This window comes from Neopsephotus bourkii, unplaced genomic scaffold (assembly GCF_033783945.1).
Source record: "Neopsephotus bourkii isolate Nb327-2 ecotype Australia unplaced genomic scaffold, CSIRO-AGI_Nbou_v1 NB_780, whole genome shotgun sequence".
NCBI lineage: Eukaryota > Metazoa > Chordata > Aves > Psittaciformes > Psittacidae > Neopsephotus > Neopsephotus bourkii.
The window spans coordinates 458103-1611535 of NW_026901276.1; the positions used below are offsets into that span (position 1 = coordinate 458103).

The 1153433-nt window shown below is 36.9% G+C and overlaps 1 protein-coding gene and 2 long non-coding RNA genes across 5 annotated transcripts; 2 read left to right on the plus strand and 1 right to left on the minus strand.

Annotated features, from left to right (window-relative positions):
• Positions 1 to 6019: 6019 nt before the first annotated feature.
• IL1RAPL1 (interleukin 1 receptor accessory protein like 1) lies at positions 6020 to 727437 on the minus strand. 3 transcript variants are annotated; one of them, XM_061355105.1, is made up of 12 exons: positions 726511 to 727437; positions 641881 to 641986; positions 427920 to 427961; positions 328923 to 329202; positions 274566 to 274752; positions 272406 to 272559; positions 159346 to 159420; positions 36484 to 36616; positions 34429 to 34574; positions 23560 to 23703; positions 8796 to 8966; positions 6020 to 7541 (listed from the first exon to the last, which is right to left on the minus strand). In XM_061355105.1, exons 4-12 carry the CDS (start codon positions 329060 to 329062, stop codon positions 6823 to 6825), a joined length of 1869 nt encoding a protein of 622 aa, XP_061211089.1. In that variant the 5' UTR covers positions 329063 to 329202; positions 427920 to 427961; positions 641881 to 641986; positions 726511 to 727437; the 3' UTR covers positions 6020 to 6822. The 3 variants fall into 3 exon arrangements, with proteins under 3 accessions (XP_061211089.1, XP_061211087.1, XP_061211088.1); XM_061355103.1 differs by lacking the exon at positions 427920 to 427961; XM_061355104.1 differs by lacking the exons at positions 427920 to 427961; positions 726511 to 727437 and adding an exon at positions 726356 to 726504.
• On the plus strand, positions 726868 to 786217 carry LOC133213121 (uncharacterized). The gene is made up of 3 exons (XR_009725697.1): positions 726868 to 726924; positions 736039 to 736184; positions 785807 to 786217. It is a non-coding gene; the product is annotated as an uncharacterized LOC133213121 (long non-coding RNA).
• A 48055-nt stretch (positions 786218 to 834272) lies between these two features.
• LOC133213122 (uncharacterized) lies at positions 834273 to 972495 on the plus strand. Its single transcript, XR_009725698.1, has 2 exons — positions 834273 to 835352; positions 972360 to 972495. It is a non-coding gene; the product is annotated as an uncharacterized LOC133213122 (long non-coding RNA).
• The last annotated feature ends 180938 nt before the right edge of the window (positions 972496 to 1153433 follow it).

A 1153433-nucleotide genomic window follows, 5' to 3' on the forward strand; every position in this document is an offset into this window, starting at 1 on the left:
AATATTTATAAAATGCTTTTTGTGATATGATTTGAGAGTGTTTACTGCAACAATTTTCCACCAGATTATCTTCCCATTTTGTAGATTCATATGTTTTCCTGTGGTAGGCATAGGTTAATGATCTCAAAGCAGGAGCCTGGTGTCACAGAACGATTTTGCTAAAATAGATGGAAACCGTTGTCTTTTCCTCTCTGCTTTGTATTTGCATAATTGTCCCATTTGAAGTTGCCAGGGTTTTAAGAAGACAAATGTACAATGATCTAATATGATGCTTAAGGTACATGTATAATACTAATTGTTTAAATTTTCTACTAAGAACTTATTTAGGGCTGTAGTGGGCTGCTCACCAGAGAATATTAACTCTGGCAAACAATTTCTTCTAAGTCTGTAAATTCACTGCAGCTTGTGTTTTAAACCTACAATTAAGTATTGAACTTTCTCAAGAAGTAAAATCTCCCTGTGATTTACCTGTCATGCAAGGAATGAAAATTGAAAACAATCTCTCACATAACTCTACAAAACAGCAGAAGCAAACAACTTTCCCTGACAAAAAAAAAAAAAAAAGCTCTCAAAGCCATGTTTAAATAGGATTTAATAATTGCATTGCTATTTTGCTTTTCTTTGTTTATTTTGAGGGTTTTTTTGACTGTGTGTGCAGACACTGCAGCTTAATGGCAGATGCACGGGTGAAAATATTTTGAACCATGACAGACATTTTTAAGACTGACTTTATTCTTCACAGAAGGTTCAGGATAATATCAGGGTGTTCTTTCAGATGAGCAATCTACAGGGATGTGAAAAATGGTGTGAAAACTGAGAGCAAAAATAAAAACATTTTACAAGTCAATGCTTTGTTGCTGCTAAGTCTCTTCTTAGGAAAGAAGACATCTACTTGCCCTAAACATCTCTGCAAAGAGTTTTCACATGTACCTCAGCCTGAGGGCTCACAGCAAGCTTTGTGTGCATGTACTTTTAATACAGTCTGCAAGGTAAATGGAGAAGACAGAATGGGATGGGGTGGGATGCTTGGGACGGCACAGCATGGGATGGGATGGAATGGGTTAGGGAGTTGCTGCAAGAGAGTAGTACTAACTGACTGAGATGGCAATTTCCTGTAACTGTCATTTAGTGGGTAAGAAACTTTTTCTATGCTTAGTGCTGGCTTTTATTTTGCACACTGAACAAATGGAAAACAATGTCAGCTATTTCTACTCTTGGCTGCTTTGAAATAGGGTATCTGTGCTTAGCCAGATGATGGCATTTGTGTTTATTGCCCCCAACATCAAGGTTTACTGCCCACCTTCTTTGTGTGTTGCCTATAGCAGGTAGAAGAATGGTAATATATGGAGTCTATAGTTCCTTCGGCACCCACCTGACACAGGAGTAACTAAACACAATGGACAGGGCCCTGTGCCTCTCCCTGCACAGGCACACAGAGCGTTCCCACTGTAGAGCTTCCCAGTTGCAGCCATGTGGTGCAGCACCTCACTCTGGCTTGCTCTTCTTTGTCTGCCACCAAATGGGCTTCCAAGTATGGGCTCAGTAGATATTCATTTTTCCTGAATGATTTTGTATTTTAGAGAGGGGCACAGAATGAGATAATATTTGATAAACAGAGAAAGAGAAGGTTAAAAAGCACATCTATTTTATTTTTTGAGTAATTTGTGTGTTCTTTATGTCATACCTTGATGGTTAAGAGAAATATCTTTATAAAAAATAACAAAAATATCTCTAGCAAATTCATAGCTCTTAAATTTTGCTTCAAATTGTTTTCCTAGTGCTAGTGAACCAGCAAAGAGATGTTGTGCTTCCTGTAAGCTCAGTACTAGATAAAGATTATCTATTTTATTTTACGTTTAGATCCTAGAGAATTATGTTGCTCTTAAGTCATCAAACCAAAAAAATTTTAATTGGCTATTGAATGTTTCTGAAATTACATTACCTAGGATATTAGCTATTTAATGTAAGAATGCTGATAAGCTTTTGCAATGAGGTTGGTTATACAAACAAACCAAACACTTTCCTTCAACAACTGTCGATCTCAATGCACCATTTTATAGTAGTATGGGAAGCTTAAGAATTTCAAATTTTCCAAATATGGTATCAGACTTGCCTTTGTAATTTCTGTTCTGACTACTTCTTGGCTGTGTGGACGCTAGACCTCACACCCACTGAGCTTATTAGTGCAGAGAGAAGGTCAAAATTTGCCTTAAACAGAATAAAAAAAAAAAAAAAAGCATAGAAAAACTCTTACTAGATGAAATAGTTCTATTAGTTTCACTCCCCAGGGCAACAACTCTGAGTTCAGGAACATCAACCCAAGGTCAGCTGGAGAAGTGCAGTGCTGGCAATATGTCGTCTTGGAGGATAGAGCCAGAGTCGATGGGAAATAGCCCAGTGAAATTATAACACAAATGATAGCTTAGTATCCATACGAAGTTCAGTAAATCTCAAATGAAAGACATAGTGGTGTTCTCCAGCTTCCACTCAGCAGGCTATTTAGGAGGTGAAGACTTGTGATTATGCAGAAAAAATGCAAGGAAACTTGTACCAATACAAGTAAACTAATTGTTATGGTATTGCTTGCATTTTTTCTGATGCCAGTCACATTAATCACTTGCTGAGCTGAGAAATGGGTTAAAAAAGCATTCTAATACTAGTAAATCAGATAAGGGGTGGGTGTGAAGGAATATAGATACTCTGAATAATAAACTAAGCTTGTTATTGAGATTATTTTAATGCAGACAGATTTCTTCAATCCTGTGTATCACAACAATAAAAGACACACCAGAAACCTCTCTGTGCTAGACTATCAGCAAGCACAAAATCATTAGGAAGTGTATTAGACATACAGGTACCTATTTGTGTTGCTGATCTGTATGGTGGGCCCCAAAAAGCCAGTTGCTTGACATAGGTGAGCTAGAGTACAGAGCTTTCATGACAAAAACAGCCACAGAAACAGAAAACAGGTGGGCATTTTGGTCTTTCTTCTCCATTGACCTTTATCCTATTTTTAAGCTTACTTTACTGCTGTGATTTGTTTTTCTTCCTTGGATTAGTTAAATGCTCCTTAGGCTTGCTAACTTGACATTTTCTTTTTTTTTCTACAATTTAAGAATGAAGGAAGCCTGTTTACCCAGCCAGTTTTCCCCAAATCTCACTGCTTTATCTATAATTTAAACATGTCATTAATGCACAATATCAAGTAAAACTTTGTGATTTTTAATCAGGCAGGTATAACAAGCTCTCCAATTATTCTAAAGATGATTATCACCCATTATGTAACATACACATGTTTTTTGCAGCTGTGTAGTAATAGAAAAATCTTAGTTTGCATCTAAGCCTAACAGTATCTAGCTCTGCACCAGATCATTTTGAAAGTGTTTGAAATTGGCTGCCAGGTGAGAACTGGGCCTCTACTAAAATTCAGAAGACATTTTGCTGCTGCTTCCCTTGCAGCCAGGATTTCAGCTTGTCACAGACTCCAAATATGGTTTATTTTTCTCTTTGCTTTTCCAATTTTCTTCTCCCGCACAGATCAATCTTAAACTCATTCAGCTTTATTAGTTTTACTCTCAAATCATACTGCTGCAACTGAGAACAGAATCAGACCCAGCAATGCACTTTACCCTCAAAATAATTAGCTGAATATTGTACAGTTCCCCCATTGCTGTTCAGCTACATGTGCTGTCTGGAGAAACTATATACTGAATTTCCACAGGTTGTAGAATAGAGTCCTTTAGTTTTATAGCAAAGACTACCCTGATTATAGAGAGCCTTATAAAGACAAAGCACCACACTTGGATAATTCATGTGCATAGAATACACATACAAACCTGAAGCTCTTGACCAGGCAGAGTAAATTTTTCCGATCATCACACTGTGCAGCTTTTAAAATAAAGTGCTATTTGCTTATGGCTAAACCTTATATGTGGGTATTGCATGCACACTGCAGGCTGTATTGTCAAAAGCTGAAACACCTTCACCAAAAAAGGATGGAGCCTAAGCACTAGGGCAATGACAGATGTGGTTGGTTTTTGTTGTTTCGTTGTGGTTTTTTTTTTTCCATTCTGCATTCAAGCAACTTTTGGCAAACACAGAGCATGTGAACACAAAAGAGTTCTCTTCACTGTTCCCTGCACAAAGCTGTTCATAGAGGAGGAATGCTAAGGAGGAATGTTTCTAAAGCCATAGACAGCTTCTCCATTTGTTTTAGGTTTTGTTTTGTAGTTGATTTTTTTTTTTTGCTTTGCTTTTGTTAAATAATTATAACAAAACATTATAAGAAAAAAGTTTTACGTAGTGTGAATATCAAATAGTATCTGTCAGTCCCTGAATCATGCTATTCAAAGTGCTTAAATCTACACTAAAAATAGAACAACAGAAAAGTACTCCCCATGAGGGATTTCCTACCAATTGTCTAAATGTGACTGGGGTCAGATAGTTGCATCCTACATTTATTTCACATCCCAGTCTTTACACCAAGGTAAAGAGGAAGGAAAGGGGAAAAAATAATGCATTGCTTTCACAGGATACTGGGGTATTTGGCATACAGATGAATGAAGGAAAATGCCATTGGTGCGTGACAGGTGTCTGTAGAAGCAAATAAATACTAGCTTGCTTTCTTACGCTATGAAAATAATCAAATGTGCAAAGCTCTCTTAAAATTTTATGTGGCCTGGCAGCTTCATTTCCATTTTGTGGTTGTTTGGCACATGTCCAGAGGGAGACACCATAATAAAGAACAGATTGTAGAAAAGCAAATTGCCAGAGAAATAAACATTTTTAAGCAACTAAAAACCAGTGCACATCCCAAAGCTGTATTAGGTTGTTATGCAGATACTGAGATTTCTTGACTTCCACAACAGGAGCATAGTAATTTCCTCCCACATTGTCAGTTCTGGATTACTCCCACAGACATCCCCCACACTGCAATTTACCCACTCTCTGCCCATCACTTTTCATTAGGAAGACCAAAATATTATAAGCTATGCTTTTCTCATTGTGACAATAAGGACGAGAAAGCCCCACACATCCATTATACTGGTCAATATTATTTAGCGACCATAAAAATACATAAAGAAAATTAATCACATAAATAGACTATCAGGTCTGTTTGTCAGGATACCAGTTACATTTCTGCCAGGGCAAATCAAACCCATGACTATATGACAGTGTGCTGCAACGAGTAACCCCAGCTCCTCTGCTTCTGCTATGAGAGACTAGCAGAGAGCTTGGCCTGGATATGTTATAGAGCTACAACACTGCTCCTGTCTCTTTCTAAAACCAGAAAAGCCTTTTCTGTTGTTTAAAATGCAAGTATGAGTAAGATGCTTATTGTCTTAAAGATGTCCAGATATAAACCTAGTGGGTTTTTTTTCCTCCCTGGCAGCCATGGTACATGCATTATTTACAACTCCTCAAAGATAGAATCATACATAAAAAATAAAATTAATTTATTTATTCATTAAAGTGGATATCTTTTTTAATACTTCCAGGTCTGATTTAAATATTAATTTTGTATAAATAAAGTTTATTTTGAAAACAGTTATATTTGTTGGTATTCATTTCATTGTTTTTCTGCCTGAGTTCTTACTGAAATTATTTTGAAATTAAGAAAGTTTTAATTTTCGTTACAAGCTAAAACCAAATGAAAGAAGATTCCTTAATCCTGAATATATAATTTTAAAGCAAATAATACAGGGGTTTTTGAACATTAAAATACAAGGGGACTCTGTAATCCACAGCAAAATAATGTTTTGCTCTTACTTTTTTAGAAAATAACACTTTCTATAATACAAAGTGACAAACCATCTACAACACTGCCTTTTATTCCCCTTTGGTTTGGAAGTCATCACTATAAATATCAGCAAGATACTGCACTTCTGTGCCTATTGCCTCACTTTTCTTATTTGCCTTACAATCGTAAATGGTCTTATTTGCAGGTTTTTGAAAGGGGGGGAAAGAAAAAGTTAAATGCTTAAAAATAAAATCCACAGCCACATTAATACTTTTCCAGGAAATGTTAAAAATAGGGTTTGCTTTTATATTTATGAAAGGGATACAATCAACTCATTCTGAAAATAATAATTAAAATAACCAAAAAACCAAACAAACCCAAGAAAGCAAAAACCAAACCATCTCTAGTTTCTACAGACTCTGTAGTGACTACTGTGAAGAAACCGATACAGATTGGGTATATTCTGTTGTTCGACAGGTATCTACCAAGTTACATGTTAGATGATCAGACTGCAATGTTACCCCAAATGAGGGTCATTGTAAGGGCAGGGAAGGAGCAGTGCACATTACAGGAGTAGAAATGAAGTTGGAGCTCTCAGTGAAGGATAGGGTCCTTCTAAGAACAAATATTCTCTGAAAGAGGTGAACTGCAGCAGGCATGGCCTTCAGAAATCAGGCTAGGTAGGCCAACAAAATGGGTGGTGCTTCTGATATCAACATAGCTTTGTCCAAGCATTCCCAAGAGAGGTTAAAAACAAACAAACAGGAAGTCTAAAACTATACTAATGAAGCAAAAAAGTTTCCTATCTATACATCAGTCTCTTCATTTAAAAAAATGTAAATATACAAATTCCAATGACATATAAAACAAAGTTGAAAATGTGAATGGAAAGAGACATGGGTAAAACAGGAAGACTGATGCTACAAAGAAATTGCAAAAACCATATGTACAAGACCCTGTTTTTCCTCGTATGTTATTGATTGTAATGCATGTTTAACAGCAGCAGTTGAGGATGTAGTTCCAGGCACCGGACTGCAGACTCAGCTCCTACTCAAGGTGGTGGACAGCCCCTTGCATTTCGGTCACCAAATGACACTTGATATACTGGTCTCCCGTGGCAAGAGGGGCAGTATCGCACTGTTTGTGTGAGCCTCTTCTGGATTCTGCTCCCTGTTAGTTTTTGTCTGCGGCCGCTGCCCGTTTATAAGTGTCATAGGGATGTTGCAGTAGGTATGCTGGTTACCTATTGAGGTAAGTGGCAGGGTGCCGGTAGGAGGTACATCGTATTCGTAGCTTCGATAATAGTGTTTCTGACGCATCTGTGAATGATATGTGTTATGAAAGGTGGAGCGCAGGTCTGGATGGGCAGTGGCAAGAGCAGTGGAGGTGGCAGCAGCCATGGAAATTGCAGAGACTGTCTGCAGTTCCCCAAAGGGCCCCTGCTCACTGACATCTAAAACCTGCTCGTGTGTGATGGGTTCAATCCTCTTAAAAGGCATTTCGTACTGTAAACGTTTCCAGAACTTGGAATTCAACTTGTTGCATTTTGGTCCATGCCACTTAATGACAGTGAGGAGCTTGATGGTATGTTTTAGGGCCTCAACCTCCTGGTAGTTCATAACTCCTCGCAGTTCACTGCATTCAATCAGTATCACTTTGATTTCGCCTGTGACTAACATATTTCGAAGCCTCGTTTCCAGTTCAAAGATGCTCCAGCCTCTTCTTACCACATAATTTGGAGTCATAACGATGATCAGTCGCTTGCTTTGGTCTACACATCTTGCCACGTCTTCAATGTAGGCTACAAAATAAGACAATTGCTGAAAAAAAACAGTCTAGAAAACTCTGCTCCCATAGGCTTGGGAGAAACAACAGAGGTAAATCCCTGCTCCTAGAAGAGCTTAAATGCTCAAATTTACCAGGTTGGCTTGCAGGACATGGTCCTGGGCAACCTGCTCTGGAGGCTCAGCTTGAGTACAGGGCTAGACAAGATGACCTTGATAGGTCCCTTCCTACCTCAACTATTCCACGATCCTGTGAAACATCTATTCCTGCATGCACTATGTGTTAGGAGTGCTTGCTCATGAGCCATGCTTTCATATCAGTAACTATGTCTTTATTAGAACAAATGTGTCCACCATCATCGTTCCCTTAAAAAGGGCAAAGTCACCCAGGTAGCCAACAGAGCAGCAACTGTGTGCTTAAGGAGCTCAGTCTCAAACCAAAATTATACTCTAAAATATACTGTAGGCTTACATTCTTTTTTTTTCATGCTTACACTACACACATTCACAAAAACAGTGTGGTCTCCTGCAAATGTTCAGTTTGCTATAGATATAAAAAATACTCATGCAGTTGTTTTCTGTTGTGCTTTGCCTATACCAAGCATCCTTTCTTGTCGTTAGTTAAAGATACTGACCTCAGTAGCTGTCTATGTGGTTAAACTGAAGTTAAATGAATATACAAAAAAAAAATGTATATTCTAACATGTGACAGGAACATATAAAAAAAAAAAAAAAAAGATTTACTTGAACCAGCTGGAATGAATTCTGGTTTTCAGTCTCTGAGAATGTTCCAGTACCTCAACTACACATTTATCTGCATTGGACACTCACAGAATTCAGTGCTTTGCTCTGCTGCAGATGTAATACTTAACCCTTATTTTAGTCCAAACATAACTTTTTCCTTCCTGTCTGAATATCCATAACAAATACTTTGAACCATGGAAATTTTTCCAGGTAAGACATCTGTATTTATTCCTAGATATGCAAGGTCTCAAAAAATTTGTGAAAAAATGTTAATTGAATTCATTTCTTTTAATTATGCATGGCCTTTCTGCACTATCTCACCTTCAATCAACATAATACAAAACCACAATCTTCTTATCTGGGAAATACACATTAAGTATGCTTGGTAGCTTATTTTCACCATTCTGTAAGGTAAGTGAGGAAAGATGACATTCTGAAGCAGTAGGTATAGAAATGATACTAAACCAACCACTGCAATCACTGCATTTGCTGTTTAGGGAACACACAAGAATAAAGACATTACTTACTTCCTGTGGGAATCAAATCTCTGTCTGGTATGAACAACTTATATCCATAATGCTTTTCAAGCATATCTGGTAGGATCTCAAGAGCAAATCTTTCTTCTTCTCCAGTTTCTTGATTCCACTGGTCAGGATCCACTTTGGTATAAGATAGATATGCATCATAGTCTTTGTTGTCTAAGGAAAGAGTGGAAGAAAGTAAGTTGGCTTATTCGTTATTCTTGCAGATTTCCTAGGCAATTCCCCAGGAATTACTTCTAGAATTTCCCAGGAATAGTAAACTGTTTAGATAAAATGGCAAGCTTTCACCCAGTATGAATCCATTCACCTTTCCTGTTCCACGTGGTAGAGGTAATCCTTATTTACACAGATGCATGGGAGAAGGCATCCATATCCATAGACTGAAGCCAGTTTATGTATAAACATTTGTGTAAGGCTCTGTATGGAGGAAATCCATTCTACTGTGAGTGACACCTTGTGAGCATAAAGGAAAAAAGTCACTGAAAATAATTTCAGTTCTTCTCTAGTTTTGAAAGGGAAAAGCATGGCGATACCTAAGCTAATGTGCAGTTGTCTCTGTTGCATTCAGTCTTGCCAGATTTTTACTATAGATTTAGGGGCTGAGGCTGAAATGTTCTAAGAGTATGTGTAGGTTTAGTTGTAAAACTCATTGGCTTTCCCAGTCTGAAATTATTGCCAAGCATAAACCTTTGCCGCATCAGCTCCTGATAATTCAGTTTTAATCTCTTGAATTATGTGTGCTTAAATTTGCCAATTTAATGTTGCATTAATGTACATTTTGTTACTTAACAGTGTGCTATTTCATTTCAATATGAGAAATATGAGAAATAAATGTGTTTGGTGTGCCTACTTGAAAGACTGAATCAAAAGAGCCATCATTAATTTTCATTAGGGGGTCAATAATGCCAAGTGCTCTGGAACTAATTCAGTGGAATAAGAGGTCATGTTTTGACGTGTTGTGAAGAAAGCAGAAAAAAATCAATGGCAAGAGTAATGAAACGTTAACATCCTTCTAACTCTCTTGACAACATTATGCACAAGCTATCGAGAATAGCAATTGCTTGTAAAAGAGACCTGACTGAGTGCTTTGCATACTGTGTGTCATAAGTAACATTATATTCAGTCAGTGTTGACTTTATTTACTGAGCCACTCCTTTCCTCATTTTATGCCTGTTTCTATTTTGTATTATTTAGAAAAGCCTGCCAAGTGTGTGGTGGGTGAAAGAGTATAAATGAAATCAATGGCAATAATCTTGGTGAGTCCACTCTTCTTTCTAAGGAACCATGCATACTGTGCTCATTAACGTTTGAAGATGATAAAATTAGAATTGGTTATACTGTTACTATTTTCAAACTTTCCAAACCCATGAAATGACAGTGGGCTCATTCGCTCCCCTGCATGCTTTTTGTGTGATACTATTTATTGGATTGTTGTATCCACAGAAAATCAAACACAAACCAACAACAACAAAAAAAGAAAAATAAGAAAAAGAGAAGCATCGCCTTCTATGTCTCACTCTTTTCACTGTTTTTCTTCAGAGTGTATGTGAAACAATCCTTAACAACAGACAAGCATCTACTGCCTTTGACAATGCCTTTAAATAGCACTGAATGGATCAAGTATGAGATTACCATGTGCTTGAAAGCAGTGCTGCACTGTTGAAAATCTTTGAGTAAAGATGAGAATATATCACTTCTTGAAGGGATAAATAATAAGAAAGAATGCAGTATTCAAACTGTTTTAAAGGCTCAGGGTATTGTCTGCTAAGATGGTTTACAAATCCTTACTTAGAGGGGAAATTATTAATGCTATGCCATTGTTTTCTTGCTTATGTAAATATCACACTAAGCCATTTATTTGATATGTACATTTTTCATACCATGGAGGCAGACAATGCATTATTCCGTATTGTAGGGAACGTTTATTTCTCCTCTAGTTCCCTAGTTTTAATAGCATTTGAAGGGAAAGAATGACCAGGATTTAGGCTACATCTGCACAGATGGGTTCAGGCAATCATGAATTTATTCAAACAGCAAGATGGGTAGTCTGATTTGGGAAACTGCTGGATGCATTAGCACAGTGGTTTCCCTGAGTTATTATACTCCCTATCTGTCAGGGTCATTTTAACTTTTTTTCATGAAAAGTAAATGGATCAGTTTAAAGCAGAATCACCTTATATGGTAATTTTGTAATCTGATGGCCTGGTGTACTGGCATAAGCAGACAATTTGGAAACTGTGAAATGCCTGGGATACACAGGGGATGATCACATATGCCTTTACTTCTATGATATTTATATATTACTCTGCTTTTAGTTAATTAAAATTATTTGAGTTACATAGCCAGCTCTGTGAAACATTTTAAGAACTACCTCAGGCTCTTCTAAGTTAAATGGTCCCACCTACTCCTGCATGTAATGGGTGGGACTTATACCTACCTTCTAAAGAACTTTTCTCTTCATAATTCATTTTTTTTAATGTGCTGTCCCAATGGACTGAGGGGGAGACATAGGAGCCTGCAGACATCCAGATCTTATGGATGAGTCAAACTCTGGGAACTGGGCCTCACATCTTACCAGTCTTTTAGCCATGTCACATGAAAGCAGAAGGCTCTCGGCTTTCCTCACAACCCCTTTGTTCTTGGGGTATTTTCCATGTAAGTATTCTTTTAAGCAATGCATCCAGGAGTTCCCAGACTCCCAGCAAGCATGCAGCAAGTCCATCACAGCTTTGTGTTTTCTTGACCATTTCCTGGTGCATGGAGTTTACCCACAAAAATACTTGGTGTCAGCACATCTGCCTTTTCCAAGAAAAAAAAAAAAGACATCACCAGAAAATTTCTGATCTGGTCCTAATCATAAACCAAGTCATAAAGGATTTAATATTACTAATTATATAATTATGTAGTACGATAACTACAGATTTGGCTGCTTGGTAAGTTCAGATCCTGGACAGATCTAATATTCAGTGCCAGGAAAAAAGGCAAAACTCCAAACTCAAAGCAAAGCTTTTCTTTAAAATGATAATTTCCTTATTTCCCTTCATCAGCAAACAATTATGTCATCTATCCAAGAATTATCAGAATGAAACTGTGACTGATTGTTGCTTGCACTCTGGCTTTATGTATAGATTATGACATTTCAAGGATTTGGTTTTTTCAAGCTCCTGTGCCTTAGCAATAAACTGGAATATAGTTACTCACTGTTTCCTCCCACACTGAGGAAGAAAAATACCTGCTAATAACTAGACACAGGGCTGTTGATCATATCTTCTGAAACCTTTTCTTCTTTCCCAAGGAGACTGAAAGTATTTATCTATGTATACTTTTGTACCTGAAAGTATTCTTATTTCCTTAACCATTTCAGAATTCTTTATTTAGAAACAGAACAAGTTGATCTTGCTTTGACTCCAGGTATGCTGCAGAGCTGCATTATGTAATGGCTGCCCTTTAATGAACAGAGATGAATGTGACATAGAATGTCATGAAACAGCAATACTTTGACACATTTTGGTGTAATAATTTTCCTTTTCCCATTCTTTGCAAATGGACAAATAATCATCTTCTGTTATGCGGGTTGTTTTCTGCTGCCCACAGGTACTATACAGGTACTATACTATACTAGGATGGAGCTCTTCAACTCAATAGTCTCCATTTATGTGAAGGTTTTTTGTATCCATTAATTGAAAATATGGAAACAAAACCTAAAGGAGACCTTGCATGGCCAAATTCAACCAGACTTAATGCAAAAAAATTGTTATTGTACTGCAGAAAACCATGAGAGTGTATGGAAACTCTGGATTAGCTTATCATAATGGGGTCAAATACAGCCCATGCTCAAGTTATGGATTCATTCAGTCCAAAAATGTTTCACAGACCCAAAAACCACTGTTACAGCAAGACTTTGGTCAAAACAGAGTGTGAGGTACAAACTTTGCTGTATCATTTTAACCATTTAATGGAGATGAAAGTGAGGACACTGAGTAATATCAGCCACAGGTCTGACAAAATTATTAGGATCAATCTTAGGGGTAAACATTGAGGGTGAAATCCCAGGTTCACTAGTAACACACAGAAACTTTACTTCATTTAGTGGCCCAGTGTTTTAACCAAAACACCTGCTGCATCACTTCAACATGCATTCTTCAATGCTGTCCATTCAATTTGGAAGAACTCATCCAAATATAGAATATGCTATCATACACCCTGTAAATTTCCACAGTGTTAATCCAGAAGAAGAAATGCAAACTTCTAGGAGATGAAGTTGCAAATGCTGCTTGTTATTCAAAGGATGTGCTCAGCAGCAGTCACTTAAGGGTTTATTGTATCAAAAAATGAAACCCAAACTCTATATATGCATCCATTTTGTTATGAGCAAATGGAATCTTTGGGTAAGTAAATTGCTATCAGACATCTAAGAACTTATCTGTGTGCACGCTCTTTTAGCAGTTACACATGAAGAAATGGTAAGCTGGTGCCTATAGAAATACAGATAAAACTTCCTCTTCTACTGGGACCACCAAATATATTCAACTTTGAATTTGTATTAAAGATGCACGTTTTCTAATAGTTTGCAAGTTGCACCCCAAAAAGCCTGCAGTTTGGGCCTTTGGAGATTTATTAAACCTTAAACATTGCAAATATTTTTGCTAATGGGGGACAGAAGAATTATAAGAATGAAAAAATTAAAATATTTTAAAAAAGCTTCATAGAGTCTACTATGTTAAACAGATGAAAAACTGAATTTCAGCTGGCATATGTTTTAGCACCATACAGATTAATATATTGAAGCAAAGAGAAATCCTACAAAGTCATATTTCATAGTGAATCTTATTTTAATGAAACTGTAAGGCCTAGAAACCACAGTGAATCCATGCTTCTGTGCATTCTGAAATCCTCCAGAGTAATTAGCAGTGCCTTCAGAAATGTTCAGTGACCACATACAGGCTGCTCTGCAGCTAGGTGTAAGCCGGCAACAGGTCTGGCTTTGGCAGATCTTCCATTTCTAGATCAATAGGAAACTGGACAGCTGATTCCCCTCCTTTGCCAGAGCTCATGCCAGCCTAGTAAAGATTCAGATACTCATTACTGGAGTCTAGGAGCAATGTGCTGATTTAACTCAGTTTCAGAATTTCAAGTGGCGTTCTAAGAAATGACAGCCCAGATCCTCCCAGTGCTGCAGGGAGCTGGAGTTGAGCCAGTGGAGGAGGCTTTCCCATTTAAAAAAACATGCTGTGTTCAGGAAAGGTTGCAAAGGACTGGGCTTTCAGTATCTCCAAGAGACTGTAGTGGCTTCAAAATTATGACTATGGCATTTCATAATCTGTATTTTTTTTATTATTTGTGGAGCCACATTTAGTGTACACATTGCAATAGTGTTCATCATCCTTAATGTAATGAAAAATGTGATTTAAATACTTAGTTGAGTAAAATGGCCAAATCCCAAGTCTTCCAAAGTGCTTACACTTTACCTGCCAATAATAGCTATTTCTAAGGCAAAGCACTTAAGTATCACATTCCTAATGACAATTCATATCCATGTGAAGAGTGGGTAATGGTGGATTGGTGGGAAGTTTTGTAAATGCAACACTGAAGAAGAGATAAAAAGAATGCAATCAGTTCTAAAGGGGATCTAGAATATTCTCAGTACACCATAGACCAGAAAAAAACAACAAAAACAATGCTGTTTTGTCCTTACTAGCACATTTATAAAGACATTAAAGCAATCAACATGTATTTCTTTTTTCTCCTTTTTTCCGTCCACATCAAGCCATACTGAATAAAGAAATACCATTTTGAAAGCTGATTTTATAAAGACATTTATGAAAAATCCAAAATACCAGTATTGTTTTCGACATTCCTTGAAAATAATGAGTGAAACCCAGCAGATAAAAACTTAGCCAAAAAAAAAACCAAAAACAGTGTGATGATTTCAAGTGTAAAAATTTTCCATAAGCCATATTTTCCCTGGTTTTCTATAAGTAGAGCTAAAATTTGTCATTGACAGATAGATAAAATATTACTTATTTAAAATGAATAACCGATTTTAAGGTTAATTTTTCCTCTATTTAGTCTAATTTTGTATTCTTAACTAAATGAAAAGTCTAATTTTGTATTCTTAACTAAATGAAAAGTGTATCTCAAACATTCTCAGTCAATCTTATTAACGTGGAGGTTTAAATGTATTACTACTACTGAAGACATTCTACATTTAATATAAGGGACTGATAAATCATTAATCTTCTTTGTTGCTATTGATAGATATGAAAACTGAGAAGTCTTTATAAGAGTTTGTCCTGGGTTCAGTAGTAGCAGTTATTTTTCTGCTTAGAATCATAGAATAGTTAGGGTTGGAAAGGACCTTAAGATCATCAAGTTCCAACCCCCCTGCCACGGGCAGGGACACCTTGATCTAAAACCATCTCACCCAAGGCCTCGTCCAGCCTGGCCTTGAACACTGCCAGGGATGGAGCATTCACAGCCTCCCTGGGCAACCTATTCCAGTGCCTCACTACCCTAACAGGAAAGAATTTCCTCCTTATATCCAATCTAAACTTCCCCTGTTTAAGTTTGAACCCTTTACCCCTTGTCCTATCACTACAGTCCCTAATGAAGAGTCCCTCCACAGCATCCCTATAGGCCCCCTTCAGATACTGGAAGGCTGCTATGAGGTCTCCATGCAGCTTTCTCTTCTCCAGGCTGAACAGCCCCAACTTTCTCAGCCTATCTTCATACAGGAGGTGCTCCAGTCTCCTGATCATTCTCGTGGCCCTCCTCTGGACTTGTTCCAAAAGTTCCATGTCCTTTTGATGTTGAGGACACCAGAACTGTACACAATACTCCAGGTGAGGTCTCACAAGAGCAGAATAAAGGGGCAGGATCACCTCCTTTGACCTGCTGGTCACGCTCCTTTTGATGTAGCCCAGGATACGGTTGGCTCTCTGGGCTGCAAGCGCACACTGCCGGCTCATGTTCATTTTCTCATCTACCAGCACCCCCAAGTCCTTCTCTGCAGGGCTGCTCTGAATCTCTTCTCTGCCCAGCCTGTAGCTGTGCCTGGGATTGCCCCTGCCCAGGTGTGGGATCTTGCACTTGGCATGGTTAAACTTCATGAGGTTGGCGTCAGCCCACCTTACAAGCATGTCAAGGTCCCTCTGGATGGCATTCCTTCTCTCCAGCATAGCAACCAAACCACACAGCTTGGTGTCATTGGCAAACTTGCTGAGGGCGCACTCAATCCCACTGTCCATGTCACCGACGAATATGTTGAACAAGACCGGTCCCAACACTGATCCCCGAGGGACACCACTTGTTACTGGTCTACAGCTCTACATTGAGCCATTGACCAGAACTCTTTGTGTGCAGCCATCCAGCCAGTTCTTTATCCATTGAGTGGTCCACTCATCAAATTGATGTCTCGCCAATTTAGAGACAAGGATGTTGTGTGGGACAGTGTTGAACGCTTTACGCAAGTCCAGGTAGATGACATCAAGTGCTCTACCGCTGTCCATCAGTTCTGTAGCCTCATCATAAAAGGCCACCAAATTGGTCAGACAGGATTTCCTCTTAGTGAAGCCATGCTGGCTGTCACCAGCCACCTTGTTGTTTTTCATGTGCCTTAGCATGCCTTCCAGGAGAATCTCCTCCAAGATTTTGCCAGGCACAGAGGTGAGACTGACTGGTCTGTAATTGCCCGGGTCATCCATTTTCCCCTTCTTGAAAATGGGGGTTATATTTCCCTTTTTCCAGTTGTCGGGAACTTCACCTGACTGCCATGATTTTTCAAATATAATGGACCGCGGCTTAGCAACTTCATTCGCCAGCCCCTTCAGGACCTGCGGATGGATTTTATCAATACCCATGGACTTAGTATCTGGTGCAGTGCTGTGTTTTTTACTTTAAGAATGGGAACAACGCTGATAACACCGATGTTTTTAGTTGCTGCTTAGTAATGTTTAGTCTGACCAAGGACTTTCTGAGCCTCATGCTCTCCCAGGGAGGAGGGAAGCCAGGAGGAAGCAGAGACAGGACACCTGATCCAAATTAACCAAAGGGGTATTCCATACTACAGCACATCATGCCCACTATATAAGCTGGCGGCAGTTACCCAGAAGGGCTAGGTCACTGCTCGGTCAGGCTGGGTATCAGTCGGTGGGTGGTGAGAAGTTGTATTCTCTTCCCTTGTTATTTCCCTTATCATTATTATTATTGGTGGTAGCGGCAGTGATTTGTGTTATACCTTAGTTACTGGACTGTTCTTATCTCAACCCATGGGAGTTACATGCTTTCGATTCTCCTCCCTGTCCCTCTGGGAGTGGGGGGAGGAAGTGGGAGGAGGATCGAACAGCCGCGTGGTTTCTGAGTAAGAGGCTGGGCTTAAACCATGATGGACTACTAAAAAACCTTACTAAAAGTTGAAAGATGGCAATAGAAGTTATTCTCTTGGTTACTATAAATTATTTACAGGTCAAACACCAAACTAAGAAAAAATGTTTAGATACCGAAGGACTGAATGTTAACTACCTAGCAGAAACTTAGCATAACAGTTATCTATGAAAGATGAGAAGAAACTAGGTACTATTTAAAAAAGGAGAAACTAGGAAGTGGTGCTGATGGAAAGTGTTACGTAAACTCTGAAAAATGGAAGAAACATCAAGAACTGATGCTCTTACTATGGTCTTAATTCAGCAAAGCAACTAGTTATCTGTATAAAATACATGCTCAATTTTATGTGCATTCCTTAGTTCTCTTGATACCAGTGACAGTGCCTGCATCTTAGCACTGGGTTAAGTATTTTGAAAACTGGAGCTGAGACAGCCTTGATCTAGGCAAAATCAGTGAAAAGTTAAGTATATCATTATAAAAATATATATAATATAAAACCCCTCAAGGGACAAATGGCTTGGAACAGACTTTCAAACCAAGATCTTTGAAATCGGATGCCAATATGCTGTGTTCATCTCACTTACCTTGGAAATATACAGGTGCTTTGGACTTCAGTAAAAAAAATATTCCAAATTTAGAACCATTTGACAGACCTTCTGGTTAAGTAACAGGAAATACCTCAGTTTTCATTGATTTATATATGGTAGTCTTTTATTTTTTTTTTTTTCTATTTTACATCTGGACTTTATAGCTATCTTTCAGTTTGAAATCTAAAGATGTTCTTGTGTTATTGTTGGGGGGGTTTCATATATATACATATATATATGCTACACATGTACTTTAGATGCTAGAAAATAGGACATGAGAAAAATATAGAAGTTTTTATTTGAATTAGTAAGTTTCATGGACAGAATCTAGAAAAACCCATATTCACTTGAGACATAAATTGAGGTTTTATGGTTTAAATTGTATTTCAGATGTAAATAAATAGCATGAACAAGAAATAAGAGAAGTATTTCTTCAACAATAAAACTGTAATAAAATAAGAGGAAACACCCTTTTTTGTAACCAGTAATATTTAGAAAGATGAAAGCTGCATTTTTCTAAAGGTGATTTTAATAGAATTTGAAATTGATATTCATAGAGTAGGATTTCTTGTTGCCACAATTTGCCAATAGCCAGTAAAACTACATAGACCGTGGTGAAGCTGTTATTAAAAACTTGCTCTATGGGTCCCCAGGGAAGATTCTGTAATTGCAAAGTCAGTAACTTGAGCAGTAATTTCAGTTTAGCTATACCTGCATAGCATAATCATTAACACAAGTGCTTTGGTGGCGTCTAAACCATTGGTTAAAGTTATATTTGCAAGTTAGCAACTAAGTCACACTGAAGCATTAAGAATCTCAAAATGTTGCCTTTCCTTGCTTTATAAGAGGTTTACTGGGATGAAACCCAGGAAACCACTAACAAGTATATCCTACCTGCTCTTGTTTTGTACAGTTAATAAGACTGTACATATCCCATAGATCTGTTCATGAACCATGCTAGTATTTGCAGATAAATAATAAGGGCAAAAATATGATTACTTAAGGTTTCACAGGTGCAACAGAGACTTCAAGGCAGAAACTGTTTCATCAGTCTCCTAATCTGAGCAGATTTTTCTTCTCAGCAAGCAGCAGAAATTCCTCTCAAGAAAGTGCAACCAGCCCAGCCACGAAACAGCCACTATGTACCAAATCCAAACAGAATTTCCTCTTAAGATAGAGAGCTCACCAGTGACACATTTTAATCATGGTAGCAGCAGGAACCTGCAGGTCTGAAAGTGAAACACAGAGGAACGCCCCAGCCCTGTCTCCCAGGTGCATTTTCTGGCAGCACACCAGCTATGCAGAGGCTGTCTTCCTTCAGTTCACCAAGGAAAGCTGAGAATAAGATTGAGGACACCATGTAGAGCTCTGGCCCAACATTGTAGAAACAGCTGATGGGACCTAAAGGCACCAAGGGTCATTGTGAAGGTCATCATATCAGCTGCTAAGCAAAGCTCTCCCTTCTTTCGTTCTTGAACCTAAAGCTTGGCTTCTTGTCAGCCTAGTTGTGAGAAAGGGTATTTATGTAAATTTAATTAAAAAACTATTTACAGCATATTTGTTCAGACTTTAATTGCTACTTTTTTATTCTTATGAATTATAATGCCAGCCTCTTAATGTTTTTTGGTTTTGTTTTTTGTTTTTTTAGTCATAGTGTTCTTGCTTACTAATTCATTCATACAAACACTTCCACCCGTTTAAATGGTTACTAATGTACCCCAATAATGGTAGCAGCTGGTGCCTGCAGATTGTTTCTACTGTCAACTGTATCATATGCTCTTTCCTCTGAAACTGGACTTGGGAATGTAAACACATATGTAAGTTCATAATTTTGAGTAATCTTGCCTATCTGACCATGTCCAGAGGTTTTCAGTCTGTCATCTGTAGACTTGTGGATTTATCCTTAGTATACCTTACATCTGGCATACAGACATCTGCACATCTACTGGAAACTCACAGGTCTTGAAATAGCAAAAAAAAAAAAAAAAAAAAAAAAAAGTTTGAAAAAAGCTGTTTTGGTGACTTTCAGCTTCCTGTCCACTATAAGGCAGCATCATAAATGGTGCTGCTTAGAGAAGTGGTCTGACTCCCTTCACCCTCACTGCATCTGCTGTGGCTGTCATGCCTGGGGACTGATCCTTGCTCAATTTAATAAAGCAGCAGCAGTCTTCAGGTAAAATCCTGGGAAGATTTCCATAGATTTTAGGTGGCCTGGAAGTCAATTTGTATGTAGGCAAAGAGTAGATTTCTGTACAGTGGTAATATCACAGAGTGCAAGGTAGAAAGAAGTCAGAGCATGTGTTGACACAGTTGCTTGTAAATGTTTACTTGCATTTTTAATCTTCTCAGTTAAAGTATGTTTACTTGTTCATGAAGTCATTTAAAAACTGGAAAAAGCAGCCAAAGAAGATCCTTGGAAAGTAAAAATACATAAACTAAGACACTAAAACTAAAGGCTAAAACACTCCTCAAAGGATGAACGTCACATAAAATCCTTGTCCTGGAGCTGAGTGTACAGCAAAATAGAAGAAAATATAAATTCTAAAAGTAGTTTTCACTAATAGTCATTACGGTGCACTTTATGGACAAGGTGTTTTAAAATAACCTTTTAAGTTTAGAGCTGCAAAGCTAAAAAGGTTGCCTGATGTCTAGCAATGACCAGAAGTTCCTATTTAAGTATCTAACTGAAAATTTTACTGTTTTTCAGAATAATACTGGATGTTTCTTTGGTTGCATACTACTTCAAAGTAACATCTTCATTGTGTCTATGGAGAGATTTTGAACTAAGGTTCTCCACTTAAACAGATTTGGGAATTTCATCCTATCAAACTGGTAGGCGTGAATTACATCTCTGAGATGCAAGGCCATAGCAAACACCTGCAGGTGAGAAAGCTACAGCTTTGCCAAGGGTTGGAGTGTTCCTCTTGCTCTTGTGCTCCAGCTCTCAGGGAATCTGTCAGACATTCACAGTGAGGTCCCCTGATTAAACATCAGCATGTCATTTTGCATTCTTCCACACTGAAGGTCATGACAGGGTGTCTGTCACACAGTCCCTCAGTATGGAGTAAGCTCCCAGGAGGCTGGAAAGCATGGGCACAGAGTGGGAGGAGAAGCAATAAAATTTGAGCTGGATTTGATAATATTCTAATTTAGTAGGAAAGGCAGGAAATTTGCCATGAAAAGAAAAAAGGGGGCTGCAATGCCCATTCCCAGAAGACAATAAAGGCAAAACTGAGCTATAGTGTCTGCAGGAGTGAGAAAAAAGCAGAAGGAAAGTCTAGTCCCCGAGATGAGAAAGAAGATGGGGAATTCAAAGCTGCAAGCTAGAGAAATGAGCAGTAAGCAGGGATGATCATTTGCTTAATTTACAATACCCTTACAGAAAATTATGTTAGCTGTAACAGTTAAATACTTTGTTTTAAAATTTTTCTCTCAATTTACCCATGCCTCCCACAGAAATGTGTATGTTAGCCTGAGAAAAACTGATGTATCTAAGGCTTGGAAAGGAAAGAGGAACTGTGATGAGATTTGATATCCTGAAGGGATTGTTCTCTGATCAGGGAATAAATGAATTTTAAAAGAGATTTTCAACTGAGAATCTTAATTGCACCTCACTTTTAGAGTGTTTCAAATCTTCTCTAAGTACAACATAGCACACACACACAAAAAGAACCTGTGATATTTTGATGTTTGCTTTTCCACATGTTCTCCTGTATGACAGAACATGGTGAAAATTATTAATAATATGTGGGCACTCTGCTGCTGCACTGCAAGAGGTACAGCTAGAAGAGTTCAGCATTTTCTATCTCTCAGCAACAAACTAAGCCAAAGGAAAGGATGTCACTGTATGTCTGCAATTTATTTCTGCAGAAGCTGTGGCTTGGTCTTCTGTGGGGCATTTTCTCTCTGCCTTCTTGCTTTTTCAAGAGTGCAAGTGAAAGAGACAGAATAAGAAAGTTCAGCTGCAGTAACTTTATTTGCACAATGGGTTATAACCACGTTGCTAGCACGCTGAATACAAGTAGAAGCATTAAGAATCTGAAAATAGTATTTGTATTGCTATATTATTGTGATCAAGCACCAAAGCTATCAGTCTTTTCATTGATCATCTAAGGAGAATCCATGCTTTACCTTTTTTAACAATGACCTTTGTTCAGAAGGATAAACTGAATGGATATTGGTCTTTCTCCTTCTGAATCCCAGAACAGTATCCTTTAGAGGTCATTTTTTTGTTGTTTAAAATGTGCAATTAAAGTATTGATGTTTCTAGAGGGGCAATGTTTGAGATGGGAAAAGAGAGAGAAACAAGCGTGTAACACCTGGCAGAGCAATATTGCAAAGGGACTGGAATGACTTGAAATAACAATAAATGACAGCAGTGAAGTTAAGATACCTTCCTGATACTGAGAGAGAAAGCATTCAATTGCATTTATTTAAACAATTATAATCAAACTATTTCTGCATCGTATTATATGACCATTATAAAATCAGCACAATTCATGCAAGTAAGCATGCTCATTTAAGCAGGGAACTGCTTGTGGAAAAGAGAGGATCTCAGCTCCTGAAAAAAAAGGTGTCTGCCAAAATCATCCTGAGTCACAAGCCCTCTGGGCCTCAGTTTCCTCCTCTGTAAAACAAGTAGAATAACCTGATTTTTTCCTCCGCTGAGTTGCTATATTAATGAATCCTTTTTGTAAATCCAGTACAAGGATACAAAATGTTCTAATGCTCTTTAGCTTGTTGTTTTGAGCATTTTCTATTTTGAATGCTTGTGCATTTTTAGATGGGAGGCAGAAATGGGTTATTCCCTACTGATTTTATTATGGAAATCTTTCCCTTATATAAGGACCTCTAATTCTGCTGCTGATCTTCTCCCTTATCAGTGACAGATTTTGCAAGTGCTTGCTTATTTTAATTTATTTTACTATGTTACAGTGGCTTCTCCCCACAGATTATTGCCTTGAACTGTAAAATAACTTTTATTAGTATTTCAGTAAAAAAGAAGGTCCTGTCACCAAAGATGTAGTAGTAGCATAAAACATCAGGAACTCTGACCCAAGAAACCAAACCTAATTAATCAGAGCCTGCAGGTCAAACCAGTTCACTGTTTGACAGCAGTATTGATTAGTAAGGCTGGAGGCAAAGACCACCTTTCTCTTGAGTGCTTAAAAAGAGAAGAAAATAGGTGCATACATTTGACACAAACTGGTGCATACACTGTGGATTACTTTTGTTTAGGCTGGGTGCCTCTGAAACACAGAACAACTTTAATGACCATTAACAGCTCTTTCAGTGACTAAGTAAGTGAACTCAACAAAATAAACTGCTGGGTAGATTCCCAAACACTTGGTACAGTGTATTGAAACTGATCAATTTAAACAAGTAGTAAATTGAGATTCACTTCAACCTCTACCTATTTGGTGAATACAATTAGGGAAGACTCCCTAGCTTCTGGAGAAGTGAAGCTGGCTTGCAGTACTGACAGAAAGTGAAAATCTTTAATGCATCAATGTTGGTAATTTGCATACAGTGTAAGGAATAAAAATCTGAAAGACTTGGGTGCCTACTGGAGCTCCAGAGGGCAGCAAGTACATCAGCTCAACAATCACTGCTGCTAATGTGCTGTATGAGGAATGCATATTCAAGTCAGTGCCTAATGCAGTGAGAAATAAAAACTGCAGTTGTTAACACATCTTGAACTGAAATGAAATTTGGGCCTTGGTGGAAAGAACTAAAAAAGCATACTTAGAAAGTAGGAAGCATACTAAGAAGCTGCTTACCTCCATCTAGCTCTTCAGCTCCAAAATGATTCCTGTAGAAGAGCATAATCTCTATCTTGTAACACTTGTAGACAGTCACTAAACAAACGAGCAGCAGCAGAATAGCACCAAGTCCACCAGCAAGCTCAACTGTGTACATCAGCTCTGCAAAGAATTACAAAATGCAGTAACCACCACATTCCAAAGCAGAGAAATATTAGCAGCAGATCTCACACATTAAACATTAAAATAAAATAATGAATGATGGGGTAATCATGTATCTATTGTGTTATAGAGCCCTTGAAGAATTACATAATTATGAGGTTTGGTTTTGTTTTTTTTCCTGGAATAAACTATTTTTTCCTCTGGTAAGCCATTCGAATTGCTCATTTTAAAAATAACAATTGCTGGGATTGTGTGTGTATATGTACGAGTGTGAGAATATATACAAGATATTTGATAACTCCGTTCTCTCTGTAGATAGATCATGGTTTGCTTTACACAGATAATGTTGAGATTCTACTTACAATGAAAGCAGAGATTAATGGCTTTTTTTTTGGGAGGACTATAATGCAAATACAGCTTCCCTTTTTTTCACACAAAAAATAAGTTTCAGTGTTCTGGATAAGTTTACACTAAGGATTTGATTATTTATTTTTTTTATAAAAATAAATTAAAAAAATTCAAATTGAGAGATGTGAAGGTAAATTATCGAAAAGACCCCACATCCCCGCATCTCAGTTATGTTTTAATATCTATAACAGTTTCCCAACATTCTGCAGTTCATCTTTAATTTCCCTTTCCCTCAGCTGGGGTTACTTTATATGTAATCACAGCAAATCACCACAATTTGTCCTTCTGGCATTCTCATTCATATTGTGACTCCCTGATGTCTTTGCTGCACTCTACCACTGGCATCTCATATGACGTTGCCATGTAGCTCCATTCCATCTGGTCAGATATGGCCAAAACCAGCCACCACCAGCAGTATTCTTAGTGAGGCCACTTATCATTACATAAGTAATATGCTATCACGGACTTTCACCTCTCCCAGTCTTAACTGTTGCATGTTCCAGGAAGCCTACACAGCTATGCAGCATCCATTTTGATGTTACTTTTAATTTACTTATTGACTGAAAACTGCAATGTTAAAAAAAGGAGGGTGGAAGGAGAGGAGCATTACTAGCAATTTAGTAATTTGAAATGAGTAGTAGATGGCAAATCTTAAGACCACCAACCAATACTTTTCCAATATCACTCAGTTTTGAGGAATGCCAAGAAAATGAATCTTGGAAATCTAAGACATGCAATTTGCGTCATAAAAATCTGTGACAGAGAAAGCTCAGTTCCATATTATTTTCACAGTATCCTCTACCAGTGGGCAGCTTCTGTCCAAGTGAAGCAGGGTAACCCTAAAATAACCTTTTATGTGTGTGTGTGGTTGTGCAGATATGATACTCTAGCACAATACAATTCAATTAGAGAAATAAAAGGTTAGAGGAAAATAACAATTCCATTTATTTTGACTACAGCTACTGAGAATCACACACTTTTATTATTTTGAGGCAAATGTAAGAAAATGTCATTGCTCTCTGGAAGACATTAAAAATGCAATAAAATAAAAAGACACTTATATTCCATGTCATTCCCTCCAAAAATGTGCTGGAAATTCCGTTGTGTTATTTTTCAGGCCAACATGCTTATTTCAGACTTTTAATACTTCTCTGGTCCTGAGAAGGGAATGTTACTAAAAACACCCTACAAAAAATTGTTTGTATAGACAAGTAAGTATTTTAGAATACAAATGGAAGGTGAAATTACTCTGTGCTGGCCTAGTATACCCTGTTTATCATTTTGTACTACAGGTGATGTAGCTGTTCAATGGTAACTAGAAGAAAGGCTTTAGCATTTCAAGTTGCTAGGCACAAAATACTCTTATTTATGTGCCCACTGTTATGACTCATTAAAGGCAAGGAAAAACTTTAAAACTGGAACACAAAAGTTTCTCCTAAATTAATGATTTTGAGATTATATGACCAAAATAACTGCAGGTAGTCAACTGTTCTCTGTCACTGTGCATGAAATTAGGCTATTGCACTTCATCATTTTTGCCATCAAAGAGTCCCTCTTAGTTATCTTTTTCCACATAAAATAATTCAAGATTATGCATATATTTTTACTGTAGTAAAGTCTATCAGAACATACAAGAAAATGTCCTAATTTTGGCAACCAAAGCCAACAACAAAGTTCTCTAAGTCACTCTGTACTTGACATCACCTGCTTCTAGGCCATCATTATCACTTGCAATCAAAAAGATACGGTGTTTTTTTCCTTAAACAGATTTGTTTGCAAAATGAGTTTCATGATCTACCCATCTAGTATAGCAACGTTGTATTTTCCTCTGTGCTGGACAATGTCTATCAGCACGTTTGCACTTTGCCTTGGGTGTTATTTGTCAGGGTTCAGAGGCAGACAGGAGCTGTGATTAGCCCAGCATCCTCACACCCAGCCCTGCAAATGCCTAAGGTAATCCCCAAAGTGCTGAAAGGAAGACAACCACATCTGTGTAGTGCTGTGGGAGGAGGGACAGATTGGCCTGGGCACAGTGCCACAGAGTTGACTGGTTTCAGGCCCTGAGTTAGTGTTTCTGCAGGATGATAAACCCTAAACCCTGCCCTAAGGGGACACTGGCTGAATTGTAGGGATTTTATGAGCAATATTAACTTGTGTTGCACTGAACTGAAGAAGGTGTGAGGACAAAAAGGCTTGGTCTTGCCTCTGGTGATGGAAGCCATTTCACATTTCTGTGCCTTAGTTTTCCCAATGTGAATTGGGGAGGGTGTTTCTGCGTCCTTCATAGGAGAACACCAAAGGTATTGGTGATGCGTATGCTAGCAATGTCAACAATGACGCAGTGACTGTTAAAGCCCAGTTAAAGTGTAACAGCAAGGTTAGAGTGTAAGGTTACATTCACAATAACATTTTTTTCTGCTGCTGCAAATTGTGATTTGAGCAGGGATGCTCTAGCAGGTATTACACTCTTTTTGAAGTGTGATTTATTTTTTTCTTGCAGAAATTCAAGTTTCCTATAGTAGCTACATGCTAAAAAGATTCAGTTTTAGCACAATTCCACATCAGAGGGGAGAGACAAAAAGTGCAAACCTTTTAAAATCTATTTAGCCTCTGTGTTACATTGCTCAAATTACAGACTTGGCCCTTCTTAAGGAGGAAAATTAAGTAAAGGAAAAATTAAGTAAAGGAAAATTACTCAGCTAACCCTTAGGGGGATAGGCATTCTGTTAAGCACAACAAATGAGTCAGTGCCAGGGAGTTACATCCAGAAGCACAGCAATCATTTAGTTACAGGCAATTAATACTCCTTCAGTAGCACAGAAACTGTTCTACTCCAAGGGAAAACACATTGATTACTGCAGCAGTAGTAGATTGGTTTCTGAATAAAATTCAGATTTAAACCAAGATTTGTTACAAGCATTTTGAACAATAGCTACAATTTTTTTTTCCTTATCAGGAGGCTTTGGCCAACCAACCCATTGAAAGAGATGTTAATTAAAGCAAAGTATGTGTTTTCTCCAAATATCCAGCATGATATTTCTGGTAATAAAGCTACTCGGTTTATACTGATTCTATCCTAATTATTAAGCATACTTTTAGAATATAATTTTTATCTTCACCTGGCTTTAATATCTGATGAACTTCCTTTCACTGTGTCATGAAGGTAATTCACTTATCGTAGCTGGAGTTGTAACAAGAAAGTAAATAAAAGGGTGCCTTCAAAGCTTCATATCTTTTGACTTATACAACATGCTTCAAGGACTTCACATGTAATGTATCTGTGATAATTCAAAATTAATCTTATTCTATTCATTAGTCCACATACAGCTGAGCTACAAAGAAAAATAATTATATTTCATTCTTTTTTTTGTGATTTATAACTCTTCAAGGAAGTGATTTATAGTTGTGTATTCAATTTCTGAGCCTTTTTCAAAATCCAATTACAGTCTATCTAAGGTTTCAAATTTTCAACCACTTACGCAGATTGCTTAACTTTATGGACTATAAGTAATCCCTCTGAAGTCAACAGGACTATTCACAGAGCTTCAGGTTAATGCATACATAAATCTTTGCATCTTTGTGGCCTAAATTCATTTCCATTCTCTGCCTGTCTTGGATAATTTAATTCACAAAGCTACAAGGTTTGGTTAGAGACAGTCTGTTTGTCTAGATATGCTTTCATGAACCGAAATTATTAAATGAAACATTAAGTTAACGAATATAAAGGGGGGGGGATATGTTAGGGAGCAGTTGAAGAATACTAAAGCTCCTGTGATGACACCTGAGAGAAGGTAAAGAAAGCAGATCCCAACAAAGAGAGTAAGACTGGTATGTAATAACATACAGCTTTGGTTATAAATGGATGTGTTTTTCCTAAAGGAAGGAGGCTGGCTAACATGCAATTCCTTGTCTGAGTCTTATTTCAGACAAATATTGCATTATATAGGATTTTTTTGTTTGTTTCAACAAGCCAAACAAAATGTGTTTGTATTTAAAGCACCTAGATGGCTTTGTGGATTCTGTTGTGGATGGTTACTGTAGGATAATAATACTTCTTATATTAATAGAAATAGATTTGGAATGTTCATTAGCTTGACTATGAAATAATTTCTTAGCACAAAGTATATGCTTTCTTCCAGCATAGCCCATACAAGCTTGAATATGTCTGTTGAATTGACTTAAGGTGGCTACATTTACTTGCAGTTTTTAATGTGGTTTTCAATGCAGTAATTTCATTTTATTTTTACAACTATTGAGAACTGGGTTCTCACTTTATTTTTTTAGATAAATACCTAATATATATTCCCAATTCATCTATGAAAAAGACAGTCAGGTTTGGGAATATATATGAATATGTACATGTGTGTTCAAATGCAAGGCAGGGAGCTTGTTAACCTGTTCATTAGTATGGCAGGCAGCATATCTGAGTCTTGGTGCTGCTGGATTTCCAGTATTATTAGAATAGAAATAGTAAATTATTATAATGAAAGTATATTCTTACCGATGACATTTTTATTTCTTCTGAAAAGTGCAGGATACCTGTTCCCAGCAGGAGACTAATTACAATGACTAGCTCCAACAGTATGTTAGCTCAAAAGAGGATAAGGCGGAAAACATGCTGGAATGTTACTGAAGTTTGTTACATTTAAATACAGAACACTGAATTTTAAAGGCAATTTATACATTAGGTTGAAGGAAAAAAGTGTCATGGTGCAGAATTGCATTAATCTTTGGTTAGCTTCCCCAGATAAATGAATTGTATATGACTTGAAACCTTACTGACTAGGAGAGCTTCTATTTGCTTATTGCACTACAGAAATCAGACAGCCCACACAACTACTTCTTTTAGATCTTCTGAAAGAAATGAATGTATGAAGCACTGGGAGGTGTTAAATTTCCAGTGATTTAAGATCATAAAACATACTGTTTACATTTTTTCTGAGGATAGCATTAATGAATAATTTAGCTCTGCATGGTTATGGGAACAATTTGTGACATTTTATTTTAAAATATTTTCATCCTTGCCAATCAAGATTAGAATTGCACTTAGATGTTATATAAAGAAATCTATGACAAAAGTGGTACAAAACCTGTTTTTAAAATGAACCTGTTAAACAAACCACCTTGTTTGACGGTATCAGAGGAAAATTAGATTTGTCAGAGGAAAGTCAGATTTAAGCAGATGCTATGTAGTCTGATAATCTGTGTAATCTTTTTACTGGAGATGTTTTACTCCAGATTTCTGAAAGATGAAGACAATAGTCTTATGAAGAGTTTTGATCAGGTAGTAGTCTTTAGTATTTTACTAATTTACTGATTTTAGATGAGACTGAGTGTAAACAGAACAGTCACTTTCAGTTAGATTTGGGACAAGAAAGGAGGAGATATTAAATTTTTGACCTTGCATCATGAACCTTTTTGGTGACTAAACCTTTGCAGTGCCCAGCACAGTGACAATCTGAAGGCTTCTTCAGTGGCCACAAGGGCCACTGAAAAATCAATTCCCATCAAACCAAATTTTAATTCTGATTCTAAAACTTGGTGAAGAACTCAGAAAAGCTTTTCCTGCTGTGCAGAATAAAACCCAAATGTTTTATACACTGGATGATAAGTATCTGTAAGGTCTTAAATGATCAAGTGGGTCAGAGTTTTACAACAGTTTTGCTTCTACTGAGTCTCCGAGATTTCCTGGAATGCTGAGGTAATTAGAACCAATTCAACAGAAGCTGAAATATAAAATGCATTGCACTCACATCTTAAACTGTGATCTCCCATTCAGAAATTTCAGAAACATGAAGGTTTATGACAAATGAAGTTATGACAAATGTGGTTTCTCTGCAGAGATTAGAAAAGGACTAGTTTCTTTTCTCTTTTAACTGTCACTCATCACTACCACTGTGTGAAATTGTGTCCCAGTGACTGAAAATGCTCATGAGATCAAAGCCTTAACATATTCAAGTACGTAAGTAATACAACATATCTACACTATTATATGAATGACACAGTAATTTAAGGTGCTCATCAGCAATTCTGGCATGGTTAATAATAACCATATGAAGAAAATTCACAATTACTGTTAAGAATTTGCTATTAAATTGTACAGGAAATGGTATTAAACTGTACAGGAAATATAAATTTGATATTTATGCACTAATAAGTCATGAGTTTAAAGAAGGCCTGCCTATTCATAGGTTTCCTCAAGATGCCTTTCCTATAAGAAATATTAACCTGTTTCTTTTTCAAACATGTATTCTTATGGGCTATTTCAAACAGAATAAATCTGTTCCTCTAAACAATTTATTTCAGTGAAGGTCTTTTTTGTTTCTTTTCAACAGAAAAAGAGTTGGTTTAACCATCCCTCATTATCTTATAGTCAACAAAACCCATATATGCCCACTCAGAACATCTATAAGAGGAAAGCAAGACCAGAGCATAAAAGAGGCCCAGGGTAGGAAATTAGACAACACTGAGAAAATGGGAAGAAAGTACAGGTGACACTTCTAAAAAAAAAAAAAAAAAGCATAAAGTATGTTAACTGTTCTCAGTTCTTGAGTCTGTCTCGTGGAAAGTAGAGGTAGTATATTATTAAACTTTTAAAATAATAGCAGCAACATTAAAGAATAATGCCAAGATAGAATTTGAGATTATTTTTGCTTTAGAGTTTTAACTGCAGACATGTAGATAAGAATTTTCAGAAAAATAATCACAAAATTAGATACTAATTGAATAAGACTTTGAAGACTACTCTGGAATGAAGGTCATACTTTCCAATATATAACATTGTGGAAGAGCATTCTTCCTCTTCATGCATTACATTTCTATCTACTATATTGATAGACTATAGGTTTGTCTTCTTGAATTAAAAACCCATGAAAAAAACTATAGTGTGCAATCCACTCCTTTTATCATCTGCAATATGTGGTCTGTTGTTAATAAATTTGTGCTTAGCTGCTGTCAATACCACTCTAAAAATTAATTGCTAGAAGACTGCTCTACATGGCTGAAGATTAACCTGTAGCTGCTACAAATGATCAATGATAGCTATCATGAATAAGTAACAAAATCATCCTAAGATTATAACAAGTAGGTGTGTTTTATTTCTCACACAAAAGAGAAAATTATTATTGTAAAGGTAATAGAGACTTGGCCAACAGCTACAGGAAGGGTTCTGATCCCTCTTTTTTTTTAATTATTATTATTTTTTGACAATTTTTGTATGGCTGAACCAGAAAAGAAAATAGCATGGCATTTTCATGCTTAAAATGCTCTACTGTCTTTAGCTCTGAGTTAAATTCTCCCTCTACACAGGATCTTAGGAAAGTTAGGAGTCTAAAAATGGTTATCTATCTGCACAAAACCACGGATCATAGGTTTTCTCCACTGGCAGTATGAAAGTAGAAGAAGCTCAGAAGAAAATGAGGGTTCAGCTCCTCAAGATGCAGAGCGCTGGCACCTGGGCTAGACAGAGATACCAAGGGCCTCAGGTTTGTCCCAGTGCTGGATGACCAAACCAGGTTTGCTTTTCCTGCACAGGTGGTGCTGGAGCCCAGAGGAGTTGCGTCCTGCTCCCCTCCTCAAATTCCTCTTGGGAGGCTCTGGGTTCCTGTTCCAGTGCAATGTGGGGGGCAGAGCAGAAGCTCCCTGTCTCTGACTGAATGTGCCAGGCACTGGTTTGTGGTGGGGACCACCATCAGGTGGACCCTCCTTGTGTTTTTTGTGAGGTGAATGTGCGTGCCTGCTGGGCTGACCAGCAGGAAGAGTAAGGAAGATGCATCCATGTTTTTGCTGGTTATTTACTCTGAAATTTTTGCCCTTTCAGGGTCTGTGTAATTGCAGGCATATCCGAAACTCCCTCTGGAAGTTTAAGTTTACAGGGAATATACTGACAAGGACGAAGGAGCAGTTGCAAGGATGTTTGAAAGGCTTAAATTTTATACCTGAATCCTCACTGCAATTTAGCCCAAAATAAATTTATTCCCAGGATCATGAAGGATTATAATTTCTTTTTCAGGTATCCAGTGAACATTCCAGATTCAGCATTTCTGTTGGCTTATACTGCTGGAAAAAAAGACCACCAACTGGAAAACCAGTCACAACTAATACCTCTACAAATGCCTTAGTGTTCAGGAAGCAAATTTACCTAATTCTTAGGTCCCAATTGTTCTAAGTGAGCCAATAATCAGAAACTAATAAATAGCTAACTCATTCTTAGAAGCAACTAAATGTGGATCTAAACAAGGAAACCTAAACCAAAATGTTGTCATGGTGATATACAGGAGACTAAGCAAGCAGTGCAAAGCTCCTATTCCTAGGAGACCTTAGAGACTAGCTCAACTTTTTATCTATCATGGTTAATTTATCATTTCACCGAAAGAGTTGTCAACATGGAAAGTAAGTAGAAGGCTTCTATCAGGTACCGTTTGTTTTCTGAGGGCACAACAGACTTTGTTTCCAAATCAAAATTTCAGATTCAGCCTTACTTAAGGAAAAAATATTGGGGGGGTTTTTTTGCTAGTTTTAACTTTTTGCTATTTATAAGGGCAATTAAATATTGAGATTGCTTCCTCTTAAGCATGCCATCATAGAATCATAGAATCATAGAATAGTTAGGGTTGGAAAGGACCTTAAGATCATCAAGCTCCAACCCCCCTGCCACGGGCAGGGACACCTCGCTCTAAACCATATTACCCAAGGCCTCGTCCAACCTGGCCTTGAACGCTGCCAGGGATGAAGCATTCACAACCTCCCTGGACAACCTATTCCAGTGCCTCACTACCCTAACAGGAAAGAATTTCCTCCTTATATCCAATCTAAACTTCCCCTGTTTAAGTTTGAACCTGTTACCCCTTGTCCTATCACTACAGTCCCTAATGAAGAGTCCCTCCCCAGCATCCCTATAGGCCCCCTTCAGATACTGGAAGGCTGCTATGAGGTCTCCATGCAGCCTTCTCTTCTCCAGGCTGAACAGCCCCAACTTTCTCAGCCTATCTTCATGAGGCCACATGCTGTGGTGTGTTTGACGTACTGATTTCTCCCAGAAAGGAAGCAAGGAGAGTAGACCCTTGCAAAATTTATGCATGGATATTGTTAGATTAAAAAGCTGGTAGGCATAGAACAGAAGAGATTTATGTGCTGTCAGTCTTGGAGTTACTGCTTCTATGGAAGGGAAAATAAGGACTTACCGTCAGCATGTGGCTCAATACATGTCAATTAAGTACTGGTTTCAAAGTAATTTGAACCTTAAAAATTATTTTCAATGTTCCATTCACTAATTTCATTATTAAAGACAATCACTGGATTTCAGTTTTGGGTTAAGCTCTTTCTCTGGGTTCAAACCTCTCTGAATTATAAGTATATGACTATTAGCTGGTAAATTGTTGAGGTTCAATTACTTAATAAGTTAATTTCGCATATCAGTAAATTCAGGAAAATATACCAGAGTAAGTAGAACACCTGATTATTTACATCTGCTTCCCTTAGGAAGCAATGGCAAGAGTTCAGAAAAATAGCTACAAATTAGTTCTATTAATTGGAGGTACGCAGCATAAGAAAACAAGCATAGTAATGACAGCAAAATACAGACACTGCTCCTTATTTTCACTGCTGTCATAAACCAGCAGAATAGTGCATGAGGATGGGGACTGACAAGCCCAAGCATGTGGAGCACCCTTTGGGAAGTAAAGTGAACAAAGTGTATCTGAGGACCTTGCTTTGCAAGAGATTCTCCACCTCTCCATAATTATCTCCATGGGAGATGGCAATGGCCATTAAGCAGGCTGGAATCATGGGATGTAAGTGGTGACTAGAAACATGAAGGTCCTTAGCAGTTTCTGTCATAATGCTTCACTTCAGAAACATTGGTGTTAAACAAATGTGTTAGAAGGAAAATGTCCATAGATAGGCTATGCAAGAACTGCCCTGGCATGGGGTTTAGGTGGCATTTCTGGTAGAATTTATTTATTGTCGGCTTTTCTAATATTTGATTTTATTTCTTTCAGAAAATTATTACAGTTTTATCACCTGTGGATTCTTACCACTTCTTTTTCACCATTGAGCCTCTATTAGTTTTGAAGTTGATGAATTATTAAATGCATCTTTCATATAAATACAATTAAAAGATGTGACTGTATTCTTCCCAGTGACATCCATAATTAGCAACCACCTTTCTGTTTTATTTTGGAACAAATGCCCGGAGAAAAATAATTGTTGTTTATTAATATCTCATGAGGCCAAAATTCATGCTTTCATCAGAAAGAAGCTCTATAAACAGACCACCCCTATATTATACCATTTCATGATGAAAAGCTGCATATTTACCCCTTTTATGTAGAAGAATACTGGCATGCCGGCGTCCATTTCCATTCTCAACATAGCATGAGTAATTCCCCAGGTCTGCCTCTTCCACAGAGTCAAGAATCAATGAGATGGAAACCTCCTGTTCCCCGAGATGTTCCTTGAGAACCCTGAGAAAAAAGGAACCATCTGCTATTCTGCTTGTGCCATAGCAGAGCACGACATCATCATGACATAGTAATGCTATTTCCAATTCACAATTCTCTGGCTTCAAATTTGGCTATGGTTTGATGTAATCTTAATTTAATTCTATCATGCCCTTTTCTTCCTCACTTCTAATGAGGAGATTTGGCTTTGTAAATGTTAATGAGAGCTTCAGTTAATTGTCTTCTTTAAGAGGAATGATGCACACACTGATAATATATCATTGCACACTTTGATGGAGACCCTGATCAGTAGTATGTGAAGTCTTGTAATGTTATAAATATTAAAACAATTATTTTGAGGTTTAGGGTCACATTAGGAGTCTGCACCAAACATATATTTGTGCACTTTCTGAGGTTCTTCAATGTGCCACTCTGAAACAATGTGTTCATGCTATGGTCTGAAAAATTATTTATAGACTATGTTATGAAATTTGACTAGGTATTATAAATCAATAGAAAGAACGTGTATACCAGATGCTGCTTATTCATCCAGATGATAAATAAAAGACCTCCTGCATAAGACTACACCTGTCTTCACATTGCTTTCTTTCCCTATTAGCAAGCCCATCAGTGGTTTTAGAAACCCAGGAAAGCAAATGACAAAACTTTCCAGGCTGCTCTCTCACCTCACACCTGGCAAAAGAAGTGGAAACTAGCTTTCCTGCTCCTCCCTCCACAAAACAGAGAATTGTAATGAGGTTCTTGCCACCTTTTTGTCAGCCTTCAAAATAGCAAGTCTTTGGTTGAAGGGCTTAGGAAGAGCTTTAGATGTGAAATACAGCTGATCTGGTTGTCATGTGCCATTTTAGTGTATTTATACAATAAACATAAAGTGTGTTAGGGTGAAATACACTTTCATTTTGCCTGCACCTGGGATAATGAACTTGATTGATGGCCTTCTTGATTTTGTTAAAAGAATTGTCTGTTATTTTGATTACACTCAGTCCCAAGATTTAGGTGAAAATGAGTGCAACTTCATGTCTTCTGATGATATAGTAAACCCTTATGTAAAAGGTGAAGCATAAATAAGCTTATTTTGTTCTATTAGAAACAGTCATGCAGATAACATATCCTCGATTATTTAGCGTCTTTTTTAATGCACATTTTGATTTGCCTTAATTTCTGGGTTTATCCATGATATATAAACACAGTGATATACACACATGCAGAATTATAAATGAAAAAGAACTCTCTTCAGATCCAAGTAGATACTTTATACTGAATAGAAGTTGGTATGCTATGTCAAGCATGTAATTCCCAATACAAAACCACTTTTTTCTTATTTTCCAAATGAGGCAGTACTTTTAGGAACTATAGAAGTACATGGTGCGAATTGCCAGATCCTCTCTAAAACATGCATTTCAGCAGATAAAGGCAGCTCACATAACAGGATGCTTGGCTCTCACAGGCCAGATAACATCTCAGGAAACTCCGTTTTTGCCTTGAAGAAAAGAAAGCAAAATATTTCAAAAAGAAGCCAGACATCAGTATTTATGTAAGGCTCCATGCTTTAAAAGACTTCTTTTGAGCTGTTCTTCTTGCTGTGTTTATTTTTCTGTATTTCATCTTAGTAACTGTCTTAGTGGTTATTATTGTAGATTGCCACCATTTTTAAAAGTCACTGTGCAAGTTCCAGTCCTTTAACACCACAATACTCATCGGAAAGCTATTCTGCTTTTGCATACCTCTAAGATCAGACCTGGCCAAGGCATGAATTTTTCTGTTTTGTACGGGTGGAGTTGAAAAGGTAAAGAATGGATGTCGTGAAACCAGGGATCAGAAACAAAGTGTTCCTGAGTTAGTCTGTGATAACAAGTATTACAGTACCAAGAAAATATATTAACTGGAAAAAAATAATAAATTTTTCTTTTACCTGATGTCACTTTCCCAGACTCGACTATCATCCAAATCTTCAATAAACTTTTCCCCCTTCATCCAGTAGATTAAAGGACTGACATCTCCACTATACCCAAAGAAAGCTCGGCAGGTTAGATTAGCAGAACTGCCTGTTACAAAGAATGTAAGAAAAAATATTATTTAAAAATCTATTAAAAAAAAAAAGTTTTGAATCAGTTTCATTTGTTGATGTAAAAAAAAAATATTGTAGAGACCCTCAATTTCTAGCTGCTGTTGAAAACGTCCAGAAGTAGCTATTTATTGAACTAGTGTTCAATATATTTTCTGAAAATGAATAAAACAAAATAAAAATGAAATTAAATGTTACATGAGAACAGGATTGAATTTTGTATTCTTTCACCAAGCTTTCTATGTTTGGTAAGGAAATGAAAGCCTTTTTTTTCAGAAAGAGCTAATTTAACTCAATTTTCCATGTTTTCTCTGAAAACAGATAAAGATTAGGTAAAACAGACATGCAATCGCATCTGTGTGAGTTCAGCTTTGCAATGACTTCTGCAAAGAGGCTGGTAGATTCCCGTAGGGTGCCATTTCCAGGGGAAAGCCAGTAGAAAGATGAGTGCTCAGTGCTGAATTAACTTAGCAAAGTATTGAACACTGAAACTTGAAAAAGGAATACATGTGATCTCATTCTGTACATTATAGGACATGGCTTGCTGTATGAATAGGAATAGCCATTAAGTGTATGCAGGAAAAAGCAGATATTCAATATGTATGCAGCATAATTAATTGTTTGAGTGAAATTTAAAAATGTAATACACCTTCACTTTGGTTTATTTTCATTATTTAGTTTTACATTGTGTTAGCAGCTCTTGGTTTGGGGGTTTCAACTAGAGCACATACAGGGATTGAAACAGTACTTTGCACGCATTTTGTGTATTGCTAAAGTGGGATAAAACTAGAGGACAGCCACAGTTAAAGATCTCCCATTCGCTCCTGTAAAGATATTTGTGGATACATACACCAACTCTTCTAAACCATTATTCGAATTTCTTTAGCAGATAATTGCATGGTGATTTAGAGAAGTTTTGTGATTTAAGGAGTGGTTTTTTCCCCCCTGAGGAGAGTATTTTCATGGAATTTATATTCCTGCTGAGATGAAACTCATATTTTATTTACACTTTCAGTTTTTGATCTAATGATTGTAAAGCTGACTGACCACAGCTCCTGGAAATTAAAACAAACAAACAAACAAACAAACAAAAACTGTACTGTTAACACTACTTCACTTTGTATCGAGATGCCATGAGAAGTCCATCTGGGTTCAATGAATTTTCTTAAAAACATACTGCTTTGGGTCAGGACCTGGTCCTTCTGAAACCTTCTTCAAACATTTATTTTGAACATCTTATTTACTTTTCAGTATGGAAACAAATACAGGGTTATGTATAAAAAGAAGATGAGTAATAATTAAATAAACGCCTTATTTATCTGGAACTATTTCTGGTTTTCTGTAACAGCATCTGACTCTTCTATCTGGTTTGAACTCTCACATCCACACTGTAAAAGGTGCAGAATCAAATGTTTGTAATCAAAATGTGCAACACCAAGCCAAGTGCCATCTATGTTGCTTTCACAAGCTACTTAGGAGTTAAATTGCTTTTAGACATCTCATGAACTTTTGGTTAGTGCCATATTCTTTGTCAGGAACGCTTGCTAAGGAGACAGGGGTATCCCAGTTCTTGAAAGTAAGATGGAGAGTCTCATTCATAATCAAAAAGTATGAAAACGAATTTTTGACTAATGTGTGAGATAAGCCTTGGGGACCACTTAACATGGGTCAAGTGCATGAAACCCTGTAACAGAACATGACAAACTTCCTGGTTGTTGCCTGGACATTTTAACAGATGCAAACCCAGTTTATTATAGCAGTTGCATAGCAGATACAAACTGGATTTTTGTCATGCTGTGCATTACAATTATCATACCTGAACATGTGAATATGAAAATACAAAACCTTAAAGGATTATGAATATCTTGCCACAGTCATCCAATCTAGCACAAATTCAGGGCTGTGAAATGCTTCATAACCACAGCACTGGTGGATTCTGATCACTCTTAAAGCAGAAGGCACCTACACATCAAAATCAAAAGCAGGTCCCTACGATAATTGTGATGCATCACTGCCACTTCTTGTGCTTTTTTTTTTTCTGGAGCTTTCCCACCAAGTCAAGGCCCTGTTGAAACTTTTCATCTTTTAAGAGCTGTCAAGATCATAGCTAAAGGGACTGTAGCTTCTGGCAAACTTATCCATGATTCACAGAAATTAGGCGCCACAGGTGCTGAAGCACCAAAGTTCTCCGGGCTCCTACAGCTAACAGATATCCACTGAGAGCTGATTTTTGCACTGTACAGAACTCAAAGCCTTTTATAGTTGAAGATTAATGGACATAGGTTTGTTTTTTAAAAATAAACTTCTTTTGTAAAGAGCAAAAAATGTAAGAAAAAAAAGAATTTGTAACATGCTTTTTGCCTTATAAAATTCTTGAAGAAAATTCTCCCTTGAAAAAAATAAGTAAACGTATTTTTAAACACGGAATTCAAAGGTTCTAGTCATCATGAAATATTTATACCTGAGAAATACAATAGGAAGGATGTAACATCTCTTAGTAGTTCTGTGTCAATTGCAGCCACTGGGCAAAGGCCATTAGTGTGGAGGGTGTTCAGCTATAAATTACCCATACCATCTACCTTGAGCAGTCTTCACAATAAGCCAGTGGGAAGCTCATTAGCAGGTCATCAAGAAAGATTCAGTGACCAGCTAAAGACCAACTGTGACAATTAATGAAGAGGTCTGTTACTGCAAAGCTCACAGCTCATTGCAGAGGGCAGTGGAGCTCACTTGGTGGAGCAGAGATGCTTACAACTGTAGGCACATGTAAGTAATGGACGAAGGCTGGCTGAAGGGCTTTATTAGGAGTGGACAGAGTATTTTGGGACTGCATCTTGACCTCTGCTCCAGACCTGCCCTCATGTGAGTAAGTGTATGCTGTAGGATGGGCTGCATTTTTCCCTAGAAGTACACCTTTGCAGTGAGAAGACAGACGATGCTTCATTTGGCAGCTGCAGCTGCTCTGCATGGGCAGTCTGGCTTTAAGAAGCCTGCAGATTTTTAGAAAACACTAAAAATTTAAGTAAACAAATACAAGAGCTGCATAGTTTCATGTTTAAGTTAATGTATAAATCAACCTGTCACCCAATCAATAGGAATCAGTTAACCCTACACAGCTATTCCTCTCCATGTATTGCATGTGCTGGGAGAAACTACAGAAGTGATTCAAGAAATGCAAAAGTTTGATGAATGGATATGTAATGCTTTTTATGACAATATTTTCAAATTTCCTGTAAATGATGGATTATTGAAGTTTTACAGTCTATTTTTGATGGAATATAAATACAGATTATAAATTAACTACATGTTTTAAATTAAATTAATAGGGAAATCTATCTCTCTCTCTGTGTCCCCTTTTCTGTGAGATGCTGTAAATTCTTGAGAATGTTCTGTCTCAAGTTGTGTCTTGTGTAAACTGATTATTTTATGGACTCTGGAAAAGTACAAAGGCATGAGATTAGAATTAGTAAGTGAAACTGATAGTATTTTTATTAACAGCCGCCCCTCCCCCCAAAAAAACAAACAAAAAAAAAAAACCCCAACAAATCAAAACACAGCATCCTCAGGGATAAAAAAAAATGAGGCTTTTGACTTCTCAGTATGATTATCATATTTTACTGTGAAATAATGTAATAAATACATGTAAAAGAACACCCAAAAAGTAAGCTTCAACTGAGTATTTCTCCATCAGTCTTATTTCTGACAATGAATACGCTTTTACTGAGCTGATGTTTGTAAAAAATGGAATATATGGTACTACATATTCCTGCTGCTCACTGTGATAAACTTTCACTATCAATTCCAGCCAACTCGGTTCAAGCTAAATTAATCAAAAGCTCTTTGCCGTCTAAGTGGAGAGCAATTTTTGTTACATAGTATGCTTCCAAGTAAAGCAGAATGCAGGGAGGGACCACAACAAAGTGTACTTCCCTGAAACCAGCAAATCCGTTCACCAGAGCAACACACTAGTTTTCTCTTAACTGGAAACATTTGGGGCGCCTTGAAAACTACTGCTATGGGACCCTATGTGCAGGAGAGGGCACTGTTTACCTTCTAAACATTAAAAAAAAAAAAAAAATCTAAGTAAATTCCTAGTGCATAAGCTATAATTAAAAACATCACCCTGCTAAGAACCTGTTAGTTGTAATTAGCAAATAGTAAATGTTTTGTGGTTAGTGAAATGTCATTTTGTATGGGCAGTCTAAATTACACTTGCACCATTAGTCATATAAGTTAGCATACACCGTAATGAACTCATTCTAGTCTTAGATTTGACAGATTCTTCAGTGAAGGGCAACGATTTTTGTTGGAAGCAATGACAATTATCAGAGTTCTGCTATCGTTATTTAGAAGGATCCTCAAAGATATATTATGGAAGTAAAGGGCTTGAGAGCCATGCTCAGCATCTAGTAGTACTGAGGGCTGCAAGAGTGGAAATGTTAAGTGTACTGAAATACAGGACTTTCTTTTACTGTACAACATAAAACATTTATAAAACTAACACACAGGCAATACTTACACACTTATAAGTATCCCATTTATAATGTAAGTATGCCATTTGCTTGTAATGTTAATGTTTCAAAATGAAATTATAAAAGGGCAAGGCAGATGCAGTCAAAATCTCTCACAAATGAATTAAAATAATTCTTTCTACTCATATAAGAGAAAAAGTACTGACAAATTTCAGTCTTCCAAGTGGAGGGATGTTAAAGCTGTTCTTAGGTGGCAATTCCTCACAAAGTTAATAACCCACTTCTTTTACCAGTGTCATCTGCCAAGCCCAGCTGGCAGGTAGGTAGAAGCTGCTCATGTATTCAGAGAAGTCGCATATCCTAAACCAGTTCAACCGTTCTTGAAAGTCTTGTAAACATGATTAAGAAAAAACCCAAACAACAAAACCCGAAAGAAAATAAAGTACAATATATTTTTGAGCCATGAGCCTTGACTGTATTGTTGGGATCTTTAAGTCTTCCCTTAGAGCAGGGTGAACTGCAGAGGTGCCTCTTGATTCCTTTCTTGCCTAAACAAAGCATCACCTATGCTGGCCTCCAGTTTACATACATATTTTCATATGTTGGTATCTTGTACTCTCTCACCAGATCGTAACTGTCTTGCTGCATGTTTCATATAGCAGGTTGGGCGAAATTAAAATGTAAATAATTTAAAAAAATGTTTTCTGAAATGTAACTGTAAGCTTGGAACTGCTAAGCTGTAGACCACTGAGTGGTGTGTTGTGAAGTCTGGCAAGCCATCGCCTTGCATTCATACAATTGTGAAGATACAATGTACAAATTCCCTCTTCTCTGAATTCACTGAATGTAGATTTGAAAGGGATGGGTATTATCATTCCACTAAATACTATCATGCATGAATAATACAAAGTGGCTGAGTGTGATTATGCAGGTATATCTCCTCATTAATAAACCTGTCCATATTTTGCTATGCTGCAGAGCAGTATGTTGGTTCCACAGGACTGTGAACTACATACTGAATAAGTTCTTCAGGCTATAAATGTGTAAATTTAGAGTACACACTACCATTCCTCCACCAAAGAAAAAAAAAATCAGCTAAAGGTTTGCAACAAGATCAGAGGGAAACTGTAGCTTTTGAACTTTCACTGAATTTGTAGATATGACCGTTTATTTGAGACATTAAAAAAATCACTTCCCTGAATTTCCCTTTTTTTTTTTTTTAATTGGAAAAAGTTCTCATTCATAAGGATTTTCTTTGTTGTTTTAGTTTTGGTTGGTTGGGGCTTTTTACTTAAAAGCTAGCCCTCATTTACCATAGGGCTAAACTCATTTGACCACTGACAGTCATCCATTGCCATATGAAGAGCCCTTTACGCTGCAAGCCTTCCAGCTGCTGAAATACAGTTCAATGCAGAAAACTTAATGAAGGTCTCTATGTGTCTATGTGTTACTGTTCACATCTCCCTTGCTGTCAGCTGTGAGATACTCAAGTCTACAACACTTAATAGGTGCTGTACTGAAACATATATGGTAAGATCTAAGATTAACCTAAGAATATTAAGATTTTTTTGCGGACTGCTTCATAGCTTCATAGCTTGTGAAGGAAAAGAAACCCTTTCTGCTTTGAATGGGCTCTTTAGCAGCAGGACTGTCAGAGAGAAAGTCAATGAAGAAAGCAACCACCACAGCAGACTGCAGAAAAAGAAATGATGTATGGGACTTTGGCCTCAAGATGTCCAGAACATCTCTCAAGTACATACATTGTTGAACTAACCTTCATTTCACAAGAGGTAACAAAACCCCTGAACCAATAATCTTGATTTTCCTAACAGCAGGTCTCTCCTCTTGATAGATGGTAATGTCAGGCTGGTAAATTAGTTATTCAGCAAGTATTTTTCATTCCTTCCTCTTCAGAAGTTGAAGCTGGAGTGGGAAACAACTATCACAAGCATAAAGCAAGAGTTGCTAAAGAAAAGAAAGTCACTGCAATTGTTCTACAAGCTTGACTTAACTTTTACTCTAGGAGCTCATATTTTTCTCATGATTTGTTTTAGACAAATGCATTTCTCAAACGCTTTTGTCCTGTGCCCTCTCTGTCAAATCAAACAATAGGTTTTGTTTTAAAAGCATAGCTATTTTTAGATACAAGTCACAAGAAAATATCCTAGATAACAAAACAGCTCCAAAGAAAAATAAAATAAAATAAAAAAAAACCACCAAAAAACAGAGGTGGCTTTAAATGTAAAACTTCACGTTTTTTAGCCATTACAAACTTATGACTTGGGAACTTTACACCTGGCAACACTGTGCGTAGCTCAATATTGTTCAGTGTGTTGATTCTGGATTCTTTTTCAACCATACTGCTGTTGACTATGGTGCTGTGGCTTTTGCTTTTAATGATGCTGCATCGTAAGAAAACAAGCTTAGCTAGCAGCCGGAAGTTCCTTTTTCATAAAGGAGTCCCATAAGGAAACACTTTACTCCTTATGGTCTCTGTGCCTCAAAATTGAGGCAGTTAGGTCAGGCACCCAGGGATATGACTGCCCCTCAGCAGTCTCTGACCACCAGAATGGCCTCTTGGAAGTTCAGGCTTGTGAAGTTCTGGTCTGGGTAACGTCTTGGGAAACACCTAGAAAAGCAGAAGGGCTTTACTGTTGATCTTTTCACATTTCAAAGAGGTTTGATTAGGAGAAAAAAAAAAGTATATATCCCTCTGGTAAAGAGTATTTATTGATTATAAATATATTAAGGACTGTAGCCTCCTGGATGTTACTCTGGGCCCCAAGAAATTACAAATCTGTAATAATTTCTCTATTAGGTAAGGAAGTATCAAGTCATTACAGCTCTGACAACATTTTCCTCCTTCCCATACCAAATCTGGAGGCAAAGCAACAGCAGACTGGAAGTGGGACTTCAGAAGCTCTCAGGATGCAGCTGTTTGTAGACTTGTTATGCTAAGGAGCTACTTGAATATAATGATAAATCCAGTCCACCCATGACTACAGTGACAATAATTTTCTAATAAAGAACACTTGCAATAGCACAGCTTTCTTTTCACTTTACTTTCTTTTAACTGTGAAAACTGTAGAAATAATTAACCTTTTTCCTTTCTTTCTTTCTTCTTTTTTTTTTTTTTTAACCTGAAGAATGTTGACTTAGACGATAAAAACATTCAGATGTCTTGCTGTGGAGGTTTTGTTATAAATCCTGTTTTCTTGCTCTTTCTGAACAGAATAGAGTTGGTTTGCTTCGGTCTCTAGTGAGTGCTACTCCATGTCAAAAAACCCCTGCACATAAATCATGACAACCAGCAGCAGCCTCAGAACCTTCTCACAGTATTTGTCTCAGGTGCACTGCACAACGCTTTCTGTACAAGGTGAACGCAGGCTATGTTCTGGATTCTAGATAATGATAAATAACACAGTTATTTTCCAAAAGAGGTTACCTCTGGGGAGCTGTAGCAAACAAATTATTGTGTCAGATCACACTTAGATGAAAATATCAATAATCTTAAGGAACAGATCTGTCAATTCAGTTTTCATACAAATTACCAGTTATTAATAACTCTTGTGGTTATTTCAGCCCATAACCAGTTGATTTCTTCAGACACAGCACTTAATGAAGAGTGTTAGAAACTGTGTTTTACTGTAATGTCTCATAGTACCCGCTCTTTTATTGCTTTGGAAAGAGGGATTGTAGGGTTCATGCAATCATTAGGTAATTCAAGTACATATAGCAAATCCTCAGCTTTGGACTCATACATATATGTTAAATAGTAAGTTATGGCTTTATTTTTCATTTGTCAGCCTCTCTAAAGTTTTCCTCTCCCTTTTTTCTTTCCTCATAAGGAAGCAAGACATGGAGGTTGCAGGGGATTGTTCAGCAAGGGAAGTATGCTGAGAAATATGACAGAAACAGGCTGCATTTAGAAGACTTATTAAAGTGGAACTTTTGGAAAGTAGCAGGCAGAGTCATCTATACCTGCTAGGTGAGTATTAAGGAAACTGAGATTCCAAATAACAAGCAACAAATAGTTGAACACTATCTCTTCCTCTGACAATCTTTACTCTTCAGCACATACTGAAAACAGCAGCAGTTCTAAGATTTTCGTGAACTAATCAGTTCTGTCAGATCACACCACATGTTGGAAAATGTCATTTGAAAAAGACTGAGGCTAGTTTAGCAAGCATTTGGATGGGGAAAATTACCATTCCCATGAAGCAGTGTGGCACAACAGGATAAACACAACTGAAATAAACCACATCTATTAGGTGAATCAAAATATTTCAATTTGGTACAAAATGATGTCAAACCACTGTTCAAATTTTCACCAAGAAAGCCGTTAAACACCACTGAAAATATAAGCTCTGGTTAACTGATCCTGTCAATTACTAATAAACAGATAAATGAATACCAAATTTCCCTTTTACTGCAATAAAGCTTCTGAGGGTGGGAAGTTGTTTCATGCTTATTCATACTGTGTTTTTCTCTGTAAATAAAAGAATGATATATGTATAGTTTAGACGTACCTCTGCTTTAAATCCTGATGTCATGAAGATAGTGCAATGGAGAGAGAAAATACTAATTCTTAGCATAACCTCAGAAATAGCTGGTTTACCATTTAATTATCACATGGACTATTATTTTTTTTCAGATAATTCAAAAGTCCCAACACATCAGATATTTCAGTTGCATAAAAATGTGACTGCATGCTGTTTCTAACTGCACTAGGTTTTCTGGTTTTATACCATGGTCATTACACCATGTAATCTTTCTATTTCTCTTGCAGGTGTGAGTTAGTCACCTATTTTCCAAAGAAGCCCCTGAAACAAAATCCATGAAAACAAAACCCTCTCATTCACAAAAATGCAAATAGACCAACTCAGTTGCTTCTCCATGACAAATATGCACCATATATATATGGACCATAAACATGCTGGCATTTACTGCTATTAATCATCTTCCTTTCCACACGAAAGGCAGACAGGCTTTTTCAGTATTTACTTCTATGTAATTGCACATTTATAGATATCACTTAGTGAGGGAAGCTGCATAAATGTCACCAATGGAATAAATAAAAAGACTCCACTGAGCACTACATATGTGCTACCTGAACTTAAAGGAAAGAAGGATAGAAATGGGGGACAAACTTGAATTTTCAATGCCATACTCTTCTTTCTGATCTATAGGAGTGGAGGAGAGGATCTGTGTTATAACCATAATTCCCACAGGAAAAAAGATGGGTCTGGTGGAATGCAGGATTCCTGCCTCATGTGCCTGGGCCACACAGCAGATTCTCTGTCTGGGTCCTCGATCTACATGAGAGCTTCTGCTCCACCATGGGGCCTGCCCACTTCTCCAAGCCATGTCATCACTCTGATTTTGGGATAGGTGAAGACCTGTGATCTCTCTCCTCCTCCACAGATAGCTGTTCTTGTGCCATACAGTCAAGAAGGGGAGAGTTGTTCTTGTACTCCTAAATAACACCTGCTCGAGGTCTGGCTTTACATTGGTTATCACTCTTTAACAGGAAAATCGCCTGAGCAGGTACAATGGAAAGAAGCAGTGCCTGATGTCCCAATGTGTGTTTGAAGTAGATGTGGTGCCAGGCATCATAAAATGTGATTCATCCAAAACAACTTCCTTCTCAAGAAAAATTAGTCATAAAATTATTTTGCTTTCTGGCACGTTTTTGCCAAGAGATGTTCTTCAGAACTGGAATGTCTGGACAACAGTAAGGCTTAAATTATTTATCTTCTTGCAGCAGCCGCGTGAGCCTTGTTTGTCTAGTCCGTCTTCATTCTCCTTTAGCTGTAATTTCCACTGTTGCACTGTATGGGGTCCTGCCAGCCAAACTTCTGAGAGCCAAACTTCTGCCCATTCCAGGGCAGCCTTGGATGCAGCGATCACGAGATGGTCGAATTTGAGGTCCTCAGGACAGTGAGAAGAGCATGCAGCAATCTCACTGCCCTAGACTTCAAGACACATGAAAAACAGCAAGGTGTTTGGTGACAGCCATCATGGCTTCACTAAGAGGAAATCCTGTCTGACCAATTTGGTGGCCTTCTATGATGGGGCTACAGAACTGATGGACAGCGGTAGAGCAGTTGATGTCACCTACCTGGACTTGTGCAAAGCGTTCAACACTGTTCCACACGACATCCTTGTCTCTAAATTGGAGAGACATCAATTTGATGAATGGACCACTCGGTGGATAAAGAACTGGATGGATGGCTGCATGCAGAGTTGTGGTCAATGGCTTAATGTTCAGCTGGAGACCAGTAATGAGTGGTGTCCCTCAGGGATCGGTGTTGGGACCGGTCTTGTTTAAAATCTTCGTCGCTGACATGGACAGTGGGATTGAGTGCGCCCTCAGCAAGTTTGCCAATGACACCAAGCTGTGTGGTTTGGTTGCTATGCTGGAGGGAAGGAATGCCATCCAGAGGGACCTTGACATGCTTGTGAGGTGGGCTGATGCCAACCTCATGAAGTTTAACCAAGCCAAGTGCAAGGTCCTACACCTTGGTCGGAGCAATCCCAGGCAGAGCTACAGGTTGGGCAGAGAAGAGATTCAGAGCAGCCCTGTGGAGAAGGACTTGGGGGTGTTGGTTTGATGAGCAAACGAACCTGAGCCGGCTTCAGTGTGTGCTCGCAGCCCAGAAAGCCAACCGTATGCTGGGCTGCATCAAAAGGAGTGTGACCAGTAGGTTGAAAAAGGTGATCCTGCCCCTTTATTCTGCTTTCGTGAGACCTCACTTGGAGTATTATGTGCAGTTCTGGTGTCCTCAACATAAAAAGGACATGGAACTGTTGGAACAAGTCCAGAGGGGGGCCACGAGAACGATCAGGAGACTGGAGCACCTCCCGTATGAAGATAGGCTGAGAAAGTTGAGGCTGTTTAGCCTGGAGAAGAGAAGGCTGCATGGAGACCTCGTAGCAGCCTTCCAGTATCTGAAGGGGGCCTATAGAGATGCTGGGGATGGACTCTTCATTAGGGGCTGTGGTGATAGGACAAGGGGTAAAGGGTTAAAACTTAAACAGGGGAAGTTTAGGTTGGATATAAGGAGGAAATTCTTTCCTGTTAGGGTGGTGAGGCACTGGAATAGGTTGCCCAGGGTGGTTGTGAATGCTCAATCCCTGGCAGTATTCAAGGCCAGGTTGGATGAGGCCTTGGGTGGCATAGTTTAGGGTGAGGTGTCCCTGCCTATGGCAGGGGGGTTGGAACTTGATGATCTTAAGGTCCTTTCCAACCCTAACTATTCTATGATTTTATGAATCTATGACTTAGGGCTCCCATATCTGTAGCCAAATATCTGAGTTCAGCAAGCATAGTATCAATCCTTATTACTAGCATAATTGTGAATTTCCTGTTCAATTTACACAACCTACCCTCCTCCTGCTGCACGCTCACCAGTACTGTATTTTTGTTTTAATTTTCTAAGTTCTTTGAGAAGCATGTGAGTTGTGACATATCTCAAAAGTAGGTGAAAGTAAAGGAAACTTTCACCCAAGCCCCAGGAATGCAGAATGCTGTCTATAATGCTGTTTCTGTTTTCTAACTTTTTTTGCAGTCTCAAAGAAAGGACTAAAAGCAGACTTTGTAAGGTACAACAGCTGCTGGTTACAGGAACAGAGACAAATATTCATTATGCAATATTTACAATACAAACTGTGCAAGCAGGGAAGTGACAGGCTGGTGTCTCTGACAGAGCATCTCTCTTCAGAGGTGCAGAATGCCATTCTGAGCAGCTGCTCTACTATTCACTCAGTCCTCTGCCCCTCCAGATTTGAGGTTGCCAGTCATTCCAAGCTGCATGATGGCTTTTAGCACTGAAACACTAAAAACCCAAGAGGGACCAGGGTAAACTGGAAAAACCCTTTTCACTTGTGACCTGGAGCTAGAATTTTAATCCAGATCTGGGGAAGAAGAATGTCAACCTTTGCATTGCGTAGCCCATCATGAGGTCTAAAGAATACCACTGCAGCTATAGGCTTTGAGTTTTATTGGTGTAATAATTTGTAAGTGCTGTTACAAACTACTGGCTAATAAAACGACGGATTTTTAGAAAGTCCTTAGTACAGTGTTTACTTTCAGTCCTTTCGCATCTATATGGCATTAATCCATTTAAAAATATGTAATAAATGGAGTCATAGAAGAATTAGTATTATTTACGAAACACTCCCAAAAGAATGGGCTAAGGAATTAAGTATTGCATGATTGCATATTCAGCCAGTTTCCTAAATGTATAGTGTACACTGTCAATGGAGTTTAAATCCATACTTACCTTAAATTAAGTAATACAGATTATCTGAAGTGAGAATTGTGTGGTGGGGGAAACACTTTAAAATCATATTTCCTTCACAATTTTTTTTTATGTTAATTTGGGATCATTAATCTTCAAAAACAAAAAGTGGGAAAGGGTAAAGCAGCCACTCATACTAACTCAGAACAAAGATGCATTATTGCAGCATCCTGTACCTAACAGTATTCAATAGCAGGAGTGAATGTCTAGATATGAGAGTCACAGTCCCTGAAAACAGCCTTAATTTTATGATGAAAATGTTGATAGACTTTAAACTACAGCAACGCCAATAAAAAGAAGCAAGATCTTATGGCTGTCCTCTGTAAGCAATTAATCTGTTTTAATAGGATACACATATAAAAACTGGACCTGTAATCAGCTTCATTAGCAGTAGGAGACAACAAAACATGGCTGTCTGATGGAAGTTGAGCAATGTGCTTTTTAACATAATCATGTGCATTTATCTGAGAAGTTAAAAGATGGGAATTGGTATGATAAAAAGCAGCTAGGTGAGCTTACCCAGTTGAATGCTTTGCCCTAAGTTGCTATTTTTTATTTTCTCCGTGTTCCAGGATAATCAGAGGAAATTATGACCAAAGTTTGGGAAGAGCTATTTGTTGGTTTTGTTGGGGTTTTCTAAATGCATTAGATTTTGGATAGCAAGTATATGAAATTTCATTTTACATAAATTATGCTTCTAAAACACTTTGTAGTGTGAGATTATGAAGTTTAAGTGTTAAATAATAAGATAACTTAAGAAGCATGAAAAAACAGGGGAAAATAATAAAAGGCAGAGGGAAAAAGGCAAAGTTTTTTCTACTGTGGGTGGTCATTTAGAGACAAAGTGAGGATTTTTTCAAGACTGTGATGGCAGGTAGTGTTTCCTTGGTGTCCAAGGCAAATAATAGGATGACATGGGGTGGTTGGTCCTGTAGCTTTTCTATGAATCAGTCTCTAAAACTAATACCTGTTCCAATGAGCGTGAAAGAAAAGCTAACTCATTGGGAACAGCAGTAACTTTTAACTGTCCTGCTGAACAGGGACTTCTTGTAAAAGCTATTTCTGCTTTCAGTGTTTAGGTAAGTATTGTGTGGAAGGAGTAACTGGGAAGCAGAAAAAGACTGTTGCTGTTGAGATCGGGATGACCTCTTCATGGGTGTGTCTATGGGTAGTTGAATGATGGTAGTGATAGCCTCTTCGAGATGGGTTTCTGGCAGATTCCAGTAAAAGGCTTAGATGAAAGAGAAAGATATTGCTTTTTCTCCTTAAAACAAAACCCCACAACACTCCTGTTGCCTCATGTTTCCACAGTCACTCTTTCTCATCCCATCCCCTCCTCCCCATCCTGAAAGGTCTTCTGCAATTGCCAGCACCTCTCTGCCTAGAGACAACTCCAAGACTAGACTTCCAGCACCCAGATCAGGTGAGAGGCAGCCTGAACCCTGTTAACATGGAAATACATCTTACATTTTGGTCTTCACACATAAAGTTATGAAGACTGGAATCTGCCAGGAATATGCCTAACATAAGCGATCGTCAAATGTTATGAAAACAATCTGTTGGAGGAGTAATAAGGAATCAAAAAAACCCCAACAAAATAAAGCAACACTGCAAAAGATGTATGGGAAAACTGTCTGACAGCAGGTTTACAAGTGGCATTACAAATAAGAACTAGCTAAGAGAAGCAGTTTGCAATCCCGAATAAAATGAATCATTCCTAATATGATTAGCACATGTTACATATTAGAATGAAATGTAAGTTTGAAAAGAGCATTTGTCGAAAAGGCAGAAGAAAAAGGTTGACATGACATTTTCTGCATAAATGAAGACTTTGAAGGAAAAAAATCTTTTTCTGTTCATTTTAGAGATATTACTGTTAAGCTATTACTTACTTAAATGTCACTTTTATGAATAAAAGCTTATCTTGGTGACATGGGAGATATTGCAGATGAGCTGTTGTTTGTGTAGAGCTGCAAAACCCCAGATTTTCATAAAGACAGACAAAAAATACAAAGGTACTAGCTCATCCTTTCACTAAGTGGAAACATTAAAAGCTCCAACAGATTATTTAAAATTACGAAGGTAAACTGTTAGACTGGTTAGACAGGAACAAAACCATATCTCATATAAAATTTTTACATTTTTATTTATAAACTGACCATAAATGAATGATACATATTCTGGACACACTGGGTTCAATAGAATTAAGTTTCCATAATTTAGACAATGGGATGGAAAAACAGAGATTACCAGGGACAGGATTTCTGGTAAAATAGACTTGCAATTCTGTTTCCTTGGAGTTTTTTTTTTTTTTCTGATTAGTTTATTTAATTTGAATAGACAGCACCTCAGATCTTTTAGCCCAGGGCAGTCCCAGGATCAAGACTGACCTGTTAATCCAAGATGCTGGGATCTCTCCCAGGATTTGCAGGTTTTGACTTCAACTGCTGCAGAAGAGGCTTGGAAACACTTTTGGACCTTTGGCCCATCTTTGTTTCAAGGGTTGTTCTGTTAAGGACAGTAACTTAATTGAGGCTGGTGTTTAATTAAAATGCAAGGGCAGCAAGTCAATGAGACTCCACAATCAAGACTGTCCAGCATCAGCTGAATGAATGGGTAAGCCTGGGTATATTACATAGTAAAGTGATATGCAGATATAATGGCTAAAGTCCTGAAAGACATATAGCTGTAAATGCTGTGTTAGATCACCCGTACCGCTTCTGTATCAGAGGTCACTCAGTCTGAACCACATTGGCAATGTAACTGTAGGATGCACTGCATACTGTAGATCTATCATTACTGCTTCTTCTGTACAAACCAGAATAAAATTGCAATGGATCCTCCTTCTGGCGGACACCAGTAAATGTTGCTGTGCTAACAAGTATTGTTAGATACATCTGTGACTGTTCATTTCTTCAATCACTATTTCTTCATCTGTTCCTCAAAGAAGTTACTTGTTTTGGCAGGCTACATAAAGAAGTGTGAAGAAAGGGGAAGACTTATTAATGCATTTATACAAAAGGTGTCAAGTTTAATTCTATAATCTGTAGGGCAGTATTATTTTCAGCTTATTAGAAAAAGAATAAATAAAACTTGAATAGCTAGACACTGGAAAGGGCTCTAAGCAAATTGCTACTGAAACCTTGACAAAAAGCACCCTTGTTATCACTCTGATCTAGGCTTCACTTCTGCAATGAGGAAACTGCTTAACACTCTGTAATCTACGAGATGACTCATATGCTTCAAATTAAGCATTTACATAACTGTTTACAGGTGGGGGTGTTGGATCATAAGCTTCACGGGGGAAGAGAATAATTTATCTCATGCTCATCACATACATAAAACTTCATTCTTTTTTCTAGAAATCTTTCTGCTTCTAGTAGAAATAATTTTGCAATAACTGTTATAGAATCATAGAATAGTTAGGGTTGGAAAGGACCTTAATTTCATCAAGTTCCAACCCCCCTGCCATGGGCAGGGACACCTCGCCCTAAACCATATTACCCAAGGCCTCGTCCAACCTAGCCTTGCACACTGCCAGGGATTGAGCATTCACAACCACCCTGGGCAACCTATTCCAGTGCCTCACTACCCTAACAGGAAAGAATTTCCTCCTTATATCCAACTAAACTTCCCCTGTTTAAGTTTTAACCCATTACCCCTTGTCCTACCACTACAGTCCCTAATGAAGAGTCCATCCCCAGAATCCCTATGTGCCCCCTTCAGATACTGGAAGGCTGATATGAGGTCTCCACACAGCCTTCTCTTCTTCAGGCTGAACAGCCCCAACTTTCTCAGCCTATCTTCTTATAACATCCCAGATATATTTTTGCTGCATTTACTTTTTACTATTGACTTGGAACAAACATACTGCTTTCTAGATGATTTTTTTATTAGAAAGAAGGTCACAGGAAAAATTAAAAACGACAAAGTAGCAAAGATAAAGATCAGGGAAAACAGATTGTAATTTAATTCATTGTATTACAGAAGGAGTTGTATGAGGAAGGAAAATGTGCACTGGTAACTATTCTGTTAATCTTAAATTGATGCCCCATGTCATCAGTCTTCAATCAAGATGAAAAACCTAGCTGCATATGATATAGAAATAGGTATATAATCTTACGTGGGTGTACATGTGCCATTTAAGTGTTCTAGTACTGATACCAGATTCTAAGTTTTTCACCCAGTATGTATATAGGTCTTTTAAAATACACCCTGAAAGCATAATTAGTGTTGTGAGTGGTATTACAATAGGGGATGAATTTGGACCCTAAAAATATTATCTGATGGGGTTTTACTGGTTACAAACAATATTTGCTAGAAGATGCAAATGTGAGGAAATTGAAACATTCATCAAAAAGTTAGAATAAACACTTGTCCTGTCCACCTCTAATTAAAAACATTCTCACTTCTACGTTATATTGCCAGTGTGTGCCTCATATATAAATTCATAGAAGCAAAAGAGCATAGAATAGTAGGGTTGGAAGGGACCTCCCAAGACATTTAGTCCAACCCTCCTACAATGAGCTGAGGGGGTCCTATTTTTTCACGTTTTTCCTTTTTTTGTATTTATGCTACCCAGAGGGAAAACATAGGCCTCCAAGTTACATAAACTTTGACCTGCTTCTTTTCACAAATTATGTATTTCACCTCTTCTTTTATGGATAGCATTTTGTATTCCTATACTGCCTTCATAGTGAGTAGTTGTGCTATCTAAGGTATTCTACAGTGCTCTTAAAATAGCATAACATTTTTTATACAAATGGCTGTCTTTATGTTTTCTGAAGGGTAGAACATAAATAATACACTTTTATGACTGCTAGAATGATGAGAAACTAATTGCTAAAGTACTACCCAGGCTGACAGCAAACTCTCGTCCTAGTCTGGGATTCCACCCACTGTCTTCGCAGTACTGCAGCAATTTGCAAAGTAATACGCCATCTGTTGATGGTTGGCAAAGTAACTCTCATCATTACCACTGCCCAGCTCAACAGCTGTAGCAGTATAATGAAATATAAAACCACTTAAGGCTTCTATTGCTATAAGATAAATGCATGAGGACAGTCCATATTGCTCTATCGATGAAAAGTTGTATCACCTTGGAGTCTTTTATTATGGGTGAACAGTAGGAAAATGGAATTTGAGTATTTATGTGGACTAAAAAATGGGAGGTTAATCAACCTTTCATCCATGGGTCACTGAATAATTTTCACTGCTCACAATTAGTGATGTGCTTCTTGTATTTCTGGCTTATGTTATCAACTAGAGCCAGACTAGTTAAACTACAGCCAGACTAGTCAAACACTGCCTGACTTCTATGACTTCTACCCCAAATGCATTTGCGATTACCACCAAAAAAAAAGAGCATGGTGAACAGGAAACTGGAATATGAGACTAGCTCTTTTGAGAGCCAAGATGAAAGGTTAATTCTTAGTCAGCTGGAGAAGTCACTAATTGTGAAGAAAGAAAACCAAAATCAACCCCTACCTTGCAAGAAAGAATTTTACTTCTGGTCTTAGGGGATGAACACTTACTGTTAATACAAAAGGCAGTCATGGAAACACGGTGGCTGCAGCAGAGAACTTTCAGACCATTGAGTCCACTTCCTTAGGACAGGATGTAGTTTTCACACTTCTAACCTACTTAGTAAATATTAAACTGATGCTTTACTGGAGCTTAGCGAAAAGACCAGTGAGAAAGTTGCATAACTGTGTGAGAGAGTTGGACAGAAGCCAAGACAAATGCTTTTGGATTAAATGCTATATAATTAGCAATTATTCACTATAATGCTTTAAAATTCTCTGAATGTATCCCCTTTATTGGTAGATTAAAATATATTCCCTTTGGAAGAATAATGGAGGAAATATTTGCCCTCATGAAGTAAATGCTTATTCTCTTCTCAGCTTCCTAATAAAACAGTTCTGGTAATGGTTTCTTCACCAGTTTTGCCAGTAATCTCCATTGCTTGCTTGGATTCAAGTTATACATTGGGGGGGGGAGGATGTGTATGGGTAATAATTCAGTTTAAATATTAATTCTTTCTTCCTCTTCTTCTGAATTCACAGGGAACATTAGTGTTCTACATGTTAAAGATGAGATAAGAAAAATCTTTTGGTTTTTCTGATGCATAAAAAGGATGACTATCCAGAGACTAAAACATCATGGAAATTGACCTACTTAGTAATGCTTCCTAACTAATTCTTATTCTCTTGAGAAAGGCATCTTAAGTTAATTAAAAGGTTCATGTATACAAATTGCTTGGAACTATTCAAGGATGATAATAAAAATAAGATGCAATATGTAATTCTGTTGATAGAAAGGGGAATTTCTTTACAGATAGGAGAGACTGGATTTGGTAGAAGGAAGAAATATGTACTAGTCATGTAATGCTCATTTGCAAACAGAGACAGGCAAGGTCTGTCCAGATGCTAAGCAGGGTGCACTAGCTCTCTTTCAGAACTGTAACTATTTGAGTTACTCAAGACTGTAAAGAACAAAATTCCCAGTAAAAGACGATATGACTGTGCCTGCTTCCTCAGAGGTACACAAAGCTTGCATACAGTTCACTTTGTCTTGACCAAGGCAATGTGTTTTTTTTCAGTGAATGTCGGATTAAAAAAAAAAAAAAATGCAAAAGAAAGGTAGAAAATATCAGTAGAGTTCTTTTGACATTTTCAAATAAAGTTTGTCAATATTTCTAATTTATTTTATTTTGAGAAATTGCCTACCCTGACAAAGGATATTTTTTTTTCAAAGGGGAATGAAAAAAAACAAAAGGAAATTAAACTTATTGTTTTGTGTTGCATGAAAGAGCTGGCTATTCCAAAACTATATACTGCATCATTGTGGTGCTAAATATTACAGAAAGAATTATTTAATTTCACCCCTAAAAATTGCACTCTAATTCTTATCCAAATATTGACGCTTGGCAAGTTTGAAACACAGGGGTTGAATTGCGATTACTAATGTGAGAACAGACTTCTTTAAGTTATTAAGCTCCTATATCTAAATTGTCCTTTCACCATATCCTAGCTTTTCAGGCAAATGGTATTTGGCAGAGCAAGAGGAAAGGGAGAGGTATCTAATCTCCAGATATTTGAGTTCTGTGAAGGAGTGAGATATGTAAACACAATATAACACTCTACATGCCCTCAAGTCCCTTGGACTTGTACAGAAGCATGCAGACAAAATAGAGAATTCCAATAAAAAACTGTGTAGGAATTTATTCTGCCAGCCTTCATGTCTCTAGATGTGACAGAATGGCAGTGGTATATAATGTAATCTTGCTCAGAATACACTTACTGGAAGGCCCCAATCTAACAGTCATTGATAAATCTGCAGAGGATTTGTCCTAGCTAAACTAACTTCTGTAAGTTCAAATTTCCTTTAAAATATGTCATGTGAGTGACTCATAACAGATTACATTTTTGTATGGTTACTGTTTTCCTGCTGGATGTGCACATGAAATTACAGAGCCTTAATGGATTTTCCTTGACTGCTCAGTATTCTGAAAACAACAGATTTAACCAAAGGACATGGAAAAACCATATGGAAACAGATTTTCTGCAGGTTCTGATTTTGTCTGGGCCACATATCTCCAGATCAACAACAGATTTTAGAGTATTCTGGCCAAGAGAATTGGATCTGTGGCTATCCATAACACACACACACACACACACACACACACACACACACAGACACGAAAAAAAGAGAGAAAAAAACATTTTAGTGGTGTACCAAATTTAAATTGGGCTATGAATTCTTACACCTGGAATGAAGTGTGCCATTACTGAACATTTTCTGTACAGGTTACCATGCTTTCACCATCTCAAACTGAGGTTATTTTTTGGTTTAGAACTTTCATTCTAATGTAAAGCTAGGAGAATTAAGAATATCATAGAATAGACAAAAGCTGTTAAAATTTGCTGAACCATCAAGACAATGGTTTGCATTTGGAGTTTGGAGTTTGACTTGCATTTCAAGTAAAAAATGATTTTCTGCCCTATTTCATCCACCTCTGTCATTCGGATTTAATAATCTCTAACAGGATATTACCTGGCATAAATTACCATGCTCACTATGTGGGTCATTCTTTCTGTTTATGCCCTATGTAGCCCATACCCATATAGGCTACATAGAATAATATTTTTAAAAAGTTTTTGCATATAGATTTTTATTTTTTTTTAAATGTTCAGGCTTCCAAATTCATATTACATAAGCTGGTTGAAGAATTGTCCCAGGCACTTGGAGGGCAGTGCTAGGATTTCTGCTTTGTCATTCATCAGAAAAGCCTCCACTGCAAAATAAGGTTACAAAGAAGTTATTAGTTCAACTGTAGAATTAAACAAGGACTTATCTGAACTCTCACATAAGGACATAAAGAAAGAGATATTTAACTAAACCAAACTTGGAGATGGTTTCCAATAGAAAATTATGCTTAGCAAAAATAATTACAAGCTATTTCCAGCAACATGAGAAGAAAACAGCATTTTTAGATCAAACTTAACAGTTTGTGTTCATGAGCATTTCAAAATTTTTCATTGTATTTTAATTCATATAGTAAGAGCATAGCCATGGAAAACCAATTTTAAGCATAATTTACTATGTTAAACGTATATATCTGAGTATAGCAAAGTAGCACAATCTTTCAAAAAGAGTGTATGTTGAATATTTCATAAAAGTTACCTTTTTATTGATATCACAAAGTCCCTCCAAATCTACAGTTTAATAATGTCATTTTTTCTTGAACGAAGAATAATTATAAATAAAAACGTACATGACGTAACATAGTAAGACTTCTATTTTAAAGATCTTAAGGACAGGAACTTAAAAATATTAGGCTCAGCTGTGCCCACATGTTTTCAAAAGTAATTGAAATTGTAAGCGAAAAGGGAAAGATAGTGTCTGCCTCCATGTAAGTTACTCTCAAATTTTTAATTTGTACAGTTCTGGTTTTCAATGACTAAAGGCTAAAACTTCAGGTTTTAGTATGCCTGTATATAATGTATCATTTATTAAAGTGTGAATAATTTCAAATGACTGACAAAAATGTTATAAAAAGCAATCTAATCCTTCTCTATCTTTCCATCACATCCTGGAAGACATGCATCTATTGAAATACTATTAACATATGACTTATGTTAAAAACATATTAATACTATTAACATATGACACCATCCCTGAAAACAGACAACATTTGACTTAATTTGATTTGACTTAGTAATTTTCATTATTAAAATTCAATTACTGTATTACAATTTCATTACCAAAATGTATCCTATCAAAAAGGGATTTCAGGCAAATAGATCTGAAAAAAAAAGAAATCTATCTTTGTTGTCGCTCTCCTAAATAAAAACAATAGTTGATTTCTTCATGAACACAATCTGGGTATGCCATTGGGTTTATATTGTTATAACAGGGTGCTTGAAATAGATTGACATACAATGGTAAATGATACTACAATCTTCCTGGGACCAAACACTTGCAGAAATGGTTCTGTTGCTAATGCATACCATAATTTCATCTGAATGCCAGGTACAGTTTAAGCAGACACCCTGCTATGTGGGCACTGCAGCTTTTGACTCCTTGCCTTCTGTTTCTGAGCAACTTTGTGAGAATTTTCCAGGGACTAAAGACTAGAGGCAGCAGCCAAGAAAAAGAGGTGAGAAAAATGCGACTACTGCCTTTCATCAGGATCTAGCGTGTGAAATGGTAGTAATTGACTACTGTGGTCAGATATTGCACAGTTCATGGAAAGAAATAAAAAAGAAATCTATTAGTAAGGAAATTCTGCAGTCACAGCTTCAACAGTCGTCACAGAAAAACATGATACTTAAACCCAAACACATGGATTTAAAAAACATGGACTTAGAGCACACTGGCACTTTTAAATGGATATCTGTGGAATCATGGTCAACTAAAGAGAAAGTCCATAATAATTTGAAATCAATTTACATTACAAGAGCCATTGGACACCACTGTTTGTTTGTCACTAAATGAGAGGATCTAATATTTTCCTTATCAGGTGTTCTCTTCCACTTATTGAACATAAATTGCAAATCCTTTCCTAGTCCTAGACTTCCTTTGAAGTATGATTCAGGAAGAACAGTGATTTCTTGTACCCTGTGATCTGATCTCTTTGAATTTAAATGCTGTAAACACACTGCCCATAAAAATGAAAAAAAAAGAGGACTTCACAGAAGCTAGAGAGTGGGGGTGGGAGTGGGAGTGGGGGATGAGGGATGAGGGAGAAATAAAAGAGGAAATGATATTAAAGAGGTTAAAAGGAAATGGATTAACACCTTCAAAGATTTGGCTGTTTAGACATTTCTGAGAATGGGGAAGAATTGGGTAAAAATACTACTTTTTTCTGCACCCAAGGGAAAGGGAGCATATGTGCTTGGACTGGTGCTTGCTTGTGTGTGACAGATGGAAAGCAGTTGTGAAGAGATACACCTCTTGCTCTTTCTCATGCCATCGGTGTATAATGTTGTCTAACTCTTGTTATTTTCTTCCATGGCTTTTGTGATATCTGTCCTTTCCTAACATCCCTAACCTCTGAAGATCCACATCTCATCTAATTTCTACAGCCTTCCCTCTGGCAGTCATTTAAAATGTTCTTACCCATTCTCATAAAAACCTGGTTACTAAGATCAGCTTCTCTGAAAGCAGCTTTGAATATCAAAATCCTTCATGTCCCCACCTGCAAGGCCATTCAAAAAATACTTTCATTTATTCCTTATTCAGTGTTCTTACTATTATTAATTTTTTTAATTATCTAAACAGTTTGTCACTCTTAAATTACTCCAAATAATTAAGTACAGCACAATCTTTTAATAAGGTCAACCTTTTGCTGGAAAAAGAAATGGAGTTTTGTTTAAAAATGGAAACAAAATTTTAAAAGGATAAGGTCAAAAACTATGTTGAAAAGTTTTGACTGATCTGACTTATCTTGAGGTTTCAGTTCTTAAAAGCTTTTGTGATTTTGAATTTTTTTATAATTTGGGGGGGTTGGGGAAATCATTGTAGGACATGAAAACTGCCTCTTAGTTATGGCTCCTTGTACAGATACTAGATTTTAAGTGGGTATCTATACTGCCACTTGACAGCAAGTTCTTTTACTTGGACTTCCTTTTCATCTTCTTTCTATTAACAAAGTTAGGAGGGGTTACATGGGCAGAACAGAAATGACTGATATATTACCATGGTTTCAACAGATTCAGATATAAAAGTATAAATATCTAGTTCATAGCTTTAACTCCCTCCCTCAATCCTCATGTTGCTGGTCTAAGGTTTTGTAGTATCAAGTAACTTATATTTCTGGTTAGAAACTTTCTCAGACAGAGCTTAGCTGTGATAAATAAAGTTTAGAAAAGTTCAAGTTTTCAGTAATAGAAAGACTCCACTAAGGTCTTAAAAGAAAAAAATAAATTAGAAGCATCATTTCTTCATTGCCTACTATTGAGTTTTAATCTCCATTAGCAAATGCACGAATGGATACAATTTTAATCTATTCATTTATCTGTCTAGAAGAAGTATTTCAGGACATCTTTATTACCTTTGGAATCTGGGGTATTTACAACAGCTATTTTATGACTAAAATAATCCTTTCTGCAAAGGTACACACATGTATGGTGGGCACCATGGAGTCATGGGAGCAGAGGAGAGGGCAATGTATTGCACAGAGCAGAGATGCAAATGATGTGGCATATATAGGGGAGTGCATAGTCGACCAAACCAAATCTTGGATTATCGGTAACCTGTTGCTCAGATACTGATGGCATAGGAGAAAACAGATACCTGATATTTTCTAGCTAAGGGAGGATTTGCAGCCATTAGCTCATCACCTGGCTGTTGCAAAACTCACCTATCTACATCAACACATTTTTCAGAGAGGAGGAGATAACTAAAGAATTAAGCAACATGACCATGTTGGAAAACTGGCAAAACCTGATCAGCTTTGCTGAGTGGAAATGCCACTTTTCTCAGAATGTGATGTTGTAAGGTTCATTGTGCCTTCCAGTCTCTAGGTCATACAGGGCATTTTGAAAATCAAAAGATGCCTTATACCTCTGTCTCTAGTCCTCCAAACACACAGTGGGATCTACTACATGATTTTCATATGCTCACTGTTCAAAATGGTATGTTTTAAAGGTTGCATTGTGAACTGAAAATTTTACATACCAACAAAACTTCAGCAAATGTTCCCAGCTGGATGGTGTTTCTCTCTGTCACACCAAATATTTGATGTCTCATTACTCAGCTTCATGCCAGCATCCCTCCACCCACCATGGCCCCATAAATTAAAATTAATATTTGAACTACTTAGCTGTTATAGTACTTGGGTAGAAATAGATGACATTTTCATTTTTTCCTTCAAAGGATAACTGTATTGACTCACTATGGAGTTAATCTACCCAAGTTTATCATATGCAAGATAAAATTTGAATCACTTAATTTTAAAACTGAGCTGGTTTAGTTATCCTGAAATAACTTCTTTTTCCTTCATAATAAAACTCACTCAAGAGATATTAATATTGCCAACTTTTTCAACATGTACTTGCAGTTTGAGTAAGATTCAAATAGTTATACTCTGAGAAATGAAGAAAACTAGACTGCTTTTATATTTTACAACACAAGGCTGAAATTAAATGTGCCATTTTTCACCAAAATATTGTTTCCTATTACTGAAGAGAAGTGATGGGCCTGAGGGCCTCATGCATTACAAATCTCATGTGCTTTAAATTGCTAGTAAATCACTTGTGGTTTTGCCTTTAGTAGTTTCTGCCAAGCTCAGCATTTATTGCTTACAGCTGAATACAGCCACCTAAATCATCCATTACACTTTTATAACCTACTGTAGCTTTCCATTTCATACACCAAGGAACTGGCACATCTTCAGAATAGGAACGGGTGAGCATACTCTATATAACTGAATAGTACTGTACATGCAGTTCACTGCAGCATTTTTAATAGCACAGGGAGAAAGCCTTGGGAGTTTCAGCCAGCGGCAGCCACAGGTGTCTGAGCTCATCTGCAAGGACAGAGATCCAGCACAGAGCCTTCCCCACAGGTTGAAGTTCACACCTCTAATGTCAGCAATCAGTATTAATTACCTAAGAGCAATAACCTCTTCCTTCACAAAGGGACACTTTTCACCTTTCTCAGAATTTCTTTCATATTTATTCATTGTATTTTTAAGGGGGAGCCCCTGCTCCCACTGATCCTTTTGGTGCACAGTCTGTGTTTGGGTCAGTATCAGCCTGTCACAAAAGACATACAAAAGACTATATCTTTAATTTGTCCTGGTGAACAAAATACAAAACCAAACACAAAAGAACTAAATTTCCTCAGAAAAAAAGAAAATCTTGTTTTTAATTGGTTTTCTACAAATAAAATGAAGGTTTAAATGATCCTTAGCTGAATGCACCTGCTTATACAGCAGATGGTTATAATGTGAGGAAGATCTCTGAATCTCCAATTAATTGACTTCTAGTTGTAGTCTAGGCCTTATCTTTTTTATTCAAGTAATTGAAATGCTATAGCCATGCTGGATCTGTTTCAAATTATGCTTATTCATCTGCTTTTTAGCCCATAGTAGCTTTTCTGGCTATACCTTCATTCAAATATTAAAAAAAAATAAAATAGAAGGAATAAACATGCCTGGTCCACAGATGGTAAACACCAATGCATCTTCTCTCTCTTCAGTGGAATTGCACCAATTTATAGCAGCTGAGGATCTGGCTCTTGGAGCCAAATTATGAGCCAGATGAGCACAATACGATGAAAAAAAAAGGCATAATGTGGCCATAAATTTGTTCAAAGGCTCTTCACAATTCAATGATAGTCTCTTTGTAGAATTCAATTAGCACTGCTGTTTCTACTCATAAAATACATGCAATTCCTGCATAATTTTTTCTTGTTCTTTTACACTATGTGGAGGCCAAATATTACAGCTGCTACTGAGGCTAAATTCTGTTGATTTCATAAGATGCCTTCAGTATGTAAGCTGGACTATTTGAATATCTATCTTAAACAATAGGAACCTTGAAAGCAGTTTCAGAAGATTCTTTGTAGTGCAGAATCTAACATTTGTTGGATGCCCAAGCCCTTCACAAGTTCAACTGACAGTGCTGCCTTATTGAAGTAATTTTATTTTTGCAATTTATCAGTTATATTTTATGTTGTGTTAGACTTTATGTGCTGTTTTCCTGATGTAGTACAAAAAGGGTATTTGTGTGTTTGAAGCATATGCAATAAAATAATAACATAAAAAAGAGTCAGAACCAAGTATCTTATTTACTGACTGGTAATATCGTAAAAAGATAAGAGCAAGTTATAGGAACAGGTTTTTAAATCTTGTTTGTTGTACAGCAAGTAAGAAAGTCATTAAAAACAAGAAGTTTATGTTCATATGTCATTTGCGAACACCACTGCCTTTAAGGGTTTATTAGAATTTTCAACATAGGTAATGTTAAAAGCTAAGGAAAACAGAAGCAATACATACTACTATTTTCATGTATTTTCCTGACTATTTAGTCTTAATAGCTAGTTTGAGCCTTTTGACGAGTCAACAGCCCAGGAGGAGCAATAATTCTGACCAAATTACAGTCCCCACCCTTTTCTTTCAGGGCTGAAGAGTCATGGATCTTGCAAAGGTCAGGTTGTCATCCTCCTTATGTGCTGCCATTAGCTGCATTGCTTAGGCGGTATATCAAGAGTCCTTTTCCTGACTGCCAGCAAGTGATATTTGCATCCAAAGAGTGGCTGGCTTTCTCTAGCCCCTTCTATGTACTATCCAGGAAGTTTTGTAAAATCATACTGCGGGAAGGACAGAAAGCCACTGTTCCTTGTGCCACCCTACTATTAATTTTAGAATATATTGTATGTTTGGCCTTTTCCCAATTATATATCAAATTTAATCTTTTCACTTCGCCTGTCAAACTTTCTTCTTCGGTTAATTTTTTTTCACACAGCTGCTAATGTAGCATATGCCCAGTCTCACCCCTCTCCTTTTCAATTCCTTTTCAATATCCCTTCTCAGAGATCATCCACAAATTCTAGCCAGATATTTTAATGGTATTACTAACGAACTGACATGAATGATAAAAGTAATAGTCTAGCATAGATATCTGGTTATGGACCTTTCTAAGAGCATTAAGAAAGAAGATTTATCAGTATTTTTGTGTCTAATTTGTATGTCCAGTCATTGTCCATCTACTCTGTAAACTTGTAGGGCAAGAGCTATGTCTTCTATTATGTTCTGCAGAATGTGGATCTGGTTGTGAGTGCTTTCTGAAGACAGATAATCACAATAACAACTTAGAGTGCTCAGACTCATGTTGAGACCTTGAGCTGGGAACATATAAACCTTAAGAACATTCCAAAAGAAACTACTAGAGCTGGAGGATGTGGCTACACCCCTACAACACAGGCCATTGAATGTTGAAGACAGAATAGATCACAGGGTGCAGCATTAAGGAAAAATATATCCTTTGAAATAAAAATTTATAATATGTTGGAAATACTTGCCCAACACAGAAAACTTCAGAAAGATAATTTTATAACCAAATCTCTGAAGTATGAAAAAAATCATGGAAACAAACCCAAGTATTAAACCATGATAGAAGAAACAATATTCTAACAGTAAAAAAAAAGAAAATAAAATCAGTAGTGAAATAATTCTTTATCAAAGTCTTAGTGAGTTTTATGATCAGCTCTACAAGATTTTCTGTTCCATTCTATCTGAGCAACAAAACCATCTCAGAAGTATTTTAACCAATGAATATAAACTTCCCTTTAAAAAAAATCCTTTGAATTAAGGAGTAAGGTTGTCATTTGCTTTTGTGGTTTGTAATTTTTCATTATGTCTGATTTTTATTTTTCACATTCATTCTTGTAATTCTGAAAACACAGAAAAAAACTTGTAGATTTTGCACGTAAATTTATGCTAAACCAATGTTGAAAGTGAACCACTGTTTTTATTTGGTGCTATTGACTTTGGAAGTGGTCAGGCAGCTCAAAATGAATTGTAGCAAGTTTTCGATTATTTTATCTGCTCAGATAAATTTCAATCTGCTTCTTTATCCATATATCAAAAATAGTGTTTTTGTTCTGTACTTGGACAATAGTTGTTACTTACATGAGCAAAGAGCTATTTTAGCAAGCAAAATTGATTATGTATATGTGATCTTACTTCAGCCTCCATTCTTCATTGCCTGTTGTCATTTAAGTCTATACAAAATTAATCTGTTTCCTTTGGGTAGTATTTTATTCCCGTACTGCCCTGAAAGCAGTCTTTAAAGAACAAAGATTTGAGCACATTCTTTCCTTACACCTCCTTTGTGCACCTAGGGTGCTAGCCTAAGGATTTTTCCTCTTCAGTAAACACAAAGATAATCCTTAAAAAAAAATCTCTATGAGAATAGGGTCTAAGTTTTAGTTTTCATTTCTTTTAAATTTCAGTGATACCTGTTAGGCTTAGAAAATCCAAAAAAAAAAGTGTTTTTTTTCTGTTTCCCATACTTAAAGCTTTAGTCCTGTGCTAGATTCTAAATGGACACTGCATACATGCATGAAAAGAAATCACAGGAGAACCTAAGTATATTCTCTTCATCAGGCAGAAGAATAATCTCTTTTCCTCTCATTGTAAATTGTACTCCCTAAAGTGCAATGTTTGCCAAAAGAATGCACTGCAATCCCATTTAATTTTTAGTTAGATATTACAGATTAACTAAACTAACTAATAGTTTGAAGATACTAAAAGTGAAAATAAATTGTTCTCCAAAAAGATCAAAGTCAGGTCAAGATTTGTTAACCATATTTCACTGGGGGGTAACAAAGACTGTAAATAACATAGTTCAAAAAGAATTCAAATGAGTATAGTAAATAATTTGGATTCACTATGATGGTTTTCTATGGGTCTGAATTTTGAGTACATTTAAAGCAATAATTTCATGTAAATATAGATATTAATTAGGCAATAGTTGGCTAAACTACAAATTCAATGAATTTACTTGGTCAGTAATTGCTTTTCTTAATTTTTTATTTTATTTTCCCATGCTCTTGCAATTTTTTTATCTAGTTCCACCAAACATTACAGCCAAAGCCAGTGAAATCTCTTATATGTTTAAGGCAAGGTATACGCTTAAGTGCTTTCCTTCGTCAAAGCACTTCATGTACAGTCACACATTTCTGTACCTCTTGCACTTCTATTGTGCTTTCTTTTCCCTGTTTTTACTCATAGATCTGTGGTGTATTCTGAGATCTGCAGGTGCAAAGAAACAGCTTAGTGACCAAGATCCCTTTATCTGTTGTCTTATTTTACACTCCAAGATATCCTGGGGAACGGTAATCGATCTGCAATGTACTTGCCTCTTGTCTAGTACAATTGCCCCTGGGTAATAAGAAATGCAAAAATACAAATAAATACATAAATATACAAACAACAAATACAATATTGCAAGAGAGTTCAGACTTTTTGGTAGGCCTCAGTTTTTTGAAATCTTGCATACAATTGAGATTAAGAATCTGTTGCTAAAGTTTTGCTTTAGAAACTCAAAGAAATACATATGATATAATTTCTTATTCTCAGTTTTGACTCTTGTTGCTTATGTCATCCTATCTTTGCTTTTTAGACAGGTCACAAGCTTCATGCATGATTACTTTTAGTCACTGAGTCCATCATAAACTGTGTCATCTTGGTGCTTTGGTTGGTTTTAGGACCCCTGTGTTGAAACTCTGTCTCAGAACAGCTGGATTCTATCCACAGGCCACTGATTTCAAACAGGTTGCAGATAAATTTTATGCTTTTTCATCTTTGTCATAATATGACCCTTAGGTGCATAAAACACTAGGGACTCTTCCTTACAAGCTATCTATCTCATAACTACTTTGACTACTTTAAATATGAATGATGCTCTAGCAATGTGTTTTAACTATAAAAGTGAGGAAATTAAAAGACATATGAGAATTTTCTTTGATCGACTAAACTTTCAAGATGTAAGGTGAAAGGATATATTTCAGATGCTTAGGAAGAGTCTTGAAACCACCTTAGTTTCTTTAACTATGTTGTTAAAATTTTAAGTTTCAATTTTTTAATTTGAAACCATGCCATTCTGGATGTGGAAATGCTGGGTAAATTTTTGTCCATAATAAGCAAAGATGTTTTCAAGTGAGGTATAGACTGGTAATGCAGATTTTATTTCTCTAATATTTATTATGCTCCTAAATAAAGCTATTGATAGCTCCTCAAGTGATGCAAGTTTCTGATCTTTACAGGAGGGATCACATGTTGAAGATACAAGACTGAGCAACTGGAAACACACGCTCTTGACATATTCTAATTTATAATACCTCCAATGGCAAGGGTAGAAAAAAAACCCTGTTCATAGGGTAGAAAATGCTGATGTTCAGTGAATAATTCCTAAGAATCTCTAACTTTTATCATGGTTTTTGTGTTATTGATAGTTCAACTAATCTAATCTCTCCCGCAACCTCATTTACTGCTTGATCAGGGTACTGCGAATGCTGTCACATGTGGTCCTTATTCTGAAAGATTCTGCATGCTGGCAATGCTTGTTTGAAAATAGCAAAAATGCTACTTAAAGACTGGCATAGTAGGCTGTGAAGAAGGATGATACTGTACTGCTCCTGCCTAAGCAGCAAACTTCTGCCTGACTTTTCGTGGACAGCTGAGTAGCTGTGGTATCTCACTTGCTATAGGTAGATAAAACTACATGCTGCTACAAGTAAGAAACAAACTCATGCCCCAAAATTGATTCATCCAAATTATTGTGGAGCTTGTCTGAGCTAAAAATCTGCAATTCTCAGCATGACTACTTCTGCTGCCTGTCCTGGGAGGTGTTGTGACAGCATGCTCGTTTATCTTTCATATTGGCTGTGAAACATCTCTTGTCTGCTTTTCAGCTGTCATGAAAAGCTTCATCTTGAGTTCCTCTTTTAAGGTCATTTTAATAACAAGCAAACAACATGAAATAGCCATTAAGGACACAGTTTTACACCTTTTCTGCAGGTGGGAAGGAAAAAAAGAGGTTGGTGTTTTACCTCAACAATTTCAGGATTGCTATTTCTCTTTCAGAAGATATCTTTACCTTGTTCTGTAAAATCTCTGGTTTCAGTAACAGAGGTTTTAAATTCAGCTTTCACTGTGGGTGACTGGAAACTAGAACAAGTATGTAGAACAGGAGGATTATGGAGAAAAATACTGAAATGTGCAAGAGGTCTGAAGGGATTGACATACAAGAATAAATTAAAATTTTAATATGTGTAGAGTAGCTAAACAAAAACAAAGAAGGGATTGATAGCCATGCAGGGAGTAAACACAATAACTTGAGGCAACTGAAGGAAATTAATCAGAAGAAAAATTAGTCAGAAAAAAAAATAGGAAAAGTAGAATTGATTAATTTCGCAGAACAAAAGGGGAATTCCCAATACTTCAAGTCTTAAATCCAATATAGAGGAAAACCATAATAGGATGCTCTCCTGGGAGAATTCTTGCATTGCAAAGAGATGTTACTTTCTGACCTACTCTGTTGCTTTTATCACTAATGCCTCTGTATGTGTAACTAACTTTTGGAAGAATGGCAGAGGAAATACTGCAGCAAATCCTGTGAAATACTGTTGCCTTATTTTCATATCAGCAAAGGTGATAGACATTAAATTTGACATATTATGGGAAACACATTGATCCTGTGATTTTTAAGAAAATGATGGTAGACTGTAAGCCAGACTGGAAACTTCATGAATAGTCAAATTAAATTATCTTTTCTTATCCTGCCTACTTTGCCACCTGTATATTGTAATGTCTGTTGCTCAAGAGGTTACCCAGAAACAATCTTTGGGAATATATTGTCCCTTGAGTAATGTAATTAATTACTATTGTTTCCCCAAAGGATTTCATTTTCAGATCATTTATTTTCTAGAGTCACTGATGAGCTGACTGGGAAAATGAAACACTTGAATTTAATTACTGGTTAAAATTACAGCTTTCTAAGCAGGTACTTCATCTCATACCCTTTTTATAATTGTCTCTTCTTATGATATAATATGCAGTTATATCTGCTGCCTTTCACACTGTTAACAATGTCTTACTACAGCTTTCAAGACAAAATGAATATAAGATGATTATAAGATGACTTAAGTGTGGCTTTAGTATGCACTAAACATAGCACAGTTTAATCTCCCACAGACGCTTACATACTTTCCCAAAACTGGTGCCAAAATGAAGAAAGGAAAGGAACAAGCAAATTACTTGAAATGACATATTGACATTAAAACTTTCAGGTGTTTTCAAATTTTACTTTCTAAAATCTAATGCAAATGAGATAATGGATATAAATATAAACTGCATTTTTAATTTCAGTGATACACTTCAGTGATCACTGAATGCAACACTGAAAGCAAATTCCCAGTGGAAAGATCATACCCTCAGGATCAGAGCTTTTCTTTGAAAAAGAGGTAGGGTCACTTGTATCAAAGTACATATCAACACTGTTAGCTACAAAAAGACTAAAAGTGTCAAGAAGAAATATTTTATTCGCCACTAGGTTTATAAGATCGGATTTTTTCCTACAAAAAGAACAGTTTTCTCTTTCCTTTCTAGCTTGCTCACGTATTTACAGACATGGTATTCTTTACATTGCTTATGCTGGATGATTAAATGCAGTTTTAGCTGATTATTTAGCTAAGTTAATAGTTCTGCAGTCTTTTGACTTCCATCTTCTCATGTTGCCACTCCCATATTCTCTAGTATGGCCTTTGCAGCATTATTCTTTTTTTCTAGGAGGTGAGAGAGATGAATTCAGTATAGATGAAACTGCGAAAATCAGATTTAGGAATGGACCCCACCACAAGTCCTGCTCAACATGCAACTTCTGGTATTTTCCAAGCAGGAAAATGTTTATTGCCGTGATTTATACCTTATAAATCATCATTAGTTCTGGTATGTATCTAAACATACTTCAGGAATCTTAGCCAGCAATTTTATATTATTTTATGTTTGTATTTATGAATTAGAAATACTGGAGCTAAATGAGCTGCTAATGGGATGGAGTTATCATAAAGCTAGTAACTGCTTATCTTTAAAGATGATCAAGATTTTCTTTTTCAGGCATGGGTAAAATTTATTCTTATTCATTGCAGATGTTAATTAATTTGACAAATATAACCATTTGAAACCATGTTTTGTTGTCATTTGTGTTATGTGTTGCCTAGGGAGAGTGACATATAAGAGAAAGAAGTAAGATTATACAAGTTAGGATGTTGACAAACCATATGATAACATGCAGTTTACTGAGCTCTAACACATACACACATAAATTAGAACTGAAGATGTCCAATGCCATTCTGTTCATCTAACTAGCTTCAAACAAGACTCATTTCAAATTATCGTAATTATTCCACAAATAAGAAAAATCCTAGATGCTCAGTTGTTTGCTTACATGTCACTGACTTTACTTCTGTCTCAAACGAGCAATTTACATGTGCTTAGACTCTTCTAGAATTCTCTGTCTCCTCCACCGAGGAAGAGCCTAACACAAATCCTCTGAACTGTCTATAAATTGCTGCACATTTCTTACTATCCACTTCTGGCTAATACACATGATCATAAGCCTGTCTTAGTTACCTCTTGGGTTTTGCTATTGTTGGTTTGGGGCTAATAGATTAAAAAAAAAAAAAAACACAAAAAAACCCAACAACCCCGAAAGATAAAGTACTGAAATCAGCTGTAGAGACCACCCAGAGAAAAAAAGCAACACACACACATCCCCTATCTCTTCTCTCCTCCATTCTGTTTATTCCTTCTGTACTGATGGTGTTTCTTAAAGCTTTTCACATATAAACTTTTTGTTTCTTACAGTTGTTGATTTGCTGGATTTGAGATAGGCTATGGGTGTTTCAAGTCAGCAAATGCTCAGAATAGAGAATTTCTCATGGGAAGTAAGGGATGTTCTGGGTAGTTTTGTTTGTCAACCCCTCCTGCCTCCCCAGTCTCCCCTTTGGTCTTTATTATATTATGTTTTCAAATTTCCAAATTTTTTATATGACTTGACTATTAATATTTTTGAAGGCAAAAGTAACTTTTTCATAAGCATTAATTTCAGAAGACAGAGGAGATAGCATTATCCTAGCTAGCAGGATGGATAATAAAATCTTAAAAAATGTGAGAAACCAAATTAAGATGACAAAAAGAAGCACATTATATGTGAATTTATTAAATTAAATAGAAATCCCTGAAACATAAGTTCACAACATATCATAGAATACCCTATTGGAAGAAACCTGAAAGATCATCTGGTCCAACCTTTCTTGGCTAAAGCATGGTTTAGACAAGATGTCCAGCTGAATCTTTAAAATGTCTGTCTTATGGGAATCCACCACTTCCCTGAAGAGATAAATGATTCTTCTCATTGTGAAAAAATTTCCTCTGTATCAAATCAGAATCTTCCTGAGAGTAACTTGCACCCACTAACCATCATCTTTTCCATGTGACTCCTTGTAGAAAATGGATTCTGTCTTCTTTGTAGCCACCCTTTAGATACCAGAACATGGTTTTGAGGTCTCCCTAAGTCTTCTTTTTCTCAAGGCTGAACAAACCCAGTTCTCTTAGCCTTTCCTCATACAGCTGGCTTCCCGATACTTTGATCATCTTTGTGACCTAGACAATGACTGCTCCTCACCTCACATTAACTGAGCATGTTATTTTCTTGTAGAAGGCAGGTTCATCAAGCATGATTTGCCCTTGGTGAATCTGTGCTGGCTTTTCCCAATCACATGCTTCATTAGACTTGTGATAGCCCCCAGGAGGATTTATTCTATAACTTTCCTGGGGACTGAAGTAAGACTAATAGGCCTGTAATTTCCTGGATCTCCCTTGGAGCCCTTCTTGTAGATGGAGGTGATGTTAGCCTTCTTCCAGTCTTTTGGGATGTCCCCCAACCTCCATGACTTCTCAAAGGTTATGGAAAGTAGCTTTGCAATGATGTCAGCCAACTCTCTTAACACCCTTGGGTGGATATTGTCAGGACCCATTGATTTGTAAATATCAAAGTCCTCTAATAATTCACATATCAGCTCTTTCCTTCACTGATGATGGGTCTGTGTTGAATCAGCCCTTGAGGTTTGCTCCCAGGGCCTGGGGCCCAAAAGTGCTGGTAAAGACAGAGGTGAATAAAATGCTAGGAATCTGCCTTTTCAGTGCCATTGGTGACTAATTCCTCTCTCCTGGTTAACAGCATGCCAGTATTTTCCTTCTGTTTCTGCTTGTTCTTGGCTAAAGAACGCTTACAGTTTTTGACATCTCTGGCTAATTTCAGTCTAAGCTGAGCTTTTCCTTTAGTAACTGCATCTCTGCATACCTTATCAATGCCTTTGTATGCTTTTCTGGTACACTTTTGATTTTGAGCAGACACAGAAGCTCACAGATACGCCAAGTTCCACCTACTTCCATTACCTTTAAAGGGGATGAACTGGCTTTGTGTTTCCAGGAGAGTGTTCCTCAAAAATTCCCAGGACTTGCTAGCTCTTTTTTACTCCATGAAAGCTTCCCATTGAATCCTTCCAAGCTGAGATCTAAGTAAGCTGAAGTTTGCTCTTCTAAAATATAAGAATTTTATCTTATTAATAAACTTCAGCATACTCAGACAGATCCCAAATTCCACAATCTTGTGAGCATATGATCTATCTTATAGGGTATTTTCACAAACAATGGATTACATGTATATTATTCAAGTTCTTTGTAGACTCCAGCTATATCAGTAAGGACTTTAGGAGTGACATTTTTCAAGAGAAAAATCTGCTTAAGATGTTGATCAGGACTAATTTGTGAACAGAAAAGAAGAAATATCTTAGGTCACCAAATACAGTTCTCTCATCTTGTCAGCAAATAAACCCAATAGCCAAAATGCAGCACTGCTTCATTTTCCTATACTTTCAGATGAAAAATGCTTCAGAAGAAGCTTTTGGATTAAAAGCTTCACTAAACAATGGAGATTCAAGAATTCACTTTTAAGTTTTTGCCTGTTTCCAGGTATAATAAAAAAGTGGTTTTGCCTCAATAGATCATTACGGACCACTGCAAAATGGAATATCCCTCCTTCAGAAAGCAAGATTTCTATAAGACCTTTAGAAAGCCTAATTTATGAAGCAACTTTTCACCTTTTCCTACTTCCATTACACCTGCACTGGGTGAGTACTAACCTTAAGAATAGTTTAAATGTTTTTGAAAACTAGTTCGAGTCACTGCAGACACAGGAAGCTGGGAAATTTTGTCATACATTTTTATATGAAGACTCGACAATGTCATCTGTTAGGCCAAGCTAGAATTGGGCAGCTCACATTAACCAAATGAGGAATACCTAACTGTGAGGATTTTGATTTTCCTCAGGCATTTTCCAAAGTTTGCTCAAACCCCTAATTCTGGTGGTGTTTTTTTTTCATTCTTAGTCATAAAATGTGCCAGACAGGAATGCAGTTGTTTATATATATGTATAAAAAATGTTTTTATTTTCCTGTGGTAGCAACGGAAAACAGGGTAAGATCAATTTTAACATCATTATTTTTACTGTGGTAGCTAGGCAGGAATGACTGCCACACTTCTGTTGGTAGTGCATAAGCAAAGGGACATGTATTTCCTACCTTGGAATGTGTTAAATCATAAGCCATCAAGCAACAATCAGATCCATCAGCATTCCATTTTGAAATTACAGGAATTGCAAAACTTAGGGTAAGGGATTCTTGACAAAGCTTAGACCTAAAAAAGCTTTCCTTTGCTTGCTGCAATGTATTTCTGAACTAACTCAGTTTCTGAATGGCTCACAGAGTACTGCATTTTCCTTATCTCTACCTTAATTGAATATGCTGTTGGCATGATAATATACCATGGTCATTAATTATTAATCAAAGTGGAGTGAGTCAGTGACTTTTCTGTATTATATTTTCTGCTCAGGTCTTGCCCTGCAGAGGCAGCTAGTGAGCCATCAAAGGCAGGAAGATGTTATTAGACCTGTAATGCCCCTTAGCTTTGATATGCAACTTTCCCCAACACTTCATTCAGGCAATAAATATTTCAGAAGGGAAGAAGACAGATAAGTAAATAAATGAATAAGTGAATTACTTCATAAATTCATATTTATGAAATGCTCACTTTGATTCTGTTAAAAAATTACTTCCAAGAGAAATAGAAATTTGCTTTTCTGAAATGACCATCAGGCTCTCCCCACTGTAGAACCAGTGCTGCAAATGGCAAAAAGGCTAGAGCACAACCTCCTTTTGAAGGGAGAAAGCTTGCCCTGCTTTAGAGATGAAAAGCCTTGACAAAATTGTTCCAGTGTCATCACAGATATGCCAATAACTTAAGAATAATAAAAAAAAAAGTAATTTGTTTTATTTATGGCTCATTCTCTTTGGACTTTAATTAACTTGTAGACTGTCATAAACCTTGTTAGTGCTTCAAACAAAGCTGCTTTACCCCTTTGAGATAGTTGGTCTCTTTCAACTTGTTCCCTGAGAAACACATGGCTGTGTTGAGGCCACCCTTACGTGAAATACTCTTTCTTCTTTTTCTCTCTGAGATTTCTCTCACTTGGAAAATCTTTTTTCTGCAAAATGTTTATCTATCACTTCATTAATGTTTTTGATCTGTCATGGAAACTGAATATATTTCCATTTGTCAAAAAATTTATCAGTGAGACCTAATAAAGGATTCTTATTAAAAGCCAAGATTAACATACATTAGACCATTCTGTTACCTGAACTGAGTAGGACAGACTGTCTGAGGTAAGTCTTCCTCTGCCCCCAGAGCAAGGTAATGCCTGCACCACTCAATGCAGGAATACTTTACTTCCAAGCAAGAGTATTTATCTGTATGAGACAGTTATGCAGGCATGTCAGCTCTTGTCCTACATATGTTACAGGCATGCTAGCAGTTTGCATGTGAAGCCTTCTACCCTGAATGAAGCTGCTAATGCTACTGCCAGTTTTTGGGCTAGTCTGCTCATGTAGATGTTGCAAAACATGGTGCAGATTTGACATATGCCTTTTTTTCCAGCCAAGGCTATTTGCCTGATAAATGGCAGCAGCACAAGCAACATGACTGAATTTTTTGACTGATTGCGGTGGGTTGGCTCTGGCTAGACACCAGGTGCCCACCTAAAGCTGCTCAATCACTTCCACGGGATGCAACCCTTCAGGAACAGACTGCTCCAGTATGGATTCCTCGCGGGGTCATAGCAAACCTGCTCCAGCGTGGGCTCCTCTCTCCATGGGGACACAGGTTCTGACAGGAGCCTGCTCCAGAGTGGGCTTTCTGTGAGGTCACAGCCTCCTTTGGGTATCCACCTGCTCTGGTATGGTATCCTCACTTGTCTGCCCATAGATATCATATGGTATGGAGTATCCTTTTGGTCAGTATGGGTCTGCTGTCCTGGCTAAGTTCCCTTCAGGATGTTTCCCACCCCCCCCAGCCTACTGATGATGGAGGGTGGGACACCGGAGAGACAGCCTCTATGCTCATAGCCCTAATGTTTCCACTGACTGGTGCCACTGAAAAATCTCTCCAATCAAGCTGCACCTTATTTTTCAAGTCAGAATATGCATCACTGTAATCAGTGATTAATACAAATAATTAGCCAAAAGAAATATCCATAGAGCTCTCAGAACATCTAGCCCTACAACATAGAGGATACATACTTCCCTGTGAACATAAGTCCCATGACAAATCTTCTATCCCTGATTTTCCATGACACATCTTTTGCAGCAAAGCTTCAAAATAGAAACAACTGTGAACAGACATCCTGGACTTGAAAAAACTTTAATTCTGAGAAAATTAGTATTTGAGGATGGGCCTTCAGAAAGTATAACTTACATTCTCCAAGTAGGTACTTCAACTTTGCTTTCAGTAAAGGAATCAAAGAACTTCATAACTGTCCTTTCTTTTCAGTCCTTATTATTTCCTTTTTAGCAAGCCAGTAACACTAAGAAATGCTAGTTCATTGTAGCCATCACTCCCTGATCAGTCAAAAATATTTCATACTTTGCCTGTAATCTTTTTTCTTATATTCCCTTCAGTTTGCAGCATGGGCAACAAACATATCATTTTATGTGAACTCTCTAGTTGAAGCTTTTGTTTTCTGAACTCATCCATGTATCCAGGAACTGTTAGAATGATACAGTGAAGGTTTTTGATATTTCATTCATCATGTTCAAGGTCTTTCTTTCACATCCCATTGGGTATAAACCAACATTACAATTTAAAAAGGAAATAATAGCTGGGTTTAAAATCTAGCAGCAGAATGAAGTAGAAAGCACTGCATCTTTGTAAAATTTAGGTGGGAAAGGAGTCTTTGTTTCAGTGAAAGAACTCAGATGGACTGATACTTTAAGAGAGATGACACAATTCCTAGCCAGCTGAAATTATTTGATTTTATTTGAGAAGCAGGACCATGGACTCATAGCTACTATGACCATAAGAGAAGAACATTCAAATTTTTAAGATAAATTCTCATTCCTTTCAGTAATACATTGTTATGTAAGTGCATGTCAGTCAAATTGGATAGGCACTACCCTAAACTGCCTGAATATGGGGAGACAGTTCTGCTATGTCAAGAATAGAACTATAGCCCATTTATCTTTCCTTTTTCTCCATCTTTCTAAGGCTCCACTTGAAACAGTAATGATATTATCACGTATTTTGCTTAAAATTTAAATAAAAAAATTCTGCAGATTCTGAGTATATAATGCATAGGTAGTCAAAAAACCTGCACATCAGCTGAATTTGTAGTTCAAACTCTCCATACTTTTAAAATAAATGTTTGGGAAAAGCTCTGCTTCCTTTTTTTCTGTAATACTACAAAGCAAAATAAGAAGTAGGATGCCAAAATGGAAAATAGCACCTAAAAGCATATTAAAGGCAACAAATATATCATTGTCAATTCACAGCAATATTTCATTTCAAATAATCTCCCATTCTTGAGTGCTAGAAATGTCCCATTTTTAAAAACCTATGTGATTTGTGATAATGGTGGTGTGAGAGTTCAATGTAGGAATCTGTAAACACGTTTCAGTTCTGCTTCAGTAATTGTGGAAATGAGCACAAAAGATGATTTTTTAAGATTTAGTTGTTTGGGGTCTTTTTCCTGTTTTCTAAATCCACATTTAAGCAGGCCACAAAAATCATTACTTTTCGTCCTCACATAGCACTCTTCACAAATGACACCACTCTTCAGGATACCATTAAATTGACAAGTTGCAATTAAAGCTCTCCAAGAAAAAAAAAAAAAAACAAAACATTACCATTTATTCAGGGATACAAACATAGAATAGTTAGAATCATAGAACAGCTAGGGTTGCAAAGAACCTTAAGATCATCTGCTTCCAACCCCCCTGCCATAGGCAGGGACACCTTACACTAAACCATGTCACCCAAGGCTCTGTCTAGCCCAGCCTTGAACACCCTCAGAGATAGAGCATTCACAACCTCCCTGGGCAACCCATTCCAGTGCCTCATCACCCTTACAGTAAAGAATTTCCTCCTTATATCCAAACTTCCCCTGTTTAAGTTTGAACCCATTACCCCTTGTCCTATCCCTACAGTCCCTAATGAGTCCCTCCCCAAGAGGGACAGTCCCAAGAGTCCCTCCCCAACATCCTTATAGGCCCCCTCCAGATACTGGAAGGCTGCTATGAGGTCTCCATGCAGCCTTCTCTTCTCCAGGCTGAACAGCCCCAACTTTCTCAGCCTATCTATCTTCATACGGGAGGAGCTCCAGTCCCCTGATCATCCTCATGGCCCTCCTCTGGACTTGTTCCAACAGTTCCATGTCCTTTTTATGTTGAGGACACCAGAACTGCACACAATACTCCAAGTGGGGTCTCATGAGAGCAGAGCAGAGGGGCAGGATCACCTCCTTTGACCTGCTGGTCACGCTCCTTTTGATGCAATCCAGGATACAGTCGTATTTCTGGGCTCTGAGCACACACTGAAGCCCTCTTATGTTAAGTTTCTCACCAACCAAAACCCCCTAAGTCCTTCTCTGCAGGGCTGTTCTGAATCTGCCTGGGATTGCTCCTACCCAGTATGTCCCACCTTGTCAGCTTTCAGACTGCTGAGCTGAGAAAAACAGGTGCAACTTTCCATTAAACTTCTGCTTTAAGCCTGGTAGTTAAGAACATAAAAATGGTACCTTAAAGATGGTTTCTAAATCCTTACTATGAACTTCTCATAGCATTGATTTTCTGAAGTGCTGAGCACTCTACAGTTCCCTTTAAAGTCATAGGTTGGTCAGGAAAGATAAATGCCTAGTGATTTCTGTGTGTCCAACTTCAGATGCCAAATACATGAGTGCTTTTGGTAGTCGACTACATGTATAGGTGCTTAAAGAAAGACATTCCTTGCTTTTTAATAAAGTTGTTCTACAGGGATTTGGAGGTTACAACCTGGTTTTGCCCAGTTTTCAAGGTATCAGATGGTGTGGTCAGCTAAAAAGCCCTATTAAAAATCTTCACCTGTGGATTCCGGCAGTGTAATCAAGATGAAAACATGCAATAGGGGCTTAATGGAGAATGACTGAAATTTGTTTCTCTTGTTTACCTGATGAGCCTTGAGCCTGCTGATATTCACAGTGGACCTAGCTTTTTTACATGTACCTTTTCTTCATAAGCTATAAAAGCAGTGTAGAGTGTTTGGTGTTTACACAACAATTTGCAAATATATTGAAAGGCATTTTCTTAATGAGCTTGCAGTGATAGTCAGCTCCAGACACTAGGCAATATTAGAGAAAACAAGGAACGACTGGCTAAAGGAAGGTCAGGAATGGTCTCTGAATGCTGGAAAAGAACAGGTGGGAGAAGAGGACTGAGTTAGCTGGGGATGATAGGAAGTTAAGGCAAGAGAAGAAACCAAGGTATAAGAAAGGTATTCTGTATACAGAATGTGGAGATGAAAACAAACTAGAAATAGGGATATTGGTGAGACTGCAAAGGGTTTTGTCACCAAGAATTAATAGCTTTATCATGTTAAAAAGGAGAAAAACAGTCAATAAGGGGATTCAGAAAGAAAAGTGACGTAAGCAGAGCAAGAGGTAAGAAAGGAAGATTCCTTTGGCAACGGCTCTTATATTAAAATGGAAGACAGTGCCAGGCAGTAGGGGTGGCTAATTTCAGAAAATCAAATCCAGCCATGCTCAGCTCATAAACATACATGGATTTTAGTAATGCAGTATGGTGGAACCAGTGGCTCCCAGAGGTGTTAAAAGGGAAGGAGCCACATATTCAAAGTGTCTATCTGTATTTTAAAAACACATTAAAAAACATACTACCGGTGGGTCTGTACTTCACTGGAAGACACATTTATATTGTAATATTAAATTTCTTCCCAGAACCCTGAAACAAGGACATACTGAAGTCTTTCATCTTGAACTCTAGCCCTCATTACCTTAATGGATTTAACTTAAACCCTTAATCATGTATAATACTGTTCATTACTGCAAAAATACTCCATGGTCATAGAAGGAAAATAATATGGTTGGCAGCCTGCTAACAGTACTGCTAGCCATAGAAGGCTGTTTTTTCTGGTGCTGAGTTCCTTCACCATGGGGTCCAGGGGCACACAGCCACTCCCCTCACAAGTCTTGCTGTTCAGCAAGGATGATCACAGGGAGGCTACACTCTGTCTGGTGGCCTGGTATGTCATTTTTCAATTTGCTAATTCTCTAAAACTAAGTTAGGGAATTTCTGGGAGAGCTGTAGCTCTTATCTTCAGGAGGTGCTGCTGCTGCTGCTTTGTGCTCCTGTTTGCCAAATGAGTCCCAGGTAACTGCCATCCATCTTTATCCCCTAGATACCTGAAGCTTTGTATTGTTACTGTGGTGGGGTTTTCCACAGAGGGAAAAGGCATTAGGGGAGAGAGGTTAATTAGACAGATAAAACTTCTGTCCCTAAATGGTGAAGCAAGTGCCATAATGAAAGTCAATTTAATGACGCAAGTAGGATGGACTTTGACACAGAGATCGTGGGTAAAATGACTCTGCTTTCCTTGATAAATAATAAAATCTATTTTTAACTAACAAAACTCTTAGCTCAATGTAAATCTTCACAAATATAGATTAAAAGTTGCTTCTTTCCCTTTTTATTTATTCTTAAAACGTTATTTTCTGTGCTCTGAGGATATGGTCCACAGGTGAAAGGAAGATTGTCTTTTATACATTTCATCTGGTAAAAGACTTGGCTGTTAGTACTGGTGTACCGTCTTTCCTGTTAATGGTGTAGATAGTTATATTCCAGCTAACAGTTTATGTTTGGTAAACCTTAGATAATTGAAATTATTTTTCCCAGGTGAGTTGGTGCTTTTAGCTCTGCTAATGTCTACAGAAGACACCTTTGTGAAAGTGTTACATATAACTTAACTATACGGTTTAAATTCAGAGGATATTTTCCATCTCAGAAATATCTCAGTTATCACAGCTGTGAATTTTACTGATTACTCCAGTCTGTCAAAACAGACTGGTTTTTGAGAGTAAAATCAGCAAAGCACAACAGCAAGGTAAAAAGCAACCAAATTCCATTCTCTTTTAAAAATAAATGAGTCATTTTCATGTATGAGTAAATACGGGGTTAAAAAAAAAGTATTTGAAACATCTGTGGTAACTGGCATTAAAACCAGCTACAAAAAAAAGCATAAAACCAAATCTCAGAAAATTCTGGCCTTCAGGTGTCATCTCAATCAGTTCAAGAAATCAGAGAACTTGCCATGACAAAGCACTGGTATGACAAGACAACTTCTGCTGTATCTGAAGCCCAGTCAGGTTTCAAGGTTAAAAATACATTCATGTTTTCAGAGTTTTTCTTCATAATTTGTAAGGTTATATCTATGAATATTATAATATCTAATCTGAAAATTTCTAATAGGTTAAAAGTTGATCTATCATCATCTTTAAAATGTGAGGTTAACAGCTTTATAGTTAAATTATGCCATGAAAAGTGACTAAAGGTTGTCTATGAAAAGATCTTTTTTATGACAAAGATAATTGGATCCATAGAGAGGAAAGTATAAGCTGCAAATGATTTATAAAATTCCTCATGAAAGTGTGTCATTATATTAATGTAGAGAGAAAATAACTTATACTATTTACCTATCTCTAATGAATTCATATTTCTTCATACAGATAGGCTAAGAGAATGTCAAATGTTAATGATGCACATGTCAGAAGTTAGAATTTAACCTTGTCTTATTCTACATAAGGCTGGCAGTTAAAACCAGTATTTCTGATACGCGTGTAATGCAACATGAGATGAATCACTGTGAGTTTTTTTTTTTTTTTTTTAAGGATAAGAGAAAGATATTTTGGAACAACTGAATTCAACCAATTTCTTAGCTTTTTTTTTTTTAATCAATATATTACGCAATGAAAGACTGTTCTAACAGCATTGAAAAATTCACTTCAGCCTTCATTAAAATGACTTACATTATTCTCAGAATGTGGTTCTTTATTGCTACAGGATCATGAAGATGACAGAACAGAACATGAAGAAGGGTATTTCAAGTTCTGTTACTGTTTTTTATCTCTGAATATTAGTTGCAGTGCACACAGACTCAAAATTTTGTTTGTCAAGTAATTTATAGTCAGCATTAACTGCCCCAGTAATTAAATCAATGACCCTACCTCTAGAGTGAACAGTAATGAGGCAGAACTTAGAATCATAGAATAGTTAGGGTTGGAAAGAACCTTAAGGTCATCTATTTCCAACCCCCCTGCCATGGGCAGGGACAACTCACACTAAACCATGTCACCCAGGGCTCTGTCCAGCCCAGCCTTGAACACCCCCAGAGATGGAGCATTCACAACCTCCCTGGGCAACCCATTCCAGTGCCTCATCACCCTCACAGTAAAGAACTTCCTCCTTATATCCAGTCTAAACTTCCCCTGTTTAAGTTTGAACCCTTTACCCCTTGTCCTATCCCTACAGTCCCTAATGAAAAGTCCCTCCCCGGCATCCTTATAGGCCCCCTTCAGATACTGGAAGGCTGCTATGAGGTCTCCACACAGCCTTCTCTTCTTCAGGCAGAACAGCCCCAACTTTCTTATCCTGTCTTCATATGAGAGGTGCTCCAGTCCCCTGATCATCCTTGTGGCCCTCCTCTGGACTTGTTCCAACAGATCCATGTCCTTTTTATGTTGAGGACACCAGAACTGCACACAATACTCCAAGTGAGGTCTCATCAGTGGAGAGTAGAGGGGCAGGAGCACCTCCCTTGACCTGCTGGCCATGCTGCTTTTGATGCAGTCTAGGCTACAGTCGGATTTCTGGGCTGTGGGTGCACACTGCTGGCTCATGTTACATCTCTCATCCAAAGTACTGGATGATTACTCAGCTGTGTCAGACCCTGCAACATATAACTTCTCTTTAAAATGAGTGTTCAAATGTCATTTAACTGTTTCCTTATATGTTTTTCATAATGTATCTTCATTTTAGTTTTTAATTTTCTTAGCATTTAAAGATAAACATTTTGAGCATCTCTATCTAGTGTTAGGAATCCACAAAATTCTGTGAATTCTCAGAAGAAAAAGGCATTTTATTTTCATGACAAATGAGGGGTTCTAAAAAATGAGTATAGGTAACATCTTATTTTTTTAAAGAAAGAAAAGAAGCTATTTTTTTTTAACTCACTCAATACTTTAGCCATGTTCACCACTCATTATATAAATATTTCTCTATTATTTCTAGTTTCCTGAAGTACTGCATCAGCCAGGAAAGAAATTCGCCTCTGAATCTGTAGCTGAAAGATCTTACCTTTGGTCAGGTTTTGTAAGAGAAGAAAGGCACGCATCTTGGGAGTTTTAAATTTGAACTTGTATATCCCCAAAATTCCATAAACATTCCAATGTATTAAGGTGAACTACTGACACTTAACAGCAGAAAATTTGGGCTGTTTCTGCTCTAATTTACATTAGCTTCATATGGGTATGTGCTGTTTACTTCTGTTAAATCCATTTTAATATAAGTGTATATGAATGTAAAAAGGGGTCCATTTGGGTTATTTTTCCCCATCATGTAAATATTTCTATACATTTCATTATAACCAAATCATAACTGAGGAACTGTTGCAATGCATTTGTTCGAAGTGCAGGGCTGTTATGTGTCTGTCCCCTTCTCCAGTTTGCTAAATAGAACAGAGCAAATAGTACCCTTTGAGAAAAAAACAGGAAAACATGTTGTTCTGCCTGTGATTCTGTGGCAGTAACTGAATACAATATAAAGGAATATGTGTGATGATCCTGTAACATCTTAGTGTTCCTCCAAAGAGACAAAACCAATAGTTTGATCAAACCAGTGATTAGGAAAGCAGAGAAAGAAGATCCCAAAATATCAGGAATCCATGTTTTACAACAAGGGTGGTGAAACAATGGAACGGGTTGCCCAGAGAGGTGGTAGATTCCCTATCCCTGGAAACATTCAAGGTCAGTCTGAACCAATAGAACGCCACTTTATGAAGCTGAATTGTAAGTTTATGCACTCAGACATGTATTTTGAAATCTCTAAATAAAAAAGAGAAAACACATTTCAAAATAGTAGCTGTGGTGTTTATCATTGTCAGATAGAAAAAAGACTGTTGAAAACAAACTACATGTGAAGGGCTATAGAGAACAAAAGGGGCCCATCCCCCTGGATTTAAATCCGCAACGAATTATATAATGCAAGGGAAAGGAGAATCTAGTAATTTACAGTAATTCTATTGAATGTGTATTTTTCCAGAGATATAGGATGTTAAACCTGGGTATAATTATTTTTATTTTAATTAAGAAGTAAATACCTGCACTAGAATGAGATTACTCAAGTATTCAAACTAATTTTCTCTAAGAAACACAATTACTAAAGTCTCTGCATAAGTTACAAAGACAATTCCACTGATCAAGAAGCAAAGGAAAGGTCATCTTATGTTTTGTATTAGGCACAATTCGTCAAAGCTGTTAAATTACTTTTCTGTGGATTAAATTCCTTTTAAGTGGTTGATTTTTGCATTTCATTAACAGATTATTAATATCATGATAAGGGCTAATGAAATACAACTTCTTTCACTAATAGACTGTCATAGTGATGCTCAGATAGATCTTTTCCTTGATAATCTTTCCCTCAAATAAACCTGAGATTAGGAATAGCCAAATCAAAACATGAACATGCTAAAATCATTGGAATGTATCCCTTACATCTACACCTTCTTTCATAATGATCAATACACAGAAGAACATGAAAGCTGTAACTTCATCTGTCCATGAGAAAGAGAAAATAGCACACAACCTCTCCTCCCTGAGTACAATTTTGCTGCTAACAGGAATAACTTGCTCTACTTCAATCTTTTAACACCAACTGATTTTGTCAAAATCAATTTTGTCACAAAAAGCAGGGAAATACAATATATGTGTGTCCTCCTGGTCTCATGGCTTTTACCTAAACAGACAGAATGTGGAATAGTTTAATTTTTCCTAGAAGACAAAATGAGTTCATGCCCAGGATAGTCCCAAGAAACTTATGGAAGTGACCACAATCTGTAGAATTTAAAATAAGTTATTTATAAGCATGGCATGTTTATTGTGACTCAGTTAATGGCAGAAAAAAATAATAGCAATAGCTAATTCATGTTCAGTATGCTAAATGCACATATTCTGTGCCCTTGTAAAACTAACCCCAAACCTGCTTTTCAGAGGAAGTATGTGGGAATTTTCCTCATGAAGGTACCTAGAAACTCCCAGATTCTTAAAAGAGGTAGTTTCAACATATTTTCAAAACCAATATCAAAGAAGCTTTCTTTCCTTTATTCTCTCGCTCTCCCCTTCTTTTTCTTCCCCCCATTCCCCTCAGTTCTTCAATACCCAGAAAAAATGCAGGAAAGTTGATTATGTTAACTGCCATTACTAAGTTTTCTCAATGCACTTGTTATTTGAACTCTTTCAATTACATGTAAAATGATTGTAATCACAGTTCTCCCAAAGTGCCTTGGTTTTTGTTTGTCTTCTTTTACTCAGATCTCATTGTGACAGTCTAGACAGAAGCAGCATTTTGTGGCATTTATTCAAGCTTTTCCTTCTGTTCTTTTCTCCTGCTGCTCCAAGGGCAGCTTTACTAGTCCTCCCCAGCAATACAAGTGAGAACGTTTCTTCCGGATTTAGCTCAGTCTTTCTATTTGCTTCAGATTCCTCTTTCCCAATCTTACTAAGTCTTCAGATGATCCATTTTATTGTCTGCATTTCAGATTTAATACCCTTGGGTCTGTTGTTGCAATCCAAGACCAGTCAGAAAGGTTTCTATGCAAATAAATCCTAAAATGCAAATCCTGTTTTTAATTGGGATAAATTAAGAGGAATTAGAGTGAAGTGCTATGGATCTAGGCCAAAGTGGCTTTTGTTTTCCACTTGAGATTTCAAGAACCCAGTTCTCCATTTCAGTTCTCCATGGCTTTATCAGCAAATACCAGGGTAATGTTACCATGAGACAAAAATCTGTTCTCCAGAAATGGGGATTGAGCACAAAAAGCACTGTAAATCACATATTTCCTGCATCCTGCTTACAGCCATGTATACATTGGGGTGATTTAATTCTTGATGTAGCTACATTTAACCATATATGACATGACAGACTAATGTTATTCTACCTTCTACATTTTTTTGCACATGGATCACTCCAAAGCTTTTGTAACGGTGCTATCCTTATGAAGCTCGTCAGACAAAGGGATGTGTTCACATGGTTCAGGCTTAGAAAGAACTGAGAACCTTAAGCACAACCTAATGCATGCTTAAATGCAGTGATCTTTCTTGAATCACTAGATAAACCACTTCCATGGCTAAAATGACAGATTTGCCTTTTGCACATTAACGTTTTACTCATTTTTCTACTCCATGATCAGCAATTGACCTTAGTGCATTTGCTGTCTGACTGCAGACCAGTGTTGAATAGAGAAGGATCTGGGTATCACGTTCCTGAAAAGTATCACAGAATCACAGAATTGTTAGAGTTTCAAACCGAGTTTCAAACCCCCCTGCCACTGCAGGGATACCTCACACTAGGATCAGGTTGTTCAAAATCCCATCCAGCCTGGTCTTGACCACTTCCAGGTACAGGACAGCCATGACTTCTCTGTGAAAACTGTTCCAGTGCCTCACTACTCACACAGTAAAGAACTCCTTCCTTATATCTAACATAAATCTACCCTCTTTTAGTTTAAAGCCATTATCCTTATCCCTACATGCCCTTGTAAGAAGTCCCTCTCCAGCTTACTTGTAGGCCTCCTTAATGTACTGGAAGCCTTCTCCTTCCCAGGTTTCTTCCCAGAACAAATCCTGTTCTGTACACAACAATTAGTACTTTGTTCTTTTCAGCATTTGATCATTCCGCCATGGCAGGAGATGTTGCCTGTGGCTCAGTTCAGGTAATAACGAACATGCACCCAGTGCTACTTCAGTTGTGCTTATACCAATGCTTTGTGGGATGGGCTTGAGAGAACTATGTCCTTGCAGTTGCAGGATGGATGGGATGTCCTAGGCTGTCTCAAACTACGTAAAGGTGGCTGAATCTTTCCCTATCTATCTTATAGATCCATTTACCATCCATTTACCTTTACTCAAGTTAGAATGGGTCTTCTGTTCATATTGCAGTGATGCTATACGAGTTTCAAAAATATGTCTAGATCTTTTTTTAATAGAGACTAAATCTTCTTTTCTTTCAATAAAAGGAATGAATCTTCTTTTAATAGAGACTTTAAATCTCACCACCACCTATCTCTTCAAGTTAAAGGTTCTGAACAAAAAAATAGATCAGTGGTTTGGAGGGGGGGGGTTATTGTTTGTTTTATTTCTGAGCTCCATGAACTAGTATATGCTGGAAAACATCAGTCATTTCTGGAACTTTAGTCACAATGTAAGCACTGTGGAAATAGTACCAATATGTTCACTGTAAAGTACTAGATAGCCAGTACAGATCTCAGGACACAAATTATATGCAGCCCACACTCTGGCAAACACTGGCATTTCTGATGAAGTTCTGGATTTATAAAAATACAATACAGGTGGGTCTTTCAGCCATAACTTGCATTCTTCACAAACAATTTTTGAAACATCTGTTTTAAAGGTTACCATGGTTGACTAGGGCTAAGGCTGCTCATACTAGGTGAGGTCAAAGTTCCCTCTACCCCAGTACCAGGCTCCACTGAGGGTAAATACAGATTACAAAGATCAAAACTTAAGCAGAAGCTAAGCTTGTTCTGAGGTTAAGAAAATAGCTCAGTGAGAGCCACAGAGATGATTAAGGGAGTGGAACATCTCCCTTATGAGGAGAGGCTGAGGGAACTGGGTCTCTATAGTTTGGAGGAGACTGAGGGGTGACCTCATCAGTGTTTACAAATATGTAAAGGGTGAGTGTCAGGATGATGGAGCTAGGTTTTTTTCAGTGATGTCCAGTGATAGGACAAGGGGCAATGGGTGTAAACTGGAGCATAGAAGGTTCCATGTGAACATCAGGAGAAACTTCTTTACTGTGAGAGTGACAGAGCACTGGAACAGGTTGCCCAGGGGGGTTGTGGAGTCTCCTACGTTGGAGATATTCAAGGCCCTCCTGGACAAGTTCCTGTGTGATGTACTCTAGGTTACCCTGCTCTTGCAGGGGGGTTGGACTAGATGATCTTTTGAGGTCCCTTCCAACCCTTGGGATTTTGGGATTCTGTGATTCTGTCACATGTAGGTGCTTGCTTGACTGTGCATTTTGTTTAAGCTTGGGAAAGTCTCCCCTTAGCATTTAAATCTGAGATACTCTGTTTTAGCTCTTTCTCTGCTATTTTCTGTACAATGAATTAATGCAAGGAGGACTGTATTAATAAACCATTAATTTATAGCCCATTAAAGAAATTCCTCCTACAGATTTTGTGAAGCTGTTCAGAGCTGCAGTGCAGTTCCTCAGGTAGTCCTCTGCTCTTTTTACCATGTGTAGACAAAATTTGCAGGGAAGGCTTGGTGTGTACTGAATGCCTTTTAAGGAGAGCCCCACACGTGCACCAAACCCTCTAGCCTTTGGGCAGCTTTGAGCCACCTACACAGTGGGGTGTGTGCAATCATAGGGACCAAGCTAAATCTATTCTGAAGTAAAAATAAAAAATGTTAACATTGTCAAAATTCAGGCCTCAACACAAACCAGCTCGGCCCATTGCACTGCTGATAGTTCATCAAATCGTTTGTCAAAATAGAGATAGTTGCTGCCTCCAAACTTCTTATTTCAGTTTATAAGCTCCAGTATGAGAGCGATTTTCAGCTTCTTAGCTCAGAATTCCTCACACTGGAAGGAGCACATTAGGACTGCCTGTGTTGTATATGTCTTTCAATTGTCATGATTAAACCATTCAGGGGCACATATATAGGTTTATATTTGAGACAAAAAAAACCAAAGCAGATAAATGGGACTCTTGATGGCAAGCTGTATGCTAATAAGAAACCAAAAGATGATTTATGAGTTGAAGTCCTTCCCAATCACCTTTCAGATTACTGGATTTACCCTCCATTCTTCAGCTTCAATTTGAGCACAAAACACAGTATAATTGCATGGAGGCTAGTAAAGTTGTACTGAAATAGAACATTAGCTACTGATACAAAATCTTTTATGGAAACTGGATAAAGGTAAAAATCAATACATAAGAAAAATGAGGATAATTGAGAAAAGCAAGAAAGCCGGCATTTTAAAACAGTACTTGTCAATGGCACTTGTTCCATTTTAAAATGGAACTGATCTATGAAGTTTTGGGATAAAAAATAAATTAGTATTTCTTATGGAGTGTGTAATATTCTTCCATGGGAAAGGATGGAAAAATGTATTAACTTAAGAGTATACCAGATGTCAGATCTTTGGAGAAGATAATTTTTATCTGTAGGAAAAAAGATTTGGGAAGAATGGTGGATTACAGGAGATAATTGCTCTTTTTTTTAAATTCTCTAATTCCTATAATTATATTATGACTAGGAAGTTATGGAAACACTGGTTATCAGATTGCTGAGTGGCGTGGTGTATTCCAATAATAGTTATAACGTATTCTTCTTTATAAAATTAATTTAGCTTCCTTAAACCTAAAGTAATTTATTTCAGGAAAAAGCATATGGTATCTTGTGAAAGGAACACATATAAGATGCTGGAGGAACTGCAGTTGTGAACAATTATATCCCGATTAAAATAGAATATCAATATCCTGAGGGCACTCTCAGACAGCATGAAGAAGCTTTCATTCCCATTCCTTTGACTGGTGCTACTTCACAGGGGAATAGTGCAAGAGAGATTGCAAGAGGATCTTCATATGCCAGGAGAAAATAGTTATAAAAGTGACAGAGCAAAAAGTCACTAAGTAGTGGCAGTTATACAATGGCTTCTGAATCTTACATAGCAGCATGAAGAATAAAAATCCCCAGGCTATTGCAGCCCTCAGTCACAGATTCCATCAGTAATGGAGAAACTGTGAAGGGAAGGATAGTAAAACTGAAAAAATCAACAGCAGTTTTCTTGGCACCTTTCTAGTGAACTTAAATGGTATCAACACAAAGCTGTTTGCTTGTTTATTTTGTTTGTGCTTTGGAGAAAATGTTCAGAAGCAATTCATCCTCATGTTAAGAATTTGCAATTTAAGATTTACTGTGTGATGCAGCCAGTGATAAATTGCTTTACAACCTGGACACCTTAAAGCTTAGAAACTTTTTTCTAACTTTTTTCTCAGAACTCTCCATTTATTTCTGTTCCTTCTTTCACTTTTTATTTTAGACCAGTTCTTCTTCTGAGCTTGGAAGAAAAATAGCATTATAAGGTCCCCTAAAAACAAAAGCTGTAGTCAGTTATAAATGTGGCTATTGCTTCAGAGACACTAATCTGCAATCACATCTGGTTGTAGCTATAAGCCCATAAATTAAATGAAGTATTAATCCCCTTTATTTATATAAGTTAAGTTTTCAAAAATAATAGCTGTTGTTTTATATCTTTCTGTGAGATATAAAGTTCAACAAATGGATATAATTTCTAATTAAAATATCTGTATTGTTGTACTAGGTAAGAAAGAAAATTTTACTCGTAATTACTTTCTCACTGTTTAAGGAAGAGAGATATGTGTGCACCAATCCTGTCTAAAGGGCATTAGCATTTATAGAGAAATGAGAGCAACTGCCAGTCCAAAGAGGAAACTTTTTCCTGGTAAATTGTCAATAATTTCAAGGACAAGATGTGATTTTGAACGTAAATAAAAACATAAACAATGGTGTAAGTATGCAAGTTAGCATTTTTTCGTGTCCACAAGAAGTTTCTCATGAATGTTGTCTGAACATGTATGGTTGGAAGGAGGAACAAGCTCCTGACCATGCAGAACAAGTGTGTGTCTGCAATTCGGTACCACTCCTAAGGGACACTCCATCTAGCTTTACTGAGAATTGATTCTCAAGTAATCTGAATACTTTATTCTCTGTTATTTCTGTCTTTATGACATTTGCTGCTCATTTTTTCTGTTTTGTCAATTTGTTTTGCTAATGGCATGGCCTTTATTTAGAATGATTACAAGATAAATGGGTAACATACCTCTGGGATACTGTATACTTCTAAGACATTCCTATTGCATGCCAAATTTCTGCACAGAATCCACAGCATACATCTGCACAGATGAGTTTGAGAGTCAGTACCACAATGTCTAAATGGATCAAACATGAACTGGCAACTATTCTCAGCTAAGATATTTCTCTGTTCTGAAGGAAGTTACACTTAAGGAGTGCACTTAATTCTTGATAGGCCTAATGCAGTATGCAAAATGAAAATGAAGATGAAGGACTCTTATAAGGATTAGATGTTTCAAAACTGTTGGATATTCTCCAACAAAGTCAGAGGACAAGGAGGTCATTTGATACTTCTGGAATTACATATTTTTAGGGAGCAATAACAGCTACTTTTCAGCTATATGAAATAATGAATCAGCAATACTAATACTAATACTAATGTTTTATTCTGCAAAGCTTTTGCTTTCTTTTGGATTGCATTATTGTTAAGAATGACACAGAAAGCCCTACAGTTATGGGGTATAAAAAATTGAGAAAAAGTTCTGTTTCTACGAAGACATACCAGATACATGACTGCAAGATATTTCAGAAAGAATTAATAGAGAAAACTCTGGGGTTTATTATTATTATTTTTTATTATTATTATTAATAGGAACCAAATAATAATTATAAGCAAATTGGGAGGGGAATTTCTGTAATTAATGTTAGATGTATCAAAGTTAAGTGTACATAAATGAATTCTTTATTGTTATATTTTTTAATTATTATTATTATTATTATTCATTTCATAAGGAAAACAAGTAGTGTGACATGCAAGGAAACAAATACTTGTATTAGGCTATCGAAAGGTAGAAGAAGTGTCCTAGAGAAAGGAAAGGAAAGGGCAGTGATATTACTGTCTGTACTGACTGCAAAATTGTGGAAGGAGATATTCAAGGCCCGCCTGGACAAGTTCCTGTGTGATGTACTCTAGGTTACCCTGCTCTTGCAGGGGGGTTGGACCAGATGATCTCTTGAGGTCCCTTCCAACCCTTGGGATTCTGTGATTCTGTGTGATTCTGTGAAGGTTGTATGATACACACTGCTTTGAGACACAATGAAATTATCTCTGCAGAGTCACTGGTCAAAGTGGAGCCAGCTGGGCTGCTTTGCACATGCAACACAGCTAAACCACAATGAAGATCATCCTCCCATGAATAATTTAGTTAACTGCTTTGTGCATCCTTGTTATCACTACAGTTATCTCACTTTCTTTTATATCAGTATGAGCTAAATATGGGCAAAGAACAGTTTAGCATTCAGAAAGTTTAAATTAGCTGTATTGTTGATTTGTCTATGACTGTCTAACACATGGGTGAGAGTGGGTTTATAACAATTGCTTCCAGAAAATGACTAAGGATTGAGTCACTTTCAGTTGGGAAACCCTGTGCATTGTCTTCCTAGGTATTTTTAGGCTTCTGCTGTTTGATTCAAAGGGAAGTACTGAATGTATATGGGATGAGTCAGATCTATAATCATAAAAATTGATGTTTAAAAGCACTAGATAGTTTGAGTGACTACACATTTACATAATTAAGTTGCTATCATTTTCTCTAAAGGACACCCTGTCATAGAATTGTAGAATCATAGAATCAATTAGGTTGGAAAAGACCTTTAAGATCATCAAGTTCAACTGTTACCCAAGGACTGCCAAGATCACCACTAAATGATGTCACTGAGGGCCTCACCTACATGGTTTTTGAACACTTCTAGGGATGGTGATCAAGACTCCGTAAGCAGCTCTACCCTTCCCTTAAGATACCTTAGCAGCAATTCAGTGTAATCAAAGAGCACACAGGTAGCTGCTTTTGAGCATTCAGTCCACAACCTTGTATGAACTCTGAAGCAGGAGAATCAGTAGGGATGATGGTTCTAAACTCACTGAATGAATTCTATGAAACCAAATGTACTTTCTTTTTATCCTTCCCAAAGAGCTCCCAGTCTCCTAAGGGGGAAGACACCATAAAACTAATAGATCATTTTTAATCCCAGTAAACAGGGAAAAACATAATCAAAATTTTAAATAAGAATTGAAAAAAAGTGTGGGGTTGGTTTGTTTTTTTTTTTGTCTGTTTTTTTGTTTCTATTCTTGTTTGTGGTGTTTTGTTTTTTTTTAAGATTAAAATAACAGTGGCATCTCATTGCTTTGGAATGCTTCAGTCTCAGTAAAAGTACCACTGGCAGGAGATACCACAAAAGAACAAGAAAATAGGAGAACAAGAAGAGATAGGTACAAATCCTAGAGCAAAACACACTGTGTGTAAGAATCAAGGGCTCAGATGACAGAAATAGTCATTATTATTAGCAGAAGGTTTCCCAGCAGCATTAGGCTCTAAGAGATGAATTTGGAAAATTGGCAGTAGTTAATGGCCTGCAAAAATGCTAGTGACAGGAGGTCTTCCAGGCTGCTGTCCAAATACTGGGTGATGCCACATCAATATAAACCTTACCTATCAAGAATTTATATTTCAGAGATTTTCAGCTTTTAAATTGTAACATAAACCTTCTGGATATATATAAATCTTGCCCCAAATCATGTACCAGTATGAGCTCACAATTTCTTGAACCTCCATCAGCTCTTGCCCTTTTGTAGCTCTTGTGTAATAAGAGATGTGAGCAAATTTCCCTTTCACATCCTCATAGCAGAGATTTCAGCCAAGCTCTGCAGTGGATCCCAGTCATCATTGCTTCTTGATCCAAAAAACTCTCAAAGGATCTTTAAAAAACAGTCTAAACCCATGTGTATATGAGAAATGCTGCTTTGGATCAGACCCAGCCTTGAGTAAGTAATGTTTAGAGCATTATTCCCCACCTATAATTCCAGTTTCCAAGGCTCACTGGTTTAGAAACTGCATGACATAGCTGTTGCACCTGTTGAGGAGCTCTTTCATGAATTTTCATCTCCTTTCTTCAAATTATTTGTATTCTGCTCTCAGTAGTCACATTCCAACACACTAATCTTACAGCTGTTGAAAACTGGTTAACAGAAATTACTGGGGACAGAAGTATATTATAGTATCCAGCAGCATCAAGGTATTTACTATGTCCTGTGATTTGTTCTCTCCCGGTACCCAAAAAGTCAGTTATCTCTGATTTTAAAAAAACCCAACCAAACAAAACCAAACTTAAAACCAAACACAACCCCCAGCTCCCCATTTCTTTCCTATTTAAAAATGACACTATAAAATATTTAGAAGTTAAATGAGAACATATCTCAGTCCACTCACTTCCAAATCACATTATCTCTCTTTTCGTCTCCTTAATATGTAGGCTAAACTACTAATGGTTTGCTGTCTTGAAAAATGCTTCAGGTACAGGGGGAAAATAATTCCTCAGACATTCACTTGAAAATTTTACCTGTTGGGGAGAGGAGAGAGGGACTCCTCATTTAAGTTAACCATGCTTGTGATTCCTTAATAAAAACACTGTCAAGAGCCATCGAATCTCAATTCTTTTCATATCAAAGGAATAATTACGACAGGATCTTGCTTTTTTTAACATTTGCAATGTCTACTTGAAACTATCTGACCCTTGGTCCGTGGAATTAAATAATCGCTTGTAAGATGCAATTCATCTGACCTATTTTTGGACACCACTTGTGTTTACCCCAAAGGGCCAGATCCATAGATCAGAAAAAAAATACCTACATTGCACATTTCTTAATTTCTTCAGATGACTTTCACCTCTTCTTTGGATTCTGAAGGACTTCACTGTATGGCAGAGACAGTTCTGGGCATGTGTGGAGCCACAGATGTCTCTGGTAACTAATACAACTGCTCCCATATAAAGCAGAGGCATTCCTGCTTGAGGTAGCAATGAATTGCCATTCAAAAATTACAATCGTCTGTATAGAAGGCACAAAGTTCTCCTACATCTCTCAGTGCCTAAATTCTTGCACCTCTCTTTTGTAGGAGGTAGAACTACGTTTTAAGAGGCTTTTTGTTGTTGTTGTTGTTGTTTCCTACACCTTGTTTTCAATCTCAGTGTCAGAAATGGCTGCTACTGGAGAGAATCATCTTTGGCAATGTATCAATATGTTGCAGGTGAAACACTCAAAGGTTAATGATTTGACCCTTTTTCCATCCTAAATTATCTTCTAAAGGCAGTTCTACAAGCATGCATTTTGTTAGTTCATCTACTTCTAAAAACTATATTGCTTAGCTTTAAGAGCAAAGCTGAAGAACTATAAAAATCCTTCAGCCATCTGTGTCTTTCCTGCTATTGGGTAAAATTCATTTTTTTAAATTATTTTAATATGTAATAAAGATTAGAAAAACATATTCCCACAGAGATAAGCACACTAAAATTGGCACAGCTAGGGTTTTCCATACATTCTAAAGAAGACAGAGCTGACTCATTTGGGTTAAAAATGGATACATTGAATATAGCACATGTAGGGAAGAATTAACTAACTGTAGCAAAATGTTTTTCTCAACTGCTTCTCTCTGCTGGAAATCTCACTATCATACTTAAAATCTAAGATAATGAGAAAGCCCTAAATTGAAAAAGCACTACCTCTAATCATTTCAATCCCAGTTTAATATATAATTCTATAAAACCAACCAGCTTTCCTTATCCAAATTCAGATTTAAATATTTTCTTTTCAAATTTTAAACTATTATTTTTGTTGTAGATTCTTTCAATGCACTGCTATATAGACTGGCAACTAAACAACAGCAAACAGACTCTTGCTACACCTGGGAGATGAAAGTGAACATACAACAGCCCAGTGAAAAAAGCTGGAGGGAAAATGTGGAGTGCATACTGAGGTAGGACAACAAGCAATACAGTGTGCGAGAAACAGGCAATGAAAGGATCACATGGATATATATACATTAGCAGGACTTAATCTGAAATAGCTGGGGTAGTGAGAAACACTGCCAACTCCAATAAGAGTTCTACTTATTTGAGAGGAATTATGTTTAGCTGCAGGCATGAAATACTCCAGGATTGAAGAGGTGGTGCCTTTTCCTTTCTGCTTATGGGACACTAGGGACAAGTACAGAGAGTATAGGAGTATAGGATTTTTCAAGTGTGCTATTTATGGTGTCTAATGATATCCATTCAAGTTTGAATGTCCAGTTAAAACAAAAAAATAAAAAAAATTAGATTCCTTCTGTTATCATAAGTAAACATCTGCTCCTTGGGGGAAACTTAGCCTTTCCATGTTCATGTCTAAGATGGGGTAATCCTCCTTTGGGAGATGTTCCTCTCTTGCCGTTTCAGTTCCAGATGCTTAATTTTCGCATAGTCAAATCTAGGAAACTGAATCCTGCCAACTGTGGGGAGAGTGAGCAGGGAAGCATAAGAAGGGAGGCAAGAGAGATGGAAGTTCCTCATTAAGTTTTATGTTCTTTTTCTCTACTATCTAATGCTCAACTGGTAAAGATTAATATTAATTCCTGCTAATAGCACATACAACACAGGAAATAAATAGTATCTTCTTTGCAAAACCCTCCAAACATACTGAGAAATGTTAATATTTCAGAGTAATGAAAAAATGAAAATTTCTGCATGTCTGGAAAGCCTGGAAGCCACTTCACTTGCAAGTATTGACTGTTAAGTAAAAATAACTTTTCAAAACCTGTTTCTGTTCGACATGTTATGTCCTATAAAATAGCATAATGGAAAAAGGATTGTATCTCAATAATGCAGATGGAGTTTCTGTCTAAACCTAAGGCTTTCTGTGCTTTCCTGATGCCCCCTTCCCACTGCCAGTATTTTGGCTGCTATATTGAGATATTTATTGGAAATCAATTTATACACAAAGTAGATCATCCTGAATTTCTGACAGGTATGAAATTATATCGAAACTGCTTTCAAAGTATGTTAAAAGGGGAGCGGATGAAAGATGTGTTGGTTTTCATTGATGGGCCTGAAGGATATAGCTTTAATTGCTTGATCGTATAAAAATTTTTACTTTTTTAAAACTTTTCTTTTTGTCACCAAAGAGCCAGTGGTTATAAAAGTTTGATTTCACACAGTATTTGCAGAAACTGAAAAAAATATTATTGAACTTAATTATTTAAATATTGTAAAGTTAAGCAAAACTATGTTTTCTCATTGTTTGGTTGGGACAGAGTTAATTTTCTTCTTAGAAAGTTGTTGTATTTTGGACTTGTGACCAAAACACTGTTGATAACACAGGAATTTTTTAGTTACTGCTGAGCAGGGCTTACACAGTGTCATGACCTCCTCTGTTTCTCACACTGCCACACCAGCTAGGAGCCTAAGGGTGCACCTGGTGAATGAGTTCCATGTTTTTTGTTTGTATGTGTACCTTTTGCTTTACCTATTAAACTGTCCTTATCTGTACCCATGAGTCCTCTCACTTTTATCCTGCCATTCCAGCGCAGGAAAAGCAAGTGAGCAGCTGTGTGGTGTTTATCTGCCTACTGGGGTTTAACCACAACTGTACGTGCTGTCTTATTGCCTTTACAGAGGCAGAAGTTTTACATCCAAACATACTTTATGGATTGCAATTTCTAGTGTGAATGTAGCTAAGTTTTTAATGGATAGCTTCCTGTAGTCACTAGTTTACAGAATATTTCAATCTGAGTTCATACAATTTTATATAATTACATAAGCTCAAAATATAGGGATATTATTAAATTGCATAACAAGTATTTGATATGGTTAGATATTTATGTAATAATTTGACTCTTCAGATTCAGAAAATAAGGAAATATTAAGCAAACATGTTTAGATGAGAAAGGAAAACTGTATATAGACCTTGGAAGTTTCACAGGTTTTTATCGAGAGGGAAACATGATCATCCAAATCTGATTTCCAGCAAAACTACCTCAAAAGCTTCAACCACTAATTCCTTCACTGAGCCCACAGCTGTTGCAGAGTTTGAGCATATCTTTTAAAAAGACAGCTAATCTTAAATTAAGGACTTTAAATGATGGAAAGTCCACCACAACCCTCAGCAAATTGTTACACAGTTTAACTACATTTTACTGCTGAAGAAGTCTACCTCATTTAGACTCTGAATTTATTAAGCTTCTAATTCCAGCCACCAGGTCTCATTCTCCGTTCATCTGTAAGATCAGAGACTTCTACTACCAGAAAACTTTCCTCATGGTGGCAGTGGCAGACTACAAACAATTCACCTCTTAACCGTCTTTTTGTTTACTTAAATAGATTAACTTTTTTACAGCTAAATAGATTAACTTTTTTTTTTTTTTACAGTTGAGACAGGTTTTTCAACCTTACATTGCTCTTTGAGTTCTTTTCTAAATTATTTCCAAACTGCTAATGTCACTTTGAGAAATGTACAAAGAATTTCAATGAGCTCTTGCTGATATCATAGGTAGAGCTAGCCACCTTGCACCTACCTGTTACTCTCACCTTTATAAAACTGAAATCTCTGTTTGGCTTCAGAGCCACAAAAAACACTCTGTGACCTGAGGTTCAGATGCCTCAGCAGGAATTGTTAAAGGTCCTTTTGAAATTCTTTCACTTTGGATAGTGATCTTATTAAGGTATACTTCTAAAAAACTTTGAGATAGAACCATATGAAGAAATGTTTATATATATAAAACTGTCACTTTTGTAAAAAGCCATCTCCTCTTATGAATGTATAAAACCATTCAGTAGTTGAATAGGCAATAATACAGTCATAGAAATAATATTTTTATTAATGATAAAATTAATTATAAAAAACCCACAACTGGTTACAAATCATTGCTTGCTAGAAACAGTTTCCAACTGGGCAATGTTAAATCTAAAATCAGGATGGTTAGCTGAAGCTCTTATCCATTAAACACATAAAGAACTCTATGTTTACTAAGGCAGACATTGAAGTATATTCTGAATAGTTCTAACTAACAGAAGTTTTAAACTACAAATGCCAGTCCAAGAAATCAGTTTATGGTTTTAAATATCTTCTCTATATCTAGAAATTTTCCACTTAGACTCAAACTGAAATGAAAGCATTACTCCTCCTCCAAGTGAGTAAGCAAGGCAAAAGGAAAGCAGATATTTTCAGAATTTCTCTTGTAACATTTTTACCACCCAAGCATGTATTACAGAGATACTGGTTACAGCAGTTACTCAGAGCAGGTTTATTTACAGCAGAGTTTCTACCTTGACAGAATTTTGATGATTTACATTACAAGACAACTTCTTAAATATGAATTAAAGTTTGAGTCAGTAGCTGAATTGGTTTTGTTCCAAAGCAAACAATTTTAAACATGATTTTACAGTTCCTAGTTCTAGGGATAAAGAAATCTTGCTCTTGGCTTCTGGTGCAATGATTGTCCATTTCAATAAGGCTAACTGATCCTCTAATCAGAATAATTTGGGTGTTTCCTTCTTGTAAATGAGCATATAGGAAAGACATTTTCCTCTGTATTTCTCCCTAATGCTTTCTCACTCTGCTGCACTGTGCCTTTGAAGAATGGACAAAGGCTAGTAGTTGCTGCTACTGATTTGTAGCCTACAAATTCTCCTTCTGTAGGACTTCAACTAAGTTTGTCAAGAACTTGGAAAGCGAGCCATCTCCCTTATCTTTCTTCAGATTACTTATGGACACAGATCCACACAAACTTCAGTACAAGAGCCACTAGAAATGAATATTATTACTCTCCGATTCTTACTTTCTGTTTTGTTATAGCTGTCCAAGGAGAACCTACAAGTTCGCAAAACCAGGCTCATACTGTTCCATCATCCACATATGATTCTTAGCAAGCAATACTATGGTTGATCAGCAGCTTGTGTTTCTTCAATATAATTGCTGACATTTTGATATTCTGAAATAATGGCTTATTTTCACATGTAAGAGAAACTACTGCACATCTAGGAATAGTGGCATTTGGTAGATGAGCTGTGCACATTACTGTGGTGGGGTTTTATTTATTGTTATAACTTTTGGCAAGTATTTAGAAAAAGTATTAGCTGCTTTCTCAATCATTTGTAGAGCTGTGTGAAACTAAATTCCCCACTTGCTGGAAGCAGTATATTCAGTTATTGTTTGATTTTTTTCAACAGTGTTCTGTTTGTGCATGTTGGGACCTGTGAAAACCAGATTAAACAGAAACTAAACCTCAAACAGGATTGACAAATTTCAGTTGCCTTTGCATATTAAACTATATAAAGCTCTTATCTCTTCACAGAATTGCAAACAGCATCTTAGTAGATGGTTTATAGGCTTTGCAAAGCAGAGCCAAATCAGGATGAATATCCATAACTTTGTGAAATTACACTTGTTGGCTTGAAGTTCTGCATGGTGCTAATGGGTAACCCTTTTCATAGACCGATATGAGATTTGCAATCCTGTAGAATTTTAAGGTACTTCCTTTGAGGCCTATTTTGCAAATATCAATTGCAGTCAATGAAATCTCATAACTATGAGCAATGCTGTAGTTAGAAATGTATCTTGATTTGGGGTCATATATTATTAATAGAAAATAAAACATTTCTGTTAAGAAAAATTCAAAACATTCAATTCAATGAGTTCCAAGTACAAATATTTGCTGCTATTCCTAAGGTTTACTTATCAAAACATCACAAGATGCTCACCTCTGCTGTCCATGAGCAGTACCCTAGTCTCAATGTAAATTCTGCACTGCTTTGTGCTCAGATATATGTATAATGCCTGTTAGGCTCAGAATAAAGTTTAGTTAGCCTTCTGAGCTAACAAAACATGTATTACATGGTAAATTGACTTCATCCATTGTCCACCATTAACGTCACTGGAATAAATTTTAGAATATCGCTAGATTTTACTTCATATCTTTAACAGGTGAAATGTTATTTTGCTGGAAGTGCATTTGTTCACTTTTTTGCAAGTTAATATTTTTAGGCTAAATTTCTAATCTCCACACAAATGTTAAATCTCAACATAAATTTTATTACTTCTTTGTAGTAATGTTACTAACATTAATTCTCCCTCCTGTTTTATGTACCATCAGTAAAGACCACTCATGTGAGAATCAATCCAGCTTCCACATCAAAAATTAAGATATTAATCAAGATGGATAATAAAATCTATTCCTGTAAAAAGTCACTAGACACATCCAGTCAACAAATGTTATTTATCCTAACGATTAGCTTAGCTGCCTTCTGAACAACATAAAGCATTTTGTTGACATTTCCTGCACAGAATCTTGCCCTCCATGAAACAATCAGCATCTGTTGTCAGGAAAGAAGAAAGAAAAGAACAATTGTGAGAGTACTACAATTAGTTATTTATAGTTAGTATGTAAATGAAGGAGAATTAAATAAGCACCAGAGCTTGTGTGATTATACTTTTGTTAATTAGTCAGTGTATTGAACCATAGGCCTGCTTTTAACAGCATTTTTTTCAAATATTAATGATTTGATGGTACTAAGTAGAGAGATACTAAGGTTTAAATTTTGCTAACTTATAAACTTTAGCAGCATGCAATATAGGAAGTTTTGCATGTCTAAAAAACCAATTCCCAAAGTAGGATGTAGAACAGAAAAATGTCACTGTCCTTTGTCTAACTTTTTTTGCTATTAAAAAAAATATCTTTTGAATTCATGAAGATGACCTTACCATCATAAAGAAAAGTATTTAGGTAGACCTTATTGAGATGCATGGGTTAACTATAGAATCACAGAATAGTTAGGGTTGGAAAGGACCTTAGGATCATCTACTTCCAACCCCCCTGCCATGGGCAGGGACACCTCGCCCTAAACCATGACACCCAAGGCTTTGTCCAACCCAGCCTTGAACACCCCCAGAGATGGAGCATTCAAAACTTCCCTGGGCAACCCATTCCAGTGACTCGCCACCCTCACAGTAAAGAACTTCCTCCTTATATCCAATCTAAACTTTCCCTGTTTAAGTTTGAACCTGTTACCCCTTGTCCTGTCATTACAGTCCCTAATGAAGAGTCCTTCCCCAGCATCTTTATAGGCCTCCTTCAGATACTGGAAGGCTGCTATGAGCCACGCAGCCTTCTCTTCTCCAGGCTGAACAGCCCCAGCTTTCTCAGCCTATCTTCATACAGGAGGTGCTCCAGTCCCCTGATCATTCTTGTGGCCCTACTCTGGACTTGTTCCAACAGTTCCATGTGCTTTTGATGTTGAGGACACCAGAACTGCACATAATACTCCAGGTGAGGTCTCACAGGAGCAGAGTAGAGGGGCAGGATCACCTCCTTTGACCTGCTGGTCATGCTCCTTTTGATGCAGCTTAGGATAAGGTTGGCTTTCTGGTCTGTGAGCGCACCTCAACACCCCTAAGTCCTTCTCCACAGGGCCGCTCTGAATCTTTTCTTTGCCCAACCTGTAGCTGTGCCTGGGATTGCTTCTACCTAAGTGTAGGAGAACATCATATCACAGGTAAGAAGTTCTAAGCTTCTCAATTGCTTTCTTCTTCATATCTATCTTTTCAGACAAAATATATATACATGTACAAATAAAAATTTCATATATAACAGAAAATTAGCTTTGTTTTCAAATAATTCTTGCTTTCTCAGTATATACTCTTTGCTCGTGCTATATTTATGTATTTATTATATTACATTATATTACATTAAATTGTTGTATTACATTATGTCACATCACATCACATTACGTTACATTGTATTATGTTATATTTATCTTATCTATTCTATTGCTATTCTATTTTTTATACATTTAACCTCTGTGCAATAATAATGTGTGTAGAGGTAACCAAAGGAATATTTATCCAATTGATCCATCACTTTCACCACTAACATCACTATTTGTCTCTGATCCCTCTGGCCTCTTAATTATTTGACAGGGAGAGTTATTTTATGACATATTTTTGAACAAGAGTACTTCTTAAATAGTGAAGGATACTAATGACATTCGTATGCAAGACTCTTTCCTGCAAACTGAAGAAATTGTTACTTAGCAAGGAAATTAAGGATAATAGGTTTTGGATTTTTTGCATGCAGTAAGTTCACTGTCAGAATTTAGGACTATCTTTGCACATCACACACAATCTTTATTTATGAAGAAGTTAGACTGCATCATTGCTGGTTTGATTCTTGAAAGATTTCAAACATTACTGATGTAAGGCCACAAACAGTACCTAAATATTTTTACCAAATGGAAATATTTTGTGATATAATGTTTTCACCAATTCTTTAGGAAGAAAATTTGCAATCTAATAACTTTACAAACAATTATTTAATATTCTGGTAGCCACTACAATCTTAATTTCATCCAACTATGTTAAATGTAGTCATGAATATGACAATAGCTTAATTTCTGGTTTAATTACTTTTCCCCAACTGCACATTGTCTCAAGAATGCATTAATATTTTATTTAGATACAACAAAAGATTTTGGGTTCATTTCCACAATAATCAATAGCTGGAGAGGTGTTTTTTTTAATTCAACCCCCTTATACACCTCTTGGTCAAGGTAACCTCACAAAAACCAGGAAGACTGGAACTGTTCAAAAAACTTGACATCAGTCATAAGAAGCTGCTACCTATCGTTAATATTAGCCCAAGCCCTGGAATATGGCATTAACTTGAAAGGGAACTTAAAGTTATATATAAATAGAACATCTTAACATCAATGTAGAAAAAGTTTTCTTAAATGTGGGAAAAGGGCTCAAAATATCATACTTTCTGGCACCTAATACATTTGCTTCTCTACACTCAGCAATTAATTTGTAGTTTAAATTATGCATTTAAAAACTTTCTAAAATCTTACATTGTGCCTTTGCTCATATTTTTCTAAGATCAAGATAGGAAAAGAACGTGCATGGATTATTATATTGGGAGGGGGACAGGCCTGTCCATGTCCTGGGTTCAGCTGTAATAGTTACTTTTCTCCTTCCTAGTAGCTGGTACAGTGCCGTGCTTTGGCTGATCACATACCAATCTTTTAGCTGTTGCTAAGTAATGCTTACCCTGATAAAGGACTTTTCAGTCTCTCATGCTCTGCCACTGAAGAGTGGCACAAGAAGCCGGGAGGAAGCAGAGACAGGACACCTGACTCAAACTAGCCAAAGGGGTATTCCACAGCACAGCATGTCATGCCCAGTACATAAATTGGTGGGAGTTATCTAGAGAGGTAGATGGCTGCTCAGGTCAGGCTGGGTATTAGTCAGCAGGTGGTAAGCAATTGTATTGTGCATCACTTGTGTTTATTGAATTTTTTTCCTTTCCCTTTTTAGTTCTATATTCCTTCCCCTTGTTATTTGCCTTATAATCATTATTAGTAGTAATAGTTTTATATTATACTTTAGTTATTGGACTATTCTTATCTCAACTTGTGAGGTTTACATTCTTTCATTTCTCCTCCCCATCCTGCCTGGAGCAGGGGGAATAAGGAGGGGAGATGAATGAGCAGCTGCGTGGTTCTGAGTTACCAGCTGGGCTTAAACCATGAGAGTCCTTTTTGGTGCCCAATGTGGGGTACGAAGGATTGAGATAACGACAGATCTGACCAGAGCGTGTCAAAATGAATTTATAATAAGCATCCATTGTTTTGGATTAAGTCACTTGTCATAATGTTGATTTATTTGTTCTTGGAGTTGTAGTGCTTGGTCTGAAGAGTTTCGTTATGCCACAAGTATAGTATGTTATACTTAATTGCAGCATTTGTTGTTTGAGCTTATTGGCTTTGAGGCCTAGGCTAAGGTTCTTGTTTTGTTGTACTTCATGATAACGGGTTGTGATGCAATAGAAATATTGATCATGAAACTGATCTGGTATGTGTTCTTAGCATTGCCATCATCTCTATACTTTGGGAGCCATGCAATGGGAATTATTAACAATTACAGCTCTTTCCCCCCCCCCTCAGAGGGCCAATCTGTGGAGGAGACATCCTTCTGCACCTTCACCTCCCCCATCAGGCTACTTACAGTAGCACTTGAGAATTCTAAATTTTTTTAATATCCTTTGAGTACCCTTGAATCCAATCTGCTCCTTTTGCTGGGAACCATCCTTTTGTTGAGTATGGTTCAAATCTTGTTTAAGGTTAGACCACTATGTAAGAATACATTGGTAAGAGATCTTCCCCAAGGTTGGATAGTCATGAGTGGCAGGGTGTGTGGGATTGTATGGACAAGTACCTAGGCCAGTGGGCCCCTCCAGTGTTTTGGAAACTTCACCCTAAACAAGTGCAAAATCTGGAAAAACTAGTAAAACTTTTAAAAAAAGGTATGTGCCATCCCGGCAACACTAGAGAGGTACAAATCACCATAACATGCTGGGGCTTGGACTATGCCTACAGAGCCCTGCTCAACACTATCCAGTACCCTCAAGAGGAAAAAGATGTTTCTGGATCCGGTGGCAAAGTAACAGAAAATGTGGCTACTCCATCCCTGACAACGAACACAGCAGCTAGTCCAACTCTGACAACGGACACTGCAGCCACTCCAACCCCAGTGAAAGACACTGCAGCCACTCCAACCTCAGATAGCATTTGCAGCAACTGAACCAAAGGACTAGTCTGTGCTGCCATCAGTTCTCCCTATATGCAAGAGGAGATGGAAATGAAAAGCAACTCCTGTAGGAAAGAAAGATGAAGACTCAATACCAGAACTAGAGGGGGAAACACCGGAATGACAGAAATCAGTATAAGGAACAGAGGAAGAGGCAGAACAAAAGGTAAGTTCTTGATCCATGTCTTTGACTGAGGTGCAGAATATGCAGGAAGATTTCAGCCATCTTCCAGGTGAGCACATCATCACCTGGATGCTCTGATGCTGGGACAATGGGGCCAATGGTCTCAAACTAGAGGGCAAGGAAGCCAAGCAGCTCAGATCACTTGCTAGGGAAGGGGGAATTGACAAAGCAATTGTGAAAAAGAAACAAGTCCTCAGCCTCTGGAGGCGGCTCTTGTTAGCTGTGAAAGAGATATCCCCACAAGGAAGATGTTATATGTCCCCAAGGAAAGTGGATGATAGAGAAAGGCTTCCAGTACCTGAGGGAATTAGCTGTTCTGCAGACGAACTATTGTAAGTCGGAAGCCAGGGATACACCCGTAGATCCAGGTGAAGTCGAATGTATGTGACCCACATGATGGAAATTTACACGGAGTCAACTCATTGGCAACAATGAGCTGGAGGGGTACAACAGCAGAAACAGTGCATGAAGTGAGTTGCCAACTCCAAGCGTTTGAAGACAATCTCACCCCTTCCATCATTTTGGCTGTGGAAAAACTCCGGTCCCAGGAGTTAAAACAATTGAGAGACAATATATCCAGCTCCCAACAAGTACAGACCTACATCTCAACTATTAACAGTAAGTGCCCTGTTTGAGAGGGAAGATACAGGAGGTACATGCCACAGGGCACCTGAAGCCATAAGTTGTAATTGGAATGGTATAACCTTCTTATGGCAAGAAGAAACAGCAGCTCTTGGTTACTAGCATCCCACTTGCTCTCACACCCAGAAAGATTCTAACTACAACCTACTTTATATTTCAACTAATCGCCAGCTCAAACATTCATTTCAGTCATGTTAAGAGAATGACAGTGATGGCAGCACCTAACTTTTCTAATTATAAGGGACTTGTAGCTACTAAGATTGTAATCAAAGTTTTTAAAAAATATTTTGACAGTATATAGAGTGCACATGTTACTGTGGTGAGCTTTTATTGTTATGGCTTTGGAAACCGTCCTGGCTCCCTTCCCTCCTTTCATGGTGATAAATACATCACAACTCTGATTTCTTTTTCTCTACCACAGATCTTGATTCTAGTTGCTCAACTGGGCTTGTGATAAGTCTGTATTTAAATCAGTTTCTCTGTTAAGAAGGAAATTACTTTATGGATGACATCCTGGTTCAATTTACATCAATAGCAATATTCTTCTCCCTTCATTGGAGCCAGGATTTCAGAATACAAGCTCAAATTAATTTTAAAATTATTACTGTAAGTAAAGGAGTTTCCAGAGGCAGAATTTGTCTTGTTTCCAAATGCTTTTAATAACATCATGATACACAACTTTTTACAGTTTCACATAAGTACATCCTTGTCCAGGGAAAAAAAAAAAAAAAAAAAAAAGGAGACAATTAAAGAAATAAAACCACCTCAATTTCCTATAGTGATACAAAAACAAGGGGAAAACCAATAATTTAAAGAATTACTTTAGTATAATCATGTACCACTATAACACACTAATCAGTCTGATGGTTTTTGTAATAATATTTCAGAAGAATGCTATTGTTTTATCTACAATATCTTTTGATATGTCCTCCTTTTCCATATTTTAATACATTGTTTCCGTTTTCAGTATGATTAGAACTCCTGAATTTTCTAACCTCAGAAGTATCATAAAAATCCTTCTGATGTACCTAGATAAGTTTCCAAAGAATAACAACTTCTTGAATACCTACTTAAATTATTTTTATTGTTGATTGAAAATTATATATGTTATTATGCTATTAAGTGTTGACATCAGTCAAATCCATGCTTGAAAAAATATTTCTAGCATTTTGACGATGAACTTGCTTTGGAAGTGTTGCTATACCTTAATAAATAAATCTCTTAATATCAAATTTTTTTTCCTTTTTCCAAACTAGAGCTGACATGCACGTAAGGGTCTTTGAAGACCTGAAATAACTGTATTTCTTAGCCTCCCTTTCAGGGCTTTTTCACATCTTGATTCTCATTTTTCTTCCATCTTTGTCCTCTAATTTCTGACAACATCATGTTTGAAGTAATTGAGTGAGTCAGGGAGAAAGAATGTGCTGCAGACTTCTGTTTATAACCCAACATCTGACTAATTTATAATATTAGAACATCTTGTCAGCTACACAAGACAGTATAATGTGGTTTCTAGCTGGATTCATTACTTAGAATATTTCTGGTTTTGTTAATAAAAATTAATATTTTTCCAAATACCGTATCATCAGGGAAAGGAAAGATAAATGTTTCCTCATCCTATTAAAATGTAAAAAGGGCTTTTGTTGCCAACAAATGTACACGTGTTTGCTTCTAAAGACACAGTCCTTATGAAAAAATTACAATAAATGCATTTTGGTTGGTTTAAACAACAGATGGCTAGCATCTTTTACACTTTGATTTTTCCAGTGGTATTTTGCCACCATCTGAAAAGCTTGAATTGTAGCACTTCTTGCATTTTTGTTGATTTTGTGATAGGAATCAATTTGGGAAGGAGTAATGACATCTCTGTGAAGGGTAAATGTTTTGCAACAGTCCTCTGCACACAAAGTCTGAGGCAGTGGAAAAGAATAGGTAATCTGAAGGGTTTAGCTTTAGTTGCAAAGCTCAGCTGGTGAGAAATTGGGCTGAAGAAAAACTAAGATGGCAAGAAATTCATAGAAATGGCAGTGTGCCTCCTTTCTCTTCATTGAAAAAAATTAAGAAACTGTCGGAAACATCCAGTTCTTATTGATATATCAAGACTTTTGACTTTGGAAATAATTGACATTGTAAAAGGTCCTTTTTTCCTCTTTCAGCAATTTAAAAATTGGAATATGTGATGGAGGTGGAATAGGGATGGAAAAAATAAAAGGTTCCTAGATGAAACAGAAACATTTGGTCTGAACTCGGGAACTCCTTAGGCATGGATTCCCCAGTGAAAGCATTTGAGTCAGCAGAAGTTAAAATCCAAAATTCTTCCTTGTAAACGAATGCTAGTATGACTGACCTTCCTGTGAGAGGGACAGTCGTGCTACACCTAGCTACTTTCATCTCATGCTTCGAGCCAAGCAGTGTTGTTCTCAAGTTTAGCTCCTCAGCAAGCCTAGCTCGCATGTCATCGTGAGACACAGGCAGCAGAGACATGCTGGTCCAGGCTGCCAGTGCAAGCAGGAGAAGGCACCCCACTGTCTCTATATCCTCCCAGCCCTTACCGTTTTCTTCATCTCCACCACACTCAAAATACCTTTTGCACTTCTGTGAGCTTTAATCTGTCAAAGGTTATTTAAATAGATCCTGGTAAGGCTTACACAGAGCAGATCATTGGTATAAGACAAGGAAGTTGCCTTACACCGGAGTTAGTCAAATATTTTTGGCAAGTCAAATTTCATCAAAATGTTGTTTTTATAAAGCTGAAAAGCTGCCCAGAGATGTGTCAGTTTAGACAAAGATGATTTTTTTTCATAAGAAGTGTGTGGAAAGAGAAACAATTCAAGGTACAGGCACAAAGGTACCCACATTCTCACTCAAAATGCTCAGCCAGCATAATTCTGTTCTTTGAAAATGTTCAGGGGTTTTGTTTACCTTCCAACAAGCAATTTCAAACGAAAGAAAAAAAAACACAAAAACCCTTAACACCTTAGAATTTGACATAAAATATAACTGAGCCTGCTCAATTTCGGACACCTCTAGCTTACATTGAGGCAACTGAAAGAAAAAAAGATTTTTTTGGGCAGCTTTCAAAAAATGCTGCAGTAGTCTACCTGTAGCAGTATTAAAATAGACCTTTTAAAGGTCAATTATAGCAGCCTTTAAGACTGCAGTTGAGAGAAATCTTAATTGTGTTATTTTTTTACAATAAGCAATGCAGGGGAAAATATCCAAGTATTATTTCCCTGTAAGAAAATAACTGATGTAAAACTGCTACTTTGAAATACCATGTGAAGGGGAGGGATGAAATATTATTGCATTTAAAACAGTGACATGTAGCTGCTTTCTTTTCTGTTCTTTTTTTGTGCCTGTTTCTTCAGCAGTGTTCCTTGTCAAAAGTATATAGCCTTATCTGAGCTAAAGGAAAGATGGAAAAGAGCTACATATATATCAAACTCTGTATAAGTTATCATCTTTGTGGAAGGAAAACAAGAAAATTGAAGCACTGCAAAATGCTTCAGTATTCAAAATATCCATATTGATTCAATGTAAATATATGCTAGGAAGTGATATGAATTTACAATTCGGTCAGCAAAGGAAGAATCTCAGAGCTGAACATTTCCACTGCTCATTTTCCGCTGCTCTGTGATGCATAGTGACATTTTTAAATTAAAACCATTTGGCTTCAAGGACACTGGATAAAGAAGAGCACAAGCTAATCTCTGTGACAGACAACGTTTTGCAGAAAGTTTTGGGAAAAAGTCAGCCATCTTGATTTGGAAGGCAAAGAAAGTAACTTCCCAATAGAAGAAAAAGATAAAGAACTTGTATATGGCTCTTAGAGACCACGGTAGGGTCTGGGCTGCCCTATATGTATGCATAGTCATGCATATATACAGCTGAAAAGTGAGAATTCAATTCAGCTCTTAATGTTTAGTTAAAAAAGACATTTTCTACAACCATAACAGTGGTTGTAGAAGCTCACCAGAGGTACACCTTGAGTGAGACTTGCTGGAGTGGGAATTAAGACACCTATAAGGAGATAATGAAGAAAAGTCTGTCTGGTACAGATGAGCTGTACCAATATGAACAGGCCATCACAGTGATGGAGAAATAAAATGGAATGGGATAAAACCTCTCTCTTTGCATGGTATGCAGAACAGATGCCACATTGGGAGGTCCTACATGGAGCCCCAAAGTACTCCCCTTCTCTCTTCTTTTTTGGCAAACAGATACTATTCCAGGTGTAGACTCACAAATGCCGGTGGTGGGGAAGGATCACTCCCACAGACACGCTATCTCCATCACTGCCAATACAGCCCAGAGTGCTGAGGCTGCCTCTGCTGCAGGGCTCACTGCTGGCTCAACTTAAACTTGATGAACGTGTGGGCTCCCTGGACCTTTTCTGCAGAATGGATTCCGAGTAGTTGGCCCCACCTCATGTTGCTCCATGCTCTTATTCCATTCTAGCTGCAAGGTTTTTGGTTTGTTGAAGTTAATGAGGTTTTCACCTGTTCATTTCCCCAGCCTGACAAGTGCCACCTCCCAGCCCTGACCTCCAGCAGATCAACCCCAAAAAAGAGATGGAGTTAACAAGTCTTCAAGCCTGATAACGTTGTGTTTTCCAGACTAGGGCCTGAGTTTGATGGCTATGTGCTGGTGCTGTAGTAACCACTGAAGATATAAGTTCTCTCCTCATTAGGTGTTAAAACTAATTCTGCCTTTCCAAAGCAAACCATAAAAAAAAAAGAAAAAAAAAAGAATTGATCCTTTTTCTATACAGAGCATTTCCAGTGCAACACCTTCAGCTTTTCCTTCTCATTTTGAGAAGGTTCCACAGGTCACATGAAAGGAGGACCTATGGGACAGGAGGCAGTGGCAGCCTATTCTGAAGACAGCATCTGTGACACATTTTGTAAATTAAAGCTAGCAGTATATTATTTGTATAGCCTCATTAATACACAGAGCACAGAGTGGATTCTGCAGTTAAATGAAAGGCTCTTACCTGATATCTTTCTAAATAAGTCTGTAAAATACATTTTGTGCTGCAAAAGGTAGCCTTACAGGTACAGTACTGTGTCAGTGAGCAGTAAACAATGGTTTGAAATCATTGCAGTGCTAGCTGTACATGAACTGTGAGTACATAAGAGAATGGGCATATGCAAAGCATTTTGATTTCTTCTTGTTTAAACTCAGAACTGTCTCTATTTCTGTCTCATAAAAAGACACTGGACAGAAATTCATAATGCAAATTATCTCAGCAGCTAGAATAAATGAATCATTAAGATATACCTGTTCTTTATTCACTTTTTCATACTAAGTATTCTTATAGAATCATAGAACAGTTAAGATTGCAAAGGACCTTAAGATCATGTAGTTGCAACCCCACTGCCATGGACAGTGACACCTCACACTAAACCAGGTCACCCAAGGTTCTGTCCAGACCAGCCTTGCACACCACCAGGGATGGAGCGTTCAAAACTTCCTTGAGCAGCCGATTCCAGTGCCTCGCTACCCTCACAGTAAAGAACTTCCTCCTTATACCTAATCTAAACATCCCCTGTTTAAGTTTGAACCTGGTATCCCTTGTCCTGTAACTGTTTCTTTTAAAGTTTGGGAAATGTTAGAAAACTTTTCAAATTAAATGGCAGGAGCTGTTCAACAAAACTATGCAAATTAAAACAAGAAACAATACAAAGTCTTGCTGAACATCATGCAAAGGAGTATTCTGATTCAGGACTTTAAAAATGAACTAAATAGTACACAGAAGTTATTAAAATTCTTATTAATGACATGCAACTACTATTGTAATTGCTTTACTAATCATAGGGGCATTATGCAAAGTTCTTTAACATGAGCAACATCATTTGCATGCAGGCTACTGCTAATTAGTTTGATGCTTTGTACTATCAGAATGATCACACACTAGGAATATATATTCAGAGCATTTGTAACAATGAATTTATTGAAGTATAGTTTTCTGCATTTGGTTGTGATGGAAGACTTGGCAACTTTGTTGAACACTGAATGCTGTCATTGTCTTTTCATGACTATTAGAAAGGAGAGCGATGTATTCTCTATAGTGAATAGTGCAAAGTGGTGACAAGAGCCATTTATGTAATTTGGAGGAAATAACCCACAGCACTTTGTGAAAACGATATTAAGCAAACAAATTTTAAAAACAATGACAGCTATAAGCTGTTGTAGTTGGTATCAATAATATCCTTGTTTTCCTCTTAGCAACTAAGAAAAAACCAAGAAAGACAGTAAGTTGGATTACACAAAAGGTCCTCCTAAACTTTTGGTTTTAGGGAAGGACGCCATCACCAGCAGGGTGAAGTTGGGTTTGTATTTTCATGACATTCCTCCAGATGTAGACAACATCCAGAGATCTATTTTAAAATCTTAAGAAGATATACAAAATCATCATGCTATCACTACGGAGTTTTCAATCTACTTTCAGTTTGGCAGAAAGCAGCCTCACATTAAATTAAATATATATGATTATCACATTAATGAGGAATTCTGTGTTGTTGCATTGAATATTTTAATAACTTTCTTGCAGTAAATACTGCAATGAACATTATACCAAACTCATCCATTTTAATTAGTCATGCTACAAATTATGCGAGTGAAAATACACAGCTGCTTAGCAGTAAGTAAAATGCTGCTTTTGTATTCACATGTAAATAACTGGGGGTGACAATTAAGAAAATGTCAATAAAAGAGAATATAATTACTGCTATTAAGATTACACCTTAAAACCAATTGAGGACTGAGTTACACCTGTTAAAATAGAAAGCTCCTTTGAAGACAAAACCCAAAAGATTCTTTTCATACCGTTGTTTTAATCTAGTTTATTGAATTTTTAATGAATGCACAGTACAAACAAGCGTGGAAGACAAAGCAAAAGAGAAGAAAGAAAAATATTTTAATTTTTCTGATGATTCCATGGAATGAAGTCTAGCTTACTCTAATACAGATTTTAATTAGTCTGTGTTTGACACGAGATGAGGATGAGAAGCAACAGCCTTTTATTTAAGTTTTCCTTTTTTGTTGACATATTTGATTTGTTAATTGTGTAATATTGTGAATCAATAATGGACCAAACTTCCACAACCTGGAAATATTTTGTTAATTAATTTTGCAGTGAAAAATATGCTTAGATTAAAAAGTGTACATATTCATAAAGCCAAAATATTAAAACATATTTTGTAAATAGTTTATTCTTTTTGGGGGGGTCTGTTTTGTTAAATCTTATTTGAATACATTTAAACAGAATATCATAAAATGATCCAATTTTCATGCAGTTATCTTGTTTTATGCTTAATTTGATAAAAAAAAAAATTAGTTCAAAGTTGTCAGCAATTTCAAGGATTTTGTACCACCCTGTTTATATATTAACATCCCCAAGCTTTTACTGATGCTTAGGTAAAAACATGCGATTGCCTGCATCAATGTCACATCAGTGAGATTCATTAAAAAGAGTCATCATATTTGTGTGTGAGATATTGACAAATGGTATGAAATGTTAAATAATTGTTTTCTTCATGCATTGGCTGGAAAAAAATACTGTTAACAATGTCAATGAGTTTGTTGGGTTGCTTTTTAAATTGTAATATAAGTTAATTTCCATTGACTACATAATTCACATGGTAATTAATTGTAAGTCATGGGATGAAATAATCCTATGTGCTCAGAAGAATAAAAAAAATATATATACGTTGGTAGCATGTCCTATTTACAGTGTCCTTTTCTGGTTCTTTCTGTAGTGCATCCGTATGAGAGACACATGTAATCTACAAATTTTCTCCTCCTTTCCCTTCTTCAGAAAATGAAATTAGGATGAAGCCATGGTTCGTTCCAAAGCATGATAACCTCATCTACATCTGGGAAGTCCTAATTGCTCCTCACCATACCAACAATGCTGTCATGACTCACATGCTATTTATACTCCAGCACCTCTGCCCCTAACCCGCCAGGTTTTCTCCATCCCATCAAGTCACAAATGTATGTTCAGATATTTCTCTTGATGTGTATGTAGCAAGGATAGATTCAGCTCTGTTGCACATAGTGCACTGTGTGCCACTAATGCATTTCACTCATCTCTTAGCATATATGCTGAATCAGACTTATTAGTATGGGTCCACTCTCAGTTATGGGTCATAAGATTCTGCCCAGTCACTAAATTAAACCTGATCTGTAACTACTGCTGAGTACTTAAGGTGTTCTCTCTGAAATATTTTTTTTAACACAGTAATTCAGTTGGTTTTCAATTGCCCTGTGCTTATTTAGAGGTTCTCAAAAATCTGACAGCAAATTGTCATTACTGATTAAGTGTAGAAGAAGAAAATCTATGCATAGCAGTTCCAAATGGAAGCACTTCAAGTAGAAAGATATGAGAGCTTCTGGGAGTGCTTGCAGCAGTGACTGATCTGGTTAAGATTGATCTCCTTTGTGCACACCAAGCTGTCAGCAATAGCTTGTCTCTTTTTTGGCTGATTTCAAAAGCATCATCAAAAGAAAATTAGGTAAAATGAAAGCTGATGCTTTTCCTTTTTGAATTCCACACCATACATGATACAGAACTTTGAGTGGTCTGGCAAATGAATGCACAGCAATGAACTTGCAGGTAAAATTCAAGCGAGCATAATGACTTCTAGCTGGGGAGCAGTGTTAGCATTTACAATATCTACAGAGACAAAACACGGTTGCCTATGGCCCATGGAAATGGAAGAGTGAGTAGTTCAGGTAGGGCTACAGCAGTCCCTGGAGAAGTGAATGATGACCAAGTAAAAAGAAATGCAGGAAAGATAGTCGAATATTTGCTTTTGAGGACAGTGGCAATGACAATGTCCTGGTGGATCAGCAAACTCCCGATCCAAGTATCAGTGGCAGTGGCAGAAGGCCTTATCTTAGGTTTTGGCATATAAAAGCTAAGTATGTTGAAGAGTTTGTCTGAAAATTATTTATCTTAGCTGTTCCTTCAGGTTCCTTCATTTTGGTAGAATTGAAAAGCTATGGGAATCAGCATGAAAAACAAAGTAAATAATTTGGTCCATAATGCTTATTTGATGCCGTCTTTCTTTGCTAAGAAATGGTATAAACAGAAACACCAAGATGTGTATTGCAGCAGTATACTATCAAACTTCATTGTTAATTCAAATTAAATGGAAAAGAAAATCAGAATAAATTCTACTTGCAAACTTCCTGTAAAAAACAGATGAGATGTCATCCTGAAAAGTATTATTTCCGTATTCTTTCTTTTCTACAGAAATGGAAAGGTATCATTAGTAATATATATAACCCAGCAAGCGAGTGACTGCTAGACACTTCTACAAATAGCACATAATAAATCAGTGAACAAACCCCCTGAAGACTCCACTGTTTATACTTTTTTTAAATATCTACCTCTGCTATGACAGATATAGCTGGGTGGCTGGGTGGTCTAGCTTAAAAAAATACCGAAAACAAATGAAAAAGGCTCTTCCTAGCAGTAGAGTCCTCTCATTATTTCAGAACTCAGATTTGAGGCTTGAAGAAGCAGCAGAAGGGTTATTACTCTCTGTAAGATTCAGTCTCCTGTGACAATTTTTTTGACAAACTGTAACAGGATAACAAGGTATGCAGGGCTGACAAAGGAGGATGATAATGCACTTGAGATTGCCTTTTGAGTAATTATGTGATCCCAATTAAATTATTCTAGTTTAGAATGTCTTAAAAGGCAGGTCAAAATTTGGTATTCATTGTCCATCTTTCTCTAGGAGCTGAAGTCTTCCTCAGCACACTACATAGTTGCCATGAAAGTAATGATTAGAGCCTCATTGTCAGGATTCATTACTGAACTTCCTTTGCAGCACTCACAGCTTAGGTTGCTCCCCAGTTTTTCTTGCATTTAAATGCATGAGGTTCTGATAATAAATGTCATTTAGGATATATATAAAGGTACTGTCATCCCAGAGATAACTTCAATCCTAATTAAGCATTTGCAGCATTTCTAGGAAAAAAGGTTTATTCTTGTTCTTTTAATAACTTATAAGTCTGGATTCTATACAGTCAAATATACCTTCTGACCATGATAAGAATGTAGATGCACTTTGTGAAAAGATATCCTTTGGTTAAAAGTGAATTGCTTTGCCAATTTTGTCTCAGAAGAGTTTTTCCACTAGCATTCTGAAGTAATCTTTCAAAGAAGCACATTTCATCATGCAGGCATTTTTGATTACTTTTCTGCACAAAGTACATAGATTATTTGTCCTAAAGGACTGCAACTGACAGTAAAAAGAGTGTTTAATTTACTTTAAAAGAAAGGATTGGCTTTCAAAGTATTGTGGCATCGTAAATGCTCTCTTTTTAGTGAGACAGCAAATTACTTGCTTTTGAATATATGCATAAATGCTAGGTAATTATTTTGATCAGTGACAAATAATTAATTCAGGTCTGCAAGAAATGTAGGCCAGAAATGGTCTGTCAATTTGTTTTTGTAATTAACTGTACCCTCCTATGGCTCTCTCTTCTTGCTTCTGCAGCCTCAAAATATCCTTGTATTTAGTATCTGTTATATAGTTTGCCATTCTAGTAGAACAAATCTGTCCACCTAACAGAGTGCATTTTCAGCTCAGATGTCAGAGAATGAGATGGCGGCCAGCTATTCAATCGCAGATTGGAGGCAGCTCCCACTAGGCATGCATTGTCAAATTGGTCAAGACTCACAGTTATTGCTTCACTTAAACAATATCTTTCTATGATCTGAATTCAAAATAACAAAAGCTTAATCAGACTGCTTGTAAACATGATGGTGAACAATGTTTACCTCTCAGAAAACCCTCAAATCACACCCACGCTAACAAGAGAAAAGTGTGAAAAGGTCACTGACAGAAAAGCTGCAAGGGGCAATCAAAGGGTATGATTCTATGAGTCTATTCTAGTATTTGTTAAAATTTGCATTAAATAATAACTTCATAAGGTTTTATACAGATTCTTTCTCAAATACAATTTGTTGCAAAACTATTTGTTCCCTGTAGAGAAAACTACTGGGAAACAATATCTGACTTATTGGCTGACATGGCTAATGCCTGCTTCTGGAAGGAAGGGCTGCTGGCACATTTTGTGAATAACATTGTAAAACTGACTATTTAAAATACTAGCTTCTAGTAAAATAGATTTCAGCAATTTCTTTTGTGTATGTATACTCTTACATTACAAACATAATTTGGCAATGTGCTATATTGTATAAACAATAGCTATGTACAGTGGTTCACACCTCCTAAAAAAGTTTTCATAATTCCAAGTATCCCATTAAACAAAATAATCACAAAAGTGTTTAACCAAAGTCTTTCTTGACTATACATATTTGGGTTGCACAACTGGAAGCTTATATTAAAGACAGTGAGGAGAAAAGGCTCCAGGGGCTCAAGATATGGCTTGCTACAAGCCTTGATAATGAATTACGATTATTAATTTTGTCACTCCTGAGTTAAAATCCACGGGTGAAGCCAAGGGCATCTTCTAACTCTAAAGATGGCAAGAGTTGGAAAGCCAAGTTTGGTAAACTGTTGTTGTTTCCTTAAATAAATTTTTAATTCTATTACAGATAAATACAATCCATCTTTTTAGTAGCACATCCAGTGTGTGCAGCTGGAATTTTGTGATGGAAGGAATATGGTATAACATTTGAGTTGATACAGATTGGCTTTTCCCCAAGAGAAAATTATAGATTTTTTCTACCAATCGCAATGTAACACACAGTTTGCCAGGCTTAAAGTGCTTAGCAATACTCCTGGCAAAGGCTGATATATAATCATATGTCAATTACACTACTGCTGGGTGTGGGAAGAAGAATTCATTTTGACTACATTAAAATCTGAGCTCCTTAATCCAGGCCTTGATATCTTTGTTCTAGAAGAACACTTTTCTTTTTTTTTTTTTTTTTTTTTTGCAACATAAGACAGTGATTTCAAGCTTTTCAGATTATTCCCACCATGTTTTACCTGAAGTAGAAATTAAAAGTGAGGGGAATAATTTGCCATTCAAGTTACATTAAAGCAAACCACTAGAGGTATAATTTGAATTTTCTTTCAAGGGAAAATGCATCAGTTTTAGGCCTAGCCTGGCCCAAAAAAGGAAATCTAAGATCATCCAAAGCTTAAGGAAAAAAGGCTGTTGTGCAAAGTATCACTTCACTGTTAAGAGTTGTCTGTTGCAAGAACAAAACATATTTGTGCCATAAACAGAGCTTTGGTCGTCTTAGAATTAAATAATACTGCCTTAATGTAATTTATGTCCTGTGGTAGCTGTGGAAAACTTTTTTTTCTGATTTTGTGCCTACATATGTGACCACCACCCTATATTTATCTCTAATAAGCTAAACTTGTTTCTACTTTATGTGTGAGTTTTATGGAGTTGAAGAGCTTGTGATTCAGCCATGATGGTTGCTTGTTAAACTTCTGATCCAACTTTCTGCATTGAAAAATGTTACCGTGTACTCAATATATAATGTCATTAAGGAATTCTGAGCTCTCCTGAACCTCCTTTTTTTTTAATTTTTTTTTTTTTTTAGATTTGCTACATATAATCTAATACACCAATCCTTTGAGTTTTAATTTTGCTTTCTTTAAGTTAATGTTTCTGTTCTGATGTCCTTTCTCCTTTATTTTTTGAAGAATCATGAGGTCTTACGCTGCTGACATCCTTTTGTTTATGTAGTTAAATTCCTTTCTGAAACTTCCTTCAAATGTGTATGTCAGCTACCTTCCAAGAATAAGTTAAATGTATAATAATAGACAACAAACAACATTCAAGTACCAATAAAAGGAATAGGAAAAATCATATTAAGTAATCCCTCCCTTCACACACATGAGCAAAAACACACACAGTATACACTAAAATACTTGGGTTTTCCTTACAAGTTAATCCCCTTGAACTCTTCAGGACACTTTCTCCAATGAATGTTTATATATATATTTTCCCTAACCACATTGTTAAAATTTAATAAAAATAATTATTTGGATTTAAGTAGCTCACAAAAGCTGTTTATTGTTTAATATTCTGTCATTAATTTTAGCCTTCATTTAATTTTCTACCATGCGGTTATATTAGAAAAATATTTGAATTAAGTCATCTTTTAAAAATTCATTTCATTTTCCTAGCTGGAACAAACCATCTGCATAAACATGCTGAGAAAATGCAAGGAAAAATTCACATACTTAATTTTATAAATCAAAATTATTCAAATGATTAAGCTTTGTTGAGTTTAAATAAAAAGTTTATTTGACATGCCCTTAACCAATTTGTAGAACTGTTATCTCAGGAAAACTAAGATTCAGACTGCTCTACTCTACATGGAAGCAAGCATAGGAAGCCTCACTGGAGGGAAAGGGAGGAAGGGAGAGAAAGAAAGCCCTCCACTCATTCTCATTTCACAGGATTTAATTTTTCCAAGGTGGTGGTTGCCAGGGAACAGTAAATACAGCTAAAGAAATGGATTCATTTGGCATGAATCCAATGAGCGGGGTGAGGAAACAGAACTGTGCAATGGCTAAGCTGAGGATCAGTTCAAGAAATCCACATCTGTTCAGGTGATTACCAAGCAAGCTACACCCAATATTTTTGCACCCTTTCCTATCCTGTGTCCATTCCTTGAAGAAAGAGATGAGTGTAGTGCTGGCAGCCCTATGAGCTTTGGGCGCAGCTTTACTGGGCTGAAGCCTGGCTCCCAGGGAGAGCTTCTATTACCCTCGCACTGGTCAGGTACCAAGGTGATCCCCACAGCCCTGGCTCCACTCCCACGTCCTGAAGTCCTCTCCTTCCTATCCTGCTCTTACCTCTTCCCTCATCTCTTCCTCCTGTCCTGCTTAAAACCATGGAGTTAATATCACATTTGTTTCCAGCTCTGCTTACACAACATTCATTTCCCATGCATGTATTTCATCCAGACTGAAATCCACTGGATGCAAACCCCATATCCTTCTTGGCATTTGTTTGTCTAGTGTTTCCGTGCATCATCACTGCAATAAATGTAAATAGTAATAGTATGTACAAATTATCCATGATTAACTGTTTTGGGGGTGAGATTATCAGTTCTCTGGGATACACCCCTCTCATAAGAAGTCTGTAATCTTATCGGAATATTAAATCTTCGAAATGATTCAGAAATGTTGAAGCAGGGGAAGCAGAAACCTGTGACTCTTTAGTAACTGCTCTGACATTTTTATGCAAAGATATATTTCAAAATACATTTTAATTGAAAAATTTTATTACAAATCTTGCAGCTATCCTACCCTGGTAATTACATGTACAATTAATTTGGAAGTGTGCTGGAGTACAGAAGTAGTGCACTTAATTTCACTGTAAAAACAGATATCTTTGTAAAGACATAATTTAAGATCACATTCAAAAATATCCCACTTTTGTTATTATCTCTTCATTTTTTAAGATGATAACTGGTGAGAAATTTTTGTCTCATGGCTCATATTTCAGATCTGTCTTTGTTGTAATGCTGCAGAAACATAATATTCTGGAAGGATGCTTTGAGCTGGATAAAAGGGTATGTCTATCAGAGCAGCTAAAGTTATAAGTCCTGTTGCTCCTAGAGTTACCATATTTTATTCAAAGATGGTCAAAAGTTTAGCTAGTAACTAAGCAGGGGCAATATGCCTCATCTATTCAACATGCAATTCATACAGATTTGAGGACAGTAGGATATTCTTGACCTTAAATTATTTAATCTCAGATATATCAGGTTTAAGGACTAGTAAAAGATAAAATTTTTCTCCAGTAAAAAAAGAAAAGCTATATTACTCCTGTAAGAAACCAAGTTTTTCAGAGAAATTGGAAATTCAAAAGTATATATTTTGCACCGTGGAAACAACTTCTACATCAATTTTAACGTTAATGCATACCCTCTTTTACTGTGTACATATTGCAGAGTCTAAGACTTGGAATGGAAAATCAAATCATAAAATCTAGTCAGTATTTATGCAACCCAGCCCCGTGAGAAACGGAGGAAAAAAGCTTAACCTCTCATGAACTCTGGACAAGAACTGGCAGGATGTCCTTGGTGGCGTATGGAGCTGAAAAAGACACCATTTCCTTGAAGTGGTTCCCACCTTGCTGCCACAAGAGAATGTTCTATGGAAATCCAGCATATGCTTACCCTGAGTACTGTGAATGTCCACCAAAATGAAGAGATGTCATGCATGTACAACTTATACCAAGTGACTTTCCTCATGTCGGCACATAACAATATCAAAAGCACAATGACCAGAAATCAAAATTTCCTGAATTGCAACTGTGTATTACTTTTCTCAAATCCCATTTCCATAACTGTTTACTGTCTTTACAGTAAGGTTTACCATAGGGAACTACTATCAAGGTAGATCACACTTCAAACCTAACAATTTTGACAGTATCCTTAGAGTACATTTTTTTTCAAAGGATCAGTGTGAGTGACTGCCACTTTTTATCATGTAGGAATGCTTGCTGATCTTACTACAACCAACTTCATTACATTACTTACTAAAAATGTGGTGACAAGGCATAGCTGCAGGAAACCATGCCCTCTACAAATATCTGACTTTAGCAGGGTACTTGTTCATACTATTTCCATACTACATTTATATTAAATAAATATGTATATTCCCATGCATACTCAGTAGACAAAACTATTATTTATACAATACAAGAAACCATGGAAAAGTTGTTAAAGTTTCATGATGTGTACACACAGTTTCACAAAATAAATCTTTGCTTGCTTTTTTGTTATTTTTGTTGTTAGTTTTGTTGATTCTGTTCTTATTGTTATGAAATATTACTTTGAATAAAATAAAGCCAGGAAGAAAATTGTCTTTTAACTGTATATACAAAAATGCCTGAAGAAGGAAAAAACTTAATGCTTTCACTGTTCCAGGGACAGGAACTTTAAATAGTTCAATTATTTTAGATATCTATGGAAAATTTAGAAGTAAGATTTGTTACCTTTAAATGATCACTTGACACAAAATTACAGAAGAAAATAACAGGTCTCTGGACTAAATACCCAGACAAACATATTTGCACCTATTCCAAAACATCTGTAAAAGCAGCAGCAAATGTGTAATCTTAAGCTTACAGAAACATAACTAGTAAGGAAATAGGGGTCCATTTATGACCAACTTTTCTCTTTATTATAGGGTTAGCAGCTTATGATACTGTAATGTAGTGAAATCAGAGAAATTACAAAATAACCAGACTGTTGGAAAAAATTTGGGGGACAGAGTGGGAAAAGAGAAAGCCCTGATGCTCTGCAAGCACAGATTAGTGAGAAACAAAATATTTGTTACCAACCTTGTTTTAGTCACAAATCCAAAACACAGCACCATACAGATTGATATGAAGGAAGTTAATTCCATCCCAGAAACAGCAAGTACAACTTGCGACAAATGATACTTCATCACTTATATTGCAATATTAGCAAAAAGATTAGCAATTAGCAAAAGGGATTGTTACATATGTCCACCAATGCAACAGAGGTTGTAAGAAAGGAAGGCCAAAGCAAGACTCTCCTAGTCCCTGAACATGTGCAAGGAAGTTCTTGGGCAAGCCCTGAAGGACCCATCACCTGCAAAGGAGGACGTCATTTGAAAGAAGTACTTCCACACATGGCAGCTGATTGGATAAGAGAATTACACTAGTCTGTTTAAATGGGAAACGTAGTGCTAACATCACCAGATTTTAATTGCAATCTTTAAGTCAGGCTGTCAAGGACTCTCTCTAGTCACTGAAGAACATATTTCCTTCGGGAATTCAGCCAACTATTTTACAGAGTTGTCTTAGAACGGGATGAATCATCCACTTTAGGTACTTACTGCTCTCAGGTATTGATGTAGCGGTCTAAATACAGTATCAGACAGAGAAACTGCAACTACCACTTACCGAAGAACTATCTTGAAATGAGGGTGCAGCTCCAAAATACAACATTTTCTGATCTGCCCAATTTAGTCAGAGTTCATAACTGATTAGGGTTTATTTCCAGTTTCTGGCTAACTGATGTTTGTTCTCCTAAGGAGAAATAAAACCCAAACAACAAAAACCCCAAACTGAAACTATGACTAAGAAAGATATATAAATGACACACCAGAAGACAATTGGACTTTTCCAACTGTAATATAAATTTTGTCTGCCATTTCCTGTCACTTGAAAGTGGTTTTGCAGCACTAACAAACTCTAGCCCAGACCTTCATGTAAAGTGTATTTGCTTCAAAAAAGCTGAATTAAGAAACTGTACACAATGAACTGTTATCAAACCTAGCAGAAAAATAATTCTTTTAGGCTTATTATACAAGACTTAACATATCTTAATATCGAGTTAAGATTACTAAAAATGAATTAACTCATTTTGCTTTGGTTGCATAAAGAAATAGATGACAAAAAGTACTTTGGTGTTTCTTATGAGATTCCTTTATTCCAAATTCTCCAGGGAATTTATTGCCACTGATTAGTATGCTGCAATACTGACAGAAAAATAATTAGTCCATATAAAATACAAGCAATTCCTGATAAATACAATCACTGGCTATAAAAAAATATATGCTACAATCATAGAAGGTGAGCTGGCAAGTAAAGTTTCATCCACTTAAGTAACATACACACATGGGCCTGGTGAAGACAGCTATTTGAGCATATAACTGAGTCACACTGTTCTTTCCTGAGGCTTAGATTTTTTGTTTTCACTACATTAAATCCTTGTTCTGCTTGGAGTTGTATTAAAGACCATAAGAGTATCACATGGTTATAAAAAATAATTTTAATTATTCTAAAGGAACTAGTACACAGCTAGGATTGAAAGAGGATGGGGAACAATTACTAAAAATTTATTAATGTTACATCAGTGAACACTCCTTAAAATTATGGGCAATTTTAACCCAGCTCCAGCCTCTTTTCTTAATTTGAGATGGTATGGAAATGCTCATAGGAGTATACACTGAAAGAATTTTGGCCCTGGCACCAAGGCTAAATGGACATATAACTTTTGCAGTCACCCTTTACAACAAGGGAGAGTACCCATTTGTAAGCTGTGAGGCAGGAACCATGCAGGCTTCCATTCTAGATCCTCCCTTGCTCTTCCTTTTTGAACTAGGTGTGCGAGTAGAAATGACAGGTTACGGGCAAAGTTTGTTCCACCAGTTCTGTTTCTTATGTCAACATTATTAATGACATACTTCTTGATAACTATCTTGGACTGTTTTTCTGGTAATTTCTTGATTTGGAAGAAAATTAACAAATCATCTACACAATAACAGCTAATAAAATAGCATTAAAGAAGGGATAGCATCATTTTTATAAATCAGAGCTGTTTTTTTCAGATTATAGTGGCAACACAGAAATGCTTTACTGCTTTCAAAACATAAAAATAAATCACATAATAGAACTGTTATTTTTTCTCAAGTGAGAGATTGTTCATTTTATTATGTTTTCATTATTATGTACTACTGTAAATACTTAACTGTGAAAATAGTCTGTAGTTATTAAAGTAAGAGACAATGAGGAAAATATAAAAAATATAATATATAATATTCCTGCAATATTTTCCACTGTTGTTCCAAAAGTGTTACATGGTCTGTGAGAACCTGCAAAAATTGCAGACAATGTGTAAATGATCTAGTAAATCCCAAAACTTCCATTTCACAATCAATTGTCAAATGTGTGGGGTGAAATATAAGCTGTGCAAGGCAATAATTCCATTGTAGAGGTTTTTGGGAATTGTGACATTATCCCTGTCTCCTTTCTTTGCTTTGGGTACTTGTATAGGAACTCAAAGCCTTTTTGATAATGCAGCTGTTATGAAAACAATTTTCCAGAAAGTGGTTAGTATTATACCTAAAATTAATGTTTCTTTTCTATGCAAATACCCAAGCAATGGTTTTATAATGAGTGTAGAAGATAAAACACTTAAAAATTATGTGAGTGAGAAAATACACAGGCTCATCAGACTCCCAGAGAAGCTGTTCAGCAACTACTAAAATAAAAACCAGTCCTTTCCGTCTTGAAATTTATAGTCCACTGCTTCTGCTGTCTTTGAAGATAGCATCCTCAAGGATCAACATATTTCCATGCAGTGCTGGCACTTGGCTGAGAATGGCTATACTTCAATTCTCAAGACAAGGATCCATCCAATGTGAGCTCAAATGTTTCGTATCTTCATCACTTCTCACTGCCTGAAAGCCTGAACAGAATTTAGGATTTTAATGGCTTTCAGGTGACAGTGACAGGTTGGGCAGAAAAGACATTCAGAGCAGCCCTGCAGAGAAGGACTTGGGGTGCTGGTTGATTAGAAATGTAAAATGAGCTGGCTTCAGTGTGCACTCAAGCATAGAAAGCGTGACCAGCAGGACAGGAGCAAGTACATGAGGATGATCAGGGGGCTGGAGCACCTTCCGTATGAATACAGGCTAAGAAAGTTGGGGCTGCTCAGCCTGGAGAAGAGAAGGCTGCGCGAAGAGCTCATAGCAGCCTTCCAGTATCTGAAGGGAGCTGTCCTGGGTTTGGCAGTAATAGTCATTTTTCTCCTTCTTGGTAGCTGGTGCAGTGCTGTGTTTTGACTTTCAGCCTGGGAACAGAGCTGATAACACCGATGTTTTGGTTTGGCCAAGGACTTTGTGAGCCTCATGCTCTGCCAGGGAGGAGGGGAAGGTAGGAGGAAGCAGAGACAGGACACCTGACCCAAACTGACCAAAGAGGTATTCCATACCACAGCACGTCATGCCCTGGATGTAACTGAGAGTTACCTGGAAGGGCTAGCGCACTGCAGGGTTGGAGGAGGTATCGGTCAGTGCTTGGTTGGGCTGGGGGGGGCGAGTTATTGGTCAGCAGGTGGTGAGGAATTCTTGTATTCTCTTCCCTGTTATTTCCTTTATCATTGTTATTATTGGTGGTAGCAGTAGTGATTTGTGTTATACCTTAATTACTAAACTGTTCTTACCTCAACCCATGGGAATTGCATTCTTTTTGATTCTCCTCTCCGTCCCTCCGGGAATAGGGGGAGGGCAAGAGGGGGGGAGTGAGTGAATGAGCTGTCTGGCTGGGTTTGAACCATGACAGGAGTCTGTAAGGATGCTGGAGAATGTAGCAACAAGATAAAGGGGAATGGGTTTGAACTTAAACAGGGGAAGTTTAGGTTAGATATAAGGAAGAAATTATTTACTGTGGGGGTGGTGAGGCACTGGAGCAGGTTGCCCAAAGAAGTTGTGAATGCTCCACCCCTGGCAGTGTTCAAGGCCAGGTAAAACGGAGTCTTGGATGACATGGTTTAGTGCGTGGTGTCCCTGCCCATGGCAGAGGGGTTGGAACTACATGATCTTAAGGTCCTTTCCAACTCTAACTATTCTATGATTCTATGTTTATAAAGTTTGCAATAAAGCAATGTTATATATCTTAGATACATGAAACAGAAGTCATAGATTTGGATACAAAAATGTATTAAGGAGATAAAGGTATGGAATGTTTTGATTTGTTGAGTGATTTCCATGAAATGTCATTTCAGTTGTTAAAAATGAGACTCCATTTTGAAAGCTGATCAGAAGGATGATAACTTCTTTGTTTTACAAATTACTTCTCTGCAGAATACATATATTAACCCTTCTTTACTTCCTGTGAGCTCTAGGAGTCTTCAGTGCTTAGAATCCATTAAGATTCCTGGGTAAGTAGTAAGACAGCAGTGTAAAGCATTTTTCTTAACCAGAATAATGTGACAAATGAGCTACTCTTCAGAGTATTTTAACAGTTCCAGTGAACTGCAACAGGAGGTGAAGAGACACCCCATTGTCCAACCTGTATATCTCAAGGATAGACGTCAGCATGATTTATTACAAGAGCTTGAACTGAGCCTGCAGCAAAGAAGCAGCAGTTTCAGATCACTAGGGACGGCTGGGCTGGGCTGACTAACAACTTTGCTAAAGTTGATCACTTTTACACAAAGCATCTGTCAGGACTCTGATACGAGACATTTACAAATCGCAGATCATGACAAGTACAGAACATTCTGTGCTTCTACTTCTGTTTTTCGCCTGGTTGAAGTTATCAGTAAGATGATTTGTATTCAGTACTCTTGTTTTTCACTATGTTACACTATTTTGCTTGAAGTACAGTTCAAAATTTCTTAGAACAGCATAGCTAAATTAATTCAAGTTCTTTCCTGATTTTGCTAATATAAAGGTACTATAGGAGGGACCACTGAGAGCAAACACACTGCACTTGCTTAACGGTGCAGGTACAAGTTTTTGTCTCTGTCACCTTTGCCCCACAAAGTAGTATCCAAGTATCTCCTGAAGCCAAATTCTGCAATGGAACTGACTTCATAGATTGTGGTGGGGAAAAGCATACTGTAGTGTACCAGTTATTTAGCTTCTCACTAAAAAATACCACTCTTTTGACATCTATATTTGCCAAATTTTCTGTCTTCTTTTAGCAACTTCTGAATGTGATAAAATATAATTACATGTAACAAGATGAAATGTATAGGATGGTTCTCACAACTGCATTTAGAAAACTGTATGGGCTGCCTATATGAATGCACTTCCACTGCTGCCCCAGTGACATTGGCACTAAATTTTGCTAGCAATGCTTCAATGGAAAATCAGCAGATTAGGTATCAAAATATAAGGAACTTATATGACCCCAAAGTGTTTTTAAATGAAAGATGGTGAGCAGGCCAGGACTTTCATGATCGAAGCTAAAAAAAGTGTCACAACTAAAACACTTAAACTGTGCTCTACTTTTAGTATTTTGCCAATAGCAAGTAAAATTTTATTTTTGTTTCCGTTTATTTGAATGAAAAAAACAGTAGGAAGAAACCTGGTAGGATACATGTTATTCAAAATGTTGGTACATATTCTATAATGCAATGTACCATACATCTGGTATGACAAATGAGAGATAAATAACTATAATAACATAGACTGACTCACGCTGAGTATCATATTCTTGATGCAAGGAATCAGAATGTTTTAACAATTATTAAAGCCACAAAACCAGATTATGTTTCATAAAAGCATAAATTTACCCTAGAATGAGTATGAAAATGACAGATAATTTTTACTCTTTTCATACTGGCCGGTAAGAAAGACTCAGAAAACTAGGTACTAGAGAGTTTTAAATTACTGATGGATTCATAAATAGGTGTAAAAAAGTAAACAAGTCTGAACCTGGTTGAATTACAGAATACAGAACATAGCTCAGTGTGGAAGATAGAACCTTTATCTATTCAGACTTTGTAAAGACTGGGAAGAGGTGACAATTGTCAGTACTTATGCAGCACTTTTTTGAACATGAAATATGCTCATTGCCTGGAAGTGTCTTTTCAGTTTAACCTCAAAATGTCAAAATCTCTCTGTTTCTCAAGTCTCCTGATCACCTCTTTTCCCAGTGAAGCCTGTTTATAACAGAAGAAAGGAGAGTTTTACTCTACAGCAGAATGTGTCTAAGAATAAATAACACTGATTGCAAAAGCTTAGGTACTGGCTCCCTTACACTGATTTTATAGCTCCATATTATGTTCAGCAGTGATCTTTGGGCCACTAAGTGCAAGAATATTGAAACTTAAAATAGATATAGTTGCCAAAATTAAGCTTATGGGTGGAATACAGTACATGCCTTGCCCAAGAGCTGACAAAGAAAAGCTAAAGGTTTTGGTGGGTTTGTCCTTTAACTGGCAAAGGCACAAAGTGCGCACTCCAAATTTCAAGAACCGCTTCCTGATTTCGACTAAGACATCCTGTTAGCTCAGCACAATTATCTAACTAAACTTCTTCCAGTGTAGCCAAAAGATGAAGTATTTATGTCAAACTTAGACACAGGGAAAACAAGGCTGACAGCCAACGGTGCTGTTTAAGGGGTTTGGGTTTGTCCTTAGTAATGAGACTAGTGTTCCTTCTGTTCCATCTTTAATACACAAGTTACATTACAGTTAGTCTTTTGGAATGATGGATTAAAAGCATAAGAACTACAAGACCTGTGTTCTCCAGGGTTATCCCAGAAGTCATTCTGCATAAGTTCTTAATTAGAAATAAATAAAAATGATGGACATTTAAACAGTTGAAACAGTTTTTCTAAGTAATTTGGCTTTGCCTATATTAAATAAAAACATATTATGATATTCTTTGTGAAAAAGGAGCATGTTGAAAGAATTTACCTTCGTTCATCTCTCATGTACAAGCTTTGAAATGAACATAGCAAAAAAAAGGCAGTTTCAGAAAGGAGGTTTGGATTTTTCTATTGTCAAACCCAATGCTGATAGGGACACAGTAAAATCTGACCAGGATATCAATAATCAGTTTTGCACAATTCAGCCAAACATTTTTGCTCTATACTAGAAAACATGCTGCAGCTAAAACCCACTGTAGGTACTGCAGTTGCATAGATTTATTCCAGCTGGGAATATCTACCAGGTTCTCTTAGGCTGGTAATATTAGAGCTTTCAGTATGTTCCTTTGAGGCTCAAATACTGGACTTCTTACAAAGAAATCTGCTTCTGAACCGGTCTTTTCTGATGGCATTTTTAAAAGATTTTTGAATTGGGAAAATATCATATATTTGCATACATATATATATATATGCATGTCTGTGTATATATATGTATTTATATTTATGTATCTAGGAAAGTATAACGTATAACCATATATATAAACAAATCCCAGGACCCTCAAAGTCTTTCATCTGAGAAAGTGTGTACAAGAAGGGAAAAAATTCCTGTGGCAGCCTAAATTATAGACTATGAATGATATGAGAGCCAGTATTGCATACATCGGTGACGTGATAAATTAGAGCTTCCTGGGACTCTGAAAGAAAACCCCAAGCCTTTCTTATTTTGTTTGTTCACTGTACTTAAGAGTAGGGCAGTAGTATTTCTCAAAAACATATGAACATTGGAAATTAAAAGAACTTGCTGACTTTTATGGAAGAAAGTTATTTCTAATAATAAAAAATTTCATTTTCTTCCAATTTCATTTTTAAATGATTAATACAATAAAACAGTAGTAACTTTCTACATAATCATAATACTGACATGCAGTATAATCCCTGATGGAAAAATACTTATTACACACAAATTTTTCCCATAAGGGTGACTTTAAATATTATATAAATTAGTATTTTTGCATTTTGTGATTTATGAAAATTATTTTTCTTACAGAAATAAAGAAAAATTAACTGAAATTTAATTGATGTTAATAAACTGGTTTGAGTAAATGTTCTATTATTTGTACATGTGTTTATTTGAGAATTTACTTTCAAATTACTTTCTTCACTATTCATTGAAATATTGTACTAACAGATAAAAAGCCATAATTAAAAAAAAACCTGAAAATATTACATAATTTTTTATCTAAAATGTTCCTGAAAGAATAAGAATATACTGGATACCTTATGCTATTTCCTTATAGGTTGGATTTTCTGTCTAAAGAGATAAAAACTATACCACATTAAAAAAAAAAAAAAAGCATGCATCTTCAAACATAATTTCCTTTAACTTAATTCTGAAAGTTATCTCTTTTTACACAACTTGATAAACTCTAGTAAAAACATAAACCTGCCATTTAATAGCAGTAATGATATTGCCATTTAATACCACTAATGATAATGCCATTTAATACCAGTTAATTAGTCTTATGAATAGTTTACATTGTATCAGGACTTCTGTGGCTCTAACCACACCATCAACAGCACTGTCTGCTTTTCTGTAGATGACAAAAGGCCTAGAGCAAATCCATAACACTTAAATTTTGCAGAATGAGGAGAGGTCTGTGATCATCAGGGGATGGAAAGAAAGCTTGTTGCTGGTCTGGTTATTCCACATCATGCTCTACATAAAGCATTCTTAAATTTTCCTCAGAGATAAGAGTCAGAAGGACTCCTTCATAGCCAAGAAACTCTCTACTTAAATCCTACACAGAGGAATGCATACTTTAGCTAGCATCTTGCTCAATGGACAGCCTGAAAGATGGTAGAACATCTTCTTGGAGAAGGTAGCAAAACTGTCAGACCGCAAATGCAGACCAGCCCACGCTTCATGGCTTGTTTGTGATCATACTGTCCAAGCTATTTGTTCCAGCTCCCACACTATTACATGTCGTTATATGATGTAACCACTGTAGGTACTGATACAGACATAGTTTCTGTGACAACAAGCAGAGCTGACCGGTTCTGAGAACTACATGGGTTTACTTATCATCTTTTCCCTTAGATGTTTGCTCCTGAAATTCATGGGTGTCAGTTTCTAGTTGCAATTTCTTCCCCGCCAGCTATAGGTGCCCATGGATCTTGTTTTTGCTCAGTTGCCACACTACACAGTGAGTAGAAGCACTCAGGGCATTTATTGTGCTGCTTTACTGTGTCCACCAGTCTGTCACACTGACCTTGTTCTGTACAAACTTTGCAGAGTCTCACAGATTTACTTCCACAAGATCATCCTCCAAAGCCCTTAATCTGCCATTGACACCAGGAAAGGCTCCTCATTCTATTGGAAAGTCCTCCTGGCCATTCTTCCTGTTGAAAATAATGTTACTGATAAAAATACCTCTCTTGCACACACCATAGGGCTTGAACTTTCATCAACTAATGCAATCAATTTTTATTCCTTTCATTTTTATTTTTTTTTGTAACCTTTCTTTGGTGGAACATGGAGTTTCTCAGAATGATTAAGTGGGCCTGAAAGTGTCCTATGTAAGCACTTCAGGAGACAATGTTACCTAAAAGCAACTAAATATGCCTCAATTTAAAACTAATAGTCTTCAGGTACTGGGGTATCTATAGGCTACTGCAATAGTCAAGGCCTGTCCAGACAAGGTCGAGGTGAATGTATGCAACCTTAAAATATTCAATTCCATTTAGCATAAAGACACAAAAAGTATGATTAAGTATTAGCTGCCTACACCATGGAACTTCCCCTGCCTGCAGGCTAGATTTGCTTTTTACCCTCAAGCAGAAATAGAGACTGCTGAAAGAAAAATCTAGTACCTCAGAAGCTGCTCCATGACAAAGATGAAGAGAAACTTTCTTATTCTTCTAGAAGGAAATAGTAGGGAGACTAGAGGAATTTATGACTCAGAGGAGATGTAATGTGTTTCCTTGCCTAATCCTGAGCCTAACTCTTTTTCTTCAGAATATGTTATAGTGCTGTGATGTACCCCTAATAATTTTTGTTATGCAGCTGCAATGCAATTACAATTGTTCTGGATGATGGTTGTAACAGGAATGTAAACACAGATACTATGGCTATTATAAGACTGACCTATATTAAAAAAAAAAAAAAAAAAAGAAAAAGTTGGAGGTGCTTTGTTTAAGCTTTTTGACATGTTTCATAAATGCACAGTTGGTTCTTTGAAACAAAAATATAGAAATTTCATGGTTCTTTGAAACAAAAATATATAAATTTCATTACTGATTGCTAAACACACACCTGTTTCAAATGCTTCAGGGCAAGACTATCAAATATGTTAGTTATATGAGAGATAAGCTGCCTTCTATCTGTTTCGTATTTGTTTTTTGAATGAGTGGTTTGATACCTGAAGCATAAGATTAATATCTTTTCTAACATTCAACTACTATAAAATCCAAACTATCATTTAACTACAGCAACTCTGGGTATTTTATTTCATAAGCATTTCCCCTTGCTTTTTAGTTACACAGTATTATTTTTTACAGATGTTCCATTATTCTAACCCACACGTTTTGATGAAACTAGGTTTGTGAGTTGTCTCAAATGTTTGTTTGTCCTCTTACTGTTTATTTCACTGGCTTTGGATCTTGCTAATTACTTGAATCAATATGTTCATGTTCATTTCCCTGATCAGAGCAGCTAATTGATACAATATTTTTCAACTACAAGTTCCACAAAAACCAAATGTTTAAGCAATAAATAGGTGATTGTATTTACCTGAAAGTGAAGGCTTCTTCACTGTGGAAAATGTGGTAAGCACCCTTTGTAATGAATGTGCGTGAATGCAAGAGGTATCCTGAAGCGGGAGACAGCACATCCAACGGTGCCCTTCAGGAAACTTGTAGATCCCAGCCTTTGCTTCTTGGAGGGGCAAGCACCTCCCAAGTGCAGGGAAAGGAAGCCAAAATTCCTGATTTGATTACAGACTTTTCATAAACATGCCAAGTGCAAGGTCCTACACGTGGGTCGGAGCAATCCCAGGCACAGCTACAGGTTGGGTAGAGAAGAGTTTCAGAGCAGCCTTGGGGAGAAGGACTTAGGGGTGTTGGTCGATGAGAAACTTAACATGAGCTGGACTCAGTGCGCTCTCATGGCCAGAAAGCCAACCGTATCCTGGGCTGCATCAAAAGGAGTGTGACCAGCAGGTCAAAGGAGGTGACCCTGCCCCTCTAGTCTGTTCTTGTGAGACCTCACGTGGAGTATTGTGTGCAGTTCGGGTGTCCTCAACATAAAAAGGGCATGGAACTGTTGGAACAAGTCCAGAGGAGGGCCACGAGGATGATCAGGGGGCTGGAGCACCTCCCATATGAAGATAGGCTGAGAGAGTTGGGTCTGTTCAGCCTGGAGAAGAGAAGGCTGCATGGAGACCTCGTAGCAGCCTTCCAGTATCTGAAGGGGGGATATAGGGATGCTGTGGAGGGATTCTTCATTAGGGACTGTAATGATAGGGAGTGTAGTGATAGGGTTCAAAGTTAAACAAGGGATGTTTAGATTGGATATAAGGAAGAAGCTCTTTACTGTGTGGGTGGTGAGGCACTGGAATGGGTTGCCTAGGGAAGCTGTGAATGTTCCATCCTTGGTGGTGTTCAAGGCCAGGTTGGACAGAGCCTTAGGTGACCTGGTTTAGTGTGAGGTGTCCCTGCCCATTGCAGGGGGGTTGGAACTAAATGATCTTAAGGTCCTTTCCAACCCTGATTATTCTATGATTCTATGAGCTCATGCTAAAATATAGAAAATTAAACAGATTTTATTAATATTTTAACCTGAACATTCATATTAGTTATTTGTGCATAGAGGAGACCTTATAACAGCCTTGCAGTAGCTAAAGAGGGTTTACAAGAAATCTGGAGAGGGACTTTTGCAAGGGAATTTAGTGACAAGATGAAGGGGAATGGATTTAAACTGAAGAGGGGGGATTAAAATTACGCATTAGGAAAACATTCTTCACTATGAAGGTGGTGAGGTACTGGAACAAACTGACCAGATAAGCTGTGGCTGCCCCATCCGTGTAAGTGTGGAAGATGAGGCTGGATGGGTCTTTGAGCAACCTGGTATAGTGGAAGGTGTCCCAGCCCATGGCCGTGGGGCTGGAACTGGATGATCTTTATGGTCCCTTCCAACCCAAACCATTCTATGATTCTGTGAAAACCAACAAATTGTACATAAGAAAGTTTTGCAGATAACAAGAAAAATACAAATGTTTTTAATTTAATACGTGGTCATGTCTTTATTTTTCTCGATATTCATTGAAATTTGCTGGCAAGGTTTAGAAAATATTGCAGAAACATGAACAAAAGCAAAACCAATTCTTCTGTGTAATTCATTCCTCCCCTGATTTTGTATACATTGCTCAGATTTCTGTATGCTGTGTAAAAGCATGTTGGTGGTGGGGGTCCTGTAGCTTATTCTAAATTAAGAACCTTTCAAAATACACTGAAACTTTTCCTGCGCTGCTGGGTTGCAGAATTTTTTTGATTGTGGAACATATTATATATGCTTACAGTGATCTTATATAGCCATGAAAACCATAATAAAATAATGAAGAAAATGCTTATTTTGCAGCTATTAAAATAATTTGATATTAAGTGCATATATTTTATACAGGTTGGGTGCATGTGATTTTGGTACATTCTGCCTGAGGCTCTTTAAATGCTTTTCAGACAGTAATGATTACTCACAACACTGCAACAGAGACTGTATCTTATTTTCCTCATTGTTTCACATTACATTAGAAAAACCCTTTTATCTTTTATTAGATAGCAGAACCATTGTACAAATTTGTGCTGAAAGCTTTCTTCATCAGAAACTTTTTATCTAAATTATTAATTTTTTTTTTATATTTTTTAATTTTTATCGGGGTGTTTTTTTTTTTTTTCCCCATCACCTGGAAGGCTGGGATTCTTGACAAATAATTTTCTGGTACTCTAAGTCTGCATGTAGAAAAAATCTAGGTAGCTAACTTCATGCTTCTGTTTGATTCAGTTTCTCTCCTCATGTCTCTTTTAAAGACATTTTATAGTGTGTGAATAAAAATAACAGAAACTTACTTCCCACATCACACAAGGCTTTTCAGAATGATGCAACTGTGATGAGGCATCTTTCCTCATTGCTGTCTTTTCCACAATGTTATAAATAGTTTTCGTTCCCAACTGATGAAACCTTAAAGCATTTCATGAAACAGAATTCAAATTTTATATTTTCTGGCTTTCAGTTGTAGGTGCAGAAGGGGGCAAAAAAAAAAATCTTTTTCTCTGAGCTCTGTGAAATTATGATAATTGACATTACCATAACGTCTAAGAATTCCAGCCACATAGCAGAGTATTACCATGGCAGAAACTCTACAATGTTAGTAGATGTTCTTAAGCTTGATGCTCCTAAATCTATAATCTACATCTAAGATGAGAAGCAACAGATTGATATAGGCAGATGGAAAAATGCAAGGGAAAATCAGATGATGGCATTAAAACCAGCAGGTTTTGCACACTAGTATTCTGTTTTCCAAATTTCATCATGGCACCGTATTAAAGGAGAGTTTTGAGGAATTTGAAGGAGAATAATAATACAGCTCCATGGAGATACTTCATAGCAGCAGGGACACCACAAAAGAAAGCAGAAACTATTTTCCTGATAATTTCCACAAGGAAAGTGAAACATACAGCTGAGGGAAGAAGAAAATGTCTGAAGTCAGGGCAAAGTGCAGACCAGCTTCAACCATGGTTATCGCCAGCCAGATGAAAGTCCACTTTGAACTGAAAGGCAAGACATTATTGGTTTACTCACTATGCTGAGTGCAGCTGCATTTCTGGTTAAGCTGACATTCAAATAGGTAATGTTGGCATTTCAAAGCTGACATCAAGCCTGCTTGGTAAAAGATGCTCTACTGGATTCTTAAATGTGCCTCATTTTCTACTCCTTTCCACCCTTTTCCACCCTGTGCTCCTTACATCCCCTTCACAGTATGGGACTGGTGCTTCTAAGAGAAGTGAATTTTACCTTGAGTTAGACCCTTCCAGTATAAAGGGATGTAAACCTTGGTTTAAGGCTTAGCCATGGGCAGCTACACTCCACTGTGATAATGTGCTAATCTTTTTACATGGACTGCTACATTGCTTTGTTCAAATGCATGCTTCCAGACTCTTTCATCCAGGGCCAAATTTCAGTCCACATTTTCCTAGTACAAGGTTTACTTTCTCATTGGCACCTTGATTAATCTTTAATTCACAGGAGCATCTGAACAAGGAGGCATGATGTCTGCACAGCATTTCTTGTGAGTCTAGCCCCTATCTGTGAGCCCCATGAAAAGTGTTAAACTCTCCAGTGGGTTACAATCCTTCATTCCATAGTCACCATGTGGTTTGTTCAGGGTGGTTAGGTAACGTGGAAAGGAGTAGGTCTTCAGATCATTAACATGAGACAGATAAATAGCTGTGCAATTTACAGACCTACTCTTCCAGTTAACCTAAATAAGCAGTGGAGAAAAACAAGCATTTCCTGGGAGGAATGGAGAGTAAGAAATTACTCAAAATAATCTGTGCTGCCTTTTGAAAGATATTGGCTCTCAAGGGAGATAAGGCACCTAAAGAGCTGCACAAAGGAGGGAAGAACAGATACCCAAGATCTTTTCTGAACTTTGAAGATACAGCTCACAGCACATCCATGGGTGAAAGAAATGCGTGAAAAGGTCATATACAAAGTAGTGAGTAAAAGATCTTCAGGATTTCCTTATAAAAATGTAGTTCATTGCTGACTGAGAATAAACTGTGCTCTGTCACATTCCCTAAGGACCAGACACTAATGTGTGATATGAAGCTTTATATTTCGAAAAGAAGGTAGATAGGCAGCCGGGGCTTGTGAGCTGTTTCGTTTGCTGTGCTGATGCTTCTGGCTTCTATTCTGAACTGTGAAAGAAGATATGATCCCGCTTGCAGTGTCAGCACATCCCAGAAAACTCACTATAGAAAGCTTAGGTTCTTGAACATTAAGCATGAAAAATCATTAAAATGCTAAACTATACTGGAGTTCAACTTCTGTATTAAAAAGTCACTTCAAAGTACAGTGTTTAACAGATATCAAAATATTGAGTGTACTCAGTGGTAAAACTATGTTATTCTCTAATTGTGTAAGTTAAGAACAAATATTTATTGATGACTGAAATTTATAAAGCAAAATCCTATGAAAGCAAATTTCAGACCCTAAATAACAGATAAAAAAATCTCTGAAACTTGATTATGTTATCCCAGTAGGAAGCAGGGATTTTTCTCTTATTTTCTGCTGTGTTGCAGGGCAACACCACTTAGACACACACATCTATGGGAACAGATGGGATCCACCCAAAGGTACTGAAGGAGCTGGCAGAAGTTCTTATCAAACCACTCTCCATCATTTAACAGCAGTCCTGACACCAATGGGAAAAGGCCAACGTATAAGGTTAAATAAGGCTAAGTGCCAGGTTAAGAAAAGGTAGAACAGCAGCAAAGTGAGAAACTGTGTTTTGTTGTAAACTCTAGTTGTTTGTATGTCTCTTCCAGTTTCATTGTTGGTTTTCAGGGTACACTGCATTCTTACTCTTCCTTCCTGAGAGATAACAATATAATTTCTTGATAGCATATCAAATATGGCCTCATAAAATATATTTTAGTTTTGCTGGACTTCTTGCCAGATTTGAAGGCGATGGGTTTGTCGACTCTTTCAAATTCCCCTGCAGGAAACAGAGAAAGGGTGAAGGAAACATTTCTACTGCCCTTTATGTTCTGTCAAGTGAAAAAAACTGACTAGCATCCCGAGATGTCCATGTAGAACTAGTCGCTGATCTAATGGTCTCTGAAATGCAGCAGCAGCTCAGTACAAAGGTTCAAGCACACACTGATCTTTTTTCATTACTCTCCAGCTCTGATAACTCTGAATCAGAATAAATTCCAAAATGATTTGAACATACACTTTCATTTATATCTTCCAGCTCCATAACTTCTGCGACAAGAGTATTAATGTAGGGCCAGAATCTATTCATTCAAATCAACAGCATTGTATGAAGAACAGTGTAATTGCCTATAAATGTCTTCTGCATTTCAGATTTGCTGGTTAAGGAGACTGTCATCCACTGAGTGACTCCTGTGGCCTACAGTTCTAATACTGAAGTGGGATTTATAAAGGCTCTTGCAATACTTGGTGGTGTACATGGTGAAAGACTTCTATCAGTGGAGGTACAGTCATTAATACTATGGCGACTACAGCCTACAATGAGAATGCATGTACAAAACGCTTCTGTGATTCAAAGAATATTCTGTTTCTTACTGATTGTGCTGAATGACTTAGATGCAGTTAATAGATCCCACAATCTGCTCAGGTTTTGGCATTTCTGCCTACACTAGAATAATTTGTTGTCTACAAGATTCATGTGTAATGGCTTTCAACTGAAAGAGGGTAGATTTAGATTAGATATTAGGAAAAAACACCTTCATTATGAGGGTGGCGAGACACTGAGATTGACACTGCCCAGAAAGATTGTGGATGCCCCATCCATGGACATGTTCAAGACCAAGCTTCAAGCAACCTGGTGTAGTGGAAGGTGTCCCTGCCCACGGCAGGGGAGGTTGGAGATGGATGATTTTAAGGTCCCTTCCAATCCAGACCATTCTTTGATTCTATGATAAACGTATTGTATTAATACTAAAATAACTGTATAACGGTTTGTTCAACAAGGGCACACCTGAACTTTGAAAATCCCATTTCTACTAGCCAATAGATTGTACTTCATTATCAAAAACGAGGCAAAAAAAAAAAAAAAAAAAAACAACACCCTGTGAAAGCAGATTGTGAAAGCATCTGGCCACAAAAAAATGGTTCCACAAAAGTGGTTAGATAATTTGCCTATGTCCAAAAATAGGAAAACTGAAAATTTTCTTCAATCTATTATTACTAGTCAGATAATATAACTGTGCCTAGTTCGTGGTTACATGTCTAAGTAACTAATAATAAATCAAGGTAATATGATCTTAAAAAGAATGCAGAGAAACTACTTCCAATTACTCTGCAAAAATAATTAGGTATTGCTGACTTAGTTTTCAAATCTACTGTCTTAAGCAGGGAAAGATTCATTAATATTGCATTCTAACTTCATAGATTTTAATTTGACTTTTTAATTATCTTCAAACATTAAAAGCATGGGAAGAGCTTACAGAAAAAGGAGACCCCCTTAGGAAAATAAACCTTACATACTTAGGAAATGTATCTGAGAGCTATATTTATTTTTTTAAGTTCATGCTTGTGACATGTGTTATTACATCTTCTTAGGCAGAATTAAAGTATAATTAATCTGTCATTGTCAATATACAGAAAAAATCAGAAAATTTAACCTGTTTGGTCAGTGGTGGCTTTCTGTCTACTTTAGGTATGTGTCTGTTTTTAATGGGTTTGTTGTTTTTTTAATCTGTTTTTTCTACTTTTTCCCTTGAAAAATTATCTCACCAACCTGTGAATAAATTCCATAGCCCTCTTTCCCCCCCCTCCCCTGACTATTAGCTACATTGGTGCTGCTAGCAAATACATACAGACTGTATGCAGGTAGAAGCCTTCTCTGCTGTTGTAAAGGACTCGGCATACAGAACACAGGAAATCAGCAGTTACCCAGAAGAGTCTTCATTTTTTTGCTATCCATAGAGACAGCGTGTCTGATTTTCAGGACATCTTTGGTTTGAGGTAAAACCTGTTATACCCTGAACCATTTGTCATTTTTTTCTCCCATGTTTAAATTCAAATGTATCTTGGAAAGGACACAGTAACTGATATTGGTTAATTTTTTGTTGTTATTTAAAGGAAAAAATATTTTATAGAATGTAATGAAATGTGGCATAATCCTTATATAAAGTGATGATATGTAGCTGTAATGTATTGGGTATCTATTTCATCAATCTTCAAACCCTGTTCTGATACTATAGTGAATTCCTAAAAATGTAAATACAATGAAAGAAAGTGGAACATAGTTGTTGGTAATTTAAAGTCAATATTTCAATAGCTCTTTTAAATGTTCTATGGGATTTTCTTCTAGCCACTACTTTCTTACTTGTAAATGCAATAATTTTATCTCTGTGCATGCTCCCAATAACAACTTGCTAGCACCTGGGGCAACATCTGTTAGTACTGCAAATGTAAGTCCAGTGAATTGTAAGCTAACACATATGCACATATGCACAAAAAAGCCATGAAAGTACTGCTGTTTGATGACAAGCCACTATAGCACAGGCAAGAGATACACAACAAAGTTATGCAAATAGGAACTCAGAGAATGAGTTTTGAAAAAAACACTTCTTTGTTTCAACCAGTCTGAATAGCAATTGCAAAAAAATGAAATATCTGTGAAACATCATGCATAACAATAAGCAGCAATATAAAAATATCATTTAAATGTTTGCCTCTTTTTAAGAAATGTGTTAGGTCAAAAAAAAAAAATTAAAAAAATTAAGAGGTATCTCCTAGTCTAAAAATAACCTGCAAACAGAATGCTTCATTAGACAGACAAGCCAACAAAGCAAAATATCAAGGGAACAGCTAACCATGTCCTCACAAATGGGACTGCTTTTACAGTAAAGATCAGTACTGTTTTCAAGGATTGACAGAGCTTCGGAAAATTAAAATCCCATCTAAGTTAAATTTGAAGCCATTGGAAGTCAGTCTGGAAGCAGGAGAAAAAGAGCTTTACCATTTCTGTAAGTAAACCAAAGTTTATTTATCTTATTTAATGGGGTGGGATGGGATTTTACCTCATCACAAGAGAATGCATAGAAAAAAGAGCTCAAATGATCAATAATCCAGTAAGATTCTCCTGGAAGGCATGCTAAGGCACATGAAAAACAACAAGGTGGTTGGTGACAGCCAGCATGGCTTCACTAAGGGGAAATCCTGCCTGACCAATTTGGTGGCCTGCTATGATGGGGTATGAAACTGACAGACAGCGGTAGAGCAGCTGATGTCATCTACCTGGACTTCTGCAAAGCGTTTGACACTGTCCCACACAACATCCTTGTCTCTAAATTGGTGAAACATCAATTTGATAGGTGGACCATTCAGTGGATAAAGAACTGGCTGGATGCCCGCATGGAAAGAGTTGTTTTCAATGGCTCAATGTCCGGCTGGAGACCAGTAACGAGTGGTGCCCCTCAGGGATCTGTGTTGGGACTGGTCTTGTTCATCCAGAGGGACCTTGACACACTTGTGAGGTGGGCTGATGCCAAACGCATGAAGTTTAACCATGACAAGTGCAAGGTCCTACACCTGGGTCTGAGCAATCCCAGGCACAGCTATGGGTTGGGCAGAGAAGAGATTCAGAGCAGCCCTGCAGAGAAGGACTTGGGGGTGTTGGTCAACGAGAAACTTAACATGAGCTGGTAGTGTGCGCTCACAGCCCAGAAAGCCAACCGTATCCTGGGCTGCATCAAAAGGAGCATGACCAGCAGGTCAAAGGAGGTGATCCTGTGCCTCTACTCTGCTCTTGTGAGACCTCACTTGGAGTATTGTGCACAGTTCTGGTGTTCTCAACATCAAAAGGACATGGAACTGTAGGAACAAGTCCAGAGGAGGCCCACGAGAATGATCAGGGGACTGGAGCACCTCTCGTATGAAGATAGGCTGCGAAAGTTGGGGCTGTTCAGCCTGGAGAAGAGAAGGCTGCGTGGAGACCTCATAGCAGCCTTCCAGTATCTGAAGGGGGCCTATAGGGATGCTGGGGAGGGACTCTTCATTAGGGACTGTAGTGATAGGACAAGGGGTAACGGGTTAAAACTTAAACAGGGGAAGTTTAGATTTGATATAAGGAAGAAGCTCTTTACTGTGTGGGTGGTGAGGCACCGGAATGGGCTGCCCAGGGAAGTTGTAAATGCTCCATCCTTGGCGGTGTTCAAGGCCAAGTTGGACAAAGCCTTGGGTGGCATGGTTTAGTGGGAGGTGCTGGAACTATATCATCTTAAGGTCATTTCCAACCCTAACTATTCTATGATTCTAAGAAACCTGACTGTGCCTTTATGGGAATGCACTTTTAAGTGTGTACTTATATTTTTAAATTCATGCACTAGTATGTACAAATATAAACACTTTTGCCAACATGCTAGTGGTGTTGATCCAGTTTTTGTTTTCTTTGAGTTATCCATAACAGGGAAAGCTCATCACAGGTAGAGATGTTCCTACCTGTGCTTGATGACCCTCAGCTCATTTAGCCTTCAACAGCATCACAGTGGTGTCACTTGGCATCTTCTATTGCCTACTCACCCCATGATTGCATAGGCCAGTAATCACAATGTCTTTACAGTGACCAGACTATGGATTAGTGAAGATACAGTCCTCAGAAGCACCTTGTGCTTCTTATACCACAAGATAAGGCCACGTACCATGCCTCTCCATTGATCTAGCTGAGGAGGTTTGTTTTTGCCTTCTGACCCTGAAAAATTCATGGGTTTTAGACAGATTTCCCAAGAGGGACACCTTAAAAGCAGCTTTTCCTAAGCTGAAAATCAGGACTCTGAGAAAAAAAAAAAAAATTGCAATGTATATGCTAGAAATGTGAGATCTGTTTTTGGGGATTTCAATGAGTTGGTTGTAAATCACAAAGCTCCAGCTTCCTGACAGGGCTGTTCAGTGCCGTGTGCAAGAGTCTCCAAAGCTGGGCCTTAGTACAGGCTGTCCAGTACTGAGTGGAGCCTGATGTATGCAATGACCAAAAAAGCCTCAGCAGCCACTCACTCATTTTTAAGTCCTTTTTTGCTTGCTTATGGACAGTTTGAGGGTACACACACAGAGTCACTAGGGTATAAGCACATGTCTATAGTTTAGGTGTGCTCAGGGTAGTGATAGCATGTTACTACTCAGATGTTTCATGACTTTCATATCCTCCCAAACACCCACCACCATTGCTTCTATTAACATTATCACTTATTAAATTTCGTGCCCAAAGTACTAAAGCAGATCAGGGAACGAAGGTGTACTGTTGCCAATGCCACCTCTGTCTCTTCCCTGATGTCCTTAAGAGTAGATGTTACAGGGGTAAATTTCTCCAATAACTCATGATGGCACTGGTGGTCCCTCCTTCCCTACTCTTGTCCAAATTGTTGCACTCTACCCAAAATACTCTCAGGACCCAGAATCTCCCTCTTTGTCTCCCAGATTTTGCTGAGGAGATGCATTATTGCAGCAAAGGGCAAACAGCAAATCTAGCTTCTGCATCCCCAACTCCTCATATGGGGTGGGAGTGAGAGGGTTATTGCTCTAGATCTAGGGAAAGGGAAGAGATAAAGGAAGAGGATAGCCTATGAGGTAGAGCATGGGACACAAGCTGAGCAGGACACAAACTTGCCTTAGCAATGAGCAAGTCTCATGTCTTTCAGCTAACGCAAGTTTAAAATCACCATACTACCCCCTTGTTGATAGATTGCTTGTCACTAGTTTAACAGCTCTTTGAGACAAATCATAAAACAAATAATAAAAGAACAGCTCCAGAAGCATATATAAACCCAAAGTAATAGGACAGGAAATAAGAAAAGAAATCTCTCAGGATGGTGACAAAACACAGTGTGAACAATAGGGTGGAAGAATCCACCCCCTCACTGCTACTGAGCAGCTTGTATAAATACAGCATGGCTACAGCACACTACTCAAGGAAGTCAGTACCTATTCATCTGACATAAAGACTCTGAGTTGCAAATGGGGGCAGGCAGAAATATTAAATCTGTTAAAAGAAAAAATGGACTACAACACAATTGTGATGCTATTAATTTACAATAGGAAATTATTCAATACTTTGAACACCTGTCTTCTCTATGAAGATAGAAAGACTTTGAACACCTGTCTTCTCTATAAAAATAGAAAGACTACTGAATTATGATTTGTTGAGCCATTTAGAGTGACAGACAGTTCCTATACCCATTATTCATGAATGGCCACATTGGACAGCTCTTCCTCAGGCCACTCTGACAGATAGCACTGCAGACAGATGCTCTGGTCCTTCATAGAGCAGGTGGATGTGATGGAACAGATGGAAGCTATTTTCTAGTATAAGAAACACTGACACCAGGTTCAATGAGAGTATCAGCAGGTAGGCTTGCATGGATAGAGCTGGAGTGGTTTAACAAAATACTGCAACATGCACAAATGTAGGCATTAGCATGCCCCATGCGGTGACTGAAAATAAGGAGACATTGCATTAAAGAGGGTTAGCCATGTTTACCCATGTGGATGGCAATCTGAGCAAGCAATAGAAACAATCAGATTAAAGTAGATCTAAAAGGATTTTTTTCCACCATGTTTCTTTCACTCCTTCATCTGGAATTAGGCACAGATCTCAAGAAAATATTTCTATTACAAAGTCAAAAAATATCTGTGGGGTTTAAGAAAATCCTTGTGCACACAGCACGTGCAACTACTTTATTTAGGTTCTGTAAGGAAGATTTTCCTAAAAAATTTAAGACTTTAAGGTGTTATTTAACTTTAAAAACAGATAATATAAAAGAGTTATCTTTGATATGCTAGTAGATGCAAAAAGTAATTTATAACCCTGTAACATAGGACATAGGATTAGGAAATCCCAAAACTTTCTTCTATAAGGAAAGGAATTTTGTCAGTGCATTGTGTCAGTGAACTGTTTCAACTGCTGAGGGCAGAAGTGAATACTGATTTATTTTTTCCATGGGGAGGCAGCATGCCCACAGCTTCACTAACGTCTTTCCATGCTGCATACCCAATAGAGCTTCATGTCACAAGTTTTCCCAGCATCAGCACAAGTGAGCTTTCTGTTTCCTTTTGACTCAGACTTTTACTCTAAAAGAGTGTAAAGAAGAACACATCTTTCACATGTGAATCAATAAAGAGAATGCCATTGCTTCCTTTTTTCATTGTCCTTAGATAATTGAAGAATTCATTCCTCATCCTCTGAAAATCATGAAAGATCACAGAAAATGCAGCATAGACAAACAAACTGATAGCTTTTCTACCTACAGACAGGCACAGCAAACCCTAAAATCCATGTGTTAAAAAGGAAAAGAACATAAATATTTAATTAAATCTTACTTTTCTAACTGCATTTTTAAAAGAACTTTTTGCTGTGTGAGGACCTCCTACAAATAAGTAGCCACGCAGAAATAACTGAAGCAACCCACCGTGCTTCCCTACTGTACTCCTTTGATGTTAGCCCTTTTTTTACTGTAAAGGTGTTTTCCAGGCAACATAATGATTAATGGAAAAGAGGTGAGTTGTTAAATATTTAGCTTTCATATGTCATATTCTCTTGACAGAGATCTGTTAAGAGCCGCATAGACTACAAAACCCTTTAAATGTTGCACAAATAGAATCATTTTCTAAACCTTTTCAACAATTAAAGATGGGGGGGAGGGAAGGGAAACCCAGTAGTTTTAAATACTGTGATAAAGTCAGTAAAGGCTAGGAATTTATTTATTCATTTATGTTTAAAGCAGGGTGATAGACTGCTGCCAGTAAATATAATATGACAATAATTTCCCAGCTGTTAAACCCTGCAGGCATAAGAGGAAATGACTACTTAACCATTATTTTCTGGTATTTTCTTCTTTCGTCCTCTTTTAAAATGTGTTTTTTATTTTAAAGGTATTTCTAGTGCACACACAACCGGATAATTATAACCCAGCATGGTCTAATATAATTAAAAAAATAATATATTTCCTGTCATAGAATTTATTTACATTCCTTTCTTTCAGTTTTCATTTAATAAACAGAAGGAATCTGTTTTAGCCTTGGAGGCTGACATTAACTTAATTGGAAGATTATTAAGGAATCTTTCACTTGATATCTACTGTAATCCTGGCAGCATTAACAAGACAGATTCTTTCTGTTATGCCCTTGTGTCCTTCCATTACAGTCATAACACAGGCACCCGATAGATATCCTCCTTCCCTCTGGTATTTAACTGCTTCTTGCAGCACACTACACTACCCCAATGAAGGAGGTTGTAGATTTCTCTTTCCTCTGTTACACAATGGGGTCCAATTGTTTTCCTAATGATAGTCTCCATAAGGGGCTGTGGCTATGCTGTACTCCATGATTCCCTCCTCGTATTCTGCTGATTCCAGTCTTTGCTTGTTTTAACTCAACTCCTCCAAGGACCTTTTTCCTTGTTAGCTGAGGTTTTGCATGCTTCCTGTACTTCAGCCTGATGCATGAACTTCTGGTTTTAAATGGCCTTGATTTTTTATTCTGCTAGAGGCTCTGTTTATGCCCATTATACCTAGTCTTCCGGTCTACTTCTTATTTCTTACATTAATTACAATACGCACCTTTTCTTCTTTTTCCGACCCAGCTGTTTGGTTAGAGGTTTTTGAAGGATACCTCAAATGCCTTTGCAATTATTTAGAAAGTTTAGTCTGTTTATTGAAATTTGACCAGAAGACCAGGCATGACATAATAGAAGATTTAAATTCTAAATATCACACATATCACTAAAAATCAACATCTGATAACAGAAATAAGGAAAACAAGAAACACCCAGGGAAAAATCTGCCATTAATATGGAACAAGCAGAAGATACTGTGAGCATGTAAAAAATTCTTTCATGTTTCATTAAGCATTTCTACACAACAGTTCTTTCTGTAACTACATAAACTGCTAATGAGGAAGTTTGTGTGTGATGTCTCACACAAGCTCATGCATGCATAGTTCATTAAGTCACAGAAACTGTATTGCTGATATAAAATCATCTAACAAAAGACAAGCAGGTGCACTGACTTCAGTAGTATGCGTTTTAGCATTCTTCATCAGTTTAGTCCCTACCAGAAGTAAGGTAGTGACAGAGATGAGCACGTGTTTTCTGTGTTGATGAAACATCACTAGGCTTCTGCCTGAAAATAATGATTGTTTGGGATTAATGAGAAGAGTAATAATAAATACTGCCTTGAAGTCTGTGTTCTCTACACATTGTTTCTACTGCAAAAGATTTTCTTTACATTTTATTTCCCATTAAAATGGCAGTGTGGATAGATGGTGGATGGACACACACAGTCCGATTCCTTGCAAAGCTGCTGAAAGAGCAAATGAAAGCTCTGCTGCTGCTTTGGTTCCTAGTGCAAATACTTCTTCTGAAATTATGCCATGACCTAACAGAGTTTTCATTAGCCGGAAACATGAAATGAACACTACAAAGGATCAGTGATGGCTTCCGTCTTCATAGAGTCCCATGGGGTGCCTGGCAGCTCTGAAATGTCTTCTAATAATAAGGGTATTGATAGACTGCATAGATTTTTATTTATTTATGAAGCTTCATTTTGAGATACCTGTACTACATGGAAGAAGTTTTGCTCTTCCTTTGTCCTCTGCCTTTCTTTCTGTTCTTATCTGGGAAGGTAATGGTAAAGGAAGAACAAAGAAGACAGTGTCCTTTACAGGGTTGAGACGTTGACAGGGTTCATGGAGAGGGCAGCACACTGGAGAAGGATGTACTGAGAAGCAATAGCTGTAATCTAAATCTCTTTCCAGTGAAAGAACAAAACAGATATTGCTGTTATGGTTACAGCTACCATGACTAGTTATCACTAGTTGGGCACGACTCTAGATGGTCCATCCATAGTAGAGGAGAAGTATTTCCTGCAAAAGCTTTCAGTCTTTGTTTATGACAAAACAAACATATGGAAAAAAAAGTGGAGACTGCAAACCAAGCAAGTTTTAATAATATCAGTCAGTTTTCTCTGTCTGGTCACCACTGGTGTGTTTCAGCAAGTATTCGAAAAAGGTATGATACCTACCTAAGCTATTTCTGCAATCTATGAAATATACTGGCACCTGAGTGTTATAGGATTTTTAATGCTTCTCTGGGGAGTTTAGGTAAAGATGTGGGAAGATGAAGAGGTTTCTGAGATAATTACTTCCTCTTGCTCAACGACTTAACTGTCACTTTTATGAAGGATCCTAGGGAAGGAGAAACTCTCTTTTATTCTCAAGGTATTTGGGTGAAAATTAAGCAGGAGTGGAATATCTTTCATTACAGGAACATTACACTCACAAAGCTTTTGCTGTTCAGAAAAAAAAAGCATTCTTTCAAGTAAATCTTTCTTAATTTACTGCTATAAGATGTGTCTGTCCCACCTCTGCTGGCCAAAGACTAATTGGAAACTGAATACTTGTCTTTTAAAGGTCCCTCATATAGACAAGTGAAGAACAGCCCACCACTGGCAGGTATTTTAGCTTTGTGAAAGGCACAGTGTTTAAATCTTAGATAGACCTTTCCAGTTACATTAAAATAACTCTTGGGAAATAGTAAAAGAAGGCAGAACCCAGACTAGAAAACCATCACGATTCTTCACAAGATAAAAATATTTTTATAAGGGTGTGTAGCAACTGTCTAAATAAAGCCAATTATTTTTTTAAGAGAAATGAAGAAACAAAACTGGAACTGAAGGAAAATTTTATGGCTTTGGCCTTTATGTGAAAGATAAATATGGCAGTAGTATTGCATGTAAAAGTCTCTATCTCCATCAGACAGGAAGATTACTAAAGACAAAAGTGTACAAACCTGTAGAGAGTGAACCTGGTAAGGAGAAAAGGTGCATTTTACATGTAGATAGAATAAAATGCTGAGGGTGTTTTTAAGTCTTTTTGAAGAAACAATTATATTGCTTTTCCAACACAGAATTGATTCAATTGTCTTCAGGCTTTGAATCATTTACATCCACAGAAAGATGTAAAATCTTGAATCTGTATTTATCTTATGTAACTGGAAAAGCTTTAAATTGAAAAGATGTCTGAACAAGATTGGCTAAAGAGAATCACAAAAAGTTTGGGACTGGAGAAACTTAGAAATCCTTTCAATGTCATTCTCTGAGATTAGTTTTATCAGTTTTATCATTACTTATGCATGCCAGACTTCTACCTCATTAGCTTTTTAAACTTACTTCTCTAAGCGGTATGTTTTTAAAAAGTGAACTTTTAAGGGAAACATATGTCATTTAGATATCCTTAATAATATTATCTACTTTAATAAAATTCATGTAATGATTCTGCCAGAGACACTTTTTTTTCCAGCATTAGTCACTATTAGAAAAAATCCTGACATTAATGCAACACAAATTATTTCCTTAGTTACGTGATTCTCCCTAAAGCCACCTACTTCCAGTTTATTTCTACAATTATCTTATGTTTTTAAAGAGGCAGCACAAACCTTTACAAGTCTTGACCTCTACTAACAATTAAAGGATTCTTTCTTCCTTTCTTCCTTTCTTCCTTTCTTCCTTTCTTCCTTTCTTCCTTTTTTCCTTTCTTCCTTTCTTTCTTTCTTTCTTCCTTCCTTCCTTCCTCCCTTCCTCCCTTCCTCCCTTCCTCCCTTCCTTTCTCTCTCCCTTCCTTTCTCTCTCCCTCTCTCTTTTTCTTTCTTTCCCCTTCCTTCCCTTTCTCCAATCTTTACTTGGAGCAAAATAAGTATTATTTGGATAAATGTTTTAAGTTGGCAGCATTCAGCAGTACAGGTGCATAAGAGAGAATGAACCCTATTGATTTTTTTTTTTCCATTTATTGTCTTTCCCCGGTTTAAATTCTCATATTATACTCCAAATTCAACAGTGATTTTTTTTTTTTAATTTATTAGAAAACAGTCAATAGATAAAACCCAACTTCCCCTTGTCTCTTAAAATATTTTTATGGCTTACTACCATAAGGACAACGATGCAGGATGTGATTTTTCATCCAAGATAACAGGGGTTTTATGGATTTACTGTTATTGTACACAGCCAGCAAAATGTATAATTACTGTAATCTGGTTCTACTTGTGCCTACACAGGCAACATGTGGGTACCATAACCCAACATTTTCTATTTAAAAAGCTACACTCATAAGTAGACTGCTGGTTTTAAAACAATATATCCTTCTATACCCTTCATAAAAAGAATTTAAAATATTCTTTTTCTGGACAGAATATACTAGAGAATAAAATTGATGATACATATCATGTTGGCTTTTCATTATTTCAACTGTATAGTTTTACATTTCATCTAGTTTGAACTGTAAAATTATTACCAAAAAAAAATCAGTTTACTTCTGTTCAGATTTAGTTACTTTTGTCTTTTGACCTAGCTGAATATACTTCTGTGCTGCAAAATATGAGCTGCAAAACAAACTGGTAATAATTTTTAGATGATAATACCTGGTGGTTTTGATAATTAATTTGAAAATAAACCCAGAAGATTAGTTCAAATACAATATCTTGTTATATTATTATAAACAAAGTAAATTTATGTACACATATTTACCTGTGTGATATATAATGTGTTTGGGGGCAAGTAAATGACAAATGTTTAATGTATGGAAATACACCCTGCAAATCTGACATATATATTACCATTCTGTATGCAAAGGTCATAGAAAATACATATAAATAGCCTCCTTTACTGAATTCATTTATAAGATAGACTTAATGGTACATCTCTGCTGGAAGAAGAGCAAAGAAAAAAAAACGGAACTTCCTAGAAATGGCACTCATGTATGATAAATTGCTGCACTGCTAGCATATAACAGAAGCAACTATGAAAAGGATTTTAAGGTTTCAAAGTAGAATATAACTCTTCATGTGCTGTACACAGAACTGTGCATGAACTAAAAATTCGGTGCTTTCCAATCCAAGTTAAAATAGTCCAGACTGTCATTTTAACTAATTTATCATTACTAACTGTGAAGGAACTGTTATATTCTGAGTAGGCAAAAAAAATATTAGATAATTTAGTAAGGAATCAGTATTGTCATTTAACTCACAAATGTTATCACAGTTTAAGGTATTGCATAATATCTTCTATACCACAGTAAGTGGTAATGTTGCGCCTTTGAAAAGTAAAGAAAACCCTGCCATCTTAAACTTCAGCAATTCTTGATCTTGCGTTTATAATGTACTTAATATGTATCTCAAGAAATGCTGTGAGCCGTCAGTTACTGAGGCTCCGCTGATCTACAGCTCAGTCATTCTTGAGACCCCAACTTACTGATTTGGAAATAACCAGCAATTGTAAATGCACAATAGTTACCAACTTCAGTCATCTCTAAGTAGTGAAGTCCTCCTTTTCATCTGTGAACTGCTTGTAAACTGCTACTGGCAGTCCATTGCTTTTCCATGTGTGTTGTGGAGTTGTAGCACCTAATATACCAGGCACTTGTACTGATATGGAATCAGCTCCACTCCTAAATCTCTCTGGCATATCCCTTACCTACATCTACCTGGGATCAAGATTATCAAGGAACTATCAACAATAGTCACTAACCTATATGGATTGGGCCTATAAGGATGCTGTGGGCCTATAAGAATGCTGGGAAGGGACTCTTCATTAGGGACTGTAGTGATAGAACAAGGGGTAACAGGTTCAAATTTAAACAGGGGAAGTTGGGATTGGATATAAGGAGGAAGTTCTTATACTGTAAGGATGGTGAGGCACTGGAATGGCTTGCCCAAGGAAGTTGTGAATGTTCCATCCCTGGCGGTGTTCAAGGCCAGGTTGGACAGAGCCTTGGGTGATCTGGTTTAGTGTGGCGTGTCCCTGACCATGGCAGGGGGTTTGGAACTTTATGATCTTAAGGTCCTTTCCAACTCTAACTATTTTATGATTCTAACCGCCAGTGTCAGCAGTCTGTAAATTGAGGCCTTTCCTACAGCCCATTAGATTGTTCTGCAGTCTCTCTCAGCTTTGTCTTTCTACTCTCTTCTACACCTGCCCGAAATCTCTACTGCTTCAAGGATTTAGACAACTCCTTGAAAAGCTTGAACATGTTAAATACAGACCTAGAAATAAGCTGCTTTAAATTATCTTTCTTCCAAGAAGTTACATATATTTCAACCCTAAAGCATGGATTGCTAGCTGGAGGGTAATCCAGCCTTCAGAGTAATGTGAACTTTATATAAACCATGCTTAGCTCCTCCCCTGTGGCAGTTCAGAGCTGCCACTATGCACAGCTTCAGCAGTGAAATATTTTCTCCCCACCCCCAGGGCAACTGCTAAATGCCTGCCCATGTGGATCTCCTTATCCAATAGGCTAATTTTGAATTAAACATACTGAATTTAGGACAAAAAACCTCAGGAACTACGTTTCATGCCCTGGGGTATTATGACAGCTCACAGGAGTTGGTCCACACCCACACTTGTTAACAGATTGCCACAAAAGCAAAACAGGAGATAAGGGAAGGGATACTGTGGAGTAGTAGGTGATAGATCCATCAGTGACACCATCTTACCATAATAAAGATAACACTTCTAAATGACAAGCACAGCTCAAAGGAGGAGATGCTTAAGCTCTCTGACGTACTGACTCCTCTCAGTAGTCTTCTCTTTGATCTACTTCAGGCTAGAACTCTACGTCTAATTACATAAAAAGCTTAAGCAAAATGGAGTTCAGAAACAGAATGTGTGCAGACAGTAGCTGCATGCAGTGAGAGTGCAGGTTTGGAAAAAAAAAAAAGGAAGAATTTCAAAAGCCAAGTGATTTGCTTTTATAATGATTAATTTGAACTATTTTCACTGATGATTGCCTATAACATAAAGTGAGACCAAAGTAAAAAATAAGATATCCCACAGTCCTAAGATTAGACATAAGATACCTTTTCAGTGCACTGTACAGATAAAGTAGGGCCAATAACCTTACTTCACAGGTTGTGTTAAAGTCAGTATGGTTTGGTTTTTTTACCCGTAACAAAGCAATATTTAAAAGGCAGGAACAATCTTGCAATTATTTTTTAATGCCACCAAATGGAGAAACTAAAAAAATTCTGAGAAATAAATCTTCTGACATGACAATACTAAAAGACTGAAAATTTACCAATGAAAATAACATCTGCTAAAATTAAAATTGTCTTTGAAATTTGATAAGCTGTATAATCGTGACTAAAACCAGTCCTTAAAAATATTTGTTATGTTGTTCTCAGTATCACTAATTTAGCACATATGCTTCTGTTGAAAAACAAGAAACATCCACCAGTGTGCTTTTTATATATAAATGAGTACCAAGGAGATGAAGCAAGAGCAATGGATAAACAAAATTAACTGAATGTTTTACTAGAGAGTTGACATGACTAATATACTTTTTTATTTTATCATTAGAAAATGTATTCCTTGCTCTCAAGTTTCTGTAACTGGATACCAGATACCTTGTTAAGTAGCAGTGTGATTCATGTATAGCTTTAAATAACATTAAGATAACGACAGAACTGTTTGGTCATGGTAAACCATTAACACATCTCAGTTTATGGAGCTATGTTTCAATAATTTTAACAGTAAAAAATACAAACACGTCAGAAGACCTGGGCCATAAACTTCTATGATATACTATCCCTATGCCATTTCCTGTTATGAAATTCAGTGTTAAATGGTTCAGTGTAAAATGTTTATGAAAGATCTATTCACCTGCCATGCATAAGTGTCATGAAAGAAGTGATTCATACACTCCTAACTTCAGGTGTGTCATCCCACATGTCTAAAACAAAGTATAAAATCCCATACAGTGAATGGAGTAAGCTGTCACTGTGCCAAAGTCCTGACAAAATACATCCTCATGGGAAGATATGGGTAGCTTCAGAGCAGTTCCACTGTGTTACGATATGATTTATGCTACTCCAGTGCTTCTCAATCTACATGAACCTTCTGGGGAGCCTACTGTGACCAAGTATTGACTTAGAGTGATGTTTCATAATCATTTTGAGCCAAAACACCTTTATGCTGTCTTCTCCACATTTTTTCTCACTGGCTATGCACTCCCACTCTCACCACATCTCATCACTAGGGTTTGTTGCATTCATATCATCATCAGCATAGCAAGCCATCTAGTTTAATGTATGGATTTATTTCCTTTTGAATTACTTTTGATAGCATTTTACTCCTAATTTAAATTTTGGACTTAAACTAGGTTGTACTGCTATTGTTGGTTACATTAACATATGTATCTACTACAGTAAATAAATTGTTCTGAATACCACCCTGGAAAAACTAATTATCTTTCATTCCCTAATAGTAATTCCAACTAATTTCATTCTTGGATTTTGCCCTTGTACATTCAATTTCTGTTTGCTCATTTGATTGGGGTGTTTTTATAAAGAAGAATAATCTCACTGATTTGAGTACTCACATGGCAGAAGGTATTCATGTTTATAAGCTTTTTAATGCTTAGAAATGCTTGACCTTTCCAAAGTGCTGGAAAACTAAACAAAGCACCTTGCATACTGTATCTATGATAAAATATCTGTTTTGATATTAATTACCACTTGAAAAAGGAAAAAAAAATGTATAATATTGGCTGCTTTATTTTTAAGTCATCTTTCTTTATGTGGGAATTGAATCAACAGCTTAAAAAGTCTCCCAAAAAGAAATCCTCTGATTTTAACTTAAGTGGAATGAATGTGCTGTTTCAAAGAAAATAGCCAGATTAAAAAGACACAACAAACCCACAGAAACTATCTACTAATATTTAAACTATAACAAACGCATAGGTATCTTTGGTATCAGTCTCTAAAAGTACTACAAAATCAGCACCAAGAAGCTAGTCCTCCTATAATTTTTAATGAGCAGAAATGTACTACACATGCTTTTAGAAATCCCAAGAAAAAATCTGACCCTCAATGAATTACTAAAAACTACAAGCATATCTTACTTCAAATTAATTGCCTGGAAAACCGTGAAAGAAACAAAACATATGACCCTACAGCCTCACATCTCCAGGCCTTCCATCGCATTAGTGTAGATAGAGGTAATTTTGCAATGCTTGTTCTAATTTTTTCTTAATAACACAACTTATTTAACTGAGGCTATGTGCTTCTTTTGTTTCTGTAGTGAATATAGGTAGTCACTTAATATGTTTTATTTCTTCGTAAGTACAACATTTTTTCTAATATTTCCTTTCCTGCAAATATTTTCAGTCATTATATACTCGTTACTGGAAAAAGACCAGTATATTTGTAATATAGCAGATATAGATTTAAAGGATACTTTCAGCATTTGAAATTACTGATGCACTAGAGGGTGACATTAACTGGTTCAAGGTAGATGGCAAGACAGGCCTCACAAATAACTAGATCTTGGGGTGTAAATTTAACTTCTGGTTTTACTGAACTGGATGCGTTCTCCATCTTTTAACTTCCCAGCTCCATGGTTTTCAGGTTACCTCTGAGTTCAGTGAAACAAGTGTTCACCACAATTTTCTTTGGTTTGGACTTTTTTTTTTTTTTTTTAGTGTACACTTTCAGATTAGCATGAAAACTAGAGTGCTGAAAAAATATGGGTTTTTTTTCAGATTATTTTTGTGTGTGGAAACAAGAAAAATAACAAACTAGTCCACTGTCAGAATTTTACCTTAGGCAGAAGTATAAGAAATTGAAAAGACAGATTGTGGAAAATACTATTGTATTATCTTTTGCCTTATAGATGTCTAGAGCATTCTGAGAGGGATATAAGTCACAAATTATGAGTGGTATGTGAATGTTGAATACATTGCCAGTAATTTGTTGTCAGATATGAAGTTTGGACTAATAGCTATGTTTATCCTAATATCCTCAAGCCTAACCCAAAGCAAAGGAGTTCACTGACCTATAGTTCTTGAGCATGCATCCATCACTAATAAAGTGTAGCATGAAGGTTTACAATACATGACATAAGTAAACTATTCTTGGAATTTGTTTTTTTTTTTTCTATTAAGTAACTATGCTACATAACATCAAACTGAATTTTCATAAGTCTTGTTTTATTTGAAAATTCCTTAGGTATTAAATATAATAGCAAATTAAATAGCCAGTGAATTGGGCATTTATAACAAATTTTTATTTATTATATCTAGGGATTCTATATGTTATTTCATCCTCACTCAATAAGCTATGTAAATGGACAAGCATAGCACCTCAGTATGCACAGCTTGAACTTCAGTGTTATACGTCTGTTAACAAATACAAAAAAATATCCTATTAAACTGATTGTTTCAAAATATTCATACTGTTATGATGTTCTAAAGCTTAAGAGCTTATCACAAGCATTTAAGCCCTTCAACCTCTCAGTGTTCCTCCAAATAACTTTCAATTTTCTATTGACGTGACAAACTGACAAATCCACAATAATTATTGCTAGTAAGAATGCATGTAGATTTAGATGGATCTTTCAAAATGAAACCTGTGTACAGCACTAAATCTTCATATAATCTACAAATCCACAATACACCTAAGACAAAAACAAATGTTCAATGCAGCTTCTTGTAAGACCACTCCTCATTTGGGCTGCATGAGTATATCTTGACTTCACCAGTAATGCTGGAAAACATTTATTCTAGAACTGGAAAGCAGACTAATTCTTGGGAGGAAAAAAAAATCCCCAAAACAAAACAACAAAACTGTAATAGTGTTTGCTATTGCACCAATAGCCCAGAGACATCCTTATTGAGATCAGCTTGACATGAGGAACATTGTAGCTCACAAGACAACTGTAGCTCTAAAGCAGAATATTCTGGAGGAGTTCATTAATTTAAAATACTTTTCAATGATAAGTACTTACACTGTATTAAATTCTGATTTTGACATTTATTGGTTATTTTTCTAATGCTTTTGCATGGTACCATTAAGTGACATTTTTTACTTTGTATGCAAGGAAATGTTTGTATTTCTTTTAACATCAGACACAATGAAGTGTCTAGATATAATTTAGAAACATAAAGTATAGCCTGAAGCCAAAAATCTGGGAAAAATGATCACAGAATGAAGTGATTCTTGATGTTTCAGATTTACACAATTAGTGCCTTTTGAAGAACTGTGAACTGAGAAACACACAAACACTGGGGGAGAGCAGGGACTGCCCCAGCTCCCTGCCGCACCGGCCAGTGACCTGTTAACGAAATCACAGCCTACCTCAAGCTCCAGGTTCAATGCTTTCCCTTTTCTGTGACACACATTCCACTTCTCTGCCTTCCACCAACACATTTGTTTTCCATCTGAAACACACTCTGGAAGCCTAACAGGTTTTGTGGCAGTGTCTAGACCAGTCTGCAAAATGTGGTCACCTCAAGCCTCAGGTGCTTAGAAGGATGTTGGCTTAGGTGACTATCTAAAGTTTGACTTAAGTCAATCTTGGCATTATTCCAACAGTAAACTATTTTGCAAATTTTGCTGAGTATGCACTGGCTCCCTGAAATGAATGCTAACTACCCTCAGGGAAAGTGAAACAGCTTTCAAAGCACGACCACAACATTAGATCTAGAAGTGGAACAACATAATTTTCATGTCAGGGAACTATCCAGTTCTCATTTTTTTAACATGCTTTTAAACAGCAAATTGATATATTTTTCTAACTTCCTGATATAAGTCTAAGTAGTGTAGCTTCACATTCATTTGCAGTTAGACTTTCCCATCTGTGCCTAAAAGTGACATTTTCAAATTAACTCTTTCATAGTCATCAATAGCTATTTAGTTTTCTAGAAAGTGTCTTTTCCAAATGCAGCCCTTCTCAAATTATTTAATTTCTTAGAATTACAAGAAAACAAATGTGATTAATTCTAAAAATCATAGTAAAAAGCCAGCCATGAATAATTACACCTTTTATTGAAATAGTCTCACCCATGCAGTATATTTAGTAAGATGGCATCAAAGCCCCAAAAGGTTCTGCCTTCTGCTTTTTTCATCAAAAATATCTCAGTAAGCAACATTAGTTAGGATAAAAATGTGTGGAATCACTTTGTTTTCTGTTCTCTATGCTCGTTCAAGCAGAAAGATAAAATCATCTAGGATTGTCATTCAGAAGTTTTCTGAGTTGGTACATCAGAAACAATACCTTTAGAACAACAGAAAGTAGCTCTAGAGGGAAATATGTTACATCTTCCTTTTTCTAGAATTGTTTCTGAAAACATATATATAAGCATCTCAGAATATTACCTGAATAGCATGAATAATTTTAAGCAACATTTCATTAATATTAAACCAAAAATGAATTCTTCTCTGTCCACTATTAGCCATATGCTGGCAAGGACCATAAAATGTTCTGCCAGTGACTGTCAGAATTAATTTACAAGCCTTCTGCTTTTTCTGGTGCTGCAGAATGTACTGAGTTTTGCTTGCCCTTTTTTTTTTTTTTTTTTCTCTTTTTTCTATGAGATTTAGAAAACCACCAGATTTGTTTCCATTTGTTTCTGTAGCTAACATGCTAGAGGATCTACCAATAGGCTACTGTTCTGACCCCAAACCATAATTCCAGCATAGCTTACTGAGGACTATTTGTTTCTTACAAGTTGCCCTCTGTGTCCATCTACAAATAAGATGGATTGTCAAATCCTGCAAACTCTAGTAACTCATGCACTTAGCTTTGGAGCCTTAATTACCTGTACAGCAGTAGGAGACCAAAGGGAAAAAAATATACCCACCATCCACTAGGCTAGAAAACAATAAGCGAAATGTTTTCTTTATGCATTAATTTCTCTCAATTTATCTTTACATATATATGTTCATACATTCAGAATAATCAAGTCCTATTATATTAACTTCTCACTGTTTTCTGGGTGGTTTTAGACCAGTACAACATTTACAATTACAGAACATCTTTGAAATTTTTCAAATAATTGCCAAAGCAAAGAAGTCTTTGAAGCAGAATTTACACCATTATATCTGTACCTATAAATATATAGAAAAGGGGAAGTTTGGAAAGAAAAGCTCAGGTAAACGTAACTGTAGACTTTCAGCAAAGGTAAAAAAACCAGCATCTGGTTTAATATTCCAATATCTGAAACATTAAAGAGTTTAATATTCAGTATCAATTGCTGCCAATTTTTTTGTGAACAACATTTTAGATGGTATATGACACATCTCTCCATGGGAACAATGTTTAAAGTCTTTTCCATGAAATTATAGTCAACATACCATCACATTGTCTTCATACATTAACACATCAAATACCTTCATAAAATCTGAATATAAACTATGTGTTTGCTACTTACCTAACTGGGTCTCCTGAACTGTTAGCTTACTCTCCAAGGGATGCAAAAGCTTCGGTGGTTTATCTGTTAGCGGTGCTAGAAAAGAAAGACATTCACATATATAGTTTTCTGATTACTATTGGGTAGCATAAGACTTGATTTTATACTTATCCTTTCAGATATGTTTCAAGGTTTTTGCTTTTTTTTTGTTTAAATAATGCTCATGTGTTCAGTAGCTGTAAATACTTCTACTTAGAGAGTAAATATAGCACTGATATTTAGAATCTTTCACATGCTAAGATATTGAATTCACTTCCATTAATAAAACTCATATCTTTAAACCCTCACAAAAACATTCACTGATATAATTTTGTATTTTCATAAATATTATCCAGCATTTCATTGTTATAATATTTAAGTACTTTTCTATCAAATGTCATTATTAAAAAAGAAATAATATGATCAAAGTTACTGTAAAACAATTTTGAAATTTTGATTAAGATTGTATTTAAAAAGATATGCCACTGCTGAAACATTTGACAATAGAGTACTAAAAAAAGGCTCAGTTTTCAAAATCTAAGGGACAGATACGGGGAAATAATGTCAAGATTAGTAAGATTACTTTCTAATAAGATTATTTTCATCCTCCTTTTTGATCTACCCTGAAATAATACTAGGATAATTATGCAAATTTTGGAATAGGAAGAGTTTTGTAGTGGTCAAAAAGCTTTTGAAGGTTGTTGAAGCATGTGCACACCATGCATCTAAATAGTACAGTCATTCCACTAGATTTATGTAACATCTTCATACTTTATTCACAGAAGTGATATTGATTAGTACTACATTTGTTGATAGCAAGTGTAATGCTTACTGATCTCTGACAGATAAGTGCATACAATACGAGAAAAAAGGACATTCATTTATTTTTTTCTTTAAAATTGATAGTGAACGTTCAGGGTAAAGCTCCAACTTTTGTAGTCACCTGGAACACTTTGATGTTTTTCTTTTCAACATTAATTTATACTTCAGTCTTTAACACAGATTATGGGCTGTCAGAGATTTAAAGTACATTTGACATTTTGATGTAACTCTATAATATTTCTTCCCTCCAACTTGTCAAAATCACTGTTCCCTTTCTTACTGACACATGCATCCACATGTGTATGGGTTTAATCTACTAACACACTCATCTTCTGTCAGTTGAACTGTGGGAGAGGTTTATGTATTCCCTTTACTGTTACCTCTCCTCTTTGATTAAGGTATGATGCCTTTTAAAATCTACAATACAAATTTCAACTTTGCAACACTGACAGAATGGATCTATTATCTACTCATATGTTTTGGCATTACAGAGGTATTCCTTTATCTGACCAGAGCACAAACCCACCCAGTTGGTGTCTGGGATGTTGACCCTATCAAATCTAGGACTGAATCAAAATATTTCTTCAAGGATAGGAAAAGAACAGGATTTGGTCCACAGACTTTTCTTCCATTATTTTTTCCAACAACAGGTTCTACTTTTTTATACTTTTCTAGGAAATAATTCTAGTCTATAGACTCTGGAGAGAGCCACAACTGCGAAAGACTTTTCTTTACACTGTTTTCTGATTTGAATTATTTTTAGCTCCTTTTGTTTGGGTTTTTTTTGGTCCTTTTTTTTTTTTTTGGTGGTGGGGGAGATAACATGGATAGAAGGCAAAAGAATTCGAAATACATTTTTTCTTAAACTGAAAAATTAGTCATTTCCATTTCTTTACTCCTCTGTAAAGGCTCATAATTTATCAGCACATTGCAATTTTTTAACCATCATCCACTATGAATTTAAATTTAGTTTTGCAGTTCTGTCATTTTCAAGTCAATTACTATTCATCAGATAATGTCTTCTGAGTCACTGTTGTTCTAAATCTGTTTTGAAACTCTTCCAGCAAACAAAGTTTTCTCATTCTAAGTAAAGATATAGTAACTGGTGGAGTTAATCTGAATGCAACAAATAAGTAGATTAGAAAACAGTATTTTTCTCAGTTAAGGAAAGACTGACATGTGATAGTCACCAATATCTGTGGCCAGGAAAAATTAATGCTTAATAAGACAGTGCAACTCTAAGCTCTTTAAACTGGGGCAAATATCAGTATGTTAGTGTTGCATTCCCTACTGATGCCTGCCAACCTAACACTGCTGTGGGTATGTCTGTACTACAAGCAATCACATCTTCCAGGGCAAACTCATTCACCCATCTTGAAAATGCAAAAAAAAAAAAAATAAAAAAATAAAAATACCCTGGGTATTCTGCATTGCAGAGATTTAGGCTGTAGGGAAATATTGTGAATGGGAGTAATACAGGCAAGGAAAATAATTTCTGTAACTTGGTATAATTAGAATCTCAGATTTTCAAAGGTGATTTGAAATGTGCCCTCAGCCAATCAACACCTTTAGTGTCTGTTATTTCATCTATTTATTAACCTGCAAATATATGTAGGTTTTCATTGCAATTAATCATATGGACTGAGGCAGAGGTGGAAATATCTCTAGCTGCCTCTCTCTCTCTTTCAAGTTTACATTCTCCACAGAGAGCAACATTAATGGACAGCACAGAGTATCTGCAACCCTTGTTTGATTTAGAAACTCTGAAGTAGACGTATGCATCTCCTATAAACCATTTTATGTCCTTCAAACCGTGGGATTTGGCTTCTTAACTGGGTCAACTCACCATGCAACAGGCTATTCAAAATTAATATAATTTTCAGATGGGTCTATTGAGGCACAGTCATCTACTAAATCAAACAGCAAACCCAGAAATTCATCCTTGCCTCCTAAACTTTTACTAACAGCAAGAATCAAACAAAAATTACAAAACTCACAACTACATCTGGTCTCTTAAAAAGTTAAACAACTTTTTTCTTTTTTATTAATAGATGCTGGAAGGCAGTAATTTTCATGTCCTACAAAAATATTCATGATTTCAAAGCACTTGCTGTTCTTCCTGTTCTGTACTGTATACAAAGAACCAGAATTCTTTTGAATGTGTTTAAAAAACACAAAGACAGGGTCCTCTGCCCACCACGCAGTAGTTATCAACACGGTTGTCGTACAGTAGGAACACAGTATTCGGATTCTTGCATAAGTGAGTTCTTGCCTGTCGGCAAGAATCTTAGTTCCTGGATATTATTGCCTACTGATGCATGGGTGTACTTCTCCTTCCCTCTCTCTCTCCCCCGCCCCACTTTTTTTTTTTTCTTTCTTTCTCTATTGATAGTTTAGTTTGTTGTTTTTTTTTCCTTTCCCACTTAAGAGTTAAGAAAACTGGTATAATCCTCTCAAAAAATGAGGTTTGACAGGTCAGATTCTTTAAAAAGAAAAAAACAAACAACAAACAAACAAACAAAGATGCTGGTTGACTGGATCATAAATCAAGTTTATGGCCAATCTTATATTTGATTTCCAAACCACCAGTGATGAAATGTGTCACAAATATGTCAAACTTGATTTTGATTAGAAAAAACCTAAAGTTAAAAAAAATAATCATGAGTAACCAATTCTGAAGCTTTATTAAAAATTAATATTTAACTCCAGAGATACCATCCAGTTGCAGATACATTGATCCTGCTCAAAGTGCCTAAATTCATATTCAAAGTCTATCAGATTGGTTTTACATTTAAAACATATTGAACAATTTTTCTTGTGGTAATGAAAGTGAGAGCCATCACAATCTGTCACCCTCCTAGTAACTAGCCAGAAGATAATATTTTTACATCAGCTGCCTACTTCCATACTGCTCTTTCTAAGCTGCCCTTTTAAGTTTAGAAGCTTATGGTCACATGGTATATACATTTCCCTATGCAAAATTCTGTTATATGAAGAGACCACCCACCTGTTACAATTTAGCAGAGCTAATGAAGAAAAGCCTAATTCAAACTGTACATAAAAAAAAAAATCACAAATCTGGATATCAAAAATAGAACTGCCTTAAACCCCACAAGCTTTATAATAGAAAAATAAATAAATCCAAAGTTCTATGTTTATGTCTGTTTTACAAAGTGCTCTCAGATTCTTCCTTGCAAATTGCAATGATTACAGTTAGTTTCAGTTTCTTAGAGGCAGGAAGGGCTGTGGAGTTGCCTGCAACTCAGAAAGCCAGTTTATTGGGTAGACACTTCCTGCAGGGAAAAAAAATAAATCGCAGGAATGGCTGCCTTACCTGGCCAGTCTGAGTTATGTATATTTCAGAGTATTTCTTGTTCAACTTTTTTATTGAAGTAAAACTTCCTTTCTGAGGATGAAAACCCTTCTGATCCTTCTGAGATTTGAGAAAATACAATGAGATTAAACCTCTTATGTTTATGAATTTAAACCATTTTTAGAAAAAAATCACTGACATAGCCCTGTAACGCATTGCAACTAAGGCAAAGAATTAAATCGGGCAAGGAATTCATTGCTATGCTAAGGCAAAATATGCGCACACTTTGAAACCAAAGGAAGCCAGAGGGATGGAGTTCTTTTCTTGAAGTCCACACTGTTTCTCTGACTTCACCCTGCAGTTAAGAAAGATCCCCCATCTCAACTTGCCTCTAGAAATTAAGGAATTCCTCATTACTATTATCTTCCTTGCTGATTTTCTGTGCCTGGATTTCTTTTTGTGCTCCCTTCATTCTGCTAATTTTGCCACAGGCAAATGACTCTGGGGACAAGACACCTCTGTCAGAGAAGGGATATCAGGTCTGACTGACTAAAAGCTGAACCTTCAGGCACTTCTGAGCATGGTGCCTGGCACTACTCCCTACTCCTCATGCCCTCAGAGTTGGATGGTGTCTGGTTATTAAGAGCATGTGGTGTGTTTACCTCTCTACCTACTACATCTCAACATTTAACCAAGCATTTTCAAGCATGATAAACTTATACCAATGGCAGCAGAGAAGATCTGAAATGAGATTAAAACAATATATTTGATTTTTATACTGCTGTGATAGGGTCCGTATCATGATGGGGCTCTTGAAATAAAGCACTGTCATTAGAAAACCACCATTTATGAAAAGCTGGTATAGATGGCAATATTTAGGAATCACAAGTAATTATAAGAATAGAAGGAAAAACGACAGCATTTCAGTTGATAAGTGCTATACCTTGGAAAACAGTTGTGTATGCTTTTGGTTCCTTTTTTTTTCCAATAGTCATGTCTGTAAAAGAAATAATACAGTAACAGTAGTGTACCGTAGGCTGCAATAAGATTAATTATGTGCAGCCTGAACCTGCAGCCTTGAAACATTGGTATGCACAGTTACTGACCAGATGAATACTAATTTGAAGAACTCTCAGGTTCCTTAGAGCAACTGTGAGCAGAGCAAAACTTAGGTAATGCAATACAAGGATGTTGTTTTTTTTTTCCTTATTTCTCCTAATATATGTATAGCTCTACGTATTCAGATATATCACTAGAGAAATCATTGCCTTTTTAAAAAAAAATATATATGGCAAGGACTTCCATAGAAAGGGAATTCTTTATAACTTCTTCATACTTCTAACAACCTTAAATCTCATTTCTCAGCTACAATCAGATTAGTTTTCATTCACAAGGGCATCATTTAAAAAATGTATGCCATGAATTGCATAGTAGCCTTGTAAAACTGTCTCACTGTGTAAACAAAGCTGGTTATACACTGAATCAAGCAGTTCAAACTGAGGGCAGATACATATACAGATACTAAAGTTACATGTGTGAAGACATAGGCATGTGACCATAAATGAGTAACCTAATGTGACTTAATTATTACTTCAACTGATTAAGGATCAGCTCTTATCTTCTGAAAAGTTCACATAAATCTTGCATTGAGGAAGAAAAAAAAAATCTGCCTCTTTTTTCAGTTTATGTCTTTCTGTCCTAGGTTCAGTAGTAGCAGTCATTTTTCTCCTGGTAGCTGGTGCAGTGCTGTGTTTTGACTTTCGGCCTGGGAACAGAGCTGATAATACCGAAATTTTTAATTGTTGCTAAGTCATGTTTACTCTGATCAAGGACTTTCTGAGTCTCATGCTCTGACAGGGAGAAGAGGAAGCCAGGAGGAAGCAGAGACAGGACACCTGATCCAAACTGACCAAAGAAGTATTCCATACCACAACATGTCATGCCCAGAATGCAAAACTGTGGGCAGTTACCTGGAAAGGCAAGATCACTGCTCAGCTGGGCTGGGTATCAGTCAGCGGGTGGTGAGCAGTTGTATTCTCTTCCCTTGTTATTTCCCGTATCATTATTATTATTGGTGGCAGCAGCAGTGGTTTGTGTTATACCTTAGTTACTAGACTGTTCTTATCGCAACCCATGGGAGTTACATTCTTTCAGTTCTCCTCCCCATCCCTCCAGGAGCAGGGGGAGGAAGGGGGGTGGGGGTGGTGTGGTGAGCGAGCGGGCTGTGTGGCAGCTGGGCTTAAACCACGACACTTTCTCATTGTCTTACTGCACATTTAAAATGCCCCAAACCTCTTGTTCTGGGCATAAAAATGAATACAGTCTTTAATTCTCATACCTAATCCTTTCTTCAAATGTTTTTCCAAAACTGAAGTTTAAATCCTCAAATTTTTTACATCAGAAAACTCTCCTAGAAGAACTATGTAGAGCATTAAAGACAATATTAGCAGTTTCTGCGAGAAAGTGCAGAAGCAGATAAAATGGCAACGACAGACCATTATTATGTGAAAGTTACAGTGATGCATACTGAGAAAAGAAGTGACATTGCTAAAATGAAATCTTAAAAGACAGGAAAAGTATTTCTAGGAAGCCTATTTAAGATGCTTTAAACTTGCAAGTCACTTGTGTTTAACAACAGTTACAATATGGGAGAACAGCAAATGAAGCCAGATGTTGAGGTTTTACATTATCTGTTCATCTCTAACTATAGAGTCATAGAATAGTTAGGGGTAGAAAAGACCTAAAGATCATCAAGTTCCAACCCCCCTGCCATGGGCAGGGACACCTCACACTAAACCATGTCACGCAAGGCTCTGTCCAACCAGCCTTGAACATCGCCAGGGATGGAGCATTCACAACTTCCCTGGGCAACCCATTCCAGTGCCTCACCACCCTAACAGGAAAGAATTTCTTCCTTATACCCAATCTAAACTTCCCCTGTTTAAGTCTGAACCAGTTACTCCTTCTCCTATCACTACAGTCCCTCATGAAGAGTCTCTTCCCAACATCCTTATAGACCCCTTTCAGACACCTGAAAGCCTATCTTCATACGGGAGGTGCTCCAACCCCCTGACCATCCTCATGGCCCTCCTCTGGACTTGTTCCAACAGTTCCATGCCCTTTTTATGTTGAGGACACCAGAACTGCACACAGTACTCCAAGTGAGCTCTCATGGGAGCAGACCAGAGGGGCAGGATCACCTCCTTCGACCTGCTGGTCACACTCCTTTTGATGCAGCCTAGGATATGGTTGGCTTTCTGGGCTGTGAGCGCACACTGCCAGCTCATGCTCATTTTCTCATGGACCAGCACCCCCAGGTCCTTCTTCATAGGGTTGCTCTAAATCTCTTCTCTATCCAACCTGTAGCTGTGCCTGGGATTGCTTCGATGTAGGTGTAGGGCCTTGCACTTGGCATGGTTAAACTTCATAAGGTTGGAATCGGCCCACCTCACAAGTGTGTCAATGTCCCTTTGGATGGCATTCCTTCCCTCCAGCGTATCAACCAAACCACAGAGCTTGAGTGTCATTGGCAAATTGATGAGGGCACATTCAATCCCACTGTCCATGTTGCCAGCAAAGATGTTGAACAAGATCAGTAGCGACACCAATCCCTGAGGGACACCACACATTACTGGTCTCCAGCTGAACACTGAGCCATTGACCACAAGTCTTTGCTTGCGGCCATAATTGAATCTGATGTGACACTTATGCTACCCCTATGACTTCAGAGAAGATGTATATATTGGGGGTTTTTTTAATTGTTAGTTTTCTTGAACACAGAGTGACATTTCCCAGTGGTCTCCAAGGAAAAAGTACAAATAATTAAAATGCTGTCATCACAGATGCTAATGCATTCTTGGAACACTAAAGGACCAAAGAGTATATCTAGTTAAAACTATTTAGTGAAATATTAGCCTAACATCTTGACATGATTGGTCTCTTTGTATGGCAGATTTAAAAGTTATATTTTAAACTTAGAAAGAGGAAAGAAAGGAATAAAGAAAGGTTTTAATCCTAAAAGATTTTTTATTCCTCCTTCTTATCCCAAGAAAACAAAAAAGAAAAAGAGACCGTAAACGCACAAAGACAAAAAAAAAATTAAAGGTTCTAAAATACCCAAAATATTTTTTCCTCTCTTGCATAATATTTCTCTGCATTACACCACCGTTTTTGCATGAAATTAATCCCTAAAGCAAGAAAACGGATAGGAGATTTTCTATGTAAGTCTATGAAAATGATGCCATGCTAAAGCCGAGCCTGTCTGTATGGTCTATTAAGTTTGACTGTCCACTAGGAGGCATCAGCTCGCCTGAAGAAAACCTGACTATGAACAAGATGATTGCTGTTGTTGTTGCTATAAAGAAGTGTGATATATTGTCCATGCTTTTAATTAAAATAGAAGTTCTTCTTAGCAAAAGAATGAAACAATGAAACCAGGCATCTGGGAACACTCCCTCCAGGAGGTTTTATGATATTTCATCTTAATGGAGAAGCTCACCAACATTTAGAAATGTTGTCTGGTTTTCCATGTTTATATTACTGGCTCATATGAGTCCTCTAGGCCAAAATAACTATCCTTCTTCCTTCCAGAGTACCAAAAGCGGGTGCTTTGCATATCCATTTTTATACTTCTGGAGGAGGACACCCAGACCAGTTGCTGCTCACATGTAACAGGTCATTCTTGTAAAACATGTCAATAAGATCTGGCATTTTGCGTGGTCTGTAACTGTTCCTTCTGCCTTTATTATGACAGCAACTAGAAGTCAAACTGAGGGCAGAGAAGGCCACTACAATTTGCACGTTTTTGTATTCATGCACTATGCTACTGGTTTCAGTTTGTCTTATTCTCCAGTTTTACCTACACAGAGCTTTCCCCAAAACATCCTTGTCTTTACCAATGGGTGAAACCATGATTAAGCAAATCCAGTTCACCTCAGTTAAACTGTATATGCTGCAGCTTCTTCTGTTGTTTCTATTCAAGACTAATGAAAAATTTTAGGAGGTTGTCTCCTAGCACTTCTTAAGCGTGGCATCACAGACTAATGATTTTTTTAAGTATCTATATGGAACATAATCCTTACCATAACTATTTATAGACATATTTATTTGCTTTTAAAACTCAGAAAAGTATTCTGTTGCTCCTACATCTACGTGTTATATTATGCCTTTGTTTATAAGAGTCTTCAGGGGTATGTTGTATAGATCTTGTATAAAGCTTGTGAAACAAATCGAAACATACGCGGTATTCTTCACAATTGGACTGCCTGAATAGATTACATATTCATGTAGCAAAACAGAGTTATATAAATCATGAAGTTCTGACAAACAAGAAAAGCCAGACTCACACATTTCACATCAAGGAACCATTATGCAACACACACTGTTAAAATTTCTCTGCATATTGTAACAGGTTCTCTTATATTGTTCCCTTCGTCTATTCTCTTTTCTTTTTTCTCTAGGTTAAAATATAGAAAATATAGGGGGAAAGTATCATAAAGTTGTGTTCGCTGTGGCAAGACCAAACACATGTTTTCTTAAAAATTACTGTATTATCCTTACTGCATGACTCCCAGAAAATCTTGTTTATTGTCCAATTAATTAGAAATAACTACATTTTCTCATTCAGCTTCAATTTTATGATTGCCAGTTGAATTTTAGCATTCATTATTATTTCTTTTCCTCAACCTTGTCACAATCATTAAAGTTTTCCCCTGAAATTTATAGTTAATTTTTATTTTTTGCCTATTATTTTATATACCTGTCTCAGATTTAGATATCAAACCCAAGGAACTGAAGTATATTTTCCCTCATTTAAAGTAATTTACTGTAAATTTTAGAAACTTAATTTTAGAATTTTAGAAACTTAATAATAATATATGTGGATCTCCTTATGCCTTGTTTTTGTTATTTTCTCCTGTTCTGAGATTTAGGGCAAATAGTTCTTGGAAATACTGTAGCTCACGACCTTTGAACACAAATTCTAGATACTCTATGCTTCTCTTTTTTTTTCATAATTAAATCTTTCTGCTGATAATGCTGACATTTCAGAATGAGATTTCTCAGCCTCTGAGGAGGCCTTGTAAAGGGAGTAAGACCCTATGCACCCTGACCACTTCAACTCTTCCAAAGAGCTGACATTTAAAGGCCTTGCAAGTTTTTACCTATCACACAGAGTTTCCTCTTTCAGGATTTGTAGTCAACCTTTTAATTCTGTTGCTTTATTTCAAAATAATCTGATTTAAAAAGCAACCTGCTCTTGTTCATTCTGTTCAGTTCTGTCTTAGACCTCTGTACTTCTCTCATTTGATCTTTGAGTCATTTCAGTGATTTAGTTTTCTGAATCTGTCTTAGCTCTGCTATTTGGACATACTGTAATTTCTAGCGACCCGAAAAAAGCGAGGAAAATCCATAATTTCCTCCTTCGTGAACAATATGAGAGCTTTTGTTGCTTTTGTTTGTTTTTTTTTCTGTTTTTTTTTTTTTTCTTTCTGTATTTCTCTTTCAGTGCACATTAAATTTCCTGCCCTGTCAGGCAGCTATTTTTTATCTGCTCCATTCAAGTGGGCTTATTTTCTTTTAAGCTGAGACACTTTGGGCTATAACATAGCAAATGTCACTCTCATCTTCAAGAAAGGCAAGAAGGAGAATCTTGGGGACACAGACCAGCCAGCCTCATTTTGACCCCTATGAAGGTGATAGAACAAATAGTCCTGGAAACGATTTGAAAACATATGAAAGAGAAGAAAACAGTTGGAAATAGTCAGTATGGATTTATAAAGCAGAAAATGTGCTTAATCAACCTAGTAACCTTCAGTGATGAGCTGACTGCGTCAGGGATGTGAGGACAGTAGCTGATGTTGCTCATCTCGACTTTTGCAAGAACTGACAGTGTCTCACAAAACATCCTCACTGACAAACTAACCATGGACTAAATATGAGCTAAAAACTGGATGAACTGCTGGACTCAGAGTATTGCAAACAGCAGCACTAAGTCCAGCTGCAGGCCTGTACTAGCAGTGTATGCCAAGGATCAGTGCTGGGACCAATGCTGTTTAACTTTCTCATTAGTGACCTGGATGATGGAACACAAAACTGGGAAAAGTGGTTGTTAAACCAGATGGGTATGATCCCACTCAGAGGGAATTTGACAGGCTGGAGAAATGGTCTTACAGGAACCTCAGGAAGTTCAACAATGGGAAATGACAAGTACTGAACCTCTGGAAGAATAACCTCACACTCCACCACAGGCTGGGAGTCAACTAATCAGATTAGCTGAGAAGGACCTTGCGATAGTAAAGAACAAGTTAGACATAAGTTGGCAATGTGCTCTTGCATCAGTGAAGACCAGTAGCACCCTGGGCTGCATTAGGCAGAGCATGGCCAGCAGGTTGAAGGACGTGATCCTTCCCCTTTACTCAGCTGTAATGAAACACATTTGGACTGTCAAGTCTAGTACTGAGCTCTCCAACATGAGATGTAGACATACTGGAATAAGGACAGTAAAGGACCAAAATGATGATTAAGGGACTGGAGCATTTCATACATGGAGATGCTGAGAGAGCTGGGACTGCTTATCATGGAGGAAAGAAGGTAAAGGGGGATCTTGTCCATACTTAAACTTTATGGGGGAGGTGAAAATAGAAACAGACTCTTCTCATCAGTGCTAAAGGACAGAAAAAAAGCAATGGCATAAATTGAAATACAGGAAATTCCACTTAAACATAAAGAAAAAATTATTCACTATGAAGATGTTCACATATAGGAACAGGTTGCCCAGAGACGTTGAGTCTCCATTCTTGTATATATTCCAAACCCAATTAGATATGACCCTCAGCAACCTACCTTTGCTGAAGGTCAAATCTCCTGCTCTGAGCAGGGGGATTTGACAAGAAAATTTCTAGCAGGTCTCCATCTTCTTTTTATTTTTAGCAAACATTTGTTCTTACAATCAGGTTTAGAAAGTCTGGAGAATTCACAGGGTGTCCTTAAGGGTTACTGTCTATGCCGCAGATGGGATAGGGATGAATTTAGGGGACATGCCATGCAAATTGCACTGTACAACTCTACAGTTTATCATACAGTTGTTCTGCCCGGTTCTATACTGTGTGTACAGACCCTCTCATAACAGCATGAACCCTGACACAGGGGACTTCAGATTTCCATTATCTCTACACAAAACTTGTCTGAAGCCTAAGCCTGAAGTTTTAGTTTCCATAGATTTTCTGTTTCGTAACATGGTAGGAAGTCAAGGTCTACCACAGGACGTTAAAATCAAGTTATGCAGTCTGTGTAAGGGGAGGGAGGGGAGCATGCCTGAGAACAATAATATCTGGCACTTACTGCCCATTTGATGTACCAAGCTTTAACTAAAGCTCCCTATACAAACCTAGTATGGCAGATGTTACACAGTATCACAGTATCACAGTATGTTAGAGATTGGAAGGGACCTCAAAAGATCATCTAGTCCAATCCCCCTGCCGGAGCAGGAACACCTAGATAAGGTTACACAGGAACGTGTCCAGGCGGGTTTTGAATGTCTCCAAAGAAGGAGATTCCACAACCTCCCTGGGCAGCCTGTTCCAGTGTTCCATCACCCTCACTGAGAAGAAGTTTCTTCTCAGGTTTAAGTGGAACCTCTTGTGCTCCAATTTGTACCCATTACCCCTTGTCCTTTCATTGTTTGCCACTGAGAAGAGCCTGGCTCCATCCTCGTGACACTCCCCCTTTATATATTTATATACACTAATAAGGTCACCCCTCAATCTCCTCTTCTCCAAACTATAGAGACCCAGCTCCCTCAGTCTTTCCTCATAAGGGAGATGCTCCACTCCCTTAATCATCTTAGTTGCCCTGCGCTGGACTCTCTCCAGCAGGTCCCTGTCCTTCTTAAACTGAGGGGCCCAGAACTGCACACAATATTCCAGATGAGGTCTCACCAGGGCAGAGTAGAGGGGAAGGAGGACCTCTCTCGACCTACTAACCACGCCCCTTCTAATACAACCCAGGATGCCATTGGCCTTCTTGGCCACAAGGGCACAGTGTTGGCTCATGGTCACCCTGTCGTCCACCAGGACCCCCAGGTCCCTCTCCCCTACACTGCTCTCTAACAGGTCGTTCCCCAATCTATACTGGAACCTGGGGTTGTTCCTGCCCAGATGCAGGACTCTACACTTTCCCTTGTTATATTTCATCAAGTTATTCCCCGCCCAGCTCTCCAGCCTGTCCAGGTCTCTCTGGATGGCAGCACAGCCTTCTGGCGTGTCGGCCACCCCTCCCAGCTTAGTGTCATCAGCAAACTTGCTGATAGTACACTCAATTCCCTCATCTAAATTGTTGATGAATATATTAAATAATACTGGTCCCAGTACCGACCCTTGAGGCACTCCACTAGATACAGGCCTCCAACTAGACTCCACCCCATAGACTACAACTCTCTGGCTTCTCTCCTTCAGCACACATCACAACATACCCTTAACTTGGCAACAAACAGAGATTAGATATCATAAATATTTGGTCTGCAGAAATGTTATGAAATGTTATGTTATGCTGCTTACACGACCATTATTTAGTACTTGATACATTAAAAAAAATGTAGTTGCAAAAAGTATGTATATATTTATATACTACAATATTTCTAAAGCAAGCTCTTAAACCAGAAAATCATGTTAAAAATAGTACTATTATATATTAAAAAATACCCAAGCAAACAGAAAAACCCAACAAACAAACAAAACACAACACAAAACACCATTTCTTAATTACAAACAAGTTAATAAAAAGCACTAGTGCTGCCAAACAACGTAGATCACGTTAGATTATTTATTTTTCAGATACTGTAATAGGAAAATGATGACAGACTTCCCTCTCTATAGTTGACCTTTTTAAAAAGAAATCTTCTCATACTTTCATTTGGAAACAGAAAATGGTGATTGGACAAAGTTAATTTTATAAATTAAGGAGATTAATGATTACTAAATCATTGTTTTCTTTGTACATTGTTTTCTTTGGTCAGAAAGAGATGTTTTCTTTGGCTAGAAATCTAAGACATCCTATTTCTCTTCAGAATATCTACCATCATGAATTCACAATAACTCTCTTGATTGCTATTATTCAGGTCTCTTCATAATCAAATACCTTCACCTAGAGGAACTGCAAAGCTTTTGCTTAGTTTTCACCACACTTGTTATTTCTTCTGAAAGTAAGGAGGAATTCATAATGCTGTATATATATTGTTTACAGAGAACACAAATCGTTATTCAGGAATTTTCTAATTCTGAAATTTTCAGTAGAAATGCCTACTTTTCTTGACTGGAAAAAAAAAACCACAAAAAAAAACCCACAAAAAAAAAACAACCAACCAAACAACAAAACCCCATGACACATTGTTTTGTGGTTTCTGGCGTTGAAATAGAAGTGTTAATTTTGAATACAACATTTAGAGTAAGATCTCTTTAATATTACTCTTTGTCTGCCTACATTTCTCCTTATTGGTTTTTGTGGCAGAAGCAGTTTATATTTCACAATATTTTGGTTTGAATCAAGGCTGAAGTTAAGAGAGCAGAAATTAACACAAACTCATATTTCAACTGAAGTGCCAGCTATCTATGTTAGAATTTCCTAATTTATCTTGGAGTCTGTCTACAAGGCACTACTCAGTGTTGTCCAGAGTTGTATGAGCCCCATTAGAAAGAATGTATTAGGCACTATTGTGTCTGAGCTAAAATACTCTATTTCAGAAATTCAATAATCTGTGTCGGTGAGCAAGGGAAGAGTGCCCTCCTAAAAAATCTGTGCTGCTCCTAGCATTTGAGCTAACTAAGTGCTACTGTACAATACTTCACTATAATATATCATTAGTTATTATTAGCCTTATTCTGGTTTTCAAAAATGGTATAGCTACTTAGGAGCCCAAGTGCCATGCCAGTTCTCAAAAACTCATGACTTGATATGAATCCCATTTTTTAAATTCCTGTGCTTTTGTAAATCCCACTTGGTATCAGCAGGAATTTAAATTCCTGGAAAGCAAGTGACTTGCCTGAAAATTTTCTTTGGCTGAAAACTTAATTTTCCAGCAAATCAGACTTTTATTTCCCAATGGATAAGAACCTGTAATGTAGAGTCTGTGTAGAAAGTATAAGCATAACTGGTTTTGTATACAAATACTCTTTGAGCTAAGTTCATATAGCTGACTTCCTTTGCATGTTCAAAGAAGTGCATAACCTGTCATGCTAGAGAAAGGATAAAAATAGTTGTCACTTCGGCCACCTAGGTTTCAGAACCTAAAAAGGTAAAGCTATAGCAAACACTTTAAGTTGGTTTTACTGGGAAATGGAGAAAGAAAATCATTGAAGCAGAAATACTGCAACTTTTACAGATGCCAAACAAAATCATAGAGATAATATGAAAAATTGATAATGAGAAAAATCCTCATTCTTGTACTGATTGGAAGATTGTTCCTTGGTACTATTTCATCCTTGTGGCTTCTGTGTTTAGTTTTGATAGCAAGGAACAAATTTTGTCCCATAAACAGGCGTAGGAAATTACTATTGCTTTACATGGCTCCATCTCCTTTAAGCAGAGAAAGAAGGCAAATAGAAATTATCCTGTAGTAGCAGCCATCTTTGCTAGGTAGCGCACTGGCTAGGAGCAGTCTGCCCAGAAGACTGGCAGCTTTTTAATGTTCTTAAATTCTTAGTAATCAAACAGGCTTTAGGCAGTAAACATAAGGACACAGTGCCTCCCCAGGCTGGACAACAAGCTAGTATACTGGAGGAAGAAAAAGAGGATCTTCTGAGTCAAATGAAAAATAGATGATACCTTCTGTATTCCAAGAGAAGATAAACTCAGAAAGAAGCAATGCTACCAACAAAACCTAAAAGAAGACCAAACCCAAACAAACCTCCCAACTTTTTCTTATACTTTAAGCAGGTATACACCAAGCTAAGCATGATTTTATGGATATTCATACTAATTATATTAGTATATTAGTAACTTCCACATATTAACAAGGGTGAGGGATGAGAAACATTTTAAAAGGTGTGTATTTTAATTACTAAAATATGCTGACAGATGCTTAGGTAGATTTTCAAAGTCTTTGGGTATCACATTCCCATTGTACCCTGCAGTTACTGGGTATTTTGGAAAACCAGGCACTGTACATTATGTACAAAGGTCAGAGTACATGTCAAAAGCATAAAGTCTATTCCAAGATTTTCTTTCTGACTCAGTTATATCAATTATGTATAGTCACAATATTTGTCATTCTTTTTCATGTAACATCTCCCAAAGATGATCCAGAAATTATTGCCTCCCTCAGAAGTATGTTTCACCTGTACCATGTGTTGGTGGTACATATAGAAGTTTTCTCCTGTATTGTGTTATACTACCATCCATGGCATAGTTTTCATTGTTACCAGTGGTTTTCACTTGAACCTCAAAAGCTATCACAGGCCCTTCTAATGACTGAATCATGATATATATATACATATATATCCCTATATATAACCCTATCTAGAAACACTGAAAGTACCAGTATATATACACACACCAGTATATGTGTATATATATATATATACATATATATATATATATATATATATATAAAACCCTATCTAGAAACACTGAAAGTACCAGATCAGGGACAAAGGTAAATAATGAAACTATTATTCAAATCAAGTAGAAAGAAAAAAAGTAATTACTATATTTTTTAGCAGTTTGAGAAATGCCATGCTTACGGTGTTACACTTTGCTTCCTATCCCGATGCTCGGCTTCCCTATTTGTTTAATACAAACCCAGTTAAAGCCTCATTATAGTTGTTTAGAGCTGATCACTGGGGAATACACACTAAACAGTGATGTTACAAGAAATGGTACCTCAACTAGTGTGGTGGCAAGCTTAACAGGCTGTAATGGAATAACTTAAATTAGTCATCAACTTGACTAATCACAAATTGCAAATGTAGACACCACCACTATAGAAGCTAAAAAAACACTCCTGGAAAAAAAAAAAAAACAAACACAACAGCTTGTGGGTATTTTTTGTGTTAGGAATAAATATCATTTTCAAGCATGCTCAGTGACAGAGAGGAAGAGAATGAGAAGCAAAAGCAAATCACTCCCAAATTCACTTTGCATAAGGAACAATGGAAGAAAGTATGGCAACATCACACATTTCTATTGAAATCAGCTGCTTCATGTATAAATGCAAAGCTTCAGACTCTTGCAGCACTTGAAGATTTTCCCCCATCATTATTTTGATAGAACTGAATTTATCAAGTGTTTGTGGGTTCTCAAACCAATTTCATATGTATATATTTATCCTTCATGCATATTTCAAAAATATTCATCAACATGCTACAAGTTAAGCATTGTTCAGCCAGACTCACTTCCAATAAATGTGAAATGGATATATTTCATTTATGACAACAATAGAAAAACAAGAAAATAAATAAATAATAAGAATTGTCAAAGCTAGGTATATTATTACAGTATCACAGTATCACAGTATGTTAGAGATTGGAAGGGACCTCAAAAGATCATCTAGTCCAATCCCCCTGCCGGAGCAGGAACACCTAGATAAGGTTACACAGGAACGTGTCCAGGCGGGTTTTGAATGTCTCCAAAGAAGGAGATTCCACAACCTCCCTGGGCAGCCTGTTCCAGTGTTCCGTCACCCTCACTGAGAAGAAGTTTCTTCTCAGGTTTAAGTGGAACCTCTTGTGCTCCAATTTGTACCCATTACCCCTCGTCCTTTCATTGTTTGCCACTGAGAAGAGCCTGGCTCCATCCTCGTGACACTCCCCCTTTATATATTTATATACACTAATAAGGTCACCCCTCAATCTCCTCTTCTCCAAACTATAGAGACCCAGCTCCCTCAGTCTTTCCTCATAAGGGAGATGCTCCACTCCCTTAATCATCTTAGTTGCCCTGCGCTGGACTCTCTCCAGCAGGTCCCTGTCCTTCTTAAACTGAGGGGCCCAGAACTGCACACAATATTCCAGATGAGGTCTCACCAGGGCAGAGTAGAGGGGAAGGAGGACCTCTCTCGACCTACTAACCACGCCCCTTCTAATACAACCCAGGATGCCATTGGCCTTCTTGGCCACAAGGGCACAGTGTTGGCTCATGGTCACCTTGTCGTCCACCAGGACCCCCAGGTCCCTCTCCCCTACACTGCTCTCTAACAGGTCGTTCCCCAATCTATACTGCAACCTGGGGTTGTTCCTGCCCAGATGCAGGACTCTACACTTTCCCTTGTTATATTTCATCAAGTTATTCCCCGCCCAGCTCTCCAGCCTGTCCAGGTCCCTCTGGATGGCAGCACAGCCTTCTGGCGTGTCGGCCACCCCTCCCAGCTTAGTGTCATCAGCAAACTTGCTGATAGTACACTCAATTCCCTCATCTAAATTGTTGATGAATATATTAAATAATACTGGTCCCAGTACCGACCCTTGAGGCACTCCACTAGATACAGGCCTCTAGCTAGACTCCGCCCCATAGACTACAATACCGTGTTTCTCTTCTGGGAATACAACTAGCTTTAAAGTACAAGGTGGATTCAAGCTATCAGAAATCAGCAAGCAAGAAGTTGGAAACATTTGTGGTGTAACAGAACCCTGGAGCTATGCTGTAGCTATTTTCCTGAGGAAAACCTCATGCTAGGATGCAATATGGAAGGTAAAAGATGTTATGGGGAATGTGTACCCCTTAATGTATGCACATCTTTTCTACAACTTCCTCCTTCTTTTTTAAAGGGAAAGATGAGAAAGGAGGAGATTTAGCTTTAATACATACTTCAGTTCAAACCAAACCATATGCACCAGAGAACAGAAAATGCAGAAATGCTGTGCTAATTAAAAAAAGTATATAGCAAATCATACTATAAAATTATCATGTGAAATGTTGAATTGATTAAAAAAAAACCACATTCACAAACAAATATTGTAAAGCTATTAAAAGCAGGCAGCAATAAATCTACTGAACAGAAAGTATTGCTGAAAGATGCACAATTTTGCAGGCAATTTGTGCCTTATTCACATATTAATCAGAATGTCTCATCAATATGTGGATATTTCAAAAAGAGTTTCTAAGAGTGTACTCAATTGTGTGAAACATCAGAATCATGAAGTGGTTGAGGTTGGAAAGGTCCTCAACCTGGAGGTAATCTAGCCCAAAACCGCTGCCCAAAGCAGGGTAAAATAACCAACACATGTTCAAGGGACCTTAAAGAAATAATCTTTGTTGTATTAGTAATTTTGTATTCTTCCTAATCATCTTACCTTATTTTCTATAAGGTATTTCAGATAAAGAAGGGAGGCCATTTCATTCCCATCCACCTCTGCTTTACCCATGACAGAACACCCTTGCACCAGAGTTCTGACACAAGAACCCACACAAGAACAAGACTTTAGAACTTTCTTAAAACAGGTTTTCATCTGCTAAACTTTTTATATAAGGGCCAATTTCTCTGACAAGTGTTGTCATTTTTTGAAAAAAGAAAGACTTACTAAAAGCTGCTTGTAAGTGATAGCCAAGTTATTAATAGCTGAGCATTGGAAGCAGACTCAGGAACATCTGAAATATGCTTTTTCATCACAAGAATTACTTCATACAATAGAATTTCTAATTTTATGAATCAACATCACAAAAAAGTACTTTGAAGTTCAGAACAATCAGATATTCTGAGATCATTTGTGCTTGTTAGTATTTTTACTAACATGTAAATGCATTTTAGTTAGTTAGTTAGTTTAGTTAGTTAGTTTAGTTAGTATTTTTACTAACATGTAAATGCATCTTAAAATGCACTTATTAAAACGGACTTACCTCATTAACAGGCATTTTCACTTTTTTACTCTTCCATATGAACTGTTGTGTTTACACTCTGCAGGCAGAGTATTTTAGCTTCTAAATTCCCTATTTTCTTCAGATATTTAAGTACCTATAACGTACATGTTTTCAGGTGTTTTTGGAAATACACAAATGGAAAAAAAACAGGAGTTGAACACAGAAAAGACAGAAAGATGATAGAGGATAGATAGATGATAGATAGATAGATAGATAGATAGATAGATAGATATGTACTACTTCTAAAATAACAAGGGATTAACAAGTACAATGCCAAATTTCTGTAATCTTAGGATGGCTAAAAGTTTAAACAGCAAGTAGACAGATCCTACTGACCTCCAATGAAAGCAGGAGATTCAAGGAAATAAAATAGACTAATATCTTCTGACTATTAGAAGAAAGAATAGTTGGTTTTGAGAAGTGAAAATTAAAAGGAGCAAAATCCCCTTCATTCTATCTGCTGAGAATTATTTGCTTACAGAAGTATGAAACTACTCTGTCATAAGTTAACTACTTAAATATATTCATTTTTCTTAAAGATTTTCCTGCTGCTCAGCACTTTTATCTGTAGTTTATATTCAACCTTACAAATATTCATAGCAGTCCACATTAAACTCCTTAACAGAAATCATCACACAGTTTTTTAAAGTGGATCTGTACTGCGTCCAGCTCTGGAGTCTTCAGAATGGGAAAGATATGCATCTGTTGAAGAGTATCATGAAGAGGGCCACAAAAATGACTAGAGGGACAGAACACCTTTCCTGTGAGGAAAGAGTTGTGGTTGTTCAGCCTGAAGAAGAGAATGATACAGGAAGACCTTATTGCATCCTTTCAGTTCTTAAAAGGGGCCTATGACAAAAAATGGGGAGAGACATTTTAGCAGGGCCTGTTGTGATAGGATGAGGGGTGATGGTTTTAAAATAAAAGAAGTGAGATTCAGGTTAGGTGTGAGGAAGAAATTTTTTTTACAATGAGTGTGGTAAAATAACAGAACAGGTTGCCCAAAGAGGTGATGGATGCACTATCCCTCAAGACATTCAAGGCCAGGCTGGATGCTGTTCTGGGCAACCTAATCTAGTTGAAGATGTCCCTGCTCATTGCAAGGGGATTGGACTAGATGAGCTTTGAAGATTCCTTACAATCCAAACTATTCTGTAATTCCATGCAAAACCCACAGGCCCACTTGTGGTTCTTTAGACAGATTTGTACTAAAATCATGAGCAGAGCCTGCAACTTTCTTTACTTATTTACAGAGAACAAGCTCTTCCTCTAGGCCAGTTGGTCCAGTCTGAGACCATTCTTATAATGTGTCAGTTGGTGCAAACTCAATGGTCTGGTCTTCTGTATAATGTGCCGGTAACAAGTACACTGAACAAGTAACTTGCCAGCAGGAAGCTCCTCTTAATTAAGTTGGTTATTTCACTAGAAATGAAATTCCAAGGTCCCAGAACAAAACAAAAAGGGAAATAGATGTTAACAGATAAAGATGCAGACTCAAAAATTATTTTCCCAGCTACACTGCAGGGGTGACAGTTGAGGGGATGGATGGAGGGAGAGAAATAAAAGCCATTTTAGTGACAACAGAAGCGATTGACTGAAGTTAGCCTTCATGTTACGTGAAAATCAAATGCTTACTTGAAATTTGGAGTGAAGAAGGATCATAAAGAGATCCATATTTCCAAAAACTGCCAACAATACTGGGTGAATAACTTAACTTAAAAAAAGTTCCAAGTTTGGATTCATGGCAAGAAAGCAGGGAATACTTTACAGGTCTTATCTACAAATTTCTGTATCTTTTTATTCAAGCAATTAACATGATTAAGTACAGTTTCCCTATCTGATTTAATTAGCTGCAATCATACCAAACTACTGTAAGTTGGGCATAAAAAATGTATGATATCTTTTCAAATATGCATACAATTATTGTGAAAATGAACGTAATTGTAGCGTTCACTAGCCCAAGGCAATTACAATTATGAGAAGTGCATGTTTGGTAAAAGGTCACAATCTGGTGTCATGCATTTGCCTGAAATAGTCTTGTCACTACACAGGCTCTAACAGTGGAAGCATATTTTTAACAACCATGATTTAGCAATTTAACTTTAGAACTAATTCCATGTGCTCCTGAATATGTTAACAATGAAAATTTAAAATATATTACCTTGACAGAAATGATGGATTAAACATTTAAACTGATTCTTATTTTTGTACTCAATCAGTTTATACCTCTACGTATAGGCATACTGCTTGAATAAAGTGTGCCAGTTTTATGCAACAGCAATGTTATGATGATGACAATTCGTTAACATTATGTGAATTGTCAAGAAATTTTTTAGTGACCCTTCCAAAACTAGATTAGTTTTCAAGTTTCTCCCCACTGTCTCCTGATTAATTCACTTGCATTTTCTTGGAGGTTACTCACATAAAGCCTTTGCCTTCAACTGAAAGTCTGGGGAGCCTGCTTTCAGTACAGTCCACATCACATCAATCAAGCACCAGCGCTCTTCCTCCATACAGCCACTGTGTATTAATGACCTGGCTCCTGAAGCCAGAACTCTTTGCCAGAAACCAGTTTTCTAGCTTGCATTGTAACACACTACAGCTGTAGAGGATGTAACATAATTAGTCACTTTAACATTTGCTGCCAGCAAGTTGTCAAACAGCATTTGGGAAGAGAGAGAGGGGAATAGTATAGAAATTGAGAACAATCTTAAAGTAGATTATTATGAAAGTAATTACTTTTTAAGCATCATGTGCCTCAAGAAGGAAATGGAATGAAAATAGAAACTAAGCTGGCTGCTGTCTGAAAAACATGCAGAAAATGACTGCATAAATTTCCTGGTTCACACCATGAATTAACCACAGTAAACATACTAAATGAATTCAATATGAAAAATCTATTGGGGGTGGAAGATAAAATTATATCAAATCGATGAAGCATCCCTACTAGAGTAAGTTACAGCTGTTTGCAATAGGTTTTGCTATCTCTAGGAAACTGCAAACTTCTTAGCAGATAGTTTCAATGCTTAAGCTTTTTCCCTTTTGACTTCTGAATAAAAAGCCAGATAATACGTGTAATTTAAAGATGTCATTACAAGCTGCTAGCAAAAGGTTCTGTAGTATAAATGCATACTGAAAAAGTACGGTTTCTCTCTTGTTGGCTACACATACAGGTGAAATATAACAGTGTGTTGTGTTTAAACACAGCATAAGATACCAAGGCACACTATAGATATTTGGAAAAATAAGCAGAAGAGAAGAAAGAGAATAGAGAAACTTATAAATTAAATAAAAAGGAATAAACAATTTACTGAATTAGGAGTACAATACTTGAATAGCCTGTTATGCATGGTGACGTGTCATTGTTTTAAAGACATTGTTTCATGTGTTTAATCTCCTCCTTCATCTTTCTTTCCAGACATGTGACAAGTGTATTGGACACCATCTATCTTTCTATGAAATCCCGTACCCTTTCAAACTTCTATTTCAATGAAAACCCATACGCTTATTTTTATTTTTATTTTTAAAACAATTCATCGCAATCTGAAACACCTCCGTAAAATGCTGGATACCTAAATGTATCCGACATTTAATATACAAAATGTTTTATCTTCTGTACCAGAACAAAGAGCAAAAGAAGTTAAACCTCCCCACCCCCCATATTTTAAAGCTTCCCAGCTATTGCCCACATATGTCCCAGAGAATTTTCACACGAAGGAAGCGGCTTTTTAAGCAACAAAACCAAACTGGGGATTTTGGTTATGTCTACGTTTTCTGAAATAGAACAAAACCGCCATTAAACTAATATAAGTGTCTAATTTTCTCTATGATTAACCTATTAAATAATTCAGAGACAGACACTCTAACCTGAAATAGCCTTCTTTTTCCCTCTGTACTTTCCTTTAAGTAAAAGTAAAATCAGGAAAAGTATTCCATTTCCTTACATCTGAATGCTTTATTACCCCAAAAAACTCTTTTTCCACAGGATATATTCTTCTGCATAGGAACCTATAATCCCTGTTTTCTTTAAAAACAGACTCAGTTCATTCATGACTTATTTCGTTTAGCCACCCAGGACAAATAGTGATTAATGTCATTGCACTTCTTATAAATATATATGGCAAGTATGATAGGGCCACATAAGTGAGAGCAAGTTTGCGAGCAATACAGGAACATCTGAACAAAGCTACATCAAATAAGTTACTTGTTCAACTTCCTTATGTGATATCTAAATATCTGATCTCATCTGGAACTGCATCTGTTCAAAAGTTTGTTTATTTGGATTAAAAGGAGTTCTAGTCTATTTATATTTGCAACCTTTCCTTAGTCATATTTTTTTTTATTAAGCTCAGTATTCACAAGAATAGACCTTAAGCTTACAAGTTTGTTTACTAATTCAAGTTAAGCCATAGTTGGAGATGTGATTCTCTCATCTCCATCAGGTAATTAATCTAAGCACAAATGAATCCTCTCCGAATGAATTTTAGATACAACAAATATTATCAGATTGGCCTCTCTTTCTAAGTAGCCCAGTTACAATCTTGAATTCAAGGTTGACTTTCTTCTATTTCTGACAGAGAAGGACTAAATTGCCACTCAAAAATTTTGTCATTTTTTCTTGGAAAAATAAAAAAAAAGTCAAAAACATCTGGATTAATAATGTTGTTGCTAACACTGAAATCTCAAAGCTTATCAGTGTGCTTCTTATCAGTGTGCTTCTTATCAGTATTAAACCTTTGAACTTATTTTCATAGGTATAACTGATAGAAATGTTAAACATAAGTGTAAAAAGTATGCCAATGAAAGTTAGCAACAGAAGAGCAAAAAAAGCAGAAAATCCTAATACACTTCTTGTTCCATACAATATCTAAGCTCCATATTAATATTGAAATTTACAGCAATGGCAGTGCTGGAAAACATCAGCACATGCACAGATATGTGTTCTTAGGGCACATGACAAACTTGGTACAAAAGCTGTAGATGCTACATCTGCTTAGTAATAACCATTTGATTATTTCACAGAACAGACTCATGAATCCTTCTGCAGACAACTACCCTTACCTGATGTGCAGTGATGATTTTGTAGAGTTGTGTTTATAGTACTTAACTTTTTTTACTTGCAGATAATTGAGAAACAGACAAACTTCTATTTCAAAACAAAAATACATGATCCAAATTTCAGGTGCTCTGCTGCCTGTAAGCCCTGGGAGTATGTATGTAATGGAGGGGAGAGCATTAAAAATATTTTAGAAAAAAAAACCCCAAACACTATACTTTTAGTACCAATGCTCGGAGCAACCTTTCCCTAGAGTGGTAGGCAGGCAAACGACAAAACTGTAGTAAGGAAATATGTAGGCACAGAAGCCAGCTACTAAATCAGACATTTTAAGGGAGTGATGTAACAAATGGGTTCTGAAAGATGGTTCTAAAACTTATGTGGCTTTTGATCATCAGCCAAGATTTTGAAATGTAGCCATTACATGTGTATATGTAGATATATGTACGTATGTTCAAAGCCACATTTGCAAAGGAAGTTTGCAGCAACTCAGATAACTAATTCTCCAAACAGTCAATGATAAGAGAGATTTCTGAGCACTGGAACTGCACTGAATTAAGTCCCAAGCAAGGAATACTCCAGACTTCTGACTTTGTTCAAAACACAAAGCTTGTTTTTAAAATATGATTTTTCTTTCCAGAGAAGATTATAGTATTAAGGTTGGGAGACCTGGCACAAGGCTCCTTCAGCACCTATCTTTTTTACAAATTTTTCTCTGTGTATCACCATCCCTTCAAATAAACATGTTCCTAAAGCGTAAGATTTCTTTTAGAAGAAAAGAAAGAACATTCTTTCTTGCAATTCTGAAATCATGTATGATATGAATCAGATGAAAACAGAGCAACAAAAGCAGTCACACCTCTAACAGCTTGAAATCATAAATGCTGAAAGTATTATGTGTCCTGATTCATCACAATGAATTTCACAAGGTATCTGATAAAGGTCATTCAAATATTAAACATGCTACTACTTCACTGATGACAGCCCCCACTAAAAACATGCTGTACCTCTATAGTAAAATTCTAAAATGGCGTCTCTGCTGCCAAATGCCCCTGATGACCACAGTTGCAGTTTAGATAATGCTAAGCCAGTGAAACTTCTCTACTGTCTAAACTACAGCTAAATATTATAAGAATGTCAGTGGTTAATAAACCTGACAGGAACAACTTGGGCATTTAAATCTGGGAAGTTATTCATAACTGAGAACTAGAAACTCAGAATGAGGTGTAACTTGCTCCCCCTTCAGGGACAGGAAGGTAATTCTCTAGACCAACAATCTCTGAAAGGATTGTGGCCCAAGTCTACACTGAAGAAGGTACACCTCAAAGCATCAGTGGCTGTGGATAAGCCCATGCTTCAGCAAGTACACCTTCAACATCAGTGGCTGTGCATTAGGTCATGCTGAAACACCTCAAAGAGAATGGCCATGGATAAGATAAAGGCCTATGACAAAGCAGTAATGCCTAGAGGACTGTAGTCTGCAGACAAACCCAAGCCAGAGCAGGAGACAAGGGGAGGAGTTCACTGCAATGTTTAAACCCTATACTTTCATCCAAAGGGATGAATGACCTTGTGCTAAGCATATAAAGCTGAGGAAAGAAGAAGGAAGGGGGACACATTTGGAGAGATGGCATTTGTCTTCCCAAGTCACCATGACGAGTGATGGAGCCCTGCTTTCCTGGAGATGACTGAACACCTGCCTGCCAAATGGAAGTAGTAAATGAATTCCTTGTATGCTTTGCTTGCATGCACACCTTTTGCTTTACCTATTAAACTGTTTTTATCTCAATCCATGAGTTTCCTTTCTTTTACTCTTCTGATTCTCTTCCCCATCGCAGTGCGGGGGGATTGAGTGATCAGCTGTGTGGTTGCCAGCTGTAGTTAAACCATGACAGGTTCACTCCTCACAAACTGACCAGCAGTCACCCTATATAAACAGAAATTAAATATCCTCTGGACAAAGGAAGCTTCCAAGTTTCATGGGATTACATATCAAAACTGTACATGGTGAGATAGATGTCTGGTGGCAGGAGTTGTACCCATCGGATCTGGCTGGAGTCCCACAGCCCCGGGACTGCAGACTGTACACATGAATGTGAAAAGGTCAGCCACCTTTCTAGCTTTGAGCAAGTCTGCCTGAAGGTTCTGGCCACTCAGACCTGAAGTGTCCTGTTGACCGGGTTGAACTGCTAGTTCCTGCCTTAGACAAAAAAAAAAACTGATTTCCAATCACAGTCACACTGTATAAGACTTTTAAAAGGTTAAACAGATGAGCTTAAGCAGTTTTAACTCGATGAGACATTCTTTGTATCATTATGGCCTCATCAAAAATCCAGGGAGCATTATACTGTCATTCATTCATCAACTGGTTGAGATGGAAACAACAGAAAATGTCTTGAATACAACTTCCTTGATTGCTTTCAAATTTCAAATTTTGACAGGCTACACGCACAGATCACATCCATTTAATCTGATAATTAGATGCCAGTAACCTTTGATCTTTGCTACAGATTATAAATTATTAAAAATGTATTTGTTATATAGGTCTCTGGCATGATTCAGAATATCTAAATGAAGAGCATAAAGTTTTTATGAAGTTAACCATGGAGACTAAATTTCTACAGTTGTAACTCTACTATGTCGTATACTAAAGCCTGACTGATAAAAATTGGCATGGTAATCAAAAAGTTTCAGAGAGCTTATGACTTTCCATATGAGAATTGCATAACAAGTTTATACTTTTGGTGGTTTTCTTTCCAAAAAGTCAATCAGTTTGTGCAAACAGTTGTTTTATATATGCATTTGTATTTATAAAGACATTAAAACATGAAAGTATTTTGAAAAAAGAATTACTTCCATGTATTTATTGGTAAGGTAGGTAGCTAGGTAAATTCTTCTTCGTAAGAAATTAAGATTTTGCAATGAAGTTAGAAAATTGATTCTCTTATTTAGTCCAGTAGGAAGGTACTTGTAATTAGCTCAAGGCTATCTTCCACCCTTGGTCACAGCAGTTGGTAATAAATATATTACATACTTGGCTTACATTGTTGTACTGTTTGTCAGCAATTATATCAGCAGACTTTTTTTTTAGGTTACCAAAAATTGTTTAGGCATGAAGTACCAAACGAAAGGGGGTGAAGGTGTATGTCTCTATTTGCTGCAAGTACTTGATTCCCATCAGTTTGCTGCTTAATGTGACTGCAGTTGAGAACAAAATTTCAATAATTTGATGTAAAATTTACTAGCTCCATAAATCATGAAATCCATTATTTAGCATTTCCTCTTGGAGCAATTTAAGACTCTCAGCTATGATAAACAAATAGACTGGTTTCAGCTTTTATTTAACTTCAGAAAATAACTCATTTATATATATATGCTCAAAAATTCTTTGCATCTCCATGAGTTGTTCTAATGTATATTCTAAAATTTACAAAGCTAATACTCTTTTTTAAAAAAACAGCAAAATAACATCTAGGTAATACGTATAAATCCACAGTTTATATTTTCTGCTAAAACCAAACTTGATTTGTAACCTTTCATGCTTACGCTGTAATAATACACCTCCTGCAAAGCATGTGGAATACATTGTATGCATTATATTTGTATTTAATGCAGTATCTATTCTTACACTATATATTCCTAAACGTGATATATTCAATTTCAAAATTGTAAGCATTAATGCACAATAATTTATATTTAAGCTTAATGAATACAATAAAAAATTCAGTGTCATACAGTGGTTACAGATTATCTTATCAAATACCCATAAAATGCACTGTTACGATGTACAGGTAAATAAACTGAATGTAACAAAAGATGAAATTCCCCTTGAATGAGCAACCGAGTTCAAAATGCTCGAACATAATTAAAAAAAAAATTAATTCCTCTCATATTTTAATTTCTTTCTCCCTCCACTTCTCCTTTCAGTCTAATGAGAAGTGAAGGGAAAATTATTCTTCAAGGATTTCCATAACCACGATGCAAAAGCGGGGGTCTAGAATATACATAGGACATCCAATAAACATTTACTACTTTACATATGTATTGAATCAGAAAGATATCTGAACCCTGTGAAAATACTAGAAATAACATACTCTAGAAATAATTTCTAGGTATGTAATAACTTATAGCAATGCAGATGAATGCAGACACTTCCTTTTTTCTAAAGTCAATCCTGTCAGTCAACAGTGTTAAAAGAGTTGATACAAGGAAAAATAATTTAACTGCTCTGTTCCTGCAGTTCAAGTTCTTCATTTAGGTTAAAAATAAGAGCTGTTTCAATTACATGGTTTCCATGACTTTTTAGACAAACAGTTGAACACTCATAATCTAAAATGATATGGTAAAAAGCATAACAAAATGCTATAGTATTACAAAATTATGATTCGTTTAAAGAGTAATAAGGTGAAATCACACCATCATGCATGGCAATCATATAAAAAGATTTCCTGTATTTTGCTCCTAAAAAACTATCACTGTGGAACATTAGGAATCTAATATAAATGGGCTCCTTGCATAGTTGTTAGCTATCATATGTGCAAGTGGAAATTAAAAGAATTTGAAAATATGGCCATCTACCATTTTCTATTAGAAACCCACAGATATTTTCCACCAAAGTAGACATGAAGTATTAACTGGCTCATTGCCTCATGACTCTGCAGTAAATACCTCCAACTTACCAAATCATGATTGCCAATAAAACTTTGGCCAACTTCACAATACAGTTTTCCAGGGACTGTCTTCACATTGTCAAGACAAGAACAATTTCCTTCTAAACTTCCATTCATCTTGTGTGCATCTTACTGTGCAAGAAGGCTCAGTGCTCAATATGGGCACTCAACCACAATCTCAGTGCCTACAGCCTATTTTAGGTGCAGGAACACCTGAATTAGCTGCTCAAATAGTCTATTGTCTGATAAAACTGTCAGTGCAAAGCCCAAACTTGGTAAGGTGCCTTCTTCTCAACTCTTCTGCTAAACAGAAATGAAACACAGCCCCAAGATTTCTGCTTTCTCAAGTAATTCAAATGATAGGTCCACAAACAGACTAACTCAGAATGGCAGACAAATAAAAGATGAGAAATCACAAAACCAAATAGAAATCCAGCTTTGTGTAATTTGGGGACATGTTGCAAATACATAATCAATCAATCAAACAAGCAAACAAACAAAAGATAACATTTTTGTCAGAAATAGCTGCACCCTAATAGAGCATCATAAGCTGTATTTAAAACACAATAGGATTTACCAGAGTATATGTTCTTAAGTCAATATGTTTATCTTGTGCAGAAAAGAATCCCTGATTCTCACTATGTTTGTGTAGTGCTGCTCTTTGTAAATATTTTGCTGATTAGCTAATGATTCTGAAGTATTTATAAGTGTTATGAAAGAGCCATTTACCAATATAATTATATTGTTATATTATGGATCATTTAAAATACACTTATTTACACATTTTCTTTGTTTCCAGTTATATGGCAGCTTAATTTTCAGGTTCTGATTTGCAACAGGAGAATCACAATAGGCTAAAATCCCTCCGAAAACCAGTGAACCTAGTTCTGTTCCAACAACAACTAAGGATGCTTTTTCTAGCATACTGGTTCAGTCAGTTTGCCGTAACAGACTTATTTGAAAGGGCATTATATCCTTTTCTACCATGTTCTGTACAAGACTGAAATCACTACTTTTTTCAAAATATTATATGATAATAATGCTTATGAAGAGTAATATGCTCAATAACTAATACCATGTGTAATAATGGATTATAAACTACAGTTAAAAAGAGGGCATTCTATTTCTAAATGCTGTCCTGCTAGGAGCAGATTTCTTGGTTATACCTGCAGTCATCATGGAAGCATGAATTACTTATTACTCTTCACCATAATTAACAAAATAATTGACTTCAACATATGGGTATCTTTATTCTTAGCTGAATATCACTGCTATTAGACTCTTGAAAGTGTGAAACCATCTTTGACCACATGATTCAATATATCTGAAATCACATAACTTACTTGTACTGAAATATTTTGAAAATCAGATGTTTTATGCTTATTAGGATGCTACTGTCAGAGTTGCTGAACATGGATCAGGGTGCAAGACTGTATATGGCTAGGCACAATGTCCAAAGATATATCACCATGCAAGCCGGTGTCCAATCCAAAGAAAACAAGAACTTTCACGACTTGCACCTAACACTTATAATCAATGAAGTCCCTGCCACCATGGGGCTAACTCTGTAGACTCGAGGGTACATAAATCATTCCTAATTCTCCAAACCAAATTACATCAAGAGTTATTATCAGAATGAAATGAGATAGAATGCTATTATTAGTTTGGGTTTTTTTTTTAATTCATTCTAATTTTAGTTCTAAACAGAGTAAATGACTAAACTTTTTTTGGTCTAAAGCTTTTCAATTTTCTGCCTTTTTTTTTTTTAATTGGTTCTGCTCATGAGCATTGCATATCAGAGTTCAAATGAACAACACTGGTAGTAGAAACATGAATCCTATTTTTAGAATTTCAAAACTAAGCATTTAATTTAGAAGCCATTATGAAATATTTGGCATAATGATATGTGAGCTGAGACTAACTATTTTGAGGTCAAAGGTAAAGAATTTTATACATCAGCATTGCTGGATTTTCTCTGTGCAAAAGCAATACTGGAAATGGGATAGTTAGCTAGTAAATATCTCAAACCTCCTATGAGAAATTCATATTTTGTTCTTTACAGCTTTCAGTGACAGAAGCTTGTGTCATGATCACATATTCTGTTTGCTAAAAACCTATATAACTTGCCATTTGATGTCTCTCAGATGCAACCGTCTACCCTGTCAAATACTCAGTAAATCATATGTATTGTCAGAGTGCAGAATTCATCCTGTGGAAGCTTTGTAGAAAATAAAAAGTAATTTCTGAACTGTATTTCTAGCTGTCTGATGCAAAGGAGCTCTAAATAGATTTTGTACAGCTTTTTCTCTTCACTTGGATTGGAGCTATTGATATCAACAGTGAACTAATAGCTCCAGGAGGCACAGAATAGTTGCTTGTAAAGTTCATCACAAGGCAGATACGGCAACTGCATTGGTGTCCCATTGGTTGTTTGTCAGTGGCAGCTGTTCTTCAGTAAACGTGGCTCTGCAAGACCAGTAGAAAAGTAGCAGAAGAAATTCTACACCACAGTTATAAAAGGAATAACAGTTGCCTACATGACAGATACAATGGCATTTATTATTATCTGTCATTTGTCTGAATTAATGATTTTTTATTTTTTATTTTTTTATTCAGGAACTTGCTGAATGCTGCTTGTAGTTTTGATTACGTGCCTTAAGGAAGTATTAGTTAATGCCTTTGAGCAGCTGAAGATAAGTATTAAAACTGCCTCAACTTTACAATGGATAAGCTTACAAATTAAAGTCTCACCAGGACTGTGCTGGACAAGATTATGTTGTCAATCTTACTATTTTTACATACTGTGAATCAGTGAAAAGAGAAACGATAAATCAGAAACGTAAGAGACTGTCCCCAACATCACAAAACCTAATGCTGCATAAGATGCGTCACTCTGAAATGATCTGTGGAAAGATTAAACATGAACAATAAGCAAACAGCCAAACAGAGTGAGATAGCAGAATAATGTGTACAATAGAAAATTGCTTAAAAATGCTAGCTGGAAATAGAAGAACAAAATCTGAACATTTCTAGCTGAGCTTTTAAACAACCTCAGACTTTTCTGATCCATGCATTTCACTGAGCAATATGTAATGTGAATATACCAGGCCTGAGATCTCATTCTTTCATGGAACAATCGAAAAAAATGTAGATATTTTTAAAGAATGAACAATCATTGTAAAAGTAAGTATCTGACATTCCAGACTGGGAATGTATCTGTGCGTGTCTCAGCTTTCTTCAAGGAGGTCAGTTTTCACAGGATAATCAGCACAGAGGAGTCACATTTTAAAAGCTTTCTGAAAGCTAAATCCTGCCTTATTGCCTGCATTGACTTTTCAGTATATTTGCTTTGTAAAAAAAACATGCAAATGAAATTAGAGTGCACATTTTTTGAAGGAGATAATATAAACCCACAAACATACATGAACAAACTTGTCTTGAGACCTTCCTTAAAGAATGTATTTCAGATTCTTAGGTTTCTGAAGCACTCCTTGCTGACACTCATGTAAAGCACATGCATGTAGGCCATAATTTCATATTCTCAAATACACCTTACATATGTGGTCTGAGTTTAGGCATCCAGTTTTAATTTATGTGTGACTCTATCATACTCGGATTTTGTTACAGTCCATATTTACACCTGCAGCATGTCTGATCTACAAGAGATGAACCAGGGAAGGTGCATGTCATTATTTTATTCAGTTATGTAACACATTTTTCAAAACTTTGTTTGTACCTCAATTATCATGGAACTACAGCAGAAAGCAATCATTGTGTGTGGACATATCTGTATACATTTATGTATCTGTTACTCTGCTCAATGGACTTAACACTTATTTTGCTTTTGATAAAAACCAAAACATAATTGTACTTTAATTTTCATTTGTAAATTCACTACACTATAAGAAATTTTTAGAGAAAGTACGTAATAGAATTTTGTAAATACTACCAGTTCTCCCTAGCCTTTTTTCCATCTTTAGCCTGTTCCTACAATCCTTTCCAGATGAAGTCTTGCCAGGGAATTGAAAGGAACAGATTAATCAATTTCAAAAGCATTAAGTGATGAACAAAGGACATCACACTTACAGCTCTCTGCATCTGTTACATCTAGACAATAAAATTTTATGCTAGCTATTGATGCTGCTAGTATGGCAAAAGTTTACCATATAATATGATTATTATGATAGTAATTTTTTTAATTGTATTTTACCTAGATAAAACTATGCTGTAAGGTTCCCTAGCTCCTGCACTATAAAACAACCTTCAGCAAGTGCTGCAGAACAGACTCTTTGGATAATCCATTCTGAAGTATGCATACAAAATACATTGTTTTCAAGTTGTATTATTGTGTCTCTAATAAAAAGCCTACAGCCGTGTTACACTGTAATAACTGCTATGATGTGCTGCTATTAAATAAAGTTGTTATGCCTGCTTTCTTTGTTTCATCACTGAAGTTAATTATACCATCAGGATACTGAAGTGCAGCTCACAGTTCGTCACAGCTTTCCATTCAGATTAAAGTAATTGCAAGACCCGGATGTGACCAGAATGGAAATATGAGAAAAAAATAATTAACTTAATCAGGTTTCTCTGTTAACGAAGTTGTCATCAAGAAGTGTCATGTTACACATCTGACGGGTATTTTTCTGGTTATTGTTTCCTGTGTTGTTTCAAAATCATTTTACTTGGAATATGAAGTGCTACTACAACACAGAGAGGTGCAGGAGAAACTGAAAAGAACTGTGGAGAGATAAAATCAAAGATGGAGAAGTCTTCTCCTGAGTCTGTAAAACCTGTTAAGCCCTATTGAAGTACATCTGGGAAAAAAGGAAAATTGCCAGTCAGGGAGAGTCAGCGAAGCTGTCCTACTCTATGAAGAGGATGTACTTAATTTCTAGCCAGTGTAATATTTAGGCAGTATTAACTCTGACAGAGGAATAACATGTATGAAGTCCTGGGGATGCATGGAGTATATGAAAATGTTTTAAAAAGGGTTTCTTTTCACAGTAAATTATTTTGCAAGGTAAAATCTGCTGCTGCCAGATGATGACATTCATCTTGTGGATTGGCACCTCACCACAGTTTGCTAAACTATGGAGAAAGAAAGTGCAATGGGAACATTCTGTCGCAATGGGCTGTCTGAAATCATAGGAGCTCTGTTTTTGAAGAAAATCTCCATCTGTCCATTTCCAAAAGAATCGAGCTTAAACTACATTTTCAGAATGTAGGCATACACTGTGGTACTGTCAGCACCAGATACGTGGTTCTGCACTATGTATTATTTCCTGAAAATAGGCAAAAATAGAAATATTCGTTATTCAATATTACATGTTAACATCTAGGTCCAAAGTGCTGCTTTGATTATGCTTTGTGTTGCAGTTTGAAACTAGAAAAAATCAGAGTGCATGCTAAAAACAGCAGTCTGATGTGTCCAATAAGGGTGCTTCATTAAGGTATTGATGGAAACATAATGAGATAATGAGCATGCAACCTCCATAACAGGATCAATGACTGTCCACATGCTAGCTTGTGTGCTGATCACCAATGAAGAAAGATGAGTACAGACACAGTGCTGCAGCTCCTCTTTTTAATGACAACAAGCTATTAATTCAGTTTTAGGTAAGAATAAATTGTACAAGCTATCTAAGAAAATGAAAATAATCAAAATATAGTATCAAGATTTATATAATCTTCAGTGAAATGAAAAAGCAAACAAAATGCTATGACTTTTTTTCCTCTTAGAGGAATCAGAGGAGACAAAATATGGTTTGCAATGTTGGGGATTTTATTTTTTTCCCCAAATATTAAAAGAACCTGGGATGCCCTGGATTCTGCATTTTGGAAGTATTTCAGTAGACAAATAAAATGTCACCTCAATAGAACTACTCAAGTATATTTGGAAACCATATGAAATTAAGGAGAAAAGTAATGACTTCTGCTTTCCATTCATACAATAAGTCATTCTATGTATGGTTAAAACTCTCTGATGACATAAATAAGCATACATGTTTTAAAAGCATAGACAGCATATCCTAAAACATAACATATAAGTTTGCTGTCCGGCCCCAATATTTATAGCAGTCATAAAGAAAGTGGGAGGATGAGTGGAACTCATCCACACTGAGTGGAAGATCTAGTGTGTGCTGGAGTGTATAAAGATGTCAGACTCTTTCATGTTAATAACTGGACACTACCTGCAACAGAAATTCTGCATGTGCATTAAAGTTTTAATTGAAAGGAGTTTTGCCCCTCAGTACTGGGGAAATTGTTACTGACAATTACTTTAATGTGCATTGTAGATCTAAATTGATAACTAGGATACATTTTTATGCTTTAGGAATTTTCAAAAGGACATTTAGTAGTTCAAAAACAATTGATACTACTGCAGTCATTGCTATTATATTGAACAGTATGATTGTTTTTTCAGTAACCAGTCCATGAATAAGCAGTTAAGGAAAGATTCTACTAGGCAGCATTTTTGAAGAGTTTTTTGTACACACATATATTGCTTTTAAATGTTTCATTTAAGTAGAACTGAAACTACTGATACATAAATTAAACTGTATATTAATAGCATGTCTGTCTTGAAATATAATGTAAAACTATTGAATTTTCAATTCATATAAAGTAGAAACAGATGCTAAACCTTCCCTCAGAAGACATGCACTCAAGTGAATAAATAGCCTTTTATGAACCGTTTGAAGATTACTCAGTCATTTGAAAAATACGTAAATGCATCTTCAAAATTTCCTAATCACTTTAAAGACCTGTTTCGTGCTGTCAGAACTGTTGAATTTATATCTTCTGTCCAAATATAGATAGACACTTTATAATTCTACAAGATACCAAATTTACTGCTGAATGGGAAGTAAACTGCCATATGCAAGAATAATGTACTAGTGCAAGATGGAAGTAATGAGCAACATCAGTTGTTTTACTCTGTCTATAATCATCTTCCAGGCTTCATATAATTCATACTGGTACTTCACCATTCTCACCTGTTTTCTAATTAAAACGTTCATTGAAACAGATACATCAGGACATGCATGTCTGGATTAATAGAATTATGAAAATGGAAATAAATGCCTGTGTTTTGAAAAACAATAAATCCTTTCAGGGGACTTAATCAGCATTAAGAATGATATGCAAATCAAAATACCTTGTTTGAGAGTAATGGATTGGTGGCTACAGCAGAATAAAAAGAAAATTTCTCTTTCAGTCTTAGCTGCAGGAATTGAATACACCCAGGTGTAGCAAATAAGATGATTTACAGTTGCTTGGATGAAGTAATGGAAATTCTGATCAAGGCACTGATATTGCTATCTTCTATTTGACAATACAACTTTACATGTTTCAAGAAGGCCCGTAAAAAGGCAAATATAAATGATTGCATGTTCAGAGACAGAGATAAACTGTAAAATCTTTATAACTACATAATTAAATGAGAAAGTTCCCTTTTGTTAGACTAATTGCTGAAAAACCCCACTGTTTTTTTACCATCTTCTAAAGGCTCAGATTACCATGTACATTATAACCTCTAGCGGATAGGTGTAAAATTTTTACAAGAAACTGACAAAATCCTCTGTTCCTAGTATTCATAGCACATCAATCCTATAGCAATTGGGAAGAACACTTACCCTTCAGTTTCTCTGAGACAAGGAAATACAATATCAAGTACAGGCTTAAGAAAGAAAAAATAAAATAAACCACAGAGGTTTTGAAGATGATTATGGCTAAAAGACTGAAGCTAGAAAATTCATACATTGGTGCAGTTAGTTTATAACATATTATCTTTATTTCACCAAAATGTTGTAGTTCATTTAACAGGATTTAGAAAAGTGAATGCAAAGACTGGCAAGACAATCTAACAAGAAAGCTGATGAACAAAGCTGGCATACTACATGTCTTCAGTTATTAGGTCCTTTCAACTTTTTGTGTGTGAAAAATGTCTTGATGCAGACTAGAAAGAACTAAATTAGGAAGAACAGAAAAAAATCTGTATGAAATTTCATACAATCAATTAAACCAAATCAAGATTGTCTGCTTTAATCACGGATCCCTTTTGTTGGACCTTACCAAAATAAAGGTAGCAAAACAGATAAAAAAGAGAAAGCTACACAAAGTCAAGCTAAAAGAAAAAAAAAAAAAAAGATGTACAATTGAATTTTTGCATTTAATAAAATAAATTTTAATCCTAACATAGATTTTACTGCCAAAAACTTCACTCACTCATTACACATTTGCAATGCAAGTGTTCCTTTGTTTCATTTCTTGTCATGATGAAGGTGCTTGGAGCAACCTGCACACAAAAATTCCCTCAAATTCAAAATCACAGTCTAACAGGCTAGTTTGCACTGCACATTTAAATAAATATTATACTGTTACACAAATACACAAATACTCGCTGCACATATGTTGCAATTTTATATTGTGTAAGAGGACAGAGACATCATTTGCATGTATTTCAGGTTTGTTCAGTACAATCAAATATTTTCTGTTGCATAACTCTGTCCTACACTGCAACACACTGAAGTAGCATGAAAATAACTAGCAACAAGAAAACATCACCACTTGTATGATTTCCAGCCTATAGTTTTGAACACATTTCACTCAGTGATATATTGAACTCAATACATATATACTGTTCTCTGTCCTGTCTTGTGTACAATATATGGATTTTCTATCACAATCTCATAACCTGGAAAAAACATATGTTGTCACACACACACACACAAAAGGGATAGCAGCAAACATTCCTGCATGAAAAAGACATGAAGCCAACCTAAAAGAAGTAAGGAATAATTGAGAGACCTAGCAATGTGAAACTATAATAAAATTAAAATTCTGAAAACAATCTTTCCTCTGCTTTCTCAGGTTGAAAAGTAATTGCAAGAAAATAGCTAGGATCAACCAAATTATTTTGTCTAGAGCACAAATTGTATAAGAAAGTTTTCTAAAAAACAGCACAAAAATCAAGCTTAATAAAAAAATCAAAAATATTGTCTTCACACTTACAGATTTAAGTAGGCAGTAATTTCATAGCATCAATTAAGATATATATGCAATTTGATACTGAATATTTTTTACAAGAAATATATATATATGTAAAAGGAGTATGAGAATGCTGAGATTTAAGTAATTAGATTTTTACCAAAATAAAAAGATTTTGTCTTTTTGCATATTGCAGTATTTTTATTTAATTCTCTTAATTAAATATTCTCCCTGAAGCTATAGGAATAATAGTCCAGAGCATATGTTTTAGATTTCTCACTTTAAAATAATTTTAATACACACACACACATCTTTATGATATATTAGAAATACGATCCATGGTTTCCTTAGATTGGTACAGTGATTAGAATAATATGGATACCATCAGATACAACTGTTTATGGAGTCTGTACATAATCATAGAAACAGATAACAGTTTGGGCTGGAAGGTACATTAAAGGTCACCTAGTTCTAACTCCCCTAACAATGGGCAGGGACAGCCTTCACTAGACAAGGGAGCTCAAAGCCCCATCCAACCTGGCCTTGAACACTACGAGGCGTGGGGCATAATATCAGATCATTCTGAGATACTTCCATGAGCGTACTTATAACACAAAAATAGAGTCTCACGTGAACAGTGTGAGGTGTCCATGCTACCTCAGAGCTGGTCTAGTAAGATCAGATTTCTGCCTCGGCAAGATACTGGGATCAGTATGTGGTACCATTTAATCTCTTTTGCTGATTCATGTAGAGGAAGAGATTTTGAATTTGTTTAGAACTTTAAACCTTTTTTATTTTTTCTTTGCAGCTGTTCTGTTTGGGAAATTGCATTACAAGTCAATCTGTCAATGAGATGAAAAAATAAAAATATAAATTAAAAGCAAAGAACAGGCAATACATTGTAAGTGGAATAACCAGAGCACTCATAAATTCAGTTTGTCCAAATAACTGTCCTTTAAGAAAGGTTTTAGTTGCTTGTTGCTTGGTTTGGGTTTCTTCCCCCTCTTTAATTTGATAAGTATTGATAAACGAATAGTCTCACACCTTATTTATAATGAGGCTGACTTCTCCAGTTCAACAGCTGGATTTGTGAGTCATCTCTTGGAGGTAACTTTATATATTTATATTTTTATAATCAATCTCTTTTTTTTTTTGCAGATGGAGAAAAACAGTTCAAATAAGTCACAAGGATTCTCCTGAGCATTCTCTCAGCCCACTTCTTCATGGGTGGAACTCTTAGTCAAGTCTAAAGTGGCATTAAAACCAGATTGCTGCTCAGTAATATCTGGAATGTGTCTGCTTCTCATCCTCTGGCAATGAAACAAACATTAGCCCAGGACATCAAATTTGAAGATGCTCACCCCTAAATGATCAGGACAAAATAAAAAGCAGCAGAATATTTTTTCCAATGTCATGTTCTAATTTTTGAAAACTGTTTGTATATAATACAAAAGTCACAGAAAACCAAAACAAAGTATTTGTCTGCTCAGAATTATAAAAGAAAGGCATAAATGAATGACAGGAAGAGCATGAGTACAGGAAGGACATCATATAATTATATGGATTTAAGTTCTTCACTTTTTTATACTTATGAACAGATACTAAAATTAATCTTTTTCAAGGCAACTGCAGGATGACTCTCTCTAAAATAATTATTTATTTTGAAACATATAAAAGGGAAGTAGGATTAAAGGGAGTATATACAAAATGTTCTAAATAAAGATTTCTGGATGATTCAAGAGATCAGAAATGTCACTGAAGGATTTTTGCACCATGAACAGGTGACATTTTTCAAGACATAAATCTCACAGTTCTTTGACATGAACTGTGATTTTTCAAGTTCTAGTCTGATTTATCTTGTGATAATTATACATTCCTCTGGTAAATAACAACCATTAAATTCTCCTACACTATGGTGACATTGCTATACCCTCAGTGGAAGCACACAATGCCTTCAAACACTTAGAATTGATGGATCTCGTTGAAAAGTTAGTTACATGCCCATATATAACCATGGTAACAACAAACATATTAATTTAGCTAATAAGTTCAAAATTAGAAAAATATCTTCAGGAAAAATTTTACCCTTAACTCCCTACTTTTATATTTTATAGGAATAAGCTAATTAAGAAAATGTTGATATTCAAATTAGAACACTATTTGCATGTGTGTTCCATAGATAAAAATATATATAAGAAAAATAAATATAAGTTATTAAGAGATAAGTGCAAACTGTTTCAAACATCTGATGTTGTTCTTGTAGGAATTAATGATGAAACACAAAACAGAAGAAAATCTACAATGTTATATTTATAGCTTGGAGCTTTCCGAATTAACTTTAAAAGATTGTCAGTGTTTCCCCTGTTCAATCTCCCAGGTTCATCCATCCTTTACATTTCTTATTGATTTATTAGCATTAAACATGAATGGCTGTGACACAGTAGCAGTTAAAGACTATTTTACCAGGACACAGTCATTTTATGTAGTAGAAAGGTATTAATAGAATAGATGCTGGTTTGCTCAAGTCATTTCTCTATTACTGTACTTACAAAAACATGAAAATCCTGTGCAAGATTTACATAACTACTACAGTGGGTTTATTGGTTCAGAAAATATTTTCATATGTCATTTGCCTGCAGAATATAGATTTCAAATTGGTTTTGGCTTGCCTTGTGGAAATCAACTTCCTTTTTGTTGTTTTTTTTTTTTTTTTCTAAAGGCAAAAACCCCACCCCAAACCCAAAGAAATCTCAGACTGTACAAGATTTAAAAACCGAAAAAGAATTTCCACCCTGTAAAATTACAGGGATAAATTATTTCAGCTATGCAAATGTCACTGAAATTCATCTAAAACTGGGAGCGTCTTAATTAAATTTATGTAGACATCAAAGTATTTTTCTAAGGAGCAAATCAGGCTCTGAGCTTTATGACTGTACCAAAAAAAAAAAAAAACTGAAATCCAAAATTGTTTTATTAATAGGAGAACATACAGTTCATCTGTGCCATAATAAATAACACTTACTGGTCAGAGTAATCAGAAATTTGAGAAAGGTTCAAAATAATGACATATTCACGTCTATAAGTACAATTAAAAAAAAAAAGTTTTTTCGCTAAAAATAGTTTACACTATAGTAGAATTTTGCAGTATAACAGTACTTCAAATTATAAAAATACTTCAAAAAAGTATTTTCATGTAATAAATTAAATAAACCTAAATCCTAAAACCTATAAACCTAATACTAAAGTATTGGAAAAAGTACCATTCAAGGTGACATCTCTCTCCCTTATATTATTAAGCCCAAAGGCATTTCAGTGCTCTAAACTTACAACTTTCTTTTACTATTGAGTTATGTAGAAAGCTGTGGTGAAATAACTTGGGTGCTACAATTACTCCTTAGATTTTCCTCAGTCCTTTCAATGGAAATTATGGAGGTGAAACTGGTCTGAGTAGTTTATAACCCCTCTGAATAAAATGTTAGACAACTGTGATTTCGCATATGTCATATTGAAGAAATAGCATCAATATTCTGGGTCTTCCAGATTTATACGGTATTTCCCTATTCTGTTCTTCAGTAAGATCTTGGGTGATAATAATGATCACTCACTCAGAAGTAATGATATCTCCCCAAGTCTAGGAACTGTACAGATTGTTTTAGCTTCCTGTTCATTTCCTATGTGAGGCTCCTATGTTTTTCCAGTGCTGCTGTGTGTTGGCTAAATTTGGGCCTTAAGTGTTTGACTTGGATTGAATCTGAATAAGACTAAATGGAATGATAAACAAGTAAATTATGATGAAAATATGGAGTAAGATTATTTTGGCCAATTTGTTAAAAAGGCCCATCCTCCTTTTGAACACGTCAAAAATAGTGTTAGACTTTGGGATGAATCTTTTGGCATCAGTGGATTTTACGTCTTTTATCACTTTTGCTTGCTCAAATCACTTGAAGAATTTGCTCATGTTGAAGGCTTTTTACCAAAGCTTACTAAAGCAAGCATGACAAAGAGTCATGATCATACAACTGAGCGTCATGGCTGTGCCTACCAATAACCAGGGAATCACTGCGAGAAGGGCTGATCCAATCCAGATTTGAAATACAAGGGATTAACTCCAGCTACTGCAAATCTGTGAGAAGTTACAAAAGCAGCTAGCCTGGCTGCAGTCCTTGAGCCCAGTGTGCAAAGCACATGCTGAGGAGATGAGATCAAGCAAATCTCAAAAAAAAACCTTATTGTCATAGTACACTGGAGGAACTATCTTTGCTTAAAAGGCTTTGCTTCAGAGCTGTTAAGATTCATGATGGATGATGCAATCTTCCACTTATTCCTCAATTTTAACTACATTGGTTGCATCTAATTACTAATTCTCATATACTAAAACTCCTGTTAGATCCTCGCAAAATGTTATCACCATTACCTCCTGTATCCTAATACACAAGAACTACTGGCAAAGAAGCAAAGGATGACCTCTTTTCATATATTACTGCACAACACTCCAGATCGTCAAGATCTGAAACACTGACCAGCTAGGTTATCACTGACACAGGCAAAAGAAGCCACTGGAACATATTTCCATCCCTGTATATCTTTGAAGGAACTGGGAAGAGGATGAGAAAAAGGTAGCAATTTCATACAGATATGCTGCAGGCTTTTGAAAGAAGGAAGGATGCTGGGGCAGAGCTGCAGTAGTACTGGCTCATTTTTTCCTTCCTCAAGTGTCCCTCTCTCACATATTACTCATTTAAAAGAGAGGAGAGGCTATCACAGACTTACAAAGGATAAACATCAATTACAGTTTTGGCAAGACCCAAACACTTCTGATAATTCCAGTCATCTCCTAAGTATAGATTATCTACAACCCTGATTAAAAAAAAAAAAAAAAAAAAAAAAAAAACCAACATAGTAAATCTGAAAATGACTCATTTTCAATAGACTGAAAGAACCTGGAGTTGTCCAGCCATTCAAAGAACCGTGATGCTTCCCTTTGTTTAGCAGAGAGATGTATACTTAGGTTGAACCTAGGAGAATGATCTTTCCTAGGTAACTGCAACATGAGAATAATGACAGGTGGATAAAGAGGCAAATTGAATTTCCTATCAGTCCCAAGTCATAAAAAGCATAAGTTGCTCTCTTATGGTGCTGCACACGGACAGGAGAGGCTGACATGGTCCACTCTCCAAGCACAGAGCAGGGAAAAGTCTACATTTGTTCATGTTCCCTGATAGTCAAGATTATCAAAAGAAGGGCATGAGGCATCTGTGAAAGCATAAGGAGTTGGCAGGAGGGCAGCAGCAAATCACCACATATGTCTGCAAGACTGAAGGGAAAGAAATGTATGATCATTTGTGTGGCAAAACATACACCACTGACAGCTGGGAACAGGTGGGACTGGGAAGACAGTGGTGGACAGTGAGACACCCTCAGGTGGTCAGACACACTGTGAGAAGCTGCAATAGAGAAGTTCAGGAGATAAGGAGAGATGAAGGGAAGGGAATGGGCAACCTAAGAAATGGAAAAAAAGGAGGAAGAGGTAAGTTTTCTAGAAATGACGGTTCCAGCACATAAACAGGTTTAATGCAGCCTGCAGTTTGTACAACACCCAGCTACAGACAATTAAACAGTGTGACAGCACCAGGGAATTGCCAGTATTTTCTCCATATTTGATTTCAGGGCAGAGCTATCACTATAATATTTTTTTTAGTCCACCAAACTGAAAATTGATGAATAGTTCATATTCAAAACAGAATCAGATACTAATGTTACCTTATGACGAGGGAAATTCACAAAGCAATATTCCCATATCTCATGCATGGGGTAAAGCCTGGGGTTCAGAGACTTTAATTTATGTACCCAAGGTGCTACAGGAAGTCATTGGAAATACTAGAAAGCAAGATATGCCACACTCCTAGGCTAGTATTCTAACTACTACCCAAGCATTCAGAACAAACATGATGAAAATCCAATTAGGCTCTCACTAACCTGCTTGTTTTTTCCTCCATGCTGTAAAGACACATATACTACCTTCTTCATTTACATCATAATGTAATGTAATGCATGCGTAAACACAAATCTTAAATGAAAGTTTGTAAACTAAATATAAATAATAACGTATCATATCGTATATATAAGGGAAAAAAAATAAAGACGTACTCTCATGCAATGACTTGCACTTAAGAATGCTTTATTGTTCACGTCAGAAAAAAAGTTGGTTAACTAGGAATTTTCTGACAACACATTTAGTGATTAAGCCCTTGTTGGAAAACACTTTTCCTGTCAAATGCCTGGTAATAAGTTCTGTGGCCAGAACCAAGTGCAAATTTGGCTCTAATCAAATGTATCAGAGATGATGATGTTTGAACTGCCAGTAGATTTTATCTGAAAATCAGTAATTAAAAAAACTTCCACATCATTACAAACTAATTGTAAAATTCAGGGGGGATGGTCTCCATAATTCATTCTCACATTTTTCTGTCACAGACATGGCCAGGAAAGGCGGGTAGGAGACAAGGTTACACAGCTTCCTCCAGTGGCAAGGACATATGCATATAGCACTACATACCTATGCAGCTAGTGGAGCTGCTGCAAAGGAAAGGTGGACTGGGGATAAAAAGGGACATCAGCAGGGAGAATAAAATGACAGAAGGAAAAGGATCTTACTGTCACATTGAATCAGGATTAAACTGTGGCATATGCTGACTGCACATGAGATGTTATACCCTCTTGGCATGGGCCCTGGGTACAGAAGTGGAAAGGGGGAATCTGTCTTTAATTATTAGGCCCTACTGTGTATCAGGGAAAGAGAGCTGGGTTGGAAAATAATAACTAGCAGAGTAGTAGTACTGAAATATAATTTTAAAATCACCTGCCAGAAAAACCTAAAGAACTCTTGTAAAAAAAAATCCCTCTCTATTTCCCTTTTATTTCAACTGCTAAAATTTTACTATTGGATTCTTCCAGCCATCCCACCTCATTAGAGCTTGAAAGGGAGAGGAAAAAAAGTCAACTTTTGCTCTGCTTCCCGAGGGGAGTGTCCATACCAATATGGTTTTGGAGGACTAGTATCACTGCACTTGAGACTCCTGAAATTAGGCACAGTTGGGTGATTGAAGTCAGCTTTCAAGAAGTGGCTGATAGAGTGAGTCTTTTTAGACCAAGGAGGGAAAGTGAGATAAGAAGTGAACTAAGCCAAAGTTTCACTGGAAATCTTATCTTTTCCATTTGTCTTTCGCTTAGATACAGCTATACTTTCATGTTCACTTCAGTAGTTATGGACAAAAATATACATTAATTTGAGAAATAACTCCAGTGCCTTTAGTAGTACTAAGTTTCTAGCAAGCATATTTTATTTTCAGTGGCCTGCCTGTTAACTCTCTTTTGGTGTGTTTAACATAGGAAATTGAAGATTCATATTAACAAAGTCATTTATAAAAAAAAATGTAAAAAATAGTAATAATGAAAAAACCCTGGAAAATTAGCAAAAAACACCTCAATAATGTAAAATGTCTGAAGATAAAAGAAATTAAAAAAAAACTTACACAGTAACAATACAATTAGCACTATGCAACATGTGTGAGATTTCTGGTTTTGATCATCAGTATTCCTACTGCTTTGTCAGCCCAGGAATAATGAGGATAATGAGGTGTTTTTCTTCTAACTGCAGTCACAAGGTATGGAAATTAAAGAAATCTCTACAAAGCCTGAAATCTGAAGTTATAAATAATAATGAAAGTCCTTCTGGACCCTGGAATTAACTAATGACACATGCATTTTTTTTCTGAGAGGAAAAATAGCACTGCCAAACACTACACCAAGTTTCTTGCTACTGTCTAACATGCCTTCCAGCTCCCAGTCTCGTTTTGACTATGGAACAAGCAAAAGACTTTGGTGCACAAGGGTCTAAGATTTTACAGAGCAAGACCATTTTGTTCATGTTTTCTTCCCCACATTTATTTTTTTCATGTAGATTTTCATGTATAGCTTGTTTGAACTAAGGGTCCCTGCTTTACAGGAAGAAAGAACAAAAGCATGGATCCCAAAGCTAAACATCCTGCAAATGTGAGAAGAAGGTGTTTCTGAACCCTCTTCTCACTTCTCTGAGGTGGAATGACTCATTAAAGAATCATTTCAGGATTAGGCTGAGAGCAGAGAAGAGGTAACTGTGGCTCAGTGGCCGCAAGAGCGAAGAGATTCTAATAGGACCTTGGGTTGGAGACCTTGAAAAGAACAACCTTTCTGATGTACAGTGTAATTTTTCTATTTCTTTTCCAGGAAATCAAACAGCTGTCTTCCCAGACCTGTTATATACCATTTACTTTAAAACATCTTTTGATTTCTGAAGTGAATTATTTACTATAGAAGACTTTGTAATGAATTTTTGTATCCCTCTGTATGAAATAAGGCAAACACATTATTGCATGCATGACATATAAAATGTAATTCTCACTGGACTTCCACAGTAACTTCATCTGCGTGTTAATAATTTCCTATGAACAGCAGCAGAAATTTAACATTTTCTCACCAAGATTCTTATGCAACCAATTCTTAAAAATACTATATTAGCAAATAAACTGCAGTTTAACAGTCTAGTTTTGAAAAAAAAGGCAAAGCTAAAACAAAGCTTAAAAACATGTTTAGATAAAACCAGTAACTTCCTCTTTCTCAGAAAAAAAAAAAAAATAAAAAAAAAATAAGGGGATTCTAAAACAATGAATGACATAAACAACTTTCTGTTTCTATATTTTTTTCCTTATCAAAGACACAGAATCAAAAAAGTTCTCTTCAGTCAACACTAAGATTCCTAAGGTGGTTTTTGTGGATTGTTTTTTGGGAAAACTCCTACTTGCAGAGATGGGAAAAGCATAAGGATGAGAAACAGGCACCTCACCAAGTGCAATTTTTGTTCTTTAACTTATGAGGCAATTCTCAGAATTCAGATGAACATCATACTTGGTCATCTTACATTGTTTCTTATTATCTGAATTTTTAATATTGCCTTAATTCATATATATTTCACAAGAGCAAACTCACTTTTACCAAGCTAGGCCATCATTTGAAAAGCTTCTAGACCGTAATCGGAAATAAAGAGTAAAATTAGCTTAAATAAACAATTCCCAAAGCTTTGAGGTTGGAGAGCATGAGAAGGGATTCCCACATTACCCTTAGGAGTCTCAAACTTCTTGTTGAAGGACCATCTTTAAGTATAAAAATATATAAGTGCTCAGAAAAAACCCTAGTTCAATAGGACAGAATACGAGGTAAAAACTGTACTGGGAGTAGTAACCCATGTGGCAACTTGCTCACTGGGAACCCTAGGGAAACCATTCACTTCATTCCATATGTGACTAAATGAATCTTTGCAAAGGTTCCTCAAACTAATTGGTGTGTGTGTGTTTTGATTGCAAATACAGTTGCCACCAAACCTGCATTTTTACAGAGCTTCTGTTTAAGTAGCTTTCAAAATAAAACCTATAATTTGTCCTTTTTTGTAATCTTGATTAAAAAAGTTCATCTCATCAGTGGAGTGAAAAGAATCAGTAAAATGAGATAGTCCGGAAAAAACCTTGTAAGAATTTCAAGACAAGAAAATCTCTTAAATATTTCTAACAAATGCCATTCCAGAACAAGATCTATTTTAGATCAATATATGATTTCAAAGCTGCAAAATAAAAAATAAAGAGCAAACATTGCTGTATATTTTTATGTGTAACAGATACATAAGATACCTTACTATATATGCACATAAGTATACAGATACATAAATATGAGCTCAGCTCTGACATCCAGAGTCAGCTTGATTTTTTTATTATTTTATTTTAATCTCATCATAAATTAACTTACACTAGTGGAATCTGACATATTAAGCATATACCAGAAATGAAATTAATCAAATACTTTCCATTTTAGGTGTACATTGCTTTAGTTTGTATTTGTATGCTTACGTCTTTAAAAAAGTTAAATGTGTCACAATATTAAGATCTTTGGAAAACAGTAGCAATAGTGGAATTTTAGTTTAGAAAATAGAGAATGACAGCGTTGAGTTAACTGGACATCTTTTATGTGGAAATTGCACAAGGTGTTGATGAAATTGAGCAGCTTTCATTATTATCTTTTTAATTAGCAGTTACTATTACTTGTTCCTTCCCCTAGTTTTCCCCACTTAAATTGTGGAGTGTCTGAACAATATATTACAAATTTAATTCAGATGTCTGGACACTGGTAACATTTAGGTTGTATCCTCTAACTTCACTGATGGAAAAAAATAAAAAATCAGGATATTCTGAAAATACATATTTCATCTAAAATATTTTAAATTCATAAACTAGTACAAATTATTAGAAAATACTATTTGTCAGTGAAGAACTGGGAATGGAAAACAGAGTTGCCTGAGCATTTATAACAGTGCTAACTGGAGGAAGGCTTCCCTCGTAATTTCTGGTTTGGTATGGAATGGAAATAAATATGGTGGCTTTAACTATACTGTAGCAGAAACAAACGTAACAGATACTAAAAGGTGTTGAAATTTTGTCTTAGTTTGACCTTTTGTTTGTCTTTATGATATTATCTTTCTTGAAAAAAAAAATCATAGAAGTTCAAGAAGATTACTTTTGTGCAACAAGGATTTAATCATGCAGTTTCACTGAACTGGAACTAAATTGGTTATGAAAGATATACAGCATAAAGAAACAGAAGGAGGGCAGAATGAAAAAGTCTTTTTATTTATTTTTTTTCCTGTGTAGGCCATGTATAACATTATAACAAATACAAAAAGCAATGTTTTGCTGCAATAATAATTCCTACTACTGGCCTGATAAGCATTTAGAAAGATCAGAATATTTCTATGTACCATGCAAGTTATCCTCTGCTGGTACAAAACATGAAAATATTATTTGGCACGTTGTTTACTCAAAAGTTAACATTTACAACCATTTTGAACCATTTTGAATAACATATCTTCTTGCCTGAAGCATCCCTAGATATCTTCACTGAGCCTACTACTTTTGAAGTTAAGTGTAAAAGCACTCAAAAAAAAAAAGGATACTGAATGACAAATACATAACTATTGCTAAAATTTGAATATCAAGAATAAAGTCATAGTAGGCAGACTGTGTAATGAAACCTACTGGATTCAGTTAAAATAAAAACCTTGTCATCCAGAGAAGAGACCTAATTCAGTACCATTCAAAGTAATCTCATGACTTTATTACGTAGATAAAATTATCTGGAAAATTGATTGATATGTACCACAGCAATATAAACCTGAAATTCATAACAAAATCCTTGTGCTCATTCTGAGGATAATTTGTATTAAATGTACAAAACCCATAATTACAAAGCAATGAACACCTGCTCAATAGACAAAACAAAAATCTTTTGTCAGGAGAACTGTGTAGTTCTGCCATAGGTTCTTTGCTGCATGTCCTGAGGAGTGTATTGGAGACATTTAAACTTTAAAAAGAAGTTTAAAAATTGTATAAAATATCGTTTTCAGTAATTCAGCTCAACTGTTCACCCCATGTGTGGTTTATTGTTTGTTTGTGGGGTTTTTTTTAATATCTTCCAGTCAGTTGATTTTGTTATGTTTATGGGTTTGATTGGGTTTATTTTTTTTATTTTGTTGACAGTTTTTAGTATGAAAAAGCATGCACCTGCTCTGTGTGGGTTTTCCTACAGCATGGAAGCCACTGAAGTGTATTTCAGAAAGCAGCGGAACTTCCTGAAGCATGAGTAGGAGGCTTTGGTGCTACAGCTGTCTAAAAATGTCTGTGTAGAACTCACTACAGGTAGCAAAATTTGCTTTCTGAAGTTAGTGAGGAGACATAAAGATGTTTAACTGAGCTGGGAACAATTTTCCTCTGAACACAGGAAGGGAAATTCCTGAATGTCCATTGCTTTTTCTTTACATGACAAAATGTGTTAAAAACTCAATTCTAGCAGACTATTCGAGGACATCTGACAGAAAGCTTGTGGCAGACAATGGCATTGTGCCCAAACCCCTCATACAACTTTGACTTATCTGTCCAGCTGACTGAAATTCTTCTTGAAGTGATGAGATTTGTACATTTTATCAAAACTATTTCATAACGTAGCACAATGATCTAGATGTCTTTATGCTGCTTTACAGCCATGTAAATATAGTTGTCTATGAGCAAATATAGAATATTATTTACATTCAGACTCTTGACTGACTACATGAATCAGTGCTAAAAATACAGTTAATCACTTTCTGCTCTTCTGCTACTGACAGGCCAAAGTGACAAAAATTAGCTGTCACAATGTATTAAACATGCTCTAAAGTTCCCACTGAAATGCATGATTCAGCTGCTTTAATAAGCACATATTGCTGAAACAGCACAATTATTTATCTTCAAAAAAAATTATAATTGAAAGACCAAAGTCTGCTTTTGATCATCACTTTCAAATCTTCATTAGCACAATTTTATTTAGAGCTGCAGCTGCTTCTCTTTGGTGGTGGAAACTAATCAATCAAACTGCAATCTTATACTTCTAAAAGACTACAAAGCAGCATCCAAGTATCAGTATATTTTTGGTGTGCCTTTAAAACAGACTAATAAGGAACAGAATATGTAATTCTCTTTATTCTAAATACACTATTCACAGCAATGACAGTTAATTAGCAAGTAAAACACAAAAGTAAACATTTGGCAAGATTACAACTTTTAAGAAAAGGAGTATAAATGAACTACTGGGCCAAGTAACAGATGTTTCCATATTGTATACCTGACAGGAGGGCTTTTTAAATGAGGTCAGTGGCAAATTCTTTAAATTATGGGTTTTGTTTTAATTCAAATTAGAAAGGATTAATAACTTGTCCCCTGTAACAGTCTGTAATTTATTAACTGGAAACTGCTCTATAGTTGCTGGGTTTTATCTCTTGACTGTCTCAAGCTACAGGAGTAATTAAGACTGCCAGAAACCAGAATTAACTGGAAGTGATGAAGAAATTTGTCTGTTTTTTTCCATCAGGAAATATCTATGTACTAGCATGACCAAAAATTCTAGTCCAACCTTCAGCTGGACAAAATCTATCACTTACAAGGAAGATGATAACCCTTTATAAAAATTTATGAGGATTTATGAATAGCATAAAAAGCAGGCAGAAAATTCTATTCTGGGTACTTCTTTGCATGAAAATGTTATAAAATCTTAGTTCAGTGGAGCAGACATCAACTCTAGCTTTGTACTAATTAGTTATCATATGGACATGAGACAGGTACAGGTGTCTATATGGCCATGTGGTGCACAGTGGAAACATTCTTAGATAGACAGAATAGGGCTGGAAATAGAGACACATTTTGCACGACACAGATTCCTCAGAAAAGGTAATTATGAATTATTAAGGGGGGAAAGTATTCTCATTTTGGAATAATTAAGAAGGGAAAAATTAGCTGGACCAAGCAGGGTTCAGCTAACTCTTCTGCAGCACCCAATAAACCCTATTTTACTAGTAGAAAAATAAACATGGCCAAAAAGGCTATTTGGTTTGATATAGATCCCACACTACACCTGGTTATGCACAGAACAGTGTTATGTGGGCCTGCAGAGTGTCCTGCAATGAAGGGTTTACCATCATCATCCAAGTCCCTGCAGTATAAAAGGCCAATGGAATCTAGGCTGATTCCATGCTGACTTGCTTGGGTACCACTGCACTGCACCTACCCATTTCATTAGGACATCTCAGCCTCTCAGACTTTATACAGCGAATTTGAAGGAACAAAAAACAGCAACAGTAAAGAAATTCTGCAGTGCTCACGCAGTATGAAACACTGTAGACAATCAGTGCAAAACCCTTATTTCACGGAAATTTAAGATAATGTAGATGTTTCCTTGTTTTCATCACATGCATTCAAAATAGGTACACTAAAATTGAAGACAGCTGAGACTGCAGACGTCTTATTTCTTGCTCTAAAGCATCCTTAAAGATGCAAAAGAAGCGTGCATGTGAATTCATCTTTTTTTGGCTGGTGGCTGAGAAGTTGCAGTGATTTTAGCAAAATGCTTAACATTCTGCAATCATTGAGTTGATAGTGTCAATGGACTATGAAACAACATAACATGACAATAAATTATTTCAAAGATCTGCAGGTCAAAATCATTGTGCATCCTTGCCTCTGTTCTCTATAAACAAACTGTCTGCTGATGAGATTTTCTTTATGATAATCCATTTTATGGTACCAAACTCACAAACTGATGATGATTTGTGGTATTCTTTTCTCAACTTCAGCAAAGAAGTCATAATGAATCACCTGAAACTAAAAACTGTGGCCAGGACATATGTGCAGGTTACAAGCCACAGAAAAAATGCTTTCAAAATGGAAACAGTCGACATAAAATCCAATAATACCTTCTTGGAAGAACTCATGCGAGTGAATAATCCTTATTCTAACATGTAGTTCAGCTACATAGCTACATAGATTATTCCAAGCTAGCCTCTGGGTTACATGAATGTGAACAAAAAAAAAATCTTTAGTTTCTCAAATACTGATTTTTATTAATATAACAGAATATGAATAATGAGGTAAAATCTTCCCTTCTATTTCCCTCTCCAAGACTGTTTTCAAACAGTTATTTGGTCTGTTGCAGACAATCTAATAAAAGAAGATGTATTTTTCTTCAGATACTATTGAAGTAGCCTGTATAATTTTTAAAAACAATTTGCAACAGACTTTTTTTGTCTCAGAATTTTCATAAATGCCAGCTACTGTAAAATAATGAGCAGTTACTCAAAAACACAGGCTGCAGACAAATAGTTTTCCCAGTTTTCCCAGAAATCCTGATCCCAGCCATTCAGAAAGAACTCCCATTTTTCTAATATGTAGAAATCTTCACATTTAGCACAACATGTACACCTATGATCAGAAGATGTATTAATTTAAATGAACAGCAAGAGGTTCAGCAGACTTTGACCCTTTTCAATTATATTCCTTTGATGATAACATAAGTAACGAATGGGGGGCAATTTAATTAAAAAAATGAACTCTTCTTGGTTATGCATGATTAAATTCATAGACCAATAAAGATTAACACTTAACATTTGCTTGTTTTAACAATGCTCCATGGGCTCTAGAACTCTGTGAGGACATCATTTTCTCCTGTATAAACAGTATTACAGTGGTGGATTCAGGCAGACTCTGAGACTGGCTGGTATGTAGAGATTTTTAGGTGAAAAGTTATCATAGGCATTACAAATCATTCTAAGAGTTTAGAAAACTTGTTTTTAGACTTCACAGTTGTTGATCTGGAGAAAATAAAAGCAAAAAACAGTTGTTTGAGGTCATCCTTCCCATAACAATTCTCACCACCAAAGTTACAGCATATATAACTGTGTCAACAAGGTAGGGTTCCTTAATCTTTATGTGTGATTTCTTATGTATGCTAGCAAGGCTGGATTAACAAATGAAAACCCCCTTTTTTCTTCTTTCTTTTTTTTTTTTTTTTGTATGGATTCAGTGTACACATAATCCAGTTAGAGGAAAATTAGATTTCCCCTATTGCTGGAAATTACCTTCTATGTTAATAGTTAACAGAAATACGATATTGCTCTGGTTTAGCTTTTTAAGCATAAAGAAGTCTAAATAATGCTGTCCTCAACACAGGAAAATAAAAAAAGACATTCTCCCATGTGAAATTAAATAGTTTTTATAACCTCATGAAACACTACACTGACACAGAATTGTAAATTCTGCATTAACAAGAAGTTAATGCAGCATTTGTGCCCTTCAGCTTCAGGGATACAAAAGCACTTAATTTAATGTAATCAACTGATTTTCTTCTGGAGTTCCTAGCATCTTAACATCCTAACATCCTAATACAGGTTAGGTGTCATGAAGCCTTCGTAGAGAAATGCCTTTAACTCTTGTGAATATTGCCGGAGTTATACACCAGATTTTGTGCTCAACTCCCACAAAATGTAGTCCGTAAGACTTCTCAAACAAATTAGACTGTTAGATTCTCAAACATCTCTTACTGCATACCAAACTATAGTACACTAATAAATAAATATTTGTATAGCTTAGAAGATTCTAAGGAAAGCCTGAGTTACTGTCCCAAATCAAAAGAAGACCTCTCTTGAGGATGAATCAATTGTTCAAAAACTATTAAAGCTCCTGAATCAAGCTGACTCTAAACAAACTCAGAAAGATTGTTGTACAGTAAGGAAATCTAAAGAGATTAGCAAACAACTGAAAAATCACAGTTGTGAATCATGAGCTTCAACAGGAAATTTCAAAGTTTATGTGCAGAATAATTCAGGAATACACTGCAGTATTTGACCATGTCTGAAACTTTTTGCTTTCTCAGGCGATGGAGTTGCTCAAGGAAGAAATTTTCACTCAGCCCTGGTAACTCCAGACTAACCAGATCTTCACAGTGAATATGCTTTTATGTGAGCTGGTGAGTACACTGCATTCATCTTCAGAAAGTATTTTGCTTTCCAATGAACTGAAGCTGGACCTAAAGATAGCTTACAGACAACATATATGCTTACAGCAGGATTTTCCATACTGGACTCTAAAATCTTTTCACACACTTTCAATGAAGAACAAAATGCACACTAAACACTTGGAAGTAGCTCAGCTCTAGATAAAGCTTTATCAGCATTTCAAAGCACTTTATTGGTGAGTGTCACAGCATTGAAAGACTCTTCACACAATATCACAATGATAGAAATATTTGTGTAGGAAGGGATTTCTCCCTTGTAATCTGCTCTCAGGATTCACTTTCATCGTATTTGGGTAGTGATAATTTTACGAATGCAACCTCTCTGGGCAACATGATCTATTGCTAAAGTGTTGTTATTGGTATGATGACATCCTTAATATTAAATTTAGTATTTGAGCTACAGCTCAACCATATTACTTCTTCAATGTGTTCAAGGGAAAAATCAAATGGCTGAACCCCATATTATTTTTAGGAATATTTTAGGCATACCATCCCCAATTGTTTTTTTCTTTAACCAGACGTTCAAACATTTTGCTGCTCAACTCCCTCTTTCTACACACCTAAAATGTGCCAGTCAGAACTGGCTCTTGTGGTACAGTGGATGTTTGATATAAAACTATTTAGATGCTGAGTGTTAGAATTAAACCAGGTTTATCAAGTATGTTGATCTGGAGAAAATAAAAACAAAGCAGCAAAAACTAATGAATCTAAAATTCATTAGTTAGAAAATTAGTTGGAAAATGGTAGTAAAATCAGACTGAAATGTAGAATTTTTTAAATGCTTTCATATACCTTGTTTTTAAACCAGAAAAAAAACCACAAACAAGCCAATATTCCAAGAAAATAGAACTGATACCGTAGAATCATAAAATTGTAGCATTGCTTAGGTTGGAAAAGACCCTTAATGTCACCAAGTCCAACCATAAATCTAACACTGTCAAGTCCAGTAAACTATGTCTTTAAGTGCCATATCTATATTTCTTTTAAATACCTCCAGAGATGTTGATTCAACTACATCCCTACGCAGCCTGTTCCAATGCTTGACAACCCTTCCAGTGAAGAAATTTTTCCTTATATCCAATATAAACCTCCCCTGGCACAATTTGAGGCTATTTCCTCTCATCCTATCACTTGTTACCCAGGAAAAGAGACCAACACCCACAATTCACAGCATTTCCATATGTAGCTTTTGCACTAGAGTAGAATGGCAGACTTCATTTGCACATTCTGAACATTTGTGTCCAAATTACCTCAGTGGAATAATGCTAGGATAAATGGGCAACACCAATTTATGCATGCTGAATATCTTGCACCATTCATGCTGATCAGGCATGAATATTAAACTCTGAGTGTTCCTACTCTAATAGTAAAAGAAGTTTATAGCTGATTTTATCCAGAAATCACAAAAGGTACCACACTGTCATCAATTGTCTGTTTGCTTGCCTATCTGGAAAACAAAGTGTGATTCTAAAGTTAATGTATCAGAAGTCCATAGTATCTCTGAGCTACTGTGACAATTTCTATTGTTCATGATGACCACAAGACAGTAATCCAGGAAAGCCGTTAGCTTCTTGCCTAACTGGAATATAGTCAGACACACTATTCACTCGTTTGATGATGAAAGTATTTTCAATGTTAATTTTCATATCTCCTCATAGTTAAATAAGCATCACAACCCTGAACATGTAGTGCCATTAGCATAGAAACTCCTTTGTCTCCTTTCTTCACTGTTTGATGTTATAGTAATTCAAATGTGTATCTGCTTAAAGCAAGAAAAGGAAGCTAAGGGACAACCAAAACCAAGTTGACCCTTTCTATTTCTGCACATTGTTTATATTCAGTATGCTGGTGCACCTTCCAGTTTGTGATTTTCTTTCTTTCTGAGAGTGTTTCTACCTCAAAAGACTTTTTTCAAGCTAATACCAAACAAAAGACAACTGGCGTTAAAAACAAAAAGATCAAAACCAGAACTGGCAATGTTAGCAGGAAGGAAAGAATTTGTGTCCCTCCAGGCACTTCAGTTCCGTATGCACTCTTGTCCAGGTGCTCTTTTCTGTACACATAGAAGAGATTGCTTTTCAATATGCTAATGTCTCTCACAACACTATTTTGTTTTCCAAGAATATTCCACTCTCTGGGCTTAAGAAGCATCTAGACTCAGAGTCTTGAGTAAGAATAATCTACTAGCCACATCAGTCTCAACTCTGGATGCCAGTAGTTTATATATCATTACCCCTATCCTTCCCCCACCAGACTGGTGTGAATTTGAGTGACCCAGACTTTTACTTTATTTTCAAAATCCTGCTGACTCTTTTTAGTTCTCAGCTCATCTACCTTTACAGCTGCTAACCACAGAATCATAGAATCATAGAACAGCTAGGGGTGGAAAGGACTTTAAGATCATCTAGTTCCAACCCCGCTGCCATTTTGGCAGGGACACCTCACACTAAACCCAGCAGAATACAAAAATTTAGTTTATTTGTTTTCAAAGCTTTCCCTTTACAACCAGTGCCTTAAGATTGTCAGCAGCACTTCATGTAGTCATTCACTTTTTTTGTTTTAGGCTTACCTTTTGGGATCAGACCACTGTTACAAAAATGCGTTGCTCAAGGGATTGCAATTGTTTTGATTAAGCCCAAACAAATCCTTAAAACATAGAGTATTCATTACACATTTAAAATTAATTTTTGAAAAGAAAAACTCCTCCCCATAAAATAACTGAAACAGTTGACTGATGCATGTTTCCAGAAGATATCTTTCTGTAGATTAATTTGGGAACTATTCCTACAATGAGAGAAGATGTTTTGTTCATGTATGTACAGATTTTACATACACAACAAGAAAATTTTAACTTCTGACTTGTTCTTCCACTGGAAATACTGAAGCTGATGAGAAAAAATTTCTGTTGGGAAAAAAAAAAAATCTATGTAGGAAAAATGAAAGAAATTTCACTGCCTGGCCTGAGATATTTCAGAACTGAAGAGGGCACAATATAAAAAGCTACAACCAAAATAACCCTCTCTATAGACCATTTTTGTCTTGTATTCCTATAAGTAAGTGTCTACTGACTGAGAAAAAATTGCTAGTCCAAGCCAGTATTCAGAAAGGTGATTAGACAAAAAAGCAATCACATTAGAGTATGGAGATCCCGTAGACTTGTAGCTGCTTTGCAGCTTATGCAAAATCTTACATTTATCTTCCTCTCAGCTTGTAAGGCAACTCTAGGAATTTAACAACCAGAACAGCACTTGTTAAAACTTAAGAAAGATGTGGTTGTATTGAAGTTTGTGAAAATATTAGGGAATACCTTCTAATGCCATGGTGACAGCCTAACTTACAAAGATGGTTATGGCTGCACCTGCCCTGTTACATCTTCAGGATAAATTGATGGTTTTGCTGCTTGATTCTACACTTGTAAAGGCTACCCAGGTTTCAAAGAGAGCAAAGCAACAGGCCAGGCCTGGCCAAAACATTACATCTTCTCGTGTCATAGTCCTGAGCTGACCATGTATTTTGCACCATGAAGCTTGATTACTTCAGCTCAGCACACCCAGGTACAAAAGCACCCATCTAGAAGAAAAGCCCTAATTAGCACAAAATTCAAAAGACCATCTGGCTAGCAACAATGAGAACACATTATCCCTCCTTCTGCACACTTTATCCCAGATGAATTGGGAGATCAGCTCAATCTATCTGTTCTAATATCTAAAGGTGTCTGTAGTAGTTGCCTTCCTGTGACAGATATCACGTCTTCCCTTTTACTTCTGCTGCATTCTCCCATGAGAATCAAACTGTTGACCCACACAAAGCCCCATGAGTGAAGGAGGCAACCTCTGTATTTCTGATGGAGCAGAGTATGACATTTCTGTTGCTAAGATGCAAGAAGTACACTGACTAGCACAACATCCAGAACCAAAATTTTAGTATTTCCAAAATGCAACAGTCCTTTCAAAATCTTTACATAGAATAAAATCCAGCCTCATCCTCCCTGAATTAAAGATAAAAAAAATAAACTAATAAAGCTAATTTTATAGGCTAGAGATATTTCTATTATAAATCCAGACAGCAGAACTTTATGTGATACAATCTAACATCTTACACAATACAGGTCAGAAGACTTCACTGTATTTCTTATGACTTGAAATAAAAATTATTTTATGCACATATTAAAGAATCAAATCCTCATTTAAATGGCATTAGGAAAAAAAAAAAAAAAGCTCTAATTGCTATTCTTTCCAGTCAAAAATATATATGTATTACAGGAATTTAGTGTTTTGATAGAGCTTAGATTCACTTTATTCTCCATGCTCTTACTGCAAATATTCTCTGCCAATTAAAAGAAGTATTAAAAAATTATTACTTCATAAAATCAATTTTGTATATGCTAGACTTCTAATGTACACCCCTTCAGAGCTGGAGGCTCAGAAAGCATGTGGAAACAACACTAAGCTAGCTGCAAAATGAGTTCTTATTTACCAGACACAGAACATAATTTTAAATTATATGTGCCAGTACAAATGTAATGACACAAACATTTACAATGAGGTACAACCAGCAAATCTGAAAAGGCTTTAATTTCAAAACACAAAGGCAAGAGCTATGTGGCTCTCCTCAAATACATTAAGCTCTCAAAACCAGACACCTGACCCCCTGCAAATCTCCTTTCCAGTACCCCCATTTTTGACTAAAAAGTGCCTTGCATTGAAAGTAGAATTTTTATCTTTTTTTTCAAATAGAAACATGAAGTCATTAAAGAACAGAGAGTTGCAATGAGTGCTTTTCATCCCCTTGTGCCTTTCTGCATTGCCGAAAGCCCTGTATTTTCCTATCTTGTTCCAAGGGAACTCCTCCCAACGCCTGGGACGTGGCTGTCCTGCTCCCCAGGGCCCCAGGTTGTGATGACACTTGCCCTTTCTGCAGCTTGGCTGCTTCACCTTTCCAGTCTGCAGCAGGGTCCGTAGTAATGCTGCCAGTAGTTCCCCAGACTTTTTAGACAGAACTGAAAATATGCACCCATACACTGTCATTTACATAATAAATAAAAAGTCTGAACTTACATTTTATTCTGATCTTTTGGCTTATCATTTTTTTAAGTTACTGAGAATTAAAGCTAATCTTTCATCTTGTCTATTTTTCTGTGGACATTTTTTTCCCGGAATGCAAATATAGTATATGGTATAGCTCAATCAAAGTATATCAGAGTAAATATATGAATAGAGAACAAAGTAAAACTTTCTATATTTATTCTGTGTGGATTTAAAACTAAGGAAACATTTGCTCAAGAAAAGAAGTCTTAGTATTTTTTTTTAATACTGATACTATTTTTTTTCCCTACGAAGACATTAACCATAAACACAAATGGGCCATGCTTTAATGATTTACTGAAGTTGTTTTTTTATTATATTATCTCTGCTTTCATTTTGAGGAGTTTCATGAGTCATTAAATCAGCCAACAGTGCGCACAAAATAGAATGTCAAGCAAGAAGAAATTATTTAAAAGAGATACAGGTTTGTTAATAACAGCAGCAACAGCAGAAAACTCACTGTAAATGTTAACCTCTCATGAAAAAATGTGTTTAGCTTTATGCTCTCTATTAAATCTTTTTCTGTTCATTGCATAGTCACTTCTCCATGTTGGCATAAGATGCTGCATTTCTGATCAATGGTACATTTATAATCCACACTGTACTAAAATGTACTCACATTTTTACACAAATACTGAAATATTATGCAAACCTGAGGACCTTTTTTGTTTAATTCCTTAGAAAATGAATCCACACAATATGATTCCATTTAAATTGCAGCAATTATATATAGTCAGGATTATAAATACAAATTGCTTAGATTAATGTAAAGCCTGGTTGTTTGCAGTGCAATTATTTTCACAATCAACTTTTATTCTTGCTTCATTTAAGATAAGTAGAAAGCACCTAATAATTTTAATTTTCATACAGAATTCTGAAGAAAAAAATGCCAAGTGAAAAGATAGATACATTAGAAAATGAACAAATCAAACTCTGTTGCAGTAATAGTAGCTTTTTTTCTTTTCTCAGAAATTTTAGAATCTTTGCCATTGCAAATATTGATACTAGTATATGAATATCAGAACCGAGTAGTTTGTTTCCTCAGCCATATATACTTTAAACACAAATAGGAAAAAAGTTAGCTACTACCTATTTAGAGTGACATATTACTAAAATAGTGCTACTGCTAAATATCCAATTCTCCAATACATATTACATACAACTTTTTTAGGGTCCTTTCAACATTTCTTTAAAGATATATTTAAAACTCCTTTTGAATTGATAATTAATTCTGCTTATAATTCATGTAAGTTATTATTTCCTATAAAACCATGATTTTGGCAAGCATACCATGATGTAGGAATATAAGACAGATCAGCCCTAGCAGGAATTTAGGCAGAGGTACACGTTTAATATGGGCTAGGGGAAAACATTACAGTGTAATAGATAAGACCACAGAGATATTCCACAAAGACTAAAACCATTGTTATATGTAAGAATATCTTTATTGTCATTAATACAGCCTTCAAGGAGTGGGTGTTAAATAGATGCACACTCATGTAAATTAACTTAGGAAAAACATTCTGTATGCAGGGGATGACTTGGAAGAGGGTGTTTTGTATTTCCAGACTGATGCTGTGCCTGGAATTCAGAAAGGGGGATAAATGACACTATGAGATGTATACTAAGTGCATTTTTAAGTATTTCCAATACAAATATCTTAACAAAAAAAAAAAAAAAAAACAAAAAGGAAAAAAGTGAAGTGCTAGATGTAACTATTCTGTGTGGCAGACAATTGGGGTTAGAGTAGATGTACTTCCGAGAGATCAATTTGTGTAAATCATTGCCTTGTTTAACCCCCTTCTATTTTTTAAGAAAAATCTGTATTTATCTGGACGCAAATCGTTGATTTGCTGGTATATATCTGAGTTATAACCAAATACTCCATAACCATCCATAACCTACATAGTTCGGTCTAATTTTTGGCAGATTAATAACAATAATCTGTATACATAAATAAAACCACTGGACTGATGCAGACAAGTTTAAGACAAGCTACACAGGAGAAAAAAAGGGCAAAACTTCTGACTTATAAGAGAAAACTGAAACTACCCCAGCACACACTACCTGCCTGACAAACAGAATTTCCCCTCTGTCCTCCAACCCACTTTTCCAGGAGCCCCTCCTGGCTTTTATCACATTTCTGCTCAGAGTGTCAGTGATTGTCCACAGCTCCAGGGACACCTGTAGCTCACCGTCAAAAGAAAAGACTGCACACTGAATTTGCCCTAAATTCACTGTAATAGTTGTGCTGATCAACACATGGGCAGAGCCCATGCACTATAGCATTTGACTGAAAATCTCTTAGCAGAAATTAACACATTCAACAGGATAAATGTACTTGAAATCAGTATTTTAAAACTGAGAAACTTCTCTAAAACCTACTGAAAGAAGGTACTTGAGAGAGTTTCCTCTCACAATGTATTTTCAAACTTCAAGTTTTCAAATTTAATTATTTATTTCAGCTTAGTCACTCAATATCCTTATTGTCACTAGCTGTGACTATTATCACTAAATAGCACTAAAATGCTATTATACCAGATAAGTTATTTAAAATTTATTAAATTATATAAGTTTTTCATTTGGTGAATAGGTTGGACTACATTTTATATTTTTATCTTTACTAAATATAATAATTTATGCCAAAATACAAATGTGACAATCTTATCTTATTATGAGCTGTATTGTCACAGAAGTGACTGCTTAGAATTTATCCCAAACTGGATCTGTTAAGCAAGTGATCGATTTTGACATCTCAAGAATCACAACATATTAACAGCATACTCTAAAGTTATTGCTATGATTTCTGAATCCAGCTACAACTTTAAGTCTGAATTGCCTGACAAGCAGTGAGCACTAGTACCTAGGAAAATCACAAAAGTCATGATAACAGTATTTAACAAACCAAAACCTATTTTTGAAAATTATTAAATGTTTATACTTAATGTTAACTTCAATGGTTTAACTATAAATGTGCTCCTCATAAGTTATAAAAAACTATATACTTAGTTTTGCAAAAATAGAATGAAAATTAAGAATACATTTTAAGACTTCAAGTATAGTAGAAACTATCCTTCAAACTTCATAAACCTTGCCGAGCTTTTTTGCAGTTTCCTGATTGAATTAAATAAAGCACTCAGCAAAGAGCAGATGTGTAATGCTGCAATGGCAGTGGGGGCAGGGGAGCTGAGCAGTAACATTATTTAGCCAGTTTTCTCATTTATAGTCTAAAGAATACATTCTTTCATTGGCTGCAGTACTCATGACTCCTTCAGAATTTTCAAGGCTAATTATTTAGCAAGTGATTTAATAAGTTTTTCAGACATTAGACTGTACAATACATTCAAATCCAAGGATGGCTGAAACTAAATATTGTGTAAGATAGAAAAATTTCCAAGTAAAAACATCATTGTTTCAATGAGATTCCATGAAAGTATGCTTTTTTGTATGTACATTTAGAAATTCATATCCATAGAAACATAACCACAAAAAATCTTCACATGTTGCAAATTTTCTTCTTGAGACAGTAGCTTCCCAAAGCATTGTACAGAAATTGCTTTAGAAAAAAAAATAAAAATAAGATCTTTGCCTTACCTATGAACATTTGAAATTTAACTTATGGTAACAGAGCCTCCAATAAGAGTTACAATCTTTCATCCACCTGCAGGTGTGATCTGTTTGACAGGATGTTTATAATCCCAGTCCAACTGCTAGAGAGACTGAGACAATACATAGTGCTTCAGCGCATCTGAAGGCTGAAAACAAATGAAATTCATATGGGTACATGCCCTCATTAGGAAATGTATTTTTTAAAGGGGACTTGGAAATAACTAACATGATCTCGAAAAACAACAAAAATCCACTGCATGCCACCACTAAATAATGTTTTTTTTTCAATATTCTAAAAGACTGCAAGTTACATAGCCTAGCTGAAACTTGGGCTGGCAGGGTGTTTTGGTTCTGACTGCTGTGTGTGTGGGTCGGAAGTGGAGAGATACCAGCAAAAGGCTGATGCTTGAAACCTTGCCCCATAGTGTATCAAATTCTGGTAGGATGTCCAGGAAGAATTCATTTCTCCCTTTCAGCACTTCTGGTGAAAGCCAGAAAAAGTGACAATTACAATCCTGGTAAACAAAGGAAGTGGTTTTTGTATTCCGGGGTGGGGGGGGTGAACCTCTAACAATCAACCGCAGATAAAACATGGAAGACATTAAATCCCACTCTGCCTGGCACACCTTACATGACTCAACCTAGGTCTTCAGAGCACAAGTCCATACTGTTCCCCATGCACTTCATTACAGTATTTTGAGGGAGTTTTTCTTGTGGTTACTACAGGAAGCTTAAGTCCAAGTCTCTGATTTGAATTTCTAATGTGTCTTTTAGTCAAATATTTTTTTCAAGAAATCTTGTCCTGCCCCTAGGACAGTTACTTTCTAGGGAGTACTAGACAAATATTAAACATTTTCAGCTTTCCTCAGGTTTAATTTTCTAATCCTTTCCTTATATGTTTCTAAGTTTCCATCTATATTGAAGCATAGACCCACTCCTGGATTTTGTGCATTCTTTTTACTTCACTATCTAATTTTAAAAGAATGTGAAGGCACCAGACAGTAATACTTCATTGCCTGTCTATATTCTTGTGCTTCTGAGAAAGATTTTCTGGCTCCCATTAACCTTTTGTCTCCCAATGGGGGGATTAAATACTAAATCCCTTTCATTCTAACACATATTGCTTCAGCTCTGACAAAGGAAAACATTGCAACCTTATTATTATCTTTACTAACTTCTGCTAGCAGCAGAATCAATAAAAAATGGCCATGAAAAAGGTTCTAAAACAGCTGCATTTAAAGAAATTTGTACATACCATATTTATCTTTTGGAGGTATAAAGCCTATAATAAAACATAACTGCAGGGTTGGTAAAATGCTGAGATTAGAAACTGTTTATGATGATAACTTGTTATACAAAATGCATTTTGTCATCACCCCCTGTAAACAGCTACCATCCTTATTCATTGGTCTTTTTGTCTAACTTTCATATCAGGAAAAGAACATTTTACTAATCTCTGAGGTGCTTTCCAGAATAAATGTGCAATGCTGACTTAAGAAACTGCAGGATTAGTGGACTACAGTGGAGGAGCAGGAAATAAAACAAGCTCGACTATACATGGTTGCTAGTCAGAATCCCATGTCTTTTCTAGAAAGATGAGTGGAAAATGAGATAAGTACACACTGTAATATCATCATATCTGTAATGTGAAGATAGTTACATATTTTGTACACTTAAATGTGCCTCCTATAAATTATTCAAATATCTTCTTTCCACTTCAACTTTTCAAAAATATGTCTCCGTGGGAACTTAAAATTGTAGAGTAGACTGCACTGCAGCTAAATCAAGTCAGTCAGAATTTTTGGGCCCATCAAATGTATCAATTGCATTTCAGAAATATGAGGGCCACCAGTAAGTTGCTAATGCTCATCCTTCCAATTTTTTCTTAGGTGAATCATTATTGTTGCTTCCTATTATCATTATTTATTTTTTATGTTTTTTTCATGACAAAAGGCAGTTAAGACAAGCTAATAGCTTGGTGCTTGCCATGCTCCTGACAGATCCATGAGACCAGTTCAAGGAGCAGTTAAACTATGACAATACAACTGTGTGCATACTGCGACCTACTGCATATATATGCTTACATCAATTGTCATTATGATTGTCATAAGAATCTGGATCTCTGCCATCTTTCCGCTAGTTACTATCCACCAAACTTGCTGCTTCTCTGTTTTTCATTATAGTTTCTGACTCATATTTACTGCATGTTTCTTTGTTTTCAAAATGTGTTTCAGGTGTCCTAGCTGCCACAAGAACCTTAATAAGACCTGACCTTACCACTAATCTTTCAATGACATTTGTGACCTCAGACAGCTTTGCCTCTTATTTCTCCTGGTCTCATACCATATTCTCTTTAAAGAGCATGACTTCTTTATACTCTATTCACATATGGTTTATTCCTAGCAAAGCATTTCAGGTTTTCAAGTCAAAATTCATCTTCCTACACCTTCTAACTCCTGCAACATCCAGTTATTTAGTGTTCCTTTTTTTATTTGTTTTTTGTGGGTTTTTGGATTTTGTTGTTTTGTGGGGATTTTTTTTTCTTTTTTCTATAGGCAGGATTGTTGTTTTTATGTGGTTAAAAAAAATAACAAACAATACAGAAGGCATGATGTTATTATTCCTCTTAGTCTGTTTTCTTCATGTCTATTTCTTATCCAGAGATACAGCACGTTCTCTCTTCTTGTCACGCCTGTCTCAATCACCCTATTTTTATTCTCTCATCTCTTAATGCTGATAGTGGGGAAGAAAAGTTTACAGCTGTCTAAGGAACAAAAAAATCTCTCTATATAAAGCATATGACTAGTCAATTTTAATAGTTCATATAGACTGCATGGCAATAACAGATATGTCATCTATTTTTCTTTAAATTTCACAGTCTGTGACTGATGTAAGTACAGTATGACAACTGGCAGTGAATAACACTAATTAACTCAGTGGCATACAATCATAATAAGTATTAACAACGTAGTGTTGTGGTTTCTGCAAGCACTAGAGATCCCTTTTGCCCTGACCTGCAAAGGTCTATAAGACCTCTTGGTTGGCTCTGTGAGCCCACATGCAAGCACAGGGAATCAAGGTGTCCTGCTGGCATTCAAAGGCTGTAAGAAAGTGCTCACCCACCCCTGTATCAGGTGATGTTCAGGGCCTGTCATTCCCCTTACGGGTCAGAAGCCTTTCCTGTCACCTAAATAGATTCAAATTTCCTATCGCATCTTACGATGCCAAATTTAAATTCCTCCCTACATTTCTCTTTTAATTTTCACTCTCCTCAACTGCATCTTACTCTAAGAAGATAAGAAATGTCCAACTGTGTCATAGGAATTGCCTCTAGTTCAGCAATCTGGCTGCGTCTAGCTCAGCAGTGGCAATGGGAGATGTTATTCAAAAACTTCCCGCTTTCTCCAAGCCATTCTCCCACAAAGACTATTACCCTTTATGCCCTTTCACATCATGGTACAAACATGGTCAAGTCCCCTCAATTTTCTAAGGAAAAGGGCATTCAAATTTTCCCTCCAGTAACTCTTTTTTTTGTCCTTTCTCTTCAATTTATATGCGCACAGAATGTTGCAATGCCAACCCCTAAGTGGGTTTCTATACATTTCCATAAACTAGTAAAACAAAAACCTTAGTACCTTTTGTATATTCTAATAGTAAGACAAGTGCCCCATTTTCCTTTTTTCACTTACTAGCTTCCTCAAGCCAACTTCCTTCTCCTGTCTTGGTTTTTCTTCTGTTATTCCATCTTTTTTTAACATTCTTTTTCTTCACCTGAATCACTGCTTCACGGAATCATAAAACCATAGATTGGTTAGGGTTGGAAGGGGCCTTAAAGATCATCCAGTTCCAATCCCTCTGCCATGGGCAGGGACACCTCCTTCTAGACCAAGTTGCTCAAAGCCCTATCCAACCTGGCCTTTTCAAACTATCATAAAAACATGATCTCAAATCCTGCGGCATTTTTCTCCACAGCTACGTCAGTCCTCCTGGAGTTCTTTGCTGTTTAAATAATTATTTTCTGCTTAAATAGTTTCTGTCATGAAACCTCTTCACAGAAAACAAATTTACCTTCTATTATTGCATGGCAGCACACAACACAACCAAGAATTTACCACATGTAACTTCAGGCATCTATACATGTAAACCACATCTCTCTTTACAGTCATTGCAGAAAACAAAACAAAGCAATACAAAAAAGACCAAACAAACAAAAAAAACCCAACAAAAGAACAAACAAAAAACCCCAACCAACCAACCAAAAAAACAAACAAAAAAACCCAACCTTCCCCCCCGCCCAAAAAAAAAACAAAACCAAAAAACAATCTCAATGGTTTAGGCACTAATCTGTTTCAGATTAGTATGTTAGAAATAATGGCTTCCTAGCTGTGCCTTATTTCTCTCAGATATAAAAGAGTTTGGGTGGTTAGCTCAGATATTAATGACAAATAATCCCACTTAGACTGTCAAAATTAAGATGTTCATTTGACTGATCAAAGTTTTACTGGATGCCCAGCTATAGCTTAAGTTCAGTTGCCTAAACAAAACTTTTTCCCACCATTCCTCCTTACTACCTTGTTCTTGTCACTAAAGATTTCCAACTCCATTGATCCAGGCATTTAACTTGGAGGAACTTTATTTCTGATAACTAGCTTTCAATTCACAACTGGACTTCTTGTCAAGGCGATTAATACAGCCTATTAGGAAACACCCACAAGACTGACAACCTAGCCATCAGAATGATGGAGGAACCATTCATATGACAGGAGGGACAGACATGTTTCATGGCAACAGAGCAAGAAAAGATATTTTAACTAAGACCTCAGTTACCGTTCTTGAAGGACATCTTGATGGATGTTTCTATTTTCTGAATCCTGGTTGAAATAGTCATCTCTAAGAGCTAGGAAGACGGAATTTATGCAGATCAGATCAATCTCTATACTTATGTTCTGTGAGAGATATCATTAATTAACCAATTGATATTTTTCCCCTACAATTTCCTGAGTAATTTGTATAATGTACAAAAGCTGTCGTTGCGGGTAGAGGGTGAAGGCAGGAGTTGTATCAAATCTAACATACAAGTACCTGAGTTTTCAGAAAAACTAAAAACAATAAAATTGCTGACTGATTACAGATGTTTACTTGCAACATGCAGTTTGAAGCATCTTGGTACATTAAAAAAAATGAGGACATTCCTTAGCATTTATACCTGTTCTCAACCTAAGGTTGAAATAAAAAAAAAAAATATATATTAGTTTCTCTATAATGTTTTTCACTATACATGTAAATTAACTTTTATACCCTTCACAGTTTTTTTTTTCACAGCTGGTCTTTTAACTTCTAATCCTCTATTTGGCTCCTGAACAGAATACATATTTCAGATATTTTATTTAACATTCAGTCCTTTTCCTTAATCCCTGACAGAAACCAACTTAAAAAAAAAAAAAAAGATTGAAACATATATAAAAGAGTATTTTAATTGTTCATTAAAAGCCTTCTGTGAAATTTTTCAAGTACTAGGAGACCAACAAGAAAAACCTGGATAACTATATCCCCTTCCATGAATTTCTGAATTCTCACACAAAAAAATAAAACCACAAAGTCAATTTTGCAATATTTTCTACTTCAGTTTTTAGGAATACTTGACAAATGTAATAGTCTATAGACAACATATAAATGAAAGTATTTTCTTCCTGAAGTTCTTTGTTTATATAAACTGTGTCTTTCTCTCTCAAGATGAATTAATGTGGGTAGACTAATGAACTATCAATATTTATAAACAAATAACTCTAATAGCCATTATCTAAAAGCCTGATGTGCTACTGCATGGAATAGGACTTTAAAAATTTTCATTTCCAAATAAAAGATAAGCTTAATTATAACCACATTCTTTGTTAGTGGCAAATAAGACTTCTGTAAAATAAAATAAGAACAATTATTGTGAGATTGATTCACTGATTTATCAAGTCTCACTTTTATTTAGACAGGATATACCAATAAATACATACATGAAAGAGATTGCATTTTACATTAATGAATTGTAATGTGTTTGATAAGACATATGAACTTCAATTCTCATCTTTGTTTCAATTTGTTAATTCTGTCTTTCCATCATCAATTACCAAACCAGAGTTATAATACACATTATACAAATGCTGCTTTACCCAATATAAAATATATTATGTAACTTGTCCATTTCTTTCACATGAGATCAGAAAGGAGTATTTTCCTTAGTTATTTTGCTTGGTATTTTTCTCCTGTATCAGCTCAAAAAAAAGATCTTTCAATTTTCGTTTGTTTCAGATATTTCAATTTTTGACGCAGTTCTTAATCTGCCTTTTGTTTGAACCACTAACCAGGACTTCAAGAAAAATTGCTCATTCTTTTAGATTTAACATCTGATCAACTTCAAAATGATACAGAGGAAAAAAAAATCTGGATTTTAAGTATACATTCATAATTGTTTTATAGTTGTTTTGTTTAGGGTTTTGTTGTGGGGTTTTTTGAAGTGGAAACTCATTAATCATGAAGGACCTGTGCCAATGATGACACTGGCTCCTGGTAGCTGTCTTGGCTCCCCAGAGCGTTCCCCAGTTCAGGAATTTGCCCTGTGCTATGTGCTAGAATGCTCCATTGTGGGTTGTGCTGGCACTTCAGCTGCTTGTCTCAGAGGCTGAGTGCTAGTTTTCATTGCCATTATCTCCTGAATTTGCTTCACCACAAGTCTGTGAAGTAACCTGCTTCACAAAGGTTACAGCTGTAGCATTCTAGTACTAATTCTGAGCAAAGTAATTTTACAGATTATAAGAAAATAAGCAAATTGGGATTTCTGTTCAAACTGAATTATAGGAGTAACATTTGTTACTTTATTTGACAATAAAAGAGGTTTCTCCCAAGTGGTTGCAACATCATATAGAAAAAACAGCAAATGAAAAAAAGACCCAACAAACAATAAAACTTCCATCTACTTCTATCTACTTCTGTGGGCAACTACATAGAAATGATTATGTTATAAATCCATTTTACTAAGTAAAAGTAATTATATTAATATGGTGATTGCAGAAAAAGCTCCAAACTTAAGGTGCTCTTGAGGAAAAAGCTTATTTGGCTGTGCTTTAGCATAAAGGCACTTCCAGCATAATTACTTTCAGGACTTTGAAGAGGCTAATGAATCACTTTGGACGTGGGTAGACATCAGGCTTCAGGACTTTCTCAAACTCATGGGCTAACTCTGTATTTTGATCTGGTAATATCCAGTCTTCTACTGGGAAAGCCTAGACAGTGTCTCACAAAGGCAGCTGAGGTCTTCATGTCATGATGCCTCCCTTGTAAGGTATGGCAGTACTTTGACCAGTGTTGTCAAAATCATAGAATCATAGAATCATAGAATCACAGCATCATAGAATCATAGAATCACAGAATCACAGAATAGTTTGGGTTGGAAGGGACCTTAAAGGTCATCCAGTTCCAACCCCCCTGTATGGGCAGAGACACCTTCTATTAGATCAACTTGCTCAAAGCCCCACCCAGCCTGGCCGTGGACACTGCCAGGGATGGAGCAGCCACAGCTTCTCTGGGCAACCTGTTCCAGTGTATCACCACCCTCATAGTGAATTTCTTCCTAGTACCTAACTAATTATACTTTCTTTCAGTTTAAAACCATTATCCCTTGCCCTACCACTACACTTCCAATAAAAAGTCCTTCCCCATCTTTCCTGTATGCCCCCTTTAGATATTGGAAGGCTGCTATAAGGTCTCCCCAGAGTCTGCTCTTCACTAGGCTAAACAACCCCAAATCTCTCAGCCTGTCCTCAAAGGGAATGTGCTCTAGACCCCTAATCATCTTCATTGTAAATCCTCTGGTTACTTGCAGTTATGAGAATGGTATCTGTGGGACTGGTTCATGCTTGTTGTCTGCCACACCACAAATGGGAGTCCCTGCAAAATCAGGGCACAGAGGAGAGAACTAGAGGATGTTTGCTTAGGAGGGCAGGTGGCCAGATGGGCACTGCTGATGAGATGAAGCACTGTCATGGGCCTTGCAGAGCCAAGCCATTTTGTGGTGATCAGCAGACAGTCAATGCAGGTCATGCCAGTGTAATATCCTTCTTACAAGGCAGGCTTCAAATCCAAGGTTCAGTTAAAATATACCTCCATAATGGCATTAGGTAACTTTCCATCTTGAAAGGACAAATAAGATTGATGCATTACAAAATAATTCTAGGTCCTTTAGAATTTTAGTGAGTAAAGAAAAACAGCTACCCATTTTATGGAATTTTGCCTAATGGATGTTTTCTATATGTGTGTTAAAAAAAAAACCAAACAACAAAATCCTAAAATATAGCTAGTAAGTTTGTAGATATAAACAAAAATGTAGATCTTTCTTCATCTTTTTCAGCACCCATTTTTGTTTACCAGGCCTCTTATCACTATGCGTCCAACACTTCACTATGATGCATATCCAAATTAGCTTTACAGTAGTTTTTCAAAGGTAACTAACTCTATATTCCAGACAAATTGGTATAGTATAGAAATTTCCACCAGTACAAATAAGTATTTCAGAATGCCATGCTGCTAACTTCCTTCCAATATAGAAGCTGATAACTTTGTTTTCTTGTGGAATCCTCTTCCTTTACCAAATTTCAGTGCTTGATTTCTCATGTCATGGCTGACAAACTTGCCAAATTTTTTCAATATGCTTTACTGAAGGGTTACTTAAGGTGATCATTATCTTGGTCTGATTATACTGAATTAAGTCTACTTTAGCATGAACAACCATTCTGCAGCGGCAGTTATTGTATGCCTGCATCCAATATCTCTAATTGGATAAAATGGACAGAAATTGAACTTTTGAGCCTCTGGAGAGCAATTCAGCACTCCAAATGACTTAATCTGTTTTCTTACTGGAAAAACTGTGGTGCTAACTGACCAGTCATCTCTGATCAGGTAGCTCATATTTAAACAAACAAGCAAACAAACAAGCTGTTGGCAAGAAAATTTACACACAAAGAATAAGCAAGAATACCAGATAAATCTGAAATGAAAACATACACATAGTACACATTTACGATATAACAAGTTATATCTATAAATTTGTCTTTAGGAAAATTAATTATTAATTCCTTCACATGTGTGAAAACGACCTCTTAGCCTCTCTGGACTTTCTCAGCTAGTCTGCTTGTTCTCATTTATTTATTTGCATCTATATCACTATTGTTCATTGACAAGCAAGTGAATGAAGTGAAGACACATTTCAAGGTCACAAGCAGAACTTAAAAAGCGTAGATACCAAATAGTGTTCTTTCAAATACACAAGTTCTTCTACTATAGTTTTTTAATAGAAACTTCAGTTGGAAAACCTCAGGTCTTTATTTTTATCTCATTTAATTTCTAATTGCTTTGTTTCTTGTTTTAGTTTATCTGACAGGCAATGACTGACATTGTTGCCTGTTAAAAATTGTAATCAAACCTTTTCAAAATGGCTGGACCCATTTCTTTTAATGTGATGCAGACTTAGGCATAACAAGACAAAACTTGATGCCTTCTACCATTTTCCCATAACTCAGGTTTTTCATTTGCTGTCATAAACTGTCTTGGTAATAAATTGTCATTCTTCCTATTTACAAAACAGCAAAAGATTTTTTTTTTTTTTTTTTTTTTTTGACATGCTGCCATAGGATGATTCAAAGCTTTCACTGATAGTTTGTGATGGAACTTCAAAGAGAAATAGAAACTTGGGTAGGCCTTTGCTTTCAGCAAGCATTGCATTTGACAAAACAATAAACCCTCTCCCATGAAATCACAATTCCCTCTAAACTCCTCAAATAAAAACCAGTGGGATTCTCATCCAGCTTTCAAAGTTCATTATCACTCAATATGTGCTGTGTCTACACCAAAGCTCTGAAAGTCACCCAAGGTACATTTAGACATCCTTTGCTCTGCCTGTGCTTTACAAGCACCAAGCACTCATTTAGTGAAGAACAAACAAATGTAAAAGAAAAGTTACAAACTTGCCACATGGTTGGCACCTCTTTTCTAGTCTGTGTTTCATCACTTCTTCCAGTACTGGGGAAGTTTCACAAAAGTCTAGTAATACCTCTGTTAAAACAGGTTCTCTGTAATAGCACAGTATTTGTCCTCTTGAATTTTTTGCAGCTTGGAAGATGTCTCCAATATTCTTATAATTGGATTTCCATCAGGATATAGAAATAGACATGCAAATACTAAGAAAAATCTCTTTCTCCAATAAAGTACCTTTACATGATAAATTGATGAATATTTACACAGTTCAGCTCAACAATACTAACATTCATTAAGTAATCAGGGCTAAAAGTTAGTAACTGCTTCATTTTCCCAAGTCTTGGGAGATCTTTTCTCATGAAGCAAAGTTTCATATGTATATGGAATATATCCAGATATACAACTCTCAAATATAGAGAATATATCCCTGAATTAATTTCAAGGTTAAAATCTTTCAGCACCTGCTCACATAAAGACAAAGATTTATTTAATGGTTATTGGTTACATCAATGCATTTTACAAATCACCACCAAAGGGGTCACACTGGCTTACAGAGGGAGAAAACACGTTCCTTTAGTCAGTATTAATGAAAGGTCAAACAAAGTACATGTCCAAGTTCTTGTGTGGCACTGAAGAATGTAGGATATGTTTCTCCATCTATTATGGTGGATGCCCTATAATGCATTTGTTTAAAATATTTATTCCTTCTTTGTTTAGAAAACAAGTGTTTTGTAAAGAAGACATTATATAGCATTTTAGTATTTAAAGAGTTCTAGTTCAGAGAATGTGAATGGTACTAAATTCATCAGTGCCTTCTTATCATATTTAAACAGAAGGATTATAGCAAAGAAAAATGTTTTTTCTGTGCCTTATCTGCAGTCTCACAGGGAGAGGACAACAGCAGATCTAATTATATTCACAATGAACTCAGAGGAAAGTGTTTCAGAGGTGAACTATTCGTTAAAACAATTAGGCGTATTTCCATGTGCTAATTCATATACAGATGCTCAGTTGTAGAATGCGGAGTTTCTAAAATGCGTATCAACTGTATTTGAGAATTAATGAGCTTTCTGAATACTTGTCATGAGAAGTCATGTACTCAGAAATTTGATAAATCCCAGTGACAGAGTAATAGACCCATTCAGACAGTGAACATTCACATTATGTTCAAAGCATGACATTTTCCTTCATGATGTATCTGAACTAGCCATGAACAAAGGTAAGTAGAAACAATCTTGACACCAAATGTCATCAGCAACATGCATAAAGGTCACTAGCTTGTTAATGTTATACTCAGCACCTGTACAACATAGAGTGGTATTACTTGTACTACATACCACAAGAAGAGGGGGTTTTTTTAAAGAAGTCTTTTGCATGGAATGATGCAGAACACTAAACCATCATTTGAGGAGAGCTGCAAGTGCGTGTTTAAGAGTAGAAAGCACAATGACAATAATAGTCCTTTATGTTCAGAAGTTAAAATTTAAAACACAATTTCGACATTAAAAAACACTATAACTTGAAGTTAAAATATTATTAGCATTCTCTCAGTGGTTATCTTGAACAGTATTTAGTGAAATCTAATATTGTGTGGCTACATATATATATTTTAACACATTTGAAGTTCAGGTCTAATAGTTATTTCTCATTTACATGACTAGGATATTATAAACATCAGCATCTCTCTTCAAATCAAGTAATCCCTTCAGACTAGTTGATATTGCAAAATCTGCTTCAGGCATTTTCGTTTTAGCACCATAAATAAGATAGTGTTTAGCTGTCTTGAATACTTATGCTGCATATGAAAGTGAGGAACATTTATATCTATTGCTGAGATAAAGTGGTGCAAAAAAGTCTAAATTTAACCTTATGAAAAGTGAAAAGTAATGCATATATTTTTGTATTTTCACTCAGCTTAAAGATGCTTACAGAAGATCTGCAAATGTCTAGGTGAGTTCAAAGAAGAATTAGAGTGTCCTAATGTCTGGACTAAAATAATAAATGAGATTAGGTTATTAAGAGGCACGGAAATAAATTGTTCCTACACTTTAAAAGTTTTTAGTTATTTTCAAAGGCACACAGAATTATAGAAAAATATATAACTTCTTTTAAAACAAAAGTTCAGTTCTTATATAACCATTTAGGTTCAGATCCTCAAATGCAATAGGAATATAACATTAAACTTGGTTTAAGCAACTGATTCACAGTAAATATAGACTGAAGTGAAAATTAGGCATCTCAGTACCTTTGGGGATCTGAGTCATGGTAAACAATAACAAAGCAAACTAAATGAGGTTCACATCAATGCTATTTCAGAGGAATAAATAAAAACAAACAAACAAAAAAACAACAAGGAAATCACTGTGGATTGTGCTAAATACGCTAAATTCAGTATTCTTACGTTAGGGTCTCTATTGTGAGCACTTATGCACAAACTCAAGCTGAAACATGCAGTTTCCATGAGTGATTTATATCTTTGGGAGGAAGTACGTGGGCAAATTTCAGAACAGACCTGCAGGCTTAAGCAGCATAGTAAATTTTCTCTAAACTCATCTGTGTTGGAAGTATACAACTTCAATTTTGTTTAAAAAGACAAATTACTTTTCCCGAACAATCTCCTACATTTACCTCTGCAAAGCAGTGGTTGATATATATATCCTTTCCAATACTTTTATTTATTTTTATCTTGCATTAAAAATGTACTTTCTCTGAAAGTGTTCTATAGAGGTACACAGGTATCTTAAATTTCTGGGTAAGGTTGTGGCCTTTATTAATTTCGTCAGCACAGATATAAAAGACTTTGAAGTGACCAGAGAGATACACAGATGATGAAACTTATCATCTGCATTTTTCAAATAAAGCTGCTGTAACTGTGACATGGATAAGGTAGACTTCTCATATCACTAAATATAAATGAAACATGCCATGCTTTCCACTGTTGGAGAGCTGAGCAATTAGCTATTCTATTTGCCACTCTCTAATTCTCTTTGAAATACTTGGGAAAGCAGTGAATCTGAAAATGATTGAACTGTGTATCATAAATACCTGAGAAGCCATACTGAAGTTTTATTTAACAATTCCTAATATTATTTAAGCACTCTATAAACAGGAACAGCCTCATCCTCACAGGCCCTTGTTCTCATGGGGGACTTCAACCACTCTGATATCTGTAGGAGGGACGGTATGGCCTGCACAAGCTATCCAGAAGGTTCCTTGATTATGTGGAAGACAACTCTTTTCTGCAAGTAATAGAGGACCCAACAAGGAGAGGTGCCATGCTTGACCTTGGGCTCACCAAGAGGGAAGGGCTTATTGGAAATGTGACTCTCCATGGCAGCCTTGGTTGTAGCGATCATGAGATGGTCAACTATGAGATCCTGAGGACAGTGAGAAGAGTGTGCAGCAAGCTCACAGGCCTGGACTTCAAGAGAGAAGACTTTGGCCTCTTCAGGAACCTGGTTAGTAAGGTTCTGGAAGGACCCCTGCCCTCGGGGTCCCAAGACTGTTGGTTGATATTTAAGGATCACCTGCTACAAGCTCAGGAGTATTTTATCCCAACTAGAAGGAAGTGCAGCAGGAGGGCCAGGAGACCTCCTTGGATGGATAACGAGCTGCTGAGGAAAATTCAAAGGAAAAAAGAGGCTTATAAAAGGTGGAAGCAAGGACAGGTGGCCTGGGAAGAATACAGGGATCTTGTCCAGGAAGCTAGGGACCAGGTTAGGAATGCTAAGGCCCAGTTAAATTAAATTTAGCTAGGGATGTTAAGGATAACAGGAAGGGATTCTATAGGTATGTAGTGAATAAAAGACAGACTAGGGACAACATAGGCCCCCTCCAGAAGCTATCAGGAGAACCAGCTACCCTGGATTTTGAGAAGGCTGAGGTTCTTAGCGACTTCTTTGCCTCAGGCTTCACTGGCAAAGGCTCTGACCACACCACCTAAGTCTTGGAAGGCAGACAGAGGGACTGTGAGAATGAATACTGTAGGCCCACTGCATGAGAAGATCTGGTTCGAGACCATCTTAAGAACCTGAACGTACACAATCCATGGGACCTGATGAAGTCCATGCTGGGGTCCTGAAGGAGCTGGCAAATAAAGTTGCTAAGCTACTGTCCATCATATTAGTAAAATCATGGCAGTCATGTGAAGTTCCAAACCACTGAAAAAGGGAAATATAACCCCAATTTTCAAGAAGGGGAAAATGGATGACCCAGGGAACTACAGACCACTCAGTCTCACCTATCTTGGAGCAGATTCTCCTGGAAGGCATCCTAAGACACAAAATCCTGTAGCAGATTCTCCTGGAAGGCATGCTAAGGCACATGAAAAATGACAAGGTGGTTGGTGACAGCCAGCATGGCTTCACCAACAGGAAATCCTGCCTGAACAATTTGATGGACTTCTATGATGGGGATATGGAACTGATGGACAGCGGTAGAGCAGTTGATGTCATCTACCTGGACTTGTGCAAAGCCTTCGACACTGTCCCACATGACATCCTTGTCTCTAAATTGGAGAGATATGAGTTTGATAGATGGACCACTTGGTGGATAAAGAACTGGCTGGATGGCTGCACACAAAGAGCTGTGGTCAATGGCTCAACTTCCAGCTGGAGATCAGTAACAAGTGGTGTCCCTCAGGGATCAATGTTGGGACCAGTCTTGTTCAACATCTTTGTTGGTGACATGGACAGTGGGATTGAGTGCACCCTCAGCAAGTTTGCTGATGACACCACACTGTGTGGTTCAGTTGATATGCTGGAGGGAAGGAATGCCATCGAGAGGGACTTTGACATGCTTATGAGGTGTGTTAACCTTATGAAGTGCAATGTCCTACATCTGGGTCAGAGGAATCCCAGGCACAGCTCCAGGCTGGGCAGAGAAGAGATTTAGAGCAGCTCTGAAGAAAAGGACTTGGAGGTGTTGGTCAATGAGAAATGAACATGAGCCAGCTTCAGTGTGTGCTCGCAGCCCACAAAGATAACTGTATCAAAAGGAGCGTGACCAGCAGGTAAAAGGAGGTGATCCTGCTCCTCTACTCTCCTCTCGTGAGACTTCACTTGGAGTATTGTGTGCAGTTCTGGTGTCCTCAACATCAAAAGGACATGGAACTGTTGGAACAAGTCCAGAGGAGCGCCACAAGAATGATCAGGGGACTGGAGCACCTCCCATATGAAGATAGGCTGAGAAAGTTGGGGCTGTTAATCCTAAAGAAGAGAAGGCTGCGTGGAGACCTCCTAGTAGCCTTCCAGTATCTGAAGAGGGGCTATAGGGGTGCTGGGGAGGGACTCTTCATTAGGGACTGTAGTGGTAGGACAAGGGGTAATGGGTTAAAAGTTCAAACAGGGGAAGTTCAGGTTGGATATAAGGAAGAAAGTCTTTCCTGTTAGGGTGGTGAGGCACTGGAATGGGTTGCCCAGGGAGGTTGTAAATGCTCCATCCCTGGCAGTGTTCAATGTCAGGTTGGACAGAGCTTTGGGTGATATGGTTTAGTGTGAGGTGCCCCTGCCCATGGCAGGGGGGGTTTGAACTAGATGACCTTAAGGTCCTTTCCAGCCCTAACTATTCTGATTCTATGGTTCTATAATTGCCAGTTGTGCAAATAAATATGCACACATGTACATCCAGAGACAGAGAAGGGCAAGGATGGAAGGGAGGGAAGCATAATTTCATTTTCTGCTATAATACAGCATTCTCTGGAACAAAATGAAGCAATCACAGCAGTTCACAAAACTGCCTAAGACCAGAAGTGAATACCACAGCAAATAAAAAGTGCAGAGGTTAATTATATTCAGCTGAGTACAATTACCCTTACTGGAATCTGTTCGGAACACAGGGACCAACCCAGCAGCTCAGTCAGTCTGAAGGCTGGCTCCAAAGAGCAAGTGCCCAGGGTGATTGTGTTGAACATGGGCTTTCAGGCAGGAAGCTACTTCCCAGCTCAGATATAGCTCCATACAAGCCTGGCCAATGAAGCCTGTCACAAGAATGGTAAAGCTAAAAGGGACCTCAGCTCCTATCAGGCAATAATAAAACCTTTTCTCTCTATTTTTTTTCAGCCACATACTTCCTTTCTATGCATCAGCTGGCTAACTGTCACAATTAAAGGTGTTTCAGTTTATAGACATTCCAGCTTGACTGGGAATTTAAATGAATTTGCAAAAGCCACCAGTGACTTTCTCTTTTTCGTACTGACATCACCAAAATCCAGGAAGCTATTATATTGATAACCAAGTTTACCCTGATGTTTTTTGAATGCAACTGTCAGACATTTCTGTTATGACACATCTTATTTGTCCTGTGTATGGCTATCTAATATCTGTAAAGAACCCACCAAGCAAAAAAGAAACATATAACATTCAGACACAACCTGAACACTCTTGTGCTTTTCTGTCTCCTTTTGCATTTGTCTGCACCTGACCTTAGCCATCTCATTAAATAAATGAAAAGAATGAAGCAGAAAGATGATAGAATGCAATGCTCAGCGAAATCAGTATTCTTGGATTGATACTTCTTACCCACATTTATTAATTTTGTCATTTTTTGTTCATTAATATCTTTTCAAAGATTCAAAAATTGGCTGAGCCTGTGAAGCACCTCAAGAGATCACCTAGTCTGAGCCTCCGCTCAGAGCAGGGTACATGACAGAGGGTTGCTTAAAGCCGTGTCCAATTGAGTTTTCAAGGATGGAGACTCCCTAACTTATCTGTGCAACTTGTTCCTATGTGTGGCAACCTGTGCAGTGAAGAAGTCTTTTCTTCTACTTCAGTGGAATTTCCTGTGCTTCATTTTGTGCACTGCCTTTTGTTCTGTCACTGGGCATCACTGAAAAGTCTGGTTCTGTTGTCTTTACTCCTCAATCATGTATTCACGCACATGGGTAAATCCCCCTGAAACTCCTCTTCTCCAGGCTGAGAAGTCCCGGCTCTCTCAGCCTTTTCTCATATATCAGATGCTTCAGATGCTCAATCTGTGGACCTTCACTGGGCGTGCTCCAGTAAGCCCATGTCTCCTTTGTACTGGCAAGCGCAGCAGTAGTTTTATTTTCTAAGAAAAGAAGTAAGGCTGCTCTGTCACATTCATCTGAGAAGTAGCTACAACTTAATGTTATGGTCTAAACCCAGCAACAATACCACTTAAAATGCAGGTGCTGAAACTCCTTGTCACTGTCAGGAAAAACACCACAGTGTTTTACAAAGGAATTGTCTAAATAAATGTATGAATGTATTTGTATGTAACTAAGTTCTTAAATGAAGTTTCTATTTTTGTTATCCAGGATTACTCATTTTAGTGTGCATTTCCCTTAATTTTGCAACTTTCTTTTGGCTTGCTCCTTAACGGAAAATGTATTTTTGGTACTGATGACTTTTTTTATTTCACTATACATACACTAAGTTCTTCAAACTTCTCTGGTTAACTTTTTTCATGTAAAAAAAATCTTTATAAAAGATAATGTTTAAGGGGTATTCAGTCTCAAGTTATATTAAACTGTGACAGTTTTATGAATTTTCTTCCAATCTGTTGCTGAGGTAAAAGTACATTTGTAATGAGCAATGAATGAGTTTGTCACTGTAAAAATATATTGATTATATGATACCTGAGAGTTTATTAATGTCTTTAGAGTTTGCATTTACTAGTTAATACATAAAATCATAAAAGTACCTACATCATTTTCTCATCTAAGCCCCAGTGCTTGGTTTGTGTTTAATATCAGAAGTTTCAGTGTTTCCAGAAAAAAAAAAAAAAAAAGATATTATCTGAAGAGGAACAAAAAGGGAAAGGTAAAGGGATAGAAATGCTTGCTATAAAGTAACAATTCTGATATATTCTTAAGTATGTAAGAACAATATAAGTATAGTCATGCCTATTTTTCATCATGTTTATTTAGAACCAGTGGCAGACCTAATTACCATAAGACCTGTGAGTGTGTCCTGGGTTCAGCTGTAACAGCTAGTTTTCTCCTTCTCAGCAGATGCTGCAGTGCTGTGTTTTGGCTTTAGTCTGGGAACAATGTTGATAATGTACTGATGTTTTAGTTATTGCAAAGTAGCACTTACACTGATCAAGGACTTTCCAGTCTCATGCTCTGCCAGTGAGGAGGGGCATGGGAAGCTGGGAGGAAGCAGAAACAGGACACCTGACCCAAACTAGCCAAAGGGGTATTCCATACCACAGCACATCATGCTTGGTATACAAACTGGGGGCAGTTACCTGAAAGGCCCAGATCACTGCTCAGGTCAGGCTGGGTATCAATTAGTGGTTGGTGAGCAATTGTATTGTTCATCACTTGTGTTTATTATTTTCCTTTCCCCCTTTTAGTTTTATATTCTCTCCCCTTGTTACTTCCCTTATTATTACTATTATTATTGGTGTTAGCAGTAGTAGTTTTATATTATACCTTAGTTACTGGACTGTTCTTGTCTCAACTCGTGGGATTTACATTCTTTCAGTTTTCCTCCCCATTCTGCTGGGAGCTGGGGGGGAAGTATGTGGGAGTGAGTGAGTAGCTGTGTGGTTCTGAGTTATTGGCCGGGCTTAAACCATGACAGATTGCTTACAGGAATTACCGTAACTGCCTATAAGAAATCAGGTTGTTAATTGAATCAACTATCAAGCTTTTCTTTCCATTCCTGGACGGATCAAGCAGACGGTATTTTGGAAAACACAGTAGGCATAAGGGTATGTGCTGCCCTCTGTGAACTCCTTTGACCTATATACGGGAAAGTATTTCTGAGAACATGCAGCATTGCAGAACCGAAGAAACACTGCCCAACTCATCCCCTTCCAAATGTCATCATCAGTATGACAAAGCATAAGGAAAGGTAGTTCAACTGAAGAATTTCTGATGCTTTCAGCCATCAGCCTCAGGGAGAGGTGCTGCTGCAGAGATTGTACTACTTCTGTGTGAGGCAATTAAGTGAGAAAGATGAAGAAGAAACAGGGGGTGAAGGGAGGCGGCAGCCATACAAGAGGAAAAAAAAAAAAAGGAGGTTGAAAACTAGCATTAGAAATTTTATTGCTTAAGCATATCCATAACATTTCTGGAAAAGTTCTTAGCTGCCGTAAAAATCATTTCACATGGCAAATTCAAGTAGGAATACTGAAGACTTTATGTAATGTTTCAGGATGGCATGGAAACAGTCTAAAAATATGCCAGAAAGCTCTGGATGGATTTCACCCCTATAGTGCTGATTTATGACTATTTGGGATCTGTTAATAGCATTTATCAAGTCATCATACAAATTACAGACCCTTAATAGAGACTGCATGCCCTTCTGTAAGAGCAGTGACAAAGTTATGTTGCTTTGTATAAATAAGAACTCATTTTCTGTAGATGGTTCTAGAGTGTCATCAAGAAAGAATAACAACTTCCATCTAAAAATGCCAATATAACTCTTTCTTAAGCATCCATTCCAATGGATCAGTATAAATATAATGTTACTACATAATCTATCAATCAGATTCACTGTTACCTTCTCTGAAAATCACATACAATTCCATTTGGTATTGCTAGTTTGATAACAATTTTCAGTCACCTGCTATTTCAGCTTTCTCATAAAGGTTAACAAGGACTTAAACTGTAATCATAACAATAAATCAACTGTTAGGCAAAGTATTTAAACTATCTTTAAGATAGTACTAATATAGTGGAAATACTTTGTAATTCATTGCACTTCTACTTAAAATAATTTCACAGTTTCTTTTGAATAATTAATGCAAGTAGGGAAGTTGCAGCATAGGCGCTTAATATGAAATATATTGTACATTGAACAGAATAACAGCATCCCTCAAATCCCATTTTCCAGTGTTTCAAAGCAGAGAATGCCTTTCAACTCTGAACTACTTCTGATTTTCTGTAAATTTGTCTAAGAAAAAGGACCATATTGACAGCATTCAAATCTTCACAGGCTTCATAGGCTTCACAGGCTTCACAAGAGTCTTCACAGGCTCTTACATCCTTAAAATGTACTATTTCCTCAGTACTTTGCAGTTCAATCAGAAGATGCTCCTCCTAACTACTTCTACAGTAAAAAGCACTGGGAAAACATAGAATATCTTTTCTATTTCCTTTAATATGGCGCTAGATGCTAAAGAAATCTTACTAATCTCACACTAGGGACTGCACATGTAGAGATAACAGTCTGGAAATCTGGACTGCATATCTTGGATTACAAGCCCCTGTAGGGTGCTGCATGTGAACAGGCACACTGAGTTTAAAGATGCTGCATTGAAACATACCGGGTATCTTGTGTGGGAAGCCAACAAGGAGTTATGTGAGATTCTGCCATTGATGTGCTATTGTATTACAAGTTATGAGCGTCTAAGCTAATTATTTTGTCACAGGGAGATCAGCTGATAATAATCCACTTTCTTTTCAAATAGTATTGCACGGAGAAACCAAATAAGAGACCCTAGAACCTTTTTTTCCTAACAATTTTTTGTACTTTATTAGGAAAAAGGAAAATGTGTATACTGTTCAACTGATTTCAACATTTAAGAGTTCAAAAGAACTCTACAAATGGCTGGCAGTTGCTAAAAACTTGTAAGACAATCTTCTTATAAGCATGACACTCCTAAACATTCATGCCAGTACCTCAACTCAGTTTTTTCAATCTGATTGATCCCACTATGAAATATAAAAAGTTTAGCCTTTCAGAAGGTACATATATAAGAAGCAACAGTTGAAAATATGAAATAGGGTTAACCCTGTTATATGAAAATATGAATAGTGGTTAACCACAGAAACTAACTATAACTATATAAAATGATTTTTTTTTGTGCTTGCATAATTGTCACCAGATGACTCATGAGTACAAAAAATTCACCTTATTTCTCAATTATCTTTATTCTACTAAATTCTATTATTTTATTCTCCTGAAAAAAATGAAAGGTTTTATGTATCATCTGGTCTTTATAAAAGAAGATATATTACATCTGAGAAAAAAAAGTAGCACATGATGGTAAATTCCATCTCTCTATACACACCTTTAAGAGTGACAAAGGTAAATGGCAGGGGTCACAATAAGGGTACTTTGGACTCTTCACAGACACTTGATTTTCTGCTCACAGAAAATTTTCAAAGCCATTTCTCCATCACCTTCTTTATGGATGAAAAATTACATCCCATGCAACTAACCACAGCAAAGGAAAATGGTAAAAAGAGAGATGAAATTGAGAACTGCTCTTAACACTACTTTTGATTTTTTTGAAAGCTACTGAGCTTCAAACAAGCCTGCATGTTTCAGTACAGATTACAATTTCGCAGCTGGAAATCATTGAGAGGTCGAGTGTTATAGTCTCAAAGAATGATCAGTGAGAGCTGGTAAGAAAATATTCTCTGGCTCCTACTTGTTAATTTTTTTCTTCATGCCATATGGATTAATCAGCAAAACTAATATAAAAAATCTATTTCAAGTGTCACGAATTACATACATTACAGTTGAAATTCCTGAAATTCTTATTATTGTCTCTACATTTATTTGGAACAGATTTAAGGTTTCCAGTATAAAAAAATCTCCAATTCTCAGTTACATCAAGTAGCATATTTCGCAGGCACCAGTATTTAATTTTCAGACATAAGCCTAAGCTCCATTCATTGTTTAATGAGGTTAACATACATACTACCAGATGGGAGTATTTCATATTAGCATTCTCCTCATAATAACTATGTCCTACAACAGCAAAGCTATAAATTATTGATCAGTTTCAAATCCTGGGCTAATATATTATTTTTGCTTAGCCATCTTATGTGACAGGATCTTGATAAAGCTTTAATTCCTATACAACATGGAACAACTACATGGGAAGTGCAAGGCCTACATCTCTCTAGGCTGCTATTATAATTACTTTATGCTGGTACAGATATATGAATGAGAGTTAGGGTAGAGTGGAAAAATAAGGAAATTGATAAAATAGAAAAACTTTATCAAGTTTTCCTAAAGGTCAGACCTCTTTTGTCTTGCTTAGTAAGAACTATACATTGGTAATTTTTACAGAATAAAACCAAAAAGGTTCTTTTTTTATTTTTATTTGATAGTAACTAATGTAAAATCTTTTCAAAAGAGCAACATTGAAAGCTTAGTTAATTTTGTAGATTTGGATATTCAGATACCTGAATAATCTACTATAAGCAACCTGGTATTTAGTTTGATGTCCTGCCCATTTCTGTGTTTGGAGCAACAAAGGAAGAAGGTTAGATGAAATACTGATTTCTGTGATGCATCTTAAATCCAGTGTATCTGAGACAGAATACTGTCATTTAGTGCTTATGTTGCAGAACTTGTAAGAGACCTCAACACACAGTAAAAAAAAAGGACAACTAAAGAGATGTATTGTCTGAGGAGCAGGAGAAGGGAAGTACGATTGTATCCTTTTTTTCCAAAGGGAAACTGAGGTACAAGGAAGGCAAATGTCAGAACAAAAAGCAGTAGTAGAAAGCTGAGAGCCCTAACTACTTTAGTCATGAGTCTGCTCTATATCTTATACGCAAGAATTAAGTTGTTATGAGTTGCTCTGGGCAACCTGGTCTACTGGAAGGTGCTCCTATTCATGGCAGCAGTGTTGGAATTGGATGATCTTTAAGGTCCTTCCCAACCCAAACCATTCTGTGGTTCTATGAATTCCTTCACTATTGTGGATATTGTGGAGGCTTTCACAGGACTGGACAAATAAGTCAGAGTCCAGGAGCCTCAACTCATAAAGGCAAGAGCCACTGAAGGAGCCTCAAGTCCTCGACATGACGCAAGCAGCTGACTCACAGGGGGCGTCGCCAGGAGGAGTGGCACCAGCACTGACTGGTTAAAAACCTGCCCCAGGGAGCGTGGCAACCAGGAGCGTGGTGAACAGGGCATGTTGAGGCAGTTTGTGAGGCAGTTCCCACTGGCAGGTGAGCAGGATGGTTAGCACTCCCCGTATGACAGGGCCCGGTCTGGGAGCTCTGCTCTGGCTGCCCCGTGTACGTCCAGCATAGGCACCCAGACAGAGCCGGTGAGAGGGGAGGCTGCAGCGCAGAGCTCGGAGTGCAGAGAGTGCCTGCACTGGTCTGGTGAGGGGAGGGTGCACAAGGGGCAGGGCTGCACTCGGTGCTCCCTGGTGGAGGTCCTCCTGCAGCAGGGGCTGAGCTGCGGGACACTGTCAATAGGCTGCAAGATGTCAGGGAAGCTGAGAGGAAGCAGGAATGCTTGCTCCAGGCCCAAACTGTGCAGGGCCCTCAAGCGTTCCCTGTAGCTCATGGAGGAAAAAAGGAGGCTGTTAATCTGAGCAGCTGGTAAACAGCAACAAAAAAAAAAAAAAAAAAAAAGAAAAAAAAAAACCAACAAAAAAAGGAGGAAGAGGACAATTAAAAGCAAGTGACTTCCTCCTAAATATCATGTCCCCACCCAGAACCGCTTTGCTGTCCTGCAGGGGGCTCATGGGGAAACGCACTCACGCCAAAAACAGCCGGCTGATGCACTGGTAAAGATCTATGCTGGTACTGCCAGGAAAAAGTGCGGGTAGTAGTAGTAGGGTATTCTGCTTTGAAAAGCACAGAGGCACCCATCTGTCGGCCTGACTCAGTCTCAAGGGAGGTGTGTTGCCTACCAGGGGCTCAGATCAGGGATATTGGAGAGACGCTGCCTGCTCTAGTAAGCCCCACTGACTATTACTCACTTTTAGTGATTCACGTGGGTGCTAGTGATACAGATAGCAGTAGCCTGGAGAACATAAAAAATTACTACAGAGCCCTGGGAGAGGTGGTTAGGGGCTCTGGAGCTAAGACTGTCTTTTTGTCAATTCTCCAGGATAAAGGGGAGGACCTAAAAAGGCTAGAAGGATTAGCCAGGTTAATAAATGGTTAGAACAGTGGTGCCATAGTCAAGCGTTTGGGTATTTAGAGCACAGAACCCAAGTTAGTAGGCCAGGTCTACTGGGGGCTGGTGGAGCTGGTCTGTGCGGTTTTGGTAGGAGGCTTGCCAGACTGGTCAAGGAAGCTTTAAACTAGATGTGTTGGGGGAGGGGGGCATCATTCCATCCCAACACACCCAGTCAGTTGCCAGCACCTATAATAAATGCTTGGAGCAATGTAGAGATATTCCAGCTGCTCAGGCCAATGAGCCGGCTTCATTTGGAGTTTGGCTGAAATGCCTCTATACAAATGCCTGTAGCATGGGGAACAAACAAGAGGAATTAGAGATGTGTGCATGTCTATGGGGGTATGATATAATAGGCATCACAGAAACATGGTGGGATGGCTCCTGTGACTGGAGTGTTGGAATGGAAGGTTACAGGCTCTTTAGAAAAGACAGGCCCCGCAGGCAGGGAGTGGGAGTTGCTATTTATATTTGGGATAGGCTGGAGAGTATGGAACTCTGTCTGGGGACAGTTGAGCAGTCAACAGAGTTTGTGGGTGAGGGATAAAAGGAGAACAGGTATAGGGGACATTATTGTGGGGATCTTATAGACTACATGATCAAGAGGACTCTGTGGGTGAAGCACTCTACAGGCAGATAGTAACCAGCTCACGCTCGCATGCATTTGTTCTCATGGGGGACTTCAACCACTCTGATACTTGTTGGAGCGACGGTATGCCCTGGCACAAGCAATTCAGAAGGTTCCTTGAGTGTGGAAGACAACACTCTTCTGCAAGCAATAGAGGACCCAACAAGGAGAGGTGCCATGCTTGACCTCGTGCTCACCAAAGGGAAGGACTGGTTGCAAATGTGATGCTCCATGGCAGCCTCGGTTGCAGTGCTCATGAAATGGTTGAGTTTGAGATCCTGAGGACAGTAATAAGAACGTGCAGCAAGCTCACTGCCCAGGACTTAGAGAGCAGAATTTGGCCTCTTCAGGAACCTGCTTAGTAAAGCTCCACGGGGTATAGCCCTAGAGAGCAGGGGGTCCCAAGACCATTGGCTGACATTAAAGGGTCACCTGCTACAAGCTCAGGAGTGCTGTGTCCCAACTAGAAGGAAGTGCAGCAGGAGGGCCAGGAGACCTCCTTGGATGGATAACGAGCTGCTGAGGAAAATTCAAAGGAAAAAAGAGGCTTATAAAAGGTGGAAGCAAGGACAGGTGGCCTGGGAAGAATACAGGGATCTTGTCCAGGAAGCTAGGGACCAGGTTAGGAATGCTAAGGCCCAGTTAAATTAAATTTAGCTAAGGATGTTAAGGATAACAGGAAGGGATTCTATAGGTATGTAGTGAATAAAAGACAGACTAGGGACAACATAGGCCCCCTCCAGAAGCTATCAGGAGAACCAGCTACCCTGGATTTTGAGAAGGCTGAGGTTCTTAGCGACTTCTTTGCCTTGGTCTTCACTGGCAAAGGCTCTGACCACACCACCTAAGTCTTGGAAGGCAGACACAGGGACTGTGAGAATGAATACTGTAGGCCCACTGCATGAGAAGATCTGGTTCGAGACCATCTTAAGAACCTGAACGTACACAATCCATGGGACCTGATGAAGTCCATGCTGGGGTCCTGAAGGAGCTGGCAAATAAAGTTGCTAAGCTACTGTCCATCATATTAGAAAAATCATGGCAGTCAGGTGAAGTTCCAAACCACTGAAAAAGGGAAATATAACCCCAATTTTCAAGAAGGGGAAAATGGATGACCCAGGGAACTACAGACCACTCAGTCTCACCAATGTGCCTGGCAAAATCTTGGAGCAGATTCTCCTGGAAGTCATGCTAAGGCACATGAAAAATGACAAGGTGTTTGGTGACAGCCAGCATGGCTTCACCAACAGGAAATCCTGCCTGAACAATTTGATGGACTTCTATGATGGGGATATGGAACTGATGGACAGCGGTAGAGCAGTTGATGTCATCTACCTGGACTTGTGCAAAGCCTTCGACACTGTCCCACATGACATCCTTGTGTCTAAATTGGAGAGACATGAGTTTGATAGATGTACCACTCAGTGGATAAAGAACTGGCTGGATGGCCGCACAGAAAGAGTTGTGGTCAATGGCTCAACTTCCAGCTGGAGATCAGTAACAAGTGTTGTCCCTCAGGGATTGGTGTTGGGACCAGTCTTGTTCAACATCTTTGTTGGTGACATGGACAGTGAGATTGAATGCACTCTCAGCAAGTTTGCTGATGACACCACGCTGTGTGGTTCAGTTGATACACTGGAGGGAAGGAATGCCATCCCAAGGGACCTTGACACACTTGTGAGGTGGGCTAATGCCAATCTTATGAAGTTTAACCATGCCAAGTGCAAGGTCCTGCAGCTGGGTCAGAGCAATCACAGGTGCAGCTATGGGTTGGGCAGAGAAGAAATTCAGAGCAGCCCTGCAGAGAAGGACTTGGGGGTGTTGGTCAATGAGAAAATGAACATGAGCCGGCAATGTGAACTTGCAGCCCAGAAAGCCAACCGTATCCTGGGTTACATCAAAAGGAGCATGACCAGCAGGTTGAAGGAGGTGATCCTGCTACTCTACTCTGCTCTCGTGAGACCTCACCTGGAGTATTGTGCACAGTTATGGTGTCCTCAACATAAAAAGGACATGGAACTGTTGGAACAAGTCCAGAGGAGGGCCACGAGAATGATCAGGGGACTGGAGCACCTCCCGTCTGAAGACTGGATAAGAAAGTTGGGGCTGTTCAGCCTGGAGAAGAGAAGGCTGTGTGGAGACCTCCTAGTAGCCTTCCAGTATCTGAAGGGGGCCTATAGGGATGCTGGGGAGAGACTCTTCATTAGGGACTGTAGTGAGAGGACAAGGGGTAATGGGTTAAATGTTAAAACAGGGGAAGTTTAGATTGGATATAAGGAAGAAATTCTTTCCTGTTAGGGTGGTGAGGCACTGGAATGTTTTGCCCAGGGAGGTTGTGAATGCTCCATCGCTGGCGGTGTTCAACGTCAGGTTGGTCAGGCTTGGGTGACATGGTTTAGTGTGAGGTGTCTCTACCCATGGCAGGGGGGGTTGGAACTAGATGATCTTAATGTCCTCTCCAGCCCTAACCTATGATTCTATGATTCTGTAAATAGAGATTTGAAAAAGACCACTGGATACCGTCAGTAGTGGAAGAATTCCCTGAACTTCAAGTATACAGAGATGAAAGATATTCTCAGGAAATATCATGGTCATGCTTACCCTGTTCTTTCTTATCTCCTTATGCAAACTACAGTCCACATGTGGAGATATGGGTTATTCCATAGCAGAATTAATGTCTAAGGGGGGCTTCTGAAAAGTTCTGTAATTAAATCCCAGAATCCTCTAACTGAAAAACCTTTTCCCAAGACTAAAAATGAGAAGAAATTTTACTTCCATGAGCTAAAGTAGATGATAAAAAGAGTTTTATATATTAAATAATATATGCAATCAAGTATAAACAAATTTTGAATGAATGTGTGTATCTTATTTAAATTTCTCAGCATTTGCCTTGGATGGAAAATTGAGTAGCTACTTCATTTGTCTAAGAGAAAACTGAAATACACACTGTAACTGCTTTCTTATTACTTCAATGAAAATATCATGTCTTAGACTACAAATTGACAGTATGCTTGCTATTGGAAGATTACAGTGTTGCAACACTGTATTTTGAAATTATTGGGGTATTCAAGGAGATCTTTAAGAGAACATGAAGGAAAGCTTATTAGTCATCTTGTTTTACATCAAACGTTTTACATTTAATCCAATAGCACTTGTATATACTATTTATTAACAGCTCTACAGGCAGTACCTGTGGTCAATATTGCTAGTTTTTAATATGAAATTACACGTTATTTAGTTACAATTGTAGCACAAGATACCATTAATTTTTAATTTTTTAATGTAAAATGTTTATAATTATTCAGACTCACAACCATGCTAAAAATGTAGCAATCAGGCTGTCTAATTAGTTAGAGGTGCACAAGGAAAATAAAAAAAAAAAGCAGTTACAGTCCTTGAAACTGTATTATGTTAGAGTGATAAATAAACCAGGAAAAGTTTGTAAAAATTAAATCAACTCTTCACTAAAGAAATTTTCGGCATTACTATGAATTAATATCTTAGAATTACATATAGACATATTTTTGGGTTTATAATAGCGTCTATAAGTCATGTCATACCTATTAGTCTAGAAACTACTAATTTAATACACATCTTCAATATTAAAATAAATCAATTTTTATCCTATAAATTACTTATTTTAAAGTAAAAACCTGGCTAGCTCCCTTGTATTGCATTTTTTTTTTTTTACTACTTTATACACTACTACCATTTCACATACCCATATTTTCATTATAACAAATCTAAATTTATGCTTTTATTCCCATTTTATTCCAATGTAATAGAGTGGATAGCAACAGGGGATGTATCACTGTATTTCTGTGTGTTACACAACTTCTGGTTGAACTCAAAACCTAAAAATCAGTTAACAGCTCAAACTGATTCCATCTACTTGCAGCAGACTTTGTGATAACAGGGACTTCTGCCCAGTTGGATCATAGTTTTATTTCCCCAGAGAGGATCAAACTTTGCTGAAAGTAATGACAGATGCAAATTATCAGTCAGTTCCAGTGCCAACCAACAGCAAAACGGTTTCACATCAATACAAAACTTTAAAGAATTTTTTGCACAAATACATTTGGGGTTTATTTCTAATGGAAGTTTAACAGGATATGGAGTTTCTGATGGACATAAATGCCTCATGAAGGAAGGTGGTGATTGTAGTCTAGATATCAGTAAGAAAGCAATTTATGAGATTTCCCCTCTCCCCTCTTCTTGTAGCTAAACTTTCTCTAAAATCGTAACTAGGGCCTGTATAGAGATCTTATGCTCTGAAGCATAATTCTAATACACACAAGGTAGTAATTTCAGTGTTTATAAGGAGGCAGTCACCAATCATGCTAGTGAGATTTGTCTTGCCAAACCATGGCTCTGTCTCTAAAATTGATTTTTCTTCCATAAAATATGCTACTAATGCTAACATATACTCATCTGGGAGGCAGTATCTTTCAATTCTTTTCATAGAGGAAACTCCCTATTGACTTCCATCTCTCACTATGAGGAAAGAACCATCATTTCTGAGATACTGTGAAACAGTAATAGAGAGGAATCTGCTGTCAAAGGGACCTATAATACCACCTTATTTTTGTCGCACAAATTTCTCTTCGAGAAGATAGCTAAGATTATACACATATTCATACTCCTTTTTTTTTCCTCTCAATTGGCCACTATCATTACTACTTTAACATCTATACTTCGAAAAAAAAGCAATCAGAAAAGAGACTGCTTGGAAAACTTACTGTATAATGTTTTAATAAAAATATTAGTCCAAATTCAAAATGATTTATTAAAAAAAAACCACAACACAACAACAAAAAAAGTCCCCCCCAAAAAAACCCCAAAAGCTATATTTGAATTTCAGTGGTAATGATTATTTTTAGAAATAACAATTTCAGCAGCAGTTTAATACCTCTAATTAGGTGCAGCCTATATTAGAAAAGACTTTGGCCAGCATGAGACCTATTTTAAATACAAATACAGAGGAAATATCCATTTTCTCTTCAAGCAATTGCTTCTGTTTCACATTTTTGCAGTTACTTACATTTTATTCTTACATTAATTCTTGTGTAGGGACCAGTAATAAAAATATATTTCATTTAAGAAACATATGAAAATGATGAAAAAAATGTATTTAACCTAACATCATACCCTTCACCTCCTGTCACTCCATTTATTTATTTATTTATTGATTCCATCATTCAGTCATTCATTTATTATTTATTTTCCCCCAGTGAACTGGAAACTACTGCAGATGAATAAAAGACATATTGTTATGAGAGCATAGCACTTTTATTCTAAGACTATTTTCCTGCACAAACTCTTTCCAAACTGATTGCAGTTTAATCACTTCTTTCTGTGTTTATAAAGCTTATTTATTTATTTATCCATTACAAAGCAAATTTAAAAAGATCACTCCCTTTTTTCAGTGCAATGGGTAGTGCTACTCCACTTTATGTTCTGTTCTTTCAGGTGAACACAGTTCTAAACTGATTCCATGTAAACTTATTCAAGTGAACTTGTAAACCAATCTAATTTTTTCATTTGGCTGGTACATGATTCTTAATAAGCCATAGTGAAGGAAATTATTGGAACCAACTGGGTATCATTAATGTATTAAATGTAAGAAGCGCTGACAATTAAAAGTGGTTGCTAAGAGCCCAAAGTACCATGACCAGCACCAGAGATGACCAGGAAAGATGTGTTTTTTTTCAGTTGGGTTCAAAATTAGGGGAAAAATTGGGTTCATAAGTATATTTCAGGCCTGAGCAACCGTACTATTGATTCTTGCTTCCTTGTACCCACATGTGTACCTACATAGGTTCACATGGATCTGTGAACCTTAGGTCTCTTTTTCCTTTCATAAGGTATCTAGTTCCTTGATAAGGAAGAGTCAAAAAGGATTATCTGAAGAAAAGTAAGAGTTTACAGACAGCAAGGGTCATCTTTTCCTTTCCCTAAAGCAGCACCATTAGCAGAGAGGTATTTTTCTAACACTAAGCCTTAACTACCCTGTAGTTCTTTGTGTTTTGTATCTTTCCTTTTCTATGCCTACAGTTCTAAAATAAAAAGCAATATTAATTCAAAATGCTTTAACTTTTTAACTAGTTTTTGTTGGGTTTCATTTTGTTTGTTTTTAATGTCTTTCTATAAATCATTCAGGGTGAATGATATATTACTTTGATGTCCACATGCTGTTTGAATATAATAAAGTTATGAACCTAGCTGGGCTTAGAGAATCTAAAGTCAGTACCTGGAGACTTCTTTCTGTCAGAATCTGATCAGAATTTGTGACTGGAAAGAGAAGCACAAAAAGTGTTTCATGTTCCTATTTGTAATAAAGCAATTGAAAGATTCTTTGGATAAAACTTTCTGCATTTTACTGAGTATAAAGCTAATGGTTAGTCCTAGCACTTTTGCAGCCAACCAGTCTTCATAAAAGCCTGTAGCTGACTAGAAAAATCTAGATTACCTGGAAATGAGAAATGAGCGGCTCTTACCTGCCAACACTACCGCTTGAGGTTTGACAGTCTTAGGCAACTATGTATTGTGCAGTTTTCACTGTCAGTTTGATATGCTGCCTAGTTTAGAAGCACTGGCATCTTTAGATAGAGAATTGATTACCAAGTGGGTTCTGCTGGACAGAAGTTTTTCACAGAAGAAGGAGGGCTGTAGGCAGCCTGGGATCCAGCCTGGGGAGACTCTGGGAGAAGCACAAGAATATTTCAGCTGACTTTTCTGGAAAATGTTGATGTCTGTCTCAGCTCTCCCAGCAAAGTTTAGTGTTTCATTTTGCAGTGGTATTGATGAGACAGGCACAGTAGAAGTGCAGTGCAGCCATGAACTTACAGGCAAGAACTCCACAAAACTCAAGCCTGTTACTGGCCTTTTAATGTGCAATTACAGCAGCTGCTTTGTGATTTATTTGTTTTGTTGGTAACAAAATCCTGTTTTTCAAGAATGACTGCCAGACTGGGATGACATGTCAGTGACTCTAGCAGTGTCACAAAAGTCATCATTGATAGAACCACTGTGCATGTAGCAAAGCTATGCCACTCAAAAAAAAAAGACTTTGTGAACAGTGTGGCTTTTCAGGCAGCACATCCTAATAATTGGTCACCAGTAGTATTACTAAGATTTTCTGAGCCTCTGCAGTATCTGCCTTCTCTAACATATGGCGTCCTCCCAAATTTTCGCACTTCCACACAGTTTGAGTTCTTAATTATAACATTTTTCCTTTACTTCTGCAGTCGTATTTTATTGAATGTAAAGACTTGACTCAGGGTTCTGGGGGGGAAAAAAAATCTAAATAATTTTAGCTAATTTTTCCTGCTGTGTTAGGCAGAAAAAAATCTCCTAGAAAGAAAACAAGGCATTAGCAAGCAATGCTTAAAAGCCTGATTTCTAATGTAAGTGTTCACTTTTTTACAGATAATATGAAAAAAAGATTAGAATTCTAAGTACTTGTCTAGGTGTCAAGCTACTTCAGACTCAATTTTTGCAGACTGCATTCCAACCCCTGTAACAATGCCTGAGTGGAGTACCAGATACGTAGAGTCAGGTTCCAAAGGCCATTTTAAAACAGTTTTATACCTGGATGCAAAAATATCTCCTTAATTTTACCAGACAAAATAAAAAATATTTTTCATTTTGTCTGGCTAAAGGGTTTGGCTTTTTTTTTCAATGCAGCAGTGAGAGGATGGAGGAGGGCTTACAGACTGTGACAGGTTATTTGTATAACAAAGCAATACTAAACATTAATTTCATCTTTAAAAATACTATTTTGATATTCTGTATGCATTTACATTTCCATGCTATTTAAAAAAAATGTGCATAAGATGCACAAGTATTTCTCAAATGTCTGTATAGGTAGCCAACATAATCATAGGGAGGGAGAAAAATAGGTTCATATGTTTGACAGTGTTGTTTGTTTTGCTATAATGCCATGTCTAGATTAAATGCAACTAAGCAAGTAAACCAAAACCATGCAGTACATTACACAGTAATAGTTTTGAAGGCAATTTGGAGCCTCTCACTTGTTATGTTACTTAGAATGAGGACAATTATTATAAACCTTTTTAAACAGGAAAAGGCTGCATAATGCAGCTGAAACATTTCATGATGACGGGTAAAGGCAAAGCTGACAGATAAAGACAAAACTTATCAATGGATTTCATATATATTCCACAGTGAATGTGGAAAGTGCCCTTTGGGTACATAAAATCATTGTTTATCAAGTAAGTAACGATGCCTAGCTCTGCTTTTAGCAGATTTTTCATTGGATCGATATATACAAACCTTAGGTTGTAATCCTACATGAAACCATCATTTCAGTGAGATTCAGGTAGGGTACATTCTTCACAAGCTGAATGCAGAAATACACAAAGTAAAAAAATTAACTAAACATCCATCATCTTTGAGCTTCTCTCAGAAGCTAATTACTCATAAATTTCAACTTGTAAAATAGTTGCTATAGAGCCTGTTTGTACATAAACAATAAATTAAAAGCCTTAAGCTTTCTTTTCTTTAAAGAAATCAGAATCAAAATTCAGCGTGCTATCTCTACTAGTCATAACAATTTCTCAATATGCAACACTAAAAAATAAAATTCATTTAATAGTTTAAAGTGTCAAATAGTCTTTAATGTAGGTATAGAATTATTTTACCCCTCCCAAGTGTACATCTTTCATTACTTTTCACAGAAATTTTCCATCTTCTTTTCCTTTCTCTCTGCTATTTCTTTTATAAATCAGTTATACAGAGTGAAAACAAATCCAAGCATATCCATTCCACTTATATCATTTTCTTTAATGGGGTGTTAACAACTACTGTACTTTTGAGGAGCTCCATGGACTATTGAAACCTACAGTGGGTTCTAGAAACTGTGACTGCAACAGTCATTCGTGATGGCAGATACAACTGTATTCACTTCAATATATTCACACCTCCTGACAAGCTCACCATGGCCCTCATTGTGAATACTATTTTGTGAAAAAATGGTAGAGACTTCTGTCCTGGGTTCAGCAGTAGCAGTCATTTTTCTCTTTCTTGGTAGCTGGTGCAATGCTGTGTTTTGACTTTCGGGCTGGGAACAGAGCTGATAAAAATGATGTTTTGGTTTGGCCAAGGACTTTGTGGGCCTCATGATCTGCCAGGGAGGAGGGAAGCCGGGAGGAAGCAGAGACAGGACACCTGACCCAAACTGACCAAAGAGGTATTCCATACCACAGCACATCATGCCCAGGATGTAACTGGGAGAGGGACCCGGAAGGGCTAAGTGGACTGCAGGGTTGAAGGAGGTATCGGTTGGTGCTTGGTCAGGCTGGAGGGGCGAGTTATCCGTCGCCTGGTGATGAGGTGTTGCATTCTCTCCCCTTTTTATAGCAGTAGTGATTTGTGTTATACCTTAGTTACTAAACTGTTCTTATCTCAACCCGTGGGAGTTACATTCTTTCTGATTCTCCTCTCTGTCCTTCCAGGAGTAGGGGGAGGGCAAGAAGAGGGGGGGAGTGGGTGAGCAAGCCGTCTGGTTGGGGTTAAACCACGACAACTTCCACAGTAGAAAAAATCATAAACACATTTACAGTGGGCCTTTAATGAAGGAAAAAAAAAAAAAAAAAAAGAAGTCACTATCTTTTTGTGTTTTTCTCATATCTACTAGTCGAAGCTTCTTACTCTTTCCATCTTCACATATTCCTTTTCTCCCATACCCACTGAATAGCTCAGGGTGTACTGTTAAATTCTTCCCAAGCTTCTGTCCACAGTAGAAGAAAAGTTCGAGTGCCTCAAGGGTCGGTACTGGGACCAGTATTATTTAATATATTCATCAATGACTTAGATGAGGGAATTGAGTGCACTATCAGCAAGTTTGCTGATGACACTAAGCTGGGAGGAATGGCCGACATGCCAGAAGGCTGTGCTGCCATCCAGCGAGACCTGGACAGGCTGGAGAGTTGGGTGGGGAATAACTTGATGAAATATAACAAGGGAAAGTGAAGAGTCCTGCATCTGGGCAGGAACAACTCCAGGTTCCAGTATAGGTTAGGGAACAACCTGTTAGAGAGCAGTGTAGGGGAGAGGGACCTGGGGGTCCTAGTGGACGACAGGATGACCATGAGCCAACACTGTGCCCTTGTGACCAAGAAGGCCAATGGCATCCCGGGGTGTATTAGAAGGGGGGTGGTTAGTAGGTCGAGAGAGGTTCTCCTTCCCCTCTACTCTGCCCTGGTGAGACCGCATCTGGAATATTGTGTCCAGTTCTGGACCCCTCAGTTTAAGAAGGACAGGAACCTGCTGGGGAGAGTCCAGCGCAGGGCAACTAAGATGATTAAGGGAGTGGAGCATCTCCCTTATGAGGAAAGACTGAGGGAGCTGGGTCTCTATAGTTTGGAGAAGAGGAGACTCAGGGGTGACCTTATTAGTGTATATAAATATATCAAGGGGGAGTGTCACGAGGATGGAACCAGGCTCTTCTCAGTGCAAACAATGAAAGGACAAGGGGTAATGGGTACAAATTGGAACACAAGAGGTTCCACTTAAACTTGAGAAGAAACTTCTCAGTGAGGGTGACAGAACACTGGAACAGGCTGCCCAGGGGGGTTGTGGAATCTCCTTCTTTGGAGACATTCAAAACCCGCCTGGACACGTTCTTGTGTAACCTTATCTAGGTGTTCCTGCTCCGGCAGGGGGATTGGACTAGATGATCTTTTGAGGTCCCTTCCAATCTCTATCATACTGTGATACTGTGATATGCTTGTATTAAACAAAGACTGTTTATACGCCTTTGTACTACTGCCCTGGTTTGAATTCACAGCAATCCTTTCCTCTGCTCCCAGCAAAACTGTCACCTTATTTAAGAAAAAGAGTTGGTGCATTACTATAGACATGGAAATCTGCCTCTTATCTCATAGAAGAGCTTTCTAATAATATATCCTAAACAAGAGTTTTAAATTATCTTGTTCCTCTCAAAACTGCCTTTTCCTTCCAGGTCAGAAAATGCCATATATTTCTTCAAAGGCGTGCTACTCAAATTCTGTAGAAGATTAAATACAGATAGATCCTATTAAAAACATGGGATTTGGTTGGTTTTTTTTCTTCACACAAAATCACACAAACACACAAGCAACTTAATTCTCCTTTCTCTTTTCCCAGCCTAGCTTCTTTTTAATGGCTGAAATTGAACTAAACAACTTCTTTCTGCCCTAGCATGCTGATAATGCTGAAAGGCCTCTAACAAAATAAATACCCTTTTGCTGTGTAATGAAGAATAATCTGTATCATAAAAATCTAACAGTATTTAAGTTAACTAGATGTTATCAACTTCCAAAAATAAACAAGAATTAAGAACCCCTGCAATTCAGTTCCTGAGTAAGAAGTGCATTTGTACTCTAGTTATTTCATTTACTCTTCCATAATGTACAAGTGGGAACCATAAGGACCTTCTACACATGTATCTATTAATTCTATAACAATTTACTTATTAAAAGTCTCCTTGCTGCTCACAAAATCCTTTTAAAATCCCAAGAGTAATTTCATAATTTTTCTGTTCACTCAGTATAGTATTTTTAATCAAGTTAATGCAAGTTTTCTGTCCTTTGATACTATGAAGCACTCAGTTTAATAAAGAAACTTGGTCATCTGGCATGTTTTTCTAGGAAAGATACTGTGACAAACATGCAAAAATGGAAAGAAAATTTTCATGTCATGAAAGTCTTTTATATTTTTGGGGTTTGTTTTATCTTTGCTAAATTAAGTAAAATTTTTCAGAATTGGTGTAAGAAAAAAAAGAAGTAACACTGATAACTAAAAGAAGTCATGTTTCTTACAGAACTATTAAGTAATAACAGAACCCTGAACTTGCATTTAGAAATAATATATACTTTCTATATACAGAAACTACATGATAAAGTAAGATATTTTCAGTGCCTTATTTATCCCATAGCAGACATATACACCTATATATCTTTCTGAGTGGAGCTGGTAAACCATTATTCCCTCAGCTTTATGTCCATATCAAATTTACCATGACAGATCATGACAATTTTCATTAACTACATAGAGAATAAGACACCTAGAGCAGAAAGTACAGAATTTAGTTTCTGAAAATATGAGATGTAACTGACAAGTAGCTTATGTATCTAAAGTATTAGAATAAGGCATTACAGAGCCCACGTAAAAGCATTTTGTGCTTGACTTTTCAGAAGGCAGAATAGCTCTTTCAAATATTTTTGTCCTTCAGTTTTTTGAGCCTGTCTTTGTCAAAGCAGTAGCTCCACAGGACTATTTCCTGTATAGTCCTTTTTATTTTTGCACAAGTGTAGGTAAAAGAAATGCTTTTGCTGTTATGATCATGTAATTTCCAGCAAATGTCACATTATCCACATTTTGCAAGTGTCTTTTCTTCCTTTACCTGGGTTTCTGCCCTCCCATTTATCCTAAGTAATTGTCGTTCCTCAAATGTGACCAGAAAGTCTAGGGATTGATAGCTATACAAAAAAGACAAATAGTTCACCTAGCTTTATCTTTATTTTTCCTGAAGGTGTCGGAGTAGCTCCTCAGAAAACTGAAATTACTCAAAAAAATCCAGATTAAAAAAAAAAAAAAAAAAAGAAAAGAAAAAAGCATATGCAACCCACACAAAGGAATAAGCCTATTTCTATTTAAATTAGCTTATCACAATGCATCTTTTGCCCTTTGCCAAGTTATTCATGAATGACTTTTTGAATTCTGAATGCTAGCTCAAAAAATTCTGAAAAACTTGAAGGAATTAAGCATTTGAAAATGTCACAACAGGATTTCAGCAATGCTGTGCCACTGCATGGAGGGGTGAGTCCTCAGCCAGAGGCTCTGGCTAAGATGAGGGCTCTGTTTCTCAGATGAGGGTGGGTAGGTGCACCATTTGGCACCACAGAAACTGTGGTCCCAGTAGACTCCGCCTGCAGCAGGTCATTTTTATGCTGCCTTCCTACCAAGCACTGGCTTGTCCAATGTGGCTGTCTGAGTTTTGCATAGGGTAGGATGCACAGACAAGTTGTTTCTGGGAGGGCAGGAACAACTTCAGTAGTGTTTGTGGAGAGGTGGGGTGGTCCCTTCAGAGGTTCCTGCTACTGGTGCTGCTGAAGCACATCTTGGAATCATGGAATCATAGAATGGTTTAGGTTGGAAGGGACCTTAAAGATCACCTTGTTTCAATGCCCCTGCCATGGGCAGCAACACCTTCCACTAGATCAGGTTGCTCAAAGCCTCATCCAACCTGGCCTTGAATATTTCCAGGGATGGGGCAGCCACGGCTTCTCTGGGCAAGCTGTGCCAGTGCCTCACCACCCTCATAGTGAAGAATATTCTCCTAATGTCTAATCTAAACTTTTCCTCTGACAGTTTGAAGCCATTCCCCTTTGTCCCATCACTAAATGCCCTTTTAAGAAGTACCTGTCCAGATTTCTTGCAGGCTCCCTTTAGATACTGGAAGCAATGCCAAGATCCAAAGTAAATTGCTGGTCTGTACTTTCAAAAGTCAGGCTTGGAAAAGTGAGTGCAGCCGGTTTGGGTCATTGAAATCACAAACTGTGTCACATTGAGGAGGAGGGGTAAGTTAGGACAAGTTCAACAGGTGATGCTATAAGGCAGCTGGTGCTTGGGCTCTAGTGCCAGGCACAAAGCTGCAGAGGAAGTTGGAGGTGTTCCTATCACATAACACTTCTTGTGTTGTGCTGGGTGGGAGAAGGTTTCCTGAAGAGTTACGTAACAATGATATAATAATATCATCGCATCTCTCTTCAGGTTCTTTACCCTCATGGGCATTAATGTCAGTTGATAGTGACATTAAAAATACCCTGTTAGAAGATTACCCTGTTGTAATTAGTGAATGGAAGTAGTAGTTTAAAATAAATTACCATCTCTCCTGGGTTCAGCAGTAGCAGTCATTTTTCTCCTTCTTGGTAGCTGGTGCAGTGCTGTGTTTTGACTTTCAGCCTGGGAACAGAGCTGATAACACCAATGTTTTGGTCTGGCCAAGGACTTTGTGAGCCTCATGCTCTGCCAGGGAGGAGGACAAGCCGGGAGGAAGCAGGGAGAGGACACGACACCTGACCCAAACTGACCAAAGAGGTATTCCATACCACAGCACGTCATGCCCAGGATGTAACGGAGAGTTACCTGGAAGAGCTGGGGGGCTGCAGGGGTGGATGAGGTATCGGTCGGTGCTTGGTCGGGCTGGGGCGGGGGAGGCAAGTTATATCGGTCGGCTGGTGATGAGGTGTTGTATTCTCTTTCCTTGTTATTTCCTTTATCATTACTATTATTGGTGGTAGCAGTAGTGATTTGTGTTATACCTTAGTTACTAAACTGTTCTTATCTCAACCCGTGGGAATTGCATTCTTTTTGATTCTCCTCTCTGTCCCTCCGGGAGTATGGGGAGGAAGGAAAGGGGGGGAGTGAGTGAACGAGCTGTTTAGGTGGGTTTAAGCCATGACACCATCTCTACACTGAAACATCATAACCCGCATATTTACTAATAAAACATTTATTCTGTTTACTGCAGCTCTCAAATCAAAACATGTGTTTCCAGATGGGACTCAATTTTCATTACATTTCGTTTGAATTGTATCCAGAATAGTGAAAGATAAAAGGAAAACTTTCAGTTTCCTTGTAACCCCAATCACTTTCAAAGAAAGCGCAGAATATGAAAGGGTACACTCTGTGTTACATGAGAAGCACAGTTTATTCCAGCTGCCAAAATGAATCAAAACAGTAATATTTCAATAAAACCCCTTATCCTTATTTTGCACAATGCAGCTAGCTTAAAGAAATGCATGCTGCGACTCCTACCTAAGAAAACTTAAAGACCATGAAAAAAACCACAGTAATGTTATTGTAGATATTATGGCTTAGACAAAACAAGGTAGAAGCAATGTATTTTATTAGATCAGCTGGTATATTAAGCCCCTGAGATCTGAAGATAACCTTGTACACCCAAAAGCTTGCTTATTTTTTTTTCAGCTGTATATCTCAGTCTAAAAAACCAAATAATATTTCTACTACAGATTTGTTCTTGTCTGCTTCAAAAAGATATCATTAATTTTTGGACTTGTTTTATACCAAGTTTTATAACAATAATAATATGAAGAGAAAGTTTACAGTTTCCAAACATTATAACAACTGTGTAATCTTTAAGTGGGATTAATACAATTTAGATGCTTATATGTAAATCTACATTAGCTTTTGTCACTTAAAGCTCCTTTGATAATCAAGAGAAGGAACTGGGACTTTGTATAACACAACTTGTCTGATGTTTCACACATTAGCATTAAAGGGAGACAGTTCATGCCATGGAATTGCTATGAAGAGTAACGAACTCATATGCATGAGCTACATCATATGCAGATGGGTATAAGTATTGAAATCAGGTGAGAAGGAATCTTGCCTCTAGAGAAAAAAGCAAACAAACAGACAACAGATCATATACTCACCATAAATAGACTTCATAAAGGGCATAATAAGTACTGGGAATGTTTCTTGTCATATTTTGTGTCTGGAGAAATATCATCATCTTATTTAACATGGGAAGGATGCAGTGAGGAGAGACAGAAAGATTTAGAAATAGAAAACCCACAGGCATCTTTCGACTCTAGTTCCTCCCTCTCCACTTTGTTTAAAGAATATGGAGGAAACCCACTGATTTGTATCACTCCTCAATCTTGTTTCTATGAAGCTGTATCTTATATATTTAAATTAATGCAGTTCCGAATGTGAACATAATACTCCAAAGTAATAGGAAATACCTTAAAGAAATGAAAAATGTTCAAATTTCTTTTTCATATTCAAACAACTGTCTTGTGTTATCAACTTCCCACCAAAAAAAAAAAAAGTTGGTGAACTTGTTTTCCTATATTAATCTCTCACACGGATAAGTAAAACATCAGAAGTTAAATTATGATATAGTCTAGATTTATTCATTCCTATTCATTTTCACATATCTTTAACCTTTCCAGATAAAGTACCCTAGAATAGAAAATATGTTCTCTTGAGTACTTTATTTAAGCTCTGTACTTTTCCCAGTGAGCCAGAAGGTGTTTTGGACATATTGACTTCAGTGAGAATAGGATCAAACTATTTACCAAGTGAGTAAATTAGGAAGAACTATAGTTTCAGCCAGATCCAAACTAAAACCTGCATTTTAGAGTCCTGCAGAAATAGATGGGCAGGTATTCCACATTTGTTATGGTAAAAGAGATTTCATCTACTATTCATTCAGTTTTAGATGGTAACTATGCACCTATCATGTCTTTTCTCCTGCTCCTAAAACATGATGAAGGTATTCTAAATTTTTTAGAAGTGATGAACTGAGAGAAATTGCATGACAGAATAACCAATAAAACTTCAAGGTGATTTGCAGAGTTGGATATTTTTTAAAATCTAATTTCACTTTTTTTAAATGATCTTGAATTCTTGTCTTAACAAGTCAAAATATGAAATATTGGCTCCTCTTCCAAATCAGTAGTCAAACTGCCACTGATCTCAAAGAAATCAAGAGTTCGCTCTTGATTCACACTTGTAAAAAAATTAAAAATGAAACTTCTATCTTAAATTTTATGTGCACTGCTTTTCTATTATTTGTATACTATGATATTTTAGATGTCTAATTAATACTGTGAGGCAACAACATGAACAGAAGATTGATTGCTTTTTCGGGGGGTGAAGAAGGGGAGAACATTTTCTGAGGTCACCTCAGGATATGAGTACTCTTTAAGACAAGTTTACTTTTGATAGATTGGAATACACCTCAGATACTTCGCACATGATTTTGAGGTTACTATGCTCTTCATGCTGTACCTCAAACAGGTAACCCTGCAGTAAAAATGAGGTGCCTTTCTTCTTTTAACAGTATTTCTGCCTTTAGTAACAACTGCAGTGATTTCAGATACACGTATTATCTGGAATTTCTTGCTGAACTACCAATATCATTTGACTCAGTAGCTCTGAGTTAAGAATTTGACTAAACCAATTAAGACTCTGAAAGCAATGGAAAAAATCGCCCTCCATTTTAAAGCTAAATATTCAGTTAGGGTAATTATGTACAGATTGTTTTTAAGGATGGAGGCAACATAATATCCATGTGCTATTGTACATTATATAATATATTATATTAATATACCATTGTAGAAGGCTCTACTGTACACGTAAATAATCTAAAGCACTCAAAGAAAAGCTACGGAAATCATAAATGGTCTGTCAGGATCATATTGTTGGATCTAACATACTCTAGGGGAACGTAAAAGTAAAATGAAGTCTTCTGATTCCTAAGCCATAAGTGAAACATTAACACTGAATGTGATTTATCTATGTTTTAAAAGGTTGCTTAACAAGCATCTTGGGTGTCTTAAGAACAGATTTATTTAAATTTTGCAACATCTTATTGAACTAGGGGGTTTTAAGTCTTTTATGCCTCTAGTAGTCACTAACACTGTCTTGTGATAAACATTTTTTCCTAGTTTCTTTCTCTCTGCAGAATGCAGCTCATTGTCACAACTTCACCACACTAAACTGAAACAATGGGAAGCAGCACCATGGTAACAACATCCACTCAAAATGTTTATATTTTAATATTATCATATGAGTCATGAAGAAAGAGAAAATGACTCACAAATAAACTTCCATCACACTAGGGCATGGCATTTCCTTAATTTTTCTCAACTGATGTAAAAACCAAATTTGTTTGGAGCTTGTTTGTTTTTTTTAATCTTTGTTTTTAACCTTATAAGCTTAAAAAGTCATCAGGTTTCTAATAATAATGCTATGGATAGAAATAAGCAAAAATGTCATGATTTTAACAGCAGTATACATAGCGACACACTGCACTTGTCATATAATAGCTAACATAAGTGGAATTATTTATTTTCATCAGGGAATAAGATTTCTACTGATTACCACATGTTAAAACATCCCCTTGACCTTTACCAACACCCTATTGTCAACAGGGAATACAGCACTCCAACAGAAGTTATGACTGTACCATCAATTACATTGTTTTACAGCAGCTGCCCAAGTAACTATCACGAGTTATGAGATAAGCAGAGACATCAACAGGTATGACACACAGTGGAAAAGGATAATTAAAATAAGCTTGAAAACAATGAAATTTAACATACTAAATCCCAAAATTTCTGATATATCCTAGAGGTTTATAACTAATGTTCTATTTTTACATTATCTACATAAAAAGAGGCTGATCATTTCTCTTCTGAAGCTAAACTATCAGGTGGAGAGGAAGACCTAGGTTATAGCAAGGTAAGTGAAAAATAAGTTGTACTTTTATAAAACCCTTAGTAAAATAAGAAAAGCCAGCAATAGTGGCCATGTCCTGGAGGTTTTTGAGATGAATAATAGAAAAAGCAACTAAGGCAATACTGTTATAGAAGGCATATTATACACACATTAAGACTTCATCCAGAATGGCAACTATGCAAACGTGTAAGGAAATGCTACTCCTTCTAAAGGCCGTAGTGACTATTTTCTAAATGCAACTCAGTATACTTGTCTAAATTACGGTCTAGAGGAGCTACTCTCTCTCCAGTGACCACAGGTAGGAATAATCTCCAATTATTAAAGCTGGCCTTTGTAAGCATCCCAAATTAGCTATCACAAAGGTAGAAATGTCAGGTCACCAGCACTGAGTCTCTAAGAGCTGGGGGTTTGTATCCCTTTAATTTTTGCATCCATTCTTTTGCTAAGTTGCTGAAGTTGGTTTTCTAATTCTCAATTTCAACCTATATCATATAGTACATGACATTACTTGCACTTACTCTGCAGTAAAATACGTAAAGCTTTGCTCCTTGCTGTCTTCATATAAAGCTAGTTTTGAATAAGGCACTAAACCCATTTACAATGAATATGTTAAATGAACATTTATAGAGAACGTTTTAATCAAATCTCTACATAACATTTTGATTATTACTACTCAAGTGCACACAGGAGATTAATTTAGACCCCATTTTCAGCCATACAAAAATGATTGAATCATAAAAGAAGATAGCTCATTTCTAATCCAAAAAAACATCCAACACACTCTTCAGCCCTGAATAAAACCTATGGGTTTTTATGTATAACGAAAATGCTAGGTTGGTATTTTGAACATGCTGCTTTCAATATGAATCTATTGTTTGCTTTATATTTTATTAGTCTTTGGTAAATGGTAAATATGATTTTGATCTGAATATGTTCTGTAGTTAAATTAAATTCATGACAAACAAAAGGAATGTACATCAGCTTTGATAATTATTAGAATCAGCTGAAGCAAGGAGGGGTTGGGTGCATTCAAAATGGTTCATCCCTGTCATTAACTGCAGAAATCAAGTAGAGATTGTTCTCAAGCTCTAAATAGTTGGAAAAATAAACCTTTATTCTGTAACAATTTTCTCACTTAGCACCTGCTAAAAATAAAGAGGTACATGCTTATTGCAGCACCTTTCTGCATTCCAATGTATTGAGTGAGAAAGAGCAAAAAAGACTGGTAAGAATTAAAGCCAACATTTTGGGGGAAAAAAAAAGGGTGCGTATTTTGTCTTACAGAGTTAGAATACAGACCACTTAAAGCAGGCCAAAACCTTCAATATTCCTCGCTACTACCCCACTCTTTTCTTTTCCCACAAAATATTGTAATTAGCTGTGTGTATAAGATCTAAACATAGTGAGCTGTGAGACTAGGTGCGTAATTTCATAGAATCATAGAATGATTAGGGTTGGAAAGGGCCTTAAGGTCATCTAGTTCCAAACCCCCTGACATGAGGAGGGACACCTCACACTACATCAGTTTCCTCAAAGCCCCATCCAACCTGACCTTTTCAGTCTATCATAAAAATATGTTCTCAAATCCCACAGCACTTTTCTCCTCAGTTACCGGAGTCCTCCTGGACTTGTATATTTTATCTTTAAATTATTTCACTTCCAGTGATGGAGCGTTTACCACATCTTTGGACAACCTGTTCCAGTGCCTCACCACCCTCACAGTAAAGAATTTCTTATATCTAACCTGGATTTCCCCTGTTTAAGTTTAAACCTCTTACAATAATTTAATTATAATTACTTCTTCATACTATGTATTTTCACAGTGGACTTTTTAGCACTAAAAATGCATAAATATATATAGTCAAGATTTTTCACTATGCTAATGGAGACTAGTTCTATCAGAAATCAAAAGTGACAAAGCTTATTCAACAAACCCCAACCTTTAAGCAACAATAACAGTCAAGCGATGTATAACTGCAAAACAGACAAACTACATTACTTCATTTACCTAAACAAAAATCTAAAGACAAAAAACCCCTGTCATGGATAACAGATGGAACTGGCACTTTCAAGATTATTGCAGAAATATTTTAAACTGAACAGGCTAAATTTAAATAATAAAGACTTGCATCAATTTACATTAAATTTAGCACTGCTATAGCTTGATAGTAAATACTCTCAAATCTCCAAATCTGAAATGGTCTTATTCCAGCAGGAGTTGTTTTCAAGGGGACTCTAATGGTACTATTTGATGAATAAAGACATAAAGAATATCTGTGGGAAGGCTCTAAGGGTAAGAATCTACTCATTATCTATGACTCTATCTGTGAGTTATAAGATCTTACTTTCAACAGAATGAAAAAAAATATTTTAATATTTAAAACTAAAAAGTCACGGAGGAATTGAATAACTATAAGTCTGGTGTGTTCTGTTTCCTGTATGATGTTCATCATGGAGAGATATTGCACTGGGGACACATATACTCTCTTAGACCCAAGCTGGACTTCATTTGACCTGAATGAAATTCTGCAAAAGTGGAAGGAGTTTTTGCCTGCAAATGCCCTGGTACTATAAGTTGCAAAAATAATATAATTAAAACCTAACATTTAGCTAAAAGAAATCACTGCTGGAAAACATTTTTGACCAATGTGCACTATGAATTAATTAATACCAAACTGTTAAAATATGGTTGTTTTTTTTTTCCAAGTCTGAATGTGCACTTAATTATGTCACAGACAGCAGTATGCCTTAATTAAAATTCCACACATAAAAAAAGATAAATTGCTAATCTGACCAATATGAAGATATAAATGTCTACAAATGTTTTGTACATTGTAGAATGCTTTAGAACATGTAATTACATAACCACAAACAAAGAACAATCAATGATGCTGTTTACGTGAAAATTTACATTAGTTACAAGCCAGAATAATCAATGTACTGTTTATATTTTGCAAAGCAGATGATTTCTATATCAGACCTCAGAATAATAAGAAAATTGATTCAAGTGACTTAGGTGACCATATGTTTCCATTGTAAGATAGAAATCTTCCAACTTTTTTTCCATTATAATCAAAGCGAAAAAAAAAATCCTAATAATCCCTGAAAGATACTTCAATATTATAAGAAGAAATCATACTCTGGAAAAGTACTAGAGTATATACTTATTCTTGGTAAGAAATAAGTACATAATATTTGAACATTCTGTGTGTTATTTATGAATATTAGTGCAATGTTGCTGCCATTAACAAGACATTTTTCATAAACCCAAAAACGTGAGCACTAAATATGGTTGTTACTTTAAAAATGTCCCTAAGGTGGCATTCAGTGCTTCTAATTTAACCTAAGAAAGGACAGTTTGTTTTCTCATTCTTTAAAAGCGGGAAAAATAATTCTTTTCCATGGTTTAGGTATTTTTTTAACAGCTATAATTAGATGAGATGGATACCAAGTATAAAGCGAGTTTGGCCTTTTTAAAATATGTGAATTTCCTTACTTTCTTAATCCTTTTTTTTTTTTTATTCTAAATCAGAATATGAGCCATTCCATATTTCACTATGAGGTGTATAGACATGTAAGGTATAAAGCATTGAGGTTATCATAGCAAATACACACAACATTAATACTGAAAATAATGTGCATATAGAATTACATCCATAGTTTAACTGATCAACAGCAGGGCAGGAACTACTGCAGCTGTGTTTCTGGGGAGGCAGGGTGGCCTTCTTCAGAGGTCCCTGCTGCTGGTGCTGCTGAAGTACACCTTGGAATCATGGAATCATAAAATGATTTGTGTTGGAAGGGACCTTAAAGATCACCTTGTTTCAACCCCACTGCCATAGGCAGGGACACCCTCCACTAGACTAGTTTGCTCAAAGCCTCTCCCAACCTGACCTTAAAGTCCTTCTCAGGGCTGCTTTCAATCCAGCCTCCCCCCAGCCTGTGTCTGCGATTGCCCCGATCTGGGTGCAGGAACTTGCGCTTGGTCTTATTGAACTTCACTAGCCCGCCTCTCAAGCCTGTAGAGTTCCCTCTGAATGTCATCCCTTCCCTCCAGTGTGCTAGCCACAATACACAGCATTGTGATATCCAGACTTACTGAGCATGCGCTCAAACCCTGTCAATGTTGCCAACAAAGAAATTATATAGCTTCGGTCCCAATACCTGTCCCTAAGGAGCACTACTCATCACTGATCTCTGCTTGGACATTGATCCCTTGACCACAGCTCTTTGCTGCCGTTCAGCCAATCCTTATCCGCTTAGCGGTCTATCCGTCAAATCCATGCCTCTCCAGTTCAGAGACAAAGATGTTGTGGGGACAGTGTCAAATGCCCTGCACAGATCTGTTTGTTTTGTTCAGTTACATAATATTATAAAGATGATATGAAGACCTACATATTACCCAAGCAGTTTACTAATTTGGACGTTGTCCTTACATCTGCTGGGGTTTGCAGAGGTGGAAACTGAATAATTTCCTCCATATGCATTCATTCATTTTTACCACATCAAAATTAGCCAAGTCTGTTTCTGTCTCTGTCTAGTTAAAAATTAAATACCGAACTCCTACCTACACTACAAGCAATGAATTACATTTTTAAGACTATTACTACAAATAGTAACATGCATCTGGCTCCAACGCTTTTTTCTTTCTCCTTTCTGTCAGCCTGAGTCTGTTTGAAATATTGCAGCATAGTGGAGCACCAATTGTAGGAACAGAGGAGATCACCTGAGGACTCAGGGAATGCAAACATTTTGAATCCATGGATCATGTATTGCAAAAGAAAACTGGCAACCTCCTTCTGGTGTAAATCAAAGTCTTGAAAACTCTGTTTCTGCTTTCTTCATATGAGAGTCAATCAGAGTATGAGGATGTTTACTGTGAACCTAATCACTAGACTGCAATTGTCTGTCTGTACTGACCAAATAAATCAATTCCATAAAAAAAAAAAATTAAGAAATCCTGGATATTGAGCTTAAATAAATAAATAAATATGATTTATTACTTGAATTCTTTCAAAAAAAACATAAACAATATGATTACCAGACTAATCTACTAGAAGAAAACTGCAAACCATAATTCACTTTAATTTCTGTTAATGTGAAACGCAAATGGGATACATCAAAATAGAAAGCAAATTTTTCATCATAAAAAGTAACTCTTGCAATTCAGCCTAATGCACAATATAAGTGCTGTTTCTATTTGTCACTATGCAATAAATTTATATATTAGATACTAAAAAGAAGGAAGAAAAGCCCACAAAACTCCTTCTCTAAGAGCTGCTTCTTGGTTTATTATGTATTTTGAAGGTGCAAGAACTTGTATAAACAAGCATCTTTGTCAATCATAGGGATGTAGCTCACCTCCAGTTTGCAGGAAAATCCTGTCTTGTCTTCTTTTATGCAATATACTGTGGAACTACACTGCATTACATAGATCATGACGTACTCCTGCCTTCCAATGACATCCTATAATTCTAAAGGCTAGTTTTCTACCTTAGGTATATGTTCAGCTATATGCTTTACATGTCTGTAAAACAGAAGTTAGATGTCTGGTAAGGAACTGAAAATTTAATGCACTGTTTTTCTTACTGTTCTGCCACTGTGGACATTACTATTTTGCTTTCATCTATGATGGATTTTACATGTTGATGGGGTAGTTTTAAATGCAGATTATATTACATGTGCCTTCTTCAAATGCTGCTTGATAAATTTTAGAGTTTATTTCTGTTACATGATTACTCTGTGAAACTTGATACTGCAAAATATTTTTGAAGCCAAGAATGAATGGATAAATAAAATAATCAGACTAATGTAAAATAAGTTAATTGGTAGCCACATCACATGATGATTGAGATCAGAAAGTTCTTGAACTATAAACTACTGAAAACTAGGAGAGAATACCAAAGGAATAATGCTGCACAAACACTACCCCTTACATATCTGTCACCCAGCTGCAATGGCCTCGCTGGCCTAGGGCTACAGCTGTTGGGTTGTAGCTACAGCTATTCACATGTCCAAACACAACTAGCACTACAGCTATTGATTTATAGCTATAGCTATTCTTTACCACATGAAGAAGTACGATAGACTTAGTGATCTTAATTTCCGTTAGAGGTAGCGTTTGCTGAAGTTACCTGTTCTTTGACCACATTTTCCACTCAAAACAAAGATATACCCACAAGCTTTGGAATAAATGAAAACTCAGACTTGTGCAAAAATGTTACACAACTGTGAAGTATTCAGGACAGCTTTAATGTATCAACCAGTCATAACTAGCATTCTGGTTTAAACCATGACATCTAGGCATACAGCAAAATTTTGTGCAGAAGTGGTTTCTGTAAGTAGAATGATTCAAATACGCACAAATCACAATAGTCAATGTATTTTTCTAAATATAAGAGATAGTAAGAGCCTGTAATTACCTGTAACTGTTAATTCTGTAGTTCTTCTGACAACAAAGAATCCGTATTTCAACTCACAAGTGTAATTTCCAATGTCATCCTCTCTAACTTCCCGAATGACAAGAGTATCCTTTTTAAACACAATGCTTGATCTCCATGTCTTTGACTTGCATTCCTGTTTAAAGATAATATAACACTTCAGTGACTGTTTTAACACTAAAGTTGGACCACTGCTTTCAATGCTTCTCAGAGGTAAGAGAGCTAGGCAAAAGCCGAGGCTAGTTATGAGCTTTGCATACACCAAATACTTAAAAAGCCAGTTCAGGTAAGTGTTGATTAAAAAAAGACTATGTAATTTTATCAGTTGATTTAATATATGCACTCTGACAAGAAAAAGGAGAACAGATGCTTTCTTTGGTGGTTTTCGTTAGACATTACTTTGCTGAGGGAGTCCTATTTCATCTACTTATTTTCCATTACACTTATGTCTGTGTTCCACGACTATTATATTAGCAGTAGCTATAGGTTAAAGGAGAGACTTTTTCTAAGTTGTTTTTTAAAAACTTCCGATCAAAAAATATAAAGAAACAGAAGATGACAGTGAGGCAAAACTAGGATGCTATATAGCTCTTTCTACAAAATCTTAAAATCAAATCTCTCTGTAGTCTAAGTAGAATGAAAGTTTTGCCTCTACAAAAAATGCTTAACATTTCAATTGTTACTACCAAAACATTTTTTTAATGCTATAGCAGATTATATGCATTTTCGTATGCATGTTTCTTAGTTCCCTAAAATGACTTATTTTCACTTAATTAACATAGGAACTACTCAAAATAAGTTTGAATATTTTTAGTGTTTCTAGGTTGTTGGGTTTTTTGTGTATTGCAAAAAAAAAATTTGCAAATATTTATGAGCAATTAGAAAAAGGGATTGGAGCTTCTCATAAGAAAATTATCTTTTTGATTTGCTATCACAAAATATTTTACTTCAGCATAATCATTGTTTATACAGAAAGGGCTTTTAAAAATATTAAAGTATAAGAGGTTTCATGAGTTCATTCAAACAAATATTGTCAGTGGCTCAAAAAAGCCAGTCTTCTGAGCTCCTATATAACAAGCTAGTCATAGTTTTAAATTTGTTAAAACTTCAGGTACACATATTGTCTTATAAAAGCAAAATTCAAGATGAGTATAAGCAAATAATTGGTTACATACCTCTTATCCTAGACATGCATTCAATTAATTCAGGCAGAATCCTTCTAGTTTTTGCTTACTACATAGCATAGTTTTGTGTATCACACTTAAAAGCAATTATTCTATCAGGTAAATTATCAGCCTTTAAAAAAATAATCTGAATGCGTATCAGCTCATACTTAAAACGCTGACTTCCAGTATACACAGACATCTGTGTGGACAAAATATACAGACTCTAAATTTCAGATTTACTGAACTGTTTGAGGACTTTAAATCGTATGCCTTACAGTACTTAAGTATTGAGTGTCTCCTGCAATGGTAAGAAATCCAGAACTCAAGGTGCTGTTCATAGTTCTACTGTAATGTCCAAAGGCAGCACTCTTTGCAAGAGCTTGTCTGCCCCTTAAGTAATGATCAGGGAATCAGTACACAATATTGAAATAAAGTCACTGATAAAAACAATTAAATTATATTTACAAGTAAAAGGTAATATGCAAAGACCAAATTTTTGAAGTCTTTGCTGAATTTTATGCTGCAAAATTAACCCATCCATTCAGATAATAAATAGCATGTATAGCTATCCTATTCATATCCAAGTAGATTTTATGTCTGAGTTTTTAGAAGCACACTCTTTAGCCTGTATAGCAAAATGAATTGCTACATAAGCAGCTCACATGATTTTACCTTAGCAAATCAAACCAGACCAGGTTGGTAACGCTTTTCAGTTTTAGCCTTCTAGTTAAGCAGGAAGGAGGCAATTCTTTGTGACAGTCATAAATAGATATTAAGAAAATACAAGCTCTAAAGTTGACCAATGGAAGCATTTTAATTTTCTCCACTTAGTTTATTCTTTTCTATCCTTGATTATGTTGTCTGTTCTCAACAAATTTTAAAACAATCCAGGCTTCATATCATATTTAGATCATGAAAATCAGAACAACGTTGCATAATAACATGTTGAATATTAAAAATCTTTAGCATTCCTTACCTTATACCACAGAATTTCAGGCTCTCTAAAAGGAAATAAAAAATCCTCAATTTCAGGGCATGAGATTTCCTTGCTTTTGCTAAGTTCAGCTTTTTCAAAATATTTCATCTTTGAATTGTAGCAGAGTCCAGTGTCATTTTCACCCACCGTCAATGAAATGGACACTTTCATACAGTAAGTTGAGTTTCTGTAATGCAATAAAAAGAGAAATAATAGAATAATGTAAAAAAAATAAATTCTATGTACATGACATTGCTTTTATGGCATTCTTTTCATCCCAAGCAAGAGATAGCAAACAGATATTGTATTTTGTGTTTATTTTATAGCTGTTCATAATAATTTTACTTCTTTCCCAGCCAGTACCTACAATATTTAGAAGGCACTGGTGGACCTTACTCTAAGACTATTTATTTCTCCCTTTTGTCAAACTGCTTTTAACATTACAGTCCCCACTGCGTATTTGAGAGCAATTTCCCCCAAAGTAAGGACGAAGTTCTTTACTGTTAGGGTGGTGAGGCACTGAAATGGGTTGCCCAGGGAAGTTGTGAATGCTCCATCCCTGGCGGTGTTCAAGGCCAGGCTGGACAGAGCCTTGGGTGACATGGTTTACTGTGAGGTACCCCTGCCCATGGCAGGGGGGGGCTGGAACTAGATGATTGTAAGGTCCTTTCCAACCCTAATTATTCTATGATTCTATGATAAAATAAATAAGCAATGCAAGCTCTATATATTCGCCAATGAAATTAGACAACCAACTCACAGACAGACAATATAACAACAGCTCTCAGGGTGAACAGATCATGTTGTAGTACCAGAGGCAAATGCCAAATTGGAGCATCCAGATCCACCTACTTAACGTATCTGAGCATAGTTTAAAGTGGAAGTGGTAATCTTTTTGAAGTCTTCAATTAAAACGAGTCTTGTGATCCTTCCCATTTTGGAATAAAGGATGTTTTAAACTAATGGACTGCTAATTTATTTACATTAGCTTTCAATCCCCATACTCCTATGCCAAAATGTTTCCTCATTACCTAGAGCTTTCATTAGTTTGGGCTCTCTTCTGAAAACTGTCACTTCTGCTGCTGCTGAATATTGATATGCTAGGCAGCCAGAGACGAGGGAACATTGTCTTCCCACATCTTTAATTAGGCTAAAGACAAAATTACTTGATTTTTTTTTAATTTATTTTAGTTTCCAGGGGGGCAGCGAACGAGTGTGTGAAGTTGAGCACTCCTCAGGACCACACTGTGACAATGCTCTCCTACTGTTTTGTAAATGCATTTGACCCCTGATCTGCTGAAAGAGGATCCTGCAGACAGCAGTAAGGAAACATTTTTCTTATTTCCATTCTCGCATTCTCCGAACAGACTGCTGATTTACAACAGTCTCATGTTTCTCAGACATGGCAGGATCTCAAAGATGGTTACATTTTCTCATTCTCTTTAAATTTTGTAAAATCTGTTTCATTTTTCTTTTCAAGAGAGGGGACAGAAATGCTTAAGGACAAAGAATAAGAGAAACATCATTCAAAGAGCTCTGTAGTCCAATTTTCTACAGAAAATGTAAACCTGAAAAGAAAGATATATAAGTTACTGTCAAATTAGAGAATTTTCTTAGAGTTATAAATTCTGGAACAGAATGACCCTTAGCTATCCACTTAATTCAACGACTTGTAAAGAAAACAAACAGAAATTAAGCCCTTATAATGAATCTGTAAGTATAATTTATTAGCCCATTCAAGAATCTGAGTGTATAAAGCAAATAAAGCTAAGCTTTATTAAAAAAAAATTATGGATTCACATTCACTGAATATGAATGACTCTTGCTACTTTTAAGCTAAGAGCCTATCACCATTCTTACCCATGCATGCAATTTAAAATCATGTAGTGTTTTAAAGAACACATTGCTATTTCTTTACATTATGTTGTTCCCCCATTAAGACTCTGTTTGGAATATTTATTGATTATGTGGCTGGAAAACATCATAAAAAGTCACCTAAATCAGTTTTTCCAAATTGGCAAAATTGTTTTTCTGTTCTTGGAACATCTATCCTTTGGAAATAGGAAGAAGGTCTAAAGAAACCATCAAGCTCTGAAGAACAAGAGTGCACTAACTAGGTAAGAAGATTCCATTATTGAATGACAGGGAGCAATGCATAGGAAGCTATGACAGAGAAGTACTAGCTACTCGATTTGCATTTTTAAATAGTCTCTTTTCTTTCTTTCTGTGTGTTTGAGCATTATGTTTTGTTCATGTTACTGAATCTTACAATTTAAAAATTTCTAGAAGGAGCTGGGAGGGAAAAAATAAAAAAAAAACAAGCACAAAACCTAATTAACTGTAATATCATTCTCTGAAGAAGCAAATTGAGCAAAACCTTTTTGTTTCCTTGCTTATTTCATTGGGTCGAGATTTTTTGTAGTTTTTTTTGGGGTTTTTTTTTGGTGGGTTTTGTTTGGTTGGTTGGTTGGTTGTGTTTTTTGTTTTGGGTGTTTTTTTTTTTCTGTTTGGGGCTTTTTTTTTCACACTCTTCAGAGTGAATTGGCCAAAAATTCTGGTTTATGTTTTGGCCTACTAAGAGCTCTGTTCTGCAACAGTGGCAATGTCAATTGCCAGAGCTAGAATTCCTCTTGAGGCACATCCAAGTTTCCATCGCAACAGCAGATTAATTACCAGATGCAGCTTAGGCTTCCTGCTCTGTAAGAAGAAATATCTCAAAAATGTTTAAACCCATTGTTTGAAGAGGATGTTTGAATTTAATGACTCCAAGTTGTGTGCCTGTCATTTGAATCATATGGATATAAGACTCCTGCAGACAGAAGCACAAATTGACTGGGCTGTAGGGTAATAATTATGTTCTAAAATGTCAGATATAAGGTACTGAAGCAGTCTGGATGGATACTTTGTCAGCTGAGTTCCCTAACATAATTTTCTCTCAAAATCCCAAAGTATCATCAAAGGACCTAAAGCACAGGATGTCCCCCGGTGACACAGACTTTTTTATTGCAATGCCAAATACTAACTGCACTGTCAATGTGACCTATTTCATACTCTGTGTCAGAAACCTAGGCTGTAGGAGTGATACAAAACTGAAAATAATGATATAAAAGGCAGAGAAACGCAAACAGTATGAGCAAAGAAAACCAAGATAATGGGCTCACAGAACAGAAAAAGGGAAAGAAAACTAAACAGTTCCCAGGTAGGAATGAAGAAGAAGAAAGAGGAGGTAAATGTGCTGATAACAGCTGGAGCATGGTGGATACAGTAGGTGTGGAGCCCCTCAGCTAGCAGAAAAAGTAGCACAAAGCAGAGCTCTCTGGCAAGCATGCATATACTACAGAGGGTCAAAAAAAAAATTAAAAAAAAAATTTAGACCATACAAAAACAGGAATCAATAAGCTATTTGGGGATTTTTGTTTAAGACAACAAATCCATTTAAATCAAATACAACTTAAAAATAAATTAAATTAGCAAGTAACCTATCAGAACAGGAGGAGGAGGAAGATGAGACACAAGGGGGAAACAGAGAAGAGAACACATGCAGAGCAAAAGTAGTTTCTCTAAACTACTTGCAATATCAACAACTACATTTAAAGGAATTGCTTAGAGAACTAAGCACTCACAGCATAATTTCGTTATACTATAAATCTCAAAAAAGGGCAAGATAGGCTACTTTTACAGAACTCTACTTTTTTCTTGCACTGAATAAAACCTGGCAATTGTCAGCCTCACCAGAGAGAATTTGGCAGTGGATTTATACAGCTCAGTGCTTCCCAGGCAGCAACGCTCATCATCCCTATTCATGACAGAAGGAAGGAAACTGGGACTCTTTTTGCTACTTGTCCACTCTGGTGCTTTTCCAGGCATACCCTTAACCAGCAGGATAATTCAGGGAGATATAGCACGTATATTCGTCTTCCACATATACAGAAGACACACTGTCTTTGGGACTAGAAAGAAATGGTCTTTGGAAAGTCCTCACCACTACCCCTGTTTTATTTCATTGTAGAGTGCAGCCAAATTGCTTTCATTGTGTAAAGAAGTTCCTCTCCCCAAAGGTGTTAACGATAAAACTATCTTCATCTAGCACAAAAAATGAAGCATTCAAAGGAGAGATGAACAGGTCAAACAGACCTCTGTTGATCCTGACGTTTTATCATCAGGCACAACACTACCTTTCTGCAGTTCTAAATAAGGTCTGATGGAACCATAGTACAATAATGATACCTACAAATGCAGCCAGACCTATTTAAGTGTTTTTTCATTTAAGACAGAAATCTTAAGTCTTTGCATTCCTCTGCATTTCCATTATTTTTCCTCCATTTTCAAGGGATGTAATACTTGTAGTACGTAGTCTATCATTACACTGTATTTTTACAGGGCATATTAAACGCAATGACAAATTAGGAAGATAACTGGCAGCAGAGCAGACATGTTCTTTCAGTGTCCATCATGACAGCAAGTTAAATTTTACCCTTTCAGTAGAATTACGAGAAAACTTGCAAGGTGTGTATTAATAGACATTAGCTGTTTGTACTGAGTTACGCTATATATAATAATAATGCTATTTACCATGGTAAACAAACCAGAGAACAATCAGAAAGCAAAAAAAAAATCTTTTATGTTTCTCCTCACCATACAAGCTGAGTTGGGAATGTAACTTTATTTCCAGCTCCTCTCAAACTGGACATTAAAAAGAAAGTCTGCAAAAAGTCTTTTCTTCACAGTATTTAAAATTTGAATAAGTAAACTTGTCCAGTGAGGTCAATATTCACTTTCTACAAATTGTCCAACCCATTTCAGGGGGAAATTTTTGTTGACTTGATCAGTAAGTTTTTTCATGGTTTTGTAGACACAAACCAGTCCTTTCTCAGACCAAGTAAGTTCTGTTAGTTACCTGGATGCCTGAAAGCTGGAGAGAAAAGCTTTAATTCAAGGGAAAAACAAAACCATGTTATTGATAAGCTACTCATGCTCTTGGGCAGTGGCTCCAGAGGCTCTTTGTGAGCTTTAGAAGTTTTGCACAAAAAAAATATAAAGCCTTTAAATAGCAGTGGGGTTGCTTAAGGACATTGCTGAGCCCTTGGGCCACGTGGTGAGGGAGGAAGGCCAGAGAGTACTGCAGCCAGAATTGCTGCCATGCAGTGAGGTCACCCTAGTGGCAGGGTCTGATGCCTTCATCAGTCTATGGCTTCTGAACCATTTATAAAAATCAGCAGTTTTCAAACTTTCTATGCAAAGTTCCTGTTTGTTGGTTTGGGGCTTTTTTACCCCAACCTCTGGGATGGCTGACTCCCACGCTCCCTGGCCCTGATAGCTGAAATCACAGATTGTCTTTTCCACAAAGCTTCCAGAGCCAAAAGAGCTGCAAGTGCTGGGGCAGTGCTGCAGGAATGGAGGAGGAGAGAAGTAAAGTGGAGGGAAACAAACAGAAGCTGGCTGGAATTTTCCTCTGTGTCTCAGAAATTACCTCCTGCTTCCACACCCCCAGGGGACAACCCAGTTTGAAAACTTCATTTGACCTCGACTGAATTGCATAAGCACAAACTTCTTCCCTCAAGGATCACCTAATTATTTGCATGATACTACGAAATAACCCACTGCACATGAGACTCCAGGACTATTTGTATACCAGTGCTTTGCAAGATAGTTGTTTTACTGTGTTTGAATTAGTCACACCAGAAAGTATTGCTTGGATTTAGTGTCTACTTCCATCCTTGGAAACCAAAACTCCCACATTTTATGTTCTGCCACAAGTGATATATGCTGCCATCCTAAGTTTCCCCTTCCCTCCCACCCTACCAAGAGATAATGCACAGTCTTATAACTGTTTTAGAATAACACTTTCCTTGTGTCAGAGAGAGCTACTGATTGATGTGAAAGGCCTTTTATTGATGCTTTGGACAATAAAAATGAAATACAAATTAGCCTTTAGAAAGGGAATTCAATTTTCTCATCCTTATACCTTAAAGATTCTTTTCTGAGTAAGCTAGAAAAAAACCTAAGTGTAAACTTTTATGTTATTGACTTTTCTGCATGATCTCTGTCTTTTTTAATATCTAAGTGAAACTTATCCCCCTGTGAAAGCTGTAATCAATCTGACATTGATTTCCACATTTTAATAAAGCCTGACTTTCTTAGTACAAAATATTTGAACAAAATTATGACAATCTTAATTAAGAATTTGTATGGTCAGTTACATGAAAGGCAAAATTGCATGATGTTTACTGATTTCCCTATAAAATATTTTCTTTAAAATTAAAGATTCCTTTCATATAAATTAAAAGGAAAAAAAAAAAATAAAAAGCCATACTCTTACAGCACTGGAATGTCTAAATACTCCTATAGTGTAACACTTTACTCTTACAGTAAAAGAATATGCATCTAAATACATTTTATTTGAAGTTAAAACTTTCTTTCAGATAAGTTTAAAAGAAAACTCCCATATTCTTACAACATATATTCCTATACTCTATGTGTCTATACGTACGTATGTATCTGTCAGGGCCTAGTGAGCTTGGACAGTGACAGCAAAGTCCTCAGGTCATAGGTTTGGTTAGAGTATCCTTCTCTTAGATGGATGGACTTACAAGGCTAAATGAGCTCCATCTGCCTGGGTTTGAAGTTAGAGTTTTCCTCCTAGGATGGCTGCCCAAAGGCTAGTGAGCCCATCCTGCCCATGGGCACACTTTGTCTGACCCTTCAGTTGAGACCTGTCTGTGCAGGCCCGAAGGGTTTAGTCACACTTGCAAAGCCCTGTGCTTGTAGTAAGCGTGGGTAAAGCCCTTCCCAAATCTTCGTTCGCAAAGTCAAGCCATCATCATCATACATATGTATACATGTATAAATCAGTTACACTGGTATCTTAGGGAGTCCATTAATTGTAAAACTAATCAGAGAGAGTATATGATTTAAGAAAATTATAATTTAAAAGTTTTCTAAAGTACATTAATACCATATCTATGCACTGCTCACTGCAAATAAATCTTAATTTTAAAAACTATTTTATATTAAAATACTTAGTATGTGAACTCTTTCAGGGTACAGCACTTAAATATGATTACAGGTAAAAATGTTACAGGTGGCTAAAAAGGATGGGAATCAATCAGAAAAAAACATTGTACTGCACAAATTATATAAGGTGAGCACAGTATGGATTATCCCTAGTCTGAATTTAATAGTATATTAATATTTTAGTGCTACTTACAAATATAGTGCTGAATTAGGTACTCATTTCTGTGCAGCCTCCCAGGATTGTTAGCAAAGAAATTTTGGGTCAGTGAGTCATAAAGCACTAAAATGGAGACATGTCAGAATGATACGAAATGTTTTATCTGCAGCAGATCTATGTATATTCCCAAAGGAGACAAAAGTATGAAGAGCTTGTGAATGTACCCTTATAGCTGAAAAACCCTTTAGCTTTCTACAAACTGTAGCAGGGAGATAATACCCTTGCATGAAATGCCTTTACGTAAACTGTTGCTTTATAATTCAGGAGGTGATGGCACTTGCCATCACCAATGATCATGAAGAACCAATAATCATGAAGAAGAGTAAATTTTATACCTTGTTTAGCACCATATGCAAGAATAGCAGAAATGCAGTACAATGACTTATTTGGAAAATGGCAAGTTAACAGAGTTTTCTTATTTCTCCTATTTCTTTCATTTACAGAATCACAGGATCACAAAACATCTAAGGTTGGAAGGAGGTCATACGGACTGACTCCCCTGCTCAAACAGGGTCACCTAGTGCTGTTTGTTCGGGAACATGTCCAGACAGTTTTTGAATATTGCCAAGGATGAAGACTCCTCATTCTCCCTAAGAATCCTGCACCAGGGCTCAGTTACCCTCGCAGTGAAGTGTTTCCTGATGTTCAGACAGAACTTCCTGTGTTTCATTTTGTGACCATTGCCTCTGGTCCTTTCACCAGGCAATGCTGAAAAGAGTCCTGGCTTCATCCATTTTGCATACTCCCTCCGTGTATTTATATGTTAGTAAGTTCATTGCAGAGATGAACCAATTCCTTAATCACCTTTGTGTGTCTTCATTGGACTCCTTCGAGTATGCCCATATCTCTCTCATACTGGGGAGCCCAGAACTGGTCACTTTCTGCAGGTGTGGCCTCATGAGTGCTGAGTAGGGGGAAGACTAGACTCCCTCAGCCTGCTGCCAACAGCTTTTCTAATGCAGCCCAGGTTATCATTAGCCTTCTTTGCTGCAAGGGCATGGTACTGGGTCATGTTTAACTTTATTTCCACCAGGACCCTCAGGTCCTCTTCTGCAAAGCTACATATATTATTATTCATAGAACATCTGTTTTCTAGGATTTTTTTTGGTTGGCTTTTTTTTTTTTTTTTTTTTCTGACAGGGAGTGGAGGGGAGCTAATAAATCAAAATACATTCTCCAAGGATTTATAGAAAAGGGACAGAAAAAAAAACAGTTGGTATGAGAATGAATGAGAGAAAAAAGCTTATTTATTGAAGCCAGAGGCCCTTAAAATTATGTCTACCAGGAGTGTGTGCCCAAGCAGCTGTGTCTTCATGGGGTTCTGAGCTCAGGAACAACTGAGTGTTAATAAGTAAGTCCTGATGACTCAGAAGGTCATCAAATATTGGAACATCTTTGCCACCACATCATCCATTTTGCAAATGCAATCCACCTTCTTTATAGAAATAAAACTGACAGCATTATTGGAAACAAGGAAGATGCTGACTGATGAATTAGCACAACTGCAATCTACAGCTCAACTAGAGCTAGAGGAGGACAGATCCTATCATTCAGTCTCAAATGTTACATTGAATCCTTTTGTTTAGCTGTTATGCAGCTGCATAAAGATTATCCCTTGCAGGTTTCTGTCTTGTTTCTGAACGATTAGATTTTTATCTCCTGCTAACTCTGCGTGTGTTCTTTTCTGAATAGAAGATATTTCTCATGTTCCATTATCAGAGTTACTCATTAAAGGTAGATATGGACAGAGATATCCAGCAATTATATTTATTATATGTATTAGAAGAATGACTTCTGCACATGCATAAGATTCCTTTGAAATACTCTCTGTAAGCCTTCTCCATATCTACCCAGCAAAAATGAAAATAAGTATGACACGGTTTGAAAGTAGACACTAAAAAGAGAAAAATCATCACTAAGTTATTGCTTCAAGGCTGTTTACTAGCAAACTGATGCCACTTCTCTAGACTCCTTGAAACTCTCAAATGACATTGCATTAAAACTCTCAATTTAAAAAGTAAATAATTCCAATACTTATAACTGCTGCAGTTGTTATGAAACAGATTTAATTATTCTTGTTTTACACTTACTTCCCTATGAAGAAAAAAAAAATTCTCTACTAGAAGCAGAATTAAAGAGAAGGTCTCTCAAGTAGCATGTCATCCCATAGATTAATGCGTTGATGTGTGCACACTGAATTGGAATACAAAGCAAGTAGTTTCTTCAGAAGAGTCAGTCTTTGACAATGTTTAACCTGCTACCAAAGCAAAACTTTAGCAAAGTTCAAGAATTTTATGAAATTTATATAAGTGAATACTGCAGAGAAAGTCTAGAATTCCCAAATAGGAAATTCACATGCTGAAAACAAAGCAGGATTTGAAGAAACAGATCAATAAACAAACTGATATAATTCAATTTGCAAGTTTCTTTCATTCAAGGACCATCACATACATAGAAAATTTGCCTGTTGTCCTGGGTTCAGCAGTAGCAGTCATTTTTTTCTCCTTCTTAGTAGCTGGTGCAGTGCTGTGTTTTTGACTTATGGCCTGGGAACAGCACTGATAACACCGATGTTTTTAGTTATTGTTCAAATGTTTACTCTGACCAAAGACTTTCTCAGTTTCATGCTCTGCCAGGGAGGAGGGGAAGCCAGGAGGAAGCAGAAACAGGACACCTGACCAAAACTGACCAAAGAGGTATTCCATACCACAGCACGTCATTCCCAGGATGTAACTGGGAGTTAACCAGGAATGGCTGGTTCACTGCTCAGTTGGGCTGGGTATCAACAGGTGCTATTGTATTCTCTTCCCTTGTTATTTCCCTTATCACTGTTATTACTGGTGGTAGCAGTAGTGATTTGTGTTATACCTCAGTTACTGGGCTGTTCTTATCTCAACCCATAGGAGTTACATTCTTTCGATTCTCTTCCCCGTCCCTCCAGAAGCAGGGCGGGGGTAAGAAAATGGGGGAAGTGAGTGACAGGGCTGCATGGCTGACTTATGGCCTGGGCTTAAACCACGACACCTATCAACTATTTTTGACCGTGCTCTTATGACCAGCTTTACCACAGATAGTTTCCAAAGCTTCCCCAGTGTGGTCTGTATCAACACAATAAATATTTTTTAGTTTGCTCTAATTTTGAGCTCTAAAATTTGATCCTGATCTGCTTCAGTCTGTTGCTGAAAATCAGAGGCATGGAAGCTCAGGCAACAGAAACCAAATTGTACTCCTATTATGTTCACATCAACAGCATCCCTGAAGCCAAATACAGGCAAGCAAGCACTTCCACCCACCCTAGCTACCTACTCTACCCAGTGCTGGAAGTGATATTTCTCAGTCCAGCCTCCAGATCTTCTTTCCAGTCTGCCTGTTTGCCCTTAAAGGTAATAAAAGCCATCTTTATGTCCACACATTCAAAGTGTAGAGAAGTAGTCAGCTTCAGAGAAGAAAACAGCTCAGTGAGCCATTTTAGTTAAACATTACTGAAGGATCCTTTGGAACTAATTTCTTGGAAAGGCCAGGACAACCAGAGGGGCATATTTTTTTTGTTGCAAGGCTCTCAAAACACAAGTGAGTTGAGATTCCATGTTAAAGAATAATTCCCTTCTTCTGCAGCAACCCTAAATAAATTCATTCTTATTTTCCTGATTCCATAATGTAAAAAAACAACAGCTATGCACTTTCACTCCTCTCAATGACAGGTTTCCATCTCCAGTGGCCAGCCCCAAGCAGAGTATGACACATCTCAGAATTCAGCAGAGCTGAACCACTAAGGCAAATAACTCTGAGGTGAAAAATGAAAAGGCTACAGAGGCTTCAGCTGCCCCAATGAACAAAGAGGTATGAGAATACGGCAGAGATAGGTGCCAGACACCGTAACTATGTATTTTCATTTCTTGATTTAGTTTTCAGACTTGCTGGTCTCATCCTCAGAATCATGAATCATCCAGAATATCCAGACATGAAAATCCAAATTCATGTAAACAGTGCAACGTGAATGTATGAAAGCATTTATGCATAGATAGCTTTGAATAATTTCACCTAATGCAAGCATGCCTGTGTAAGCTATTTTAATTTGACAGAAATGAGGTTTGCTTTATACATGTTTATTCACATTTTTATTTATTTAGGTTTGAGAAGCCTAAAATGTAAACTGAAAAATTCTAAACACATTTCAGATAATTGAAAGTCACTGCCTCTTCTTTTTCAGTGGCCCAACTTCTATGTATCAGTGTCTTTGTACAGTGCCTTTCAGCACAGATATGTGAAAGATGGTAGGAGAGACCTCTCCAATACTGTTTCTTGGTGGTGATCTCCCAGAAAAATCCACTTCATTTGACAGAAATGCAGGATCTCTGCTTTGGCTTGTCTGGCTGCTTCCTCCTGTAGCAGGACACAGCTTTCAGATGGGCTGCCAGCTTAATTATCTGTGGCTTTTTCTGACCTAGCTTCACCTCCAGATTCCTCACTGTCTAAATACAAGAATAGCTGTATAACACAGTTTGGTTCAGTTCATAAATACAGTACCACCGGTTTGTATAATTGGTGCAGAATTAAATTAATATATAAACTCCTTCTGAATATAAAATTCAACTTATGCTGTCATTCATGTACTACATTTTCTGTTCTATATTTTTATTCCTGTGTGGAATAATGGGGAAAATTAAAGATACTCCCCCCCGCCTCAAATCCTCAAAGTTATGTTACAATATTAAAGACATTTTAGATTTTTAAAGAAAATGTAGCTGCTACTTCTGGGATGGAATGAGGTTAACATGCACAGAATCTGCCCTATGATAGCTCCCCAGCACCCCTGTGACCTTGGCATATGCTGAGATTAACTGAAGAGAGAGTGGAAAGGAGTGAAGACACTGTGGACGGGCTCTTTTATACTTCCTGGAAGTGCGGGAACATGAAGATGCCATGTACTGATAAACATCAGTAGCAGACGACAAAGAAGGATCGTAAAGTGAGAGAATTTCACACCAGAAATACATATCACTAGAGCCACTCAAGTGCCACAGATACATACTCAAGCTTCATGTTTAGTTTAAGCTCCATAACAATATATTTAACCTTATAATCATATACTATTAAAATTCCATAGGTATTTAGATAAGAAATTTGGATTTGTATTACTGTGAAGGAGCCTAAACAGATACAACGACCTCTTAAATGGTCAGGAGGCCCGAGAAGCAAGTGATTTATGATGATAACTGACAGATGGAGGGGTTTTAGTCTTGTAGGAAGCCTGAGAAAAACAGAACTGAGGAAAACAGGACTGGGAAAAATAAGATTAACAAACTTCTAATCAAGAAAGACTTGAAGTCTGCTACATCCTGACAATTCCTGGAAAACTGTCAAAATACGCTTTTCACAACTGAGAAAAATACTATTAGGTGTCCTTTTGTTCAACTTGCCTGATTATAATCTCATTTTAATACTAAAAATGACACCCGTGGGTCAAAAGACCCCTGCCCAGGTTGGAAGACCCTCCCCTGAGCATGAGTAGTTAGACCATTAGTTATGTATTCCTTGTGCAAGTAAGTTGAACAACTGGTAAAAGATGGAAGGGTTACAGGGAGTTATTAATTTTAATTAAATTGTATAAATATGAGAAATTAAGGGGGTAAAAATGAGAGGGAAGACTCCAACGTAACTGCTGGGATCAGTCAACAGGCTGAACCTGTCTTCTACCCACACAGGGACACCTATTGGGTAAGAGCTAAACTCTATTCACATTTCATTTAATTTCAGCTGGTTTTATATGCTATTTTCATGCTTTTTCTTGCAGCTAGTATATTATATTGTCACTGACAATCTTCAAACCTTAAACCTGTCACAAAATAATATAATAAAACTCTTAGTGAAGATCTATTTTGTGTGAGTTTCCAGAGTCTTAAATTGACTTACGATCAGCTTAAAAACCTCCTTTAATTTTTTTTTCTAACTTAGTGAGTGAATCTGTTACCGTGTACCCTGAATAGGATAGTCAAACTGCCTTCTAATGATGTGCTGTCTGACAAAACGCCTGCAGAGGGCTCTGACAAGCTAATGGGGTTCAAGGGTCTTGTCTTTCCTGGGACAGTAATAAACCCATGAAATTTACAGGTCAAGGACTGACACTTCCACTTCCCACTTACAGGGGAAGGTGGTGATGGGTAGTTTTAAACCCCATTAAAGTCACAATTAAATCCCCGATTTCACTCACAATTATTTCCTTCGGATTGGGAAAGAACAAATAAAACCTGTAAATTCCTGTTTGGATTAAACATTTTGTCACCTTTTTTTTTTTTTTTTTTTTTTTTTTGACAAATTCATATCTATTTGCAAGTAGTTTAATGTTCAGAACAATTTGGGTTAGATAGCTATTTCCTTGCTACTTATTCAGAAACACGACTTCTGCCTGCAGTCTTAGAATCATAGAATCATAGAATAGTTAGGGTTGGAAAGGACCTTAAGATCAAGTTCCAACCCCCCCTGCCATGGGCAGGGACACCTTGCTCTAAACCATATTACCCAAGGCCTCGTCCAACCTAGCCTTGAACACTGCCAGGGATGAAGCATTCACAACCTCCCTGGACAACCTATTCCAGTGCCTCACTACCCTAACAGGAACGAATTTCCTCCTTATATCCAATCTAAACTTCCCCTGTTTAAGTTTTAACCCATTACCCCTTGTCCTGTCACTACAGTCCCTAATGAAGAGTGCCTCCCCAGCATCCTTATATGCCCCCTTCAGATACTGGAAGGCTGCTATGAGGTCTCCACGCAGCCTTCTCTTCTCCAGGCTGAACAGCCCCAACTTTCTCAGCCGATCTTCATATGGTAGGTGCTCCAGTCCCCTGATCATCCTCGTGGCCCTCCTCTGGACTTGTTCCAACAGATCCATGTCCTTTTTATGTTGAGGACACCAGAACTGTACACAATATTGTCTTGATGTCTTTGTTAGAAGCAGCCAAATCCAGTAACCAGATAGATGAGAAGCTGCTCAGTACAGGAAAGATACGGAGCTGTTGGAAAAGGTCCAGAGGAAGGCCACAGAAACAATCAGAAGGATTAACACCTCTCCTATGGGGAAAGACAGAGAATTGGGGTTGTTCAGCCTGGAGAAGACTCTGGTAATCTTGTTGTCTAATGATTTTCTAAAACTTTCCAAAAACTAAAGCAAGGGCACATAACATGTCTAATCAGTTTTTGCATCTTTCTAGAAAACTTGAAGTAAGACTATTTCTTAATGTTCAGTTTCACAGTAGTATTTTTTCTGATTTTTTTTTAGTTATTATTTTATTTTTAATTACCATTTTTAGACCCACTAAATTATTTCAAAGATGTATTTCATTATACTATCATAAATATATAATGTCTCAATATGACTTCCTCAAGTCCTAAATATCTTGAAAACATTCATTTTGCAGTGGCCAAGAAAATAACAGAAACGTTTATCTTCTCAGCTAACCAGTTTTGGAGCTACTACAAACAAAACAAATACAAAATAGCAGCAAAAATGCCAGACAACATTTCAGGGTATCGTAAATGTCACCAGAAGAGTCATAATGTGAGGAAAGAGAGATACCGTATTAAAAAAAAAAAAAAAAAAAAAAAAAAAAAAAACCCCAAAACTCAACCCCTCAAAAAAAAACACCCCCCCAAAAACACCCAACCCAACAAAACCCAAATCAAACAAACAAACAAAACAAAACAAAACAAGAAAAAAACAACAAAAAACCCCACCCTGCCCCCCCGAAAAAAAAAGACAAAAAACAACCCACCAAAACAAAAAACTCAAAAAATGCCACCAAAGAAAAAGCTCATTCTGTCTGAGCTACTTTGGGGATTGTTTGTTTTTTTTACAAGGCTTGTAATGGGACATATTTCATTGTATATATGGATTAGCAACTGCTACTCCATAATACCAAAACTTTCTGTATAATTTCTTTTTCTTCCTTTTTTTTTTTTTTTGAGGAGAAAGATAACTCATAAATATTTCAGCTTCCAGTTACTGAAAGAGCAACACTGAAATGCTGAGATCTTGAATAAGAACACAAACTGTGCACCAAAGAAAACATACAAGGAAAGGGTTTTGTTCAAGTCTGCAAGGCACTGATGCAACACAAATGTTTTGAGGAACATGATTTTCAAGCCCTCATATTACACACTGCTTCCTCCTTCTGCTGGTTGAAATTTAGGAGACACACTTGCTGCTACTGAGATCAACAGCAGAAGTCCTACGGACTTCAATCTATAGAGGTAGGCTCTTCCTTTTTACACGTATGCATTGGTGTTAGCCAAGAGTATTGTATGTTATAGTACAATGTGTTGACAACATAATATTTGGCCCTTAAGAATTTATTTGCACCTTCTTTAAGCATCCACATAAAATTGCACACTTCTTCTGTTATTATATTAAATAATTTTTGAAACAGGCGATTTCTGAATCTCAGGCATTACAAAATACCAATGGTTGTAGAACAGCTGTTAACAAGATAGACAAATATACGTATATTGAAATGTAAATTTCCTCAGAAATGAAAGAATTGTTATCAAAAGTGGGACAACAAATGGAAGCTTTCTACACTGTCGACATGTTTGAATCAAGGAATGAATGTTATTCCTCATAACAGTCAAAACATCTGAAATGTGTCATTTTTATGTAAGAAGGACGGAACTCAAAAATATGTTCAAATTTTAACATACGGTAGCTCTGATAAATGCCAGCATTACCTCAAAAGTCCTTTAGCATGACCTCAAAAGCCCTTTAGCATGACAGCAACCCAGTCTGTTATGAAAATAAAGTAGTTATAAAACAAAGTTGTTTTCAGCGGATAAAAACCACTCATAGGAACATAGTATGAGAATGGATTTCTGGTTTCATATGTTTTTAAGTTTCTGCAGATATTTTGCAATGAATGGTCATGATATTACTTTCATTGTAAACATGGGCACCTGCAAAAAACATAATAAACCAAAACTAAACTACATCTGTAAGTACTACTAGCACATGAGTATTACTTATTACAGCAAGATGGGGGTTCAGTATAAATATAGTATTTGATTACTAATTATTCCTGCAGCTTCTCATTGCGGACTACCCAGTTAAACCAAACTACTAGGATGACTTAATCCTATAAAATGTGATGTTGGAAAGGTGTTCCTTGAGAGCATCACTACACACAATTATTAGAAAAATACTGTTTGAAATAAAAGTCATATCCTCTGGTTATACTTCGGTTGTTAGCATTTATAGCCTAGTTCTAGAAAGCTCCTGAATTTCAGGACACTGTCCCTCCTTTTTAAACTAATTGTAAGCTATCAGTTTTAGAGATGAAAGACTGAACACAAGAAGGTAATTCTGAGTAGATTTTACTTATTTGATCAGACTTTCACAATTGTGCAAGCTGAAACAGCTTGATATCAAGAGTTATTCATCTCCCTGGAGGGAACAGAATTGATTTTTTGTGTGTGTGTGTGTAAAACCTGTGTAACCGAGTTCTGTTTCCTGTAGCAGTTCAGTGATAGCTCATCATTACTTCGTGACTGAAGGCACCACTGCTCATTTGACAGAAATAGGCTTATTCTGTTGACAAAGCAGAATTTCACCACAATCTGCTGAAATGCATAATCAGAGGAGAGATAGGCTGCCTCTTCTAGCACACAGGTCCCTCTAAGACAGCTTGCTGCTGTAGTTTCCCTGCACAGCTAGACTTGTGGCTTAAATAAAAATATCATCTGTGGTGGTTTCAGACAGCAAGATGGTATGTTATATTCAGAAGCAGAGGGAAGTCCCTACAGTGGCATGCAGCATATGCACATTTATATATACAGATATTTAATGTTTTAAAACAAGGAAAAAAATTACAAAATTATTTCTAAAGCATTGTTTTTCTTATAATGTCATTAATGAAAAAATAGAAAGGCCCTGACTTAAATGACTACTATATCCCTTTATCTCTCCCTTTCTGTGTACTTACAATATGAATCAGTTATTAATTATATGATCATATACTGAGTGTTCCCTAATTCTTAATGTTTCAAACTATGAAACATTCCTTTCAATGGTTCCTTTAAAAACATAGTTCTCAATTGCTAAATCTGAGGCATGTCATGGTAAGGGTTAGAATCCCCTATGTATATCCTCATTTATTCTGAGAAAAATGCAAAAAATTCAATAAAGAAAAAGAAAAAGGAAGCTATTCAGGGCAGAGGAAAAGACATTATCCTCCAGAAGCTCCCCTGGCTTAGTAGTCTTAGTGGCTACTAAGGCCCCCAAGCTAAAATACAGGCACCCTGTATACCAAGTGTAGCTCAAAAGAAGAGAGTGGTTATATAAACCCTACATCCTCTCTCCCCACCAAAAAAATCCAAGAATAAGGTTGTTTTTGATGGGAGAATGACAGATCTGACTGCAGCCGCACTAAAATATCTCTTTTATCCCTTGCCCTCATTTCAGTTTTAATAAGCTTTCTTGGCTTTCTTATCTTTTTGTTCACTGCACAGCAATTAAGCAGAAATGCAAATGTCATAACCATTTTTATAACAGTGCCTCTTACAAAATTGCAATGAAGTCAGCAGATGATATATTTGTTAAGTGATCTATCGTATTTTTGACAACAAAATCTAGCTAATATAAGGATAATGTCTGTGTATGTACCATATGTGTGTTTGCATGTTTTATAAATGTAGGAAGATTATTAGTTACAATTTTAGCATAACTTCCAAGGAAGCATTAGAATTTGAAAGCTCAAATCAGTTAAATAAGACAGTAAGAGAGTTTATGAATATTCAGTTTGGATTTCAAAAGAACTGTTCTATTTGAGCATTTAAAAAAATTACACTTTTTTTTTTTTTTTTTTGTTCCCTATATGTGAACATACAGAAAAATGAGATTGTGCTCACACAAATATCTGGTAACTACTTTAATTCAGATGTGTTTCCGTATAAGCATCTTCCCCCTTTAGGGGGAAGCCTCATCACAGAATAAACAAGAGAATTCAAATTCATTTTTTTTTTTATTTCACTGAAGGAAATTTAGCAATTGAATCAAGAAACAGGGAATCATAGAATCATAGAATAGTTAGCATTGGAAAGGACCTTAGGATCATCTAGTTCCAACTCCCCCTGCCATGGGCAGAGACACCTCACACTAAACGATGTCCCGCAAGGCATCGTCCAACTTGGCCTTGAACGCCGCCAGGGATGGAGCATTCACAACCTCCCCGAGCAACCCATTCCAGTGCCTCACCACCCTTACAGGAAAGAATTTCTTCCTTATATCCAATATAAACTTCCCCTGTTTAAGTTTGAACCCATTACCCCTTGTCCTACCACTACAGTCCCTAATGAAGAGTCCCTCCACAGCATTCTTATATGCCCCCTTCAGATATTGGAAGGCTGCTAGGAGGTCTCCATGCAGCCTTCTCTTCTCCAGGCTGAACAGCCCCAACTTTCTCAGCCTATCTTCATACAAGAGGTGCTCCAGTCCCCCGATCATCCTCGTGGCCCTCCTCTGGACTTGTTCCAACAGTTCCATGCCCTTTTTATGTTGAGGACACCAGAACTGCACACAATACTCCAAGTGACCTCTCACAAGAGCAGAATAAAGGGGCAGGATCACCTCCTTTGACCTGCTGGTCACGCCCCTTTTGATGTAGCCTAGGATACAGTTGGCTTTCTGGGCTGCGAGCGAACACTGAAGCTGGCTCATGTTAAGTTTCTCATTGACCAGCACCCCCAAGTCCTTCTCCGCAGGGCTTCTCTGAATCTCTTCTCTGCCCAACCTGTAGCTGCGCCTGGGATTGCTCCGACCCAGGTGTAGGACCTTGCACTTGGCATGGTTAAACTCCATAAGGTTGGCATCAGCCCACCTCACAAGCCTGTCAAGGTCCCTCTTGATGGCATTCTTTCCCTCCAGCGTATCAACCGAACCACACAGCTTGGTGTCATTTGCAAACAAAAAATCCCACTGTCCGTGTCACTGACAAAGACGTTGAACAAGACCAGTCCCAACACCGATCCCTGAGGGACAACACTCGTTACAAGTCTCCAGATGGACATTGAGCCATTGACCACAAATCTTTGCATCTTACCATCCATCCAGTTCTTTATCCACTGAGTGGTCCACCTATCAAATTGATGTCTATCCAATTTAGAGACAAGGATGTCATGCGCAACAGTGTCAAACGCATTGCACAAGTCCAGGTAGATGACATTAACTGCTCTACCGCTGTCCATCAGTTGCGTAGCCCCACCACAGAAGGCCACCAAATTGTTCAGGCAGGATTTCCTGTTGGTGAAGCCATGCTGGCTGTCACCAAGGACCTTGTTGTTTTTCACGTGCCTTAGCATGCCTTCCAGGAGAATCTGCTCCAAGATATTGCCAGGCACAAAGGCGATACTGACTGGTTTCCTGGGTAGCTAGTTCTCCTGATAGCTTCCAGAGGGGACCTACGTTGTTGCTAGTATGCTTTTTATTCGCTAGTTACCTATAGAATCTGTTTCTGTTATCCTTAACATCCCTAGCCAAGTTTAATTCTAACTGGGCCTTAGCTTTCCTAACCTGCTCCCTAGCTTCCCAGACAGCATCCCTGTATTCTTCCCAGGCCCCCTGTCCTTGCTTCCATCTTTTATAAGCCCCCTTTTCCATTTGAATTTTCCTCAGCAGCTCCTTATCCATCCAAAGAGGTCTCCTGGCCCTCCTGCTGCACTTCCTTCTAGTTGGGATGCAAATCTCCTGAGCCTGTAGCAGGTGATCCCTGAATATCACGCAAGAGGCTTGGGCCCCCCTCGCCTCTAGGGCTATATCCCATGAAGCAACAAAATAATTAAGTAATTGTCCATACTGAATAATGAACAACATGGTGTCACAGTGATGAGAGCTGACCACTACTGCTAATAGAAAAGATATCACCCAAAGCACAAGGGGTGTGCTTTGCCGCTACACATATTCTACACAAACCCCATCTGCCTCCAGCTCTGGTATTTGCCTCTGACCTCAACAAAAGACAGCCAAGTGTTTCACACTCTGTAATAAATTTGCTTCATCATCCATGAAGTGTAAAAGTGTTATTTCACAGAAGAGGAACTGGCATGGAAAGACTGTGCCCTCACTCATTCCAAACAGGAATATGACTAAATATCACAAAAATAATTTAAATCCAATTCTGAACAATTACCCTCTGTAATCAACTCAATTTCTAAATAACTGTATTACAGGATGAAGGAGCCAAAAAGAACATATGAAAGAAAAGGCAACATTTCTATCATTTTTTCCTCCACTTGTTCAGCCTTTACACAAACTGTTCATAGCCATGTGTAACAGCACAGCAGGTTGGCAACATCAGGAAAATGGCAGGAGTAAAATCAAGATGCAGGTAGCCTAAACAGCAGCAACTAAGCCTGTGCCAAACAGCACCTTGTCAGGATAGATTGCAAGCATCAGGCAAAACAAAGGGCTGTACTGGATTTACATGGCAAGGTGCTGGCAGCAGAGGGCTGATGAGGTGGACTGTATAAAAGAATGCAGAGATTGACCCTTGCTAGACAAACTCTGTTCCAGCCGGCTCCAATAGATCTACCTCAGGCCACAACTGAGCCTAGCAGCCAAGCTGGGCATGCCCCTAGGAAACCATATTTAAGAATGCATTTAAGAGAAAACACTGTGCAGGAGCTGTGAGAGAGAGGACTGAGAAAAAAATGTGAGAAACAGCCCTGCAGACACTGAGCTTGATAAAGATGGAAAAAGTGCTCCCAGTGTTGGAGGAATCTTATTCCCCGCAGCCATGGTGAAGACAAGTGAGGAAGGATGTGACCCCGCAGCCAATGGAGATCCACAGTGGAGCATGTGGACATGCCATGAAGGAAGTTGCAGCCTCTGGAGATCCTGCACAAAAGCAGGTTTACTAGCAGGAGCTGAATCTCATGGGAAATCCATGCTAGAGCAATATGCTTCTGAACAACTGTACTCTGTAGAAAGGAGCCATGCTGGAGCAAATCTTGAAAGACTAAAATTGGAGCAACTGGTGAAGGACTGTATTCTGTGAGAGGGACCTCACTCTGGAACAGGGTAAAAGTGGGAGGAAAGGAGGAAACTGCAGGAAATTGCTCTTGGTGTTGTCTTTGTTTCTCACAATCCTACTCTGTTGTTTTTTGTGGGGGGTTGTTTGGTTTTTTATTTTTTGTTTGTTTGGGGTTTTTGGGGGGTTGTTGTTTTGTTTTTTTTTCCATTGGCAATAAATTAAATTGATTTCCTCCAAGTCCAGTCTGTTTTGCCCATGAAGGTAATTGGCACGTTATTGCCCTGTCTTTATCTTGACACACAAGATTTTTCATCTTTTTTCCATATATGCTGTTGAGAAGGGGGAGTGAGAGCAGCTGGGTGAGCATGTGGCAGACACCTAAGGTTAATGCACCACAAGGGCAAATCATTCATTTCATACTCACACTCAGAGTAATTTTGAAACCCAAAGGTGTGAGAAAAAAATTATTTTAACTTTTACTGTCACTTATTCTCTAATTATATTTTATTAGTCTTACTATCCTCCCCAGGAATATCCTTACACATTAAAAAAAAAAAAAAAGACTTTGTTTTATACAGGCTATTATATATTGTAATCTTCAAAAAGTATTCATTAAACATGAGTTGCCTGACTTTCTGCAGAGCTACAAAAAAAGGAGACAGAACCAACACAAAGATGACATGTTAGGCAGAAGTATTGCTTGTTTAAACATCACTTCTGGAGACTAGACAAGAATATCACTTTGATGTACCATACCGAGTATTCTGTCATAATTTCAAATACTTAAAGGCAGAAAAATACCATAAAATGTAGCATGACTGAAAAACTGCCTTAAAAAAGACAAGAAAAGCACTCTTCATTTGACTATGACTTGACATTTTAACTTTGTATTCCTCAAAAAATCCCACAGTCTTCTTTGCTTTGCTCTCACTTTTCTCATTTCTTTTCGTTTTAAATCTACACTGCATTAATAGGGGAAAAAAAATCTTGAATGCAATCCTGATCTGTCATGTAATGTGATGAACAGAAAAATAAATGCAGAATCACATGCTTTCATAGTACTTCTCAACTGCTTTCCAAACCAGTGGTAGCGCAAGCTCAAAGACTGTGTCTTGAGGTAGAGGAATAGCTGTAGTAAAGTGCTATGCCTCTTGTATGCAACAAACAGTAATAGCTCATGAACAGATGTAGTTTAAAAAATGTATATTTTTATAGACTATTTGGTGTTTCTCATAATTTCTCTTCTGTAAATATGATGATGATGATAATAATCATAATCCCCTAAAAGGAACAAAAATAGTTCTAATCAGTGCTTCGTCTAAAATAAATAACTTCCAAAAATTAGAGCAATCCTCCTTAGCCACACTTTGATCTTGTTATTCGAACACATTGCATCTCTCTATGGAAATTCCACTTCATTTCATCTTATACTCTGAGTAACACACAAGAGTAACTGAAAAGGAGGCCAAGAAACATTACTGTACAGCAGAACTGGCACAGAACAGTTATGGCTTTAGGTCCTGACAGGTAGCAGTGTTAAGCTGCATGCAAATAATCTGGCTTGCTCCCTAGAGAAGAAGACCAAATGGGATGTAACAGTCAGTATTTCTGAAAGGTTTAACCAAGGGTTTAGATGCTTTCATTGTCTAGCCAATTGAAGCAACTTCAGTGCAGCTGCTATTTACTAAGCAGGCTGGTCTTTATGATGTCTTTAATAGGTCACAGTTAGATACTCAGTGGTAGAGGCATATAAATGTTTACAACAGAACATAGATTTTACAAATCTATATCTCTCTCCACACACCAGTTTTAAGCTCACTCTTACAAATGCTTTTATTCTGAAAATAAACTGAAATCCCACATGCTTTTCCTGTAGTTCAAGTTTTAGAATTGTAACATATTATTTGTATTCTAGTAGTGTCAAAATGCTCTGGTCAAAATGAATGCCTCCCTGTTTTAGGTGTTGTGTATAAACACTTCAGAAGAAAACCCATGACTGAAAATCTTACACTGGAAAAGAATCGACCTTTCACAAAGAGGAGGAAGTGTTTAAATACAAAGCTACATGGATTTTCTGCTTCTTGTTTCTGAAATTTTACTTATTTTTTTCTTTCTAAAATTTCTAAATAAGGAAGGATGAGCGTGCTCAGACTACAACTGGTGTCAGGTAGATCACCAAAAAAATCTTTTAAATAAGTGTTTGAAATCGTATCTGGACGAGAAGCAGAAAGTAGGCAGGGCAGGCAGAAAGCCTGGCAGGAAGGGAGGCCTGGAGGAAGCCCGGCACTGAGATGAGTGGTATCTTAAGCATCACAGGGAAGGATTAAGGTTACTTTGTTCCCAATTTAAAGTCGATTGCAATGAACAGGAACTTTTCCATTCAATTCAATAGACTCAGAGAAGGGCTGTTTTTCAGTAGGTTTCTTTCCTGTCTGAGAAAGAAAAGGTGGAATCAATATTTCAAGAAGTCAGCCAGCTTGGAACCATGTGCCTTCACAAGGGCATAATTAGACTTCAGGCTTCCTCCTCTCACCCTGCAAGAGCCAATCTTGGAAACAGGAATATAAAGCTGCCTGAGTCATCTCTATGCAACTTGCTCTTCAGATACCATAACGTAGGTGCACTGATGATTCTCTGAGACGAGGCTCAGAGCGGAATGCACCACACAGAGGAACTGGCACTGCTTCATGTAAAGAAGACCTAGAACTGATGTTCAAGGCTATTTCTCAGGTTGCCTTTCTGAGGTTTCCAATATCAATGTTGTCAGTCCCACCTCTGTGCCTGCCAAAATCATGGAGCAGATTCTTCTGGAAGTCATGCTAAGGCACATGGAAAACAAAACAACAGCAAGCATGGCTTCACTAAGGCGAAATGTGCCTGACCAATTCGGTGGCCTTCTATGATGGGGCTACACAACTGACGGACAGGGGTAGAGCAGTTAATGTCATCTACCTGGACTTGTGTAAAGCGTTCGACACTGTCCCACACGACATCCTTGTCTCTAAATTGGAGAGACATCAATTTGATAGGTGGACCACTTGGTGAATAAAGAACTAGCTAGATGGCTGCACACAGAGTTGTAGTCAATGGCTCAATAGCCAGCTGGAGACTTGTAACGAGTGTTGTCCCTCAGGGATCGGTGTTGGGACCAATCTTGTTCAACATCTTTGTTGGTGACATGGACAGTGGGATTGAGTGTGCCCTCAGCAAGTTTGCAAATGACACCAAGCTGTGTGGTTCAGTTGATATGCTGGAGGGAAGTAATGCCATCCAGAGGGACCTTGACAAGCTTGTGAGGTGGGCTGGTGCCCACCTTATGAAGTTTAACCATGCCAAGTGCAAGGTCCTACACGTGGGTCGGAGCAATCCCAGGCACAGCTACAGGTTGGGCAGAGAAGAGATTCAGAGAAGCCCTGCAGAGAAGGACTTGGGGGTGTTGGTCAATGGGAAAATGAACATGAGCCAGCTTCAGCGTACGCTCGCAGCCCACAAAGCCAACCATATCCTAGGCTGCATCAAAAGGAGTGTGACCAGCAGGTCAAAGGAGGTGATCCTGCCCCTCTTTGCTCTTGTGAGAGGTCACTTGGAGTATTGTGTGCAGTTCTGGTGTCCTCAACATAAAAAGGGCATGGAACTGTTGGAACAAGTCCAGAGGAGGGCCACGAGGATGCTAAGGGGACTGGAGCACATCCTGTATGAAGATAGGCTGAAAAGGTTGTTGCTGTTCAGCCTGGAGAAGAGAAGGCTGCATGGAGACCTCCTAGCAGCCTTCCAATATCTGAAGGGGGCATATAAGGATGCTGTGGAGGGACTCTTCATTAGGGACTGTAGTGATAGAACAAGGGGTAACAGGTTCAAACTTAAACAGGGGATGTTTATAATGGATATAAGGAGGAAGTTCTTTACTGTAAGTAAGGGTGGTGAAGCACTGGAATGGGTTGCCCAGGGAGGTTGTGAATGCTCCATCGCTGGAGGTGTTCAAGGCCAGGTTGGACGGAGCCTTGCGTGACATGGTTTAGTGTGAGGTGTCCCTGCCCATGGCAGGGGTGGTTGGATCTTGATGATCTTAAGGTCCTTTCCAAGCCTAGCTATTTTATCATTCTATGATCCCAAAGTGAACTAAATCTTCTTACAGCTGACACAGTGATAAGAAATCAAGATTCTTAAGGAAACCGTTTGTCTAACTCAAGTAATCTAGAGAAACTGGTGCAGAGCTGCTGTAGAGAAATGAAAACTCTTAAAATCATGTTAAATTAACTTGTAAAATAAATCCATGAAAAGTTGCTGCAAAGTGTACATATTTTGTGCAGATAGAAACATGATTAGCTGCAACATGAATTGGACAATGCATCCCAGAAACAAGGGGAAAATATGTGTTTGCCTCAATGTTTAAGTTATAATCAAGTCAGCATCTCATGAGACACAATTTAGAGAGAGATTTATACTTCGAAATAGTGTTTTTATAAAACCGGAAAGAGAATACAGGGAAGATATGTCAAAGACATCCTAAGATAGCCCACTTATGTGGAATACATTTTTAAGTATCTTTCTGTATCACATTAGTAAAAATGATGTGACTATACAATTTCTTGTTTTCAGAGAAATGAAACAAACCAGCTTTGAAAGCAGAGACAAAAAACTCAGTTTGAGAATTATTGCCTGTGTCAGCAGCTGTTTCTCAAATTTCTTACATGTAGTGCCAAGAAAAAATATGCTTCTTCAAACATATATACTGTATATGTTGCATCATTGTGTAATTTTGTAATTCTGAGAGTCTGAGAGATATGTATTTCTTGATCTCTGTTTAGAAGAGTACATTCTGAGAAGAATTTAAAGTTATTTAAAGCAGTCAGAAGTTACAGAGTAAAGACATATAATACAAAACCCCACCACAAAATATAGCAGTTTTGTTCACAGATGCAAAATCATATAGGATATACTATAATAAACAAGTCTTGGATGACTGCAAGCAGACTCTCATCCAAGGAAAATCAAGGAATAAAAAAAAAAAATAAAAGAACTTCATGAGAAAAATAATAAAAATAAAGTCTGCAATTACTGTGAGGGAAACTAAATATTTACAGTAATCAAAAAAAACCAAGCTAGACTGCTTTGCCAGTAGCCACTCAAGTATGCTTTAGTGTTACCTCTGTGCAGACCATTCCTATGGTTTACGCACAAGGTACTCTGTATAGGGAAGATGGATAATTTTAGTAAACTGGGTTTACAGCATTAACCAAGTCCTTGAAGCTCAGGTACGAGCTACTCAGAAATCAGTACAGACTATAGCCAAGCAGATGACTGTGAAGGAAGCACTATGGCTTTAGGTGATAAGGTACAGACTCACTACATCTGTATGTTGAGGGTTTTTTAATATTTTTTTTCTCCACTGGTTTTAACTGGTATGTTCAATGTAAACTGATTTTCAGTTTTCTCATTAACAGATGGGTAACACTAAGGTACACATATTTAAGATACTAAAAAGACCTATACAATAGGTGTCTAATCAGTCTTAAACATCCAAAGACATTAAAGGATGGTTCACACTGAAAGAAATGCAACTTACACCCTTGCCAAACTCAAAGGGAAAAGGAAACATTTTAGGAAACTTTTTAGCTTTAGCAAGTACTTATCAGCTAAGAACACATACAAAAAAAAAAAAAAAAAAAAAAGAAGGAGGAAAAGGCACCAAAGCATTACACGCCACCAATGTGAAATACAAACTGCAAAAAATTTTTCATTTATTTTCCTTCCAAACATGCTTAATTTTTTTTTTTTTTTTTTTTTTTCTGGCTGTATTGCATGATTGGTATGGCAATGAGTCATTCCTTTCCTAACCAGACTTCATGAACACCAAAATTTTCCAAGGAGAAGCAGTGTGGATGTCTTTAAAATACATTTCCAAGAGCAGAAACTGGAAAACACACTCCACTACAATGAAATGAGCATGGTGTTTTGGTTTCAGCTGGCTTAATTTTCTTCCTAGTAGCTGGTACAGTGCTGTGGTTTGAGTTTAGTCTGAAAGTAATGCTGATAACACACTGATGTGTTTAGTTGTTGCTAAGTAGTGCTTACACCAAGTCAAGGACTTTTCAGCTTCCCATGTGCAGCCAGCAAGAGGACTGGAGGGGCACAAGAAGTCAGGAAAGGGCACAGACGGGACAGCTGGCCCAAACTGGTCAAAGGGATATATGATGTCGTACTTGGTATATAAACAGGGGTGGGGTGTGGGTGGGTGGGTGTTTCTGGCCAGGGGTGGCTGCTCAGGAGCTGGGCATTGGTCGGTGAGTGGTGAGCAATTGCATTGCACATCACTTGTTTTGTATAGTCTTACTTTTTTACCATATTTTTTTCCATTTCAATAATTTCATTTTTTTAAATGCTCTATTAAACTGTCTTTATCTCAACCCACAAGTTTCCTCACTTTTACTCTTAGGTTTCTCTCTCCCACCCTGCAATGTGTCAGGGAGTGAGCAAGCAGCTGTGTGACATAGTTGACAGCTAGGTAAAACCATGACACATTTTCAGTGAAGTTGAGCCACAGCTGGTGAAAGACCTCATTTACCAGTATAAACGTCTCCTTGTTTTGTGTAGTATTTTCTTATTGCCTCAACTGCCCTTGAATTCAAAGTGGAAATAACTCATTGCAATTATTGCCACTAATCTGAGAGTACTGGGAACCTTGCACCATTATTTATTGGCAATTTTGTGATACCTTGTGCAGTTTAAAAATAAATACGTAGTTTAATACTTTTCAGTGTAATAGGAAGTTTGTTCATGATCAAAGTGACTAGCACACCATTTTTTTCAACAAGAGTCTAATAGTACAATGGAAGAGCATCATGAAAGCATGTATGAAGTAAGACTAATCTATCTAATAAACAATAACAGACAATACAAACTAGACTTTTAAAAGGAGTATGGGCATATAACTTACATGATACATGTATGGTATTTTGGAGTTGTGAGTATTAATAGTAATTACCTTCCAAGTGTCTGAATGTGAAAGATCCCACAGGAGCACAGGATCTTCAGTATGCTGAATGAGGTAGCAGCAAAAATACTAAACTACAATTCTGTAAGAGGACTGCATGAGAAAGAAAAGCCTAAATATATGTCTGCATAAAAAGAATAATCACAATTTAAAATTTATTATTATTAAAAAAATTGTTATTAAGATGTTAACTTAGGTCTTGTCAAAATATTATTACTGCTTGTGCCAGCAGAGACTACTCCCAGGCCATCCATGACCTCAGAAGTGTGGGCTCCACCATTACTGGTACAAAAGTACACTCATAGTCCAGCTACAGCCTTTTAGTATAGGCTTTGTGGCACAGCGTAAGTAAAAAACATCTCATCTTTATTAAAAAAATGCTTGTAAGAGCAGATATTGAAGACTAGAAAAGAAGCATGTTGAAATCAAGAGGAAGAGCAATAACTGTCATGGAATATTTTCCAAGATTGAGCTATTCATTTTTCAAAAACCCTTAAAACTTTTAATCTTCACGTTTTCTAGGTTACTCTCAAGATCAATCAATTTTTTAAAGTTGTATGATGAATTAAAGATGAAAATTCTGCTATCTGATCCAAAATTATGAAAACACATGCACTTTGCAAGTAAATACACATGTAAATGGTTATGACAAAATTTGAAAAATGTAAGAATCACTTTATAGACTTGGTCTAAATGCCTCTATTGACTATAGAGGCAACGTGATGGCAAAACTTTGGGGACATCATTATTTGCATGCTTTTTATAACTGTTTTCGTGTAGCATTATGACTGAAAAAACAATTAAAATTCAGGTCTTCTGAGACCCAATGGCAATGCTGTCACAATGCAATTTTAGACAATTCAATTTAGATGCAGCAGCTGCTTTTCGATGAGATTTTGATGTTTACCCAATTTCGCTGCTGGGTTAATTGAGTCATACTGAGGTCAAGTGGCTTGTCTGCAATCACCCAGATGTTGGCTCAGTAAGAATTACAGTTCAGGACTATCACAGTTATAAACCTCTTTTTTTCTCCAATAGGGCAAAAATACAAACAGACATAAAATAATCAATGATATACTGACAGTAGAAAATTACATCATCTGCCACAGTAAATTACTTGGACTACTCATATTACTAAAGAATAACCATTAAGTAGAATGGAAGGAAATAAATTAACAAGAAAACAAGAACAAAAGACGTGCTAAATACTTTAGAATTTATCTCATATTAACAAACTGGCTTATTTTAAAAATTGCCAACAAGTTAAAACTCGCCAACAAGTTAAAACTCAAGTAATAATCCAAGCAGTAGAGTTTAAATAAAATCTCTTCCTTTGCCGCAGGACAAAACAGTTTCTTACTCAACTCACAACATAAATTGACTGCTGCTCTGTCTGAAAGCAATATCCAAATTGTAGGCAATGTGAAAATACACATGCCCTTCTGAAACTCATTTAATTCAGCTGAAACTATTCTGGTAAAAGGTGTCATGAAAAATGGTCCTACATGCAGCTGTAAGCTCGGTTGCAGCAACAAAAAATTAAAGATCATAAGTTTTACAGATGCACACATAAATAATTAAAATTAGCCTATCTTCACTCTGAATATCATATTCCTTTTACAAACCATATTTTAAACTGATAAGTAATCCTAGTTTGGAACTTATCTATCCATGATTAAGCCTCAAGTTACAGAATGCAGTACTAGAAATGAGTTTTGATATGTTTTTGGGGTGCGGGGGAGATTTTGAATGAGTGTGTGCTCATGCATAAGTACAGGTAAACAGGTACTCCAGGACAGAACTGATGGCTCAGTAGGAAACATAATGGATGGAACATGGCTAAAAGTGCAATGTCAGAGAAACAGAAATATATTATTTAGAGGAAGAAAAGATAAGTAGGTGGTGGTGTGATCAAGACAAGCTAGCAGTAGTAGCATTTCAGAGGGCCTCGAAACAGGTGACACAATATCAAAAGGAGTCACAGAAGACTCAGTCTTTCCTCAGAGAAGAGCAGCACACCTACATTTGCATTTCAATTTGTATCAAGACTGCACTTTCATAGATAACTTCTTGATAATGTGTGTTGCAGTCTTAGAGTGTACAAACCAGGCTCTTTTCAGAGAAAACAAAACTGAAAGATTGATCCAAGCACACACTTAATGTGCTCCAACCACCACCAGCAGAGTTCAATCCAAGATGCCAGACTGCATCTAGGCTAAAATAAAACACCAGAAATGCATGTAATATAAATGTCAGATCCACATGACCAACCCTACAGCCTTGCAATGTTTGCAGTCAGATACAATCCTTTATGAGCATTTAGGAGTAGGTAGAACCTGAAATAGTTTCATTTTGGGGAAACTAGAGAAAAAGCAAAGCAAAATTCTTTTCAACTTAGAGTGAGCATCATCTTCTTAAAAAATAGAAAGGAGAAATATTCACTCTAACTGTCTATAGATTAATGTAATAATAATTTAGGTTGACATTCAAAGGTCATAAAATCCAAACCCTTACTCAAAGTGAAATCTAATAATGGGCAAGTTTGCAAGGATTTGTCCATTTCATTTATTTCTATGTACAGTAAAATCTTATTGTTCCATCATAGCCTACTCCAAAAGTCCAACTTTGCATTAATAATACTCATGCTATGTACATTATCAATTTATCATAAACCTGTACATTCCTTAATACTTACTGAAAGTTATGGGGATTATTTCTTTCTCAAGAAAAATCCAACTTTGTTTGAACATTACCGAATCACCTCAAAGACACTTCAAACTTCACACTTCTGTAAATAATGAATAAAACTGTACAAGAATAGTTTCTTTCAAAAACCTGTTAACAGCCTTCCAAAATAAAGCAAATACATATCGATAGTATTTTTTTAATTTCCTACTTTTGTTACAACAGTTCTTGGAAACAGTTCTGAATCATAAGTAACGCTACTTTTCAGAGACCTAGTTGTAAAACTGAAACATTAAAAAGTTATAATAGCAATTACATTTTGACATAATAATATCTACTTTTTACTCATTGCAAATCAATAGTTAATACACTGATAAACACAATGCTATGCTCAAGAGGCAAGGAACTAACTAACAGAGAAGCAGAAATCAAAGTCTGCCACTTCCTAATTTATGTTTTCGCATACTCATATATGTAGCACATATTAGCATATATATATAAAACTTGCATATAGATATACTATATGCTATTAGCACTAGCTTTGTTTAGTGTTAGTTTCAACAGTTTATTAATGATGGGTTTTTAATCACTCAAGTGTTTTCTAAACTAATCCTGAAGTTTACTGGTGTTCTGAACAAAAAAAAATTCTTTTTCATGTTTTCTACTTTAGAAACACCTTCTAAAAAGCTTTATGGTAAGGTAATGAAACTCTTTACTCGGAAGCATAGAAAAAAGATTAGAGACATCCAAGATCAAATAAGTTACAGACTTGAGATCAGAGACTGATGCATATGCAGAATTATTAGTGCACGATCATTATTTCACCAGAATTTTATGATTGCAAAACAGAAAGCTTTTAAAAATTGTAAAAGTCCTGTTTCATTTTTCAAAACCCTCTGTATTTCTTTAGCAACAGAGAAGAGTTTGAAACACTGCTGTTAAAGCAGGAAAATGTCCTTGTTTCAGCTGGGCTTACACAGGAAGGCCTTGTTGATTGGCACGGTGCTGTTTACTTCATTCTTTGTCATAGAGTTATGCTTTCATGACAGAGGGAAAGAAGAGGAATAGAAAGAATGGAGCTCCTTTGTTTAACAACTGAGTAAAGCAGCGTCCCTTAAGAAAAAATTGGAAAACTTCAGACTAAAATAAACAACAGGCATAAGAGACGGATGAAAAGCTTTTAGCTATTTTGTTTAACAAATGGACAATCTGCAGGAATATCTTCATTCAGTTAAAACCTCTAATCAAATCACACAAAGATTTATTGTAGCAAAACTTGTGCTGCTTTGAGCGGAGATTCCAGCAAACTATGTCCATGCACTTAACCATGTATCACGTCATCCCTTTCTTATGAGGTATGAATTGTATTCTTAACTATGGTATTGCTCTAGACGTGACAGGAAAAATGCCTAATTTTCTCTTTAAATATGTAGCTTCTATTTTAACTCTTCATTTGGTAGAAGAGGGAAGAGAAACAATTACAGATTTGTTTCCTTTATAAAACATACTTGTACTTCATATTTGTACAAACATATTTGTACTTCCATATTTGTACAAACATATTTGTACTCCCATATTTGTACTTCAGCCATCATCCTCCGTACCAAAGATGCTTTAACCATTTGGCTTGCTTAATTGCAGCACATGTTTCACAGTCATGAATAACCTGGGCAATACTGTCCATTGTTGAGTCCACCCCTCGATCACGAGTTTATCTGTATGTTGCACCTCTGCACTGATGGCCTGAAGTGTCATGGGCCCACCAGGCCAAAAATAATTCACCATTATGTTGCCAATATAAGTGCACCTGAGCCACTTCAATCTTAGCAGCTTTATCCACTTGTTGGTTGTTCTGGTGTACATGAGCATCTATCTACGTGAAGTACCTTTACCACCAGGTTCAGCACCTGGGCAGCGATATCTTGCCACAGTGCAGCAGCCCAGATGGGTTTACCTCTGTGTTGCCAGTTGCTCTGCTTTGATTGCTGCAACCACCCCCACAGGGTATATGCCACCATCCATGAGTCCGTATAAAGTACTGGCCACTTTTACTCATTTAGCAGTGTCCAAGGCCAGCTGGATAGCTTTCACCTCTGCAAACTGACTCGATTCACCCTCTCCGTCAGCAGTTTCTGAAACTTGTCATCAGGGACTCCATACAGCTGCCTTCCACCTCCGATGTTTTCCCACAATACGGCAGGACCCATCAGTAAACAAGGCATATTGCTTTTCACATTCTGACAGTTTATTATATGGTGGGGCCTCTTCAGCACGCATCACCTCCTCCTCTGGTGACATTCCAAAATGTCTGCCCTCTGGCCAGTCCATGATGACGTCTAGAATGCCTGGACAACTGGGATTTCCTATTTGAGCTCATTGTGTAATTAGTGCACTCCACTTACTCCATGTAGCATCGGTTACATGATGTGTAGAGGAGACCCTGCCTTTGAATATCCAGCCCAGCACAGGCAACCAGGGTGCCAGGAGGAGCTGTGCTTCAGTGCCACTTCTGTCTCTTCTGAAGAAGCTTGAACCCCTCAGCCACATTAATTTAACAGCATTTTCTTAAGAAAAAGCCCAAATCCTAAACAATAACAAAAAAACCTATATTTCCATTATAATCTCATTCAAATCAGCTCTATACTATCTAGTTCAACAAGGAAAAGTGCAAAGTCCTATACCTCAAGAGGAACAACTCCATGCACCAAGATCCAAGATGTGCTGGGGGACAAGGCAGCTAGAAAACAGATTGGCAGAAAAGGACCTGGGGAACACCAAGTTGAACATGAACAAGCAATGTGCCCTTGTGGCAAAAAAGGCCAGTGGTATTTTCAACTGCATTAGCAAAGTATTGCCACCAGATCGAGGAATGTGATCCTTCCTCTCTACTCTGCACTGCTGAAGCCACCACACCTGGAGTACTGTCCCCTGTTCTGGCCTTTCAAGTTCAAGAGAGACATGGACAGATGGAAGAGAATTCAACAAAGGGTCACAAAGGTGATTAAGAGCACCTCACACGTAAAGAAAAGCTGACAGCTGGGAAGGCTTGCGGGGGGTAGGGTGGGTCTCAGTGATGTACATAAATACCTGAACAGGCCAGAGCCAGGCTCATTTTAGCAATGCCTGATCACAAGAAAAGAGACAGTGGACACAAACTGAAACGCAAGATGTTCTGTCTAAACAGGAAACACTTTTGGACTGTGAGGAGGGGGAGTGAGCCCTGACACAGATTGTCTAGGGAGGTTGTCAAGCCTCCATCCTTTCACAAGACATCTGTAAGTCTCAGATCAAGGTCTGGGCAATCAGCTCTAGCTGGCTCTGCCTGAGCACGGGCGTTGGACCAGAAGACCTCCAGAGGTTCCTCCAGCCTCAGCCGTTCTGTGATTCTGTAACTCTGTTACAGTCTGTGTTGCAATATAAATTGACGTTTAATCAGATCCAGGAAAAACACACTCACATTGAAACCTGCATTGCTAGCCATGTTCTTAGGAGTCTCCAGGACATCTGTCCTATGTTAATAGAACAGAAACTTCACTCTCTGTTTTCTTTTGTGGTGTAATTACGTCATTATTTGTGGGATATCAAGCTGCATCAGGATTCAGGAAACATGGATTCCATTAAGCCTCCTCCACTTGCTGTCTGATCACACAGAAGTCAGTTTATTTTTGCTTATCTGCAAAAATATGCTCATATGTAACTTAATGTTAACCTTTATCTATCTCATTTTTTATGTCCTATGCTCTAGAGATCAAGGCTGTCATTATGAGCCAGGTCCCGTTTGGTATAACGTGTCAGCTGCCACAGGGTTTAGTTAGAGTGGATTAGGATCTTTTGCCTGCCAACAGCTCCATGTCAGCAGCAGTTTCATTTTTACCCTTCTAACTCTTGTTACTGATGTCTTAAGATTTGGATGGGTGCCCCTCCTTTTGTCAAGGAATTTAATTCATTAATTCCCGTGTCAGAAGAGCCAGTTTCAACAAGAAGATGAAATCAATCACAATTTTTATAAATGTAATAGGAATCAGGATAGAAATCTTATCATTCTGACCTTGTAAGTGAATCATGAAAGTAATAGTCAAAGGGATATTCAAGTCCAGTGTTACATAGCGTTACTGTAATTTTTTAGAGTTGTATTAATAACTGAATTTAAATTTTCAACTACAAATATTGAGCTTGCTGGTTACAAATATTATAACAGTAATAGGAATTGCTTTTAAGGAGAGTATATTTCTTTCTTCATGTATCGCAATAGCACAATCTTATCTTGACTTTAAGTACACAGACAAATGTACCTGTGTATACGTGTATACACAGTGAATGAATATATGCACTTGACATTTTTAGCTTAGTGACTCCAGAAACTTTAGCATTTGTTTTGTTTGTACTAGTAAGATAAAAGGATAATATTAGTGTTGCTTGATTATGCTAGGCAATAAATTGTTCTGGCAGTTGATTAAATACTAGACCAAAGCCAAGGCATTTAATCAATGCATAAAGTCCTTTGTTGCTTGCACATTGCATCATCATGAATTTTACTGCTAATCTGACAAAAAAAAAACAAAACAACTTACTGACAACGTGATCTTATAATCTCCCTTTCTTATTTTCAAACTCTTAAACATGATATAATGGTGACATGATTTATAAACCGCAATGTTCTCCACAAATCAATCTCAAAAGATGAATCTATCTGCATACGTAAGATTTATCCATTTATTTCAAATTATTTTTTTTACCCTTGCACATACCCTTCTTACATGTGGGAGAAAAAAAAAAAAAAAGGGTACATTTTCAGATAAAACCGCAATGAATCTGCATCATTCTTTCTATCCACATTATCTGTTCCATTTCAAAAATCCATAGGGTACCCTGGCTTCCTGCCTATTAATTTCAGTGAAACACCTATTAAAATCACCTATGCAGTTTTCCATTCTCATGCATAATACAAATTATGTACAGAGCACAAATAACACACGAGACAAAAGTATGTAAGTTCAGGATCTGGTAAATATTTGCAAAGATCTGCCTTAGAACTCACTAAGTTATCCAAATGATGTATGGAAATATATTCTATGTCCTGGAATTCTCTGGAACCATTTCTTTTTGCAGTTTATAATTTCTTTCTTTTTTCATCTAACATGGCTGGACATTTATACATACATCATGTCCTCCCTCAGTACCCTACTAAAAAAAAAAAAAGGATTGAATCAGAAAGAATTAATAATAAGGCTACTGGTCAGGCATGAATACTCATTTAGCACAGGAATACAAACGAACAACTATTTCATGGCTTTACGATTGTCACTTTCTTCAGGCCTATGAAAGCTACTTGTTAAGTTTTCTGGATATAACTATTTTAGGCTCATTCTCAAGGAAGGATCTATTTCCTAATAAGGTGCATTTTGAGGAATAAAAGCTGTCATTCCACTGTCAAAGATTTTTTATTTTTTTTTAACATCAGGAAGGATCATACCATAACCCTGTAGTTATAATAAACAATAATAATAAAGTAACTACATATTTATAAACTTGACTACACACTTTCTAGAAAACAAAATTTTCTATTTAATTACAAGTCTCCTAGTTTTTCAAGTTTGTAATAGTGGTAGGTACAATAGTGCTCACACGTTAAAGGAAAACAGACAAACATGGATCCCAATATGGGTTTCTAAATTAACTGTTTTCACATTACACTACTTTGAGCTTAATACATTTCATCCCTGATTTCATTTTAACTCAAACCGGAAGTGTATAAATGATTAGATTTTGTTTTCCACAATATATTATTGGAAGTTTAGCCAGATATTTTTGTTTTGCTTTCTTTACTGAAATTGAAATGATAGAGAAGGCATGATTACCAGACAGTTATAATATGTTTTTTGGTTCCCTAAAGCTCATTCAAAAATGTTAAGATAATCTCTAAACTGCTTAAATCACTTCTAACAGTAAATTACTGTTTAAATGATCTTTCTTCTACAAGAGTACTACCTACTAGAAGAACGAATGGACTATGAACTAGAACAGAACACCTGCTACTGTCTCTGTTTCAGTGTTTCTTAAGAACATACATATCCTAGAGACAATTCTAAGCATGTCTACCCTCCTCCCTCATACACAGCCCTGAGAACTGGAAACATTTCATGTTACTAGTTGAAAAGGTCAGTCAGTTCTCCAGCTGGAGCTACTTATTGCTAGCAAGAAGCTAACCTGTCACATTTACAGAAGATAATCATACCTATGCATGCTGCCTGTTCTCGAAGTCACAGAAGATTAAAAAGGGGAGGCATCATTTTTGTTTTATCTGAGGAGAAAATATTTATCTTTAAGATTATAGGAAGAAAGTTCCACAGAGATTACAGAATCATAGAGTATCTCAAGGTGAAAGGGACCATAAGGACTGAGTCCAACCCCCTCCTCCTCACAGGACTACCTAAAACTGTATGATAAAGATTTGGTGGTAAACATAGAAATTCAGTACAGTATAAATAATGTGAATTGTGATATCCCTTTTTGTTTGTTTGTTTGTTTGTTTGTTTGTTTGTTTAGTTTGTTTTGTTTTGGTGATCTTTGGAGTTTGGGCTCATTTTGAACAAGACGTAGATTATTTTTGCTGTCACTTATCTAAATGCATTATTTCATATAAGTACGTGACCTTGTCAGGATCACAATACTGTAAATATGGAAAGACCTTCTTGGCATACTCTGCATGTTAAATCCCTTAAATTTCTTTTAACTGAAGTGGCAATTAGCTAACTAATGAAGCTGAAATGACTGAAAAATCCAGATCTTTTAAGCACTTGAAATGAGAACAGAACAATAAACTGCAACAATTATAAGTGTAGTACAGGATGAGTAAATCATACAAATTTGATTGTTGCAACTATATTGCAACATCAAAATCAGTCTAAACACGTGAAAATTACTTTCTTAAATTCTATTAATTGCTACATAACAGTTATTGCAGTAGCAGATGATGATCTCCTTACACTTAACATTCTCTCCTTTTTTGGTGACAGAAAAATTTAAACCATTATCCTACTCACAGTGATTATTTATACTTTTAAAGGAAATAGCATCCATGATTCAATTCAGAATTAACTGAATACAAAGATATAATTTCTGTATTGTAACTTGTAAAATGTGCAAATTTGATACACTGCAATAAACAAATCTGGTTCTCACACCTCTTCCACATAGAACTATTAAAGAATCAGAGATAGATGTTAGTGTATATAGAATGCTCAAAGATTTATTAATCATGTAGATGTTCACTGAAAAATATCACTCCCCCTTTAGCAGTCTTCACACTCCTGAAACAAGAGGGTCTATAATATCCTGTCATTCAAATTAAATTTCTTTTATGTGTTTTCTAAACACCAAAGAGTAAAACTTGGAGCTCAAAGAAACTACCACATGCCAAAGATCTTCTCAGTGGCAGCAAGGGACTGAAACGCAAGCAAATTGCTCATTTAGTGTCCATTTAAATGAGACTTTGAGAAGAGAAACTGACAGTAGGGTTCACTGTAGTTTCCCAAAGTTAAGATTTTCATAAAATACTTGCTATTCCGTTTCATGCAAGATTATTATGCCTGCGATAGAGCCTCATCCACATATTTACTCCCCTTCCAATCATTTTAGAGGGAAAACATACATGCTTGGACAGCCCCCATATGCCACATAAGATAACACCTGCTGCACCATGTAAATCACTTTATGTAAAGTCTTACGTGTGAGACACACACGTAAGTTATGTCCCTGTGAGAGATACAGCAGGGACCCACTGTCCAGCACAGCTTAACTCATCTAGCAGCCAGCCCTGCCTCCTCTGCCCTGGTGGGACTTGGGAACTCTGATTTTCAGTGCTTGAAATATGCCTCAGAAAAATCTGGACCTTAATGTATTATTCTTACATTTTTTTCATGTCATTGTCTCTAACTTTTTTTTTCACTGACAAAATGCAGCTATCATGAAAGGTGGTAGAGGTCAAATTTTCCAGACTATATCAAGCCCACAGAAATGGTATTTACTGATTAATATAATTGGTCTTATTATTTTGACTATAAGCACATGTTGTAAGAAAGGAAATGAAAATTCATCTAAACTTTTCTACTTTAGCTGATTTCATTCCATTTGGCCTTTGCCATTTTTCCTCATGCACTGAACACCCATAAATTTGAAGATATGTGGGAGGAATATTCTCATAAAGAATGAGAAAGTGCAGCTTAAAAGTACCACTTTAAACAAATGGTACATCATCACATACACTGATGGTTTATTACTCTAATTAACAACTAGGTATTTTTCCTCTGGTGAACAATAGGAGAATCCCTGATTTCCTTCATTCCCTGCTGAAGACCCTCTGTGACCAAAAAGTCTAATGCTGGGACCTATGTGGTATTAGAATGATCCCTCAAATAAACTTTCCCACAAAAAATAAATAAGAAACACCCTCTCCCCCCCCCCCAAAAAAAAAAAAAAACAAGCTTCTCTAACAGGGGAAACTATTCACAGTGGAAAAACTGAAAAGTTTTTCAAAAGCAAGGGCAATATTTCAGGCCAGACAACTGTCCTAATATAGCAACCCTTGTATAATGAACAGCCGCAAGCTTGAGAGGGTGTTACTTGGGCCAATAAAGGAGTTTGCATGCTTCAGCAGTTGAGAGGCAAATGGAAAAATTAACAATTTCAGTAAGCATGAATGCAGTATTTACCATCAGTGTATCATAAAAGTCATGTAGATCTTGCATTTATCTGAGGTCATTCTTCACATTTCAAGTGATGTGTGAATTAATGCAACATTGCTGTCAGCAGGAAAAGGGACTGTAACTTTCCAAACCTGGAAGCAATGCTAATGTGAAGGGAATCTTCTGCGGAGAGGGTATTTCAGCAAGTAGCAGCCAGGGAGATCAGGCACATTGTCAGCATCACCTCTGGTATTGAGTTTTGCCTGTACAGGGGCACTTGCCCTGGTCATTCTTACATGGGGGCCCAAGAGAACAATATAACCTAGAAATTGGAAAGCTGAGTGCATTTCTATTAAATCTTATCACCATCTTAGAGAAGTTTTTAAGGACAAGGACTAAGTTTTCTATAACATTAAATCTGTATAATTTGTTAATAGATTTTCTACCTTCAGTGCCATAGAGCCTGAGGTAAAATTTATAGGACAAAAGAATCAGAGATGACATATTAATTTTAACAAGATATACACACCCCATTAAAATTAAACCCCTGCAATTCTACTGCCATGCAACCTGTAGATTTAAAATCCATGAACAAAAAATGTGAAGAAAAAAAAAAACGACATGTAAAGGAATACAGTAATTAAAGTTTCCTTAATCCTGACACTCTGCATACCTATATTACAATGTTATCTTTAGATAGCATGAGCACAATTCTTCTTCCCCAGTCTTTCCTCCACTCAGCCACTTCCTCTTCTTATTTGGTACTCTGGATGTACAATGGATGTAGAATCCCCAGTAAATGTGCTCTGATCTCATCTTTGCATCTTGCCACTTAGTTTGCAGGTCCCAATTTTTCTTACTGAATATCCTGAACTCAATACAAAGGATTTAATTTCCTTATAAGCTCATACATAATTTTATCACTGCACTACCCAAGTTTTTCATTAACCTCTCACCTTTCAAACTAGAATATTTGACTGCAATCTCCCAGTGAAATTATTTTTGCCTTTTTCTGCCCTGTTCTGAAAACTTGAGCCAAACAATTCATAAAGAGCTAGTTGTTTTCACTGGAGACTTAACTGCACTTTTCTATTCTTAGATTAACTCCTCTCAAATAAACCTTGACTGAGTGAAAGTAACCATTAAATGACATGTACTGGAATGAATGTATAAGCAGATGAAAAAAATCTTAAGCTTACTCCATGTGTAACTTATATAGACAAATCCTGAGTTTCAGCTGCTTAACTGAGTATCCCCACACCCAAGTTAGGACTCCATTTGGTTAAAGGATGTTACCAGCAACACTTGAAATACACTTCAAATTAAAACAACTTAGCGATTACAGAAGGAAAAAATGTGTCAATTCTTAACATCTCTCAAACTTTTAATATGAGCTGGTAACTGTATAGGTCCCACTGGAGTTACCAGACAATTTCCAGTGCCTAAGAAGTCAGAATCCAGCCAAAACTCAGTCACTTTGAGAGGGAACAGTTTATTTTGTAAAGTACTCATACTTTCCCCACATCGGTAATATTATAACACCTTGCTTATTTGAGAAGGAATTCTTTCTAAAGGAAACTGAAGCCAGAGCAGTGTCTACAGTGAAAGCTTTTTTTTTTTTTTTTTCCTTTTTTTTTTTTTTCCTGCAACATTAGTTTAAGTGCACAGACTCTTTTTCAGCTCAGGTGGGAGCAGTAGGATAAACTAATGCCTGTCAGTCCTGGAATATTGCATATTCAGTGCTCCTGTAGCAAATTGAGTAAAGATGTTTGTTCAGAAGGCTCATCTTTCGATTTTTTTACACTTTATTGTTAGTGCTATGTGGCACTATACTGCATCCCACATGTCCCTTGTCTGCATTCCAGTAGAAAGACCTGGGGTTTGCTGAGACTTGAGTATCTGCTCTGTTCAGGTGCTGACAGATACAAAGCCAGGAGGTCTAGGTATTGTACCCTTCTTTCCCTGAGTGTGGCATTCTGGAATTGTATTTCCATAAAAGGACAAGGTTTTGAGCTTTATTTTTCATTTGCCTTAATTGTAAATATTATGCTGAAATATTATGCTGAAATAAATTAAATTTTTGTAAGACCGTGTCTTTGCCAAGAATCCACAAACAGAAAAAAATATACAAGAAAACTTCTAATAGCATCCTTACTTTTGGCTACAAAGTTACTTTTAGTATGTAATACTAACAATGAACACAACTTTGAAGGCATTTAATTCAACCTTTAGGAGTAAAGTGCCACATTAATAGTCATACTTTAAACAATCGTGAAGATACAAAGAACTACAGTTCTTTTAGTAGATATAATGCCACACATAAAGAGACTGTCTGTGACTGTCATTTACTTCTTATCTATAAAAACACAACCATGAGGGTGTATTTGACTATGTGCTCATCATTTAATAACATACCACACTTGGGGTTACTGACTGCTACTTGTAACATGTACAAATAATGTTCATGGCATCTAGATCGAGAGTAGCTGTGAACCAGGGCTCAGAAACATTAATCCTGTTATTACCTGCAGATACATATGCATGCATGTGTATTTTATACATACTTATTTATCTCCAAATAATATACATATATATGTATGTACTGAAATCTATGCATGAAGGAGAACAGTTCCAGTTACTAAGGCAGCAAAAATGCAGAAGCACCTTTCCTAGTAATCATGGGGGAGAGAAATAGCTCTTGCTGGTTTAAAAAAAAGCAAAAGTAACTGAAGCCCACTTCCTGAATGATGGAGCACAATGTTAAACATGAGAATGCAGAATAACAGATGAAATAAGAACTGGAAATTGGGTCAATAGCAGCTTTTAAGCAAAAGTGAAAGGCTGTAGTTTCTTAAATTTTGCCCTTAAGCATTGAAAAGATTTCTCTTGAAGTGCCAAAGAAATGTTGATTCTCTTCTTTCCAACTGTTGATACCAATGGCACACTCCCTCCCTCTGTCTTCTCCCACAGGTCCTGAACGAGGTTGACCTGCCTATAGAATAAAAATCACTTGTATTTTCCCTTATCACTTATGTTCACCAACACTTCACCTTGCAGTTCTCCACAAGCCTTTATTGAAATATTGCCCCACTGGTTATCCAGGACATATTTTGGGTGCTACAAGACATAGAAAGACCAAGGCATACAGAGCTGAAGTCTTGTACACTGGAATATCATCCATCCCCTCCTGTCCCCCTTCACAGAGTTGTTATAGGCATCTTATTTGGTCACTGAATGCATAATTCAAAGCCTGTCCAGTACCATACAAATATCCTGCCTGGTGTGGGCATGAGGCTAGGTGACACATATTGTAAGAATTCCCTGAATTTGTCATGAAATTTTACAAGAACACAGTAGGGTTAGAATAAATACTAAGGCAGAATTACACCTGGGACCAAATACTGAACCAAGCTGCTTATACGGAGGGGGCTTAATCATAACATCCAGAAAAGGCAGACAGACATTTCAGGAGGAAAAAACCAAAAATATGAACCCCCAAAAAACATAAACAAACAAAAAAACCCACAACAAACCAAAACAACACCCAAGCCTCAAAACTATCCAGAAAACATCCCCCCCAGATACTACACAAATACTACACTACTACAAATACGACAAAAACATGTCAGAAAAATGGCACTGTAAAGACATCAGTACTTGTACTCAAATGAGCAATCTGCCACTTTAATAAACCACAGTTGAAGGTGATGAACTTCAATCTGTACTCTATGCCCTTAGAAGACAGACGACTTGATCTTAAAAACACAAGAACATCACAGAAACAAAGCTGATTGTATAGTTGATTATCCTGTGCTGATAAATCTATCCAGTTCACCTTGTGCTAGGAAGTAGAAAAACTTGTTTGAAAGGGGGGAAAAGAAATCATTAAATATAAAATGTTGGGATCTTTTCCACTCTCAGATAACAAATACATGCATAACAATTAATTCTGATAAAACAGCTAAACCAAAAAATCCACCTTATCTCCTTATATACTGAAATGTATTTTAAATAGTTTATGTCAATATTTAGCATGCATGGCTAAAAACCATAAATGCCAGAATCATGGAAAGGTCATATTATAAAGATTTCCAGCTGATTAACAAATTACATTTGCATAGCTGTTATCATCAGCATTATATCAAACTAAAACTTGAAATCATGGTTACAGGGGTTCTTTCCAGTGCATCCTGAAAAAGAATGGCCAGGATCCACAGTGCGACCCCAAAAAGAGAAAGGCCAAACTTCTTCCAATGACTTGGCCATGCTCACGTAAGAAATCTGTCACAGACAAAAGTTAAACCCAGTTTTCAAGCATGTCCTCATCAGCTGTATTCAGACCATCCCTTCTTCCCATTCATTCTCTTTCTCAGTTCACTATGCACATGTATATGTGTGTATATGTATATATGTATGCATATGGGGGCATGCAAGTGTGGTTATACACGTGTGTGTATTTACAAGCACAGATTATAGCAGTAAGTGAAAATGGGAGCCCTCTGCACTGTCCAGTCCTGATTAACTCTCTAAATTAAGTCCAAATTTAGCACTTGAGACTATATCAAAATGCTTCCTACATTAAAAGGCTGACTTAAGATTATAGACACAACCTTGACCTTTGATCATCTTCTCAGCCTCTGAAATTAAACACCTCAAGATCTGTTGGGTCAGTCTCATATCTGAAATTAGCAGCACCAGGCTACATCATTTGACAGATGGCAGCACTGAGCAAGCACTGAATATGCAAATGTCATTAGCTTTCCTCTATAGTGGCAATATTAGCATAATATTATTTTCAGTGTTACAAATATTTCTTTACTTCCCATGTCTGCTTGTAAGCATTATGTCTGGAAGACATAAAAAAAATAATAAAAAAAAACCCACTGATTTCCAACTATCATCAATTATGGATATATTTACTGCAAAAGAGTCATTCAAACTGGAACTGAGAAAACCATTCTTTATGAAATATTGTCATTGCCAACATGGATCTTTATTTATTTTATGCTTACATCTGAACTCTGACTTCACCATAATAGAACAAGAAAGACAAATACTCTGAACCCCGACAATTTAGGTGTTACAGTAAGTTATTTTATTGCTTCTGGCACATCAAACCTGAAGGCACTTTGAGGTCTCACATGACTTCTCCAAGTATTCTACCCTTTTCACACTAGACCGTTGATTCATGTGTATCAGCATTTCTATTGAAACCCTGCTATTTGACATTGTCGGACTCAGCAAGTAACTTGGTTCTCCTGATGCCCTATGTTTCCAAGGCAGTATTTCATTACCAAAAAAGCTGTATAAATGAGTATCTGTTTCTTTTTTTGCCCCAGTTCATCATCACCAACTATCAGCTACCACATAATGACATCATGAACTATTTGGTCAAACATCTTATCTATATGTACATTTGAGAATAGATGCTACTAAACCAAACTATTCTTGACAAAACCAACATTTTCAGAAAATACTCAATCCGAATCTCTCTTTTTCTCAGTCCCAGGAAACAGATTAACATTCAATAAATCTTTTTCAAGGTATGTACTATCTTGAGGGTCTGGATCTTAATTTTGCTTTTTTTTTTTTAGCAAAAAGGTATTGTTATTAAAAAAAGTATATGTATAGAATAGAGACCTGCCTTAGCATCTATTCTCAAGTTTCAATTCTTATTAGTAGTCTTTCAGATTAGTAAATTTTGATGGACTTTTCTAACTACTGGATGGTACCCTTAAAAACAAGGATAATGCAACTGAATAGCTGTCTCTGTTTAAAACACTTGTATGTAAGAAACCTTGGCACAGTAAAAATGGGTAAAATATTAACCATGCAAAAACTGTTTAGAGACACTATTAGAAAAACAGGTTCCTTTTTTTCTCTAAAACTTACAGATGAAAAAAAAAGCACAATAGATTTAAGTCAGAACAAAGTTTTCCAACAAAAGAATACTCATACCTTACCTTTACAGTTCTATCAGCTAATAATTTATTCTTCAATTCTTCTTCACTTGTTTATCCACCTTCCTGTAACTTATGCTGTTCTTTTGGATGAGAGATATTATTTTTCTTCCAGAAGGAGAGACATAAAATTTATGCTCAAAACCAGTAATGTAAGTCCTCAAAATAATTGAGACAGCTGTTTAATCTTCCCATTATTCCCCTTATTTATTTGTTGTTCTTCTTATATTTAAAACTTTGGGGGGGGGGGGTTGTTATTGGTGGGGTTTTACGTTTGGTTGTTTTTGTTTGATTTGTTGTTTGGTTTGTTGCTTTGTTGGGGTTTTTTGGGGGGGAGGGAAGTAGGGGAAAGTGCCTGGTCCTCATTAGCTAGACATATGAAGGAAAATAAATCAGCTATGCTACATGGCCAAAATACAGAGAAATCAGAAACCACGTATATGAGCTTAGAGATATATTAAGATTTTTCCAGATCTTGGATTATTTTTTTGTAATGCTTCTTCATTTTCAAGATTTTCTCCTGAACAATAATTTTACCGTTAAAAGTTATTTCAAAAAGAGCAAACAGCAACAAAAAAGCCCACAGCACACCACACCTGAAAATCTCTTACTAATGCTTTTGTCTAGGAGTAAGCATTTCAGTAAAACTATTTACCAGACTGCCAGAATAAAAAATAAAATAAAAAAAAAAAAAAACAACAACTGTTAGGCATATGGGAAAACTTACATTCAAAGGTAACTTTTATTTAACTACAGTCTATTTATTTTCCTTGATACTTTTACCTATTTATTTCAATTGATTGATTTTGTTTTCTCTCTAACAAGCTTCCAAATATTCATAGAATCACAGGATAGTTAGGACTAGAAAGGACCGTAAGATAATCTAGTTTCAACACCCTTGCCATTGGCAGGGACACCTCACACTAAACCATGTCACCCAGGGCTCTGTCCAGCCTGGCTTTGAACACCACCAGGGGTGGAGCATTCACAGCTTCCTTGGGCAACCCGTTCTAGTGCCTCACCACCCTTACAGTAAAGAACTTCTTCCTTATATCCAATCTAAACAAAATTCACCTGATTTACATCTAAATTTTCTTCAAGTATTTCTCCTCATACGTAAGAATTAAAGCCCAAACATTTTTCTCTTTTTAAATTCTGTCATCACGTCATTCTCTTACATTTAGTAAATTTTTTATTGCACACACAAACACCTCTTTGATAAGTAAAAAAGCCCCAGCCCAAAGACTTGCAACAAAGATGTTTCTCCTTCCTTTTTATATCAGATAAAGTGGAAGTCATAGGATTTTTTTATAATTTAATCAAAACAGAGGAAAAGATTGAGGAGAAGAGAAGAGAAAGAAGGGCAGGGCCTTCACCTTTTCAATCTTCAGTATGCTGGGAAACACACAACCTCTTTTTCATTTTTGGCACTGTTGGGTGCCTTTTGCTGATTTCTGAAGGCAGAGGAGAAAGAAGCAAGGATCAGAACAAGGACCATGAAGGAATTTCTGCCAGGAAAGCTTTAGATATGTCTTGGTCTGGGGGTATTAGTCTAATTGCTTTGGAAAGCAAGAATTAATTGAATTGTCCCAAAGACATCCTGTAAACATAGCATCTTTTTCCCATCTTTACTTGTTCCTACCATAATGTCACCAGAAAGTCATCAGAAAGCAGGTTCTCTTCAAGTCTCTCCACTCTATTTGTAACCTTTCTGGGTTATGGCACACATGCCCTTTTTAGATTCAACCCTTCTGAAAAAGTCATGGAAGACTTCACCACAGATCATCTAATATTTGATGCTTCTTAGAATGTGACTAAAGAATCTCAGCTGCAGCTTTTCTTTCCCTTTTCTAAAGGAACATTTCTAACACTCACTTGTGCAGAATCTTGGAAATGTTGATCTAATTACCAAAAAAGTGTCTTGTTTATTGAACTGATGGCTTTTATGTCATTTTGATGAAATTTGGGACCCTCAACCACAATTTTAGATTTGCATTTCAGAAGAATTTAATTATAAATTAATTCAATCACATTACATTTTTACCTTATAGAGTGTTCAAATAAGTTTAACATTTTTAAATGTCAGTCTCATGACAGCTCTGAGTACAGAGATATGTTCCTTAACTTTCATATCAACCAGTGCATTTCAGTGTATGTGCCAGGAATATGCAAGTTAGTTTGGAATTCAGCTTAAGGCATTTTAGTTCTGTGACCCACTTACATTCATATACCTGTGTGTTATGTCTAAACTCTTACTGTAGCTGTTAGTTTGTCTGATGGAGCTGAGCAAATAGTTTAGCTGAAAAGCCACAAAAAGCTCATTTTATTTACCTAAGAGTGGATGTGCAGTGGCATGTGGCTTGCCTGAATGTATCCCACATTCAGCTTCCTTCAGATCTAATGCCATATATGCCATTCTTTGCAAATGTCTTGGAAATGTGCCTAGTGTCTCTAAAATGGTAATAGACACCTACCCCTGTGTAACTAAATAAAGTTTTAGCTATATTTTAATGGTGGCTAAATTCCTCTCTGGCCTGAAAACAATGGATATTAAAGAGGTAAACAATTCACATACATCTCGTTAGTATCTAGATGCTTAAATTTTTTGATGCCTGTGTGTTGTTTATACGCACAGAGGTAAGCATGTGCAAGACAGGAATTCAAAGTACAATTTGAAATGAGATGTTACAATCAAATGATGACATGAAAGGTAGGAGGCCCATATTACTACAACTTGGTTGTTTTGCATTCTGTTAGACGGAACAATAAAAGCTAACCCGTGAACATCTTTTGAGAGAGAAAGAAAAAAAATATGCTATTGTTTTGAAATTATATGCAAGTCATTTTAGTTACTTGCCTTGTCTTCATTTTTCTCTAGTGCATGGAAGAAAATTATACTCTTGACTAAATTATGCATTATATGGAATTAACTTTATCTGTATTTTCTTCTTCTGCTTTTGCTAAAATGAGAGCTGATACACAACTTCTTCCATACTATTACATGGCTTTTGGTCCTTTTTTAAGATGGATGAATTCAGTAGGAGATACTGCCTACTCTTTAACAAATGAGAAACCATATATCTTATTACAAAAAAAGTATATTCACACAAGCTGACTACATGTTAGGACCTCTCCTCCTGAAAATACAGCTGAAAAAACCAAGGACTACAGTTTTATTATTACAGTGAAATGAGATCTGCAGTGGTATTTTTCTGGTCAAAACTATTACTTTCGTTGTAAAAAGAAGAACTGTGACAATCAAATAGCATTTTAAACTGGTTTGAGAAAAGTTTTTTTTGGGGAAAACAAACAAATAAACCTCTAATAAGACAGTGGAAGCAATAGCCAGACTAAGTTGTTACATCGCTTTATTTCAGCAGATATCTCAACAGAAGAATTAGTAGCAAAAGAAACTTGGTAACATATAGAAGACTTGTCTTCAAATAATTGCATCCTAAAGCATTATCTGTGCCATACCTGTAAATTCAGAACTGTTAAAATGGGATATTAATAATACTTTCTACTCAGTAAAGCACAACTTGTAAGATAAGACTGCTTGTAAGGCTTAATTTTCAGGTATTTTCTCTCTGCTGTTTTTTTTTTATTATTTTTCATTCCAATTTAATAATTAGTTGCTATCTGAAAACTTACTCTTAAGATAATAAGTAGGAAAAATGCATAAAGTAATAAAAATGTTTGCAAGTATATATGGCCATAGAAAAGACCTTCCTACATTCCAAAATATTTTTTAAATGTTTGGTATTTTTGTATTTTAAGATGACCATCACAGGAACATATCCTACCTATCTAACATAAGAAATTTATGCTATTGAAAATTAAGATGAATTTTCAGGTAATGGAGATAAAAGACTGTTTTTTGGATAAATTCACAACAATCTTAGCTTTCCAATAATGTCTAGGAAAAAAAAAACAGTATATTCTCTCTGACTATGATGCTTTTCAAAGACTATTTAAAGTAGTTTCGGTTGAAAATTTTACAGAGAAAAATAATTTTCTTTTATTTAAAATATTTCTAAATGTATTCTATTTTATTCCTGTCAAAAAAAAATTATATACTAACTGAACTAAATGGCAGGGGAGTTATGTGACGCAGCAACATGTCTGTATGTGTAGGTGCATGTGTATTACCTATGTATAAATACAACTGCTGTGAAATCCCTTCCCTTCCCTACATTTCCCTTCCCTACCTTTCCCTTCCCATCCTTTTCCTTCCCATTTTCTTCATTTAACATTACAGTATATCAAAACAATTAATGATTGTAAACATCCAAATACATAAGTTGGCACAAAGACTGAACTGTAGAAAAGTAAAGGGGTTACTACCATCATCATTAGTAAGGATGAATGGTGGACAAGGGAGGGTGTTTTAGGTCTAAACCAATTTCTACAAGGGAAAAAACATTATGTCTAGCTCTAAGGTGAGAATTTCTAGTTACAGATGTAAAAGCAAATTGACTAAAACCAGCAGTCCTTAGTTAGTAAGAGCATATTTATATTCAGAAATGTGTCTGAACTGCTGCATACATTATGTGGTGATAAAGATGATTTCTGAACACTAGCTAACTGACATCCCAATGCCAAAATCTAGCTGAATGTATCATAAAAACCTATTTCATCATTTGCAATACAACCCATTGTAGTAATTGCAGTCCAGCCCTCCCCTCATGCCTCATTGACCTGAGCTGATGTTGGGTTGGACCACTATTGGAGAAACTGTAATAGAAGTTTCCAGGCAGGGAATGAAAAGGTGAAAACATAAAGGAAACGTCAATTTGACATTTGTCATGGTTATTACCAAACACTTTCATAGAAGAAACAATATATATGCACAGAGATAATTTCTGGGAGCTTGGGTTAAGTATGTGTTAACTTTTTGTGCAGTTTATCCAGTTATATTTACTGCCCCTATATGTTAAACAACAAGCAACTGCGTTATATGACATTCACTGAAAAACCTAATTTATATCTTCTGCTTCCTTAAGACTGCAGCACACAGAATTTGTATCAGAATGGTACAGTGCCATGCCTGAAATAAACCATATTATTTTCTTCCTTGAAAGCAGGGTAGAAGCCCATATATATTCTACCAATCAGCTCACACTCTATGGACCTACAAGGTAGTAAATTGAAAGCTATCTCTGCTATCTCTTCAGCTAGGGGAGTGCAGCACTGCCTTGGTAATAAGGCTCTTTCTTGATTTTATCAACTCATTTATGACAGGCAGCTTCCCATAGGAAGAAATGTGGGGATAAGAATTTAAAGGGAAGAGTACTGTGAACAGTCATGCATGAGGATGAAGGTTGTTCCTTTGCTTCTGAAGGAAAAACAGCCAGTCTTCACTACTATCCCCAGGTTAATTTCACTGAAAATGTAAACACTTCTATTCCCTGAAGTTCCATGTTTCTACTGCAATATACTAACTGCAGAAATTAGTTTGGTCTACTAACTAGCCTTTTAATATCATTCTTTCAGTGCCACACAGTCTGTTCCAGCATGTGGCTCTCTATACATCCTGTGCAATAGATATATTTCTCTTCCTTAGTGCTGGCACAGGTAGCAAAGGAAGAACTGAAGAAAGGAGCTTCCGAGCAAATAAAATTGTAAGTATTGGACTGTACTACCCCTTCAAGATAGCCTGAAATAAAAACTATACAGAGCCATTTGTTTACTCAAAACATAGTTCTGTTTTTACCCATTTACCATTTACTGGCTGCCCTCATTATCTCACAGGTACATTTCTTCTCCCTGCTGTCCTACTCAAGTTATTCCAAGCATCACACTGAATATAAGTTTGCTACTAGATAATTGCAAGCCTCTTACCTGAGCTTCTCAATAGGATCTTCAAAACTAAAATAGCTTATAACATCATTCTTCAGGTATTTAAAGCCCGTGCCATTAAAATAAACAAAAACTTCAAATGTATAAGAAAAAATTTCTAACGCCTACCTCTGCAATCTTCATGCTGCTCCCTGACTGAAATTACAGTTCTTGTTCACTAAGCTTTCCCCAGATGCTTTGGTATATTTTACAAATGCCAGCCATAAAGCGACAGCAGGACTGAGTATTCTGATGGAACTAAACGCAGTAAAAAGCAGTAGACAGCTACTTGATGTGAGAGGTGTTTTTCTAGGTAGTTCTATAGCAATAACTTTGGAAATAGAGCACATAAGTTTGCCAGACGGTGTTAATTCAGTTTCATTTTGGTTTTTTTTCCTCAGATAATCACTTTATAGTGTAAGAACTTGAAGGGGGAAAAACCATAAGCATTATTTTGCTGAGTAATTAATTTTATTTCTTTCAGATTGCCCTGGGTTCAGCAGTAGCAGTCATTTTTCTCCTTCTTAGTAGCTGGTGCAGAGCTGTGGTTTTGACTTTCAGCCTGGGAACAGTGCTGATACCACTGATGTTTTTAGTTACTGCTCAAATGTTTAGTCTGGCCAAGGACTTTCTGAGTCTCATGCTCTGTCAGGGAGGAGGGGAAGCCGGGAGGAAGCAGAGACAGGACACCTGACCCAAACTAGCCAAAGAGGTATTCCATACCACAGCACTTCATGCCCATGATGTAACTGAAAGTTACCCGGAACAGCTGGTTCACTGCTCAGTTGGGCTGGGTATCAACGGGTGGTATTGTATTCTCTTCCCTTGTTATTTCCTTCATCATTATTATTATTGGTGGTAGCAGTAGTGAGTCTGTCTTATACCTTAATTACTTGGCTGTTCCCATCTCAACCCATGGGAGTTACATTCTTTTGATTCTCCTCCTTGTCCCTCCGGGAGCGTGGGGAGACGGGAAGGACGAAAGGCGGGGAGTGAGCCAGAGGGCTGCGTGGCTGACTTACGGCCTGGGCTTAAACCACGACACAGATTAAAATATTAAATAATACATGTTTATCTCAGGAACATAAAGTATTAAGTTTTAAATTTGATTCTAAATGGGCATTCAAAACTATTTGAAAGTGACCTTTGCCTGTATGCACAAAACACATATAAAATAATATATTCCTTCAATACTGAAATGAGGATTCTGTCTTCTACCAATAACCATCTTGATCATTCATTTGAAAGGTTCCATTCAACAAATCTAAAACTGAAACACTCATAGAATTATAAGCACAGACTTCTTAGTACCAACTCTCTAACCAGTACTCGCTTATTCTAGTAGGTCTCCTCAAGGTGAAAGGCTTTGTAACTGTTCACAAGATTATTCAGGATCGCATGCTATTTAGTACTTCATGTTTTTAAATTATCCTCAATCTACATATAAAAACACCAACAACTGGAAAGAAAGCATATGTGTAAAAAAACACTATGTTTCTTAAGCAGATTAGAACATGCCTTTACCCACCTCCAGATTTAAGAAAAAAACCCCACATCTATTTAGAAAAAGCATGAATACAGATTGATGACATTAACACATTTTAATGTCTGATTATCTAAATTCTTCATTTATCCATACTTTCTGGAAAGTGCAAAATCAGATTTTTAAGGTTTTCTTTACGTGTTTTAGGGGTGTTTTAAATAGCACTATGGATTAATTGACAAAACTGATGCCATTATCATAGTGACTGTTACATGCTTATCTGAGAAAAATATTAAACTCAACATAACTAAATATTCTTCTTAAGTAGCTTAACATGTCAGGTATTTTTTATTTTCTTTAAAAGGAAACCATCGTCAACATCAGAATGATCCTGAAAAGGCTTTTGAACAAATACTGTGATGCAAAATGTCTTAGAGGTTATGTAAAGAGCTCAAAGAACAAATGTTTTTGAAAACATATAATCTGGTAAAAATCTCCTTCACCACACACAACCCAGACAGCGTTGTTCCCTGCCCCTTCCCCTCTTCTTCCCCCCATGCCCTCAAAGCTCTTTCTATTGTGTATGAGTAGCAAGATCATCTTTATAGATATGTAGATAGAGAAGAACACTGCTTCATTTATTTACCTAACCACAACAACCAATTGTTTCAAACTTTTGAACAATTAGTAGTGACCCTTCACTGTACTTTCTGTGTACAAATTCTAATTTGTTTGATTTGATGTCTAGTGTAAATCTAGTATAAGGCTGTGAGAGAGTATGAAAGTGCCTAGATGATCTTTTTGACTGGAAAGGGCTGGAAACAATACTCAGTCTAAACCATTTTAAAGACTCACCAGTTTTGGAAAGCAGGAAGTAGAATCTAGTTCAATTTATGGTGATAAAGTTTGATGCATCAGAAGGTTAAATGATTTTGGAAGATATCTGGCATCCAGCATCTATTATCACATCAGCCAGATGTGATTCTAGAGGATGTATGCCTGTAAAAATGCTGCATTTTCACCTTCCATTCTCCTTGTTGTAACTATTTTATATCAAATAACATTTTCTTACAGAAAAATGAGAATTAAACTAAACCATGTAATAAAATCCATACAAAATGAGATCTGAATGTGAAAAAGAAACCTTGTACTCTAGAATAGTAAAATTGCAAGAGTTATAGCAGAATCAGAAGCAGGAACACATGACATGCTTCCAGTCCCAACCATCTTATAAATTTTAGATTTTGCTATAAATTACTTAAATTTATACAAAAACCAATTATAATATGTCCAAGACATTCAATAGTAGTTTCTACTTCAGCATGAAATATGTCAGGGAAGGGAATATGAGGAGAAGAAGAAAAAGGAACATGCTCTGAAAACATTTTTCATTGGCACAGAAGTCTCACTATTAAGATCCTTGTTTCATATGTGGTTAATTAAAATGCAGGATATAAAATATGGTACCTTATCACACATGCATAGAGCCCGCTGTCTTGTACCATTGTTGGTCGGAACCAAATGGAGTCCTCTTCTTTGCTCATTCTAGTTCCATCAAAAGCTATAGGTTCCTCAAAATCCCCAGGTCCAGAGCTTTTGTACCACATCAAACTAAGTCCAGCACTTTGGGCAAGGGAGTAATTAGCTCTAATATATCCATAAAAGAGTGCACATTTTATACGAACAGGTTCTCCCACTAGAACTTGATATTTCTTGTAATCCACAGACCAATCAGTGCATCCATCAGCTAAAAGAGAAGAGAAAATGACAAGAGATTATCAAGGGCTTCAGATAGAACTTTTCATACAGCAACCCTTACTGTGGGGAAGTACTGAATTTGCGAAAAGGTCCACTGAGTGACTAGCAGTACTCTTGATCTCTAAAAAATTAACTGCATTATCACAGCATTAATGTTACATACTTGTCTATGCAGAATAGATATATTCTAAGATTTTTGTGTTGTGTTGTTAATTTCTGAGCTAACTGAGCAATTGTTTTTTTCTTTTGTGTAGCTCCAGCATGACCAGTTCTAAAATACTGGAGTGAAATCAGTGTGACACACAGGACATGGGGTAGATGGAGTGTCTGTGAATTTTATCAGTAAAATACCTTCAGGGTAACCATATAAATGAAAGAAGATGCTCAGTCTCAGATGACATTAGGATAAGGATCTGTGACCTGAGCCAAAAAAATGTGAAAGTGGGTTAGATTTAAAGAACGTTTAAGAGCAATCACAGCAAATGTGCAAAAAGATACTATTTTTTATTAGTTGTTTAAGAACAAGTTAAGCAGATCTGACTTGGAATTTCTGACCTTCTGGAAGAACATTACAGATTTGAGTAATGATTTTATTTTGTCCTGTTGAATAATGTCATCCACTACCAACAGGGTCGCACAATAACTGTTCATCAGAAAGCAATACTAGATGTTCGACTTTCTGAACCCCAGCAACAAAATCAAACCCTCAAAAGACCATCCAAGCTCCCTCCCTCTTTCCCACTATTTTAAGTTAGAAGCTAAGAATACCAAAACAAAAGGAAAACAGACACTTTCTACAATGGCTTCCTTAACAAAAGCTTATGTTTTCTTTTCCTTAAGGACTTTCAGCCATGGAAATCGACCATTAGGTTCATTCACTTGAAAACTTGGTGTCCAGCCTCAGCTAGCTAATCACAGTCTTAATCCAGTCATTTTTATTTCATCTTGAAATTAATATCTACGGCTCATACACATATTTGGTCTTTGAATTTGCCACTTCCTTTTATTAACTTCAGAAGAGCTTAGACAGCTAGTTACCTTAGATCAACTTTCACAAACCTGAAGTCACATCAAACACCTCTCACCCTATAGTTAGTTAAATACTGACTTTAACGGGGAATTCAAGATACTGTGGAAGATAAAGCAATATTAGCACTTTAAACATAGATATGTTTCAGCTCTTCTTTGGGAGAATAGCACGCCAGTTAGTAATTTCTGAGATTCACATTTAGATAGTACCACAGTACTTATTATACATTGCAAAATAAAAAAGACACAAACACCTCTACCTATGTTTGTGTAACTATTAGTCTAAGATGATACAACATTGAAAGATGGAGGAAAAAATAAAAACTTTAGAATCAACTTGCATTGTGAACAGAATCCACATAAAGAAATTCACACAGAGAAAAAATATTTCATTTATCTTCAGATTGTCTCCTCCTTCATTTACTTTAAGACTGTGAAGGGACAATATTATGTCCCTGTTCCAATTTTCCTACCCAACAGTCCCTAAAAATTACTAACCTTTACAAGGCTCTAATAAGACATAGATGTATTCTTGCAGAACTTCTAAGTGAGTGGAGACAAGGCTACACTATTAGCTTCCCCACAAGACTTAAGAAACTAACTTCCATTTACTTCAGAATTTATTTACATCTTTGATCTTTTAATTTTTTACATTTCTGAAAGAGCATTCTCTATCTGATATAATTCTATTCCACTCTGCTTCTAAATCCCTATGCCAAAAATGAATTAACAGGCACCTCTAAGTAGCACTAATTCCATTATATAAGTTGCCATGTAATAGGTTCTTCATCATATTTTATTATCAAATTCTAATATTCCCTTTTACTGCTTAATTAAGTTAGTGCACTTCCATTTATAATATTAGTCTGCTAGTCATGTTTTCTTTCTCAGGATATTCAGTTCTAATGGTTCCCAGTTCCTGGAGCTTCATGAATCCATGACAACATATGGCAGAATAACACCAACTCTGTTTTAAGCCTGCATATTGAAAGAAGGCTTAACTATGCAGAGCAGATATCCTTGACTTTAATTTAGCATGGTATGCCTCATTAAAAAAGTGCTAAGGAACATCTGCAGTCCACTTTAGGAAGCTTAGGCAAACATGCTAACAGGTAGTCCATACTCATAAGCTAAACCAGAGAACACTACCAAACTACCAAAAATGATCAAAGTTCAGTTCCTGAGTTTTAAGGACAATCTTAACAATATGTTGAATATGCAAGCATTGTATGTCCACGGGAACTCAAAGGTATGCTGACCTGCAATAGTTCAGGCATTTGGACAGTGGGATTGAGTGCGCCCTCAGCAAGTTTGCTGATGACACCAAGCTGTGTGGTTCGGTTGATATGCTGGAGGGAAGGAATGCCATCCAGAGGGACCCTGACACACTTGTGAGGTGGGCTGATGAAGTTTAACCATGACAACTGCAAGGTCCTACACCTGGGTAGGAGCAATCCCAGGCACAGCTACAGGTTGGGCAAGGAAGAGATTCAGAGCAGCCCTGCGAAGAAGGACTTGGGGGTGTTGGTCGAGGGGAAAGTGAAAATGAGCCAACAGTGTGTGCTCACAGCCCAGAAAGCCAACCGTATCCTGGGCTGCATCAAAAGGATCCTAACCAGTGGGTTGAAGGAGATGATCCTGCCCCTCTGCTCTCATGAGACCCCACTTGGAGTATTGTGCAGTTCTGGTGTCCTTCACATAAAAAGGACATGAAACTGTTGGAACAAGTCCAGAGGAGGGCCACGAGGATGATCAGGGGACTGGAGCACCTCCTGCATGAAGATAGGCTGAGAAAGTTGGGGCTGTTCAGCCTGGAGAAGAGAAGGCTGTGTGGAGACCTCATAGCAGCCTTCCAGTATCTGAAGGGGGCCTATGAGGATGCTGTGGAGGGAATCCTCATTAGGGACTGTAGTGATAGGACAAGGGGCAACAGGTTCAAACTTAAACAGGGGAAGTTAAATTGGATATAAGGGGGAAGATCTTTACTGTAAGGGTGGTGAGGCACTGGAATGGGTTTCCCAGGGAGGTTGTGAATGCTCCATCCCTGGCGGTGTTCAAGGACAAGTTGGACAGAGCCTTGGGTGGTATGGTTTAGGGTGAGGTTTCCCTGACCATGGCAGGGGTGGTGGAACTTTATGATCTTAAGGTCCTTTCCAATCCTAACTATTCTACGGTTCTATGATTCTGTGATTCTATTGCCATCAGGCTGAGAGAGGTGATCCCTTCTAGTCAGCACTACTGAGGCCACACCTGGAGTAGCAGTGCTCAGTTTTGGGCTCCCCAGTACAAGAGAGACATGGAAAGACTGGACAGAGTTCAACAAAAGGCCTCGAAGATGGATTTGGGACTGGACCACCTCTGCTATGAGCACAGGTTTAGACCTGAGGCTGTTCAGTCTAGAGAACAGAAGGCTGAGTGGGCAACTTACTCAAATATAAATGCCTGAAGGGAGGGTACAGAGAGGACAGAGGCAGGCTCTTTCCACTGGTGCCCTATGACAGGACCAGAAGAAACACAGTAGGCTCTTCTGCACATTAGGAAACACTTTTTCACTGTGAGGATGACTGAGCACTGGCACAGGTTTCCTAGGGAGGTTGTGTAATCTGCATCCTTGGGCATTTTCAGAAGTTGGGTAGACATCGTGTTGGACAACTATTTCAAGGTGGCCCTGCCTGAGCAGGATTTTGGACCAGATGACCGCCAGAGGTCCCTTCAAACCTCAACCACTCTGTAATACTGTGATTTATTACAGTTACATTCGGTTATAATGTTAAGAACACATGTATCCTCTTACTTTCATTAAAATGAACATGAAAATGCTTCTCTTCCTGCTTACAGAAATATTATGCCAGTTAAACTCTGCCAGCACTGGCATTCAATTAACTTAGAACTGTATTATTACAGCTGGTAGCATTAATACCCTAAAAAATCTTTCCAGGAAATACCTCATACTACTGCTCAGCCAATGTGCTTTCATCTATGAGAAAGTGCTAGTGCAATTTTGACAGATATAATAGAATTTCATAATTCTCATAACACATACACCCTTCTGTGATACTTTGTGATAACAGTGGCATTTCAGGAGAAAACTGTGCTTAAAATGCTCCTATTCCACTGTAACTAAAGAGTATAAACAAAGGCTTAAAACCAAATTATGGACAGAAAAAGAGACTGCTGTGTCCTTAAAAATTAGATTACTGTGAACACTGACAGATGATAGTATGCGTGCTCTGTGACTGACACTTCCTATGTACACTTTGCATGTGGTGTGTAGAGCACGTGTGCATTTTTCAGTGTAGAAAAACTTGGATGTATCAGGATCCTAACTAAAATAATGGTTTTCAAATTCCTTGAAGCATGTAAACAAATATTTTCCATGACCCAAGACTAATTATATTCATGATGCCTTTAATATTAATAAAGATCTTTAGATTTTTCTACTGACATTGGTACCTTAAAAGTATTTCATATGTGCATGTTAAACACTTGTGTTACTGCATTTATAAACAGGGACAGAGGACAGCAATGTTAATTCAGACTTGTTAATATTAAATAGATTGAGGGATCTGTATTCTAACTGCAGTTCATTTCTGTTTCTTTATTTTATTTGTCTAAAAGTAGGGCATTGACAAAAGAAAATATGCAATGTTTCCCTTCTCAGCTATGGCTGCTACTGACACACAATCAAGACCTACATATATGTTGGTTCAAAACAACTGTGGGGGAAAAAAAACACGCTCAAGACTTATCAACATTTTTATTTCTATCATCACATCATCAAGCAGTCAATCATCTTCTATTTTATTTTATAAATTGGAAAATATTTGAATAATTCAACAGCTTTGACATTCCAGAGCAGCCTCCATATAAATGCTAATAGTCCCCGATCTCTGTTTTAATAGGCTGCCAGCTAGTGCTACACATAATAGCACAATACAGGGTCCAGGACAAATATCATTCACTCAGTTATTTCTTTGTGTGATTTCAGGCTATGAAATAAATCACACTATATCACTGCCTTAATAATGAGATCGTTCTGCAGGATAAACTTGTTTGTTGCAGGCTGTACCTGCAGATAGGACCCAGCACACAGAATATTTAACATTACTGAGAAGGTCTTCCTCTTCATTTTTCGAGACCATATGCATCATGTTCAAGGCAAAACTCAGTCAGTACTGAAAATGAGAAGAAAAAAATAAAACTAATAACTCTACGTCCACTACTGCAAACTGGCTTAATTCAAAAGTTTCAACTCAATTTATAGGTTTCAGAGTTAGCAGATGTCCTCTAGTTTCCAATACATTGGTGGAAATCTGAATTCTGGACATCTAAGTTTAGGACTGACAGTTGAAAACAGTTCTCCAAAGACATTTATAGCAGTAACAGGAAATTACCCTAAATTTATTGCATTTCATAAAATGAAAAATACAGAGCTATTATTTCCTGCTTATCTGTGTTTGAAGTTCTGTTCCTAACTTCCTATAGAGAGACTTATGCAATGTCACTGTGACTTTTATTTTTCAGCTACCTTAGGGGTTTTGAACACATTATGCATTTGCAACCAAACCTGACAAAGAAGTGGACTCATAAATTGTGAAAAATGGGTACATAAAGGAAAAAGCACCAACTCTTGTTACTAAAGCTGGGAAATTGTCAAAGAGGCAACAACAGATGCAGAAATAAGATATTAGTATGCAGGGAACAGTACATACAATGGGTAGAGTAAGCAAACAGTATATTGTAGCAGTGTGACTAAGATTCTGAGATAAGGTGGAGAAGTATGGGGCATAACCTGTCAAGAAAGCAGGATTCCCTTAACTGGCTTTTTATAAGAAACTTTTTAAAAGTTATCAAGTTATGCATAAGACTCAAGATTATTTTCTTTAAAGGAATTTGCTCAACAATATTTTACCACTAAAATCACAGTCTATTCTGTGTGATCTTTTTACCCTGGTTGTTCCTTTGCTTTTCACTTACACTAGCTAGCATTAAAAAAAAAAAAAAAAAAAAAAAAGGAAAATCATAAAATCATAGAATAGTTAGGATTGGAAAGGACCTTAAGATCATCAAGTTCCGACCCTGCCATGGGCAGGGACACCTCGCTCTAAACCATATCACCCAAGGCTCTGTCCAACCTGGCCTTTGTTCACTGCCAGGGATGGAGCATTCACAACTTCCCTGGGAAACCCATTCCAGTGCCTCACCACCTTAACAGGAAAGAATTTCCTCCTTATATCCAATATAAACTTCCCCTGTTTAAGTTTGAACCCATTACCCCTTGTCCTATCACTACAGTCCCTAATGAGGATTCCCTCCACAGCATCCTCATAGGCCCCCTTCAGATACTGGAAGGCTGCTATGAGGTCTCCACACAGCCTTCTCTTCTCCAGGCTGAACAGCCCCAACTTTCTCAGCCTATCTTCATGCAGGAGGTGCTCCAGTTCCCTCATCATCCTCATGGCCCTTCTCTGGACTTGTTCCAAGAGTTCCATGTCTTCTTTATGTGAAGGACACCAGAACTGTACACAATACTCCAGGTGAGGTCTCACGAGAGCAGAGTAGAGGAGCAGGATCACCTCCTTCGACCTGCTGGTCACGCTCCTTTTGATGCAGCCCAGGATACAGTTGGCTTTCTGGGCTGGAAGCGCACACTGCCGGCTCACGTTCATTTTCTTATTTTATACTTTATAGCTCAATCATTACAGTGCCTGAGATAATTAGATCTATACAACATAACACATGGTATCCTCTGTGTGTTCTCATTATAACGAAATTTGAAGATTGTCTATTTTTTGGTTTTGTATCCTTTTATTTGCTATAGAAATGAACTCCGTCAGGAATGCAGAAGCAGAACTTGGAATTGGAACATACTTTGGAGATGAGAGAACACAGTCAGTTCTATTCTTAGACCACTTAGATTCTGTACACTCAAAAAAGTATCAGTATAAAATTGGAAACATGACAAAACACAGATTTATCATTAGTGCTAATGTTTTCAAATGACCACATCAAGTATATTTATACATGATTAAAGTTCCTTTTGCACTAAGACTGCTATTATCACTTTGCACATTACTGTGCTGCATTTCTGTTTAAGACAGCATTTTTATTTCAAAATGCCATTTTTCACTCTCTTTAAAGCTATTGCAAAAATTATGTTGTAGGCTAAAAACATATTTCATTCCCCATCTGAAACTGTGTAGTGTCTGGTATAAGGGGGTACCAGTAAGGGGAAAAAAAAATTACTGAGTGACATTTGAGGGAGACAGCAAAAACATATTGGACACCAACATCTATTAAAGAACTTATCTCCTAAAAATTACATTGTCCCAGCCAAACTTGAGAAAAGTTTTGCAAGTGGCACATTTGGTAGTTGAAGAATCTTGGAAAATGTACTAGCCCACAGGCAGAAGAGTAATGGAAAAAGAAAGGTATGGTTTGACATAAATTAGTTACAAATGATGATTTTCTTGGCTTCAGAATACTGAACTAATATGAAACAGAGTACTGGACTAGTTAGATGCAGAATAAACATAAAAATGCCTTTATGCCTATCTGGTGGTAAATTTTTATGTCATTTTCTCTTTTACCTAAACCAAGACAAATGGTATTTTTGTCTGAATTAATACTCATCCTTTAATTATCACTATTATGCTGTAAAAGAAATTAAAGAACAAAAGCTATTTTTAATAAAAAAATAGAATAAATATACTATGCAAGGCAGAACAACCAAAAGAACAAATTCATGCTGAACTTTCTGTTTCTACTCTAAGCAACTGCTCATTCAGTCTCTTGCCGCTTTCAACGCCTTCTTTTCTAGCTCACCATGTCACATAAAATAGAAGGCTTAGTAAAGACACAGTTAAAGGTAGCCTAGTCCTTGCTGACCTATCAGGTTCTGGTGTGTTGATCCCAGCCAGCAGCCAAGCACCCACACAACTTCTCAGTCATTAAGCTCCACACACAATAGGACAGGGGAGAGAACAGGAAAAGGGAAAGTTAGAAAATTAATTCACTGGGATAAGGATAGTTTAAAAGTGAACGAAACAGAGGGGAAAAAAAAAAAAACAACACACCAAAAAACAACCACACCTCCCCCCCCCCAACCGAAACAAAACAACAAACCCCCCCCAAAAAAAAAAAAAAAAAAAAAACACAACAAAACAAACAAGTGATGCAAAGGCACTCACAGCCCCCACAAGCAGAGTAATGCCTGGCTGGTGTCTGAGCAACAGCTACCTTGAAAGCCAAAACCTCCCCATTTTTAGTGCTTCCTTCAATTATTCATTTTCAACTCACAGATAATCTGTACATTTACAATTACAGCATAGAGATGGCAGTATAATGTAATCAACAGCCACAAAATACAAGTCTTTTTTAATAATTTCCAAAATGTGATATTAAACTGCTTTAATGTTCAGTGCCCATCCGAATTCGTTTCTTGCTTGTTACATTTACATATTTAGCTGAGGAAAGTTCAACATCCTCTCTTTTTTATTGTGATATACTAAATTATCTAAAGTCTTTTTTTGGACCTTAAGAATACAAGTCTCTTCTCTGCTCCCCAAACATCCTATGATGTACTTTGAAAGGTAACTTCTACTCAGTGCCACTGTTATAAAATTCCTATTCTTCACTATATGATTCAGATATGGAATCTCAATATTACCATGTGAGGAAATGAAGTGTGGTATGTATTGGTGTTAGATGGAATTGCAAATGACTACACCAAAACAGTAACGCAACCTGAAAAGAAACTACTATGGGAAGTGGTTACACTAATTTCTAAAAATTGAACAAGCACACACACCTACGAAAGTGAACTTTAGAAAGAAAGTTTCCAAGAAAGGGGAATTTATGGGCCATACTGGTGTGTCATCTTGTACAGCAGATGGTAAATTATTTATTCTCTTCCGTTATCTATTATTGAAACAGATTCTGAAAATAAAATTATCTCCAGTAGCTTCATTTTGGAGATTATCAGGAAAATCTAAGCTTTCTTCATGTTGGAATTTCAGTGGCATTTGAATAACATCTGCACTTTATATCTTTAAACTTTTGTCCTACAAAGAACACAATTGCTAATATCACAAAGAACTTGTTGAACATCAGCTGAACTGTGATAACTAAATATGTGAATACTCTCCATGTGAGTAAATATGAGAAAAATCAGAAGATTAGTTCATAATACAACAGGATTAAAATTAATCAAATTATGACATCTGCATAGGAAAGTACAAACACCTTGTTGCTGTGACTTAGCTAGCAGAAATTTCCTAAGCTGCATTATCATGACTACATGACTAAGACTACAGAAATTAAAAGAATTGCAGTGGGTGTTTCAGAAGAGCTGAAAGCTAAAGAAACACTTTATTTCTAACAGGCTTTGAATCAAAGGATCCATTTTTTCCTATAGTTTCAAAAATCATAATTTCTAACTATATAAGTATCACATATACCTAGGCTATGAGGTTGACAGCAATAGAACACATTAAAAATAATTATATATTTATGTTTATTAACCTGTTCTACATTACTTTCACTGTTGGAAATATTGGAGAGAGTTAATACAATGAAACTGATTTTGGATCAATATTCTTTGTCAAAGTATATGTTAATTGCGTACAATTCCCAGTGATTTTGATGACTATTTATTGCCTACCATCAATCTTACATGCAATTAAATAGAAGTTAAAACACAGTTGTCCTGGGTTCGGCAGTAGTAGTCATTTTTCTCCTTCTTAGTAGCTGGCGCAGTGCTGTGGTTTTGACTTTCAGCCTGGGAACAGCACTGATAACACTGATATTTTTAGTTACCGCTCAAATGTTTAGTCTGACCAAGGACTTTCTGAGCCTCATGCTCTGCCAGGGAGGAGGGGAAGCCGGAAGGAAGCAGAGACAGGACACCTGACCCAAACTAGCCAAAGAGGTATTCCATACCACAGCATGTCATGCCCAGGGTGTAACTGAGAGTTACCTGGAAGGGCTAGTTCACTGCAGGGTTGGACTAGGTCAGTGCTTGATTGGGCTGCGTATTATTGGTCAGTGGGTGGTATCGTATTCTCTTCCCTTGTTATTTCCTTTATTGTTATTATTACTGGTGGCAGCAGTAGTGATTTGTGTTATAACAGAGTTACTAAACCATTCTTATCTCAGCCCATGGGAGTTATATTCTTTCGATTCTCCTTTCCATCCCTCCAGGAGTGGGGGAAGAAAAGGCGGGGATTGAGAGTGGGACTGCGTGGCTGATTTATGGCTGACTGGGTTTAAACCACGACAACAGTATAACATTTAACAGTTTAAAGCAGAAATAGGAAGGCTTTTGTTTTTCTTTACTCAATATGAACAAGTTCTTTATTTCTCCCAAAGCTGATAGGAATTTTAAAAGAATCTTCAGTGCACATCATCATTTCAAGTGGATTAACTGTGTGTATGCTTGGACAGGGATACAATGTCAAAACTTATATCAGTAAGTTAATATAAATATACGGTGCCATATGAAATCCATTAAGTAAGGTTTTGGTAGTCATCAGTGGTTTTGAGACACTCTAGAACATTTTTGACACTTGAGGAGAGAATGTCTTCTTCCTGTAGCCATTCTTCAGCAGGTAAGTGGAGCAGAGGTAGCTCCAAAAGCTGAACCTGGCCAGAGGGAGGGAAGGCAGCACGGAGGAAGAGAGGTCTGGAGGGGCTTTATGGCCTGGTGATGTCTGTCTTGGAACCAATGCATAGCCTGGCAATAAGCAACACTGCATTAGGAGATAAGAGATTTTTGGCACAGGGCAGGTCAGATGAGGATTTGCATTGCCTTTTTGGCAGGGCTAAATAATGATGAAAGATAGGAAAAAACCTACAAACCACTCTTTCTGTGTAGCTGTCTCTGCAGCAGGTTATATATTTATTTTACAGCATAGAAGTCCTTCCTGAGAAAAACCTGTTCTATGTTGTACAATTACATATCTAAAAAATAGCAAAAAATATACACTGCTAACAAATATTGCTAAAGTTTTGGTTCACTACTTTGTGTACATGTATGTAATCATCCTAGGTTCAGAAAATGACACATTTTCCTTCTCTTTTGCATTTCTTTTTAATTCCAAGAGCCCAGACTTTGTGCAAAAGGCTCAATTGAAAAATAAATTATTGACTTTACTCTGAAGCTTACTACCAGCACACAATGGAGCACCCAGAGCCATAAATTAGACAATACCAGCAAAAATAAGAAAGATAGCCATTTTCAGTTTAAAATTTGTTAATTGAAGTGTATCTCTTTTATATAAAAAATACTATAATTTTATTTAATACCAAAATATTTAATACCAAATATTATTTGGTAGTTATTTACTAACTACCAAAATTGGAATATAACAGCCCGGAAAAAAAAAAAAAAGGAGAAAAAAAAGGAAAAAATTGTGTTAACACTGGGTAATTTAGAATCAGACTGCTAAAGAAAGAATATGTTTGCTTATGAAATAGAAATTGTTATATAAGAAAATTTTTATGATATATGCTCTTTTCCTGAAGATGTTACCAAATAGAAAATATAGTAGTTTAAGGCCAGTAGGAACCCCATAAAAGACTTAGCAAAGAACAACAATATTAACTGAACTTTAAAGAGAAAATATTGACTACAGTAAACCTGTTCTCAATGGATTATAAAAAGTCAATATAAATCTGTTTGTACACTTTTTTTCTGTTTTAGAAGAACCCATACTATTGTAGTATATGGCATTTTCCTTCCTTTTTTTTTTTTTTTATTCATATTAGGTCTAGAAGCTAAAGCTTATGAATGATATTAAATTTTGTAAATCTTTGCTCTCCACTTTGACATTTCTTCTGTTCCCATATGCCACATGGTTGCCACACTTGAGACAGCTTACCAAAGAGAAAGAGGTCACCAGAGTAATACAGTAGTTCAGAACTTTAATCTGATTAGGCAAAGGAAATGAAAATCGTTACTACTTGAGTTTGTGAAGAAAACTTTTCTTCTTTCAACAAAGCATACTTTAAAGCTTAGCATGAATGTTTTGGTTGAAGCAAATATAAAGAAATAGGATGGATCTAATTGAAGAAATAGGATGGATTTAATTGAGCTAGGAATCCAAGTTCCACAAGACTCAGATATAAAGCCTCCTCAGGCACCTTGTTGATTGGGTAAGCACCCTGATGTGCCTAGCTGCAATGAATTTCAAGGGCGAAATCAAAACATCGGAGAATTTCCATTTCTCTCCTTATGCTAAAACCCTAGAATACATCCAAAACAAAATTAAGACCTGTTAGATAAAGCAAACAAAATACATTCTTATATCCAAATACATTTTTGCATCCTGACTCAATAAATATGATAAAAATATTTTCTGAATGGAATACTGAGAGTATTTTCAATGAGAATAATTTGTCATCTTCAACTGAAAGACATTTTTTTGATATATTATAAAATAAATTTTTCATTTGAGTTTAATGAAGAGATACACAATATTTATTTGATCATGGAACTGCTTTTTCCTACAGTGCCTCATGATGAGGTCAGACGGTTCAGATCACCCACACTTCTTAGTCATCAGCTCATACAAAATCCTTGCAGCCATAAAACCTCTTAATGAATAATGAAAACCAAATTAAACTACTAGACATAGAGTTCAACATGCAAGTTGCACAGTATAAGGGATGTGGACTTTGGACATCCAAATCACAGCTTCCAAGGTAAAAGGAAAAAAAGAGTTATGGTGATTTACTTCAAAAATTGTTTCAATAGCCCCATACTAGCTACTATGAAGAAAATGAACTCTATCTCAGCCAAAAGTAGGATATCAAAATGTTTAACCTACACAATCAACATTTGTACAATATTTATGTGGTACTCATTTCCTTCCTATATTTGTTGCTAATCATCAACAGTACAGAAAAAGGGGGTTTTCTTTCTTGGTGGAACAATTTGGCTGGGAGAAGGGACAGCAGTTGCTGGAAAAGAGTGGTAACCAACCACAGACAGAATATAGGGTGAAAAGCACAGGTATCTTTAAAAAGTTCTGCAGATACTAATTCATGTGCCAAAACTGAGACTAAATTCATAAAGTTGGCATCAAGAGGTAAATTTCAGGTTGTCTGTGGGATCTTTTTGTTACTGCTGTCATCTTTGTTTATGGTATTCATCATAATTAATTTCATCAGCAGGCAAAACCGAAATCCCTATGTTTTATTTTTTTACATGGACTTAAATCTTGTATTTTCCTTTAAAAATGCTTTCCAGAGCACAAATTACAACTCTAATTTTAAAATGCTGCCCCTTTGCTTCAACTAAATTGAATCTTATGGTTCATTCTCTTCCATGAGCTAGAAAGGTTCATTACCTGACCTGTAACTATTTTCTATGAGACATTAGTCTGCACTTTCTTAGCCATCAGACTGATGATGTGATATATCATCCAAAGAAGCCTTGCATACAAGGCACACGGGACTAGCAATTATAGGATAGTAGTGCTATTTTCATCCACGCTCCACCCTTCCCTTACCCCCCATCTTTTTTTCTTCCTTAAAGGAAGAACTATTTTTCTTGTGAAATGTAAACCAAATTAATAAACAAAGCTAATTATAATACACTACGCTTTCAGTTAAGCCTAGTACTCACATGCCTGAATCAAGATGAATACGTTTTTTTAGTTCAGATTAGGCACTAAGTATGACTACACTGGATAAATATCACAACATTTTACCCTCCATACTTTCAGTTAAATACTTGTAGCATACGGGCATACTTGAGTTACATGGAAAACTGAGCTACTTTTAATAAGTGAACAATTGTTTTTGAACATGTTCAAAAATCCACTAGTAAAATAATTAAATGGAAATGTCTATGTTTCAAGTTAAAGAACTGGCCTACAAACTTGTACTATCCCTTTCCAGTCACTAAAATGAACATTTTTATAAAGTAATTCAATGAAATTAGAAATAGTTTCCAAAGCACCTTATAATCCAACTATTCAACTGAGAGTTACTTTTATTGAGTGATGTTTCACTCCATTTGACCTCTGTGCAGCATTTTTGCTACCTCAAATGCACAGAGGCAACAGTATTTTCCAAGATAAGGTCACAGAGCTGAAATATATTTTGATCTGTAGTAATTTAAAATTTCTTCAGGGTCTGTTCAATTTAGTAACTAACTCACCTTCTATCTATCCTCACTGTCCTCCTCTGCACATATACACATACTTAAATGCATAATTTTTTTATTAATGATGATTTTTGCTGCACAGTGTAAGGAATACTAATAAAACTGAAATCTGAGTCCAAACCGGAGCTGTGCAATTTGAGGATCACTGGTGTCATTGCCTGCTGCTAATACCATAGGAAGGCAACATATGCATGAGCATAGGCTCAGATTTATGCCAGAAGAGAGGAGACATTACTAAAGTAGGCAAATAGACAGATCTCATCATCCATACAGCCAAAGATGAATTTGCTTTTATATATCTGGAATGAAAGGAAAAAGGGACAAGGGACTTTTTCTGTCAGAAAAAAGAAACCGTTTACATCCTTATCCCTCCCAAACTAAAAGAAATAAAACTAAGGGGAAGTAAGTGGAATAAATTAGTATACTAAAAGTATTAGAGAGGATCTGGACTATATAATACTGTATAATACTGAAAGGCAGGGAAGACATAAGAAAAAGCAACATAGTTAATACAAGTTTCTCATGTTTGTTTATGAACAAACAGTGCTTATATTGCTCCTTGTTGTTTTGCTTTGTTTGTTGTGTTTTGTTTCTCCTCAACCTCCAAGTCTTTTTCATATAAAAGCAACAACAAACAAGTGAAGCTCCTGGAAGAGTTGCTGTTATCTCCCTGAATTTCCTGCTCTGGCATAAATAATATATATCCCTTTAGAAAGCGTTCCAACACTAAATTTATGCATAAATGTGTTTGAGTGCTTTTTCATGTGTTATGCTTAAGGTCTCTCTCTTTTTTTCCTTCTGGAGATGATTGCAATTTCTGGTAGAAAAATATAAGATATAGAAGAGCCTAAAATTGCAGCATTTGCTTCTGAATTTCTAGCAATTTGAACATGGGGAGGAAATTTCACCATTTTTTGATAATCAGGTTACTTATTTTGCTACACTTCCCACAGTTCTTATGCCTTTGGATGAAAATACTTAGGACATTCGTTTGTTTTTTTTTTTTTTTTTTCTTTTCCCTGAGTAACTATTCATACCTATTCTGATTTAAAGAAACATCTTACATAGGTTTATAACACAGGGTGACTTTGGCTCACTTTAGCCTGGCTTGAGTTGACTGGATATGAAACAACCCAATATCAGCACAGTAGAGTGTGCAAGCAATTAAGTTTTGTAGTTCAGGTTGGAAGCAACTCTGTGCTAATGAGACTGCACAGCTTCCAGTCTGGAGACCTGCAAAGTTCACAACTGTCAGTGTAAGCATCTCCAGTAATGCTTAATTTCTACTTTCCTTTCAAAGATCAGTTCAGTCTCTGAAAACAGTCAGAAAAGTTACATCAACCCCTCATTCATTCTTTGACACAACCCCTGGGGTTTTGTAACTAGCGCCATTCATTGTTCCATTTTAAAATAATAAATTAGTGGCACTCCAGTAGCTCACGATGGATGTTCACCTGGTATTTTTCGGCACACTAGCTAAGCAGGAGTAGTCATATGTGTCTCCCATTTGATACTTGAGTCTCATTTAATGGTTGGGTTTGTAAACGCTGAGAAATAATATTTATCGAGTTTCTCATCTATACTGTCTTCTTAACATCAAGGAAAACTTGTCTTTGAGAGCAAAGTTGTCTCCAGCTGAGCTACACTTCTTTGTTGCAGTTTGTGAGTAAACTTAGCTCTTATACTGGTCATCAGCAATCTAAGTACCACCTTTGTCTAAGGCTTGCTGTTTAATGGCAATAAATATACCTGAGGAAAAGGTTTAATTTCCTTTGCGGTTTACCCAAACAAAGCAAAAAAAGCTTTCCACCTGCATGAATAAAAAGATTGTATCTTTACAGAAAAGACCCGATTCATATGAATGATCCTGATGTAGAAGACTTTGATACAAATCTTTCAGCTAACCTCTGAAATTAAGATCAGAATATTTTTAAAGTATTTTTTAAAGTTTTTTATTTAGAAAAAAAAATCATACTATGATACACAGAGCTACAAATAGCAAGGCAGAATATGGTAATCTAAGGTACGATTACATGCCTTCTGAAATGGCAGTTTCAAATCAGTTCTTTACTATGTCATTAACCAAGAAGGCTAGGCAAGGAAATAAAACCAAAACTAAAACACATCCCCTGTGTAGTACAAGTGAAATCTGATGGAATTAAGCCTTAATATATGGCATGGCATATGGTGCATTCTTTTACACATGGAATAGAGCAAATAGAATTGAGGCACCTAAGTATTAATCCCAAGATTCCCACAGCCTTCGTCCTCAGGAATTGTGTTTTTTCTTTCCTCAGAAGCAATTTTGTAAATGGAAGAAAGAAGGAAAGGCTATTTTTAGTTGCAATAAATCAATGATGAAAATTAAAATCCAGGTTCCATAATTAATTCAGAACACTTTACATGATTATATATGAACTCTAGATTATATAACCTTTTATTATTATAAAAATGTTATTAATAAATCCATAGTTAAGGCCAAATTGAGATTTCTGCTGAAAGTAGGATTAAAATCCTTCTGTTTCACACTTCTTTGATTGAATCTCAATTCCATTGTTAACACAATATCTTCCTGGATTTCTCTTTCATCTTCTAGATGCCTGCTATTTTTAATCTCAAAAATCACAGTAATCACACAGTTCAAATTTACATTATGTACGCATGTATATAACCACATTTTAGACAGGTCACTTTTCAAAGTACATTTTATTCAATTTATATATTCAAACCCTCATATAAAAGTGGTATTAGAAACCTGAGAGCTTCTCCTTTTACTATTCAGCATCTCACACTATCTCTATAACTTCAGATTTTTATAGAAGAGATAACTGCAGAAACTTCAGCAGAATTATTTGTTCAATTCACTGAAATCAGGGTTACAGCAAAATTGGGCCAATCTTAATAAAAACTAGTTTTTGAAATGAAGTTGAAAAAGAAAGCAAACACATATTATTAAACACTGAATAAAAATATTTTTACTTTTCCTTTAAAATTTATTATATTGATAATGCTGCACAACAAAATAGACTTTAATGTAAATAATCAGCACTTGAAATAAAATGCTTACTAGGCTTGAATTTTTTCTCTTTCATTTGTGACAAAATGGTCATACGTTGTTATTCATGGAAAATCAAGGTTTTAAAATAAAGACTCCTTCACAAAATTGTATTACAGTCTCTGAGCTTGTCTTTTGCAGTAAAAGTTCTTGCTCTTCTTTCATTGGAAAGCTCCTCCTCTATTAATAAGTTCCCTGGCTCGACATTGTCCGGAGTCACTTGACTGCCTGCATACGGACAGCACAAGGAACCAGTTGGCCTACAAAGAAATGACTTTTTCCTTCCCTCTCAGCACACTGCTTTTGACAGGATTGTCCTGTTTGTATTGAAATGTGTTTTCTATTTAGTGGGAAAAAGGACATTCAGATTTTGTGTTTAATCTGCTACAGAGACACCAGGTATATATCTTTTCTCTGCTGTCTTACATTTTCCCTGTTCTGATGTTGCTGGAGAGAATCAGTAAAACTGATTAATTACAGCCCAGCTAGCTGACAAATGTATTAAAAGATGTATTTGTTTAAAGAAGAGAAGAGCCCATTGCAACAAACTAGTCAGATAAGGGCAAATTAGTAAGTGCCAGACACACTCATGAAAGAGTGGGGTTTCACTTTGGCAAAAAGGTTTTGGAAATATAAAGGGTTTTCTGTTGTTTTTTGTTTTCCAGGCATATTGGAAACTTCCAGTTTGACAAGAAAATTGACTCATGCATAACGACTTCATCTTTGACTTTCATTTAAGGGATTCTTATGCTTTGGTGGGGGGGATGTGAGGCTCCCTTTCCCCTGGTTATTCAGCATAGCACAATACAGTTCCTAAATTTTGCCTGCAATGAAAAATCTTTATTGGAATATCAAATAATTCCTATTATCCTACAAACAAGTATCTTGTCAGAGAAGTAGAAAAAAGTTTTAAGAACTATATAATAGTGTTATATGCCAGATATTTTTTGTTTCCAACCTGAAATATCCCGAAGATCTCTTGTAGAAAGCATTTTTAAAAGGCCTGTTTGAATATCTGGTCCCACCAAGGCATTCAAACATGTGGAGTTATTAATTCCTTTATGAACTAAGCCCTATTGAAAGGGTGACTACATAATGTAATAGTAAAATAATTTTTCAACACAGTTAAAAGACATGTAAATTAAAATCTAAAATGCTAGTATTTAAAAAGTTATAGAGCAAACATACGGTAATGAAACAACACCTAAAAATAAAGAAGAAGAAACTAAGAGATTTCTGAGGAAATCAAAGATTTTGCAAATTAATATTTTTACCTTTTTATTGAGTTGCCAACAGCTGCTTAGCTTTTAATTTAATCTGCACATAAATGCATTTTTCTATCCTTATTAGACAAGTCATGATGCCCTAAGTTCCATTTCATCATAATGAACATGTAGATATAGTGGAGGATAATGAAAATAACTTTGTGAGCTTTTATCTGTATTATGTTCCCTTTTTACACAGGAATGATTAGCTTAATTTTCATAATTTCACATGACAAGCTGTCAAAACCACGTTTTCACCCCTCCTGATTTATCTTGAAAAAGCACTAACTCTCCTATTAAATTTAAAAAAAATAAAATTAAAAAAAAAAAAACAGAAAGGAAAAAGAAAACATGCACTGCTGCAAGTCAAAGTTGTGTATGATGTATATCAGTTTACACGAAAGTGCCATTTTTCTTCTCCCAGGCATCAGATCAAGTTCTGTATATATATGCCAGTATTCTCAGAGGGTACTACGAGAGTATCTAAGGAGAAGAGGTAATCTCTTTCTTCAAATAATTCTGATCTTGCTTCTTTCCCACATGTCCTAAAAAGATATTCCAGATATTATATAAGGCACTATGAAATGGTGATATTCATGTAGGATAAAAAACAGTCGGTTCCAACTATACTATACTGGTAGTTACCAGTTCAGGAGGTATACAAAATATGTGGTTTTCATTTCTATTTTCCTATGCAAATTTCTTTCAGTTCACTCAAAAGTGCATTTCTTCTTACTGAGTTTTGTTTTTAGCTATATGCACTTTAGCTAACGTTTGTAGTCTGGCTTTGCCATTTTTAGGGATTGCTAAGGCCTCTCCCAGTGGGATTTGAACCTGACAAGGAAGAGGAAGAGATGAATATACAGTTGTCAGCAAGAGTCATTTTGTGCTAACTTCCATAGTTTTGGCAGGTCTTCTTTAGGTATTCAGGTCTTCTTTAGGTATTAAAACATTAGATCCTGAAATACTTACACAAAAGCTTATTTTAAAGAATTTGAATGGCTAAAGTTAATAAGACTTCTTACATGCTGAGGGATATTCAGATGTCAAAACTGGCACCCAAAAAACTCTCCCGATCTTCTTTTTCTTTCCTGCTTTTCCATCATCCCTTCTACCATTTCAAGCAGCTAAGAAGCTGTAAAGCAGATCTGGTGTGATAAAGCACACAAACACAGGGAGCATGTTTGTTAATAGTACCTGCAGTTTCAGTGTGAGAGGCAGAAGGCCATCTTCCTCTATCTTCCTCTGTCTTCCTCTATCGTATTTGGCTTACTGAAACCCATACCATATACCTTCCCATATGTCAGTGAGGAGTCCCATTTTCTGAAGCTTTTGTCGGAATAGGCACAAATGAGCCAGCATCATGAAGCATGAAGGCTCTCAAAATCTTTTAATGCTTTAGACATCAGTAATTATTTAGTCAGGAAGCATACAGAGGAACTAATCCCTACCTGAGAAAGATGGGTTGTTGCAGCAATAAAACCCATTAGATCCACATGAGTTGTCTATACTTTCATAATAGAGCTCTTTTTTCCCTGTGAGCTTTATGTAATTATATGCACAGAAAAATTCAATGCAGCAGACTCACTTATGTCTGACAGACCTCATTAGGAAACAAAAGGAATTGTGTGGAAAAATTAATTCATTTTAAGGTTTCAAACACATTAAATTTGCTGGTAGATGTTAGAATACTGTTTTCTCTGGCGCATATACTCATTGTGTCTGTGTAAGTGTAAGTATATGTACAACATAGCTTAAAGAGTGTTAAGAATGCTTCTAATCTGCTAACAAAGAACATTAAAGCTAGCATATTTTTTCTATTTTCATCTATTTACTTCCAAAATTCAGAGAAGGCCTCTTCCCCTTGTTCGAAAATGAAGAAGGAAAACTCTTCTGAGAGAAACAAACAAACGTCCAGACAAAATCCCCAATCACTAGGTCTGAGATTCAGAAATTAAAAAAAGACAAAAAAACCCCAAACCAAAACCACTACAAAATCAAAACAAGATCATAAAATGGAAAACACATACTTGTATATGAGCTTTTCCTTTCTTGGTGCTGATTCACACACATGCATGTGGTTTATGACTTGGATTATAATTATGCAAATACATACATAACACTTAACTACCCCCTTGCTTTTGTCCATTTTTCTTCCTCCTATTATAGTTAAACTGTGCCTCATTTTGTACTATTAGTTTTAATCACAGTCATGAAAAATCCACAGGATACTCACAAAGTCTAAGAAAACATTATTAAAAAGGTGTGTGTGGGGGGGGGGAAGCTCATTGTGTTTGAAATTATTGATTCATCCACCTTGTCCAAGCAGCTTTTGTCAGTTTTATTACAGAGGTATCAATAGCAACACCACATTTAATGCCATATTGAGATTCTCACTCAAAGCAGCATTAAAATTTCCCATTTCATCCTTCAGTGGCTAAAATTACACTGCAAATGATGCGGCAACTCTTCAAAAGATAAGTATGTGCCGGGCGATTTACAGATGAACATTTGAAAGCAATTCCCTATTGAATATTTTTTCCCCCCAGGAGACTTACTGCACTGTCATTACCTTAATAACACAAATGAAATGATTTTTCACAAACATAACCTCGTCTTAGAAAAATCCAAACTTAAAATGCTTTTTAGGTGAATGTTTAACCACCGCAATTGATTTTGTTTCTCTTTTTTGTTGTAAAGGCCAAACAAGATCAGGTGCTGATACTTTTCAGCTGTGCCTATGTCACAAAAACACCTCTATGTTTTATTTGCATTAGTACCTGGTCACTTTCATAGCTCTGATTGTAGTTTTTTACTGTAGTCTTGTTCCAGATTGATTGTGGAAAGAAGAAATTCATGTCAGTGCTGAGAAGTCCTTAGATGTTCCCCAAACCTCTTTTACTCAAAAACCCTGGAAATTCATGTGATTCCTTAAGCCAAACAAAAACAGTATCATGAAAGGAAGGCTTCAATAAAAAGTAATAATAGTTGTGCATTTAATATTGCTTTCCTCAAGTACTTCTTCCTCTCTCAGATGTGGGATGTTCTGAGGTATCTACGCGTATGCTCCAGTGCTACGTGTATGCTCCAGCAGAAAGGCTCCAACAGCCCAGTGGGATATGCAGGTAGCCATGACAAACCAGAACAATTACAATTATCCACCAGGTCATATATTTCCCATGAACCAGTCACCACCATATTTTCAAAATCAGTTCTATTAAAAAAAACCACAAAACCAACAACAAAAGCAGTATTTAATAATGATATCCAATTTTTCAAATGAGTTACAGAGATTTTCTGTTTCAGAGTGATGGCATCTTTTGCATTATCTTCAAGTAGCAAAGAATGCTGGATAAAAGCAAAGGTTTTACACTGGCAATGTTAAAATGAATTAGAGTTATTGAATAGATCACTGTGAATAACTTAAGCAAAACCACTGTGTTTAAAAGTAATTTAAAATTACTGGTAAAAATCTTCTTGTGCCCCACCACAAAAGGGCTTTTTCCTACAGAAATGCCTTATTAGTTTTATGAAATTACAGTGAAGCATGTTTTAAGGTGATTATTGTTTCCAACCATGGATACCAAGATAATTCAAATGAAACAAATGTGGTATTGAATTTGTGCTTTCCTTTATGTTTGAAGCCCCATGGTGTTTGCCAAAATGATAAAAATTTAATACCAAAGTAATATATTCCTGCAAATATGATAGGAACTCATGGAGTTTCCAATGGTTTCTTGAACAAAAATCTTAAGTGGAGCTATGCTGTGCAAGCTGTCATTTTAAATCTCCTCGGTTTCTTTTAACAACTCAGTATGCCTACATCACTTGTTGAAACCTGAACAAGTTTCTCTCTGGGTGGTGTTCAAGATCACATAATGAAGTCTTCATTGTAGCATCTTAACATATAACAAATGGTTTGTTAGCACAAAGTGTAATGATTTTTTTCCAATATACAATGTCTTGGATGCAAACATTAAAATCAACAAAACCCCTGTTATTTTTATATTGTTATTTTGTCATAAATTTTATTTAGTTTAGACACTATTTCAGTGTGTCAGGGTGACAATTATCAGGTTGCACAGAAGCCCAACCTAAATATTTACAAGACCACAGTACGCACCGTTTTAAAGAGTAAGACGGTGATGCATACTCAGTGGTTGGAAATAAGCATGGCAGGTTGTGAACCTTAGGAGCTGTACGAGAACTCCAATTATTTAACAATTGATATTTAAGTTCACTCTTAGACAAACCCATCAGCAAGACTGCAAAAGCTATCTGGTGAGTTAGCTGTTGTCAGATCCAGCTCTGTGTTCTGTATGAAGAGTCACAAATTAAGCTTCGGACTTCTCACAGTGATCTCATACGTGGCTTCCCCCAGGAAAATGGTTCAAGACCTTCTGAAGTGAAATTACATGAGCTGAAAGACATTTAATTTTATTCACTTTATTTAATTTGCAATTGATTTGTGACCTGTAGAGGTAGTTGGATTGTGTCTTACTCTGAGATAAAGTTTTATGAGTATAAAGTAGTTAGAAATCCTGCCATGTTATTCTTTCAAGGGGTTTTAAATTTTGCACCCTGTCTAGTTCTACTTAAGCTTTGCATTATCCCAAAGGACCTACAAAGTCTAATTTAAGCAACTCAGAATCAAGGTACCTACAAAGTCTAGTTTTAAGCAACTCACAAATCAAGGCAAACAAGGATGTACTCAACTCAGTCAGTACTCCAAAGGAACCCTAAGTGTATTTTTTGTACCTATTCCCCAACAGATGCCAGTTAATTTGCCTATGAGTCTTGTGAAACTTTCCAGTAACCCAGTCTGCCTTCCAACCTATTCAAACACCACTGATTTTGAGAACAGTGAAAAAAACCCCACTCTGAAACACTAACATGAATTGGCCTTATATGATTACTAAAGTAGTTAATCATCACAAAGAAGTTTTATTTTGCTGCAATCAGGCATTCATGTTGCCAAACCCCAAATGACTCTGCTGGAAATCAGATAACATTCCATAGAGATGGTAGGGTTTTTAGTTTTATTTAAGAGAGGTAACTGCAAAGGCTGCTCTGTTTTCTGAAAATAGATATCTGCAAAACAAATTACTTTTACATTTGCATTTTACAGCCTCTCCACAGAAGTATTTTCCCTCAAAATATGTGGGTTCAGGAAAAGTAACGCATTATTAGTCCCTTTTTTGAAAACATGCTATATATATTATCTAAAAACCTCTGCTTTATTTTATAGTATAAATTTCTTCTTTGAAATGTTTAATAGTAAATACATGACAGAATTGTCACCCTATTTTGGACCTTATGATATAAACAAGGTCACTGTATAATTCAGAGCATAAAAAAGTGTGTTTTCTGATGTGGAAAAAGTTGAGCCAGTAAGGCTCAATATAGTCACACTATAAAGTTAATTGGACTGCTGGGACAAGATATTTCAGGTAAGTAGCTACAGCAGATTTTTCTTTGCCACCATGTATAGTATTTTTCTCTGAATGCATCTGATTACATTTTCTCTAAGAAAGGAATTTATGCATATACTCTCTCTAACCTATTTTATACAATATCAATGCAACATGCAAATCTTCAGCAAAAGTCTCTTGCTGGGAAATGAAGTTCACTGCAAAAGTGTAAGTTTACAAGGAATTGTGAAGGTCTTTTTCTTGTTTTCTGGACCTGTTCTTCTCAGAACTGATTACTTGAACCTTTGTTTTCTATCTGCATAAAGTGCTTTGCACGTATTCTAAGCAGCAGAACAGTTGCAAGCAGATTGATTGAGCCCAGCATGATTTCTCCTCATTTACTACTTTCAGTAATAATAATGTTCTCCTTTAAGCAGAACTATTGATTACTGGCCACATCTTTTGGTAAAATTGATTTAACTCAAACTAAGAACGATTCCTTACCAGGCATGATGGATGACTTCTATGACTGGGATTAAAACTTACAGTAATGAGATCATCAGATGATTATGATTCTTCTTGTGATACATGTTTTAAATCAGAAATGTTAGCTTAGGCTGAGTCACGTAGCCAAGCTTTATGTTTTCTTGAGCTATGCCTGTTGATCTGAACTTAGTCTTAGCTGACTTGCTTAACTTGTCAGCCTTCAGATAGCTTTATATTTTCAGTAGAGAACAGCAGAGGATGGAAATAAGAGATTTTACACATCCTGTAAGAGAATAGGAAGGATAGTTTATTCAAAAGTTTGGGGTTTTTTTCAAAGTACTGACATAGCTCTTAGAGCTTTTGCCCAAATACACCTTTGAGCAGGGTTAAAAAATATGTATAGTACCCTTTAATAAAGTCTGTAACAATCTGTACAAACACATGTTATGTACACATCAGTTCTGGCACTAATTGTTTCAATTATAATACTGGTATATTATCATGAGGTAGAATCTGGAATAAAAAAAATTACTACAAGATTGAATAGTATGCTGAATTAAAAAGTACTTCCAGCTATCAATGCTTTGCTTTAAGTAACTCCTTAAAAATGAGATGCAAATTAAAGGCCAGCTTGTGTAACAGAGCTTGGTATTAGTTCATTGATATTTTTTAATACAAAAATTCCTGTCCATGAAAGCTCTTATATAGACATTTATTTATAGGCAAACATAACCACACATCTTCACATCCACATAAATTAAAGAGGAAAACAAAGCTTTGTAATAATGGATATTTTTTAATTTATACTTCTTTTTCCCAGCTTCACTCAGATAACACATTTCAATGTTAAGACTGATATATCATGCAATGAAGGTCTAGCTCCATTGTTAGAATTGTCACACATGAAACCCACAAAGCAAACATCTTCTGAATAAGTAATATTTATTGTGTATGTCTGAACTTCTCATCTGCATTATGATCATTAATTTATCTCCCACCTACCCAATTATTTTAACTATATCAACCTCTCTTCATGTGTTAGAAAGGATCCTATTACCAAACTATTTTGTTTTTTTGCTTCCAAACTTTTATTTCCTCCACCACACCCACACACATGACATTATTGTGAGATCTAGGACAGGTATCACTCAGTCCTGAGCCTGAAAAAACAGCGTTTCTTGATCTTGCTGAGTCAACAAAGGTTTCTTTATGCCATAGGAAGGCAGTAACTGACAGGATTCTGGGCAGGTGGTAAACACAAACCAGAGGAATCACTTCACGCTGGGTACACTTGTTTGTTGTTTTTTATTATATAATGTAACTGGCATATAAAGAAAGAAATTCAAGGTGAAATGAATTCTTTCATGCTATTGGAAAATACATTTGTAGAATTAATTATCTGTTTACTAAAACTACATTCATATAAGGAAAATTCACCATTAATCCCTTGTTGTAAGGCAATATAAAATTAAATCACGTAACAACAGACATCTCAAGGTTGGGGCAGAGGCAAATATTTTCACATTTTATGTTTGATGGCAAGAAAAATGAATAGCAAAGGTACTTACTACCTTCACAAGGATGTCACTGATGACGTTCAGTAGATTCTGGCTACTAAAAGCTGACATTGCAACCTTTAGCAAATTCTGCCCTTCATCACTTCTTGATATTGAATAGTCCTCCTCTCACAGCTTTGTTTCATTTTGTTTCACGTGATTTGCAAGGTATTTAGGCCTGGGACAGTGCCTTATGAGCATGCATGCAATGCTGACCACTGCCAGATTCTGGGTTGTACTAGACACTGCAATAATACTGACTATGACTTATTACACTTCTTTCATCCATGAAAAGTGTTAAAAAATTAGTTAAATTTCTCACTGCTTTTGATACCAAATTTTTTATTATGAAAAATATGGGAAGACACCTGAAACTTGGAAACAGCTTCCTGAGATTTAAAAAAAGAACTAAAATCCCCAAAGACACAATGAAATGTTGCTTTATAAGAACACAAGTAGTGAATTATGAGGAATAGAGCACTCATTTTAAATACCCCTCTGTCAAACCAGAGAATTATTATTATTTTTTTAATTTAGGGTATACAGATGAGAACTGTTATTCCAATAAGGATGGAATGCATATAAAAAAAAGAAAACCCAGTTAAAAAGAATGGTTGTGAGAGAAAAGTTGTGTATTTAAAAAAATAAATAAATAATTGTTACTGTTTCACTGCTTAATTTCCAGTGATGTACAAAAACAGTCTACAGCTTCAGTGCTCAACAGAGTTGGAATACTTCATCTAGAACTGGTTTCCAACCAAAAAATAATGTTGTTATTATTATTATTACCATCATCATTATCATTAAGAAGTGGCTCTCATAGTTTGGACTGTCAACCCTGTGGCCATGACCATCTCTTTGTGTAGATGTTCATTCCACAGATACCTAACTGTGGATGTATAAATGCAGTATACATGTCAAAGTGTAACAGTAATGCTTAAACACCTCTCGACACTTTTGTCTTCCAATTTTGATCCTATTTCTCTATCCACATTCAGGAAAGCTGACTGTTTATAAAGCATTAAGATCATGAACTTTACCACCAGCAATTGTTCACAAGTATAATCAAAAGCAGTGATACAATAATTTAGCATCAGTAACCTCTAGGAAATTAATTTCTTGAAAAAAGTAAACCTTCCTCTTTCCCCCTTTATTTCTTCAAGAACATTATCAGATTCAAGACAACACAAGAGCTACTAAATCTTTCTTTCATAGTTGGAAACAAACATTGACTTTAACTGAAATTTGACTGGTTGCTGATGAAAATCTGAGTTTACAAATCTCATTTGAAAGGCAAAGCATTTTTCTGCCCAAAGTTAATTTTATCAGCACAAAAATTAATGTCGAAAGGAAACTGCCTTCTCTCCACAAGTCTCAGACTGCCAGAAAGCAGTGTTTATATGCATCTTCAATCCAGCTGACTTCAAAGTCTTCCAGTACAAATCCCATATTTTTACCAGAATGCTAAGCCTTCAAACCATAAAGTTGCACAGCTCAGCAAATATCTCTACTACAGTATAGTGATGTACTACAATTCCTCTGATTCCCAATTCTTCTTACCCAAGGCTAAGAGGTAATGTTACAATAAATTTTCTATGTAATTTTTAAGAGGCCCACTGCACTCAATGGTAATTTATCTTTTTATGTAAGAATAATAAGCACTGGGAGAAAAAAAAGTTGGCAGATTTAGGATTTTAAGATGTAGCCTAATTATAACTTGTTATCTACTTTTAAATGATCCTTCCTGAATAAACTAACTTACTGGGTTTATTCAACTCCTCCCTTTTGCTTTCCCTGATGATTCGTATTTTCTTAGCTATTTTACTTCAGAATTTATCTACTGATTTGCTTTTTTGCGTGTATACCATTCCTCCCTTCCTTATTCTCCCTTAACATGGACCCAATAATTTTCTAATATGACATAGCACACTATATCTTATCTCAGCATTCTGGCTATGACTCTCAAAATTAGCACCCAGGAGAAAGACAGGTGATGCAAAACATATATTTGCAGTAAGAGATACATACACACATAAAGGAATACCTGTAGAGTGCTCTCAGGGCCTACCTATAACTCCATCAAAGTTCTATAAAAAATCAGAGAGAAAAAATTCTCACCTGTCACCCTCTTACATGAAACTTCATTTCCTTCTTATTTGTTTAAAGTTACAAAACTTTTCCACACAGGCTTAACCTAAATAATTAGATTTTCCATTATAGATTCACAAGCTAAATAACTGACTACTCTTGTAAAATCAATAACAGTGAATTAATTTTTAAGTGATAAAAAGCTTTTCTGTTTTTCTTATGATGTGGAATTACATAAAATAAATGCCTAGAAATCATTCAGATTAACCTGTGTAAAAGTTTACTTTTAAACAGTAGTGTAAGCATGCCATAGGGAAGAACCACCCTCGTAATTCTGTTATAAACACCTTGTACACAAACTTTAAAAAGTCTTTACTCTTAAACCTAACCAGAGAATGGAGGGAAAACTCATTCTCTTCAAGTTATCTTATACACAGATCGAAAAAGCTGATAACCAGCTGTTGAGACACAAGTTGTAGCATCCAAGAGGTTTCTTCATGGCAAATAGCAGAAGACTGAGTATTATGTTTCATAAAGACTAGGACAATGAAATGCTTTTACTAGAAAACTAAGAAAACATTCACTGCTGATTTAGGGGGCTCAAGTTTTCCTTTTCCCTAGGGGGCAGGAAAAAAAAAGGTCTAGGAAACGTGTCATTCTGCATGCATAGAGGTATCCAATGGGATGCTCATAAAAAAACCGTTAAAGAACAACTTGTCCTATGCAGCTAAATAAAAGAGCATAAACAGGGACTCATGATGAATCACACGTGCAGACCAACGTATGTGAATTAAAAGGTGATTCTAGAACTATTAAAATATCCCATCTTTAATTTATGCAAAAAAAAACAGAACCCAAAACAACAACTGACCTACTTCAGTCTCTCCCTAGGTGGATTGGATGGTTTTTCCCTTGAACAAATGAAAAAAAAAAAAAAAAAAGAGAAGACATTAAAATTACTATCAGGCAAATATTTTTCTAATTTTTAGTATCTTGTACAAAAGAATACATCCTCCAGCTATATAATGCTGGATACCTACAAATTTGACCTAGTTTTTATAATATACTGGCAAAAAATCTTCCAGCCTGCAGGTTGCTGCATAACCTGAACCCAAAACTGCCTCAGCCAAGGGAAAGCACTCAGGCTTTGAAAAAAATATATTCCTTTCTATTTTTACTTATATTTATGCTTATTAAACTATGTCAGTGTGTGAGAATTAGTTTTCATCCATTATTTTTCTTCAGCTATGTTAGGCTAAGACAGAAACATATTCTTTCTCACTTGAGAAAAAACTCTTAGGCATTTTTTTTTAAGTAAGTGAAATAAGCTTAAGTCCTAGTGGACTGTGTGACAGCCATGAGAAGCTGCCTAAGGAGAGGAAGCAGATTAGAAGTTGGGCAACTCAGAAATGAGCAATAATTTCTTGAGTTCAAGCTTCTGTTCATAGCTAAAGCTTAGCAGCTCTAGTTTGGGGACCAGCTTTCCCTTTCTTCTGATCAAACCCTTCTTATTCAACCTCTCCAGTGCTCGGAAGTTTCCACCTGATGGCACCATAAATATCTGAAACTGGTTTTTTTGACTGAAATAAGGTGGAAAGCCCGGTACCACGGCATCAAGTATTGAGATCATTGTCACACCATACCTGCATTACACAATATTATACCCGCCTACTGGCTAGACATTAATTTTCTTAAACATTTTTGAATGTTTCTCTCTAGTCAAGAATGATCTTCAATGACTATGGTCTTATTCACGCTTTTTGGGTTTTGACCAAAATATTTTACAAGCAGAATTTTTCCTTTTCAAAGACAAATAATCTAAAGCAAGTAGTTAATCCAAATAGATGTTATTAGCCACAAGATTTTTAATAAAATGAACCAGGCAGAAACGCTTAAAGGTAAAGGTGTTATACGAATTACGCAAGAGGTCTGTTTTATCTTTTTTAAGATATAGAAGTTGCTAAAAAAATTCATTCTCTCCGAACCATTGAAGCTGTAAGATGACTAATAGCTTTATAAGTATTTTGAGCAAAAAGGAAGAAATGGAAGAATTCATAGCAGCCTTCCAGTATCTGAAGGGGGCCTACAAGTATGTCAGAAAGGGACTTTGCATCAGGGACTGTAGTAATAAGACAAAGGGCAATGGGCTTAAACTTAAAAGGTTAGATACAAGTTCAGGTTAAATATAAGGAAGAAGTTCTTTACTGTGCGGGTGGTGAGGCACTGGAACAGATTGCCCAAAGAAGTAAATGCTCCATCCTTGGCAGTGTTCAAGGCCAGGCTGCACTGAGCCTTGGGTGACATGGTCTAGTGGGAAGTGTCCCTGCCCATGACAGAAGGGTTGGAACTAGATGATCATAAGGTCCTTTCCAGCCTAAACCATTCTATGATTCTACAGTTAAACTTTTACCTGAAAATCAGGAAAACTTCAAGATTTGTGTTTATTGCTTCTAATAGTAAATCTTGCCTTATCTAAACTATATTTAGAAGTCAGACTTTATCTGAAGAATTTTTTTTCTTTTTTTTTTTTCAAAGTTTAAGAATTTAGATTTTGGAAAAATATAGAAACATGTTTTTCAAAATAAAGCATGGAAGAGTCATGTATTTACAGCAGGCTCCATACAACTTCAGAGAACTTTCATTGAAATGATGGAAGAAAGTAACTTTCACCAAAATTACTCAGTCACTTTCACTTTGTTCCTTCACGCAAATACAGCTCACCTTCCCCACTTTTCTTATTTATATTATGCTACTGTATCAATGGCTAGCTAGATCAGAAATATGAAGCATAAAATTTACTTTGATGAAAGTGGTTTGAAAGGAATCCAACAGAGTGTTTTAACCCGGTGACAGAGCATTGGATCTTCTGTCATCTTAGGATCCAGAATGAACATGTGGTCTACTATGCTATGTGAAAATCCCTCTCAGGAAGACTAGCTTTATTTGACATTACCAGATCTTTCAAGAAGGAAGTGACTTTGGAAGAAGTTGAATAAAATTTTGATCATAAAGTCTCTCAAGCTTACCTGCTCGTGTGATCTCCAAAATCAAACTACTCTGCCCCCCTCCCCAAGGTTCAGAGCATATTGACATTTCAATCTCTAATATTTTAGCCTTTATTTTTGATTAATTATATAGGCACTATATAATTAATACTACAGGTAATTTCATAGAACAAAGTATATTATAGTATTTATCGTCACGGAGGACCATGTCAGTTCCAAGTGTTTCTATCTTGTTTCTGAAAACCAACCCATACTTGTTTCCATCAAATGATGTGAGCTGCTGGAGAATATTCACATTGTGAGATATAGCACTATTTTCCCCCTCTTTTATGACATAACTCAGAGCCTTTTAGCATAGCCTACAAACATGATCCACTACAACTTCCACCTTGAAAATATTTATACAGACATGTAATGGCACAACTAAACTGAGATCTGACATTTACAGTTTCGTAGGACTGAAATGATCTCCCTGGTCCCAACTGCAATAAGCACTTGTTCTGTCTCTTTGCTAATGAGCTGTACATCTTCTCCTAGCGAGAGCTACATGTGAAAGCAAGAAAGACTTTCATATTCTTCTAAGAAGTTATTTAATTGTTTTTATTGCCTCTAGTGTGTCTGCAGGGCAGTAACTAATTTGCTTAAATGCCTGCAATGATTTGCAATATAAGAGGAAATGCCAAAATGGAAATAGGATATTCATTATCATCTTGAATATATTTACATTAATATCAGAGTTTGAATGTATGTAAAGTATAGTTTTCTAACTCAATATGCAAAGAATTATCACAATATATCAGTACAGAAAGCATAGTGACAAAAAGGTAATGTTAGTAAAATCCAGTACAGCTTATTAGAAACTCACATGCAATTTGGAACATGAGTTTAAAATAGACTCTTTCAACTACAGTTGCTCTTGAGTGATTTATTTTATTTTTGCTAATGGAACAAGGTTAAAATGACATGATGATAAGTAGTCTCAACTTTTTAATTATATATCTCCTCTCATTTTAAGCCTCCATTCTAGTATAATTTTTCTTCACTGACATACAGGGTCTGGCTAGACTGATGAAAGCAGACTCCATCTGCCAGTATTTATCAGCTGCACATTCACTGCCTGTGTCCAGGCATGGGAAGGCTGGTACCCTGGAGATTAGTGAATATATCTGGAAATACAGCTTTGTTCCTGTCATGTCAGGTCTTCTCTTCGGACTCAGGGTCCTCCTGTTCCTCACTGGATCTGAAACAAGTAACTAATGTACTCCCTTAGGTAGAATCCTCACACAGTCCTCCTTGCTAGAGGGTATATATGAGATCAGCAGCCATTAAAAATAAAAAGGGATAAAGCAGTGCCTCTGCTATGCAAAATGCAAGCACTTAACCATTTTATATATTGCCAGGACAACCCTGATTTTCTACTTAAGTAAATTAGCATATTTTCTAACTATTTTTATTAAAGAAATAATTTTGATTTTTTATGATTTATGCATAGACTTCCTCTTTTATTATCAATTTTCACTGAAATACTTTTCTTGCCGAGTTGCAAAAGACATATGTAATTTGAGGAAAAGGTTAATTCACACACATTTATGTCCTTCCAATCAAGAAGTTGAAAGAGGTTGGGAGAACAAGAGTTTCTTTACACTCCACAATTTTTTGTCCCATTTTGGGTCCCTTGGGCAGTGAGAAAACTGTTTCTTAAGTCACCCTTAGGGAACATCTTAACTATGGGAATGTAGAAATTCTGTTATGAGGTAGTGGGAATGAAATGCTATACTTTGCAAAGCCTGGGGTTACCCAAGGTTGAACTATACTGAATTTTACAGGTCATGTCATGGAGCACCTTGTCAAGTCAGTCTCTCAAAGTGTCTCCTAGGACACTGTTCTAACGTACATACATAGGAACAATCAGTGACCTAAAAATAGTAAAAATGACTGCTGTCATCCCACCCAATACAACTGCAAACTTGCAGTATGCTGTTGACATATTAGCTGTTAGAATATAAATTCCAACAGTACTCCCTGAAGTAGTATCTGCTGACTCAGGCTTCAGTCCTCTGTTGTACATGCATGCAGCATAGCTTCTCTAGAAATCAGTTCATATCTGAGAAAGTCAGAGAAGCTAAACACAACGCTACTTTCATGACTGGAAGCTCTACCTCCTTCACAAGATGATGAAATTAGTTATTAGAGCTTGTTCCACTTCTTTTTCATGTACTCCACTGAAAAAAGTTTTCCTTTCTGTGAATAAAGTGAAAAGAAGAAACATTGGATTTGTGATATTATTGCTACAGCTCATGGGAGTTGCAGTTCAGAAAACAGCCACAAAGATGTGAACAATTGTTTACCAGATGGACAAACATCTCTCGATGTACAATGAGTTATGGGAGATAGATACACTAGATTGCAATGCTGGAATAAAACTGAAATAGTTGTGTAAGAGAACATGAAGACCAGCATAAATACATACATTACATTTGCTTATGTATATATAAACACTGCTTTCCCCAATCAGCAAAACTTTCATCAATTTTGTGAAACTGAGGATTTGTTTTGATTATTCAGTTTGGTTTTATGTTTATACTCATGTTTTTCTTAAGAAAAAAAAAAGTTTATCTCTGAATCTAGTCTTTAAATTTCAATGAAACCTTGCACTTGGCTTTGTTGAACCTCATAAAGTTCATGTGGGCCCCCTTCATGAGCTTGTCCAGGTCCTTCACGCTGGCATCCCATCCCTCAAGCATGCCAAGCAAAACACTTAATTTGGTTTCATCTGCAAACATACTGAAGGTGCAGTTGATCCCACTGCCTATGTCATTGGTGAAAATATTAAACAATACTGGTCCCAGTACAGACCCCTGAGGGGCATAATGATTTAATGATTTAATTACGATACATATGAGAATTAAGTTACTTTGGTGTACAAGTAACTACTAAAAAAAAAATCTTACAAAAGTGTAAAAAATACCATTTTTGGCTCATAAAAAAACTTCATTTATTCATTTTTCAAACAATATATTTAGAACATATAAGACAAGTCAATTTATTTTAAATTTTTTTTCTGTGAAAAAGCAATCTTATTCTTAACAGAGAGACACATCTAACAGCAGCAATAGTAGCAATTTCAGATGTCAACAGACACTTGTCATTATTAGCTACATAATTTCAGTTATTTAAATTCAGATGTTCTTGACCTAGTTTGCTTTTATTTTTGACCTAAATAAGTCAAATATCTAGCAAAAAGCTGACATGCTTCTACAGAGATTGACATCATTAAACATACGATGAAATGAATATAACATGCATATATTTATTTATATGCTGCCACCCTGCTTGAGTATAGAAACTGAATCAAATGAGGAAGGTAGACAAAAAGGCAAAGATGACATTCTTCACATTGTATCAAGAAGGACATGAAACAAACAGCCTGACAATTTGCTCAGATGGCAAATTTTACTTGAATGGAAAGGAACACTACAACCATAAAGATGCTGGTCTGAAAAGCAATAGAAGAAAAGAGAGGAGCACTGAGGCTGAATTACAAATAGTTCATTGCAAGGCAAAGTCAGACTGTCCAAGGAAGAGAGAGGGTTAATTGGGCTCAAAGTAACTGTCAAAAGCAGGCAAGGAAGGATCTCAATTTAGGTAAGATTCATAAGTATTCTCTGGGTTTTGGTTTTAATCTCTTTATTCCTGAGGTTATATAACTTGGGATGAAAGAATAAACCATACTTTATGCGCTAAAATCTTGTGGGTGGTTGGTTGTTGAAAAACTGTTTCATCATACAGTTGTTTTTTTGAAGGCTCATGGCCCAAAACTGATTTCGCCTCAGCCTAAGGGGTTTTAAAATCAGCAAGATTTCAGCCTAGCAATGCATTCAAAAGCAGCTAGGTCATATGGCTTCTACTCAAGAATGAGGAGCAGAAAACAAGATTTGTCATTAGAAGGTGCACTCAAGAGTAATTAAAACAAATTTAAAGCATAGCCCGCTCTGGTACTATAACATCTGCTTTGTACTAGTATGTATTTGAAGTAACAGTTGGTCTTTGCTCTTTATGGCTTTCATTATGAAGTGAACCTTAAGAACCAATTCCTAAATATTACTAGTTTGGATTCCTAAGCACGCTCAGTTATAAACCTTCTCATGCCCAGAAGGGATTACTATTTTCTTATTATGCGTAAAATGTAAATATGGAGGGTGCTACCATTTTTTGCCAAGAAAGGATGTTTTAAGAGAGATTCATGTATGATTTGCATTGCACATCACAGCTGCAACTCTAAAGCAGTAACAAACTCACAAATTTTAAAACTTTTGCTAAAACAAGGTAGGAATAAGATGTTATTTAACCACATGTGTTAATGTGGGATAAAGCTTAATATTATGATATAATGCTAGCTGTTGTCGGATGGGTCTAAATTGATATGCATTTTTAAGCAGCTTCTAAGCAGCATTTGTTATGCATCTTTTGTCTGCTTTGAAAAACAACAAATGTGTTTTCTTAAACTAAGAAAACCTACTGAACAAATGGCAACTTTGTAGAAAGCTTTATTGTTTTAGAATATGCTTGTCATCAACCTATATAACTTAAATAACAGTTTCACACATTTTTGAAAAGTAATAAATGCAAATGTGATCTCTTGAAATATGGGGGACAGTAAGATATCTCTGCTAAGGAGTCACAGTTCAGTTTTCAAAATACAAAATGTTTAAAGAACAGAAAGGCAGGAAAAGGAAAACGAGGTCATTTTAAACTGATTTAGTTAGAACTTTATTTTATACTCACTGAACTTCACAGCAAACTCTCACTGGCATCACTTTTGCTGGATTAGATATTAAGTGACACCTTTACACTGTGCAGTTAGGCTGCCAAAGCCAGTGTTATTTCCTTTTAATCATTATTTTGTTATTTCTGATCACTTCCTATTGTTATTCCTTAATTTTCAATAATAGTGTCCCAATTTTTAAATTGCTGAGTGACAGGGACTTAGTTTTAGATAGTATTACTATGCATCAGTTACCAGCTCATCTGTTCCACTTTTTCCATTACATTCAGTACATCATCATCACACAGAGTTTCAGACAAATATTTTATTTCTTGCCCAAAATCTGTGTTGGAATGTAATTTCATAATGATAGACTGATCTAAAGCTTTCTTGGTTTTGTTTTCCTTCCCCTGAAACAAAGAATCATATCTGGGTGGAAAAGTGTTCCCCTCACAGACTGCCTTGGTGAAACTTCCTATGGTCTCTAATAAATTCAATACTTTTGCTGATACATTTTGATAAAGTAAATATACTCATTAGTAATTTGAGAAAGAAAATCAACAAAAAAGATCTGGTAACAGATTTTATACATGATGCAGTTCAGATGCAATTCAAAGAGCTTTCAACCTAATTTTTGTTAGTTTTGTGTGCTCATCCACAGAGAAGATCAGGTTTGAGATCATCTAAGGAATCTGAAAGTGTACAAGTCCATGGGACCTGACAAGGTCCTGAGGTAACTGGCAGATGAAGTTGCTAAGTTGCTGTCCATTGTATTTGAGAAGTCATGATAGTCCAGTGAATTTCCTGCTGACTGGAAAAGAGGAACTATAAACCCCATTTTTAAAAGGAGAAAAAAGGAAGACCCAGGGAACTACAGGCCAGTTAGTCTTACATCAGTGCCTGGCAAAATCATGGAGCAGATACTCCTGGGAGCTGTGCCAAGTCATGTGGACAATAAGGGGGTGATAGCCCTCAGAAAAACACTACAGGAAGCCAACAGAAAAAGAGAACACAAGATTTAAGTTATATCTGAAACCAGTCTAGAAAATACTCTAGAGTCTCATCTGGTCCTAAATTCTGTCATCTTTTTAGATAGATAAAACTGGTTAAAAATCTAATTTATTTTCAGGAATATGTAACATTAAGTGGATGTGTATGAGCACTGTTTCAAAAGAACACAGTGATTTCATTAATAAATACATGGCCTTAGGTAATTGACCAAATTCTTTCCTGAGTTACACTTAATATGCAGGGCAACTTTCAAATAAGCTGAATATGGGTTTTGGATATTGCCTGTATACTATAATGTATGGATATCTAATTTAGTTAGGAAACAATTGTTGTTAATTTGAAGAAAATAATAGTCTGAAGAGACAACGATAAGCAGAGCACATGCAATGAGGAAAATGTTGTAGACGGTTTTAGACAATTTGTCATCCTTACCTAAGTTTTTTGATCAATGAAACAGCTGAACAAATAAGGAAAAAAGCAGTTACTACTTATCAAGTGCATTGGTGTGAAAAGCTATGAAAACAAGTATTATGCACGTAGATTTCATTTTTCTGCAAAAATAGATAGAAAGAAATAGCTAATATATAAGCATTTGCTAACACAAATGAAGTAAAGCACAGAAAGAGCACAAAATTTCTTCAGTGTAGCTGGTAGTATTAAGATCTGATCATAAATTACAAAGCTATATATACATACTGCTACTACAGCACCTTCTCTTGAAATCTAACACCCAACAGCCATTATTGAATTTAACTTGTTAAAACGAGACATTTAATAGATGCAGAAAGTAGACTGTAGGAAATACTATGCTGAGTATTTTGTTAAATCAACCCCTTACTTCACGTCACTCGGTCTAGTACAGAACTCCCAAACTGAAGACATCACAAAGTATTCCAGTGACCTCACAGCACTGCACTTAGTAAGCAAGCTGTGATTTACTACACTGATTATTGTCATCAAAATACAAAATTCTTAGAAGTCTTGCAAGTCAAATGTCCTTACACCATTAAATCTCAAGATGTTTTTAATAGTACCATACTTAGCAGCAAAGACTCTAAATAGAAAATGCTTCCAAACTCTCTGCTGTCAAATAATCAGTGCTTCAAAAGATTGACTGCATATCTACAGTACAAGGAAATAAAAATTTTAAACTTTTAGGAAGAAATTGAAAAAAACAGCTCTTCAAGAGCTAGAAAATTTGCAACGCTTTTTGTTTTTACCATGTTTTACAAAAATCTCCCTACTGGGGATACTGCAAGTGAGCAGACATATAGAGTCATTACTATAGTCAATACACTAGATTTTAGAAACTGAAATTTGTCTATTAAAGTTAGGGAAAGATGTCTGGATGTGTGCTGTAACATAAGAGATTTGCAGACGGGTTGTGTAGGATTGCATCAAACTTCACACATTCGATGGAGTTCACAGAGGTGGTAAATGGCTTTTAGAGGAATTTTTAAATGGGGAAGAAATATGAATAGCAGCCTTCCACTGATGTAGACAGCCAAAAATTTTCTAATGGTGTTGCATGTGGTTCTCTGTTTTAACACAATGGAAAAAATAAAATAAAATCTTGGACTTCAGGATGCACATCAGAAGTACTCAGTTTCCTCAGCAAAGAGAGGCCCCCCTTTTCTGTCTTGAACTCATCTTCCAGTACCACATAACATAGGGAGCTTACTTGCATATATGTTCATTATCCACCATGCATTTATTTCTATGATAACTTCACTGGCACTCAAAGTCTTATTATTTTCTCTCCAATTTAGTTTGTACTCTTTCCCCATTATATTCCTTTATGGAAGTTCATTCTAGTCTAAGACTGTGGAACAAGAAAGATTTACTCCACCACATTTTCTTACTGTGAAAATGTCTTTTCCTAAATATAATTTTTGTTCACACCAAGTGAAAAAGTTTTGCAACCCAAGTTTTATTTTAAAAGCATTAAAGCAAGATAATACAGTTGGAAATAAAGAGTCAAAGAAAAAAACATCTCACAGAATGCCACGATGCCGAGGACACTTGTACGATTATACAGAAACTTCAGTTTTCATCTGTTCTGCTAAATTCTGTGCATGAGTTTTAAAACAAGAAACTTCTCTCATGCGTGTCACTGTAAGAAGGAACAGTAATAACACCCACCCTAATTCAGCAACTTTTTACATGTTCAGGTCCATCCCACACTTGCTTAGATCTCCCTTGACTCTTAGAAGTGCTTAGCATGGATATTGCATCTTATATATGCTCAGTTAACTACAAGTCCAGAGCCTTTGCCAGTACAATTCTTCAAAGACATCAAGAAAAAGAAATTCTTGTACTGGCAGAAATCCCAAAAATTTCCCTTGAAACAGGATTTCACCCAAAATGTGGCAGTTAGTAGGTTAAAGAGCAATGTTTTAAGTTTCACTCACATCATTCTATGTTGGTAACACGCCAGTCCAAAATAGTTGCATAAGCTCAAGTTAAATGCTTTAACTTTCTGATACCAAAACACAGTACTAGCAAGATGTCCTGTGAAGTCTCAAACTGTCTTCTAATGGTCTGAGATCACTCTTGTTGAAAAAAATGAGGAAAGAAATAAAACAGGCATACTAAAATGTAAATGTAAAAGGTGGCACTAAAGTGCCACTGTATTTTATTCACCATAATATCTTTATATCTAAACACCTTATTTTGATTTTATTTTGAACATAGAACAAAATGTCACGTCTCGTTGTAAAAAGTATTATGAGACATTTCCATAAAGCAAAATGAGCGATCTCCAAACACCACTGTTGCATCAAAAGGAACAAAAAAAAAAAAACAACAACCAAACAAAAGTGGCAGTAAAGGTCTTCTTGTTTTAATGGTTTCCCTTAAAGGCATAGGCAACGAAGAAAATTTATTACATGGCATAGGTGGATGTGAATAACTTCTCACATTGTTGTACATATAAGAGTTTCTCTCAGGATTATTCAGGAAAGGAAACTGAGGAGAAGAAAACTTCAGTGATTTCCAGACAGATATTCATTATAGCTGTGTCTAACTTGTATTCTGAACTGTAGAATAAATTAGCAACTTTAGGTGATGTTACAAAAAATGATGGCCAAAGATATGCAAGCTCTTACATACAGTTGATACATGTGCTATAATGAACAGTGACAGATAAGATTTTTCCTTACAGTGCAGAACATCTGAATTCAGTACAGTGATATCTACCGTTTTGAAAAAAAGCACAAACACTGCCCTTCAAACAAAACTGATTTTTATTTCTGAAGATACGAAAGATAGCTTATCAACATTTTATCATAAAAAAAAACATGGATCCAAAGACCACCACTTAACCATGTCACTGAGGGCCTCAGGGGTGGAATCACCTCAATGGTGGACAGTGATTCCCCCACTTCCCTGGGGAGCCTGTTCCAGTATCTGATCACCTTCGTGGGTGAAGAAGTTTTCCTAATATCCAGTCTAAATCTCCCCTGGTACAGCTTAAGGCCATTACTTCTTGTCCTATCACTTGTTATTTGAAAGAAGATGCTACCCCCCGCCCACTACAACCTACTTTCAGGTAGTCATAGAGAATGATAAGGTCCTCCACGAGCTTTCTCTTCTCTTCCCTCAGCTGTTCCTTATCAGACTTGGTCTCCAGATCCTTCACCAGCTTCGCTGACCTTTTCTGGACCCACTCCAGCACCTCAATGTCTCTCTTGTAGCGAGGGGCCCAGAACTGAACACAATATTTGAGACACAGCCTCACCAGTGCTGAGTACATGGGTGTGACCACTGCCTTGGCCCTGCTAGACACACTGTTTCTGATACAAGCCAGGATGCCGCTGGCCTCCTTGGCTGCCTGGGCACAAGCTGGCTCATGTTTAGCAGCTGTCAATCAGCACCCCCAGGTCCTTTTGCACCAAAAAGCTTTCTGGCCACTCTTCCCCACTTGTGTAGAATTGCATGGGGTCGTTGGACCCAAACATAGGACCCAGAACTTTGCCTTGTTGAACCTCATAAGTTTGGCCACAGCCTGTCCAGATCCCTCTTCAGAGCCTTCCTATCCTGCAGATCAACACTCCCAGGCAGCTTGACGTCATCTGCAAATTTACTGAGGGTGCACTTGAACCTCTCATCCAGCTCATCAGTGAAGATACTAAACAATACTGACCCTAACACCAAGCCCTGCGGAACACCACTAGTGACTGTCACCAAGTAGGTGTGATAGCATTTACCACCACTTTTCGGACTCAGTCATCCAGCCAGTTTTTAACCCATCAAATACACCCATCCAGGCCATGAGAAGCTAATTTCTCCAGGAGAAAACTGTAGGACACAGTGTCAAATGCGTTACTGACATACAAATAGACAACGTCCACAGCCTTTCCCTCATCAGCCAGGCAGGTCATCTTATCGAAGAAGATCAGATTGGTCAAGCAGGAAAAAAGGTGTGCTACTTCCACCCCTCCAAAAAAATTATGGATTCGGGGTGAGGGGACTGGGTTGTTGTTTTCTATGACCATAATTTCCAAAATAGTATTAGGAACCTATGACATAAAAAAAAAAAATAAAAAAAAAATCACTAAACTAGAACAAAGTTGTTAACTTCTAGCGATTGCTACCTAAATGCAGTCTGCTTCCCAGCAGCTCATTAACTGCAACTTTATGACTTTGCAAGGGCTCAGAACTTTTCTCCACAGGATACCATAAAGATGATATGCAGATCAACACTACTGAAATGGCAGAAAAAAAAGATCACTTGTTTGAATCTCTTTTACTCCTCAGTCAAGTGGAATAAAAGAGATCCAAACAAGTCGTTCATTTCACCATTGCCAATATAACAAAAAACTAGACTTCCGTGATTTACAATTTTCTCGCAATTTTCCTGTAAAAACAACATGCAGTTGATCAATCACACACACAGAAAATATGGAGGAAAGCAAATCAGACTAGATGGCTTTATTGCCCAGTGGCTTCTTAAGAAAACTGGAGACAATAACAGTACTGGCAGAACCCCTGCCTGCACACATATACAAGTTCATCTCATTAGGATGGGAAGTTCAAAACAAAACTGGGTTCCATTTCTCAGTTGTTGATAGCCAAGGCCTCAGTTAAATTAGAAATCATTGTACTTATTAAAATATTATGTTTATCATACACAAAGTATTCTGTTTGGCACACATTATTTAGTAAATATTTTTCTGCATGCTAAAAATTCTTTAGAAAACTGACAGAAATGTCTGTTTTCAAATAACGTTTGAAACATGGGGAGTCAATCCAGATTTTAGATACGTAAAAAATTTAAAAGCAGAAATCCAGGAGTTAAGTGCTCCTAAATCTAAGGACAAAAACCACAACCCAAAATCTAAATTATTATGGATAATAACAGAAACTGTATGGATACATAATCTATAATGGAATCTAACTATAGTCCATGTCAGCAGAGTAAATTACTTTAATGCAAATTGAACTGACAATATTTTTTCTGATAAAGAATTAAAATTAATATTGTAATCATAGCAATAATTGCATGTAATTTGCATACATATTAGTCGTTTCCCAAGCATGTTTTATTGACTAAAAGTAGAGGGGTTTTTTAATTGTAAATATGCATACATATGTGTATGTGTATAGGTATATGTACACATAAAACTCCCTTAGCAGAAATATGTTAACAAAAAGTATATGAAAATTTGTAATTAAAAAGTTCATTGTTAAGAATATAATTATGCAAAAAAATCCCTAAAAGTAATATTACAAGCATCATTAAACAGGAATCCCTAACTATATAAAAAAGAAAAAGTACTTATATTTGCAAGGTTACAAATGAATATATTCTGGTAAGGTTGTATTATATTCTCACAGGGAAGAAAGACCTTACATGCATTTTTTTATAAACAGAAGTGAAACAAAGGTATTAAATTGGCTGTTATAATCTTCCCTTTCTTCTTGTAATATTGTAGCTAATGCTCCAGATACAGACCTCTATGCAATTACAGTGTCAGCTGGCTGTAATCTGGGTGAAATAGATAATCTTGGTTCACTTCTATTACAGACTAAAATATACTTTTTCCTTTTCTATTTTTTTTATGATGCTCTATGTCATCTAAAGAAAATAATTTGATCATATAAGAATGAAAATGAGTATGAAACATAAGGTATGGCAAATGAAACAGACAAGTTCCTAATTGATGAATATTTTAAAATGGCATGACTATCCAAGCAATGTCTTTCACAATTTCCATGACTCTTCATATTTCTTACATTTCCTTTTTTCTTTTTATGGCTTTTTTTTTCCTACCATGTCTTTATTACTAAAACAAAATCCACACAAAACAAACAAACAAACCCAAAAACCAAAACCACAAAAAAAAAAAAAAAAACCCACACCCAAACCCAGAACCCAAACTGTATTTTCATAAGCAGAGGTTTTTTTTAATGTCAGTCTTACACTCTTTGTGTAAGTACTGAGTGCTTGTCAGCAAGTTATTTTCATGAGACTTCATCTGCATATACCAACTACAGATAAGAGAATTAATTATGCTCTGAAATGTTGCCTTTGTAAGCCAAATATCAATTATTTAGATATTGACTAAATCTGTGCATTTTATGGGAGATACCTGAAGCAAAAACTTGAAAAGGGGGGTCATGAACCCAGTCGCTTACATACTCCTGATGTTAGGATAGAACCACTGTAGTCTGCTGTAGGTTAAAGGTGCTGAATAAAAGTTTAATTCTATTGAAATCACAACAGGCTTTCAAATATTAAATTTCCAATAACTTAATCATTCTAACTTCATCTTCTGTCTTTGATCTTTAGACTCTCACACACTTCCTCACTACAGATTTCAGAATAGTTCTGGGGTTGCAAGACCAACATAACAACAGAAGAGAAGCACATTCAGTTTCTTTGGTTATTTTAGCACATGACTCCTTACTACTTGGAGACAAGCTGTCTCTGTTAAGATGTTGCTGCCCAGGTGCAGAATCTGGTGGTGAAGGTACACCATGTAGATTCTCATGGATCAGTTGGGCCACTGATGTGCAATTGCTAAACAATTCCATTGTATACCTCCCAAAGTACAGAGGTGATGACCACACTGGGAATGCAAGCCAGACCAGTTTCATGATCAATGAGTCTATTGTATTAGAAGTCATTACCATGAAGTACAAGAACCTTAGCCCAGGTCCCTGAGCCAATAAACACTAAAACAACAAATACTGGCTGTAAGTAAGGTATGACATGCTGAAACTCTGAGATCAAGAGCAACAACTCTGAGAGCCAATAAATCAGCACTGTGTTGAGTGACTATATATCCAAAACAAGGAATGCTTATCACAAATACGATTAGATACACTGTTCAGATCTACTGTTATCTCAACCCTTTGTGCCCCACGTTGGCTGCCACAAAGAACTGTCATGGTTTAAGCCCAGACAGCAACCCAGAACCATGCAGCCATTTGCTCACTCCCCATCTTCTTCCTCCCCCCACCACACACCCAAAGTGATGTGGAGGAGAATCAATAGAACGTAACTCCCACAGGTTGAGGTAAGAAGAGTCCAGTAACTAAGGTATAACACAAAACCACTGCTGATGCCACCAATAATAATAATGATAAGGGAAATAACAAGGGGAGAGAATCCAGTTGCTTATCACCGACCGACTGATACCCAGCCCGACCCAAGCAGCGATCGGCCTTCTGGGTAACTCCCCTAAGTTTATATACTGGGCGCGACGTGATGTGGTATGGAATACCATTTGGCTAGTTTGGGTCAGGCGTCCTGTCTGTGCTTCCTCCTGGTTTCCCTTCCTCCCCAGCAAAGCAGGAGACTGAGAAAGTCCTTGATTGGAGTAAACATTACTGAGCAACAACTAAAACCATCAGTGTTATCAGCGTTGTTCCCAGGTTAAACAGAGCACTGCACCATCTACTAAGAAGGAGAAAAAAATGACTGCTACTTGCTGAATCCAGGACAAAGAAGAAAAAAACCCTATGAATTTCTTGTGTCTAACACAAATAGCTATAAACTTTCCAGAAATAACTGAGATGGCATAACACCCGGCTGGAAAAGCACTCAATCTTGACTAAATTTCCCAACACAATGATAAAGAAAATTTTGGAATTTATTCTTTTCTGGAAAACAGATGGTATTAATTGACTTTAACCCTTTTATCAAATGTCTCTAAAATGTTCATTGTGCAAAGGAAGCAATCAGAAATAGCAATTTGGAGTTCATTACAGCCTAATTGCCATATTTCTTAGCGTGACTTTTCAGGTAAATTGCAAAGCCTGGTAGGTTGGTATGCACAGAAATGAGTGCAATCATGATATCACATTTTTATTTAAGCTAATACACGTGATTGATATAAGGACCACACATCACAAAAACTTTACCACATGGGTACAAATTTAAAAAAATAAGTATCTTGTCACAGTGCATTCAATACAACTGAAATTGGGGTTTAGTAATATGTTTCAAATATATAGAGAATTCTGGAAATAATAAATTGATTAGGTTTTGTAAATGTTTAAGAAACTGAAATGCTAGAGGATTCGCTTACTTAATTCTGAATGTTTAAGGGAATCTATTGCTATCCAGTCTCCCACAACAGAGAATACAGATTTCTTCCCCTCCCTGCCAATCATAAACAAGAAAATGTTAGGGCCTAGGATTATAAATTTAATGTTACAATTCTAAATACTTTTCCATTACTTTCTGCCACTGCCAAAATATACTGGGATGACATTTATCTAGAGGAGACAGATATAATGGAGGTTGACCAAGATGTGTTTCAGAAGGAAACCTGAAGTTCAGTATGTAACAAAAAAGTACGTCTGAAGCAGAAAGAATAAGTCAAAATATTTTATATATTTGATTGACAGGAAAACACAAAAGAAGTCTTCAAATGGTAATGTCAGACTATTTTATAACATACTTATAAACTTTTGTTACACTTACATTGTGTTTTATATTTGAAAACCCTTGTTTTGAGACAGTTGTGATATTTAGTGATTATTATGTCTGATGAAAGAAAACCTGGTGATTTGGTGGAAAGCTTTTTTTTTTTTTCTTTAATATAGAGGAATTATATGGATTCTTCAAGTTTGATTTTAAATTTAGTGTTTTCTTTTCAGAGCACTGTTCCAAAGCTTTTAATGCTTAGAATATTTGTCAGTTCTAACACATTTATGATCAATTTATACATATTTGATGCTGTATCAGCACTGCCTTTTAAAATTATTTCCTTCTTCCATAATGTTCATGTTCTGAACAGCAAATCACATAAATATTTAACCTTTAAGAAGTCTAACTTGACTATTTCTTTTCATACAGAGCCCTGATTAGTCCTCTTAAGCTATTAAGTTAATATTTTTGATTCTGAAAACCTTCAATTGTACATAATGTTCCACATAAGACTTTGCTAAATTTAAACTTATTCTATATAGAATTCTACAGTACCCATCTTTCTATCATGGAAAAAATATAGCAACATCTATGCTAGAAAAAACAATTCATGCAGTCTAACTTATAAAATTAACAATTTAGTATCATCTTCAAATAAAACCCTAAATAAGACTGGAAGACCAGTGCAAGGAAGTGAAGATTTCTCAGAATATAGCATCTTCCCTGAACATGTGAAACTGTGTCTTATATTTTTGTCTTAACTTAGAAGCCACAGGAAATGTTATGAAACCTGGCTGAGTTGAAGATGTCCTTGACCATGGCAAAGAGGTTGGAACTAGATGATCTTTAAGGTCCCTTCTAACCCAAACCAATTTATGATTCTATGAATATTTTGCTTGTCTGTTTATTTTGAACTGTTAAAAACATATTTGGTTGTCATGGGAGAAAAAAACACAACAAAACACAACAAAAAACCCTAAAAAAATGCTACCTTTTTGTGGTTTTCATAAATTGTACTACACAGACTGTATATCTCTGTGTCAGATTTTAACTCATCTTTAAAAAAAACTGCAAGAATTTGTTACAGAATTTTGGTAGGCTTAACCAAAGCTTTGGTTAAGTGGTTCTTTAGCTTAACTATATTGTAATGCAGTACAATGCAAATGACTGAGTCAGATCAGATTAAAAAATACAGGTGTCCAAGCCTTTTTCGTTTTTCTTTGGGGTTTTTTGCTTGTTTGGGAGTTATAAATCACCAGAGACATTTATTATCTGTTTTGTGACTAAAGATAATGAGAAAACTAAGGGTGGAAAAAAGAGGAGACAAAAACAAACAAACAAACAAAAAAGTAAAAAGGGGGCGGGTGAAAAAAAAATTGTAGTATCTTGTTTATCTTTTCAAAGCAGTAAAAAAGCATTATTGATTGGATTAAAAAAAAAAGTTAACAAAAGCTACTGAAAAGTTCCAAGATTTACATAATCTTTAAGCATAATTAAGGTCTAACATTTTCCATGTTCTTGTAAAAAAAAAAAATAGGCCTGATTATTTCATGAAATATATATTTGCATTGACATGTTATGCTTAACCTCATAAAAACTTCTTAGTCTTAGGAGAATTTATAATTTCTTACTTTAGAAACACCTCTAAGGATGAAATCATAGCTGGCACTAATATCATAGTATGCCACAGATATTTTCCGTTTCACAGTTTAAGAGACCTTGACACAAGACAGCAACAAAATTCATTAAGACTCTAGGAAAGAACAGAAATTATATTCTCAGTATCATCCAAAGGCCATTACTCAGAAACATGTTCCTAAAGCTATTTCCAGAAGAAGGTAGAGAAAATGTTTCAAAGATCTGAATTTATCATCCATCATGCAATATTTTTATTATGTTCTATTCAAAAGACCTTTGGAGTCCTTTCAAATTACTAGGTTAAATTTGTCCTGTCACAGCTGTCTCGGTCTTATACAGAAACTTTCTTCAATATATATCATTGCCCAAACATTGGAAGAAGATATTCAAGGGAATCCACATAATCGCTAATGCTATACTTACTGTGTGACACCACTGAGTCTTAAAGTTGGAGGTTTATGGAGTAAATACTGACATACTATTTCAAAACACTACTTAAATGCTGTGCTGTTCTGACAGTTCTGAAAACACTGTGTACGAATGTCTGGTGTAAAGGAGTAGTCAGCCACTTCTGCCATCCCTGCAGAGTTTCTTAATTCAAACATTACATTATTGTTTAAATAAATAACTCACAAATACTTATTTTGCAACAAAAACTTGACCAGAATAGCATGTGGCATGCAGTTACCAATTAACGTAACTTTGTTTTTTAAGATTTCTGATTTCTAGGGTTGGGCTTTTTAAAACATTTAAGCTAGCATTTTTCTTTCTTCAATAACAGTTGTGATGTACTGTGTGTATGTATAGCTTTCAGGTTTTTTTGTCAGAATAAGTGGTTTATGATCATATTCAAGATAAAAATAATAAAAAAGTACTTAAAAAAAAACAACACCAAAACCAACAAAATCCAAAGTACTTGTCTGTGTTAGAATATTAGGTACGGTAAACTAAAATATTTTTGTTGATACTTCCTAGCTTAAAACTAACTGTTTACATTTCTGTCTTCTAAATGCCTCCCACAAAACACAGCTTGATCTGCAGACACCTGACGTTTGTTATAAATATCTAATGAGAGTAAATGCACCAGGATAAATCATGGTGAGAAGCCCCTGTATTTACTTCAGCTTCTGTCAAGATCTGAAACCCAAATGTGGACACAGTTCACACATTTTATGCTACAAAAGTGTTGTAAAGAATTAAATTTTTACTGTGCAAGTGATAAAAAAAAATAATAAAAATTGAAAAGTCATAAGCAACCCCTTCCAAAAAGTAATGCAAAAGTTTAGCAATGTTTATATGCCATAAACAATCATACTGCACTGTCTTTCTAGTTCTCCAGAGAGCTTTTTTTTTTTTTAATTAGGCAAAACAACGCTAAACATCAATTTTGGGTTGTTGTACATGAAACTGACCTTTCTGGTTTGTTCAAGTAAGCTGATCTGCTGTGATCATAAGATATTAACATGTTAGCATTTATTATCCAGGTGTCAAGGGACTAAAAAGAAAAATAAAAAAATTATGATCCCCCAATTGTAGCAAAGTTATTACTGAAATTTAAAACCATGTCGGGGGGGAGGGGTTTTAATTTGATGTTCTTTTGTTTTGGTAGGGTTTTATTTGTTTGGTTTTTTTTTTCTTTTTCTTTTTCTTTCTTAATTAGAAGTTTATCAAACTGAACACTCCTCACTTGTAGAAAGAAAAAAGGACCTCTGATTAGCGCCTCAGGGCATTTCAATAGTGCTGTGCACTCAGGACCTTTATTAACAAGGCAGACAAACACAAATGATTCATATAAATACCTGAACAAATCTTTGAGTTTGTACCTGCACTTCTGAAAAATGTGGAGCAAAGCTCTACCTTGGAAGAAGTCTTGCCATGAAGCTCCCTATGACCCACAGTTTCACCTCTTTTAATTTTAATGAAATTAATTAAGATACTGAAAGTATACAAAATAGTTTTTTTAAGCAAATGTCATACGAACCTTATGGATCATATCTTCATAAATCTAAAAGGGAGACAAGAAATATTTCTCTAATTTGATTGCTAATTTTGAAATATAAAATTCTGAATCACATTTTTGTGAGAATCTGTTTCTTCAGGACAAGCATGGACAGGACTTACCTAAATAAGATATAAAGTGACCATTATCCATTATTAGGTATCAGTTAAAAAATAGTGTAGCACCTGCTGAATTCAATTAAAAGATGTGAAATTCACTTTTCATACATTTTTAGGAAAAAACCTGTCCTATATCACTTCATCTCTCTGTGAGAAAATCAGTGTCTTCCTAACTCTATCTTCGTACACAAACCCCAAGAGCAACTCTTTTCTCTAGGTTTATTCAATTATATCTTTCTGAAAACTTCTAAAACAAAACTTTATCATAACACAGTCCTCTTCAGAACCAACAAAAGAAATTATTCAAATACATAATAAAATGCCATATTTACTCTTATGCCAACTAGTATTTTTGACAACAAAGTGCACATAGGAGGTGAGCTGAACAAGAACAGTAGTCGCCTACTGTACATCTTCCCATTAATGTGATTACTGAACAGGTATGTTTGGCAACAAAAATAAAATAAAACAAATTTTCAGCTTGAATTTCAGTTCTGGCTATTCAAATATCCCTGGAACCTTTCTGACAGGTTCAGTTTTCATTGACCAGGATAGCAGCCAAGCCACATTTTTTTTTTTCTCTCCCCCGCCCCCAAACCCACTGCCCCTGTTTTTATTTATTAATTAAATTATTTTTAAAGGTGAGAGTGTAGTGTTCCTGGTACCCCCACCTTTAACTGCCCAACTGGACTGACCTGCAAAGAGTGAAAGTGATCTCTGAGAGCTGCTGCTGCTAAGCTATGAACAGGAGATGACGATGGTCATAGCAAGTTTCTGGAGATGAAGAAATTAGATTCTTACATGACAAAGGTGGTACATTTACTTTTAAAGTGGTGAACATAATTATGTGAATGCTTGTTATTTCAATTCACTGATATGAATAAAAAAAAGGGTTGATGATCTACAAAAATTACACTTATTAACTATCCTATTGACCTACTACACTCTGCTGGGCAAGATTCATCCCTCTCATAACTCAAGCACATAAGAATGACCTGTTATCCTTTTTTAGCACCTTGGAACTATTAGACCGTAAAAATCAGATCCAAAAATCAGAGTACGTGTGTAAAGCAGAGAGTATAAGAAAGACTATGCATTAATTACAAAGTAATAACCCAGCAACTGTTGAAGTCCAGTTGACATCCAAGATAATTCTGAGGAAACTTCCTATATCAGGTTGGAGTAGATATTAATATCATATACTTATAGGGTGGTCATGCTTTCACTATGCGGATATCAACAATAAAGGAAATACTAAATTTTATTTTAAAATATGCAATTATTTCTATTGAAAATTGGCAGCTGCCAGCATTCCAGAAAATGAGACTCTTTCTTTCTTTACCACCATAGGAGCATTTAGCTGCTGAGAGGCCTGATAAATCTATCTCTAAATCACTGTTTGCTAAATCAAGTACACATCTGTAATCACGTAAGATTATATAACATTTTTCCCAGCATGAAATTAAGAATGAGAAGTTTACTGTGTAAAAACATATCCACTGGATTTAATCTGACCCCTTTCTTAATGGTATACTGCTCAAAACATTCTGGGTATAAGATTCAGCCCAAAGTTACCCACATTTTTTTTTTCCAAACAAAATAGCCAATGAAAACTCTATTATAACAATCAAGGATACTATTAAATAAAGCAGCATTTAATTTAGCATTTAGACTTAAGAAATAATGCTAACAATATCAGTTTACTGTCTTTAAGGATACCCAACATTAAAAACCAAGAATATATTAAAAACCATTGAAATGCATTCACTGTACAAATTACAGTAAAATTTATCTAAATGTTTCAAAGCTAAGATTTCATTATCTAACAAGTACAAATAAAGGCACTTCAGTTACCTTGGAAATATAAACAATGGCAGAAAACATGTAACATACTGGATTAAAGTGGTGAAGCTTAGAATTATTTTTTTCTTACTACCTCTTATATTGATTACCATCTGCAGAATAAATTAAAGTTAACAGGATAAACATACGAAACTCAATTTTCATGCATGTAATAATTTGTATCAAATTGCAGTGGTAACATTAATGTTAAAATTCTAATAAAATTGTTAGTTTTTATATATTAAATATGCCTAAGTCATCAAACAATAATACCAAAATATTTCATTTTACAGCTGGAGATGAAATAGTCTTTACTAGTTTTCTATAGTCACATTTTTTAAGCGCTACCTGGATGAAACAACAGTTGTTATAAGAACCTTGAGATGAACTTTTCAACAAAAACCTTGTAAGAATGTATCAAGCATGAACTGGTGGGCTTATGGTAAAGCTAAAGTTGCTATGAAGCTATTTCAAAGGCGGCAGGGATGATAGTTTACAGCCATTTTCCCTGATAACTGGCTTTTTGTCACCAAGCTTGACAACAGCAATAGTCTCCATAAGTGTCAGAAAACACAGATGGTGTAGTGGAGTGACTTGATACAAGTAAGTTATGTTGCCTTTCTGTATTGAATTTGCCAGGTTTCCAGAATTTCTGTTCCTTTGTGAGATCTATAAAAAAATGGTCTCTGGTAATCCTACAGTTTCACTTGTTTGCATAGCTAAAAGTACAGTCAAGTTTGATAATCATGATATTATGTTGGTCAACTGATATCCTTTCTTGCAATAACTATTAACACGGAGAACAAAAAAAAAGCCCTGCACACCTACACATTGTTCGCTCTCTCTTTCGAAATGAATTTCTCATTGACTCATTAATGTTGCTGAGAACTTTAGGATCACAACTCATATTGTACAATGGGGAATCAGTGATTCATAATTCCACTATCAAACATGTAACATCTTAAAATAAATAAATGTATACACAAACACAAATTCAAGCAGAAGAAATACACAACTTATTAAAGAAGAGTATACTAAGGAATGCACAAGGAATGCTGCATGTGTATACAAGCACATTTCACCCTTCTACTGATGATTTATGGAGCCATTCTTCTTCAAACCTGATGGCTGATAAAGTTGATAAACCAGTTTAATAACAATTTGTTGAAAATCTAGGTTAAAACAAAGCTTTAAAAGAAATGTATAGACAGTAGTAAACATATCTCAGTACTTTGGTGAATTTATGTGAATGGTTTAAACAAGAATGGTACAGCAAGATTTTATTCAATTAAATTAATAATTTTAGACTGACGAAGATTTACTTTTCCTAAATACCCCAGATATTTCAATTTCAATACAGTATCAGCTCTCCGCATTGCAGCAAATATAATGGCAACTGCTGAAGTCAACGTATGACATGAGGCAACTGTTTTCAATTGTTTCAAGGGGAGCCTAAAACTGGCTATTGCTACTAAAGATAAAATTAAAGTAGGATTTTTCTTTAATGTGATTAAACTTAAGGCCATTACAACGCTACTTAGGCAAATCTATGAAAAAAACAGACAAATCTAGAGATTTTTTTGTTTGACTTGACCTATCTTTTTATGTACAACTTAATACAGTATATTTTCACAAGTTCTATGTCCTTTTCTTTTTTTTTTTTTTCCTGTTGGGAATGTCTGTCCTACTTCTATCAGATTTTATTCCTGTTTTTCCTTCTCTTTTCATTGTCTACACTTATTGTGCATGTTTTTTCATGTTCTGATTAGGTGTTATTTGCAGTACTAAGCTTTTGCTTAAAAAGGTCTTTCTCTTTCCAGTCTCCGTAATTCTAGAAAGCCACTGGAAGGTATCTTATAAATACAGTCTTGAGTATCTAACTTTCTCATTTTACATAGACCAGTCTTCTAAAAAAAATCTTATATAGCAGTATCTATTTCTTGTCCTTACCACATTTCCTGAATTTTATGCCGTCTAAGTTATTTTACACTAGCATTTCAAAAGATAGAAGTTTAAATTTGACAGCCTATGAAAAATCTCTGAAAATTTTAATTTCTCAAAAAACTTAATATACCCTTAACTAAATTGACCTAATTATGACAAAAACTAAAGAGAAAATACTTCACTTTCTGGAGTGTCTTTAAGGCAATTTAGCATTGAGATGGTATTTAACTAAGGCATTACTGATTAATTCAGGTATTTAAGCCCATCCTAACAGTTTTTGGGATATTTTTGGAACTTAGCACCTAGGCACAAGCCAGTTAATTCTCATGGAATTAATCCTTTTATGAAAGCCCTTTAGCTAACACTGTTTCAGTTTAAAGCTTTAAAGCTTTAAGGAATCTGTTTTGATTTAAATTGAATGAGTTCTTGAGTATTTAAAGTGCTTATCTGCTATTTTTCAGCTTTGGGGAATTCCAAACATGAGTGTCTTTTAATATCAACTATTGTAAATGGAAGAAAAGGCTTGATATATAGTTCAAATATGCTTTACAAATCAAGTTCCATAAATGTTAAAGTTTAACGAAAGAAAAATAAATTTGCCCTGCCTCAAACCATGATTAACCTGATCTTCAACCACAAGTGCAAACCCTGTTGAGGTCAGACATTGCCCTCTGTACCTGCGGAACCACAGAAAAACCTTTCAGCAGCATGGTGCAGGGACAATTGGCAAATACAGAACTCTGTTAACAATGCCCACAGGAATCTGACGATTGATGAGCTAAAAGAAAATTCTTTTTACCATCCCTGAACTGATCTAGACTTGTAGAGTTAAGTGTCAACTAACAGTATCATTTTCTTTCTCAAATAAATGAGATGTAACAGAAAATAGAGCAGATCTGATACTGCTTATGTAGGACTTTCTTATTTAGGTTCTGGCCTGCGTATCAGCTTAATTTAACATGGTAAAACTCAATTAAGCTGTTTTAACTCAGCCAAGCCCCTGAACCAGTTTAAGTCCATAAAATGGTACACAAATTAACAGTTTAGTGAGTTGTAAGGTAGTAATTCAACTCCTAAAATGTGTCTAGTTACACTCAGCATTTTTCTTTTAAATAAGTTTTACAAATATAGAATCATCATTTATCTACTCATTTAGCTGACTAAGCTATATTTACTTTTTTTTTTCTGTTTATTTCTGGTGGCCCTGCATAGCTAATTTGCTGATAGGAAAGCCATCTGGAAGCTCTTATGTTTTATGAATGGTAAGGCAAAACTCTGACCTTAGTTTAAACTTTGCAGGATTGCCAATACTAACAAGAAAAGTGGTAATGTAATTTAAAGAAACGCATTCTGCTGTTGAAACGGCATATAAAATTTGGCTCATTTGTGCACTTCTGTCACAACATTTAACAGTTTTCCACGCAAAGGGAGTAATCCCACAGTTTATTTTGAATTTTGTACCCCCAAAACAATCCAAACAAACCCAGAATAAAAGTTAAGCTCTTGGAGGAGAACACAAACTAGTTTGAACAAAAAAGGGTTATCAGTATCCATAGTCATTAAACATGACAACAGCAATTTTAGTTTCATGCAATGAAATGCATTGCAAAACAAGTCAGAACACAGCATAATTTTTTTCTTGATTTCTCTGCAGTGAAAACAGTTTAAAAACTTCATAATATCAAGTGCAAATTCAAACAGTTTTGAGCTGAAAGTCAATGACATGCAGCAAATATCCAATTCCAAAAATGGCGAATGAGGAAACACTTTCAAATGAGAGCCACTTCTGAGCAGGAAATGCTGTCTAAGCAGCTAAAAAATGAAATAAATTAAGAAAAAAAAGCAGCTTGTATTAAAAATCATTAGCTTTTCCTCATGACCTAATAAAAGCTTGGATCACAGGAACAAAAATTATAATTAAAAATACCCATGCATAAAAATACTGAATGGAATATCTTCAGTCTCCATTTTCTCAGAATTTTCAACTTCAATTTTTTCTTTCTTATTTTTTTCACTTAGAAACCTCAGGTGTACCTTGTATATTGCTTATTTGTCAATTCCTGGAGCCAATTAAGATTTTGCTCACATTAAAAAATTTGTTTGGTCTCTACCCCCCTCTCCCATTCTCCTTTGAGGTTACCGAGAACTCTTCACCCGGCTGTGGAAAAAGAGGACTGGGGAGCTAATTGCAGGGATGCACACAATTCTGCTAGTGCCATTAAGGATTTTCAGTAAAAGCCACAGCTTGCATTAACTCCATACATAGCTGAAAAAATGCAGCAGTCAAATCTCTAACAAACCTGTTTCACTGAAACTGTGGCACTGAGAAGGACCAGACAGAACTACAAGTTGCCATATTTGTCAGTCTCATGAAGAGCCATAAGGCCTTCCTGCGATAATCATACTCAGCAGAGCTCTGCAGGAAACAGCAGGAAGCTTTCTTGGCCATTTGTTGTCACACTTTAGGCTATGGCTAGGAGGCTTTAAGAATTTTCTGAGCTGAGGCCTAGAAAAATCAGGCATGGGCTGAGGGTTCACAGTATGAACAAGTAAAGTATTGGCATGTTTTCATAAAGACAGTGATGAGAGTTTCAGGTCTCAGAATTTAAAGTTCTTGAGCTTTAAATACATTTGTTCTTGCAATTTTGAGTTAGAACATGCACTGAGAGTACCCAATGTCTAACAAACTCATTTAAACTGTCTATGTGAAATGTCAAATTTCTAAAGTTTCCCCAATTGTGAACAAATTCTTACTGTATAAGAGTACTGTATAGCTGAATACCACGTTCTCTGAAGAAAATTATCTATTTTAAAGGTATACTTAGGTATATTTTTCCAGAAGCAGAAATAGAAGGGCTGATAAAAGATTTAGAAGAGTCAGATAAAGAGAAATCTGGTTTATTATTCGATAATACTGTTTTGGTTTGTTTGTTTGTTTGTTTGTTTGTTTCAGGGATGATCACAGGAGAGAAGAAAAATATCCTCAGGACTTTACTAACAACCAGAATGCTTCTTCAGTTTACTTAGCAATCAACAGTTCTCTTGACAAACCCCAAATATGGAAAAAACCCCATGTCTTACTAACCCAGTAATAAGTTCCAGATGGAGATACAATTTTATCATGGAAAATTGTGTTCATTGGAAAAAAAAAGGAAAGTAAATTATGTTATTTATAAAGTATACAAGGAAATGATTGTCACTTTTAGGAATTCTGTAGACTTGTGGCTATTACCTACCATTTTAACTACCAAATTTATATGATAAAAGTATCAGACATGAAGATGTTCATAATTCACACATTTGTACCAAATATTTGACCTGTGGAAGTATAGCATACGTATTAGTAAGATGACTAGCTTACTGAGGAGAAAGACCTAAAATCACACTAAATGTTAGCTCTTCACTTTCTTGTCATGGCATGTTTCCTCTCTCAGCATAGGTTCTTGTTTTCAAGTGTTACCCTATACTCTGTAATGGTCAAAACATCTTCAGGGAGATTAAAGGATGTTTAAGAGCTCTTTTCACAGATAAGAACCAAGATATAACATAATCCTCACTTTAGTTGTCATGAAGATGAAGTCATTAACATTTTTTAGGTATTTGGATCCTTTGGCAACAGAAGCTCTACAAAAAGTTGAATCTTACAGCTGAATTGTTGCAATAGGTATCTTTCTACCTCTGTCAGTGGATGCTGTCTCCTGGGATCACACGTTCCCCCATGACATACTAGAGAAAAAAACAAGCAGGTTAATCAAATGCACCTTACCTTGCACTTTTTTTTTTTTTCTTTTGACAGTTTCTAATGTCCCCGTGCATGTGCAGAGTTCTGAAAGCCTCTTGCTTACTATGCAGTACGAACTTCCACTTAGTTTCCATGCAAAATCCTTAGGATCTCATGGTGTGGCTCGATAAACATACATTTCATCTTCTATATTGCCCTCTCTTTCGTTTATAACCTATGTCCTAAATGCTTTTTCAGTTACTGTGTTCCAGCAATAACTGTTACAGTGTTATGCATAAGCAACTTACTAAAGTGACAAAACCTACAATGTAAAAAGTTTGGATTAGCTGTCTGAAAGGCAGTTTAAAATACAGAGCAATCCTGTATATTGTGCTATTTCTGGTCTGGGAAATCACTGGAGACTGCAGAAAAACAATAGAGTAAATGTTTTTCTTCAAGTTGCTTTCAAAGTCCCTACATTTCTAATGAATTAACCCTAAACTGTGTTCTCTATTCCTCCCTTGCTTATGTGGCATTGAGGTATCCCAAAAAAAATGGGGAAACGCATCAATGTTGGCCCACAAAAGAAACCATAATTGTATTTTCTAAAAGTCAGGTGTAGAAAAGTTCTAAAATTTGAGATCAAAACTAGATTGTATAAAGGAGAAACTGACAAGGGCATCTATGTTTCTGTACATTTTAAATTTATTTTGTAGGCAAAATAATTACTAAACATATTCAGTTAAGCTGTTTTCAAATATTTTTCACCCAGTTCAGGCTTCAGCTTTAAGCTGTATTTACTCTGACCAAAATACAATGCAACATGGTCTTCCTCTGCATACAAAATAAATATGCAAAATACTTTATGCAAACCGCAAACCTTCCCCCCCTTAGGTATTACTTCATATTAGCAATGCAATTTTCTATTTCTAGGTTAAAAATGCCTTTAGAAAACTAGCTAATAAAGAAATCCAGAGTTGTTTTTTTTTTGTCTATCAAATCATCACGTTACAATTTTATGGGCGATAGATAAGATGTTTTATTTCAGACAGTCAGAAAGATGTTTATTTATATATTCATATTTATATAAGCATTCATTTTACAGTAAATTCGAAAATGGTGGTACATACTGCCCATAATTTTATGAACTGACCTTGCGTTTATGGTCTCTGAATGGACAACAGGTGGAAGTTTGCATTTTAAGCTGGCAAACATATGATAATTCTTTGAGAAACCATGCTTCCAATACATTTTCTGCTTAGCTCATTGTAGAAGTTCTTCATGCTTTGAAAGTATAGAATTTTCTACATGTTTTACTTCCTCACACTGTTTGTGGACTATATGATTCGGAAGAAAGAGAATTTGTTCTCTGTTCTGTCCCCATTACGAGGCATAATGAAAAGTCACTTTTGCTTTCATCCTTATATAGGGACATCACTATACTGATTTTGAAGAGTTTTAAATGACACAAAGAATTTTATCACTACTGCAGACAGGACAAGCAAGCAGTTTAAGCTCCTTTCAATGCCACCACAGGCATCCTTGATCCTCACGCTCTTCCTTCAGAAAGCCACAACCACCCTGTATTTTTTCAGTGCCACCATGGTTATACCTTATAAACTCAACACAGACCTGTTTTTCAGATCAGTGAAATTCCACACCTTTACAAAACTAATAAAAAATAATCTCACTTATAAAACATTTGAGGATTAGTTTTGCACACCCTTCCATACTTTTAAGTCCTTGGTGCTGACAAAGGGATTATGTTAGTAACCACAAAGCAAGAGAGATTGTTTTATTTACTCATCTTAAGAAGGACTTGCTTAATGAAAGCCAAGAAGAGATTCAGATTGCTCCAAATGGTAAAAACATAGGAAAGCATGGAGCAGAGAATGTGTAGGTCTTTTGTTTTATCACACCAGAGCCAATTCTCAGTATGAAGCCCACAACAGCAATGGTTGTTGAACAACTGCCTAAATGTAGTAGTTCAGAGCAACCTAACTCTAGGAAAGGAGAAAAAAATTACTTGTTTGCCATAAGAGTTTCTATCTGCTGAAGTCATTACTATCATAATGATTTTTTAAATTTTGCCCCCATAAAATGCAGCATACTTTCTAGCATTTTTCTCCAGCAATACTTAGAAATGTTCAAGTGGATGTGCACTTCTAGCCAGGGTGTCATTCTCTGCAACATCTTTTCAGCAGAGAGAGACAGTGAGTATGTGTATATGTATATTATTGAGTGCCCTTAACATGGTCTCACTTGTTGACCACCACTATGTGTGGTATCATCTTCAAGATCTACCATAATCTGGAAGGTCCCACGAGGGCCTTTCAAAATAAAGATAGCACAGCTATGGCAAACCCAGTAAATTCCAGTCATTCTTCAGCTGGCCACCACCTCAGAAGCAGATGAAGGAGCAATTTTCCAGAGATAAGTAAAAATTCTTTATCACATCACACTAACTCCTACTCTGTGAGGGAACAGAATGAGTTTTCTTCCTCTGACATTGTTAGTATAGGTCCCTAATCTGCAGAGACACTGTCAAGAGTCAAGGTCCTTAATATGGTCAAAATTCATGCCAATACACTATGGGATCAAAAAGAAGTTGAATTTATAAGTGGAGAGGCACAGCTGATGGCATATGCATGCATTATAATAGAGGCTGTTTTAGAAATTCTGTTCTGTTTAGGAGTGCAGGTTTTACTGCCATCGCAGATGACCTGTTAGATTTTGCTTTGTATCTGTTTTGAAAATATTTGGGAACATTTTGGTATTAGCATGTACCTGTGAAGTCATTAAATTTGTAAAGAATAATTTCTGATCATATCTTTATCTATGTGTATGCATGTAAATGCAGAAACAATGATCAAAACCTCCTAAAAATTCAAGATGGAGAAATAGTATTCCAGAAGCAGAAGTCCATGTGTCTTCTAACATGCCAGTCTTGTTATACATCTGCACTGCAACTAGACTGTAAAAGGTGTATGGTCACACAGTTGACAAATTAGACCTGCCAACAGCTACAAAAAGAGCAAGATGGAGGGGATTTCATTACACAAGAAAATGGCATACTTTCTTCTTTGATCTGACTTTACATTGAAAGGTAGTGTGTGGTTTAAAACAAACGTATGTGTATGGAGTACTTTACCGAAAACAGTCCTCAGACAAAAACTTTTACTAACAATAGCCTAGTGAACAGAAAAATGAATTGACCTGAATACAAAAGCCCACTATCAGTCTCTCTTTTCCTCCACACCCACTGAAGCAGAATAATACTTCACTGCCTGTACAGACTTTCCATTCTAGGCTAGGACAAACATACACTACCTGACAGAGCATCAGATTCTCTGGTGCCAACCTTTAATTTAATTATAAAGACAGAAAGGATTCTGAAAAGACTGGTGTGGCAGTAGCTATCGATCATTAAATCCAATCCCTATGAACAAAACATTGAGTTATTTTCAAGAGATTGAGGTGGAATGGCTCTTGGCCACAAACTAATTTTGAATCAGCACCCAGTATAACTCTCCTTATCGCATATAGAATCTGCTTTCATAAAAATCTGAGATGAAGTATTTGGGCTCATTGTGAAGAAAAGGCTTTGGGGCTGCAGCCTGCGCACTGACACCAGGTTTGCTTTATTTGCATTCCACACTTAGATGAGCTCATTTGGTAGTAGAGCTCTCAAATGTACATTGCTTTGATTTTCTGGACCCTGTAACTAATTCATATGCATCTTCTAATATAAATTAAAGTCTGATTCAAATTCCTAACTTTAACATTTCCAAAATTAATGTAAACTCATTATTGATCAAGTTCATGAAAATGTTTCAGCTCCTGATTCTAGTTTCATTTTGGTGCTTCTCTTAGCATATGGCCATTAAGACTACTGGAATCACTCCTCATTTGTACAGACACATAAGATTTCTGACACTACATTAAGATCAGGTGTAAATACTGGACAGAAAAAAACCCTATTTTGTGCAAAGTTTACTTGAAGGAATCCAAGAACCTTACATGGACCCATAAGCCTAAGAATATATAGCTTTTTATGCAAGTGAAATAAAAAATAGTTCCTCATACTATCATGGAATTCAGTAGACCATGTCATTATTTCAAAGCTTTAGAATACTTTTTCTATATGCAGCAAAACAGAAAGACAGTATAGGGAACAACACAGGCATATTTTTTGAAAAGTAAGAAAGAAGAGAAGGCACTAATAATCAGTCAAAGTTCAAATTTTCTTACAGGTTTTCATACCATCTTGCCACAGTTTACTTCCTCACATTTTTAAACAGAATGACCCTGAATATATCTGAATGCATGACTTCCTGTTACAACTATCCTAACCAAGATTTCACAGTTCTCAGCTTGAAACCTATAGACTTCAATGAAGTGCGTGCCTAAGTTGAATGAAAATCTCTTTCAGAATGACTGTAGAAAATTCAGGGAGCTGAGTCAGTAGAATACAAGCAATATGTACACATATTACTTGAGGACATAAATAGTCTGCCTGCTTCTATCTTCTCTTCTAACATGTGAAGACAACAAAAGAAGGAAAGAGCATGATCACACCATGTCCTTTTTGTCCTTGTCATGTGAAATACCTTACCTCAGTAACAAACCATGGTATCCTTATATTCAGTATAAGAAAACAAGCTCTTATTCTAATAAAACAAGACAACTTTGTTGAATGTCGATCTACCCATTAAAATATTTTATTTTTTTAAATTATAATTACAAGGGAAAGAAAGTGTAGTGAATGCATCTCACCTCAACTATTTTTACTATGTGTTTTGATCTATTTATCCTTGCAATGAAAGCACAAGACAACTTTCCTTTTTTTTTTATGAAGACTATAAGAGGTATAGAGATTACCTCTCAGATACAGGATGTGGCATTTTTCAGCCACATTCTGCTTTCATATCAGAGTAAGCCCATACATGGAGAAGTTCCTCTACCTCCCAGCTGAACCACGGTTCCTATGGAAAGGAGACGCCAAGTGTGTGCCTTGGATAGAGATCGCAGAGGGTACATGCAGATGCAGCTATAAATAATAAATAGCATACCATAAGTGCCTGGACGTCACATGTAAGCCAAGTTCAAAGTATGTTCTTCAGTATGGATGAAGAGGATCTTGAAGTAAGTGCAGCTTCTCAAAAATTAAAAATACGTGAGAGCACAGCTCGTCTTCCTTTGCTCTCTGTAGTGAGTTATCAAATTAAAAACCGTAAATATAGCTTTCACTTTAAATGCAGCCAGTTGAGATTACGTAGTGTGGCAATCTTATTCCCCCTATAGAGAAGCATCACACCTTAATGGAAATCAGGTCAACAAAGAACTTGTCATATCTGGTCATATCTGGTCATATCTCACATATTACAGGACATTACATTTAAAAAAAATAATCTCTTAAATTTAATAACTCTTAGTAGGTAAGTGCACTCAGTATTAAAAAAATTGGCCTTACTTATTGTTTTAATTTGGTGACAGCTTGTAGGTGCTGACTCTTTCTATACTTTTCTGCCTTATATTTTCTTTATACTACTCTTCTTCATAAGGAAAATTTTTAAATGATGAAATAAATGTACTACTTCATTAATTTATTTTTTAAGAAATCAAAAAGCTGAATAGACTGTGCCCTTTCTCACTGACATTTTTACCTGGTCTGTTGATCTCTTATGTGGGTTTGTTTATCTTCTAGTTTTCTGAATCCTTCAAGAAACTTAATGGTCATAAATGCATAAATATTGGCCACACTCCTGCTTTGCAGGAGCAAAGAACAGAGTATGGAATGGAAAATTCTATTATTTCATTCAAAGCTGATTTTCAGGCTTAGGCTGAAAATGTTATTTTCAAACTTTGTTCACCAAGACACTTAGACATGTTGCTTATTGTTACCGGGTTTGTATTGTTCCTAGTTGGAATCATGCATATTGCAAAATGCCATCGTATCAGGGTTGTATAACATGACATAATATAATAGTCAAAATACTATTTTATTTAAAAAAATGAAGCAATTTCTAGCTGGTACAATTCACCACTTATTTCTTCTTCAAATTATCTATAATTATTAAAGTAATAAAGCATTATGTCACTCTCATATTTCAATAAAATATAAATGTGCTGAGTGGTCTCAGAAGTGAAGAACTAGTTTTCAACAGTGAAGAAAATAACCCAGCTTAACAAAGGTAAATTGACAACATCTATTCTCTTAAGTAACATATTTGGTGATTCTTTTGCTTCACTGTGAAAGTGTCAAGATGTCAGAACAATTTCACACCCGGTTCTAATATCTAAATGCCTGGCATTCCATATCTCTCATTCCTCTCTTCCATGAACTGCCTCCAGATGGTTCTTGGTCTTCACTTCTCCCCATAAGAGGCTGTGATCAATGAGCCCCCTTTGTATTTCTTAACAGACTGCTGTGAATAAAGGGTCTACACTTGAATTCACTATGGAAAGGAAGATCCTAATATGCAGAATATGAGTTCTACTGTCAGCTCATCTGTCTTGCATCCCAGATTTTCTGAAAGGATGAGTGTCTTTCTGAAAACAAAATATTATGCTCTGTCTAATCTATATTTAAAAGCAGAGCTTCAGAATTAAATGCACCTTTAACATGATAGGAGGCATTCGTATATGCACATTGACTTCAAAACAAGCATCATCAGTTACATCAGTAAGGCAAAAAAAGGAAGGGATAAATTTCTAGTGATGTTGTAGAAGAAATGATGATCTAGACAGTAATGTCTCTTGTTAAATTGCTGACTAATGAGAAAATTTCCACCTGTAGAGTTCTTACGCAGCCCTGTTTTTCCCATACAGCATTGTTGCATGTGGCTGTGAAAAAGCTCTATGAGTAATCTGTTTGAAAAAAAAAAAACCCAAAACCACAAAAAACCCACAAAAACAACAAGAATAACAAAAAGCAAACAAAAAAACCACAAAGTATCCATCAGATTTTTGTCTTTTTTTATATGCGCTGTTACTAGTTCATTACGCTGTACATTATAAAAACCAAACTGGGAACAATTAAAGAAAAAATGTAAAAAACTTTGGTTTTACATGAATTTATTTTTATGCACACGCTATTGTGAAAGTAACAGATAAAGTGTATTTTGTGATAAGCCTCTTGTACTGAACCCTCAAGAGGCCTCCTTTTTTAAATTAATGTAATGAACACTACAGAACTATTCTTCATTCTGTATTATGTTCTCTTTTTCATATTCAAAGAATTGTATCTACTGCTGCATGTTGATTAAAGACCTTTGGGCAATCTTGGACAACCTGATTAGAATATTGTAACTTCCTACGTAGCATAAAACATGCAAAGTACTTTTTATTTCTGAATATTTCAGCTGAAATATAGATCTATTTGAACTCCCACATATCATCTCCCTTTTCCAAGCACGGATAATATAAAATATGTCTATTCTTATGTACTTTACATTAAAGGCAAAAGTATGTATTTCTTCCTTGATTACGTTTGGGGGGAGCAAGGGTGGGAGGGTGATAAGCTGAAAAAATCTTTATCTTACCTATCATTTTCTTGTGATGGATTGGAGCAAGTAGGTGCAAGTAGCAGCTGTTTCATTTCTTTTCCCTCAAAGATATATCTAACTTTCTGTTATTGCTGTCTATAAGAGATCATTTCATATCGACCTCTCTAATAAACATATAAAACAAAAACAAAAGCTACCTACTAACTGCATTGATCTACACTTGTTTGCACTCATCCTATACATGGATAAGTAGATAACAGAGATTTTAAAAAAAAGGATAAATAAAATAAAAAGGTGTGTATACAGAAAATTAATAGGTTGCATAATTAACTAACTATACCTGTGAGAGCAACATATCCATAGTTGATCTCTTGGAAATCACAGAATCATAGAATGGTTAGGGTTGGGAAGGACCTTAAGACCATCTAGTTCCAACACCCCTGCCCTAGGCAGGGGTGCTTCACACTAGACCACATTGTCAATGGCTCTGTGCAGCCTGGCCTTGGAACACTGCCAGGGATGGAGCATTTACCACTTCTTTGGGTACCCTGTTCCAGTGCCTCACCACCCTCACAGTAAAGAACTTCCTTACATCTAACTTGAACTTCCCCTTTGAAGTTTAAACCCATTGCTACAGTCTCTCATGAAAAGTCCCTCTCCAGCAAGCTCTTAGGCCCCCTTCAGACAATGGAAAGCTGCTATGAGTTTTTCACAGCCTTTCCTTCTCCAGGCTGAGCAGCCCCAATGTACTCACTCTGTCTTCATATGGGAGGTGCTCATCAACCAACATTCCCAAGTCCTTATCCGCAGGGCTGCTCTGAATCACTTCTCTGCCCAACCTGTAGTTGTGCCTGGGATTCCCTGACCCAGGTGGGGTGCATGAATGAACCAATTTTTTAGACTAATTTTAATCATTTCTAGAAGCCTTCAACACACATAACATTACTATCACCTGTCCGATAAAATTCAAAGCAGGAGTTTGAATATTTCTAAAGGAATAGCCCACTTTTCTAGTGACAAATGACTTTATATACCATTAAATTATTCAAAATGACTAAATTATTATTGAACTATTAAAATTATATATTTAGTGTTCATTATTAAATTGCCAGTAATAATTTCATAAATTACTATTATAAGGGCATTGTTAAAAGTTAATAAAGAAGGGTCATCCAGCATGATTTAAAGTTCCTACACATGCAGGTGACAATATACATGTTCCTCCCGACTTCAGAAAATAAAAATATTTTAGAGAAGTTAAGTTCTTCTAATTTTTTTCAAATCTATGTTTCCCCCTCTCTGTAGTGGAAATATTACAGGATCCCAGTTACTAATTTTATTATTTAATACTCAGCTTTATTGCTGCACACTCCCAAAACAAGAGATTTCAGGTAATCTAGTCTGCTATTCAAGTTTCTCATGAGGTCTGATACATTTTGCCCAGTTGGCAAATTACCTTGTGGTTCTGCTTAACACGAAGCTGTACATCTAACAATGTAATTTTCGACATACAAATTGTCTATTCACAAAAAATACTCCTTTGAGTTAACTGCAGTGAATGAGGAATTATCTTTTCTTTCTATAGCATGAACAGTATTAATAGGAAGATCCTATATGACCTTTGACATTTGCATTGACTGTTTTTTTGATCCACCCCCTCCAAGAAGTTGATGGGGTGGGTCATGAACTCCCCTGTGCCGTCAGAACACACTATGTATATTATAAAACTATCTTCAGCAATAATTATTTCTGCTACTAGTCTTTTATCTAATTTTCTCAATAAGCTTTGGTGAAGACTTTTGGCTTTATCTGCTCCTGTCTCACTTCAGCCCATCTCAGAGCTGAAGAAAAGAGTAACTTAAATTACTCTGAGAAACACCTAGTTCTGTTTGTTTTAGTCACATTCTGGTTTGTCTTGCCGTGTTTCTTTCCATCAGAGCTTTTCATCCTTTTTTTTTTTTTTTTTTCTCTGTAGGGGACACTCTTTTACTATCGTTCCTTAAAAGTCCTTTATCAGATAGAAGGGGTCAAACTCCAATGGCAAATGGACCAACACACAAGTCTACTTTGAGACTAGAGCTATGCTGACCCTTATTACTTTTTCAGATATAAATGCTTCGCTTTCCTTCACTCTTTCATTCTCTTTTATCTGCCTCTTAACACCATAAGGAGGACGTTCTCTTATCTCTCTCTTAATCATGTCTGATGCTCAGCTAGAAGCCTTATCCACAGCAATATTTCTGTAGCATGCTATAAGTTGGGTTCACCTCACTGTAGAAGACGGAATATTTGGCACTGTGACCTACAGACATAGTCTAGGTGCACTCTTTTGCTCTTTCAGTGTTTTTTGTGGAATCTTCATTATATAGTGTCTTGTCAACCTACATTACCAAAGCGTGACAAGATTAAAGAACATCAGGCTTGAGTATGATGGACAGGAAGAACTTTCACACTGTTGCGTGAAGACACTGACTGATGAAACTGATATAATGAAAATTATCAAGCTTTCCTCAAAGTAGCTTCAAAACAAATCTTTCTGCATCTTTAAGAGGTCTTGCACATTTTTTTTCTCTTACAGACAGGTAAATTAGGTGTAATAAGAATGTTATTTTATATTATATACACAGTTATGTATATTTGCATTAATAAACATGCATATGCATCTATGCAAATGCATCTATATTTGTGTATATAAGGGCACAAAACCTATATGTATATACTTGTATATATTGTATAAATGTCACCTACTAAACTTCCAGTACTGCAAACGCTAAAATTTTGGGATGAAATCTTACACAACCTCTGATGATGAAAATGTCATGACTAATATAAGTTCGATATAAAATCTGGTTTGGATTGTCAAAAGAATATAGGCATTCTTAATGTGCACCAGAAGAAGAAAAATGTGACTAACCTGTGAAACTCAAGAACATAATCTTAAGTGTGGCAAAGGATAATATTCATGTGTTTAATACTATCTGTTACAATAAAGAAAATATTACATATTTAATATGTTAATTATATTTTCTATACCAATTTACTTGGCTTGTTCATGTGGCAGAAGAATACTATCGAATTAGTTAATCAGTCTTAATTTCTGCAACAACAAAAGCATTAATACCCCTGAGTGGCACAGAATACTCACTGGAAAGGTATGCTACAATGTTCATTACTTTGCATTTCAGAATTACTTTTATCAGACTTAAAAAGAAGCACATACTATCATCTCAGTATCTTTTATATTGAAACAGAATTCTAATATCTGCATAATATAACTGTTCGACAACTAAATGATTCTTAAAAAAGCCTAAACCAGTAAAAATGCAAAGAAAGTTGAAAAAGTAAATTTTCCAGAATAATTATGTTTACACAATTATTATAAACAAAAAGATGTGCAAGAGGACTTCTGGTCAATAATAATGAAAATTTTCCCTGATATATGTTTAGCACCTGTTGGAAAGACTAATCTGCAAAGGCATAGGAAATAGCTAAAGTATTGATTAATATTTGAATAAAATTATGTAGTAGTAATATCTAATATTTCAACATTACAAAATAGTACCATGAATACACTCAGACACTGTGTATGATTTTTATCATGTCTGGTGCTCCAATGTGTTTTTCACTCTTGCCACAGTTGAGCCACAGACCATGGTCTTTGAAATGCAAAAATTAAAAAAAAACCTTGTAAAATAGTGTGTTCTGAGAAGAGTCTGGAAGGCAGGTCCACTGTAAATCAGTGACATTTGAGATCTTAGTGAATAACAGGAACCTGCACCGAGCATGTAAAGACCCAAGCTACCTCTGAGCTAATGTTGAAAGCTGAAACTGAGATGCAGATCCCTTCAGCTAGTTCTCCTTGGACTACCCAGAACCTGAAGCAGGCCAGGTGTGTCAATGCAGTACTGATCAGAAACCCCAAAATATACACTGCTTAGAAAGAGGCACTGCAAACTCTATAGGATGCTGTGCTGGGTGATTTTACCAGCTCAGATTCCTCACAGCTAAAGATCAGCAGCTATTTAAACCACTCTCTTGCTTATGCACTAGACTAAAGCAGCAATGTTTCCCCAGTCCATTAATTAAACTCCCTTGTGGAACTGGTAATGGTGACAATGAAAGTCACAGACACACAGGATAGTGGTTTGCATGTTTGTTGGAAAAGTGCAAATTCATTGTTAGTCCCAAGAGGCAGAGGAAGTATTGGATCACTGACTTTGACAATCTTGACTCAATAAATCTCCCAGACATCAGGAAAACTAATAATATTCTTAACTGTGTAATCAATTTTTAATGGAAAATAGCAGTTGCTGCATCAATTAATTACTATGTGCTGAAATAGAGGACATGCTGATTTTGTACAGACATAAAAGCTACGGCATCATATTGACAGTATTTCTAAAAGTGTAAACCATCCAGATTTAGAGACTTTTTCATAAGCATATTTTTCAGAATATCATTAGATTAATTACTTACTAATTTTTTTTAATGGATCACATGTTAGTCCTTCAGGATACACACCCCTATTGTACACTGACTGAAAGATGGAACACCTTTTTGGTGCACCTTGAAAAAGACAGTTTTCAGTTTTGAAAAAACAGTCCTTAGCAAAAGAAAACTAAACTAAAAAAAAGACACCCCAAAAACCCTCAATAAATAAACCCAAACAAAAGAACACAAACAAAACAAAAAAAAAAGAAAAAAAAGAGCATTAGTTATGAGTAATTTTTATGATAACACATATCCTAATCTTTCTGAAAATCCTAGTCCAAAACTGACCTAGAAATCTTTCACTCTCAGGACCTGAAGCATGAAGTTAATGACTAGTACCCCGCAGCGAAAAGAAAAAAACAATCTTAACAACAATAAAACCCCACCTCATGATATTTGTGTTGGTAAAGGGAGAAAAGGGAAGGGACTGTCAATTTCTAAAATATATCACATCAGAGCAGCCAAACATCTATACTTATCCCTTTGAAAGAAGAAAAAACATAGTGAATAATGAAAAATTCTGACCCATTATGGATCTATCAAAATGTCATTAAGAACTGCAATATAAATAAAAAATCTAGCACACAATTATTGTGAAAGAGCTCCTAGTGGACCGTACTAACTGCAAAAATAATGCTGAATAATGATAGAGAAACTGCAAATTGAGTTTCCGACCAAGGACATAGTAAAATAAATATATACTGCCTAAACCCCATAACTCATGATTCAAAGCATTTTTGAAGTCTTCATGTTTTCCCAAACTAGCTGAAGCGTTGTCAGGTCCTAAAATATATTTCAGAACTAGGAATCATTTGGGAAATATGCAGTCATTTTGAAATGTAGTGACCTATGGCATATTGAATCATGATCATTTTGACCTTTGGTCTACTAAAGAATACACCCTTTGTGTAATGCTTTTGAACAGTGTCTCAAAAAACTATGTATGCAAAGGCATAAGTTTAGGACTAGAAAACAGAGGGCTTTTAGAATAGAAGATGTTATTATGGAATCCATCAAATAATTAAGAAAAGGATAGGGACTAGTGTTATGTAATAGAAAAACTGCTGAAAATTTTATTGCCTGTAATATATTCTAATATATGATAATCAGTTTACCACATTGAAGAATATAGAAATTAATACAAAGCATTCATATTGAGAATAATAAGTGACAGGAATAGGATTCAGACTTCACTTTTGAACTATTGCAACATGTAGCCAGGCTACAGAAACAGAGTCCAAGAGTCTTCAGTTTCAGTAGGTCAGAGAACTTTATGTCCAATTAATATTTTGACAAAGCATCTTTTCTGTGAATGGTTTTTACTGACAGTGAAATCCTGTATAATATTAGTAGCTTGTTTTTTACAGCCTTAGATTACTTCAAAGTTTCCAGTCTTTCTCAAATGTGATGCATATTACTCTGTTGACATGAATGGACTAAATAATGTGGTCCAGCTGGAAGCAAACGCCCTCGGAAATGTTTCTCCTCTATTGGCCTGGACCCAACAGGGCCATTCCCAAATGCCACGTGGCCCCAGAAAATGTTCCAGATTCTGACAGTCCCTTAAATAATATGTCATCAAAACCAGATGGCTCAGATAATTCCCAGCAAAGTTGTTTCTATCAGACGTATCACCAGTGATTCCCTACTGCAGGCTGTGAATATCATGGCTTGTACACAGCCACACTGCTATGACTGATGCTTTTGGAAATTCTCTTTAAAAAAGGGTTCTTACACAATCACTCTTGATCTGGCCCCAGGCTTTATCCATTTCAGTTTCCTTAGTTTCTCATGTGAAGTAGTTCTATGGAAAAATCAATGTGAAGCCCAAAGATTGGATACAATAGGATCAAGGAAATTTGCCTCCTTTACCTGAAAAATAGTGTATACATATTTTCTCTATATAGCTGTTTAAATGGAATCACAATCTGGTCTAACATTTACAGGGCAGTCATAAATAACTCCGAAGAAATATGTTTTTGCACATTGTTTTTCCAAGCATTAAACTGATTTTATTTTTTTTTTTTCCTTTAGGAGGTCAATGTTAAATGTTTATGCTACTGTTTCTTAATAATTTCCATGGGCTTCTGGTAACAGCGATGAAAGAAGTAACGAAGTGTGAATTGTACTGCAGACATCAGTAAGACGTCATTTTAGTATCAGAGGGTTTTTTTAACATGACGGTTGCATTTCCTAGGAAACAGAGGCAGGAGAAAAATTCAGTCAAGTTAGGTTTAGTGCATGAGTCATCTAAGCAACATTAACTATTTCTCCTGTATATAAAACATTACTCAGAGCCATATATATGTCATTAAGAATTTAACAGTCTACAAATAGAAATGCAAACACATACTTAAAAGTTTTCTCAGATAGCTCGGACACCCTACCTTAAACATTTCAGCAAGCCACTTCAGAAATTTCAGGCTGTTTTGTGTGAGTATTGCAATTACTGTATGGAAATCTATTCAGGGTATTATATGGCCAGTAGCTAAATCCTAATGTGAACAAGTCAAGACATTTGTCAGAAATCGAATAAACCCCAGAAAGAACCTGTTTCAGTATAAAAATGTAATAATGTAGCAATAAAAGTAAGCTTATGTTATATATTCACTGAGATGTAAAACCACAAAAAGGAGCTAGAAAACTCGAACCTTTCTCATGAAGGGGCCACAGAATGACACAGCATCAGGGCCTCTGTCGATGCTGGGTATGCAAAATTAAAGTCCCCTGGAACAGTATGCTGTGCATGATAGTTCTCTGGGAAAAGAGAACCAAACTCAAGTTACAACAGGTAATGTAGGACAAAGTGGAGTGTCACTGGGTATAGAGCTTCTTCATCCCAAAGTCTGTGAAGTGCTCCTTCTTTTCAAGCAAAGAATGGGGAGGGCAGAGAAGGAAAGTCAGTGTCTTGCTCTGCTGACCCTCCTCTCCCTTGGCTAGCAGTGAAATGGATGGGAACCTAGCTGGGAGTTGATTCCCATTTGTGGCTGAGACATAACAAAGTATGTTTTTTGTCACAGTGTATTTGGTAGAGCATGCATGTTTATGTTCCTCGTAATTGTTTGACAGAAAAAGGCAGGAAAACATGAAGATGCAGCTGTCCTATGACCTTCATGCTTGGCTGCACCAACACTCTCATCACAGACATCAGGGAGAGCATAAGAAACTGCACGGCCCCATGAGGAAACAACTACAGACCTGGCATAAAGTCAGTTGTTTTTCTAAGGGTATAAAAGCAGTATCTTCTGTAGCCAAATCCAAAGTCTCACCCATGGATGGATGTACTGCATAAGAATTTTCCCAGTTACCTGAGACTTCTGGCATCGGCTGCAGTGGGGCTTAACAGCTTCAAGTGTAGGTAAGCTTGGATGATGATTCACTGGTAACTAGTAATGTATTTCTCCTTTATGACTATTCTCTCTATGAAGTAATGATTTGATGCATTGCTAATTTTCCTCTGCACTATACATATACGTATCTCCGATTTGCTTCATTGTGCTTATTTACTCTCTGCATATATACACATATATACTTGATTTGCATTAGTGTGCTCATTTGCTTTCGTGCAGTTATTCACTTTAGTGTGCTTGTTTAATAAAATGTGCAAGTTATATGACACATTATAGTGTGTGACCATCTTGTTGAGTACACTACCTGTTAGCAGGACACAGAAGTGCCAGACATGCCATCAGGACACACTGCACCATGCTAAAAAATAAATGATGCTCCTTCTGCACCCTGAGCAGCTCAGGAAAACATTCTGTGCTTCCAAAATCAGCAACTCCCACTGGCTCCACAAGGCAAACAGAGATCTGCACCACCCTGACTGTATCCATACCCAGACAGACATAGTCTGGCACCCTAGCAATAAAGGGACTTCCAGAATGTGACATTAACACTTTATTTCAGCAAAAGTAATAGTTTTATCTAATTCATAACAAGAAAAGTAGGTGAAAAATTACCACAGAAGAGGGTTTGACTACAAAAGGCAGTACTACCCCATGTTCTCTGTAAGCCAATCCACAGCAGGGGAATGACGTCTGAACATTGTTAAAGAAACTGTATTTGAATAGCGTGATTGCTATTATGTACCTTGCAGTGGGAGTTTGGCTTTTAGCCCATGTGAAAATAAGCGCAGTGTGGTCTGCTTTATGCACGCAAACAATTTGCCCATAGTAACATTGTAAACATTATACTAACTAAGTATGGCCGTCAAGCCCAAACACCTCTTTTCAGTGTCTGGTGCTTTTGAATGAATGACTCTCCTTGTTGATCAAGTTTTAAAACAAAACCCCTTTCAATAAACTGCTATTAAAGTTATTGCATGCATAAAAACGGTGAGTATATTTAGCGTATAAAAAGGGAAGGTAAGAAAACAAAAAAAACCAGATTTTTATTCAACCTTTGGATGGCTAAATATCTGTTCCACCCTATCAGACAAACAAAACCAGATAACTCTTATGTATCTCATTGCTGGCTAAAAAATTGTTCTCAGATGGTGGAAACATTTATATTCCCCAACACAGAGGATGGGCTTTCCAGGCTTTGCCAGCTGCCTGCAAAGCCTTCTTCAAAAAGGCTGATTCCAAAGTAAAGTGACTCAAACAGTCTGAAAACAAGATAACTTTAATCTTTTGATTTGTAGGATCAATCATGCATTGCTACATATTGTACCTCCCTGCATCACCTTCGAATTTTCCACTGTTTTTATTTACTTCACAAGCTTCTTTCCTTTGTCTACTTTTTCTTCTTTCATTGGACTGAAAGGCTGAAAAGGATCTAAACAGATCACCTAGTCCATCCTGTTGGGTCAGTGTCAACCAGCCAGCCCCGCTAGATCACTTTTTCTCCCTTTAACACCTTTTCCTGAAAACTGCTTTTTCCTTCTCTACATTGGCTGGTAATTTTACAGCTTTCCAAAGCATAAAAAAGCTTTCAATCACTTGTCTGCATACTTCAAAAAACACTGAAAAATGAAGTTTTCAAAAATTCAGCATCTAAAGACATACATAACTTGTACTTTATTAAACAGATTAAAACAAACCGCCCTTTGAAATAGATCTCAATGTACTTAATGTATTTCACACACATTCTTCTAGTAACAAAGAAATATTCACTAAAACATGCACGTATCTGTTTTCTAAGCAGATATCCTACAGGCATGGCACAAAACAATTTTTAGTGTGCTATGTTGCCCCAGAATCTTTAAATAGTACAATAACTTATAGGCTGAGAGACTGAAGAACTTCCACAGAAAACAGAGAAGAATAAACAGCAGCAGAAATGGCTGACAGTGATGTACTAGTCAAGGGTTGTTTGGCTGTTTTTTTTTTCTCAGTAGACAAGGGACAACCACTTCTTGTGTAAGCAGTAATTTCATTGTATCTTTGGTCTATCTGTTGATATCATCCTAGCCTTGGTAAAAACTCTGTAATATGCCTGAAGAGTAAGTATCAGACACTAAATCAAGGCCTCTTTGTTGGTGCAATGACATATAATCAGAGCAGTATTTCTCAGTTTCCTTTCCTAATTCCAGTTCTTTGAAACAAAGAACTAGAACAAAGTAATTTGCATTAAAAAAAAAAATCTAACTTTTATAACCTGGAATTTCCAACAACTGAAAATTAGAACAAAACAAACATTGTTCTATATTTTGTAAAATTTTCAGTTTTCATTGTCCTTTATTTTGTACAAGCTTCAACTTTGTACAAATAAATGGAAATCCTAAAACCTCACCTTAAATATTAGACAGCCTTTCTTTTCTTAAAAAACACTGATGTGAACTCACTTCCATTTTCATAAAAGTTTTATATATGCATAAGCGTTATGATGATTAAGGCTGTGACTATTAAAGCTGCAGGTTTAGCTAATAATCTCAAAATTTCAAATCCTTCAAAATCAGTAAAATTTTAATAAACTTTGAAATAGAAAAGCCAAAGTGACATAATTTTGTTTATTTCCCGATCAGCCAGAATGAGGGCGTTTCATCATCACTTTTCAGGCAGGGAACATTGATGAAATGGGGAGAGTTTGGAGCAATAGCAGAAGAGTCAGATTTTGTTAGACAACTCAGACAGATGATGCTATCCAAAGATAGAAGCAAATAAAATGTGATATTTCTGTTCTTTAATGTTCTTGGAGCAATGCCTTACTCTTCAGTCATACATGGAGGAGCTAACACCCCTAACCTGTCTGTGTGCCACCAGCGGTTAAGCTTCATGTAAATGGACAGGTGGACAAAGTGAATGATCCTTGGAATGGAAGAAAAATTTAGTATCTCTAAAAACTGGATCCATTTGCTACATACAATAGATCCCAAAGCAGTGCAAAGCTTCCTTATGTGGTTTTCACCTCACATGTAGGTCTGTATTTTGTGCCAGGTTAGATAAATCTATTTATGTATTAAAATGTTAACATGTTTTGATAGATCAGTGAATATTACAGTTTTGGAAAATGATGCAAAATGATATTGCTTTTCAAAAGCGGGCAAAACGTCTAAGTTACATAAAACCTTACATCAAATTTTGCATCGGATTTAATGAAAATTTCCATTTATTTTAAGTGAATATATAATTAAGATGCATGAATTTGGTTTGTGTTGAAGGCTATTTAGGAAGAGCAAAAACTGAGTAAGCTCGCCAGCTAATGTACCAAAAAAAAAAAAAAAGAGCAGATTCAGTATAAAGACATTAGGGCTAACAGGATAAACCTCTTTGTTTTCCAATCTAATAAGTAAGTTGCAAGTTCAAAGGATGTCTGGAGAAAAATCTTTTGACATAAACTTTTAGTTAGTTTTGATTAGTTCAGTGGGTTAAAAGCAAAACCTTTCCATATTTGGTACACAGAAAATGACAATAGGGAAGGCACCATTATAAAAGGCCCATTTGATTTCTGCTGAATTCTTTATTTCGTGACATGGCAATAATTTAGATGTCAAGTAAAATTATGTTAGACATGTTTTCTTTGTCCTTGTTTGTTCACATCACAACACTGGCATATTTTTCCACTTTTCCAGCTGAAAAGAAACAAGAGACTTTAACTAAGGGACTTAGGTTTGAAATTATGACAGTGAAAGAAGTCTGAGCAGTATTTTTCTGCACTATACTCAACCGCAAGTATCTTGCAAAAATATCTGCTCTAGGGAAAAAGGGCTAGTTCAGAGTGGCCGATCCAACTACATCCTGAATCCTTGCTTGACAGAAAAAATGCCCTTAATGCTTTACTTTGACTTTGCATTTCAGTTCTTAAAAGAGGCCTGTAAGAAAGACAAGGAGACTTTTTAGCAGGGCCTGTTGTGATAGGATGAGGAGTAATGGTTTTAAACTAGGAGCGATTCAGGCTGGATGTGAGGAAGAAATTCTTTACAATGAGGGTGGTAAAATACTGGCACAGGTTGCCCAGAAAGGCAGTGGGTGCACCATCCTTGGAGACGTTCCAGGCCAGGCTGGATGTGATTCTAGTCAAGGGCTCACTTTAGGGGATCTGGACTAAATGACCTTTGAAAGTCCTTTCCGACCCAAGCTATTCTATGATTTTATGATTCTATGGTAAAAGCATGACAAAGCCAGGATTCTTTTTATTCTCTGCCTCTCCCCAACCCTACGGATATGTAGTAGAAAGAACTCCATGCTTGGCAGTGTCTTGATAGAACATATTGTTTCTTGTCCCACTTCAAAGTGGGCAGTTTGACAGAAATCTCACACATTACAGTTTTGAGATATTTCTTACAGAGAAGTGAAACTCTAATAATCTTTGAGTAATATTTTTTTTTTCCGTAACAAATTTATTTTAATTATTGTCATTCAGGTTTTTAGAACAGCTTAAAAGGAAATTATTTGAGCTTGTTACCCCCTTGAAAGTATCCAAGTAGCAACAATTTAGGACCATTCTCCTGACACACAGTTCTAATGTGAGGCACCAGTGGAGGATAGATCTATAGTTATCTAGAGCTGTCTAGATCTATGTAGAGACAAATCCAGGACAGGAGGGAAAGAGGAAATCTAGAAGGACAAAGTGGCATAAATTTCTACTTCCCATCTCTCTCAAAGGACTTTCCTGTTTCTTTTCTCTCTGGAAACACATATGTAATTATAATAACAGTTATCTCATAAAGACAGGTCCTACATTTATGTCTTTAAGAGAATATACCTTTGATTGCACTGCCTTCAGCAGCAAACCTCAGATACCAACATAAAACGATGCAACTTACAAGACAGCTGAATTCACAGTTTTCAGTACTTCCTTTAAAGCATGAGCAAAATCTTTACTTATGCTAACTTCATTCACTAGCAACATGACTTTCCAGTCCCTAAACTGAAAATGCATGTGTTCAGAAGATACTATTTTACTATCCAGATGATCAACACCCTCATCTGCTTCTGCTCTGCAGAGAATATTGGGTAATATTGGAAAACACATTTTGATACAAAACACTTTCCCTGAGCTGTGGGGGAAACACAGGTTTATTAATAATAAATATACTCTGATGAAGCAATTTCTTCACTTGGCCAGTGCCTTTTGTTTTTCATTGCTGAAGATTTACTTGGATTCTCACCTACAACATTATCTGTAAAGGATATTGAAGAATAGTTCAATAATAATTATGTTTCATTTACTGACAATGTTAGTTCACAGTCACATTAAGTCAAAAGAGAATGTTTTATTACCTTTACCTTAGTTGGGTGACTGATTTTTTCAATGTAATCCTGAAAAATCATTAAGTATTCTCACACACAATATTGATGTCTCCTTTATGAGTTTAGATTCGTGTTGAAACATCATTCCTTAATATTTTCAATGGAAAACTCACAGAATACCAAGAACAACTGTTTTTATCTCAGTAAAAATCCCATTACTGATCCACTCACTTCAGAGGAAGGCTCTTTGTATTAAGCAATCCTTGAGTAGATGTGAAGAGTTTCCTCTCAAATCTGCAAAAGCAGAGAAAGTCTGACACCCTGTAGCTTGTTTTAAACATTTCCACATTAATAGTATAATTTTAAACACCAAATAGTTTTGCATTCTGTATCAATGATGCTTAAAAAAAAAACCAAACATTTCTTCTTTCAATAATTAGATTTTCTGTTATTATTATTATGGGAATATTTTTTCCATTTCCCTTTTCCCTTTCTCCTTTCCAATGAAAATAGTATCTTCTCAATCTTTAACTAATGTCTTTCTTTCTTTCTAATAATTTGATACTTGTTTCTCTATTTCTTCTATACATTTTAAAAGTGAAAGATGTAAAACCAGAAAATATTTAAAGTGTGGACTCTGTGGATTATTAATTTATTTTTTATTTCCCCAGAACCCCAAATCCTCCTGGATTTTTTGTATGTCACTCATGTAGTGTATGTTGTGGATTAAAATAATTACATTTCTTTCAGCCTGATCAAGGCTCTAGTCAAACATATGCTAGATGATGGGAGACTTGTTTGTGTTTGATTCAAAGATACTTCATTTTCCAAAATTACCCTTTAGCCTGGAATAAAAACTTCTGGAGTATCTTTTTATTCAAATTAAACTGACATGATATTAATCAAGCTACAACATGGATTAAAGCCAAACATACCCTGTGTGTATACCCTAGAGGGGATATCTGGGGAAACATGCCTGAGATATAAAGACCAAGTTGCAGTCTAGCTCTTTGAGCTTTGAATGCACCAGAAATCAGTGAATGAAAGTAGAAGACAAAATTATGGTTCTAACCCTTTCAGTCAGCCTTTTTCAATGGCTTACTGCATAGGCTTTTGCACATATCTTAACTTTCTCTAATTTATTTTCCCTACCTGCAAAATAGATATAGCAGCAGATGTACTACACACAAATCAGATTCTTCCAAACTTTTTGGGATCCTGAGGTAGAAGACATAAGTGCTAAACATCATTATAATCACAGCATAACTGTGCATAGTAATATTATCTTTTTGTCACTATGTAAATACCTTACTATAGCAGAATATTAATTGCATATACTCTGATGGAATCTGGAATGTGCCTTTTGACCAATTGTCCCAATTATCTGAGATCCTGGGAAATGTATGTCACAATGGGAGAGTTTTTAATTGCCAAAAAAACAGGTTTAGGTGATGAGACAATATGTTTCTCTACATACATGCTTGGTAACACCATAAAACAAATCATACCACAAAATGAAGTCAGAAACCATAATGCATTTTAAAAACCTGGGTTGAAGTTTGACTTAATGATGTTAAGAGAGTGGGGAAAAGCTGAAGAGGGTAACAAATTAGCCTCTTAGTAGTAGTAAGTAGTAGCTGATCCTTGTTATCTTAAAAAATTAACTTTTGCACTAGACAAACTGTTCTGCCATTTAACCAGATGAGCCATCACCTTTATCCACTGCTTTTAATTAAAACACCTACTGTACTGTTATTGCATTTTACCTATTTCTTCAGAGTGTTTTGCCAGGACTGGGAGCTTTCTCATTTAGGTATCTTTAAAGAATTCGCAATTGCAAATACCTGGTATATTACGTATAAGCAGTTGCAAAGGAAATAAAAGCAATACCGAAATACCGTAACCTCTTGAAATAATCCTCTTTAATAAAGTACATTATCAGCTTAATTATTTTATACCAAAGGACTGATTTATTACTTTAAATGGAAGTAGTACGATTCCATTTTATTACTATCTTGCTTCTAATATACTGGTAGCATTTCACTTTTTCTCTCCCTCCTTTTCTCTCTTTCTCTCCTCTTCCTCCCTCTCTCCCTCCCTCTATGGCTTCTGTATGAATTATGGGAATGCAGAAAGACAATGAATACAAAAATGAATAAGCACCTCAGAAATTCATTCTGACATTGGGACTTTGAAATGAAAGCCCATGTTGGCTGAGCCTAAAACATCTGATTCACAGTCCCATTATGAAGAAGAAAAAAGAATTTGTGCTTTTACAGTCTTACAGGCACAAACATCTCAAAGCACTAATCGAAGTAGGGCATTAGCTAGTGCAGTGCCTGTCATGGGTAAGCAAATAGAGAAACATTTTCCCTTCACACAGATGGAAACTTTAAAGATTCTTTTCAAGAATACTAATACTAGATAATGCCAAGGGAACCTCCTTTGTTTTCCTCCCCCCTCTTAAAACTATTTTTTTGGACAGTCATTTTGAAGCAAGGAAACACTTTTGTGTCATACCCTAAATTATACAATCTCCTAAATTCTATTTGGCATGAGCTAGGCCCTTCATAGCAGGTAGGTTGAGTGCCCCTCTACTAGTTGCAGATAACAGAAAAATTCAGAAGTGAAGGCCTGTCAAGAGAAGAACACTTTTATGTTACCTAGCAGAAGCTCTTTTTTCCCCATAGCTTTTTTTTTTTTTTTTTATTTTTCCAATACTTGCTTTTGATTAGCAAGAAGGTAACTGGTGAATTGGCTATCTTCCATTCTAAATGTTAGCTAAAATGTGCAACTAGTTGGTTAATTCTAAACGACTATTTCATATAGTTAATGAATTATTCATAGGTTCATGCAGCTGCTGAAGTGCTGCAAAAGTTTAAATTTAGCACTTAGATGGTACACGTGGCGACTTGGCAATTATTATTTTTTGGAATATGGCTTGTAATTTAAATTCACATGTGATTGATGTGATATGACATGCTGAGAGTACAACAGATAGTTTAATCAACAAATGGTCCTTATGAATAATGTTGATGGTAAGAGTTCTTTCCTCATCCTACAAATGAATTTGAGCTCTTGTTCAGCTCTTGACATTAAACGTGTTGTTTTCTTTCATTACAAAGCATCTTAAAACACTGAGGAACAATGGACAGAAATGTAAAGAGGAAATAGGTTATGATAATATTCAGTGTTTTCAAGGAGTTTAATTTCCATTTCTACTTACTTATCTTAATTGGCTTGGACTTGGTCCAACCTTTTCTACCAATTACAGTAAGGTTTTAAATCAGACCCTATGATCTATCAGTAGATATATAAAAATATGGGCAAGCCTACTCTTCTCGCCATTTGATTGCTTCTATAGGCCCTACAGGCTGCAGCATCAGCCTGGGAGTGGGGGACTCTAGGATGTCATCAGCAACCCATATCCTTCCTTGAGTGTCACGTTGATGCTAATAGTTTCTTGCTCCTAATTTCAAGGTCAAAAATACATGGGTTTAACACATTTTTACACACCTTGTTTGTTGTTTGTTATTTGTTGGTGTTTTCTTTTTTCTGGAAGGTTGCTACTATATCTGGATTTACTATATGTCCAACATTTTTCGTATTGTGTATGCTAGTTCTTTGTTCTCCTTGTTACTTCTAAAAACTGTTTCTACCCAGCTCTAAAGGCTGCATTTCATTACCAATAGGTAATTGACCACTGATGAGTTGTTTATAGATCTGGGACTTGTATATCACCGTGTGCCACCTCTGTCATCATCCCATCCCTGTATTATCTCTACACTGTATGGTGTTTCTCCACCTCCAAGTGATCTGCTTCACTCCCATTCTTTTATTCCATTACACTAAATCACTATGGCAGAGTCATAAGTAGTTCATTCGACACAGAACAATTACTTGTAATACTATCTATGTAAAAATTATGGTTATACTGCATGATTAGACAAAGTTCAGCAAAAGTAAAACAAATTAAGAAATAGCCATCTGGTCATTAGAATATTGCTTTTACAGCCAAACAATGTGAAACATAGCTCTGAGCAGACCAAGATAAAACAGCATGAAAAGTCCTGAAGCTTTGCATAGGTACTATGAAGCCTGACACTTATTAGGAAGGTCAATAATATATTTATTGTGTTACAGGGCTTCATTTTTTGATTGTCTCATATACATTCAGAATAGCAAGACTTGCCTAGAACATATGGTTGTAATTTGTCAGTTAATATAATGCATATTAATTGACCCAGCAATGCAATTGAATAACACACAGCAAATAATTACTGAAGGTTTACAATTTATGATAGGCTGTTGAAGAAAGAAAGACAGCTGAATGGCTCATCTACAACATAAACTAAAAATATCATAACTGGATATTTTTTAAGCAGATAATTATTTTGATTAAAGGCCAAACTTTGCCTTTATTTACATAGGTACTGCTGCTACTGATGCCAGCTGTAGTTATGGGGGTGTGTATCTGAATGAAAGTTCTGTTTCTGAATAGGGATGGAAACTATTATTAGTTGCCTTCAAAAAATAATAGCATTCTGGAGCCTCAGATATTTTATATGTAACAAAAGGAATTGCTTGGTAGGGCTAAAAGTCGATCAGAACAGATTCTATCACCTTTGTGCAGTAGTACCTACCTAGCCGATAAATAATCTTTCTGATTCAGTAGAATTACATTCTATAGAAAAAATATTCAGCATGAATAACAGAAAGGAAAAAAAAATCTGAGCTAGAAATGTAGCCACAGTTTAAGATGTATTATTATACAGAAAAAAAGCAGACGGGTTTAAAATAATTCATTTCTGAAACTTTTTATAAATGATGTACATGCAGATTCAATCATTTTAGATTCTGGTAGTGCTCCCATGAATTGAAAGCATTCCAAATTTGAAACAAAATCACTTTGCTGCTCACATTACATAAAATTACCAGTAGGCACCTGAGTTGCATTTTGGCAAATTAGGCATTAGAAAATAAATGACTGAAGAGACAATAGTACTGATAGATAACTCAAAATTAAAGCCGTATCATCTTGTTCTTACTTGCTGGATATAAATATTAGGATTTATATTAACATAATTTTTCTTTCTGCATAAAGACAAATAAGTGGGTATAGAAAGTACAACTAATTCACTTTAGAACAATTTCAAGACATGTGGTTGTTAAAATGTATATATATACATATTTAACAATCCTCCTATTGAACAAACATCGACATATACAGAAAAAAGTATTAAAATTTTTCCTCTCCTGTTAAGTTTTCTACTAGCTACTAGGAAGACAAAACTAGTTTCTCTGCCTTTCTTTTAAGATCTGCTACATTTCTCTTCCGTGCTTGCTAAAAATCTGGACTTTTAAAATTTCACCTGAAAAGTTCATCCATGCATACAATTTGATAAAAACAGCCACATTCTAATGCAGCCTATACCTCTATTTTCTCATAACAAAACTTACAATGTCAGCAATATAGGAATTCCTTTTTTCAATACACTTTAATAAAAGCAGCTTGATAGAAGCATATCCAATATTAATTTTTCTTTAAAAATAGAGAAGATATTAAACTTCATGGATTACCACCAGAATCATTTTAAACCAAGCATCTTGGAAATTATGGTCACTATTTTGCTGAATATACCACTTTTATGCAAAACAATCATTTATTTCAGTGACTGAGCATGAAGTTGCCCGCAAATGTACTTGATAATTCAAAGGTTCTCAGGTATAACTTGTGCTTTGCTACCTTTCCAAAACATGCTACTCTTCTTTTACATGTACTTCTGCAATGGAAGCATGGGCCCCTGAGTTTACTGGAAGGCTTTCTGTAGAAGTGCGAGGGTTAAAGTGAAGAGGTTGAGAGTAAGGTTTAGTGATGCTCTATCAGTTTGCACAGTTACACATACTCTTCTTTAGGCTTCTCCTATGTACACTGTAACAAATACATGTGTGTAATAATTTGCTGTACTCATAGTAAAACAAAAATAGACATATTTTTAGGGGGTTTTTTAGGCTGGTAATGAGAATGAGTAATACCTTTCTATATTCTCATAGTAGATATCTGAAGCATTGTAACATTAAAACAGGCAGGCTGCTACCCTCTCCCTTCAGTTTCCTAGGCCTACAACTGAAGGAAGTGTAGAACAGTGTCCTGGGTTTAGCAGTAGCAGTCATTTTTTCTCCTTCTTAGTAGCTGCTGCGGCACTGGTTTTGAGTTCGACTTGGGAACAGAGCTGATAACAATGATGTTTAGTCTGACCAAGGACTTTGTGAGTCTCATGCTCTGCCAGGGAGGAGGGGAAGCCTGAATGAAGCAGAGACAGGACACCTGACCAAAACTGACCAAAGAGGTACTCCATACCACAGCATGTCATGCCCGGGATGTAACTGGGAGTTACCCGGAAGGGCACTCTCTGCTTGGTCAGGCTTGTTTTTGGTGGCTGGCATAGTATTCTCTTCCCTTGTTATTTCTTTTATCATTATTATTATTGGTGGTAGCAGTAGTGATTTGTGTTATACCTTATTTACTGGACTGTTCTTATCTCAACCCATGACAGTTTCATTCTTTCGATTCTCCTCCAGAAGCTGGGGGAGCGTCTAGACTGTGTGGCTAACTTGCTGACAATTTAAACCACAACAGTTCTTGTAGATAGGGGTGGTGTAGCTGCTGGAGTAGCTGTGCTGACTGTTGCTTTGTCCTCAGACCTAGGGACATTTTTTTCCTTTTGAAGGTGTTGGACAATGTTGAACAGAGCTCTGTAAGCATAGGCCAAGCCCCAGCACATTTCCATGATTTGTCCCTCTCTGGTATGGTCAGAATGACAACACACCTCATTTAAGTGTTTCACTAATTTTTCTGGATTTTGCACTTGTTTGATGGTGAAATTCAAAAGTACTGGAGGGGTCCACTGACCTAGATACTTGCCCATAGTATCCCACACACCCTGCCACTCATGGCTGTCCAGCCTCGGGGAGAATCTCTTGGTCCTCCTATATCATTGTTTAACCCCAGACAAGACCCAAACCTGACTGTGCTTAACTCTTGAGACCAGAAGAAATGGTCGTGGGCAAAACAACCTCTGCATGCGTGCCAACATGGTGATCCCCACCACAATCAGCAAACAGGTCTCAACAGTATTAAAAGGCCATTCAAAACCTTCAGAACTCTCAAATGATGCTGTAAACGGTTTGGGTGGAGAGGTGGGGGGTGGGGGCTGGGAGGGTAAGAGAATGCCTCCTTCACAGGTTGACCACCCTAGAAGGAGAAAAAAGATGTGTAATTGCTAAGAACTTCTATTATGTATCTACCAAAGTATAGAGGTGGTGACCACACTGGGAACATAAACCAGGTCAGTTTCCTGATCAATGATTCTATTGTATTAGAAGTCGTTACCATAAGGTACAATGAGACAAGAACCTGTAGCCCAAGCCCCACACTTGAAAAACACTAACACAGCAAATACTGGCTGTAAGTAAAGTACGATGTGAGATCAAGAGAAACAACTTTGAGAGCCAATAAATCAGTATTGTGACAACTGACTATTAATCCAAAACAATGAATGCTTATCACAAATACGATTAGACACAATCCGGTCAGATCTGTCATTATCGCAACCCTTCATGCCCCATGTTGGGAGCCAAAAAGAACTGTCATAGTTTAAGCCTAGCCAGTAATTCAGTACCACTCAGCTGTTCGCTCATTCCCCCAACTTTTTCCCCCTTTTCCAGGAGGGATGGAGAGGAAAATCGAAAGAATGTAACTCCCAACGGTTGAGGTAAGAACAGTCCAGTAACTAAGGTATAACACAAATCACTACTGCTACCACCAATAATAATAATGGTAAGAGAAATAACAAGAGAAGAGAATATGATACCACCCACCAAAAACGAGTCCCACCGAGCAGAGAGTGCCCTTCTGGGTAACTCCCAGTTACATCCCGGGCATGGCGTGCTGTGTTATGAAATATCTTTTTGGTTACTTTGGGTCAGGTGTCCTGTCTCTTCTTCCTCCCGGCTTCCCCTCCTCCCTGGCAAAGCATGAGGCTCAGAAAGTCCTTGGTCAAACTAAATATCAATGTTATCAGCTCTGTTCCCAGGCCAAAAGTCAAAACCACAGCACTGCACCAGCTGCTAAGAAGGAGAAAAAATGACTGCTACTGCTAAACCTGCGACAAACAGTTTTCTTGTTTTTATCTGGCCTTTGATTGCAATCAATTAAAAAAAATTAAAGAAAACCCTTCATTATTATTTTTAATGCCTGCTTTTACAAGTGGGAATTCATTTTAATGGTTAAGTCTAACCGGTAGAAACCATACAGCACTTTGCTGCCGAGCAGTAAGGAGCAATAAGACTTCAATAGTAGGGGTGAGGTCAGCGATATGCCTTGGTTGACATGAAATTTGATAGAAATAATAAAAACAAATCTACTTGTCAAGCTGATTGAGGCAGCTCATTCCAGGGTTACAGCTTTTATGTCCTATTGGGTCTGCAATGCTTAAGACACTGAAACTCTTGAGTGTTATGGACATGCAGATTCACTCATGTTAGAGTCACACCTTTGTCTTCATTCTTAACTTTTGAATCAATTAACAAAGGGAAGGAGATGTGACTAAGTCAAATGCCTGATTTTCTGTAGTTACAGTGAAAATCTGTCCTTTGATCTTCAGCATATGCTGACCGTGGAGGAGTTATATGCTTGGTGTGCATGATAGCATTAGATATGCAGACAGGGATCCAGACTGACAACTGCTTTAAAAAAAAAAAAATAATAATTGCTTGGTGTGTCACTGTGAAAGGGGGTATAGAGGGGAAGTAAATGGGAAGCTAAAAAGAATGTGCAAAACAAGTTTGCCATGTTATTATGGAAATACCGTTTCTATGGTAATAACTTGCTGAATTGATCCACAGTGTAAGACTTCAGAGACAGTGCACAGCTAAGGACAGGGCAGTTCATTATATACCCAGAAATATTTTGGTTTATCTCTGTTTCCTTTATGCTTTTAGACATGCTTCCACACAGGAACAACCTAATATTTTGCAACTAGTCAACTGACAAAGACAGAGATAAAAATTTGTATTTTATTGAGTCCTTCAGCTGAAGTCTGTATCAGCCAAAGCTAGTATAGTCTTTCAAGGCATCACATCAATAAAGTAAGAGTCCAAGTTTTGGTATGTGATTGTTAGATTTCTGCATTCTGTTTTAGCCACCTAGATTTAAGTATGCGTCATGGTTTAAACCCCACTGGTAACTCAGTATCATGCAGCCGCTCACTCACCCCCCTTCTGCCCCTCAGGTGGGATGGGGATGAGAATCAAAGGAATGTAAAACCCTGTGTTGAGACAAGAACATTTTATTAACTAAAGTATAATATACTACTATTACTACAAGGGAAATAACAAGGAAAGAAAATATAAAACCAAAAGGGGAAAAGATGCACAATGCAACTGCTCACCACCCACTGACCAATACCCAACCCGACACAAGCTGAGTCCTTTCAGGGTAAATCACTTCAGTTTATATATTGGGCATGATGTGCTGTGATGTGGAATACCCCTTTGGCTACTACAGGTCAGGTGTCCTATCTCTGCTCCCTCCTGGCTTCTTGTGCCCCTTCTCATTGATAGACCATGAGGGACCTAAAGTCCTTGATCAGGGTAAGCATTACTTAGAAACAACTAAAACACTGGTATTTTATCAGTATTGTTCTCAGGCTAAAGCCAAAACATAGCAATGTGAACGTGCATGTAACCTCAGAATTTGGGAGCTGTCCCTGTTCTCTGCTGGTATGTCACTTTGCAAACAGTTAATTTGTTCTGGCCCTTACTATGCCATCCCAAAAAAAAAGAAGATATTACTCCTCCATGGCCTACTTCACCAGGCTGCTGGAAATGTTTGCTGAATTATACAGAGGACTTAAAAACATATAAAATGATAGAGAAAACTTATTATTTTAGCTGAACACAGAAATGAGATTTTGGGATACAGAAGAGAAGTTTACTAGTGAGACAACAGTTGCTGCTTCTGAAATTCTCATTAATATTAATTTGTCCCCTTACTCTGCTGTAGATAGCTAAGAAATAGGAAAATCACAGCTCTCTGTTCTAGGTTTTTTGTTGTTTTGGTTTGGCTTCATTTGAGTTTTTAGCCTGCCATACCTTCCCATAGCTTTTCAAGCAAATAATTTCAAACCTAATGTGCAATCCTTATCTATTTCTAATAGTTTCAAGCAATGACCTTAATAAATTCACAATAGAAAAAAAAATTAGATGTTACAAAATACACTATTATTACTGTAATCTCACACAAACACACAAATAAGATTCCCATGTGTATTTCAAAGACAATCTGAAGGTCAAAAATTAGTAAATTATATTCTTCTGTTTAGACAATTGAACAGAGGTATATTGAGTGCCCTGTGGCAAAAGACTACCCCAAAAAACAAAAATAGATATTAGAAAATATTCACAGTAGCTGATTAAGAGTTAAGGATGCAAAAGGAAATTTTTTAGGAAAACATGTTCTGAAAAGAGCTGTCATTCTGTTAAACAGTAGAAGATAAGCAGGCTAACATCCCACTTGATAGTAAGCCACTTAAACATGTCAACAAATATATTCATCTTGTTAGGAAATTGCCTTGAACAACGGTGATCCCGAGATACAGAGAACTATGCCTATGGACTAAGCTGCTTTTAGAGATCCAGGAGTTATCCATACACCAGAACATCTAAGTGAAGAGTGATTAAGGACACTTTGGACAAGCTTCCTGAGTATTTAGCAGTATAGCTTTAAAAAACAGATACTGAAGGATAAAGATAAACAACAGCTGCTGTTTTTGGAGATGGTTGCTAAAATGCTCTAAGGAGAAGAAACAGAAATACACTGAGCCATTCTGTCTGTGCATTTGAATTGAGAAAAAAATCCGGCATATCCAGGAGAAGTTCCTGCTTCTGGAAGAGCAACATAAAAACATATACAGTATAGCTCAAATGAACCAGTGCCTGCAACTGTAAAAATGCTTTCCCAGTGTTTACCTGAGGAATTCTAATAAAAATAATATATTAGGGTAGATTATAACTGCATATATTCTCCAGGTGCAACAAAGAAAACTATACCTATGTTGCATGTTGGAAAGCAATGCAAAAGTAAAACTAGTAGAAAGGGACAGAAAGAGAAGCAAAAAAGAGCAGTGTTAGTGTTTGCCTTAGCAACATCCTGAAGCTCATCTCCCTTCATCCTCTGTATTCAGTCCATATGGTTTTATGATCTGACCTGTTTAGTAGTCATAGTAAGAAAACACCAATCCTCCAGAGACTGGCAGGAGCCATTGAAATGATTCTATTTGGGAACTTAGCAGCAAAAAAAAAAAAAAAAAAAGAAAAAAAAGACCAACTCCCATCATTATATTGAGGTAATTCAGACATATTTAAACTAATCTGCCACAATCTCTTTTCAGGTTTTCTTTGCTAGAGTTTAGCATGTCAAGATTTTCAGGGTTTCATGAACAATTAATAAAATAAATATTTAAAAAAAAGTGTTTCTTGAACAATTAGTAAAATTATGCAAATCAGATTAAGAACTCTGGAAATGTTTCAGTCCTCTCCACTCCTCTCCTTTCCTCTCCTACCCTCCCCCAACCCTCCCCCCCTCCTTCTTTTACAGTCTATTCTACTCGTATTCCATTCTATTCTATCCTATTCCCTTTGAGTAAACGTGTATGGAATAAAATTTCCAATAAGCAGAATCTATTTTTCTAGGTACTAAATTGAAGCTAAGCATTCAGTGTGGATTATGGTTTTGCTTTCTTTAAACTCACTAAGCAAATCCCATATGAACTTTTTGTACCTGGAAAATGGTATATGTCTCTACCCTTTGACAATTTGCATCAACAGGCAGATAAGCTGATACTACTTTTGTATATGTTAAGGGCCAATCTCAATCAAAAACCACAATGTCAGAAAATGGGACTGAAAAATTGTGTGTTAAGCGTGTGATGTAGCTAGATTTTTCTGTTCTTAAAAGCATCTCTTAGAAAACATTTAAAAAATATATATTTATCTAAAAAGGGCTATATACCAAGTTCTATTCCATATAGAAACTCAGAAAGGTATGGCAATGGGGAAATATTTAGGCAAAAAAGAAGGTTCTTGTTTTGATATATAACAAATTAAAAAGAGAAGCCATGTTTCTGAGCCAATGTATTATACGGGTTGAAAAAAAAAAAGTAAAGCTTTCTTTACAAAGGTTTGTATATAAAAAATTATGACTATGAAATTCCTTTTTTTTTTGTTTGTTTTTTTTTGTAAATTTCCCATTATTAAGGCTGACAAAATTCCTTTGACATAGCGAAGAATGAGTGCAGGAAAACAACACTGAATAACTTGAATTTTTTAAGACTTAGCCAACTAATCATTACAATGATGCCAATATTAATACACAGTCAGGCTGATTTTTCTCCTTTGAAAACAGTAGATCAAGTGCTAAAATATACATGAACCACCTTAACAATGCATAAACCTAATCCGGGTCTTTACAACATTTAGGCAGCACAGTCTCCGAGGACCCACGGCCCCAAGAAAACTTATCAATGTTTAACAGACCTCAGTACAATGTTGAATACAGGATTAGAGATCAACAGGAACACTCATCACAAGATCCTTAGGGTTTCTGACCACTAGCAGCTAAATTTCTCTGTAAACAGTGCATCTAAAACAAAACAGAAATATAAAGCATTTTATTCTTGTCCTTCCTTCTCTCTTTAGCCAGAAAGAAATTTTTATTTACAAATTATTTAATCCTTCACTCTTTTTTTTCATGCATTTCAGCAATATGGGTGTCAGGCAAAAGTGTAAAATGGTGGAACAGCTGATCACTTCCGCTTTAGGAAAAAAATGTAGCCTTAAAATTTGTCACTGTTCAGGCTTGATTTCAAAGCAGCATTTATTAAAGGCTCTCATTAACAAAGGTATTCTCAGTATAGCTATATAGTGCAATGCAAAAGATTATGCCTTGGACAGCTGAAAATATATTCTCAAAGCATATACAACTCTTGAAATACTAATAAAGCTAAATGAATATATTTGTTCAGAGACACATAAGAAAGGTTGTAAAATGGGTTTTGGTTTACTTGTAGCACTTTCTAAATGCTCTATGCTATGATGTCCTGCCCCTAACTGTGCCAAACCTAGGTTTTATTTTTGCATTTGATATTGAAATGCAAACTTGTGTTTTTTTCATTAAATATAGCTAATGTATGTAGATTTTTCCAAATGCAGATATACGTGCTTCTTATTTGGCATTCAAAAAAAGATGTAGTCCCAGAGAAGAAAGAATTAAAGAAGTAAAAAGGTTGAAGTTATAGCAGAACTATTTAAATGATATCTGGAGGGCAATATGATAATAAAATAAATTTCTGAACACACAAGAGGGACTGAAGTTTGCTTAATTCTCCTAACTTTTCTTTTCCCCCTCGCTTTAGGGTTTATATGCTTTCCACTTTTCGCAGGAGAAAAAAATGCTGCCACTGCTGTAAAAAGCATTTCTAAAGTTTTCCCAACTTGACCCTAAGGGCGGATCACATGAATTAATCCTCTGAATGTTTTAGGCTAGTTTTGGAAACTTCATCAACCGCTGATGTTTGAGTATAATTAGTTGACTCTCCAAGATCTGGATCAATAGTCTGAATTGCCATGCTTTGGAGATTTGTTAAATCATTGTCTTATAATACCATAAAATCTCTGTAGTTCTTGGTGAATAATTTATCTAAAGTAATTTCAGCAAGTCATTGTATAGTAAGTCTTATTGATCTTGACAGCATTCCATGAGACATGACTTGGCTGAACTGTTCTAAAAGACTTCTCAGAAGCATTATGGTTTCTTCTTCCCCCTCTTCTTCCTTGTTTGAGAAAAAGATGACATTTGCCATGATCTGTGTTAGCTTCGTTTTCGATAGCAAAGTTTTCACATATTCAATTTTGCATATTCTAAAGCAGAAATTCTGTGTTAAAGGAAAAGCTAAACATTTATTCTATTAATCAATAAATTAACTTAGAAGAAACTGAGGAAGTAAATCACTGGTGCTGATCTTATCTCTTCACAAAGTTTTTGTGAAGGATTAAAATTATGAAAGTAAAAACCTATTTAGAAAAAAATCTTTTCACAAAATGAAGATTTAAGATTTCATCCACCTTTTTCAATCTTTCTTTGGTTTCCTTTCATTTGTTTGCCTGTTTGAAAAAAAACAAACAAACTGTTGTACATAATTAGTTTTTAAAAGAGTCTCAAAAGGGTGTCTACATGACTTAGGCTTAGGAATGGGCATGTTAGGTTGCTGTATTTGGTTGCAGACTGAGAGGAACAGGTAAGAATATTCTCTGTTGACAAACGTGAAGAATTTTTCAAATTAGCTTAATCCCTTACAGGTTCTGAGTATTTTGAAGCCTGTGATAAAGGCTATAAATAATCTTACTAAACTCATTCTTAAGAGTCTAAATTCCAGTTAGAGGATGGCAGCCAAATACTAAAATCCTGTTTATAATGGGAGGCAGTCTAATAAATCCCCTACCTGGTAGTGAAAATATTGCCCGTATGTCCTCCTATGGACACATTATGCAGAATTATCCAATACAAGGTTTTCTCTTTCTTCAAAAGAATCACCTCTGATTCCTGTTCCAGTTTTTCACTCAAGCCTTATTTTATTACAAGGAGTAATATTATTTAAAGGAGTAGAACAGGTTGCTTTCAGCTTGTCGAGTTGAGACTTGAGTAAGTCCAAGGACACAGGTATTTCACAAGCTTTCTGGGACAACAAAGCGACAATTGAATATGTTACTACTTAGCAGTATCCTACACCAGACAAATAGTCCTTTTATGCCAATACCAGTGGAAGTGCTTCTGCTTCATCAGTGCCTTGATGATATCTTCAACCCAGTCAATGATCACTCAACCTTTTAAGATTTCAAATTATGGACTATGTTCCAAGAACTGTACATAAACTCTTCTTCATAATCCTAAGTCCCCCAAGACTATTCCTGTCTTTCCATTACAGAGTTTTCTCGTTGAAACAACTGCATCAGCTTTATGCATAAAAGAAGGTCATACCCTGCCCTTTCTGAACCCTTGATCTATGGGTGCTTGTCTTCATCTACACTACATGGAGGTATAAAGAGAACTTAGTCTAGAAAAGCTTCAACATATAAGGACATCTACTTCCCTTAAGCTATGAATACATGTTCTGCTTTATTATTAACCTACTAATATACAATTTAGTATTCACATAAGCAATGTATATGCTCTTATATGAATAGAAAAGGGCCCATACTGATACAACCTATGTATTTTCAGGTACAGAATGATTCAGTCAAACTACTGTTATTTTTTAGAGAAATGTATTTTCTTTCTTCCATCTGTAATGTCAATATAATGTTGATGGAACTAGTACATATGGATCAGATATGGTAAAAGACTACGGCTTTGGAACTTATGCTCCAAATACAAAACCAAAACAAATACATTTTGCTAAAAATGAAAGGCACTTATACAGGTTCCTTTTTTGAATAAAAAATAGCTTTGTGGATAAAGGTTTGTGACCTATAAATGAGAAGAAATCATTGGTCACTGTGTTTCAAACCAGGCCCCAAAGAAAGCTGGGAATGAGGGAATCTCTTTGTTTCTAACTTTCTAAGAGGAAAAGGCAGGAATGATCACAGTGCCTGGAGCTGCATCCTCTCATGATCTACTACCATTCAAGAGAATTCGCTCTCTTGAATTAGTTTTTGACCTGGTGAAAAGAAGTAATGAGGACTCAGAAAAGCTACATTAATTTGTCAGCCATCGATACTGCTTGCAGTATGCAGAGTTCATGAGTTTCCTCATTAGAGCACTTATATGCTGTATTAGAGGTGGAAAGAATAATCAGGAACATCTAGTTTGACTTTTCAGATTTGAAGGATACTCAGTTTAAATATAGAAACACACACACACATGGATCTGTAGTACATGTGTACACACATCTATATCTGCAAATACACACATCCATCCATCCACTCATCCATAATATGAAATAATGTCACAGAGTTTTTATTATTGCTTCATTGAATACACATGTTCAGTCTTCCTGTATTTATTCTATATACCTCTGTTTGCTTTGTTTATCTGTCTTCATAAGTGCATATTATGTACTTGCAAAAAAAAAAAATAAATAGCATTTTGCTGCACTCCTTCTGAAAGCTTATGGACTACCACTGACCCAGAACTCACGACCCAATAAACGTTGCTGTACGTGGTTTGATGAAAATAGTTTGTAGGTTGGTTGTTTTTTTTTTCTCTCTGTGAAGCCAGTACACTGCACTATTTATACAGATCCTTCATAATAGATCTTTATAGATCAGTTGCCACTGCTGAATGGTACTCCTGGGGTTTAATCCAAACTGTAATCCTACTGAACTACTTGGAAAAATAATTATTATGTAAGCCCTGCAGATCTTTCTCACTGCACAGGCTATGAAGAGACCAGTCTCCAGTGACAACCTGTAGGTGGAAGGGTAGAAAAGGAAGCTGAACTAGGGAGGGATAAGCAAGGATAACATTTGGATTTACATGTAAATGGGGTCATGTATTTATTGAAAATTCCTTTCAAACTTTATTATGTTTGAAATACTGAGTGATCACCTGACAAAAAAATAAATACTCATACCATATCTATGAAAACAGAGTGAAATGGCTACAGTGGGCTGTTCTGGGTTTAACTGGTATTTCGTTCGATCATGAGATTTTAATAATTGCAGATATTATAAGCAAAGACAGTCATGAACTGAACAAACCTGAGTTTCTTGCTCTCCCTTCTTTTCTCTATCTTGCTTGCCTTCTTAGAACCTAACTGTTATCCTACAGGAGGGCGATTAAAGAAACAGAAACAATTATTAAATGAAAGAATGCTAATAATGTGGCTGGTAGGATAGTGTGTGGCTAGTTTAGGCTACCAAACCAATGGGGAAAGATGACTTCTGACATTATTTTCTGTCAGGGAGTGAAAAGGATAGAGGATAAGAGAAAGCGAAAAACACAGAACAAGAATAAAAAGCTTCTGTTTAAACTAAAGGTCCAGACTGACACAAAAATAAATGGGTCCAAATAGCCAGGAAGGCAGGAGCGTGATTTTGGCCCAGTCTTTTAGTAGGGCAGGTAGATGACAAAACTAAGATGGACCTTTACCAATTGTTAAACTGTTAATAACCAAGAGTCCAAAAAAATTGGACTTGATTATCCTAAATGCCCTCTCTTCCTGAAGAAGCAAGATTATTACTGTCTCTTCTTTTAGACGCTAATAGAAGCCTAAATACTGATTTTCTGTATGCTGATTTAAGTATGCTTGCAGACACATAATCACCAAGTACATGTGAAGCATTACAGTGGCAATTTCTCAATGTGATTTGTTTCCTTATAAGCAGTCGGATCATACCTGGTCATAAGTCATAAATACAATAAATCAGCAATACACTGTGTACGTGGATAATAGATGCAGGTGAAACAGTTTCTGTAAAAAACACTCGTGGGCATTGCAAGGCGCAGGGCTTACTTGAAGCTTGATACTAAAACATTTAATGATGCTGTATTAGCAGTATTTACAGATATACATAACACTTTCTTAGATTTATGTAGTCACTCTCTCATTATTACCTTATTGTTTAACACATTGTCACCTTTGACGTGCAGAAATCTTTGCTGATGTTTGATTTCCAAGTATACAATATAAACAAAAGTAAGAGAAGTAATTAGAGAATATAGTAGCTAAATTTGAGTCCAATACAAGAGCTCTAGCAGGTAGCATAAAGAAGTTTCACTACCGAAACATAATTGAACTTTTGCCTCTGGGTATGTGTATTTGCTTCCTACATGACAGCACAACTGGCATAAAATAAGAAAGAGGATCGTTAGAAAAAGTTTCTTAGTGCAAAGAAGCCTCACAATATATAAACATCCAACACAAGAAAGAAAAGGTCAAATTGGCTCACTGTACTTGGAATGATATGGGAGAATAGTAGTAATGCACATTTATAAATTGTGGAAAGAAACAATTGATCAAATAAATGCTAAATGCTCCCTCCTCCTGGGTCCTCAAGGAACCCATTCACCAAAACAACTACAGCACTTTGCAGAACTGAGCAAAGTAAATATAAAAGGCTTTTAAACTAAAAATAGGGTGACCACTGAGCTCTGAAAAGGAAGAGTAACACAAACTATCTCTTTATAATTTGACAACAATGTGACTTTTAGATGACCATCTACTGAAAACTCATTGACTGCTTCATGCTGAGTTAAAAGGGGATCAAGATCAAATTATTAAGTAAAAAACAAAATCCTAAAATCAATCAGTGCAGTCCAGAACAAGAGAAATAAAAAAGAATCCTGCATGCAACCAATAGTGAACAAAATTGTTTTCACTTGTTCCAGTGATGAAAATGATCATAATTTAAAAAAAAAAAAAAAAGAAAACAAAATTATGAAAATCTGAGCTTATATTTTCAAAGCTAACATTTCTAAATTTTATAGCTTTGGTTAAAACTCTGAGATACAGAACACATGAATCCTAGAAACTCTAAGTCCAACACAAAGACCATGAAGAGTATTATTTTGAATTTTCATAAAGATCAATAACACCATAATTAGTTCAAAAATTACTAGTTCATGATTTTCAGACAGTATTTTGTTTTCACTGATGGGGAAGAAGAGCTTTATAAAAAATGGCAAAAATGGAAATGGCAGAAAACTCAAAAACCTCATGTAGATCTGACAATCAAGACAGAGGCATATTATTTGCAATATAATGGTCAGAATATTATTTTTTTTGTTTGTTTCATAAGCAACAAATGTCAGTTCCACATCACCACACAGACCTTCCTTCAGGAAAATATACTAGTTCAATGTTATCACTATAATGATGTCATTATGGTGAGAAAACCCTCAGTGAGTTTACAGATTATACAAAAGTGGGAAGAGTAGCTGATTCACCATATTGGTGTGCTATTATTCAAGAGGACCTCACCAGGGTGACAAAATGGGCCAGGAGTTTTACAAAGCTCAACTAAGTGAAACAGCAAGTTCTGACCATGGGGAGGAATAACCTCAGGTTCCAACCCTAACTATTCTATGATTCTATGATTCTATATGCCCAATGTATGCCTGATATGCAGGGTATGCCCTCGGTGTCCTGATGGACACCAAGATGGACATGAGCCAGTAGTGTGCCTCAGAGGCAAAAAAGGCTAACAGTATCTGGGGCTGCATTAGGCAGAGTGTTGACAGCAGGTCACACACAACTTCTTCCCTACTCAGCACTGGTGAGACAAATCTGGAGTGCTGAGCCCAGTGCTAAACTTCCCAGTAAAAGAGTGAACAGTACAGTACAAGGGTACAAATATTCACTCATACTTGAATGAGTTCAGCAAAAGGGTTCAGGAAATGGAGCAAAAAAAAGTCTGAGAGAGCTCGGGCCTTCTCAGCCTGGAAAAGGGAAGGCTCAAAGGGACCATAAACTGCTGATAGGAGGAGCAAAGAGGACAGAGGCAGACTCCTCTCAGTGACACTTGGTGAAAGGATGAGAGGCAATGGGCACAAACTGAAACACAGGAAATTTCACTTAAACATATGAAAAAGCTTCTTCACTATGAGGGTGGTCACACAGAGGAACAGGTTGCCCAGAGAAGGTGTGGAGTCCCCATTCTTGGAGATATTCAAAACCCAACTGGACACAGCCCAGACTAACCTGCTGTAGCTGACCCTGCTCTAAACAAAGGCTTGGACTAGATGATCTGCAGAGGTGCCTTTCAGCCTCAGCTTGTCTGTCAGTCTGTCATTCTGTGCTTTAATGAACAAGTCATACAACTCAAACTTCTTTTCGAGAGGTCTAATTTTAACTCTAGATTGCAATCTGGTTTTACATGCTTCCTTCTCATTAAACTTGTCATTGTGTTTTCATGTTATTGATAACAAATTTCTAGCTACCTAATACACACAGCACTGTGTAAGTCCAGAAAACCAATTCTGGTAAACAGTGGCAGCTCCACAGCCACTACACTCTTCCTGATTTCCAACACAAAAAATGCATTCTGATGACTTATTATCTGGAGGGGTATTAAATTAATCTTTTCAGTGCTCTTTTCTGTATGCATTGTGTTTCAATATCTTGATGCTAGATCTACACTTATCACTGGCAATGTATGTGCACACAGTAGAGGAAACGCTCTGTAGGCACAAAGGGATACTTCTATGGGCATGGCTCTGATCTTTCTTAACAGATTTAGTTACTAGTGTAATACGAGCACACAGTAAGTTACTGATCCTTTAATGAGCTTTAAGATAAACAAAGGCTTTGGAAGGAGATTTATAATTTCAGAAAAAAATTTGAATACCTAAACAACTAAAACTAGTTTTCAATAGAGTCAGAGGTAGCATAATATATATATATATATAAGCACATAAATAAATATATGTGTAAAATATATTAAAGTTATGGCAGACTCCTGGAAATAAAATTGGGAATTCGAGCACCACAGCAGGTGGAAGAGTTGAAAGATATTTTTCATGTAACATCACATTCTGAGTTTTTCTCACCTGAATACAGTCTGCATATAAAATCTGCTTAAGAAGCACTTTATTCAACATTTATGACCAGCTAGTTTCATGTCCTTCTGAATGATATCTGCAGCCCACACCCTAGTCTTGCGAGCAGGGCTGTTATTCTCAGGGGAACAGAGCTCAGCTTGATCTGACTAGACACTTCATGCTAACTTGGACAAGGTAGGCTGCTCATGTGGACATGGTGGTCTAAGTCTCAGATCAATGTAAATTAGCTTGTGAGTTCACTCGTTAAAAAAATATCAGCTTGTCCAACATTTGGAAACAGCATTTGGAAACAAGTGGACGAGTGAGGTTTGAACACCTGTCTTCTGCAACAAGTTCTAAAGATTTAGAAAGGAAAAGGACAACCTAACCACTGTGTATGAGGCAAACATAGAGACAAGTTGTGAGAAATCCAGGTTAGTCAGGACATGATGATTCCAACTAGTATGAAGCTGTTCATAAGTTTACCTGATTGAAGAACTGCTCACAGCTTGTCAGAACTTCAGAGCTCTGTAACAGAATTGAAATGAATATGTAGCGGCTTTCATTACACAGAAGCAAAAAATAATTGACATCGACCACCTGCTGAGAGAACATCAGCACTAATGTAATGAACTTCAATTTGCAAAAGACAAAAACTGCTTTGTCATACTGTTGAACAGATACTACTATACATTTGACTTCTGTATGTGCCATTAAATGCTGGAGTCCTTGAAAAGAACACAGAAATAAAATCATGCTCCAGTATACTTTTATAAAGCTAACCACTCAGTCAGCTGGGATCTGTGTGCCTCATTATATGCCTAAATATGCTATTGTGAATATCCACAAATGCATATTTGAAATATGATATGCATATACATGATTATGCATACATATCCAAAAATATGCATACACTTGCATATGTGTGCATATACACATACGTATTTGTATATTCACACACAAATTTGTGTAGTCACAATATATATTCACCCAAGAGGGCAAGCTGGAAAGCACAATGAATGAAGGACATGAAGAATCATCAAAAAGACCTCGTTTTCTTTGAAAAAAATCCTTGAAAAAAAAAAGCAAAAATATATATGAAAATTTAAGAATCATCAAAATAGATGAAAACAATTATGTGAAGCTTTGCAGAGTCTCCAAGTGCATAAGGAGTTCCAGTAATAAACAAACAAAGAAAAACATAGAATAAAAGCTTGGAAATTTGGTATGCCCTGACAAGGGGGGAAGAATCTGGAGGAAAAGCACATTCTGTATTGTCCTGGGTTCAGCAGTAGCAGTCATTTTTCTCCTTCTTAGTAGCTGCTGCAGTGCTGTGGTTTTTGATTTTCAGCCTGGGAGCAGCGCTGATAACATCGATTTTTTTAGTTGCTGCTTAGTAATGTTTAGTCTGACCAAGGACTTTCTGAGCCTCATGCTCTGTCAGGGAGGAGGGGAAGCCGGGAGGAAGCAGACACAGGACACCTGACCAAAACTAACTAAAAACATATTTCATAACACAGCACATCATGCCCACTATATAAACTGGGAGCAGTTACCCATAAGGGCTAGATCACTGCTTGGCTCAGGCTGGGTATCGGTCGGTGGGTGGTGAGTGGTTGTATTCTCTCCCCTTGTTATTTCCCTTATCATTATTATTATTGGTGGTAGCAGTAGTGATTTCTGTTATACCTTAGTTACTGGACTGTTCTTAGCTCAACCCATGGGAATTACATTATTTCGATTTTCCTCCCCATCCCTCCAGGAACAGGGGGAGGAATTTGGGGGAGTGAGCGAATGGTTGAGTGGTACTGAATTACCAGCTGGGTTTAAACCATGACAGCTCTTTTTGGCTCCCAAAGTGGGGCACGAAAAGTTGAGATAATGACAGATCTGACCGGATTGTGTCTAATTGCATTTGTGATAAGCATTTATTGTTTTGGATTAATTGTCACTTGTCACAATGCTGATTTATTGGCCCTCAAAGTTGTTGCTCTTGATCTCACAGTTCCAGCATGTCGTACCTTACTTACAGCTGGTATTTGCTGTGTTAGTGTTTATCGGCTCAGGCCCTTGTGCTAAGTTTCTTGTTTCATTGTACTTTATGGTAATGACTTGTAATACAATAGAATCATTAATAGTGAAACTGACCTGGCTTGCGTTCCCAGTGTGGTCACCACTCCTATACCTTGGAAAGTATATAATAGAAGTGTTTTACAATTATACATGTTTTTTTTCCTCCTTGGGTGGTCAGCCCATGTGGGAGACATTCCCTTACACTCCCAGCCGCCCCACCAGACCATTTACAGCATCATTTGAGAGTTCTGAAGGTTTTGAATGGCCTTTAGGTACCCTTGAGACCTGCCTGCTGATTGTGATGGGGATTACCATGTTGGCATGCATACAGAGTGTGTTTTACCTACAACCATTTTGTCTGATCTCAAGAGTTAAGCAGAGTTGGGTTTGGGTCTTGTCTAGAGTTAGACGACGATATAAGAGGACCAAGAGATTTTCCCTGAGGCTGGACAGCCATGAGTGGCAGGGTGTGTAGAATAGTATGGGCAAGTATGTAGGCCAGTGGGTCCCTCCAGTGCTTTGGACATTCATCACTGAACAAGTACAAAATCCAGAAAAATTAGTGAAACACTTAAATGAGGTGTGTTGTCATTCTGACCATACCAGAGAGGGACAAATCATGGAAATGTGCTGGGGCTTGGCCTATGCTTACAGAGCTCTGTTCAACATTGTCCAGCACCTTCAAAAGGACAAAAATGTCCCTGGGTCTGATGGCAAAGCAACAGACAGTGCAGCCACTCCACCTCCAAGCACAGCAGCTACACCAGCACCAGCGACAAGTACAGTAGCAACTCAGGCTTCGATCGCAACAAACAGTGCCGGTACTCCGACTCCCAGTACAGCAGCTACACCAGCCCCAGCGATAAGTACAGTAGCTACCTAAACTTCAACTGCAACAGACAGCACAGCTAATCCAACTCTATGTACAGAAGCTACACCAGAGGACCAGTTCATGCCAATGTCAGTTTCCTCTGTAAGCAAGGGGAAAAGCAAAAAAGAGGCAAGAAAGATGAAGAGTAAGGTGTGGGACCTGCAAAGGAGATTCAGTTTTGGGGAATAAAATGGACGTCGCCAGATCCCCACAGATGTGACCAACAATATAATGGCAGTGTCTCCACCAACTAATACGAAAGAAATGCAAGCTTTCTTGGGTGCTGTGGTGTTCTGGAGAATGCACATCCTGAATTACAGTTTGATTTTAAGTCCTCTCTATCATGTGACCCAGAAGAAAGATTATTTTAAATGGGGCCCTGAGCAACAACAAGACTTTGAGCAAATTAAATGAGAGATAGTTCATGCAGTAGCCCTTGGACCAGTCCGACTGGGTCAGATGTAAAAAATGTACTCTACTCCGTAGCCAGGGAGAATGGTCCTAACTGAAGCCTCTGGCAGAAAGCTCCAGGGGAGACTTCAGGCTGACCCCTCAGCTTTTGGAGCAGGGGATACAGAGGATCTGAGGCCAGCTATACCCCAACTGAGAGATACTGTCAGCCTATGAAGGGGTTCATGCTGCTTCAGAAGTGATTGGCACTGAAACACAGCTCCTCCTGGCACGACGGTTGCCCATGCTGGGCTGGATGTTCAAAGGCAGGTTCTCCTCTACGCATCATGCAACCAGTGCTACATGGAGTAAGTGGGCCTCACTAATTACACAACCAGCTCGAATAGGAAATCCCAGTTGTCCAGGAATTCTAGAAGTCATGGACTGGCCAGAGGGCAAAGATTTTGGAATGTCACCAGAGGAGGAGGTGATGTATGCTGAAGAGGCCCCACCATATAATAAACCGTCAGAAAGTGAAAAGCAATTTGCGTTGTTTACTGATGGGTCCTGATGTATTGTGGGAAAGCATTGGAAATGGAAGGCAGCTGTATGCAGTCCCCAGTGACAAGCTGCAGAAACTGCTGAAGAAGAGGGAGAATCGAGTCAGTTTGCAGAGGTGAAAGCCATCCAGCTGGCCTTGGACATTGCTGAACGAGAAAAGTGGTCAGTACTTTATCTGTATACTGACTTATGGATGGTAGCAAATGCCCTGTGGGGGTGGTTGCAGCAATGGAAGCAGAGCAACTGGCAATGCAAAGGTAAACCCATCTGGGCTGCTGCACTGTGGCAAGATATCGCTGCCCGGGTGCAGAACCTGGTGGTGAAGGTACGCCATGTAGATGTTCATGTATCAAAAAGTCTGGCCACTGAGGAACACCAGAACAACCAACAAGTGGATAAAGCTGCTAAGATTGAAGTGGCTCAGATGGACTTTGAATGGCAACATAAGGGTGAATTATTTTTGTCCCAGTGGGCCCATGATACTTCAGGCCATCAGGGCAGAGACGCAAAATACAGATGGGCTCGTGATCGAGTGGTGGACTTAAAAAGGGACACTATTGCCCAGGTTATTCGTCACAGTGAAACACGGGCTTCAATTAAGCAAGCCAAGTGTTTAAAGCTTCTTTGGTATGGAGGACGATGACTGATGTGCAAATATGGGGAGGCCTGGCAGATTGACTATATCACACTCCCACCAACCCGCCAAGCACCATGTGATTACCATGGTGGAAGCAACCACCAGATGCCTGGAAACATACGCTGCCCCCCCACACCACTGCCCGGAACACTATCCTGGGCTTTGAGAAACAGATTTTGTGGCAACACGGCACCCCAGAGAGAACTGAGACAGACAAAGGGACTAATTTCCAGAGCAACCTTATAGACACTTGGGCCAAAGAACATGACATTGAGTGGGTATATCACAACCCCTACCACGCACTAGCCTGTGGGAAAATCAAACGGTACAATGGGCTGTTAAAAACTACACTGAGAGCAGGGGGTGGTGGGACTTTCAAACACTGGGATACACATTTACCAAAAGCCACCTGGCTGGTCAACACCAGAGGATCTGTCAACAGGGCTGGTCCAGCCCTGTCAGGACTTTTACATACTGTAGAAGGGGACAAAGTTCCTGTGGTGCACATAAAAAATTTGCTGGGGAAGACAGCCTGGGCTATTCCTGCTTCAGGTAAAGGCAAACCCACTCATGGGATTGCTTTTGCTCAGGGACCCGGATATACTTGGTGGGTAATGCGGGAAGATGGGGAAGTCCAATGTATACCTCAAGGGGATTTTATTTTAGGGGAAAACAGGCAATGAACTCAACTGTATGCTGTTGCCTGCTATGTAGCACTTTTATAGCCCACCAACTAGATATCTTCAGGTCACCAGTGACTGGTCCTGACTTCCCTCTGAACATCATCCCACCAAAGAATGAGCTTTGATGAAACCAGACAAGTTCTGTGGTAAAAGAACGATGAGCATCAGTAGGCAACGATCCAACACTGCACACAGCCTCTCCTGCTCTGAAAGACTCTTAGAAGAGATAGAGCCCAACATCATGGACTGAACAGACTCAGCAGCTTTATAGGGATTGGCCCATGCACTAAGGAATGATCTCTCTCTCTCTCTCTCTCTCCCTCTCTCTCTCTGGATATATATATATATATGCATACATGAGATAAGAGTGACAGTATATTGAAAATGTGGGATCTGAGTACGAAATGAATGGTATGGAGTAAGGGGTGGATACTGTCCTGGGTTCAGCAGTAGCAGTCATTTTTTTCCTTCTTAGTAGCTGCTGCAGTGCTGTGGTTTTGACTTTCAGCCTGGGAACAGCGCTGATAACACAGATGTTTTTAGTTGCTGCTTAGTAATGTTTAGTCTGACCAAGGACTTTCTGAGCCTTATGCTCTGCCAGGGAGGAGGGAACGCCGGGAGGAAGCAGAGACAGGACACCTGACCAAAACTAACCAAAGAGGTATTCCACACTGCAGCACGTCATGCCTACTATATAAACTGGGGGCAGTTACCCATAAGGGCTAGATCACTGCTTGGCTCAGGCTGGGTATTGGTTAGTGGGTGGTGAGTGGTTGTATTCTCTTCCCTTGTTATTTCCCTTATCATTATTATTATTGGTGGTAGCAGTAGTGGTTTGTGTTATTCCTTAGTTACTGGACTGTTCTTATCTCAACCCGTGGGAGTTGCATTCTTTCAATATTCCTCCCCATCCCTCCAGGAACAGGAGGAGGAAGCTGGGGGAGTGAGCGAATGGCTGCATAGTACTGAATTACCAGCTGGGCATAAACCATGACATGTATAGTGCCCAGACCTACTGTGCAAATGCAAAACTAACAAACCAACAAATCAATTTCTGGAAGATATTGAGAGTAATTACTCCAGGTCATAAAAGGTCACTAAATTTTTTAAGTCAGCCAATCCTTTAACCAATAGCAATTAGAAGAGAGAAAGTATTTCAGTATTTCTCTACATAGGTCTATGGGCGTAATTCTTTAGAACTGTAGAGGATGCTGATAAATAAATCTGTGTCACAGGAGTACCACTTTTAAGCCAAATGAGGATTTGACCCGCTAAGCTGAAAATGTCTTACTGGGGATGAATGTGGGAATTGTATCTGCTAGAAAGTCAGAAATTTTGGAAAACAATGAATTTTACAATGAATTTTCTATCTGTGCCCTTAACATCATATTGTCATGAAAAACATCCCTGCAGTTCTGACTGTGGGCTTTAATGCAAAATCTGCTAAAAGCCGACAGCATTCTGGTGAGCATTTCTAAAAAAATTAGGACTGAAGCAGCAGGACAAAATTTTCCTTTCATTTTTCTTTTATTTCCCCCAGTATGTTTTTTTTCCTTCATCTAGTATTTGTTACTTTAAGCTGTGCTGCTTATTCTGCTCTATGTACAGAAGGACATCACAGTAGAGACCCCTTTCTACAGAAATCTCATACACAGACATGTTCTCTCCTTGTATACATATAGGTGAGAGCAGAATTTCAATGTCTTTCTTCACCAACAAGGGAATTTATACAATATTTGGTACTTTGTGCACACAGAGCTGGTTATCAAGACTTTGAATTGGTCTTGATTGTTAGGCTACCTTTCAGTGCCAAATTGTTAACATTTGTTCATGTTGGATATGCTTTTCTTCTCTACACTTTATAGAGAAAAAGTAATTCCAGTTATATGTGTCTTCAGTGGACTCACAGTAATATTTAAATCTAGAGAACACAGAGATAAGACTAGTTACAGTATGTTATAAAATAATGCACTCTTAATACTAATTATCATATTGTGGAATCAAAACCAAAGATAGTCAACCTTGACTGTAAGAGGTTTATAATATCTGTTCCATGGAAAATAGCAAATTCTCTCCTGATGGCTTGAATTCTGAACTGGACTTTAACAAAATGCATGCTAACCAATTCACAAGTCATCTTGTGGTCAGATAAAATTTTAAGGGTTCCTTAAAGGAGTATCTTGATATATGGCTTACAAATAGATGAAATGACCTAATGGTCTTTTTTGGACTTAACTCTATAAGACTACGAACACTATAAAACAATTTAAAAAGTCATCAGAGGAGTCAACATCATTTCAAATACTTTGAATCTGATTCATAGTACATTCCCAAATACATGTAAGCTGTCAATACATATTTGTATATTAGGTTAAATTTACCTCTTCTGAAGCAGTTTAAATAAGAACAGTTGAGGATTTTGACTGAGAAAACCATGATGGATTAGAACAGTCATTAGTCTAATATCTTTAATCAGATGATCACTAGTATGATTAGTGGCTTTGTGTCTCTTTCACGCAACCTCATCTAGTTAGACAGAACTGTCCCCATTTTTAGTTGCCAATCAGGTGCAAATGACCTACTGAACACAGAACAGAGATTTACTCAAGATGGAGCAAAAAAAAAAAAAAATAAATGAACTGTCTCAATTTTAATTTTTTTTAAATATTTTGTAGTCAAAGAACACTTATTTTCAGTTACTAGACCAGCACTTTTAAATTAAAGAAATGATGAAAGCAATCTGCAATTCCTTTCTGCAGTTGTCTTCTCCATTCCACAAAGACAAAGAAAGTATTTACAATGATAATTGTGTTTTCTCATAACAAAGTTGTGTAAAAATAGAAGAAATTACAACCTTGACTTCCAGCAAAAAAAAAATTATTAATGAGTACTTGCAAAGCTTATAACCAGTATAAGGTATAAAATGACTTACAAGTGCAGTTAATTGACTTTTTGATATGCATTACTACGTGTTTTCATCTGCAGTTATGTACTACAGATGGAAAAAGTTATACACATACTGGCTCATCTGCTGTCTTCCAGGAAATGTTATGCTGGAGCAGACCTGCAATTATTTCAGCACTCTGTCTTTAACTCTGGACAAGGCCATATACATCATAAGATGCAACGTACCCACGGTGGAAAACACTGAAGTCATCTGTCTCCTTAAAACATCTCTTTGCTCTTGTCACCTTGTGCCCCGAAGAGCATTGATAATGGCTTGAAGGATGAATGATTGAAGCTTCTTACTTCAAGCTGTGAAGTGTGACAACTATAAAAAGAAATACAAATCTCCAAATGAGCTGCTGGGAGTATGCCTGTTGCAGTACTCTCTGAAATATGTTTGCATTAAAGTAGCACAGGGAATAATACACTAGATGGACTAGTAGTCTGTTCTATTTTGCTTTCTTTCCTTTAAAATATGGAGAATTACATATGATCCTTCAGTTATCTTACTCTACAATTTTATACTTACAAGGGTAGCCAGTGTTGGGGAGGATTAATATTTTGTGGATGATTACTTTCTAGGAAATGGATGTGAAAGATTTGACAATGGCAGAGTTAAAATACTGAATGAAAATGCCTCATTTTTTTTTTAATTTAAATTCTGAGCCACATATTCAAAGCTTAAATAAGCAAGATTTTTTTTTTTTTATTAAATCAGTACTCAAAATGTTGAAAAAAGTGTAAAAGGTTCAGACAGTACTTGATAGTACAATAGATAACCAATACTGAAAATAATAAAATGATGCACACTGGAGAAAACAATCATGATTTTTTTTCCCTGTTAACACTGAGGAGGAGTTACTACTGGTAGTAACTACTAGCTGTTAATCTTACTACTTAGACAAATATCTTGCAACTATAATGAAGAGTTCTATGAAAATCATAGCTAAAAATTAAAGAGTAAAAAAAACCCTAAAGAGGGAAATACAAACCCAAAATATTTAACAATGATAAGGAAGAGAGAGTAAAATAGTTCTGGCCTTCATATTCCTAAAAAGAAAATTATATTTGAAAAGAAAAATAAGAAGGGAAGAAAGGATTCTCAAAGATATGCAAACACGCTTGTAAAAGAACTGACCTTAAAATCTCAGACATGTAACAGAAATCTGTGAAATCACAAATGTTAAGAAGAAAGTGAATTAAGGAAGGAGAGCTTATTGTTTGTCATTAAACAAAAATGTAATTAAAGGCCTGAAATCATCATACGGGAATTTCAAAAAAGGAGCTATGTTATCATTTTGCTCATAGCTCAACTCTGTGCATGTACATAAATGATTGCCTCAGTTGACATAGACTCAAAACATTTCTCCTAATTTATGGGAGGAAAAAAAAAAAACCAGCATGAAGAATGATTAGAGAGAAATAGACTAATGGAGAGTATGAGTACACCTGAAAAATACAGCACTATGGTTGGCCCTCACCTCTTCACAGTCTGCCAGAGACTGGTGTCAAAATTAAGGTACTGAATTAGGTATAACTTTCTTCTGACCTGAAATGGCTAATCTCATAAAATATTAAAGTAAATTTAAGTTATCACAATGCCATTTTTCAGTCTCTGTTTCCAGGATGGCTTCCTGTACCTTGTCCTTTACCAATGTATCATCATCCTTGGTTTATTTTCTTAAGCTACCGTATTTAGTTCAATCTTTATGACTGCCTCATTTTCACATGTTACACTTACAAATATGTAGTGTTTATATATATATATGTATAGATATCTATAATATATATAATATATATATATAAAATAACTGAGAAAAACAAAATCATCAGTCTTAATATAGTTTTGGATTCACTTGCAAAATTTGACATTGATTTGAAGCAAAGCATTTTCCCTTCTGGTAAAATATTACTGACCCAAAATAGTAACTACTAATGTCAACGTGATTCTTCCAGATTGTTCTAACAGAATTTGTCCTCAATATTAAAAGACATACAACAGAGCTCGTTTATAGAATCAAAGAACAGAATCATAGAATAGTTAGAGTTGGAAAGATCATCTAGTTCCAACCCCCCTGCCATGGGCAGGGACACCTCACTCTAAACCATATCGTCCAAGGCTTTGTCCAACCTGGCCTTGAACACCTCCAGGGATGGAGCATTCACAACTTACTAGGGCAACCTATTCCAGTACCTCACCACCCTAACAGGAAAGAATTTCTTCCTTATACCCAATCAAAATTTCAACTGTTTAAGTTTTAACCTGTTACCCCGTGTCCTGTCACTACAGTCCCTAATGAAGAGTCCATCCCCAGCATCCCTATATGCCCCCTTCAGATACTGGAAGGCTGCTATGAGGTCTCCACGCAGCTTTCTCTTCTTCAGGCTGAACAGCCCCAACTTTCTCAGCCAATCTTCATATGGAAAGTGCTCCAGTCCCCTGATCATTCTCATGGCCCTCATCTGGACTTGTTCCAACAGTTCCATGTCCTTTTTATGTTGAGGACACCAGAACTGCACACAATACTCCAGGTGAGGTCTCACAAGAGCAGAGTAGAGGGGCAGGATCATCTCCTTCAACCCACTGGTTAGGCTCCTTTTGATGCAGCCCAGGATACAGTTGGCTTTCTGGGCTGCAAGCGCACACTGAAGCCGGCTCATGTTCATTTTCTCATTGACCAGCACCTCCAAGTCCTTCTCTGCAGTGCTTCTCTGAATCTCTTCCTTGCCCAACCCGTAGCTGTGCCTGGGATTGCTCTGACCCAGGTGTAGGACCTTTTACTTGTCTTGGTTAAACTTCATAAGGTTGACATCAGCCCACCTCACAAGCATGTCAAGGTCCCTCTAGATGGCATTCCTTCCCTCCAGCGTATCAACCGAACCACACAGCTTGGTGTCATTGGCAGACTTGCTGAGGGTGCACTCAATCCCACTGTCCATGTCAGCGACAAAGATGTTAAACAAGACCAGTCCCAACACCGATCCCCGAGGGACGCCACTCGTTACTGATCTCCAGCCGGACACTGAACCATTGACCACAACTCTTTCTGTGCGGCCATCCAGCCAGTTCTTTATCTACCAAGCGGTCCACCTATTGAATTGACGTCTCTCCAATTTAGAGACAAGGATGTCGTGCAGGACAGTGTCGAATGCTTTACACAAATCCAGGTAGATGACATCAACTGCTCTACCCCTGTCTGTCAGTTCTGTAGCCCCATCATAGAAGGCCACCAAACTGGTCAGGCAGGATTTCCCCTTAGTGAAGCCATGCTGGCTGTCACCAAGCACCTTGTTGTTTTTCATGTGCCTTAGCATGCTTCCAGGAGAATCTGCTCCAAGATTTTTCCAGGCACAGAGGTGAGACTGACTGGTCTGTAATTCCCCAGGTCATCCATTTTCTCCTTCTTGAAAATGGGGGTTATATTTCCCTTTATCCAGTGGTTGGGATCTTCACTTGACTTCCAGGACTTTTCAAATATGATGGGCAGTGGCTTAGCAACTTCATTCGCCAGCTCCTTCAGGACCCACAAATGGATTTCATCAGGTCCCATGGACTTGTGGATGTTCAGGTTTTTAAGATGGGCTTGAACCAGATCCTCTCCTACAGTGGGCCTAGGGTCTTCATTCTCACAGCCCCTGCGTTTACCTTCAAAGACTTGTGTGGTGTGGTCTTTGCCAGTGAAGACCACGGCAAAGAAGTCATTCAGAACCTCAGCCTTCTCCAAATCCTGCTTAGCTAGTTCTACCGATAGCTTCTTGACGGGAGCTACGTTGTCCCTAGTCTGTTTTTTGTTTGCTACGTACCTATAGAATCCCTTCATATTTTCCTTAACATCCCTAGCCAAGTTTAATTTAACTGGGCCTTAGCTTTCCTAACCTGGTCTCTAGCTTCCCGGACAACATCCCAGGCATCTCAGGCTGCCTGTCCTTGCTTCCACCTTTTATAAACCTCTTTTTTCTTTCGAATTTTCCTCAGCAGCTCCTTATCCATCCAAGGGGGTCTCCTGGCCCTCCTGCTGCACTTCCTTCTTGTTGGGATGCAACACTCCTGAGCTTGTAGCATATCCTTGAATATCAAGCAACAGTCTTGGGACCCCCTGCCCTCCAGGGCTATACCCTATGAAACCTTACTAAGCAGGTTCCTGAAGAGGCCAATGTCTGCTTTCTTGAAGTTCAGGGCAGTGAGCTTGCTACACGCTCTCCTCACTGTCCTCCTCAGAATCTCGAACTCGACCATCTCGTGATAACTGCAACCAAGACTCCCCTGGAGCGTCACATTTCCAACAAGCCCTTCCCTGTTGGTGAGCACGAGGTCAAGCATGGCACCTCTCCTTGTTGGCTCCTCTATTACCTGCAGAAGGAAGTTGTCTTCCACACAATCGAGGAACCTCCTGGATTGCTTGTGCCGGGCCATACCATTGCTCCAAAAGATTTCAGGGTGGTTGAAGTCCCTCATGAGAACAAGGGCCTGTGAGCGTGAGGCTGTTCCTACCTGTCTATAGAGTGCTTCATCTGCAGGTTCCTCTTGCATCAGACAGTCTGTAGCAGATCCTCACAGTAATGTCTCCCATCGCTGTTTTCCCTTTAACCCTGACCCACAAACTCTCTGTTAACTGATCACCTGTCCTGAGGCAGAGTTCCATACTCTCCAGCCTATCCCTAACATAAAGGTCAACTCCCCATCCCCACCTGCCAGTCCTGTCTTTTCTAAAGAGCCTGTAAAACCTTCCATTCCAACACTCCAGTAATAGGAGCCACCATGTTTCTGTGAAGCCTATTATATCATATCCCCATAGAGACATGCACACATCTCTAATTCTTCTTGGTTGTTCCCCGTGCTACGAGCGTTTGTATAGAGACATCTCAACCGAGCTCCAAATGAAGCCGGCTCATTGGCTGGAATGGCTGAAATATCTCTGCATTGCTCCGAGCACTTACTATAGGTGCTGACAACTGGCTGGGTATGTTGGGATGGAATGACGCCCCCCTCCCCCAACACATCTAGTTTAAAGCATCCTTGACAAGTCTGGCAAGCCTCCTACCAAAACCACTTTCCCTTATGATTTTGTTATTTTGTTATTTTATTAAATAGTCATGCGTATGATTGATGCTCTAGGCCAATATTTTAAAAGAGATACATGCATTTTTCTGGTTTGGTTTTTTTTTTTTTTTTACTTTATATATAATAATCTGTAAGTAGAATGAAAGAAAATATTCCACTGACTCTAGACTTCAGAACAAGCCAAAGAAGTTCATTGTGAACTTTCCCCTTCCAGAAAATAGTTCCCAGCTTTGTCTACTGTTCTCTTGGAATAAGAGACTTTATTAGAAACAACATACATATTTAATCAGGTAATACAAACATATCATTTCCCTTGTTTTTTATCTGGTTTATGTTTTAAAATGAATATGACACATTTCTATGCATATTGTGTTTGAAGGTATGTTTTCAATGTGATCTCTAACCTATTTGTGGTAATTGAAGACATACTAGTCTTCACTGTTTTTAACAATTTGAAGAAGGCACAATATATACTTATTAAAAAAACTGTCAATCCAATTTTTTTGCTATAGGAAGTGTAATTAAGATCTTTAAAGAGCCTTATATTTTCTGAAAGTCTTTATTCAGGTGTTTATTATATATATACATGACAGTATTGCTTGTTTCATTTACCTAAACACACAAATGTGTCCTACTCACTGTTAAATGATAATGATACCTGACTATCTGAATTCACTTAAAGTTTTATAGAACCAAATCACTTGGCATTCTCAAGAAGATACCATTCTCACATATAGTAAAGCACAAGCTAGATTAGGTGATACATTCGTAAGTGACAAGCAATATACAAGAACGTTTTTGGATGAGACTTTTATTATGAACCAAACACAAATGTAGAAAACCATGAAAAGCAAAATGAATCAAAACTAAGACTTGAACTCTATTTTGTTTATACTGGAATGTAACAAGATATGAGTAACATAAGCATGTTTTTTAGAATTTGTATTTTAAATTTAAAAAATTTCTGAAGGAAACAAATGAAAATTTCAGTCCAATAATGCAATCATGTAAGAGGATTATTCCATGCTTAGGCAGCTAGCCTGAGCTTAGCTCCATCCTAGCACCCTTATCAGGAACATTAGGAAAATCCTACACAAGGAAGAAAACCAGCCAGCTGGTAAAAACCCAGCCAAGCCGGGTTTACACTTCAGTGTATGAGTTCCTCTCTTATTCTCCCCTTTCTATCTCTTCTACTTACATCCTCAGAATATATTAATTAATTCTAGCCTTTCAAAAATTCTTACATGTAATTCAGCAGCAGAACTTTTCATTAGCACAGCAATGTTTTATTTTGTCTGGATTTTTGTGGTTTTGGGTTTGTATTTTTTGTGTGTGTATGTGGTTTTTTTTTTTTTGTTTTTTCTTTTTTCTGATCTTAAGGAATATGGAAGTATAAAATTGGATAAGATTATAAGAAATAACTTCCCCTGTTCTTACTGAGAATATAGAAGAACGTATGAAGGGTCTACTTAGGCATCTTTTTCCTTGTAGATATATGCATGAAGCATTGGCAAAACCAAACAAAATGAGAAAACAAATAGCAAGGAAAAAAAGTCACCCCAGAACCCTCCTAAAGAAGTTGTTTTTCAAAATGTTTATAGAATGACTTCTATATCACTGTTTTTGTATTGTTTACACTCAAAAATAAATTTAAGAAGTCCATCTGTCTAGTTAGCTGGATGGTCTTTCACCTAAATACAGCTTTCTAAGAAAATTCATATTTTACTTTATCCTCAGTAAAGACTGAATGATGTTCTTTCCTCAACCCTAACAACCCAACAGGACATCTATGTGCCTGCTGCAGCTGAAGAAATGACCATTGTTTATTTGCCAGGTGTCCTGCAGCCTTCCAGGTCTTTTTAGCAGCTCCAACTTAGCACTGAGCTGTGCTCAAGCTGTACATCATAAGTAGGCCTGTAAAAATTCATTTCAAATCCACCAAGCTCTTTTTATTTCAGAAATATCCATCATAGCTAGGTGGACACAGTCTCACAAAAGCTACTTTAGTGTCTGTGTTTAGTTTGCGCGTGCTGGGTGAGAGTTCAATGAGATATAGCCAATGCATATTTTCCAGCTCTAAAGATTTATTTCTAAATTGTTGTTTTGCCGATTCAGTAAGTTTACATTTCACTGCAATAGAGAAGAAAAGGTAAGCATGTCAGTTGTGGTCAGTTTGATAATGACAGAACTTAAAATTCTTTAACAGCATTTTGCACCTTTATCTCCAGTTGAAAACCTGACTTTCCACTTAGAGGTAAGCAGCTTATATTTGATGCTGTTAATAAAGCTGCTGTTTTATTTTATTTAGAAGTAACTTATTGGAAATACCACAGCATTACTGTCTTACAAAATAACCTTCAAAACCCAACTGAAAATGCACTAACACAGTAAGTTAAAAAAAAAAATCACATATACAATTCCAATACAATGGTTTTGTTGATAGTAAAGTTAGTGGTAAAGGTTTAAGAAATTGCAACCCCTTTGTCTTCTGTTACCTATGCAGAGAGTAAAGTTAGTGGTAAAGGTTAAGAAATTGCAATCCCTTTGTCTTCTGTGACCTATGCAGAACATAGTATATATATTTTTATATAACCTGTTATATTCTCTATCCCTCGTGATTTACAGTCTAACAACGGTCACTGTGTGACAAATTTTACCTTACATTTAGCTTTTAATTGTTTCAAACTTTTGCCGGGCAGTTGAGGCCATTAGCATTCCCAGGGCAAAACAAGCTTTCACTCTGGAAGCCTTAGTCAACAAAATCAGCTGCTAGGATCGCTGCTGACTGTTGCTTGGCAGGCTGAATCTTTTATTCAATCACTTACATGGAACTGAGAGTAGCAAAAGATTTTATGATTGCAAGTCCTATTTCTAATACTCACACAAAGCCAAAATATGTTTTTCATTATCAAAGTCTAGCAGCAGGGGAAAAGTCACTATTAAGTAGAGATATGTACCAGTGAAATGTGAATTTGAATGTTAGGTTTGACCCTTCTCACTTCTGTTGTGCAGCAGTTTCAAGAAGTGGTTTTTTTTTTATATTTAATACTTTAAGTATATGTTTCTAAGTGTATAATAAAAGTCACTGATAAGAGTGTCCTGAAAGAAGAGATTAAACACCATTTCTTAGATTCCCCACTTCCAACATAATTTCAGCATTTAGTTTACAATTTTTCTTTCTGAAGTTCAATCTGCAGCTCTCAAAACCAGAGCCATGGTGAATCATCTCTATTTACCACCTATTTGGAAGTAATTGGTAGCCTGCCATGTTGTAATTCATCATTTTTAACCTGAATAGGCACTGTACTATTTTTTAATTTTTAATTGTTGTTATTATTACTGAAAGTAGTGTAAGTAATATATGCACAGATGCTGGTATCTTGGTTCTAACGAGATAGAAACTGCAGGTGATGACATATTTCTGAAACTTATTCAAAATCTCTCAGAAATATAACAGAGATAATCACTTATCTGGACACTTAAGGAAAATGAATTCTCGAAAATTAGGATGATCAACTCACATCCAAGATTTATAACCCTTTTTTTCTTAACTCAATGTGCAAGTTTTTGTTTTGAAACTGACACGGTCAGGATCGAGAGTGGCCACTATTTTTCCATTCTCATCTGTGAGGTATTACTTACTTAAAAAAAAAAATCACCTTCAACAAAGAAATGTACACATAAAAATCTACAAACTCCTATTTCCCTATGCAGCTGCACCCACTCAAAGAAAATAATACTTGACAGCTAGACAGCTACAGTTTCTCCTTTGCTTCATGCACCTCTATCTCTGTCAGTCTGCTGGGAACAGGCATTGCTGCTGCTGAGGTATGGGAGAGAAAGTGGGCCCCACTCTCCTCACCAGTCACAGGACAGATCATATATATGATAGTGACAGTTAATTACAAGCTAAAGGTAAGCAGATTATAACTAATTAGAAAAGAGGATTAATTGACCTTCTGGAAGCATCTACAGGATTTTAAATGCTGTTATTAAAAATGTCTGGAGGAAGCTGAAGCAAGTTCTAGGCTGCTGACTGGTTTATTGCAAAAAAGGGTGCATTATTTCTCCACATTAATAAATCATTATCATTTGATAGACTATTGTAAGAAGTTAAACAACTGTTTTATAAATATTCAGAAACATTAGTTAATTTCTCCCCAAAATAACAGAGACTATCTGAAAATACCTTTCTTCCAATACTGAACTTATTCATATTAACTGAGATAGGTAAGCATTGCCGCATCTACTTATGTTAACTTCAACTATATTAAAACAAATACAAATAATCCAACCTTTGAGGGAGGGATAGGTAAAAATTCTAATGAACATAAAATACATTAACTTTTTTATGTTAATACAGAAGTTGTGTTTAGACACTTCGAAATACTGTAGCATGAAAAACTGTCATCCCTTGAGATATCAATTTTTTGCAGCATCAAATATTTTAAAGGCTGTATCAGACTACAGTGCATTTTGGAGGTACTTATTTAAAAATTGTGTAACTCTTTCTTGGGTTTCAGGACTTTATATTGGGGAATATTTTTCTTTTTGTTAACAAGTGTTTCACTAAGCTTCACTGACTTGTTACAGATAAATTTGTTAGACTTAAGATCACAATATCTATTTTACATAAAAACAGCCAGGCATTTTTTCCTGAAACATACTATTGTAAAAGAAAATCAGACCTTTTTTTTTTTTTTTATATTTCCTGAATACTTTTTTGCCAGAAAGTCTTTCCATGTCCTGAGAGTTGAAAAAAACTTTTTTACTTCATTAGGTCTTCATATTTTTATCACTCTAGCAAAGAGGGGAAATTAATTGACCTCAGACTATAATAAGCCTTCTTTCCAGAACTCTTGAGCAAGATGTTGAGAAATATATTGCTGTTGCACTTAGTACATGGTTCAGGTATGCTCAGGACTCTATTCAGTATACCAAACAAAATTAAAACAGAGGAAATGTTGAGAAGAAAGTATCTAATTTTCTAATGCTGGGGGGGGGGGGGGGGATGCTGGGTACATGCACAAATAGACCACAATAGAAATTGTGCCTAAATACCAAAATATTTAAATCTAATTTGTAGGAAAAAATCATGATGACTAGAAATGCACCAAGAGTTCTGCAAAGTCAGTCTGCAGTGCTGATGGAGACGCCAGTTGAATTCGACACAAAACATATTCCAAATAAAATATCCGCCAGAAGCACCCACTAATTCATTACCCATTATTCATTACAAGAGCTTTTAGGAATAAGGACTGTACTAGGAGTTTCTTTCACCATCCCACCCCCCTTTAACTGTCTACTACCAATATGGTCACACCTCTGCAGAGGCAGAACTGCCACAGCCTCATGGGGGACTTCAACCTGCAGCTGGGGCCTTACTCCAAGAAAGCAAGAGAGGTGAAAATATTACCTTTTTCCTTCCTCGATTTTCAGATTTGGGGCTAACTGAACAAGAATTAGTTCCTTCCTTGTACAGGACTCTCAATAAGACTCCCTGCCTCCCAAGACACAGCATCTCTGCCTGACACAATCCTCCAGAAGCAGTACTGGGTATACTACTGCCAGGTACTTAAGACTCCTGGAATTGTTTAATATCATATACACCTAAAACTGGATTATATTTAATTTCAGAATCCCATCTTTAAAAGTTTTATATTGATATCCCAACGTAACTTGGTGTCTTTCAACCAACACACAACCAAAGAGTTAAAAAAAAAAACAGTAATTTTTTTGGATGGGTATTGCTGTTACACTCTTACTAACACGAGAGCTCAGCAGAGGTGGAGGATGAAAAAGAAATAAGACTGATCAGCAAACTAAAGCAAAAACTAGGTGCTTCTTTGATCTGCTGTCTTTGCTACTTCTCGACACTTACTTACTTATTCTTTACCTCTCTCCTTGTATTCTCTGTGTTTCTTCTATTGTCCACTTCCTTATTTTTGTATTCCTCCCTTATTGACTGTCCCCTGTATTTGTCTCTTTATGTACTTCTTCCATGTCTCTTCTTCCTTGGTTTGCAGTTAATGTCCTTTCACATTGTCACTTCCCATCACTGCTGAATTATCAGGCAACAGAAACAGAGGGAGAAATGAATGCCACCCAGTCTAGCACTGGCAAGGATGTGTGAGACTTTTTTATGATCAAATGCACAGAAACAATTTTAAAAGCCCAGAAAGATGCAAACAAACAATTTTCCTTAACCACAAAGAAACAGGAAGTTAATATTAAGAGCTATTTGAAGCAAATTAACGTTACTCTATGTTCATCTCTAAATATAACTTTAACCTGGTGCTCTTTTCAACTTAATGTCACCTCATATGCTCTTGTTTATTTATGTTCAGGGTTTCCAAATCTGATTATCATTATTATTTAAAGGCCAAATTTTTTTTTGCTCTTTATCTCCTTACAGTTTAAAATGACTCAAAATTATTACGCTGAATTATTTATTGACTTTTCCCTTGTATTTTTATATTCATAAAGTGCTAGTTTGTTCTAAAAAATATGATGAAACCTTTGCCCTTACTTTTTTGTCCTCAGATTGCAAAAAATCAGGCAAAAATTCTCATCTCCCTCCTAACATGAGGTATTTACCATTCCACTTGTACCATTGGGTATTAAAATGTTTTTTTTACAACCTGATCTGTGATAGTGCATGAAGAACAGTTAGATGCTTGAGAAAATAATTTTATTGCTATTTTGAATCAAATTATGTTCTTAGTACAGAGGAGTTTAGTACTTCCATACTCATTTCCCTTAAAATATTCTCCATTCTCTTTTTGCTATAGTATGATGGCATGGTTATTTAAGGCATGACTTTTCTGCGTTAGCCTTTTTAATAGATGTAGGTTATATATAGATGCGTATATACATATTTATATGTATACATTAAAATTAGTATCCCACAGCTTTTCTCATAAGAGTTTGAAAAAGCAGAGATTGTCATGAAATGTGTAGTCATGACCCAATTTTACTGTTTGCATGCTGAAATCAGCACATAACAATTCATACACTGGAGAATGCTGAAATGCCAACTTGTCAAAGACTAAACCAGGGATTATTCTGGCGATTCTTCTGTGTCTTTGAACAAGACTCTCTAGGTGCCCAGCCAAACAGCTGTTTAGCAACGTATTTCCATATCTTTCAGTCTCTTTTAGAACATAATACACTATGGAATTTTGGGAGATTCTGTGGATTGTGATTTTTGCATCTTTCCCTATGTATTAAGGAAATTGTAATTATATCCTTACATAAGGTATGCAGTTTGTGGGTTTTTTTAATTATTATCTTAGTAGCTGTCATAAAAACTGGAGTGAAATGTGAACTAATTATTTCTTTGTACTTTGCACACCAAAATTTGTAATCCTGCAGTGCTTAACAACGTTGACACCAAGTTTCACCTACACTGTACTTCACAGCAATACGTACTGGCAGGATCAAGCTCAATAATGTAGGCAGTATTTCCTCCTAAGCATGGGAAGGAATAATGCAAATGAAATGGACATATTTTCCAGTCACTCTGCATTCAGGAAAGTCTCTTTCTAAACTTCAGTCATGCCTCCACACAAACCACACCTTTCTCTGATATCACACGGTTATATTACATTTGATTTTGAGACTAATGTACTTCTGCATGCTTTTTTCTTTTGGTTTTGCAGAGGAAAGAAAACCATTTCTTTTATAAACGTACAATCCAACAACTTTCCTAAGTGAGAAAGAAGAAATGCTATTTTTCTTACTTATGCACGATACAGATTTTTCTAATGCATACAGATATAGATGACATTCCGCTATAAAAATTGCAACCGTGTGGGTTTCAGTACCTTTTTTACTTGAATTATAATGGTCTGGACAGTGAATCCTTCACTTTAGTAGACAATATGTCATCCCAGAACACTGGAGAATAGATCATACCAGCCTACCCTTCTGAAAAGTAGATGGAAAGTCAGTAGATTTAACAATGCATTGATTAAAATGTTCTTCTGTTGGAAAAGGTGTAATATACTATATCACAAAAATACACCATTATTTTACCTAGCATGAGATCTCAAGGAAAGTGCAGTTTCTATCAGCCTTCTGTTGTTTCAGTGTGTTAGCTCGTTTGCTGGTTTGGGGTTTTTTTTCCAGGGAAGGTGTTGAGAAAGTCCAGTGCTGGAAATAACTGTACATTAACTCCTGTTAACCCTAATTTTACTATCATTTTAAAGCGGGAGAACTTATGCATTCTACTGAAGGGATAATGCAGAGATAGGGGGGAAAAAAAAAAAAGGGAAAGAAAAAAGTCTTAATTTTTCAAAAGCCACAATAAATGTTTGTCCAGAGAGACTGTGAAATAAACATCCTTGTAGGTTTCCAAAACAGAGGTTGGCTGAGGAGCAGCTCTTTGGAAAGGGACCTGGGATCCTGGTGGATAACAAACTCAGCACGAGTGAACAGTCTGCTGCTACAGCAAAGAAAGCCAAAAGGATGCTGGGTTACATCAACTAAGGGCATCTCTAGCAGAGACAGAGAAGCCATTATCCCACTCTACCCAGCGCTTCTCAGACCAAACCTGAAATAGTGTTCAGTTTTTTGTCCCTGCTATGCAAAAAAAGATGCAGAAAGGCTAGAGAGGGTCCAAAGGGACACAAAAAAGATCAAGTGTTGAAGAAAGGATGAGAGAGCTGGACTTCTTCAGCCTAAAGAAAGGCTCAGGGGAGACCTTATCACCATGTTCTAGTATTTAAAGGGTGACTACAAAGAAGATGGAGATTCCTCTTTTACAAGGAATCAAGGGGCACAAGTTACTCCTGGGGAGATTCTGACTGGACGCGAGGAAAATTATTCACAAATGCAAACAGCCATTGGAATAATCTCCCCAGGGAAGTGGTGGACTCCCCAGCACTAGACACCTTTTTAAAGATTTAACTGGACAGGATTTTAGGACATGTAGTCTAGGTCACGCTTGCCTAGAAAGGTTGATGACTCTTCAGGTTCCTTTTATAACCTGGCATTCTATGACATGACAAACGCCAAGTAACCTGGTCAGAATTCAGTACTGTCATTGCTTTGAGCTCCTGGTTTAGCAAAGTTTGGGCTAGAAACTTCTGTGGTCTCTTCTCTCCTCAGTGATCCTATGACTTGTTGATGAAGTAAGGTGTTCAGATTATTATTCATATCCTTATATAGCAAGCAGACAGTAGTTCAGCCTGGCATTAGGGGTGAGCTGCTGTCAGCTTGGACTGCAAGAATGCAAGCTTTCACCAAGAACATTTTCACATTTCTGGTGTTCTGCACTTGCAAATTCTTCTATTTTCCTAGTGCTTTGATTCCAGCCCCACTTCAGTATGATTTTAAGGATGTGTACTCATAAAATTGATACTCCTGTTTTTAAAACTTTTGGGGAAAAAGAAACAAGAAAAAAAAAACCTTCAAAATACAAAGAAATAAGAAATATATCAAGTACTTATCAAGCATGGTTCTTTTTGTGATGATTTTTAAAAAGTTGGTAAAATTCCTGAGATCTGATAGTCATATTTTTGCAGAGACGTAGATGACTACAACACAGATAGATACTGGGCTGTTTTTCAAAATACCTAATTACTAAGATTTAATAGGAATTATTTGCTTACCCCATTTCAGTTCTTCTGAAAAATACAACTGTCCACTTAATATTCATTTTAATGAACATATATATATTTCACATTAGCCTTAAAAGTTCCTAGTGCTTGAATTAAAGGCTTAAATTTTTCATTACTCAGTATAAAATCCTCTAAAAGATTTTTTTTTTAATCTACTGTTGTAAAATTTAGCCCTTCTGTCTTGCATCCACTGTTTAATACAGCCCCATTATGACTTTGATACGCCACATATTTACAGGGATCGATGCCACAAGACAGATTATTACATAAAATGAAATGTTACATTCTCCTTCACAGCACACAGAGGCATCGAGTGAGATTCACCTCCCCTTCAAGCAAACCAGCCAGCTTTGAGCTTTCTTTTCTAATTAAAGAGGTGGAGAAGAAAAAGTCAGTGGTTCTGCAGACCTTTCTGTGTGTAGGTGGCATGAGCCTTCTTTTCATAGATTATAAAGAAAGCATCAGGTGGCTATGTCTTATTTCTAGATGATTAAATTTGACCAAATTAATCCTATCTATATTTTCCATAGCAAAAGGCAGACATCACAAAAATAAAATATCAAGGACAGTAAAACCTGGTGTTAATCAAATCCATATTTTAATATGTGGTTTTGGTGGTGGTGAGGATTTTGTTGTCTTTTCATCTCTTTACCATGAATGGTTTGCTGCAGTTGACACCATTGGACTATATTGCAGATTAATTACTTTCCATTCTTTCAACTAGTGAGGAGCACTGATGGTGAGAAAAAAGAAAAGAAATTCCAGCCAGCTGCATGAGTTCAATGGAGAGCGCACACAATTCACACACCTACCACTGAGATACTGAGATACGTATGTTTCTCTGATATTCAGATACATAAACAATAATGGATTTAATTCAGAAAATTAAGACAGCAATGTCTGGTAAAATTATTATCTGTGCCTTTCAACTAAGAGTTAGCTCCCCAGATCAATTAATCTTGGGATGTTTATTTTCAACAAATTTATCATAATTTAATATTCCACATGCTACTGTTCTTTACAAAACCCAGCAAGACATTTTATGACAACAGTGCAAATTTTTAAAGTCCTTTTTGTCTTTATTGTTCCAGGAATGGTCAACCAATAATAAATAAAGTTGTCTTATGGTAAGTAGATTTCTGCTGTTTGCGATGAAGATGCAGCTGAATTAAATTGTATGGGCTTAATAAATAAGAATGTAATTACCCTTTCAACTGTAAAATGATAAAACACCAACACATGGAAGAAGATGTTGCTTAAGCAAATGTTTAAGCATTTTTATCCAGATTTAAAATTATTTAATTATTCATTAAAGAACTATAATTGATTTTAATTATATGATCTACCTGTTTTGGGAGAGGGAGAGGATTTGCAAGTGATAGTGATTCTTTTCCCACCAAACTAATACGCTTTTTCTTCTAAATGGTGATTTTCACATTAGGTTCTGCAAATAGGAGAAATACTGATTTTGGGTATTTTTTGGGATGCCAGTTTGTATTATATTTTAATTTTGTTCACTTTTCTTTAAATAAATAAACAGCATTCATTTTTAGTTTAAACTGTCCGCAAATCTATCTTACAATTCGCTTAGATGTCAGAAGCTTTATTTATGTTAACATGAAGGTTTGGCCTTTAGTTATTTGTGCTGGAAAATTTGAATTTCCTTTTAACTTTTTACAAGTTCCTAAGCACTCACAATAAGAAACTGGCCTTCAAAAAGATAAATCCCTAAATATTAATATTCATTGCTCAAAAGAATGAAGTCAAATTCTTTTGGTGATTGACTTATCTGAAAAAAGTACTAATCATTACTTGATTAAATGTCAACTCATCCCTTTGATTCTGAATATTTAAGCTCTAGAGAAAATCCTAAAATAAAACAAGAAAAAAAAAAGTGTTAATGAAAAATTTTAACCTCAAAACAATTGCATTAATATCAGATGAAGTGAAATTTCTGTGTTTCATACAGAACTAATTTTTTCATGAGTCAACCTACCTAATACAACAGATATAAAGTAGTTATTGGATAAGGTTAGGCAAGATGTTACATTTTTCAATACACATGACGCATATTGAGACACAAGCTATGAGTTTAGAAAGGAACTGTAAGTGCATCTATAGCTTATTAAAATAAATAATTTATAAATTGTCAGTTTCTCCCAATTTTCAATTTTCATTTACATTTCAATGACCTGCTTGCTCCTGTAACTTACAGACACATACCATAAATTATACTGCATTTTCTGGGAAAACAAGGAAAATATGCCTTCAGAAATTAATTTTCTAGATCACCCTGGGTGCAAACACTAACTGCTCCACACTAACCAAATGCATTAGTGTGCATATTCAGAGAAAAACATCAAACTCAAGTGCTGCCTCTGGCAGGTACTGGAAGAACTTTACAGAGGTGAAAACAGGCATGCCATGCAAAAATATTCCTAACAACAGCAAATACCCCTTTCTACAAAAACTTCAATAATCAGAAAAAATTTTGCAGGTTTTCTTTTTGTTTGTTTGTTTGTTGTTTTTTTGTTTGTTTGCTTTATTTGCTTGATTGCTCAAATGGATCTTAGAAGAAGTAACAACAAATCAAGAAAATTAACAAGTGTTTTTGTAAATTATATATTTAATATAATTTGGAATTGGTATTTTCAAACTTCTGAATCAGGAGCAGAATGAACAATTTTGGAACCGATCACAAAATGAAATTAAAAACATATACTTCAAATCAAGTCTTTGATCTTTTGATAAATTCAGCATGTTTTAAGATTTATTTGGATTGATGTAACATTTCCGTAAACAGTACATAAAGATTACTGCTAATATTTATTTTCCATAATAAGTCACTGGAGGACTGGATTCTATGTTGTCCTGGGTTTAGCAGTCATTTTTTTCTCCTCCTTAGTAGCTGGTACAGCACTGTTTTTGACTTTCAGCCTGAGAACAGTGCTGGTAACACTGATGTTTAGTCTGACCAAAGACTTTGTGAGCCTCATGCTCGGCCAGGGAGGAGGGGAAGCCTGGAGGAAGCAGAGACAGGACACCTGACCCAAACTAACCAAAGAGGTATTCCATACCACAGCATGTCATGCCCAGGATGTAACTGGGAGTTACCCGGAAGGGCTGGTTTCCTGCTTGGTTGGGGTAGGTATCGGTCGGTGGGTGGTATTGTATTCTTTTCCCTTGTTATTTCCCTTATCATTATTATTATTGGTGGCAGCAGTAGTGATTTGTGTTCTACCTTAGTTACTGGTCTGATTTTATCTCAACCCGTGGGAGTTACATTCTTTTGATTCGCCTCCCCACGCCTCCAGGAACCGGGGTGGGGGGGAAGGGAAGGAAGAGTAGGGGGTAGACTGCGTGGCTGACTTGCCAACAGTGTTTAAACCACGACATATGTGTGCTTGCAAACCCTCACAACTGAAAAGACGCCGGAGTTTTCACAAAATCAGTAATAAAGAGGATATAGTTTGGTTGTAAAATGCAAGTATGAGTTATAGTAGAGCTCTAAATACAATTGCCATCATTGACTTCTGGAAGTACCCAGCTCCTGTTGCCTTACTGTGAAAATGATAGCCAAAATGTTATTATGGGTTAGGTTGGTTTTTTTCTCCCTAAATGTGCAAAACTGCTTATGCACCAAATAGTCTTAAAGGTGTATTGGTGACAATGCCAACTACAAGAATCAGAACCACTTTTACAAAAGACAGAATCCTGAAGTTCTTTCAATGGAACAAGAACTACATCCCTACCCCTGTGTTCAAATATGTCCCCTGCAGTGAGCTGGGTAGATCCTGTGGCTAGTTATGTAGTACTCTATCTTAACGGTTTCTTCTGGAAAATACACCCTGCTAAAGGTATTTTAAAATGAGTTCTGTCCCTTTTACATAGAAAACAAATCAGACATGCTCTTCATATTGATACTTTTCCAGCTGGGTAGCTGCTATAGCAGAGTACCTATTAATCAATTCACTTTAATTAACTCGGAGACAAAAGGAAAGAACAGAAAAACTAAAAGAGAGTTCCTGCAAAATCAAACAGAAGATGCAAAACCAGGGTATAGCAGAGGATTTTTAGGTTCTTTGTGTGTGTTTATTTAGAGTATATAAGAGGGATGGAGAGTGAGGGAGGCTGTGGGCCCAAATCAGGAAGACCATGTCATGAAGCACACCAGCCTGGGAATAATAAGACTTGCTGTGATATATCTGAAAGTTGACGTGGGGGACTTCCTTACAGGACATACATTTTCTGCCACAGTGATGGAAAAGTTGGGAGAGGACATGGAGATAAAAGAGACATGTAGACCAGTGGGGCAGGGCTAGGTACAGGGAAGGTAAATGAGAGCAGATGATCAAAAGAACATTTTGATACTCCTGTGATAGGAACTGCTCCTATTGCTTGTTTCTACTCCACCATCTGCAATGGCCTGTCCATGTAAGAAGTGTCAATGCTTTTACGAGTTAAAACATGCCCTGCTCCTTTACTGGTGTGAATTGAAAAAGCACCACACAAGTCTGAGCGAATCCTGTATACCTACAAAGAGCCGACTGCTTCTCACTCATATTACATATTTAAAAAAAACAAAAAAAAAAGTTTAGAAAAACCCAGACAATGAGGTGCTGGGTCTTTTCCATGAGTTAGGGAAGAGAGGTCAACTGCTTGAAAGATAGTGAAGAAGATAAATGTAATCATTAAGAAAAAGTTAAAAGATAGGAGGGGAAATGACCACTGAAGTCCAATAAGGCAAATAGCAATGAGATTCCTATACCTTCTAAAAGATGAAGGGATGAGTGAGTCCTCCACAGCACCCCTGAGTTCACACAATCATGTGTTCATATGGTGCAGGGCTTAGGCACTTGACAAAAGCTCTTGCAAACGCAAGCAAGAGTCATCATAAGTTTTCGATTTAAAGACAATATTCATGCACATGATGTAGCATTTTATTAAATTTCTGAAGGTTATGGCAGAAGTAACAGTTTATAAAGGATGAAATTATCATGATCATTTTTTTTCTCAGTTTTAGCAGCAACAAATCATCTGATAATTTACTATTTAACAGAATGAGATGAAGCTTATCAGAAATAAATGTTCCTCTTTTAAATGAAAGCAAAGAAAGTTATTTTCATCAGTTGTATTAATAGCAAAATTATTAAATTAAAAATTTATCTACTGCAATGCTTAGCTCCACTTTTGCTCATGCTCTTTCTCCACAGATGGCTAGTTTACCTTACATTGTACCAAATTTTCTAAGGCAGTGTTTTTCCTTTTTAAAAAGAAACTCTCATAACCTCCTGCAGTATCAAATTTTAAAAAAAACATTTTACTGTACTGAATGGCCTTCTATCCACTGCAAAAATTGTCAGAAGTATTTGCACTAGCTTAGGCAAGGGTACCAATCACAGGAATGTAAAAGTGAAATCATGTAATTCACTGAGGTAACTCAGATGCAATTTTATGTATGTCTAATTTCAAACAAGCTAAATGTTCATAGGTAGAAGAAAACATAAACAGCAGAAAACTTCGAAGGGCTTTCTTAAATGGACAAACACATTAAGAAATAAAGGAAGAAAAAAAAAGAATGTCTTGATTTTACTGTTCATTGTTATGCAACATTACTGTATATATGAATATATAGATTTTTTCGTTGATATCAGAATGTCTACGGAATTCTATTTCTAAACCTCATATTTATACAAATTAGATGGAATGACAGTGATGGAACTGTCTTTTGTCTAGACATTTCCATTCTAGACATTTCCATTTTTCCTTTTAAAAAAGAAAAAAGAAATTAAAATCCATGCTTGAGGGATTCCTTCGCTGAGAGCAGACTCTTCCATTCTGTAAGCTTTGGACTAATAAACATTTAAGAAACACTATTTATTGGTTTCATTTAAACCCATTGATATTTGATAAAGTAGTAGTATTCACTTTCATGTATTGGGAAAGTCTGTGATCGTGCAACTAAAGATTACATTATGATGCAGCTATAAAAAAAATAAAGATTTTCAAGAAATGCGTTACTTTTAGGGATTTCTCTTTGTAACCATTCTCCCCAACCCCTCATCCTAAAACAACTCTATGCCCGTATTACCTCTTCCTTACTACATCTAGAGATGTATTTATGACAGAAAAATAGCTTATCATTTCTTAGCTGGGATAAAAGACTGTTCCAGTGTACTGCTCAGCAAAACAAAAATAGAAAAGAGAAAGTCAGCAGATATATTACAGAAGAAATTCACAGTCTATTAGCACAGGAGCAACAATATGAACCCAGAAAGATAGAGATCTGTTTAGCAAGCAGTTAATTCGAAAAAGTGAACACAATATTAGACTTTAGATAGCAACGTAAATTCTCTTCTTTAAAAACATGGTATCTACGCTGTTTCCTTTCTTGTCTCCAGATTACTCTGTGGAGAAATTTTTATACACACACACCCCCATGCGTGCACACACACACATGCACATATACGTAAGGTCCTGTAAAAGTGATTATTGACAACCGGCAATCTTAGATCCCTAAGATAAAAGATCCTTGGTCTCTTCTTCCACTTTAGTTCACTTATGGTTGGAGTACTGGAGGTTTTTCTTGTATAAAAGTATAGTGTTCTGTGTAACCAGCTGTGATTGTCTTTCAGATTTCTGAAGAATGATGCTGAAGAAGTGCCAGTGTTCTTGATTTTAGTCACAAAGATGAGGATGGATTTTGCAAACTGTGCTTCCAAAAATCAGTATCATTGTAAAAGACGTCACTCTAATTTGTGTTGTGTCAAGTAGAAAACAGTCTACACCAATATAGTTTTTGCATGTTAATCATAAAAAAGACAGAAAGAGAGGGAAAATGCACAGAACCATAGAGAAGATCTCAGCTCTTAAGTTTATAGGTGCAACCAGTCAGTTAGAACGGAACTGAGAGGAAAACTACTTTGATAAATGAGATTTTCTACAGCATGATACTTTTGGATAAAAATGACTGCAGCCCTATTGCCAAAACTGGAAATAAGCAACAAAATTTTGTGGCAGGTCATATATGCTAATGACAAGCAAACATAATTCAATGCTAGAGAAATGTCAGCACCTATATTTGGTCCCTCAGTCCAAAAAAGTTGTTGAGTAAGTATTTTAAAATTTTGCATGCATAGGCAATGATCTGATCCTTTCAAATATTTTACTTTCCACACTGTGTATGTTCCTAAACCATTTACATTTGGTGAAGGTTTTCAGAGTTCATATAAAATACAGAGACTGAAACATACCAATAATGACTAAATTTAACTTTACCTCCTTTTAAAACAGTCTACAATGGTGTAATAATAGCACTATATTTTTTATTACACTCTAATATGATTGCAGAAAAACTGTCATGAAGTTAAGGTTATTCACCAATTCCTTATGTACAATATATTTCTGAAATGAAAAGTTACAGCAAGGCAAGCTGAAATTTCTAAGTTTAATTTGCCTAGCATGTCTTCAGTAGCATTCTATGGGCAAGGCCCCTACTTTTCTACATCTGAGCAGTCATCTGATACATACTGCTGATTTTCCAGTAGAGAAAAGCATGAGCATTTCAGGATGAAGTTCGAACATCAGGCTTATTCCTGACTGCATTTGGCCTCAACAACCACCACATACACCACTTAAATTTAAATGCTAGTACTCTTCCACTACTGTACTGAAAGTTGCTGATGGCCTATATTTTTGTATCTATATATACACACACACACATAAAATCTATTCAGTACTCACTGAATCCTGGATAACGTCAATCTTCATGGCAAGAACCTTATATTTATAGTAGCCAGAACCAAAGTAGCCCACATATACATCCTTAATATATGTTAGCACCAACCGCATCAAAGCTTTTTCAGTCTCTAGTAAGCCCATCTGCCTTTTCCTTGTATTTCCTCGTATAACTTTTTCACGTTGTTTCATAAGCTTTTCTAGCCAGAAAGCACAACAATTTCATTCTATCCCTTAGCAAAAGCTGTTGAATCATTACTGATGGTATGTGTTAAACTTAGCAGTTTCTGACAGCCTATCTTCTTGATGTGAAGGCTGCGAAAGATGAAGAACCTGTCATCAACTGGCAGCTTGTTAGCTGTCTTGGTCCCAGTACCAGTTTCAGAGGACACAGGAAGAAGCGGTGTTTTCATAACTTTGTGTTCTTGGAGATCTACATTTGTGTTGTCTGAACAGAGGTACAAATAGGGCCCAGGGAAAAAGAAATAGTGAATTTGTGTGGGCATGAAGATAATCATACAGTACATAAGTAATTAAGCAATACAAATGATAGGGAAAGATATGTCTATATATGAAGTATTAAAAGATAAATCTCTGTGTGCCTTAATATTTATTTTAATTTTTTATTTAAGTTTAAATGTAATAACTTCTTGCCCTCTAATTGTGCAAGACATGACTAAGCAATTTTTATTGTATCAACAGCATTTTAAAGTAATGATTAAAATGACAGGCTTTTATTAGAGTTTTAATCCACAATGTGCAGTAAAAGTGATTAAAGAGGAACATCATGAAGCTAGTATTGCAATTTCTTCATATAGCAAGCGATACCTATTTTTGGAGAGTGCTGCAGAGTACTTGATTACATGATCAACATTAAATGGTTATAATATTCTCCCTTGCTACCAAGTAAACTACTAAACTGAGTCCTTAGACAGATCTGAGAAAATCTGCATCTTTGCAATTGTGGTTTGCAGAATAAGTGAGAAAAAGAAATATCTGTAGCTCAAAATACCCATCATCCAGGAAAAAGACAAACAAGGCTCCCAATTCCTTGCTTAACATGACGGTAGGAAGCAGGGACCATTTTTGCCTTGGAGATAAAAAGCAATCTTGACGTCTATTCGGGAATGATTCCAGATACCAGCAGACACCGGAAGAGCTGTATGAAGAACCAGCCATCCTGACAAATAGCAGGTACAAAAGAATTAATAGGGAGCAGAGACACAATTTATCAGGTATAATAATTATGCACTGCTGTTTCTAGGAGATTCTTGAACATTAGAGTTTCCTTTTTTAATATGATTTTTGAACAGTTCACCTGAAGTTTTCTGAAAGTGTGATTCTCCTTTTTAACTTGCCATCTATTTGTAACCTCCTAATGACTCAAATTTATAGAACAACATTCACATAATTATGGAAGACTTACTTTAGGGAATGATATATATTTTAGTTATAGATATTTTAGGTACAGATGACACCTAGAGATAAAACTTACACATTTTTTTTCTTTTGAAAAAAAAAAAAAAATCCAAATACTTGAAAGCACTTTTGAACCCTTGTATGACCTTTTCAAAGAAATACTGGAGTGGAGTCACCTCTCTGAGACCACCACTTCACAGTCTAGCAGAAGGGTCAACAGGCATTTCAGACTCTGTAGGCAAAGCACAAATAAAACATGCTGAAAGCAAATACACAGGATAGCAAATGCGTTTTACTTAAAAATGAGATAATGCTACGTGTGTTATGTTTTTTCCTGGCATTTTTTTCTTTTTCTAACAAAGGTATTATGAGCATTCAATGAGAGGTCAAAAATTACTTGATGAGGTAAAACCTTGCTCTTTTTCTTTTTTTTTTTTTTTTTTTTTTTAGATTGCCAGGGGACAGCATGCCAGGAATAACAACCTCAGAATACAAGAACTCTATTTTAACATGATTCACTGTGATAAACTTGCTTAAATACAATATTTTTCTTACACTAACGTCAGAAAAAAATACTGGTCTACTTCCAGGCTCTTTACCTATGCCTCACTTTAATCTTAAATAGATAAATGGGAACCAGAACTATAAAGTATTTGTAAAAGAAATATCAAGCTGCTAATTTCAACAGAAAATAAAGAGTTAATCATGAACACAAGAATAACTGCACAAATGAATGGTAGATTTTGCACCAGTTCTTTATATGAATGTAGCAAATGTAGTAAAGAGCTTTTACGAATAGTTTCTGCTCTGCAAAGTTAGGTTAGCAGACAGGTAGAAACAGCAAGATCAATGGCAGGATAATAGCAATAGCACAACACTGGCACTGGCACATACCACAGAAATAACATAAATGTCTAGAACTACAGTAATAAAGAATAGTCAACTTTTCTTTTTTTTTAAAGTCAATAACTGATGAGAAGGAGAATTTCCCTAAAAGAAGTTATCTTCATAGACTACAAAAAAAAGTCTATACTAGGTAGATGTGATTCTCACTCTCATGAGGCCAGTAAGGGATGGTGGGACACTGGGCTAGAGGGGCCAGCAGTCAGGTGTCAGGTCCTTGTTTGTAGGTTCTACAGTAAGGCTGAGAAAAGAATGAAAACGGGGTAATTTTTAATTATCCTAAAGGGGTACTCCTTTGGACCATATAAGGATCATCAGCAGGGTAAGTTCCTTCCTTGACTGTTATGGATTAATCTGTTCTGTGGGAAAAAAAGAGACACTAGTCTATCTGTCACCTGCCTATAAATTTCCAGCAGCTTTATATTAACTGACATTTGAAACTATTTAGGGGAAAGTTCACATCACTGGATTTTTTTTACCGTTTTCTCTCTTCTTTCTATTATTTTCATTTTCCTTGCAGATGTGTTTTACATACAACATAAATAAGATCAGCCTCAGCAAAAGGTATTTTCTGAGAGTTATTTCAAAAGCACTACAGGTCTTATGAAATAAATTTATAGGATTTTATTTAAAAAGAGCAAAAGAAATTAATGGTTTCACTATTCAAGAGAATTCTGCTTTAAAGAGAAGTTTCTAGCTTATCTTTAACACATGAACCTTAACTAATATATTTTTTATAATGTTCATATTGAACGCCTAATATCTTCACTGTTAGTCTTCCAAAATCTTTTTTTTGTGCAGCTGAGCTACTTTTCAAAATCCAACCAAAGCCCTAGAGACCACTTTTGAACTCCAAACTACCTAGTTTCTTATTAGCTTTTTTCTTCTTGGTACAGACTTGCACCAATTTTTTCTCTCAGCTTGCTCCTCAGACAACCTACTGTTTGAGAAGATTTTGGCATAAAATGCAGCTCCGGAGGAAGTAATGTAAATTTAAAATAGCAGGGATTTAGCAGAGATGAAAGGCCTGCACTCACTTGTATTTGCTTGTATTTACTTTTGAAATCTTATTTCCAAGATGTAGATGCTTTTATTAAACACCTAATCGTATCATACAAACTTCTAAACATCATAAACAAAATCATAGCATACAAACTTACCAACCACCTCTAACTTCATTTCTTAGAGAGACTGTATTTTTTCTGTTTTCCTTAATACCTCATTCCAACCCACAGTGGGGAAAATGAACCATGTTATCACCTCAATGTAATCAGGCCTGCTGTAGTGAAATAGTGAATTCCTGAATCTAGGGTATCTGACAGAAAAAAAAACATGCCATCATGAAAAGCAAATTAATATCATGGTACTTGTATTTTATTTTGAACGCAGTACTGAAATAATGACGAACTTACACAATGAATAACAGTTTGCAATGAAGGGAATTTCAGTGTGTGAGTTTTAATACTGTAATTTATTTTCTACCTGGTATTTTGTCTTCTATGAATCATATTTCTCAAAAAAGAGGTTTACTTTGTTGTGCCTTAACTTCTTTGCTCTAATGTATCTTTAAAAGGCATTAGTTTTACTTCTCTGAAGGGCAGTAGTCATTGGCTTTGTGACTATTAATAGTCATAAGAGATGTGGGGTGGTCATGAAGGTGGTCCCAGGGTTATGTGTAGGCCTAGACCTACCTAGTGCTGAAGAAATACATCAGTTCAACATTTTGTAATTAATCTTTTTCTGAAATTTTTCAAAACAATTTATGAGGGAAGACTACTGTAGAACTCTACCTCTTTCAAAGTTACTGAGAAAAAACATGTTTAAAATCTTATTGAGACATTTCAAAACATAAAAAGTAGGGTTGAATTGCAAGATGATGAAGAAAAGGAAAATAAAACCACTGCTAACAGAAAAATGCTGAGCTCAGTGTAATTCTGAGTCAAGATACAGTAAAACATTTTGACATATTTTAAATTTTAAATTTGGCATTTTGTAATTCATATGGTTGAAACTGTTATTTTTTATGTAAATATTACATAATTAAAAATATTTTTAACCTCCCAAATTACATGTGTTTTCATATATTTCATGTGGTTTTTCTATTGTAGAATTCTACGTGTGCTTAGAAAGATATTTCTAATATAAAATCTTGTAGTTCTAGAGGTCATGGTACAGTGAAGTAATCCCAGGATTTTCATTCTCCTCCCAGTGGGAGGAAAAAAATAAGAGAAAACTCTACAGTTTAATATAATGGTTATAGAAATCTTGTAGCTGGGCACTGCTGACAGTTGTTTCAGGAGTGTGACACCACTGAAAAGACCCAGCTGACCTATCAGAGCATGGCTTTGGGCAGCTGGTGTTCTCAGCAGCCAGTGAGAATGAGTTAAGCAGAGTCTCTAAGCACAGATATCATTCTTCTTTTCTTTCTTAATAACCTTGATTAAAATAAACTCTTGATCATTCCCACCCTGTGCCTAACAGAGTGCTCATGCTGCTGCAGCTCATACAGCAAGAGACAGCTACAGTGGTGCAGCACCAGCAACATCTGAGAAACAAATCTGTCACCTGATGTTCTTCTCTTACTCAGTGCACCAGCTCCCCCAGTGCCTTCCTAATTATCCTAGTACCTACCCTAATTAGCAAAGATTGATCAGCATTAAAATATGGAAATTACATTATTGTTAATATAAATCACTTGTTTCCCTCATATTTGACCAAATTAAACATGAAACCAGGTTCACTAGTAAGTAAATTAGGCCAAAAAAAAGCAAAACATGATAGAAACACAATAGAAATTTACACCTTATAATCTGTTCTTTATATTTAGGAGAAAAAATGTACTGAAATTGCACAGCTGCTTTGTTTTCAACAGTTCTTACTACAACTGATAGGAGTATGACTAGATTTCAAGAGAAATTAAGTTTTCACTGGTGCTAAAACATATATATATATATATATATATACACACACATATGTATTCACCTCAGTTAAACAAAGCCATGAACTTGGACTTAAATTTGTCCCTCCTTGGTAAAATACAGAAAAGTCCATTTAACTGTTTGAGGCATGTTTAAGAGCTATTTCCTCTGTTGTTAGCTGTGCTGGTTTTGATTGGGATAGTTATTTTTCTCTGCAGTAGCTACCATGGCACTATGTTTTGGATTTGTGCTGTAAAACACTGTTGACAATTCAGAAATGTCGCTGAGCAGTGCTTATCCAGATCCAAGGGCTTTTCTGTTCCTCACATCACCCCACCAGTGAGGGAGGAGGCACAGCCAGGACAGTTGACCCCAACTGACCAAAAGGATATCCCGGATCATATGGCATCATGCCAGCATATAAAGCTGGGTAAAAAAAAAAAGAAGGAAGGGCAGGGGGCAATTCAGATTGATGGTGTTTGTCTTCCCAAGTCACTGTTACACATGATGGAGTCCTACTTTCCTGGTGATGGTTGAACACCTGCCTGCTGATGGGAAGTGCTGAATGAATGCTTTGCTTTGCTTCCATGCATTACTTTTGCTTTACCTATTAAATAGTCTTTACCTCAACCCACAGGTTTTCTCACTTTTACTTTTCTGATTCTCTCTCTCATTGCACTGGGCAGGGGGGAAGAGGAGAGAGGGCAGTGAGTGAGCAGTTGTGTGGGACTTAGTTGCCAGCTGGGATTAAATCACAACACTGGATCATTTACTGCTCACAGAAAAAAGCAATTAAATAACTGCTAAATCTCATAGTTCCCATTCATTTGTTACCAGTTAAAAAATGTCCAAGATGCAGGAAAGAGGAGTGATCAGCAGTGACTTACATGGGAATGTGTGTGTGCTCTGGGAAAAACTTTCCATAGTTCGAGTCTAGTCATTGCTGCTTTAAAAAAAAAAAAAAAAATCAAATATCTCTGACAAATAGCAAAGTAACACATCCTGTTTGTATTTTAAGAACTTTCTACAACCAGGAAACTGGGTGTGGGGGTCGTGTGGTTATCCCCTTACCCTTCACCAGGTGATCCCTACCACTGAGATGGAGAGGTTGTAAAATGTTAAGTCTGAAAAGAATTCCATTGTTCTCATTTGGACAGTAGAGGTTATCCATCTTCCACTGCTTGAGATCTCGAGTGCCAAAACTGCTCATCCTCATATTATTGTGTTTATGACTCTTTGCCCTATTTTAAACTGATCACACAGCCATGCTGATATGGTGTTTCTGGTTGTGAATCCGGCATTCCCTCTGAATACTTATTTCACCCATTCTGGCTCTGCAAGTTTGCCTAGCATCTCAGGAAATGTTGCACCTGACCTTTTCAAAAGGGTAAGCCTATAGCTATGTTTGTACCATAGATATCATAGATCTCATACAAGTCCACCTCTGTTTCAATGGAGGTAGAAATAAGTATCTTACAAACTTTATCAACACTGGTCTCCTAGATAGCAATCAAACTGCTAACATATGGTGAAGTAATTTTTTTTTTCCCCTCACACAGAACATGCTCTGCACAAATGATGTTCTTTCACAATACAAGAAACTCTTCAATTTTGTCAACTAAGTTCTACCCTGCAGTTCTTCCTGTCATTTCTGCTATTTTTACCACTTTAAGTATTTGTTTTCTGTTGCATCTGCAAGAATTCTGTATTTGCTGTTTGAACTCATATGAATTTTACAGCCTATGCTCATATTAAAACATGAACTTTAAGAACAAAACAACAAAAATCTTCCGTTCAGTATTTGATTCACTAAAATGTTCAGAGATTCAATAGTTTTTTGTCAGGTGGGCATTCTTTTCTGCCCTTCATGTGTTGAAAGTGGCAATGCATGATTTGCCAGTCTTTTTCATTCAAATGGAGTTGAGGTGTGTGTGCATCTGTATGCATGTGCATAGATATGTATGTCAACTAAATAAATTAAACCCAATATTTATCTTCATACACGATTGCAGCTAATTAGATACTAACAATGTTGAGGAGGAAGTCAGATCAAAAATCCATGACCTGCAGGTTTAGGCCAAATATATTAGAGTAAAAGCTACATGTAATCTTGTTGATTAAGAATTAAATAGGCAACTACTCTCTCAGTTTTTTTCTTTTCTCATTTGATTCATAATCATAAATGCAAAAAGGAAAAGGTGTTGTGTGTGTGTGTCCCCCAGCCATCCCAGATTATCTTCAAGGAAATTAACCCTCCTATCTGGCTTTGCATAATTGATTTATTATATGTTTCTTATCCCCAGTATGAAATATGACACAGAAGGGAAAAAACCCCAACACCTTCAACAATTTTAACAAAAACTGTTAGTGTTGAGTCACTTCTGTAAAGGTAGAAGACTAAAATACACTTACAAGAGAGGCACACATAGTGATCCTAACTGGAGGACCATTGTACATTGTAGAGTTAGTGATCCACACAGCAGTTGACCCAAGCAGGCACTGAACAGAGGATAAATCATTTGACTAAGTGTGAAGGCCATGTCTGTACATGGCACTTGGCACCTGGCAACGACACCACCATCACATCCTTGTCTATCTCAGATTTGTGTATGTCTACAAAAATACTACAAGTCCAAAGATCACCACGTTCTGAATTCCTTCCTGGTCAGGATTTACACAGCATGTTACGCCCTGACTGGGCCTCATCATTACGTGACTTAACTCACTGAAGGAATCCAGTTAAGTAATGTGTGCATGTTTGCTCATGCATTAACAGATCATTTCATATGTTAAATAATATCCATTCCTACACTTATTTACAAATTATATAAAGGGAAATAAATAAAAGATAAATACTAACAAATGCATATTATGAGGTAAATGATGCACTGCCAGTTCAGCTCAACAAATCAGGTTTCCTGGAAGCAATTTGCTTCTATTTTAAAACTTAATAGATCACCTTTAAGTCAAAAGATAAAGGACTGTGTAAGTCACAATGACAATATTCTAATAACTAAGGGAATAAGACGACCAGTATGTCTGATTTAGATTAAGTAAAAGACAACCAGAATAGAATTAAAAAAAAACCCTATGAATTAAGCTAATGTTGGCTTTGGGCTTTGAGAAATCTGCAGGACGAGCAGGCAGTAACTGAAATGAGGAAATACCAAAGAAAAAGGATATTGCCTCATACAGTATCCCACGGTATGTATCACTCATACAGTGATAATTTTTATATATGTAACTGTACGGATCCCCTTATACTGAGATGTAGTATGTCCTTTGGAAAAGATTAGAAAATGTGATTTATAACAATTTTTGTTTTTTAATTTCCACATTGATATATAATGATGTAACTTTGAAGCCTTGAGGACCTTTCTCACCTATTGAAAAATCTGACATGTGGGGATAAAAAAAAAAAAAAGAATCAACTAAATTGCTACCAAATAAGATGTTCTATTTTCTAAAAGAAAAAAAAAAGGTTGGAAAACATGAGTTAGCCTTCATTTGTATGAATAAATGGAGTTACAGTACAAATACTGTGCTAATCCAACTACGACTGGACAGACCTCTGAGTACTTCTGCAGACTTTTTGGTCAGAACTGAAATTGAAAATAGGGAAAAATTTTATCACTTTTGTGTTGTCTAGATCCCTTGGGCAGCTGCATTCTCATTTATTTTGTAGAACAGAACAACCACAAAGCTGCTCCAAATTATTTTGCCTAGTAATTGTCTCACAGGGGCTGTTACATTGCCCTTACATACCAAAGAACAAAGGACATTCGTTGCCATGCCTTCATTTTAGCCTAGTACTCTGTGACACCTAAGAAATTCTTAGCTTTTAGGAACATTTCTGGTTCCATCTGCCATCAAATTTTGATACAATTTTGGCCTATTTGACATATTCTCTCCTTTAAACTTTCATTTCATTTCTGCTTCTGAAAATGGAAATAGGGCAAAGGAGAAAAATAATTCTTTTGTGTCATACTGAACAATATAATTTTAAGTGCTTAACCTTTCCTGATATAAAACACAAATAGTTGCTGTTCTTGTTCTAACTTTAGTTAGATACACAAAAACATATTTTATGAGATTACACCACGCTAAATGACTCTGAAATCTACTGCAGGTATTTTAAAGCTTTTTACTTAAAAGGAAGCATTTGTCAAAAAGTTCAACACATACTTAGCAAAAGTATTTGGTGTATACATTTATTTTAAGCTTTAATTGTTTAAACTTGTTGGATAAAAGCCATATGCGGTATCCAAAACTCACTTCTAATGTGATAACTCTAAAACTTATCCAAGGATGTCATATGTTTCTTTGTGCCTCTTGCCTTTCGCACATGACACTTTGCATTCTTGCCTTTATTAAAAAAACCAAACCACTCACCATGGGTGAATGAGTACTCCCATCTCAGAGCAGACTGGGGACAGATACGGGCTTCAACCTCTTGTACTGCCAAGGGCAGAGTACATGTTTGCCACAGGGTGCGTTAGTGTAATGCACCAGGAACCTTTCAAACAGCACTAAATTCCCACTGTGGTTCAGAAGGACCACATAACATCTGTTCAATTTTTAAAAGAGTTAACTTGAATGCCCAACAGCACAGGGTATTTCTGCACTCACAAATTCCATACCTAAGACCCTCAAAGACCAAAAAGCATCAAAACATCTGTATTAGGTATCTCCTGTTGACTGAAAATTTAGCATACAAACTGTTCTGACTTTCTCCCTCAAGTATCTCTCTCCTGACCTTGTACAACAAAGATCCTGCTTTGCCTAACCAGTTAAATAAATGTGTATCCCAGTGTCTCAGTGCTCTAGAAAGAGTCAAATCAAACACTCCCTAAAGCCACCTCCTTAAGATAGGAAGGGTTTATTGAATCTGTACATCAAGTTCAGGTCTGTTGTCCCACAATTCTTATCTGTCCCACGAGCTCTGGACTACTTTGGGCCCACACATGTCTGTGTCCCTTTCACAGAAACCAGGCCAAACAGAAAAGATTGCGCGCCATCCAGTCGTGACTGGAGGATGCAACCCAGACATTGTTTTAAGAGATAGAAGCTGGAAAATGTTCCAATATACACAGTTGAAACATATTCTTAGAGAATCTTAGATTTTTACATAATAAATTCTTAGATTTTTACATAATACCATAGAAATATGGCTTTATTAGGCTAAATTGGCTAAAAATTCAGTAATGGGAATTGCCAGGTGAAACTTCAGAAATTTATTTTAGCTTAACATTTCTCTTATCCAGTTTATATAATTTAATTTTAAAGCAGTGTACTTTACAGCCTAAAAGCTAGAAATTGATTTGTATGCCATTAGCTTCTGGTAAAGAGGAATAAATTTCTCACTTCTATCTAATTGACATTTTAGCCCTGGATTGTAAGATTACAGTTTTCTTAAGTAATCTAAGTATGATGCAAATACAAAAAGAAAAACTGAGACCAGTCATAAAATCAACATGAAAACAGACTTTACCAATATTGTTCCTACAAATCCTTCCAGGCAATGATATGCTCAGTAATTAGATATCTGACCTTTCCTATTGTTCACACTATTGAGTGCTAAACTTTCCACATTACACATTACTGTTATTTTTAATGATTAGGTCATTTAGATGTACAGCACATTAACATTCTGCCCAGGAAACAAAATGTGCCTCCTTTCACCCACTCTATTTTTGGTAGTTTATCAATTTGCATATGACAATATTCCCTTTTTACATGAAATGTCCCAGATTTTTGGCTCAAATTTGCAGTCATTCAGAATAAATTTATTGTATACATCATTTCACTGCACCAGAGAGGAATAATGAGTTTGAGATTAGTAGAGAATATTATAAAATAAAAAAATCATTTGCTTCACTCTAACCTCCCTGTATTACTACTAGTTTAGCTATGCAGCACATAAATTTCACTTCCTCAGATAATTTGTTTTCAGCTGAAAAAGTGTTATGTGCAAATAGGTAAATTTTATTATGAATCACAATATTATTCAGAAACTGCAATAATAAATTTTGTGTATGTCAGCATATAAATATGAAGGATCGGTTATAGTGAGGAAATACAGGTGTAATACACTTACTTCAAGCTGGGCTGGAAACATGACTTATAATTTGTACAATGAAGGAAAGTTTTAAGCAGTAAAAGCTGGAAAGGGAATATATATTGCAAATGAAATGGGGAATAAAAAATAAACAGGAGGCTATAAACACTTGAGATCTAGTTTGTCCTTGTTATACCTCAACTCCTTATCCCCTCTGATTTTCCCCAGCACATTTAAAGATGCAGCTGCAGCACTGAGGAACTTATGCAATAAATTGTATGTGTATGACATATTGTTTAAGCTTCAATTTATTTGTTTGTTGAGGTTTTTTGAGTTTTTTTTATTGTGTACAGTGCTACCTTGTTTAAGGTTTTCTACATATATAATTTTACTCATTTTACCTCTAATATACTTACTAAAGAGCACAGAAAGCTCAATGAGATTAATCCACACACATAAGTATGAGACTTAGTATCTGGAAACATGGAACTTTTATCTTGACCACTCAATCAGTATACTACTTGAAATTGAAGATACAAATGAAGAAAGTTACATTTTATTAATGTCATTGTGTTTCTTTGATATTCTGTATGAATTCACCCATGTGGACAGATGTACACCTTTGCATGCCTCATTTTTGTGGACACCCATCAGGATCAATCAGAATTAACTTTTAAAATGGAATAGTTAAACTTTATGGAACTCTTGCCTGGACACTCTCATTCAGAATTAAAAAGGCTTGCATTCGGTTTAATTTATTCAGGATGCGAATACCCTAATCTACTTAAATTATGGTCGTCTGAATTCACAGCTTTAGTCAATTTGGGTTAACTTTCCTGATTGCCTTTATGTAGGCAAGTCTTAATGCCATTTCAAACCTAAAGCAGTATTACCTTATAACCAATTCACAAAGGCTCACTATATATCCAATGTCAAGCTTAATTTGACAGGTTCCTGGATGGATTTCATGGGTTTGAGCAGCAAAAAAGGCCAAGATACAATCTAAATCCACAGAAGGCACAGTTTTTCACTGATGCCCACCAAAGAAAAACTGTTCAAACAAGCTGCATTGATGTAAATGCTTGTAGCTGGAAGATAGGTGTGATGGGCACTTCAACCAAGCAGGTAACTAGGTATCCCATGACACTTTTCACAAGATTAAAAGTCTTATTCCAGAGATACCCTGAATAATTACCTTCTGTCATCCTAACCCCCCTTGCAAATCTCAACTGGATACAGTATTCTCTGCTCAGCAGTGTAAGAAAAGAAAATCTGCTATGTGCTCCTAAGCAGCTGCCAATTTGCATTTCAGTGGTGTATTGAGCAATCTGTATAACCAGCTGAAATATGACTAGGAACCTCAGAAAGCAAAAATACACTAAGTCTTTATGCACTTTATTTTGGTTTCTTTTGGTTTGTTGTTTTGGTTTTTGGTTGGTTTTTTGTTTGTTTGGTTGGTTGGTTGGTTTAGTTTGTTGTTGTTTTTTTTTTTGTTGTATTTCTCTGAAGAGCACTACATGCTGGCATTTCAGAAATGGGGAGATTTGACAGGGATTCTGTGCATAACAGTATATCAAATAGTTACCTAGATATGAAAAGAATCTTAAATAGGAATTAAGGATGTCACTATTAAAATTAGAATAATTAATTGGAAATTTGATTAATATTATTAATGTTTTAATTAAGATTTTAATTACACAAGTATCAGTGCTTTCATTTGTTAAATAAACTTTAAGAAACTTCAAAAGTTTAAACAGTATCTTTAAATACAACCAGCCTAAAAATAACAGCTATTCTCCAACTACTGAAGCTAAGCATTTTTCTTTAATGCCTGCATTTTTCTTTCTGTCTGTCATGGTAGCAACAGATTTTGATGTTTTCTTAGGCCAAAGCCTTGCCTGACACTATACATGTTACAAATAAGCATCAGGAGCAATTGTTTCAAAGTCAAAAGGTACTTTTGTTCTCACATGCAATCATTTCAATTGATAAAAGAATTATAATGTTATATAGCTAAGCATAATGGCTAAACAACTGAACAAAAATACTGAAAGATTAAGATATTTACAGACAGTTATTTAAAAAGGGAATTCGTGCTCACATCCTGAGACACCTAGGATTACACACCTCTCCCTCCCCCCCCCATACACACACAGTTTGGCATTGTTTTCTAAAAAGAAAAACAAACCATCAAACCAGTAGAATATCTGCCTTCACCTTTTAAATAAAGTGTAAATATTGCAGTATACTGTACTATAGCATGTTTTAAAATTTGTAAGGTCTTTAACAGTCTCTAAGTAGATAGAAAATATAATACACAATAACGTCAGATATACTTCTGGTTTAATCAAGAAGGTAAAATACCTTTCTTATTTTAAAGAAAGATAAATTGGAGCTTATACTTTCCAAAACTCTTGTATGTTGCCTATAAAGATAGGTTATTGTTCTTTTTCACATAGAAACAGCTAAAAGTGGCAAGGACATTGAAATAAAAATCCTGAAAAAAATAATCTGTGTGGTGATTTTTTTTTTCTTTTCTCTCCTCCCAAGCATTTAACCTACTGGCACTAGAGAAGCTTTTCTGATTTTCATCCAAAAAAAAAAAGGCATTTTTTGAATTGCAGCTTATACTTTTAAGAATGTGTAGTATAGCTTTTTTTCTTTTTTTTTTCTTTTTATTTTATAAGTGTTATGTTCTGACACGGACATCACAGTACGCTAGTGTTTAGAAAATTGGTTAGGTAGTAGGCAAATGGAAACCTTGATCTCCTAACAGTCTAATAAAACCACTACCTACCCTTGAAATTGCTACTATGAATGACTTTTCATTATACATGCAGTGATGGTGAATTTAATGCTTCTACTTAGCACATTTTAGTCCAGAGATCTGAATACAGTATACAACAATGGGTAAGTAATCCGTATTCCTTTTTTAAATAGAGTAGCTGCTGCATAGAGAGATTAAACATTTCATCCACTGTCACACTAAATGGCTTATTCTTCACCACAGAATGGCTCAGTATAAGCCATATTTTTTATTTTTTTTTTTCAGTATAAGCTCAATACAAGCTCAGGACAAACAGGACACAGTATTTCATATAGCACACATGTTCATTTTCCTATGTATGTTATTATCACCTACCTGTCACATACAGATGCTACTGGGAAAATTATTCCAGTTTAAGAAGTTTAGGATGAAAACTTTTTTGACTTAAAAATTTGTTGTGTGGAAATTGCTCCATCATCAAAAGCTCAGAATGATTAACAGTAGCACTTGAGCAAATCACCTCTCCTAAGGACCTGACAAGTCCTGTGCAGCACAACTAAATAGGCCCCCTATGAGACATCAGGAGAGAGGAGCCCATGAATGTAGTACAGAGACAACTGAGGGTTTGTAACTGGACCGCTGTGAATTACTGTGAATTTACAAAAATATTGCTTCAGATCTAGGGTCTATATGCAGGTCTCACTGAAGCAACCAATGAGACATAATAATGTTTACGAGCTGATATTTTGAATCTAAATTCCCCAGGATGGATAACACTGGTCATGTATTTTTAAAAATAACAGGGAGAGTATTGCCTACTCTTGTTACTCTACCATTTTTTTTACCATTTCCTGTAGCATTTGAAGGGTTTACAAGAGTTTTTTTCAAGTGTCTTTTTGGGCTTGTTGGGTTTTTGTCTTTTTGTGGTTGTTTTGAGTTTTTTGTTTCTGGTTGGTTGTGTGGGTTTTTTGTATAGTCTGTCTGAAGTTTCTGAGCTCTGCTGTATGTCCAGGCACTGTGTGGCACTTGGGTAGCCATCTGATCTGAATGTTCTCCAGAAGACAAGTTACCGTTAAGTACAGTAGTAATTACCAGGTGGTTAAGAGGACTTCTTAGTAGTACTACATGCAATGCTTCTGATATAAACCCCATAGGACATATTCCATACATATTTTTGTATTTATATGAAATGCCATTTATTTTAACTGCAACTGCTTAGGACCTTGATCATGAGTAGTGCTAACATGGTGTCTGGTCCTTATAAGAAGAGGGACTATCATGTATCTCCCAGAACAGGGTATCAGTACTTTACAGAAACTTTGAATACTTCTAATTATCTACCTAGGCAACCATAATTCCTGCAAGTAGTCAAAGTAAAAGCTTAGGAAACAAACATACCGGCATTGATCTTATTTATTTTTTTATACTTCAAAAAATTAATGGTATGAATTTGCTTTAGCAAACTACATATTTACACACTTCTTTAAAAAGTGTTGTATTTCTGGAATGTATGGTGGGCACATGTGAGAGGCAAGGAATTAACAGACCTGAAAAAAACTTTAACAAAATCTTACTGTCACTGTATTATTTTAATTATTTATTTATTTTTTTACAGATAAAAAGTCAATCTTTCCTACTGAGCTATTGGTGATAAGACAATCAAATCTATTTAAAACACATACATAAAAAAAAAGAGGAGGAGAGAAAGCAAAAGAAGAGTTTTTTGGTGCTATTACCTGATTTATGTTGTCAGGAAAGCATATATTTGTCCTTTTGTCCATCTGTTTTAGCATCTGTTGATCAACAGATCATGAAAACACTCATATACTGTCGTGGTTTAACCCATCCAGACAGCTTGTCCACTCACTCTCCACCCCACCCCCTCCCCTCCCCTTCTTGCCCTCCCCTATTCTCGGAGGGATGGAGAGGAGAATCAAAAAGAATGCAAGTCCCACGGGTTGAGATAAGAACAGTTTAGTAACTAAGGTATAACACAAATCACTACTGCTACCACCAATAAGAATAACGATAAAGGAAATAAAAAGGGAAGAGAATACAACACCCCATCACGAGGCGACCGATAACTTGCCCCCCCAGCCTGATCAAGCACCGACCGATACCTCCTCCAACCCTGCAGTCCACCTAGCCCTTCCGGGTAACTCCCAGTTCCCTCCTGGGCACGACGTGCTGTAGTATGGAATACCTCTTTGGTCAGTTTGGGTCAGGTGTCCTGTCTCTGTTTCCTCCTGGCTTCCCTCCTCCCTGGCAGAGCATGAGGCTCACAAAGTCCTTGGCCAAACCAAAACATCATTTTTATCAGCTCTGTTCCCAGCCTGAAAGTCAAAACACAGCACTGCACCAGCTACCAAGAGAAAAATGACTTCTACTGCTAAACTCAGGACATATACAAAAACATTTTAAAATAAAGAAAAATAGGAAATAATAAGTTCTGACTTCCAAGAAGTGAAAATAACTGATTGCTTCTGAAAAGACTTTACGCTTACTTATGGGTGGCTCACTCCTTTTTGGAGAAGGTCCATGAACAGCTGAAACTCTTCGTAAAGTGGAAAAGCCTTAAAGTGCAAGAGAAATAGGGAAATATGTTTCTGTAACAATCAAATTTTGTAGTGACTCTCTAGATATTACACTGAGATTACACTGAAAACTCACACACATCTATGTGCAATAAATGACAGAGTGACATGGTTTAGTGTGAGCTGTCCCTGCCCATGGCAGGGGGGCTGGAATTAAATGATTTTAATGTCCTTTCCAACCCTAACTATTCTGTGATTCTATAAAGTTATCAACCTATTTGCAGTCTCAAACCAGCACAGACCACTCTGATGATGAAACTGAAAGCCACTCAAGATTACTTTTCTATTCATTAAAATTGCCAAGAGGCAGGTGAAGTGAGCTTGTTGAATCATTGTTTGTGATACCTCAAAAGTATCATTAAAGCGTTAACTCTAACACTGTGCCATCAATTACTCTTAAAAAACCCATGATTGAAGACCTCCTAGATTGACCATAAGGAATTCTCAGGAGAAATATGATTTCAAGCAGCTCTAATAAGTACACTTTTCATTAGAGCAGCAGAATGGTGGAACTGGTTGCTTAGCGATAGTAATATGGAAGGAAAAGTGTCTGATCCTTTAAATGTATATAGGGGTATGTCTGTATTTATGTGGGGACACCTACAGAAAGAGAGAGAGGCACGTCCCCCCTGTTGAAATTTGTATTGTATTCATAGTTATTTTTAAAGTAATATGAGAAATGCCGGGGGGGGGGATGGAGGAAAGAAAGTATCTTAGTTCAGATGTGATTCAAGGTAATTTTCCTAACTGAAGATTTATTATGTTCCAATGTTTCATTTTTATAGGCTTTAAGCTATTTTTGCAATACAAGCATGAGGGCATGAATTTTATTGAATATCTTTTTTCCCCCCAAATAGAAAGTTTTGTTACAACAAGGTGCATTGACTTCAGTGCTCATAAAAATCAAAATATCAGGTACAAACTATACTCACAAAATACTCACTGGTTTTGATATAGGTATATACAAGATACTAGGGCAGGGGGGGTTGTGTTTGGGTTTTTTTTTTGTTTTGTTTTTTTTGTGTGGGTTTTATTGGGTTTTGTTTGTTTATTTGTTTGCTTTTGCTGCAGTTGCTGCTATGAAGACTTCTGATTCATCACTGAAGCAAAACTAACCAAATGAATTTAGGATGATCACCTACAGCAATGCTGCAGTCTGCAACAGGAAGCACAGTAGCTTTAAGAAGCAAGAAAAGTAACAGACTATGTGCTAAATTGAAATACTAGGAAAAAGATTTCCTCATTCACAGCAACCTCAGGCAAGACACTTACTTATCTGTCACAAAGAGTTTTATCAATAGTGAATGTAACAAAGTTATAGATAGCATGGATGGCTTTTCCAATCAGTGATTGCACAAATCCATGTTCGTTAGTGGTTGGTTGCAAAAACTGAGATGGTTTATCTTGTCTCCTTTGTCAGGCAGGTTATTGCTCTGTAGTAGAAGTGTAGGACGAACACTTTCTTAATGTTTTGGGAGTGTGAAATATCATCCTTCACTAAATTTTAAATTTCAGAACAGAAGCAATCTCAAAGGTTAGTAGCCTCAGATTAAATTATTGTGGTTATTGTTCTGCAAAATGGCTTTGCCTAGTCAGCAGCAGTATTCAGTTTTGTATTTGCTTATTTCTTGTAGACAGCCACTCATTAGCAGTCAATACAGAAGGCCAGCCATAATGATGCTGCTTAATCTCACCAGTTTTATAGCAAACTGTTAAATGTTTGTTATTGTTAAAACCAATAAATGTTTGTTATTGTACTTCGCTTTGAAGATAGCAGACTTTACAGCTTCACTATTTAAAAACAGTGACAATTCCCAGGCATAATTCTGAGCTCAAGCACGCAAAGGAGTACTTCCTTTTCACCTGCCCCGTAACAAATTTTTTTTTTTCTTAAAGAGCCATGAGTAAATGACATTAAAACTGCTGCTAGACAGTTCTTAAAAAAAAGAACAAACAACAAACTACCATCCATCTTAATGCCACATGATTCACTGATTAGGCTCAGGTATTTATTTGAGATTAAACCAAAGAATCAGTTCTATGGGAAAGAGAGCCTAGATGATATTATCTAGCACCCTAACCAATCCTATAATGAAAACCTCCACCTCCAGTGACAGGGACTCTACCAGGTCCCTTGAGAGGTTATTCTAGTGAATGATTGTTCCTACGGTAAAAATTTCTTTGTTATGTTGAGATAAAACCTGTGCCAGTGCAACTTGTACCTAGAATATACACTGTTCTGTAAAGGAGACCCTATCAATGCCTAAAATCATGATAGACTTTTTGAGAGATATATTACACTTACAGTTTCCTGAACTGCCACCTCTAACTGACGTGCTTTTGGTTTGCACCTTTCAGGTATGAACTGCCGCAGTTCTCTTTGATGCTGCCAATTGGCATATTTTTCATTCTTTCTGTAATACCATTAAACAACATATTACTGAGCATAAATCTGAAAAATTATCCTTGAAAAAATGTAATTACTAATTCCTATCTGGAGAATTCCTAATAAAAATCCTATGCAGTCTCCTGTTTAGCCAGTTAACTCATATGTATCTCTTCTCTTTATTTCCATCAACTGCATCTTAAGTCACTCTGCTGTAGCAATTAAGTAAATTACCTATTTAAATATAGGTAAATCAGAAACCCCACATTATATTTGTCTCAAAGGTTATTATTTTACTATAAATATTTAAATAATTAGGTGTAATTTACCTTTGATATAATCTTGCACATTTTATTACACTATTTGCTTCCCTGAGCTTATCTGCTCTCCTCTATAATCTGTTAAAAGATGTTTGAAAATTTAGCACCTAAATCAATGTATTTTTTTTCAGATTCCTGATTAAATGACCAATGTCTTCATATGACTATCATCCATTTAAAATAACATTCTCTTCTGAATTGTCAAATAAAGATTGTGTGCTCAAATTTGAGTATATTAGTAATTTTGCTTAATAAAGTCTTATTCTTGAAAATACTTTAATACTACATATAAAATGACTCAGTGAATCAAATATATTTGCAAATATTTGATGTGTATTTTTCTACCATTTGCCTCGTGTAATCACTGCTCTATAACAAATTGGCTGGGAGAAACAAAGCAAAAAAAAAAACCCTCAACAAAAACAAAACAGAACAACACAAAAAACCCCACAAACAAACAAAAAACCAAAACAACAAAACCCTACCAGGGTTTTTTTTTTTGCTATCTTTAGTTTTGTAATATTCCATTATATTTGCCAATAGTTCTTTCCAAGTCTCTTCAAAACAGTAGTCACCAGTAACTATATGAAAATTTTCATATCCATGATATGTCAAATAAAAATCCATGTTAAAGAAGCAGCAGGAAAAGAATTAGTAGGTTTTCTTATTACCTTAATCTGAATTTTTTTTTAATTTCTCCATCTTTTTTTTTTATTCGTAACATAAGCAGGGGAATGAAAAATATATCCGATTAGTATATTTCAGGTTTTCATATTTTTATAATTTGATAGCATTTTTTAACTAAACTTTTTTTATAAGTAGACTTGTTTCAGCTAGATGGCCTGTGAAAAATGACCAAATTGTCTTTTATTTTCTTTCTTAATTTATATTTATATGCCATCTTAAGGCATATCAAGGATAAGAGGGTTATGAGGGGCAGTCAACATGGCTTCACCAAGGGGAAGTCATGCTTGACCAATCTCGTAGCCTTTTATGAGGAAATAACACGGTGGATGGATGATGGCAGAGCGGTGGATGTGGTCTACCTTGACTTCAGCAAAGCGTTTGACGCAGTCTCCCACAGCATCCTTGCGGCTAAATTTAGGAAGTGTGGTCTGGATGATCGGGTAGTGAGGTGGACTGTGAACTGGCTGAAGGAGAGAAGCCAGAGAGTTGTAGTCTATGGGGCAGTGTACTATCAGCAAGTTTGCTGATGACACTAAGCTGGGAGGAGTGGCCGACACGCCAGAAGGCTGTGCTGCCATCCAGAGAGACCTGGACAGGCTGGAGGGTTGGGCGGGGAATAACTTGATGAAATATAACAAGGGAAAGTGTAGAGTCCTGCATCTGGGCAGGAACAACCCCAGGTTCCAGTATAGATTGGGGAACGACCTGTTAGAGAGCAGTGTAGGGGAGAGGGATCTGGGGGTCCTAGTGGATGACAGGATGACCATGAGCCAACACTGTGCCCTTGTGGCCAAGAAGGCCAATGGAATCCTGGGGTGTATTAGAAGGGGGGTGGTTAGTAGGTCGAGAGAGGTTCTCCTTCCCCTCTACTCAGCCCTGGTGAGACCTCATCTGGAATATTGTGTCCAGTTCTGGGCCCCTCAGTTTAAGAAGGACAGGGACCTGCTGGAGAGAGTCCAGCACAGGGCAACTAAGATGATTAAGGGAGTGGAGCATCTCCCTTATGAGGAGAGGCTGAGGGAGCTGGGTCTCTATAGTTTGGAGAAGAGGAGATTGAGGGGTGACCTTATTAGTGTATATAAATATATAAAGGGGGAGTGTCACGAGGATGGAGCCAGGCTCTTCTCAGTGGCAAACAATGAAAGGACAAGGGGAAATGGGTATAAATTGGAACACAAGAGGTTCCACTTAAACCTGAGAAGAAACTTCTTCTCAGTGAGGGTGACGGAACACTGGAACAGGCTGCCCAGGGAGGTTGTGGAATCTCCTTCTTTGGAGACGTTCAAAGCCCACCTGGACACGTTCCTGTGTAACATTATCTAGGTGTTCCTGCTCCGGCAGGGGGATTGGACTAGATGATCTTTTGAGGTCCCTTCCAATCTCTAACATACTGTGATACTGTGATATAAAAAACTCATAATAAGAATTTAAAAAACAATTACATTAATTTAGGAGGGGGGCAAAATATAGGGGATACAAAATCTCCATTTGGGGGTCTTAAATCAACTTGTAAATGATGTGACCAATTTATATATAAATTGAAACTTATTTTCACGTTCTTCAGCTGATTGTAATTGTTGCAGCAGTAATATGTCGTTTGCAAGTTAATTTTTTTCAAAGTTACAGAGGCTGAACTGAAGAGTTTCAGAAACAGAAAAAAATTTTGTATATTGTTGCCTTTGTGCAAGACCTTATACTCAAATATTGATCAAAGTAAATTGAATGTTAAGTAAAAAAGCATAATTACATATCCAGAGAGCTAGTAGTAAAGAGTAAAGTAAAACAAACTGTAATCCAATAACAAAGGCAAACCATGGAAATGAAACAACCAGGTTAAAGATGCTGAATTGGCAGTGTTAACATAGATTTATAGAGAAAGAACACCATTTAGCATAGCAGGAAAACAAAATCTATTAGCAAATATAATCTCCCTGATGCACTTCCATTTTGGTACGTGTTAATTCTTCTATTAACAAATCTCTAGTGATTTTGCATTGAATATTCAAGGGAACTGAATCAATATTTGGGAATCATATTATTCCCTGACAGAAAGGAAAGGATTCATTACAGCTATTGAGAATGTATTTAAACATATGAAATGAAAATATGCCAAGGCACTGTACCAAGTAATGTAGGATCCAAGTGCTCAAGATCTTTGGAGTTCTCATGGTAACCACCACCACTGAATCTAGGACATATGATGTCTAATCTGGAAGCAGTCTGTCTCATTGCTGTTGTCTTAATTTAGGTTTTTGTTTGTTTCATTCAAGTATTATGCTAGAACAGCCAAGCTTTACAAGTACAATAAAACCAAGGGATCAATATATTATATATAAAAGCCTAATTAAGAAACATCTTAGTCAGCTATTGTTCATAGGGAAGTACCATGCTCTGTTTCTCCTAAAGTTCCTAAAATTTAAAAGACCCTTAAGAACTATAAAATGACACCCTTACCTCTTAAAATAAGTACAACTAAAGCATTTTGTTGGATAAAGTATGAGTGACTGCTTGTGTGGATATGAGCATAAGTTTACTTTTCATATAAATTTACTTTAAAATTTAAGACAAGACAAATATAAGAATTTAATTAGCCACTGCTAAACCCAGGACAACATCCATAAAAAATACTCATTTTAGAAAATCCAGCAGAAAAGCCTTTCTCTTTTTGTGCGTCTCTATGAACAGATTTTGACTTTCTACAATTAAAATGTAATTAACAACATCTATTGTGGAATACAGGTTTTTAACTGGAAAAAATGAATGGACAACATTTCAATGCTATGATGATGTCTGGAATTATTCATACACAGTGCAGTGTTTCTCACTGTTGACGATTTCTAGCCAAATAATTATTAATTGCATTCTGAGAGTGTTTATCATACAGCTACTGGGTTTCTCCACTAACAAGGAATATATAGCGTCTACTGCAACAAAAATGCTCTTCTGTCTGAGTTAGGGAAGCGGTCTCCCACACAGATTAGTATTTGAGGTCCAAACTAATAACCACAACCGACTTACAAAATATGATTTCCTAATATCATTTATGCCAGTTATAGAGGGAATCTAATTTTAGCTAGAATTCAAATATTTGAATCTGGAACACAAACTGGCTTATAGTTGGCACAAATCTGTAAGCATTTAATCTTCCTGAGAGACTAGAAATTATATTAGCTTTTCACATGGTATCCAATACTGCCAAACTGCAGCTATTGCTAAAAGATTCAGCCCAGGATCTGAGACCCTTGATGCCCTAGGGTGATCCTGGGTGCCACTGCTTTGCCCACACAGGCTTTTGCCTACACCCCAGTGCTCCAAACATGTTCTAGTCCTCCCATTTCCTATTCCACACCTAAACAATAAGAACTCTCACTTTAGCACTTAATGACTAGGGAAAGCGGCAAATGAGGAGTAAAGAGCACAACTGACTATTTTTATAGCTCTGAGAAAGCTAAATATGTCCCTCTACTAATTCAGTTATTAAATAATGTTCCCTCTATAACCCTGTTCAGAAAAGCACTTAAACATTCAAGATGTCTCTCTGAAGTCTGTGGTACTCACACTTTAAAGCTGAGTGCTTTTTTGGACAAAGGTGTTCATACAGATAATAAATTTACCCTTCCTATTCTCATTGAGCAGTTCAGGAACTTTCCTTTCAGAATAACTAAGAAATATTTTTTTTAAAAAAGCCTTCTTACTACAACAATGAAAAATTATTTTGACTTCGGGTAATTTCTGCTTTTAGTGTAACGGTTAAGCATTTAAGCAGAGAACTGAAAATCAAAACCCAAATACTGTTGTCTTCTGCGTTTAGGTACCTGTTTTCTGTACAAAGAAAAATGCTTGAAGATTTATATATATATATATATTCAGCCAAAATTTAATGTTGTCCTGGGTTCAGCTATAGCAGTCATTTTTCTCCTTCTCAGAAGATTGTGTAATGCTGTGTTTTTAACTTTAAGCCTGGGAACAACACAGATAACATCGATGTTTTTAGTTGTTGCTAAGTAATGTTTACTCTGACCAAGGACTTTCTCAGTCTCATGTTTTGCCAGGGAGGAGGGGAAACCGGGAGGAAGCAGACACAGGACACCTGACCCAAACTAACCAAATGTGTATTCCACACCACAGCATGTCATGCCCAGTAGATAAACCGGGGACAAATCACAGCAACATGCTGGGGCTTGGCCTGTGCCTACAGAGCCCTGATCAACACTATCCAGCACCTTCAAAGGGAAAAAGATGTCTCTGGATCTGATGCCAAAGCAACAAAGCAGCTATTCCAACTCCAAGTACAGCAGATACACCAATGTCAGTGACAAGTACAGCAGCTACTCAAACTCTAACAGACAATGCAGTTACTCCAAGTACAGCAGCTACCCCAACCCCAGTGACAAGTACAGCATCTACTCAAACTATGACTACAACAGACAATGCAGCTACTCCAAGTACAGCAGCTACACCAGCCCCAGTGACAAGTACAGCAGCTACTCAAACCCCGACAGCAACAAACAACACAGCTGCTGGTGCTACTCAACACCCAAACACAGTGGCTGCACCAACCCTAACAACAGATACTGCAGCCACTCCAACCCTAGTGGCAGACACTGCAGACACTCAAACCACCATGAAGATCACTGCAGCTAAAACAAAGGACCAATTCGTGCCAATACTGGTTGCCCCTGTACATAAGAAGAAACACAAACAAGAGGCACAGAATGACACTTATACAGTGAAGAAAGATGAAGAACCAAAGGACTTACTAGACAGGAGATCATCTGAACAAGAGTTATTATTATGTGGATTGGAGGAAGAGGAAGAAGAAGAGGTGACTCCTCAACCCTGGACCTCAACCAAGCTATGGAATATGCAAAAAGATTTCACCCATCATCCAGGGGAGGACATCCTCACCTGGTTGCTCCGATCCTGGGACAATGGGGCCAACAGTCATGAACTAGAAGGCAGGGAAGCCAAGCAGCTGGGATCACTTGCTAGGGAAGAGGGAATTTACAAAGCGATTGAAAAACAGAAATGGACCCCCAACCTCTGGAGGCGGCTCTTGGCAGCTGTGAAAGAAAGGTTTCCATACAAGGACGATGTTATGAGTCTTTTGGGCAACTGGACCATGCTAGAGAAAGGCATTCAGTCTCTGAGGGAATCAACCATTCTAGAGATGATCTATCACATCGAGCTGAATAATGGGGATGTACCCATAGATCCAGATGAAGTTGAATGTACAAGACCCATGTGGCAGAAATTTACATGGAATGCGCCATCATCATATGCCCATTCATTGGCAACAATAACCTGGAATGACACAGTACCACTAACAGTGAATGAAATGGTTCATAAACTCTGAGAATTTGAAGACAATCTCACCCTTTCCATCATTTCAGCTGTGGAAAAACTGTCCCAGGACATAAAACAATTGAGAAATGATCTATCTGATCTATCCAGCTCCTCACATGTACGAACACACGTCTCAGCTAATAACAAAAGACATCCTACTGTTCAAGAGAGAAGATACAGAAGGAATACGCCACAGGCCACCCTATGGTTTTACCCACAGGATCACAAAGACATGACGAAGTGGGATGGAAAACTTACCTCAGCTTTGGAGGAATGGGTACATGAACTGAAGAGGAGAACAAAGGTCAAGGATGATCATCCCATGAAAGCTGCAGCTTCAGTCTCTGGGGAGCAGGTTCCCAGATGGAGTGGAAGAACTGATTTTACTTCAGCTCCTGTGATAAAGACTAATCCCTGTCAATAAGACGTAAGTGACCAATGTGATGACTATTAGAGGGGCCCTGCCTCCAGCCAGGTGGAGATAGGGGACAATCAGATTTACTGGACTCTGTGGATCAGATAGCCTGGCACATCAGTCCCACAGAAGTATAAGGCTCTAGTAGATACCAGTGCACAGTGTACCCTGATGCCATCAAGCTGTCAAGGGGTGGAACCCATTTCTATTTCTGGAGTGACAGGAGGATCCCAAGAGTTGACTGTACTGGGGACTGAAATCAGCCTGACTGGGAGGGAATGGCGAAAGCACCCCATTGTGACTGTTCCAGAGGCTCCATGGATCCTTGGCATAGACTACCTCAGGAGAGGGTACTTCAAAGACCCAAAAGGGTACCGATGGGCTTTTGGTATTGCTGCTTTGGAGACTGAGGAAACTGAGCAGCTGTCCACGTTACCTGCTCTTTCAGAGGATCCTCCTGTTGTTGGGTTGCTGAAAGTCAAAGAACAAGTGCCAATCGTGACCACAACAGTGCACCGGCAGCAATATCACACCAACCAGGACTCGCTGATTCCCATCCACCATAAGCTGATCTGTAGACTGGAGAGTAAAGGAGTGACCAGTAGGACCCACTCACCCTTAATAGCCCCATATGGCCAGTGCAGAAGTCTTAATGGAGAGTGGAGACTAACAATAGACTATTGTGGCCTGAACAAAGTCACACCACCATTGAGTGCTGCCATACCAGACATGCTAGAACTTCAGTATGAACTGGAGTCAAAGGCAGCCAAGTGGTATGCCACAACTAATATTGCCAGTGCATTTTTCTCAATTCCTTTGGAGGCAGACTGCAGGACACTGTTTGTTTTTTTTTGGAGGGATGTCCAATACACTTGGAACTGACTGCCCCAGGGGTGGAAACGCAGCCCTACCATCTGCCATAGACTGATCCAGACCGCACTGGAAGAGGGGCAAGCTCCAGAACACCTGTAATACATTGATGACATTATTGTGTGGGGTGATACAGCAGAAGTCTTTGAGAAAGGGAGGAAAATAATCCAAATCCTGCTGAAAGCTGGCTTTGCCATAAAACGGAGTAAGGTCAAACCTGCATAGGAGATTCAATTCTTGGGAATAAAATGGCAGGATGGACGTCTCCAGATCCCCACAGATGCGATCAACAAGATAACAGCAATGTCTCAACCAACTAATAGGAAAGAAACACAAGCTTTCTTGGGTGCTGTGGTGTTTTGGAGAATGCACATCCTGAATTACAGTTCGATTGTAAGCCCTCTCTATCATGTGACCCGGAAGAAGAATGATTTTAAATGGGGCCCTGAGCAACAACAAGACTTTGAGCAAATTAAATGAGAGATAGTTCATGCAGACCAGTCCCGACCAGGCCAGATGTAAAAAGTGTACTCTACTCCGTAGCCAGGGAGAATGGTCCTAACTGAAGCCTCTGGCAGAAAGCTCCAGGAGAGACTCCAGGTCGACCCCTCAGTTTTTGGAGTAGGGGATGCAGAGGATCTGAGGCCAGCTATACCCCAACTGAGAAAGAGATACTGTCAGCCTATGAAGGGGTTCATGCTGCTTCGGAAATAATTGGCACTGAAGCACAGCTCATCCTGGCACCCCAGTTGCCCGTGCTGGGCTGGATGTTCAAAGGCAGGTTCTCCTCTACACATCATGCAACTGATGCTACATGGAGTAAGTGAGCCACACTAATTACACAATGAGCTCGAATAGGAAATCCCAGTTGTCCAGGAATTCTAGAAGTCATCATGGACTGGCCAGAGGGCAAAGATTTTGGAATGTCACCAGAGGAGGAGGTGATGTATACTGAAGAGGCCCCACCATATAATAGACCGTCAGAAAGTGAAAAGCAATTTGCCTTGTTTACTGATGGGTCCTGCTGTATTGTGGGAAAGCATCAGAAATGGAAGGCAGCTGCATAGGGTCCCCAACGACAAGCTGCAGAAACTGCTGAAGAAGAGGGAGAATCGAGTCAGTTTGCAGAGGTGAAAGCCATCCAGCTGGCTTTGGACATTGTTGAACGAGAAAAGCAGCCAGTGGTGAGGCAGTGGAATGGGTTGCCCAGGTAAGCTGTAAATGCTTCATTCCTGGTGGTGGTCAAGGCCAGGTTGTACAGAGCCTTGGGTGGTATGGTTTACTGGTAGATGTCCCTGCCTATGGCAGGGGAGATTGGAACTAGATGATCTTAAGGTCCTTTACAACCCTAACTATTCTATGATTCTATGATTCTACTTTATACTGACTCATGGATGGTAGCAAATGCCCTGTGGGGGAGGTTGCATCAATGGAAGCAGAACAACTGGCAATGCAAAGGTAAACCCATCTGGGCTGCTGCACTGTGGCAAGATAGTGCTGCCCAGGTGCAGAAGCTGGTGGTGAAGGTATGCTCATGCACCCAAGAGTCGGGCCACTGAGGAACACCAGAACAACCTACAGGTGGATAAAGCTGCTAAGACTGAAGTGGATCAGATGGACTTAGATTGGCAACATAAGGGTGAACTATTTTTGGCCCAGCGGACCCATGACACTCAGGCCATCAGGGCAGAGATGCAACATACAGATAGGCTCGTGATCAAGGGGTGGACTTAACAATGGACACTACTGCCCAGGTTATTGATGACCGTGAAACATGTGCTGCAATTAAGCAAGCCAAACAGTTAAAGCCTCTTTGGTATGAAGGACTATGGCTGAAATACAAATATAGGGAGGCCTGGCAGATTGACTGTATCACACTCCCATGAACTCACCAAGGCAAGCGCCATGTGCTTACCATGGTGGAAGCAACCAGCGGAGGTTGGAAATGTACACTGTGCCCCACACCACTGCCCAGAACACTATCCTGGGCCTTGAGAAACAGATTTTTTGGTGACATGACATCCTAGAGAGAACTGAGTCAGACAATGGGACTCATTTCCAGAACAGCCTTATAGATACTTGGGCCAAAAAGCATGGCACTGAGTGGGTATATCACATCCCCTTAGTACTTTTATAGCCCACCTACTAGATGTCTTCAGGTCACTAGCAACTGGCCTTGACTTCCCTCTGACCATCATCCCAACAAAGACAGAAATTTGATGAAACCAGACAAGCTCAGCAGTGACTAGACTTGTTCTGCAGTCTCATCAGCAGGCAGCAATCCAACACTGCACACAGCCTCTCCTGCTCTGAAAGACTGTTAGAAGATATGGAGTCCAACATCATGGACTGGATGAATCAGCAGCTCTATATGGATTGGTCCATGGCCTAAGGAATGATATCTCTCTTTGTGTGGGTGTGGGTGTATACATACGAGACAAAAGCGATGGTATATTGAAAAATGTGGGATCTGACCATGAAGTTTAGGGTATGGAATAAGGGGTGGATACTGTCTTTGATTCAGCAGTAGCAATCATTTATCTCCTTCTTAGTAGACGGTGAAGTGCCGTGTTTTTGACTTTCAGCCTGAGAACAACGCTGATGACACCAATGTTTTTAGTTGTTGCTAAGTAACATTTACTCCAACCAAGGACTTTCTCAGTCTCATGCTCTGCCAGGGAGGAGGGGAAGCTGTGAGGAAGCAGAAACACGACACCTGACCCAAACTAACCAAATTAGTATTCCCTACCACAGTACGTCATGCCCAGTATTTAAACTGAGGGGAGTTACCTGGAAGGCCAAGATCACTGCTCGGGTTGGGCTGGGTATTGGTCAGCAGAGGTGAGCAGTTTTATTCTCTTCCCTTGTTATTTCCCTTATCATTACTATTATTATTGATGGTAGCAGTAGTGGTTTTGTGTTATACTTTAGTTGACTGTTCTTATTTCAACCCATGGGAGTTACATTCTTTTGATTCTCCTCCCCATGCCTCTGGAAAGGGGGGAGGAAAAAGGGGAGGAGTGAGAGAGTGGTTGCATGGTTCTGAGTTGCTGGCTGGGCATAAACCACAACAAATGGGAATTAGAAAAAAACTATCTGACAGAGACCTATTTCAATCAATTAGAAATTGTAGGCATGGATTTTGTACTTTGAGAAGAGTCTTTCATTGAGCTAGTTTTATTATGTCAGCAGTCTTAGCTCCTGTAAGAACCACTGTGTTACTATCATGATGCATGTGTGTGAGAGTCTGCATGTGTTTTCTGCTTTTATTTCTTGGTGGGAAAGAGTAAGCCTCTGTGCTGTTACAGCCTAACAACTTACAGTCATCCTGAAGTCACACACAGAGAAACAGTGCACTTGGCAGCGTCAGGAACAACTTGCCCCTCCAGCAACTGCTCTGCTAAAATAGTAGTAATTTGGAATCACAGAGGTAAAGGATCACTGAGCAGTAAGATATTCTGATATTGAAGTCACTTTTCATACCTCTAGTATAGTGAATACATTACATTCTTTCATCTGTGGCAGACCTTAATTGTCAACCTGAGTTTGTGGGCTCCCAAGGCTTTTAAAATACTTGTCACCTGAAAATGTGCACTATTACAAGTTTCAATAAAAGCATATGTAAGACATGGCAAATTGGATGCTTGGTCACCAAAATGTAATGGTCCATTGCATAATTATCTTGGCAGCCAGCTAATCAAATGAAATGCAAAATGGCACAGCAATGCATAGTTGGTGAACAAACACATGAGGCTTTAGAATTAAGAAAGTTCTTACAATACTGACTACTGTCAGACTTAGCCAATGATCACAAACAAACAAAAAAATTCAGCTCTCACTGTTGTGTGGAGTTGTATTTGGAAACATGTATGTTTTAAGAACCTTAGCTCTCTCTATTTCTTAGATGCAACAAAACCATAGCAACTTGGTGATCTTCAAGGTTTCCTTCATGAAAATATTTGGTATTTCTGGAAATAGAGATGAATCTCCTAGCTGGTAAATTCTCTGCACTGCATTCAGTGTACTGTAATAGTAGTACTACTGTACTGTAGTACAGTGTACCACATGTAGTTCTACATACTGCCTTAGCATAAGATAAAAAATACTAATCAATAAACAAGCCAGAAACCATAAAATCATAAATAAAACTAAATATATTTAGTGCTCACAGCCATTAAGCAAGAAGCCTGCAGCTGACGGTAGTCTTCTGTCATTGGGTTCATGTTAAAAATCTCCCTGGAGTAACCTTTCAAGCAACCACTCTAGATGGGTGCTATTCAAACAGTTGTATGGGAGCAAACCTTGGTAGTGTGCTTTCCAGAGTCATAGTTACAAAAATATGATGCAGATGCAATTTCATGTATGTCTTTGTAGGCAGCTATAGTATAACTGTAGAACAGATTTCAAGCCACTTGATTTCAAGGCAAATCAAAGCAGAGAGGAATAATTTCCTGCCTCTTTGACAGGGACACAAACTCTGAACAGAGTACAGTCACATTCTGCCTGGAAACTAACAGCTGCAGCAAACATACGGAGCTGCCATGGAAGAAAAGCTGTTCGGTTTATGGAGTGAGACCCTAATCAAAGTGATTGATGCTGGATAAGATACAGAAATGCAGCAGAAATCCCTTTTGAAGGAAGATACTCAAGAGATAAATACAAACTGCTCTAATAAATGGGATAGGCTGAAACATCTGCAATATCTCTAGGATAGATGTAAAATCACTTACAGTTATATTAGCAATGAATCATTTTCCCTAATGCAAAATACATAAAGTAAAAATGAATCACTGGTCCAATACTAAGCATGACATCTGGATTACAGTCATTCTACCTTCCTGCTGTTCATCTCTGATTTTTTACACTATTAGCTTGTTTGGGGTTTTTTTTGTTTGGTTTTTTTTTGGTGGTAGTTGCCCTGGGTTTAGCAGCAGCAGTCATTTTTTCTCCTTCTTAGTAGCTGGTGCAGCAATGTTTTTGACTTTCAGCCTGGGAACAGCACTGATAGCACCAATGTTTTTAGCTACTGCTCAAATGTTTAGTCTGACCAAGGAACTTTCTGAGCCTCATGCTCTGCCAGCAAGGAGGGGAAGCCGGGAAGAAGCAGAGACAAGACACCTGACCCAAACTGACCAAAGAGGTACTCCATACCACAGCACTTCATTCCCAGGATGTAAACTGAAAGTTACCCAGAAGGGCTGCTTCACTGATGGGTCAGGCTACGTATCGGTTGGTGGGTGGTATTGTATTCTCTTCCCTTGTAATTTCCTTTATCATTATTATTATTGGTGGTAGCAGTAGTGATCTGTGTTATACCTTAGTTACTGGACTGTTCTTATCTCAACCCATGGGAATTACATTCTTTCAGTTCTCCTCCCCATCCCACCAGGAGCGGGGGAAGGAAAGGGAGGGAATGACAGAGCGACTGCGTGATTTACTGCTGAGCTTAAACAGTGACAACAGTTGGAACTGTTATTACCTACATATTATAGGCAGGTGTGATATGGCAATTTATTTTTAATAGGATAAAAAGGTAGAGTGTAGTCAGTGAATCTTGTGTTAAAGGACAGATTCCGTTAAACTCACTTGCACTGAATATTAATGAATATAATTAACACATGCTATTTTCCATCTTTATTAACCAGACAGTAGGATGAACGGTAGAGGCTGCAGATTCAAAAGTTTATTAAAAATTAAGAGAAAAGCTAAGAAAGGTATTACTGAAATTCTATTTTCATGAAGAGTTGATAAACTCAGGGTCACTCTGCTCCAGACATAATGTAAACTGAAAATACTATTTTGGGGTGAAAATGACATGTGCTTGTCTTCTAAAACAGTTCTGACTGCCTTTCATGCTGCTTTTTTTTTTTCCTACATCTTTTATTTATTATTGTATGTAAGGAAAAATTATAATTCATTCTTATTAGATGTTCATTTGAGTTGGTAGGATGCTATTTAAAATAATATTTAGAAAAGTTCTATTCAAGCAACACTAGTTCAATTTTCAAATATTTTTTTAACATACTTATGAACAGCTAGACCTTAATCTAACTATAAAGGAAATTATATTAGTTCAGGTAAATCACTAAATAAAATCTGAAGTGCAACAGAGGTATTTTACTGCATCTTCATCTCTGAGAACAACAGGTTGATCTGGATCCAAGCAAACAATGTTCTGTGCATCCTCAAACCCTCGGAAAGTTCCACCTTGATGATAACCCTGTTGCTCTGCGAGCAATCATGGGGTATAGATTAAAAAAAGACATTTAGAAACTACTATATGTATTACTATATGCACTCAGAAACTACTGGATATGCATTGCAAGGAACGTGTCTGTATTAATGCCAGGATGCCAAAAAAACCCTTAAGACGTAAAGTACTATATTTAATTAAGGTGAAAACTATCTGTTATATTGCAGGCAGGAAAAAAAAATAACATAACTACCAGTAGGAGTTAATCAAGCATTATTAGAATTTCCTGACAATGCTGCCAAACAAAACACCAAAAATACTGTTTCTCTGTTCTAACTTCTGATCCTTGCTTTTACAATATGATACTGAAACAAACTTCTCAAAAAAAAAAAAAAACAACCCACAACAAAATAAACAACAACAAATAAAAAAATCTCCCAATTTTATTCATATGCATTTTATTATGCCTATGCACTGAGCCATATAATATGACAAGCAAATAACTACAAATATATACTGGTAATTCTGCAATTTTCAAAGAATGTCATCTTAAGAAAAATGCAGAGTAATGGATGTTTCAGTGTAAATAGCTGTGGTGAATTCACAACTATTAGTGAATATAATAATTAGTGAATATATTCTATAATAGACAGAAAAGCATGTGTGCAAATTTCAGTAAACTTACAAGGAATCTCCCAGTCAAATGAATCTCACCCCCTTTTAGATCATTCTATTGTGTTAATCTATTGTTTAATTATAAACGTTAATATTTATAATTAAAATAGTCAATTACTTCAGCTACCATAGATAAGCATAAAATTATGCTACATATTAATGCTTCCTTTAATGCTGCTATTTTTTCATTTGGATTAATTTTCTTAAATTACAGTCCTATTTGGATTGCTAGTGAAGGGAAATACCCTTTTTACAAATCTGATGTTAGCCTGCACCACTGTGGTAGAAGCTAACAAAAAAATAAGTATATATGTGTAGTTTGGGAAGATATAGTCAGACTGACACATTCAGAATTAACCACCTTTCAGGCTGCTAACTTAGCTTAGTTCACTTTTATTAAGCATTTAGTCTAAGTTGTTTTTCTAAGTATTCCAGCTGTTTAATGAGGTCCAAAAAGGCAAGGGAAACAGAGTTGAGGTATCTAAAATGAGTGAATAAACATGCCTTTTGGAAGATCTAGTCAAGCTGCTTGACTTTAAAAGATGTCTACACAGCTAACTTGAAACAGACAACTACCTTCTAAATAGCTCAGTTCAGTGGAGATATTTCCCAGTTACTGTATCAGAGTTTTCAGCTGTCTTCAGGGAGTTTCCTATATGGATGAACATGCCCTGCTGGTTAAACTAAATGGCAAGAAGGAGATGCACAGGCAGTGGAAGCACTGTACCAAAATGCAGGACAGGTGTCCTGGGAAGAGTATAGGAAAACTGCCCAATTGAACAGAGATGGAGTCAGGAAGGCCAAGGCACAGCTGGAGCTGAATTTGGCAAGGCATGCAAAGAATAACAAGAATGGCTTCTACAGTTATGTCACCCAAAAATGGAAGGTCAAAGAAAGTGTACTGCACCTGATGAGCAGCACTGGCAAACTAGTAACTCAGACAAGAAGCCTGAGTTACTCAACAACTCTTCACGCTGCAGTCTTCGCGGGCCACCTCTTTTCCCACAGTTCTCTAGTGGATGGAGTGCAAGACGGGGACTGGGGGAGCAAAGCCCCTCCCACTGTAACAGACAATCAGGTTCGTGACCACCTGAGGAAGCTTAAAATTTGTAAATCTCTCGGACCTGATGACATATCTCCCAGAGTCCTGAGGGAACTGGCTGATGTAGTTGCTAAGCCACTCTCCATGGTATTTGAAAAGTCACGGCAGCCAGGTGAAATCTGTGGTGACTGTGAAAACACCGCACCCATTTTTAGAAAGGGAAGAAAGGGGGAGCCTAGGAACTACCAAGCTGTCAGTATCAACTCTGTGCCTGCGAAGATCATGGAACAGATCCTCATAGGAGATATTCAAAGTCCACAATAAATCCCAGTGGATATATTTAAAATGTGTTAGGATATTGACTCTGAAGGACAGGTGAATATGGCTGACATGTCTGAATCTTTGATTCTCCTTTATTGCCTATGAAACATGCAAATTCCTACCAAAGTCTAAACTTGAATTAGAGTCTGTTTTTCCTCTCTACTGCTATCTCAACAGCTTCTTATTCAATGCCTTTATCCTAAAGCCCAATGCTTTCTTGTTAAGTAGGGCTTTTATTTGTAATAGTTAAATGTCTCATGTATGATTGCACCTTTAAGTAAATATACACTTCTTTCCCATGACTCACTTGGGTTCTAGAAAATTAGAAAGCTGATGAATTATACCAAGAACTGAACTGCACTATCTCAGTCTAAGGAAAGAATGTACTATTATCATATATCGTTCTATGTATATACTTTATGGATGATTAATATGTGCAGCTAAAAAGATGTTTTGAGTTCACTGTTAAAAAAAAAAAAAAAAGTCTTGCCTATACTTCTGTAGAGAAAAAAAGGTACTGTTTAATCTTTAAGGGAGTTACCATTAACAGAACAAAGGGATGAGAAACTTATAACTAGCAAAATAAATGAGAAAATTTATAATACTTTCAGTCGAAGTAGATCTAGACATAAGTTTTCTAAACTAGTAAATACAAGATAAGGGGTCCTCAAAGAACATTGAAGTTGAATGTTCAACTGTTTCCATCTATTTTGTTTGCTTGGCTTCATTAGTAAATCATCCTTTTTTGAAACAGAAAGCAAAATCAAAGTACAAAATCTTCTAAACCTAATCAAGAAACTCATATGAAAAGTAACATGAAAAGAGCCACACTTTGAATTGGAACCAGGTTTCTGTTTACATCAGTAAGAGGATAATCACTTATTTGAGAATTACAGCTGTATTTATTTCTTCTTACAGATTTTGCACAAATGAGTCTTTGCGTTTATAACAGTTTTTGACAATGTGCTATCTGTATTGTAACACTACATAGATCATTAACATTCATTTTCATCCACAAACATAAGTCGTACTGCTGAATATATCAAAACCTGTAAAGCCTATTAATTAGTAACACTGGCAGTTATGTGGTATCTTATTGTCATTCATCAAAAAGCTTTATTTTGGTTCAAAATTATATAACTAAAGGGCTTTTTTCCTCTGTCATTCTTCATTTACAATCTCATGCAGGGACAAACCCACACAGATACAAACCCACACATAATATGGTCTTAGTAACTGAAAGCAAATGCATCTTAAACAAATAATCTCTGCTAATATAACAATATTTTAGCAATTTCAGACAATAGACAAATTGCTAATCCAACAATTCAAGATGATGCACATCCTAGACTCAAATGACTTTAGCTGATAAAATTGTAAATCCTAAATTTCTTTTGAAATAACCTGTACAGGGGCTCTTATTATCTGTATATAAATCCCAACGATATAATCTGACTGAACGCCCAGTGTAATTAAATCAGACATTTCTTTCCAAATCCATTAGAAAATTTTCCATCTATTTTATTTACTTGGCTTCATTAGTAATTCATTGTCTTACCTTTTGAAACAGAAAGCAAAATCAAAGTACAAAATATTCTAAACCTAGTCAAGTTACTCAGCAATGGTACTGAAAGAAAACCCAAATAGATGTCAGAGTCAGTCCTTCGGTTTTATCATAAAGTTGGGAAGATAAAACCATGTAAACATAAGAAACCAACATTTACAGGTATTGCAGTATGTGCTTCTTGTAAGAACTCAAAACTCATTCTAAAGTGACAAACGTCTTTCACTTGGACAGGAATAATCTTGTTTAACTAGCATGACAGAAGCTTTTACCACAAAACATTCACATACAAGAGTGGTGCAAGTCTCCGCAGACTGTGTGCCACACAGAGTTTCAGATATCCTAGCACACCTTAAACGCAATAGAAGTCTGCATGAAAATCCAACTCCTATAGGCAGTACACGGAGGCAGGGATTCACTTTACTACTCGGTGTGACCACTTCATAAGGAGAGGAATTGTTCTTTAAAGGCAATGATTTTATTTAGCAGCTCTCCATTATGATAATGAAATTCTGAATACTTGGCAGAGCTGTAGTTACTCATGTAGACACCTGAAGAGAGGCATATTATTCTTCAGTGGTATCCCTGCCCCAGACATCCAGTGTCCCAGTAGCATACTTAGAATCCCCAAAATAAGTACCATTACCAGTCAATGAATCCTAAATGCAGTAAAGATTCATGAAATGCTTACAATTAAGTGTCAAAAACAGAAGTGAAATTATATAAATTGTAATCTCTATTAATACTGAGTACAAAAGCCTGAAATTAACAGAAAATAAAAACCTCTAAAAACTAATGATTTCCAGACTATGGAAGAAAAATCTGCTGAAAATTATCAATTTAATAATTTGTGAATTGTGAAGAAGCTGGGGAGAATAACTCCTTTGAGATATAGCAAAAGAAGTGTTATTTTCTTCTATTTATCTTCAGAAGTCTTAAAAAATGTGTTTAGAGTTTAAAAGGTCAAAAGTAGATTGTCTAGTGCCTTTTTCATCTCCATGAAGAAGACAGTAGTTGTACTTGCCATTTCAAGTCTAAAGAACAATTTTATTTTGACATCTTATCAGAAGTTCATTATAGAAGCTTGATTTCAGAAAAATCTTCTTGCTGCAATATATCATTAACATTTCTCAAAATAACTGTCTTCAAAAGAAGAAAAAATTCTTTAATGAGTAGAAGTACATAAACTATGCATAAACTTCATTCGATTCAAATCCAAATGGTGGATTCCTAGCTGAACTTCTTCAGGTTTTTGACACAAAACTAAACAAATCATTTGGTGAGAACATACCAGCACCTAAATCAAGCATCTCCATATTCAGATAGAATTTATAAGGGCTCTCCCTCTGTAGAGCTAAGACAAAGAAAATGTTGCAGAATGTTTTCTGCTAGAAATTATATCTTTGTGCTTATCCAGTAGTTGAAATACCCCAGCAGAAAAAGCTGGGGTATTTCAAATTTTACTGTTCAAAAATGTTCTTATACAGCAGAAAAAAATAAACAGGAATCTGTCCTAATTTACTTGTCCTCAATGATTTCTGTAATAGTTCAGAAATTACCAGACTAATATCTGAGGTTTCATCTCATAAAATGTATGCTTTCTCTCAGGTATCAGCTGCATTTTACAGAATACAATTAGCTAAATAATGCTTTGTAAATCTCTATTTTACCACATTGTGCATAATCTCTAATTTCCTTATAACCTGTTAACTGTCGCCATGTAAGAAGTGAAAACACACTTGTTATAACAAGCATTGCCTGTGGGCTGTGGAGTATCCCACTTTCTGAATAAGTTTTGTCACTGTGTATAATTTTTTATATTTGACTGGGAGTTGTCATAGCAAAAGATCAAATGTGCGATATTGAACAGTGACATTATACTGGCTTCTTTTCAAAGATGAATATCTTGAATTCTGTTTAAAATGAGATGATGTTCCATGGCAATATATAACAGCCAGCCTACTGGACAGGTTGAGGAAAACAAAGGCATTCATCATAAAGTGATCTGGTTGCTTAAACAGAAAAAGGGAAAGTATCACTGATATATGGATTTATGTGCATTCATCCAGAAGCAGCAGTAGTTTTGCTTAAGTCACAGACTTTGAATCAGAGTTATTCCTAAAATTAAATGATGAAGTGGAATCATGATGAATGCTCTCCAAGCCTTAAGTACTTCATTGTCCCAAAATATCTGCATTTTTCTCAGTCTATCTTTTTATTTTTATATTTTGGTTAAGGAGAGATAAGGAGAGGAAAGCAGAGAAGATAAGATTTTTCTCTGCCTTTCTATTTGAAACCACTTTAGTCAACTGAAATTATGAACGTAAAAAGGGGCACACTGAGACTATATTCTACTGCAATTCTACGGAGAAAAAAATTTAGAGAAGAGGAGTAGAAGCACTGTCATGATACAGCATAGCATGATTCAGAATTGATTTTCCTTATTTGCTGGACAAGAGCTCATTTTTATACAAAGCTCTGTTCATGTCCCATAGCTATTTAGGGTCTGTAGGAGGAAATGTTGACAGTCTCTTTCTTAAGCCTTCTTGTAGTTAATACCACAGCCACTGCCAACTTGGCATTGCTAGGCTTCTATTGGACTCTGTGTAGGATTTGTAAAGCCCAACAAACTGAGAAAAATACTTGTCTCACAGCAGCTACAGGATTTTATCTTAGGAGACAAATATTATGAAAAGTACGTTGCTTTAATGATAAAAAATTTCTAGCATTTATATGGGCCACAAATCTACGGACTTAGAGTGATTAATAGATATAGTTTGGAAAAAACCAAAGATGTTAATGTTTCTAAAACAAAGACCTATCTTTGTTTTGGAAAAATTAGGTTTACATCTTTTAATATCTGCAGTGAAAATACATGATGATTTGTAGTGACTCTCAGTGAAGAAGTAACAAGCACCATTTCAAGATTGCTAAACTATTGTTTTAATTAAATATGCAATTAACACTGAAGTACAGTTTATAGAGATTTAATTTTTCCTCTTTGCAGAAATAGCAGTCAAATTTGTCCTTGCAATAAAGAGAAAATACATTTCATTTGAAATGTTTTAAACACTAACCAATAGTAGAAATACAACTTAAAAATATTGTCATAAACAGCCAGAGTGCTGCACGTACTGTTGAGCTCCAGAATGGTTTGTTTCGCACTTTGAATAGGCATAAGGTCCATGTAGAAGCAGAAAGCAGGAAGAAGGTACTGACATTTTTTTCTGCAGAACTTTATTATGTACATACAGATTTCCTTTGTCTCATGAGAGATGCCCATGAAAGATCTGTTCACACTGTACTTAACACATTTTCTGATACTATAGAAGAACACAGAAATGGCTGCACTGTGTCACATCACAAGGCCATCAAGCCCAGTTTCCTTCCCGTAGTGGCCAACAGCAGATGCCTGAATAAAAAAAAGGCACCATAGCATGGTATGTGCCAGCACTCTTCCAGCCTCCAGGTCTGCTCTTCTTAAAGAACACTTCTGGTTCAGGTTTCATGAGAAAAGGAATGTCTAAGCTAAGTATATGAAGCCATTCAGTGTCAGGGAGCAATTGCTTGCCTCTAACTAACAGCAAGATGCAACTGGACACCAACAGGTGATAAGAACAACACTGTTTAATATAAAGGGGAAAGAAAGCAGTTAGGATAAAAGCTGTTTCTTGACCTTCTAGAGTGTCATGTCCACAGGTTTTCATTCACCTGGGAAAACTGTGGGGGAGGAGCCGCAGAGCCAAAGAAGAACACTGATGCTGGTGGCAGAGACAACCATGAAGACCATTGTGGTTTTCCAGACACTCTGTGTTTATTCAGGTGAACTTTTAATGTAATACAATACTCCCATTGATATAGTTTAGAATGGATTTAAATCACATCACTGATAACTGTGGCATATGGTTAGGCCATTGATCCCCTTCCTGAAATCAGTAAATACTACTAGGATGCAAATCTAATCCTACACTGTATTTTCAGCTACAAAACTATTTAAAGTACTGGTCTACTGCCATTCAGAGAGTAAAGCCATTTTCTGAAATGATTACAACTTCACAAAAAAATTCCTAGCTTTTTTTTTACTTTATTTTTTTACTTTTTTTTTTTTTGTTGTTGTTAAAGTTTCTTCTATTATGAAAATACGATCAAGCCCTTAGGGACACTGGGGCCTATACTTTGTATAGAAAAATCAGCTGATGCTTTTACATGCTCTTGTCTCTTTGTTCAGAGTAAAAGTCATTAGTGGCTAGAATTCACCTTGATATGTACCTCTATTTTCTTATCCACAGAGTTCTTTGGAAGTTTAAAATTATAGCTATTTGTGAGAAGCAACAGGAAGTTAAATTGATAATGAAAATATCTCCTTTATTAGCTCTCCATGCAACTTCTGTAAGCTTGATACACTTTTTTTCCAGGTGTTAGATGAATGCTTCGTATTTGTAGCAATTTGGGGCTGGGTGGCCTGGAGAAGAAGAAAGTCACTAATCATAGAATCATAGAATAGTTAGGGTTGGAAAGGACCTTAAGATCATTGAGTTCCAACCCCCCTGCCATGGGCAGGGACACCTCACACTAAACCATATTACCCAAGGCCTTGTCCAACCTCGCCTTGAACACTGCCAGGGATGAAGCATTCACACCCCTCTGGACAATCTATTCCAGTGCCTCACCACCCTAACAGGAAAGAATTTTCTCCTTATATCCAATCTAAACTTCCCCTGTTTAAGTTTTGACCCATTACCCCTTGTCCTATCACTACAGTCCCTAATGAAGAGTCCATCCCCAGCATCCCTATATGCCCCCTTCAGATACTGGAAGCCTGCTATGAGGTCTCCACGCAGCCTTCTCCAGGCTGAACAGCCCCAACTTTCTCAGCCTGTCTTCATATGGGAGGTGCTCCAGTCCCCTGATCATTCTCGTGGCCCTCCTCTGGACTTGTTCCAACATCACCCTAAAAAAAGGTGCCTAAAGTAAAAAACTAAACTGAATTATCCACTTCCATCATCTCCATCATGGAAGTGATTCTATTTTTCCATTGCCTATAGAAATACTGAAATTACATTAGACTCATAATTCTGAGCTGTGCAGCGTGAATATGTAACACACACTGAAACCTGCTTGAACAACCATGACAATGCCAAGTACTCCTGTCAAGTTCTAGGCATCTTACATCCCATTAAAGTTTCTGGGCACCCAAAATTGTGCATATACATCTTTACAGAACATGATAGCCATAAGGGGAGATTTAGTGTTTACAATATTCTACAATGGAAGGTATGACTCTGAATTGTAAGTTTACTTTTATATATGTAAGGTTTATATACATATAAATAAAAGATGTGACTAAACAAACATAAAAATCTATGATACTATGTGATATATCAGACATATCCAAAAAAGTCATCCAATGACACAGTTATTGCAGTGTTTCCAATATAAGCTTTCATGCAAATCTTCTCTCCAAAGACTATACATATATTACAAAATTTTTGTCTCACCGCCTTGTCTAATAACGAAAATTAATTTAAGAATTCCTAAGTTCCGAAGACTTTGTAGACTCCTGATAATACATCAGAGAGTCTCCTTAATAACAGCTGCCTAATGCATTTATTGCATTTACTCTTTTACTGTTTGTGTGGGCAGGAATAGATTTAATTGAAAAAGCAAAAATATGTAGATTTTAGAAAATTGCTGGTTTCATTCATTAAAGAAAAAAAATAAAATTAAATGTAAGCCTGATCTGTTTTCAGCTTGGCTACAGCTATTTTTCTTCCTAGGTGATGGTACAATGCCGTGTTTTGGCTTTAGCCTAAGAACAATGCTGATAACACACCAATGTTTTAGTTGTTGCTAAGTAGTGCTTATTCTAATCAAGGATTTTTCAGTTTCTCATGCTCTGCCAGCGAGGAGGGGCACAGAAGCTGTGGGGGACCACAGCCAGAACAGCTAACCAGGACTAACCAAAAGGATATTCCATACCACAGCATAGCAAGAGTAGTATATATTTGCATGTCCAATAGAAATTGATGTGTCCAGTGTTGTGCACCTGGTATTTATGATACACGCTTTTATGTGGGTTTTAGTTTAGACTGATTCTAGTCTAGCTCCACAGGCTGAACACAATTGTGACTAGAGATTTTGGTTTAGTTTTATGCAAAAATAAGTCCAACTGTTTATTCAAAGGCTATCCAAAGATACAAATGAAATACAGTGAGTAGGGGAAAAAAAGGACATTCACTTAAAAATAACCTTCCTAATTTGGACTAAAACACTGAGGTAGACGCAGACTAATTAATGCAACAACTCCTGTATTTATTGCTGCTTTAGTACTACTGTAAAATGAAATATTCTCACTAAATTATTTCATTTAGTTTTGGAATGCATTTAGTTAAAAAGGAATTATTCTACCAATTACAGTTTACAGCATTTGGTTAAGCAACTTTTGGCTATTTATGCCTCTTTGAATGTGACATATTATCAGAGCAAAAGCTCAAAGACACAATACGCGAGTTAACAGCATCTACTTCAATAACAGCTAAGATACATTCTCTATAAATCTTTAGTGTCTGAAAACTTGCAAATCTGGACAAAGAAAATGGCAACCATTTAAAAAAGGTATGTTAAATTTTATTTGTAATTCAGAATTCTGCCCTTAAGCTTTAACTAGCCAAACATGAGACTTGATGAAAACAGCATATGAAAAGACTAATTTTTCATTGACAGGCTAAGCAAATGATGGTTTAAATTTCTTAGAAAAATTGATGAAACCAATTATCTACTTTCAAATCTATGTATAGAAGATTGAAATGCTCATCTTCTCCTGAAAATACCACTACATTTTCTGGAATAGTCACTTCTAGTCAAGTATATGTCCCAAGGCCTAGAGCATATTTTTATGATGTGTCATCCTCCCCAAGGTGCACCTATCCTGATAGTTAAACCATGTGGGCATATGCTCTTTAATTTGAAGGAATAATTTGATGTTCCTTTTTTTATTTTGCTGCTAAAAAAGCTCCAACCCCCAGTATTCATGTACTAAACAAAAGGTCTACTTAGGTTTAATAAAATTGTCCAGTATGACAGAAGCAAATGAATGTCCAAACACTTAGTGAAACAAGTCAGCATTATCTACATCCCAACTCATAACAAAGACTTTTAATTTTGCTGTGTATTTTCTACAGACATTAGGATATGACCATTTAAGCAATTTGTCTGAGTTAGTCAGCTAGTTAGTTAGTTTCTTAGTTTGTTTGAGTAAGCGGAGCAAACCAGAACTTCTTTCATATTTTATTACAGACAGTACCTGTTGGTAGCACTGACAGTCACAGGTAGTACTAGGGTCCTGATTCTTCTCCATGCAGGGGAAACTTTGAATGGCATGTAATTAAATGTCATTTGGAGGAATGGAGAACTGAGATCAGTTATTTTTATTTGGCTGTGAAATATTTCAATTGTATACAGGTCAGCATATCATTTGGAGTAACTCATACAGAGAACAAGAAACACAGCTATTGACTAGAGTAATTTTCATGATGCCATGAAACTGTGCAACTATAGAAGAGGCTCACTAAACCCAAGCTGGAAGCTAGTTAGGATTTAGGAGCCTTGCTTGATACATTATTTTAAGATCTCTGCAATTGACCTGTGTGCTCAGCCTAGCCTCTAGAGCTTTAATATTTGACATCTTATTTCAACACAACCTTAAGTGCAGCCATAGCGGACTTCCAAACTCCATCCTGTAAACTTCAGAAGGTCTTCCAAATGCCCAAGAATCTAAGACACCTGACACAAAACACTGGAAGACTGGAAAACATTTCTAGTTCCCACAGACTTTGGGAAGCTTTGCCATGCGTGTTTTCTTGGCATTTTAGACTTTCATTACAGCTTGTTTCCTGCTATATCCTTTCTCTCTTCACTTTGGCTGTGGGGAAAAGTACAGTCAAATATTTTTGTAACCAATTTTTCCTTCCAGATGAGGATGCTCAGTCATAATATTTAAGAAATTAGGAAAAGTAGCATGAAACTACTTCTGCACAATTAAGTAAAATATCCCATATTTTTTCCTTTCCTATAAAATAGTATAGATTACGTAATGTTTTTCTGTCTGCAACTTTGGAGTACAATATATTAAGACTGCTGAATCACTATTTTTTTCTGGCTACCATCCATATTCTATACAAGCTATTCTACCCCCATATTAGACTATGATTTAAACAGAGACAAAAGACATGTGAAATTTTGCCATTAAGAACCATGCAGAGATTTGAAAAATGTTATGAAGATATCATTATGACAATCTTTTCTGATATTCTAGAATAAAAATTATTTAAAATGTAACATACCATTCAGAATGTTTCCCAGAAATAAATAAAAAACTATCTAGTGCCATCTCAAGCTTCCCAAGTATTTAATTATTAGTATGGGGAGAAAAAAAAAAAAAAGATTTTTATCTGGCCTGACAATGCCTTAATTGTAGTTCTGATAATTAGATATTATTTTATTGCTATTTGAAGTGTGATTACTCTCATTGATTTTTCAAGCGCCTACCTTCCTTGTGCAAGGCAGCTATCTTGTGTATCTTTTTGATGCATTAAATAGCCTCTTTAGTCTCCTACTGTTTCATTCTTTTCACTTTTGTATAAGACCTATATAGAGATGCAACTTTTTTTTAAAAACAGCCTGACTTTCATTACATTTTTATTTTATATCTTAGTATATGATAAAACTAGTCTCTTCGACTTGGTACAATATGACATAAAAACTCGCAAATTCATGGCAAATAATAGTTTTAACAAAATCAATTCTGAATAATTAAATCCACAGTAAACATTCAGGACGATATACAACATTCTGCATTACTCTTTGAAATACCCCCAAAAGATAACTTATAAGCAAGAACTGTGTGGGAAGGCAGTTTGATAATTTTTCTGAGATAGTGATAGTTTTTAAAGAATCTGGCTATTTGGGATACTTTAAAAACAGGCAACTGCTACAAAGCCTATTCCTGCTTTTAAATTCAGTCACCTTATGTACTAACAGCAACTGATGTGCAATCTAGTGATCCTGCGCCATTCCAGTCAGTAGAATTATTATTAGTGACTTGAACTGGAAATGGATTGAATCCCAAATAAACATGCTGTAGAAATGGATTTTACGTGCACCACTGAAACTTTACATAAAGTTCTACCCCCCCACACAGTTACCAATACAGAAGTTTACAGAATATTACAATCTGGTGATTTGTGCAACAATATTTAGAAAGATGTCAGGGAGAGTTATAAAAACCCAACAGTTATATTTACTGAAAGTGCATAATACAGAAGTCCTATATTATCTCCCCCTTTTTCATGTATTGTACTCTGTTCTAGTACCTAATAAAACTAATATTGCTTTGAAGACGTTAAATGAATACATTCAGTACTACAGCTTTTATTTGTGCAGAAAAAATTAAGAGCTTGATGCTCTATTTCTTTCCATTTGCAGATGCATAAAACAGTCACTTTAGAAAATGAACCCTGTTAAATTTATGGCTAGTATGTTCTCATTTAGCCTAATCTCTGCTGGCTCAACATAACATGCTGCCTTTACAGAGTGCCTACTACCAAATGCACCCTCACAAATTTTGTGAGGGCTGAGTAAGAAAAGGAGAATCCTCCCTTTCAGTGTTGGCATACTTTGAGTGTTGGCACATAATGAAAGTATCGTAAGAAATAAAATAAAGTTATAACGAGTCTTTTCATTTCATAGCTGAGTATTTGGACACAGAATTGTTTATTTCAGAAGAGATTGATGAAAATGTTTACCTTCTTCTATTAACAAGGACAACATTAATTTTTATAAAATCATTACAGAGCTAGATAGTACACTGTCAATTGTCTCTTGTTCTCGGATAAACCACAAACATGCATCAGCTGTAATCCTTGGAAATTCCTTTCAGAGTTCTACACTGCAACTCTATAACTATCTTAGAATCACAGAATCACAGAACAGGCATGGAAAGGACCTTAAGATCACCTAGTTCCAATCCCCCTGCCAGGGGAAGGGACACCTCACACTAAAAAATATCGCCCAAGGCTCTGTCCAACCTGGCCTTGAACTCCGAAAGGGATTCAAGGCGCGTTCACAACCTCCCTGGGCAACCCATTCCAGTGCCTCAGTACAGTAAAGAACTTCCTCCTTATATCCAGTCTAAACTTCCCCTCTAGAAGTCTGAACCTGTTACTCTTTGTCCTATCACTACAGTCACTAATGAGGAGTTCATCCCCAGCATCCCTATAGCCCCCCTTCAGATACTGGAAGGCTGCTAGGAGGTCTCCACGCAGCCTTCTCCCAGCTGAACAGCCCCAACTTTCTCAGCCTATCTTCATAAGGGAGGTGCTCCAGTCCCCTGATCATCCTTGTGGCCCTCCTCTGGACTTGTTCCAACAGATCCATGCCCTTTTTATGTTGAGGACACCAGAACTGCACACAATACTCCAAGTGAGGACTCACAAGAGTAGAGTAGAGGGGCAGGATCACCTTCGACCTGCTGGTCATGCTCATTTTGATGCAGCCCAAGATACTGTGGCTGCAAGCGCACACTGAAGCCAACTCATATTCATTTTCTCATCGACCAACACCCCCAAGTCCTTCTCCACAGGGCTGCTCTGAATCTCTTCTCTGCCCAGCCTGTAGCTGTACCCAGGTGTAGGACCTTGCACTTGGCATGGTTAAACTTCATAAGGTTGGCATCAGCCCACCTCACAAGCATGTCAAGGTCCCTCTGGATGGCATTGCTTCCCTCCAGTGTATCAACTGAACCACACAGCTTGGTGTCATTGGCAAACTTGCTGAGGGCACACTCAATCCCACTGTCCATGTCAGCGTTGAAGATGTTAAACAAGACCAGTTCCAACACCGATCACTGAGGGACACAACTCGTTACTGGTCTCCAGCTGGACATTGAGCCATTGACCACAACTCTGCATTCGGCCAAGCAACCAGTACTTTATCCACTGAGTGGTCCATCCATGATGTCTCTCCAGTTTAGAGAGAAGGATGCCATGTGGGACAGTGTCAAACACTTTGCACAAGTACAGGTAGATGACATCAACTGCTCTGCCCCTGTCCTTCACTTCCACAGCCCTATCATAGAAGGCCACCAAATTGGTCAGGCAGGATTTCCCCTTAGTGAAGCCATGCTGGCTGTCACCAAGCACCTTGTTGTTTTTCATGTGCCTTAGCATGTCTTCCAGGAGAATCTGCTCCAAGATTTTGCCAGGCACAGAGATGAGACTGACTGGTCTGTAGTTCCCTGGGTCATCCATTTTCCCCTTCTTGAAAATGGGGATTATATTTCCCTTTTTTCCAGTGGTTGGGAATTTCATCTGACTGCCATGATTTTTCAAATATGATGGGCAGCAGCTTAGCAACTTCATTTGCCAGCTCCTTCAGGACCCACAAATGGATTTCATCAGGTCCCATGGAGTTGTGCACGTTCAGGTTTTTAGATGGCCTCAAACCAGATCCTCTCCTACAGTGGGCGTAGAGTATTCATTCTCACAGTCCCTGCGTCTGCCTTCCAAGACTTGGGTGGTGCGGTCAGAGCCTTTGCCAGTAAAGACCAAGGCAAAGAAGTCGCTAAGAACCTCAGCCTTCTTCAAATCCAGGGTAGCCAGTTCTCCTGATAGCTTCTGGAAGGGGCCTATGTTGTCCCTTGTCTGTCTTTTATTTGTACTGTAACTATAGAATCCTTTCCTGCTATCTTCCACATCCCTAGCCAGGTTTAATTGTAACTGGGCCTTATCTTTCCTAACCTGGTCTCTAGCTTTCCTGACAACATCCCTCTATTCTTCCCAGGCTGCCTGTCCTTGCTTTCACCTTTTATAAGCCTTTCTTTCCCTCTAAGTTTCCTCAGCAGCTCCTTATCCGTCCAAGGAGGTCTCCTGGCCCTCCTGCTGCACTTCCTTCTAGTTGGGATGCAACACTCCTGAGCTTGTAGCAGGTGATTCTTGAATATCAACCAAGAGTCTTGGGCCTCCCTGCCCTCTAGGGCTATATCCCATGGTACCTTAGTAATCAAATTCCTGAAGAGGCCAAAGTCTGCCCTCTTGAAGTTCAGAGCAGTGAGCTTGCTGCACGCTCTGCTCACTGCCCTGAGGATCTCAAATTCGACCATCTCACGATCGCTAAAACCAAGGCTCCCATGGAGCATCACATTTGCAATGAGCCCTTCCCTGTTGGTGAGCACAAGGTCAAGCATGGCACCTCTGCTTGTCAGTTCCTCTATTACTTGCAGAAGAGAGTTGTCTTCCACACAATCAAGGAACCTTCTGGATTGCTTGTGCCGGGCCATACTGTCCCTCCAACAGATATCAGGGTGGTTGAAGTCCCCCATGGGGACAAGTGCCTGTGAGCATGAGGTTGTTCCTATCTGTCTATAGAGTGCTTCATCCACAGATTCCTCTTGATCAGGTGGTCTGTAACAGGTCCCCACAATAATGTCCCCCATAGCTGTTCTCCCTTTAACCCTGACCCACAAACTCTCTGTTGACTACTCACCTGTTCCCAGACAGAGTTCCATACTCTCTAGCCTATTCCTAATGTAAGTAGCGAATCCGCCTCCCTGTCTGCCAGGCCTGTATTTTCCAAAGAGCCTGTAATCTTCCATTCCAACACTCCAGTCATAGGAGCCATCCCACTATGTTTCTGTGATACCTATTAGATCATGTCCCTGTAGACATGCACACATTTCTAATTCCTCTTGGTTGTTCCCCATACTATGGGTGTTTGTATAGAGGCATTTGAGCTGAGCTCCAAATGAAGCTGGCTCATTGGCTGGAGCAGCTGAAATATTTCTACATTGCTCCGAGCACTTACTATAGGTGCTGGCAACTGACTGGGTGTGTTGGGATGTAATGATGCCCCCCTCCCGCAACACATCTAGTTTAAAGCTTTCTTGACCAGTCTGGCAAGCCTCCTACCAAAATCTAGGCCAGGTCCATCGGCCTCCAGTAGACCTTGCCTCCCAAATTGTTTCCCATGTTCTAAATACCCAAACCCCTGACTATGGCACCACTGTTCTAACCATGTATTAACCATGGCCAATCCTCCTAGCCTTTTTAAAGTCCTCCCCTTTATCTTGGAGAATTGTTGAAAAGACTGTCTGAGCTCCAGAGCCCCTAGCCACCTCTCCCAGGGATCTGTAGTCCTTCATGTTCTATGGGCTACTGCTGCCTATATCACTAGCACCCACGTGGATGACTAGAAGTGGGTAACAGCCATGAATTCATGAATTAATTAAGATATCTAGACTTTGTGTGCCATTGGTTAAGTTTCAAATCAAAGTTTCTTTTCCAGCCTCAGGATAGGAAGAATGTTTACAGTCTAAATGATTTTAATCAGTAAGTACTAAACACCTCTGAGAAACTTTTGCATTTTACATAATTTTTGCATACTGGAATGTTCACCTTGCCAGAATGTGTGTCTAAATAAGCTCATCAGGCAATAATGACATTTCAAAATTATTTCACTAGTTGGATCAAAAGCTGATATTAGTACAATTGTCCTTAGATCACTGTAGCATGGAGATAAAAAGCTCAGCAAATGTTAAGTATGAAATTGGCTTGAACTTCAAAGTTTTCTGACTCCTGTCTGTATGTTTCAGACTGTACAATTAAGAACTCACATTTCTGCAAATCTTGTTTTCACATAATAAGTTGCTACAAGCATCCTGGACTCAAGCCCTAGCTAAAATTATGTTTCTTTCTGTATGCTCCAAGCACCCTAAACTGTCTTGAAATCTTCCTTCTTCACAAAAAAAATAAAAAAACTTATAAAATCTGATGGGGACAGCAGATATGATCAGGTACAGATCTCTTATCACTAATGAAAATGTAAATCACAGAACAATTTGGCCCTCAAGATGAGAACCGCATATTTACTCATTTGAACATTAATAATGCACTTACAGTCATAGTTCATTTACATGGATCAGAAAATGTATTTTAAATTCTTCATGTACCTTGCAATAAAAAATGTTGAAATATTGTATTACAGATTGCACACATGTGGGTAGAGGAAAAATTTAAATCTCTACCTGAAAATACCATAGCTATAAAAAAAAATACCAAAAGAATTAAGACAAAAACCCCAACTACTTCAGCTGAAAGAAAATACAGTATTTGGTGGTTGTTTTTTTTTATTATTAGAAAACATACACTATGAAATACATAATTTCATTTATCTTTGTATTATGCATGATTGTGGGTCTAGAAGATAACCATGGAGTTCTAGGTATATGAGTAAAGTTGAAGCCTTCTTCCTCATCAAGAGATTTATGTAAGGGGTGTTTCTCTTTTCTTATAAAAAGATACGACAGAAAAAAACACAAACCCCACACCTTTCTGCACTACAGAATTTCAGTGTTATAAAATCAAATGTGCTCAGGATTACTTTCCTGTTATTTTCCACATGTCCTTATCCAAACTACATCAAAAAAACAAAAAAGGTCAGCCTTTGTAAACTTATGGAAGGGATGCTTACCTAGGAATCCAGTCCTTTCAAAAGACCTTGTTTCTGCAATAATTAAGTTGAATTACCATCTCTGTTAACTAAAACATTCAAAACATTCCCTAGTTTTGGGGACTATCCACACTAATCAATTTATGAACACTGCAATCAATTAGATTTTTCTTCTCTTAGCTTTATACTTCTAAAATGTGTAACAATCACACTGCTTAACTAAAAATAGTATATTATAGTATAAAAATAGTATACATAGATAATACACTAAAAAGTGTATTATCACTAGATCTTTGCTCTTACATAATCGCAGTTATTGAAACCCTAGAAAAATGCATGATAAATGGTAGCCTATGTATTTTAAGTAGTGGCATAAAAAATAGTTTGATTTTCAATTGAATTTGATATAATTTCCATAAACTGAACTTGATGACTCCTTTGGAAGAGGTTATATACTGCCTTCAGATTTTTTTTCTCACCATATAGCTCTCCTTTAGAGTTAGTTAAAACTAGTAAAACAAAAGGACTAGAGGTTTGGGGTGACATCAAGAGGCACTGAGGATCATTTCCATGCTGTATGTCCATTATTTCTTTTTTAGTATTAGATTATTTAGGCAGCTGAAACAGAAAACTTACAAAATAATAGATATATCTGTGAGAGCAGACATTATTGCTCTCATTATTCAGGAGAGGTGTTAGTCAGCAAGGTAGCACCTGAAGAACAGCACAAAGTGCTTCCACCCACTCCAGCCAATAAGGCAGCATCATCAAGGGCCCAAATGAAATGCCTCTATTTGTGTGCAGAATGGGGCACAAGCAAGTGCAGTGAGAGGTGTGCACACACCTGAAGGACTACAAAGTAACTGACATCACAGAGATGTGTGGGATGACTCCTACAACTGGAGTGTTGGCATGGAAGGACACAGGCTCTTCAGGGAAGACAGGCTGGGGAGATGAGGAGGGGTGTTGCCCTCTACATCAGTGACCTCTACATCAGCTGGAGTGCACAGAACTCTGCCTGTGGATGGATGAAGGGCCGACTGAGAATGTATGTACCAGGATTAAAGGGAGGACAGGGACAAGGGGACATTACAATGGGGGTCTGCTACAGGCCACTCAACCAGGAAGAACTAGAGGATAAGGCCCTCTATAGACAGACAGGTGCAGCCTCACCTTCACAAGCCCTGGTCCTCATGGGAGACTTCAGCCCCCAATATCTGATGGAGGGACAACACAGCAGGGCACAAGCAACACAGGAGGTTCCTGGAATGTGTTGGTAACTTCCTTCTCCAACCGACAGAGGAACCAACGTTCAATCCAATCTTTTAACAGTTCACTAATCGCAAATCGATTAGCAGAAGTGTGTGTCTAAACTTAAATATATAGGTCAGAATTTGCAGAATTTGCCTCAGTACTTTTGTGAAATACAGCAGTACTTTCAGTCTATTTCAAAACATGTAGGTATCTAAGCCATGATACTTAGATTGGCAAATACTGTGATGACTGAAACAAAGTTTTCACTTGCACAAAACACAATTCTGTTACTTAATAGTAACATTAGTAACTTGTGAATAATTAATTACTAATTATAGTAATTAATCAATTAAAAATTAATTAGGCTCGTCTATAACTTAAGAGATTGTAGCAAACACAATATTTTAGAAGCTAGTGCTAGGAAAAAAAGGGCTAATAAAATGTTTATTATTGTGTAGAAGATTTAATTAAATAAAAATTATCTTATATGAAAGCTTGTTTTCCTAAAGCATACAGTAATATACTTACCAAAAGACAATATGCACCTCTTTAAAAATATTTTATAAAGACTCTTCCCCTTGAAGGCACAAATAAGACGTATAGCCTTATGTACAGCTTTATTCTTCTTTACTTCTGCAAGACAATTCTTGATCTTAAACGGTTCAAACATTGTCAGATGGAAGTACCTATTTATTTTCACATATAAATTTCTGGAAGTAACTTATTTAGATATTTAAGGGTAAGTGCACCAGAGATTATGTGGTGCTCATAGCAGGAAGCTATTTGTGCAAGATACTAAGAATCAAAACCATTGGCTTTTGTTGTTAGTGTTGACTTCCGTATAGCTTTGGGCAAGTAATTCCATTGCTTTACATTATGTTTATGGTAAGTGAAGTAATCAAAACCTGCTGAGTTGTGAGAATATGGGATTCTGAGGGAGCTTAATTCTTCAGGTTGCACTTCTATCACTGTGGGGACAGGTATTAACAGAATCCATAAAGAGCATGTTAGATTTAAAGTATATTGTGAAAAATTTAATCTGCTAACTAGCATTGGTTACGAATTCTGCAGAAAGTCTGTGGTATTGATGGATTCTGAGGACTTTTACAGAATTAATTCAATAAAAGGTGTGTTGAGTGCTGTTTTCAGTGTCCTAGGATTTTCAAGACATCTGTGTGGGTCTGGCAGATATGAATCTGTGAGAGACCTGGACTGCTTTGGAAAAGAAGCCAACATCTTGATGGGACACCCTAGGGCATCTATGACACAAGACACTGCCTGAGGGTAGAGCTCATCTCCTTATTTTATACTAATATTACTTTTTAAAGATTCACTTAACTCATGAGCATTCATTTTAGCAAACATGAATGGTAAACTTGCCTAGAAAAAATTTGCTTACTACGAGTTTTCTGCTTATTCTTAGTTTACATGGCACTCAGTATTGAGCATTATGCTTAATGAATACTTGAGAGTGAAATATAACAAAAAAAATAATCTCGATCAAAACTAACTTTCTAAAGTCCAACTGGCACCGCCCCCCATCCAAAACATCACAAACCCAAACTCCATCAAGTGAAGAGAAAGTGGTGCATAGAGCTCTAACCAGTAAAAACTACTGACACATTCAATTTAAGTACAGCAGCCAGAGTTTAGTGGATAACTTCTGCAGACGTGTTCACAAAAAAAAATAAAAAATGAACATGACCTAGGAATTTCAAGTTTCACTATTTATCCTATGTTTATGACATGTATCTCTTCCCACCAATAGCACTGGACTGAGAGGTTTTGTAAAAAGGAAACAATGAAAGTAACACCTGAATACAGTGAGGCCTTAAAAAAGGCAGCAGGGCATGACAAATATTCTCAGAAACAGACGTATGTTTCTGCTTTCACATTTCAACATCACTGAAGCCTGAGTCAAAGCTCAGATCTGACTTCAATGATAGGATGATTTTTTTTATTTGATTATAAAACTTATTCTTGGGATCCAAGTTTCTGAAGAGTTACTCTGGGTTGCCCAAAGTGGCCTCATTATTAATATTTTACTCCAGATTTACCTGCTTATGATAGCTTTAGTTTGAAGAAAGTTATGTAGCATATAGAAATTAGCTGTACTACCTAAATCTGTAACTATTCTAGTGAAAGCTTTCATTATTAAAATCCTGTTTCTTTATCTTTTAGATGTCATTATTTAAACTGAAATCTATGAAGCCAATACAATACATAAAATTACATTTCAAATTTTATTTCTAAAATTTCAGAAAAATCAGGTCTTTTCATTATGTCAGCAGCACATAAATATGTCTTTTCACTTACATCATCTTTTCCCCCCTGCAAGCTTACAGATAGACTTACAACGTAGAGCAGATACAGGCTGAATTTAGGACATTCACACCTGAACCTTCTACAATTCTGCTTTGTGGCAGCTTCTTTCCTTAGGGGCTGGAGTGAAAGAAACAGGTAGAAAGAGAACTAGATGATTTATGAACCCAGGATGTTATGGCTGTTAATGGCCTTAACAGGAATTTTTGCAGCACTGGCATTGCTGCAGGGGTCACAAATGATTTACTTTTATCATCATTCATCTTGGAAGGACATGTTCTCAGTTTGGCTGCAGGAACTGGAGAAATGTATAGAGACTGAACTCCTTGGAATGTGTTAGAAAAACAGAGTTTCCACAAATAAGTGTGTCAATGCTCTATTTTGGGGGGGAATCTTGCCATGAGTTGGAGAGATAGATATTAGGTTGAGTAAAATCATGACAGTATTTCAACAGTCAGAGAATTAATTTAGCAATAAAACAATAATACACAAACAAAACCCCAGTTTCTAGGAACTGACATGGTGCCATCTTAAGGCATATCAAGGATAAGAGGGTTATGAGGAGCAGTCAACATGGCTTCACGAAGGGGAAGTCATGCTTGACCAATCTCGTAGCCTTTTATGAGGAAATAACACGGTGGATGGATGATGGCAGAGCGGTGGATGTGGTCTACCTTGACTTCAGCAAAGCGTTTGACACGGTCTCCCACAGCATCCTTGCGGCTAAATTGAGGAAGTGTGGTCTGGATGATCGGGTAGTGAGGTGGACTGTGAACTGGCTGAAGGAGAGAAGCCAGAAGGTTGTAGTCTATGGGGCGGAGTCTAGTTGGAGGCCTGTATCTAGTGGAGTGCCTCAAGGGTCGGTACTGGGACCAGTATTATTTAATATATTCATCAATGATTTAGATGAGGGAACTGAGTGTACTATCAGCAAGTTTGCTGATGACACTAAGCTGGGAGGGGTGGCCGACACGCCAGAAGGCTGTGCTGCCATCCAGAGAGACCTGGACAGGCTGGAGGGTTGGGCGGGGAATAACTTGATGAAATATAACAAGGGAAAGTGTAGAGTCCTGCATCTGGGCAGGAACAACCCCAGGTTCCAGTATAGGTTGGGGAACAACCTGTTAGAGAGCAGTGTAGGGGAGAGGGACCTGGGGGTCCTGGTGGACGACAGGGTGACCATGAGCCGACACTGTGCCCTTGTGGCCAAGAAGGCCAATGGAATCCTGGGGTGTAGTAGAAGGGGGGTGGTTAGTAGGTCGAGAGAGGTTCTCCTTCCCCTCTACTCAGCCCTGGTGAGACCTCACCTGGAATATTGTGTCCAGTTCTGGGCCCCTCAGTTTAAGAAGGACAGGGACCTGCTGGAGAGAGTCCAGCGCAGGGCAACTAAGATGATTAAGGGAGTGGAGCATCTCCCTTATGAGGAGAGGCTGAGGGAGCTGGGTCTCTATAGTTTGGAGAAGAGGAGATTGAGGGGTGACCTTATTAGTGTATATAAATATATAAAGGGGGAGTGTCACGAGGATGGAGCCAGGCTCTTCTCAGTGGCAAACAATGAAAGGACAAGGAGAAATGGGTATAAATTGGAACACAAGAGGTTCCACTTAAACCTGAGAAGAAACTTCTCAGTGAGGGTGACGGAACACTGGAACAGGCTGCCCAGGGAGGTTGTGGAATCTCTTTCTTTGGAGACATTCAAGACCCGCCTGGACACGTTCCTGTGTAACCTTATCTAGGTGTTCCTGCTCCGGCAGGGGGATTGGACTAGATGATCTTTTGAGGTCCCTTCCAATCTCTAACATACTGTGATACTGTGACATTGTTCTCAAGCAGATATCATGCCAACATGAGCCCTGAAAAAGTGAAGGCAAAATATATGCTAGAATATGAATAGGAGAAGCAGTCTATGTCGCCAGAAGCAACACAGAGGGACAACTGGATCTTTAAGTGCTCTATTTCCTTTTAGATAAGTGGAAAGGACATTCTCCAGCTGACACAAAATAAAAAATACCAAGGGAGTAGCACATAGCCAAATGGACACTGGGAAATAAACATATAGTGTATGCAGCTGGAACTGAATGAAAGAAGTTAGTACAATGCTATAGCATTGTAACTGTCCCAGGTCTTAAAACCTCAGTCATCAATTGTTACAAAAAGGTAGTGTTTTAAGTCATTTTTACATAAAGTCTTACTTTTTATTTAAAAATCAAGTATGGATTTACTGATGAGAACTTTCGCTTTTTAAATATTTATTAACCACTGTTTTCCAGTTTGATAAAGGAACTTAAATGATAATTCAGTTCTAACACAGACTGGATGCATGCATATGAGTTCTGGAACATAAATTCTTCAGAAGTACTCTACAAATACTTCTTCGTATGGCATTGATATATGTCTTTTGAGAAGAAAATATTAGTAAGATAGTAACTAATAATAACAATATAATACTGTTAATTTTGCTTTTCATGTGAACTGAGAAGTATGGCCTGTTGCGATAGGACATGGGTTTTTCAACTAAAAAAGGATAGATTTGGACTAGATAGAAGGGAGGAATCTTCTATGATGGGAGTGGTGGAACACTGGAACAGGTTGTGCACAAAGGTGGCAGAGGCCTCATCCCTAGAAACATTCAAAGTCACTTTGAACAGAGGTCTGAGCAACCTAACCTAGGAGATGTTTCTGCTCATTGCAGGGGAGTTGGACTAGATGACCTTTGGAGGTCCCTTCCAACCCAAACTATTCTATGATTCTATGAACACAGTATTAACACAGTATTAATTGCATAGCACATAGTTAGAAATTTTATTTAAGCCTCTGGTCTGCAAAATGGAAGGTGAGACACAAAAAGTGTGAAGTGCTCCTAAAACTGAGGAGTCAATAGGTTCTCAGACTTGCACCTGCAACCAAAGTTGCCAGCTGCTTCCCACACCGACCTCCACATTTTAGCACTGCATATGAAAAAAAAAATAAATTTAATAAACAAATACATAAACTGGGTGTTTAAGTGTTCAAAGAAGAAGCAGCCCTGTATTTAACAGATTTATTATATATATGTATGTGTAACAACATTAGCTATTATAGCTCCATTTTCAAAAAAATATTTAATGTAAAATGTAAAGTATTACCAGAATGATCCCCAAATATTTCTTTTTTTAGGGCTGTATTAAGTCTGGCAGGCTAAGAAACATTGCAGATGGAAAACTGAATGTATTTAACACTTTATTATAAAGAAAATAAGGTTGCTCTCATTTGAAAAGTCTGCAGTGTCTGTGAAGATTATCTAAAATAATAAAATGAGAAGAAAGAAAACCAGGCAACTAATGATATATATACTGTAAAGACTGAGTAGAATACTTATCTTTATCATTTAGTGTAAAGATTAATTTAGTATTTAGAAATATAATAATTTTCTCTGATGTAGTACTAAGCAGAAATGGGAAGGGGAGGGAAGGAGAGGGGGATAGGAGGGCAGAGGAAAGCAGGAAAGAGAAGGGAAATAGTCTGAAACTCTGAAACTGTAACAGTTGCTTCATTTTGAAAAGTACAATGTATGAAAAGAATCTTGGTAACATAATAAAAATGACCAGGACATTTCAGGTTAAAAGAAAATAAAAACCTGGGATCTTTCATAATATGCTTCCTAATGTCTCCTGTTCCCATCATGGACAAGAACTACACTGCTAATGTAGCTGAAAATGCATGGGTATGCTAAGGGATGATGATATTCCTTCTGAAGGTACTGATTCTTTGTCAAAAATTGAGTGTTATTTTTGTACAAAACTGTTTTGACTCCTGCTGCATTATAGACAGAAATGCAATAAATACTGAAAACATCCCTGATACTTGCATTCTATTATTTGTTTATGACATCCAGAAAATTTATAAGGCTTTCCCATGCATATAAGCTTAGAAGTATTGAATTCAGGAGAAGAAATTATTTTGTTTTCGAGTCTTAATGTTGCTTTAACACATTTAAGGATTTTGAAGTTAATTTCCAAGTTTACAGTCTGCTGTTAAGAGAGTGCTTATAAGAGCACACGCTTTGTCTTCTACACAGTAAATCTTAACAGTGAAGAGCACTCCATGTTTCACACACAACATAAAAGATGCATCATGGCCATTAACCTTCCCTTTAGTTGCTGATAAAGTAAAATAGGCCCATTCTTTACAGTAACAGTAATGTATCTGTTCAGATAAATATTCCTCTTGGTGCAATAAAATGTCATATTTTACAGCTGCATACCATCTTTCCAAACTATAAAGTGGCAATTAAAATTGAATATGAACAGAATACTAAGTGAAGATGTGAAATCAAATGGGGAGGAAACAGCTTTTCCTACAACTTCCCTCAGCAAAACCTGAAGTTCAACATATAAATCAGCTAATGTTTGCTTCTGTGATTTTTGAATCTACAGCAAAGAGACAACACTAAATGAATTCCTGGTAATCACTTTTTAAAGGCTGTTAATTTGATACAGATCAGCATCCAACATATAGATGCCTGGTACTTTTGTTTTTGCACACAAGGTAGTTACATCAGGAGGCTGTAATTGAAGGACTGGTGCTACTTAAAATTTAAGAAGATGACTTGTAAATGTATAAACTGAATTATGCTTAATAATATAAATAATTTAATAAAATGAATTATGATTTCATAATTGTTCATAATTTTAAGTTTTGCAAGAGACAGATTCAGGAGCTCTAGCTTTGTCTCGTTAACCATGTAGCTTTGTGCAAATCACCAACAGTCAATTTCACCAGCTTTCTATGCCAACAAGATGTATGTTAGCATCTCCCAATCAAGAAGCATTTTAGGATTAGATCAACACTCACTGTAAGGATCAGCTCATCAGGCTTATGTCCAAGAGCTAGCTGGTGGCCTAAGACAGTGAGAACCACCAAGTTACAGATCTCTCTTCACTTTTATATGTACAAGCCACATTCATATATGACTGATCTCAGATAGACTTGTAATGCTGTAACACCTGAGGAGATATGCAAGTTTTGCACTGTATAGATACTCCTGAAAAAAATCCATTCATGGATCTCATCATGTAATCTTACAGCCACATATTTTTTTTTTTTACTGGGTATGCCATGAAAACAGCCACAATATATGACTCCTTCTTGCATAATTTCCTCATGACTGTAACACAAAGACTTTTCTGTAAAAGTTAAAAGAAATTCTAGAAAAGAAAATAATAACTTCAGAAACAAGGTAGCCTAAGGAGACATGCCAGCTTACCAGCCTGTGAAACTCTGAAACTACTAGGAAATAAATGTTCAAATACTGTTTTCAAATAACACTTTCTGTACATATTCAATGTCACACCAGATAGGATATTTTTCAAAATAAGTTACCATAAATCACATGATCAGCAAAGTAAGAAGACAAATTCTTTTTTCTTATGACTCACTAGCTGTTTATCATATGGGGCTACAGAACTAATGCCACACAGATACTCACAGCAACACATTTTACCTAAATACATAAACCAAGACGACTCCTCCTTAAAGGTACAATATAAGATGCTAGCATTAAATAGAAGGCACAAGAAAATGAATCCATGTAGTCGGTTGACCTATTCTCAATTTCAAACGCTATAAAATAACTAAAGTTTCTGCACATGTCCATGTGTTTCAGCAAATTTGTCAAATTTAAGGCCATACTGAACTGATCATGAAACAATTCTTTTTCCTCTTGATCTCTGCAAAATGTAATTCCCAAAATTACAGAAAAAAAAAATAACACAAAGTATAATGAAATATACATAGGTGACTACCAAACATGTAAGTTTTAGAAGAACAATGTCTATTTTCACCAGTCAAAACTATTCCAATCCCAGTGTTTTTATGCTTCTTGCAACAGTGCCAGGTGAAAAACAAGCAATCAATATTACAACTCTCCCCTGCCCAAACTCACTGACTCTTAAATATTAAGATCATTTGAACTGGAATGAAGACTATCAATATTAACTCTATCATTAAGTGATCCAAGCTATATATTCCCTAAAATGACACACTGATTTTTAAGCTTACACCTACACTACACTTAAAATATAGACTGAAATACAATCTAGTCAAATTCCACCTTGCAGCTGAATAAAATAATTCATTTAGTAAGAAATAAATTGCCATTTATATGAAGGTAGGTGATATGTGTATGGTAAGCATATATGCAGGTTCAGCTTAAGCAGTCTGTACAACTGTAACTTGTTTCTACGTACAGCTAAACTGATTCACAGATGTGATTATGGTATAGTGTTGGAGCTGTATGAAAATGAATGCAGAGGGTTGCAGGGTTTTTTTGTTTGGGATTTGTGGCAATTATGCACTACTGCATATACAGTACAGTTTTAGGAGGGGATGTAGTTTTTATTTAAGTCCATAAAAACACTCTCAAGCACTGGTGTGGGCATGATTATACTGTAGATCTTGAAATACTCAAAGTGCTTGAAGTACGTATTTACTGCCTCATCCATGATCTTTACTTGACCTTTTTTTCCCTACTGCTGTGCTTTCAGGTGCCATGCATTCTTTTTCTGTTTTAGCCATGGCTAAATGCAGATTCTTTATCTCAAACAAACAAAGAAACAAACAAACAAAACCCAAACAATTAAAAAAAAAAATCGCACCAAACAAAAAAAAACCCACAAATGACCACATACTATACTACTGTTGTTGTTGTTGTTGTAGTAGTACCCTTATAAACATTAGGCATTCATGACCCTGGCTGCCAGAGCTTTCCACCACACATCTCTGACTTTCCTGTATCGTGTGTAAGTGCTGTGGGAACAGCTTCCATCTTTTTCACCCAGTTTTCAGTTTAGTTCATTATTTTTCTTGTAATTTCAGAAATAAGAGAAAATATAAAATGGAAATTGTGTTTATAAAGTGAATACTAGCGGAACAACTGGGAACAACTTTCAGCTTTTGTGCATCATCTGTTACTTTTCCTTTAAGCTTGGAGCTACTTAAATACTATTAAACTACCAAGCTAACAGTTTTCTGTTAATCATCTCCCAGAACTGTGATGGAAATTGGAATCTTTAGCTGTTACCAGTGGTGAATTATATTGGAAAAATAAAAGTGCCAAGAATTATAATACCTGTCATTCAAAATCTCATGTTTTGGCTATATTTATTTTGTGTAATGACTGTGGAAACCCTGGATGTCTGATTGGTTAAAAAAAAAAAAAAAAAAAAGCCTTTTAAAATATGATAGCTGCTGAAGTCATAGAAGGAAAAAGAACGAAGCAATTGCGAGCACTGAAACAGAAAACAAAATAGTAATTTCTGTAGTTAGTTCAGTATTTTTGATAAATGCTACCAGCAGTTATTTTAACATATGCAATTCCCCTAACATTCAAGAAAAGAAAATGTAAAAGATGGCATAGTAATTTATTAGTTCTACTGTTAATTGATTTTACTTCTTTTCAGAACATTTGATTCTTATACACATTCTGGCATTAAGCAGGCCTAAGTTGCAACAGATCCTTCAGATGTGAATTGTTAATCACTGCTTCAGTACCTATTTCATTTCAGTTATTCCTTACACCAGATTAGAAAAGATCAAGGCTAATTATAAAAGAGACATCAGAATAACTCAGTAGTGAGACCACATAATCCCTTAGCAGAGGCACAACAAAACAATGTGTAATTTCTTATGTTAGGTTTTGCTCTTTGCATCATTTTGTGCCTCTATCGCTTCACTTTTACACTTCAAAATATTAGCTCTACAAGGCTATGTGGCTATAAATAAAGGTCTAAATACATGTCTCTACTTGAATCACACTTAAAACTTGATGTTAGTATCTCAGAAATATGAACAGCAGTCTATAACAGCACCATCATTAAGATGGTTTAAATATAAGATTCAAGAAAGACTGCAAGTCTTAAAAGAAACCCTCTTTTGCATACTTGTAAAAAGTAGCATCCATTTTTCTTTTTTCCTTTTTCTTTCTTTTTCTTTGTCAGTGGTGGTATGGAAAGGGAAGAGTTGATAACGAAGGAGAAGGAAAATTAAAAAAAAAATGAAAAACATATTCTGGTTTCTGTTTTCTGTATCTGGGATTTTGAAGAAGCACGCCACTCAAATGCCAGCAGATGAGGGACTAATTAAGTTCAAATACCAGACACATTTGGTTTCATAAGGTAAGGCAATCCTCTGTTTAAAATGAAATACAAATATACAGTAACCACGTTTAAGTGAACATAAACTGTAGCTCAACTAGAAGGGAAAGGCTTGAGACAGATAGGTCTTCAAGCAACTACACTGACGGCATTGCTCTTTGTATGCTGCTGCCTTCCTCCGTAAGAAAAGTCTGACTAAATGCAAGCATCTCTCAGTTCAAACATTACATACATGTAACTAACTGACTCTTTTACTACATCTGTATTAAAGGCTAAATCCAACTCCACTCCTTAATTCTACTAATGTCTCCTTGTTGGCTTCTAAAAGGCAGGGTCCTGATGTTTTAATTACTTTAGAAAATTACTACTTCAAGATAGACTCAAGAATTTCATACCAAGGAAAACTACCACTGGTATGAATTAGGAACTTTTAGTGTGGAACATTACATCCCATACTCCTGGCATGGAGAGTCAACTCTCCAATACGCCATTTGAACAGACTTTTTTAACCTCCTTTAACTGCATTATCTTAAAATTTTATCATAAAATATTTAACAAAAGTTTATAGAAAGTGGTTTTGTTACTAAGAAAGCAGAGTATCCAACCTAATATTATTTCAATAAACTTTTAAGAAATAAATGTGTAAAAATATTTATAAAAATCTGTGAAAATATTTTAATTTACAGTGGCAAATGTTTAATATTTAATGTGCTAAAGCTTATTTCATGTCTTTCTCTAGGCATAAAAAGAACTGAGGTAAGGCTTATTTTTAAAAATCTGGCTTTTTGAGTCTTCAGTTTCATAAAGAAAAATCTTGCAAAAGAGTGATCCTTTTACTGATGGTGATTAATTATATATGTTATCAGGAGACAATTTAGGAAAAACAGAAGGAATCTTTGTTTATAAAGATTTACAAGACTTTTCATTCTCAGTCAGGACTTGTGGAAAAAAAAATCCTGAATGATAAAGGATAACTTTTAATACGAATTAAATATTTATTTACAATCTGTAGGCAGTATTCGTAATCTTTTAAGAGCTTAGATGCTTAGTCATTTTTCTCATTTAACAACATCCTTTCCTACACTTTAAGAAAATAAATACGTTAAAAACAAAACAAAACACATAAGCTTTGCAATCCCATTTTATTTCTCTTACCATTAGGTGGGAATATCCTAAATGTCCCCTGCAAACTGTTGTCAGAAGCATTTTTAAGCCTGTACAACAGTAAGGCTGAATGGAGGAGGGTGAAATGGCCAGTGACGGATAGCTGAGCAGTTACCTAGTGAAAGATCTGCTCTCTGCAAATCTGCTTAAGAAAAGCAAAGGTTTTCATTTAACAAAGTCCAGATTAGATCTGCAGCAAATAGAAATGATATAATTGCAGATAAGTCATGTGCTCACATAGAAATGCAAAGAAGCTTCATGCATACTTGTTCTGCTGTGTCAAGGTTTATGGAGTCCACGTAAGTAAACATTCCACTTTACTTTTTGCTTATTTATGACAGCGGTATTATTAGAACCATGTTAACTTACAGCTAGCATACTGAACAACTTTTTTAATTTCATTCAGTCAAATAATTTTAATTTATATGAGAATTGTTAATTTTCCAACGAAAAATTATTTTTACACTGTTCTTATGGTTAGGTGTATTTTCTTATATATTTATGTGGATTTTGACAGCTAAGCAAATAGGGGCTGTTCAGCCTGGAGAAAAGAAAGCTGTGTGGAGACCTCATAGACACCTCCTGGTAACTGACGGGAGCCTACAGGGGTGCTGGAACGGAACACTTCATCACGGACTGTAGTGATAGGGGCAATGTGTTTAAGCTTGAAACAGGGCTAGCTATAAGGAAGCAATTCTGTGTGGGTGGTGAGGCACTAGAACAGGCTGCCTAAGGATGTTGTGAATGTTCCTTCCCTGGAAGTCTTCAAGGTCAGGTTGGACAGGGCCTTCAGCAACCTTATCTAGTGTGAGGTGTGGGCAGTACTGCCTCCATGGCAGGGGGATTGGAACTAGATGATCTTTTTAAGGTCCTTTCCAACCCTAACCATTCCACAGCTCTGTGATTCTATGGTTCTATGATTTATCTTGAAAGACACTTATTATTGCGATTGTACCAGCCACAATAAAGATAATTAATTTTAGCAAATACTAAATATCAAAACAATGTATCGCAAATGAGAAATACCTTTCCCTTTTGTGATATTTCTACCACTCTTTATCTCTAAATTACCCTTTTTCTTTCCAAATCATCCCAAGGTTTATTTCTTATGACAAAAATCTGATTCTAGAAATACTCATCAATAGTAATGGTTATTTGGGTGTTTTTTGGTTTTGTTTTGTTTTTTTGGGGGGAGGTTTTGTGGTGGGGTTTTGTGTTGAGGTTTTTTTTTTTTTTTTTTGTTTTTTATTTTTTTTTGGAGGGGGGAGTGTTTCTGTTTTCTCCTGTTTTGGTTTCTCTAGTAGTTGAAAAATTCCTTTTTTGCCAAAGGTTGCTCTCTCAATAGTATTAAAAAAATCTGTTACTACAATTGTCAGTTTACTTCACTGCAGAAGATAAGGAATGGCATAAATGTTCCAAGAGTTCTCTTTCTGAAAAAAAAAAAAAAAGTAATAAATCTTTAGCCACGACTGATTGTCAGCGTAGTGTTTCCTAAGAAAGCAAACAAAATATTAAAATATCAGTAGCACATATCATGTTACAAAGCTAATGGGACAAGTAAAATGGAGCTATCATGAAGTGTAACGTAGGAGTATGCTGTTAATGACTTCTGATACAGACTCCTGGCCATTCAAAGTGACCATAATAAATTATTTTTCAGAATGAAATCCTAGTTCTAAAGAAATTGTATGGTCTAAATAGTAAGTTTCACAAGGGGTGATGAATAAGCACTCCAATGATATTTAAGGTATGTGGGGAACAGTAGGAATTTTGTAACAAAGGAAAGTAAGAATTTGTAAAGACATACAATTCCAGTTTATAAATCAAAACTGAAGTACCTGCAGGGAAGGCTCCATTTCATGTCTAATGCTGAAAAACTGGAATTTCCATAATGCCAGGAAAAACCTAGAGCTGGTTCATACAGTCAAGAACAGTAGATAAAGAGGATACCTGAAGGAGTAACTGGTCAAGCTGATGTATTAGTCCACTAAGGGTCTGACAGCATTGGCACTGCAAAACTAAAGTCCCATTTCACAATTTTTAATCAACGTGCAATTCTCTTAGTGTGGGAAATAAGGCACACACACTATCGTTCTTAAATGTTAGAATTATTTTATTTCGATTCATTAGAACCATAAAATGGTACGTTGATAAAAATAACATATGCAGAGACTGAAAATGAAAAATCCACATATTTGAATTTTATCATCACAGAAAGCAGAAACTACTTAAAGGAGCAACTTCATACCCGATTTGTGAATAATGGGAACATCTGCATTATATTTATTGTTATGTGTGTCTTTATCACTTTTATTGTTGTGCTGCAGTATAGTTCTTTGAAGGTCTGCCAAACCACTGCGGCTTGCTCAAATGCAGGGCTGAATTTTAATTAAGCTTAGCAAAATACTCATTGAATTTTCTGAGCCTGATTAGGCCAGTCATCCTGATAGATGTGCAGAGGGCATCTTGCTTGCTTGTTTTAATAACTGACAGAGGCAATTAATAGATTATTGTAAAATAGTTAAACATGAAAAATACAGGCTGTCATCACCTTTTTCACTAAGAATCTTAGCTGCTTTATTTATTTTTTTTTTTATTTAACATAGCTACAAAAATTTTTTTGAATTATGAAATACTTAACTGTAATTCAGTATTCATATTACAGCATTTCAATACCTAAAACGGGCCTATAAAAAATCAGGGGAAGGACTTTTTACAAGGGCATGTACTGACAGCGCAAGGGAAAAGGTTTTTAACATAAGAAGGGAGATTTAGATCAGATATAAGGAAGAAATTATTTTCTGTGAGGGTGGTGAGGAACTGGAACAGGTTGCCCAGAGAAGCTGTGTCTGCCCCATCCCTGGCAGTGTTCAAGGCCAGCGCAGATGGGACTTTGAGCAACCTGGTCTAGTGTAAAGTCTCCCTGCCCATAGAAAGGTCTTGGAACTAGATGATCTTTAAGGTTTCTTCCAACTATAACCATTCTATAATCTATGATTCTAAGGATAAAATATAAGCTTTTTTTTTTTCATTAAAGTGTTTCCTATAATATCACAGTCCAGTTAAGAGGAGTTTCCATTGTGAATGAAGTGACTTTTTACAGACAACTTTTTACTTTATCATGGAAGTGATACCAGACCTCTCTCCAGATTAGGCAGTTAGAGCATCCCATATATATATCTGTATCTTCAATCTTTCCTGCGAAGCATGACTATGACTACAAAACAAATATTCTTCTTTATCTCTTTTCTTTGTGACAGTGACAACTTCAATTTTTCAGAAGTTCAAGAGTCAGGTGGATTTTGACATAGTAATAATGTCCTTAGACACTGCTTAGGAATGCTGGTTTTTCAGTTTTCTCCTACCTATTCCCACAGCCATATTAGTGGAAAAAAATTATGATGTATTAAAATCAAATGCATAATAGCTGTGAGGTCAACCAACCAGTTATCCCTAAAACACTAAAAGGGATAATACTACATCCAAAAAAAAAAAAAAAAAACAAACAGGAAAGCATATGTAGATGCATGGTATGAGGCAGTATTCACAGTAAAATGTTCTAGGTCCTAACTCAGGTGCAAAAACTTATCAGGGTACTAAAGTACCTTAATCTTCTGTATGGTGAGCACGACCATTGATACTCTTTGAATTTAACTTCAGTATTGTTGTCAAGAAAGGATATGAAAAATAAACATAAATTAATAGACAGAGTTTGCATTCACTTTGATAGGTTTTGTATCAGGCTATAAGAAAACAAATTTTTAACTACGAAACTAAGATTCTGTATTCAGCTACTAAACTTCAGTGATCAAAAAATCCCAGAGTGACTTGCAGCAGAAGCAACACTAGCAAATAAGTTATTACAAACCACAACGCTTAAAGATTGAATTACGGAGACCTAAGAGCTGTCTTCCCTCTAACCGAAATGGTGAGAGAAACAGAAACATGGAAGATGTAAAGGTAAAAAGTTGAAATAGGGAATATGCATATGTAAAAGACAGATAATAAATCTGTGTTTTAATGCCCTTTAGTACAAGTAGCAGTTTGCGCACACAGAAGTAAAGAGAGGAACAGATGTTGTTAATCTTTGATTTCACTGCTCAGTAGCAATTTTCACAGGTTTTGGTGTGCTAATTCTAGGCTGAGGGTACAAAAAATACTGAAGTACTGGGAAGCAAAGTTTCCGTTACACAACTTCGCCTCAGTCTACAGACAACTGCCCATAAAACGAAGTAATATGTTTTTTAAAAAATATTGTTCATTACATTCCTTTCCCCAGCCTCTTGTAATTAATCTTTTTGGTTATTAATCAAGCTAAGAAGACACAAACCTATGTTATACTTACTATTATGTTATTAATCAGGATGTTTGCATGTCTAAGCAAAGAATTTGCTTTTAATAAGAATACCAGAGTTGGACAAAAATAAGATCAGAAAACAAAGAGAAAAACAAACCTAAGAATATAAAGCCCTTTTACTGATTATTTCATCTACTGATAGAGAGAAGCTATATGGACAAGAATCATGTGAATTATACAGAAAATTTCCAGAAATATTGTCTGAGAGAAAATTTTGCTTCGTGTAGAAGTATTTAAAGTTATTTTCTAAATTTCTATTGCCCCATACAAGGGGAAAATAACACTTATATGTACTGTCAGCACGCTGTTCACTTCTGTTATCCATGGCATTTTCACACAGTCACATTTACAAGGGTAAGCCATATCCCCAGGGTGGTATCTTAATTGGGGTGAAGTGTTTATTGTTCAAAGGACTGATGAAATGTAGAAAATAATTAGCATAATCCAAACTCTGACTTTACTATTCTGTTTACAGAAATTTCCCTTTGAGAGCTGTATCAATATTATTCAAATTCATTCCTCTGTCACTGCCTAGCTTCACTGACATCAATCTAAATTTATAAAGCAAACCTCACCATTATTGCTTTTAATCAAGATATATAAGCTTTAATGAAGCTCACTATTTCAATTTTTCCTCTTTGCCACAGAAATACTATGCATTTTTTATTTGAAAATATACATGATCAGGATAAATATTATAACATTGTTAAGTAGAGAGATCGAGGTCACACAATAATTAAGGAAAGTAGAAGTAATATTTAACTTCTGAAGAGGCTTCAAATAGACAATAATTGTTTAATCTTATGGGATTGGGATTTTTTTCTAAAAATTACCTGAAAATCAGTAGCATTTTTGGTCTATGTATAGAAGATTAAGGCATTATCCAATATATTTAGGAATCATTTATGTAAAAATTAGTTTGATACAGTTATAGATGTTTTTACCAACACTACTGCTTCATCTTTTGTTTTTCCACAAGTAGGAAAAAAAAAGCATTTTTTTCAAAAGATGTGAATTACTTTTCAAGTTCTCTTTGAACATCAAAATACTAAATCTTTTTTTTTTTTCCCTAAAGCAGCATTGTTTACTGTAAATTTGGTGAAACCTAGGCAGCTATCAAGTTATTTGTTCCCAGTAGGTGCCTGACCAGTGCCATCATTATAATCCTGGCAGGATTCTAAGACAGATACCCTCCATCTGCTACTGTTTCATAGAAATGGTACCTTGATGTCCACTTGACCCATGACCCCTCAGACTCTCCAGCAATTTATTAACATTTTTTTCTCAGTCAATTAAGTTGACAAAAATTTTCCATGAACCCTCAAAGAAATTCATTCAAGTGCTACAAAGCCTGTGGTTCTCATGATTCAGGGCTGTGGTCTCTAATGAGAGAACCTGGAAGTGCTGAGGTTGACAGATTCATCTGGATACTTAGGGCTTCTGGGATCCCTTCTTACAGGCTTGGAGGTTGCCTTTGACAAGGGAAGAAATGTCGTAGGTTCACAAGCCATGCATTTGTTGGGAATACTTGAGAATTAGAGAGTTAGGGAAACCAACATAAAAACATCTGTTATCATAGATAGTATGAACAATTCATAGGTGATGGGATGTTCTGTATTCCAGCATTTAACAGCATTATAATTTTGCTTTTATTCAAAAATACTGATCATACTGATGCATAACAAGAGATTTAAGACGTGACCCCAGAGAAAATGTGCTTTGATTGTTCTGATAATGAAATGCATAAGGCTCCTGCATGCATGACACATTTTCTGGTCATCCTTTCTTTGCTATTTATGACACAGAATCTGTTGATGAACATATGTCAGAACTCTGATTTTCAGAACAATCATCATGTCACAGGTTCAACTAAGAAACTTCAAAAGCAGGCACTTTGACTTGGGACATCTCTTAGATTTCTGATTTGTGGCAAACACTGATTGTGGCATCATTTGCCAAAGATTTTGTCCTGAGTTGTCCAGTTACCTAACAAACCTTAAAATTTCCGGTTACCCTTGATCAAAGGAAGAGTGGGAATGAAAGTTAATTATTCCATTCTTGCATTTTGCTGCTCAACTCTGAAGGCTTGAGCAAGCATAATAGATGGAGTAGCGTATAAATAAAAAGTGAGGGGAATGAAAGCTAAAGGAAAAGAAAACAGGAAAAATATGAAAATATGAAAGAGAGGGGAAATAAGCTGTTTCATCTTATATTTTTTAAATATTCTGCATTCCCACAATTAACAGGCAAGTTCTGAAAATAGAATGTGCATTTTTTTTAGGATGTGTACTCTGTGTCTTAAGAGTATCTGATGTAGCCTAGTTCCAATTGTATTAATGAGAAGGGAACAAGTCACATCCTGATATAGCTCGATACCATTATACTTCTTGGCAAACACAAACAGCATTCACATTATTTCAGGTTAGCAAAAAACTTCAAGGAGAGAAAGGCTTACACACACATGCACATGCAGATTCACACACTGATTATCTGCAGTCCTACAACAGTATTGTCAGAATATTTGTTTCACAAGTATTAAATGCACATCTTCATAGAGAGTACATTACCTATTGCCAATTTTTCCAAAAAGGGAAGCCTTAAAGCTATATAAGCAACTATTTCTTGAAATCACTCTTCTTATAAAGTCACAAGGAAAGTTCAAATAATTTTCACAAACATTTCTAAGTGCTTTTTACCCACTAAAAAAAAAATAAAATTATGAAATAACATGCATGAATCAAGTTAAAATACATATAACAAACATGAGTCACGCTGAAGTAGATATTACAGTAGAGATTTTTGTGTCATCTCTTTTTATACATGTAGTTGCATGGGTGCACATGTCTGTGCACAGAGAAAGAAAAAGGAAAAAAATATACTGCATCAGAAGCTTGTTCTGAGGAGAGATGTGGGAAATCATCACTTACACGGCAACTGGCATGTACAAACTGCACCTGGATCTACAGTCCCCAGGTCGAACATAAACAGAAGCTAGTCTACTTTTCTGAGACTGATTAGTCTTTTTTTTTTTTTAATACCAAAGAAGAGCACTGTCATATCAAAGGTTTACATGACAAAGCAACAAAACTTATAGTTTTATATTCAAACATACAGAGGACTTTTATTTAAAAGAATTCCCTTTTTTGCTACTTATATCAAGGTCCTTTTACTTTACCTCCAAAAGTCTTGTTGATTGACAAATACATCATTATTACAGGAAGAAGCTGAAGTATTAAATTTTGTTTAATGTGTCTGGCTGGTATTTGTCATAAATTGAGACCACAACGGATCATAATCCAATTAAAATTTTATTAATTATAGCAAGTAGAATATGAGCAAAAACAGCGCTGGACGACAGGGGAGTCTGCGCTCCGCCAACTGCTGTAAAGAGCAGTTCAAACAGCTCCCTTTTATACATCTTTACTTCCGTGTTCATGAAGTAGTGGGGGTACTCTGCGCATGCTTCACATAGTTGTCCTTTTACTCATATGTCCTTTTATGGAGCTGTTATCTTACTTTCTTCCATTTCCTAGAGCATCTTGCAGTTATCTTCAGCTTGCACAATCGGTATCCGGTTTAGTTGTGTAAGCGATTGCGGTTATCTTATCTTGCGTAAGCTGTGTCTGGTGGCTGTTTGCATAAGCGATTTCATATCTTTTGTTGCCTAATCTTTACATTGGGCCTAACATAAATCTTAATAAACAATACCCTAGTCTATAGTTTATCACATATTGGACTTTATAAACAGAAGTATGTGCTCCTGAAAAGAAATCCTGTCCTCACTCAAATCAACTGCAAAATGTTCCATGACTACCTTGTCATCCAGACTTCATAACAAGACCTTTTTCCAAAAACACTGTGACTGACAAATAAACCCTTGCAGCAGAAGAAGGCTGAGGAGATGGGCAAGGGGATGGGATGTGACCATGAATCTCAGGAAACAGTTCAGAGTGTGACTGACCACAGCTATGCATAGAAGCTGATTTACCTCACCACCAAGGTGTCCAGAGGGTGGCCTCTGCTTTAGGTGAACAGCTATCAACAGTTAAGTGGAACAACTGATGGTGTAAATGTTTCTCCCTGCGTTCATTAAAAAAGTGTGAATGTCCCCTGAGTTAGCCAGACCAGCATGGAGAGGAGTGAAAACTTGGCTCAGACCAGCGGAGTATAAACAACTAACAAAAAAACTAACAACAGAATTTTGAACAGAGCAACGGGCTTGAACTGGCTTCAATCCATATGTACGCCTTTGTGCTGAGTGGGGATGCTCAGCAACATAATGGTACTAGAGACTGGCAATGAGAATCACATTGCTATTGTGATTGAACTGTGTATATTGCTATATTTTAAGTGTAACTTACATTTGTATTATAAAATGTATTTTGTATTGTTCTGCTAAATCAGAAATCCCATGCAACATCAACTGGCTTCATATAAGGAAATTTTATATCCATCCACATGAGGAAGAGGTAAAAGAACCTGGTCAAATAATATTGGACTCTGACAAATATATGTAAAAAAAATGTAACACTCAAAGGAGTAACATTTACAAAACATGCATCCCTCATTTTCCCTTGCAAAACAATTAGCTTGTGGTTTTCTTAGGAAAGTGCCAAGCACAAGACAAACTCGTTCCTTAAAGAACAAACATTAATTCCAAGGAGAGGAAGCATTTCTAACTGAATGACAGAAATATGCGTCAGTTACTGGATAATGCTTAAACAATGCACAGCAACAGTTTGTTCATGTTATCTCCGCAGAGCTAAACTACCCCTACAGGGGAGGATATGAAACAATTCTATCACTTCAATTCCGTCAATTCTATCTATATTGGAAAGCCTGTGGTGAACAATCTGATGCTTGTTAGTAGCCTGAAAAACAAGCAAACAAAACCTACTGTAATGTTAAAGGGCCAATATGGAAATGCTGCTGCTTCCCCCACCCCCGCCCCCCTTTATTCTCTACCATAATTACTGCCTGTTTATACACAGAGAGAAAAAAAGAAAACTTGTTTGAAGCCTTTCAAAAGAAGAGCTCCAATCTATTTCCACTGAGATCAGATTACAGTGTTTCATTTGACATTAATAAGAACAGCACCAGTTTCTCAGAAAAAAAAGGATCTTTGGGTGTCTTAGAATATTAGTGTATCATAATAGACTTACTGCTTTCTACTCCCAAACATTTGCTCAAATTTGCTTCTGTTTGGTATTATAAAGTAAACATGAAATAAACAAACTGCAAACAAATCATAGTCATGAGTAAATTGTAGGAATAATGCTGACTGACTTCAAATAGACAGGATTTTATTTTTACCTCTCTTGTCTCCTCTTTACCTCCTTGGGACAAATGTCAAGTTTCAGAAAAATATTGCTAGCAGTCTTTTTTTTTTAACAACTTCAAAAAGAATAAATTTCAGAAAAATGTTGATTCTCACACAGAACACTAAAAGAGAACTTTGCAAAATGGGTAGTGTCCTATAATTCAAAAAACTTAGGCAACATAGCATAAAGGAAAGACTGAATCTTGTAACATCGTTTTTCTAATCCAAACTTGTTATTGTTTTTTTATTTTTAAAGAAAGCCAGCAGTCTGTCACTAACCAGAGTTCTAACCATATGTCTATTTCATCTGATCTTTTTTTATAATCACTGCTCCTTAACCTCCATAATTTCCAAAATTCCTGTAGGTATCAACTATGGTACACTTACTTTCTAACAATTTGAGTCCTACATTATGTGAAATACTACTGCTACTTCTTATTTTATCTATTGAGAAATACTGCAGATATGATGCTGGTATAACTGATAGCAAATGCTGGCATTTTAATATCAGCTAAATAAACAGGTGAGATTAAGACCAGAATGGATAAGTTGTTACTTCTGCTTCATAGATGTAAACGGTATTCCTATGATTTATGAGTACATTTAATGTCTTTCCTCTTTACTGTGCTCTGTAATAAAATAAGTTAAAATTATAGAAAAAAAGAAAATAAAATCAAAATTCACACAACATAATGCCTTCAAAAAATCTCAAGATAGAATATTCTCATATCCTTTTAAGAAGAATACAAAGTAAGAATAAACTTAATGTTTATTGTAGATTAGAATAATGGTAGCTTGACAACTTGTTCATGAAAGACATTTTCCTTGATTTTTTTTTTTTTCTAGAAATAAGACTTAATGAATTTATTCCATTAACTGCTCAGTACCTGGTTGGAAAACTTGGCTGTTTTCGATCTTTTAAATATAAAACAGCCTTAGAAAACCTCTCATGAAAACTGCTTTAAAATGAAGAAGTTATATGCAGTGTCATACTTGCCTGTAGCAAACTCAGTTTCTGTCCTAATGCTTGTGTAAATGCACACTGAATGCATGACTGTGAATGAACAGAGTAAGAATTATTTTTTCTTCCTTCTTCCAGTATTATTTTTTTTCGTGCCTGAGCTTCTGACATGATAATAAAAGTTAAGGAAATTAATAGCATACCTTAATCCTCTTTCCAAGAAAGCTTTACTTGCATAGTGTGTATCTCAACTCAAAGGCAAATAAAACCTAAATCCATTGTCACCAGATAGGGGACAACTTAGCGATGAATTACTTAGCAATGACATAACATGTGGTCTCCAAAAATGATAATTTGATTAGCTCTTCTACTGTCATCTTAAAATCTGCGACCATTTTTTCTCTGACTGTATGTAGCAACAAGAATATGACAAGAAAAACAAGTAAACAAAACCCACATGGGTGTAATCTTCTAGATATTTAGCATGGGACCAATGTAGGGAAAGGAAGCACTGTGGGTAAGAAAGGATTTTTTAACATGGACAAAAATCTGCCTCAGTTCTAATCAGTCTTTCACAGAGAAGTACTACAAGCTTTATCTGAAGCCTGTGTCTCAGACTCACAGACAGGATAAGGCAGGAAGGCACCTCTGGAGATTGCCTAGTCCAGCCCCTTCAGCAGGTTGCTCAGGGTTGTGTCCAGTTGGGTTTCAAGTATCTCAAGGGAATGACACTCCACAGCCTCTCTGGGAAACCTGTGCCAGTGTTTTCCTTCACACTATAAAAGCATCCTTTTTCTTCTCAAGGAATCTGATGAGTTTTGTTTTGTGCCCACTGGTGCTTGTCCCATCGATGGGCACCACCAAAAAGAGTCTGGTTCCTTCAGTATTCCCTTCCATCAAGTATTCACGCATACCAATAAGATCCCCATGAGCTGCTTCTTCTCCAGGTTGTCCTAACTTCCTCAGCTTATTTTTCTCTGTCACATATTCCACTCCCTTAATCATGTTTGCGGCCCCTTCACTGGGCCTGATCCTTCATGTGTGGTGTCACCATGGCTGAGTAAAAGGATCACCTCCCTTGAACTACTGGCAACACCAAGGCTCATGCAGCCCAAGAGGCTGTTGGCCTTGCTACAAGGGCCCATTGCAACCTCATGTCCAACATGCTGTCCCCTAGGAACCCATGGTCTTTCTCCACATAGCTGCTTTCTTTTCTGATCTTTACAGGTGGCTTGAGTTATTCCTCCCCATGGTCAGGATTTGGCACTCCCTTTTGTTGAACTCCATATGGGACATTATTAGCACACTAAAGAAAAAAGATGGCTTTCCTGTAGCAAGAAGGTAAATTCAGCTTGAATATTTTATAAAACTAATAGAAATGATCTTGCATTTTGCTTGTGTGCTTGATGGTTGATTGGTTTTGTTCCTTCACACATGAGTAGCAAAATTAAAACATCTGCCTAGTTCTGTTTTGATACTGTCACCACCATCATTATATCTGAATGCTAGCTACTTTCTATGTTGAAGCAGATCATGGTTTAATGTTGTACCCTTATGAAATCCTCTAGGTTTCATTTACTACAAAAGGATTAAAATAAGTGAACCAATTAGTATATTATCTCTCATTAAATAAAAACAATTTATTAAATAAAACCATTAAAACAAACAAAGAATGTAAACAGTTTTTGTTTCTTGGCTGTTTTCTCAGCTTTGAGATGTCCACCCTGAATACTTTGTTCTCTGTATCACAAGCCTTACTAGAACTGGAAAAACTCTTTAACCTTAGGAGACATGGTGGAGATACATAGATTTCATTCGGTGTCCAGATGTCTGGGGAAAGGGAATCAGATAGATTTTGTTTCATTAAAAAAAAAAAGATTTTAGATATGAAAAATAGAGAATTAATTAAGAGAATACATTTGCTGGAATATTTTACTCTGCAAAAAGTGGAGGTAAGACTCAACAAAGAAAAAAAGAGGAAGTCCTCAAGGTAGGAAAAATGTTTTAATAATAAATCTGTAAGCTTTTATTTATTTACTGCCAATATGCTAGGATGAAAATACTAAGTTTTAACTCAGATTAGGAATTATAAGGGTACTTTAAGGAGGCATTCCTTTATGAAGCAAATATTCTCTCCCATACCCATAATACAGGGTGTTTTTTGTTCTTTGCTACCTTTATACTTGAGATACATTTGTATCTTGGTCTAGATATATTTAAAATATTTACTGAAACCTGGCTAAAGCACAACCATGTTAAAAATACGAGGACATACTAAGAGGTGTGATTAGGAAAGGAAAACATGTGAAGAACCAAAGCACAGAAGCTATGAAAGAACAAGATTCAAGAAAAGAACTCTGTTCAATTGTATAGAAGTCACAGGAACGATGAGGCTGAAGTAATGGTTCTATTACCTGGTGAGGAAGAGGTCATAGGAGTAAAGTGCCAGGAACAAAAGGTAGATTGGAGAGGAAGTGGATGGGGATGAAAGGAGAGGAGCACCAGCCATCCATTAAAAACAGTATTCCATAAGTTAAAGAGATTAAAGCAACAAAAGGAATGGTGCTGTCTTTGGAGAAACAAGGCAGGTCAAGTGTGTTTCCTTTTCAGCCAGGGAAACTAGGACATGTTTACCTTGCAAAGAAGAGCACCAAGAGAAATTGAAATATTGAGGAGGAAAGGATGGAGAGGGGGAAAAATAGGCACAAGACAGACCAGCACAAAGGTCAAAAGGAGCCAGCAACCATATCCAACAAAAACGGAGAGTGGTCTGGAATTCACAAAACAAGTCAAGATGTCACCAATCATCTCATATTAAAAGTCACCAAAAAAGTCAAGGTACAGATTCAAACAGTTTCAGTTTTATCTAGTCTTCACATTTGCTTTGTAGTTTTAAACCTTGAAAGGCAGTTAGTGAGGAACAGCGAAGTCAGGTGAAACACAGAATTTAGAAGTTGTGAGCCACCTGCTGACAAGGCTGACAACTCAATAACAAAAAGACCAAAAATTGTTATCAAATGAGGCTAGTGGAAATGAGGGAGATAGGGACCGTGTAGCTAATGCAGGTCTAGCTGAAGTTAAGAGTGAAATTACCATTATTAAAAAAATTAAAAAAAAAATAAAAAAAAGAGCAGTATACCAGAACTTCAGAATCAGGCCTGAAATGTGTATTATGCAAAAAATGTTTAAAATGCAATAAAGGTCAATTTGCTTAATATTCACAGTATGGCCCACTGATTTTAACTTCCTGCATGTTTTACAATGTAGGTTATCTAGGAAAAAAAAAAACTTTATCTGTATTCTAAAGATATAGAAATATATGTAAATACAGGTATGTTTCTTCCTGGAATTAGAAATTACTGACAATGGAAACATCAAAAAGGATTTTTACCTGAATGGCACCCAGTATGCGGTCTCGTTTATTTAAAATATAAAATGTATCATGCCTGCCTCTGTGTTTTCACATTCTAAAAGCTGCAAGAAAAAAAAGTCTCTTGGAGTGAAATCCTATTTCAAGGATTTTTCAAGTTTCACATGAATGTCAATAGAACCAGGATTTACAAATAAGATATTAGAACTTCCCTCTGTTACACATACATTTGTTTAGTTATACGTGTGTAAAGGAGAAACTATTTCTATCTCCTCTCTGAATACAAACTATAATAAAGATACATTTATTAGATATAAATCAACTAAAAGAACATTTACACTATTGCCAAAGTAACTCAGGCCTGAATAGTCAAACCCTCTGCATATGCAAACTATATTGACATGGTAATAAGCTTTTTTTTTTTTTCAATCAAATCCCTGCTGCATTCAACCTTACAAAGGGTGGTGCTTATTTCATGACAAATCTCAACACTTTTCTTTCCTCCTCATTGTTTGACCCTTCAAACCATTTTCTGTAAACAAACTGTAACATTTCAACAGTTTTTTGGACTCTCCATAGCTATCTGCATCACTATGAGACAAGAGTGCATTACTGTCCCATTCTACAGAAGACAAATAGAAACACAGAAAGAAAATCTAAAGTATCTTCTAATTTCAGGTGTCTAACTTTACAACAAGCACTTGATATTTTCAGTGATATGATCCCACTGGTTACTAATCAGACTTCAAGATCTGAAGTTCAAAACTTGAAAATAAGGTATCAGTCATTAATACATGGAAAAAGGTAGTTCTAAGAAACTACTGACGCAGCCATTCGCCAGCAGAGATAAAATTTACTTCTCCTGGGCAATATCTGATTTCTTTAACTACATCTTTGTTTCTTTTTTTCTCTTGTACTATCTTTTCAGTAGTGATCATGAACAGAAACCAGTATACCAGTAACTATCTCCACCTTTTATTTTACATGAAGTTTGGCCTTTTATTTTAGGAATTGCTTACTGACATGCTCCTACCTCAATAATCATTAAAATAATGACGAAAAAATTGCCTCTTCCAAGTATCTTTATTTCTTGCTCCTGCATGCAGGCTCAGCCCAAATTAAACCATACTGACCACTGAGATCTGTAATGATTTAGTCCTTTTCTGAAAGATTCATCATAAATAAACAAATTTAGGGGGCATATAGGGATGCTGGGGATGGACTCTTCATTAGGGACTGTAGTGGTAGGACAAGGAGTAATGGGTTAAAACTTAAAAAGGGGAAGTTTAGATTGGATATAAGGAGGAAATTCTTTACTGTAAGTAAGGGTGGTGAGGCACTGGAATAGATTGCCCAGGGAGGTTGTGAATGCTCCATCCCTGGCAGTGTTCAAGGCCAGGTTGGACAAGGCCTTGGGTAATATGGTTTAGAGCGAGGTGTCCCTGCCCATGGCAGGGCGGTTGGAACTTTACGATCTTAAGGTCCTTTCCAACCCTAACTATTCTATGATTCTAAATGTGGCAGAACTGAAGATGTGAATTCTAAAATCTTCCAGTATTTCCATAATATTAATTTTAGAAGCATGAAATCTATTGGACATTTTATATATTTAATTTCTATGATTTTAATAACAGTAAATTTGACAAAAATACATCAAAATTATGTCTAAAATTATGAATTATTCACAGATTTCTGAAACAGAGTGACATTAGCAATTTACATTAGCAAATTACAAACTACACAGTGACACACCGTGCTTGAAAAACATGTCTGTCTTCCAACACCAGAGTAACTGCAAACATGGACTTGGAATTGTCATCAAATAAATATGGCTTCTTCTACTCCATTCTTCCCTGTCTTTCACTCAAATCTCAGCAACTTGCTTCAGACATTTTTCCTTACATGCTTCATCCAAACACCTAGATATCTAAATATCATACTCTGTTTCCTAGCTTATTCCTTTTTCTCATATAGTCATTCCCCTATTTTTGTACCTTTATCCTTGTTCACTTTCACAGATGTCCCATTCCTTCATCTGCTTTCCCAAAGCCGGATCCAATAGTTGCTCTCCTGCTCTAGGCACTACCCGTACCTATCTGTCAACACCAGTCTTGGTCCCATTGTCTGATTGGGTTTCCCAATCAGACCCACTCTCCTGTATACCTTCTTCCTTTCTCTTCCTCTGCTTGCTCAAGTTTCTCTCTCAGCCTTTCAGTGGGATTTCAAGGAGGTTTCCCCTGCTCCAATGGAGACCAACACTTCCCATGAAAAAGGCCAAGATTGTTTCCTGAGTTTTTCAGTCCCTTTAAGTGTTGTCCATTTCCTCACACCACCCCAGGGTGCCTCAGAGTGGGCAGTTTCCCATGGCCTCTCCTCCAGGACTCATAGATTTCCTCTCTGAGTCACATTTCAGTGAGAAATATGAGTGGCTGTAGAAGAGAGGGAAGGAGATGGGATCCTCCTACAGCCTTTTCCCTGCTCTGTAAAGAAAGGAGTTCATGTAGCTCCACAGTAACCCTCACAGAGATGGGGTAGGTTGCTGAAAACAGGAAGACCATGCAGCAAAAATATAGAATTGGTGAGATCAAGCCTAGGCAAGTACCACAAACGAGCTAGAAGAGTGCAATCAATATTTCATTACTAATAGTATTATGCATATGAAAGAGAGGATACAGATGGATTGTCTGTATAATGCTGCCCATTACTTAGGGTAGGAGGCTTTTACTGTCAGCACAGAAGAATTTGTCTCCTCCTTTTACTTGCTTTTGGTTCAGGTGCCTGAATCTAGACTCAGCATGACACAGGGAAAGCCCACCTCCACACCAGCAGGACATGCTCCAAGTCATCCAAGGCTTCCACTGTGCCAGTGCTGGCTGTGCCCTGTGCAACACTCATGCCTTTGTCAGCTGGGCTATGAAGTCCTGGGGAGGGCCAAGGGTGCTGCCCCATACAGAATCATTGGCAAAGTTCAAGTTTCTCCTCTGTAAAATGTACTAGACCTTTCCAACAAAGAGCTGACAAAACTATGACTTTAGGTGTGTAACGCTGTTATCTTTTTCCCATCTTTTTGTCTTGAAATCTACTCACCGGTTTGGAAGAAAATGAGTCAAAACTGCCTTGAGGCAGATTAGCAGTTGAGCACTAATCCCTGTGCTATAAAGTCTGGAAAATAAGTAAGAAGGTGAACTTTCTCAGTTTTACTGCAGAGCCAATTTAACTTTCCTTAGGTATTTACTTGGTACGGAATACTTTTACACCTATAAAACCTACACATCCACTTTAACAGTAGTGCCTGTATTCTGGATCAATAACTGATAATCTGAAGTCTCTCAAGAGGTTTGCTTCAGATCAGCATTACATAGACATTAATGTTAAGCTTTGTTTCTTTGTTTTCACTTGAATCATTCAGCTTCAGGATTAAGGGTGCACTGACCTGAAATGAAGGTTTTCATCTTTATAGGGGTGTTTGGGTTACACAGAAGAATAAGAGAAATGCTATGAATTTTACTTCCTTTCCTAAAATCATGAAGAATAAAGCACATTCTTCTCAAGTCTAGCAGACTGCTGTTGGTCCTCACAGCCGTAATAGTTTTTCTTCTTCTGACATCTCACATGGACAATCTTTCAGATTAAGTACTTTCAGATTAGAAGGGTATTTATGACTAAGGCAAAAAAAAAAAAAAAAGAATTAAAGGAGTCTTGTGAATGTTAAAAAAAATTATCTCCAGGTTAATTTAGAGCTGGTTGATAGTTATCTGTAAGGAAGCAGAAAAGACTAAGTTATAGCTTCACTGCAATCTGCCTTAGTGAATGGGAGCATGCAGCTAAGGTGTATAGGGAAGACATCTAAGAAGGAAGCATGAAGCAGACTGAGATCTCTGCTATGCTTCCTTCAGCTCCCTGTGCTTCCACAACAGCACCACTACTTTTGCTGATAAATGCGAGATATATATTACTTAAAGTAACTGCCCAGCTGCTCTTCAGTGTGCTGAATAATGAACCAGAGCCTTCTAAAACCACTTCAATTCTGAACAAGGTAATTTACCTATGTTTAAATAGGCTTAAAATTATGTATGTTCACTTCACAGCTTGAGAATTTAAAATAATTCCTCTCATTTCTCTGAATCTTGGTCTTAGCAAGACCAAGCAAAAAAGTTTGTTTACATTTATTCTCCTCATGAAAGAGTAAAGGCTAAAAAAGTTAATCAATAATTAAAAGTTTTCAAATATGTTAGCATTCCAACAATAGTAAAGGGACCAGTGATGTACCTCCTGAGTATCTCTTTCTAAGCACCACTCTGAAGAATTATGGAGCATTGTGACTCTCAATCAATTGCTAGTCTTACTCCACACCTTTTTTTTGCATGTCAGTTACAAAATTAATCTTGAACCCAGTAAGTGATCCTAGCATATAAAGAAAAACATTTATATAAAAAAACAAGTTTGGTAAAATAGAAGCTTGAAATTCCTTGCTTAATTCTCAACTTCACAATCCTGCTTCAAACCTGAAATAGCATGTCAGAACAATTTAGTAAGGTTTAAATAAATGCAAAATAAATGGGTAAATAATAATAAAATAAATAATTTATAGCTTTATAATTTATAGTTCAAGGACATATATAATTTGTATATATTTTGTTATGATAATAACTATAGAGGGTTCTATGAGTTTTCACCAACTCTACAGAAAGAAGAGGATGTGAAAAACAAAGATTAGGAGCTGTGGAAAAAAAACAGAAGGAAAGGAACACTTTATTGGTGATGCTGCCCTTTTATTTCATAGAGGAAAATGCATGCTAGTCGAAAAGACTAGTCCACAGTTCGATCACAGCCCTCCACAATTTTCAGTACCTGCCTTTAAATTACTAATGTCTAAATATGTCAGGGAAAAGTCTTTTAAGTATAATCTGAATGAAGAAGGGAGGTTGTGCTTGATAAGTTTGTTAATTATACAGGTAAAATGGATCATTCCCTTCTGCATTTTCTTTTTGAGTATGGACCATAGAAGAGCTCTAATGCTGGCTCCAATGCAAGTAGCTGAAATGTCTAAAAACTATACACTGAGATCTTCATGGTCCACTGGAATATAAAATCTTGAAAGTATTTGAAAACAATATTGGAGTCAAAGATAGGAATATTTTATTTATTTTGGAAGAAGCATAGCAAGTTAGCAATAAATATGGCATAATAATTATGCCAACTGACCTTTCGTTTAACATAAATGTTAACATTAAATACGTATTTGTATATTCTTTGTTGACATTTTGATGCATTTATTAAATATCAATATTTGAATCTGTGAGGGGTTTTAATATAGCAGGATGTACACATTACATCAAGTACAGATGCATTCTGGAATGCTTACATTGCAGCTCATTTAGCCATGTAAAACACTTCCTTTCACATACTGCTCCTTTACAATTTGCCCAGTAGACAGACATCAGGAGCAGGAAAAAAGAGGAACTCATTTCACAATTAAACACTAGGTAGCAAAACATTTCTAGGGATTTCCCCTAAGATTTGTATTCGTTGTAAATCTTGCCTTTGATCTTACTCTCAAGAATAGTTCCATAATTACAGGAATTTGTCTACTCAGAGTACCACAATTTCATTATTTCAACTATTTGAGCCTTCTGAATTTAGTCCTTACAAATTATTTTCTATGCAGTATCTGTCTTCTGAAATGCTTACCACTATAGTATTTGGGCACTTTTATTAAAACAGTTTCTTTATTCAAAATGATGCACAACTACCAAAAGAGATTTTTCAAAATGTAAATTTGTTCAGAAACTCAGCTCCTGGGAAGCAAAATACAACATTTTCTATTTACGTACTTATATTTTTTTTTAACTGTGCTTGGCTTATTCTGGTTCAATTCCCAGACATATATCAAAAGTTCTTTTAAGATGTATATTGTAAAAATACATTGCTCTATGTCCGAGAAGAGACATAGTCTAAAATAATAAATTTTGGGGATACTTTTAATAGCTACTTTCAGTTGTGCCACTGATCTACTCTTTGTCCTTGAGCAAGTAAAACCTGTCTGCCTTGGAATTCCCTATACATAAACTGGATTACAAACAACCATGTGAATGTAGTTATGATTTTTCTTCAGAATTTTCTGCTATTTTGATTATGAGAGGTACATTCCTAATATATAAAGTTCTAATTGTAATTTAGTAAAGTTGTATCTTTCTAGACATTTTAAAAAATGTGGTAGGGGTTTTTTTTGTGGTTTTTTTTTTCTGCTGCTTCTCTTCAACTCAGGCAGAGATGAGACAAACTTATACAATATGGTATGTGATTGCAGCAACAAAGGGAGATTCTCTACAAAGTTGTGTTTACTTCTACTCTCATTTTTCAAAGATAGATCAATGTAGAAACAAATTATCTGTCATTCATATGTGTTCTAGGAACATGTGCCTGGCCCCTCCAGAAAGAATCTGCAGTCAGCTACATTGCAATGACAGTCAAAAATTCAGTAGAAAAAAACCAGATCTAGGGCAGAATCAGTGAGAGTGGGAGACCCCTTGCTAGCCTTCCTGAATTAGGCTTTGCTCTCAAACTCTTATCCATGAAAAAATGTGATCTGACTGAATGAAAAAAACATCAGCATGATTTTAGATTCATATTCTGTTTTCAGACTTGGTTTTCAAATAGCTGTGGCTACTATATGTTCTACTGATGACGTTCAAAGGGTTGTTTTCATTATATTTATGCATTTCATTATTATTTACTAACACCAAGACACATGCATGCTATAAAAAAATCATTCATAAAATATGGCTTAGCAGTATAGGAGCAGATATTGTCAAAACCAAGTTCTACCAATGCACTTGACAGATAAGGTCTTTAACATTGCTTTTTGTTTCACTAGAGGAGTGGAGATCTATACAAAACTAACAGATAAAGTACAGGCAAATTCCTTGAGGAAAGAGGAATGTACGTGTTTCACAGTTCCTCAGGAAATTAGATTCTTAAAATATTTTCTAATCTGTACTTTGTTTCAAAATGTTCAGTGGTTCAAGTATCGGGGATGTAAAGTGAATCACAGATTACAAAGCAACTCAGATGTTATCCGTTTCTAAGTTTCCATCAGTTTAATGTGTTTCTTAGTTTAATATGTATGTAGTAGTGAAGTGCTTTTATAAGTAACTCTAATCCTTTATTTCTTATTTAAAGCTTTTTTGTTGCTGTTTGGGCAATGGTGTTGTTTGTTTTGGGTGTTTGTTTTGTTTTGATTGGCTGGCTTTGTTGGGGGTTTTGTATGTGTGTGTGTTGTTTGGGTTGTTGTTCATTTTAATGTCATTTAGCAACTACTGCATATATAATGGACACTGAACATACTTACAAAGGAAGAGAACAAACAAGGGTTTGTTAGAGGCTTTGAAACTGAAACAAAAGCATGAAAGGTACATTTGTTTACTAAAAGCATTTTTAAATACTTCTTTTTTTGCATAATGATGAACAAATACACTAACAACTTAAGAAAAGCATAACATATTCTAATACATTTTCCCCCATTAGTTCCCTCTCTTTCACTTAATTTCAATCTCACTGGATCAAGGTGGATTTCCTTTTATTATTTTTGTCCCTACGTAATATATGGGAGTATCCATGCATGCTTATATTTGTTTCTTCAGGATGGTTCTGATGTGCCTACGGGCTGTACATTTCCTTTCTGTTTGATGTCATGCTTAACTTGTTAATTTGCTTTCCTTCAGGGGAATTCTGCTTTTTTTTTCTAGTTTACCCTAAAGGAATTGAAATGTAAATTACATCAAAGATATGAAGTCTGGAAAAATAAAATCTGCCTTAAAAATAATAATACATGCATGTGCCATGAATAATCTTGCACATGGAGGGGTAGAAATTATGGAAAGAACGATTTTCCCATCTACCCACTCCTGCAAAAGAAGTTCACTTTAAAGAGATCCTAGAAAGACCAGTCCTGAAAGGGCAGAAAAAGAAAGATATTCGTAAAATACATGTGTTTCTGCCAATAACTATCTGAATAACTTGACACTGAAATATTCCTGCAAAATTTAACAGCTACTTCATGGTACATAAAAATTAAACAAAAGATTCTAAAGCAGATTATTTATAAGAAGTAGCATGTGGAATACTCTGCAATGCATACAAGTTAGACAATTTTTCAGTGTTCAGCACCCTTACTGAAGAACACAGAGCATTATACCTCAATCTGGAAAAAAATCTTAGACAGTTTTGCATTTGGAAAAGCATACTAGGGCTATATGGAATTAAACTGCTTTGCAAGGATTTGCAAACTTCAAGAAATTCTATGTATCGTTGGTAAAGATAATGACAACAGTGGTTCTGGATTAAAGACCTCTCTATAGAAAACATACAGGACTTCACCAAAGGTGAGAATAAGGCAAACCACTATCCCACTATAGACTAGGTTACAGGCGCCAGGCAGTGTAAGTCTATATATCACAAGCGTATAGTGATATTAATATCAAGAAAGAAAAACATAATGAAAAGTAACTCTGTTAAACATGTACAGAGGTTTCAGTTAGGGAAAGTACATTGAGAATTTGCAAATTGCAAACATACATAATAAGAACATATTCCTGAGAGAAAATTATGCATAATTCTTTGTTTCATTAAAAAAGAAAAAAAGTTTCTCTTATAAGATTGTTTTCAGTCAAACAGCATTAACACTTTCTCTTACACTAATTGTTATGTTTAAGTGACTATGAGCTACTTAGCACTATTACTAGAATAGGAGACTAGCAAGCCTCCTTTAAGGCTAGAGACAACTGCTTATTTGGAATTACGGATGCACAGCTGAATTCCGGAGCAATATGGCAAGAATAAGCTATCTCATGAAAGAGTGACAAAAGAGCAGAAGAGCAAATTTCTGAGCTAGGCTTTGGACCCTTCCAACACAAAGGGAAAAGTAAGATCTCTCTACTTTGGCTGCTATTGCCTGTAATATCAGTTAGGATGGAACTCTAAAGAAAATAATTATGGATAGCATCAAAGAATGCCTGGGACACTGCATCCTCAACCCTTTTGTCAATTTAACAGAGAGAGAGAGAGCAAAACATACTACAGATTTTACTTAATGAAAGCATGCTATTGATTCTTAAAATGCTACAGAGTAGCATGTTAACAAATTAGGATATTCACTTCAATGGAGAGAAATACAGGAGATAATGGTTCATATATTCGACTCAGAAGAAGTTTTGCTTTTTAAGAAAAACAGTTTGGTTTGCCTAAGCAGAATTCAACCCACATTAAGCAAAGGAATCCATGCTCCTGGCACAAAGCAGTTGAGGTTTTACAGCCCTATTCCTTCTCAGTGAGCTTTCCCAAATAACATAAGGAAGCTTTGAAAAATAGCGTCCTTTCTTTCTTCTGGTCATAATCTTTAATTCTAAAGCTGTCTCCCAGTCAACAGATGATCTGAAGACAATGAACATATGGTTCTCAAGGACTAATGGAGTTTAGAGTCTCCAAATTATCTAACCTTCCTATTTTTTAAATACTGTTAAATGTAAGGTGAGGATGAAGCCTTCAATGAAAGTCAGATATCTGCACTTTATGATTCAGAAACATCCACCAATCCAGTTTTGAATGTGTTTGATTACTTAAAATGCATTCTATACCAGTATTTAATTTCCCACCTCAGAAACTGCTCCTTACAGAGTAGCTACACGACAGGGTTTCTAATCTACTTACTAATCTAATCTACTAACAAATCTAATCTACTAACAAACACTGCAGGACTCAAAATTAATACTTTGCAATAAACAAATATGCTTAAGAACTGGTATGGCAAGGGGAAAAGGTAGAAGAGGTCTGAGATTACAGTTTGAAGTGTGTAAAGATTTATTACCTGCCAGAAAAATGTTACAAAATTCAAATGCATTGCAGGACTTAATTAAATTGACAGCAAAATACCTAAATTGTACAGTCTTCACCAAAAACCGTGTGAGATTTTGTATTAGGACTGACATGTAAACCTATAACTTATGCGGTCTTAAACTAGTTTCTGATAAACTCTGGTAAATAGCAAATTTAACCCCTACTATGGTGGAGACACCTGGGCTATACATGAACTTGTGGGGCTGTGACTCAGAAGCATGATGAAGAAAACTGTGACTAAATATTCACATAATATGAATACTAAAAAGACAAATCTCCTTCTTCAGTCAACTTGGGTACACTGCCTCTTTGAGAAACTGTTTTGGCTAGACAGTGAAATTATTTCATTAGGATTGTCTGCCTGTGATTTATAGTTCTGACTAATCTCTGTTGAAACTTCCAGAACAAGGAAATGTGTAGAAGGAAACAGTGTATTTTGTTTGGACAGTCCTGGCTTAGGCTGACTTGAAGATTATTTTGCTGAAATGACAAGAATCCAGCTAGCATATCTGGAATAATTCCAGTTTCAAAGCAAGGGTGTTTACCAGCAGCCACCAGTTGCTAGAGATGGAAATAATAGCCTCTTTACCACCATGTCAAGAGATATACGCTTCTGCTGATAAGTGGCTGGGACTTCATAATATCTGCAACCAAAACACCTGTTAGACTTAGTATAAGTAAGTATTTTAAACACGTAGTCATCATTTAACTTTTAGGATTTTTTCAGAGTTATTTTGTAAAGAAGTGATATCCCGTGCCCAGCCTTGTAGCTGGTCTGCAGCACTCATATGGTAGCTTTAACTGAGCACCTAAAAAATCAACAAATCACAAACATTTCTGAAGTATGAGAAAAACTGAACTACAGAGAACATGGATGATAAGTCTGGATGTCCTGGAAAATTTCAGCCTTCATCAAATATCACACAAATGTACACACATTGCTATACTGCAAATCTCAACACTAACATATGATATTGCCAAATATCCTTGCACTCTCTGACTTATCAGGCAGCAATGCCTAATGTCCTACATTAAAGTGCATTCTCACAACTTTCCTTTCATCTGTTTTTTCTTATTGGAAACCAAACAACTCACATTAAAACCTCCTGGCCCTCTTCTGCCTTTGAAAAATTCAGCACCATGCCTCACATCCCATTCGTCTTCTTCCATGACAGATTAGAAGTTCAGGCCCAGAAAAGAATATGAAAGGAAAAAAACCCCATCCACTTAAATAAAATGTGAGATGAAAGGAGAACATTTTGCACCCAGTCACTGTGTTATCCCTGCTGTCTACACACATATCATAGAATGATTAGGGTTGGAAGGGACCTTAAAGTTTATCCAGTTTCAACCTCCCTGATATAGGCAGGGACAACTTCCACTAGACCAGGTTGTTCAAAGTCCCATCCAGCCTGGCACTGAACATTTCCAGTGACAGGGCAGCCACAGCTTCTTCAAGAAATCTGTGTCTCAGCACCCTTACAGTAAAGAGCTTCTTCCTAATATCTAATCTAAATCTACCCCCTTTCATCTTAAAGCTGTTCCCCCTTGTCCTATCACTACATGCCTTTGTAAAAAATATCTCTCCAACTTTCTTGTGGGCCTTCTTTAGGCACTGGAAGGCTGTCAAAGTTATTGACAGTTCTGATATGTAATTATGAATGTAGGCCTTTCTTTTTCTCCTGGTAAAACTTAGCATTATTTCCCATTTTAGTTTTTGAAAATGTTCATAAAGAGTATATAAAATCAGAGTTCCCACTTTAACTGAAAATATTTATCTGAATATAATTAAATTTGTAACAAATGATGGCATTTGTCTTTTCCCTTTTTTTCAGTTTTGGAGGCTGAAAGAAACATTCTGGATCAGAGAATGTTTCCTTTCATAGTTTTTCTCAAACATTTTACAGTACACATGATAGTTTCATCTTAATCAGTGCATAAAAATGCACCTTGAGGGGAACAAAGGCTTTCCTCTTGTTGCAAATCCAGAAAAAATCCGTGAGAGTAAATGCTTAGCATCATACTCTCCATTGAGTGGTTGCTAATTACACGGTGTTCCAGTCAAAACCAGGGCACACCCGTGTTTTGAGTACAGATGCTTTGCCCCTGAGTTCACAGCTAATACATAAATATAGAATGAAGATTCTCAGCTGTTACAAATCAACAGAGCCCCAACACCACGGAAGTATCAGCAGGTGGCTGAGAGCCACCCAGTGGGTAAGACTGTCTGCACCCTGCAAACACTCTGCGAATAGCCATATCTCAGAACATCTCCAGTTAACCCTGTCAGCTTCCAGCCACTAGTGGTTCAAGAACTTCGAAAGCCAGTGGCTACATCATTTGGTTTTGATATCACTTAATGGACTCCTCTTTCATGTGCTAATCTTTTGGCACCCAGGCAAACTTTAACAATGCTCTGTAATTAATTGCTTCCTGTACCTTTGTTTTGTGATAAAAGATCTCTGAGGATGGTGATGACGGTCTTATGAAAATCAAAGAATATCAAGTTTTGTGACTAAGATCTAAGTACAGCCTTTATAAAAGCATAAATAATTTGTTAGTGTAGGAAAGCAGTGTGAAATGAATGGCAATTGAAAGAAGGCTTTTACATCCCGTTCAATTATTATGAAGTGGTGAAATTTTAGTAGTACTATTTCAGTTTTATACAGCTATGCATACTATGATGTGGGAATTGCATAGAAAATATTTACGTGTGGGAAAGTATTACATTAATTTAAAGGTACTTTACTTTCAATGCAACAATGAAGAAACATCATGCTTTATTTTCAGAGAGAAAAAAAAAGTAATTTGATTATTCTTTTCCGCCTAAATGTAACCTCATGCAGTACCCGTCAGTATTTAGAAGCAATCTTAAGGATTTATTTTTAATTGAAAAAAATAATTCTGTATTATTTAAAATGTGACAGTGATTTTTAGCTGACATTTATATTAACAGCAAATCATTGCACTCCTCCTTTAAGGCTGGCTTGATGATTTTGATTACTAAAGACTTCCTAAGCAAGGCTTGACATGAGTGATATGATATAACAACACACATTTTAAAAACTGTCTAACATGTCTAGATCAATGAATGAATTTCACTTTTTTTAATCTGTATTAAGGATGCAATGCCACATATAACTTTAAAACATAGTAAAGCATTTGAAAAGGAAAGTTTCATTTTCAGTCTCTGCCTCCAAAGACATAAATCAATGTGTAAAAGAAGGCAGAGGTGAGGAGAAAAATGAAATGTCAATACAAACTCTGATCTGAATTTCAATATGCGCCCTAAATGACTCCTCTATTTTGGAGGGATTGTTTCAAGGACAGGGTGCTTTTTACTAAATGCAAACAAGATTCTCTGTTTTAATGTTACTTCATAGCAGCAGTTATCTGAGATAACTGACAGGACATGCTTACCCTGTGTTATAATTCTGATAGTACACCAGTAGTACTGCTGTAAGTACCAGATATTTATAACAAGAGGGTACAAAAGTGTTCACAGAACCATGGAATGATTGAGGTTGGAAGGGTTCTCTGGAGGTCAGCTGGTCCAACCCCCTGCTCAAACAAGGCCACCTAGAGCTGATTGCCCAGGACCATGTCCAGATGCCTTGTGAGTATCTCCAAGAAGGGAGACCTCACAACCTCCCTGGGCAATCTCTACCAGGTCTTGGTCAATCTGATGGTCAGATAGTCCCTTCTATGTTTCAGTTTGTGCCTGCTGCCTCTTGTCCTGCCATTGGCCACCAGTGGGAAAATCCCAGCTCCACTGTCTTTGCACTCTCCCTTCAAACACTTATAGACATTGATAAAATCCTCCTAATCTTTCTCTTCTCCAGGCCGAACAGTCCCAATTCTCTCAGCCTTTTCTTGCATGTGAGGTACTGTAGTCCCTTAATCATCCTAGTGGCCCTCTGTGGGACTCTTCTTATTATGTTCATATCTCCCTTCTACTAGGGAACACAGAACTGGACACAGGAAGGATTACTTCCCTTGACATGCTGGCATAACTTTGCTTAATGCAGCCCAGGATACTGTTGGCCTTATTTACCGCACAGACACAATGCTGGCTCATGTTCAACCTGGTGCTCACCAGGACCCCTAGGTCCTCTTCACAGAATCATAGAATCATAGAACAGTTCGGGTTGGAAAGGACCTTAAGATCATCTAGTTCCAACCCCCCTGCCATGGGCAGGCACACCTCACACTAAACCATGCCACCCAAGGCTTTGTCCATCCTGGCCTTGAACACCACCAGGGAGGGAGCATTCACAGCTTCGTTGGGCAACCCATTCCAGTGCCTCACCACCCTAACAGGAAAGAACTTCTTCCTTATATACAAACTAAACTTCCCCTGTTTAAGTTTGAACCCGTTACCCCTTGTCCTGTCACTACAGTCCCTAATGAAGAGTCCCTCCCCAGCATCCCTATAGGCCCCCTTCAGATACTGGAAAGCTGCCATGAGATCTCTCTCTTCTGTCAAGATCTTTCCACCTTGGCGTCCCCCAGCACATTTTGATGCCTGAGGCTGTTCCTCTCCAGGTGCATGACTTTGCACTCCTTGCTGAACTAATTTTACCCATACGTTTCTATGTGTCTTTTAATGGATCACAGTTTTTGTAGTCCCCAAAAGTATGAGCACAAGATATATACGCAGAAGCACTGAACCTGCTGGCACAAGATGATACCAGAGGCTCCAGAGCTATAAACAGAAATTATAAATGGAAAATTGATGGTTAATAAAGGACCTTGAGAGAGTTGGTAAAGATGTTCTTAAGGATAACTGTTAAAGAAAGACCAAGCAACCACATTGTAAATCTGCAACATCATGCTTCTAATGGTGAAGGATGGGGGACACAGACCACTTACTGAAACTCTGCCCTTTTGCAATTCTGCTTTTCCAAAGAGAAGGTTGTTGCCATTGAATTTGGGACCCTGAAGATCAGAAAAAGGGTAAGCATAACAACAGCGAAAGGGTGCATATGAGAAAGTGTATCAGTTTTCACTGTGCCACAATTTAGAATACAATATCATAAGTTAAGACAATCTAGAACTTGTTACTTTCATCGTAATGTGTTGCTCTAGAACACTTTGGCCTCTGCATATGGCTTGTGTCACAGAGACACTGACCTAAAATAGAACTGCACACAGCAAGCATGTTTCCTGCATGAAACAGTTCAAACCTGTTTTCCCACTTGGTGTTAACCACCAGCAGGAGAACACAAGAAATCAGATTATGTATGGAGAAGCAATGAGATGATGGTGACCACTTATTAACAAGCAAAAGAGCAAATAAAAGAGGAAGAAATCACAGACAGGTTGAGTCTGGACTGATATAAAACCTTGTCTGTACAACAACTTACAAACCTTGTCTGAACAATTTGCAGAGGTCACACTGTGCTGAGGTTTGGCTTCCTTACACTGCCCAGAAAGATCTAGGTATCTTGGAGTGCAGGCAAACAAGATGCAAACATCAGAAAAATCACAAATTGCAGATGGGAACATCTCCTTTGCACCTGAACAGAATCCTCTTGCTCTAAGAACCTAGTCCATTGAAATCAGCTTGGAGCAATTTATACTAACAGTAATTCTTTGATTAGAATAACACTGAATTCTCGACTATGCATAAAAGTTATTCTTTATGTCTCATAAATTAGACAAGATATTTGGTTTGGTACCCTGCCCCCAAGGATCAGCTCATACTGATGTTGAATTTGAAACCCTAAGCTATCACTCTTAACAATGAACTAAATAGATCTTCCTTTTCTTACTGGTTTCAAGCAGAAATTTTATTGTGAGGATTTGAGATGTTTCATCATGGAAATCTCAAAATTTTCTGTTAGAAAATTCTAAGAATGTAAATGCTCTGGTGAGAACAAAACAAGAAAAACAATGCAAATGTTTCCAACAAAGTCTACTTAATAGTGTAAAGAGTAACACTCAAAATACATTTTCCTCACCTTCCAGCAATTATAATTACACAAAGGCAGAGAAATACAACACTATATATATGATTAAGATAGAAAACACATGATAAAAACCTATGAAATTTTTGAGAGGGATTTGGATAGGCCAATTCAAATTTTTCTTGTATATTTTACCAGAGCTTTAATTGTCTTCCCTCATGGAAAATGAAATATGATACATGTGACATCTTCTTAATTACTTCTTGGGCTTAGATTAGTTATTCTATTATGTAAAGTGTTATATTGTTAAGTTGTGTTTCATATAGATTTACAGATCATTAGCTAATTATATCTAATATGAAACATGGTGATTAAATTCTCATTAATGACAGTTAATTTGATGTTATTAAAAAAGTGATAATTTTATTCTACTTAATTTTAATTCAGGAATGAAGTGCACTATAGCTTAATTACAGCTATGCAAATAATTAAAATAAACTAAGGAGTCAGAACTGTTCCAATAATAGCATCTTTCCCCCTTTTAAAGGCACATTTATTTATTTGGGTCTTAGTCTGAAATTCAGTAACTTGCATTGTACTTCCTTAATTAATGAATAATTCAATAAATTACAGAGCAAGTAGTACAGAAAGTAAAGAAAGTATTAGAGATAAAGTGTTCTGGTATAATGTCCTGCTTTGAGCTTTTCCATGTAGTGAGAACATAACTGCTCTCTGATACATCTATTCTATAACCTGTTATTTGGAAAGAAGTATTTCAAACAACTCTTGATTGTTTCAATCCACCTCTTGGATGAACAAGTATATAATAAATATAGAAAATACAATATTTTACTATCACAAATATAGAAAATATAATAAATATAGAAAACAATGCAATGTAGATAGCGTTTAAGACTTTCTATGTTGTCATAGTCATTGATTATTCCAGGAGACTTGCTGACGTGCCATAAAATTTTGTATTTATTTGTTTAGGATCTGATTCTGTACTCTTCTAAGGAGCAATGCATTGCTCCTCCAGTTTTCTTCATAATTTCTACATTAAAACTTTTTCTTAATCTGATGTATAAATCAGCTTTACCTAAATGAAACAACCCAAGCAAACTCTTTTCCTGTATTTACTACCTTTTTTTTTTTTTTCTATTTTTAAGGCAATGACATTACAGGTTTGCATAGCTCTTTAGGTCTGTACAGTCACCTGATGAGTCTGGCTGTGTGCATGCCTGGTCCAAACATTAATTCTCAAAATCCCAATTTGCAATTCACTATTCACTCATCTGAAGAAATGGAGATTGAAGTATCACCCCATACGATCAAATAAGGAAGAAATTAACATATCTACTTTCGCTACTTATACCTTTGTTCACATGTAACATTAGCCATTAAATCTTAACTACTGGGATTTCACCCATGAGGGATCTGCACAAAAGGAGTTTCTACACAAAAAGTAATATTTCATATTTATACTGAATCATAGAATGGTTTGGGTTGGAAAAGACCTTAAGATTATTTAATTCCAACCCTGCAGCCACTGACAGTGACACCTTGCATTAGACCAGGTTGCTCAAGGCCTTGTCCAGCCTGGCCTTGGACACTGTCAGGGATGGACCATTCACAATTTCCTTGGGCAGCCTGTTCCAGTGCCTTACCACATATATATGATTAATGAAATCTGTCAAGGTGACCCCTGTACTATGAAGAGTTTCATAATGAAAGGGGCACATGTATGATGTAATTTCACTATGTCCCATAAATTCAGTAAAATATGCATGCTTGATAAACCTATGCATATAAACACTATGCAGGACTCAGCAGTATAATTAATTATTTAGCAATTGTTGATGAATGTTCAATAATAACATTAAACTCTTTTTACCATGATTCATAATTAGGCAGCCATGGGTGGTTCTTTCCTCCTATCAAATGCATCTCAGAGACTTCTCTTGTTTACAGCTTGAGGTCGCTCATCCAAAGAGGTTTAATGCTTTCAAAAATACACTTGATCTATGATGATTCAGCTTTGCGACAATCTTTCAGCTTATACTAGGAAAAAATAGATTTTACACATTTATGTAAAATATAATAGAATTCAAATATATGACAGCTGCAGCTCAAAGTCTCTTATTAATTAACATTCATCTGCAGCAAAAAAATATAGATTTGTAAGCAATGTTTTAATCCAGGACTTTGGCAAAGAACTTGTGTTCTACTATTAATTAGAAAGAGTGGAAATTTCTAACATAAACTAAAAAAAGAAAAAAAAAGGCCTAAAAATCCCACTAACTAACCCACAACCTTTTTTTTTTTTTTATAGCCACAATGGATCCTCATGAAAAAGAGAATATAGACTGTAATTCAAACTTTCTTAACTAATTTTTCAGTAGTAGCAGGGAAACTGTATTTGCCAAGATAATACACTGTAAACATCAATGTTTCACAATGAAATCTTTTGTAAAATTATACTTGTAACTTCTGGAATGAGAGAAAGCACCTAGCTTTAGTGATTGCTTGGAACTAAGGATTATAGTGCTTCCCTTTACAGAAAACAATTTATTACAAGCTTCTTAACAGTTACAAACTTTTCAGCGCTTAATATTATATGAAATGTTAATTTAAAATTATTAAAATATTATTAAAAATTATTTGGTAACTGATTTTTTCATGGTTCTTCAATTACCACTGAATATTTTCAGACAATACAATTCAACAGCAAAGACTAAGTAAGCCTACTGTAATGGAGTTCTTATCTCAAACCAAAATGGTCAGCTTGGAGGCTAGCAGAGAGGGTACCTGTCTCCCTGAATTAGTGAAAGAACTTATTTTCACATTTTCAGAGTTCAGAACCTGTGGGCTTCAGCTTTTCTTTCATAATGCAACTTAACAGGTTGAAGCCATGAAGCGTGCTGAAGAATGGTGAACAATAGCATTGCAAACTTATCAACAAATCAAGTGTGAAGACGTCTTCCATTGAAAGAATTTGGTCATTGTGACAGATGAAACTGGAGAATAAATTTTATACTGTTGTAACTGTATTATGTTGAAATGTTTTATAAAGTAGAACCAAATCAAACTTCTAGAAACTTAATTGTCAAAGCAGTTGTGGCTTAGTTAATTTCGCAACTCTACCAAAAGCGCTCATCTACTGTGAAAGCAAAAAAATTTACAAACACAAAAAACTCCCACTGCTCAAGCAGACAGATCTATGTTAGGCATATAGGAAGTCTTAATGACCTAACAACTTCCAAGCTGCTTTGGGATCAAGAAGACTCTGGTTCTGAATACTAAATAAAGACAGAACATTTCAGATTATGTCATATAATAGAAATTAATCCTAGGTTAACCAGTGAAGCTATATTGCTGTTACTAGTATTTTCAAAAGCATGGGTTGTATTTTGGTAAATCCATTTTACTGATCAGATTTATGGGCACATTTTGCAGCTAGTACTTAGAAGAAAAAATAAAGCAAACATATTAATAATATGGCAAGCAAAGTAAAAAAACAAAAGTGAAGGTCCTTCTATTTTCTTGATTTTTACCTATTTCTTTCCCAATATAATTTGAATCAAAGATAGCTTGGCTAGATCCTCATGAACTTCAAATGAGCATAAAATCTATTAACATCAACAGGGTTATGCTATAGAAAGAACCTTCTTACTTACTATGGCTCTGCCATAAAGAAAAAGAAGACATAAATGGCACCTTGCCTTACACATTTGCATCCAGAAGCCAGTGAGCCAGCACTGTGCATTACTGTGAAGATAGGAACTGTAAGCAATGCAAGGACACAATAGGAAGGGAAGGATTCATAATTCATGGGGCTTGACAGGGTTGAGCTACATGATCTGTACTTTAAATACTACAGAAACCTGTAGATAATTTCTTGGGAAAACTAAGTTACATACAGAAAGAATATGGACTCCACCTTTCTTTCCTGGACTGAATTCAGTGTACTGTGTGACTAGCAGTGGACAAGAAAGGAAAAAAATAATGTCACCAATAAGTACCTGGCTTCTCATTCCCTTTCTCTGTGCAGTAACAAAGACGTTAGTAAAAGATTTTTGTGTACAAATCTTGGAGGCACAGTTTAGGACTATGTTTACAGAGTAAACTCAGGCCCAGAAATAAAACCATATATAACAATCTTCTGAAATTCTTTGTTCATCTTCCTATTATATTTACTTTTACAGCTATTCTCACTTTTGAATCAAAGTATTATAAAACATTTATAATAATTAAGACTAAAGTAATGTTTTTATCATGCCATGGTAATCCTCTGTGCAATGTTTATGTTAATTCAGTAAGTTTAAAGAGAAAGTCATTAACTTATAATATGAAAACTAGATTTGTCACAGTGTAATATTTTCTAGAGTTAGTTCATATAAAATGCAATACTGAAGGTCATCTAAGAGATGAGCTCATGAGTGTTTAAGTGGCTTTGAGAACTTTAGCTTACATGCCATAATACTTTTGTTCTTAAACTGACAGAAGAACCATACACCTCTATAATATATGTATGCATCTTTACATAATTTTTCTACACATTTACATGTACTTCCTTCTTGGGTGATTTCACTGCAACTATTTCTTTCAATACAGATTCCGGAGGAATAAGGACAAGACTGTCAAAGACATTTAGGCACTTAATGATGCAATTCAGAGATTGCTAGGTTTTTGAAAGTATGAAAGTCAAATTCCTACATGTAGATGCCTGAAGAAAACTGTTTCCTAATAGACTACGGTATTTTTACCATTTTCATGTGAGGCTTCAGGTATCTAAATCCTTCTGATTCAGTGAGCCTCTGGTAATTTTTAGGCGGCTAAGATTCTGATTTTGCTATAGTAGTTTTTCCCACAGTATTCCAGACAGCAACAGTGTACTACAAGAAATACACAGTGCCAACTATAGACTCTGATACATGATACTTACCTCTCTTTTCTTGTTTTTGCTTGAAGTACGGTGAAATCTAACATCTTGTAGTGGCAACATAAACTTGAACCCTGACAAGATATTACCTGGCTGTGAGCTTCTAAACCAAATATAAACCTTGGACAATAAAGTTGAATTAGTTGATAAAATGAAAAGAAACACTGCTATAACAGAAAAGAAATAGCCCCTAACTTCTGGTAAGTAGAAAAGATTGCTCTGAGATGTAAACAGATACTTAGCATTGAAATTAATGATCTTGATGCTGTATTGTTGTAACTAAAAGAACAAATTAAACACAAAATGTGGTGAAAATCTCAGGTAGGAAGGTTTTGGTGTGAATGGAGAGCACTAGAGTCTATTGGTATTCACAAATTCATAAAATTTCACAACTGATCTTTGTTTTGGCCAAGTGAAATTTGTCATCAAGCATGTATTTTCTGCTTCTTCCAGTCTTAAAGGTAAAAATAAAGCTGGAGTACTTTACAGCTTCTCACTGTACTGAGTTTATGTATTATGTACTGAGTTACTGATATTCTCCAAATGTTTTCTTGACCAAGAACCAGAAAGCATAAGAAGTGAGGGTAGGATAGAGGGAAGAGCGAAAGGAGGAAATTGTTAAACACTACATTTTGCTAAAGACTAGCTCATTTGGTTTTGCTTCTGTATGTGTTTGTTTGATCATCTGTTCAAGACACATCTCTAAACAAATCCAGGTACCTCTTCCAGGTACCTCTAATAAAGCCAGTTACACTTTAAAGAAATTAGAAGATAATCAGATCCTAATGAATCCTCAAACTATTTCCTGTTGTTGCTTTTGTAAGTGGAAATTGAAAGACATAAAGATTATTCAGACTTTTAATGCCTTATTTATGAGAGGAACTGTCCTGCTAGAGACATATGCCCTTATCAGCTGCAAAACATGGATAAGCAAACTAGAGCTTTCATTGGACTGACCACTGATAATGGATCAATTTACTCAAAGGTTTTTTAAGACCAGTGACAAAGACTTCTTAACTCTATTTAAGCAGGTTTGATTAATAAAAAGAAATACTGAAGGTGCAGAGGAAGGTGTTGAAATTTTTTCATTAAGAAAACCAAATAAAAGTAATTTTGTAGAATTATTTTTGTTTCCTGATTCAGGAGTAAATGATGGAACAATTGGGGGGGGGGGTGAAGAAACAGCAAGAAACATGATACAGAAGATTATAGAAAAGTCTACTGTAGATTGGTACATTATAAAATATACAAACCATACCTTGGCCAATACAATGACATGAGTATGCTTTGGTTTTCATATTTGTCACCAGATAGCCACCTAACTTTATAACATTGATAAATAACTTCAAAATAATTAGATGCTAAAAATTAGTCAGCCACTGACATTATGAAATTATACTTTAGTTTAGACATTCCTCTGAGTATGTAATGAGGTAAAAGTTATTGAGCACTATTTGCAGTATAAACATATTCTTTCTAAAAGGTACACTTTATAGAAGTCCTAATACCAGTAGCCATCAGTGGGACTGGATTACTTTAATTACCCTTTATAACTCTGAAAGTTTTAGCTTTCTTCTTCAATTTAATTTTATTTTTCAAGCCACATCTGGAATTTATATATGTTATGTATTTTTTTCATATGGTTTGTCATGTATTTTTTTATTATTATTTTTTATTATTATTCTTAGCTTTTTAAAAGAAAAAGTGGATACATTCCTATACCTATCTAAATTTCATGTACTGGTGATGTTTCAAATACAAACTAATTAAAAAGGGTCATAACAGAGGATGAGGAATCACAAAGACTAAATTGGAGGAACTATACTTGACTTCTGGAGTAGACTTGTTTCAGTTTTGTGTGGGATTCGTTTTTTCCCCCAGGCTGTCTATGGTTTGATATCCCCATATGTATGTCATTAGACCACAACATTTTATAAGGTATATTTATTTTTTATAGTAATTAATCATAGAAAGTCTCTTGATAATTAAGAAAGTCAGTGATATTTTATCTATATTCAGTGAATCTATTACCACTTCTTCCTCTTTTTATTTTTTTTTTACTTTAATACTAATTATTGGTAAAAGCCCAGTAAAAGAATATCTCAACTGTGCATTGGTTGTATGAGTACATGAGAAAACATGGATAGTATGTCACTCTAACTGCTGTTCTAAACTGTAAACTACATGATTGTTTCTACAGTGTAAGACTTGGACTATGCTATGCTCATTAAAATATACGTATTATGCATTTCATAGTTTCCTTAAACTTACTTATCAACCTGCTTGCCATTGCAATGTAGACACCATCTTACATGGTCGGCCATAATGAAAAAGGTTTTTATTCCTTATCCTTTACTTTTATGGATTTAACATCTAGATAACATTACTGAGAGACAAAATATGTTGTATCATACAGTGCTAGAACCTGTAACACAATTCTAGACATGATTCCTAAGAGTTCTGGTGGTTTAGCATATTCTGGGACTAGTCCTGTGTGAAAAAAACCCAGGTCTTTTCTTAGGCACTGGCATTTTTTTTAGTTCAGTATTATTTCTATCTTATGGAAATTCTGGGCAGGAGAAGTAAATATTTCTTATGCTAAATACCTCTGAGGGGCTGCACTAAACACAAACAACTTCTCATTCAGTGAATGGGATTTCATATGTGTTTGTTCATGTCTCAGTAGTTCTTCTGTTTTCACCTACATTATTTCATCCTGAACAGGTAAAACTTTGGCTATATGGACAAAAAGTAATCATGTCATCTGTCAGGAGGCTTCTTTCTAATTTATGCAGCTGTCAGAAATAAATTAATTCTTCCAGAATTTGTTCATTTTTTTTCAGGTGAGTGCTGGTGTGTATTACTGATAGGACTTTGGCAACTCCTTAATAGGATGAAATTTTATTCTTTGCAATAGGCAGACCTTTCCAAGGCCTTAAAAAGGAAAAGGATATACAGAGACGTCTAAAAACCTATTGTTCTTTGAGATACTAATACATGATACATCAGCAAGACTGCATACACCGAGTCCTTGGCTCTGTCAGCAGAACTTAATTAATCGATCTAATTCATTGATCAGTTTAGATGTAAAAACCCTTCAGAGCTAAAATTAGCCTTTCAGTCACTCTGAGTTATGAAGTACAATTTATTACATAACTTTCCTAAGAGAGAAATAAAAAAACCCCAACAACTATCAGTCATGTAAACGGTGCTAGCCAGGCTTTTAAATTTGCTTCTAAAAGCTATACTGGACTCCTAAATTTACAGTATTTTCTATTTCTACAGACGTAATGAAAACAAATCTGCCAAATTTGCTAGGTTAATTACCTTCTATACCTTCTAAATGGTATGGATAATAGGTAAATGCAATGTTACTCGTTTTCCAGTTAGGAGGTTAAATGGCCACTCATAGAGTTGTAAAAGAAAAAAAAAAATAAATCCCTGAGTTATCTAAAGTTTTAAATTGTATGACAGAAACGGCTTATGGTACTTCTTCTGATACTCAAAAATTCTCAAGAGAAACACTAAAACCTCATGTTCCAATACATATCTTGACACTTAAAATAGAAAAGCATTTGTAGTTTAAGAGAACTTTAATCCCAGCAGTTTCCTGTACAGATGAGTCAAATAAATTACTCTGTCATGGCTCTTTAGCAAAAAATAAAACATTTTCAAAACATGCCATTTATCTTGGACATTTATCTGTAAATCAGTTCCAAAGTCCATTCTAACAGAACAAAATTGTTCCATGAATCATAAGCAATCCTTATGACATATATGAAAATGCAATATAAATGTTTAGCATACACTCACTAAATTATGTATTAGATTAATACAAACATAAGCAGATAACTTTTTCTTTTTTTTTTTTTTTTTAACTACACCTAACTTTCAGCACTTTGATTTAATTCATGGAATTATTTCAGCCCAATTACCACCTTAGCTGCCAACCTCGCTCATTCTCTCATAGCAACACCTAAATCTCTGCAAGTCCACTAGCAAAAACCTGAATCTGAATTGCACTTTGTCCTTTCTTTTATGCCTTTCTGCGCTGACATAGCAAAAGACGGGTCATGTTATTCTCTTCTCTTACAGGTAATGTTGAAAAGATACTTTAACTATGAAATTACCATGACTCTAGCACCAGTAATGACTCAGTTGTCTAAAATAAAGCTCACCTTTCTCAGACATCTAGAAAGAAAATAACAATTTCTAAAGCACTGTGGCATTTCAGTGAGGTTGGTATTATAGAAATGCAGAACTATAGATACATTAACCTCCATTTGATGTGAAATGTTATTGTGATTTCTTTTATATTAGCAGACTATTTAATTTGAACAAAATGTGTCAGGATTATAGAATAGCATTGAAAAATCATCTCTCCCCATATGTTCCCTTAATTACTTCATTAATCTTTTCAAGATATATGAGGGAAAAAAAAGAATTTTTATGTTGTATATTTAAAAATTTGATGACAATAAATATTGTAAACACAAAGTAAAAAGCTGGTAGCATGGAATTTTTTAACAACTAAGAGCATCCAATCATTAAAATGTCTGAAATAAAGGAGAAGAGGATAAAAGTATGAATGCATAAAAACACAACTTTGCTTTGCATCTAGAAGAAACCAATCAATTAGAACTGTCTATAGATTCAAGATCTGTTAACATTATCACATGAAAGGATGAGGAATTATAATACTAATTGAAATAACATGTAGAAAAACTGTATGGACATATACATATTTTCCAAGTGCTTTGATTTAAATCAGCCTGGTTAAATATTGCTCAGCACAATCCTGCTTTACATTCCTACAAGTTAATCAGATCAAAACAACTGACAATCAGGAATGGATAGCACTTACAGTGTCCAAACCCAAGCAAGGCAATCACCTCTTTCATTCAGATCAACAGACTACAGCCCTTTTTTATTCCTTTGGAAGCCATTTTATGTAAGTTCCCTTAAGATGACTGGAGGAAGGAGTAATACCATTCACTTGATAAACTAACAGAAGCTGGAGACAATTTTGCATAAAAACTGAGTTTAAGCTTGATTTTCTTTTTTATAAAATTTACAGCAATTTTAATTATTTAGAAAAACAGATCTGCCAGAAAAACAGATTTCTCTGACTTATAGTTCCCTGCATTTAGAGAGTGAGGAAGCGGGAAGGGTATGCCTAAGTAATCATTTAATGAAATGTATCTTTTACTTAACTGAACATAAAGTAGAGCCCTGAATCATAAGTTGTTCTGTCTGTCCCTGTTTTTATCAGCGAACATCTAAAATAATCATCTGGATTTGTTTTACATTTAAAATCAGAAAGAAAAGATTTAAATATTTTTTCTTTTTCTTAGCTATGCTCTGACCCAATTTCAGTTAAAAGAAGATAAGCAACATCTTTGATACATTAGCACTCTTCATGTAACAGGTAGAGACCTTTAGCACTGTGCAGGTTGTTAAAGGATTTCCTCTGCTTTAGGAAAGATGCAGGTATATGACAGAAAGTAAAGGATAGAGCTAGTTTTCAAAGGCTTCCCTAAGAGAGCGAGACAACTTTGTACTTCTAGTTATATAACAGATTTACTTAACAGCCTTCAGCATGTGAGATTGGATTAAATTCTGCTTTCTTTGAGGCATTTTCCTTTACAGATTTGTTTCTATAGAAGCTAGGAAGAAACTGCGGGATTCATCCCTTTGAATAAAAGACTACAAGGTAAAAGGGAAAGTCATTCCAATAGAAATAGTAGCCAGGAATAAGGAAGAAACTTTATCTTCTGAAGGAAGGTGCTGCTCAGAGTACAGCCAGGGGAGTACCTGCATGGCTCTGTGCAGCCAGGCCCCACAGTGCCTGGTATCTGCTCCAAGACTGACTGCACTCATACCAGCCTCCAATGGTAGACTGCCACAGGCATAACTCTGGACTTAAATTACAAGTCCTTCATCTGTCAATATTTGGGTAATCTACTATATACTAATAACATGCATGCTCAGGTCAGCAAAAAACACTGGGCTGTGGGGGAGAAAAATGGCAGAATGTCAGAGGCTGTGTTTCAGGTGTGTAAAGCAAGGCAAATGTGGATTTATAGGAGAAACTTTGCCATCACAGGCGAATCTTTGAATCACTTATCTTTTTTAATGGACTGTGGTTTTATCTTTTCTTCCTTTATAACAACCTTTTCTTTCTCTCGTCCTCAGCTTCCAATCATTGCCAAATATTTGCTCAAAATATAGGCATTTATATATGAAGTGTGAGGAAAAGAAGAACTTGCCTATGGAAGTTCATAAAAAAAATACATTCTAAATCAGTTAGGAAAAAAAAATAAAAATCACGTATAGTCAAACTCCTTCATAAAATAACATTTAGCTGTTGATGGTCTTTGGTTATCCTCTGAAATCAGAGGAGACCACTGCACGTGTCCTTCTATACAATATACAGAGATTATTGCAGCCCTTTGAAAGGGAATTCTGGATTCTGCAGTAAAAGGTGGAGGGAAAAAAATGAAATTTCGATCTTCACATACTTTTTATGCAAAATCAACAAACATCATATGCTCAAAATACATTTCCTATGCTAATATAATCAATACGTACTAGACTAATAAATGAAGCTTTAGAATTACAACATTTTACACTTCAGAATGCAGTGATTCAAGTCTTCTATCACTTTTGCTCTTTGCTTTGGAATAACAGCAAAGGAAGGAGGAGGGTAAGAGGCAGAAAACAAGGTCTAAGGCAGGGAGAAAGTAAGATCCCATTTTGGTTTCAGAACCTGTAGGGAACTGCATTCTCTCCAAAACACAAGACTAATCACAACTACTGAGTAACTGCTGTTAATATTGTTAACATATTACAGATGTAAGGAACATTTTAAGGCAGAGGAAGAACCTTACTAGCCCTCTCATGATTACCAAAATTAGGAGACTGGATACCAAATTTTACAAGATACTGAATTATTACACTGACATGGTCCATCAGAAATCCTTCTTGATATGAAGAAGAAAACCATTTAAGAGCTAAAGAAAAAGTCATAGGAAAAATGGAAACTGAATTTCTGGTTTAGAATAATCTCTCAGTACTGCTAAGAATATATTTGCAGTGACAATAAAAAATGAAAATTTTAAAGTTCTGTATTATACAACATAAAATCCTTATAATAGTTTATGAGTTTATAGAACATTGTGTAGTGATACCATTTTACTTTTTTTTTGTATTTTAAAATTTAGCATTAGAAAAGATGTACCAAAAATAATACTTAATCCAAACATTTCTGTTTCACATTAAAAACTCCAAAACACAATTTCTGCACAAATTGCATCCAGTCTTTTTCAAGTTAATTCTGTTGCTGATACTATCATTTTTTACAATGAAGACACGAGCTAGTGTAATAGTTTATATCCAAAAGATAATCAAATTTTGTACTTATGAACAGCAAATTAACTAGTGCATTAGGTCTTGCTTAGAAGTTATTTCCTGTTTCATTTATTTCCTATCCACACACATACGGTCAGATTTTTTGAGGTCTCCTCACAATATACTACCTCTTGCTACCAGCTCTCAATTATGAGCTTTGGTAATATAGCTCTGGCTAGTAACAACACTTTGGCTCTTTTGCTTATTGTTACTTAAAAACTGTTTATGGAAAAAAAAACAAACCTCAAACAATCAAGAAAAAGAACCCATACAAACAAAAAATAAACAAAAAAAAAAAAAAAAAACCAGACCACAACCAAAACCCCTAATATAATATTAAGAGCTCCTGTAAAAGGCGCTGAGGAAAAAAAAAAAAATTGTATAAAATAAGAAAAGGGGCTAATGAAAGATATAGTTCATAAGGACTTTTATACATGCTCTTAAATAACCAGAAAAAAAATATAGAAAAGAAAAAGAAAAAAACTATTAAAGAAAAGAAGAAATCAGCACAAACATAAGGAATCCAATGTTTTAGTTTGATATAACCGTCATTCTGTAACAAATGTCTAGACATGGGAGAAGATCAGCTTTAGTAAGTAACAAAGAACTTACAGTATTTTATCTAAGAGTAGTAGCTTAAAGAACTCTTGACTAAGGAGCAACATAACGAGTTTTAAGCAGAGCTACATCTCACTTTAGGAAAATAAAGTCAAGGCACTTGTGAAGACAAGCAAATGCATCCTTTTATGATGGCAGATGCCCACACCAACCTACACATCAGGATTAAAACAGTCAATGTCCTTGGAGAAGCTCAGCTGACAGCTGTCAAGAGCAGCGTAGACAGTGATAAGTCTTACGTTACTTACACAGAAATCTAAGAGGAAAAAATAAGTGATGCGGTGGAAAAAACTGGTGTTTCCTTATTCATTTTGATCTTTCAGCTATGATGATGGGATCCTCTTTCATAGGTCATTACATGAGATACATATATATATAAGCACACATGTATATAACATATAAAAATAAAATATATATGCATCTAAATAAAATGCACATTATATAATACATACATATATATTTTGCATATTTTTTTTCTCTGGATTGCTTTACTCCCCCATGTTAGCATCTAAATTCCAAGGTCTTTATGAAAAAAAAAAAAAAAATTGGTAATACTTAAAATGAGAAAATATGTCTTATTACCAGACTATGCAGATGCAAAAGAAAGAATCCACATGACATACATAATTTCTTATTGAGATAAAATGAAGTCATAATTTCCACTTTATATTTTTTATTAGAAACAAAAGAATATATACATTAATATATAAATAAAATGCCTTTGAGAGTCAAAAAAAAGTGACATCAAACAATCAGTTTTCCTTCGTCATATGAAAAGTCCTTTTGAAGAAATAAGCTATTTCATTAATGACAGATATTAGTTGTCTGAAAGACCTAATTCCACTGCTACCACCAGAAGAAAATCACTAAAATATTTTTTGGCCCTTGTCTTCGAGTCTTTACTTATAGGTTCAGTCTAAACTTCCCAACTTTCAACAATTAATTTCATTTTTTGTTTGGATTTTTACTTTAAAATATTATGGAAGACATATTATGGCATACATTTCACCTATGACATCATTAAAGTTCTGAGTTTCTCCTTTCCATCTCAAGCACTAATTGGAATTCATAACATATATAAGAAATCTTACGTTAGTAAGAATCTGAAAGTCAATCTTACCTACAGAAACATTTAAGCAGGTGGGTTTTATTGCCCTAAGGTGTCTGGTGTAAAATAACATTCTAATCATAAGTAATAAAGTTGTTATGAAACATCTTCTGCACAGGCATCTCACCAAACATGTTTCTGAAGTGTTGCTGTTATTGCAGGAGATTGCCATAGATCATCATCACTAGCATTTCTGGAAAGGCTTCTGTTGAGTGTACATGCATCAAAACGAGTTAACAGCAAAATGACAAGTGACAATTTTAAGTTTATTCTTCACTGAAGAGAGATACATTTTGTTTGCATGTTTTACTGGCTGGTAACCACAGATAACTTAGGAGGAAAGAAAATTATACATAAATAACTTGGAGAAATTCATCCTAAACATGCTCTTAAGTTATTTCTTTCTTCCTAACATTACTAATGAATAAACCACCATGTCAGACATATAATCTGATTTTGTTCAAAAGAGCAGAGAAGGCTACAATGAAACATTCTATCACTATGAACTAGCACTGTGTTTGATTAGGGATGCTCCTTAGAATATAGTTTACATTAGATACTCTTTTGCCAGTGTATCTGAGTTCATAACTGCCTGAATATATATCACTTTGGGTGAAATATCAACAGCAGTGATGGGTCCCTAGAGCTCTGATTCTTGTATCAGGAATCAAATCAGTTGTTCTGCATAGGCTTAGTTGACTTCAGAGAACAGTTGCCTACATCAAGAGACGACTGTCTATTCCCATTCTCTTCATAATGTAGGCGTCTACATACGCTTTCTTTATCCCCAATATCAACCTGAAACAGTATTTATTTCCCTGCAGATAATTTCTCTTAGCATAGTTGCACATAAATAGAAATAGGATTGTTTTTCTCTTTATATGCGTAGAGCCCAGCACAATGAACTTGCTACATCTGACTATAACACCACTACAATAACAATAAGGAAGTATTTTTCCAATTCCTACTCCATGAATGAACAGCAAAATCAAACCAAATTTTACAATCCATTAACAATTTGGGGATATAATTTCTTCCTAAAAAAACCTTTCATATCTTTTTGAATGTCACACTAATTTTTCTTACTTTACTTCCTCTAAGACAGAATATATTTACAGTAATATTTATTAACTGAAGGAAAACACTATTAATATTTTCATCTGGTTTTATTCTAGGGTGCTTATCAGCAACTGTAAATGCTTGGATACAAGCGTAAGTATGGTTCCACTGTGTAGTACTGTAGTTCAAAATACACAAAACAAAGTATCTTAAATCCAAGTGACTTTTCTGGTTGTATTTTTGATGCTCAATATGATAAAACTGAAAAATGTAATGATAAAATATTAGCATTTTACATGCAAACCTCTTGGAAATCCCTCACCCTCATGGATGAATCTGCCTCCTTGTTTTCCTCATCTGTATTACAAGAAGACACAAAAAAAAAAAAAGGAAATACAACACAAACATAGGAATTGAAAAAAACTGAAGTTATCTAAATCATAAGGAGAGAATAGTATTCAAGACCATCAGAAAAAAGCAAGACTGTCACAGAGAAGCTTGCACAAGCAACAGTGGTCTTTCTCTTCATGCTGGGGTACTTTGTCATACAGCAGGTATACAGATATAGCACATACACTGTGCTATTCCAGGTCTGGAATTTTCATCTTTCATTTTCCAGATTAAGGCAATTGTTTTGTCCTAGTGGTGATGTACAAGCGTTAGAGTTCTCCTCTAAACTAATTTCAGCAGCTATCAAGCCCCACCCTATGCCTCTGGAATTGTGGTTTTATATTCCCATCTACTAAATGAGTGAGAATTTAATTCCAGGAAAGAATGCTAGTCAGAGAAATAAAAAAATGTCATTAGAAAAGAGATAAAAAACAAACTGTCTGCTGGTGAGGAATAAGGGAAAGGCAGAATAAAGAGAAATAGAAATGCAGTACCTAAAGACGTATCAGGTCACTCAAAAAATTAAACCTGTGGAAGAGAGCCTTCTGAATTTTCACATTTATTATGTGCATTATTCAAGTGACTATAGACCCCTATGATACTGTGGTGGAAGAGGATAAGGAAAAAGTACTCCCTACCCCAAAGACTTTGAGGAATATATAGAACTGAATAGTTCAGGTAACAAACAAGCCCAAACATCATATGAAATTTTTACTATTTAGCAGACCAACAATAGTTCTGAAAAAAAAAGCTTTCAAATAAAAACAAAAAAGTTTGTGCAAAACACAGAATCTCCCAACACTGAATAAATGTAACAGAGCTTTTTTTGTTTGTTTGTTTGGTTTTTTTGTTTGTTTGTTTGTTCATTAGCTTATTTTTTGTTTAGGACATCTGTGTTTAGTATAAAAAGCTGCATTGAAGACACTCCACCATAACAGAAATTTTACAGGTATTAGCGAAATCCCAGGCTTGTGTGTTATGTGTATACTTATACATGGTACAAATCTGTTACCAACCCACACATACACATCACACACAAGCTTTTCACCAGGATAGTGATTAATAGGGTGCTTCTTATTAGCATTGGACTGCTAAGTTTTTCTGACTCATGTTGGCAGGTGTGCCTCTAATGCTGGAGGCAACTGTGACAAAGACAGGGAGATATAGGAGGAATCCTTGAAACAAGTTTGGGAATGAAATCGGAGATTTCCAATCTGTTATTGAAATTTCAGTGATGAAGAAAACAAATCCAATGATGTGAGCTTGAACTTCTGCACCATTGATAGCTCTTACCAGCATGAGAATACAACTTGCTCAGAATTTGGTGTTTTCACACACCGGCATTGTGAAGCTTTATTGCTGCTTTTCATAACAGAGGGACTGTGAGACTCCATGTGGCTCTGCCCCTGAGGCAGCCCTCAAAAGCCCTACTGTCTCAGCTATGAGTCACTCAGACTGTCTCTGGCACTCAGAAAGCCTCATCAGTGCTGATGATACCATGACTCTTCCATCCAGACTTCACACTGGTGAACAGTGGAAAGAATGAAATGCAGTTTCACTAACATCCTTCTTACAATTCAACTGTACAAGCTATGCACCTAGGCAGAAAAAGCCAGAAACAGGCCTGGATGAGCAAATGAAAAGGAGAAAAACAACCACTTTTAACACAAAGAATTAAATCACAATTTGCAACATATGATTTACCTAGAAAACATGACAAATAAGCTATTCATACCATTCTAATCTTATAAATACAAAGGAAAGGGACTTCTGATGCACACAGAGAGAGAATATATCTGAATAATTCAAACTGGATTTTCAAATGCCAAATTGACACATAGTTGCCCCCACCGGGCACAAGAAGCACTCATTTTTCTACCAGGAACACCAATCACATGAGCAGTGGCTGGAATGTACATGGGATGTTAATCTTACAGATAGTAACAGATACTAACAGTCTGGTGGTTTTCCTGTGAGAGGCAGCAGACTGTTGGCACCATAGACAAAGATGGTCACACTTCTCTCGCATGCTCAAGCTGTGCTTCACAAGCCATATTGCCATTTCACAATGAAAAATAAACCAACATTATATGGTGTAATCTACAACCAAAGACATTACTTATTACATTTTCCTTCTGAATTTTAAATTTTACATGGGAACACGTAGTTACAGTGACATAAGGCTATATTGGCTTAGATATCTGAGGAAGTGCCACTGCATCTTTAACAATGTTAACCCAATTAGTAAACTCCAAAAAGTCAAAGGACTAAAAGAAAATCTGTGGAAGCCTAGTATTTATAAACAATGCACAGTTCAAGCTAATACAAATAATAAAAGAAAAAAGTCCATCAAGTTAATGTGCTATAGAAAGACTCTCAACTAACATACATATCTGGTGCACCATCATAGTTTTGTAGTGAAGAAACTTATCTACTGTTCAGAATCACTTTAGAACTTGACATGCAAAATATATTCAACAGAAACAGTTTTTACACCCATACGAAAATTTTAAATGTATATTTTAAATGTATGCCAATTATACCCTAGGAAAAACTTTTAATAGAAACTTCAGTTCTTTTATTCTTATTCAGTTCTATTTTTTGCTTCTCTTTCAGATTTTTTTTAGTCCTCTTTGCTTTCAAATCATACAGGAAGGATGGGAGAGCAAACTTTTTCTTTTTACTTTTTTTTTTTTTTTGTCCTTGCCCAAAGACAAAGAAATAATCAGAGCACTGAATGGATAGACTTCCATTTACAAGCATCAAATAAAAGCCACTAACAGTTGCTTGCAAGCATTAAAGACACCTCTGGGATTAGCACTTTATAAAATTCTTTTGGCTTAATAGACAAATGGCTGTTTATATACAAAATATATATAAGTTCCTAGTCCTCAGAGACCTAAATCCTCTTACTCTGAGAAAAGGTACATGCTCTGTGATTACATATCCATTGGCACACTTACCAAGCAAAGAGTAATAAGTAAAAATGGGAGAGAGGAAGGCTGCATTTCAGTCCTGCAGCTGTTCCCCAAAGTTGGGGCTACATTTCAGTCAGAGTTACTCATAAATTTTTCCCCAAAATACTTATTTGTTTTACACAAATTGACTGCATGTCCTATATTTGGCACTGAAACTTGTTTCCACTGTTTTTGCAAGAATATAGCAAAGCAAAAACTGAAATCATTAGGATTTTAGCTGAATCTCGGACTCTGAGCTCCTGAAGTTAAATGACCTGAAAAGAAAAGGAAAAAAAAAGATGGCAGACCCCTAACCTGGCTGAGTTGGAGAGAGAGAAGGGGATGGCAAGGAAAAGGGTGAGCCTGTAGTCCAAGTCTAACAGCGCTCTTAGTTGCTTGCATTTAGAAATATGGGGGAATGTAGGGATGAAGATGAGGGAGGGAAAAGTTGAATTAACCCAGTAAAAAAAAAAAATCCAATAGAATAAACAGAGAAAAACAGATTTATTTTAAGCATGATATTACTAATAGAAAAAAAAATAAAATGTGTAAGGTAATCACAGAACTTTGAAAAAATACTGAGTCCATCAATGTAGTATTTATGATGCATCTTAAATATAAGTAAACTTTTAAAAAAATTAACACACTGAACCAGGAAACAAAAAATGTTCTTTGACAATCAGAAATTGATACAGTCTCTGAATTTCTGAAATGCAGTTTTCAATTCGGAAATACAGAAACTCTTCTATGCATCTTGGGCAGAGCAGACAAAGCAATGCTGTATTGACCTTTTTAAAAACTAATACATGTATATTAAAAAAAAAAGTATTAGGGATTAAATTATACTGGAAGAAATGTGCAAACATAGTTTTGTAATACTGTGGTGTACTATCTGCAACTTTGAGAACAACCTCAAGCTATCAGTGTGCTTATGTCCTGTGTTTATCAATAATTCATGAATTCTGAAAAAAATGTCCATTAATATGGCAAAAAATACATAAAACTAGATACAGCACAGTTTTGAAGTAACTCCTATTTGAACTGGAAAAAATTCTGAAGATGAAAAAATACTTTGTGGTGGGTTGACCTTGGCTGCTAGACCCCACGCAGACATCTTTATTAAAAAATGAATCCACCACAATCATTCTTCCAAAGGTTAAACAATCATACTATAAGAATGTCTGCCTGACAGCCAATCTGGTTTTCCACCTTCAACATTCAGCCACGTTGGGACATTCAGTATTCATGATTTTTACTCCTATATCATGGATATTTGTATTAATAAATGTCAGGGTGTACTAGAAAGAATGATGCTTTAAAGCATTCATTTTCATAAATTCATCTGGTATTCACTGCAATAACAGTAGTCAGAAGAAATCTGTTTTGTCATACTGTGGATGTCATATCTATTTTCAAAAAAACTTTGTTCCAATCTAGCATTATTATACTGGTAAAATTAGGTGCCACTGGACACTTCAATAAAGATTTATGATATAGATGTGTAATGTAAGCATATCATTGCCTGATTACCAGTTAAAAATGATACCATCAAGGCTGTATAGGTCATCTCAAAATTTACCACCAGGAAGGTTTAACTGTTTAAATTCTGGAGTAAATTTCCTGTAAGGAATAAACAACCTGCAATATTCAAATATTCACCCCTGACAGTTCCACTTTTGCCTTAACAAATATATAAGTCTGCAAAATATACACACAGAATTATCAGCCTGACAGCTTTGAAATACTGAAATGTAATAGAACATCTGCCCTTTCTTCTGAGGCGGCAATGAACTCCAAAGAGCCTTTCTCACATTAACTTTAAGGAAGAAAGTACTGGTTTGGCACATAAGCACTTTGAAAAACAAAATAAAACAAAGCAACACAACAATGCAAGCAGACAGGCAAAACCAGGCAATTTATTTAAGAAAAAAGTTAATAAAAATGAAGGAATAAAGACCATTAAAACTTGTGGTTTTAAATACCATAGACAAGTGATGGCAGATCTCCCAGATGCATTTCTGAAGACTTTTCAGACTTAAAATTTCTCCCAGTACTTCAACATATTTCTGCAAAATTTATCACTTAAAAAAAAAAAAAAAGAACAGTGAAATGCTAGTGGAATACTAATAGAAGGTTTTGGTTGGGTTTTTTAATACGTAATTGCCAGGTTTTCAGAATGATTTAAATGTCAATGTCATGCTTGTTTTAACTAAATCTTTCACCACAACACAATCAGTGAAGTAGGTATCAGCCTGTAAACTAAACGAGGAAAAAACCCTGCCCTCTCCCAGCTGTTTCAGTGATTCACTGATTAAAGGTTTTTCAAAAAAGAGCGAAACAGAATTTCATGACAAACTGCTCAAGTTAACTAGTTTCTTTGAAGAGCGAGAGTATAACCTGGGTAACAGCATTTAGAAGGATGAGTTATCTCTTCACCACCGTAGTCATTAGGTCATATAATATAAAAATCTTCTGCCCGATTAAGACTGACAAAAAGTGGCAATAAAAATTCCACAAAAAAGCACTGATCAGTTCTGCATATCCATGCAACAAATGTAATGCAGAAGAAATCATAATGTACTTCAGTGGTCTGATGTGCTGATTTTGACTGGGATAGCGTTTATTTTCTTCACAGTAGCTAGTACGGAGCTGTGTTTTGGATTTGTGCTGGAAACGACATCTGATAACAGAGGGATGTTTTTCTTATTGCTGAGCAGTGCTGACACAGAGCCAAGGCCTTTTCTGCTTTTCACTCCACCAGCAAGTGGGCTTGGGATGCACAAGGATCTGGGAGGGCACACAGCCTGGACAGCTGACCCCAACTGACAAAAGGGATATCCCATACCATATGATATCATGCTCAGCATATAAAGCTGGCGGAAGAAGAATGAAGGGGGAACATTTGGAGTGATAGCATTTTGTTTCCCAAGTCACATTGGGCATGATGGAGCTCTGCTTTCTTGAAGATGGCTGAACCTGCCTGCCGAATGGTAAATGCATTCCTTGTTTTGCTTTGCTTGCACGCATGGCTTTTGTTTTACCTATTAAACTGTCTGTAATCAAGCCGCAAGTTTCACCTTTACTTTTATGATTCTCTCCCCCACTGCACTGGAGGAGGCAAGTGAGTGAGCAGCTGTGTGGGTCTTAGTTGCCACCTGGGGTTAGACCACAACACCTGCATGATTACCAAGAGACAGTAAGGGACGGAAGGAATAGAGCAACAACAAATAAAATCTCACATTTGAAACATTATAGAAGCATATTTTTACAATGGTAAGGTTGTGGATCTGCTTTCATGGGAGGTTTCCAAAGATAAGGACACCTCCACTGAGCAGGAAAGCTACTGAACAGGCTAGAAGCACAGCCTCTAGGAAAGCTACTACAGTCCATTGTGGATGTTTTTGATTGACTGGACATCCACATCCTTGAGAGGTTTTTTTATTTTTACTTTGCTATATTATGGGCATTCATGGAAGTATAAGGGCCTAACTGAAGATTTTTCTAAGCAAGCAACTTGACCGTGTCTCAGGAGGATTTACTTGTTTTTTCCATTACTTAGGAATAACATAAACCATTACAAAATTTAGATTTAATGCAGTCTGTGTGCCTGAAGTTGTTAATAACCAAAGAATTTCATAAATGTCTAAAACATGAGTTGCATAATTTTAATGTTACATTTCCACCATTTTAATATGTTAACTATTGTGCACACTGACATTCAGAAGTTTCATAAACAATCCGTTAGCTGTTGAAAATATGAAATATAGAATGGAATGGTAAGACAATTTTGGTTGTCTTGGAAACAGCAATGATTCAGAGTTTCTGTTAATGGCAAAAGCATCAGGCTTCCCACACCTGGCATTCTATTCCCTACCAAAGCATGACAAAAAATAAAATAAGATGGTCTGAATACTAACATACCTCATGTCCCAGATCACAGCAGTGTTGTCAATCCAGCAGGAACACCTGTTTAAAATGCTTATTGCCTACTATATGATTATTGCAAGAGCTTGGGATTTGGAGTCATAGTTGATTGCCTTTCTTTAGAGGTGAATCAGATTAAAAATTAGGGACCTTAGGGCTGAGGTTTGTTTGTTTGTGGGTTTCATTTTCTTTATAAGAACAGAGCAGCATATTGAGAAAGTTTCTCCTTCATGGTACACATGATCTAAAGCTGCTAAGATGTGTAAACTTCAAGGATTTGGACAGGAGAGACGCCAAAAAAAAACCCTACCTAATTTATGTATAAGGAATAATGATAGCAAATTAAAAATATTACTGGGTTAATGCAAAATATTGAAACAAAATATTGAAACACATTAATTGTACTGATAGGCAAGACATTAAATAATAAAGATTATAGACAAATAAAGGGTATTCCTATTTTGTGTCTATTAGGACTATGCATGTTGTTAAAAAGGTCGATACAGAGTACAAGTTACATTACCTTTAATGAAGGTAAATGTTATTGGGCTGCAATGCACTTTTATGAGAAAGGGTTCTGTTTGATATTTAAATACATTTAGATTTCCAGTGGCTCTCTAAATAGCATAATTTCTGTTGAAGTTATTGAATTATGACAGACAAAAAACAAAGAAGCTGGAATATATCATATCAATATCATATCAAGTGTTCATTTATACCACTGCCTCTTGTCATTGCTGTAAAGGAATCTACCATATTTAGATTTCATTCTCCCTATTTTTTTTAAGGTAATTTGAATGTTAAAGAAAAATGGAGGTATTGGATAAAAAGATGTATATCTAGTTTTCTGTAGGACTTAAATACTCCCAAGGAAAGGGACAGACATGAGACAACTTATGAAGGGAAAACTAATCACAGATAGCATGACAAATTATTATTTGAATACACAATCATTAACAAAAACAGTTAAACTTACAAACACACTGCTGAAATATGAAAGCCGCCCTCTTAAAAAAATCACTAATCAGTAGTGATGCTTTCAGTTTGTCTGCACAAATGAAGGAATTTCAGTACACACAAATTAAACCTGACCAGAGCTTGGCACAATTGTCAGACAGTCTGCATGATTTGCCTTCATAATTGACAGAACTTGTAGTGATCTGGAAAAGAATGAAGGAAAAAGATAACTGAGCACATTTTCTCTTTGCATTCTGCTTTTCCTTCAATGGAAAGTAACAACTATTTCTTTCTAGTGAAACATTAAACCACAGAAATGCTGTCTGAGTGTTTTGTGATGAAGAAATGTCTTATAATAAAGGTACCTGTTGCAAGGTGAGATGTCTGGAAATAATTTTTTACTATTTTTTTCCCCTATATTTTAGCACTGCTGAAAGTGCTCTATCTCCTATTGTGTGTTTTTTTTTTGTAATACACTTTTTCAGCATATCAAAGATGGAGGGGAAAAAACCCCAAACAAATAACAATAACAAAAAAAATCTCCACAAGTTAGGAGTGTACTGGAGGGAGAATGCTTGGGTTCCTTTTAGGATTTCCTCCTTAACTCTGGGGAAGAAATATGGAAAAAGAGACATATATGACCTAAACCGCTGGGTGGGGTGGCGCTACTTAAAGAATCAGGGAATCTACGGGATTTTGACTCCTAGGCACAGGTGAGAAAGAATGGAAATTTGGGACATGGAAATAATTCCTAAGTTGCCTTAAGAAAAGGCACTTTGAAGAATAAGAAGAATGAATGTCAGAAACAAGTCTGGATATAGTCTACATTCATCAGATTCTGCTGGATTATGTTATTTTAAAATCTGGATAATTGGTGTAATCACGTATGACCTACCAAACAGATACAGGGAGAGCTTAATTATGTTAAAATGTGAATGGACTTCAAGAATCTGAACTGAATACAAATGAAGAAGGAATATATGATATTGTGAACCATCTGATAATATCTCAATAGCTAATCCTCCTACTTGCTTACACCTGATTTTTTCCATATTGTTCAGCATGCATTATACGGATAAATACTCATGTATTATCAAGTTAGCAATGACACTGAAAAGCTGCTGTGAGCCTTTTGAAAATGTTGCATAATTGTTTTTAATTTACTTTAAAAATCTATACTGCTATCATATTTATAGAAGCAGTTTATCATTTAATAGGTTTTCATATATTTCAGAGGAAAGAAAGCTTGCCTATGATTTGTCCTATTTTTCTAGAAAAATAGTACACTGTAAACTGTCCTTGCAGAAAAAAAATCCAAGCAGTTACTGATTGGATTCAGGTTATCCAAAGATTTGACTAACTAATGCATTATCTTTGTTTTCCATTCATATGTTTCTGAAAAGAAAGTTTTAGATAAGGTGCTGATTTTTTTTTTTATTTTTTATTATTATTATTTTGCATGGCTGAATAAAAACCAAACGTTCAATGTAATGTTCAGTGGTCCATTGCCATGGGTAGAGTGGGTGGGGAATCACAGGGGAACTCTCTTCTCCTACTGTTTATACTGAGGTAATCAATTCTGTGGAATCATCCAGTAAGTATAAGTAAATTAAAAGGTTTACCATTTCTCTCATACAAAGGATTTGGAAGTCAACTGTCAGAAAGCAGAGATAGTCAGAAGCAAAAATTTTATTTAGTAAAGACTCTTTTCCTCAACCCTTAATCTCAAAACCAGACAAGGGAATGTCTGCATGAATATGCAGAACTTGCTCTCTCATATTTTCTTTTGGGGTGCTCAATTATTTTATTTCTTATTTCTGAGAGCACACAGGCACCCACTCTGTAACACCAAATCTGAAAGCAAGCACTATGTAGGCAAAAAAAAAAAAAAAGCAATGATGTATCTCTAGTAGAATCACAGAATCATAGAATTAACCAGGTTGGAAAAGACCTTTAAGATGAAGTCCAGCCATTACGATGGGTTCTAGGTGACAGAATTTAATAATGTTATGACCTAGATAAACTACCAATTGTGAATCCTAAGTTTCTTCCCAATTTTCTGATCAAAAAAAAAAAAGTGACTGTCTCAAAGAACCTACACTATAATCAGTGATTGTTATAGTTCTATTTTGGTAGTACTTGCTTTCTCAACAGTATAGATATCTTGAGAATTATCATCTTCACAGCAGCATTTCTATGCAGAGATAATGGTATCAATATACACCGAAGAAAATCACTGATATAAAACCAGCACTATACACTACACTATTACCTACTCTATTCTGTTATGAGATACTAGGCAAGACAGTGAATGCCAGAAAAAAAGGCTAAAGATACAGAATTTGAACTGACTGGAGTTCTACGGAAAGTAGAAATAAGAACCAAGCATTGTCACTGTTTATCAAAAGCAATTTTTTGGCCCATTGGCTCTGTATATTTTATTTTAGAGTTCACAACTAAAGAAAATTTTTTTCCCCTCCTTCTCAGGCTGTTTTAATTTAAATTTTTGTCTTGTTTTTTATGTCAAAGTAATTAGTAGTAATGGAAGAAATAATTATATGTTCACAATTACTTCAGTGACTAAACTGTAATCATTGAGCCCTCTATGACAACACATTAGACATTAAATTCTTTGAGTGTAAGTTATACCATGTACTCTTAAACACATGATTATATTTCTTTCTGAACAAGTACAAGTAAGTGTTGATTTGGTTTACAGTTTATATCTTTTATTATTGTCTATATCTTACGTTTAGAACTGAAAGAAAGCTTGCTTTCCTGACCAGATAGCCAATAACAACAGCAGCAGGGGAAGACTGTGAGGAGTGTTTTCCCTGAGGAGGAAGGAGTAGCAGTGACAATGTGTGATAAACTGACAACTCCCACTCCCTATCCCTCCATGCTGTTTGGGAAGGAGGTTGAGAAGCCAGGAGTGAAGTTGAGCCTGGGAAGAAGTGTTTTTTAGATTTGTTCTTACTTCTTATTATCCTATTCTCTTATAATTAACAATACATTAAATTAAATTAATTTTATTTGAGTCACTTGATGGTAATTAATGAGTGATCTCCCTGTCCTTATGAGCTTTTTGTTGCATTTCCTCTCCCTGTCCAGTTGAGGAGGGGGTATGACAGAGCAGCTTGGTGAGCACATGGCGTCCAGCCAAGACTAACCCACCACAGCATCATATTGTTAATCTTCTACATCCTCCTGTTCCGTATTCAATTATTTAATCTGTTGTCATGAGACACTTTCCACATTAAACACACATTCTTTTGTCTCAGTTTTTGCCATAAAAACTGTATCTCTGAGAAAACACTGAAAAGTCAGGTTCTATGTCTTATATTCTGAATTTAAAACTTGACTGTTATATTTTGAAATCAAAATGTCTGTGGACTTTTTTTTTTTGCTATGACAAAAAAGGAGTTTCCCATAAAGCTCAAATGCATACATTAAATACAGTGCACATGCACATCACATACAAAAAAATATAAAAAAAAATCCCTCAGGCCCCACAGCCAGAAGACAGGAAGAGGGCCAACTACTTTAGAGTATTAATAGTAAATATCAGTCAAGAAGCAATGAAAAAAATGGGTATAAAACTAGTCATATTTACAATGAATTGTCATTCTGCTATTTCAGCTCATGCTGCACTGGGCCTTAGTTAATAAGTATTGCCACCAAGATGAATTCACTAAACACTTAGAAAGTCTATTAGTAAGACTGTGAATTTTCTTGGCAGTAGGAAAGACTTGGCTGATATTCCTCTGCTTGTCCAGAGCCAAATGGAAAGTACTGCCTTTTCTCCCATCTCTTTTTTTAGTATCATTCTTACAGACTGTTAGGTCTCCTAGTTCAAATAAAATTCTTCAGATTTATTATACTTTGTTGGTTTACTAACTTTACTAACAGACATAAGAAGTGTTATTTCTGTCCCTTACTATGCATGATGCACTTTAACACTACAAAGTATAGATTGCTTAAGATAGTAAGCGCATTTGTTGGCTTTCTCATACTTCTATGTTTACATCACTTTTTGTTTCACTTTGTTGCTTTAACAACCTGTTTCATTCAATTATTTACAAAATTACATAGACAGTAAACAGCTTTCGAGAAAATTTTATGTTCTCTTTCCATTAAATATAAAATGGACCATTTGTATGGTATTTATGTATATTTCACCAGGAACTAATAGCAGTTAGTGGCATTTTAGAGAACACATCAACAAGACAATGATATATTAAGTAAAATTCTGTGATGGTGATAGCATTTTTTCACACAAGTATCTTTCACTGACTGACCCATCAGAGGCCGTCATGAATTTTTTTTCTTACTGTTAATATTGAGGAATACTTTGGAAAAAAAAAAAAAAAAGAACCTATATAACTATAGATAGTAGTGATGGATCTAAGAAAATGTAAAATTCATACAAAAGATAGTAACTTTAAAGTCTAAATCTGAGCATGAAATGAATCAAAGGTCACAGTTTTGCTGTCTGATTTTACAATGCAGTTATTTTATAAGCGGTTTGTACATATTGATTAAGATAGTAAAAGCACAATATTCAAATGAATCATTCTTTCTTTCCTAGGCAGTATTTAGGCTGAAACGTTAGCAGACCCTTTTTAGCTTCAGAACTGCAGTAACTGAAAAATCCTCACAGCATTTTTGTGCAAAATAGTGAAAATTCATGAGTCCTCCTGCCTCTTTGATGAACAGCAAAGGAGAGGAATGGAGGATAGAGAAGCCACAGTAATATTTCTTCAGTTCATCAAATCAAATATAGCCAAACCCACAGAACATGCTTTTTTGTTTTTGAAAAAGTCAAAGGTCAAAATCTAAAACACAGAATTCAAAACCTCTGTGCTGTGGATGAACTGCCCATGCATTTGGTACTGGTGAAACACCACCTCGGTGGAAGCTTATTTCACTGACATTTGGGTCACAATTTAGATCTGCTTCATTTGTTTGTTCAAAATGTGTAAATACTGACTTTTTTCTTTTTAAGGGTGAGGCTGGACACCAGAAAGGCAAGCTGATTTATCCTGATAGCTGCCCTGTGGCTCAAACGGGACACTTCTCGGGGGAAAGGGCAGAGTTCTCCTCTTGAGAATAACTGAGTGTGCTCAGAAATAATTTCTCAATGCTAATATACAGCACAGAATAGGGAAGTCCATAAACATGGGATCAGTAGAGCCAGCACAGGTGAGAAGTGTCCTGGGAAGGCAAACAGTCCCAGCGATCTCTAACATAATGATGGTCGTAAAGTTTTCCTAGGGATCTAGAGGAGACTACAAAGTTTATATTAATCAATGAGCCACTAAAAATTACTGGAGTGAGAAGGACCCCTCCTGAAAGGAAACAGTGGATTGGGAAGGTTTATTTTCAAATATCCTGAAATATCAAACATCTTCTGCCAGATCCAGAAGATCAAGGATTCATCTACTGACAAAATTGCTTTTTAAAGTTGAATTTTAACAAAGATGTATTTCTATTGATTAGCTCCTTTCACAGTATTATTGGCCTCCCTACGTAAGGGAACCTCTCAGGGACTGGGAACAATACCATCACAGTTAAGTATTAGTAGGATAAGAACTATCTTACAAGTATTCATAAGTTCCAAACTTGGTCGGCAAGCAGAATGAGGAAAGAGACAAACACAAAGGAATGATTTGTTTCATCCTAAGAGTAGGGAAGTCTCCACCTCTGGATATAATTTTCTCTCTTCAGACTTCAAACAGGAAGCTGGAATGACCTCCTTAAAGCAGAATTAGGGGAGATCAGTATAACCACTCAGAAACACGTTTCCAGGGGCTGATCAAGCCTGCCACAAGACAAATTTAGGTATAGTTTCTAATAAATTTAAACAGTTCTAAATACATGTTTCTAGAAATGATCCCTCTGTAATTTGATTACTTCCTTTATGTTTATATTTTCATGTCAGGCATTCCAGGATGTCTGCAAGACAACTGTCCTGACCAAACCCTCAGCTCACAAAACCTCTCTCAAAAAAGGGAAAAAAAAATAAATTGCTTCTCTGCCTTGCTGATATACCTTTAGCATTCATTCATATCAGCTGTATCTGGGAGGAATGTGTACATCAGTGTATTTGATACAAGATTCCTGGCTCTTTTTAAAGGCTGTTTTAGGATGCTTTTTTGCTGGTCTCTATTCATTTTATACCTGCTAGTCAACAGTAGTCAGTTCTGAAGTATCAATAACCCAGAGACATCTGAGTTTTATATTTTATGAATTTTATGAAATTATAATATTTAAGTTAAGCAACAATATTTTGAAATGTTACTTTTCAAACATCCTGAAAGGGAAAAAGGACATCTTTTGAGCATTATACTATGCATTTATTTGATACAGTCAAACCTATTAACAAGTAAATATTCATGCTAAATTCCACATTTTCTTTGTGCTAAGACAGTGAGAAAAAAAAAAAATGTACATTACTGCCACAGTAGGATAGTTTGTGAAGTGAGTCATGGATGAATGAAGAAGAAAATGTAAGAAAGATACCTAAAAAAGCAGCATATAATGAGGGCTAAGATAACACCCCAAGCACTATTATCTCATTATCTTTCCAATATCTGTATAATGTCCTTGCACCTTTACTAGTATAAAAATGCTTTAAAAGTGCATTAAACTGTCAGGATCACATACATAAGCAACCTAAATAGTGATGTGTATTACTCAAAAGCTGAATAGCTTCCTTTACTTTCTTTCTTTGGCCACAATCACATTTGATCTCAGCATGTTGTACATTTGTTTTCCAATATATAAAACACTGGTACAACATATATCATTTACATCTCTCCTCTCAGTTATTTACCTTTGATAAACAACAGTTCAAGCCACACTTGAAGCTGTTCCTGACATCAAATAAGTGGCCTGTCAGAGATAAAATGAAGCAAACTGTGCTTCACAGTTCGAGCAGGAGAGACTAACATAAGAAGATATTTATTCCCTGATGTTACCAGCAGAGTTCCCTTTACCAAATGGAAGTACTGCTATTTTCCTTCCTCCAGGCTGCTCATACACCTCATTTCCCCTTCTGCACAAACTGCCTGAGATGGCAAAATAATATAAAGCACAACACACATTTCCTCTTAAAAATAATTTTGGCACAAGCAAACATACTTGCCAAATTCAGGCTGAAATGTTCACTATATCTTAATAAAGGGGTAGAAAAATGTTGTGTTTACTCATCAATACAACAAAGTAAGGACCTCCATGTAGAGGGAAATCTTTAAGTATGTAAATGCATACCACCTGATGGTTAAATCCCAGGCAATAATAGGTTCTTTTGTTAAATATTGTATTTTCAATAATGTCAGTAAGGAAACCAGTAAACGTTTTGACAGCCATTCCTAAACAAAGTCCTCAGAAGTATTACAAAAACTCAGAGGCTCTTTAAACACTAGAAATCTTCCAACAGGCCTCTGTTATTTTTTGGATCCACATTCCTAAAGGCTTTTTGGCATAGTGACTGCCAAATGCCAATATCCAGCTGATGAAAAGGAAGAAAAAATAGCTTAAGGAAGTACTTGGTTTGGTTTGCGGGGGATTTTTTTTTTTTGTGGGTTTTTTTTTTTTTGTTGTTGTTGTTGGTTTGGTTTGGTTTTTGTGTGCTTTGTTGTTTGGGTTGTTGTTTTTTTTTTTAAACAACAAAGCATATTTGTAGAAAAAGAAATACCTATTCATTTAATGAATACACTTCATTATCAGGTAATCTTGAACCTTGAATGACTATTAAGTAGTTGTGGTAAACATATTAATTTTGTACATGTGAATATTAGTATCAATTTCAGTGCATATCAACATCAAAACAGGTTGCAGAAAAGAATCTGCAAAGGAAAAGAAGGGACACAAAGCCTGACTATTTTAACTGCTGCCACATCTATCAGCACCTGCTAATTTTTTGTTTCCTTATTGGTCTTTAACATGGAATATAGGGTGGTATTTTCAATATAAAGAAGAATAAAGGTAGAGAATTTATTTTAGTTGAGATTTTTTTTTTTTCAGAGGGAAATTGCTTCTCATGCTTACCTTAAGATGCCACAATTGACCTTGAACGGCCTGACCAAGCATCCACTGAAGTGTATTACACTGATCTTCAACAGACTTGAGTTTAGCCTCTAGAAAATTGGCAACTTTTACTCAGAAAATGAGTGCATCGCTATAATGACCTTCACACAACAGTTTGTTTTTTTTTTTTTTATTTCTCAGACTGTTTATTCGCAACTTTTCCTTTCTCAACTCAAAAGTTTTCAACCTACTCTATAACCATTCAGTCGTTCACAGAAGCATATGTTCAATATCAGAAAATATCATTTTCAGGCTAAATTTGGCAAACAGAACTCTCTTCTCAGTGTTAGTATGGATTCCCCTCAAAAAATTAAAAAGCCATAAATAACAAGACAGATGACAAGAATTTACTGGAACTTGTAAAATATCTCTGTTGGTGCCTTGTTAAGAATATCCAACATATTACTTTGTAGAAACAAATACCTAAAGACTTCTAATTAATCAATTTAGCAACAAAGATGAAGATAAAAATGACAGCTATTACAATTCAACAATAACTTTCAAATAGCTGTGATTACCTTAAAAGCCAATTAACCTCCTTTTGTCTTAGAATAAAAAACTTAAAGTCTGAAGACCTACATATTTCTCTTTTAATAAGTTACTTTAGAGGCTCTATGCTGCATAGGGTTTGCATTTTTAATTCCCTTTTTTTCCAAATAATAGGTTTTGTCTCATCTTTACACTTGTGAAACTAGCGATATTTCTTCAAAACATAAGTGTGATACTGTCACATGGACTCTCACAAGTAAAAGACTGAACACACAGCATGCAGGTGATTTGTATTTTGTTTCAGGAAATAAAGCACACAGGAATGGGTGTACTTCATAAGGAATTACAAAACTGGAAAGTCTTCATGATTAGGCTTGTACAGGAAATGCATTAAATTTATATTCCAGTGAAAATACGTCTACACAATTCCTAAATTATATTTCTTTTAGACTACTCTGTTAGGTTATTGAAATAGAATCATAGAATCATAGAATAGTTAGGGTTGGAAAGGACCTTAAGATCGTCAAGTTCCAACCCCCCTGCCATGGGCAGGGACACCTCGCTCTAAACCATATTACCCAAGGCCTCGTCCAACCTGGCCTTGAACACTGCCAGGGATGGAGCATTCACAACCTCCCTGGACAACCTATTCCAGTGCCTCACCACCCTAACAGGAAATTATTCCTTACATCCAATCTAAACTTCCCCTGTTTAAGTTTTAACTCATTGCCCCTTGTCCTACCACTAATGCCCCTTATCTTCCAAAACATAACAGTACTGTTCATGTGGCATTAGATAGCTCATTAAATACATGTAATATGCTCCTAGACATAATTCATTTGGAATTTCTATTTCCTTTTTTTTTTTTTTCTCCAACTATTTCTCCAGCAGTTCTTTCATTGGAAGATGAAAATTGCACAGCCTCCTTACTGATCAATGTAAAAAAAGATCCCTAACATCATGGCTTTATGGGAACCTCTGCTGTGAGCACATTCACTCTAGGGAGTGCCAATTATGTCTGGCAACTCTGAAAGTTTTCTTATGAGGTGCTAACTTCTTGTGATCACTCCACTGTGACTGACCTATAAAGCAAGTATACGCATAGACTACAAGCAACTAAAAAAAAAAAAAATAGATTGCAAATAAATTGCAAATAAGTTGTAAATAAACATTTTAAATCCTTATGAAAAAATTAGCTCACAATGTGAGATTGGTCAAAAACTGGACAGTAGTCACCATCTTATTACCATGAATGACAGCGATGTTGGCATCATACTTCTTATATGCAATACTGTAGTCATCTCAGGTTTTCCTCTGCAATTCTTTTGTTAGCTGAACACAATCAGCAAGGTTTTATTCCCTATCTTCTTTTTCCCTTCTACTTTTATATAAATAATATCCTTGCTTTCATTACCCAGTCTCTCAACTTTCTTCAAACGTACTTATAGATGGTAAAATGACATATTTGGTAAGAAATAAGTCTGATCTGACTAATTTGACGTACTTTTTGCTATAGAGCCTAGTTAACAATAATTATTAATTATAACTTACCCTTAAAAAATTGCATTGCTTTACTTGCTTACAAGTAGCATCCTAATAAAGTTAAATATTTAATCATCAGTAAGGGTACTGCCACAGCAAAATGCACCACCAGTGCTCAAGTACTTGCTGCAGCAAGTAAAACTTGCATTTACTTGTTGATTTTTTTTTTCTTATTCCATTTACAAATATTGCTACCATAATCTATAGTAAGGTAAAGTACGACATCTATCATAAGGAAAACTTCAACAGGCACAGAATGTTCCCATTCTGGTGTGTCTACATTATTATATTGACTTATTTATATTTAGGTGCCAGAATTTCAGGTCAAAGGGGAGAATGTGAGGCTTCTGCACTTCACCATGTTATTTATGAACTGACCACAGGGCTGGATACCGCTGTTCCCTTTCTCGGAAAAGCAAGAGAAGGGAGGTTGGAAGGCAATAATGCACCAAAAGTAATCCTGCTTTGTGGGGCAGCACTCTGATGAAATTTGTTGGGTACAATGAGAGAAAGAACATACAGCAGCGATCATATGGGAATGATCACACTATGATAATCAGATATTAAAAACACTTTACCCAACACATGGTTCTACGTAAAACAGAAAATGCCTGCACTTCAGGGATAAAGGTAAAACACTTCCCACTGGAATAGAAGAAAAGACTTACAGAATAAGATAGCAACTATTTACATCTGTGAAGAATATTACTGCTGTTAAATGCAATTCTCAGCAACTGATTTGAGCCAAAACAAAGGTTCCTAAAACTCTACTGTTGCCCAGTAGAGCACAAATTGCCAGATTAAATACATTCTTTCACCTACCCAAATGTGTCAAAATATTAGAGATAGCTTTCTTCATCTTTAACAGAATTTTTATTGTACTAATTATACTCAGTGCATGAAGCTTGAAGAGCTCAAATCTGCCTACAAAAAGAATGGAAAAACAGAATGAAGCAGGCTCAGTCTACTAATGTATCTGCTTTGACTGGGAGCTAAGGACAGTGTCACACAGAAACTGTTCTTTCCCATGTTCTGCAGTTCTTCCCTAAACAGTATAGTTTGTTTTGCTACTCAAAATGAAACTATTCTTGATGGTTGAGTTGCCAAGTGTACATACTACAGCTACACAATCTATTTTCTACATTATACAAAAATGGTTTGCTTTCTTTCAAGAAATATAGCACTGATAGCAGAACTACATTTTAGTGTGTAATCCTCACCCGTTTCTTGATGATGTGATACGCTTACTTCAAAATACACAGTGAAATTAAAATACATGAGCTCTTCTTTATTAACCGCATAAGTAACTACTTAATCTTTTCTATTAACGTTCCCATGAAGGATCACAGTCACCTGGAGTTACATGTAATAGAGGTATTTACAAATACTTGCTTAGGTGAAGAAACAAGAACATTCAGATATTACATAATTATTATCAGAAAAGAAGGCAAATATTTTCGAGTGGATGCATTGTGAGCAGTCTAAGAATGGAAAAGGAACTAAAATGAGAAGCAAAAACTCAAGGTAATGAGAGGGAAAATTATGGCAAATAGAAATGGAAGCAAAGGAAAAAAATATTGATATTCAAATAGAATTGAAGAAACAGTATGAAATAAACAAGTGAGAGATGTCAAGGAATAAGTTAAAAGAGTGCATGCTGTGTGTAAAAGCAGTTGGATATTTCAGTAAGGTTTCCAGCAGAGCTTGACCATCTGATATACAGGTCAGAAAAGGAACTAAAGTAATGTAAAAGCAGTTTACTTGAAAGGAGCTGAAAGGAATGGAAATTTGCCAGAACACAGTTTTATTAAAATACTTCTGAAAATTGAGAATCTCAATACAATGCAAAACTGCAAAACTATAAAACCAGAATGCTTAGCTACTTCAGACTTATTATATGGGGTCTTTTACCCCAGATATTCCAGTTGCTCAATAATCCAAACACCATAATACAGCATTTTAGACTAACTGAAAGTCCTTTTCATTTTTGGATGGTTGGGTTTGCTTTTTTTTTTTTTTTTCCTCCTCATTTATGGAGCAATCACATGTTCCCACCTGCTCCCCCATATTATTTCGAGGTCTCAGTTTTCATCCAAAGGAAGAAAAAGTAAATAAAAATCTTTAGAAAATATTTTCCTATTTAAAACCAAAACTGAAATTAAGTAGTTGGGACAACACAGAACTTATTGATCAACAAAGCTAGTAAGAGTTCCAAATGGTCCTTCTCTGAAAAGAAATTTAAAGGACAAAACATTAAAGGTGAGCAAACTTTGTTAGAAATTCCAGCTTGACATGACCAGAAAGAGTGGTCAACACTTGCAACAGTTTTGGCTTTACAAGATGTGGTAAACTAACAGTACATTTCCCTAACCTTTATTTTGGTATCTGATTAGAGGTTAGTGTTAAGACAGCTAGTTTGCTTGTCTTCTTAAATATAATTAGACAATCACACTAAAAAACTTCCACACTTGCAGAAAACACTACATAAATTTTCACACCTATGTAAATACTGAAGTTGGCAAAAACACTTCATCAGGTATACTGTTTGAACTTATGATTGACTTTAGCAGAAAACACCTGCTTTTGGAAGATTTCATCAACAGCCTCAAGCTTACTCAGACTTATTTGCATTGTGAATAATCAGTGATGTCCGTTCCACCAACTTTCTGAGGAACAGGAATATTAACTCTTACGTACTCGCTATGTTCCAAATAATCGTATTATCCTCCTAATCTTCTTTTTTGGAGAACTTATCTGCATATCAGAGAGTTCTTTAGGGAAATTACCCCAAGCACTTACAGAATGCTCTGACAATCCTGTCATTAACATGAAAATCACTCCATTGCCAATTTATAATGTGTCCTATTATCAGTGTGGCTTTTTTAAATACAAATATGCTATTCATTGGAACTAAAGGTGCAAAAAACTTACTTTCCACGAATTATAGATAAATTTTAAAATATCTATTTCAATTGAATAAATCTTAGTAAACCACAAGTTAAATGTTTTTAGATACTTCTGTAAGTTAAAAAAACTTAATATTTATCTCTGGGAAGGATACTACACTTACATCATTTTAGCATTCCTTGTGCTTCCTGCACTCCTATGGTACGTCCAAATACTTTCTCATATTTGGAGAGAAATAAAAAGTTTTGAATGAGATAGCAATGTTATCTTTTTACCTCACCACTCTTCTCATTTCCTTTTTACAAGTTTGATAAAAATCCCACCTGTTCTATTCAGGAAGCAAGTGATGTGGAAAGGAGAAACAAAAAAGTTAGTAATTTTTTTTAAATCTTGATAAAGAAAACCATTTGCCAGCAACAGTTAAGATTTCCATTTCAGGTGTTTTGTGCAACCTTCCTGAAATGAAAGGATAAGCATCTCAGGGTATGCTTATACTTAAGGTTTTGGCTTAAAGACATTTGTGGGGCTCCTCCTATCTTCAAAGTGGCGACTGAAGTAATAAATTTGACAATGTTTTCAAAATTTTTATGCAGAAAAGCCTATACCTTTCTTCACTCTTTCACCTTTGTGAACATGGCCTTGGAGTCTTTATTTCCAACATGATGAGCAAAGGTAAAATGAGTCATCAGGAATGATGCAGAGATAACTGCAAAAATGAAATTAAAACCACAGCTGCTCTGAGGAAAAAAAAAAAAAAAAAAAAGACAACTTCTGACCATAAGTTTAGCATAATCTACTCTCAGGTGAAACTGCTGTTGCTACATTTATGCCGTAAGAAAAAACTTCTGTTAGAAATGTTGCAAAAAATCTTCACATCTAAATTGCAGCTTATGTAATGTTTGTTAAAGTCAAAGGGAAAGTTTTACTCATCTATTCAATGGAAGATTAAACAAGTTCTAAGCAACTTCAAGTAACCAGTAGAAGGATTTAATTGAAGTGAAAATTATTTCTGTACACTCTTTTTAGAATTTTAACCTCTCAGACAATGCTTACTAAAGTGCCCCAGAGAAACTTCATAGCCACAAAATGCTAGAGAACAATAGTAATATTATTAATCATCATCATCATCATCTTTCCAAAGCATAGAATTGCCCGCAGGATCTTTCACTATACCACTGTCATAGATTTGAAACGTGCTCAAGTTAATTCAGAAGATACAGTGTCAAAAATTAGCTTTTGTATTTTTATAATAAAGGGTGGCAGCAATTTCTTCATAGAGCTTGCCAGCCATATTTACTATGTGAAGTACTAGTGTAGTTGAACAACAAGAAAACGCATACACACAATCCGTATTCCTAGTTGGAACTTAGCACTGCATGCAAGAAAGTCTTCAGCAGTTGAAGTTTATTTCCTTTAAGAAAAAACAGCCCCATTTGGAGCTAAACAGGAGTCCTGTTGACCCAATTTTCTTAAAAAGATAGCCTGAGCCTAATAATGAAGGCTTTGGAAATATTCTAGAGACCTGTGACCTAAAGGAAGAGAAAACGGTTCAAGATCAAGCCTAATAGTTTTAAGTAATTCCCTCTGCCATGTTCAAAAGAATCATGGAGTCTTTCTGTGCACAAATATTATTTTACTGCAGAAAAATAAAAACAAAATATTCTCAGAGTTTGTATAACAGCAGCATCCTTCTTTTTGCTGTTTTTCCTTGGAAGTTTAAATTTATAAAGTCATCCCACAAAGACAAGCCAAAAAGAATATGTCAGATCATCAAACATGCACCAAAGTTAGTAAAGACTGCATTCTCATGTCACACAGCTAAATATTAGAGTTTCTTTGATAATCATTAGCTATTCCTTTCCCTGAAACCACATAGCATTTCCTTCTCTCTTGGAATCCAAGTGAGACAAATAAATCATTACCTAGTTTCCATAGCAATAGAAAAACCACATGGAAACACTCAGACTGCAGTAATTCCTGTTTTGCTCTTTATTTCCAACAGGTCTGAAATTCCTCTCTATTTGAACAGTATGCCTATGTTTTAAATATTTTATGCAAACTGGAAGTTAGCAAACCAGAGAAAACCTTCTAGTTCACAAATTAGCTAGTCCCAATATCCCTCTCATTACTTACTTCAGAAAAAAAAAAAAAAAAGTTTGTTTGCTGCTCCCTTTTTCTCTTGCTTTCCTCTAATTCAAGAATGGGTAATAGGAAAAAATCACTGGGACTACAATACTGCAGATATGTAGCTTGTCACTGTCCTTAGAGTTAGATTAAATGAAACCAGTGAAAAAAAAACACAAAAATTTGTAGGATCAAAGTCCATAATATTTGCTGGAAATTATCTACACCATTTGAGAGTTATTAAAGGAGGGAAGTTTAAATATTTTCTTTTAAATAAACAATTTCTAATTCCCACAGTCCTAAGATATAAAGAATGTTGATTCTCACAAAAATAATGCATAAACAAACAAAAAATAATACAGTTTTGTTAAAATTATTTGCATGCTAGCTGATGAAAAAAACAGAAGCAACATGTCCCTCATGACATCTGCATCTTTAACTGAAGAGGCATGAATATGAACCATTCAGTGGATAAGGAATTGGCTGGACGTTTGGCACTCAAAAGAGATGTGATCAAGGGCTTGATAACCAGGTAGAGATAAGTGATAAGTGGTGTTCTTCAGGGACCAGTGCTGTTTAACAGATTTGTCAGTGACATGGACACTGGGATTAAGTGCACCCTAAGCAGGTTTGCTGATGACACCAAACTGTGTGGTGCAGTCAACACACTGGAGAAAAGGGATGCCATTCAGAGGGACCTTGACAGGCTTGAGAGGTGGGCCATTGCAAACCTTAGGAACTTCAACGAGGCCAAGTGCAAGTCGTACACCTGGATCAGGGCAATCCCAAGCAGAACTACAGGTGGGGAGGAGAACGGATTGATAGCAGTCATTTGGAGAAGAACTAGGGGGTGTTGGTTGATAAGAAATTGAACATGAGCTGGCAGATGGGGCTTTGAGCAATGTGGTCTACTGGAAGCTGTCCCTGCCCATGCCAGGGAGTTGGAACTACATGAACTTTAAGGTTCTTTCAACTATAACCATTCTATGATTATGTAATTAATTTAGTTTCACTACTGATTAATAAGTTGATTAAAGTCAAATAACTTATCTACTTACAAGAAATAAGTTTTCTTATAATGTTTGTTTCAGTAATTGCTGGCTTTGTGAGAATCAAAAATGCACACAGAATCATAGAATAGTTAGGGTTGGAAAGGACCTTAACATCATCTAGTCCCTGACATGGGCAGGAACGTTTGTTTCAGTAATTGCTGGCTTTGTGAGAATCAAAAATGCACACAGAATCATAGAATAGTTAGGGTTGGAAAGGACCTTAACATCATCTAGTCCCTGACATGGGCAGGAACGTTTGTTTCAGTAATTGCTGGCTTTGTGAGAATCAAAAATGCACATAGAATCATAGAATAGTTAGGGTTGGAAAGGACCTTAACATCGTCTAGTCCCTGACATGGGCAGGAACGGCTCGCACTAAATCATGTCACCCAAGACTTCATCCAACCTGGCCTTTAACACTGCCAGGTATGGAGCAGTCACAACTTCCTTGGGCAACTCATTCCAGTGCCTCACCACCCTCACAGTAAAGAATTTCTTCCTTATATCTATCCTAAGCTTCCCCTGTTTAAGTCTGAACCCATTAAATACTAACAATCATTAATGTGATGTTAATCATTTGATAGTCAACACGCAAGTGTCTGTTGTTTCTTGTATTTATTCCGGCTGACATAAACGAACACAAGAGACATCACCAGGAACAGTGCAAGGGTTTTGACAGATGGATCTTTTCTTTTAAAACTCAGTTTGCTTTTAGGCATAAACTGGGTTAAGATAAGTCATGCATAGGTTTCAATATTAATATCTCATTAAAAAACCCAGAGAGAATAAATGTCATCATATTTTTCAGTGTGTATCACTAATGTATTAAAATATTTATTGTACTCCAAATTAAGTCCAGTTAAATCATCAGAAGTCAACAACTGTAAAATTACAGAAGTTGAAAGTGGTTTTATTTTTTAATCTTTTTTTTTTCTAGGGTGTAAATCCCTACCCCCCCAAAAAAATAGTGTTGAGCAGCATGAGTAGTAAATCACCACAGAAAAGAGATTCAAACTGCTCCTGACTCTGAGAAAAATTTTCAAGATCTCATAATTTCATTTCTTGCATTATCCACATCAGTATCCCCTGGTACTGCAGCTTCTCTGTATGTACAGCAGTGATAATTTACCCAAACTTGGAATTTCAATCATTATAAATTATTTTAGTTGGTAAATTTATAAAAGAATTCATACAGTGAAATAATATTAGGTCAACATTAAGGATGTCTTAGTAGGAATAAATCACTATCCCCATATCAAGTCAGCAGTTCTATTACCCTGCAAGTAAACACTGTATAATACAGCCATCAGTAACCTTTGTGGCTGAAATGCCATTTCAAAGTGCATAATATATTATTCTAATTTTAGTGTGTGCACAGTACCTCTTGGTGAAATCTCTAGGTTTTGACAGTAAAATTACTGATTGTAGATTAGTATTCTCTGGGGTGATTCGTGCTTGCATTACATTTTTCATTATTTCCTCAGGCTGCCATTAAACATGGTTACAAGCTCACTATGACTTCAGTTTTCCTTCTAAGAAAGTTAACCTGGTTTTACAGAGGCTTCTCGTGAAAAACATGTATTTATCAAATTCCTGCACATCCTTAGACAATGACATCAAAAAAAATATTTGTCAGCAAAAGAAATAGTGGATAGATCTTCGGATTACATCGGGCTGAAGAAAGCATTACATGCTACACTACTGCAAGTTCACACCTAGAAATAAAGCCAGATCCTGATTTTAACTGTACATATCCTTCATAGGTAAGTCAAAGTGTGGATATAGTGTCTAGTCTAAAACTCATAGCCATACTAACTGATCCATGGAGGAAGGCAGTTGTTGAAATTTTTTGTGCATTCTCCTCTTAAACTCCCAGTTTGGACAATGTAGATTTGACCAAGCCTCCTTTACCCATTCATCAATGGTCTGGGCAGCTGAGATCTGCCTTTGAGTCAGGCAGAAGCAAAGGTTTAAATTTGCTCCTGAAAATTATTATTCTCTTAATAGTGAAATAAAAGGGAGTATTGCAGGGACAAAAGTGGACTCAGAAGGATGAAACTTTTGCATCTGGCCATATTGTGGGATTGTGTTTTGTCAGCCTTTTGATCTTGAACATCATCAGGGCATCCTTGTCTTACTTCCTACACATTCACTGCAAATTCTAACTTTATCACCCAAGAGAAAGGAATTTTGTTCTGAGGACACTGACTGGTTTTTGGGTTTTTTTTTGTTGTTTTTTTTTTTGGGGGGGGGTGTAGGTTTGGGTTGTGTTTTTTTTCAGAATTAACATGGACAAACAATGTGCAACAAGAAAATATTTTTTGTAGGATGAAAGCTAATAGCCAAGTCTCTGACAATTTGCTATTAAATCAGAGTTATATTCCAGATGAGTTTGACACCAGTGTCTACCATCAATAGTCAAACGTATTTGTTACAATGTTAGTTTTTATCTGCCTAAAGGCACAGATATTAACTTCAGCAGAACTGAAATATCTTAGGCTGCTTCAAGACAAAAAACACAAATCCATGACACGTGCTACTATATTACAGTCATCAAGATTCCTGATGTAGGTGAACCCATGGCTTAGAATGGCCCTTCAGTGAGATAAGTGCCTGCATGCCCCAAGTGAAACACAGAGAAATCCAGTCCTACAACAGAGGGGTCAAAATGCGAGCTGGAAGCAAGGATGCTGCTGTTACTGTCCAGTCATTATGGTCAAATGAAAATTCATTCATAGAAGAAAGACAACAAAGCACCCAGTAGAATTCTACCCCTGAGTATGGGTTAAGTCACAAGTTGAGAAAGCATATTCTTACAGCTGAGACAACAAAACTTGTGTTCCTCTAAAACAATGTTACCCTGATCTTTCTTTTTGTTTTAAGAAGATATTAATCACAGGCTCACGAAGATGAGGGCGTAGTGAGAGAGGGTATAAAGAAAATATTATAAAGGTCACCTGCAAAACAATCTTCTTTTAGCTTAGATCACAGATACTTGAAACTGAAACAAGAGATCAAAACAACAGCTGCTCTTCTATCACTGTTTTTGCACAAATTTGGTGTAATCATATCAAAGTAGAAAAAATTCAGATCACCACACTAGCAAAGCAAGCCTCACTATTGCACTAGTAGCACATAGAAACAGCATTTTTATTACATCAGGAGTTGCAGCGAGTGTTTTTTTCTCAAGAAAATATGCCTTGCACTGTAGTCTATTGGAATATTAAGTATCACAGTACACTTGATACAATAGATACTAAATAAAAAAGGGGGGGGGAGAGGGATAAAGGTCCTTCTCCTTAGAAGCCTGAAGCATCAAGAATACTCAAATCACCACATTTTTGACAAATCACAGACATTTTATTCCATCTTACTGAAAACTTATTCTTCCTCTGAATACCGCTTGGTAATTTTCTATCATGTCACACAAAACATAATAAACACAAAACAGAAAATAGTTTGACACAAGACTATGACAGCACATGCAGTAAAAGATCATGCCTGAAATATACAGTCCTTTTTGTCACAAACTGCATTAATAACATGTATAACAGCAACAAAAAAAAAAAAAAACACACGTTAGTATATTCAAAGCTTTATCTGACTCATCAATATTCTGTTTAATAATGGCAGTGTCTCTGTCAGATAAGTGGTGGCTATGAATACATCATTTATGAAGAGCTTCTTTGCAATACTGGAATGAATTTCATCTTTTTTAATTGGAATGAAGAACAACAAATTCTAGCTATGTCTTCTATTTTTAAATGCCTTTGTGTTCATTTTCTTTTACAACCACAATTTTATCAGTTCATTATACAGCATATTTCTTTAATAGTGGATGAACTATGGTGCAGTTATTTTGGACCAGCATTTTAACCAGACAGAGTTCTCAGGATACTTCTCTGACCTTGAGAAGTCACAAATTCTCTAAACAGGGATTTCTAAATAGATATGATTTCAGAATAAAAAAAAAAATGGGCTAATGCCCTACCAACTAATTTTCCAATTATTTGTTTCAATGGCAAATATTTAGTTTGCACAGAAACGTGCAAGGTTTTTTTGTTGTTGTTACGTTTTTGTATCTGCTTTCTAAGTAGTCTACATTTTACCTCTCCATAAATCCTGGAGATGCACAATTTTCCATTTTGAAGAATTTCTTTGGACTCAAAGGCAGGGACTATGTACATGCTGAATATGGAATTATAGACCCTATAAACTGCCAAATATTCACAAGGAATTCTTTTCCAGCTTTGACTAGCATATTCTAGTAGAAGAACATTTAAACACAAGTGCACATATACACACAAATGCACAGATATACAGTTAAGCAAAAACTTAGAATTCACAAGCTTTACTTAGAAACATGTAAATTAAAAAAAAAAAAAGGCCTAGATGTAGAACTGACCAGAAAAACAATATTCTGCATACATAAGAAATATCAGTATTTTAGATTTTTTTATAAATAACTAATAAAACAAGAAATAGATTTCTGGGTTTTGTTTTGGCTTGAATTTGACCTTCTGAAAAAAGGCTACTGCCTACTGCCTCAACCATTTACATAAAGCACAGGAAACTCAAAATTCATGTATCTTTTCTAAATTAGTCAATTAAAAATTTCCTACATCTTGGAGAAGTGCCTAAAGTGGAACTACGGTATTGCTATTCTGTGCCATATTGCTTTCTTTTAAACTAATATTCTGTTTCAGCTCTGAAAATATTTCCAGTCAAAGTTTTTAATTTATATATGAGTATTTCCTGGAGGAAAAAAAAATAAAAATCAAACCTCAGAACAACCCCTCAGCCACATAAAGCATTCCCTATTTGCCTTTTTCTTTTTCTTTCTTTTAATTTTATGCTTTCTACTTCACAACCTTAATCTGTAATCATAAGCTATAGAAACATGCATCATATTATTCAGGGTGCTGCAGGTTTTGCTATTTTTTTATACTCGACATTTTTTTTTTTTGCTTACCTCTTTCTAACATAAAAAATTCCCAGTGGGGATTAGTTTTGTATTATAATTTAACAGCAAGGTAGCTATTAAAGCTTGCTTTTTTCTTTTTTTTTTTTTAAAATAAATCTGTTTCCTTAGAAAGGTATTATTCATATTCATGCTCAATTATATGTGACTACATCTCCTATTTACCAATTTTTAAATAGGGAGATCCGAGGTTTGGGTAAAAATTGTGTCTTAAATTCTCAGTTAATATGTATAAAACCAATGATTCTTTTTTTGCAATGAAATTCACAATAAAGAGACCAAAGGCTGCAGAATTTAATGTACTGTTATTTCACTTTTCAGTAATTTACATATGCATAAATTTACTTACATACTTGTCATGGTTTAAACCCAGCAGGCAACCCAGAAAAAAACATGCAGCCATTTGCTCACTTGCCCCACGTCCGCCCCCTCTCCCCTTCCCCCCCCCCCCCTCCCCCCGTCAGCTTCCGGAGGGATGGGGAGAAGAATTGAAAGAATGTAACTCCCATGGGTTGAGAGAACAGTCCAGTAACTAAGGTATAACACAAACCACTACTGCTACCACTACTACTAATAATAATGATAATGCTAATAGTAATAATAAGGGAAATAACGAGGGAAGAGAATACAACCTCTCACCACCTGTTGACCGATGCCAAGCCTGACCCGAGCAGTGATTTAGCCCTTCCGGGTAACTGCCCCAGTTTATATCCTGGGCATGACGTGCTGTGGTATGGAATACCTCTTTGGCTAGTTTGCGGCAGGTGTCTTTTCTCTGCTTCCTCCCAGCTTCCCCTCCTCCCTGAGACTCAGAAAGGACTTGGTCAGAGTAAACATTACTGAGCAGTAACTAAAAACACCAGTGTCATCAGCACTGTTCCCAGGCTGAAAGTCAAAACACAGCACTGCACCAGCTACTAAGGAGAAGAAATGACTGCTACTGCTGAGCCCTGGACAATACTTCTAATTCATTTATAATGATCTCAGTTCCAGCATTAATAAACTGAATGAAATGAGACTACTAAGAGAGGGCAATGGATTATTCCCTATTTTTTCACCTCTTCCTGCTCTACTCAGCAATAGTACTTTTATATAACACTGCCATATTTCCAAAGACCTTTACATCTTTAATACCTCCCACAACACTGCTTTTAAGAATGTCTGCATGTTGTATATTTCTGTTTTAAATTCAGGGTACTGAATTTGGACTTAAAATCCATAGGGAAAAGTAATATGGAAATACTTCCTTCAATACTTCAGAGACCATATCTCTTAATGGAAAACAGTGTCTTCTGTCTTGTATTCCACATAAAATAGAAGTTGGCTAAAGCAACAAAAAGTACACATAAATTGGAATACAATAACATTACCTGGATGGTGTCTTGATGATGGGGGTATATCTAGACGATGGGGGTATATCTAGATGATGGGGGTATACTTACGGTTGAAATGGCTAAAACTGAGTATTGAATGAAAAGACTATAGACTCTTACTGAAAATCCTATTAGAGAACAAACTTAAATTATTACTAAATTAATTGGCAAATCTGTTCTGATTTAACAGTATTGTACAACAACAAGAACCACAAAACTGCTTACTCCAAGGCTCTAACTTAGAAATTGTTGTATTGGGTTTGCCTGGCAAGGTTTTGATAGCAGGCGAAGGACTCACTTTATAGACATTAACAGAAGACTGTCTCTCATGGAAGGTACCCCATGCTGGAGCAAGGAAAGTGTGTGAGGAGTCCTCCCTTGAGGAGGAAGGAGTAGCAGAAACATTGTGTGATTAACTGATCACAGCTCCCATTCCCTCGCTAGCTCTCTGCTGCTGGGTGGAGGAGATAAAGAAAATCAGGAGTAAACTTGAGCCCAGGAAGAACAAGGGGGTGGAGGAAGGTGTTTCAAGATTTGGTTTTATTTCTCATTATCCTACACTGATTTAATTGGTAATAAATTAGCTAGTTTCCTAAAGTGTACCTTTTGCCTGCAATGGTAGTTTTGTTGAGTGATTTCTCTGTCCTTATGCTGACTCATGAGCCTTTCATTTTCTATTCCCCATCCAGCTAAGGAGAGGAGTGATAAAGCAGCTTTGGTGGGCACCTGGCATCTAGCCAGGGTCAACTGCCTACAGTTACTTATATAGATATCATGGAACTTCATCCTTGATATAAAAATGAAAAGCTCAATATTTTATTAGTTGCATCAGATTTTTTATTAAATGGAAAATGTCAGCATTCTTAACACCTTCACGTATTAGCTTTTCTACCATAAAACTACTAGATAATCCTACTGAAAACACATTCTGTGTTCCAAATGTTCTACCTGTATTTAGCTCCATTTCTGTTTCACTCAGAAAGAAATAAAATCATTACAGCAAAATATGTTCTTCATTCTGATCTGTAGAAGTGTGGTTTTGAGATGTGCCTTACTCTAGTTTTTATCTATCTCCCATCATTTAACCAGTATTACTAGTACCCAGATAACATAACAGTCGTACGGTGATATTAGTGTTTGAAGTGACATGTAAAAATATCAACTTACTAAATTATGACAGGTTCAAGAAGCTACTTTTTTCATGCATTTTTGAGATAAAATTTTACAAATAGTTTGGTATTATCTACTTGCAAGCTTTCTTCTCCCTGTTCCCAATCCTTGGCCATGCACTTCCATCCATCCCTCATGTTACCTATTAGGTTCTTCCCTCCCATCAGATTAGTCACCCTTTGTGACCCTCTGCAAGGACATGTAATTGCCAGTGCTGACACCAGAGGTGGCAGGTGAGGAAGAGCCTTTTTTTTCCAGTAGCAGCCTAAAATCAACAAAAAGCCCCCAACCTTACCTGTAGCATAAGGGATAAAGGAATAAGGCAGAAAAAACATTGAATTCTCTAGGGCATTTGTAGACTCTAACCCCAGGCAGTATTGACCAACGGCCGTTACAATTTCTTGTCTATATACAACAAAATAATTAATCAGTCTACAAGATACATTTTCTGTAGAGAAAAATTACATACATTCCAGAAAGAACAAACAGCTCACTTTACATACAAAACACAAATCTGAACTCTGAAATGTTTATATACACACCCATATAAAAGTATATATAAAAGTTACATGCGCATATATATGCATACATATATCTGTAAGCTCCTTATATAAAAACAATGGTAACTTTCCTACCAGCTGTATTTGTTACTTGGAAGCTAAGTAAAATGTTCACACAGCTTAATACAGAAAATGTCAGACTGATCTATATCAGCTTACTCCCAACAGTTTGGGATTTTTTTTATCCAATATGCCATGCCAAATGGTCAGTCAGAGACTCACACATTTACAGTCACTCAAAATTTCCTACCTGCATGCGGCTGGCAGATATAACTCAGGAGTGAAGGGAAGCTCTGCTTTTCTGCATGAGCAGCTGGAAACCAGGCGGGATCCCTCACGCCATGGTACTTCAGCCAGTGCTAAACACTCATATATAGGCACCAGAGTAACCCTGAAACACTGTTCCATCAGTAACATAAAACAAACAAACAAAAAATCTTAGATGTATTTAAATAAGAAAGGTCCCAAAGACCTCTTGTTTTTCCACCAGCTGAAATGGTCAATCTAAACTTTCTTTATGGAGTATCATTATTCCTAACATCAATAACACCGACAGGAAGGAGGTAAATTATCAACATGTTCTTCTAAAAGATATTTTACCACCACTAAGTAGTTCAAGGTGTCTAAATGGCTTTTAAAAAAAATGGCTTTAGATTGACAGATATGCCACAATTCATACAAACAGGCCAGAAGGAGGCAATTAGCTTCAACTTTCCCGATATCTCAGCCTGGTTCCCAGCTATGAATTCCCAGCTATGGATCCTCATTCCACTCCAATATTTAGTGCAATAAATGGCCACTGTTAACTCATCAGTGTTAATTCTCAGTTGCTATGCCAATGATTTAGCAATGAGCAAAGGATGACCCTTGGACCAGGAAGTGGAAATGTATCCCTAACAATTTCTGTTTTGGTAGATGGCTGGCAATAAATTTGTTTAGTTTAAGATTTTTTTTGAGGGAATATTCTTTACACTTTTAATATCTGGAGGCAAAAAAATGGCTTAGAGCCATGACTCACTTCTATGATTCACTAAGTGCATTCCAGTTTATCCTTCTCCCAGTTTTAGTATTTATTTGGTTACGCATACAGCTTCAGAAGTTTGTCAATTATTTTCAAATTATTCATTTATTTATTCAATACACAGTGTTTATTCAATACACAGTGTTTATAGCAGTGCATTATTCAGCCTATGTACTTAAATGCCAACTAATCCTAATAATTAGCAATGTACATACATATTAATAGTAATACTGAATAGGAATAAACATCAACAGGTGATACAGCATATCCACTACAAGAGGAGAGTCTATAAACTAGGAAAGAAGAAGAAAGTTTTACAACAGTCCACCCCTGTGGCACACTTCTTGGAAGTCTCCGGTGATGACTATACTTAGTCTGAATTGCCTTCACCACGCTCACGTTAAGAGTTACATTCAGCTTCGAGGATTCTCCCTAATCAGTCTCAAAGCAGCTGCTTTAAGTACCCTATTGATTCATACATGCAAGACACTTAAAAGTTTTATGATAGATAGATAATAGATAATAGATAGATACATAGATGATAGACAGATAGATAGATAGATAGATAGATAGATAGATGATAGATAGACAGACAGATAGATAGATGATAGATAGATAGATAAAACTCAAATACCTATGTGCTTATAGTTGCTACCCTCAAAGCAGCATATCCATAAGAGAGTTATTTGTTTCAGGGTTTTCTTAAAAACTTATTTATCCTGAAGTGCTCTGCTTGTAAGAATATAATCCCAAATTCTATCTTATTATATCATCATATAATATTTTAAATTAGATTTTTAAGAGCTCAAGAAATCACCTAACATGTTAACTAAAGAGTTAGTAAACTGAATGGCATGAAACTCTTGCATTTTACCTACAAGCTTTTCACAGTCAGAGCACCACTGGTCATTGTTCTCCTCACCTGGCTCCAATCCGACAGGATGACATGAAAGAGCTCAACAGATGATAACAGGAATAAACTATTAAAGAACAGTGTACTGAAAAGCATAAAAATCTACATCAGACTGAATCTACATAAACAAGCTTTTGTATTAAATTACTGAAGTATTATGTTTTATATGGCTATTGAGGGGTGGTTGCACCATTTCTAAAACATCCACTTTGGTGACCTGAGTGCTCTTTTTGAACAACTGTGATGCAACCATGCCATGACAAATATATTTTGAAGAAATCTTTGTTGGGTGAAACTAATCATTATGATAAAATACCTGCCCATGGCTGGCTTCAGAAGAGAGCACACTGATGGGGTTTTCTTTAAAATTACGATTGTTCCTGCTCCCTATATTACTGAAAAAACCTTTAAATGTATATGCTGTCTTCCTAGGCTGATGAAAAAACTGAGCCTGAAATTCTTATAAGGGATTTAATATGCATGGCTTTTCTTCTTATTTCTCCAGCATGTTCAAAAGGATATTTTGCTGATAAAATTTTAAATATGTCAGCCTAGAGCAAGAAATTTAACCTTGACAAAACAAGATCAAACAGTTACATGTCATAAAAAAAAACACAAACAAACAAAACAAAACAAAAAAAAGGAAGTCACATACAGAAAAGCAGATGGTACTATGTACATGCTTCTTGGTGGGAATTCCCAGTACTAGTCAATCTGCTTCACCCAGCAGAGTTTTTATGTAATTATTTCCTTTAATTTTATTAGTAATTGACTGTCTATTTGGTTTTAATTTGTTTGTTTCAGAAGAAGCATTTGTCTTTCACTCTTTCTGAGATGACAAGACTCCATATTCTCCTATGCAGTTTTCCAGCTCCAGCCTGATCACTTCTGGCTCTGGTCTGAGTGACTCTATAGCTATCGTCTCAGTGCCTCCTCCTTTGAGGGTGGTGCAGCCTGCTTTAGCACTGCTATTTAAAAGTGTGAATTAGACAGCAAAGAGACTCAGTCATCACGGACATCAGTCAGCATGGTATCCTGACAAAGCATTTAATTCATCCCATCAGCACAAGGAGAATGAACATAGAAAAAAAGTTGTTTGTCCATCTCTCCTATGGCTTTGTACACTAAAACGTAGCATTACTTTGCCTTTCCCAGCATAGATACAATTTCTAGGGGAGGGGATTTTTTTTTTTTTTATTAAATAGTGATTTATGGAATCACAGGTACACTACACACTTTTACTTATGAAAATCCTTCCATATTAAGGCTCTTTCAGCAGAGAGGGAAATTAAATTGTAACACTGTTTAAATTAAAAGCAGTATTTCAAGTATAGGCACTTCATTTAACACAAGAAAAGTAAAGGAAGACTAGAAGTTGATTATGTGAGCTAAGCACTGACTTTATTACTAGGATTTATGTAAGAGCAAAAACTTTTCACCAGGTTGTTTGATTATCTCAGTTTTACTATCTTTGTAAATGTGCAATTGTATTAAGTGAGATCCACCATAAATAGAAATGCAGAAATAAATCTTTGATTTCCATTTTGAAGAAATCCAATAAAGCATCCTTCCTTGGCCAAAAAGAATATTCTTGGCTTAGAAAAGAAACCTTGTATAACACATGATAAACAACTCTCTCTGGCTCTGGAAAATCTGTTGGAGGCACAGATTACTTCAGCTCTACAACTTTACACACATTACTTAAAGCATCCTCAAACTGATTGTGAACATTTTTAATCCCTTCAGTCTCTGAGTTGAGTTCGCAGAAAGCTATCTATCTCTCATTGCTCTAACCTGCACAATCTTCAAGGCAGAAAAAGTGTCAGTTTCAAGGAGCCAAAGCAAAAGGAAAAAAAAATCAACCAGAAAAAAAGTCTGATAACAATTATACCCACAAATTACACGAATCTTATGCATTTGGTACTGAGTTAGGCTCTTAAATTCCTAATCTTTCTTGAAACCCTCAGATTTTATTCCCCTTTACGGCATTGGCAACTTTCTAGACAAACCCAAAAGTTTCTGAAAGACAAAACGCTAATTTGTTCGAGGCAGCCCTAAAACACTTTAATGAGTACAATAAATGTAGCGGTGAAATCTTTTTAGGCACAATATGCATAACACAAATTGAAGCTGCGTTAGTATAATTTCTTGATGAAAAAACTTTAATCTTACTCATTTTTGAGTAAGAACACTTCTGCTGAACACAGAGCTTACAATTTTGCCTTCTTTTGTCTAAAAACAAACAAACAAAAAACCCCACATAATTAGGCAGCGTATCTTATGCTTACACTATCATAATTGGGGATGTTTCATTTTACAATAAAAACATACCTAACCAAGGCCACTGCTGCAGCATATACTGAGGACAAAAAAAATCATCAGTTATCAATCAAAACAATTATTTATAGAACTAAATTCAGTGTGCACTCTTTCACAAAAGGCTTTATATTTACTTTGCCCTTTCATGAACACCTCAGGTAAACTCAGAGCTTGCTACTTCAAGTAGCTCTAATAAAAATAATTCATTACAATGTCTGTGAGTGAAGTAATGCATGTTTCATGAAAAAGAGTACATAAATTAAACAAGCTCAGTTACATTACCTAATTTAACTCAAATCAAAATATCAGCATATGGCAGATCTAAAAAGTTTTGAGAGCCTCAGAAGTGGAGTGTGGAGGACATCCCACATCTCCCAAGCACTGCCAAAAGTGTAATCTCACTGTAGAAAAGGCCCAGTTAAAGTATACTCAATCTATTCTCAGCAGGTCTCAAAATACGCTTAGTATGTGTCTGGAGGAAAAGAATAATTTAGAACTAAACATAAAAAATACTAAACCAATGATCTCTACTGGAGTGCAAGATAAAGAAACAAATCATTTAGTCTTGCTGAAGGGCATGAGAACTGATGCAAAGGTGACTGCTTCAAAAAGCTCAGTATCTTTTGGGAATGCTGCAAGTAACTTATCTGTATTGTTTTACTTTGGTGGTATACTGTGATGGTATGCTTCCCCAACCCCAACCTGTGTGAATGTGTCTGGTCATAATGGCTGCCTTTGACTCAAAGTGGATTCACATGAGACAGGTAACAACACAATAGCCACAGGTTAATCTGAGCAATGCAGCCCTTAACTATAGTCCTGGTCAAGGTCCACTTCAAGCCAAATTTGAAAGAAACTAACTTTTGTAGTTGGTATGCAAATATGACTGTGGCTCAGTCATCTTACTCCATAAACAGTGGATATCCCAAAGCCTATTGAGCTCTCCTGAACATCAGGATCTCCCCTTGAAGCTTCTCAAGGTTACTCCTTAAGGTTGAGAGATTCCTTGCCAGAACAGATTCTTGGTAAGTGATTAACAGCATGCTACACTTTGAAATCTTAGCTAAGTGATATAAAGGATTGATTGTGCATCTGTAATCCTTTAGACATAAACCACTGACCGAGTCTAGGACTAAATCTGGATCCATCCATACCAAGACTCTTCTCTGAGAAAGAGTTTAGGATGCAAGGTGGTCCATTCTGAATCTTATGACTTGATTATTTGATTCAACATGTCTCTCTGATAATTTTTGTCTGACCCTGTCCCATATGCAGTAAACATGCAGTAAATAATCAAGTCTACCTTGCCACCGAATTTTGTTAAACCAGTGTCACGTTTACTATCAAACATCGTATTGCTACTTCTCTTTTATGAGAAAAGTGCATTACTCCATCCATGACATACACACATGCATGTGATTTTGCTCCAGAAGTCATACCCTGACACTCAGTCATAGTCCAACAGTACATTCAAAACAGGTGTATTACAGTGTTTCTGGAAGTGCCTTAAGTGATTGCAAAGAAAGAAAATGAAACCCTTCTCTTTGTGACAGCCTATGGTAAAGGTTTCTGAGTCACTGGTGAATTTGGGAAATTTAAAAACACTGAGTTCCTGCTCCTTAGATAGGTCAAATTGGTTTAAATCTCTTGACTTTAGTATTTCAGAGTATGTTAGCATCATGCACTGTTCCCTAAAGCCATATGCACACCAAGAGAAAATACTACGGAAGGCACAGAGTACTTTGAGTATTAAGTACAAATCTCAACAGTAAAACAGTGTCTAGGTCTTACCTACATCATTCGGATATTTTATAAATTAAAATAACTACACTGAACTGCAACCTTACATGTATTTCAGAACTTTTTGATTCCCTTATGGATTTCTATGTTTGAAGAAAGTAACTGATACTACTAAAGAATCTGGGTTTCAGATGCTGACAAGTTTACAGCTTGATTTGATTTCAAAATGAAAGAAGTTGGTTTGGAGCTGAGAATGTAGTGAGTTGAACAGCACACTGGTTGCAATATATTCTTGAAACAATTAGAATTAGAAATAGGGAAGGGTTTTTTTTATTTTCTCAAATGACAAACATAAATTCCCTATTGCAAAGTATGTTTTGTTGTTGGTTTTTTTTTTCTTTCAAGAGAAAAGGAAAAGAAAGGCAAAGAGAAGGAAGTGCCTAAGCAACAAGAGAATTCAAATCCTCATACACTGACCTATGTATAGCCATATATCAATTTAAAAAACAATGCATTTGTTTTTCAAGTGTGAAAACTCAGCAGCTTATTAGTTGAAAAGATTACTGACAAGATACTAACATATTGAGAAAACAGTAACAGAAGGTACTTTAACTTTCTGCTACTATTCATACAAGACATGACTGCACCAAAGGCTGCAGATGTATCCTCCCATCAAAATACACAGAAGTTAAGCACTCTTTCGTTTTGATGTTTTGTGACTTTGCATTTTATTCTTTTTTAAACTTGTTAGTGGAGCATTAGAAGATTGAGAAAAAAGCATCCCTTGTCCCCTGATTCATCAGTTCTTTCCTTTTCCTCAAAGATCAGCAATTTTAAGAAACACTGCTTTTGTTTTATCTTTTCTTTGTTAAAAAAACCCAAACAACTGGCTGTATGATTACAAAGAAGAGCTTAAAAATTGAAATCTGAAAACTCAGAACCAGAAGAAGACAAAACAGTGGGTTTAATTCTGGAAATACACTGTCATTACAGAAGTATGAAATGGAGTACAGAAATTACTACATGGAATTTTAAAGTTTCACCATAAAAGGTCAGATAAAGTAATATTCTCCTTCAGGCTTTAATTTCATAGATTTTTTGCCTAAAAAAATATTTCCCTGTCTCATAGCAATCACTGGAATTTCACACAGTTATCTAGACAAGGTTACTTTTCAATTCTTACATATAGAGTTTATTTTTAAAAGTGAAGTATCAGCTGAAGACTTTTCAAAAAATGAGTTTGTCCGAATCCATTTCCTCTGCACTATTAGATGAGAAAAGCAACTATAAATGTATTTTGATCATCATGCAAGACGACAGCAGTCTAATAAGCACAGAAATTTTTTTTTCACATGTGGAAAGTAAAAAAAAAAAAAAGACAAGACAAAACAAAACAACATGGTCATTACAGGGTTTATTACTACTTAATGAAATTTTAATTACTCAATCTGACAAGCACTGCTTAAGTGAATTACTTTTAATTAAGCTAGGAAAAAAAAGAGATATGGCAAGATATGCTAAAATGTTAATGCCATTCAGTATTTGTAGTAAAAGATTATAAAGTCCGCACTGTAACTACTTCCCTAACTTTATCCTAGCTGCACCTATCAATAAATAAGTCTTTTCAATTCTGCTGATAGGAAGATTTAATTAAATTAATGTATCGCTACAGCATAATATAAAATGCTTTCAAAGACCTTGCAAGTAAATGTAAAGTTAAAGCATTTGATTATTTATTTATTTTTTGTTTGTTTGTTTGTTTGTTTGTTTATTTATTTCCCCTGAATTTCAGGAAAATTGTGAAAAAAAGATGAAGGCACATTCATATCATTTGATTTTAACAAATAGTTAATTAGGTCCTGCAAGCTCTTTGAACTGTATGTTGAATCTAATCTTGCTACACATAAAAACTGAAACAAACTTCTTAAAATTTAAGAAAAGAGTCTTTATAATCATATGTGTAGTCATAGTGGTAAAGTCTAAAAGGACAGGAAAGGCTAATTTGCTACTGCATAGTTGTCACACAAATTAAGATACTTACAGACTAAGAAATTCTAAAAATTCAGTCTCACCAAATAAACTCCATCAGAATAGTAATACATAAACTGATTCTGATACTGATTCTTGCAAAGAGTCCAAAGTAGGTGTTAAAAACTGCATTATGTTGAGTCACCTCAAGATAAATTTTATGCAAAGCTACTTTGATTTTGTCCTCAAGTATTTCTGAACAAACTTGTTTATCTCCTGAAAATATATTTAAAAATCCGGATTTCAAAAAGTATTGGCTACAACTTAGTTTATTTATAGACTAACTCGGGGTATCAGGCCTTACATAAGAATAATACTCTGACCATGCAAAAAGATACTGGTAGAATGAAAGGTACAATCTTAGACAACACTCGACCTTCTTAGAGCAAGTCTTGCTGAACTATTCTTTTTCCAACAGAGCTAAAACGCATTGTCTGTTTTCCAGTGGAACTAATTGCTCTATACAGTAGTAAGGGTTTGCAGTGCAATACTCCTAAAATGTATTCTTTATGTCTCAGAAAAGAATATGAGGATCACTATATGGTCTTTCAAAACCCTTCCAACCCAAAAAATTTTATAATTCTATGAGAGAATAGAATCAGAGAAGAGATTCAGAGCAGACCTGCGGAGAAGGACTTGGGAGTGCTAGTCTATGAGAAAATGAGCATGAGCCGGCAGTGTGCGCTTGCAGCCCAGAAAGCCAACTGTATCCTGGGCTGCATCAAAAGGAGCGTGACCAGCAGGTCGAAGGAGGTGATCCTGCCCCTCTACTCTGCTCTCGTGGGACCTCACTTGGAGTATTGTGTGCAGTTCTGGTGTCCTCAGCATAAAAAGGACATGGAACTGTTGAAACAAGTCCAGAGGAGGGCCACAAGAATGATCAGGGGACTGGAGCACCTCCCATATGAAGATTGGCTGAGAAAGTTGGGGCTGTTCAGCCTGGACAAGAGAAGGCTGCGTGGAGACCTCATAGCAGGCTTCCAGTATCTGAAGGGGGCTTATAGGGATGCTGGGAAGGGACTCTTCATTAGGGACTGTAGTGATAGGACAAGGGGTAGTGGGTTAAAACTTAAACAGGGGAAGTTTAGATTGGATATAAGGAAGAAATTCTTTCCTGTTAGGGTGGTGAGGCACAGTAACAGGCTGCCCAGGGAGGCTGTGAATGCTCCATCCCTGGCAGTGTTCAAGGCGAGGTTGGACAAGGCCTTGGGTGATATGGTTTAGAGCAAGGTGTCCCTGCCCATGGCAGGGGGGTTGGAACTTGATGATCTTAAGGTCCTTTCCGACCCTAACTTTTCTATGAATCTGTGATTCTATGTAGCAACACCTAACTGGCTACATATCATTTGAGATGCTGCTAAAGAAGATATGAATTTTAATGCTGCCAAGAATTATTTTATTTGCCCTACCTTCAAGTTATGTATTCATTAAACATAAAAGCATAAAATATTTTAAAACATGACCAAGCACCGTCTATTTTTATTTCCACTGAATATAACTAGAAATAGCCAGAATTTTTCAACCTCCAGAAAAACTGTATACAAACTAATTTGACACAGCAATACTATGGATAACATCCATATAGTAAACACCGTAAGTTAAATAAATCTATTTTCTTGAGTATCATTTGAAGAATATTATACAACCCAGCATCAGTGAAAATATCCCGTATGATTTGGGAGTGGCCCAGGGTCCTAATGAAAAGTAACCCTTTACCCTCCCAAACAACTACAAAACAAGGTGCTACAAGTAGTTTATACTGTACTTTTTCTCTCTAATAGTAGATTCTGGGATCCATAAGTACTCTCTGGTTGCAGTTCACACTATTGTTCTGCTTGTTCTAAAGCTGAAAATAAAAGCCCATGCTTCATTTCTTTTCACAAATTGATTTCCTAATTACTGGTGTTCATCGGTTTCTGAAAACTACAGTCCAGAAAACTGATACACCTGAATCACTCACAAGCATAGAATGATGCAGTATCTCTAATGAGAGCACAGACTATGAATATTTTTATTGCAGCACCTCCACCAATTCCTTATGAGTTTGAGAATACTTGAGGAGATGTTTGTCTTTGCTATAATTGTGGGTTTTTTTCCTGTGAGCTGGTGAAAATTCATACTGCATGTTTAAAAAAAAAAAACAAAAAAACAACAAAGCCAAAAGGCAGAAAAGAAAAATAAAGTTATCCTCCATTTAATTTGCTATAGTGCTACTGTGTCAGCTTCTTGAAAATAACATGTACAAAGCTGTGGCATAACCATGAGAACCAAGCCTGCACCCTCATTGTTCCCTTGATCAAGGCGAAGGCACAGGAGAGGTGGAATTATGTCAAGTATAAAAAAATAATTTTGTTTCTAATTGGAAATTTTGATATAAATTTTATAATAAAAATATTAGAATGGTTTTAATGTCAACAACTATAGATGGAATCTGGGAATCAGAACAATCCAGACTCCAATTTTCCCTTGTGGCATTTAATTTTACCCTAAGCTTGACAGCACCTCCATGTACCAAAAATTAATCTTGAAAACACAATGAATAAAATAAATGAAGAAAATAACTCATTCTGCATTCATGAACCTTATTAATAATCAAATTTTATAGTAAAATCATATTCATGTAAGCCCTTTCTAAAAAAGAAAATAACAGTTTCTTTAAAAGTTTTCTTTCACAATATGGAAAAGAAATAGAAAAAAAAAGTAACTACTGTATCTTCATTTAGTAACTGTTTCCTGACAATTTTGATACAACACATACAGGCTGGTGGTTTTCTCAGTATTCATATATGTTGAGGTGGGGTTTTTTTAGCCAACTAAAAGCCCCCTACCTTAACTGAAAACCTTCAGAGTTAGCATATATTGAATCATCTTATTTATTTTTTTTTCTTTCCTTCATTCTTTCCTTAGTCCCTATCAACTATCAACTAGTAGAAGAACCCTAGTAAAATTACAAGATGCACTGGTAGTATCACTTCATTTTGAGTCAACTGCAAATAACAGAATTTTATTCTATCGGGAAAGGGTGAAGTAAATATATTTTGAAAAGTAAGAGGTAACATAAGTATTTTAGGCTCTCATATATGGCAGCATAACACTCAGAAATTCTCAGGAAGTGTTTTATCTTCCTTATTTTGTCCTTTTCACTACTAAGCAGCACTATGAATAAGATTATAGTTGTATACTTCAGTGAAGCAGTCCATTTTTTAACCTCCAAACCTTCATTCAGCAATTTCCTCCTGCCTCTTTTAAAGTTAAGTAGCGAATAACTATACCAAAACAAAATGTGTTCTGTGCTGATGCACAGTCAGCAGTAAAACATTAAGCCTTATTCCTAGAGCTGTATTAACACAGTGTAAAAAAGAGAAAAACATCTTCAGAGGTTCACAAGAAGGGGCTGTCAATAACTGAGTGCTGTCTTTCAAACTATGGTTTTGTACCCTCTTTCTACAAAAAGGTGCAAGCAAAGGTTGTTGCTCTCTAATGTTTTTCCTTAAGATACTGAATAACCACTTAAGCTTCCATAAAACAGGAGTTACTAGTATTGTATAAAACAGAAAAAAGAAAAAGATAATATAATTCAGATAATGGAAAAACATGCTTCTCCTTCTATTATACACAATTGCCAAGCATGTGTGACTGACAAAGAATCTGAGAGAAAAATGTAGACTATGCGTGGGTTCTGGAATGATTTCCCTTTAAACTATACGAAAAGGAAAATCCCCTGTGATGACAAGCTAAATTACCAGACAGTGATCTAGACGGCTTTGAGCTCAGCAAATAGGCTTTATTGTTTTTCCTTTACTGCATGCACTTATTTGCTATAGGTAAGAAGATATCATATATTCTATGAGAAAAAAAAAAAAAACGAAAAAGTGTATCTTCTATTTTCGGGGCAGAACCTTTAAATACACAAAATTATACTCACATCTGGGGTGTACTGTGGTGGAATTAGCTTAATATAAGAAGTCAGTGTGGAAAAATAAGATCTAGCAGGTCAGAAATCTGTATACACACATAAGCACATGCAGAAAGATTGTTTGAATTCAAACATGTTGAATTCACAGAATTTACAACAAGTAAAAATTCTATGTATTCTATAATGTCATATTTTAAGTAGGAAAATCATAACAAGAATCAATGAAAACAAGTAACAATATTAGATTTGCTGCATACTTTCAAACATGTCTTTGCTTACTCAACAAGGCCTGTTACCTTTTATCTGTTATTTATGGTTGCGCAACAGTTCCATGAACGACAAATTAAGCTAGATTGTTTTTTATGGTTTCTTTAGTTTCCTAGCACAAAATCTTAATATTAAACACACAGCCTGACTTTCTGAAAAGTGGTCCATGACTAGAGGCTTCTTTTTACTTCCAATTCAGTTACTGACCTCAAACATAAGGGTGAAAAGTAAAGTGGTTTACACACCTCTCTATATTCAGTCTTAGTCTACCCTTATGCATAAGTTTGGGGTGAGGGAAACAGCCAGTACTCATGGAAAAAAAAAAAAAAGTGCATTTATGCGTTTGTAAAATCGTTTCTATCAGTTTATGAAATGATAAGGGATGTTTTTGTGAAAGAAGAGCTCTTCCAGAGTATTTAAGCACCTAATTTCCTGGCCAGTTTCCTGACATTCACTGCCATCTGGAAAGGAAATCAAGGTCTTCCTGGGTGTTATTCAATTACTTTGATCATTCACACTGGATTTCTGCTCTCTGGGAGAAATCTGTCTTTAATAGTTCTAAGAGGGCAGATTAGCGGATAGACGATTCAAGGCTCGGGCATTTCCCCAACTTTGGCAACTCAACTTCCCACTGCACTAGGGATAAAACTGACAAGTTTCTTCTTTCTGTCTTATGGACAACTGGGAAAAGCAATCTCAAGTCAAGATAATAAAAGTTCTTAAAGAGTTTTCAAACAGTCTGGGGAAGGGTTTTAGCAACTTTCAGTAAATATGTGAGTAAATAAATGGAGTTCAAACAAACAGTAAAAAGATTTTACTAATTTCAATTTTTATGATCCATCAGAAAAAAAAAAGTCAATAGTTTCAGATTTCAATGCTGACAAAAACTGCAGATGCCTTTTTGAGCAGAGATCTTGTTAATAATAGCTAAACACGTACCTTGAAAACGTACTTGTCAACAACGGATCTTTCTCGCTGAAAAGATGAAGTTGAAACTGTTCTGCTAGTTTCATACTCCACAAATGTAACCTCCAGGTCAGGTATGAGACTCATATTAAACTGCACTTACCATAATACTCGGCTTCCTTTCATATCTCAAATGCTTTCTCTTTCACTGAGACAAAGAGCTGAATTCTGCTTTGAAATATGAGCATTAATAACTGACAAAAGCAAAGACATGCTTCAATCAGGAACTATGCAGACAAATCCTGAATTGCTCTATGGCTATTGCAAAGTTTTCATTTGTAGGTAAGAAAGAAAGAAATCCCAATTATTGAAAAAATGCAATTAATTCTATTATTTTGACATCATATTATTAATATGTTTGGGTTTTTTTTTTCAAATACAGCACTCTTTTGTTTTCAGGAATTAAATTTGAAAACAATTATGCTGCAAAAAGAAAAAAAAAACAAACTGGAACTCCTTTATTCTTCTCCTTAACCCTTTTTTAATTTAATCCTTGAGAGGAAATATTTTTATGAAAAAATTTGTCATTTATACAAATAGCCAGGTGCTACTCTCAACAGTATGATCTGTTTAAAAGCACCAAAAACCCCATAGAAATAACAGTCTGGTTTTGTCCTTAGATTCTTCAAAAATCTGCAAACGTTTCTGCTTAACTCAGGTGGACAAGACTACAACACTTGTCATTGTCATTCCAGTCCTCAGTTAATGAGATCTCTGAGACTTACCAGGTACAGAATCATGGAATCTAGAAGCATAGAATCCTAGAATCATAAAAGAGTTCAGTTTGGAAGGGGCCTTTAAAGATCCAACCCCCCACAACCTGCAGTGAACAGGGACATTTTCAAATAGATCAGGTTGCCCAGAATCACATCCAGCTTGGCCCTGAATGTCTCCAGGGATGGGGTATCTACAATCCCTCTGGGCAACTTCTGCCAGTATTTTACCACCCCCACTGTAAAAAATGTATTCCTCAAGTCCAGCCTAAATCTCCCCTCTTTTCATTTAAAACCATTAACACTCGTCCTGTTGCAACAGGCTCTATTTAAAAGTCTTTGCCCATTTATTATTTTTTTTTTTTTACAGGCCTCTTTTTAAGTACTGAAAGATCTCAGTGAGTTCCCCGCAGAGTCCTTTCCAGGCTGTGCAACATGAGCTCTCTCAGCCTTTCCTCATAGGAGAGACGTTCCATCCCTCAGATCATTTTATAGAGGAACCTGGATTTTTTGCAATGCTGTTTTTACCATTTTGAAGCTTTATTTATACTGGCAAAATTACAAACAGAATTACTAACACAGGAAAAAAAATTGCATTTCGCACACATGGCTGACATAGTACTGGTTATGTGACTTGACATATTTCTAGATAAGGAATTCTGACATAAAATAAATAACCTTATCAGGTAATAACCTTACAAAAAGAAATGAAATTAAGAAATTATTAGAACAAGTTCTTATTTATTTTTCCTTCACCTTAAATTAAGAACATGTAAAGGTGCTGCATTGTTTTGTCTTCCAATTTCTGTTAGCTTTGAAAGACTTAAAAAAAAAAATAATTTTATTCTAAAAAAAACCTATGTGTATTTATTGTAGCATCTCTTATTTCATTAAAACAACTAAACAGATGAGAAGAGCTAAGACTGCTTTATTTCCAGAATTATACACTGTTTGTATACCTAAATCTGTTGGAAACAACAAATACCATACTATCAAAGATATATTTGTTTGTATAGTAAGAAAGTATTTATGTTAAAGTACCCTTTACAGACTTTGCTTTCTTTCCCTAACCACTACAATGCTTTCAAAATTAATTCCACAGAGTAATTTGTTGATTGCTATTAGTCTTAAATTTATCCTTGTTAAAAGGATTATGCAAAAGTGTACACATAGATGTTTGGAGCTTGAGTTAGCAAGGACCAACAGCTCCTAGAAACTTATATCAAACACACAAATATATTTTATTATGAATGTGTGGACAGAAATGACAGTGGAATACAGCTTTTGTAAATGTTTCTGAACACATAGAAGCTAATGTCAAAAGCAATATTTTTCTAAAATGTTGTTTAATGAATGTGGAGAAAAATTTAATTCAGATCTATTCAGAAAACTATAGAATTCAGTCATATTGTTCAGCATAGGAATTACTAATGCTTTACATGCTACAGAGACGGCATGTGAGAAAAAGCAGTTCTGGAAAAAAAAAAAAAAAACAATGTGAAGACACTAAAGACTGGATCAAGCATGACTGAATCTGTGCATCACTTCAAAGTTGTGCCAAGGATCATGCTGTAAATGATCACACTTGCCAATGATACTAAAACAGCAGTCACACCAAGAAAAGAGAGGAGGCAGTAAAGGACAGAATGATTTGCACAGTACAGGAAAATAAGCAGTTTATACAAATCATCATAAAGAAATTAATGGAGACTGGAGGAAAAAGGCAAAGGAGGCAAATGCATTGTTCATGCTACAGATACTGGAAGACAGAAAAAGGGATCTTGGATTAAAAGCAAAATTTATACTTTTGCACAATGCATATCAGCAGTAAACAAAATAACAACATTCTAGCATGAGTAAATAATAATATTGCACATATTCCTGGCCATTCTATTTTAGGACTTCAAGAAAGAGTAGGCAAGTAAAACAGGAAATATACTGTTCCTGTTTTGGCATGTGTAGTTTATGCACATTAAAATGAAAATCATAGAAATATAAAGCATAGAAGGCAGAAACTAGAGGCTTTTAACTAACTTGAGTTTAAAAAAAGGGAACTGGATATTTTTAAGAGATTTTCCAGTTTTTCTAAAAATTCTGGAAACTAAATGTCATTGCTAGAAGGTATTTACAAGAAATGTCTTGGCTTACCACTGGTGAGTAGAAATACGAGAACACTGGAAGTGTACTGGTAGCCTAGCAGTGTTATATCTGCTGATTAATAGATATTTTAAGATACATTGCCTGCATGGGGGGAGGGGGTGGAAGGTAAAAGAAAGAGCTTAAAAATTCAAGATCTTCTTGCCCAAAACAGAACTATGCAACGCAAAGTTCAAAAGATCCAGAGGAAGGAGCTCCAACCTGTGCCATCCTGTAACTGTAACTAAACCTGTCCATAGCAGAAAATTTCATACAGCTACTATTCTTTTACACCATTGATGGCTGCACATGGTTATGAAGAAATACCTCCAGCCTGTCTCATTTAGAGCAAACTACAAGCACACAAACAGAGGATAAGTCTCCATTTACCTTTGAAAGCTTGATAATATGTAGTAGAACCGTGCTTATTTGATTACTTTCAACACCCTCTACTGTGTTTTCCTAGGCACAGGATCAGCCCTCACTGTTAGGATATGTTTTTGAATAAGCATCATATAAATGCCTCTAATCAAATACGAGAATGTCAGAACAGTTAAATAAAGGCAACAGTTTCCCAAAGGATTTACAGAAGTATCCAAAAGGAGAAAAATCAGACTTGAGTTAAACTACGAAATAGAACAGTCGAGTAATCTTCAGACTTTATTAAAATAGACTTTAAAAGTAGCAATAACAACAAACATGTATCTATGTTAAAAACGTCTTGTTCTTTCTTTGAGGACCATGTCTTACACATGCATATTCCATTTCACTATCCTCTTTCTTGTACATTTGCCCCTCTGAATCTCAGCCAAACCATTGACATGCACTATGGAATTTTTAAATTACACTCGCTTGAATGTAATTCTATTCCAAGCAATTCAACTACTTTAAAGAAAAGAATAAAGATTCAGGTTAGACTTAAACATATATATATATATATATGTATCTCACTGGTATCACAGTAATTTCCATTAACTTGTCAGTAGCACTTATTTAAATAGATAATATAACAACTTAGTTTCCTGTTAGCATTGCCATATCAGACCTTTGTCTGAGGGTCTGACTCATGAGTAATCAGCAGATAATAATTATGAGAGTCAGGAAGACCCTTTAATGAGGAGAATCAGCCTACACTAGATTAGGTCTTTTAAAACAAGTCTCAGATATTTTCCTTTTCAAATCTGTGAAAAACTAGGGAAAGCAGAATCAGTCTTCCACTACAGCATAATAAAGATGAAAAATCTCCATGTGTTGAAGGAAACGGAAATATTGGAAATAAAAATCTGCCAGAAATAAAGCAGAAATGATTGAAACTTACTTGAGTATATTTAGACATTATAAGTAATCTGCACAACTGAAAAATAATGTGTTCTATTATTTTCAGTGAATGTACTTAAGTGGAAGAGTGTGCTAATACTGACTGATTACAGAATACAGAATGAAATCATAGAATCATAGAATCATAGAATAGTTAGGGTTGGAAAGGACCTTAAGATCATCAAGTTCCAACCCCCCTGCCATGGGCAGGGACACCTCGCTCTAAACCATATTACCTAAGGCCTCGTCCAACCTGGCCTTGAACACCGCCAGGGATGAAGCATTCACAACCTCCCTGGACAACCCATTCCAGTACCTCACCATCCTAACAGGAAAGAATTTCCTCTTTACATCCAATCTAAACTTCTCCTGTTTAAGTTTTAACCCATTACCCCTTGTCCTATCACTACAGTCCCTAATGAAGAGTCCATCCCCAGCATCCTTGTAGGCCCCCTTCAGATACTGGAAGGCTGCTACGAGGTCTCCACGCAGCCTTCTCCAGGCTGAACAGCTTCAACTTTTGCAGCCAATCTTCATACGGGAGGTGCTCCAGTCCCCTGATCATTCTCGTGGCCTTCCTCTGGACTTGTTCCAGCAGATCCATGTCCTTTTTATGCTGAGGACACCAGAACTGCACACAATACTCCAGGTGAGGGCTCGCGAGAGCAGAGTAGAGGGGCAGGATCACCTCCTTCGACCTGCTGGTCACACTCCTTTTGATGCAGCCCAGGATACAGTTGGCTTTCTGGGCTGCAAGCGCACACTGCCGGCTCATGCTCATTTTCTCATAGACTAGCACCCCCAAGTCCTTCTCCACAGGGCTGCTCTGAATCTCTTCTCTGCCCAGCCTGTAGCTGTGTCTGGGATTGCTCTGACCCAGGTGTAGGACCTTGCCCTTGGCATGGTTAAACTTCATGAGGTTGGCATCAGCCCACCTCACAAGCGTGTCAAGGTCCCTCTGGATGGCATTTCTTCCCTCCAGCGTATCAACCGAACCACACAGCTTGGTGTCATCGAGCAAACTTGCTGAGGGCGCACTCAATCCCACTGTCCATGTCAGCGACAAAGATGTTAAACAAGACTGGTCCCAACACAATCCCTGAGGGACACCACACGTTGCAGGTCTCCAGCTGGACATTGAGCCATTGACCACAACTCTTTGTGTGTGGCCATCCAGCCCGTTCTTTATCCACTGAGTGGTCCATTCATCAAATTGATCTCTCTCCAATTTAGAGACAAGAATGTTACGTGGGACAGTGTCGAACGCTTTACACAAGTCCAGGTAGATGACACCAACTGCTCTACCCCTGTCCATCAGTTCCATAGCCCCATCATAGGCCACCAAATTGGTCAAGCAGGATTTCCCCTTAGTGAAGCCATGCTGGCTGTCACCAAGCACCTTGTTGTTTTTCATGTGCCTTAGTACGCCTTCCAGGAGACTTAGCATGCCTTCCAGGAGAAATCATATGGTCATAGAATAGTTAGGTTTGGAAAGGACCTTAAGATCCCCTAGCTCCAACACCCCTGCCATGGGCAGGGTTACCTCACACTAAACCATGTCACCCAAGGCTCTGTCCAACCTGGCTTTGAACACCACCATGGGTGGAGCACTCACAACTTCCCTGGGCAACCCATTCCAGTGCTTCACCACCCTTACAGTAAAGAACTTCCTCCTTATATCAAATCTAAACTTCCCCTGTTTAAGTTTGAACCCATTAACCCTTGTCCTATCACTACAGTCCTTAATGAAGAATCCCTCCCCAGCATGCTTAGAGGCCCCCTTCAGAGATGTAGAATAAGACACATAAAACTCAATTTCCGTAATGTCAACGTAGTCAAGGAAGAAAAATTAAACCTAAAGAAATTAAAATTCAGTGAATTTTTTCACAGTGATTTTCACGTCAGTGGAAGAAATGTGCATCATGTTCTCTTCAGCATTTGGTTTAAAGTATAAGTATTTTTACAAGAAGATTGAAAGGATCTTTCCATGAATTTTTCAGTGTCTAAAAAATTAACTAGGAAGAACAGGGTTAATTTACTGATTAACAGTTGAACCAAGAAACTTTCTCCTTTCTACTGGCTAGTAGTTAATGAATGTCTAATTAACTGCAAAAAAATCATCTCCACAGGAATGATTCAGATGAAGCTTGTGATGAAGCTAAATTGGCTAAAGATAACTTAGTAAGATAACTTTAGTAAGATTTACAAGAAATTAGTGGAAATTTGAATGGGAGGTGCTCTCCATTCAATAACTGAATGAGAGCTTTCTGGGGACAATGCAAAAGAGTATGTTATAACTGAATCAATCATAATTTTTTACTTCTGAGTGAAATAATTTGCCAAGTGGTTCTCTGATGAAAGCGTAGGTAGCTTCAAATGTTTATCTCTTCTATTTGCAGCAGTGATCAGATGTTGGTTTTTGCCTTTGATTTAGCTTCTACCAAATTCTTTGGAGAAGGCACAAAATGCCTGTGAATATTCAAGTGCATTCTCCATGTCTACAGGCTAAACACACATCACTGTTATTGAAAAAAATGGTGTTGCTTTGTTCATATAGAGGGGAAGCACATAATCACAGATAGGTGTATTTTTCTGGAAACTTTAAGGTAAAGGTCTACATTAATCAGGGTAAATTTAAAAAAAAAAATAAAAAAAAATCACTTTGTTTCCAGAATTTTATTGCCTTCAGATGTCACTTGAGTTTGTGTTGGGAAAATAAAACATATGCTTCTTTTTCTAAGGGACAAGATTGAATTAAAGGTGTTCTATTTCTCCCAAAAGCAGTGAGAGAGGACTGGACAGATACTCCCAGAATACACCAAAATAGGTATGATTGGGCAACATAATGCTAAGGATGCACAAGTGACAGAAATCTGGATGGATTGTAAACCTATAGGGATTTTAAATACATTAGCAGCCTATGAAGCCACTTAGAGTGCTTGGAAGTAGAGAGATAGCTATAAGCATCAATCCTCACAAAAAAGAAAAGATGCTTTTTGTGGAAGTGATTTGTTTTCTACTTCAGATGCAGAACTTAAAAACTGATGTTGATAGAAAGATGTAGCTTTTAAAGACAGTTTTATAGGTAAGTTTACTTCAAAAATAAATGAATCAAGTAATAAAATTTAAAAAAAAAGGAAACAGAGACTTACTTTCTCAACCTTTTAAAGAAAGCCTGGATTTTAAAGATTTAGTCACCTTCTGAGAGTTTGAATAACTGATAGCTAAAATTAAAATATTTTCAGTGATTTTGATTATTTTATTGATCTTTACATTTAAGCAAGTAGGAAGGAATGTAGTTATGACATAATCACAGTCCAGGAAAATATTTTAAAATAATATCACATATTCAGTGTAAGCAAACTGAAAACTGTGGCTGAACAAATGGAAACAAAGGTATTTAGTAGTTAGCTCCTGCCTAGAGAAAAGAGACATAAAACAATGCACAACGCAGTGAGGAGGTCAGAGAAAAAAATAAGTAATTTTTTCCTTGGAACATTGAGATGAAGCAGTATCAGCAAAACATCACCTTCATTAGACCACTCAGGTTTCTTGCATGCAATGAGACAGATACTAGATGCTTTAGAAAATGTTAGTAGGGCTCTCGCTGCTAATGAAAGATGATAAATAAGTTTGAATAAACAGCATTGGTTTCTGCTCTGCACATACATCATGGAAGAAATGTGTCTTCTTTGCAGACACTCAGATGGTTACATCAACTGACTAAATATCACATGAAGGGAGCGAGGGAAGTGCCTCAAGCCATTCATGGAACTGCATGATACTGGCATCAGTGAAGCCTGTAATTGTTATGGAATGTTGGAAAGCCTCTGTATCTAACAATCCGTAGAAGTGTTCTGTCTTGTTCCCTTCTGAACAAGGTGTCTCTTGCACAGCTTCTCTTAGCCTTTGTGGAATGGAATGTGTTTAAACTAGTCATAACACTCTTGATGTAACAATCAAGAGCTTCCACTAAATCACCATTTCTTACACCTCAGACACTTTTCTCTGCATCTCTGTACCTTCTTGTTAAAATGAGAATTTTGAAAGGTCCCAGACAGTTTCATATACATGATAGACATATGCAGCACATGTCCAGACCTAAAAATAAAATTCCTGCCTTTGACTTTTCTGACAAAAAGTTAAGACTGTTTCTTTGCATATGAAGGTCTCCCTTACTTAACTGTTACATTGGGTTTTAGTAGAACTCAATACAGTAACTACTTCTGTTGTTTTTAGGAAAGCTTGTAACATTTCAGTTTAATATCTGCTTCATGTGGACTGCAATACCTAGACCATTTTTTTTTTAAAAAAAACTTCAAGCTTATGCCCGAAATCCATGGTCCAATCTTTCATTCTTTCTCTTCTTTTCCTTCCTTGCTCTGTTAAATGCAAAGCCTAACTTGACTGCCACCAATATTTCTAGAAATTACTATAAGTAGATTCTTTAGCTGATGATAATTGACCTCTACCATATGATTTCCCATGACAGGAAAAGATAAAAAATAGTAAAAGATGCATTTTTCTACCTGGGATATTTGATCTGAGAGGCACCTGAGTACAAAACACCATGTTAAGTTTTGTCGCGAAGTATTTTGTAGAACCTGCCTTCATTGAAAGGGTGTTTGTTGAGCTTCATTCCTTAGTAATACAAAACTGCATGGTCACAGCTTTGAATTATGGTACGTTTATAAAAGTCAAATAGCATAAAAGAAAATTATTCCTCCCTGTGATCATAACATAAATTTAAAACTTAAGCCAAATTATATGGGATTGAAAATGAGGTGACTTAATATAATACAATAATTTATAGAAATGACAAACATTCCTGCCTGACTGCAGCCCTACCACCAATCAGATTACCCCATTGTGTTACTTTTATCTATTAACAAAATTAAGACTAGAAGGCACAAGTATACACTACACTAAACAGAAGAAATAAATATGATGCCATGTAAAAGAATCTCTCCTACAGCTGTAATATTACAGGAAATACTTTGGGGTTTTTTAAAAGTTCTCAGTCAGCATATCAGGGTTGTGAAGTAAAATAAATTTAAAAGGTATATAGCCATGTATGCAGAGAGAAATGAATAGAAAAATCTGCTCTGATGGTCAAATGCAGAATTTCAGAAGTCAAATACACTGACTTCTGACATTTGCCATCTAAAATAACATTTTGCTTTTAAAGTAGTGAGTTGGGCTCAGTCCATAGCTACACTGATTTAAATCTGGATATGCTGTTTTGCAAATACTGAAGGAAACAAAGTCACCTGGACTTGTGCAAAGCGTTTGACACTGTCCCACACAGCATCCTTGTCTCTAAACTGAAGAGGCAGGGATCTGATGGACGGACCATTTGGTGGATAAGGAATTGGCTTGATGATTGCATTCAAAAGAGTTGTGGTCAAGGGCTCTAGATCCAAGCTGAGATCAGTGATGAGTGGTGTTCACTGGGGATCAGTGCTGGGACCAGTGCTGCTTAACATCTTTGTCAGTGACCTGGACAGTGGGATTGAGTGCACCCTCAGCAAGTTTGCTGATGATACCAAGAAGCTAGGTGACACAATCGACACACCGGAGGAAAGGGATGCCATCCAGAGGGACACTGACAGGCTTGAGAGGTGTTCTTCCCATGTGAACCTCAGGAAGTTCAAGGCCAAGTGCAAGGTCCTACACATGGGTCAGGGCAATCTCAATCACAACTACAGGCTGGGCAGAGAATAGATTCAGAGCAGCCCTGAGAAGGAGGACTCTGGGGTGTTGGTCAATGGGAAATTGAACATGAGCCAGCAGTGTGTCCTCAAAGCCCAGAAAGCCAATCATATCCTCAGTTAAATCAAAAGAAGCATGACCAGCAGGTGAAGGGAAGTGATTCTCCCCTTCTGCTCTGCTCTCATGAGACCCTGAGACCCTACTTGGAGTACTGTGTTCAGCTCTGGGGCCCTCAATGCAAGAAGGACATGGAGATGTTGGAGCGAGTCCAGAGGAGACCATAGAGATGATCAGAGGGCTGGAGGATCTCTACTATGAAGACAGGCTGAGAGAGCTGGGCTTGCTTAGCCTGAAGAACAGAAGGCACTGGGGACACCTTATAGCAGCTTTGCAATACCTAAAGTGCAAGAAATCTGGAGAGGGGCTTTTTACAAGGGTATGGAATGCCAGCAGAAGGAGGGATGGCTTTAAAATGAAAGAGGGTAGATTTAGTTTGATATTAGAATACTTTATTGTGAGGGTGGGGAGGCCATGGAACACATTACCCAGAGAAGTTTCGGATGCCCCATCCCTGGAAATATTCAATGCTAGGCTGGATGGGGATTTGAGCAACCTGGTCTAATGAAAGGTGTCCTCACCCCTGGCTGAGAGTTTGAACAACATGACCCTTAAGGTCCCTTCAACTCCAAGCCAAACCCTTCTATGGGTCTGTGATTATTTGTCATTTTTTGATATATACTTACAAAATGAGCTCCTATTGGAAAGAGATGAAAATTGAAGGGCTCTATTGTTAACTGAACAGCACACTCTCAAGAGAAATGCAATGCAATATCTCTCCTCATCTTTCGTTCAGTCTTTCAAAAACTTGGATCAGGGAGCATTTCCTGTACAAAGAATTGAAGCTACACATATAGGAAGAGATGGTAGAGGAAAAACTGGAAATTTTGTGCTAGTAAAATCAGGCCACTAGCAAATTACTACCCTCATTGCCTAAAGCAAAAATGACAGAGGAGGTGTGACTCAGATATGTGTCCAAATTTTGATGTCTCTAGGGCATCTCATGAAATAATGCATTTCAACTATTGCATTTATGTTCTCAATAAAGGGAATACTATCCTAGAACTATTAGGAGAAAGTATATAAAAATTCAGGTTACTTTAAAATAGATGATCCCTAAGGGCTATAATTGATGAATAATTTGCCATTTTGCTGCTTCTTCTGAAGAAGAACAAAGTGGCATACATGCAATTCCCAGGAAATGTACTGAGTTTCAGGAAACTGAAAAGATTTGCATCTTGAACATACTCTAAAGATTTTTGAGAAATTTGATTGTCAAAAGCAGTGGTCTTGAAAAGCAACTAGAGGAACTACTTTCTATTCTCAGACATTGTCAAGTTGAGAAGCTCAATAACAACTCAAAAGTGAAAAGGGTAACTTGCCAGAAGAGCTGGGTTGTGAATAGTGCTATTGTTGGATAGAAAGAAGTAGTATCTAGAAAGGAGGAAAGAGCATAATTGAGAAGGTAAAGAACATTAGCATGCATTTAATTAAAACTAAGAAAATATCTTTGCAGACTAAAGACTGAAGGGTTTATGTTTTCTGCTTTTTTATAATTTTCTTTTAAAATACACATTCCCCATGGAAGCACACAATTTGATAAGTTAACATTTTACTTACAAAATATTTCATGTGGCAAAATATTTGCCGTGTTTGACTACATTAAAGTTAACATGTAAGTTATATCTTCTACTTACTCAGGATAAATACTGTTTTCCATATCTTCCAGCATCTGAAATAAGCTAATGTATTTGTCTTTAAATATTTGGCTGGTACATATAAGTGACGGAAAGATTCCAAATTATTTACAAATTATTTGGAAAATTCTTCAAACTGATGCTGCACCTTTGTCTCTCTCTCTGAAGTGGCAGCTGGTTCATTATATAGATCCTTCTCATCATGAAGCAGACTCATGCCACTGATGCTCTCTGTGGTACTTGCAATTCAATACGAGTATAAAGTGGCTCATCCAAATTTTGTTTTAAAAAGTAATCTTCTCTTCACCTCAGAGTGCCTCACCTCTACACAATCTCATGCTAAGCTGCATTCAGCCAAGACTGAAAGTCAGTAACTTAGAACCCAGTTTGAAATCTCTGCTTTAAATGTAAACTACTCTACTTTAGGACGGTTTTCTTATCACATATGTATTTTATTTTAAAAAGTCTTTCCAGACATAGCTCTATAACTGTCTTGGGCACTAAAGAAAACAGAATGATACAGAAAATGTTACAAACTGTTACAAAACAAAATGAATTCAGAGTTCGTTTTTTCATTTTTTTTACTTTTGTTTTAAAATCACCTCCTCTCCTGCCTCTGAGACTAGCCCCTCTGGGGCTATTAAAAAAATATAATGTGCAGAAAAATAACATTCAGAAATATTTACTCTCTATATGCAGGAGATGCAGATAATTATAATAAATTATACAATATTCAGGATAAGTAAGCTTTTTCATGTTGAAGAACGGGAAATTTTGTTTCTTAGGGACAAGAAAGTCCTCCTTATAATAATAAAGTTCTCTTAAGGAACTTTAAATGACCATGGTTATTTTTGAATTATAAAGCCCAATGGAAATGTAATAGTTTTGTAATAGTCAAGCTTAATTATGGTCTCTATTGAATTTGGGTTAACTGCTTAACAATTCATTTTTCAGTACATCCCTGTTTTAGACACTCTTTTCCAAGTGATCTGCTTCCTCACATGACCTGACAGTGACAAAAAAGACCTTCTTCAACAAAGAACCCCTTCATCTAATAAAAGATGTTCTACTTCCTAACAATTTTTTTCCCTGTATATATTATTAAACAAGTGCTGAAACAGTATCACTACAAATTTAAATGATTATTTATTTTTTTAACATGTTTAATCAAGTGCTGTAATGGATTTCTCAAAACAGTAACTGGTATTTCCCTGTTAAAAATTATGAACAGAAGCTATAGTGAAATAATAGTAAGCAGTAGTGTTAATACAGTTGAAGGCAATTATTATAACTGAATACTTTATTAACAACATTATTGCTGGACAACACTGCTGGATTCTTATGATAAGGATGAGGCTTTTTCAATTATTAAAACTGTGTGATTTAGGATTTTGTGCCTACTTCCTAATTAAAAGGAGTAATATCAGTCAATGTTTCTATCCCATATATAAAAAAAAATGGTTTTGCTTTTATAGATATTTAGGTTAGGGTTTTTCCAAAGGACAAAGTACAATGATGCTTATTACTGCCCTCTTTCAGAATGTCATATAAGCTAGCAAATGAAAACTTAAGTTTGCTATTCAAATAATTAGTGTCATTCATTGTTTCAATGAGGTATTCTAATACACTAAATATGTATCAACTTAAAAACGGGGTTTTGACAGTAAAGTTTTCATTGACAGAGCGAGTTACACTTCATGGAATTAAAAAGAAGATATTTTTCTAGTGATCAAAATAATTATGAAATTTAAATGATTTTTTAAATCCTCTAAAATTCTTCCCAATCACACAAAGGTCTTACTTTAGCCATTAATATATTAGAGAAATCAGAATTCTGATTTATTTAAAAAACCCACATTTCATACAATAAATTTTGAAAGGATTGTAAGTAAATTAAATAACTTTATATGCAAAAAAAAAAAAAAAGAAAAAAAAAAGTAGAAGGGTCCATCATGCTTTTAGCCACATCAGGACATAATTTGCAGTAGTTTTTAGGAGAAAGAAAACCAAAAAAATATAAACAAAAGAGAGCATACATATGGGAACAAATTATGCAGAAAGTTGAACTAATTAAACATTAAATTATCTCTTTTGATTTAATCATAGAGCTTTTTTTAAGGAAAAAGTTAATTTACTTATTTTTATATTAATTCTTTTGTGGTATTTTACTTCAGATAAGTTTTACCAATCAAGACTGTTATCAACTAACTAACTTTGCATGTTTTCTTTGGTGTTTTAATTTTTTTTCATTTTGTGGTCTACAGCAGGCATAGTTTTTAATTCATGCTTTAGCTCATTCTGAATTATGGGAAAATAGTTTGTAACAAGAGAGCCCTAGCAGAAGGCAAGAGTCTCAAAGTAATTCTACCAATTGTCCAGAGAATTTGTGCAAGCTTTGTCTCTGGAGGTTTTAAAAGCCTTGTGGATAAAGCTCTGAGCAATCTGGACTGATATCAAAGCTGGCCCTGCATTAAACTTGAGACCTCCAAAGGTCTTTTCTGACCTCAATTATCCTACAAAAGAAACCTGAAAAATCAAAAGTATTACTTGACTAAGCCAGCTTCAGCTCATGACAAAAATCTTTGTGCCATCAAATCCAACTAAATTTAAAAAAAACTATCTTCTATTGTGGTCAAAAAGCACTTCAGTGTTGTTCTGCTAACAACTGTAGCACAGGAAATCCACATCAGTTACATATCTCACATTTAGTTGCAATTCACAGGCATATTTTTATATCATGCTGTTTAAATGCATCTTCATGACAAAAACTTAAAGATGCTTTGTACAGAACAGTACAATGTATAAAAAAACCCTCTTCTTTCACTATATAATAAAGCACTTCTATAAACAACTCTTGAAGATGTTTTCAAAATTTAATATATTCCACCTATTTTTTTTCTAATATTTCTATATAGGTAACATTAATATCTTTTGTTTTTCTGAACAGTTTCTCAAAGAGTATTATAATAATTTCCTTAACACACCAGGTTGGTTTTCTCTTTAACATCATTGTGACTCATATTGAGAAGCACATCCAACCTTGCATGCGAGCAGGTCAGGACTTTGGTTGCTCAAGTTTGCCTCAGGAGATGACAGTCCTGGTCAGAAAATTCCTGATTGCCTAAGCAGCCTTTTTTTCCATGTAAATTTGCCTATCCCACATGCTCTTGGTCACTGTGCTTGTAGTAAGCGTGGGTAAAGCCCTTCCCAAATCTTCGCTTGCGAAGCCAAGCCATCACAATCAAAATAAAAAGAACGAAAAGAAATGTGTCCAGCAGAATTACCACATGCAGCTTTGAGGCACCCAGCACAAAAAATACATGAACCTTCTTGAGCAAGTCTAGCCAGGCACAAAGAGGATCTTTATAGGATAAGGCAGTAGCACCTCTCCTATGAAGGCAGACCAAGAGAATTGGGTTGTTTGGCCTGGAGAAGGCTCTGGGGAGACCTTAATAGCAGCCTTTCAGTGCCTAAAGGGAGCCTACAGGAAACCTGGAGAGGGACTTTTTACAAGGGCATAGTGACAGGATAAGCGGGAATGGCTTTAAAATGAAAGGGGAGAGATTTAGTTTAGATATTAGGAAGAAGGTGTGAGGATGGTGAGGCACAGGAACAGGCTGCCCAGAGAAGCTGTGGCTGCCCCATTCCTGGCAGTGTTCAAGGACAGGTTGGATGGGGCTTTGAGCAACCTGGTCTACTGGAAGGTGCCCCTGCCTGTGGCAGGGGGGTTGGACCTAGATGATCTTTAAGTTCTCATCTAATCCTAATCATTTTATGCCTCTATGATTCTAATTAAAACTACTATTTTTATTACTTTCAAAGAAAGTGCTGTGCATTACGCATAAAATATGATAGCAGTAGCATAAATACATATATAACTCCTTTCAGTCTGAAATACTAAAAGCTGTACAGTTTTCCACCAACCCCACATTTTTGTATTCTGTTTTTCCTTATCTAAAAGTAGGTATAATCACAGTTGCAGTCTTTCAAAATGTTGAAAGTTGTTTTCAACTTCATTAGGATGAAAATTGGAATGCACTGAATAAAAACAATGTGTTAATGTAAAATTACTAATAAATATTAGAAAAAAAATTTCAGGGTCAGAATCTAGACCTGTTGCTCAGGTTAGGTAATCAACTATAAACAAGTTAAGTTAAATACTTTAAAAATTATCTGATCTTAATAAAGAGGTCAGGATTATTGCAGTAAAAACAGTACAAAGTGAGTCTCCATCTATTAAAATGAAAAGCTAATCAAAGATATTCAAAAAAATGGTAATGGATAATCTACAGTTCTGTCTGCAAAAAACAGTATGAAAAGGTTATCAATGACTGAAAAAAATATTTATCTCCATGAACTCTCTCAGCATATTTGCTGTTTGTATACCTTACCTTTTTGTCCTAAATCTTGCTGTGTGAATTTTTGTTAATCACGACTCTAGGTTCAAGATTGAAAGCTACACAGTATGTATAACTTATCAATAGGTATGAGACGACTGTTTTCCAATGTATTTTGAAGGGAAGATGCATCAATTAACCATTACATGTACAAAATATTAAAAAAAGTAACATTACACAAGAACCTGCCATTCCACTATTTCACTGAAGTTACAAAATTATGAACTTCATATTAAACAGTAGCTAAAATTAAATAATTTGTGGTAGATTAAGTGCTTTCTCCATTTGCCCTTATTCAAATGGAAATTATTAACTACATATGTGTACATATGCAATACATATATTGTAGCTGTACATATACACGGACAACTTTAATCATTCATGTTTAGATTAGGTTGTTATCCTCCTGTAAGTCAGAGACTCATTCAGCAAATGTTACATTTTCATCCCAAAATGAGCAAAATAGACATCACTGTATTATTTATACCAAAACTAACTATAATAAAAAATAAATCCAAATAAAAAAATAATCCATGAATATACAATAAAGAAAGAAAGAGGTCTTCATGAAGGGGAAGGGGGGGGCGGAAGTGAAAAAAGTTCACCTTTTTCTTTGACTGAACTAAACGTAAACAGAAATTACTTTCACATGTGACTTTGCATTGAGAATTCATCACAGCAGAGGAGGACTGTGAGGAAAGCATACATAATATTATTCTGCTCTCTAGAGTGTGATGGAACTCGATGCCTTATCTTTGCAAGAAAGAAAGTCTTCATACTACATTTTAGCCTAGAAATTAAGATCAGACAAATGGGAGAGAAAATAAAGAGCCATTTTTAATGACACATTAATGAAATCAGCCTAAAACATAAAATAAATTTAATTATTTTTAATAATTTCATATAGGAAAAGGAAGCAGAGCAGCTTTCAGAGAGTGGCAGAGCAGCTTTAATATAAACAATTAAGAGAGTTGGACACTTTTAAAATTACACAGCAGTGTGTCACAGTAATTCACTTCCAGGAGTTCCTATATACTACTAACAATTGCAACAGCCTCTATCAGAAAACTAGATTCCTGTGATTTTCAGTTTAAATAAAACTGGTGTCCTGCTTGACAGAATTCGGAATGTGGACATAAAATTCTCAACAGCCATGTGTTTGAGGACAGTTGTTTCACCACCTGCAGTTATGTAGGAAATTATTTGCAGGAGACAGAGGCCACTTTCTCTCCGTTTATCACAATTGCCAATACTTTGAAGTTGACGAATGCATCTTGGCACAGAAAAACAGCTTTTAAAGCCTTTTCTTGAGTTTCTTAGCCCAGGAACATCTAACAATTTGCTGTTCAGTCATGGGTAACTACCATACCTTGTTATGTCTTTCACATTGTGTATCTATAACTGAAGGAAGCAAATGGGAAAAGTCATTTAGTATTACGGAATGTGTGTTTCTTCCTCATCTTCCACATCTTCTTGTTCAAGCACAGTTTGAAATGAATGACTTGAGTCTCCCCACTGGAAACAATAGTATTTCTAGGTATGAGTTATTGTGAATCCTAAGAGCAGCATGTACTCTAAATTTGGTATCAACAGCACCATCTTAACATAGCTGTCTTCAATACCAAACTCATACAAAACATGTCAGCTTGGTATATATATGAGAATAGCATGACCTACTTTTGCCCCAAATTACAGATAGCATGATATTAGTCAGACAATAGCAAGGACAGCTGCTTTCTAGGGGAATCTTATTGTGAGGCAGAGCTAACAGCTTCTACGGGCACTGTAAAACTGTAATCACACTGGAATTCAATCACTGCATTACCTCCTAATAATTATTCTCTGCTTTTTACAGCAGAGTAAGTTGATGTGTTTTTTTGGTGGGGGAAATGACCTCTTGCATTTTTATGTACTCTTGTCATAAACTCTTACACCAACAAATTTTTATGCTGCTAAATGACATCCTGTCTGAACTATTTTTTATTAAATCATCTCATTATTTCTATGCCATTGCATGGACCACTGATAATTTAACTAGGAGTTGTAACAAAAAAAAGTTCAAATAATACTAACAGTTGGCAGCTATTTCAAGGGAATCAATAAAATTTGTTAACAGACCACACTACGTTCATAATGAATTTGTTTTCTTTGAAAATTTGAGGAAAAAAATAATGTGTTTGCCTTATTTCAAATCTGTATATGAATTATTTTCAAGTGTTTTATGGCATACATTTCAAATATATATAGAAAAATTATTACAATTTAAAAATATAAGCCATCCTATTCTATCATTTCTCATACTCTGACCCAATTTGTTCTTCCACTCCTTGACAACTACTTTTTGCAATGAAAATGCATTTTCTGAAAAACATGGTTTACTATGATTTCTTCCCAGACTTTGCCTGTTTTAAGCTTCCTACTTCATCCTTAATAGTATCACTTTGCTAAAACTGTACAGCAAGTAGTATACTATAAAATGAATGCATACCTATTTGTACATTTATACTCACTTGCAATTCTGCTGAATAATTATTTCAAAAAAATGTTTACTACCCAATCTTAAAACTTGCTTTTGTCTCAAATTATAAATATGCAAACTACATTTAAAACACTGCCTATGGCAAAAATTAACTTACAATATGAGAAAGTGATTTTGTTGCAAGCTGCTTAAAGTGGCCTAGAATAGTCAGCAGAATAAAAGCAGGGCATTCGTTCATCTCAAGGAGGCCCCTCATGAAATCATGAGGTATGCAGTGGTCACTCCTAGAAAAGGTATCCTGACTCCTTGTCATACCTGGCTCAACTTGTTTGATTAGAAAGGGCTCAGAATTTGACAATATTGCTCCATTTTTTTCCCTCTTCCTTTCTTGTGCTGCACCCAGGTGATCACTTATCAACAGGTTAACAGCTTCTCTATAGGCTTCATGATCCCTGGGAAGGAATTAAGACTTCCCTCATGGCACAGTTACTTTTTCATTGTTCCGTGTTCATCTCTCTATTTTCACCTTCAGGATTCACTCTGGGTTATATGGCCAATGACATTCAGCAGAAAACTCAGGAGTTTCAGACAAGCCAAACTTATACTTAAAAAAAAAAAAAAAAAAAGCATTAAGAACAGCTTTGCTTCAAGCTGTGCTCTTCTTATGCGGACAACCCACGTATGTTGCTGATTTTCTTTGAAGCTGTTGACTCTATGGCCTGCTCTTTAAATTTTTATAACCTAAGTCACTGCCTTTGTTCTACCTACTATGACAAACCTCATTAGAAAAAGGATCATAGTGAATATATAAAAATGCATGAAGGTAACATACTTAGTATTACCCAATTACGTTTCCCATAAGAAAATACTATGTTTCTTGTATTATCAAGGATATTAACTATGCTTAAAAGTAAGATGGCAAGAGAAAGATAAAGCAAAGATTCTGTACACTCATTATTTCACATAGCTTAACACATGCCTCATTTATTGGCATATGTTTCAATAGTTTGAAAACATTTGTAATTTCCTGGAAATAAATAATCTTATTGTGAAAGAAACTGAACATGCTGAACAGGTATTAAGTAATTTTACCTGATGCTGTTTGCAATTAGGTCACATTTTAGAACCTGACATGACAATAGTTCCAGGTGCTTCCTTGGTATATTGCAACTCCACATTAGAGCAATTTGGAGCCACTATCCTAAACATGACACAGTTTCCACTGGGAAATGAGATAACTCAGAATTAACAAGATGTTTAGGAAAGTTGCAATCTGGAAAAACTGAGGGTCAGGGACTACAGCATGAACATACAGCCTCTAAAAGGTCTCCCTAAGCACCTTAAAAATATTCCTTAAAGAACAGTCCTGAAATCACTTAATTCAATTGCTTGCAGTCCTGAGCAACCTGCTGTAGCTGACATTGCTTCAACCAGGGTCGTCATACTGCATCATCTTAAGAGGTCTCTTCCAACTTAAGTGGTTCTGTAATTAAAATTGCAAATATCAATTGGAACCATTTTTACTGGAATCAAATTTGACTTAAAAGAGAATAAAAATTGTTCTTTTTTGCCAAGGATGCAAAAAAGTCATTTTTGGAACTGTGCTACTCCAAATGCACTTGCAGATTGCTTGAACACAATTATGTGCTTTGCAACTGTACACCTGACAGTTTCCTGAAATAAGTGTTCAGAACAAGATGATAAAATTATGGAGCACTCATCTTTCAACTAACACAACCGTGTCATAATTTACCATTATAGCAGTCTGATAATTTTACTTATAACTGCAAGAAGCTTTCAAAGAACAGATAAAGTATGTATCTTAAAATAATGACGGGCAATGTGCATTTTGCATTTGAAATAAAGACCAAAGCAAAACCAAGTATGAGCAAGAATGGCTGAAAATTTCAGCACTGCAATCTAAAAGGACAACCTTCTCATTTCATGCCAAGTTGCTTCCCATATATCTCTGTATTCAGTACTGAGAGCACTTTCTCCCTTTATCTTTCAGAAAGACCAGGTCAGTAAACATTTTAATCTAGGACAGATTGCATAGATTTTTATTTGCTTTAGGCGTAGCAATAGAACATAGTCTAATGGGTGAAACTTCACATCACAGCCCTTATTTCTGTATTTTAATAATATTTAACAACTGAGCACACTTAAATAAAAAAAAAGAAGTCTATCAGCTGGCTATTACTTGCCCTTGAGGCTATTTTGTCTCCTTATTTTCCACAGTCATTATTCTACATAAAATTGACAGCATAATATTCAAATAAATAAATCTTCTGCAACAGTTATTTGTGATCAAAATTCACTTGTGTTTTTTGCATCTTCTGGGCAATTTGCCAACAGATGTCAATCACTGAAACAACTGTTAACCATTCCCTATGGAAAATAGGGTCTGTGGAAGAAGAGTCTCATTCTGAACCTCCACTAAAACTCAATGATCAAACTATGTAAGAATATCTATTACTGTCCTTTTGCCTTTAGATTTTGCTTTGTCTCCTTTACTATCATTAGTCATTTCTTAATATGTATTACACACTACAAAACGTTGACCCTTTGCTAATGCACAGGCTTTTCACATACTGTGGTATTATTCACTGTCTCACAGGACTGAAAAGTATCAGTATGGATCCTTAGCAACAACAAAAGGTCATATAAGTATTTTTAAAATGACAGCCATCCTGTTCATAAATGCTCACAGGACAAGTAAGTTACTGCTTTCATAAAGTAATGTGCCTCCAAAAAGTAATGTGTCACAAAGGATTTATGCTTGTGATGCAATCATTCCTTATTGCCCAAATCATCTAGCAGCACACAATTGTGTTTCTTTCTTTATAATACAGTCCCCACCACTTCTATAGATACAATCCGCATCATTGGTCCTTATCTGACTTGTCCTTAGCGTAAAAAAAGTAGAGACAGTTGTTACTGGACCATCCCAGGGGCCATGCATCTGTTTAAGCTCACTAACAAAACTAGTGTTCTGTCCAATAAGATTATTATTCAGGGTTTTTTTCAAATGGAAACTATACACTGAAAATTATTCCACAGCAATCCAACATATGGAACATTCTGTAGCTAAAGAAGCATGGAGTACTCTAATTGATTATTCTTTTAAAGAAAAATACATGCTTCCCACATAGAGCTGGCACCAATAAAAAACAAGCAAAAAAAAAAAAAAAGCCAAAAAACAGGTTCAAAACAGTAAGATAAAGGAACCCCCTAATTTCCTAATTATACAAAACGTTACTAAAAAAAGTTAATTTTTAATTCTTATTTTCTTCCAATATTCCTAGATTCACAAAAAGCACACCATGTCTTTTCTCCTAACTGTAATCAGATAGGTTTTTCCCTTCATAAACCAAGAAATAAGGTGAAAAACTGGCAAGAATTGACCGCAGGATGGGGATATGGATATTTTTTCTGTCTAAATAAGGTGCTCAAGGACACTAATCACTCTTCTAGCATCCATGTAGAAACAGAAAGCAGTAAAACTTTTCTGTGGCCTACATCTAATTCCAGGAGGCCTCCTGATTGTGTCAGATAGCAAAAGTTCAAGACAGGCAGTGAAAGCATTGAGGGATGCAGAGCATTTACACAGTCTTCACAACTGTAGATCCTCTAGACCTCCCTCCCAACACACATAAGCACTCATTCATCTCAGCTGACCCTATTACTATATATTCAAGGGTATTGTTGAAGATTTTCTATCTTTAAAAGAAATTTGCACCTAAAAAAGCAAATAAAACCCTCTCCCACTGATACACACTATACAAGGTTTATATCTTCTGAAATAATTAGGTAAAATCCAAGAAAGTCGATACACACAATTAATTCTTCAACTATTTTGCTTATGTCAACTGTATATGGGAAGCATATACTTCTATTAAAAATAAAAGTTATTGATTTCTACTATACAATAAATGAGGAAGAACAATCATCTTTAAATCAGACCAAAAAGGTTGAAAACAAGTAAATTAAAATATCTTTTATTCTTAAGATAAAAAGCAGAAGAATATTAGTGTTAAAAAAAATCAATATGGAACAAATTATTTGATAAGGAGATAAGAAAGTTCTTTGAGAACAAAGCACAGGGATTTCTGTTTATCTCCACTGTGGTTTTAGATGTAAGGGTTTTCCCTTATCTTCCTCTTTCTTCTCCCTAAAAATGAAAAATGTTTCACAGAGTTTTCCCAGTTCAACCCCACAGCTACAACCACAACCAAGGCTGAACATTTATATGGCAATTCAGAATGACTGGGGTTTTTTTTAACAATTCTCAGATGAAATAAGGTAAACTTCTTAATCAGGTCATGATGAAAAATATTCCCACCCCCACCCAATGCAATAATAAAGTTATATATGCTTTTTTCTGAGGACGGTCTTTCATTTTTTGTTTCTTGTCACCAAAAAGAAAAAGGTTTTCATAGTAATAACAGTAACCGTAATTGTTCCAACTTAAAAACTCCTTGCTCACAGAAGTTAATCTTATACATCAGATAGACATAGATGGACTCTAAATATTATTTCAGGTTCTGTGCAACCGCCCGACAAGCCACAAGTCTCATCAATTAATAATGGAAAACTAACATTCTGTGACAGAGTGAAGACAATAGCAGGGGGCCATTAATATCAATTGACATAAACTCCTATGGCTTGCAAGAAGCGTATCTTTTAATTGGTGCAAATGCTTTGCTCCAAGCCCAGTGTACCTGGAGTATTGTATATGAGAGTGTTCTGCCTATAAACTGTATAAGAAGAACAACAGATAAATTATTTTTGACCCATATGATAACTATTCAGTACATATCAGATCTGATATTCAATCAACTAATTACCTTTTGACAAGAATCCAAAAAGAAAATATTTAGGTAGTCAAGACACAGGCAGAATGAGAAAGAGAATGGCAGAATGGCTCCACTGAAGGACTCTAAGAAGAATAGCATGACTTATGTAGTCCTATGCACTTAGGACACCAAGTCTCACCCTGACGGGTTATAAAAAAAAGAAATAAAAAATAAAAACCCTACAAAATCTCAAATACTGGGTATCAGACCTTTGCTAAGCCTCAGCACTTATTTGTGTGCAATTTCTCAAGCTGTTTTTGACAGGTATGCTGGATTCTAGATATATATACGAAATTATTTTCTGTACAATAGTGACAATTCAATTATAAGGTACAAACGATTAAACTAAACTTAAAAATTCTTCCTACCTGAAAAGAGTTCTCAAACTGTCTTGACTTTTGTAGATATATTCCTTACATATGGCACAGGTGAGTAACGTCTATTCCATGGATATTTTTTTTTTGTTTTATTTATTGATACATTAATGAGTTCTCATTATGATGTTTGTCATGAGATGTAAAATCTTGGCTTTGTTGATGCTAATGCCTACATTGCACTGGTCATGTGTTTCTTCTGCAGTTAAAAGAAATTGTTTTGAAAAACTGTCTTACTTGTGCAGAGATGTCCTTTATACATTTGATATTATTTTCTAAAATACAGTTATCCTTACATGAGAAACAATTAATAAAAAAAATAAATAGAGGACCATAATTTAGAAAAATGTCTGCTCATAGTTCCTAACAAGTATGGAATTTGTAAAATAAAATAACTTCATGAGAATTTTCGTATATATATTTCTAATCTGTTCCTCAGAATTGTACTAGTTTTAGAAACAAAAAGAGTCTTTGATTATCTTTACTTAGTTAAAATTTGTATTTTGCTCTTACAAAACGAACTAAAACTCAGAAATACCAATGTCACAATGTCAAAGGTCTTTCTTTTTTTTCACAGCGTTGATCTTCCATACAAGTGCAACAACTAGAACCACCCATGTTCATTCGTAACAGCTAAGGCACAGAATTGCTTCTTAAAAAGAGAAGTAATCTGCTACATAGCAAAATATGTCTATAGACTTTAATCTCATCATAATGATGTGATGGATCTCATACATATCCCAATAAACCATCACTGGAAAGATTGTTTTTCCAGTTAGATTATTCAATCATAGAATAAATTTGACTTAGAAAATTTCCATTCACAATAGCAGAACTGAACACAGAACATCAACTAACTTGTTATGCATAATAATGTGTAGAAAAAAACAGAGAACTACAAACAGTAATAACAACTCTCACTTTTTTTGATACAAGGCAACACCAGATTGCTATTAGGCAATGTGAGTGTATAAAATGCCACTACACTACTATTATCTAATTATATTCATATGATCTCATTCCTTATGTAATATTTTTTCTTACATACTTTTCACCCCATTCTCCCTTTTATCAGATTTGGTTAAACACAAAAAACCCCACCAAAAAAAAAACCAACTTTCTTTCCTTTGTCTATTGAGCATGCTTGGAAAAAACCACCAGGTGGCAATGCAGTGTTCAAGTATTTTATTCTACATACATGTTGCAAGGAAAAAAATCTGTACCGATCAGCATGAGGCTCTCTTTCCTAACCTACTTCCTCCTTGATGAATACTAAATAATTCATAAGCAAAAACTCTATTCACCACAAGTGATCAAATACCACTCAACCTGAAAAGAACAGACTTTAAGAAACGTGAGTGTCTAAGGATGTAAAACCATATAGCTAAAACAACCCCATATATCTACACGTTATTTAGAACTATGAAACAGGATCATTTCAGGAAAAATCACTGAAAGGAAAACATTTAGAAATGCATTACCATAAAGTTATCAAAATACTATCAAAGACTGAACTAAGCAACAATTAGTTGCTAGATAGTCAGCAGACTACACAAACAATACATCTACACATTTTTACGAATTTTGTAAATTTATATGAAGTTTTGCATCATGCTAAATACCAGGCATTATTTCCCACACTTTTGAGGTTTAAGCCAATTGCAGTAAAACCATGTGCTGAATGAATCAAAGTACAAATGCTTTAAGTATTTATTCTTCCTTTGAATCAAGCAGGACATAGTGATCAAAGCGAGGAATCATTTCATGAAGCAAGACGCTTTCAGATGTCTCAAAAAGCCAAGAAGTAATGCTAGAATCAGCTTCCCATTCAGTAGATTACATCTGATATCTACTGTGTGCCAAATTAAAGTTCATCTTTGCGGTTACTGTTGCAGGCTCTGAAACCTCTGGAGAAGCTCATGGGGACTTCACAGAATAGCTAAAATGTACAATTAGCAATCGTTACATCTACTCTGACGTCAGTAGCTAGAACAGCAAAGCTTAAGGCAAAGGATTTTTTTTTTCTTTTTTTGAGAAGAAAAAAACTATAACTTAGAGTTGTAATCTCAATCACAATTGACAGAAAAGCTTAGGTGTGAATAAGTCCAATTTAGTTTTTTCATACGTGGATATTAGAAGAAATTTCTTAAATCAGTTGTATTTATCAACAGAATTGCTACTGGAACTGCTTACCCAACCATTCTTATGTAACAAACAATTACGCTCTTAATGCAAAATAAATCCACTGTATGTTAATGAGTAATTTGAAACCGTACATTGCATTACATAAATTATTTAAAATATTAACTGAAAAAAAATGCATCTTCTGACATATAGAAGCAGAATCATGCATACAAGATAAAGTGCTAAACAGGTACATCACACAGTTATGAACAAGCTAATTTAAAGCATGTTTTCCCGCTAATGTAATAAATATTTGATTAATACTCTTCACTTTATGCCCTGTGCTGTTATATTTAACTGATAAATATCACAAAGTGGTAGAATGATTCAAGACCTGCCTTTATGTAATGTCATTTAAGTGCCTTTCATAATGACAGCTCTCATGATCAGAGATTTAATCCAATGCAGCACAATAGGCTATCTCTTGCAATGTTTTTTTGACCTGCTTTTCAATTAAAAAAAAAAAAAAAGACAAGAATACTAGATTGATGCTGTTTACACATACAGCTAAATCTTTGATATAATGTCAGTCCTGAAAGCCAACAGACTGTCAGAGCTGTTAACCATTTTTAGAAATAAAACCAGGAATTGAGTCTGGGAAGTATTCCACATGACTTTATGAAGGTAGGTTCTCATGTTCTTGACAGATCAGAGAAGTGGTTGGAAGGTATTTCTAAGAGATGGAGAAACTCTTACTTTTATTAATCATTTTAGTACAGTTGATAACAAACTTATAAGAGAGCTGAAGTACTCTACTAGGAAAAATCTAAATGACAGTATACAAAATAAGTATTTCCAAGAATAGTACTCCTTTTAACATAAAATACTGAAGTACATAAAGAACACAAGATCTGTGTTTTCACGTCTGGTGATTAGAAATAAATTCAACATAAGTGATTAGAAGGAATAAGTCACAATTCGGATAACTATTTAGCATATTAATGCAACAACTTGTTTTAATACATTCCTTTTAACAGAGAATAAAGTACACAAAAGCAAGACATCTCTAAAAGGTTGATACTACGACTCCCTATTTATAATTATATCATCTCATAAGTACAAAAATATGCCAACATCTTTATTTTGCTATTAATTGTACTTTAATGCTGACATTTTAAGGATAAAGTAAACTCACAAGTAGAACTAACTAAAGAGACTTAACTATGTTGTCACCATCCTCTGCCTCTGGTTAACATGTTAACAAAACTAGAGTTCTGTTTTCCAAGTTGATTTTTCCTTCCTACTTCCAATTACATGCTGCATTATGTGCAGGAAACCATTTCTATTTTCAGAGTACAGATAAGTGCCTCTTATTTTGCTAAAACTTCTGTTAAAGTAAATAAAGTTTTCTTTGTAAAAACACTTCAGGCCTGCTGAATAGTTCTCATGAGCATCCAAAGGAGGGGGAAAACAAAACAAAACAAAAGGACAACAAAAACAACAACAAAAAAACCCAAACCAAGCAGCAACACATGTTATTATATTCCACTACTTCTGTGCAAGTCCAGTCTCAAATCACTAAACTACATGACTAAAGGCAGCAGGATCTGAGATTTCAGTAAATCAGCTTTTTCCTTTGCACTTACATTATGATAATCAACCCTCTTGGTGATACAGCTAATTGAAACTATATACAGGATAAGCAGATCTCACATGATAATATCAAAAACCCCATGCTACATTTTACTCTAGTAAGGCATGATCCAAAGATTTCCATTACAGTTTTTCCTTTTTATGACAGCATCAGGATGAGAATACATTCTGTACATCTTAGAAAGTATTGTATGCTCTTTCTCTTGCTGTTATTATAGCAACTACATTACTTTACCAAACAAAAATTAAAATGCATACTTATTGCTCTTCCTTGCATTGGTTAATCAGAGGAAGACAATACAGACAAAAATGATGAAATAAAATGCAATAAAAACCCCAAGTTCTTATTATTGTCACATTCAAGTAAAGGTATCCGATGACTGGCTATTTTTTTAGTTCCTTAAAAATGGATGTCATTGCAAAATTTACTTTAAGATAATCAATAATGTTTATACTAAATTTGGATTAAGAGGCCTCATCTTAAATTTACAAGTATTAAATATTAACCAAACAGAACCTCCTCACACAGACACATTCAAAGGATATCTGTGATGTCTATCTAGGCTTCAACATCATATTACAAATGCGTTTTGATGATCCCATGATATAGAGATCACCAACTCCTTTGCCTGCACACATTCCGTAAACTCCAGTTTTCTTGAATTTAAATATATTCTAATCTCAAGCCTTAATTGAGGAATACCTTGCTTTATAGTGCTACTTATTTGCCTTCTCTCCATCTACATTTCCAGTCACTACAATATTGAACATATAATCAGTTTTATAGTATTATGTCAAATATAAGCCATTGAAAATACAAGATATGATTTAAGCTGTTATCCAGAATGTATGAAGACCTACTTCCTCCCTAAGCACCAGTTTACAACAACCAACACCATCTGGAAACAAATTTAAAGAAATACAAAAAGAAATCAAAGCCAGACTTCTGGAACAGTACAACAAAAGCTACCTAAACCATTCCAATGCCAAAAGGAAAACTACTAATAGCAACAAACCTAATTAACTAATTACAACAACATGGGATCAAGACATCCATTAATGATTAGTGTCCTTTGTTACCATAGAGAAAGACAGTTTAGAGCAGTAATATCCTGTTTTGGTTTTTTTTTTTAATTATCCAGTGAAAAGTGAAGGAATGAAAAATCAGAATTTCAGGGTCACAGACAAAAAATTAATTCAAAACTACTCAATTTCCTCAATATTGGTGTTCCCTTCATTTATATATGAAGATAATTAATCTATAGTAACAGTATGAAAGATGGTAAACATGGCACCCTCTGCTTGGTTTCTGAAAAACTGCCTGTCTTCACTGAATTAAATTCTTCAACCATGTATCAAGTAGCCCTTTCAAAAACGCATTTTGTTGCTCACTTTTCATGGTTATTAGATTTACTCTGCTCGATCTGTTTGTTGTATTACAAAAATCAGTAGCCTAAACCAAAACTGCATTATCTGACTTTCCAAAAGATTCCTCACAATAAAGTATATAGTATACAATAAAGTATCTAGTAGCTCACACTAATAACATGGACTGCAACAAAGTCTTTTAAGTAAGTTAAATAGTTCTGGAAATAACTCTCCTTCAGTAGATGAATGATAACATTGATTTCACATTAAGTATCTGATTTTAACATATTTGGGGTTTTTGCATCAAGTTTACACACCATAATACAGTCTGAAAAGATACAGAAGCTACTAAATATTTTTGCTGCAGAGTTTGAAATCCTCTTGATTTTGTTTCAAATCACTGTAACATATCAGTTTATATTTGTACTTCTTCGTATGTATTAAGCACTTTGCTCCAAACCACATAGTAACCACAGAGATAGAGATTTACTTACCTGATCCCCTTTTGGTCACAACCTTCAAGCTCTGAGTTACAGTAGCATACAAGACAATCAAGTTGGGAATAGGAGCTTTCATCTTCTGTCGTTCCGTGACTGCTTCCTGGAATACCAAAAAGAAGAAAGAAACACTGATTTTATATTGGCATTGAAACAACCTTGAAGCAACTAATGATAATCCTGACATTGTGAAAATGTTTAATACAGTGTTTGTGAGCAATTTAATGCACAAAAAAAAGTCTACTGTTCCTGACAAAAAATATGTAAACTAAAATCACCATAAAACAAACACATGCACACACTACATTTAACGTTGGCTCTTAAGTTCCAGTTTTATCTAGTCATCAAAAATTCACTGGGTCCTGTTAAAACTTTCTAACAGATCTCCAGAATGAAACAGTTTTGATCAAATTACTCAATGAAAAAAGTGTGATCATTCCACTAAGCCTGCAAAATAACATCTAGCTCTTTTTTTTGTTTATCATATAATCTATTTCCCCCAAACAGGAAAAAGAAAATAATGCCCTTATTCATTAGTTTTGCTTCCATTTATTAATTCCCTAGATTGAGCACAAGAATCACAATGAAATGAAAAACTAATGAAAAGCAAATCTGGTCAACTTCTTAGGAACAGTGAAGTGGGAAACATAAGAGTGCACGAGAGAAAGCAAAAGACACTTCCACAGATGTAGCAGTGACTTCCTTTTAGATGAGCTGAAATCCCATGAGCAAGTTCAAACTAACACTAAATTAGAAGAGGATGATATAAGGATGGGAGAGAGGTGAATCACAGGATGTGGCTCATCCTTCACCTCTAATATGTTATAACGGATGGGAACCTAGCTGAGATTTCATACCCACTCATGATGGGGACACATAACAAAGTAAGGTTTTTGTCACAGTGCATTTGGCAGAGTATATATGTTTATGTTCCTCGTAACCATTTGTCAGAAAGAGGCAGGAAAACACAGGTGTGCAACTGTTCTATGACCATCTTCCTTGGTCGCACTGGAGTGCCTGGCCAATGCTCTCTGTATGAACAACAGCAAGATCATGAGAAACTGCATGCCCCCCTGAGTGAACAATTACAGATCTGGCATAAAGCTGGTTGTTTTTCTAAGGGTATAAAAGCCGGATCCTCTTGTAGCCAAATCCAAAACTTCACCTATGGGAGAATGTACCATGCGGCGTTTTCCCAGTTAACTGATACTCCTAGCACCAGCTGCAATGGAGCTTAACAGCTTGAAGTGTGGGACTGGATGATGATTTGGAAGTAACTGGTGATGTATTTCTTCTTAATCACTATTCTCTCTATGCAGTAAAGATTTGATGCATTGTTGATTTTCCTCTGTGCTATACATATATGTACCTCTGATTCGCTTTATTGTGCTTATTTACTCTCTCTTCTATATACACATATATATCTGATTCACATTAGTGTGCTTGTTTGCTTTAGTGTGCTTATTTGCTTTAGCGTGCCTGTTTAACAAGCTGTGTGTATCATATGGCTACTGTGTGGTTGGTTCGTTGAGTACCCTGCCTTTTAGCAGAACAGATGTGAATAAAAGTTTTGCATTTCTACTACTTGTGTCCTCTGAGGATTGGGTGGTATGAGCAACTGGTGAAAAAAGGGAATAAACTTCCTGTTAATTCCTCATATAACCAGGAGGGTGTCATCTCAGCATGATGATTATAAGCTTTGTTCTGGAATGGTTGATAGGACTAACATCTCACATTTCAATGTGTTAAAAGGGGAAAGGGAGGCCAAATCTTTTGTCTAGTCAAGCTAGACAGTAGAGGCTATCTATGCTGTCTATAGACATTATAACATTTTATGCAAAAATATTTTTATTTAATGGGAGAAAAAAGGGTCTGTGATCCATGGCTATTTAATATTTCAAATAAAGTCTCATGAAACTAATGTGTGTTTGATATTGACCTCTGTTAATCACAGCAGCATACAGCAACAGAAAATTCTGAAGAGGAACCACATGGTACAGGATTTGATTTCAAAAGAGACCATGAATATTTTACACTTTCACTGCCAGTCAGGTTACTGAGTACCCAAGATTATTTTTTTTTGAAAGCAGTAGCTTAAAATACCTTCATCTTAGAAAAGAACAGGTTAGAAATGAAATAGTGGGGGTGTAAAACAGCACATTATGGGAAGAATTACTTAAATCATGACTTCATACAGAATCCATTTATAGCTTTATGTTTCAAGACGATTGAGAACTAAATGTAAACCTACTGCATTATGACTTTGTTGAGGATGAGAGAGTGAGAAAATACAGTCTGACGACAACAGTTTGTGATATCTTACTTTATATAACAATATTTATACTCACAGAGAAATATACAAGCATGAATATGTTTGCTTATTCATTGGCTGTAAACAAACTAGCATTTCAGCATCACAGATGAATGTCGATCATTTACCTACATTCAGGTGCAACTGCAGAAACACTAAGCAACAAATTGCCTATCAATGTAGAAATTAAAGTGTGAAATATGCGATTACTGTGAGTTAAATTACGTGCATGTTAACATTTTTAGTTAAATTTAAAATTTAACTAAGTCTCGTGATCACTGGCAATTACAAATAATACAAATCCTTGGAACTTTAGAAGCTAGAAATGAAGGTTAATTTTCCAGGGGTACAGCTAATAGATATTACCAAGTGTTATTCCACATTTTACTGCAGACCTGAGTCAGGCTTCCTGAAGTCAAAATCTCATTTCTCAGTCACTGCACTAACTGATGCTGCAGGAAATCCTGAAGTTGGTATCTTCAGCCTCCAGGGTACTAGCAAGAATCAGCTCTTTGCTCTGTATGAGCCTAATAAATACTGTCCGAAGAACCACAGGATCTCACTATACAATTACAAACTCACTAAATGATAGGTTCTTACTGTGAAAGCAGATCCACACACACCCTTTTGGACCATATATCAAAAGATGATATTGCCAATTACTGTGATAGAAATAAAAATGCACACATACATACCTATGTATATATGTATATATATGTGTGTATTCATATGTATTTAAACATATTTTTCTGTGAAGCCATGCAGTAGCTATAAAGCTTGAAGTTACCAAAGAAAGCCTCAGTAAATACAAACATATCAGTAAGAAACAGTTCAGTCAATTAAATTCTTTTCCTGGTCCATGCATATATCACTCATTTAACTTGTCAACAAGAAGAAATATATTGATTACAATGGTATAGTATGGATTGCATTTTAAACATGCGACATCACTATGGAAGCCATTCTCATGTACATTCATTCCCAGAGATTCAGCTCTAGCTTGAAGGCATAAGCAAAATCGACTGTTGCCTACATTGCTTGTGGTAAATCCCTAGAAAATAAAGCCTGCTACTGTCTTTGAGATATGATAAAACACTTACTGCTAATGGGGATTTAAAAGGGGAGGGATGGCTCACAGCAGCAGCTACTGCCTCCTTGCAATAATACAAGCAACAAATCAGATCCTACATAGGCTCTTCCCTGGGTTTTCCAACACTTCTCTTCTGCTTCCACTCCCTTTTCTGCAGTAAACGAAATTTGTTTTCTGGTCTTTTCTTCAGTTAAAAAATCAAAAGTTCAAAGAAACAAAACAGAGTCAGCAATCAATAAAGCAGAGGGAGCTGGTGCCTTACAGCTTTGGAAGTTGTCTGAGAGGTTGGAAAATCCGCTTCATGTCATTCATATGAGTGATTCAAAGCAGACACTTAACATCTCATGTCCCCTGTTCCAGGTGAGTGCCTGAACAACTGACTATTCTAGAAAATGTCACCCTAGTGAAATTGGTTGTAAAAATAAAATAAGCAAGTCAGAAAGGAACAAAAATCACATCCCAAGGGGAATCACACAAGTCCACAGAAAACGCCTTCACTGCTGCAATGAAGATGCCTAAGGCCTAGACACTGTAACATACTCAGTTAGGTTTTAAACTGAAAAACAACACAAAAAGTCATAATTATGAGAAGTCAAATTCTTAAGAATAACTGGATTGTGGTACCCCATGAATGAGAAACAACTTTCTTTCAGCAATGAATTTTTTCAATATGAGACTATTTTAGTAACCTAGCTTGTTTTGTTTTGTTTTTTTAATAACATTAAGGAATTTTTATTTTAGCAAGTAGAACAAGTCTGCTGGTTTTTAAGTGATAGGCAGATAATCAGCCTACATAGACATCTAAGTAAGTCCTTTTTACTTTTTTTTTTTTTTTTTTCTGGTTTTCAGCTACCTCCACCTAAAAGCTAAGACAATGTATGGTAGTTATAAACTTAATTGCTGCTTTTTAGGCTGCATCACTGTTAGCATATTTTACATACTTTTTGGCTATTATACTACATGGGTGAATAGTCAACTAGAAAAAACTTTAAGAATCAGGGAATTTTAGTTGCTTTTTCTTTATATGATAGCAAGAATTGAAATAATTTACATCTTTAAGCAATATTCACATATTCAGGTTTTCAGTAGTGGGTTTTTTGTCTGCATGAGCCACAACATTGAAAACATGTTGACTATTCCTGGATAAACATATTCCACACAAATTTTAACGGGGCATATTATTTTTTTTTAAGTGTTTTCTGTATAGGGTGCCATTGCTCATCCCAAAAATTATATAGAAAGCCTCTAGCATCTGTATCACCAAGTATTTAATTTTCCAGTTGAGACAGAAATAGAAATACAGCTGTATCTCAACACTAACAGCCTTTGGGGAAATGCCAAGAAAGCTTTCCTCCTTAAATTGTCATGAATACTCACTGTGAAGGGACACGTGAATGCATGCTTCCCAAAACAGCTCAGCAGAGAGCATATTAACAATAGTAAGGCAATTGCTGATAAGACAGGAAAATGAAAAAGAAAATTCTCATTTCTTAATTTTCTAATTTTACTTATGTTCATTTTGGGCCTTTCCCAAAACCCAAATTAAGCTTAATCGAAGTAAGAAATTTTCCATTGGCTCACTCCTTCACAATAATTTTAGGGGTTGATTCTCAGTTAGCCTATAAATGCTAGCAGCTTCTATTACCTAATTATCTGAAAATCATTTTTCCTCCTGTGCTTCCTAACTGAAGAATGTTCTTTTGCACATGTTCAAAACTATTTCACTATCTTCTTTCATTACAAAATTGCAGGATCTTGTAAACCCTGCAAAGCTCTTCGTGACTGTTCTATCGCAACATCATGGAAGTGGTGTGTTTGCTAGCAAGATTAGTCCACTTTAAAAAAAAAAAAGGGGGGGGGGGCAAAAAAACCCCCACACAACAAAAAACCCAAATAAGACAAAACTAACTCTTCCCTTAAGCCTGTGTATTTTCACATGACAGAAAAGACTTTAAACAGCAGTAAAAATCTCACAGTTTTCAATTTCCCTTCTTGACAAGTAATAACTGGGGTATACACTGAGAGTTTCTTTCTTGGTGTGAGTATTACCGAATAAGGCACAAAACTGTCCTTGATAAATTATGAATGAGTAACAAAATTACAAAGAAACAAAACCTGAATATATAACAAACACATTAACAAAAATGTCTGTTCAGTAACAGTCTCTTTTTATGTAGCAGTTCTTTACAAATCCCTGAACAGCATGTCATTAGATCTCCCGAAGTCTAAAAACCAGTACAAGATATTAATGTTATAATAGAACGCATCTTTGGTACAGTCAGAACACAACTGAAACAGCTTGAAAATAATCGCTTTGGATTCTTAAATTGAAAGGAAAAAGTAAATTTTTATTAGTGTGATTTCATAAACAAGTGTCACTTCATTTTCATAAGGGGTTCAGACTTAAACAAGTAAGATCCAGGATGGATATAAGGAAGAATTCTTTACTGTGAGAGTGGTGAGACACTGGAACAGGCTGCCCAATTGTCCTGGGTTCAGCAGTAGCTGTCATTTTTCTCCTTAGTAGCTGGTGCAGTGCTGTGTTTTGACTTTCAGCCTGGGAACAGAGCTGATAACGCTGATGTTTTTAGTCTGACCAAGGACTTTGTGAGCCTCATGCTCTGCCAGGGAGGAGGGGGAGCCTGGAGGAAGCAGAGACAAGGACACCTGACCCAAACTGACCAAAGAGGTATTCCATACCACAGCACGTCATGCCCAGGATGTAACTGAGAGTTACGCAGAAGGGCTAGGACTGCGGGGTAGGACTAGGTATCAGTCAGTGCTTGGTCGGGCTGGGGGGGAGAGTTATCGGTCTGCCGGTGGTGAGGTGTTGTACTCTCTTCCCTTGTTATTTCTCTTATCATTATTATTATTGGTGGCAGCAGTAGTGATTTGTGTTATACCTTAGTTACTAAACTGTTCTTATCTCAACTTGGGGAAGTTGCATTCTTTTTGATTCTCCTCTCCGTCCCTCTGGGAGTAGGGGGAGGGAAAAAAGGGGGGGGGGGGGGGGAGGGAGGGAGGGAGTGAACGAGCTGCCTGACTGGTTTTAAACCATGACACCACTGAAGCTGTGAATGCTCCGTCCCTGACAGCGTTCCAAGGCCAGGCTGGGCAGAGCCTTGAGCAACATGGTCAAGAGCAACATGTGAAGGGACACCTGACAGGTTGTTGGAACCAGATGATATTAAGGTTCTTTCCAACCCTAACCATTCTATGATTCTACAATTACTGTTCTAGAACAGAAAGAAAGCCCTAACAATACTCAAAATTTTACCTAGAAGAAAATACACCTATTTCAAAGACATGAAAATAATCCTTTCCGAAGTCCCAGGAAACAGTTTCAGCAATCAAATTCTGAAGAAGTCATGAGAAACTAGTCATAAGCACCAGGAAGGCAATAAGGTACTGGTTCTCCTTTGCAAATCACCATGTTCTTCATGCTAAGCAGCATTCTCAAGTTCAAGAAAGTTGTGACTGTCATGAGAAAAAAATAAAACAAAAGGAGGTGATTAAAAAAGCACTAAGTGTTGAAGGAATGGTGACAGTGCTTTAAGCAGTGATAACCAAAAGCCAATACGCCACCTGTGCAGTAAAGCAGGCTGTGAATAGGAATTCAGTAGAGTCCTTTGGATAGCTTTCCAACCAACTGTATCATCGTATTTCACATTATACCTGGCACTCATCACTGCCTTCTTTTAAAGATTCTTTTCATTGCTAAGATTTTCATCTCCTTAAGACTCCATCCATCATGCATGGTACAGTACACATGGCAATTTGGCTGGAAAAATTTAAGATCATTTCATATATCTCTATATAAAAATACAATCTGCCATTCCCAAAAGCTTCTGTTAAGAAACATGCATTGCTTAAACATTTAGAGTAGTTAAAAATGATTTTACAAGCAAGAAACCTTCTGTCAGAACTAGAAAAATCCTGGTATCTGGCTCAGTATTTATTTTCCCAGTTTTCATAAAACAGTAATGTCAACAATAGCATTTGTACTTAACCTGATGGACTAGCAAACATTCATATTTTGCATACTGTTTACATTGCTTAATGTGCTCCTAATTATTTCATTAAGTGACTTTTTTTATGTGATAGGTAATGGAGAAGATTTCTGGAGAGTGCTTTATCTAGTAAGAGACAAATAAATTGCAGCAGGTTGCAGATGCCTGAAATGTAACACACATGCTTGAGAATTCTCTAGAAGAAACAGATGAACATCTTGTCCCTCTGAACTATAGGTTAAAATAGTTACATAGGTGAAAACTATCTGACACATAATTTGACAGCTGTTGTGGCTAAAAAAAGAAAGTACTAATTCAGGAGAAACATAAAAAAGGGAAATGGCAGTGGCTTTCCAATGGTCTCATAGAAACTTGTGGGATCCAAGTCAGCAGGGTGTGCTTCTCACTTACAGATAATTCATCAAGGCTGCCTCACTCAGTCAGAAGTTCACAGCTACATAGTTCACAGACACAGGTTGGGTGGAGAAGAGTTTCAAAGCAGCCCCATGGAGAAGGACTTGGAGATGTTGGTCTATGAGAAACTTAACATGAGCCGGCTTCAGTGTGTGCTTGCGGCCCAGAAAGCCAACTGTATCCTGAGCTACATCAAAAGAAGAGTGACTAGCAGGTTGAAGGAGGTGATCCCGCCCCTCTGCTCTGCTCTTGTGAGAACCCACTTGGAGTATTGTGTGCAGTTCTGGTGTTCTGAACATAAGAAGGACATGGAGCTCTTAGAGATAGTCCAGAGGAGAGCAAAGGGGATGATAAGGGGGCTTGATCACCTCCCATATGAAGATTGGCTGAGACAGTTGGGGCTGCTCAGCCTGGAGAAGAGAAGACTGTGTGGAGACATCAGTATCTGAAGGGGGCCTACAAGGATGCTGGAAAGGGACTCATCATTAGGAACTGTAGTGACAGGACAAGGACTAATGGGTTCAAACTTAAACAGGGGAAGTTTAGGTTAGATATAAGGAAGAAGTTCTTCCTTACGGTTGCATAAGGAAGTTGTGAATGCTCCATCCCTGGAAGTGTTCAAGGCCAGGTTGGACGGAGTCTTTGTGATATGGTTTAGCGTGAGATGTCCCTGCCCATGGCAGGGGGGTTGGAACTGGTCCTTTCCAACCCTAACTCTTCTATGATTCTATGATTCTGTAAGTGCTGGTGCAAAAAAGGGCAAGAAAGGAAAGCGCTTGACAGTGTGCCAATGAGTTATTTACTCCTGGGGTAACACAGCAGTGGATACACAGGAGTTCATTCCTGGGAACCTTTACATGAGAGAAAGAAATGCATCAGCCTAGGTTTTAAACAATTCAGTATGGTTAGTACAAGTACACGCCTCCCTCTTAATAACTAACAACTCATGATCACAAAGAATCTGAAACTGAAGAAAGGTTTTTGCAACAAAACGTGAACAAACTGAATTGAAAACAACTTATCTAGTAGAATACATAAGAAATGTGTGCTCAGGATGCTAATTAGGCCAACTAGTTAATGGAAAATATGAAACTATAATTTCTTTTTCTGGAAAGAAAACAAAAACTGGTAACAGCCTGACAGACAATATTAAAAAAGTTAGCTGTATAGAAATGTTTAAAGAAAACGGTTAGATTGAAAATGGTTGTATTGTTACTTAGTTTCTAAAGGGAGTTAGACTAGCAATGCATAAGAGGATAAACAAAACACTTCTCCCTTTTCATAGTCTCAAGTATGTCAAGTTAGATGAAGAGACAAAATTCAAATATTATCTTCAGAGAAGCTTTGAAATGCCATTCTTCCAAAATTAATAAAAAAGGTCTTCCTTCCAAATATATGTGCATGGGTAACCAATATTCAACTTACTATGACATGGATTTGGCATGTGAGATATCTAATCGTAATTATCTGCTCTTGTATTGTTTCTTGACCATTCTGTATGTTTGCTTTTTGCACATGGATAGCTTTGTTCTTATATCGAGCTGAAATTCTACCTCTGCCAAAACTGAAAATTTTTTAATACAGCAAATATAATTTTATTGCATAATTCTGTCTGTGTTTTCAATCAACTAAATGAGTTCCTGAAATATTGGCAATAGCATCATAAGAATAACCTTGCTCTACTAAGTATATTAAAACTCCTTTTCTACCTATGGCAAACTTTCAAAGACTAGCTATTTACAGCAAAACCAACAGCAGAAAAGCTGGGATACTTCAGATTCCTATGGGGTTTTTTTTCTCCCATTTTCTACTTAGTGAAGAGTAGCAGTCACATAGCAACATGTCTGAGGGAAAAAAAAAAGCTAGATGCAACTTACAGTAAGTGAAGAATTCTCTAACTTTGAGCCTAAGTTAGGATAAAAGCACTTTTTTAGAAGTTCAGTCTTCCTGAAATTTTCTGAATAGATACTTGACAAAGTAAGTGTGATGTTCCTCAGACACTGGCAGATGATTCTAGGTACTTTGACAAGCAACACACATTAAAAGAATGATTTAATTAAAGAAAAAATTCTAAATAGTATTTCCCATCTGATTCACTAATGAGAGTGAGATTTTCCTGCAAAATGAAAAAGGACAGAAGAATGTGGGGGACGAAGCTCCACTGTGGATATTCTGACAGAATGTTTACATGCAGGATAATAAACCCCCTCAACACCACTAAGATTATCAGTTTACATAACACTATCAGTGGTTTTATGTATATACAGCAGGGTATGTATTTTCCTTTTTCCACAGTTGATGTTTGTAACACCATCTTAAAAGTGCAATGTAACCTCAGGCCTTTGGAGCACGATCTGCCTTTAATTTAATGGTTACTCGACCATGCCATATTAGATGTTTTAGGCAAGTGGTCTGCAATTCCTATTATACTTCATACTATAGGAGCTCACTCTGTACTTTAGAGTTGTGAAAAGGGAGAAATAAGTGTTTTGGTTGTCCTTTCACTTTCACAGGCTGAATGACAAGCCCTTTACACTGGTTCAAACCAGATTTTTAAAACCTGCTGTCAGACCCCAAAAACATTACCATGCCTGACTGTCTCTGCCCAGCTCCCCCTGGGTCCTCCCCCCCATAGGCCCAGGACCCCATTTCAGCTTATCCCAGAGACGTCAGTCACTGCTCAGAGACACTGTAGGAGTGCTGGTCTCCAGCTCCATCTCTGGCCCTGCCTATTAGACAGTACCAACACCCGAAAGGGTCCATCTCAGCATGGACTACCTCATACTGGCTAGAGCCCCAGGAGAGACTCTGGCTCTGTCTCACCACCTGCCATGCCAGAGGCTGTCAGCAGCCCCCATAACTAGCCCCTGTGCTGTGGAATTGCACACCTTGGGTGCCAGTGTCGCCACTGGGGTCAGGCTTCCCACTTCAGAGGGCAGTTAGCTCTCAACGCACCCTGGCACCTCCCTCCTCAACAGAGTCTGAAATCCAGAATAACTTTTCACCAGTGTCTGCCTCAAATGTTTTTCTTCCCAACAGATTTTTTTCTCACATTTTAATGCTGTAAGTAATCTAAGAAGAGTCACTACTTCCCCTTGAAAATGCAGAGATTATAAGATATTTGTGTGTACAGAAATGATAATAAAAGTTTTAGAAGGTCACAATTTTATAGATTTCTGTATCTATGATAAAATTATTTTAACATGTCAGCCCACTATATAACATATAAAAGCATTTGGGTAGCAGCAGTTCAGTATCTGTATGAGATTTCACAGTCAAGCTACTACCTAATAAGGACAAAAGAATCAATATAATGGATTTGCCACAAGAACAACAAGGACCTGAAGAGAAATATACATACAAAGGATAAGTCAGCTTTGCCGTTCAGCTACAGCATCTTGTGTATAATAATTAGAAGAAGAAATATTTCTACAAGGATTATAATTATTAAACTGGTTTGTAAAGGATTCAAGCATTGATTATATATAGTATTTTCCTTTGCAGTTTATTAAAAGTTTCAGGGAGAAACCTTCAAGACTACAATTTGTTATATCTCCATGACAATGTGTTATGCTACACAGGACTACCCAACACAGTGGCTGGAAGGTAGCAAATATTTCAAAGGAGAGGGGGTCACCAATTTTGTTTTATTTTCCTACAATAATGGTAAGTATAGTCAATATCACAGCAGGCCTTTCGCTTTGTTCTACACCCCATCCTGTGAGCCAGATTGCATACAATACTGACAATCACATCACAAATTCGTAAGTTCTGATCTTCTATTATAAAAAAGAGCAGAAGGTTAAAATAATGTAAATAATGTTATGAAGCTTCTCACATTAAAACTGGAAAGCTTTTAACTTTGAATCTGCCCAAGCCCATCATTCAGTTTGGAATTACACTCCTTAATCCTACTTCATTTTTAGTGTTGAAGTCGTTTGACTAGATTTTGAAAAGCATAATTTCTTAGCCAAAATCTGCTCACTACTTCAGTGCTCTAGTACCAACCAGCTACCTAACAATTCCAATGCTAAAGAATCTTTCTTTTTTTGAGTAGAAAATATCAGACCTGTGACTACTGCTTAACTTTGGCTGTGATCTGAAAGTGTATCGAGACCCAAGGTTAAAAAACTGTATTGCTGGCCTAACCACCTACAACTCCTAAGTGCTGCTAAATATTACTGCTTATTAATAGCTGCAATTTATGACATGACATTAAGAGGAAGAAGACATTTCAGAAGAGGCAGAACTTCCTGTTTAATTCCTGTTACCAGGCACAGCTACAGGTTGGGCAGAGAAAAGATTCAGAGCAGCCCCGTGGTGAAGGACTTAGGGGTGTTGGTCGATAAAAAAATGAACATGAGCCGGCTTCAGTGTGCACTCACAGCCCGGAAAGCCAACTGTATCCTGGGCTGCATCAAAAGGAGCGTGACCAGCAGGTCGAAGGAGGTGATCCTGCCCCTCTACTCTGCTCTCATGAGAGCTCACTTGGAGTACTGTGTGCAGTTCTGGTGTCCTCAACATAAAAAGGACACGGAACTGTTGGAACAAGTCCAGAGGAGGTCCACGAGGATGATCAGGGGACTGGAGCACCTCCTGTATGAAGACTGGCTGAGAAAGGTGGGGCTGTTCAGACTGGAGAAGAGAAGGCTGCATGGAGACCTCATAGCAGCCTTCCACTATCTGAAGGGGGCCTATAAGGGTGCTGGGGAGGGACTCTTCAGTAGGGACAAGGGGTAATGGATTAAACTTAAACAGGGGAAGTTCAGATTGGATATAAGGAGGAAATTCTTTATTGTAAGGGTGGTGAGGCACTGGAATGGGTTGATCAGGGAGGTTGTGAATGCTCCATCCCTGGTGGTGTTCAAGGCCAGGCTGGACAGAGCCTTGGGTAACATGGTTTAGTGTGAGGCGTCCCTGCCCATGGCAGGGGGGTTGGAACTAGATGATCTTAAGGTCCTTTCCAACCCTAACTATTCTATGATTCTACCTATGATACATTACCAGTGTGTAGCCATGAAATACATAATATCCAGGCTTGAAGCTTCAACAACAGTCTGATGGATAACAGTGGCTGTTCCAAACCCTTCCAAAATTAATTTCAGATTATAAGCAGTGGAAAATATAAATCAAATAAAGATTTATGCATATGCTGGTCTCAGTCTGAGTGTTATACTCTGCAGTACATTCAGTATGTTTCTGTCATTTTCATAGCTGGAGCTATTATAATGAGATTCTTCAAAACCTTGATTTGAGAATAATGATCAAAAGCAGAGAAAGAGCACTCTCAAAAATAACCTTCCTCTGGAAATTAGGAACAGTGTCCTCCACCATGACAGGTACTGATCTACCCCTTAAAAACTCAGATTTCAAATACTCATAGACCAGGAGGATACTGAGAACCACTCTGGTCTCAGCTGTGGTAGATCAGACTTGGGATTCCAAGCCCTAATTCAAAGCTTTTTGTCTTAAATTGGATGAGATGCATAAGAGAAATAACAGAAGAAGTGACTGGAATCCTGGGACTGCTCCTTTCCCACAGAAGTTTTATAACTATTAAGACAGAATTTGTTCCCTTTTGCTTCTTTTTTCCAGGCCCCTGAATTTAGTATGCATAGCTGCACAGCGGCTTATTTTCCCCAGAAATCATAGAGAATGCTGTTGTCAAAATAATTGGATGAGACATTTGGAAATGTAGGTTCAAATCCTTCAAATCATGAAGACTTACAAAACAATGCTCCTATTTCTTGAGCATGTGCTGTAACTCCTTAACACATAGACACATTGCGTGCTTTCAAAGGAGTAGTTTGTGCCCAGTAAAATATTATGGTGCAAAATAAATGCAGCAAATGTTTATGGGTAGCTCTTTCAAAACTACTCAGTTTATTTCTAGCCTGTTGTACAGGGTAGAATGATTCCCATCATATTCATTAAAGTAGAGCATTCCATAAAAATTTATCAGCTCCCATTGTGTAAGCCCCCCAGGAAGTTTTAAAAGCTCACTAGAAATGCATCTAGTTTCCACAGAATTCAAAACTGAGCATAAATGTATTTAGCTGTGAATCCACCCTGTTGACTATCTACTATCATACCAATCAATTACATATACAAAATCTATATTCAGGATAATACTTCTGAGGCTTTACCACTTTGAAAAATGGATGTACACAATGTTAGATTTTAGATACATTCTAAAAATATATGCATCAACATCCGATGCTTAAATTATTTCCACAGGATTTTGAATTCAAGCACATACTCACTCATGTGCACTAAGAAGCAGCATGATCTCGCACTCTCTAATAGCAGTCATCCCAAGCCTCAGAAAATGATCTGGGAAGGCAGTATTTTTGGGGTTCCTGCAGAAGTAGAAGACGCACAAGAAGTGACAGTCATCTATCTGTTACTATCTCGATTGAGGCTTTTGTGCTCCTATATTAATGGGGGGATCAGAAGTGGGCATATATACAAGATTTTATTTCATAGATAGCGAATTTGATACCATGCACATATATCCTACTAACTCTTCATTGGTTATAGCACCAGGATATTAATCAGAGCTATTACAGTTATTTAAGTAAGTTATTAGTAGAACAGTTTATGGGGTTCCAGTCCCTTCTTTTTTCTTTTTTTTTTTTTTTTTCACTTTTCTTTTTACATTTAGTTAAAGGCAGGCAGTTGTTCTGTGGATGGATTTTGACCTACGGCTTCCAAAAACCAATTATGGCAGAAAGATGCCATTGTTTCATCAAGGTGACCAAAAGGCAACAGTTTGGAAGGACAGATACCAAGTGGACTTCTACACAGCGTGTTGTTAGCTCAGTATTACTCATTAATCGTTTACATGATGGGATTATTTTTTTTTTTTATTGCATTTCCAGACTAAATACAGTGCGATGAATTGCATAACTGTTTGAGGGCAGGGACAGTATTCAAAATTATCTTGAGAGATCACAAAAATAATACAATAAAATTAACAAAACTCTAGACAAGTATAAATTATCACATTAAGATGTAATGAACCAAATACAAAAAGGATGAAGGACAGCTGGTTACGTATTGGTTCTACAGAAAAGAAACTATCAATTACAGTAGATCAGAAGCTGACTACAACTCATATTACATTTACTAAGAAGTTAAATGCCAACCTGAGATGTGCTGAAAGCAGCGTAATTGTGAAATCTTTACCTTTGAAGATCTAAGGAACTTAAGGTTTGCACACATTGCATTAGTACAGCTGACCTTGACACTGGGCAGTGGAACAGTTTTATTCTGTGCTTTTGATTCTTTGAAACTTCCTCTGAAAATAACAGTGGGATGTCTATGAAGTGAACATGCTTTGGAACATACCTGAAAACAAGCAAACAAACAAACAAGGAACAAAAGAGTACTTAAGAGGGAGAGCACGAGTGTCAGATACAGATAACTGTCAGTTCACCAGTACTGGCAGTGGCCAGCCCAGAATGTGTCATTTAGAAAGAAATGATGGTGCTATAAAGGGCTCATTCAACCACTGATGCAGACATTAGGGGTTGAACTACTGGTTTTGCCTGACCTATTCAACAACATTTGAAGACAAAAAGCATTCCTATAGTAGATACTGGCTTGCTGATGTTTGTCCACAATTTGGGATAAGATATTCTGAGGTGGATCTCAAAGCTAAGTGCCTGTTTCCATTAGAAAAGGTGTAAAGAACGGACTCTTAACAGTATAGGGGCAAATATGGCAGAATCAGAGAGTGCACAGATGCTGGCTTGAAGCACTGTTGCAGACACCACAGTTAATCAGGAGTCTTAAAAAAGGTGTTTTGCTCCATCATCCCCTGCCTCTGGTTCCCTCATTGTGTATATGTATTTTGTGCTAGTTAAGTTCCAACCACTTGCAAATATTTTCCTTGCCAGCATTGTGCTTCATCCCTGAAGACATGACAAGTCTCCACCAGATGCAACAGGGATAAATGTGATGGTGTGGTAGGCAATTACAAAGTTTTGCAGAAAGGTCTAAAGAGAGGGTGAAAGGCAGGAAGGTCAGGTTGCAAGATAGCTTCAGAGTAGCTAATTAGCACTGTATGTGACAGAAGGCATGGCAGAAGGCAATGCAAGATGCCACTCACATTTATTAAGTTCTTTGAAGCACACAGACTTAATATATGACGGAAACCTAAAGGAGTTTGACAGCTGTCTACCAAAACATCATTTGAATTGTCACAGTGATGCAGAGGGTTGGCCAATGTACAGGGGGGTTGCACAGGGGTGTTGTACAAGTGGGTTAGAGGAATTTGCTTGCTTAAACAAAGGTATTGTCTGCACCTATCATGCCTACTAAGCAGAACAAAGCCACTAACTATTGATAAGGAAAAGCAGACACCTGGTTCTATTGACAAGGAAAATCAGATGCCTGATTCTACTGATAAGCATCTATTGATAAGGAAAAGCAGACGCCTGAATCTACTGTTAAGGGGGAGAAGCAGATGGTTTATGGTTGGGACCAAACCCTAAGGCTATACATGAGGACTAAAAGGTGAAAAGTACAAGAAGAGGAAGATTCATTTACTTCATTTTGAAGACCCCTACCCACAGGAGGAAGACTCATTTACTTCATTTTAAGACCCCTGCCCATGACCAGAGGGGGCACTGCGCAAAGGACCTTCTAGCTCGTTGTAATACTAAGCGGGGATAGGACATGAATACCTATAGGCTTATGGTGCAACCTTATAAATGGAGAGGGAAACAACACTGAGGTATGCATGACTTTGATGAATTATCCCCATGCGTCTCAGCGCTGAATAAAAAGCATACCTACTTTACAACTTTAGTGGAGTCAATCCGCGCATCAACAGGTAAATTAAAAGATCTATTTGTTAAGTCAGGCCCGATACCAATATTATAATGTGGGTATATCCCTATGCTTACTTCATTATACATTTGTCTTTCAAGCATGGTGTTGAACAGATGCAATGTTTCTGTTGATTTTACCCCTTAATTTTTTCCTCATTTGATTCTACGGTTGAAAAATACCTACTTAGCAGTTCTATTTCATTTGGAACAACTGAGAAAAACTCTTTAGCATTAATTTAAGGGCATGCTTAATAGGACCTCTATTAGACAAACTAAATAATCTTAGTTCTATTCATCTGCAGTATTTCCAATTTGTAAATAGATGACACAAAGCATTTTCCAATAGACGTGGCTTAAAGAAAATTTATAGTTGTATGAATGAGATCAAATCAGAATGCTTCTCAAGTCAGACTTACTTTTTAATTTCTAATAATATATGCAACTTGAACAAGACATTTAACAGCTGCTTATCTCTATAAATATGTATTTAGATGGAGGATAGACTCATGATATGTCTGAAGTTGTTACTGTTACAAGGAGCATTATGTGAATATTCCACATTTTCTTACAATGCCAATAAACAACAAAAACTTTCCCAGAATAATTTAATGGAATAATACCTTTACTGAAATAATTAGTGCTGAAGTATTAAAAATATGTATTAGAATTAAAATGTACAAGATTTTTGTTGTGTTGCGTTTACTTTAGCTGAGATTTTTCATGCATCTCTTCCTCTGAACTCTGCAAACTAAATGGAAGCTTTGCATACATAAAGTATACTGAGTATACACGTTTTGTATACTGCTGGACATTCAGTTAAATATGCCAGTTAAATATTAGCCAAGAGAAAACTCCTAGGAGTTTTCTACCACATGAATATCGTCAGTAAAGGTTAGTTCTGATTTTAAGAGTTAAAAATCACATCCATATGTATTATCTCCGATTTATCATTCACACCAATTCACTAATAATTTTGTCTGCCTCCCCCCCTCCATGAAAAAATTGGTATTACAGCCAAGAAAGTCCTTCCTGTGACTATTGCCAGTTTAAAACATTTTGGTTTACAATGTTTTCAGTAAGGTTAATTACCCTTTCTTTGTGAATGTGCCTGATCGTCAGTGGGAGTTTTATAGATATAAGGGATGATGACTTAAATTGTAGTCTTTGTTCATCCCAGTTAGTTGAAAATTTGGACTGGAGAAAAGCAGACCGCAACTCTCATTTAAATTCATTAATACTGTCATGAAATCATTTAGCTGTTTTATGTATTAGAGCAGCTGCTAGTGTAGCCTAAAATAAAATGGGAAGGGACCATTCTGCTTTCAACAGAACAGTCTTTGCAGGCTTGAATTTGGTAAAGACATCATGCTATCTTTTAATGACTGTTCCCTGGATGACTATCTCCCTAACAACAGATGATGCTTGTGTAATATTGTCTGAAACAAAAGGGCTTCAGTTTGTAATCCTACTCTCATTACAGTTTGATTACCAAAACAGGCAAGACAAGGAGCCAGATTACTTAATAGTATCACCCTCTCACTGCCACCCTCAGATAAAATCTGAGGTTCTTACTCAGAAGATTGTATCTCAACCATATCACTTCTTAAAATACAAGAGAGCAGTTTTAGGATTAACAGATCACCCTTTGTGCTTTCTTTCCCTTACCCCTTTCTGAAGGCAAATCGTTTCCCAGAAGATGAGAAATCCTGTTTTATTCCTGTAATCTCCATGCTTACCAACATCTCTGAAGACTAACATCTGTATAAGCTCCACCAGAAAATATTTACCCACTTCGAATGAAAGCACAGACATAAAACTTTAAGGACTTTATTTTGTTGTCATGATCACCTTTTGTAATTAATATATTCTGAAAAAAAACCAAACAACCAAGCTTTTTTTTTTTTTTTTTTGTCAGCTTCATGCTTATTGAAAGGTTGCAAAATACTAGCGAATCTTATTTTAACATATTCCAAGTAACAGCCCTTATGAGGGACTGAAATGAGTTGGTGAGATTTAATATTGAACCTTCACAGAGGATGTGCACCATGCCTTTGTATTTTTATACTTTAGGCATGTGAATGTTCTCTTCTCTGAGAATCAACTCAGAGACGCCATTCTCATAGAAAAATAAATTTGCCAAACAGCATCATTTTTAAAAAGAAAAAAAAAAAAAGAATCATTTTGGAGTCTAAACTCGAAAAGATCAGAGCAATAAAACCTTTGCAAGCTGTCAGGTGGTTCAGTGTTTGGGCATATGACTTCGATAAGGGCAAACCTGGAATATCCTGAATAATTCTGCTATAATGCCATTCAGAACAATCCCTGACCTTTCAACTAAATCAATTATTTATGGAAGAGTGAATTCTTCATTACAATTGCATCTATATTTTTAGGAAGTGATGGAATAAACATGATTTTGGTGTTTAATACCAGCCTAATAAATTCTGAGTGCTACAGCACAGTGGACAAGAGAGAAAATAAATTCTCCAAAGTTTTAATTAAAAGCTAATGTGTTTCAAGATTGTAAAAGTGTTTTGATGAAGTAATGATTTCAAAACAAAGAATTCAATTACCCATCCTTGCTTAGATTTTAGAAATGTATTAAGTGTGTGGAAGGAAAGGATGTCATCTCTCAGATCTGCTAGGGACCCAAGGAGAGCTACCTGCTGGGCCTTGCAGGGAACCTCCACTACAGTGCATTATTCCCTGCAGGCTGTGCTAAGGCATCTCCAAGAATGCACACTGAACTTACATTTATACCTTTTATACTTAGTCCTGAGTACATGTCCTCTTCTGCAAATGGAAGAGGATTTTTAAATTCATGTTAAATTGCCGAATGCTCATGTGACTTCAGGAAAGAAGTTCTACATTTAGAAAAATAATACTAAAAAGCCAAATTTCTTTTCAAACTTCTTATTCCCTGTTCCTGCTTGTTGAAATGAAAATGAATCAATAGTGAACTCAGTTTCAAGTTTAGGGTCACAGCAGGATTTAGTTTTCATTTCGGGTTAATTTACATGTGCACCCATCAGTTACTAATTTTAAAACTGTGTCCTTCAATGCTTCTCTATGACTTTAAAAAGCTTTTCTGCACTTTAAGATTTATTGAACATCTCTCTAGTTACAAAGTACACATATTTTGTACATTTTTAGATAGGAAATATTTACTATATAGGTGCAAAAAGGAAAGCACAGGAGCTAAGTAGTATTCTCTCTACTTTGTTGATACTCAGTGACAAAAAGTATAGTCCGTAATAAAAACGAGAATGAGTACAGAAAAAATCTATACTCAGAGTTTGCTTGGTGCAACACAGAAGCCATGTCCTTTTAATCTGCTCTTTAAACATTACAAAGAGCAGAATGGTGGGCTGGAAAAGTATGTATTTGTCAACTCAGAGCAAGTGTGCTCATCGGAATTATGAATGACCTCCATGGCACGCCTTATTCCTAGACAGTCCATGCTAAAGTGAAATAATTTTATACTATTTTGACAAGCCAGATCACATTTTGTACTTCTTCGTGTACATAGCAATAAAAAGAATACAAATATTACCTGGGTAAGCTTTCATAAAATCATTAGTGACCCACTTTATAAAAGAATGCTACCACATTGTCCTGAAATGATTTCCGGGCTTAGAACTTTGAGTAAATGTGGTAATTTTTGTAAGGAAGTGTTAGCTTAAATTGCTAAGCCTACTGAATAGCCAGCAATCATTAAAAGGTTTTCTAGTTTAATGGCATTATTTATCTTCATGCTATGAACTGTACTTGGCAGCAATATCAAATGTGATGTAAGGTATGACATAGCACTGGGTCTTGGCACCACACTTCAGACCAGAAAATCACCCTAGTCAAGCTGCAGACCTAAAGAAGATATTAGGGGGTTGCACAAGTGGAAGTGAAGCAGTAGACACCTGAGCTGATAACAGCCATCAGTGGAGACAGAGTTGAAACAATTAACTTTTCTCCAGTGTTTTAACTTATATGTAGTCTAATATTCCTGTTTAGTAGCCACACTTATCTTTAAAAAAAAAAAAGGAAAAATAGAGCAAGAAGAATGGGTTAAGATAAATACTCTTTCTCAAATTATTCTTGCAGACCTACGGTATTTAATTATATTTTAACAGCAACTAGACACAGCTCAATATCACAACCATTAAAAAGATAAAGAGTATTATTTTGGTGAAGCTAGGGGGCTGGCTGTCATTAAACAAAATATGCTAAGACTGCTTAAGCAATTCTGACAGTCACAGAGCTTGGCAAATTACATTTTACAAGCTCTCCAGTCCAGATACAGTAAAAGCTGTCTCAAATGATTTTTAATACATATAAAGGACTTGTATTCAACAAACAATAAATGAATGAAGTAAATGAGACCTGATGCTTGTAAACAATGTTGTTTATCTGTCCTTATACAGTATTTCCTTCCTATGTTACAGTAAAATTTTTACTATTAAATTCCTCTAGCTAGAAGCTAGAAACTTTTAAGTTATGTCATTTTGTTTTGTTTTGTTCTTTTTAAGTGTTACAAACATTTGTGGGTAGAACAGGAAAAGAGAGGCAGGTAATAGTGTTGCAAGAGACATGGAGCAGGAGGGTACATTTAGGGTTATTATCAGTGTCACAGAGTCTAGACGGAGACCTGTAACTAGCAAGGGCCAGTTCTGGGTCCAATAGTTTAATTTACCCATTAGTGTCTTGGACAAAAGGATGCAGTGTCTTCTCAGCAAGTTTGCTGACAATGCAAAACTGTGAGGAGTGGCTGATACCCCCAAGTGCTGTGCTATTATTCAGAAGAATCTAGACAGGCTGTAGGGGTGGGCAGCGAGGAACCTTTTGAAATTCAACAAAGGCAAGCGCAGGGTCCTGCACTTACGGAGAAATAACTCCAGGTCCCAGTACAGGCTGGGGTCTGATGTGCTAGGACATAGATCTGAGGAGATGGACCTTGGGGTCCTGGTGTGCAACAAGTTGTCCATGAGTCAGCAGCAATATGCAGTTGTGGGCAAGAAGGTCAACAGTATCCTGTGCTGCATTAGGAAGAGCAGTGACAGAGACAAAGGGAAGTAAGCCCAGAGAAGGTTGCTGGAGATAGTCGAGAGCTGACTGGACACAGTCCTGAGCACCTGTTCTAGGTGATCGAGGCTGGACTAGATGACCCATGGTAGTCCTTTCCGACTTTAACCATTCTGTGATTCTGTGATTTTTTTCACCATTGCAATATTTGTAAAATGGCAGTTTCACCTTAGGAATGTTGTTCTTCATGTGCATCAGCATGAGATATGGATAACACCTTCTTCAGTGTTACACATGCACACTGTCGTGGTTTAAGCCCAGCTGGTACCTCAGAACCACGAACAAAGAGAAAGAAATGGTAGTTTATCAGAATTAAAGCAGACTAGCAAGGATAGTTACAGTAACTTAAAAATAAAATGATGCTGTGTCAACTGTGTCAAAAGATTTTGCTTCCCTGAATAATACAAATCAAGTGATCTTTGCTGTGAAAACTCTTTTTTTTTTTTTTTTTCTTGTAGGGGTAAATGAAATAGGAGAACAAGATATTATCACCTTAGGACATTTTTGACACATACGGCAGTAATTACATAGCCTGCTATATAGGTATATAGGCTAAACAGCAGAAAACATGCTTCAGCTAGCTGGTTTTAAAAATACACTAGAGAAGGTGTACATCTAATGAGGTAATGTACTAGCTTAACAAATATTTGGGTCACAGTGTTACTGGTATAAGTCTGTGCTATTCTGCTGACTTGCATGGAGTTGCAGAAATTTCTGTTAGAGTGTAAGCTGAAGTACATGCTCATTTTATGATGAAGTAATAAACATTTGATTCAGACAGACATGCAAAGACAACAGACACTCCATAAGGTGACTTTACAGAATATAAATAGCAAAACATTGAATTAAATTAATGTCCATAACATTTTATCTTATGTATTTCTATATCGTTCCTTTGTAATTGACCACATCAGGAATAGTGTTTAGATACCTTAACATAACTCCCATGCATCATAAGATACCCTTGCAAGATAAGGGCTCAGTACTTTCCTCCATCAGCAGTACACCTCTGTCTAATACTGAGATCCCATATGCTCCTTGCTAACTCCTGCCAAAAATCCCACTGTACTGTGGAGAGAAATTCAGCAAGGAGAACTGGAGTTTCCAAAACACAATGCTTATTACAATAATACACTGAGGGGAAATGCTTCATGGATTTGGCTTGTAGAATGGTATTTGTGGGGAAACCACTCATTAACCCATTTTGCTCAAATAACAAAGATAATACCCCCATTACCAGCATCATTCCCTGCCATGCATACACTCACTCATAAGCACAACTGTGTTTCAAAGACTTCTTGACTTTATAATTTTATAAGAATCACTTAACTACCATGAGTAAAAGATGAGGATATGGGTATGTAGTTAAATAATTTGAAGGAGAAAAAAAAATGAAAATCCATTTCTTCTTCAGTTGGAAACTTTGTCTAAAAGTAAGGCTGCATGTGAAGCACATCAAAAAGCCAGTTTATATAATCAGCTAATAGCGACTACTGACATAGTAAAATCAATTTATGCCAGCTATCCTAGCAAAGCCAATCCAGTTTAATGCAATATATTGTCCACCATTCACTTTTAAGGTTTAATCGCTGTTAGTATCATAGGGAAGACATATTATGTGCATATACCCAGTATGCATACATACAGTAGATACCCCAAAGCTGTAACATAACATAACTTAGAATGAAGCCAGCCTATGTGTTGTTTGAGAGACTAAAAAAATTCAGCTTTGGCACTGCTCATTTGCAAATAGTTGTCTTGAGTTTCAAGAGCAGAACTCTTTGGTAAAATCCATGCTGGAACAGACACTACTGTACACTGCAGAATGGTCTGGGGCGAAGTGCCAAATATGACCTCAGTTCTTGCCCCAATAACAAAGATCATTGCTAAAGCTAGTATTGACAATGTTCACATTTTTTCTTCTTTCTCCTACCATCAGCAAGAAATCTATAATTACCATGTCTTTCTTCAGAAAAAATGCTGTAAAATGAGGTAAACAACAACATTCTAAAAGGTTGAAAAGAGTTATAATATTAAAAGCAAGCTAGATTTGCTTTTTTCATAAAAATTGTCAGTTTTATAATTGGCTCTCTACTTCTTAAGCTATATACTTGTCAGCTTTCAAAATATATATTCACAGCAGGGAAGCATTCAGCTGGAAGGTTTTATCAGATGCAACTGAAGCAAGCCTTTAGCTGGGGGGCAGAACACAATTGTCAAGATACATGCAGCCTTAAAGCATGTGAGTAATTGCATTGTATCTGGGAGTTTTAACTTTAACAGGATTGCTTGTGCAAGTAAAGATTACACAAGTGAGTAAGTATTGGCAAATCAGTCCCAGAATGTATATTTGAAGTACATACATTTTTAGAGTAGACCTGGGAACACATCTCCCGTATGCAGGAGTTTTTAGTTTGAAACAGTGAAGATGTGATAAAGCCAGAAGTTTTACATGAAATTACCATGTTATCAGAAACTGTACCACAGAGATACTTTTTCAAACATGTTAAAAATATTCTCTAACACTTTTAGATCTCCAGAATTCCACCTATATCAGTGAGATAGCAGAGGATATAAACTAGCACAAAATATGCTCTTTTTGCATTCAGTTGGCACAATGTAATAGTATCAAGGAGACAGGAATAAAGCTTCTGAAAGCAATTAGGCAAGGGAAACAGACAGATCTGATGTGTATGTCATGAATCTTTGTAAGACTGGTAGCACTGAATGAGCACTGAGTAAATTATTTAATTTTCTGTGTACATTGATTTTACTCAGCCTTAGGATTACCTCTGATAACAAAGCAAAAGATTTCAATGAAAATTAAACTAAAAATATGGTGTCCCTCTAGCACAGAATAAATTAGTGCTTTCTCTGGGAAAATCTGTATAGCATTCAACAGAAAGTAAACTTCTCACCTTGAAACAGCAATACAAGGTGAGTAAACAGAAAGGCGAAAAATAAATATTGATGCAGTCAGACAGAAAAATTAGAACCAAAGGCTGGTATGCATTATGGTATAGCTCTCATTTTTTCCAGTATTTTCCCCAAAGTCTTATTTTCCCTTGTCTGTTGATAAAGCTTGCTTGTGTTTTTTTTTAAGACTTAGGATGTAACAATTTGCATTCTCTCTGCAGAAGTTAAATATTTGTCATGAAACATTTCTACAAAGGCAAGTGAAACAAACACCAGGAACACCTCAAAGAACTCCCGTTCTCCCTGATACACACAAAAGGCAAATAAAAATATTTCCTAAGTGAATTCTTACAATTCCTGGAGAAATTCTGTCTCCAGACATCTAAATTCACATTTTATTTATCATTTCATGTCTGCATGATCCATTATTTTCCCAGGCCTCTCCCACTCTCATATCCCCTTATGAGACATGCCTTGTTACTTCCATGACACCTCCTGTTCCAGCTTGGAGCAGCTGAGAAAAAAAAGGCCCAGTGTCCCTAAGTAGCTGAGTGTGTGTGATGGGGTGGAATGCACTTCCAGCTTAGTATTCCTTCAATCTGTCCAGGCTGAGCTGCGTTGAGCTATGGCTGTGTCAGATATTCAGTAAAGCCTATGTTTTCTGTATCCTAAGGACTGAATACTCTAGAGTTTCTCAGGTCATTCACAGATGGCTTTATCAACATGCATCAAAGATGACTGTTACTAAAAATTCACCAACACAATGTCTGAAATGAATATCGAAGACAAAAAGTAGAAAACGAGGACCTGCTTCTAAGCTTTATTTCATTTTTATCGGACCTTGCTGCTTCAGCATCACCTCTTGCAACTACCTGGCTTCCCTACAGTACCCCTCTTAAGCTCCCACCAGAGCACCCTTGCAAATACTCCCTCCAAATACCTCCATCAGTGAGGCAGACTGGGGGTACTCTACAAAATGTGGCCTTCTCACTTCAGTGACTAGGCTCTCCAAAACCATGTAAATAGTGCTTGTAAAACCAATATTTGTTGCAAAACCACAGATCTCACACAAAAATTGTTTAGAAACATGTAACGTTTTTTTCCCATGATGGATATAGATACTAAATGCAAATGAAGATTGCACAATTGGCTATATTTTATAACAGTGTAAGATTTAATTATTCAGGCTAAGAGGGTAAGATTTAATTATTCAGGCTAAGAGGAAATCTTAAGTGTTGTTTAAAAAGATTTTGACAGCAAAAAAACTATACTCTTTCTCTGTTTTATGCAGAATGAAGCAATGACTTCACTGACATAGAAACATCTTAACCTTGAATAATCAAGTCAGTGAACTTTATATCAAAAAGGCAGTAAAATGTAGAAGTACATAGTAGCCAGCTTCTTCATAGAGATTTACTGGAGTGGCAACATGAGTTTCACCAGTACATATTACAGCTCCTTAATGCAGCTATTTATAACTCCATGCTTCCATGACTTGCAAGTATTGTATTATTTATAGAATATTTTTCTTGTCCCCTAACCTTTTATGACATCCATAGCTCCTGCTTAGTCCACCATCTGTACTTCTTAGTCTTCTGTACTTCTGTCCATACTCCCAGAAGCACTTGCTACTGATCTCATGTGTCTCCATCTACCATACTGTTTCTATTTCCTCCCTTCCTTCTGCCACTACACAACTACAGTTTTTCTCTGTTACCACAAATATCCTTGCCTAGATCTTCAACCAGTGCAGAACCTCCTGGGGGGAATTGCAAGGAATTGCTGTTCAGTTTTTTCAGTCATAAGCCACGGGAGGTCAGCACAAAAATGTTCTATAAACATGAACCATCAGTACATTCTTCAGACACTTAGAATGCTAGAAGTCTGTGTACCTCTGTAGCATATGTAGACTGATAAAATGTAATATGCATTTTCACATAGGACGTGCTAGGAATGAGGAAACCACACATCAAATTTCAGATTCCTCTTCTAAAGAATAGCAATACTAGAATATTTTAAAACTTATGTAGTTTTGACTATTTTTTAACTTACAGTGTTGCACTGACTTAATAATCTTCACTTTCAAGATAGTCTCAATATAAGCAATTTTTAATAAGCAGCAACTGTCCAGGCTCTCAGGTATGACTCTGTAGCATAAACTGGACATAAAAGTCATACCAACTAAGCAGCCGTATTCTGAGTTGACATGCAAGCAAAAACTGTAATTCCTTAATGTTTTCCACTGCCACCTGTTTCTAAACTTAGTCTTTCAATACAATAAACCTACAGAGAGTTTTCTTTCCTTTAATATGAGAATCACCAGTAACAAGAGAGATCAAAGCAATACAAAGCATTATGATTTCACTCAGCTCCTGGAACCAAAACAGAGTTTTATATGGTACCTGCAGAGGCATGAGAGCTCTAAGAATTTTCTTTAGTATATCTTATGTTATTGCTCAAAATATGAAACCTGGAATCTGAAAACACCAACCTGCAGTGGTTGATGGAGACAGAAATAGTTGAAATCACATATAGAGAAAACACATTCTAAATATATGCAAAATCTGTTTTTTGTATAGTAAGTCATCCACATACAGCCTGGTATTGCTTCAAGGATAAGTTTATTGAAAAGCAAACAAATGAATGCAATTATTTTATTTCCTTACAGCTTAAGAGCTGTCACCAGTTTTCATAAACATAGTTTGGCCTCCATTTAGGCTTTATAAATCTTGTCCTTTTGAGGATGACATCTGTTCTCTCCATACTGTTTTCCCTTTTTCAGAGCCTCAGCATTTCAAGACTTAGAGCTGTAACTGAAGCTAATTCAGTGAGTTCCTAAATCATGTTTAGATATCTTTCCCTTTTCCCCCAGTTCCTCTCCAGGTTGTGGAGGTGGGAGCTGCATGGAAGGGAGCAGAAGGAGGAAGCAAAGAATTCATAAGCAATGACTTTTTTCCAGGTCAGTCAGCATTCATGGTCTTTCTGTCATCAGTTCATGATGCACTGATAACTTTCTAGCCAGCTTTACTCCCTGAAGGGAAACATATTTCCTCCTTATTTTTGCCACTACTTCAATGTTTTCTTTACACTAAAATTTTTTATTTTTTTAACTAAGCCTGCAGCTTATTGCAATCTGCCTTGCTCATCACTGACAACAAAAGGGGGTAAGGCCAGCCATAAGGCTTCCTGTAAGGCTTTTTGCAGTCTTTAATAATTTGCATAGGTGTTTGTTCACACCTGGATGGATTTGCAAGCTTAATTCTTACAGACAAAGCTTATTTAAAAAATTTTTGTCTTTTGCATTTCCCTGCTGTACAGTTTTACTCTCTTTTCATTTGAGTGATTTAGAATAACAGAGCTTTATCTTAAACTGTGGCAGGTTAGCACACAGTGCAAAAGGATGGCAAGGATCAGAAGACAGTATTAGGAGTGATGCAGCCTTTGTTCATTAGGAAGAGCTTATATATACGCAAAAGAATAAAGTTCTTGAGAACAGACAGTATATCACCTCAACAGCACTTAAGGCAAGCAAGGAGAAGGCTTGTTATTATTTGTCAGGTTTTCTTCACCCAATATATATTCACAAAGATGTGGGGACTGTATTTCATTCCTTCCTCTACCTCTGAAAGGCCTGAGTCAGTGCACTTCCTAAACTTTTACATTCTTTCCCAGTGACTTCTACCTGTCTGAAAAGCTGTCTTTGTTTCTGAAATCCAGGAAAGAGAGAAGAGCAGGAACACAGCTTTTAAAACATATTATTTAACCTAGTATCCAGAGAACAGGGCACAAACCCCAGTTGTGCATCCCCAATTCCCACTGAACCTTACTTTTTGAAATACCTTCTCACAATTTAAGACACCCACCCCAATAGGAAAATAAGAAATATAAGAAGTTCCATATGCTCCCCAAGACTTTTATCAGGAAAACACAGTCAGTTAACAGTGGGGGGGGCCTGGTAAATGAGCAGTGCTGGCAGCCTCTGGACCTTCTCACTCTTAGAAAGGCAGCTGTACAGTGTCATGGGCATTTTAAGGATTAGGTCCTGAAAGATGTCAGTGGCAAGATTTAATTCAGAGGTGATGTGTCAATCAGCGTTATAAACAGCAATCCACGGTGAATTGAACTGTATCTGGATCAGATGGTACAGCATTTAGTATAACAAGCTGCCTGCTTACAGTTCATTGTACCTGTATTGGAAGTTTCATTCCAGTGGAAAAGATGAGAATAGCAGAACAACCAAAGGCAGGCTGTTGGTTTGCTCCTTTTACTCTACTCCAGTGCCAAAGAGGACAATTTGGCTCCCCGAGAGCTTGTCTGTGCATTCTTCCTTTGGAAAAACCTGGTTGGGAGGTACAACAAGCAGGTCGCTTGTATTAGAGGTGTGGACAGTACTACACTGCTACAGGAGCTAAAGTAAATCCATCTTCATGAACCTGCTGCTGCTTATCTGAACTGGGAGACTTTTCAGGGAAACAGGGTAGCGCTTGCAGTAGGAAGCAGATCTACAGCAAATTTTCATAGGCAATGGAAAGTAGATGTGATTCCTATCAAGTGAGAAGTACAGCATTGCATTTGTTTAAACAAGAAACTCATAGCAAGTTTTCAGGTTGAGACCAAGACTGGAGGAATGTATTTTCCTTGTCATGACAAAGCTGACATGGGACAGGCTGGTTTTAAAACTTGCTATTATACACAACAGAAGGAGAAAGAAATTCTTCAACAGTTTCCCTACTCAACCAAAATTTTAAAGCTACATCAAAAGGTATGTATGCATTGCTGTAGTACTATCCACCTCACTGATCTTTAGGTAATAACAGTGCCAGAAGAAAACCTATTCTGATTCACCATCAAGTTCAGACCTTTCAAAGAATTGAAAAGATACAAAAACACTGTATTTTCCTTCCCAGAGACCAAAAAAATCAATTATTTAATTACAGAAGTGGCAAGATTGCCCATAGTGAGGGGAAAAAAAAAACACAGTATATTTTTTGTTAATGATAGCAAAATGTCCACTGTGTTCCTGAATACAAACAGATAAGATATGCTAAACTATTATTTTCAGCTAATTAAATTACAACTATACCAGCTTACAGTTTTGACAAAAAAGAGCAATCAGAAGTCTGGTGCACTCCTTTATATCATTGCAAATCACAGTTCTTTAACAGCACATCTAATGTAGTGAGTTTAGGAAAAGGCAAAGGAAGACAAATTAATTCATAAGTAATTCTCAATGATCAGGAAGTTAATATACTGTAAAATTTTTCCCAGGAAAGCTTGGCCTCTGTTGAACATGGTAAAAGCAGTGTGGTGCTTACACACTATTTTAGACATTAGTATTTTGTACCATTACATGAATTAGTTGCAGGTTCATTAATCATTTTTGCAACTGGAGTGTTAAACTTAAAATTATGCCAAAACTGAAATAATTACAGAAAAACAGTTATAGCCCTTTTGTGAAGAAAACAACCTAAAAATGGTGGCATACATATATTCAGTGAATTGGGTATTTTATTAATTCATTGATATGTTCCACTGTGAACTGTTTTACATTTCTCTGAATTATATTTTACAGTTACATCTAGTGGGTCCCTACAGTTCACTCAATCTCTACAGTAACCCTATGAGACAGGTGATTGCTATTCTACCTTATAAAGAGAGCTGGTGCAGGCAATTATTTGTTTATTATTTTTTATTTTAACTCTGAGTGGTTTAAACAGCCCAAGTAACCTATACACAGCAACTCCATAGAAGGAGATGAGAATTTATGATTCAGCGTTCCAGAGTCAAGCTCATCAGATTATGTTGTTCTAGGCAGACTTCACAGGTCTGATCTGTTCAATGCTATTTACAACTGGCTACGCAGTGCTGGTCATGCGTTTTAGCAGATCTCAGCTAAGGTATACAGAAGAACTGGAAAAACAATAAAGGGCTGGTAAAAAAAAACCCAGTATTTTGGTTTTAGGTTGTTTGGGGTTTCGTTTTCTTTTTTTCATTTTTCCATGTATGAACTATTTTAATTAAAAGGCTGAGGAAAAAAATCCAACACTTTTATACAATGGTGATTTTAATGTTACTACTTGAAACATTTCAATAAAAAAATATGATGTCATAAAACATGTATCCAAATACATAGTTTATACAAAGAAAAAGATTAGCATAAAAAGTTTTTGTTTTCTACATTTCTTTAATTTCAATGACATTTTCAATTGCTCTTTACATTAACAAATGAGTAATTATGTATAATACAGAGCAATTCTACATTACAGTGTCTAAATTATCTTTTTTAATCAGTTTAATATTCTTTATTTACCAGGAGAAAATTATTATCACATCCTATGAGCACAGTAAGTTATAATAGTACACAAGATCGAAACTGTATGTATTTATAACTTAATTCAAATTTACCAACCTCTTAGTAGTAGGATATTCGCCACGAACTGGTGATTGGATCTTTCTCTGACTATCTGAATATTTTCAGAGTATTTTCAAGGAGGCAAAGGAAGAAAAAACATGTTTGCCAAGAAAGACACAACCAAAACGGAAAACAGCCTTGCCTCGGACAAAATTGCTTGTGACAGAGATTGAGGATCCTTAGTCTGCTTTTTTTAATAGCAGCAAAGGATTTACACACCTAATTAGCACTCTGATGCACTCAGTTACCAAAAATGACTAAAATGTTCTATCCTCAATGATCCCACATTTGAATAGGTAAGTATCTCCAGAGAACACTACGATGTTTATTAATCAACAATGCTATGTAGGAGTGGTCTTCTTTTCTGCTTAGAATGTCTTTCTTGTTTATCTTCATTTTTAATCCTCAGTACTTCTCTTCTTCCCCTAGTTCTCCTCCTGAGTAACCACAGCACCTGAAACTTGCCAGCTCTTTGATACAGAATGTACTATGCCTTATTAAAAGATATTAAATGTTTGAAAACACTTCCTCAGAGATAATGATAATTACTAAATGATATCGGTATATGACACGTGTACAGAAAGTCTTCAAAGAGGGAGAAGAGACTGATTAATGTTCCTTACAGACGTTTTCAAAAGTGTGACGCTGTTATTCCCTATTGCTACAGGAAAATACAGAAAAAATAAAAAAAAACAAGACCCTTACCAACACCTGAATTTTGCAGCTCAAATCAGGCCAAATCCTGAGCTCTTCTGTCTCTTGACTGGAGCTGCTGTTACTACTGAATGCTCAGTACCTCTTGAAAGCTTCAGAAGTACTGAGAAAATTCTGGCTGAGAAGTAAGACATTCTCCAAGTAACATACTGCAAATCCAAACCCATTATTTTTCTGTTTCTGCATGAAATAGCACATTCATATGTTTTATGATTGTATATGAATTTCAAAATATTTTAATGAGAATGATGTATCTGATTTCATGAACACAGAAACACCAGGCTGCTGAGTGCTATAAGCTGAAGCAAGTCAGTTGTAGCAGTAGACATGTTTGGTTCTGTTTGATAACAATTATTGAGATACAGGTAGCTATTAATGGGCTTTTTACTCCTATGTGTCAATTTCTTGTCAAATTTTCTACCAAAAGGAGATTTATGAGCTTCAGACACTTTTTTTCTCTACAGCTCTCTGTATAACTCTTGAGTACATTTCCTTGATGTTTGATTTACATAAAGAAAACCAAACACACAAACTAAGCTAACTGTTGTTTTCATGTAAAGCTAAGTTCTATGCTTAAAAATGCTACAGTGCATCTTTCTGTGGAAATATATGTTGGTCTGAACAGTTCTTTCCCTTTCTCTCCCCATGAAGACTTATTTGTTATATTAATTATTCTTGAACATGCACAATTTATACATCTTTGTTATCACTGTGCTGCCTGGTAATACACCTATCTCTTTCCCTCCCATTTCTCCCTCTGCATATGTTACTTTTTTTAATAACCTGTGAAAAACCTTTCCAGAGATGACTTCACTCATACACACTGCTGTGTAAGAATGGGAACCTATAGTTAAGAGCTCATAACGGTGATGGAAATTTAGTTTGGTTTTCATAACCTACTGAAGATGTGCATAGTTAAGAAGCTTAAATTGTATTTAAATCTGAGAACATACTAATCCTTTGTAAGAATAACACCAAGAGTCTATTCTCTGTGCTATTTGTGATCCCACTGGGGACAACCCTGAAACCCACAACTGAGCACTTCAAATCTGAGTTTCGATGTGAATCCAACCAAGCCTAACCTGTATTTCAGCTGCCAACCATGCTTGTTTAGCTATACTGAAGTACAAAGCTTTTCTTGCTGAACAATGCAGCTTTTCTTGCCTTTCTTCTGGAAGGTAAATGATGACTGTAATATTCATCCTTTTGACATTTCACCAGTCATCTTGTATTTCTCTGCACTTGCAATCCAATAAAGTTTTTATTCAGGCCTATGAATGAAATATGTCTCCATTAAGTTATTCTAGATGTAGAGCAGTTCATCCCTGATACAATACTTCCTTGCCTGGCATACAAGCCTTTTGTGCAGCACTGAATCACAAAAATGCACTGTGCTTTTTAAAGTCCACATACCTCCTGTGCCTTTTGCTCCCTTTTCACAGGCACATGCACACAGCTACACACAAGCTTTATTAAACATGAGTCTCTCTGTTCGGTTTGTACCTCTTCACTTTAATTATATCCTACCTTAAGGAAGGGGGTTCAAATACTGTGGTCACTGAATATTTCTTCCACTGTACTGCAGCTCTTCCTAACCCTGAAAATTGTTTAGTGCCAGTGAAATATCATATATGTTAGTAACTCCAAAAGCTTGCTGCAGCTTTTTTAGCATTCTGAATATGCCTCATCTGGTTTTGCCAGTCATTAGACATTGATCACTTTTTTTTCTTCCATGAATCTGATTAGAATCATAAAATCATAGAATCAACTAGGTTGGAAAAGACCTTTAAGATCATCAAGTCCAACCATTACCCCAGGACTGCCAAGTCCACCATTAAACCACATCACTAAGGGCCTATAATAGGCCTTAAGTCAGGTATCACCTCCTTTAGTATACACCACTCACCACCAACACTTCCAAATAACACAGAAAACAACTTGCCATTTTTATTCCAGTAAGTAGATGTTATGTTTATGTAACATATGAGAAGAATCCCAAAGAATCTAATTTTCAAAACAAACCTTGTATTTTTCATGTGACTCCTTATCAAATGGGAGTCACCATCTTCTTTGTACTCACACTTTCAATACCTTTCCACACAGATGCTCCCCTGCCAAGCAGATCCCAGCCTGTGCTGCACTTGCATTGCGCTTACCCAGCTGCAAGACCTGACATTTGCCCTTGTTGAACGTTATAAGGTTCTCATTAGCACATTCTTCCAGCTTATCGAGGTCGTCCTGCAGGGACGATTATGGCCCTCAGAAACTACAGTTTTCAGAGTGGAAGGACAGTCACACTAGTACTAATCAGTCTGTCATGAAATCACTACAATTCACAGGTCTTTGAATTATCTGTCTATCTGGCTAAATAGTTACATACTTCTGTATCTACATAAAAGGATGTTTTCTTTATAATATCCAGAAACAAAGCTTTTACCTTGACAGGATGCATATTCATGTAAATAATGCCAGTTTAGTCTATTCCAGGTAATCTTTTGGAATCATTTATTGGAGTCTTTCACATTATCTTTAAGTCTACTTCTGATCATCTTTCAGAGTTTGGCAAATGAAGTTCTCTATTTTCAGTGACAAGGGTAGGCATCATTTTGGTTTTGGTTTTGGTTTTGGTTTTGGTTGTTGGTTTGGTTTTTTTTTTCTATCACGTAAAATAAAAGTTTATTTTTATTTTGAAGACACTTCTGCCAGTTCCATCTTGCCCTAAAAGGATCAATTAGAGATGGATATCTTCCATGAGCCATCACCTCTCCAGCCCTCATACAGAGATCAAAATAAATCATTTTTCCCATATGCTAACCAAAGACGTATTAGTACATCACTGCACCTCAAATGTAGAATTCTAAATTATTTTGTGATTCGTATCTTATGATTAAATTTCATTTCTAGACCCCTCCCACCCCCAGAAGTTAGAGGGTTTCTTGTTTCTTGTGCATGAAGTTTCAAAGCAGTTCAAAGTCAGGCAATGCAAACATACATAAATATCCAGTATTAGAAACACTTCAGCCCACTTTTCTGAAGAACTGATGTGAGCAGTCAAGAGACTACAAGAGTAATCTACTACTGAACAAAGCACCAGAAATCATATGACTTGCAGCAAGCACTATGGATCTCATTATCTCACCTTTTTTCTCTACTCATAAACAACACCTTCCCACCTGATACAATCTATCCTGCATGTTACAGCTCTGAAGCTTTCAGCTAGGGACTGAGTATCAGGCAATCACTTCATCTGTTAAACTTCACTTCTCTGAGAGGTTTGCTTCCAAACACTCTTACTTATTCTTGAACTGAGTAACACATTAAAGAGTTTTCTCTAAATGTTTCTACCTAGGGAGCACTTCTGTTTTCTAGAAGTCTATAATGCATGCATCATAAAGATTTTATATACCCAATTCTATATGTGAACTTTGTGATATTCTAAGCATTTATTAAAATCTTGATATGTACAGATGGAGAAGATACACTCAACTGTTTATCTATTCATTTGGAAATGACTTATTTAGTTACTTTATAAATCTTCCTTGCTTTATCAGTACCTAACACTCAGCTGTTAGTTTTAAAATGCAATAAAGATGGACAAAAATATATATAGGGCATTTGTAGTCTTTTGGGGAAAAAAAAAAAAAAAACCACAACAAACTTTTGTGCTATTTACAATACTGTCTAATCACTGAATACTCCTACAAATGATTTACTCATATAGGAACAAAGTCAAATTCAAAAAGTCTAGTATTATAACTAAGATAGCATCACACTTCCTAAATTGAAATACAGTCATATAAAATGTTTAGACACCAATTTTCAATGCATTCGAAATCTGATTGAGTTTACTTAACCCCACATTTTTTTAATATATGACAAAAATATTTATTCTCTCTCAGACTTTCATAAGTATGACTTAAACAGCATCAGGCACCATGAACATTATTTGAGTTTGGTCTTAAAGGAGATTTCAATACATTGCCTTCAAACTTTGCCCTATCTGTTTGTCAGGAAGAAGAGCTGATTTATTATTAAATCCTCCTGTTTATCACAATAAAAAACCTCAATTTTTCTGTAGATTTTTCAAAGGTTTAAAATTGTGAAACACTTAGAATTCAATTCCAGTGGAAAGAAGTAGTGTGTGAAGTATTTCACACTTCTTAAAACTACCCTCAAGGAAATGGCAGATGCTGATTACTGTTAAGCTCCCTTTTCTTGCATTCATTGTGCACTCATTTTACACCCCATAGTTTGCAATCCACCTGCAGAGCGCTACAAGTGATAAGGTTGAATTTAATAGTTTAACTTCTTGTATTATTTCTGAAGCCCAAAAGTTATTGCCTAGTTTAATCTGATCTGAACAGACACTCAAATGTGCATATATTTGAACTTTGACAAAAAAGAGAAAAGATTATGACATGAAGACGTGTGTGTCAAACATCTGACATGTTATTCCACCAGCTGGCTTAGTCTGTCTCTAAGGTATATTGCTTCACAATGGTCAGATACCAAAGCAAGGAACCTTTTCATTTTGAATGAACAGAGTTCAGTATCATTACTAAGATCACTGAGGAGGTGATCAGCAGCGCAGCAAAGTCACTAAGAAGTTCTCTCAAACAGCTGGCACACAACAGAGGGTGCACACAGTTTGGGAAGATTTGAATTGTTGTGTTTTTTGAACCAAAGAAAAAAAAAAACAACCAACTAAACATAATCTACTCTTACCTTGAGGACAGAGAGACAGAATCCTTTCCTTTTTAAGAAAGGTAGGAGAAAATAATAACTGGCATAACACTGATGTTATTACAAAATATATGAGACTGAACCTGAGAATCTGAATCCACATTACTGCTACCACTGTACTATCTACATTTCTGTTCATTCTTCAAGTCACCCAGAAATAACAAATCCACCTGATAGCTATATAAGATTTCCCTTTGTGCAGTCATTTACTCTAGGAACTAAATATTATTTGAAATGTAAGAATCTCACTTTCAGAATATTCAACACATCTACATGAAAGAATGAATTATGCTGGCTCTTATAAATTGAGATATTGTGCCAGAAGGGCCAACCATTCCAGATGTAATACTTGATAGGAAAGAGTGTTTAGTATCCCTTTTAATTAATCCTTGTAATCTTTGAATATCCTTATCCAGTTAATTTGAAAGGTAAATGCAGAAATCAGTGCACAGTGGTTTCACTTCAGAAAACACAAAACTCAGCTTTTAATTTAGGTCACTTTATCTCTGCTTCTTTCCCATGTACTCACTTTCAGAAGACTGGAACATAATGTGACTCAGCTTGACTCTTCTGGCACTATATCCTCAACAGAGGTTCAATGTTCAGACATTTTCAGGTCAGGGCTCATGTATACCGGTGGAGCATTGCAAGCATTAGCGTGCCTGTCTGCTTGCAGTCAGAGCTATTAGTGTTTTGCTTTCTATCAGGAAAAGTTAGTTTATTTTCCTATTTGTGTATTATGCCAATAACTAACTTCATAGTGATATTTTTATTTGCTTAATGGCCCTTTTTTGACCCAACTGCAAATATTCCCATAATCATTAACCCTTAGCCTATGTTCCAGATTAGCATGCAAAAGATTTTTGTAGCTTACTGCTTTAACACTTCAGCAGTCAAATGTATTATTGTTCCTGCTTTTAACTGGCTTTTTATCCCAGGAGTGGGTCAGCTGCATCTACCAACCAAAACCAGATATATGCAAACGTGCATGCACAAATGCAGGTACATTTGTATGCCTGATTTATTTGTGGAGCAAAGGGGTTTGTATAGTTAAATGTGATTCAAGTCACTTTGAAAGCATGTTTTTCAGTGGAAGGGGTATAAGCAAATATCCAGCATGTGACTTTTCCCAGCCTTCTCTTTTTTACTTTTTCTGATGGGTGTGCTTAGCGGAGTGATCAAGATACACATCTCTTTGAGGAGAAAAGAAGTAAAATGACTTAAGTGAGAAGCAGGAAAAGAGACATCAGATAGCACAGCAAATAGGAGCTAAACACCCACACAGACTCAAGCAGCATGAAGCAGCATCAGTACATGGTCACCCTACACTTTAAAAAAGAAAGCTTCAAAAGAGCAGTGACAGCATGAGGTAAAAAAAACAGAGTCTGTACATTAATGACTGTATTATTTGCTTTCTTCACTCAGGGACAGGAGAGAGCACTCAGCTTTTCCATACTGCGCACTATGTACCATGAATAAATTGCCATGGTTTTTCCTAACAAATTCAATTCACTTTTTCATTCAGAAAGATAATCTCAACAAGACTTGTATTTATCTTTTTTTTTTTATTTTTCAATTCTCTTTCTATCACATAAATCATAGAATCATAGAATAGTTAGGGTTGGAAAGGACCTTAAAATCATCTAGTCCCACCACCCCTGCCATGGGCAGGGACACCTCACACTAAACCATGTCAACCCAAGGCTCTGTCCAACCTGGCCTTGAACACCACCAGGGATGGAGCATTCACAACCTCCCTGGCCAACCCATTCCAGTGCTTCACCACCCTTACAGTAAAGAACTTCTTCCTTATATCAAATCTAAACTTCCCCTGTTTAACTCTAAACCCGTTACCCCCGATCTCTATAGTCACTAATGAAGAGACCCTCCCCAGCATCCCTATAGGCCCCCTTCAGATACTGGAAGGCTGCTATGAGGTCTCCATGCAGCCTTCTCTTCTCCAGGCTGAACAGCACCAACTTTCTCAGCCTATCTTCATATGGGAGGTGCTCCAGTCCCCTGACCATCCTCGTGGCCCTCCTCTGGACTTGTTCCAACAGTTCCTTGTCCTTTTTATGTCAAGGATACCAGAACTGTGCACAATACTCCAAGTGAGGTATCACAACAGCAGAGCAGAGGGTCTATCACCTCCTTTGACCTCCTGGTCATGCTCCTTTTGATGCAGCCCAGGATACAGTTGGCTTTCCAGGCTGCAAGCGCACACTGAAGCCGGCTCATGTTAAGGTTCTCATCAACCAACATCCCCAAGTCCTTCTCCACAGGGCTGCTCTGAATCTCTCCTCTGCCCAACCCCTAGCTGTGCCTGGGCTTGTTCTGACCTAGGTGTAGGACCTTGCACTTGGCATGGTTAAACTTCATGAGGTTGGCATCTGCTCACCTCACAAGTGTGTCAAGGTCCCTCTGGATGGCATTCCTTCCCTCCAGCATAACAATTGAACCACACAGCTTGGTGTCATCAACAAACTTGCTGAGGGCACACTCAATCCCACTGTCCATGTCAGTGACGAAGATGTTGAACAAGACTGGTCCCAACACCGATTCCTGAGGGACACCACTCGTTACAGGTCTCCAGCTGGACATTGAGCCATTGACCACAACTCTTTGCTTGTGGCCATCAAGCCAGTTCTTTATCCACCAAGTGGTCCATTCATCAAATTGATGTCTCTCCAATTTAGAGACAAGGATGTTGTGTGGGACAGTGTTGAATGTTTTGCACAAGTCCAGGTAGATGACGTCAGCTGCTCTTCCCCTGTCCATCAGTTCTGTAGCCCCATCATAGAAGGCCACCAAATTGGTCAGGCAGGATTTCCCCTTAGTGAAACCATGCTGGCTGTCACCAACCACCTTGTCATTTTTCATGTGCCTTAGCTTGCCTTCCAGAAGAATCTGCTCCAAGATTTTGCATTTATTTTGACTGTAAAGTTTAATATCACCTTCTTCCCTAAAAACAGTAAAACTTCACCAATAAAGCATGTTCATTCTAGTAGACATACAAAAATCTAATTCAAAGTTTTCCAAGTAAAGCTTTTAACATTAACAAAGGCCTTTGGTTACATATTACATGACTTACGTAATGTCCCTTTACAGTGGGGCAGCAGGACCACAACACAAAGAATAATACAGGGCCTAAAATACCCATGTACCACTGCTGAAACAATCCATCTCATTTCTGTATGGTACCTCAGGACTTCTAACTACTTAGAATCAACACAGTGAACCTACACACTGAAACCTGTTGTGTTGGGCTTTTATAGAGCTGCCTAGCTTGACTGACAATTTGCTTTTCTAGATCTCACTAGGTTCACACTATTACTCATCATTCTCACTAGTATGTCACTATTACTCTTCAAGATATCCTTCCTACATTTCTAAAGCAAATTCTATCTCCTACATATCTTACTCTTGATTTAGTTATTGAGCTTACAAATTTTACAGCATTAATACCTCTGTAGTATGTTTTGCAAGCTATTTTCATAAAAACTCTGGTTTTGAAAACAAAATGTATTAGTCTGTAATTGTGTCTTTCTCGTGGATATCTGTATCGCTTAGTATCATAGCTCATTGTAAGTACATAAGAGTTTTTGTTTGATTGCTTGGTTGGTTGTTTTTCCTGGTCTGTTAATATGTGTAGCAAACTACAACAGTTTCAAATTAATTTTTATCCAGTTTAGCCAGTCTTAAATAATTGAATAAAAATCTCATTAGAAAATTGATTAAGAAAAACCTGCTTTTCTATGTGACTAAATTAAAGTCTACACGGGCATTGACTCAGACATCCAAGCACTGAATGATAGAAACTGAGGTCTGGCTATATTGCAGTCTGCAACTTCATAATCCTAGACATGCAGTCAAGCAGTCATGTGCCTTATGGAATGGTACAGATGACATATTGAAAAGCCAAACATAGATTAAAAGCTGGTCTGTGTGTCTCCTGAGGTTTCCGTCCTCTCCTCTCCTTTGAGCAAAACCTAAAAGTCCACTACCCAACTTCACAATGTTATATTCTGTTGCCTGTATCTCAGCTCATAAGCCTGCTATTGAATTTTTCAATTCTTAGGGCTGGCCCTTTGTCATTCAGCTCAAATGCATTTTATACTGCATAGAAAGACCCCCTTATTGCTATTACGCTTGGGCAGCATCAGTTCTTTTTTTCCTTATATTTATTAAGTTCAATTGGTCATTAAACAATTTAAAGAGATTCAATTTTGCTAATGTTCACCTCACACATGAACTCCGTCATTACTAAATTTACCCACCCAAACACAGTGTATTACTTTGCACACAATTGTTGTACTCAGCCACGTTCACAATCTAGTATTGAGTGTTTGTCACACTGACAATGAATCTGTCTCATCCAGCACAGTACCTACCTCTCTCAATTGCATCACTGACTAGATCAGAAATATAACACTAACGTAACCCACCCAAAGCAATACAGGAATTCCCACTTACTTCTGTACCAGTTAGCTTTTTGAAGTTTTTCTCATACCATTAAAATTCTATGTCAGTTATAGTACTTCGTGGCAGTAAATACTAGTGTTCCTGTCAGCCCATGAGGGAGATGATATAGTTGTGATCTCACCAGCCCTATGTAGCTGTATAGCCACATCACTATTTCATATTTTAGGAAAAAGAGAACAAATTCTTTGAGAGGACAATATCCATGCTATAAAATGGAGAAAACCGCCTCTATTTCTCTTGTTTACTGATGGCCTTTTATGAGTACCTTCATAGTTCTGGTCACACTAAGATGACATGTATTCCTGTGCAACAGCTGTAGTCAGTGATCTGCACACACTGCCTTAGTGAGATGACACTACCAGGCAAATGCCCCACTAGTTCTGTGGCTGGCAAGCGTTCTGCTTCTGTGTTGGCTCCTCAGAGTTGTCATCTTCTTTCTCTATTTTCCTTCCTCCTCCTCCCGAAGTGCTCTGACTGCAGTGAGCCCAGCCCTTCTCCCAGAATGCTAACTGAAGATCTGACATTCAAACAGAAGCCAAAACCATGGTCAGCTTCCATAGGAAGCAGAACAGACATAACAATGCATTTCCCCAAAACCCGAATTCTTGTTTGCAAACTCACCCACGTCAATGAATGATGAATAATAGCCTTAAGCAGTTGCAAATTAATGCTATTATTTACTGATGATCCGTAGAGGCAACAAATGGATGTGGGCACCCCTGGCAGTGTCATTCTAGAAATGAATGCTCTAGAAACCAGAGCCTTGCAACTTTAAAACCTTGACAAATTTACCTGCCTGAATATACCTCTCCCCATACTCTCTTGGTGTCCTATTGGTTTTAGCCCTTCCACTGACTGCCAATATGTGACATCTGACCTCTTCACCTTACACAATATATATTGTCTCAAAAGTCTACCAAGAGAGAGAAGATTTGTGTGTCTGGTTTTGATAGCAAATTTTTAAAAGACTTCTGTCAACACTCTTTCCAGCACACTGTTGTTTTTGTCTATATACTCCATGCTGTTATCTCTTCTAAATCCTGGGCAATTGCCATTAACCCTGACTCAGCCACATGCTCTGCTATTCATTTTTCTTCCTGGTGGCTGTCATCCTGCCACCCTCCACGGAGAGCTCTGAAACTGAGCTCAGCAACTTATTCCCCACCTGGCATTTTGACTTTCTGTTTGCTGTCTGTACTACTAGTTGGGGCTTACCTTCTCACCCTGAGGAGGAATGGTTTGGCTGCTTGACACACAGCTGTCCTAGTAAAGATCTGGAGGCATGGGGGAGGCACATTCAGCTGGTTATACACTGTGCAATTTTATTGCACTAAATTCTACAGATATTGTTAATAGGAATTGAAATGACCACATCTAAAATGCCATTTGAAGAACACCTTCTAGTATCCTGGTCAGCTGAATCTCAGTTGTGCTGACCAAGTCAGAAAGATTTGCAAATCTTGCTCCCAAGGTCTTATAGTGTCAAATGTGACTGGTAATACTGATGGTCTTTGATTCCTAGAGGCACTTTGTGTCAGCTACTTTGACAGGGCTGACCCTGGCATTAACCCCAGTGAAATACTGTCACATACCAGCAGTTTCCTTATCTGAGTACAAGTATCACTACTGAGGGTTTTGTCTGCAAAGTCCCCTGAAGAAATAAGGAGTAGCATTAATAGCCATGCAGCAAACATATGGAGCCTTAGAGCAGCTGGGAAAATACGGTGCTCCAGCTTTCTTGATGGAAAGCACTTTTCCTCTGCCAAGTGCATTTTGTAAAACAGTTCAAGCCTTTTACAATCTTTCAGGGAGCTGCTTGCCACAGGGAAATGCTTGTGAAAGGAGTGGGCAGGCAGGCACCCAAACAGCAGAAGTCACAAGATATCTAGCTACATCTCCCCATCTTCCAGCTTCTTCAGAGAGTGCTGGGAATAACTGCTGAGAGTGAAAATTACTTAAGGTATCTGGATACAAGTAAGCCCCCTATAACCACAAGGTGGCCAGTTCACATCATCAGGTATACTAAGAACCAGCCTTATAAACATACATCCGCTAAGAATGGTATTGTTAAGTCAGTCTCTTCCTGCTGTCCACTTCTTTTGACTATGCCTCACTGAAATCCTACCGCTTCTTGGCCCACCTTTCTTCCCTGTGTTTAAACACTTTCTGTTCCAGTATCTTGCCTAGTCTGTATTCGAAGTGTTAACTTCATGTCTAATGTTCAAGTAAATGGAAACCCATGACAGGTCCAAAAGAGCAGCTGATTAGCACCTGAGCCCCCCTTCACCTTCTCCTCCATAGGCAGCCACCCTACCTTCATTTCTCTACTAGGTTCTATCAAATACCACAGCTGAACTTCAGGTAATGGCACTGTCTATCCAATTTCTCTGCCTAGTTACCATAGTTCTCCTTCAGACTTAGAACCACAGAATTGTAGAACAGGCCAGGTTAGAAAGAACCTCAAAAGATCATCTGGTCCAACCTTTTGTAGGAAAGGAATCCTTAAAGGAAGGAAAACTTCAAGAAAGAAAGAAGAATGTTATGAATATCATGTCTACTAGTAGAGGGAAAAAAGGTCCACTCAGTATAAAAATCTCTCTCACGGTGGAGCCAAATACCGTTTTACTTGCCCAGCTCAGAACAACAGCATCATTCGACAGCTGCTCCCTCAAAGAGTAGAATAAAGGGAAGAAATACAGGATTACCTGCAGGAATCGTATGTTCTTTATGTGTCCTTAGCTAATAGCTTTCCATTAAGGAAGAGGAACCATACTACATATTCTGAATCCTTGCTCAACGTAAAAACTGTAAATCACAGTTTTCCCTCAAAATAAATTAATATATCTCATTATAATAAAGCACCACTCTAAAACAATGTATTAAAATACATCTTCTTCTCTCTCAAAATGTTAAGGAGAAAAGGACAAGGTACTGCTGAGTCCTACGTATAAACAGATACAGGTTCCAAATGATTCAGGGAGCAAATCCTTAGAAAGCAAGCCTTTCCTTCTTACCCTTAAATAATAATGATTAAAAGATCATAGCTTGCACCAACTTATCCTTTCTTAAGCAGGGGAACTTATTTCAGCTGTAACCACACCACATGTATAGCCCTGAAATCAGGCCCAAAATTGTATTGGGTCCTATAGGTCAAGATCAGCTTCTTAACCTCTATCCAAAATCTAATTATCAGTCACTGAGAGCTACACAGCATTATATGAAGTAGACCTTAGAAACTGGCTTTCTGTATCCTCTATTAGTTCTATTTCCCAGACAGTGGTAAGAGATATATATATCCACTTTGTACAAAGAAAAGAAAAAGGCACTAAAAGTATATTCAATTCTGAATTCTTACAGTATGAAAGTAGCTATTTCCCTTAGTACCACACAGATTAAATAGTGCATACTATTTTTAAAAAAGTCTGGTTCTTGCACTTACAAATTGTGGAGAGGAAATCAACAGGCATCCTTTGTTGCTACAACAACAACTACTAGGAATAAAAATGGACTAACCACGCCTTACATTTATTCAGTTCAATGTAGGTCTTCTCATATGAAGGGGAAAAATTAGATCTTAGCATGGAAACTTACTTAATATGACACTAATTGTTTAAGAGAAAGAATAAATCTCACTTCAAACCATACTGTCACTGGAACAAGAAAGTGTATTTGTTCTTGAAATGAAATGATAGGGCTGAAAATCAAAGGAACAGGAAGCCACCTTTACAATACACATTTTAGAGAAAAACTGCTCGTCAACAGACGAATTATGTCAATGCCTACAAGAGAAAAAGAGAAGGGACTGTATAATGAAGCGCATTCTCCCTTTAGCACTATTAGTATAGAAGTCATAATTCAGGTAAAGTACAAAATGAATGCAGTAAGGAAATGGTATGGCAAATCTGCAAAAGCTTCTGTCATGGATGAGCATGCCCAACCATCACATTTAGTCTGACGCTGGCAACCACCAGGAGAGCTAGACTGAGAGGTACACGAGAGCCATGCTGGGAATATGATTATGTTGATGAGTTTCTGTTTTCCTCTTAGAGGACTCCATTGGGTCACATCTTATCCCAGTATGCATCACTGCAGGAAAACTGCATGTTTCTTTTGTTCTTTTACCACTGGTAAAAATATGAAAAGAGAGAACACAACAAAACAGATGATATTTCAAAGCTGTGTGCAAATGTGCATTCACTTCCAAGAATACATGTATCAGTTAGTGCTAACGGTACTAAAGATTTATGTGTCTGATCTGGTCAGTCAAAATACCTTGTCTTTATATTCATACTATCTTTTACACCTTGATTAGTTAAATAAGAATACAAATTATCTCCAAAGTGTTTGGGCCTGAATTTCTGCTAGTTACCAGAAGTGGTTCTCAACTCTTAAAATGTCTTAAAACTCTGATTACTTTTGAGGCAGGCACCTCTTCTTTGCTAAGAAATGGTGAATCAAGGTTGTAAATCTCCTATCCAGACAAAAATACCATGCTTCTCTAATCCATTCATTGTTCTGTGATCTTAAAAACAGCCAGTATAGTCTCAGAACTACAGTGTCGTAAGGACCTGCATTTTCTCAACTTCACTGCAATAACTGCATTGAAAGATAATGCCATTGTGTCAAAGAGAACAAAAATTCTCCACATTTTGGAAAAAGAATGATACCCAACTGAAAGTACTGAGGAAATGAAAGTCAATAGAATGTGATTTTCTGACATAGTAATTGGTTAGGGCAAGCACTATTTTTCTAAAGCATCCCATGCAATCTACATTAACCACCTGAGAGCATCTCTTTATTTTAAAGTCCTTCTAAAAGACAACAGCTTTCAGAAGCAACTTAAGAGAGTTTGGAGCTGATAATATTTGAAGGAAAGACTGCCACCTACTGAATCTTTCTGTCCCTATTCCCCTAAGTCCTGAGATCACCTTTAAGCACTGAAAAGTTCAGCCTTTTCTTTGCTAAATTTGTTCATCGGGCAGGATAACATCAGCACCCAAAGAAAAAAGAAATAATGGACTTATTTTATACTATTGAAACTCCTATAAAGAGTTCAAAATTAAATATTGGACATGTGACCTTTGGTTTTAATCAGTTTCTTTTAAAATAATAAAAAAACCCTACTTCAGGATGTAAATACATTATGTGCTAAAATACATACCTACTCATAATTACATGAAGCTAAAAAAGTCTTCTAAAACCATAGCACTTCTACAGTAACTTCAAATATACCCTTCAAAATAACCCATTTAGTACCTACTTTTGTTTTCCTTTATTTAGCTTTCAAAATTAGCCTAAGGCCATTTTTCAAATAGTGTCTTGGCGTATTCGTCACCTTACATTTAAAAAAAAAAAAAAAAACAAACTAAAAAAAACCAGAAACAACAAACCACGGTTCCAAAAGAAATTGCTGCATCATGGCTCCTTAGCAGTAAAGACAACAGCAAGAACATATTAGATTGGCTTTTGCCATTACATAAAAAGTGCTTATCAAAGGAGATTAAAACTCAAAGTACAAAATACATGATATGCTTGTAAATTGTTAGGTAATACTCCCAATCTCAAGATTACTTCTTGGTTTTAGGTTTATAGATTTAGGTACAGACAGTATCCAGGGCTATTACTGGATTGAATGACTACATCTTGACCTACCAAACTGGGGAAGCTGCTTCTTTCAGTCTGTTAGCGCTCAGGTAGATACACTGGAATATTCAGATCTCCATGACTCCAACCATTTATTCATTATCTAACATATAACTAAACACCTATAAAAGTGCTTGAAACGGTTACACATTAAATTCCATGAGAACATTTTCAGGGAAAAGACGGGATTTTTCCCCAGAAAATAGTAATGCATGATCTTCGTTTCCACACCGTATTTTATTTCTCTGATATATCCATATTTAAGAGAAGAAGTAAATGTCTCTTTTACTGTCTAATCTGAACTGAAACGTTATGAAGCTTGTCTAAGCATTCTACTAGTTCCTAGACAACTTGGATAAAATTAAATAATTTAAAGCAGTGTCTTCAGTCAAAACAAATGAAATAATAGCTCTTCTGTTAGTCACCTTTTTCCTAGCCTGCACTACAGACATTAATGAGAAGACCACAGAGTAGGTTTCATAGCTGAGGAATAACTAACATGCACCACTTTTTTCTTTTTCAACTTTCACTTTGCTTGTTGTCAACACATAGCTCCTTTACATAAAATACAAGCTACGTGAGACAATGTTTATGCAGCATAAAAGCCATCATCTTTTTCTATGTAGACTGCATCTCACAAATACATCCCGTAAAAAATTTACACATTTGTGATTACAACAACTTTCTTTTAAAAAATACTAAATGATGGCACTTCTGATAACAGATGTCTCCAAAATTTGTCATACTAATACTATAAATGACTTGTAGATAAAAGAATGAGGGCCCATTAATTGCTAGAACCTATATACTTGTATATAAGTACACCAACATATCCTCAACAGCTCTGACAACTCTGACAAAAGGCCCTAAAGTTTATGGAAAATTGAAAAAAAACCCTATAGTAAATTCTGTACACATATACATGATCAGCCCATGAATATTGTTCCAGTCTTATCAAACTCTACATCTACAGGAGACTAAGCAACGTAGAGGCTTTATATTATACTTAGCAAATGCTTTGTTCACGAGGTCAGAGCTGGTATCTGAAGACTGACTGATAAGACTTGGAAGGTGTTAAGAGCTGGAAAGGATTTTAGTACTGTATATTTGGAGAGAAGGTAAACATCTTTAGACAGCAACATGTTGGAAGGCAGAACCAAATCAGACAGAAAGCCAAATCAACAAAAATACTCAGTCACTGCAAACCAGTTCTTGCAGTGTTTCCCATCTGGCAACCTCCTGCCTAGCAGAGTTTGCATGTCTGACTTAAATGAACAGGCTCCTTAGTGTATGTAAGAAGAAACTTTCTGCATCTTCAGTCTTCCATGAAGAAAAATGTAAGAAGAATGTAGTATTCTTAGTGTGCTCTTGGACTGAGGTACCACAAATAAGGTAAGACATTAAATTTGAAATATGGAAGCTGCAGTTAAAACCTGGGAAGAACCAGGCTTTAGGTCCCATCTCTGCTTAAACTGGAAAACAGACTCTAATCTCCTGCAAGATTAGTTGTTTAATCACCAAACTGTTAGTGTATTCTGACCATTTCCATCTACAATACTCTCACATTGTTTAAAGTATTCTGTATCTGACCCACTATGCCTGAAAATTAGCATTTTCTAACTATGGCACATACCTGGAAGCCCTGAATTTCACTTCTAGCTACAAGTAGTACTTAAGTGGTTTATCCAATGGAGATTAAATTTAACAGGTAACACCAAGGAATCATTACCCAGAATATCCTGCTATGCAGGCAACCATTTAGGATATGAGTGATCAATCTCAAACATTTGTTTCAACATACTTCCTCTTTTACCTATGCAGAAGAGATATAAAATGTTCATTCTGCATGAGTGCCTGAAGCAGAACATGAAGAAATTCACCTACATCTTCTGAATAGTTGTGTCTGGGTGAGTCATGCTCCCCTAAGGGGCATGCAACAGGAACAAACTGAGATACAGAAGGCTCCCTCTGAACATCGGGAAACACTTTTTTCACTGCGAGGGTGAGTAAACCCTGGCACAGGTTGTCAAGGGAGGTTGTGGAGGCTCCACCTTTGGAGACGTTCAAAACCTATCTGGACATGGCTGCAGCTAATGACCTCCAGAGGTCCCTTCCAAATTCAACATTCTGTGATGTTGTGATTCATTACTATTGAATTTGTCTTCTCTACAGTTCTGGTGAAGTTTATTAGAAAAGTCTATTTTGGGAATTTCAACACTGCAATTCAATGGCAGGAACATAAGCTTCAAGGTCTTTTGCTACTTCCAAACTACTGTATTACTTTCAAACTACCACCACTAGGTTAATGTTTCGAAAAATCTTAGAAATATGTAATCTTGCATTAAGAGGTTTAATGCAACTGTTATCTATAGACTTTGTACTGAATTTATTCCAAAATCAATGACAAATCAGAAATATTTATTAGACTTCAGTCTATACAACCAAAGTACATATGAAGAAATATAAAACAGCTGGGTCAAGATAAGAGAAATGGAAATTTTAGCTTCAAGGACTCTTTATGAGATATAACATAAAACATAATGATTATTAAACATATTGCAAGGATCAGAGTAACAATGCTGACATTATAGTTCTCTGTACTCTGCTCTGATCTGCTTGATCCAGAAGAGATTTGTATTTGATGACAGCAGGCAGTGCTAGTGACATCATACTGGAGTCATTTCCCTATTAGAAATTACCTTGAATTACAATGAATTTTGAAGACAGACTGTTGTAAGGGAGACACTATTGCTTTGGTCATTCCACAGGCAATGAAAGGGCATGGCACTCGTAGAGCTGTGAGAGGCTGCTACAGACCTGCAACCGCTCCTCCATTCAGCTTTTCACTGTCTCAGAAACCCCATCCCATAAAAGTTAACTGCAAAAGCTGACATTACCAAGGACTGAATGTAACTGCTGTTATTTTGTTCCTCCTCTGCATTACCAGACACAAATTATACCTGAAAATTGAGGACACATGATATGAGTGTGAGAGAGTGACAATGTCAATGATGCTCAACGTTTCAATAGTTACTTGACTTGCTGAAGCTTCTTTCCTTTTCTTGCTTGTTTCCTTGCTTTCCTTTCTTTGTCTTCTTTTATGTTTTTCTTTCTTCCTTTCTCTCTGTATACCTTGATTACTTAAAGGATATGCAAAATCACTGCACTTAGCACTAAATGATGTATGAAAAAGAAAAAGAATATACTTGATTTCTGTGTGGAGCTACACAATCACTGCTCTGCTGCTAGACACTGCAAGACAAAAACACCCTTCACTTTTGTAGGAAGAGAGTAAATACATAAATCTAAGAGATGCTTCTCCCAGGTAAAGAAGGCAGAGCTAATTTCTATTTCCTGGTTAAGCATTCTTAGAAGCATTTTTCATGCCAATACTTTGAATTTGGTTCCATTTCTAAAAAGTACAAGAAACATCACGCTTGCTTGGAAGCTAAACAGTGACACAGACAAATCATATGGCTAGTCTGCAAATAGGGAGCTTTTACACATTCCTCTGTTTGTTACAATGATCCATGGCTGCTGACTTGTTTAATGAGCATAAACTAAAAAAAAAAACAAAACCAAAACAAAAACACACAAAAAAAACCCCAAAACAACACCACAACTAGGATTTTTTTCCCTTTTTTTTTTTGTGTTTTTTTTTTTTTTTATGTTATTAGCATACCATCATCTACTGGTCTTTATTCTGACTGCTGTCAGTCCTATATAATTATACACTATTACAGCTCTAATGACTTCCAGAAATTCTCTAAAATATATGGAAATCTAGCTTTCTCCTTGTCTTCTTTAGTTTATTGTGATAGAATTTCTTGTACTAAAACTGAATTTAATAGAGGATAGTAAGAATCATGAGTGAATACTTAAAAGTTTTATATGTGATACAGGAAAAAATGCCCAATTGAATGGAAAAATGATTCAATCAATATCTTTTCAGTCCACATGTTTGTTTACTTTTTAGCATTCAACAGGACATGATATACTTTTTAGAACATGATTACTCTATGCTTCTTGCTTTAGCATCAACCTGACGTACAAAATACGAGTTGTACATTTCTCATTTGTTAACTAGACCAACAGAAGCAGAATGCATTAGTAACCCAGTGGTATTTCCACACCAACTGGAAGGTCTGAAAGGCTTTTGATAAACTTTGGCAATGAGCTTTCCAAAGACGTGAATGAATAAACACAACCTTTAGAAGTACACCCGTGTCTCAAATATGCAACATCCACTACACACACTTGATAAATTATCAGAGGATTTGTAACAAGCATTTAGAGAAGGAGAATAATATATGTGTCAGGAAAAGCAACACTCTTAGTTTGTAAACACAGAAAGCACAGAAATAACCTATCTGGGGTGATATTAGGAAAGCTGTTGTGATTTGTGTCCATACAGTGAGACATGAAAGACAACAAGTGCTTTTGTCATCTTTCAGGAAGAAAAAACAATTATCAGGTAATATATTTTTATCATGAGAAAGGAAGGGGAGGAAGAGGGTGTTGGTTGGTTGGTTTTGTTGGTTGTTGCTGGTTGTTGATTTTCCCCAGAATTACATTTTCACACAAATGCTGTGTCCTGGTTTAAGCCTAGCTGGTAACCCAGAATCAGGTAGCCACTTGCTCACCAACTCCCCCCCCACTTCCTCCCCCCACTCCCAGAGGGATGGGGAGGAACATCAAAAGAATGTAACTCCCATGGGTTGAGATAAGAACAGTCCAGTAACTAAGGTATAACACAAAAACACTATTGCTACCACCAATAATAACAATGATAAGGGAAACAACAAGGGAAGAGAATACAACTGCTCATCACCCACCGACCGATACCCAGCCAGACCCGAGCAGCGATCTAGCCCTTCCGGGTAACTGCCCCCAGTTTATATACTGGCCATGACATGCTGTGGTATGGAATACCTCTTTGGCTAGTTTGGGTCCTGTGTCCTGTCTCTGCTTCATCATGGCTTCCCGTCCTCCCTGGCAGAGCATGAGACTCACAAAGTCCTTGGTAAGACTAAATATTACAGAACAACAACTAAAAACATCGGTGTTATCAGCACTGTTCCCAGGGTGAAAGTCAAAAACATAGCACTGCACCAGCTACTAAGAAAGGGAAAAATAACCACTACTGCTGAACTCAGGACATGCTGAAAGCTTAGTACTTTCATAAATAATGTTTCTGTGTAGCATAGCCTGTATTTCTCAAGGTCTTGCCAGGAATTTCTTTAAGCATGTAATACAGCATTCATTTCTGGAATTATAGGTACACTGGAAAATCCTTCTGGGAGAAAAAGAAAACAGTGGTCCACAAAGATCCTCTTACTTCGTGAAAATTAAAGCATCTGGAAGTATAATTGGGTATCTTGTTGAGTCAGTACAGTTGATCATCTTTGTTCTTACAAGCAATCAGTGGACATTACTGCAGAAAGTACCTGGAGATGCAATGATAATTTCTCCATTCAGAATTTGTATTTTATTCAAAAGGTAAATGTTGCAAGAAAATGCTGGAACCCTAGCTAGCATGTGTGCATAAAAGAAAAGCATGTTTAAATATATGTCTAGTGTGAAAAGTCATTAACATGGTGTAATATAATTTTCTTACTAATTACTTCCAGGTCAACTTCTCATATTTAAACTAGAAGCATGGCTTTTTGGATTGCCAGCCCTGCACACACATTCCTGAACCTGAGAGTCAGACTGTTCCTTTCCTCCACAACTCCTAAACCTACTTTTTTCCTTTCCTTTCCTCATTTACCATCTTCTCCAGATTTTGTAACAGTATCTTATCCAGAAGTTAATTTCAGTGGCCTAGAATAGAACTTCATGGGTTTTCCTGAACTATATTGAATTTATAGTGCCATTAGAAGTGAAAAGTAGTCAAAATTCTCTCAGCAAAGTCAGCGAAGGTGACATACATAAAGACAAAGGACAAGCCGATTGTAGAAGACTCACTATTTATACAGTATCTATCTAAGGAAGATTAAAATACTTCTCTAGAAAAATATACTATTTCTCTAGAAAAAAATTACTGTTGTTACTGTCTTAATCCATATCAACATGGTATTCATAGCACCAGATGACTGACAGATCTAGGAAGTAAATACGTGTAGATAGGAGATTTTAAGCTTGCAGAACAAACACGCATTGGTCCAACACTAAGAGTAAGACCAAACTGATCTGGCTTAAAGAATTCTGGAAAAGCTACACATTACTGAAATTCCTCTACTATTTGCACAGCCCTTCCTTACAGAAAGAGATCCAAGCTAGAGCATTCAATAAATAACAAAGATCAGTTTGATACACTACTGAGCATGATCCTGGCTTACTAATAAGAAAAACCCAAACCAACCCAACACTAATTTATTTTTTTATCCTCTAGCTTATCTGTACAAGGACAGGAAATGTTGCCACTTGGAGCAAAAGATAAAAAGGAGGAATGGATTTAAACTAAAACAGGTAGACTTAGATTGGATGTAAGGATGGAATTTTTTATAAGTGTGGTGTGGCAGTGGACCAGGCTGTTGAGAGAAGCTGTGGATGCCCCATCCCTAGCAGTATTCAAGGACAGGTTGGACAGGACAACCTGATCTAGTGGAAGGTGTCCCTGACCATGGCAGGGGGGTTGGAAGTAGATTATCTTTAAGGCACCTTCCGGCTTAAACCATCCTATGTTTCTGTGATAGAGTGAGGTTTATCAGGATCTCATCTTTTCCACAAATGTTGTCACTGCAAACACTATGTGTATACATAGATTCTTGTATACTTTTAATTTTACCATCTACCTAATACCCCCATTTTCCTTCATATATATGCTAATGCTTTTTCAGAATGCAAAGAAAGTTAAGTACACATTTTGCTAGATATTAACTGTAATTCTTTTAGATGACTACGTGAAAATAAGCCTTTCTGTTAGAGAAACTTTTTGATCAGTAGAGGTAAAAAATGTTACCCTTGACAGTAAAGTGGAGTTCTTATCCACAGTTGCAACAAAATATATCATGTTTACAGGTTCAAGCCTTAATAGCCATGAAGATGACAACTGTGGTAGCACAAAGAATCCTCTAAGATGTTTACCAAGCTATGGGGATGCCATCCTTGGAGAGCTGCCTTCCTGTGCAGAAGGGTGTGGCCTAATGCATTTACAAATCCTTATTCCTTAATGGAAGCTATAAAAACTGCACTGACAGCCTCATTCCCCACATTAGCAATGATATTTATTCTGCGTAAAACAGTATAAGTGGGGCATTTTAATATGCTTCATCCAAAATTAGCCATAGTATGGCAGACAGGAAAACGTTAACAAATGTTCAAATTGAACTTTTATTTAATGGAAGATAGTCCAGTGTTTGCAATTGATGGGTTCTGGTATGGAAAGGTACGTAGTTTTCATAAGGGAAATAATTAGAAAGCTCAAAATAAAAAGTAAAATGATTTAAATGTGGCAAGAGAGAGAGAAAAAAAAACCAGAAGAAAAAAAAAAAACCAAACAAGCAATAAATGCACAATGTGTATGTAAATAATAAAAGCTGGATTTTGTCCTTGTAAATCAGTCTATAAATGTTTGCATTTGGGGTAGGTTCCCACCTTATCTGAGCATCTCTTGAAAATCCTGTTATAACTGTCGGGGCTTAACATGCGGAAAATAAAAGGATTTTAGTTTTTCTGTTTTCATTTTGATGTGATCTGTGTAACCCAGAGCAGCCTGGAGAACGTACCTTCCTTTCTAAAACTCCTGAATGCTGAAGTATTATTTTACTAGTGTGAGGAACAAGTCCCTCCTATTATTTTCATGAAATTTTCACGAAATTAATACCTGTCAGTTACTAGGAGTTCTAGCTATACATTTTTTCCATTTTCTAGGAAGACATGAGACATATCCTTTGCCCCCAGAGATCTATTTGAAATATACACAGTGGTCAAAGAACAGAAGATAAGTCCTGGTAAACTGTATGTCATAGATAGCTGATAGAGGGCAGATTTAGATTAGATTTTAGGAAGTTCTTTACTGTAAGGGTGGGTGAGGCACTGGCACAGGTTGCCCAAAGAAGTTGTGGATGCCCCAAAGCCTGGCAGTGTCCAAGGACAGGTTGGATGGGGCTTGGAGCAACCTGGTCTAGTGGGAGGTGTCCCTGCCCATGGCAGGAGCTTGGAACTAGATGAGCTTTGAAGGTCCCTTCCAACCTGAACTGTTCCGTGATTCTATGACGCTATGATACGTTCCAGTGAAAGTACCACCCTAGAGCACAGGCCATTAACAAAAGAAATGTCTCCCTCTTTCCAGATGTTTGCATCACCAGTTTCATGATGCTCTGTGTGCATGACTGCTTTGATTTATATGCCTACAGCAAAAGAAGTGAAAGACTGTATCCTGTAATGTGTCACATTGACTGCTCTGAAAACATTAGCATAAATATCCAAGTATGGGAACAGTGGAGTGATTTCTCTTAAAACCAATTAATATTTAGGAAAAGATTATGAGATAGTATACTTTAATACTCTTGCTAAAGTACCTTTCACAAATTATGCAATCGCATGCCTTTTAAGAAAGGTTAAGGCTGAACCCCATGCTGTCCATGAAACATCATAGATGTTTTAAATCAGTTGCTAAATATTTAACATATTTTATATGAACTTTTATTTATGATAGGATAAATATGCATATTCCTGGACAGGAAACACTGCTAAGTAGCAGTATAATAAAGTTGGAACCAATGAAGCATCATGATTCATTATTATTTTAGTGCATGTTGCTATAATTTCTCTGTGATAGCATAGACATCTTGACCTGTTCTGCTTTTTTTGCTATATATTTTCATTGATAACTCAGCTGTAAACATATGATGCAGAATAAAAATTCTATGGAGATCATTGTAAAGACCCCTGCATTTTCCTTTTTTGAAATTTTAAGTGAGCTTGTTTGAATGCTTGAGAATCTCAATTAAAGGTGCTTAATTTTTGAATTCACTTTTTCTATTTTTAAAAAATACCAATAACAGTATAAAAAACATACATAAACCTACCCTCTTTCGTCAAATATTACCATTTGCATTGTTAGTACATCAGGTTGTTCTTCACCATTAGAGGCTCCATACAAATAGTTTGTTCTCATCCTCAGATACCTTTCACTCTTAACATTACCGATTTAAACCTAAATAAAAGAAACCTAACTTCCGATGAATTTCAATTAGGCTGTTTTGGCAATCCAGCCTACAATTCAAAAAAGAAAAAAAAAATAGCCTGTAGAACTCTCTGCCATACTGTTGCACTAATCTTGCAGACCATTTAAATTATTGGGAAGAATGAAAAGCTATCTTTTTGTTTCTTCTTTTTTTTCTTTTACCATTGACACAAGCCAAACAGAAACTCACTGAATACAAAACCTCAATATTGTACTCTTGCTAATTTGTACTGCATGAATAAAAGGCAACTTCTCACTTACTGTCATCAACTATCAAATATCTTCAGCTACATAGGTGACTGTTAAAGAACCTAAACTGGAGGCACTGCATCTATGAGTCATGGCATTAAATCTGTTTTGGAAGGCTTTAGTGTTAGTGAAGATACCAGGCCTTGGCTCTATAACCACTCATCCACATCAATAACCTCAGTTACATAAGAGAACCTGATGAACTTGGCAACATCATTAAAAACGCATAAAACTGGCTCTGAGCCAAAACTTTAAAGCCAAGCTGATATTCCTATGTTAACAAATAATGATCCTCACTGTTTTTAAAGACATCAAGTGAAAAGCTGAACATATTTACACAATCTATATACAGATGATACATAACACACTGTATTTTGTTTTAATTAAAACACCTCTGTCTTTTTCAAAAATCATCTGCCATACTAAGAGTGAGCTCCAAGGAGTTTCTGGGGATGTTCCTGCTGTGGTGGGAGGAGGAGCGAGCCTGGTCTCCTTCAGGTCAGACTATGACACTGTTTGCCTTTAGCTCATCCTCTGTCACGCTGTGAAGTGGAGGGAAAGAGGCACACACAGCATGGTCTTCAGTTCTTCTCCTACCACTTTGCCTTCCTTTACCATTACCTTGCTTCATTGCCTTGCTTATCTCTCTGGAAGGAGATATGTCTACATAGAAAATGCAACAGCAAATATAGATACATCTGTAAGACTTGCATGTATAACAAATTGTGTTGCAGTGTAGAGATGCAAAAACCGTCATGAAGAACTAATTGCAAGTCTCCTTAAAGATTTTAACAGGATATGCAAGTGAAAGAAAAGTTTCTACAATAGTAAGTAAGTAAAAAGTTTCAGTGCTACATAAATAAAAGTATCTTGCTCATGTCTTAAAGGTCACAGACCAAAGTAGACTTTCTTAAGAGGCCAGAGGAAAAATAATTTGCTCTGTCTGTAAAGGTAACATGGGTTATACACAATTGTGGAACTTTCAAATGAACTAAAATTGACTCGTTTTGCTAGTTTCTAATCACCATTATCCTTCAATACTATGTAAAAGAGTCTGATACTCTCAGACACCATAAATGAGCACAAGAAGCAAGTCCAGGCCCTCTTTTCAGTCTAAAACACTCCAGCTGCAGTTTGTGTAAAGAGAGATTGCCATAAAAGGTATAATCTCATATTACCATTGATTAATTGCAATTGAGTAATCATGACACTGTGTACTGCACTTCAGTATTAGATATTTCATTACTACCTGAACCATCTCAGTGTCTGTTGTGGTTTAAGCCCAGCTGGCAACCCAAAAAAACCACGCAACCTGCTCTCTCACCCCCCACTCCCCCCTTCCACCCCGGCTCCCGGAGGCTGGGATAAGAACAGTCCAGTAACTAAGGTGTAACACAAACCACTGCTGCTACCACCAATAATAACAATGATAAGGGAAATAACAAGGGAAGAGAATACAGCCACTCAACACCCACCGACTGACACCCAGCCCAACAGAGCAGTGATCTAGCCCTCCGGGTAACTGCCCCCAGTTCTACATCCTGGACATGATGTGCACTGGTACGGAATAGCTCTTTGGTTAGATTGGGTCACGTATCCTGTCTCTGCTTCATCCCGGCTTCCTGTCCTCCCTAGCAGAGCATGAGACTCACAAAGTCTTTGATCAGACTAAACATTACTTATCAACAACTAAAAACACTGGCGTTATCAGCACTGTTCCCAGGCTGAAAGTCAAAACCATAGCACTGCACCACCTACTAAGAAGGAGAAAAATGACTGCTGCTGCCAAACCCAGGAAAGTGTCCAATGAAGTTTAAAAAAAAAACTAAGGTTAAAAAAAAAAATAAAAAAATCAGCCTCAAAAAATTATTCTGATCAAATGCAGATCAAAAAAAAGTATCAGGATATGATTATGCAGGTATGTGAACCTGTGGTCTGTGAACCCATGGTCTGTGAACCCATAAGCCACAACCATTCATTTACTCTGTTATCCAACAGTAAATATTGAAATTCATACTTTTCCCATTGCAAAAAACGATTCTTCTTTTTTCTTTTGTTTAGGTCTACTATTCACAACTTACTCTCAATCTTTATTGATTGTAAATTGAATTACATCTTCTTTCTCAATGATGTTACTTTATAGCAGATATTTCAATGCACCGAAAAAAAGTCACAGCAGATTAAATCAGCAAAACTGTCACCTTCTGAGTTCTGGAAACTGAATTTAAAATAAACTCTGTAGTTCTGTAGAACATAAGTCTCCATTACTTTTCACGTTTCATCAAGGGTGATGGATTTATCATTGTTTATTATCTATAAACAATAAAACTGGTAAAATAATGCATATTGAAGCAAGAGCCTATTTTTTGAGAGCATAAACAGATCATCTTCAACATAAAATGTCTTCAATATAAAATGTAAGAACTACTTTAGAAAGACTTTGAAAAGATATTTCCAATCTGAATAAAGCAAAAGAAAAAAGTTTTCTCAATGATCAGATAGTGCAAGTCACTTGTTTTGCTTTGTAATAACAGGGAACGAGCAAGCATATCCCCATCCTTGACCAATTAAAGTCAAAAAAGCTCAAGTGTTTCTGTCAAATGGTTCATTCTAAGGCAGTAAATAAAATAAGTTTATTCCAGCATATTAACTATACAAATAAATGTTAGGGTTATGATTTTTGAGAACTCTATTCATATCTCTGTCCAGCAAAATTCATCTTTATTTGCTTAGCTCTACTCACAAAGAATGCCTGAAGGCTTCAGTTAATGATTTTAGCATGTGCTTTGTTGCATAAAAGCTGGCAACTTGGCAACCTGTAGAATCACTCTTTCACATGTAGGAAGAACAACAATAAAATCCCCTGTTCTGCTCAACCATTACACTCAACCTCAATTACAGCTGAAAATAAATGAATTATTAAGTAAGACATACTGCCTAATTTCAGATTGCTACAGTATTATTTTTTGTTTCATCACCTCTTTCTAGATAAGTCATTTCCAAGCATAATGTTCATCAACCTTTTTCAAGAATATTGACCAAATATGGCATAGCTTTCTTTGAATGGCTATTAACTAGGTAAGCATGGATTCTATATTTTTAATTTGTGAACTAGACCAAGAAGACTATTAATAAGAACTATTTAAATATTTAAATATTTAATATTTAATAAGAGCTATTTTTAATATTTTGTGTAATACTCAAATATGTTTCTACTTTTATACTACATGAATTTCATATAGTTCAATTTTTTCCTTACTTTTGTCTAAAATAGACTTTCAAAAAGTAACTTCCTTTTTTGTCACCATGAATTAGCATTTTTTAACTCATTAGAATGGTTGTCACAGGTCAGCTTCCTAGTTGGAAATGTATTATATTGGAGATCCACAACCCTGACAGTACTAAACAATACACCATGGCAATATAAAAAGGCTCAAAAGCTGATGAACCAGGTAAAGTTACTTACTTTTGGCCAATGTAAATACAGTTTAGAGCTAATGCAAAATCTTCTTCAGAAACCAAACAAAAATGCACACACAGCAGATTTTTTTAGCTCCTGGTGCTATCCCACACATGTGCAAATTTGATTTCCAGAAAGAGGCAGGAGGGCATGCAGTGCTAAACCCACGCCTGCTCAAACAAGCTCCTGCCTGTTCCCACAGTGTGACTGGTACACCCCTTTCCTGCTGGGCTGCACAGGAATTTAGACTGCTCGGTACTGGGCAGCAGGGGGACCCACCTTCTGGATGTTTTTCTTTTTTGGAAGAGTTTTATAGTAGTTGCTTAGGAATCTATTAGTGAGACTAGGATGGCTGGAAAGCAACAAAAAATGGGCCAGAGAAATCAAGTGTAACTGAACAGACCACTTAACAGGAGAATCGGATGTTCCATGCGCACAGGGTATGGGGTGCCAAGAAACTACGATGTACTCGGGCTCAATAGCTTTTATTAAGGCAATAATAAAGTAAGCCTTGTTTGTCTATGCAGCTGGTGAAGTCTCCTCAAGTCACCGTCTTCTAGTTTCTACTCTAACATCTCTTCCCCCAGCTTCCCTTCAGTAAAAGAATGACCCTAAACTAACCTTATTAAGACAAATGGCATTTTAGAGTTAGGCAGCAAACAGTATTTATGTCAATAAATTTTATGCATAAAATAGCATTAAATTAATGCAATTGCATCTGGACACTGCTTATGATACCCAGTAAGGCAATTACTGCAATTAAAATAACAGAGACCACAGCCATTTGAAAAAAATCATGCATGTAATACGTGTTTACTGGAGAAAAGTTAAAATTTAATGCATGATGTCATTTTCTATTAAGGCAGCACTGACCACTGATAAAGTCTTTAATTCATATCGACCTAATCTACAGACCAGTTTAGGACACCAAGGTTAAATCTGGATATGAAACATATGTAATGAAAATAAATCCAAACATATTATGTAACTGCATACACATCTACAAAATTTCTTACATCTTAGTAGATTCTAACAAGTGATGCTACTTGAAAAGCAGTCAGAAATTAAAAAAAGCAAATGCAATTTTGCAACTAACATATTAATTGCAAATATCAAAGTTCGCTGTACACAGTTTACAGCTGCCAAAATCTGTTGCCTTTGTAGTGCTGTTGTTCTAATGTTCCAGGTCAAAACAACAAACAGCTGTTCATTATCTGAGGATTTGACTAAATAATGCAGTGCTACACACACACCGGGATATGTACTGAACCAGCCCCAGAAGAAAGCAGAAAATGGGAAAACGATTATTTTTAATCTCATTATGGATTAAAAGGCCATATTATATAATGAACTTTTCGTAAAACCTGACAAACAGTGCTACACATGTGTAAATCTCCCACTGCTTTTCAGTTTTTTTTTCTTTCTTTTCTTTTTGTGCCAAAGTGTGATTTCAGCTGTTTTAAAACTATTTGCAAAACTAGGTCAAATTCAGTAAGCAGTTCCTATTTAAAAAAAAATTTGGTTGTCAGATTTACAAACCAGCTGAAGAAGCGGAAACATTCTTTAACCTAGGAAGGCAGGAAGGGGGAGGAAGGCTGGAACACTCATGCACACAGTCGATACTCCTGTTTTAACAGGAGCAATGGCATCTCTAGAAATCAACTTCAGGCGGAGCACTTTAAAAAGTCTAGCCCACATGGTAATACTTTGTTAAAGTTTTATTTAATTTGTAACAGATGGGCTTAATGGATTATGTGAATGGTAAAAGCACTTCTTAATTATTACTCACTTTCATTTTTTACTAGAAAGCTAATTTCTTCTATAAAGGTAAAGATGGTTCTTCATTTGACTCACATCATTTTTTACCACACGTGGTACCATCCATGCATTTACCACTATCCCCATAAATTGCCTTCTTTTCACTTATTCTAGTTTCCTATCACTGGTCTTTTCTGTTTTCATGACAAAAAAAAAAAAAAGAAAAAAAAAAAAAAAGAAAACACTCCCCTATTTATCTGCTAATTCATGGCGATAAGAGTGAAACAGCAATTAAATCACGTGGCATGGAAACCCCAGTTTCTACACTGCAGTAGACTGCACTTCAGAATAAACATAATCTGGTCCTTGAAAGCAGCTCAAGGCTGTTTGGAGATTCAGTCAAGAGTTTAAATCCACATGTACCCCATGGCGATCAGAATTCTTGGTGCAGAGGTGGAGGGAGACAGTCTCCAAAAGCTGTCCCTAGGAACTGGGAACAGCCAAAGAATTTGTTTCAATACTGTGTTTACTGCTTCAAACCAGAGTGCTAAGGACATTGCCCAGTGCAACTCATGTAATTGAAAACATTTTTGTGACATTCAGCTTAATCACAATTCAGCTCATAGCAACATTCACTCTGACCCATCTGTATTCTGTTTGCATGGAAAGGTTTTGGAGGTGACGGACTACAGGGGTGGAAAGAATGTGAGAAGATGACAGAACCATAGAATCATAGAATAGTTAGGGTTGGAAAGGACCTTGGGATCATGAAGTTCCAATCCCCCTGCCACGGGCAGGGACACCTCGCTCAAAACATATCACCCAAGGCCTTGTCCAACCTGGCCTTGAACACTACCAGGGATGGAGCATTCACAACTTCCCTGGGCAACCTATTCCAGTGCCTCACCATCCTAACAGGAAAGAATTTCCTCCTTATATCCAATCTAAACTTCCCCTGTTTAAGTTTTAACCCATTACCCCTTGTCCTATCACTACAGTCCCTAATGAAAAGTCCATCCCCAGCATCCCTATAGGTCCCCTTCAGATACTGGAAGGCTGCTACGAGGTCTCCATGCAGCCTTCTCTTCTCCAGGCTGAAGAGTCTCAACTTTCTCAGCCTGTCTTCATACAGGAGGTGCTCCAGTCCCCTGATCATTCTCGTTGCCCTCCTCTGGACTTGTTCCAACAGTTCCATGTCTTGATGCAGCCCAGGATACGGTTGGTTTTCCAGGCTGCAAGCACACACTGAAGCCAGCTCATGTTAAATTTCTCATCGACAATCACCCCCAAGTCCTTCTCCGCAGGGCTGCTCTGAATCTCTTCTGGGATTGCTCTGACCCAGGTGTAGGACCTTGCACTTGGCTTGGTTAAACTTCATGAGGTTGGCAGCAGCCCACCTCACAAGTGTGTCAAGGTCCCTCTGGATGGCATTCCTTCCCTCCAGCATATCAACCGAACCGCACAGCTTGGTGTCATCGACAAACTTGCTGAGGGCGTACTCAATCCCACTGTCCATGTCAGCAATGAAGATGTTAAACAAGACTGTTCCCAACACCGATTCCTGAGGGACACCACTCGTTACAGGTCTCCAGCTGGACGTTGAGCCATTGACCACAACTCTTTGTGTGCATCCATCCAGCCAGTTCTTTATCCACCAAGTGGTCCACCTATCAAATTGATGTCTCGCCCATTTAGAGACAAGGATGTTGTGTTGGACAGTGTCGAACGCTTCACACAAATCCAGGTAGATGACATCAACTGCTCTACTGCTGTCCATCAGTTCTGTAGCCCCATCACAGAAGGCCACGAAATTGGTCAGGCAGGATTTCCCCTTAGTGAAGCCATGCTGGCTGTTACCAACCACCTTGATGTTTTTCATGCCTTCCAGGAGAATCTGCTCCAAAATTTTGCCAGGCACAGAGGTGAGACTGACTGGTCTGTAATTCCCCAGGTCATCCATTTTCCCCTTCTTGAAAATGGGGGTTATATTACCTTTTTTCCAGTTGTCGGGAACTTCACCTGACTGCCATGATTTTTCAAATATGATGGGCAGTGGCTTAGGAACTTCATTCGCCAGCTCCTTCAGCACCCGCGGATGGATTTCATCAGGTCCCATGGACTTGTGCACGCTCAGATTTTTAAGATGGTCTTGAACCAGATCCTCTCCTACAGTGGGCCCAAGGTCTTCATTCTCACAGTCCCTGCGTCTGCCTTCCAAGACTTGGGTGGTGCAGTCAGAGCCTTTGCTAGAGAGAAGACCGAGGCAAAGAAGTCATTCAGAACCTCAGCCATCTCCAAATCCTGTGTAGCTAGTTCACCCGAGAGCTTCCTGAGGGGGCCTACGTTCTCCCTAATCTGTTTTTTATTTGCTATGTACCTATAGAATCCCTTCCTGTTATCTTTAACATCCCTAGCCAAGTTTAATTCTAACTGGGCCTTAGCTTTCCTAACCTGGTCCCTAGCTTCCCGGACAACATCCCTGTACTCTTCCCAGGCCGCCTGTCCTTGCTTCCACTTTCTATTAAGACTCTTTTTTCATTTGAATTTTCCTCAGTATCTCCTTATCCATCCAAGGAGGTCTCCTGGCCCTCCTGCTGCACTTTCTTCCAGTTGGGATGCAACACTCCTGAGCTTGGAGCAGGTGATCCTTGAAGACCAACCAAGAGTCTTGGCCCCCCCTGCCCTCTAGGCCTATATTCCCCCATGTCCAATAGATCCAGTTCCAAGACAGATCCAATACTGTCCAAAACTGAATGCATCAGCAACAGTAATAGCACCTCTGGGATAACATAGTTAAGAAGCAGGGGGAAAAACTGCACAACAGCAATTGCAGACACATAGAGGAGTGAGCATATGTGAGAACAGCAACTCTGCAGACACTAAGATCAGTGCAGAAGGAAAGGGAGGAGGTACTCCAGGTACCAGAGCAGAGAACCCCCTGCAGCCTGTGGAAGACTGCACGCTGTGCCCGAAGGAGGTTGTGCTTTCCCAAAGGCAAATGTCCATAGGAAGCCCATGCTGGAGGAGGCTCCTGGCAGGACCTGTGGCCCCATGAAAAGAGGAGCCCATATTGGAGCAAGTTTGCTGCAGGCCTTGTGACCCCATGGGGGACCCACACTGGAGCAGTTCACGAAGAACTGCAGCCTGTAGGAAGGACTCGTGTTGGAGAAGTTTGTGGAGGACTGTCTCCTGCAGGAGGGACCCCATGATGAAGAAGCGGAAGTGTGAGGAGTCTTCCGCTAAGGAGAAAGGAGTGGCAGAGACAACGTGTGATGAACTGACCACAGCCAGTTCCCCATCCCCTGCACTGCTGGAGGGGAGGAGGTAGAGAAGCAGGGAATGAAACTGATCCCAGGAAGAGAGGAGAGGTTCAGGGAATGTGTTTTAAGATTTGGTTTGATTTCTCATTACCCTTCTCTGGTTTGGTGATTATAAATGAAATTAATTTCCCCCAAGTTGAGTCTGGTTTGCCCATGACAGTAATTGGTGAGTGATCTCTCCTTGTCCTTATATTGACCCACGAACCTTTGTTACATTATTTCTCTCCTGTCCGGCTGAGGAAGGGGAGTAATAGAGCAATCAGCCAGGGTCAGCCCACTGCACCCAGAACAATAATTTTTTTCATAGTTGTTCTTCAGAATGGCCTGTTCATTGTTTTTATGAATTTTGAAGAAATTATTTCTGAGAGAAAAGTGCATTAATTCCATTTAGAATCTCATGTACAGAAAACATTGCAGTTCATCTACAATACAAGAATTTACTTCTTGTCTACAGGAGTGGTTTAAACTTTATTTCATTGAGCAATATAAATCCTCTCTCATCTTTGTAAACTGGAAAAGAAATATTGTGAAATTACTGCTTGGGGAAACATACTCATTTCCTGCATTCTCCGTGTAGTTTGTTTTTCTCTAGTGATATGAAAATGTGGAAGTTTTTTACCTTGAAAATATTCAAAATGATGTGTAAATGCCATGAACGTGATAACCTTGCACTTATTAACTTGACTAAATGCACGATATTAATTCCTGCAATAGAAAGTAAAATCAAAAATAAAACTGAACAAACATCTATTTCTTTCTGTTGATTTTCTTTCAGGTGGTGCCTAGAGAGATTCATTTGGCTTGGCTGCACTACTACCAGCACGTGGCAAAACTGCTTTAACTAAGGGAAGGAAGAGAAGACATAAGCATGAAAAATTACTGGTCTTCCCCTCCTGGAAATACTATTTCAGCCCTAGCTAGCTCCTCCACACTTCTGCAGTAGCAGCCTCAAAGCAATCCTTTCTCCCGTTGTTGCTTCCTTGGGCAACTATTATGTCTTGTGACAGGACAAATACATCTTTGCCTAGCTGATTAAATGTACCTGAGATTAGTAAGAATAGCAATTTTTGCTGTGTGCCCAGCAGTGAGACAGAAGGGCCTGTGAAGGTGCTTCCCATCTAGATGTCTCATTTGGCTCTCATCACCCTGATGTAGGTAAGAACATACTGTTTCTGGAGTGCTTTTTCCTATCTGTCCTTTCCCATCTTACACATTAATGAAGAAAAATGGTATCGTTTTTATGCAACATGGGACTTGTTTCTATATCTTTAGTAATTTCTTCTTTAAAACTTAATCTACTTTAATAAAGAATGTTATATCAGTATTCTCACTGCTGCACCACATATATCCTAGGACATCCCTAATGTCCTTAATTTCTCCTGCTCTTTCTCTGTGGCACATTGTAATTTCTGGGACTTTTTTTATTCTAATTAATTATAGGATGTTGCGAGTTATTAGCTTGGAGCTTCTGACATATAAGTGGTGTGGGGTTGGTGCTCTGTAGCCCTTTTTAAACTAACTATTTTATTTTTGCAGTCAGCTAGACTCACAATTGCACTACTGCTAAATGAAATAAAGCCAGGAAGAAAGTGCAAGCATTGGATCTGCAGCTGTCCCCACTACTTCCCTGCTAGTGCACTCCCTTCTTGGTTTTGGGTTAGGAGAACTGTATCTCCCTGCCCTGATGTGCCACTCATCAGGTGCACATCACCCTCATTACACAACACAATGCCTTCACATCACATCCAGTATTTTCAACTGAAAAGAACCCCAACAGACTCACAAAACTGAATAACGATGTTTTAGGCAACAGCAACTGAAGCCTTCCTCACAGGATTATCCCTCTGGGCCATAAATGACAGAGCGTAAGTACAGCCTGGCCCAGCCACTTGGCTTCAGGGGCCAGGAATGGTCCATGGCTCCACTGTATTCAGCAATACAGGCACAGCCACTTCTCCAAATGGTTTCCAGCATCTTAATCCTGCGATTTAAAATTAGATGACCCCCCCCACAGAGTCTTACTCCTATGCTTAAGGCCATTCTGAAACACTAAGTGCCTAACACAGCTGGATTTTTTAACACAAGTTATGCAAATTTGAGATGATATAATAAGGCCCAGGGGTTCCTAACATAGTTTTATTCTTACATCTGACAGATGTCACTGCCATTGATGACCCTAACTCACATTGGCTATTCCTTAATTTTACATCCTCAGTGAAGCTTAATTGTATGTAAGATGGAGGGGTTTTTAACAAAATTTTGGTACCTGATGAGGCCATAAGACTAAAGAACTGTTAATAAAATATTTAGGATACTAAACACAACACTTGCCACAATACTCTAGAAAAGCTAATTTATATTACTCCTAGCTAAACTCAGACAAAACTCAGGGTTTTATACTTAAATCATGCTGATATTACACTTTACTACCACATGACTTTCCTTTCTTTTGGAAGCTAATACTCTTTTCATGCCAGCTGCATTATTCTTCTATTCCTTCACTTTTTAATAATGAGGTATCTGAGTACTACCTGTCCTAGCTAAACATATACCATGTGAAATTTCTGTAAGTCTTAAATTAAAAAAAATAAAAAGTAAAATTTCTCTTAGCTTCATTTGTGATTTTTATTGGAATGCCAGATTTGCTGGCATGGTTTTACCTCTGAGAGGAGGGGATTTTTGAATAGTATTTGATAACTATAGGAACCAATCAGAAATACAGTGTCTTGATACGGTAAGATAAGACATACTCTATGAGGTCTCTGCCTCACTTACATCCCTGTTTCCAGTGATCCAGTGAATGTACTAATATTCTGTGGGTAAAACTGACCTGCTCAATCTTACCTATACGCTAGTAGTTACATGGTATCACGTATAATGTATCTATGAAATAGCACTGAAATAGGCAATCCTAGTACTAGGATTAATTTTTAAGCAGGCTTAAACTATGAACAATTAATGTCATTTTCCACATTGCAAGAAGACCACTTAAGAATGCTTACAAGACCACTTAAGAACGCTTACAAGAACAGAGAGAGAGCAACACTTTTGGCTACCGTTCAGATTGGCTACTAGGTAGGTTCTCAGCATTAAATACACACTTAGAGTGGTGAAGCAGTAGAGATTAGCTGAGACAGCCAAAGACCCCCAGTAAAGCAAACGCTGCTACACGTCGGATGTCAGAAGAACCATATGGAATAAGTACATCAGAATGGCATTTCACTGAATAGCTGCAAATTTAGCATCTGTATTTTAAGACAGGTATGTGGGAGAGCTACTGCATATGGTACTAGCAAGACATATTCCGGCATAATGAAGAGGCTTCTCGCCAATATTCTCCAAAATATGAACTCAGTTTACAAAGTGCAAAGACAGCTGCTAAAGGACATAACAGGAATAAAAGTCTAACCAGAACAGAAAATTTTAGTTTGTTTATTGTGATAAATATCAGGGAAGTTATGACTGCTTTCTGTATACCATCAGGGAATAGACATGAGTCGGAATAAAAGCCATTTAGTGCCATAAAGGCACTAAATCTCAGCTGTCCAGCAATTATTCTGGCTTTGAAAGCAGAAACTGGAGTAGAAGGACAAATCCAAAAGAAAACTGTTTTAAGAGGGAGTAGGGACTGCATAACAATAAGGCCCTGTCCTCTGTTCCTAAGGATGGGTATTTATATTCAGAACTGGAGTATATCCTGAGTAGCATATGATAACGTTTACAAAACAATTCACAATTAAAGTTTATGAGTCATTGTAAAATTGATCTTGAAAAATAAATACAAAGACAACTCATTCCAGGAATTATTCATCTGCTGAACAACTTTACTGCATTTGAGTAAAAATTAATATGGCAGCAGGAACATGCATCTGTATATTAATGTGGTGGTTAGTGCATGCTTCACCAGTGTCATGTCTCAAATGGAAATAACTAGACAGGTAAAGGTAATTAAATATATCTCATGTGAGTAATGCTAAGTCATACTAGAGTTGTTTTTATTTTTTTTAAGATCTAACAAAAAAAAAACTTTTACAAGGGGCTTTGAATAGCCTCTTTATTCATCTTTGCTGTACTAACACCCATCATTCATAAAATACCTTTCTCCAAATTTCTTTTAGTAACTCCTGTCTAGTCTGTGGCTACTGGAAGACAATTTATAGGTCAATGCATTTTTCAGAACCAGATGTCATGATGTATGAGCAATTCTCACAATTCATTCTGAGTGATAGAAGTAATATACTCAATTTCAATTGTCAAGGTGTTTCATTTGGTACCATGTGACCTTCTGATTATTAAGAAAGTAAAACACAAAGTCTACATTAAAAATTAAATATCCTTCAAATTCAAACAGATTAAGATTAAAACTTGCTTATTAAATAGGAGGTCAAAAGTCCAAATTCAAACTAAGAACCCAAGTATTCTATTTAAATGCTCTGAGTACTGTGTAATATGAAATTAAGCTTACCTCCCCTCAGTGATACTTCAGCTTTCTGTTATCTAAAGTGCTGAGATCTCACTGATGGTGGAAAGATTTATGCCACAGAGTTATGAAAAGCTCATGGGAATTTGTGCTGTTGATTGTTATTTCTTAGGTGCCATCTGCAGGTGGGCTGGCACGGTAAAAGCTTTCTGCTCTTCCTGCAGACAGACCTTGCCCTTCATAAAAATTGGCTGCTATGAAATTAAGCCAGAGGTGGCTTTTTATAGCCTTCCTCAATCATTCAAGCAGACTAAAAAGACAGTGAACTCCAACCTCCGTTCCTTCAAATCCCGTGTCTACTGTGATGCCTATGAAAAATTGAGAAGTGGTAACTGACAGCTACTGTCAGTAGTGTGGCCAATATGGTTTTGCTATTACCTTTTACTCCCCAGCTGCCCTCATCCAAATTCTCTCTCTTGTAAGTTGTATGCAATAAGTTCTGATTGTGCACAACATGGAGGGAAATGGAAACCGAGTGATTATGAGTGATCTTGTAACAGAAAGAAAGAATAATAATTTCTCCACCAACAGTACAATCCCTATACCCATCCAAACCCTAAACACAATGCTGGCCTCCTCCCACAGCAGACACTGTTGCTGACTCAGGCAGGGCCAGGTCAAAGAATTTTTTCCACAACTTAATCATAAAAGCTTTCTAAGGATATAGGCAGATGCACATTTTGCCTGTATAAAGCAATTCTATGAAGTAATATATGGAGAGGAAAAGAAAAAGTCTGCTGTGGGAAAAGTCCGGCTTGGCCTTTAAAAGCAGTAACACCCTTAACTGAAATCTGTTGAAAAAACATGATCTGCTGAAGTGCCATGCACATTTCAGTTCTCCTACAAGTGCGAAATATAGCTGTGTCAAACTGCCTTTTAACAGAACTGTTTTACCAAACCTTTGTTTCATCAGCCCTTTTCTAGCAGGACAATTCGTGGAAATGAGTGCATCACAGCAAGCAGCTTTGCAGCTTACTTCTGAAGAGCAGCTGTGTTACAGAGGGATGCCTCAAAGGGAACCTGCACTGGAGACCCATTTGCCTTCGCAGTCCTGATTTGACAAGCAAGAGGGGCATACTTCCCCATCCTGCCGGGGTGAAACAGACAAGAGGAAAGGTGCATAGCTCTGCGCTGACATGTCTCGACAGCATATTAAGGATGGGGGTAAGGTTTCTGAGGCTTTTCAAAGGGAAATAAAAAAAAAAGAGGTATAGGCATCTTATAAACACAAATAAAGCCAAACATACTTCCAAAGCATAAGATTAAGAGTGAACTAATCTACTCTTAAGAAAAAAATATGTTTATAAATACGCTTTTAATATTTAGTTATGAAATAACTCTCTTCATTTCACTCTTCCCTTTCATACGTGTATGAGTTTTACAATGTAATAATTAAAACGTACCATCTACATAACAAAATCCATACAAACAACTGCAGAACCTGTGGTTATTAGCTTGCAATTCAGAGGAAGAATACAGCATGCATTAATGCTTTACTAAGGGAAACCCATCCATCTTCTCAGACAGAAGTCTTTTTTCTGTGGTCTCCTCACACTGCAAAACCCCGTATCTTACCATATCTTAACATCTCACAGTTTCTAATGTATCTATTCCCTTAGTGAGCCAGTGAGGTGAGAAGTGCTATCACCTCATCCTGCTCATGGGAACTGAAGTCAGGCAATATGCCTGCACTGCCAAGTAATGCAGTCCCTGAGTAAACTCCCTCACGCAGACCACCTACACTGCTTACCATGAGCTCATTGCTGGCTTCTGTTTGAAGTCAACAGAGAAGGAAGACAGTTCACTCCAAGGACTGCCTCTAATACCAAGGTGACAGGCTTGGTTTGGTCTGTATTGAACCATCCTCTGATACTATCCCATCCCTAAGCTTATCATGGAGGGGGAGGGCCTGCAGTTCAAACAATCAAAACTACAAATGCCCCCAAAACCTAAGAGAACTACAACAGTAATAATAACAACTCAGTGTTGGGACCACCTCAGGTGGCTGAGAAGGGACCCAAGGACAAACGATAAATATTGTGGTCTTGGCCAACATGCTGGAAAGCGGATGGGCACCAAGCTCTGAACTGCTCTCCACCACTTGCCTCTCACAGCCTGGAACACACTGACCACTTTCTCAGCTCCTGGCCAGAGAGCTGCTGCAGAGAGACAGCTTGCCCAGCCAAGTCCCCTTCTTCACTTGTGAGCTGATGTTAAGGAAAGGCTTGACATTGGCCTAGGAGGCAGGGATCTCTCCTTAGGGATAACATATGCCATTGAAAAGATAATGTGACCAACCCAAAGTCATGCCAGAGGCCACTGACCAACACCTAGGATTTCTTAAATTCTTAACTATTAATAGCCATTAATATCCATCCAAAAGCAGCCTTCCACATGCCTACATAACCAGGGGAATGAAACGATGAGGTGGCAATACCAGTCCACAACTTACCTTCAGGAAGAGGCAGAACTTTGCCAAAACCAGGCCCACAATCTAATTGCAGAGCTCTCGTTATTTTAACTGGAAGGTATACAACTAATTGTCCATCTGGGTTATGAAATCTCACAAATAACGTACTACATAAATGCATATGGCACTACTGCCATAGAACATAAGCGATGCATGCAAAAGGGAGTCACGATCACTGCTAGGGACTGGTGACAATTAAGAATGTCTCAACTGATAGAGTTAGATTCCACATTGCTGAAGATAATTCATGTATTTGTATATCACAGCACACAAAATACAAGATCATTTAAGGGTATTTTCTCCCCTATGTCTTTGTTTTCAACTTAAATTTAGTGTTCATTAACAAAAGAGGCATGAAAAGCCAAAGAAAACGAAGTCCCCATTTGCTCATAGAAAAAAGCTATGCACCATACATACCATGAATCAGTAAAAGTGGGTTAGATTTCCAGACATCAACAAAACAACCTCCTGCTGAAATCAGTGATTCCATATATCAAACACCAACAGCTCTGTTACAACATTTTTTACTTCCATAAACTAAATTTTCTGGAACCCCTAGAAGTACATATTATTTTGATACTGAAATCAGTGGTAGTGGTCTCTTCTGTCTTTTAACTATTTCTGAACATCTACAGGAAAGTAAGTATTGCTGGACAGCACATTTTGTTTAATTTTTATTAAACTAAATGAATTATTTTATTATTTGATAAGGACTGAACAAAAACTGAGCATCTTCACAATGAAGTTATTTTAAAAGTAAGCTTTAAATAGTAAAAGGACTATCTGCCCTCTAAGATAAGCAAAAAGACAATTTGCACTTAAAAACAAGTTATGGACTTAAAGAAATGTGTATCTAAATTTAATTATAAAAACTTCTCTTTTTTTCTGATCTGCTCCTTTCCCTTGTCTTCAGGGGGGTGAAGATGGGGGGTGGGGGTGTGTGAAAAGTCTTAATAGATAATCCTTAAAACAAAATCAAAAGTTTGTGGGTGTAAAAAAAATGTATTATTTGAACATCGTCTTATTCTTCTGTTTTTCCTCTATCCTGCAATAACCTTTAGACTACAAATTTCCAGTAAAAGATAAAAATGAAGAAGTAAAATTTCCTTTTTAAACTGAGATTATGATGCCAATTTTGGTACAAAAAAGAAGACAAGATAATGCTATAAGAAACTGTCTCTAATTGAAAACTTATTCATCCTCATTCATCACAATAAAGCTCAAGCTTAAAAACCTATATGGGAGCCCTGTGCAGGGTTAAAATCACAGCACCAAAAGTATTAATAAAAGCAGGGATGGTAGAACCACAGTCCCTGCCAAATAAAAAATAAATTTACTTATTTCTGTTTTTGGTGGACCACATTATATTCCCATGACTGTTTTCATGTTCAGGTTTCATTATTAGATAAACATCAGTCTGACTATATATATATTGCTTTCAAGCAATGTTTTTCATTGTCTGTATCAGTGTGCTGTTAAGCACACCAAACTATGTGTTAAAATCTTGACTCTTACTGTAATGTAAACCTATCTACACAGCACACAGCTCCTGCGAACCTATGAGAGGTACTGCCTGCACCTTCGCTTCCTTCACAAAACACAGATTCCCTCTGAGTTATGAATTCAGGACTCACACAGAGCCAACAGCCTATCTTGCACATGTCAAGATACTGTCGTTCAGCTGCCTGGTGGTCTCTTGACTCCTTGACTTCAAGAAACTTTGAACCAGCTCCTGTGGTAATGCATGAAGTTCAGAAGGAAAAACACATGCAGCCCTAAATTAGACATGAAGGCGAGACTTTGCGCCATGGGTCTTCGTCAGGTAATGCAGTGTCCAAACCAGCACTCTTGAATTGCATCGGAACAACTTAAAAGGGCATTTTCTGTCTAACAGTGAGTTGGATCAGGCAGGAAAGCAAAAGAAAAGTGAAACTCTTGTGGTTAAACACCCCTTAACTGTGTAAATACAAAGATATAGGTAAGGTAAATATAACATCTGAAAATTTACATTATAGTTGTAATTTCAGTATTGACTCCTATGATTCTGCAAAAACAGATGTGCATATAGATACACCTCTGCTTACATACATGTATACCTCTGCTTATATTTATATTTATGCATATATATATACAACAGCATTACTTGAAAGACACCAAAATAAACACAAATTAAAGCTAAAAGATTCATTTTGATATGAGGCATTTGAGATGGCTGGCAAGCCTTATTTATACATTTCCTGTGGTTTTATATATTTAAAGAAACATCAAAGGTTTTTAACAAGAAAATTATATTCTCACAGCCATAAAGTATACTCTTATGATTGCATTAGAGTGGCTGTACAGTAATTCTTTGCTGGCTGACAATGGGTTTTGCTACGTTAATTGAATAAGTCATGTGTCTGTGATCTTTATTCATTAAAATTAACACAATAATATCTACATTGAAGGCTCATATTGGACTCAATCTGGCAAGCTGAATGAAACAGCTTCACTGGAATTCCTCTAAGCATATTCTTGATGTAACACAGACCCCTGACAGGAGTTTCTGTGTGAAATCGGTTTATTTTTGCTTCACTTAGTATTATTTCCAATTAGCAAACACCGGAGCATCAGCTCTGATTATCACCAATCAGCAAAACTCAGAGAAGAGAAAAATGTCTTGTATTAAACAAAGCTATGGAGACCATGAGCCTCTAGCCTACAGGTTGTGGCGGGCGCAGAGCCCGCTGGCTGGGTGTATTCCTGCGGCTGGCTGTGACAGGGGAAATGCTGCCGGCGTACCCGCTGAGCTCTGTGGTCGGGCCATGGTCGAAAGCCGTCAGCTGGAATTAGCCCAAAGAACAGCACTTGAGCACGGCTTGTCATTTCTAGTAACAAGACTTGAAACAAGTGGCAGAGGTTTTGTGTATGAAAGCAGAGATCTCCTTGCTTCTAGGATTATCTTCCAGCAAAACAGCAACTTCCTTGCTTCAGCTTTTCCTTTGGAAAAGCTGCTCTTCGCAAATACAGTAATACCTATGAGCACACAACAGGTGATGCCCCTGCACCAACAGGCAAATTCACCACTTGAAATAAGAGAATCTTGCTGCTAAAATTATAAATCACTACACACTGAGACCAACAGCAGTCTTTCCCACAATTCCCTGGGCACTGTATTAAGATTTGATGAATAGGAGCAACCACAGGGTCAAAGTTTGGCATCAAAGCCAGAAAGACCTGTTATAATTAATATTTTTGTCCTGGTAACTAGGGGGGTTACATCTGAACCCTGGCAAAAAACAAAACCACAAACTACCTTTGATTCATACCCATCCATATTCTGTACACAATTAATACAGACAACATGAAAAAAGAAGATGAATAGTGAGGTAACCTTAAATTAAAAAGACTGACTACTAAAAATTGCAGCTGACCCAGCCACCCCCAGTAGTGTGACTTACAGTACTATTTTCCTATCTGTAGTTAGCATTTAAAGACCTTAGCTGAGAGTCCTGTTCCGCTAAGAACTTGCATTAACTAACCTGAAATTATCTTGCCTGATAACAGAAAATGTTTTCATTTCCTTAAAATTTTGGTGCAAAATGTCATTTTTATTCAATCCTCCCAAAATCAAAGTTCTAAATAAATAATAATAATAAAAATTAATTAAAAAAAATATGATGAAAAAAAACCACCCTCTAACCAACAGGGAAATTACCTTTTTTCCGGAGGAAAGCAAATACTTTCCACAATTTTCAACAGCTGGCACTGAATTTTCATTAAGGTAAGGAGAAGAAATTAACATTAAATCTTCCTCAGACCCTCCTCTATATATAATAGAAATCTTAAACTAAGAGTTTCTATTATAAAAGATAAAACACTTCAAAAGACAAGCAGAAGGTGGTTTTGTCTTCCAGAGTTTAGAAACAGGAAACATAAGCATTGATAAATCTAGTCAAGTTTTACAGAGAAGAAGTATTTGGAACTAGAGAAACAGACTGATTTTAGAGCTTGGAGGTCCAATAACTTCAAAACAATTTTATTAAATAACAGCAGTGCTGGGAAAGTAGTATGGCAAAGCAGCAACTGGAATTAAATGCCATTCAACTGGAATTTTACTTTTGGTCTTACAGTGAAGTATTCAAAATCCTTTATTAAGGACTTGCTTCTTTGTTTCTACCAGGAACATTCAGAAAGGGGAAACATTATAGTGATACCTCAGGCTCTCAGCTGCCCCTGGAATCACCTCTCCCTACAGTAATGATAGAAAGGGTCTGAGGTTTTGTGAGACTTTGTGGAAACCCACCTTCATTTGCTATCTACCCTAATTATTTCTATTTTTGTTTCAGACCTACAAAACTAATTTTAGGATGCTGAAGAAATAAAAGACATACATTACATAAGCTAATACAGTAGAATTAAGCATTAAGTGCTACTACAAAGGGACACAATGCAGAGAAAACACTAATTAAGGAAGGTCTCTTGTAAGTGAGCAGTCACAAATAGAAGCACAGTGTCTGTCCACTGAGCCATATGATTGTCCTTTAATAGAATATACATCATAAAGCACTGAAGAGGCACTAGGATGGGGGATACATTAAACAAACTAAACATTAAAATATATCTGTAATTTTATTAACCTGCCCAATTTTTAGAAATAACTAGCTGAGAACGTACACCAATACTGCATATATATTTTTAGTAATTATTTTTAAAGGGATTAATGAGTTTTCTATCATTGCAATTAAAAGTTCCAGAGACAGACTAACAAGCATTTAAAAATCTAGACATTCCTTTCTATGAAGAAACAAAATACTAGGGTTGCATATCTTCTAATGATGGAAATTGATGAGACTACGCTGTAAATAACAGAGTGAAGCTTTACTGAGTTCTACAAAAGTTTACAGGATTTGATTTTTTTAATAAATATTAACCTAATTAAGATAAGAAGCAGCATGTGCTTTTTTTTTCATAGAAACTAACAAAATGAGTAAATCAGATGATAAAGCTAGAGGCTGAACCAAAACCTACCAAGAGCATCTTTCCACTTTCTTCAGTAACTTTTGGATCAGGACTTCAGTAATGAGGACTTAAAAGGCCAAATTCAGTTGCTCAGTCAGCGCTAATAAAGTATTAAGCAGTACCGCAGTTGCCAGATTTGGAAACAGAATAGGTAGTAAAGAACTATGGTCACAGGAACACACTTGCAGTCCATACAGTCAGACAGCAGAATTCCAAAAGAAGCCAGTAGCAAATCCTTTGGCAGAAGCAACTTTTAACACTAGAAATCACAGACACACACATCCACTGATTACCCTGTAACTGGAAGTTAGTGGGTGGTCCTTGAGGCACACAAGGTGATAGCCTCCCAGTCTATCTATTACACATGCTGATAATTTTCTTATCTAGTCATTACAATGCAAAATTCTAAAATTATGGTTTCTTCATGGGCTTACTTAAGCTATTGTATTCTACTAAACCTTTTTCTTCACTGCAGCCTTGCCAGTAGGAGACAAAGCATTTGCGTGAACTATATTAGAGTGCTCTCCTTTACTCATTTTAGATTAGTGTCGTGGTTTAATCCCAGGCTGTAAATCAGAACCACGCAGCCCTCACGCTCACTCCCACCCCTTTTCTTTGCCACCCCCACCCCCCCTGCTCCTGGAGGGATGGGGAGGAGAATCGAAATAATGTAACTCCCATGGGTTGAGATAAGAACAGTCCAGTAACTAAGGTATAACACAAACCACTGCTGCTACCACCAATAATAATAATGATAAGGGAAATAACAAGGGAAGAGAATACGATACCACCTGCCAATACTGAGCCCGACCAAGCAGTGAGCAAACCCTTCCAGGTAACTCCCAGTTTACATCCTGGGCATGACATGCTGTGGTATGGAATACCTCTTTGGTCAGTTTGGGTCAGGTGTTCTGCCTTTGTTTCTTTCCGGCTTCCCCTCCTCCATGGCAGAGCATGAGGCTCAGAAAGTCCTTGGTCAGACTAAACATTTGAGCAGTAACTAAAAACATCGGTGTTACCAGTGCTGTTCCCAGGCCAAAGGTCAAAACCACAGTGCTGCACCAGCTACTAAGAAGGAGAAAAAATGACTGCTACTGCTGAACCCAGGACAATTAGTCACAATTAAATCTTACTAGTCATCAGGAAAGCAATATATAAGAGAACCCAAAGTATCTTTTAACCGCCTTCAGTATTCCCCTGTTCTTCATATCATCCTCTCTTTTCTGAGTAACAAACCTTCGTATCTTTCTTCAGATGGTACTTTTCTTATGTGAAGGTTTTTCTTTTTGCTCTCGTTCTCTGCTCCTTTCTTCCTTCCTTAACAGTTTTCTGGATAGGAAGTGACCAAAGACAGACACATTATTCATACTGAATATGACAGTCACCAGTTGGTAAGGCAAGAGTTACACAGAAATACTAAAAGTTTTGCATTCTTTTTTAATATACATAGCTTCCTTCTATTATGAACTGAGTAAACACTCTTGAGCTTTTCTATAATAGTGGACTAGGGATTTTCAAGAGTACCTGTTGTTCTGTTGGAGAGGTATATAAGAAACATTCAGATTGCACCCTCCAAAGTGTTACCATGTGTATTTCTAAAATTATGGATTATACCATATAGCCCTGACTGGTATCTTTAATAGTTCTTTCATAGTATTGGCATTCCAAAATAAATCTGTATTGTCTTCAAATAAACTGTGTTTACAGATAATTTAAAAAGATATATTAATAGCAAATCAACCGTCAAACCCATCTACCATCTCACGGTATGTTTGAATGATGTTATGTTTCCTACATTTAGTATAAGAAATAACTAGAGTACTTTCTTTTAATGGCTTGGTCTCAGTTTTCCTGTGTATGTATGTGAGAAAATGCATATGTATGGCAATAAATACTTAGGTATGCATATACGTAAGTGGGCATATGCATTTCTGCATGTACGTAACTAAATATATATATATAAAAATATATATGTACAGAAACAGTGCCAACCAGTGAACCAGATTTAACATTGGCAGAAGCACACCACCTTCAGCTAGGGGACACCCCAAACACATATCTAGTAGAAACTTCACAGGTCTTTTCTGTTTCCTAAGAGGAGAGGTTGAATAATATAAACTCTACATTTAACACATATGCAGATCTTATTGATATATTGACATACGACAAAAACATATCTCTGTCATGCACATAAGTTGCTGAAAAGGAAATACTATACATTTCCAGTTACATTATTCTAAAATGATAAAAAAGGAAAAAAAAAGTTTTAATTTGGGAGGAGACAGCCACAAAGCATTGAAGAAAAGTTAAGGATGCAGGAATGCCAAGGTGCTATATGGTAACAGCTGTGCCCTGCTGCTATCCTGAAATTCTGTACACTGAACAGCAACCTGACAGACACAGGTCTAAAACTGTTGCCAGGGATCACTGCCACACAAAAGCTTCCTGGCCAAACACATCCCTCTGCAGACATAGTGGCTCCATCCCAAGTCTTCCATCATACGAACATATCTTCTTGGTGTAGGAATTATCCTTGAGGCATATGATCCACTGAGTTCAGAGTCAAATCCGATAAAGATGTACTGCCAAATGGATGTAGGCAGGGATGAATATACATGTAGGTCCCTTACACCATTCAGACATAGCAATTCTCATTCTGAGACAACTGGTGTGGGAAGCCGGACAGGTCACTGATGGTTAAACACACTCCTAACCTCACCGGCACATGCCTTTCCTCATACATTATAATGATGCACGTTACTGTGATTTCATAGTACACTTGTAAGAGTGTTGTGAGATTCCACTCAGTTAGTGCTTTGCCAGATGAGAATTTGATTTATATTATATATCTGTCTCTTCTGAAATAGTCAACAGGTAACACTATTTTTCTTATGTTCCTGCTACTGTTTTATTATTTCATATAGAAGTACCTCAAGTTTCCTCAGCGGAAAGATCACAGTTTCAACTGTGCGACTGGAAACATGCATGAAAATGGAAAGGCAAAGGCCCTCACACTGAAGAGTTTCAGAGTTCTCAAAAACACTCGAGCAGGGGGAGCTGGGAACCACAGAAACATTAAGCATTCAGGTCTCACTAGTGGAGAGCGGGCAAAATGAATATAGAAATATAGCCCATCTCTGAAGAAACAGAACCTACATCTCCAATGTCTGTATATTTATACGCTTTTCTGCCCCCTTTTTAACCCATTCTGCTAGTCTCCATCTTCTTCCTCTTTTACAATGCATTATTCATTGAGGACAGCTGTGAAGGACCAGAGAACAGAAAAGTGACACCACTAGCCAACCAATCGCCAAGTAGTACAACCCTTTGCCTGCCTGCTGCTTGTATAGATCTGTATAAATTGTATTGGTCTTTTCGATGCATGAATTAGGTTTCTGTGATCCTTTCCAAAAGCTACAGTGAGCATTACCTAAATTATTCTCAGAACTAAAAATAAAATGGAAATAATATCTACTGCATTGGCAAAAATCTAGATGTTTTCATTTCCTCCCTTTCTCCTTCTTCATCCACAAACAAAAAATCTTTGTGGGTAACTGCTGCAGTTGATGCTATGACCACTGAAGGACTATTGTTTGTCTGTGTGCTGTTCTTACAAACATGAAATTTCTAAGCACAGAAAGCTGTTAAGACTGATGTCCTTGGTTCATTTGTTCAGACCTAGTTATCGAGGCATAAATAGTGTGCTGTATAACACCATGAAATAACCTAGGAGTATCTATAATGCACAGGTACAGTGAGACCTAGAAAAACAGGGTATCCAATGCTAAAAAAGAGAACCAGCATTACCCGATTTCCTTGCCCTGGTCTTACATAGCTTTAGCAAATAACACAAGGTTTTTCCCTTTTGCAATAGATGGAGTTCCATATATGACTACTTTAGAGGAACATGCAAAGCCTGAATACTAATATTAATATTAAAAGACCCCAGAACCTTTCATCTTCATTCTTCCCCCTTCTCTCCCCCCCCCTCCAGAAAAGCTTTCTTCCAAATGTGCATTAATTTGAAGCTATCACAAGTAAAATTCATTGCTGCATTTGAAATGGGTTTTCTTGTTTGTCTAATATGAAAACAATACAAAAGTGCATGAAAAACAGTAAATTAAATGATCCTCCTAGTCACTGTGGTGATCATGTTTAATTACATGATCTCATGTTTAATTACATTTTAAAATAAAACAAGCATACACTTAAACTGATACAGCATGATGGCTGCTTTGGTGCTGCTGTAGACGTGCATGCAAAGACTTGGATTACTGACCTGACAGGCCATGATGGTAATCCAAAATAGCCATTATGGTGTCTACTGTAAATACTTATTTCACGGACCCCTGACACAACGGATGGCAACAAGATAGAGGTTTATAATAGAAATGCTGGCACAACCTTATCTATAGCTGTGCAAATGGTGCCGCTATAATTAAACTTTACAACTTGAGCATCACTAGATAAGTTGCTAGTTTTTAACCATATTAATCAGATCCTGGATGTTTCAGTTGCCATATATTATGCAGCATGCACTATAAAAATAAGATGATTCCCAGCCGCTGAAGATCATAGCTGTTATGAAACACAGAAGTATATCCAAACACTTCACTGCAAGTGCGAACATACCAAATGAAAACCTCAGTCAGTTATCCTTTTTGTGCTTTGTTTCCCAATACATGGGCTCGATATAATAGCCACAGAAAGTACTCTGAATACATTACAAAAATGTCACTGAATACTAGAAAAGCTTCATTAAGATCTGCCCCATATGTTTCAAATTTTCCTATCAGCAGCAAAACAAGTCTACTGTCTTCAGTGATAATGACAGTTAGAAGCCTGCTCTTTCAGAGGGAGGCACTGAGATTATTCTTCATGCACTGCTGTCTTCTTTAAAAGCTGGCTTTTCAGTGCTAGGGAGGAGTGGGTGGCAAAACTCTCACTGCTTTCAGTGGTCTGAGATTTGGAGCCTGGGAATATTTTATGTAAATATTTCTCTTCACATTTTCTCTTCATTTGTCCAACTGATTTACAGTTTTACTTCAGCAAAGAAAGTTTCCTCTCAAAGATGCTATATTTGGTGCAAACTGAACAGATACTGCATTGGAGCTGAAACCCTTTATTTTTACTGAGTGGGTATTGCTAACTATAATGAAATTAATCTATTAATAAAGATTTGCTGTTCGCTATTACCCTGAATTTGCAAACCCTTGCATGAAGCCTGGCAGCTTATATGTACCATGTGATATATTCCCACACTGTCAATGCCTATTCTTTTACAGTACCGGTTTTATAACATTTTCTGTAGCAATTCCTCTAAGATGGGTGGCACAGGTATGTTGCCTATGCGTCACGAGAAGTCCCGTAAGAAAAGAGCATGCCTGTAATTATGTATGGTGGAACAGAGAATGCTACGGACGTTTCTGAAAACTGTAAGAGCTGTGGCAATGCACAGGAGTTGCCATAGTGTTATTCTGACCCCTGAAGGATGAAAACAGAGTTAACTTCATATCCTTTTTTTTTTTCCAATTTACTCAGTATACTCTATGAATGTCAAACTCTATACTACATTAGGAGGATTTATTAGTGCTTGCCCAGACTTATCCTCCAGAAATATGAAAATAGTCATGAACTAATGGTGAACCAACTTCAAAATACTGATGTTTTCAGGGAAGCAGAGGTAAAAATGATTTTTCAGGCTTGTTCCATGGTAAAAATACTGTGAGTTTGATAGTTCATTAAATCTAGTAGGTATGTGAAGATCACGTTTATCAAGAGATGTAAAACCCACTGTGCCCTAACCTCTTCTTAACTGAAAAGCATTTTAGCGACATTTTTCTGGAAGGAATTCAGAGTGAAGTGAGGAAGGACGTAGGCCAGTGATGATAAGATCACTCATTTCACCTGACTTAAGATTTCATCAGGCTTATATTTTTTCAGAAAATACATCTGTTAGAGGCCTCAGCAGTGCCTTTACATGCTTAACTGTATTCCAGAGGTACTCTTCCCCGACCTCCAGAAGAGACAGGAATAGGGATTTATGATTCTAAAATGGCTATTAAGATAAAGTATATCTTGATACTACTATCTTTGTGGATAATTTTGTGAAAAGTGCATCCAAGTTAAATCACTGTGAGTCCTGTCACACCTTTGCTCTTCCTCTGCTCACTTCTAAGATGCTTGAAATGTGTTAATGGACCACCTTTTAGGTTCCCCATAAAGTAACAGGTGGATTAGGCTGTTAGAGCTGACAATACTTTTTTCTAAAGTCAGTCATGCTGTACTGTAAAATACTAAAGCACCATCCTGCTAAAGCTGTGACGCAGTCACTGCACACACCAAGAGAGAACACTACCTGTGTTAAATAACCTCGGGGTGAAGCAGCACCAGCTCTGCCTTAACACTAGAAGAGGGGTCAGCAGAACACCACGTTTGGAGGGAGGCGACAGCGAGGAAGGGGGGGAGGATAGATTTTAATTTTGGGTTTGTTCCTCCTCCGCTCAGCTGTTGCCATGCACTGAAGCCCCAGGTTGCCGAGTGACCTTGCCAAGGAGCCCGCAGCCGGACTTGCTGAATGGTACCATTGTGCAGACTCCTCGCTGGGGCTGCTTCGCTGGAGCCCTCTCCGCGGGTGTGGCTGCACTAGCAACTGGGCAGCCTCATCCTGCCTGGGCATCCTGTCCCGGGGAAACTCCGCCAGGAACACGCTGAGGCAGAAAAAGGCTTCCTGCGAGAGGCAAGCCCCTTGTCAAGAGCAGAGTAAGGATGTGTCTTCTTCTGCCCAGGTCTCCATCCCCCGCTGCCAGCAGCACTACAAAGTTAACCCAAGTGATCAATACGCTATATAAGCATATTATTCCACTATCGGCGACTAATGCCACTGATGTAATCAAGTTACATAATCGCCGTCTTTGCACAAATACATCCATCTTCCTACAGACAGATCTGCATATCTTTTTCCATTCATTATGCATGAACCCAGCAGCAGTACATAAGGGTATGTATTTTCGCACACACTACAGAACTTTAGTGTTGCAGTGTGTTGCACTGCACAACATCATCACAATTGATTGCCTCAACCTTCTCCCATTCCCTCTATCAGAACTGATCGTGCAGAGAAAGATTACCAGTGTGCATTGCTTGGATCCCTTCAAATCTTTAGAGGCTGAAGTGCTTCCCTTGCTCGCTTCTGTTCTTAAGAAGACAATCTTTTCTCTCCTTTTTCTCCCTGTCTTGCTTCACACAACTAGCAGGAACTAATTCACACACAGTCTCTCAGCCAGATGCATGTATGTATGAAATACCAAAGATAGCATCCCTGTTCGCAAATCTTCAACTCCCATACACGTGGTCTGAGGTTTCAGTAGGTAAGTTAGGGGGGGGACTATAAGAGCAGCTGGATAAGACATTTTCAGGCTAGTGACATTAACGGTATTTCTCTATGATCAAGATGAGATTTTTTCTTACTGTCCCTCAGCTCATAACTGCTTTGCAGGATTTACAGGAACAGTTGTAACCCAAATTACCAGTGGCATTTAACACCCTTAGCACCAGAGCTCTGTACCACGATCAATAAGGATCGCCACCTTAAAGTTTGACAACTTGAAAAGCAGGATTTCTCTCTCTCCATTGCAGCTATGAAATGCAGCAGAATGCTGCACAGGGTTGGAAACGCTTGTTTTAACCAGCGGATGGTATCCGATCATCATATTAAATAGATTCCATCACGGAGAGCTTCTTCACTATCACCTTTTCAGTCAAAAATAATACAACCGAGGCAAAAGGGGAAAAAAAAAAAAAAAGGAGGGGGAAATAAAATACTCTTTCCCAAACCAAGAGGGTGCAAGAACAGAGAGGGAGAGGGAGATTTTTATCTCAAAAAGCACTCACCAGAAGATCTACTGCAGTTATTCCACTCAACTGCCAATACCGGCTGGAGCCCTTCGCATCAGGATAATGCAGCAATCCCGAAAGTACCCATCATTTCAATCCCACACCACCAAGTTTAGCAATGCCAGGCTTTTTCCTGGATAAAATGACCTTACCCTCAGGAGTCTCCCGCAATATCCCTCCTGTGCGATCAGTCAGCGAGGCGAGAGCCGGTCACCACACTGCGCACTCGGCCGGAGAAGCCCCGTGTTTACTCCTGGGGCTGAGCTGGCCGCTAGTGCCGCGGCGCCCATCCATCCACCGCTGCCAGCCCCGCCGCGGGTGCAGGTAATTCCATACAGACTTCGGCGGCGCCCCCCACCCCCCACGAGTCGCCCCTTCCTTCCTAGTTCAGAAAGTGCCCGCGGCGCCGGCGGGAGGTACCATCCAGGTGCGGCGGAGGGGGGGGGAGGTGTTGGAGGGGGCGGCCTGCCTGGGAGCCCCCACGCCGCCCGCGGGCACCTCCGCACCCTGCTCCCCGCCGCCGCCGCCGAGGGCCGGATCCGGGCTCTGCCACGCACGAGTATCCAGTGAGCAGCGGTCCGGCGGGGTTCCCTGGTGCTGGGCGGCAATGGGGAAAGCGCTGTGGATGGGAAGAAGGGGGCGGCGGGGCGGGGGGAGGGTGCTTGCCGGGTCCTAGCACCCGCACCGCCGTACCAAGGAAAAAAAAGGAAGATGGGGTGGTGGGGGAAAAATATCTCCAAAGGGAAAAGAAAGAGGAAAAAAAATCGCTTGTCCGCTTGCCCCAAACGATACTAATCCCCTGTGAGAATGATAAGTGATCAGCAAAAAAAGAGGAGGTCTTGACTGATAACCACAATCCACCCAAAATATCCTAAGGAGCAGAGGCAGAGCGGGAGGGAGAGAGGCAGAGGAACTGCAGCGTACGCACAGCTCCCCTGCTTCCACGAGCCGCGCTCGATCGGCGGAGCGCGTCCTCCGCCGGGCCGCCTGCCGGCGGCAGCTGCCGGTACCGCCACCCGATGGACGCCGCCGGGTTGCGCGCCCGCACCGCACCGCCAGCGCCCGCCGATGAGGAGGAGGCGGAGAAGGGTGGGTGTTTGGGAGAGGGAGGGAGGGAGCGAGGGGGGGAGGACCCTTCGAAGAGATCCTGGAGAAACTCCCCGGTACGGGGCCTCCCTGCCGCACGCCTCCCCGCGCCGCCTCGGTCCGCCGCGCTGGGGCCGCGCCCGCCCGGGGCAGGAGCTGTAGCTGGGGCAGAGGCAGGGGAGGGAGGGGGAGGCTGAACGCCCGGTGCGCAACATGCGCGGGGGTCAGCCTGTTTCTCTTTCCCGAATGAGGTTTAATTTATTTTTGTGTCTCCCCCCAAGTTCCCCTCCCGTTTCCGAAGCGAAGTGTTGTTTTAGGAGAGATGATACATTATCTATTCTTGGATTTTTATAAGGCAAACTGTGGGCCTCGCTGTTGCCATGGGATCTTCTTTGTGCGAACTCTCTGAACTGTGTGGGAACAGTTTTATTTCCTTCCCTTCAGATTTTTTTTCCCCCTCTTCTCCTCAGTAGCTCTTCTGAAGACATGTAGCCAAATGTAACTGCATTATTGCCAATTAAGATTAACAGCAGCTGCAAGGTGCATCTAATTAAGAATGTTAATTACTTCATGAAATAAATAGTAATTTGCAGATGTTTATAATACTAAGCAAATGTTCCATAAAGCCTAACTCTAAAATTCTGACACCCCGCAATAAATTTGACCACATTCCTGCACAAAGGTGCAGGTGGAATAGGCATCCCTTCTTCCATAGAACTAGCCCTGCAGACACACACTTTGGGAATATATACATGGAGTTGCCTGTCCATAGGTAGACAGTTGTGTCAAGAGGCATTCCATACTCTTACAACCTATTGCATGGGGTGGGAGGGTGGAGGAGAAGGAAGTATCTGAGCATTGTGAAGTAACACACACAGTTGTGTATCTGTTTACGTCTGTGTAAATGGTACTCCCCAAAAGAGGGACAAAGAGACTAGGCAACATTCCATTACCAATAAATCCATCCTGTCTTCCTTGCAGGGCTGTAGAGAAGAATCCGAACTGCTACAGTTGTTAAACCCCGATCTTAGAAGACAAGAGAGGAAAGAAAAGCAGCATGTGGGAAAGTGTGATTTTATTACAGAACATGATAAAGGATTATCGATAGATAACGTGCCGTGAAGAGTCAGTGGGTTGCAGGAGAGGTGGGAGCTGTTGCAGAATTTGTGGAGCTCGCTCACACGCCATACCACCTCTCCTTATGATAAAAAGAATGCCATTCTTTATGCTGGATAAAAGAGAAGAATAAACCAGAAATGAATGCAACAACTAGTAAAATCAAAATTAAATTTAAAACACAGAAATTAATGTGACTGGTTAAAGGCATTCAGATACTACTATGATGAGTGATCCATATGAGGGGGTAGCTAAAAGACATACAAAAAACTTTCTGGGATTCTCTTTGTAGATCAGTACAGGGCATTTTAAGTTAGCAAAATGACTCATCCTATCTACTTCAGAGAGCTGGTTTGGGTGCTTGATTTAGAAGCCCAGGCATCCTAGCTGGTTGGGAGAGGGGGAGAGAGGGAAAGTGAGAGAGGCTTCTAACTTTGATTCTCACTGTTATCCTTTGAGAGAGCTGCTCTCTTACCACTGAGAAGCAATATCAGACTCCCAGCACAGGCACCTCCATTACGTGATATCCAAAGTCTTTGCTCCTGGACAGCATGATGAGTGCTCGAGGCTGTTCATGCTCTGCAATAGGAATAGGAAGGTGGTGCGTGGGGTTAACATGTCAGCCAGACACCCAGTGCACACCTTCAGTTCCTGATGTTTTACAGGTTTCTCTTCCACTGATACGCAAGTCATGTAATCACTCTGTACTTTTGTTCTTTTTCTCTGTAATGCAAATTAACACTGTGCTTATTCACAAGGGTGCAGTGAAGATAAAAAGTTAATGTTTGTGAGATGTTTGTATACAGTGGTCATGGGAGCTATGTAGGTTCCCAGAGAGGCTGCTTAAGGGTCTGTCAGGAGAAAGGGAAAATGAAAAAAGGTGGAAGACTGAAGATGTGAACAAAATACAATGTAATTGCTAAAATAGCAGAAACCAGACTAATAACACAGTAAAGATGTAGACCATTCACATGTGCAGAATACAAACCACCTGTGTTCTTGGTTAAATTCACCCCTGGGTTGAGGAAACTGGTTTGGGTTCATTTCTCAGTCACTGAATTGATGTGAATAGCAATGCAGTTGTACAGACACAGGTAAAGAGATTTTAGCTTTCTTTTTTCCTCAGCCATATACTGAATCTCTATTTGGCTTTGTCCTCCCATCAACCAGTATGGCATGTATAACATAGAAGGGGGTCTCCTTTCTCCTGATCGTGACTTGAGTGTTTTCAAGATATTTTATCGAAGAGATAAACATAATCTTATTTTTTTTCTAAACATTGTTTTAATTCTGTGGCATGCAATGCATGGGGTAATGTCAATGAGTATTATGCTTGTACTTGCACCAGTCCTAACCATTCCCTCATTCTATGATTCTGTGTATATAATCTTGAGGTATCATGTCCCTTGAAGTAAGGAAAAGGCACAAACCACATCCTCATCTATATTTCAGTAAGTGACTTTAAAAGGATTATCCCATTTAATGTGTCTTAAGGAGAGCAAAACAATGTAGTTGAAGTAAACTCCCTTTTCTAAAAGTAATATTTAAAATGAAAGGGCTGGCAGAGTATATGGCTCCAAAGAATGTTAACATCATGCAGAATACTTTTGGTTAGTAAGTTCAATTTGGTCGAATGGGTAGCATCCAAGATCTAACACTATGCCTTAGCTGCATGGTGCCCTTAAAACCTCCTGGCCTTGTGTTTACCTTGCTGGCAAGTTTGTTTAGAGGTTCTTGATTTCTCACTACCTACCTGTGGACTTCAGGTATTGAACAGTGTTTCCATTTGTATATTTGTTTCCCAATTTTTAACATAATGGGAGAAAAAGCCTAAGCAATGCAAAACACCAGCACTTACACATTCTCTTGTTTAGTGTGTATATACAATAGAACTACAGCATGATACACATCTAGCTGGATGGTAAGCATAGTTTTTTTTATATGATGAAAGAAACCCTGAATTTCCAAAATACACCTTCATTCCCCCACTGAAAACACCAAACAGAAGCCCTACTCATGTAAAAATCTACATCTGAATGCTGTAAACTGCAGTATCAATCTAATTGCTAAACAGTTTCAGTAAAGCAAAATGGTCAGCATTTTATCTTTTTTTTTTTTTTCTTTTCCCTTTTCCAAGTACAATTGCATTTATCTGATTAAAAAGCAGCTTTGGTTATCATGACTAAGTAGTCTGGACTACTTCAAAGAGAACAAGGTAAAACCTGCAAACTGCTATATGGGTAACTTCTCTGACTCTCCTTGAGTCTTGTGTATTTTTTTATATTTTTAATTTATATATAATGACATGTTATTTATATTATGTGCTTTATATATTGTAGATTACATATTACAGATTTCTGATAAGTCAAGGCAAGAGTGTTCAAGAAAGCAAATACTTCAAAAAGAATAATCCATATTTCCGTATTTTATGAAAATTTCAAAAGCAATTTCCTTTACAGACGAGCCTGACTCTGAGGAGCAGTATCTAGTCAGGGAATAATACTCATCTCATAATGAAGAGATTTAATCACAACAATTCTTGTTTATAGTCTTAACTGCAATTATATTTGTCTCTTCCTGAGCTACATACCCATTTCCGTAAGTATGAGGGTGCTGTACTCACTGCTGAGCTATGTTGTCCCAAATGCTACAGTTTTACTATGCTTTTCTTGTTGATACTACTTTTGTGTGACTAATCCAGCAGCTTTGTGCCGAGCATGCCAGACAGCTCAGGCTATTTGATACACAGCTCTGCAAGGCTTTGCTGTCTATGCAGTTGAGAGAAGCCTTCCTGTGTCGGGAAGGCATCAGTTGTAGGTGGCCTGAACAAAGCACTACGACACCTATAGATGAAAAGTGACATTACATAAAAGCTAAATACCTTGTTACTACTTGAGTAGGAGGATTCGTTCATTCAGAAAGCCATTCCTCCAAAACATGCATTTCATTGATTCTTAATGTTTAAATGTCCCGCAACTCACTACTTTAACCTAATTTAGCAAAAGATAATGTCAAAGTAGTTAAATGCTCATCTCTTGCACATTTTTAATTTTGTAGGAAAATGGTTACTTACTGTTCCTCTAGTCTCTCATTAGGGTGTATCAAATGAAGGTAATATCCATCCATAAGCTACTTAGACCATATACCTCATCTATTTAGTTAAACAGTACACTATCACAAAATGAGAAAACAAAAAAGACGGAGTGCATTCATGCATTAAAAAAGATTCATGTTTTGTTTCGGAGTTACTGCTTTTATTTTTTTCCAAAGACCTAATAGTAGGCAGTAATAAGGGATTGTTTTCCTTTGAGGATCTCTTTACTTTCAGAATAAAGTCAATAGAAAGGCTCCTACTACTTCAACAGCCATTATAGCTGGTCTTGCACTACTGTTATCCAATCAGATATCATAAATTAGAGATTTTAAATATAAGCATTATTTGGACAAAAATTCCATAAGAACAATTGACCCGAGTTAGGAGTAATACACATTGGCCAGCAATGTATGCCCACCAGCGACAAGAACTGAATAACAGGGGGTTAGGAACGCAGTGCTGATGAAATGCAAAAGCAATACTTGCATAATACATCTCCTGACTTCTGACAACTGTCAGTGCAGGGAATTTCACTTTTTGTCATGAGAAAATGCCAATCACAGATGTGAAAATTAAGAGACAAATGTGATCTCAGTTGCAAAAAAACCCAAAAATATAGTGGAGAAATCAAGAAAGCACATAAATCCTTCCTGAGTCATCCAGCTGCTTTGTGAAAAACTTTTTCAGTCTTTCTATTAAGTTTTTCTGTTTTCATTCTAAAAATTGCCAGAAGGTGGAATAGGACAAGGGATAATGTGTTCAAACTTAAACAGGGGTGGCTTAGGTTGGATATAAGAAAAAAATTCTTTAGTGTGAGAGTGGCAAGGCACTGGAACAGGTTGCCCAAAGAAGCTGTGAATGCTCCATCCCTTGCAGTGTTCAAGGCCAGGCTGGATGGGGCTTTGAGCAACCTGATCTAGTGTGTTGTGTCCCTGCTCATGGCAGGGGGGTTGGAACTAGATGATTTTAAGGTACTTTCCAACCCAAACCATTCTGTGATTCTATGTGCTAAGAGAGCAGGTCCCATGGGCCACAGCGCCCTTCCCGCTATACTGTTCCCCAGCCCCACACCTCCTCCACCACCTGCTTCTGCCTATTGAGCCCCTCTGTCACTGAAATATTTTCTTAGGAGGAAAGGGATTTTTTTATATCCCCCTGCCCACATACAGGCAGGCCAAGGTGAGCATCAGTGGGGCAAACCAGGGCAGGCAGTAGCAGAGCAGCGTTGCTGGGACCTCCTTCAGCAGCACCATCCCTCCAAACCTGGAGGTAGTAAGGAGAGCCTGGACATGGAAGATGACTGAGATCTACAAGCTGTCTGGCAAACAAAAGGAAAAGGCAAGGGCTGGAGTTAGGCCAAGGTGAAGCTGGGAGCCATGAGGCTGATAAGGGACAGTCAGGTCCTCATAGATGCCTGGGTATGCACAGAGGATATTATAAACAGTTTAATAAATATTTGTTATGCAGTCCTAGACATCTATCAAAGCATGCCTGTTGTCACTCTGGGATGCACTATTGGTACTCTACATGAATGAGGTTCAGGTGGTCATCATGTAGCTAATGGGTGAATAGCACAAATTTTCTTCCTTTGACTGCAGGGTCTCCTGTTGAAGCACTCACCCACTCACTACAAAAATGACTGCTTCAGCTTTGGTGCAAGTAAACCAATCAAAACATGAAGTCGTGTAGGTCAGTGTAACAGTATGGATGCTACAAGCAGGGTAATATGGTGTTCGCAGCAAATTCCCAAAGAAGTAGAGTTACTTCCATCCTGAAGTACATTAAGTACTAAACTTTCATATATCATTGTGACTGAAAAAATCAAATCCAGAAACTGTCTGTGTAGATGTAAACACTTTGACAAAACAGACTAAAATTTAACTGGTTTAATATTTCTTCATAAAAATATCCTTTTGGAAAGTCATGAAGCAGAATAAGAGGTTGCTAAAATCAAAGCTGTGTGAACTACCTACCTCACAGAGCTCATGAATCAATTACAATAAAGCTATACCTGTCAAAATTAATTAACCTTAAAAACAGTTATTATTCAGTGTTGCTGATTTTCTGTCTCCTACACACGCACATATGTGTGCACACAGTGGTACTTGACTTTGAGCTTACAAGTGCACCCAATTTAGCAGCTGCAAAGGTTTATCCCAGTTATTAATATAAGATACTGGGATTTATCTGCAGTGAGAATGTTTTTCCGCTCAATTTTGCTATTGGGTTGCCAGGGGATATTCAGACTTCTAGATACAGGTATAGCTTGTGCATGTGGGAATAATTCACTTGAGGGCAAGACAAGAACAATGCACACAATGGAAAAAAGGAGGAGAAAATCAAATCTTCATTAGATGTATGACAGACCTTGATTGAAATATCTGGATGGGAAGACCATACTACAGCTATAGTCTGGACCACCTATCTAAGATTGTGACAATGACTGTAAAGGAGATTAGAAAGATTATAGAATTATAGAATCATTTAGGTTGGAAAAGACCTTTAAGATCATCAAATCCAGCCAGTAACCTAACACTGCCAACTCCACCACTAAACCATGTCCCTCAGTGCCACAGCTACACATCTTTTAAATATCTCCAGGCAAGGTGACTTAACCACTTTCTTGGGCAGCCTGTTCCAAAGCTTGACAACCATTCCAGTAAAGAAATTTTTCCTCATAGCCAGTGTAAGCCTCCCTGGCTCAACTTGAGGCCATTTCCTCTTGTCCTATCGCTTGTTACTTGGGAGAAGAGATTAACACCCACCTTGCTACAACCTCCTTTCATGTTTTCCTAGACTTCTTCTAGTCATTTTTAGAGACAAGACAGTGGGCTAGCTGGGTCTTTGTGATGACTCTCCATGGATATGTATTTTGCATTTACACTATATGGACTGTGAAAGTTTTGCGTTATTGAAAGATTTAATGCACCTTAGGCAGAGTTAATGCAACCAAGAATCTGGAAACAAATGGAACATCACTTTCCTGGGTTTAGTGTACAAGTATTTCAGTTTCCACTGCTGTGTACTTCTATCTAAAAAGGGACTAAAAACTGCTAACAGGTAAGAATTCTTGCATTGATTCAATGCTCTTTCTTACGGGTGTAAGTAAGCAGATATTATGAATGCAGTAGGAAGAAAGGCAAGAGATCCTGAAAAAGCAGGAAGTCCAGGCTGAATTTCAGTTCTGTCAGGCACTATTAATAAAGATACTGAGTTGTATTAAGTATACAGGTCAGTTCAAAATGGTACAGGTTACACTTCTACATGGAGCTTACATGGGGGTTCGGGTTGGGTTTGTTTGTTTTTTTCTTTTGTTTGGTTGGTTGTTTGGGTTCTTTTATTATTAGCTTATTCCTGTTGTACAACCTGTAACCTTACTAGCAGAGCTGCTAGTATTTCAGGAAGGTTGAAAATGTTCATAGGACAGAAACCTTCCTAACATGCCCTCAGGTTTGGAGTGACTAAAAAAATGCATTTGTGGGTGATGGCAGCATGGCAGGGCCTCTGTATTATCAACAGTAAAGGGTTAAAGAAAACTAGTTTTTAACACAGCTGTGGGGTTTCTATCACTGTTTGAATCTTTCTTCATCTTTATAGAGAAACATGACAGCCTTAGTGGGAGAGTATTGTGCACTACTGAAATGCTATGTGGCTACAGGACAACTTTACAGGGTCAACAAATTTGAAGCTTCACACAGCTTTATAAGGGTGCCAGCTTTTCCTGATGTGAATCTATAAATGATTTTGTCAGACTTTTGTTATCTACAGTCTGAAATGCAGATTTCCCACTTCCAACATTTTCTTTATATCTTATGTTAAATATTCTCTTGAAATAAGCAGCAGCATAAAGAAATGCTACAATTTTAGCATGATTGTTACAGGACATCTATGACAGAACAGAAAGCAAGCTGCAGGCAGTGAAAAATGGAAGACCAGCAATTACCAAGATTTACAAGAACACTCCTTTATACCTGTGTTCTGTGGACCTGGAAGAAACGTAACTTCCATTTCAATGTGTAGTTTTGACTTGCTTTATCTTAAAAATGCTAGTTTGTTTGAAAGGTCAGCGTTCTTTATTCTTATGAGGGCACAAAGCTACTCCTTATGAGAGCAACAGTGGTGGTGTAGCATTTCCTGAAAGAAAAGAGACAAATATAAATGCAAAGGAGAAAGTTTTGATTTCGGCAGTGGAGATGAATCAGAACAAGAAAAAATAAAGGCAGAGGAGAGTGGCAGAGTCTGAAATGAAGGCAGTGTGATCTGAATATTGATGAAGAGGCATTGACAAGATGAAAGATCTCTCTCTGTCGCTCTCTCACCCTCTTATTTCCAGTGTGTAAAATCTGTCCTGTTGACACACTTTTGCGCTCTTTTTATGTTGCAGAACTAGAACGAATAGGATTCACCATCAGTGCTGGTGGTGTCGCAGGCCCTGTGACAGATACTTGCTAGGGGAAGGCCTCAACAGCTGCATCCCATTCTCCCCCATTTTCTGAGACCCTTCAGTCCATGCAACTGGACTTTATCAAGGTTTGAGAATTCTTCTCTGAGTAATTCAGGCTGATTACAAGAAAAGGAGATCTATGGGGTACTGACAATTCACATCCACACTCCAGGGAAACACAGTATACTTAAATACATAAGGTATTTTACATGTATATAATTTAAGTATATTCATAACGTAACATATTTCTCTGATGGATGTCAGTACTTAGAGGAAATCCTGTTTTGAAAACAAAAGAACAAAAAAAAAAAAAAAAATCCCAAACAGACATGCCATATTTGAAAATAAAAGGTTACCAAACTTAAAAAAAGGGTGACCAGGTTAGGAAAGCGAAGGCCCAGTTACAATTAAACTTGGATAGGATATTAAGGATAACAGGAAAGGATTCTACAGGTACATAGCAAATAAAAAACAGACTAGGGAGAACGTAGGCCCCCTCAGGAAGCTCTCGGGTGAAATGGCTACACAGGATTTGGAGAAGGCTGAGGTTCTGAATGACTTCTTTGCCTCGGTCTTCTCTCTAGCAAAGGCTCTGACTGCACCACCCAAGTCTTGGAAGGCAGACGCAGGGACTATGAGAATGAAGACCTTGGGCCCACCGTAGGAGAGGAATTAGTTCAAGACCATCTTCAAAATCTGAGCGTGCACAAGTCCATTGGTCCTGATGAAATCCATCCGCGGGTGCTGAAGGAGCTGGCGAATGAAGTTGCTAAGCCACTGCCCGTCATATTTGAAAAATCATGGCAGTCAGGTGAAGTTCCCAACCACTGGAAAAAGGGAAATATAACCCCCATTTTCAAGAACGGGAAAACGGATGACCTGGGGAATTACAGACCAGTCAGTCTCACCTCTATGCCTGGAAAAATCTTGGAGCAGATTCTCCTGGAAGGCATGCAAAGGCACATGAAAAACAACAAGGTGCTTGGTGACAGCCAGCATGGCTTCACTAAGGGGAAATCCTGCCTGACCAATTTGGTGGCCTTCTATGATGGGGCTACAGAACTGATGGACAGCAATAGAGTAGTTGATGTCATCTACCTGGACTTGTGTAAAGCATTCGACACTGTCCCACACAACATCCTTGTCTCTAAATTGGCGAGACATCAATTTGATGACTGGACCACTTGGTGGCTAAAGAACTGGCTGGATGGATGCACACAAAGTGTTGTGGTCAATGGCTCAATATCCTGCTGGAGATCTGTAACGACTGGTGTCCCTCAGGGATCGGTGTGGGGACCAGTCTTGTTTAACATCTTTCTCTCTGACATGGACAGTGGGATTGAGTACGCCCTCAGCAAGTTTGCCGATGACACCAAGCTGTGCGGTTTGGTTGATACGCTGGAGGGAAGGAATGCCATCCAGAGGGACCATGACACGCTTGTGAGGTGGGCTGATGCCAACCTCATGAAGTTTAACCAAGCCAAGTGCAAGGTCCTACACCTGGGTCGGGGCAATCCCAGGCACAGCTACAAGCTGGGCAGAGAAGAGATTCAGAGCAGCTCTGCGGAGAAGGACTTGGGGGTGCTGGTCGATGAGAAAATGAACATGAGCCGGCTTCAGTGTGCGCTTGCAGCCCAGAAAGCCAATCGTATCCTGGGCTGCATCAAAAGGAGCATGACCAGGAGGTCAAAGGAGGTGATCCTGCCCCTTTATTCTGCTCTCGTGAGACCTCACTTGGAGTATTGTGTTCAGTTCTGGTGTCCTCAACATAAAAAGGACAAGGAACTGTTGGAACAAGTCCAGAGGAGGGCCACAAGGATGATCAGGGGACTGGAGCACCTCCTATATGAAGACAGATTGAGAAAGTTGAGACTGTTCAGCCTGGAGAAGAGAAGGCGAGAGAATGTGGGAAGATGGCAGAATCATAGAATCATAGAATAGTTAGGGTTGGAAAGGACCTTAAGATCATCAAGTTCCAACCCCACTGCCATGGGCAGGGACACCTTGCTCTAAACCGTATCACCCAAGGCCTCATCCAACCTGGCCTTGAACACTGCCAGGGATGGAGCATTCACAACTTCCTTGGGCAACCTATTCCAGTGCCTCACCACCCTAACAGGAAAGAATTTCCTCTTTATATCCAATCTAAACTTCCCCTGTTTAAGTTTTAAGCCATTACCTCTTGTCCTATCACTACAGTCCCTAATGAAGAGTCCATCCCCAGCATCCCTATAGGCCCCCTTCAGATACTGAAAGGCTGCTAGGAGGTCTCCATGCAGCCTTCTCCAGGTTGAACAGCACCAACTTTCTCAGCCTATCTTCATAAGGGAGGTGCTCCAGTCCCCTGATCATTCTCGTGGCCCTCCTCTGGACTTGTTCCAACAGATCCTTGTCCTTTTTATGTTGAGGACACCAGAACTGCACACAGTACTCCAAGTGAGGTCTCACGAGAGCAGAATAAAGGGGCAGGATCACCTCCTTTGAGCTGCTGGTCACACTCCTTTTGATGCAGCCCAGGATACGGTTGGGTTTCTGGGCTGCAAGCACACACTGAAGCCGGCTCATGTTCATTTTCTCATCGACCAGCACCCCCAAGTCCTTCTCCGCAGAGCTGCTCTGAATCTCTTCTCTGCCCAACCTGTAGCTGTGCCTGGGATTGCCCCGACCCAGGTGTAGGACCTTGCACTTGGCCTGCTTAAACTTCATAAGGTTGGCATCAGCCCACCTCACAAGCGTGTCATGGTCCCTCTGGATAGCATTCTTGCCTCCAGCGTATCAACCTAACCACACAGCTTGGTGTCATCGGCAAACTTGCTGAGGGCGTACTCAATCCCACTGTCCATGTCAGTGACAAAGATATTAAACAAGACTGGTCCCCACACCGATCCCTGAGGGACACCAGTCGTTACTGGTCTCCAGCTCGACATTGAGCCATTGACCACAACCCTTTGTGTGCATCCATCCAGCCAGTTCTTTATCCACCGAATGGTCCATTCATCAAATTGATGTTTCTCCAATTTAGAGACAAGGATGTCGTGTGGGACAGTGTCGAGCACTTTACACAAGTCCAGGTAGATGACATCAACTGCTCTACCCCTGTCCATCAGTTCTGTAGCCCCATCATAGAAGGCCACCAAATTGGTCAGGCAGGATTTCCCCTTAGTGAAGCCATGCTGGCTGTCACCAAGCACCTTGTTGTTTTTCATGTGCCTTAGCATGCCTTCCAGGAGAATCTGCTCCAAGATTTTTCCAGGCATAGAGGTGAGACTGACTGGTCTGTAATTCCCCAGGCTGAGAAAGTTGGGGCTGTTCAGCCTGGAGAAGAGCAGGAAGCATGGAGACCTCCTAGCAGCCTTCCAGTGTCTGAAGGGGGCATATAGGGATGCTGGGGATGGCCTCTTCTTTATGGACTGTAGTGATAGGACAAGGGGTAATGGGTTATAACTTAAACAGGGGAAGTTTAGATTGGTTATAAGGAGGAAATTCTTTCCTGTTAGGGTGGTGAGGCACTGGAATAGGTTGCCTAGGGAAGTTAGGAATGCTCCATCCCTGGCAGTGTTCAAGGCCAGGTTGGATGAGGCCTTGGGTGATACGGTTTAGAGCGAGGTGTCCCTGCCCATGGCAGGGAGGTTGGAACTTGATGATCTTAAGGTCCTTTCCAACCCTAACTCTTCTATGATTCTATGATTCTATAAACCATAAAATTTATAGCAATTAGGTTCACCAAGAACTGCTGAAGTTTTGCTTCAACACATGCTACTCCACTGGGAAAAATGTCACCTTCAAGCCATCAACCCATTGGCTTTGATGGCAGCTCTTTTCAAAGAATCAGGGTCCTCAGATGAGCATGGCTGTTGCTCAGAACAGTTTGTATTCTCCCAGTAAGTACGTTTTCACAGTGTAGGTCTAAACATAGTGACATATATCCGTATGTGTGTAACATGGGACTTTAATGGGTCGTTAGATTGTGAAGTATGCAATATACAGGCCAGAAAATTTTACAGTGAGATAAAAACGTAATCTTTTAAAGTTTATATGCTATCTGAGTTAGTACTGTCTTGATTGTCCTGCTCTGTAATGGCTTTTGTAGTACATCTGAAGCTTTTTTGTTTTTTCTGCCTCTGTAGTACAGCTACAAGGAAACTGTGATTTCACTGGAACCAATCAAGACAATCAAGAAAACCAAGGTGCTACTTCAAATCCTGACCTGTTCAATGAAAAGCATGTTTACATTTGTGGCTAATTTGCCTGACCAAGAAGTTAAAAGTTAAATGACACATTTTTTTCCTGGTATATAGAAGTCATGAGTTTTAGTTAGTTAATACCTGTGTAGCTTTTCTTAAAGGTACAATACATTTGATAACTGTAGCAGGTTTAACAGTAAGGAGCAGGCAAAACATCTCAGTTAGAATTTTTCAAAGGCATTTATGGCAGGTTTCCCCAAAATTCAGTAGGTCTTGGATGCAGTAAAGTCTAATTTACTGAGATGCTTTAACCAAAGCAGATTTGTTATCTTGATATATATCTCTGTGTGTATACTTTTATTTCAGCATTTAAAAAAGTTTTTCAATTTGCCTAAGTGCAGTTTCAAAAAAATAAATATGAATGCAGGGGATGCAAAATTGCTAGGACATCCCAAAAAAAATTATTGGCTGGTAGCTAGTTGTCTGGAGCATCAGACTCCTGGGTACTGTAAAATGTTTGCTACCTGTGCTTCATCCTTTGCCATGTTAAAGCCTCAGAGAGCCAGGTTTGCTGGATGTGTGGAAATGCTTTGAGTTTGGGCCCCTCATCTCTTGGGGAATAAAGTTCAAAAGTAAGAATTCCACTAAGCATAAATTTGATCTGGGAGAAACTATAAGTGCCTAAACTCACCTCTGTCTCCTTTCTGGCTTAAGATAAATGTGGTACAGTACAGTATTAGTGCAGCTTTGTATCCAAGTCATACCTTAATCTGATCACACCTGTGTTGACCAAAATACATGAATTACAAAAGAAGCTGTTAATTTTTATGCAACCCTAATCTATTAGGATAATTAGGAAAGTCTAATCTTTGTTATTAACTATGTTTCAAAGACAAGAAGAATAGTGGAAAAAAGCCCCCAACCAAAACAAAACCATAAACCAACCCCACTTTCTTGGGATTAATTGCTATTCACATTTTCAGTTTTGAACGGAGTACCTGCAGGTGAAGGACAACTTCAAATATTAGTGTTGAAAGGCAAAATTGTCTGCTGTTATGTCTCCTACATAAAGTTATAATAAGGATAATTTAAATTCCTGCTAGGGTGACAACACTTGATTGCAATATCCTATTCACAAAAAAAAAAAAAAAAAAAAAACCACAAACAAAAAAACCCCCCAAAAACTAAACAACCAAATGAAAAAAAAAAAAAACACACAAAAAAACAAATAACAATTGCATAAATCACTAAGGGGAAAATAGACATGTTTTTTATAACTGCACCTAGCTTATACCTAGGTTTGGTAGAGAAAGCAGAGCAGCAATGTATTTTCTCAGGACTTATGGGTTTGGAATTCACGTGTTAATGAACACTTTGTATATTTGCTATACTTTTACTACCTCTAGTCCACACATTCACAGTGTGTCACACACATTTTCATTTTATGTAGTAGGGATCTCTTCTTGCTGATACACCAAGATACAATAGAGAAGGATTTAGCATTAATGATAAATTGAAGGATTACAGGTTAAGAGAGATTTTTTCAGGTCATTTGTTTAATTTCTCCTGTTTCCTTTCCCTGCAATACTTCGCCAAAATCCTTTATCTCTCACATATTTATTTTCTGTGGTTTGGCATTACATTGGAAGTAAAACTACTGAAATAAATGACTAAGATGTTACTGCCAGGTTGTTCTTTAATCTGTGACTTACATCTGACTGCATATTTATGAATTTTTAAAACAAGAATACGTACAGTAAAACCACCAAGCAAATTTGGGGGTAAAAAAGGCCCAAAGAAACAAAAAACAAAAAATAAACGCCAAACCAAACCCAGCTCCTCCACAAATCAAAACCTTGTTTAGTGCTATATCAGTAATGATGGAAATAGCTTCAGGTGTTTCCACAAAGACTTACAATGTAGTCCAAATATATATCTATAAATATATAGATATAAAAAAAATTATAAAGCAGCTTCTTAAGAGAAAACATGAAACATTCCTAAGCTAGTTTTCAATTTTAAATAGAGGCATGACTATCATTTATAGCCATGAAACTATGAAGTTTCTCTCTTAGAAGATGACAAATGGAATAGTTACTTAAATCGATTTTAGAAGATTTGTGAGAATGAATAGCAAGAAAACTTTGCAATGTATTGTAACAAATTAAAACAATTTTTCTGACACCGCAATTTGTGATACTAACTCTGGTAATTAGGGCACAATTAATCTTCTATAACTTTAGGCATTCAGGGTGCTGTCATCTTTATCCTGAGCTCATAATCTGGAGACCTTATAGGCACTGGGGAGAAATAGGACTGTTTTCAAATTATTCAGGTCATTCCAGTGTAGACATCTTAAGTGAATCTCATCTTTAAAGGACCTATTTCACCCTCTCAACTAGACAGGAAAATGCATGAAAAGCTTGGAAATACAAGGTACATGACAGATGCCTAAAGCTGTGTGAGGTCATTCCTGATGTTAATATGTGGAGAGGATGTAAAATAGTAAGTAGAAATGAGCTTGTACACTTAGAGAGAAGGCATTACATATACAAAAACAAACAAACAAACAAACAAACAAAAAAAAACAACAGGTGATTTTCCAGTAGTTCCAATAGTGGTGGCAAAAAATATTAGTAAAATTTATGGAGATTAAAAAAGAAAAAAAATTATGTATCCTATGTTTGTGCCCTTGCATGCAATACAAGGATTTCAAGGGGTTGCTAAAAAGATACTCACTTGCCTAGGAACATAGAAGAAGACAACATTTTTTCTTTTTCCTTTTGGTTTTATGGTGCTTTATAATAGCATACCTATATAGACATTCAACAACTTTTGAAAAATAACAATTTGATACGGATAATCCTGAAATCTCTGAACACATGAAGAGCAAATGAGGAATTGTGACTAATGGCTGTCAGGTCTAAAAATAAACCCAAAATTTTTTTTTAAACCCACAAATAGATCTCTTACTATACCTTCTGATTACATCTGCCTTGATGGTCAAAGCCTTACAGGAGAAACTGAAGTCCCTCTCTTTTCAGGAACAAGCTGTTTGATACACTTTCCCTGATTTCTTTTGTTTTAATTATCTATGGCCAGGGATGTCATTAATTCTGCCCTCAGCTTCTGTACTGAGATTCTATTAGCAGCTTGTTTATACAGAGTGTGCAAGGAAGTTAAGACAAACCAACTTAAGACATCTTGTGTCAAGTTACATTTGTTAAAGCACATTGTATGGATGGTTTGCTTCAGAAAAGCAGGTACTAAATATGACACACTTATGGGTTTATATGGGATTATTCCTCATTTCCTTCAAATTTACAACTTATATTGCTTTAACTTTTATCGGTTATTCTAAACACTTATCTGAACTATATCAGATACCTCCAGAAATGGAGGAAGACTTGTGCATCTCTTACTTGTGCATAGTTCTCAGGAGATAGTCAAATAATCAACAGCTGTTACTTTTCTTCAGTGTTATGCCACTTTAGCTAGTATGTTTTAATAATTTAAAATCTATTTTAATTCGTTTCTCACTTCTAAATGGCAAGGTGTTGCAGTCTTCAGTGACACAAGGGAAAAATATTGGAAAGCTTTGACAATAAGGAATATTTATCAAGTCACATTTTTGTTTCCCTGTTTTCCAGACTGAACTGGCGTTCACACTCAGAACGTTTATCTAGCTTCAGACAAGGCCAGGTTGGATGAGGCCTTGGGTGTTATTGTTTAGTGCAAGGTGTCCCTGCCCATGGCAGGGGGGTTGGAACTTGATGATCTTTAAGGTCCTTTCCAACCCTAACTATTCTATGATTCTATGATCACTGCAATATTAGGAGTGTGAAAGACTGTAGCAATCTGCACATATTAACTAGGTATGATACAGATGATTATACTTCTATATGATATAATACTGGCATCTAAAGGCATCGATGGCTGTTGTTTCATTGTGAAGAAATTAGTAACCTTCAAAGCTGTTTTATTACTTGGGATTATTAATTTTGTCACTTCTTCTGTAATTTTTTTCCTGCAGCCATATTTGCAGATGTTCTCAAAGATAATTACAAGAGAAAAGGATCTCATTTTTTACCAGGGATGTCACCTTTGTCCATAAGAACCAAGTTAAAAATAAAACCAACACCCTAATTAAAAACCTTTCCCTAAATTTCCCTCCTCACCTAAAGGACAATGTGACATGGCATGAATAAATTCTTAACTAAGCTACAGTGTGTCAATAAACTTCCAATTTAATGGATACTGAACAAAAAGACATCAAAGCCAAGGTTGTAACTCATTTGTTATGTCAAGAAGTCATTGAAAGAGCTTGAAATATCTTTGAATTTTAATCAATGTCCTTTTCTCATTTTCTTGTGGTTACAACTATTTGGTCACTAATTGATTTTTTAAATCTTAGATAATTATGATTTGTTTGTAGACATAGCAAGTTTAGCAAGTTAAAACTAAGGTACAGAGAGGCTTTTCTATTAAAAAGAACAAGGTAAAAAAAAAAAAGGTGGTTTTTTTTTAATTTTTGTATGCTTCTCATCAGGAGAAAAGGCCTAAAAATAGAAAAATAAATCAAGGAAATTCCTACTTCACATTTGAAAATTATATGCCTTCCTCCTTACTTTTTGAACTCTGAGAACACGCACACATCTCTCTCCTTATATTAAGCTAGTTTGATTTTTCAGCCAATTAATGGTGAAAAGTAGTGGAAAGAACACAATTAGAAAGACATTCCTCATTTCTTTGTGTGAGAAGCTGATAGAAAATAACAGGTGAAATATGACTGTGAGACGCTGTTGAGGGTTCAGGTCATCTGCTGACAATACCTGTTGAAGTATTTAAGACATATTTTATCATCTGGCCAAAAAAAAAAAAACTAAACTGGAGACAGAGAAGATAAGTACAAGACATTATTTCAGAAAATGGTTCGTAAGTTTATGTCCCAGATTATTCAAATCTGAAGTGACATGATAACTGGGACAAAGTGATAATGATTTTGAAGTTTGGTCTTCCCCATTACACGTATTTAGAGCAGATATATTTGCATCCATTGCCTTCTCAGGTTGCTGAACCTCCCAGTATCTCTGTTATCTAAATTTCCAGCACAATCTGGGAGTTCTGAGAGTGCTGATATTTTCCATTCATATCCCTAAGGATACATAGCAATATCGTGCATGTTCTGCCTTAGTATTTTTTTGTAATCACTGTGTGCTATTTAGAATCCCCAAGTACAGGCAAGATGTGCAGCACTTCAACACCACCATGGTGGGTACTGAATCTGATTCTGACAGAATTGAATCTCTTACAAAGTGCTGAACAGGTTTTCAGTCTCTTCTATATTGAAGGAAAATTTTGGACTTCAGTTTTGGAAACAGCACCCTCAACAGGCTCATGAGAGTTTACTATCTAGCTTTGGGCTAAATGAGCTCTAGGGAAATGGGAAGCCACACTTAAGCCAATGACAGAGAATAAAGTGTAAAACTGCTTAATCTGTGAGCATGAGATGTCTTCAGAAGGTCCTCATCAGGGAGTCCAGCATACAACCTATGGTCATTCATCAGTCCATCTGAGTAGATGTGCAGGAAGTGCTTCTCTTAGAAGAGAGGAGAGCTGAACAGTGGCTGCTAGCCACTTGGCCCATCTCAAGGCAGAAGAGTGGCTGCTTTTCAATTGATGTTCAGGCTGGTGTCCCTGACCATCTCTCTCATCCTGGAGAGAAGGGAGCAGGAGACACTGCAGCAATGCTGGTTCTTCATCCACAATAAGAATTGCAGGCTCTGCCTGGCTGGATTCATAGGGATCCTTGCAGCCTCTTGTCCCTGTTTGTCCTTTTGCAGCTTTGCAAATGACAAGTTTGTCACAGAAAGGTGTGCAACAAGTTCTGTGAAGGCACTGATGTGCAAAAGCCTTCTATATAGGGAAAGACATGGGACTAGGTAAGGACCCAAAGTGGATTACAGGATAAGTGCTTGTTGTATTTGCAGGTGGAGCCACAAGGCTTGTGCAGTGTGTGTTGCACCAAGAGGGTCTTTAGTGTTTCAGAACTACTCCATGAACTCTATGTTGATGCAAGTGGAAAAGTCCAAACTAAGGCAACTACTACTGTCTTTGGAAATGTCTTCAGTCCCATGTTCAGCTCTCTAAATTTAAAATGGAGCTGAATTTTTTTCAGACTTCTTATGGTTCACTGCATTTACTTACAACTCCTTTGAGAGCTTCAGTATAGGAGAGAGGATAGGGGATGAAATAACTATCCTTGTTTATACACCCAAGACAATGAAAGAATTTGATGGCACCAATGTGGAACCAAGTATTCCCTGTCATCTAAACCCTGAGTAGGCAATTTCTCTTTACAAGAAAAAGATTTGGCCAAGTCATTATCACTGTCCATCGAGCACAGTATAACTCAACAAAGGTATAAAATGTCCTTCAGCTTTTCTGTGAAAGAAGTGAGGCTGCCAAAAAGTCATGCTCAATCCATCTCCAAATAATCCTCAGTAGAGCAATTTCATTATCACCCATCCCTGAGGACAAGGTGGCTGAGAGTAAGGTAGCTATATAGTAGCTTTTGTTTCTTCAAGGTGTCTTCAGAAATTTCTCACTCAGGAGAACTATGTCTGTCTGACCAGTGGATCAGGGCAAAATGCATGACTTCATTTGGCTCCATGCTATGGATCTTCCTAGCCCCAGGATTTGTTCAAAACCCATTTAAATTAACATAGCATTAAAATATGACAGGATTATATTCTACAGACTCATTAACACGTTCCTCTAGTGCAATGGGAGACAAGGAGTGCTTTGAATATTCAACCACCTGAGACATATATTAGTATGACTGACACCCCCTACAATGTCTCAATATATAAAAATATGACTCCTGTTGAATACAACTTTGCAGTTTACATGCATTTTTTCAAATGTACTATGAAAGTATTTATCTTTTCATTCCACCAAGTAACTCTCAGATTTGTGATGGGAGAAGCATTTTTCTTTATGAAGCTACCATTGCATTATAATATTTTCCTCATTCATGTGGAAATATATTAATCTGACATTATTTTCTTGCCTAACTCCCATGAATTTAGTAAAGCAAACTATACTTCAGGATTTTTATTTTCTTTCCCTTGATACCTTTCCCTGGCTACTGCCCTCAAGCAGGCTGAGATCCTTTCAAGCTTGTTTGTAGTTAGAAAGCTAAATGGAAAGCTGATCAGTGTTCCCCATTCAGCTCTTAAATACAAAAAGCTCTGTATTTGTGTTTGTAAATACAAACTGTGAAATCAACTAGCTACCTCTGAATCTCTAGTAAGCCTACAGGCAGTGGAGGATCAAAAACTTGGAACCAAAAGATATCAGCTGTAACTTGTCCTTACTTACAGATCATTAGGTGGCACTCTTCTCTCTGGCTTAGCACCGAATCCAGAAGGGCAGAAAATGCAGCCTGGTGTTGGAACAGCTATTGTTTTAAAAATACTAGGATACAAAATTAAGATTATCAAGATGAGTAGTCATTAAACATTAAAGATGTCCAACCATCTAGAAAAGAATAAGATTGTTGAGCACAGTATCTTGACCATATTTAATTACAAAGTTTCTCATGCCTGGAAATAGCATTTTGGGCTTAACTCTTGTGGATGCTATCACAGGTGATCATGTAGCAAACAATACATGAAATGCCAAAATGCATGGCTGTATCTTAAAACCTAAGTGCCAATTGTTGTATATGCCTACTGTTAGATTCATGTCCAATTTATATTGTTATGAACAGGCAAGAGCCCCCCAAACAAAACAGTTTATTTCTAAAAACCCAAAGACATTTGAAAACCAAAAAGGAATTGAATATATTTCAGAGAACTGTTTAATACCCTTGTTCATGCTTTTTTCTCTACACACATATATACATACAGAACAAATCAATTGCTATGTCATAATTTTTCCTCAGTATAACATATTTTAAAGCCCAAGGAATGCATGAATTAGGACCTCGTAGTCATTAGAAGAGAAGATGAATTATCCCCATTTTGTACAATGTTTAATCATTTTGCCAGTGGTCGATCAGATAGTTTGTAGCAAGCCCAGGAGTTGAAGCAGACCCAGATATTCAGCTCTCTCTTTTATCTGTTATTCTCTATGACAAGAAAGACTGCAGTGCCTTCTGTATGATGCTATCCAAGTAGAATTTGATACCGCTTGGACTTGTTTGAGCCCCTAAGTATCTACTGAGCTGTTTCATTTAAGATTGGGAAGGAGTTTTCTTTCTACCTTTTGCTGTAAATGCTACAATTTACAACTGTGTTGTAAGTCTAAAATTTGTCAGTGGAAACTGGGAAGTGTTGATTTTGTTGGACTAAAATCTTTTTCTGCACCATTACCTGTGAGTGCAAAAAGCATGGCACCTTGAACCTTTGTGTAAATTCTAGGCCAATGTTTCAGTGAGAAAAAAAAAAAAAAGTTTTTTTTCAACAGGTTTGTCTTCCTTTATCACTTTTTACCCTGCTCTGCAATTCAATCTATTTGCATCTAGAAGAGTGCACATCAGGCAGCATCATACTTTGATTTTCCTTTGCATTCACTTTGACTTTTTTAAACTTGTGGGGATGCAAGTTACACTGGAGGGCTCAGGGGTTGAGAATCGTCACCTGATGGAAACAAAGGACCTGGATTTTCTCTTTACAGACAGAAAACTCTAAGTTAACCTTCACAGAGGAAAACTGGATAGGACAGCAAAAGTTAATTTGGCTATGAGTATGTTTAAAACAAAAAGTTGAAGGACATTCTAAATTGGTCATATTTTTACACTTGGTTTCCTTTGTCCTACATTATTACTGAGAATGTCTCAGTCTGCTTTTGAATTATTTGATTCCACCAAGAGTATTTTTTATTCTCAAATTACACTCATTGGCTTCAGTCTGTGCATGAAGTCAAAAAGCTGTGGGATTGTTTGCATGTTTGAGCCAAACGTAGAGCTTAAAGTTTTCTAGACTTCATTATACACTGAAAAAGTTTAGCCACTTCTCTCTATATTTCAGAATAATGAAGGTGAAAACCTACCCCTTTGCTGTCAACAAGTGCTCATTTTGCAAACAGCTGCTTCAGTTAAAGTTTTTAACATCATCCATATAACTGTCATCTTCAGCTGTGGTGGTAGAGGGATCACAGGAGCAGTCTGTAACCTCATTTACATGAAAACAACTGGCTAGGTATATATACAGAAAAGCTAATTTGACTAATTTACTTGACTTTGAACTACTCACAGAATAATTTATACTGCAAGGAATATAGAAGTAAAAACTCCTGTAGTGCAAATAGAAGTAATATCTTTAATCAGGTCTGTATCTGTATAAGATATTTGTCTGCTTAATTATTTAGCCTTTGTTATTATTTATCTGACTGTAAATGGGAAAAGTAACAACTTATCTTGCCTGAAAATCGAGGTTTTTACTTCAAGGATAAGTTATTAAATAAATGTTAAGAAATGTGAACACAGAGCATTAATCCTTATGAAGTTTTAAGAGAATAGTTTTGCTTAGCTTTTAATTAATTACTTCGTATGATGCTTAATGTTTTTATTTTTTTTTTAATGGGGAAATCTAATCAATTTTTAAACTTAAATTAACAAATAATCCTTTATGTAGTGGATCTTCAGCAAGCTGAATTGTCTACCTGTTATCTCAGTGGGCTTTTATCCTCCCCCAGGTTTATAAAAGTATGCATAATAAAGCAAACTTTTCAAAACAAAGCCATGTAGACTCAGCTGGGTTTTATTATTTGTGGGTTTGGGTTTTTTTTTTTAATGTTTTGATAATATCAAACATTGGTTCCTTTCAGTACACCCAACATCTAAGGGCAAAAATGCTCCTTTTTTTTTTTTTTTTGGTAATGCTTCTTGAAATGAAGTGGTGTAGACTTACATTAAAAGACTGAAATGAAGTCTGAAAAAAGTGAGTCAAAAGTATGCATATGATGGAATCCTTACCTTGTCTCCTTTTAGGTCTTGAGCTGTTATACATAAATTCAATGATTTGTAGTCTCAAAAGTCAGTTGTACTTCCTGCCAGCAACATTAAACAATAAGCAGGAAGTAGTTTTTTCTGATGGTTTAAATTAATTAGAATTAGTCTGATTAAAATATCAGTTTGACATTACAGATACATGCACCACTTGTGCAATGCAATGTTGGGAACTGGTGCACAATAAACATGATAGGTATGGTCCTATTTTGGATTTGGTACCATAAAACCTCAGTTATTCAGTGCACACCAGCAGTTTTAGTGGGGTTCCCTCTGTAAGAAGTGAGATCTTATTTTTTCTAACACACAAAACAATGTTGAGGGAAAAATTTTTTTGTTGTAGGGAAAAACCATCAAGCTTGTTTATATGCGGTAAATATTTTTTACTTTTTACAAACATAGTAAAATATAAGTTTGCATTTCTGCACTCTTTTCATAAAGACATTTGAAGTTATATTCTAAATCAAATTAGGCTTCAGGATATCTTGAATATTCTCTACAGCCTGAATGGAGATACTACATCATGTTTGATGGTGGACTCAAAGGCTTTTCCCCCTGTGCATTAGAAAGGAAAACTTGACAAAAAAATTGAATGTTTTCAGAAATAGATGCAGGGAGTTTTTTCACTAAAAATATTATTAGCTAAGTACTAAAGATAAAAAATTGGTCTTTTAATGGATTTATATGTATATATATATTTCAAAAGATAGGTATATATGCCTTTGGTTTGTATATATGCAAAAGCTTGTCACCTTCTTTTTTTAAGCAATGAAGGGGAGAGGATGAAAGAAAGGAAAGAAAATAAAAAAAGTAATGCCTTCCTGTCATGTCATCTTTTCTCCCAATTGGTATAGTATGATCCTTCCTATGACTGCCATACATTATTATTGAGTATGATAAAAATTATTCTGAAGCTTGCATTAAAGAAAACCCTGGATAATACTTTGTGAATATAAGAGAAATGGTCTGTAGCAGAAAGGTAATTAAACCTTGCCCTGACTGACCTGGCTTTTTAATTAGTATGTTTAACTCTATTTAGTGGAAGTACTGTACCACAAAGTATTCTGACTAGTAATATATCATTTAGACATTCCAGCACTCTTGTTGACTTTAGAACAATGCTGGTTTAATTCTGAAAGCAGTACTTCTCTGGTTCTTTATTCATCAGATTTTTTCTCCAAGACTGCTCTGACCCCCCCATTCTCCCAAAATTTTCATAAAACATTTTTATCTCTAACATTCAAAATAGCCTTTCAAATATTCATGCTAAAGGAAACCATGAAAGGTAAGATTTGGCTGCCTTCAGGTGACCGAATAAACTTATAAAATATTCCTGCAAATTTAATGAAATTATATGTTGACCAACATTATTTGCTGTGAATTGAAATTGTAGAAACTCACTGTGAAAGAGGTGTTTGCAGCTGTAGGTACAAAATATATTGCAGTGGTCACAAGTGGCTTTTTTCATCATTCTTATTGAACTTGAGAAGGAGAGAATATAAAAATATTGTTACAGATGTATAGGTAGAATTTTTTGATTGCTCAATTACGTATATGAACTGGGAAAAATCAAAGATACTTGTGATATATTTTCATATATTAGAAATGCAGTACTGCTTTTTACCTGAACCTCCACCCAAGGCCCCATACAAGAGCATTTGACTTCCAGATGAGGGTTAATTTTATTCCTGTCCTTTTTGTTCGTGATCAGGCACCAAAGTTCAAAAGAAGAGGAATAGAGTTAATTACTTATATAATGTTCAACAGAGGAATATAATAATCCTGTTTTTCTGAAAATTTTCTTGGAGCAATTTTCAGATCTATTATTATATACTACTTCTCATTAAACATGGGTAGTCCACAATACTTCCTATTCCTTCAGTGTTCAAAGAATAAAATGCCAGAATGTCTCATTACACAGCATCATTTCTTAAAGCAATCATGGTAAATTATGGACCTCTTCAATCTTCCACCAAAGAAAAAAAAAAGTAGAAAGGAAAAATTACAGTTCCTGCCAGAGTTCTGACTAAGTCTCCAGCTGTTAGGACAGATGGAAAATTCTTTAAGTTTTTGCTTGGTAGCCCTAAGAATTGTGAATTTATAGTCAACTTTTCATATTTCCTTTTTCAGCCATCCTTGGCTGAAAAGATGAGTAAGAGGAATAGAGGCAAAAAGAAGAATATTTAGTATTGTCATTCCATGTCATTGCGGCAGGCAATGAAGAAAATTAAGACAGACCACTGGTAAATCCTTTACTTCAAGTGCCTACTTTTAGTTTTTAATTAAAAAAAAATAAATATTGGAAAGCTCATTTTGAGCTGCACATGTAGCAAACAGAAATTGGCTAGTTTCATAAACTTTAATTGTTTTATATGGACTTTTATCAGAAGAAGCTGTATTCCATTGCAAAGACTTTCTCCTGAAAAACAGAAGAAATAAGAGTAACATAGCAGGAGGTATAACAGAAAAACTAAACGGCTTCTATATTCCACCTTATTCTAAAATATTAGTTGTGTATTGATCTGCAAGTCATATTGTATAAACATTCAACGATTCTTGGCATCTAATATCAGCTTCTGCTTATAGTTCTTATCTCATGTTAGATATTCTAAAAAGACTCTTATTGACTCAGTAAAACTGAAAATAAAAGGAGAATATATTACTATTGTCAGATAAAATGCAGAAACATTTGCAGTTAGTGGATTGCGAAATGCTATCAAGGAAACATCTCTCTTGCTTTTCTGAATGCATTTTTATTGGAACAGTGCAATTTTTTTTTTTTTGTATTTTTTGTGGAAAAGAGGAAAAAATGTTGTGACTGAATTTTTTAAAATATACAAAGGACTTAATAAGTTATATAATTTAGTATGTGAACCTGTTTTTGATGTATGCTTATGAACATATGAATACAATTTTTCTGACCCTCATACTCTCAAATATCTTCCAGATTAGCCAAATTCACTGAAAGTCTGCTTTGGACAAAGAAGTTTTGCTTTAAGACCATAGCTTTAGTCTAACTGATGGATTTATTTAATTTTAAACCATCAATTCACAAACTGGGCACTTAAAATTTATTTCTGAATTCAGAAACTCACAGATGCTACTTTATAGGCTAATTTTCTGGACATGGGTTTTCCCTGTATCTTTAAAGGCAATCTAATATTCAGAAATTAGAGCAGATGACTCTTCAGTTAGCTACTTTGCCCCTTTCTGATACTGGAAATAACCATACCTGTTTGGTTTTGGTTCCAAATCTCAGTGTGGCACCCATGCTCCTAAAAACCTGTAGCCAAGACTCTTTTCTGTCTTTTTTTGTGTGGTGTTTTACTTCCTTGTTTCCAAACTGTTACCATATGATCACTAAACATAAGAATTAGTAATACCATTTTAGAATAGCTGTAAAATTGGTCAGCCTAGTCTGAAGACTTCCAGGTATATTGCAAAAATATTACTGTGGATACACAGCATCTGTCTGTGCTGCTTTGTGATAGTGAATACTCTTTCTGCCTCCGTTTTTCTTCTCATTTTTATAATATATTCTGTACCTACCTTGCTTGTTTTCTCCTATTTTTTCTCCAAAGACAGGTTAATAGATTTCACCACAACAGAATTTCAATATGTAAAGGAGCAGAAAGTGCACCAGTACAGAAATCCGTCCATTAGCTTGGACTTGTTTCACTGTCCATTACAAATTTCCACAGATCAAATATACAAACTTAAATTCTTTAAGTTCAGAGAAACTAAATTGGCTACATACCTCAGTTGGTAACTCATGAGCAAACCTAAGTACAGAAAGGACTCCTGGGGGTCTCTTTGTCCAGCTGCCCCTGCTCAGGCAGGGCCACTTATAGCCAGTTGCCCAGGGCTCTGTCCAGGCAGCTTTTGAGTATCTCCAGTGATGGAGACTACACAACCTCACTGAGCAACCTGTGCCAGTGATAGGCCATCAGTGACAGGCTGAATACTAGTTGTCTATTAACTGAATGCTGAAGACTTGAATTTAAATTAATAAAAACACATAGAGAATGTAATCGATTAATAAAAATACATAGACTGGAATAATGAGAAAGAACATGCCAATCCAGTAACCACTTTAGTAAATCTAAATTTATTCAAGGGCAAACATCTCTGGGATCTCATTAGGTTATAATGTTGTAGATAGCATTATGAAAAAATATCCATATTTACCATAATAATTACATAATTCAAGAAAAAATAATAGAGAAATCAAAATCCAGAAATGATGATAAAGTTACTGCAGTCTCTTTGTATATGTCTCCAGAGAGACTATTAGCATAAGTCTACCTCACTGTCAGTTTTAGTAGACTGTAATTCAAATCATAACATGGTAATGAGCCAATTTCCAAATACTGAGTTTGAACATAACACTACTGAAAAAATCTTCTGGACTATCTGAAGTAACCTGAAAACCTATAATATTTAAGTAATCACATTCAGTGATCTAAAACCATCTCAAGGGTTTATAAATTGAGATAAAATAGTCACAAACCCCACTGTCTTTATATGATGGGGGAAGAAAATAAATATTTTCAAAATAAACTCTTACTATTTCTTTTGTTCTAAATTAACTTCATTTTTTTTTCCAGGATTAAAAAATATAATGTAATCTGTTTTTTAAATATTAAAATCTTCTCTATTAAATTACTGTAACATTTCTGCATTTACTTAGTTATTATAGAAGAGAAAAACAGTGCTATGGAAATGCACTGTGGCTTCATTTTAAGCAGCACCATTGAAAGCTCACCAGTCCTCTGAATCAGGAAGTTGCTTCCCCTTGATATTTAAATGTAACTTTTGTTTTTAATTCTCTCTTCACCTTCTTTGCTGTTGCTTGCTGACCAGTGAACACAATAAGCTTTGATAAATGCTGTAAATTATAAACTAGGAGCAGAAGGAAGACTACTGGTTGAATTTCACAGTGTGTTAGTGACAGTAGATAATGGTCTGTGGTTAAGCACACAAAACCAGAAAAGTACTTTTTGGCACAGGTTGTGGGAACATAACCTTGAAAATAAGGGAGTTAACACTACTGTTAGCAAAAGGGGTCTTATACCAGTAAACCTCTGTTCACATGTTGGCCATGTGTGCGCTGATGTTGCAACTGGTAATTTTCCACTCCAGCTTGAGAGGGAATATACGGACCTATGCAGGGACAGACAGGTGAGGCCAGATGCGCATCTTGATTTGGGGGACACCCTGCCAACGCACTGCCTACCACCCTTCCAACTGGGCAGCATGTTCCATCTCCTTCTCCTGCTCAGCAGTATCGCATTCAACCAGGGATCAGCATGTATGTAAACTGCTTTGCATTAATGCATACATATTTGCTTTGCATTAATAACTCAATAAATAGACTAGAGCACTTAATTATATATATTGTGTTTGGTGTCCAGTCTTCGTACGTGCGAATCCTATGAAAGTGGAACACATAGCCTCTTCCCGACCTGTTTGCCTTTTGCAGAGGAGAAAAGTGTGCCCATATCATACTAGACTGGCTGCAGAATTAGGGTTTTTTTCACTCTCTTGTTAGCTCAACACCTTCTCAGGGGTTACAATTTTAATCAGTTGCACATGCATATTTTCAGGAAAATGTGTAACTGGTAGAAGGATGTGAGAAGAAGAGCAAAAAAATAATTATCTTTAGTTCTAAGATCGCCAGCACATGAATTGATGTATAGTTTGCTTAATGATGTGCCAGTTGATTTTTAGTAGGCATTATTCTGCAGAGAATTTTCAGGTATTCTTAAAGTGAAAATAATGAAAGGAAATAAACTCTCTTAGCCATTTCTTGCTCACAAGACTTCAGTAGGAATTGCAAATCTATTTCCAGTGAATCCAAACAATCTTATTTTAATATAGAATATCTTATCTTTGGGGAAAAAATGTCCTTGAGAGTGAAGGAGAATACAGTGTTTAAATTACTTAAAGTATCCTTCTTCATGTTATGTCAAAATGACTAAAGTTTTTTTAAAGGAAATAAGAAGCTTAAGTTGTCATAGTTTTTTACTATTAATAATGTAGTCTCCATAAAACCACCTGTTTTTATAGTATGCAAAGATACATAAACCAATTCATTGTTACTGCAGATGATGAGGAAACTAAAATTTGAATGTTGATATGATGGAATAAAATTATTTATAAGTTTTAAAGAAACAGTGCTATCTCTCACACAGAAGGAAATGCTAAGAACTGCATTGTGGCTTAGAGATATTCAGCAGTTAGAATAATCAACATCAGTAGAAGATTTCTCACGAGAAATTTTCTTGTTGAAAAGTAAAAATGCTTAGTTCCTTCGCTCCTAACTGAAATATGCACATCTATATTAGGAATGTCCTACATAGTTTGTTGACTTAATTATGCATTATTCTCCTAAAAGACGATATCTTTTAATAAGAGGTTTGTTCTTTAAAGATTCTGTTTTGTTATTTGCATATTCATATTAATTACATACAAGTTTTTGTTTAACATTCTATGTATGTGGTTAAGTTTTAGCCTGTGTGTTTATACATTTTTCTTCTAAAGTAAAAGTACGAAACATTAGGGAAGAAAAAAATAAGAAGACAGAACTTACTTATAAAAGCAGATTTCACTGCTTGCATAAATACATTTGGGTGTTTTATGGCTCTTGAGACTGTGTTTGGGTAACAAAGAAGAACTCTTTTAAAATACATCTAACTATAACATTTTCCACTACATATTGTAAGCATTTTATATATAAGAATAGTGGGGTTTATCCTGAATAGCAGCTTGTGCTTATTTTAATGAGTGTGCAGTTGGGTATATTTTTTAAAAGGCAACACTTTTATAAAAACATTGAACTTTTTATCCTAACATTTACTCAAGAGCTTTCAAATCCCTAAACAGTCATGGAAGAATAGAATTATTAATCATACTTATTCTACTTGAATATATTTAATATAATTGCTTTAGTGCTAGATACACTTTCTGGAGTTGTCTACTGTGCAGGTGATTTAGCATAACTAAAATGGTACAGTGTTAATATTTTTAAAAAATATTAAGACAACACATATTCCGTTTACCTTTGCAATAGTATATTGAAAAATCATGAAAGGGACAGGAAGGAGAGTGAAACAATATTTAAAAAGAAGACAGAAAAAGCATGGAAAACATGAATGGATGACAAACATAGAAATTTCTTTTTTTTTTTTTGTTCTCAGTATACCAAGCGATCTGTAATACCTGTTTTAATGGAGAGGGAAATAAGACTGAAGACAGAGTTTAAATCACTAAGAGACTTGATTACTCTATACAGTAATAGTCTATTGAAAGAAGAGTGAGAATTGACTAAATGCCAAGTAATTCTAATGCTGAAAAAGACGTCCAAACTTGTTCAGCAGATCTGAAAAAGGGACTTCCTGTCCAAGAGGTGGATTTTTAGGGGTTTTTTTGATGTTTTTGTTTTTTTGGGGGGTGGGGTCAGTTATCTTATCTGAACTTATAAAGAACATTACTTCTTTGCTAACATTTTAGATTTTAGCTTAGTGTGTTCCCTTGGCACTAGATGCGGTTAATCAGGGTGAGGACACTCTTAAATATTTGCTAGATTACGAGTTAATATGCAGGTAAGGAGTCAGCACAAAAAATAGTTTCAAATGAATTTCAAAAATGCCATTTAAATTTCTATGCATTTCCACTGCAGAGACTAATAGGAAGAAGTTAGCATAAACAGTTACATGAAAAAATGCAAAAATTAAAGTTATTGCATCCTGTACAGAAATTACTTTTTCCCCATGTCTTAGATCATTAAAGTAATTAGAAAATTTATTTGTTTTTTAAGAGTTCAGATTTGGGCAATATTTCTCCAATGCCAGAGAGACCTTTGTCAATTCAGTGTGTAAATCTACTATGGATAAAGGATTGTCGTGGCTTAAGCCCAGCTGACAAACCAAAACCACACAGACCCTTGCTCACTCCCCCCCCCCCTTCCTCCCCCCCACTCTGGAGGAATGGGGTGGAGAATCAAAAGAATGTAACTCCCACAGGTTGAGATAAGAACAGTCCAGTAACTAAGGTATAACACAAACCACTGCTGCTGCCACCAATAATAATGATAAGGGAAATAACAAGGGAAGAGAATACAACCGCTCATCACCCACCAACCTATACCCAGACTGACTGAGCAGTGACCTAGCCCTACAGGGTAACTGCCCCTAGTTCTACACCCTGGGCATGACATGCTGGGGTATGGAATACCTCTTTGGCTGTTTGGATCAGGTGTCCTGTCTCTGCTTCCTCCCTGTCCTGGGTTTAGCAGTAGCAGTCAGTTTTCTCCTTCTTGGTAGCTGGTGCAGTGCTGTGTTTTGAATTTCAGCCTGGGAATAGAGCTGATAACACCAATATTTTAGTCTGACCAAGGACTTTGTGAGCCTCATGCTCTGCCAGGGAGGAGGGGAAGCCAGGAGGAAACAGAGACACAGCATGAGACTCACAAAATCCTTGGTCAGACTAATCATTACTGAGCAACAACTACGAACATTGGTGTTATCAGAGCTGTTCCCAGGATGAAAGTAAAAAACACAGCACTGCACCACCTACTAAGAAGGAGCAAAATGACTGCTACTGCTGAACCCAGGACAAGGATGTAAGACTGCACTTGGAAAAATGTTATGTGATTCTCTGTAGCTTTGTTCTGCATTTCTACTTCATACTGGCATACAATAATGCAGACTATTTATTTGCTAAGAACATTCTCTAAAATCTGGGGGTTTTATCCTTTCATAGGAAGTCTGCCTTTATTTCACAGCTTCTCTTACCACCTTTGTGTGACTTAATCATCAAAGGACACTTACAGGAAGATGCAGACATCCAAAGTGAGTAACTTAAGACAAGGGACCAATAATTGTCTTACTGATATTGAATCTTCAGACCTCTAATGAAGCCCAAGTTGTCACCTAGAAAACAAATAAAACAATCAAACCTTCCTGTAGGTTTCATGTTCTGTGGGACCAAAAATCTTGGGTAAAAAAAATGTATTGTAATTTATATGCAAATAAGCAAGCCATCTGTGCCTTGATTTCCTACTAAGAAATAGTTCTGTATTTCTGTATAGAAACTGTATTCCTTCTAATTGTTGTTAATGTTAACACCTTTGCAATACTGAAATACGGTTTTGATGTTTAGCTTCTACAGTCTTACTAAAAGCAACAGATAAATGTATTGATTCACACTGTAAGAATGCACAGGCTCATATTTCAAAACTCAGACAATTCTTACCTAAGCAACAGTTACCAAAAGCTGGAGTTGAAAACAAGTTTTGCTATCAGAGCACCAGTACCTTTATGTTCTGATTAGTTACCTGCTTCAAAACATTCATTATGTTCCATGAAAAATAAAAAAAGATATTAAAAAAAAAAAAAAAAGGAAAAAGAAAATTCATGTTCTGGGTGAATTTTAGCTTCTTTTCCATTTTTTTGTTTTATTTTTCTGTTCTGTTTTGTTTTTTGTTTTCTTTTGTGTTCTCCAGCAGATTTGTTTTAATAATTCAGTATTTATTGCTTTTTTAAGGGCTTTTACTTGGTGGGAACATGAGAGAGAGCTCTGTAGTGTAGTCCTCACTGAGGACTCTATTTCACCTATTTAGTCCTATTTACTTGGGTATTAGAGAAGGTCTTATGACTGTTCCCTTTTCCAAAGGTGTGCCCTGAATTACCAGGCTGCGATTATAAATTGTCTCTCCTCCTTTTGCCACCAGCTTTGCTTAATAAATCAATGACTAGTAGCAACTTTTAGAGATGGCAGTCGTAAGTGCACGTTGTTTGCCTTGTTGCTGTACTGTGACTTCTTGTTATTGAGACATATTCACAGAAATGTGTAAACCTCTTTCTGATTCATTCTTCCTATAGCAGAAAAACTGGATTGCTCTGTACTGACTACATATGTACCTGCTCTATTGCTATGTTTTCATTTATGTTTCTGGGCAGGGAATTAAGAGAAGTAGCTAATCTGATTATTGTTTGGATGGTATTTAAAAATAAAATAAAAATAAAACACTGCCTTTCAAAAGGATGTTCCAGGTTATGCACCTGACAACTGCATTTGAGTCAACCTGGATTATAGTGATTGAATGCAACAGAGCATTCACTGGCAAATGAAAGATGTTAAAACGTGATATTCAGGGTTTGTGCTAGTTTGAGTAATCTCTGAAGTCTTTGAACGCATTTCTAGACCATAGTTAAATAAGTCAGTGGAACTAGCCCCGTTTTATTTTAGGAACACTTCCTTCCTCATCCGCAGAAAGACATAATCTAGTCTCTAGTTCTTTTTAGAAAGCAGACATTTTCACTCTAAGATTTGCATTTAGCTGATAATGTTTCTGGAAAATTACTTTTGCAGCTTTTTTCCATCCCAAGATTTTAAGGCAGAAAAAAAAGGTTTCATTGTAACCGAAAAAATAATTGTCTGCTTTCTAAATAAAATTACATTCTATTTGCTATATAAGAAATCTAACTTTTGAAGCCTTTGTGATACCTATTTTTCAAGCAGGTTGTTTCTGAAAAGAATTTGGCTGTGTTCCTGTTTGTTGAAAGCCTGAAATCATAAACCATGAAACAATTAATTGGACTACAAGTAAAGTAAGAAGCTTTTTCCATAATTGTAGATAATTCTTGAACTCCAGCTGAACAGGAATGAAATGGGCTGGTAGTGTACCTGTTGCAGACAGAGATAAACTATCTTTCAGCCTTTTGCCTAACACAATTAAGATTTAAGCAGCTGATTTGGTCAAGCCTCTTTAAAGCAGTGACATCTTTTTTGTAGGTAAAATAGTACTTCATTCCACAAAAGCAATGGGCCGTTCACTGATTGTGAAGAGGAGAATACCAATGAGTATTAGAATTAGAGATATTTTGCTACTCCTTAAAATCGACACTCAACACAAGATTTACAATCTGCTCCCTTTCCAGTGTTTCTCCAGGTAGGTATTAAAAGCCTATTTTTTTATATATAATATGCTAATTATATGTGAAGAGAGGTGATATTCATAGGGTCTTTGTACAATACCTTCTCTCCCAAATATTAATAAGTTATGCAACAGTTGGCAAGAAGGAGAGCCTGTTCCTTCCACAAAGTGTTAACATCACTGTGTTTTTGTAACTACATAACAAAATCCAGGAATGAATATAACTACTGGGTGGGTTGTTGCTTATAGTTACATGCTAAAATGTTGACTTGTAAATCCAAAATCATTCCCTCTAATCCACAACCTCCCTGGTATTTCGTCTCAACTCATACTATTCATTTTGTGTGATTCAGTTTATGAGGTCCTATGGCTCACTTGTTTACTATTCATCTTTCCTCTTTGTAAAATACATTTCTTCAATACATGCAAAGAAGACCCAGAATTACTTTAAGCTTTAATTTATACCTGGGGCCCATGAAGTTGGATGGAAAAGCAAGGGTAGAAAACCTTTTATTGTGGTAGCTTTTAGAGTCACATCTCTTGTAAATTAAAAGCGTAGGTAAAAAGTGGATTCATACCAAAAAGTTAATACTGAGCATGGTTAGTGTACTGGATCTTAGAAATAAGTATCAGGCCTAATCTAGCTCTCATAAATGTGAATGGAAAGCTTCCACTTTATTTCAGGAGGAGATGTATTCGGCCCATGCAGGTAATTTCATTTTAGCCTCAAGCAATGCTGCCCTGAATGCTAGCCCTGGGCACTGTAGTGCTCCATTGCGTAGCTGTAGGAGTTCAGAAACTTGGATGCACGCATTCTCATCCATTTTGACACAGACAAATCTATGACTTGTCTCGTACAGAAAACATTTTATCTGTAGGCCTTAGAGACCTGAATTCTTTGCTTTTCAGGTATATATCTCTTGACAGGGAAATTTACTCCCCTTGTCTTTGGCATTTATCACCTCTTGGTCACAGTTTTATTTTAAGTTTTCTCTCTGATCTAGTGATTTTCAGCTCCTCTTCATCTATGCTTGTGACTTTGTCTCTGTCCAGATGTCATTTTTTTGTGATTAGGTAATGAAAGCTCAGCTGACAGGTTTTATGACAAGAACAGTGCTCTCTCATATGTATTCTAATATCCTACACCAAAGCAGACTTTCATTTCAGCACCACAGTAAGATGCACTTATCTTATTTTTCTCCATCTCTGTAAGTCAAGGAAATATTCCATGCACCTTTCTATCAAAAAGAAGTCTGTCAGACAAAGCCAAATATACATGCCTATAGGCAGTGGTAGGTCCTTTAAGAAAATCTAAGCTAGTTTACTGTGAGGGTAAATCATGCAAAATCTTGGTTATTGAGCAGGTATTAAAGAAATGGAAGTTCGAATGAAGAGGAAAAAGATCTCAAATTACTTATGATTTTAAAAGCCTAATGTTAAAGCTACAGGAAAAAAATCTGAAGAAACCTAAGAAGGGAAAATAAAAGGGAAGGATACCCCCCCAGCTGCTACATCAAAGAAAGTACCTCTTCAAAAATTATGTGATTATGTCCCATTTTACTCTAATCTGCACTCTTGTCACTCAGTGTATAATAATTTTTATCACCTGATTTAACCTGCTGTGAACTGGGGAAAAATCAGGTCCATCTGTCAGCACAAAAAGGTTTTGATTGAGGATTAACAGCTTTATTCAAATTGGGAAAAAAAATAAAAGGAAAAAAAACAGAAAAAGGTTTCCATCCTCTATGCCTCTCTTGCATCACTAGCAGTTCTGCCACTAATACATAAAATAAAGTGTTTACTTTCTCTAACAGATACTGGAAAAGGCAGGGCTTCCTTAGTTTCGGTAGTCTTATTGTCTGGTAGGTACTTATTTCAAAGAATCTGGAAGAAGAAATCATCACTACTTTTTTCTAGAGGTTAAAACACTCATCCTGGGTCATTTTCCTCTTTTGCCTGAGAAAATTCAGGCAAATAATAATGCTTACTTATACATTATTGCTCTAAAGAGGTGATCAAATGGAGCTAAACTGCTGGGCAAATGGAAACTTCCTAGTTTTTCTGGTGGTGTAAGAGAAACAGGTAGAATAATCCTTGTGAACTGAGCTCTGAAAGGGCTGCAGAGGGAAAACTAATTTAGCAAACCCAAAATGAATTGAGAATAAACTAGACTGTAACATGTCAGCATCTGTGAAGGCTGAATCATGTTTCCGGGCTTTTGCAGAAGCAGAAATTGAAGTGTCAGGAAATTCTGTAGAAAACTCGAGTGTGTCAGGATGACTACTTAAAGTCACTTCCTCCCTTGTGATATGAAGCATCACGTGGTATGTGTCATTATGACAGCTTTTGGTGTCACAGATGGTAGGATTCTGTTCTCAAGGTGCAAAGTGTCTGTAAACTTTGCCTAACTTGAAAATTCATGCTTCTGAAACAGCTTCTACATCACGAGAACAACAGATTCCTGATGGAATCTTCTAGCAAATTCAGTAATTTTACAAGTAGTTTGGGCAATATATTTCCCTTTCTGGGTGATTAATTCGGTAATTTGTGTTGTTCTGGTCTGCCTCAATGAACCTTGGATTAAGTCAATTCAGTGTTTAAAGGGAAGACTCTGTCTCCTGCATTCAAGAGGAGATCAGGGCAACTGAAGAGATGCTATTATATGTACTTACCATACTCTAGTCTTGATGTGTAATGTGCCTCCTTAAAAAGAAAAAAAAAGTTCACTTTTCCATATTAATTTTTGCAGTTGATGATTGGCTTCCTCATTTCTGCAAAGCACAGTGAGATCTCCTGATGAAAAATCAATCTAAATAAGACTGTGTGAATAAGTCTAGTTGCCTGAGATACTACTGAAGTTAGTCTTCTTGTCAAAACTAAAACCAAAAATCTATTCTGGCTGACTCAAAGAATGATAAAAGTACATACTTATTTCCAAAATACCCATTGCAGTAGGCAGTGGTTACTGCATGCCAACAGAAAGTATTAGTGTGTTCAGCTAGGATACAGGAAGCTGAGATTCTCTTTTCATTTTTGCTTAATTATTCATGTGTGTTTTCCTAATGAGCAGAAGTAACCTGAAACCACTGTGTAAAAGACTATGGCACCACAGAGCTCTGAATCACTGTTCTGTTTTGTACAGATTAAAAGTGTTTATTGAAGAAATGCTTTTTTTTCTGTTGTCAGCATGTGTAGTATAATGTACTTAAACTGGGAATTCAAGAGGAAGAGAATACCTTATGTTGCACAGCTTCAAAAGCCTACTAATAGGTTGCAGGGAAACATACTAACCTGTACATATGTACTAATAGCCGACGGCTGGAAATTAACTAGCTGATATATGTATAGATAAATGGTTCTTATGCATGTAAATACATGCATATGTACATGATCCTTGAATAGTTCAGGCCAATGTGATGCTTGAAGAAACCTTTAATTGTATAAAAATTACATAAAAAGGACCATGACAGACCCATGAAAAAAAAAAGGTTATTTTGTAGTTTGTCCATAATTCTGCATTCACTTTGCAAAACTTGACATGACTACCATTCCAGGCAGTAAAGTCCTCATCCCTACACCAGAGCCAGATGCACTGTAAATGTTCATAGCTTCTCTGAAGAGCCATGAGTTCATCCTAGAATTTATCACTCAACTGCTCCCATGCACTTTGGTAGTGGGAACCGAGAACTCTTTTTCATGTATGTGATAGTGAAGAATTGATCTTCAGCAGTCAGAAATGTTAGATTCATGTAAAATGGATGAGGTTCTGTACTACCTTTTTTTTCCTTCTTTTTATTACTCTCTATTTATGCCATTGATCATTTTTGATGGTGCTCCAAGTTATGTTTATTAGTAATGGTAAAGCAGCAACTCCACTACAGGCTCTGTATAACAGTGCAGTATGCGTCAACTATTGCTGCTTTTGCTTTCATCAGGTGAGGTAGTGGCTGAGGCTTGAAAACCCTCCTCACCCTGGGCAGTTGCTTGAAAGAACACTCATCATACGTATCGATTTTCAAAGTTGAAGTGATCTTCGGCTATTTTTGACTTATGACTAGAATTCTAGGAATTAATCTACTGCCTTTCAAGTGCATTTGGCTATATGTGCTGACTCTGACTGAACAACCTTTTGTCATTTGTGTTGGTTCATTTAAGACATTCAATACAGTGCAGTAGCAGAGAGAAGGGGTTCCTTTAGTTCCTTTTATTTGGAAGATACATAGCCTCTTAAGAGTGAACTTGGCAGCTTGCATCCAGTGTAAAATGATTGAATTTAACTATTACACTAAGACCGAAGTCTTTGAAGATTTCTACTTCACATTGAATCAAAAATGATTCCAACCATAAAAAAATATCTGTAGAGATCCTGTATTTATTGTTAAAGTAAACATCTAAATCCTGCTTCTTCTTGGGGTACGAAATATGTAGATTGAGATTTCTGAGGGGGGAAATCACTCACTTCTTTATAGTCCAGACTGAAAAAAATAAAAAGTATTATTTGCTTTTAGTGATAAATGCAGATTTTAAAAACTATGCAACAGAAGTATACAAAACCATAGAAACTGTGCTAGTATCATTTATTAAGCTATTAAAACATACTCAGGAAGGACTAAACTTGTGCACGTGCACACACACACTGCTGAAAAAGGGATACATTATCAGTAAATGTTCAGAATTTTTTTTTTCCTACCACACTAGTGCAGAAAAGAATTTACTTCTAGGTTGTCACAACTTAAATTAGGACTCAGTAAGTACAAATCTGTTGCTTCCTGTGCTGCCCATGAAGCTGTGAAGATAAAGCAATTGAAAATGTAGCCCTTGTATGGATTAACACTTCAAGTTTATAAAGCTAAGGTTGGTGTTCTAATGGTAGCAACTTCAAAGGAATATTACATGAAAGAATATTTTACATGTGGCTTGACACTGCACTGTCAACTGATCCTCATCTCTGTTATTTGATGGTGCCATTGCTGATGTTTTCTTGGTGGCTTTCAGCTGTTCTCTATAGTATAGAAGTTAGCAATGGTTCTGTTGCCTTAGTTTCTCAAATGACTTCTTGTTACATTAGCAAACTACAGAGGAAAATAGTATTCAATAGAGCCACCAAAGCAATATAGAATGTCATTATAGTCTGCAACTTTCAGTTTGTATTTAAAAGGTGCTTAAAAGGCTCAATTTTCTTTTGTATATCTGCTATGTGCTACACTCCAACAACTCCCAGATTATGAGGCCAATAACAAGGTCTTACCCATGTAAATGAGGAAGGGAAAACAGTGCAGACCCTGTACCTTTCCATTATATATCTATACAGCACATTCTTCATTGCTTAAAAAAAAGTCAAACTGAAAAGAATGTCCTTTAATTCTCTGTAGAATTAAAATTGGAAGCTTTAGAAAGCCTTTGTTTTATCTTAGTTAATGAAAGTGTCCTTTTGCTTTTCTATCGCCCAGCACACATTTTCAGTTATTGCCCTCACATATTGATATAGAGTGTTCTTTTACTGGTAGCTGTGTTATTCCACTACTGTCTCAAAAGTAAAAATAAAGCAATGTTTTCTCTCCTCTGATGAAGAGCATTAAACATGTGCATGTACATGCAGAAGCATATTATTAAACCACATCTTGCTGGTTTATTCCTATAGTTATTTGTCTTAATAAGCAGTCCTTTCCAAATACACTTGTATTCACATTCTACGTCATTGAGAGCCAATTCAGGTTTTGGTTGTGTTTTTTTTTGCTATTGCATCATCAGCCTAGTAGGGTGATAGCTGACAAAAGATATTGTCATTACATGCTTTTTTTCTTACAGCAAAATTTATTCCTTTTCCTTTGTCTTTTTGAATTATCAATTGACAATACTGCAAGGATTAACATAGCTTTTCTTCCAGAAGTGCATTAATTTTTGACCTAAATAATTTCCAAAATTCAGAAGGGATGCTCAGAATGTGTACATTCAGATTGGGAGTATTTAGGAGATGCAACTGATGTCAGACAGAAGGCAAAAATGCCTGACTATATGCAAGACCAGGAACTCTAAATTTACCAAACCGCTATTATCGTACAATTAGTCTTTCTCATATTCTTATATTTTTTACTGAAAACTGCTATGATGATAGTTTACCAGTATAAACTGGGAGTAAAAATGTGTGCACTGCTATCTCTGTCACCTAACATGGGATCCTAAACATCCCGTATATACAGTGGACAGAGCAAAGCATGCTCCCACCTACAAAAGGCAGAGCATGAAGATCAACTAAGTTAAGCAGTATCTTCATATATAAGTAGCATGGAGGTATCTTCTGAAGTTACCTCCTGTTGATATCATAGGATGGTTAAGAGATTATAGTCCTAACTAAAACACATGGGTGAAGTTAGGAAGTGGAGTTGTTAACCTGTGGTACATGAGTGCTCCCATCATGAAGGCCAAAGGTAAAGGAAACTGTGAAGGGAAAAAGCACAACTGCTTTGTTATCTGACAAAAGGCTATTCAGATCAGACACAGAGACCCTGCAAGGACCAGGGAAACAGTGATACCTGGAGAATCTCTAGTAACCTCATCAGTGAAAATCTAATCAGTGACAATTACAGAACACTGAATCAGCTGCTCCTAAAACTATCTAAGAAGGACTAGACCACTGAATCTGATGTGTAATATGAATTACACTAGTATAAATCAGTGAAGGAAACCCTCTTTGCAGTACCATCTAAACTAAAGTGGACTATCCTGTAATGGATGAGGGAGGGAAGAGTATTTTGGGATTGTGCAAAACTATTTAAGGGGATTGCTTGGGGGAACGAGCCCAGCCAGGTAGATGAGAGAAGAGCAAACATGAGAAAATAAAAAGGAGATTAAAAGGGGCTGGTGATGTGCAAACAGGTTACTGATCAGCATGCTTAGCTGACTGATGCATGCACTTTGACACAGTTTATCCTCTCATCTCACTAAATCCCATTTCCAACTGTTTTCAGCGTGTGTGCAGTCTGTGTTATGAGCCTGTGTGCATGAGCACCGATAAACACCAAGCCTGCCTAACGGAGGAAAGAGAAGTTGAACAATGTGTCAGCCCTGAAGAAAGGCTGAGTGGCCTGTGGGTCCCAGGGCAGCAGCAGGAGACACCCTGCTCCAGACCACTGGGGGAGAGGAGGTGGAGGATGGTGTCTGGGGATGCAGGAATCAGGCCAGAGGGCAAAGGAATTGCAACACCCTGATAGGGGTGATATGCAGCTGATGGGGGTGATTAGGTTGCCAGGTGGAGGCCATATGGACCTCAATGCTGCCTTAAATGGGTGGGAAAACTGTTGGAAGATACCTGGGTGGAACTAAGCTTAATGAAATACCAACTGGTTTATTTTTCCATGTGAGCTCAATTAACTGTTGGCTAGTTTTGGATTTTAGTGCTACTGCAGTAAGTGAATTTATCAACTGCAATTCTGAATCTGTATTTCTGTTGCTTCCAATAAAGCACATTATTTGTGAATTCATAATCGTGAAAATTATTGAATGTAACTGGACGTATAGTGTCAATTTGGTTAAAATCAGGCCTAAAGCTCTTGTGTTCAGACCACAAAATGTGTCTACTTAAAAAAAAAAAAATACAAATTGACTAAAAATAATGGTATAGACCACTGAGAAAACACGTTCAATCATTAGTTTTATTTTAATTGCTTAAATATTCTACTTGAATTCTTTTATCCTTGCCTTCAGGCTTCCAGCTGATGTAACTCAAATGCCATCAGTGCAATTCTTCTGACTGAGGCACTGATGCGGCAAAATACTTAAATATTCTGCAAAAATTAAGCAAAGGTTAAACTGTGATGTGTACTGGGGGCGAATCTGGTTTTGTGAATCACAAAGAAAACATTCTTGTAATCATTTCTTTGTACTTTTGAAGGACATTCAGCTTGCTTCCAGCAAAGCATCAGCAGGTGGAGTATCTATCCTTTGTGGTGTTACATCTGGGATATTGTTCACAGAGTAGTGATATCTGTTCATTGTATGAAAAAACAGTGATTTGCATCTGAATGTCTTTTTAGACACTACAGTGAAAATATCTAAGACAGTTCTCAGCTAACAGATCTATTGTCTTGTCTTGCTGCACTTGAGCATCCTGTTGACATTCTCTAACACCCATTTTAGGCTTATAATTTTGAAAGGATTTTTTTGCAGTACTTAATAACCACAAAATAGTATAGTATAATGAAAGGTAAGATTTGGGAGAGCATACAAGGTTTTAAATATGAGCCTGATAAGAACAGAGTCATAGAATCGGATAGGTTGGAAATGACCTTCAAGATCACCTAGTCCAACTATTAACCCAGGACTGCAAAGACCACCACTAAACCATGTCACTAAGGGCCTCATCTACACGGTTTTTGAACACTTCTAGGGACAGTGATTCCGCCACTTCCCTGGGCAGCCTGTTCCAATTCTTCTTACCCTCTCTGTGAAGAAATTTTCCCTAATATTCAATCTAAATCTCCCCTTGTGCAGCTTGAGGCTGTTACTTCTTGTCCTATTGCTTGTTACTTGGGAGAAGACACTGGCTCCCTCCTCACTACAACCTCCTTTCAGGTACTTGTACTGATAAGATCCCCCTGAGCCTTCTCTTCTTCAGACTAAACAACCACAGTTTCCTCATCAGACTTGTTCCCTAAACCCTTCTGCAGCTTTGTTGCCCTTCTCTGGACCCGCTCCAGCGCCTCAATGTCTTGCTTGTTGCAAGGGGCCCAGAAATGAACACAGTATTCCAGGTGCACTGTTTTGGAGTTTTAAATTTATATGTGCAAATTAGAGATTCCAGTGAAGTCACTGACATTATGTGTGTGCTTAAAGATGTGACACTAAATACTTCGCCAAGGAAACAGTCTTACTGCCAAGGACCTTTCTATGAAATGATTATTTTTTTTTTGTGATGTGATATGTTAATAGATAAAGATACTAAAATTTGGCACTGATGTTGTTATTCAGTTTGAAGGAAGAAAAATTAAAAAAAATTGCTTTTTCTAAATAATAACCAATGCTATCTGACATTAGAAATAAGAATTCTGTAATTTTTCAGGGACCGGATATAAAGTATAGGTAGCACCCCTCTCTAAAACATAAAATACTAACATTAAATACAACAAGTGTGTTGTGTCCTTTCATGATATACAGTTGTTAACTGCAGTGCTCTCACTCTCTTCTCTCACTTTCATAGATATACACATATATAGAAACATAAAATGGTTTGGATTGGAAGAGACCTTAAAGATCATTTCGTTCCAACTCCTTGCCATAGGCAGGGACACCTTCCACTAAACCAGGTTGCTGAAGGCCCCATCCAACCTGGCCTTGAACATTTTCGGGGAGGGGACATCCACAGTTTATCTATAGTTGGAACTTGATGGTCTTAAGGTCCTTTCCAACCCTAACTGTTCTATGATTCTATGATTCTACATATACACATACACCCACAATGTCACTTTACAAAAAAATAAAAATCAGACAACCATTAAATGCAGCCAAATATTATCTCTGCTTATTATCTTGTATATTACATTTCTATTACATTTCCATACTTCAAGTGTAGATTCTGATGCTATTCAAATAAAATGCTCAACAACAAAAAGCTAACAAATAGACACAGCTTGAAGTACATATCAATATAAAAAACATCTCATACACTGATTACAAGATAAAATATCATCATTAAGGGGTGGGAGATCCGCATAGGAGTTGACTGATTAAAACCAAAAGACAAAACTGTTCTAAGACATAATTGCTTTCAATTAATTTACCCAAATGAGCAGAAGTCAGTCGAGGTGGCCATTTAATGGAAACAATTCAGTACCCTAGAGATTAGCCTTAATTAAATGTTTTTTGTTCAATATTTTGTCCTAGGGAGCAGGAGGAAACAGGATATTGCTTCTTATTCAACTTCAAATGATTTCCAGGCATTTAATCTCTAGTAAGAGAATTTTTCAATTTGTGATTATCATATGGCTTTGCCCTTTTGCAATTGCTTTGATTTTTCAGACACAATGAATACTTGCCATTCACATTAATACAGTGCTTCAAAAAGGAAAACAAAATTAAAAAAAAAAACAAATTTGCTGGAGTATTTAATAGCATAAATGCTTGATTAAGCAATAAGACTTATTCACAGCTATTCAGTCAGAATAGAAACAGTTTACTAGTGCAGTTGATGCGATGAACTCTCAGGACACTCACCTAAGACAGTCCTTAGCTGATGGATTGCAGAAGTGCTAGAAGTCTGACAAAAACATTAACAGTAGAACCCATCTGCAAGCAAGGCATTTCCTAAGAGAGTTATTGTAACAGTTTATATTGTCACCTTCCACTCTTACTTTTAAAACTGCTCAAGGGCAGAGTGGAAACACCCAGGTTGCTCTTGCTTAAAAGCAGTCTGATTTCAAGGGCAGATCAAAGTTACGTTATTTATTCTCCTGTCCTTTTGCATTTAATGCAGCGTAACGGTTTGCAGAGAAGCAATAGGACAGAGACATATAATGTCCCAGTGTAGAAACAAATAAAGTAAAACTTAAGGTGATAAGTTTATCTGTTCCTCTGAAACCGTAGAGTGACATATGCATAATTCAGTAACTATTTCCAAAGTGAAGACTTTCGCACAGTATAATTTAGCTGCTAAACAGAAATAAAACAGGTGCTGCCCGGGGGTTCTTAAAATGCTGTTCTGTTTGCAACTTGACTGTTAATACAGAAATATGTAGCTCAAATTTTGTCTTCCTTCATTCTTTTTTCATAGAAAAAAAGAAGTTGCTTTCTCTAAATACAGGCTATGCATCTATTGCTTGTTATCAGAAGATGAAACAACAGGCTTCGTTACTTACCATCCCACTTTCCTGTGGGATACCTTTTGCCCCTTGTTCACAATAATAATATGTGTCATTTAAAGAAGATTTTTATCTTTAAATAATTTCACAGTTATTTGTGATGCTAGTATTCGTTGATATGTAGTACTGAGGCAATGCAGTAATGAAAACCTAACAGAATTTTATTTGATAGAAACTGTGACAGAAGGTAATGGTATAGTTCAAAGCAGATCTTAAAGGATGTTGGAAGTCACCACTAGGTATGGCACCAGGTTGTGTGTAGGTCAAGATATATAATTCTTGACTTTACTGAGAAATTCTCAATTAAAATTAGAGGTCTAGTCTCTGCAAATAAAAATACACTACTCTTCAACACTTTTATAATTTTTCTTCCAGATTCTCATTTTGTTTGTGACAATTTCCACATCTAGAGCCACTTTAACAGTTTGATTAAATTTCAAGGTTAGCTGTTTTGGGGGTTTCTTATTAAATCTGTGAAATATCTGAATTTTTTACCATATTCTCTTCCTACAAATTGAGCTATACCCAGCTACCTCATGTATCTGTTCCCTAATATTATTGAATATCTTGATCTCTTGAATGTAATGTCTTTGTTTCTTGTGCACCAGGGGCTCTAATTACTCTTCCATAATTTGTTATTCTATTGCCATATTAGGATTGATCATATTCTGTAACATTTACAGTCATACTGATGATGCTTAGATTTCTCCTATGCCAAAATAATTCTGACATCGTCTTTATCAACTAAATTCTGAAAACATTTGTTGTCTCTAACACCATCTTCTTTGTCATTCAGTCCTTTAACTGAATTTGGTTTTGCCTCAACTTTGCCTTTGACATATGCATCTGAGTGATTGTTAAGTATTTTTGATACATCTGCCATAAGGCTTCCAATATATGAACTTTCTTCTTTATGCAAATACCATTTGCTCTGTTAGAACTGTTTTTAGTAAGTGTTTCTGGCATCATGTGTTTTCTTGGCCTTACTTGTCTTTATGAAGCTTTTTTTATATCTATATTTTATATCAACATATATATTTTTTATATCAACTTATCAACATGAGACACCCACCTATTGAACATCCATTTCTCTTCTCTCAGCACTCATTGCTCCGAAACTACAGTTCCCAAGACAGCTTTAGCACAATTGTCTACCCTCACTCTGTATTCAGCTGGGTTTGAATGTTGTCTGAATTACAGGCAATCAGGAACATCTTGTACACTTTTTCTAAAACACTGTGTACCCATTCCACCACAAATAGCAGCCCAAAGCTGTAATATTCTTCAGCACTGACACATGGCACATCAGTCTTTGCTAAGTGCTGGGGGTGCCTGCCTTGTCACATGCCTTACCTTGCTACAGTCCTGACACTAATCATTTGCATTGAAAGATGTCTGGAAAGCCAAGAATATATTTTTCCACCAGTAACAGCTAGGATGCATTAGCTTAAAGAAAGGAAAGGAGTTACATCTTTGTTTTTGTCTTCTCCTGTTCAGCTGTGTTCTTTATTTCTGCCTCCATCCTTTTAGATAAACTCTGTGGATAATAAAAAACCACAAACAAATCTGAAACAAAGCCAAGCACTGTACACTGGTCCTTAGAGATAAAGTTAGTGCTGTAGATGTCTCTTCTGAGACAGAAGGAGGAGTACTGGAAGATCTATATGTACCTAGGTATTATTTTTATGAACACATCCCTGTGCTGGTAGCATTATTTTACTATTTTTATAAAGTACTTCAGAAGTTCTGGTTGAAAAAAGAAATCTCCACAACTGGAGAAACTGGTTTCCTTCCTAGCCGAAGGAATTCATCAGGTGCATGAAAGATCTCTTCCTGATGTCTTTACACTTCTTAGAGGACACATGTCCTCTGCCCTCTTTTAGTGAGATGCATGCAATGGTGCACAATGGAAATACTCAGCACTGGGGCATAAGCCAGGGAAAAGGCTCTGCTGAAGTGTCTTTAGAAAAACTTGAATGTAACGGTGCCAAGCCTGCTTCAGTTGGGTCCATGTGACTCAAAGGAGTAGTGAACCAGCCCCTCTAGCGTTTGCAGGTTCCTCTACCACAAGAAGTTGCTGTTGTAAGCTAAAGCAGAGGGTAAGCACACAATATCAGATAAATGCATAGTGGGAGCGGTTGATATGCTGGAGGGAAGGAATGCCATCCAGAGGGACCTTGACATGCTTGTAAGGTGGGCTGGTGCCAACCTTATGGAGTTTAACCATGCCAAGTGCAAGGTCCTACACCTGGGTCGGAGCAATCCCAGGCTCAGATAGAGGTTGGGTACAGAAGAGATTCAGAGCAGCCCTGTGGAGAAGGACTTGGGGGTGCTGGTCAATGAGAAAATGAACATGAGCTGACAGTGTGCGCTTGCAGCCCAGAAAGCCAACCGTATCCTGGGCTGCATCAAAAGGAGCGTGACCAGCAGGCCAAAGGAGAATGATCAGGGGACTGGAGCACCTCCCATATGAAGATAGGCTGAGAAAGTTGGGGCTGTTCAGCCTGGAGAAGGCTGCGTGGAGACCTCCTAGCAGCCTTCCAGTATCTGAAGGGGGCCTATAGGTGTGCTGAGGATGGACTCTTCATTAGGGACTGTAGTGATAGGACAAGGGGTAATGGGTTAAAACTTAAACGGGAGAAGTTTATATTGTGTATAAGGAGGAAATTCTTTCCTGTTAGGATGGTGAGGCACTGGAATAGGTTGCCCAGGGAGGTTGTGAATGCGCCATCCCTGGCGGTGTTCAAGGCCAGGTTGGATGAGGGCTTGGGTGATATGGTTTAGAGCGAGGTGCCCCTGCCCATGGCAGTGGGGCTGGAACTTGACGATCTTAAGGTCCTGTCCAACCCTAACTATTCTATGATTCTATGATACAGGTGTGTGAAGGAGAAAAATCCTGATGTCACATTATAAACCAGATTATAAATTCTTATGCCTTGAAAGACACCATCTCTATTGCATCTAACCATATAAGAAAGTAATCTGTACCTAAAAACATAAGCTGAAATCCTTTCTTGTTACTGGAATGAATCTCCAAATGTTTAGTGTGTCTCACTCCTTGTAATTGTTAAAGGTTCAGGTGTGTCTCCAACACCGAAAATCTTTTGAAGTTGAAAATAATCTTTGAGTTGAAGACACTCTGCCTTGTAATTCAAAATGGTCTTTGAATCATTTTTTCTCCTGCCCCACAGCCTTTTTTGTACATGTGAATGTTAGAGATCATGTTTTTTGAACTTAATACAAGTGCTTTCTGATGTTTTCTTTGTAAAACACAGAATTCTTAAATTATATTTTATTTCATAGCTATTTATATGTTAATTGGCTTTCTATGATGCATAAAAAATCGGTTCACTGAGTTGAAATCTACTTTTCAGTATGGTTCTGACATATTTTATTATTAAAATGATTTTTAAATGCCCTTTGTGTATCCATGTAACAGCTTTTTTTTACAGAGGCACACTGAGCTTCTGTGCTGCAACAGAAGCTATGGCATTGTGGTATCCTACATGATTTTTTTTCACCTGACCTCTTGGTGGCACTTAATGCAGCACAACAAAGGAGACACAGACCAAAATTTAAACACTGCATAGCACAGATTGTTGCTGTCCCCACAGGCCTTTCTTGTGGGGAAAGGTCTGAGAACTGAATACAGAAGAGCTATATAATGCCTGATTTTGAGAAGAATTTCATAGTTTCTGAACATTGAATGCAGTGCATGGGTAAATTGATTTTTTTTTTTTCTGCATTTGCTTTTGAAAGGTGTAGTGTACTGATCTAGGTATAATGTCAAGCTTGCTCAATATTTCTTTTATATTTTAAAATTATTGACTCTTACTAAATGAAATAAATGCCAAATATTTTTGGGATTTAATTTTTATGCAGTTAAAAAGTATACATCTTGTCAATGAAACTGATTAGTTTCTTTTCCTGCGGTTCTGTCTTAACATGAAAATGAACACAGTTGCTATCTTATTCTAAAGAGATATATGCCAGTAAGGAAGAGGAACCTGAGAATTTTATGTGGATTAAAGGAAGCATCCTTTCAGACTTTTCCTTATACCTTAATCTCCACTGCATACAAACCACCAAAGAAGATCATATTTGAATATTGGATGGTACCTCTTTCCTTCTGAGTATGGAGTCTCTTAAATTGTGAAGCAGACTTAACTGCCCTTCCTTTGGAAAACACTTTGAATTCCATTTTTGGTACATCACAGTGGTGGCCAGCTCTGAGATTCCAAACTCAGGACAGAATTCCCTGAAAGAGGCATGTGTAAGGTTTTTAGTCCTTTTCTTTATGTATTTATTTATTTGTACTTTATTCACACTTTCCTTGAACCCTGTCAGAAGTTCTTCAGGAATAGGAACTGAACTGAAATTTTTCAATCTGGTAAAAGCTGTTGGATTTTCATCAAGCTGATGTGCTGTGTCCTCAAGAGCTGAATCTCTGTATGTTTGCCTAGATCAGTAAGCAGTTCCTCTGTCTCCATTTCCAGGCACAAGCTTTGTTTTTCTGATCCCTTTTTGAAAATGAGACTCTAGAGCTGACTCCTCAGGCCTTTTTGGAGCATGCTGACTTGTTTCTCCAACTCACTGCAGTTGATGTTTTTCATGTAGATTCTCATCATCAATTCCATCCATAAGGATATTCTGGATTTGTAGTTAGGAACAGGTTCATAACCTAAAATGAATCTTCAGACATACTTGCCCAGCTTTCCCTGTACAGAGTTTATAGCTGAACCACTGGCTGGAGGTGTACCACTAAATAGGTGGATACTTTTCTGAACCCAAGTGACATACAATGTTACACATCCACAGTACCTAGCATTCAACTCTAACTCAGTGCCCCGTGTGCTGCCCCGTGACTCTGAGATATGATTTTCATGAGTAGCTTTTCCAGTCCAAAGTGCCTGGAATAATGTGAACACAATGTTTTAGTTTAGCAGTGTGTCCTGGGTTTAGCAGTAGCAGTCAGTTTTTCTCCTTCTTAGTAGCTGGTGCAGTGCTCTGGTTTTGACTTTCATCCTGGGAACAGAGCTGATAACACCGATGTCTTTAGTTGTTGCTAAGTAATATTTACTATGACCAAGGACCTTCTGAGTCTCATGTTCTGCCAGGGAGGAGGGGAGGCCGGGAGGAAGCAGAGACAGGACACCTGACCCAAACTAGCCAAAGAGGTATTCCATACCACAGCACGTCAAGCCCAGGGAGGTAATTGTGAGTTATTCAGAAGGACACTGTCATTTCGGCGAGTAGTATCATATTCTCTTCCCTTGTTATTTCTCTTATCATTTTTATCATTGGTGGTAGCAGCAGTGTTTTGTGTTATACCTTAGTTACTAAACTCTTCTTATCTCAACCTGTGGGAGTTACATTCTTTCGATTCTCCTCCCCATCCCTCTGGGAGCGGGAGTGAGGGGGGGGAAGGGGGGGCAAGGAAAGAAAGAGGGGGGTAGAAACTGTGTGTCTGACTGGGTTTAAACCACGACACAGTGTTGAAACAAAAGGGAGGGCATGCAGTGGTGTGCTAAGATACTGGGGTACTCTCAGAAGACCCTATGGAGCAAAGGGAAACAAAGCTGATGCACGGTTGTCCACTGTGCCTAGTAAGAACTGGTATCCTATCCATTGCCCCCTACTGGTGCATTCTCTGGAAAATTGTGCCCATGCATTTACCTGCAGAAAGCTGAATTGTTTCAGCCACGCTTGTGCTTTGTGAATGAGTTAGTAATCAAGCTGCAGGCATGATCAGCTCCACAGCATTCAGTTTGCTTCTGCTTTAACTGTAACCACTGAGCCTGTCACCTGTCTCAGTACTGCAGCATCTTTTGATGGCAGCTGGCTCCTCAGGCATCTGTGTATGTGTGCCACTGCTCACCCTGGGACTCTGGGCTTCCCAGTGACCCCCTGATAGTAAGTTATAGCCACTGCATGCCCTGAGGAAGAGTGGATTTCCCTTGTATGGAAATCAGAGTGCAAATAGAGAAGGCAAGGTGCTAGACTCCCTTTCTGCCATGGGAGCAAACACAACTGGCACATGCCCCTAGAACCAACAGCTGAAAAACCCGTCCAAGCCCAGAAGTGTAGATACTGTCACAGACAATGAGCATGAACTTGTGTGGACTTCTTCCTCGCTCAAAGCTTCATGTCTTACTCTGTCATCCCTTTGAGTTTATGCCTGATATTACACTTTCGTTTTCCTGCTTTGTTCTTGTCCATTTTCTAGTGCAGTTTCCTTTCCCGATAGAGAAATCAGGGAACAGCATCTCCTAGATTAAGCTGACTCATTACTCTAAGGTATTTCTACTGAACAATGTGGCATTATTCTTGTTCTGACAGATGACACAGCTGTGAAACACAAAGACTGACAAACCTTTGAGATATTCTGTGTTGTACCATTATCTATAACATCACCAAGTCTCTATGAGTTACTAATAGCTAGGTTATGCAAAACATTCCAGTTCCCAAAAATCTTAGAATTATTTCTCCACAGGTTGTGCTGTATGCTTAGTACAAATGCAAATGCCAGAAGGTACTACAGAAGTCTTGACAGGATGGGCTACCTCTTTAATTTTCTCTAATAATATGCAAAGTTAATTACCGAAACTTTGCACTTTTAAATCCTTCCCTGTGACTGTGTTTGAATTTCTTAAGATTTTCTGGAAATCAGTGTTTTTTTCATTCAGAATATGTGAGCAGGGCTCAGAGTCCCTCCCCATCACTGACACCAGCATCTCATACACCACCAGCATGTGATACCTCTTAGGGTCTCAGGGACACGTCCTTGAGGGTGATCCTGTTTTGGCATTGAATCATTCATTTTGGATGAATTGTCATTGTTGCTTAACTGTTGGTGGATGCTTCTTTTTTAAAAAAAGGAACCTTGTGCTTTTTTCAAAGCTTTTTCTTTTTCTTTTTTCTTTTTTTAAAGCCTTTCTTTAAATAAGAATTGCTTATTTACTAACTTTCCTATTGATTTATAGAATAGTTAGGGTTGGAAAGGACCTTAAGATCACCAAGTTCTAACGCCCCTGCCATGGGCAGGGATACCTCACACTAAACCATGTTACTCAAAGCTCTGTCCAACCTGGCCTTGAACACTGCCATGGATGGAGCATTCACAACTTCCCTGGGCAACCCATTCCAGTGCCTCACCAACCTAATAGGAAAGAATTTCCTCCTTATATCCAATCTAAACTTCCCCTGTTTAAGTTTTAACCCATTACCCCTTGTTCTATTACTACAGTCCTTAATGAAAAGTCCTTCCCCAGCATCCCTATAAGCCCCCTTCAGGTACTGGCAGGCTGCTAGGAGGTCTCCATGCAGCCTTCTCTTCTCCAGGCTGAACACCCCAAACTTTCTCAGACTATCTTCATACGGGAGGTGCTCCAGTCTCCTGATCATTCTCATGGCCCTCCTCTGGACTTGTTCCGACAGTTCCATGTCCTTTTTATATTGAGGATATCAGAACTGTACACAATGGTCCAAGTGAAGTCTTACAAGAGCAGAGTAGATGGGCAGGATCACCTCCTTTGACCTGCTGACCATGCGCCTTTTGATGCAGCCCAGGATACGATTGGCTTTCTGGGCTGTTAGCACACACTGAAGCCAGCTCATGTTAAATTTCTCATCGACCAACACCCCCAAGTCCTTCTCCACAGGGCTGCTCTGAATCTCTTCTCTGCCCAGCCTGTAGCTGTGCCTGGGATTGCTCCGACCCAGGTGTAGGACCTTGCACTTGGCATGGTTAAACTTCATGAGGTTGGCATCAGCCCACCTCACAAGCATGTCGAGGTCCCTCTGGATGGCATTCCTTCCCTCCAGCGTATCAGCGGAACCACACAGCTTGGTGTCATCGGCAAACTTGCTGAGGGCGCACTCAATCCCACTGTCCATGTCAGCAACAAAGATGTTGAACAAGACTGGTCCCAACACCGATCCCTGAGGGACGCCACTCGTTACAGGTCTCCAGCCGAACATTGAGCCATTGACCACAACTCTTTGCTTGTGGCCATCCAGCCAGCTCTTTATCCACCGAGTGGTCCATTCATCAAATTTATGTCTCTCCAATTTAGAAACAAGGATGCCATGTGGGACAGTGTTGAACACTTTGCACAAGTCCAGGTAGATGACGTCAGCTGCTCTACCCCTGTCCATCAGTTCTGTAGCCCCATCGTAAAAGGCCACCAAATATTTCAGGCAGGATTTCCCCTTAGTGAAGCCATGCTGGCTGTCACCAGCCACCTTATTGTTTTTCATGTGTCATAGCATGCCTTCCAGGAGAATCTGCTCCAAGATTTTGCCAGGCACAGAGGTGAGACTGACTGGTCTGCAATTCCCCAGGTCATCCATTTTCCCCTTCTTGAAAATGGGGGTTATATTACCTTTTTTCCAGTCATCAGGAACTTCACCTGACTGCCATGATTTTTCAAATATGATGGCCAGTGGCTTAGCAACTTCGTTTGCCAGCTGCTTCAGGACCCATGGATGCATTTCATTAGGTCCCATGGACTTGTACACTTTCAGGTTCTTAACATGGTCTCAAACTAGATCTTCTACAGTTGGCCCAAGGTCTTCATTCTCACAGTCCCTTTGTCTGCCTTACAAGACTTGGGTGCTGTGGTCAGAGCATTTGCCAGTGATGACCGAGGCAAAGAAGTCACTTAGAACCTCAGCCTTCTCCAAATCCAGGGTAGCCAGTTCTCCTGATAGCTTCTGGAGGGGGCCTACATTGTCCCTAGTCTGTCTTTTATTTGCTATGTACCTGTGGAATCCCTTTCTGTTATCCTTAACATCCCTAGACACTTTAATTATAACTGGGCCTTAGCATTCCTAACCTGGTCCCTAGCTTCCTGGACAACATCCCGGTATTCTTCCCAGGCTGTCTGTCCTTGCTTCCACCTTTTACATGCCTCATTTTTCCCTCTAAGTTTCTGCAGCAGGTCCTTATCCATCCAAGGAGGTCTCCTGGACCTCCTGCTGCATTTCCTTCTAGACGGGATCACAGTATCACAGTATGTTAGAGATTGGAAGGGACCTCAAAAGATCATCTAGTCCAATCCCCCTGCCGGAGCAGGAACACCTAGATAAGGTTACACAGGAACGTGTCCAGGCGGGTTTTGAATGTCTCCAAAGAAGGAGATTCCACAACCTCCCTGGGCAGCCTGTTCCAGTGTTCCGTCACCCTCACTGAGAAGAAGTTTCTTCTCAGGTTTAAGTGGAACCTCTTGTGTTCCAATTTATACCCATTTCCCCTTGTCCTTTCATTGTTTGCCACTGAGAAGAGCCTGGCTCCATCCTCGTGACACTCCCCCTTTATATATTTATATACACTAATAAGGTCACCCCTCAATCTCCTCTTCTCCAAACTATAGAGACCCAGCTCCCTCAGTCTTTCCTCATAAGGGAGATGCTCCACTCCCTTAATCATCTTAGTTGCCCTGCGCTGGACTCTCTCCAGCAGGTCCCTGTCCTTCTTAAACTGAGGGGCCCAGAACTGCACACAATATTCCAGATGAGGTCTCACCAGGGCAGAGTAGAGGGGAAGGAGGACCTCTCTCGACCTACTAACCACCCCCCTTCTAATACACCCCAGGATGCCATTGGCCTTCTTGGCCACAAGGGCACAGTGTCGGCTCATGGTCATCCTGTCGTCCACTAGGACCCCCAGGTCCCTCTCCCCTACACTGCTCTCTAACAGGTCGTTCCCCAGCCTATACTGGAACCTGGGGTTGTTCCTGCCCAGATGCAGGACTCTACACTTTCCCTTATTATATTTCATCAAGTTATTCCCCGCCCAACCCTCCAGCCTGTCCAGGTCCCTCTGGATGGCAGCACAGCCTTCTGGCGTGTCGGCCGCCCCTCCCAGCTTAGTGTCATCAGCAAACTTGCTGATAGTACACTCAATTCCCTCATCTAAATCGTTGATGAATATATTAAATAATACTGGTCCCAGTACCGACCCTTGAGGCACTCCACTAGATACAGGCCTCCAACTAGACTCCGCCCCATAGACTACAACTCTCTGGCTTCTCTCCTTCAGCCAGTTCACAGTCCAACACTCCTGGGATGCAACACTCCTGGGATTGAAGTAGGTGATCCTTGAATATCAACCAAGAGTCTTGAGCCCCCCTGCCCTCTAGGGCTATATCCCATGGAACCTTACTAAGCAAGTTCCTGAAGAAGCCAAAGTCTGCTCTCTATGTCCAGTGCAGTGAGCTTGCTGCACACTCTTCTCACTGTCCTGAGGATCAAGAACTCAACCATCTCATGATCGCTGCATCCAAGGCTGCCCTGGAGCATCACATTTCTGAAGGGCCCTTCCCTGTTGGTGAGCACAATGTCAAGCATGGAACCTCTCCTTGTTGGCTCCTCTGTTACTTGCAGAAGGTAGTTGTCTTCCACACTATCGAGGAACCTCCTGGATTGCTTGTGCCAGGCCATACTGTCCCTCCAACAGATATCAGAGTGGTTGAAGTTTCCCATGAGAACAAGGGCCTGAATGCACGAGCCTGTTCCTATCTGTCTGTAGAGTGCTTCATCCACAGATTCCTCTTGGTCAGGCAATTTGTAACAGATGCTCACAATAATGTCCCCCATCGCTGTTCTCCCTTTAACTCTGACCCACAAACTCTCTGTTGACTGCTCACTTTTCCCCAGACAGAGTTCCATACTCTCCAGCTTATCCCTAACATAAATAGCAACTCCCTCTTCCCGTCTGCTGGCCCTGTCCTTTCTGAAGAGCCTGTAACCTTCCATTCCAACACTCCAGTCATAGAAGCCATCCCACCATGTTTCTGTAATGCCTATTATATCACACCCTTGTAGACGTGCACACATCTCTAATTCCTCTTGTGTGTGGGGACATGCTATGGGTTTTTGTATAGAGGCATTTCAGCCGAGCTGCAAATGAAGCCGGCTCTTTGGCTGGAGTGGCTGGAATATCTCTACATTGCTCCAAGCATTTATTATAGGTGCTTTGGGATGGAATGATGCCCCCCTCCTACAACACATCTAGCTTAAAGCTTCCTTGACCAGTCTGGCAAGCCTCCTACCAAAACCTCCTAGACCAGCTCCACCAGCCCCCAGTAGACCTGGCCTACTAACTTATGTCCCATGTTCAATACACCCAAACCCCTGACTATGGCACCACTGTTCTATTTAATAATCTGGTCAATCCACCTAGCTTTTGTAAGGTCCTCCACTTTATCCTGGAGAATTGACAAAAAGACTATCTGAGCTCGAGAGCCCCTAAACACCTCTCCCAATGCTCTGTAGTCCTTCTTTATGTTCTCCAGGCTACTGCAATTTATATCGCTAGCACCCACATGGATCACTAGAAGTGGGTAATAGTCAGTGATTTCTCCATCATTTCATTCCACCAATCAGTTCAACCATAATTTCCAACTGTACAACTGCTGAACAGGAACTTACCAAGAATAACTTTTTGTCTTTTCTCATCACAAGATGTGCTGTATTTCTTCGTCTGCAGACCAGGATTTTTCTGTGTGTGAATTGGGAATTTTTCATGTGAATAATACTTTTAGATTGATTGAGCACACTCTTTGTTGCCTAAGTCCCAGGATGGCTGTCATTTCATTCTGTGCTCACATCACCCTCTGATGTATCTCTCTAAAGACAAAAATTATATTCATGCAATATGAGGAAACCAAAAGATATGAAAAAGGCACTTATAATGTTTGTTGATGACTAGCAAAAAAAATATTTCCTGGAGTGGTGTATTTTTCTTTCTTTATCAGGTATAGAAGAAAATTTCCCCCCCGAAGATAATTACACATCAAATATCCTTTTCTTTATTGTGAAAAAAGAAGAGCAACAACAATAGCAGCAGTAGCATGAAGTCTTGAAAGCAGTTAATATAGGATATTTACCAAATCATATTCTTGGTTGTGAAGTCCCCTTTTTCTTAATATCTTTATGGCAAAGAAGATAAAAAAATACTAAGGTGAGTAATTCTAAGCATTCTATGTTTTTTCTTGATTGTCTCACACTTCCATGCTAAATTCTGTAGTACAGTTATTAAACTCTAAGTTACGTTTGACCAGCTACATATCCAGCCAAAACATGCTAATGTGTGACATACATGCCTGAAACATGGACATTTAGAGATATATCAATTTACTTACATTAATGTAGAAAGTTGTTATATATCCAGTAATCTAGCTAAGCAGAGAACCTGGGAGTAGTACATCTATCCTATCCTAATGCAATTTTAAGAGGTAGACTCTGGCTTCTATGGGTACTACTGGTAAATACATTGCCCAATACTTATATTCTGTAGTCAGCAAATGCTTGTTAAATTTTTAATGTGTCTGAGAGGCCAGATAAAGTGAGGCAGCAATAGACTGAGCAATTAAGTGAGTGAATCTTATTGAAGTTTTCTCTGACTGGAAATTAAATGCCAAGTGAGTGAATGGAAATGTATGATGAAGTCAGAAGCAAAACTGTATAAACAATTTGACTGTGCCTACACTTGTCATTCTTAAATTTCTCAGCATATTTTTTACAGTACTAGAGGCGCTTGAGAAAAAGGTCAAATAAAACAAAATATCCAGACACACCTGCAGAAAGTTAGTGAAGACAGCATTGAAGAAATGCAAATGTCTGAGAAATTTAAAGACTTTTATGTCTGAGGATCTCATGAGAAGCAATTAAGATTTATTTTTCATGTGGTTTTTGGTGTTTAGTTTGTTGTTGTTTTTGTTTTGTTTTGTTTTGTTTTTAATTTGGAGTGCCTCTATATAGAAAAATCAAGCATTTTTAAGCTTGCAGTTTTCTAGTTTTCAGGTGGGAAAAAAGATGTTTAAGCCACTTGACCAAGAAGATAGCAACTCCAAAGCTGAAGCATTTTTCAGGTACAAACAGGTTGCCTAAAATTTAGAATTCTAACTCATGTATGCTGGCATAATTGATTCCTAGCTTCCATATTTCAGTTATACAATGATTTTGGCCTGAAAAGTTCATAGAATCCAATGTATTGAAAGATATAGGTGTAATAATAACCAAAGAAGTTGATGTTGGCTGCCAGGCATGCCAGGGCAATGTCTGAAGCTCCTGATTCCAAACAGAACATGCTAACAGCACCTGTTGGAGAGCAGGGTCTTCAGCATTTGATTGAGATAGGTACCGTGAGCAGCTCATACTTTAACATCTGCTTTTGCAAGTGCAGAGGTAAGAACAGTGACTTTTCCTCTGTGTGAATTCCTTCCTTCCTCTTCTGTCAGCAAAGCTGTATGTGGTACAATCAACTGTCATTATAAATATAAATACAATGCAGTCATTGCTTAGGAGAGAGATACTTGCGTAGCCATTTCTCCACCAACTGGAGGAAATAACAGCACTGCAACTTTGGTTCTCTCCTCTTTTAATTCTATGGCATATTATCTGCTTCTTAATAAGGGCTTTTTTTTTTTTTTGTGAGGTAGGCTAATTGACAACAATATTATAACTGCTTACAAATAGGAGTTTCATGTGTAAACTCTGTCTTTATTCTGTTTTCTGTATCATTAATCTACTATTAGCTTTTACATGGAAGAATACATTGCATAGTTCTAAAATTCTGCCCAATACTTTCAAAATAGTCTTCAGCTGTTTCCATGCTGTTTCTTCAAACTAACTGTATAATCTTTTTTTTTTTTTCTCTTTGCTCATATTTTCCCAATTGCAAACAATTTATTAAGATTTTTTTTTTCTTTAGATTTTCAAATCTGAACCATATTGGGTGGGTGGAACTGGTAATGTGGCTTGACTTCTGTTCCATTACCAAGTAAGTAGATACCAAACTGGGAGAAGGGGATAGTTCAGAAGGAAGAGCCACCATACAGGGATACATTAACAAGCGGGAAGATCTGCAAATCATGCAAATGTATGATGTCTAACAAGAAGAAATGTAAAGTCCTATAATCCCAAGAAGAAGTACCACCTGGGAGATCAATGCCTGGGATTTAGATCTGCTGGAAAAGACCTGGAGGGGTGGTGGAGAGCAAGCTGAACACAAGTCAGCTGTGTTCCCTTGCAGCAGTGAAGGGAAACTGTGCATTTGGATTGTGTATCAGTAAGAATATATCTAGCAGATGAAAAGGTGTGATTATTTAGGCCACACATACAATAAAGTTTTGGTCCAGTCTTACTTAGAGAGACATAGAAAAATTGGAGGGAGCATGACAGAGATTTGCCAAAATGTCTGGAGAACTAAACATCTGAGGAAAGTTTGAAAAAATTGGGACCATTCAGCCTAGAGAAGGAAAAGCTCACTTGAGATATAATCATACCCTGATAATATCTAAAAAGCAGCTACAGAGAAAGAGGAGCTCTTTCCTTCACAAGGATGCCCATAAGAAAAGGATGTGTGCAGGGACAAATTCTATCTAATTTCATGAAATAATTCACCATTGCAAATAATGGAACATATTAATAAGTTACTTGGAAAACTGGTGGGATCTCCTTCACGGGAAATATTTGTTCTTAGCTTGCCAGGGCCACAGATAACCTGAAGAAAGACCCTACTTTCAACCAACAACCAGACCAACTATTCTCTGTCCCCACCGTCCTGGGGTGTTCTGTGGTTCTGGGACTCAGAGTAAAGCTCTGACATAGAAGAGGAGTTTTGAAGAATCCTCTTAGGCCTTTAATCTACCAGGGGAGATACCAGATAATCAGGATTAATGAATTTCAAGAATGTTTAGAAACTTTTCCAGTCTGAATCACACAGGCCTTGCCTGAGGCACCAGTCCTGGAAAAAAATTATGCTATGTTTATTGGCAGCACAGTTTAAATGCAATTTTGTCTTGTCATATTGAGATGAAATAATTGCTTGCACATTCCCTGGATACAAAAGGTTCAGTAACATTCTTGCCTGGCTCATTTGTTTTATTCTGTGCTAATTCTTTGGCAATGACAACAGGACCAGATCCCCAATTTGTACAGTATGTAAGGCAGTTTTCCATCCAACAGAAAATATATCAAGGGTGTTTCATTAGTTGGATTATAATTTTTTGCCTTTATCACAATCATTGATCCAGAGTAATTGCATGAGAGTTTGAGGCCCTAGCTATTCTGGCTGTGGCTGGCTCATTGCTCAATTTAATCAACTCTGTATAAATATAAACCTAGTGGGTTTAAAAAGTTTTGGTTTTTTTTAGAGGGGCAATATATGTTATTTTGGGAGAAGTAGGAATAAAAAAAATTTGATTTGAAAAATCATATCAAAATGTCTTTCATTTTGCAAGGCTTTTTTTTCTATTCAGTTTCATTTCATATCATAAGTGTTTTTGATAAAAGCCTTGGTTTTCCATGTCAAGACTTTTATTTTATTTTTTTTTTTTTTTTTTTACTCCTTTTGCTATCCATTCTACTTCTCACCTTTTATTACAAGTGAAAAAAGTGAGGGAAAAAGGTAACAACAAAGAAGCAAAAAACCCCATAACAATGAAAGTGTGGAAACATCTTTATTTTCCCCTCACTTTAATGTTTGAGGAAACAATTTTAAAAGTGCAATAAGAAAAAAAGGGAACAAGAAGGGATTTGTCCGCCTTAATACTTCTGTGGACAACCTGGGTGGTGACATACATCTGCAAACTTACAAAGTCTGCAGGTGACCTGAATTGGAGAGGGCAGAAGGATATGGAGTGGATATGCTCAGGGGCAGGGTTGCTGTGCAGAAAAACTCAGTGAGTCAGAGGGATGAATCCACAAAGATCTTATGCAACGGAACAAGGACAGATACTAAGTCCTGCCCCTGGGAAGAGAGACCCTTGGCAGCTACAGGCTGTGTACTGTGGGGGAGAAACTATGGAAAAGGCTCTGAGATCCTGGCTGGCACTTACCCAAACATGAACCAGCAGCATGCGCTGGCAGCACCCCCAGCTGTATTAGCAACAGCATCCCCCACAGATTGAGGGAAGGGACAGTCTCTCTTTAGACCACACCTGAAGTGCTGCCTCTCAGTAGAGAATGGACTTGGACAAACCAAGGCAATCCCAGAGGAACCCCTAGGATGATCATCGTGGGAGTACCAACCCTGTAAGAAGGTGACAGGTGAGCTGGGCTTGCTGCGGGCCCCCAGCAGGCACCTGCACCTACCTACAGGGAGGCTGCCAAGCCAAGGACCCCAGCTTTTCTCAGGATGATGGACAGCAGGCGGGAAGCACAGGAGGTTCAAGCTGGTCCAAGTTGTCCAGAACTGAAGCAGGTGGTCCAGGGAGCTTGTGCAGCCTCCATCCTTGGAGGCCTTTCAAGAAAAAGCCCTGAGTAGCTTCGTCTGATGTAATTTCTACTGATGTTTTCAGCATTAGCCTGTACCAGAGACCTCCTGAGGTCTCTTCCCATCTATGTTGTTCTGTAATTTTCTGATATGCAAAAAAAGGGACTACATTAAATGTAAAAAAAAAAAAGTGACTTTAAAGCACTCTATGTGCACATATGCCATCATTCCTCAAAGGAAATATAGATCAATTTCTGCTTTTCTGCTTCAAACTTCTAAAAAATGAAACAAATTTTATATTCCAATAAAAATAGACAAAATTTTCCACCACAATATTGTGTTTAAAATTAAAACAACTTCTGGAGAAAAAAAAAAAAAGCTTCTGTTCAGTTCCAGTTTTTGAGTGCTTACTAAAGCCGCTGAAAATCTTATTGGACTCCTGTCTTGCAGTTAGACTAATGATACACAGTAAGCTGATCATGAGTAATCTGGAACAGGATCAGACCCTTTCAGCTTGGTGCCACTGTGTGCTCTGGCTGTGACCCAGATTCTCCTTTTTCTCAAACCCTAAGTGGCTTTTTGCATATTTATATTGCAAAGCATGCACTCACACCACATGAAATCCTGTACCTCTGAATCTTTTTGCAAGCAGTTGTATTTGTAAATCCCACTGAGCTAAATATTTTTGGTGAAGGAGTGAGGAGAGGTGGTTTTTGTTTTCATGTTGTTAGTTCAAATGGTAACATTCAGCTGCCCAGTGGAAATAGATAACATTTCAGATGATTTTCTGGATTTCATAGATTTTTCACAGCTAGAAAACATTAAAAAATACCCCAAACCAAACAAATTGAATAACATTTAAAGGAAATGCTCCCATTTTTGAGTGATAAACCATTCACTTGAGTTCATTCCCCTGTGGAATGCATCAGGCTCTGGAAAGTTAGACAGATGGCATTGAAATGATATCTTGATGATTACTTCTCACGACTGCTTTTTAGATATTTCATGATTATTTTTTTTAACAGAGTATGATTTTTATGGAAGCCTCCCTCACTGAGTCATTTGCAAGCAAATTATTTCATTCTTAAAAGAAATGTGTGGTGCTCTGAAGACAATTACCTGAATATGTGATACTGCTCTCAGTTTATGCACGGATTTCACACAGACATTCTAGAGACATATGAGCTACTTCTTCTCTTCTTTCATATGAAAATGCCTTCCAAGCATATCTTCAATTTTATGTCATTTGCAAACAATACTTTTCTAAGATCACTACATACAGTCAAAAAGTAGAGAAAATGGAAAAATGAATTTCCCAGTGGAATTCTTCAGATGAATGATTTCATATTGTTATAATTTATTATACAAAGTCATAGCATAAAATTTCATAGGATGATGTGAAATGACACTAGATTTCATTTAGCAGGGCCAATTTATATCGACTGAAAGGTGTCCTGAGACTTCTTGCAAACTCATGCATCCTCTTTATGTCTAACGCTTTACACTTTCTCTCTGCAAAAAATCTATAACAAAAAGATTGAAAGAAAATGTCTATTTATTTTTTTTTGTGTGTGACCACAGAATTTAAACCCGTTTTCCACTTCTGTCATTTCTGTTAAGGAGAAAATTATCTGAATGTATGAAACAGAATATTGGTATCTTTTAACACCCATGCCTCATACTGTGTCTGTGTATAAACTGCTATCTTTGCCAAAATCTGATTCATTGTTATTTTTGCATTCATAGGTCAATATCTCTTATGAAAAAGTTTCAAAAACCTTCAGAGAGTAAGTAATACAAGGCTATCCTATATATCCTAATCTATTTTCTGGTTTTGTCCATCATTTTTTGAGACTGTTAGCAGGAAAGATATGATGTAAGCAATTATCTCTTTGTGTCATTAAGAACATATTTTTTAAATCTTCAAATTTTACAGGTTTTCCTTTGGCCAGTAGCAATTCTAATGCTTTCTGATAGTCACAGGGGAAAATTGTTCATTTCATAAATTCTAAATCAAATCAGGATCAGATCAATTAATTGATTTCTTAACAACTTGTAAATAACTGGCAATGAGTGAGCAATGCATTCAGGACTGATATCACTAATTAGATAATCTGCAATATTAGCTGCTTGCAAAACAAATAATCACAAACAAAACATAATAATAATAATAATAGTAAGAATAAGAATATGAATAAGAATAATAACCCCCCCAAAATTTTCAAAACATTATTCTGTAACTGAAGTTCATATCACATACACACACACACACACACACAGTTATGTTCACAGCTTCCTTCCACCACAGGACATGTGGGTTACCAGAAACTCCCCACCATCCTGAGCATAAGGACTTCCCTGTTTGCATTCCCCTCCTGTGGCAGACATGGAAGCCCAACCTTTTTGTACCCCTCCTACCCCCTACAACCTACTAATGCACACACACTGATGTGAAAGGGCCCCATGAGGTAGTTTGCACACACCTGGGGTGGGTCCCTACTTCTGTCCACAGCCTGTGGGAACAGCCACTGGCTGGTGGCAAGACACTGATGGCATTGAACAGAGACGCTGCTCCCTCTGGCCTGGGCAGTGACAGGACAGGGCGACTTCTGGCAATGCCGAGTTTCACTTCTACCCTTTCCACTGCAAAGCCTCTCCCTCAGTTACAAATATTCATGTTCCTTTTATGCTACTCCCAGTGACTCTTTCTTTGTGTCAAAAATCTAATTCCCCCATTACTATTCAATGCAGCTGATCAGATTTGTGTGAATGTTCCAAAAACCGGGTTTCTGTATTCAGTATGTACATGCACACACACGTCCCTGCTGCTCACACTGACAGTCTTACCAGAACAGGCCATTTACCAAAGGTGGGCTGTGCAGGCACCCCGACACTTATCACCGCAGGAGCAACGTGAGAGTTGGTAGGTGTATTCTTTGCTGAGTTGGAAACTGGAGGGATGGCAGAGCGCAAAGAGAGGTGGTAAACAGTACACCAGAAAATCCTTGTGGTTATCTCCATATCAAGAACTGAGAAGTGAAGGAGATATCACACTTGACTGGAAGGCACAGATTTTTAAAAACCTTCTGCAGGTCTTCAAAGTAAATGTAATATACTTTGTAATGACTCACAGATTTCTTTCTAGCACACATCAAACACCGTTTAAAACTCGTTTTCATGCACAATGCCAAAGTGAGAGGCTTTCATCACTTTCCTAAAAGAACACTCCATTGTCATATAGGTATCATTGTTAAGAAGATTGGTTTTTTCTTCATGTTTAGTTTAAATTTGCTACTGCATTTTACACTTAAATCCTAGTTCCATTTGCTCCATATAATTTATTCCTAAATGATGATTGTCCTTTTTCCTCTTTGGATTTTCAGGGATGCAGGAGGTGTAACTTGAGGATTAACACATTTACCAGTAGGGTTTTTTAATTTAGCTGAAATCAGGTCCACTTGTGAACCAGTCCTTTCCTTATTCTGGTTTAAGATGTATCATGGTGTCTTAGATTTGATATGATATAGCAGCCATTTTTCTCAAGGTTGTCTCTGTTTCTTTCTAGAAACTCCCTTGTTAATAATAATGTGTAAGTCTTCACCTCCAAAGTAAAAGCTAGACCTAGTATTACAGAATCGTAGGGTGGTTTGAGTTGTAATGCACCAAAGTTCATTTAGTCCAACTCCTCTGCCATGGGGAGGGATATCTGTTACTGGCTCAAAGCCCTGTCCCACCTGTCCTTGAACAGTTCCAGGGATGGGACATCCACAGTTTCCCTGGGAAACCTGTTACACTGTTTCACCATCTTTATGTAATAATGTAAATCATTATTTCTTATATTCAGTCTTTTATACCTTCATATCAACCCTGTTTCAGGTTAAAACTGTTACCATTTGTCCTGTCACTACAGGCCCTGTTGAAAACTCTCTCTCCTGTTTTCCAGGATAGAAGGGAGTTTGAGATATAGGAAGAAGGTTGTTTAAATCTTGGTTCTGTATATTAATCTCCACTGCACTTGAAGCATGGAGCCTGAGGCTAAAATGAGGGAAGCACACCAAGAATGCAAGGCACAAACAGGGGTGTCCCTTTAGCAGAGCTTGACTCTGCATCTAAATCTGCTTTTACATTTGCAGTGAATAAAGAAGAAATAATAAGTTCATTGGATAATACACGTTGGAATATACACGGCTGCTGTGTTTTTCTTTTAGTAAATAACTATTCTCTATAACCATATTTTCCATTTATTTTCACCGTGGTAGCCATATTTCAAACATATTTCATTTTCTCAGGCCTAAATTTCATAATAACTTGATATTTATAAACATATTATTAAAAGTTGACTAATGAGCTACAATTTTCACAAAGGATAAATGATTCACCATTATAAACATCACAAGAATATCAAACTTAGTGTCTCAAAGAGCAAAGCACTAATGTACAAATGGGATTTGCCCAGATGCTTCCAAATCTGAATCCACAGGGGACTGGTTGAAATGCCAGCTGATGTTTTTTGCACTTGCTAATTGCCATACATACTGTTGAATATTGTGTTGTTTCATTTTGACTGAAAGATTTGTAGTAGCCATCGTTATTCTCAGGGAGTATCAAGATGCTCCTAAATTTTTCTTGAACACATCTGGATTCTGCAGTAGACTGTGTCCCCCACCACTCATTGTTTAGCACTAGGTTTCCATTCATTACAATATCTCTATAACTTCAACAATCACACAAATTGCTCTGCACAGGCTCTTTTAATTTCTCCACTTAGCTGGACCTAGGAAATTGGTACAGTAGGGCAATGGAAGCAGAATCCAAGGGCTGGGGGTGGGTGTTGGATCACAGTGGCCTGATGAAAGAAATTGCAACTGTGTCAGTCCCATTCAATTTATTTTATGCATAGAAGCAAACTTTCATATCATATTAGTATGGGCAGATTAGAGCTCTTAATTGGTGGACTATAGCCCAGTCACTAAAACCCCATGGTAAAGCAATAATGCTGTGTTCTGCTGCTTCTCTTCTATTCACATTAATTTAATCAAAGTATAAGAGCTACTTTGCTGGCATTATCAAAGACATTAAATAAGCCAAAGAAAGTCATGATAAAAATAATTATGTGATAATAGGGTTTAATCTACTCAGCTTGGTCTCACCTTGAAAATAAATGAGGAAAACAGAAAATGCAATTCAAATACTTTTTTTCAGTAAAGAAATAAATAGCTCCTGTGACACTTAATACATACTAAGTAACTAGGATTTTACAGGAAATTCAGTAAAAACTGGCTCAAGAGATAGCTGCCTGTAGGACCCCTGAACATATTTCCCATAGCACAGTAGCTATCTTTTTTTTTTATTTATTTTTCCTTTATTTTTTCTTTTTTTTTTTTCTGTGCATTGCATGATCTCCTCCATTGCAAGACCTTAGCTTATACTGAGATGACTTGGCTTTCAGTAAAATTTTGTTGATCTCTTCCTATCACAAGAGTTGGTAGGAATTCACCTTATTTACCCCAGATGTGCTTTAATTTTAGCAGTAGATGCCTTCAGCTTCATCAAGGACAGATTTTTCTACAGAATGGGTCTGTAGAAGTGGTCTCCTGAATGTCGTTCTGTGTTGCCTGTATTCTCTCAGTTGCTATTAGAAGGCTACATATGGGAGATGAATATATGGGTGCACACCAATACCCAATATCTTGCGTGTAGGTCACACAGCATTTGCTAAGGAAGGCTTGGGAAGGTGCCATGAGAGTAGAATCATGGCATGTCTTATACTAGGTCACTAAGACTTAGATATAAAAGGCAGCTCAATAGTGTTAGGCCTGTAGTAGAATTTCACAGTTTTAATGCATGTACGTTATTAGGCACACAGATACGAACACTAATGAATATGGTTTTAACATTTTCACCCATTGCTTCATGAATGTGTACTGCTTTTCCCTTTGGTAAAAGTGAAATATTTTCCGTACCATAGGAAAAGACTCAAGGTGTCCTAGGAAATGCCAGCTAGTTCAGCAGTCTCATGTGATCCCTGTGGAGAAATGATGGCCTCTTTCCTTGACTCTCCCCCATTTCCTCTTTATTTTGTGCTCACTTTCAAAAGGAATTGTATTACTGTACTAAATATGAAACAGTAATTTGAAAAGAATTATTCCCCCATATGTAAGATGAAGGACTAGATGACCTAGTAAGTGCATCTTATTTCTCTTGCAGGAGAGAAAGACATCTTCCACTGCTTCTTCTTTATAAAAACACCAAAATTGTTGATTGTCAGTGTTGAATATATTTATCTAATAAGGTTTGCTGTTTTATTTTGTCTTGTTTGTTGGTTTCTTTTTTTTTCCTCAGATCTTCTGTATATGTGAATATCCAGACATACACTACTTTTTAATCTCTAGTCATGGACACAGGTGGAATGCTTTTATGAATTCAACCTTCTATTTGTTGGTTTTCTTTTGCTCTTTCGCAGTTTTATTTCACATAGTGAAAGACAGAAGAATAACAGAAATAAAAACAAGTCATATAATGCAGCACTTTTTCCTACTTCTTAGCATTACTTTCCTATCTTGAAGGTTTAGGGAAAATTAGAAATTATGTGTTATAAAAATCTCTTGTGTAAGCTGTTCATACTCACTGTGCTCTGAGAATTCACCTCTGATGCTGCAAGCTCCAACTTTATACACAGAAGGATTCAGCTTCCAGCAGCCAATATTGAGCTCATCATATCTTTTTAAATTAGCCTGGAAAAAATCCCCAATTATGTATATGCTTGCTTTTCTAACCCATACACCAGAGGGTTAGGCTGGCTCCATAAATTCCTTGAGAACTGACTTCTCTCACTCTCTTTCTTCCCGCTGGAACATGTGTGTGAGATTTCTATTTGTTGGCTGGCAAAAGGAAGATGAAATACCTCTGTGACACTTATTCGCAGATGCACAGTTACCATGTGTCATCTGCTTTCCACTGAGGAACAAGGATTAGAATGGCAAAACTATGTAGGCGTCTAGCTCGCACTGTAATTGACCATTTTGGGGGTTACAAATAACTGCCCCAAATCTCTTCAGTTTATACTTGCACACTATTTAGATTTCTGCTGAAATTGCTGTGTAAATATTTCAGGATTTGAATTTCCTCACATAGAATAAGAAAATATAGAGCAAGATGTGCAGAAATGGGGAAAGAACATATCTGATAGAAGTGACATTCATGAGAACTAAAACGTGTTGATGGTCATGGTGTATAAGTAGTTTTGAAATAAATACAGGTTTTTCAAAAACAAAGCTTTTTTTCTGAAGCTCACTACATTATGGATGAGGGCAATAATCTAAAAAAATATTTGCAATGAGCAGGATTTTTCCCACATAAGCTCATTGAATGTCATACCGCTTGTGTTTTAAGAGCCTAAACTGGGTTAAAATATCGCGTGTGATAATTTGTAATAATTAAAAAAAAAGGGTAGAATGAAGCAGGGGGGTTAAAGAGTTATCTAGTGGGAGAGTTTTGACTGGATTGAGATGGAGAACTGAGAAACAGTCAAAGGATGCACATAGAAAGTCAGAGTAAAGAAGTTAGAACAATGCATAGAAGGGAGGTGTCCTTGGAGTCAGTGATGATGAAGCAGCTTACACAGTGACAAGGCTGCATAGCTGATCATTCCTGCATTCTGTTTTCTCTGGTATGTTAGTATAAAACTATAATAAAAGCAATAATATGTTGTCCTAAGGGATGATATCTCTGAAATAAATAGTCTTTTAGCTTAGGTACAGATCATTGCTCCACCCAAAAAGATTGCACTGAAGTAAATCCTCAGTGGACAGAGGAATGATCATTATTTCACTCCTTGGTTCATGATATGGGAAAGGCTTGTGGATGGCACAAGGGTAGCACTAAAGGCAGCACTGAACACTGACTGCAACCCCCCTCAACTCATTTTCTAACTGGATGTTTCCAAGTCTTTACAATTACCAGTCTAAAAGGATACAATAGCAAAAGTTACCATATACAGTTTAAACTCTATTAATCTTGATCATCTTCAATTGTCGTACATCCATAATTTTATGTTAGCTGAAATTCTAGCCATGTTAAACATTTGATCCATGCCTGTTTTAATTTTTCAACTCTTAGTTTCTGTGATTTAATGATGACAACAATGGGTCTATTTGTTGTATCAAAAATGTAGAAGAAAGAGAACTGCTTAAAGCAAGCCTCTCAAAAGTATCTGCTGTGCAATAAAATCGAAAATTGCTGAATTAAAAACCACTTCATAAGTATAATCTGTTTTCCATTGTTCATTAATATATACTATAAAAATCTGGATTTATGCACATTAACTTCCAGAATCATGTGTATTGCTCTGATTTATGTATGCTGCATAGAAATTTTATTTAAAAATCTCATGAGTGCTGATGTAGTATGTGAGTATATAAATCTTCCTGTTAAACTTTCATTTTAGTTTTCTGATTTATATACACAAAATTTCATGCTATGTATGGATTATGATGTTAAAACTCCTAATACTGTAGTTACTATAGCAAGCATTAGTACAATAAAACACGCAATAGTTAAGGGAAAAGGATCAAAGTAATCAATTTCTGCAGACTGCACCTCTAGCCCAACTTTATCTGGTGTAATTCAAAATAACTTTTTCACTTCAGGAACTTTTTCTGTCTCATATCATTTATGAATCTTGCTCTTTAGTCATAGCATGCAAACATAATTAGAAGCATTATATCTGGAATGGTGTAATGAAAGGAGATGTTATATCACAGAAATACCTTTTCTCTTTGATCTCTACTTTTCATGATCCTCATTTGTTAGTCATCAAGGAAAATATACCTAGCAGAGATGTGCCGTTACAGATGCTCTCATGAATGTTTTGGTACATTAGCATATACTTCATTTCAGAAAAGTAAGATGTTCTGATATTCATCAGAATAAAAAAAAATAAATCATAATACAGTTCTAGGTCATAACTCACTCTTATGTTCAGTTTGCCCATGAGTTCAACTACTGTATTACTAATCTTTCCTATGTAATATGAGTATGATATAATAAACAATCTCTTTTTTATTTAAGTGGGCAATATGAGTTAGTAAAAAAAACAAACATTAAATAATCCTTCTAAGCAAGAAGAGATATTAAGAGAGCTCAGGCTAAAATACTGGTTAAGAATTATTTCTCAAAAAGCAACTACCTCCTTTTACAAATCCATTTCACAGCCTAAGAGCCCAAATAGCTGAGTGTGTGATGGGCAGTTGTAAGGTCCCCAGATTAGGAGGACTCTCCTCTCTAACAGTGCTCAGAGATTGATGTAAGAGCAAAATATCTCCCATTCCCAAACACTTATATCTTATCTAAAATGGTCAAGGAAACTGAGTCATATTCCTGTCCCATAAAAGGTCATATAAGCTCAACTTACTCCTCCTTTTCGTGTAGAATTTGTCTGAAGCAATTTTGTCTCCAAACACTAATTTTACACAGCAGAATTTCCACATAGAAACATAGAATCATAGAATAGTTAGGGTTGGAAAGGACCTTAAGATCATCTAGTTCCAACCCCCCTGCTATGGCATGTAATCAGTTTCTATATAACTGAATATATTTCTCCTTACTCAAAACAGGGGGCTGACCATACTCAGAAAGACAGGAAGCGCATAGTGTTCTTCTATATATCATTGAATAAAATCACAGAATAGTGGGGAAAATGTTGCAACAAATTAACACTTCAGAAACAAGCAAAACTTAAGTTACCCTATCTCAGTTAATTTCCATGGTCTAACTGAAAAAAAAAAAAACAACCCACCAGTGACAGCAAGATGTTCTTTAACACCCATTTTCCATTATACTGTCTTTTGTACTTAGAAACTTCTTCCTGATCCCATATAAACTTCCTATATGCTTATATACTCCTCTATTTTCTGTAGGCACCTGAATTGCTTTGTCTGATTCTAAGCCCTGGGGCAGATCATCTGGCAGGGATATCTGTAATTCTTCCATTCCTTGCTGCACAAATAGATGCCTCTACTATGGGAGTTGCAGGCTTCCTATAATGACCAAGTGTGACAGTTACTCTTCTTTTTCATTAGTGGAAGTAGCAGTGACAGAAATCTTTTATCAGACCTTCACTAATGTGGCTGCAGATGTAATACATCTCTACTACCTGTAGGTCAGCTGGAATTGCTAAGCATCATGAAGTCTTGTTCGTTAGACTAAACTTGAGGTCCTGGCAAAAATATTTCTGCAGACAAAAAGCAAATAGCACAAAATATGTGTGTTTATCTTATGCAGCTTTAATTAGCAAGGGTAACTATAACAGAACTCAATATGGTGGTGGTGTTTTTAATGTGAAATCTTGAATGAAAACAGTGAGACTTCTTTAAACATTGTGCCAACTTACATTTTTCCACTAAGAAGTTGTCACAGAACCAATAAATTGAGGCTAAACAAAATTTATTGTTCAAACTCAATTAAAGTTCCATCAACATTAATTACAGATTCAGGATGTCACATGGACTTGTCACTACAGTGCTGATTCTTAAACTTTATCATCAATGATCCAAATGTGCAATCACTCAGACAACTTGGGAGGGTGCTCAACCTCGAAGATGGTGTCCTGACCCAATGGGGGAGTCCCTGACTTCAGCCCAGCTACTCCGAGGAGGATCGACTCCAAGTGGCTGCCTGCAGAGCTGCTTTTATATCCTGGTCAAATCTGAGCTGTGGTCAAACATGCTCATGTAGCCCCACTATGGGCTCAGGACACAGCTTCCTTGTCCCCATGCGCAGTGACCACCACCATTGTGGGTGGGGCAAGAGCTGTGCATGTGGGGTGCTTTCGTGGACTCTTGTCTGTGGGGGGGAAGTTTTTGTCAGGTCCTTGTCAGTGCTTTTGTCAGGGTGGATGTGCCTGCCACAGCAGCCTTTAAATTACCTTCTGTCTTGTAGATTTTAGTGTCTCCTGCATCAAATTCAGAACTTCATGTAAGTGCAGAAACATAAAAGTGATAGTCATAAATTATACATTCACAGTGCTTTGGTTAGAGGCTTGGTTAACAGCACCTCACAACAGCCATTTCATGCAGTCTTTTCTGGCACCCTCACACATGATTTCAGGACCAAAAATTTTTCCATCATCAAAAGCATTAGTTAAACATAGTAATAAAAACCACCAAAAACCCAAAATGACACACAAATGACAACTGTTCCTTTGTAAGCAGGAGCTGATAATGCAAATAATGACTTGAGCAGAAAACATGATTTCTGGGAAATGTATATCCATAATATAGAAGTAGAATATTCCAGTAGAGAGTGCAATAATCCTGCCCTGCCAATATTTTATAGATTTGGTCATGTATAACCATGCACACACAAGTGCTATCTGAGACCTAAGACCAGATTCCAGTGATTCCTGCAAGTGTTAGTTTTAAAAAAGCAGCACTGTATTTTGTGATAGAGCTCATTTTCAGCAGTTTTTAGTGATTCAGAACTGCAGGCTTCAGGAAAGCCAGGTGTCAAAGCCTCAGAATCCTGGTCATGATATCCAGAGGTGTCTGTCCTGGGTTCAGCAGTAGCAGTCATTTTTCTCCTTCTTAGTAGCTGCTTCAGTGCTGTGGTTTTGACTTTCAGCCTGGGAACAGCACTGATAACACTGATGTTTTTAGTTGCTGCTCGATAATGTTTATCCTGACCAAGGACTTTGTGAGTCTCATGCTTTGCCAGGAAGGAGGGGAAGCCAGGAGGAAGCAGAGACAGGACACCTGACCCAAACTAGCCAAAGAGGTATTCCATACCACAGCACATCATGGCCAGTATATAAACTGGGGGCAGTTACCCAGAAGGGCTAGATCACTGCTTGGGTCAGGCTGGGTATCGGTTGGTGGGTGGTGAGCGGTTGTATTCTCTTTCCTTGTTATTTCCCTGATCATTATTATTATTGGTGACAGCAGTAGTGGTTTGTGTTATACCTTAGTTACTGGACTGCTCTTATGTCAATTGTGGGACTTACATTCTTTTGATTCCCCTTCCCATCTCTCCAGGAGTGGGGGCAGGAAGGGGAGAGGGGGGAGTGAATGGCTGCATGGTTCTTGTTGCTGGCTGGGCTTAAACCACTACAGTGCCTAAGCTGGGAAGTTCCTTTCCTATTGACCATCAATCACTCCGAAAAAGTACTGGGTTGCGTGATTACAGGAACTGGTCTTTTTTGGTCAGTGTCAACAGTGAGACTATGGGAGAAAAGTGGGAGTAAAATAAGATATCGGGGGAGTGAAGAATCTAGAAGTAGAAGAAAGCACTACATTTGGCAGTGGAAAGAATAAAGTGAAAAAAATAAAGAGAAGGATATCTTCCAGAAAAGCCTAAGTTGAAGGGTAAGAGATTGATGCATGAATAGATACTAAGGGGATGTGGAAGATAAAGAAAATAACAACATTATTTGCTCATATTCAGGATAGCTTATGGATTTTGAAGTGTATGAACACATCTAGCAATGCAGAAAATTGAAGCTTCAACTCTTAAATAGTATTTCAATGGATGCAGATAATCCTTGTCTGTGAAACTTGCTGTATTTCAGATTGCCAGCAAGAAAATTAAGTAAAAACATACATATGCTGAATTGATGTTTAACTTGCATTACTGCCATGCTGAATAATAAAAATCTAGAGTATCAGCATCAATATCAGGGTTTCTAATACTTTTTTGCTAAACACTTTCAGACACAAGATCAATCACTCTTGAGACAAATAATTCTTCAATTAGAATTAGACAAAATAATATTTTCATTACAATTGGAAATGTTTTTTTATGGGATTTTTTTGGTAAATTTTGAATACTTCCTTTCCAAAAATGTCAGTCTAAAAAGAACATTTTTACTGTATGTATGTGTGCATTTGTGTACATCTGAGGGTGTTGTGTCTTCGTACAGCTGAAATCGGTATTAATGAAGAAAGTAACTCTAAAAATGTTTCTGATACTACTTACATATCCTGTATACAGGGTAATTCAAGATACTTACCGAGTAAATGATACACACTGAGTAAATGAAGAGTTGTTTGGTTAAAGTACAAAATATCCCTGTGTGAAACCTATAATGAAAATTAAACAGGGTTTAATTCAATGAGTTAAATCACTTCTGAAGTAAATCAAGCCAAACCAAATGAAGATTATTAAAATTTTCTGTGAGACTGCCCAATTGGAGGTTCAACCTAGATTAACTACAACACTTTAATATCTAATTCAGAATGATTTTTCCTGGTATCCTTCCATGTTGGGACAAGAGCTTTGAATTGACCAGCAACATGAAACTCTGAAGGCTGCTGAAGTAGTCAACATGCCTGCACTGTCAAAATTGCCTTCTGCCTGCTTATCACCACATCAGAGGGGGACGCCAGAGGTGACAAAGCTGTTTCAGCAACAGAATATGGTTTCAGCAAGATGGTATAGTTTCAGCAATATAACAGAGCGTGCTGACAGATTGTATATATGAGTTCTGGAATTCCAAGTACACCTGGAGTTCCTTTTAAACCAGGAGAATAAGCTAAGACAGAAAAGCACTTAAATAGCATTCAAAGAAATTAAAGTTCTACAATGGGATATAGCCCTAGAGGGCAGGGGGGCTCAAGACTGTTGGTTGATATTCAAGGATCACCTGCTACAAGCTCAGGAGTGTTGCATCAAACCTAGAAGGAAGTGCAGGAGAAGGGCCAGGAGACCTCCTTGAATGCATAAGCAGCTGCTGAGGAAACTTAGAGGAAAAAAAGAGGCTTATAAAAGGTGGAAGCAAGGACAGACAGCCTGGGAAGAATACAGGGATGTTGTCTGGGAAGCTAGGGACCAGATTAGGAAAGCTAAGTCCCAGTTAGAATTAAACTTGGCTAGGGTTGTTAAAGATAACAGGAAGGGATTCTGTAGGTATGTAGCAAATAAAAGACAGACTAGGGACAATGTAGGCCACCTCCGGAAGCTATCAGGAGAACTGGCTACCCTGGATTTGGAGAAGGCTGAGGTTCTTAGTGACTTCTTTGCCTCTGTCTTCACTGGCAAAGGCTCTGACCACAGCACCCAAGTCATGGAAGGCAGACGCAGGGACTGTGAGAAGGAAGACCTTAGGCCCACTGTAGGAGAAGATGTGTTTCGAGATCATCCTAAGAACCTGAAATTGCACAAGTCCATGAGGCCTGATGAAATCCATCTGTGGGTCCCGAAGGAGCCTGGACTTGTGTAAAGCGTTCGACACTGTTCTGCATGACATCCTTGTCTCTAAATCGGAAAGACATCAATTTGATAGATGGACCACTCAATGGATGAAGAACTGGATGGATGGCTGAGCACAGAGTTATGGTCAATGACTCAGTGTCCAGTTGGAGACCAGACCTCCAGGGACTGGTGTTGCGACCAGTCTTGTTCAATATCTTTGTCAGTGACATGGATAGTAGGATTGAGTTTGCCGATGACACCAAGATGTGTAGTTCAATTGATATGCTGGAGGGAAGGAATGCCATCCAGAGGGATTTTGACATGCTTTTGCAGTGTGCTGAGCCCCTCTGAGATTCTTCCATGCTCAGGTGTAGCAAGTTAGGTGATTTTTTGATGGAAAAGCAGTTCTGGGGGGTCTCTGTTTCCTCCCCTAAACCCTGTGTGTACTGCTGTGTTGTAGGGGCCTCTCCCTCTGTGATCTGCTGCTTGGGGCTGGGCTGGCTACAGCCCCATAGAGGCAAAGATGGGAGGGCAGGAGGTGTGCTTTTGAGGCAAATGTCCAAACCATATAAACACTGGGCAAAATATTAAGGGGACATCAGCGCTGGGCAATAAGTGAGGGGGGAACTACAGCCCTGCACCCTGGGATGTACATGTCAGAAAAGTGCTTTTGCTCCAGTCTAATGCCAATTCTTTTCCTCTGGAGACCATGTGTTGCCATGTTTTGCCTTTCTCGGAGAACAAGGTGAACTGAAGAGTTCTAAAATTACCTTTGAGGTTTTGAAATTTGGAGCAAAGCTCAGGATACTAGCAGAATGAAACATTTCGTCTCTGCTACCACCTACCAGGTTTTCAACGCAAGGAGACTGTGTGTGCTCTGAGCACCATTTCATAAGAAGGTTGACAATAGCCACCAAGTTTCCAATGCAAATACATTTTGGGTGTGGCCTTTGGATGAGCTGTTCTTTGTTAAATCCAATTTCATGATCCTATCTGGCATAAATGTCAGAAGTTCATGAACCAGGAAGGTTCTAGCCTTCCCTCTGATTTGCCAGATTGGTTTTTCCTTGACTTTGGTGAAAGTTGTATGTATCCATGTGTCTCTGTTGCTTGACAGAGCACAATCACAAGATGATGTTTTATGGGTAAGTATCATCTCATCTTCATCTGGCGTATCTATAGTGCAATTCCCAACCAATTTGCACACTCACACCTCTAAGCCCTGATTTTTCTCACAGTATCGTTACATCCAACCCCTGGCAGTTTCTGCCTCATATTGTTCCTCAGTCTTTATTAGAAAAGATGAAGTGAGATGTCAAAGGTCTTGGGTCCACTATTTTTTTAGATGCTGAAATGCTGTCTGTGGGCTGCTTTCACCTCCATCAAAGTCCAGAACTTAACAAAGGTAATTTCAGCAGGGTGACTTTACTGTGAGTTTTTCTCAATCTATCTGGCTTGTGTCTATCTTTAGCATATTTTATAGAAGTATATTTAAATCTATTATAATTTGAATTAAACATCAGTTTCAAAAGAAAAACATCTTTGGTCATTCCTGTTTCTAGTGCAATACTGAGCATAATCATAATTGATTTTTAATGAAGTGGTCCACATTAAGGATTCTATTTTTTCATTTTTATCCCCTATGTGGAATGCAAATGTTAGTCTAGGTTCTGTACGTTTTAATGTTTGCTGTATATGAAGAAATATATGAATACTTTGTAAAGTAAATATGTGGGGGGTTTTGTTAGAGAAATAATGTTATTTCTTGGGCTATAAAACCTGTACTTTTTAAGGTTTTTAGTAAAAAAATAAAAAGAAATATATATTTAAACATCTATAGCAGAGTTTTAAAAACTAAGCAATTTCATCATTTCATAAACCATTTACATTTATTTTTCAGTACTGAGTATCATGTGCAAATGCACAAATGAAAGGAACATACATTGTTTAACAAAGAATCATAGGATAGTTAGGGTTGGAAAGGACCTTAAGATCATCAAGTTCCAACCCCCCTGCCATGGGCAGGGAGACCTCGCTCTAAACCATATTACCCAAGGCCTCGTCCAACCTAGCCTTGAAGACTGCCAGGGATGAAGCAGTCACAACCTCCCTGGTCAACCTATTCCAGTGCCTCACCACCCTAACAGGAAAGAATTTCTTCCTTATATCCAATCTAAACTTCCCCTGTTTAAGTTTTAACCCATTACCCCTTGTCTTACCACTACAGTCCCTAACGAAGAGTCCATCCCCAGCATAAAGAAATAGATATTCAGTTTAATACACCTGGAAAAAGAAAGATTTGACTTTTTTTGTTGGTGGCTTATTGGTTGTTTTTTTTTTCTTTTTTTTCTAACAGTTACAAAATGGCTGAAATATTGTATAAATTGAAAGCACATGCCAGATACATATTTTGACCTTGAGGATTCACCAGTCTGATTTTAATCTATTTGAACATCTTACTTTTGTAGGGGGAAAAAGGTCAGTTCTAACAACCTTTATTTAATGTGAACACAATTTCACTGAAGCTTAACAAATACTGCTTCTACTACTGACAGAAGCTCAGTTTGCTCACACTCTTTACTAATTATAGAAATCATGCACAATTTTATTCCAGAAAGGCACTATCTACTGCAATTAAATAAACAGAAAAAAATTGGACAAAAGGGAGTGTAACAGAAATTCAGAACAGAATAAAATGCGTCACTGTTTTACATTTGTGATGGTAAATCATTTCTGCTTTTGTCCTAATTGGTCACAAGTAATATTTACCAAAGCTGCAGTTGTTTATAAACTACTTAATTGGTATCAACATACATCTATGGACTAACAACTCAAGTGGAAACTCTTATAATGCATAACATAACTATATAGTACTCATAATTTGTGTGTATCAAGAAATCAATGGCATGTCTGGATGGACCTGGGACTTGCCTAATTTATTCTGAGAAGTTTCTAAGAGAGAGAAAATCTATGAGCTCCCTTGGACTGTATATTAAAGTGCTTAAATATTCTTACTTTTAGAAATTTTATCTTATATTGAAAATCTTCTTCTGCCTAAGTTTGGTTGATACTGCTTATTCTGTTCAGAAGAGTTCATGGACAGTGGTTTATTTCTTTCATCTTTCCATCTTTCTTTCATCATGCCCATGTCCCATCTCCTCCAGATTAAACATCTGCAGTTCTTTTCCTCATAGATCATTGTTTTTAGATCCTGCAGAAAGTAGACCACACTGAATGATTCCCAGCTTTGCAACTATTTTTAGCCTACACGATCCTTATGCAGCAGGTAAACAAAAAAGTCATGCTGAAAGGCAGAGCTATATTTGAATGCAGATGTGTGTAATGCAGCTGGAACTCAGTCTTTATTTTGCAGAACTTTAGACTTTGTATTTGTTTGTTTGTTTGCTTGGGTGTTCTCTAACATGCTAGTGTTTGTATTTTGTTTTTACTCCCTATCTTGACTTAATAACAGTATCACTATAATACTACTTGAGTCTCATCAAGTTGACATAATTACTCTTAGTATGATGCCATATGACAACAACTCAACACATTTCTCTCCTTTGGCCACAAAACGGGGAAAACAAAACAGTGTTAAATAGCATTGACTATATAATTAAAATACATGTAAGCATTTTTATTTTTATGCCTGCTTGTAATGAATGAAATTTATGTATGAGAGCTAGTACATTCCACATTTGAAAGAAGTCTTTGTCAATCATTTAAGACAGACAAATCAGACATTAAGATTTGCATAACATCTTTGCAAAACAGCCTCTGCCATTCTTGGGTTTTGATTCTGAGCTTTCTATTCCCTAGCAACTGTAAGTCACAACATTACTCTCTTTGCTTACTTACAAGAACAAAAAAGATGTTCTGTATATTAAATGCATGCAGACCTACATTAATGTATCAAAGCCATGCCTTAAAATGTATTTTGAAAAGTTTTCTAACATACATTTTTTTTCCCATAGGCAAGTGCAGAAAGGAAAATTAAGACCTGATTTTCATTTTTCAGCATAAAAATGTTATATATAAAGTAATGATAATGATTTGTGCAACCACTATAGGAATTTTTCAAGAAATACATGTTTATTTATAGCTAAAGGATATTTTTTTCTGCAATATGCTCCCTGGTTTTGATCATATAGCAAAAGAAAAAATAATAATCCAGAATTCTTTATGCATATATATGTAGAACCACGTGTCAAGGTCTTACTGGATAAAACCCAGTGTCAGAAATATTTTGTTTGTGATCCCTAGGGTGAAATTTAGATGTAAACAAGGTCAAGTATCACAATTGGTCAGTTTGTATATTATGAAAATATAATTATTATTAAAAAAATATTATTATAAAATGATAGTGATAAGCAAATTGTGAAAAAGTATAGAAAGAAAACAAATATTCAGAGTGCAGAGAGTTACCACCACAGATCCAGTCATCTTTGGTAGTGGGTGGCCACACCAGTGATTACCTTTGTCCGCTTTTATCATGTGGTATGGGGATGTACCTCTGTTCTTAATGTCATGTACTTCACATTCCTGGATGATCACATGCATTCAGTTTTTCTGGTCTTGCTGCCAGCTCTTCAGCTGTGCATGTCTGTCAGCAATCCTTGAGATAATGGACAGCAATTTCAAAACAAAGGACCTCAGCTCCTCACCCCAATCTTTCATACAATGGACAGTGGTGGAGTCTCGTTTCAGTTCCATCTCTCACAACATGTCTTACCTTGCCTCTGAAGAAAGTCAAAAGATGTAAGATACTTAAAGTCTATGGTTATTTCAGGATGTAATCTTCAGGGAATGCTCTAAATGGGCTGAAACACAAACAAAATTTGCTTTTGATTGTCTGAAATGTGTTTTCAGGCTTCTTTTTGTTTCATAAGCTGAGACCACTGACTATGTATTGAAAATCTATACTTCTATTACTAGCTGACATCCAGAAAACATTCTGCATAATGTTGCATTACAAAATTCTGTGAGATTATCTGTTCTGGATAGAGCAATGTAGAAATTTAAGTTCAGTTTCATTTGAGGACTTGGATTTTTGTGCATATGTATATATATGTATATTTTTATATATAAGAGTACTAGGTAACAGTGCTTATGTTAGCAAAAGAAGATAAAATGTTTCCCAAGTTAGCACATATTCTATGTCCTTTGATCATATTCTACACAATATAAATAGAAATTGCAGATATGCATTCAGAGTTAATCCTTTTTATTACTGTCATTATTGTTGTTGTTAGTACTACTATCTGTTACACTTACCAATTGGCTTTTCTCTTCTCTCTTAAGTTCTCAGTTAAAGACCACATGATGACCATATTCTGGTACCTCTGAACTCTACCGTCTTTACACTGATTCATTCTGCTTCATTCCTTTTTTCTATGCTTCTTTGTTTCACTCCTTCCAAGAGACCACATCGCATCTGGTATTGCAATTAAATATGGATTATACTACCACAAAAATTGTAATGGAACCTTGACTGATAGAAAGCAGTTTCCTAAAGGACTTCCAGTCCAAGCCCTCAGTTCTGTACCTAGATCCTGAGAAGCTTTCATGAAATGGGAAGAAGCAGGAAAAGACACATAGATGGGTACAGTAGCCCTTCTTTTTCTTCTCCTTTTGCCCTTATTCAGCAAAACTAAACTCCACTTCACACTTTTCAATTTTAATTAAGTATTAAATGTTGTTGATGGATTCATTTACTGTTATCCTGTTCAGCAGTTTCAGTGCTTTTGTCCCCCAGTTTGGGCAGAAATTACATCACAGGAACAACTACATCAGTTCTGCATTTTGCAGTGAAAGTATTGAAGTATAATAATAAGTAACAATAAGTTAGAATAATAATAATAATAATAACAACAACTACTACTACCTTTTGATAGTGATGATAGCAGATCCACAGGTTAATATCTTAAGAAGGGGTAACACCTTGTTCACTATGATTTATGATTAAGTCCATTAGCATTATTTATGTCATTTTCTTACACACTGTAATTTTTATTTCCCTCTCCACAAATTCTCCAATTATAAGAGCTAGCAACATGTCTTAGTCATGATATTTAATCATTATGATACTTTTTGCAGATAGATAAATGAGTAGATTAATGAAAACAAGCATAAAATTTATGAGACAAGCACAACACAAACTAAACTCTGCTTTTAGTCAACTAAATATCCCGTATCTCAAAACAGCAGTTATTGGATGAGATTCTCAAAACTACTTAATGATGATCATAAAAAAATCAATGGTAGCTTTACAATTTTGCATAGATTCCTTTAGGGGAAGGGATTTAGCTTTCACATATCCTTTCTAAAGCAAATTGCTGGGTTTGTATATAAATAAACAAAGGGTATACAAGAAAAGATACATTGCCCCCTGTTTTAACTCAAGCAAAAATGTTATCTTTAAAGTTTTGTATCAAAAATGCACCCGAAATACAAATCAAAACAACAGATAGTAAGGTACGGAAGAATTTCAGCAAATGTAATTTATTACCCCTTTTTTGGCATATGGATAATTAACTTTTTATAAGTATTTTAACATGGAAGAAGTACTGATGTCTAAAGATGTACTGACATTTAGGAGTTATTTTCTAATTCACAGCACTTTTTGCTTGCTAAACGGAATTTATTTCAAAAATCTTCTTTATTTTTTTCTGTGCGAAGGGCACATGATTTGTGGCACAGAAGTTCAAATTAGAGAAATATCAGACATGTAGGTTTGAATTATTATTTTTTTTTAATGATGAAGTTTATACATTTAAGGACATTCAGAGCTACCAAGCTAACCTAGTACTTAGTTCTGCACCAGACCAATCTGAAAGTAATCCTTTTGTATAATTAAATACATCACAAACAACAAAAAACAGTTGTTTAATGTTAGGTTCACTGTGCATTCCTGTTTCTGAATGCATAGTAAGGTTTTGCTTTTAACATTTTGGTATAGCCTGTAGCAGAAATACCCAACAAATTTCTCATATTCTAGAGATAATGGAAAATTAACAGTATTATTGTCATCTGTCCATTCTCCTTTCCAATAATGTACATTCATTTACAAAAAGTTCAATATACACTTTTAATGAATGAAAATACTTTGCAGTGATGATATAGTGTAAGTAGGAGGAGAGATTTACCAGGTAGATGTATAATAACAAAACTCACAAGATATCTGTTTATTATTTTATTCCTGAGTATTCAAATAGAAAAAATTGCTGAGAAGTATATAGTTATATAAAAATCCTATAAATCCTCAAAATTCTATCCATGTTCCAAACTCCAAAATTTCATTTGACTTTCAAAAAACAGGTTTCCACTCAGAAGGTGAAGCAGACTTCACCCTTATATATTCCTGAACAGAATTATGAGTGCTGACTGATTTTTTGAGGCTCACAGCAATGCAGCAGGCCTACAAATAGATTTTTTAATGATGAAAACTGAAACAAAAATTCTCACTACACATTACCATCTCAAATACATCACTGGGTGATGCTGATTGAAAGACGTGGGGAGAAGCTGAACGTGAGCTGGCAATGTGTGCTGGCATGCCAGAAAGCCAACCTTACACTGGACTATATCAAAAGAAGTGTGACCTGCAAATAGAGAGAGTTGATTCTGCACCTTTGCTCTACTCTTATGAGACCCCAACTGGAGTACTGTGTTCAGCTCTGGGTTCCCCAACACAAAAGATGTGAAGCTTCTTGAGCGAGTCCAGAGGAGGGCCATGAAAATGATCAGAGGTCTGGAGCACCTCTCCTATAAAGACAGGCTGAGTGAGTTGAGCTTGTACAGCCTGGAGAACAGAAAGCTCTGGGGAGACCTTGTAACAGTCTTCCAGTACCTAAAGGGGCCTACAAGGAACCTGGAGAGGGACTTTTTACAGGGACATGCAGTGACAGGATAAGGGGAAATGGTTTTAAACTTAAAGAGAGGAGATTAGATTAGATATTAGCAAGAAGCTCTTTTCTGTGAGGCTGGTGAGACACTGGAACAGGCTGCCTAGAGAAGATGTGGCTGCTCCATCCCTAGAAGTGTTCAAGGCCAGGCTGGATAGGGGTCTGAGCAACCTGGTCTAGTGGGAGGTGACCCTTAAGGGATCTTTAAGTTCCCTTCCAACCCAAACCATCAAATCTCTGATTCTATGATTATATTTCTTATCCATCAAAAAAAAAAAAAAAAAACCCAAAAAAACAAAACCCCAAACCAACCAACCAACCAACCAACCAAAGCCAACAAAACCCAAACAAAACAAAACAAAACAAAATCCCTGCTTATGGATAGTTTCATAGTCCCACAAAAAAAAAGACAGACTGAATTACTGCCTCCCCCCTCTTTATTTTTTTACTGAGTAGCAAGCTCTTGTCATTTTTTAATGTCTCAGTCCTTGGATAAGTCATGATGAAACTTCATTCTAATCCTGCTATGCTCTTTCATTCAGGAATAAAAAGCTAAAAATGGTATACATAAGAAGTTGCACACCTGTAGAATGCTATTAATTAAATTGTTCATTCTAAAAAAAATAAAATTATGATTGGCAGATATATTGAACTACATTAATTTGTTGTTCTGGGAGATCATTTACCTACAGCTTTAAACTTCCAAATTTTTATTTAGTTCAATAAAAGTTATGAAAATAAAACTGCCAGCAGTATAGTTTTCAGGGTGCTAACTCAAAAGTATCTAGAATTATCAAGGTAGAGAATTGTGCAATTTGAAATCAAGACATAGCATATAAAAATGCATTTTTAAAACTGCAGCAGGGCATTTGGTAGAATTTTATGCTCTGATAATGTAATTTCTGCAGGATTAGAAACTACTCTGTTTTTATCCTTCTCTGATTTGTATACAAGAGTAATTTATACGATGTTTAGAACACTGGGAAAAAACATGGAACAATCATATAAAAGCTACTTCAGAATATTGAAAGCAAGGTTCACATTTTATTCTGTATGTATGAACTAAGTTGTTTCAGTTTGCAAATAAAATTTTCAGTATTGATAGAACACCTGACATAGTAAAGTGCACACTGTAATAGCAACTCTAGTACTACAATGTGTACATAACCAGTCAAGCCCAGTATTCTTTCTCTGACAGTGATCTGTGGCAAAGTTATGAAAGAAATATGCAGAAATAAACCCTCTAGTTGCCAGTAATAATAATTAAAAACCCAATAATAATTTGCGAAGAGGCAAAGTTTGTTTTTCGTAAACCCTATTAGTTAATGGGATTTGTGAGGTTTAAATCACTTCTATGAAAAATGAAAATTATGCTATGTGAAATAGCAGTAAATGTTCATATTTTTCACATATGCATCTAATACTTTACTGAATCCTGATAAGCTCTTGGCCTCAATTATATCTCAAGACAATGAGTTTTCAAGATATTACCTTCCATCTTCACTTAATTTATTTGTTGCTGTTGTATAGTGAAAAAGGTTAAAAAAATAGATTAAGATTTACCTACCATTTCTGAACCTCTATAGCTTTATACACCTCTTACATTAGAATAAAGCAACAGTATGATTTTGAAGACTATCCTGCAGTTACCTTAATTTTCTGCATTTTTTTTTTACAGTATGTTTGCAGAGCAGCTTTGCTCTATGACATGTATTCCATTGTGAAGAAGCTAAACAGGAATATCACCCCAATCCCCAATCCTAATGTTCTCTACCACTCGGGGGGGACATCACGCTATGAGCTGGGTCATGTTCACATGGCCACTGGGTACTTTGACATAGGCTTTGTGCACATGCCAATACAAGGATCTTAAGCTCCTGTGGAAAGCTTAAGGTTCTTGTGCTTTACAAAAGGGGCAAGTACTGTGTCCATAATCTTTCAGCTTTCAGCTCATGAGCCCGGAACCGCCCTTCTAGATGCCCTACCATCTCAGAGACTTTGGTCATCACTTGAACTATGACAGAATTACCTGCTCTAAGTTGACTTGCCACACAAAGTGATAAGAGCTGTGAGTTGCAAAATTCACCAGGAGAGCAGTCCCCCTCTTGAAGGGAAACAGGCTCTGGAAACTGGGAGAGGGGATGTCAAAGACCAGTTCAAGGCAGGGGACCTCAACTGTTCAGTCACTGACAAATATTTCTGCACTAGCTGAGTCAGTACTTCAACTAAATTACTGGAAAGGCAGATCTAGCAACTGCTGTTTTGCATTTCAGACTACAGGAAGTATAATAGAGCTGACATCAGATAACTCAGTGTCTTGCGTTAGTTGCTGTAGACAAAGAATGAAAGGTCCACTCCTGATCTTTTCTTTGGGTGCTGACAAAACTAGGATAGGACCATTGAGTTGGGCAGCAGCCACCATACGTATTTTGAAACATTGGTTAGCAAAAGCAAGGGCATGACTAGAAATGAACTTTACTACAGGGATTATAAAGGTGATGGTTGTGGGAACACACAAATGCACTGATGTGCTAGTCATATATATGAAACAGATTAAAAGAGACTGTGTTTCCTCAGCAGATAGGAGTAGTGTGGGCAGTCAAGCAAATAAAAGTTTGCAGGACATTTGGCCCAAGTATCAATGGTGTAAACTCCATGAACCATATTCAATCGAAACATGAGGAACCATCAATTAATTGATTATAATGAACTGCTAATACAAACATAGCCCACACAAGCATCTGTCTCTTTCTGTATTGTAAACGTTTCAGGCACCTCAGTTTCTGGAGATCCTCTAGGCATTTATTCAAGTACAAATTGATTTACTCAAATGATACTAAAATATTTTAATTTCACGTACCACTTTTCTTAAGTAGAATGAGATCCAAGCAATCTATTTCACACGCAGATGCCTCATAATGGACAAATTTGTACCATGATTACTATTATTTTCTATTTTCTTTATTTGTCTTATCTGTTATGACATCACTGTCATAATTTTTGATAGATGTGCAGGATAATTTTAAATCCACTTCTAGAATGATGCCTAAGTCTCTTGTATTTATCCAGTTTCTGTTCATTTACAACTTACAATCAAGTATTTTTTCCAATATGAATTATCTGGCATGTCTAAGCACACACTCTTACATGATATGATGGTACACATTCATTTCATTTTGATGAGTCCTTTGTTTCCCCATCCATCTTTTCTTTATTTTGTTGTTTCATTGACTGTGTCACTGGTCAACTACTTTTCCAGACTGCTGACAAATCACAGAAACAACATGTATGAACTTTATTGCTACAGAACTCCAAGGTATGTTTCATTTTTCGTAGCTAGAATTATTCTTTTTCTTTTTTTTCTGTCTGCTACAATGGCATCTAGTATTTCATATTATACTCCATTACTATTTATTTTAGTTCACAACCACTTCCTTGAAGTGTAAAGAATATTCTTTCTTCTATCATAGTCTGCAGTCATAGGAATCTGGATCTATGCTTTTTCATATTCAATATAAATATCAAATTAACACATAGTTTAAAGCATTTATAATAAAATAATTAGGGAGGTATCTACATATTTATTACAGGTACTTAACGCATATAATTGTTAAAAGTGATATGTCTTAAACTACATTGATATTGTGCTGGCAATGTACTCACTTATGGGACATGACATAAATTATGAATGCCTTCCCAAAGCATGATCATCAGTCGAAACAACAGGTGGTAATATTGCCAGTAAAATTAGAAATAAGTTGTCAGGAAGCAAATATAAAAATCATTAAGAAGTAAAAAAAAAGATGTTGGCGAATACCCCTAAAAATGACCTTTCTCCAGCAATGTCAGTTGATTTAGGGACATTTTATAATAAAAATTGAGTATTTACTAATGAATGAAATAGCTGATGAAGTTTTTACTACGTAGATCTATTATCAGCTAGTAGAAACTTGGTTAAGAATGTTGGCAGGAAGGAAAGGAATGACTAATGGGGATCACTTTCCATCAAACCTGTAAAAAAATATTTGGAAAATAATAGTAGAAACACATTTTATATTGAGAAAAGTAGAAATAAAAAAAAAGAAACAGCATTGACTTGTTCTCTTCTCTAACTGAAAAAAAATGGGTTTTGATTAAAAAGCTCAAATTTTTGAAATCGGGACAGTAGAGGAAGTAAAATTCAAACTGATCCTCTGCTATGAATAACAACAATAATTTTGGAGACTCAAACTTCTATATGTCAAATTGCCATTGAGAAACAGCAATTTAATTTCAATTGCCATTAAGAAATGATTAAGCATTAAATATAAGAGATACGTGTAGCCTGTTTTCTGGTTTCAAAAATGTCTTTTGTCTTACAACTTTATTTCTACCTACACAATCTATAGTTTCAACAAGAAGAAAGGGAAAGAAAAAAAGGGAAACATAAAAGGAAAATAGAAAGTTGATGACTGTACTTGTCAAAATTATCACTTGAAAAACAGTGTTTGAGGTGTGACATTTTGCATGGCCTTAAATAATTAACTTCAGGCTAAAAGCCTGAGAAAATTTGGTTAGTCAATTAACAAATGTTATAGACTTAAAAACATAATAGCATTGCACAGTGCTAGAACCATATATTTTACAGGATGTACTTATTTACATTTAAGTAAACATTACTCCCTAAAATTAATTTTATCTCTTTAAAAAATAAAATTAATCACTTAACATCTTTCAGTGCTAATTACTTAAGGAAGCATGTATAAATATACAGTTTCTTTTTCCATTGCTGCTTAGCATACGGTGTGCCTACTGGGTGATTGTATTATGATAAAATAAATCAAATTTCTCCAGCATGATATGTATAGTTATCATTTCTTTTTAAAATACAGAACATTCTCCATGTGTTTTAAATAAATAACTGTTAAGAAAGTGAAGCTTTCAGCACTGATGTTCCTTTTCCAGTAATTTTTCTAAGAGTTAGCATAGATCCCTTTTCAAGAAAAATTGTCATGGTTCTAACCCTTTTGACGAGCCAACTGCATAAAATTTTGATACAGATTTAAGTGGTTTGTCATATTGTTTCATTTACTTGCACTGTAAGAATGACTTAGGCTCATATACATCATAAAACACCAGTATTTAGTCAACTTCTTGGCCTATTTCTTCTGAACCATTTGTATGCTTGCTGTAGTGCTCCGTCTTATTTAGCTGTCAACTTTCTAGAGCACAGACAATTTTTGAGGGCTGAAAGCAAAAGGGATATATTCTTGAGAAAACTATTAAGCATTTTGGTGTTGCAGATTTTTCAGCAGTATACTGCTCCTACAGTATTTCATTTCATTCTTATAATAAACTCTTGGTCATATCATCTGATATCCAGACAATGCATGCAATTGTATTGTGCTTACGTGTGGAACATAGCATGCTCAGGGGCTACTTTTAAGTGCACTAATTACCAATGCCATAGTGAAGGTGGGGAGAAGGAGTGTCAAAAAATTTGTATTTCTATTAGACCACTTTGGTTTTGTTCTGCTAAGCAGAAAGAAAAAAAAAAATCAGTATTATTCCTTTGTTCATACAATGGAGTTGCATAATGAATGTAACCTAATGCTTTACACACCTCTTCCAAATCAGACCATAGTACTTAAAAAAATAAGTACTTACATGGGCTACTGAGGACATTTTTAGCACTATTTTATGCAGCTGTGAGTCCTCCTATTTTGTTCTCTAAGTCCTGAGAGAAACAAACAGCCAATGAGGTTTGTAATGGTTTGGGTTCTACTCTGTCACATAGGGTTATTAGCATAATTCTGGTCTACAAAGGACATGACAAGGTGAGATACAAGGATACAATCTTCACCAAGGCTGTGAAACAGAAGTAACTATTGAAAGCTGATGAAATTACACAGGCAGTAAAGGAAGATGCAAAATCCAGGTACTGTGATTGTTCTATTTGAAAAATAGGGGTTATGGGGTTTGGCACCTTGGGAAAATGAATTTCTCTGATGGTTTGAGAGATGATCACCTATAACTGAAAGACTGGAATAGTAGGTAATGGTTATTGGTACAACCCATGAGAAAAATAAGTAGCGGCTCTGTTAGTGATGGTTAAAACTTAAAACCTGCTGTGTAGCCTAGCAGCTCCTAAATAAACCAGCAGACAGCATCTTTAGGTGTGTAGAAATATTATTAAAACAATCTGTTTCCACACAAATTGGTCGCTGCAGGCTGTTTCTGCTTTAAAAAAGAACTACTTTTAAGCATATAGTGGAATTGAATAAAATGATAGAGCTCTCTCAGTTTTATACAAAGTTTGGGTCAGGTCAGGAATTTATACAATTTAGGGTGAAATCTGTTCCTGGGCAGCAAACAGAAAGTCAGCTGCATAGTGAATCTGATCTGACCATATATTGCTCTTCATCATTGTTGTTTTAGGCTGGATAAGTACTGAAGAGGCCAAATAGTTGCCTGGTACCCCATGAAAGACGAATTCAGGAGTTGGAGCAGAATTTGCACCAAGAATAGCATGAGTTACTTTTTAATTCCATATTCATGAAGTACAACGTTAAAAAAGTTTTCTTAGTCCAAGGTCAAATCCTTTCGAAAATGCAAAAAAATGGAGAAGAGATGTTGTTGCATAATTCGTTGAGTCAAAACGCAGCTCACTGCAAGAGTTTAGTAACTAACACCCGAGACCTTTGAATTCGTTTTTTTGCAGAAAATGACAAAAAAAGCCAGACTTCATGGCTGGTAATTTTGAACTTTGAATGGGAATCAAAAATAATCAGCTCTTTTCAGGAGTCAGTAATTTCAGGGATTTTTTCCTATTTTTAGTGACTCTGAGTTTGCTGTTTCCTTTTATATAAACATGGCTGCTGGTAAAATGCTCAGTTTGCCAGTTCACTGCTTAGTTCCTAATTGGAAGACAAATTACACATACCAAATATTTAAACCTTACTTTCCTAGAGATATCTCTCCTGTTTCTCGTAAGTAACTTTCAAATATATAATCTCTACAAAACTGCTAGATGCTTTCAGAAAATATACAAAAATGTCAGTCATTAAGCATGTTTGATTCTCTGAATTCTTACTTACCCCTACTACTGGCAAAGCAGTAGGACGTTCTTATGCATTGATATTATTATCCTGAGATATCTAACTTATGTTCATTTTAAATAATGTGTAAAGTTAGTATTTCGGACTGCTAAATACTGTGTATAGCTTAATATTTAAAATGTAAACCATGAGTTGGAGGGGGGAGTAAAAAACCAATGACTGTCATTTTAAAGGAAACTATTTCTTCTAAATATATAAAAAAACCCTTTTTCAATCACTGAAAATTTAAAATAATTTTAAATACATATATGACTAAAAAAGGTACATATATAAAAAAACATGTTTCAGCTTTAACTCAGAAAATGCATAAACCTAAATATTTGAATTAAGAATTAAATTGAGATACACAGGATGAAATATGATAATGGGCATTTTCATGAAGTTACAATCACCATTAAGCACTATTTTATTTAGAGGTGGGGTACAATATATTAAGAAAAAAAAATGTTTCATTTAAATGGTGCCACAAGAAGAAACATTCTTTGTATTGTCATTTGGTTTTTCATGTTAATGAAAACCTAGTGCTATTTCTACAGTATAAATATCTAAAATCATATGTACATGCTGGAACAACCAGCAACATTTTTTTTTTTAATTGCATCTTTAGCATTGTCTGCCTAAAGGCAGAAGAGTATTTTCCTCCACATTGATGAATGTGAAGGAAAGAAAACTAGAGAATAATATTCACAGGAAATACTCCACTTTCTTCTTATTAATTTGATATTCACAACGATCACAATATATAGATTGATAATCTCTTTTTCTTTTTAAATGCAAAGAAAAGATAACTCAGCCTTTTACATAAAAGTAAAACAAACCAGGCAAACTGTACTTGTACTCCTATGCCAATGTTTAAGAGATATCAACCACCTTACTTGAACAACTTTGCAGCCCTTCTGTTGTTTTCTGTTCCTGCTGGTGCATCACAGGAAATCAAGACCTAATGTTGATTGCAACCTCAATGACAGTAAAGGAAGTATTTTCATTCTACTGAGAACTACTTTTATACCTTTTTCATATAAAGGATAATGAGTCAAATGTTTTACACCCAGCTATGGATTCTGGCTTCATAGTATACAAATCTGACTAGTTAAAAATTCCCTGAAGATGTAAATAAGTGTCTTCCTGAAAAGTGTTGCAACACATTTCATTTCATTACTGATTTTTTGAAAATAAGGAATAGTCCTTATATAAAGCTTGTGAAGTGCTTGCAAATGCTTCTGACATAAGACAACTTCTAGATGAAAAGCTGTATGTGTAAATCATGCTTTTTCTTACACTTTCTTAAAAACAGTTAACCGAGTATGAAATTTAAAAATGGATTATATAGCTTCAGAATAAAAGTTAAATGATTATAAATAATAACCAGAAAACATAAATAAAATTTTAAATATAATATTTTCAGTTTTTACTCACGATGCATTTCTTCTATTGTTGACTACATGCGTTTAAGCTATGATTTATATACATCACTTTCACATATTTTATTTCCTTTTCTCTTTTCCTTACAAAGTGTTTCACAAGGGCCTATTTCCACCCTTCACTCTTCAAATCCCAGCAAATGTTTCTTTCTTGTTGCTTAGACATGTATGTTTGGCATAGCTGATTTCTCGGACTGGGGTCTTTATTGACTACCTACTGTCTCTTTATGTATCATCATCCTATTTCCCACGACTTAATCTGTCCAAATCCAAATTCAAACCCTGCTCATTCATTCTTCTGATCAGAAGAATTCTGAGTTGCATTCTCTAGCAAAAAACTCTCCTCAGACTTTGTCCAAAAGCTTGTCAGCTTACTAAGTGAACACAAAGTCATTCAATAAAAGGTAATGAATGAAGGAGAAAAAATATACTGACTGACAAATCTGCGGGCGATAGAGTCCAAGTTAATATACAGTGTATGTCAGCTGGCATAAACCTCAAAAATAATAAGTAGGAAACAGTATTACAAAAGTATAAACTTATTACAAAGGAATAAGTGGAATAAGTCAGGGAAAAAAATCCCAACAGCGTACAGTGAAGCAGAACCTTGTGGTAAGTTTAGGTAAAAAAAGTAGATGAAAAAGAGACTGAACTTTTATGATAAATGCAGTAATATCAGGAAAGGAGATACTCAGAATATCATCAAAGTCAAAGCAATACCAAAAATCATTGAACAACATTTAACAAAATACCACAAGAGGAAAAAATGCAAAGATGCAAGCAGAGATGCTCTTCCCATAAAGCCACGATAACAAACAGTGCAGGAGGACAACAAACTAAAGATATCAACAGTATGGAACGCTTATTAGATCAGATGCACAACCATCCCACTGGAAGGTTGGCCCAGTATTAAAGAAAATGACAGCTAAAAATGTGAGCATATTAGCTCTGCTTCTCATAAAACACCATAAACTTTGCATAAGGGTAAAAAAATACAAAAAAAATTGAATGAAGTAAATATGGAACAAAGGGAAGGAAATAAAAAGAAATGAGAGACAGGAAGAAGGAAAGAAAAATGAGGGGAAAGAGAAGGGTGAGGGGTGGGGGAGGGGAAAGGAGGAGAAAGAATGCAGGAAAGGGAAGAAGCAAGAAAGGAAGCAAAGAAGGAAGGAAGAAAGTGAGGGAGGGAGGAAAAGAGTGAGAAAGAGAGGGAAGGAGTGAAGGAAGAAAGTTTTTTTTAATACAAAATTTAATTACAATAAGGTTAATTTGGTAATTTAAGAATTATTTTGTGTGGGAGCTGAATGAATATCTTGAATAACAAAGGTATTTATCCCAGGAGCTATGCAAATACTTTCTAAACATGACAGTGTTTTTTGCTTAAAGGTCTCATTTATTTTTTACCCTTTCTTTTCTTCAGGTTGACTTTTCCAGCTGACTTCTGGAAACAGGACATAGCTGAATGTTGACAGATGAGAGAAAATTATCTTGTGGTATTTTCAGTGATATGTCATAGTAAAATCTCATGCTTCTAGTATTCTGTGTAATGACTGGCAAAAAAAATCAATTGAAGTCATCATCAGTTGATGGGGTGACAAAGAGAAAGAAACAATAAGAATGAACAACCAAAGAAAGTTGGCTGGAGAAGAAGAAAAGGAGGAGAAAGAAGAGAATAAATAAAAGCCAAAGTGAGAAAATAGGGAAAAAATTGAAGTGGTCTAAACCAGATATTTTAACCAAACATGAAACATATTTGCAAATTACCTGTGGGGCTGTTTTATATGTTTTTAATAGGGATACTAAAGCGGGAAAAGGAGTTCTAATGTGCAATATTAGATTCTCAAAATAGGCCAGGAGTCTTGATGATTTTCTGCATCAGTCAGCAGCACTGTTTCCACGTAGGCAACAGGAACACTTTATCTGGACTTCTAGTGGGATCATTTCATTCTTTAAGGACCATGACATGAATTCAGACCATCTCTAGTTAATAAAAAATGAATGGTAATTCATGGTACTGGCAAGATGACTTACCTTGAGATTCCTGTAACATGATATTGACATAGGCATTAAATAGGGAGAGTAACCTCCTAACCAGCAACTCCTATAAATGCTGTGTTTCTAGGGAGATAATTTAGACACCAGACTCCACAAATTTTAGATTGGCATACTAGATTACCATACTTCTGCACAGCTATTAATGTAATGTCAGTGTTTGCCTATCACCATCTAGATTATTACAAACAAGAAACAACAGTAGGAAAGGAGGAAATGCACAGATACAAATTTTGTGTAAGTTCTTCAGAGCAGAGAACAAATAAAATGGAAGCATAGGGAAAAAAATAAAAGAGGAAAAAAGGTAGATAAGAACTAGATAGAGTGACACAAAAATAGAACAAAAAAGAAAGCAGTATGAGGTGAAAATGATGCCCTGAAGTAAGATAGGATGTCAATAATTCATATAAAGAAATGGCTACTTAGAAATGCAAACACTACCTCAGGTCGGTATGGAGATATAGTCAGTATACAGATGTGATGGGGATTTGAGATCTGTCATCAATTGGTATTTTATACTAAATAATAAAAAAAAGAGCTTGAATCATTTATACTAAATTTCTCACTCATTCTGGTTTTAAGAAGTGAACATAGTACCTGGAAGCAGCTGGGCTGATGAATTTATGACCATAAGGAAGATGCAGAACAGAATAGCATGGAAACATCTATGGTTGTGACTACATATGAAGATAAGAAGATGAAAATACACTTCCATGTCTACTCCAGGTAGAACAGAGCCTTAGGGTTGTCAAGACAGATGTTGACAGTATGCCCTGTCTGTATGAGGATGTACTACCAATGATAAATCCAGACTCTTTCTAAACCCTCAAAATAAGACCAATTTCTTTACTTAACCTTTATTTTCTCATCAAGTAAGGCAGTATCCTGCTCAGAGAGAAGCAAAGAGTGATTTCCTTTTAAAAAAGGTAATTATCTACTGAGCTAAGAGCACTGACAGGTTGGATGTGTGGTAAATCTAAGAATATTTTCTACACTTGCAAAAAAGGTAATCTCACTTAACCCATGTTTTGAAAACATCTTGTTACTAAGACAACTGTTTTTGTGTAATTTTGCTGAAAAAAGGACAACCCTTTCATGCCAAAGAGCATACATATCCCATCAGAATATCGAGAGTTATCCCTTCACACTGACACTGGTGGTGTGATGAGAGGGCAAAAAGACACAACACCTAGTGATGAAGGGTTATAACAGTTGTACAGTGCAAAAACGTACCTGTGTGCAAGCATGCATAAAGCTTAAAACTACTAATATGAAAAATTATGATCATGATAATATATTTCTAGATAATAGTCTTATCTAGACAAGCAAGCAAGACATAAAACACCTTTTGTTAAGGGGACAACCAGGGAGTAGATTTCCTACTCTTGTCTCAAATACAATTTTTACTTGTGCAAAGTTAGTCATGCATTTACATATTATGCTGTAAGAAAACCTCAATAAATTAAGTCCACAAGTGTACTGGGTAATGAGTAATGGTTTTGTTGTTAGCAATTCCACAACACATCTCTAAACAGCAGTTTTGTGGGTGTCTTCATTTTTCTTCCTTCAATTCTTTTGGTTATCGTATATAAAACAAATGAAGAACACCATGAATTCTGATGCTGTTATATTTGCACAATGTTCATCTCAGAGCTGTCTCTCTTGTCCTCTGTTATCCCCCCATTCTCCACTAAACTAAGCAGAATATAAATACAAACCATTTTCCAAATGTTAAAGCACATGAGAAAAGTCCTCAAAAATGAACCCTTTGAAACAATGCATTTATCCATCTTTTATAACATTTCTGCATGAGAACAGTAATGAGCATCTCCTAAATCTCAAGTTGCACTCAGAATTCATATGTAGTTGTCAGATTTTGCTTTGAACCCACTAGCAGATTTCAATCTAGCCTTCACTCTTGAGCCACTTAATCACAGCAGCAAATTATTCTATTTCCTTCCATGCTGAAACCAAATGTTTATTTTTACTTCGTATTTAAATGTTTTATGGCATAAATAACGTCCATCAGTACTCCCAGGAGTATGAATGCTAGACTAAATTTTATCATATACTGAGGCATACTTGTTTTTTGAGAGTTAACAATTAAAACAAGCAAAAAAAAGTGAACAGCATGCTGCGTATTATTCATGTTCCTGTTTTCATTGCAGTTTCTTGCTGTTCTTACTTCCTACAAGTCTTTCCCTTAGGTCAGGTTTTTCTCTATTTCAGGAGAGTTATGTCACTTTACATGTTTGGGGAAAGTCATACAGGCATTTTGAAAAGGGCTCATTTTCTTTCCAGCAAGGAAAATGTTTCGGAATTACCTTTGTAGCCACTACTACCACCAATAATAATAATTATAAAGGCAAAAAAAAAAAAACAAAACCAAAAACAACCAAGGGGAAACAACATAAAATTAAAAAGAGAAAAGGAAAGGAAAACAGTAAACCCAAGTGATGCACAACACAATTGCTCACCAGCCTCTTATTGGTACCCAGCCTGACCCAAGAAGCTATCTGGGCCCTCCGGGTAGCTCCCCAAGTTTATATACTGGGCATGACGTGCTATGGTATGGAATACCCCTTTGGCTAGTTTGTGTCAGGTGTCCTGTCTCTGCTTCTAACTCCTAACTGGAGATTGCAGAGCTGTGAAAACTCAATAAACACCAGTTCATCCATTATCAGAACTGAATCTGTTCATAATAAAACCCTGCAGAACCACATTAGCTATCTAGCTGAACTAAATCCTGGAAAAAACAAATTGCCTTGGTATCTGACTATTTTAATATAAGTGATAGGTCTATCATGTTTCATGGCTCAGAGTTGACATCAGAGCACTACAGTTCATTTAGAGCTCAGACTAACTAAAACTTTCTAGTATTTGTCCATCTTTCAGAGAGTACATTCTTTCAGGAACAGGATCAAGATCACTGTCCAATTCTTACTAGCTTTAAATTGTTGTTATACACTAACTTCAGGCACTAACAACATAGAATGGTTTGGAAACCAAGACATGAGAAGAACTGTATTTTACTGATGATCTCTTGAGTCATCAAAATGCTTTAGAACACCACTTTTATAAGATAATAAATCCACTAGAGAATGATATAAACCCACTCAATTTTCATTAGGATTTTCTTTTTTTTCTGCAGCATTAGTACTAACAGCACATTAAATAGTAAAGAAAATATTCAAAGCATCTTATGGAACAAAGTATTTAATATACTATCTGGGGCTTATACTATTGGCCGTCAAGTTTATTATCAATAAATAAAATTTAAGTTCAATTATCACAGAATCATTAGGGTTGGGAGGGATCTCTGGAGACCATCTAGTCCAACTCCCTTCCAAGGCAGGCCTGCCTTGAGCAGGTTACACAGGAACACATTCAGGTGGATTTTGCATGTCTCCAGAGGGGAAGACTGCATGACCCTCTTGGGCAGCCTGTTCCAGTGCTCTGCCACCCTCAAAGTAAAGAATCTCAAAACACGTTAAAGCACATACAGATGTCCAACATGCATTACTAGGAGTGATAAATATCCAGCAGCAAATAACATCACAATGCAAAGGCTTTGCCTCACTTTTCTGGTTTATACACATCCAAGAATTGACAAGAAACAGTATGCCCTATAGACTCATCTTCCTAGGTACAGGGTATGTAGAATTCCCACTGAAGGCACTGAGACTCCTACTAATGAGTACATACAATTTCAACCCGATGATATAACTTCAACAGTACTCCAAAAGACTTGGGAAATACAGAACGAAACTATTTTGAATAGTCTGGGGAATTCTTGTCTTCCTGTGTTCCTGATTGCCTATTAGACAACAGTGGTCTTAATTTCCATTTAATTTTCATCCACGTAATTTTTCAATGCCATTCCTTTTAACCTGAGCTGTTTGCTGACAACTGCATTCTAACTGCTCAGACAAAAAAAAAAAAAAAGAAAAAAAGGTCCCAGTGCAATTATTAAAGAAATCTTTGATTGCTTGAAGTAGATAGATATAATTTCCTAGACTGCACAAATTAGTTGTCATTGATCTGCTTGACATTCCATGCATATCTCTATATATGTGCATATGTATGATATATATATAGCTTGAAATCTACTTAATAGCTAAGAGTGATTAGGATAATTTCTGATCATGTTGATTCATGATACACATTGATAGGTTTTCTCAAGCAGAAGCTGACACTGACTAATAGGGAATCTAAGAACTTGCTATTATAAATGTGCACACGTAAAGAGCAGATTCCTTTTTTAAGATAAAGTCATGGAATTCAAGGCCCTGAAACAAGCAAACGGAATGACCAGGTTTTGCTTCTTGCTGCTCTACAGTGTTTCTTTGGAAACGCCTTAAACTTTTGGTATTATTTATGGTAGCATACTGGCATAAAGTCCACTAACACCAGACTATTCTTCTGTGCCATATCTGAATTTTCTTATAATTGTCTTCAGAGGTGAAAGTTTTCAGCAACAATACCTCATTTATTTTTCTAGGCAAATATTAATTTACCACTATTTAATGCTATATTCCAAACTGACTTACTGTTTATCTACTGAATCATAGAATAGTTAGGGTTGGAAAGGACCTTAAGATTATCAAGTTCCAGCCCCCCTGCCATGGGCAAGGTCACCTCACACTAAACCATATCACCCAAGCTCTCGTCCAACCTGGCCTTGATCACTGCCAGGGATGGAGCATTCACAGCCTCCCTGGGCAACCGATTTCAGTGCCTCACCACCCTCACAAGAAAGAACTTCCTCCTTATTTCCAATCTAAACTTCCCCTGTTTAAGTTTTAACCCATTACCCCTTGTCCTATCACTACAGTCCCTAATGAAGAGTCCCTTCCCAGCATCCCTATAAGCCCCCTTCAGATACTGGAAGGCTGCTAGGAGGTCTCCATGCAGCCTTCTCTTCTCCAGGCTGAACAGCCCCAACTTTCTCAACCTATCTTCATATGGGAGGTGCTCCAGTCCCCTGATCATTCTTGTGGCCCTCCTCTGGACTTGTTCCAACAGTTCCATGTCTTTTCTGTGTTGAGGAAACCAGAACTGTACACAATACTTCAAGTGAGGTCTCACGAGAGCAGAATAGAGGAGCAGGACCACCTCCTTCGACCTGCTGGTCACGCTCCTTTTGATGCAGCCCAGGATATGGTTGGCTTTCTGGGCTGCGAGTGCACACTGAAAGCTCATGTTAAGTTTCTCATTGACCAACACCCACAAGTCCTTCTCTGCAGGGCTGCTCTGAATCTATAAATCGATGGGTCCGTATGGAATGCACCCACGGGTGCTGAGGGAGCTGGCGGAGGTCATTGCTAGGCCACTGTCCATCATCTTTGGTAAGTCGTGGGAAATGGGAGAGGTGCCTGAGGATTGGAGGATGGCAAATGTCACACCAGTCTATAAGAAGGGCAAGAAGGAGGACCTGGGTAATTATAGACTGGTCAGCCTTACCTCCGTCCCTGGAAAGGTGATGGAACAACTTATTCTTGACTCCATTTCTAGGCATATCAAGGATAAGGGTGTTATTAAGAACAGCCAACATGGTTTTATGAGGGGGAATTAATGTTTGACCAACCTTATAGCCTTCTATGAGAAAGTGACTAGGTGGAGGGATGATGGTAGATCAGTAGATGTGGGTTTTCTTGGTTTCAGCAAGGCATTTGGTACTGTCTCCCACAGCATTCTCACAGATAAGCTAAGGAAGTGTGGGCTTGATGATCAGGTAGTGAGGTGGATCAAGAACTGGTTGGAAGGAAGAAGGCAGAGAGTTGTGGTCAATGGTGCAGAATCTGGCTGGAGGTCTGTCACTAGTGGAGTGCCTCAGGGGTCGGTGCTGGGACCAGTGCTGTTTAATATTTTCATCAACGACCTGGATGAGGGAACCGAGTGTATTCTCAGCAAGTTCGCTGATGACACTAAACTGGGAGGAGTGGATGACACACCAGACAGCTGTGCTGCCATTCAGCGAGACCTGGGTAGGCTGGAGAGTTGGGTGGGGAGAAATCTGATAAAATTCCACAAGGGCAAGTGTAGAGTCTTGCATCTGGGGAAGAACAACCCCATGTACCAGTACAGGCTGGGGACTGACCTGCTGGAAAGTAGCAAACGGGAAAGGGACCTGGGGGTCCTGGTGGATAGGAGGATGAACATGAGCCAGCAATGTCCCCTTGTGGCCAAGAAGGCAAATGGCATCCTGGGGTGCATTAGAAAGGGTGTGGTTAGTAGGTCAAGAGAGGTTCTCCTCCTCCTCTATTCTGCCTTGGTTAGGCCGCATCTGGAATATTGCATCTAGTTCTGGGCCCCTCAGTTCAAGAAGGACAGGGAACTGCTTGAAAGAGTCCAGCGCAGAGCCACAAAGATGATTAAGGGAGTGGAACGCCTCCCTTATGAGGAGAGGTTGAAGGAGCTGGGTCTCTTCAGCTTGGAGAAGAGAAGACTGAGGGGTGACCTCATCAGTGTTTACAAATATGTAATGGGTGGGTGTCAGGATGATGGAGCTAGGCTTTTTTCAGTGATATCCAGTGATAGGACAAGGGGCAATGGGTGTAAACTGGAGCATAGAAGGTTCCACGTTAACATCAGGAAGAACTTCTTTACTGTGAGAGTGACAGAGCACTGGAACAGGTTGCCCAGGGGGGTTGTGGAGTCTCCCACATTGGAGATATTCAAGGCCCGCCTGGACAAGTTCCTGTGTGATGTACTCTAGGCTACCCTGCTCTTGCAGGGGGTTGGACCAGATGATCTCTTGAGGTCCCTTCCAACCCTTGGGATTCTGTGATTCTTCTGCACATACCTAAATTTAATTTGAAGTAATCTTTGTTTAACATAAGTCTATATATCTGCTGTATCTCCACATTATCATTGATTCCTAACACTTCACAAGTCCCCTGTTTCAGCTTTCTATTGTCACCCTTTGCATTTTTTTATTTCAGCAGGATATGTAATTTTTTTTTTTTTATTTCAGCGCAACTGTTCTGCAGGCTGAGACACTTCTGGGGGTCTCCAGAGATAAAAGGGAAGAATTTTAATATTTCAAGTGTCACTGTTTTATAATGTTAAATTCCTTTGTCTTTGGACATCAAGTAAGCCAGGTTTTTGAGAATTTAAGCTTTCCATGCTTAAGTTCTACTACACGCTTGTGGTGATCTGGGTTTCAGTGAATTTGCTAAGTTGCTGAAGGAAACCTAACAGATCAGGAATTCTTAAGCACTCTTAGACTAGTGTCACAACCACAGAAGGCCTCTCTTTCCTTAGCACAGTTGAACCAGTTGCTTGTATAAACTCTGTTCTGAGTTTGCCGGTTAGGGCTATTTTCACTGCTGGATTTGAGAGAACTATCCATTTGTCACTGTGATGAATTATTTTCATATAAAACTCTCCAACATTCTTCAAAACACTAAAAACTTGTACATACTTTCAGTCTATTTTAGAACCAATGCAAATGATTTCCAGTCCATTGAGAAAGTGTCATTTCAGAGCTCCATTCTTACTCAAAATTCACTTGGAAGGTTATTAAAGGTTTGCCCATCAGTTTTTGTCTAATGCTTTGCACTTGCTGTCTTTTGCATGGTATCTAACTTGTTTCCACATGTAATGATCTGAAAAGGTCTGCTTGAATTGCACATGCATAATTGCTGGGTACACTTTTTAAATTCTGTAATCTCAGTGACAGTTTGGAACATAAACAAATGCATTTGAATGTTTCATCTGGTGAGTTTCCTAGCTCATTTATTAAAAAAGAAAAGCCTTCAGAGATTTTCACAAAGATCCCATGTTTCTTTCTAAGCTTGATTTCATGGAAACTTAAATGTGTTTTCTACTTACAGATTATGATGTGCAGCCTTACTTGGCATATACTATAATAAAATTTCAATCTGACTATAACCTGGAGGTTGTGGGTGGGTTTTTTTTCAGATTTATTAAGACTATTATTCTATTTGCCTGTGCTGGCTTTATTTGTTCTGATGTGATGTTGTAGTAGCCTTTTTACTGTTTCTAACAGTTCATCTTAAGCTGTCACACTCACAGTTTTGGGTAAAGTGTCAGGCTTTACCAACTCTTTCAGTGCTTCAGTGCCATTGCAATCTTTCTTGTCTTAAGCTAGTCTATTTGAATGACTCATGCTAAGAGTATTGCTTTTTTTTTTTTATTGTAGAGTATTAGTTTACTTCTCAATGAGAAACAACTCAAAGCTGAGATGTAAATGTTATTTACATAGATACTCTAACCATTAATGTAACCACTGAAAAATCACTTTCAAAAAAAAAAAAAAACCCAAAAAAAATCATTTGCAGATTTTGTCTGATATTTATCCTGGGTTTAGGTCCAAACCTTTTGTGTTTTTTTCATTTTTATTTTTATTTTTGTTTTGTTGTTTTGGGATGGGGGTTTTGGTTTTTTTTTTAATAAAATAAACTAAAGCTATGTCAAACAAATTCGTGAGATAAGCTGACCTATTTCCAATTACAGGTTACATGAATTGAAGTTTTTTCAGTAGTCCAGATAGGATCCACAATTTTTTTAGATATAGAAGTGAAAAGTTTCATTGACAGTCTCAGTTATATGTATTGAGCAGTGAAATAATATTTAACTACATGTTTGCTTCTGTTGAGCTGTCAGTCATTTAGTACTGACCTGCACTAACATTGTCATAAACATAAGCTCTATGACTCTGTTCTGCATTATTTCTTTTTTGTTCCATATTGTCTTTCATTTTATACTGGCTTATTAGTTTGTAGTAAGTAAGCATGAACACTCATTTCCACTTGTAAAACAGACCACTTATTTACTTAGCTTGCATATAAGAGGGTTAGTACATTTATCACTGTTTTTCATATAATAGACATAAAATATAGTCTGATCAAAGAGAATAAGATGTGGATTACCTGCTTAACTCAGTCTTAAGCATTTTTCATGGAAAAATAAATGTATTAAGAAAAAGAGAGTGTACTGAATATCACAATATATGCTTCTCTTCTCTGTTTTCTATTGCTGTAGGGATGCAGAATATCCATAAAGTTGTTGTATCTAGCTTTTTCAGAATATATTTGGATGATGAAATTTCTAATGCCAGATAATCAACATGTCATATTCTAGCCTTGAATCATTGCTGGCAGAAAAGTAGCATGATAAGAGTTCTATTTTTACTCTGTATGTACAAATATACTCTTCCTTAGATAGTAATTTGGGATAGCTGTGAACAGGATGTTCTTGTGAACTTAGTGATATTGAAAATATTTATTTTTATCACTGTAAGTATTCTTATATGCATTTCCTATTTATTTTCCACACTGGAGCTGGTCAGCATGCAATATATGTACATGTGTGGAAGACAACTTCCTTCTGCAAGTAATAGAGGAACCGACAGGGAGAGGTGCCATGCTTGACCTCGTGCTCACCAACAGGGAAGGGCTCGTTGGAAATGTGTCACTCGAGGGCAGCCTTGGATGCAGTGACCATGAGATGGTTGAATTTGAGATCCTTAGGACAGTGAGAAGAGTGTGCAGCAAGCTCACTGCCCTAGACTTCAAAAGAGCAGACTTTGGCCTCTTCAAGAACCTGCTTAGTAAGGTTCTATGGGATATAGCCCTAGAGGGCAGGGGGGCTCAAGACTGTTGGTTGGTCTTCAAGGATCACCTGCTACAAGCTCAAGAGTGTTGCATCCCAACTAGAAGGAAGTGCAGCAGGAGGGCCAGGAGACCTCCCTGGATGGATAAGGAGCTGCTGAGAAAAATTCAAATGAAAAAAGAGTCTTACAGAAAGTGGAAGCAAGGACAGGCATCCTGGGAAGAGTCAGGGATGTTGTCTGGGAAGCTAGGGACCAGGTTAGGAAGGCTAAGGCCCAGTTAGAATTAAACTTGGCTAGGGATATAAAGCATAACAGGAAGGGATTCCACAGGTACATAGCAAATAAAAAACAGACTAGGGAGAACGTAGGCCCCCTCAGGAAGCTCTCAGGTGAACTAGCTACACAGGATTTGGAGAAGGCTGAGGTTCTTAACAACTTCTTTGCTTCGGTCTTCTCTGGCAAAGGCTCTGACTGCACTGCCCAAGTCTTGGAAGGCAGATGCAGGGACTGTGAGAATGAAGACCTTGGGCCCACTGTAGGAGAGGAATTGGTTCGAGACCATCTCAAAAATCTGCACATGCACAAGTCCATGGGTCCTGATGAAATCCATCCGCGGGTGCTGAAGGAGCTGGCAAATTAAGTTGCTAAGCCACTGGCCATCATATTTGAAAAGTCATGGCAGTAAGGTGAAGTTCCTGATGACCGGAAAGAGGGTAATATAACCCCCATTTTCAAGAAGGGGAAAATGGATGACCTGGACCAGTCAGTCTCACCTCTGTGACTGGCAAAATCTTGGGGCAGATTCTCTGGAAGGCATGCTAAGGCACATGAAAAACTACAGGGTTCTTGGTGACAGCCAGCATAGCTTCACTAAGGGGAAATCCTGCCTGACCAATTTGGTGGCCTTTTATGATGGGGCTACAGAACTGATGGACAGCGGTAAAGCAGCTGATGTCATCTACATGGATTTGTGTAAAGTGTTCGACACTGTCCCACACGACATTCTTGTCTCTAACTTGGAGAGACATAAATTTGATGAATGGACCACGCCGTGGATAAAGAACTGGCTGGATGGCCCCACGCAAAGAGTTGTGGCCAATAGCTCAATGTCCTGTTGGAGACATGTAACGAGTGGTGTCCCTCAGAGATCGGTGTTGGGTCCGGTCTTGTTTAACATCTTTGTCGCTGACATGGACAGTCGGATTGAGTGCGCCCTCAGCAAGTTTGCCGATGACACCAAGCTGTGTGGTTAGGTTGATACGCTGGAGGGAATTAATGGCATCCAGAGGGACCTTGACACGCTTGTGAGGTGGGCTGATGCCAACCTCATGAAGTTTAACCATGCCAAGTGCAAGGTCCTACACCTGGGTCAGAGCAATCCCAGACACAGCTACAGGCTGGGCAGAGAAGAGATTCAGAGCAGCACTGCGGAAAAGTACTTGGGGGTGCTGGTTGATGAGAAGATGAACACGAGCAGGTTTCAGTGTGTGCTTGCAGCCCAGAAAGCCAACCGTATCCTGGGCTGCATCAAAAGGAGCGTGACCAGCAGGTCGAAGGAGGTGATCCTGCTCCTCTACTCTGCTCTCGTGAGACCTCACTTGAAGTATTGTGTACAGATCTGGTTTTCTCAACATTGAAAAGACATGGAACTGTTGAAACAAGTCCAGAGGATGGCCACTAGAATGATCAGGGGACTGGAGCACCTCCCATATGAAGATAGGTTGAGAAAGTTGGGGCTGTTCAACCTGGAGGAGAGAAGGCTGCTTGGAGACCTCCTAGCAGCCTTCCAGTATCTGAAGGGGCCTATAGGGATGCTGTGGAGGGACTCTTCATTAGGGACTGTAGTGATAGGACAAGGGGTAATGGGTTAAAAAAACAGGGGAAGTTTAGATTGGATATAAGGAGGAAATTCTTTCCTGTGACGGTGGCGAGGCACTGGAATGGGTTGCCCAGGGAGGTTTTGAATGCTCCATCCCTGGCAGTGTTCAAGGCCAGGTTGGACGAGGGCTTGGGTGATATGGTTTAGAGCGAGGTGTCCCTGCCCATGGGAGGGGGGCTGGAACTTGATGATCTTAAGGTCCTTTCCAACCCTAACTATTCTATGATTCCATGAATTTTATGAAGGTCAACTCTAGTAAAAGACTGTTTGGGATCATGATTGTCCCACCACGCTCTTGCTCTGCAGACTTTGCCTCTCTCGGAACCAAGAAGGCATTTATTTTAGCTAGGTCTTCAACATGGCCTTCACTAGTAGTCACATAGCCAACTCAGTGAAATGCAGGCTAATAACTGGGTGCCGAACTGGCTAAACTCTCAGGCCGACAACTTATTTGCATCAGCAGTCCAATGTCCAACTGTCACCCACCTCATGAATTAGTACTGCAACTAAGACTATTTATTAATAGCCTGGCTGGTAGAACAGTATGTTTTCTCAGCCAGCTCACAGTTGATATCAAAATGGGGGGAGGGGTTCTTTGCTGTTGAAAGGACCTCAACAAGAAAGAATAATACCAAACAAAAACCCTGAAGGTTCACAAAATACTTGTGAAGACTAATGAAGGTAAATGCAAAGCTCAATACTTGGGACAAAATAATTCCTTTCAGTAGTACAAGCCAAGACAGACTGACGAAGAAACAGCTTTGCAAAAAATGACCAGGTAAACATTAAAGCTGATCATGAACTAAGTGTGACACTGCACCAAAGAGGGCCAACCACATTTTGAGCTGTATTAGGATAATTGTAGCTAGCAGTTCCAGGGCTATAATTCTTTCCCCTTATTTAGCATCTATGAGACATTTTATGTGCCTTGGTAGAAAGAAATACTTTGATGTTGTCCTGGGTTCAGCAGTAGCAGTCATTTTTCTCCTTCTTAGTAGCTGCTGCAGTTCTGTGTTTTTTTGACTTTTATTTTACTTTTGGCCTGGGAACAGCGCTGATAACACCGACATTTTTAGTTGCTGCTCAGTAATGTTTAGTCTGGCCAAGGACTTTGTGAGTCTCATGCTCTGCCAGGGAGGAGGGGAAGCCGGGAGGAAGCAGAGACAGGACACCTGGCCCAAACTAGCCAAAGAGGTATTCCATAGCATGTCATGCCCACCATATAAAGTGGGGGAAGTTACCTGGAAGGGATAGATCACTGTTCAGTCAGGCTGGGTATTGGTCGGCAGGTGATGAGCAGTTGTATTCTCTTCCCTTGTTATTTCCCTTGTCATTATTATTACCGGTAGGAGCAGCAGTGGTTTTGTGTTATACCTTAGTTACTGGACTGTTCTTATCTCAACCCATGGGAGTTACATTCTTTCTATTCTCCTCCCCATCCCTTAGGGATCTGGGGGGGAGGAAGACAGGAAAGTGAGTGAGTGACTGCATGGCAGCTGGGCTTAAATCATGACAGTTCTTTTTGGCACCCAACATAGGGCACAATGGTTTGACATAACGACAGATCTGGCCAGAGTGTGTCTAATTGTATTTGTGATAAGCATTTATTGTTTTGGATTAATAGTCACTTATCACAATGCTGATTTATTGGCTCTGAAAGTTGTTTCTCTTGATCTCACAGTTCCGGTATATTGTACCTTACAGCCGGTATTTGCTGTGTTAGTGTTTATCGGCTGGGGGCCTTGGGCTGAGGTTCTTGTTTCATTGTACTTTATGATAATGACCTGTAATAAAATAGAATCATTGACCATGAAACTGATCTGGCTTGCATTCCAGTGTGGTCACCACCTCTATATTTTGGGAGTTATATTATAGAAGTTTTTAATAATTACATATCTTTTTTCTCCTCCTTGGGTGGTCAACCTGTGAAGGAGACATTCCCTCATGCTCCCAGCCCCCCACCAGACCATTTACAGCACCACTTGAGAGTTCTTAAGGTTTTAAATGGCCTTTAGGTACCCTTGAGACCTGCCTGCTGATTCTGATGGGGGTTACTATGTTGGCACATATACAGAGTGTGTTTTATCCATGACCATTTTGTCTGATCAAGAAAGTTAAGTGGAGTCATGTTTGGGTCTTCTCTAGGATTAGATGACAGTATAGGAGGACCAAGAGATTTTCCCTGAGGCCGGACAGTCATGAGTGGCAGGGTGTGTGGGACAGTATGGGCAAGCATCTAGTCCACTGGGCCCCTCCAGTGCTTTGAAAGACTTGGAGATGGAAGACAGATGTATGGAGTCCCCAACGACAAGTTGCAGAAACTGCTTAAGGGGAGGGTGAATTATTTTGAGCCTGGTGGGCCCATAACACTTCAGGCCATTGGAGCAGAGAAGAGACTTCTGGATGGACTCATGACCAAGGGGTGGACTTAGCATTGGATACTATTGCCCAGATTATTCATGAGTGTTAAACATGCTGCAATTAAGCATGCTAAGCCGTTAAAGCCTCTTTGGTATGGAGGACGACAGCTGAAGTACAAATATGGGGAGGCCTGGCAGATTGACTAGATCACACTCTTTCTCCTGCTCTGAAAGACTGTTAGAAGAGATGGAGTCCAACATCATGGACCGAATGGACACAGCAGCTTTATAGGGATTTGTCCATGCACTAAGGAATGATGTCTCTCTCTCTGTGAATGTATATATATGTATATATATGAGATAAGAGTGATGGTATATTGAAAATGTGGGATCTGAGCATGACGTGAATGGTATGGAATAAGGGGTGGATACTGTCCTGGGCTCAGCAGTAGCAGTCATTTTTCTCCTTCTTGGTAGCTGCTGCAGAGCTGTGGCTTTGACTTTCGGCCTGGGAACAGCACTGAAAACACCAATGTTTTTAGTTGTTGCTCAGTAAAAAATTCTGTTTACATTACCTTTTTTCCAGTCATCAGGAACTTCACCTGACTGCCATGATTTTTCAAATATGATGGGCAGTGGCTTAACAACTTCATTTGCCAGCTCCTTCAGGATACTTCAGGATGGATTTCATCAGGTCCCATGGACCGGTGCACGTTCAGGTTCTTAAGATGGTCTCGAACCAGACCTCCTACAGTGAGCCTAGGGTCTTCATTTTCAGTCCCTGCATCTGCCATCCAAGACTTGGGTGGTGTGATCAGAGCCTTTGCTAGTGAAGACCAAGGCAAAGAAGTCATTGATAACCTCAGCCTTCTCCAAATCTAGGGTAGCCAGTTCTCCTGATAGCTTATGGAGAGGACCTACGTTGTCCCTAGTCTGTCTTTTATTTGCAGTGTAACTATAGAATCCCTTCTTGTTATCTTTAACATCCCTAGCCACTTTAATTCTAACTGGGCCTTAGCTTTCCTAACCTGGTACCTACTTTCCTGGACAACATCCCTGTTTTCTTCCCAGGCTGCCTGTCCTTGCTTCCACCTTTTATAAGCCTCTTTTTTCCTTTGAAGTTTCCTCAGCAGCTCCTTATCCATCCGAGGAGGTCTCCTGGCCCTCCTGTTGCACTTCCTCCTAGTCGTGATGCAACACTCCTGAGCTTGTAGCAGGTGATCCTTGAATACCAACCAAGAGTCTTGGGCCCTTCTGTCCTCTAAGGCTATATCCCATGGAACCTTACTAAACAGGTTCCTGAAGAGGCCAAAGTCTGCTCCCTTGAAGTCCAGGACAGTGAGCTTGCTGTACGCTCTTCTCACTGTCCTGAGCATCTCCAGCTTGACCATCTCATGATTGATGCATCTAAGGCTGCCCTGAAACATCACATTTCCAACCAGCTCTTCCCTGTTGGTGAGCACGAGGTCAAGCATGGAACCTCTTCTTGTTGGCTCCTCTGTTACTTGCACAAGGAAGTTGTCTTCCACACAATTGAGGAACCTCCTGGATTGCTTCTGTCAGGCTCTACTGTCCCTCCAATAGATATGAGGGTGGTTGAAGTCCCGCATTAGAACAAGGTCCGGTGAGCGTGGGCCTTTTCCTATCTCTCTGCAGAGGACTTCATCCAGAGTCCTCTTGATCAGGTGGTCTGCAACAGATCCCCACAGTAATGTCTCCCATCGCTGTTCTCCCTTTAACCCTGACCCACAAAATCTCTGTTGACTGCTCACCTTTCCCCAGACAGACTTGCATACTCTCCAGCCTATTCCTAACATAGATAGCAACTCCCCTCCCCTATCTTCAGGGCCTCTTTTCTAAAGAGCCTGCAACCTTCCATTCCAGCAATCCAGTCATAGGAGCCATCCCACCATATTTCTGTGACACCTATTATATTGTATCCCGTAAATGCACACACATCTCTAATTCCTCTTGTTTGTTCCCCATGCTATGGGTGTTTGTATAGAGGCATTTCAGCTGAGCTCCAAATAAAGCCAGCTCATTGGCTGGGGAGGCTGGAATATCTCTACATTGCTCCAAGTATTTATTATAGGTGCTGGCAACTGACTGGGAGTGTTGGGATAGAATAAAGTTATGTTTTTTTTACTTATGTAAAATATTTATCTTATTTTGTTCACCTAAATTTTTGACAACTTTTAGTCTGAAATGTAAACTGCAACACCAGATAGGTAGCATTCAACATCTTCTAATCCCTCCTGGTTAGAGAAGTGACGCAACACCATTCTATTAATGGAGATGTAAAAGTTTTGAGCCAGAGTCAGTGAAAGCTGTAGAGAATGGCTTCATTGGGCATTCTTAGAAATAATCTACTATAGAGACATCTGAGCTGGCTTGAATTACCTAGCTTTAACAGATGCATCAATCCTGTAGAGCTGTCTGGTGTAGATCTGGGCAAACTGATTTTTTCCACTGGTCAGTGTCTTCTCACAGGATGTTTATATGTAGATACATGAATGTCTTAGGCATCTGAGTTCGAGAACTGTGGTCATGAAAACAGCCACTCTGAGTTTTACAATATGCAGTCACTGGTTACCATGCCCATGGAGTTACAAGAACAGAGTAAGAATCCAACACAATCTTCTCCAGCTTCCACTGGTACCCATCCATAAGTTACAAAAAAAAAAAAACAAAATTAGAGGATATTTGAACTCTGCAATTATACGAATCTTGAATTTCTTTCTGTAATACTATGTAGAGGTTTGCTCAGAGCTTGTGCTGGCAGGATACCTGGTCAGGTATTTAAAGGCTTTGATAGCTTTCTGACCATAAGTTGACTATTTTTTCTTGCACACCCCTTTTTTTACAGTTTACAGTTACTACCAAAATAGTGCCTTTATTTCATGAGACTATTTTCTGTGCTCTTTACTTCATGTTTCAAAGCACTTTGAATATGGGTAAGTGGTAAATACACTTAGGCCCACATAAGCATCCACTTTGACTATGTAAACTCCTGTCTTAAGAGATTCCTAAGTAGCTCCATAAATAGAATACAATTTGCTCCTCAGAAGAAAAGATTTTATGTCAGTCCTGGGAATGCTGTAGTTTAATGTTAGTTGTTATCTTAATTGTCTCCTTGTATACCTAGATTTCATTTCTCAATAATTCAAGATGAGATTAATTGTATGAGCCAGAGCTATTCAATTTTAGAGATGTCTCCTTGTTTCCAGAAAACAAAAAAATACATCTGTGAACCAAAAGTTTTAACCAAATAGGCAGAGAAAAGGCTACTTGTCAAAAAAAAAAAAAACCCACACACAAACAAACAGACAACAAAAAAAAAAAAAAAAAAAAAAACAAAACAAACAAAAAAAAAAAAAAAAACAAAATGCTAGGAGACATTCTTCTGTAAGAACTGAGAGTTTTGCTAGTATATTCTGGTAAAATATAAGGCAAAATAGTAAAAAAGATACTGGGATTATCCCTACGCTACTGTGAAAAATTTGCCATACTTACCACTTGAGTTTTTGAAGGGCACTATAGAAAACTAAAATGTCTAAATTACTTGGAAAAGATGTTTGGTCTATTTTTCACCTTCACCATTCAGAATGGTCTTTTCAGCTTTCTAGTAGTCAGTAAGAGTACAAGATAGCTAGGAAAAAAGTTAAGGAAATAAATTTAAGAATGAATTTTTGTAAATACAAGTTTGCAGTTTATTAGGGCAGCTGTATGACTTGGTCAAGAAAAGACCTAAGAACGAACTATCTTCTTCTCTGTATAAGGATTCTATTATGAAATTAGTAAAAAAGAAAAGACAAACTGATAGTTACATTGCTATTTGTGATAGCATGCCTTCTTAGAAGACATTCCTGGTATGAAATATGGGTGATTGTGTTCCATTATATAAACTGTCATTGTAAGAAATCAGTTGATAAACAGAAGATAAGTGATGGTATTGATTTGCTAGTTACTCAGAGGATTGTTATATATGATATAACTGTCTGTATTTAACTTGCAGATTTGACCAGCATAGTATGCATTGTTAAGATTTGACATATTAGTGAGCTGAGTTTCATCGTGTTGCCCTTAAACTACTAACTGCTGAGATTAGTTACTCAAAGCAGTTTTGTTTGCTGCTAATATCATCTTCACATCATCTCAAGAACTGTATTAACTGTATATTATAAACAGCTTACTTATTATTTTAGTACAAAAAAAGAAATTCCATTACCACTGGATAAACTTGCATTTTCTTATCATCTAACTCTAACTCCCACAAGTATGCGTATTTGCTGAAAGTAAACTTTATATGTAAACTTTCCGTCATCAATATCTATCCCTAGATAGTGATGGAGCAAGGGTTTGGATTTAGCACTTCTATCATCTTCTGAATCATTCCCATCTGCAGTGCAAAGTCCCTCACCATCTGTACCATGCCTGATAACTTATGCAGGCAATACAAATACTTGTCTCATTTCCATCAAGGGCATTTTATTTTAAATATGGGCCATTTCTCTCGTAGGTCCTAATTCCGAAAAACACTGAATCTATATGCAACAATCAACTATTCTTCATCAAACTGAATGACTGATGAGGGCTTCTCTCGATTTCTCTTGGGGAACATTCCTCTCTATGAATATGATTAGCTAGATCATCTATGCAATAGAAGTTTTCTAGTCCCTTCTGAGTTACAGACCTTTAATCTGGCCAACTCTTCTGTTGTTTACAGAGCATTGTGAGTATTAGGGCTGACCACAGAAAGTAGAGTTTGGATGTGAGGATCACCAACAAGTACATATGCTGAAATTTCAGCATTAAGAAGAATGTCAGTGCTTCTAAGCCGTTCCATCCTGAGATTAAGTAAATACCAAGTTTTGGAATAATTTTAGATACTAGATGTTACCAATAGATAAACAAAATTATCCACTTACCCCTAAAAGTATTTTTATAAAATGTAACACTTGGCAAACATTATCAGACAGTCATGTGTCCTGTTCTTTTTTCTCCAAAACAAGATGAGTGAAATCCATATGTAAGTACCATAGGAAAAATAGATGATAATAACGTTAGGAAATGAGAATTTGCATAGTCACAAGTTCCTACATTTTCCAGTCATGTCAAAGGTATAATTGCAGACATAGATAATACATTTTCTGTCAGCATTTTGTTTACAATAGGAAAATTGCATCTAAAGATTGATTTTGTCTTGTTGTTTTAAGAATTTAATTTTAACCCCATGGGAGCTGGTATCTTATGAATAAATCACTGACAGAAATTCATTCACAGGTTTTACTTTGTTTATCAAAGCTTAACCATCAAACCCTCAAATGTATAGCCCCCCCCCCTTGCACTTGACCTTGAGTAGAATAAATGAGTACACTATGACTATGTCACGGAGGTCTAGGTTTTGTTTTCTTAACATGGAGAGCTAAAGAGGTGCTAAGTATTTTCTAGTTTATAGAATCTGTTAAAAAAAAGGTTAAATGAAACACTCTACTGAGAGGTGGGAACATTAGCTCTTTCCTGTTACCCTTGTACTTAGGGGTGGCTGAATTTGGTAGCCCTGCTGTAGCTCCCCTGTCCCTGAGTCAATTCAGCAATGAGGGTAGGCACATCTTCCTAACAGGCACACTCACAAATGCATGTATGCAACACATGTGTACATGTATACACAGGCTGCTGCAAAATCAATGCGGACAGGACACACAATGCTCATACAATCATAAACAGCACCAGCAGCCTCATCACATCCTCCTCTTCAGCTGAATAAGGATGGAGGTCTTCATCGGGATGAGGGTCTGTCAGTGGGAATATATAAACACATATGTCCAATGTGGGCTCCCTGGGCGGATGGGCTCAGACGTGGTGTCTCCAGAGGCTGCCCTTATACCTTGCCCTTCCCAGCTGCTGGTACTTGGCACACAATCACTCATGGCTACACTCCACCTGCTTGACAAGATCGCCTTGCACACAGTGACACAGGTGGTTCACACATGCATCAGATCAGGCATGTAAAGTAACAAGTGATAGGACAAGAGGTAATTGGCTCAAGCTGTTCCAGAGGAGGTTTAGATTGGATAGTAGGAAAAATTTCTTCACAGAGCAAGTGAGCAGGCATTGGAACAGGCTGCCCAGAGAAGTGGTAGAATCACCATCCCTGGAAGCCTTCAAAAACCATGTAGATGAAGCCTTCAGTGATATATGGTTTAGTGGTGGCCTTGGCAGTCCTGGGCTAATGGTTGAACCTGATGGTCTTAAAAGGTCTTTTCCAACCTAGTTGGTTCTAGGATTCTATGATCTCACTGCAGCTGGACTTCATCACTTGGTTTACCTGTTAGCTGCCATTGGATTCCCTCACATCCAGCCACCTCATGTGCAGGATCTCTCAGGTGACCTCCCCCACCCAGCTGTTTTGTTCTCTCCAGTAGATTGCATGGTCCCTCTGGTACTCACCTACTCCTATCGTCTCAGTACTCGGCTTACTCTTCAGCAGTCCAGCCTGATGCTCATGTGACACGCGCTGACACACCTGCCCTCACACACTTGTGCCGTGGCCAACAGACACACAGACCCTGTGAGTTCTGATCCCACTCCAGCTGTGTCACTCAGGAATTTCCACACCCTCGTGCACACCCACAGAGAGCCCTTCCACTTAGGAAAATGGTCAGAAATGGAGTTTAATGAGAAAAAAAGACAGACTGCTCTGCTTTCCTTTTGTGTATGGCAGTGGACTTTTAATTATACAGTCTAACAGTACTATCCATGGTAATTTAGGGTATATCAAAGCATTTTAGAAGACATAAATATTATCTTCTGAAGCAGAAGGAAAATGGAAGTGTTGCTAACTTAGAAGGCATCAGTGCATAAAGGCAAATTATGTGATGAGGTGTGAATGGATTATTCCAATTGGTGATCTGCACAGATCATGTCTGTGTTGCTCATGAAGACAAAGCATTCAAATGTAGCCTACAGCAAAATTGTTGTCTTCCTTGAATCCAAATATCAGTGTTATTTTTACATTGAAAAAGGAAGATGTCCAAGAGGTGGGAAGGAAGATTTCATGTTCTACCTAATTCACCAGGTTTCATGGTCTGCAGAAAGCATCACAAAATAAACAGAGTTTATTGTGTGAAATATGAAAGCAAGGAGGTATGCTACAGCCAAACAGATCGTCGGTGGTGAACTGAAGATTAATATCCCATTGATGAGCTGCACCATATATGTGTACACTGGAAAGATATATTAGAAAAAAAAAAAAAAAGAGAGATTGCAATCTTAAGCTGTCATCACTAACAGATACTCCAATAACTTATAACTACAAACAAAATTATGCACACTGGGAAGATACGCTTTTTTTTCAAGACTGATTCGTCTGATTTCAATGTTTAGACATTTCTATGCGTTTGTCAGCAAGACTGAAATTTTTTCTGATTCTTAGACATCACTTTCACAGAGATCAAGTCATCTTCAAATCTTCTCTGAAGTAGTCTGAATAGATTCACTTTCTTTAATGTCTTTGGGGATGTCTTTCTGACGTCCTGAAATTATTTTCCTAGCCCTTCAATCATTATTTTCAGTCTTCTCTGAATGTTTTGTAAAATTTCCATATACTTTAATAGCAGTTGACACATAATTGTGCAGATCCTCATTAAAAAAATTAGTATTGTTGGATAAATAACCAACCTATGCCATTTACCTCTAATAATGTTACTATCATCATTGTATGAAAAAAATTTTTTGAGTTACTGATATTTTTGAGATGGCATCACTCAGGGCCAGCATGTGCCTCTGATGCCTGCATATGTCAAGTTTTTAAAAAACTTTGAGATACCTCATCAGAGTACATCACAAGATTTATAACAAGAAGTTACAAGATACCCCAAGAAATCATAAAACATACTCTTTATGAAGAGTGGCCTTCTGTGAAATAAGGCTTTTTAAAGTCTACAATTTCTCACCGGATTTCGAAATTAAATATTTTATTGTTTTATTAAATACTTTATTGTTACCCTTCCAGGTAAATGCCCTCAAGTTTATATACTGGGCATGACACACTGTGGTATGGAATACCCCTTTGGCTAGTTTGGGTCAGGTGTCCTGTCTCTGCTTCCTCCCAGATTCCCCTCCTCCCTGGCAGAGCATGGGACTCAGAGAATTTATGTCTATGTTTAAATTGGCACTAATTCCTATAATTCTAAATATTTAAAATTTGACAATTTTCACCTCTTTTTAAAAAATTAATAAACATTGGAGCAATATTGGTACAGTTGGTCTAGAGCCAATTTCTTAATCTGAACAGAGGATAGACAACTTCCATAATGTGTTTTATGAGCTTCCTATTTAATTCATAATGTCATCCACAATGGGTACGTCCTCATATTTTCATCCAAGTACAAAGCAGAATCCAGTGGCAGATTTTTTGCTTTATCACTTTCAATTTTTTGATCTACAATTTTCCAGTTGTCTAACAAGACCAAAACTTGATTCCCTCTAAAAACTGATATTTTATCTTTTTTAACTCTATTAGGCATTGGGTTTTTTCATCTTCTTGTTTTCCTCTTCTGTCTCAGGATTTTTTACCTTATTTTTGCTGATGCTATTGGCATCTGCTGAACCATGCTTAATTATTTTCAGCATTTGCATCTTAAATTTTATGCCTTCATCTGGTTATGACAACAATTGCTTTAAACTTTATTAAAGCTCTTTGTTTAAAGTTAAAAAAAAATATATATATAACAAGTGTAATGTGTTACAAATCCCAAATTGCTATAACTAAACCATAGCCAATATATGACCTTTATAAAATGTTCTTTTTTCTATTCTTGCATGCCTTCCCCAATGCAAAGCTTCTTATTTCTTTGCTCAACTTCAGATCACCCCTACCTCTCTTCTGAAGTCTGCCTATTTTGAAATGAGGAATATTTTGTCTTTTCACCTTTATCAATATTTTTCTTTGTTTGTTTTATTTTTTGGTTGTAGCTGGGTTTTGGTTGTGTGTGTTTGTTTTTTGGTTGTTCTTTCTCTTTTTTTTATTTATTTCTTTTAATTTTCTGCAATTTCTCACCTTCTTAGCCAGAAGATTCACACTAGAATTATAGCTTTTTCCTTTATTTAGTCTATTAGAATACTGTTTGCCAAACTACAGATAGTAAATTTTAGCTCTTATGGAGATAAGATTAAAACATAGTTCAGATCCCACACCAAAATATATATACCTTGATATGTGGCATTGTTTCTTGATATGTTGCATTTTTTTTGCAAATAGGTAAAAAAAATATAAATGTGCAGACTGCAAACACATGGAAATTCACATTCGTTTTAACTTGTATATACTTAGGCTCCCAAAATTTCTGTGTACATTTTTTTCACCCTTGGTATGTTTAGTTGGTATAACTTGCAAGCAAGTTTTTAAATTTAGACACAGTACATGTCTATGTAAAATCTAGTTTAACCTGGACTACAAAGCTCACGTGTATACTGTGGACTCTTACATTATTAGCAAGAGCCAGCAATGACCAGAGTTATAAAGCAGAGCAAATAGAGCCTGTTCTGGAATAGTGCTTGCTATACCTTATTTCCAAACCTGAAAACTTTATTTCACCACATTGCCAGCACTGATAATATTACATTGTAACTACTGGAAACATTAAGGTAATGGCAATCAATGTTTATTCAGTGGCCCAGTGTGTTTTCTGAGCTTGTTTTTCTTCCACAGTCTTCGTAATGTGAGTGTATGAAATGCTGTCTTATCTCAAGATACATTGTTGGTGCATGAATTACACGTACTCTTAACAAAAATGTAAAATTTTACATAGTTCTATACTTGTTTATTAAGGTGTGAAGATACTGCTTGAAAAAATATTGTAAGTCTGATGTTTTTTCTATGCTATCTGGAATTTCACGAGTTTTAGTTGTCTGGAAAAATTAATGTCAATCTCTGGCAGCTTCAAGAGCTCATGTAGGAAATGCCAAGATGTTTATCGAATGAGTGAATAAATAGCATATCAAAGATTCACTGGCATTTTATCTTAAATTAAGTTTTGACTTAATTTTGATTGTTTTTCTAGAATAGTTAGTACAGAATTCAAAGTTTTCAGCTGTTTCTTCAATTCAGCTTTGTCAGAACACACTCCCCTGTAAAAATAAATAAATAAATAAATAAAATTAAAGGTATGTGGAACAGAGACACGTTCGTCTGAATAGTCAGATATACCTATTTTTTTATATTTTAACCAAATAACAGCTTTTTTTTTTTTTTACCTCTCATATATGGTTCCTTTCTTTTATACAGGAATGTTTTATGAAGAAGCATTTAATCATTAGTATGTGTATGCACAGAAAAAAAAAGAAGGCTCATTCCTGCATTAACAACCTAATTTCCAGAGGATTGATCTCACATGCAAAGATCAATGAACGTATTATTAAATCTCTCAGCCCTTTTGGTTTCCTGTGCAAGGCTGATATTTTCAGCTATTTTAAATATGACTAACTCTAATTCTAGTGGAACATTTTCGGCATGAAGTGAAGGAATGTTGAATATTTTATATTAGGATGGTCTTAAGAGTTCTAAACTATTTAATACCTTATAAGATGTCACTGGGCTAAAAGTAATCATTTTAATAACAATCCATCTCACTACCAATTTTGTCAACTATATGGACATTTCAATTTTTTCCTAACAAATGTTTTCCCCTCTTCCTCTCTGACAAAACAGTTGACCCAGGGTTACTAAAATTTCCATTCTTATTCTAATTCTAGAATGTTTTAGTAGTCTAATTTATCACTTACTGCAAAATGTGCCTTAGATTGTTTCCCTCTACTTTGTAAAGAGAAGTACTTGTGTCTAATACTCTTGAACAAATGTACTGAAATACTTAAGACAGCAGAAAGTATTTGGCTTACCCTGTACTGCAGACCCATGATTATGTTAACCAGTATGTTACTTTAGTTCAAAACTGTAATTTTCAAGTAACTAGTTTAATTATTCAGGCTATCTGGTTTTAGTAATTAAGAACACCTCAAAGGAGTAACTGAATTTGGACTCCAATGTATTACACAAATATGTGTCATTTGTACTTTAAACCCACTAATTATTTCACCTTGACTGCAAAGGGGTCATGACTCAGTTAAACTCAAGGACTGACGAGTCTTGGCAAATTGAGCTCATGAACAAAGTTGAGTAACCCTAAGCTATTGAGGGAAGGAGTGGACATATAGTATGTCAAAATAACAGGATAAAGAGACAGAATTAATCTGTACAGGTTTCAACATCTACCTCAAAGCTATTAATTTGATTGATTTTACTTTCCATGGAGACTTTAACAGGCTGATTCATATATGTTCTTTGCCCATTTTAGACTGATACCTATTGTGCTGTAGGCATGTTCCTTCCTCTCTCATTAATTATAAAAGAAGTGAAGGCAACAATTTCAAATGCACATGGATCTCAAATTGTCAGTCCTGAATATCTATTTCTACATAATGCAGAAATATCTCAACCACCTTTCTCTGCTCTTTGCACACTGTATAATAGTGAAGGAGCTTTTACCTTGAAGAACACTTCCTGCCTTCTTTGTAGTATCTATTTTCTATACTTTCCAAGAGAATCATGCACATTTCCAAATCATGGCAGTCACTAAGCATGCCAGACTTTTAAATGATTGTTTAATCTGTGACATATTCTAAATAAAGATGTCTTATGAAAGCAATTTTACAGATGTCAGTGAAATATAATACAAAATGGCACTCGGATAATACTGATTAAGAGGAGTACCTTTAAAGAAATGTATCCAAAACACACAGTAGTCCATAAAGACACAGCTTGCAGATACCTACATCTCAAACGTTACGTTAGGAAACAAACAAGCAACAACATCCAGACCTTTTGGTCTGATGAATGGAACCAAAACCAAACCAAAACAAACCCATGGACTTTGGCACTTACACTTTCATCATGTTTTTCCTCATATGAAGAAGAAAGCAATAAAACATTCAGAAAAATATTTTCATGCAAACATAATTTGGGAAAAGCTTCAGTGTTTATCACAATGTTCTAAACGTAATAACGACTGTGGTGGCAGACTCATATTGTACAATAGCATCTCGTTTTCTTTTACTCTTCACAGAGGATTTTGTGAGGAAATTTTTTGATAGGTATGATCTTCAAAAGAATGGCATTTGTCGCACAGAAGAAATGCATACTCTGCAAAATCATCTAGTTTACATTTAACATAATTGTCTGCATTATCCATATATACACAGTACTTAGAGCTGAATGAAAATAGCATGACCTAAAATCTAATTTTTAGCTGCACAGTTTTCCCTTGTTTTGGCCGTCCCAATCCAAACTCCCTCCGAAAGCTATGCAGTCTTGTGGTTATTAAATGCTTTTAGACAGGCCACCAGCTAGAAATGCAAAGTACTGTAAACATAGGAAAGGTTAGGAAGCACCTGCACACACCACACACACACACACACTTCCCCTCCATCCACCCCCCCACACCCTCCCACCCTCGCCTGCGCCGAAGACAAAAATCCCTAAAGTAACAATCCAAAGCTACACCAATGGGATCAGAAGGACTGATGAGAAAAAAGAAGAGTTAGACTGGTTTTCCTCATCAGGGGAAAACAAAATTTTAGTCAGGGATTTAGATACTTTGTACTACCTTTGGTCTGTTTCATGGATCTTGGGCAGGTGATATTTGTTCTTAATGCTTCAGTTCTTGCTGCATATGTGTCGCATTCATGACACCCTCTGCCTGTGTTTATTTAGTTTCTTTATCTAGACTGTGAAATCCATGAGATAGGAAGACTTACTATTTCAAATGCAATACATATATGTAGCTCCTGTAGTGAATTGCATAAAGCTCTTCAGAGCACTTTTTCAATTACTTATGGAGTTTACACGTTATCTAGAAGCAGTGCTAATGTTTATGTAGCCTGAAGAGTCTATGTATTTCTTTTATGAATGCATACATCAGTCTGTTTAGCAGCCCATGCTCTTCTGTCTCCTACACCATTAATCCTAGAATAATGTTGGCAGTACAAATATAAATAAAAACTAGTGCAGAACCACTTTGTGGTTTTGTGCAGAATGTGTCCAAATATCTGCAGTGCAGCTTCATAGATTTGGATAAGCCAAGATCATTTTTTCTCCTAGCTGAAGATCTGAAACTAACTTGGTATTTTAGTTTGGTTCCATTTGGAGATCAAAGCTTCCTTCTTATTTTGTGGCAGCCTGTATGACATATAAAATAAATTTACACTCGAAAGCAATAAAGAAATAAATAAAATACAGATTCTGCGTAGATGCATCCCATTTTTAGAGAACACGTACACGAAGAACATAAATAGGCACAATAGGCTATTTATGTTTTTAGATTAGTTGCACGTCCTGACCAACATTGGTGTAATTCTAAAAGTTTTCCCTTTTTTCTAGAAACAACTTAATGCTACAAAGCACCAGAACCACACTTCAGTTGTTTTGGAGTTGTTTTTTTGTTGTTTTTTTTGGGGGGGGGGGTGTGTGTGGGGGGTTGGTTTTGTTTTTTGGGTGTTTTTTTTTCCCACAAAAATATTTTAGCCCAAAGATGATTTTTTTTATTGCAGTAAATTCTTAAATACATGGAGATAATATCACAAAATATCTATTGACATCTGCCGTATTACCCCATACTTGACTATGTTATTCTGCTAGCATAAGATAATGTTTGGGCTCTCTAGGTACTTCTTTTTAAACAGTGCTAATAAGGATTGAATAAATATACTAAAAAAAGGTTCAACAGCCAACACAGTCAATGCTTATGAATAATGGATTTTTCTCTAGTGTCTGTTAAAAGTATTCAAACAGTTCTGGCCTCAAATAATTTACTTGGCTTTAGTATCTCAGTACACTTAATGAAATTTGCTACTTACTTTTATCACGAGCATGGACCTGGTGTGGTGGCTACATTTCAGTATGTATATCCACCGAAGAAAAGACTCAACTGCTTTTCAGAAGTGTTTCAAAGTATTCAGTCCAAAAGACATGACAATGTCAAAACTGTAACTAAATTTCTTTTAAGACTTATATCTTGTAGATGCCATACATACATATCCGTTTTCTGGAAAATCTACCGTCCTCCATTCTTGGGAGCATGTAACACTTAGTGCATCATTTCTGGGGTAGACAAATTCTATGGAAAAACAAAATAAGGTACATTTCAATCAAATAGCCTTTTAAAATGTATATACATAAGAGATGTTTATGTATGCAACATACTTGTGTGTCATAAACTGTAAGTTCTCAGAAAAAAAGTCTTCACTTTATGAAGTAGTATAGTACCTTTTTTTCCAAAAAAACTAGAAAGCAATAAAATTTTAAAACCTAATGGCTCTGAAAGAAAAAGAAAACCAACAAAACTACAAGTTTGGTTTTATCTATTTTGTTCTTATTTATATTAATTTAGTTGAAGGGAATCAGGTTGCAGAACACAGTCCTTCATACATTAAGAAATAGAATCAATATAAAGATATACAGAATTTTGGATTCGTACTGATGCCATAGACATTTTATGATGTGTCTATGACCAAGATAAATTCTATTCTGATTGAAGAATGTGCTAATTAGTCAGTACTTATTTAAATATACTTTTAAAAACAGCAAATAAATTTTCACATGATGATATAAATGTTGTTGCTTTCCTTGCTTATAATAATTTCATTAAGACTTTACAGCTTGCACATTACAGATTCAGAGTACTTGTAACTTTGATACACAGTATATTATTACATGGTTTGAACACTATCTTTGAATTCATCATATGAATTGATTGAATTTACTTTGGGCAGAATGGCATCTATTGAGGAAAATTATTTTCAGTTAGGCAATGATCTGTTAACAGTAATGTTTAGAATAAATACTTTTTCCAGCATTTACAAAGGCACCCTACTAGGTAGCAAGCAGAAGAGTACATTTCACTGTGCAATCTAATTTTCTCGTCCTAAAAATAGCTTCCTTCTTCCTCTTTCAAGAGCTATGGAAATCTTGAAGTTACAGTGTTGCATTTATTTTGCCTCTAAGTATATTTGTAAGACTTTAAAAGACTAAAATTTTGCAAAGAAAATAGATTTGTCTCAGAGAAATGAGTGTAGAAAGCAGTTCACTTTTGAAAAATCTAGTGGCAACATATATTTTTGAACATGTAGATTTTTGATGGGTTTACATTTATGATTTTATATATGTGTAGTGTTTACAATTAAAGAAAGAAAATAGTATGGTATTGTAAGGTACTGTAAACCTTGTAGAAATTTACAGTCTCTGAAGGCACTCAAACTGCAGTATCACAAAAGAGATGTTTGTTTCCTGTGTGATGAAAAGCTTACCACAGGTGCACGCTTGGAAAAAAAATGCTCAGAAGACCATAAACTTAAGAGGATCAAATATCATACTGTGATATTTAAATTGAGATATTTTAAAATATCTTGGTATGATAGCGTTAGTAAAAGCTGACTTAGTGTTCACAAAGACTGAGGAGATAAAGACAGGCCAGCATCACCTCCTGGATGAGCTACTAGTGACTTGGACTTTGTTATTCTTCTTTACCAATAAACCAAATAGTTTTGTATGCAGGTACATGACACTGAATGGTTAAACATTTTGTCCTAAACCCTAGACTTCAGCACAAATAAAATAAACCAAAGAAATATCTGGAAAACAATAAGAAAAAAGAACGTTTAAAGGATACAGAAGTAAAGAATGCTTTTTAATTCAATGTTTTTTTTCTAGCACTTGGTAGTATAGCTAATGTAACGGCTAAAGATGATAGGGCCAAAGACATTAATTAACAAAGTACCAATAGAAATGATACTGAAATCCTGTAAAACTCATGTTCTATGTTTTTAATTTTGAAAATGACAAATTACCTGATAAGATGCTATCACCATACGTATTACATTTACAGAAGTCTGCAATAGATTGCATTTCTTATGTGTAAGTTATTTTTTATATGGATAGGAACTAGGGCACAAAGCTAACACTGTACTTCCCACCTTAGTTCAGCAATCTTTCAAATCTGTATATATGAATATTTAATCTTATGGCAATATTATGTTTTATCTTGCCTTGGTTTATTTTGTTGGAATTATTTTTTTCACACTCTGTCCAGATTCTCTGCATATAATGCCTATCATAGGCTGTGATCTTCTCAGATGGTGTGGCGAATAAAGACATGTAGCCTCTAGAAAAAGAACTATCATCTGCTCATGATCTAATTCTCTGAGAATATTGATTGCTGGTTGTTCCTGGCCTATGTCTCAATTACTGTACTAGATTTCTTGAAATATTAGTAAGACTAGGATACACCTAGGATGAGTGATTTATTACCATATTTACATGAAAAATGGACAGCTCATATTTTTTAAATAGGATAATTAACATGCAAATGAGTCTAGCACAATGGCAGTATGTAAATGAATATTAGCAAATCTGTATAATATTGTTGAAGGATCAGGGCAGATGTGCAATGGTAAGAGTGAATGTAGGTACTTAAATGATTAGCAACTGAAATATGCATAAAAATTGGTGTGCATAATATACATTTGAACTACTGTTGTTTTGAAGCCTTACAGAAAAATGACTTAAGTATTTTTGCTTAAAAACAAGAACTCCTACATATGATGTTCCTTTATATCTCATGTAATGGTATGCATGCCATAGCTATATTGATTTAAATGATAGAATGCATGTTCCATTCATTCAGATCTAAATTATATTCCTAGAAGATGAAATGTAAGGCTGTGTAAAAGCAAGCTGAGAAACACAGAGCTTGCACAAAATTTATTTCATTTATATGTATGTAAACATACCTAAAGGTGATGTCAAATGACCTTTGTGTTTGACAGATGCTTTGGAGACTCATTTGGGTGAATGAAAAGGAATGCCTCTAAAAGACAGACAAAGAAAACATAAAGTAGTGACTTTCATTCCTTTGCAACAGAAAATAATCTCTTGGTATTACAGGATGGGAGAAGAGGATGGGTGGGAGAGGAAATAGCTGTTGCATTTAGTACCATAGTAAAATATCTAGCAGGTTTATTGCAGGCCTTGGTTCCTTCTGTCCACTTTTTGGTGAAAAATATGCAATATTCTGGAGACAATATGTGATACGGAGTGAATGTGGAATGATTCCAAACTATATGGAATAGTACTGAGGATTAGGATGTTGGATCTACCCCTATATTACATGGTTCCCTCAAGCAGCTCAGCTGCAGCAGTCTGCCAGGGATCATGCTCACAAGATGGTTATTTCTCACAGATAATGGCTGCATATTTCAGTGTTATGGGTACGCTTTTAGGGTATCCTTGATTATCAGGAAGATAAGATACATCACTTTGAAGGATTTTGTTTCTAGCTGTGTATGAATGTCAGTTTGGTGAGTTTTGCTACATGAAAATGTAGCATTTAAACTGTTAGCATATTTTGATCATGGTATTTGCGGGCATTTATGCATATGTAGGAGAAGAAAAGAAATGCTAAAGAACATGTAAGTTGTTGATTGGGAAGTTTCCTCTGAAATATTTGCATTAATGTGTACAGAGACAGATAATATAAATATGGGCAAGAATTAGCAGCAATGAAGAAAGCAATAATTTTGGAATAAATGCAGCCTATGGTGGAAACACATATTTTATATAAACCTCAGTAAAACTATGTTGCCAAAGCCTGAAAAAAAAAATACAACCCCCACAATATGTTTCTATAGACTTAAGCTGAAGACTAGATAAAAGCTACCAAGTGTGCAAGAATGCAAAGACATAAGCTATACACTCTGTACAAGTGAAGTCAGCAAACTCTGCTTCCAAAGAAAATTAAAGGTGAATAAAACTCTGGGAAGCAACAGTGAAAAATAGTGAAGGCATGACATTTAAAAGTAGATAACCATAATAAGACCAACTACAGAGAGATTTTTGAACAAATGCACAAAATGTGGTGATCAGCAAAGCAAAAAGCAGTGCCTTTTTTGACCAAAGTAGAGGGAGGACCTGTAGTGCCTAAGGGGCATAGATGAGACCCAGAATCATGAGTGAGCTGGCAATACAATGTGGCAATGTGGTAGCAGTTCCTCTCTTCATATTTTCACTTTGTTTTAATTTTTGTAGGTTTGATTGCCTTTTCTAACCTCTTGCTATCTGCTCTGTGTTTTCTTTACTTTTATCTTGTTGTGTTTTGTTTTTGTGTTTGTTTGTTTAGTGAATACATACAGAATCATAAAATAGTTAGGGTTGGAAAGAACCTTAAGATCACCTAGTTCCAACCCCCATGCCACGGGCGGGGACTCCTCACACTAAACCATGTCACCCAAAGCTCTGCCCAACTTGGCCTTCTTTTTTACGCCATTTTTTTCCCTTTTCAGATGCCTTGAAATAAGTCTATCCTGATTCTGGAGGCTGTAATCTGTTCGTGACCAGCTGTTGATCATTTGTGATTTGTGTTTACAGCCTTGAGGTCTGCTATGTCCCAGTACTTTCAAGGCTTCTGATACCAACCTATGTTAATACTCTTGGAAGATCCTGCTGCAGCATTCAGTGAATAAAAATGATGAAATAATATTGATGGAACATGGTGATATGTGAAAGTTTAGACTAAAAGAGAAATGCTAGCTAGACTAGCTAGACAGAATAGTGACCCAGTCTGTGGCATATTAATAAACATCGAAAAATTGTTAGAGCAGAATACACTCAGTAAGCTTCAGTTATTCTCATGAAGATTCATGTCAGAGTGGACATTATACACAAACAACATTTTAAGGCTTTTTTTTCTTCTTAAATGATCTCACCTTACAACAAATAATTGGAAAATATAAAGAGATGAGGTAGTCTCAATCAATGTATAAGACCTGGATCAAGACATGATTAGTAAGATGCTAACGTGAAAAAATACCGCCATGCATTCATCGTACGTGTAGGAGTAAAGAATTAAAAAGTAGGGGAAAAAATTTAATATACTAACATGTCAAAAAACCCCACCAAAATTCTTTTAAAGATGTTGAAAAAGATGAAGCAAGATGAAAGACAAAGAAAACAGAACAGCAGCCAAAAAGACTAAACTGCTGTGAGATAAAGTGCTTGTATTGAAAATGCTACTACTATACAAGTCATACAAATTATGCTAAAAATCTGGCATAGCTAAATGCAAATTAAGAGAAACCACTAGAAATTAGGAAGTGTTATTTAAGGAACAGATCTTGTATGCAAATAATGAAACGAACTTAACTGTAACTTAACTGTTAATTGTGTTGTACTACAACAGCTGAAACAAGACTTTGTTCTTGGAAAATTCTTAACCCCATTATAAATTATCCAAACAAATTCCAGTGCCAAAATCACAAAGCCTTCCAGAATTCCACATGGATAAAGTTTAATATGTTATAAAGGATGTTTGAGTAAAATGAGGCCATAGGAAAAAACCAAAATAAATTAACTACCTCATTGTACAAGAGCTTAAGAGTGGCACACATGAAAGCTTTCTGTAACAGAGATCAGTGCTCAGGAATTGTCTCAAATGAAATGTTAATAAAAGGGGGTTTCAAACAAATTAAGAAAATTAATAGCAGCAAACTTTTAGAAACAGAAGGTATTCACAAAGAATTCTAAGGAAAATGAAATATGAATGTGCTGAGCTGTTAACTATAGTGTGTGATTTATCACTTAAAATGTCTTTTGTACTGGAGGGGTTGAAAATGGCAAATGTGATACAGATTTTTCAAAAGAGTTTTAGAGAACTATAAAATAGAAAGTCTACATCCGTACTTAGCAAACTGTTGAACCTATGATTGAGGTAATATGATGCAGTATGAAATCAACACAGGGTGTGTAAAGATGGCTCAGAAGTGTAGCATAATTATCTATAAAGAAGGAGATAAAGTAGGCAAAAATAATGATTAATATGTCTACTTGTTTTTTCAAAATACTTTTGATAAAGCCCCTCTGTAAAACAGGGTGCCATTGGACAAGGGTGAAAATCATCCTATGATCATTAAGAAGTGCTTAAAGAAGAAAAAAAACAACACACAATTGGAAAAGGTGATCACTTTTACCATTAGAGAGAGAACCACAGGAATGAATAATATTAAACATATTCCTAAGTGATCTGTGAAAAGGTATGATGCTTACCAAGTTTACTGATGTGGTTTTTTTTCAAGGAAGTAGGAACTAGGGAATAATATGCAGTAATACGCAAGGAAGGACAGTAGTATTTCTATATTCTTTTCCTTAACCTCTGTTCCTACTCAGTATAGTTTTAAACGGACTTTAAGTCCAACTTAGTATCGCAGTTCTTGTGTTATGATACAAAGACCTGATAAGATAAAGGTACTATTTGATTTCAAACTGTTTTATAGTTTCTAAACGATTTTCTGATGCTAATTCTGTATCTTTCTGAGCTTCCCCAGTTTCATATGTCTGACCTGAAGAACCAGGGCTTCTGGGACAATGATTTCACTGTATTATTTGCACATACATGCTTCCTTCCCCTAAGGCAATCAATATACTACCCTTGGTGCAGTGAGATGAGGGGTTTTTTTAAACACAAAGGCCACTAATTTCAGATAAGACTTTTTGGGGGGATTTGAAGATTATGAAGAAACATGAAGGAGAGTAAGCTAACAGGACTTCAATTTTAAATTTAAACTCCATATGAACTTCCTATCCAGACAGCAAACAGATTGAATTATTGACCAAAAGTAATGTTAGATAACAGGAATTAACTCCTTTGCTTAATTGTTGCAAGTACAGCTTATGAAGATACAAACATACTAAAGAAGATAAGAATACATCATTTTTTTTCCAGTCTGGAAAAAAATATTTTCCTTTAGTTCATGTTGCCTGGCCCTCCAGGTTTAATATCTGTGGAACAGAAAAATAATTTTTCTTTGATGTATAAATAAAATTAAACTGATTGCTACAAAAATCTTTACAAATTATTTTATTTTGTCATATTAAGTAATTACATCATAATGCTTCTAAAAAGATTGTGTACTGAACTGTGGTGATGATACCTCCCCTTCCCCCCCCACCCCCTTCTTACTGCTGTTATTGAAAATGGGGTTTTGGTTTTAATTCTTTGTTGCTTCTAGAGGTCTGATTGTAAGAATGAAAGCAAATTTATATATATTTCAAAATTAAGATGGATAAAGGCAAATTTTCAAGCACTTTGTGCTCCATGTTTCCACATGTTATAATTGAGATCATCCCAGTGAGTTTACTGTTAGGAAATTATTTAACTGGTTCAGAATTAGCTACTTCATCATTTCATTATTTTTTTTTCCTGTAGTTCCAGTGGTATTATATACTGTGGTTTCAAATGAACAAACAATGAACTTAAAAAAACATATCCCAGCCAACTGTAGTCAAGGTGTAATGTGTATCTTTCTACACCACTTCAAAACTGGATTACACTAAACTATCATTTAATGCAAAATTTGTTGCAAAATCTTCCTAGCTCTTACATGTTTTTTTATTTTTCTCTAACTAGTGCGTAACCTTTCATAATTATGTTTGAATGGTTCGTATCTTACAAATAAGTTTTCTGCAGGAACTCTGGAGACATTACTTAGAAACCTCTTAGAAAAGAACTTAAGCATAGTTGAGTGTAATTTAGCCTGAACTGACTCATCAAAGAGAAAGTCAAGAAGATACTGCATAACACATTTAGGAGTCCCAGAATGTTAGTGTATTAAACTGAGATAGCAGCCGCAGTCGAGAGACTACCATCTCGGTGAACTATACTACTAATTCATTTATATATTTAGCTGGAAAATGCAGGGGCAAACCAAGAGAAGACATTCCCTAAACTTTTTATATTTCAATTTCTTTTGTAATAGAAGGACCTATACAATTCTGACCATGAGCAAAAAATCCAGTGCATGTATACGTAAGACACTTGTACATCCATATACAAGTTCTTCAGAATTCATTGTGAGCAGTGCCCAAATATCAGTAATTCTTTGGTTTTTTTCTATATCATGATGGGGTAAAATTTAATTTCTGCTAAAATCAGAGTAACTTTTTCTTGTGTTATTGAATATTGTAAAATCTTCCATCACATTTTTGGCTTTCTAAATATTCATGGTCAAGTAAAACAATTGTTGACGTACATAACAGTTAAAATATATTTGACATTTTTGTATATCTTGATGTTAGATTAATTTTTGTATAAGCTATTCCTGCTTGAACTCCTAATGAATAATTATTATGGAGTAATGCAAAGATTATTTATTCTTATTGCAAAATATTTCATATATTATAGCCAAAAGACCCAAATAGAATGTTTGATTAATTTTTGTATAAGCTATTCCTGCTTGAACTTCTAATGAATAATTATTAAGGAATAATGCAAAGATTATTTATTCTTATTGCAATATATTTCTTATATTATAGCCAAAGGACCCAATTAGAATTTGAGGTCTTTGTTAGACTGAAAGCTCTTATGTTAACATAAATTACTATTTGTCTACATAATGTTGGACCTGATAGCATGATAGGAATATGTAGAATGCTTTCTTGTTGCCTAAATTTTTCCATAGACTTTTTTCTGGATCAAATTACTTATTCTTAATCCTTCCACCCAGTTTAGTCATCCTTTTAAAGATTGGAGAAATGGCCTGGCATAAAAGAAGCAATGTAGTATTACATGTATTCCGTATGCAATGGTATGATTACATGTATAAACTATGCATAAATATAAACTGTAATGTTCATGCAATTTGATGTACTTCAGAGACAAAAACATATAGACAAATAACTGACTTCATTAAAGGAAGCTTATATATTTAGACTGCATTTTGAAATAATATGTTTGCTATAATTTTTTGATGAATGAAAAAGCTTAATTTACCTGTTGTAGTGGCTTGTTTTATTGGGGCACATAGATTGGGAAGAATAGATTATTTCATTACACCATTTGCTATAATTTCTAAGCCATTTCTTCCAATACCTGTCCCCTGATTTCACTGGGATAGAGGTAATTTTCTTCTAGTAGCTGGTGCAGTGCTGTGTTTTGGCTTTAGTCTAGGAATAATGTTGATAAAACACTAATGGTTTAGTTGTTGCAAAGTAGCACTTACGCTGATTAAGGACTTTTCAGTTTCTCATGCTCTGCCGGTGAGGAGGGGCAAAAGAATCTGGGAGGGAGCAGATACAGGACACCTGACCCAAACTAGCTATGCCACAGCACATCATGCTTGATATATCAACTTGGGGAAGCTACCCAGAAGGGACTGATTCCTTCAGTTCTCCTCCCCATGTTGCCCATGGTATGAAAGAGGGGAATGAGTGAGCAGCGCTATGTACTTAGTCGCCCACTGGGTTTAAACCACAACAACCATAGTGAAACATCTCAGCATGGTTACTGTTCCTTCTGCAACTGCAGGAAGATTCCTGCAGGAATTTTTCAGCCAGGTAAAATAAAGCAACTTTTTAATGGATATTTATGTAAATAAAATTATATACCCAAATATAAGCACTGCTTAAATAGAGAGATCCAGCTTTTCTAATAATACTTCTCATTACAAGTAATACACCTGAGGTCCCTCTGTGCAACAACAGAGGCATCTGGATGATCCTTAGATCTCACCTGGGGGTGTGCTCCCTCATACACATAATGCTGTCAGTTGTAGCCCCTCACATGAAAATAAACGTCACACGAAAGTTTATTTTTGTCTCCCCACAGCAAGGATGTAGATGTAAAAATATACTAATAAAGTTGCTTGTTTCCAGAAATCATGTGAATTCAGAAAATCCTTTCTGAATTTACTCCTTGGCTTCATCTCGCCCCTGTAACAGTGAGAAGAGCTGATGCTCAAATATAGGTTTGCAGTGATTGCACTTGTGCTTATACGTTTATCATATACTCCTCCTCTCCTTTCCTCTTCTTTCTTCTCTCTTTTCTATGCACGTGATTACAAGTTTTTAATTAACACCAATAGAAAGAAAAAACCTGTATTTTAGACGTGTTAGGAAATCATACCAAGTTAGTTATTCAAAGCATTCCTGATGAGAGAAAACATGGAAGAAATTATGGATGAAATGTTAATTTTGCTACAGGAATATGATGGAAATTTTCTGATGGCCTTCATCCACTGGTATTATTTTATGTCTGAAAAAACCTTTATAATTCTTACACTGGAAGTAAATGTGTAATGTAAGAAGAATTACTAAGGTTTTATCTTCTACAGCTGAACTAGCATCTTTTTACCTACCTAAATGTATCTAACTGCTAAAGTTTTTCAGGTTGAATACTAGTATGTTGGCATTGTACCATTACTGAGAAATAAATTATTTTCTTGCATATTTCAGCATATGAGCTACTTTCAGTTCTATTTCAAATTACATTGAAAGCTTTTATACAACAGCTATTAACATTAGCTTGGTAGGTTCTCAGCACTCTATGAACCTTTGTATTCACAGTCATATAACTAATTTTCTTGGAACACCTTTTTTTTTTTGTTCATAAATATGGAATAAGAAGTTAAAAAGGACAGAAGATGATAGACTCAAAGTTGCTTGTTTATTTCTGCTTATAGTATGTTTTTGGTATAATATTCTTACCAGTAAAAAGTTAAAGTACACGTAATTCTAAAATCAGCAGCTAAGATAAAAATACTCAATTTATAACAAAAAAACAGTAAAAGACACAGTGCATTGGAAAAGGCGAAACCCCAAATATTTCCACATCCACATGATCTAGGAAGAGGGCCACTCTCTGTGCCTACAGGATGGAAAAAAACCTGACCTATGACTAAAATATGAGAAGGGGAATATTATATACCTGGTCTTATATACCTGATGTTAGCTCCCAATTTAAGTTTGTGAGTTAAATAATATTTAAATAGGCCAAATAAGATTTAAATCCCTTTAGAAGTATCTGTCCGCAACACACATATAGTCAATAGTGAGTACTTGAGAAGAGATTAAGAAAACTAAGAAACCTCACTGTGGGAAAGAGTGATTCCTTTTTTTTTGTATCCAGAAAGCAACCAATAAGAACTTTGTAGAACAGGTTTAATAGTTTGCGAATGTAATGCAGATGAGTCAAGAACTATTCAGAGTGTAACAAAATGTAACTAATCCAAAATGTAACTGATCTTCAGGCATTCTCTTTCCAACTTATATGAACAGTTTTCTATAAATTTGTGAAGTTACAGTCTAAAAACTATTTAATTTCTTGCTCTCACAAGCAAGTAATTGTATTCAGAAGACTAATCCACTACTTGGATTATCAAAATCGCCTTATCTGATGCTGTAACTGTTTTTTACCACCTTGGTAAAAGGAGGTAAAATACATTTGCTTTGGCAAATATACTTCCAAAAAGCATCATTTCCCTTCTGTGCTTGTTTGGTTAGGCTTAACTGAAGCATTACAAATGAAGTGGTACCAAGGAACTGTAATTAAGTTTCCCTGCCTTTTTTTGTAAACAGGGGTGTTCTAGTGAACTCCAGAACTGTAGCCATACAATTTAAATTAATATTCAAGATTTAAAAAGTTTATTAATGGATTAAATTAATAGTAATGTATAAAAGTAGTAGTATTGGTAAGACTTGTGGAGCAAAACAGTATGAAAATGGTTAATTCAGCATGTATTCTTGGGGGTGTGGTGAAGGGAGATAAATATGCACGTTAAATGCAGCAAAATGCAGACAGTGTGCTAATCAGATGGAACAACTGCATTGCTGTCAACCATTAAGAAAAAAGCCTGTTGCACTTCAGTGAGAGAGGAGTTGTGAGAAAAAATACCTGCAATCCAAATTCACTTCAAAAAACATTTCCAAAACTTGAGAGAAATGACCTTGTTATTTCATCTCCAGATATCTCATATTCTGTCTGGTATTGCTCTATTTTTTTCCTTTTGATTGCCTAAATCTATTCAATGCTTCTGAATATTTTTTCCTGGGAAGCTAATAAACTAAAATTACAGCCTGGGGGGGCAAACAGACCTCACACTTAGTTCCACACACAGCTCAGCTAATGGAAGGGACAAAACTGAAGTGGCTAAATCTAAAGAAAATTGTATGCATAATCTCACAGGAATTTTTAGGAGATTAAGGACTTGGTTTTACTCTCACGCTATGCGCACACCAGTAGACATCTGTACAATTATCCTTGAGTTGCCTAAAAAAGCCAGAAATCAGGCCTTTGATCTTGTCAAAGTTTGCACTGCTCTGTTCAGAAATTGAACTAATTTAAACAATGTGAGTTAATTCCTTTGGGCAGTTGAAGTTTGGTAGGTACTTCGGGGAAATGGAATAAATGTATTGTGCAGGACATTTGGATCTGAAAAGTAAATTTTTGGGTTTTAATTTCCTAACTGAATTTGTTCACCTCTTCCCACTTATCATTTCAGGATCCTATTTTGTCCCACCCTCATTGTCTATAAAACTTGTTTTTGCTAAATTACACTGCATCTGTACAAGAAGCAACAACACAAGATAAATAAAAACATTCTTTGAAAGTATCTGCTGACTTGAAAAATTTCCCCTCAGCATTAGCAGCTGGACATATTATTGAGAGTTAGCTATGAATCTGGGAGATGGTTTGCAGTATAACAGATTCGTATTCTAGTATGCCACATGGAAAAATGTATGTACTATGTCTGTTACCTAGAATGTCCTGAACAGTTTTATTGGTCCTGGAACTTATAAGGAAAACTTAGATACAGATTTCAGTTTAGAAGAAAAATCCCAAACATTACATCTTGACTTTTTGGATGTCCAAGACTATTAGTAATAGTTTTCAAATATTTGCTTTTTAAAAACATGGATTGAATTAATGATAGAGAATATGTAACAGCTGCAGCAGCAAGTACTGATTTAGATTATTCAGCTGAATGGACAATTTTCTAGTACTATTCCAGGATAAGCCTCAAACTTAACTTCTTCTATGGGTTGGAGAAAAATTGAGACATTTGTTAGAATATGTAAACATTATTCAAGACAAACACCAAGGAGTTATCTTTAGCATCTTTGCTACCTTTTAACACTTACTATAGTTAGCACAAGGCACTCAAACACACACATGACTATGATTTGCAAACCTGATATTTTCAGTCTATTCACATTGTGTCCAAATGGAACCATTTACACAAGGTCTGATTTCGCTAGTGGTAGTTTTGTGCAGGTCACAGTTGTTTAGATGAAACTAAACCATATCACAGTAGTTATCAACTGAGTTAATATCCAGTTCTGAAAGTAGAATAGTGTAGACATGCCTTGCAAAAGTTAATTAAATATTGTAAAGAAGTGAAAGTACACTACCATAGACTACATTTCTTAGGGAAAGAAAACAGAATTTATCTGGAGGTCAAATCCTGGAAGAACTTAAGCTTCATTATTGCCCTCACCCCCATCAGCTGTGATTCAAAACCTGTTCATATTTTTAGAAGCATGGCAAATTTGGTGTAATTTTATGTTACTTAAGGTTTTCTCTGTTATTGAGGTAATCTCTAAACGTGACATAAATACCAAGTAAAATAGCAGGAACACCTGTACCTTTAGATCCAAGATTTGTTCTGCATTAAATATCAAAATGCAGTCCTTACTAAATGATGTAAACACCACAGGTTCGTCTTTATTATCAACAGATCCAACCTTTAATGTAGCTGAAAGTAAAAATAAAAGTTATTTAGTCTTCCCACTCCTGTTAGAACTATAGAAACAAAACAACTCTCAGAAAATAATGAAGTCTCTGACTCACTTGTCAGCAAGAGTATTATTAAGCCATGCAAACAATGGCCTCAGCTTACTTGACTGTGTTGCAGCCAAGGGCAGGATTTGAAAAGAGTTATAGGGTAATGTTAAGCACTACAACTGTCTTTCACATCATCTTGAATAATGTAGAAGGATGTAATGAGACTTTCATTTCCAAACTGGAAATTGAAATTATAATTTTTAGGGAAAAAATTCTAATATGTGGCACAAAGAAAAATGAAGGCAACAGTGTCACCAGCTGAAGATGATTTTATTCAGATCATGAAAGGCACCGAGAATTCAATTCTGAAATTTCCTCTATTACTTTTTCTTAAAAAAATCAGCCCACTTCAATGAACTGTGAACAAGTAAAATATTTTGTAACTGATGTTCTAGACCTTTAATCTTTCATCATCTGTATTAGAACTCACTTTCATTTTACAAATGAACCAACACAATGAAACATAAAACACAAGAATGGGGAAGAAAAATTCTGCTTTTCCTGTATAATATATGAATCTCAAAGCATGTCAAAGCAAAATAAAACTCAGATGCTTGTGGTAAGTAAATCCAAGCCACTTATCACACGTCATTTTTTTTCTGGGCTCATTTCCTACTACTTATCAGCTGCAACAATGAATATCAATGGAAGTTTTGGCAGAAATGGTTTGATATTAGCAGGAAAAATAAGATAGGATAAGAAAGCATCTGATGAACCTTATACACATTTTGCTTATCTACAAGGTTCTGTGAGTGTTGGCAAAGTGACAAACAGCTGAGGCTGGAGGAGGTATAAAATACTTCAAGGTTCAGATACAATAATAATTGAGTGTCTTGTAGTTGATGTTTTTTTCATAGGAATCACAGGCTTCTTTTGCCCAAGTACCCAGTGTAAACTCACAAAGCTTCACTTCCCTGTGGGGAAAACAAGAGAAGACAACTACATTTCTCTAGTTTTGTCTAAGATATGTTTCAGTGCTCGTATTCTAGCTTTTCCACAAGGCGAGACAGAAGCATAAGCAATAGTTTTACTAGTAGTAGTTGAACTTTCCTCTGTTACTCTGAACTGAGAGGCTGTTATCTGCCTTAGATAATTACCTGATGTAGATTAGGTCTTCAGAGTGACACAAATAAATATATATTTGCCTGGTATCCCCTTTCTTTTTTCACCTTATCAGTAAGTGGTTTCTTGCTCTCACTTTCATCTGGGATGCTGCTGAAAAATGCCAGAAAAAAGATGATGCTTTCCACCTCTTACCTCTCTAAATAGGTACATTTAGAGGACTAAACTGTCACCTTCAGACTGATAATTCCATCTAATGTCATTATGCATTTATGTAGTACTTGGTCCCAGGAGACAGGATCTCAATAGGCTTTCTAAAGTGCAAGAATAAATCAAGATGATAATTATCAAGGTATTCTTATCTAATAGAAAATGATGTTCCTGAATATTGATTTATTTTATCAGTTTAATTCAATTTCCCATTTCTGTAAAACCATTTCCTGTTGGGTATTCTGCAGCTTGTTTATATTTCTCCTGAAAACTTAACACTGAAATAAAACTCAAAATCTTTAAAAATACTTTATCAATGTAACTTTAGTTGTGGACAATTGGGAGATTGGGAAAAATGACAAAATTATTCTCATTTTGTCTGAGTCATGTTTCAGAATCATACACCATTCTCTCTTGATCCTGCTTTCTTGAAGGCGTTTACTTTCAGAGTGAGAGAGGAAGAAAAAAAAAGACATTCAATCAAAACTTCAAAAGTTATTGTAAAAACAGTAGTTTTCACTCTCTGGTCACCATCTGGTCATTACCTAGTCACAACTTAAAGCAAGTTTAAGTGACCGTATTTAAACTTATTTCCATATATCCTTTACACAAAATTCTTCTGTAAGTTATAAACCTGCTATCTAAGGTTCTTTCCTGATAACCAGATTTCCTTTCATCCTAAATGCCCCCTAAATCAATGCAACAACCCAAGGAAACAACATGAAAAAACTCATGATTACGAAGCCAAACGTAATGTTAGTGTGTATAGCTGGTAGGAGCGAGTGAAAACTGTGTTTTATTCTGTCAGTCAGAAAAGATATAAAGCCTTCTATATTTTGTTGCGTAATTAATTAATGATAAAAATTTAAATACTTTGAGTTCCTTATGAGGGAGACAAGTTGTTAACTTAAAAAGACTTAAAATGTATATAGAAATAGGTGAAAGATCACAGTCAGAATTCCAAGTAGCTCCTATGGTCCAGAAGCGATATGATTCAGTTGAGTCTACAAAAAATATGGACCTTCAATATGCAGGGAATCATTCAGATATATATCATCATTTTTAAGTACTATGTTACTTTGTGCCACTTAACAATGTTTTCTCCAGGAGAGGTTCCCTAATTTGTCAATGTTTCTGGCAATTCGAGTAAAAGACAATTTGTCAGTAGTCTGCATTTTTGGAGTCTGCAGTTACATGAAAAATACATTTCCTAAAGAGATCTTTATAACAGAAACATCAGTATAAATTAAGTAAAAAAAAATTCAATAATAAAATATTACTTCTAGAAAAAAAAAAAAAAAGAAAAAAAGACATTCCTGTATGGAACAGTAAAACAGTACCATCATGCGCAAGACTGTTTTGAACGGACTTGGACTAAAATTTTCAACCAGAAACTAGACAAATCTCAAATAGATGTAGTTACATGGGATATTTGGTTGGATTGTTTCTTTTAAGTCTTATAGGTTATAGTTTTTTGTTGGTCCAGGTGAACTATCTCATCCTCATCTGACTGTACAATGAAGCATGTGTTCAGAATCAAATACTGATAACTTTTCCCATTTTGCAGCCACCACTGAATTTACAGAGATTACAAAACTGACAGGTGCTGTCTCTTAAGGAACTTGCAATTACTAGCAGGTCCAATAAATGTATAACTGCTGAAAAAAAATCTAGAAGAGTAAATTACATGTGTGTCAGAATAAATCATTAATTTTCCACTTATTTTTTCTGCTTTGACACGGTTTAAAATTTTTTTAATGGTGACAAATCAAAATGTGAAGAAAAAAAAGTGAGGTTTTTTTTTATTATTTAAAAAGGCACTCTTTACATAGAAAAATGACAAGCTGTGCAAAGAAATGTTATTCTAACAAAATATCAGACTGATTAAAAATACCAGAGGAACAGAACATTGTTTCATAAGGCCTTTTCCATGTGGATCGTTAGTGTGGGAGAAAATCCTTGTAATTCTTTGCACTGCTCCCACACATACACCTACACATATCATCACTTGACTTTCAAACTAACAATAGAAGTGTTAGTAGAGCTATCACCATCTGTAGAATGAACTGTGCATTTTTAAGGCTGCAACAGTCTCAGACATTAGCAGGAGTAGTCATATAGATGGAAAGTAATACCCTCTTCCCAAAGGAAGAACCACATAGGGGTCAGTTAATAGATATGTTTCCTCATTAAATCATAAATGTAAGTTCCTCCACATAAATGAATTAATAATTTGGACACACTTTTTCAGTTTATGTGGTTTAATATGAATAAAAAGAGCATATTTTTTTTCAAAAGGAGCACCTAATATTGGATCAATGAGCTACACCACTGCAGAGCTCTCTAAATAATCACAGTAGTGCAGATTATTTTGCTCAGTGTTTTAATGACTTTGGAGAAAAACCTTATAGTAATCAACCAGTGATTATTGCAAATAAAGCTGTGTGGGGACTGGTAGTTCAGACAGGATTCCTGTATTTTTTTATTTTTTTTTTCATTAGGAATTCTAAACAATCTGCTGCCTGCTGCCCCCCAAAAAAGAAGTCTGTGGTACTCATTCTTTCCTCTAAATGTTTGTTATTTTGAAGAAAAACTTAGCACTTCACATATCTGAATTCTCTAACTGTTGTAAAATTCTGATTGAAGAAAGGACAAAAGCTTTATGGTGCAGATTGCAAGACTACTGGTGTGGAAAGATAGGCTGCTTTTTTTCCTTGCTAAATTGAAACCATCAAGAAATCCTCAGAGGAAATAAATATTGTCAAAATATTTGAGTCATGCAGGAAAGGAATGCTCAGAAATTTGAGAAGATGATTACACAGGAAAAACATCAAGAAACAGAGCAACAAAAAATGAAGCTGCAGAATAACAGAGCTTGAACATAAACTGAGTTCCAGAATGCTAAAGGTGTTTCCAATAACAAGGTGAGGATTAAAAGAGCAGCAGGACAATTGAGATTTACAGTAGACAGGAGGGACAGACTTGTACCTGAACGATATGGTCTGCACTTCCAGCTTCTTCCTCTGCCAACCACTGCTTGTGTCACTCGAAAGACATCATTTAGGGATGGATTTGAACAACAGCTGCACAGTTTCTTTTACTGACCTGAGGGTTCAGTTTATTTAAGATATTTATGGAAGAAAAAGAAATATGAGACAGCTTTTTATAATAGTGTCATGGGTAAAACATTAGTCCAGCATTCTCAATGTGGGTTAATGGTAGAATGGGAAAAACTGGAGTTTCACATACACATCTTCCAACTTCAAGACTAAACTTTGAGGATGCTGCACATTGCTTCTAGCTTCTGTGCAGTATGGAATATATGGGTTCTCTGATGCAGCGAATGTGTCCTATTAAGGATATTAGTATGGAAGTGTGATCCTAGCCATTTCCATATAGAAATGGTGCAAAGATCTGAATTTGCTCTGCCTGGATCCAAACTGGATTTGATTTGATTTTTTTTCAGCAGGAAATAGCAAGGCATAATTATTTGGGCAGTGCACATAAAGGCAGGCGTATGATTTCTGGCCTAGAACAATATATGCCTACTACCATTAGAACTGTAGCACAAAGTGTTCCCATGTACTTCATTTCCAGACTAGCAATGCAGGATGATGGATGTGCCTGTCAGGATTACTTGAATTTAACTGAATGAATAAAAATATTGAAATCCTCCAATTTCTAATCATGATCCCCTAAGCATCCTTGAGGATGTGCTAGTTATAATTTATCAAATCTGAAGTTCTTCCATACTAACCCAAAAGCAAAGCCTTTTTGTGTTTGGAGAGCTTTAAGGTGAAAAAAAATGTGTAGATCAGAACATACTGAGCTGGGAGGCAGGTGAGAAGGTATTTTCAAAATATTCAGTTCAGATTCTGCCCATTTTTCTTCAACATGTAATTTTAAGCATTTTGCTGTGTTTCCCCTTCCTTTCCCTTCCCTTCCCTATCCATTCCCCTAAGAGAATGAAAACACTTCACTGTGTCCTTAAGCATCACTGAGAACAAAAAATCTGTAATACATGCAAAGACCTTAGAAACTACAATGTTTTGAGAGGTGTGTGTACAGAAACTTAGACTTTCTTGAAAGGTCTTTCTTACAGCTGGCATTGCTTTGAAATATTGTGTTTCGTTTAGCTTTTACAATGGGGTGTACTTGACAGAATAGGAATATAAGTGATACCAAGGTTATCTTGAGTTCAGCATTCTTCCATTCTTTGCGTTGACTTCCGCTCCACTGCAACATCATTTTTCCTCTAGATCCATTTTTGTTTAGGTTTCCAAATGAAGTCAGTGGGTTGGGTGAGTATTTTGACAATGAAATGTATACGTAAATACATACATACATACATATATATGGGGTATACTTTATAAAATGCAAATGTGAACATTATCAGTCTTAAAGCTGTAGTACAAGAGCACAACACACATTTGTATTTATTTTCTAAGCTATGCATTCTCACCTTCATTTACTCCAACTTTAGTCATGAGCACTACTATACAAATTGCATAATTTTTTTTTCAGATATAACATTGGCATTATTCACCAAATAAATATTTTTTTAAGAAAAAAATACATATTTACATTGTGGGTGAAATTCATTAAATTCAGCCAAAGTGAAAGATTTCTTCGAAAGGAACTGAAAATGTCTCATGACTCCATCTCTTCTGTGAAGAATGGAAAACGCTTCTAATAAAAATAAGAATGGAAGTTTTATTAATGTAATAAACACAACTATGTGCATTCTTAACTGAAATAATTGTGAATTTTTTGTCTTTATATTTACTATATTGGTTTTATGATGCAATACCTGCCTACCTTTGGATTGTTCTGAACTGAATAATTTTTCTGTTTGCTCAATGAACCAAAACCAATACACTTTCTGTTCTTCTTTTAGTATCTGTCCTGGGTTCAGCAGTAGTAATTTTTTCTCCTTCTTAGTAGCTGGTGCATTGCTGTGGTTTTGACTTTTGGCCTGGGAACAGCACTGATAACACTGACGGTTTTAGTTACTGCTCAAATATTTTAGCCTGACCAAGGACTTTCAGAGTCTCATGCTCTGCCAGGGAAGAGGGGAAGCCAGGAGGAAGCAGAAACAGGACACCTGACCCAAACTAGCCAAAGAGGTATTCCATACCCCAGCACGTCATGCCCAGGATGTAACTGGGAGTTACCCAGAAGGGCTAGTTCACTGCTGGGTGGGGTGAGTTATGGGTCAGAGGGTGGTGAGGTGCTGCATTCTCTTCCCTTGTTATTTCCTTTGTCATTATTATTATTGGTGGTAGCAGTACTGATCTGTGTTATACCTTAGTTACTAAACTGTTCTTATCTCAACCCATGGGAGTTACATTCTTTTCTATTTTCCAACCCGTACTTCCAGGACTGGGGGGAGGAAAAGAAGTGGGGGAGTGAGAGAGAGACTGCGTGGTTGATTTATGGCTGACTGGGTTTAAACCATGACACTATTTCAGGAAAATACTTGGGCTACTATAGGAAAAAGAACACACTTCATTTAACTATGTTGTAAAAATATAATTTGGAAGATCTGTAGTTTTGACTAGTGGGGCTCTAGGGTTTCTGTGTTCCAGAACCTCAGCTCAATACCCAAAGAAAGGTGGTGTAATCATCCACATAGTTATCAGAAGGATAGCCTTAAGCAAAACATGTTCTGGGAACTTACATGAACAACTCAACTGGAGAGAGCTGGTGACATGCCAGGTGAAGGGATGAGAAGTGGTTGTGATGTTGTACCTTGTTGTACCTTATTCTTCAATATCTCCAACAGTGATTGTACCATCAAGATTTTCACTTGGAAGACTAGTTGACTGCCTCCTCTGGGTGTCTTGGAGCAATATTCCAGAATGGGATCTCAGGCTCAAGCAACTCAGAACATAGCTTGCCACTCTTGTTATAGACACTCTGGTTACCAGTTATCTGTGAGTTGCCAGTGGTAAGTTCATTTCTGAGATCCCTAATTGCCATACTCTTAAGAGTAAGATCTAGCTGTTCTTCCTACAGTCACAGTTTAAAGGGGATTTTTCTACTGATAGCCTTTTAGAATAAGATCAACAAAAACTCCTTTTACTGCTGTTCTCTACCTCTCAGTCTCAGTGGCAGCAGTCCTTCCTTGTGCAGTTCTATTTACTTTTACTATAATATGATTGACTTCTGCCAGCTTCATATTGTGTGATGAGCCACCACTTCCTTTTTTTTGCAGGAATTGATAGATGCAAAGGAAGTCAGAGCTAAGCAAATGTGGCTGTTGTTATGGATAGAAGATGGATTTGTCATTAAGGTGAACCTAAGACCTAGATTTAATAACTATTCAATAAGTCATATGCAAATCTCTTAACTACAGGTAGATTGCAGAAGCCTCAGTTGTAACGACTTATTCATAGGAAAAGATCCTTGGGAGGAAAGTGAGCAGTTCATGACAGGGAGCTGCTCAGATGAAGATCTTTCTCATCAGTGTATAATGGTTATAATAGAGAAAAACTCAGAGCTTCTGGATGTGGCAAGAGACAGATGCACCTTGCTGTGGTAATGTCAGCTGTTCAAATGTTCAGCTATGTTCAAATGAATTCTGGATTAGACAAAGCCTGTAAAAACATATTTCCCCTATATATGTGTGGAAAAAAATAGCACAAAAATCCACTGCTCTATTCAATTATTTCAGAAGAATAATTTGATGGAAGAACAGATGATTGATACAAGCTCAGTATAGAAATTTATGGCTTTGTAAAACCAGCATGAGTTTTTACATAAATATGCGTAAATTAACAGCAATAAGTTATTTTTGAGATTGATTATAGAGCCACAAGATTTCACAACACATGACATATAAATGATAACCTACTTGAATCATTTCCTGTTGATTTAAAAAAAAATACTGTGGTATTTACCCAAGACAACCTAACAGCAAATAATCCATTTAATCTTTGCAGTCATATTTTTAACTGTGGGAAAACATAATTAGAAAGAAAGTAATGGCATAACTCTTTGTTTTAATAGCTATATTTCACATATGGTTTATAATTCAAAATGTTACACCATACTTGAACACCTAATCCTCAAGTGGGATCATCTTTCCTAATTTCCTAAATCTGTTCAGCACCTCTAGAGATCAGGATTCATATAGCTGACTGAAGGAGTTTTGTTTTTATTTTCTTATTTCAGATCGTGATTGACACAAAAGGCAATAGGAGTATTTTTAAAGTGCTTGCTAATCTCTGCAACAGTTTACTAGAAAATGCAAAAAAAAAAAACAAACCCAAACAACAACAACCGTATTTAAACATAAATACAGTTGGTATTTAAGATTTAAAATATTTCCAGTGTACCCATGTCTTTAGAATTTAGGACTACTCTTATAGGAAAATATTCAGACAGATTCACAGATGCCATTATCCCCAGAAGAAATATGAATAGTTTAGACTAGGTTTATAGAGAGGCTTTATGTTAATAATCTTCAGATTAGGAAGGAGACACATTATTTAGGAACTGAATTATGTCATAGAGAATTTTGCACCACAAATTTAACATTTAGATGTTAAACTGTTCTTTGCTTAAGATGACAAAAGTGGATACATTCACCTGAGTATAATCATTTTAGGCTGTACTACATCATAATCTCTTCCAGTGTGTTTTTTACAATAAATATTTAACAGAAGAGGTGATAAATTCAGTCAGTCCCCAAACCTGATCTTTCAGGCTGAAAGAACTTATGCCCAAAGATCCCTGTCATCAGGGAGAAATGATGCAAAGCAATGTCTTAAGTCCTCCTATATCTGAAGCTATATTAGGATCTGAATATGTATTACAGAAATTTCTAATGTGTCACAAACAGTAGTAAAGAGCAAAACCCACCATTCATTGTGTTTATTAAAAGCAGAGAAACTCTAATTTATGTTTCTTCATATGTGTATTATTTATTATTTTCTGGACTAGACAGAAATGTTCACAGGAAGGTACTTAATGGAAGATATCTCCAGGTCAATAACATTCTAAATAACAACCAGAGGCTCTTCCTGCCATCTACTAGTCTGAAAAATTCATTCGAAAATCACAACATATTTGCGTATTTAGACTCTTGGCATTTATATTTATTTTAAATCCAAATGGTAAAATAATTAAGAAAAAAAAAAACAAACCAAACCCTACTAATTGTTCCAGGATTTTACCTACAGAAGAAGTCTACATGAATACAGTTAAAATTTTTCTAGACAGAAGGTGTCAAGCTTTAAAATAGTTTCTGAGGAAATTTTATAGCAGTCTAGTTTTCACTTCATATTGATGGTTTTCTTTAAAGAGAGTTAAATAAAGATTTACCAGTAGGTAAATGGAATACCATGCTAGTATAAAAAAAAAAAAAATCAGTCACAAATATTTTGTTTGATTACAGCCTTTCCAATATGTTTTCCATTCCTCACTAGGAATAATGAAAATATACTAGATAAAGATCTGTCAATTTCTACTAAATTCCTTACACTTTTTTAAATCTTTTTTAATAATTAACATTATCATAGCTTTAGGTGTGTGTTTTCACTTTGCCAGGAAAACAGATCATACTGTGGTAATAGATGCATTTGCACGTTAAAAACATTAACTAGTACTTGATCTGAAAGACAAAAAAAAAAATAAATAGATTTAGTATTAAAACATTAAACAATTTCTCCTGTACCAAACTAGACATATTGGGACAAATTATACTAAGCAGCTTATCAGTAAATATACTGTAAATTACCTGATGAACAAATACCAGAACAAACTGTTCGTCAGACCATTGTCTCTTGCCAAACCGGCCTTTAGATCACTGAAACAGACTGTAGATTTCCTGCAGTTAAAATAAAGAATTTATCTAAATGTAAATCAACTTTGTGAATTTGTTTAGATGAAACACACTATGGAAAGGAACGACCTAGACTATAATGTTAAATACGAAAATGTATTATAAAAGGAACATGTATTGTAAAAGGAAGATATAAAAGGAAATTCATATTCAGTGGAAACTGTTTAAATTAACTCGAGTGTAATAAATAAGTGAGTAAGTGCTGGATCCATACGGTAAATGAAATTCTGTTTTAAAATGCTTCTGTAGGTTTTAATGCTATAAATGTCACATAAAAATGAAGTATCATCCTTGTCAGCATCATCACTAGACATATTTAAGAGGAATCTTTGTGGATCTTCACGTAATCTGAAGAGGAATGTACAGACTTCTTTCATCTCTGGCTTTCACCCCGAATGTGCTAAAGTAAAGTATTGCCAATGCAGGTGTCTACAAGTCGATACGGTCTTCATGATTCCATTATAATTAGTGAAGAGGTGCCCAATTTATCTGAAGAGGCATCTGGTTGACTAGCTATTTAGGTATCCATCTGTAGGATAGCTGAATGTTTTTCTCTAGGGCCTACAGATGACTATGATTAAATCTCCACTGGAACGAGGGGCTAGATATGCAGGAGCACACCTTGATTCTTCCGTACAGAAACCTAAATTAATTATTCAGCATCTCAGTGCAACTGACCAGTGTTTGGAAAGCTAGAAGAAAATTCTTGTACTTCCCTCAACCCCAACTGTGAAATGTTCATGAAACAAACAAACAAACAAGCAAAACATGCTAATAATACCACCTCCGCCCAATACATAACGACTCTATGTCACTAAAATGCAAGAGCTAGCTTCAACAAAGTCGTACTGCATACTTGCTAATTATTTGGCTCATAAACTACTTAATAATACACAAAATAAAGGGAATTTGGTATTTAGTGGCTTTATGTCAAAAAATGTTGGCTCTTCACCTCCTTATAGATTTGTATTGTCGTTTACACTGCAAGTCACAACAACCTTCCACAAGTTTTAGTAAATACATACCGGACAGAATAAAAGTAAAACTCATTATGAGTACTAGGCAACCAGATAACCAGAAATTATTATTGTTTTCTACAGAAGAATTTAACCTAATGAAGTATGCTAGAGGAACTTTTCACAGCGTTCGGAAAAGCCTCTTTTATTTTATCAAACCCTTATTACAGTAATCCTGATTATATTGTTTCCCTCTCATAAAGCTTTCCTATAGAAGAGAAAATGTGACTGAGTGAACTGCAGCAGTAATTTAGAAGGTAGGTGTAAGAAGTAAGATTCAGCAGTTTGGCAAATAGCTTAGTTTTCGTGAGTTTGAAATATTGGAAACCACTCATTAATGTTACTCCATTTTTCAAACCAGGCTCACAAAGATAATATTTATGAAGTTTATTTGTTTTTACAAATAAAACTCAAGTTCATAAAAGCAGTGAATTAAAGTTGATGTGAAAATATACAGGTAGAACCTCTTCAGGGATTTAAACTTACAAATTTACATTAGAAACCTAATTGCTATAAGCAACCAAACATTCTAAGTAATAAATTACTGTGAAATCTGTTTGCAGTCAATAAGTCACAAGCCAGTGGCCTAATGCTGATTTACTTTGCTCTGAGGAATAAATAAAAAGAACTTTTCTCAAATCCATGTACTATATAAAAAGTTAATCAAGCAGTTTAGATTATGAAATATTTGTTCACATAAATGGGGAACCGACAGGGAAATTTTACTCTTCTACTTCTATCAGGTCTTGGAAGCTTGCTTTGAAAGAAGTTAAAAAATTTTGCTTTCCAAAAGGTGAATATTACCAAACTCAAAACTTTAAATTTTCTTACTGTTATTGTTCAGTAACTAAATACCACACAGCAGCTTGCTTACTTTCCCCATTCCAAATGCGAGGGGGAGAAGAATTGTAAGAATGTAAACACATGGGTTTGAGATAAGAATTGTTTAATAATTGAAATTAAGTAAAATACAAAGATATTATGCATAATACCAACAATAACAATACTGATGATAAAAACATGGAAAAACAAGAAAAAAAAAAGAGAAGTGGAAATTCAGAAAACACAAGTGATGCACAATACAATTGCTCAGTACTCACTGACTGATACCCAGCCCAACTGGAGCAGCTCTCTGTCCCTTCTGGGTAACTCCCCCTAGTTTATACAGTGAGCATGACATGCTGTGCTATGGAATACCCCTTTGGCTAGTTTGGGGCAGGTGTCCTCTCTCTGCTTCCTCTCAGATTCCTGTGCTTCTCCTCACTGACAGAGCATGAGAAACTGAAAAGTCCTTGATCAGGGTAAGCATTACTTTGCAACAACTAAAACATCAGTGTGTTATCAGCATTATCCTCAGACTAAAACTAAAACACAGCACTGTACCAGCTCCTAGGAAGAAAATTAACTCTGTCACAGCTGAAACCAGGGTACTTTCAAATATCTTTGTGATGTATTTGAAAATCTCTCTAGCTCTTATTGAAAATGAGTTTGATATTGTCCATCGTTTAATACTGCCATAAGCACATACTAGTTTCTTGAGAACCAGTGAGAAGCTAGGGAAAGAAATTTGACATAACAAATACTTACTTCCTTAAATTACCTGCAATAATATATAGATTTGCATTTAGGTGAGAACATGTGAATATGTAATAAGGTTTGTAGTTATTATGGTGTGGGTAGATATAGTGGTTGGATAGCTGGAAATGGCTAGTAACTATGCAATAACCTATGCTCCTCCTACTTCACCTTTCAATGGAGACCAAATGGTGAAATGTACCCTTTGCTGGATAATTATGTTAGTAAGGGAATATAGTATCTTTGAAGACAGAAAGGTACCATAGGACTGTGTAAATGTCAGGAATGACCTTTAAGGCAACCTCCAGATGACTACCTTGCTCTTAATGCAATCTTCTGTGTTAGGTTTTCTTGGTCACAGACGTTATAAGAGTCTTTTGGGAGAAGCAATTCCAAACTTCTTGACTTAATGCCCCAAAATAACATAATTGAATTGAGGCACTTTTTTTTTTTTTTTTTTTTCTCTTCTGCGAAGGGGAATTTGAATACATTTGCTACCTTTCGTGAGACATGAAAACACTAAATCATTTTCCAAGAGAACACCAAAGATCATGTGTAGTCTCTCAGAATGACTGTTCTGTTTAAAGATATATTTAAATATTTAAGCAACATACATATAACCAAGATTAAGCAAATAATAGACTTAGCAAGTACTGTAAATATATTATGTGGTTTCTCTGAAATTCATTTGTGGTTCTGTAAGAAAACCCACTTTGGAACAGCTGTAAAATGTAACATATCAATTCAGACTCCAGCTCAACAGATTAAGAGAAACACACTTCAGTTAAGTTAGAGATGGTTTACATGCACCTGCATTCCCTGCATAGCTGACACAGCTGGAAGCACCCAGTCAGTTCTACACAGTGTTGATTATGTATTTTGTGCAAGAAAAAATGTTGAGAGGACAGAATAATACTTTTCAAGACTCCTTTACATGCCTTGCCAGAATAATATGCAAAGAAATAAAAAAACCCACAATGCAATACCACTTTAGAACAGAAATAAAGGGAAGCAATGTGCTCTCTCAGGAGATATTTTTGATTAATTAGTTACATTTTGACTGACAACAATTTGTGAAAAACACTGATGGTACAGTAACTTTTATTAGGAAGAAATGTGGAGAATACTTGGAACAAAACTTCTGTTCTTCTTGCAGGTAAAATACAATGAAAAGGTTAAATAAGGTTCCAACAGCAAATCTTTGAAAAGCAAAAATCCTATGCAATGCTCTGATTCTCTCCTGTTTCTATTCTGCCACCAGTCCTTCTCTGACATTTAGAGATTAAACTTTTCTCTCATAATGGGATGAGAGCCAATTAGTAGTTATAAATTAAGCAATTCAATTTAATTCAATTTAATTGAATTGAATTCTATTTAAACAAGGCAGCAGACATGCAGGGTATATGCATTAATTATATTTCATGAATACTTATGCCTATCTGTAAAATAGCCAAAAGATACTGGGGCATTTGGCACTGTAAGGATTGCTGGCACAAAGTAATTCACTCTGTCCCTGTTTGTGGTCACATATCGGTATGAAAGGGATTCCTCATTACCCCGCAAAATCTTAGTCTGAAAGGGTTTTGGGTCTTCTGATGGACATATGCCACATTTGTATAATTTTTTACTTCTAAAATTAATGTATTCTGCATACTAGTTGCAATTTATACTATTTTAATAACATAGCTTGAGGCATCCTAGAGATAAATTTTGAAACAGAAATTAATGAAAGAAGAGCTCCTTATAGGGGAGTGGTATAATTCCAGCTGGCATTGGTGCCAGCTCTTATTTGAATTATATAATCCTCTCTTTGTTTTCAACAACCCTTTGAGGTGTAGGATGGTATTTAATATTTAATTAAAAACCTAGGATTAAAATGAATGGCTAACGCAAAGAGCAAACACTTTCATCACAAAACACTATTTTATTTAACTGACTCCCAGAAAAGAGTTGCAAAGTGACTCAATTATTATTCCTTACTTTCACAAATCAGATTTTGTTGATCCATTTGTCATTTTCACAAGTCTTATTCAGCTCTCTAATGCTTCTCATGCTTGACATTGTTGAAGACATAGTTGGCCTTAAAATTTTCCTTGAGTATTTGAATAAACAGTGAGTGTGACTGTCCTCTAACAGAGGAAATGTAGTTCTCTGCAGGATGAAGCAGAAAGGGAGAACAAACTGCTCCTTCAAATTGTTTACTCATGTCACCTGGAATGCACAACACACAGGCCCAGTTAGTAGCTCTTTTCCCTGTTTTTCCTCTCTGACTTCCTGCTACTGATTCAAAGTAAAAGGAAGTATTTCCCCTAGTTAATTTTTTTTTTCTCAGATCTTTGTGAAGGATGCTTACTATATTGTCACTTTTTTACCCATATATCCCAAAATTGCTTGATACTAAAATTGTTTTACCCAGTAGTGAACACTACTTAATGTTTCCATGTAGAGAACATGGAACATAAAAAGTGGGGTTTATTTTTTTTTTCTTTTTTTTTTTTTTTTTTAAGAAAACCGAAACACAAAACTTTAGGGAAGAATATTTTATATAAAGCAAAGTAAATTGAAGAGATCAGAAATGTTCAGAAGAATGGTGAAATAACACGAAGTCTTCAATAACTTCCTTGAACTGTTTATATATCTATGATTCTGGGCAGACAATTTCAAATGTTTCAATCATAGGGGGCCTATAGGGATGCTGGGGAGGGACTCTTCATTAGGGACTGTAGTGGTAGGACAAGGGGTAATGGGTTAAAACTTAAACGGGGAAAGTTCAGATTGGATATAAGGAGGACATTCTTTCCTGTGAGGGTAGTGAGGCACTGGAATGGGTTGCCCAGGGAGGTTGTGAATGCTCCATCCCTGGCAGTGTTCAAGGCCAGATTGGACGAGGCCTTGGGTGATATGGTTTAGAGTGAGGTGTCCCTGCCCATGGGGGGGTTGGAACTTGATGATCTTAAGGTCTTTTCCAACCCTAACTATTCTATGATTCTATGATTCTATATGCTGCTTAAGGACTGAACCAGTCAGAATTCAAGACTCTAAGAGGTCATAAATCTGTTCATTACACAAAATATGATGGATTTGTGGAGGTACATCAGCAGCAAAATTAAGAAATGGAGGAGAAAACAGTTTGAAACTTGGAGAAGTTTTATTTTGTGTAGAATGGAGTGCAGAAAGACACTGGCTTTCTTTTTTGTATCTGTGCTTGCAAAATTTCTCTGGACTTTTTTTTTTGTTAGAATTTGAAGATTTTGACAGCTGGAAAAGCTACTGTGTAGAGGACTGGAGGAACTGCTGACTTTTTGGTAGAATTAAGCGAAAAACAATAAAAAGTACCAGAAAAGCATATTTCCCTTTTAGGAAAATATTTTTTACAGCTAAAATCCTGTTTTCTAGCTTTCTAGAAAGCCTTGATGCAATCTTCATCCCTGTAATTCGGGTGTCTGTGATTCAAGATTTAGTTTGATGCCACATAGCTATGTGACCTTGGTTCAGTTTTACTGAGAAAATTATTGTTACATTGTGAATTGTGCTGACTGAAGTCCTGCATAATAGAAAAAAAAAAGAAGAAAAAAAAAAACCAAACTAAAAATAAGCATCATTGCTGAAAGAGTAGTTAGGAGTTCAAGAATTCAAGAGGAAAAATACAGACGTGAAACATATGTAGAAAAACCACACAGAATTTAGAGTTTTCAATTCAGCATCACCAAGTGTCACCACATTTCAAGGGGAAAAAAAATACTTTCCTAGTTGATTTCCAGGCTATCAAAGCTCTCTGGCTATCTCACTGGGAGTGGGTCAGCATTAGCCCTAAGTATTTTTGTGTCCTATTAATTAGCTATATTCTTCCAAAGGACTTTCTCTGTGCATCCCTGAACAAAAGAGACCCAGTGGGTGGGTGAGTGATATAGAGCATCTTTGACTTTACCATGGCTCTTCTAAAGATTTCATAAGACCCCGAATATCTGGCTAGCAATAAACCATATCTTGCTTAAAGCATCTTTTGACCAATACACTGTTAAAGGATTTTTATGCTAACACAGCAAACTGCCAGTTACAATTGTTTCATCGTTTAAGTTTTGAAGTAAGATCTCCAGATGCAAAAGTAAACATACTCTTTTTTGTTACACCTGGGTGTTATTAGATTAAATAAAATAGTTATCTAGGTAATTTTCAAACTCAGTACTAATTTCAAATGCACACCTTCTAGTTCTTAAATTTGAGTTTGTAAACTCTTACAAATAAAAACTTTGAAAAGTATTTATGGGAACAGTATGAAGGCACACAACCTTGCACCTGTATGCATTCATGAACACACATGCAAAGCAACCTTTCTTTGTGATATCATAAAAGAGAAACACACATTATTCACATCAGAAACAGCTACTGTCTTAATGCAAAAAAAAAAAAAGAAAAAGTAATAAACATATAAATCTTAGAGATAAATCTTTTGAATTAATGCTGCAATAGTAACATAGATATACTACACAGTGAAATTATCTCTGATCCTGTGCCTGTTTAGTTCTGAAGGTCTGAAAGACAAAGGTAATTTAGCCACCCTTTGTGTTTTGAGTTTGTTATTGTTTGTTCCACTGTATTAGTTATTTTGGAGAGCTGCAAGCTCTGGTTTTCTTCTAAAACATTATTTTACATTAAGAAAGCCTTACTTTAGGCAACAGAATGAAAAATTATAGCAATTCAAGAGGATCTAGTGATCTAATCCTTATACAGAAATGTCCCTCATGGATCAGAGAGCATTATTAACTAAATTGCATATTCATGCTCTCCAGAGAAAGAAAACTTTGCTTCCTTTCACTTTTTCAAGAAAGTGTTGCTTTGCTGCTTCCCTTCCCTCCCTGCTTATCTTTCTTCAAACAAAAGCCCCCAATATTTCAATGTTTCATAAAATAGGAATGATTTGAAAGATACACCTCCATGTTGAAAAAAGGTCAGTGTTTTCCTTCAGCTTTTTCTGGAGAAGTGACACAATGGTTTTACTTTGGGTCTCAGACACTTTCTATCTGAAACCTTGTTGAGTCTCATGAGCTTTGAAAGCTCAACATCTTAGCCTCAGCATACTTTGGTGGAAAACTATTTCATCAAAACTCCTCCTATCTCTGATAGTAATTTGTTATTGTTTCTCTCATACAAAGAAGAAAACATTGTTCTTTGAGATATGACGCAATCTGAGACAGATTTCTCCACATTTCTCTCTTCATTCATAAAACCACAAAAATGATAGTAACTGGATTAAATACAGCCTCAAAAAATACCATTACTGCAAGGTTTCAACCAGGCCAAGCTACCTTTACAACCATCTTTCTATCAAATATTTCAAAGTCTATAAGTTCTGTATGAATAATGCTCAATTAATGAAAAATAGATCTCTACATCTTATTCATAATAACAAAATGTGTATTTTGGAAAAGTTAATTTTATTAAGGATAACAAACGGTTACAGAAGTCATTCTATAAAATAAATGAAAAGTAGTATTTTTGCAATTTGAGAAGTTTAGATTTAGCATTAGAAAATATATTATAGGATTGGCCAGGCTTTGTCAGAAAAGGTGTGAATGATGCAGTTTACACAAAAAGATGGAATGATTTGTGCTCAGCAGTACAATGGAGTTCACACTAGTATTTTTAAAAATAAATACATACCAATTTTTGGCAGTATTTCAGGTGCATTTTCATAAAAACAGGAAGGAAAAATGTATGGAGCTATCAGAATAGTAACTGGGAAAATAAATTAAAAACCAAACCAAACCAAAATAAATGCTCATGTACACAGTCAGCATGGCACATTTCAGGACTTTTGCCAGTATACAACCATGTTTGAATAACAAGTAGGGAAGAGAGAATAATTTCTTCCAGCTATAACAAGACTTCTTTCTTTCTTTCTTCATTTTTTCTTTTTTTTTTTTTTTTTATCCTGTAAACGGTGTTAATTGTATGAAAGTTATTTAGGAAACTAGAGTGGGACTGGGGAGTGATTTCAAACGTGCTCTGATTATTCCAAGATACAAATTTCTGATAAAGGGATAGATGTGATTAACATTATGCCACTGTGTTACTGGGAGATAGCACAACTAAAACTTATGTGTAACTTTGCTTACTTATATAAAAGGTACAAATACTCCCTTAAAGTTAGGCTGGTCCATTGAGAAATTGTTTGCTTGCTTTACCTCTGACCTGGCAATGAGGGAAATTGCTGCCAACCTATAAAACTGTATCTGTAGAACAAAACAGTGCTAATGACTTGTCATACATGTTATCATAATTTTAGGGAGTTTTTATTACCACTCTCTCTAGCTTGGTTTTGATGGATGTAGAATTGCTTTAGGGGTGCTGGAGAGCACCTTATTGACTTTCATTCAAAGGAAATCCAATTAGTGCACTCTGAGACTACTCTGGGATGTGTACTAAAATGTGGTGAATGGGAAAACCAAGGAGTTTGCTTCCAACAGTATTTAACAAGATAAAAGACTAGTGTATATATACACCTATATCAATATTTTCAACATTTCCAACATTTCCAGCTCCTATTAAAAACATCTAGCTTTCAGAAATGTCACCTAAATTGATAGAAATAGTTTTTAAATCACCCATTAACCAGATCTTTTTTTTTTTTTTAGTCATAGTTACATAGGAGATGAAAGAAATATGCCAGTGTAAGTCTTATTTCAGGGTAGCATCAATGTTTAAGGAAATTAAATTTGAAAGTATCCCTAACTAGAAAATACCACATAATAATACACCTCATGGTCTCACTCACATCTCCAGCAATTATGGAATTCACGTTCTAATTGAACAACTGTCTACAGAAACAAAGTCCCAAAGTCTGACTAGTCCTTACGCATGCCACTCTAAAAGGCAAAGGATGAGAGAAAATGTTTGTCTCTCTTTTATGCAAATTCCACTACTCAGTTTTACTTTGTTCTTTTTTTTTTCCCACTTGCAGATTTAATGATTTTGTAACAGTTTTCTTGCAGATTTTTAAAATATAGCTGTATCACTGAGAAAGCAAATGTATGGGATTTTTGTTTCTAAAGGAGTACTGATAAAAGTTGAGCTATGACCTTAAGATTTAGTTCAAAGTGGGCAGAAATCAAAGTTGTTCTCCATTGATGTGTTAGCTGAAAAGAATCTCAGTGTAAGGTCCACATGTGAAAATGTCAGAAAGTACAAAAGACTACAGCAAAGAAAAAAAAAAGAAAAAAGGTCTGTTTAGCTCAGGCCTCCAATTTTTAGTGCAAAAGGTTAATTTTGCAGTGAACACACTTTCATGATACCTAGTTATACCAAGCTGGATCAACAGCTGATATAAAGTTGCTTCATTGCAGTTGAAATGGACTGAGCTACCTCAAATAATATTCTTTTCCAAGTGATTTAAATTTCTGCATCAGCTCTGGGAAAGTGAAGTGACTCAAATCCCATGCACAACACGTTATTAATTTCTTATGCAGCTACAGAGCTTAAGTAAACTTGTCCAGAGAGGGCATGCAGAGTAGTCGGCTTTCTCTTCATTCCTAGAATACAAGATCAGGGCCAAACTCAGCAAGGAACAGATTACTTAGTGATCTTAAGCCCCTGAATGAAATGTCTATTCTTCTTACAGGTTTATATCAAATACGATCATTTCAGTTCAAGATTCCTTCCATTCCACAGAGTCATAAATGAGGACTTTTTCTTACTGGTGTTGTGCTCTGACATGATACTGTTGAATCAGAAATGAATTTCTTGTTCTTAAATTGCTGTTTGTACTGTCACTGGGTCTTCAGACTTATTTCTGTAGACTAATAAGGATGAAGCATTAAAAACAGGAGTTAAATAGTTGAAAGAACAGTATTTTTAAACAAATGCTAGTATTCTGCAAGACAAAACAAGTATGTTGTGCATGAATAGTATAATACTTTATCTGGGGACTCTTATGGGTTCAGTATAATCATCAGAGAAATAACTTTGTGAGAAAATGTGTTTCACACCATCCTCTATGACTACTATGGGAAAAATTCTTTAGAAAACAAAACCACCCCATGATCCCAAGCACTCATTCTCTGTAACTGCATTATTCTTGGTTGGGGGAAAGGTGCATAAAGCCGATTAGATATTTTAAAGCAAAAATGTCTCCTTAACAGTGTTGCTTTGTCAGAAGAGAAGCTGCTTACAAACCTGTGTCTGGATCACACGTCTTGTAGGCTTTTCATTCCTGGAATAGTATTTCTCATCAAACCTATAGTGAATGAGTAAGAATCCAAAGAAGATGATAGCTTAAAGAGGATTAGATCATTCCTCTATGGGAGCTGGATTCAAGCCTTTGCTGTCTCAAATTCACAGGATTGATTTATCTTCACTAATTGTGGTGTCTTCTTCCTACTGTCCTTGTTGACTTTACATTTGCTCCAACCTCAGGGTCTGTTGCGGTCAACCAAGTACGGGTATATTTGTAGATATTCCGTCATCTTTCATGACTTGATAATTCAAAACCCCCAAGCATGGATACTTTCTTTTGGGCCACCTGATTCCCTGAGAGACCTCTGCTTACAACAAAATCAGTGAAATTAGTCATGCTGTCTGGAGACGTGCTACCACTTGCTGGCACAAATGGTCCTTGCAAAACCTCATTTATTGTAAGGTGCAAACATTTAAAAGTAGAGGTTTTCTCTTGTCCTAAACCTGCTGCTGATCCAGACAGTTTTTCTCCCCTCTCCCAGGTGCATTATTTTTCAGGCCGTGGCTACAGGCTGGAACTAGTTTTCTGGTGACCAAATATTGTATAGGAGAGTAGCACTTTGCACTGAAGGTTACCATAATGTTTGTCATCATGAAAACACGTGTGACAGAGGAGTATAGAACATTGGCATGAGTCAGTGTTTTGCCAAAGTTTGAACCTATAAGTTGGCATGAACACATAACAGGATATACACGACAATCATTGTTCAGGTATTCTGAGGGCTGTTTTAACTGACATGCAGTAGAAGACATTTGACTTGTATTATGATGCCTACTTCATATACTGTCCAATTCTTGTTTACCTAGAATTCTGGTGCAGGGAATGGGGATGAGATGTGTAAAGAACAAGCAGTTGATACACTTTGAAGAAGTTAATATAGCAACAAACAGAACAAATTTTCAAGTTTTATATGCAGGATGATTGAAAAGCTATTAAAAAAGCAATCAACCTCCTACCCCTCAAATACCAAGAAAGAATATGCTGAATGAATCATACTACTATTTTGCACAATGAGTTATTACAACCTGTTAGAATATGGTTTGAAATGTTTTATTTTCATAATTAAATTTCAGGGTGAAAAAAATCAATCCTTTAGTCCCTAGAAACCAAATCTGGGTCTACATTTTCAAATAAGAGGCTTGTGTACTATGTGCTAAGACTTCCTACGGTTGTATGTTAGGTTATGAAAGTGCAATATACTAATTAAAATGCTGAATTGCAGATCATTGAAGTACTTATATGAAGGCATAACTAAATGTGCAAAATGAGGTTGATATGAGCAACCATAGAGTTGGCCTGTTTAGAAGGGGAAAATTACTGAACAGAAGAAAATATCTGCTGAAAAATACTGACAGAGAAGTTGCCTGCCAGTCTGGGAGCCATGAGCCCAGGCCTAGAGCCGGGAACCAGAAACATCCTTGAAAAGCACAGCTGGCCTCTCTGAAGTACAGTTGGGGTACCTAGAAACCAGAGTCATCCTCAGGTTCCATTGATAAACACAAAACCAAGGGACTATAAAGGCAAGATTCCATCTGAAAAAGTGGAAATGGTCTGGGAAAATAAAGTAGGCCTGAAAGAGCAGAAAACAGCATCATTACAGGTGAAAAATCAAAATTAACATCATCCATTGATTGTTCAAAGGGGTGATGTCCTATGTTCTTTTATATCTTTATAACAAGGATTTAATTTTTACCTAAGATAGAGCCTTTTTCTGGAAACTTCCCATTCTGCATGGACTTTTCATTTCCTACAGAATCTGACCTCTCCACATGAACTTTCTACAAAATCTTGGACTCTTACCAGGCATGCCCAGCTGACTCCAGTTTCTTTGACATGGATCACCTCTGAAGTGAGACTGTGCCTGCTGTCTTACTGGTCCTACTTGGGGCCTACTTTTGGGGTCAGTTTGGTTAGTCCTCCCACCTCTGGAATGATTGGGTCCCCTTCTAGCATTGGTTTGGCCCCATCTGAAATCTGTCTAATTCACTTGATACCAGCACTACATATCCATATAAGTAATCTATCATAAATATATCTGTTGTTATATTGTTTACTTCACTAATGATAACTTTGAAATACATTTTATAGGTTTTGCTGTTATAGTCAAATGTTCTTGTGTCTGCTGTTATTCATTGTTATAATATAGATCAATACTATATTATTGACTGCTGATAGTAATTTGATATTTGATATAGATCAAGATAATCATAGATATACTTGCTGGTGGTGATTTTGTGGTATTTTACGTGCTATGGCATGATATATTATATATGCATGCATACTCAAGCATATGATGTTTTGTAATTTTCCTTTGGTTGATATTGCAGGAGATCACAAGCCATGGAATCCAGGTGATTTGAGAGTTTATTACAAAACTAAAACTTGAGAAAACTAGGTAAAAGGAGGAGGCCCTTGAAATGATTAATATACTAAAGCAATTTTAGGGAAACAGATGAGATACAATTTGTCCAAAGTGACAATAACATTATAATTTTGGCTTATATGTTTTGCAAGTAAAAAAATAAAAGATAAAGAGTGGGGTTTAGATTTTATAATATTCCAAACTAAATCTCAATATGTAATTAAAGAGACATTCACTCTCATGGAACTAAAGAAGTCCTGTTAGTATTTAGAAATTTGAGATGTTAGTTTTTATGTGTAAGAAGAATATGTACACAAGTTGCTATTTGATAGAAGGATTATAATGAATGGTGATGGCTTACCTACAACTCACTGAAATCACTGTTGTGTTTCCACTTTTATAATGGATTTTAGATTTCATTGTGTGCTGGCATGATATCCTGTGGAAATAACTTGTGAAATACAAGCCTTCTGGAAATAGCATTTAAAAAAATGCTATTATTTATATTAGTGGTCTGTAACACCATATTTTTTGGTGCCATTTGATTTTGATCTCTCTGAAGTCATTTTTTGATTAAGACCAACCTAAAATGGAAATGTATTTTTCTTCTCTTCAGCTTTTTACATATATGGATAGATTACAAAATTTGAACTCCCTAGGGGTATAAATAAGTATCCTGCTTTCTGGCTTCAGCCATATGGTTACCTTAGCAGGAAAATGGAACTCTTGCACATTAGCTCAAACACTGCCACTTTAAGTGAAACATCCTACCTTGAACAAGATAATTGACTCCTACTCAATCTTTTCATTTAGTTTAATTCTAAAACTTGGTAGAGACAACACAGTATTAATAATAATTTATCTCATTGCTTTCGGCCTTGCAAACAATGTAAGGACAAACAAGAATTACTCCAGCACTGAGAGACTGTAACTCATCAGGCAATACATTATTTTGTGAGATTATAAAATATTAATTGTGATGGGAAAACAGTTTAAAATTTACTGAGCAATTCTTCTACAACAGAACCCAAGCTGTTGTAAATGACCATGAAATTCTAAACCTTTCAGCCTTAATTCTTTAGTAACCAAAGCTTGCATTTGCTAGCTTGCTATTTTGTCCTCTATTCTTGTTTTTGATGTTGTTTATCTCATAAAAGTTATCACTAACAATGAATACTACAGCTTTTACAAGTGAAGCTAGTGGAGAGATGTTAATTGACTTAATCACCCACAAAGAAGTGCAGAGATGAGGACTCAATGTGTTAGATTTCATAATGCATAACTGAATTTATAAGGCTGGTAAAGCAATAAGGCATAAGAACTTGATATAAGTGTGGAAGTATTTTAATTTTTTAGTAAAATGCATGTGGTTTATTGCTTGTCTTTTTTTCTTCAAAGCAAGTAAATTAAGCAGTATCAAATGATTCTACCAGTCATTCCAAAGAGAATGTATGAAAGTGACCCAAAGCAGGGAATGAAAGGAAATGTATCAACCTTATCTGATGGGAAATGGTGAAGACTAAAACCAAGGTAATTTTGATTTTGATCAATATTTAACCTTGAAATAAATATTTTGCATTTCATATTCTCTTTTAATTTCTTTTCATTCACTTTTTCTTTTTATCTGAGGAATTAATATATCTCCTACTTCCAGTGGTTTGTCTTCTGAGAATACATAGCAGGACCAAAGACCATGTAAACTGTCAGAGGTGAAGAACGTTTAAATGTTGCAAAAAATCAAGCAAACACACAAGTCTTTCAGTAAGTTATGTCATATGTCATCAGTTAAGCAAGTAAGGCTTTCACTTCTTGAAAGTACTGCTTAAAATTCCTCCTTAGAATAACTGTTTTATTTTTGTTGAGGTCAGCATTCACAATTAAAAACACAATACCAAATGAAAGTCTCCATTCAGATTATCCTGGACATCAATTTTAACTAACACCAGACCTTCTCTTGTCTCTCTGTGCAAAGCACGAGAGATTGAACACTCCGAGCTCTCCTCTTAGACCTAGTTGAGAAATTATTTTTTCTCCTATGACTAATTTTAAACCTTTTAATTTATTTTTTTTTCCTTAGGATATGTGTCAAGAATCTGAAGGCTGAAAATGTTATATGTTGTAACTTTGATTTTGAGGAAAATAAAATGGTTAAAAATTGTTTTTAATAAAAAAAAGTTATGTTGAAAAACCATTTTACAAAAAAATATAATTTTATGTTAGATTTTTTGTTGATCTTAATTGCCATCTGTTAATAAATCTGAGACAGATGCTATGGTAGTTAGTGACACAGAGATCTCTGTAGAGATGTGAGCACAGTCAAACAGGGGAAACCAAGTTTTGTATACTTTTACAAGCATAAAGTTTTCCATTTTCAAAGCCATTCCTGTGACCACATGTCAGGCAGGAAATGATGGGGAGAGAAATCTATTATCTCATTATTTGGTAATTATGTAACAATAATACTAGCAGTGTTTCCATATATATATGAAAAGTATAGTAATACTATTTTTTGGGGGGACAGTAGTTCTCATGGGAGGTCCAAGTTTATCATAAAATGAAGAAAGGTTTTAGCACCCAGAACTTTTTTAGAGACTGCTTTACATTCCCCTTTTCCATCTCAAATAAACAGAATTACTTGGTTTTTATGTGTACAGCACTCTGTTCGGTCATTAACCTGGTCAATAACTTCTATTATTTTCATATATACTCACAAATCATGTATTTCAATGAATGTATAGCTTTTCCTTTTTTATTATTTAAGAGTCTCTTGCCCACAACTCCCTCCCCCCACTTTTTTGTATCCACCTCTTAATCCCCACCATTTACGTCCTGTTCAGGTCCCACATTTTTCAATATACCATCACTTTTTGTCTCTTGTTTGAAGTATACACATATGTATACACACGCACTGATCTCATTCCTTAGTTCATGGACCATCCCTATAAAGTTCTTTGAGTTTATTCAGTCTATGATGTCAGGCTTCGTCTGTCATAATGGTCTTTCAGGGCAGGAGACATGGTGTGTGGTATTGGATTGTTACCTGCTGATGGCACCACTGAACTTTTCAGCCCAGAGCTCATCTGGTTTCATCAGTTCATTCTTTGTTAGGGTGATTGTTGAAGGGAAGTCAGGGTCAGTCAATGGTGATCTGAGGAGAGTACTGGAAGGATCCAGATGCTGCTCCTGCCTTTTCCCATGATTTCATTCTCTGCTGATGATCATGACAGCATATATTGGCTGTTTTCACCCAAAATTAAATCACCTTGAGGTACACACCAGACTTCCCCATTTTTCTGAGTTACCCACCAAGTATGCCCAGCTCCTTGAGCAAAAACAATGCCATGAATGGGTTTGCCTTTACCTGAAGCAGGAATAACTCAGATAAGGGGTAACAGGTTTAAACTCAAACAGGGGAAGCTCAGGTTAGATATAAGAAAGAATTCTTTACTGTGAGGGTGATGAGACACTGGAACAGATTGCCCAAAGAAGTGATAAATGCTTCATCCCTGTCATTGTTCAAGGCCAGGTTGGATGGAGTCTTGGGTGACATGGTCCTATGTAAAATGTCTTTGCCCATGGTAGAGGGCTAGAACTAGATGATCTTAAGGTCCTTTCCAACCCTACCTGTTCTGTGATTCTATGATTCTATATTAAAAATCTTTAAAATTCTCAAATACCTTTGTAAATATCCTGGTGGGGGAGAGGAAGGAGGGGGATGATTTCTCCTCCGTAGGTTGGCCGTCCTAGATGGAATAAGAAGAGGTGTAATTGTTCATAATTGCAATTATATGGCTCCCAAAGTATAGAAGTGATGACAATGCTAAGAATGCATACCAGATCAGTTCATGATCAATACTTCTATTTTATCACAAGCAATTGTAATCAAGTACAAAAAAATGAGAAACTTAGCCCAGGCCCCAGAGCCGATAAATGCTAAAACAACAAATAATGGCTGCAGGTAGTGTGACATAATGAAACTCGGGCCAAGTGCAACAACTCCGAGAGTGAAGAAATCAACATTGTGATGACTATTAATTTGGAACAATGAATGCTTATCGCAAATACGATTAGACACATTCTGTTCAGATCTGTCATTATCTCAAACCTTCGCTCCCCACATTGAGTGCCAAAGAGGAATATTTTGTGGCATTTAACGACACGAACTCAAGCTGGAGCAGAGACTCAAATCCTCGTTTATTACCACCAAGCCCCTTTTATCCCCTTGTTCGGTACTTTCCCAACCTGCGCATACATACAACTTTCAATCTCATTGGCCCTTGTAAAACTCTCCAGGTAAATAGTCCAATCACAATGTTACAGACCCTCTCACAATTCCGACATCATCTGGCCTCCAACTGATATTCCAGCCACAACTACATCCTGGCCCATCCTCCCAAGGCTTGCTTGTTTACCTTCCCTGTCCTTCCAACTCATCGCCCCAGGGCTTGTCAAGCACCAAGTCCTCAGAGCTCATTCCCAAACTCTTTTTCATGCTGTCCTGGGTTTAGCAGTAGCAGTCATTTTTCTCTTTCTTGGTAGCTGGTGCAGTGCTGTGTTTTGACTTTCAGCCTGGGAACAGAGCTGATGAAAATGATGTTTTGGTTTGGCCAAGGACTTTGTGAGCCTCATGCTCTGACAGGGAGGAGGGAAGCTGGGAGGAAGCAGAGACAGGACACCTGACCCAAACTGGCCAAAGAGGTATTCCATACCACAGCACGTCATGCCCAGGAGGTAACTGGGAGTTACCCAGAAGGGCTAGGTGGACTGCAGGGTTGGAGGAGGTATCGGTCGGTGCTTGGTCGGGCTGGAGGGAGCGAGTTATCTGTCGCCTGGTGATAAGGTGTTGTATTCTCTTTCCTTGTTATTTCCTTTATCATTACTATTATTGGTGGTAACAGTAGTGATTTGTATTATGCCTTAGTTACTAAACTGTTCTTATCTCAACCCGTGGGAGTTGCATTCTTTATGATTCTCTTCTCTGTCCCTCTGGGAACAGGGGGAGGGCAGGAAGGGGGGGGGGGGGGAGTGAGTGAAAAGCTGTCTGGCTGGGGTTAAACCACGACACATGCAAATCTTATCGCCTTCACTCCCCACAATATTATGGTTTAAGCCTAGCCGGTAACTCAGAACTATGTGGCCACTCATTCACCTTCCCATCGTGGTTCCTCTCCAGGCAGGATGGGGAGGAGAACTGAAAAAATGCAAACACATGGGTTGAGATAAGAACAGTGAAATAAAGAAAGAATAATATAAAATTATTACTACTACTACTACTACTACTAAAAGAAATAACAAGGGGAGAGAATATAAAACTAAAATGGGAAAGGAAAATAACCCACAATAAATACAAGTGATGCACAATACAATTGCTCACCACCTGCTAATTAATACCTAGCCTGACCAGAGCAGTGATATGGGCCTTCCATGTAACTCCCCCCGTTTATGTACCGGGCATGACATGCTGTGGTATAGAATATCCCTTTGGCTAGTTTGGGTCAGATGCACTGTCTGCTTTCTCCTAGCTTCTTGTGCCTCTCCTCACTGGCAGAGCACCAGAGTAAGTGCTAGTGAGGGTGAAGGAAGAATTATAATAATTTTGGAACCAATGCAATGCAAAAATTGTTTCTAACCCTGGGCTATAAAGGTTTATGGCTTTGTTTGTGTGTTTTTTTTACTTAAGAAGTTTGTGGAATGGGGAGAAAAAAAAACAAAAAAAAACAAAAAAAAGAAGGCTAACCATTTGCTGGGGCGAAAAATCCTCAGATTCAAGAGCATCCATTTAGGCGGTCCACATTTATTAGACTGACAGCCACCATATACCCCTTCTTACAAAACTAAAATGAGCTATTACACCTTGTTGACTTTATCTGCATGCTCTCATTTTGAGTAGTAAAAGTGAAGAATAGGAATTTCTAACACACTTTCTCAACAACAGACAAGAAGAAAAAGAAGGTCCCAACTTTAAAAAATAGTGCTTGGTTCAGATAGGAGATTTTAGTAATATTTTTACCTAGTCTTTCTTATTTACTGCTTGGATAACATTTCTATTTTAGGAATACAGATGGATTGAAGTTGAAGATAATGGCAAAAAATAAGAAAAAGAACTTTTGGTAAAATGAAAAAGTTATTTTGAGGCCTTAACTATGAAAATGAATTTTAGTCTTTTATAAATACTGTAATTTTAATTGTTTAAATAGAAAAATAGCATGCACACATCCAAAAGCAAAAAAAAATCATCTTTTTTACCTTTGTATCAAATCATTAACTGAAAAATAAATTTTTAGTATGCTAATATTTTAATATTACACACCCTTCCTTATACAACTCAAATTGACGATACTGTTTAGCATAAGTAAGTATTCTAGGAAAATGACATTAAAATAAATATATGAATTTGAATGTTAGAAAATTGTTACAAAGATTAATGTTTTTATACAAATACTTTTGCATTTTCTGTATAGCTTTTGAGTTAATTCTGTTGTAATGGCACAGATATTAAGTAAAAATGGATGTTGCTAGTTAAATTAAATTCCTGCCAATAAATTAATTTAAATTTAGAAAATTACAACTAACATATGGCATTAATATGTTTTGTCATCTATGTCATTAATGGAGACATCCATGGATTAAACTGTTTATAGAGAAGTAAAGATGAAGGCCAGCTTTATAGTGCGAGAAAAAAATATCAGAAACTTGGTCTTCCCAAGTTCAACTACATAGCTTTCTACTTGAGACATTTAGTAATCAAGACACCTGCACCAGGAGGCTAGTATCAATTCAAGTTGTTCTGTATGTGTGTGGGGAAATAAATACCTTTTTAAATAAAGATGCAGAAAGGCAAAAGTAAGCTACTTAAGATAGGGGTATAAAAATTCAATTGACTCAGTTTACATAGCATGGTAGAAAAAGTATATTTATTTCAACATACGAAAGTTAAAATTAATTTTATAGGAGTAAAAAAATCTGGTTTAATTAGTCAAAACAAGGTATTGAAAATTAAACCATCTATGAACCCACAGGATCTAGTAGTTTGAAGCATTTCATTAAAAAGTTGGTAAGTATGGCCTATTTCTAGTGTATTTCAAAATTCTTACTATCTAATTTTATTATTTTAGATCTTTTCCCTGATACCCATTTTAGTTCTGCTGATACATATATTATCTAAGTAAATATTGCACATGAAAATATATTAAACCTCATGTTAACTACATACATACAGAAATAAAAGTACTAAACACAACATAAGAAAGAAAAAATGCCCAGACTTTATCACACTTTAAAATACACATATAAAGTATAAAAATACATAAATCCAGTTCTACATAAATTATAAATGCTGTATTGCAATTAATTCTGACAGAATATGGGAAACACCTCTATAAAAAGAATGCTTTTTTTTTTTTTCAAAAATAACGTATGTGTGCATCTGGTAGTACAAAGAACTGAAGAATATATAGAACAGGCTGTGGCAGTGTAGGCAAATGGAATTTCTTATTCATAGCTTGTGACACTGCCAGATTTTAGCAAACTTCACTGCTGACTATCACAGACTGTGACACTAAGAAATCGCATGACCTTATCCTTGTGCTCTTCAAAACAATTTCCTTGTGCTGAAGCACTCAATTGTGTCCATATTACAAAAGGCTTTCCCACTGCCCTAGTTAAATACAACTGCAACAGAACAGGAAGTGTGGAATACATCAATGCTGAGCCACAGAAGCTTGTGACAGTGTTAAGGAATCTATCTTGCCCCCCATTTTTTTCTTCATTTATTAAGAAAGAAGAAGAATTTGACTCTGACATGCTGCCCTTCAAAAAGCACTCTGTACAGTGGTGTCCTTGAAATGCTTTACAGGGTTGAGAAAATGTGAAGAAGGAAAAAGGGAGCTCCAGAGAAGAACCAAATGGCAGCTTCTCCCTTTTATTTTGCCTTGCTTATCATAGTTGTCTTCTACCAGCTGTGATTAGTATTGCCATCATCCAAAGCAATACTTTACTAGTCTTCTGATTTTTAGTAGCATCTTTGCCTAGTTACTGGATGCTGTTGTAACCCAGTTTGGACCTGATATGCCTTTAAAATTCAGGGCATAAACCAAAGCCTCTACTTGCTTTTGACCAAGGCTAGCCAAGTCTACAACTAATTTCAGGGTACAGAAAACCACATGGAGGTCAGGTGCCAGAGCTAGAACTGGTTCAGAAGCAGCAGCATACTTGTTTCTTTTACCTTAGTACCTCCTTGGAAAGTGTAATCAGTGTCTGCTGAACTCCAGACTCAGTAGAAATTTTCAGGCTTGTGAAATAATGCTTTAGCTTTAGTAATCCACTTTAAATCAATCAATATATTGTATACAGGAGCAGGTCTGTAATTAATTTTATTTCAAATGGTTTTATAGGCTGTATTTTAGTGGGCTTCAGTATTTTGTCAGTCAGTAGTGGCCATTTGTCTTTTTGAAGGTTGGCTAAAATATCTCTGGGATTGAGAGATGTTTCAAAATTACAGTGTTTACGTTTGAGGACTATATTCTACAAAATGACATCAAAATCAGGGATCGGAAGGTGCCTAATTATTTGCATCAATGTGGATAATGCTTTGTCTTATTACCTTGCTGTACTCAGCCTTGCTATCTCCACAAGTGGTTCACATACAACCTCAGCTGCTTCAGTTCAATTAATAATTGGTTACATAAAATTCAGCTGCAGATTCTCAGCGCTGGGAGCTGCCGAGTCTTATAGCCTGATAGAGGTGAGGCCACTGTGGATCTATAACCCCACAGCTGCCCTTGTGTTTCTGTGTGCACAGGGATCAGACTTATCACATAACCTAATACCTAGGAGCCTGTTTTGTTATCAACGTAAGTGTATCTAGCCAGCACAGATATCAGCAGGACCACCACAGAAATGTGCCATTTAGAAGCTTCACAAGAAAGGACCCCTGAGCAGTCCCAAAATAAAGTTGTTGGCAATGTTGCTGCGACTCTTACAAAGGGACAGCTCTATCTAATGCTGTCTATAAGCACACTGTGAAGTGCATACCACTTGTATTTTTCACATCTGTGTCTTCATTTAATTCCACAGCTCTCCATGAACCTTCTCTTCCAAATACTCTTTCCACCTTCTTCATTGCAGATAGGGGGCCTTCTCTCTTTCCATCGTAGAGATGGAAACCTCCCCACCACAGAATCTGAGGCATTCAGTTCCCTGAATAATTTGCTTTTATCTTGGGTAGAGCTGTTTTACAAAGCACTTCCTGAGAAATCACAGTCTTGTTTTGCAAATTTCTCCAATTATCTTCACACTCAGCCAGTGTGCCTATCCCTCTTCCACATCCTTTTGGCCTAGGTGTGAAATGGAAGAGCCACACCTAGTACTCAAGTGACAATAAGATGATTGCCCCCTGTATGACACTTTTCAGTCAGAACTTCAACTATTGAACAAACTGTCATTTAAACATTCCGTGAGACTATCTCCTGTAATTTTACAGGACACACATGTACTTCAGCACCCCAGACTATACAGTCAAGGAAATACACGACAGAATTTATGCTGATAGATTCAGACCTTTTATGTAACATGCAGAAAGTCCCTCATTCAGACTGTATGTGAGTGCTTTGATGGTGTTTCCTTGCTGGTGACATTGGTAGAAGAGCTCTCAAATCACTGAGGTATGGATGGTTTGTTCTTGAGGCTTTACGCATTTTGTAGCAGGTAGATAAATAGCTCTGATAAGAGAAGTTCTTGCTACGTTTGAGAAGCAGACACCTATATATGAAAGATGCAAGCAGCTGTCTGGTTTGCTTAATTCTTACTATTTCTTTTTAATTTTTTTAATAGAAAAATTATGTTTTACTTAGATGAGTTCTCATCTAAGTCAATTTTTGATTGACATGGCCTTATTTAAAATAGTAACTTTCGTGGTCTTTAAATCTACATACAGATGTGGTTTATGTAATTATGAAATAAGGGAATTGCCTTTTTTATCACCCAAGTCACAGGATGACCCTACAACATTTGAATGACATGAAGTTTGGGAGGAGAGGCCACAAATACTATGTATGCCTTAGCAGCAGTATCTGCTGGTGTTTGGAGAAAGTTAACACTCCCAAAATTTCCTAAGCCATACATGTTTACTATACAACTAATAAAGATCATGTTTTGCTTAATCTAGAATTTCTGTTTAATATAATTAAATAATACGCTGATAGATATTATAGACTGACAAGCACCTTGGATTCACAGTTAGCACAAAAATCTTGAGCCATGAAGCAAGCTGACCACCAACTGGTATAAGATCAGTTAATTTTCAGTGCCTTCTCAGTCCTCAACCTTTCATTTGGCAACAGCAGGGTGCAGACTTGTAGTCTGGATTAGACATGACATGTTGTCTCCTGCTGAGTGTCATGGTTGTGAATGGAAAGGGAACAGACAGAGAAGCAAAGGATAAAAGTTCATAGAAAGCTGGCTTTATTAAGCTAACGAATATCAACCATTTTTGTTTTTAAATGACTAATGATATAAAAATTTAGGGTAAACACACTGGCTTTGAATAAACTCTCAAAATGCTTGAAAAATATGCATCAAAAAAAAAACCTTGAACAAATTATTGTATGTATGCCAATGAGCCTGTTCTGCAGTGACAAGCCATTTACTTTTTGTGCTCCTTCTTATTTCATTTTCCTAAGTTGAAGAGATATGCAGAGATCAATATTATCTGAGTAGTGTAACTTCTCACTACATCATATTACTATTTATTGGCACGCACTGTTTGACAGATGAAATAAGTTCCTTTCATTGGTTTGTGCTCCTGGCCATTTTGTGGGTGTTGATGAAACAATTAGACATGTAAAGCTTTTGACAAAACCAGACAGCTACCAGTTGGAAAAAAAAGCCTCATTTACTATGTTCGCATGCATAGTCCTGTTCCCAGAGATCAACAAAATACCTTTCTATGCCCTGGAGAATACACTATAAGTAGTTTTACTCAAGATTACTTAAAATGAAAGCCGTATGTGGGGTTTTGGCAAATGTTTCAGCAAAGGTAAAATACTTGAATATTCTTGAACATGACTGTAATGCCCAGGTTTTGAGGGGAGCTCCTGCTTCAGCAAATGACCTGTGGATGTATGTCAAAATACAGTGTTCGAATAGTGGCTGGTATTAATAATGTTTGGCAGTGCAGTGGATTTACTTGTTTGTGTTTTGTACATACAATTTTTGATCACCAAAGAAATTGGCCAGAAATACTGTGGTTCACAGGTAAGCTAAAGTATACCTGAAGTATTGCTCCTAAAGAATGTGTTTTGTTTGAGGCTCAATATGTTACAACTGTGCTTTCACTTTTCACATGAATATCTTGTTTTACTCTTTCAGAGGGGTTCTGTCATTCATTATTGCTATATGTGGACTTGATATACATCATTCCTACATCCTCCATTAAATTTGTTTCTTATTTTGTGTATTTCAAGGTTGTTGATCATCAGGGACATAAATAAACCTGTCCCTCCACTCTTTTTTGCATATATCTCCCCTGCATATTATGCTTTCCCTGCATTGTTTACTTTTCCAAATTCTCAGAAGTTTTCTGCTAGTTTTCAGCTTTCAAATTCAGACCTTTGCTTACGCTAATAAACTTTTTGCTTCTATCCTCATACTTCACACACATACAAAATATTGCAACTCTAAACCAAATTTACTGTATACTCTTTTTGTTCTCTTTCAATAATATAAGTTACTTTAAAGGAAGATATTCAAATTCCAAACCACTCCTAGTATTTTAAATTGCATTTGAAGCTTTTGGAAGATTCATTGAAATGCCCATTCTTGGCAAAAGAACCTTGCAGTGTTTTATGATATAAAACCTGGAGAATAATGGTTTTGACCAAACTTTCATTTCTGAACAAACATTTTTAGTGCTATTAATTTATTGTATCCTAATATTTAATTTCCTCCCTTAAATCAGCTTTTGTGGTGTGGAAACACTTCTTCACATATCTCAGAAGATTGTCTAATCTATCAATGCTCGCTTTGCCCTGACATTTACGCAGCAATATCTACTTGCAGTTAATATAGTTAGGTAAGTCTGGGCAGTGTTCTAAAAGGAGCTATTTTGCTTTATGATGAGGCAACCCCCCTCTCAGCATGATTCTAGAAATATTTGTTCTTGGCTGTATTGCATATTTATGATTCTTCAATTATTTTTTTTTTTATTGTAAGTTCCACCAGTATTTGAAACATCAGTTGCAAATTATTTATTTCAGTCAACAGCAGCCAAGCATTTGTGAGGCCTTTTGTGTTCCCTGACTTTATGAAATAAATCAATACAAGGAAAGGATTTTTTTTTTTTTCCCCCCAGAACATGCTGCTACACTGTATTCTGATAGAAGTCCCTTTTAAACCAAATGGACAGTTACCCAAGAAAACCTAATTTTGATTCTGTGCCTTTTTGAAAACTTGACATACCCAGAGTTCAATAGACAGTTGTGCAAGCTCTTTCCCCTTGGCCATTATCGCATGCAACATCTATCATCCACTAAAGAATAAGAAACCTTTCTGGGACTTACAGTTTCTCATGGCAGAGAGAAAGACTGTTAGTCCTAGACTACAGGAAAAGGAAAATGCAGTAAAGTGAAGAAGCTATTCAAGACAAAGTATGGTAACATTGAACTAGGAGGACCATTTCAAGGACTCCATAACTGAACATTGTAGATTTGTTTCAGTGAAACTCCTACTTTCCAAATAAAAGGTGAGGCCAATCATCTCTTCAAATAAGTGTTCTTGATTTAAGACAGGAGTGAAAAATACTGTGTAGGTTTGTCCCTATATCTTTAGCCACTGATCCATGTATCTATCTATCATTTATTGACTTAGGCACTGCACCACAATTAACTACTGACATGATCATTGATATTACAGTGTTCATCAATCATGTTATTTATCACTTTCTTTTCAAAAGTATATTTGAAGAAACTTTGAAAGGCTCTTCCTGACCCCAAGGAAATCAAAGCAAAAGCCAGATTCTTTCCACAGTGTCCTTAATAGTGGACTTCTATATTTTAACATTTTTATAATATAAATTATTATATAAATTATTTCTCCTAATTAAGTAGCTATACTTTAGTATTTATATATCCTCACAAATTTAATGTATGCATGTTTAAGAAGAAAAAAAAATCCTTAAATAAAACACTTTATTTTATTGATTTTTTTTTATTCTACTGAATTATCAGACCAATGAAACCAAGAAATTTCTGTAGAACATTTACCACTGAACACTGCTGACAAAATCTAGCATTGGGACAATATCTTGAATAGTTCTCAAAATCTTTCACGAAGCCACCATTCATATTGGGAACTCAACATTCATTATTTTCTTTATGTTTGTTTTTGAACAATGACCGTGGTGGGAATCTTAAATGCATAAACCCAACAGAGTTTAAACTAGAACTAAAGCAATCTTTAAAGCAAAGAACATATGAGACAGACACTGCATTCTGCATCCATGGACTGAAGGACACAGTCACTTTGAATCAAGCTTAATCAAGTGTTTAATTAGCCATATTGATCCAGGCCAACCAATAGAGTAAACAAAGGTAACTTTTGAAATTATATAGAATAATTTGTGACCTATTTATGACCTCAGTTAAGTCAGCTGGGAACTGTAGAGGCAAAGTGAGAACGAGAAGCTGAAGAGAAATAAAAAATGATGAAAATCAGTTAATTACCATTGGTACATGACGGTTGTAAAAAACTGATACAGTAGGAGTGATAACTGCACTTGCATGATTAGGCTAAGAATATAATAGACCAACTTTCAGAATAATCAACCTGAACTTGAGTAAGAGAGGAGTGAGAGGTTTTTTTATACTTAACAAAAAGGGATGTAACATTTTTCCCCTTGCCTAACTAATTCATGAATTTACTAAATGTTAATTAAATTTTATCTCTACATATTTGCATATATTTAAAACTAATCCATTAAACAAACAAATAAAAGCAAACCAATAAAAACCAAAACAACCAAAAAAGTCCAGAAAGAAAAAAGTTTTAAATACAAGATTGAAATTAGAATGAGATAAACTTCCATTATGACCACAACAGCTGCTGGAAGCTTTAGCATCCCTCAAAAGCTTCTTTACTTACTTATATTTTCCATTACCAATTTATACCTTCTGTACAAGATAGCACCGGTTTCTGTAGCTCTGATTCTAATTGATGCTGTTGTTGATGAAATTTCAATAATATTCATACGCATAAAGAGATAAGTGACATTGTATTACAAACATATGTTTTTATATGGGAATTTGCTAACAATTTTGAAATTTAAAATCAACTAGTATTATACAAGATAAGATGATTCACATATGAATGACTATGAGAAGACACAGAATATAGAATTAAAATTTTTTTTTTTTTTCAATGAGGAAGAAGAAATTATATGGAGGCATAGGTTGGATAGAGGAAAAGAGGGCTTTAGAATTATCTTTTTTCCTAACTATATCATAAAGGGCAATGGTCTTTCAGAGAGCAAATGCCAGTTTAAGGGACAATCAGCATGCATGAGAGAGGACGTATTTTTGCCATCATCTGAAATTTTCATGAGAGAACCCAAAATAGCCAAAGCCTGCTCAGATCTGACATTCATCACAATACTGAGTCAGATGTTGAGCCTGAAGGAAAACTTGTCATATAGATTTGCTTGCCTGTAAGGGCCATGTCAGCCCTAAAGGTTCAATTTGATAGTTAGACAAGGGCCAACATGACACTGCAAAGATGTGAAGATGAATTAGGAAAAAAGGAAGGAACACTGAACTCTGGGAGCAAATGAGAAAACCCCTTGGATTTAGTGGATTATACCTCCTGCTTGCAGATGCCCAAATGATAAGAACACTCCTAAACCTTTATGACAAACTGAACAAGTCTGCTTCTGTAGACATGAAGTCTTATTAGTCAAGGTGCAAGAAAAGTGGAATGAATACAGTTTAAACACCTGGTGGAGGCTCAACTAAATCTAGTAGGAATAGGAATTTTTAGATATGATCTTCAAATAGAATAGTAAATGTTTTTCTTCATTAGTACTGCCTATGTATTTAGAAAATGTAGGTGAGTGTGGATTTAACCAAATTTGGTAAATAATGGTAAATAAATGGTAAATAAGGTGTTTATTTAAGTGACCTAAAGTGATTTGAGTGTGACTGCAAGGCAACTAGCTATCATTAGGTAACCATGGAAGACATGAATAGAAGTGATATTAAACACTGTTCACCTTCTCAAAACTTTCTCAAGCATGATTCTATGGTAACAGAGTATTTATTCCCATTATGTATTGTGACTGAGTTCTATTATTGCAAGAATATCTATGGAAGAAAAGGGTTTTCTTTTCTTCCACAGAAAAGGGCACAAGACAATGAGCCATGGTAATAGGGAGAATGCATGAACTGGAGTGCCTGGAAGAGTTAGTGCCAGCAAACAAATAATATTCTGGTAAAAAAAAAAAAAAAATAATCTTTAGTTTATCTGCTCTTAGTAAGTCTGATTTTCTTCTTTGGTCTTGTCTAAAGAGGGGGATTTGCATTTGACCAGACAGAAGCCAGAGTGTGAAGTACCTGTTATTAGTCTGCAAAGCTGTGGGAGGCAGTGGGAATCTTAAAGGGGTCACTTTGCTGAACTGATACACTTCTAAGACTGATATACTACTACGAAAAGCAGAACACAATACATGCTGCAGGCAGAAGTGTGCTTTGGCTTGTGTTGAGCATTTCATGTTATGAATAAGAAGACTTCAGTATCTTTTTTTTTTTTTTTTTCCGCTAACAATAAGAAGAAAGAAGTGCTAATATCATCTTCAAGTGTTCTTCATAATAGAGCTTCTACAGAACAGGTCTGCAGCGTGTGTGCCAAATTTCATTGCAAGCAGCTACACTGAGGCTACTGTGAACTCCAGCTGACAGTAACTGCTGCTGCATATTATCGCACAGTACCTTCCTTCTGTCTAACTGCACTCCAGCAATGAAGAGATCCTATTATTATGTTTTATTTGTATAGGACATGCTATTTATGGAGACTGTGTAACTTTAGAAAGGAACTACACTACCATATGTTTACTAGAGAACTTGAAGTGTGTTTTTTAACAGATGCAACATTTTTTGATGACAGCTCAGGCCCATACAGAAACTGTCTGCCCACAAAATTTTGCCTAATCCACTGGGAAACATTTCCTTTGAAAAACAAAAACCAACAACCAAAATCTATCCAAAACCTAGAGAGACCGAATGTCAGAAAGTCGAAATAAACTTATGCTCAACATCCCCAATACTTTGTGTCTTCTGAAGCTTCCCAGACCTTTTCCATATACCAGACTTAGCTTTTCTTTTCTTTTTTTTTTTTTTTTTTTTTAATTGTTCTTCTTCGTCTTGTAAAGACACTGAAGAACATTAGTGGTTTTGTACAGAACTTTAAAGTAGTGAAAGTGCAAGAAAGAGTACCTCCTGATGTTTTCAAATATTCTTACTTCCCCTTCTATGTTCAAAATGTTACAGCTAGGCATTAACAGGCACAACTGCATCATCTAAAACTAAAAATAGATTTAAGACTTTAAAAAAAATAACAAAGCAAACAAGTGAACCCTGCTCAAAGAAAAATCCTGCTGTATATAAATGTCTAGTACAATTTCAACATATTCTCTATTTAGGCTTTGTTATCATTCCTCTAGCACTCTATTCCCTTAAAAATACAGATAGGACCACCTTTTTCTCCCACCCGTCCCGCCCCTTTTCAGAGGCCTCCTTAATTGGCTCATTAAGGTTGTAAAGCACATCTGCCTATACTGACTGAATCACAAAGCACTTCAGTTGCCTTTTCTCACACCTAGATCTGCCAGAGTCAAAAAAGCTTGAGGTTACTCACTTCTTAAAAATTCAGCTCTGTGGTATGTCCAGATCCCAGAGGGAGCCCTTATTGATCATCTCATTTATGCTATAACACATAAAAACTGTCTAAAGTGTTTTTTAGCAGTCTAGTTTGGTTGTATCTGGAAAACTGAAGAAGACTTGCCTAAACGGCAATATAAACTACTGGAGCATTTAGTGTAGGTCTGAGGATAGTTTTTTTTTTTCACTGTGAGATACAAATAATGCTTATTAAAGTTATTGGAAGTTCTTTTATTCTGGAAAACAGGACTCTTATAATCTCTGTATTGTGTAGTTTTTGATTGCTATATGTCTTAGATTGCCGTCTGTAAAATGGGAATAATAAAGCCTAATTACATTCCACCTACAGCTGTTAAGGTTATCACCTTTCACAATATGTGTCAGGGAAGTGCTGAATATAACATTTTCTCTCGATTTTTTCAGCTTCCAAGTTAAAAAAAAAATATAATCCTTTTTTTAAAATCAGCTTTATTTTTACCTTAAATTTAAGATGGAACTCCCTTTTCAGGTTGCAAACTGCATTATCTTCAATTCTGGTACAGCAACTGATTTTGCTCAGTCTGCTTGATATCATGTCAGACTGAAGTGTTGAAAAGACTTGTACATTCACTGGCTGTGATGACTGACATTACTTGTGAAAAACAGTGATTTCAAGCATGAGCTTATTAAAATTTTTTGGTTGTTGTTTTTTTGTTTTTCTTTTTTTTTTTTTTTTTCTGATACAGTGACCACAAAATTGCTTTGGAATTTCTTCCAAATAAGATGTTTTCCCCTACCCTATGCTACTGTAATGACACCTCTGTTCTGTTAATGTCACTGCTACCCACTAACATCCATCTGATTCACAAATAATCATGATGAACTTTTTAAAATGAGTGTGTTGATTGCTTAAAGTGTATTTACTTTTTGTTACCAAGTTTTTAATTAGAATAAGAAATTCTCATTACAAACTATTTGTTATTAATTAGCTGAAAACTAAATTGGAATGACACAATCACTTGAACAGAATGAAAAGGTTCAATTTTTTAATTTCATTGTAAATTCTGTTTTCTTTATGTTAAAAATAGCCACAATGTCTGAGAGGACGCCGGGTAGGATGCAAAAGACAGGAAAGGAAACCTCAAGTGCCATTTAGATTTCTATCTGAAGCGAATCTTATTGGCTAAATTGTCAACACTGGTAAAAATAAGTGTGTGTGAATAAGTATGTATATTTATAAAATTGAAAGACTGACAGAACTTAACTATAGTCATGCTAGTCGAACTATAATTATAATTCAAATAGACTAATTACAGTGGCAAAAGAAAGAAATATTTAAAACATGAAATACATGAAGCCCCCGCAACTCACTGGTGAAGTTTACTGGAGCTATTCAATAAATACCTGTGTTTTAATTTTATACCTATAGAAGATATTACAAGAATTATAGGAGGTGTAAAACAAAACCAAAACATAAAGCCATATATATTTTCTTATGGCCAAAGACATTGATGTAATTAAATTGTGAGGACCAATGTGCCTTCATTTAATTGACCATTAAAAAAAAAAAAAAAAACATAAGACTTTCATTAGGATGAACAATTTGCAGTCATTTTATATCATTCTGCAAGTACCTTTGAAGCTAAATTCCAAGAGGGCCTACGTTGTCTTTGAATATACCCGGAATTCTCATGTTCCCTTCTGGGACTGCTACATATACATATACATATATGACAAAGCACAGACCATGAGACTTTAAGAGTCCTGTACCTCTGCCTTTCACATGACATCTGGACAGCCCTTGGAATGTCCATTCATAGACTGTCCTGGGTTCAGCAGTAGCAGTCATTTTTTTTTCTCCTTCTTAGTAGCTGGTGCAGCTCTGTGGTTTTGACTTTCGGCCTGGAAACAGCGCTGATACACGGGTGTTTTTAGTTACTGCTCAGTAATGTTTAGTCTGATCAAAGACTTTCTGAGTCTCATGCTCTGCCAGGGAGGAGGAGAAGCTGGGAAGAAGCAGAGACAGAACACCTGACCCAAACTAGTCAGAGGTATTCCATACCACAGCACGTCATGCCTGGGATGTGACTGGGAGTTACCTGCTTCGTCGGGCTCGATCAGTGGGTGGTATTGTATTCTCTTTCCTTGCCATTTCCCTTATCATTATTATTGGTGGTAGCAGCAGTGATTTGTGTTATACCTTAGTTACTGGACTCTCCCTTATCTCAACCTGTGGGAGTTACATTCTTTTGACTCTCCTCCCCATCCCTCTGGGAGTGGGGGGGAGAGGACAAGGGGGTGAGAAGTGAGCGAGTGAGACTGTGTGGCTGACTGGGTTTTAAAACTCGACATGGACCTTTCCACATTTAGGAATATATGCCCCATTAAGTAATAACCTTTTTTTTTATTTTTCCCACGCCATTAACTTAATCTTTAAGATTCCCTCTTTGGAAAGGCTGCCCATAGCCAGGATATCTATGTTTCTTATTCATTGAACTATCAGTGTGCTTCTATATGTGCTAGTGTGCCAGCCAGAAGGATTGTTCTAAGTGAAACTTTTCTATGGAAGGAGCTCTGCATACAGTTATGGTTAGAGGAAAATCCCATCTCAACCAAAAGCTGCCAGTAGAAACAGCTCCAGATTCCTCATTCCCTCTGTCTTATTTTCAAATATAAAATCTACCTTTTCCCCACCTTTCTCTCACTAATCCTTCTCTCCTTAGTTCCTTGCTTTGACAATGCATCTGATTTAGCAATTACCAGATAAATACTAATGCTGCCTAATGCTCCTGTAACAGTTCAGGGCAGCATCAGCTATAGTACATGTGTAAGAAAATTTAAGACATTTGCTTTTTTGGTAAATATGAGATACAATGATTATTATGCCACATTCAATGATTCTTCAGCCCCAGTTCCATCCATGTCTCCAGTTGTGCTCTCAATTAATTGACCTGCCATACTTTCCTATTAACTATAAGTAAAATGTACTACCACTTCTGAACATGGAAATACACAATAGCTACTTTTTAGAATCATAGAATCATAGAATAGTTAGGGTTGGAAAGGACCTTAAGATCATCAAGTTCCAACCCCCCTGCCATGGGCAGGGACACCTCGCCCTAAACCATATCACCCAAGGCCTCATCCAACCTAGCCTTGAACACTGCCAGGGATGAAGCATTCACACAGCTGTCTTCACTGCCTATGCTTGGGAGATAGTTTGGAAGAAAAATTGGCAGTTATGATACTTACATCCGGAAGCAGCAGAGTTCAGGAAATATGTAGATTCACTAGGAATATTAGTTTAAGAAAATCTTTTGCCTTAGACACTCTCCAAAGCAAGCTTTAACTGGTCAGAATTGAGAAAACCCAGAATGCATGACTTTCAATGGATTATCATGAAGGAAGTAAGTAGACAGAGGGCTACAGGGCTTAAGAAATGCTTCAAACCACTGGTATTTTTGAAACTTGCTTTGATAGAAGATTCGATGTGTCCTTCTATCTAGGTCATTTAGCTGAGAATGAGGACAGGCAACTTGATGGGATGGCTAATGAAGAAGACTTGAAAAGCTGTGACCTTTGTTGAAGTTCTTTTGTAAGGTCAAAAGCTCTTCACAAAAGACACAGCTGTTTCTGGTGACCACTCTTGAGTGTTGCATATTTCTAACTCTCTTTATCTTTCTTAGTCTGATGCCAGGTATTGCCAGGAAATAGCAAGATTTAAATTCTCCCTAATGAAAGAGTCCACCTGGGAAACAAGCAACCTCCAGTGTCTATTTGAGGTACCCCCAAGAGACAAGGCCAGAGACAACATACTGGGCCATAATGGTCTATTGGTGCCTTCACAAACCGGGAATAGATCACCTAGCCCAAGAACTTGATCCATTTAAGGACCTATGGACCTGAAATTATTTTGGTCCTCTCTGTGAATGGTCTGTGCTCACCCTGGGTCTTAGTGAGCTCTGGTGATTTTGACACAGGCTGTAGCCTGCCTGTGAGGAATTGGGGTGATGAAGGAGGTTAGTCTCTTTTTTTATAATGTGCCAAATACATAGGTACAATCAAACTCCAGAAATGCTTTGTGAGTGGCTGATACATCTACATTTACATATTCAGTTCCAGTGCCTGGTCCATGATTTCACTCCTCCCCTCAGCATGTGGGCCAATGAACAGTAGAGGACAGTCAGTTAAGGACTCTTAGTTTCACTGTGATTACGTGCATGCAGGTTACAGCATGCTACAGAACAGTTATTGGAAAGATAGATCTGTCTTTCCAAAGGGGCTGCGATGGTTGACAGATAGTCATCTCATTTTAAAGTAGCCTAGTAGAACCGAGGATATAAAATCTGTATGCTACTTTGAAGTTTTTCCAACCATCAATTCTATGGCTTGATTTTCACTGGTGTGAGGATTGCTTTGGCACACATCATGTCACAGAGTTGTGCTACATCTCCCTCTGCTTCTCCTGCACAGTCGGCTGCAATCCTGTACATCCAAGAAGAGTCTTACACAATTCATGCTAGTATTTGCAGATCAGACGGTAGGACTTTTTAGAGAACATCAGGGCTCAAATCTGAAGTTCTTCAGTGTCACCTATCCCCACATTTATAGTCAGTCTGGCACTCAGATGCAATATGGATTTACAAGGTGTTTATTATTTTGATTCTTTTTTTTTTAACCAACATCCACTTATTTTAATGCAGATGCCATATTCTTGGAGAAAATAAGGTTATTCATTGCTGTGACATAATTGTAAATGCATTTCAGTAAATTCAGGGTATTTTCTTTATTTCATAAGTAGTTAAATACCTGTTTGACTTTCTGGATTTTTTTTTTTTTTTGTCTATTACATTCCACAAAAAATTTTGCACAGAACAGTTTTAGAGTGGAAAAATGAAGATAGCAGAACTTAAAATAATTACATGCTCATCAATATGAACTTTCCTTATTAAGAGCTTAAAATAAATACAGTACAAAACTTTCAATTGGATTTTAAATACAATTTAAATTTCCTTTTTTTTTTTTTTAAAGCTAGAAATTCAAGGTAACCCAACTCCCTCAAACCAAATGAATTCACTGATATTTTGTTACAACACTTCAGGCTTTTTTTTTGAAAGCAAGATTATATTAACATTTTTAAATTTTATTGAAAAAACCCAGCAAACTTAAGATTTGTTTCTGTACTTTTAGAATTTCCCTTACAAAACTATTAGGTGAAAATCGCTACAAAAATAAAAATTCAACAGTTTTAATTCATCTTTTCTCAACATTAAAAATACATAAAATGAAACAGCCAATTGTAAGATAAGCTATGTAATTGCTTAAATATATAAATAATTAATGTTCTTTTTAGCAAACTGATTATTATTTTTTAGGTAATGAGACAAAAAAAAAAAAAAAAGACTCAAACCACCTATTAAGATCTAGAGGTTTAGAACAGATACATCCTACTTTTCTCCAAATTATGAAGTTTGTTTATAAAACTTATTTCGTCCTGAGACATATTTATCTCCAATTTCCAGAGTCACCTAATTCTGTTTATATTTAAATTCAAACTCATGATAAGGGATTTTTTTATTTAAGAAAAAAACCATATCTAAAATATGTGTAACTGTCTACCTGTTGATGTAGATGCAGAACATGACATAGGTAGTTATGGTAGGAGCTGGGATAGAGTCAGACTTTTCTATATTTGTTCTGTTTGAAATTTCTTTTTTGCATATCCTTTCAGCTTTACTTGGAGAGGAGGAGTGTTACCTGAGGAGAAAGGCATGGTGGTTTGATCAGTTTTTAGGGGCTTGAGAGTGATCTGAAATCAGACTCCACTGTCCATTGTCTCAAAGATTGGTATGAGAAGCTGAGGTGGGATTCCACTTATCTTTTGTCTCAGAAATAGGTGGGAGGAATTAAGATTCTGCCACCAGCCGTTGCCTGAGGGATGAGTGGCAAAGAGCTAACACTCTTTCCCCTATTACCTTGAGGAGTGGTGTAAGGAATTGCTGTCCATTAAGAGCTAGATACAAGACCAGGGAAACTGGTCCATCAGGAACATGTAATATGTGACATGAAGTGCAGAAGCAGTCCCCTCAACTCATTATAGAAGAGGGAAAAGGTAATTACCAAGGGGCACATAGCTGAGGAGCCATTGCCATGAGGATGACTCCAGAAGGACACCTCCATGAGGACACTCTCTCCCAATGACTACTATGGACTCTGACGGACACCCTCCATGAGACATTGCCATGAGGGCAACTCCATGAGAGACACTCCACAGTGTACCTTCAAGGGGACTCCAGAAAGATGCCTCCATGAGGATACCCCCCTCTGATGGAATCTAAAGACTAAAATAGCTGTTGAACTGTTCTGTCAAATACAGGCACCAAAATTCCAGCTGTTAGGTAGACTACCTCAGAAGATAGAGAACAAAACTGGAATAATATTTATTCTTTATACCTAACATTCATATATATATATATATATGAGTGAAAAGTATTTTTACTTCAGATTAAATACATGACCCATTTCAGCCTTCATGCAGTTAGTTGCCTTTGTACACGTTGTGGACTCTGCAATTCTTAGTTCTGTAAGACTGAAAAGATGAATCTCTGCCTAGGTTTGTAACCTCTCACAGACAGTAACAAAATTTTTGTTTCAGAATTAACTGGAATTAACATCAGAGACTGATGATTTTTATCAGTTATTAAGGAGGGATAAGTCTAAATATTTTTGCACGGAGAAAGCCATAAGAGACATAAACCCTCATCATCACTATTACCATTGCTACAGCAATCTTTGATGATGAGCAGTGTCGTAGAGAATGCCTTTTCTCTCAAGTTACTTTTTTCCCTTATGAATTTTCATTTTCTATCCCAGCTGTTAGCATTATTACCTGAAACTTCTAAATATCACTAAAGAAGAAAAATTGTAATTTCTATTTTTAGATTTTATGAGTAGGTTTTCAAGCACGTGTATTGATTCTGGTACTAATTGCTAGCTCAGTGTAGGCTATAACAGGCCAAGAAACACAAATAAAACTTAGATATAAAACAAAACATAAATGCACTCTACCTTCTTTATATTTCTAATAATTAGCAAACATACTTTCATTTTGTGCTAATGTGGGATGTTCTCTTGAATACTCTTTTATGCATAATTACATGGGCTGAATTTTCTTTCTGTATTTAAATTCCTTTCCTTAATTGCCACTTTCCTATATTACAAAAATAGCACAGTCATGATTACCACATGAATGTACAAAAAATTTAAACTGTTCATTGATTTTAAAGGCCCTGTAGTTTCTTAAGTCCCAGGTGCCATGCTTTTAAATTCTGAAGAGTTCTTAAATTTTGGAAGAAACTGAATAATCTTGATTTGTTCTAAATTTTTACAGTCTACTGTTTCATTAAATGCTAATGCAAAGTTACATCTTCTTTTTACTTTAATTTCATAATATAAAATTTTAATATCACTTTATAGTTGTTTAATACTTCTTCTTTATCAAGAAAGGGAGCTGTTAGAATTGAAACTATACATCTGGAACCCCTCTGTTATATCGTGATAGCATTTACAGGCTCTACCAAAATAGGGCTTTACTACACATGTTGCAATAGCAAATGGGCCTACTCACAGTCCATTGAAATAAGTAATGTTTCTTCTCCACCCACACTTTTAGTACTCTAGAGATGAAATAATAGGTAATTTCAGAAGAAATTTAGAAAGTAAGTACTGGTGAGATGCAGGACAGGGTTACTAAAGTATGAATATATTTTCCTGTACATACAATTGGGAGATGATGGTCTTTTTAGTCATGATAATGGTACGAGATTACTTATTTCTAGGGCAAAACCATCAAGTAATATTTTGAAAAACGTTAAAAAAAAGAGAAAAACTTCAGAAGGCTTTAATGGTTAACTTCACCTGTTTAAATTATTTTGTCCTCTGTAGTAGTATACACTTCTCATGCTGATAACCTGACATAGTCTTTATACAAGGAGTGAAAACATAACAAGAATCTGTATATTTGGAATAAAGTGAGATGAAAATGAAAAATTGGCTTTGACCTTTAATTTAGCAGTCTGGTACTCGAATGATGGCTAATTGAATATACCTTCACTTTCTGAAGTATTTAAATCAGAGGAGAAATATCTTTCTAAAAGATAATTTGACCTCCAGTACCAGGAATGAAGGAAGAGAATCCCTGAACCCATTTTATGTAAGGAAATGCAAGTTCCAGCATTAGACTTTCAAGCCATGAAGTCCTCTGAATTCATTAAATACTTTTTCCTCATCTTTATGATTTAGGTGTATAGCAAGAAGCATTCTGAAAGAAGCTTGGCTATAACAGCAGTTAATGAAGCTCTATCAATGAGGCTGCATGGTGACGGAGAGGGATGATATGAAGCAGGAGGAAAAGGAAACCTAAATAGCAGATGACTCATATAGATACTGATTCTGGGGGGAAAAAAACAGGGTTTGCAGAGATTGGCTTTTTTGTGTAAACTTTTTTTTTGGTTGGTTGGTTGTTTTTTATTGTTCATCTTTTGTATTTTTTTTAAAGAATTTTACCCTTCATAATAATCTCAGCAAATATAGTGCAGAAGAATTAAAAATAGCAGAAGAGGATATAATTAACATTAAAAATCCTGTCTTGGATGGCTAACCTAGTGTAATTTTGAGCAACCCTTGTTGATGGATTAAAAAAATATAAAAAATGTAAAGCAACTCATATGTAAATAGAAAGAGATGCTCAAGAGAAAACCTAACCTCCCTCCCCTTATTTCCATTACTTTTGATTCAGTCTAAACACACTTACTTAATGCTAGTCTTATTTAAAAAGTGTTTATAATATGAAGAATTTCACAGTTTGCAGTTTTTGCTGCTTGTACTGTTTTACCTGTTTCGTGTTTTAAACATGAGGACAAGGATATCTACTTCCAGGGGAAGACAGCATGGGCAGCAGAAGGCTTATTTCTGTGCTTCATTTATGCAATTACATGGTTATATTAATTAAGTGACCAAAAAATGTAATCCCTTCCAAGAAGTATTAAAATTTTTAAAATGTTTTTCATTCCAAACTGATAATTGTTTTCCAGAAAGCAAACTTTTCCCCTAAAATATTTCAGATTTGCAAGCAGCATGTTTTCCACCAGGAAATCTTCAGATATATATTTTCTGTCCATTGTTACTGCTTACTTTTATAAAAACCACTCACACTTATTAGCATAAAAAACTGTTTTTGAAGCTAAAAGGAAATAACTTCAAAAGTTTTGTTCCCATACTTAGACATTAAAATAATTCATAGAGAATATAAAATATTTTTAGATGTATGTATGTGCTTTCTTGCTTGCCTGCATGCACTCTGAAAACATGTGCAAGTTTTAACTTGTCATAACTTGTTTCAACTTGTAATATATAACATGGCACTTTTAAACCAGAAGCCAAACACTAAATGCCAAACATATACTGGAAATTATAAATGTTTTGTTGAATTATTTACTTTTCCTTATTTTTCAAAACCCAGATACTTTAGGGATTGCTCTCTGGTTCTGTTCTTAATGAAAATCAGGATTTTTACCTAGAGAAAGTGCTTCTCTCAACAGAATACCTATAAGACATTAATTTTCTGGAAGTATAGTTCTATGTAGCAAATTTGATGTAAAATTCACTCCAGGAGTTTTTCTTTCTTTAAGGCAGGAGTACAAAGTCATCATCAGATGCTGCTAAGGCAATTTTTCAAACTAGTAATTGTATTTATTTCCTGAAGTTAAAATCAAATAATAGTCAAGTAATGCTTCAAAGAATGCATTTTTAAAAAACATATTTTCCTTGTAAGTGTTGCATGTGGTGCACAGGGTGGTATATAAAGAACAGCTGTCTCTGCTAGTGCTAAGCTGGGAGGCAATTTGTATTTATTTTTCTCAAAAGGTATTCTTGTGCATTCCTCAATATTTCACTTTGATCCACTAATTCTCACTGGTTATACTGTGATTACATGGATGAATTGTAAAAAGTCCGTACCAGTTAAATTGCCAGATTAGGAGCACAGTGATTTTCCCAAGAACAAATATTTAAATTCAAAATTTATTGGAAGCTCACTGTGTGCACAAATTTATCTCACAGTTTTAAAAGGATACAAATGGGTTGTTTGAAAGACACCTAATTATGCAAAGTGCTGCCCCCTCCTCTCTTTCCTCCAAACTACAGGAACTAACCACAGGTGTCTTTTTTCGGTGGTGGCCCAGCCTTTCTCCTGGACCATTACCAATTTCTTGGTGGTACTTAACCCTCCACCTCTTTCTAAGGTTTCCCAGGTCCAATTTGGTCTCCTTTTGTAATTTGCCTGACACAGTATCTAGGAACTGATTTGACTTTTAATTCTCTTTAATGAAAAAATTCTCCCTGTGAGCCAAATGTAGTAAACCTGTGAAGATCACCACTGACATTTCCATAGCATCTTCAGCCAAATACTGGAGTTTCAAACATGGCTTGTATCTTATTTCTGCAGACCCAAATATAACATGAAGTGAGGAGATGGATATTTAGAGGATATTGTAAAGCAATAACAACAAAAAAGCAAAAACACTGGGCAATTTGGGCAATAAAAAGAGTATGTTGGCTTTGGTTAAGAAACAATTGTACACAAAAATTCTGCCTCAGCTTTTTTGTCCCTAAAGAGCAGTTTCGCCCTCTTGAAGCACCAAAACCTTTCTTTGAGACTCATTTCTCCAAGTCAAGATTTCCTTGGGCTTTAGTGGATTACCTCTGTCCAATAACTATCACCCTGAAATGTCCCTCTTCCCCACCACTGCAGGGAAAGATGCTTGTCCTGGGAAGAAAACAATTCACATGATTTTAATTATAACACTGATATTTTACTTTTGCTGTTGTTCCCTTTGTGGTTAAATTCTGTTTATCCAGTTTGCCCCCTACGTGCAAACTTTGCTAAAACCTGCTTTACCTAACTTTTAATGTTTTTATGATGATAAAATTCCCTTTTTGATAGAAAACTGTAAATTGCTTAATTCCTGATCTTAGAGTCACACCTCCTTGGTTCACAGCAAAATATTTTTCTATAAAGATCATATCTAACTTGCAGAAAATCTACAGTGCTTTCTGACATGCTGGGTGGGTGGTGGGTCAAAAGCTATTAAGCTATCCTAGTGATTTATCCTGCTGGTGCTTTTCTACTCAATTAACTCGTGCCCCATACTGTCCCAAATCTCTATATGTTCTAAGTTTCTCTTTGGTCTTATAAAGTCTTTAATCTCCAACAAACATATCATATTAAATACTGTCAAATTGATGTTCTGAGAGAAGAAAACAGCTTGAGACATAAGAGGATGGCAGATTTTGCAAGTGATGAATATTACAGGTTAATGAAAGTAGATAGTACAAGAGAGAAGAGTAGATCTTCTGCATGCTTGCATGAGTGTGAAAATTATTTCTTCTGTACTCTGTGTAAGTAAAAGAAGCAAAATTTCTGAACAAACTAGTAAGATAATTTTACAGCTGGAGAAAGTTATTGAATAAATGCTCTAATTATGAAGAAGTGTGAAACATGCAAAGCAAATAAACACTTTTTCTTTCCCTCTTGGCATTGTTTAAGTAGTCTATGCATAAGTTAGCCTTATTTTCTCATTTTATCACCAGACATATAACTGTGTATGTAATTGGTTTTTACACACAGACTCAAACACCATGTGCATACTCACAAAATTGTGTGCAAAGATGACTTTAACACACCTATTATTTTCGTCTCACATTAATGTTTTCATTCTATTTCATGTCTTTTATCTACAGTTTTATTTAAAATTTTACTTTTTGCTTTCAGAAGATGGGTTGACACAATGCTGGCTTCAGCTGATACTAAATGAACTTTGAAAGTCCTTATTCTGAAGCTGTGGAGTCTGAAGATGCAAATAGGAAACCTGTAACTTTTCAATATCTGGAAATGCAACCTTTATCAAATTTTGAATAAAATCATTTCTGTGTGTTCATATGCATATATGTTTCAGATGTACACTATTTATTCTGAAAAAAGTGCTCAGAATTTCAATATAAAGCAAAAACTATTTAAATCTTAAATAGAACACAGAAATATATATTTGCTTCCGTATGCATTCTGTTCAATTATAGTTTAGCTATATAGGTAAGCTTGCCCTGACAGAGCCATACAAAATAAAGATTTTCTCACTAATGCCTGGGGCAGTGTTTGTAAAGCAAACACATCCGGCACAGAATAGTGACAGAAAGCACCACAGATGATGCTGTTTTTAGGAAGCAAAAAAGAATATGCATTATCTATTGTATAACACGTTGCTGCAGTTAGAATATTATTCTTTATACCTAGTGCAACTGTTAGTTATTTTTTTGCTTCTGACCCTTCTGCTACTGTCAAAATGGAGCTATTTTCCTGATCATTTCAGTTAGGATTTCAGTATGTACCCCAAAATGATAGTCCCCCAATTTCAGCAGGCACTTTAGCCTCATAAAACGCATATCCAGAGTCTTTCCTATTTCCTCTTGTGTCTGTTATATATACATCCATCCCTGTGCCTGTGATACCAGTAGGGAACACATTCTTTTCCTACCATCTCAATAGGGCATCCCACTGCCTAACAGAACACCTCTTCCACTGTTCCTAGAAGTAATAGAGGTCTGACTGCTCAAAGACTGGTTCAGCATGGATATATTCAGCTGGCTTCCATTTGACTAGTTTCAATAACTGATGATAAAATAAAATTTGTTATGTTTGCCTCCTCCTTGCATAACATTAGTTACTGCTTAAACTTTGTGCAGTCCTTCGTACTGGCATGTGCACTTCTAATACAACTCTGCTGCTATCTTTTCCCATGATTTTCTCTCAGAAAAACAGTGTCTGCTAACACAGATGGTATATTTGTCTATTTTGTCTTAGAATTTACTTCTCTATTGCAAAAACTCCCTAGATTCCCATCTTGCTGACAACTAAAATTATTTTTTTCTTACTATTTTGACAAACATTACTTCCTCTGCTCCAGCTTCTCCTTACCTGCATGTACACATCTTTATTTTAATTGTTCAAATATTGCCCATTCATTTCATTATAAATTCTTCCATTTGTTAAGATGGCTGCTTGCCAATCCTCATAAGAGCTAAAATATATCTGCAGTTCCAAAACAAAACTCAGGACACAAAATATTTTTTAAAAAGTGGGTTTTTTTTCAACTTCCTTTTGATGTCTAGAAGCATTTATATATATTAATAAGTGAAGATAGTTCAGGTTAATAAAAGCTGTTTCTCAATGTCAACACTAACAGAACTGACAATATCAGAATTTTTTCAAGGGAAACAAAAACTTGTTCTCCTTTTACCTATAAAGTACCTTCATAAAGATATATGTACATATGCACACATTTAGCATATAATTAAATTGAACTTATTTGAATAAATCAGGCTGAGACCTACAAGAAACTCCTCAGGCTCCCTTTGTCAGCAGTGGAAAGACATAAGGCTTGATTATTTTCCATGTAAAGCAGGCATTCAAAATACTCCAGATGATATGTGCTGTAAAAGTACTTGTCTCTCCATTGACTGTAAAAGGTTTTTTTAAGATAGCTAAGGTGCCTGGCTCAAAATTGAGCTTCTTTCTGCAGACATTGCAAAGAATTGTGGGCAATGGCTAAATGTCTGGCTGGAGACCAGTAACGAGTGGTGTCCCTCAGGGGTCGGTGTTGGGACTGGTCTTGTTCAACATCTTTGTCGGTGACATGGACAGTGGGATTGAGTGCGCCCTCAGCAAGTTTGCCGATGACACCAAGCTGTGTGGTTTGGTTGATATGTTGGAGGGAAGGAATGCCATCCAGAGGGACCTTGACATGCTTATAAGGTGGGCTGATGCCAACCTCATGAAATTTAACCAAGCCAAGTGCAAGGTCCTACACCTGAGTCGGAGCAATCCCAGGCACAGCTACGGTTGGGCAGGGAAGAGATTCAGAGCAGCCCTGTGGAGAAGGACATGGGGTGCTGGTGGATGAGAAAATGAACATGAGCTGGCTTCAGTATGCGCTTGAAGCCCAGAAAGCCAATGTATCCTGGGCTTCATCAAAAGGAGTGTGACCATCAGGTCGAAGGAGGTGATCCTGCCTCTCTACTTCTGCTCTCGTGAGACCTCACTTGGAGTATTGTGTGCAGTTCTGGTGTCCTCAACATAAAAAGGACATGGAACTTTTGGAACAAGTCCAGAGAAGGGCCACGAGAATGATCAGGGGACTGGAGCGCCTCCCGTATGAAGATAGGCTGAGGAAGTTGGGGCTGTTCAGCCTGGAGAAGAGAAAGCTGCTTGGAGACCTCATAACAGCCTTCCAGTATCTGAAGGGGGCCTATAGGGATGCTGGGGATGTACTCTTCATTAGTGTCTGTAGTGACAGGACAAGGGATGATGGGTTAAAACTTAAACAGGGGAAGTTTATATTGGATATAAGGAGGAAGTTATTTACTGTAAAGGTGGTGAGGCACTGGAATTGTTTGCCCAAGGAACTTGTGAGTGCTCCATCCTTGGCGGTGTTAAAGGCCAGGTTAGGCAGAGCCTTGGGTGGCATGGTTTAGTGTGAGGTGTCCCTGCCCATGGCAGGGGGTTTGGAACTAGATGATCTTGGGGTCCTTTCCAACTCTAACTATTCTATGATTCTATTTTGTGATTCTACATTCACAATTAGATACATTACTTTCCGTCTATCATATTTCTAAAAAGAGAGAAAAGAAAGAGATAGATAAGCTTTCCTTTCAGCCCCAATAAAAAGTGGGTTTATGTACTCAACTCACTATCCTTGAGAAAGCTCCCATAGATATACAATAAAAATTGTGTTTCTACACATCTGATATTATATGACTGCACCTGCTTTGATATTTTAGTGGAGCTCAGGAATAAGCTTTCGAATCAAGTCTTAAGGTCACTCCACTTGCTTTGCACTTGTTTGCACTGTGGGACCATCACAGACTATGTGAACTCTATTCCTTTCAAATGAAACTAGATTAGACAGGGTGTTCTGAAAGCACATCTAACTATAGCTGCAAATAGGAATTTAGTCCATGGGACTAAATTGAGATCTGAGATACTCTAACAAAAGAGTCTTTGGGAAGTCTGGATGGCTGGACCTCAGCACCACTGTTTCCCTTGATCTACATCTGTTGATGTTGATCTCCACAGCTTTCTGCACAAGAAGTGCAGCTATTGATAAGGCTTTGGCCAGAGGAAAATCAGTCAAATTTCTGATTACTTTGGAAATGATAGATGACAACAAATTAACATATGTTATCTCTGCTGTATTTTAGATATGAGAGATTCCGCAAAAAAAATATCTCTGTTTACCATCATGGTATTTTGGGGGTTAACTTTTGTTTATTTGCTTTAACTGTCTAGGAATAAACTCTGAGCCCACACTTCCCACTCATTCAATTTCTGTTTTACAAATTGAATGACTAATCTACAAATACATTTCATAAATCTATATAAGAAAATGTCTCAAGTCAATGGATCCTTGGGGAACTATACTAGAGTCTAGGAAAAAGAGATCACTGCTGCACAACTTTTTTTCTTTTGTTAATATTGTACTTTCAAAACTGTGCAGTCTTCTAAGGATACTAACTAAAAATGCTTGTATCTAACATCTTCTTCCTTTATATTTATTCCCAGTGTTCATTATCCATAAACATTTTTCCATGAAAATAAAATCTAAAACAACTTTTTTACACTTCTTCTTACTTCTCTCTTTGCTTTTGTAAATCTCCCTTTTAAAGATGACCTCTATTCCTTGCAATTTCACTCCAAATTTAAATTCCAATTTATATTCTTTAATGTGTTGCACAACCTATCTTGAAGTACAGTGTAAGTGAAAGATGCTGCATAAACAAAAAAAAATATTCTTAAATTGTGTGACTAACCTCAAGTTCAGTTCCCTATTTTCCTGCATTTATTAGTAACAAAAAACTTAAATTGTATGACTAACTACAACTTCAGTTCTCTATTTTTCTGCATATATTAATAAGATTTTCTATTTACACAGTAAACTTTGTTAGCAGAAAATAAAATATATTTGGAGACAGAAATAAAAAATACCATTACACGCAAAGTATAAGCCAATTTTAACAATAAAAAAAATTTGACATTTCAGTTTCAAACACTGTTTCTCCTTCTAAAAAAGCTAAATCTTCTCCTTTGTATATATGGGCAATAGAACAGGGTATGTAGGGGTTTGTTCATGCAAAAATAAGGAAGATAATAAAAGCAAGGTTTGGTGATCAAACAAAAAAAACTGACAACACAGTTACAGTTGCCTACAAATATTTCCGTATTTCACTCAGACCAAGCAAGTTTACTTTGAGAGAGTATAAAATTGAAACAAAAATATCTTAACTTTCTCTTCTTACACAGTTTACACTGTTTTGTATTTCAATTTTTATTAATTTAATTTCTGGTGATATTTTTGTTGTTGTTTGATATGCTGATTCTGATTTGAATGATTTTATTAAACAACACCTTTGATATAAAATTGCAATGTTATTCTAGATTGTCAAACAGATTCAAATCAACTGAAAAGCATGTGTTGCTTTAAATTTAGAACCATGTAACTGATATAAAATGTGATTGGATGTTGTTTTTTTTTCTATAGTGAGCCTTATAGAATTGTCCCCAGATAACTATCTGAAGGTATTGCAGGTCTGTGGGAAGGGAATAATTTCTGCCCAAAATAGCATGGACTGGAGGATGTACTAAGCACTAATCATATCGTTCCTGTGAGTTTCTGCTGCACCTGTTTCCATCTTCTCTGGCTGTTTGACTCAATTGAATCAGTACTCATAAAGAAAAGCTTATCCAGCTGTTTCAACTCTTGAACACAGTGATAAAGCTATTTTGCAAACATGAAATCCCTAAATTCAGAGACTGTTTTCCTAACCTGTTGTTTTATACACATGTGCTAAAAAAGTAAATTAAAAATAAGGATTTTCAGAAATCCTATCAAATTTTTTGTTTGAATGAATAGCAAATTATATCTGTGAAAGACATAGTAGGATAGCAGGACCAGTCCCACTTCAAATCACCACAAAATGGTACCCTAAGCTGATCCATCAAGCCTTCTCTTCCACACATCATGCTCACAAAATGAGTGAGAAGGAACACTACTCACTAAGAACAACAAAAAGTACATGCTGCTCCTTTCTTGGTTTTCCCAGGCCTCTCCCAGGTTGTCACTAACCCATTTCTTCAATTTACCTCCAGAAGCCTACTGCAGCAAGAGACATTACTTTTGATCCTTTATATAGTCTGTGCTCAAAGAAGAGTAAGCACATTTTCACACACTGAAGAGTTAAACTACTGAAATTACTGTTACAAAATATAGTGTAAGAGAGAACTTTGCACGGGTTTTAACAAAACCAAGCTCCTGGAAGACTGTTATGGTAGAAAACACAAAAGTTGGTGCCAGTTGATGTCTGAGCTGTGACAGCACGGGGGAGAGCTCTGCAGGACGAAACAGTGGCTGCTGGGGTCCTGGCATTCATACCATGAACGGTGCAGTGACTTCATTCTGTATACAAGCCTGTCTTTATCCTATTAGCAGTTGAGGAATAACAGCTGGGGTCCCAGAGAGCCTTTCCTGTGTAGCTTTGTCTGAAATTTTGTGGTCTCAGAGACTGTTGCCCACACATTGGTAAGGGTAGTTGGGAAACTTGCTTCAGAAGGTCATTCCTGATCCACACTGTGGTGTGTGCTTAGATGCCTTCAAAGCCATTGCCTCCAGCTCAAGAAGAAGCTCATAGGAAGAATGCTGGAAGCTAAGGTGCTGGCTGTAGGTACTGACTAGGTACCTGTGGTGAAGGTGCCAGCTGGTGCCTGCTTAGCTTGGTCTGGCACACTCCTCCTAAGCACCCAATAGTTTACTAAACTTTTGATCTTACCCTCTACAGCCATTTTTATGTAGACACATAGATCAAGTAATGAAATTAATTATAATTAACTGGAATTTTGGGTTCATTCAAGGGTTTGTATTATCCCAACAGTTGTCAATCTTAAATGAGATCTATCAGAGGAACATTAGTTTATAAATGTATAAAAGAGCAAATGACACTGTTGTAGTATACTACAGCGGCATGGAGAAAAAAACATTTTGGGCAAGGGGTATGTGGAAAGGAGTGATACATTTTGTACAGTTGCTATTACTTCTATTACCTTGTCACATCTCTGCTTCTTCAAAGCTTATAGTATCCAATGATTTTCACTATATCACATGTGTGAATTTGTATTTAATGTACCAAAATAGTGTGGTATGACCTTGTGAGCCATTTTGAAACTGCACTTTGATTATATTTTAGAAATGCAGCTTCCTACTGCCTAATAAGCTGATAGAACTTCATTTTCTGTTATAACATTGATTAAATCTTGAGTATCTTTCAGCTACCAAAACGTATGGTGTAAGTAAAACAAGCACAGATTGAAACATTTCTGAAGCAAAACTGGTTAACTTTGTTATTTTTTTTAAACATCAGAAAGTTTTAAACTTGAATTTAAATGATTGCATCTGATATTAATTTTCAGAGTATGAAAATATTTTAGCTTCTTTTTAGTAAGAGTGTGAAGTTTTTTTAAACCTCAATTTACTGTAGAATTTTACATCTTCATATTTAATTCATTTATTTTTAAAACTATAGGAGTGGAATATTCATACCATGATCAGATCTAAAAGGCTGTCTTAGATGGATTCAGATGTCTTAGATGTTCTCAGATGTCTTAGGGACATGCAAATTGAGTCATTTTATGAGGGTGTTCATTCATAAGCATATGATGACTTCTGAACAAATGCAAAGGCCCATGACAAATATCTGTTCATAAATATAAAGGAAATTATAAATTGCGATAATGAAATGGTTTTAGAGTCCCAATAGTGAGATGTCATTAATTGTGTGGTTAATATTGGTCAGATAAAGAAAGAAGAACTTCTATATACCTCTGTGATGTGCTTCCTGATATCACACAACAAAAAATGTGAATAAAAGTCTCAATTATATATTGAGAGAGCACTTTTATTTGTCTCTGAAAACTTTTTTGCGTCTATTTTTTTCTTACTGTTCATAAGCATGCATGATTCCTAATCAAAACCAGAGCTCTTTTCAAACTGTTAAGCAGAAGCAATTTCAATGCCTGCTAGTGCAAGGTTAGAGAAGATGAGTTCAGTGATCAGTGCTTTAATCTTTAGCTTGACTTCAGATTTTGCATCTCAATACGAGACTTTTTTTTTTCTTTAATAATGGAATTAAATGAACATTTACTATGTGAAAGATGTTATCCTTTTGCCCTGTTTCAGCAGAGTATTTAGATGATGATTTAGAGACAATCAATTTGATCAGTGTTTGACTGATGTGTCAAAATATTTAAGTAAATGTATCTTGCTTAAAAGGTGCATGTTTACAGGCTTTTAAGAGTAGATACATTTAAAGGATCATTTAAAATACATGTTTCTTGGTCACAACTAAGGCTAAAGAGTTTCTGAAATTTCTTTTCATCTCCCCCTTTTTCTCTTAATTTTAGAGTAACAATTCAGCTTCTACTAAAAGGCTCAAGAGAACAAAATAGCTCTTAGCTGTTAAAATATAACACCTTATGTAGATGTTAGTCAAAGCTTAAACATTTCTTATTTTCCAAAATAAGTTGTTTTATAAAGGATGCAAATCACATCTGGTCTAAAACTTGAGATATTTTTTTTTAGCTTTCCTGTATTGACCAATTCCCTCAATGAGCATGTATCATTATATTTTTCCATTACGTAAGAAATATTTTAAGTTTATTTATATATTATCGTAGGTGCAATAAACTGTTTGCTAGATCTTTGGTCCCTTGGGTGCTAAACCTTTCATAGATTGTATGGTATAACAAAACAGTAATGCTTGTATTGTACAAACACAAGTTAAAGAGAAAATGAGTACCAGGCTAAAACAGTTACAGAGTAATTCAAGACAATTTTAACAATGCAGAGTGGTCTATCTCATAACCATGATTACCACTTTAAGCCAGTAATATTGTACAATTACAATAAGAAAATATAGCAAATACTTAATAAGTTATTTGGGAAGAAGAGAATAGGTCAGGAGATTACCAAATATACTCAGTTTTATGGGACAAAATAATTACACTTAGTGGTTATGACAATGTTCTGCAACTATAATAGAGAAAATTGGAATGTGTGTTGATTAAGCAGTTGGCATCCTCTAGCCCTTATGCTCTGAAATTGCAAACACCCATTAAGCAGAAGGTCCATTTGGGCCTGCATCACATCCTTTTGGTAATGTTCCCTGTCATTCCCGGTGTTCATTCCTCCCTTTGATGATCCTATACTTGATGATCTATGCAGCTGGATAGATGGGCCATTTGTAATCCCAGTTTTTCCTTTTATTTGGCAGATAGTTTGGATAAACAGAGACCCAGGGAGTATGTTGTGTTGTTTTTGTTTTTTTTTCTACCAGCTGCTTGGCTTCTGGTAGCAGACAGTAGACCACGTCAGGCTCCAATCTAGAGCAAATCACACAGTTTCTATGGCAAACAAAAAGTGATATGGACCTCTGTGCAGCATGGTTTACCAAGGTACTTGCTGGGTTCATAGCAGGGTAAATAAGGAAGGCAGTGTGGACATTTACTTTTCCTCTCTGGTACTGGTGAATTTTCAGTCTTCATTTTAGCTATCAATTGAATATCTTCTGTCCACATCAGCCTAAGCAGGTCTCAAACTTTCTTAGTCAGCCACTCATGATACATATAAAATTATTAAATTTAGGTAGAATTAACTATTAGTTCTTGATATTACTTTATAATGAGTAAATAGTAAATATTGCTGTATAATTTTTCAATAGTAGCGGCATCTTGTCCATAGACTAAAAAATGCAAGGATGAGCCTGCCAGAGATTCCTGAGTACTCCACAGTAAATTCCAAATTTTCTTCAAAACTGCCTGCTACTGGTAAGCTTTTAAATCTATTTTCATCAGTGTTGTTTATTCCCTTTAGATAATTTGAGAGTATGCAAATTTACCCATCAGTTTACTGCTTTAATCTGCAGAAAGTGTCTGCATAAAAGGCAGAAAAACCTACGTAGGAAATAAAAATCAAGTAGTAGATCCTGGAGCCGAAGAATTTATTATAGGTTCTTGCTGACAGGAGCTGATTTGCTCAGCTGCTATTGGATGACCATTTTAATGCAGTCCTACACCTGTATTCCACTACTAATCTTTTTGATATCATATAAGTCGCTCTGATAGTCTGACACAAGGGAAGGAATCTCACCCTACAGCAGTTGACTTACTTGAAGTTTTACATCACCAATCCAGAATTCCCCACACATTTCAATAAACTGTTTTCAACACTTGTCAAGTACCACCCAGTGTATATTCCCTTCACATGTGCTTGCTTTGGCCACTAGTAAAATACACAAAATATTTATCACTCTTCATATGCGTGAAAGCAACAGAAAACCCTACTTGAGCAGTGAATCTGTGAAGTACTTCCTCATTCTTTAGCCCTCTTTCTGAAGGCTTTGAGTCTCCTTTTGTTTTTCCTTTGTGATATACTTTGTTTCTATCTACAAGTGAAAGGCATGAACACTGAAAACCATTTCAGGTAATGTGATGGGAAAATTAATTTTCACATGAAGCTTGTTGCAAAGTAATATCACTGTCTCAAACAGGCTTTGATGGCTAAGGAAAATATTTTAAATCCAACTTTAATTCAGCTTTTGTTACTGCTTATACTGTACTTTTCTCTAGGAACTGCATAGGATGAATCAGAAAATTAAATAAATTGGTTACCATGTAAGTAAAATAATCCTCTTGCTTCCAATCAGCTCAGATTTACTTCCATGTAAGGTGACACGTAAGGGTCAAATTCCAGGCTATCTGAACTCCAACTTTTAATCTAATAAATATTAAAGAGCTTCCACAAGACATTATAATTTGACTTCCTTTTGTGTGATCAAGCATTCATGTACACCAAGTGTTATTTCAAAGATTTTATCAGTGGAAAGTGGAAAAATGTGATCTTTTTGCTCAGCAGTCAATTAAGAAAAAACAAAAAGGTTCCCCCCAAAGCAACCAAAACACAGAATGAGTTTGGAGCTTGGATGTTTTGAATAATACATATGAGTTTCCTTACAACCCTGACATGAAAAGCACTGCAGATACCAGTGTTACATCAATCTCTTCTAACTGTCTTGAAAAATATGTGCCATGTTACAATGAAAACAGCTCACCAGCTGTTTATGTAAAAATTATTTGAAGAGAAACAAGCATGGCCATATGGCACTTTAGCAACACAGTGGGAACATGAAGGATAAATTTTGTAGAGTGTAGTAGATCACGGTCATGTTAAGTAGGGTGTCAAATATTGATGACACTTTGCATTAATAGTCTCTTATCCTCTAAATGCTTCCATTTCTTAGCAGCCTGTATGTTGGAAAAAAAATTTATAACTTCTTCTGATGAGTAATTTGATTTTGTGGAATGACAAAATATTTAATGTACTGAAGAAGTCCCAAACATTGCTTAATTAAGGGATATTAAAAAAATATTAGCATTAATTTGAATAGTGTCATGCAATTTCATAGTAAAAAAAAGACTACCTTTAGAGTTGCCAAGTAGTTTTAGGTACTCCCAGTGCTTAATAATTAGCTGAAACTTTAACCATGAGGGCAACACAAAATTTCTCATAAAAAATGCAGGAAGTCAGCCTTTAATTTAACCAAAGTCCAGCATGTTTCCTCTGCTCTGGGGATGAAAAGCCTTTCTTCAGCTCTCCTTCAGTGGTAGTACTAGATAGCCCTGTGCTGATTACTCTCTCATCATGCTCAGGCAATTATGGAACATAAATAAACAGTACGGAATAGTAAATGGGTTTTGTTTGTTTATTTGTTTGTTTTGGGAGGTGGTTTTGGTTTTGCTTTTGTTTCTGTTCTTGGATTTGCTACTATTTGGTTCATTGTTTGGTTGTTGTTTTTTTTTCTTACGTTATATAGCTCTGCATGCATACGTGGAAGTTAAATGTTTGTATCCAAAGAGGAAAAAAATAATCTCACTTCCAATTTCAGCTGTGGCAGTTATTTTTCTTTCTAGTAGCTGGTGTAGTGCTGTGTTTTGGCTTTAGACTGAGAATAATGCTGATAACACACTGATGGTTTAGTTGTTGATAAGTAATGCTTATCCCAATCAAGGACTTTTCAATCTTATGCTGTACCAGTGAGGACAGGCACAGGAAGATGGAAGGAAGCAGAGAGAGGACACCTGACCCAAACTAACCTAAGGGGTATTCCATAGCATAGCACAGTCCTGCCCAGTATATAAACTGGGGGGAGTTACCCTAAAGGGCAGATTGCTGCTCGCATCGTGCTAGGTATCAGTTGGCAGGTGGTGAGCGATTGTACTGTGCATCACTTGTGTTTTCTGAGCTTTCTTCTCTTGTTGTTTCTTATTGTTATCATTATTGGTTTTTTTTTTTTTCATTCTTTCTATTATCACTATATTTTACTTGGTTTTAACTATTAAACTGTTCTTATCTCTTATCTTATGGGGTTTACATTCCTTTGATTCTCCTCCCCATCCTGCCCTGAGGGAGATAGGATGAGGGAAAGGTGAAGGGTGAGCAAAAGGCTGCATGGTGCTGTGTTACCACCAGAGTTTAAACCACGACACTCCCCTTTAGTCTTGGACTACACATTACTCAATGTGAAAATCAGAGTTGTCAATATAGGAGTTCTGCAAAGACTGGTCAAACATAAACATATGTATCAAAGATATTTACAAGGTTAAATCCTAGGCAAGCCCAAAGCTACCAGATAAAGGATTAAAATGGAGAGGGAAAAGAGAAGCCTGGCAAGAGCCAATGCCAAGTGGCCAAGTTGGAGAGTGAAGTACAATAGGGGGATCAAGACAATCAAATTAATGAAGAGCACTTTTTAACAGCTTGTTTGTGCATATCCTTAAGTGCGTACGAGCACTTGCTTTGCTTCAGTTCGGTATGTTATGCTTCTAAATATTGATTCAGGCTGAATTCTCTCTCTCCTGCACTCTACTCTTGGGAAGAGACACTGACTCAGATTCATCTGACACAGATCTATAGATATTGGCATGCATTTACCCTACAGTCATGGGGTAAGAGTTTTTTGAGAGATGCCTTTATTCTATTACAGTAAACTCCCTCATGTTCTCACCCTGGTTCTTAAACTGTTTCTTCTTAAGCTGTTTCGTCTTAAGCTGTTTCCCCTGTTTCCACAGAATCAAAAACATAACAATGTTAGGATTTTTTCCTTTCATCTAACCAAAGAATTGCAATATACATTTCCCATGAATTACAAAATACCTTTGGATTTGTTTACTGCTGTGAATCATATTTACAATTGGAATAAAACAGTGGTGCATAGATGGAAATAGTAAATCTCCTACAATGGTATATAATCCTGTAATATTAGTTAGCATTAAAGGAGTTTGGTGGAATGGTCAGACCTTAGAAAATGGCCTGAAGTTAAGTAATCTCAAGTGGGAATGGGATTCCTAAATCCACAGTCTTCCTCTGAGACATAGAATAATTGGAGATAGACTAATTGTCTCACAGACCAGGACATTCTGCTTTCTCTATGGAGTAAATCCTATCATTTACTGCATCCATCTGTTAAACAATTGTAGTTTTGCCTGCTGAATAAAGGAATGTTTTGAATTGTATTCAAAGAATAGCTTCTATTTTCCTGCAATAAGAGATTCCAAAGGTAAAAGTTCTTCACTTAGAATATTAAAAAAATTACTTCTTACTGCATCAGTCCAAACTGAACTAATTGTTCAAATCTGTGAATAATGCAAAAGACAAAGAAATATAATACCCCCCCCCCCATGTTTAATAAAGTACCATGAATGCTTTCCAACTTGCTATATGTTTTAAAGCTGTTTGCTGTGACAGAGAATTGGCCTTAATATTAAAAAAATTCTTCTGGACTGTGTTTGTTGCTTTAATTCTATACTGAACTACAATGTGATGTGGTTAGAAGCAAGTGTCACATTTGTTCATGACACCTGTATGAGAATGCAAACCACTTATCTTTAAGATTCTTCATTACATTACCTTTTTACATTGCATTATTTTCCTAATGTTATGCATTTTAATTTTGGTAAATTCTATTCCAGTGAGAATACCCTGTAGCACTTATCCAAAAGATTATCTCAAGCTTTTATCTGTGCATTTAGAAACAGAGGTGAGTTCAATTACCTGAATCTTAACACAACTGTGAAGGTGTAAGTTCATCTGAGGTTACTAGCTTGGCAATCTTTTCAAGCCATTTCTCTTCTACAGCAATAAATTTGACTCAGATGTTTTCCAGCTAACTGCTGGTATTTTGAAAACAATGGACGTCTGCACTAAAACACTGGTAGAAACCAGTCTGTCCATTTGGATATTGGTAGCATTGAGTCCATGGCACGTCATGACCTCTCAAGCATTTATATTGATCTACATAGAGCTCTTCAAAACAACTTCGTCTGTTGACATCAACCTCCACTCTACTTCTGTCAGGAGAGACAAACATCCAACTGAGTATGTTACTTTTGTTTTGCAGGCAATTGTACAAATAACCTGTGAGCACCAAATGCATTTTCTTCTTAGATCAAATCCAGAGGTATAATCATGAATTTAAAGGTCAGTGCGTCATCTCCCTGATTCACTTTCACTACATATGTTCATTTATCTGTTATTCTGAGGTTGGAAGACATCTTTTGAAATCATCTAGTCCAACATCCTGCTCAATCAGGGTTAGCTAGAACTGCCTGACAAGGACAGCCTTGACACAGTAGCTTTCATTGAACTACTACAGAATAATAAACCATTTCATACAGTGAAAAGCCAAGGTCCTGGGAAAGGTGACTGGCAATTTCTACCCACTATAAATTCATGGGTCTCTGAGATCTATTTGTAAATTTTTATAACTAATTGTAAATAAACAGTACATTTTTTCATCCAAACTACAGATACATATTACCTAATAGATACTAACTAATAGAATTACTATCAGTTCCTTTCCATCATTCTTCTAAAATATTTGGCAATATTTTAAAATTTATTTATTTAAATAAAAGTTTGAATTAGCAACATTCTGTCTAGTATTTCCTCAATTTTATGAAAGTGTACTAATTTCTACTGTTACTGTATCAACTCCTGAAATTTCCCTTTGTTAAAACCTGGTTCATGCCACAGGTAAAGATGGTGAAGAATTCCATCTTTTTGATCATATTGTCTTTCACTCATATTCTGTTGTTATCCTCAGGGCTCTTAATGATGTTAAAAGGAAGAAACCAAAAGCTTTGTTATGCTCAAGAAACTTCATTTCAGTTCCCAGTGCTGCTGATTGTGTCAAGCTTTTCTGAGCTTTAATTAGAAGTGAACTTTCAGATTTCAGTAAACCAGGTAAGGGTGTCACCCTTTATAGAGGTTGCTCATTTGGGAGGAAGATATTGCTTGGCTGAGCTGACAGACAGTGCTGAACCATTATGTGTTATTAGCAAGAATCTTCTGGCCTGCAGCATGAGTAAAGTCTCTTGAGGTCACTATTAATATGGCTGTGTGGGATTCATATGTAGGACAAGAAGTAAAGGAAATGCAAAGGTTTCATCTTGGAAATATAAATTGCTGGGATCAGTGAAGATCTGCAATATTTTTATGCCTCATGCACCAATTTAAAACATTCTTTAATTAGTTAAAAAATAAATCTCTAAGCTAGAAGATACTTTTACATTCCCTTAGTATTTCTTCAGTCCTTTCCCTCCAAATAATTTACACAAAAATAATGACAGCATTTTTTCTCTAAAGCTGTTATGAATCATTCGGCAGAAAATAAGCATTTAAAAAGTTATAATAAATATAGAAATACATGTAAAAGCTGAAAGGTTCCAGCTTAATTAATTAAATTCTCTGAAATGTGATTGAGAGCAATATTTTTCCTTTGGGTTCCCTCTCTCCTCCTTTTTTTCTTTGGTGAGTTATTCAACTATTATTTTCTGTTGAAAATCTGTTTCTCAGATTTTGAACTGTAGAGGGATGTGTTTGTACATAATAAAATTTTAAAGCAAAGAACGTGCCATTTTGAGCTTGGGAAAAAATGCTCTTGATCAATGGGTTTTCCACAAGCCCACATTAGCCACTCTACTTCCATCAGCTTTTATTAGCAGAAGAGGTGGAACAAACTGGAGGAAAAAGGGTACCAGAGTACTGAATGGGCCTTGTCTATATGCCAATAGCAGTGAAAGGAGATGTCATTTATATCAGACAACATCAAGGGATCAGAAGCACCAGCATTCCTTAAAAACCAGGCTGATAAATTATGAGCTTTTTGAAATTGCAATAATCCAGATAAAGGAAGTGAAGTTGTGTATGCTAGTGCCTGAGTGGATTTTCTACATTGCTTTTTGAGAAAAAGTCTAAAAACAAAGTGTGGCCACTAAATACAATAACTTGCTATAGACTAAGAACCCCACCATCAGGGCATCAAAATCTTTATAAAGTTAAATTTGGTGCCCATAAAATACTCCAGTGCAGGAAAATTCATGTGCTTACAGTGTTGTTCCCAAATAGATAGGAACTGAAATGCCAGCAAAATCATACTAAGAAGATGAAAGATATTTTCAGAATATGATTCTCCTGAAAAGCTACTGACTGACCAGAAAACTAAAAAAAAAAAACTACCCAAATTTCTTCTCCCTTTCCAACTCTAAAAATTGTATTTATAATTATATCGGACTTTGAAAGATATATTCTGTTGAGAGATCAGTGTTTCTCAGTGTGAAGTCCATATGGAAAAAATAGAAAGAACAAATGCAGTTCAGGTCATCCTAGTGTTCATATACTCATCATGTTGTGTATTGTACCACCTATCTCATTAAGTGTGTCTATTCTGTCAATCCCTACCATTATTTTGATGAAAAGGCAGCTCAGATTTAGTTAAGAGGAAACAAAGTCATAGAAAGATCATCTGGTTTGAACCCCACTGCCACAGACAGGGACATCTTTCACTAGACCAGATTGTTCGAGGCTCTGTCCAACCTCGCCTTGAACACTTTCAGGGATCAGGCAGCCACAGGTCCTCTGGGCAACCTGTTCTCACAGTAAAGAAATTTTTCTTAATACCAAATCAAAATCCCTTCTCCTCCATCTTAAAGCCATTTCCTCTGGTCCTGTCACTACATGCCCTTGTAAAATATCCCACTCTAACTTTCTTCTAGACCCCCTTTAGGTACTGGGAGACTGCTGTAAGGTCTTCCTTGAGCCTTCTCTTCTCCAGTATGAGCAAGCCCAACTTTCTAAGCCTGTCTTCATAGGAGAGAAGAACAAACTACAAACATGAAAAGAAACATTTTGAAGTCCTGTAATTTAATACAGTTGAAGTCAGTATTATCTTTTCACTACACAGTAAGGTAACTAATGGTTGACAGTTGCTGTTTACTTAAATAGACCACTGTTACACTTTCTATTGGGTATTTATTAGTAGCTTTGATTTCATAGCCGTATTTTCATAGGTATGTTGTCCAAAGCCCTTGAGTCAGAGGAAACCAATACATAAACCAGTAGCATTGTAGAATAAACTCATGTTTAACAATGCTGTTGCTAGCTGCTCCACTTAAAGACACTAAACAAAAAAAGAGATAACTATCTTTGAAGAACCTCTTTCGCTTTGTAGAAGATTATCTGTTCTGATTATTTCCCAGCCTCTTCAAGATACTAAGAAAAGAGAAGGTCTTAATAAAATAGATATTACTCAGACTAGCACACTCAGAGTATCAACAGCGCTTGACAGTTATTGACATCAAAGTTACCTGATAGATCAAATTACATTTTAACTTATGTGTGATGTTTATTTTGAGAAAAATCATAATCAATGAAGAGTTTGTGGGTCGACCTAGGCACACAAAAGTCAAGGAGATGAGAATCATTCCAGCAGATTGTCTTTGTATTGTGTTAGCAGTCTTACTCGGAAATAAAAACCTTTCCTAGATGTCAGGCCTGTCAGGCAGTAAATTCAGAATATTCAGGTCAGGTTGTTTCTTTTCTAAGACGCATTAGTATGTCTCCAACTAGCAGGCTTCCTAAGCATCTCCTCCAAATGGTGCCTTTACTTTAATAATCTCATTAATTACTCAGTACCTTTTACCAAAAAAAGGGTATTAAGACTCAGAGATAACAGGCCATCTGAGTATTGACAAATAAAGTGTCTCCTTTGTAAACAGCACTAATAACTAATTTTAATGCCTGCAACAGGTACAAACAATTCAAGATTTAGAAACAGTTTAATAACAAGAGCAGGAACTAGAAGTCCAGTCATCTGGTACTGAGGCTGGGGAAGGAAATTTTCAAATACAATCATAGAACAACAGTATCAATATGTTTAAAGTGATGAAATGTAAAACAAAAAACGAAACCCCCACAAGTGCGTGTTAAAAAGAGACTGCAGAAACTTGAACTTCCCTTAAATATCTAAAGTTATGGAAGGATTTATACTCAAAGATTAATCTTCGAGAATCATAGAATAATCAAATGATTTGAATTGGAAGGGACCTTAGAAGACCATCTAGTCCCAACCTCCCTGCCATGGGAAGCGACACCTTCCACTAAACCAGATTGCTCCAAGCCCCATCCAGCCTGGCCTTGAATGCTTCCAGGGATGGGGCAGCCACAGCTTCTCTGGACAACCTTTTTCAGTGCCTTGTCACCCTCACAGTAAAGAATTTTTTCCTATTATCTCATATAAATCTCCGTTCTGACATCTTAAAGCCATTCCCCTTTGTCTGATCACTACATGACCTTGTCAAAAGTCCCTCTCCAGATTTCTTGGAGGCTCTCTGAAGGTACTGGAAGGCTGCTGTAAGGTCTCCCCAGAGCCTTCTCCAGGCTGAACAGACGCAACTTTGTTAGCCTGTCTTCATAGGAGAGGTACTCCAGCCCTCTGATTCATTTCATGCCCATTTTTGCTATTACCTTATAACTTTATTTGAGTATATTCTCTTAAACTTGGAGTTCAAGCTGTCTAGATAATACATTAAAAATGCAGCATATACTTTAAGCTGTGTTATATGACAGATGTTTCATCTTCATTGTATGAGATGAAAATAACACAGTACTTCTTTGAAAAAAAATTCAAGTGGTCTCCTAACAGAACATCTGTGTTGCTTTGGCACTTTGCTGTATGAAATGAAAAATAACTTCACACTTCTAGTACAAGCAGGTTCCACCAATATACAAAGCATGATGAAGTTGTCAGCAGCAACTTTGGCTTTCTTTAAAGTATGCATGTTAAAAATTCCAGCTCATAGTACACTTTTCCTGTGTTCTAGTGCCCTATTTTAAGAAAATGTTCTGAAATGAAGAATTAGGATGTGGGATCCAGTACAGGAAAGAAGAGCCAAATCCAGTAGAAACATTTTTGTATTTTTTTCTGATATTTGGTGAGGTTAATTTTGTTAATTCCACCCTAAAAATTAGAATTTCATAGAATAAAAAAATCTGCCAGCACCTCCTAAGAAAAGTGAAAATGCACACTATATAAAATAATGCCTTAAGCACTATTTTATTAAAAAAATCACATTGTATTAGTTGAGAAATGATATATTTCAATCATGTCTAGATAACTAATTATGAGGGGAAGCAGGAATATCTATAGCTACTGTTTGAAATATGCACCAAGTAAAGCATTATAGATGATAATGGCAATAGGTGTTTCATTGCAGATTCTCTGATCTTAATCAGATGAGTTTTAAACAGGAACAAATGTTTTGGAATTTGGCAGAGCTCCACTATCACCTTTAGCAGAAGATTAGTATCCTTTTTCTAACATTCAATATTTAGTTCATGTTTATTTAATCTGAGTTGAACCTAATGCAGGCATATAAGATATTTACTATTTATCCAAACTCATTTTTGAGTCTATTCAGTTTCATAATAACACTTTTTAATCTCCAAGGTAGTATATAAGGTAAAACTGACCATGATTTCTCAAAAGTGCATGATGAATTTTAATAGATTGTGCCTTTTATTAAAAAAACAGTGCTTCTAATAATGCTAATAGAACATCTGCAATAACTAGGAGAAACAAACCATTGAAGTCATTATGATTGTGATTTTGGAGAGGATTTATACCCTTCACAGGGCTGACTATGTATTATTCATGTCAAAAGAATTTTTGCAATGATATCTGCAGAAGCAGAGCACACATTCTGTATGAATGCCATACTAAACTGACAAAGTTTGGAGAGGTGTGGAGATCTCACTGACTTCACTGCATTTGTGCCTTTTGTTTAGTTTTGATGAAAATTGTTAAGAATTTTTCAGTTAAGATTTTATTGTCAATTCACTGTACAAGAAGAAGGCATTAGAAATTGATAAAGGAATGAATACTACTGTGGTTTAAGCCCAGCTGGTAATTTAGAACCATGCAACTACTTGCTCACTTCTCTATTTCCCCGCCTTTAGGCAGGGTGGGGAGGAGAGGAATGTAAATCCCAAGGGTTGAGATAAGAACAGTCCAGTAACTAAGGTATAACACAAAACTACTGCTGCCACCAATAATAATAATATTGATAAAGGAAATAGCAGGGGGATAGAATATAAAACTGAGAGGGGAAAGGAAAAACAAACAATAAACAGAAGTGATGCACAATACAATTGTTCACCACATACCAGCCGATACCCAGCCCAATCTGAGCAACGATCTGGTCCTTCCGGGTAACTCCTGCCAGGTTTATATACTGGGCAAGATGTGCTCTGGTATGGAATACCCCTTTGGCTACTTTGTGTCAGGTGTCATGTCTCTGCTTCCTCCCATCTTCCTGTTCCCCTCCTCACTGGCACATCATGAGACTGAAAAATCCTTGATTGGAATAAGCATTACTTAACAGCAACTAAAAACATCGGTGTGTTGCCAGCATTGTTCTTAGACTAAAGCCAAAACACAGCACTGCACCAGCTATTAGGAAGAAGAAAAAATAGCTGTTACAACTGAAACCTGGACAAGTAGATACTACAAAGACTTCAGGGCAATTTTCTGTTGAACTCTGGGCAATTACACACCCACCTTTAATTAAAAGTCAGTGGAGGTGAGTGACTAAGTACCACTCGTGAGTTTCAAAATACCAGTTAATTGATAGAATAATTAAACAAAAACTGTTAGAGGGGAGACTACATTTTAGTTGAAAGATTTGTAGGAGTCTGAAACATTCGGTCTGAAAAAGTATTACAAAAATATTTCTGTAAGACAGGTCAAGAGAAGAGTGTGGTAGTGCAGAATAAAATAGAAATGAAACAGTTGAACTCTCTGGTTGATTAGAAATCTGTCAATGATGAGCTAACTGTGCTAGGACTTCTATTGAACAGTAAGATAACAGAGGTGCTTTTTCCCCCCCTACTCCATAAAAATGGCTTATGATGTGGCATTTTGTGTGTTGGAGAGAAGATGCTACATCTTCAGGAGATACCAGGAAAGCTAAGCAATGGGAGGGTGTCCATGGGAGACAGAGCCACAGAGATGAAAAAACACTGATGGCTGGGGCTGCACAGCACATCCTGAGAACAAGGGTGGCCATTGTCTCAGTACACTACTTGCCTCCTACCTTTGTGATTTATGAGCCCATCTCACCATATCTTACCTTTAATGGAAGTTTAAACATGGTTGCTACCACAGAGTAGAAAGGCTGTGGCAGAATAAGTTTACATCCTTTTGTACTGGGTTCTCCCCTTGGAAGAGGAGGGAAGACTAAATTTAGAGATAGATATATTCAGTGCCAGCAACTTCTGAGAAGTACATATGCATGTGTGTATACATAAATAATCTATTCTTTGAATTTGCTTTCTTAGAGTTTAAGGAAAAAAAAATAGTAATTAATAAACACTTTGGGAATATCTTGGAAATAGTTGGTATAGGGTGGCATAGTATATATAGGTATATATGCTCACTGCTGTAAGAAATAACATCACTGAAGATGCTGTGGATCACCAAAATTAGGACTGGAAGGACCTTCAAGTTATCATCTCATACTACCTTCTGTCCGAAGGCAGATAAATTCTACCTAAACCATTCCTGACAGGTTTGTCAAACATATTCTCAAAAAAATTCCCATGACGGAGACTCCACACCATCCCTTGGTGATCCACTGATTTAAAAACTGCAGTTTTGGAAGACAATTACAAGTCACAGTGAGAACCAACTGAAGATTAGAAGTACTGATGATGAGCTCCCAGTAACATTACTGTACTAAAAAAAGCCTAGTGATGGTTAAACAGGATAGCAATAAGTGGCATGATGATTTGCTACTGTAGAAAATAATGAAATTGACTGTAAATACTACATAGTTAGAATCATAGAATCATATAATAGTTAGGGTTCAAAAGGACCTTAACATCATCAAGTTCCAAGCCCACTTCCACAGCAGGGACACCTCACACTAAACCGTGTCTTGGAACAGATTCCCTTGGAAGGCATGCTACAGCACATGAAAAACAATGAGGTGGTTGATGACAGCCAGCATGGCTTCACTAATGGGAAATCCTGCCTGACCAATTTGGTGGCCTTCTATGATGGGGCTGCAGAACTGATGGACAGGGGTACAGCAGTTGATGTCATCTACATAGACTCGTGCAAAGCGTTCGACATTGTCCCGCATGATATCCTTGTCTCTAAATTGGAGAGACACTAGTTTGATAGATGGACCACTCAGTGCATAAAGAACTGGCTGGATGGCTGGCTGCACACGAAGAGTTGTGGTCAATGGCTCAACATCCAGCTGGAGATCAGTAAAGAGTGGTGTCCCTCAGGAATTGGTGTTGGGACTGGTCTTGTTCAACATCTTTGTCGGTGACAGGGAAGGCGGGATTGAGTGCACCATCAGCAAGTTTGGCGATAACACCAAGCTGTGTGGTTTGGTTGATATGCTGGAGGGGAGGGATGCCATCCAGAGAGGCCTTGACATGCTTGTGAGGTGGTCTAATGCAAACCTTATGAATCTAAACCATGCCAAGTGCAATCAATGTCCTACACCTGGGATGGGGCAATCCCAGTATAAAAACAAGTTGGGCAAAGAAGAGGTATACAGCAGCCCTGCAGAGAAGGACTTCTGGGAGTTGGTTGAAGAGACAATGAAAATCAGTTGGCTTCAGTGTGCACTTGCAGCCCAGAAAAGCAACTGTATCCCGGGATGCATCAAATGGAGCGAGATCAGCAGGTAGAGGAAGGTGATCCTGCCCATGACAAGCTGACATAGTTTAGTGTGAGGTGTCCCTGTCTAAATAAGGGGGATTGGAACCAGATGATCTTAAAGTCCTTTAAACATAAACAATACTACGATTCTATGATTGTATATCACTCAAGGCTCTGTCAAACCTGGCCTTGAACACCGACAGGGATGGACCACTCACAACTTCCTTGGGAAACACATTCCAGTGCCTCACCAGCCTTACAGTAAAGAACTGCTTCCTTATATCTAACCTAAATCTCTCCCATTTAAGTTTAAACCTAGCAACCCTTATCCTGTCGCTGCAGTCCCTGATGGAGACGTCACTTGCTTGTGTTTGGGGAGTGTTGCAGGGAAAACTTGCTTGGTCCGGACAGTTTAAACCAAATTGGGATCAAAACACTTGGAGCTTTCAAGAGCGTGGAATTAGGCAGCAGTCAGTGGAGTGTTGCGTTCAAGTAGCAATACAAGAGGTAAAGGCCTCACCATGAGCAGTGTAGGTGCAAATGCCACTTGGTGTATTGATAAGGAGTGGTGAGGAAATGCTGTATTCTCTCTATGGTTCTGCAAAGTTCATGCAGAGGGAACCCAAACACCTTTCTTTCACCTTTGGGATGGCCACAGTCAAATGACTGTACGTGGTATAAAAACCTTTATGGATACGATCTGAGCATACAGATTTTTTTACAGGGACACACCGTAGCGGCGCCCAGTGTGTGGCCAACATGGGCAGGGACATTGCCTGGGCCTCCTGGGCACAGGTACTGCCTCAGGGCTAGCAGCCCAAAGGCCTTTCTCCAAGGGATGCTGGGCGAAGGGGCAGCAGCAGCGGGGCTGCCCTGGGCAGGGCTGCGGGGGCCCCATCACCGCCATGTCATAGTGCCAGCACCCGGCAACGCAGCATCACAATGCTCTGGGGCAGTATAAGTCCAGCACCCTCCCCTGTCCCACTACCAGAGTGCCTGGTGCTGCCACCAGGACAGAGCTGGCAGCCTGAGGGCATCCGAGAGGAAGCCCTGGAGGCAGCAGGGGAATTAATAGGATGGGGGGGGGGTGATGGTGGGAACACTTGAAGATGCATGAAGCTGCAGGGAGGTTCAGTGCTGCAGGTCCATCTCCTGGAGGGACCATGCTCAAAGCTCATTGGATGGATGGAGGGATGGATGGATGGATGGATGGATGGATGGATGGATGGATGGATGGATGGATGGATGGATGGATGCATGCTTGGGTGGATGGATGGTTGGATGGATGGGTGGATGGATGGATGGATGGATGGATGGATGGATGGATGGATGGATGGAAATGCTGCTTCAGTTGTCAGGGAACTCGCCGTCCTCATCTCCTGAGGAGAGAGTGGCAGCAGGCAGAAGAAAAAGGATGCACAGATGGCTCAGTGCCCTCCCCCAGTGCTCTGGAGCTGCCATGGCCAAGCACAGGAAGGATTCTTGCTCCAAGGAGTCATCAGAAGAATGGCATTTTGGTGTTGACGGAAGCCCCTTTTAGATGGCTCCAGGTGGAGACAGAAAAGGCAGTGCCAGTGTCCCCTTGTCCCCTTAGAGGCATAACCAGCGTGTGGACCAGGAGCAGGTCTTGCTCACATGCTCACGGAGTAGCCGATCACCAACACTGGGGTCAGGAAGGAATTTTCCCCCAGTGCAGATTGGCACTGGTCCCCGGGGGTTTTTTGCCTTCCTCTGAGCACTGAGCATGACTGCTTGTCAGGGCTCCTCAGTCCATTCTGGCTGCGTTATCTCCTGCTGCTCGTGCACCACGAAGGTGGCCCCTCATGTCCTGCAGCTGGGGGGGGGGGAAAGCTTTTTTCCCCACAGGCTGCACTAGCAAGTGTCCCTGGGGGTTTTTGCCTTCCTCCGCAGCCAAGCACAGCCCCTTCATGGGGCTCCTTTGGGTCATGGTGTCCCAAAGGCAGCTGCTCGTGCTCCACGCAGGTGGCCCTTGTGCCTCGCATCCGGGGGGAGGCAGCCTTCAGCACTCCCAGGGTGGTCCCAGGGTGGTCCCAGTGTGGCCCCGGGACTTGCTGCTGTCCTCTGTAGCATTCAGCACCACCCCTTGTCAGGTCTTCCCCAGCCTTTTCTCCCTGGGTTCTTCTTGCACTGCTCTTGCACCACCACGGCACCGCTCCTGCCCTGGCTTTCCTTTCTCAGGCTGCAAGGGAGGTTTTTTCCAGCTAAACTGAAGGGTCTAAACTAAACCAGACTAAAATTAACTAAGCTAAACTAAATTAAACCAAACCAAGACTATTAAAATAACTTTATTTCTAAATAAATACTCTTTCCACCTATAACCATTCTGATTTGTGTCTTTGAAAGTGCTTTTGGTGCTGAAATTCCCTTGGCATTTTGGGTAGATAATGTTCTCCTCATTGTACAACTCATTGTGAGTGCAGGGAATGGAATGGAATGGAATGGAATGGAATGGAATCAAACGGAATCAAATGGAATGGAATAAAACAAAAGAGAATACAAGAGGAAGCTATGCTATGTTATGCATGTAGAAGCAGAGAATAGCTAGGCTTGCAAAGAACCTTAAGCTCATCTAGTTCCAACCCCTTGCCATGAGCAAGGACACCTCACAATAGACCATGTCTTCCAAGGCTCTGTCGAACCTGGCCTTGAACACTGCCAGGGATGAAGCATTCACAACTTCCTTGGGAAACATATTCCAGTGCCTCACCAGCCTTACAGTAAAGAACTGCTTCCTTATATCTAACCTAAATTTCTCCCGTTTAAGTTTCAACCTAGCAACCCTTGTCCTGTCGCTGCAGTCCCTGATGGAGACTTTCTCTCCAGTACCCCTGTAGGCCCCCTTCAGATACTGGAAGCTGCTCTGAGTTCTCCACGCAGGCTTCTCTTCTCCAGCTTGAAGAGCCCCAGCTTTCTAAGCCTATCTTAATACAGGGGGTGCTCCAGCCCCTCATCATCCTCATGGGCCTCCTCTGGACTTGTCCCAACAGCTCCATGTACTTTTTATATTGAGGACACCAGAACTGTACAGAATACTGCAAGTTAGGGCTTACTAGTTGTTTGTTTAATTTTCAAAAAAATATAAACCACTCAATGTTTTGAACTTTGGTGAACTAAGAGGTAGAGGAACAAATTACTTCATCAATTTAGATACAATACGAGGCTGAGACGGAAGAATCATACAGTTGGAATCCTTTTTTAATATGTGCTCCTATTATGTAATGGAACAAAAAAAACCCTAGAGAATTATGGTTCATCAATGTCTTTTAAAAATATATACTTCAGTGGAATACTTGTTTCTGTGTTACCACAGTTGTGAGGCTTTATATCCTACAACCTCTGAAAAAATAACAATGAGATGAATTGTTCCATCTGGTCATAGGTAATTTATATATCTACTGAGTTCTAGTAGAGTACTAAAGGTGAAGATTGGAAGTACTGATGACCTTGCAATTCACGCTGCTACATGAGATTTTCAAATAATCTTCATCCTTAAAATCAATATTAATGTTTCCAGTTGGGCTTGCAAATTGTATGCTCACAAATGCATATAACTTACGCCTTTTTCTATTTCATAGGAAATCCAAACAACTGGGAACTACAGTCAGAAGCATTTGCATTTCTGTACTGGGCATTTTTTGTCATCTTTTGTAAAATGTAGTTCTTGGGCTTTAGATAACTGGGTAATATGAAATGCAGGATTCAGCTGTGGACACTGAGTATCACCATATGTACCATTCACTGGCTACCTTTTTCTTATGATGCCATACTGCTACCTGAGCATGTTTAATGCACTAATGTCAATTTCTGTTTGCGTATTAGTGTTTTTCACTATGCACATCTTAGTCTTCTATCTCAGATGCTTGTGTTTTACTTGCTTATCTTCCTATTTTTCACCACTGTTGCGTTGCTATCTCTGTTCTGTCTTAACCATTTCTCCACTTTATACTACTCCTTACTATATTGTGTTTCTTATGCCTGAAACTGATACTTGTATTACCATCATTTCACACAGTAAAGTCAGATTGCCTTCCTTTCTTCTTTTTTTCTAAGTCAAGTTACATAGAGAATTTCTTACACTGTTTCCTACTCCTTATGCATTCAATGACTTTGGATTGGACAGTGCTACATTTTTTCTTTTGGTGCTAGTTTCTTTGTTTACTGACAGTTTTAATAAAGGAAGGGTTCTAATTTGCTCTTTCTTTCTTTATAAGTGTTTTGTTCCATGTGACTTCAAAGGAAATCAGAATTGTAAAAAAATAATCTATATAACCTTCAGAAAATGCATAATTAAAATCTTAAGTATTGTGTAAGAATGTCCCCAGACATATTCCCAGGTCAAATCACCTTCAAAGGTATTAGTTTAAAAGTGAAGAAAATGGATGAAGCTGCACTGAAAGAAATGTTGCACATCAGCACTGAATAACCTCACTATCACCTCTGATGGCAACATGAAAAAAGATCAGTGAATAGTGATGAAAACCAGTGCTAAGCCGTTCAAAAATACGTTACTGTAAGCTTTAAACATATCTTTTAACTAGCTAAGAAGGAGTTAAGTCAATTGTTGACTTATCCATTAGTGTAAAAAATTATTCTAACAGAGAGGGTAAATAATTAGTCTGGTAGGCAAAAAAAAAAAAAAAAAATCATTACTTTGACAAGTCCAATCTCAACAAATTCACTGCTGAATAAAACCTTTAATCAAAGACCTTTATTTGATTAAAATCAAATAACCAAACAACAATTTCAATCAAACAAGCTTACACAATGCTGAGATACTTATAAAAGGTCCAAGACAATACTGAGACAAGAATTATAAGTTTCAGTAATTTCATAAAGTTTTTACTTAGGTTTTGTTTATTTAGGTAGAAATATTTATTTTGTTTATTTAGGTAGAAATTTTGCACAGGAGTTGAAAGGCAAAATATAGATACAAACCAGTCATAAAATAGGCCCTGATAGCTAGGGCAAGCATCATTTAATGTTACCTAAAATATTTTTGTCTCAAGATAATACATAGCACTGCAAAACCAGAAGACCTGATGTGAATAAACCCTGATCATAGAACTTCAGAATGCATTCAATATGAGCAGAAATATTTCTGTGGTTATCAGTTATGGCTTAATTTTTGAAAATGTGTAACATTCAGTCCAGATTAAAACACAGAGAAACAACATATCTTAATATTTTTTAAGTGCCTCAGGATTTTTACTGTGGAAATCTGAATTTGTGTAACTGAGCTTTTCAATCCTGTTTTAAAATATTTCAGATTAGATTCTGTTAGAAATCTGTAGAAGTCTATGTGATTATTTGTGTAAGCAAGATTTAATCTCAATTTTCAAGCATTTGTGTAAGATACAGGAATACTAGTGCTATAATAATACCACAGTAGGCAGTGAATAATTATTCGTATATATTTGTTTAAAAGAAAGTAAAGAGAAATTATTTTTAAAAATGGAAAAGCAGAGAGAAGTCCAGCAATAAAAAAATATTATTATAAAAAGAAACTCTATGCAGCCAAATGGTGACTTATTTGAAAACAGTGAAAAATTTATTTAGTTCATAACCAAGTTACTTAGTTACTAACATAAAGTATTATTAAGTTCAAAGAGCTAACAAAAAATATGACATATTTTCATGTTAATGTAGATAGGATTATTTTCCTTTGGACATTAAGCAAAAAAAAACCTGTGGGTTTGTGGTTAGGAATTATGTTCACTTTATTAAAAAAATATATATTTCAGGAACAAACAAATTTTTTATAGAGGGGTCTGTGATACATTTCATATACAAAAACAATGATAAAATGTGAAGATAGAACAGTATTTGATGAATTGGGTGGAAGATACATGCTCTAATTGTTTATATTCTTTTTCAGAATTTCCCTAGTTTATCCTTAATTTTAGCTTTTCACTGAATTTATGTACAAAACTATTTTATTTACCTAAGTATTCTTTGCATTTATATACATACGTGGAATACTAGGAGCCATCGACAAAGTTTCTCAGGACCTGATATTGCTACCTTTTCAATGATCATGATTTAGGGAACAAATGAGAGTGTCTCTGAGTTCTAGTAGGTTTTTGGAGTACCTATTCAAATACTGGTTTTGAGCAATGTTCAAGAGTTCAGTGTTGTATGGAGACAAGGCATGCCAAAATTAAATTTGTGGGATAAAACTTCCAAAGGGCAATTTGGACCATCAGGAAATAATCAGCAGAAAATAACAATGTCAAATAAATTTTTTTAGTGAAACATAAGGCAATTTAACTTCTTGGAGTTAGAAAACCACCTAATTAAAGATGTGTATAAAAAGAATTAAGTTGGAACACAATTCCATACCCTTAAACAAAACCAAGATAAGAAGCAAGAAGGAAAAATAGCTAGAGGTTTTTGATCCAAACTGATATGTTTTAAATAAACAGAAATGATTTGTAAATGAAACCAGTAGATCCCAGTTTTTGAAACTCCAGACGTTACCACTTAGGCTGGAAACTTGAAATTGGCAACAGTGGGGATATTTCTCCTAGCTTTATTAAGAAGAGCACTCCCTATGCCCAAACTTCAGATAGTCATTTTGCCAGGACTGGTGTTGAAGATATAATTAAGGATCTAAAAAGAAACTCAAACAAAAAACAAAGTAATAAACCAACCCCCCCCTTAATCAAACAAAATAAATAAATAAACAAATAAAAAACCAAAACCCAAAACCAAAACCCAAAACCAAAAGCAAACCAAACCAAACAACAAAACAAAAACAAAAACAAAACAGACTTGACAAAAAGACACATTGAAAGGGTATATATTAGTCATAGAAAGCTATAAAGACTTCTGGAGGATTTAATGGTAAGTAAACATGAGTAGGATAGTAGTCAAAATTCACTAGAGACAAATCACAGCAGCATACATTACAAGAGATGATGTCAAATATATGAAAATAAATACAACTTTACATGATTTTTAACTCAGTGTGGTATTGAAGCCAGCAGCTTCAAAAAAGCTCAAACTGGACATTAATATTGGTGTTTAAAATATTGATAACTATTTAGGTGGAATAAAATATCTAAAAGTCATTAAATTTTATGATCAAGAGAATAAACCAATAATTTTCTCCAGATAAGAAGCTTCACCTGTAAGTAAATTTTCCCGTTTACTTTATCCTTCTTTTTGAAGTCTGACTACTTTAAGGACATGCTAGGAGGAAAGCTGTTCTGCAGTATCTGATTTGGAAAGATAATCACTATAGGAAATGAAGAGGAAATATGATACTGCTTTTTTAGATAAGGTCTTGAAATGTCATCTACTTTTAGTATTTCCTTTTTCTAATTTGAAAAGAGATATCCAGCCTCTGCTGGCTTTTACAGTAATAGATATATCAGAGTTGTCAACCCTGAATTGCCTAATCATCTTTTCCTGCCTACTTTTAGGCACCATTTGCTAATAGTGTACTTACTGCAGTATCCTGCTGCTTTCCAAATTTAAAAAGCCAAGAATGCTACTAAAATAGCACTAAAGAGCACTAATGTCTCTTCCTCATTCTTCACTGAATGACAGAGATTTGTTTTATAAATAACAGGAAACACCCTCTGCAGGTGTTTTTAAGGATTTTAAGACCAGATGTTATCTCCTCTAGAAAAAAAAAAAAAAAAAAAAAAGGGAGCAATTTATATACTACAAACGTTTGTTTGGAGATTGTGGAAGATACATTTGCATTTAAACATTAAATCAGAGGAGTTTAAAAATCTGTTTTAGAAAATCTGAAGAAAGGTGAAAGGCTATTTTGTGTGAGACCTATTAAATGAACCACTTGGACCTAGAAGCAAAATTATCAGCCTACATCTGCAGTGAGGGTGTCAATTTAGCTTGTTGAAGCTTCGAAGAGTATATAAGCTACTACCTTAGTAAGACAGTAAAGAGCATCTCATCTGCCTTGAAATTTTCTGAGGTAGCAGTTTTCTACACTGCTACAGATAGCTAGCTAAGAAATCACATAATCTCTTCTTTTTTTTAAAATAAAATTCAGTTCTATGGTACTATTCACCAGCAGGATTTAGACTAAAGTGATTGTAATTGTTGCATTCCAGCTATCCTTCCATTCTCCTTTTCTCTTTTTCATTTTTCTTTCTGAATAATGTTTTTTTTTCAAAGTTAAAAATTTATAAATAACATCTACATTATATGTATACAGTACACCTGAAGTGCTCCCCACTAAATAAGATCAAAGGAAATTTACTTATGTACTACCTATCAAGCCATGCACTATCCTGAACCTATAAATGCAATTTCATCATGTTTCTGTGGGTTTTTCATTTATGTGATAGATGGGCAATAAGAATCCCCCAGGTACCATGTTGCATTTGATTACAGAAAAGGCAACTTTAAAAAAAAGTTTCTTAGAGTAGATATTGTGTCATCTGTGTGATTTACATATTGTCTCTGTTACAATGGAAAATTATTAATGATAATAGCTTGCAATAGCAGTGCCTTGCAAAAACAACCTTATGTTGATTATCATGATTACACATTAATTTACAAAACATCATTAGTCTTTTGCTTTATGCTGGTTGGGAAGGTAGTTTAGTAAGATTAAGCTCACAAAACTAAAAAGCTAATAATATCTTAAAATTATTTCTACACTCTTAACAATCCTTCTTTGTCCCTTGTGGATGTATGGCAAGAATAGAATACTATTTCCATTCTATTCCTTTCAGTATTGTTTCTGATATAAGATTTTGTCTAAACCCACACAGCTATTTTTATGCAATTATTTGGCATCACTGCACCTGTTAAACACTTTGCTTGTACAGCCATTAGATAATCTAGAGGCAAGCTCCACACTAATTTATTGTACTTAGTACCATTTAACAACTGGTTATAAAACCAAAACCTTGCACAATATTGTTTTTAGTGTGGGACTACTTTTATTTGAAAGCAGTCTTCAAAACATATGCTTTAACAATTTTGCATAGGTCTTATTTAGAAAGAGACAATATATGCATAAAAAATGATATATAAAAACTTAAAGCCAAATAAGATTAAAGCTGAATAAATTCACGGAGAAGATTTTTTTATTTTTAATTTAATTTACTGGATATGAAACACCTGATCTGGAACTGAATGGGCTGGAGTCCAGTTACTTCTTAGTAACATGTATGATGCTATGTTTTGGATTTGTTGATATCACACTAATGTTTTGGTTGTCACTGATCAGTACTAACACAGCATCAAGGCTTTCTCTTTTTTTCCTACTATACCTATTGCCCACAAAGTCAGGTAGGAGTGGATAAGAGGCTGAGAGGGGATGTAACTGGGACAGCTAACCCAAATGAGCCAAAGGTTATTTCATGCCATATGATATCATGCTTATCAGCATAAACCAAGTTAGAAAAGTGGATCGTTTTGGCTTTTAAGGCTGTCATTGATTCAAAACTGTCTAGATACTGGTCTGCTTGTAAAAGGTGATGAGTGATTTCTTTTGTTCCACTTGTATTTTTGTTTGGGTATTTCTTTTCCTCTCTCTCCCCAGCTTTCCTTCACATTTTAAACTGTCTTTATGTCAAACAATGAGTTTTCTCATTTTTCTTCCTGCTATTTTCTCCCCTACATTCCCACCAAGTGGGAGGGAGCAAGCAAGTGGTTGCATAGAAGTTCGTCTGCTGGCGTCAGCCCATCACAACATTATTGAATCATACACCTTTTGTAACCTACATTATACCATGAACATGGTGACTAATTTATTTATGAAAGAATCTGATTAAAATCTAGCTACCACAGCTATATGGCCTGAGAAATTCAAGACAAATAGTTAATAGAAATAAAGATGAAGGAACAGAGATTAACCTCTAACTGAAGAAAACATGCAGAGAGCCCCAGGTAAAAGGTATAAAAATACCGATAAAGAATACTTGACTAAATTAGAATAAATTACCAACATTCAATGACTAATATGCCATATCTAAGGAATAATAAGAAAGAAGTGAAATTTATTTCAGAAAAATCTTGCTAGTGAAGTCACAGTGTCGTATCTAAAAGCAGAATTTGGTTTCTAGAATGTTTGAACAATAGATACAGTCATGTGATGTTGGTTCTTGTGTACTGATGCTATCATTGCAATAGCTTACTTTAGGATATATTTACCAGGCAATTAAAACATGAAAATGTATTATAATATCATTTGGGATATTCCCCTTTGCATAATAAAAATATTCCATGTTTAAATAACTACAGATTAACTGAAGACAGCATTACATTAACTTACTTAAAATCCTTGTTTGCCTCTTAGCTTGCTTGCCATTGCTCCTGCAGACACTAATCATCTCACAATACTCTACAAGGGTGTCTTTCCCCAACCATCCTCTGCCCATTTTACCCTGAAGTGCTCTGGCTTTCCTTAACTTCTTCCTTCTTGTCAGATCAAAACAGGAAGAAAGTTAATACCTGTAGCAAACATCCCTATTTTTTGTTATCTTTGGGGTTTGTTCTATTTTCTTACATTAACTAATCTATTTGTTCTTGCTTCTTTCCTTCAGCCTCAGTCAGCTGAGCATTTGGTGCACATACATATTTAATAGTATGTTATCAAGGCAAGCTCTGGCTTAAATAATCATAAAGGTTTACAGTGTGAGTGTATCACAATGATCTTATTTTCATCGTGTTCTGATACAGCCATTATATTGACATAAACAGACCAACTTCTCACACTGGAAAAGCCGTATATGTAGGCAGACACATATTAGTAATTCCATCTCAGCAGGTGTGCCTGTTGTGGTTTAAGCCCAGACGTAAATCAGAACCACAGCCTCTGTCTCACTCCCCTTCCTTACTCCCCGCCCTGACTCCCAGAGAGATGAGGAGGAGAATCAAAAGAATGTAACTCCCACAGGTTGAGATAAGAACAGCCCAGTAACTAAGGTATAACACAAACCACTGCTGCTACCACCAGTAATAATAATGATAAGGGAAATAACAAGGAAAGAGAATACAACCTCTCACCATCTGCCTACCAATACCCAGACTGACCAAGCAGTGATCTAGCCCTTCTGGGTAACTGCCCACAGTTTTACATCCTGGGCATGACATGCTGTGGTATGGAATACCTCTTTAGCTAGTTTGGGTCAGGTGTCCTGTCTCTGCTTCCTCCCAGCTTCCCCTCCTCCCTGGCAGAGCATGAGACTCAGAAAGTCCTTGGTCAGACTAAACATTTGAGAAGTAACTAAAAACATTGGTGTTATCAGAGCTGTTCCCAGGCTGAAAGTCACAAACTCAGCACTGCACCAGATACTAAGGAGAAAATTGAGTGCTACTGCTGAACCCAGGACAGCTGTGTGACTGAATATCTGTTTTAAAAATCAGTGTGCTCTCTAACACTTCCCAAGCGAAGTTTGATTCATGGATATGGTCACTTGCACCTCAGCATCTTCTGGGTATTGAACACAACTGCCTCCTCAGAGTCCCGCGTGGGTGGAGGCATGCTCAGAATAAACAGCCAAAGCTGAAAGGAATGACAGCACAAAACAAAGCAGTGGTGATGACCCTGAAAAGGAATATGCTAGGATATTAATCAGGAAGATCAATGTTAGGGAATAGCTGGAAACAGAAGGAACAGGCATAAGGGGATAACTTGCTAGACTTATTTTCTCAATTAGAACAAAGAACAATGGATTAAAACCCAGATGAAACTAAAATGTTTTGCATGATATCTGCATTTTCCAACAGAGCTAAGTGAAAAAAAGATATCAGTAAGCAGTATTCAAGTTTCAATTAAAATTTATAAGTGTCTAATTTTCTTCTGGACTTACCCTGGAAGTGGCCATTTTCACATTGTCATGGTTTAGTCCCTCAGCCCCACACAGCTGCTCCCCCCTCAGTGGCACAGGGAAAAGAACCAGAAGGGTAAAATTGTAAAAAGTCATGTGTAGACAAAAAGACAGCTTAATAGGTAAAGCAAAAGCCATGCACAGAAGCAAAGCAAAACGAGGGTTTACATGACCACTTTCAAAGGTCAGGCAGGTGTTCAGCCATCTCCAGGAAAGCAGTTCCATCAGACATAACAGTTACTTGGGAAGACAAATGCTATCACTCCAAATGTCCTCCCCTTCCTTCTTCTTTCCACAGATTTATATGCTAAGCAGGATGCCATATGGTGTGGGACATCCCTTGGGTCATTTGATAACAGCTGTCCTGACTGTGAACCCTCCCAGCTTCTTGTGCACCTCCAGTCTACTCACTGGTAGAGTGGTGTAAGAAGTAGAGAAGGCCTTGACCTTCTGCAAACACTGCTCAGCAATAAAGAAAACATTTCTGTTTTATCAGTGCTGTTTTGGTCACAAATTCAAAACAAAGCCCCATACTAGCTGCAACAAAGAAAATTAACTTTTATCACTGCCCAAAAAGGTACATGCATATAAAATTCCTATTCTGAATCTGATTTTTCCAAAAAGCATTGCATACAAATTCTACAGCCTGAAGAATGTCTTAAAATCTCAGGGACAATAACAGTGGAGATATTTAAAAAAAAGAACTATGGTATTTTTATTTAGATTGTTCTTTATTTGAAGATCATTCAACATGCCTCATGGAAAGACTGGCAGTAAGGCTTTGCACGAGGTTCTTTGAGTAATCAGATGTGCATTTGCATACATAGAAATTTCACATTTCTAACTGTGCATATACAGCTAAAAATTTGATTTGCCTGAAAATCTAATAAAAAAAACAAATGTACAAATCTAAAAAAAAATCTGTTTTTTCCTAGTCAAATGAGAAAAAATGAGTCAGAACATTTTAAAGCGAAATCGTTGTGATAGTATCAATGTGTCTGCAGGCAAACCAAACAAATGGTTCAGGATCTCCTTTAATTAAATGACCATTCATTTCGTTTCCATAAAATCAGACTTAATTTTTACATTTTTAAAGAAACTAGAACTGTGTGATATTTTTCCTGCCCTCTAAATACATCAGTAAACTCATTTCCTTATGCATTTACATTCAAGAGTGATTCAGTGAAATGTCTGTTGGTATTACTGTTTTCATTTTTTTAGAGTTCTATTAAAATTTCTGTCACAGATGAAAAGTAAGTGCTATTGATAAGGAAATAAAGTCACACTTTATCATCCACTTTTTTTGTGCATCTTCAATGAAATTAACTTTGTTCCACTTTCATCTACATACTCTTCCTTATCTCAGTGGAGAAGGTAAGCAGTAGAAAAAAAAATACTGAGTATAAAGATTTCCTTCATACTTAGAAATCCAGAACATCTTTCATATCCACATGGATTTCAGCAGCAGCTGCATACACAGAGTACCTAAAGGATTAAACCAGTCCTCTATGTGCCATCTTTCTCATTAGATGGATAGGAGCAGCCTCACATTCGCATTCCTGGTGCTCATGAGGGACTTCAACCACCCCAATATGTGTTGTAGGGACAGCAAGAAGTCATAAGCAATCCAGAAGGTTCCTGGAATGTGCTGATGCTAATGTCCTTCTCCAAATGACAGAGGAGCCAACAAGGCTAATGCACTTTTCTCACACTTACCAATGAAAAATCAGCATTTAATGTTAACTGCGTCTAACTGTTCATTTAGATTGTTCTTTAAAATCCATTTCCTACAGCACTGTTTTTACACCAGCTTATTATTTTTTCTCTGTTACCAGTTTACCATAAGTAGAGACAATAGGAATAAAAGTAAAAAGTAAATATAAAGGGCGCAGTGGTGCTTTGCTGTCAACATCCATAGTAGGACATCCGCTTCACTGTTGTCTTTCAAATAATTATTTGAGCATAATCAAAAAATATCTCAGATTAATGTAGTGGGAAAAAAATACTGTCAAATAGTTTCTTGAGCATTTCCCTGCAATCTCAAGCATCCTTGCAGGGTGGGAAAATAAACAGCCTATCTCAACAGTGCCTTTAAAGAGGTTATCTCAGAATTTACAGGTCTACAGAAAAATAATATGCATGTCTAGTCCTCTTGTCATTAATGTGTCCTATAATCCATTTCTCTGTAACTCTACTTCAATGACATTTTTATAAAGTAGGCTACTGCTGTGACTTGCAATGATCTTAGTCACAGAAAAGCAACATTACTGATCAGTCAGTCAAATTTAACTAAGAAGTATATTGCCAGGTTTGGGGAAATACACACACACACACACACACACACACAAAATCCAAACGCAGAGAGAAATAATAGGAAATAAAGGCATATGAAAATTTTCAATACAAAATTTTAGGTTCTTATTCAGAAAAATGTCATCAAAGAGAAATGCAAAATATGACTTCATTGTAACTATATTTTTTTACTGTGTTCTGTCAAAATACACACCCATCTCCTGCAGCATTTCTGGTGCAAAGTGGCAAAAAGAATACATACAAACTAGAATGCTAACAATAACAATGTGTTAAACTCTTACCATTTGCATAATTATTGCAGATGGTTTGGTTGTTTGAAATGTCTGAGCATGAAAATGGTAGAACAAAGCATATTTTTGCTATGTACAGGGCTAATAACATGCTGCCAAATGTTTAACAATTTTAAGGATGTGAAGTTGTTACATGCTGGTGTTTTAAAGCTCCATTAAGAAACTGTTCCCTGATAGAAACTGAATGTGTATGTTTGTTTTTTGTGCTAAAGGTGTTGATCTACTGAAATGCATTTTTATTACCTTTCTTTCTGTTGGATAAAGACTGTAATATGCTTGCAGCATCAGTAGACAAGATCCCCACTGAATTTATTTTGTGATTCCTAGTGGAGTAAACAGAAACCTTCTTTTCTGTTCTTCCTAGCAGAAAGTTAAACAATGTCAGAATTTGATATTTTCCCAGTGGCTTTTATGGGAATGTATTCATTTAGGCAATAAAAATTACTAACTTTTTTCACAAAATTTACTGAAGTACAGTTCACCCCACTGAAAGCTTGGAACTGGATTCTACATATCCATGAATCCACATCTAGGTAAGGAAAAAAATAACGTAAAAATAGGTTTGGTTTTATTTTTAAACTATATCTTCATTCACTGAAAACACTAATGACAGAAAGCATGATTATATTTAAATTGCAAGCAATTGTGAAATATTTCTTTAAGTAAGCAGATCAGTTTGTCCACAAAAAACAGATGTATTAAAGGTAGAAAAGAGTTAGGGTTTATAAAATATAGCATTTATCTCATTGCTGAAAGAGCTGATTAGCCAAGAAACATGCTTATAGAAGATGTTTGCTATTTCTATTATAAAAAGATTTTTTTTCAAAGCCCTTCTTTACCAAGAAAAAAGAATTATTAGGTGATTCTTAAGAAATTTCAAAATCTCCTCCAGACAGTTAAGAAATCAATGTTCTGAAATGAAGAATTTGAAGCATTGTGAAGTTGTCCGTAGTATTTTGGCAGCAAGGTATTTAGGCAGGTAATTCAGGGAGACTCTGATATGCTAAAAAATTAATATGTGATGTATACCTCACACTTTCTAGCATGCAAAAATCATTGCAGTGTAGTTATACAATTAAATTCCTTTCAAGTATTCCAGAATTTTAAAGGGTTTTACCATGTTATGCAAAATAATGTACTGTGCAATAAGTAATTTTAATACAAATATGGTTTAATTATTTTAATTAATTAATTACAATATAATTATTTAATTATATTGTAACTTTCTTGCAAAATGGATTCCACAAGGAAAGGCTTTGCTCCAAATCCTTATAATATAATCCTCATAATACATTTCCAGATAGAAATTAAGAAAAAAAAATCTACTTATTGATAGATTAAAGGGTTCCTAATGTATGTTTTTTGTATCGCAAATAGTATTTTACCTGTCCTTGAATTTTTGTTTTACCCCTCTAGAACTTGGACAACCCTTCCCAAACCAAACCAAAGCAAACCAAATCTAACCAAAATGAAACTGACCCTTAATTGTTTTCTTTTAAGGTTAGCACATCCATACATAACCTTGGTAAAATTCTCCAGTAAGGTCGTTATTGCAAAGTATGATTTACCTGTAATTAAGATGCTCATTGAATTTACTTGGCCCACAGAAACAGTAAATAAAGTTTTTATTTCCAGGGACAAACTTTGCAAGTAGTTGTGCAATAGAAGGCTACAGACAAAAAAAAAATAATAGTACAGTGTACCACACCACAGCCAGCATATTATATCTATGCTACTATCTTCGCAGTACAAATATTTTGTTGTGATATGTTATCTCAGTTTCATGGTAAGTACCTCTGAACTCCAGTGGTATAAAGGTTTAGCAGCAAAGTTTTTAGATCGTTATTTTGAAGTTTCTTCACCAAGCCATTATTACTTGGCTAATTTCTTGCAGGAGTCACAGATCCATCAATGAATGAGGAGGATGGATATCCCTTTGCGTAGAGATAATGATTTTTTTTAAAGATAAAATGGATGAAATATTTCTATCATATTTTCTGTCTATTTTTCTGAAGCAGCTGCTGCTAAAACCAATGTACCCACTTTAGACACTTGTACATTCTCACCCTAATTATTTACTATTGAAGTTTTCTTAACAGGCTTGTGGCTGCTAGAACTAGTTTCCATCTATCAGTTTGTAGTTCTGACCTAGAATGAACAATTCATTTGACCTGGAGTATAACACTTCAATCAGAGTTGAACATGCCATTGATTCATGCCAGGCAAAGAATAAGACAAAAAAAAGACACAAAATAAAGCTGCTGAGCATTCAGATAGACAAGCCTGACTGCAGGAGAACAAGAGGAGTTGTATGTATAGAGAAGAAACCTGATCAGAAGTGACAGTATGAGACTCTGTTGTGGAAAGTAGGAAGTTTGGAAGAAGAAACAGCAAGAGAGAAACAATCTTGTAGGATGGCAAAACAACCCCAACCAATCAAATAAAAAAACAACCAAAAGAACCTCCAAACCATTATGAATGGATTCCCAACAAAGTCACGGTCAGGAGATTCTTAAAAGTTAGATTTAATTAATCCTTTAATTAAACATGACACAACTGGAAGAGACACTATAAGACACATTCTGACATCCTTACAACACTATGCTAATTCTATACCCACCTGACAGATTTGATGTTTTATTCAGTATTGTAACTTCCTAATGTTTATCATATGGTTTTAACTTTTGGTTTAGGTTAGGCATTTTAAAGTATAAGTTCTTACTGAAGCAAATGCTGTTGTGGTAACAACCTGAAGCATTTCTACTGCTCATTTTATTTGTGGAACACTTGTGTGTCCTCAAGCATTGAAATTTATGAGCTGACCTGTTATACAGGGTTACTTTGATAAAAGCCAGTTCCCTTAAATTCCTTAACCACTGATATCCATCCATTACTTCCTAAACTCTGTCTCTTTACAAGAACTGAGAACTTTTTTTCCTGTTTTTCTCTAGTAAATGGTGTCTACAGAGAAGGCACACCAAGGTGTTCTGTCTTGTCCTTCCAGCGCCTGGACTTGTCCCATCTTCTGTGGACATGTGTTTATATTTACATTTTTGCGTTTGCCATGCTTGACCTTGTGCTCACCAACAGGGAAGGGCTCGTTGGAAATGTGGCACTGTAGGGCAGCCTTGGATGCAAATAGTTTTGAGCAGCTGTTGGTGTCAAAGATCAGATCAATCTTTGGCAGGAAGGTTTGAAGGTTACGGAGTTTAAAGCACACTGGAACAAGACAGAGCCCCAGTGGGTTACACCCTAAATGTTCTTAAACTGAACCCTGGTTTGATCTGTTTTGTTTTGGTTTTGGTTACCAGACTGTCCACCAATTAGACTTGATTTCAAGAACATGTTAATTATGCATAGATGCTCACTAAAGAGTTTGGATTAATACTTTTGAGATAATGCTGGTTTTCTTAATCTATGTGCTTCAATTTCATGTCTTTTTGTGCTGTGGTTTTGGCTACAAAAATAATAATTAAACACTAGTTCCAAGAGCAGATTTGTAGGATATGAAAGCAGACCTCTGACGTCAGGTTGCTTATTGGGGAAACCAGCTGTTAAATCTGTGTAGACCTCATAGCAGGCTTCCAGTATCTGAAGGGGGGCTATAGGGATGTTGGGGATGGACTATTAATTAGGGACTGTAGTGATAGGACAAGGAATAATGGGTTAAAACTTAAACAGGGGAAGTTCAGATTGGATATAAGGAAGAAATTCTTTACTGTAAGGGTGGTGAGGCACTGGAATGGGTTGCCCAAGGAAGCTGTGAATGCTCCATCCCTGGTGGTGTTCAAGGCTAGGCTGGACAGAGCCTTGGGTGGCATAGTTTAGTGGGAGGTGTCCCTGCCTATGGCAGGGTTTTGGAACTTTATGATCTTATGGTCCTTTCCAACCCTAACTATTCTATGATTCTATGATTCTAAATATAATGGAGGAATTTGCGCAATGGTCATCAATGTAAATAACATCATAGGCTATTGAACTGTGATGGAAGGGAGCAACCTAAAGGTAAAATACCATTCTGAATAATGTCTCTGCTTTTCATTAGATCACTTATTAATCTTTCTGTTATTTTATTATGCACTTTTATAAAAACACCACTTAGATGTTCCCGCTGGCCTGTCAATACCTTTCTAATTTATCAGTCATCTGTTGCAATCTCTGCTCCATTACTGAAAATAATCATAGAATCATAGAATCAACTAGTTTGGAAAAGACTTTTAAGATCAAGTCCAACCTCTACCCCAGGACTTCCACTGAGGGCCTCATCTACACTGTTTTGGAACACTTCTAGGAATGGCAATTCCACCACTTCCCTGGACAGTCTGTTGCAACTCCTGATCACCCTCTCTGCAAAGAAATTGTTCCTACTATCCAAGCTTGAGACTGTTACCTCTTGTCTTATTGCTTGTTACTTGGGAGAAGAGAGTGACCCCCTCCTCACGACAACCTCCTTTCAGGTAGCTGTAGAGAGCAATAAGGTCCCCCCTGAGCCTTCTCTTCTCCACACTAAACACTCCCAGTTCCCTCTGCTATTCCTCATAAGACTTATGTGTAAAATGGGTGAAAGGAAAAGTAGTCATTAGGAGTGAACATTCTAAGAAAGCAACTCAAGCTTTCGTATTTGCAGCTGAAATCCTAGTGTTCCCGACCTAATCTGGATTTCCCTGTATGACAAGAGGAAGGTGCTGGTACTTCATCATGGTGAAACTCATTATTGCAATTAGGATGCATTTAAAAATATAAACGAGAATGAAAAAAGAGACACCAAAAGTTAGCAGTTATTCAGGCCTTTATTTTGAACAGTAGGTTTCTTCAAAAGATGTCATTTTGTTAAAAATTGCTGGCATTTTTAAAGGCTTAAAGTATTTTTCTGTGCCCCAGAATTTTAAATATATGTCATTTTTTTTATGTTGATCAAAGGAAAAACAAATGTACAAAAAAAATCTAGATATGATTTATATGAATACAAGATATTTTTTGTCTGCTGTAGCTAGACTTATTCTTCAAGGATCAAAACACATGTGAATTAGACAAGACTAGAGGAGACTGGAATGGAATGGAATTGAATGGAATCTGTTGTTTTGAAAGAGAGCCCACAAGTAAATTGTTGGGGTTAATATGGTAACTGATGAGCGATGGTCATCTATGGCTTGTACTTTTCAGGAGTTCTTTTTTAATGCATGGCTTTTTCTGATCTCAAAAAGCATGAATTTTCAGCAGCTATAAATCCATAGATATCCACTGCCCTCAGTAGGACTATCTTGATGTACACTGAACAGAGATCCAATTCAAAGAAACTAAAAGGTCTCTGTGCCATTACGGACCACTTAAACCAGTCACTGATTGGTTGTAGCAGATTGTTTCTACCTTGTACCTATTGCACTACACCTACACTAAGCAGTTATGTCTGATAATTTATACAATTAATTGTAAAACTATTAAATCAACTTTAAAATGAAGGTTAATGTTTTCCTCAAAACATAAGTTATTTACAAGAACAAACAAGTTGCAGTGAAAATCATAAATTGTTCAGTCTAGTGACTGGCATGAAACTGAGTTAGCTGAAGAACATGAAGGAAAATATGAAATAATGGAGAATATCTTTATCTGTTTGTTTGTTTGTTTGTTGCTAATCCCTTGCAGCTCTGTATCAACTCATACAAAAAAGGAAAAATATCTCCAAACAAAATTTTCACTTGTATTTTTATCATGTTTTTTTCAACCATCACTACTATTTCTTAGCTTCAACAAGTTATTTTCAACATTGTATTTTAAATGCTATTGGCTAGTTTTGTGTGAGGCTGTTGCAGGTAAATTGGGTTTGACTTCAATGAAATATAGATATCAGCGGAGATATTTTTGGGGTCTGACAAATTACTGATTAAAGTCAAAGGCATTGCACAATCTTTTATTTCATCTGAAATGTTCTATTTAAGGCATAGCATGTCAAACAAAAAAACAGACTGCAATCTGTCTCTGCTGGGAGGTACACCAGTCATTGCAAAATGGTGTCTTCTACTAATGTGATCTTAGTATATGTTCTAGAGATGAACTAGTTACCCAAATATTTATCTGCCAGAAATAACATATATGCAATACAAATTATTGTGATATTTCTTGTTCTTCTACTTGCGATATGTTTTTGAAAACAAATCATCAAATAGAGTTTAATGCGTCATTTCTTGTCAGCAACTATGAAACTGCATGCTCTAAAAGAAATAAAAACATTGCCAAGATAAAACATATGGTAGACAGAAATTGTATAAGTAAAAAACATATTTATACACAGATGTGGGTTAAAAATGGTTTACATCTTTTAGAAAGCTAGATATAGAACTGTATGTATGGACAGACTACATATATTAATTCACTACATGTTTAAAAAACCAACATGGTGAATAAGGGACTGTGAGCTGGTCTTATAAAAAAAAATCAGAACTAAGCCAATGGTTTGTAGTCTATTTTTTCAATGAATTCTCAAGGGTGACAATTTGCAATATAGAAATTTGAAGTCTCCCTTCTGATTTTCCTCAAAATTTCTTCCAAGGGAAAAAAAGAAATAATCTCAGCAAACTTTTCATCACAGCTTCAAACTCTAGGGTAAAAGGCCTCATTCAAATCCATAGTTTTAGACACTAACCTCACTCATCTTGATTGGCCTGGAATTTGTAAGAAAGGCTATTTCTGGTGCTGCTCTTGTAGCTGGTATGGCTTTGCTTTGTTTGCTGGAGCTCAGACTGGAGGGACATGAGGAACCACGACACAATAAGGAGGAGAGTAATCCTTCAGGATATGCAGCCAACTCAAATGCATAAAGGTCATGCTCATTTATTATTTAGCTTATCACTAGGAAACTCATATGAGAAATGCTTCTTGGAATTCGTAAACATTATACCACCTTTATTAGACTGATCCAAAGGGAGCACTGCAATGGAACTGATGTAAAGGAAATATGTACATAATTAGAAATACAGGTGTTATTAACATTGGGCACTGATATGGGGTGAATGGAGTAGTTAAAGACACAGTACTTTACTGGCCATGAATGAATACTGTGATACTGTGAATGTTTGTAAGATTATTCCATGGAAACACTAAAAAAAAATTATTAAGGCATACGAACAGGAATTAATTCCTGGGGGGGGGAGAGGTAGTTAAGTCTGCAGAAAGTTCTTTAAAAATGTGAATGTTTTAATAAAATAAGGGAGGAAGGGAGAAATAAGGAGAAAATACTGGTAAAGACTGGAAATACCAAAAAAGGATTTTATGAAAAGAAAAAAAAAAAAAAAAAGGTACGGTTTGGGCAAACTACTACTGTCTGTTATACTGGTGTAAATACGGAAATAGCACCATGAAATTTAAATTAGGATAAACAAATATGGCATTATAAGAGACCAAAAGCACAGGTTATGGTTTTAAGTCATCTATCCCATAGAAACCAAACTAAATCTCAAGAACAAAAGTGCAACATGTGACTGGATCCAATATATTTGACTGGAATACACAAAGAGTAATGAGAAAGGTGAAAAAGCAGTGATGAGACACAAAGTATCAGTATACAAATTTTCATGTGTATTTCCTGAAATTGGTTCTCAAAGAGTCACAAATTCTATGCTGTGTTTAAGCAGCTGCCCAAGGCGCATCTGTTCTTCTCAGCTACAACTGCATTTCTAAAATAATTCTTAGAGTCTTCTGGACTGAGAAGTTTGGATGCTGGAACAGTGAAAATCCATTTTTATGGAAGCAGTCCAAGATTTATTGCACAGCAGCAATAATTCATTACAAATCGCAAAAAGTTAGGTTTCCTTAGTCATATCATAATGATTCATTCTGACAGCCCTCCACAGAGTTATGTGTAGGCTAAGTTTGCACTAACCAAAGACATTTTGTAATCTTGGTACTGTGAAGGTATCGCTTCAGGTTAAGTAAATCTTGCATATGGTCCTACCTTCCATATGGATTGCAATAAAGTCACAGGGTATCACTAGTGTCACTTCCTTTTGCATATATTACAGAACCAATTTTCAATGTGTATTTGAATTTTTCTAATAGAAATCTACCAGGGTTGGTAAAGTAAGCAGCTTGTACTGGGAGATGCTTCCAAGTGGGAGCTTTCAAATTTAAAGTTTGGTGGATTCTAAGAAATCAGATTTTATCTCGTTCGACAATCTTATTGGAGCTGTTCTAGTTTTTCAAATTGATTTCAAGACAGATAAATGGCTTAACGTACCAAAGGAAGAAATCTGTATCAGACTTACAAAAAAATGAAATAACTACTCTGGTAGTGGACTTTATTTTTTATTTTTTATTTTTTTTTAATTTTAAGGAGTGGGGTTTTGTTGGGGTTAAACACCAGCTAGCAGCGAAGTACCATGCAGCCACTCCTTACCTCCCTCCCCCCACCACCAGGTGGGATGGTAGGAGAACAGGAAGAAGGTAAAACCCATGGGTTTAAGAACAATTTAATAATTGAAAGAAAATACAATATAATAATAATACCCTCCCCCAATAATAATAATAATAGGAAAAAGAGGAGAATAAAACAGAAGAAAGATGAGTGATGCACTGTACAATTGTTCACCACCCACTGACCAATACCTGGCCCAACTGGAGGAGCAGTCTGTCCTGCCCTTCCAGGTAATTCCCCCTGTTTATATACTGGGCATGATATGCTGTGGTATGGAATACCCCTTTGCCTAGTTTGGGTCAGGTGTTCTGTCTCTGCTCCCACCTGGCCCCTTGTGCCCCTCCTTATGGGCACAGCATGAGAGACTGAAAAGTCCTTGATCAGGGTAAGTGCTACTTAGCAACAACTAAACCATTGTTTATGTGTGTGTTATCTGCATTATTCTCAGACTAAAGCCAAAACACAGCACTGTACCAGCTACTAGGAAGGAAGAAAATTAACTTTATCATAAATGAAACCAGGACAGGTGTGTGCATTTGTTCATTAGTTTGTGGTTGGTGTTTATTTTTTGTGGTTTTAGGGCTTTTTTAAATTTTCTGTTTGTTTTTTGTTTCCAATTTAAGATTTCAATAGTGGACTTACTTGACAAATAAAGATTTGTAGCCTCATAAGCCTTGATTCTGGAAAAGTCTGTGGCAGAAGCTCGAAAAAACAATTGTTCTACCTTTTGCACTCACATTCTGATTCCTATTTTCTACTGTTTGCAAATAGTTTCCATCCTCAGGAAACATTATTTCCAAGTTTGAAGATAACAGGACATGATGGCTTGAGTATGGGAGAACCTTTTTTTTCTGCTTTTGGGAATATCTCCACTACTTTTTAAACTGCTTGTCTTAGGTACATTTTAGTCTATTAATTTAGTCTTTTTTTAATTCTGTGATATTTAAGGTAAATTTTTATTAATAAGATTCTCTTTAAATGATTACTTAGGAGTTGAAATTGGAAAATTATTTAGGAGTAATGTCCATAGGTTTCTGAAATATTAAAATTATGTCAGATTCCAAGGATATAATTTTTATAAATTCCAAGACGCTTTTTCTACCCTGGGTGCCATTGAAAAAATTCCACAAAAAAAAAAAAAAAAAAAAAAAAGAAATTGTGTTACGTAAGACAGTATTAATTGCTATGACCTGGGCATCAAAAGTACAGCCAGCTCATGATTCTGTTCCCATTTCCAACACTGTTTTCCTCTATGTTGGTCAGCTAGCACTTTGACTTCTTCATGCTTATTTCCCTGTCAGTGAGAGAGAAGAGAGATAGTTACTTGCAAACATAGGTGGGAAGATATATCTCTAAGTGTTAATCAGATGAAAGGAATTACACTGTTTCATTATCAGTTGATTGAGCTTTCAATGCTGAGTAATTGTGTCAGTGGTGCTATTCAAAGTATTTTAGAATAACAGCCTGCAATAATATTTCTTAGACAAGTATTAGTCATATTCAGGCACTACTACTGAATTTTGCTTTTACTTGATATCTCATTAAAAATGAATCAACCTCTTTTGAAAGCTGCTTTGTCTGTTCGTGTGTGGAGTAAAATAGAATATCACTTGTTTAAATAAACCTTTAAATCATTCTCAGGAAGTTGCTTTTAGATAATACATGCAGATTGGCTGAGAACACTGAAATATGAAAGTGTGGGAAACAGAACACATGTACCATTTATGTATGCTGGAATTATCAAGGATAAAACAGCTGAATGGTAGTAATACTGCTTCCACTTTTACGTTATCTGTTTAAACCTAGTGCCGTGGTTTAAATCCACCCAGACAGCTTTACACTCACTCCCCCCCTTCTTGCCCTCCCCCTACTCCTGGGGGGACAGAGAGGAGAATCGAAAAGAAATGCAACTCCCACGGGTTGAGATAAGAACAGTTTAGTAACTAAGGTATAACAGAAATCACTACTGCTACCACCAATAATAGTAATGATAAAGGAAATAATAAGGAAGAGAATACAACACCTCATCACCAGGCGACCAATAACTCGTTCCTTCCAGCCTGACCAAGCACCAACCGATACCTCCTCCAACCCTGCAGTCCACTTAGCCCTTCCGGGTAACTCCCAGTTACATGCTGGGCATGACGTGCTGTGGTATGGAATACCCCTTTGGGTCAGGTGTCCTGTCTCTGCTTCCTCCCAGTTTCCCCTCCTCCCTGTCAGAGCATGAGGCTCACAAAGTCCTTGGCCAAACCAAAACATCATTTTTATCAGCTCTGCTCTCAGGCCGAAAGTCAAAACACAGCACTGCACCAGCTACCAAGAAGGAGAAAAATGACTGCTACTGCTAAACCCAGGACATTATCCACCCCTTATTCCATACCATTCATGTCATGCTCAGATGTTACATTTTCAATATACCATCACTCTTATCTAAGTGCACTCTTATCTTAGTGCATGGACCAGTCCCTATAACGCTGCTGAGTCCATCTGGTCCATGATGCCAGGCTCCATCTCTTGTAATAGTCTTTCAGAGCCGGAGAGGCTGTGTGCAGTGCTCACACTTGAGAATAACCTGGGCAACAGTGTCCATTGCTAAGTCCACCCCTTGATCATGAGTCCATCTCTATGTTGCTTCGCTGCTCTGATGGCCTGAAGTGCCATGGGCCCATCAGGCTCAAAATAATTCACCATCCCCTTCAGCAGTTTCTGCAGCTTGTTGCAGGGGACTCCGTAGAGCTGCCTTCCATCTCCAATGCTTCCAAAGCACTGGAGGGGCCCAGTGGACTAGATGCTTGCCCATACTGTCCCACACACCCTGCCACTCATGACTCTCCAGCCTTGGGGAAAACCTCTTTGTCATCCCATATCATCGTCTAACCCCAGACAAGACCCAAACCCTGCCCTGCTTAAATTTTGAGATCAGACAAAGTGGTGGTGGATAAAACGCAGTCTGTGTGTGTGCCAACATGCTGATCCCCATCACAATCAGCAGGCAGGTTCCAAGGGTACCCCAAGCCCATTCAAAACCTTCAGAACTCTCAAACGATGCTGCTGTACTTGTCACTGGGGCTGGTGTAGCTGCTGTGCTTGCCGGCTCTCCCACCACCAGCTTCTCTTTTCCTGAGTCCAGCTCTTCCTCCTCTGCCTTGCTGGGAAATGCTGCGGGGTCTCCTGCATCCTCCTGGGGCTCGGCGGGCAGCTTCCGGGGAATGCTCTCAGCCGTCGCGGGGCTGGGGTCGGCCGCGGGGCTCGGCTCCTCCGCCGCCTTCTCCCGCTGCTCGGCAGCCGCTTCCTTCCGCTCCTCAACCGCCCCGACCTCCTCCACCGGCAGCCGACCCCTCGTGGCCTCTGGCCCCGCTCCCGCTTGGTCCCCGGGGCCGCTCTCCCGGGCCGCTTCAGCAGCTGCCGGCTCCCGGGGCCGTTCCCCCTCGGCTCCCCGCGGCCTCACACAGACGGAGGCGAGGGCGAGGGCCAGGACGGTGAGGAGCAGCCGGACGGCCAGGGACCAGTCCACGGCCACATCCGTTACCACCCTGCTGCTGGAGCCCGTCCGTGTTACAAGTCATTGCCATAAAGGACAGTGAGACAAAAACCTTAGCCCAAGCCCCACACTTGATAAACGCTAACACAGCAAATACTGGCTCTAAGTAAGTTACAACATTCTGAAGCTCTGAGATAAAGAGGAACAACTCTGAGAGCCAATAAATCAGCATTGTGATGAGTGACTATTAATCCGGTCAGATCTGTCGTTATCTCAACCCCTTCGTGCCCCACGTTGGGTGCCAAAAAGAACTGCTGTGGTTTAAACCCAGCCAGAGAGCTTTTCACTCACAACCCCCCTTCTTGCCCTCCCCCTACTCCTGGGGGGACCGAGAGGAGAATCAAAAAGAAATGCAACTCCCACGGGTTGAGATAAGAACAGTTTAGTAACTAAGGTATAATACAGATCACTACTGCTACCACCAATAATAATAGTGATAAAGGAAATAACAAGGGAAGAGAATACAACACCTCACCACCAGGCGATCGATAACTCGCCCCCCAGGCCCGATCAAGCACCAACCGATACCTCCTCCAACCCTGCAGTCCACCTGCCCTTCCGGATAACTCCCAGTTACACCCTGGGCATGACGTGCTGTGGTATGGAATACCCCTTTGGTCAGTTTGGGTCAGGTGTCCTGTCTCTGCTTCCTCCCAGTTTCCCCTCCTCCCTGTCAGAGCATGAGGCTCACAAAGTCCTTGGCCAAACCAAAACATCATTTTTATCAGCTCTGCTCTCAGGCCGAAAGTCAAAACACAGCACTGCACCAGCTACCAAGAAAGAGAAAAATGACTTGTACTGCTAAACCCAGGACAACCTAGTCCAAACCACTGCTGACCAAAACTCACCTGGCTTAGTCCTGAGGATCTTGATCTGACTTGCTTCTAGAAAATTAAAATAGTTATTCAAAAAAATCAAAACTGATTTTGAATAAGGAGAGTCTTAACAAAAAGCTGAAGTCTGGGCTTATTTAACTTAGTTTGTGAAGCTCATTGAAATGTAATGTTCAGCTACTTGTCTCTTTTTTACTTCATTAAGTAACATAAAAGACACATATTTCATATTCAGTATTCCAATTCTTACTTCCTAGTGATGGTCAGAATGGGAGGAAAAGAAATTTGTATTTCTGCTTGTTGATGTTGTACTTTTCCACATTAAAATATAGTATTTGATTCCTATAGACACCTTCTCTATATCTATGTTCAATATAAAATTTACCGATAAAAATACAAATATCACTTTAAATCCAGAGAAGGCTATATTCTTTTTTATGCTTATTAACATACTAGTTATTCTGAGAATTATACACATATGAAAGGATGGCCAGGAGACATTTTATTTCCTTATTCACAAAGGTAGTTTTTGTTGTTGTTACACATGAGACAAATAAGGACCTGAGCTGGTTAGAAGATACAATAAATATTTTTAATTATTTAATTTAAGTAAAATAATATTGGATTTTTTGTGCATTTGTATAAACTACCACTGAAGTTCTATATAAATGATAGTTATATATGAATAGCTCTGCACCTCTTTGAAAACCTCTTTGAAACTCAAAACCTCTCTGAAACTTGGTGTAGTAGATCTCATATAAAATTCTACTTTTCTTGCATGACTAGAAATCTATATATCAAAGGTGAGAGGAGCCGCTATCCTCAAATCATGTTTCTTCTATAAAAGACCAGAAATTACTATTTCATGGTAGAATCATACGACAAAAACAATCAATGACACCACAGGTTGAAAATGAGAGAAGGTACAAGAAAATACATTCACTGTTTTAGTACATATAGCCCCATATCATATATGAATTAATTCAATAACAAATGTCAGGCAAGTGTTAAAGTTGTACACGAAGAACTGTCCACTGTTCAGAAGGGCAACATCAGAATTTCTTAACTCCATTAAAGCAAAATCAGTTTCCACAGAAGCAAAGGATCTTCTTGATAACGGTCAAACTTCCAACTTTTTAATTGTTTTAGCACTAGAGCTGTTTAAAAACTTAAATAGAAAGAAAAAAAATTCAAGAATATGTAATTGCAGGATTTCTTCTTTTAGAACTGAAAAAGAACTATAGGCAAGAAATGTAGAGGCTGAGCTCGTCATCAGTATACACTAACTTCAGAAGCTCCAGAAAAATATTTTGGTTTAGACCTCTGAGCCTGTTATTGGAGGTCTTTTTTTGAATGTGACTTGAAAAGTATGAAATACTTTATGTTTAAATGATGTGACAATACTCAGTATTTTTTTACTTCTTTTACTGGAATATGCTAGATACCTTTTCCTGACCCAAGAAGTTAGGGGCTTCCAAAAGGCTACTGGTGTAAGTAATATAACTGAAGTTCTAGTAAAAAAACCCTCAATCTCACTCATGTTTAGTTCCTGGTGTGAAAAATCTTTGTCGCATGCACACTTTTGCTTCTTTGATGCACGGACAGACTTAGTATAGAAATATTAAAGAGGAACTAAATTGAAAAACAATTTCTAATATATACGGATACATTGTATTATATCAAGTAAGCGAAGTGCAAGATCCTGCATCTTCGTGAGGGCTACCCCCAATATCAACACAGAGTAGGGTACGAACTGATTGAGAGCAACCTTGCAGACAAGGGATACTGGTAGGTGAAAAATGGGCCATGAGTCTGCTGTGTGCAATTGTAGCCCCAAAAGCCAACTGTTCTGAAGAAGGACTTTTTACAAGGTCATGTGACAGGACAAGTGGTAAGTTTTAAACTGAAGAAGGATACATCTAGACTGGATATAAGGAAGAAATTGTTCACGATGAGATTGGGAAGACACTGGAACAAGTCTCATCCACCCACCCTGAGAAGTTGTGGATGCCCCATTCCTGGCAGAGTTCAAGGCAAGGCTGGATGGGGCTCTGAACAACCTGATCTAGTAGAGGGTATTCCTGCCCATGTCATTGGGGTTAAACTAGATGATCTTTAAATGTCCCTTCCAGCTCTAGCCATTCTATGATTTTTTTTCTGGCCAATATGCAAACAAATCCTGATCTAGCACTTACTGGTATTTCAGAGTATCATGTCTGAGGAGATATGTAGGTATCAGATCTTACTTTGACACAATGTGTCATTTCTGAATATGGACAGGCAGGTAACAAAAAAAAAAAAGTAGCAAGGCTCTTCACTGAAAAGTTTTAAGATCTGTGGATATTATGGAACTATTTCAGTTGTCTAATTCTTTGAAACTTTAAACATTAATAAAATCTTCATTTCAGTAAAAGTGAATATTTGCTCAACTAACACACAATATCAAATTAAAATGCAAATGGCTTATATCTTGTGAGTTGTATAATATAGGCTACCTAGACATCAGGGGAGCAAAGAGCAGTCTAAGTAGATTTGACAGTACATATGTTATCAAAGCAGATTAAGCAGAAAATTATGTAAAGTGACACAGGAGATGAATAGTGAATGTAAGCATAACATGTTTCTCAACCTAAGGAACCATTTTAAAAATATGTAGAAGCAATAAAATATATGTGATAAAAATATTAATGTTGTAAAAACACTGTATCGGATATACTATGCCATTTTCCGTACACTGCACCCAGTATCTCCTTTGTCTCACAAATAACGAAAGTAAAATATATAATGAGAGACTCCCAGATTCTTTAAAATGAGAATATTTTTCATGTAGCATCCACAAAAATCTCATGTGGAAAAAATTCCACATCTCCAAGTGTCAGGAAAATATTCTTGCTGACTCAGGTTTTACAGCAGCTATCTCTCCATGATTCTGTCCTGAACTTTTCTGCTGTCATCTGCTTTCCACTGGTTAAACTTTGCTAAATACATAAATAACTGAAACCAGAGTGTTATAATGAGGACTTCTAGAACACAATAATTACCACGTCACACATACTATGTCAGCAGACCATGTGAAAAGCCAGTGCATGTATATCTTAATCAAATACAATGCATCAACATCTTTGCTTACTGTTTTGAGTGCAAAGTGTATTACACTATATCCGCTGGAGGTTTTGATTTGCTGTCTTTTAGACTCCACCTTGACTGGTATCCCAAGGGATGGAAACAGATGGCTAACAATACACAAGAATCAAAATGTATTAGCCTGGAGGATGTCTAATTCAAACCAAAATCTGTCACAGTGAGCTGGGGACTAAAAATCCCAACTGACCTTTCTTCTAAATGAACTTATATCTAAGCAGTAGGACTTCTTAAGCGGCCTAAGGTCAGCATGGAAATTCACCTGAAAGGAAGGTGATTGAGAAAACTTTAGGAAGCAGAAATTTGCAGAGTAAGCCCCCTCTCCTATGGAATTAACATAGGAAAGTACACATGGCACTAACTGCATGGCTGGAGGGGAATCAGAAGAGCTCTGAGAAACCTGATAAAATCCTGAGAGATTTTTATCCCCAGGGACATATTGACCAACTTTTTTTTTCTGCCTGTTACTAGAAGGACAGTTTTGAAAATCATCTGTGACTCTTTTAGCACCACTGTTACAGAAAACCAGAGGAAAGAAAGATGAGGGAGATGAAGGGTAGATAGTTTCAATATGAGAGTATATAAAAAAATAGAAATTGCTTGGAAAAATAGACACTATGTCTAGGGATAGGGGATGTGAAGGTCCTATCTAAGGCTTCTAAGGAAAGTGTTTTATTCCTTAATATATTCCCAGAAGCCCAGAATCAGAGGAAGTACCCACATCCAGCACCTGTGCTAGCATTAAGGGAGTTTGTGCAAGCTGGTTACAACTCATGTTTTCTAGATACTAGCTGCTGATCTTGCCCTATACCCCATTCTTTCTTTTTCTAAGATTAAGGGGTTTATAATGGTTACAGCGAAAAGGAAAAAGAAAATGCATTCTGAAGATAAAGTTTGAGAACATCAGCTACTTCCGAAGGGAATCATGACAGTACTTTCACACTGTTAATGACTGGAAACCGGAAAGGGTTATTTTCAACTAGATGTTCCACCAAACCTGAAAATCTGAGATTCCCCCTGACTGTTAGAAGATTTCAAATACCAAAAGCTGCTAAACTGCTAGAAAACCTGGTGAAGTGAACAGTGCTGATATTCAACTCATAATTTCCTGATATCTTCCAATTGCTGGGGAGAGGTGTCCCCCATGAGAATTAATTTTGTTTATTTATAACTGAGTGCTCTGGCTGATAGGCAAAGACGGAGAAGTATAATGGTGTTTAGTCCTTCAATCCCTGGTAAAATAATTCAAGGAGCCCACTTCTGGCTGCAAAAGATGACATTTCGTCTAATCCAAATAAATCTTTTTATGCAGTAAGAAATACTTCACTGAAATGGTAATTTCTGCCTGACCTCATTGTGTTTCATTGTATTATCTTAAGTTCATTCATGCTGCAAAGTCAAAGTCTGAATACTGGCATGTGAGTAAACCTGCAAAAATTTCTGAAGAAGGCACAGAGGGATGAGTGTCATGTTTTGTTGAACCATGACAAAAAAAAATGAAGGAGAAATGTTAGCAGTGATTTGAATATGGCTGGTAACGACAGTTCAGCAAAATAAATCACTTGCTGAGGAGCAATATTTAATGATTTAAAGCTATCATATTCTTGTATGTTAGCATACTCATATGTATATGACACATTAGATATATTTGACATCTTTAATGGGGGCCAGTTTGTATCTTTGCTTATACTTGATTTTTACAGTGATTCCATAGGGAATGTGAACCAATTAGTATTCATTAATTCTCCCTAATAATAGACCGAGCTTCAATAAAGGCAGGGGGAAAAGTCTGCTTATTTCCATAAGCCAAAAATTTTGCTGTGAGTAATTAGTCTTTCATGCTACTTTCTAAGCTGATGATCAAAATAATTGCTAAGGAGCAATATATTACAGAAAAGCTATAATAACACATTATTATTGTTAATTAATGGTAATACAATATTAAGGTAATACGAAACTATGAAATTTTAATTGTTTTAAAATATAAAATGATTGTTACATTGTTATTTCTTTTGCCTTTAAGAAATTTTGACATAGAGCAGGAAATCATTGTTTTAGGTGCTGTACACATAAGTTTAAAATATGTCCCTTTTTATGGGAAAGCTGAAAGAATAGTGGATGGTCTTTTAGTTCATCACAAAATAAAGAAATTCAATCTTAAAGTAATACAAAAAATCAACTTTCAAAAATATACTAGGAAGGAATAAAAGGAGAAAAATCTTAAAGAAATGAGAACAAGAGGAAAAGTATATTATGAGCCTACTTAATGAAGAGATGCTCTTCATGGTGTGGTTTTAATAAAAGAGAAAGTGAGAGAAATCCTCAGTAGAGATTTAGGGCCAGATTCTGCATCCTTTGCTTCTGAGGGAGAGAGAAATAGAAAAAGCATGAACTAGCAGAGGAAGAAAAGATATAACTGATTGTTAAAGGTAACACAAAGATAAAGGGGAAACAGGCTGCCAGGGAGACTATGGGTCACAGTGCACAACCACAGATTATTCTAAGGGTTGGAGCCTTTGGACGTAAATTGCAGGAATGACAATTCTTAGTACAACTGAATTTGTTAACCATAATAACCAGGAATAAAACAAACTGCTAAGTACTCTGAAGAGAAAAATGGAAATCTCACCAGATCTATAATGTGAAGACAAGGACAGATTTATACAGTTCTTCATACAGTGACTGCAAGTAATGCATGAAAGCAAAGGAGGAAGTAGTCTTAAGTAAGCTCCAACCCTGATGACAGCTGGCTTTGAATCCCCTGATGTTTTTTAAACAGTTTTCAGTTAAGTCAGCCAGAGGAGGCTAACCATGAAACTCCCTCTATTCAAATGTGAAGTATGGCACCTGCCGCAGAACAATTGACCCAGTCAGAGATCAATATGATCAGACAAAAGCCATTTATTGCAAAGCCTTAACTCCTTATATACTGTTTCTTACATGCACTTACAGTGATTTGGCATACTATGATTGGATACATGTCTTGAAGACCCTTAGTGACTAACACATAATTGGTTAAGCACAGGTGTGAGAACTTGACCTCGAAAGCTTGCCAACAGTCCACAGTTCTCATTAACTCTGCTAATTCCAGCTTCTTCTTATCTTGCTTGTTTAGGCTTCCTCGGGCCTCTCATGGCCTTGCTGTATCTTTTGGGCTTATTCAGAGTTCATGTACCAATTATCCATTCTCCCATGAGAACACTGTCTCCACAGGCACCCAATGTAAAAATATGATTAATATATTTAAAAAATACATATTACAGAAAGTGAAAGAACCAGAAAGGGTTATGACTGATCTAAGCCCTTCAAGGTTTGGACAAATGAGATCTATTGTGAGATAATGATTAAAATAAATAATACAAATTATCAAGAAATTGAGACAACATTTAACAAACAATAAAATTTGTCAGTCAAAGGCGCAATACATTGGAATGTGCTAAGGATGGTCACTGTTTAGATTTTCTTGCCAGAGTGGAGTCTAAGATGTTTTAAAAGATGCCTTGACAGGTTTGTCAAGACCTGCCCTGCAGTTCATAAAACCAACACAATGTATTGCACATGTTAACAACAAATAACAAGAGTGAAGAGAAAACTTGGTGTTTGGAAAAAAAAGGTGCAAGAATTATACTACACTGCATCACTTTGTAGACACCAGTAGTAACACATTGCAATATCAGTACTTGCTCTGAAGAGCTCAAAAACTTAAAAGTTTGTAAAACTCATTGAAACTCATCACAGTGGATGTATATTAACTGATTCTTATTCTGAAGAGAAAGAAACCCTTTTATTTCTGTTTTTACTTCGCAGTCACCAAATTACAGAATGGTTGAGATTCGAAGGACTCTCCTTCTGCACTCAGGTTCCTGAACACCATCATTTCATGGTCATTGCAGCAAAAGATGCCTTTGATCTTCACATTCTCAATTAACCCCTTGTACTTGGTGAATATCAGGACTAGCAGAGCACATATCATCAGCTTCTCTATCACTCGGGGAAACAAGATCTCATCAGTACACTCCAGGGACCTCCTGGATTGTTTATGTCCTGCTGTGTTGTCTGCACAACTAAGAACTTAAAGTTGGACAAAGCTAAATAGACCAATGTAATAGTAGAAATAAACACATTTATGATGAAAGGTAAATCAGGAAACAATATATGCATATAACCGTAAGTTTATTGTAGTGAATTACTTTCTCTAATTACCTATGTGAAGCAATAGATGAATGAGTGAACAGCTTGGAAGTATAAGAGTTTTGTATCATTTTATGGTAGAATAAGAGTTTTAGTATCATTTTCAAAGATATTTGATGACTGTCCATCAGAGAGTAAAAAAATCTAAGTCAAAGACAAACAGTATCTTCTATGAAAATTTGAAAATCAGCTTCGCTGTCAAAGTTGCTGAGGCCAGCAACTATAGAGGCAAAGATATTGTGAAAGAACTCTTATTGACAGCATAAAAAAAAAATGTGTTCTGGAGAAAAAGCTAGTTATTAACACTGGTTGGGAAAATATATTCTAGTTGGAATTTGATTAATAGTAACTACAGAGTTAGTGATGCCTATCAGGTCTGTTTTCACTGACCATATCATACCTGCCACAGCAACTTTAGCTTATAGTTCAACGGGAATTAAGTTGAAAAGTTTGCTATAACAAGTTAATCATCCCATAATACCCAGTCTAACTTTTTGCTGGAAAATGGTGTCAAAATAACAGAGAGGAGTCTGCAATGAAATCTACTTGCAGAAGTCAACATTCTAGTTCCCTTGGTAGTCAAGGAAAAGGGGAAAGTTACAGGACATGATTCATCTTACTCTTAAGTAAATATCTAAATAGCTCAGCTGAATCATGCTCTAAAAGGGCCTTTTGTCTCTTGTCACTATAAAAGGAAGCCAAAGTGACAAATTCAGATCTAGTCAACTAAACTGTTGTCCTGGGTTCAGCAGTAGCAGTCATCTTTTCTCCTTCTTAGTAGCTGGTGCAGCGCTGTGTTTTTGACTTTCAGCCTGGGAACAGCACTGATAACACTGATGTTCTTAGTTACTTCTCAAATGTTTAGTCTGACCAAGGACTTTCTGAGTCTCATGCTCTGCCAGGGAGGAGGGGAAGCCAGGAGGAAGCAGAGACAGGACACCTGACCCAAACTAGCTAAAGAGGTATTCCATACCACAGCACGTCATGCCCAGGATGTAAAACTGTGGGCAGTTACCCAGAAGGACTAGATCACTGCTCGGTCAGTCTGGGTATTGGTAGGCAGATGGTGAGCGACTGTATTCTCTTTCTTTGTTATTTCCCTTATCATTATTATTATTGGTTGTAGCAGCAGTGGTTTGTGTTATACCTTAGTTACTGGACTGTTCTTATCTTGGCCCCTGGGAGTTACATTCTCTTGATTCTCCTCCTCATCCCTCCGGGTGCGGAGTGGGGGGAGGAAGGTGGGGGAGTGAGCGAGCAGGCTCCATGGGTTTGAGTTACTGACTGTACTTAAACCATGACAACTGTAGATGTCTAAATTTAGTTGCAGTGAATCTCACACAGAATAGTTCGTACCTTCGCAGTGTGTGAAAAAGGCTTGGGAGTGAGCTCACTTTCATAGTTGTAAAACACAGGGGAAGTTTATTTGTCCCAGGCTGATTATTTTGTCCAACAGGAAGCTGAAATAAGAATCCTTTGAGTAGCAGAAACATGAAATCTACTTTGGAATTTGCAAATACGAAAATCTAAACAAAACTCAAAGTATAATCAGGGATTCCCAAGAAGTGTCTTAGCTTAACAAAAAAGATACTGTGATAACACTACTGCTTGCTATGAAGTAGCAACTGAATCTAAACAAAATAAAACATAGAAAATGGTAATGAAATTACCACATGGATGGAACAGGTGTTTTACAAAGTGAGCCAGTAAGGGGAGGGGAGTTCAGCTTGTACAGGATTAAACCAGGGAGCAGTTTGATTGAGGTTCACAAGCTTGTACTGGACTATCTGTTCATCAAATCTCACAATTGTTGAACTGAAGGCATTCACGGAACCTGGTAGAAAATTAGCTTTGGACATGTAAAAGAAAGCATTTCTTTTCATAGTATGTAGTGAACCTATGTTATTTGGTGCTGTAGGGTGCTGGAAAGGAAAATGTCACCAGTTGCAAAAGGGATTAGATAAATTCAGAGGAAGAGAAAGCAATAAGCACATGCTAAAGGGACAAGGCACAGTTCTACTCTTTAAAACCCATAAAACTACCTTAGATGATGAGGAAAGCAATAAGAAATGGACTGCAGATACAACCAGGACTGTGTGTTTTTCCTGCCCATCTCCTTATGCCATTGTCAGAAACTTCAAGAACCCACGACTCAATTACTTGCTGGTCTAGCCTCGTATGGGCACTTCTTATCTTCTTGCAGACATAAAATCTTACTCATACAAACTGCTCTGATCCTTTCACTCATGGTGGGCAGATACTTAGAAAGGATGAACAAAATTTCCTCTAAGTTTCAGAAACAAGCATAATTCAAGGTTCTGGCCAGTCCATTTCTGAGTATTTCAAATATGGGCAGGAGGAGCAGCTTGAGAGGACTGTGCCTCAGGACACAAAACACTGGAACAAATTAATTTAGTTCTACTTGACAACAGTGCTGATGAAATTTCCAGGGAGACTCTCAGCACCTCAAAGAATCATTTTAATCACTATAGTAACTAGCCTGGGTAAAGCATTCCACAATTTTGTGTGGTGAGAGTTCTGGTTATTGATTTTTATAATGCCATGGGGGAAAGGAAATGTGAGGAAGTGAACTTGCAAAGGCTTGGTGATTAACCCCATGGGACTTTTAGTTGTGTTTTAAAGAAGCCTGTGCTCCTGAGCTGGCAAATGAGACCTTACACCAGCACTGAAGCTCTTCATCAAACTACACAGTTCTTAGAACAGTTCATCAATACAACATTTTTCAGTTAATAACTTTCCAACCTGAGTTACATATTAAATATGTTTTCTATTTATGACAGCTGTTTGTTGGGGTCTTCATGTTTACATATAGGCTGAGGTAGCTTATAAACAGCTGTTTGCTCACATTCAGCATTATGCTGTTACTCAGGGTTTGAAACCTGTATGGCTTCAGTTTCTGAATTTCTGGGTAGTGAGGCCAGCTCTCCTCACATGGGATTTTGTAAACTGCTGCAGCTGTGTTTCAGTAGAGACACTAGGACAGGCAAGAAACTTCCTATACCCTTTTACTTTTATAACTTTGGGGAAAAGGGAAAAGGTGGAGGAGTTAATAATAGCAGTTATAAATGGAAGACAGAAAAGAGTATTGCATCCCCATGAATACAGACGAATCAGAAAATATCTTGACACTTGTTAGTTTAGATGCACTAGAAATAATGCCATTTCAGGTTCTCTGGAATACTTCAGAAATAAGAACTTTTAGGCATACAAAGGATTCTTAATTAGTATTAAATACAGTAATTCAACAGCAACAAACAGCACATAATCAGGAGAAACCATCAAGTATACCCATGACTTTTTGCAAAGTTTTGCTCATATTTGCATTTGTTCTCATTGTGAGCAGATCCTTCAGAAGAGAACTTTTTACCTGAAAAAACAGTAACCCTGGTTGTCTCCTACATTTATGTGATGGATGTTTCTTCTGCAAGCAAATTGTATACAACACACAAAACAGCTATCTGAGTTGAACTTCTAAGTATTGATAAGTAATTTCTAGGGGTGAGGCCACAATGCTTAGGAAGGAATACTGTAATATCACATGTTAAAGAATCTCAGTTTCTACACAGATTTATCTACAGATATATAGAACTATAACATGAAGAGGAGTCATACAGCTCAAACACTGAAGTAGAAGGCCCTTATTTTGCTTTATCTCTCTTCTTCTCTCCTCAGGAAAAAATATGTCTAAGAAGAGTGTATTTTTATTACTGGTGAAATGCCTGTTCATGTGAAAAATCTATAAAACAGTTATGTAAAATTATATTTAACAGAAAACCAACAAACAATCCAAACTAAAACCTCCAAAGTCATTCACTTCCAGCAAGAGAAGACTGACTGAATGGCATACTATCATACTGGAAACAAAATTATCCCCATAAATAATCACACTTGATTTCTATTTCCTCACAAAAATATGTTAATATCATCAGAAATAAAGAAATTTTTTTTCTGGTGGTTAGACATTCCTTACCATGCAGCCTGACATACAAACACTGATGGTGTTTAGAATAAGGACACTAAGAAAGGTCCTGGAATACCTCAATCCTAAGACCTGCCCCCTGTTAAAGATAAGTTCATGGGCTCTCCCAACTGCTGGAAGTATTAGGTGCCTCAGAAAGGTGAAAGGAAAATAAAAAAGTCACTGAAGTTAGCCAGTGGGAAGCCCTTAACACTTATATTTATACAAGTTCCTATCTCCTTTGTAGGATAACCTCTTACAACAGCATTACTAAGGAGTTATGGTTGAGGCTGGAATAAGAAACAGCAAGCAACAGTGGCACTGAAACCCACCTGCCTAGTAAGACTTGACAGGTGTTAAATCTGAAACTTCTCTGAAATGGACTCATATAGACAGTTTGCTAAAAAAAATTATCATCTGCCTATAGAGTAATTTGTCTCAGAAAAGCCTACCCCTGTCTTCCTAGACTGTAATGGATCCTAGAACTAAGTTGTCAATTTAAGTACTTTGGTTAGGGCACTAGAGTTAGGAGTGCAGAACACTGTCCGTACCCAGTGTTTTCTGGAATATGCAGGAAGAATTTAGATGCAATTTGTATTTAGCACTGCTTTTGAACAACAATGTACTTAAATTTTGTTTAAGCAAACTGTAAGCTTACAGTGTTGTTAGGGAAAATGCCCGTGTCTATTTTATATATTCTTCTATTTTTTGCTGTGATGGAACATTCACAACAGTTTCTCTGCATGCCCAATATAAAAGCTGGATTTTGCTCTCTTTTACTGTTTTTGGCTTTTGTAAATTTTTATCATGCACAAAAATTTAATAGCTTTTTTTTGACATAAGGAAAAATGTATATGTAATTACTTTTACTGAAATTAATTAAAAGTATAATCTGATTTTTAAAATTTAAATAAACTATCTTCTTTTTGACAAATTACCTAGGCTGTAACAGAAGAAAAGCTGAAAACAGAGTAAACAGGCAGATGGCTGAGAACTATTTTTTTTTATTTTTCTTTAATAGAAAAAGTGAAGTTCTTGTGCCAGGAACTTGTAGGTTAAAGTTAATGTCAATTTTGTATGGAGTAGAACTCTACTAAACATGAACAGTCCTGTCCATTGTTTACCAGGAAGGTGACTGTGTGGTTGGGGATTGAGAAACACAAGCTAAGGGGTCCTTGTAAGATATTTTGTGAATAGCATACTATTAATGCACAATGAATGCAAGAAACCTGTGCTGTTGTTTCATTAACAGAACAGATGTTTTTGAGGATCTGTGTTCTTGATAACATTTTCTCCACTGTCTTTATCCAAAATGGTGTTTTCTCATTTAGCATTTATACGTATACTTTTTCTGCACATATTAGATGTAAATTAAAATGTAGGAAGCTAAGTAATTGTAAGAATATATAAAGGAAAATAGAAAGCTTAAGGAAGTTCATGAAATCCAGTTCTTCCTTGCAGAAAACTCAGAGGAAGAGCTATGTCAGTTCAAAAGATTACTATTAACTGTTATTATTGCTATTAGCTGTTATTATTACTATTCTGTCATCATTTCATGGTGATGCTAGGAAAACAAAGAAAAGGATCGTTCCTCTAGGAGGCAAAAATGACAGGGGACTATTTCGGTGGGAAAATTCAACATACTGTATATTTAATGGTTCCACAAGCCTTCTTTCTGACTGTAGTAATATAATTTCTATTGTCCCAATCTAAAGTATACAAGAAAGAAGAAAATTGATTCATACTTTTCCAAGAAGCCCAAGTTATATCTCATTAAGTATATAAAGATGTTCTCATCCTTCTATGTTTTACTTGTAAAAATATCTTTTCATTCTGTAACAGGTGGAGAAATACTGAAGCAGATAACTTTTGTGGATTTAGTTAGGTGGTTTGGGGTTTTTTTTTGCCTACTCTCCTTTTATCAGTGTGTTTTGAATATGCTTTATAACATCTGCTGTTAGTGCTAAAGCGACATATTTTAGTTATTTTTTTCTTATGAACAGATTTAAAAGAAATGATACTGATTAATGTTTCTTATGTTTCTTAAAATCTATACAGTCCTTGCACTGCTGTTCAGTTCTGAGTAATGTAAACTGCTTCTTGCATTGCATATGCCAATGAAATTATCTAGCCGTACAGAAATGTTGTCTACATATTTTTTTTTACTTTGAAGGATGTAAACGCATTAGGATTTACAAGCACATGATGCATAAATCCCACTTTTCCATAAGTACTTAGATTGCACATTGATAAAAATGCAAAATGAAAATCCTACCCTTTAACTATATTCCTGAAATACTCCAACATCAAATAGAATACTTTCAAATAAAATATTTTTTCTTTTATTTTTCTCTTTTATTGCAGAATGATTTTTTTTCAGTGTTTATAGCATAGTGTTTTGGAGCCAATCTTTGCTAACACAATTCAATGAGTAACTTCCTTGGGTTTCCTTATGTAGCAAAAAAATAATATAGCAAAAAAAAAAAAGTATAGCCCATACAAATATTGCAAAAGCAAAGCAATGAAATAATGTCCTAATACAAGCAAATTCTTGCTGTAAGTTTGGATCTGTGGAAGGTGTTCTTAAAATGACACTGTGCTACCATATAGGAGCATCAGCCCTTTGTGTTTGATTACAAAGATACACTGCCACTGGCCACTGTACGTCATGTCTTGTGAGCTCTGCTGTTGTCTGGGATCACAGAACTTCTTGCAGAGTAGATGAAATTTGGCCTTTAGTCTGCAAAACCCTCTTTGAAGTCAGAATCAGTGACTTATTCAGGATTTCACATTTAATGCAGACTTAGAACGTGTTACAGGTTTGACCTCTGAAGTTATTAACATTCCTTGTTGAAGTAACTGAGGGACATCGCTTCAGTGTGGAGCTCTTCACACCTACCTGTGCAGACTCTGTGGGAAAGAGCTCAACCAAGTTGTAACAGGCACATCTGAAGTCAGAATCTGGTACCAGGGAATAGCTTGTGAAGTTATTTTACAAGAGACTGTAATTATTAAAATACAGACAGGTCATGCTTTGATATACTAAACAAGCTGTCTTCACTTAGACTCTGAGGCACTAGATAAGTAAATGAGAAATAAAAATAGATTACTTGAGGGGGAAGAAAAAGAATCTAAAACTCTTCAGCCTTCATTCATAGCCTGGTTGCTCCCCCACCTCCCTGCCCCAAGTGCCCCAGACTCCACAGTTAACCAGCTCCAGAGTCATCACAGAAGAGGTATTTATCACAGCAGTACTACCAGCCAAACTTTTGCATTATAAGGAAGTGAGTTTGCGGTTTTCTATTATACACCTTATGTCCTCACGTGCTTTATTTAAGATACAAATATGAATTACCTCGGTTGATTTTAGCATTATAAGTTATTCTAAGGTTCCTGTCATTCCTGGTTTCTTGGAGGGTTTTTATTCTTCATTCTATGACTTAATAGTGCTGCTCAATAGGAATTAAAACAAACAACTGTGTTTCCCTTCAGGTAAAAGTTTCTTCTCAATACTAGTTATATTGGAGACTGCAGAGTGTAGCTGATGTTGCTGAATATTGTCTTACGCATCATTAACAAAGGCTGTGATTAATCCTTGTCTCTTGCATTTTGTGCCATATAGCTGTGATGTCTGAATATATTTTTTTCTTTTAATTATTTAGTAGTAGGCTTTCCTTCACTTCTCAATCTGTGCAAAGCAACTTCTGTGTGAATTTCAGTTTTTTAATTTTTTTTTGTTTGTTTTCAATTGCTGTTTCCAACCCTCAAGCACTTACAACCCCAAATCAAGTATTTTGTTTCTCATGTTCATACTGTCCTCTCTAATATAGTAATTTTATGTCTAAGAAACGAATTAATTTCTGAAAGTGCTGTTCAAATGGTACTTGTGTTTATTGTTCAAATCAACATCTCTTGCACAGAAATTAGTGTGCTCACCCAAGCTTTCATCCATCATAGACAGTTCTCTCTTCATGCTTCACCTCACATTTCTTTCTTAAAGACTGTCCCACTACTGTGGGAACCAGCTCCTGTTTCTACCTCAGCACGTTATGTCCAAACATGTAAAGTCATTAAAATGTAGCCTGCCCTGAAATCACAGCCTATCTGCTGTGAGCTTTCTGTCTTGATCCTGGGAGACTGAAGAGCAACGTATGTACTCCAACTTAAAATCTGGTAAGTTCCAGCGGGTTTGCTGACATTCTCTGTTTCTGACTGAGAGGCTGCTCCAGTTGTGCCAGTAGAGATCTTGAAAGATCTGCTTCACTTTTTGCCCTTTGGTGTAATCTGGAAGAAGCTTTTCAAAGTTACTGTTTTAAAATTAGTGTTCCCTATTCTCCTGTTTATCCTTTAAAACATCTCTGGGAGAAGTTTGACAGTTTTTCTGTGAGAGGAGAAATTGATCCATAATCTTTTCCCACAGTGCAACAGTCTCCACTTTGAGACCCTAGCCTCTTTCTCTCACCTACTGTTTCAGCAGGTAGGTAGCTTGGAAAAGATTGGTCCAGAAATAACAGTGGCAGCACAAAGTTCTCTACTTCTTTAAAAGTGTTCCTTAGGTTTTCCTCAGCAGGTACATAGACCTTTTTGCAACAAATTGAGGAATAACTCTCTTTCTGTCATCAGCAGTTAATTCAATAGGTAGAGCCAAACAAACCCTCTGTAGCTTCAGGAAGATGCCAAGTTTGAAAAATAGGCGAGAGAAAAAGTTTTTTGTTTAAGCAGGAGCTAATGTTCCCTGTAGCTTACTGTAGTGAAGATCAGACAAAAGGAATAAATAAATCATATAATGCAGTCAGGTAGTCATGCTAATTTAAACTAGCTGAAAGCAGGAATAGTACATAGGTTAAATGAATGCTTTTGTTAGATAATGGCATAAAGAGAACTCTTTCTGTTTCTGGGAATCATTTCAGTGAGGCTCAGTTTATGACCTCAAGTCTAGAAAAACAGAGCAAGGCAAAATAACAAATTATCATATATTTGGACAGACACCATAAGACTGACTAAAAATGTACTTTGAAGTCTGTTTGCATTTGTTATAAAGGTTAACAGCTGAATAATTAAACTATCTGCTTGACCCAGAGGGAGCGCACTTAAAATGCAACTGGCCACAGAAATTACTGCAACTGTATGTTGCAGTTTTAGTCTGAGATACTTCCATAAATGCCAGTGTACCTGTTATAAGTACAAATATGCAACCATCTTGATAAGCCTACTAAAACTGTCCTACTGGAAGCATGAACATGCACTTAAGCCTTCCGAAAGTTTAAACCTTAGCCAATAGATGACATACTGGTCAATATTTGACATACTGCTACTTCTGAAGAATTCAGACTCCTGGCTTCTCCTATCAACAGCAGAATAGATATACCAAAGGTAAAAAATCAGATTCCTTCTGTAGGCCAGATGGACACAAGCTATTTATGAATGTGCAACAGAGGTTTGTTTGTTTGCCTGTAAATTTAAATATTTTAATAAGCTGCTATAGGCTTAAATAGAAGAAGTTGTAGTGGTAGTAATTATAATGATGGTAATGATAATGGTGCTAATGATAATAACAATAATAATGACAATAGTAACAGCAGCAGAGACTCAATTATTAATTTTTTTTTTCACTATTCAGTGAGAGAGAAAAAAAAAGTGTTTTGCAATTCCAGATAAATTCTTGTGTAAAATTATTTCACAGGTTATCTCCTTTTTTATATTGTGAGTGTAAACTTTTGTGGAAAGAACTGCCTTTTCTTTCTGTGCTTGTGTTGTGGTTGGCACACTGTTTATGTCACCAGCTACCAACAGTTGTTACCATTGCAATTATAATAGGGAAAAAACTTACATTTCTTCTTCAGATACATTATATTGATGCTGGTACATTGCAGAAAAGAAAATGCAAAGCAAGGTTCATATGCTGAATACAGATGTTGTACTGGTAAAACACCTTTCCTGTATAATTTTTTCAACGTGTGTATTGTGGCCTATTTCTCTTTCAGTTATCAAAAAATGGGATATATTTAATCTAGACTGTTTCACAAACACAACTGCATAAGGATACAATAGATTTGATAAGCAGAGGCTTTCACAACTTTTGTTTGGATACGAAGCATAGAAGTAAAAAGATGAAGTATTGTTTTTCATATTTTACAGTAAAATTCTGTTTCTCACATTTCCAGCTTGGTGTAGTGGTGATAGCTGTTAGTGATTTGTGGTGAGGAGGGGTGATACTTGTAAGTCTCCTGGAAGTGTGATAACTGGAAATGTAAACAATCCAGAAGAAAGAAATACTTTTCAGTGTTGAAGCAAGTGAAATGAACTTCAGGTATAAAAAGAAACTGACATGAATGAAAGCAACTTAGATTTAAAACACTCTGTATCATGAGATTAGAATATTAATTGCAAAACAATTGAAATTTTAATACTAGTTCTAAAATGAGAGGAAGTTCAAAAAGCACAGAACTGGAATAAAATTATTATACAGATGCTTTCAAACTTTCTGCTAAAACTGATATATCTTCATGAGCAAATTACTGAGAGAAGAATTTATTGTGTTCATGCAATAAATTTATCTGACAGCTTGTTAGGTTGGCCAAATTCTTTTAATGTAATATAATGTGTTAAAATCTAACCCTAAAATCCTCAAATGAATTCTACTTTAGAAATGGGAATTTATAACCTACTGTGTCCTAATACTGAAATAAAGCAAAGATCACTCCTTATTGAAAGCAATATCCTTCTGGCTGTCTTCCAAAACAATGTGTTTAGGGTCTTATTTAGCTTGCAGAGACTGTTAATAGTGATAAAACCAGAGAAGGAAGGAATGGAGGAAAAAAATTGTCAATTTGACTCTAGAGTTTAAAAGACTGATACTTGGGGAAAATAAATGAGTAAATAAAAATTAAAAAATATGCATGAGAAAAACACATTTCAAGCCTGTTGTGATCACTCTGGATGGCATCTCCCCCTCCAGCATGTTGACCACACCACATTGGTGTGGTCATTAAACTTGATGAGGGTGCACTCAATCTCACCGTTCATGTTGTCAGCAAAGATGTTGAACAGAGCTGGTCCCAGTACTGACCCCTGAGGAACACCACTAGCCACCAGTCTTCACTTGGACATTGAGCTGCTGAGCACAACTCTTTGCATGCAGCCATACAGCCAATTCCTTATCCAGAGAGTGGTCCACCTCTCAAACCCATGTCTCTCCAATTTAGAGACAAGGATGCCATGAGGGAGAGTGTCAAATTTCTTGCATAAGTCCAAGTAGATGATATCATTTGATCTTCCCTTCTCCACCAGTGCTGTGGCTCCAACACAGAAGGCCACCAAATCTGTCTGTCATGATTTGCCCCTAGTGAAGCCATGTTGGCTGCCAGCAATCACACCCTTATTGTCCATGTTCCTTAACACAGTTTCCAGGAGGATCTTGATCCATTATCTTGCCAGGCACTGAGGTGAAACTGACTGGCCTGTAGTTCCTCTGATCGTCCTTGTTTCTTTTTTAAAAATGGGGGCTGTATTTCCTATTTTTCTAGTCATCACAAATTTCACCAGGCTGCCACAGCTTCCTAGATATGATGGTTAGTGGCTTGACAAGTACATCCACTAGTTCCTTCAGGACCCACAATGCATCTCATTAGGTCCTATGGACTTGTGTACCTTCAGGTTCCTCAGATAATCTCGAACCTGATCTTCTCCTACATCAGGTGGTCCTTCATTCTCTCAGTTCATTCTCTTTCCTGTGTGACTTGGGTGGTGTGGCTGGAGCCAGTGAAGATGGATGAAGAAAGTTGTTGAGTACCTTGGCCTTCTCCATGTCCTGGGTGACTATGTCTCCATTTCTTTCCACAGGGGCCCAGAATTTTTCTCATTTCTCTTTTATATAAGTTTTTTTAGTGTCCTTAATGTCCTTGGTCAATGTAGCTTGGACAGATTAAGTTCTGTCAGGGCTTTAGTTTTCCTAACCTGATCCCTGGCTGATCTGACTATTTCTCTATATTCCTCCCAGCCTACCCGTCCTTGCTTTCACCCTCTATAGGCCTCCTTTTTATGATGGAGTTTCTCCAGGAACACCTTGTTCATCTACACAGGCCTCCTGGTGTTCCTGCCTCACTTCCTTTTTCTGTCAGGATGCATTGCCCCTAAACTTGAAGGAGGTGATCCTTGAGTAATGACCAGCCTTCCTGGGTACCTTTTCCTTCCAGGGCTTTATTCCATGGCACTCCACTAATCAGATTCCCTTAAAAAGCCAAAGTACACTCTCCTGAGGTCCAGCATAGAGAGCTTGCTGTGCACTTTCCTCATTGCCCTAAGGATCTCAAACTCCACAATTTTGTGGTCACTGCAGCCACGCTGCCCTCCAGCTTCACATTCTTCACCATCCTCTCCCTGTTAGTGAGAACAAGGTCCAGCATAGCCCCTCTTCTTATTGGTTTCTCTACTGCTTGGAGAGAAAAGTTATCATCAACACATTCCAGGAACTTCCTGGATTGCTTATGCCATGTTCTGTTGTCCCTCCAGCAGATATCAGGGTGGTTGAAGTCCCCCATGAGGACCAGGGTTTGCGAACATGAGGCTGCACCTATCTGTCTACAGAGGGCCTCATCCTCTTGGTCTTCCTTGTCAGATGACCTGTAGCAGACCTCCAATATCATGTCCCTTGTCCCTACCCTCCCTTTTATCGTGATCCATAAAGTCTCCATCAGCTCCTCATCCATCCCCATGTAGAGCTCTGTTCAATCCAGCTGGTCATTGGTGTAGACAGCAACACCCCCTCCTCATCTCCTCAGCCTGTCTTTCCTAAAGAGCCTGTATCCTTCCATTCCAACACTCCAGCTGTAGGATACATCTCGCCATGTCTCTGTGATGCCAGTGAGGTCATAGTCCTTCATGTGTGAGCACACCTGTATCTCCTCTTGCTTGCTCCCCATGCTATGTGCAATGGCATAGAAGCATTTCAGTTGGGCCCCTGATGACGCTGGCTTGTAGGCTGGAGTGCTTGGAAGTACTTTGTGCTGCTCATCAGGTGCTCCACTGATGACCTGTGATACCTCTCTATGTTCTGGGCATCACTTACTGGCACCAGAATTAGACTGGTAGGAATGGGATGGATTGAAATTACCCACCCCTGGCAACTTCAGTTTAAAGCCTTCTGCACCAGCTTGGCAATTAGATGTTGAGAAGGTATTGAGAATGTGTTGCACTGGGTAACATGATGTCCTTCTAGCATAAGACTGTGGGAGGAATCTATGTCTGATTTTATGAAGGAGCAATTAACAAAGGCAGGGAAATTTAAAGACTTTGAGAAGTATCTATGCACATCCCTCTGTAATTTTAAAAGCTGCCTTAAAACAGTATCATTCCACTTAGAAAGTATGTAAGTATTAAAACTTACAAGGAGGGTGTTAATTTACAAGGATACTTTGTATTTTAAAGGTTGGATGTTCATATTTTATTTCTGCTGTTCATGTTGTGCAAGGTGACTTTGATAGATCTGTCTTGTTTGAAATGGTGTTCATGTTTTATAAGGCATTACAAAGTTATAAGAGTTGCTTACTTTGTAGTATAATATTCTCTTCTGATCTCTGTGTCAGTTGTTCTGTTCAGAATTAATTGCCAGAAGATTGGAATGGGGCAAAGCACTGAAGTTTTTATTAGGATTCTACTAAAGGGTTAGCAAATAGAGTGGAGAACTCTTAAACTGCATAGTATTTATGTCCAGTAAATCTATTTCTTCATCAGATTTTCAAATTGAAAGCTTTCATTAAATAGAGCATAGATTATGTTCAACTAGTAAAGAGAAGATTTGTTTCAGTGTATTATTTAAATGTGATCGGAAGTGGTCTCGTAATAAATTTTTAAGAGTCTTAATCCTTAATATATTGTGTACTAAAGTCACAAAATTCAAATAGTAGAACCTTTAAATTCAAACTTTCAGAAAATTTTCTTACTATTTAAATATCATAAGCATAGGTACAGGAGTCTGCATTTTTACTGACAGAAAAGTATGCTTTACAAAGGCTTGTTAAAAGAGAAGAAACCACAGCTTATTGTTATCTATAGCTTTCTGAAAATTTTGCTGTCATCTACCTCCTCAGTTCCTAGCCTTAGAAGGCAGTGGAGAGCATCTGACAATCTAAAACACAGTACTGATTTACTGCTCTTCACCATTTGGAGGTAAATTCTCCATTCAAACCTTGTTGACTTAAAGAGCATTATAATCATCTTGAAGGGCTGGCAAACACAGTAGAAACTCTTTAAACTGAACATCCTTAGCACATTGTAGAACTACTTCTTTGTCAGATTTTCAAATTAAGGGCTTCATTAAGTGAGACATTGATTATCTCTGTACATTCAATTGAAAGAGAACAGATCCATTTAATTGTATAAGTTAAAGTTGATTTTGACCATTTAAAGCCCAATTTTCTTTGTAAATTCTGCTGACTTAAGACGACTTCCAGTAATATTAATGTAAAAATATGTGACTTTGTGACTGCTTTTGCATTAAAAAGAAGACTGAAGTGGAAAGTGTGGGAATGGAAAGTGGGAAAATGTGAGCCTTGCATATAGGGAACCAAGTTTTTAAAAGGAGTTGGACATACACTTCAGTTCTGAGTGCTGTCTCTCCCACAAATCTTAGATCTTTATCAGTTTGTATGTGGATTGAACTGCAGTCTAAAGTTTTGATATTGCCATTGCAAGGTAGAAATCTGCTTCCATAAAAGAAACTGGAGCCAGGAAGTAAAAAAAAAAAACTCTGTCAACTATATTTAAGACTGGAAAGGACTGAAGAGGAGGATTTTGACCAAAGAGAAAAGTCCTGCTTATATATGATTTCCAGGTAACTGGCCTGTAAGATATAATATTACCAGAAGCAGGGAAAAAGTTTGAACACTTTTGTTTAAAAGAAAAAAAATCTAGGAAAATAACACACACACACATGCACACACAATTCCAGTATTTTATTATTCTGAAGGATAGAACAAAAGGCCTAATAAAAAGCAAATTGGATCCTGTGACTGTTTTTTTTTGTGTGTGTGTGTGTGTGTGTCAAGTAGTTAGTCTCCTTTACCAGCAAGTTATGGCTAGCACTGATCGATTATACAAGTAGTTCTGAAATGATGATTGATCAAATCAGAAACTTTCTGCAGAGGCGGTTTCAGACAATTGTTTGTGGAAGGTTTCTTCTGTTCATACTGGACAAAACCATAAAATAAAAGAAGTTCTTTCCTGGTGCAGGAGACTGTCCTAGATAAAGAATTACTATTCTGCATAAGCCCTTTCAGCTAACATCTTGTCCCATAAATAGCCATTTATAGTGCTTGCATGTGCTTTTTTTATCAGTCAGTAAAGCACTTTTTAAAGGGTTCATTCTGTTAATTTAAATGTATTATTTATGACTCTTTGGCTATTTCTATATTAATAAGATCTCTATCAGATTTGAAACTTCTGTAAATCCTTCTCTCATTGCTTCTTTAGGAATTGCAAATAAGGACTGACACTTCTAAGATGATTAATTTTCCAGGTTGGATATTGTGGCTAACATTGACCTGAATCCTTTCTTTTCTTGCATTCTCGTTCAGTCATCATCTTCCTGTTACAGTATGTTTGTTTTATACATTTCTATAATTGTGCATCCTATAATTGTGTTTTCTTGGACTGCTAAGTCACCTATTCTATATTGATAATATTGATAATCTAAGAAACATATTTCAAAATTATTGTGGTAAAAGAGGACAGGAAAAAGATGAAAATATTATCTAGAAGACAGAAGTATGATGAAAAGCATCTAGTGAAGTCACAATTTCCAGTAATAAGTTCTTAATCTTTTTTGAAGCTTTGAGTAAGATGGAAGCTCTTAAATCATCACTAGTTAGGACTGGGAGAAAATGATGTTGCTGGGAGCAGTATATGGTCACCTCCCTTTCAATTTTTTCTTTCCCTACTATCCAGTAGTGTACAACTGACATGCATTGGCTTGTAAGAATGTGACTCAGAAACTGCATATGCAATATCAGTGTTGGTGTTGCAAAGCAAAGGCTATTAAATTCATTTTGGGCTATTTGCAAAGCTTAATTTTGCTTCTAAACATTTATTAAAGAAAACACTCCCTGGCGAAACTAAGTAATGGTATGCAGTTCCCCTTCCTGCATAAGATGGAAAGATCTGAGACTGGGTCAGACTCAAGGTTGATCTTGATCTGTATGCTGTTCCTATCAGTGGTCAAACGTAGATGCTTACGGAACAGTGTAAGAGCTAAGGAACAACAGATATACTAACAAACCACTCCATTTATATAGGCATTTCTAAATACCTATTTTCCTTTATCTCTTTCTCTTTTTTTTCACCCTTACTTTCTCCCTAATCCTGGTCTTTCAATTAAATTCAGTTTCTGCACAGTTGTTACTATAGACAACCACTGCATAAAATGCTTGTAATTCATAGTTGACAGGAATATAATATAACAGGCTTATATAACTAATATAATTCTACACATGAAATCATAATCTAACTTGAATGAGATGCAGACTTGGAAATAACACCTATGCTTTAAATTCTGTAACACTTTCAGTATTAAACTTTGTTTCTTGTTCAACATAAACTCACCAAAAATTAAACTCATTTCCTGAAAGCTTCTATATTTGAATGCTCCATCCCTGGCAGTGTTCAAGACCAGGTTGGATGAGGCCTTGGGCGATATGGTTTAGAGCGAGGTGTCCCTGCCCATGGCAGGGGGGTTGGAACTTGATGATCTTAAGGTCCTTTCCAACCCTAACTATTCTAGGATTCTATGATTTAGTTATGTGAAATACAGCCATCCCAACCTGTGCATTTTTTCTAAAAAAGAGATTGAAGTATTGATACACTGTTTACAAAGTACTGCTACTTAGCTGACAAGTCCTAGTTTTCTGCTTTGTGGCAATAGCTTTAAATTTGGAAGAGATTGGAGTCATATCTGGAAGCAGTCTGAGCCTGAAAGGAGTAGGCCTACGTAAGGCAGTAAGCTACAACTGCATCGTGAGATATGGGACTACTCAGAGTATGTGTTTCTCCTAATGCTAATTTGGAAACACCTGCCATCATCTGGCAGATTATATCTTTTGGTGTCCTCAATTTTTCCTGATTTTCTCACTTTGTAAAATTGCTTTATGCACGTTTCAAAAAACTGTAGGGGTCTGTTAAAGTTTGCCAGTGAAATTCTCTGAAAATGGTGCCTGCTTTACATTGCAGAATTTGCCAAGGTCTTTGCTTCCAAATATGAATCTGTTTTTCAGATGCCATTTATGAAGACAGCCAGGAGAGCTACTGTGTTGCCATTGATGGTGTGTCTGTAGAATGAAGAAGGGGAAAGCGGTAAACAAACAAGAGCTATGAAGCCTGGAAAAGAAGAAAACAGACAGTCACTCTGGCAGTAAAGACTGAGGGAGATGTAAGAAGGGATTGTCCCATGTGTAAGGAAGGAGAGGAGAAAGCCAGAGCAGAACGGAGTAAGTATGGGGGAGAATCAGAGCAAAAATGAAATGAAAAAGGGCACAGCAGAGATGACTGGGGAGGACAAAAAGGTAATGGAAGAAATGAGGTGGATGCACCATGGAGAATAAGTCTAGTAAAAGATTATGAAGACAAATTGATTAATGTTTGACAAGTACCAGTTATTCTGGTAATGCAAATCAGCAAAGATAGAATGTTTTTACTGCAGAGTTCAGATTGCACGTGACAAACTCTGAGGCCACATTTTGAATGATGAAAGAGAAATGTTGAAAAATTGTCTAAGGTATAACCAGTCATTTAACATGCCCTGAGGCAGCTGTTGTGGAAAAACTAAAGATCATATCATGCAAATTAAAGATTCTATCCTAATGTATGCTCACAAGAGTTAAACAATTAAGTCTGCATGAGCAATCTTAATTCTGGCATTTCCTAAATTTGAGTGCTTGACTTTTAATGTTCTTACTGGTAGCAAAATTAGAAAATAGTTGAAATGTGTTAAACATAGAATCAATGAAACCTTAGGTACAAATGCTTATGCTTCCCATATAGTTTAAAGCTACTGGTATACCTAGCTCAAACAAAAAAAAGATATTTTATTCCTTAGATGTAAAACAGTGGTACTGTAAAAATAAGCACATCAGAGGTTCAGGTGAAGATCTAATGGGTCTCTGAAGTTTTAAATCTGTCCTGCAGTGTCTCACATTTCTGTGCAGTAAATCAAGAATTAATAGCACTGCATTCAGTTTGCTTCGCTGCTTTCAGAAATTTGTATTTCATGCTGCAGAATAAAACTGTTATTAATTTTCTTCACCTCATATAACTGCACTTCGAGAAGAATAATACAGACTTGATCTGATATTGTTACCCATTTTTCTCAGCACCTTCCCTATTTCTATTTTTTATAGTCCTTTAGGCTCCTGTTTTACAGGATACTCCTGCTCATACCACTTCTCTGTCTCTTACAGCTTTCAATCTTCCTTCCTGAAGTCCTTTAAATAATGGATTTACAGGGGAAGTTAGCTAAGTTTCCATCCATTCTCAGGCTCTGATTTTAGTCTCTGTTTCCTTTTTTTCTTGAAGAAAACATTCCCTTTTTTAAGAATAGCAATGAAAAATGGAATTTCAAAGACAATTTACAATAACCTTCAAGGCATTATGTAAGTTTATGTTGTAACTAAATAGGGAACTCAGTTTTTTAAACCACAACTGAGCGAAGTATAAAAGTCCAAAAAGGCTCTTTAAATAATGTGATTTTGAAACTTTGTAATCTTGAACTAAGAAAAGTAACTAGATAGATTTAGATTAAGAACTTTTCAGGTTATTTCTTAAATGCCAGATAAGTTTCCAAGTTACTTTCTAAATAACCCCTAAAAACATCTTGTAAGCAATATATTAATGAAACATATTTTCTTGTCTGTGTTTCACAGTAGTACATTTTCCAGTATGCATTATTTAATGTAGTGTGAATATTTTACCATATTTTCAAACACATCACTAAAAATTGCTCTCTCAATAAGTAACAGAACTACTTGTAATTTCAATTCATGAATGACAAATGCCCTTTCATCTTAGTTAAGTGAATTATGCATTTGAAAACACAATTCTGCAGTCCAAGTGTTCATGCGTATTGCCTCAAAGAAATCTGGTTCTCAGAAAGACTGGATTCAGAAAAATAAGAGATGGATGTATCTTTTTCACACTGAGCTAGTCATTACATTTCTATGGCTTAAGAAACATTTTCAGCCAGATGTTTAAAAGGAAATCCCTTCAGGCTTTGCAAAGAAAAAAAAAAAAGTATGTTACAGATCTGACTATTTTTAGTGATAAAATGTTATATATAATCCCACTAACTAAAGAATGAAGAGGTTTATTTAAAGATGTTTCAAAGTAAAATATATAGCAAAAAGAACATAAAAATAATATGCTAAAGCAATTTCTACTGCAAAATTTTTAAAACAGTAAGAATGGGTTCAAAACCCACAATAAACATAAAACAAAACAAACCAAAAAGAAACAGCTGAGATCATGAAAAAAAATTTTCAGTGAAATATTCATGTCTGGTAAGACAAACAACTTGCTAACTGCAACAATTTCATATTTTACGTTCTTCTGTATTATATACTGGTGAATGTCTGTCATTGGAAATTGCTGTGTTAATAGGGACGAAAAGAATGAAATTAAGATGGGAAGGAAAAGAAAATAAAAAAGAGAGTTAGAAATCAGTATTTGTATATTGAATGTCTACAATAATAAGTGGACTATAGCACACATAAAATTAGCATTACGCAAAGCCTTATAAGGGTGGCATCTTGTAGAAATGAGAATTTCTGCTGTATGTGTACATTAAACAGGATAACAAAAATTTTGAAGTATGAAAACTTACGTAAAAGTAGAGTTGGCTTTCTGTGAGGCTTTTATTGCCTTTTTTTTTTTTTAATAGGCAATAAATACATCCCAAAATCCAAAATTCTCTTCCACTTTTTTCTTTTTTTTTTTTTTCTTTCTTTCTTTCTTTCTTTCTTTCTTTCTTTCTTTCTTTCTTTCTTTCTTTCTGTCTTTCTTTCTTTCTTTCTTTCTTTCTTTCTTTCTTTCTTTCTTTCTTTCTTTCTTTCTTTCTTTCTTTCTTTCTTTCTTTCTTTCTTTCTTTCTTTCTTTCTTTCTTTCTTTCTTTCTTTCTTTCTTTCTTTCTTTCTTTCTTTCTTTCTTGTCTTTCTTTCTTTCTTTCTTTCTTTCTTTCTTTCTGTCTTTCTTTCTTTCTTTCTTTCTTTCTTTCTTTCTTTCTTTCTTTCTTTCTTTCTTTCTTTCTTTCTTTCTTTCTTTCTTTCTTTCTTTCTTTCTTTCTTTCTTTCTTTCTTTCTTTCTTTCTTTCTCTCTCTCTCTCTCTCTCTCTCTCATTCGTTCGTTCTTTCTTCTCTATTTATTTATCTATTTATCTATTTTAAGTTTCTATCCTCTCCTAGGTATAGGTGAGGCTCCTACAGTCAAATAGAATTATCATTGTTGAATAAATGTTTGTGGTAATTTAAATGAAATACCTGCAGATATGAGAAACCAGAAGATAGGAAGAAGAAGTGGAGAGAAATGGGCAAGGTGGTATTAAAAGGAGAAAGAAGTATAAAGAAGACCAGAATAAATAGAAAAAGCAAAAGAGAAATCAGATAAAGGAAGGAAGAAGAAAGATAAGAACATCAAAACAGCCAAAAAGAGTGATTTTTGTTTCATAGATAAGAAGAAAATCAGTTTAGAGAGTGGTGTAGCAAAACCAAAGGCTGTTAACAAAACTATTAATCAGAAATCAAAGTTTTTCTGGGGGGACTTTTTTGGGGGAGGGGACAAGGGAGGGTATGCTACATTAAAATTACAGTATGTAACAAATGAATATTACACATTTTGCTTATTGAGGGCTACTAAATCAGAATTTAAAATCAGTATATTCACACTGCCTTAGAAAAGACGCCAGATAAATTATTGATATATATATGCATTGTAAAATATTAAGACTTTTAAATATTACCTACTGAATTCTTTAAATACAGATAAAACTCTATTTCAGCAGCATTATTAATTGCATTGTGGTGCTCTTGAATTGATTTTATTCTGCAGTTTGAATACTGCATGTTTCGTCAATCCCTTAGGGCAATAATATTTGTTCTTGTCATTGCACAAGAACAAACCAAGAACAAGATAAACAAAATCTTTCTTGAGGTCCTATCATCCCTGATGAAGCAAAGAACTGTGAAATGAAATAAACTGTATCTCCAAAGATGTACACATTACTGAGAAAAAGGTGCACAGGATCATTCAATTCAAAAGCATCTAAACAGGTGAGTGCAGAACTATCAGCAGGTGACACTGAAAAGAACGTATCATGATAATAAAAAAAAGCTGTTTTTTTGACAGAATTACTATAAGAAGGATGCCAATTTATCCTGCCAAGGACATAAAAAAGCACCAGTGATATTTTCTGTGACTGGATTAAGGTAATTAAAATCATAGCTAGTACTAATTTTATTTATAAGCAATACATAGTCAAATGCCTCTAAGAGATGTTTTGAAGGACAAGTGATGAAATATTATGTTTGGGAATGTAGCTGTCTGCCTTTTTGCCTTACATCAATTCCATAACAGAAAGTCGTGACTCTATTTCCAAAGTCATAAGTTTCTAGTAGCAAAAGTGTGACTTACTTTATAAGAGAGATCTAAGTATGAAAATGAAGTTTGTTCTATAATTAGAGCTGTAGCATACCTTGGTATCAGGGCTGTGTCTACATGTACTCCAGGCCCATGCTCAGAATTATTTATAAATTTATATTCTCTGATTTCAACAACTGTATTGTAAATTGTGTGACAATTTTGTTTTAATGGCCTGAGCCAGTTGAACCAACTTCTCTGCCATTACTTGTTCTATGAAATGTTATTTTAGCTTTTAGATTTTCTGATGTAGTTATAACCAATATTTCTATGAACTGCACTGGAAAGGATATGTTTCCTACGTAAATTTAAACACTGCCCTCATTTTGTAGTGTTGATATTTATGTATTAAAGCGCTGTAGCAACAGGTGAGGGATGAAACATCAGGTGACAAGATGCCCTGGAAGCTGCAGATCCAACCTTGCATGTGGGTGGTTCAGGACACTGGTCTCTCAAGATTGTCCAAGGAAATGACAGTCCTGTTCGGAAACACCCTGAATGCCTGAGCAGCCTTTTTTCCAACCAGATTTGCCTATCCCACATTGCCCTTAGACACCATGCTTGCAGTAAGCGTGGGTAAAGCCCTTCCCAGAACTTGCGAAGCCAAATCATCAAAGGACTGATATTAGAAATATCTTGCACTTTTCTTTCAAGGTTGCATTTTTCCATAACAATCCTACAGAAAATTGTCTTTTTTTAGCTCTATTAATAACAGAAACACTGAATTGGTCCTCTACCCAACCGTTACTACCCACATCAACATTCACTGCTTTTGATACAGTCACAAAAAAAAACTGAATAGAAAAAGCCTCACAAGGTCTTTGAGCTGTTCTGCTTTCCCAAACTGTATCAAATACACAGAAACATATTTATTTATTTTGTTCATCTAATTTGAATGATATATATTTGACTTCAGTGAGGCAATGTAACTAAGAAAAAGGGACAACAAACTGACATAAGGTGTGTGTTTTTTATCCAACATTTAGCAACTGTCTCACAGTTGCTTACAGGAAGATTTGTAAATTAGATGTTTTTCTGTGTAGCTCAATAGAAAGATCGGGGCATATCTGGTCAGGACAACCCCCCCCCAAGTCAGAAACAGAAAAGTCAAAGAACGTCCTTTGTGTTGTTTAGAGTTGGGTTTGATTTCAGGTGAAGAAGAGACAATTTTAACCACTAAATCACTGTTCTTCTGAGACACGGGTCCCTTTCAGTCTCCAGTTTCATGGCAGAGTTAATGATGAAACTATACCCTCCACCTTTCCTGTTTGAGCAATTTATACATAGCACAAAGTAATGACATACTGTCACAGTAAACATTGGAAACTCTCTCTATTACAAGTAAATGCCCCAAACACCAGAGAGTTGAATTCCTTTTTCTCCTCCAACATATCCTTTTTTTTCATTCCTCTGTCTTATTGGATGTTAATAACATATCTATATTAAAAAACTCCCACTGGAAGATCTGAAAAACATAAAGCAAACTTTACAAACCAGTGAGATCAGGCTGATGAAGGTAGAAAACTCAGTTAGAATCCTTTCTCTAATGCTGGTAGGAGACCCACAAACCTAGATATTTCCTTTAGAAAGTTAGTGGTATGATAAGGCGGCAAAGTGAAAGCTGTCCTATTTGTCTGTGTAAAAAAGCAAAAGGCTGTCTCATTCAGTTCTTGAAAAGCTTTGGAAAAGTTTTCAAAGTCCTTCACAACCTTTTATATAAAAATTATTGCAAAAGTCAACAAAATTTAACATGTGCACTTCTTCAATATTACCGAAGAACTATCTTAAAAAAATTGCATAAAGTCTATGAATGGTAAACATGAAATGAGAGAGGAAATCAGATGCCAAGAAAACTATTGGGAAAATGAGTTATTTCTTTCACCATAGTTGTCTGAATAGTTTATTTCATATTAATGCTAGGCAACTGCGTGTCCTCAAAGGACAACGTTTATATCCTTTCTTACTGTTCTAAATGCTGCCATCCCCTGGGACTCCAGGCTCAACCATGTCACCACTGTTAGTGGGTTTCCCTTCTCACTGCAGAAAAATGGATTCCAGGCCCTTGTCTGATGCCAAGTCACTGGATTGACCTCCTTTGGTCATATTTTCAGGAGATGCTAACTGGGATAATTCAGTGAAAGCTAGGTTGCTCTTTCACATACAGTGCGGCTTTTTATACACAGAAGTGCTGTGTGCAGTAATTCATATAATTTTTCACAAAAATTGAGTAAGACAATGACTTGCAGTGCTAAAGGCAGAACAGTAATGGATACTGATACTTAAAATAGAATATTTATCTCCCATTGAATGAACTCATACAGGAGAAGCAGAGCATGAATGTCAGTACTTCAGAGAGATGGGTAAATTCAGGCAGATATTATTTCAGTCATGACTATCAAGCATATTTAATAAATAAATGGGGTCAGGATATATTAGCACTGGAGACAAAGAATGTGAAGAATGGAGAAACAAATCAATAAAGAACATTAAGGACTCTGTGATTTTTTATTATTAATTTTATTTTATTTTAGTTCTTACATGGCCTAATGTGAATTCACTCATAATTTCAGAAAAACATTGGTATACGACTGGGCTATGCATTACATTTGTGAAGAAACAGGTTCATGGTTCTTTAACTGCAAACTTGCCAGGCCACCAAGATGAATGCCGAAGTTTACACCCCTCTTGGCTTTACTGATATCAGTCCAATCTAGCTATACTCAGACAGTAACAATTTATGACTTTAAACCTACAATCCCATCTGGAAAAAAGCAAACAAAACAAATAAAACAATCTCCTCATAGAAACAGACACGAAGTTTTTAGTAGTAACAAGTGACTCAGGTTGCAAGCAGCCTTATGTTCGACAGTGTCCCACATGACATCCTTGTCTCTAAATTGGAGAGACATCAATCTGATAGATGGACAACTTGGTGGATAAAGAACTGGCTGGATGGCCTCACACAAAGAGTTGTGGTTAATGGCTCAATGTCCAGTTGGAGACCAGTCAAGACTGGTGTCCCTCAGGGATCTGTGTTGGGACCAGTCTTGTTCGACACTTTTGTCGCTGACATGGACAGTGGGATTGACTGCGCCCTCAGCAAGTTTGCTGATGACACCAAGCTGTGTGGTTCAGTTGATACGTTGGAGGGAAGGGATGCCATCCAGAGGGACCTTGACACACTTGTGAGGTGGGCTGATGCCAACCTCATGAAGTTTAACCATGACAAGTGCAAGGTTCTACACCTGGGTCGAAGCAATCCCAGGCACAGCTACAGATTGGGCAGGGAAGAGATTCAGAGCAACCCTGCAGAGAAGGACTTGGGGCTGCTGGTGGATGAGAAAATGAACATGAGCTGCCTTCAGTGTGCGCTTGCAGCCCGGAAAGCCAACCGTATCCTGGGCTGCATCAAAAGGAGCATGACCAGCAGGTTGAAGGAGGTGATCCTGCCCCTCTGCTCTCGTGAGACCTCACTTGGAGTATTGTGTACAGTTCTGGTGTCCTCAACATAGAAAAGACATGGAACTGTTGGAACAAGTCCAGAGAAGGGTCATGAGGATGATCAGGGGACTGGAGCACCTCCCGTATGATGATAGGCTGAGAAACTTGGGGCGGTTCAGCCTGAGGAAGAGACCTCATAGCAGCCTTCCAGTATCTGAAGGGGGCCTACAGGGATGCTGAGGATGGACTATTTATTAGGGGCTGTACTGATAGGATAAGGGGTAATGGGTTAAAACTTAAACAATGAAATTTTAGATTAGATATAAAGAAGAAATCTTTCCTGTTAGGGTGCTGAGGCACTGGAATAGGTTGCCCAGGGAGGTTGTGAATGCTCCATCCCTGGCGGTGTTCAAGGCCAGGTTGGACGAAACCTTGGGTAGCATGGTTTAGTGTGAGGTCTCCCTACCCATGGCAGGAGGTTTGGAATTAGATGGTCTTAAAGGTACTTTCCAACCCTAACTGTTCTGTGATTCTATGATTCTGTGTTCAGGTGGCAAATATGCAGCATGTTCCATGAAGCTGGCATGGAACCCTTTTGCTGAAAATTATAAATAAATTTTTCTGATTCTTATTCTGTATGCATTTATTCTCACTGTTATTTGTTTTTCCAGACAGCTGTATACTTACTTTGCAATTAGAATTTAGAAGGACACTGTTATTAAGTTGTTCTGTCAGAGGAAACGAAATGAACACTTGCAGCATTTTCTGAAATGTTTAAAGAAGTCTGGCACAGCTGACATGGTTATATTGCTTCTGATTACAGCTTATCCTTGAGTAAGCAACATCTCAAGGTCCTCTGAATCATCCTTCATGGTCTGGAGTCCACAGGCTGAATGGAAACCCCTTGATTCAAAATCACTCTTATGCTAAAACACCAGCTCTTATGCAAGGTCCTCAGGCCAAAGGGAGACAATAAACTTTCATGTAACCTTCAGAATGTAGATGTATCTACTAAAAAGGGTTGCAAATAAAATGCCACAGCCTTTCATACATCATTATTTCATATTAACAACATTTTTGGAAGGAGCATATTTTTTTTTAATGAATATACTATATTATGGAAAAAATCAGCTTAACCACTGTGAAAATATTTTGCTGTAAGAGTTTAAAATATGTTAACAGCAAAAAAGAAGGTAAACTTCATTGTTAAATAAATAACACGAGCTATCACACTTTCTGCATTCTTGATTTTCCATTGAAATAATTTAAAAGACATAATTTAAAAATCAATAGTTTGATATGACCACAAAAATTTGGATGCTGAATTAGATTTTTTTTTTTTACAATCCAAGAACAAAGTGAAGAATTAGAGTCCAAAATTACTACAAAAATGGCAATAAATTTCATATGTGCTGTTGATTTTTTATCTTTCAAAATATATGCAACATAACTGTTACAGAGTCTGAGAATCTCTCAAGATACAAGGGTCCTGTAAACAGCACTTCTGGAGCCCAAGAAGAAATGCATCACCAGGAGAAGTCATTGAAGTGTCTATGGAGTACTCTTCTGAATATATGGCATGAAAATGGATATTCTGCTGGCTTTTCTTTGTCTTTACTAAGCTCTGCTTCATTAAAAGCACATTTCACAGCAACAAACAAGCAGAGCTTTGGTTGTTGAGCAGCTAAAAAAAAAGCCCATACCAAAGCCCAGTTATTGGAAGAAGTGTAGATGCATCTTCTAAAATAGCGGTGGGCACCACTTGTCTTCTGACAAATATATTCCATTTACAGCAATATATGGCAGGATTATCTAATTATCTAATTAATGGTTTCAATATTAAATTTTTGTGAGAAAATCCTCTTTCAAGAAAGTATGGGAATGTAGCAAAGTGGTTTAGGAAATAAATGACAGAAATATATTTTGAGCAAGGACTCAAATTTCATTTAAAGAACCTAAACATGTTAAATAAAGCTAGTATAAAAAAATTGTGTTTGCAAAAGGCTCTGAATACTATCTATTTCTTAGACTTCTGGTTCCAAACATATGAAAACCTTCATATTACACTTTTTGATAAGTATGATGCCCAAAATCTAGAAAAAAATCATTCCTAAAAAAAAACAAAAGAGGCTGATTTGGTGTGTGTGTGTGTTTTTCATACTAACAGCATTTGACTGCAAGTCTTGAACTGACAAGCAAAAATTGTGTCTGTTTTTTGTAGTCAATTGAAGAGTGCTTATCTGCCAGGCATCAAGGGTCCCTATGACTTAGGAGGCACATCCCCATCACAGCTGGGACCACACCTCTGCCTCAGAGCAGGTGAGCCCCATGCTCAGGATCTCCAGCATTCCTTTCTCTGCACAGGTGGTTTTAGTTGACTTTGTGTTGGACATGTGCATTCCTGTACTTTGATTTACTGCAATTGACTTTGCTGAACTGACATCTCTAAATGTGCATTTTTATATGAAACAGACAGCTCCTGCACCATGTGTGGATAAAAATAGTAATTAAAGAGCACAGTCGTCCATAATGGGCATTTATCTTAAGTGATCTTCTGAATATTATCTGTTTTCTCACACTGGCACTGGCAAAAACTGCCATCACTGTCAAATGATTTTCTTTTTAGTAAGGGTAATGTCACACTTAAATAAGGTTTCTTAGTCTCTTCTAAAGTTTTGAAGATTCTGAAAACCTAGAAAAATCGTTTAAAGAAATGGATGGTACTGATTATACAGAATCCATAAAATATCAGTTAAAGTAATATTCCAAGAAATTTTGACATATAATCCTAAATTAAATCACATGGTAGAATAATAGTCTAATAATCCTGGATTTACTTATAAATTGTGAGATAACTACAGTCCACTGGTTTGGATTTGGTGTTTGGTTGCTTGTTTTCTTTTGTTTTGTTTTTTCCTGACAGCTGTTTCCGTCTTCTTTAGCCTAGATCTTTTAGTGAGTGTGGGTATCTCTGTTGTTACCCTAAGGAATACTATTTATGGCTTCTTAGTTTCAGAATCTCTCATATGGGTGATAGCTTGGAGGGAATATGAGTAAATTATATCATCTTTTGAGACCTTGATGAATTTACTGAAAGCTGAAAAATGCACAAGTTTAAAAGTATGACTTTCACTTCCACCCGTTGATATCTTCACTTTATTTCCCGCAATGCATCTGAGAGAGACACAACAGAACTTACAAACATTTTTTTATTAAAATGTATTTTTTATTAAACAACTCTTATTTTTATAATCTCATAAAAATTCAGCCAATGAACATTATTTTTTCCACTATATTTTCAATCTAATTTCTCCTTATGGGGATATATTATAACCCTTATGGAGGTATATTATTAGAAGTTGGAGGTTGGAAAGCACACCAGGGGTCATCTAGTCCAACCTCCCTGCTCAAGCAGGGTCATGTTACTCAGGATCTAGAATATATCCAGGGGAAGAGACTCCACAACAACTCTAAGCAACCTACTCCAATGCCCAGTCATCCTCACAGTAAAAAAGTTCTTCTCATGTTCAGGTGGAACTTTATGGTTTTTAATTTGTGCCCATTGCCTCTTGTACTATTGCCTGGCACCACTGAGAAGAGTCTAACCCCATCCTCTTCACACCCTCCTTTCAGACAATACACATTTATCCCAAGCCTTCTATAGTCTGTGTTGAACAGGCCCAGCTCCCTAAGCCTTTCCTCCTTTTTCTCATATGAGAGAAGCTCCAAAACTCAAATATATTATTTTAACATAATAATATGTTTATTTTAACATATGAGAAAATGATTGTTCATTTTCAAAAATGGCTGAACTACTTCTTTGACACCTCCTGTGCCAATTTCCTTTCAAACAGAGCAATAGCTTAGTATATCATAAAAGGTAAAAGTTGCATAAGAGTAGATGCCACTGAAAAGTGATTGTTGGAAAAAAAAAAAAATTTATACAACTTTAACTACAGATGTAGCTGCTGCTCCTGTATAAGAAATCACATGAATTGATGAATCAGAAAAAAAACCACAACTTGCTCCTTATCAGTGTAGATAGACTGCAGTATACACATCTGCATTTCTCTGTAGTTTCTATTTTGCAGTAAAAAAGTTCTTGGGGTGGAGAAAGTAACAGCAATGAACATTTTTTAGCAAGCATGATCATATATAACATATGACTATAAATCTGTACCTGAATCCTACCTGGCATGCACACGCACAGTGCATGTAAAAGTAAAATGGAAGAAATTTTCTAGACACACTGTTCCTTTTCAATATCAGCAAACAGTATGAAGAGCTTTGGGCAGTCTCTTTATGTAGCTATCTATAAGAAAGAACATTATAAGGCTTGCTAATCTCTATAGTCTTCTTTCTATTCCAAGACTGAGCTGGTCACCACTGAAGAGTTGAGTTTGACAAGCACAAGACACAGATGATATACTTTAATTTTTTTTTCTAGCAGTGGCATCTGAGTCCTTTGTTGCCTTTCTGGCTGATTCTGCTTTCAGCTGTTATGACAGATACAAACAGTTGCTGAGAGTTTATATCATTTGAAGAACAGATTTTCATATCTTTCTCTATATATTTTGTTGTAACATGTTCGTTTCTGTAGATGTTCTAGAATAACCACATCAGACAGCTGGTTTCCATTCCCTCCCTTACCTATGACTATATTACTGTTTTTTACAAGAGTATTCATGTTGCTTGCTCTCAATTCTTTCTCTAGTAGCATTTTTCACTTCCTCTATATTTCACCTTGAATTAAAAAATCTGTTCACTAATCTAATTTGGCTTGTATTCACTTGCAGGTGTTTTGGGTTTGGTTTGGTTTGTATTTTGGTTTGAGTTTATATTTTCTGTGTATGTACAACCACTGCTTAGAAATTTATTTAAAAATAAATAAAATGCAAACCACTTCTAACTTCAAATGTCCTTCTTAAAATGTGTATGTATTTCTTCTACTTCATCAACATAATTTTGACAGATAACTGACAATGAATTCGACTAATACATAAAGGATGTGTTTTCCCCTTATGTATCTGACACAGTTGTCAGTTCCCAATACTACTAGTGTTGTTAGTCAGATCCTACTAGTAATAGCACAAACATGCAGAGTATCAGGGCCATCTGATACACAAATGACTGTTGACAAGGCCTCTTTATGTACTTTATTCAGTTTCAGACTTACTGCTACAAAAATTTATACTTCCAAAGTGCAATATTTGATATACCTCTGTTCAGGTGCTGAAAATCACAGTTTGGGAGTCCAAAGTGCACCTAAAAGGCTGAGTTAAAATTGACAACTGGAAACAAAGTTATTTAAGCCAAAATAGGCTGCTAAGTCATCAGTGGTTAGTTAGAGAAGGGAACTAAGTGCTAAGGGTTATATCATTTTTAAGGAAAAAGAATTTTTATAATGAAAGCTTGCCATCACTGACACAGTATAGTGTGCCAAACATAATGACAGCTATGAAATCCTTTATGAAGAACTGCAGGAGGCTGACATTTTCACATGCAGTTGTTGATGTCTCTGGAGTTGCCTTAGCTCGTTTGCTCCAGCCTGCCTTCTAGTCTGTGATGGGTTGGCCCCAACTGGCAGCCAAGGTCCCACCTAGACACTTGCTCACTGGCTGCCCCCAGAAGGTTTGGAGGAGAAAATAAAAAGAGTTTTCTTGCATTTTTAAATATTGAACCTTTGTCTCTAAATAAAAGACAGCATATGTGGAAGCATGTAACATGAGGTGAAGCAGTGAATTAGACTGCTATGCCACCTACAGCCACATGTATGTATTTCTGTCAGAAAAGTTATTTCCTTAAGTAAAAATAATTGCACAAAAAAGCAATCTAATCTAAACATGCAGTGTCTTCCTTATGTGTGTTCCCTGTTTTACGTGCAAGCACATCACTGCTCAAATCATACTGAGGTCTCAATGGCATATAAAGGAAGATGCATTGATTTGATTTGCTTTTCAGTGACGAAGACCTCAAAGAAAGAAAAAAGTTCTAAATATGCTACAGACTGGTTGTACATTTTTTTTTTGTAACGAATACTGTTTTAAGACATTCATGTTGCTGTCTTTATAGTGGTTATCTTTCCAGTCTTCATTTACCCTGTATATAAGTGTTGTGGTTTAAAACCAATCAGGCAGCTCGTTCACTCACTCACCCACTTCTTTCCCTCTCCCTACTCCCAGAGGGACAGAGAGGAGAATCGAAAAGAATGCAACTCCCATGGGTTGAGATAAGAACAGTTTAGTAACTAAGGTATAACACAAACCACAACTGCTACCACCGATAATAATGATAAAGGAAGTAACAAGGGAAGAGAATACAACACCTCACCACCCACTGACGGATAACTCACCCCCCAAGCCCGACCAAGCACTGACTGATACCTCGTCCAACCCCGCAATCCACTAGTCCTTCCAGGTCACTCTCAGTTACATCCTGGGCAAGACATGCTATGGTATGGAATACTTCTTTGGTCAGTTTGGGTCAGGTTTCCTGTCTCTGCTTCCTCCCGGCATCCCCTTCTCCCTGGCAGAGTATGAGGCTCAGAAAGTCCTTGGCCAGACCAAACATTTGAGCTGTAACTAAAAACACTGGTGCTATTAGCACTGTTCCCAGGCAGAAAGTCAAAAACGCAGTGCTGCACTAGCTACCAAGAAGGAACAAAATGACTGCTACTGCTGAACCCAGGACAATAAGGTTGATAGAAATAATACTTTTAAAACTACAAATATGTACGTCCAGTGCGCTACGCACACTTTCAATGAAACTATAATGTATAGCTAAATATTTGGAGTAGTTGATATATCAGTGGGGTTTTTTATGTTTACCATCCTTTCCCTGTTGGATATAACATTGAATATTATGCAAATAATTTACTATAGCAATTTTGGAGCTGACTATTTTTAAGACATTTTCTCCTCTTAAAATGTAATTGCCTGAATGAAAATGCAGTCCAGAGTAATATAAACAAAAAGCAGATTTCCTTATAATTTCACAAAGATGGTCAGTCTTTACCCAGCAGCAAGACAGAGCTTTAACTATCCTAACATTACTGCCTGTTGTGTTTCTTATGAGCTGCTTCTAGTGCTATAATTTCTTTTTCTCAAATGCCCTGCAAAACACTCTCAGTCTTCAAAGTACAGTTACTTAAAAATATATTGGTTTCCCTTTACAGAAAATGTATCTCTGAATATGAAATGTTTTAAATTTTGCAAGCAGTGGTACTTACAAAAGAACAATTTTTTAGCTGGAATAGACACAGTCTGCAGCACTATGACAATGCAGCCCTCAGCCAAAGTGGGGCTTGATCTTCATTTTCAATTGCCAGGTTGTCTTTTCATAGCATGCTGTAAAAAATACAAAATTCTTTCTCTCTTTCCCTCCACCTCCTCAATTATCATTCTCCCTATCACTTTTCATTGCTTGCATTATACTTCAGAGTACAGGGAAGTAGATAATAATCAAGTTGATAAAGGACTGCCTTTTTAACTCAATGGCATGAAGCATAAAAATATTTTTTGCACTTCCTGCTTACAGTACAGAACTAGAATTGCTGTGTAAGGAAATCCTGAACATGAACATCAAAGAGGGAAGTTTGACAACTTTAGGGAAATGTCAGTGTGCCAGTGACGTACTTAAAAGAAGAATGGGTACCAGACCCACGTATAAGGTCTAGTCTGGAATCCGGACCAAACTGGTTCCAGCGGGCTTGGTAAATGGCTGGAAGGTATCCCTTAAGTTGGGAGCTGCAGCCAGACAGAAGCCAAATATCATCTCTCTTCAAGCACTGCTTGAGGCCATTCTGTACTAGGTGGAAACTGCATGGACAGTTTCGCACTACTGTGAGTTCTCCCAGCTGAATAAAATTTTCTGGGAACTTCTACAAGCTTAAAGATGTTCATAGAGTTTAATGTTTTGAAAGAGCTGGAACTGAAACACAAAAGGCTTTGCATCAAATATGGTGCAAGAGTAGGGAAACAGTGAGGTAGTAATGCTCCTCAAAGACCTGGCTTGTTTTCAGCCACAGGTACTTGAAAACTTGTTTCTGGAACTGCATATTTGAGAAGCTGTTCAAGGGACACAGAAACATGTAGACTTCCAGGAGTGAAAAAACATGTTATGGAAATAGACAAAAGACTGCAAAAAAAAAAAAAAAAAAAAGGTTCTTTGGTGCATCTTGAAGGAAAAAGAAGTGGAGCTGAGGACAAAAGAATTGTCAACAGCTATAATGCAGATGACAGAAATGCTCTTGAACCATTGTATTTAAAACAGAAAAAAACCCATAAATGTTCCTTAATAAAAGGAGATGTTAATGAGCCGTGCTCTGTCTGGAGGTGAGTATCAAGTGGAGTACCACCATGCTCTATCTTCTTGTCTGTCCTGTTTCAAACATTTTTAGCAAGGATGTGGAGGCAGCAAGTGCTCGTTCATCAGGTTTGAAGACAACACAGAATTGGAAGGACAAATTGGTATACTTGGAACACAGGGCTACCATTAAGGGAGACATAGATGGGTCATGGTAATGGGCTAAAAGCAACCTCATGTAATACAACAAAGACAAATGCAGAGACTGCCTGACAGTGTTTCAGTTGCTGCAGCCCTCAGAGGGGCTGGGAAGCCTATTTGCAGAAAAGACCCTCGGTCAGCAGGGCCCTGAAGAAAAGATTACCAACAGCAATAACAGTAGAGCAGCCAGCAAATCACATGAAGTGATTATACCCAACTACTCAACACATCTGGGTCCTGTATCTGGTTTTAGGTCTTCCAGTACAAGAAAGGCACTGATAAGCTGCAGTGAGTTCTGTGGAAACCAGAAAGTTTGACAGGCTGGAGCACTTGCAAGTCATTTACACCTCGATTAAGTGAACAAAAATAATCAAGGGGTAGACATATTTTGTTCAAGGACAGAAACATTACATGGCCAGGTGTTCAGGAGTTGTAGCCATAGTAGGAACTTGTCAAGCAAGTAATTCAGAAACACTAATAAAGCTATTTCCTGCCACCCAGATTTTAAGATAATGAGAAACCTGGAAGATGAAGTTATCCAGATATACCATCCTGTTTTACAGACAAAAGCTCACAGCTTCCTCTTTGAGGTTGAATAAAAGTTCAACTTTCGAGAACATTTCTGGGCATAAAATCTTAACATTAGACTTCAGAGTCATTGAAATAAAATGTGTTTACTCCAAAATACATATTTTTGAGATTCAGAATTTATAAACTAGTCTAGTTACTTTATAAAAAGAATCTCCTGCAGAAGACATGAAAATTTTTAGTAAGTCATAGAAAATGAAGTGTGTCTGTGTGACAGCATTTACAAGATAAAGTTAAGAACAGGAAGGATGGTGGGTAGAAATTTTGTTCCAGCAGAATTAAATTATATATAATAGAATCATAGAATAGAATCATAGAATAGTTAGGGTTGGAAAGGACCTTAAATCATCTAGTTCCACCCCCCCTGCCATGGGCAGGGACACCTCACACTAAACCATGCCACCCAAAATGTGGTTTGGTTTTTTTTTTCTTTTCCTCATCACTTTTCCTTTTTTCTTTGACTTAAATAAAACTTTCTGGCTGCCTCTGGGCAAATTTGAAAACTCTTAAGCTATGATTTTGTTTTCTCATCTCAGGGAAAAAAATCTCATAGACTGACCTACCCTATTACAAAACCTTTGTCTTCAAAGTCTTTCATAGCTTTCTCTTGGGCAAAGCTCAGAATCAATATTCTACCCTTGCTTCTCTTAGTCTATTAGACAACCTTGAGCCTACAAGGTAACATTTTATTGTTAATTTTACCTTTCTCTTAGCTCCCATGTGTCTGTCCTAATTCTGCTACCATTTGAAGTGCCCCTTTAAATTTTATTGAAATTGCCCCCAAAATTAGATCATAAAGATTTTTTTCTGGAGTCCTGCATTCCTTTCCATCTTCATTTTCACTTGTACAAATTCATCCAATTCCTGTCCTCTTTATCTGAGCTAAAATTTCTGTGGGGGGTCAAATCAAAATTCCTAAACCTCATTCTAAGACACCTTTTCTCATTTCACAGGTACTGTGAACACCACTAACATCTTGTCAATCCAAGCTTACTGCTTAGATGTTATGCATTATATCTTCAATCTTTCTTTAGAGAAAGCTGTTTTTCTGCATATCATTAATAAAAGGTGTCTTCATTGCCATCTCTTTTGCTTTCTCAGGCCTTTATTATCTCACATTTCAATTTCTACTTTCTCTGCCGTGGTTTGAAAAGAATTAGTTGTATCTGGACCAATAGATCAATTACCAGCCAGTCAATCTATATCCAGCCTTTGTTTCTTGTCTTTCAGATATTCAAACAATTATATTAGTGTCTTCTTTGCATTTTCCTACAAGTGAGATTTTCCTTTTAAATACTCAAAGAACCACTTTTCTGGCTTCTCTTAAACTGCCTCTCAATCCTGTTATGATATTAACATAGAATGTTCAATGATTACAATCATGGACAGAGTATATGATAAGACTCTTCTCTGACAATTTCATTAACTATACTTTGTTATCATTTTATTTGTTTGCTATAGCTAATTGTTGCCTTTCCCTTCACGCTAGAATTGTAAGCTATACCTTCCACTCCCGAAGTTTTGACAGATATCTGTACAATGCCTAATAACATCAAAATTTTTGTAGGAGAAATAATAAGTAAAAGTACTGTTAATGTCACTATTAGTGTCTATTGTAAAATTTTACAGAACTGGAGAGGAACAATTTTCAGAACAAATTAGTACATGATGGCTTTGTTTTAGAGGAGATTAGAGTGTGTTCTTTTCTTATCATACCAAAGAGTAGAAAAGAATTAGCTACATTTATCATAAGCTTCTATCTACAAACAACAGAAGGTGAAGAAAAATAAAGATGTAGATGAGGAACAGGAAAATGAAAGAGTGGTGAGAGAAAATGATCGAGGATCAGAGATAATCTATTTTGAAAAGTTTTTCTCAAGTGTTACAGTCTTTGACAACTGCAGACGGTATTTGATCCCTTACCTTTCATTACATTACGAAGTCTGAGAAGGCATATTTGAACTCAAAAGCAGAAAACCAGAGGTGCCATTTTGAGTATTTTTTTTTCCTGAAGTACAGTTTCATTCTAGCAAACACAATTTATTTTTTCAACTTATGTTCTGTTTCTCCTACTATAAACAAAGCAAAAATAACAATCTTCACTGAGAATTAATATCTCATTATTTTGCATTTAAAAGACAGATTTCTACTCTCTGAATGCAGCAGAAATCACAATGCTTTTTTCTAGAGCTGTCAGAATATGGATTCATAGGTCATCCACACTAGGATCTCCAGTTATAGTTACTGAAAAGTATTACTTTCTTTCAGGGCATCAGGGATGTCCTTCACTTTCTTATCCATCTTCCATCATCCAGACATCAACTTCATATGTCAGGACGGCAATTCTGGAAGAATTTGCTGATTGACTTAACCTGAAATGTATTTTAATAAATATAGATTCATGCATTGTAACATTCCTCATTTGTTCACTGTAACTTGATGTGTAGATTCTCTGATGTTCATGCTTTTTTTCCTGGGATGAAATATCTTGATATAGATTAAAGCTTTGTTGCTTAACTGTGGCATGTAAGAAATGTCAAGGGAATAAAACTGAAAAAAGAAGAATTCAGTTACAAAGACAGCTCTGAAACTAAAATGGCCTTTTGTCAGGGGACATATTAGTAAATAATATCTACTGGATGCCCTTCAGGGACAGAGCAAGGCATTTCTGCTTTCCAAGGGATTGTATGAATTCACTAAGTAGTTTACTGCTATGTATTCAAATATGGCTGAAATGAGAGGACAAAAAACCCAAAACACTTTAAACACAGAAAAACTCACTGCAACCATAGCAGTGCTAAGAGATATGCCCTAACAGATCATATTATAGATATATGCTGAGAAAAATCTGTTGCTATTGTGAAAAAGCACTTGAAAAGTGAAATTTAAAAAAAGAGAATATGAAACCACCCTTTTATCTGCTCTCCCTGAGATGCTGATTGGTTGATTTTTGTCCACAAACACCAGTTTCCCTGTCTGGGGAAACACGAGGCTGAAATTCAGTGAGGAAGTGAACAGCTCTTCTTCTCAATCTGCCAGTAGCAGTTACACAGTGATAATACCAAACCCTGAAGAAAATTGAATGACACTTTATTTCCAACTGAAGCACAACAGCTGCAGTAAGAGAGCCTCAGGTATTCTTGGGTGAAGCAAGCAAAGCAAGCACATGGCCAGGATTACATAAAAAGCCTCCGAGGGGTAACATTAATTCCAAGTGAAGCAGAAGGGTAAGGAATTCTCTTGGGAAGTCCTGCTGTATTATTAAGGCTTTTGCATAGAGCTTTCTGAGTGACGAGGTTGGATACACATTGCTTGTCTGATTGTACAGTGGAATTTTCAAAACAGCAAGAGAATAAGGCCAAGCAGGACTTTATCCCTGGTGTTGACACACTTCTGGCTAGGTGGCAGAAAGCTTACAGTAAGGTGTGAGTCAGGGCTGATGGCTTTTACTGTACACCTACAATACATTAAGATTTTTTGTGTAAGTATTGGGTCATGCTGTCATTAGGGAGAAAACAGACCTCTTATGTAAGAGCATGAAAATATTCCAGTGAAAATATTCCAGTGTCTGTCCTTCTTGAATTCAGGAGTTATTTGCGTGTGTTTCTATGCAGCTATTTCCAGTCATGGTTACTTGTTTGTATTTTGGAGAAATTTAATGTGTTTTGTTTTGTTTTAATTTATTTAATGTGTTGGTTTGTTTTCTGGGGTTTTTGTTTGGTTTTTTTTAAGTTTTGTTTTTGTTCCTTTAAGTTTTGTTTTTTTAAGTAATGGAGACTTCAACATTTGTACAGGACTTGCTGTATCACAAGAGTGGTTTAAGCTTTTGTGAAATTGCAGAAATTAAATCCATTTACCTTTTGCAAAAGGAAGCTACCTTGGTAGATATATAAGGTGGCTTAAATCATCTGGTTTTTTTCAGTGGCTGTCAGCAGCAAAGGCATTAAAACTTCATTTGCAAGATTTATCTTTAATGTAAGATGGCATCAATAGACATTTAAAATTGGCTGGTACAATACCCTATATGATACTGGCAGAAGCCACAAGAATCTTACTTTGAATGAGAACTTATTTCTTTCAGCTGTCCAAAAAAAAAAATACATGCATTCACTCGAATTCCAAGAGAGGAGTTACTTAGGTTTGAGGTATTTTATATTTTTTGATTATGTATTGTGAGATAAAAGACAGTTGAACAGAGAGTACGATTAATTCTCTCTCTCTAGATTAACATTTGTGGGTGTTCTTTGTCCCAGTTTATTATTTAATACAGGATTTTCTCATAGTGTAGACACCTTGTAACAAAAAGCCTCTAGACTGCTCACAGGCAAATTATTCTTTTTTCTTTTATATCATTAGATTTGAACCAGCCCTGTTGCCAGTGTGAGCTGTCAGTTCAGAACAAGAAAATATAAACAAATTATTTAAATTTTTTTTTTTTAAGCTTAAGATCATCATAACTATGGTTTTGGTTAATACTTAACAAGCACAGGTAAGAAATTTTAATCAGAAATCACACTTCTCTTTGAATAAAGTAGAGATAGTAAAATTGTCAGTGCAAATTTTTTCTCCTCATAATAAAATTAGAAATGTAGCTATAAATAATCATTTTTCCATTTCTATTTGACTTGTGAATTCTCCTCTTTAATTCATTGCTTCCTCTTAATATTTCATGAGTGTGTGTGTGCATGTGTGTGGCTATGTGAACTACATTTATTTACCTATTTGGAACACATAAATGATAACAGCAGCTGCTCAATGAGAGCATTCCACTGCATCAATTTATGTTCCATGTTAAATAAGAAATTTATATCCTCCACACCAGTCTTGTTACAAAATAATTAATTTGATTCAAATGCTAAATTAAGTATGACAACGAGGTTTTTTGGATTAAAGTTAAGGAGAAAATAGATTGCAGCGTTGGAAAGCCTAGAGCATGTTTTGCACTGCACCTTGAAACAAACAGCTTTGACTAAAGAGTTAGTCTATCTCTTTGATGGCTGCATTACCAAGTCAAAGTCTTCAGGGCCTCATGAGGGTTCAATGACAGAGAATATTGTAGTAGCTAGATGTAGGACACATAGAATGTAGGCTTTTTGATCAAGTTGTAATAAACAGTTTTAATTAACTGGGTTTCCCAGAGGGGATTAAAGAGAAGTGGAGAACTCTTTGTTTTATTATTTAAGATTCAAACTATTGCCTCCATTAGGCATATTCAGAGTTTATAGTTAGGATTCATTATGGGTTCATTTCAGTGGAGATTGAACATGAAGTATACCTGATACATTTTCTTTCTTTGGCTTGGTTAAAATAAAAACCTTCAGGTCCCCTCTGTGTTTCAGAACAGTTATTAGGCAGTCATGCTCTTATTTCCCTTCAGACTTGAATAACAAGTGATGATAAGAGAAAGAGAAAATCAGGAATTTATACTGCTGATATACTATATTTCCATTTTGAAATCTATTTTAACTCAAGTCGCTTTTCTATTGAGTAACAAACCAGAAATGGAAGGGTTTTGTGAGGATGAGAGATCACCTTTGGAGGAGTTCTCAATTACTTAAGATTGAATTCCTCCACATCATTTTTTACCAAGAATGGTTTGTATCATACACTTAATTTCAACATCTTGTGTTACTAGGTTAATTTGCACTGGATAGAGACACCACAGGAGTCTGATTAAAAGTCACCCCATGAGTTATTAGAACAAACAAAATCCATCACTCTCTCAGTGAACCTGTAAAAAGCAATGCAGTGCTGTCTCCTTAGTTAATCACAATTTTGAAACAGCATTACTTAGACCATTCCTAGGGACTTAGCTCCTTGACTCCTGACCTCACTTTGTAACTACACAAGTATTTAATTTTACATGCATACTGAAACCTAAATAACTTGAACTATGGTCCTAGTAACAGCAATAGCTGTTAGGAGCTAATAGCTGACTTGTGTACTGGCAAGCAAAGAAAACCCCTCTCTTACTTCTTTTCATAAAGAAGTAATTGACAGTGGAGCTGTTAAAAAAATGGTTTCTTCTCAATGTATGCTGAAACTCGAAATTTACTAGTTAAGTGTAACCAAATACAGCCTAGCACAGGGGACTTGAAGGTAGCTCGCTAGCTGTCAATTGACCAGTGTTTCTACACAGTCTTAAAGCCTCCTTCAAGTTATTTTCAATCAATGATATGATACATGTTGCAGTAACTGTCAGCTCCATAATTAAAGAGATTTTTTTTAGGTTGGGGTTGTGGGGTTTTTTGGTGTTTTTTGTTTGTTTGTTTGTTTGTTAAACTTCAGTAGAGGGTTAAAGTCCTTAGATGCAAAAGAAATAGATAAAACAAAAGGAACAGACATACAAACCTACACCAGGTCACCTTTCTTTAAAGACATAAATTCAGCTTGAAACATCAAAATAAGAGATTTCTATTAATCCTATAGGAAAGTCTCAAAATGGTAATGAGGAATGGTCTCCCAACAGTTGAGATTGCTCAAACACAATAAAAAGATGAGGTATGGAGGGGGAAAAATTAAGCTAAGGAGAAGACAAAAATAAAAAGGAAAATTTTATTTTACAGTGAATCAGAGAATTTGGAAAAAAATCTCCAAATAATACACATCCCTTGATATATGATAACACAGTTTGCTTTATGAACAAATTTTCTGCAGTATAAGTTTCTACATTTCAGCCTGTATAGATGGGACTAAGCCTATGTAACATAGAAAGGAAAAACCCCCACCAGGTCACAGCAAAATATGCACTTAAAAGTAACATTTTCTTTCTTAATATTGTACTTTTGTTTTTGAACTGTAATTAACGTACTAAAGGAATGGGACACTTTGGCATTGCATTCTTATTAATGTTGGGGTTTTTTTGATACTGGAATTACAGCTTCAGACAACCTATTTGCAATTGGTATATCTATATCACAAATTATAAGAGACAAATACCTTTCCCGGATTTAAATACAGCTCAGATATCAGAACAAAGTGGGATTGGGAAACAGAGGTAAAATTACTTGCTCAAAGTCTTGGAGCAAAGCAGTGTCAGAGCTGAGAAAGATCCTCCTGAGCAAAAATACCTGCAGGAAAATAACAGCCTCTTTGTACCAGCAGTCACAGATACTACACTTGCCCATGTGTTGGAAAATGAGGGAACCAAAAGCATAGGGTGAGATGAATAGTGACCCTGAAAAATGAAGCTGGCATGATGAAATATTTGTGATCAAAGAAACAGTGCTTAGGGTACACAAACAAAAAGATTGTAGCCATGATATTAGACAAGCGTGCAAAGGAGAAGCTATCATTCAGTCTGTTGTGCCTGAACTGCTTAATGTTAAACAGAGTATTCAGAAGCCTGTTTCACTGAAACTCTCCTGAATTTACTGGGCATGACCAAGACAACTTTATAGAATTTCTCTATTTTAAAAACTATTATTTTTTTTAAGGTTATAAAAGAAATAAAAATAAATACTTCTTGACAGAGTCCTTCTAGAAAATAATGAGCATGGGATGAAACGAGTGTATAATACATTAAGAACTGTAATATTTGAAATATATATGCTCCTGTTCCAATTTACATACAGACAAGAAACTTATTAAATGGATTGTATTCTATAACAAAAAAGGAAAATATAGAAGAAAACATGTATAATACTTCAATTACTATCAAGCAATTGCTATCTTAAGAGTAGTTATCACGTAGCAATAATAATGTTTAAAAATTAATGTTAAAAGAAAAAGAGTGGCATATTGATGAAGAAGGAAGAGTGCATTACTGGAATAGTTAGAAAGGGGAAAGACATTTAATTGCTTTACAATTAAATGGTGAGAACAAGATGGAAAATAAAAAACCGAAAGTGCCATGTAATAAATAAAATTAAAAAAAACCCAAACCCAACCACTCAAAAATGCCCCCACCAAACTTTCTCCAGAATTACTTCTTCCCTTTGAGACTGCATCAGAAAGGAAGGTTCATTTTGTGCTTTAAAGATACACATGAACTGCCAACAATAAATATCCACTTTGTCAAAGATCTTTGTGATTTTGGGAAAGTTATTTAGCTTTTTTTTTGGTTTAGCTGCCTGGGCTACTAAATGAGGTTACAATATTGTTCTGTCTCCCAAAAGACTTGAGACATATTATAATATAAAGTGGTGGAAGATGCTCTTAGAACACAGGAAAAAGTTGTTTCTGTAAAAATAATTTAAGCATCCAGCTTTCTCATGGTGTGTTTCTTTTTATAGTGCTTGTGTCCACACTTATGTCTCAGAAGCACTTATGTCCTTAAGAAGATTGACTTGAAGACAAACATGTTTTTCTTTCTTTTGTAGAAGGTTTGATAGGAGAGCAAGACTAGGAGTCCTTATGTATATGAGCAAATAACTCCATACCATGGGAGAATATCGCTTCAAAGACATCACCTTTTCAAGGATAATTTGAAAAATATAGTCTATATACATTTATTGATAGCATCATATACTAGATCTTTGCTAAAGGGTTAATATGCAGACAGCCAGAATAAAACAGATTTAAAGATAATAAAATATTTTATGGCAATATAGGTTAAACTGAAACAAAGCCTGTAGCTGAAGGTAGTATCTTTTCTATGTCAAACTGATCTTTCTGGAGAGATAAACAGCAAGCAATATCTTTGACATGGAAGAGAACTTGAATGACTGTTTTTTTTAATCCAGTCACTTCAGATGGTCTAATAAAAATTACTATTTCTTCCTACAAAACTTTTCTTATTTATAAACCATTGTCAAACATAATTCCTGAAAAGTTTTCAGGAACAATTTTACTGAGAAGCATAGAAACTGCTGAACAATTTAACTTGTGGATCAACCTATTAAAAAATAATCAGAAAATAGTAATAAGCTCACAAGATTAGTGAGGAACTTACATTAATGAGGGCTGAAATAAATCAGACATCACAATAGGAGCAACAGAAACTTCAGCTCTGTGTTTATGTTATTTTCATTTTACTGAATAGCCTCTAAGCCCTCTGAGTGTTTGATTAGAACAAATATCCCTTCACTTGTGTAAGATCTGATGAAACATCTCTTTCGTAGTGGAAAATCTGCTTGCTATAATTCCAGGTTTTAAAATTAGTATTTTTGATTTTTTGATAAAATCTTTGCTTCATACATATTTTTTGAAAATCCATATAAAAGACTACACTGTCTGGCAGAGCAAACAGAAGAAGAAAATCTTCAGTCTAAAGGAGAAGTTAGAATGACAGTGTCCTTTCCTTTTTCTCTAGTGCTGCAGATTGGCTGCTGCCAATGCTCCTGCCTGTCTCCACTCAATGTGTGGAGAACACTGCTTAAGAAAAATGCAATAACTTGCTGCTCTTAGACATTTTATAACATTCCTCTTGGAAAACAAAAATAAAAATAAAAAATAAAAAATAAAACAAAAATCCCAGCAACAATTAGGGGTTCCTGGTTTCATCTGGAAAAATACTCGGGTTTTGTCTGACTCTGCTGACCCATAAGGTATCACTGATTAGCCCTGTCACTTTCTTTACCCAAGAAAACTTTCTGTCAGACACCTTTTATTATCCAGTCCTGCTGACAAAGTACTGTTTTACCACCTTGCTGACTGGTGGGAGAAAAGGGGAAGGGCAAGAGCTTCTGCAGGCTGCAAGCCCCATAAGCGATATTCCCCAGGGACGTGGCAGTGTGCTGACTATAGAGATGCTTCCCAGCCAACATCAACCCCATCCTGTTCCCTGTCCCACTCATCCCAGCGGTCTGGCTCTCTGAGCCTAAGGCCTGCCTGGTTTCACGGAACATATCTGTGCAGACAAGGTTTAAACTTCTAAGAGTCATAATAAGAAAAAGCTGTAAGAAATTCTGCAGAATGGAGAAAGAAAAGGTCAAGAAAAGACAGTAAGAGTTACAGACAGAGGCCAGACTATAAAAAAGGGGGCAGATCTCAGGCCTAGAATTAAAAAGAAAAATGCTAACAGAAAAAAATTTACAGCAGTAAAGAAATAAAACGGGGATCTGGAAGATTGCAACTTGGCCACAGTGAGGATTTGTTGATGCTGACCCTTCCCTATCTGAGTGACAGCTGCCTGGAGAGCAAACATGTTTTGTATGCTATAATGGATTTAGGGAGCCATGTTAGTAGCTCATTCTTCTTTAACATCTGTCACATGTATTAGCCAATAATTGTTTCATACTTTGAATCATAGAATGTTAGAAAAGACCTTTTAAGATCATGAAGTCCAACTGTTAACCCAGCACTTCCAAGTCCACCACTAAAACATGTCACTAACCACCATGTCTACACATGTTTTAAACACCTCCAGAGGTGGTGAATCAACTGCTTCCCTGGGCAGCCTGTACCAGTACGTAACAATGCTTTTGATGAAGAAGCTGCATGTTTCCTGCTTTCAAAATATCTGCATGCAATAAAAGCTCCCTGAATGACCTACCCCAAACAGAAAGGCTTATGCCACCTTCTCATCTCTTCTACAGACATGGGAGGAGACCTTACTGCTATTATCATTTGTTTATTATGCCCTGCTGCTGCCCTGGTAGAGCAACAGGCCAACATAAATGGTTAAATTTTCCTTTCTCCTTCGTTGTCCTCACCACAGATCTATGAGTAGGGAGGCTTCCAACACAAAACTGGAAAGATATCTGCGTTTATGCTTCTGATTATACAGCCTGATGCCTTAATTTCTTTTCTAGGATCCTTGGTTCTCAAATACCTTGATATAAATCCATGAGAATTGTCATGAAGTAGTTACACTAACATAAAATTGTCATGAAGTAGTTACACCAACATAAAAGCATCAATGAAATGTTCATCTTGTTTCATTTAACTATTACAGTAAAATGTTTCTCCTTCTCTCAGTTCAGACATAGGTTTTGCACCAGCCAGGGCTGGTCCATGATGATCCCACTAAGAAAGGCACTCAGAGTGATAATGTATCATTAAGAGTGATATTTACTAGAGCTAGCACTATAAAGAGAGAGAAAATAGTATAGTTCATCTCCTGTCCCAGGGTGGGAAGCCTGAATGGTCCTTCTAACCCATTCACAGCACTCTCTGCAGACCCATTCACAGAAGAAATTAACCCATTTGGGTCATTACAGCTATTACAAGGTTTTCTCATAAGGAAACACCTCTATTCATAATTTGTTTGTCAAATAGAAAGGATGCTCACATGGGAAGTTTTTTCTACACTTTTAGGTACAAACAAGGCCATGCAGATGCAACCAACCATATCAAGGTGTAGCTGCCTGAAGGTTACTCCATTACAGTGAGTTGGCCGAGTTTGTTCCACAACCAAGGAATTTGTGCAGCACAAAACAGCGTGAAAACCGAGCTGTATGCACAGCACAGCCTTGTACAGGCCTGAGCATACTTGGATTAGCTGTTAGGTGGATCACTGGTTTTCACAGTATCTGTGTGCCTGTGTGTCTGTGCATGTGACCTGTGCTAGTTATGAAGCCTTAAGATGGAGCAATAAAGGCCATTTCCATTATGAGATTACTACTAATGATATGTCCAGGAAAAAAATGACAGACTGAAAATGGGAAAGTACTGTGGCTTTATTCAGTCCAAGACAAGCTTTCAGAGAGGTGGTAATGGGGAGAGCTATGTATAGTGATTTAGTGAGGTCACATTAAGGAGCTCTACATAGACCCAGGAGTCTCCAACTGTGCCTACACATATTGCTGATCAAATAACACTTGCTACCATGTTATGGTTTCCAGGCATTAACAAGAAAACAAGTGCTGTTTCAAGTACTGGAAAAAATCTCCAACACAGATGTTTCTAGTGTCAGGTATTAAAAAAAAAAAAAAAAGAACAAATTTCTAACACAGAAAACAAGAATTTTAATAGAATCAAGTTGCAATCTACTGTCTCTAAGGAGATAATTTTACGCTAATATAAAAGAAAATAGAAAAAAAAAAGAAAAGAATCTTAACCATTCAAAGATATTTTTCCAGAAAATACCTGGGAAGTAAAACTATTTATTACACAGTAAAAGTTGTTTCTCACATCACTGTTGTATCAGATATTCCTTTCCAGTCTTTATTATTGTTTAAGACAAATAATGGTATGGGAAAGCAGGCAATTCCAATTTGGATCTATGGTGCAAAACAAACTGTGCTGTCAGGGAATCCTTACGTAAGCTCTATAACTTTATTCTGTTTGCAGGCAACAATCATTTAGAAGATGAAAACCAGGATTTGAAAAGCACTGAAAGCCACAAGTGAGGTACTTAGTAAAATGATAGTGAATTACAATCTTTTTCTAATGAAGACATATTTTTCACAGTAAAGATCCACATATCACTTAAGTGTAAACTGAGTAAACCAGAGCAATCAGGATGAAGCTTTGGTCTAAACTGCCTCTTATGATAAATAGCAACTCAAATAATCACTTATTGTTTCTCTTCTCCCTGCAACTACTGGATATTTCTCTCTATCCCTTTCCTTCACCCTCCCCACCCCCCACGGGTTTTTTTCTTGGGCTCAAAGCACCAATGTGGCGTAGCATGCATATAGGAAGGTAGACAGAAAGAGAAGAGGCAACCTGCTCAGTCACTTGCACTCTTTCTCTGCATTCATAAGCCAGAACCTGTGGGTTCAAGAGCCATTTCACACCCATTGACAATGTCATTGCCTGTCTGTTCTTACAGCAGAAACTTAACTCTGTACATCTTTAAAGACGAGTTGACTTTGTCAACACCACAGTGAGTACTTTTCAGGATTATTGCTCCTCAATCAGGTTGCTTTCTCAGCTGATGACCACAGTATTCTCCACCCTTTCTTATTCTGTTACTGTGTTTCTACATTTGCTGTTTGAGAACAAAATTATGTTTAATGATTGTGATAGCAATGTGTTCTCTCACATTTGTGGATCATAAGTATTTTTTGGTACAGCTGCTCTTAATGTGCCTCATGAGCCTTGTAGGAAGCAATATAAGACTAGCTGCTATTATCATCATTATAACTATTAAGAGTTTAATTTGCAGTTCCTTAAAAAACTGCAACACAACAGATCACTCCCTCCCCCATAATGTATGATAAAATCGTGTGTACAAAACAAAGTTTGAAATAGTTAAAATTAAGTATATTTGATTGTTTAATAAACTGAAATATGCTCTGTATCTTGAGATGAAAAAAAAAAGAAGAGATGGAGCCTAATTGTTACACAATGTACTAAAACTATTTCTCCCACAATTCATACTAAGCAAATCACAGGAATTCACTTTAATGTATTTGTTGCTCTGCTCCACAGATAGGTATGTTTTAGAAACATAACTGAGCTGAAATGCAGGAAGACTATAAGGCAGAGTCTTGTAGAATCAGGTCCCTGGTCCAAGCGAGGTTTTACTTGTGAACACCAAAGTATGCCCTAGGTTTGCATCATCACACTCCAATCCTAGAATAATCTCCCAAGGGCAGTGAGTCACCTACTCCTTTTACATACTGCTTTTGTGTTTCCTCTTCCTTCCCTCTTATGCATGTTCTTGAAAAGTGAGATGAATCCTTTAACAGAAAATCCAATTAATTCATAGTAGGCTTGACCCACATGACATCACCAATTTTTTGATTTGGGAGAAGAGATTTGATTTTGGATGACAAGAATAAATCTCAGAAACAGGCTGGTTTCCTTTTATTTTTTTCTTTCTTTCTTTCTTAGAACCACTTTGTGAACATTTAAATGTAAAAAAAAAATTCCTAGTTAAAACTGTATTTGAAATACCTATTATCCTTGTTATTTTAGCCTTTTTTTTTCAGTGCATAAAGAATAATATTTCAGTAATTTAAAGGAATAATAAGCAATTAGGAAGAACTGAAAATCACATCTTTAGCTGAAAAGCTTTTTAGTCAAATTATTTACTGAAAGTACAAGTTATCATGTTTGTTAAAAGATGTGCTGATTTGCAATAGCTAAGGGAATAACCTTCTTCAGATAGTGTATGTTATAATTTTGGTTCTGTCAATATGAAGAAAAAATATATGATTTACTTGGGCTCAGACCATGCATATTAAAAAAAAAGATTAACTTCTTTTTCAGTGGTGTTCATATGCAAAGCAGGATAAATCCTTAATTTGGTGGGCTACTTAGGATTAACCAAGGTCATAAAGGCAAGCTGAGACACCATGAGAAAAATTTATTTCATGTTTAACAAGCAGTTATGTAACAGTGAACTTTGCTTAAATGCAGTACTGTTGCACAGAGTGCACATGGACTGGTGCACTGGTCAGTATATGTGTAGTCCTGGCTTCACTTGTAAATGCCAAGTCATAGTCTAAAAAAAGGAGATGCATCCCACATGAATCATCTCCATGTGGGCGTGTGCAAAATGAGCAGGTGCCAGTGGCAAACTTTCAACAGGATTTTTAAATTACCTTGCATTTGTATGAAGGGCCAGGAAGAGTTAAGAAAAATCCTTTATTTAGTTTTGTTTAACATATTCAGTACAACATTAGATCAAAATCAACACATGTTAATAAAAAAAAAATACCCTTACCACTCCAAAAATACATCTAGGAAATCTGTGAAAAACATAAGAACATGAAGTCCTATTAAAAAAACACGATTTCCTAGTGTCCTGGGTTCAGCAGCAGCAGTCATTTTTTTTCTTCTTAGTAGCTGGTGCAGTGCTACGTTTTTGACTTTCAGCCTGGGAACAATGCTGATAACACCAGTGTTTTTAGCAGTTGCTAAGTAATGTTTAGTCTGACCAAGGACTTTCTGAGTCTCATGCTCTGCCAGGGAGGAGGGGAAGCCGGGAGGAAGCAGACACAAGACACCTGACCCAAACTGACCAAAGAGGTATTCCATATCACAGCACGTCATGACCAGGATGTAAAACTGCGGGCAGTTACCGAGAAGGGCTAGATCACTGCTCGGTCACTCTGGGTATTGATCAGAGGGTGGTGAGCGGTTGTATTCTCTTCCCTTGTTATTTCCCTTATCATTATTATTATTGGTGGTAGCAGCAGTGGTTTGTGTTATACCTTAGTTACTGGGCTGTTCTTATCTCAACCCGTGGGGGTTACATGCTTTGAATTTTCCTCTTCTCTCCATCCCTCCGGGGGGTGGGGCGGTGAGGAAGCGGGGGGAGTGAGTGAGCAGGCTGTGTGGCAGCTGGGCTTAAACCACATAGGCAGTCAAATCCAAAAAGTTTAAGACTCATTTAAAAGTAATACTCCCTTCCAAAACTCCTTTGGAAAGCCAGTCTCCAAAGAATATTTTATAAGAGGAATGAAATGGCCTTTGGATATTATTCTTCTCCTTTGTTGTGTTTACCTAATGATCAGTGTAATATGAATTGCATTTGTAAGTTGTAGTATAAAATTATATCAAAATACCTTGTTAGACTCATATGTCTTCAGTTTAGATACATTATTGGTGCACCTATCCCATGCTATAACCCTATATTTTCCTTTTGTGATATTTATAGATTGTTTCTTACTCTTTGACCTTCCTCCAAAATCACTTATGTTGGCAATTCTTTGCACGTAAAAAGTTATCATAACAATAGCTGAGTAAAATATCTGTTATCTCTTTTTTCTTTATGGTGTATTTCCTAACAGTGTGTTTATTGTTACTGAAAAGAAAAAAATGTTTTATTTAGGTAAATAAATAAGGAGGTCTGGGTTTTTTTAATCTTTTTTGTAGTACTTCAGGTTTCCTGGAAGCCTGATAGTGATTTATGGCTAACACATATAAGGGAAGATACATTTCTTGTAACTCAAGTCCTTTGTGCTATCACACAATGAAAGATCTATCCCAGATTGGTTTTCCTTGTGTGTTTTTTTTTTTTTTGTTCTTCTTTTCCTGTTAGAGAATGTTGCATGTAGATTTACCTTATGAAAGAGAAAGAAGAATCAGTATTCGAGTAAATTCAACACCAAACTTAAAGGTATTACTGAGCCCTTCAAAAAATATTTCAGAATATTTGTTATCAACATAAAGAGGAGAGGCATGATTTCTATCCCCTCTCCCTGATAGCTAGATTTACGCCTAAGGCTGTGCTAGACAGGCTAGACCCACTCTTGTCTGATGGTGAAAGCTAACATTCTGTAAATACTTAGATGGTTGACCAGCTGAGAGTACTGAATAACATAGATGGTAAAGGAATGGTCAGGTGTATGTAAACTGGCTGTACCTAATCTGGATTAAGTGCTGCTCCTTCCAATCTTATTCCATCCTTATGCCATCATTAAGAAGAGCAGCACAGCATTTAACGATGACAGGAAAACACATGAGTAAGAGAAAAAAGGAAAATAATATTTTGTTAGATGTTAATAGAGTAAATATAATGTAGAAGTATTTGTTTAAAACTGCACACTGTATCACAAAAAAAGAAAGCCACTAAAATATTTTCTTAGACTGATTTTAACTGTAACTGTAATTGTTCTCTTTAACTTGATTCTAAATGAAAGATGAAATGATTCCATTTTAAATTCAAGTTGTTGATGTTTAAATCTAATGGAGAACTAATTTCAAATATTACCCTTCCTGTATTGAAGAGAAAATAAGAAGGACATAGAGAATATTTGAGTTCCAATCAGAGTCTTCTGCATATAATTCCTCTACCCTGGTATGAAATCATTTGTTAATAATAGAGGGTAAAAAAGCATGCTGTACAATTTTCATTTCCTATCAGAATTTTTAATTATTTTTGTGTCGTGGTTTAACCCACAGCCAGACAGCTTGTTACCCACTCTCCCCCTTCTTGCCCTCCCCCTACTCCTGGGGGAACGGAGAGGAGAATCAAAAAGAAATGCAACTCCCATGGGTTGAGATAAGAACAGTTTAGTAACTAAGGTATAACACAAATCACTACTGCTACCACCAATAATAGTAATGATAAAGGAAATAACAAGGGAAGAGAATACAACACCCCATCACCAGGTGACCGATAACTTGCCCCCCCCAGCCCGATCAAGCACTGACCCATACCTCCTCCAACCCTGCCGTCCACCCCAGTTACATCCTGGACATGACGTGCTGTGGTATGGAATACCTCTTTGGTCAGTTTGGGTCAGGTGTCCTGTCTCTGCTTCCTCCCAGCTTCCCTCCTCCCTGGCAGAGCATGATGCCCACAAAGTCCTTGGCCAAACCAAAACATCATTTTTATCAGCTCTGTTCCCAGCTGAAAGTTAAAACACAGCACTGCACCAGCTACCAAGGAGAAAAATGACTGCTACTGCTAAACCCAGGACATTTTGCCACTGCAGAAGTCCACACAAAGCAATGGACTTGCCTTCTTCATTGAACTGAGGCATGCAACAAGAAAAATACTGAGATGTAAAAGCTTTTTAACCAAGGTTTCTGAACTTGTCTCTCCCATATAATTTCCATTAAGTAAGCACCAATAACAGTATTTCTGACCTCCTTCCTGGGATATGACTCATGCTTCATCAAGCCCCAAGTTCATTCTGTGAGACTACTGAAGCTACTTACTAGATTTGAAATTATTCTACCTCTGATTTGAAATAGAACGGGTGGAGAAAGGCATCCTCTCCCTGCTGCAGCTGTGCTGACTGAAGAGGAAAGGAGCAGTGCCACCTCATTCCCAGCTGATCTTTCCCACCTCCCTTCTGGAAGTAACCACCCCTTCCCTTCCCACCTGCCAGATGAGCTGTTCCTGTGAACAGCTGCGTCTTTATTTCCACCAAAATTAGCTGGGGGGGAGGCTGAACACTTCTAATGGGAGATTTTTAAATACCTTCATCTAGGCTGTGGCAGAAAGAGCATTGAACTCAGAGGAGGATGGCAGACCTGGATGGTGCCAGACAGCAACCCGTCAGCCCCTATGCTGGAGATGGAGATATTTCTCTTCTGCAGGACTGTGACCGCAGTAGAATGCCTTCCAAAGTATATGAGAAACGCCATGTGCCCTTTCTCCATTACATACGTGGCCTAGGAAGTCACTCACCATGAGCAGACTCCTCACATCACAGTGCCTTACATCACTTCCTTGCTGTGTAGGTGAAATGGGTTGTGGACTGTGTGGGAAACTGTCTTTTTTAAATGGTGTATATCAGCTTAGCATTTGAAGGGTTATGATTAGCACAATTCATTTAATGCGGGAATAAATGTTTGAGAGCCCTGCTTTCTGAGTCACTCCTTACAACTGCAGTTATCATTAAGATCTAAAAAAAGCTTGTTGGAAGCTTTCTTGCCTTTTTACAGGTTTGAGTAGTACCAAGCACAGAAACATGAATTTCAGTAGAGACATACTGTGTGATGAATCAGACATGTGAAGTGAAACATCCTCAGACCTTTAACAGATATGTGACATGTCATTAAGGCGAAAAACTCTAAGGAAATGAAGTTTCCATGACAAAGGATGGTGTCTAAACAGTAAGCAACAGTATCTGCTGATTTATAATGGCAATGTTCATCCATACTCCAAGTGTCTATGTGCAAAATAAGTGATATTAATAATAATTCTCATTTGTAGCAATATCAGTGGTAATTCTTGTTCAGAAGCATCTAAATCAGCTGACTGCAAATATAAATGAGCTGTCAGAGCACACTAACAGTACTGATTAGCAGTACCACAGGTCTTTACATAATCCATCCAGCAGGTCTTATTTTTACTCAGTTTCTGATCATTTGGTTCTGGGTTTCATTAAATTAATCTGTTAAATTTGTATTGAAAATCTCGATTACTTGTGAGATGACATGTTTCCAGAGCACTGCAGTGTATAAGGGCATCAGGGACACTGAAAGCCTGAAAGAAAAAGGAAATATGTTCATTTCAGGGATTTTTGTATTCTGTGTCTGGATCAGAATTTATTCATGTATCTAAAATGAAAGTTTGCAGAACATTCATGGCCTAAAGCAGAACAGTAAACTTCCAGATGAATGGGACTTTTAGTATCCAGTATTTTCTTTCAATGAATCAGAGCTATGTAAATCTGAAATTAATTATGATGTATTGCTGAAGGGTGACTGATTTAAAAACATTTAAATGTGGATATTTTGTGTAAAAGTACTGTAAGATACCTTCAGTGTGTCTTATCCCTTACACTGTAGGTAATCTGATTTTTTTAGCTGCAAATCTAATATTTATATTCATGCTTTTCAGAAATAAAACTTATGAATAACCTATAAGTTGTTTTTTTTTATTATTTTTCTTTTCAAAAGCCCCGAAAAAATGACAGGCAATAAATTTCTTTATTTGCTTGTCTCATATAATCTACACAAGTTACTTTTACACATATGAGTACAATTTAACTGCGCATACACTTGCACTATATGTTATTACTATTCAAAACCTAATGTAACATATTTTATAGAGAAAAGAGAAGAAAGACATGGATCTCTAACACTTCGGTAGAAGTACCTTTAAATTGTATTCTTGATAAGCATGTTGTACAACACAATTGTAATGAAGTTTTGTCTTTCATGTTTTTATCTGTCTCTCTGTTGATTCCTCTATTTGCTGTCAGAACTCAGCAGGAAGGTGCAGTACTATCAGTCCAAGCCTAACCTACAAATCAGAGCATGTGGGTTATGGAGTAAACCAAGAATGACCACTTCAGACTAAGTAGAAGGGGATCTTTTAGTTAATTTGTCACAGTCTGTGATCTTTTCACCTTGCTTCCCTGCCACTTGACCCTGTTTTCAATATAGCTGTTTAAGACCTTGGATGTTAAGCTTCAGTACTGCCACAAGTGGTCCACAGCTCATCATGACAAGTCACTCCATAGAATAGATTTACTTCCTCAGAATAATTCAATATCTTGCTTTTTTGTAATAATTTGAAGAGAATAACAAAGAATGATACTTGCTGAAAGTAACAGAACTCACTACAGCTTGATGGAATAAGAAAAGTTGGTAGTGATGGACAAGTATTAAATGAATTTCTGGATAAGGCTAAATTGTGATTAAAAGCAACAACATTTATTTATTATCATTCTAATCAGATTTCAACCTTGCTTTCATTCATTTTTACATTCAGCAGAATAAAAAAATGCATTAGAGGATGGGAACCCCAATCCAAGCCAAACCAATGGGTCTGCTTCAGTGACATCCTTCAGGAGCAAGGATAGGAAGGGGAATCTGAAAAACAGAAATCACCCTTTTAACTCATCATAGGTGAAGGAAATCCTATAGACTACAAGTCAGTCTTCTAAGCTAGCCTAGTCTAGTCACAGGGATAAAGAGAGTGGTTTTATAAAACTAAAGAAAGTTAAATCAGTCTAATAGTAACTACTGCATTGATCAGCAGCAAGTTAACTTTTAAAATTCATGTATCACGAATTTTAGAAATAAATGATTTTTAAATCAACCCATGTAACATACGAGTCTAAGATATGGAAGATCATTTGAGCATATACATGCAAAATTTGAATGTTTTAATGGAGCACCCTGATCCAAAAAATTGATGAGAAAATGGTTCCCTGATGTTTTAGTATCCCTTCTCTGCAGTTCTTTTTAAATACCATCACTTACAAGTATGTGAGCTATGCATTTTCTTATAAATTTGGATATTTATCTGATTATGTATGATTTCAAAGGGTCAACATTAACTTACATAAGTTGAGCATCGGCTTAATTAAAGAAAAACCTAATAAAACAATGAAGTCTTGCACACACTTCAGAATAATTTCAGTAGCTTCAAAAATTGGCAATGCCTCCTGGTTTCATGAGTCCCTACCTGCACAGGTGTGCTGTACATATCTGTGGTACATGAAAGGAAGTTGACAGAATGGCAGCTCCACCTGCAAAATAGCCTATTCTATCTATGCAATTGACCTGAAGAAATCCACTTTTTTTTTATTTTGTTTTATAATCCTGAAATACTAGCTTTCTTTAAATTAATGTATATTTTTGCTACTAATTTCAATAAGTCAGAATTTCACCACTAACAACATGCATTCAAATGTCTTAAAATTATATATTTATGTTAAATCCTTCTTTCAAAGTAAGACAAAATTGAAGAACTGAGTTTCCTTTTGCATCCCTGTGACACTTGTTACAAAAATGTATCACAAAATTTATCATATCACTGTTCAGCAAATTCACTGGTATTGAACTCTGCCTATTATAATGATTTATGGATAAATAAACTTTTTTTTTCACTAGGTAATTTAATCTTAAAATGCATGGGCTTATCTTTCTATTGTCAATTACACTGGGGAAATTAAGTATACGTTAAACAAGTTTGCCATAATAATTAATCTACTGATGAAGTGGTATTCATGAATTGACTTAATCAGTAAACATTTGGAAATGCTGTGAGCACTATGTTCTTCAAATCAGATTTCTAAGAGAAAGCATTACTATTTTTTCCCAATTTATTTGTAAAATAAAAGTGTTATTATAAATAAGCAATTTAAAATCAAAATAAATTTCTCAGATCATAAGGTAGGTGTCAGGGTGAGATTGATGACAAATCTGGAACTTGACTTCCTTGTTTACAAATGAAATATATGTTATGGAAAAGAAAACCAATTAGCATAAATGGGAAAATTTACATAGAATTTGGATTGAAATATTGTGAAAGCATTTCTTCCGGACCTCATGTAGCACTCCTGCACTTCCAAAATTGCAACGAAACCCATTGCAAATGCCATTTTGTATGTATGCACATTCTCAAATGTTTATACAGTAATTTTGTTTTTATAGCACCACATTATACTTTAATGAAAGTTTACTTTTCAAACCATTTTATAATCTGAGTTGCAAAGCTTCTAGTGAAAGATGCTGCATCAGCTGTTTGATGATTGATATGTACTTCTTTGTAAATGTAACTGTCAGCTTTCAGATGATAGCTTCTTGAAGTCTAATGTCACCATTCAATTTAAAAAAAGTGTAATGCAGGTAAGCCTAGACAATATGGAACCATTATGTGCTCAGCAAGTTTGCATCAAACACAGAATAAAAGCTATCATAAAACCAAAGCTGTTATCTCCTTGGTAATGAGATTTTGCATTTGACCTGAGTTTCCACCAGTCACAAAAAGCTGTGCATAAGATGTTGATAAAGGGAATATGAAACTCATTTTTATACTAAGTTAAAACCTCAATGAGGTGGGATTTTGCCTAATTTCTTTGTAAATATCTGATCTGTACTCACAATTGGTGAACCTTCTATAAATTAAGCAAGAAAGCAAAATTTGGTGCTAATTTGATTTCCATGTCACTGTTACTAACATTAGTACAGAAGAAGGCTGAGCAAGTGAATGCCCTGAAAGCAAAGTGAACGTTTTCATTTTAAATTTTCCTCTGATTTTCACTCTCAAAATATCTCAGTTTCCTAACCTGCTCTTTCAGATATCTCAGTTTCTTGAGCTGCTGCTGTCATAATTCTCACAGTTTATATTTAAACTACAACAAAGTCCCTCAAGTTTTGGCCTTTACACTTAGAGTAGACACCTTGATTGCCTCCCTCTTTCACTTTTCTCATTCCTTCTTTCTTCCCTTCCTTCCTTCCTTCCCACCCTTATTTCCTCCTCTTCCTCTTTCCCTCATTTTCCCTCCTCTCTTCTTCCCTTCCTCTCTCCTGCTCCCTTTCTTCTTACACTTGTGCCATACAAAACTGGAGAAATACCATAAACAATACTTCTGTAGTCTATTTTTCTCCATTCCAGGAATATAAATACAACCAGGCTACTAACCTTGGACATACCAACTGAATTGCAGTCTAAGTGTGCCACATAGAATGTGTGCACATAAAATGTGCTGAAAGTATACTAAATAAATATGTAGAACAAGAATTAAAGTTACCCACCTTCTCTGTTTTGAGGATTAGGTAAGTAGGGGAGAGTGGAGAGCATAAGAGACAGCAATTGAAAGGTTTTTATGGTATAGACATGAATCTCAAAAAACTAAAATGTTGGAGATTGGTACTCGTGGATGGTGCAACCAATTTATTAACTAATTAACTAATCTAATATTATGTTTTAAGTATTAAAACCAAAATGTAAGAACATCTTACCTGTCCTAAAGAAAACCCAAAGGGTAAATCAGTTACAACTCAGCAGCATTCTTGTTTGATCCATATGTAATTCTACAAGTTTTCCTGGAAAATGCATACCCACAAAAAAAACCCCAAACCTCTCTATGTGAAATCCTACCCTAACTATAGCCAGCACACTCCCTAAGTTTGCGTAGAAAAACACTATTGTATTTCTTCTTTTAGTGTGATTGCATGGCCTAATGAAAGTTCACTTGTTTTTACAAAAACAGACTAAAGGGAGCAAAATATTAACAGTGCATTTTCATCATGGATTTATAATTATTGGCAATTCTGTTTGGTTTTTTTTGGTTGGTTTGTTTTCCTGACTCTATAGCTATAGATGCAAGCATCACTTTTATTTACGTAATAAAATTTAATACAACCAATACAAGACTGGGTTTGGCTTTTTTGTTTTTTTCTGGTTGCAAAGAGAAGGCAAGATAGAGGATACTTTGTGTCCTGCACAAGACACAGGGATATACTTTTTATAGTACCTTTGATGAGAAAGCATATTTCTCTGAACCTCTGCCAATACAAAATAAATAAATTATTTATCCATTCAAAGAAATAAATGTTAAGATCTAGAGTTATTTTGATGTGAGACTCCAGTAAAAATAAAACTTTATGGTTATGGATATCCAAGCAAAAGTCTCTCTTTGAAGATAAGGAAATGGTAATTCATATTAACGGAATACCAATCTGGTGCTGAATACTCATAGTCATTCTCACCTCCTACCTTCTGTCATCCTCCTTTAATGGCATATTCAAGGAAAAGATTATATAAGTTTATTATAAAATAGGATAGAATGAGTCACCAAAGGATACTTAAAATCACTCTGTCCAAGATAGTGGTGATGTCCTACTTAATTTGCTTGCTTATGAATTACATGTCTACTATGCTAAAAGGACAAATATAGTTCCAGCTTTTTTGTTGGTGAGTTAATCTGTATTTACTCCACATACAAATGTGCAGGTAATATTAGATGTTCATTGTGTCTTAAAGGATTATGGTCTTTAAAATAATGGTTCTGAAGCAACAATGTACTTTAGCAAATGTGCAATTTGTCCATGGAAATTACTCACATATTTCAAGTTCAGAACAGACCAAGCATTATCCTTAGGTTAACATCTCTGTCAAGGATTAGCTTGCTGCTTCAACCAGAATCTGATGAAATTATTTTTCCTTGTCTGTTTGTTCATCCCAATTTATATGTGAAAACTGTGTGCAAGAAAAATAATAATGAAATATGACACTTGTTTCATTCAGTGTGTAATATTAACTTCATACAAGTGAGGTGTAAGGTCGAACGTCAGCTAGGAATCAAATGATGACATTTGTTTAAGAGATCATGTTTCCTGGAATAAAATTTAAAAAATGCTGTCTACAATCAAGGCAAATGCTCTTCATTGGAAAGGAGAATTAAAACACAGTTGACATGAAATTAAAATTTTTAAAAATTTTTAATGAAATATATTTGCAGTAAGTCAGGTGAACAGCAGATTTGACCTTCAGTTACTCCGCTAATTCTTTAAGTTGTGACACTCCAATCTTGCTAAACATGATTTTGTTAGAAAATGATTCAGTCTGGCACTATGATACCTTAGATGTTTATTTTAATTATTCTGCTATTCCTCTGTGACTGATAGTTATAAATACTCTAAAGTTGTGTATATACCTTGGTACGTATATCTTGTTAAAGGCACACCTTTTTATTCTTTGTAGGCCTGAACGTTCTTTAGAGGCCTTTTGCTATCTACTCTTGTGTCTAGTCAAGTAAGAAAACATCATAAAAGTAATGCATATTATAATTTTGAAATACATCTTAGCTGCAGTGAATGGCTTATGCAGGTATTCAAAGTGGATGGAAAAAAATTAGATAGATGCATGTGGTTGACTGAAGGGATTGTGCTACTTTGGAAAGGTCCATATTTCAAATACAGCACATATCAAAACTTGTACAGAAAACATTCAGGCACAGAAAAGAAATATATTTTTTATATGCTGGCATTTGTGCAAAAGTATATACAGCTGCATGAATAGTAGTCATGCATACTTTAAACTGTGTTTCAATGGCTATTATATTCTAAACCATTTTCTTCCTTTACATCATCTCTTAAAAATATTTTCTCTTCTCAGATGCCATGAAAGAAAACAGGCTTCAAGATATAAAAGGCCAAATCTGAATGGGTTTGGAGAGATGTTTTGGTTTGGTTTTTTGTTTTTTTTTTCCTTTTGGGTAACTTGCAGATACAAGAATAAAGGTATTCCAGGATAACATTCTTTGATCTGGATTTCAGACTGAAAATCTAACAGGAACAGAAGCATTTCTACATTTTCTTTTCTTCTTTGTTTTATTTATTCAAACACAATATAAGAATCCAAATGCACACATTTTATGAAAAACTACTGCTATGTCTATTGGATTTATGCCCCCTCATTTTGCCTAATTTATCCAATATATAGATGATCAAAACTCACAATCAAGTGCCACCTGGTGTTTCAGGAAACTACAGTATGTAGCCAATTGACTTTCACTCATAAAGGTTTCTAAGCACCCGAAGGTTTTACTTTGCCATGATTGCAGCTATCTATGGGCTTAATATGTGGCAGATGATTTCCTTAAGATCTGCAAGACAGTCGTCTTCCAGGTCACCTCCAGTCCCAATCAGGCAGGTAGTTTTACCATATGAATCACGAAATTAGGATTGGGAGTTAAAAAAAGAAGGAAAAAAAAACCCCAATAAAACAAACCCAAAACCCAACCAAGTTAAAAACAAAGCCTACAACCACAGTCAATAGCTATTCTTCTCAGTCAGGATCTTATTCCTTACTTAGTAGGAAATGGGAGGTAAGGTTACATTCTCTCCTGTGGTGGAAGGAGTTTGAACTCTTATTGCTTAAGGGGAAATGCTCTGCATTATGTTTTCTCTGATGGGACTCAGTTTTTCCTGCTGCAAATTTACATAATAAAATGAACATTGCTTGGCAGAGGCAGAAGACTAAGTCCCACATAAAAATGATTAGATTTCACCCAGCTCTGGTTTAACCGATGAAAAATGTTGACGAAGTACTTTAATATAGGAGGAAGCATAAACTGATTAATAGGTCTTAATAGAATTCCTAAATAGGCCAGAGTAGAATTATGTAACTCTCAAGAAAGAAAGAAAGAACTTGCAGATTGGAAGGAGTCAAAAAAAGTTTATAAAATACTGTTCATAGATGGTTTCCATGGAAGGAATGAGCTAAACAGCAGTCTTTTGGAGGAACTCAGTATATCAATGATGAAACATATCATAGTAGTAAATTCAGATATTTCAGTGAATTGTTTAAGACAGTTGTCTAAATGTCAAAAAATCCTCTTTGGTGAGAATAACACTCCTAAATTTTAGAGAGAACAAAGCAGCTTTCTACTGGTCTCTTCATGTTATCTAGACTATTTTATCAGCACAATATGTTTTGGGGGGAAGCAGGAATATAACTTTTACTTATTCATGCATTGCATATCTTGCCATGATGACTAGGATTGTGATTTGGAAATCTGTTAGATTGATCGCAGTTGATATTACAATATTCAATATTCAATGAAGCACATGCATTAGTCTACTATTTACTCAGAAGGATTAGATAAAAGAAGGTGAAAAACTACATTTAAAATGAAGGCATAAAAAGTATTATATGTTAAAAAATACTAAAAACTTTCTAGGCTATAAACCGTCAGAGAAGTAAAGTAACTTTATTCAGATTTTAGATGATGGTTTGCTTGCCTATGAAAATATTTATGAAAAATAATATTCTCAGATGCACTGCTCATAATTCACAAGTGTACTTAAATTATTTATTCTGCATTATTATTCTGTCAGTAAAAACAAAGTTGAACTAAGACCAATAATTATATCTGGCCAACCAGATACTGCAAGTAGTAATACAAACAGTACAATAGGAAAAAATTAATTAAAAAAGTAACTATACTTTAAATCCAGCTAACCCTAAACAAAACATAAAACATTGAAAGAATAGAAAGTAATGAATAATTTTGCTTAAATTTGTAAACAATTTGGTTGAGGAATTAGAATATTTTAATTTCTGATAATTAAGGCTCAAAAATAAGTGAACAGCTGAGTGTGAAAACATAAAAAATGGCTAGGTAAAAATGGTGAAGTTCTGGAATCGTGATTTTCTTCAAAATCAATAAAACTACATGATTTAATCTCTCAATCAGTGTTTTGAAGTTCTACTTGCTGCTTTCTAAATAAACCTTCACTGTCTCATTTTTCTCTTTACATTTTTTCTTACCTAATTCTGCAGGTCAGCTGGGTTTAACTGATAGACCTGGTGCTTCAAGGCTGCCACTGTTTGAGTTTATGAAAGACAAAGAAAAGAGCGATGCTTGATGCTGAACAAGACAACGGTTCTCAGAGGACTCATTCAATTTTTGTGATAATCTAGTGAAAATCTGAACTGCTAAAGTATTAAACAGAATTGTTCATAAGTGATAACTGTACTGCTGTAAGCTATGACTTTCTGAAGTTTCTAAATACCAAAATGCTCCCCAATGCAGCTCTAACAACTTTTCAAATTATTGCATCTAAAATCCGTATTTTTGCCAGATTGTGTCTCAAGTTGTCTGCTTGAATGTTTAGGTAATCTCTCATTCAGACAGGGCACATCAGAATGCAGACATGGATGGAAAGAACACTTTCTGAGGTATATGCTGAGAAATTATGAAGCATACCAAAATTTTAATACTTTAAGCAGGTGATTGTATAATATATATAACAGCATATAATGAATATATACTCTTATTATATTCATAATAGTATATATTATTTTATAGGTTGCCTATCATTATAATAAAGAATATATAAAATGTTATATGATAGAACACTAGTATGATAATATGTAATATATATTATATTAATATGACATATTATTATAATAATATGTTTTTATATAATTATTACATATGATAACTACAATATAGTCATCATATGTAACGTGATGAATCTTCTACACACTAAGAAATATTACAACTGGTTTTTATAGCTTACTTCATATTAACTAAGACTTTCCCAGTTTAAAGTAGGCATACCAATACTGAGATATGAGACACTATAAAATATCATTCATCAAGTTCTAAACATGGATCAACCAAGTAAATCAACCAGATCATGTAGGCTGCAATAGGATGGAATCTTACTGGAAGAATAATTAAAAAAGTAGAATGTAAAATACACATTAAAGAAAACCCCAAACTTTTTGTCATAAACCAAAGTTTAAATCAACTCTGCTAGAATACTCACTTCAGAAAAATGTGTTATGAGGAATATTTATGCACAGAAAAATCAGAGCGATTTTGGAACTTGTGCATTACTTTTTTTAATTCTAGAAACAATCGTGTAGATTTCTTTTCATTAGACATATCTGCAAAATGAACATGTATAATGTGAAGTAATTTGAAACACCTAATTAGATTAGTATCAGGTTCAAATTCATCTAAGTCATGAAATTCATGAGGATTAGAATGCAACAGATTTCTGAACATGTTCAAGATAAAGAGATGATCTTTGTGTGTGGTCTATATACTTTATCTGTCCATTCTGTTTTGAATACCTGAGATGACAAACATATCTAAGAATAGGAGATCTAAAAAGACAAAAAAGAATACAATAATAATCTATGGTGATGGACAGTTTACTGAAGTCAGAGTTGCAAAATACTAATTTAATTAGGGTACTTTTATAATTTAACATAAAAAACAAAAAACCCACTGTGAAGCCCAAGCATACACCTCACCTCTACCTCTGAAAGAAGGCTATAATTCTTTATAAGCATTCATTATACCATTTTCACTTCAGAATAACTTTAAAGTTTTTGTTCTGAAAATCTTTATCTTTCTTAGAAACAACAAACCTCAAATAAACAAATCCCACCACACTACAAATAAATGTAAGTTGCCAAGATCCATTTTATGATGATGGTTTAAAAAAAAATTAATAAAAAAATCAAACAAAAAATCACAAAACAACATAGCTTATCTCAGTGAATGTATTGCAAATTCTCAAAACCATTTTTATAAGAGCGCCTTTGAAGTTCATGTTTTGATGATCTTTCCTGGAGAATTATAGATGCGTCATCAATGCAGTAGCTGCTTTCAGAATTACCATGTGGATGTGATAGGCTGAATTGCTGTTTTCTTATTCTGCATCAGCTTCACTGGAAGAAATACTACCACTATTTTGAAGGTCTTGAAAGCTGCTAATAAACCATCCTAAAACATAATCTCATGAAGTGTATATATATATATATGCAAAATATATATTTTTTTTCTTCCTGGAAACTATGCTAAGGCATACAGACAATAAGGGAGTGATTGGTGACAGCCAACATGGCTTCACTAAGGGCAAAACATGCCTGACAAATTTCGTGTCTTATGATGGGGCCACAGTGTTAGTGGGAAGAGCAGCTGATGTCATCTACCTGGACTTGTGCAAAGCCTCAATATTGTCCCACATGATGACATCTTTGTCTCTAAAGTAAAGAGGCATGGATTTGACAGATGACCACTCAGTGGATAAGGAACTGGCTGGCCCACAACTAAAAAAAGGTTGTGGTGAGCAGCTCGATGTTCAACTCAAGATCAGTGACCAAAGAAGCTACTCACTGGTAGGTGTTGGGATTGGAGCTGTTTAACATCCTTGTCAGTGACATGGAGAGTGCATTGAGTGCACCCTTAGCAGATTTGATGATGACAATGAGCTCTGTGATTCAGTTGATACAATGGAGGGAAGGGATGCCATCCAAAGGGACCTTAACACACATGTGAGATGGGCCTGTGCAAACATTGTGAAGTTCAACAAGGCCAAGTGCAAGGTCCTGCACCTGGGCTGGAGCAATCCCAGGCACAGCTACAGGCTGGGCAGAGACTGGATTGAGAGCAGCTCTGAGGGTAAGGACCTGCGGATGGGTGTTGGTCAACATGAGCCCACAGTGTGCACTTGCAGCCCAGTAAGCCAAACATATGCTGGGCTGCATCAAGAGGAGTGTGACAAGCATATCAAGGGACATGATGCTCCTCCTTTACTCCACTCTTGTGAGACCCCAACTGGAGTACTGCGTTCAGCTCTGGGAGCCCCAACACAAGAGGAACACAAAACTGTTCGAGCGAGTCCAGAGGAGACCCATGAAGTTGGTCAGAGGGCTGAAGCACCTTTCCTGTGAAGGCAGGCTGAGAGAGTTGGGCATGTTGAGCCTGGAAAAAGAAGGCTCAGGGATAAACTTATAACAGTCTTCCAATCCATAAAGGGGGCCTACAAGAAATCTGGAGGGGGACTTTTTACAAAGGCATGTAGTGACAGCATAAGGGGAAATGGTTTTAAGCTGGCAGAGGATAGATTTAGATTAGACATTAGGAAATTACTTTTTCCTATGAGAGGAGTGAGGCACCAGCAGAAGTTGCCCACAGAAGCTGTGGCTGCCCCATGCCTGTTTTCAAGACCAGGTTGGATAGGGCTTTGAGCAGCCTGGTCTAGTGAGAGATGTCCCTGGCATGTCAGGGGGGTTGAATTGAAACTAGATGATCTCTAAGGTCCTGTCCTGGTTTTAGCTTAGGAGTCATTTTTCTCCTTCTTAGTAGCTGGTGCAATGCTGTGGTATTGACTTTAGCTTCGGAACAGCACTGATAACACACTGATGTTTTTAACTGTTGCTAAGTAATGCTTGCCCTGATCAAGGGCTTTTTAGTCTCTCATGCTCTGCCAGTGAGAAGGGGCATGACAAGCTGTGAGGAAGCAGAGACAGGACACCTAGCCAAAGGGGTATTCCATACCACAGCACATAATGACCAGTATATAAACTGGGGGGAGTTACCTGGAAGGCCTAGATAGCTGGTCAGCAGGTGGTGAGCAATTGTATTCTCTTCCCTTGTTATTTCCCTTATCATTATTATTACTGGTGATAGCAGTAGTGGTTTTGTGTTATACCTTACACAGAATCACAGAATCCCAAGGGTTGGAAGGGACCTCAAGAGATCATCTGGTCCAACCCCCTGCAAGAGCAGGGTAACCTAGAGTACATCACACAGGAACTTGTCCAGGCGGGCCTTGAATATCTCCAATGTGGGAGACTCCACAACCCCACTGGGCAACCTGTTCCAGTGCTCTGTCACTCTCACAGTAAAGAAGTTCTTCCTGATGTTAACGTGGAACCTTCTATGCTCCAGTTTACACCCATTGCCCCTTGTCCTATCACTGGATATCACTGAAAAAAGCCTAGCTCCATCATCCTGACACTCACCCGTTACATATTTGTAAACACTGATGAGGTCACCCCTCAGTCTCCTCTTCTCCAAGCTGAAGAGACCCAGTTCTTTCAGCCTCTCCTCATAAGGGAGGTGTTCCACTCCCTTAATCATCTTTGTGGCTCTGCACTGAACTCTTTCAAGCAGTTCCCTGTCCTTCTTGAACTGAGGGGCCCAGAACTGGATGCAATATTCCAGATGCGGCCTAACCAAGGCAGACTAGAGGGGGAGGAGAACCTCTCTTGACCTACTAACCACACCCTTTCTAATGCACCCCAGGATGCCATTTGACTTCTTGGCCACAAGGGCACATTGCTGGCTCATGTTCATCCTCCTATCCACCAGGACCCCCAGGTCCCTTTCCCCTTCTCTACTTTCCAGCAGGTCAGTCCCCAGCCTGTACTGGTACATGGGGTTGTTCTTCCCCAGATGCAAGACTCTACACTTGCCCTTGTTGAATTTCATCAAATTTCTCCCCACCCAATTCTCCAGCCTGTCCAGGTCTCGCTGAATGGCAGCACAGCCTTCTGGTGTGTCAGCCATTCCTCCCAGTTTAGTGTCATCAGCGAACTTGCTGAGAGTACCCTCGGTTCCCTCATCCAGGTCGTTGATGAAAATATTAAACGGCACTGGTCCCAGCACCGACCCCTGGGGCACTCCACTAGTCACAGACCTCCAGCTAGATTCTGCACCATTGACCACAACTCTCTGCCTTCTTCCTTCCAACCAGTTCTTGATCCACCTCACTACCTGATCGTCAAGCCCACACTTCCTTAGCTTATCTATGAGAATGCTGTGGGAGACAGTATCAAATGCCTTACTGAAATCAAGAAAAACCACATCTACTGCTCTACCATCATCCCTCCACCTAGTCACTTCCTCATAGAAGGCTATAAGGTTGGTCAAACATGACTTCCCCCTCATAAAACCATGTTGGCTGTTCTTAATAACCCCCTCATCCTCGATATGCCTAGAAATGGAGTCAAGAATAAGTTGTTCCATCACCTTTCCAGGGACGGAGGTAAGGCTGACCGGTCTATAATTACCCGGGTCCTCCTTCTTGCCCTTCTTATAGACTGGTGTGACATTTGCCATCCTCCAATCCTCAGGCACCTCTCCTGTTTCTGGACTGTTCTTATCTCAACCCATGGAAGTTACATTCTTTTGATTCTCCTCCCCATCCCTCTGGGAGCAGGGGGAAGAAGAAGGGGGAGTGACTCTCAGTTCCCAGCTGGGCTTAAACCATGAGAGTTTCCTTCCAACCTTAACTTTCCTATGATTTTATGAAGTAGGATATGTTCTTTCAAAACTTCATTTAGGAAGAGATAATATGGAGAATCATAATATATTTTCAATTATTAACATATGAAACAACCATCTTTTAGTTCAATTAAACACTGTGTTAATGTTTGTGTATGTATGGCTATAGTAATAATAGGTTTATTAATGGGTTTATTACAATATGTCATGAAGGAACATTGTCCTAGGCATTGGACACAAACAGTAACTCAGATACAAGCCGAGAGGAAGCAGAGACAGGACACCTGATCCAAACTAGCCAAAGGGATATTCCATAACACAGCACGTCATGCCCAGGATGTAAAACTGTGGGCAGTTACACAGAAGGGCTAGATCACTGCTCAGTCGGTCTGGGTACTGGTTGGCAGATGGTGAGTGGTTGTATTCTCTTCCCTTGTTATTTCGTTATCATTATTATTACTGGTGGTAGCAGCAGTGGTTTGTGTTATACCTTAGTTCCTGGACTGTTCTTATCTCAACCGTGGGAGTTACATTCTTTCCATTCTCCTCTCCGTTGCTCCGGAAGCTGGGAGGAGGAAGTGGGGGGACTGAGTGTGGGGGCTGTGTGGCAGCTGGGCTTAAACCATGACAGGGGCTGGAGGTAGGGAATGGATAAATCTAAGAATGAATTAGTGGATGTGAGTGTAGAGTTTGAAGAGAGTCATGTACTCATTATGTATTCGGGGAGATCTATGGATCAAAAGATTCAAATGAAGGCTGCTATCACACAGAGAAAAGCCAGTCAACAGAATGGAAGAGTGTGAAGACAAGTTCTGGAGCATTTCCTGATCTCTGCAGGTTCAGGGTTTTTAAGTCCTGTCTTCAAAGGCAGTGTGCTGGGGTGGCGACAAGATATAAAACACACTGTATTTGAATAGAGAATAAATTACAGAGTTAGGAAAAACAGACAGATCTTTAGATATCTGCTGTTTTTCTACAGGAAACTTTATTTGTCTTAACCATACTGCAAACGTGCAGAGGATGTAGAAAGCACTTTTGTGTGTTGTAAGTTAGTATCCTCGTGTTCTTAGAGTCTCTTGTAGACAAACCACAATGCAGAGGACATTCATTTTCCCTCATGTTTTCTTGACTTGATTTATTTAGCATCTTTAATAAGACCCTTTTCAGGTTCTCCTTGTTTCAACCATTTACATTTGCAACTATAGAAATAAAAGAATAACAGCCAATGGATATATTAATTTGTTAAGGATTTCAATAACTGTATGGCCAACACAGTCAAGGGTTCCTGTTATTAGATATGTCAGACTTAATAAATGTAATTTGTTTTCATAGGCACTGAATTTACTATCTGTATTCAGTTGCTGCCATGGACTTTTTCACTATTGGCTGCATTTCTCTGACCAGAACTGTTCAATACACCCTTCCCCTAGAGATCTGAGGAAGTCAGACAATACATTATCAGCAGAACTGAATGCGTTTTTCAAGACGTCATTTACAATAATCAATGAAATAGTTATCTTGCTTGCTGTGTTGAGGATAATATTATATTGGACAGTCCTCCTGGATAATGAATGCTTTTTCCACTCTCACACAGACATACAGAAAAATACTTAACCTCTGATTGTCTGATTATTAGATTTACAACGAAACAGTGAAGGTAGCTTTAGTAGTTATGGATGAATTGTGAAATTTGCAAGTGCAACAATCTAATGGGCTGAAAAATTTAAACCTGAAAACTTTACTGTCAAATTTTATTTTTGCTGTGGAAAAAAATGCACCTCGTGTGCTGAACTGAATGTTACACTGATTTGGGAAGTATGACTATTCAATCCTTACTATATCAAGGGCATAGAATCATAATCATAGAATAGTTAGGGATGGAAAGGACCTTAAGATCATCTACTTCAAAGCCCCCTGTCATGGGCAGGGACACCTCACACTTAGCTATGTCACCCAAGCCTCTGTCCAACCTGGCCTTGAACACTGCATTGCAGCATTCACAACTTCCTCGGGGAACACATTCCAGTGCTTCACCACCATTACAGTAAAGGACTTCCTCCTTATATCCCATCTAAATTTCCTCTGTTTAAGTCTGAAGTCCTATCACTACAGTCCTTAATGAAGAGTCCCTCCTCACCATCCCTATAGGCCCCCTTCAGATACTGGAAGGCTACTGGGAGTTCTCCACGCAGCCTTCTCTTCTCCAGGCTGAACAGCTACAAATTTCTCACCCTGCTTTCATATGGGAGTTGCTCCAGCCCCCTGATCATCCTCATGGCCCTCCTCCAGACTTGTTCCAACAGTTCCATGTCTTTTTTTTGTTGAGGACACCAGAACTGCACACCATACCCCGAGTGAGGTCTCATGAGAGCAGAGGGGCAAGATCACGTCCTTCGACCTGCTGGTTACGCTCCTTTTGTTGCAGCCCAGGATACGGTTGGCTTTCTGGCCTATGAGCGCACACTGAAGCTGCCTCATTTTCAGTTTCTCGTTGACCAACATCCCCAAGTCCTTCTCCACAGGGCTGCTCTGAATCTCTTCTCTGCCCAGCCTGTAGCTGTGTCCGGGATTGCTCCGACCCATGTGTAGGACCTTGCACTTGGCATGGTTAAACTTCATGAGGTTGGCATCAGCCCACCTCACAAGCGTGTCAAGGGCCCTCTGGATGGCATTCCTTCCCTCCAGCGTATCAACCAAACCACACAGCTTGGTGTCATCGGCAAACTTGATGATGGTGCACTCAATCCCACTGTCCATGTCACCAACAAAGATGTTGAACAAGACCAGTCCCAGCACAGATCTCTGAGGGACACCAGTCTTTGCTGGTCTCCAGCCGGACATTGAGCCATTGACCACAGCTCTTTGTGTGTGGCCATCCGGCCAGTTCTTTATCCACCGAGTGGTCCCTCTATCAAACTGATTTCTCTCTAATTTAGAGACAAGGATGTCATATGGGACCGTGTCTAATGCTTTGCAGAAGTCCAGGTAGATGACATAAGCTGCTCTACCCCTGTCCATCAGTTCCGTAGCCTCATCATAGAAGGCCACCAAATTGGTCAGGCAGGATTTCCCCTTAGTGAAGCCATGCTGGCTGTCACCAAGCACCTTGTTGTTTTTCATGTGCCTTAGCATGCCTTCCAGGACAATCTGCTCCAAGATTTTGCCAGGCACAGAGGTGAGACTGACTGGTCTATAATTCCCCGGGTCATCCATTTTCCCCTTCTTGAAAAGGGGGGCTATATTTCCCTTTTTCCAGTTGTCGGGAACTTCACCTGACTGCCATAATTTTTCAAATCTTATGGACAGTGGCTTAGCAACTTAATTCCCCAACTCCTTCAGGACTCATGGATAGATTTCATCAGGGCCCGTGGAGTTCTTTACATTCAGGTTCTTAAGATGGTCTCAAACCAGATCCTCTCCTACAGTGGGCCTAGGGTCTTCATTCTCACAGTCCCTGCAGCTGCCTTCCAAGACGTGGGTGGTGTGGTCAGAGCATTTGCCAGTGAAGACTGAGGCAAAGAACTCATTCAGAACCTCAGCCTTCTCTAAATCCTGTGTAGCCAGTTCTCCTGATAGCTTCTGGAGAGGGCCCATGTTGTCCCTAGTCTGTCTTTTATTTGCAATGTACCTGTAGAATCCCTTCCTGTTATCCTTAACATCCCTAGGCAAGTTTAATTCTAAGTGGGCTTTAGCTTTCCTAACCTGGTCCCTAGCTTCCCAGACAACATCCCTGTATACTTCCCAGGCCTCCTGTCCTTGTTTCCACCTTTTATAAGCCTCGTTTTCCCCTGTAAGTTTCCTCAGCAGCTCCTTATCCATCCAAGGAGGTCTCCTGGCCCTCCTGCTGCACTTCCTTCTTGTTGGGATCCAACTCTCCTGAGCTTGTAGCAGGTGATCCTTGAATATGAACCAACAGTCTTGGGCCCCCCTGCCCTCTAGGGCTATATCCCATTGAACCTTACTAAGCAGGTTCCTGAAGATGCCAAAGTCTGCTCTCTTGAAGTCTAGGGCAGTGAGTTTGCTGCACGCTCTTTTTACTGTACTCAGGATCTCGAACTCAACCATCTCATGATCGCAATCAGCTTCCATTGGAGGAACAGAGTGTATGGCTCAAGGCAGAAACTTGCCTCCGTTGGCTGATCTCAATCTCTTACCATACATGAGACTGGACTGAAAAAATATTTATTTTGTGTACTTCTGCCACATATTTTACAAGTGTTGGGAAACCTCTGTTGTACTCATCAGTGGTGCTAAAAAGTATTTGAATCCACTTCTGTAATTTCCATATTGAGGAAAATAATAATTAAAAAAAACAAACACAATAATATTATTATTGTAGTAAATGCAGCTGCTTGGAACCTTTTATTACAAATGATTTGTCAGTTGTTTGACTAATGAAATCTTCAGTTTTCTTTGGGGGAGAAAATGAGCCAAGGTAGGGAAACAGGAGGGGCCTTTCCGTGAGCACCAAGGAGCAGAATTTGCAAGTGCTTCCAGTGTTGTCCAGGCCTGCACCCAAGGGCCCACCTGTGAGTATCATCCAACAGCTGGGTCCATGCTCAGTCCAGAGCATCCAAGCAGCTTCTCAAGGACAGGGCTGGAGGCTGTCTCTGCTGTGGCATAGCCATCATAGGTGCTGATGGCCCCAAGTGCCTGATATGGGTTCCTGGGGTGGGGGCTGGGTTGGGGGGAGCTCCAAGGGAAGCCCCAGGCGGGAGCTGGTCTCAGACCAGCCCAGCTAGAGCTCTCAGGATCTAGAACTCTGCTGCCTTCCTTTTGTAAGTGAGATAGAGCTTAACACTTTTTGCAATTTTGTGACTAGGGCATTTTTGACAGTCAGGGTAATGTGTTGAGATATTTCTTTTTTTTCCCTTGAAAGAAAATGGGTATAAGCAGCGCGAGGACTAGTTTAAGGCACGTGTTTATCTCATCTCTTCACATATCACTGCAAATTTTTTTGTCCGAAGTATATCTGCTACTTTAAATAAGGATGACCAAGACTTAAAATTGGTGTTCCCCTTTTATAAGCCATTGCTCTCAAATATCTCTTTTTATGCATGACTTTTCAAAATAAAGAATGGACAAGTCCTCCTCAGTCTTTTCACACAGAGGGGCTCTTGCCAGCACAGTGGTTTCATTCCAAGAGAGAAGAGGGAAAAGAAATGTGGAAAGCTCAAGTGGGAAGCTTCAAAATGAATGTGTCATGATTTCTATATCAATAATTAGAAAGCGAGCAAAGCAAATGACGAAATGGTCATTTGTTAAATGCTCAGGCAGCGGAGAGAGTGCTGCTTCTGTGCTTGCAAACTAAGGCACCTTTATTCTGCTACAGAAAAGAAGAGAAAAATAGCTGCTCTATGAATGAGTATTACTCAGGAGAATTGCTAGCTGAGGAGCAGATTTGATGATGTAAATTATGGCAGACAACAGAGGGCCAGAATATTCACAGTTTGGGGGTTCTTGAATTCGACTAAACAGCACAGCTTCTGCTGGAAGCTCATTTTCAGAGTATGCCTGAGGTTATACTGAATGAGCAGAGAACCTGCACATCATGTGAGAAACAGAAAGGATGCCAGAGGAAACTGGTATTCCCAGACTAGGTTGTCCTGTGTGAAGACTTTACCCTAGCATTGCAGAACCTCATTTAAATACTTTCACTAGGGTACAGAAACAAACAAGATAACAGCAAGAAAAGGAATGTGGCAAGGAACACTTCACCTTTACTTACTTTGCTCAGAATTACTTTGTTTAACTTGAAAAATGTGTAATGAGCAAATCAAGATAGATAGGAGTTTTGCAATATTGTTTTAAAGCAGTGATAAGAGAAAAATGAAAGAAAATAAAAAACATACTGAATGTAAACCATGACACAGGGAATAATAATGTGAGGAAAAGAGTGAGAGAGAGAATTAAGGGACAAATTTTTATTTCCCTAATTTCTTTTATCCCATTGCTAGCCACTGATACCAAATGTTAAGGGGTTGGGAGGGTGTGGGAGGAAAGGAAGGGGAAGAAGCAGAATACTACAAAGGCAGTTTCCCCATTGCTATTAAGGAAACATCTGCAGAGGCAGCTCAGACCATCTACAATATACAAGCTGACTGATAAATTGCAGAAAAGTTAGCTTGCTGCAAGAAAAACTATCAAAAAATAGTTGATGAAATATAATTACTTTAGATACATTTTTTTTCAGATCTAAACTTTTAATTTCAATGTTTTAAGTTCAACTACATTTTCCATGGGAAAATGCTGTAGCAATTTGTTTCAGTTACATTTATAGTTATCCCAGTTTTCAAGCTCATATTTGAATAAAAATTTGAAATTATTCAATATCAACAGATAACTTTTAGATGATTTCTAGAAGCTTTTATAGAAGAGCTTGGCTTTGTTGCAAATAGCGATATTCTAACTTTTGATCCAAACTGGAACAAAAATATATTTTGACATGACAAGATTTATTTTAGGGAAAAAAAAAATCCAAGACCCCAAATTTTTCTGTCTTATTTTTAAAATCATTAAGGCGTTTGATGAACTTCAGAGATAGGAAGTATGGATATGAGCAATGCATATTATAATAGCAAAAAGAGAGATAAAAAGTAAGAATTGTTTTATATGCTTTTAGACAAACTAAATTCAAACATTTTTCAGATCCCCTCCCCAACTCAAGAAGCCTTCCTATTGTAAGTAGCTACATAAAACTTAATTCAATTATTGTATCTTAACATGAGCAGAAGCATGAATTTTTCACATGAAACATGCAAACATTCTTTTGAAGATGAAGAATTAGTGCTAGTGAGAAAAAGGAGTGATGCTGTACAGGGAAAACCAAATATATTAAAGAATGTGTAAGTTAAACTTTTCTGTGTATAGAATTTGAAAGGTGTACTAGCTGAAAGTATACTTATGGAGGTATTTGTTATTATTTAATTATAGTCATTTGGGCTTCAATGCACTTTATCAGCAGTAACTTAAATAGCTCAGTCACAGCATTTTCAGAGAATAATAAAAAAAAAAATTATCTTTTCTTTTCCAGAAGGTTTAATTAACTCCAGTAATTTCTCCAAAACACATGTGGATTCACTGTCAAAAATTATTTTTGACTTTTAGGAATGGATGGGGTTTAGTTTATTTTGACAAAGCTTTTTATTGCCTTCTTTATAAGTTTTCATTTATTGTCTTAGCTTTTCTACTCACTGACAAACACTGATTTTGACTACTAATTTTAAAATCAGTTTGCATGATAGCTTGAGGTCTAACCTTGTATTCCTTCCTTCATTGCTGCAGGCAAGTTCAACCACTAAGGTAAATTAATACTGAAAAATAGTTGTGTTTGATGGAAGTTATTGGGCCCAATGGGTGCACTAAGCTAATTTCAGCTCTAGCTCCTTTCTAAACTCCATTTTATATATTAACATTAAGCAAGAATTAATGAAAATGCTGAAAGAATGCATTTCCACTTCAAGTGCAGCTTTTATACAGAAACATAACTTTTAATAAATTTAAGTTTAGGTGCTAATAGAGATATGGGCAACTGGTGTTTCACTAGAAAATATGGATTTTTATGCTTTTGTGTACTAAATAAAGACTTAGTTTGAGCAAAATAAAATCTTTATTATTTGTAATTCCTTTGTTTGTTTTACCACCTCTAAATAATGTTTAGTGCCAGGAGCAGACTTATTTAGGTCACTTTACCCTGGTTAATAATTTTGGCAATTACATATTATTATATATAATGCCTCTTTCATGGACATCCCCTTGTCGTGGGGAAAGAGCTTGCGTGCCCTTGTGAAGTTGGGAGTTATGCTGGTGGTGGCTTATGCTTCTGGTAGGGTCTCCCATGCCAGTCAGCTCTCAAATGAAGGGTCAGACAAAGTGTGTCCATGGGCAGGATGGGCTCACTAGCCTTCGGGCAACCACCCTAGGAGAAGTACAACTCCAACTTCAAACCCGGGCAGATGGAGCTCATGTAGCCCTGTAAGGCCATCCGTCTAAGAGAAGGATACTCTAATTAAACCTACGACCTGAGGACTTTGCTGTCACCATCCAAGCTCGCTAGGCCCTGGCAGATAAACCTCAGGTGTAAAGGGTGAGGCCAGTTCTGCGCACGCTGTGCCTCACCTAAAATAAATCCACTGCGTAGGCCCGAAGGTTTTACCCACACTTGCAAAGCCCTGTAGCAACAGGCGAGGGACGAAACGGCAGGTGATAAGGTGCACTGGAAGTCGCAGACCCAACCCTGCATGCAGGCAGTTCAGGACATTGGTCGCTCAACTCTGACCGAGGAGATGACAGTCTTGTTCGGCAGCATCCTGAATGACCAAGCAGCCTTTTTCAAGGACAGCACTGATTGCTCCATACGGAGAGAGGCCTAGAAAAGGTGGCCTAACCAAAGCTCATCTCCCCCTCCACCTGGTTAGCTAGCCGCAGCCAACGGGCATCTTCTATTGCAGTCGATTAAAGACAAAGAGATTTAAGAGATTGCCTCCAAAGGTGTGTCCAGATTGACACTTGCATGTTGGAACATCAGAACCATGCTTGATACAGTGAACAGTGGGCGTCCTGAGCGCCGTTCTGTGCTAATTGCCCATGAATTTTCACGGCTTAACATCAATATCTCTGCTCTCAGTGCAGTTCACCTTCATGAGGAAGGTAGCCTCAAAGAACATGGTGCTGTCTATACACTCTACTGGTCAGGCAAACCCAAAACTGAAAGTCATCTTTCTGGAGTCGGCTTCATGATTAAAAACTCCATCATCTCTAAACTTGTAAATTTGTTGATAGGTCATTCTGATCGTATTATCTCCTTACGTCTTCCACTACACAATAAGTAACATGTTGTTCTTTTCAGCATATATGCTCCAATTCTGCAAGCTGACCCTGCAGAAAAAGAAAAATTCTACTCCGACCTGCGTCACCTCACTCAGAAAGTTCCTATAGAAGATAAGATCATGATCCTTGGTGACTTCAACGCCCGAGTAGGAAAGAACTTTGAAACCTGGAAACGAGTACTAGGCAAGCACGGTGTTGGCAGCTGCAATGATAACAGTCATCTCTTACTAGAGTTTTGTGCAGAGCAACAGCTTACCATCACCAACACTATCTTCCAGCAGAAAGACAGCTGGAAGACAACCTGGATGCATCCTCGATCTAAACATTGGCACCTTATTGATTATGTTTTAGTGCGCCAGAGAAATATTCGTGATGTCTGCCAGACCAGAGTGATGCCTAGTGCAGAATTCCAAACAGACCACTGCCTTGTGCGTTGCAAACTTAATTTCCACTTCAAGCCCAAACCTAAGAGGGGTGGCATTCTGAGGAGGAGGCTCAATGTTGATAATCTTCAAATAGCTGCAGTGAGGGACAGCTTTCACGCTAACCTTCAAACTAGGCTTGAAGACCAACTTACAGATTCTTCTCCTGATGCGCTTTGGCAACATATCAAAAATAGCATCCTGCAGTCCTCCCTAGAATCCATTGGGTTCTCCTCAAAGAAAAACAAAGACTGGTTTGACAATAGCAACCAGGAGGTCCAGGAATTGCTGACAAAAAAGAGATTTGCTCATCAAGCACACCTCGCTCAGCCACTCTGCCATGTAAGAAAAGCAGCCTTTCGTCTTGCATGTAGCAAACTCCAACAGAAACTTAGAGACATCCAGAACAAGTGGTGGCTCAACCTAGCAGAAAAGACTCAACTATGTGCAGATTTGGGTGACCACAGAGGATTCCATGAGGCTCTGAAGGCAGTGTATGGACCCACATTCCAGGTTCAAAGCCCCTTACTTGGTGCAGATGGCCAAGCGCTTCTTACAGATACAATCTCCATCCTGAATTGTTGGTCTGAACATTTTCAAACCCTCTTTAGTGCTAATCGTGTAGTCCAAGGTGAAGGAATCCAGCACATTCTGCAACATCCGGTGAAAAACGAGTTGGATTTAGCCCCTACCATGGGAGAGACTCTTAAGGCCATACAGCAGGTGAAAACTGGCAAGGCAGGTGGGGTTGACGGAGTCCCATCTGAAATATGGAAGCATGGAGGCCAAGCACTTCACGCTAAATTTCATGAGCTAGTTGTGTGCTGTTGGGAACAAGGCAAAATACCGTCAGACTTTCGTGACGCAATCATCGTCACTCTATAAGAAAAAAGGTGTCAAGTCAGACTGCTCAAGCTACTGCGGTATAACTCTGCTCTCCATTGCTGGTAAAATTCTTGCAAGAATACTATTGAACAGACTAGTACCTGCTATCGCAGAAGAACTTCTACCTGAAAGTCAGTGTGGCTTCAGGGCTAATAGAAGTACCACAGACATGGTATTTGTTCTCAGACAACTGCAAGAAAAGTGTAGAGAACAGAATAAGGGGTTATACGTAACTTTCATTGACCTCACCAAATCTTTTGACACTGTGAGCAGGAAAGGCTTGTGGCTGATCTTAGAACGATTAGGTTGTCCCCCCAAGTTCCTCAAAATGATTATTCCATTACATGAGGATCAGCAAGGCCAAGTCAGGTATGGCGATGCGCTCTCTGAGCCTTTCCCAATAACCAATGGTGTGAAACAAGGTTGCGTTCTCGCACCGACCTTATTCACAATCTTCTTCAGCATGATGCTCCAAAGGGCTACAGCAGACCTCGACGAACAAGACAGCATTTATATTCGATATCGTACCGATGGTAGCCTATTCAATCTAAGGCGACTGAAGGCCCACACTAAGACCCTAAACCATCTTGTCCATGAACTGCTCTTTGCTGATGATGCTACCCTTGTTGCCCACACAGAAGCAGCTCTGCAGCGTTTAACATCTTGCTTTGCGGAGGCGGCTGAGGTTTTTGGGCTGGAAGTCAGCTTGAAGAAGACAGTAGTCCTCTACCAACCTGCACCGCAAGAAGGTTATTGCCATCCTCATATTACCATCGGTGAGTCAGACCTTAAGACAGTTCAGCAGTTCAGCTATCTGGGAAGCATCATATCCTCGGATGCCACGATCGACAAGGAGATAGACAACAGAATAGCAAGGCATATAGAGCCTTTGGAAAACTCCATAAGAGTCTGGTGTAATAAACACCCGAAGAAAGGTACAAAGATCAGTGTCTACAGAGCCATTGTATTGTCTACACTTTTATATGGGTCGGAATCGTGGGTCATCTACTGTCATCACCTGTGACTCCTGGAACGCTTTCATCAGCGCTGCCTCCGTGCAATTCTAAACATCCATTGGACTGGCTATGTGTCTAATGTCACTGTCCTTGAACAGGCAGGGGTCACCAGCATCGAGGACATATTGCTGAAATTGCAGCTGCGCTGGGCAGGGCACGTCTCTAGAATGAAGGATCACTGCCTCCCCAAGATCGTGTTTTATGGTGAACTTGCCACCGGTAGCCGCAAGAGAGGTGCCCCAAAGAAGAGATATAAGGACTCCCTGAAACAATACCTTAGCCTTGGCCATACTGACTACCATCAGTGGTCCACCTTGGCCTCCAATCAGGAGACTTGGAGACACACCATACATAATGCCGCTGACTCCTTTGAGAGCTCATGAAGAACTAGTCTCGAGGAGAAAAGACAATGCAGGAAGAATTGCGCCCCACCTGTTCCACCCAAGGAGACCTTCTGCTGTGCTTTTTGTAGCCAGATTTGCCTATCCCACATTGGCCTTCTTAGTCATCAGCGCGCTTGTAGTAAGCGTGGGTAAAGCCCTTCCCAAATCTTCGTTCGCGAAGTCAAGCCATGATATAATGCCTACATATGCAACACATTATATAATACTTCTATATACCTTCATTTTTTAATATTATGTTTTATATGTTTTATATGTATGTTTTATATTTCAGGTGCACACACTATGTGTGCATGTGTGTGCATGTGTGTGTATATGTTCAGTGCATACTGTAAGAAACCTGAACTGAAAAATCACTTGAAACTGTTAATTTCTTTAAGTAGAAATCTTATTCCAAAACAGAATATTAGGTAGTGAATCACCTACTGTACTGCTTGTGGAAGTGTTATAGTCCTGATACATGATAATCTTAGTCTCAAAATAAAATGCATGGTTTATCTTTATGTTTAAGAAAATGACCTGCTGATTTCTGCCAATTCATTTTGTCTAGCACACACACCCCACCCAAACAGAATGCTCATAAAATCTTAGCTTCTGCTATCTCTTAGAAGAGAATTGTTCATTACAATTGAAATGGAAACATACTTTGGCAAAGTTTGTTGGATCTCTTACAGGTCCGTGCAATAAATTACTAAAGAAGGAATGTTATAGCTCTTCATACCTTACTAAAGTTGTTGTCTGCCGTATTTCCAGGTATGCAAGGAAATTCTGTAACAGAACTGGGTGTAATAACCTTCTATATGTGAATCTGACCACAGCAGTCCTTTTAGATTTCAGAGCCAGTTTAAGACTGAAAAAAATGAATGGCTCTCAAAAACTATAAGAATACCATCAGATGGAGGCCTTAAAAAAAAGAAATTAAAATCATTCATATTAATAATATTAAGAAAAAATCTCCCCAGATATAGCTTAATTGCATCAAGATTTTACAGAATGAAAATGTAATGCTCCATCCCTGTCAGTGTTCAAGGCCAGGTTGGACGAGGCCTTGGGTGATATGGTTTAGAGCGAGGTGTCCCAGCCCGTGGCAGGGGGGTTGGAACTTGATGATCTTAAGGTCCTTTCCAACCCTAACTATTCTATGATTCTAATAGAAATCACACTAAAAAGGGAAAGGGAGTAGAAGAAATCAACTTGGAAAACCTCTTCTAAATAGAATTTCTACTCCATGAAGTTAAACTTCTGCTTTGCCCTACTGAAACCAGTTGAACCTTAGCATGTGTTTAATTGCTATAGTGAGTAAAAATATGTGCACAATTAAGTTTCTTCTGTAATTAGGACTGTAATAGAGTGATTGAGTTAAATTTTGATTTTTAGAAATTCTGGGAAAAGACTGCCATTTGCTTTTGAATATCTTCCTTACTAACATAAAACAAGGGCTATATCTCAAAAAATATTACTTTTGCATGAACAGCTGGTGAAGTGTTTAGCAACTGTAAGTTGCTCATCGTACAGTCACATTGCTAGAAATAATGAATGAAGACAAGAAATGGATATTCTGACTGAATTCTGAAGTTAAACTTCAACATTAAATAAACAAAACTACACCACCTTATGGTGAAACAGGGTGGATATAGGGTGAATGTTCCACCACTTCATAGCTTCAAAATGTATCTTTCATTATGCATTTGCAAAGTGGTTTACCCTCCTTTTTATCTTTTATTTTCCTATTAAAATGTGATTGCTTCCTCAGTCTTCCTCACTAGACCATTCAACTTTTTGTTGCACATACACAAGTGTAGCCTAGCCAGTTCCACTGGCAGTGAATATATTCCAGTATTTACTATCCCAAGTAGAAAGTGTTGTTTCCTTACGCATTTGTTTCAGACAGGATATTTGGACCAAATGGATATTTCATACCATATGACATTGTGCTCAGTAAAAAAAGTTGAGGGAAGAAGGAGGAAGGGGTGACATTCAGAGTGGTGGTGCTTGAGTTCCCAAGTCACCGTTATACATGGTGGAACCCTGCTTTTCTGGGGATGTCCGAACACTTGTCTGCCAGTGGAAAGTGGTGAATAAATTCCTTGCTTTCCTTTGTTTGCTCATGCAGGTTTTTCTTTACCTATTAAACTGTCCTTAGCTCAACCCATGACTTTTCTTACCTTTCTAGCTGTCTCCCCATCTCACTGTGGGGAAGTGAGTGAGCAGGTCTGTGGGTCTGACATACCCACCACAGAACTAATTGCAACAGCATTTATTATGTAAGGAGAAGTGGGAAGGAAGCAATCATTGTTCTATTAATCAATGTTTGTAGGATGAGTCTCTAATAAGTCTACAAACATAAAATCACTATATAGTGAAAAATGTTTAAAAAACCCTAGCTGCAATTTTTGGAAATGCCACTCCAGTTTTTGAGCTACTCTGTATTCTGTTGTAACTCATTTTGTAGAGAGAAGCAAATAACTTTGATAAAGCAAGTAACAGTTTTAGAAACAAAAAACCCGTGCGGAGTGGTCTTCAGCAGGAATTGGACTTACAGTGCTTCTCCTATGAGTGCTGTGTTGATTTATACTAGTTAAGATTATCATATTATTGATCATGTTGGTGCATCTAAGCTACCTTTGAGTTATTTTCAATATAAATATTATATATGACAGGAAAATTTCAGACACCTAATAAGAGATTAATTCTTAACAAGAAAAGAATAAATGTTTCATGGAACCAAAATTTTTCATAAATAATTTATATAATCTATTAATTTTTTTTCCTGGTGCGGTGGCTTGACCCTGGCTGGACACCAGGTGCCCACCAAAACTGCTCTATCACTCCCTTCCTCAGCTGGACAGGAGAAAGAAAAATATGACAAAAGGCTGATGACTCAAAATAAGGACAGGGAGAGATCACTCACCAGTTATCGTCACAGGCAAAACAGACTTGACTTGGGGAAAATAGTTTTATTTATTACCAATAAAATTCGAGTAGGATAATGACAAATAAAAGCAAATGTTAAAAAACACCTTCCTTCACCCCTCCCTTCTTCCTGGGCTCAACTTCACTTACAATTTTCTCTACCTCTTTCTCCCCCAGCGGCTCAGGGACATGGGAATGGGGGTTACAGTCAGTTCATCACACTTTGTCTCTGCTGCTCCTTCCTCCTCAATGGGAGGACTCCTCTCACTTTTCCCTTGCTCTAGCATGAGGTCCTTCCCACATAAGACAGTCCTCTACTAACTTCCCCAGCATGTGTCCCTTCCACAGGTGCAGTCCTTCGGCACAGTCTGCTCCAGCATGACACCCCCATGGGGTCAGAAGTCCTGCAGCAAACCTGCTCCAGCATGGACTTCTTTCTCCACAGGACCACAGGTCTCACCAGGAGCCTGCTCCAGTGTCATCTTCCCATGTGGTCGCAGCTTCCTCCAGGGCACATCTCCCTGCTCCACTGTGCTCCACTGTGCTGCATGCTTCATGGACTGCAGAGGCATAGCCTGGCTCACTGTGGTTAGCATCATGGCTTGCAGGGGAATCTCTCTCCGGCACCTGGAGCACCTCTTCCCCTCCTTCTTCACTGACCTTCGTGTCTGCAGAGCTGTTTCTCTCACACATTCTTACTCCACTGCAATCACTCCTATGCAGTAACATTTCCCCCTTCTTAAATACATTATCCCAGAGGCATAATCACTGTTGCTGATAAGCTTGGCATTCATTACATACCTTTTATTTAGAAAATGGGTAAAGAAATAATTATAGTTTACAACTCCTCTTGATATTATATCCAGTAGTATATAAGGATTCATCTTGTAGCAGTATGGTATCAAAATCAGGGAATAAGCATTTAGCTGTGTGGGTTGATTTTGAAGGGCTCTAATAGAAGGATTATTTTAAAAGGATGACAGTAATTTTCTATTTGTTTAAGCAAACAAACCAACCCCCAAATCCTTAATAGATTATTCTCATAAAGTTTATGCTTAATTTTGAATGCTTGCATAATTTGTGACCTATTTGAATCTTTTTAGTGTTTGTTACAATCTGAATATTATAAATATTCTGGATTTGATAAAGATAATACCATTGTAGAATGGATGAGACCACACTTGCCCAAATTTCAAAAGGAAGTCATTTTTGCTGTATTAATATTTTGAATGACCTACTTCATTTTAGGACTTTGCATTTCAAAAGAATGTGTTTGCAGTTGGGCTTATTCTACAGCACACACAGAAATGCACTGTGTTCCAATAGTTTATTAACTGTACTGCATATATTCTCAAGGTTATTTTTCGCTTGCAGGAAATTTGCTCTTTGGTGTTCAGCCACCCTCAAATATTCTGGCTACAGTTTTGCAGGACTCCCATCAGCAAAATGAAGTTTTCTCAAACATTGCATGGTGAGCTGAATTTAAATTCCAGGACTCCGAATATCATTTAAACCCTACATATGTCTTCCAGAAAGGTTTAAACCAAATGCATTGTCATTAAATTCAAATGAAGAGATAAATGACAGGGAATTTAATTGTCTTTGCCTCAAAGAAATGGAAGAATTCTCTCTACTGTAAATATTAATTGCCTCACTCTTAATTCATATGCGTTTCTCATTACCTACCTACATTTTCTGTCACAGCCCTGAAAGCCCTGTGACTTTTCTTGCTAGCCTTTGTGGTTACAGAATTCTGTTTCAAAGGGTCTGAGGGGAAATTTTGCCATCAAATTAGCATTGTAAGTTCAGAAATGATAATAGCACTGGTGGTTTTGCAAAGGGTGCTATCTGGCAAACAACCTGCCCTTGAGTGCCTTTTATCTACTCTGTAATATCCATGCTGGGATCTCTGAAGAATTATCTCTTTTTATTTTTTTTCCATATGCAGAAAAAATGAGAAGGAAATGAAGCAGAAAGGAATCCTTCGGGTCTTTCCCTACTTCAATTAAATGTGTGGCAAGGAAGCCTCATTTGGATAATCAACAGATTTTTTAAATTACCTGTTGCTTTTCTTCATTCCGTAGTCCACCAAACAGATTTTTTAAAAGTTTGCACTTTATGTGGCAACATTTTCTAGAAATCCTCTTTGCAAATTAACCTTTAAGTAGGTTAGTGCAACAAAAGTTGTGGGGTCTATGTTCATCTGTCAGGAATATTATCATCAACTGACATCATATGAGACCTATAGCTGTACAGCAAACTTGATGCATTTAAAAGCAGAGGTGTGTTAATCATACTTGAAAATCTTTTCCATTAGGCTTTCTCTAAATATCATGAATGATTCTGATTATCTATGTAAAGTGGCCTGGAATTTCAATAAAAGCAGGATCACTCATCCACACACTGGATTTGATCAAATTAATTGTTCAACCAATGCGGTAGATTTCAGAAAATTATGTTTTAAACAAAAAGTGATGCAGCATTTTTAAATGCTAAACTCTAAAACCGAATATAGTATCTGACACTTATTTACATGAAGTGATGGCAGACTGACAAGAGGAACATCTTCTATTAGATATCCAATATTTTCCAAATATTCTAAAAGATCCAAACCACTGTGTTCAAATCTTCAGGACAGGTAGAACTCTAAGAACTCTTTTTCTTGCATTTCTGGCAAAGTCAGTCTCCTTTGAACTGTTCTTTATAGCTGAACTGGAACATTCCAATTCTATCTGAATCATTAAATCAGCATGCTAATCTCTCAAGCCACTCTCCTGGGTTCAACAGTAGCAGTCATTTTTCTCCTTTTTAGTAACTGGTGCAGTGCTGTGGTTTTGACTCTCAGCCTGCGAACAGTGCTGATAACACAGATGTTTTTAGCTGTTGCTCAGTAATGTTTAGTCTAACTACGGACCTTCTGAGTCTCATGCTCTGCCAGGGAGGAGGGGAAGCTGGGAGGAAGCAGACACAGGACATTTGACTCAAGCTAACCAGAGAGGTATTCCATACCACAGCATGTCATGCCCACTATATAAACTGTGGGCGGTTACCCAGAAGGGCTAGATCATTACCAGGGTCAGACTGTGTATCAGTCAGTGGGTGGTGAGCGGTTGTATTCTCTTCCCTTGTTATTTCCCTTATCATTAATAATATTGGTGGTAGCAGCAGTGATTTGTGTTATACCTTAGTTACTGGACTGTTCTTATCTAAGCCTGTGGGAGTTACACTTTTTCAATTCTCCTCCCCATCCCTCTAGGAACAGGGGGAGTAAGGAGGGAGAGTGAGTGAACAGTTGTGTGGTACTGAGTTACTGGCTGAGCTTAAACCACGACAGCAACACTAAAGTAACTTTCTCCATTAATGCATTCAGACCTTACCTCAAACTAGTTAGGTCTTTTTTTTTTTTTTTTTTTTTTTTAATTTATTCTTCAACTTAGGACCATCTTCTAACTCCATATAAGTTTATCCATGACCAGTTTATAACACTTTGTTCTTTGGACAGATATTCAAGCGTCATACCCCTCAGATGTGCTACATGTCAGACAGCAGCACATCTAAACTTTCACTTTGTTGGATTCTAAAAGCAAACTGTATGTTGTTTCTACTTTCTCCTCATCACTATGATAGCCGTTCTCTAAATGCATATGCAGTTTAATTTACTTTACCTTGTCTAATTATAAGGATATAAAGAAGATTACTTTACATTACTTTACCTTGTCTAATTATAAGGATATAAAGAAGAAGCATGATTAGGTCCTTAAAATATCAATTCCAAAATCTTTTCATTTTAGTACTCAAGCAATTTTTATTCCAAAATAAAAACATTGGACAAAATAACCTCTGAAATCAATCTTTAAAAAAATTTACAAGTAACTTTCCTTAAAATTTGTGCCTTGCCTTCCTTTTCTAAACTATAAGCTTTTTACCCAATTTCTCACAATTTTTTAATATTTTTATTAAACTATGACATCTCCAATTTAATGTGTCATTATACTGAACAATGTACTGAAAGGTAAATAGAAGAATTGAAAAATTGTCTTTTTTTTGCAAAGAATAAGCTATTCTCAGACTGCATAACATCGCAAGCATCTATACTATTAGCTATTTCAATGTTTAGCCTGAAAGCACATTGTGCATTTGTTTTGTCTCACACAAGTTCAGACAATCTGCTCTTGTTAGTTAATTTCTTCTGGCTTTATGTAACCAAGGTTTAGGTGGTCATATATATCAGACTTCTGTTGACCATTCTTGCCATTTTAAATGTGGTCAGTATTCTGGACACAGGTAGGTAGCTATTATACCATCCTTAGAAGAGGCTATAATTACTACTACATTTTTATAACCTGATTATAAAAGACAGGCACCCAGTATATGGTGAAGAGAAACACCAAATCATCATGTTTCCAGAATCCCCTTAAGTATGAAAATGCCTAGATCAGTGAACTCAGTTTCAGGGTTTTTTTTTAACTTTATCTGTAGTGTATATCACAATAACCCCTACTGAATAATATGGCTGCACACTTGTATACTGTACACTTCCAGACCCCCAAGGGTTTTTTACTACCAAATAAGATACTTCAGAGATTTAAATGAGGTAGTTTTAAATTATTGTTGTTCTTTTCATGAGAAATATCCCTTTTCTGACTTCAGTTATCATTGGTCTTAATACTTTCTTTTCCTCTGTCCATCCTTTCACTTAACTATAATCATTTAAGCACTGATTTATCTTAACATGTCCCTTAATTCTTTTGAGATCAACATGGGTTTTCCAAAAGGGCTTATAAAACTGAAGAGAAAGTTATACACTTTTTACATACATTTTGAAGAAAATCACATAATTATAAAGCAGTAGCAGTCAGATGCAGACATGAAAAGTGTTTTTAACAAATTAGTATTTTTTAGGACAACAGGATAAAAATAAATTCCTATGTCATTATCATCATCATCATCATCATGATGGCTTCACTTCGTGAACAAAGATTTGGGAAGGGCTTTACCGATGCTTACTACAAGCGCGCTGATGACCAAAAAGGCTGATATGAGATAGGCAAATCCTGCTGCAGAAAGCACAGCAAAAGGTCTCCTTGGGTGGTATTGGTGGGGTGCAATTCTTTCTGTGATAGGAACAGCTGAGGTTATAGCAGAGCTATGAAACTCGTCAAGGAGGATGCTTGATTCCTTGACGGCTGTTTAATTGGATGCACTTAACATTTCCCTTAGTGAAAGGAAAAACTATAGACTTATAATGAAAACTATGTCGCATTCACAAAGATTATACCTACATATATACCTATGCAAGCTAGACCTACATATTCTTTATTATTAGAGAAGAGCTGCTGTGAATTGACTTCTAGACGAACATAACTTTGCTCCCCTTCTGTAAAGTAGATTAACCTCTTTAGGCCTTTTCAGATTTCTCTGTCCTTTCCTGTATTCCTATTTATCAGAAGACAAATGGAGACGTTTGATTCGTCAGCATTATTAAAGAGCTTCTTTCTGCTTACACAGACTAATAATTAAACCAATGCTTAGTTACTCTCTGATAGTTTATTTTTTCTTTTGAATAATGTTTTAAGAATAACATTTAAATAAAGACTATAACTGGGAGCTAAAGAGTAAAAAATAGTCTTACTCTTTCAAAGTATAACACAACACTACAATCTCTGAAATGTATGTGAAACAAACACAGAATGACTTCTATTGAGAGATTTCAAAAGTATTTGATATTGACTATGTTTAGAAACATGACACATGTTTCTAGTAGTGTTTTATTGTTTAAAACTATATAGGAATTATTACTACTGAAGTATGCTAATGTAACATATATAGAAGCTTAAGGTTGACAAAAATTCCCTGATTTCACAGGTGCGTTACAGAACTTAAATTACAACATAGAACCTAGCTTTATTCTGAAATAAGAAAGGCTTTCCCATGCAAACTATGTTGAGATCACAAACACTTTTTTTACATTTCATCCAGAAGTTATAAGTCATTTTGAGAAGTTTCTTTTCTTCACAACATTCTTATTTATCTGAGGTCTTCATTTTTCCTGTAGAAATGTTATTCTTAATAGAATATGTGTGGCTTTCACTCAGAATCTTCAAGTCAGAAAAGAAACAGTGATGAATAAAGCAGAGATGCAGCTCTGCCTTGACTTGCCAATATATGACTGACTTAAGGCTGAGCTTTAATTTACTCAAATGCTGGGCCTTACAAATACAAACAGGGAATGTAGAACATATCTGTAATTTTTAATTAGTTTGAAAAGTAATGAAATGTGGTTACAAATCTCTGTATGGAACTAGGTATGGTGTCCCACTAATATTGCATTTGGCAAATTCCAGTAATGAATGTGAATACAGAAGTGATTTCAGTGACATTCCTACTGAATTACAGTTTTATTTCGACCCTTCTAAAGGATGCTGAAATGCAGTTATGAGCTCAGAGAAGAGCTACAATAATGATTCGCAATTATGATATTATTTTAATAGAGTTTAAGAGGGGATTTTATTACAATTTTAGGCTTATATAGAGTGACATGACATCTATCAATAAGCAAGACTTCAACTAAGCAAAGGTATAACTTAACTTTTGATTTATGAAACTTTAAGAAAAAAAAGAAGTTGGAAGACAGATCAGTATTTGATTTGAGCAGTGTTGGTTAACTGTAAAAATAACAAACCAAGTGCTTTGAAAGTTCATTATAATTGAAAGTATTGAAATAGTAAACAAATATTTTCTAAAAGACATGTTTTAGTTTCAGTATAAGTTACTAATCTTATGAGTACAAAATGGGACAGTTTATTCCATGATGAAGAATTACCAGCTGAAATTAAAAGATTATACAAAACAATATGTTAAATTAAATAATTCTATAACTTAAGCAACTTTAAAATGTTAAAATATTGAATATCTGGGGAGTTTAATCTGTGTATACATATTATTTAAATAGAAAACAGAAACAATAAAAAAAATGCACAAATAACCCCAAACAAACCAAATAAAAGGCAGCACTACTGAAGGATGATTTTTTACAACTGACACATTTCCAGTTAGATCCAGTGCTGATATATCATAAGAATTTAAATATGGTAATCAGCTGTAAACACTAAATAAGGGAAAAACCCAAACATCCAAATATTTAAATTTCATACCTATGTCTATTGAAAGAGATGTGCTATTTTATTTATTTTTGCTATGTATGGTTTCCTTCAAATTATTTCCCTATTTTTAAATTATTTACATGACTTTAAAATATTTGTTTTAACTCTACTACAGTTGTCTTTCAGTCCGCTTTCTTGAAAAATAGCTGTGAGTAGTTTAGAACAGATTTCAGAGTAGACTTTTTTTCAATTTGTCTCAATACATTCAACTGCTTCTTCACCTTCAAGTCAAGTTAAATAAATTTGCCTAGTTACAGCAATTGAATTTCTCCCCCTCTAGCTCATAACTCTCTATTGGAATTCATCATTTACATGAAAGCTATGAACAGCAAGTCTTCATTGACTGAACATGTTACTTGTTTATCTGTTAGAGGAATGTGGTGAAGATATCCAAGACAGTGAACATTCAGTTCTGTTTTGAATAAAGTTATTATACATTGACATTACCTACTTTGCCAATGAAGTTTCAAAAAATGTAAATATTCAGATTTATTTGAAATAATTTTCATTTTTTTCTGTGCAATTTATGTTAGTAAGTGTGAATGTTAGTTATTGTAGCTTGAATTATGACTGCACCTTTATTTGCAGATGTAGGTATTGTGTTATCTTTGAAGTATACTTCATGAGTTATGTCTGATTCCATATTAAAATATTACATCAAGCTGTGCAAGGTACGTCCCAAAACATCATCAGAAATACCTGATCTCTTAATTTACTGTAGGTTAATTTTTTTTTGTTAGAATACAGCTATTCCCAAACTTACGCTAGATGTTCAAAGACCATCCCATACAGCCTTGAGCTGTGCCCCTGCCTCACCACTGCAGGATGGGATTTTCTTGCAGAGAGCAGAAGCAAGAGGACAGAGGGTGCTTGCCTGTCTGAAAGGTGGCACAGAGGCAATGCTCAGATCTCGTGACAGTAGTGGCATGTTTGTGACCAGACAAATGTGTCTGAGAACCTGGGTCTGGGAGTTCTTTGACACAGTTCTAATTTGTTACAGGGGAGGTACCTTTGTATAAATACAAAATACAGTGAAAAGAAACCCTATGTCTGAGAGCAAAAGGGGACATCTGTCTCTAGGACGATATTATTTAAATCTCTTCAAGGCATTTGACATGGTGGATGGTCTTTATCATGTTGTATATATTTAAATAAACAAAAAAGTATTAGGTATTCAATATATCAACCCAGCTTCAAGGAATACCATGTAAAAAGTGAGGTTTGTGTATTTAAGTGAGGGAGAAGGTTGATAATGGGCTGTTAAGAGTAAGACATGAATCATGCTCAAGAAAAACACCTGAAAGTATACAGAGACCCTCATGGGAGAAACTGACAAACAGTGCTTTTACTTGATTCACTAACAGAAGGCAGTGAGCAATGCAACAGCTATAGCCTTCCTTAACAGAAAGGGTATATCCATATATGCTCACCCTTTGCAACAGTCCATCTTTGTTGCTTCTCAAGCAAGAGATCAGAACTTTCATGTTGCTTCTATGTTTGCAATATTTCCAGTGTACTCCTAATAAGCATGGAGAGGGACTGCAGTGCAACAAATGTCTGTGTAGAAGACTCCCAAATTCATGCTTCAAAACACCAAAAGCTAACCAGGGAAAAACTGTGCATCACTGTTATTTGTTGATTTTGTTGTTGCTTTCTTTCTGTCTTCTCTGTGTTATTTCTCTTTTAATTATTATTATTATATTATACCTTATTTTAATTATTAAACTGTTCTTATCTCAACCTGCAGATTTTACTTTTATCAGATTTCTGCTCCTCCTTCTACTTGTGGGGGGAGAATGAGGAGTGAGTGGATGTGTGGTACTTAGTTGTCAACTGGGGCTAAAAACCTACGTTGTTAATAATTCAGTTTTCTAATTATTGCCTTAGATTTAAGGCATTGAATCTTGCTGAAAAGAGCTTGAGACAGACCAGTGTCTTCTCACTGAGAGAACTTAAGATCCTTTTTATGTTACCATTTCTGTAGAAAATATAAAGCTGTTGATACAGACAGTACTCCTGCTGGCAAAGTAAAAAAAAAATAATCCTCAAATAAGTCAAGGTGTTGAACATGTTTCCTTTTTACTAAACTGCTCATTTCCACATCACTCAGTAATCTCTAATTTAGCTCTACAGAAGCATAGCCACTTTGACCCCCTAAGCAAAGCCTAGCGTGTTTTGCAACCTAAGACAAGTCAACAGCCGGGATTACTTATTTTCCAAGCAGGACCAACTGCCTCAGAGACTTGGAACAGGGATTTCAGTTAAAAATGAATTATCAGTGTCTTTTTCATGGAATTTATTGCTAGAATTTTTACAGGATGTTACATCGTCTTAGGGAGTTGTGGAGTATGTGAAAACATATATAGATGTGTTTCCTCTTCTGCAGGGATCTTTCAAAGTAATTCAACACTGATGTCATTAACACATTTGGAACAGTCTATAATAGTGCAATTCTCCTTATGATGTTTTCTAGTATTCAGGTAGAAGAAAGAGGTATAAAGCTTATCTATTTGATTCCTATTAGGTGAATGTATGCCAAGCAAATAATGAAAAACCTTATCTCCAGCACTGAGCTATCTACCTATCTATCTATCTATCATCATCATCATCATCTATATAGCTATATATCTATATACCTACATATCTATATATCTATATCTACATATCTATATAGATATATAGATACATGCTGTATAAAAGTACAGAAGTGATGATAATGGTTTTTTCTTGGCATTAAATATTTTCAAGTACTATAATGTGGTAAGCACCTATTATATGATAATGAAAAACTGGTCATAGTCATAAAATTTGAATGAGCTCTTAGGGGTACAATTCAGAACAATAAATTTGTTTTTCACCAATAAATAAATAAAATAGATTTTCCACAAAGTACCTGTGATTTTGCAGGTCATCTTTAATAACATATTATTCAAGTTAAACAAATGGTGAAGACTTATGATACATTTGATACAGTTTTTCCTTGTGCTTTCTGATGTAAAGGGAGTTTCTTCTCTATAAAATTGACACAACATGGGATTTTTTAATGTAAATACTTTGTATTGCCTTCCAACTTCTCAGATGGTTTAGATAAGGAATTCAATTACAAACCCACAAGTTTATAAAAAGTCCAATGAGGTTTTTATTTTATTGTCAGGAAGCAGGATTATTTTCACAAAAAGTAATCTGCTTTAATAACTTTAAACAAAAGGCATTGCATTATTAAAATCAATGAAACTCCTTGTATCTTTTATATGTGCTAAATCAAACCTTTAAGACCAGATTCATTGGTCCAAGAAACCAAAGTAGTTAAAATGCATACTCCTTCAGATTTCTGTTTAAGTGATGGCCATTTTAATTAATTCAACTACATGGTCATTTTATTAGCAGTACCGTAGCATTTCTTGCCAAGAGAAAAATCTGCAGTGTCCAAACTTTTTCTTTAATGCCCTAAACTGCCAATATCTCCCGAATCATTGGTAGTGCCTGTGTAAGCTGAATAATCTGAATCAGTATTGACTAGGTCATACTTGACCTTGCTGTCCTTTATTCTCCTGGAAGTCGCAAAACCCAAATGAATTACTGTTTAATTCTGACCAAATTTGAATGAAGCCCACACAGAAGTATATCTTTTGCAAAACAAAAGAGAATATCAAATGGTAATTAAGGTGTCTTTGATAAGAATAGTGATAGGAAAACCTGAAACAGGATAGATGGAAAACAATTTGAGTCAGAGGCTTTAAGAACAGAATATCATTGTTTGAGACAGGTACATTACTCTTGGTGACCCTTTGAGACCTTGGCCTAGATGCTGCTGTAACCTTCCGATATACCTGTTCTGATACTGCTGTGCAGTTCTTCCAGATACATGAAGTACATGATAAATTTCATTTATGTGATTTGAATCTGTGATTTAAATCTGTGATTTGGAAGATTAAATGATAATGAGAGTACTTCTTTTTGTTTGTCAGTGGGTGCTTAATACAGAAGAATTTTGAAGGGAAAACAATAAAGAGATAAACCTTACCATTCCAAGCCAAAGACAGAATTATAGGATATGAATGCTCCATCCCTGGAGGTGTTCAAGGCCACGTTGGACAGAGCCTTGGGTGACATAGCTAAGTGTGAGGTGTCCCTGCCCATGGCAGGGGGGTTGTAACTAGATGATCTGAAGGTCCTTTCCAACCCTAACTATTCTATGATTCTATGATTCTATTATATCAGGACTCATAAAGCAAGGCTATGGAGTAGTGAGGTGCATAAGGATCTGACCCAGACCATGGCTGGAATATATATACCAATTTTGGAACTCTGAAACATCAAGTTAGATGCTTCTATTCTTTCTTAAAATTTATCATACATGCAGAAATTGTGGTATTTTGAATCTCCTCATACTCTTTCATGTGGCAGCCCATTTTTTTCATTTTTTTTTTTTTTTTCACTCTTATCCACCAACTCAGTCTCAGCAGCAAAAAAAAAGGTCCAAAACACATACATTCTTCCTATTTTGGTGGTATGGTAATCACTATTTGTTTGGATATGATTTCTTGGTTTATGTGTATAGTACCCCAGAATTCCTTGATGATTACTTATTATATACTGGTCATACCTGTAGCTTCCAAACTCCACATGATCAGTTGGATAAAACATAGTTTGGCAGTATAGAAAACAGGTCTTCCCTTTTGTTGCAGTCATTAGAAAAAAAGGTTGTCTTTGGTAAAGGAATGGAGTAGTTAGATTTGCAATGACAGCAGTGAACTTATGTAAGAATAAAATTAAGCATCTTTCTGTCTTTCTGATATACAATATGGGCTCATAAAGCTGTTTTTCACTTATTGCATTAGTTTCTCATGCTTTAATTTTTATGCTCTCCTGCAATTATCACTATGTTCTGATCAGATTAATGAACTATTTTTTTTTAAGAAAAAGCCCAACCAAAGCCATGTGCTTCTTAGTGGAAGAAAAGAACATCTATTCAGAGTCATAGACTGAGTTGCGGTGTATCCTTCAAATTGTTAGATGTTTTTATCTTCCAATCTTCTGTTTATATGTATATAGTTTCTGGTAAACAATAAGCATTGTCAATATGCTCTTGAGGAAGTAGAGGGGGATTTGTGTGTGTATTTTATTATTTATTTATTTGCCATTTGAAAGCAAGGTTTGCTTTTTATAAAACATGATCCACACCACTTGAAAATTGGCACAAAAAAATCCCTACCTTGAGGAATGCAAACTGTCCAACTCCTACTTTGGTAAAATTAAATGCTGTGACTAATGTCAGCAGTTATCCTCCTTTATTAATAGCTATAAAAGGCCTATTTGTTTCCATATTGGTGCTTTCAGCAGTCATTCTCCTTTATTAATAGTTATAAAGGGCCTATTTGTTTCCATGTTGGTGCTTATCAAATTGATCACTGTTTTAGTGAGTGCTGAAGTGCAGATTTATTAGTGTTTCTCTCAGTATTGAAGAAGGAGAGAACAGAAGGGCCAGATCTGCTCAGAGAAAAGTTAAATTGAGTTTTTTTGTAACTATAAATTTATTACAAAGAACTGACCTCCAGGAGTCTGCAATGAGGACTGCTGAGAGTCTCATCACTGCAATAATGAGATCAGAGCATAACATCCTCAGTACAAGACCATCTCCTTAATGCTGACACTACCTGAAGATTAAACCAAAGGACACCACACATGAAGCTGCACAATGTAGACATTTAATGTTTTATGGACTGAGAGTTGCATGAATTGAACAAGAGCCATGTAAAAGGGAGAGACCAATAATGAGACTGCAGTTGCAACCATGTCTCTCATTTAGCTCTAATGTCACACACAAGGCAAATTCCTTTTTTCATTTAAAATTCAGATTTCAATAGAAACATTAGGAAGGTACTGTAGCAATATCAAAGTAATAAAGAAGATGCTAATAAGTCCACTTTTTAGTTTTTGGCTCATGATAGAGCTGAGTACTACTATAGCCAACTTTGAGAAGGTTTAATTATCATAAGTAACTTTAATTTTGCATGGATTAATGTGCCTCAAAGGAATACGTTAAGGTACCATTCTTAAGGTCCAGACCTTATATGCAAATAGATCAGATGATACATTTAAATGCTTTCTGATTGTACTTCTTGTTGTAATATTTCGGATGAAGTCTTGAAAGGCAAATCTAACCAGTCATAGATTTCAATCTGACCTGACAGAATGCTTGGGTACCTTTAAAAAGAAAATAATGTATTTAGCTAAAAGTATAAACTACTGCAGTCTTTTTTATACTTCAGATATCTAAACGTATTTTAAACATGAGTATTTGTTTTGTTATGAATACTCATCATATTTTATATTACAGCACTGCTTTAAGGCCTAACTGGAACACTTGTAATATTGTATACAATACATCCCTGGCCATGAAAAGGCACATAAAGAATATGAGTAATACCAATTTATATTCGGCACAAAAAGGCACACAGATTTCCGTTAGGTCTTATGGGGGACTCAGAAAAATTCCAGTTAGCTGCACAGCTTCAGGGTCCTGTAAGGTCCTCCTTGAACTCAAATTTCTGGTTGTTGTCCAAAATATCCATACTCTTAAAACATAATCTATTTCTGGTATTCACAGTGCATATTGCACAGCATTTGACTACTTCCTGCCACATGTTTATGCACTCTTTAGGGAAGTGGAGCTAAGGACATCTCACAGTTGAGTAACTTGTTGCCACCAGTATATGAGAATAAATCAAACAACCATTTCAAGTATTAACATACATGAAACCACTAGCATTTCAGATTTGCAGATATTTGTACTCCTGAAGAAGGAGAAAAAGATCTGCTGGGGTTAACAAGAGTGCTTAGATGCTTAACTTCAGTTTCTGTAAGTTAAATCATAGAACAGTATTATAGAATCAGATCATAGTTTTAGTTGGAAAAGACCTTAAAGAAAGAACATCAAATCCAACCATTTAACTTAACACTGTCAAGTCCACGACTAAACCATGACCCTATGTACCAGATCTACACATCTTTTAAGTACCTCCAGGCAGAGTGACTTAGTCATGTCCCTGGGCAGCCTGTTTCAGTGCTTGACAACCCTTTCAGTTAAGAAGTTTTCTAATACCCAATCCAAACCTCCCCTGACACAACTCGAGGTCATTTTCTCTCATCTCACTTGTTATATGGGAGAAGATACTGACACCAACCTCACTACAAACTCCTTTCAGGTAGTAGTAGAAAGTGATGAAGCCTCCTCTGAGCTTCCTTTTCTCCAAAATAAACAACCCCAGTTACCTCATTCGCACCTCATAAGACTTCTGATCTACACCCTTCATCAGATTCCTTGCCATTCTTTTTGAACACCCTCCAGCACCTCAATGTCTTTCTTGTAGGTGCCTTAAACTGAAAAGTGCTTGAGGTGCAGCCTCCTCAGTGCCGAGGGCAGAGGGAAAATAACTTCTCCAGCTGTTAAACAACACCCCCAGATCCATTTCTGCCAGGGAGCTTTCCAGTCACTCTTCCCTAAGCCTGTAGCATTGCACAGGGTTGTGTGACCCAGGTGCAGGACCCGGCTCGGAGCCTGTTTGCACCTCTTACAATTGGCCTTGGCCCACCAATACAGCCGGATCCTTCTGCAGAGCCTTCCTACTCAATAGAACCCTCTTACTTTATAGAGCTGTCCTACTCTCAAACAGATCAACACTCTCACTCAAACTGGCATTGTCTGCAAACTTACTCAGGGTACACTCAATTCCCTCATGAAAATTGTAGATAAAGATATTAAACAGAACCAGCCCTAGTTCTGAGCTCTGGGAGACACCACTTGTGACTGCCACCAATTGAATTTAACTCCATTCATCACCATTCTTTGGGCTCAGCCATCTAGCCAGTGTTTTAGCCAGCAAAAAGTACAACCATCTAAGCCATGAGCAGCCAGTTTCACCAGGAGAATGCAGCTGGAAATGGTGTCAGAGGCTTTGCTAATGTCTATGTAGACAGCATTCAAAACTAAGCAGATCATCTTGTCATAGAATGAGGTCAGGTTAGTCAAGAAAGACCTGACTTTCATAAACCTATGCTGGCTGGACCTCATCGCCTGGTTGCCCTGTATGTGCCACAGGATGGAGCTCAAGTTGATCTGCTCCATAACCTTCCCCAGCACTGAGGTCAACTGACAGGCATGTAGCTCCCCAGAAACTTCTTCCATCCCTTCTTGTAGGCACTACTTTTGCTAACCTGCAGTCAACGGGGACCTCCTTGATTCACCAGGACTGCTGATACATAATTGAATGTGACTTGGTGAGCACTTCTGCCAGCTCCCTTAGTACTCCAGGATGGATCCCATATGGTCCTATAGACTTTTATTTGCTTAAGTAGTGTAGCAGGTCATTAACCATTGTCCCTTGGATTATGAGGGCTTCATTCTGCCCTCCATATCTCATTTGCAGGTCAGGGAAATGGGTACCCAAACAACAATTGGTCTTACCAGTGAAGACTGAGCAAAGAAGGCACTAAATACTGCAGCCTTTTCCTCAGCCTTTGACTCTATGTTTACCCCTACATCCAGTAAAGGATGAAGATTGTCCTTAGCTCTCCTTTTGTTACTAATGTATATATAGAAACATTTTTTACTGTTTCACAACAGTAACCCAGTTAAGTTCTAGTTAGGTTTTGGCTCTTTCTGCATGCATAGCCTCACAAGATCTTTGTAGTCCTCCTATGCTAACTTCTTACAAAAGTCACAAACCTTGTTTTTCCCACAAGTTGCAACCAAAGATCTCTGTTCAGCAGGCCAGTTTTCTTCCCTGCTAGTTCATCTTTTGGCACAGAAGGACGGCCTGCTCCTGTGCCTTCAGGATTTGCTCCTCAATGAATGTCCAGCCTTCCTGGACTCCTTTTCCTTTTGGGGCTGCTTTCAAGGAACTCTGTCAACCAGTCCCTAAACAAGACAAAGTCTCCCCCATGGAAGTCCAAGGTGGCAGTTCTGTGAACCCTCCTCCTAAATTCTCTGAGAATCGAAAACACTATCACTCCATGGTCACTATGCCTAAGATGGCCTCCAACCATCACATCACCCGCAAGATCTTCTCTCTGCTCACAAACAGGTTCAGCAGGGTGCCTTTACTAGTTGGCTCACTCACCGGCTATGTGAAGAATATCTTTCACACGCTCCAGGAACCTTCTGGACTTGAAACAGTCTTTCTTCCTCTCTGATGTATTTTCAGCAGTCATCTGGTAAGTTGAAGTCTTCCATGAGAACAAGGTCTAGCAATTGTGAGACTTCTCACAGCTCCTTATAGAATATTTCTTCCCCCTCTTCCTCCTGATTGGGTCACCTATAACAGATTCCTACCATAATATCTGCCTTGTTAGCCTTCCCCTTGACTCTAACCCATAATAACTAACCCTCTCATCACCATCATTAAGCTACAGACAATCAAAGCACTCCCTAACATGCAGGGCTACCTCACTGCCTCTCCTTCCTCACTTATGCCTTCTGAAGAGTTTATAGCCATCAGCAGCAATCCAGTTGTGCAAGTCACTCATCCTGTTTCCATTATGGCAACTATGTCACAGTTTTGCTTCTGCACAATGGCTTCCAGCTCCTCCTGTTTGTTGCCCATGCTGCATATACTGGTGTAGATGCACTTCAGTTGGGCTGGAAGTCAATTCTAAATGAACGCAAATATCTCAATGTTGTTCAGCCTAAAAAAGGTGTTTCTAGTTTAAAGCAGAGAAGGTTTTCTCTGCAGCTTCTCTGAGGTAAAGACTATTAAAATATGGAAGGTTAGGTTCTGAATATTTTCTTCCTGTTTTTTAAAACATGGTAAGATGAGAATATTCTACTTCATTTAATTTTACTCTACTTCCATTTCTTTCTCATTTTCAAAAAAGAAAAATTAAAATGGAGCTGAAACTTTGCCAATGCATATCAACTCTAAGATTGTTTAGAAAGCATTCGGAAAATACATGTAAAATGGCACATGAAGGTCATATTGAGCTTCTGCACACTTCAGTCTATTCAATCATATTAGGGAAACAGTTACTGGATCTCAGTTTGCAGAAACAACTTTGAGGGCAGTCACAGCTTTAAAAAGAAAAAAAAAAGAAAAAAGTTGCTACTACAAATGCTGATAAGAGTAGTCAGTACTTGAAATGCTTGTTATTATTAATACTTGAGGTTTGAGCTATGGAGATCTTATCAAGATAAAAAAAGACATTGTTAACAAAATTGAAATTTACAATGCTGTCATCTGGGGAACCATTCATATAATAGAAAGATTTACTTTAATCAGTGAACACATGGAAAAAATACAAACTGTTTCATAACATTGAGTTATTTGAATGATTTACTCCCAGATGGTACTCATATATTCAGGTTCTCCATTCCTTCCAAGGTGAAAAGCAAAAGCAAACATAAAAAAAAAACCTTTTTTTTTCTTACGAGACCATTTTGAATACTTTAAATATAATCTCTTCAAACCATAATCTTCCTCTTGCTAAAAATCATTTTGTAATCACAAGAAATACCTTTTCCTCTTTTCTTTCCTTTTCTTTTTTCTTTTATCTTTTCTTTTTTTTCTTTTCTTCCTTTTCTTTTCCTCTTTTCTTTTCTTTCTTTTCTTTCTTTTTATTTTCCTTTACTTCCCTTTTCATATTTTTCTTTTTTTTTTTTTTCCTCAGGAAAACTGCGCTGTCTTCCCATTTATCCACAACAGTAAATCAAGTCAGTGATGTTGCAGTTTCCATACTACTGAAAGTAAATAGGAAAATATTTCATAAGAAATGTTCATTAACTTTTACATGAGGAAACATGGAACTGAATAACTTTGGTGACTCAAAGACATTTTGATACTATTTCAGATGTTTAAACTGGTCTTAAACAAGCAATAGTTTTACTGAATGTGCATGCTCAGTAACTAATATATAACCGACGTCTGTGCTGAATCTAAACCAATCTTTTTCAACGGTTACTCATAAACAATAATTTTGGCAAAAGTTCTGCAGATTCACTGCTCTGCATGGCATGACTACTGCAAAGTATAATTTGCAATTCTTCTTAGCCAAACTAAAACAGAAAACCAAAATACATAGACAATGGAGGAAAGGATACTGCTATGGCTTAGCCTGGCAGGCAGCTTAGTACCACACAGCAATTTTTTCCCCACTCCACTCCTCCTTCCCTCCCCCACCTCAGTATGGGATGGCAGAGAGAATTGTAAGAAAGGTAAAACTCATGGGTTGAGATAAAGACATTTTAGTAGGACATGGAAAAGAAGGGAAGATAATAATAATGACAAAAGAATATACAATGATGCAATTGCTCAGGCCATCACCCCCTGGCCAACTTCCCCCAGTTTCATTGTTCGTCATGATATCATATGGTATAGAATATCCCTTTGGCCAGTATAGGTCAGTTGTTCTGGCTGTGCCCCCTCAGCTTGTTGTGCAACCCAGCCTCCTCATTGTCAGGGCAGTATAAGAAGCTGAAAAGTCTTGACTTACTGTAATAACCCTTATGTTGCCAGTCCATGTCCACTGGAACATGATCTGAAATCCATTTAAGGGACATTGAGGTACCCACATGCATGAATCCAAAGAGTGTGCCAGTGGAATGTCTTTCTTGATCTTCAATAGTCACAGGCTATATTTTTGTCCCTCTCACCAGAGGCAGGAAAACCATCTCTTCTGCTGGAATCACACCTATTCAGAGACATTGGATACACCATGGTGTTAGTAAGCTGTTAACTGGGAGATGCATTGCTGTATTTTCATTTCTGCTTTGAACTTCTTATTGGCCAAATAATTTGTCAGATGCTTGGATGACTATATATCTCTTACTCAGATTACTTTTTTAATTAATAAATTATCAGTACTGCACAGATTATGGGCATTCAGTATTAATCAATTAAAGAAAAAGAAAATAAATTTAGGAGCAAAATGTAAGGACTTTGTATTCCTCTTTAGTGAGGAATAAGGGATACAAATCCTTATGTTTATGACACAAAAAACATTCTACTGTTTGATTTTACATATAGAAGAGAAATACTTAAATTTGAGGATAACATTGTATTGAAAAACTCTGTGTGGTGCATAGAGGTACAGTATTCTATAAAGGGGAAATGAATAACATTATAATAAAAGACAAATAAAAGATAATTATTTCATTTATTTTTGGCACAGTAAGGCCTGTATTTTTAGTAGAGTCCATAATAGGTGCTAAAGACTTTTTGCTTTACAAAAATTCAACAGTTTATCATAACACGTCTTGAGTCAAAACCTAGAAAAGACAATTTCTCTCATATTTCTTAAATATATATTTTTATATATATATACATATTTATTTATATGTATTTTGCTTTTGTAGAGAGCTAGAACTTTTCTTATTGTTATCACGCCATATCTTAAGGATTAAAAAGAAAGGCATATTTTACAAGCTACCACATTTCATTTGGACTTTCAAACCAGGATATTCACTGAGGTACACCGTATAGTGCTTCTTTTTCCTATTGTTTGACATACAAAATATTTTGAGAATGCTTATATAGAATGGAAGTTATTGATCTGTGTGGAACAGTGACTTTATTTTTTATTTTCTGACAATATAATATAAATAAAGTATTTGGAATTCTCCTTCTGACTTTACTAATATGACTTCAAAAGTAATACAAAAGAGGTATATACTTGAATAATATTTGAATAAATAATAAAGTTGAATAATAATATTTGAATAAATTCTATTTTAAAAATGTAAAAAAATATAATACACTGCAGATTCATTTAAAACCTTTAAAAATCCAAAAAGGTTTGCAGTTGATTTTTTTTGCATCAGCTTTTTGAATGGACAAAATACTGAATAGAGAAAACAAATAATAAAATATATTGTGATAAATCTCTCCTACACAAAATTTCTAATTTCATCTTGTACTTTAAATATGGTGAATGTCTGGATTTTTGTTTATCCTTTTGTCTTTGGAAAGATTCAGGAGTACATTAAAGCATACATACTCAATACCCCACTGAAATAATGAGATTAAGCATGGTCATAAACAGAAACTTTTGTTTCTTAGTCAAAGACTTAAATGGTAACAATTACAAATATACGTTATTTTGTCCTGCATACTGCATTGTTTTCATAAGTGATGGCAATTGTATGACTTTATAAAGATCAATTACACATATATAGTCAACATGCACTGCTCTTCTTATGAAGACAACCTTGTTGTCCACTGCACACACTTTCGGTTTCATATTAAAAATAACAGCACAGATCTTATGTACATTTAGCAAGTTTCTATTCACTGGGAAAGATCTACTTTTGACTGAGGATATGCAGACAAAACCAATGAATGTGGGAAGTCAGGAATGATGAGCAAGAAGTTGCATTTCTTGTTGAAAATTTATGCTCAGCATAGATACATGTATGAAAATTCCTAAGCACAGATCTTGCTGTCTGCCTCAGAAAGTCTGGCAGCTGTTATGAATGGATTTGAAATTTTGGCCAAAAATTTCCTTACAGAACCATTTTCTTCTGATTCACAAGGGTAACATTTTGAATATTTTCAAATGGAAGTCTGGAAACATTAAATTTGAGCAAATGTCAAAATGTTTTATTTCACCCTTGAAATATTGCAGTTGGATTTGGAGGGTTTTTTCTTTCTTTTTTTTTTTTTTTTTTTGAATGTAATGAAAGATTCCAAGATTTTGACTCTTCAGTTGGCATCAGAAATTAAAGGCTGAAATCTTCAATACACTTCCTTAATTTCAACTACATCTAGCTGCAAATCAGTGGGTGTTGTTTTACACTTATAGGGTCAAATAATGGAAGTTAGCAGAGAGATAATCAATGAGGTATAAGTCTACATATTTGAGTACACCTTTCAGTTTTTAAGAGGACTGAGATCACAACTGTTGCATATAAGCAGGTAGGAAATGTTATTCAAACACAAAAAGTAATTCAGAATCTAAGTTCCCATCCTTAAAACGTATTCTTTGTAGCTCAACTACACTACAAAAATCCCCTTCAAAATTGATAACTTACTTGCGCAGTACAAACTAAATAGAAAATGTGAAGGCTTTTGATTTAGTGGGGGGTTTAATCTCAAGACTTAAAAAAGACCCCAGACTCATGACTTCAAGAGAATGTATTGTGATTTCTGAATGCTTAGAGTCAGATATTAACAGAATTTATCAAAAAATAGTTGGCTTCATAGTATGGAATGAAAGTTTGAATTAAACCTTTACTTATTCTTATATTGTTGTAGTATATCTGGGTAAAGAAAGGTTGATTTATTATCTTGCTTACTTGCTGATTTACAGACTACAGAGAAGTGGCCTGAGAAAGCAGGATAGCAGCAATTTATGCATTGATAATTTATGTATGGTTTTGGTTTCCATACTCCTTTCTTTATTCAATAAAAATGCATAGTTGCCATAGAAACTGATACAACATAGGATCTGGGTTACTGTGAAGAGATGGAGCATTTTTATAAACAAATAAACAGAAGACACATAAATCGAATGCTAATCAGCATCATGCATGTTCTTCAAACAATAGAGCTTGACTTTTCCACTTTTGTTGAAAGTGCAGAGTGTTCAGACCACAGGCTCAATCTCTGTGCTGTCATCCTTACAAGTAATATTCAAAGGTATGTTAAAGTTGTTATTTTCCAGTCCCAGTGACTGCATTTCTGAATAACTGTGCTCAACAGGCTTTTTTTTTAAAGCACAAATAGATACCCAAACAAGTGTTTTTATTCTCTAGGCACTTACTAAAACTCATGGCCTACTTATTATCAGCCATATGAAAGGTATGACTGCCTTCTAAGAAGAAGATACTGAAAGCATTAGAACTTCATGAAATCTATAGCAGAGAAGAAATCCGTGTTAACCGTATGCATAGGACAGAAAGGACAAATGAGCTTTATCTACTACTCTCATTTTCAGTTCTTTTTATATCTCACTTGTCTATTTTTTCCTTTTTGAAAATTCTTGGCTTTTCATTCTGAATTAAAAATAATTGCAGCTCTCCCCCAACATGCACACACCCCCCCATCCACTTCATGTCTATTAAAATCCATCTCTGTTGCTATGTGAATTCTACACACTTCTACTTTTCTCTCTTCTTTTTGCTGATTGATGTGCACAGCACAAAATGAAAATTACAGAAAATAAAATTAGCATTTAACAAGAATACTGAGACCAGTTTAAATCTGATCATTCATGAACAATGGTAGTTTTGGGGGGGGGTTTGGTTTTGGGCTTTTCTTTTTAGAAATGATTTGGGTTAGAAGGGACCTTTTTTAGAGGTTATCTAGTCCAACTCCACATGCAATGAGCAAGGACATCATCTAGATCAGGTTGCTCATAACAACCCGACTTAACTGTTTCCAGAGATGGGGCACTACCACCTCTCTGGGCAATATGTTCCAGTGTTTCATCACCCCTACTGTAAAAAAATTCTTCCTTATATCTCATAAATCTCATAGAACTACAGAATGGTTTGTTTTGGAAAAGACCTTAAAGCTCATCCAGTCCCAACTCCCTGCCATAGGTAGGGGCACCTCCCACTAGACCAGGTTGCTCAAAGCCCCATCCAATCCGGCCTTGAAAACTTCCAAGTATGGAGTATCCACAGCTTCTCAGGGCACCCTGTTCCAGTGTCTCATCACCTTCCCATTACCTCTTTCCCTGTCACTACATCCCCTGATGAATTGTCCCTCCCCATCTTTCCTGTAGGCTGCTTTCAGATACTGGAAGGCTGATGAAAGCCCTTCCTGGAGACTTCTCTCTAAGCTAAACAACCCCAACTCTCAACCTATCCTCATAGGGCAGGCGCTCCAACCCTCTGATCATCTTTTTGGCCCTTCTTTGGTTCTTCTTGAGTAGGTCCATGTCTTTCTTATTGTCCTGGTTTCAGCTGAGATAGAGTTAATATTCTTCCTAGCAGCTGGTGCAGTGATGTGTTTTGGCTTTAGCCTGAGAATAATGCTGATAACACACCAATTTTTTTTTTTTTTATTGCTAAAGTAATGCTTACCCTGATCAAGGATTTCTCAGTCTCTCATGCTCTGCAAGTGAGGAGAGCACAAGAAGCTGGGAGGAAGCAGAGACAGGACACCTGACCCAAACTAGCCAAAGGGGTATTCCATACCATAGCACATCATGCCCAGTAGAGAAACTCATGCCACATTGAGCCAATTTTTGAGCAGAGTTAACCAGAGTGCTAGTTCAGTTGCTGATGACACCCTGCAGTTTTCTGTCATCTTACTACTCTGCACACAAGGTCTCAGCTTTGTACAGTCTCACTGCTTGTCATTTCCCCTTGTGCTACTGTAGGTTCCTAATTAGGCACAGCTGTCCCGAGCTTGTTTCTTAAACACTAGCTTAAATGCTTTCCCTGCCTACATCATTTTGACAGACCAGGTTAGGAGAACCACAAATGTAGATATGCTGATGAGTGTAGAAACAGACTAGTTGTTACTACTTGTTCTACTTGTTTGATATGAGGCAACAGCAGTAATCTCATAGTCTTCAACCACCACCACTGCAGTAAAACCACAGTGCTTTATGTGATACCTTTGTGGCTAAGGAAAGAGAGACTGTATTAAGTGCTAAAGGAAGAATGGAAAGACCATCTGTGGTTTTTTTGGTCTTCAGAAACTCATAGTTTTGGCTATTTGGCAAATGCTGTATTCTCTCTCACAGGAAAAAATAGTTCCTTTTCATTCCGAGCTCAAGATTGGAGCATCCCGACACGTAGGAAGTCAAGGAAGAGGGTCAGGAGACCTGCGTGGCTAAATAGGGAATTGCTCAGTATGCTCAAGTGGAAGAGGAGAGTTTACAGGTCATGGAAGGAAGGGCTGGCCACTTGGGAAGAATATAAGGCTGCTGCTAGAGGATGTAGGAAAGCAGCTAGGATGACTAAGGCCTCCTTGGAATTAAAGCTGGCGAGAGGGGTCAAGGACAGCAGAAAGAGCTTTTTCAAATACATGGCAGGTAAAACTAACACCAGAGGCAATGTAGGCCCGCTGATGAACGGGACGGGTGCCCTGGTGACAGAAGATACAGAGATGGCAGAGTTACTGAATGCCTTCTTTGTCTCTGTCTACTCTGCCGGAGGCAGTCCTGAAGAGCCCTGTACCGCTGAGACCCCGGATGAAGATAGGTCAACGGAGCGGTCTGCCTTAGTCGATGAGGAATGGGTTAAAGACCAGTTGAGCAATCTGGACATCCATAAATCCATGGGTCCAGATGGGATGCACCCGCGGGTGCTGAGGGAACTGGCTGAGGTCATTGCTAGACCGCTCTCCATCATCTTTACCAAGTCTTGGGAAATGGGAGAGGTGCCTGAGGACTGGAGGAAAGCAAATGTCACTCCTGTCTTCAAAAAGGGCAAGAAGGAGGACCCGGGTAACTATAGACCGGTTAGCCTCACCTCCATTCCTGGGAAAGTGATGGAACACCTTATCCTTGGTGCCATCTTAAGGCATATCAAGGATTATGAGGGGCAGTCAACATGGCTTCACCAAGGGGAAGTCATGCTTGACCAATCTTGTAGCCTTTTATGAGGAAATAACACGGTGGATGGATGATGGCAGAGCGGTGGATGTGGTCTACCTTGACTTCAGCAAAGCGTTTGACACGGTCTCCCACAGCATCCTTGCGGCTAAATTGAGGAAGTGTGGTCTGGATGATCGGGTAGTGAGGTGGACTGTGAAGTGGCTGAAGGAGAGAAGCCAGAGAGTTGTAGTCTATGGGGCGGAGTCTAGTTGGAGGCCTGTATCTAGTGGAGTGCCTCAAGGGTCGGTACTGGGACCAGTATTATTTAATATATTCATCAACGATTTAGATGAGGGAATTGAGTGTACTATCAGCAAGTTTGCTGATGACACTAAGCTGGGAGGGGTGGCCGACACGCCAGAAGGCTGTGCTGCCATCCAGAGAGACCTGGACAGGCTGGAGATTTGGGCAGGGAATAACTTGATGAAATATAACAAGGGAAAGTGTAGAGTCCTGCATCTGGGCAGGAACAACCCCAGGTTCCAGTATAGATTGGGGAACGACCTGTTAGAGAGCAGTGTAGGGGAGAGGGACCTGGGGGTCCTAGTGGACGACAGGATGACCATGAGCCGACACTGTGCCCTTGTGGCCAAGAAGGCCAATGGCATCCTGGGGTGTATTAGAAGGGGGGTGGTTAGTAGGTCGAGAGAGGTTCTCCTTCCCCTCTACTCAGCCCTGGTGAGACCTCATCTGGAATATTGTGTCCAGTTCTGGGCCCCTGAGTTTAAGAAGGACAGGGACCTGCTGGAGAGAGTCCAGCGCAGGGCAACTAAGATGATTAAGGGAGTGGAGCATCTCCCTTATGAGGAAAGACTGAGGGAGCTGGGTCTCTATAGTTTGGAGAAGAGGAGATTGAGGGGTGACCTTATTAGTGTATATAAATATATAAAGGGGGAGTGTCACGAGGATGGAGCCAGGCTCTTCTCAGTGGCAAACAATGAAAGGACAAGGGGAAATGGGTATAAATTGGAACACAAGAGGTTCCACTTAAACCTGAGAAGAAACTTCTTCTCAGTGAGGGTGACGGAACACTGGAACAGGCTGCCCAGGGAGGCTGTGGAATCTCCTTCTTTGGAGACATTCAAAGCCCACCTGGACACGTTCCTGTGTAACCTTATCTAGGTGTTCCTGCTCCGGCAGGGGGATTGGACTAGATGATCTTTTGAGGTCCCTTCCAATCTCTAACATACTGTTATACTGTGATACTGTGATACCTACTTAGGTATGTACCACACCTTACATTTTTAGGTATCCGATCACATAGATCAACGAGGCAGCTGGAATATGCAAATTAATTACTGTTTTATAGAATTTATACCCCTAAACATAGTTACCCACTAACTGCACTGCAGTTAAGGGTCCAAATGTAATAAATTGCATCATGTCCTCTAGAACTACCATCTAATTAGTGTCAAATATTTACTATAATTAAATTATAGATGTCACATGGAAAAAAAAAGATTATGTGAATCTGCTTTGCAACTAAATTAGATAGTTTACATGGAAAAAATCACTAAGAGCCTACTGTAATTAGAAAGTTACTGTAGATCTTTCAGTGGATATGAAAGCCTCACCAATATTCAAGCAATTTGAATGCTGTTGAAAAATAGGGCTCCCTCCAATTCCTTGTGAACACTGAGCAAACGAGCATCTCCAAGGCTAAAAATACAATAATCTCTTTGCTTAGGTCACTAATACCATCATGGCAATGTTTAAAGCAGTAATGCTTTTCATATGGATGTCATTTACAATGTCATGGATACTAAATTTTTTTAGCGTGCATCTTTCTAGTAGGAAGAATTTCACAAGGTCAGAAAGCTACTGCAAACACACTGAAAATTTTGACTGATTTAGAATCAAATCATGTTAAATAAATGCACTTGTCCAGAATGATTTGCAAATGAAATACAGCAAAAACCTTTATGTAAATGCAAAGTACGGTATTAAAAAAAACCAAAACCAACAACCTGAAAAAAACCCAAAGCCTGCTTTGGGATCACTATTGCAGTTGTTCCTATGGTAACCAGTTATTTGTGCTGCATTCATCATCATATATATTTCAGGAACTTGAGTGCTGAAAAAAGGGGAGGGAAAAAGAACACGTGTTACCATAAATTCATTCCAAGGACAAGCCCATATTAAAACACTTGACCCTTTGAGTAAAAAGGAAAACACCTCTATGTGATTTCACCCACTTGACACTTGAAAGTGTGGTTCTCAGAAAAGGGGCTATGAAAAATCTGCATACATTTACTCATCTGCTTCTCATTTTGGTCTGAAAAATACCTCTAATTCATTGCTAAATAGAAATTCTAGTCTTGTCTGATCTCCACAACCAAGACACTGAATGGTGAAAGTGTTTGATTGCTTTAAAGACCACATTCCCTCCACAGTACTGCAGACAGTGGCAAAACATTGATAACTATTTGATGTGGCTGGTTATTACAAAAACCGCCAAGAGAGAAGAGCAAGTTATACTACAGAAATTCATTTGGGAGACAAGATTGACCAGCTTCAATAGTGTTCAGCCTTTTGGGATAGTTAAATTGTGTTCCTTTCCAAGATTTCTTTTGCTAATGCTGTCAGGCTTTGCCGTGAGGTCTCCAAATGCCAAACACCTTAGTAATATGTAGAAAGATTCAGCTGCTTCTCAGAGCCAGGACTGAATAAACAAAGCTAGCAGCTATTAAAGCATGCTTTCTACTGTAATCTGAAAACACCAGATCCTGTATCAGTAAGAGAATTTAAACTTGAAAATTTTCAAAGGTCAGTAGTTTCTTGCAAAGAAACACTGTTATTTCCACTTTTATGCTACAGAGGACGCAAGGACCAAATCCACACTTTTGGGTGCCATGACCCTATTTATATGTATCACGGTTCCAATAGAAATCAAGTGGAAATCAGACTCCCAGAGAGATATTAGACTCCTAAATGTCCTTTCACATGTTCTTTTACTTATGTAAACCAAGAATTAAATAGAATTTAGCAGACAACAGTCAAAATTACATAAAGCAGTACTTTATATTTCTCTTAACATCTTGAATTTTGCCTCTGTGCCAATGCAGAAGTACTGAAAAGGTCAATCTATATTTCCCATATAGGTTTGGTGTGAGTTTGAAAATTTGGCATTCTTATGCTGAAGTATCTTGAGAAGACCAACCTGGTGAGCTGTGAGACTATTGAACACATTCAGGCCTGGTATAAAATGCAGCTGTGGTTGCTATTTTTTTTTAATACAAGGGTGTCATAGTGTCACCATCTATCTTTTATGTAATACCTTAGAGAATTTGTCTAGGAGTAGGAGTTCAGTTCAATCAAAAATCTAACAGGAATCCAGCCCACGTTTCTCTCAAAAGCACCCTATCATCAATGTATAGACTGTCCTAAAGTTCTCCAAGTTATGTTAAATGTGCAAGAACAAATCTGATGCTACAAAGTATACAGAGATAGAGGTGAATTATAACTTTTTGAATGCCTTCTCTATGAAAAGGAAGTTTTGGTCCTTTTTTGTTAAGCTGCAAACAGAAACTTCAGATACATTCCCCCCCTCACAGCATAGTGTCTTCACTACTAGACTAAGAAATCATGCTCTTTTCTTTCTCAGTAAATCTTGAATGATTTTTAGCACAATGCTATGGGATCATAGCAGCATGAAAACATGCTCTCTCTACATTCCACCAAGTTAATGTGTAGCCAGATTTTTTTTCAGCTTTTGGTAAAAAGCAAAGCATAATCTTGAATAAGGAAAGAAAATGGATGTCTCGCTTCCTAAGGAAATACTCTGAAATGTGGGGGTTTGAATTCTTTGTTCTCTACCCTGTCCACACATCCCATCTAAACCGGTATAGTTGGACACATGAAATGTGAAACTGAGGAACTGGGAGAAGACTTGAAGTTAGAAAAGCAGGCTGAGGTGTTCATACAGTAGAAACATGAGGAAAAGGAAAAGCACAAGTTTAGGATCCTATTTTGTAGGGCTAAGACATCTAATTTGAGGAAGACAGAAAATGAACCTCCTCTGTGCCTACATATGACTTGGCGTGGAGTTATAGCTCCTGCTACCTGATCGGGTTTCTCATTAATTGCCACTGCTGTTGGACGTACCTGTAACTCCTACTGCATTGCAACTCTTACTAAGTGTTATGTGCGACTACCCGGAGTTTTGAAAACCTGGGCTTTAAGTGTGCCTGACAGGCACCATCATTACTGCTTTTCTTGGCACAGTTTAAAAAGAGCTGTTGAAGATCTTTTACAAGAAGATCATTCTTGCCCTTCTTCTGTGAAAACTGTGGCACTGTCGCTTAACTGGACTTACATGATCTATCTCCAGACAGACTTCAAATTTATGCAGATCTTTGTGCTCAGGAACAGAAATCACAAGAAAAACTATTCCTAATTAAATAGTTTATTTATTGTGTAACTAGGTGTTCTGAAAAATCATGTATCAAATTTCTTTGATCTGTAACTTGGTATAATAAATATTACATTTTCAAATTACATTGACTTGATGTTGTTAGTATACCTCATTCCATATGTTCTGTATGGAAACCTATGCATCAGCAGTTTTTATTCTTGAAACAATCTTAAGGTTCCATTCACTATTCTGCATATTCTATGCATGAAAAAGAATGAATTATTGACAATAACTGAAAAATATTGAAAATATCTTGGGAAGCTAAAATACTCAAGGAATGTGAATATTATAACATTATTGTTACTTTTAGTAAGGTTCAGAAGAGTTGTGAATGATTAATTTAATTCTGGGTTTTACAATCTTTTCAATATGTTTTCCTCTTATGCATGTTCTAAAATTCCTTCCTGCATTCTTGTATAATAAAAATCAGACATGGAAATTAATGGGTTTTCTGACTAATTTCAGTATCATATATGGAATTTTTGATTTTTTTAATCTACTTTATGTTACCTTTATATATATATATATATATATATATATATATAATCCCCTAAAGGCAGTTTAAAACCGGTATTCTGGCAATAGTTCCTGTTATTCCCATTTTGAACTTGTGTGATACTTTCTGGAAGTAGGCACACTCCTCAAGTTTTAGAAAAATGATGAAAAAAGTAAAACTACATAGTGATTTGAAGCTAAATATTTCAAGAGTTCTCAAAGAGTAATCTGTTTTTTTTAATGAAGTTGTTTCTGATGTTGCTGTATTTGGAACACATTGGAAGAATTATGTTATACTTACAACAGACAAGTGTCTAGGCTTTTGTTGGAAAAAGAGGAGTAATGTAACTGTGGAACAGCATAGCTCTACAGAAGTCATTCCATTTGAAAAGACATTGCCTGTTTTTCATGTCCAAATGAGATTGTCCATTCAACTAGTTTTTTGTATTCATGTGAACATTTTCAGATGTTTTAATACTGAATTCTTTTCACATTCATATGTTGAAAGACCACTTCACAATGGTGACAGTTCCATAATTTCTTCACAGAAATCACAAGGTTTACGTTCTTTCAATTCTCCTCCCAAGCCTGCCCCAGGATGGAAAGGGGGCTGAGCTAGCAGCTGCGTGGTGCTGAACTACTGGTTGGGTTTAAACCACACCACCATAGCATGTTATGCCCAATATATAAACTCAGAGGGCTTGTGGAGACTGTTCTCACAGGAGAAGGGATAATTGGTACATAAATCCTGAAAGATACAGCAAGGCCGTGAGAGGCCCGAGGAAGCCTAAACAAAGCAAGATAAGAAGATGGAATTAACAGAGTTAAGGAGAACTGTGGACTGTTGGCAAGCTTTCGAGGTCAAGTTCTCACACCTGTGCTTAACCAATTATATGTTAGTCACTGGGGGTCTTCAAGACATGTATCCAATCATAATATGCCAAATCATTGTAAGTGCATGTAAGAAATAGTATATAAGGGGTTGAGGTTTTGTAATAAATGGCTTTTGTCTGATCATATGGATCTCTGACTAGGTCCATACATTTTCTGCGGCAAATGGCACCCAAACAGGGACCACCCCTATTTTTCATATTGCAACTGAAAGAATTAAAGCGCATGGCACTGAATAAAGTGGAAAACACGGAACCGCAGGGACGTCGGCTGGGTTTGATCCAGCAGGACGAGGATCGGGAGGTAGATGCCTCGGAATGGAGCCTTGTGAGCCCAGAAGACACTGTGCAGTGCAAATAAGGTAACAGCTGACGGGGTCTGGAAGAGGGTTAGGATGGGGATCAATTAAGTAAAGAAGAAATGGTCATCCTTAAGCTCTTCCAGCATATCCCCTCAGTGAGAGGGATAGAATATGATGATAATCTGTTAAAAAGACTATTGCTCTGGAGTAAAGAAAAAGAGCTGATCAAGGGGGTTAATAAAGCTTTTGATCTCGGGACCTGAAAAAAAAATAATAAGGAAAAATCTGCTTTAACAGCTCTCTCTGACTCACCTTCACAACAGCAGGGCTCAGCACCTTCACTAGATTCAGCACCCGGTGCTACAGCCATGGTAGCGTCGTCTGTTTCAGACATAAAACATTCTGGCCAAAAACCGGCACGCCGTAAGGTACAAATGTTGGAGGAGTCTGCTCCTTTCCCCTATCCTGTGTTGACAATGCCTTTACCGGTGGTAGCTCCAGCTGATACTCCAGCTGGCTCCAGCTGAGCCAGTAGCAGCTACTGAGCAACCGAAACAAACTGATGTTAACCCTTTTCGTGCTGCTACTGCCCCTAAACTTAATCTCCAAGATTTTTTGCCGGGGTGGGGCTCTTCTAAGGAGGAGAGTGTAACTCTGAATATATACCCACCTCCGCCACCTACACCACCACTTGCATCGCTCCCACTGGAGCCACAAAATGTGTGGGACTGGGACAAAATCCTTAGATAAACAGTTACAGGACTTGCGAGACCATCTGGCAAAATTGGGGGAGGAGAGGGAGCAAGCCCCAGAAAAAACAGAAAAACGGGAAAACCGAATAAGATCAGTACTTGTGATGTGCCGTTACCACCGACTTCTACATCTAATAAAGTTAATCCGAGTGCCATGAGATGGCAAGGCTGCATTCAGGGTTATTATAAATACTCAGGGATAGCCTGTCTGGATTCCTATGGGCTGGAAAGCTATGAAAGGAATTAAGGGAGCAATTAATCAGTATGGGTTGCAAATGTTATCTGCTTTCTTTTCTAGTACTAACTCCAAATGATTGTCTTAGAGTGGCTGCAATTTTATTAACTCCTACATTTTAAAAGTGGGTTTGAGGAGATTGCTGCAAAAGCTGCAGATGAGAATTTGGAGTGCAATCCTCATCACCCTTTGCATGGTGTTTCATCTGAAATGTTTTTGGGAAAGGGACAATTTCACCCTGATGGAGTACAAGCTTGTATGAAAATTGAAGTTTTACATCAAGCACAGCAATTGGCTTTAGCTGCTCGTGAAAGCTCTACTGGAAGCAGGAAAACCTAATCCTTCATATACATCAGTAAAGAAGGGATTTACTGAGCCATATATGCAATTTATTGACAGATTGACAGAGCTATTGAAAAGAATATTGATCTTGTATCTAATGCTAAAAAATCAATGTTTATGTCTCTGGCTATGGAAAATGCTAACCCAGCTTGTAAGCGTATTTTGCAGGTTTTGCCAAAATCTGCTGGTCTTCAAGAAATTATGGATGCATGTTCTAAAGTGGGCACAGCAGAGGAAAAGTCTGGATACACGGCTACTGCCTTCACCGCTGCTGTTAAACCCCTTCTACAGCAAGGTCAGGGTGATCGTGGGGGTACTAAAGGTATGAGATGTTATAATTGTGGACAGACGGGACATTTAAAACAAAACAGTGTACTGTAAAGAAAATTAGTTCAATAACCCGCCCCCCTCAGGGTAGTGTTACTGGTTTTGCAGATAAATGTATTAGATGTGACAAATTTGGACACAAGACAATTGAATGTTTGTTGTTGCTTTGCAACCTGGCTTGCCTAGCCCTCCCTTCAATGATACCTCAGGGTTGGGATTTAATAATTGATTTAAAAGACTTTTTTTTTTCACAATTCCTCTACATCCGAGTGATTGTGAAAAATTTGCTTCCTCTTGAGACAAAGGGGCACAAAATCACAAAATGGGATATAGAAACTTTTATAAGAAGTTTTAAGTAATGTTAAGTTTGATGGCTTTGTAACAGTAGCAATGGAAAATTACTGAGGTGCAGGATACATAGAGAAAAAAAAAACAGAGTACAACTAGAGAACATACTAAGAATTCTCACAAGATAAATCGTTATAGTTGGCCTAGTTTTAAGAAAAACAGTCTAGAAGAACAGGACACAGGGATAAGGAGTATCTGGGAATGGCAGGTGTCCAGGATGGGCTATAGTTAAACTAACTGATAAGTAGGAGGATAGGAGGATTATTCTGTCTCTGGTGCTAACGAACCAATTAAACTTGTATGAGCATCTACTGCGCGTGCTTCAAAGGCTGCCAGAAGTGATGAAGATTGTTGGAAGAAGTAACCGACCCTCAGAGACCACCACCACAATTCTGTACGCATGCGGGGAACTCTCTGGAAAATGATGTAATCCATACGTAGCCTCATGAATATGTATGTATGCCCAGTGACTATATAAGGGTGGCTTGTATAGCAATATGGGGACACACGTTAGGAGGATTTATCCCCCGTGTCTCCCGGCGCCGCATTAAAGAATACCTGCTTGTCAGCTTGAAAACTTTGTTGGCAAGTTTGTTCCTGGAGTTTTCTCCGAATCAATTTGGCGACCCAGATGGGACCCTCTCTGCTCGGCTGCAGGACCCGCTGAGGACAGGGCTCCCTAGGGCCCTCGGGAATTTTTCCCGGAGGGACCCCTCGACTCATTCGGATCGCTGCGGGAGCAGACAAGGACCATCTCATAAAAGGTATTCTTTTTTTTGTATAGTCTGTAAGGTGCAGGGGGCACCTCGGTTTGGTAAATTGGTTTGGTAAATTGGCTTGGTAAGCGTACGCATGGTTTGGAAGCCTTCCGTAAATCGAGATAAGAAATCTCGTAGGTAAAGGCGTATACCCGGCTGCTAGCGTCCGTTCGGTATACACCCACAAGAAGCAGGGGGCTTCTTGTGGTTTGGGTCCTGCAAGACGCAGGGGGTGTCTTGCAGAAAAAGGTTTTGGATTTTACTGGTATACACCCAAAGGAAGCAGGGGGCTTCTTGTGGTTTGGGTCTTGCAAGACGCAGAGGGTGTCTTGCAGAAAAAGGTTTTGGATTTTACTTGTATTTGATTTATTTTGTGGCTTGTTATATTAAGGATTTTGGTCTTGTGGTTTTGGTATCAGTGACAGACTGTTATAACTAAGCAGGGGGCATCTTGTGATTTAGGTCCTACAAGACACAGGGGGGTGTCTTGTGGAAATGGTTTTGGGTCCAGTGTGCTATCAACAGCCCATAAGGGATTTTATTCAGTGATGCTGTCAGCGGGGGTCCCTGAATAGGTTAGTAGAATCACCCTCCGATACAGTGGGCTGTTCAGTATGGTTCCCACAGTGGGACGCAGACAGGCTGGTCGGACACAAGGGTCTCATCCTTCCTGGGACACTGACAGGCTGGTCAACTATAAAGGGTTCAAGGAAACCCCCCTATTAATGTTACAATATGGTCTGAGTTATAAGGGTTAGGAAGTATTGCTTTTGATTCTACTGGTATTCGCTTATTTTGTGGCTTGTTACAGTAATGATTTTGGTCTTGCGATTCTGGTACTGGTGACAGGATGTTATAACTGTGTTTTTAACTGTTGTTTGTTTGGTTGAATTTAAGTCTCTGTCTTTGTCTCAAGTGTTGTAACTGTGTGGAGTATGTCTGGGGATCCCATCTGTGTGTGTGTGTGTGAATGTGAGATTGATAATGGAAAATCAGCAGAGTGAAGAGATCTTGAAAAAGAATCCTTTTGGGTGCATTTTGGCACACTGGAAAAAACTTGGAGGGTCTCCTGGGGGCTTGGTAAATAAGAAAATATTGGTAAAATATTGTAACCAATGGTGGCACTTTGTATACTTTGGAAGATCAGGAAAAATGGCCTAAAAATGGAACTCTGAACTATAATACATTGTTACAATTAATGTTGTTTTAAGGGGGCAAGGAAAATGGGATGAAGTAATGTATGCAGATACGTTTTTCACTTTAAGAAATCACACAGAGTGACAGACTGAATGCAAAATTAATATAGCTCCACCAGATTCCTTAATTTTGGCTTTGGAAAAGGACAGGGAAAAACTGAAAGTTACGCTGGAGATGCTCAGCCTCTGATATTGGGGAAAGATGTTTAAAGTTAAAAAACAGTAATCAGGAACATAAGGTGGAAAATCACGTACTACAGGTACCTCAGAGAGGAGCACCCTCTGCCTCTGTCCTATCTGATATTGATAAGGAGGAAGAGATTTCTGTCACTGGCAACAAGCGGCACATCCACATTCAGAGTTAAGAAGGGGTTAAACCAGAAGTGCCGTTGCAGAGGCAGGCATCTGCAGGCCCTGCAGAGCAGGGGGAGCTGCTGTGAGAAAAAGAAAAAAAAAAAAGGAAAACCAAGGGGGAAAGGAGGGGAGCTCGAGCAGCTCCAGTGTTTGAGCGTGGGAGGAGGGATGTCTGCAGGAGGTGGGGGAGTGGGCTCTTCTCTTCTGTGGGACCGGACCGGTGTGTGTGCTATGGGGGGTTTTGGACGCTGGAAGTGAGACTGCCTGGGGAGGGCAGTGCCATGGAGTGGCTCCGGTGACTGAACTGGAACTAAACTGACGGGGACCTGGGGAATCTACCCTAGCAGATCCACTGGTTACATTAAGACTATGAACTAGGGGAAATAAAGTGGAATTTTAGTGGATACAGGAGTAACTTATTTGGTGTTAAATAAGAGAGAAAAGAATTCGTTACAGATGTGGGAGCTACTGGCCACCAAGGAAAAGAGGAAAAAAAAAAAAAGGCATTCTTTTTGGAACCTTTAAAGTACAAATTGGGAAAACAAATCGGAATGCATAAATTTTTATGCATGCCAAATTCTCTAAAATCTTTGTTAGGGCGAGAAGCAACATTTAAAGAAGGCAAAATGGAATTCAGAGTTAAAAAAAATTAATTGCAGTTTTGAGTTTAATTCAACAGAAAAGCAAAAAGGAGGACCTCCCTGAAATAGAAGAAATCCTTAATCAGGTGTATGTGGGAGTATGGGCACCTGAAGTTCCAGGTAAGGCGAAAAATGCTTTGCCTGTTATAGTGGAAATAAAAAGGGGGGGACTACCCAATTAGAATAAAACAGTATCCCTTAAAATTAGAAGATCAAAGGGAATAAAAAAAAAAAATGATAAATTTTAAAATATAGATTATTAATTGAATAATAATCAAAAATGGTTTGCCGTCCTGGATTTAAAAGACACTTTCTTTTGCTTACCATTGGCCAAAGAAAGCCACAATTATTGACTTTTAAATGGGAAAATCCTGACAGAGGAAGGGAAACTCAATTAACTTGGATAGTTTACATAAAGGGTTAAAAAAAACAAACAGTCCGGCAATTTTTGGAAATCAGCTAGCATGAGAACTAGAATCATGGAAGCCACCTACTCAAATGGGACTCTGTTACAATATGTGGATGACCTGTTAATTGCTACAGAAACAAAGGAAGAATGTATCAAGTGGACAGTGGAATTGTTAAATTTTCTGGGACTGAATGGTTATCGGGTATCCAGACAAAAGGCCCAACTAACCCAAACCCAAGTTTCCTACCTAGGATATGAAATAACAGGAGGACAGAGAGAACTTGGAACTGCTAGAAAAGAAGCCATTTGCCAGACTCCAAGACCAGCGACCGTCAAGGAGCTCCGGACATCCCTGGGAATGACTGGATGGTGCAGATTTTGGATCCATGATTATGGTGTTCTGGTAAGACCACTATATGAACTGTTGAAAGGAAACTCTCCCTCTTTAGAATGGACTGATACAGCAGAGGGGGTTTTTAGAAATTTAAAAACAGCTAATGAGAACTGCAGCTCTGTGACTCCTGGATGTGACTAAATCCTTTTGACTATATTCCTGTGAAGAGCAAGGAATAGCTTTGGGGGTCCTTGCTCAAAAACTAGGACCCTACAGAAGGGCAGTGGCCTATTTTTCAAAACAGCTGGATGAAGCGAGCAAAGGATGGCCCAGATGCCTAAAAGCTATGGCAGCAGTTATCACAAATATTAAAGAGGCTTGCAAATTTACTTTGGGACAAAAGATTACTGTACTAGTGTCCCATGTGGTATCAGTAGTCCTGGAGCAGAAAGGAGGTTATCTCCTTCACGTTTTTTTAAATACGAGGCCACTATTGTAGAACAGGATAATACAGAAATTGCGGTCACTAACGTTGTGAATCCAGCATCCTTTTGCAGGAACAATCGACAGAACCCCTAACAAAAGACTGCTTGACCACCATAGAGACTGTATATTCGAGCCGACCAGACTTGAAAGAAAAACCTCTGGAAGATGCTGATTCTTGGTTTACTGATGGTAGTAGCTTCATGAAAAATGGTAAATAAAAGGCAGGATATGCCATTACCACCACTTCACAGGGGAAAAAAAAAAAATAAAAAAAAAAATAAATCTAAACCTTCACCTGGTAACACCTCTGCCCAGAAGTCAAAAATAATAGCATTAATAACAGCCCTGGAACTGGCTAAAGATAAAAGGATAAATATTAGGACTGATTCTAAATATGCATTTGGTGTGGTCCATGTCCATGGTGCTATCTGGAAAGAATGTGGACCTTTGAACACACAAGGGAAACAGGTTAACCATGCTACAGAAATTCTACAATTACTGGAAGCTGTTCAGCTACCTGAAGAAGTAGCTGTTATGTACTGTAAAGGGCATCAACAAGGTGGCTCTGATCAAGAAACTGGAAATAATTTGGCCAATTTTGAAGCCAAACGAGCAGCTGAACAATTTCAAATCATGTCCTTAATCCCTGACGGCAAACTACCAATTGAAAAATCTAAACCTAGATATTCAAAAGAGGATAGAAAATTGATTGAGAATCTAAAGGGACAGGAAAATAGAGGGTTGGGCTCAAATACCTGGTGGGCGAAGTAATCCCCTATAACCAGCTCTGGATGTTAGCTCAGGAAGAACATAATAAAACTCATTGGGGTAGCAACTCTTTGCATAAATATTTAGACAAACAAATCTATACACCACAGTTCAATTAGTGACAAAACAATGTCAGCTATGTCTTAAGAATAATCCTAAGACTGAAAATAGAAATCAAACTGGGACAATTGGGAGAGGAAGTTATCCGGACAGCAGTGGCAAATAGATTTTTCTGAATTACCAAAAAAAAAAAAAAAAAAAAAAAGGGGTGGTTATCGATATTTATGGGTGTTAACGGATACTTTTTCAGGCTGGCCAGAAGCATTCCCTTACAGAATAAATAATGCAAAACAAGTGATTAAAATATTATTTAACAAGATAATAAGATCATTTTGGGGTACCAGAGGCAATTTCTTCTGACTGAGACTCGCACTTTAGTGCAAAATTGTTACAAGAAATTAGGAAAAAATTAGAAACTGATTGGCAACTGCATGTTCCATATAGGCCTTAGGCCAGTGGGCAAGTAGAAAAGATGAACCATCTGATTAAACAACAAATTAGTAAAATATGTCAGGAAACAAATTTATATTGGTACCAGGCATTACCACTGGCTTTATTAAGAATTCGAACTAGACCCCGGTCAAAAGAAGAGGTTAGCCCATTTGAGATTTTGTATGGAAGACCGTATCAGTCCCAGTTTAAAGGAGAAAGTCTTCAGGAAGTGGGAGAAGGCTATCTCCAACAGTTTCTGATCAATCTGGGAAAGCAATTGGAGGAGATAATAGGGAAAAGAGCAAGAGGTTTGGATTATCCAATTCACCCTTTCAGATCTGGAGACTGAATTTTTCAGGAGATCCTCTACAGGAGAAGTGGAGCGGACTGTACCAGATATTATTGATCACCTTTACAGCAGTGAAGATAAAGGAACAACCTGCTTGGGTACATTATTCAAGAATAAAGAAAGCACCAGAGCCAGAGAAGACAGGGTGGATCGAACCTTCAATACCCTTGCATATGAAATTGTGTCGGTCATAATTTGGACTCATATGATAACTGGCGCACAAGCTTGGGACCAGAATTTATACCTGAAATTAGTGCAGAATGTTACTAATGTTTTCATCATAATGACTGTTGGGTGTGTGCACAGTTGCCTAAATCAGGAGAAAGCCTGGATCTCCCATTAATGGGAGTTCCAATTCCTAACACTGTCTCATGGACAAATTTGTGGGTGAACACTAGCGATCTGTATTCGAAGGAAAGGTTAACATTTAAAATAGTTAATCCTAACCCAGGTAATAAATACTACACCTGTGCACAAAGGGGTATTACATCAGAAACCAGGGTAGGAGATCAGGCTTGTTTAAATGCCACAGATGTAGGTCACCATTCAAATTGCAATCATACAATTAACAATTAACGTAGATGGTATCGTAGTTCAGTGATGGCCCGTTCCTAAAGGGAAAGGATGGTATTGGTTATGTGGAAAAATGCTTATAAGATTCTACCCCCAACTGGAAGGGGGCATGCACCTTAGGTGCTGTAATACCCAATTTTACTATTAGCAACAGGTACCCTTCCAGGACCTGGATTAGAAGTTTTGCTGAACGAATTAATTGAGGGTTTAACCCTATTATTCAACGGCACAACTCATTTCACAATTTTGTAAAAGGGCTAATTCCATCTTTGGCAGTAAGTGAATTAGAGAAGGCAATTGTAAATATCTCGGCAACCATAGAGGAAATGGAAAGTAAAAACATCGATATAATCCAGGCAAAACAAGAGATAACTAGCCTATCTAAGGTGATATTACAAAACTGAATGGCTCTAGACATGTTACTGGCATCACAAAGAGGGGTTTCTTCCATAATCAATGAAAGCTGTAGTTCCTATACAGACTAAAGTGGTGGAATTGAAACAGATCTGGAGGAAATTTGAAAACAAACTAAGATATTTTGTGAAATGGCCATGGATGGCACCTCCTGGGGCTTTGAAGAAACATGGAAAAAGTTAACTTCATGGTTACCAAATCTCTCCTGGTTGCGGCAACTGGTTGCAGGAATATTAGTGTTAATTATTTTAATATTGATTACTTGTGGTATGATACAATGTTCCCTCTGGTGTTGTAAACGGTCTATGATAAATTACGAAGAATGGAAACGGAATGAAACTAAGCACCAGGTAGAAACAGAATATTATTTCAAAAAGACTTTTGGTGATAATGGTAATATATAAAATGTTGCAAAAGAATTTGCAAAAGGACAGAAAAAGGGGGGAATTTGAGACAAAGGGGCACAAAATCACAAAATGGGATATAGAAACTTTTATAAGAAGTTTTAAGTAATGTTAAGTTTGATGGCTTTGTAACAGTAACAATGGAAAATTACTGAGGTGCAGGATACATAGAGAAAAAAAAAACAGAGTACAACTAGAGAACATACTAAGAATTCTCACAAGATAAATCGTTATAGTTGGCCTAGTTTTAAGAAAAACAGTCTAGAAGAACATGTATGTATGTATGCCCAGTAACTATATAAGGGTGGCTTGTATAGCAATACGGGGACACACGTTAGGAGGATTTATCCCCTGTGTCTCCCGGCGCCGCAATAAAGAATACCTGCTTGTCAGCTTGAAAACTTTGTTGGCAAGTTTGTTCCTGGAGTTTTCTCCGAATCACTCTGTCCCAGCAATTAACAAAGGAGAGCCTGATAAGAGATATGAATGGGTTGTTTTACTTCAAGGTATGAAGAATTCTCCTGTTATTTGTCAACTGTATGTTGCCTGGGCATTGCAACCAATCCGACAAAAACTGCAAAAATGTGTAATCTATCACTATATGGATGATATCCTAATTGCAGGCAAAGTTTTAAACAAGGACCATCTGCTCTGCCTGCTACAATCAGAATTAGCGAAAGCAGGACTGGTAATTGCACCAGATAAGGTGCAATGTGAAGCCCCTTGAATATATCTGGGGTGGATCATTTCTGGAACCGAAATTAGGCCTCAAAAAGTTAAAATTACCACACAGATAAAAACCTTGTCTGATGTGCAGAAATTGATGGGTGATATTTAATAGATCTGCCCTTTGTGTGGAATCACAAATGATGATCTGACTGATCTTATACCCTTTTTAAAGGGTGAGTCAAAAAAAAAAAAAAAAGAAAAAAAAAAAGAAAGAGTTCTATCAAAAGCTCAGTATGAGGCCTTAGATGACATCATGACAAAAATCACTACCTCTTATGCTTCTCAATGGAATCCAGATTTACAGGTTATTCTGTTTATTGTCAACAGTGAATATTACCCCTTTAGTCTACTAGCACAGTGGAATCTTCAAAAGACTGATCCTTTATGCATTTTAGAATGGATTTTCCTGCCTTACTTATTACGTAAAACTGTAGCTACTCGGTTAGTAGTATTTGCTCTTTGATTATACGAGGTTGTTCACGTTGTCAGGAAATTATGGGCTGTGATCCACCACAAATTTTTTTGCCGCTTACCAGGGTATGGTTAGACTGGGCACAACAATCTAGCGCTGCTTTTCACTTTGCTCTGATAGGTTTTGTTGGTCCTCTTAATATACATTTTCCACCTCATAAAATGTTTACAGTGCTAAAGAATAATCAGTTTGAAGATGTTACCTTTTATTCTAGTAAACCTGTTGTAGGATTAACTGTCTTTACAGATGCAAGCAAAATCAATCACACAGCCAGATATATTTGGCAAACAGATGATGGTTGGAAAGAGCAGAAGATACTTGGTCATTTATCTGGTTCGCTACAAACACTAGAGCTATGTGCTGTTATTGCAGTATTCCAATGATGGCCTGACACCCCTCTTAATATTGTCTGTGATTCTTTATATGTTGTAGGCATTGTTCAATTATATGTTAGTCACTGGGGGTCTTCAAGAAAGATATCCAATCATAATATGCCAAATCATTGTAAGTGCGTGTAAGAAATAGTATATAAGGGATTAAGGCTTTGTAATAAACACCTTTTGTCTGATCATATTGATCACTGACTGGGTCCATATATTTTCTGCAGCAAGGGCTATTGGTCAGTGGGTGGTGAGCAATTGTATTGTGCATCACTTGTGTTTATTGTTTGTTTTTTCTTTTCCACTGTAAGTTTTGTATTCTCTCCCACTGTTATTTATTTCCCTTATCATTATTATTATCATTATGAGTAGTAGTATATTGTACTTAAAAGTTATTAAAATGTTCTTATCTCGGTCTGTGCTGTTTACATTCTTTTGATTCTTTTCTCCATCCCACCCGTAGAGGGGGAAACTGGGGTATGACTGAGCAGCTGTATGGTGCTTCAGTTGCTGGGTTTAAACCACAACAGTCTGTAGCTAATTTAAAAACCAATTGCCTCTGGGTCAAGACTTGCAAAAATTATCTCATTTCTCCAGCTACACAAGTAGCACATCAGAATATTTATAAACATGTTTGCATTATGATTTTTTTATATAATATGAATATAACAACATAAAATGGTGTCAGCTGCTTTCTAGTATAGAGAACTTTTTTAGACTTTGAAACATAGTTTTTCATACAGAAGAAGAAAATATTTTTCATCTTTAGAAGTACTTACACTTTTCTGCGTCAGTGTAGACAAAATCAAATTTTGTTTTACTTTGGCAGTTCTAATTAATAGCACACCTACATATACCAAGGGAAATCATATACTTAAGCTATTAAAATTGATGTTCCATTAAAAAATAACAAAATTTACAACATACTAAAACCCCATACTAAAATCAATTTGTTTCCAATCATGATTTAATAACTCAAAATATAGATGAAGCCACTTAAAATATACAAGTGCAGTTTTTACACCTTTCAAAAAAGGAGTACTGTAGATTTTGTCACAATGCTGGAATTAACCCTGAAGCAGTGTGAGGATAATGTGATGAAGCAACTGTACTGTGCTTTAAGGTTGAAGTATTTTTGTTTGTTGTTTTCATGTTTCAGCTTATTGCTTAAATGAACTTTAAAATTTCTTGTTGTTTGTTTTGATGCTTAGCAGTTTTTAAGCTATTTTTGAAAATTGTTCTTTTTCTCACTACCATGTTGCAATTTAGTTCACCCTCCAGCTCAAGCTGCTGCTTTGTTTACACCTCATCAATTATTTTTTTTTTATTCTCTTCATCTCCTTTCTGCTGATAAAGTCATCTGTCTTTTTCCCCACTGACTTGAAAACCACTCAATGGAAAGCAGTACATTTTTCGCAAAAGTTAATAATGAGAGTAAGATGATTTCATAGTTTGATGTTTGGCATCATGGCAAATAAAAGGACTTCCAGCAGAGCTCTATCTAACCTTGTTTCCTCTTTACAAAGAGATTTGCCTCAAATGCTGATGTTAGAAATCTTGTAATTACTGCTGTTCTAATAGTGATACGGCAGAGCAGGATTCTCATTACAGCCATTATATTAAAGGAAATTCTCATTTATTTCAGCTCACAAAGAAAAACCCTAATCACTCCATAGAGTTTGTTAGGCAAAGGTATTATAAAAACACCTTTCTGGATAAGCTGGTTTGTGAATGAGAAAAGAATAGTTCTGGTAAGTGAAAGACTACCTAACTCTGCTGTAGGTAGCAGAAATAATCCAGATGAGATCAGTGCAAAGTGAATCAGTCTATGAATATATAATGTCAGAATAGCAATATTGCAAGCCTTTTGAAATTCCCAGTGGATTTAACTTTGCTTTGAAGATATTTCTTCTGCTTATAAAGGGAAGTCCTGTTTATGCCATACGGAATCCTTAGCTCCTTTTAACCAGAATATTACTACTGTCTGGAAGGGCAGCAATGCAATCTCTAATGGGTAACATACATTTTCATTTTCTTATGGTATGCTATTTTGAAAGTCTGTGGCTGGGTAGCAGCGGCTGAGGCTGCTCATTGCCCTAGCCTGATTGTTCTTTGCAGGAGATGGTGGCACCTTCTAGCAACATGAGCATTCCCTGAGGGTAAACTGAGTATATGCTGGACCTGAAAGTTTTGAGAGAGCAGAGGTGGAACAGAGAAAAGAACAGGGGTTTGAACATACAAGCAGTTGCTGGCCATGAACCTGGAGCCTAATGAGAAGGGAAGACTTCTGAGAGAAGGGAGATCTTCCAACAATCTTAGCCAGACCTCTGAGTTCTTCTTTTAAAGAAATCAGAATGGACTCTATGGAGTTAGAATTTCTTTTGTATCTTATTTACTTATTTGTCTTTATATTTCTCCTATTCTTTTTTTTTTTTTTTTAAGATAATCTTAACCCCCCTCTCTTGTGTCTATTCAAATAAAAACATTTATGACCTTAAATCCTTGGTGATAATTTTGCTGTGCTCAGTATAAGAAGCTGTCTACAGCCATTGACCTCAAAGCTCACAGGAGTTTCAGGGTCCCATCACACAATGAATAAAATGAATATAAATGCACTAGAACGAAATTAATTTTTACCAAAGTAGATAAGATTGTTTTACTTACTGCTGCTGATCTTTAATTCAGTTGTGCTCCTCACAGAGACAAAATTTACTACATATTGTTCTATTAGGTGACTCAAATTGTTGGCTCAGTCATATCAGTCACCAGCAAAACTCAAGGTATTTTGGGCAACAATTGCCTAGCTTTCAGAATCGTTATTGCTATTGTATGCCTCTAACTCTAGGAAAAAAAAAAACTACATTAAAAGAAGTAACTGTGAACTGTGAGCACCAGTTCTGTTTTCTGAAAGGAACTGAAATAAAGTCTACAATGTTTTTTTTCTTTATCTATAAACCAATCTATAAGTGGTATATGATATGAAATTCCAACTATATACTATGCAGTTGAATCCTAATATCAAGTGCATAACAGGTCACTGAAAGCTCAAACATACAGCCTCAACAGTTGATATTTGAATCTGTGCTTTACTTCTAATGACTTTACCAGAAACAAGAATGTCCAAGGATAAAGATAACCAGGTACATAGAATAAACAAAAAGGTCTAGCAAGATTCAGAGTGGGATTAGACAGTTACATGGGTATTAAAGTGTATCTATACTTACATTAGGTAGGATTTAACATTTAAGTCACTTCTAATAGCATTCTTTGGGGCATGACCCAGCTACTAACTGCCAATGCTTGAAGAAGGTATTTTGCCATGTGACTAGGTGTTCCATGACTATCATGGACAAGCAGAAGATAAAAAGGTTTTCTAGGGGGAGAAAGACATTTTTTGTCCTCTCCTGCATCCTGCGATTGTCCTGGCAAATTGCAATCTTGATATGACAGTGGCATATGTTTTTAAGTGCTTTTATTTTCACCACTGTCTTTTACACTTTAGTATTTCTTAGTAATATTTTATGTAATTTGGTTGCATATGAATTATAAACTCATATAGTCAGAGCAATTGGCTAACTGATTGGAAAAGCCACTGTTCCCTTGATACTTCTTTAATTTCCCTGAGTTTTAAATCTGCTCATTACATAGGATCCTCACTAATATGATAGAGCTAAATAGTTTCCATTTGGGATTGGGAGGAGAACTGGAAAAAAGGTAAAACCTCATGGGTTGAGATAAGAACAGCTTAGTTATTAAAATAAAAGTAAATAGTTATAACAGTAATAATAACAACAGCAACAACAGAGAGGGAGAAAGGAATAAACCCTGCCCCGCCCCCAAAATCCAAGAGATGAACAGTAAAAATGCTCACTACCCAATGACTAATTCATGGCCCATCCCCACACACCAATTGATGGCTTTCAGCCGGCTTAGCCCAATTTATATTCTGAACATTACGTTCTATGGTATGGAGTATCCCTTTAGCTAGTTTGGGTCAGGTGTCCTGGCTATGCTCTCCCCAGCTTCTTGTGCCCCCTTCACTGTCAGAATGTGGAACAGTGAAAAGTCTTTGATCAGGTTAAGCACTATTTAGCTATTAAAATATTGGTGTTTTATCAACATTATTCTCAGACTGAAGTCAAAACACGGCACTGCACCAGCTAGTAGGAAAAAAAATAATTCTGTCCCAGCTGAAACCAGGAGAATCAGAAAGGCTTCGAATTTGATAGAGAAGAAATCTGTCCTCATACTAATATGCATACAAATTCATAATTACACAGCCTTAAAGGGCGTTTTTAAACTCTGTTCAGAAATGACCACTGAACTTGTCTTATTTCTGATGCACTTACAAAGCGTCTTTGTAAGTGTTTTTTATGACTCTTGCTAGTTTCAAGTAACTTTGCCCCCTACTCTTTCTAATTTTATCTCTGGAAATTTGTTCTATTCTTTTTCAGAATTATTTTTAGACATGTGCCAGTTTCCAGTATTTCTGCAATTCCTCTTTGCTGTAGGAGTCTTTCTTAGTGTTGTTACTTTTCTCTGACACCAGTCTAGCTTAGTGTTGTGCTTTTCACAGCCTGCTTGGATATTAATTCATATTAAATATGAACATTGCATTATGTTTCTTAGATTACATTCCATACCTGAATTTCCTGAAGCCTGCATTTCAAAAGCCCAGTTTCTTCATAATGATTCTTTCACACTTTCCCCTTCTTAGAAATGTGTTTTCTGATATTTTATGACTTTTACTCAAACTACTTTCCACACTTAAGTCTCAGGCAACTCTTTCCTATTAGTTGGATTAAAATCTAAAAATAGCTGCTTCCCTAGTTTTCTTTCTCTGAAACAAAGCATTGAATCAAGTATAGTAATGTTTCTCTCTGATCAATTTTTTTTTTAAGCATTTGTTATACTAAACCAGACAAAACTATGAAAAGAACACAGGCAGTTCTAAAATAAAAAGCTGTTTTTCAGTAAGTTAGAAAAAAAAAACTGTAGCTCCAGTACCTACAAATGCAACAGTCTGCAATGCACTTGAATTCAATTAAAAAAAAAAACAACCTCTGTGTATTTTCATAAGTTATTATGGCTAGCATGCATAGATATTTTTTTTCTTGTGGAACATACATACCTACACATTGTTGAAATCAAACATGGTTTCACTAAGGGCAAATCATGCCTGAACAAATCTGGTAGCCTTCTATGGTGTAGTTATAAGTGTTGGTGGATAGAAGAAGGTCGAATGATGTCGTGTACTTGGTCTGGTGCAAAGCATTTGACATTTTCCTGTGCAACATCTTTATCTCTAAAGTAAAAAGGCATGCATTTGACAGATGGACCACTTGGTGAATAAGGAATTGGCTGGATTGTTACTCTCAAAGAGGTGTGGTCAGTGGCTCGATGTCCAAGCTGACACCAGTGATGAATGGCATTCCTCGGGAGTAGGTACTGAGACTGGTGATCTTCAACATCTTACTGGTGACATGGACAGTGGGATGAAGTGCACCCTCAGCAGGTTTGCTGATAACACCAAGCTGTGTGGTACAGTCAACATGCTGGAGGGAAGGGATGCAATCCAGAGGGACCCTGACAGGCTTGAGAGGTAGACCAATGCCAACCTTATGAAGTTCAACAAAGCCAAGTGCAAAGTCCTGCACCTGGGCTGGGGCAATTTTAAGCACAACTTAAAGAGAGACTGGACTGAGAGCAACCCTGAGGAGAAAGCCTTAGAGGTGCTGACTGATGAGAAGCTCAGCATGACCCAGCAGTGTGCCCTTGCAGCACAGAAAGCCAACTGTATGCTGGGCTGCACCAAACACAGCATGGCTAACAGGTTGAAAGAGGTGATTCTGCCCCTCTTCTCTCATGAGTCCCAACTCAGAGTATTGTATTCATCTCTGGAGCTCTGAAGAAAAGAAGAACATGGGCCTGCTGGAGCAAGTCCAGAGGAGAGCCACAAAGATTATCAGAGGGCTAGATCACCTCTCTTATGAGGACAGGCTGAGAGATCTGGGGTTGTTTAGCCTAGAGAAGAGAAGGCTTAGAGAAACCTTATAGCAGCGTTGCAGTATATAAAAGGGTCTACAGGAAACATAGGAAGGGACTCATTTATGAATATGTAGTGACAGGACAAGAGGTAGCAGTTTTAGATTAGACACTGGTTTGAAATTCTTTGCTGTTAGGGTGGCGAGGCTCTGGCACAGGTTGACCAAAGAAGCTGTGGCTGCCCCATCCATGGAACTGTTCAAGGTCAACCTGGTCTAGTGGGAGGTGTCCCCGCCCATGGCAGGGGAGGTGGAACTAGAAAACCTTTAAGATGCTTTCCAACCCAAATCATTCTATGATTATATGATCTTATGATTCTATAAGTTTATGATTCTATTTCATTCCATATTCTGAGTCTGTTAGGTTTACAAGAACATGCTCAGTATTACAGTATAAATGATCTGCAGCATGGTGGCACATCTTGAATGCTATAATATATCCTCATTTATTACTTGATTGTATAACTGAGTGTTAAGTTAAAAATATATAAAAATATCATTTAAGTGCAAAGGGAGGGAAGGTGCCTTTCCAGTATGGAAAAGCCCAAGTCTTGTTATAAGGATGTGCATCTTTGGTGTCCAAAAAGAACCACAATATGGTGAATACTGCTGTATAGTCAAATAAAGAAATAGTAATTAGTACTGTTGTCGGTACTCAGAACAGTGGTGCTGTCTTGCACATTTTTGGTACAGTATAATAATAAGAGTGAGAAAAGGTGATATGCAACTGACATAGCACACCTTAAACTAGAAATAATTGCGCTTCCCTGAAAAATATAATGCATCCTTCATTACTAATGTACTAAATGTCCTGACCTTTTCTTAGGAGTAAAACATTTTTTTTTTTGTTTTATTCCCAAATTTGCTACAGAGCTTGTCCAAACAGCTCATCTAAGTGAGACTGAGAATCCCCAAGAACTGTAAATGATGAGAGCATCTTGCCCTTTGCTCTGCAGTTATTCCTTCACAGTTTTTGAGATATTCATCCTCACTCCTGTGACAACCAGTCCTGTTTTGTTAGATCAAAACCATCTATTTCTCTTATTCAGAACACTGAATTGCCTCAAGACATGTGGGAAAAAAAAATCTGGTTCTTTTACTCTAGTGTAACTTGACTTAGAAAGAAGCTAAAGTGCAAAGCATACTCTAAGTAAACCTTTAGCTAAACATTATTTTTTTTTTACAATTAATCTTTTTATCACCACATACAAAGTCATAACGACAATTTTGGAAAAAAGAAACAACCCCCAAACAAAAAACCAGACAGAAATTAAGAGAAGGTATTAAAACGCATTTGAAGAATGCCAACAATATGTAGACAATGACTACAGTTTCCACTAAGAAAGTGAAGCCATTCACCATAAATTTTAACAGGCAATCATATGGTTCTGTTTCCTACCAGTTATATATTACAATAACATTCCTAAATGAGGACCAAAATTCAAACATATCTAATTTATTTATTCATTTTGTGGACAGTATGTTACAGAAAACACTTTTCACAACCAGCATTTTTTCAGCTTCCTGGTTTATTTCTGCTTGATTGATTATCTGATAAGATGTTTTTCCTCAAGGCAAATTTGAAATTTAAACGATATCTTCTGCTGAAAGGTCATTACAGAAGAAAGTTTTGAGCACTCTCTACTTGGAGTCCAACTATAAATTGTAACATAATTGCACATGGCCTTTCAGATAGTGCTTGCATTACTGTCAGGATTCTGAGCGCTATTGCTTGTTTTGAACATCTTAAATTATCTATGAGAGTAAATCTATAATGATAATTTGGAATTTATTGCAGACACTTAGACTGTAGGCCAAGTAATTTCTTTCTTTCGTAGTAGATCTACGTAGATCTTTCTTTCTACATAGATCTTAGTAGATCTAAGTATATCTTTCTTCAGTAAATCTCTCTACTAAATTAATTTTATATATGGAGATCCATATTTCTTATTTTCATTTATAGACTTTATGAGAAAGTAGAATAACAAAATTTCCAAGATTTCCATTTATTTCTACCAGGTAAAAAAGCACAGCTCTCTACTTCCAGCACATCAATATATCTATCTGTTTCAAATCAGTGCCTATGTATATTAAGATATAAAAGTTCATGATCTTCTCAGAGGAAACTGGCTCCTTGTAACAAGTCATAATCATCAACACAAGTACTGCCATTGATGGCTCTATTCATCAAGTTTAAAGAATAAGACTGGGAAACTCCACCAAAAAAAATCACAAAATAAGCCATGATATTACAAGAGAGCAAGAGAGAGAGCAGAAAAGAGCAGAGAGCAGAGAGAAGGCTGGAAGAGTGTTAAATTGCTTAATTTGCTCTGTTAGATATATAAAATGTGTAAGAGCTAAAGCAGAATCTGTAAGTAGTCTCCTTACATGAAATACACCACTAATGAAACTGGAGATAATGCCAATTTCTAATCTTATAGGTAGAGATGATGCCAGTGAGTGATTTGCCATACTCATAAATAAAATTTCTGGAAGCTTCAGAGTGAAAGATTTGTCTATTATCGAACTACAAACTCTAGTTTCTGTTACAGGTTGAATATATGTCTCTGAGGTTTTCTTTTCTTTTTTTTTTTTTTTCCCCACTGGCAGCCTATTCAAGACTCATTCTGCCTCACCCAGAAAAGATGTTCATAGTCTCATTGAGGCTATGAGACCAACAAAATGCAATCTAAAGCTGCTGATTTTGTTTCTCTTCTTTTTCTGTTGGAACAGTGATTTAGAAAAAAAGCCAAGACCCTACAGGTGACACAGGCGCATGACAGTGTGAAGAAAAAAGAGAATAGAATAGAACCATAACACAGAAAAAAGGCAGAACACAGAAAAAAGGTCTTATTTAATAAGAGGATTCTGCTTCCTATTGTCTCTGTGCTTGCATGGACCCCCAAGCAGTCTGAAGAACTTACTGATGGATTCATAAGCTGAGACAGGCAAAGAGAGTATCCAGTTCAGAGTATCCGGGATGTGTGTTTCATGTATATGTTCATATGTTTATATACATGTATATATATATATATATATATATATACATCTACTCAAAAGGAGGGCTAAGAGACTCTGGAACCACACTGTTCAGAGATACATAATGAAAGGACAAAAAAGCAACAGACATAAGTTGAAATTTGGGAAATTATTCCCTGATATAGGGAAGAAAACTTTCCATTATGTAGGTTGTCAAACACTGGAAAAAGTATTCAGAGAGGCTGGGTATGTTCTGCCCTGACTATATTCAGAACCTGACTGGACCTTGACCTGAGCACCCTGCCCTATAGGCTTGCTTTGAACAGGAGGTTGAACTTGTCAAGGGGTCTTGTGATTCCATACATGTTTTGAGTTATTTGAGAGAAACATTTCTGGGGTTAAGAATTAATTTACTAAATCCAGCTTCCATAGTTTCCTTCTTCATTGTCTAGAAAAAGATTAGGCTTTTGTGGTTTATGGAGTGTTTGGATTTCTCCACTTACAGAGTCTGAAATCAGTGATGGCTTAGCACAACTACTTCACATCCCACTTTAATGCTAAGCACTTTCACATTATACATTTGTAATTTTGGACCTCTGTGGTGTACAATCAGGGAGATGCCAGAGATTAAGTCCACACGAAGTGATGGCACAGTGTTGTGGTTTAAGCCCAGCCGGCAACCCAGAACCATGCAGCTACTTGCTCGCTCCCCTGACTTCTTCCCCCCGCTCCCTGAGGGATGGGGAGGAGAACCAAAGAATGCAACTAACAAGGGTTGAGATAAGAACAGTCCAGTAACTAAGGTATAACACAAAACCACTACAGCTACCACCAATAATAATAATGATGAGGTAAATAAGAGAATACAAACGCTCATCACCTGCAGACTGATACTGAGCAGTGATCTAGCCCTTCCAGGTAATTGCTCCCAGTTTATATCTAGCGTTCCCAGGTTGAAAGTCACAAACATAGCACCACACCAGGAGAAAAATGACTACTTCTGAACCCAGGACAGTATCCACACCTTATTCCATATCTTTTGTGTCGTGCTCAGATCCCACATTTTCAATATACCATCACTCTTGTCTCATATATATATATCTATGTCTATCTATATATATATCTACATGCACACACACACAGAGAGAGAGATCATTCCTTAGTGCATGGACCATTGCCTATAAAGCTTCTGAGTTCATCTGGTCCATGATGTCAGGCTCCATCCCTTGCAACAGTCTTTCAGAGCAGAAGAGGCTGTGTGCAGTGTAGAGTTGTTGCCTGCTGATGATATCGCAGAACTCATCTGGTTTCATCAAAGTTCATGCTTTGTTGGGATGGTGGTCAGAGGGAAGTCAGGGCCAGTCACTGGTGACCTGAAGACATCTAGCTGGTGGGCTATGAAAGTGCTACAAAGCAGGCAACAGCATACAGTTGAGTTTATTGGTTGTTTTCCCCTAAAATCAAATCCCCTTGAGGTACACACTGGACTTCCCCATCTTCCCGCATTGCCCACCAAGTATATCCAGGTCCCTCAGCAAAAGCAATCCCATGAGTGGGTTTGCCTTTACCTGAAGCAAGAATAACCCAGACTGTCTTCCCCAGCAAATTCTTCATGTGCACCACAGGAACTTTGTCCCCCTCTACAGTATGTAAAAGTTCTGATTGGGCTGGGCCAGCCCTGTTGGCAGATCCTCTGGTGTTGACCAACCAGGTGGCTTTTGGTAAATGCATATCCCAATGTTTGAAAGTTCTCCCACCCATTGCTCTCAGTGTAGTTTTTAACTGCCCATTGTACCGCTTGATTTTCCCAGAGGCTGGTGCATGGTAGGGGATGTGATATACCCACTCAATGCCACGCTCTTTGGCCCAAGTCTCTATGAGCTTGTTCCAGAAATGAGTCACATTATCTGACACAGTTCTCTCTGGGGTGCTGTGTCACCACAAAATCTGATTTCAAGGCCCAGGATAGTGTTCCAGGCAGTGGCGTGGGGCACAGCATATGCTTCCAGTCATCCGGTGGTTGTTTCCACCATGGTAATCACATGGTGCTTGTCTTGGGGGGTTGGTGGGAGTGTGATATAGTCAATCTGTCAGACCTCCCCATATCTCTACTTCAGCCATTGTCCTCCACACCAAAGACGCTTTAACTGTTTGGCTTGTTTAACTGCAGCACATTTCACGCTTGTGAATAACCTGGGCAATAGTGTCCATTGTTAAGTCCACCCCTTGAACACAAGTCCATCTGTATGTTGCAGCTCTGCCCTGATGGCCTGAAGTGTCATGGGCCCACTGGGCCAAAAATAATTCACCCTTATGTTGCCAATCTAAGTCCATCTGAGCCACATCAATCTTAGCAGCTTTATCCACTTGTTGGTTGTTCTGGTGTTCCTCAGTGGACACACACTTGGGTACATGAACGTACCTTCACCACCAGGTACGTGGCGTACCTTCACCACCAGGTTCTGCACCCAGGCAGCGATACCTTGCCACAGTGCAGCAGCCCAGATGGGTTTACCTCTGCGTTGCCAGTTGCTCTGCTGCCATTGCTGCAACATCCCCCACAGCGTATTTGCCACCATCCATGAGTCAGCATAGAAATAAAGTACTGGCCACTTTTCTCATCCAGCAATGTCCAAGGCCAGCTGGATGGCTTTCACCTCTGCAAACTGACTGGATTCACCCTCTCCTTCAGCAGTTTCTGCAACTTGTCTTCAGGGGCTCCATACAGCTGCCTTCCTTCTCCAATGCTTTCCCACAGTATGGCAGGACGCATCAGTAAACAAGGCATATTGCTTTTCACTTTCTGACAGTTTATTATATGGTGAGGCCTCTTCAGCATGCACCACTTCCTCCTCTGGTGGCATTCCAAAATCTTTGCCCTCTGGCCAGTCCATGATGACTTCTAGAATTCCTGGACAACTGGGATTTCCTGTTCAAGCTCATTGTGTAATTAGTCCAGCCCACTTACTTCATGTAGCATCGGTTGCATGATTTGTAGAGGAAACCCTGCCTTTGAACATCCAGTCCAGCACAGGCAACCAGAGTGCCAGGAGGAGCTGTGCTTCAGTACCAATCACTTCCGAAGCAGCTCGAAGCCTTTCATAGGCTGCCAGTATCTCTTTCTCAGTTGGGGTATAGCTGGTCTCAGATCCTCTGTATCCTCGACTCCAAAAGCTGAGGGGTTGACCTCAAGTCTCCCCTGGAGCTTTCTGCCAGAATCTCCAGGTAGGACCATTCTCCCTGGCTATGGAGTAGAGCACATTTTTTACATCTGGCCCAGTCTGGACTGGCCCAAGGATTACTGCAAGAACTATCTCTTGCTTAATTTGCTCAAAGGCTTGCTCCTGCTCAGGGCCCCATTTAAAGTCATTCTTCTTCTGGGTCACATGATAGAGAAGGCTTACAATCGAACTGTAATTTGGGATGTGCATTCTCCAGAACACCACAGCACCCCAAAGAAAGTTTGTGTTTCTTTCTTATTAGTTGGTGGAGGCATTACTGTTATCTTGTTGATCACACCTTCAGGGATCTCGCGAAAGCCATCTTGTTCTTTTATTCCCAAAAATTCAATTTCCTGTGCAGGTCCCTTGACCTTGCTCCGTTTTATGGCAAAACTGGCTTTCAGCAGGATTTGGATTATTTTCCTCCCTTTCTCAAAAACTTCTTCTGCTGTATCACCCCACACAATAATATCATCAATGTATTTCAGGTGTTCTGGAGCTTGCCCCTGTTCCAGTACAGTCTGGATCAGATGAAATGGTCATGGGTAAAACACACTCTGTATGTGTGCCATCATGGTGATCCCCATCACATTCAACAGGCAGGTCTCAAGGGTACCCAAAGGCCATTCAAAACGTTCAGAACTCTCAAATGATGCTGTAAATAGTCTGGGGGGGGAGTTGGAACTGGGAAGGTAAGGGAATGTCTCCTTCATAGGTTGACCACCTGAGGAGGAGAAAAAAAATGTATAATTGCTAAACACTTCTATTATGTACCTCCCAAAGTATAGAGGTGGTGACCACACTGGGAAAGCAAGCCAGATCAATTTCATGATCAGTGAGTCTATTTTATTACAAGTCATTACCATAAAGTACAGTGAAACAAGAACCTTAGCCCAATCTCCCAGCTGATAAACACTAAAACAGCAAATACTGGCTGTAAGTAACGTATGACATGCTGAAACTCTGTGATCAAGAGCAACAACTTTGAGAGCCAATAAATCAGCACTGTGATGAGTGACTATCAATCTGAAACAATAAATGCATATAACAGATACAATTAGACACACTCCGGTCAGATCTGTCATTATCTCAACCCTTCTTGCCCCACAGGGGGCGCCACAAATAACTGTCATGGTTTAATCCCAGCCGGCAACCCAGAACCACGCAGCTGTTCTCTCATTCCTCCCCTTCCTTACCCCACTCCTGGCTTGACATAAGAACAGTCCAGTAACTAAGGTATAACACAGACCACTACTGCTACCACCAGTAATAATAATGGTAAGGGAAATAACAAGGGAAGATGATACAACTGCTCACCACCCGCTGACTGAGGCGCAGCCTGACTGAGCAGTGATCTAGCCTTCCCGGGTAACTGCTCCCAGTTCTACATCCTGGGCATGACATGCTGTGTTGTGGAATACCTCTTTGGCTAGTTTGAGTCAGGTGTCCTGTCTCTGCTTCCTCCTGGCTTCCCCTCCTCCCTGTCAGAGCATGAGAATGATAAGTCCTTGGTCAGAGTAAACATTACTGAGCAAGAATTAAAAACACCAGTGTTATCAGTGCTGTTCCCAGCTGAAAGTCAAAAAACACAACACTGCACCAGCTACTAAGGAAAAAAATGACCGCTACTGCTGAACTTAGGACACATAGTCTCCCCACTGACCTTGTTCAAATACTCATTTCAAATTCATTTAGGTACGTTGTACTTCTGGTGGTCAGATACTATCTCAAACAGGAATATCCCAATAATTTGTGCTACTGCCCACTTCATATAAAATGCCATACAAGTATGTCATGAGATCCTTTAGAACATTACCTTATGGGCCCACCACAATTGCTTCTCAGTACGATTTATGCAACCTTGTGGATTTCTAATGCTATTGACTTTGAATTCTGAGCATAGTCAGTTAGGTTTCATACAATTTATGGGTGGTTTGATGTCTCTGTTTAATATCCAGAAAGCTACATTCATTTGATACATTATTAACTTGAAAGTTACGCGTGCATCTTTTTCTTCCTGTCTATACAGCATATAGCTAAGATCAGTTTTCTGTCCACCTCCCTTCTTATATTAACGTCAAGAGTTTTAGTTTCTCATTAGTATGTAATATTCATTATTTAAACTCTCCCTTAAAGTTCAAAGTAGTCATACATGCTATGGCACAAGAATGTAGCACTCATATTGATATGATTTTGCTTTTTTTTTATAGTTAAGCATAAAAAAACCCCTATATTAATATCTTCTATTGCCAATAGATGGATTAATGCCACATCAGTCTTTTTGACTTTGGATAGTGTAGGAAACACGAGAATGTTTAATTAGTTTTTCAGGTGTTCACAAGTTTTGATAGCACAACTCTCTCACCTTTGTTTATAACTTTAAATGATCAACCACCATGACTGGACAGAAGAGAATTAACTGGCAATTCAGTTAGAAGTACAGATTTTATCTGGTTTCCAGAGCTCTGACATAATGCATATTGGCAAGTGGATTCAAAACCATAAAATCTTTTCTGGGTCCTTTAAAGCTGTACTGGATTCAAAAGAGTGTCAAAAGGTTTTGATTTATGTGAGACTGAGTGATTTTGCAGAGTAGGCTGAAACAAGTGCTGCTGAGTCATTATCACAGTATCACAGTATGCTAGAGATTGGAAGGGACCTCAAAAGATCATTATCCTGGGATCCCTGGCAGCACACGTAGATTGTAACCCTCAGACTCAAAAGCACCCCTAACAGTGCATACTGCAAACAGCATGCTTCCCCTATTTTTCAGCTTCTCAGTCCACACAGTGGGTACCAAATACTCATATTTTTGTTTATCAGCCTATATAACTGTCAGCTGGCCACGAGTCTTATCCTTTAATGTGCAATACCCTGCCTCATCATTAACAGGTGGTTTTCAGGGCTAATTTTGAGATGTATTTTTAGCATGTTTGTATTTTATATGAATTATGGCTACTGCAAAATCAGTGTATTGTAAATTCTGCCTTTTCTACTCTTAAACAAGGTGTGGAGTAAAGACACATCTCTGATTTTTTTGTTTGTTTTCATGAAGAAGCTATTACACACATTAGTGATCAAAAGCTATAAAATATTTTTTGAGAGAGGTCTTTTTCTTCTCTGCAGTTTTAAGTCTTCTCAATTCTAAACTTAATATTTTCACTATCTAGTAATAGTGGTTGTCATAGTAGTAGTAGTAGTATTTATATACGTGTCCTAAATAATATTTACGTGCCATTATATAACATGTCCTAAAAAATCCATTTTAATGAAAAGATGAAAAACAAAAAAAAAGGGAGGGCACATAACAGGGAACTTTAATTAATTTCTGTCCTTCATTTCTTATTATACCTAGAAAGCAGAACCTAACGAAATGTACCTTTCACAACATTAGATACAGGTAGGTAACAAAAAAAAAAAAAAAAATTTATGCTTTTGTGTAACACTGAAAGTAATGTAGGGTGACTACTCATTAGCCACTAGAACTACCTTACTGACATTTCAGAAGAATATAAAGATTTTGCACAAATCTGCTCCTGCAAGTAGATAAACACATTCACAAGTGTTAGCTGCAACTTAAGAATAAAAGCTGCAACTTAAGAATAAAATGTTCTCCTCGGTAGAAGGCAATTAAACTTTACTTTGATTTCAGTAAACTGGAATTTCCTTTTATATATAATTCATTATGATAGTTGGTTTTATCCTATGAAATAGAATAAACACAAGAAAGTTTCATGACAATATTTATGGCTTATTATTTTTTAAAATCATAAAATAAAAGATTTATTTCTATGTTTCTTCCTATGCAAGGTCAAGTCCATTAGCAATACTGAATTTACCAGACCTAACTGATTCTAACAGTGTGAAATACAGTATCATTAAATTTGTTCAGGTATCTTTCAAATGTTGTGCAATTTCCTCAAATTGTGATTTAGTGTCTAAATATGAAAACTGATTATCAATCAGATTTTTTTTAATATTAACTGTTAAATATTTTTGGGTTAATAATGATTCAAGAAACCCTTCTTATTCAGCTCTACCAGTTTATTGATCAAGACACTACTTAACCATTGATAGATGTGTTACTTGGTCCCTGGGCTTTATAGTCTCTTAACACTATGACAGCAAAAAAACACTAAGCCGGTAGTGCACAATTAGCTATTCGAGTTTATATCCCCTCTGAAGCCTACAGTTCACTAATTTCCACAGAATTATATAATTCCTGTCTTCTGGTAACTGTTTTGTCAGTAAGTTGTGGTACTTTAAAAGAAGAATATGGAAAATGGCAGGATGTACAAATCAGTTATATTTGCTATAAAAGGAATTTCTGGATACACAGGCTAATGAGTTCCCAAAAGAATCAGCTAGGCTAGAGGTCATAAGTTTAGCCAGACCTAAGCCTGTTTAGCAAAGCATTATGGGAATTCAGTTCATTGATTAACATAACTGTATAAAACCTTACTGTAAAAAATATGCAAGCTAAAATCAGCAGCTAAATAACAATATAAGACCGCTATTCGTAGTTCCTGCTGGGAATCTATGAAACATTGTTTACAGGTCCAACATTTTAGCTTCAAAAATTTATATTAACGATTGAAGTCAAACAAAGCTAACTGAATAGGAAAAACCTGGAATGTACTTCCAGTTTGAGAGTCCCATAGCTTGATAGTTATGAGATAAATTTTCCTTCCCTGAAACTGTGTTTAGGTACACAGTCACACATTAAATTAACCATCAATGAGAAGGCGGAGACTTTACACAATCAAAAAAAAATTTTACCAGTATAGACAAAGAAATCTTGAGATATAACAAACAATCAAGCTAAGAAAAAGAAAAGCATCTTATCTACAACAAAAAAAAACACCCTATAACTCCCTTTTTTTTGCCTCAGTATGATCTACATTATTTACATACTCTCTTGTGTTTTTCCATCTAGATAGTATTCAATAGAAAACTTGAAATCAGTTCCTATTTTTTAAGTTGTTCTTCTTCATATGTTTAATCTGAAATGCTAATGGCATGGTTAATTGGTTTTTAACAACTCAGTTGCATCCTCTTTCATTTTTCTCTTTTGAAATTTGTACATTTTTTAAACTGGAAAGAAAATTTTTATTTTGCCTATTCTCCACTAATTGCAGCATGTTTGAATTTTAATATGTAAATTATAATCTTCAGCTTCCATCTATCACTATACAAGTTGAGTCAGCACACCCAAGGAGTAGCTGTTGGATTGCAGTGCTGGTTGAGTGCTTAATGCACTATTTCATTACTCTGATGAGGTGATAAAGTATAAAGCTTGTACTGTGTAATTTCTCCATATGCTTCTAGGATCAACAACTTAAAAAGAGCAATCTAATAGTTTCATTTGTTTGTAAGGTAACATAAGGAAGGTCACTCACTACATTTTCTAAACTACATTTTAACAGAAATTGCTGAAACTATTTCAAATGACTACAGGCATATAGATTCTAGTGGCAAACTAGTATTAATATTTAATACTATTACATAAGGTATTCATTGAACAATGAATAAAACAAAAATGAACAAAAAAATAAATAAAATTAAATGAAGTGAAATTAGATTAAGTGAAATTAAAATAAAAAAAAGAATAAAATGAAAAGAAAATGGTTTTACTCTAGGAGACTTTTTAGGAACATAAGTTGGTTATATAACAGTTATACACTTTAGCAAAACCAAATTCAGAGCAGAGTACAACCTTTAGTTTCAACAATACATCTGTGAGCAATTATAGTTGAAAATATGAGGAATACCAGTAGCATAAAAACATGAAAGTGTTTCATTTTAAAAGCATTTCTATCAAATGAGCCAGTTCACATATTCCAATTATGCAAAATTCTGGCTCCCAAAAGCCTTTAAACAAATATATCCCTTTCTTATCAAAACTACCCTTTAAAACAGTTATGTTTGAGATGACTGCATAATTGAAAAGGGCCATGAGCTCCCGTGTTTTCATGAAATGAAGCTTTTAAAGGCTTACAAGAAAAAAAAAAAAGTGAGAAAGATAGCATGAGGGTCTTTACAAAATCAAAGACACTCTTTCCTAATAGTTTATCTATAAAACAGCAATAGTGGTATTTTTCAGTTCATGGTTATTTTTAAGCTAATATTAAGTATGTAAAAAAGAATTAAATAAATGAGCTCTGAAGGACCTGAGCAAAAATTCCTTTAAATTGGTTTAGGATTAAACAAAAAATAAAAAGCAAAAAAAATTTTGGATGATAAAGAATCATAGAATCATAGAATAGTTAGGGTTGGAAAGGACCTTAAGATCATCAAGTTAAAACCCCCCTGCCAGGGATGAAGCATTCACAACCCATTCCAGTGCCTCACCACCCTAACAGGAAATAATTTCCTCCTTATATCCAATCCAAACTTCCCCTGTTTAAGTTTTACCCCATTACCCCTTGTCCTATCACTACAGTCCCTAATGAACAGTCCACCCCCAGCATCCCTATAGGCTCCCTTCAGATACTGGAAGACTGCTATGAGGTCTTCACCCAGCCTTCTCTTCTCCAGGCTGAACAGCCCCAACTTTCTCAGCCGATCTTCATATGGGAGGTGCTCCAGTCCCCTGATCATTCTCATGGCCCTCCTCTGGACTTGTTCCAACAGATCCATGTCCTTTTTATGTTGAGGACACCAGAACTGCACACAATACTCCAAGTGAGGTCTCACTAGAGCAGAATAAAGAGGCAGGATCACCTCCTTCTACCTGCTGGTCACACTCCTTTTGATGTAGCCCAGGATATGGTTGGCTTTCTGGGTTGCAAGCTCACACTGAAGCTGCCTCATTTTCAGTTTCTCGTTGACCAACATCCCCAAGTCCTTCTCCGCAGGGCTGCTCTGAATCTCTTCTCTGCCCAGCCTGTAGCTGTGTCCGGGATTGCTCCAACCCAGGTGTAGGACCTTGCACTTGGCATGGTTAAACTTCATAAGGTTGGCATCAGCCCACCTCACAAGCATGTCAAGGTCCCTCTGGATGGCATTCCTTCCCTCCAGCTTATCAACCAAACCACACAGCTTGGTGTCATAGGCAAACTTGCTGAGGGAGCACTCAATCCCACTGTCCATGTCAGCGATGAAGATGTTAAACAAGACTGGTCCCAACACTGATCCCTGAGGGACACCACTCGTAAACTGGTCTCCAGCCGGGCATTGAGCCATTGACCACAACTCTTTGTGTGCGGCCCTCCAGCCAGTTCTTTATCCACCGAGTGGTCCATTCATCAAATTGATGCCTCTCCAATTTAGAGACAAGGATATCGTGTGGGACAGTGTCGAACGCTTTACACAAGTCCAGGTAGATGACATCAACTGCTTTAACCCTGTCCATCAGTTCTGTAGTCCCATCATAGAAGGCCACCAAATTGGTCAGGCAGGATTTCCCCTTGGTGAAGCCATGCTGGCTTTCACCCAGCACCTTGTTGTTTTTCATGTGCCTTAGCATGCCTTCCAGGAGAATCTGTTCGAAGATTTTGCCAGGCACAGAGGTGAGACTGACTGGTCTGTAATTTTCCGGGTCATCTATTTTCCCCTTCTTGAAAATGGGGGTTATATTTCCCTTTTTCCAGTCGTCGGGAACTTCACCTGACTGCCATGATTTTCAAATATGATGGCCAGCGGCTTAGCAACTTCATTTGCCAGCTCCTTCAGGACCTGTGGATGGATTTCATCAAGACCCATGGACTTGTGCACGTTCAGATTTTTAAGATGGTCTCGAACCAATTCCTCTCCTACAGTGGGCCCAAGGTCTTCATTCTCACAGTCCCTGGGTCTGCCTTCCAAGACTTGGGTGGTGCGGTCAGAGCCTTTGCTAGAGAAGACCGAGGCAAAGAAGTCATTCAGAACCTCAGCCTTCTCCAAATCCTGTGTAACTAGTTCACCCGAGAGCTTCCTGAGGGGGCCTATGTTCTTCCTAATCTGTTTCTTATTTGCTATGTACCTGTAGAATCCCTTCCTGTTATCCTTAATATCCCTAGCCAAGTTTAATTCTAAGTGGGCCTTAGGTTTCCTAACCTGGTCCCTAGCTTCCCAGACAACATCCCTGTACTCTTCCCAGGCCGCCTGTCCTTGCTTCCACTTTCTATAAAACTCTTTTTTCATTTGATTTTTCCTCAGCAGCTCCTTATCCATCCAAGGAGGTCTCCTGGCCCTCCTGCTGCACTTCCTTCTAGTTGGGATGCAACACTCCTGAGCTTGTAGCATGTGATCCTTGAAGACCAACCAAGAGTCTTGGGCCCCCCTGCCCTCTAGGGCTATCCCCCGTGGAACCTTACTAAGCAGGTTCCTGAAGAGGTCAAAGTCTGCTCTCTTGAAGTCTAGGGCAGTGAGCTTGCTGCACGCTCTTCTCACTGTCCTAAGGATCTCAAATTCAACCATCTCGTGGTCACTGCATCCAAGGCTGCCCTGCAGTGCCACATTTCCAACGAGCCCTTCCCTGTTGGTGAGCACAAGGTCAAGCATGGCACCTCTCCTTGTCGGTTCCTCTATTACTTGCAGAAGGAAGTTGTCTTCCACACAATCGAGGAACCTCCTGAATTGCTTGTGCTGGGTGGTACCGTCATTCCAACAGATGTCAGGGTGGTTGAAGTCACCCATGAGAACGAGGGCCTGTGAGCATGAGGCTTTTCCTATCTGCCTATGGAGTGCTTCATCCGCAGATTCCTCTTGATCAGGCAGTCTGTAACAGATCCCCACAGTAATGTCTCCCATCACTGTTTTCCCTTTAATCCTGACCCACAAGCCCTCTGTTAACTGCTCACTTGTCCCCAGAAAGAGTTCCATACTCTCCAGGTGTATAATCCAGGAATAATTCAGGTGAATTAGATGTTCATCTGAATGGTGACAATAGTGGAAATCTAATGATCATAATTTCAAGATAAGAAAAGGTTTTGTTTTCCATTTAGTTACTGGCTAATGGAAATGCAAAAACACTTCCTCAGGTACAGGAGAAACATCTTCAGCTGCTGAACAACTGTTTAATACAGTAATCAAAGAGTTGTCAGTACACATTAATTACTGTGAATCATTCAGAATTGGTATAGTTTAGTGATCAGTTCTTTATGCTAAACCCATCTTTTCAGAACAATGGAAAATTATTTTTTGAAGAACAATGTAGCAGTTGTTTGTCAGACCCCAAGCTTTGGCAAATCTTTGCTTTTTTGTGTTTGCATTGAAAATAAAAATGTCTTGTTATTAGATAAAATCCTGGAAAACATGGATCACAGGCTTTTATTGCTGGGATAGCATCAACAATTGACCTTTCTTTGACAGGGTTTCAATTAAAGAATGTAAAGCTCCCCCAGAACAGCAGAGGACGTTAAAAAAGTTTTTGATATTAAAATTATTCATAGTATCACATTTTAAAACCTGAAAGAAAGGTAGATCGTTGAATCAATCCCTTTTCAAGGTACGTATCCATAGTAAGTACAGTGACATAGCTTCCTCTGGTCTGGAGATACATTTTTTCTCTAAAACCACTCCATGAAGAATCTAATGCCTAAGTGAAACTATGCTACAGGTTTAAAATGATTAAATTTAACTTATATGATATCTTTTGCCTGTTCTGGGGAGGTTTTTTTTGATATTTTTTTCCCCATGAAATTTAGACTACAGATCTATGCTAAAGAAATAATGCCTATCTAGGCCAAACCTCTGTCTAGTCTAAAAACCTATCAGTGTTCATGGTTGTTGACAGATCATTAAGAGGGACCATTCTGCTATGCCTTCCTGCTTTCTGTCAAATAAGAGATTATGAACTTCCTCTTCTGAAAGTTGCTGCTAGACCACCAATGAGAGTGCTTATTTATACTTTGAGAGTGAACATTAAAAAAGATCTTTAAGATACAGTTACCATAATGTGAAAAAAAAGTTTTTTTTTTCTTCTACATATGATCCTACATTATTTCATTAGGCAGTTTTCTTTACGGACAGAGAAGTTTCTTCCTTGTATCTTTTTAGCAAAATTTGTTATTATATTGTCTTTTTCATGCCACTGTTCAGTTTCATCTTTTCAAGTCTGAAGTGTTCTTTTCCTGTAAAAATGATGTTGTACACATGCGATCATCCTATCTTGTTACTCTGAATCTTAAAATATGGTCTTCTGATGAAATAACTACATATCATATCAAATACAGGATATTATATCATCCTGGTGCTTTATTTTTACATAATCATTCTCAGAACTCGATTGTCCATTTTGTTCTCTTGTAATGAGAGAGATGATCTGTTCACAAAAAAATACCTGCGATTGCATTCTTATGTCTTTCCTGAGTGCATATAACTTCTTTAGAGCCTGTCTTTCTTCCTGAATACTTAACATTTTTCTTACCTAGCAGTCAAAAGGCAAATAAATTGTAATAGTTCTGCATGTATCAACTTTGAATCCTGCATATCTCTCAGATATGCTGCATTATCAAATCTTTTCTTTAAATTTTACTTTTTCAGAATGACTTCTTATCACCAGTAAGATTTTTTCTCACCTTCCAAACTTCTCCAAATCAATATGTTAAAAGACTCTCTTCTTATTAGACATTCCTGCAAAAACCTTCCTTTGTTCAAGCTATTTGCCAATTCTTACTTCTTCTCTCTTGCCATTTAATAGATCATTAATCCAGAAAGGTTTTTAAGAATGTAAGAACATCCTTTCTAGAACTGAAATCAATTGTGAAGTTATTTTTGGCTTTTTTTATTTTTTTCATTGTATTATTTCTTCCCAAATAGGTAAGATTTCTATCTTACGCTTAAAAAAAAAAAAAAAAAAAAAAAAAAAGGGGGTTTTCTTAGCTCTCCCAGTATGAATATAAATTTCTTAGTTTGTAGTTCTTTGCACTTTACCTGGACACTCTAAAAAAAGGGCAAAAAAAACAACCCTGAAAAAAACCACCCTCAGACAAGAAAACCCAGTCATCAGACAGCTTTTGCTCTCCACTGAGTGGAACATATTAAGAGAGAGATTATACACTGCAATTAATAGTTTAGCATATTGCATAGTAAACACAATTTTTGCTATTACTATTTGTAGGTGACTTCAGAAGACATTGTAAGGAGGAGACAGCGATTGCAAGCAAAACCTAGGCAGAGTTTAACTATACACCTTGGAGAGAGAGACATTGTTACCAGGACTGTTATATAACCAGAGCACATCCCATGATTTTTTTATTATTAATACTTTTTTTTAATTAAAGTTTATGGGGTTTTTTTCCATTTTTCTTATTTGAATAGAAAGAAGGTTTTCTGAAAACTTTCTCAAGTCTTTGCTTGATAGATGGTATGTATTCTTCAGAATATCTAGAAGAGTGTCTTTAAGCAGCTTCCATTGTGACTAAATAGAATTTATTATTTTGCTGTCTTTCTTTCAGATTTTGAAATACAAAATTCCCGTGCAACTCTCCTTTTTATAGTTCCCTTTCCCTTTTATACCATAACAGTTAAGTTTCTTTAAAAGCCTTCAGAAGAAAGACTTTGTTGAGAACCTTTGAAAAAGGACTCTATATCATCTGAATCTACAATATATCATATTTATTACTTACAATCTTTATTGTATTTCCTGACAATTTGTCTGGTACAAAGGTCAAATTTACTTGACTTTAGTTCTTAGAAACCTGATAAAGAGCAATTCTGCCCTCTCCAGAGCTACATTTTTATGGATTATTCTGTTATGTTCAGTATTCAGTTTAGCCTTCAGAAGGCAATAAAATCTATCTGATACATTCCTGTTGGCTCATACTCTAAACTGAACTCTAAATCCATATTTATCCTGACCACAGAGCTCTTCTCCAGTTTCATTGAAACAGAAGTACACCCTTAAACTACCTTTATGGTCCTTGTTTGGATCAACCCCCAGTTAAGCTAGACTGGTAGACCCAAAGCAGGCTCAGAATTACTACATGCCCTATGACCTCTGTCTCAAACATTTATTTAGATAGTGAGCTCATAATTCTTTACCTCTCTTTGATAATCTCTGCTGAATCAAAAACTAAACTCATTGAGTTCTACTTGCTCGAACTCAGTCCCAGCCAAAGCTGCCAGCTTTGAATTAATTAGAATTAACAAGAATTAATTCTTGTTATTGGTTTATGCCTGGTCCAGTCTACAGTCTCACTTTATAATTTCTTTTTTAATAATCTCTACTTATTTAAACCTAAGAAACCTGTAGTGTGGCAGTAAAGAATACATATATGTTACTGTATTTTGATTCTTTTAGTTTGGACTAAAAAGTCTTTAGTTTGGACTAAAGTTCTGCTTGAGAAAGTCACATACACTTAGCTTCTCCTCACAGTGCAAGGGCTCCAATTCCTGACCCCTCACTCTGCTCTCGGGAGACCTCACTTGGAGTACTCTGTACAGTTCTGGTGTCCTCAACATAAAAAGGGCATGGAACTGTTGGAACAAGTCCAGAGGAGGGCCATGAGGATCATCAGGGGAATGGAGCACCTCTTCTGTGAAGACAGGCTGAGAGAGGCTGTTCAGCCTGGGGAAGAGAAGACTCAGGGCAGACTTTATAGCAGCCTTCCAGTATCTGAAGGGGGTCTATAAGGTTGCTGGGGAGGGACTCATCATTAGGGACTGTAGTGATAGGAGAAGGGGTAATGGGTTCAAACATCAACAGAGGAAGTTTAGATTGGATATAAGGAAGAACTTATTTACTGTGAGGTTTTTGAGGCACTGGAATGGGTTGTCCATGGAGGCTGTGAATGCTCCATCCCTGGCGGTGTTCAAGGCTGGGTTGGACAGAGCCTTGGGTGACATGGTTTAGTGTGAGGTGTCCCTGCCCATGGCAGGGGGATTGGAATTAAATGATCTTAAGGTCCTTCCCAACTCTAACTGTTCTAAGTTTCTAGTCTATGAATCTATGGTCCATCTCTGTTGAACTCACTCAAATTCATCAATATCACTCCTGGGGGACCCAAACCTGAGCTCGGCATACCAGATACAGGAAGCACTAAGTAAAACGGAATGATCACTTTGTTCAATCTACTGGATGCAGTCCTGTTGATAAATCCCAGTATGCTGTTTGCTCTCATCACTGTGAAAGAAAACAACTGATGACTTATTTGTAGCCTACTGTTCACCAGCACTGTCAAGTCCTTTCTGTCAGAGTTGCTGCCTAGCCAGCCAGTCCCCAGCCAGTACCATTGCAAGAGGTTAGTTTGTTCAAATGAAGCACTTGGCAGTTTTCCTTGTTTGTGTTACATGAGGTTCCTTTTGGTCCTTTCTCCTGGGTTTTTTGGGTCCCTGTGGGTAGCAGCCCCACCCTTTGCTATAAGACGTTTCATCTAATTCTAATTTTCAGAGAGGGATACTTTTGACTTAGAGAAGCAATGTGAAACTCACCACCCACATTATGAAATCATGTTTCTTTCACAGTAACTAGAATTATTTCTAGAGGTAACAGGTTTGCAAAAATTTTCTAATCTAGGATGGAAGTTGTTTCATATAATATGCTTGTGGCCATTTAAAAAAGTACTTTAAAAGGTGGTCTTAAGAACAGATCTAATTACATCTCAGGTTTTTTAACAGTGCACTGACACCTACACTAAATCATATGATTTAAATCATAAATCATGTATTTCTAGAAATCACTTCACGGATTTATAAGTTATGAATATGAATGATAACTATGTTACTGATTTATACATTTCTTGATGGTTTCCATAAATCATATAACCCATATGTGAAAATTATTGGATGTAGTTTATAATGGTGCTACATTTCTTTCAGATATGATGAAACTGTCTTTTGGTTTATGTAATAGATATTATATGATCATGTTTTATTATTACTTAATAAGTTTAATTTCCTGTAAGTCATTACACTATTCTATTTTAATCCAGAATTTTATGCCACAAAGTCTGATTTGTAGCTCTGTTTGCCAAGCTAGCTGTTCTCAGACTTCTAATCGGATTTATAACTAACATATTTTGCTTACTCCAAGCCCCAGTAATAAGAAGACAAAAAGAATCACAGAAAGAAATTAAACAAGCATTAATTAAAATGTATTCTTAATAGTTTATTAAACTTTTGTCTGTCTGGTATTAACATCAAGTTGTATCACATTGTACTGTATCAGCTACTTAGTGTATGTGTCAACCTTACATTGCTCATTTTAGTTTTCATTCTTTTAATAGCATCATATCTCAGTCCTTTTTTTTTTTTTTTAAACTTCCAGGCATTTTGAGAATAACCTGACCTTGTTACTTGCTTGGATATCAGTCAGTTACTGCCCAGTCAGCTGAAGCTGATCTAGATTCCTTCTACTGTTAAGCAACTTCTTAAATACTAGGTTACTCTCCTGAAGATCAAAATGTATCCCATTATCTTATTTTAATGGTTTTAACATAAAAAGTGTTTAAACTAAAGTAATGCATTTTCATTCTTTAACTATATTTCATTTTACTTTATTGATGGATTTTTTCGCATGTGTGTAGTTGCATGTATGTACTTGATGAGTTTTCCTATTTATTTTTAAAAGAAAATGAAAAAATTGGAAGATTTGAACACCATGATATAAGATTTTTAAACAAAATGTACAATCGTGGAACTATTTACATGCTATAAACTTTGAAGTTTTTTATAAATTTGAGTTGTTTCATTAAGAAAATTGACCTCTAAATACGTATTTTAGGATTCAATGTTGTACCTGTATTCTGTTGAAACTGAAACAGTTTTGGCCTTTTATAAACAATATCTCAGTGCATTTATATAGAGCTAGTAATGTTTCCTCTGACACTATCCTCGGTTGCTTGAACACAATGCCAACAAATGTAACACCTGGACAAAAGTTTAAAAGGCAAACGTAATTTTTAAGCAAATGAACATGCCTGCACAGAATTGTAGATAAAAAAAAAAATAAATAATCTTATAGTGGTCTTTTGTGTTATTTTGGAAATCAAACATAATGATCTATAGTTTAATCCTTAATTTCACTGTATTTATACAAGCCTCTAAGAGTGCGTAAAGAAGAAAAACATCCAGTTGTATTGATAAAAAACTAAACTATATTAAAAATATACTTAGCCTGTAAACCTCCACCAAAATATTCCGTGCAAATGTAAAATACAGTTTTATGCTAGCCATGCTCTTCACATCTTCAAAAAGTTTCTGTTTTATGAAGAACCACTACATTTTTGCATCGGTAAAGATTTTGCATGGGTAAAGATTTTCCAGTGTAAAGTCTGCAGGAACTGTTCTCCAGTTTCTAGGAGTATAAATAAATAATATCATGGCTGTTTTAACAATGAAATAATAATAGAAAAACCAGGTTTCTATGCTTATCATATTTTCTTACATAAACACTAATGCAGTTGATTAGCTTAAGCAAACACCACTAGTGTGTATTTTTCAATTAATTTAAACATCCACCCTCAGTCTAATGTTCTATGACTAAAAATTCAGTTCTATAAACATTTGCTACAATAAACAATAGTATGTGCAGCTATGCAGCCCAGTAGGGACAACTTTGCTCTTATCAGTAAAAAAACAGACCCTCTGCATTGACCTGAGAATATAGAATCTCCTCAGGACCTGTCTGAGCTTGCTTACACCTGGTTTTAACTTCATTTATCAATTGCCTAGTGACCAGGAGATTGTCGCCCAGCCTGGGTTAATTTAAAATCTGTCACTACAAGAAAGATCTCATAGACTCTATATATCATGTATGCAGTGATTAAAAATATTGCCTAGCCAAATAATACTTTAAAAAAGCAGTAATGTACATTTACATGCATAACTGATTCAAAATATGCTAAAAATGTTGAAGATACATTCACCTATCACCATCAAATACAAACTTTTAACACTCAGAGATGAAACAACTTTTTCCACTGTGCTGGGGACCCTAGAACCAGACCCAGTACTCCATGAGGGGTCTCATAAGAGAAGAGTGTATCTGGGGAGAATCACTTCCCTTGACCTGCAGGCTGTGCTTCTTTTTACATGCTAACTCAAGATTTCAGTGACCTGAAATCACCTTTGATATCACCTTTGATAGCAATCACCTCTCCTTCCTACAACACAACAGTGCAAGAAGATTCCTGAGAAATTAGAAGGTTCAGTTCCTCCCTCTGTTTCAGGAATTGCAGACCCACATTTTCCAGCTTCCAAAAGCAAGGTTCAGTTCCTTGTGTACTGCTGTTTTTCCCAGGCAGCTCATCAAAGATAAAAGTTAGCAATCTGGGGAACTAAAGGCAGAAAGATGAAAATCAGAGTATGTCCTTTGCCTGGGGGCAAAGGAATTTAGATGTAAGAGCTTAGTTTTCTGTTTTAATTTTAAAGACTCTTAACATGCTTCTTTGAACAGATGCAATTATTTCAACATGTAATACTTATAAAATGGCCAACTATTAGGATTTCTTTCACAATACTCTCAGCACTATATGTCACCATTTTGCAGACTGTCAACCCCAGACCAAGTCTACAAAATTCTAGATATGGCTCTCATTGAATCCATTTGAATTTTTCCTTTGCTTTTTTTTTTTTTTTTTTTTTCCCCCAGGAAACACAGATTACAGGAGATTCCCCAAGATCCCTCTTGAGGCAATTTTATTCCACTGATCAATGACATTAAAGTTTAACAACAATTGGATCAACATCTAAGTTTATTATCATACCAGGTGGGAATGTCTCCAACGCATAAGCATTTTCCTGTTTCAAAAATCTGGCACTGACATAATTCGCAATAGCTCAATCTGATCAGCGATTGAAAGACACCTTGATCTTGAATGAAAAGTATGAGCACTAAACAAACATAATTAAGGAATATCGCAGGGCATGAGATGACTCTTAAGTTTTCTGCTTTAGGGAAAAAAAGAAGGAAAATGTCCAATGACCTTGTTGTACTGTCAAACCAAACAAAAATGTTAACTAGATTTGTATTATGTACAAGATGGATGTAATGGTTTGTAGAAGACTCTATTACAAACAACACGTTTCTTTCTCTGGTAATGGACTTGAATTTAAGAGTCATAATACTGAGAAAATTTATTGATGAGCTGAACTGCTATTCTCATGTAAGTACTCTGAGCTAATACTCCAGACATTCATGGAGAAAATGAATATAGTTGTATTAGCGACCATCTGTTACCTAAAATTTTTTGGGTTTTGGTTTGTTGTTTTTGGTTTTTTTTTCCCCCAGAAATGTTTATTGTTGCAATAACACACTAGTTGGTTTTTTTTTTTGTTGGTTTTTTTTTTGTATTTACGCTTTTCCTGCATGTACACACTGGGATCATAATCTTAAATAATTCTATTGCCTAGCTTGAAGGCTGATCCTTTCCTTTTCAGAACATTCACCTACTTTTGATTTTTTTCACAAAATACTAGGTTAAATATTACTATCTTCTGAACACTAAGTAAAACTAAGAGAAGAGATAAGAGAAGAGAAAAGAGGAGAAAGCTGATTTAAATAATTCTTACCATCCTGAGAAACAGAACTATGACAGACAAGGTGGGTTTACCATGTCTACACCACAGCTGCTTATGACTAAGCACAACTGTCATAGAATCATAGAGTCGTTTAGTTTGAAACGACCTTAAGATCATCAAGTCCCAACAGTTCATCTAACACCATCACTAAAACATGTCCCTAAGTGCCACATCTACCAATATTTTAAATACCTCCAGGCATGGTGACTCAAACTACTTCCTCAGGCTGCCTGTTCCAATGCTTGACGACTGTTTCCTAATGTCTGACCTAAACCTCCCCTGGTTCAACTTGAGGCCATTTCACCTTGTCCTATTGCTTGTTACTTAGGAAAAGAGATTGACACCCACCTCGCTACAGCCTCTTTCCAGGTAGTTGTAGAGAGCAATATGGTCTTCCCTGAGTCTCCTTTTCGCCACACTACATAGCCCCAGTTCCCTGGGGAACAGGCTCCAGCACCAAAATGTCTTTCTTGTATTGAGGGGCCCAGAACTGAACCCAATATTCGAGGTGCAGCTTCACCAGTGCTGAGTACAGGGGGAAAACCATTTCTCTAGCCCTGCTGGCTACTCTTTTTCTGGTACAAGCCAGGATACCTCTTGGTCACATGGACACTGCTGGCTCATATTCAGCCATTGCCAGCGAACACCCTGAGGTCTTTTTCTCCTGGGCAGCAGTAGAATTATAATAAAATTGCTGTGGACGCCTCAAGATGAAGTCAATACTTTGAACTTCTAACATGATTTTCAGCATAATGAATTTGATAAGTCTTTAAGGCAGAGAGGAATGTTCCAGGGTACTAATATATATTTGTTCAAGTCCTTCATTACATTAGACTTTGAGATCAGTGAAATGGCAAATATGTGTGTATTATGCATGCATAAATGTGTTTTATTCTCCTTCCACTTAAGTGAATTGCAAAACTTCCACTGACCTCAGTAACAGAGAATTCACATTTGAATATTTGCTAGTAGTACAACATGTCTCAAAGTAAGGTCTCCTTCAGGTCTCTCATGTAACAAAAGCAACAGATCAGAAAAACAACAAAAAAAAAGGCATTTTCAGGGTACACGGGTGATTTCTATTGCCTGGATATAAATTCTTTTAAAATACCTTACTTTCAAAGATTCCTTCTTTCATCCTTTAAAACAAGTATTTGAGACATCTTTGGCTGGACACCCTATATTTAGGTTAATTAAAACCTATCCCATACTAGTCAGAACATTCAGTTGTCAATGAACCTGCAAGATACCTCACTGAGGACATGAATTTATCTAGAAATGAAACATATATTTTCATAGGCATGATTGGTTTTGCATGAGCTAAGTGATATTAGCTTTTATACTGAAAGCATTTTTTGCACATATATACTTTTGAGCTTGAAGGGTATACCAAAGAACTATAGGGCATCTCAGCTCATGTGCATAGAAGTTACATGTAAAAGCTTAAACTGGGAAAATGTATAAACAGAAATTTCTTTAAATGAGAAGTTAAAAAATCAAATCAGAAAGCTTTGAAATCGAGCATATGAACTAGAAGCAGTGGCATGCAGCTGGCTACACAATATTTTGCACAAGCTGAATACAAATGAAGGTAAAAGGAACCAAGGAAATGAAATAAGGCAGGGAAAATAATCCTGACAGAGGATTATTTGATGAGAAACCAAGCATTTTAGCCAGACTAGTATATATGCAGGTCTTCATTCTAATGAAAAAAGGAATTATGAATTTGTCTGTGATATTAAACATAATTCAGGAAATCTGTTAAAGTTGAATAGGTTGATTACCATCATTATTCTCCTAAGAGAACACTACTGTTAGGATCACTGTTTGTGAACTATGTATAACCCTAAAAGCTTGCGGGAGATGGACAGAGTAGGTTCAGTCTAAATTTTTCCACTTTTAATACTGGATTATATTTCACAAGGTAGAATTTTTAGAAGATTGAACTTTCATTTACTTAGCAGTCTCAAAAAATACAAACATATGCATAAGTATATTTTTTAGAAAATAATATAAAAAAAAATTAATCGTTGTCCTCAGAAAGAAATGCATCATAAATGAGAAAATATCTGTTTTAAATCAATGGCATTGCAGTCATGCTTACTAAAACTGGTTTGTTTCTTTTTTTGTTCTCCAAGAACCAATCTTTTGGCTAATTTATTCTGAAAATAATAGAGTAAGAATTCTAGATCAGTGCTCTTTTAAGGTATAGAACAAGATGTTTTATATGGATTTGTATTGTGACTTAGGAAATATAAATTTATAAACTCTTTCAGTAAGATAAAAAGTTAGTTTTTTTGTCCCAGGAAGAGGAGAGATGTGTCCCTGTGACTATTCCTTTGTGAAGTGACTGTGGGAGATAGCTTTAGGCTCAACCCCTTGATATTACTGGACAGCCAAGCTATTGTGGAAGTGAAAACAAGCATTTGTCTATGACAGATGAACACCATCAAATCTTATTGCAGATGTTTAAGATGTTATGAACCCTGAGTTTCTGTCCTGCCTTTCTGACAAAGGTCAGTGCCCTTGCAACTCATTCAAAAGAAAGGAACGAGTGTCATCTGATCCCTGTGTCCAGCATGTTCGATCATATACACTCCTAGCTGAAGCTAGGAAGTCAGGATCTGCACTTCTAGGTCCGTGTTCATTTTTATTGGCTGCTGAAGGGAAAGTGTAACAAAGCACCACCTGAAGTGCTTGTAACAGAAATTGTAAAAGTTGTAGGGATTTATCTATAAAAATCTTCATCATGACACAACTAAGAAATGGAATGGAGCCACATTGTTAAGTCTCAGTGAATGTAAACCTTTGAGACGTATAATATGATTTTTATCCAGACAGGCACAATGACTTCACTTGCAAATGCAGTCACATCTGAAATTTCACGTAACATGAGAGGCTTGTTTCTTCCAGAAATGGATGTCTTAGTCCAAGCGTCAGTATTCTATTCATGTTAAAAAGAGTCTCGCCAGTCTGATAATAATAATTCAAAAATCTTCTTCTATATTTTCTTGCAATGCACACAAATAGAGCAATTCACTTTTTGTTAATTGCAAAATATACCTGCAGAAACTTCCCAAAATGTGTATTTTCATTTTTTGACTATGAAATTGTTTTATTTTGAATGGTAGAAGGATACAAATCAAGTGGCAGAGGGATGGATTCCAGAGAATCTTCACTGCTTCCCTGTTATTAAATGAAAGCATTTTCTGTTTAGGTAAGTAGGTATGAAAGTGATAGATACAGTAAAAAGATACAGATTAAACAAAAAAAAACACAACAACAACAAACAAACAAATAATAAAACCCCCTGCAACTTTAAAACCCACTGGATTAAATTCATATTGTATAGTGTTTTCAGCTTGAAAGAGCAAAAACCTGCAGCCAGTTGAAATTCTTCTAGTAAAAAAAAAAAGAGGTTTCATTGGAAAAGGCAGAATTCTGAAGCTCTAAGTATTATCTTTATAATATTTGAGATTCATGAGCTTTTGCTGAACAGCAGGCAACAGATAAAGACCTGCAGTCCTGATAGACTGTCATCTGCCACTCTGATTATGTGGTTGGTTGGCAAGTCGGCTCCTGGAGGGCCCTGGAAGCACAAGCTGATCAGTCAATAATCCTCACTGACGGATGCACTCCTGCCTTTTCACACACTTGGCCTGTTCATTTGCAGTAAGTGACAGTTTAGGGCCATCTCTTATTATGTCTTTTCTAGGTCCTCTTTTATTGTTCAGGTGGAGTTATATGACTTTGGTTTCTGGTAAGTATATATGAGGGGAATATAAAGTTCTTCCAGAGTACAGCTGAGAGATTTTATTTATTTGTTTGATTTTTGTCTAGGTGTGTATGGAAAAGGTACACTTATAAATATTCTGCCAGAAGATAGAGTTCCTCTCCTCTCCTCTCCTCTCCTCTCCTCTCCTCTCCTCTCCTCTCCTCTCCTCTCCTCTCCTCTCCTCTCCTCTCCTCTCCTCTCCTCTCCTCTCCGCTCCTCTCCTCTCCGCTCCTTTTTTCTCTCTCTCTCTTTTTTTTTTACCCTGTTATAAAAGCTAGGTTTACAGAGCTATAGTGCAAATCATCAGTCTACTGTTAAGAATTTAAAAATCTTCCTACACATTTCCTCTCACCACTAGGGAGAGGAACACCATGTTTCTTTTCAGTGCAAACAGACTCAGTTTAGAATTTCATCTGCAGTTTCGTGATAATCAGATATGATGTTGCACCTTTAGGGCAGATATTTTGATGCAAAGCCTTTTATTTATCCCTTTCCAAGGACACAATCATAAGCCCATTTTCCTTCTGTCAACTTTCATTAGATTACCTATTTGAAACCAGCACAAACAAGTCAAACATCCTGCCTTCTCTTAGAGAATTATCTTTTCTTTGATGTAGCTCAAAGTGGGAAAACACTTTAATGTGGGACTCAGTTTGTGCTATTGCATTGACATCAGCTCACAAAACTGCTTTGTAGTGGCCTCTCTGGCCAAATGTTAGCTTGGCATCTTTCACAAAAGGGAAAGAGGTACACATACAGCTTCAGGAAGATTCTGTCTTGAGGTCTAATACCTCAAAACAATTGAAATTTCAGGTCATAATTATTTGAGCTTTCTTTGACGTGATCAAAAACAGGACAAGAAAAAAACCTTGACTTATATGTTTGATATTTATTAACAGAAGAATGATTAAAGATGGAGGTGGAATCCTGAGGGCTTGACAGAGCCATCGCTCCTGCTAAAGGGTCTTTACACCAACTGGTCTATCCTGTGAGCAGCCAGGATGCTGTGATGCTGTGGCAGGGAGCAAAATTCAGCTCCAGAAGCAGAAAGCTTTCCCCATGTGTTCCTGCATACAACAACCCTATTTGCAAGATGAAGTCAAAATCAGATGCAAAAGCTGATTTTTTTAAGCCAATAATGGTCTAGAACAGAGTAACTTACAAATCACAACTCAAATGTTTTTTTTCACAATGTATTTTGAGTGTTTTATAACCTGTCATCTTTAAAGTTAGATACGACGTACAAAATGCAGGTGGGCTTAGGTACAGAAAATAGAAGGCATATGTACACCATGTATAGCATTTTTATTGTGTTTATTTTTCTCCAGAAACCAATTAAACTTTCCATGAGCAGAAACACTCAATGTCTGAGTAAGTATATTATAAAGGAATAATAAGTGAACTTCATCATTATATTAGGAAGCAGTTAGAAACATGGTTTCCCTACGTGTCATCACTGTCAATTCCTTTCTCATTTTCTAACTTACGGAGGAGAAATTGGCTTAAAAGAAACTGGCTTATGTAAGTCAGTTTGAATGATGGTGTGTTTCTCACCCAATGGCTGGACAAGGTGGCAAAGTTCCAGAACTTCTTCCCATGAGTCCTTTTCCTAAAGCATGTCTGGAAAAAGGCACATGGAGAATGTTTTCCTGCTGACTGATGAGGGACCAAGTTTATCTTAGCAAATAAATAGTACTGTGATGAAAGCCTCATTCTGACTCCTGCAATGGCTTTGAAACACAAGGAAAAAATCCAACAGCTCATACAAAAATTCATCTCTGATTACCTAGCTCGATTGCAATTCCTGGTATTTCTACACATATGTTCTCTGCTAATACTTAGCTGTTATTTCAGAAGGAAAAAAAAAAAAGAAAAGAGAAACAACTTTGCTTGTTAGCTCTAGTGTGCTTGTTGGTATAAAACAAATATCCTTTCTTCAAAGTCTGTAACAATTCCCACAACAGTAACTAAATATTTCACTCTACTTGAAGTCCTACTGTTCTATTTATAAGAAGCCTTGGGTGTTATGGCTCCCAAGAAGAGATGAAGGAGCTACATTTTTGTAACTCCTAATAAACAAATAAAGCAGTATAAGAAATTGGAAATACACTTCATCCAGCCATTCTCTAATGTACAATCAGGACAAACAGAATAGTACTTTGCATTTAACATAATATTATCCTTCGCATACAATTCAAAGGTTTAACTGTAGTCATCAAATAATTAGAATAGCATTTTGATTATTATGCTTTTTTTTTACTGTGCAACCAATCCTATTTGCAAACAGTAAGTAGATGTATATGCCTAAACCAATATTTGTAATCAAGTACAAGATTGCTTTAAGAAATGCTTAGTTAAGAACACTTGAGTGTGAACAAGGATGAGCAGACATGTAGAAAACCATGTTTTTATCTAGCTTAAAGTTAGCCCACAGAGGCCTGGATGTTAAAGATAAATACTCTGCTCTCGTGAGACCTCACCTGGAGCATTGTGTGCAGTTCTGGTGTCCTCAACATAAAAAGGACATGGAACTGTTGGGACAAGTCCAAAGGAGGGCCACGAGGATGATCAGGGGACTGGAGCACCTCCCATATGAAGATAGGCTGAGAAAGTTGGGGCTGTTCAGCCTGGAGAAGAGAAGGCTGTGTGGAGATCTCATAGCAGCCTTCCAGTATCTGAAGGGGGCGTACAGGGTTGCTGGGAATGGACTGTTCATTAGGGACTGTAGTGGTAGGACAAGGGGTAACAGGTTAAAACTTAAACAAGGGAAGTTCGGATTGGATATAAGGAGGAAATTCTTTCCTGTGTGGGTGGTGAGGCACTGGAATGTGTTGCCCAAGAAGGCTGTGAATTCTCCATCCTTGGCAGTGTTGAAGATCAGGTTGGACGAGGCCTTAGGTGATATGGTTTAGTGTGAGGTGTCCCTGCCCATGACAGGGGGGTTGGAACTTGATGATCTTAAGGTCCTTTCCAATCCTAACTATTCTATTATTTTATGAGTTTATGATTCTATGATTTTATTCTTTGTAACTTTATTTATATATGTACCTGGTTTAAATGCATGTCTGGTCTATACCAAATGAAACAAACCATGCAGACAAAATTTAGAACAGCATACACATGTCTCAAAGCTTTCTCTCAATTTTCTTACCCCTAATTAAAGGGGTTTATTATTGTTAGCTTTACCCAAATTCTCATATTCCCATCAATCACCAAACTGGAGTTTGTTCTGAAAGCAACTGGAAAGACTTCTTGCTTCAGAAACTTATTATGGCATGAATAATTCCCTAGGGGAAGTCCAAGGCCCAATAATAAGAATAACTTCTATGAAAACATGCCCAGTTTTGTGACTTTGCCTGCTGAGAGCTACATTAAAAGGCCTTGCCAAGCCAGGAGATAGATTGGATTCCTAGTGCTGTTGCAAAAACAATCAGTTTCTAGGCTTTAATGTACCAGAACAGCTGAAATACTAATCAGGCATGTGCAAGTTCTAATTAATTAGATCTAATGTTCCTGTCAAATTATAGAATTCTCTATAACATGAAGAATTTTTAATAAATAAACAAAAAATGAAAGTTTATGCTGAAAGAGAATGCATCACTACTGCACCTTCTGACATTTTCCTTAGTTTCTGTTTACTGAAGAGTAATGACAAACAATTTGTAAGTGTGCCTAGTGAACAGCATTTGCTTCCCAGAAATCCCAGAATTTTAAGATGAATTATCAGTGTTTGCTGGCAGATACTCAGTTGGCTTCTTTTCGCTGTCATTTCATATTATTCCACTTCTGCTATGTGTTCTTTATCGCAAGTTAATTTCATCATGCTAACATCCCTACTTTTCAATAATGCATGCAAATTCATTTGTAAGGGTTATCTGCCACAAAGCAGTTCCATACATCTCTCCATATTAAACATCTTTCTTGGTATGACCATAACTTCAAGTAGATGTGCTGACTGTAAATGACTAAAACCAAGGACAAGACATTGCTGGAGCAGCCTGATCTCCCAGTTGGTGTGAACTGGTATAGTTCCATTCAGCTGAAAGGATGTAGTTTAACCCAGCTTCATTGATTTTCCTGAAATTATGCCATTCAACATCAGCTGAGACATCAAGCCAAATGAGAATATGATGTTACTCAGGGTTTTTCTGTTTTTATTCTTACTGAAGCTATTGTGTTTGCCAATTTGCAATCAAAACATTATATAAGCCTCTCCTATTTATGTAAGTTTCATGATATATTTTCAACTATTTTCTTTGTGTTTAGGGTCATTGTCATTTCCAATGGCTTATTTTTGTCATCATATATTCAAATTTCTAGCTATTACACCTGACAAAATACCTTTACTTAAACTTTTCAAAACCTTGAATGAAAAATCTTTTTTAAGGACAGAGTAAAGAAACAACAACAGAAGAAAAACAAATCCCAAACAATAATAAAAGCCCAACAAGTAAACTAAGGCAAAGTGCAAAGACTCTTTCCAAGGGCAACACGGATATGCAGATTCAGATGACTGGAATAACCTCAGCTTCAATGCATTTCTGATTCTAATTAGGTCAGACATATATATAGAGACATACTCGGTATCCTTCTAGCTCTGGCCTACCTCTAAGATGGGTTTGTGTAAAGCACATGAACTGTACACAGATAAGCCATGAAAAGACATAACCAGAAGAGAAATTGACTTTTCCCAAGAGTAAGGAATGTGGAATTTATCCAGGTCCATTGGTTTCTTAACTACAGCCATGCTCCATCTCACACCAAAGGGCAAAATTACACATAATGATAGAAGACATCATGTTAAATTAGGAAATGCTTTTTCACACACCTTTTCACCTGTGAAGGTGTGTGCATCACCTTCTTGTGATGCAATGGTAGACAGAAATATATCTAAAAAAAATATTTCCATAACACTGTACAAAGTCTTTTCTTTGTGCATTTCTGAGGATGAAACAGATAGATAGCCTAAGAAACATGTTTGAAACTTCAGGTTTTTTATTGTAGTGTATTCTTAGATTCACCTGTTGTTTACATAATTGACCTGAGTTTGATAAAGGCTTTTGATTTTCCATTTGTATCAACTATACTTTGTTTTGTGAAGAACATTGTAAATCTTAAAACAAATGTAGCTGAATCCTCAACTGTGACATATATCCACAGGAATCTTCAGACTTCACTTGGTTTTTACTCTATTTAATTGTCTACTTAAATTATTTGATACCTTCTAGAGCTTTCACCTTTACTTTCAGAAAGCATTTGTACAGGTTAAGTAAGAAAACAATGGAATGAGAGGAAATTACAGTTAGGGTAAAAAACACAGAGGACATATAATTAACAGTAAATCCAGGTAATATACTTGGATGTAACATACCACGGTTAAATAAGCTAGGATGTGAAGGAATAATACCTGTCAGCATCTTTCTAGCTAATGTTTGAAAGGCCTGTCCATATTTTACTAAGAATAAAAATAATTGAGAAATATTGAAGTGCATAAAAAATTTCAAAAGCAGTTTGGTCTTACAATGTGCACAAAAAAAACCCCAAACAAATATGCACCTACACTGTGGCATGTTTTTACACTTTTGGTTCTGTTTAATATGAAAAAGCATGAGCATACAAATCAGAAAAGAAGAAGCTTCTCTAACCAGTGCATTGCAGCTCCCCAGTAGAAGACTGCATGTATCTTGCTAGTAAACTTCCTGAGTAAGTGTTGTTGAGTGAGTAAGTTCCTGTTGCCTGAGATATGAGGAATATCTCATAGAGGCAGAAAATAATGAGATCAGTCCCAGAATAGCTAAAGGCTAAAGGTCTGTTACTTGAGGAATATATACCTAAAAGGCCAGCAATGGTAATGAGGTCCACAGACGAACCTGGGTGAAATTCAAAGTGGCTGAAACTGCATGTGTGCATGTGTCCCCTTGCCGCATGCTGAGCCCACATCTGAAGAAAACCTCAGCACCTAGTACCTACCAGAGGATAACCCTGTTCCCTCTGTTTCTAGTTTGCATGAAATAAAGCACAGGCTTGTGTTAGGAGCTGAATTAAACCAAAAGGTTGCCAAGGCACTCAAAGGTAAAGTGAATCTGAACTGGAAGAGTAACAGGTAAGAAAGAGATGTAAGAGTCCTACATATATGCCAGTATGCAACATATTTACATTTTTAGAATAGCTATCCTTTGGTTGTTCACCTGGTGTAATCCAAAAAGAAGAAATATTTATAACTGATTCATTGAATTTCTAGATATAGTGAACCAGGCCAAAGGGATGCAATCAGGGGTATGCAGTGCTCATTCAGCGCCAGTTTTTGGCACTAAAGTAAACTGGTTAACCCCACCTGTATCAGCTATACATTTGTTACTTTTAAATTAGAAAAATGCTTCATATTCAGCTATTAGAAGCATATTTACCTGCATGATGTAAGTGCTGAACATCAATACTGTGATCTAAACCAAGCACATATGCAGTTTTCTGCTCACAGGGTATAAATGAAATGCAATTCAACTATGGCATATTGTTGCAAATGTTAAAAGCCTTGAATAGATGAAATTCTATACAAAGCCCAGTACCTTCTCAAGGCAACTTTAGGGTGATAGGTAACAGAATCCCCCTCCTTCCCTCTCAGCAAAATATGACATATTTGACATCTGTGACAGTTGCCTCAAGAGCTTTAAAAGAGGTTATACTACTGTCAATATTACCCATATACTATGTTCTAAATCTGACACAGTCGTCAACTGAGTTGCTAACAATATTAAACCCAAGGTAGCATATTGCTCATTTTCTAGAATAGCCAATGCTGATTGCTACTTAAGTATTCCTTTAGGACACACAATAAAATATTATGTAAATTTCAACTGCTGAATGCTGTTCTTGTCAGGAATGTATATGAATAAGACAGCATGCTACAGAAGATTAAGTAAGGCATTTAAATAATGAGTGCATATTTTGTCTGTTAAAATATTTACGTTTTCTTCATTTTATTAAAGTTCTCCGTGAATCTATAGTCAAAGTGTAGTTTGTGTTGACAAATAGATTGAATGTTTATTTTTCAAAGAGTATATAGCTCTGTATTTGATCAAATAAATAATTGCACCTTCTGTCTACTCTGATGGAATACCCTTCTTTACATTAGCTCAAGGACAGCTGATAGCAATGGAAATCACTGAAGCAGGAACCACAGGCCAGTTGTTCTTTCTCTTTCAATTCTTCTTCTGAGAACAGATATTTGTCTTTCCTTAGCAAATAATTACAGTGTGCATTATTACTTGTAGTTCCAACTTCTCTTTCTGTTTCTAAATGACACTACCTTTGTACTTGTAATTCATTTTGGAGACAGCTAAGAAAGTAGTGGTATATGGGGTGTTCTACAGACCAGTAAGGAAAGTGTCTCTTTCTGGGTATTCTTGTCTGTCCCTACAGCCCTCAGTTGGTTCACTTTAGCATTGCATTACTTATTTTCCTTTGGTAACAGCACAGCATTTCTGTTTAGAATTCACAAAGATTATTTGATATGAGTTCCACAAGGAAAGATGTAAAAGGAATACAGAGGGAATAATAATCGTTATTATTATAAATATTCTTAATATATATGTTATAAAAACATCCATAGTTCAACACAGCTGTATTTTTTTAAATGTCAACATATCAAAATTTTAAAATTTCATCTAGAAATATGTAATTTAATAAAATGAAGAAACCCAACTACAACAACAGTAGTTATTATTTTTTTGTTCTTCACAATTATGCTTCTGGCAATTAAAATTAAAACAAGTGTTATCATGTATAAATAACAAGTACGTTTGTTGTCCTCTTAATAACAAAAATTAGTCATCCTCTCATGCTCTGAAAATTTTCTGTTATTTTTTTAATTTAATAGAACGTCTGGAAATTAGCCAGCAAAAGCAAAAAGAAAAAAAAGTTAGGTTACAGTGTTAGTCTTCCACTTTTATTCAAAAGAAAGATGGATTAGGGAGATGAGGAAAAATATAAATCAGCTTTCCACACAGACGATTCTTTACAGAGAGCTTCTTTTACCACAGACAGCAAGCCTCGAACATTCAAAGTACATTTGTCCACCTTTCAAAGCTGTCTTTCATTCAGATGTTTTTCTAGCAGAGATGAAGGGAAAGAGTTTTGATTAACCTAAGCCAAGATACATTCTTCTTACTTTATTTTTCATCCTCTCAGAAGCAGCTTCTCTCATGTGCTGTTTCACAAAACAAAGGGTTTTGGCAGACAAGTGCCTGCAAAAAAAGTTTTTTCTGAATATCAGTTGGTACCTGCAGTCTGAGTTTATGCACCTGAGGCATATGTATAAAATGAGCTCTTGAGCATGACTTGCTAACAACTTGCATCACAGAAAGAAACTGATTTAAAATGAATGGGATAATCAAATTTGATTTTTTTAAATTAAAGGTATGGCCTTATACAGTAAATAGTGTCTCTGAATATCTTTTTTGTTATATTAATAAATAAATGCATCTGCTCCAAGAATAATACTGAGAATACAGCGGTAATAAGTCACTGAAATATCTATACCAAAGAAGTAAATTGCAGGGGAATTAGCCACAGCTGAATTAACCACATAAAAGTTTAGTTGCTATTACTACCCTCAGAAACAGAAACTGGTGTAATGATGTAGAGGTTACTACTTTTGATTTCTATGTGAATTTAACTATCTGAACAATAAAGAGTACATGTCATATCTCATATGAAATCCTTTTCAATAATCAGGGGTTTAGATTTTTTTCAGAGTCATTTTACAATGCATAGTGTGCCATGCAGAAATTCTCTGTGATACAGTAATTTTCAGTATAGTGCTGTAACTTTTGAGAAAATATGGTAATTTTTTATTTTAGTTATGCTTTATATAAGTCCTTTAATCATCAGTTTCTTAAAGGCTTTACAGATAGTAGGTGGGTTTTTTTTCAGGAAAAGAAATGGTTGTATGTGATCAAATATTTGAAAAAAAAAAAAGAGATATGACCTTCTAAGAAAATGTATCAAAACTGTGCTTGAGCTTCCCTGACTTCAGTAACTCATGTACAACATTGGTTATGCTGTTTTCCCAGATTTTCATTTGAAAACCATAATTTGGTTTAAATGTTGGTTTTTGTTTTGTTTTTTTTCTCTACAGTGGTAAGAAGTCAAATTATTTAATGAAACACAGATGCTTGCTTAATGCTATTTAGCTCTGTGCAAAAACTGATTTAAATGACACTACATAAAGAGATTCCCTGTTGATAGAAAGGAGCTGTGGCCAGATCCTTACTCCAAAGTTCAGACATTAAACTTCTAAGTCAAAGTTCTTCCCCTACAGAACAGAATCCCTTGGCAAATATTCTAATTAATCATTGCCTTGTGTCGTGAAATTGTTACCTTCTTACTGTAGTTTACTTCTGGCAGTGGCTTGTTGTTCTTTTCAGCTGGATTCTCAGAGTTTCTATAATGAGCTCTTTCTATTCCTGTTAGAATGGTGAATGAATGAGGATGCTCACAGCCTCATAAGATCGGGTCCCTACAAGCTTGTGTCCAAAGTCATGCTGCAATTTTCACTTACCTGCTAATATGAGGTAATAGCAATCTTTTACTTTGAATCTTTATTTTATGCTTTTTCCTTATGTGATTTTTATTCAAAGAGGAAAATTATACAGCAATTTTTAACCTTTGTTTACAGTACTATATGCGTAATGCTTCTAAACAGAAATGTTCCCCATGAGAAATCACTGACTTCTATCAGGAGAGCTGTATAATTTTTGTGGCTCAGAATCTAACTCTCCTGAAAAAACTTAGATGGTTTAAAAAAAAAACAGTTTCAAAGAAAAAGGGGTATGTGTATATTGGCTTTGCCTGGCAAAGTTATAATAGTGGGGGGCTATAAAGGTACTTTCTGTGAGAAGATGCCAGCAGCTTCCCCCATGACCAACAGCCTATGCAGCTGGCTCTAAGGTGGACCCTCCACTGGCCAAGGTCAAGCCCATCAGTGACAGTAACAGTGCCTCTGTGATAACATAGTTAAGAAGCAGGTAGAGGCTGGGTGGGGGGAAGGCTGTGCAACAGAAGCCAGAGAGAATAGTATGAATATGTGTGAGAAACAGCTATGTGGACACCAAGGTCAGAGAGGAAGGAAGGGAGGAGGTGCTCCAGGTACCAGAACAGAGACTCCCCTGCAGCCTTTGGTTCAGATCATGGTGAGGAAGGCTGTCCCCAGGCAGCCCATGGTGGTCCACGATGGATCAGATATCCACCTACAGCCCATGGAGTACCCCAAGATGGAGCAGGGGGATGCCCGAAGGATGCCATCACCCTGTGGAAAGCCTGTGCTGGAGCAGGCACCTTGCAGAACCTGTGGCCCTGTGGAGCGTGGAGCCCATGCTGGAGCAGGTTTGCTGGCAACATTTGTGACTCCATCAAAGGGACCCACACTGGAACAGTCTGTTCCTGAAGGGCTGCACCCCATGGAAGGGACCGACACAGAAGCAGCTCATGAACTGCAGCCGATGGGAAGTACTCAGGTTGGAGAGGTTCATAGAGAACTGTCTCCCATGAGAGGGACCCCATGCTGGATCAGGAGAAGAGTGTGAGAAGCCCTCCCCCTGAGGAAGAAGGAGAGGCAGAAACAACGCACGATGGACTGAATGCAACCCTCAGTTGTTATTCCCCTTCCCTGCTTGGGGGAAAGGAGGTAGAGAAACTGGGAGTAAAATTAAGCCCAGGAAAAAAGGAGGGGTTGGGGGAAGGTTTTTTTTTAAGGTTTGATTTTATTTCCCATTATCCTACTCTGATTTGACTGGTAATAAACTAATTTTCTCAAATTAGGCCTATTTTGCTTATAAGAGTAAATTGTGAATGATATTTACCTGTCCTTATCTCAACGTGCAAGCCTTTTTTTATATTTTCTCTCCCATCTAGCTGAGGATAGCAGCTTTGGTGAGCACCTGGTGTCCAGCCAAGGTAAAGCCACTCTGGATTGTCAAAAAATCCAAAATCAAAATCATCTGTAAAGAGCAAAATAAAAAATTTAAAATACAGTAAGATAAAAGAGCACACAAAAGAAGAGCGAATAAGCAACAAATTTTCAACTTAAGTCTGTTTTATTGTCCATAAGTGATGCAGAATGATTAGTTTTTTACTTAATTTTAAAGTGGCACAGCTGATAAGTTATTTTAAGCGCAGCAGGATAGCTGAAAAATAATGACTGTAATAATAGAACAAAAAAAAAGGGCAAATTAGATTGCGTGATCTCAGCAAAGCAAGTGCTTTGAATAGTTGACACTGGTTAACAATGGAGACAATGGAGAGTAATGCAGTAAAAAAAGAGCAGTGCTCAGATACTTCCCTGCCTCCTCAATGTGAGTGTGTCAACTGGCAATTAATGCATATGGGTCTGAAAGAAAGAAAAAGAAGCTGAAAAAAAATATTGTGAAATGGTAGCAAATGAAAGAAATAGTAAGAAAATTCATAGGTCATTTTCTAGGGGAATAATCTTTCTGTGTGTTGAGTTAAAGTTTCTGAGACTGTCTACGTTGTCCTAGTCTTGTCCAGGGTGTATGCAGTAAAAACTTTGTGAGTACTGTAGTGCATCTAATTAGTGTGTGGTCATTTTGTTGTGTATCCTGCCTGTCACCAGAGCAATTTGGTGTAATTGGCAGGGTACAAAAAAAATGGCATTTTTTTAAGGTAAAGAAAACTGTTGTTAAAAAAGATAAAGAGCTGGATATTCCTGTATGGGAATAATTACCTTATTGCACTTTGGCTGCTGAGTGGACGTGTCATGGTTTATGTGAGAATTGGCACTCCTATTTTATGAAGGCAGGACCCCTTGGTGTTTACAAAAGGTTTAAGAGAATGAGGGTGGATTCTGCTGGCTGCATATCAAAAGCAGTGTCAGCAGAGAGAGCAAATGTGTAAGGACAAGATTTATTTATGTGAATTGCAGGGAAAAATAGTTACGTTGCAGCACCCAAATTGACTATTAATGGATAAACTGGACATTTAAAAACAGTAGCAGAAAAAGCAGCTTTTTGAGTAGCCCGATATAAACATGCCACTGGAAAAGACAATAAGGAATTAGTGATTAAATTTGGACAAGAAAAATGGGACCATGCCCCTGCAAATAAATTCTATTGAGATAACATTGTTATGTTCTAGCTTTGTGTTTTACAAAAAACTACAAATCCCAGCCGTCCTCGTATGTTTTATGGTCCCTTTTCACAATGCTGTTACCCCACAAAGCTATCTGAAAAGTATTGACAACTCTCCTGTGCACTGGAGATGGAAGAGCAGCACCAGACCTTGCAGACAAGATGATTACACCATAATGTGAATGAACTTTGCTTTCATAGTGTTGTGGTTTAAGCCCAGCTGGTAACTTGGAACCATGCAACCACTTACTCATTCCTCCCCTTCCTCTTCCCCCAGCTTCCGGAGGGATGAGAAGAATTGAAAGAATGTAATTCCCACAGGTTCAAATAGGAACAGTCCAGTAACTAAGGTATAACACAAAACCACTGCTGCTACCACCAATAATAATCATGATAAGGGAAATAAACAAGGGGAGAGAATACAACTGTTCACCATCTACTGATGGATACCCATCCCAATCCAAGCAGTGATCTGGGCTTTCCATGTAATGCCCCCCAGTTTATATAGTGGGCATGACATGCTGTGGTATGGAATACCTCTTTGGTTAGTTTGGGTCAGGTGTTCTGTGTCTGCTTCCTCCTGGTTTCCTGTGCCCCTCCTCAGTGGCAGAGCATGAGAATGAAAAGTCCTTGGTCAGAGTAAACATTACTGATCAAGAACTAAAAACATCGGTGTTACGAGCGTTGTTCTCTCTCAGGCTAAAGCTGAAACCACAGCACTGCACCAGCTATTAAGGAGGAAAATGGCTGCTACTGCTAAAGCCAGGACACATGGCTAATTCAACATTTTCCCCAGGAGTATATCTGTGGACAACCAGTCTGTTGGGAAAATGCTATGATTGATTGTACAACATCAAATGGATTAGTATGTAATAACTATAGCTAATGCTAGTACCGTTGCTGTCAAATGTTGTAACCTTTCTAGTGCTCATAATCATTGTGCTAATAGTATTGAAAATGTGTACAGCCTGAGCTGCAGCAGTCGGAATATAATTCTAGCAGCCCTCAGTGTGCATAATAGTTGTTATACTGATTTTATTAACAATATGGAATTGCTGTCTGTGGTATCAATCGTGAGACTGTGTCTCATGTGTCTCTGTCATGATTGGGAATCCAAGGACCAAATGTAATGGATGGAAACCTAGCTGAGAGTTGATTCTCTCTCATGACTGAGGGACGTAACAAAGTACATTTTTTTGTCACAGAGTGTTTGACAGAGTATATATGTTTATGTTCCTTGTAAATGTCCAAAAGAGGCAGGAAAAAATGGGGGTGCAGCTGTTCTATGACCTTCATACTTGGCTGCACAGGGGTGCCTGGCCAATGCTCTTGGTGTGAACCGTGAGATCATGGGAAACTTCATGGCCCCATGAGTAAGCAATTACAGATCTGGCATAAAGCCAGTTGTTTTTCTAAGGCTATAAAGGCAAGACCCTCTTCTAGCCAAATCCAAAGCCTCACCTATGGGTGGACACACTGTTTAGGAATTTTCCCAATTACCCGAGACTCCTGGCATAGGCTGCAGTAGGGCTTCCCAACTTCAAGTGTGGGTCTTCCCAGCTTCCCAGCTTCAGGTGCGAGATGATAACTCAGTGGTAATTGGTGATGTATTTCATCTTAATCACTATTTCTTCTACGCAGTAACCATTTGATGCATTATTAATTTTCCTTTGTAATTTACTTATATGTATTTATCTCCCTGATTTCCTTTATTGTACTTATTTACTGTAGATAGAGAGATATATACCTGATTTGTGTTAGTGTGCTTGTTTGCTTTAGTGTGTTTATTCGCTTTAGTGTGCTTTTTAATTAAACTCTGCATGAAACACAGCTGGTGTGTGGTCATTTTGTTGCGTACCCTGCCTGTCAGCAGAACACAAGGCTACCTAAATCTTTAACAGGACAGTTACAGTTTCTGTCCTTTCTAACAGGACCTGCAGTCTGCTCTGGATGGGGAGGAAGTTCAGGCTTAAAAAACTTAAATTTCCCAGAGTCAGTCCTTGATTCCAGAAGTACAAAAAAGCTTCTATAAGCCACTATGTCTGTTTTATTTGTGTGTTTGACAGGTATGTAAAACTTTTTATGGGTAGTGCCTAAGTGGATAATTTGTCCCTCAACTCAGGCAGCAAATCTGGGAGCATCCTGGTGTCTCAGCCAAAGGGCTTAAAAGGTCTCCATTATCTTCAGGGTTAGGATAGAGGAGTCTATCAAAAATGGTTTGTTGTGGAAACTGGAAGGGCAGCAGTCATGCTTTTCCCTGAAATTATGTAGGGAGATGAAAAAGCGATTTCATAGTTCCCAAATTGCACTCACACATATCTTGGATGGCCTCTGCTGAGAAGATGTGCAAGTATAGCCTTATTAATTTCAGTGGATATAGGGTATATATTGAGAGTTTGAAACTGAATGTTTGCAGACAAATGTTTCTTAATGGATACACCTGTTTTAATTCCAGAATATCTAACCCATCCTATTTTTCTTTTTTCTTCCTTCCTTTGTTTTTACCCTTGGGAAATGATTGTCACAGATAACTGGTAAAATGAGGATTTGAGTAGAAATCGTATGTATGTCTTCACTGAATACTCAAAACTGTTTGAATCTATTTGCCTAAAGATGATCGTTTTAAAGAGGAAGACAACCATAAGCACAAATGGGAAGCAATCAAAGAATTACAAGACTTTTGATACAAAGGAATTATCCTGATAAAAAGCATAAAAAGAGCATGCAAATTCAGAATAGGAGGAAGAGACATTGGGGTGGAAATGACAGGAGTGAAACCTGATTTGGTACTGCAGAAGTTGCCATGCATCATTACAACCCCTGCTCATGTCAGAAGGAGCAGCATCCTTGCCCAGTGCCATCAGAGCCCTGGCACAGCAAGTGGCTGCTACCTGCAGGGTGGGGACAATAAATAGACATGGAGCTGTGGGCCCAACATCTCCCACAGAAGTGACACACAAGCAGGGCAGCCCACTTTCAGTAGGCTGAGGGTTTACTGAAAATCAATGTGTTCTGCTAGAGAGGAGATATACTTACAACTGTGTTGCATACTTACAACACAAGTATGTGTGTTTTGGTGTGATTAGAACATTTGGGGTTAAATTTGGGATAAGATAAAGGTGCTTATAAAATTGTGTTTAGCATCCTGCCTTTAGTATTGCTGATATTCTGCTCTTTCGTTACTGGTATTGACCCTGTATGTCTAATTCACTGATTTCTGGAAAACTGCATACTGTTTATACATCAAAAAATTGTTTCAATCCCAATCTGGTTTAAATTCTATCAACTGAGGAGATTTTTCCTTGACAAATTCTGACCAGAGGTAGACTAGGAAAACTCATTTAGTGATATTACAAAGGTGCATTGTTGAGAGAAAATAAGTATCGTGACTAAAAATTATAATCTATATTATAACCAGTGGATTACTTTATAACCTGTTTTGTTAATATATTAAAGAATATCATGAGAGCCTACCAGTTAAGAAAAAAAGGATACTATCAGCATAACTTATCACGGATCACTGTAGTCTTTCTTATTATCTACAGGCTTTCCTATTGCAGTGCCATGATGAAAACTATACAGCATAAAGTCATGATTCAGCACATCATTGTCCACAGATTTTAAGAGTTTCTCTGTATGTTGATAACCTGAAATACCTAGGTCTATCTGTAGCTCTCTTATGATTATTACTCTAGGGAATCTCATTTACATCAAGGTCTATTTTTTCCCCATAAGTATCTAGGAAGAATTTCTTAAAGCAACTTCAGTATATTTTTAATGAGTCGCTGAAAAGAGAATCTGCATTTTTACTTCACTTTTCAGCATATCTTTAGAGCTTACTTATTCATTTTGCTTTATAGCAAGAAGGGGTACACTCACCATGTGGTAAAAATCTTTAAAGCTAAGAATAATTGCCAGATGTTCCTGATATCTCATTATTATCACCTTCAGCATTTCTTTCTTTCTCTCGCTTTGATTACACTGTGATAAATTTCCAGGAAACTTTCACTAAATACAACCTTGGTTACACTTCAATAAGCCAAGATGACAATATTATTAATTGCTTAAGTTGATCATTGTATTATATAAACGTCCTGCAGAGTGATCCGCACTTCACCACTTGTATTCATTAATATGGCATAAACGTTTGACCCTTATAGAAAGACAGTTTCAAAACAAAAAAGAAATATGTTAAAATACATTTATTAAAGTACTACTTTTGATTGAGTTCCCAGGAACTTTTGATTGGGTTCCTGGGAGCCTTGACACTTTTAAATTATTTCAGCACATGAGAAATTTTAACTGTTCAAAGCAGTTTCTTGATCTTGCTTTCAGCTTTCCTATCTTGTTTCAAGATGCTAGCTACTACAGCTAATAGAGATAATGCAACTGAATGACAACATACAAATGTTTGTAGGTATGCAGGGATTGACTAGAAGACTCAGTTCTGGATGCTGCCAAAAGATAAATAATTGTGAGTGAAATAACAGCTTAAGATGCTAAAGAGAATGCCCAGTCTTCTTTTCCTGTGACCTCTTTTGGCTGTTTATGCTACTGAAAGACAAGTGGACTAGATTTACAGTATTCGGTCCATGCTTAATCTGATTCTTGAGCCTTCTCCCAGGACACAAATGCAGCCATATGTCGTGTTCCTCACTGGCCCAAAACTCAAAAGCTTAATAGTTTTTATTAAACATACTGTTCAAATTTAAAAGCAATGTAATCACTTTGTTATTAAAGTAACCTTAGAAACTGAAAACAGCCTAAAAATTAAAGATTGTTCAAGGCTTTAGTTCATGGCAATGGCTCCATAGAAAAGACAAGGCCGCTTCCATATCAGTCAGCTTTACATAAGCAGTCCAAGGACCATCATGGCCCTATGGCTGCAAAAAGAGAGAAGCCATTCAGCGGAGGCAATTAGGGAGCAAGTGCAAGCACCATTGCTCTCTGATTTTCACTTCAAAGTGAATGACAAAAATACTCCTTTATACACCTTCTGTGTCCAGTGCTTACAAACAGATTTCTGTTGGAAATGAGCAAGAGTTGTTTGTGTCCTGAGACTTCACACAGGCTGGAGAGAACAATTCAAAAAGGCTCTTCAGTAAATGAAACAGTAAACAGCTTCCTCTCTGGTCCACCAAATATTTCACTTGACTTTGTTTCCTTGATTTAGATATGTGAACAGAAAGGTATCAGAGGAGAATTTATTTCCTTGAAGTCACCTGAGCAATGCTACCTAAGGTAGTCAAAGCACTTTATATATCAGTGAAGACCCAGTTCAAAACAAGACATTCCATCACTTTGTTCATCTTTCCTGGGTACTCCATATCTACACTGCATCCTCAAGTATTCCTGTGGAGACAGTGTTCTCACGGGAGAATGGATAATTGGTACATATACTGAATAATCCTGAAAGATACAGCAAGGCCGTGAAAGGCCTGAGGAAGCTTAAGCAAGCAAGATAAGAAGCTGTAATTCACTGAGTTAATAAGAACTGTGGACTGTTGGCAAGCTTTTGAGGTCAAGTTCTCACACCTGCGCTTAACCAATTATGTGTTAGTTGCTGAGGGTCTTCAAGACATGTATCCAATCATAATATGCCAAATCACTGTAAGTGCCTGTAAGCAATGGTGTATAAGGAGTTAAAGCTTTGTAATAAATTGGCATTTGCTGATCACATTGATTGTTCCTGCATTGTCCGTGACTCCCACGCCAACATATTCCTAATTTCTCTTTCCAAGCTTATTATTTTGTCTCCATACACAGGTCATATACAGCATGTCTTTCTCCCAGGACCCCAAAACACATCCCTTCCCACCTATATTACCAGTTTATTTATCATCCACACCCAAGAATACCATCTAAGACAAAATAGGAAAAACATAAACAATTGCGCATTTCTTTGATCCTCTGATGGTTTTGGTAAAGTTTTCAATTAATAGATAGGCGAAAGTGGTAAAAGAGATGATACTTATTGGGCTTTCAGAATATTTATTGTGATAAGTTTTTAAGTCCTGCCATGAACTGTCATAATCTGATCCATTTGGCTCATAAATAATCCAGTTGGCACATAAATATTAACACTGAAATGGGGCATCCTAAAATCATCAGAAACGTTAATCTCTTTAAACAACTCAGTGCCAAATAAGCTATTACATATCAAACACCGGGACACAACAGGTGAAATAAGAAATACTAGCATGTATATAGTTTCTCTGCTTCTGTTGAAATAAAAAAACCCACATTAATTGTAATCAGAAATTCAGCAGAATTATTTTTTAACAGAAGATAAGATAAAGTAGGGAGTGAAAGTCAGAGGAAGGTTAGAGATATTCAAGCTGGCAGAATCCAATGAAATCCTTTCTGGAGCACTGAAGGAACAAGCTGATGTAGTGTTCGAACTGTTAGTGTCTAGCACTGAAACTTGGAAAAAGAAGGTCCCAGAAGACTGGAGAAATGCAAGCATAGTACTTATATTAGAAAGAGCAGAAAAACAGGATCAGTAGAATTATAAACTACTGAGTTTGATTTTGTTTAAAAAAAAAGAGAACCTAAATATATTATTAAACTAATTATAAGCTTATGGATAATAAACAATGTTGGGAGAGGGGTAAAGAGCTCAAACTGATGTATTTAGACCAAATAGTAGAAAACCATTTAATTTAGTTCTTTGATGAGATATCTATGCTATTGGATAAGGAATAATCAGAAGAGGAGTTATATCAGCTTCAGAAAGGCTGTTGTCATCGTAGCATATGGAAATCTCCTTAATAGAAAGAGAGAAAAATGGATGAAATCACATACAGGAGGTATGTAGTTAGATGAAAAATCACACTGAAAGACTTTCTGCGTTTAGTTTGCAATCAAGCTGGATAAAATACCCTTTGAAAGGCTTACTGGAAGGTCAGTCACTACATATTTTTGGTACTGATCAGGTTGACTAAATATACAATACATATATTGTATCTGTTGTGGTTAATGAATTCCAAACACTGGTAGGCAGCAACCAGAAGCATCTTAACTAATTGGAGGATAAGTACAAAATCAGAGTATAAAATTTAGTAAGCACTAGTATAAACAACTAGACCATAAAAAGTTATAGTTAAAATGACATATAAAAAGATTGGTCTGAACAGACGGTGGAAATTAAGACGATGCTGGTCTTAGAATGCAATGGTAATTGCATGTGAGACTATAGCAGGTAAGACAAGATGATGAAAGAGACCAAATCTTAATCTGGAGTGTAATCAATAGGAGTGCAGAATGAATAGCCTAGAAAGTGTGTAGCTTCCGGTTCTATTTGTTCAAAATAAGACTTCTACAAAAATAAAACAAAGATTTAATTGCTGTAAATCATTTGTTCACTTGAACAAGCAAGTTTACTTCTAGAAAAATATCTACAAAATGATAAATCTGAAACTTGTGATCATTCACAGTCTAAAAGTTCTGCCTCAGCCCTTCTAAGAACTTAATGTCTTTGATCTTAATTGGCCTTGACAATAAAAAGAAACTAACTTTCCTTGTCTACTAATTTCACATTTAAAAAACTGACAGGATGGTATATATGCAGACATCATCTGATTTCAACAAATGTTGCTTTATTCTTAGTGTATATATGCATACATACACTCATTTGTAGTGATTAAATAGTCAAAGATGGAGATTCATTAATCAAAGTTGATTCATAAGGTAGTGGAAAATTAATTCTATATGTCAGTGGGAAATTAATTACATATGCATCTACAATAATACTTGCAATGCAATTTTTCTTAATAAGGTATTAATAGTATAGTTTTTTTCATAAAATATATTTGATGGAATAGAGCAGTGCATGTCAGAAAACCGCAGATTTGACCCTGTGATTGTGACATAGTAAACAGAAAATTTATTTATCAAGAGATGCAAATGTGTAAATTCATTAATTTCTAAAACATTTTCTCAGAGAGTTAAAATTAGGCAGAACACTGCAGAACACTGCAGAACACTGCAGAGTCTGTGTCCAATTTGTTAAGGTAGATAAGCAGCTGGTTAAGCCCTGGCCTGGGCTTTATCTGAGTAAACTGATTAGTTCACAAGAAACTGCTGCATATAGGAGTAAGAAGCTGCATATATGAGTAAGAAGCTGCTATGGGTCTCGTTATGAGAAGCAGTTTTATTTCACAGATGGTTAAGGGGAGCAAGGTGAGACATAACCAAACTCCACAGGTAATTGGTAGAATCTGAGCCCTCTTGGTGAGTGAAATCCTTTAATGCCAGTGTGGCCTCGTAACCATAACCTCCCAACCTGGCTTGATTGGCTAAGTTACTATACTACTCATACCATATGAGGATGGAATGCCCTAGGTAACTATATCAAAGTAGCAGTGTTAGGTATGGATGTAGTAAAAACTGTGACAATTTAGTTAGGGATGAACTTTTTACCCAGATTGAGACAAAGATGAAGGGAAGGATCTACACGGATGAAGCAAAAGAGAGAATAGGAAGTAGCAGGCTGTCTTATTTTCTTATTAAAACCATTCCTAACAATTTTCTGTGTGAACTGCTGTAACTTCTCTCTGTTCTGAGCATGCGCTTGCATGTGGGCATGTGTCTTTTTTTGATATCAAACTTGGAGCTGGATTAGCCAGCAAGTCAGAGAAAGCACTCGAATAAAATCCAACATCTGAGCTAGTGGCTGGGTAAAGGTGTTTGTGAATGTGGCTTTATCTGAGAAGCTAAAGATTTAGGCTGTGTGGCTGTGTATATTCTTCACCAAGCGAGGCTAAGCCCTGATCAGCCGGAGAGGAGGAACAGATTTGTGTTATGTTGCCTGTGTTTACGTGGTACCAGCAAAGGCATTGCCCTCTGTTTATGCTGGTTTATATGGCTGGCCATGTTCTCACCACTTGTGGGTGGGCACTTATCAAGAATGCACACGACTGTTGAGTGGACTTGGTAACCACAGCAGCCTGGCTACATCATACTAGGTCTGGATGAACACCAAGGTCTGAGATAAAGTTCATTCTAGTGAACCAGGAAGGAGAATTTTCCTTTGTCCCAAAGGCCACAAAATTCACTTCAGTTAAAAGAGTTAGTATGAGAATGTTCAGGAAATGTGCTGTATAATAGCTTTCCTGGTCTGCTGTGCAGCCAGATGCACAGCCCCACCATATCATACACAACCTCACCTTTATCATACAGAGCACAAGAGAATAGATAAAGCCTTTGCCAGTTTTATTATGCACAAAATGCTTTTATTGGAAATTCTGTCATACACGTATATTTATTTTGCAAGGCAGAGAGGAAGGATGGACAGGAAAGAGAAAGAGATGGTGCAGGGTTACTTCTGGATATTGGTAAGAAAGGCTCAGTAGCAAAAAACTAAGATATCTTTTTAATAAGACAGAATAAGAACAGTTACATGGATACCAAGGAAGACTTACATCCCTCAGACACTGGGAACAACCACATTTATGCAGAACTGGGAAAGGCCCAAATGGATTTTTCCAAGGCACACTGCACAGATATGGTCCATGGAAGAAAGCTCCCCCCTTTTTGGTTATTTGAGCTGTTATATAATTTTCTTACAGGAAAACAACTGCCTTCATAAAGTATCCTAATCTTAGTGCTTCTTGTCACACTTTGAGATAAAGGTCATGCAGGATGCATAATCTCCAGTACCAAGTGCAGGGTCCCCAGTTACAGTCAGCTGGCTGAGCTTGGCCTGTGGCCACATGGTTGGAACCACATAGCACAGTTTTCAGGCCAGGCTGTAGCACAGGCACAGCACGGCCTGGACTGCTATGTGGATCACAGACATCTCGGTGTGCAGTGATGTCTCATTCAGGGTCATCACAGCCTACCCTTCGATCCACATACTGTTTACTTTTTCCAAAGATTTTGCAAATTACAGACTGTATCACTAACAAGGGATTACCATGCCCCGAGTATAAGGTCCGATAGAGCAGACATGACCTGTTCCAGATCGCTAACTCCTTGAATACAATATCTTCTGCATAGCTCCCACTGCAGTGTTCAACATGTATATGAATGTGTTTAATGTCACCTGCAACTTCTCATACGTTTCACAGAGTAGAATCACAGAATTCTTAAGGTTGGGAAAGACCTTTAAGATCATTGAGTTCAGCTGTTAATCTAGCACTGATTAAATGGAGAAGAATTTCAAATAAGTTTAATCAGTTCTATTGCAAAACCATGATTAGACCATGCTTTGGGTAAATAATTAAATAATAATAAAAAATTTACATTCTTTGGTACTGAAAGTAGAAGGTAATCTTTCAAATGGGACTGATAAGCATTTCATATACCAAGTACAAATAGATAAAAGATTTACTGTATGCAAATCCATAATAAATATATGGCATGATTGTTAATATGCTGAGCATTTTCTACAAGTCCAGTTCTATAAAGCTAAATTCTAATGTTTACTTCTAAAATACTAATTTTTAAAGACAGCTTTACTAATTCGGTGAAGAGTAAGAGTGTGCATGTAATGTCCATTGAAGGGTCTGCTGATGTCCAGAAGAATATGAGAAAAATAATTTATCCCTAGTGATGTTTTTTTTTTTTTCTAATTTGAGGGATGAAAGAGCATCAACAACAACAAAAAAAGAAAATTTTATGGCAAAGATACAAATGAAAAGAACTGAAATATTTATTCCTTACAGCAAATTTCCATCAAAAAATGCAGGTTGAGAAGAGAACGTATTTATAGGGTTCATATAATCTAATGGTGTCATAAGTTAGATCAATAAAAACAGCGATACCAGGAATTAAGTCACTATTTCTATTCATCCTAAGACAGAGTTTTTTTCTATTGAGAAATCTGCATTTTTGTACTAACTGGAACATATGGTACTGTAGCTATAAAACTATTTAAATATGCTTTTACTGTCAGCTAAAAGAGATTGAGAGTGATTTCATTTAAAGAGCTGCCATCATATTCCAGCAAACTTTAACAAAAATCAACTTTCCTGATAGAAAAAAATCCCTTGAACACTACTACATAGACCTACCACATAGATAATATTATTCATTTTGCCATGCAATTTGCTAAATTGTCTTATGGAAGTTTATTTTCTATTAGCAAACGTTCCTCTTCCTGTTTTATTCATTTAGTGATGTCTCAACTTACTGTTTGTAGTATCATATTTTTTTCCATGGAGATGGCCTCTGATACCACCAGCACAGGCATTTAAGGAAAATGACTCAGGAGGAAAATGCTTGTGGATCATTGATATATATACTCATGAGAGAGATTAGATCAGAGCTATAGCGGATGTAAATCAAAAATAGTGGGTGCAAAAATTATCACTTAACCACAGGAAGTGTACCACTTCTTATATCTGTGTCTGCTGCTGTCAATTTACTCTGATCTCAGAACAGAAGACTTAGGATACGTAACCAAGAGTCATCATTTTAATAGCTTTCTGAAAATCTTTATTTATAATTTATTAATGCATGTCACTGCACTTCCCAGTCTAGTACAAAAGTTGCATAGTACAACCTGTACAGTTTGGAGCTACTGCAGAAAAAGAGTGACAGCTGAAATAAAGGTTTGACTCCTAAATAGTCATGAGGATGGGAATCTAAAGGGTATCTGAAGTTGCACAAAGATCATAGTTTTTTTGGAGGGAGCAGCCATAACCACTGATATTTTTTTGTTTGTTTGTTTGTTTCAAACTAATGTATTTAAACCCCATTGGAAATTCAAATTCTAAATGACAGTCTTGTGTCAGACCATTTGCCCTCTTAGTTGTTCCTGCTTTTGCTAAAATCTTCAGAATAGCAAACATTCTTACCCTATGCAATAGCTGTAAATTGATTTTGCTGCTGCTTTTACTAGTAGCATGTTTTCTTTAGCGTTTCTTGGTTTGACTATATTATGAAATGATTAAATTAAATTCCAAGCTTAGTATTTTTAAACATCTAATAGAAATCATATATTTACTGCAAGTCAAAAACCTTTCTCTTCACCTTCTCTTTACTGAAGTGAAGAAGTGCCAGCCGAACCATATTTAGATTAAACCTGAAGTCCTAAACAGTCCTAAATGTGATTGGTAAGTGATCTCCCTGCCCTTATCTCCTTATTCTCCTTACTCTATCTGTTGATAGAGTGAAAGAGCAGTTTGGTGGGCACCTGGCAGCCCACCATGGTCAACCCACCACAGGTCTCCTCTACCATTGTTCAGAACAATTCAGGATTCAGGAAATTGTCAGTCTGTCTGCTCTTCATTGCCAGTTTTTCTAGTCAAATGCTGAAAAATACATTCAGACTTTTTTTTTTCGTTTTTTTTTTTTGAGGGGAAGAGAAAAATCCTTGGAGACCTCATTGAGTCATTTTAATATGCAAAAGGAGCTTGTAAGAAAGATGGAGGAAGACTTTTTACCATGACCTGTAGCAGCAGATACAACAAAAAGCAACAGTTTTAAACTAGAAGAGGGTAGGTTTAGATGGACACAAGGAAATTTTTTTTGTTATTATGAGGGTGGTGAGACACTGGAACTGGTTGTCCAGAGAAGCTGTAGTTGCCCCATTATTAGAAATGTTCAAGGTCAGGTTAGATGGGGATTTGAGCAACCTGATCTAGTGAAAGATAGCCTTGCCCATGGCAGGGTGGTTAGCCTAGATGGTCTTCAAAGCTGCCTTCCAATTCAAAACATTCTGTGATTGTGTGATTCGATGATTAAGATTCACACCTTGTTCATGAAAAAACGTAAATAAAAGAATGTCCAAATATTCTAAATAATTAAATAGATGAATGTCAGCACATCTGTAATTCCAATATTGTCTTGTTTTTTGGGTTTTGTTTGTTTTTTTTTCTTTTTAAATTCAAAACATTATTAGTGAGCCTTTTTTTTTTTTTAAAGAAAGCACATGCATGAAGGGTTGCTCTTTTTTAAACAGATGGCAACTTAAATTATATAGCATAAGACTGCTCATGCATGTTACTAAAGACTATCCACAGCAAACCTCCCCCTGAGCCCAGAGGAAGAAAGCAGTTTGGAAGAATGTAAAATAAGGTTAACTTGGATACGCGTCACACTGTGTCCTACAAGAAAACCAAATGCATGAGTTAATGAGGAACAGCACATCAAAATTACAAAATCTCTTTTTAAATAAGCAAAAGCCCCTATTATAAAAAAAAAAAAAGTATTGCTGAAATGGCATTGTCTTCAAAATCTATGATTTTGTATTATAGTTAATTCTTCATCTTAAAAGCCTCTTAATCTTACAGGAACTCACTATTCCAGTTCTGAATGGAGACAAGTTTCTTTAACAGACTGCTTAATGCTGTGACTAGTGTCACTCTTCTGCCAATCAGCAACCCTACTTTTACCATAGGAAGAATATCAACAGAAGGTAAATTATTTTTTACAGATTTATTTAATAAAATACTAATAATCGTGCCAGTACCAGAAGTGTGGAAAACATGGATATATGTTCAGTACTTAAAGGTAAAGCCCATATGCTAAGAATTGCAGAACAAAACAGATATATGTATAAAATGACAGGACTGCAGTATACAATACGAAAGAATTATTTTCATTGAAATATTATTTTTATACTGTCAGAAAATAAAAGGAATTTAAATA

Excerpts from the sequence above, each read along its gene's own strand:
- IL1RAPL1 (XM_061355103.1), bottom strand. The coding sequence starts at position 641,962 with ATGAAAGCTCCTATTCCCAACTTGATTGTCTTGTATGCTACTGTAACT. Across the intron at positions 34,575-36,483 it reads GTCTGGGAAAGTGACATCAG|GGTTCTCAAGGAACATCTCG; the intron begins GTAAAAGAAAAA and ends CTTTTTTCTCAG. Across the intron at positions 23,704-34,428 it reads TATTCTTCTACATAAAAGGG|AGCTGATGTACACAGTTGAG; the intron begins GTAAATATGCAG and ends AATTCTTTGCAG.